The sequence below is a fragment of the Nomia melanderi genome, chromosome 1 (assembly GCF_051020985.1).
Source record: "Nomia melanderi isolate GNS246 chromosome 1, iyNomMela1, whole genome shotgun sequence".
In the NCBI taxonomy this organism is placed as follows: domain Eukaryota; kingdom Metazoa; phylum Arthropoda; class Insecta; order Hymenoptera; family Halictidae; genus Nomia; species Nomia melanderi.
In genome coordinates this window covers 11,594,251-12,569,425 of record NC_134999.1, presented here as the reverse complement: position 1 = coordinate 12,569,425, position 975,175 = coordinate 11,594,251, and the positions used below count along the sequence as shown (strand labels likewise).

Below are 975,175 nucleotides of genomic sequence, written 5' to 3'. Positions count from 1 at the left end.
AATTCCTTTGAATTCAAATGAAATATTCTTCTACTATCAAACGTTATACTTTAGAACAAACGTAAACATAGAACGTTCCTTGAATTCTTCTCTTTGCTCAGTAAATCGTTAATAGCAAAGTAGTTCTATCGATCATAGTTAAAAAATAAATCATAGGGCAAGGGTTGAAAAAAAACCTGTCACTTCTTCACACCTCGACATAAACATTGTGTGGGACGGATTTTATTCCTGGATATTATTGTCCACGCGATATTCGTTCTTCTGTACTAAACGATTTATTTGCTGTGCTCTATATACACAGTGTCGATGCCAGACTTTGCACTTCAATCTCTAAAGAAAATCTCCTCACGAAAAAAAAAATATATCTCCTTCTTTCTAACTCTCGTTCTCGCTTATATCTACTTCTATTCTACAAGGAGGAGTCGCAAAATCTTCCGCTGATTGGTGGACGCTGTTCGCATGGGTTTCCACCAATCAAAGAATTTTACAACTGACCACCTACTCTTCGCGCGCTTCTTCAGAGTAGGGATAGTTGTTAACTCAATTTTTTTAGGTGATGCAGCGGGGTATCTTCCAGGCCCAGTCCCAAGTGGCGAAAACCAGGCGCACGCTTTCTCGAACCTGAGCTGTAGCCCTTAACCCCTTGCCCTACAACAACGAGTGAGACTCGTGGTGAAGATTTTCAACATGATTCAACAAATATATATATTACTCAGTTCATTCGAATTCAAAGTAAATATTATTTCTCTGTAATCAACTATTATACTTAAAAGGAAATATAGTCATAAAATATGCTTAGAATTTTTCTTCTTTTCCAAAGAATTATTAATGACAAAGTAGCCGTATCGACCAGAGTTGAGAAAGAAATCATAGGCCAAGGGGTTAAGCAACCCAAAATTTATGATATCCACTAGTTTTGTTGAGGATTGCTGTGCTAGACTACGTGGACAAGTCTGTCAACCAAATGGCTAAAAAATCCTAAGGACACGTTCTCAAAAACAGCGTCTTACATTGTGCGTACCATAAATCTCACTGACTCTTGCACGCCGGAAGTTCTTCTTTTGGCGCTTTGTTAACCGCTACAATTGAAAGGGTGAAAGTGTGGATATGTATTTGCGAATCACCCTGTACATTTGCTAGTGCATATCACGCGAGGCCAACTCAATGTTTCGGCCATAAACAATGGCAGCAGTCGAGCCGAGGAGACGTGCACGAATGAAATTGAAGGGATAGCAGGGAAGAAGGGGGATGAAAACGGCCACTTTTAATTAGAATTAATTTCGAGACGGCCACAATCGAACCCTCGCCGCGCTATTTCATTAATCCTGAATCCCCCGTGGAGCAACTCCAGGCGCTGATTGAAAGTACTCCACCCATGATCGATGGATGATACCCCAATCCGGGGTGAAACCACTTCAACGAGAAACCGTGGCGTCGAATTAACCGGGCGCATTATCACGCGCGATTCGAGACCGCTAAGTGAATTTTTGGCGGCGAGGTTTCGGGTTCGGCGCGTTATTGGACCGTACTCAGTTCCACGGGACTGTGAATTGTTTATCCACGATGGTGAAACGGTGCACTAGGTGTCTATAAAGCTGGGGGCGCGAAAATTTTGTCGGAATTCGATTTCGATCAAACAAATGGGTGCTCGATGATCGGAGATTTTATTTTGTTTGATCATCGGAGAATTTATTTTATTACGTAATCTGAAAAAGTGAAAACTGAAAAACTGATGCTTGACGATTCGAGAGTCTTTTATTCTCTTCGAATTTGGTTCGTGGAAAATTTTAACGGGATTGCGAAGTGAATTTATTTCATTTGGTGATCTGAGGATTTATTTGATTTGGTGATCTGGAAAATTGATATTTGGTGATTTGAGAATTTATTACTATTTTTGAATTCGGTGGTTTGCTGGAAATGTGAATTTTATTGGGTTTTTAGGAAGTCTTGGAAGTCTTGGAAGTATAGCAATTCTTGGACTGCTTTTAACGTTTTCATTTTGTTTCTTTTGTAAGAATATTCTTTGAATCCTAGACAAATTTCATAACGGCGTGCCTCGTACTGTGCGCGGCGTACAATCGAAACGAGTCGATTAATGGAAACCAATGATGAAAGTTTCAATTCGATTCCCCGCAGAACTGTTCAACGGTGAAAGGTAATCAAAACTCTCGAATTAAAACATTTTCAAAAGGAGACATTTTGAATTGCTACACAAATTTTCGTTAAAACGTGACCATTGATGCAGCCATTTCACCGATACTCTGTAAAGAATGGAAAATGGCGAAACGCGAACGAACAACTCTTTCACCAAAAGTTAATATACTGAACAACCTATCAAAGGAATACTCTATAATAAACCCGAAAAAATCAGAAAGCATTGATAGGAACACGTACCAATAAAATTCATACCTTTCCACTTCTACACATAGTTATTAACTGTATCCGATTAATTAAATCCTACCTGAACTTCTTTCACAATAAATGAATCGTTAAAATGCGCTTCCCTTCCAATTAACATTCATTATAGCTATAAAAGGGAATATTAAACTGAAATTCGAACAAAACTCATATTATAACAAAGTAAACAAGATAATATTAAATAGTAGCTTTCATTATTACATCCATCTTTCATCGTGTCCCACTCAAATATCCTTTAATTAATTAATGACACGTATAAATACATCTGTTAAAACATTATTACAAACTGGCGTTTCCATTTCTGTTAATTTAATTTCCCTTGAAATTACACTTCATTCTTTTGTATCCCAACGAAATTGAGACTCTCAGTATTAATTTTTAATTAATATTGGAAAATGTTTGTACAACATTTCCCGCGGAAGTTATTAAAATTTCATCGTAGGTGTTTCACGTAGATTCCTCACGATAAGGAACACCATATTGATTTTCGTCCTCAGCATGCCATCTTCCTGTTCTCTTTAACCATTGTCCATCTCAGCCTCGCAGAAATTCCGGCGAAAATTACGAGAACAATCGGTCGGTACGGGCCGCGTGGCCGGCGCGTGCACGTCCGAGATATTTATTGATTTTTTCTTTCTTCACGGCTGAGTTGCAGCCGGCCGATGAAGGTCGGCGCATCGTCCGCCGCAAAAATCTGCTTAGCCGCTTTTTAATTAAAATTTTTCGGGCCACGACTCTGTCTCGATTTAATCGAAATTCCAGCCGCGTGACCACGAGATTCTCCGCTCCGCGAACCATCGATTCGCTCATTTATTACGACATTAATTACGTTTGCTACACAATGTCAACCTTAAAGCAGCGTTAAGAAGATTATTATGAATTATTATGAATTTATGGTGACCAATTGATTGCAACGTGTTATATTATTTTCACAATCAGCGGTGTGACATAAATAATATGTTATTTTAATATAGAACGTTTAAAAATTAATTGAGTAAAATATCGGATGCGGAAGACAATTCGTAATAAACGGATGGTGGTGTTTCGTGAGACTTTCGAACTTGGAATTTATTTGTTGAGATATTTTCTTTGTGGTTTAAGCTAACAATTAATAGAGATAAAGAAATTTTACGAATAATTTCCTGTTGGATAACAATGTAATTATAGATTTAAGTGGGGGATATTTAAACACGGTACACTAGAATTTTCAAGAATACTTGAGTTCATGCGACATTAAATATATACGTATATTGAATTGTAATTGTCAGGGGAAGGAGCTAATTGTTGGTTACAAAAATGGCTGCACTTCGGTGAATAATATCAAACACGAAACCCAGAAATGGAACATTGATGGGCATTCCCACCGCATAACGCCACTGTTGTTGATATCAAATTACATTTTCAACGCGTCAGCCAGCATGCACACGATGCCTGGCCACTTGTGCGGTTATATCACTGACAACTGCTCCAGTTTCTGTGTTTTCGAATCATGTCTGATTTATGATTGACTAGCTCACTTGAACATCGAGATTTCACCGCTTTGGAATCGGTAGACAATGATTTTGATTTAATTGTTGCAAAATTTTCTGCAATTACTTGTTCTATCTATTTCGGAAATTACAATAAATAACTAAATACGTTATTAACGAAAGAAAAATTAAAAAATCATTAATGGATACTTTGTTAAATAAACTGTCTCCTAAAGTGATTAGAGAAATTGCTTTTTTTAATAAAAATATGAATAAGAACTAAGTAAGTGTTGAATTAGAGTTAGAAAATTACTAACATGTTTCATCCATTTGCTATGATTTAAGGGCCATATTTTAATGTAACATGAGAGTTTGCGTTATGGTTAATTAGTAACACAGCTAAATCATCCTAATGGCGTAATAGAGATGCCTGTTAGTGGAAAATTGAATTAAAACGATTCTCCTCGTAATTCATCTCACGCAGCCTAGCGATTTCCTCGTGTTATTTATTTATGGATTTCGCTGCAGCTAATCAGACAAAAGTATATCACTTCCACAATCAAATCAAATAACAAATAAATCATGAGTAAATTACATAAAGGTAATTTATGCATCCCCTTTTACAGAAATTTAAATACTTGGATTACATTGAGATTAAAGGAATCAATGAAGCTGAAATAATTAAATACTTAACAATAAATTAATGGAACATAAAATCAAGCAGTCATTACAGAAATTTAATTCTTACTTAATTAATTTTCAAAGGATTATAAAATGATTTGCAAAGCGTGGTGAAATACAATACATACGATTGTAATGAATTCTAAAGTAACGAATTAAACAGACACACAAGTTAAAATAATTCTCCTTTCTAACTTTCGGTGGATTATTTCGAGAAATCACAGAAATGACATAACAACAAATGAACCTTGTAGATGTTAATGAAAGAAAGGGATTTGAAGGAGTCGGGGATTTAAGAATCCCTCTGGAAATTTTCTCTAATACTTCCAGAGCTGCATTCTTTTCTCTCCCTTTCTCTTCTCAACCGCAGTAGCCAAAAGTCCCCAATTACGGAAACCCGCTAAGTAGGTCGACATGTACTTCAACCGCGATATTAATTTTCCCTGTGGCTGTGTGCGCGTTTTGTAACTGGGCTGCCCACGCTTCGAAAACAACCGAATGTAACGCTAATTGATCAGACCCCCACCCACACCACCGCTCAACTGGTTGCGGAATGAACAAACGGTATTAACTTACCATTTTAATTTCGAAAGAGATAACTTCCGCCAATGTAAATACAAGTCAATACTTCTGTCTGATAGACTGCTGTAAATTATGGATTAATTTTTGCAATAAAATTTTCAATAAGTATATATTTCATTGTTCTCTTTTACCAATAATGAATTAAGACAATCTACCCTTGGAAGAATGAACCTGGCGATCGTTCAATTAGGATTCGTAGCGATGAAAGAATGCTAGGGTCAAAGCCTCATTGGAGCAAAGTGTCTAGCTATGTAATTAATGACATGGCCAGGCCACTTTTTCCTCAGATCAGGTCTAGATAAAGATATCTAGGTGACATGGAAGAAAAAGCGAAGATCCTTTTGCCTGAAAATCTGTTTGATCCTTGAATCCTGGCAGACTGGTACTGATGGCACTCTTAAGTCTATATTGCTTCTTTTTCTTCTTTCTTGTCAATATTAGTTCTACACTTTTTAACAAACTTTTCCTTAAGTAGAAAATTATTTAATAGAAACGTATTCCAAGAAACTAACTGCGAAAGAATATTTAAAAATATAATTATCTTGAATAATTTGAAAGAATGTACCAATAGAATGAAATTAGCTTTAGCGTTTTTGAAGTAGACGTTGGCCTTAGAAAGTATGGTCAGATAATTTATTATAAATCGCTGAAAGGTGCAAATAACCGAAGAATAGAGGTGGACAAAGCATGATCGCTTGATCGAGTGAAAGCCTGTCGGACGCAAGCGTATCGACTCGTTGTTTGCGCGACGTCTCAGAACTTTCCTGAAAGCACGTGTCGCGGAGCTTCCAGCGATTTATGCATTAATAGCTGAAAGCCACGGAATACTCATCGGCTCTCCCTCTTGGCGGTCTTTCCCTCCTTTTAACTGTTCATTAACTATTTATATCCCCGTTTCTCTGTTGCAGCATGTATCATCGCGTGTTCTTGGTCACTGGCTCCGTTCACGTACCACGTGCATCAGCATTCTTAGCAGGAACTAACGCGTGAAATTTTATTTTCATCGTTCAATGACTGTAACCCTCATTTTTCATTAATAAACTAAATCAATTCTTTTGAAGACTCTTGCGATCTATAAAGTCGACAATTCTAAGCAGTTGAAACCTTAAATTACAATAAATTACAAAAATATAACCTACGCAACCATTCAAAATTCAAAATTCAAAATTATCTACATAATATACATTCTGCGAACAAACTCTCACATTGTATTAACCCCTATTTACTCCTGCTACTAAGCTCGCGTAATATTTTACTATCGACGATTTGAAAGAAGTGCAATAAAATTTTCCATTCTACTTCAAGTGAAAATTTCACTTGAAGATAATACATTGTTAATAGCAGAACAGTGTGTTTTAATCCGTGGGTAAGGAACAACAACAGTCTAGAAATCTTCATCACGAGTCTCGCTCATTGAACGCCAAGGGAATAATAATTATCTTCAGTAATTAAGAAAATTAAAAAACATTCTATTATAACATTTTAAAATTCGAAGCTGCCGGTTACCAGAATAACGATTGTGAACCAGTATCACGGCATAAAAGCATTTCGTGGCGTCGGAGAGATCGAAGGAGCACGGACGCGAGACATCGGAGGAAACCGTTTTCCCGAATCGAGGAATTGATTCGGCCAGCCGGGAACGGTCGCCACTTTGTACCCGCGAAACGTGCGCAAGGGCTCGCCGATTGAAAACCAATGGCGGGATAATCCGAGAAGTCGAGAGCGATAATATCGCGAACGGCCGCGAATATTCCGCGGCGAAACTGGCGTCGTGAAATATTTCCTGGGAAGACGGTCCCGCTGAAATGTACTTGATACGGGCCGATAAATGTGATGAGAAACGATCCCCCCCGGGACGGGGGATCGTCCTTGCAGCCGCCGTCGTTTCAAACCACCCTTAAACCACCCTTACCGCCACCGCCGATCCCATTCAACGCGTCTCATCCGCGATTGGATGACTCCTTTTCGACTGATGGAGGAATTTTTACGTCCTCAACGCAAATTCCATACGGCAAGTAGAACGTGCAAATATGCCAGCTGACTGTGTACACTGTGGTCGAGAAGTTTTGGAGCAGTCGTATTTGTTATACAGTGGGAAGGAGTTTCGTCGAGTTTCGGGGGGATTGTTTGATCTTGTTTTGGAGTTGATTAGGTTGAGGGTAATTTAATGAATTCTTTTGCATGGTGATTGTAACTATAATTGCGAATTAATAACTGTGAATGAGATAAAAGTATAAATTAAATATGGAAAGGAAGTGGATCAATAGTTTTCTAGCTTGGGAATTATTGTTTGAGACATTCGATATAAATCTAAGAGTTGCTAAAATAAGAATCTAATGAGTCTTTGTATGTAATATTGATAATCACGATTAGTTATTTCTCTTTAGATTGTAGAATAGATTGATATTTCGAAGATTGACTTGTTTAATCCGTTGACCTAGAACATCGTGTCACACTCGTGACGAAACTTTTTCACTGAATTTGATAGAATAAGTGTTATTTATTTCTTTCAAATATGAATTAAAGATTGTCTTTCTATTATGAATCGTTAACCTTTGAAGTAAACGTAGACATAGGATGAGTGTCAACGTCTGCTTCTTTTCTAAACAATTACGAACAATAAGATCTGGTTAACATGGTTAAGACATAAATCATTGAAAGCTAAAAACTTAGTTTTGGCGAAAGCTAAACTCCAAGGCTGTTATCGTTATGTTATAATAAACAGAAGAAAGGAATGAAATAGATGTATTTCCGCGAATCACAAATGCGAGAGTTAAATGTTACTTACTGTGTCTAATCACCGGAGCTACGTAAACGAGGAGAATAACAAATGTCGGATGGAAATGCGTGTATCGTCGAGAAAAATATGTTCAGCTTTGTCAGGACATTGTTCCCGTTCGTGTTTGTTTGGACAGTTGTCTGCTCGTCGACGGAAACAACAGATTCAAAGAAAGAATGACGAACGAATGGACGCAACCGGTAGAATTATTCCAAGAATATTCGCGCACACGCAGGAAATACTATTGAATAATAATCGCCATTGTACACGGTACGCGCACCGTGTTAACTCCGAGACGATCAAAAGGACGTATTGTATTTATTATGTCGGAGCCACTGCAAGGGGACGCGGCGAAGGAATAACCGCGAAACGGTATCAGGTTTCCGTTCACTCAAACGAACAAGTAGTTCGCATGCAAATTAGATTGTTCGACCCCGAGCATTCATTCTGCATTGAGCTAAAATTTCATAATTAATAGTTCACTTGAACAATATCCTTGTTTATTAGCGTGTCAGAGCAGTTCTGCCATTGTACGCCTGGAGATTCGAGGAAATTTTGTATGCAGTTTTTATTTCTTAAAACCCAACGTGTGCACCAATAAGCTGTTTCTTGGGGAATTCAGTTTAACGGTCATGGTAAAATTACGAAATTCATTTTAGATTTACTGGTATATTGAAGTTTTAAATTTACATATCTGTTATAATATCCCACAGTAAAGTTAACAATTAATTTTGACGAACTAGTCTAACTGTTTCATCCCAATGTCAAAATTCAGATAAGTCTTAAAAAATTCTATTCATTTCAACGAATTCATAATACTTGGCATATACAAAAATATATAGGAAGTATAGTTAGAGCCTTCCTAATTGTAACTAAATAATTTCTTCACCAAATAAACGAGTACCCATAAAACATTCAAAGCTCTCAATTGTCAGACACCCGAGGATTAACAATACCATGCAAATTTTACAAGCCGTGTTATATTTATGATCGACGAGTCCCAGCGAATTTGGTTAACAGATTAAAAACCGCCTTGCATAAATATACATGTCCCATTTACCCGGCTCTGTGAACCGAGAAACTTTTCACGTCTCCTCTCCAATTCAGCGTCCTCGTTCCTGAATGGCGCCAATAACGCAACACCAAACACCAGCCGCGGTCGTTTCTCGCCACGATAAGACCGTATTTCCTGTCGGGTACGTCGAAGGATCGGAATAACTCCTTTAATTCGGTATTTCCGTGGCACGGTCCCCAGCGTGCCGTATGTAAATCCGGCCATCCGCCATGACAGCTGCTCGAGAGAGCCGTTCCTTGATCCTGTCTCTGGAAGTTCCACGACTCTACCGAACACTGCGTCACGGCGCATTTCGGCTAGATCGATGATAATAACCGCCATGAATTGTCCCCGCCAGCGTACTTTATTGTTGGCCGAGTTTCGGGCACTCGGATGTCTCGCGACGAGGACATTTCCATTCGAGAACACTTTATTTAGGGCCTTAGCACGCTTAGGACTTAGGCATTTATCTGAACAAACTTCAACGCGAATTGAATGTTCCGTTGAAATAATATTTTCTATCTTTCAGTCTAATGAAAACCTTTCCGTTGTATTTTTAAGCGATTTCGTGGGAATCACTGGATCGTTGAATGAAATTTTATTGAATCGTGATCAATATTTTCGAAGCAATTGTAGTTAGATAATAGGTACTGCTACAATAAGAACGTAGAAATGAGTTTTAGTATTGCATTGTTGAATTCAACTTTATTGAACTATGCACTATGGTACTGTTTTATATTGCTAGGAAATTAAGAATGATTTTATAGGACAGAATTTTAATTTCAAACAACGACATAATCGTTCGTTGAATCGTGAAGAATTGATATGCTACGGATTATTTTGGAAAATATCGAGAATGGAATGAACGAGAATAATTATTATTTTCGGATGAAAATCTGAACGTTTTTGAAGAGCTTGTTATGCTTCCTATATGTCGAAGCTTAAATAATTGCAAACTATTTTATGGAAATGATGAGTACACGGATTTGTACGAGGTTTGTTTTAAAATGTTTCAAAATACTTTTCCGACAGTTTCGAGGTATGGTCGTGAATCCTGATTGTATTAAATTGTTAATTACATGCTGGGGATGCTGGTCCATCCTTTGTCTTAACATCAATTTGTTCGCCTGTGGCAGACCTAAGCTCGCCGGATGAAGCTTTCAATATTAAAGCTGCACTTTCCGTCTCTCCACTGACAATATATTGGAAGCCGGACTACCGGAATGCTTGACCTTACCGGTTCCGCATAACTTTAGCTGGCGGCATTGTTCAGAAGCATCTTCAAAGGTTTCGTAAGTAGATTGGTGCTCGAAACCGCTTCGTTGTGGTGGTAATGCAATATAAATTATTGGTACCGCTCTCAAAGTGGCGAAATCTACTTAACGGAGGGAGCATCCTAGGAGTAACTGATGAAAACAACGAATCGCGTTCGAATCAGTATCCTTTCATTCGTTTCAAAGTATGTTTGTCAATTACATTTCATAATATATGTTGGGGGTCGCGGTCTATCTCGTGAATGATTTAGAACTCGCGACCTAGCGAAAATATAGTGGACTGTATTTGTACAACTTAGCCGGTTTACAAGTTTTCGAAGTGTGTCTTTTCTAGTCGGTGGTTGCTATACGAATGCTTTTCGAACTCGCGAGTGCTTCTCAGCTGCCCCTTGGAATTTGCGATTGTCCACTGATTGGTTCTTCCAATTTTTGGGAAAGTCCAATCAGCGAACCTAAGTTAGAAGGCACCCCTTCCTTTACGCCCTCGGCGTGTTTCCTTGAGGAAGGGGTCGTGAGATTTTCCAAGGGGGGAGAGACTCTAGAATTCGGCGATGGTGGACGACGCATCTGGTCAACACCCTGACCCTGCATCGGCCACGGAAACCGTTGGGCGACTCATGGTTCTTGCTGACATGCTCAGGCCGTGAAGGTTTACAGCAGGGCAATAACTATTGAGACCAACGAAAAATGCGTGCAAGAAACTAAAGGTATCGACAAATGCTACGACAAAGAGTAAAAATTGTAAAGAGCGTACCATCCGGCGAGTGTCGTCCAGATGGCAAAGAGAAACTAAATTTACGAATTCTCAAAAATAGCTGTGCTTCTAATCCCTACCATAAACCCCGTACAAATCGGCCCGAACAATATATACACTGCAATAAGAATCTTCAAGCACTGCAATACTTACAATTATTCAAGCAATTGTCACTGTATTTTTCATATCTGTCAACAACAATAAACTAAATCCTATATCCACTGTAAATTATAAATGTCCACATTGACAAAATAGAATTTACTATCCGTTAACGTGAACAGAATAATATTCATACTTTTCCATTGATCAATCCTTAATTACCAAGAAAAATGTCAACTGTCATCTCTTTTTTCCTTTCAAAATCTTAGCATTTTTAACGAAGCAGATCCAATTACTTCAATTAATTAAATTCAACTTGAAATCTTTGTCTCGAGTCCAACTCAAACGATGAAGTTTATTTAATAGACGTTTGTCGAGGGCAAAGGGAAACGACAGCATTCGGCGGTTGGGATATTAGTAAATCGATCAATCGCACAATGCCCCCGTTAATTACATTACCTAAGCCGTCATTGACAACGACGAAAGCTCTTCGGAGCTCGTGCCGGCTTTCGACCGCGGGGCAGCTTTACTTTTCTCACATTATCTCAATTATCGCCACAAAGGCGTTCCCCGTGATTAAACGGCGAGTGTCTTCGAATTTCAACGATCTATTACAAGAACCCTGGAACGGAGGAACAGATTGCCGGTAATGCGACTCGCTTTGAGACGCTCTCAGCTCGTCAGGATGCACGGCGTCGCACGTCTCGCCATATCGACACGATCCTTGGTATGGTTAAAAGCGTACTTCCGTAACCGCTCGGGTGTCCCGCGACCCACGCCAAATAATTACAGTGGGATCCCGTATAACGTGATTAAAAAACGTTTCAGAAGTACCTATGAAAAAAAGGAATTGAACGCGACTGATAAATGATTAAAAAATAATGATAAAGATGAGCTTCTTTATAAGAATATAATACGAGCAGAGAAAACAGTTGGATTAATATAAAAAAAAGGAATTTAACGCGACTGATAAATGTTTGAAAAATAATGATAAAAATGAAATACTTCATAAGAAAGTAATACGAGCAGAAAGAAAAGTTGAGCTTGTATCATGAAAGGGAATTTAACGCAAGATGCGTAAACGTGAAATCCTTCTAAGACAGAACTCTTTAATAATGCATTTATAAGAATTTTGAAAAACAAAATGGCACAGTGTATAAAATATTCAAAGTATTTTTTATAATAATTATTGAAAAAACGTTTTCTATCGTAATATTATATTTCTAATTATATCTTTAATCATTTATATCGCAATATTTCAGTTTGCATTAATGCAAACTTTCGTCTTAAGCAGATCTGAAGATCTGCAGTTTAAACTGTCAAATTGAATGTAATACTTTTAATATTATTATTAGTCAATTGTTATTGTTATCGAGTATATGCATGCGTCTTGATATTTGTACTACCTGACATAAGATGAAAATTTGAAAAGAATTGTGAACGTTATTGCTGAAAAAATTATTTTTAGATAGATTAAAAATAGATCAAATTTCGTGAATATGAAAGAAATATAATAGAATAATTAACGACGGTTTAAAAAAGGAGTAATTAAATAAGAGTAATCTCATTTGAAAAATATATATAACGTAAAATGTGTAAATATATGATAAATTGAATAAGTATTTTTAATTGAATATGGAATAAATTAGTATTCACTTGTACCCGAAGATTACGAAATTTATTAAGTGGAAAGGGAATATCTCCCCCGAGATCGTCGCGTCAAAATGGACACGATTCCACGGATTTTTTGCGCAAGGAACAAATCCAATCGTTTCCGTTCGGTCGACGAGAATTTCTCGTTTTTTTTTTGGTCTAAATTGAAAAGTCGAACCGCCCACCCCCTCGACGTGAGAGAACTGAATCGGTGCTTTTTGCTCCTGAAGGCGGAAAATGAGACGACCCTGTAATGTGGAAGGCTTGTCCGAATGTTTTCCGTCTGTCGCGCTTCGAATCGTTGATTCTATATTTTTCAGTCGAGGGAAATTGAGATTGCTTGTAAAGCTTTTTCCTCCCTTCCGTCGTGAATTGAATAAATAGTGGTGAAAAATGTTGGAGTACAGCATTAGATACGTATTTTCTGCGTGCAGTGGAAAGATAACAGAAATCTTCCGAATTTTAACGATTCTCTCTTCTTTGGGAATAATCATATTAATATAGTGCTCGAGAAACAAATAAACGTTCCATTTCAGACAAATGTTTATATGAACATAGCCTTTTATTATATTATTATATAATGTTAATTCCATGTTAATACGAGTAAGATCTATTTAACCAGTTACAATACAAAAGATTGCTAATTTATGAGTGCATAACTGTATCCTTAAAGAAACCAATTGAAAGAAAAATTACAGTTACAAGAAACAACAAAATTTCTCTTAACATCAACAACATCTTTAGATATCTAAGCTGTTTTTCGAAGAGAAAATCCTCGCACTGTAATCGCATTAAAATATTCATCACACGTATCATCTCGTTAATTAACGTAGCAAATCGTACTTTCAACGAAATTGTTTCGCTACCCGCGCATGAGAACAGCGCCGGATTATCGGACGACAAAGAACGACAGGCAAAACTCACCTTAATCGACGATAATGCTGACGCAGGAAACGGAACAGACGTTTCATCCCGTATTTGACAGACGGGATCAACGCACGGATCGCCGGGATTCGCGACACGGAACAACCGAAAGCTATCGAGACGCCGGATCGATCGAACCCGGAACTTTTTATCCTTGTTCCGTCATGGAACCGTTCGATCCCCCGTAGCAAGCTTCAATCGTCAAACGCGTCATCCCGAGGGATACAACTTTTCATTCAACATTCGAATATTTCCAGCGGCAGGGCACGATACACAAAAATCACGACCATTAAGGGGTGACCATCATTCACCCGCATTTATTTTTCACAAAAGAACGATCCAATCGACAAACGTAGTCGATCGAAGTGTCAAATTCAAGCCGGCGAAAATAAACTGGAACGGAAGTCTACAGGACGATCGAGGCAACACACTCCACCAGACGAAACTGTCGATTCAATCACCCTCTACTTCACTGCGACACATTGCACCCCCGAGGAACCGAGACAGTTTAACTTTTCTCCTTCGCACTCATCCCCTTTGAGTATCTCGCTCAGCGACGACAGAATTTTATGTGTCAAATTTTATAGTCTGATCAGCTGGGTCGCTAAATGTAGCGTTAGGTTGAAAACGTCCGATCGATTTTCTGGGGGGATCAATTAATATGAAAATCGTTCCTGAGAGTGGAACACGTCCAAAAATATTCTTTCAAAATTCTTCCAGAATTTCCGCTCATTCCCGCAACAGAGAACGGTTTGGCAGCTTCGACCACGCGCAACTGAGCCACCGGAGTACCCGAAGGGGTTGCGCGGGAAAATCAGCCGGGGGTTGTCGAGGGAACGATGCGCAAGGGAGCACGAAGCCTGGCCTGATAGGCTGCGTGGCGGCGTTGTTGCTGTCTGCGGAGACACTACGGGCCGACGTCGCGCCCAACCCCCGGGTCTCCGACTCCCAACCCCCTCGGCACTGTCGACTGTGCCACCGAAATCCAGCCTCCCTCTTTTGCCTTTCCATTCACGAGAAACTGTTCGATTTTCACGGGAATTTCAGTTCTTAACACTGAGTTTAGAGATTTATTAGGTTTCATGTATGAAGGATTGTAAATCAGTGACATTTAAATATTAACAAATAATTCGTAAATATAGAAATTAAATATTTATATATTAAGGAAGTAGTTCATATGAAAATTGTAGCAGTCAATTTTTCTCGGTTTCTTCACATATTCGTAGTATTCGAGTGAAACTATTTTCAAAATCATTTTGTATGTTTGATACTTTTAAAGTATTAATAATTGGAAAATGAGGTTAAAGAATTGTAGCTGGGTTTAAGATTCGATTTCGTGTGATAATTAAATTTCTTTTTAATTCCTTCTGTATAATACTTATTTTTCATTTTTCGTAATATTATTTTACATGAATATCATTTGTCCGTTCATAGTTGATACAGATAGAAACGACCAATCTTGACCTCTTTGGTAAGTGCAGGTTCATCTTCGAAAGGACCAACTTGAAACTTGTCCAACTTCCGATATAGGAAATTGAAGTTCGAAGCCTGCGCATTAACAAGCAAGTGGTCAGATTCAAAAGGAGTCATGTTTACCCATTGAAAATCCTGGCCGATCTTCGAGGATAACCGAGGTTTAAACTGGTTTCAATTTATTAATATGCTAGTAGCCCAGACATACACCGGAAAACAGGAATATTTATTAATCTTTCGAAATGAATATTTTATAAAAGGTAATTTCATCCTGTCTACCCCTAAAATTGGTCGTAAGGAAATCGCAAGTTTCAGGTACACCTTGTGCCCATTTCTGAAATGAAATTTTCATGAGGACATCTCCTTTTCCTCATCAAGTAAAGTTCGCGAAAGTTATGAGGTCTTTTCTATGTTTCTAAAAAAAATAATGCTTCCAGACGCAAATTCTTATTCAGTCTAAAAGGGATTCTCCAAGATTTTCGCCTAGCACGTTCATCAACGTCATCTGAGCCGAAATTCATCCGAGCCTAAAAGAGTCGCATCCATGTTTTCGGTCCACTTTTCCCTCAGCATTTCTCTGAACACTCGACGATCTCTGCCGTCCTCATTCATTTCACTGTTAGATTTGTTTTTCCGTTGTTGTTTTTTCCCTTTCGCCATCTCTCCTCGTCCCTCTTTTCTTTTGCAGCTCGCAACACTGTCCACCAACCTCGAGCACTTTTGTACTCGTTTATGCGGCCGCTGCATTTTTCATCCCCCGCCGCCGGGTTAATGAATGTCGCTGTAAAACAGAAAGTGCACCGCGAATTTATCGCGGCGGTGCGGTTATCTCTGCCGTTGCTCCGAACATCCGGAACCACCGTGAATCGTTGAAACGAGGATTTCTGGTCGCGATCGATGCCTTAAAATTCTATGCCCTACTTATCGTTAATGTTCGATCGATATATGTGCAGAGTACACGGAGAATAACGACCGTATGACACTCGTTTGGATATTCTATCCAACATCTTGTTAACGTAACATTTTTCGAGGTCTCAGCGATGAACATTTTTTTAGTTCTTAAAGATCGGGTTTGTATCGTTAAAAATATTGACGGCATCATTAGAATATGTGTTTTTCAACCTTCATATTTTGTTGGGTATTATCCTTTTCAGATCAGAATTTCATGTGGAATAATTTAAACTATTTTGTTGTTGCTTCACGGTTGAATTTTTAAAAATATTATGTTAAATATTGAAGCTTACAGTATTTCATTAATACGGAATAAAATATACTTAACTAGCGTATATTGGAAAAATATATGGCGGACCCGATGGACTTAATTGAAAGCAATCGACACACTTCTATTTCAGTGAACAGTAAAACGATATCAATTGATTTTTTGTCAGTGTTGCGAGAAATCGTTGGAAAAGACATCTGTCAATATTGTTCCCATACCTCATCATTAGTACATAAATTTGTAAATAACAATATTTTTTTCATATCTGTAACAACATATGTTAAATGTATAATAGAAACTTTATAAATAATATCATTAATAAAGCATTGACTATAACTCACTCAAGCAAATATATAACCACCAGTGATTCAAAAATGAATAAAAACCAGGATATTAAAAATGCAAATCGAACAAATTAAGAATTCAATAACATGCAGATATTAAAATTAGCAAACCCCTTAAAATTCAATAAAATCGTTTTCCAAAGTGTAAGAAGGTAACTCTATCTAAAAGTAAAATGCAATAACAACTTTACATAATATCAGATACTAAGTAAAGACACCGAACATAGTAACAGATTAACAAAATAATAACAAAGACTAACTACAAGTTCAACAGCAAACAATAAATCAAGCATGACTACAAACTATTTCGAGTTTAACTACCATAATTCCAAGTAACAAAGCCCAAACAAGCATAAAACGAAGCTACCCAACAGTACAGTTCAAAATGTCGTAGAACTATGTCAACGGCCGCATTAAACTTTCAATCGCGTTCAAAACGTGTAAGCTGGACACATTGCCAAGTACCGTCGTTTTTATTATTCAAGAACCGCGGAAACTTTCGCGTCTACGCATAATTGCCGTGGTTCGCGTGAGAGAAGCTACCGAGCTGGCCGATAATTTCGCGGGAACTTTCATCCTCGTTTTCAGAAGCGGTTACCGAGCTAGCCGTAGCTAATGACAGAATTTTAAATCTCTTGTAGGAATGACGGTAGCTTCGTGTCGGGATAATTGCGCGGCATAATTTCGAGCTGGAAGTTTCACGCCTCGTGAAAAGACGTGTCCGCGTCGGAACACGGAAATCTGTGATGCAGTCCCCGCGATACTTCACGGACCATGTATTGTCACAGTTCGCTTGCCAGGACAGTTTCCGGTTGCCTAATCGCGCACAAACACTAATGTCCGCCATGATTACTGGCGTTCCTTGCAATTCACGCTGTCACACGATACCCGTGCACTCGCCATTAAAGCGCGGGAAAAAAAGTTCACCAGCCACGCGGTCGTTACGTGTCCGCCGCCGCCGTCGGTGTTTTGCTGTCCCGATAAACGATCCTGTTAACACTTCGCCCGGCGGAGGTTATTTAGTGATTTTTCTCTTCAACACTAGATCCACCGAGCGTTTAACACGATTAACGTGCGATTCTTATCGAAATTGGGACAAGAGATTGTTGCGATTTCTTCATATATTCCCTATAGTATTCAAGTGAAACCATTTTAAATGTGAAACTTTTAAGATATCTATTATTGCGAAATAAAACCGCCCGCCATTTTAACGGGTATGGTAGATCTGGTGTTAAATTCGATGATACAGCTGGGGAATTATTCATTTAAGGCGAGTGTTTTAAAATTCAAATTTTAACAAATGTGAATATTGTTAAATCTTTTTTATTGCTTGTGGATTATGATGTTAGTATATTTTAATATTTACTAAAAGCTGAATGTTTAGTACTTCGGTTCTAAGTTTCTCGAGAAACTCGCTGAAATTATGTATATCGATGTTTATATCATGTTTGTGCTAAAAGTACTGAAATTAGATTTGTTATGTTCAAGAATTTGGAAAAACAAAGAAATTTCACTGTTGTAGCTTCCAAATAATGTTCGATCGAGAGCAAGTCGCCAATGCATCACGTAGTACTCGGAAAAACCGAAAACCGAACCCATTGCCGTGTAGAATATTGAGATGGAGTTTCCATTTCACAGCCAATGGAACCGAATGGAATTCAATTTGCAAATGAAAGCTCTACGCTTGATGATCTCGCGAAAATAAGAATGCCCATAGACACGGCTGTATAAAAAAAGAGGTTGTACTCTACGGTGCACTAGAACCGCGCTGTGTTTCGAAGTCATTCAAATGGATGTATTTCTCAGAGTGAAAATTATGAACAACTTCGTACAAAGTTTTCCATCAGTTTTCATAAACATTAATTGAAATTTCATCACACCAGAAATATTTTCTTCTGGCAATTCTGCTGTTACTCGATTTAAGTAATATTATATGGAATTGTAAAATACAATTTCCAATTTGCCAAAAAATCGAAAAAGGAGACGAGAAAGAACATTTTTCCAATACTTTCGAACCGCTTAACTTTGTTTAAATGTTTCAAGTAATATTTAAAAGTATTAGCTACGATCACTATTTCTTTTACTGTGTCAAAACATGACTTAAGGAGACATGGACAAATAAGCTTAACCCGAAATGGAAATGAATTTTTACAAATAGTTTTCTTTTCGTGCGTCACGTAAGCGACGAAGACGATGGACAAAAGATTGTCTGACGGTAAGAGAGTGATCCGCGAGACAGAAGTAAGGCTGGTGAAATAGATTGGCGACAATCAATTCTGCAACAGGCTATGCCTATAATACAAACCACACGGCTAACAGGCTGTGATGAGCTAGGTTATGCAGTTATACCGGGTGACCCGATTTGATCAAGCACACCGGACGTCCGGTGCAAAACGGATATGAAACCGGGGAACGTGGGCGGTCATCGATAACCAAGAATTTTCGAATGTGTAACAGAAATTAATGTATGTTTTATTATACGCCAGATTAATCACAGTTTTATGTAAAACAGATCAGTTAAGGTTTCACGTAAATTACGGATTCGTGAAATCAATGATTGACTGAAGTTATTAAACTTTCATATTTGATACTTGTTTAATAGCAAGATATACACTTTCTTATACTGAACTAATTTATTTCACTTATTTCTTCTTCAACTTTTACTATTTGACTATTATTTATCAAAGGTAAACACCAATTAAGAACTTCGCAAAATTGTACTGTGAAACATAGAATGATTAATTATGAACTCCTCTTTAGAAGTTCGTCTTCATAAGTCTCCCAGAAAATGGGAACACGAAATTAGTAGCTTGCCAAGTGCATCGCAAGTAGTGTGATGAAATATTCTATAAGTACTTCACAAAACAGAAGCAGTACTTGCAGGTAACAGAACGCGTGTAAGACCTATGCTAACAGTTGAAAATAAAGAAGTATTACTTATGAGTACAGTATATACGGACTTCGTGCATTTATGATGCACGTAATTATGCAAATCTTAGCGCAGTATAAAGTTTAATATAATTTTCGTGTTGCCTGTAACCCAATTTCGAATCGCAACGTGTTTAAACTAGTTCACAAAAATTTATGTTTACCTAAACATCCACGATGTCGATGAATATATAGAATACTGAAAGAGTATATTCGAACTTGCTACGACTACTTGACACAATGTACGCGCCTATATCGTGCCACTGCCCGTTTTACGTATTTACCCGCACAATGTAGTTCGTAACACGGTACCAACTCCAATGATGTACTGAAAACAAAAACGAAAGTTCACGTGCCCCATTTCTGTCCAAGTTACAACACCTTTTGTACCGCGTTATATCTTGCACGCTGGACCGCGGTTGCTTGTACGAGTCACACAGTTCCATAATTCGCAGGAACAACAATTAAACAAAAATCGCGTTACCCGGACAAGAGTAACGAAAGAATGACACCACGCTTAAAGTTACCCTCGATCGCTCGATTAAAAACTTTCCAGGAAAATTGAATTAGTTCGAGTACTTATACACGCTCGTTACAAAGTTCGAGAGCAGCTTAATAATAGCGCTCGCCCTCAACTCTGCTCTATTAAGCTTTCGAATGTGTTTCTGCGCCGCTTTATTTACCGAAGAAACTGTTTACAATGATATCAGTAAACAAACTTCAAGAAAAGGGAATAATGGTTCACGGGACGGCCAGACAGGTCACTGGGTTTTATAAATAGGGACCCAATGAACCGGGGTCCTTAGACGTCGAATTGCAACCCATGAGTACGCGTTGAACTTGATCCCGTAGCCACACGAGACACGTAACGAAGAGAAAATCCCGATCAAGGGTCGCCCAGGCGTTCGAGGATCGATCGGGAAGCGGAGAACGCCGAGTGGCTCGGCGAACGAGCGAACCGTGCAGCAAGAGAAGAAAAAAAGAGCGAGAGGAACACGCCGACCCTAGGAAAGTAGGATTTTTCGAGGCTAGATCTTCCGCGTAGATAGCCAGCGTCTGACAAAGCCGGTACGTGACCACTTGTGCCCGAGAAACTTTCCCTTGTATCTTTGGCCACCAACACGACATCGCGTGTATACCTCTTTCTATTTTTCTCCCTTCTCTTGCGCCGCTCGAGATAAGAACGACGCTCAAGGTCCTGCTCTAAATAGCGAACGGTACCTGACCTTACGACCTCGACCCTCGGCCCGCTCGAGGGACACGCCGACACGACCAATCGAATTTTCGGGATCAATCCGCGATCGTACCCCGCGTCCTCGACTCTGGAGGAAGAAAGAATTACACGGGAATTCGACGCGACCGGTTCGCGTGCTCGATATGAAATTCTTTTGAACGATGTGACCTTCACCTTTCGACTATTCTTCTTTGGCCTTTTCCCCGGGACAACCCGAATGGTTTGGGGATTGGCGACGGCGGATTGATGAGACTTTCATGGAGTATACCTTGTTTTGAATCGTGACAGCTGATTTTTAGAAAGTTTTGTCTTCTTTTCTGGGTGTTTTTAATGATTCTAATAGGATTTTTGATTCTTTTTCTGTTAAGGAGATTGAGTAGTTCGTCATTTTTGCATTGTTGTTAAGTAGGATTGCTGAGATTTGATCGACTATGTGATTAGTGCTTCTTAATGTGAATGTCGCATCCTGGGTAAGGGGTGCGTTCTTATGTTTATATAATTGTGCAATGGAATTGTTGACTCGTGTGGAGATTTCATTGTTTCAGTTTCAAGAGAATGGAAATCAGAAGAAGCTATGTCTGAGGAATAGAGGAATGGTTGGAGAACTTGTAATCCAAGATCCATGGTATGTATTGTGTTTCATTAAACGAGCTGTATTTGTTTGAGTGTCATCATTAGACATTTTTATACGTTTATTCGGATGGAAATATGAGAAGAATATGATATGTAAAGTAACAGTATATTCGAAAATTAGTGCTGAGATGAACTAAATACGTTTGAGGTGTACTGGTTTACCTATATTGCTTTCCCAAGTATTTCTTTTTATTGGTCTATAAAAGTGATGTATCAATTGAATTATTAATCAAATTTAGTTGGCTTTTAAAATCGCGATAACGTAAAGTGAACTGTTAACGAATAGTAGCAGCAAAAGTGTATTGCATATAAAGTGCAATCATTTATTGAAGCTCTCAGTTTCGATATAAAGTGATGAACTTCGCCAAATTTTCGAAAAGTGAATGGTGGCGCCATCAGTCAACAGAACGTACAACATTCTTCTTCAAGAAAAAAGTTTTTAAAATATCTAATTACCGACGAGGATTAAACTACGATTCGATACAATCGATATTATAATGTATATAAAAATAATGTAATATAATTTTTGCAATAGACGTCAACTTTATGAAAATTTGTTACTATTCGTCTACTGCAGTGGTACTTTTTCTTACTACAACAAAAAGAGTTGTGTTAGTTGTGTATGCAAAGCAAAGATTTTTTGTGATTACCTCGAATACTAAAAACAGCGATACTTTTGTCACAGGAAAAGGTTGCTTAGAATTACGTTCCCGACAACATATCCAACCATCATCGAAATCGGTGGGGAACAAACTATACTAAATAATTACCAATTCGTTATTTTGTAATTTTTCTTGTTAGACAATCTTTATTTCTGACTTTATAAAAAGATATTTTATTTTATTGTACATTTCTATATTGACATGACATAAGAATTTTGTAATATGAACAGAATGTAATGTATCTGTGATTGCATCAATAAAATGAATCCAATTAAACTTACGTGAACCATGGTATTTTCGTTATTAATTCTAAGGAATCACATTTGCACGGTTGCCAGGCAAATTTTCTGACGCAAAAGTGACCTAGTTTCCTTTTAGAATTAATTATGCAATGTACAAGTTACGCATTAGCAGCATTCGCGTTGTTGCCGAATATAGAACTCCTTGGAAACACGGTTACGTTTTCACTCGATAAGAAACTCTGAAAACAAATTTGGCCTGATTCAAATCTACCGCGAAAGGGACTCGCACGAGACGGATAACGCGCGTATCAAACTTAATGTGTAACTTTAAACACTCGGCTATGACTATCACTCGGAAGATCTTATTAGCAGAAAGGCGCACTAAAATGCCACTATTTAGTGTACCTATGCAATTTCCATGCAGCACAACATTCAGTCCACAATTTACTGATGCATCGCGACTGCGGTGACTCTCGATTACCCCACTTTATAGAAATTAAATTGAAAATAACACGAATATGATCCTTTCTTTACGCCGATAAGAATAACTTGCAGCTTATAATCAAAATTTTATCAAAATTCAAATTACTAACATGGAAAAAGAAATGGAGTTTGATTAGACACGAGAGTATCTAACATTTTTAGTGAAACGATTGTTCTTCGAATTCATAAATGAATTTCAGTAAAGAATAGATGTCAGTCTGGAAGTCGCACTACGAAAAATTGTTATTGATTCTGTAATGAATGTTGGTAATACGCAGTAATTAAAGTAGAAATGCGGTTACGCGTTAGCAGCGTTTAAGACGTTATAAGTGGAATCTGGCACTTGGCAGTTTCACGTCTTGAACTTCCACTTCATATCCTGAGAGCCTCTGTTTCAGGAGTGTAGTCAAGTCGCTGAACAGGTTATTTCGTGGCACAATTAAGCTGTACCTAGAACTGCTAAGTAAAATGGTTAACAGCCTCGTTTCTCAAAGCAATTTGACATCAAAGAAGTCTCAAATGTGACCTCCATTCATAAGTCGTTTATCGCCTGACAAAGAAATGGAGGCAAAGGGGTTGCGTGACGACTTCCGGTGGCTAAAGGAGTCTCGGAATATTCGTTTCGTATTACAAAAACTCGCGGTTGCTTTGCGAACAAAATTACCTGGAGATTCAATACCGCGAAACGGAAGAAATAACACGGAGCAACGAAAATTGGAAATCCATGAGAGATCGTTGCCTCGTTACCTTCGTAGCTACACTATAATTAATGAAACGGTTGATCAGTGAATATATAAACTACTTCGATAATCATGCAAACTTTAACACATACATATCGAAATAAATACCTGCAAAAATTCTAGTAAATAATTGTACATTCTATAATCTATTATAATATTATACAACAAAAGGGTGAATTTGATTTGCAAAAAGGTGAATTTGTAGTGGAAAACCTATAACAATACAAAATGTTTCAAATCAAATTATTTATAACTATTTCAACATACGCGTGATAAAGCATAATTGTTTATACACTTTATTCGTTACTGAGAATCAACAGACCTTAAAATACTACAAAATTAACGATCAAATAAATATGTAATATCAAGAATTTGTGGAATTAATAAGCAATTCTCATTTATTAATAAAATCAACTTATCTTCTGAAGCTCGACTCGAAATATGACTTTCGTCCCATTTTTCGACAAATACTTAAATAGTGGATGAGATGAAAAAGAGAATGATTTTGATGAATTATTTCCAATTGAACAGCAGCCGTCCTCGAGGATGTCCGCGATGTCCTCGTTATAGTGATTTCGTTAGGGGCGCAGGTATATAACTCTGCCGCAGCGTGAATGTTCCTGGACTTCAGCAAACGAGATTAGGGCAAATCTGTGCGCGGCAAGTTGTAGGTCCGACAGTCCGTAGTCCATCGGGCTGACCAGTGGAACTACAAACAGTCTTCGTACGAGCAAATTGAATTTGACGGACACTTTGCAAGTGCCAGATTTTCCTTGGCTTCGCTTATCGGGGCGAATACCGAGATACTGTTAAGGAAATTTGCGGTAACTCGTCGATGGAGACTTGGGTGAATGCCCGTCTTTAATAAACTTTGCAGGACCTATTGTGTATCCTATTTGTTTCTCAAATTGTTCCTGTATGTTATGAAACACTTCGCATAAACACTGTACTTACATTTTAGTTATGTGTATTATGAAAGTTTCGATTCAACTGGAATTTTGGAATATAACTTATTTATACTTTCGAAAATAATAATTATACTGCTAATGTAAATAATATAAAATATAATGAGAAGGAGAATATTCTAGGTTCTAATGTTAGAAAGGTAATTATACGAACGGAGGGTAATTTATACGCAAAACAAAATGTTAGTGGTTTTATGGTTTAATTCCAATGAAATTTTGCGATTTTCAGTAGATACCAAAATTTTATTTTACATTTGGAAGTCGCGTTGATTTGTTACAAGATTTCTGTTAGATTAATACAACCATCAGATACATACAGTTTCATGAAGCACACAGGAATTAATGCTGTCCGAAGTCTATACCACCGTTACCGAGGCGCCAGGTATAGCACAGTAAATGTTACAATCGACATTTCCAGTATGTAATGTCAGGCACACGTCATTTACAACCAATTACAGAACTGCTGAATACGTTCCTTTGATATGCATTGTTCTGCATATAATGATAGCTTAACTGTAGGAAATTTATACTGATTTTTTTGTCATTAGTACTAAGATTTATTTTTATTAATTAAATTGCATGTTCCTTGTTTCTTTTGTGATATATATATATAGCACTAAAGTAGTACCATTTTATATAGACATTAAAGATGTATTTAGGCTCCTTTAAATTCATAAGAGTATTGAACACAATTTCACTAATTAAGTAAGCAAAAAGGTACTTGTTCTTACAATAACAATCGAGCAACTTTTAGTACTTAATTTAACATTTGAATGTATTTCTTACATCAAAATTTTACTTATCTATCACATTCAAAAATATTTATACAAAGTGATTAAAAGAGAACCATAAGGAACATGTTTTAATAATTGATTTCGACTATATTTTCATATAAAACTTGGTCACAGCAGTATTATTGTAGATTTTCGTAATTTCTATCTAAAAACGACCATTGTATTCTTCCAGTACATAAAGTATAGAAGTCGTGAAAATCTGTTACGCATGTCTGGTTACATATATATATTATTATTTCTTAGCTTCAATTTAATCCTCAATTGAACAAATATTGTTCACGTTGAATCATAAAAATAGAACAGACAAGACTACATATTTATTATGTTTTAATGGCAGTATATAATAACTTGTATAGTTACACATGCATTAGATTCTCATGTACATCACACACGTATTGCAAATTCTAAAAATCTATATTATAAACGTAAAAAAAAATATTTACATTTTCTCTAAAATATTTTCGCAAATTGTTAATCTTTTAATCCATTGTACGTGAATGGAAAATTCATGTATAAATTATATGTTTTATTTTATCGCTAATTGAAATTAATATCTAATTTCAATTCACGTTTTCAATAACAACGTAACAAAAACATTATAAATACTTTAAGTAAAAGTACAAATTTAAAAACCGCATCCGGACAAGAAACAAAAAGGAACAGTTTATAAAAAATATTAAGTAATTATTTTTAACACTACTTGCTTCGATATTGTCCTAGAAATAAAAAAAAACAACATAAACATTCCTCAAAATAGAGACTTAATTATACATTTTCTAATGTAATCTATATTCTCAGTCTGTACTTTCTGACCGTCTGTAAAGCATCAAAGAATAGCAGTGCCAGGCTCAAATCACTATCACTTAAATCCTTATTATCCTATAAATTAAATAAGTGTCTAGATCACAGAAATTATACCGCCGCAGCAGATGCGGGGTACTGCTTTCATTGTTATCGTATCGTTTGTGACATATGTAATGGTGTTAACATCAGTTCAAATGCCGTATTTTTTAGGTTTGCACCACGCAAGTTTGCTTCCTGTAAGTCAGACCCTGATAAGTCGCAACACTAAAACAAAGATAAATATTTTTTATTACATAAAAGCAGAAGATATCTATAATTATATACATTTACACACATACTTCTAAGTCAGCACCAGCTAGTACAGCTGATCTAAGATCACAGTTTCTTAGGATAGCATTTTTTAGAGTTGCAACTCTAAGATTTACAGCAGCCATATTGCTACCCTCAAGATTGGCACCTTTCAAATTGGCACCTTCCATGTTGGCAGGTAAACCACCAGGATCTTCAAAGTTGCATGAATGAAGATTGGCTGCAAAAAGATTTGCACACAACATTTTTACACAAACAAGTTGAGCACCTTGAAGGTTTGCATAAGATAAATCTGCACGATCAAAACAACAGCCTGATAAATTTGCACCTGCCAGGCTGCAGCCACGCATAATTGCATACTGCAAAGAAATATATAAAATTTATATAAAATCATATTATTACAGACAATTAAAACACATTACTTTATATTATATAAATTTTAGTTACCTTAAAATTAATATTTCTAAGATCTAATTTTGATAAATCAGCACCAACAAAATCGACTCCTTGGAATCTAAGTTCAGAAGATATAGGTGTTGACATGATAGCTTTAAGTACATCCTTTCTTGTTAGCGATACTAACCCACTTTTCTGTAGTTCCTCTTCTTCAACCATTGCAGTTAATATTTCAATAGCACCTTCTACTCCATAAAAGCGTGCTTCTGCCAAAACACCTAAAGAAATATAAAATATTATATTCAAATCATTTTTAAATACAGAAATATTTCAATTAGAGATATGTCAATAGTAAAATATCAAGTATACCTGCTGCATTAACGTTAGCATCAAGTATGATCTGCCCAAGCCTCAAATAGTTTAATAATGGCTCAAAGTATGTTGGACTCCTATCAATCAAAAATGCACCACTATGATCTTGTCTACTTGGTAAAATCCTCTGTTCATTGTTTGTTGTTTCACTAAACATTCTGTAAATAAAATTATTGTAAAATATAATTATATATATATGGTTTTAATTTATAGTTCAATCAATCAAAATATCAATTTACCTGGCTAGCATACTTGTAGGTTCCTTCTTTGTTAAGGTATCCCTAGTTGTTGTAAAATACTTTCCACCAACATTTAATGTAATCCACTCTGAATTTCTATTTAATTGATTCTTTGTATTAATTTTATCCTTTGTAATAAAATCTTCTCCATTTGAAACATATAAGACATCATCATCCCTAAAGTAAAATGCTTATTATTAATTGAGAGAATATAGAATATAATTACAATAAAAATAACTATTTAAATCAATGATTATACCTTATTAATTTAATATCATCTATTTCTCCACCTTGAGGTGTAAATATTCTTTGAGCAGTCATTTTAAATTTTGTGCTAGCAGCAGTTAATAACTCGTCTAATGAATGAGTAACCATAAATACCTGATACAAAGAAATAATTACTCATATTAAATTTATTTTTGTTAAACTCAATCACATTAAGTACAAATATTTATGTAATAAAAATAAAGAAACATTTAAACAAACATTTACTTCAGAAATTCGTTTATTACAAGAAAAATTGAGAAAATGTAAACGTAAAAACATACATTGTTGTAATAACTATAATCTATTTTTTACAAACAAATTTTTATAATACATAAATTGTATACATAATACATAAATTGTTCATGATATAATAAAATTACATATATAAATACATGTACATAACTTACAATAATATACATAAAGTTTATGTAAAAATAAAAGTTAATAAATAGAACAAATCAAAGAAACTTATTGAAAGTGTTAACCACGTCACAGTTTACTACATATAAAATTACAGCCACCTTGCCATTTACATCGGTCCCATTCATAAATAGAATTACTCTCTTCATAACTAATTAAGAGACAAAAGTCAATGCGATACAAAAAATATTAGCAAAAGTGACAGAGCACTGAAGAAGTTCTATCACACTGAACAAGTTGCCATGTTAAAAATGCCTATAAATCTGAGATACAGATTTCACGAACATGTAGCCAACAACCATGAACCAATAGACACGCTAGCTATAAATTTCATTGTGAAACGCCTTAAGATTGAATTCACAATGTTTTGATTCAAATAAATTTAATAACAAAATAGCCTAGATAGAAAGAAAATTTATTATCCTTTTTTTAACTTCTTTCTTTTCTAAAAATAAAATCTTTCTACTTTTAATGAATTAAAAAGAAAATAAATATTGTCAATCAAAACAAATTGCATTTGTCAAAAACAAATGCACGTAATCTTTCTTAAATTGTGATATCCTATGGTCAGAAATTATATTTTTTAATATTGAACAAATTATATTTTTATTTATATTTCTTGTCTCATTCAAAATAATATTATTCTATAATTTATTAGCTAAAGAAATTTTCGTTTATAACTTTTAATTTCTACTTCACTATATTGTTATTCTTAATTGTAAGTAAGTAAACAATGCATCAATGTTTAATCAGCTTTTATTTCCATAGAGGTCTCTTAAGAATTGATTGCGATGCAGATCCCTCTAGTGGTCACTGTTTAAGACATGACCACATAACCTTCCTTGTATATTTTGTATCAGTTATTTCGTGTTCGTGCGTGCTGTTGATCTAACCAAGCTCATTGCCAAATAATTTGTGCCTGACGAAATTGGTTTAATTTTTGGATAAAATGTCGGATTCAGAAGCGAGTAATCTTTCCGACAACGAAAGCGATCGCGGCGGCGGTGGCAGTGAAAGTGATCAAGAAGAAAATCGTTCAGTGAAGTCCGCAGCTGGCAGTGATGCTGGCAGCGTCGGAGAACGATCTCGTAGCGTTTCCCGCAGTAGAAGCCCGTCTAGATCGCGATCTAGAAGTCCATCTAGATCACGATCACGATCTCGATCGGCATCTGGGTGAGCATACTTTCTTATGTATTATATATATTAAAAAATTTTGTTTCGTAACAACTAACGTATGTTTATGAGAACTTATAAGAATAATCGATTTCATGCATAATGATTAATATTGTTCTGTTATTCATTTCTTCGAACATATTTCTATATAGTTTTTAAGAAAATAAAATTGTTGTAATGTAAGACTTGTTTATGTGAACGTTTGTTTTTTCTATTATAATCAGTTTACGTTTAGTAAAAAATGAAGAATGTTTACTCCTTTAGCTCAGACGATGGTAGAGGGGATGAAGCAGAAGAAGCGAGATCTGGGGATGAAGAACTCGTGGAACCCGAAGAAGAACCAGAAGGTACATTAGTAATGTTATTATTTAATATAGATGTTTATTTCATTTTTGAATTAACATTTATATAGGAGAAGATTTGGATGGAAGCAGCGAATATGATGAAGAAGAGGAAGAAGAAGATGATGATAGACCTAGAAAGAAGAAGAAGAAAGATAAATATGGTGGTTTTATCATAGATGAGGCTGAGGTAGATGATGAAGTAGAAGACGATGATGAATGGGAGGAGGGAGCTCAAGAAATTGGTATTGTGGGGAATGAAGTAGATGAATTGGGTCCTACTGCTAGGGAAATTGAAGGAAGACGAAGAGGTACCAGTCTATGGGAGTAAGTATTTACATCTACAGGTATTTTAATGATTGCTTTCTAAATTAATATATGTATAAATTTTATCAGTTCTCAGAAAGAAGATGAAATCGAAGAATATTTAAGAAAAAAATATGCAGATGAGTCTGTGGCAGCCCGTCATTTTGGAGATGGCGGTGAAGAGATGAGTGATGAGATTACTCAACAAACTTTATTGCCAGGTGTGAAGGATCCAAATTTGTGGATGGTAAAATGCCGTATTGGAGAAGAGAAGGCAACTGTCCTTCTACTAATGCGGAAGTTCATAACATATCAGTTATCAAGTATGCAGTATTATTATTATTACATCTTTTATTCAAATGTGTAGATACTTCTATGTATGTTATTTTTTTTTCTAGATGAACCTCTTCAGATAAAGTCAGTTGTTGCACCTGAAGGTGTAAAGGGTTATATTTATATTGAGGCATACAAACAACCACATGTAAAAGCTGCAATTGAGAATGTAGGAAATTTAAGAATGGGTATTTGGAAACAACAAATGGTTCCCATTAAAGAAATGACTGATGTATTACGTGTAGTTAAAGAACAGACAGGTTTAAAAGCAAAGCAATGGGTTAGGCTAAAAAGGGGCATTTATAAAGATGACATAGCTCAGGTTGATTATGTTGATTTGGCGCAGAATCAAGTTCATTTGAAACTGTTACCTAGAATTGACTACACTAGACCACGTGGAGCTTTGAGAACAGCGCAAAGTGAATCTGAAGCTCTTAAACGGAAAAAGAAAAGAAGACCACCAGCTAAACCATTTGATCCAGAAGCTATTCGAGCTATTGGTGGTGAAGTTACCAGCGATGGTGATTATTTGATATTCGAGGGCAATAGATACAGTAGAAAAGGATTTTTGTACAAAAACTTCACAACAAGTGCTATTATCTCGGAAGGTGTGAAACCAACTCTTTCAGAATTAGAAAGATTTGAAGAAGCTCCTGAAGGTGTCGAAATCGATTTAAGTGGAGGTCCAGTGTCCGGGAACAAAGAGGATACTGCTGTGACTCATTCCTTCAGCACTGGCGACAATGTCGAAGTGTGCGAGGGTGAATTGATAAACTTGCAAGGAAAAATTGTTTCAATAGATGGAAACATGATAATGGTTATGCCAAAGCACGAAGAATTAAAGGAAGCACTAGAATTTCAAGCATCGGAGTTACGAAAATACTTTACTATGGGAGATCACGTTAAAGTTGTTGCAGGAAGATACGAAGGAGACACTGGCCTGATTGTTCGAGTAGAACAAAATAGAGTAGTTTTATTTTCTGATCTTTCAATGCACGAACTTGAAGTCCTTCCCAGGGATTTACAACTCTGTTCTGACATGGCCACTGGTGTTGATAGCTTAGGTCAATTCCAGTGGGGCGATTTAGTTCAGTTAGACGCACAAACGGTAGGTGTGATAGTTCGTCTCGAGCGAGAAAACTTCCACGTCCTATCCATGCATGGAAAAGTAATAGAGGCTAGACCACAAGGTTTAACGAAACGACGGGAAAACAGAAACGCAGTAGCATTAGACTCTCAACAGAATACAATACAGAAGAAGGATATTGTTAAAGTGGTGGACGGCCCTCATGCTGGAAGGGGTGGCGAGATTAAACATTTATATAGAAGTTTCGCATTTCTACACTCGAGAATGTTCGTGGACAATGGTGGAATATTCGTTTGTAAAACGAGACACTTGCAACTTTCTGGGGGAAACAAATCGAGCATGAATTCTATAGCCCCAGTGACTGGATTTATGTCACCGAGAATTGCATCGCCAATGCATCCTAGCGGGTCAGTAGAGTTTTTTTTCTTCTTCTATACACATATGGAAGAAGAATCCAATTTTATTGTACTTTTACAGAGGCGGTTTTGGAAGAGGTGGTGGTGGTGGTGGTGGTAGAGGTAGAAGCCGCGGAGGAGCAGCTCGTCGAGATAGGGAACTGATAGGTACCACCATAAAAATTACCGGTGGACCATACAAAGGAAACGTTGGAATTGTGAAGGATGCCACGGAGACAACAGCACGTGTAGAATTGCATTCCACCTGTCAGACTATCTCTGTAGACAGGTCACATATTGCGAATGTCAGTGTGCCGACCAAAGATGGCGGTTTCAGCAGCTACAACAGAACACCGGCTTATGGTGCCGGCGGGCAGACTCCAATGTATGCCAGAGATGGATCGAAGACACCCATGCATGGTTCACAGACGCCTATGTATGAGAGTAAGTATCTTCGAAGTATAAAGCTTCTATTGTCCGTAGTTTTACCGAGTAAATGTATTAATATTTATAACTTTGAATACATAGATGGCTCTCGTACACCGCATTATGGCTCGATGACACCCTCCCACGATGGTTCACGCACACCAGGACAGTCAGGTGCCTGGGACCCGGCAGTTACTAACACGCCCGCAAGAACAAATGACTTTGATGGTTATAGCATGGAGGAGGGTGGATCTCCTGGTTATGCCCCAGGATATCCTCCCACTGGTGGCCCATTTACGCCACAGACACCTGGCACAATGTATGGTTCGGAACAAAGTTTCAGCTCGTATCAACCGAGTCCTAGTCCAGCTGGAAGTGCGACTGCTAGTCCCAGTCCTGCAGGCTATGTTGCTACTCCTTCACCTAGTGGTACTGGATATACCACCAGTCCACATGGAGCATTCGCCACTCCTTCCCCAATGGGCTATAGTCCAATGACACCTGGTATGTATTGTTCTTCATGTTTGATTGTTTCTCCTTTTGAGAATATTTCTGATATCACTTCCGCGTAGGAGTCGCTGGTAGTCCATATAATCCACAAACACCAGGTGCAGGTTTAGACACCAGTGTCGGGTCCGGCATCATAGGAGGGACTGAATGGCACACTACAGATATTGAGGTTAGGATTCGGGACACTCATCAGGATCCTGCACTTGCTGGCCAACAGGGCGTTATTCGAGGATTATCTGTGAGTATTTCATTAAATATATACTAGAGTGACTTTGAACGGTCATTTGAATATTCTGCCTGTAATTTGTTAATAGGGAGGTATGTGCGCCGTTTTCCTCCCGGTTGAAGACAGAGTTGTGAACCTGGTCTGCGAAGAATTAGAACCAGTGGTCCCTTCACGAGGCGACAGAGTCAAGGTCATCATCGGTGAGGACAGAGAAGCCGTTGGCACGCTACTCTCCATTGATAATCAAGAAGGTGTGGTGAAACTGAACAAGGATGAAGTAAAGATGTTACACCTGCGATTCTTATGTAAAATGAAACCATCAAATACGTAATTGTCCATTCCAAGATTAGAGACTTTGTTAACTATAATCTTTTCGCGGTTTACCGCTCCATTATGTTTACGTAGTATGCGAATTATGTAAAATAAATACATATTATAATTGTAAAAAATAGCAAACCTTTTTCTGCAGTAACTACAAGGACACAGATGTAATTTTAAGCGTTCTAAGAGAATAATAAAGCTTATGAACTGTTTTATATAAAATACAATGGTTATTTTGTGACGAAGTTGGGTGTAATGTCAAATGAAATTTAGTAGAATAAAAGATGAATCGGTATTAAAGACTACATTACAACCTGAATTGCCACGTGTCAATAAATTATTTAACTGAAACCAGTCACATAACAAACGCGAGAGGGTCGCGACGAGATAATGATCAGGAAACGTTTAAAAGAATTGTGCAAATTTTCCGGAATTTCGCAAGGAAAAACCGCATTGCTCCGGATCTCATCGACTGGAGTATGAGATCATGCTTCCCGCGGTTGCTTCTGTTGTTTGCGGCAATTACTTCCTTTAAGACTGACAGGTGCTCCAGCAAAACCAAGATATACAGTTTTCTTGACTCATTTACCAATAATTAATTATATAACATTAAACTTGATTAAAAATCGATTTAGTTGCCTATGTAATTTAAAGAATACGATGTTACCAAAATATACGTTACATTGTAATAGGATAATGGGTGATAACAATGCAAAGCATGAACAAAATGTCGGCACGGTGTTGTTCGAGAAAACCGACGCCGGCAAGCAGTGTTGGACCACAGAAGAATTTATAACGTTAAATAGTAGACGGTTATTTCAAGATTTATTGCCAAAAGTAATTTCAAAGATTAATAATTCAGATACAATAATGGTATTGTAACAGTTATCTCAAAATGTCTACACTTCGTTAGAAGTGAGTTTGCGTTAGTGACTGAACTTAAAAGAAGATAAATTGATTTTATCCTCTTTTCTCATTTTACGTTTTTTAAATGACATAGTGGTTGTTCTCCCTTTCCTTGCAATCTATATTTCCAAAATCTATGCAATCCGTTCAGGTGAAAGTTCTGAATTACGAGGACGATCGGTACATCGCTCTGTTGATGGATTACTTTCACATTTGTTTGGAGAACGTGCGCAAGCTGTCGATCGGAAAAACGAAGCACCTGATGCTGAAAGCCCTGGCAGATACTATGGGAGGCTACTTGCAAGTTTATATCCTGCCCCTTACCAAACACTCCTATTACGCAGGGAACATAAAATATCGGAATGCGAGGAAGCTCTTCGAGCTGTACGACGAGTTGAAGCTCTTCTTGAGGAGCAACGGTGCTGGCTGGCTGAAGCCATCCAACGAAAAGGTGCAGATGAAAATCATGCCGATCGTTGTTACGCCACCAAAAACGCCTGCTGCGTGCGAGGGCATCGTTACCTCGCACTCCTGTAAGATCATTTCTATCTTTGATCAAGAAATATCCATTAACCCTTTACCGTATAATATCGTATCTGGCTTGCAAAGGAAATTTTAAACTGAACCTGACTAACCTAAATGTTATTTACTCCTTTTGAATATAAATTAAATATTGCTTTTCTATTATCAGCAGTAAACGTATACACAGAATAAATATCAAATTCTTTGCTAGTCCAAAGGATTAAAACGATCCTCAGTTCATACACGCGTTAGAAATCACTTTGAGAAAGAATAAACACATATATGTTTTGTTTCGCAATATCCATTAAAATAATAATTGTTGTTTATTGTTAGTAATAGCAAGAAATAAACTGTCTTTTATAAATTCCTTTAGCTTCAGTTAATAACAACAATCGGGAGATTCACCACTTTGCGTTCAAGAAAGCAAAGAGACACATGTCGAAGCATAAATCAATCAAAAATGTTAAACGTGGTAAGTTTATTTGAATTGCATTAACAAAATCATTCGGAAGACAATAAAACTTTAATTTTTTCATTGAAGAAATACAAATTATTTGGCATTTCTTTGATTTGATTTTAAGATAAATCTATAAAGAAAAATGAATCGGTTGCTGTTCCTCTTCCCTTTTTGGACGATGATGCGGAACCAAACAGGTATCGAATGTTCGAATAATTTCTCAAAGAAATTCCGATTAACATCGAACTTTCTTTTAGTATCGCGTTACCGTTCAAGAAGAACAGTCTGCAGTCCTTATACACCGAACAGTCGGCATTCGTGTTAGTGAAATATTACGTAGCGAGCGTGAAGTGCATCGAGTCGAGATCGTCCACGAAATCAGAGCTGAAAACTTTCAACCAGGAGTTTTACAACTGGCTGCAGCAATCCGTACGTTGTGAGTCGCTGTGATCGAAAGTGGCAAATTTCATTACGTATCTAATAATTCAGTCAACGTATCAAGCGGCAGTGAAATTATTAAAGAGTACTTTATTCCTTATTTTCCTTAATAATTTTTATTTATCCAAAGAGAAAATACAAATGGTGTCATCAGAGTAAAACACAGAACAACTGCTGTCCTTTACAATTTAAGGATAGTAGTCACGTTCCACACAGAATTGTCTCATTTTATTGGAGATATCGATACTTTTAATACTTTTAACCAGAACGATACAGTTTCCCTAAAACAGTAGAAGTCGAATCATCAACTTGTCTTTGCTTCCGCTCGCGCAAGTGCATTGGGGATTTGAAGTACACTTGGTTCACTTCATACTAAGAAGTTTCTTTGCATCGATGCAGGTGGAACCGCACCTGGATGACGATAAATGGTACCCGGGCTTCGGCGGCGTTCTGAGGGTGATCTCGACGCTGAAGGAGTCAGGTACCATATTCTTTCTCTAATTGACAATTTTCCGATCGTTCGTCGACGTCGCTTTCCCGTCTCAGGAGTGGGAACCGGTCTTGCGGCAGTGAGAAAAAGCGGCAGCTATCAGATGATGTCCAAAATAGGCGGGCAACCGACCGCCGAGTCGGAGGAAGCGGTGCCATCGCTTTACAAAGGTGATGGGAGAAAGCGGCAATCTTCTTTTCGAATTTTCTATCAGTCCGCTTTCTAACCTTCCCGTGATTTCTTTTCGCGGATGCAGTCGGGGACACCGGGATCACGTTGGGGACAACGGAATTAATATCGATTGCTGTAGTGAGCGCGTTGCTGGTGTGGTTGCTGGTCGGGCTGAGCCTGGTTTGCTACAGATACCTCGCGAAATACTCGGACGAGTGCGGCCCCTGTCAGCAACAGCAGCCACCGTACGTTTTATTTAATTATCCCCTTGCTTTACACACATCGTTAAGATTTAATTGAGAGAGTCGATCCTTTGGTGATCGTACACGCGTTGGTAATTAAGCGGTTGTTGGTAGAGGGACAAGTACAAGCAATCCTTAATGAAATTGTAATCGCATTATGTGTTTCGTTGCATGTCATTGAAGTTTAATTGAATGTTTGCTAATTCATATCTGAAATGATTTGTCGGGACTTGCGATTATCATGTAACATTAAAAATACAATTTTTTAGTACGTTTTAGAATGATATTCAAGTCGTAACCCCTGTTCGGTAAAAGTTAAGGGCAAGCCATAATAGGTACACGGTAAAGGAATGCAATGAAAGCGACGATTAAGGTGTGCCTTCTCGCTTCGAAGCGTTCGCGGCATTAGGCAAAAGATTGAGATTGTAGAACAATAAGACTTCGATTCAACATGAAAGTTTGAGAAAACAATTGTTCAAATAATAATGCACTGTATTGTATTCTAGAGTTGCTGTGTTGTATGAAAATAAAGAGTATTGTCAGAATGACACCTGTGCGCCGCAGGCACCCCGTAAATGCATGATCAACAAATTCAGAGAATATTGCAAAAAAAAATTAGGCAAATGTCGCGGATCCTCTAATGATGGTTGTACTGACGAGGAACGATGTTTAGCAGCTATAAGTTATACTAGTAAGGACACGGTCGACGTTAGCAATAGTAGCAGAAGTTATCAGTGAGTATTACCGCCATGTTTCAAAAAATATTAATTTATCGAACATCAACAGTTTCTTTGAATACCTTTTCTGTCCCATAGGAAAAGAAAATTCTCCAAATCAGTTTCAGCAAACTTTTCTACATTCCGGAAAGAGCGTATGACCATCAGAGTATGTGTTGATATTTATACATATCGTTGGAAACACTTAAAACAATGATATTTCCAATTTTCAGAATGTTTGCTACAGCTCTGATGGCTCGTTGACCACCAACACTGAAAGCCCTGGAAAACGGAGATAATGAAACCATTAGTCTTAGTGTCTACATTGTAATAAATGAAACCTCTACAATAAAGATACACTTAATATTAATGAATAACTCCTTGAAAATATTTGCCATTAAGAAAGTGGCATTTGACTTGACACAGCAGAATTATAAAGTTTAATATTTACTGTGTGAAATATTGAAATGAAATAACTTTGTTGCTTAATTCACCTAAAAATTATCGTCAAGTTTCAAAAAACATCGTTTACATCTCACCAGTAAATGTTGACTACTTTTACTGAAAATTCGAACGCAAAGAATTAACACTTTCAACCAGTGACGGCGCGTAGCTAAAATTAGTGGGGATGCTGCTGCATAAAATGTTTAGCCTTTGTTTTAAAATGTTTGTATCTTTTTCATAAACTAGGGATGGCTGCTGACATTAAGCTTATGTATTTTACATTGTACCAGTATAACGAAATAATTAAAGAAAAAAAGTCTCATTATATTAACACCTTGGCATACTATTTACTTTCGCTACTAACCTCGTATAATATTTTACTATCGACAATTTGGAAGAAATGCACCAAAATTTCCATTCTACTTCAGGTGGAAATTTCATTTCAAGATAATACATTGATAATAGAATTTTAGCTATTTTGTTTTGATCCGTGGGTAATGAACAACATTGATTGTTGTTAAATTAGTCTAGAAACCTTCATCACGAGTCTCACCCGTCATTGTACGACAAGGGGTTAAATGTTACTGATAATATCAAATGGAAGTTGGGGGTGCTACAGTTCCACAGTGCCTATACGCGAGTCGCCACTGCTTTCAACCCCAAACTTCTCCAAGTGTCCCCGGGTTCACCCTGCGCTCCTTTCAATCAAAGTCTCACCTCTGCTGGTACCAACCCCCGGTGAACGAAGTGTCGCCGTCAGGCATTTTAATTTTATTACACCTGCGTTCGACAAGAGATGCGGCGTAGGAGGCTAAGGGGAGGACCTCGCAGCCGATTGCATTTCGTTATGCCGGCCGCGTACGTGCCGACTGCATTCAATGAATGCACGATCTGCGAGCGTGCAGCTCGAGCCACGCGCTGCAACTTGTTGCAAGCGGGCCACGGAGCCGAATGCCGGCGTCTCCAGGTTTATCAGCGCTTTCGCACGCGTACAGCTGCGCCATCTGCGCCCTAGACAGCGCGGTTGGACCCCGCGAGGGTCGGCCAGTGTCGCGCGATACGTCGAACGGTGAGGGTGTTTTGTAACGCTCCCCTGAACACGTCTTCGGTGGTGACACGCGTGCTCCTTCTCCACGAGAGTTTCTCTGCAATCGTATATCTCAATATACTGCGCAATCGGATTAGATTTCAAATATCGATATCATAACCTTGAAACAACTGTAAGTCGTCGAACGGTCAAAACGGTTTTCATTCAGAAGTGTTGATTGTCACTCGCAACACGTGCTGATGCTTCACGCCACATCCACGAGCCATTATTCCGTAGAGATGAATACATTCGAAGAAACATACACTGTGCAATCAAAAGTGGAGTGAACGGGTCCCTTTAAACTGTTCAAATTTCCCGCTCTCGATTTTTGAAGAACATTGCGTAATCGGACGGTCGAATTCAATTCGATATCGATGGGATCGATTAATTCCGTTGGATATTGTTAGGAACGCGTTCTAGTCGTCCGTGAATATTGAAGGATAATCTTGATTAAAGACGAAATTTGGCGAGGATCTTTAGTCCTCTAAATCGTTGGGGAAAGTGTATTGATTTTTCCATTTTTTTGTGTGGTCGGTATTGAATCGAACTGGTGAAAAAAGTGCGGGAATGCGGCGCAGTTGACTCATTCTTGAATTAGTTCGTGCCACCGTTCGTCCGCGACTAATTTCGATCACCGAACGATGCCCGCTGCGGGCAGATTCTCCTCTGGCGTTTCGCGCGTCTACAATTGACTCTGTGCAGCGGTGTGTTCTCCTCGCAAAGGACACGATGGGACTGCGAAATCAGTGGAAACTCTGTTTGCTGTTTGCCGTGACGCTCGTCGCGACCGTCATACAAGGTAGGCTTCTTTGCATTGCGTGACACTTGAGAATTTGAATTTGGACAAACCAGTGGATGAAGGTTGCTATTTTCATGTTATTTAACACTAGAACTATCAAGCACAAAACTGATTTTTCTAAATTTCTTTATAAAACTTATAACTGTACATTTATTAAGATTTCAATTGGCTTATATTTCAGTATAAGTATTACTGAATCAATTTCTTTAACAATTTCTCACAGAAGCATCTGTACCTTTTTAGTAATTGTAATAGAAGAAATCAGGAATGGTTCATTTTCGCTCATCTGATAGTTCTAATGTTAATGAATTTTTCTGATACAATAATGGTAAATGCTAATGTGTAGCATAGTGTTTGTCCATGAAATGAGACATGGAATTATTTGACTTGTGGGTCATTTTGACTTTGAACCGTTGCTATGTAGTACCATACACAGTAGCAGCCATATTTTTCGTACAGAGTACTGTGATATGAATGTGTATATAAAGAAATCATGTATTTATCAGTATAAACTGAGTGCTGTGTTTAAATTTTTTGGCATTTATCTTTTTTATTTAAGTTGTTCTAGATATATTTTTTCTATTTCAAACATATTTGGTAGAAAATTCAAGGAAAATTCGGTTGGTAGGAATGTAGAACGCTCTGTAAATAATCGGAAAACGCGTTACCTGCGCGACCGGAAATACCACGTTGACAATTGATTTCACGTCGACACCAGTGAGCAAATATTTGAACAAAAATATAGAAACCCCGAACTATTAAATCATATATATCACTAACAACAGAGTAGGGTCCAAAGGTTTGAATATTTTTCCCGCGTTCCGTTTCAGTCAAATCAGCAACTAAAGACAATTCAATTTTTAAAATCCATTCATACTCATGCTTTCTAATGATTGAAAAATTTACATAAATCAAATTTTCCTTAACACTAGATTTACTGACATTTACTTTACAGTTTGTTCTATTGTTTATAGAAAAATTGTTATCCGTTCAATTTAGATGTTAGAAATTACAGGTTTAAGAGTAGACAATTAGGATACATATTTGCATAACTTCGGTAATAAAAATCAACCCAAACATTTACTAAATAATGCTTATAAAATTCAATACGAGTCAAATTGAATCAGCTATTATATAATTAATTATTTATTATCAAATAAAATTAACATTAAATATAAATAACAGGAAAAGACATTTACTTTTTATCTCAAAAATATCAATTATGAATGATCGATGCTATTGTTGTTAAACTTTCACCAGAAACCGCATTTTTAAGGCACAGAACGTCTCTTGTTCTTAATGTTTATTGTTTTTAACTGTAATGAAATGAAAGTCCATGCGAGTGGGGAGAATGCGTTGGGAACACCGACGTCTGAAAGGCATTCTCTTCTCACTCACGGTGATTGTGCCTTTTTTCACAGGGGACCGTGAAAGGTTATGTTTACATTGGAACGGTGATACATGCAAAGAGACGACGGAAGCAGCGAGGAGGAGAGTCCAAAACACATATTTATACAGGCTGCATTTGTGTCGCGGGGAAACACAATACAGGCCTGGGTTCCATTGTTTCCCGTGGTCCATTCTAAATGTTACTGGACGCGTTATTCGTTTTCAGGGGCAACGCGGCCTGAGACTCCCCCTTTTTGTTCAACTTCGTCTTTGAAATTGAACATTTGAGAAGGGACGATATTTTATTCGTGCCTGGCGACCTTTGTGCGCTATTTTTTATTCGAAACCGTACAAATTTCATTTTCCTGGAAACCACAGTCTTCTTTTTTACTCAATATAATTAAATAAAATTCTACACAAAGGAATTGCTCGAACGAAAATTCAATGCAAAATCTACACTTCAAGTAATAATTAAATTTATTTAACAAATTATTACTACGCTGTAAAAGCTTGAAGTTTACCTGAAGTATTTTGTTGTTTCGTCAAAAATACATTTTTATTGTAATGTCTTGCCACTATGTTTTCATTAAATCGTTGAAAAAGGGAAAGAAGATTTGCATAGAATTTTCAAAAATTTGCTAACGATTCCTTTTCATAACTATTACGGGAAATCTCTTTTGCGAACTACCAACCGAGTTTACGTTTAAAACAATTCTTTTCCGTAAAATAACGTGCAGCAAGTTGCTTCCAACGGAATCGAATTATGTAGTCCAGCTGGGTTGCGGGGATTCGTCAAACAGGGGGAATGTTGTTTATATTAAAAATGATATTTACGTTAAAAATAAACAGCGGGACGTGCTCGGAAACGCGAAACCTTGACGCGCGGTCCGTTTTTCATGGGAGTGAACGCGAGGAAGGCACCGCGGAAAACATGCTCGCCGAAAATTCGAATGGAAAAATGTCGGTGGCGAGGCTCATTCTGCGATGGCCGCCGTTTCGAATCCCATTCGGAACTCCGATCTCATTCTGGACACGCATGATCCGGATCAGAAATCTCCGGCCTCCCTGTTCCAGATTACCCGGTTCGTTTCGCCGCATGCAAAAATTGGGATCGAATATGAACAAGGGGCGGCAGGGAGCTAGAGTCCGGAAAAAATGACGGAAACGCGCAATTGCTAATATTTTTTTTGGCTCCCCGCATGCCGTTTCGTATTTCCGGGGAAAATTTTTTCCTTTCAAAATATCGTCGTCTCAGTGCGCGAAACTTTGTTTCTCGTGACTGTTGTAATTTGATTAAAAGACGCAAATTCTTTCGGATGGCAGTTTGAATTTATTAGTCCGGGTTGAAAAATATTTCATTAACTCTGAACGGTAGTATAATTGCCTCTAGGCAAAAAGAGGATAAACCATAATTTTATGAAGATTTTAAGAAACGAAAATGTAGAGAAAGGTGTTTTACAGAGTAGTTGAAAGATTTCTTAACTACAATAGATCTTTCTTCATTTCTGCTGGTTATATGCAGTTCTTTAAATATATTGAAGTCCTTATACAATCATTGTGTACCATGGTAAATAAACATGACCTAAACTACTGCCCGATAAACACGATGCTCCGAATATGGACAGTATATCAAAACAAATTAACTGTTTTCAATTCATCTGAAAGGTAGCCACTTCTCAAAATATTCACCAACTTGCTGACACGAAGTTTCTGGTCGAATTACATTCGAACGTTCCATTTCGGGATCCCGTGCACCAGCGGAATATTAATTTTTTCCAGCATGAAGTTCAGACATACCGGAATTCAAGCAGTGAATGCCTCATCAAAGGGCAAACTTCATGAAAATTCGAGTGAGGTCCGCTCGTCAGCCTCGTTTCGTTGAATTTTCTCGCAGCTTCTTTAATTTCACGAAACGCCGAGTCGAGAGATCGATTCACGTTTGTATTTACTAGTCGTTTGTCGTGTTGATTTCTTTTAATTTCGAAGCGGCGACTCCCAGCCGCTTCTCTTAATTACGAACATTTAAAACCAGCGCCGCGGCTCGCTTTGGTTTTTAAACAATTTCGAACGTAGCTCGGGCCACCAGTAAGTCAAATTAATTGCCCTACTTTTAATTACTAATTCCGGGCACACGCCTCCGTTTTTTTCCATACCCTTTTAATTGTTCGCGACGATTTTACGCGCCTTCTTTAGCTTTTATCTTCTTCTTGAGAAGTAACGGCCCATGCATCTGCTTGTCTCATTAACATTTTTACAGAACTAGGGGAAATTATTCGCAGTGTAGCCATCTCTGTGAAATAGAATGCGCAACCTTAACGTCGATGTAGATGTTTCATTTTCTGTGTGATTATGATCGGTAGAATTCTTTTATTGATACTCATTGAAAAACAGGAATTATTTATTTGGGATTTGCATAATGAAAAGTATAATGAAAAATATTCAATTTCTCTTTTTATCGCATATATTTTTAACAGAATGCAATAAAAATGTACAATTAGTAATGCTTATTAAAGGTGTGAAATTTTTTAAATGAATGTTAATTAAACTAGTTTAATTATAAATAAAATTTCACTGGTGTTATTTAATTTTGTATTCGAACGGAGAAAGTTAGAATTCCTCTCACCAGTTAGCGGTCGGTAGGGATATGGATAAGGTTGAAAGTTTGCCGATGTAAATTGTGAATTCGTGAATCCCGCTGAAGCATTGGATTAACGATCGAGTACACCCGCACAGGTCGAGGCAGTTCGAAAGAATCTCGTTTAATTCGGCAAACTAAACAGCGAAGTTCTCCTCGTACCCGGTCAGAGGGAAAATACTTATACAGTTCGATCGATTTTAAAAGGAACACTCGGGGAACTGAGAAGTTCGAGCAGTCAATGGACCTGTTGCCACTTGTTGAATGTTTATAAAGCGGAATGTAGGTTCAAGATGAGCCCGCGTTACACGGTTCAGCGGTAAAGACACCAAAGACACGAACACACCGGCAAATACTGTTTTGAATATTATCGTGTACATGATTTCTATTCTTAACTATTCGGACGTTTGTCGAATTGTAATGTATATTACAAAGAAGATTATGAAATTGTTAACGATCTTGAATAGGTATCTCTCAGAAAGTGCGAATGCTCTATTTTCTTCAAACACATTATACAACAGGCATTTTAATATTTGACTATACACTAATTGAAGTTTAAAATTCATTCGAAAGTAATTAGTTGATGATAGTTTAACTTCGATGTAACGAATGCTGGATTTACTCAGATTTATTATTCTGCATTAACAGACACTTGAAATATGTTACTCAACATTTAGTGCAGTAATACACTATATTTCATTGAATCGTATATTACGTTATATAATAGAATGTTATATTAACAATACGTAAAGGATTTTGCTTTATAAGGTATCAGTTACTTTGGAAACTTTGGATTTTTCGTATTCTTTGAATTCTTTATGCTCTTTGGATTCGCTGAATTCCTTGAATTCTTTATACCTTTCAGATTCTTCGAATTGCTCGTATCTTCCAAACTCACTCGACTTATTGTACCCACCGGATCCATCAATTCTGTTGGATCCATTACATTCATTTTTCCCGACCACTCAGTCTCCCCGCAAGCTCTTCCCAGCGAGTGCACATCTCGTCAGAAGCATCCGCGATCGCCATGATTCCGCAATCGCTTTTTACCACCAATCAACTGAGAAATACGACCGGAACACCTTTCCCTCGGAATCCCCGCGTATAATTTGACGCTCGCCACGTTGAAAAATGAAATATCGTCTCGCGGCGTACTTACGCATAGATCCTTAGTTCCCCTCAGCCGATGTAAAAGTCGTCGCGATAATTCATTCCGGAGGACGCGGCCTCTCGCGCGCGGCTGAAGTTGCAGCCGTGCCTCCGTTCGTCGTCGTGGAGAACAATCGACAGGAAGGAGCGATTTTATTGGTCAATAAAACGGAGCGGAGGAGTCACGGTTATCGGTGTCCGGAGGCTGAAATAGATAACGGCGTGACCGTAAATAATCGGCAGCCGATCGACGAAAAGTTATCGATCATTAACCGCGTCGTCGGCGGAGAGAGCGCTCCTTTTCACGCGGGACGCCTTTTAAACGTGGCGCGGAATGGTCACGCTGAAAATTGCTAATCCTCCTGCACCGATGAGGAATAAACGACACGGCTGGCGTGTAACTACCCGGCGCGGCGCGTTCACGCCGATACGTTCGCGCGGACGGACGTTTACAGGCACCGTTCCCAAGCGGCATTTTATGACCGCAAAAAGCGCGAATCCTTCTCATTACGTCTTTCTCCGGCTGCCTCTGTAAAGTCCGGTACACACGGCGGAATATGTTGCAGTACATCGACTGCTAACTTTCATGATAGTATGCTGTTTTGTTTGAAAAGTCATATTTATTGAAAATTTAAACCCTTGTTCTGTGATTTCTTCTACGGCTGTGTCTAAGGAAACGATTTTGTCGTTAATAATTTAGCAGAGAAAGAAAAGATTCTGTAAAGCTCAGTACATACTGCGAAACGTGTTGCGGTTCATCGACTCCTAACTTTCATGGTAGTGTGGTGTTTTGTTTGAAAAGTAATACTTATTGAAAATGTAACCCTTGTTGTATGATTATTTAGTACATTCATATATTCGCTATATGTTTACTGTATTTATATAGTCTATCTATACTTATTTAACTACGCCTCTTGTATGTATTCGCTTTCATAAATATATCTTTTTTTGTTATGTATCCATGATGTTTATGATATTACAGTTCTTTGGAAAGAAGTGGTATGATGGTTGTCTCAAATAAAAATTTAAGGGTCAAGAGGAGATGGATGCATCACAACATGGTTGAAGGTGTGCAGGCAGCTTAACGTCCCACCGGACCTTCTCACACGCCATTCTCTCCTTAACGCTCCAACTCGGACGCGCGTTCTGCACGCAAAAAACCCCGAACACTTTCGACGCGGTTTACGTCGGATCGCGCGGTTTTTGTCGGGCGAATTGTCAGAAGTCGATATCAAATAGAAATTGAATTTCAAATTACACTTGCGGCAAAAAAGTGTCGCGAAGTAACCAGCTACTCTGTGTTTCTTGGTTCGTCCGAACGAGTTTTGAATCATTTTGAAACGATTTCTTCGGTAATATGGAAGATTGCATAAGGTATTTGACGTTTTTATGAAAATACAGCGTGGCCATTTGCTATTTGTAACTGTTGAAGCAATAACAGGATAGTATTGTTAAGATAGAGAGTTATCGTTTCATTTTTTCATTAGGATTCCTCTTTATAACTGAGGAATACGGACTCCAATATTTATATTATTACAAAAACATAGAGATATCCACATAGAATCTATTGTCCAGAATAAACATAGAAACTTGACATTGTTAGTTTTTAGAATTTCCATTAGAAGAATGACAAGATTAAGAAATGTAGTATATAAAGAGAGAAGTTCTACGCATTTTCTATGCACATATACGTTCGCTTTTAAGTATAATAACTGATTACTGAAAACTACACATGACTGACTTTAAATGAATTGAGTAATTTTTATGTTTGTTAAATCATATTGAATATCTTCACATCGTTACTAAACAAAACGTATTTTTACGATGAATATAAAACTTCTACAGCCTGCGGTAAATGATAAAAAATGAAATGATACCAGCGAAGGGGATAATTGTGAAACAATTTCGTTCGTGACCGCGGGAAAAGCGAGCTCTCCACGCCGGACTCGTACCGTCAGATATGAAACGCGCGAGCAAACAGAAAAACAGGAAGCGCCGGAGCATAGACCCGCCGGGCTTGCATAATTCACCGAAGTTCCCTCAAACTTTGTCATCGCGCGCGTCTGTATCGATCGTGTCCGTATCATAGTCCGGTATATAAATATTTCCGCATGATGAGCCATGCCTCCGTTCTGTCATTCCTATGATCGACGAGGTGGTGGATTATGCATTCGAAACTACGCGCATTACAGTAGGACTTGGCCAGCGGCGCTCGCTGCACATCAAATAGACTGCGACGTTATAACGCCGCCGGGGCTGCGGCTGAAATTAACTCTACAAATTGTATTAGAGCGATACGCCTGAGCCACTGATACGGACGAAAGCTGCGTTTTTGATTCGACGGAATTCTCCCGGGGGACTAACGATCTTAAAAGTTCTCTTAAAATTACGGTCGAGTTGCCAATATGCTTAGTCCGCTCCGATTTTGATAATTTTCAAATATGTTCTTGGGGACATAATTTTGAAAAACTCTTGCTACCACTACACTGAATTCTGTATGCATGTGTGCGTCCGTGAGAGAGTTACAAGTATCACCGCACGCTCGTCGTTTCGGCGGCAGCTCGTTTCAATTAGCCTTAAATCTTTGATGAAAGATTTTGACAAAAAATAGAGAGAACACAGGCGAACCGGGTCGAGAGGGGTCTTAGTGGGAAGGACAAGGCCGAAACGACGTGGGCGGAGCAAAACTGATAAAGGGGTAAGGCCTAGAGGTTGATGGGAGGGGCTAAACCGAGCGGGATTGGATTTAGATTTGACGGGGCGGGGCTAACCCGGATAGTGGGTGGTGTCTAGAGAGTGGAGGGAGGGGAATAATGGGGCAGGGGCAGGACCAGAGCGATCTAGGGGCGTGGGCTGGGTAGTGAGACCAATCCTAGCAAGGGGCGGGCATAGAAAGTGGGAATCCTAACGGGGAGAGGGTGGAGATTAGCTCAATGAACGGGGTCGGAATGGGGGTCTGGTGGGGGATGGGCTTAGAAATGGGGGCCGAGTGGAGGAGCCCAGAGCCGATTGAGCGTCACCTCTTGCCTCTGTGCATTTTTAAGCCACTGGTCGGCAGCACTAAACGAGTGAGGCGAATAGTACAGCTGTGCCATGTATATACATAGTAGCAAAAAACTAAAGCTTTCGATTAACAACGTATAAAGGAAAAAGTTATTCAAAAACATGTCCGGAACAACATGTTTGAAAATCATTAAAATCGGGGCCCGTTAAGCACATCGACAACTTCCCCAAATTCACGGTTTCACACAAACCTTCTATTCGTTTCATTGGCATATTGATAATCCAAAGTATTTCGTATACCAGAATGAAACATTTCTTAGTTGCCCTGATCGCATTAACGAAATATGATTTATCCTGATCCTTCGATGTTAATACCAGGCGAGTATATCTAATTATTAAATCATGGTAAACTCTGATAAACATGGATAAGCAAATTAAAACATTGATTGGAGAGAAATGCGGAACAATGCATGTACCAATTGAATTTAAAAAGGATTCTCGCAGTATTTACCAGCGGTACACTTAAGATAATACAGAAATTCAATATCGCAAAATTTCCATTGCATCAGTTAATTATATTCCACGTATCCATATTTGTTTTTCCAATCCTGTTTACCACTGGAGATCATAAAACACCGCGAAACGAATCATCGGGAAACAGGCTACCCGTTCGACCAATATTTCTCGGATTAACGAGCGAGTAGTCCTTCGGCATCACATAAATCTCTTCATTATTTTCTATTCTATTTCATTCGTTATCGTTCTTATTTGTCACCGTCATCCGAAATAAAGGTGCGTCCACAAATCCCGCTCGGAAATTCCGATCCGCGGTTTACGACCGCAGAGTTTCCGGCATTCGTTACTCCTTTTTTCGAAATAATCCACTTATGCCGTATCCCAGCGTGGAATCGGGTCTGGCATCCTTTTCCCCCTCGCCCCCCCGCTCACCCCTCGCGCAACAAAAATAATGAAGCAGCCGGCCAGGATTTATTATTCGAAATATCATCTTTTACTTCGTGTTTCGTATGATTTATGCCCGGCCTCCGGGCGCTGGGAATAAAGGGGAAAAATGGTGAGTTAGAGTCACATCCGACGCAAGCCGCGCGTGGGGGTGGGAAAACGCGAGCGCGCGGGGTTGAAAGCAAGTGAGTCCGGCGCAAAGTCAATGGCCGGCGAGCGAGGGCGTATAAATCTGAAACTTAAATTTAGATCGCCTCTAGAGCCGATCCTTTTTCTACGCGCGCTGCCCTATCGCGAAAGAACTCGTCGACCGGTGCTGCCATCGTCTTCGGGATCATTAAAGCCCAGGGAATCATGTTTCACCTAGAATTTAACGCTAGAACTGCCGAGTAGGTACCTCCTCAACCCCTTGCCATATGACTTCTTCGCGATTAAGCTCGATTAACTAATTTTATCATCGATGATCTGCAAGAAATGCGAAGAAATGTTTCATTTATTATAAGCACAGAGTAACTCCGAAGGTGAAACATTGGAAGTAGCAAAATGATTCGCTTCGATCCGTGTGTATTGAGAAGAATTGGTTTTTGTTCAATTAATTTGAAATATTTGCGCTACGAGTCTCACTCCGTATTATAGGGTAACGGGTTAACCGTTTGAGTGCTAAGGAGATGTGATGAATGCTAGGTTTCCGGAACGCGTCAATTTGACGCATATTGAATTTCATAAACACTATTTGGTAAATGCTCACGCCGACAGTGATTGATGCAATTACATTAGTATGTATCCCAATTATCTATTTTTAAATGTGTAACTTCCAGAATCTGAATGAACGGACATCAATTTTTCTACGAGCAGTAGAATAAGCCGTACAATAAATGTCCGTGAACCTAGTGTTAATATATGAAATTGCAGAGTAAAATTTATATTAAGAAGAATACCATAATGGTTTTAATTAAACCACTCCGTAGTTTTTTTTTTATTTGAAAACTTTTCTATATAATCAATCATAGGGTAGACCAAGGCGAATTGGATAGTATTTTCTTTGATAGTAAAAAAATGAAAGTACTTAATTAAAAACATTAATAATATAAACTGTAAAAAATTTTTACAGTTTTTTCTTGCAAATGTGAAGCAAGAAATGAGAGATATAGTTTGCAATATGAGAAATGTAGAGTGGTTTCTTATTCCAATCTGATTCGCTCTGCGATTCGAACCTCACGCGGTGATATTAAAGAAAATGTTTTTAAATTTCGAAAAAAATTGTTGATATACATTGTTAGTAATGGTAAGTTAATTTTCCTTTGTAGTTAGTTATGAACAGATGGTTCGCAGTGAATGTGCTTCACTGAAGTTGTGAATGGGGAGGATTTAAATTACTTCCAGCAGTGCAATTTTATTTGTGGCTACTGTAGATCCTGAAGGTTTAATTTACAAAAACTGCGAAAGGCGAACCGCCGTCCGATGGCGAAGAGAACTTTTACAACGCAATCTCGAGTATCGCTTTGATCTGTCGCCGTTGATACGGTCCGCTCGTCGAAGTTTCGTAATTAGAAAGTTTATCATACCGGGAAAACTGTCGGGAAAAATGTGCGCGTCTGGCGTCAGTATTTCTTTATTGACAGACTTAATAACGTTTCAAGATTATTAATTCGTTCAAGCTTACAACCTCGATGTCACTCAATTGACACTGGGGATATCGCCATCAAATTACTGTAATTCAAAATCTACTCAATTCATCCTCATTTTCAAACATTTCACGTCACGTCAGTTGTCTCAAGTTATTAATTACTATGCCTATTTTCAATTCTATGCTTTCTTAATTATATGCTATTCAGAATTTTTATTTTCTCGGTTATTTGTTTATTTCAGTCATATTCAAAATTAATACGTCTCCCAATTTACTTATTCAATAAATCATTTGTTTATCACATTTCATTACTCATCCAATATATTTATTTACTTATTTATTTAAAATAAAAAATTAGTTTTTCTTCAAAAATTATTGATATACTTTACTAGTGTTTACTTGAAAATTTCCACTGCAGACTTTAATGTCCCAATCGTGAAACGGTTTGCTGTTCACGCGAAGACGGTTGCAAACGAAGGCAAAGAGGAATCAGAATTAGCAAAGAGAGAGAGAAAGAGAATTCTTTTCTCTCCGAATGCCTCAACAGGTTACTAAAAGAAGGATAAAGGGCGCATCTTACAAATTTAACTCCGGGTCCGCCGCCGGCCGAACGAAACGAATACAACTCGCCGCGTGTTACTGTTATTTCTGGCGACAGTTTTTAACTAGCGCAATCTGCGAATAAAGCGACCCTTGCTCGACCGAGCAACGGCTCAACATCTGCGAGTCATTTTCCATCGTTATTTCCACCGCGCTTCGCCGAATCTACCCTTCTCCTTGTTCTGCCTTCATTCATTCCCAGCTGCCTCTGAGCCAGGTTCCTTTGGTACCACGAAAACGTAAAATTTTTGATCGTGAATGAGAATCTTTGCTTCGGAAACTTAATAATTTCCGAAATTGTATAAAATGCTTTAATTCTCCGTATCTCGAACATTCCTTGAACTAAGTTAATTTCATCGAAATGTCGTTGTTAATATTAATATTAATTATTATGCTTAAATGTCTAGTTTCAATCCAATTTATTTCTCAACTCAAAATATCGACGTATCCACTAATACCTCAGTGAATTATTAAACATTTTCGTACTTGGCGCATTCGTTAGATAGTTCCGAAATGTCCTAAACGAATTATTCAAAGAATCCAGCAGTTAGAAAAATAATTTGAAATATAAAGTGTAACATAATGGTACTCTAAACATCTATCATATAAATGCTAGAATTTCAATAATTATATCCGAAACAGTTTACCCGCAAACCAAAGCTGTTCCAAATTTCAAAATTACCGTTCAATGTTTTTCTTCCGCACCGGCGCGTCCCATTCAATCCGCAAATGAAATTTTCTATATTAAACAAACACAGAAACATTGAATTTCCCAGGCATACCTTCCCGAAACAATTTGATCTCCGCGGATTTCGGTATTCCGTATTTAATCGACAAACGTTTAACCGAATCGGGGAGCGCGCGCGTTCCGTTCGAAAACCGATGTCGAGCCCGGATTCTTCGTTTTTGGAATGCAAACCCCGTCCGCTGCGCTCGCCGCGTATTGTCCATCACGCTTTCTCCCCCGTTTAACTTTGACATTCGAACAGAAAGTTGACGTTTCGCGGTGGTCGAGTTTTGCGCGGCCCGATTTCCCAGAGTAATCGTGTTTCAACGTCACTCCAGAGGAGAGAGGGCGGAAATAAATTCAAACACGCGCGGGATCCTTGTTGGGAAAGCAAACCGTTTCCCTGTGATACACACTATTTCGTACAGTTATAATTAATACCGAGCCGGTCAATTCAAACATAATTCCCTCGGAAACTCGCCACGCCGCGGCTAATTAATACCATCCGATTTAAAGCTGGGAAACGTTGATACGGGAACCGTGTCTGGCTTCTCTGTGTCGCGGAAAACGCTTTCTGAGGAAATTGAATTGTGAAGGTAATAGTACGTATTTACATTGAGCTGTTCGATAAGGGAACGTAGGAAAGTAACATCGATGGGATTTTTATGAAACCTTGATGAAAAGTAGACTTTACAGAAATATCTAATACTTTTCTTCCTTTTTTCTATCTACTCTATTCTTATTATTTTAGCTATAAGCTATAAAGCTTTAGCTTAATATTAGCTATAAAAAGGTATTTTATAGTTTAAAATAAACGTAGAATTTTTCTTTCCTTTTCATATGGTAAATGACGATGTAGCTCTGAGGATAATTGCAAAAGAAATCTGAAGCAACTGATTAACCCAATCTTTAGCTCTTAATCTTTAGTCGTCAAAAGTTTACGTACAATTCTGTTGATGCACGGAATATTAAGGTAATAAATAAACAGTACAATAATAAGGTTGAATCATTCTTCACCAAATACTTCGCATATATTATTCCAGTTTAACCAACACGATCAGAAAACTTCTATATTACTATTCAAATAAAAATATTTTTAAATTGTTAATGGAACTTGTACTTTTCAGACATTTGAACATTTCAGCTATAATTTTCCAAATATATCGGCGACTTTGCGAATCTATAACCCTCTTGGAAGACGATGCGCCATTAACCCGCGAGGATACATTATTTAGAAGTAATGCATGCATGCCGCCGTGTAGCTAATGCAGTTTCGGCTAAGTACCCGTCGACCCTGTATCATGTTTCATAGGGAATTTACGTGGGCTCGCAAATTTAATAGTAACCGTGCGTGCGCATCAATTACGATTATTCGATGCGACATTCTATGTAGGCCTATCGATCCTAGCTGCCGTTCTACGTGCGCTTCCGCGGTTCGCTCCGTTTTACGTCGAACAGTGGCCTATAGCGTACAATTAGCAGCAAAGGAACTCGAAAATTGAAGGTAACGGAACATTTACTGGCATTTATGCTCTGCGTTCTTATACACCAGTTGAATGCATCGCGACTTCTAGTATTGGAATAGAACTTTGACTGTGACGTCACTGCAATTCGGTCGACACCATTTGTTACATAAAGTTAACAGCTTATTTTCTTGGCGAGAAACTTTCACTTTAATAGTTTCTGCTCTAGTAGAAAAATTGTTTCGACTGTAGGCAGTTTTGTTAAGTGTTTGTTTGGACCTGATTAACGTGTTAATCGACGATCATAGAACTTAGTTGCGGTACGTATTACTGTCATTCGTTTTAAAGTGAATTATCAGATAACGTGAAACTAAATGAAACGCTACAAATTTATCATTAAATACCAGTATATATTATATATATTATATTATATATTCTGCTGCTTTTTAAACTTCTAACTTCCAAAATTCGAATGAACAAAATTATAATTATAAAATCGTACAATAAATGTCCGTAAACCTAGTGTTAGATACATATTATTAATGATATTAAGAACCAGGTGATCGAAATTACTGGTACAAGCTAGTTTATAGTTTATATATTTTATATAGTTTATATAGTTTATATAGTTTATATAGTTTATATAGTTTATATAGTTTATATAGTTTATATAGTTTATATAGTTTATATAGTTTATATAGTTTATATAGTTTATATAGTTTATATAGTTTATATAGTTTATATAGTTTATATAGTTTATATAGTTTATATAGTTTATATAGTTTATATAGTTTATATAGTTTATATAGTTTATATAGTTTATATAGTTTATATAGTTTATATAGTTTATATAGTTTATATAGTTTATATAGTTTATATAGTTTATATAGTTTATATAGTTTATATAGTTTATATAGTTTATATAGTTTATATAGTTTATATAGTTTATATAGTTTATATAGTTTATATAGTTTATATAGTTTATATAGTTTATATAGTTTATATAGTTTATATAGTTTATATAGTTTATATAGTTTATATAGTTTATATAGTTTATATAGTTTATGTAGTTTATATACAACTTTCAACGAACATTTTCCTGTGTATCGGTGAAATTCGCTCGTGAGTCGGCATTGTATGGTTGGTAAACATTGATCTGGACCACTGTGAGCGCTGGGGCCAACGATAATAACGGGCCCGGGTACACGTCGAATTGGGAGGATATTACTAACGATTTTAATTAATTCGACGATACACCGGCGGGGATCCCTCGCGGAACGATAGCCCTCGTCTTCGCCCCCGGGGGCGAACGGAGAAAGCCCATCTTCCCGAGGTTGCTCGCGTTGATTGTGCCCGACGTCTGCCTTTCTCGCTTTTGTCTTCGGCATTCAGCCACCGGTGAATCCGTGCCAGACGAGAATGGGAAAGCGGGATCGATAAGGGTTACAGTAATTACGATAGAACCGGGAAAGGATGTATAACGCCGATGGATCGAATTCTGCTTGTCCCGTACCCCGTCGGGGGTGGTTTCTGTGTCTGCGAATCGTGGCGGCGCATAACCCTCGGAAACTGCGGGGAAGAATAGCGTTAACCCCTTGCCGTATAATGACGAGTGAAACCAGAGACGGAGGTTTTTAGAACAATTCAACGAATGCGAATGTTTCATAAACATGGGGAATAAATGTTTAATAAATAACATAGGAAGAAATAAGAAACTATTTCGATATTCTCAATGATTCTGTTTATTTAGAAGACTTAGGAATAGAAGACTTTTCAGTTTTCTGGCCAATTTTTGATAGTAACATTACATATATGAACTTAATACGTTCGTTAAGGTTTCCAAAGTTAATAGTTTCATTTGTGTATGATAATTTTAATTTTTATAAGTATTGCATATCAGTCTTGTTAAGTGCTCGGTATTTCTAGTGTTAATTCGGTATTATATAGCTTTGAATTCATCTTTTTTATTCGCACAGTATTAAAGTGTCTACGAATTATTTCGAAGATGAAGGATTAATGGGTATAGAATAATTAGTAGAACCGATGGAATGAAATGTGATTGCGTTTAAATAATAGTTATATTCATTCTCGCCGCACTCTTTAGTTCTATAGCCTGTATTCATTCCATTAATTAATTGGAATCCACAATACAACTCCTCGAGTGCCTCTCGTTATTACGAACAACAATTGTATTACGATTTTATCAAATGATATTGAATGTTGGTCGGAGGATCGTTCAAATCTAATAATCACCGTCGCCATTGTTGCCGACCGTAATCGTGTTACTATTTTATCAAATATTAACGAGTGTTTCTAAAGGGTGCCCGCTAATGATCATATCACGTGAATATTACTATCATGGGGGCCGTCGAATAATACAGCATTCCTTCGATGAGGCAACGATTATTATTTAAATTCTCATTAGAACGTTAATTAATTTCGAAAACGGCGGGACCGAATTAATGGGTGAAGTTTGAAATTTGGGGAAAATGTCATTAACAGATTCCTGGTGTTCCGCGCTCAAAGCGAATATAATCGCACAGAATACAATGCGATGGAAACGTTAGCAGTGAAGTTTCTGTTTCACTTTTAATTTAATAAATCGCGGCAATGGATGGAACAGATGTTCCTCTGGTTTCGGTTTTCATGAAACGGCCAATGGATACACGTCTTCACGGGAACATCCGCGGTCTACTAATTAACGAAGAAGAAAATAAATTGTCCGCGGAATACTGTGCGGTTAACTCGGTTAACTGGAATAACTTTGAACTCGTTCTGGTCCAATTAAATCCGAATTAGTCCGTTTCATTTGAATCGAAATCTGATTTGAATACAAATTTGTCGACGGAGTAGTACAAACAAAATTTATCAAACGAAACAAACAGTTTATTTTGAAGGATATTAGTTCTCCACTTATCTCTAGGATTAAATCGAGAAAATAGTGAATAATTTCATTGATTGCAGCGTTTAATTGTGCATTCGGTAATTTCTATTTTGGCAACTGTGTTCAATCAGTTTGTTTCTCGTTAATTAGGATTCCACATTTCGATTTGATATCGATATTCTTTATTAGTCAACAATACCTTTCTTTTTATAATTTCTTTACTATCGTCAATTGTTATAGCTTTTTAGAAATAACTAATAATTCTCTTCAATGACTCCGATATCAGAAATATTTCTCATCCGAAAATTTTCTTCAATGTAATTTTATTTATTCATCTTAACTCTTCGTTGATCAATTATATTTGCCTTGTTTCATCTACACAACGATTCATCTAAATAACTAATTAGCCATCCAAAACTATTCAACTTAAAACGCACAGACGTCATATTCAAAACCAACTTTTCCAACAATCTCTTCCGGAGTACCTCTTTAACATACTCTAAACCTCCCTGCAAACCTTCAAAAAATCCAAAAACCGTTTCCCTACGAGCATCTCGAATCCCCAAAACCTGCCCACCTCCGTTCCCGAAAAAAATCACCAGTCTACAACGAACGCAAACGAACCCGAAAAAAAGAGAAGCCAGCAAAGGATCGAAGAATGGCAAAGGGAGGATCATTGACGCGTGTATCAGCGCGGCGGCAGCTGTGCATACCATTCGTGCATAACGTAGAGGAGAGCCACTCATCTCACAGTCGTCAGACAAGATTCGCTAATTGGGATTAATTCGCACTAATTAATTAAATCACGAAATGCTCGTCCGCCGTATACGGCAGACGGTGTCGGGGGCCGACACGCTCACGCCCTGTATGCACGTGTAGGTGCATGTACACGTGCATACACAGCGTTGGCCAAAAGTTATTTAAAATAACGAAAAAATTCAATGTGATTGTTATTCGGGAATAACGAATTGAATGTATTCATGATTCTTTATTTCTTATTTTAAATAACTTCTGTTTTGAATAAATCTTGCTGTCTATCGAATTTGTAGATGTGAGTATGAAATGAGTAGTTCAGAATAATAGTGGTCTGAGATTAATTACATAGGTATATACTAATATTATAATATTATTAATAATATTTATTATTATTAATTATTACTAATGATAATATTAGTATTTAATTAATTCGAAAGCGTTGCACATAAGGATTTTTCTTGTAGAACTCAGAAATAGTAGTTACACCTCCATTATTATATTACATTCTCATATTTTCTTGTAAAAAATCGATATAAATCTATCTTTAATTTGGGTGGCTTAAATCGAGCAAATACCTCACACTGTGCGCCGTTGGTAGGTTGATCGAGCAACCGTTCCGCGATCGACGCGTTCGATCTGCCTGCTAAAAATCACCGGTTGACACGGAGAGCACGGCGTACTATCGTTGATACGGACCCACCCAGGGAGCTGAATTTACGAACTTATGGGCTTATCCGGGAGAGCTCGAAGGTTCTACGGGGAGTTAAGAGAAAGCAACGAGAGAGGAAAGTTCGTGGGAGGTCTTCGAGGATCGTCAGCCAATTAGGGTATTCTCTTCCTCCGACACGGTGCTCGGAAAAGGGTTATCCGGTTTCGGGAGTACGGTGTTCGTTAAATTGAGACGGTGAAATTTCTGTTGTTTCGACGATGTGTTTGAAAGCTGCTGGAGGTGTTTGGTTAATCTATTTGTTTCAGTTTCCTTTTTTCATTGTTGTTTCTTGTGTTGTTCTTCCTTTGTTAGGGGATCGTGTTTCTCGTTTCCATATGTTGATTTTTGAAGCTCTACCGAAACACTAGAGAGTTTCTAATGTTCCAATAAGATACTGACATTTTTTCATTTTCCTGAAGTTTCAAACTTTCGAAGCTTCCAGAAAATAGAAATATATCGGAGTTTCGTCGAAATATTAAGTTCATCGCCTAGTTTTTCAGAAGTTTCACTGAAGTAATCGTTCTATCTTTCTAATAGACGAAATTAGAAAATTCTGAGACTCGTTTGAAGTACTAATCTTCTGAAGATTCACAAAAGTGTTTAGCTGTTCATATTAGAACTCTAAAAACAAGAAGGCTCTAACAAAAATACTACCAATACACTGAAACTCCAAGTTTCCACGGTAACTCTAAACTTTTATGTTTCCGGTAAACTGCTCAAATCAAATTACTAAACTTCCATTCAAGTACTACTAACCCAGCAATCCACCGACGAACGGCCATCGAGATGCCAAAGCTCTATCAAAATACTACTTCGTTGAACAATCTACAACCGAACGAAAAAACGAACCGTTCAATAAACTTTTTCTCGTTTCGCCGACACTTAAAATTCTTTATCGCTATCCTCGATCGAGTTCTTGCGCGGAAGGTTTCCTCGGTGTCCATCAACGCGGTAATAGACGTTCCTCCCCACCGTTCGACCTTGGGTTTCCAATTTCAGACATTAATTCCCTTTCAATCAACTCCGTCGCCGGAGCTTTAGCGTAAAACCTATCCTCCGTCGACGTTGTATTATTCATACGTATCCCGAGAACGTAATAATCCTGGCCCGCGGCTGCGGTCGGTTCGCGAGTAATTCCCGGGCATCGTATAAATATCGCCGGGCGCCGTTTCCAGCGTTTTGGCGCGCGCCGCGGTCCAAAAACGACCAATTTTAATCGACCGTCGCCGTTTCATCCCTTCGTGGACAGAGAGAGCTTTTCAAGCACCGTGGAAAAATCGTTTGCCTCTCCGTGAGCCGCGGACCGTTACGACGACGGCCTCTCCACGGAATTCAACCGACGCGACGCGACCGACGACTCGCCTCGATTAAAGCGGACCCGGGAACAGGCCGAGGCTTCCCGAATATCCGGCTGAAAACGTTCGATGCTACGGCCAGTTACCATAATTCAAAGACTAATGTAGGTTATTTCGAAAGATTAGTAAATTTGAAGTGTTCGTTTGTTCAATATCCAATATTTTGAATATTTATACGTTGACATTAGACTAAAAGAATTCCGAAGTAGTCTAGTTTATATTTTACTTTTGTCATTCTCATTTTATTAGGTTAAAGGTTGTATCGTACCTTGAGGAATTTCAATATTATATCGCATTTCGAATTGTTATAGTAGTTTCTGAATAGTTGTGAAACTTTTATTTATGAATTTTGTATTATTCAAACCGTTCAGTTTTCAAAGCGTTTAAACTGTAAGTAGTTCGGATTACTCATACCTACTAAGCCATTCAATCTATTCAAACTTTAAATAATTCAAATTGTCCATTCCAAACCACTTAACCTAGTTGTATCAACTATCCAAACCATTCAAACCGATTAAATTATCGGTCCAAGCCACGATCAATCCAAAACACTCAGCCATCCAATTTCGACAGTTTACCTTCCGCAAACCTAGCCGAACTACTTTCGCTTCGCAAACTAAATGTCCCAAACATTCGCAGTCTACTGGACAATTCACCCTCCCCTACATCGGATTCCAAAGAACAATTTCCGTGTACCGCGGACGCATCAGATAAATGTCGCCGGATCAGTTTCCCGTCGATTCCCGTTAGCCGGATCGTGGGTTAACCTTACTGCTTGAACACCCTAACTCCTGGCCATTGTTGTTAGGCACTAGCACCAAAGTTGCCTTCTTTTCGTGTTGGCCGCGACGCGACGCTCTTGCGACCTCTCGCCCCCTGCGAATGCATCTCGTTGATTAACTCGCTCGGGCTTGCCCGGCCGCCGAAAGGAATACCTGGGAAACCGGCGTGGACCCCTAACTCAGCCCCCAACGGCTGCGTGCCTTCGCTAATATGCGAGCCGCGAATACCGTTCCCGACGAAGCTAATCGAATTGAACGACATGTTCGCCTGGTTGCATCCCCACCCACCTCGACCTTCTCTTTCCAGTTGCCGGCACGAATTCTTGCCCGCCTAGAGACTGTTGAAGTGTTTCCCATCGTCCGCTGACTGCACCCGGTGGAAACTGTGAAACACGACCGAACGCGCGAGCGCCCGATCGATTTTTCGCTTAATTGGCTTTGGCCCGAGATGTAATGTACCGTCTTCCAGGTAAATACTCTGGACGGAGCGGTGAATGTTTGGTGCAGTTGTCGAAGCGTGCCTTCGATTTAGCCGCGTTTAATTAGGCGGTGTTCGCGGAGGTAGATTGGGGGTGGTTAGTTGGGAGAAGGATGTGTTTTGTTTGCAGATTGTTGGGCGGGTTTGTGTTGATAGGGCTTTGTAAGGGAATTGTTTTGGAAGGAGAATTTAGTTTATTGACTGTTGATGGGTAGCTCTGTGTTAAAGGGCAATCAGTAATGCATGATTTTGCGTTAATTGTGATTCCGTGTAGCTTTAGTTTTGCCGTAAGTGCAAAACATTGTGAATTTTACCTGTATTCTAATTAACATTGAAACTAATATAATGGTGAGAGGTTAATATAATATAGAAATAGATGGTTCAATTTCCAAATCATTTTCCAGATTTGTTAAAACTGAACGACGAAAATGAAAAACGAAGCATATTACGCTAACACACAAAATGGCGTCTCTTTATAAATGAACATAACCGAAAACTAGTTAAATTGCCAAAACTTTCATCGAGCGTAATGGTAGTTCGAAAGGACAATTCAATATCCCGAAAAAGTAACCGATCCCAAATTCTTCAAAGAATGAATAGACGAAAGATCAGCGAAATTCAATATCCCACGGTTGAAACGACGGAAGAAGCACGTGGCGCAGAACTGATACACAAAATGGCGTCGCAATCGAGACGCGGAGAAAACAGGAAACCGTAGGCGAGCTCCGATGACTGGGGTGGATATTTCAATTTCAAACGATCGTCTCGGAGACAAACGGGAGAACTTGGTTCGTCGATCCGGCTCGAAGCGATTTCCGCGTCACCCGATCCGTCTGGCGCGCGCCGGGGATGATGCTCCGCGGCCGGGTTAACAGGGCCTGCCTCACGGGCAATCAGACGTCGCGCGATTGTTGCGCAACTCGCGAAAGCCCCGGGAATCCGAAACGAGAGTAAAGTTCCACGGACCGGTTTCAATTATTAAAACGCGCCGAGACACCGGATACCCCGCGCAGCCCGGAACTTCGGAACGAGGGTTCCACGGGAGACATGGATTTACCCTGTGACTATTAAATCGCGCCGCTTCCGAGAGAGAGAACCCGGTCGGATACATAAATTGCTAACCGGTTCCGTTCCAGCCAGGGATAATAGGTAATTATACTGCCGCAGAGATACAAAAATATATCGGCGGTCTCTGTGGACCCGTTCGGATGCCGCTCTAAGTACTTTTAGTGGGGAACTTTTGATTAATCAGTTTTGTTGAGAACCGAAACTATTTTGGGGTAGTTTTTTTAACGAATGGAAGGTAACGTGGAATTATGCGACTGTGGGGCTATGGAATTTTAGGTGAGCGGAGCAATTGTATAATTATATGGCTGTGTAATTATATAGTTGTGCAATTATACAATTATATAAGTTATTACACAACTATATAATTATATAATTCATTGCACAATTATATTTATTGTGGCATTACACAATTATGAGGTTCTACTGAATGACTGAGTGAAATTAAGTTGTACCTCAATGTATGTCTCAAACTAAAACACTCTAGTCCCTCCTCATTTTTCCACTACCGCCGCGAACGCGACTATTCCAAATTATTCTCCGCTCGTTCGCATGCTACATAGAATCCCTCCCTTCCATCAAAGTATATAACATACACGAAATCCCTGATACATCGATCCACTTAACGCAAGGGGTAAAAGCTACTCGAAATTCATAAAATAATACTATACGAAGGGACAAGGTCCACAAACAACGAAACTACCTTTACTATTACTATTACAGTTACATCTTCAATATTAAAAAACCATCGTATCTCTAAACATTATACAAAGTTCATTAAAAAATTCCCTATTCCCGTCAAGAAATCCAGATTTCCATCAGAATCAAGCGACAACGCCGTTTTATCCCTCGCGAACCTCTTGACAAAACCGAGAGCCAGAAAAAGAGCGGAAGAGAAATTAAAACTGACGGACAAAGAATCCGTCGCACTCTTTCGCAGACAAAAAAAAAACGCGAAAATCCTTTTCGGCCGGTGTGTCGAATCCACGAACCGGCCTTTGATGTTTCGGATTACGTCATTTTAACAAACGACTTACCCTTACGTCGCGCCGCTCCCCCGCGACGCGTTGCGTTGCGTTGCGTTGGTAAACTGCGAGACTCGTTTCCCTATCCCCTAACTGCGCGCTGTTAGTAGTTGGTTGCAGGAGAAATCGTTGAGGGAGACGAGCGAGAGGATCCGCGGCACGCTTGTTATCACGCGGCGCGAATGGAAATGGCCTCGCACGCGCGAACAGGCAGTTTTCGTTTGCCTAAGAAGAAGGGCGTCGACGCGAGAGAAGACGCGAGCCGATGCTGCCCCTTTAAGCGCGCGCCGGGGTTTCTCCGCTTTTAATTGCTCGAAATCCCGGCGATTTCTTTGCGATGTGTGTCCCCCAACCGAATTCTTCTCCTTTTCGACCCCGCTCGAGCGTAATCCCGCCACGCCGACCCCCTAATAAAGCCACCCCCGCGGCGGGGAATTCGCGCGCTTTATGGGCCTGTCTGTGTACTCGGGGATACGGTGTATAACGGGTGGGATAATCGTCGGTTTTGGGCTTGTTGGGTTTCGGTGGGGTGCGTGGAAGATAGTGTAATATTGTGTTGATGATTTCACGTATGGATGATGTTATGGAAAACGGTAAATTAATACTGGAGCTGTTTGTAGATAGTTTATTTCTGAGTTGTATTATTAGAATTGCTGGGAAGGTACCTAGAGGTACTTCTTTGAGAAATCATTAAAGAAGTTGGTATAGTGATACGGAAGTTGAAGTATCGATTGAGATTTTAATAGGCGTGGGTTTATGGTTTTTATAAAATGTTTGATAAGTCTGTTTAATTACTGGTAGTTCTACTGTTTAATCAGTTGATCGTAACTCCTTGTGAATTTAAAATTTGTTAAGTATGCTGTTTAGTGTGACAGTTTTTTTTTCACTTATATTATTATTAACTTCATTTTCAATGGATCTTTTCGTAGGGTTACTTAAAAATATATGGTATACATAATATAACCGTGAAGTTGGGTTTTGTATTATTTGAGTGAATAATGGATCGTCCTTTTTCTAGAGAATGCTATAAAGTGTAAGTTCAACAGCTGTTTTTTAGCTTTCTTGACCTTTGTGAAAGGTTCGTATATGTTTCACTGAATATCCATACTCAATGTTTGAGTTAAAACATAGTCAGTTTGACCCCGTCATGTTGAAAGGTCAAAGTAAGTTGAGCTTCAGACACAAAGTTACGAATGTTGAGGGTGGAAGGGGTTGTATTCGGTTGGTTAAGGAAGAAGTTGTCATAGGATTTGTGTTGGCTGTTTCTGAATTACAAGTTTACGGTCGGGGAGTTAACTGAGATTTACACTGAGAAATATATCTCCAGGGGATGTTTAACATGGAAAATTAAAAAAAAATCAATCAACAAAAACCGTTGAAAGTTAAATTTAGAAAAAAATAAGCTAAAAAACACTGTGCATACATATTTGACCAAAAAGCAACGTAGTCTCTTTGTACAGAAAAAATTTGAATAACAAAGACACATCAATCACTTTTTCTACCATGCAGACATTCCAAAATTCCAAAATGAACATTTCAACCCCTAAACTGAACAATACGCCTTGTTCAAATTCAAAATCCCCTTTCGCACGAATATCCCCCAAGTAATACTCGATAAGTAAAAACACTTTCTAAATAACAGCTAAAAAATAAAAAACAATTCCCAAATAATCCAAAACAAAAGCACTTTCCGCAGAATCCTTGTGACGCAAAAAGCGCAGGGAAAATATTGAAAAAACATTTCCGCCCGTTCCCAACCGTTCCACTCACCCCGTTTCCTTGCGCTGCGATTTTCGCCGCACCCAGTATGTACAAATAAAGCCCAAAGAGAGCTACAACCATGGGGTTGCGAGGGGTAGTGGGGGGGGTGGAGAGATTCGAGCGCGTACGGGCGGAACGGTACGGGCTCATTTTCCAGGAGTGTCATTATGAACTAGCAGATATTAAATTTGTGCCGGTCGGCCTGGCCGTGGTTACCGTGGAGACCCCTTTTGCGCCCTCCGTGTACAGCTTTTCGTGGCTTTGAGATCATTATTAGTGCAGCAAGTGCGTGCCCGGTCTGTTTAATGAATGCCGACCGCGTCGTGGCCGCCGATTAAATTCCGACGAGTGATCGATGGGGTGGGAAAACAGTTGTTTGATAGTGTCGTGGAGGTCCGGATTCCTCTTTCTTCGTCGGGGTGAACTTGAAAAGGGGCTGAAGGGCCCGGACCGGGGGATCATTTAGACGGATGCCTTTGTATTTTTAATGCGGGGGTGGATTTAGTGTCTGGACCGTTGATGGGAATTTAATGTGAGAATTTTTGGACGGTTCTTTTTGAATGGAGATGGTGCGGTGCGACGATTGTTATGGGAATGAAGGGGTGAATTATGGAGTTTATAATTCCGTGATGGATCTTGAAAATATTTTGTTTGATTTGTATGTAGTATTCTTTTATGGTGTATGTAATTAGTTGAAAGTGATGTTATAGTATTATTATTATATTATTATTATGGTAATTGATGTTATAGTATATAATAGGCAATAGTGAATTTTTAAATGGATTCTTTTAGATTAAAAGATGGAGGAACGAGGGTTAAACTGTTCAGAGAAAGGTCGAATGAAATGTTTCAGTTCTTCCAAGTAACTTTTTGGAATTATTTTTTCTTGCGTAGACGTACTTTTCTGTTCTCGAGATTAAAATTGTTGTTTTTTAATTTCACTTTTATGCAAACTGAAAAATCTTTGGGAGGTTATATTACTCTAGGGATTGAAGAAACTTTTTTTCCAGTTGAGAGATAATAATGTGAAGTTTCGTGAGCTCGAACGTATTAAAATCCTAAAGGGGAACGGTTTCGGCAAATCTTTCCGTATGTTTTATATTTCATAACGAATACGCTCCGTGTGGAGCTGCATTTCCTAGAAGTTTACACGGTAATAACGCTGTCATGCGCAGCCATACGGCTAGAGCTCGTACGGGAGCAGTATAACACGGTTACTCGCTCGAAGAATATCGCGTGAAATATATTAAGGAGCATAAGTCAAGCGTTACGACCCTTACTCGGTGTTTAAGGCTTTGAATGACAATTACGGGCACGATGAAAAATCGTTTGCTCTTAGAAAAAAGGTATTACAGGTCAATTATACGTTTATATTCATTCTGAATCTCGTTTCGATAATTCTTATCGGTAAAAATTATTTCCTAATGAATTTGATTAAATTTCAAGATATACCGTAATAAAAAATTATTTTTAGCATTTGAAGCGTTTATAGCTTCTAAATGTTTTATGACTAATTATTATCAGATATATCTACTCAATAAGTATTTTCTGACTTTCTATGTTCATAAGAGAAAACTTCATTTTCACAAATACATTCCCAAACCACATTTTACAAAATTTCTTATTTGAAAATATAGTAATGCAAATCCTCATTTAATAATATTAACAATATTAATAATATGAAAGTTGTTAAAGCTTCAGACCATGTAGAAACCATATTATATCATCCCCAGGAAAAGCCGAGAAACAACGAGCTCCGTTAAAAATTCCTCATCGGAAATGATTTACGACTTCTCAATCTCTCATCCCGCGAGAAACGTGATATTTCATCGTGTCGGTCCGAGCAAACGAAAGTTACCGGGGAAATGAAGACATCCGAGCCCGTTTTCCCACCCCCGCGCGACGCTCGTGAAGCATCTGCTCGGCCTGTACTCCATGAAATATCTATCTCGGCGCGCGTTGACACGACGAATGACATTCTAATGGGGAAATCATGAGATCGGCCGGCTGATGCACACGAGTTTCCGTGCGGCAGATGCGCGCATTGCGTTGCGTCGCCTCGGTCGACCGCATAAAAAATTGAAAAAAACCGATGAAGAATATCCGATAGATACTGTACGGACGATTAACAAGTTGACTGATGGGCCAGCGCTCATAAAAATCCCAGGCAATCGAGGAAAATGTTCTTAACCCTAGATTTACTGACATTTCTTATATACCTTGACGCCAAGGGTCAATTTGACTTGTGAATAAAATCATACGTTTTCTTTAAAAAACAACTTTAAAAACGACATAACTATACATAATGATCTTATAATTGAAACTATAAGATTTATGGATAAAAATCAGTATAAGTGGCAGAAAGAATATGTAAAATAGATATAAAGATATGGATAAAAATCACCCGCCCGGCTAACCTAGTGTTAATCAAGCGAAATCTGATTTCTAAATCGAATGATATTTCTTTTATTAATATATTAAGAGTGAAAAGTAATTGTTGGTGTTACTATTACTATTAGTACTATGTTTTTTGAAGATGTTTAATTACGATATTGCAATTTTAAGCTTCGTAATGCTAAAGATATGATGACATGAGAATGATAAACCTGAAAAACAGGAAACGTGATAAAAAAGTTAACAAGTATAGATTCTTCAAATAATTGCTCTCATAATTTTTTTGAGTTCAAAACATCTAATAAAGTAGTTTCATTAGACTCGCAGCAGTAAAAATGAATTTCGAAATCTATAAAAAGTTTGTATAACCTTTGCACAGCCGATATGACGGTGAAAGTGTTGAATAAGTCGTTCGAACCGACTACCTCCTCTTCCCGAATATTTTCAAATTTTACTACGGAAACGTTTGATTACTTTTTTACGTAGACTATCCCATAAAATTCTACTATTCATTTATGGCTGAAATTACTCAAATTACTCGAATTGCTGTTCACGCTGCTCTATGAGAATCGTCGATTCTTCGAAGACACGACTGCCATGTTTGATGCGGGTCCAGCAGCCAACTGATCGATATGTTTCTTCCCGACCAGCGGCTAACGACGACTTATTGGTTAACAATCTTCCTCCGGTCCGTTCTTTTTTTCCCTTTATCGGCTTCTTCCCGGCATTTCCTTTCGTTTCGTCGGTGCATAATCACCGCCGATTCTTCCGTCGATTCGAGATAACAAACGGGGGAAATTAGGCATCGCAGGGAGACGAAGCAATTAGGGGTGGGTTGTATAGTGCGGGCCTCTTACATCGATTTTATAATTAATGAATGTAAACGGCGTATAATGGCGGAGATATTAAACGGTGAGTAATGTGGAATATAAAGAGCTTCTCGTTTACATTCTTGGTTTATTGGGTACCTTATTTGTACCAGAAGTGTCTTTTTTTAATCGAGGTGTATATAAGTAGTGAAAAGTATGTTTTAGATAATTGTGAAATAATAATGAAATTTTGTTATATTTTTAAGTTGCCCTTCGAATTTTTATTGTGTGATAGTATGTTGAAGTAAATTGTAGTATTATTGCTCATGTATATGTATACGAGTGATTATAAAAGAACCGCAAGATTTGCATAAAATTGATTAAAAGAACAATTTCCAAACAGTTAGAATATATGATTGAAATTAATGAATTCTACAATATTTTAAACAATCAAAACATTTAACTTTCAAGAAATTCAAAATTCAGTCAAAAGAAACTTAAAACACATAAGAAGTTTGAAGAAAGTCAAATTTCATGAACCTCCCTTAAGATTTTCCCCTATGAGGGAAAGCCCTTAATTTCATTACAAATGGTATTACGCAAATATAGAAATTAGAGACGACATAACCATAAACGGATCGTACGGTCGATCAAGAGCGAGCTCGTTAAAAATGTTCTCGGCTCGACACGCCTTGTTACGAAACACGGGGTCGGTATCCAGCTTGTTACGGGACCCCATAGGCGCGCAGGAGTAATTCCGTTTACGTAATTGCAGAATATTAAACGAGTCGACGCGCCCGATTATTAAGCCGCGAAAAATGAGAAATTTCGTGGAACGCGGCCGCGTTTCGCGCGTCCGGACCTCGCAAAAATGCAATTATCGCCGGCTGCCCGGCGAAAGGGCGGCGGGGGAGAGGGGATGGGGTGGAAAGGGTGAAAAACGAAGTCCGATACGGAAGCCGAGGCCCCTGTATTCTCGAGGAAACACGATGCCAATGGGAAAATCCAGACGACTGCGATTAAATACACGAATTGCCGCGAATAATGCGATCCCGCGGACAAAAGGAGCTCGGCTAATTAAGCGGCCGCGTTAAAAAGTTGTAAACGTCTTCGCGAACTCGGTATTCATCGACTCCATGATTGAATGGATCTCGGTAGAAAATCCGAGTCGGCCATTCAAACGTTATTTTCCGAATTCCCGTCTCGTGGGAATTTCTTGTGGAATTACCACTGAGATTCTAATATTCCAAGTTATTTAAATTCTACACGATATTTTCTTTTGTAATCCTGTTCTGTGGATTTACATTAAATAAATATTCGGATATTTTACGATGGGGATTTTTAAGAGTGCTTCGAAAGGAGTCTTCGTTTGGTTTTGAGGATTTTGATAAAGGACAGTGTAATACGAGAGTAAATGTAGATTATTGTGTTGGCGGTAGTGTTTCTATTGGCGTAGATGGAACGGTCACGTGCGTGCGCGTAGAGGAAGGGGAACAGTGGGCGGAGACGGCTCCGCGAATAATAATCCAGAAAATTACTGTCCCAGAAGATTCGTATTTCTTGAAAAAGGAACAGTTTTGTGATAATCCAAATCCATACTGTCAAAACGTTTCTTCATCTATTCTCCCTAAACAATTTCTCCACGGCGTTTAACGTTAATCGCCGCGAGCGAACGCGGAAGACCGAAAGGGGGATCGGAAACGGAAGAGATTGCAAAACGAGCAATAACGTCGTTCACGTGGCTAGTGACGCGGAATCACGGTGAAGGACTTTCACGTGTTCGAATGCTATTAACAAACCACATTGTTACGATAATTGTGCGCGTTCTATGGGCCCGTCGAAAGGCAATAATGAGCACTTTAAGCTTAACTGCGGGACCGATGTGGCAAATTGAATTCTCTATGGGGGATACATTTGATTCCAGCCTAGGCAAAGCGGCTTGACCGACGGGATTTATGCACAAAGGAAGTCCAGGTAATTATCTGTGCGCCGGAGCGATGCACGGAATATCAATTCGGAGGAAAATTGGACGTCAGATCTCGTCGAATCCGCGGATGCTCGTTGCGGCGGATTTCTTTTCTTTTCGCGGAGTTACCGGCTCGTTAGAAATCGAAACCGAGACTGTTCTAGTCCTCAATTATATTTAACAGCGGTGGTTATATTCCTCGAACGGAAATATTTTCCGCGAGTTTCTGTTCTCGTTCTCGTTTTGCATCGTGCTCCGACTACAGGATGTTTCACAACAGGCTAACGTAACCTGAAAAACGAATCTGGCAGATGGGTGTAATAGGAAACGGACTCAATTGTAGAAAAATAATGTTTTCGTTGTTTGGAGGAGTTGGAGAAAATTGAAAGGGATAGGGATTATAGTACAAATGTTAGTAGTAGAATTATTTCATAGAATTAATGATATATAGCAATCTTCAAAACTGGAGTATTATATATAGTTTATCTTCTACAGTTTAGTGGCAAGATCTGAATGAAATAAATATTGTCGCTTAATTAACGTACCGCAGTATCTATTAAATCTATAATATATGTTTGAAAACGGTTCAAACCACAGAATAAAATAATTTAAAATCCACTAAAAAGCACAATTAATCCTTCAAACTACGAAAATAAATTTCTTAGACAAAATATATGATTAAATACAAGTATCTATTACTTCAATAGATAATTTATTTTCAACATCAATATAATATTCCAAAAAACAAGTCCAAAACATCGACGACCGAAAACTGTCATCAACAATCGATAATAAACAAACGATCCGCGTCCCAGGGCTGTAACCCGCACCTCAACCCAGTGTCACCCTGTATAAGCGTTGTCTACGGGCCGCAGGGGTTGAAACTTCGGTCCGCGGAATCTTTAACGTTTGTAACCCCCGGAAATCGAATCGATACGACACGCCGTGTCGTCGAGATTCTATGTAAGCACAGTATCAGCCCTCCCCAACTACGGGTAGAGGACGAGAAAAGGGGAGAATGTGGCTGCGAGTCATCTTAAGAAAATTACCGTTCGCGGACATTCTGCCAGAATGGAAAATCGATGTGTTACGGGGGGCGGACGCTCGAACCCGTGGCTGCGAAGGGAGAACAGCGTAGATACAGCCAGCCGGGCCGAGGATGAAAATTTCAGTCGCGCCGACATTACCGTTCCCCGTTACACATTCATGCCCTTCTAATTCTCACATTATTAAAAGATTTATCGGCCGCCGGGTCTCGGCCGTTGATACCACGGACGCCGTGGCGGGCTCCATTAAGAGATGGCGGCGGAATTGCGCTGAGACCCGGCTGCTTATCGAATGACTTCAAATCTATTGAATATTGTCAGCAACTATTCGTTTAAACGAGGTGGAACGAGTGCTGTTTTCATTTGTTATACAGGATTATTTGAAATTAGATATGCTTTTTTGGGGTGAATTGGGGAGGATTGGGAAGGGACGAGTAAAAAGGAAGTAGGAAATGAATCATGGGGAATATTGTTTATGATAGAATATCTTATTTTATACTATTTGGTGTTGTTTTTTTATTTTATTTTCAAGAATAATTAACTTCGGTTAGGCAATTTATATTGGAACGTTCAAAGGTAATTAACATTCATCGGAGAGTACTTCATTCTCGATAATTCAGAATTAATTCGCTTTTGTGAGGGAAGCTTGTAGATCACTGATGGGAAGCATACTTGAAAAATATTTTTAAAGGAATATATTCTCGAGGTAGCTTTAATTTAGTTATAGAAGATCTCCAGACATTTTAACTATTCTGAAATCGGTATTAAATAATTAAAAATAAAGTGAATATCCAATCACTAAATACTTTAAAAAATTTGGAAAGCACTCTACAAACTGGAAAGTCGCGTTTGCCATAAGGTTAACCAGATTTCTAGGCGCGCGCCGTCGAGTTCCACGAAATCGCGTCACAGAATTTCTCTAATGTTCCACCGGGGTCTAACGCCATCCGCTTTCTCACTGATGTTAATTCAATTCCACGGTTATCGCAGTAACGATATGAAATTTGTAAAACTTTCGCCGTGGCAATGTTAGAGGTAGACGGGTAGGCGCGCGGGCCGCCGCGTTAATTCAGTTTCGCGGTCGCTGTAGCAACGACGCGAAATTTGCGCAAACTTTCGCTGATGTAATGTTGAAAGGCAGACGTTCACAATGGCGTTAATTCGGTTTCGCGGTTGTCGTGGTAACAACGTGAAATTTCCGCAAACTTTCAACCCGCTGATCGCCGCGAAATCCTTTCGCCCGCACTCGATCATTTCGTGTTAAACGATGATTGTAGCTAGCAATAAATCTCCGGATATTCGCTATGTATGTTAGCTGTGTCTCTGACATTTAAGGAATTATTGAAGTTATTTCGGTAGTTGAAAGTTCGAAGCTATATATTACAACTTGGGAAGTTGGTACAGTTTTGGTTTGAAGTTTGGAAACATTCGTATCTTGCTACTAAACAACTACCTCTTTCTTAATATATTGAAATGAAAAGTATATTCAGATAGTTTGTTGTTTACTTTTAATACATTGCTGGATAAATCATTTTTTTCTATCTGTGTTTTAAAGAAACTCTGTTGTCATCAAATGTTGCTATCTTTGCAGTCTGCTTCATATTTCTGTTAAACAAAAAGAAAGTTTCTTACAATATAGTAGGCAAATTTATATGAAGAATAAATTAAAAAATTAATCAACAAATTTCACTTTCGAAGTTATTTGGAAATTGTTTAAAAGTAGGCACTAGAAATGATTATTACAATATTCGTAATAATAAAAGTAAAACTGTTATAGACTTTATTCAATTGAAAATTAAATTTTTCTAAAGTTAATCAATTTAACGTTCCTAAATTGCATATTGTTTTTAAGTGGCGATTTTCATGGATGTTATTACGATCTGCTGCTATCGTCTTACGGTTCCCTTCGCGCTGTCAAAGCACTCCAGGACCTCCCCCCGACTGTAGTCCACAGGATTAAGTGTTGACTCTGCCATCGATCTGTCTCTTTGCAAATTCAGCTTGCGTTCTCGTCTCCGGTTTCGCGGAGAAGACTCGGCCGCTCTCAATTTCAACCCATGTAAATTTGTTTCAGTCACGTCTCGGTAAAGATATCAAATTGTCGGCTCTTTTTCCTCCGCGCCGAGCTTATCTAATGGACGAACGCCCCCGCGATGATCCAACGCGATATTACGAACGCTGGATAGAGGATCGTTATTAAATTTCGACATCACGATCCAGTTTCTTGCATAAGACGAGCAATAAAATTGAATTTTCATATTTTAATTTCGATCGAGTTGCATTAGGATGGCTATAAGATTAAAATTGACATAAGTGATAGAAGAAAAATGTTCAGACGTATTTACAGAAGCACTTCGTTTCTTTTTATTCTGAATTTTATCTTTCCTAATTATCTCTTATTATTTTTTCACAGTATTTTATTAGAAATTTTTACAAAATATGGTTTTTCTTCTTTTTATAAATTGACTAAAACGGCTACGATACGCGACTGCTATCATAAATAAAATTTCAGTTTTTATTGTGTTAAAATAATCAAGAAGTTTTCGTACGATGTTCGATTTATACATTTTCAGCAATTTATAAATATTTGCACAATACATCCCGTGACATTTGCAGGTACGCGCAGCGCGCTAGCTAACGGGACAAATATATTTATTCAATAATTAAAATCAATCGCAATTGCGATGTGTTATCGTTGAAAATTGTCAATGACCTGAACGAAAAATTTATCATTTTCCACCGGCGAGCCGCAGGACACAAAACGAACCGATCAATTTGGAAAAGGCAAAAATGTGCAATACAATTTTATTAAAGAGGCGAGATAGTTAAAATGCAAAACCTAATTTGATTCATTCAAAAGTACTCAGTTCGATCCATTCTCTATAAATATCTATATTAAATGAATACATTTTCCGTCCATTTTCAATTTCATTTAATAACAAATAACGTCAGCCAGCGTGTAAATTGCATTTCAACGAAACATTTCATATATTCATTCTAACTTTCCAACGAAAAACAACTGAACACTAGATGTATAATTTGTCTGAAACCAGAACTTAGAAAACGTACAACCAAAATAGAAAATGAAAATACAACACTTCAATCAAAATCGACATACACCGACATAACTTTCAGCAATTGCCAGAATCTAATCAAGGCACACACAATTCAATCAAACTACAAAATTCAGTAAATCCACCATTGAAAACATTCTTATATTCACTAAATCTTTGCAACAAACATTCCAACTAATCCGAAGAGCCAACGAACCCAGCAATTTCCTATCCACGCAGCGCAGCTCGCATCCCCGTTAACCAATAACCCGAACAGATTCCTCGCTGAAAATCAATTCGTCATTCGAACAAATCGCGATCAATTAAAATCTGCCGTTGGCCCCGATCGGGGGCCGTCGATGTTTATCTACGAGCGACAGATTATCAGGCCAGCGGGGCGCACGCGAATTGACCGATGTCCCCGCGTCGGGTAACACGATGTCTCGTTACCGTATTACACGTCGCGACAAGATAACCAGAAAACCGAGCGCGTTGCTGTAAATCATTGGTCGTTTCCCCGCTCGCTCCGCTCGTTCGCTCGCGCTTGGCGAAGATGGAACGCCGTGACCGCGACGTTGTAAATCGCGTCGCGTGTTCTTAGCGTTTATTCCGTCGCGTGCTTCCTCTAATTAGATTCCGCGCGTCGTATTTTTATTCGCGCTGCGTACGCGTTTTGTCTCGCCCTCCCCTTTCTCGCATGCTCACGGTTGGCTGGCGTCCACCGGTTTGTCGAGTTCGAAAGAAACGAGTCCGTGGAAACGAGAGGGTCTCCCTTTTCGGGATTCCGTGCGCGCATCCCGGCGCGGCATCGCTCGCTGCTCTGCCTCCATTTTGTCGGCGGCTGGCGAGAAATGTGGCCTCTCTTACGCGACCTCGTCGTTTCGATATGATTTTGTAAGGCCCTTCAAACACGTTGAAACTTGCGGTGATCGCTACAAGTGATGGGTTTAAATCTTCCAAGGTTTTATTAAATATGTTACACTCGAACAAAATTGAAAAAGGCTTAAACCTATCGTTTGTTGCGATGCCTGCATTGCCGCAAGTTTCAATGTGTAGATAGGGAGGCCTTAATACTAAAATTATCAGACGGGTCAAAATAACCCACTCCTCATGTCACCTTTTTGCGATTATTAAAATGATTACAAATGTTTCTCTGAGAATTTATTAAAGAAATTGATTCAGCATGAAAACTGAATTGTAAATCAAAGTCTCAACAAATGTACTCTTCGAGTTTCTATAGAGGAATTTCAAAAACTCAACTGTTCGGTAGTTTTAGTGTTAAAGCCCGATGCGCATTGAATCGGTTAGCTCTTAGACTGTTTAACACTTTACCGATCGGTAGCGTATTAATTCTTTGAGTGCTGTGGGCGCATATATGCGTCCAGCGAAAGTTATCGCTGTCGAGTGTGGGTGCAAATATGCGTTTTTGATTTTTTCAATCTCACACGCGTGGTGACAATTATAAGAGTATGTGATTAATATACGCATTTCTTGGCATCATTCAGTTTGGTGAAACGGAGAAATTACAATTTCAATGTAATTACAACTTAATTCACGTCCACACGCGCGCGAAATGAACATCCACAACCCATTGAAAGCATTCGAACAACAATCTTTCTACGATCCATCAAAGTGCATTGCACATAGACGACACTCTCTTCAACAAACCACTCGCCAAGAAACATCCCCTCTAACCGCAGTTGCACCGGCAAACGCGTTCCTCCTATCAATTGTAAATTAAACGGTGAGACCAGCGAGGACGTTCCGTCCACCGAAAGCGTAGCTCGCTATAGAATCTCCACCGCCAGCCTCTTCCCTTTCTTCGTCTCCTTCATCTATCCTCCTTTTTTTTCATTTTCCTCCCCATCGTCCGCGATTCAGTGTCTCCTTCCGCAATTACAGGGAAGGCGGCGGTGCTTAAAAGTCGATTACCTTTCGTCGGGCTACGAAAAGCGGGGGAAAACGATTTCTGTAACGTGCTCGCAGCGACGGAAAGCGTTCCGCGAGATACAGACGAAGGACGAAGGACGCGGAATCGCGAGCCGAGGGAAAGAGAAGAAGGCTCCCACGGAGATGGATTCTGCGCTCGACGGTACCTACAAGATGTAATCTCGGGAAAGGACGAGGGAAAGAGGAAGAGAGACAGAGGAAGCGGGCTAGACGAGAGAAGGGAAGAGATTATGCCCGATCCCTTCGAGCAATCTTGTTAGCGCTAACCCGACGCTCGGCCAAAGGAAAAGACAACCTTCTCCTCTCGGCCTGGTCGCCGGGATTACAATGTTGTTCTAGCGCGAGCACCGCGCGAGCCGACGAGAGACACCCTCTCCGTTGTCTTCTTGTAATACGGTTGGCGGGACGACGTGTTTACACGACTCGCGACACCGATCAACCCCTCTAATTGCCCCATCGCGCGACCTTCTGGAATCTATCGTCTTCTTTACGGATGGATTCACTGATGAGTCGTGCTCAGTGGACCGGGGTTCCGGGGTTGAATCTGGGATTGGTGCTTCTATGGAGTGTAGATGAACAGTTGTAGGTTCTTGATGGGTGATGTTTAGGAGGACATGTTGAGATAGAGGGTGGCTTCCATAGAAGCAACGTTTAGGTGAGAATATGGTACTTGTCTTGTTTGTAATTTCTTTTATATCGAGGTAAGTGGTAATGAAATTATTTTATGCTAACTTGGCTGAGATAATATGTAATATATCAATATTTTTGGTTAGCATTTTGATAGAGATCTATTCAGTATACTTGTGCTGAGCAAATGATTGAGATTCTCACGATTAGAAAAATCGACTTCCCCTTTATAAGACTCCAGTTCCAATACCAAAAGGTTTATCGTAAACTTCATTTTTTAAAAACGAAATCGACCTTTGTACTCGACAATAATCCAGTACAACAGCTACAAACCTAAAATATTACACAAAGAAATACTTCACATTTTCCATTCATTATTCCGTCCTCTCCATCAGAGTTCCGATTATCATACCCCCTACATCCCTTAAAAAGAGAATTTTCCGAACACGGTGTACAACGTGTCCATGTTTTTTTTTCGTTTCCCCGTTTTTCCGGAGTTCCTTTTTCGCCAAACTACAGAGCCCTCTCGGTTCGGATCAGATACGGGGACGAATGAATATTCACTCCCGATGCCAGATTCCTCGTGTACGTGCGCTATCTGCGCGGCGTGATCGCGGCGCCGCGAAACAACGGTGTCAAAAGAGACCTTTGAGTCCGCGGCTCCGCCGTGGCACAATGCGAAGAAATCACGAACAGATGCTCGTCACGATGTCGAAGGTGCGAGTCGTAATTAACCAGGAGCCCGGCCGGATGTTGATTAAGCTGACCTCGCGAAAGCCCCGGTAGCAAAACCAGCTCTTCCCTCCGTCAGTCATTTCTCTCGACGCGCTCTCGCTTTCCCCGGGCCTTTCTCTCTGTCCCTTCAATCGCGAATGCTAATGGGACACGAGTAAACCTCGTCCACTAATTAAAATCAGTCACCTGAGCCGCGCTCCCCGGGGAAGCTGGATTTCTCTGAGAAATCTTTTCCCTACGAGGGAAGGAGCCGTGGCTTTTAACCCTTCGACAGCGCGCACGGGGTCACTCGTCGCTCGGCAGTAATTATTTTTCACTCGTAATTTGCGTGTAGCTTTTCCTTTTCTCAGGATTATCTGTGATGTGCGTTTTATTATTTGATTAATCGTGATTGATTAATTGGTTTACTGAAGAGAACTTGTGAGAAATCTAGTTGTGGAAATACGTAACTTGTGTAAGAGTTTGCTGTGAATAGAATATTCTTTGGTTTTAATTTACTAGTACATTCTACTTCCTTGAAATTGTTACAAATTATTTCTATCTTGTAGAAAGATGGGACAATAAATGAAGAAGACAAGATTCTTAAATGGGAATTTGATCCAAATGTAAGTTCATGTGAAAATTTCATTTGAATATAAAATTCTTGAGTCAAACTTTGGTTTGTCATATACCTGACAAAAACTTTACTCAATTGGAAGCTTAAATTCATAGATTACTAAACTCCTCAAGAACACCATATCCTTCCGCACAATACTACCAAAACCGATGAAACACGGAAACCCACAAGGAAAACAAACGATTCGCTGTAGTCTTACCATAAGCACGATCTCCGTGCAAAACAATTATCACGCGTTCATAAGTTTCCAGTGCGGCCGCCGCTACAGCCGGATCTCTTTTCTCCCCATAATTCGAGCCGTTTCAGGATCTCTTCAGTACCGCTGCCATAAAGCCCCTGTGTCTATAGCGCCTCTGCCACTATAAAATCTGTATCGTTATAGAATCAGCATTGTTACAGAATCGAGTCGCTATAAAATCCGAAATCCTATAGCATCGACACCGCTCTAAATTCACTATCGCTATCCCCCCTTGGCCTCCCCTACCATAAAATCACTATCGTAATCGCCGGCTGAATGTTATCGGTACCCTAATCTAGCCCAAGTACAAATCAACCCTAACCATTAACAACGGTGGTATTTGCATACAATATCCAGAAGCACCAATGACGAAATAACAGTCTCTTCGTTTTTTCTGACCGTTACACTTTTCTTCTCTATCTCTTTTTGTTTCAGTCCTCTGTTTCCCTCTCTTTCTCTCGCTGCCTCGCTTGTTCACCCCTTCTCAACCCCTATATCTCTAGCTAACCGAGCGTCGTCTTCAGCCGCCGGTCGCATAAACGTTGCTACTCGGCTCGTAAACCGACTGAAATTTTCTCTAACTGCCGCTCGTAAGGAAGAACAGCCCGTGCGGAGAGTCTGCGCGCCACTTCAGGATATGCAAACCCAGTGGAAAGAGAGCGGTGCTCCCGAGGTTCCTCGCCGGAGGTGGAATCTTGAATCCCGGATACCAACTGACGACACGCATCCCTCCGACCCGTTCGAGATGTTCTTACCGCGCGCTCGTTACCGCACCACCTTTCGCTCCGATAGTGTTCCGCATTAGAGAAGGAATATTTTTTGGTTGTTAATTAGAATGAATTAAAATTCTACGTTGACGCTGGAAGTTATTAATATCGTGAATGCTGCGCAATTTTATGGAACAGCATTTGCTGAACAGAGAATATATAATGTTCGATTGTTTAATTAAAGTGAGTTATTGTTATTGCATGGTTATCTTGATAGGTGTTGCTACATTAGATAGTGATATAGAATAGACACTATACATTTGTCTATTCGATTCAAAAGATTATTGAACCTCTTGCTCTATAATTTCTTTCACAATTCAATTTCTTACAATTCATTAGAAAAGAAAAGAATTTCCACATATACTGTATACCTCCAACTTTTAACTACATTTGTATAAGGTTCACCATAAAGGTTAACAACCGGTAACACATCAACAATATTTCACTTGAGCTCCAAACAATCTAATAACATTCGTACGTCATCCTCTTAAATGGAACTACTGAACAGTAAAACTGATTGTTCTACATTTCCTTATAAAATTGATAAAAATACATTTATTGAGTTTTCAATTTCCTTATATTCTAGTTTGTATTTATCTAAATCAATTTCTCGAATAATTTCTGAGAAAATCGTCTGTGTCTTTCCCATAATTGCGAAACAAGAGACCCAAAATTGGCCATGTTGACTCATCGGGTAGTTCCAGTATTAAATATTACTTACCTACGTCACACAATATTCATGTAACAGAAAAAAGTATTCCTAACAGAATCTTCATTCAAACAAGCAAATGTTACTTCAAAATCCAACACCATTTGATCAAAGGTTGAAAGTCAACATAAAACAGGAAACCGATCAACAAAAAATGTCCCGGTAAGTCGGCAAACACGAAATCACGCAAACGCCGGTTGAAAAGCAACCCGACAACGGGTTAGAAGTCGTCACGCGTTAAGAGAAAGACCAGTCGCCCCCCGTAATCGCAGAAGGAGATTCCCGTACACGGTTATTATGTAAGTGTACACGTGCGCAATTGGCCGGCGTGAACACCGGCTACACGCATGTAAATGCGGCCTGGCGCGCATATATATGGCCGGCTTTGCGGAGTTACTGCAAATTGCGCGTGCGAATACGCGTCGTGCCGCGCCGGCCGTTGTACATCTATTCCGCATGCAGGTACACTGAAACGGGGCGGCGCGTAATTCACCTCTAGCTGATTCTTTTTAAGGAAACCATTGTTATTAATGAGGACAGAGATACGCCGATAAAGCCGGCGGACTATATGGACGAGAAATTTCTACGGCCATTACGTTCCCCGGTTGCTACTCGCGCGATAATGGCCGAGGATTCGCGCTCGTCCAGCGTTTTACGAGAACCGCGGTCAGAGGAAAGAACTATTCGTCTGGCAACACGTCTTCCACGCGTCCCGCGTTAGACAGGGGTCATTTGGGGTTTTACGGCATTGTCTGCTGAAATTCGGCACTGCAGCTTTAGAGAAGTTTACGGGGATTTTTATGTTCAGTTCGTTTAATAGGCACGATGGGGTGTATTCTAAGGTAATGAAGACACTTTCCTCTGATTCCGCCTTTTGTTGGCTGGCACTGAAAGTTTATGCGTGACTGAAGGTTTGATGGTCGCTCGTTGCGCTTGAGTCTATGGGGGTTTGGTTTGCGTGGCTCTGGGGTTGCGAGAAATTTTCTAGTTGATGTGAGATTCTTTCCGTAATGAAATTGTGTGTGAACGTTTGGAAGTCGCGTGCTGGAATATGTGATTTCTTATTAAAAATTGAAGTAGGTAGTGCATCTTTGCAGTTGAGTATAATTTTCTTTGTGTCGCAAGAACTGAGGATATTTGTAGTCTTCTAACCCGAATTGAGGCATTATTTCAGTACACTGAGTTACAAGTTTTAGTTTCGAAGACTGGTGAAAACGGTGTTTTAGCAGAACCCTTTGACCTATGATTTCTCTTCTGAACTTCATTAAATCATTTCCTCATCAATTCATAGGAAAAAACGAGACAAATCCCAAGCGTATTCTACATAATTGATTCAAAGTATAACAAGTATTCACAGAAAATTAATATTTAATTCGAATTCAAAAGAATTATATTGTATAGTAAATTCAGTTTCAAATCTTCCACGAGCCTGACACTATATTCCAAGGCAAGGGGTTGAAAAGCTTTACCAAAAAAGTACCAACAGACCTCTTTTTTCCAGAAACATCGTCAATCGTAATCCGGTGAAGGGTTAAAACAGGATACGCGTGCGAAGGGATTCCGAGCGATCGGAAAGAGGTCGTCGAATGTGGTCGCGAGACGCGGGCGGTAGAGATGTTCCGCGAGCATCGAGGTCCTTTTTCTGGGAAATTGCGGTACCGTTCCGTGGTTACTTGTTACCGTAGAACCGGTAATTACTACTGTGGAACCGCTATCGAGCCGACTCTTTGTGAGCCTCTTTCGGTTTACCTTTCTTCCTTTTGAAACCCTCTTTCTCTCTGTCCTTCCCACTCACTCTTTCCTCGGTTCTGCCCCTAGCCGGCGAAGAACGGTTTTTACCCGCTTACTGTGTTTACTTCATACGGCAGCGTACGCGAGCGCGGTCCCTCTAAGCGTTGGTTAACTGCCGGAGCGAACCTTTCATCGAGATTTCCTTTGGCGGTCGTTTGAATTTTCATATAGCTTTTGATTCGCGTTCTTCGACCCTCTACTTGCTCGTTCACCGTGCGAGAATAATTACGAGACTGGTGGGAGGGGGAGGGAGAGAGGTTTCTGGTTGATAGCGAGTATCTGGGTCTCCCTGTATCGAATGACTCGAGTCAGCGTCCGCTCTCCCCAGTATCGAGCGGATTTCGCTTAATGGAATTCGAGGCAAGTGCTTTCGCAGTTTGCTCACTGAATTATTTCATTTATTACTTGCATCGAACGATTCCGCGGCACTACGATCTTGCGAGGTTTCTGTTCGGTTGTTCGGTCGATCGAAAATGGAGCAGTCGGTTCTGAGAAGATTTTATGGAGTGGATATTTCTTTATGCATCTTGTGGCCTGGACGAAGAGATTGGCATTGTTTTGGTGGACCAATTAAAATTGATTCGATTAGAAACGATGCATTTGTTTTAGAATATTTTATATCGAAGAATGTATGGTAATTTATATATATTAGTGTCTAAACGTGGACTTGTATGACTCTGCAATTTTATTTTTATTTTACTTCAACTATGCAACTAGAGATTGGACACTATACAAGAGTTCATAATGCTTATTAACGTCTCCCGGATGCCCTCTAACTAAACAGAGGCACCGCAACAAAATCTGCCACTTCGAAATATTTCATTTCCAAGATGATCACAGCGTCTATCTTATAATTCTAAGCATTACATTAAACGACATAAATATTGAATAAACCAACTCATTGACAACGATCCAGGGTTCCTTCCCGCCTTATCGAGCAAAAGCTTCTAGGCCTAAACGATCCCTCTTTTCTCCACCCCCGTAGCAAACGTATCGCTGCCAAAGTTCATCGAAGGAGCTAGCATTAATATAATCACCTTTGAAGCGCGACGCTTTCGGCGTCTGCGCGTCCCGGTGTACATACACGCTCCTGTAAGCTTGTAAACGGATTTACGCTGATAACGCGGTCCAAGTAGATGGATAAGGCTTACTCCGGTTGGCATTCGCCGGGCGTACCGGATCGAAATTGGCAATAGAACGTGTTCGGAGTACGGGAACAGAATTCAGGAAAAACGAGGGAGGGAAGGGACAGAGAGGATCCTAGACATTAGCGGCGCCGGAGGGATGGAGGACGGGGGATGGACGGGCAAGGACGATGGACGAACGAGCACGTTCCTTTGCGGCCTAGGGGTGGCGGAAAAGATGCTGTATGAAATATTGTGGAAATTCTCCTTTATTCAATCTGCCTGGGATTTAATCGAACCCAGTTGCAACGGGTGGTTGATTAGTTTCGATCACGTATGATTCGAAGATGATGGAAATAATGGAGTGTTTCATTTTTTGTGCTATTGATGTTGATGGCAGTGTTGAGTTTATTAGATAATTGATACTTGATATTTTTTGTGGGTATAGAGGGTTAAAGGTAAGGATCAATTATTTTGGACAGCCTCAATGTTCGTATGAAACTAAATTTAATAATATTCATTTTAATTGGTGGATTTGAAACGATTAAAGTTAAACATTTTTTATGAAAATATGATACTGTTAATTATTGCTTTATTATTAATTAATGAATTTATGGTGTGTGATCGTTTTGGTATGCTGTGCTTGGTGAAAGGCAACTCCTTTGCTTTATAGACAACATCGAGTGAAACACATTAACAAAGTCTCAAACAGAAATCAATTAAAATAAACACTATTCGGTTCTTCAAACTTAACATATTCCATGCGGGTATATTTCGCCGCGGACTTATGCGTGTAGCGAGCACTTAGAATGACCCGTATTTATACGAGTCTACTGAGTACGTACTTTTACGTGACCCTCGCTCAAGTGACAGACTGCGAAAAATCTAAAGGTACGTTTCCCGCATGCAGTCTGTTAAAACAAGATACGACATTCCCATAAGCATAAACATTTTCTTGTACCAAACAGCCAGCAATAAAATGATTCTAATTAACACTCGCCAAGGAAATCATAAAGCAAAGAATTAACTCAAACTTATAACATCTACTTTACTAAATTCAGTTTCTCGTATCACTGTAGTCAAGAGATCGATCATCTTTTCTTAAAAAAGAAAAGTGTGTCGGTAGCAACCCCACTGATCTCGATCGATCGCGGCGTGTCTCGATCTGAAATGTGATCGCGTAGCACGCGAAAATGGGTCTGTCGGTGCAAGATCTGCTCGCGAGAACCGGTCCGAACACCGACACCACCTTGATGCCCTTTCTCACGTGGCATCACGGGAGATCTGCACGCTCTCTGGCCAGGACTTGCGGTCGGATCGCCGCAAACCACACGAGAGCCTCTAGCTTTACGGCGGTTCTTCCGCCATTCCGGGTCTCCGCAAGGCTCGGATAGTTGCTCTATTTATCGCCACCATCGTCCGTCAGTTTGATCCTTTTGTCCAGCTCCGGGGGAACTACGCAGACTCTGGAAACTCGAGCTGTAAGGATCGTGATAGAATTGAACCAGTTTCGCCGGACTATTAGCATTCCCGCTGCGATTGGTCGGCCTGGACTACTGGGCTTTCAGCCGCACGCCTCGCGAACTGGTCCTTTGAAGATACGCTCCAGTTTTGCGAAGGAAGTTCGGCGTGTTTTTAGACTGCCAACTGCTCGCCGAGAGGATTGTGGCGATAATTAACGGCGATGGTTCTGGCAATCATTTGAAATTCTGCCGGCGTTTTCGGGAAAGTAATGTTTTATCGATTTATCTTTCGGTTTATAGAAATCGGTGGGATTTGCGATGGAAGTTTCTGGGTCAATTCAGTAATAATAAACGTTAGTTGTTGCACGTAGGAAGAAATGGGAAATTAGTTTGTAAATTACCGGGGCATTAAATTATCAAAGGCTTTAATTTCAAAGTAACTTTGTAATTATTGAAACCTCCTTTTTTAAAGTAAACACTCAACGTAGGCATTTTAACTAGAAAACCTGGTTCTTGATTTTCAGAAAGTCAGAGACCTTTGTTTGTCGACAGACACTACAAACGGAGCAATTTAATGCGTTACGTTGTCTACGAAAAAACCTGCAACCCATTCTAATTTTCCCTTCCATTTCTAAGAGAAACGCAGAGCAGCTATAAAACGAGTAATTTAATTTCGTATGATAATGTTCTTGACGTTTAAACAAATTCTCGTTCTAAAGGGTTGAAGTTCAGGAGTACTCAGCGATGAACGATCCCGACCGTGAATTGGTACGGAGGGAGAGAGAAGGTTGAAACGCGGCGAGAGAACGGCGCTCCGTAAATATGAATATTCGCGTGTTCCCGGTGTAAGTCGAACGGTAAATGAATCCCTCGCGACTAATTGCGAGCTCAGTCATGTGCCATTTGTTACCGTTTCCCCGGCCCTGAAAATAATACTGGTCGTGTAACACCTGGTCGCTCGCTACGACTTCGAAATGGCACCTTTTCGGCCACGTCGCGCCGCGACTAATTGCGAATTCGATCGCCGGGACTCGTTACCATCCGCGGGAAATCATCGGCCCGTGAATTGAACGACGCTGACGATTGTGAAAGGGAACGTGACCTGTGAAATTTTTTTTTTAAATTGCAATCTTTTTCGTTTTCGTAACGAGTATCAAGCCTTTGTTTTAATATTTATGTAGAAGCTGCGATTTCCAGTGCAATTAGAAAGGGATGATTTTATGTGAAAAAAGTAAGTCGAAAACGAGGAATAAGATTTTTTCTACTTAAAATTTCATTTTAGAAAATATTGAAATTATTAATTTTTAAAGTAGACTGGAATTGACCGGAGAACAATTTCATTTAATAATATTGTGCCACTGCTCGTTGTATAGCATAATACAATCGTCATATTCTAGAAACTACAAAGGGACATTTTACTCAGCATAATTGTATCTTGAACAAACGTTAAAAGTTTCTTGCGTGTAAATACATAAAAGACTGCCAACACGTTTGTCCCTCAAAGAAGAAAAATTTCGTATTATCCAAGTGAAAGCAGTCGCTTTCCAACGGAAACCATGGAAATTCTAAGATCTCAAGCAGTTGTCACAGAAGTTTTCGCGTTAGAATAACGATTTCCTCGCTTTCATCGCTTTTTAAACGCTCCTCCACCCCTTCGGTCCACCCTTCACTCGGCGTTTTAATAAAACGTGACCCTGGCGCAGAGAGGACCCTCCAACTATGTCAAATTAGCTTTTTCTGTGTTAAAAACCCGTCTCGACAAGCTGTCATACCGCGAGTCAAATATGAGCCGTCGCCGCCCCCGGGAATGGAAGCATTTTTAGCGTCGCGGAGGGGGTTGGAAAACGGTCCGCGAGGCACTGGATTAATTACACGGAACCATTTTAATACAGGCCGTGGATTATTTTCACACAGTGAACTCGAGGCTGCTCGGCCCTGGAAATGTTCGTTTCTTAATTTTAACGGAAACGAGTTTCCTGCGAATTAAATGAGACCAACCCCTTACCTCGGTATAATAATTATATACTACGGAGTGGAAGGCTCTATTAGTTAAATCTTTATATTTTCTTAATGGAAATATAGGATCTCCGAGAGAAGAAAGAATAAGAGTCATTTTTTCTTAATTGAAATATTGTTAGAACCATGTTACTTGAAACTAATTGCTTTTATTTCTTTGTTTTGGAAAGTTTGATAATTAGGCTATGTCGGAATAATTCAATCAGCTATCATAATATTATATTAATATTAGTAGATGCTGTTTGTTGGTATAAAATATGGAAATAGTAGCTTTAACGACACTTAAAGTTCAATAATAAATATTAATGAAAGATTAATTTAATATATCTCTTATATATTCGTCAATTTTTAATCTCCAACATTTCAGACTTCTCGTAAATTCTCTTCACATCCATGATCCCCAATTCCAAAATGAATTCAACGGAAAAAACACATTTATACATTTCAACAGTCAACTGGTCAAATGATACACAACTAATCTATAAATATATAAATAACTAATACATAAATGACTTTCTTCAGCACAACGTTTCAGAGTTCCATCATCCTCTTCCTCAATTCATCAAGGAGCAAAGTCAATCGTTTGTTCCAAAAATGTCGAATTACGAAATCCTTCGTTGATAAAGAAAACACTTGGCGATCTCAGTGTTCCACGGTGGGTGTTTTGAAAATCTCGGGTTACCCACTCGACCGGTTGGCCCGTGTCCCGAGTGTCCCTGGCTCGACACCATGAAAACAGCGCTAGAAAGACGGAAGAATAATTGGACATTATTTTTATAAGGGCAGCCCGTGATTTCGGCGTCCCGGCGATAAATATCTTACCGTTGTTCGACAAGGGAATAGTAAGGGTCGCGTGGGCGGGCGAATTTTGGTCAGGGAGCTCGTAAGCAACCCCATGAATCGTACGTGCTCCGCCGTTGCTCGGGCACCGTTGTCAACGTGTATCAAGTCCGTGTGCGTGCACGCGTGCACCTACCGTCCGCGCCACAATAGATGGTCGAGTTGCTTCGAGGATTTAATGATGACCCGCGCGTGATCACTTCGGCATTGTCATGGACACTTTATTGACTCCTTGTGTTCTGAATTATCATGATTGATTTTAACGATAAATTTACGGAACGAGTCAATTTGATTCATACTGAATTTTATAAACGTTATTTGGTACTTGAAATTGATACTACTTTGATACTAGTAAATGTTTGGGTTGATTTTGATTAATGCAGTTTGATTGATACACAAATGTGTATCCTAATTGTCTACTTTTAACATTAAATAAACTCGAATAATGTAATTATTGAGACTTTAATTGATTTACAATTCAGTTTGCGTGTTCCTGGTTAAAATTCTTTAATCATTCCTCCAAGAACACCTGTTATTTTTTCGATGATTGGAAAAAAGAAATTTTTACCCGTCTGGTACTTTTAGTGTTAAGCCTCTAATTTCTGAAATCTAAATGAACGAATATCAAGTTTTCTAGGAACAATAGAATATACTGTACAATAAATGTTGGTAGATTTGATGTTAACTGCTGGTTTTAATGGGAATTTTTGTGGAGTAATTCAAATCGTCTCGTTTAAAAGTAGTTTATTCGGTGAACTAAAGGTAATTTGAGTTTCTATTAATTCGGAGATAGTGATGATGTTCATTGGTTGGGTGTTACTTAACAATGAACTTCTAAGTTGAGGATATTTAGAATACTGTAGGAAAGCTATATTAAAATGTGGAGTATAGATGATCTATGCATAAGGAGATCATTATGGATCATTTATTTATTTTAATCTATTCCATACGATTCTCAATTGTCTACAAAAATTAATTTAATCTCATTTAATAATGTCACTGAATATTTAAAATGATTTCTATGCATAATGTTCACCTTTAGATGAGTTTAAGTAGTTTAAGTGAATTTTGTCACGGTTCTAATTAAGACGGATTCAGTGGCTGTACGTGCAAGAGTCGCTACAACATCGTTACGTATGACTTCATCAGTGCACGTCTGGACTTCGCCATAAAACTACTTTAAACTTTAGCCGTAGCTGCGTCGGGAGTTCACGATTGGATGGTTTACGACGCAGTTTTCCCGGTGAATTAGATTAAGAAATTAATATCGCAAGGCACGAGGCAAGACACGAGGATGCAGCAAAAATGAAAATCCTTCTTCACAGATCGTTCACCGGCAAACTATGCATGTTTCTAGCCGTTCTTGCGGTATTCAATTATGAAATTTAAATTACCGTGTGAAATCTGCATTGCTAAAATGCAATTTCTACGCTATTAACACGAAAACAAATTCGAGCGTTTTGTACCGCAGGAATAGAAAATATGAGAAGATAGAAAGCAATCAATTAACTGATGCTTCATTTTACCCTGCTCTTTCTCCATATTTGTATTTTCCTTTTATTTCACTCGTATAATACTTGGAAAGTGTCCATATATTTATTGAAACAGTGACTTATAATTTTCGCCTCGAAAACTTTTAAAAATAAGAATGGCAATTATATCTATACAGTAAATTCTTATAAACGTTTTTACGTCGTAACTTAACGATAATATAATTTATAATCATCTAAATGAATATTAATCAAATTACTGAAACTAAGAAATATTGATATTATTAGTATAATCATTAAAATTAATGAATACTATTAATAGTATCAATATTATCTGAAATTAATAAAATAGTACCATTTACTATGTATGAAATTAGAATTCGTAACAACCACTTCGTTGTGAAGCAGCCTGTAGGTCGCGAGGTCACGAGGATCCCCAAGCCGAAAATCTCTTGTCACGAAAACACTTTAGTAGTTCCCCCGAGTGTCACCGTGCTCGCCATCTCCGACGCCCCCTCACGATCGTTTACATCGCCGGCCATTTTCGCCGTGAACTGTTGTGCCACCGTTCGCGCCGTTGTTATTAACTGAGCGACAAAGGAGCCGGAGTAAATCTTGATAACGCGGCACGGGATCCGTCGTAATTCTTTCCCGGAATATTGTCGCTCTGATTCATGGTTGACGGGAGGTCCTGCGGGTAGCCAGATTTCCATTTCGAAGTTCTCGCGCCTCCAGGAAAACGCGACTTCCGCTTTAAACTTGTCTTCTTTAAGCAACTTCCCGCGGAATCCAGGAAAACTTCTGGAACTTCTTTGGACGATTATGTTTTCCCATTTAGAATCCCTTTGGGGGGAAGTTTTATGGAAGTCGTATTTTGATTTCGTTTTGAATGCACAAAGGGTGGAATGGACGCTTGAATATATTCAATTATTGTTTATGAATTTTGGGAAATTAATAGTAGATGCTGAATGTTAAAGTTAATTTCTAATGTTCCGGAGAGTATGGAACTTTCGATTAATATTTTGATCTCTCATATGCTTGTAGATACTTCAAAGTAGATTCTCAATATTCTTCAATATGAATTTAATTAAACCAAGAAATCGAATTAATATAATATTCGTCTCTTAACTGCACTCCACTGTCCCCTCTCAGGGGACATCGTAATTCTAGCATACCACTCGGATGTCCCCACTCAGGGGACATTAAAATTTATTAGTGATTACGGGGAATTAAGTTATTTCAGCGCAACTTTTTGAGACATACATGTTTCCCTGAAGTTTTCTCTTGAAATGGCACAAGAAATCAAATCAAAATATAGTAAAATTACTGAGATATATAAAAAAAATGTCAGCGGGTTTTGTGTCAGATGAGAACGTGAAAAGCGTGTTCTCGACGGTCCGAGCACTTCTCGGCGCCACTTGAAAAGGGCGATAAGGAGAGTTTGTAGAAGAAAGGTCGGTATGCGTGCATACCTTGCACTGTATAGTGAGATTTATAAATATAAATAAACAAATTTAAAACTGGAGGAAAAGATTTTCAAAGCTGAGCTCAGTCTGGTTTGAAGCGTCGAGCGGTATAGATAGATCTAACGAGTGAGAAAATCGGAAAAGTGATTCTTCTCTTTGTAAATAAGTTCTTTTGGTACAAGGTCTTTTGGTAAATATTATTTTGTGAGTTAGTAATAACAATTAGAAGTTTTCAACCCATGTATTTATTCATTTTTTTTTATTAGAACAATGGCAAAACGTTTAAACACGAATGAGTCTCATGACACAAGTAGTAGTGAAGATGAGCTCCAGATAGACGTTTATACAGATATGTTAGAAAGTCTAAATGTAGAAGAAAACGATAGCAATGATAGTGATACGGAAGAACGGTTTATCACACTGTACAAAATTATAAAAAATAAAATACTGATTTTTTTGCAAATATACATTCCTTGATGTCAACAAATTCATATAAGTTCAATATCATTATAATACGTTACTTGGTTCCGAAACTACACTAAATAATACGCGGGTCCGTAAATGCACGTTTCTGCCGCAAAGGCGCGTTGAGTAGCTGGTAGCCAACGTCCAGAATGGTTCGGAGTGCAAAGGGTTAACATCAGTTTTTTAAAAATCTTTTGATGGTAGTTTACACGTTTTTCAAATATTTTGAATTATCTCCTCACCTAAATTACAGATTCACCGCTATCAAGGGAACCAAGGCAACTGTTGCTTTCCATTCCCCGACACAACGAGTCCTTTTCCTTTAAAACCTTCAAAGTAAACATCTCATCCCTTCGAGGCTACCATATCAATATAAAGTCCTACTCGATCCAACCTATTGCTACCTCAACACCCACTGATATCGAACAATAACACCCAACTTACTTCACGAAAGCGGTGTCTGCGACCATCGAGTGAGGCCCGGTCGGCGTTCGGTCCAATTTCAATTACAGCCGCCTTATTCAATCGGGCGCTGGTCCGCGGTATCGTCGGATCTAGCGGTAGTCCGTCGGGCTGACAGCTCGGATGCAACGCCGTCGAATTATCTCGTTCCACCGCGTAGGGGCTGAGGTAGTGAGCGAAACTGTGCATAGGAGAGAGGGAATGGGAGAAAGTGAGACGGGACGAGAAAGTGAGAGATATTTGGTATGAGAGGTAGAGATATGTAATAAGAGAAAATGAGAGATAATAATAGCACAGGAGGGAGAAAGAGAAAGTGACTCAAGCTGAATATGAAAGGAAGAAAGGGAAGGCAGAAGAAGCTGTGCACGAGGGAGATAGAATGAGAGAAAATAAAGAAGAATGAGAGCATTAGAAAGAAGAACAAGAGAATGCGAGGGAAGTATGAGAGAGATACAATACGAGAAAAAGGAGGGAGAGAAAGAGAATACGAGAGGAACTGTGTATAAGAGAGATATAATGAGAGAAAAATGAGAGGGAGAAAGAGAACTTGAGAGAAATTGTACGCGGGGAGATATAATGAAAGAAAATGAGAGGAAGAAAGAAAATGTGAGAGAAACCGAGTATGAGGGAGGTATAATTAAAGACGAGGAGAGGGAGAGAGAAAACCTGAGAGAAATTGAGTACGAGAGAGATATAATGAGAGAAAATGAGAGAGTGTGAAAGCATGAGAGAAAGAGAATACGAGACAAGTTGCATACGAATGAGAGAGAAATTGAGAGAAATTGTACACAAGGGAGAGAAAGCAGGAGAATCTGAGAATGGGAGAGACAGAGAAAAAAGAAAGGATTGAGGATATGAGAGAGGAAGAGAGATAATGAGAGCACGAAGGAGAAAGATAGATAATAAGAGCACGAGAGAGAAAGCAACAGAAACTGAGCATGAGAGGGAAAGAGAAAGCGAGGGAATCAGAGCACGAGGAAGAGAGAGAACGCGAGAGAGAGGGCCCGGGCGCATGTCTCGACGCGAACCAATTACGATGTATTCAACTGTGCAAGGGCTAAAATTCCGGCCGAGTGGTTCTTGAACCTCATCCGCAGATGCGGATAATCGTGTAATCCCGCGCGAACGTGCACGAGTGGCTGCCGCCGCCACGACCTCGCCGCCGCACGGCACGGCACGGCACGATCCTCAAGACCGGAGCCGTCTAAACGTCTACGGCGGATCCGCGCGGCCACGAGATGCTTGTCGGGGACACAGTTGCGTGGGACGGCCGCGTGTAGGTACAGAAGACAACGTGGCTGTGCGAAGATGCGCATCAGGAGGATCATCCTGAGGAATTCGCACTGGGATGAATAACGTACAGGGATTTTTTGGTTCAATTCTAGAGAGGTTTTGTTTTGAAGAATTTCGGTTGTAGGCTGGGAGAGGAAAGTGGTTTCGTTGATAGGGGAATTGAGGAAGGTTGTGTTCGGTGAATTAATCTTAGCTATAGCTTTCGGTTAGTAAGATGGTTGGGTAGGATGGTAATGTTAGGATTAGATAGTGTGGATCATTAATTAATGGTGTTATTGATATATTGAATTGTATGTGTAAAATTCATATTGTTCAGATGGTGTTTGTGTAATGTTGAGAAAGGGTATAGTTTTTATGAGGATGACAATGACAGTGTTTCTATCCCCTATACGAACTAATTCGATTCGATTAATTTTTGTTTCGAATCAAAGGAAATTTTACATTGTCAAAGTAATAGACAAAATATCCAATGACCTTAGAGCAATTTTCACTTTCTAAAAATTCATGTGACAATTTCTACATCAAGTTGCCAAATCACTGCAGATTTGGAGGTAAGAAAGTCTTCAACTTTCGAGATACGAAATAATGTAATGTTTCTACTCTGGCGTACGGCAGATACTCTATCCTGAGGCTCATTATGTATCCAGCTAACCCAGATCCGGCGAATAATCTTTTCCCGTGTATCCAGGACTCCTAACGTCCCTGTCAGCCTATCTGTCAGCCGCCAGGCACTCCGACACGCCGGAACGTATGTAAATCACGGAAACGCGCCCGGCGTTCGTCGCCTCCCCGCGATCGAGCCTCGTGTATTACCACCTCTTCTCTAAGTAGATTTTCGGCTGAGAGTGTCGGGCTCAGGTGCAGCTATCGATTCCCGCAGGAGACTCTTGACGCATCGCCGACGTTGACGATCTGTAAATTTGTTTCGCCGCGGCAATTGCAGTTTTCCACCGTTTGATCAGCTTTTAATCTGCCACCCGCCTGTGGCGTCATATTTTCATTGCGACCAGCGAGCGCGCGATTCGCGAACGCGGGAAACTATGGAATTGTGTTCGGTGATTTTCACAGGGAAATCTGTTTGAATTTTGGATTTGCTTTTTCATTTGAAAAAGTTTAATTTTCATCTTTCGCGAATTGACGTTTCTATAGTCTTATAATTTCGAATACGAAATTTGAATGTGGGTTGATTTCATTTTAGATTTTCAATTAACTCTGTTCTCTAGATGATTTGAATACATAATTTTCTTTACGAACATATTGTAGTTACATGGATATTTTACAGCTTTTTATATTCCAGAGTTACAATTTGTTGTGATTCAAATAATTAGATTTTACAATAGAATAAATAATCCCGCAGAAATATATAATAATATAACCATTGAATAGTAATCACCATTTTTCTATAAATGAACTCCATTAACAATCCCACGGAGCTAAAAAAGGTAGCAAGTAAATTGTGTTTCACGATTGCCGCAGTGAAAAATTTCGTCATTAATTGAGGGAAAAAATCGCTCGAATATAATTAATTACCGTCGCAATAAAAAAGTCTGGGTTGGTATTAAAGTGCTAATTAAACGCAGTCCGGTGCCTAATTTCGGCCGCGCCAACCCCGGGCAGATGTCGAATTGTTCGAAATTTCATTGACGGACGGAATTTTTGACAATTAATCAGTCTCGCAATTAAATAGTGAATATTTTCGAAGGTCTCCATTATTATTCATTATTACGTTCGGCATCCGGCGGCATGAAATCCGGGGGTCGGCTCCTAACATGGCGGCGCGTGCGCGCGCGCGCGCGTTTCACGTGGAAACGCTTTAAGCCAGATTTGAATGGCGACCTATCATAAACGTTAATTTGATACTGAGCCACGGTTTAGCCCTATCAGTAGCGAACAGACGACAATAACGTTGCTTTGTAATGTTTCCCATTGTATCGGTATATCCCGGGAGAAGACGCGATTCACGAGCCGGGTGAAATCCATTTCAGTTAGCGACCAGCCGCTAAAGAATTTCGTTTACGATTGTTTCTGCTTTAATCGGGCCAGCTCGTTCGCTCCTCGTCAGTTTACCTTCCGAGAATTGCGTCGCCCGAATGTTTCGGTAATTGGAGAGCTAATCCTCTTGCTAGTTTAAAAAGAATCGATGGTCTTGGGAGTAATTAAGGAATTATTGATGGAGTTTCATTTCTCTTTAATTATATTTATGCGATCCAAACGGATTTGATTATAGAATTGATTAATTTCCGTTTGGTATGTATAATATTGTGCAAATGTATCTGGTTACAAAATTGATTAACTTTGAATTCAATTTAGATATATATTACAGCTAAAATATGTTTGAGTCAAAAAGTGATTTTTTGATCTTGCCCTTGGCGTTTCTTTCAACAACTTCCTATTTTTAAATAGATTGCGACAACTAATTTCACCATTAATAATCTTATCTTATTATAATCTCACCTACTTTAAAATATTTATATCTTCCACTGGTTAGTGTCAGTAATCCGGGGAAACTAGAAATCTACCGTACGATCACGCGAGGATCATATAAAACCAATAAGTTCAAATATCATCAACAATATCATCCATTCTAAGCATATCGACACCTAATTTAAATATAATCTACTCCACAATATAAATCTTCAACTACCATCACCCCACCAAAAATTCCGCCACACCTCGAAGAACACAAAAAAAAACTTCGCCAAGCTCCCCGAAAAAAACTCCCCTATGCAACAGAACTGAAAACCGCTTCGAACACATAAAATTCGCATTCCGCTCGTTATTCATCCGCGCTCGCTCGGCTTCGAATCGTGCAGCCCTACAGGGAGCATCTCAAAGAATGCTTATACGACGTATTCGAAGCGACGCGCGGAACCGATGTACGTAGTCAGACGTGTCGAGATAAATCGAAACGCTTTCGGAGGAGGCCTCCGATAAGCCTCCGCGGTCTGATACGTGACACAGTCTCGCGCGATTGATTTCTTTTTTCGTGTCGGGGCTCTCGCGTAGGCGCCCGCGCCACGAAAATGGATTTAATATTTCCATTCGCGGCGCGGATCGATATAAATGCAAATTAGGGCTCGCGGGGAAACGCGATTCTTCGTTGAGAAAGAGAGGAAGAGAGAGAGAGAGAACGAGAACGAGATAGATGGAGAGCGAGGGTGGTAGAAAAGGGAAGAAGAAAAGGAGGAGGAAGAAGAAACGTGGTCGATGAGCCGGGCCCGATCCTCAATCGGCTATGTTACGCAGACAACGGGATTATGATCGAGAATGGATTCGTCGCGACGACTGGATTAATGGATTTCAATGGGACGGGAGCGAGCGGATTTGCTGTTCTTAAGGGAGCAACGCTGGGTCTCTTCTTTGCGAGGATCCTTTCTGCGGGCTGTTTCACCGGAGCTAGCTACTTTACATCTTTTAAAAGATTAGCAGCGGCGAAATGTTGTTTGATTATTCGATTCCGGGCGTTTAGGTGAGCTTGTAGCTTCGAGGGTTTGCTTTTGGAATTGGATTTCGATTGTTTTTATAGTTGAAGATGAAATTATGAGTTTTTCTGAGCTTTCGGATAGATTAGGAGTAGATGAGATGGTTATTTCGTTGCGGCTGAACTTATAATTTGCGTTTGTGATAGGAATTAGATGGATGTTTGCTTCTATGATCGTTAAAGATGAAACTATAAATTTCAAGCATTTATCCAATAATAAATACACCGGATATATTTATACGTTTATAACCCCTGGAATCCACAAAAGAATACTAAACAAAGTTTCAAATAAAATCGCATTCCCCTCAGAAGAATCTCAAATTAACTAAAACAATTAGCATAAAGAATTCTACTCTTATCTATATTCCAATATCAATCCTCGAAAACGTAAATTAACAAATACCCGTACTCCATTAAAAAAAAGATCGACGATCCTCCAAGCCGAAGAGCAATTCCCGAAACCAGCCGTGCCGCTTCGATCTCTTGTTTTCAATATTCCGTTCCACTTTCAATCAAAATCTCGTTAACAAACTGTCCGTCTTTATTCCCGGAGTTAAACCGGAAACGGGCATTTCCGCCGCTGGACGGTTCGAAAACTCAAAAGTCGAAAGTTAACACCGTTGGCACGTACACACCTACACCTCCGCCGAGCCGGGCGGAAGTTATTGCGTCGCGGTAATTAAATCGCGGCGCGGAGTCGGCGGGCGTTCGCGAAACGTCGAATTAAATTAATCATGTCGATGCCGCGGCCTTCGTCCTTCGATAAATTCGCGGCGGCTCCGCGGCAACCGAATTAATCCCGTCGCGTGCAGGCTTCAATGGCAAACGCGGCCCCTAGATTGCCAGCCCCACTCACGCTCGCTCTCTCTCACTCTCTTCCGCCTCACAGCGTTATTTGTTACTATTCATTGCCACACGAACGGTATTATTATTCGGATATTAACGTGTTCCGTGCCGGCCGAAAATTTTGGCCTGTCGATAGCAATTTCGGAAACGATCGCGGAAGCTGAATGCCGCCCTTTTGTCTATAGGAAAGTTTAATTCCTCGCCGTTTCCATTTTCTATTGTTTCCTTTTGTTGTTCGCTGTATTGGGAATGGAATCACCGAGAATGTTGTTTGGTGTGTGAAAGAAATATTGAAGTCGTGATTTAGTTGATGAAGGATTCAAAGGAAATGATTTTTTGTACATGTGTTTTGATGTTGCTTGTGTCGGTGTTAATTTGATGTAATGGGCGTGTTAGTAATAATGTTTCGTTTTGTTTTTGATGTAGAAAGTATTATTGAGAGAAGTAAATCTCTGTTTTATATACGGTTTTTAAGGAATTTTTGAGCTTGGAATCACTGTGTTGTTTATTGTGTATTTGTTTAGAAGTGTTTCATACGTGAACGAATTTTGAAAGAATGTATGAAACGAATGAAGGATTGTCTTTAGTATAATTGTACGTACTATAGGAATATCTTCGATGCTTTTCTCTTGAGATGGCGAAACGAAGGGCGGTTGAAACCTATGGCTTCACGAGGCAGCCATTAGCAAGCGCAACTTTTTATCTTCAAAAGGTGTCTTACGGCTTGGCCAACCATTCTATTCACCTGATCTGGCTCCATGCCATATTCTCTTTTTCCTAAATTAAAAATTAAAACGAGTGGAAGGAGACTATGCGACATAATTTTCAGCGATCAAACGAGCCATCTCGGCTTCAATTTCACAGCATGAATATAAAAACTCTCTGCTGAATACTTTCCTCCTTTAAGTAACAAATACAAAGGCCCTAATTACAAAAGAAATTAATTTGAATAAAAAATTGATTTTCACCGAGGAAAGTTTCACTATATACTAAAATTAGTAAATAATGCCAAAAATTCAGAAGCTTGTTAAAAATTTCCAATCCCTCAATAAAGAATACAAATCTAGAAAAGAAACACATGAACTTTTCTACTTAGCTCGTAACCCACACAAAGGTCCACATAAACCGATCTTAAACCGACAGCTACCCTTCGACCCCCAAAAAAAACAAACACCCACAACACCCTAATGACTATAAGTCTACGAATTTCAAGATTTCATACTGTCCGTGAAACAAATAAATCATTTTATCATACAATTTTCAAACTAAAGCTTTTTACGACGTTAACAGCGATAAAACGTTCGGTCGGAAGTCTTCCGCCTCCACTATAGTGGCGGTTCCATCGCGAATAAAGGAATAAAGGAAATATCGAAAAATCGGAAATACAATAAAAGGGTAAAATGAAAAAATAAGGTACACAACGGAGTACCGTTAATGTTAGTATTTTATTATTTCCCGGAAGTTTATTGGAGTAATAAATGCGCGAAGATCCGCGGTTAGTTTATGGCTGCGCGCTAGCCGACGGATCCGCTGACCGTATCGGCCCGTAAACATGGCGTTCCGCCGGCAACGCGAAGAAAATTCCCGCGGCAGCGAGGTGTTGCAGGGCCAGGCTACTCCCTTTATCTGGACAGGACACTATATCGTGTATCTTATTCGTGCTCATCCGGCGGGGCCGCCGCTCCCCGCGGAGCCGCATCGACGTTTCCAGCAATCGTCTTCTTCGTTTTCGTCCTTCGTCCGTCGTCCTTGCTCCTCGTCGACCGCACGCTGCTCCGTGACACCTAATTTTCGCTTGTACTCCGACTACGAGAATATCTTCTCCTCTTCCTCTCTCCCTTCCGCGCTCACTGTGAACGAGGGGCCCTAAGCGTGAGATACGAGTGCAGAAACGATATTTTAGTCGGCGCCGGACCCACGGACGTTTTTGGGATTAGGCATGTTATACGCACGGCCGTGATACGTCTTCGTAGTTTTGGCGTGGTCCTGGAAATCATGAATATTCTAGTGTGCAGGCATTGGTTTTGGATGAAGGGGACTGTTTAGTGCGGATGAGGAATTGAGGAGCAGGAGGATTAATAGGGGTGATGACGACGTTTGTTGGGTTGATGGCGTTTTTGATGAGGAAAGTGTGTGGTGTTAATATTATCAAATTTTGTATTTTATGTTTCATATTTTATACTTTATATTTTATATTCTGTATTCTATATTCTATATTCTATATTCTATATTCTATATTCTATATTCTATATTCTATATTCTATATTCTATATTCTATATTCTATATTCTATATTCTATATTCTATATTCTATATTCTATATTCTATATTCTATATTCTATATTCTATATTCTATATTCTATATTCTATATTCTATATTCTATATTCTATATTCTATATTCTATATTCTATATTCTATAACAGAATAACTTCTTTTGAATGGTTTTAAATTACTTATTTTAAAAGAAATATATCACTAGTAATACATATTTTATAATTGTGCATGGAAAAATATAATTATTTTCCAACAATCTACACGGTGTATTAAATTTAATAACAGCAATTTTATAGCCAGTTAGTAATACTCTTGCGAGCTTCATAAATCAACACCGCATACCAATTTCTTCCCCGAGCTCCAACTAACGCAAAGTAGTCTCCCTACAACTCCACAATTAATCAATTAATTACATTCAATCACTCCAAACGCTCCCACTTTAACTACCAAAAACTTACTTCACGCCCAAGTAAAAATCACAGGATAACACTCCATCACGAAACAAGTTTCTTAATTACTTAAATGGCCATTCGCTGCCCTATCTAGAGACCTTTATCGTGTCTCCCCTACTTCCCATTCACTGTGTTCCACGCCTCTACCCATTCTACCGCCGTCTCCCACCTCCGACGCCTCGATTTTTAGAGCCGTCATTAGCGAACCAGCTTCGCAACACTTTCACACCGTGAAATGGTTCTCCGAATCGCGGCGATCCTCACCTGTATGTATGTGGAAACCTACTGTATACAGCAGTGTATCTCTCTCTCTCTCTCTCTCTCTCTCTCTTTCTCTCTCAGAGAAGGAGAACAAAAGTGAAAGAAAGGAAGATAGAAAATGAGAAACAAAGGGTAATAGGAAGTGAGAAGGGGAGAAAGACAGAAAGAGATGAAGGGAGTAAGACAGAAAGACAGAAAGTGAAAGCAAGACCAAGAAGTTAAGAGAAACTGAAGAAAAAGGGGAAAAAACAAAGAAGTACAAAAATAAGAAAGAGAACAATATTGAAAAACAAAGAGGTAAAAGAAAAAGAAAGAAAAAGTCCAAGAAGAGAGGAAGCCTAAAAGAAGAAGAAGCTATAAAGTTGGTAAATCAGAAAAACAGAATCAAAGAAAGAAGGAGGAAAGCTAATATCAGGAGAAAAGATATTAAAGTCAAACAGGCACAGAAAGAAGGTGCTAGAAACAAAGCTATACACAGAACCATAGAGAGAGAAAGGAAGAGAGAGAGAGAAAGGGAGAAAGAGACAGACCATGTAACGATGGTTCATCCTGGAAATGAATGAGCGTATAAATCAACGTTAACGATCGTTCAGCAAACAACTCGGTAGGCCTGCCGGTCCCCAAATTAAATAAGTCCGTGCCGATCGCTATCGTTCCCGTTCCGGTGTCGGTGAGAAGCCACGGGGCACCAGTAGAAGACGACGAGAGAGGGCCAGAGCCAGCCCAGGAGGCATCGATCTAGCAGCGACGCGACGCGACGCGACGCGGGGAATGCATTATTCTTAGGTTTCCGCGCGCGTCTGGTCGACCGGCCGGTCGGTTGGTCGGTCCTCTCTCGCGCGAGCGCGTTCCTTACCGAGGATTCGTCCTGTCGCTGCTGCTTTGCATATAACGGCAATAAAGCGGAGATTTATGCATTTGATACAATAACCGGAGGAAGATTCCGATCGGGGCGCGGGCGACAGCTGGCACCGCCTCTGCCCGCTTCGCGACGGACACCGACGTCGGAAGCGGAGCTTCTCCCGTTCGGTGTCACGTGTGACCGCTCCTCGGCTACGATTTGCAAGAGCGGTTTCTATGATTAGACGGCCGCGACGAGGGTTGCCACGGCTTCGGGGATTTATTTCGGAGAGGACGCGCTCCAGGAGCCGCTGCGGTATGCGCGGTGTTTTCGGTGGATTTCAGCCGCGGTTCGCCGATCCGTTGAACGATTCGTGGATTGTAGCGGGATTTCGTTGACGATGGAATTCTGTTTCCGTCCCGATTGCCAACGGTTTTGTGAGCGTCGGTGACGCTGGAACCTTGGTATCTTGTCTGTTCTTGGAAAGATTTGGGGTGTTTTATTATTGGTGCTGGAATGTTTATTGTGTAGGATATTAGAAATATATTGTTTCTTGTTATCGGTAACGGAATATTGATATTCTGTTTACTTCTGGAAACACTGTTCCGTGTTATCCACGTTGAAATCTTGATGTTTGTTCTTGGAATGGTTTTATTGTACTTCATTTTTCTGAGTATATAATTTGAGATGTTTATATTAAGGTTGAGTAAGGAGGCTTGTTTTTTTTTAAATATTATATTTATATTAAGATATTGGATAAATGTTATGAATAAGAGAAATTTAAGTACTTGGTTTGTATTTGAGTAGTGTCCACTTTGTGTCTGTTTGTCGGTGACTGATTCTACTCGGATAGATTCTTTCATGAGAACACTTGTGTAGAAGACTTTATACAGTTTCTTGATAAAACGGCAATTGTAATGTAAAGTTCATTATAGAGGTTTCCATTGTTAGTTTCCTAAATCAGTTAATTATTTTATGAGTGAATCAGTAATTGAATAGAACAGGACAGGTTTGGCGGTTCAGTCGGGTTATCCTTGGCTGGATTTATCTCAGCATTTCTGAATCAAATAATTGAATTAAGAATCCTCGGCATCTATCATGCAAATAACCCGACCGTAGTGGTCCGCATTCTCCATTAAGATTGTCACGACTCACTATCGACGCGGAGAAGGCCAATACCATTTGGAATGCAATAACGCATTCCGTTTGAATTTCCTTGATGATGCAGATTTTGGAATAATATAAGAGATTTTGACGTTCGAACGCTGAATATTCAGCGTTTATTCAATTCGTCCCGTACCATTGCCAGCAAAGCAATAAATGGTAACATTGGATTTTCATCTGTTTATTTCCTTCAACTATTTGTTCATTTCCAAGCAAAGCAAATATCCACCTGCAAAAATGCATTTTATTCCAGAATAATTCAACAAATCTTTCATTCAACCCTGAACGTTTCATGTCCAATCGAATGACCATGTGCTTTCAATTTTGCATTTTCATATTTCATCTATTTCTACATTAATCTTCATATCTTTTATGCCAATCATTTATTTCAATCACAAATTATATTGTCGCATTTAACTATTCCTATATTTAATTAATATTCCAATTTTTCTTTCCTTCTCTGTGTGCTTCTACTGAGAACAATTTATTGTCCGATTCATCTATTGTTATTCCATAATAAACTATTTAACCACTTACAATAGTAATAAGTGTATATAAACTGCCAATACGTGAAGCGTTAAGAAAGTCTAAATACTATTCATTGTTTTTCAAATCATCCAATGTATTGATGATCGACCAACCTGTTTTCCATTCCTCGTGGAACGAAGAGTATTTTTTCGTCAGTTCAGTACTTTTCAGTAAGTGACAGGATTGACAGAACACTCGAGCGTGGATCGCGCGCGGCCCGCGTCCATTAACGAGGAAAGAATTCCCATTTCCGGAGTAGTTTTAAGCGGTTCGACACTCTTTTAGCTGGTGGCCCCCGACGAACGAACGAAATTAGACACGGCCAGAACGTCTCTGCGCTCGCAGCATTTACTTCTCGTCAGCCGGCACGTTAAGTATACACGCTTGTCGGCGCAACCGCGTTTACGAGAGTCCATTACTAGGCTCAATAGAATGGTTACAGAATCCCCATCTACATAATTGCTTTCATACGGGCAAATTAAAAGAAACGAAGGTACAGGTTGATGCAAATACTAGATTAACCCTCTGTAGGCCCATGTAATTTTGAAGTCACATATCAGTATATTGGCAGCTTGTTGATTTATTTCATTTTGCACTCAAAGTGGTGAATAAAATTAAATAATCAATTGACTTAAACTTTTATACGCTCGGGCGTGAAAGTTTAATGTCATTGTAACTTGAAAGTTACAAAATATATTCGTTTGATGAAATTATTGAAACTATTGAATACATTGTTAATTCGTATTCATGTGTGGATATTTATTAATTTTGTACTGCATAGATTTTGGTGTTATCATGAACAAAAATTCGACCCAGGATTAACCTGAAATAACCGTTATCCAATAAAGTTACGAAATTTTCATGGGTACTATGCTCAGATTATTTTTGAATTAATAGACATATCTTTGATAGAGGAACTAGTTTCACATAATAATACTTTATTGGTAATTTTGATTGCAAATGTAGGATGTTCTAAATAAAGAAAATATTTGTTATTATTCATTGACTTTAATTAATATTTATTATATTACAGCTGATCAGACATTTTACTTACCACTACTTATTTCTCAAAAAAAAGAATAACGATTAACAGTTAACGCTACTTAAACAAGTGTTTGAATAACAATAGCAAACGTAATCACGAAATACGTTGTCCTATATATAATAACTTCCTCTTCCCCAAAAAATAGAAACGAAGCGTAATCAATTAAGCAATTCGAACGCTATTTCCAGCTAACATAATTCCATCATCATCTACAGCTCAAGCTAAACGCTTAATTTTCAATCAACTAAATTCGCCAGCGTTCCGTTCCTCGATCCCAAGAGGAATCAATTGTCGCCGGGGTACGCACTTTCTCGAGCTTTCTCGGCGAAAATGCAATTTCCCCTGGCACGGGGGACGACGGAACGAAACGCGTTGCAATTCGATCGCGAGACATCTCACCGAGCTTTCGACTTTTATCGCGCGCCTCTTGGCACTCAGTTTTAAATTTCCTGCGATATCGGTCGATAAGGAGACGAGGGTGGGCGGATGTAACCGAAGAGCGAGAGCCCGAGTGGAAAGTAAGCGGATCGCGAAATAAAAAGTTCCGCGGCCGAACTTCCGAAGTGTGCCGAACCGTCGCGATCGCGATCGAGAAGGGAACGCGCAAGAAGTTAATCGGCGAAGTCGGTCGTTAGCATTCCGCCACGGCCGAAGGCCATTCCGACCCGGAAATCCGTTTCACCCCCCGCGATGATAATATTTTCTCGCGCGGGGAACGACATTCGACGGGTCGTGTTCGTTTTATCGCTGATTTGCATTTTATGTTCGGATTCTGTTCCGGAAATTACGAGAAATAATTGTTTATTATGTACATCAAAGATGAGCCTCGTGTGTCATGCGAGTTTTGTTTTATTTGAGTCGAATTTTAGGGTTTATTTGGTGGATAAGTCGAGGATGATGTTCGTTGTAGGAAAATCGGTGGTTCGGAAATGTTGAGTTATTTTGTTTCTGATTAGCAAATTTTAGTTTGAAAAAGTGGAATTTTGTTGAGTTGGTTGTAGGTAGAGGATTTGTTCCATTTTCGATTTTCTACGAACAAAGTGATTAATTTGAGATTTTTGCGTCTTTGTATAATAATTGTGTTGGGTGAATAAAATAGTTAATTCGTTTGAGGTTATTAAATTTCTCTATAATAATGCCTTAAGATGGTTAGTAATTATATCTACTAAATTTGAGATTTTTATGTTTCTATACAGTATATGTTTAATAAATAAAATATTTAATAAATTCCAAATTCTTCCATTTCTAGCTAATAATTCTATAACCCGACACAAAACAGTGTTGAAAAAACCCGTCTCAATAATTACTACTCTTCATCCCCAACTACTTTAAACAATGAAAAAACCGTTGAAACGTTTCCAATCACTTAATAACAATTCACGTTAAATTACCATGAATAAACAAAAAAAGAACGTGTCTACCTATACTCTTTCTAAAGTTTATCCAGGTATTACCGATTGCAGCAACATAAATTCTGATCATCGGAAGTTGAACAAATTGATGAAGTGGTTTTCACAGTCCAGCGAGTCGAGTAGTGCTACTCGTCCGTTCAGAGTTCGAGCCCCACCGGCGCGGCGGCTGTATCTCGTTTCGCGTATACCCCGTCGAAATTCGCAAATATTTGCGCGACAAAGAATATTTGCAAAAATGCAGAATTCCGGCTGAACCGGTCGGCAAGCGTGCAGCTTGCACACTCTGGGGTTCATAACAGGATATTGGACGTTTCATGCAAATGAAACATTTGTACAAATTGGGTTCCGTTCGGACTCAATTTAAAAATTTCGATATTGCGCCGCCCCAGCCGTCGCCGACAATACACTCGACTGTGAAACACTCGGCAATCCTCTTACTCTGTTTCCTTTCGGCCCACCCGCGGCGGATCATTTTCATTACGTAGCTCGAAAACAAAAGAAAATAGTAAAATTCGAACCACCGTGTCGTATAGGAGCAATCAATGAAATGAAATGTAAATAAAAAATTCGCCACTTCATTGAATTAACGGGAACTTTGTTGACACTGCACGGGTTTGTTTAAACTCGCATTTCAATCGTACAATGCGGAGAGCTTTTTGAAACGAGTCTAAACCGATGGGGGTGAGTTTATAGGGAAAAATAAATTGGAAATGTAAAAATACAATTTTGTTGCGTAGTTGAAAAATAATTTTTGTATAAAACTATAATTATTCTAAGTATCTGATTGTTCAACCTCTACCGAATATTTCAATAAATTCTACCTAAAAGCACAATTTAATTTTGAAGCATTTTAAAACGTTCAGATTCAAATTATTTCGCAATCAAATTCACGCAAAATATTTAATCCAATGTATAAAACAAACTTCACTCTACAACCCTTAAATAATTATATACCTCTCAGAAATATTTCTGTTCCTATTGGAATTAGTGACATCTCCGTTGGAAACTACACAATACATATTGCAGCTGCGTAGCTCAATTGGTTTGAATAATAGAGGAGTATGACTATCGACGCGAAGAATTCCCTTAAAGCGTTTATCATCTCCCGGCGGGCGAAGGGAGCGTGCAGAAAAAATTTCGAAACATCTCGCCGGAAGTTTCAGCGCCGATAAAATATTCCTGGGAGGCTGCCGGTGGGCCTTTCTGGCTCTAATAAAAAACGCGGACGGAGAAGCGGCAGCAAGTTTCTCGCTAAACAAATTTCAAACACTCCGCGTTCCAGCGGGGCTGCGGAACCTCCAAGAATCCTGGCCGCCCCCGTTGTTTTCTCGTTATTTCATATTACACTTGCAGCAGTTTCATTACTCTTTCGCTCGAACACCGGGTCCTCTCCTTCTTCCCGACGGAGAATTTTAGTCGAAAGACGAGAAGCTTTATTACGTTCCCGCGTAATTTCCCGCTCGCGGACGCAATATCTCTCACCCCTGGACGGTCACTCGTGTGCCACCCCGCAGAATCACGTTTACCATCTAATATTAAAAGTTGGAATAAGATTTCTTATTTCTTTGTCGCGTCATTTGGTGGAAATGGAGCGTGGCGGTGGATTGAAGGTGTTTCTCCTGAATGTTGGACACGATGAGGTTTATTGTGTAACTTCGAATTTTTCGAAACTTATTTCTGTAGGTTGACTTACGGATAAGAGTTTCTTGTTTAAGGGTGTAAGTTTATTCGGAATTAAGTGAACATTTTGAGATACTGTTGCGAGTTTTACCGTTTTGAGAAGAAAGTGGGGAGTAAATGAATGTTTGTCGTTGAATGATTAATTGCTATATTTATTTATTCTAGTGAAATCCTTTAGTTAATGGTTTAGAAATGAAAAGTAATTAATAATATATTCTCATGTTTATGTTTGCCTAGTTTCCATAGCGTAACGAAATTCTACCTATAACTTGAAATCTTTTTTTAAATTCTGTCCAATTGTATTCACATTCAAACTGAGTTGAATTTTTCCATTCAATTTAATTCTATTTACAGAAAGTTCTATTTCCTAGGTGGCTAGGGTAATCGTATACCATTCTATTAATTGTCAAATAAAAAGATCCGATTATTTACTATGTAACGTAACCTGTTACTGAATGGGAATCGAGATCACATTATTAACGATCATTCTCTTTTTGTTCCAGGTAACTATATATCCCCGCGAATTTCGCGTAAGTCCAGGCATCCGGTCTCAACGATCAGGTAAAGGGTTTACGAGGTGCGTAATTAAACCCGATCATCTTAACGACCGTTGCAACGGCTGATATCGGGGGCCAGGCCTTCGGCCTATAAATACTTACGATAGCCTTTTAATTGGAATTCATGGGGTCGGGTTGCATACTATTCCCATCCGATAATCTTCGAACTGTTGCGTGATATCGAGCCACCGAACAGTTAGGCCTCTCTGCGAACGAACGATAGACGTATCGGGCAGCCTGTTGCTCAATTACTGTAAATTTCGATCCGGCTATTAATTAGAGCTGGAACCCGACTCGCTTTGTTCACTTCGGTTCCCCGATTCTTGATGGTGAACGAGTTCGTGGACGTGCATCCGGTTCGCTCTTGTGAGAATGTACTACAATGACCAAGGAAATATTGGAGAGATTTTAACTGTTTCACAATTTAAGGTATAATATTACAGATCTGGCAATTATAATTCTTTCTATTTACGTTTTAATCGTGTCACGACACGTTACTATATTTTTTGAAGATAGACTGACCTTATATTATGAAATTGAGTTTTATGAATTTCGTCCTGATACTTCGACATCGATCGCAATGATGACAATTAATGACAGAAACCAATGGAATATACAGTTACGAGTTACGAAAGCCGGAATTACTCTTAACTGAGCATTAATTAGCTGAATTAATAGCATTCCTTCTGACGTCGTATTTCTCGAGGATGCCACCGCTTGATTAATTGACCTGTCCAAACCCGATTGCTCAGCATTATTTGCTTTATTAATCATTTGATTTTTGCGATACCGTAATTGCGTCAATGGCTCTTGATAGATCAGCCTTCAATTGGAAGTCTGATTAAGCGTCACTCAAGAAAAGCTATTTTAATTTCAATGCCTCCACTTGAGTCTCGAGATTCTCCGCCATTATCATTGAACCTATGGAGTACGCAAACATAACCAACATCTGGATTGACTGCATAAACATCTCTGTTCCGCTAAACAATTCATAGCTCCACCTAATCCCTGAATCAGACATCTAGCACAAAGACGCCGTTCCACTAAAAACACACGGACAACGTAATCCAATAGTTGAACTATTAAACAATACTCTTGTTCCGACACAGAAGACTCTCTTATGCATTGTCAAGAGCAGCTCAGTGCCCTCCGACGTCTCAGACTCGTTTCTAATCTCACACGGCGCGGTTCTAGGCTAGGCTTCCAGTGGCTCCGGGTGGAATCGCAATTTCGCCGGATCCTCCGTCTCCGGGTAGACGGGAAATCACGCTGCCAGCGCGAAGAAACTGGCCCCGACTGACATTTGCAAATGACATTAGCCCGTATTAACGTGGTGGGGTCTATCCGCGCCGAGACAAAACGTCTTCCCTGACTCCGGGGCGGCCGGAGTCGTCCCCGTAAATTAGTTCCAAGTTAATCGGTGACGGCGTAGGGTAGCGAGCGGGCTCTTCTGGAAATATGGCCGCGCGAAAAGAGATAATTTGCATTTTAATTGCGCCAGTCTGCGCCGCGCCCGCTCCGCCTGTTTCAACCACCACCCCCGAAACAGCCCGGTCTCTTCATCTTTCCAGGCGTTGACACCCTTGCAACGTACCCGCGCCTTTTTCCGTTGAAAACCTATACACCGGCCAGCCAGAACTGTGCGCAACTACTCTGTCTTTGAACTCACCTCCCTCCGGAAGACGGTGCGACGTTCGTCACCCCCTAATCACGGATCAGTTCTTCGTGAATCGCTGCTTGAAGTGATTGGAGGATTGTTTGCTCGGCACTGGGGACTTTTGTTGGCATGTTTGGTGGCTTGGTGCGTTGGGTGTAATTAGTGGGAATTTTGAGGGTGAAAGGTGGAATGTGAGTGGTAATTGTTTGAATGTGAACATTTTTGAATGGAGAATATTGGGGTTGTTAGAAGTTATGGATGTTCTGTTAAATGGTTTTGGTTAGGTCGTTTTGAGCGAAAGTTAATAGTCTTTTCATAGGACATAATTTCTAAAATAACGAACATTGATTTTGTCATCAGTTCATCGCGCCGCGAATGTATCTTTTCAAGTAGAACCACTTTTTGAATTTAAAAAAAAATGTTAAGTTAGTGATTTAGACAAATCTGACTACCATTTCAAAGTTCTCGCTTTTAAATCGTTCGATCAAGCGCAGAACACATTTTAAATCGTTCATTGTCGCTGACAATCAAAGCAGCTGCAGTCTCTAACTATTACTAGTTCAACTTAAGGGAGGCTCGGTCTGATTCCGCTCTGATTTAATTCTTTTCCGGGTTCTTTTCTCGCAGTTCCCGAACTTCCTTCCCGTGGAGTATAAGAAAACGGCGCGTTTAATTATAAGTGCATTCAATTTACCCGGGCGATTCCTTTCCTCGGACTTCTTTAAATTTTCCTCTAACTGCAACCCCTTCGGGCTGGGCGGTTGCGCAGGGTGGCGGCGGCGGGAAGCGGCGGAATAACGGAAACACAGAACGCTTCAGAAGTTTACGCGGAAGATGCTCGCGAACTTTGCCTTTAGCCTCCACCCTCGCCGGAGAGCCATTAATAAATGGAGCTCTTAGAATAAGTTCCGCGGAATAATCAATAATTCGATGAATTATAGAGAGGAACGAATGACTCGGCCCGAAATACGGCGGTCCATCCGCAGTAATATCTTACCTGGCTCCTCGGCTCATGGTGGTTGGTGAAAAGCTTCGCTGAAATTGCAGACCATTTGTGGCGAATCGTTCATTCGGGTCTTGCGATCATTTGACGGGGCTTCCCCTGGTCGGATTACTCTCGATTGGCCGTTCAAGGTCACTTCTCTCCCTCTTTTTACTCTACGAGACTTTTTTGCATCATTTACTCTTGGCTGCATAATTATTGTTAATTATCGAGATGATAATCGGTAGAACCATTTATTGCGATTTAAATTATATTCATAAAATTGTCTTGATCGTCTGTTTAGACGAGATTAATTATCTGTTCAATAAGCATGAACTTTGATTTCTAAGTTCGTTAATAAGTAGTCTTGGCAATGGTGATTATTAGCTATATCTTCATTGATAATTTTGGAATAAAATATTAAGATAGCTGAGATTATATAATAATGAATTTTCTTTTTGATTCACTATATTTGAAGATAACAAATTATGTTAATCTCAGAATTGCTTTGGAAGAAAATAATTAGTTTACATTAATTGCTGTCGTAACAAAATTATTAATATTAAATTTTCTATTCGCGGCCTTGATTGTTAAAAAAGAATTGCAACCTAGCTGCAGTATTCACATAGAAATAAAAAAGAAGTATACAGAAGTGTCTACTCGTTATATTCTCATGCTTTTATACACAAATTTGGGTGCAACCGGTGAACCTTGGCGCATAAATAGGAACAACCAATTATACTATACACTGTATCAACGTATATGTATACCCAACGGCAATATGTACACCATACAATAATAACGCTAATTAAATGCATGAACGATCGTCTCTTCGCAGCATGTATCCCCTATCGAGCACCGTTCCGGCCACCGGTCAGCAAAACGTCGTTAACTTTTATCTCGCTCGGCCGGCAATACAGAGAAATTTAGGTCGGCGAAGTTTCAATGGACTCCGGCGCGGCCGGAGGTCAAAAACGGCCCTCGTTAAACATTAATCCCGACATTTAATTCGATCCACGTCCGCCTTAAATATCGAGGACATGCGTGTCCACGGCCGTGAACCACCTTCGTCGCGACCGTCACCCGAACGGTAACGGGTTTATGGTGTCCTGCTTCTGTCGGTGCTACTTTTACGATCTCTGCTATTGGCTACAGCGGTTCCCTTATAGTTAAACCGAAGGTCGATACTCCTCCTCGCGGAGCACGTCGCCATGGGATCAATATTTCATTGATATACTCCTAATAGCTTCCCCAGTTAGTTTCTTGCAACCACTATACCCTAAAAATTGTTCCTCATTCGCACAGAGACACTTCAACTAATTGTCCGATTCTCTAAATATCATTATAGTACTTCAATCTGTCACGTAGCACTTAAAGTACCAAGCTTCTAATAGCTACACACTGATCAAACTGTCCATTCATCGTAAAAGTTTGTAATCTTCCATTGAAGCTACCAATTCGTAAGTCTTTATCAGAAGATCAATTAGGAACAATAATCTTTACACTGTTCAATCACAAAATAACTTCACCGTAGATAATGCACCTCATTGTTCCCGAGGACACCTAATCAATTCATAGTTCAAAGACCCTACGTACACCCGTTACCCCAACAAGCGCACCAAGGCACACTGCCACTGCTAGTGCTAGCCTTTCTCGATTTAGAAGTATCCCTGCTGCTGATGGAGTTGGTCCTCTCCCTTTCGGACATCCCCTCTTTATCTTTTGAGGTATCGACGCTCTCACTTCTGGCAGTCCTCACAGACGCCAGGGACGGTCTCTTCTTTGCATTGAAGTACAGCGACACCCTTCTCATTTGATCCTTCTTGGGCGAGTCCTGGCCGGACGAGGAGGATCTGCTTTCGTGTTTATCCTCCTGTCCCTCGGACGTAGTGGTCGTCGTAATGCTTAGTCTCCGGGGCCTCTTCCTAGTCACCTTTCCAGGTGACTCCTGGATCTCGGATGATGTGACGCTACTTTGGTTCTTCAATCTCCTCTGCGCGCCCGGCGATAGATGATTCAGTTCTTTGAGTAGTCCTTTCTCCTTCCTGATCGTCTTCTTGCGTCGTTGCCCGCTGGGCGTGCTAGGTGCGCTCTCTTCGTGGGAACATGTCTGGTCATCCTCGTGATGCGATTCTCCGTCAATGGAGGTCTGGGTTTGAACAGGAACCTTCAGCGCTAAGTTGTCATAGTACATCATTCCCCTTTGAGGGTAAAGGCCTCCCCTTGAAACGTATGGGATATTTTGATAGAGGTTCTGGCTGTGGAGATAGGGGTTGGCATTCAGTCGGCGCATGGCGGTCAGCTCGTAGGAGGTCGATGGACCAACTAGGGTGTGCGGGCTCGGCTTCTCGAATGAGGTCACCTGGATCTCGTGCTTCGTGGCTGGCGAGACTAGTTTCCCGTTGAGCAATTGATTAGACGGGATCAACAGACGGTTCTGATCTGGTTGGACAGGTCTGTATCTGTCGGCTAGTTGGCCGGCTCGATGGAAAGCGGGCACGTTAGGTTGTGCCCGGTAGTAACAGGGATTATCATCATTCACTTGGACAGACAGGGGCCTGGTGACGTTATTCTGGTCCCTGTAACTGACGTTCGGGTTGAAAGTCCGTAAGAAAGGGTTGGTCAACAGTCGATAGTCAATGGCTGGTAGTTTGGGTATTTCTGGTGTTTCTGGGCTGACCGTTTGTTTCCAACGTGGCCTCTTTAGAGTGACACTTAAGTGGGACCTGTATGGTCTAGAATCTGATATGTTGTCTAAGGTGTTGTCACTTTGAGTCATTATCTGAGGCCTGCTCTCGGTGTTCATTGAAGCTGGTTGAGACTCGCTAGGCAGATCTTGACACGACATGGACTTAGTTAATTGATTACACGTGCCCCTTTCGTCGTTGATCAACAGATTGTCCGTACTGAGGAACGTTCTTTGTTCTCCTTTACTTCTTAAAGGATTATCCTCGCAGGGCACGGCTCCATTTACGTAGATATCAGCTGAACCTTTCTGGAGCATCAGTTGGTTCTTAGATACCACTGTGGATTCAGTCTTAGCGCTGCAGGAGCTGCTCCCTGTTCCAAAGTTGCTGATCGTTGGTGAAGATTCTTCATTCTGTCTCTTCACTTTCGATGGCAAAGGAGCAAAAAAGTGCTTAGGTTTTTCTTCAGAGTCCTTTGTCTTCGAATCACCTGGACTTTGATTTAGTAAAGGTTTCGAAGTTGCTGAATTAACATCATAGGCCCAGCCATTTTCATTTAGCTTATCTAGATTAACTTGGTCCTCAAATGGTCCTGTACTGTACATAAAATTCGGTTGCTTCAGGTTAACGTTTCTTCTCTGAACAACCCCTGGAAAGTTAGGAAACCCTGCCGAGTTCACTGGGAAACTTTGGTTCGGGTGATCTTGATGGACCCGTAGGAAAGTTTCCATTGATGGACCAGTTATATCAGCTGGCCCATACGGTGTCATCTGCTTCTGAGAAATCGTCAGGTTGCTCTGCCAACCTACAGGTGGCGCATGGAGCACTTGATCATTACCTTGGTCCAAGTTAGCTCCTGGCAGGCTAGGGAGTAAAGGATCAGGCTGCAGCCTAGGGCAAGAAGACACCATTTCTGGCATACCGGGTGTCATCATCAGATTCGCGGTGCTTGGGAACTTGAAGGGATAGTCGGTGTAGTAACTGGAATTAGTCAGGTCAGGTGGCTCGTACGCGGCTGGGTAAAACGGGATGTTCTCGTGCAGATGCCTCGGCTTAAGGATTGGAAACGGACTTTTCTCCTCCCTCGGCAGCTGACCATCCTCCGACGGCGCTTTGTCCCTCTCCTTCTTCAGCTCCTCCTCCTCCTCGACCACCGACAGGTCGTCGAAGTCCACGTGCAACCTGTGCAGGCTGCTGGTCATCTTTTCCGTGGAGATTTTCTGGTTCTCCGCGTTCTCTAGCTGTTCAGCTTTATTGAGATCCCGGTCGGGCTCCTGAGTGGTCTTGTCCTCGTCGAACTCCTCGTCCTCCTCGAGGGAATAGTCGGACTGCAGGCCATCGTCCTCGTCAGAGCGGATCTGGAATTGAGGATGATTTCCTTTGAAACTTCGCCCCGGCGAGATCGTGACACTCTCCGCCCCCATTTTCTACCGAGCCGGAATATTTACGGTGTACGGTATCGGGCGTGGAGTGTCTGCTTAGAATTCGGAAGGATTTTGCGCTTGAATCACTTGCGAGGGGTGTTAAGTAAGTATAAAAAATTTTGATATAATTTAGGTGCGATATGAATCTCAAAAAAATATATTTAGAGGTTAAAAATAGGATTCAAAGTTAGAGGTTGCTAATTATTTTTGGGCAAAAAAGGTGCTGTATATTTTGTGAGGTTCTCTTAGAACTGGATAATGTATTACATAATAAAGTGTCCTTGCTAATTCTTTCGTAAATTGTTTTTTCAAGTAAAGATAAAAGTGAAATACAGGAACAGCTTGAGGTTGTTAAAGTTTAACTAACAATCTCTGCGAACTTTAGCTAAAATTTACGATATTTATTTAGGTATTTAACTTTTCCGTTTCGTCTATCGTAAAAACAAAAGACGTCTGATACAAAGTTTACGTATCAGTAGAAGAGGAAGAGATTCCATCTATTAGACGACTAAATGATTTACTCGAGAGGAAACGAGTTTCAACAACAACTAGCTTCGCAGTCTGCAATATCAAATTATCGATCACTGATCCCTCATTACACCCAATTTCCCACAAAGTTCGCCAACTACCTCGTATTCTTCGCTCTCCCCGCGACTCTTCTGCCTCTTCAGAATGTCCTCGAGTTTGTCGTACTCGTCTCGGAGGCTCCATATCTCCCTACGTAGCTGCTCGTTCTCCTTGCGCAGCTTCTTGATGTCATTCTGACCTGAAATCAATCGAAACTTTGACTCCAGTTACCTAGGAGACGAGTCAAGATCCTTATTTCAAACGTACTTAAGTATGCAAGTATTAAATGTAATCGGAAAATTGGAAATGAAAATATTACATTTGCTCCCTGCAGCTATTAATTAATAAACAATGACGAATTCACATTACCCTTGTATTATAATCAATATATACAATAAACTTACAAATTTCTTATAAATAATCCATTACATTAAATCATCAAACACAAGTTATTTTTAATTTCTAGATATCACTTTTTTATCCATATTTATCGAACCCTTTTTCATCTATCTAATGCATGTCATCTGTCTCTACAGCTTCCTACCCTTCCACCACCATCTCGCATACACACGTGAATATCGAAACTCACGATTTACTTCAATACACAATTAAAATCGCGACTTCCAAACATTAATTTCACGCGTCTGTCTTTATCTTCTCGACTCCCTCCCAGCCGTTTTCATCTCTCCCACCCCCATAGTGCCCGTTCACGGTGCTTTTCTCGCGGAAATCACTTAATCACGATCCAAGGCCGACAACAGACGGTCTGCCCGACACACCTATCGAAACGATCGATCATTGGTCAGCCTTGGCAACAATCTCTGCCCTCTAACCCTTCGTCTTTCGTTCCGTCAAGGAACCGGTGATAAATCACCGTACCGCCCCGGACCTTCCAATTACTTAACCGTGCAGAGATACGAATAAAGCGCCGGCACGCTATTCCGGCCCGGCGAAAGGCTGGGTCTGGCGCGAAACAAATGAAAAATCGCGATGACTACGTCCACTCTCCTCCCCCCTCTGCCACTCTGCCAACTCTTTCCTCCCCTGACACGGTTTTCTTGATCGATCGCCACGGACACCGGAGACCGGGGAGATTAGGAGACCGATTAACCGGACTTACAGTTTGCTTCCTTTCGGTGCTCTCTCCTGCTTCTTTCGGGTGATTAATGCCGTGTCCTTTCAACGGGAGTCACGGGCCGGGGGAAAGGAAGTGTCGAGGAGACGCGGAGTTTAAAGCAAACACGCGAGTAATGGGGTGTCTTTTCTGCGGCGAGGGGCTCGGTCTCGTTCAGATCCTTGATTCGGTTAGAGTGATACGTTCCTTTCATCCGATACATTTCTCTTTCTCTGTTCAACGTTTGTTTCCTTCTTTCGGAAAGTTTTCGGATGCGTGGATGTTTTTCGCTGCACTTTTCTATTTTTGCGTTGCAATTTTCCATTTTTCCAATATTTTATTTCTTTTGAGTCAATTAGTATTGAGTTTTGTCAATTGCTAGGGGTGCTGGTGTCTTCAATATTGAAGAATTAAAATTATGAGCTTTCTGGTTTGGAAAAGTTAGGACTCGATTTAACAATATTAATGTAGACACGATTGATCCTGATGTGAATGAACATTGAATTGTACAGTTTGGAATTCTCTATAAAGAATGAAACATTGTCTATAGTAAATAGCATCATAGAACTATAATGCAGAGAATTAATTTCTAATATTACTTCCTTCCGTTATTTAACGTTACATCGACTTCTCAATTTCCAACTCTTTTGATTTTGACATCAGATTTATTCAAATTACCCTGCTTCCAATGTTACTAGTAAAAAATAATTCTTTACACTGCCGCCTACCAACTACCTATCTTTCGAAGTACTTTTCAAATCACACCGTCAATACAATTACGGATTATCGACGAGAAAGTATAAATGATTTTTCATTGCGGAATGCAAAGGGTGAAGCGTGGGGGTGACATTCCGCGGTTTCAGCGCGATCTTACCGCACCGGAAAGGTCAGTTATCCAGTGGCGAGTCTCGGAACAGTTCGGGCGGCACTCGCGGCTGCTTATCGGCCCCCGCGAACACGCTTTATAAGCGTCCGCGTGATAACAGGTCGGTTAATCTGGTCGACGGCCAGCGCGTGTGTGTAACAAGAAAAGCCACGTGGTAAATCAGGATTAAAGCGGGGGCGGCCGCCGCTCGGAAATTTAAATAATTTAAATCTTCCCGGGCGGTTCATAAATTCGGATTTTCCGCGTGGACACCGACGGCTATTTGGATCCTATTAAAAGCATCCGCACCCGGCCGACCGGAGGGACCTGACCGTTTTTCTCTTTTCACGCCAGTCAGCCCGGAGGAATTCACGGAATTAGCTGATATTTCGGCTCGGCGATGATATTTAATTGCTTTATCAGTGACGACAAATTGTCTGAACCGGTCTGCGGTTTCTTGGTGCGTTTTATCTTCGTCGTGTGTAGGGTGTTTGGAATAGTGGAAATTAATCCTTCGCGGTAGATTCTGCCATAACGGCGACTTTGAATTTTGATGTATATAATGGACAAATTAAAGTGTGTAACTCGATTGTTTGAATAATGAGAGATTGAAGTGTGGTTTATTCCTTTTTTAGTATTTAAGATTTTCATTATTCAGGTTTTTATAGAAATAGCTTTTAATTGAAATAATTCTTATCTACCGAAGGCTAAAGTTGGTACAGTCCTCCGATCAGATATTTCTAAATTATAAATATTTATATTTACATCGAAACTCATTAATCCTCATATTTTTCCAATTCTCGGCAAAGCTTTGCAGCCGATAACTCCCTAAAAACCCGCATCCAATTTCACTCGCAAACATTCGGTATCCATTATGAAAAAGCAAACAAGCCCCAAGCAAACCCTCTCGCGTTCTCAGTCTTCCATTTTCATAAGCAACCTTTGCCTCATTCGAAATAGTTACCTTTAATAAATTCGACGGTCAATGATTCATAAGTCTTTAGGTCCTGCAACCCATCCAACCGCACTTACAATCTCGGTTCACGAGGATTCCTCTTTGGACCGTCGCGAAGCGACCAACCAGTTCTTACGAGACCTCGATATTAATTATTCCCCAAGCAAGGAAATGTTTCCGCGAGTTGCGTCGGACCCCGGAAGAGGTACATAAACAGAGACGACGTACATTAACTCGGAGATTGGTACGCGCGATGGAAAAAGCGTAGGAAAGCGCGCGGATCGCGGGCCGCGCCGCCCTTTTCTCCGAGCAAGGAGCTGATCAAAGCGCGGCGGTGGCGGGGTCGGCGCATATTTGGTTTCGTCAAGTTCCCATCGGCTCCTGCTGGCGTCGCCGAGCCTCCCTCTCTTTGAAAAATGGAAATTGCGTCCGGGAGACGCAAACGAACGAACGAACGCGGCGGAGGAAACGCCTGTGGGCTGCGCGTTCCCTTTGAACGGGAAACAAGAAATCGCGTAAGCCCGGCTGATTGAACCCCGGGCGCAGAAGTTCGCGCCCGTGTTTGCCCCGGACCAGGGTAAAAATATTTACCGGGGCCCGATATTAACGAGCTCCGATGCCGCGAAGGGATTTAGCCCTTTCTGGCTGGCATTCGCAGGTGTTCTGTAGGGAAGTTTCTTTTTCATTTTCTTCTCTTCTCGTTTCTTTTTGGTGCGAGTAACTTGAGTTTGTGGGAAGGATGAGATTAATGGTTGATATTATAAAGTGATTACTTGTGGATTAAGAATCTTTAGGAGATTTCGATACTTTAAACAGCGATATCAGGATTTGGCCATTCTAGCTGGCATTCTCAGGTGTTCTGTAGGGAAGATTCTTTTTTATTCTATTCTCCTTTAGTTCCTTTTTGCGGTAAGTTTGAGCTTGTGGATTAGGGATTTTTTATGTTAATTAAGTTTACGAGGGTGAATAAGATTGGGAGTTATTATACGGCGATTAAAAGTATTCATATGGCAAATGCTAATGAGAATTTATCATTTTAGGAATTGAAATTCATCAAATACAGACAAACTTTTCCATCGTTGAAATCAGAAATGGATAATTCAAATTTAAATAGACAACTACTGTTTGCGCAAAATTATAATTATCAACTTACAAAAGAAACAAATAATTAAATGCAATTTCACCTCTACTATATTACACTGAAAACAAGTTGCACAATCAAAATTCACTTCTATTACTTCACCGAACTCTCATCGAAACCGACAAATTACTTTTTCAAATTTCATTTTTGCAGCACCGAAAATTTAAAAATATGCATACAGATCATAACTGTGGCGATCAACATTTAATGCGAGCGATAAATCGATCGAGCCCTTCACCCGAATTTCATCTGACCCATCAATCTGCCGGGCTGCAAAACAGCAACAACTCTCATCGCCTCCGCGGAAACATCGACCGGCTGTCGATGGTTAATTACACGCTCGATCGTAAACCGCGCGTGGCTCGGCACCGGCTCATAATCGGACGTGACACGTTGCCGGTGTCTGGCACCGGCCCCGAAATTAGATCACCGACAATATCCAGTATAAATGATCGCGATCGGAGCCACCGGGCCGTGGTGACTCTATACGCGGACTCCCGACGCGACCAGCGGTATAAGGGTACGTTTACAACGGAACTAAGAGAGTCGCGCGTCAATCGGAGCGACTATGAAGTATCTTTCTTTAACACTAAAACTACCAGATGGGTCAAAATGACCCATTCTTGATTTCTCGTTTTTGCGATTATTAAAAAGAGAATAGATATTTCTCTGAGAAATTATTAAAGAAACTGATTTAGCAATACTCAAGCTGAATTTTAAATGAATGAAAGTCTCAATAGATGCATTCTTTGAGTTTGTATAGAGGAATTTCAAAATGTCAAGTTAACTGCTCGGTAGATTTAGTGTTAATGTATTTATAGCAAAACTGTGATAGTCGTATAGTTCGAGTTATGAAGCAACGAGATAGTATCTATTTCGATCCAGATCTTTAAAGATCTTTAAACATTTAACTTCTTAACTTATTCATGGCCAACTTGCCATTCTCAGTTGTTTTTATCTAATAACTATTACAATGAATATATATACATTACTAATACTAATAATAACTTCAAGTAATTAGTAAATTTATTTTTAAGACAGTTTTCTGGTAATTAAACTTGCGTTTTAAAATGATTATGTGTGCACTATAACTAAATAACAAGGCCAAAAAATTGTATAGGACTACGATTGAAAGTCTTCTAAAAATGAAACTTTATATTTTGAAATATTTGAAAATTTAATTTTTAAAAATTAGCAACTAACAATTTGAATAGTATAAAGTAGTACTGCAGAAATACATGTCATCGAATGATTGTATTCCACAAAGACGAATGACAGGATTAATGATTCCGAGAATGAAGTGAAAGTGCACTCTTATCATTTGTACCAACAATCAATTACACTAAACGTAGCTTTATGCGTTGCGTCAACGTAAATGCTTCCATTATAAAACGAAAGCATTATTTCTACGCCCCGTTCTCATCGGCGTTCTGATCGAGTATCGCAGTTCCGCTGTAAACGTACCCTAACCCGAGGAACAGATTACCATCGCACGCCGATCGCCTTTCGTATTTATAACGGCCGTTTAATCAACACGTCGTGAAGATTAACTCCGGTCCGGCGAGCATCCGGAACATCAACGTTTCACGCGGATCGATGAATGATAAATAGGGAGGATTAAATTTAATGGCGACCGGCCGACGACGCTGCGTCTCGATCTTTTTACGGAGCAGTTCGAGTATAGCTTAGTCCATTTATTTATAGAGTAATTTTTATTTTTAATTGCCGACCGTTGATTTATTTGCACGGGTCTTATCCGTTTTCCGAGGTAATGTTGGGTTAGGTAACGGTTGGATTTTGAATCGATGAATGATGAATGGAGACGATTAAATTTAATGACGGTCGGATGACGTTGTGCTTGCCCCTTTTTTCGGTGTAATCCCAGCACTGCCTCGGTAATTTATTTATACCTGTGTTTATTTTTACTCGATCAACGTTAAGTTATTTGTTCGGATTTTAGTAATTGGAGAATGTCACGTTTCGGCTTGATAATTAAGGGTGTACGATAAATAGGCTGCAAGAATCCTTATTTTTAATTGGATATTCGAATACGTGGCATTAAATGAAATAAAGATGTTAATAATGTTTAGTGAAGTATCAACTTCGTTATGAATTTAATGAAGTACGTGACAGGGTAAATTAATTGCCAGTTTAAACCTGTCTGATTTTTGTAAATTAATACATATGAAAGTGTAGATATTTGCATCGTATAATTACTAGATTCAATTTACGCTTTGAAGTTGAAACGGTAACATGATAATTGAACAATGTTCTAAATAGTTTGACAACCCATTTCCTCGGACAATTTATTTTCCTCGGTTAAAAATATTCCAGGAAATTATCTGCGCTCGTCAAAATTCTTTGAATAAATTGTTTTCCCTCGCACAAATAGCTTCACAAATCACTTCCCCCGAATCAAAATACTCGAACAAATCAATTTTCCCAGTTAAAAATAGAGTACTTTTTGTGGAACGACAGGGACAAGACTATCGTCTCGAGGCAGCTGTTCCATTGACAGAATAACTAATGTCCCGTGTAGTCACCGGTTACTCCCATACCGTGTAAATCATAGGGTATTCGATGTTGCTCTGGAAACCACTCGGTTTCCTGCCTCCTAGTATTCTCAATCTTCTCAAACTCCAATAATTGAATTTTCAATCTATCAGATCAAGCATAATCTACGATAAAAATAATTACTATTTCAATATAACTCGAAAATAATCAACATTTCAATTTAACGTTAAAATAACAATAATTTTCACACAATTAACATAACTTCAATGATCTAATTCTCAAAGAGCAAGCAAGTTAAAATCAACTGCCAAACTGATCGCAGGTGCATACATTGCAGCAAAAGTTTAACAAGTTTCGCTGACTCTATTCCTCGATCCTATTTCAAAATGAATTATTCTCGCTTGAAATAACAGACGTAATGGAACGTTTAACATTTGTTCCCGGCCGTTCTTCATTCAGCCGCGTAGGCAAGCATTGGCAACATCGGATGGCAAAAGATCTATGTCTAGATCAGGCATTAGGCTAGCTACACCTGTGAGAAACGGAGCTGGCGCCGTGAGACATAGGCGTAGCCTGAGAGTCGTCGAAATAAGAGATCGTTGTTTATGGTTCCGAGCAGCAGACAGGCTTCGAAGTATTCCTGCCTGCGCGAGTTTTACGGCCACTACAGCTCTGACACTAAATTATCGCCGACGCGAATGTACCGGGTGAACCGGTAAGAAGGACATCCATTCGAAGGTCTTTGTTTCAATCTTTATGTGTGCCGAGCTGTAGCCGCGGGATTTTCTGCTTGCGGCGGTATTCGAGTTATGGGGGATTTGTCGAATTTTTCTGTGTACCTTGGATAGAACATCGTGCAAAGAGAATTCGCATGTTCGGCCCTGATCCTATCGTTTAATGCTTGTAAATCTGGTAATGACGTTTCCGATGAAATACTTGCTTTATAGTATTGTTGATTAATTTCTCAAACTTAAGAATCGTTAGCTTCATTATGTAGAAGTTAAGGAAAAGAATTGAGTAACTTGAACTGTTTGAAGTTGGAAATTGGAAATTTGAAACTTTAGTCGATACGAATAAAAATCAGAAAAAGGAAACTCGACTTCATGATTTTGTAATTTCCATGAAAATGTTTCACATTTTGTGAAATATATTTTTTTCTTAATTGTCTTAATACCATTTTTGCAAATCCTACAAATCAATTTTATTTTATATAATTTTGTATACTTAATGTTTTTACAAGCGTATAGAGCATTTGATTTAATAATTACTATTTCAGATATTTCAGAAAATATGCTTTTCACTGACTTCTGCAATTCCCGACTTCCTGGTACACTTTTCGTTGCTTGAGCGGGCCACTCTGTCTCGTCTTAAACAACACCGTGTGCATGCGGCACGTATTCCGAAGCACGAAGTTCCATAGAACCCTTGATGACGTCGTTCCCGTGCATGACCATGTCAAAATATCCACTCGCATGCCTTTGAATAATTACCATCGCCGTTATTTTTAACCGGAGAAGCTGGCGTTCCGCCGCCGGAGACTTTGCGTTCACGGAAAACGTTTGTAAAGTGTCTCGTCGCGAAGCTTTCATTGAATCTTGAGACATGTTTGACTTTCGTAGATCCCATGAGTGTCACGAAACGAAGAGTCTACCTTTTTCTTCTCAGTATCCGGAGTCTTTATGGTGTTCCGCTTGACGAACTGATACTCAGACACTGCTCATTTATAAAATGAATATTTCACGTTTACTCGTTTGCGTATAACGTTCACGTTAATTAACTCTACATGTTTATATTAATATTTTTCTGAAAGCTTTCATGGAGATTCCTGTTTCAATTTGAAATACATTCTTGTCATTTTGTTGATTAAAGATGGCGTAGAAAATTGAACAGGAATCGGATCAGTTCAGATTTAATAGTGAAAAACTAATAGTTAAAACTTAAAATGAAAATATTTTTCATAAATATCTTATTAATAGACATTCAGCTTCGATATGGGTAAAAATAAATTATTGAAACACTTAAAAATCTTCGTTTTATAAGCAAAAAACTTAAAAGTGAGCAGTAAATAAAAGTCAGCATGCTGATTTCTGTAACGACATAACATATACGGGCGATATTCTTATTTTTATCCGTTTCGTCCCGTGATTCTGTTCGCCTGGATCTACTCTAATGATAATTAATAATTATTAATATTGCTAATTGATAATTAATAATATTACCTACCATATGATAATAAGTAATTACTTTAAAATTATGATCGAAGATTACTGAATTATTATGACCAATAATTACTTCAAATGTTACGTATATAATTTCTTAATGTATTTAATTTCATTTGATTATATATGTATATTAACTGAAGGAATTCGCGATTCTGGTTTAAATAATCCAAACGCATTTAAATCGCAGATCATTTATTTATTCATTAAATCGATTTTAATACCATTATGGATACTTGTGTTATACAAAACATACGGGACAAACATCGAATCAAACCGTGAAAACGTGGACACGGTTTTAATTATTTGTCGATCATATTTCGCGAGTGAAAATTGGACAGCAGTTTGTGTTAAAGTGTTAAATGTATTAAAGATTTTGTTTCGCAAATAATACAATGAATTTCATTAAACGTTATTGAAGTTTCCGTTGTATTATGCTTTGTCCGTTTGCATGCGTCGCGAACGCGCAAACATCTGCCACTGTAGTCATAATTAATGAATTTTCAATTAGCCCCTTCGCGAAAGCTGTGTTGCTTTACGTTCCCATTTTAGACAAATTATATTGTCCAATTTATATTGTTGTCACGTTATTAACGATATGTTGTCGTTCGCACATGATTTATGTAACCTTTTCAGACTCAGAAGGAATTTTCATTAAAAATGTCCTCTATATACAATAATCAAGATTATCCTAAAAATCCATTAATTAATTGCCAATTAATTAAAATTTAGCAATAATCCCCAATAATTGTTATTTAATCAATAATTAATATTCTGTATTCAATTCAATCGAATCATAATTAGAAATGGAAATTCAGTTCATATGCAAATTACCCATTACGTAATATGCGATTAGCGTAACCCACGGAACAAATCTATAACAGTTGCATAATATTAATCACCTTCACTAATTTCTTTTATTTCCTAATCAAAATTCAGAAAAAGCGATCAACTTTACTATCAAAGTTCGCAAACAATTAATTTCAATATTTACGTAAACAAAGATGATTCTCTAATTTCCTAGTTTCATACTTCTCTTTTCTGATATTTAAGAGTTTAATCAATAATTTAGCTTCTCATGGAAAAGGTTAATACTTCAAACTATCCTCATTTGCAACGGGTTAAATACCAAATTTTATAATCCGTCGTATCAAATGAAACAGCAACTGAGAGACGCCTCTGGAGCAGAAAGGGTTAAACGTACATTTGTCTCAATGAAATCTGTGCAGTAATAAAACTTCGAAGAAGTAAGTTGCGAAAGAAACCGTAAATAGGGTTAAGCAATACTTCGAAAGTTCGCGAGTGTACGCAGGTTCGTCGATAAGTCATTGGGAATTCGAATGGCGGCCAAAATAATTCACTCGGCGCGCCCGGGCCGAAACAGCGACGAATGAAAGGCGGTTTCCATGGGTCGCGACCCTTCGCCGTGAATTTCTGGCGCATTTAGGCGAGAAAGTTTATTTGCAAGTTCAACGGGAAAAGCGGCCGCGCGACGAAATAATTTCGCGCGGCGCGCGATGTGGACCGAAAATAATGGAGACCGGTCGATTTGAAATTCGCCGGGAAGTTCGGAGGCTCGAACGCGCCCCCGGGAATAATGGGGAGTTTCGGGAATTCCGGGGCATACTGAATCCGTGGCATCTGTTTCGCGTGACTGCGCGCGATAACGGGGAATCACGCCGCGCCGTAGACGGCGGCTGTCGATGGCGGTATTAATAGATTCATTGAAATTTTATTGTTGCCCTTCGTTGCTTGCAGTCTTCGCTGAAGCAACTTCTTGCCTTTCGGAGTCTTAAGTAATTATTAGTTTATGGATTGTGGTTCACGCGAATGCAGAGTTTTATGAGTTTGTTTGTGGAAATTCGAGTTGAAGAGATGTTTGTTTCTTTATTCGTGAGTTTTACAATTGAAATCGTTGTAGCTTTCGTTATTTGTTTTGCGAAAGTTTAAATTGAGAAATTTGGTTTTTACTGTCGGCTTTATTATTGAGATAATTACAATTTTTATGATTTTTCGCTGAAGCAATTTCTTGCCTTTTGGAGTCATGAGTAATTATTAGTTTATAGATTGTCGTTTACGCGAATGCTAACTTTTATGAGTTTTTTATTGCTGGTTTTATTATTGAGATAATTACAATCTTTATGATTTTGTTTTCAATAATTGGAGTTGGTGAGAATTATGCTTATTGATTTCTTCTTGCATCGTGGAAGACTGAAAGTTAAAATTTATTAAATATTTTATTAATACTTGCACTGCCACGTTTCGTTTGATCCATAATAAATTCCTGATAAATTCGTATATATACTTCCATGAATCATTTCCATTCTTACGAATCCTACACTGAGAATACCTATTATCTAAACAATAAGCACCGCTATTTATTTATTCCTCAGAAATATTCGACGATCATATTCTCACACACCCACTACAAACTTTTCGCCAATAAATTCCAATTTATACTCCCATAAATCATGCATGTTCTCACGAATTCTACACTAAGAACACATCAATTATCCAAACATTAAATCCTACAATTTATTTATCCCACAATCTCATCTTCCCTCACCTTGCACCGAAAATACTACCAATAAATTCAAATTTAAACTCCCAATCGAACCATTCTAGTCTTTCATTACTAAAATCGCCAACAAACTATGGCAACACAAACTCATTCGTTAAATCGACAACTACCTCCTTATTCATCACAGTTGCTCTCCATTCCAATAAATTCCAGTAAATTCCAATATCAAAGTATTACAAAAGAATTTCATATAAGAATCAACAATCTCCATTGGATAAAATGCCGAATTGAAACAAACCACCCGTTGATCCCTCACAGCCAACCAAACAACTAATGAAATTCTCAAAATCAGATCACTCTTACAAACTTATTCGCATTTCTACCTAACACCATTCCTATTTATTTGCCCATGGCAGAACGTTCAAAGAGGAAATTCCACAACAAGAGCGCGTCAAGTCTCGCGCCGAGAAAAAAAGTCGGACCGAATTTCAGTTCGCGCACAGACGCCCACCGAAAAACGGAGTATCAAAGCCGGGTCGTTAAAATGCGGTTCCGAAGCGTTTCGTTTGTCCATCTTCGGATCGCGTGTGCAACGACCGGGTGCAACCCTGTCCCAACCCCGGCGAAACCCGCCCCGTTCCCCGTTCGTCCCTCGAACAGTCCAGAGACAACGTATTTCCCTTCCGTCTCCGCAACGAGCGGCCGCTTTCGGCGTTTCCGGCCGCGCGTCTCGTAAAAGCCCGGTGTTTTTACGGTTGACGCGGGAGTACGATCCGGCACGGAATTCAAAAGACCGGCGAAAGGGTCACGTTGCAGCGGCAATTCGAGCTAACGGCAGCGGTGCCACTGGCACCAGGCATCATCGGCTCTCCGCGTGTTTCGTTAGCGAGTTAGGTTTCCTAAAGACCCAGCTGGGGCGCGAGCAGCCCCGGGTTCTCGAGAAAAAGCGCGACACGTGAAAATAGAACGGGGCTTCCCTGGTAATTCTTGTTCTACCCTCCAGTAGTTCTCTTTCGGTATTTTTTCCACACCGCGTTCTCGTTCTTTTGAAACTCGTTCTTTGCTTTTCTTCGCTTTTTTCTATGAGTTCCTCTTTTTTCGTTTCTTTTCCGGATGATACGCGTTTTGCGAGACAATCCAGTTTTGGGGGTGACGAATATATTTTCACGTTTTGCACTCTTTCCGTCCCCTGTTCTTGACTTTTTCAAGTTTGCTGGTTATTCAAGTCTCTTCGTTTTTCTCTTGGGATGTTACGTGTTTTGGGAAATGTTACGTGGCTTTGGGACCGGCGAATATATTTTTACGTATTGCACTTTTTCCATCCTCTGTTTTCGATGTTTTGAAATTTGTTCGTTCTTCGGTTGCTCCCTTTTCACACTTCTTTTGCTTTGCTTTTGTGACAGTACGTGGTTTGGGAGACGTTAATGCAGTTTAGGGGTTGATGGATATATGTTCATGCGTTTTTGCTTTTTCCATCCTAATTGTTTTAACGTTTGATAGTTTCTTGATTCTTTTATTTTGGCTTCTTTTTATTTCTTTTTATATGTTATGCGTTGCATGATTCATTAAACCCTTGACCTATAATTTCTTCCATGACTGTACACGTTAAAACTATTGTATTCTTAATAATTTACAAAATACAATAAAAATACAAGAGAATTCTATCCTCTTTCTATGCCTACATTTACTCCGAAGGTTACGAATTTCCAATGGAAAACATTTAACCCCTGACCTTACAATTACATTTAACCCCTGTCCTTACAATAAAGTGTGAGACTCGTGGTGAATATTTTGAATTTAACAAACATAAATACTACTCAATTCTTGTATTATGAATTGTTATATTGTAGGCTAAACGTAGACATAGAATATACATTGAATTTTTCTCTTTTTTCAATAAATTATTACTGGCGAAGTTTTCGTATCGATCACAGTTGAGAAATAAATCATAGGGCACGGGGTTAAATTTGAACTTAAACAAATGACATTTACATCTGTCTGACACGATATTCTAAGACAAATACTTTTTCCACTCCTCTGTTCTCGTTCTCTGAAAATTCGTTTTCCGGTTTCCTTCTGTGTTTGGCTCTTTTTTTCTTTCCTTTTAGGATTTTACACGTTTTGCGAGACGGTAACGCGGTTTCGAGGCCGGCAGATATATTTTCGCCCGGTTTTGTACTCGCCGGAAGGTATTTGTGAAGATGACGAACGGTGCAAGCTGGTTACCTAGTTTCCAGCGCAGGAAATTTGTCACGGTTCTTTCGGACGATGTTTTGGTGATTAATGAACGTCGAGTTTGGAGATGTTGACTAAGTGATTTGTGAGTTGCGGATGGAGGTGCGAAGTTTTTGGAGGTTCCTGTTTTCGTAGTTTGTTTTGTTGGGAAATTGGGGAATTTTGGAATTTTGAGGAGGCTTGGCTTGGAAGTTGGTATTCGTTCGTTATTTATAGCAATCGCGCCATTGAAGAGTTTCATTGGAAATTATTAGATGTTATACAATTTTCTGAATTTATTGGACTCTTAGATTTACCTGTGAGAAATTGGAGAACTAGAAAATTTAGTTAATGGAACAGTCGCAAAATATACTCAAGAAAATTTGAATATTAGAACATTTGTTTAAAAATTGATGAAAGAATTGAATATCTATGAATTTAATTTATTCAATTTTTGCGTTCGTTCGTTTCTAATTGAATAATTGGGAAATCCGTTTCAGATGTGTTGAATATTCTCTTCAACATCTGGGTGGAGACAGGATACGGCGTTACAGTTATTTATATAATTTCATATGAAATGCGTAACGCGGCAACGATTCTGTCGCTGGTAAAACGATGACTAATCGCGTTAGGAGAAAAACCGGATCCCATTGTCGCTAAAATTAGTCACCAGTTACAATATTATAGCGTTCCCTCGGTCTTGGCAAGATTACAATCCTGCTCCTGTTCAGAGACTACAAAGACCTTCAATTTACTAATTCAGAGTGCGCGACGTTCCTCCAGAACAATTAATGAAACCTAATCAGCTACTCTCAGACGCATTACAGGCAGCTTTGAGACAGAATAATCAATTTTTCAGCTTAATATTCGTCGGAATTGTTCAAAATCATCGTAGAAATTAAAATTTTATATGAATTCTTTCTATTCATTTCTACTCAAATTAAAATTTTTAAAATAAAAATATAAAAAGGGAGAACTACTATTATGCAATTTTTAATATCCATATATAAAGAATCAATGCAAGTTTCAACAAAGATAAATGGAATATGTGAAATAAAATTTGTTTAATCAACTCTAGATAAATTCTAGTAATTTTGTAAAATTTACATGGTTTTGAATGTTATTTACTAGTATGTCTGACCATTCTTCATTGTTTCTACTTATGTCAGTATATTGAGGATTTTATATTTCTTCTTTTAGACTTTCTATCATTTTCACAGTTATCAACAAGATTTTAATAATATTCAATGTTTCAATGGGTGACAGCTTTTCTTTTACTGCATAAATAATTATTATTGCTTCATAAATAATATAATAACTCATATTATAATAATATAATATATAAAAATGGTAATAATAGACAGACTCATTATAACGGAAATTAATCTTAAGTATTAACTTACCAAGCGAATTTTCGTATTCAGTTTTCTCGAAGATTAAGCTTTTTGCTAGGAAATCCATTTATATTTTTTATTGATATTTATACTATCAATCATCTTGCCACACGCGAACGTGCTACCTGTAGATTCAATCATGCACGTAAACTAAAATTTCACACAGAACAGAATTCTCAGTTTTCCTATACCCAGTATTTTTCAAAATTTCAATGCACTCATTCATTTACCGCAGCAACAATTAAACCTAATTTTATTTTAACAACTACACATCAATTTAAAACTTTTTCAACCCTATTTTTCTGTAATAATACATTAAACCAAATTCGTAAGACACTAAACCGAGCCAAGATCGTTACACATTTCACTGCCACTAATCCTCAAAAACCATTACTTTATGTACCAAGACATCAAACAGTACAAAAGCATCCTAACATCATCGTTCATCACTATAAATCCTCAAGAATCGTTATCTTCAATCCAATAACATTAAACCAACAGAAGTAGCAAATTTAGATTCGTCTGATTGTCACAGTAAACGATTAAATTAGAATATTTCCACGAAGTTTCAAATTTCCCGCGCACGCGCGATTGCACACACTCGCTGTTCTGCATTTATTAATATTAAACCAAAACGAATTATTTTCGAGCTGTGAAAGCACGGGAAGATTGTCCACGGTTTCGACGTCAGGAGTGGTTCATTGTCGCGATGTCAACTATCGTTTCTGGCGGTTCGCGGGCGCCGGATCGCTTTTCCCGGCGTATGCTAATTTTGCTAGTTTAGTCACGTGCTTTCGAAATCCGACTGCATGTGCAACGGGCCGGCTGCACGATACGCGGTCACACACTACCGCCAGAAAGTTTCTCTATCTTCATAACCTGTGATTAACCCTAACACCCTGTTACTCCGACTGTTTCGACCCAGTTTTCGAACAGTTTCGACTATCTACATGCCTTGTCACCCTTCAATTCGGATAATTGTTGTTTACTTTAGTGTTTAGATTCTTTGAATTGTTAGAATGTATTTTTACATATTATAGATTTTTTGTTTTCATAATAAATTTGGACTTTCTTTCAATCCAATTGAGTAACATTCTTGGGAAATTAGCTTAGTCACTGGCGTCTGGAATATTTCGATTCAGCTTTCGGACAGCTTCGCCTGTCTACATGGCTTTTTACTCTTTAATTAGGTTAACTATTGTTTCTTTTAATATTTACATTCCTTGAATTGTTAGGGTGTACTTTTATGTATTATAGATTTATTATTTTGACAATTAGGATTTAATTAGGATTTTCCTTGAATCCGATTGAGCAATATCATTGCGAAAGTGACTTAGTCACTGGTGACTAGAATTCTCTACGATCATTTATGATCATCTAATTTGTCATACTTCCAAGTGTACACTCAAATTACTTTGACAGTCATTTTGTTCCTCTATATTCGGGTTTATACTATTTTTATCGTTTGCTACTACCCTTGTTCTATATACCTTCTTCAAAGTTATTTAACTGACAACATGTTAAATACATATGTTATTTATAATCATTCAGAATTGAATAAAATCGACAAATAAATCACAATGAATTAAATTTTCGAGGTCTAGACATATTCCATTTAGAGTAATATTTCAACGAAAATGCTAAAGTATTTTTATATTCTGAATATTCATGATTTGTATCTCTATAATATGAATATTTTATTTATTCTGAAATGTCTGCCTTATCTCATTTGTCTTTCACTTGTCTCGTTTATTTTATTAATGTCGTCGTATTTCATATCGTCTCTTTAATTTATGTATCGCGGGGTAGAGGGGTTCGTTCGTTTTATTTACTTCGCCGCTTTCGTTTCCGTCACTCGCATTCGTTGCCGAGTATTGCTTTCAATTACAACTTTCCGCTGTAACGCAGAAGTTGTTTACGAATCGACTTTCATAATCACCAATTACAAGTTAGTCAAAGTCCCCGTCATCGTATCCTTCTTCGACTCCGGCCGGGACTAGAATAAATTCTACTTTAACGTTCGCGATTCAGCGCAACGTGACGGAACTGTGCGTCGCTGCTATTCATTAACAATCTCCAACAAAATTAATTGCGCCGGATAATTACGTTAGCGTACTGATATTATTACAACATCACACGCACAAAGATATCTTCCATTCTCCGAGGCAGTCTCGCAGTAACTAAAGAATCTATCAAGCTTCAGCGAGGTTAATTAAAACGCTGCTATTGTCGCGCGATACAGCGTAATCGGAAGTTGATTCACAATTTTAATTAAACTTAAATAAACCTCTTGTTTCGAAGAGAGAGACACAAAAAGAAACCAAATTCTTTCCAATTTGTCTAAATTAGTAAATGGTATTTCAATTTTAGTGAAATTCATTTCAGTTTCTCTGCATTGGTCGACAGAAATCTAATCTACAATAAAAATAAAACCCAAATAGTACATAAAATTTTCTCATTTTAATTTCTTTATATCGAGAAGCCAGAAATTTGTTTTCAAACACTTTTAAAATCCGCTTCTTCATTAAAACAGCAAATCTACAACTCAAAGGCTACCAGAAAAACTTCCAAGATAAAACACAGCGAACAAGGATAACCTGAACTCAGCCAAAAATACCAATCAAGCTTAAAACTTGCATTGTCTTCAAGCTATGACCTCGAACTAAGCTTCAACAAGTTCTCAAAAACCTTTCCAAACTTCCAATGCAACGAAGAATGGTTTCAACCATCGGATGATATCTTTTAAAAAAATCTTAAAAACCGTAAAGCTAAATTCTTATCAAAATTTCAATATCGCGAGTCATAATTCCCTGAATCCTTATCCCGATTCCAGCCGACACGTTCCGCGCTCCTCAGAAATTTCCCCCGCGATCGAATGATGTCTCCTTTCCTCGCGGAAACGAAGAGGAAAGCGTGCGGATTCTATCAACGAAAATCGCATCCACCTGTGCCCCGTGGTCATTATCGTGTCTTCATCCCCCCCCCCCCTTCCCCTCTCCACTGCCAACAGCAACGAGGAAGGAAGACGAAGGCGGCGGCTGTGGGAGCCGGAGAAGCGGAAGCGGAGGGCGAAAGAAGAGAATATTAAAAACTTTTTCCATAAAGCGTCTTCACGGGCCAAGCACTGTTAGGCCGAGCATGAAAGCCGGTTTCTTGCAGTTCCAAGCGCGTATCCTGCAGTTTTTTTCGAATTAGTTCCGACGGCTCTCTCTTTCCACCCCGTTCTTTGCATTTTTTCCTCATTTTTTGCACCCTTTTTCAGTTTCTTTTTTCCTCTTCTCTTGTTTTTAGCAGGGACGAGTAGGGTAAAACGGAACACCGATGTGTTTCGTAGACAAAGAGTTCACATCGAGCTGGTGTTGCATGACATACACCTAACTGTTAACTGTGAAATTTAGTTCGAAAAATCTCTTGTTTCGTGCACGATAAAATGAAAAAATGAAATGTGTACTTGTGAAACGCAGGATGAATGTATCTAGGGTATATTGTAATGAAGAACCAAAGAAAAACAAAGAAGAATTACATGTTTATCTGAGAGAATAGAGAATTTGTCGTTGAAAGAATTAGTATTGTTTTAAGCTTTAAGATGAAGTGTATACTCGTTAAACGTAGTTAATTGGTTAATAAGTGTTTGGTATAATTTGTGATCTACTACAGACAGTGCATAAGTATTAGGTTGTTCCTTTCATGCTACGTTTTGTAATCACAGAGCGATATTAGGACCTAGGAGAGTAAACCTTTATGCTTCAGTTTAGTTAGCAGAAGTTATTCGAGACCGATAGGTTGTGCAGTTAAAAGAATGTTATATTTTATAAAATATTATTTTATATGGTAGATAATAAATAGAACGACCTAATAGTACCTACGAAAAACATTAGTGTTCCATTTTACCCTACTTTTCCCTGCATTTTTCACTGTTCGTTGTGGGGAGACGAGAGGCCTCTTTCCGATGGAGTTGAAAAGCGTGCATGGACGTGTGCTCGGACCGGAAATACAGGAACGAAAGCGCCACGAGATTTAATTGTAGCTTTTTTTTCTGAGCGGACGGATGCTCTTCCGTGATTAGTTCGCAACTTCGCTAAACGGTTACCCGGCTCGTTTTCGGGGGAAATATGAATTGGCCGGGATTATTAAATTATCGGGTACGCGCGCACGCTCCCGGCGAAACGTTCCGAGCGTTCCTCTTTTTTCGGTTTCCTACCGTTTCGTTTGTATTGTTTTGGAACGTTGCGTGGAGGCAATTTATTCAGTGTACGGTTTCCTCTTTACAGCGCTTCCTGCCCCGGGCTGGAAGGTTCTTTTCGTTATTTTTGGGCTGCATGAGAGATTAGGCGATGATTGGTATAAAGTGATTGGTAGAAAGCTGAGAATGGCAGTAATTCCAAGAAAATTTTCTTCAATTATTACTTCTACACTAGTCTTTATTTCCATATTTAGTAACATGAATTTATATTTTCGCTAGATAATAAGAATCTATTGTAGAGAATATTGAAACTACTACTCAATCATCCACATAAAAGTTCAACTATTTTAGATTTTAAATCCTCCCAAAAGAAAATTTTAAAACCTTACCTTCAAAAATCCTAAAACAACATAAAAATTCAACTATTTTAGATTCTAAATCTTTCCAAAAGTAAATTTCAAAACCTTATTTTCCAAAATCCTAATAAAAACTCACGAAAATATACATCCTACAATCATTTGCCACCTTATTCGTCTTTTAACTCAATAACAAATTAACTTAAAGAACCATCCAACGCAACAGACGCAACCCCCAAAATGCCAAAAACAGTGGACAGTCATGTACCGTGACCGTCCCCAAAATGGAACTAATTATCATCAGGAACATACTCCCTTTCTCGTCCCTCCTGGATCGTCCCCTTTCTCTTCTCTGCATAATGGCCACCGTCTGTCCATCTCTTCGCTCGGAAACGGCCCCCGGGGCTGCCTCGAACCGACTCGACCGGCCAGCGAATTAGAACCCTGGCCCGGGGCGAGCTCGCGACACCTGATTTACCGCCGGCAGATACACGGCACGACCGTAGTCGTTCCCGCGGAAAATCATCGAATGATCCGAGCGCGCCGGGTCCGTCAACAAATAAGGGTTGGTTGCTGGCCGGTGGCGCACCTGGACGTCATCGCGCACGCCAATCCCGCGGCCGACGCGCCGCGCGCTCGGCTAATGGATCGGTGATTCTGGCCAACCTGCAACCCATTCATTCCCGCCAATGTTGGAACAGACCAGCTTTGTACCAGAGCGTCCTTGCTCCACATCGGCCGCGCTCGAATTTTCCGCGGTGCTCCACTTGTCCCCCTTTGACTTTGAATTTTGGTGGTTTCGAGGTTTCGAGATGTTCAAATAGGTGTACGTTGAATTGAGGCTTGAATAACTGCTATTGTTCAAGTTGATTTTCGTAGAGTTTGAAGAATGATTATGTTGGTGTTGAGTTTAATGTAGTCCGAAGAATAACTATCGTTGATGCTGAGTTTGATGTTGAGGAAGATTAGGGTTCGGAAGATTCGTAGTTTCCTAGTTTTCGAGATATCGAATAGTTGTAGGTTGAATGGGGATTTTTAAAATTATTATTGTTGACCTTAGCTTTGATGTTGAGAAGATTTGGGTTTGGAAGGTCTGAAATTTTCATCGATTGTTGAATTAATCGATGTCGAGTTTAGCCTTAGGTAATTTTGAATTTCAGTTACTTCAGATTTGACGTTCAAATGTTGGCACACTGGTTTGCGTGTTCAATGATTATCGTTCTCTTTGATGTTCAGGAAGATTGAAGTTTGAAACATTTGATGTTTCTGTTTTTGTTAAGTAAAAGCTGAGTATCAGTAAATCTTCTAGGATTCATTCTTCTAAGTACACGTTAACCATATTAGGCAACTGTACAGACTTGCTGCAGCGTCGAGCGAGTAATTTATGATTCTTGATTGCGCGGTACAATATAAGAGTACAATCAAGGGCCTTTGAAGTTCAGTCAATCATGTTCAAGTGAGTAATCAGCGTCTGAAGATCTTCTAAATCCCGGTATTGCTTGTTTTTGCTGGTCTGATTCACCGCTACCTTGACCTTCCCGTCAAAATATTACACCAGATCGTTCTAATCCTCTAAGTCTGTACCAACGCTATGACACCCTAGTATTATCCAAATTTAACAAATCCTCTTCTACGCATCAATCTATAAATCTTCGAGCTTCAAGCAATCAGTTTAAACCAAAAGATTAGCGTCAAAAGTTTTCCCTTCGCCGGCTAATATCGACGCAATTTCAGCCAATCGCTAGCATCACTTTACGCCTGCATCAAAATACTATATCAAACCGTTTCAGTTCTCCGAAAGGTCCCATTGCTGAAGGATCCACCAGTTCCGACACCACAACACACAGCACACACTAGATTCACTCAATTTAACAAATCCAGGTATGCACATCAATCCTTCAAAACTACTGATCACAGTAAAGAAGGCTCAAGCTTTCACGAGGAAGGATCCTAACTGAAAAAGTTCACATCAAACAGTTCCAATTATCCAAGAATAACGAACGTAGCACTAGGACACGTTGTAGACACCAAAACAAATCCAATCTACCAATTCCACTTGCATACATGAATCTATTCTCACAAAAAGACGGCGCATTGCATCGGCAACTGAAGCACTTCGCGAGCAAACTGATTAAAAGAGTCCCTTAAGTCCGTACCCGAACAAGTAGAAAAAGACTGCGAACGGATTACGAGCGTTGTTTCCAATTCCGGCGTCCCTTATGCACGGGAAGCTGAGCGTTTCCGGTAAAAGAGCGAGGCATGCTGGTCGTTTTGAGTCGCCGGAGAAAACTAGTCCCGCGGATGGCTACGCGGACGCTCGGCCTGGCAGCCCTCTCCTTTCGTTCATTCTCGCCCGCGCGCGCGACTATTTAAATCTTTTGTAGTGGCTGGCAGCGCGGCGAGGGCCCCGAGCTTCAAGGAAGATTCTTTCGTCACGTGTGGACTGAAATGTTGTAGGTGGCTGGGATTCCTGGCCTGGTCCGCCACGGGGGTCTATTATATACGAGGCTAGGGGATGGTTAGCCTGGTGGTTCGGATCGATTACAGTTCTAATCAGGGAGCAAACACTGTTCAGGCTCGCTGCTGGGATGTTTCGGGTATCAGGTTATCACTTACGCAATGGGGTTCCTTCGTGTTAGAAAGTTCGCGGGGTCTACGTCGTAAATAGATTTTTCTAGCGTAAGATATTCTTTTGGAATACTTGGAATATTGGGAATACCGGATGCATTATTTTTAGTCGCAACGGAAAAGCTTATTATTTCATATGAATTTTTAAATGTTAATCCAAAATATTATCCTCTTCTTTTAGGATAGTTTCTAATTTAGCGGTACATTTTCCAAATCTACTTCTCGGATTAGTATTTGAAAATTTGCGTGAAGTACTGCAGCTTTCTGTTGAGACTATAAATAATGGATTCTTTCTAGCCCTCTACCCAAGTTTTAGTGAATATGCTATTTAACAGCTTTGCTCAATGTTCTGTGTTTACTCAGCGTTGTTTCGTATAAATGAATGAAACTGGATCTGAGTTAGTCATAAACTATAGCTTAAAGAACGGTACAGGGAAATAATTTAAAACTGGAAGAATTTAAACTGTATAGTTACTCAGATTTATTGGTATGAGATTATGTTTCCAAGCTATCCTATTTCTCTAGTAGGAAAATGTTATTTATTCAATGTATTTAATAATTGCACATATCCTTCCTGTTGATATTGTATCGTGTTACTGTACACAAAGATCGAATCATTTTTTCTGCGAAGTTCCTTTCTACCAGAGGTCTAAAAACCATATAAAATTCGCGGAAAGTCCTGAGCACGTTCTCACTGTCAGTTGTCCGTCAGCTCTCAAACAGTGAGCATCGGAAGTTTGGCAGGGACACTTAAGATCCGCGCGTGCCACGCACAGCTGCTTTTCCTCAAGTAAGTGAAAGCCTGTTATCTCTATCTCTCTCATCGCTTACATTTTACACCTTCATTTTTTTATATTCAATTATATAATATTATAAATTAATTTATTTCAAATACATATTTTAGATTTCACATATTTACTCATATACTCAAAAGATTATGATCTTGAAACCATAATAACGAATATGAAAAAATATAAAGGCTTAAATGTTAATTATAAAATTTCGACAAAGGACCATTCTTAAAAATCAATTTCCTTATTTACAATTTTTCCGATACTCTGAAAAATTTACTTCTTTTTTAATTAATTCAGGGGGTGAAATGATATTTTGTTGTACGAGTATAATTTATACCAACATTTAAGTGCGTCGTTACAATGCTCGGCATCTCTTCTTTGTCAAGCGCTTTAAAAAACGCTTGAAAATAATCCGTGACGCAGAGGGCGTCTGGCTTTCGCGGCACGCTGAGAAAACAGAACCCCCTGGAAATTACGCGGCCGATACAGGTGTAGATACGGCCGAGCCGCTTCGGGTTGTCCGAAAAAAGCTGAGCCGTGCCACTTGAACACTTTAAATAGACTCGGATCCGTAGGGAGTTCGCGTTGGCGTTGTTTTTACACCCATAAATTGAATATAATATTCGTTTTTTCTTATTTAACGGTTTGATAACATGTCAATCACGCGGCGTGACTCAGGATTCTCTTCAACAGTTGAAATAATATCTGGATGGAAAAATGATTTTCTGATTCTGAACAGTCTGGTTTTAAAATTTTTACTGTTATAAGCTTCCTGTGGTAAATATTTACTAATAACAAAAGAAATGAGTTTTTATTGAATCTCAACGTTCACAAATTAATTCATAAAAACGTGTACTTACGGAAGAATTCACAGTTGTATAGAAAATATGTATTAGAACGAATTGTACTGATGAGGATTCAGTGATTTTATTAATTTTTAACGTGATTTTCAATTAAGATATTGAACAAACGATACATTAATGTTACGTGAGTTTGTTGAACACTAAGATAGCTGGAACAGTTGACATTTCCGTATAGCAAACTAGGTAAAGCTTTATCCGGAACAATGGACTACTATGTTGCTATGTTTAGCAAACAAAGGTAATTGGAGCAAACAAATAAGCACAATATTGTACGATCATGTTTACAACTTCCGTAGCCAATTGCGGATACTTATAACATCGTACTTCATATTGACTCCTTTTTCGAAATGTAATTTATTATTGTAAAACTTGGGCAATTTATGATAGTCACGAAACACAACGCAGTTTCTGCTGTATAAGAATTTCGAAAGCGATACACGGTAAAATTAAATTTATTAGCAATCTGTAAATCTTTATACAAATTTAAATTTCTAATAATATCATTGGAAAAGCTGAATTACATTGGAAAATATTTCTTTTTAAATATTATAACAACCACTGTTTTTTGGATATTTTATATATTTCTATATGCAACGTTATATTCTCGAATTTCTCGTAACGTAAACAAATTCGCAGTTTAATTATTGAGTTGTCGAAGCAACGAACATACAATTTTTTTTAAATTCTGAAAACATTGGAATTGCAAATAACAAATGTTTCATTCGTAATTAGTGAATGTTCGCGGGAACAAAGGTGAACGTGCAGCTGTGCAGTTAGCTGCAACCGGAAATTCATATTTTATTCGTTGGTTCGCGCGGTGTTTTTCCTTCGGATGGTCATTTAATGTGTCAGTGCGCCCTTGCCACGTCCGTCAAAAGCACGAGGGAAAAGCTACGACCCATTGTTAACGAAATATCGTCGTTTTTGCCACGTTTTCTGACGGGCTGATTTAATTACCTGAATATCTGCGCGTTTGATACGCGCGAGAATGAATTATCGGACAAAACTGTACTCGCATTTCAATGGTTAGCGAATATGGAAAGTTTCTCATGTATTTAAGAATGTCGATGAAATCTTTCTAATTTGATTAAGGCTCATTTTAGTCATATGTATTATGTATATCGTTCAAGTAATCTTTTTTCTTTGATAAACTGGTAATACATTGAACAGATAAAATTTTTATTATTATGCCATTTCTTTCTTATTTAAAAATGGTACAGGTTATTCCAGGAAAATAGGATATACTGTTGTATCTATTATTGAAGAAGAATAGATTATTACAATGTCAAATAGAAGAATTTTAGTAAATACATTATGGATATTTCATGTTACTTTTAATTAAGTAGTTATCAAATATAAACGAACGTTTCCATTGTGGTTATTCTAAAACTGTTTAATTAGTATTCAATCGTTTTCAAATTCATCAAGAAACATTCCTAGATCCAAGAATATTCAAAATGATTTTTAGTTATATACTCGAAACAAATTTTGTTAATTTCAAAGATAAAATTAAAATATTAAATAAGCATAAAATAATTAAATCAAACAAGCAATCAATTCATACATATTTTACATATTTATACCCTACGCGCTGATTTATTTATTCATTCGTACAAATTTGAAGTTTCTCTAGTAATCAGCAACACTACCAATTGCAAGCGGTGATGGGGTCAAAAATAAATTTCAGAAGCTTCGATGTCCAACCTATACCACTAAAAATCGAAAATTTCGAAACACAACCCCGAAGTCAGTAGATGAAATTCGCAAGTGATATAAAAGAACAATTAATTCATACATATTATACATATCTGTATTTTACTCATTTATTCATTTATTCATAGATATTTTAAGTTTCCCTATTAGTCGGTAACGCCAATTGCAGCCAGTGATAAAGGTGAAAAATAAAATCGAAACATCTCGATGTACAACCTATACCAGCAAAAATCGAAAATTTCGAAACAGAACCCGGGTAGATGGAATTCGCGAATAATATCAAACGATAAAACATCATCGGAATTCCTCCTTCTGTTTACCGCGGGCCGAGTGCGTGCAGTCTGTGATCACCGAACGAAAGAAAATTACGGCGAAAATGATGCCAGGGGTTCGCTTTGAACTCGATCCACCGTCGGAACGGATCGAGGCTCGACCGTGCTTTAATAAATCCCGGCGCAACGTCAACATTTCACCGGCACGTCGAAACTGTTTTGACTTTCGGAACACACGTTTCCGTGTGGACGTAACACCCGAGGAATCCGTATCGAGACGACATCTGGGGCCTCCTAGAGGTTCACCGGGACAACCGATGCGCACCGGACACGCCGGGGGAAGAATGGCTGCCAGAACAGAGCTTTTCTTCGCCCGGCGTGTAAACAAATTTCGAGAAAATCGCGGGCTTTCCGAGTTTCCTCGCCTCCTAGAATAATATTCTACCCGGTTTAAACGGTTCCATTATTACCAGCCCCTCTTTGTCGCCGTTTAACCCTTCCCCGTTCTCCTCGCCACGCGTCTCGCGGTACGGTTCTCGATTGTTTGCTTTCTCGCGGCTCTTCGTCGAAGTTTAAATAAGAAATAAACACGAGAATACGAGATGGAAATTTGACGGCGGGGACGAATGTAATCGTCGATAGAAAAATTTTAGAGGTACGAATTTATTACTGGAGAGTTTTTGGGTGAAGCATTCCTGGCGGATTAGATAATTTCTTGGGATTTTATTATTTCTTTGATCTTGTTGGTTTGTGGGTTTTGAGGTTGTCTAGGAATAGCTTTGGCATGGAGGAACTTACAAGTTTTTGTTCGGTGGCCTCATATTTTGAATGTATGGCATACATAACGCACCTGATTGGAATTGTAGAATGCTATTTTGAGAGGTTCGTTCAACTTTGGGAACTTTTATTTTTGTTAAAACGTAACGATGTCCTGTTCTGTTTCAAAAATTTCCCATCAGATCTAGCAATTGGAAAATTTCAATAGTGAAATTAAATTTGAATCGCGGAATGTGGAATATGGAATTTGAAACATGAAAATTTAAATATGGAATAGGAAATATGAATTTTCAGATATGATATCCGAAATTTAAAAATTTCAAATTTCAAATGAAACTTCAAAGGTAAATATAATGTATTATATCCAATACTTAGATGTAATATATCAAATATTTAGGTATATTCCTGTTCAAGGGCAAATCCGCGCAAACTTACCATCCCGCAAATCGGCGAGTCACTTGTTCAGCTGAGCGATCAGTTCCACATGAACGTTAGTTACCCCGTTTTCACGGCACGTCTTCATTTCCCGGTATCAGGATTCAGTGTATCACCGTTTGAAGGAAATTCAAGCGAAAAGTTCGTCGAAGCACAAGATCGAAAAACAAACTGGTTTTTGTTTTCCCGTTTAAATGCAGCCCGGCCTCGTTCGCTTCTTGTCCGCGCGAATTGTTATGATTCACGATATTACGACGGCGGGCGGACGGGCAGGCGTGCACACCGGCCCGAGAATTTATTGCGAATTATCCGGAGAAAGCTGTCGCGAAATTCGCGGCGCGATAGCGGCTGGAACTGCCGGTGGCCGGGCAAACTTGGCGCGTTCGGCCAAGTTTCGAAAATAGTTCGTTGCCGGACTCGACGCACGGCTCTACGCCGGCGTCTATTTGCGGTGGGTAAGTACCGGCGAGTCAGACCTGCCACTACTCGCCCCATAAACGTTCCTAGCCGATGATCATAATCGACGCTACATGCATATTAACCTAGTTTTGATAACCTGTTGAATAACCGATTACATATAATACTAAAAAATATTCGTGACACTGAAGTGTTATTGTATACATTTTAACTAGATGGTTTATTCGGATTATTATTTAGAATGTTTTAAGTTATATTTAAGGAATATACATAATTGAGGAATGTACATAATTATTTGACGTGACCTGAATATGATTTATTTTTAACATAACAGCTTTAATGGAGGAATGTTGTATAATAGGGTTGTATAACAGAAAAAGTTCCAATTACTTAAATTGTTCGAGTTAATTTAAATGTCAATTCAAATATTAATCATTTAATAATGATCTAATATCAAATATTGAATTACCGTTCTAACAGTGCAATTCGATGTGACTACCTAATCAATCTTCTGAAATTAAATGGTACACTAGATTACACGGTAAACAGTGAATACAAATTCAATATATTATTCTATATTATAGTACCAGGAATGATCGAGGTACGATTTTATAGTTACCAATTTAAAATTCGTCGCTTGAATTCAGGAAAAAATATTTTATTGCTACATCAATCCTGATCAAAGATGATCCCAAATCGATGTCTTACCTTGTTCCACTTCAGCGTTTATGTGAATGGTCCTCAGCCTCAGCTCCTCATTCTCGTAGATCATCCCCCTCGAGGACTTCCGGTCGAGTTTCCTATTCGGTTTCACGCTTACATCCCTGCGCCTCGTCCTCAGCATACCAGCCCCACCGGCACTCACCCCAGTGCCCGCCATCATAGTTCCTTTTTTTAATATAAACAACACTGTTCGATGAAATCACTTCATTCGTCAATTAAACGCACGAAACACTCTATTCGATGGACACAAGTCAACGACATTGTTCAGTGGACTCACTAGCGGTTCGTTTATGAATAAAATGTGGAAGATAAAAGATAGAAGAAGATAGTTAATGGAACATAAATGACCGTCTTCGCTTGAATTTTTATGCTATCCTGCCAGTTTTACGGTTCGCTATGAGCTCTTTGATGGAGTTCACAGCATCCTTTAATGGCCACGAGTACTTTAAGTTGTATTGCGCCATTATGAATCGACGTTAAACTACTGAACGAGAGGAATAATGTGTTCGAGTAGCACTTGGTCTTAGGAGCACCGTCGTCTTCATCTTATAGCGTCTAACTTTTACCCTCTTACACTTGCTTTTTGTCGGTCTCTACTTTTAATTTTTTATAACGTTTCAATTAATTGTATAAATACATTCTGCGTAATATATGCATTATCTAATTATATGAATATATCTACGTTTTATAATTATATAGATATATCCCATATAATCAAGACGATACGCTTTTTTCAATTATACAGATGTATTCTTTTTAATTTGGCCAACCTTGTTAGTCTACAACCTTTTCTTAATTATACAATCTTTCGTAAGTTCGGATAACCTTTTAAATCTTTGATCACGGTCCCGTTAGACTTGTTATTCTCCTTAAGTTTTCCCGACTTTTCGAGCTTCCTCGGTTTTTATAGACTCCTCCGATTTTCCCCGGAGTTTTCCCTGAAATTCCTGGTAGGATTCTTTCAAATATTTGATGGGTTTTGCTTCATGGTTTAATGGAGACCTTTCTTTTCCCACGATCAACGCGCAGATGTTACTTTATACTGTTACCCAAGTTTTTTTTGGACTTCGGGAAACGTTTAACTGTTCTTCAAATTTTCTTTAGTACTTTTTACTTTGCTCGGAGTTCCCTCCGGCGTCTCTTGCGACCTCGCCTGTTAAACTTCTTGTGACATTTTCTTTCTTTCTAGTTACTCGGTGTTTTTCTTGCCTTTCGAGTGTGTTAACAATCTCCTTCGGATTTTCGCTATTCTCACAGTAATATTTTATTCAACTCTGTATTCCGATCTTTTGTATCAATTTTCTAGAAAACTGTTTCTTTAGACTCGACTGACGTCTTTCATGTTTTAAGAATGTTTAAAACTCCTCTCCCTATTTTGAATTTTGAAACAGATTTCCTTTTTACTACAGAGTGAGGATAAATTAGTTCTCCCTTTAAAATCTCAGTGCTTCTGTTTTGTCGGAAGCAAAAAATAATTCACGTTACAATTTATTTTTCCTTTTCGCAAGATTCTCTTGCTTTTACCGATATCTCTTCTGTTATCCTTTGCTTTCAGGTTTTCAAGCTAGCTCCCAGGTTCTCAAATTGCTTCGGGGTTTCCTTATCTCTTTAAATGTTTCCGTTTAAGCCGGCGAGTTGAATTTTTCCGTACCTTGTTTTAGATTCATACTGTCTGTAACAGTAATTGTATCCTTCGTTCGCAAAATAGCTTCTTTCAAATCCTTACTCATACCATATGATCCTCGCAAGTTTTCCTCGTGTACCGGCGAATCTCCTCTTCGCTTCCAAATCTTCCTTCCACACTTGCCTTTCAAGCTTCTCATAGAAAACTTTCCTCCCCCTTCTCTCGGCTTTCTCTCAACCTCTAATCTCTGATCTCCTTTAAGCTTTCTTCATGCGCATCTCTTAAATTCCTCTCGTTGCACTTCTCTAAAATCCTTCCTGTTGCACTTCCGTTGAAATTCTCCCGTAGACTTTCTTTTAAAATCTGCCTCCTATAATTCCCCTGGAACCATTTTCTCAGAATCTTTAAATTCTCTTTCTAGAGATTATTTTCTCGTCTTCTCTAATATCCTTCTTCTTGTATTTCCGTTAAAATCTTCTTATATATTCTTATTAAAAACTTCTCACTCCTCTTTTCCTTCTTTCATAGCTTTTTAAAAATTCATTTTTTTCACATTTCTCTTCAAACTTGTTTATAATTCTTCTCTCGGACACGTCTTATACTCATGTTCAAATTTTCTCGCGAAGTTCCTCCTAACATTCTCTTTTTACAATTCTTTCGATAGAGCTCTTATTTCTTCCAGACTTCTCATGTTTTTCTGAAGTCCTTTTTTTCTTAAACCCTCCTCCTTATACTTCTTTCAGAACATTTAACATATTCCCAAAACCTTCATTCTGAATTCTTCGCACACTCCCTTCAAAATCTCAGCAACTCATCTTCCAAAATCCTGTTCACCTCTACCACTAAAGATCTCAGCAAATCATTTTCTAAAATCTTCTCTGCTCCTCTCAAAGCCTCCTCAGACATTTGTTCTGCAAAATCCTCTTCCCTCGGAATCTTCTACCTGCAATCTCTTCCTCGTCTCAACCCCTTCTCTCACGCCAAGAGACTCTAAAAAATCAAACAATCAGACACATGAAAAGACAAAGGGAACCCTCGAAAATATCACGCTAGTCGCAAATTTTCGCAGGACCGCGCTTCCGGTCTCGCCCGGAAGGATTTGCATTGGTCGTTCGTTCGTCAGTCGCGGCGCGATTCGCGTCCTCCCATTACTCACCGTTTATCAAACGTTCCTTTTGTTATTTCTTTCAATTTATTCGCGCTTCCACGGGAATTTATTCGATTGATCTTGAACCAACGGCAACGGGAACACTCTTCCGTCCCTTCGCGCCGCATCGACGTGTCAAGGATTTATTCGCGTCGCTGATCCGAATTTATCGCCGCCCGAATTTCCCGGCTCCTTGTCCGGCGAAACAATTCCGTCACGCCTTCCGCGGAATTTGAATTTCTCTTTTTGCCAGAGACGCGACGGTTCCACGGCGGACTTTTATCTCTTCTTCCGGTGAACGATCCCTTTCACGGTGTTGACGGAGGATCTTCCGGAAACTTGAACCGGAAACAGCGCTGGCACCTGGATCACCGGCCTCGTCGCAGGAATTTCATTTTATGTGTCGATGGACGCTGTCTCGCGCGGTTTTTCTTCGTTTCTCGGCGTTGAAATCTCTGGAAAAGTCAGGTTTTCCTTTTTATCGTGGATTTTTTAGTGACATTGGAAATTGGGGTGGGGCATGATAATTTTTCAATTGTTCGAGTGAGTAATGAATGTAGGAAATGCTGAAAGTTGAATGTAAACTGTAAACGTAATTTAATGTGAATTTTTCTATATTGAGATTCAGTGTTAATCTTGAATTTATTTAATGTATTTTATGTTTCTTGTAAGCGCTTAGTGTTTGATGTATTTGATTGACGCAGTTGAAATAGGGAAATTAGTTGATTATTTGTAATTATTCATTGAAGTTTGATGTTTTTTATTGAAACTCTGAGAAATACTTTACTTTCTGTGATGCAGAAGAAAATTCCAAGTCGGTCGTCTTGTCTCTCGTTCGTAGAAGATCCCAGTAATTTCGCATCGATTATTTTGGCAATCGATCTTAATCCCAAACTCTTCCGAACTTATCACTTCATTCTTCATACGCTTTTCATCGATCCACACACGATACTGGACCTAAAAACAGAGAAAACGAAGCTAATAATACTTACAAACCTCCGTTACACTATAATACAAGCTTATAATACATTTCAACATTTTCACAGTAAGCTACAAATAATGATAACCCTACAAGTCTGTACACATTTATGAGAAACTTGAATCTACAAAATTGCACAAAATGCACACGACCCAGAAGGTTACACAAAATATCCAAAGCTTTCTGACAACATCCCCCAAAAAGCTATTCCCATCATAAATCCCACCTTCCAAAATCTAGAAACCTTAATTCACCTAAACATTTACAATCAAACAACGACCAGATAACCTCGACCACGACAGAACCAAAGAACTAATTTACGTTAAACGAATCTCTAGAAAGATTCCACTGATGCCAGCTTATGAGAAATGTCACGCGAAGTCGAAAGAAATTCGTGCACCGGCGGACAAGTAGATCCGCTAACTCGCGGGTGAAAAATCCAGGTCGACCGCAGGTTCATCGTCGTTTGAAGCGTTCCTCCCCTATCCCAAAGGATGGGCGATTAAAGCGTTCACCAGCGGGCCGATTTACCCTTGGAAAACGCGTCTCCCTACGCCCGCGTCTGCACGCGTCGCCGCCGGATACATGGAATAGGAAAACATTCTCGCCGGTGGAAAGCGCCGCCCGGTAGAACGTAAATCTATGCTTTGAAGAGCGTTTTTGGTCGTCTCTCTGACGCGCTTCCCCTCTCCCTCTTTCTCTCTCTCTCTCTCTTTCGAACCTACCCCTCTTGGTCCACGGTACACACGAAGTCTGGGAAGTGACATCAAAGAGGAACGGGCAGGCTCGAAGAGAGAGACTGCGATAGCGGGAGAGCATGAAAGCACCAGGTGCATATCGTCGTCGTTCGTTTGTGGGGTGCGTTACTTTTCGGGATCGGCGGCGGGGTGGTGGGTGGCTGCGAAACAGGAGGCAGACGCAGGATGAAAGGGAAAACGTGGGGAAAGATGGAAAGGCGGGTAGCTGAAGGAAGTTCGGGGAAGAAGGAGAGGTGCGATGAGTATGGTATGATTTTGTAGAAGGATATTTTGGACAGATTTTATGTTTTTATTTCATTTTGATTTCTGAGATACTCGGGAATTTATAATATTTGGTTCGGTGAGTAGAATGTTATTAGAGTCCTCTGCTTTGGCGATTATTGATGATAGGAAGATTGAAAGATTGGAACAGGCTAGGAGATTTTGAAGATAATCTTGAAGATTTTGAGAAGTTTTTGCTTTGATAAAGCTTTCGTTTGATAAGCACTTGTAGGTGGGAGTACATATATATTCTTCTCAGTGTAAAGCGAGAGTATTCGGAGATAACGGAATAACAACTAAGAGAATGATTAAGTTTCAGAAGTTTCTAGATTCTATTTTGTCGAGTAAAAACCGGAAAATAACAATTTACCATTGTTCAAAACTAATTACATCGTAATGAATTTTCTTGGCAGGAAGAACTAATATTCAAAGTAAATCCTGCCTCTCTTCGAATAATTTTTCACAGAATTTCACCGTAATCCCTTCACCAAATATCTTCGTCATTAAAGCACAAAAGTATACACAAACTTTCCCAACAAAGCGAATGCGAGATGAATCTTGATTCTGTGTTTATTGCAATATTTGTAGTGTTGAATGCGCAGCGAAATAACGAAGGAGAGTCAAACGAACGCTCAGCGCGATTTCAATATTTAAATTAAAGCCGCTTCTGGAGAAAAAAGGGTTCTATAGGGGTCCTATAGAAATGGTGCTGTAAAAGGAACGTCCTAGAGAAAGGCGAGTCAAAAGCCAAGAGATTAAGGATGAGAATCCTAGAAAAGGGGAGTCCGAAAGAGACACATGGAATACGAGGAACGGGACGAAATGAAGTGGGATTAAGTATCAAGGATCTTAAAACTGGATGCATTTGGGGTAGATGGAGAAGGGGAAGGGGTGGATCAGGAGGTAGGATGAAAACAGAGGGATGGTTGAACAAGCAAAAGGGCGACTCAAAATGCCAGATAACAAAGGTGGAGATCAGGAGGAGATTAAGAGGATCAAATCAGGGAAGTGAGAGATTCACGTAGAAAGACATGGTTACGGGGATTACAGACACAAAAGGCCAAGAAATAAAAATATTCAATAGGAGGGAAATTAGACGCTAGATTAGGGAAGGGAAACTAAGGAATATTCCATTAAATTTCCTGGTTTGTTACATAAACTCTGATTGTAAGTAATAATTTCTTATTGAAGACATATAATAGAATACTAAACGAGATTTCATTTGTAAGGGTTGTTTTATAAGCTTTTGTTCGCCAAATCTAAAAATCAATTAACGAATGTCAATAAATTCGTAAATATTAACTATATTTTAATTTATTTAATTTTTAAATGTTTTACATTAGTATTGTCTGTGCAAATAATTTGTTGATGTTTGGTGCATCGGCAAAGATATAAATAAAGTTTTTAATAATATGGCTTAGTGTTTGATTACTAGAAATATGCTAAAGTTGCAATATTAAATTTTAAATTTACACAGAAAAATATGAAGATTAATAGAAAATGGAGAATGTATTTATTTATATATCTAAAGAATTATGGGAAACAATAAAGTGAGAAGCATAATCAACGAACACAGACAGAGGTTGCTTCTGTAAATTCATTAAGGCGGAAAATGCTTTCACAATGCACGGCCGTAATTGATTTACAAACAAGTCCCCTCCCAGCATTTTCGGGGCTTTGTAATTGTTTCGGATTTCTCCCGAATAACGTAATTAAGAGAAAGAACACGGTGTTTCGGGCGGTACTGCTCGTATCCCGTGATTACCGTGACTTCCACGAAAATGGTTAACTCTCGCAAAGAATATCATGTATACATACTATACACTCTCGAGGAAGTGTGTAAACTCGTTTTGCAGGTCGCGTCTGGCCAGAAACTGTATTACTCCACTGTGCTTGTGTTTTAAAACCCACCTGTTCAAGTTTCTCTGTATCCCAGTTAACATTATTTTAATTAATTTAATTTATCATTCTAACGATGGATTTTCCATCTTGTATTAAAATTATGATTATTTTTACATATTCTTTTATTCAACATTAAAATTCCAGAAAATATTTCTCAACAAATTTCAAACACAATCTTCAGCAAAATCTATTTCACAAAAATCTAAATAATATTTGCAGAATATGTCTTTCAGAGTATCTAATATTATTTAAAAAATTTTTCAAAACAGCGTTCTCGAAGTATAAAATAAAATTCCACAGAATATTAAAACCTAACGATGCATTTGAGAATTCTGGTTAAGAATTATCTAGCAATTTGCCAACTCTCGATTCCACCGTTTATAAATTACCAAACATTCAATCGAACAACATAAACCCACTATTTCACTAACACAACGAAATCGACCACGCAATTCTCCCTAAAACAAAAACGATACATCCACTCGAACCTCGAACTGAACAATTACCAAGAAAAATGAAGATCGATCGTTTTCTCTTGCATGCATTATGCAAAACGGAATGGACCATGTGTCATCCGGTATTAGCTCGCGTAAAATCCCAATACCGCTCGCTCGTTCCCTTTCCCCGCGTGTTTCCTTTCCCGCGCGCAGCCGAAGTCGCGTTATTATCAAAACAAACAGCGATGGAGGCGGGTGGCCGGCCGCGATACGGCCGACAAACGGTTCGAGTCGCAATCACGGTGAACTTTTAAGGGAGCACTCCTCCGGCCCGCCCCCGTTTTTTCAATTCACCGGCGAAGTTCCCGCAGCGAACGAAGTTTCCGCCGAAATGCCCGCGACTGTAATCACGTTCATTTGAACCTGGATGCATTTTAATGCCGCGGGGCCGTCGCAGAACTCGATTCGAAAGTTTCCGCCGCCTCCGACGCCGTGCCCTCGCGCTCCCGGGCAAAAACTTAGGACTCGTTAAGGGCTCCGTGCATTTCCATGACACTTATCAGAACTACGAGGACCTTCGAGGTAGGTACGGAATCTTTGGGGTGGCTGAATGATGGTAGGAAAAGGATTGACGATGATGTAGTTTATGTTGGTTCCGGTTTTTCTAATTGGAAAAGAATAGGATCTTCCTTTATTTGTTTGTTCAGCTTTTCTATTTTGAATTGTAGCTAGATGGGGTTTTTAATTAGAGGGTGAGGGATTAACGAAGATGCACTAGTTTGTTTTGCTGTTGTTTTTAATTGGAGATTGATAGAATTTTTGTTAGCCATTCTATTTAGCGTTTTTATTTTGAATTGTAGGAGGATAGAATTTCTAGTGAGAGGTGGATGATGGAGGGAAGAGGATTAACGAGGATGCACTAGTTTATCTCCCTTTTTCATGGAAAAAGAATAGGGCTTTTGTTAACTTCTTTTAAATTCATTGTTTTGGATTGTAGAAAGATAGATTTTTTAATGACAGATAGATAATGAAGAATTCACTAGTTTATGCTGGTTCCTGTTGTTTTTTAATTGACAGCAGAATAGGACTTCTGTTAGTTTTTTGTGTATCCATTCTATTTTGAATTATATAGGGGTAGGGTTTTTATTAAAATGTGGATAATGGAGATAATGAACAGAGAAGGATTATTTACCTTTTGCATTTTGAATTAAAGGAAGAGAAAATGTTGTGTAAACTGTATGTTTCTTTTTTATCTTCAGATGCAGGATATTTAGGGATGTATCAAGTTTTATATTGTTTTGTGCAATCAATCTTCTCATTCGATGGAATTGAATCGCATAGAGTACATTGAAGTTTCTTAAGTAAGCGGTCTGTAGTCGCCACTGTTATAATTAGACTACGGATGTTTGAGCAAATTGAGACTTTATGAATCCATTTCGCCATAGCTGAAATGAAACAGATATTTGTTTGTGGATTGTGGATCTTTATGGACTTAGAGACTATAAAACGTTTTCGGGATAGAGTGGAATCAAGACTTTAATTGAATTTCGTTAATCCTGTCATGTATTGTTCATGCAAACGATATTTAACACATTTTAAGTTAAACATTGTTAAACTACATATTAAAGATTTTCAATTCAAAATAAAATAGAATTTTCCAAGGAGCATTATTTTCTTCTTTCATGTTATATTTAGATTGTCGAAATTATTATTATAGGTAATATAATTAATGACTATAACTGTATTAATATAAGTCTCTCTGTGTATTTATATTTTAATTTTTTCACTGATTGAGGAGAGTATTTTAAAATTGTTAGTTTCTAGAAGTTTATAGTACCAAGTGCAGCTATGTATATGTATCTTACGTCACTTAACCAGAAAAAAAAGTAATTTATTGTCATCGTTGCCTTTGAAACATACTACTAAAAATGTGGCGTTGTGGTATTCTTTAAGAAAATGTATCATCTAGTTTTAATTTATTTACTCCTACGTTACAACCGAGGCGGTTGGTTTATGTTCGGCGATCTGCGAATTTTCTCTTGCCATTCCTTATTTACAAATTGATCGGGACTTTTATTGCTACTATTGATCTAACTAATTCTCTAAATTTAAACCGCGTTGGGGTTACCGAATCTGTATGCGAAACGGTGTTACAAAATATTCTTGATATATAGTAAACAGTGATTGGTATTTGATGATTAACAAACTCAATTTATTCCACAAAAATAGATGGATTAAACTATTCAAAATATTATTAACGTTGCATTAAAAATAATCGGTAAGTTTACTATCAACAAATTTCTTATTTAATAAATAAATGCAGTGAAAGATGGCAGGAAGTTGTTGAACAAAACTGCAATGTGTAGTTTGATGTTGTTTAATTAAGTAAAGCAAAATCCGTGATATAGTAGATTATTAAAACAATATTAAAGACGTAAGTAACCAAACATCTTCGAAATGCGATTGTCTATAACCATTTGCGAAGCGTGTAATGCTTCATTGGTCCACATACTTTAACGATTTCCGGTTGAGGGTGCGATGTGTGTATCGATGGCCGTGTGTTAGGTCCGATCGACACGATGACGTAAAGCAGATGACTCGTTACAACGAAATTACCCTGCCTCGCTTCGCGAAGTGAAAATTTCCTTCTCACTTCTCGGTTCTCTAGAGCTTCGACAGCTTTATCCTGCGCTATAGCAATTGAAACACCTTTTTACTCAAAAATAAATTCAATCCAAGTGAAAAAATAATTTTCAAAACTCAAAAATTATTCTATTAGAAATACCAATTATATTTCCAAACGAAAATTACAATATACTACAAGAACTACTCCATTAGAAATACCAATTACATTTCAAAACGAAAATTACAATATTAAAACCATTAACCCCTTGTCATATAATGACTCGCAATGAAGATTTCTAGATTAATTTAACAAAAATCAATGTTGTCCATAGCCCACGGATCAAAGTAAAAAACTATTCCCCTTTTATCAATGTATTATCGTCAAATTAAATTTCCGCTTAAAGTAGAATCGAAAATTTTGTTGCTTTCCGAACTGTCGATAGCAAAATGTTACGCGAGCTTAGTAGAGAAAGTAAATAATACGTTCAGGGGTAGATTAATTTTTTGCAACGCTCAATTTAGTTAGTATGTCACATCGAACACTAAAAAATATCCTTCGTATCCCTCAGGAACATAGTATATGTGCGTGTGGTGGACCGACCTTTCCCCGACAGCGCGCGTATTAGTTCGAAAAATGGACTCCTCGGCGGACAGACGGGGTGGTGGGATTGTCGCAGATGCGAGCCAGTGAATCGGCTGCATCGACTGCATACAGAGCGTGCCGATGACGGTGCATTTGTGATACGGTCGAGGTAACGACAACCCATGGATTACTCGCGCGACACGTGTTGCCGACGTTTACCCCCGCGTCACGTTAACATGTGCATCGGCGTCGTTCCGCGTAAGTGCACGCAGAAGTGCACGTACACGTGGTTTCGGCCGGTCGATCCTGTTGCGGATGATTTACATGCGGTCGCATAACGCCGGCTGCACGAATTCCGCGAGAGACTCTTATGATCGCCGGCCCAACGAAACCGTTCGTTTTTCTAAATAAAATATTACGTTTTATTGTGTTTATTAAAAATAATACCAAATATTGCGGAGGTTTAGAAATATAAAATATTCAATTGATTTTGGTTCAGTTTTATAAATAACAATAGATTTTACTATGTTTGTAATAGTATTGTCTTGTGTTATTAACCTTTATAAATGTTAAATATGAAATTGACTTATCCAAACGTTTTGAACTTATTTATAGAATATTTTAAGTTTTAAGTTATTTCTGTTTATTTATTATAAGTAGCATAAAATCGGAAATATTTGTTAAGAAAAGAATAGAGGGTCATTGAGTTTATTAGTTAGAATGCTATTGTTGATAATGACATAAATTTTAGTTGACAAGATCATTGAGTTTGTATATAAAAGATTGAGATTATGGTTGATTTTTTTCGGGTGATATTCCACAAATTTCCCTGCAGATATCCTAGGGAAATGGGGAGAATTTTGAATATTTCTGGGAAACGCGTAGGAAGTGTTTCTACACGCGAAACACCTGGAAGTTTGTAGATTTGTAGACTGGACTTTTATAACATGATGTAGATCAAAATTTTACGATCTGATTGCAAATGCAAACCGCGTGACGCGATCGAGGATCTAAAGTTTATGTTGCAGATGTAGATCACAAGTTTACGGCGCGGTTGTAGATCGAAAGTTGCACGATACGGTTGTAGATCAAAAGTTTATGATGTAGTTGCAGATTGAAGCATCGCGATGTGGTTCGTACGATGAGAACTGTACGGCGTGATTGCATATTGCAAATTCTGCGTAGTCATCCGAGATCATAGCTCGCTGGTGTGATTGAGTGTTGAAATCGTTAAATTGTGCGTGTAGATGGAAGTTTGATGATGTGATAATGCATCAAAATTTTATGAACTGATCATTTGTATAGTTAGAGAATTTTCAAGTGTTGTAATATAACTAATAAATATTACAAATGATATTATAATACAATACTACAGTAAATAAATATTATGATCGGTAACTAAGTAGAATGATGAATGTAGATTAGAAAGGAATTATAATTCAAAAGTCATTCGAAAATCGAGAGTATATTTTTAAAACTTTGATTTCTATGTAAACAAGGTATCCCATAGAAATAAGTTAAGCTACAGCTTCAAAATGGAGAAACATCAAATAAAATGTAATTAGAAAAAATCAAATGATTCCGAATTATTATTTTTAATTCTAATAAAGTTAGATTTTATCTTCTTCTGCAGCTTGGAATATCCATGTATGACACCGTGTATATTCAATATAATGGCATTTTAGCCACGTCTGTTGGGAAGATGATTATTTCGTAATTATCTGATGCAGATCAGTCAAATGAATCGATTGTGCCGTCGAATATTTTATTATCAGGGAATTTATAATCTCCATATGTATATCTATATCTATATTAATATTTATATACATACAATGAATAACAGTAATAATCAAAAAGAATATTCTGATGATGAGACGTAATTAGCTTGTCATTCATTAATCATTGTGCTTTTGATTGTTCAATGATGCGACGTTAATAACGATGCCGTGCGTAATTATTATTCCGTGTATACGTTACTGGTGCCGCTGGGAGATAAAATCATTTTTAACCGAATAATTATGAATGCGATTTATAATTATTCTTAATCAAACTATTTTTATTAATTACCAATCACGGGACTTATAAGCACTATGCAACAATTACAAAATACTTGAGCCAAATGAATAGCCAATCAAGATCCCACTAAGAAAACCAAGAAAATTTTGTCAAAAAAATTCCTTTACCAATCATCTCAAACCACCTCATAATACCCATTTTTAAAATTCCTCTCTAAAAATAAAAAATCCCGTAAACATCCACCATCCCCTTTCAATTCAATCCAACACATTTCAGTTCATACACTCATTTTTCAAATATGACAATAAAATTAAGAAACAGCAGGGTCAGTACATACAATACAACCTCCCAAAAAGATCACATTAAGAAATCCAAATTCCCGTAAACAGCCTCTCACTAAATCACGAGTTTCATGTTAGCCATCAGTAAAAGTACGTGCAGTTTTCTCGATAGCAATGAATTGAAGTCTAATTTCAATGAATATCTCACTAGTATAATAAATAACATTCATATTACCAGCAAGTTATGTTTATTTACCAGTACCAAATAAAATAAAACAATTTCACAAAAACTTTCTCTGTTCAAATTTTCATGTAAGAACATTTTCCGTTGGAATAAATCCACTCCCAGAGAACTCGAAACGACACGAACAAAAAAATGACAAAGTGGAACTAGCGGAACCGCAGTTCAAAATCCGATACGTCCTTCCAACGATGTAATAAATCGCGGCTGGCTGCACGCGAAGCCTCGCCAACGAACAACAGACTCGGCGAGATTTTCTGTTCGAATGCTAACAGGGTTGACTGGGGTGAAAGTGGGGTGGGACACGCACAATGTCCGCGAAACGAGCGAGCAGACGGTGAACTTTGTCTCCTCGCGGTACCGCGAGGCGGCTCGGTGGCCATCGGTACTACGCGCGCGCGCGAGCTAATTGAATTCGATCGAAAATACTCGCCTAATTGCAGCGTCAAGCGCGGCCGGAAGTTCCAGCCCGGCGGAAAGTGGGACTGAACTTTCCAGTTTATGGAACTGAATCTTAAGTGGCCGACCCCTCCAATTTAAACTTCGGTTACCGTTCTGTCCTCGAAAGCGGGTTACCGCCCGCCGTTTCTAAATCACACGAGTCCGTGAATCAACCCCCCACCGGGAAACTGTCGCGGGGTAAATTGGCTCGGAATGTTTTTTTTTTCGTCGGGGTGAATGATACGGGGTTTCCTCTGTTCGGGGTTGTTTTGAAATTGTTTTGGGGCTATTTTGGATGTCGACGTTTTAGGATTTCTGGTGATGTTCGAGTATCGTGATGTTGAGAGAGGTTTATGTTTGTTGGATTGAAAGATTAGTAGATTTTTGTGCGTTTGATGGATTCTGAAGTACATTGTTTAGTTATTGGTACTCGGTATTTGTTTGTTAGTGTTTGATGAGGGTGGTTGTGGTATGTTGATTAATAATTTTGTTATCGATTGCGTGATGCTTTTCTTGATGTTTGAGATAAAGAACTATAAGGTAATTTTAGTGAAGGGAAGGTCGAACGCTCGTCGTCTGCCTTTCTGTTATACGCTTCTGACGCATAGATAGTGTGACACAGCTCCCCTATCAAAAACAACTGGTCATCCCCGATAATACTCAGATCTTAACCCTCAGCGTCATATCGCCCAATGAACCCCGGGTCGTTTTCCGAGTGAACTTCAACCCTGACTCACTCCCCTACCACCATTTGTAAATTCCTATAAGTATGGGTCCAGGGCCCAAAATGCAGCAGTTGCATTCCGCCACGCTCTGAAAAATGTGTCAATTTCTTTTCCCCTCTTTTACGTTCGCTACGACCTGTACCAGTTCGGAAGTAAAGTAATTCACGAAGAAAAATACCATCACATTTCGTCGATCGGTGCCCTTTTAACCCCTTGACCTACAATATCGTGACTCGTTACCAAAATTTTAAACTGAATTCGACAAATCTAAGTGTTATTTATTGTTCTTAAACATAAGTTGAATACTATTTTCCTATTATCGATTGTTAACCTTAGGAGTAAACGTATGCATAGAATAAGCATGAAGATCCTTCCTTTTCTCATAAATTATTAAGAATAAAGTGGTTGTATCGATCATAGCTGAGAAATAAATCATAGGGGAAGGGATTGAGGGAAAGCGTCCTCGAGTCTCGGGGCGCAATAAATAGAGTGAGAGCTACGTAACAAGGAGGGGTGCTCTGGTTAAACAGTGCCTTTCTTGGGGCATTCTTCCTGTAATCTCCAAGCGAGGAATGTCAAACTAAAAGGAGTAATATTCAAACCAAGTTGTACCATCCCATTATTCGGTCCACAAAATCCTGCCTTACAGAACTGCGCAGAGAAGACGTTTATATTTTAACAATGGGTCGGAGATGGTTCTTTTGTGAAATAATTTGTTGGTTGAAGATTCGATAATGAATTTTTAAATGCTTCTTTCGCGTTGTATTTATATGAATATAATAAAGTAGCATTGAGAGTATTTATAAGAAGAATAGATGTTCATTCGGTGTGATTTCCCGAATTTGATTTTTGAGATCCGACTACTGGTTAAACATCCGTGATCTAATTATATTCCAGTCGGGACTAGACTTCAATTGTTTCAAAACTAACGGCGCCAGCGTAGCGATGTTTTGTGTTGATGAAGCGAGTGCTTAAAACTTCTGCTTAGACTTGATAATTATAGGATTCAGAGTTGCGAGTAAATTCCGCCATCGTCGGGAAATATTAATATACTCCACGCGGAGAATGGAATTAAATATGGAAAACGGAATTTCTTCATATGGAACCTCGTTTTCGAGGGAATCGAATTTTTTTTAATTGACTCCTCGTATTCATAGTCACGAGTCACTAAGCACTCTATATGAAATATGTGAAACCTACACGTACATAAACAATCTCACACGAAGCGGACAATAAAAAATGAAATAAAATCCGTAATTTACTTTTTAACAAAAGTAATCTGTACATCAAAATACTATTCCATTAATTAACAACGCAATTACCAAAATGATTACTCATTACCCGTCATAGATCACAAAAATGAAATAAAATCCTACGAAAAAGAATGTATTATAATACCACGGAACCACACAAAACAATATCAAACGTTAAGCACCTTTCAAGAAACAGCTGCAATTATCTAAACCCCTTCAAAATCTCCATCGGTATCCATTTACTCACCAAACAACCCGAAATCCTTATATTTTCCGAAATAGCAAACTGTTTCAGTTTCCTCGGGTGAAAAGAAAAAGAACTCATCCGATACGAACTCCGTTCCGGGCGCGAACAGAAAAAATATTTGTCGATAAAGTTCTCATCGACGCGGACCGATTAACGCTTCATCCGCGGAAAAAGCCGTCGCGTTGAAAACTTGATCGATCTTCGACGAAACGGGCCTCCTTCTTTTTTTCGACGTGCTGCGGCTATCGGAACCGAAATAGCGTCGCCGCGCGGCCCGGCGCCGCCGAAGCGGCTGGAAATCGAACATCGACCACCCGGTCCGCTTTTCGGGAAAGTATATTTGATCTTTCCTCGTGCTCCGCAAAGGTTCGAATTTGTTACAATCACGAAGATAAATATTATCCGGATCGTCGTTAGCAGACCATGGGAAATAAAAGTGGAAAGCAAACTACTTTGTATGCACTTGGCTAAGGTTTTTACTTTCTTAAGGATTGGAGGCGCTGTTTGTGAAACGAACGTCCACAACGCTATCACTTTTCAAGGAAACCTGAAACTGTTTCTTCGACCTTCGTTCCAGAAGACTTGGATTTAATTTTCTTTCTTTTGGAGTGAGTGTTTTTGAAACTGTAATTCTCGAGGAACTGCGCATGGAAGATTGAAACGTTGAACGTGCTTGCTTCGAGCTTCTGCTTCCTTTGTTATAGGATTTATTGTGGCAACACAAAGGATTACTTTATTGTATTTTTATTTTGAGTAAAAATATGCGTCGTAGTGGGAACTTTTAAAGACGTCTGATATGTTTAAAGAGAGTGCAATTCGTGTTACAATCAAAAATGGATCCATCGTACAGGATGAAACACTTCAGGCTACCACCTTGATCCACTTAGTTTGCTCCAGTATTGACGCAAGTCGCATGGTTTCGGTCATAACCGTCTGACACCAAATAAGTTTCATCCATTGTTTTGAAGACATTTCAAAATTCAATTGCGTAATAGATACATTTCAAATAGATGATAACTTAAAATTGTACGAAAAACGAGATGATTAACTTGCAAACGATTTTCAGAAGCAGATCACAAAATTCTCAATCTAAAAATAACCAAAACGAAGTCAATAACTTCCATTAAAAAAATAACAATCCTTCAACCCTTGAAAACATTCAAAGTCCAAAACAAATGCCATAACCTCCCCCAAATGAATTCGATCAAAAGCAATCAAAGATCGACTAGCTCCAAAGGCCAACACGACCGAATGCAAATCAGCAATTTTCACTAAGAAAAATCAATGTCCACGCGTGTCGTAATCTGCTAAAACAAATAAACAACCCCCTCGCTCGATTAATCCCGCGTCGAAGCTCGCGGACACGCGGCTGGTACAAAGAAAATAAAATTTTCTCGTTGTCGTACGGACAAACGGACACAGGGAAAGGGGAGAAAAAAAAGTAACTCGAGGGAATTGCGCTGGAGAAATGAGGCCCGCGGTGGCCGGGCAACCCCCGCGTTTCTATATTTCAAGGGTGGCGGCCGTGTTTCGACGAGCGGAGCCGTGTAAAGTCATTCCGAGGCGGTTGCAGCGCAATAAAAGGGGGCCAACAATAAAGGCCAGTGACGCGGCTAACTGAAAAAAAAAAGGAAAAAAGGAATTCTATTTTTCTGCTCCGGGGTAGTTATCGTCCATCCCTCACCCCTCCCGTCTGTGGTTCGTCGCGCGGACGTCTCGGTGGTTGTGTGCCTTCCTGTGGGACAGTTGACGGACACGCGAGCAATTTGATTTTCTGCTCCCTTCTGCGATCGCGTTCTTCGTAGAAAGGGGATGGACCTTGTCATCGCGAGATATTTTCTTTTCTTTTCCACGTCCTTTTAAGGGGTTTAATATTGAAAGGGTTGTTGAGGCTTCTTAGAGCAATCTGTGATTTTTTGTTTCTTGTTCGTTGGTAGTGTTGTGGTAAGTTTGAGTGGGTTTCTGATATAAGATCATTGTGATTTGGGAAGTAGTTTAAATGATTTTAAAAGTTTAAAATCCTCTTAAAATTGAAATGGTTCCATTCATATGATTTTTCGAAGTAATATCATCTATTGTTTCAAATATATCCAATTAAAATCTTGTTCATTTTATTCAGTGTTTGTAAAAGAATAGCAGGAAGTTATCGAACAGAATTAGATGCTGTCTATGACAATTTCCTATTTTAAAGGGCTCATTTACAATGAGTCAGAACCGTATTCTTAGAACTAGAACGTGCTTACACTTTCAATCAAACTTATTTATGTGACAACCTAATAATATAAATTTTCCGAAATTGTATTTTAAATTTCGTGTGTTTCGAACAGAACGTGGCAAAAATTACACACGGTTGAAATTCAATGGGAGAGCGTTGACACTCACCAACGAAAAAAAAGTGATTCAGACGGACCATCCACATTTCTCGCATTCTGCGTGTAACAGACGGCACGAGTTAACCCGACACGCAGTGGGAGAAAGAAAAAAAAAAAGGAGAAGAGGCGCGAGACAGGTCGAACCCCTCTCGACGAGAAAATAAATTTCCAAACGAAGGTTGCATTCTTCCTGAATGAAACGAAAGGGAAGACGTATGTGCATTCCTAAAGCCATCATTCGTAATCCAAACAGCTGGGGTATTAATAGGCGGGAAAGAAAACAGTGAAAATTTTCAGCGCGACGTAGTCTGACAATCGTCGAACAGCTGACAGCCGAACCAGAAATATTTTTTTCTCTTCTTTGCTTTCTTGTCGCAATTCTCTGTCCCGTGATCCGGTTGTTCTGACGTTTTGCCTTGCGACTGTACAATCTTTCGAAGAAACGAAATGCCAATTCAGGAATAAGTGAAAAGAAAAATTCTATGATTTGTTGGGATTATTATTATCTGTATCCTGTATATTAATCAATTGTCTAAAACATAAAAGTTAAATTAAATGAAATTCAAAGTTAGAATAAAATAAAACTGTAAACATTTTTGTTTGAATTTTATATCTTTTTCGAGGCGACATTATAATTTTGTGCAGATACAAAAAATTGTGATTTTTATGAATTTCAATTTAATTTGTTGAATTCAATGATGCCTAGTGAAACTGAATAATGGTGGTTTGTTCATCTATGTCAAACATAGGGTAGATACAATGAGATTAATGCTTCTGAAATTTCATTTTTGGTGAATATCGATTATGAAAACGCATTGACTGCACGTGCTACTGAGTACAGCTTGTATAATGCGTCTGCTCGACGTTCACCGATTCCACTTGCGTTAATGTTTATTGACGCTGATAGGGTTATATATAGAGCACCGATGTAAATGGAAAATCATATTATTCGTGAATCATTTTACGAAATGCGCAATCAGAGAAACATCGTTGCAAGGAATTCATCGAATTAATAATATAATCAAAATTTCATTAATTTGTGCTATTAAAAAGGTAAATTAAAAGAGTAATTACCTTAAAAAGTGTTTCTTAATTACTATTATACTAAATATTTTAAAATATTATCTCCTATTACCATTGAAATCCTACATTATTCAATAAAAAATTTACAAGTAATTAAAAAAATGAAGATACCTTTAAAAATTATCTCATATAGCACCACGTGTACACTAAAAATACTCATAGACAGCTATTTAATTGTTTCAGTCTTCGTTTTTTTCCAAGAAAACTTATTTTCATTTACAATGCTATTCAACTTTCCATTGTCTCATGTACTCTTTTTTCTAAATGTCCAAACATGTTTACTATTTTACGTTGTTCTAAATTTAAATCTGCGTCAAAAAGTCTATATTACCATCCTTTTGTATATATTTCAAAATTAAAAAAGAGCTATTGCTTCACGGTTCACGATTCATTGGCCGCTGTCAAAATCCCACCCCATCAAACCTCGACGATTCCCGTCGTAAATACGGGCCATATGATTGCCGGGCGTCTCTGAATCATCGTCGCAGAAAATATCTTCGACCCGAAGGAACCGACCGCCGCACACCAGTATCAACTTCTCAAAATCCCGAAACCACCACTAATCACAATTTCACCCTTTCTTTCCCCTGGTTTCTGAAACATTCTTTTCTTCATGAGCTCCGATCGCTTTTTTCCTATTGGATCACCTCGAGCTCAACAGTTGCTTTCTATAAAGCTGACGTTTAGTTCATTCAAGCCATATATCAGCATCGCGGAATATTTTGGGGCTTATCCGTGTCTCAGTTAGTGGAATTATTAAGGTAATTGCCATAAAAAATTCGAAGTTAAATATTTTGCGTCGCACTTCTCACAGAAATTTCATTCATGTAGCTGAGATGCATTGGAAATGCAACTTAATCCTCATTTTTTATGTTAAAATAATAATTAATTAATAGTTGCAACAATGAACTAAATATAGTTCGTAAATGAAAGGAACAACGTGAACACGTGAAAATTCGATGTCAGCACCCACGAAATCCCAACAATCCGCTGAACAAACTCGAAACTCGAATACCAAGACTTAACACGGTAATTACTCAATCTTCCCATACCCCGTAAATCCCGTCGGAATCTTCTTTGCACGATGCATCACAGTAAAACCAAGCTCATAAATTCCAGCAAAACCTCCGTTCGACGTGTCACCATAAAATCAAGCCTATAAATCCCATCAGAATTTCGTCCTCCCGATCCATTACCATAAAATCAATTTCCACCTATAGAAAAATAATTGTATCACCCATAAACGCCACGTTCCAGCATCAAAATTATTAATACCACCTAAACACACACTGCAGCAGCCCATAATCCGACAGCTCACCCCACCGCGAGCACGTCAGCACGTGAACACACAGAAGCTTCGGAAGAAAAAGGAAGATGATCCCTTTCCGACGAAAAGGGAAGACAGAAAAAAACACGAAGACACACGCGACACACATTCCACTCGACCGGTACAGAAAGGGCCAAGAGTGAAAAAGGAACAAGAAAAGAAAGAATAAAGGGGGGGAGGGGGAGGAAAAAGGAAGAAGAAAGGTAGAGGGAGCAGAGCTCGAAGCAACAATGCCTTTTTCATCCTCCTTTTACTGGCACCTCACTAACGACCGGGAGCACGCTGTCCAACCTTCTTGCTCACTTTTTTCCTGAGTTTTTTTGTCTCTCGACCCGTTGGTCCCTCGTCGAACCCTCTCTCTCTTTTTCTCTCTCTCTCTCTCTCTCTCTCTCTCTCTTACTCTCTTTCTCTCTCTCTCTCTCTCTCTCTCTCTCTTACTCTCTTTCCGCCTTTCCAACCTAACCCTTGAACCCTCAGCAGTGTTTCTTTTTTTGCTAGGTCAGTTCAGAAAGGCAGGAAGCTTCGTTCTCTCGACGTACCTTCACCTTTCTCTCCCTTTCTCTAGCTTTCCCCTGGTTGTCCCTTCTCACCGGGTTCTTCGCGTCTCTTCCTCTTCCTCTTCCTCTTCTGATTCGCTTCCCGCCTCCCCGTCCTCGTCCTCCTCCGACTCCTCTTCCAGTCCCTCTCGCGTTTCACCCGAGTCGCGGCCACGGCCTCGCGGAATTCGAACCGGGGTTCGATTTGGCGGCACCCGGTTTGAGCTGGTCGGCATAACTGCGTCCCGAGTGGACCACCTCGCTCGACCTGACTCGCGCCGCCTATCAACCTCTCTCTCTTCCTCCTTCTGGCTAGAGTGCTCTGTCGCGTTCCACCTCGCGGCCGCGAGACGCTCCGACTCCCCCACCTAACGAGCGGCTCCCGGTCTTCCGTCTTTCGCCTACGCCGAGATGTGTTTATCACTGTCCTCGTCACGCAGCGATGGCTTTGAGAATGCTTACGCTCGATCGAGGTACGGGGGAATTTGGGCATTTGAATTTCGCGGGCTTTTCGTGGTGGTGGAGTTTTTTTGTCTAGTTTGTTTGCGGTTTGTTTTGAGGAGATTAATGTTTACTGAAGAATTTCCAATTTTCAACGGAGAGTTGGTTCGAGATTTTGGGGATTTGAGTATCGCGTGGTGGCGGTTTTTCTTTGATGTTCGGTTGTTTCGTTTGGAAAATATCGAAAGTGTTGGTTCGGGAATTTCATTTGTTTGAGATTTTGAGGATTTGAATTTCGCGGGCTTTTCGAGATAGTGGATTTTTTCTTTAAGGTTCGGTTGTGTTTTGTTCGGAGAAGGTAGAGAATGTTTATTGGAGAATTTGATTTATTTTGAAGTAATTTTTTCACTTCGTTCGATTGAGTCGATTCTAGTGAACTTTGAGTGAACGCGATATTTGAATTTAGAGGGGCTTTTTACAAAGCAAGGTACTTGAAGCTTTATGAGTATTATTAATATTATTATAAGGAATTAAAGTAGAATATATATTTTTTTAATTATTTCGTAATTTCTTCCATTTAAATTAAAATCGCTTTCAATCATCAAATATTTCTCAACACCAGTGCGATTCGGTTGGTTTCAGCCATTAAATGCAATCATTTGCTGGTACAGGAACAGATTAATGGCAACCTATGCAAGTCATTCCACGAAACCCACCTTATGGACAAATTTTTTTATTTTCCCTTGGAGTTCCGAGGGTTAATGGACACTATTTTGAGACTTTTACTGTCTGACAAGCGGACATGCGATTGAAATACAGCTTGGAGTCGAAACGTTTTTGCTAATGAAATGAAAACTGTACTTATAGTATTGCAGTATAAAGTATAATTTAATCCGACGTGATTCTTTATGCTACTGTAAATCAGAAATGTGAAATGAAATCCTACTTACAAGATTACATTAGGAAATGCATTCTTGATCGTTTATCAAGCTTAAACGTAATTGACTTCAAGCCAGTAGCAGCATTACTACATTCCACTTAATCTTATGACTTTTACATCTTTCTTTTTCTGTTCTATATTCGTTTACTATATTTCACACAACGCCACCACTGAAAATGTCTACAAAAATTAAACATCAAACCAATAAATCAACAAATACATCAATCTCCTTCGCAATATAACTACTAACACAAAGAACTTAGCAGTCCACAGCTCCCGAGACTCATAAATCGAAAGAATCTCCACCGTATAAGTAGAAATCCTTATTCGCAATCTCAAAGATTCTCTCAACAAAAGAAACTCCCCAAACTTCCTACAACCCATCCTCAAAGCAACCTCCGAAAGTACATCCCCTAAATCTCTAGACATCTCAACCATAACCCAAAAGATCCCTTCATCGTGTCAACTCTGAACCATCATCATCCCTAGCGAAGATGTCCAGACTGCAGAATCTAGGTCCCCGAATTTATCAGGCTTCTTTCGCTGTCGCGACAATTGAATTACTCCCATCGCTATCTTCACCCTGATCTCCTTCGCGTCTGGCCTTGTTCATCTAATAGTGACGCTCTCCCTCCCTCACCCCGTTTCGTCTCTTTCTCGTAAACACACTCGGAGCTAGCTAGCTAGTTCGCTCACTCCGATACCGATTTTCTCAGCGCCGCGTTTTTTTTTTACCCCTCCGCGGACTGTTATTTCTCCCGGGACCCACCATCCGCCTCTCGCGGTTTGCTCTTTCTCTTTCCGGCACCCTGCTCCCTCCGCCCCTCATCCCCTTGTCCCGCCGCGGCAACGCGCTATCTCGACGATCTAAAATTACTCCAGAAACGACGAGCAGCCGACGCTTTCTCGCGCTGCGCGACGCGCGATCTCTCACTTGGGAGCCTCGGGTTCCTCTTCGGGATCGCACGGCCCCTAACCAGGTGAAAAATCGCTGGATCAACTGGGGATCCCGCAACACCGATCGGTTTTGGAGTCGGTCTCTTCTAAACGGCCTTGGGGGACTTTGGACACTCGGAATCTGGGTCGTTTAGGGGACGGATGCTTGAGATTTTGGTGGGGATTGTCGGTTGATTAAGGGAGTTGTTACTGTTTCGATTCTTTACTGATTAGATTTGTAATCAGTGGTCTGTTGGTGCTTTATTGAATTTGGTCTACTGGAATATTTCATTAAATTCAATTTTATTGAATCGTGGTATCTTTCTATTGCTATTCTTTGTTTATCCCGATTTTGCGGGGGTAAGCTAAGGGGAATGTCAAATTAACCATTAATCAACGATGGAGAATTTTATTATTACACTACTACGGTTACTATAATTATTAATAATTATTAGAATTATTGTTATAGTATTAACTCCTTGCTCTATGATTTATTTCTCAACTATGATCGATACAATTACTTTACCATTAATGATTTATTGAAAAAAGAGGAAAATTTTAGGCGTATTATATGTTTGCCCTGAAGTATAATTATTGATAACAGAAGAATAATATTCAATTTAAAAGTATTGAGTAATATTTATTCTTGTCAAATTCTCTTTAAAGTCATCATCACAAGTCTGACACGTTGTTATAGGGCAAGAGGTTAATATCAATAGTAACATTAACTTTAATATAAATATCATTAACATAATACTAACATTAACTGATATGTAACATACAAGAACATTCGAATAAATCTTAACACATTGCTGACCGGCGATTTCACGTAGAAACTACCCCATGCCACAGGTTATTATCTCATAACAAAATATGAAAGTGAAACAATCTACATAAACTTCAATATACTTTATTTCTACGTAATGAATCGAAATGAAACTTTGGACGTATCTTTTATACAACTGTGAATATTTCGTTTTTACAGTATTTCATATTGCCCCACGTTTCAAAAATTCCAATGGCTGCTGCAAGTGCAAACACAAATTAACTCGTGACCGGTCAACAATGTTGGACATGAAAATACGAATTACGAAAACTACCATGCGGGTCAAAATAACCCCTCTATAATTCCTCCTTTTCAATTATTAAACAGATAACATACGTTTCTCTTAGAAATTATTAAAGAAATTGATCTGATAATACGCAAAATGAATTGTAAATCAACTAAAATCTCAATAGATCCACTCTTCGAGTTTCTACAGAGAAATATCAAAAATTCAATTTAATTCCATATCAAATGTGGTTAACAATGTGTTGAGAAACCAAAATTTGATTTTCTTTCCAAATTAACACGCAACAACGACTGGTCGCTATCGCCGAGGCATTCGAAAATAACTAGCCCCATCGGGAAAAGTCTCTTCGCTTCATCGACGAGGAAGCGTCGCGTCGTGATTCACGGGCTGACGAGCAGGGATCATCGGACTCTGTTTTTAACGGCGTCACACTTTTCCGCGCGAAAGTGTCGTAAACGTCCTCGCCTAAGTTACGATTATAAGGTACACGGGAACATCGCAGCGGTACGGGCGCTCGCGCGGGCGGTATGTAAATTCCCGCAGCACATTTCACGCGCCATAAACTTATGAATGAGCCACGCGCGGACAGTTGTCCGATTTGTATGGGCGCCGCGCGTCCGCCGGCGAAATTGGTTCATGATCATTGTAACGCCGCCCGTTCCGCCGGGTAATTATGATTCCGCGACGAGCAGCCGCGCGGATCGATCGTGATCATCGCGAGTCGGTGACTGTAGCCCACCGTCAACGCAGCGGCCAGTGATCAAATGGAATGCGTCGCGCCTACGATCACGCGCTCGCGACTGTAAACGTTCTCGAAATAGGCGATTTCTGATGCAAATCGAAGAACCGGAGCGTATCGCAACCCTCGCATCGGGGAGAAGTTGCAAGTGAGCTGAGGATGTTTCAGAACATTTCTTTTGGGTGTTTTGCTTGGGAAATGTATTTGTGGTATTAGGAGATTTCTGTTTTTGAGGATTTTTCCTTGTGATTTTGTGATGTTCGCGTGTTGTGTTTTATTGGGGTATTTATTTTGTTGTGTTTTGGTGGTTAGAGAAATGGAAACAATGCGAGTGAGATGATAATTGCGCGTGAGGAAATTGCGAATGCAGTGTTTTGTGGGACTTGGTTTGTGAAAATGAAATTTGAGTGTTTCTCGGTTACTGTTAATAAGTAGGATGTTAATAAATATATTTATATTATAAGTTTGTATATTATTTATGATTTATATTTATGTTTATGTTTATATTTATATTTATATTTATATTTATATTTATATTTGTATTTGTATTTATATTTATATTTATATTTGTATTTGTATTTGTATTTGTATTTATGTTTATATTTATATTTATATTTATATTTATAACCACTAAGTGAAACCACTTAACAGCATAGTTCCCAATTATACAACAGCCACACGATTAATCATTAAGTAGTCATTAAATAATACCTTCTATTTCTATTTCTTAAGTAACTATCAACGACACTACGAATCCTCTAGAGTCCGTCGGTCCCTCTTAAATTCAGAAGGAAGCATGTTACAAAAAAACGAAGCATTAAATCAGAAAAGATTTACCTTGTCGTATCCCATTAAGAAGAAATCAATCACCCGTCTCACAGTTTCCTGATATCGTTCGGACTCAATGTTGTCGAGGCTCGGTCGTCGTCGAATCGACTTGAACGAGCAAACACGCGCGAGCCACGACCGGGCCAAAATTCGTGGCACAACCACGTCCAATTTTAGTGTAGAATAACCGACCGTGTACATGTACAAGTTTCAAGAATAAATCTGCCGAATCGGACCGCACCTGTTCCTCCGCGACTCGCCCCGCCGCCCCTTCGCCGATTACACCACAGCGGCAGAGATCGGATAAAGCATTCAGTCGGTGAAAAAGTGGTTTCAGTTTACTTGATATCTACGACGCAATCGGACACTTGAATAATTTGTTTCGAATAAATGTTTCTTTAGGGCCATCAGACGAATTTAATCCTTTGCGCTGTGAGGTTCCGTTTACCGTGACAACGCTATTTACAACATTATTTTTAACGTTGAATGCCGCACGATTTCATAGAGCAAAATACACAAAATGGAAAAAATATAATATTAAATCATTTGATTAAAGCGTATTATTTCTATTGCGCGTTCATCTAGCCGAATGCCACCGCAGTAGGTAGCATTATTTATAATATCGGAATGTTTTCAAATAATCGTCGTTTAATTAAGTGAACTATATTAATTCGATCTGGTTGGCATTCAACGTGTTAAACTTAATATTTGTATTTTGATATTATACATCGTGAACAATCAAGCTGTAATCAAGTTGTTTCTGCATAGTCAACTTGAAACATTAAAATCAAGGAAATGAAATCAAATGGTAAATTCCTCGGTAAATGTAATTATCGCATGACTATCTATACCTTCATTTTTAAAAGAGTACGTATTTTGACAGTTCTGTAGCTTATAAATGTATTTCTTTAAATAATGGTAATACATGGAAGTTTTTGTAATAGTAACCGCTAGAACATCATAAAAGTGGCCATTATGACTCTCAACCTTTCAAGTGAATAGCGACCTGTTGCACCATTGTATTTACAAAGGATTTGCTCTTTTAATATAGTTATAAAACAAAGTACTGTCATTTCCCAGTAATAAATGTAGTTGTGACATAAAATGTCTATAAAAGAGAATTCGTAGAATCCTCAATATTTGACAAAATAGTATTCACTGAAATTACAGTATAAAAATTCTGATTTACACCATTATGACTCTCACCTTTTCAAATAATTAGCCACCTGTAGTTAGTCTTACACCATTATGTTCATAAAAGATTCTACAATGCATATAACGCCAAAACAAAGTACTATCATTTCAAGTATGATGAATGAAGTTGACATAAAATGTCAACGACAGTGAATATATAGAACCCCGAACATATGAAAGAATGTTATTCTCTGAGATTGCAGTATAAAAATTCCAACTTACACCACTATAATCGTCAGCTCTCCGTATTGAACTTGATCCCATCCCTGCACACCGGTGTCCCGATAGTAACGTCCCGAAGTCGGCTCAGTCGCGATCCGGACGCGCGTTCGCTTGACACTGGGTGGCCTACATTCGAAGTTAAATCCACACCGTGTTCCAGTCTATTATAAATTGGACTACCGGCGCGTAACCACCGGGATCGTGGAACTGAGAACGCTTTATTATCCCGTTTCCACCGGGCGATCGTTACCGCTGATTCCTCGAAGGCGAGATTCACTGTTAACAAACTTCGCCACGGCTTTTTGATGTCGAACGATCAACCGACGGAGAGCGCACACTTCGCCTCTATTCCGATTGTTAGTTTACCGTTTTCCACGCGAATGCCTCGGGCATTATCGCCGCCCCGAATCGTCTTGCGGGTTTTCGCGTTGAGATGTTAATCGTAAATTATTTCCATTGGTATTTGACGTGTATATTGCTAATTGGTGGCTGGGGAATTGCGGTTTAATTAGAGAACATGTGATTAATGAAAATCGATAAAATCTTGTCAGTTCCGAGGTGTTCCTAGGAATTCTTTTGCTAGCTTTTCGTGTACTTTTGTAGTTTCATTTTGGTAAGAATAATGAATTCTCTAAGGGAACTAAGGGTTGAACGAATTGAGTTCTAGGGGCTGAGATTGGTAGAAAAGAAGTATTATTAACCAAATTTCTCGAAAATTGAAACTATGTCATTCCTAAAATGAATGAGAAACAATTTTAGAATTTTCTTTAGCTCTAAAACCGATTAAATATACTACAACTCTGAACTCATCAATATATCATAAAGATTATTACTTAATTTCCCTATAACCTCATTTCGCAGAGATACTATCATTCATAAACACTCTAACAACTCTATACATTAACACTTTGCATTCGAGAAGTGATTATCTAATTTGCCATAGCAAAATTATAAAATCATAATGTTAAACTTCGTATAATGCATCAATACTTGAAATATTGAAAAAAGTAGCTCCTCAATTTATGTATCGTATCTCATTAATTAATTTCAAAGAATATCTACATCAGTTCTGGAGTGCAGAAGGTTATTTAATCATCAAACACGAATTTCTAGCAACGCTCGAACCACAATCTCACCACAACAATCCGTCAAATTATCAGCAGTCCACAAAAAAAGAACAACTAAACAAACACAGTCATTTCAAAAATGCCTTTCAGCTAAGAGGTAACTTATCGACGGAGCAGCATGTATATTCGCGTCTTTCAACTGCACACGGTGCGTTCGATTCTCGGCGGGACGATTAACGAAGCTCTTAGCGTGGCCGGTCATTGTTCTCCGTGAAATTTCCCTCGAAAACTCGCGGCGGGAACGAAGAACCGCCGCGAAGAAAAATGCAATTTCGCGGCGAGCGGCCGATTCAGGCATTCCAGAACGCGGGACAAACAAACAAGTTAATTAAAAGCCGGCCCGCGAGGGACGAAGGGGGCGAGTGGTGAACACAACGCCGCTCATTTTTCGACCCTTCTGTTTTAGAGCCGCGTGCCACATTCGAGAAGAACGATGGTCTGTGGATATACACCGCCAGTCAAAAGTTTGAGATCACTTGCATGTTCGGCGAAAACATGTTGGAAATTGTTTAACACGTTAACTGCTATGGAAAACTTGGGCGTTTTATGTCTTTTATGTCATTTACATTCTTGTAGCAAAGATAAAATAGAAGATTAACCCTTTGCAATGGAGGGGTGATCTCACCACTTGATTACATACAGTAAAACTGTAAACTTTGATATTTAATGTTATGCTTTGTATAATGTATCACTTTGAGAAATATTGAAATAAAATAGCTTTGTTCCTCAATTTATGTGTGATTTTTTGTCGAGTTAGTTTCTCAAAATATTGTCTTTATCTCATTAGAGAATGTTGGACATAGTTTCCTTTCTCTGTATTATTTAAGCATTCAATACCCAATTTGGCAGAATCTGCAAAAGTTTTGTATACTCTAAAGAACCTTCGTCCGCGAAAGTTAATTACTTGTTATAGGAATTTTTAGGTTCCACCATTATCTAATTATTTAAACTACTGAACATTTTTATTTGATATCAGTTATCTTAGAAATTATAATTATTTTCCAGTCGATATGAAGCTCCGGTCATCGATGACCGCCATGACAGTCGACGTGTTGATTAAAAATACCGGACAAGTTGAAATTGTCCATTCCTAATTTTTTCCTTTTGCAATTATTAAAAGAACAATAGATGTTTCTCTGAGAAAGGATTAAAGAAACTGATTTAACAAAACGCAAATTGAATTAGCAGCGTAAATCAATTAAAGTTTCAACAGAGGTACTCTTAGAGTTTCCGTAGAGGAATTTCAAAAAGTCGATTCAACTGCTCGGTAGTTTTAGTGTTAACCTTTAAGTATAGACGTGCGGTTTCAAGAAGTGTATGTGAAATATCGTGAACTTTGAAATCAGTGAAATTTTCGTTATATAATTGATACTTTTGCTATGCAGAAATACTTAAATAAGTAGGAAAAAAATAAATAAAGTAAATTTGTTATTGGTTGCTATGAACGAGAATATGTAACATTAACCAGTAATTTTTAGACTTCCATAGTTAAAGATTATACAAAGTGTACAAATTATTTTCTCCTGCACTTTCAGTCACTGTATAAAAGAAAATATTCCGAATAAAAAACATGATCAGCATTCAATGCGTAACGATAAAAAAGAATTCCAAAAGTGAGTTGTCCAACGAAATGTCAAGGCAGTCTGAAATTCTTTAAACGACTATATATTTTCGATTGTATACTTTTGTAGCCGTTATTAAAATGAATTCAGTTGACTATAGTGTAACCATGCAGTAACCTTTACTTTCGAAATATTGTCTTTGTTAAGAAAAATATCAGCGTGAAAGATTATTTCATTTCAATCAAATGATATTTGAATTCATATATATATGTTTTACATTTGCCAATTCTCCTTTAATTTTCATATTTAATTTGTATCTATTTAGATAAGTCTATGTTAAATTGTTACGTACGAAAGGTCTGAATTAAAAGTTGTTTTTATTAAATAGGGGTTATCTTCTTAACCGATACAGTGGTCGCAAACTTTTGACTGGCAGTGTATGCATATGCATATGCATCTAATCTCCACCCTCCTGCATGCCGTCCGGAAGATGCAATTTTTTCTCCCTCGTCGGGAATGCATATTCGTCGATCACAAGCGGAGCAATTCCGGACAAGCGGGTGCCGATGACTGGTTCCTGGGGAATTTCTGCGGGGCGGAACGCGGCCCCCGTGGGGCTCGTTCGCGTTCCGCGACAGATGACCACGGATTTGGGGGTGAACTGATGGACCGTGGACGGTATTAGTTCCTTTGAAATTTTATCGATTTATTCCTGGCAGACAGGTGGAATTGTTTCTTTCGATGTGACGATGGGTTTGGGGTTGTTGAGGAATGTTTGGGCTGTTTTTGGTTGGCGCTGATGGGGAATTGTTTTGAGTATTTACTGGTGTTTCTGTGTTGGCAGTGTGCCTTTCCTTTTTGGTCGCTTGAAAAGAAGATGATTTCATTTTGTTAAAATTCTTGTTACTATTTGAATATTTTAGTAGTAAGTAATACTTTATTTAATACCAATTCGGATTTTACGTTGTGAAATGAAAAACGTAAAATGTTGGTTGGATGTTGCTGTTATCGCGACCTTTGACTTTGACATCGAAAGCTGTAGATAAGTAATGTAAATATTTGAATAATAAATGTTTAAATTACTTGTCAGGTTATTGTTGAATTAGTTAAATAAATTTCGAATAAAGAATTTTCATCTGCAAAGGGTGTTTCAGGCAAACTTTTTCAAATTGATGATGTGTATTGAAGGATGTAACGTGTATATATGATTTTATGAATTGATTTGTAACAGCAGGTATCGAAAGGAACATTTTTTCCTTTGCTATTAATACTAATAGATCAGGAATGAGAGAAGAGGTGTAACAGGTCTCGTGGAAACTCGTGCTTTATGCTGTTTTGATCAGTCGAGAAAGTAGGGTATGCTCGTCAGTGTCAGCCTGTCAGACTGTCATTTCTCGTACAACCGGTAATGGATCGCCTGTATCTCGTCATAAACAACGACAGAGTTGGGATTGTGAAATCATTAGTGGACATTGTTCTGAACAGTAGTGAAATGATAGGCTTCAACTCGATACGTGACAATAATACACAAATCATGATAAGGAAAGTGAAATTCAATAAATGTTCTATCTATCAATGATTCCTACATCCTGTTTTCTACGTTTTGCCTTCAATGTATAATTACATTAACAATACCAATTCCAAAATATTCAACAATTCATTTATTGACCCGTTAATATAACCAAATCTCTCATAAAAATAATATAAACTAATTTTAAACAAATGTGAAGACTTTTCTCATACACCACGATTATTATAAAACAATAACTATAAAAGTCTAAAAAAAAAACAAAAATTTCATTCACGTAATATCATAAGAAACATTTCATAGCGAAGCACAATTCTGTCATGAATAAAATTCTCATAAAATGCCGATCATCCCCGCTATAATCCCAGAGCTGGTGCCAAAGCAAATAATTATAGAACAGAAACAAACACTGAATTCTAAAATAATCCTTTAAATTACGTTGAACGAGGATGATACTCGTGTTTTCACGTTTCGTCGAGTGGCTCCGTATGTTTTTCAAAATGGAGGCGTCGCGAACGGTCGTAGAACACGCGACGACTATCCCGAGCGTTTCTAGGAAAGCACATTTCCACCGTGATATGATGTTGTCGCAAAGATTCCGTGGTTGTTCGGCGTCGCAGACAGGTTGTTATAATCGTAAACAAAATTAAATTGCGACGCTCATTCGGCCGCGATTTACGTCGCCAGCGAGAAACTCGTTAAGGACCCATGAAAATTGTATGGAAAATAAATTGCGTGGCCCGCGACGCGGAATTGCCCGGCGCACGCAGCCCGGATTCATGGGGGTTAATGAAACTTTCAGCTAATGCACACAACGGACAATAAATTTCTCATGGCGGAAGGAGAACGGAAACCATAATGCAATTTCGTTATAACGGGGAACATTTTTGCGGCTTTCTAATGACCGACGCCGGAAAAATTTGTATCGTCTCGCGACAATTGCTTTCGTCTTTATCAACCCCACTCGTTGAATTCTTAATTAAGAATGGAGAATTCTGAATTAAGAATTCAACGAATCTGGTGAAAAACAAACTTTTTAGGTAATTTCTTAGGAGAGTTTAAAAATAAATTCAACTTTATTAATACTCTTTTTGAGGCGTACGTATATTGTTTCCTTTGATTCGAACACATTTTGTACATTTATTTATAATGTTTACTCACATATAAAACGAGAAGGCTTTTTGACCTATCGTAATGGATAAGTTATGTACAATTGTATTTTATATATTTCATTTTAAGACTTTATACTTTGTAACGGGATATACTTACTAATCAAATTCTGAATATCAAATAATTCATTTCAATAACTTTAGAATAAGAAAACGAGCATATAATGAATTTCTAAAATCGCCTGACTATTGAAAATCTGAAGTTAATATAAAAATCATATTCAGGAAATAGAATAAAACTCTGCAATCGAAATTCGATATCGAACACCTGTTCAAAAATATAAAATCAAATTTCCTCTCCAACTGTTCATTTCCAAGCCCAATTGCTTCTCCAAGCACACGTCCCAAAGAGTAAAACTCCACCACCCCCCTTCGTATATCAACATCACACTTCGCATAAAGAGCATCGCGTGCAAGTCACGCGTCAACTTTGATTATCTCTCGAACAAAGTGCTCGACGAAAAAGCTTCATTCTACATTTTCGGTCGGGTTTCTCCGTTCCTACCACCGTTCGCTAAAAGATGTGTGTGTGCCAGACGTTCCTATCGTAAACTGGATGCACAAAGAATCTCGGAGAAGGGTGGGTGCGCGAGTTTTTACGTTCGCCGAGGCGGCGTAAAAAGTTGTGTTTCGTGACCCGTCACGTAGCGCGTCTTGATAGCGACGTACGCAGCTGGATAGCTAAGGCTCGCGATACGTTGTTGCCTGGAAACTTCTTTGATCTCGATCTAGACGGCCTCCCGAGGCGGGGCCGGCTGGCAAACTTCGAAGGATCGAGGAGATTGCGGCGTCCCGGAAAGGGCCGATCGATCTTCGAGTGACTGTTAATCCTTTGGGCCGGAATGACGGCTCTTGATTAGCGTGCTACGGCCGCCATTCAGCCCCGGAGATTCTCTTTCCGATGAAAATTGTGTTTGGCAACTCTTGAGGGTTGAAATTGGACAGCTCGCAGCTGGAGCCGCCGCCGAGCTTCCGCCCGCCGGAGGAAACTGCTGATTGGTATTGAGTTCCTCTTGATTACCGGCGAGGAGTTATCGTCGCGGTTGTAACAACTGCTGGATGCGCCGAGGAGTAGGTAATGCTAAGAATGAAGTTTGTATTCACTGGGCTTCTTTCGGGTTCGAGGCACTTCGACGAAGTGGGGAAGATTTCGATTGAGTTGATTCGCTGAAATGTTCGTGGGATGGTTTTCGATGTTTCGTGTTTGGGATTCTGTAGAGTTTTCTTTGAAATTGTAGAATTATGATGTTTTAATAATATTTGAGTTGATTCGCTGAAATGTTCGTAAGATGGTTTTCGGTATCTGGTGCTTCGGATCGTGTAGACTGTCTTTGAAAACTTGTAAAAGTACGATGTTTTAATAATACTCATTTTGTTTTTCTAATTTGATTTGGGAACTTTAGAAGAGAATATGATAACGCAATATGCTTAGTTTATCTTATATCGTTGTTTAAGTATACCTAAGTTCAACGATATTCATCTTATTTTTTCCAACTTGTTGTTCCAATATTGACATTGAAAATGACAATAACATATTTCGAGTTTAACTGATATCGTCACACAAATAAACAAGCAACAAATCACTAGCAACTATCAATATATAAACAGTAACTAATCAGTAACAAAATAACACCTATCAGTAACCCACAGTGACTACATCAATTACTAACATAAAACAATTAATTCCAAAACAAACCTGCATTCCCACTGTAACGAAACATCCGCAAAGAAGTTCTCTAAAGCACGTAAAACCAAGTCTCGCCAACCAAAGAAATCTCCGAAATTCAATATCCACCAATTCCACCCGACATCTTCCAGACTTCCATTTCACCCGGTCATTTAAACCATTTACCAGCACGCAATGATGCAAACGGCATACCGTGAAAAAAACGAGAATCCTTTTCGTCAGGCTCTATATATTAGGACTGGATAGAGTTAAAGCTTTAATCCGTTGAAAGCGTTTCCTGGTCCCGATCGGTGTTCAAAGGTAAAAAATGGCCGAGGGTGGGGAGTCGAAAGAAAAAAAAGGAATCGAGGGAAATAGTAAATGTTACCGCGACACGAACGATAAATCACCGACGTAATATCCAGTCACGCCAAGCCGGGTCCCAAGCTGGCTAGCCGAGGCGAGACGCTGGCCGAAGTCTTATTCAATTCGCGTGCTCCGTGGACGCCGCGATTACATCGCGTGACTCGATGCACCGACTCGGATTACACGTGCCCGGGGATCCTTGGGATCCCGGTGATCCTAAATCCTGTCCGCCCCTGTCACCCGGCTGCGGAACTCCGAAAACGACGTGGGCGGCCGGCCACGCCGTATCTCGGCCGGCCGAACACCTACGGGGTGTTTTCTAATGATGCGTTTCGAAATAACCATTGTATATTATGGAATGCCTATGGCGTATTTATTATTCTGGACGCTTCTCGTTGTTTAATGTGTGTTTCGCAAGAGGGACGGATATTAAAGTGATATTGGATTGGGAGCGAAGATGTCGAGAGCTTTTTTATTGGATTGTGGTACATACTGGTGGTACTGATATTTTTAACACGAAGAATGCCATGGGGGTCACCGGTGACCCCCAACCAAATGGAATTACTATAGTTCACTTAAACGATGATTATTTGAAAACATTTCTATGTTACAAATAATGCTAATACGGTGACATTCAGCTAAATCACCGTGTGATAATAATGCAATTCAATCAAATGATTTAATATTATAGTTTTTCATTTTGTGTATTTTGTATGAAATCGTGCGGCATTCAACGTGTTAAGTATGTTGGTAGCTTTCGGATACTTTATTCTTGATACTCTTGGTTATCAGTGTTGTATTTTTGAAGGTTACAGTTTTAATATTCTTATTTTTTAATGAGTGAAGTTTATTGGGAAGTCGAGACGATTGAATGAAGATTGATGTAAAAACATTGGTATATCGAATTTGAAGTATTGAGATAACATTGAATTTCAACTTTATGTTTTTGATTCCTGTGATTTATGTTCAGTTCGGTGGAATACCTTGTTTCTAACCTGTAAAAAGAATGTTTATTTGATTCCTATTTCGATGATGTAATAGAAGAGAAGATCTAAATGTTCGTGTGTTTGTAATATTATGCTCAAGGGAGCCGAGGGCAGGAATTGAAAATTACGGATCGCTTCCAATTTATTTCGCTCGGGTAATTTTTCATCTTATTGTTCGCCCTTTGACTGCGCCGAATTACGCGGAAGGTAATCTTCTCCGCCGACCCATTTCTCAGACAATTTTCATCCCCTTCCACGGTTTTCTCTGTGCCCTCATTGTTTTTGTCGCTGCTCGGTACCAGGAGAGTGGAGAGAACATTTTGCTTCGTCGCGTTTCATAAACGACCCTTTTATTCGAGCCCCGGGATCGTTTGTACTACAAATTGGTCTAAGAAGATTTCGTCGAGCTGCACCCTTGATAGCTCGCCTAGATCCTGATTTATGCTTCCCGATCTACGCGTCAGCAACCGTGGCCTGTTCGCGTTACTCTTCGCGAAAAATCCTCCTCAGACGTGCTCCTCCTCTCGCAAAGTGGATCTCGTGATATCGAACGGGTTCCCCATTCCTCGACCCCCATAAATTTGCAATAACGAAGTACCTACCATTTCCTTACCTTGATGCTCGTATTCATGAAATAATTATCGTATCACATATCATTGTTGACGGATTTTTCAATGTGTTGAAACATTATTTGGAACGAGTTAAATATGTTGTCAGAATTGTGGAAGTTGATACTTGAATTTTTGCAAGTACTGAGAATAATAACTAAAACAGAATTATCTGTATTAATGTTTTCAACTTTATTACATTAATAAACTACAGACAGAAACGAAGTTGTATTTAAATTTTGAAAAATAAATGTGTATTAATAAATCGATGGTTGAATTGTTCATGTACTTAATGTTAAGATATTTATGTCTAACTACATTCTGAAATTAACGGATTCGTATCTTTTTTACAGGTAAATCTCATAACAAGTGCAGTCTGGTAACCAGCGAGGGAATCAGTGAGTCAATGAATCTATTTTTTTCAACATCATCAATCGACAGTTAAAAAATAAATCAAAAGATGTCTCACCCCCAAAGGGATGAAAATCAAAGAACCTCAATTCAACAGAACGTTCACAAAATCATTGTTAGAACAATTTTCTGATTGGAATACATTCAACCACCGCATACCTCGGTTTGTCATAAACCACCCCACAGCAGGGGGTGTAGAACACGTCGCTCGAATTCGATCGTCGCAACTGCCTCGTTTCTTTTATCGTAATTCGACGCTGGGTAATTCGATATTTTCGCTAGTTTCGTAATCCTAGATTTTCCGGGCCATCTGCCGTCGACGTGGGTCAATTCAACCACTCGGCATGGCGCGGTATAGGGGGTGAGTTAATTTTCGCGACTGCTTGCGCCTTCGTATTTCTGGAACAATTACTGTACGCGAGCGCAACGAGGGGTAAGATAGAGTGTGTCCCTTTTGTGGAAAATGGTAACGGGCCTGTAACTATGGAGCAATGGGGGTGGATTGGGCTGAGGGCTGGAAGAATGTTGTTAACGCGATGTTCCGTCTAAGGGTACGTTTACAATGAAATGCGATAGAACCTGAAAGAGCTGTACGTCGAATAGAGTGACAATACAATATTTTTCTGTGGTATAGTTATCGTAAACTTGCAATTATTGTATGGTTTCCTTTACTTAAACTTCTACGAATGACAAAATGAATGATCTTGAAACATCATTAATTACAATAAAAATTAAGAGAGCTGTATGTGGATTCTACTGGTGATAAATCGTTTTTCTTTGGTGTGCTTACAAAGAAGTCGCGATGATCATATGGTTTTAATCATTTATAATTTTACAAATGGTACAATGAATATTTTTGGAAAAGAGTTAGCTATAATGAAAACTATGAGAGCTGTATATCGATCAGTGTGTCGATAAATTATTTTTCTTGCATTTATAGTGGAGCTGTTAAAAGCTGCAGATTTAAAACAATTATCATGATCTCCAAGTTAAACTAATTCAGTAAAAATACTAGAATTTACACACAATTACTAAACCGCAACTTTACGTCGGTTGAATGTAAACACTTGCATTATCAGAGAAAAAGATATATTCCTACGCTTCGCTTCCATCGCCACTCTGATCGAGTATCGCGACTCTGCTGTAAACGTGCCCTAACACTCGCCGAAACCCTCGTCTTCTGTTCCATTCAAAGACACCAGGCATAAAATTGGATAGAAGTCCTGGATCGCTCGGTTTTGTTCGCGGACGAGGTGTTTCGTTTCCGGAGGGGCTTCGGGCTAGATTGGACCAGAGTTTAATGGTCCTTAGCTTTATTCCGGGGTTGCTTGGTGTTTGAGTTATTATTTGCGCTGGACGGTCTGTTGTTCCTTGCTTGGGTCCGATACGTGTCTGTCGGGATGTGGAGAAGGGTTGAGGAAGATATTAACAGTGTATTTTGTACTGTGATTTTTCTTAATGTTATTGACTATCTGTTAGTAACTTGTGAATACAGGAATACACGTTTTACGTATTATGTACTGTACATAATCACTAAACAGTGATTTTAACATTGTCTCCAAATTGAATTGCATTGAGAAGTTCAAAGAAAAGGTAGCGTACGCTTTTCTACTAGTGAAGTATTATTACTTCGAAATTCCCTGCCTTTGATATTAAACAAAATTTTATGAAATATTGAACACTAGAGTATCTCGAGTTCCTTACAAGTAATATATAGCACAATTGATGATCTTTCATGTGATTATTCTATTTATTTCAACACGTTATCAATCAACGGGGGAGGTTTCTTATTTCTCCCGCCAACGAGTTGTTTTCTTCAGTTTTTTCCTTCTATTTCTTTATAATCAAGCTATAAAAGATAAAGAATTATTTATTCTTTGAAACGTCTTCTATATTCCATGAGAATTTTATTTTGAAAAGATTGTAGGCAATGCATTAATATACCTATCCGAATAAGCCAACCTTCTAGAATTCATAATGGTCGTAATGGATCAATGACTGGCATCGACGAGATATAAATCGCTCAGGTGCTCGATGCGAAGTTGTATCGAGTGACAAGGAAAGGGTTGGGGGTGCAGAGGGGTGGGATAGACACGCATGGTGCTTCATTAACCACGTCGGGCCTTATGGCGTGTCGGACGTCGAGCGATGCCCGTGAAATCCCACGGGTACCACGAATCGTCGATCAAGCGACAAATTAACTCGAAATCCCGTCGTAGATCGCCGCAGGTGAACGCGTTAAATGTTCGCGGGACGCGACGACGACGCGTTTATCGGACTCCGCTCGCAGACAGCTCGTCCAATAGTCGGTGCTTTTGAATATTGAACATTACTTTTATATTCACGGGATATTCTTACTGTTTCCTATGCAGGCAATACCCTTTTTACTGCATTATTGATCGTGGACACGTTTTTGCTTGTTTCCATGCAAAATTAATAGGATTATGGTGGACAGAGAAATAAATGGGAAGGAAGTGAATAAATACAGAGACAATTAACAATTAAGTTGAGATTCTGATGATTGAGGATTAAAAGTTAATTGTATAAATTGGTGACTTTAATTGATTCAGTGATGTTAGGTATATAAATTACTGATTACTCTACAATTAAAAAATATTTGATATTCCGATATGTTGATACTCAAGATGAAATTTTGCATTCTTCTAACAATTATATTCTTGTATAAAAGTTCCGTATTTGATAAACAATAATCTCGATTCTATCATGTAGAAAATAAATATAAACAAGTCTTAAATGCAAAATATCAAATTCCACAATAGTTCTAATAAAAATATCTTCCAGAAACATTACGAAGGTTCTAGCAACATAAACACAACTCAAAATCGCACAAACTGTTCCGCCTAACTAATGAACCGCCCTCCTAAACCACTCCACCTAAACTCACTACACAAGCATCAGCAATAACTTCGGAAGCAAACTTCAACCCCCACAAAGCAATTTCCTTCAAACACATAATGATAAACATATCCCAAACACACAATAATATCTCTTTCATATCAATTTACAATGGCGGCGGAGATGTTTTTCAAGCGAGCTTATCCCTTAAGGAACATCAACAAATCCGCTTGCCTTTGAGGATTCAGGAGTTCCTGTCCAACCGGAATATATTCGCCTGGGGAAAAGGCAGCGCGATTTCTTCTCGAAAAAAAGGGAACATAAAGAAAAAAGGATAGAGTAGGGAAAAACCTGGTGGATCACCGTAAATCTCTCTCCGGAGTTCGATTCTACCGGATCTCTGTGCCCGGAAGATAAAGACAACGAGATAAGGGTTGGAGAGGAACGAAGTTCGCGTGGAGCACGTCACAAAGAATACCGATAAAGCATCATCGCCACGGTGTCTGTTATTGTTCTTGATCGGATTCGAGTTACTTCGCCCCGATTTTCGATGCCCCCCTTCACCGTGCGCCGTTCCCGAGGGAGGAACGGGGGTGGAAAAGTAGGCGACGAAAGCGCTTTCGACGCTCATTCCCGCGCCGTCGGAGATTTCGCGGGGGAACCGAGATATCTTCGTTCCTAACGGTGATCGATACAGATTCTCGCGACGCGACGCTTATTGCGAACGCTGATCTCTTTGTCTCCTGATATCGGGTTCCTGGTACCTGTTCGATGTGTCGCGAGCGCGGCGATACGATGGAATAGGCTCTTCGAAGCATTTTTCTTTTTAGATATGATTTATGATTTCTCTTTGATTTTTTTTCTGAACGGTGATCGATCTACATACTTTGTTGTTAACTCATTGTGGTAATATTTTCTTTCTTTGCTTAGTTAACTTCTTACCAACGAATTGCAAGGAACACAAAGAAATTGTCCACTTCATTGTACAAATTTACTTTGAACATAAAACACTGTTAATGTTTCGAAGGTTCCTTTGAATTGCATCGGAAAGTTAATGTTTAAATGAAGACTAGTTATACAGCGTTCAATTAAATTAATGTTTGAGGTATAAAATCTTCTTTCGAAAAATCAATATTAATTTGTCTCAATCTAGAAACATACAATATAAGGATGGTTAATATCTATAGTGGAAAGTGATCATGAGAATTTTCAATTAATCGAGTAACAAGGAAAATGTAAATTCTATGCAGTTTCATTGAAAACAATATTCCCTGTAGATGTTCAATATACAACAGAAGCGTAAAATGAAATTCTATGCTAACCATCTTCGATCGTTATTCGCCGCAAATATTTGGCCACGAAACGGCTGTTTCGGTCAACCGGAATCGTTATTTCACCCTAACGGACGTCGATTCGAGCTTAATTATTTATCATCGCATTGGTAGAAAGAGAGTAAGTGTGATAGGCCAGCGTGTAGAAGCGTCTACGTTTAACCTGTTGCTTCGAGGATGGATTTATCGGCCGATGCCGATGAATATTTCACAGGAATCGTCACATCGTGCCGGCTGCGTGATAATAATAAATGTTGATTTTCTTTCCGCGAAGTGAAACTACCGCGGGTCCCAAATGAAATTCACTTTTGCGAAACTATCGGAATCATTGTTTAATTATTCCCTCGTTCTTCTTTGTTAACCGCCGATATTTATTCACTCATTGGAACGGTATATTGACACTCATCAGTTGGTCCTGTTCGTGATTAAACGCGAAAGCAAATCAAATTCACGATTATTGTTTCAAGAATAATAATATGAGCAAAACGGAAATACTATTAAATGCTTGGGGAGTTGAAAATTCTTCTTTTGTATTATTATATTTCAAACATTATTGCATATAAATATGAATTTCACTATATGTGTTAAAAGGTTAAACAATAATTCAGCTAGTTATTTTTTAGTTACTTATTAGTTAATCAGTTGTTACAGATTATATTGTTGTGCCTATCTTAATATCAAATCTACGGTTATCTACCAAAAGGTCAGTCTAATTTTGCAATTTTACAATGGCACATTACAAGATTACTAAATTTACGATGAATACAAAAATTGCTACTTGATCGAATCAACTTCCTTCTAATAACGATACTATCAAATCTCAAACAATAATTAACAACTGGGTCGATCGCAGCAAGTACCAAGAAATTCAAATCAACCTCAACCTAAAAACCAGAAGAAGCCAAGAGATACATAACCTGTTTTTTCAGTGCAACCATATTTCCCATTGAAAAACAAGAAGAAAGTATACTTTCAATAACCCTCTGCCGCGAAAACGGTTAACTCCGCGAGCTCCTTGACAATCGTCCAAGTTCCTAAGCAACCGTCCCGTCCGGCGAGACCCTAAATCGTCCCGAGTCGAAAGTAACCAACCCCCATCTCCACCTACGCCGTCCCACCCCCATCCCCATCCATATTCACTCAGAACTGGCGGAAACGTTCTCCGTTCCACGAAACGCGAGCCGCAATAACGATAAAACTGTCCGGGCCATTCCGTGGTTGCAAATTCTGACCGTAGCGGGGTCGTCGTCCCTCAGTCGCGGTGGGGGTAGTTTCCCTGGGAAACGGTCTCGGATAACAATTCCGGGGGACGTCGATGTTTACGGGGCCGAGTTTCAGTAAAGACAACCGACTACTTTATACAGGGTGTAACAAATGCGGGATCCATCTCGCGAGTGGGCAGAGAATACAAGAAAAACTGAAGACAGCTCGTATGAACATGTGTTATGTTTGACCTTATTCCAAAGTTACAGCTATTCTTGTTTCGATAATCCTTCACAATGGGTTTCCTTGGATTGTATGGAAGGTCTGAAGTTGTATGAAAAAAATTGCGCGATTTTTCAAAAATTGTAGGAATCCAGTTTAACAATTTCATTTAAAATTCTATACTTTCATTCGTTTATTTCATTATAAGTCAGCCCTTATATTGTCTTATTAGTCAATATCTCAACTTTTGGCTTTGACAACAATTTACAATGTTCCGACATTATAGAAGTATATTAAACAATCGTTTTATTTCACTACTATGAGGCTAAACGATTGCGAATTATTAAATGCCAGTTTGAAAACTACGATTTTGGAAGATTATATAGGACATACATTTACCTGAATTTTGGAAGATTGGTTTTGTATCCCTTATTTATTTTTTAAGCGGGTACCACATGTTCTGTTACACCCTGTTTACTAAATGTCTTCGGTTATAGGAATGCAACGCGGAAAGAGTAGGAAGCGGTAGGTACATGCAATGAGGATATAAGACGCATCAATCTCTGCGAAGGGCGGCGAACAAGAGAGGGTTCCGTGCTTGAGCAGACCGTGTCAGGATTACGTTGTCCTGGTCACGAAGATTGTTTAACTTTAATAAAGTCGTGCCGTGTTCTCCGGCTGCGCTGAAAATATTGTTTCGGGATGGAAGGCTTTATGTTTGCGATGGTGGCTTTTCGATCGATAGAGGGATGACTTGGTTGCTTCTTCTTCCTAGATCTTTTGGATGTGTTTATTATAAAATAAATATTCTAAGTATCTATGTTACAGATTGTATGTTACAGATAATAGATTTATTATAAGGGATTAATTTATCGGATACATCTCAAGTCACAATTCATTTCACTAAATATTAATGTTAGTAAAAATTAAAGACAATTTTCAGAGAAATGTATACTTATAATAGTCAGAAGATTGCTTTGTTTTTGCAAATAATTAATTTTTGCCTTGTGGTTCTTCTTCATGACAATGCGAAGATCGTCTTGCGCGAAGAGGATAGTCTCCAGTTATGAAAAGCAACCATTGCTAGAGACAAAACCTGTTAAGGAGATAAAGGGGTTTGCTTGCCAATTCCCTTGTTCAGGAATTGTCTGCTATATAACTTCGTGCTGCTTCGTCATCAAGCGAGATTTCCTTCCATGGAAACGCTGTAAATCTAGGTTCCATTATCCTATAGGGACAGACATCTTCAAACGTATTAAATGGACCAGAAGGAGGACAAACACGAGAATCTATAAAAATCAATTTAAAGATGAAAGATTAATCAGTATATCATTGCAGCATACCACTAACAATGAGCAAAATTCTGTCAATGACAAATCTAAGCTAGGTATCTAACAATTAGCCATTGATCGCTAGGGTCGCAAAAGATTCATCAGTATATCACAACATATCATTAACAAAATTTCCATCAGCAATGAAACCTAACAACAAAACCTCTGAACTAGATATCTATCGACCAGCCAAACAAATAGCCAACAATTCCAGCAAATGCAACGTAACAAAGCGTCGCAAGGGAGCTAAAACACGAGTCTCTTAGAAGGCTCTATTTTATTCATTCGAAAGACTTCCGCGATACTAGAGGGACCTTCCTGTATGTCCAGGCGAGCTGTCCGCCTAGTTACCCCGGGTTCCCGTTCCTCTTTTTCTCCTGGGACCCCTCTTCTTCCTCTTCGTTTCCTGCCGGACCTCTCGATCGTTATCCAAACGATCTTCCCGTGCGCTCGACCGGGCGACTCACGGCCGAGATAACGCACTGCCAGGATCGCCCTGCCCGCCGTCAACGACCGTCTGGATCCCGCTTCCCTTATCCGGGATCCCCTTTCTTCCTGGCCAGGCAGCAAATTAACTCTTTCCATTGTTATGTTATTAGGTGGACCGATGATAAGACGGCACGCAGCCTTCCCCGCCAGGAGACTGATCCCTCGGTTGCGAGTTTAATGCCGCGAGGAGTTTAACGAACTCCACCGAGACGACAGTTATCGTTGCTCTTATCGTTGAGACGTTTGATAAGAACTTTTTTCACCGGGCCATGTGATATGTTAGATTTAATATTGATTATTCGCGTGCCAGACAAGTTTAAGGAAGTTTCAGCGCATGATCCAAGTCGGATTAGAAAAATGTGATTGTAACGTTTTCATTAGACATATTTTTTATGCGTATTTAAAATTGAAGAGTGGGTCAAAAAGAGGTAGTTAGTCGGTGTTAGGTTAAGATATTATAATGACGATTACGGCGACTCTCTGCTTTTTTCTTTTTCCCGAGTGACCATAGGTAATCAGCTAATAGTGGTCCTCCATACTCTCTAGACTATGAACTTTCACCAGCTCGTTGCCATTTGTTTTAATTTGCACCGTTCATAATCGATGAGCATAAAGGTAATGGATGGAAAGTAGCATTCAAATTTTCTCGTAGAACAAATGCAAAAGTTCAAAGGACACAGAAATAACATTACGAAAAAATTCAAGAAAGTTGAACAAGTCCAACTTATTTTACCAATCATCGTACACTCAACGATCAGAGGCACAATTCTCAGGCTAAAGAAATAAGTGATCGAAAAAGAATCTTTCGCCATAATTCAATACCAAGAAGCGTCATTCCTTTACGCAATCACCCGTTAAATACCGCGTTCATCGGCATCCGAGAAGGAGCGAACACCTCTGAATAAAGTCTGAAGGAGTGTCTGCCCGAAGCGTCATCGAATTCCGTGTGAAACTTGTTCTTGAGTAGGAAGCATCCGTTCCCGAGCAGTCATGGACTCCGATTGAAGGGCCGCGCGCCGCGCCGTTACGGAAAAGGACAGGCGAAGGAGAAGTTTTAACGAGCACACCCGGTATTTGCATACGTCTCATTAGCGATCTTTAATTGCGAGTGGACGGGACGGCCGACTTGTACAACCTACCTCTGTCGCTCCATCCTCGCGTTTTCTCTCGCCGGAACAATTAAGGCGTCAGTTCTTCCCGGTCATGAGAAAGATCCATGGAAAACGGTCGCCGCGACTCCTTCCATGATGTTTGTCGTCCACCGCGTTTCCCCATTATCGCGCCGATGATAAGTGGCCTCGTTGTGACCCGTTATCGTCCGCTAATTACGCGAAACGATGCATCCGCAAATGAATTCTGTCTCTCCCGACCGATGCTGCGCGCTAGTGCCCCAAACGTTTTAGCGGGATCTTCTTGGACTGCAGGCACTGAAGTACTTGTTGGAATGTGTTCAGTTGATAAAAAATTTCGCCGCAGCGTTGACCCGTTTGTATGGTATAACGGAATAAAAAGTTTTTGAACGAAATGGAAATATTTGGTTATTTTTAAATTTTGTCTTTTTTATATGAGAACGATTCAAGTGTGGATTATAGTAGATAATAGTAATAATAATAATATAATAAGATATATTGATTAACTGTTGGCATATTAACGTATATATAAGCTGTAAGTCTTTTAGTTTAGTTATTCGTAACATTCATTCGTGCATTGTAACGCAAAAGCTATATTGGAAGGGAAAATGATAAGGTAAATAAAAAAAATCGTAATGCAAATATTGTTTAAGATATAAAGAATTCAAAACTCATTTTCAACGCATGATTTCACATTTACTTTCTCGAATCTTTCAAAATTTAAATACTAATCTGAAACTCAGAATTATTTTCACAAGAAGTTGTACTTCTAGAATTTTTCATTAACTCTTCGCACAATGCTGTTCTATAAAACGTTCCAAAATATCACTGTAAATTTTTATCTGTAGCTTCTGAATTTCTTTTACTAGATGATCCAATTCTTTTCAACATTTTAGAAAATTTAGTTGCCAGAACGTTACACGGTCCGACCAATTCGAATAATCAAGCCTGCACCATTCAGCTCCAGTAAACTTCGCCGAGCCCAGACTCCGTAATTTTTACAGTTACAAGGGGTTCCCGTCGGGTTTTCTCTCTTTTTCCCCTGGAAGAAAGGGATTTCCAGCGGAATTTTCGCTGCGGATAGCAACGCGGCTAGGAACCGAGCATAGAAGAAACACAGTTCGGACGTGGGTAGATCGAAAATGAAGTCGAACCCATCGAGATGTAAATTCGCGTCGCGTTGCGGGGCCATTACTTAAGGAACCTACGGCCACGAATTCCGTTTCCAGGGAACTGGACGAAGAAGAAATTAGATAGTCCACGAAGAATCCCATCGCAGAAACCGTTCGCCGCGAAATAACATTCCCACGCGGTTCCGCGGAAATGCAAAACACGTTCGATTACGTTCGAATTCGGCCCTCTTCGTCGCCATCGAATGCTTCCGACATTTTTCCCCCATTTCGAACAGACAGTAGGAATTGCGGGTCCTCGATGGTCCGGAAAATTTACCGAAATTGCAAATTTTCAGAATCGCGGTGTTTCTTTACTCGTATTACAGGAATTTCGATCTTGGTTTATTAATATTTCAATGAATCTTGTATCTTGTCGCAGATGCCTGCGATGACTAGGCACTCGCAATGATATTTTAGAAATACGAGTTATTATTTATGTAATAATCTAAATCAGATCGTCTAGACTACGATGATAGCAACGTAAAAATGAATTACAAAGATAGAAGGATCTTTTTCCTAGATGTTTCAATATTTCTTTGACTAGAAGAAATTCTTCACGTTTCCGTATAAACGCGTAGAATTCACTCCTCCCTACAAAATAATCGAATTCCTAGATAAACTAAAAATATTTGCATCGTACTACATTCATGCAAACAAATTCCTGGATGTCTGAACATAAACACATTTCAAGGAAACAGAATTTCTAGCCTTCCGCTGGAAATAAGCAAATATTCTCTTAATTGCCCGGGCATAATTATTTTCTGCAGCATCCAGGACCAGGATGTATCCCGGGTCTGGGTCGCGGATATCACCGTGGTTAGGACACGCAAAGCATCCGGCATAATTAGACATTCGTGGCCGGGGGAACACGATATCCCGTCCATCCGCGTGTAACCAGAGATTTCGCCTCGCGTGCTTTTAACCTTAAGCCACTATCTCTCGCGTGCGTGCGCGCGCGCGCGCGCAAGCGAGCGAGCGACCGTCCAGTAAATTCGACCGGTTTAATTTCCGCACCGAAGCAACATTATGCCCTTTGTTTCGCGCTGCGCGGAACAGCCCCGCGGGATCTTCTTCCTACGCCCCCGCCATCGACGAGTTACGAGCGCCCGGTCAACTAAACATCGGAGAAAAATTGCCCGCGGGCCTAACTCTCGCGAATGTTCACGGAAAACGGGGGATCCCGCTCGGCAATAACGCTCTCAGAAAAATCTATGGTGTTCCGTGCACGCAACACGCGATCGTTTCGGCAGTGTTATTTGGAGAATTTCCAGCGATTGTGGAATATTTCGTACCCGTGTTGTATGTTGTTCTGAATGCAACATGAAATGGATATTCAACCCGTTCGATGTTTGAATTTTGGAATTGGTGTTTCGGAGTGTTGTGGTTTGCTGTTTTGTGTGCAACGTGGTTGTGTTTTGGGGTTGTGTGTCTCTGACGATGCTCTCAAACATTAATTGTGTTGGAGTATTATAAGAAATATTTCATTGTGGTGTTTTACTCAATTCTCATTTATTTCATGCAATTTTTATGATTATTATTGATTGTTGTAGGAGACTTTTATATTGTATTAAGAATAAAACTTTCACAAGTCGGAGAATATATTTATATCATTTTGTGATACAATTTTTAGGAAATTGGAGGTCAATTATTCTTCTTCTGATTTATTATTATCTTTTTTAATAGAATAGAATATTTATATTTGCGACGATTTATCATTTCAAACAAATATCAAAGAATAATTTTAATTTATATTGTCCTGATCTCCAATTTCCTAAAAATTGTGTCACAAAATGATATAAATATATTCTCCGCCTCGCGAAAATTGAATACATTAAAATAGAAAAGAATTTCATTCAACAAAATCATTTTTTCCATAATGAATAAATAATAAAGTTTCATTAAAATGATGCCCGAGGGACCATTTCATGTTCGCGAGAGAATGATTCGAAGGAGACCCGAGACGTAGCTCGGGACCTCGTAGATCATCTAGAATCGATTTCGTGTCTTCTTCGCTGGTGAATGTTTGCGAGCAGCCTATTAAATTGTGATCAGTGGAATGACGCCCACGTGTCCCGGTGTCGTTTCAAAAATCGCGTGCCCCACCCTCTCTTTCTCTTTCTGTCTCCCGAAGCAGTTTCCGCCCCCACGGGGACCCCCGATGGGTCACATGCGATGATTCACTCCATCGCGTCCGGAAAACGAGCGGATTCGGAATGTTCTGCGTGTCCGACAACGATAATGATAAGCGCAGACGACGCGGACGACGATAAAAGAACATTTCGCTGGGTGCATCGGTCACGTGGCTATCTCCAGCGATCGGATAGGATATCTGTGATCCGATGGAATATTGATGTTCGACGATGCCAGTGGTATTTTCGAATTAGTTACTAGATTGAATGGGCAATTCTGTTTTTATCTTTCAAGTCAAGGAATCTTGTGACTGTTAATATTAATTGATAAATATTAATCATCTAGATTATAATTCTTTGATAGACATTGCTTTCTACTAATTACTTAGCTCGTGTTATTATCTACTTCACAAGCGCAATGGTAAAGGATCGAGCAAGTAAATTGACTTTTTCAAATTCCTCTATCGAAACTCTAAGATTGCATCTATTGAGACTTTATAGTCTCTTATTTACTACTTTACTTACTTACTTACTTACTACTTTATTAGTCTATTGCTAAATCAAGTTCTTTAATAATTTCAGAGGGACAGCTATGTTTTTAACAATTGTAAAAGGAAGAAATCTGGAATGGGTCATTTTAACCAGTATTAGTGTTAATAGTAGATAAGAATGAATAGATATGTTTGAATAACATACCGACCATATTTAAAATAAAAAGAATTCACATATTAAGACAGCAATCAATTTCAACGAAAATTATTCAGAACTCCCTAAATTTCAAACAATCCGTCTCCAACAAAAAATATTGCTTCCAATAAGAAAGAATCCAACCATTCTCATCTTTCTCATCAAACAATCCCGAAATCCATCTCGACCGACAGCTCGCATCAAAGGGTGCCAGATAAGTCGAAAAATGAGTTCCTTATCGGCCTCTGCGAATCGGGATCGAAAAATTTCCGAAGAATCGTACAAACGGCATCCTGCGTCTCGCTATTATCTCAGCCCGACAGAGGAATTGCCGTGGAAGCGTGTTGGCCCGCGAGGAAAATGAGTCCGAGGGTTGCTTTTTCGCTGCTGGCCGATAAGGAAATTCGTTTTTCACATCAGCGACGTGCCAATGAGACCGGCTGCGAGGAACTCGGAGGGACAATGGCTTGGTCGGGGCTAGCATCGGGGGTGGCGCAGACGGACCGATTCGATATTCTATCGAGATAGCCGGCATTTTTCAGCGCGCCGATGGCCAGCAACATTTTTCGAGGGCAACGGCTTGCTGGCCGAGCGCGCCGCCTCCCCCGACGTGTGGAGGTGACGTGAGAGAGTCTCGGTTTCGTGCGTGGAGTGTCTGATATTAGAAACCGGCAGCGGCAGCGACGGATAAATGGAGGCGTAGACGTCCTTTGGATTCCTTCGTTTTGGACCCCTCTCGCCAGGAAAAGATATTGCGGGATGTTCGTGGCCGTGGGGACTGGATAGATAAACGCGGCCCAACACCGAGGAATTTTTATTAATTGCGACTGCCCGCTGGAAACGTGGGAAGAATGGTTATTATTGTTGCAGCATGAACTCTTTTGCGAGGATTTTCGTTGAAATCATTGATTGGCATTAGTCTTGAATTTATTTTTGCGAATCTTCTAATTTCATACCTTTGAATTTTATTTTATAAAAGCCCTTTTTGATAGAGAATGTAAGAAATCAAGGGTGGTTTTCCTAGTTTCCAAAGTTTAATGCAATCTTTTCCGGATGTGTTTTAGAATAATCTTATAGAAGGAAGTTTTTCTTTTGTAATGATCTGTAAAAGGTTGATGCATGATTTTTCGTTGTCTTTTTATCGCAATTTAATCGAATGTGTCTTTTGCTAATAATGAATCCTTACTTCAAACTTTTGACCAGAGTAACGTATATTTTACGAATTTTGTACATTTAGTTTAGGATTTTGTTTCAGTGTATCTGGTATATTGAAATACTAAATTTGGAATGCAAGGTGTACCGAGTAATCGATTTCTAAGTGGACGAAACGGTTTGAGAGGAACGAACAACGATCGAGCGTGCTAATGGCCGCCGAGGCGTGACGGTAAACAGTAGAATGGCCCGGCCATTCAATTTCAAAACGGCAAACTTTCTGTCGTTGTTCTCGTGTGCCTCCTTCTCGATAGCTACATCGTTCTATAATTAATTTCAACCCTTCCGGGAATCCATTACCACGTGCGTTCGGTCCCACAGATATCATCTGCGATGTTTCGAAACCACGGCCGGCCGTCGAGTACCGTGCCGTTAGGCTTCGTGGGCTGTTTCATTCGGTAGCAACGTATCGCTTGTACTGCAACGGTCGATTGGCCAATATCGATGATTGTTTTAATTAGATTTTGGAGTAGCCGAGTTCGTAGCCGTGCTCGAACAAAATAAATTTCATTAAATTGGAGTTATACTGGGAATTCTTCTGGTTCATGATAATAGGTACCAATAACGAAATGCCAATTAAATGAATATTCTTCTTGTAGTTTTGTTAGTGGTAGCAATTACTTTATAACTAGAAAATTTGACATTCGTTTTATATTCTTATATATCACAGTATGAATTTTACTTATTATCAGTCCGAACTTCAGACATTCACAGTGCAGATATTGGAAAAATTAATGAAATATAAAATAAAAGAAGTTAATATAAAATATAGAAGATAATAAAGTTTCACTTTTGGAAATCATATTTAATATAAATTCTTCCAAACGTTTATATAAATATATAAACATAGAAAAATAAATATAGAAAATCACTAAAAGTCAAACCTTCTCATCAGTTATAAAACTCTTTAAAACCTCAACTTCCTATACCCTATCTCTCATCCCGCATTTTTCCTGCACAATACCCGCCGCCTCGCATTTATACATAATTTACCACACGAAACTCTCTCTACCTAAACATAAATCAAGCATCTGAAATAAAATTCCTCTATTCTCCTCGGGAATCCATTCACCTCGTCACACCAATTAAACGCTCAATTTATAGAATTCCCTCCATAATTACGCTGGAAAATTAAAATCCACTAAAATCCAATCTCTCCGTCTTGCTCGGGGCGTCGTTCACCTTCTAAGCTCCAATCAATGGAATTTAAAAAACCGGAATAATGCCGTAATGGCGGAATAATCCCGCCGGCCGCTTCAGCTGGACCCTCTATCACGGTTGATGGGACGAGCTTCCGCCGTTAGCCTGACGCGTCCAATCAGATTTCACAGGCGTTAGACATCGAAATCGTCTGAGGCGTCGCAGCCGCGCGAGAAAGGGGACTCATTAGTCCAGGGTCCGTTTCGATACAGCTCGCGGGGATGCCGCGGTATTAAGGAAACTTATTGCAAGGAGCGAACCCGGGCTGCGCTAGACAGCGAGAGCGCATTTACCGGGAACCGCAGACTAATACCTACCGATCTACTTAATCCCCGAGCCCTTTAGGACGTCAGTGCGCGGCACCAGGTAATTAGCGGGCCCATCAACAAACAATGGATACCAATTTAGCTGGGATAATGGTGCCTGCGCTACGGCACCCGAGCAAAGATTATCCCCCTTCTAGCTCGGCTACAGCTCAGCCGCCTCGCGAGCAACGAGTGACCCAAAAATCAGGGGATCTTTTCATCGTTCTTTTGGGACCATGGTTTCGGTACTCAGTTTTGTGATTAACCCCTTCATCTATAATATCGTGTCAGACTCGCGATGAAAATTTCAAACTTAATTTTAGAAATCTAAGTGTTATTTATATTTTTTAAATAGAAATTATATATTACTCTTCTGTTATTAATCGTTAACCTTTGAAGTAAACATAGACATAGAATAAGCATAAAGATTGTGTTTATTTGTAGTAAATTATAAACGATAGTTGCATCGATTATAGCTAAGAAATATCATAAGGCGAGGGGTTAATAGACTGGAGATCAATATGCGTTTTTGGGACATTTTAAAGTACCGTGGAATGCACACGAGAAGAAATAGTGTATAAAATATTTGAGACATAGTCATTTTTAGAATGCTTCTTGGGAAAATCGTTTTCTACTGTAATTTTGATTTTCTAATTGTATTTTTGAAAATTTGAGTTTTGTATGAAGATTCGTATTTTTCGATTTATTTACAGATTGTATGTTGTGTCATCTGTGTGTGGAAAGTTTCAAATTGAACGTCAGTTTTGGATAAAATATAATACTTTTTCATCTATCATTCTGTTTTAATTTTTATATCAAAACAAGTGTTTAAATTATTATATTATATATTATGTTATATTGTATTATGTTATATTATACTGTATTACAATATATTCGTTAATAGCGAATTTGAACTTAGATTTTCATTTGTTCGATGATCTTTGACGTTCTGCATGACACTATTAGCGTCGCATGTCACCGCGCGGAAATTTCAGGCCTACCTTTGTCCCGTCGAACGTATCGGGGGGTCGGAGGTTACTCGTGCCGCGAAATTAGTTCATTACTGGTGACTCTTTGACGCTGTAGTTTGGGGGTGAGGTACAGAAGTAGATGAAATTTTGGCGACCCTGGACACATGCGTGAATAAATAAACGGTCCAGAGAGGTGAGAAATTGAAAAAAGTAAGTTTTTGGCTTTCGAAAAGTAACTGACTTTTAAAGTATCAATGAATTTATGCATACATGATTTCTCTATGCGTTTGTTTACATTTTTGAAATTTAATTAAGAGTTTAAAATAACCAAAACAATTCTAGATAGGGAATAAAATTGGATAAATATTCAGTTTTTTCAACCACAATATAAATTATTATAATTAATTATATATTCTTAAAAATTGAAGCGCAGAAGCGCAATTTTAATTTCCAATTATAATGAAATAACACTTCATCGATTTAATTTCAAATTATTCTACAGATAACATTTATATTTTATTATTGAAGTTTGAAAAAACAATGATGTAGATCGTTGATAATATTAAAATGAATACAATTTAATGAAATAGTTCAATGAATTGACTGCACAGCAGAAAGGGGTAGCTGTGATCACATGCAATTGCAATCATGAATTGAATGAAGTCGATATAAGGGATGAAAAGAATCTGCTTATCAGAAAGAAAGACGAGAAATCCAGCTTTTTAGATGCATACTGTTCCACTTAACCCTGTAGATCCAATAGCAAATTAATTTTCACGACTCTCGATACACATCATTCCGACTACCAACAGCCTGCATCCTCTTTACAGCCAATATACTTGTTGTCAAAGTACCTCTTACACCCCTTTCACGTCAGAAGTATCCTCTACGGTCGAATCAACTTGATCCCGACATCAAAAACCGCTCGAACGACTGCCCACTCGAGGACCAGCATCAATGCGATCAATTCTCCCGCTCTAATATTAATAATCTTCCCATTCAGAAATATTAATAATCCTCCTATGAATAGCGGTAGGTCTTCTATCGGGTTCGGTTGCTGAGCGAACGCGAAGGTAATACCTTCACGTCAGTTAATATTGGAACGAAATCGATGCGAAATTTGGAAATTTTCTTAATTTAAATCAAAGAACAGTTCACGGTTCGGTTAATAAGCCAACGGTGTAATTTCAATGAAAAATATGTTTTCAATAGGCAGAAATATAAAAAGGATAGATGGCAGAAAGAGTTTAGATGTGATTTATTAATTAAAAGGAACAATTTTGATATCTACTAATGAATTGATATAATTACTCGTTCATTAAAATACCTAGTATTGACCAGATATATTTTCTATATCAAGTCTACCAATAATCTACAGTTTTGATTCAAAATTGAATATATATAAAATAAATCGAAAGTCTATGGTCAAAATTGCTTTAATATTCTCTTTTTAATTTCAATATTGTACCCCATTTTCAATTAAGAAATATCAAAAGAATATTTTCAACGTATTCGTTAAACGTACTGTCGCATAAACGTGACAGCATCAAATGAATAATAAAATTTACCGTCAATTTTTGTTTGAAATAAGAACAGAATTAGCAAACTAATTACAAGAGAAAATACGCTGCGACCTTTTATAACAAAGAGCAGGTTTCCCGTTGATGCTGTTAATAAATATCGAGTGAAGTTACAAGATGTGGAAACGTTATTCTACGGGAGAAGGAGTGTCATTAAATCGCGAGCGTCTTACGGCTGAAGGAGCATCAGAGAAGTTGCTAGGAGATCGAGACGCCATCAATTGGTTCCGGAAGCTCCATTACAGTTTGTTTCAATTGTCGGGAGAAGGCGATTAATACTGCTGGCCAAAGTCAAGGAGATTACGAGTATAATTAAACGCACTTGCCTGGGAACGAAACGGCGTGATTTAGGGGATTTTTAAGACCCGGACATTTGTGCCGCCGGTATTACACCGGGGGAAATTATTTGACGGAATTTTCATAATTTTCGCTGAGAAGAGTTTCCACTGCTTCCGGAATGAATAAGCGAGCGAAAATGGCGGTTCCCGTGGTTGTTTGTGGCAAGTGCCACTGAAATATTCGCATTTTTTATAAAAACGACTATAGTCGTTGTTGACAGTCCATTCGCCTTTAAATAATTCATAACCGTAGAAGAATTTCGAAGTTCTTTTAAGTTCTTCGCAGTAACTGAAATATTAACGGACTTCTGGTTACAAAAGTTATAATTCTTCAGATTTAAAAAAAAATCTAAACTTATGAAATTGAATAAGTTAAGAACAAACTAATGCATCATTATTTCTTTACATTTCTTTTTCTTTAGATCTTCGTTTACTTAGGAGAATATTGTAGTAAACTATAAAAGAAACACTACATCATTGTAGTAAACTATAAAAGAAAAAATTTGAAGAGTAACGAAATTTTCTATGACCCAACCAAACAAACCTTCCATCATCCCAATCATCAATTGTCCCAACGTTCAAAGAATTCTAAAAAAAAAACCATGTGAGTCCATTTACCCCCTTAGTCTCCAATTACACTCAGGAAAGTGAGACCTGCCACGGCCAATCTCACAATAAAAAGGGGAATAATCAACCTAACCAAGACCTATCCATAAAGAATCCGATCCTCCAGGATCGCAGTCGTAAACCCAATTCCGAATGCACCAAGCGCATTGCCAAATGCATCGACCAGCAATCTCGAAGGTCCTGCTCGAGCGTTCGCGTTCCGGTGTACACGGCGAAGAAGGAAACAAGAATATAGAAGAGAACGGGGTAAAAGGAGAAAGAGGAGATAGTCGGAGATGATTTCTGCGTTTCCATATTAAATTTCATTTGGGTATCCAGTTTCGCGTGCGGATGACATTCTTTGTCTTCCCGGCCCGGCGGAATATTGCATTCTTCCGGAAAAGCTTTGCTTCCTTTCCGGAACGGGGCGGCCCTCTCATCCGGTGAAATGAAATTCCACGTCCAATTTGCCATCGAGCGCTAGCGCGCGCGAGCGCGCGCACGCCACGGGGTGTCCCCAATAGAAAAAAAAGAGGGGAAAAGAGAGCGTCGAACGGTCGAATCGTGTTCTGTCTCTATCTTATCGCCTCCTCGCGCATTCCCGAGGCTGCAATCGTGAAATTCGATATATAGGTCCGCCGCGGTGGAATCGGGAAACCGGCCCCCAAGAATCGCTCCGATTGCGAGAGCCTACGGAACAATGGCGGCCACTCCACTCGAAACGATACGGCTCTGAATCCGTTTCGCTTGTTTCTACCACGGATCAGACCCTTCGTGCGCGGCACGCTGAAGATTTCACCCCTTTTCTATAGTCCATTGCCAACGTGCCATCGATATTAACCCCTTACGCCGAGGGCTGGATAACAATGGCGCTCGTTACTCGGGTATCTATTTTTTATTTCGTTCTTGCTCCTTTCTTTTCTTTGTCGTTTGTCTCTTCGGTGCTCTCTCGCGCGAGTTCGGTGATTTTTGGTTAGTCTAGGTTCTCGATTTTTTAGTCGTTTCCGTGGTTATTTCTTTTTTATGGCTTTTGATGGGTTATTGATTATTTTCTGAGCTCATTCGCTTTGGAGCGTAACGAGTTGTTTTATGTGTTTTCATTGTGAAACTTAGAAGTGAAGCTATTTTTTGCGATTCCGTCTGGTACTTGGTTTCAATACTGACAATAGAAGAATAGTATCGTATTTTGCCCTTAACAGTTACAAAGCAGATCATTTGGATATCTGTTATTTCCCATTTTCATCTTAACAATAAATCCATCGCAATACTCCAAGACAACTTTCGATATTTTCTTTCCACCAACGCAAAGCTGCTACCTTAAAACCTAGGGCTTCAGCATATAATCCATTATGGTTTCCACTGAAATTGAACATTTACATCGCGAACCGTTGAAGACTATCGAGCTTCAAATATTAAATGGAAATTTAAATACCGAATTAGCCGGCGGCTAGCTGCGAGCAATCCCGTAACCTGTTCGATAGCCACCACTTTAGCTCGTTCTATTCTAATCAGGATCGAATGTTCATCCCGGCTTGATCCGATCCCCTACACGATGAACATAATCCGCATATATTTGCGAAACACAAGGTGCAACAAAAAAAGAGATAATTAAAGTGCAAAACGCGCGGGCGCACAGAAGGGTTCGGTCAATTTCTCTGGGGAAAGTTCGAGCGTTTTCAGGCGGGAAAATCCTGACACTTGCATTATTTCCCGCCAGCCGCGCCGATACGACTTCGAGGAAGCCAGAAACTCAACGGGAAAGGGATGGCGTGGGAGGGATGCGGCTGGGTCGTAAAAGCAAATGGTAAGAATCAGCTCGGGGTGACTGGAATATCGTAGGACAGTTTTCCAATACCTTGTTCCCCTTTCGCTGGGTAGTACTCCCGCGCATCTGCGCGTTTATGCGACACCACGTATATTTCTAACGTTGTAGTTATTAGAAGCTTATTAACACGTTGATTACCATGATGGTCACCGATGACCGGAGTGTTCAAATGACTAGAGAATAATTACAAGAAGAAAACTGATGTTGCATCAAAATATTTAGTTACGTAGGTAGCTAAGTAATAGTTTAACTTAAGAGCTATGATGCCAAATCATTGCTAATTAAACCTAATACCATTTGCGATTGTTATGATACGACAAGCAATGTTATACAAAACGCTCTAAAATCTCGTGACGGTCAACGTGTTAACCATCTGCGGTCGAATGCCGCCCTAATGGCGACTTCGAGCTTTCGTACCTGAAAACGAAAGCTGTAAATAAATAATGTCATTCTTCAAACAACCAGGAATTCGATTTGGGGTTAGGATTAGGATAGCGTATAGATTGATACGCGATTTTCTTCTTTTCCTGTATTTAAATGCTCGATGGATTTTCAGTTTTTACGAACGGATTCAAAAATCGTTTTCTTTCGTTCATTTAACTTTCTATCAATTCCTATGTTGTCTAATTAATAAATTATAGCTGCATTCTTAGAGTACCTATAGAAAAGTTTGAAAGTCAATTTTTCAGTCCTAGCGTAAAAAGTATGACTGGCAATTCTTATTTTGAAACAAAAAATAAAATGTTAACGTAAACGATTAAATACCCATTAAATTCCATAGATTCTAAATCAAATACGTAAAAATTCCTATTATTTATTTCATTATTAAGATTTTCATTGAATGAAAATTAACGAAACTATTTCATTGATCTCGATCAATTTGCTACTTTCTATTTCTGTCTATCCTTCTTTCTGTACTCATTCGCAGTGTCGGTGTACTAAAGAGTCGCGATTTATCGATCGTTTATCTTGTAGAGCACAGAAACTAGTGTAATTATAAATACACGGGAGCACGACGTCGGGAGTCGTGCGCTTAAATGTCAGAGCACGAATGGAGTTCGGTGCATGTGCAGCGTTCGATCGGGGTCACACGATGCGTCTTTCCTTATTGTTCGCGGAGTCATTGTTCCACGTTCTGGACAGCTATTACGCGTATCCTTCCGTCGATTGTGGGGACGTGGGATGCGTGCTAACGTGTCGCTCCTGCCACGTGTGCTGACTGTCAAATTTTTCTTGGCCTACGACGTTTCAGACTCGTCTACGAGCCTCGTGTTGCCCTTCCACACGGAGATTTTACTCTCGAGGAGAGTAATGGAGAGCATTCATGCAAACAGAATTCTCATATACCTCTGTTGCTAGTTTATTTAAAAATAATATTAACACGACAATCTGTTGAATTTACACTTGCGTAGGATTGTACTATTAGTTCATGAAGTTCACATTTAATTTAACACTAGAACTACCGAACATCTAATACGATTCATATGTAATCCCTATAAAAATTGCAACAATATTAGTTTCAGTTTCTTCCGACATTCATTATAATGTTGAAACGAAACTGTTTATTTCCAAATTCATTTCGAATATCAATGATTTGAAAATATCAATGATTATGAAACAAACAAATCGAAACCAGTCATTTTGACTAGTACAGTAGTTCTGCTGTTAAAACCACATTCTATTATTCGAATTCTAAAGTAGTTGTAACGGTTTCCAAACTTACAAATTTTTTCTTTCAATATCTTTCTCGCCTCCTTTCGGAAATCAGATATTTTTAGTAAACTGAAACAAATTGAATTGAAGAAATATAGTGTTTAGGACCGATTATACAAAATTACACCCTATCCAGTACTTTCAGTTCTTCAATTTCCAAGTGCAAACACCAATAATACCAAATTTCAAATTTCAAATACCAATAAAGACTACTTATTATTACTATTATCGTTAGCAGCCCTTCGATCGTAAAGCGAAGACTCCGCGTTGGAATCAGTTAGCCGCAATAAGACGGGAGCATGCCAACGAAATCCCTGACCTAAGCCGCAGTAAGTTGACTCATTTGCACGAAATTTAGTCTGTTGAAGTTGCACGACTAAATGCGGAACATCTGCGAGAAATCCTTAAGACCCAGCGTTAATTGATGCCTCCCCGGAGGGCGGCACGCAGTTTATTCCCCGTCGCAAATTCGGCGGGGTTGGTAATGCATACGTAAACGCGGCCGCCCTTTCCACTCGATTTTCTCCGTGCATACACGTAAGTGAATGGAATTCACCTCCGCGGAATTTCATTTTCAGACCCATCCACCATCGCCACTGTCCTCTAACCAGTGACTAGACGGGGCCGTTGCGTTACGTCACAATCCGCTGGCCAACGATCTCGATTACGCGCGACGAAATTTGGAATATTACCTTCCACATTCATGGTTAATTGCTCGGGGAGATGTTTCGCGGTGATGTGACCCATTTCGTGATAATCTTGGATAGGTACATTTGCGGATTGCAAGTGAATTGGAGCTTCCTTTTGTAGGCATGATTTTGAAAATGTCGGTATTTTTAATAGAAGCTGGAATAATGAATTAATTTACGGTACAATTTTAGAAGTTACCGTTTTGAAATGTAGGAAGTTTCGATAAAAGCTGGAATAATTAATTAAATGATATAATATTTTGGGAGTTGCCATTTTGAAATGTGGGTGTTTTAAGTACAAGCTAGAATAATGAATTAATTTATGATATAATATTTTGCAAGGTAAAACGTTCTTATGTAAAATTTTGTTTTGGTCAAATAATAAAGTAAACTTTATATTAAAATTATTTAGCATAATTGTTTCTAGATATTATATCACAATCGAAATATTATCTGTAATAGTATGAAAATGTGTAACTCAATAAATTCTTCAGTTAATAAAATAATTATCCCTCTGATTAATCGTGTTATAAAATAACTTATGAAAACGAAATGTTCCATAACTCACTTCTACGAATTTATCAATACATTTTCGAGCACGACATCACCTCTTCCCTTTTACGTAAGGAACACTTTGCGGAGCAGTCACGTGTAAAATATTCTCGGCCGGTCATTGCTCAATGAATTATTTACGTTCAATCGGAAAACACTTTTCCGAGGATCGTTTCGACTCCCGCAATTCATTTATAACGTGATCTTTCAACGGTAGTCGCGATGGATGAAGGAATTTCTTCTCGAGAAGATAACAATTTTTCATCCACGGCAAAGAGCACTGTGCTCCATGACGAGAGAACGTCGTTGCTTCCGCGAAAGGGCAGTGAGAAATGGGGGTGACCCGCGGAGAGGGTGAGAATACTTGACGGCAGATCGAGAGGGCCACTTTTTCTACCCGGACAGCGCGTGTGCCCGCGCGTCCCGTTGAATCTTCGAAAGGAATTCACTGAAATAAACGGGACATGCGTTTCATCACTTGTGATAGCAGTTATGACACTGAAAACAGATTCGAGAGTTACAAAACAAATAAATCTGCAAACTTTAGAAAGAGAATCTAGGATCTGAAATTCGGAAATCAAATTTCGTAGTCTGAACGTAGAAATAGTTTGAATTTTATCGTTCCGAGATTTCGATTCCAGGGCATTGACATTTGCAATCATAATATATCGAGAATACTTTGACTGTACAATTGATATACAAAGTAAAAGTGTTCTTTGTATTCTAATATGTTTTAACAGTACATAGAAAAATCAATCGAGTAGAAGGTATTATACAAGAAAATCCCTTGCAACATTTTAAGTTCCAATACAACCCATAAAAAGAATTCTAAACACAACAGAGAAATTTAATAGATATTAGGCTTCATTCATCGACAACTACTATAGAAAAACAATGTTTACTAACATTCTATATCTCTCCCGAACGCTGTCAAAACATCAAAAATCCCTATTACAAAATTCCTTTAAAAATCCACCAAGACACACATTCCATCTCAACGCGCTTCCAAGGCTAGCACATTTTTGAGCGCTTCAGAGACTTACGATTTATATATCCACTTTTTTCATTCACATTTCTGAAGTGTTTTTAAATATTACTACATATATATTTCCTACACATCTATTTATTATATAGGCTTTTTCACATTTCAACTATTTATTATATAATTAAAATTAGATGGTCGAAACGTGCACATGAAAAAACAAACGAGGTATCTCGTAACCAGACAAAAGGCTCGGTTTGTTACACTCGAGATATCTCGTGACCCACACACAATGTGTTAAATTATGAAACACAAAGAAATATTCACTTCAAAAAAATCATCAGCATCGAGCATGAAAATCGCAAATCCAGAAACCGAATCACGCTCGCGCGCCCAGGAACCTGCGCGAGTGCAGTTTTCCAAAGACACGTTAAGAGCCTTTTAATGCCGACCCCCCGTGCCCCGTTCACCCCGTTCGCCCCGTCGGCGTCGCGTTAACGCCGGCGCACGGGCCGGCAACACCCCGGCGTAATAACATAATGGCGTGTTACGGGTATTACGCGGATTACGCAGCTTCCGTTCAGTCACGCATGACGAATCCCAATTGGGGAGAGACTGAAGGGGGCGAGAAAGGGAAAGAGAGCCGTTCCACGGCGCGCTCGCGGTGTTTACGCGGGCCAGAGCGGTGGAATGGGCTGCAGGGACTACCTATTAACAGATTAATGATTTCATAAAGGCCGGGGCCGGCTAATAAACGGTATTAAAACGCGGGACTAGGATACGTCCCGCGGTCCAATGAAGGGTTGCTTCTCGGGGCTTGTTAAATGTTTCACGGGGATTTACGCGGACTCGTGTTTTCGTTTGTGCCATGGAAATTCGTGAGCGAGAGAATTACGTGTGATTCCTCGAGGAATTTTATTGTTGGAGATTGTATGCTTTGATGATGGGAATTAAAGATTGTGGTTTATCTTGGTTCGCGTTATGAATGAAATGTGAATCTGGTGAAAGGGATGTTTGTGGAATTTGATTTGGATTTTATTGAGAGGAGGATTGTATTTCTAGTAGTTCTGCTTTGTGTTTTTTAATTTAGTTTTAAATGACTGCTCGAAGATAATTAGCTGTTCTATTAATACTTTTTAGGAGGCTTCCGGATTACTGTAATATGAATGTTTAATGATTATTGAAAAATAGTACCTTTGAAACTTAGATAATTTTTAAAGAGTTATCAGTAATTCAGTAATATCAGTAATCAGTTATCTTCCAATTGTTCTACTAAATAAAGAAACTAATATTCTAAAAATCCCTATCGAAGATTTTAAACTTAACAATTTCAAACTTCCATTCATCCGCCGGAAATCACATTTTACATACGACCGTTACACTTCAGTCACACCCCGTATATAATTCCCTCTTACAATTTGATCGTATGATCTGTTCATCCTACTCCATCGCAGAGGAACAAGCAATAAAAATGACACACGGCGTATATACATATAAAGGAGCAATAAAAAGTGTTGAACCTCGAGCCAGCAATATTTTCATCGCGGCCTGGTGACTCTGGTGTCCCGATAAGGCGTCATCTCCCTTCGAACCAGTTCTGCCCAACAATGCCATGTTCGATTCGTTTCACCTGGAAAATAATACCGTTAATCAGAATGTAATTCCATGCCACGAGCTACGCACATTTCCATAGATATACCTGTGTATGTATATATAAAAAATAATTCATAACTGTTGTACATATCTTTCGAATTTCTTCAAACTTTATCTATACAATCTAGAAAATCATACCTCCTTACAATGTTTATAATATTTCGGTAAGATTTGTATAATATACTTATTATAGTTAATAAAGTATTTCATGATAAGTATTCAAATACTTTCGTGAGTCACTGTATATATACCGACAACTTTGGATATGGATACCTTCATAACAGCTTACACAAAAAATTTCGTGTCTATAGTTTGGAAACGTCCGAATCTCGGCTTCAAAAATATGAAATAGAAAATATGGGGTTCTATTTAAGAACTGTGACGTGACCCTTGCAGGACGTGTCAAGATCACGTCAGGGTCAAATACCTCCCGTTCTAACATATAGTATTTCATACCCTGTTTGACATATTTGTATGTATCACTGATACCTTCGATATAATTCGGTGTTCTTGATTCGGTCCCCATGCATTTTTTTTAAGCTAGACTTACTTTTATCTCGGAAACTATTAAGTTTTGAAGGCATGTTCACTGGGGATTTTTTACACAGTTTAGTCAGTTGTATACACCCTATCATTTGTACGCAATAATTTCGTTGCACCTTGTATATACATAATAAAGTGTAGTATATATGTATATTCCGGGATTCTCGACGCTTTACCCGCGGTGATGCAATTTCCTTCGATGATAACGCGGATCGGAAGATTTCGTGGGCGGCACGGGGCTCGCAATGAAATGTAATATCGAGAGAATCGCCATCGGCCGCTAATACTCTGGAAAGTTTATTAGCCCTCGAATCCCCTCCTTTGTGATCCACGCGCTTTAATCTCCGTCTGTCGCGAACCCCGGGATCAATTTCTCATGAATAGTATAAAGGGACGTTTCGGTGGGACGGTTGTCGAAATAAACGCCCCCGGATCTCGCTTATCCGAACGCTGGTGTTTGAAATGGTAATCTACATTATGAACCAGTTTGTTCCGTGATTCCTTTCATTATTTTATTTGTTTCATTTTATTTCATTTGATGGCAGTAGGAATTTATTCTAGTTTATGCGGTCGATATTTATGAGAATTGTATGAATCTTGTAAGTGTTTTCGAAGTGTCTTAGTTGATTTCGAATGTTACTTTATTCTATTATGATTAGAAAGAGTGTGTTCCGATAGCTTTTGGTATGAAGCAAATTATATTATGTTTGGAACATTTGATTTTTATCGCAATAAACGAAATAAACCTGCTTCAAATTTGGAAGGATATTAATAGAGTAGATTCGATAAATCTTAACATTGCAATTTATATTTTACTAAACAAGCTACTTCAGTTTCCTAAGGTTTTTATAAAATCAGGCTCAACAGTCACAAAATTAAATTACCAATTTCAAAAGCCTCTTCCCAATTCCCGTTTGACATCGCTATTCCAAAAGCCAACGCGTCAAATCGCTAATTCCATTTTCACAACAAAGGTGACGAGCGCAATCCACTTTATCCGATGACAAGTGAGTACATATCCCTCAGCGTTTTCCCGAAGATTTCCGCAAGACTTCGAGATCGCGAGATCGCGGATTGAAATATTCATGACCGGTGACAGCCGTTCCATAGGTATCGGCGAATTAAACGGGGACAGAGCGGCTACAGCGAGCCGGATGTCTCGCAGCGTCAACCCTCACGTTTTTCACGTTGCGTCCTCAATCAACCGTGTCCCCCCGTTCTCTCGTCGGTGGTCCGCATGCACGAGTTCCGCGGAATATTGGGCACAGGGACGCGAAGATATTGAAATCCCCTCCTTTGTAACGGCGGCGGTCTCTCGAAGACGGTCCTGCTCGCTACGTGATCACATTACATTAGCGGGAGGACCCGTCTCTACGTAGTTACCAACCACTGTCTACCGTTCCTGTGGATGGAGGAGACGCGTGGCGTGGGTGGAGATGAGCAGAGTGGGCGAAGGTAGCCGAGTGATGGATGGAGGAACAGCCTGAGAGCGAAGAAAGGAGAAACAGACTGGAGGGTGGAGGCAGAAATAGATCGCATGAGTTTTAGGGTGAAGGGAGGGATTAAACGTTTGATCAACTTACTTCTAATACGGTTCGATGATGTTAGAAGGTGCTCTCTTTAATGATAATTTCATTGGAAGATTCGTATCTTACTGTACACTGAACACTTTATATTTATAACTGATCACCATTTTTTTATCTATTTGCTTTCTATATTCTACGTCTGTAATATTTAAGAATACTAGAATCATTATGATCTGCATTCAGAAAGCCGTATCTAATAGGAAAATAATCCCAACAGCAATGATGGCGGAACGCCTCACCCGAAAGCCATAGATCTACATAACCGTCCAGGCTGTGAAAGCATTAAAGCTAGAGTATTAGAGTAAATTAATTAATTTGCAATGAGAAATGTCGCGAGCAAAGGAAGTATACTAAACACGCAGGACTATAATCTAGTGAATCCATTAGAAAGTATACTTTAAATAGTCTCTATCGGAGACATTCCCACAAACAGTATACAAGACCTTTTCAAGATGCAGAAATTCCAACAATAATGAAAATGTAACCTGAAAACCGGAAATTTTTCTGTGAAACATGGACCGGTGGGACTTCATTTCGCTTTCAAAGCGCGGTACACCGAAGACCGCATTACGCTTCATGAAATTACGCAGCCCCGTGCTTCAATACATTCGATACAGAATGGAGTACGGTTATACACGGCAATTTACCAAGATGGAGCGCGCAAATTCGCCATGAATTCGCGCGGGTATTCCGGGTACCATCAACAGAAGCCCCGACTGAATTCCGCGGGAATTCGAGGTACGTGAATGTAATTTGATTCATAAGTTGCGCTCGCAATGAAGTACCCTCACGAACTCGGGGTGCTGCCGGTGCCATATTTACGTTTCCTACTTCCCCCCTGTCCCACCCTGTCGGTCCTCTGCCGTCTATTCGGCTCTACCCACCCACTCTACTTTTAAACGAATTTCTCAGGACGACGTTACCTTCCGAGGACCTTATGCCGTACACGTCCCATAAACGGGAACTCGGCTGGAGAACTCGGTCTTCCTCATCATCCGCGGGGTTAGAAACGTAGACGTAGTCGGCATCGACGAAGGAGGGACCGTTTCTCTGCAAATCTCTTCTGCTTCCCCCTCTTACGGTTTTACTCCTTTATTTCAGTACTCGCCTGGCGTTTTGTGCTCGTTAGTGTTTTATGACGTTGAAGCTTCGAGATTTCGAGACTTTGGAAACTTCAAATATTCATATTTTGAGATTGTGGAAGTTTGGAACTTTGGATGTTGAAGCTTTGAGATTTTGATACTTAGGAACTTTGAAACGTTGGGATTTTGATACTTTGACACTTTGACACTTTGACACTTTGACACTTTGACACTTTGACACAGTGGAACTTTGTAATTTTGTAATTTTGGAACTTTGATATTTTGGAATTTTGATATTTTGAATCTTTGGAACTTTGTAATTTTTAAATATTGAAACTTTGAAACTTCGAAACTATGGGATTTTGAAATTTCAATTTTTACCACTGTCACGAATATCCTAAGCAACATAAACACAAATGACACCAATACATAACATTACAACCTAACCCAATCATCTTTTTCACACAACGAACATTCTCCCAAACTCAATCTAACAAATTTTACCTCCTCGCATCCATTTTCCATAATCCTCGCATAAAACAATCTCCAATTCCCCGTCGACCTCCCCAAAACCAACCCCTTAACAAAATTTTATTACGTCTGCCATAAACAAACCGCCCAATTTGTCCGTGCCCGTCGCCCGATGAAACCTTCAATCCCCATTTTCCATTAATCTGTAACTTCGACGATTCCGGGCGGCTCGAAGGGGCGCATTACACGCGACCGCATTAGTGCCCGCCCCTTTAACGAACCCGGCTGATATTTCGCGTAATTCCCGCGTTTAACCCGTCCCTGGGTGTAATACTTAATTCACGGGGTGCATTAAAGTTACCGGCTGAATGGGCTGAACGACCGGCGCAAAAAGCACGGCAGGGGTGGAAACGCGGCTTTAAACGAGCGTATGCGCGCGCGTGCGCGCGCGAGCGAGCGAGCGTTACCCGTTGGCGAACATTTATTTCACTTAAGGCCCCCGCTACTTGCCACCGTGAAAGGTGGCACCCTTCGCCCTCGAGACGCAATTATTTCTAATTATTTCTGCATCTTGGCCTCACGGAAACTGGGGAACGCGAGCGAGTTGCGAAACGGGGTGGAATACTCGCGGTTCTGAAACGGTCATTCCGTTGCCGGCGCGAACGAGCCATGGGGGTGGCTCGTTCACCGCCGGTTAGTGCCCTCCTGCGCACGGTGTATTCGTGAATGCCGAGTTTTGGAATTTAAATAGTACTCGGTTGGAACTCCCTTGTTCACCGTGAATTGGTACTGATTTTAAATAACCTTGCACCACAGACATTTTGTTTCCTCTGTCTGGGATTTTTTAGTTGCTGGGTATTTGCGGTACTATAAAGCGTTCTGTTTTCTTTATGGTTTGTCTTTGTGTTGGAGAGTCTAATTATTATGCATTCTTTGTTGGGAGAGTTGTGGACTGTATTGATGAGGTTTAGGTAGCTTGGAGGTTAAACGATTGAAAAATTCTTTATAGTAATAATGGAATAAGGATTTTATTAGTAGTGATATAGGTGTTATATAGATATTGAACGAATAGCCATGAAAAGTTTTAATGACCGTTAAAGTTGATTTGGATAGAAATCCTCCATAAAACTGATCATTCACGCATGTGATTAGATTCATAAAGAAATAATCAACCTCAGAACTTCCAAACGAAAAAGGAGATTCAAAATTAATCACCCGAAACCTTAAAACACCAGTCATTCGACCGCAATACCTTACCAGCCCAGACTCGAGGGCCGACAACGCCCGCAGTTCATCACTGTTTTTCAAACTAATCCCCATGTCCCCCAAGCAGACGGCAACGGAGTCTCTCAACCCGACGGCAGAGCAAACAATTCGCTACACGCGACGACTGGTCCGACCAACACCCCCTAACCCCCGCCCATTTCACTTCTTCGTGTCCCAAAAACAAACGTCCGCGAGTGCGAGTCAAATACAAATTCTAGCGAGTAACCGTGTCGCGTACGTGTGTCCCCCCGTCCACCGACACCGTGAATCCCAACACTGGCTCGTTCGGCAAGGCGGCCGGGTACTACGGTTTAGAGGATACTCGTAGTTAGCTTCTAATGAGCGAACCAATCCCTTTACGTGACGCGCATCCGCGAACATCATCAGGTCTCTTAGGGACCCCCTAGACTGGCCGGGTTCAAAGAGTCACGACGAGTCCGAAAGCAAGTTCTATATATATCTATATAATATATATCTATGTATATGTATACACCTGTATACCGGGTGGTACCTAACGCACGAACAGGCGCTCCGCGTCGCTGCAATTACGCGCACTTTGTTTTCGAACACAATTCGTTGTCATCCGGTCGGCCGGCTCGTTCAGCCCTCTTCCTCCCGTCCGTGGCCCCATCATTTTTGCCCGGCCTGTTTGCCGAAGTCAACTGCGCCCTTTTATTTCCTCTTTCGCGGCGACATGCTCGTTCGGACCGGTGTGTCGCGCTATCGATCCGATATACCGGCCGCGGAACTCGGTGCACGCGACACCGGCCGCACGCGACGCGTTTGTTAGACACCGCGTTGCGGGGGACTGCCACGAGGAAACGAACAAATTGGAGTACGTCGTGACCCATCAGGCATTCTTCGGGTTCTACCGTGGATTTATGCTGCGTTTTTTATGATCGTTCGCCGTCGCTTCTAAAGGGACTCGCGTTTTAAGTGTTTACTTAGTTGACTACTATAGCAATCGAATTGGTTTGAATATTGTATTGTTTGTTGGGGAACGGGTGTAGTGTTTTGTTTCGTTGGGAGGTCTGAAAGATTTTGGTAACTTTGAGATTTCGATTGATTACAGAAGTAATACTTTTCTATAGTTTCTTTATAGTTTGTTATTGTTTCCAAATAGTAAACTACCTACAAACTAGCACAAGGCCAACGAAAAGCCACTTGAAATGCTCGATAGAGTAAATACAACAGTGCCCTCTCGATTGTTACAAATCCTTATTATTAGTCCATTCCCGTAAGAGAGAAGGCAAGCGGAGCAAAATGCCGCAGAGTCGAATTAAACCAAGACTATAGTTGGAAGATCACTTGACAGCTAGATTGAATATCTGATTTTCATCTTATTTACAACAATAATTTACTAATCGTTAATACGATTATGCGTAAACAATTAAAACTGTAAATAAAACTATCCACTTTTAGCTCATGCGTAGTCAGCCAGGACACTATAGTAGAAATAGGAAGGGCAACGATAAAGAATGGCGAGCCGCGGCGAGAAATCAAGAGTCCTGCGGCGCCAGGGTCCATGGGTCTATCAGCCACTCGAACGACCGTCTTCGCCCGCTTTTCCCAGGATACTATCAGCAGTTTCGCGGCGAGTACAGCATCCCCTCTGCGAGCCGGTGCTCCCGCGGGAGTCTTATCCGCCCCCAAGACTCCGGGTTTATAAAGGGGCGATTCCAAAGGAGCACCCCTAACGCGCTGCTACCCTACGACTCATATCCTACGAGTATCCCGCGTCCAGATAAGAATCGAACGAGACTGGTTTCCACGGACAGCGAGGTCGTCGTTTTGTATCGGCGCTGATCAATGCACTGGGTTCGATACCGCGTTCCGGGACCCGTAAATTCTCGCCAATTTGCAGGGGACGGGTTTCTGTGCGTGGGAAGGAATGGCTAATAAGGGGTGGGAAAATCCGCGCGAATGAGCTGTTGCGAAAGAGGGTCGAGGTTTTTTGGGGTTCTTAGGTGTTGGCTACTTTGGGTTATGAGGGAGAGATCTGAACAAAGTTATCGTTTACTAAACTTGTTTATTGACGGTTGTGAATCCCTTGCCTTGTAATTTCTTTCTAACGCTAATCGATACGATTACTTTTAGTAATGTATCGGGAAAATAGAATAATTGTAGGCACATTCTATGTCTATGCTTGCTCTTGAATATAATATTTGATTATAAAAGAACGATATTCACTTTGAATTCGAATGAATCGGGTAATATTTATGTTTGTTGAATCATGCTGAAAATCTTCACCGCGAGCCTGAGGCGTTGTTATTAGGTAATTGTTGAACAGAAGTCATTTGGGAAACTTATCAGTGATTACTTTGAACAGCGTTTGAACTGATTTTATGTGGATGATTTGTAGTTTTCGATTTTCTTTTTATTTCTTTTAGTTTGTATCCTATCGATAAATTGTTTTTTTCTTTAATATTGGACGGTTAAATAATTAATTATTCAGTAAATAATAAATAATAATTCATCTCGAAGATCTGTTCCTAGGTATGTTACAGTGTTTCCGTGTTCAAAATTTAGAAATACATCGGTTAAACCGAAAAATGATTGTATTAATCAGAACTTTCGGAAACAGAATATCCCGCGTGTCTCTGCGACACGCGTGACTGATTCGAAGTTTCGGGAAAAAGCGCTACCAGGAGATTCCCTGAAAAGCCAGGGCAGAAAAAAACTATAGTCGAGTTATATCAACAATGGCGTGCATGGCACGAGCACGATTACAATTGGATAGGAGCTGACGCGCAACGCTGGCAAATTAACGGCGGGCAATAAAGCGGCGAGCCGGGCGACGTCCGTTCCAGCCAATCTACCGCTGTAGCTAGATTCAAATCCGCCTGCAGCATTCCGGGCCGATGATTAAATTTCACCTAACCCTCCTAGCTGTCGAATATCGGTCTCTCGGCGGTATCGGGCCCCGTTTGTTACTCCTGAGAGCCATCATCGGCGCGGTAGCCGCGCGTCGCGATCGTAAATTCCTCGACGGATGCGCTGCGGAACCCCACGGCCAAAGGAAAACCGATGCTGGCCGGAGAACCGAGAAATAAATAGTATCGCCCAGGAATTGGTCGTTGCTCGAACGAATTTTGTGAGACATTGTGGGCTACAAGTTCAGTGCACGAGTTCAGAAGATACACAGAAGGCACGTGTTCAGAGTACATGTCCCGTTGTTTCAAATTGGGTGTCTGTAACTTTTCATTTAATTTTATACAGTCTTGGTCGGCGGTGAAAGTAGATATCTTGTTTGTGTTTGCGATTAATTTTGAATTATGGAATGAATTTTGGAGGAAGGTCAACAATAACATTTTCGAATGAAGCTTAAAGTGGAATGAAAATGAAAGTTCTGCTAAAACGTCGAATAGAAGAATGATAAAGAATGATAAATAAAATTGCATTGGACACTAAAGAATGATTTACTCTAATAAATGAATTAATGTTAATTATTCTAACAAATATGTAATAGTCATTCTTCGAGTGAAGAATTCAAATAGGAATTTACTCGAAGTCCCAGATAAACACTCCTTTCAAAGCTTTCAATAACGCGAAACTCTGTTCAGGAATAAAGGGAATATTCTATAGAATATATATCGATATATCGTTACCAGACAAATGAGATAAATAAAAACAGCAGACGCCACGGTGATACGAGAGAAGAAAAAGGTTAAAGATTCCAAATACAGAAATCAAATGAGCAAGAGAGGACGAAGAAAAGGGCTTTCCTCGAGGAATATATTTGAAAACTGGAAGATGTCGGGAATCAGGGTAGAAGAAAATGGAAGAAAACAAAAAAATGAACTCCGGAGAAATTTCAATAGAAGAGAAAATCGAGAAGAAATTGAAGAGAATAAAGAGGGGATACGGAGTCACAGTGTCAAAGAAGGACACGGTGTGCCCACGTATAGTCTAAGGGCGGATTCCCTTTATGGGGCAGGTTGTATCCTGTGCACGGTGCCTCGACGGGGGGGGGGGGGGGCACGTAGCATGTACATGACGTAGTCTGGCATTACGAACCTTTATTATGGAAGTGGTGTAGGTACATTTCCTCTAGTATCGAGATATTTAAGAGTCTGCATTTCGATCGATTGGAAAATACTATGTTCAATATTAACATCTGCTGAGTTTATTAAATTCTCGTTCTTACGAATGAAAATATAAATATACATTCAATGTATAAATATATAAATAACTCTATTATTGATTAAACAGATAAAACTTAACAAGGAATTTATATTCAATTTCGATTGTTAATTTCATAGTTATTGTTCCATTAGTTTTGATGGAAGTTTGATTATATCGTTCTGGAATTTCTAATATTGATACTAAGTAATATAATACTAGATTATTATTATAATTATAATATCTTAATACTGTACAATACATAAATATATAAATAAAATACAAGGATCATTTCCACTAGAGCTTTCCAAACAAAATCTTCTGAAAATCGTTTTCAGAATTGAACGAAGCAAACAGATCTTCAACTATCCTGGCCCCCTCATCCGAAATTAGAAATTCCTCTCGTCTTTTCAGCGTACTAACATGGTCCGCGTTCCACAAAAATTTTTTTGCGACGATAAAGCGTGGCGCGGGCGTAATAAAAGGTCGGTCACTCCGCTTCTAATATCACATATGAATACCTAGGGCCGGACGGGAAGACAGATCGACCGTCCACCAGTATTCGCTCCCCATATCCGGCCAGATAAAACCGTTAAATGCCTTCCTCGATATTTGTTCGACTCGATTAACCTATCGATAACGGCTGGTAAGGATGTCCCTGGTTGTCAATACGCGACGATATTTCAATATCGTCCCAGTCTGTCGCCGTCTGATCTTCCCCATACGCTCCGAAAAAGAAAATCACCGTCCATGGGAATTGTTCTCTCTAGCTTCGCTTTGCGTTGCGTTTCGATTGAGCTCAGCGTTCGACGATTTACCGTATCAAATGATTCTTGACGCTAACGCTCGTCACATACTAATTTCAATGGAATATTGTTTAACTGTTTCGATTACTGATAGATCCACTTTTGTTTATATCTGTAGGCTAGTGAATTCGATTTCTCGAATTGGAAATTATGTAAATTCAATTTCTCGAATTGGAAATTATGGAAATTCGTTTCTGTGAATCTTTTAGAAATAAGAGAAGAGAATTATTTATATGTGAATATCATGGATGTATTCGATGCTTGAATTTAAAATCGATAGTACACGAGAGAAGCTAATTTTATTTAGAATTCCGGGCTCATCCTAAGTGGCTCGACTTAGCAAATAAAAGTAATAGTTCTATTCAAATTCAAATGCTTAATATCCCTTTGTTAAATTATGTGAATCACTGTGACTATTCAAGATATAATCATAACGAAATGAATAGTCCAATTTCACGCAGAAAATATTTTTACTACTTGAAAAAGATATAACCTTCTGATTCAATCTTCTAATCGCATAGTAGTACAAAAATATCTGAAACCTTCCTTTCAAAAGACAACTCAAGAATTCTTGCAGCAAACACTATAAATACCAAAACAGAACAAATTCCTCTTTATTATTATTCTGTAATGTACAATCTGACAATGTTAATTCTATAAGTATTCATCAAAAATATCAGTCACCCGTAACATCACCGACATTCAAACATGACATCATTATAACATAACGTTCAACGTAACGTTAAACTTCCGTTCTGCTGAAAAACCTGATTGGCACTCACAACTTTTCCAGCACGCAATTCAGTCATCGTAACGTCGAGTAATATCACGGAATCAATGAGACGCGACACGAACCGTTACACGAATTCGATAAAAACGGGAGAAACAGGATTGTAGCATACATGTGCGGGAAGATCCGCGGGAAGTTGACGGCCATTGGTACGGCGCGTGCTATATTTATCATGGCGGACAGTCATGTCGTTCCGCGCGCGTATAGATCGATACACGCGCGATACCGCATGGTAATTAAGCCGATATCCGAAGAGAGTTCGTTAATACCTATTGCAGTATCTTGTTACACAACAATCGGGATTGATGATTCGAAAATGTCTACGGCGGACGAGGGTAGATCGCAATGAATGACTCTCGCATGGACGCGAGTTTCGCTGCAGACCCGGCAGGAATATCGTGATTTGCGGACATGTGTTTCAAACGCGGGTCTGGCTCGGGCCACCAGTTAATCGAATCACTATGACAAAACGATTAATCTCATTTAGCCGGGCGAGACCGAGAACATCCAGGGCTGCTGCTGGAAATTCCTGTGATTTTCATGGTTGTTTTTTGAGCTGTAGACTAATTGTTTATCGTAACGATAACGATGCTTTTCATTGGTTTTTATTTGTTCATTACTGTGTTATATTGAATAGTTTTAAATGAAAAAGATTTCCTAATGAAATTATTGAATAGGTATACGGAAACGTTTGCAGATTGTAAAGTTCCTTCTTAATCTACGTTTTTTATTTTTTAAATGTTCACTGACATGGTTTCTATATTACAATGGAGACGGATTATTGTAACTGTTAGTAGATTTTCGAATTTTCGTAATCAATGAAGTATATTAAACTGTATCGAATGTGATAGAATAATGTAAAGGATGTTTAATAAATTAATAATTAAGTTAAATTAATGAAGTGAAAATGGAAAACGTAAGATGTGGAAATGAGGAATAATGAAGAAAACTCTTCTTGTAAGTATAATTCGATGGTGTTATAAATAAAGGAAAGATCACTATTTAGAAAAATCAAACTAAGAACCATAAAAGTTCGATTTCTGGCAAGTTAATAACAAACAACAGACACTGTTTCCTGAATGGTGGATGTCCAATTGACCCATCGCGACTGGCAGAGATAATTTACACCGTCGGAAAGGGACGGTTGTCTTGCTAAAGATTCAATTCCGGTCCGTTCTTTCCGCACCGAGGATTAAGGATCCCGTGTTCATGTATCCTGGCTGAATTGAATCCTTAAGCACCCTTTCGTCCATGCCTATTTTCGCCGATCAATCAGCCGGTGCCTGGAATCGGAAACACGGTGTCTATTCGACACACGTACTGCAAGAAAACAGGGGTTGAAGAGATAGTCGCGGACACAGGAGTGAAAGGAGATAAATTGTTGGACAGATGGAGAAATAGTGGAACAGTCACGTTAAAAGAAATTGAAGTGTAGAGATCTTTTAAGGAAGAGGAAGATCAAGGTGACGACAAAAGGTTCAGACATCGTTTTGTCACGTGGAGTAGTAATAGAAAGTTTTTGACATTTTAAAAATTATTAACAAGACTAATTATAAGCTGATCCCTGTCTCATCAAATGAAATTTAAAATATAAAATATCATTTTTGAAACGTAGCTTCAATTTGAAGTACATCAAATTTGAATATTGACTTAATAATTTTGTTCATTTAGATAACACTCAACTTTATGGGGATATTTTGAATGAAGTTTTTAGAATGGTTTCTTGAAATGTAAAACTATTTTTAATCTAATTTTCTGGAATATTATATTTCTTTAATATACTTTTTATATTAAATCAAATGAGTAAACTTTATAGAACTTATATATTATCTTAAATTTCTTATTTTCTGTTCGATCGATGAAAAAAAGGAAGCTCAATCAAAAGACTTCGTTTTATAAATAAGCTCACGTATCTGCCGAATCAAGCTTAGCCAAACGATTCCAGTCGACGCCATTACATTCCTGCATCCACGAATCCATCATTCGATTTCACGCGTCATAGACTTTTGAATTGGCTTGCCGTATCCCGGCGGTTCGATTAGAAGAGTCACGTTTAAGACCGGCCGGACCCGTCGGTAATGGAAAACCCTAAAAATGCTCATCTACGCTCGACCCATTTTCTCCGGAGAACGCGGCGAGCTAAGAAACGAATGGGCAAGTAAAAATTTACACTGACACCAGGACGTGTTCCAGGCGATCGTGAAAAACCAATCGGATCGTGTGTCGTAGAATCCGAAATGAAAAGAAGAAAGGTTCGACCATTGTATTCTCGCTAAACCGAGATCTCCAGGACAATATTCTTTAAGATGGTTTAGTGCCTTAGTAAAAAAGAACAATTCGGTCACTGAAACATACAGGAAATACAGATTCTTCATTAAAAATCAGCTCCCAAATACGTCTTACTGTAGAATACTTCACTAGACACCCAGTATAACGCCATCCACTACAATTTCGTTAACCAAAAACAATATCCATCTTCAACATTTAAACATCCACACGGATCCTCAATTTCACCAACAAACCGCCAGACAGAAACAATACTCAAAAACTCTGTTATAATCAACATTCCTACCTAAAAACAAACACCAAACCTTTACTCAACATTATTAACCCTTTGCAGTCGATTTATTTTCAATTTTGTCGGGTGTAAACTTCTATATATTCCTAGGGAAATGAAATTAAGCAATTCACAGCGGTAGAATTCAACATTTCATATTAATTTTATATAAGATTCGATTTTTATAATCATTTAAAGTGTGCTACTTTTTAAAGCGCGAAGGATTAAAACGATTCCAGCGAATACAATCGATCACAACATTGCACCGAAACATCATTCAATATTTCCCAAAACGCGGGAAAATCGGTTCGCCAATACTCTTCGAGCGCGGAGCCCAAGATGATCTCACGTGCAAAGAAATAATTGGACGGTATAGAAACTTCTTACCTTTTTTACGATTCTTTCTCTTCCTCGCCGTGAAAGAACAATCGAGTCACGCGTCAGAGGATCGGAAGCGGAAAGGAAGAGGTGGACGACGATTGCCTTCTGGAGGAGCTCGAACGAGCGTCGGGACAAGGGGTTGCTTTTCAAAAGGACGTTTGTACGTGACGCCGGCCGAGCGATTCGCAATATTCCCTCCCCGTTTCGCCCTTCGATCGCTATCACCCTTGCATCTGCCTTATTTATTCCCTCCCCCGGGCCCCTCGCTCCGCCATTCATCCCCCTCCGTGTCTACGGTCTCTAATTAACTACCCCTTTTTACGTATCTCACGGCCGACCTGTTCCTTCAGGTCTCCACGTTTTCCTTTATGCCGTTCGATTGTTTGCAGAGAACTCGCTGCTTTCCCGATTCAGGACGAAACGGTCGCCTCGCTCGAGCTGCACGCGTCAGAGAAATTATTTGAAACGCGATCCGCTTGAACTGAAAACGTACACGAAGTCGAATTTAGTAGCATCTAATTTGCGGAGCTTTTGAGAACGAGTTGCTTACGACACTTGACGTTCCTAGGTAAAACGTGGAAAATAGATTTGATGTTTGTAGAATTCGGTTAAGGGACGTGGAAATGTTGGTTAAGCAAATTTTAAAGTTTTTGCGATGGACGTGTTAGTAAAGCTGGTTACGAAGCTTGTTGAGATAAGTGTATAAGAGGCCTTGGTCAAACAAAATGTCAACGAGAAATGCTTGGCTGTGATATAGTAATTTGCGGCGGTTCGCAGCGGAGGAAGCAAAAGTAAATTCACCGGTTACTTTGACGGAGTGTAATTAGCGATCGCGGAAATTGCTTGCGCTGCCCGGGCAAATAAACGAGTGGTAAATTTTAAGGATAATAAAGCGAGGCACGGGGAATCGTGATGGAAGAAATTTCCATTGATGAATTATTGAATAAATTACTGTCATTCGAGGGAACTTTCTTGCGAGAGCAACAAAAGTAAATTGCGTTCGGTTTAATAGTTAATCGTGGCCGGTTAAGGGCGAACATTCTCAGCGCGTAATTTTTCGATGTTGAAAATATAATGTGTCCAATGGAAAGAGTCACGGCTCGCAATCGCTGTACGAGTCAAAACGAGTAAAACGGGAAAGCTTGTCGATCAGATACGGTCCCGACGACCTGTTATTACGGAAAACAAAAATTCCTTTGGATTGGTGGGTAATTTTTAGGGTCGCGCAGGCTGTAATTTATAAGGAATCGTAGCTCGATCGCCTCACGGTCTCTGCAATTTATATTGCGGTCGTCGTAAATAATTGTGTCTCCCGTTGATTCGAAGTCTACCCGTGTTAATGGAATTTAAGGCTGTTCGCGTGGCTCGACGGTGACGACATTGTTCATCATGCAAATACTAACTGCACGATAACGATTAACTCGTAACATTTCAATTTTTGCGTCAACGATTGGAATTGATCGTGAAGTTTTATTGAAATCGTTATTGAAATCAGCAACAAGATGAGAGACGTTTTATTTGATCTTGTTTCGTGGAATTAATCTACAGATCGTGAGCGTTCATGAATAATAATTCATAATTGTATGAGCTGTTTTGTAAACAGGTAAAGAAGAGTTTGCATTTAAATCGATTAAAATAGGCGAATATATGAGAGACGTAATTCAATTTCTGGTTTAATACATTTGTTAAGCGACGATATATCTTTATTTATGAAACAGAGTTTTGTAAAACAGTTTGCAATGAGATGAATTTATAAAAAGTTTGCTTTACTGTAAACTACAACTAAAATAGAATAAAGATCTTTTTAATTGTTACTTTTAAACTAATTCTACACTCCATTAATACATTAATTCATATTTTCTTGTATTCCAAAATTCTCTCTAATACCTAATTCAATAAAAACATCTATAAATCGTAAACTTTTCGCGGGAAACTTGAACAAGACCACTAATTTCCATAAAGTAACTTTCTCAATCAAGCACAAAACGACACTAGACAGAACCAAAAAAAAAGACCAGAAAACACTTGGAAAACCTCATTTATTCCTCCTCACAAATTCAACAAATCCACGAAGTTCGTTACATCCATAATTTCCGTCAACCTAAAATTTTCCTAACCTCTAATTCACCGACGAACGCTGCGTGTCATGTGCATTCCGCGAGAAATTCGAACAAAATTGGCCCGGGCGAAGATCAGCAACCATCCTCGTAGGATCGAAGTGTCTCTTAATCAATTTCCAGGTGGTTTCGGAGCATGCGATGAAGCCCGATCGCGTCTTTTCTTCGCCAGCGATCAATTACCAGTGGGACGAGCACCTTTTCGTAGCGAGGAAGTGGCTCGTTATCACGGTCATTACGGCCGGCGTGATTACCTGGCATTACATCGTTCGACGGGGATCGATTTCGCTTCGGCGGGCGTGGCCTACGAACGATCGCGATTTACCCTGCCCCGGGATCGAGGGATCCTTGAACGGCTCGATGAAATTACACCGAGTCAGGTGTTCTTCGACGCTGCTTCTTGCTCGACGTTTCTCTCTCTCTCCCTCTCTCTCTCTCTCTCTCTCTCTGTTTTTCCTTCTTTCTTTCTCTATCAACGATCTGTTTTCATCAATCAGGAATCGCTGTGATTGCGGAACATCCTCTGGGATCACGATCGAATCTTTTTGCTGGCCGAACGGCATCGTTTCATTTTCTCCGCCTTATGGGAACCTTGATAATGTTAGCTTCTTTCTTCAGTATGCTGTGACTGGCTGAGCTAACGTGTCGAGGAATGTCGGAGAACATTGGAGTCGCGTTTAGCATGACTCTCGAATAGAAATGTAATGTAATTTGTTTTTCAGAGGAGTGGGAAGGATTTTGTGGAAATGGATGTTTTGAATATTCGTAGGTGAAATGTTCTTTTGTGGTTGGTTAGAGAAGTTTGACTTCAATTTGCTTGGTTAGTTATATTTAACTTTAGTTGATGGATATATGAAAAGGTACAACTGTGTAAATAAAAACGTTGAATATTATGTTAATATTTTATAGGAAACGCCAATTATGTAGTGTGCCATGTAAAGCAAGTTTAATTTTATGTTGGAAATGTCGTTGGTAGAGCTGTATGACTTAGGGGACTAGTAATAAATCATTTGGAAACGAATTGCTTTTAACGACAAGGTCATTGGCTTGGAGAGGGCACACAGCAGCTGGTCTTCGACAGGCTGCAAGAAGATGGGCAGTTTCTTACAAACGTCCGCACATTCCGCTTCGACGTGTAGTCGTTTCCAATATGGCGGCCCTGCCTTCTGTGTATAGACGCAGACGTATATATGTTTTTTGTCATTCTTGTTTTGTGTTACCTTCACTGATGCTGTAAAGTACTGACAACCTTCAATTCAAGTATTGACATTCTTATATTACCAATAATCGTACGTGTGTATGGTAGCCAGTGGCAAAGAGGGAAAGGAATTTTTCAAACAAATTGCCAATTGAAAGTAAGTCGCTAAGTGTTACTTGCATACACATTGAAAAACTGTTTATCGTATACTAGCAAACATTCTGTTTTCAGAATATAATTCGACAGATGTTCTTAAAGTCTAATTAGGAAAATAAATATTGAGCAAAGCCCAATCAGAATAGTTAAAAGATTCAAACTGACAAATAATATTTCAAAAGGTTCGAATGAAATAACTCGAAAACAATTAAAACCAAGTTGAATATTAACCAGCTAACTGTATACAACGAATATACTCGTCAGAACATGGTTACCATTTGCAATTAAAATGAAAATTTTAGCAAAAACGAAAATGAACAAACAAAATATATAGGGTTACTACGAAAAAACTATGTACACGATACACAATTCAGGTACACGGCTAATTGGTTAACATTAGATTTCAGGACATTTGTACAATTTCTTCTATCGTCCTTAACATGTTCGCTACCGTCACAGATTTGTGATGAGGATAATCCTGTATTTGACATAATGAAAATGAAATTAGTCCTATAGACATTGTTATTAGACATTATAAACTACGACACTATATTGAAGAACTCAATGACTCGTTTCAGTTTCATTTTTCTAATATTTTGTTTAGAAGATCTATTGAATTGAAGAAAATATTATAATCAAGGAGACCGTCATTGAAATAAGCGCTGGTAGCGAACGTGTTGCAAAAAAATTGATATTCGTTTGTTTAGATCTTAGAAATTAGAAGTTTAAAACTAGACAACTAAGGTACATATTTTCGTAACAACATCTATCAAAATCGATCCAAACATTTACCAAACAATGTTTATAAAATTCCATACGCGTCCAGTTGACTCGTTCCGTGGATCTAGCGTTAAAAGACAGTCAACTCTGAAAATAACGAGACACAAACTTCACGAGCTATTTATCAGACGATAGTCGGAACTTTTCGTTTTCGGGAGCGAGCGATGAACAAGGAAACATTGTCTCGCCACAAAGGAGGAACTGTCCTTACCCAAATTTACATTTTCCACATTGCGCGGGCTGCAGTCTGACCGAACGGGTCGCGGACGCGTTTCTGGATCCCGACGCGGCCCGTAGATCGATTTAACACTCGAGCCGAACAAGAGGCTGTTTGAGTTCGGGTAGCTCGCGAAACTTTCGTGCTTGTACAATCTAGCTGCGATGAAATAAACATCAGTTCTTTTGACCGGCGGGGGCTTGTTAGAGCATCGTCGAATTTAGAACGATATCGGAACGGGACTGGCCATTCTCCGAGGGATCATTTAACACTCGCCGCCGTTATATTCCACGCGGGTGCAATCGCCATTATGAAACTTTGTTCGCGCATAGCCCGTCCCAGGGAGCTTGTTAACGTTAACAAATTTTTTAATTGCCACGGGACTCGGCGTTCGCATCGATTCGTTTCGAATAGTGAACATTCAACGAACTTGTTGCCACTGCTAATGACACTTTCGTTTAATAGTTTGTTGAAAATAATTTCCTTCGGACCGTTTATCGGAAGATTTGCTTCTGCCTTCGACAGTGTTACTTTAGAATTGACTCTCACTCGCCATTTCATTTAACGGAGCAGAGTTGTACAACTTAAAGTTCGGTGTTAAATATTGTAATTAATACGATACGCGAAACATTGAAACAAATAATGCCCTCTCTTTATTTCTGTAAAGTTTTTCTTCGCGTTCGTTGTAAGAAATATATTTCGATATTTCAATGGAAAATAACAAATGTTTATATTAAGAAATTAGTAGAAAGGGTTGATCGGTTAGTAGAAGTTTATTTTTTATACAGTGAGAAGTGCATTGTCGTACAATTAATAATATTATTCATAACATTCTTTTCCGCTGAAAAGATAATTATTTGTGTGTTTCGGTGAACATGTTAACTGTTTTATTAGTCTTTCGAATGGTGTAATATAACCCGTGAACTATTATTAAACCTTTTATTGTGCCTTTCATCACATAAAGGGTAATGCATAGTAGCGCGCATAAACAGAAACATCGCGCGTGGTAGTGTGAACGAAAATTGTTTCCAACTCCGTTCCCCTTTTCGCATTGTCGCCCGTAGTATGTGAATAAGATCACCGAGTTATGCACCAAGGAATTTCAGGGACTCAGAATTGCCGTCTCGTGGAAAATTCATAGAACCGTGAAGCAAGTCGAGTGTTGCGCACAATATTTACGGCGTCGCCGGTGCCAATGGAACTAGTCACGCGCGCTGAATAAAAATGGCGTCGCTTAAAACATTCGGGAGTTCCCTGGTATCAATGAAAATTAATATCAACTGTTAATCTAACAGAAATTGCAATATAATCTTCGAATACCTCAGAATATAATCTTCCAGATATCTCGTAGAATTTTATTCTTAAAAATACAATTGCGAAAATATATTCAACGTTAATTAATTTATACTTATGAAAACGTTACTGAAACTTTATTAAAGCTACAATCTGTATCAATTTTCATCCAAACTTTTACCATGCTATCCATCTAGCATCATACATCAAAATACTTCTTTTGATAAATCCATTAACGTGTTTCGTGCAGCTATAAATTGTACTTTATTAAAATTATTTTAGCTGAATATGTTGAAACATAAACTTTTGTATTTTAAAACAAACATAGACGTAAAATATGCCTAGAATTATTCTCTTTTTTCAATAAATTATTAATAATAAAGTTGTGCCGCTCATGGTTGAGGAATAAATTATAGTGTAAGGGGTTGTAAATAGATATCCTTGATATTCGACAACTTTATAACTTTGTTATTTGTTAACGAAAGAAACCTTGTAATTCACGGTAGATAAGAATTGAGGCAATAACCGGAGACAATCGTTATCGCTGAATGGCCAGAAGAGCCCCAGCTCCATCGGCGAAAGTTTTCCCCAAGTTTCAATCAAAAGCGCCAAACACCGCAATGCTCGCCAGGGGTGTACTTTTCTCTCCCCAGGCCGTGGTTTCGCTGTAATTTTCCAAATTTTATTAGCACGTTCACGACACCGAGATGGACTACGTGATAGTGTCGCGAAATTTATACCGTAGCGAAACATCCCCCGAGGGCCCAGATCGCTAGATACTGCGTGGGAGGAAGATTAAGGGGCGAGCGAGCGACTGCTTTCCTTTCAGGGTGGTCGCCTCTTTCTTTCAACTCTTGGCGACTCTTCTAAGCGGATCCCAGATTATCTGACATAATAAGCGTGACTCACAGGGTGTTTCTAAAAATGTTCAACACTTTTTTCAGGGGCTGAATATTATATAAACGAGAATTAAAAATATTTCAAGATCTATTTTCCTAATTATGACAGTTATCATTTTGTATTAAAAATTGTTAATAACTGTATAATTATTATAATTTCGAATTATTATTATTCATTTCTAAATTCTAAATTAAACATTTTTAAACAATTTCTAAACCAGTATTATCAATACGAATCTTATTAAACGCAATTTAATTGTTTTAATAGGTGTCCGAGATAAATTAAATGAAATCCTTTTTATTTATTTTCATCACAGTAAAAGTAAATGGAGATTAAAGATTGCTGCGGGCCATAAATTCACGAATTGCAATATTGCAGATCACCATCCCCGAAAATTCATTTCAAGAATTCCCAGTTGCCAGATTCCTCGCGGTCCGCTCGCGCCCCGAGAATTAATTGATTCACCATGTCCAAATAGACCCGCGCATAATGTTATTTTTGTGTGTTGAAGCTCGGTACACCCAGTATATATGTGGAACGCTCCCTTTCTTGTGCAATCAGCCCCTTGCTCCTTTGTGAGCCATTAGACGTCTGTTAAGGGATGAGCCTTATGTGACGTATTACGTCCCCGCAGGAGTTCCACCCTCAGAGGGTGGGTTCCCTTCGTTAAAACTCAGTTAGGCGAAAAGGGAAGGCAGCGCTCACTGCCTTTTGGGAATTAAATCTTTCTTTCTCGTCCTTTAATTACTTTTACAAGGGTTCCCACTCGTTTCCGTGAGGCCAACGTTTATTTTTTCCTCTCTCGCTCTCTCTCTCTCTCTCTCTCTCTCTCTCTCTCTCTCTCTCTCTCTCTCTCTCTCTCTCTCTCTCTCTCTCTCTCTCTCTCTCTCTCTCTCTCTCTCTCTCTCTCTCTCTCTTCCCACCTTTTATTCTTTTATTTTTCTCCGATTTTCTTTTTGCGGTCAGAAGGCGAGATTCTCTCATGTTGTCTTCTCACTCTGCCTCCTCCTTTTTTTTTAGTAGGATTGCTCTATTTCTCGGACGCGTGATTTAAAGCATTCCCTCTTCCCCTCGGAGGAGGGCGAAAGAACGTAAACTGCGTTGCGCGCAGAATTTTCGCCGAACTTTTCGGGTTCGGTGTGTCAACTTGGAACCGACACGCGCACTGAATCAGAAAGTTCAGGTTTTTACTGTTTCCGGATTACCCGGGGCCTCGACACCCGTCCGGATTCATGCATATTTGAAACGTGATCCAATTGTGTAATCGAATTTCGCTGTACGTGAGGAAACGGCGGATTGATTTCGATGATTTTTAACTTTGCGATTTGTGCGAGTCGAGTGTTCGTTTGTCGAAAGCCTGTCAAATCTCTTTGGTAAAATCATATATAATCTTAAGAATTTTGCATCATAATGAACCTTTTTTGTTAACGCTTTTATTTCTGTCAGTGTAATAATAATATTATGTAAAGTTGTCAGATTATGAATGTTGTACAATTGAATTTATTTATTTCCTATTTTTAGTAACTTCCGAATAACAGAATATTTTTTCAGTTACAGGTAAGCTATGCAACTATAATGACACAGTTCTTCTTTAAAGTTTAAGGTAAGATGTTACTTTTTTTCAAATAAGTCGAAATACGTTTAACGTATTCACAAAAACCGGAAAGAAATGATAAAAGATTGCATTATCAACTTAAGTCTAATAAATTGCTCTGATTCAATTTATTTACGAGGCAGCATCGTTCCTTAATTAACGTAATAATTTGTAACGTGAACTTTTCACGATAAAAATTAATTTCACAGACGACAGTATTTAATAACCTAACATTTCCCCAGATAGAGAGAGAGAGAGAGAGAGAGAGAGAGAAATATTCAGAAATAATGATAGACCGATTCACTTATCGCACTTCCACCCCCAACCCCTGAACTCGTGCTACCAGCCCGCGTCGCAGGCAGAAAGGATCCTTAGCGTACTCATAGAATTTATTATTGTCAGTGATTTTTCACTCCCTTGCCATCGTGTCGTGAAAATAGAACAGCGGGAAGAAGGGACACGATATCTCAAATGAAATATTATTACGTTCGGGGAATGGGTGAGGTGGTTCTCTCGGTGAGAAGTTTCACGAAGAACTGTTCGAGAAGTTCGAGGAAAGTAACGAGGAAAAGTGTCTGTACTCTCTTCTCCGTTTCCTTTCCAGCATCTGAGGCGCGGAATTTTGAATTTTATTGCGTCGTGGTATGACTTCAGTAGTGTAAAAAAGAAATTACGATTGTTCGTTTACTAGTCTATAAAAAAATTCGTATGACTTTTTATGTGTTTCGTGAAACTGCGAGTGAAATCAATTTTTATATAACCGTAGCACAGTTTGAGGTTATTCCGCCATTTTCTTTGGAGTCACGTCATACTAGCGACCATTTTGATTTGATTTCTCGAGTGCATGGTATTGTTTAAGAAGTGGATCATATTTTTTTATTTGTCGTCTAATATAATAGTATTGAAATATATAGCACTTTTGAAAAAGTCCACGCAGATTGAGATAATAAGACACTATGGTTATTCTTGTTTAAATTAAGTCTATTTCTCGCTGCAATTCGTACTCTCGTATTTTATGAACACGCAAAATTAAAGTGGTATTACCCGGCTGGTAAGCGAATAACGAGTTCCCCTATTTCATACGGAAATAAAAGGAGATTCCGCTGTTCTCAGCTCTGTGCAAAGTAATTTAGTATGCTCGACATTTGTTTACTAAAAACCGCTGCTCATAATTCGAGGGCGAAAGTTGCAGCCTCGGTATTGAAGCTTGTTGAAGTTGCAATTTTATGCGAAAAAACGAGGGCTGAACCGGTGCCTGCAACACGGCAAATTGTTAGGAAAAAAGTTCGCAAGGGGTTGCTGCGAGTTAAGGGGCTGCGTGAGTGCGAAAACATGTCGGGGAAAAGTGAGGGTAATACACATTGCACGTAATTATTGCTAATAAATGCGTATACGTTAATTTCTGCAGTTTGCAAGGAGGAAATCTCGAGGGCTTTACGAACATTTTTCACGCCACCTTAGAAGAGGGAAACGCAAAATATAAAGATTGCAACTGGGAAAAGGCGTGTGGTTAATTAGAAAACAGTAACTGCAAACGCGTGCACGTATATCTACATTGAGCCAATGACCGGAAGAATGAAAATTACGCGAATACACCAAATACGCCTGAATCTATAGAAACTTACCCTGACGTTTTCACTGAAACAGTATCACAATTTTTCTATTCGTTATCCATTACATTAATTCTTCCGTCATAAGTCTTTTACTACATTTCTCCCCTCGCATTATAAAATACTATAGACAAACCTCATACGCCTAACAACCTCCACATTCACCAATATTCTCATCCGCAAAACATCAAACCATCACAATTCCTATCATCATCAAACTTAGATCAAAATCCTCCTTCCAAGATCTCATCCGACAGAGACTGCAGCAGCCAACCTAGAACCCAGATGCTCATCACTGAAGTCGTACCAAGTTAGTACTTCTAATGTTCACTCGAAGATCCCCAGTAACTAGGCCATCGAAGAGTTCAAACGCCTTTGTCGCTGAAACTAGTCAGCCTATGCTAGAGTCTTAGACTCCTAAAGCCTACCCCTGTTTCAGGGTTAATCCTTGTTCAACCCTCGATCGACCACGTGATCCTCGAGCCCAGCGAAGGGGTGGAAGTTTAGGTGACTGCGTAAACGTCTGCAGTGTCTGAATGGCGCGACGGGGGTGCTGGCAGGTTGGAGGCGCGATCCGCCACCCAAGCGAACCGTTAAGAGTTAATATGTGACTTTGAAAGCGCGCGCGCAATTACGTCCGAAATACCGGACCTTGTCTGGCCTACCCTTCAGCATACGTAACAGACACACAGTCTCCGTGGAAACTTAACCCACCTGATGGCGGAGGCCGTGGAGGTAAGGGCGGTAAGGGGTTGGGAAGGGGACAAAGTGACTCGTTTAAAGTTACGGTTAACAGTCACGTGCCTGGCGCGTCTCGAAAGTCGTTCGCGTGCTCAGACGTCGTTTACGCGACACTGAGAGAGATTCATTGGCGAAATTCTGCGATCACGTGAGAGAGGGGGACAGTTTCAATTAATCGATGTCACGGATGTTTCTATTAATGATGATGGGGATTGTTGCGTACCGCGGAGTCGCGTGTTGCTGGTGCATTGGGAGGTTAAGGAGTTAATTCTACTACGCTGTATGGGTGTTTTTATTTCATTACTACTACTTTAGCGTGTTTTTATTTTATTATGTTTTCAATTGGTAGCAGCAGTGTACGTTGATTTATTTTAACTGAAAACTTCAGTATTCTATTTTAGGATCTAACACAGGAGTTACTGAAGACTTCGTTCAGAATTTGATTAAACTGATGTTGAGACTTCAAAATAGTCTCGATCAGGATCTAATCAATACCACAGTTTGGACCTAGTCAAAACCAAGTCCAATAAAACCAAATCCAGGACTTAACTCAAACTTCATCCATGAGCTAATCATAATTTAACCTGGGACCTGATCAAACTCCTGCCACTCAAAACAAATCACCTGGCCCGGTTTTCATAATCTCTACGACTTATTTCGTTCACGATACAGTACCAAGGAAAAGATGCCTGTTAGGGTTTCGCAAATTTGATCGCTTCACGCGGCGAAGGGTGGCTTCAGCGTCTTGGGATTCTCGCGTCAAGTGGTCTTCCCCGTATCCACAGCCCCGATCCACGTAGAGCTGCCCCCGAAGCAAGCTTCAATCCTCGCGTCTGTCTGGCGTCAGGGAAAACAGATGTAAATTCCGACTTCTGGAGAGAAAGTTGCCCGGGGCCTGGCTCTTGATCCGGCGATGCATGAGACACGACGATCCGTAGACGTTTCAGGCCGCTTCGTCTCGAACGCTTCGAGTGTTCCGATAGCGTGTCCCGCGATCGCTCGCAGACAACCGGGTGCCGGGCTGGAAGAACGCGGGAGGGTGGAAACAAAGGGGATCCAAACGAGGGATGAAAAGCGCGTGGGGCAGAATGGGAATGGAGAAAGAGTGAGGAAGAGGTAGAAGAAAAGAGAGAGCGATGGAGAAGGGTTAAATAAGAAGAATGAGAACGACAGGAGGAAAACAAGGCAGTAGAAAGAGACCAAGTAAGAAGACGGAGAAACAGAGCGATAGAGAAAGGTAAAATGGGGAGAGAGACAAAAAGAGTAGAAAAGAGAGGATAATATAAAGAGACAAAGTAACAGGAGAGAATAAGAGAAACAGAGAAAATAGAAGAGAGGAAGATAGAGAGACAAAGAGAGTAGAAGAGAGAAAAGCAGAGTAATAGAAAGATAAAAGTGGAAGAAGAAGGAAAAGACGGAAACAGAGAGAAAGGTGGAAGAAGGATAAGGAAAGATAGCGAGAAATAGAGAACGAAGAAGAAGGTGATGAAAATAGAGGGAGGAAGCAAAGAGAAGATAGAGGAAGAGAGAAAAAGATGAAGGATCTAAGCCGAAATAGTAGAGGCGTGTTTCTAAAGACGAAAAGGGGGCGGCTCGAAGTATCTGAAGAGAGCAAGACAGATTGAGACAGATAGAAGGTGCATAAGGGACGAGTGATTTATCTGACGGATTACGAGGAAAGTTTTCCAATTGCTGGCGACATTGGAAACCGATAAGTTTCGGCGTTCGCGCGACGCTCAAGAACCGGAAGCGTGGAAAGATCGCTGCCATTTGTTCGCCCCCAGGTCCCTTTGCACGGTCAGCTCACTGTGTGCCGCATTCTTTTTGTCGCGGATTCAGTTTAACACCTCGTCATGAACCTTTATTCGAAGAATTTATTGGTTTCTCTCAGTTGTTTTTGCTTCTTTTCATTATGAATGGAAAATTGTTAATTAGTTACATGTTATATGAAGTTCTTTTGGCAACCTTTGATGTAAGTGTACCTTAATTCGTCAGTTTGTCAGACGAACGTTCCTTGTTAATGTATCAGTAGGTAACATTTATCGTTCTTCTATACATTTAGTGGTTATTTATTCAGTCAGTTAAATATCGAATATTACCGATAATCAGTCAGCCAAATAACAGGTTAAGCAATTATTAGCTTTCAATCAGTGCTGTTCGTCGACCAATTTATCATCGGGTTGTCAGAAATGAATCCATCAAAAACCTACCTGGAAGTGTGTCAGTCGTCTTGTTAATGGAACCGAATCACTCGTCAATCTATCAACTGAATTCGTGGTAATAATCTATCAGAAAAACAAACAATAATTATTCATTATCAGTCAACCTTTATTCGTGCATTACCATTCAATTATAACTTCCGAATCTATCATAACTTCCCAGCACAGCATTACTAATCTATCTCCTTATTCCCTAACCATTTATCAATCATCACTCGTCATTCTGTCAATTACATACCCTTCATTAATCCATAAACACTTAATTAATTGTCTACCTTCAATCACCGACTTATCTATCCAATCACGACAATCCGATCGAGTGATCTATCAAACGAATCCAGCAACAACCAAGTCAAGGAAGTTTCGGAGCTTGCTACGCTCCTCCAGCGACCAGAAACAATAAATCGTTTCCGTGAAGTTCGCGTACAGGAAACATTCCTTTTTTTCCTCTCGAAAGAAAAAGCGCTCGCGCCCCTCGCACGCTCGACAACATACTTCAATGTTGTCAACTTATTAATTCAGACGCGCGTAATCTATCATCGACCGTCGACGAACGTTCGGTAACATCTATCAACGCTCGGCGCCGCGTGTATTTTTCATAAGGCGAGCGCGTGTTCGCGCGGCTCCGCTTCCACCCCTCGTTTACCACCCCTCGTGACTGCAACACCGGGTTCGATTATCATCAACACGATGATATATTCCTCGCGCGAACATCGTTCCTCACGTTGCAAACGTTGCCCCGCGCGGCGCAAGATTAAAGACCGTTCTTTCCGTGCGATCGTAAAGAAGCATTGATCACCACGCAAGCTTGGAAGTTTTTGGAAAATAAAGAATCGTATTTTCGTCTCGCGGTGAACGATCGTTGTTCCTCAAGCTTTCCTCGACGCTTTCGGTAACTTTCAGCGGAGAAATAACTTTGCTTTTGTTTCGTAGCTTTGGTGTATAATACTTTGTTGCGGGAAGTGTTGATAAACGTAGGAAGGAATGTTTCATATATTATAATTTGCATTGGTTTCACTGATAAGGATTTCATGAAGAAATATGAAGTTTTCCATTTAACGAACGATTTCGAGATATTAAAGAAAAGAATTAAATGTACAATAGAAAATCAAGAAACTAGGATGGAACCTTGGAAACCAACCATTCAGTGAAAAATAAGAAAATTGGATTAGGGAACAAGTAAGATATGAATTAATAGCGAAAAATTTTAAAAATAGTAGTTAACGAAATTTTCATGAATTTGTAAAACAAAAGGATATGTATATTTGTAACATGGAGAATCGCGACGAATTCAAGGAATGGCGAATCAATCCTTTCTCTCCAAACATTAAGGAAATGAAGGAGCCGCTTCGAGACGGCGAGGGACACCGCGAGGACGCATTAAAACGTTCGCCACGGAGACATTCATAAGAGCACTTCCTTTGAAAGCAGTCGCATCTTTGATGACCGTCGCCTGTCGGCGAGGATTATTTCTCCGACGGCAAAGGAAACCACGCGGTTGCTAGACGCTTTATTCTGCAGGACGTTTCATGACAACCGAAGCCCACTTGTATTTACACAGGAAACGAAACAATTCTTTTGTTTCCCATTCTTGTAAATCCTATTGACCTTTGTGTCTAGTTGCACCAATTGAGGTTAAATTAAATTGCTGGAGATTTTCTTGGATATTCTGGATTGTATCTTAAAGCTGCAACGTGGATATACAAAATTACGAGTATAATAATTGCAGTTACTTTAAAGAATAATACAAAGAGTAGGTATTTACCGAAATTTTTCATCAAAAGAAGAAAGTATGCGGGTACTCACTGTAGAAGTAACTTCACGAGTCTGACTCGTTCTGCGCATTTCGATTTCAATAATGCATCACCGGTCTAAGTGGTTAGTCCGCTGAAATGGGTTAAAGTTTACTGTCATTACTTCTGTATGACCTCTGAGTCCCATTCTGAACAACATGGAACCACTTAGCGTTTTATTCGAGGGCTGACTGTATCTTTTAAATTCTGCCATATTGCGGTCTATCGCTCAACAAATATAAAAAGCAACCCCACAAAAAGGGTCATGAAAAGAAAAGGGAAAAGAGCGAAAAAAAAACCGAAAAAGGAAAAACAGAGAACGAAAAGACAGAAAATGCGAAAAGGGAAATAAAAAGAAAAATAGAAAAGGAGAACCAAAAGAGGGACAAGGAAACTGGAGAACAAAAAGAGAAGTGAAAAGGAAATAAACCAATGAAGTACCAACAAAAGGAAGAAAAACAAAGGGTCGAGGAAGACAGAGAAACAAAACGGAAGAATAGAAAAGAAGACCCGTAAAGAGTGGAAAGGAGCAAAGGCCCGAAGGCTCGCGGAAATTAATAACAAAGTAGAAAGTTCCGCGGTCGTCCTCGCGGAACAAAAGCCCCCCGTGGACTCCTGGGTCGGCCTGCGTGGCCCGTTCCTCCATTTACGTCGCGGTGCATCTTGGTACTGCTTATCAAAAACTTCCGAGGGACGAGCCACGAGTCCGCGACCCGTCCGCAAAGAAGCAGGATAAGAAAAAGAGAAAAAAAAGAGAGAAGAAGATGGCGGAGAGAAGGGCGGCCGCGCATTTGTTCCGCCGGTTTTCTATCTAGGATCTGCATGTTAGCCGAGCGCGTGGCCGGTTTCTTCCGGCCATGTACGAACGGAGAAAACAATGGCCACGTTAAAGGCAATATTAGTTTTTGTCCCCTCCGTACTTGCTCGTACTCGCGCTCGCGCGGGTGAGCGTACGTATGTGGAATGTATAAACTGATGGGATAGTGTACGCCCGGCCGCGGACTCCTCGCGATGGAGTTCGACCGGTTTTATTGACAGGTACAACGTGTAATATATGTTGACTGTCGTGAATTGACTGCGGCGTTTTATTCATTGACTTCGCCCGTGATTGTGGGAAACTTGTTGATAGGGGTTTCGAGGTTTTAGGCGATAACTGTGGCGTTGCCTGGTGGCGAGATTGAGTGAGTTGTGAGTGGATGTAACGTGTTTCAATTGTATTCTATTTGCAGGAGACTGGCAGATGAGTAGGAAGATTGACAAGAGTCGTTGACAGTTGATTGCGTTTAATATCGACGCTTTTGTATTAGACTGAGAATTGAAAAGGTTAGCGCGAAATATTATATTTAGATTGTATATTCGTTGTTTATAGAATTGCCATTATAAATCTTTTATGCCGTCGAAAGCTCACTACATTCATACCTTCAAGTGACAAAATTTCCAATGTTATATGAAAATTTAACGAAATGTTAACATTTTAATAAACAGCCATCGTATAGTAATGATTAAAGTTAACGTGACAAAACGAAATAAAAACCAGATAGAAATTTAGTCATTTAGGAATAATTGCAAGAATTAATTTTTCACGGGCAAATAAAAAATTAACAGTGGAACCTAACAGCCTTGTCTTCAAGCAATAAAAAGGAATCGCGGTCTAAAGAAGCCGGGCAACTGTTAATAAAATTCGAAGAATACTTAGGTAGGCGAAGTAAATGTTTGGGTAAGCATTTCCGGTGGGGCCATTTTTCCGGCGGAAGCGGAACGCGGAACCGCGATGGCGGGCCGGTGTTTCGCGGACGGGAGGCGTAGCGGTTGCAACGAAGGAGCCCGTAACGCCGCAAAAAGCCCATTAAGGCGTCGTTTCTATTCCATCCGGCGGGTCAATGCAAGGATGAGGCAGCGAGCTGGATAAAAGGAGGCTGTGCAGTAAAAACTAATGTCCACCCTTAACGTCCCCGAGCTATCTCGGTCTGTTCGGCCGGCCGTAAGAAAGGTAATTGCGTCAAGCAAATTGGAGAACGAGACAACCGGAATCCGTGGTTGGGGATTTCGGTGTAGAATTGGTAGTATTTTGCGGTCGCGTAAGGACCGTCCGACCATTTCCCCAAATTCACGGTGTGTTGCGGAAACACGAGCCAGACTTAGGGGACATGGATGGACAATATGCCGTTTTAGGTTTCGATCGTAACCGGAAGTTATAATTATAGACTACAGAACTCTATTTATGGAAATTCGAATTTTTAAGAACAAAATTGAGAAAGCAGAATTATGATGGAAAAGGTTTTTCTTCGGATGAACAGGAAAAATACTATAATTTGAATATTTCGTGTATTCGTCGCATTACACTTTCAAATTTTCTCAAGTACATCGTACAACTTTGTTGCGTTAGTAATGTGAGAACGCATTCGATCTTTTACGATCACCAATTTAAAGTTGTCTAGTAATTTAATAGTTTGAAAATGTCCCTTGTATTCATTCGTAAAAACGATAAGTCTATTACGAATAGAAACAATCATGATACTTCATAAATGCTCCCAAATGATTCACTAAGCGCCATATAAAACGACAGTTAAGTGAAGTACCGTCGCCACTTTCAAAGTGAGAAACCAAGAATGCTTCAAATCACGATAAATGAAAATATAATCTCATCTTAAAAGAAAATTCTACTCTTATTTTTGCGAAAAAAAAATTTATTAATCCAATCCTCGAGATTTTTTTTGTTTCGATGGCGATTTTTCCAAACGCGATACTCTATTCAACGCAACAAATTTTCTAAAGAAAATATTTAAAAAATGATACTAAACTGAGTGATTGAGTTTCTAAATAGAACACCATATTTTTAACTCCAAATAACAATATCCATCGGATTAATTTCATTTTCTTTGAGTAAAATATAAGATCGCTGTCGTCGCGAATATGCGACGTTAGTAGTGAACGTGTTAAAAATTGAAGATCCAACTTGAAAGCTCAGCAGAACTCGTGCGAAAGAAAGAAATCACACGAGAATTAGTTTCGCGTCATCGGGAATTGTTTCGCGGCCGGGTTCGAGGATCGGAGCGTGACGAGCCGCAGACAATATCGCTACCTGTGGATAGGCAATAAGAGCGGAAAAACATCGTGGAACGAGCCGAGACCGTAATAAAATAAACCGTCGGAGGTTCATAGTGTCAACCATTGTATTCCGGGGCGCTCGCTTCGATACCGCGTTCGAGCTCCACCAGGAACGTATCCTGAACAGGACTCCTCGGAGCTCGTAATCTCCCGAAGCGTATAAAAGTTTCAAGATCGGGAGGAACGTCCTGACAGTTTTCCCTTCGTTCTCGTTCATTCAATTTTATCTCAAGCAATATCGGCTCTGTCGGCTACGATGAAAAAGATGGCCACTGACGCGATGACGTTCGAGTATGCGATCGCTGGTAGACATTTACACAAATGACGTTTCTATTTACGTATCTTACAAAACTGAATGAAATATAACTTTTTTGATGAGCGTTGTAGATATATTAAGTTGATTTTGTATTGAACTTTGAATTTCATAGGGATATTGAAATGTTCTTTCGGTTTTTTATGAAATTCTTGAGATATGAAATGGTATATAGGGATTAAGGAACCATTAGTTGACCAGTTTGAATGGTTGGAAATTTGGTGATGCGATCTTGAAGGAAAATGTTAAATTAAATAACATACACGTAAACTGTTTTCTTCTATTTCGTTATACAACTTATATTCAGAGTCCCAGATTTCATTAACACGTTGACTGCCACGAGAATTTCGAGCGTTTCGTTATAGCAAGATTTATTCCTTTATAATAAAGGAAATTAGTATTAGAAATAATTATTAATGTTTTGGTCTTACAGTGCTCATATTACACTATTATTTAGCTTCTTGTGTTTCTGAATATTTTGATTCAATGGTAATTTTCTTATTGTAATTGTTTTCGAGCAATTTGGAAGCTCCGGTCACCGATGACCAGCGTAGCAGTCAACGTGTTAAATTAAGTTTAAGAATGAAGTTTAAAAAATAAAGAAATCTCAATAGAAACTCGTTAAAATAAAACGGTAACAAGAAGATCTAAATATGCTTAAATAAATGTGAAAGTCACAGTAACATTTGAGACACAATATCGCCCAATAATATTCTATTTCAAAGAGAGAACACACTGCAGACTATAACGCAAGTCAATATTCACTGTCAAACCCTGTTATCCAAACAAAAGTACGACAAACATCTCATCGAATCTCCCTTCAGCGTTCCACGTGACCGCTCGGGGTTATCATCCTAAGTTTAATAAAGACATCAGCCGTATCCTCTTCGCTAAACAATCGATCGAAGGAATTGCTAGGACATGACGCGACGGTATCCGTTTGTCGTCGAAACAAGACGTTTAACGAACTACGTCTAATAACCGGCGACCTTTCTCCCTTTCACAAGTCGAAGAAAAAGTCTGGATACGTTTGTTGTCCCCTACGTACTGCTCGGATGGCACCTATGTCCCTTGTCGTGCAGTTCGTCTCACAAAAGCGTTCTGGCTACAAGAATCTCATAATGTATAAAAATCAATGTACAGAATGTTTCTGAAATGGTGCAAATGGTACAATTCAGGAGAGAATTATTTTATACAGAAAACTGTATTGAAAACATAACATTTCTTTATATAATACTTCATTCTTTAAATAATCACTTTTGAAAAATTCCCGTTTTTCCGTAATCAAATGTTCAAATTATTATTATTATTATTATATTTATAAATTAATCCTCGATTAATCACCTTTAAAAATTAATTTCCTATCGGTTCGAAATCTATCTGTAACTTAAACGTTTCCCTAGAACTTTCGATTTATGTATAAAAACAGAATGTTCCATTTCTATTACAAAATTTGTCAAATGTCATCAAGCACTGACTGTGATCCTTTGCACTCGGAGGTTTTTCATTAAAAATATTTGAACATTTTCTGATGAGATAATGATATTTTGTGAAACTGACTCGAAGAGAAATAACACGCGCATTGAGGAACAAAACTGTTTTGTTTTAATATTTCTCAAATTGATGCATTATACGAAGTATAATATTAAATATCAAATTTTATAGTTTTATCGTATGAAATCAAGTGATGAGTAAGAGTCACCTCTCGAGTGCAAAGGGTTAATTACGCAACGTATTAATGATTTACGAAATAATGTTGCACGTGAACCCACTTGCAACGAAATAAAGTTGATTTTCCTTAAAACCAACACGACGTCCCATAGATGTGATTGTGTACCAAGGGGTTAAGCATCGAGTTCAATAGATAACGCCAGTACGCTCTTGTGAGACGGACCGTACCGTATTCTCTATCGTGGCACGCTGTGACTTGGAGCTTTCGCAGAATGACGTGGGTGTCTTGGCCAGAGATTGCCATGGTGGTACCGTGTGTCGTTAATTAGCTTTTGTTGGAGGCCTCCGACCGAGTCACCGGCCGGACTCGGACGCGCAAGTCGTACCTTTGACGACGAGAACAAACGATGTTAATTATCGGACTTCGAGGAATTGGTCTGCAGCTCTCGCTGGCTGCTGATTTTTCTTCAGCGTGGCGAAGTTTGCGGGATAAACGGGATTGGTAGCACATGGACAGTATCGATGTACACGGGAATTTTCAACTGGTATTGATCGTTCGTTGAATATATATGAAAATTAACACTAAACGTACCATGACTGGTACAATTTCCCTTTATAAAATTTGATTAAAAATTCTGCATTTTCCTTCGTCCATTTGACTTTATATCAGTTCTTATATTATCCGATTAATCAATGTTTCAATTTCTATCGTTTCTTTTGTTTCTGTGTTCACTGAGAAAAATTTATTGTTTAAATTGTTCACCTTTACTTTGTAAACAATTATTTCGCCGTTGACAGTAGGAATAGGTGCGTATAAAGTGCCGGTACGTTTAGTGTTAAGGAAGTTAGAATTAGCCTCCGATGAATAGGATTGTTGAAGTTGGAAGTAGCTGGAAATTAACAGTAGATTCATGAATGTTTATTGTACGTTTTATTCTATTGTTCTTCGAATAATTGAAGTTCGTTTAAAACAGCCATATCCTTTCAAATTATGTTTTAATTAACTTGGACATACATTTTTAGGAGATAGTTCTTTAAAAGTTTCTAGTGATAGAATAAATTGCTATCTATAATGAACTGTTTGTTATTAAATATTCAATACTTCATAAATTATATTTTTCTAATTAAGTTTTAGTTTTTCTAATACTAATATGATAGATTTTAACGAATCATTGTTCTAGCGTTTACGTTGATGAAAGAAACGGTTGCCTATTGAAAGCTATTTATGTAACTAATGATAATATTGTAAATGGAAATGAATTGCCTTTTAATTCCTAATTTCGTGAAGTATCTGCCGCAGCAAATTTGAATTTGTAATAACACCCACGTTCTAGCAATTCCCAGCGGCTGCCGATTAAAGAATCAAGCGGTAACAATCAACCTGAAAAAGCTCTTGGATCAATTGACATTCTGCGACCGCAATCGCATTTTAAATGACGCGCCGTACATCGCGATAAAATGATCACGCTCAACTTCGATTACCCCCGAAGAGGATCGCAATCCCTTGAATTGCAACCGACCATAAATCTTTGATCCCTAATTCCCCTGAGTCGTAAACCGTTCGTTGCAATTTAGAGAATGACCCTTTAGAATCTCGTTAAAAGTTTCCTTTTTGATAGGACATCAATAATGTCGGCCATTCATACTGTAATGCACTTTGACAATGTTCTAACTGATTTATCCTCGAACTTCTGGCCCCTACCTATTTTTTTCGCGCGGTACTAAAAGAAGAAACTTGTATCTTGCCTCCGTTCAACTTTCAAACACACGATTTCGCGAAATAAAATGTTCGAAAATGTTTCATTTATGTGCGGAACAATAAGAAAAATAATTTTTAAAATTTCTTTAGAAATTGTCTTATTAAAAAATGTTATAAAGCGGACACAATACGTAGTATTAATTTTTTTTAAGACGCAACGAGACTCAAAGAAATAATAAATATATTAAAAATTATTCTTTCGCGTGATCAAGCGATGTACAGGAAATAAATATCTTGAATAATAGTTCAGAAGATATACTAATACAACTAGTTCCCAAGATGAAAGTTTCTGTATCCTTTATTAAACTTAAAACAGATTTTATAAAGATGTTAGTATACGAAGCTACGAAAAATAAACTCCGATGGATATTGGCAAACGCCGACACCTAGCGTTTTAAGTACATAAAAGCTGCTTAAGCGTCATGAGAGGTTTTAAGAAGAAACTTAGCAAAGCAAGTTATCTTCTACTTTTTATCTGTTATTAAATTAGAACGTCAAGAGCTAAATTTTAGAAACCTTAAAAAAAATTGAAGTTGCTATTAAATAAAGTAAAAGTTTCACCTTCAACATTATTCCAAACAATCTTAATATTTAGAAAATAATGTTTCATAATCTAATAAAGTAGAATCACTAATTCATTAACGCCAAAATAGTAAGTAAAATAAATATTATACAATATATAAAATTTCATTGAAAAACAAACTACTGTGATTAATATTACTTTGTTTTTCAATGAAATTTTATATATTGTATAATATTTATTTTACTTACTATTTTGGCGTTAATGAATTAGTGATTCTACTTTATTAGATTATAAAACAACTACTGTGATTAATATTACTTAATATTTCAATCAAAATCTTCCATACGCTTCATCACATCAAATAAACCTTCAACCGAGAAAGAAATTACTGGTTAAAAAATTCAATTAAGTTCCATCATTAAAACACAAATACAAGAAATACAATTCGAAAAAAAAGAACAATTACTTCAATCAATTCATTTTCCACTGTTTACGTCACAAAATGGCGTCGCACTAGGAGGAAAGCGTTCCACGTTGGGGAACAGACTCTCTTAAATAGCATTCACCGGTCGCCCGTCATCTTTCGTTACCAAATATTACCCGTTGATTGATACAAATTTGATTCGGTGAATTGCATTAGAATCTGGAGGGTGAGGATTCATCCAATCAGCCGGCAGTTTTCTCCCGATCGTTGCACCGCTCGCTCGAGTGCAACAGTCCGCAGCTCGCCCGCACGATCTTCCCCCCAGTGACAGGATCAAATGATCCTCTGAGTTACGACATTTAGATTGTCAAACGCGCACGTCGCCTGATAAATTTCGGAACGATCCTTAAACGATGGACACCCGATACAATGAATTTACTGCCGCCCACCCCCATCGCGTCACTTGAACGTGAATTTATTTTGAACGAAAACTAGCGGATCTACTATTCCCTTCCTACATAGTGTGTCCAAAAAATTCGGTGAACGGTATCTGCCAACGAACAGACACAAAAGACATCATGATTATGTTTTTCTAAATTGTATCTTGAAAAATTCGAATCTTCGTACAAATCCGTGAACTTCGGTGAACGGTAACTCTATGTTTATAAATTCTATTCTGAAGCATTTGAAATTTCAAGAATTCATGAAGTTCGATGAGCAGTGTCAGAAAACGAATTAAACGAAGGATACGGTAATTCCGTTCTAAATTGTATTCTGTAAATGTCTAATTTGCGAAAAATCTGTAAACTTTGGTATTTAGTAATAGAAAGAAGACAAAAGGAAAGACATCGTAATTCTGTTTTTCTAAATTATATTCTATGAACTTTTGACTTTGAAAAATATTCCTAAACTTTAGTGAATAGTATCAGAAAGTAAAGAAATCAAAAGGTAATTCTATGTTTTTAGAGTGTATTTTGAAACTTTTACTGAAACTTTATACATGTCTTCAAAATTATGTTCTGTCAAATGATTATTACTTTGAAGGACAGTAAAGATAATTCGTTTATATCTTGTCTTGTTTCCTAATAGCATTCACGAAACTCTTTGGACACACTGTGTATGCCACTTTACGCGTGTAGAAATCCTTCATCTTTGAGCTTAACGCCACTTTTATTTCTACGAAGATTGGAGGAACGACTTCGCTAATGTGTGAAGATTTAATAGCCTCGGGAGCTTGATGGTGTATAGTTAAGGAGCTTAGAGAACGGCTTCCGCTAGTTTATCTGCGCCACCGAGTGCCGCCTCTCTGCCGTTATAAAATGCGCACTCTTTCGGTTTACGGCTCGGAATTATTTTGACCGAGCGCGTGCAAGACTTCGGATTTTGAAGGAAACATTTTAGAATGTAAATTCCAGTGTCGACACTTTATGGCAGCTGAAAATTTTAGCATCCGATAATTGTGAAATGAATGGATTATAACTGAAGCATTATAAAATTGATAAAATCAATTGTGAATCAATCAGTTTTATTAACTATTTAATCAACTGCGTCACGAGAGGGCGAATGTAACCAGAATAAAAATCAAATTTAATAAACTCCAAATTGAATCAAATCTACATTTAAATTGCAACAAAACCATGTTCAAAATATCTAAACCCAATTCCGAACATTCTATGTCCACTTCACAGCAACAACACTCCAAAACAAACGAAAAACCAATTTCCTTCAACGACTAAATTAACCGCAGTCCAAAATTCTACACTGAATTCGAAACATTCAGTGCTACTCCGTTTCACAGAATAAAATACCGAAACAATCGAAAACCCCATTTCCTTCATCAACAGCCATAACAGGTCCCACGAGCCAGCCTAATAAAGCTCCCATTAATCTCTATAACCGTTCAAACTACAATTCCACAAGTTAGTGCTTCCTGCAAACAAATTAGAGCCACGGTCTACCAGCGCTCCAAAAACTAATCACCAGGGGAGTGCGTTAGTCACAAAGTCTCTTCCCGAATGTCTAGTTCATTAGGCAGAACGGGGGGCTCGTTAACTCGCGAAAATCGAGTTAAGCCTGGGAGAGGAAAAAAAAAAGGAAACTGGCGAAGTCAATTCGCGTATGGTCCGACACTTGCATGGCCCCCGTTAGATGCGGGCTCGCTCGAGGGTTTCTCCGCGGGGGGTGCATGTGCCCTCGTTTCAGCCGAAGGGCGCGCTGGCTCGCCCCCTTGGCTTGTCACGTGCATCGCCCCGTTTCAAATCCTCGTCCTTGAGGACAGGGCCGAGGGAGAGGGGCAGCGGTTGTTCCTGAAGGACGAAACAAGTACCGAGGGATGAGCCCGTGAATGGGCCGACATATGGAGGCCTGCACTTGGCCCTTCCGCTTCTCACGCATTCGGATCATGTATGGTAGTGTATAGTTTCTTTCATTCGTGCTTCGGTTCCTCGTGAGCTGCGCTGTCGAGTGTTTGCCACGGAGGAATAATAAGGGTGACGTGTCCCTTAAATGGACCTTTTCTTAATGCTTTCGATAAGTAGGCATAGTTCACCTGATTTAGATTCTTAACACTATTTCTACCGAAGGTGTCAAAGAACACCTTATGAAATTCTAACTGAAAACTATTTTCTCAGTTTAGTCATTTTTCCTCTATTAAATGTTGGACATTTCTTACAGTTAATGTTATAATTATTCTTGGAACAGTCGAACTTGAATTAAAAAACACGACTAAACTAGGAAAATAATTTCCAATTAAAATTTCAGGCGTCGAAAGACACCTTCAGTAAAAATAGTGTTAACACTAGAACTACCGAACGGTTCAAAATGATCTATTCCTGATTCCTTCTTTTCGTGATTATTAAAAACATAGCAATTGCTTCTCTGAGAGTTATTAAAGAGATTGATTTTGCAATACGCAAATTGAATCATGGATCAAGTCAAGTTTCAATAGATGCACTCTTGAAGTTTCTATAGAGAAATTTTGAAAAGTCAATTTCAGTGGTTGGTAATTCTAGTGTTAAAATTTGAATGAAAATTCTGCGTTTTATTTCGTCCATTCAACTTTGTATCAATTCTTATACTGCTATCGGTTTTTCAATTTCTGTCTTTCCTTATATTTCCATTTCCACTAAGACACATCAATCGTCTAACTTGTTTACTTTTATTTTCTAACCAGTTATTCGGCTCCTTACTTAAAAATAGGTCTGTACAAAATGTCGGTGCATTTAGTGTTCATGCTACTGCGATAGAATTATAGAATATTGAGTTTATATGATGTTATGCTAAGTGTATGACGTTATATAATAGTATATATTAGTATAGTGGATATGTGAAAATTGTTTGGGCATTCGTTTTGGCATTGTGTTGTAGGAAAATTATTTAAGAGTAAAACGAACTAAAAATTTTGTATACAAATTAGGTATCTGTCTCGTGGGAGGTTAATATATTATACTTTGAAAAGATTAAACATAGTTTTATAAGTTCTGCTTGTATTTACAATTCAAAAAAGAAAGAAGAGATGGAGGATTAGTTCAGCCATATAGAAATTTAAATACTTCTCTCCCCAGTTTCCTTTACAACTGCAAAAATTCTAAATTTCCAAATCCTACTAAATCCACAACTTCGACGGAAACCGCCGTTCAATTGCCAACAAATTTCCCATTCAAATCGAGATCAAAACATCGACTATTCACCAAGCAAACATTCCCGCAGACCACTATATAACCAAGAGTACAAAACAAACGACTTCACGCACAAGAGGATAGAAACATCGATCCAATAAAAATATTACCAAACTTCATTGTTGTCCATCTCTCAGAGGAATCAGCTCCACGCGAAATAAGAGCTCCTCGAATCTTCTATTTCATTCTAATTTCATTCGCGTCCGTGGAACCGTGGACCATCTCAGAGTAGCAGCGAGAGCCTAGCCGCTACCCGGAAGAAGAAGCAGAAGAAGAAGAAGAAGACTCTGTTAGATTGAGTTTCAAGTTGTACGCCAACAAAACTCAATTCATCGTTCCATTCTGCCGAAGAGAGGAGAGTCCCCCAGCTCGCCAGGGGCAACGGGTCAGGAGCGTATCTACAACACCGTGAACCCGCTAGGGTGTTATCCGGGTGAACAGGGCCAGCGTCTAACTCAGTGGTTCCCAAACCTTTATTGACCAAGACACAATTTAAAAAAAAAACAATACAGTGAGGCCTTACTATTCGTGGAGGTTAGGTTCCTAGAAATTTTAATCATTTGCACTCCGAGGAATTTTTAACACTTCGACTGCCACAGCGGTCACCGATGATCGAAGCTTTCAAATAACAAGAAAATAATTATGAATTTGGAGATAATTGATTTCGAATACAAATTTTCGGTAACACAAATAACAAGATAATGAGGTAATATAAGAATTTTCATATCAAAGAATTAATGATTCTTGCTTTGTATTTTTACTATAGAAAGGATAAGTGATACATAAAACGCTGATGTTTTTCGTGACAGTCAACGTGTTAATATGACCTTTCAGCAACTCTTATTCATTTTTGCTATGAACCAGCTATTCCAGGAGTATTAACAATGGTAAATACACGCCACTATGAAAGATTGAAGATGTTGCTTTGTCATTAAAAACGACGCGTGTACATTTTAAAGTCATGTTTGATTGAAAACGGAGTTATCAACTTATCTTACAATGTCGCCGCAGCGGCGACAACGGAATGCAAAGGATTAAATACGATAGAGACTTAACCTTTTACACTTTGCTCATTTTTATCATACTGGTGTCTAGCTATTTAATCAGTTTTCCTGCAGTAAAACATTTGGAAATGCAAGATTTTGTTTTAAAAGGGAAAGATTACAGGCTTTGACATAATTTGTAAATATTGTTTATTCTGACGTAAATGAGATTTAAATCTAACATTTTGTAATTTATAACGAACAAACGAACGAAGCCAACAGAGTACAAAGGGTCAATATAATCAAATGGACAAAGAGTTTCGAATAATAGGTATAAAAAGTTTGGAATATTACAAACCATTTATTCAAATTTGTTGTTTTAATTGCTTTTAAAAATAATAATTTTAATAGAAAATTATGAATAGACTTTAATGTGGAAAAACGGGGAGAACAAATAGTTGGAAATATAACGAAAGAACGATCACTGAAATAATCTAATAATTTTATTATAAATATCATTAATAATTAATAATAATTATATCATTAATAATTAATAATAATCAATACCCCGAATAACATTGTAATATTATTAATTAATCCAAGAACACTTCGCAGAGCCTGTTTTCCTCTAGTATTCAAAAATAGTAGTCAGATACTTCCATTGTTATTATTGCGTGCCATAAGGCCATTTAGCACTAGAACTACCAAGCACTGACATTGACTTTTTGAAATTCCTCTATAGGAACTGCAAGAGTGCATCTATTGAAACTTCAATTGATTTACAATTCAGTTTGCGTATTGCCAAATCAATTTCTTTAATCACTTCTTGGAGAAGAATCTGTTATGTCCCTAATAATCGCAAAAAGAAGAAATCAGGAATGGATCATTTTGACCCGTTCGATAGTTTTAGTATTAAACATTAAAAGCTGTATTTCGAAATTTTTCGTCCATTTAAAAATCAACCCACGACCGACGTTTTGGGAACCTCTAGGCTAGCTGATTGCAATACTGTCCGAAGCTCGTTCACGCGTACTCCTGCGGGAGTTCCGTTTCCAGTTTCCAGTTCTCCGGTGTTTCCCTTTCGCTGTTTTTTGTTTTTCCTTCCCCTCGGTCCGTTTCCTGCGGTCCGCTTTCTTTCCGCAACCCGTTTGAATCTCGCGACGGTTCTCGCTCGATGGATCGATCCCCGGTATGAAGGAGCACTATTCTTTTATTTTCAACGAAGCTCCGAGTGCCCCTTCCCGGCAGAGCCACGAGTGCTGCGAATTTTTTCAAGAGCAACTGGGTGCGCTCGGTTGCTTGAGTCACCGGATGGATTCAGGTATTTTTTGAGATGTGGCAGAGGGAAGTGCTTTCTGTGAGATGGAAGACGAAAAAATGAAATCTGCTCGTTTTGCGAAGTTCGCGAGATGTTTGGGAGATTTTCACTGAATTAACATTTGACGTCCTTGCAATGTTTCAATTGTTTGTTGATTTCAATCGTTCGAACGTGAACTTTTATGCTGAACTTTTGATGATTCGATTTGGAAGTGACAGAATAGACATTGCTCTATTTTCTATAAATAATTGTAGTAACGGTAGATGGAATAGAAATATAAATTTTTAACATAATATATTTGAACTCAATATTTCTTAGAGATAAAACTAAAATGACTAAAAAAACAATTAATTATTCATTTGATACCTTTATATTTGAAAAATCCAATGGACTTTCTTTGGTTACATTCATGAAACTTAAATCAGGAAATATTGCCTTGCGATTCATGTTAACGAACAGTGTGAAATCAGTTACTCTTTCATATCTCGCATGATGTGGGTCTTTGTGAACGTACATTATTAATGAAAATTGGGTTACCTGGATGCACGAGAGACTACTTAATTAATAGCACAAGGACGAGCCAACGAGAAGAGAAACGCGTTCGAATAAATCGATTGTCGGGCTACACGAGTTTTTCGAACAACAAATCGCGCGTGCAGCTTGCATGCATTCTTCTTGCCCATTGAATTCGCAATCCAGGACACCAGGCTGCATCCGCTATTGTGTTGATCAGAGTTACTGACTGAATGCCGGAATGTGTAGCAGTCGGACAAAAGGCAAAGCTAGGTCACTCCAGATGAGTGATAAGATTGTACTTTCCACACGTCAAATGTAATCTGTCGCACCGAAAAGAATCTTCACGTTATAAACTTTATCTTTGAATAATTATTCACGAAGCACGAAGCTCAATTAATCGTTCACCACAAAGAAAAGCATTCTATAAATTGTATGCGCCTATTTATATCTAATTAACGCTTTGACTGCCACGGCGGTCACCGATGACCGGAGCTTGAAATTACAAGAAAATGATTATGATTTGGAAGATAATTGATTTCGAATATAAATCTTCCATAACGTAAATAATTAGATAATAGGGCAATATGAAACTTTTCATACCAAAGAATTAATCATTTTTGCTTTGTATCTTTGCTATAGAAAAAATAAGTGATACATAAAACTCTGAAAATTTTCGTGGCAATCAATGTGTTAAGATCTTCAAAAAGGGAGGAAAATCTCTTGTAGAATTTTAATTCAGTTTACATTACCGTCAAACGTGCTGAAAAAATTAAAAAGTGAACATACCAAAACTACAAATATAAACCACTCACCAAAATCAACGTTCAACTTAAAAACTCGAAAGCCTCGCATAGAATTTTCATTCATTTTTCATCATTCCTAAATTAGCAAAAACTATTAAAAAACAAATACCAAATGCTACAAATACAAATCTCACATCATCATCAATATTCACCTTAAAAGCCCATTTCAAAAACCACAATAAATTACAATAATTAAAATATACAATACTCCTTTCATCAAACGTTCCATTATTTCGTCTTTCCATCCAACATAAAAGTACAATCCCGCTGACTTCCGCTCGCAACACACGCCATTTTACAGCCGTTGCTCGAAGCCCCTTGAACCAGGAGTCCTACCCCCGACACTCGTGTACATAATTACTTAATAACAGCGCCGGCTACTTAAACGGCGCGCCTAAAAAACTCTTGCCGCGGTGTTTGCCAAGCTTTCAATCCGCCCTGAAATATTTATTTAGGACAAGGAAAAGCGCTCGCGTTAAAAATTGCGTTCGCTCTCCCAGTCTCCGCGGACTTTCCCCATTGTTCGGGGGAGGCTCTCGCGCGATACACTCGTATCGACGAATTTAATACGCGTCATCAGCGCGGAACGCGTCCCCAAAAGAGGGCAGGGGACGAACTCGCGCGCCACGCGACCTTGTTTATTCTTCCCAGCTAATCCCTGGCGACCGCTTGCTCCAAAAATCCGACTCACCCCGTCGCGAACTTTTTTTTCCACCGTACCGAAATGGCGGTCCTGTTTGCACTGGCAATTCATTCCAATCTTCCGATCTCCCTCTTAATGCGTCATCGACGCTCGCGTTTTACTGGTAAGCAGATCCACGTTAGTGTACAGCGTATGGCGATGTCTGTTTTCGACACTAAAACTGCCGAGCAGCTAAATTGACTTTTCAAAATTTCTCTATAGAAACCCCAAGAGTGCTTCTATTGAAACTTTAATTGATTTACTATTCAGTTTGCGTGTTGCTAAATTAATCACTCGGTCTATAATATCGTGTCAGACTCGTGGAAGATTTCGAATATAGTTTAACAAATATAAATGTCATTGAATTTCTTTGAGTTCATATAAATAATTATCTTTGTTATTAATAATTTGTATGATTCACAGTAAATTTAGACATAAGATGAGTATGGAATTTTTGAATTTTCCAGTAAATTATGAACGACTAATAATTCTAACAAGTATAACTGCGAAACTAAATCACAGGGCAGGGGGTTAATTCCCATAATAGTTTCTTGAAAGAACATTTGTTATGTTTTTAATAACTGCAAAAGGAAGAAATTAGGAGCGGGTCGTTTTGGCACGTTTGGTAGTTTTAGTGCTAACTCCTTGTGGACGAGAACTGTTAGAAGCATTCAAAATCTTCAAAAGAAGCTAATCAGAATGCTAGGAAAAAAGAGAGCTATGATGATGGACTCTTGTGCTTTAACTCCTTGCCCTATGATTTATTTCTTAACTATGATCAGTATAACTACTTTATCGATTAATAGTCTATTAGGAAAAGAATTAAATAAATTGTTTAGAACTTTGTATTCCGAATAAAAAAGTTGCATATCGCCAAAATGGCGACATTCGTGCTCGAAGAGCTAATATTTGGAGATGTAAAAAACAAGATTTTTTATTGACTGAAGTTTAATTTTATTTCTGATTCAGTGAAAGAATGAAAATTGCTTTTTATTCCATTCTACATTCATCTAGCAACGTTCACGGATATTCATAATTTTCAGCGATCCCAAGATGGCTGCGACATTTGCAAAGAAATTAAAACTGAAAAGAGAAAATCTCAATCATTCAGTTGGTAAATGATGCAGGCAAAGGAAAGCAACGACAGAAAATCCATACAAGTCCCTCGAATACCTTTCCACGCCGCGATAAAGCAGGTATTAGCATTCCCTTCACCCCCTCCCCTGTCCACCCTCTATCAGCTCTTTGCCCGTTGCCTCTTATCCAACCAGATATTAGGGTGCTCAGCGTTTTTCTCCTTTATTCACCGGGTCTCTCTTTCTCTCTCTTTCTCTCTCTTCACTCGCTCGCATCTTTTATTTTGCGTTTTCTGCACGGTCGCCGTCCATTTCCCTGACATTCACTTTGGCGACATCGAACACGCACGGAACACACTTTGCGCCTTTGTAAAACGCTTCGCCGTGGTTCGCCCATTCCGTCCCGGTTCCCTTCCTTCGACGGTTTTTTCGTCGACCGGTTGATTTTCAGACCGAACTTTCGTCGTCAGAAAACTCCGGGCTTTCACTTGTTTCTCGTTACCTCGAGGCTGTTATTTAGAGAGCTTGTTATTTGGTATTGTTTTTAATTGTTATAAAACGTAGGTACTTATGTGAGACAGTTTCTATTTTCAGAGTATCTTTCATTTTTAATTTTGATCACTTGCAATTTCGGTATGGTTTCTAATTGCCAAATCCAATTTACATCTTAAAAGTAAAATTCTACGATAGATTGGCTTCGATTCGACGTGGAAAATACTGGTTCTTTCATTTTTCATTTGCTATTAGCCTTTTATAATTTCCCCTTTCCATGTTTATGATATAATTTCTAATTATCGAACAGTTGTATATTAATACTTTCGGCTACTATTAGTTCTCTGTGAATCAGTGCTACTACCTGTTATGCAAAGAGATTTCTTCCTTTCTAAAATTGTAATCCAGTCATCAAACGGACATTCATATCTCAAAAATAAAGTTCTTATGAAGATTAGTATATTATATCGCTGTTTACTTGTTGAGCAGTATGTTAATCGTTGATTGTCAAAGTCTGTTGAAAGAACAGGTGACATTCGACAAAACATCGATTGATCGTCAAACAGTCGCATACCTTCACAAATTGCCACAAACTTTTTCAAACCTTCGAAAACAGTCTCATACTGTCGTATTAAACGTTGACTGCCACGGCAGTCACCGATGACCGGAGCTTCGAAATTGCTTGAAAACAATTACAATAAGAAGATTGATATCGACTAAAAATCTTGAGTAACATCAGCAATTAGATGGTAGCGTAATATGAGTACTAATGTCAAAACATTACTAATTATATCTAATACCATTTGCCTTCACTACGAAAGAATAATTCAGTTACTATAACAAAACGCTCGAAATTCTCGTGGCAGTCAACGTTAAACTTCATACAGTTCAGTATTAACTCTTTGTTCAAACTGTCTGAAGGTTTTTATTACAATATAACAACTATACAAATAAGCACTGCACCGTTAGATTATATCGAGTGCCTAATGCGGCGAGTAGTCAAAAAATATTGTCCTGTTCCGTTGGATGCCACGAGGAACGAAGGTTCGCTCGTAGCGTCGTTCTCTCCCCCGTCGAATCTCGACCAAGGACAAGGTACTCTCTTCTGCCTCTAAACCCGAGATTCTCGTACCGCCTAAGGGTAATAAAGAGGCAAAAGAGAAGAATGCGAGTGGATAAGGAGCTCCAGGGACGGGAGCGTGGATTGCGAGGCAGCCTCGTTAGATTGAGTTTCCGGAAAGGCTCGATGCCCGTCTCATTTTACGGGGAAAAATTTCCCTGCCCTGGCCTAGAAAAGAGGAGCGTCTACAATCTCCGCCGATCTTTGGAAATACAGCTGCGAGACTTGTGTTGGTACACCTCCACGGGAAATTTTGCGGAGCATGCTGCTCAACAAGTAAGAATAATGCTTCGAACTATCGAAAACGCGGTTTGTGTTCATTTGACTGTAGTTTTAAAAGCAGTTTGTATTACTTCTGGCTATAAATTACCTTCAACACTAGAACTTTCAAGCAGTCAAGTTGACTTTTCAAAATTGTTCTATAGAAATCCCAAGAGTGCATCTACCGAGACTTCGACCACTCAAAACTTAGTTTCCGTATTGCTAAAACAATTTCTTTCGAAACTTCTTACAGAACGATCTGTCGTTTTTGCAATAATTATAAAAGAAGGATTTAGGAATGAGTCATTCTGTCCCATCTGGTCGTTCTAGTGTTAAGGATTCGTGATTATATTGCAATAGTAAATTTTTCATTGATAGAAAATTGCTGTTTTATTTATAGATAATTGGGACGTGAGAAGCTCACGTGGCAAGTGATTGAAATAACGATTAAATTTCTTAAATAAAGTAATAATGCCATAGTCAATTTTATTTAAAAGATTCTCCTACTTAGAGAATTTCAAAAGATGTTGATTGTTATGTTTTATTTATTTTAACAAAACATTAACGATATACGCGTTTAAAATATTTATGCAATAATACGTACACTATTCAATGACCAATAATTATTATGAATACCTTGTATACTGATAAAACGTTAAGGATGACTCTGTCGTGCATAGAAGCCGATGACCACGCCTCTGTCGTTTCATTAGTTGCAGCGTCCCCACTCTCAGACTTCGCTGCAGGGGTTCTCACAAGGGTCCGCGGCACAATAGCCGGAAATTCAACCGAGAAGCTACGAATATTAAATGAGCGCCTTATTGACTAGGTCACGGATAAGTAGCCGCAGGCTAAGACCTCACCCTCGACTTCTCCGACCGTGTTGTCCTGCTTTCTGTAAACTCTGGTACTGCGTGCACACGTTATCCGAGGTATATCATTACATCCAAGTATATATGCACACGCGAGACTCCGTATTATTCGGACCTAGAGGTCGCTGACCCTTGTCATCCTCGAAACAATGACCATAGACAATATTTACGCCCGAGGAGCTCAGCCGAATGACCTGGTCGCTCCCATTCTTTTATTTCTCAGCAATTCCATAAGAGCACGCATGGAGAGTCTCGTGAGACTTTTCGTAGAAGGTTCTTGTTTTACGGAGACTATACAGCAGAACTATGTAATACTTTTTAAGAGTCGAGAAATATGCTTCTTTTTATTTTTGCATTATCCGTACGTACATATTACCGCGTACCCTTTCATCAAGTTGCTCTCGTTTTATTGTACAGTTTTATTTTACTTTCGTTAAATCGTGAATAAACGAGCAATACTTGAAATTTAGAAATTCGAATATGTCTTTCATTCTTCTTTCATCGCTGGAACACCTTACAGGAAAATTTTATGGAATTTGTACGTTAGTGCATTCTTCGTTCTTTAAATGCTACCCAGAATACAGATACAGACGATGCTATCAACTTTAAGCTCAGATTTCACTCTCTCCGCGTGAATTTCCATCGATGGAATCGTTTCAACTTTCTCCGCGACCTCGGGAAATCTTCTAAAAGCTACAATTATAACACCGAAACCTTTATTTACTAATACAAAAACTAATTTTCCAAACTATTAGTCGTCAAATCCGTAAAAAGATAGAAAGATGAGCAATTTCCTGTAAGCGTTCCAATTTCATCGAAAACATAGCGGGACACTCGGTATCGCTTCGCTCGCTCCATAAATCCGCGGGAAAAGAAGCGTGAACATAATAGAAAAGATTTCACCGCGAAGCAAAACTTTTCCTGGCCCAGCCGCAGAAGAGTCGGAGAGACGAGGGAGAAACTTCCCGACATATTGCCCGGCTGTTGTCCCGTGAATTAGAAAGACAGACAAAAGGTATATCCTCTGTTTGCGTCGCTGCCCTGAGACCTCGGATTCACGTGTCACCGTCGGGGTCGAGGAGAAGGAAGACCGGCCTAGGCGAAAGAAAAGGGCGGCGCAGAAAGCGAAGTAGCGTAAAACGTGGAAAAGCCGTTAGATTGAGTTCCAAGTTGTGTGCCAACAAAACTCGACCCCGCCGCTCGCTCGGCCCCTCTCTCTTTCGCCGGGGACGAAACCTCTTATTTGCCTTCAGAAACGTAATTACACGTCGCGTTTCGCTGCCGGAATCGCTGTACACCGGCTTCCGATCCGTTATTCTTTGGTTGAGATTTAAACGTGCCGCACGGTGGCCGGGTCAATTTTGACCCGTGCATTATTAATTTTTTTTTTAAAATGATTTATTTCAACTTTGAATTGCTAACCCTTTACACTGTAATTGGTTTGTGTTTTCATATCTCGTGTCGAGTACGAAGGAATTGATTGGAATTGTCTGGTGTTCGAAGTTTTATTAATAAAACGAGCTGTTCGAGAAGGATGCATAATGAAATGAAAATATTTTGTTTGGGAATGTTGTAAAAAATTTTGTTAGGGCTGGCTTAATAATGTAGGGGGTTGGTCTATTTTTTAGCGTTTCGAGTGTTTGAGAAATGTAGAATAGAAGAATAGTAATGGGAATATAGAATAAGAATGAAATAGTGGAGTTTGAGAGTTTATGTAAATTTATGTTTTTATCAAAGATTTCGAAAAAGTATCGTTTGAATTTATTGGTAAATTTGATTCGGATCATTCAATATATTTCTTATTTCTTTCTTTTACTTTGTTCCGTAGCGTTTGCTGAAAATGCATGGAGACTCATAAAGGATCCCATAGTAGTAATCTTGAAACGAGAACAATAAATTGCAGAGAAATTGAATTCAATATCATTTCACAGAACTTAATTTCGCATCGTAATATCCCGCGCGTTACTTCTTTCATTAACCAAGCTTTCAATCAGCGACAGATCCAAACCACCACAAAACCAGACCAAACAAATCAATTTCCATTCCACTAATTTCCACGATACTTAATCCCTCTCGCAGCCTTAACCGTAACATTTCAACCCCATATTCCTTCTTTCATCAGCCAATCTTTTATTCCCCACTAGCGACAGATTCGAACCATGCCAAATCGGAGCAACTATACTAACCACGACTCCACTTATTTTTACAACCCTCAATCCCTTTCAGAATCTCAATCATAAACACTCCACCCCACATTCCTTCCTTCATCAGCCCATCTCTCGTACCCAACTAGCGACAGATTTGGACCGTTTCGAATCAGAGCAAACATACCAAACTCACGACCACTTACTTTTACAACGTCCAATCCCCTAACAATTTTCACTTTGCGTATCTTTTCGAGCTAGCTCTCTGCTCCCCTCTTTGCATCGATCAACCGAAAATTCATGGTTACACGCGGATTATTCAACAACGAGAAATAATGTTTGCGGCGGGCAACAGCGAGAGGCACCTTTATTTTTTTGGCCCCATTCGCGACGCCTCGACGCGTCAGGGGACACGGATTGGATTCTTTAGAGCCACCCCTCTGCGAGCAGGTCTGAAAACTTGATCGTAGCTTTCTCCACGGTTAGGGGTGACGAGTGATTCTTTGTAGCTGGCGGGGTCGTTCCTGCGGTTATGTTGCAAAATACGGGGCTTTCCCCATTAAAGGCTCCTTCTCCCTTTCTCCCAGCCCTCTTGCCCTGTTCCTTTCCTTCCTGCCTCGACTCTCCCCTATCTTTTTATTTTTCATTCCTTCCTCGCAGAGTAGAGGAGAGGTGTACGCGCGTTGTCCGTGAAACGAGGACTACGTCGATCGACAAGAAGCTTTTGAGAATCGATGCAAAGAGAAATCTCGAGCGTGACATGGAGTGTCGTTTTAATGCTCTGAAAGGCCCGGCATGCTTTATTCCAGTCTGTGCTGGAGGTATTTTTTAGCATGTTTTATTTTCCTTTTGATGCTATGGGTGGGACTCGTTTGGGGAGTTCTGATTGTTGTTAGGTTCTAACTGTGTTCTAGTTTTGACACGAGGAGAGAGTAGTTTTTTTTACTTTTGGAGAATAAATATTATTCTTTCTTATTCCATTTCTGCTGTTTTTCATTCGATTTACCTGTTTACTCTTCCTCATTTCTATTTATATTGTTATCTTATCGGCTTTCTCTATTTTACCTCATGTCATATATTCATATTTTTACAATAATTTTACAGAAACCGAATTTGCTTCACCCAACATCCATTTCACGAATTTATAAAAAATATAAATTCTCAACACTGCGAAAGCATTGAAGAAATAAAATAAAGGCTGTGCAATTATTCCGTTGACTAATTTCATTTCATTATAAACATTTCTTACAATATCCAAAAGAAAGCTAAGTTAAGAGTAAAAGCATTATTAAGCTCAAAATCACATCCAGAACTATATATTCGAATATCCGTGTTACAATATTCTCGAAATATTTAACATCTTCGCTGAACCGCCGCCCGAGGGTTGCAAAAAAGAAAGGGAACAAGAGTTGACCGTTTCGCGTGATTATCCGAGGCAAATTTCGGTGAAGCCAGGGCTGATTGCGTATCCGTATCTCCACCCTCGTCATTCTGCCGCCGCACCGCGCCGGTTTCCGCAGGGGCAGCCAGGTTATCCGTGGCGTCGCAACAGGGGGAGAATTTCACCCCTTAAGCCTGCTCCGGGCGAACGGATACGTCGCTGTAAGCTCCGGCTTTGATGTCCAGGTCAGGATCAGCCCGGTTCTCGAGCGAACGGAGACGCGTGCACCCCGTTGCACCCCGAATGGTTGCGTGCTCCCCTAATTAACCGTCTTTTGAGGCTCTGTTACACCGCTTCCGCAGCTGGCCCGCCCCCGCGCAGAAGAATCAACCCGCTCGCGACCGCAAATTTCGATCGTTATTCCTGCGTTTCACGGCCGGTTACCTCGCCGCCCCTTCAATAACCCACGGATCATTTCAGTTTTTTCAAGAAACCCGCTTGTAATCCCAGAACGTTGAAACGCTGATACCGCGGGGCGGATTTCTCCGGGTAATTTTATCTGTCTCGTGTTCCCGTCTCCATTGGAAATTAATGTTTCGGGGGAAGCTAGTGTGGATGGGCGTATCGGGTGTGTCGATGGGTAATTGGACGTTGCTTTTTAGCGGAACGGTAATGGTGCTCGAATTTAAGGGTTTGAATGTGGTTCGAGCTTTCTTGCTTGGGGATGAGGGAGGGACTCTGCTGTGGGGATTAATTGATTATAAATGGATGTCGTTTGATGGTGATGTTAATGGGAAATGTTAGAATATTTGAGGTGAAATTTTATCGCTGCTAATTAATAAGAGTTAAATTTGATCAAATAGAATAGGTTATGCATTAATCGATTCTACATCTTAGGGAATGGCAAATTTACAAAATTTGTAATTCAATAATATTTTAATGCTATTTGAAAAATATGAAACTTCCGTTGAATAAACGACGCTCATTTACCATATCATGTAATATATCCTATAACAACGTCAAATATGATAAACTTTTCAATTTTATCGGATCTATCGCGCCAAAAACTGTTCGCCAAACGAAAACAAATAATATTCATATACCGTAGCTTCGAAAAACGGAAGACGATTAATCATTCGCGCTGTCGTTGGTCCACGGGCAACCCAGGTAACAATATAAATCAGATTGATAACGAGTCGCGGGCCGACTACATCATTCATGATATTAATCGTCGAGGAAATTTATTGGGGCCCGTTGAAAGTGTCTCCTAACGACCGGTTCATTAATAAACGCGTGCATTATTCAAAAATCGATCCGCCTTTCACCGGTCCGGCCGAGCGTGTGCCGGTCGTCTGGATGCGTTATCGGCCGGCTGATAAGTCAGCCTAGACCAGGTGCACACGCGAGCTCGTGGCAAATCGCAATCGGTCGTGACATTAAAACTGGTCGGTCTCGTTGAACCTTTTATCGGAGTCGCGATCGGTCAACGTGCTCGCACCACCGTGCGGGCTTTCCCGTGTTCCTCGCGTCTGGAAGTCTCGTTGCAACGATAACAATTATTTTATTCGTGACCAGAACAATTCTACTGGGACGTTATGCTATTCTGTTGTAAATTTTCTGTTAATTACCGAATAGAATCTTTGATGTTTTCAACGCTACAGCCATCGAGCAAGCATATTAGATCTTCTAATTTTCCTATGGAAATTCCAAGAGAGTATCTATCGATATTTTAACGAATTTATAGTTTGCGGATTAATCGATTTTCTGATTTATTCCTCGGAAGTGTAGCTGTTGCCTTTCCAATAATTACGAGAGAAGAATTTAGATATAGATCATTCGAACACATTCGATAGTTCTACTGTTAATTTTTAGCTAGTCATTGATAATTACATTTTCCAGGGGTTGATCACTGGTAACTTACACTTTTTTAGTTATATGTAACAATTAGTGATTACGCTGTGCATATGATAATATACAAATATCGAACTTGTGCTTTTATTTTGAAACCTTTTCGTCGGTTGTCACGCGTCCCATTGCTCTCAATTAAAAATCATAATCAAACTGATTACTAATATCATCAAAACATGTGCTAATGTAATCAGTATATTATCCTTGCCAGGGGTCTATGATTTTTAACGTATTAAAGTTTGACTACCAACGAAATTGCATTTTCAATCCCAAATTGAAAGTTCATAAGCCTTAAAGGGTTAAACTACTGCAAAAACAGACTATGTCCAGCTCGAAGGCACTACTGCGCTTGATTCGTAAACTGATACTTGATGCAACATAAAGTTCACGAAGGACGATAAACACTTCATTTTCCAGTCCGTCTTGATCCCTCCGTTCCGCGAGCCGAAACGCAGCGTTCCTTTTCTGCGCATGGTTTCCCATGCTGGAGACTGTTAGACGGTAATCCAAACAATGAAACATTCACGTCGCGCTGGGCTCTTGGAAGAAGAGGATGTCGGATCTTGATTTTCCGCGCGCGCTGCGCGGCGATGCGCGGAGACCAAGCACGTCCACTGTATTTGTTTTTCCCTATTCCATTTTCAACGTACTCGAAATCCTTCCGGGATACCCGGCCAAATCCCTGTTCCGTGTTCCACGGCTCGTTCCTTGGATATATGCGGTATATCTGTCGTCGAGGACGCGCGTTTAGGTAGATCAGAGAGTTAGACGCTGAAGACACGTACCGGTTCAACGTCGGCTACGTGAGACGCCCGGGTATCACGATCGCGGATTGCCGGATGTAACGACACACGCTGACTTCCTGTACGCTTCTGCGCCTTAAGTAGCCGCGTTTTAGTCTGATTGTGTCCCAAATATTCGCTTAACCCTTGATGACTCGTGGAAGAAAGTAATGGTAATACAAGACTGTTGGTGTCCAGTGGACATACATATGTATGTAGAAAAACAAAGTATTTTTATATTTCTTTGTTATTATTTATTTTATTTTATTAATTTATTTTAATTCTGCACCTTAAGTGGCCGCATATATTCGTTTAATCTTTGATGACTCGTGGAAGAAAGTAATGGTAATAAAAAACTGATGGTGTCCGATGTATGTGGAGAAGCGAAATGTTTTATATTTCTTTGTTATTATTTGTTTTATTCCATTAGTTTATTTTAATGTTTAATAGATAGTATTATTTCTTACGCTCGGGGAATATTTGTTAGTTTTTCTGTAAATAATGGCGCTATATTGATAAGAAAATTAAAGAATTATGATTTGCTTCACCATTTTGGTGGCATTTATTTAGGACAGCATTTTTATTTATTAGAGAATTATTGGTTGATGATTGAGTAAGGGTAAATAGTTGGAAATATGTTCGATTACAATTTTCTTTAATGTGGTGAATTCTCTGTGACGTAGTTCAATCTATTATTTACTTTTTAAAAGAATATGAAGCAGCAGAGTTTCCAGAAACTAGAATGAAATTTCATTTCTCCCCAAAAATTCCAACTACTCTTCACATACGTACAATGAAGTCCACCTAAAATTTCGCTAAACCATTCTCGCGATGCCGACGTTTCCACGGCAGCGTCCGTAAAAATACGTATGAAACTCAGAATGTAGCAGCAAAGCCCGTATTTCATGTTTGGTTGCGTAAATTTCGAAGCACTGCGAAAGTTTTCCCATTTTCCCTCGTATTTCCGTAATCACGTTCCGAAACAGAGGAGAGAACGCGCCACGAAAGAAAGGCAGAAGAGAGAGGCGGGGCATTGTTCAAAAATATTGCTCGGCCAAGGGCCAGTGAATAACGGGCACAGGGACAAAAGGGAACGGCGGGGGCGGGCCGCTTTGAAACTGGAAAAAAGATTTACGCACGGTCCTGCGATCCGCGCGTGCACCGTGCATAAGTGGTTTCGTTATCTAACAGGTGCAAAGAGCCGCGGACTGCAATTAAGGCGCGAAAGCAGGTTAATTGAGGGAGCGTACGAGCGTACAGCGAGTAGCGGGTTACAGTCCCCCCTAGGAACAACCACTAATTTTCTAATTAAAGGAATTTTAGTGGCTGCTATCGGAATTCTACGGGAAACGGGCCGTGTGTATCGCCGTTCCGCCGTTTACCGTGCATCCCCACGGCTTCGCCGTCTGTTATTCTGTCAACAATTTTACAGGGAACACCAGTTTCTGGTAATTGGGCATGGTAATTATTGGGCACTTAAGGGATTCCTTGTTTTCGGAAGTTACTTTTGGGATGATAACGAATAGATCATGATAGCTGGATGTTAGTTTCGGAATAAGTGATAATGTCAGGGTTTATACATATTTTTAGTTACTTAAATTTCGAAATTTCGAAGTTTTAAAATTTTTTAATTTGGGTTTCAAACTTCGAAAGTGTCGAAGTTTCAATATTTCAACATTTTTTACTTTCAAGGTTTCAAAGTTTCGAAGATCCAGAGCTTAAACGTCTCAAAGTTTCAATGTTCTAAAACTAAAAACTTCTTTAATTTCAACGCTTCAAAGTTTCAAAATTTAAAAACTACGAAGTTTCAGAGTTTCGAATCTCCAAATTCTCAGTTTCCAACATTCCAAAACTTCGAAATCTAAACATGTTAAAATTCAGATTTACACTTAAACGTAATAGTCGAAACCTTTTAAAAACTCCGCCCTATTCCATTGCGTCTCAAATACTCGTACGAAATACAATCAAATCGTTATCAATAAATTAAAAACGTGGCTCCAACAAAAGAACATCCACCCAAAAAACGTCCATTGAAAAATCTCGCTTCCTTCTACAAACCGAAAGACGGGTATAAAAGACACGCTTCACCAGCAGAATTCATCCCCTATTACAGTCAACGCTCCCTCGCCTTCGATGAAAGTCTTATTTAAAGTCCAGAAAGAATGCTACGCCTTACGTAAACTGCGTCGCCCCTAGAGTAGCTAGTCCTGTCGACGAGATCGAGTCCATTCCCACGATTTCGATTTAAAACTGAAGATCATCGGTTCTGAGCTCAACCCTCCGATACAACGGTGCGCGATCGACCACGATTCTGTTTCTTTCACGCGCGAACGAGCACGCCTCGCGTCCCCTTCAACGGAGCCGGTGGAAAACGGCCTGGACAGGGAAGTAAGTATTGTTCCCCGGTGGATTTCGTTGTTATTCGTCGATTCGACGGAAAGGAAAACAACCGGGGCCAGATCGAGGCACGTTTGCGAAGGTAAACAGGTTTCGAGTCGCGAATCTGTGGAAAGGGGATGCTACGTGGCGCCGTCTTTCTTTCTTTTTCGAAACTTTCCGCGCTGATCGATGCGTTTAACTGTTACTTCCACTGTTTCGAAGCGTTTTCCCTTGAATAACTTTGTAGAATAGGAAACGATTGTTTTCTGGATAGAAAATTCGAATAACGAGAATTTAGCTAATGTTTTTGTGAAAGATATTCTGATTTGATGTACGAAACTTTTTGTGTACTGAGTCTGAACTTAAAAGGACATTTGCAGCATCGATATTAACATTGAAGCACCTTGTTTATTTAATATTTCAAAAATGATTATTTTATTTATCATTCAAGCGGCAAATCTAATCCAATCGAATTCAAAAAGGGATATTAACCCCTCAAAGAAGTGGAATTGAAAATATAATACGAACACGAAGGCTGTCCACTGTCATTTGTAAACAGCAATACAGATGCTAACCTACCTTTATCTTCAACCACCCCTGAAATCAGAATCGACGGAAAAAATGTTGTTTCCCTTCGCTGAATAGATTTGGCAAGAAACGATCAAGCTCCTCCGAAGCCAGTTTATTTCAATGTACTTCGGGTCCCCTCGATATCTGTTCCGTTCTCTTTTGATCTTCGTTTTCGAGGCAACCCCCGGGGAGCAACATGCCGTGTTCCTATGGAAAGGCTCTGACGAAATCTTTAATTCCAATACGACGGGAAAATACGTAGCAAATAAAATTATCGGTCGCTAGCATGTGATTTGCTCGTGGAGGAAAATAAAGGGCAGAGCTTCGGACCGACCCTTTTCATGGCCTCTTAAGGAAGTCCCTCCTTATCGGTCGGGATTCTGTCTCTCGGCCCCGCCCGGCCAATGTAAAATACTGGAAATCGAAGTTTCAAGATAAAGAACCACTTTTCTTGATTTAGGTCGCGACACGGGGAATTCGTGGACGCCATTTCCTCGGTTTGATGAAGAAGGAGATTACCGAAGATACTTCGAATTTTTGGGAACAGTGTTTTAGGGGTGGAATTTTTGAATTCTTGTGCAATTGATAACAATGGGAGTCACTAAGTTGAGGATCTATACATGTTTGTAATGTATGAAAATCAAAGATGTAAATTGTTCGTGATAATTACGTCAGTTTTATTGACTGTAATAATAATATAATCTCTGATTGACTATTAATCAGTATTTTAAATTAAAAGACATTATTCGAGTAAACAAGACAGTTGATGACTATATAATTCAATTTATAATGGTTAGTTCATCTCAACTAGCATACAAACTGCTACTATTGCTTTACTAGTCCCAGTCATATAAATAACTCGATGTTCCAGCGACATGTTCTCCTGTCCGCAGTGCTAAAAGCTTTTTCACATCCCGTTAAACTTGGTCACGTTTTTTCAAGCCCCATTTCGAGTTAAACTCTGTTCAGTTACGAATTTTACTTTGTAATTCGCCCATTTTTATATACTTTCTGGAATCGCTCCGCACAACTGAATTTTTTATTAAAAAATACACAATTCAGCCACAAGCACGAGAAAAATTTAATCTCTGATCCGTGCCTACGTTTACTCAATGTTCTCGATATTAGGCAAGTAATATTTCATTCGTACGAAAAATAAATATATAATCTCACTCTCTCACTCAATATTATAGAAGGCGTTAACGGCAGAGCCACGACGACGGTGCGTCGATACTCTTCCGCATTAACCTTTTAGCTACTATACGATATAGTGGCTTTCATGCATGTTACCTCTTTGATGTGCCACTATAACGACTCTATTCTTCCTCCGTCATCGATAGCTGTGCACATTATCATATAATCTAACCTAATCTCACAGTGAAAAATTCTATCAAATCGCAGTGCTTCATTTATGATACGCAGACCGCGCAAAATCTTCCTGTACAGAATAATAGCTTTGACTAGTCCCTCCATAGCTGAAAGGTTAACACTAAAACCACCAGACATGTCAAAATCACCCATTTCTGATTTCTTCTTTTACAATTATTAAAAAGATCACAAGCACAATTATTAAAAGGAACAGTTGTTTCTCGGGGAAATTATATAAGAAATTAGCAACGCGCAAATTGAACTGTAGATCAATTATAGTTTCAATAGATGCATTCTTAGAGTTCCTATAGACAAATTTCAAAATGTCAATTTAACTGCTCGGTAGTTTCAGTGTTAAACGAAGAAGAAATTCCCCGTCGGTCTAGACGCGTCACTCCGTTTAACTGCTCGCGTTCGGGAGGCCCGGTCGAAGGGGTGCGAAACAGCTCACGCGCGGATCTCGGCTCGAAGTCGTTAATCTGCCGTAAAAGGCGCAAAGTACATAGTTAGAAAGCGATTTAATTATCCGGCCGCGCGATCTCTCGCTCCGCCCGCTTGGCCCGGGCCAACGGGTTAATGGTCGTTAATTACTCGACAAGCAATCGACCATCGACGAGCGCCACTCTTTTCACGGCCACCGGGATCCACGGAATGTTCGTGACGTGTTCCCGAAAGCAGCGTTTTCCGCGGAACAGGACGGAGTAATTTTCATCTCCTTTTCGACGGCTTGCGGTTTCTCCTTATTTCCTTTAACGCTAAACGTATCGCGAACGGTCAAATGACCGGTTTTAAAATTTGATTTAATCACTCCAACCAACAGTATCATTACCGAGCATATAAAACCAATTGCAACGTTAAAATATGTATGAATTAATATCCTCTCTCCCGACATTATTTTATGCTTATCCAGCATTCATAATTGAATCTCCCCTTTAAAATTAAGATAATTTATATGCAACAACTGGCAATCATTCTGTTATATTCTTGGAGTAATAAGGGTTGAAATTCTCCATTTTTCTTTGTTCATTCAATATTAAATTGATTGTATTATCCGATTAATAAGTTTCTCGATGTTTGTCTTTCCTTCTACTTTCAATAAGAAATAGTTGTCATTTAAATTGTTTACCTTTATTTTGTAACTAGTTATTTAACTAGCCGGTGTGGATATGTTCAAAGTGTCGGCACGTTTAGTGTTACTATTCCTTTCTGTTTCGATGAAATTTCTTGCCACGGTTTTATACCGCTTTACGGCGAGTTCGCCTTGCCGAGCGGTTATCGTTTAACGCCTTTTTCACGTGTTTCTATGACGCAAAGGATTCGAAGCGTGCTTGGTGAGTTGATTTGGAATTGTTGATTTTAGGATCGTTTCGATGGAGATGGAGTTAGAGAGATTAATGGAGTGACTTAATTGAAATGATTGTGTTGTGTTAATGTATTATGGGATATGGTATTGTTATTAATTTTAATCTGTTTGAAACAGTCAGAATATACGATGAGATATAAAGTATCTTCAACTGAAGGAAACGTATTAAAATTTACACTCTGAATCAGTAGTATAAACAATTCGAATTTTCAAACAATACTAGGAATATTATTTTTATTTTTCATAATCATTTAGTAACGTTTACTTCAAAGGAAAATGGTTAAATTCGAAAATCACATAAGCGTTCCCGATGATGTTGACATAATTTAAAATTTCCCATTATCTCCGAAATTGGAAGCTAGAGATCGCCAAGGGGTAGTTTTTGATTCACCAGGTACTAGAACTCGCTCCTAAAATTCAGACGTCACTGGTAGAGAATCATTTGATCCTTTAGAACGTCCCGCGCAGCAGGGACTCTAACGGTTATACGGAATTTTTGGGCTTTAATTAAAATTCACCGTGCGAGACGGCGAAACCAGAGCGCTCCTAGCCTCTCTTCTTGCGAAAGAAGAGCAAGAAAGTTCCGACGAACACGCCGTGCTCGATTCTCCGCTCCCCCTTTTTGTTAAGCAGAACTTTCGGGTAGCTTCCCTCGCGTTAATAAATGAATAATTTGTATCTTTGCCCGGAATTTATTTTTACGATCGCAAACTTTGAATGTATCCGTCTTTTAATTAAATATTCTTGTACCGTTCCTGTCAAATGTAATACTCTTTTACAAGTCAATATAGTCAGTAAGATAATATTTAAGTCATCGATTACTAATATTTATTTTCTGCCTCGTTTACACTCTATTACTTATAACTTTACTAATATAAAAACGTTTATTCCGTTAATTCGCTAACATTAACATTAAAGTTCATTATTATCCATAAAAACACCTCTTCCATACATTTTATAACTTCAAAATATTTCATTATGCATCAAAATATTCTTCCCAGCTCCAACTCAACAAAAATCATCAAAACTCCTATAAAAAGGAGTTCCAAATTCTAGCTAATTAATGTAACGATTCTAAAAAGAATCTCCGAATGTTTCCGTCATCCGATCAGAACACCAATAATCTCCACCCCAGTAAACAATAATACACCACGCGTGTTTCGACAAATCATCACTCCACGTACACCGAGCCAATAACTTTTTTCAAGCCGCAGAACTCGTCGCGACAAGAACGGCGAAGAAAAGCGGCGAGGAAAAGAAGAGAACCTCGCGCCGTGGGGGTGGAAGGAAGACCACAAGTGAACGAGGGATGGAAAAGGGGGTGGGAACGGGAAGAAAAAACAAACGGAACAAAGTATCCCCTTTGTCGATGGCCGGGGAGAGCCGGTTGCCTCTTCGGAACACCCCTCTTAATCATCCCCTCGCTGAGCCGCTCGTGACGGGACGCGGGCGTACTTTAATTCGTAATATCCAGACGTGAGCGGGGCTGAAAAAAATCGGCGGAAAAAGAGGAGAAAATGGGAAGGAATCGAAAAAAGGTTGTGTCCACCGGTTTTCGGGGGCTCGCGATGACTCCTCTCGCCCGGGTGACGTGGACTGGCAATTTCGCACGTCACTCGCAGAAGCTCCGATTCACCCCTATCGTGTCCGAGAGACCTCTGACCTCTTCCACCCCGCGGCGAGGCCGGCTGGAATTTTACCGGGCTTTAATTAAACTTTAATTCGGTTCGTTCCAGCTGTCGTCGGCTCTGGAAACAGCGGTGAGGGGGGATACAGCGGGTTTTTCGACGCGGCCGCGACGATCGGCTCATAAGTTTTATTCGGGGTGGTGTGGGGACCTCGTGTCCGTTTGATGGACGATCTCGATCTTCCGGTTACTGTGGAAGTTGGAAGTTCGATTGGATTGAGATTATAGGTCGAAATGGAGTGGAAGAGTGAAGCTGAATTTCTTGAGAGTTTTGGGAATAATTCTTTGGGTTTCGGGAGGATGTAAGTGAAGAATTGTTCTTAGAGCTTTTAGGTGTAAGTGAAAAGTGGTTCTCTGGTTTTTGGGAGGATGTAAATGGAAACATATTGTTAATTTTTGTGTGGAGATTAAGCTTTCGAATGGCTTGTGATTAAAAAATCGCGCTTTTAAAGGTATGTGTAGTTGCTGGTTTTTATGCATCTATGGCGTGTGCAAATTTGTAATATTGTATTTTAAAAAGATTAATAGCATTATTTATATGATTAAATTAATAACATTTTTTCCAAATCTATACGCACCTTCAAATGTTAAAAAATCTTTAGAAGCATAAAACTCAATGCAATTTGACAAACCTTCATTTCACTTCCAATTTACTAAAACAGGAAGAATACAATTTTAAAGAAATTCTTTCCAAGAAGTGATTATCCCCAAACAACCCTAGTCTAAACAACCAGTACAAACACATTTACATACAAATACACTCTCCCAATTAAAAACCTAACATAAAAAACAGGACTAAAGGTTGTGGAAACTTCATAAAACGATCTTATTTTATTACAGCCACCGCAACTACTCTCAACGCGCAAAAACGAAGCAATTCCATCCCGTCCGTCGCGCGAAATGCAACGCTTTATATTTCGTTTCCAAATAATTTATAGCTAAATCGCTTTTTTCCCCACACATTCTTCCTCGTCCAGCTCCTCCTCCCACACAGTACCAGCGGTATTCTTTTTGTCTCTGTACTCAACCCTTCGTCGCACCCCCTTCCCTCTCCTCCGTCTTTCTCTCTCGCCGGCACCTTCTCTCTCGCTCTCTTTATCCCTTTCTGCTCTCCTCTTGTTCCTACGGCCTCTTCCACGCCACTACGGCGACTTCGTTATTTTATAATTGGCACTATCCGCCCTCTTTCATGAATTATTCTGCAGGCCGATAAAGTCGCGGAATATCGACGAGCTTCCCTCTAGGGCTCTTCTCTTTGCCCCAAACCAACCCCTTTTTTTCCTTTCACTCTTTCTCTCTATCTCTTTCGCTTTCTCTCTTCTATTCTTTCTCTGTCTCTGTTTTTCTTCCGCGCTACTCGGTACACGATTTTTTTTTCTACGACTCGTGTCTTCCGCGAACGTGAACCGGGCTTTCCGCCTCCTCGTAATTGTGTCTCGATCGATTATCATTCGAGAGACTGAAGCCTGGAGAATCATGGTATCTCCTGGACGCGCTTCAGTCTCTTTTTAATATTGTGAATAAAGGGTGATTTCGATGGGACCCGTTCTCTCGCGGAGACTTGGAAAGAAAGGCGACTTAGAACTTCTGCGACGATGTTGAACTTTCGTGTTAGCTTCGTTAGCGATGACTGGCTGTTTGTTAAGTAGGATTCATTGTTATTGTCTTTGTTAAGATTGCTTGATGTTAGATATTGTGTTCGTTATAGATTCTTTTGGAATTCGTTATTTGTGTTTTAAGGTAGAGAATAGTTTTGTTATCTTTATTCTGTTAAAAATTGTTGAAGTGGAAACTATTTGATAGAATAATTGTAGAGTAAGAAATGTTTTTGAGTGTCACTCTTATTTTATTAAAAATTCATAATTTTTCAATAAAAATGGTACAGATCGGTCTCTCCATAGCCAAATTACACTTGCGCAAACAAAAATCAAAAGGAACTAAATTTCCTTACAACAAAGGAAAACACCATAATTAACCCACAATAAATAAGTCAATGGAAAAAGTCAATCCTTTTGTCATTGTCTTACGTGATCCGTGTCACGGGCTAAACGACGTGTAAAGACCAATCTCTGCACGGTCAGATTTCACTTGCACAAACAGCGGTAGAGCCAGCGTAGCCTCGGTCTGTCCCCGTCCCGTGAAACCCTACCAATAGTTCGAGTGACACGAGAGGGTGGCAGAAGTCATCGCCGCCTGACACGGGTTTTAAAGCCCCCAGACGCTTCTCCTTTTTGTTCTCAAGACCGTGCTTTCGAGCACGTGTGAACGTACGCTCCACCTCTTTTTCCCTCTGCCATTCCCCCTCCTTTTCCCTCTTCCGCGACGCTCGCTCGCCCCGTTACCTTGTCTCTCCCTTTTATTCTCTTAAAACGTCGCGACGACTGCCGCGTAATTCCGGCGTCGGCGTCACGGCTTCTGGAAATAAAACGCTCCGCGGCTGTGGCCCGCCGATAACGCCGACCGCTGCACCGTCTAGAATTTTAATTGTGAATTGTTGCCAGTTAATGGAGCTGAAAGCGCTTTGCTCGGCCGGTCCAACGGCGGAGCCGCTATTTGGTTTCTTTTATCCGTTGCTTCGCGATTTCTATCGCGGAAAGAATTATTTTGTAAATCCGACGATCATTAGGAGAGAAAGGAATCTTCTTTGAACCGTGCATTCATGTTTATCGGGAACACTGAGTGGTGGTAATGGAAAAATGGTACTGTAGTCATTGTTGTTAATAGTACAGCTATATTCGTGGTAGTTGAATTGAATTTAAAGGCTTTTCAATTTAAAACAAATTCGATTTAGGCTCCTGTAACTGTAAACTTCCGATATCAAACACGTTAATATTTATGAAATTTATCGATTATAAAATCCTTCGTTAATTCCTTGTCAAAGTCAACAAACCTCGCGAATCTCAAATTTTTCATCTCTACCCAATATCCTCTTCGTCCAAAACATTCGCCAACGGAATAATCAATTCAAACAAACACACATTTCCATATTACAAATACTCTACACATCATTTACAAATCTCACGAATTCCCCGTAAAAACCTGCAACAATCCCTCGCCAAAAACAGAGAGAAAAAAAATCCCATCACCGCCAACCAGACACACTATTCGGCCAAAACGCGCGTCCGCATCGGCGGCCGCAGCAGCGCGAAACGCGCCCTTACGCGCGTGGCGCTCGCTCGCATTGTGGCTAGCCCACCCCCCGGTCACCCGGTAAATCTCTCCGGACGGGGGCCTGCGGGACAAAACGTCTCTTTGATGTGAAACAACCGAACGCGCCGCTCGCGTTCGCCGCCGCCCACCCTATCCTCTCGTGCTCACCCCCAGGTATGTATCCCGAACGCCAGGGTTTTCGAACGTTCCGGGGGTGGCCGCGCGCATGGCGGCGGCGGCGGCGGCAGTGGGTTCGGCTTCTCTTTGCAGCGCGCGATTATTGCGTTCGCGGGTTCCTTTCAGTTTTCGACTTCTCGTGCGGAAAAAAGGCCTCGATCGATCCCGGTGCCTCTTTTTTTGTCACCGTTCCGCTGCCCCTCGCCCACCCCTTTCGAAAATAAAACGAAAAAAAAGAGAGGAGTGAGAGGGAGACCGCGCGGGGGACAGAAGTGGCGAGAAATTGGCTGAGCAATGTCGGCTTAATGGCCGGATGCCGTGCTCCGCTTTACGCGACGTTTATTGAAATTTCGCGAGAGCGGCGGGGTGGTGGTCTCGATCCGGGCCCACGAGTGTTCTCGTGCGAGGTTAATGCGGTTTTCTCGCGGAGGGTTAGGGAACCGTTCAATTTTTGTTTTATTTTCTTCTGTTTTTTTTTCGACACTGGGAAACACGCGCTCGCCGATTAATTGAAGCGGAGACTCGGCTTCCGGTGGAAAAAAAAGGGTTGGCGCGTTCTTTCGGATAGCATCGCCTTGATCGTTGAGCGCTCGGTAGGACTGAGGGCTGGGGTTAAGTGGGCCATTAATTAAGCCGAGCTAATTTGTGATCGACACCAAGGAAGAGCGCCTACCTCCTTGCCAATGGGCTCTGTTCTTCTTCGAACAGAATTACTTACGGTCTCGCGAGACTTTCCTGCCGCGAAACAATTATGTCGTTCTGGGGATGGGGTGCAGTGGAGTGGGACGACGGTTCAACGTGCTGAGGGAACTCTATTATTAAGATACGATTACTCGGTTTCTGGGAATTCTTTGGGGTAATGGGTATTAGAATTCCTGGTGTTTCTTCAGGGATATTTCGGGATTTTGAGTAACTTTTTGGTCGTCGTTGAATAAATGGCGATTATGTAAATTATAGATAAATATATTCCTTTCCTGTAATCTAACGCTCTTCTAAGGTATTCATGAAGAATATGAGAATTTTGAGTTGAGAAAAGGTGACTATATGTGTTCGTACATAACCTCACTTGTTTGTCTTAGACTGCCATTACTGCCCTTAAGACAATACTATTGTAATTTTTAATACATTAAATGTTTCAATCTTCAAAGATAAACTGTTTTGCTATTTCATTTCTTTGTAAAAATACAGATAAACAATCTTGCTTCTCGTACAATAAAAATAGTTACCATTCAGGTACCAAAATTAATTTACATATAACCCTCTGCAAACGAACACTTCAAACTTTCTCCTCTTTCTAAAGAACTGAATAATACATCAAAATCTCAAACACTCTAAAAGAAGAAAATATACCTATCTCACATTATTCAAACACTTAAAGTATCCACCTAAATATTTCTATTTCAAATACCCATCAACTCTCCAAGTCATTACGTCAGTATTGAACCGTAAACGGTTAATACCAGTTCCTCTAATCATCCCAGCTGAAAATCTCCGTTCACATAAACTTCCTTAGTCTCTTTATCCGTACATCCCTGGCTGGAACGAAAACTTAGGCAATCATCGTTCCGGGCTCTAACTTCGCCTCTATATTTGCCGGTGGAACGGCGTTGTACGGCTGGAGTCGTGTTAGTTCGGATTTTGGAGCGGCGGAAGCTCTCGCGCGAACCGGAAACGCTATTCGCAGTATCGATTAAACCGCGAACACTCCAGTCCGATGATCCCCGGCCGGCTCGTTAATTCCTAACCCCGTGGCCCGAGATCGAATTCGTTCGTAATTACTTCAATTAAATCAAACGAAAGATAGCCGGCGGCCGGCCAGCCGCGCGCGCCGTGTACAGATCGAGCGGCAAACGAGCTGCTCGTAACTGAAAACTCGATTTGCCCGCGTTAATTAGTAGGTGTCGGCCGCGTACGGTCGCCGAAAGTGTTTCCCGGCCGACACGCGAACCCTATTTTCGTCACTTCGTCTGCACACCTGTGACACGTGCGCCCCGAGGGCTGGTTCGCCTTTGATGATCCGCGGGACAGGGGAACCTGCTCTGCGCGCGTACGTGTGCGTGTGTATATACCTGCGCGATCAATCGAATTTTCGCTCTCTTTGTCGCCGTGGGAATTATCTCCTTTGCTACGTTCGGATTTCGCCGCGGTTCGTTTCACCTTTAATTCGCCTGGCGATCGTCGTACTCTTGTACTACTCGTGGATAGATAAATTGGCGAATCGCTGTGTGAGTGAGGTATCGTTCCCGGCAGCTTTTAGTGCTGAATGTAGAGTTTAGAGATGGCTGTGTATTCAGAATTTTTTGTGGTTACTTTGATTTATGCTTGCGGAGGCCATGTTGGAGATTTTGATTTTGGAGGAGAAGTATTGAGGGTGAATTTGTGGGATTGAGGTATGAGGAGTGGAAACTCGGGTATTTAGAAATTTGATAATTTCGGTGGTCGAGGATTTAGAAATTGAGAGATTTTAGTATTTCGAAATTTTGGTAGTTACAGATTTAGAGATTTAGAAATTGTAATAATTCAAAATTTAGAAATTTAGAAATTTCGATATTTCCGAATTATAAATTTATAAATTTAGAATTGTTATCATTTGAAAATTTGCAAATTCATGTAGAAACTTAGGAAATTTATGCGTAAAAGATTCACGCTTTGTATAAATATCAAATAAGCGAGCAAAATTCGTAAAAATTTGAGTAAAATCAATTACCGAGGCGATATAAACGGAAATGTAACTGATAAAATTATAATACGAGAGGGGACGCGAAGTATTTTCTGGCGGACGCCAGAAAAGAATAAAATAAAGTAATGAAACATTAGGTCGGGGCGTTAAGAAGTAATTTATGTGACGTAGGAAGAAACAATTTAAGTTTAAGGGGACGAGGGTTGGAAAAGGTCCCGCCATATCAGCTAGCATTTACCCCGGCCCTCCAACCCCGCTGCGAACGGAGCGCACGCCACCGACAAACAGTAGATATTTCTCTTCATCGTGAGCGCTTTATTAGCACGGACGCGCTGGAACTTCTCATTAATCATTGTTTTTCACTTAAGAATTTAAGATTAATGTCGCCCGCCGGAAAAGAAAACAGAACACACCCTCTGGACTTCGTCGGCCACCGTTGCGGTGTTCGTTTGTATCTATTAGCCCCCGTGCAACACGGTATTTCTCTCTGTTATTATTAAAACTCGTGTATTCTTTTCCTTTTTGCCTGCGTTTATAACCTCATTAGCCTTACATGCTTTTTATGGAGCGTGGCTCGCCTAACTGTAGATATTTCAATTTCTTGTACACTACTTTTTACATGAAATAATATTTAAAATTGAATTTTTATGATAACAATCAAGTGGCAGAATATAATACTGTAAATTGTTTTTTGTTTTCTAAATGCTTTAAAGAGATGTATTTTTCTTTGATGATAGCTCGGAAAAGTTAATAACTTTAACAGAACAACAGAAATGTTGACATAACAGAAACGAAACTATTTGTAAAAAGAAGTTTATTTTGCTAATATTGATTTACTATAATACTTCCATCGAAATTCTTTTGTTAATTTTTCATTGACCTTTTAATAGATCATTTATAAAAGAAACAATCGTTTCGAAATATTTTCGTTCTCTCGAGAAAAAAGTATGGTAATACATTCTTAACGTTTTTCTCGGTATCTGAGTAGAAGGAACTCGAGCTATGAACGAACAACTCCCTCGCCGCATATTTTCTTTCTAATGGACTGCGAAAGGGTTAAAAGTTGAAACTAATTACCGCGTCAACCCGCAACACCGTGAATTTCTCGATTAGCATAGATACATCGATATTGCAGCTGGTTCTCTCCCCATTAAAACGCGACAGCGTGTCAAACTATCGCTTATCCGTTCTCGTTCGCAGCATCATAAACCTCGTTGAAATCCACGCGACCGTTCACCCTTGCGGCGGTAAGGAAACTCAAGAATAGTACCTACACTGTCGTTCCAAAGTATAAGGTCACTTCTTTCATTCTATTAACGATCTATAGAAAGATACAAAATACTTAATACATTTTTCGTCAGTAACGTTATGTTACAGTGATGCATTCATCATGCAATAAAAACCATTGGATAAACGATTAATTTACGATACAGTCGTTCAATGCATACATTCTAATATTCACAAAACATTCATCTAACACCTATACCTACAATTCAAAATACAATACCAAGAAACCTTCACAATTACAAAATACCATAAACAGAAATACATTTACGTACACTTATCAGAATTTAAACCCACAGATCGTCTCACGATAACACACATCGCACACCATAAGTTCTATAAAAATGAATTTCCACACACCTCGAGCAACGACGTACTACAAACTCCATCAATAATAGTACGAACCACAAATCCCACAAGAAAGCTAAACAACCATTTCCAAACGACAACACGATCTCAATCTCCAAACTCGAAAAAAAAATCAATTCGCGCCCGTATTTTCCCCGGAGGTTACCAGCAGTCAGGGAAAGGGTTAGGCAATCGAGCGGACTCGACATCAGCAGGATTTCCGTGTTCACCGCGGGTGGGTCGGCGCCGAAACGCAATCCTCACGCGGCCGAACGGCCCCGGTTCTCACGCAACAGCCCCGTATCCGCTGATACCGGCCCCAGCGCGCGGCTCTCGCTTGAATAATGCGTCCAATATGCGACCGCGATAAGGAACGGGCCGGTGTGTATTCACCGTGCGTCTCGGCCACGAGAAATATGTTCACGAAGCTTTCCGCGACAAGTTCCCGCGACGGTGCAGTGTCGCGAGCGAAGCCGCACGCACCGCGATGGATTTGCGCGCGGCAGTTCCGCACGCGAATTCTTCCGGCCTTAATTCCGATCTAGATAACGGAACACGACGGATCGGGCTGAGCTGCGCGCGTAGGCAGGTGTACATAGGTATACGCCATACCGAGCGATATCGCGCCCGACTCGCGATTAGGAGACCATTTCCGCGTACATTATACTCGACGCGTTTGTTCGTGGGTTTTTTTCTTGGTGGAGTTTGTAAAAATCCCGGAAAATCAAGGCTTTCAGAGTTTCTGTTCGACCCTTTCGTGTCACGTTGGTTTCACTGCAATCGGAAGCGCGATAAGTTTTTTCCTTTTTTTTCCTTAAGGGGAGGACTGTGGCAAGTGAAGTGGTTTTAGAGGAATTATTGAGACATTCGGTTTAACGGAGTTGTTTAACGGTTTCTGGGGGAGCTGGGAACGAGGGTTTTTTATGTGGTTTTTAGTGGCAGTGGGAATTGAGTGAGTTATGATTGGTGTGATGGTGGTATAATTAGGGTTTGTGAGTTGTTAGGGTAAAGGTTTTTTGAAATGTTTTTGGATTGATCCAATGAGAATATTGTAATTTGTGTTATTAATAATTGATAGTGATTAAGTGCAGTTACTAATATTAGTAATTAATATTGCAATTTCTAATGTTAATAATTAATAATTAGTAATATTACAATTTCTTATATCAGTAGTTAATGATAAGTAGTATTATTCGCAACATTATGATATTAGTATTCAATTGGCACAATAACATTTCACGAAAGCTGCTTTTTCTCAAGAACGTAGAAACAAGAGTTAAACCACTGTTATTCTGTGCTGTCTAATTAGTATTATCAGGAAATGAAGCTTGCCGAGCATATAATATAATGAGCTAATTATGTGGGATTTATTAATTCAAGGAAAATGATTAAGTTTTCTTTTAATTTAGTACTGAGGAATGTATCGATACGTATGACATCTACATGTTAATTTTGGTTGAATAATGGAAATGAATATTTTAAATGGTATCCCTATTGTGTAATCCAGTTAGTTCTCTTTCAAAATTCGATTCTATTATCTGGTCAGTTCATTTTGATAGTCACGGACTATTCAATGGACATATTCAGCATTAATCCGTCGGCATTGTTCCCGTTCATAATAGTCATTTCATTCCGATAATATGCCGTAATTAGAATTCTATAGCCATTATACGCACGGTTTGAATTCATCAACATTGTAAGATGGAAGAGAAATACTATATTTTCGTAACAAAAGGCGTATTACTCGCTCGTATCATTAAAAAATACAATAACAATACGTGGGAGGTATTATTGATAATATCACCAAGAAGGATGTGCCTTTTATACACAAAATTAAGTCGAAAATGTAAAATAAAATCTTCATAAGGTAATAAGGTAATAACCTTAATTCATTACGCATCATCTAAGTTCTTAAATAACAGAAATAGAACGTCAATAACCTAATTATTCAAATAATAATACATCAGTATACATTCTAGCTCTTTTTACAACTTAAAACATAAAACTCTACAGAATAACTTCCCAAAACTTTTAAAAATCCTTACAACAATCCATAAATCCGTTGAACTATCTAAATGAGAGACCATAGCGCTACCACAAAGGTTATTGTATCAATAATATCAAAATTAATAATAATTAAACATAATAGTTTAATTGACAGTAACTGAACACTATCAGCCACATTAATGTGCAAATAAATCGCGTGAAAATTGAATGTACCATTAAAAATATTCGAAAAACAAGAATTCGTGGTAAGCAAATTACATACTTTACACGGGTGTGCAATTGGCGAATGGGTTAACAGTTAAACGGCCGCGAAGAGACGATCCACATCGTCACGCCCCTTCGGAGACCCCGGAACACTGGCTTCCACGTGCCGTCCACGTTTCACCGATTTTATGTTTAATTTTGTGCCAGTCGTTACGTGAGCCGCATCTCGCCTAGACCGAGGAACGGAAAGCGACCGGCTGTGGGACACGATCTTTCGTTTCCTACCGGGTGGGAACACCCGGAGCCATAATTCAGCGGCACGTACCGCGTTAATGCAGCGATCCCGCGGACACAGAATTTTACGCGGACCTGCTAATTGCCGGCGCCCGTAATGAACCCGTCTCCTTTGAAAACGCGAGAACCTTTCCCCCGAACTGCCGCCGGGGAGAACCTTTCTCATCGTCGGACGTCGACGGCGCCAATCGACGCCGTGAATCCGTGAACCGTCGCCGGGGACATTCATCGCAAATGCGTGGTGGTGGACTTTCGTGCAAGCGGAATTTTTTACGAGGCAGTTCGGGGTCATTCGAGTTGAATAGAAATTGAACTGTTTCGTTGTGGTGTGTAGTGACCGATTATTGTAAATTTCAGTGTAACTGTTTATTTCGACGGGATTCGTGTGTTTCATAATGGCAAAACGTGTGTAACCTGTTCGTGAAGCAGTTAGCGGTTGCGTGATTTAGGAGGAATATGGATTAGATTTGTTTTATTCACTGGGAAATAGGATTGAGCATAAAATGAAATCTGTCTTCCTTAATTTTCTCAATAAATATACTAACCATGATACTTTAGTCAACGTATAACTTTGCTCTTATTAATATACAATATTCAAAACAAATACAGTGGTACCTCGACTTGCGAACTTTTTTCGTACTCCATTTTAACCTTCAAATACGAATGTAATTTCAAGAAACGAGCTGTGATGCTTTTAGCATCCCGAGTTATAATACAATAAAAAACTGGGTTTCAGGGTACGAACTTCGGACTGAAACGAATTAAGTTCTTAATTATCCGTTTAAATCACGCGGCAACAAAAACTTGACGAAATACCATTTCAATAAACGCAGTTGCAAAAGAAATGCCAAGTCGATCCATTGAACAACGAGACTCAGTAATGTTCGGACCACAGGAAGCCCTAATACGATTAATAATAAAAATTCAAGAATACGTTCAGCCCGGCCACCTGGGCAGTCCCTTCCGTTCCCCCCGTTCGGCGTCGGTGTGCAGCGTAAGATCGCGAAAAGGAGAGGCGCGTGACGCAGAGAAATGGCATTTCTAAAGATGGCACGGGAGGAAGCATCTCTGACACAGCTCACAATGCCACGGGACGCCCCGCTGGATTTATGCGCGTGTCAAAGGGCCGGTATGCACGCGCGAGACCGCACGCTGCACACGTGCAGGCGAGGGCCGGGCCGCGCGCGATGGAAAATTCTCCGCGCCGCGGCACGGACGAATATCCACGCTCTGATGGGAGCATTGTTGAACTGGGCTGGGTTAGGTCGGAGGTCTGCTTAACGGTGCCTTAGTCGCATGTATTACCTTTCTTTCAGGTGCTTTGTAGCGTTACCCTTGAAACTTTCCATTTTTTTTTTGGTATTAACCCTTTGCACTCGAAAGGCGACTTCCACTCACCAGATGAGTTGATAGAGCAACATTATAAATTTTGGTATTTACCATTACCCTCTGTATATTACATCGATACGTGAAATATTGAAAGAAAATAGTTTTAGTTCCCTAATTCATATGTGATTTCTTAATAAATTCGTTTCAAAGTATCTCGTCTACATCTAATTAGAACGTATTGGATATTTCAAGTGAGAATCTCTCGAGTGCAAACGGTTAAATATTTTCTACAGTTTTTGATTTAACTTGGTCTATATTGGTTTTATTGTCTATTATCTTGGTCTAACCTGGGATATTAGTACGCTATTTTCTAGAACGTTAGGTATTGGGGGCTTTGAACTATTGGGGTGAAGAACAGAAATAGATACATTGATGAGTCAATCATCGTTTTGGAATTTAGTAATATTTATAGTGATATTAGTTAAATTTAGTGCTATTTATATAATAAAACTAATATTCATGATATTAAAAATTCACTAAATAATTCAACAATACTTAAACTAAAGCATTCCCAATGATCGCAAATAAAGGTTCCAATACTCGAAACTTCCAACGAAACAACCAGAACATGGACGGAAGGTAAAATCCATCATAAACAGTCTCATTGACGATCTCCGCAGTTGTAATATTCTATTCGACTCAACAAATCTTCTAAACAAAATATTGAAGAAATCAGACGGAAACAAGTCATTGAGTCCAAACATAATTGCGTAGCTTATAACTTTAAATAACAATATTTATAGGAATAATTTAATTTTTTTTATGTAAAGTACAACATTGCTCCCGTCACAAATACGTGACGCTGGTAGGGAACGTGTTAACCCGAAAATAAAGAAAATAGCAAATATATAAAATAATATCGAAAAAGTCGAAAATTCGTGTCACCAAATTTTTAATAAACACCAGTAGAACGCGATGCATTATGAAATCCACTTTACCGCCGAGAAATCTTTAAATGCCGCGAATCCGCGTCATCAAGGATTCACAACCCTCCGTCTTCTTCCGCCCATCCCCGACGAAGCGACGCCTTCGCCTCGGCGAGCAAGCAATCAGATGCTGAATAATTCACCGCGCGATCGGATCGAAACAGGCCACTGAAAAATAAATTAAGATAGCGTTGGCGGTAGAGCCGCCTACGACGACAGTGTGAAATTTTCACAGCGCCGATCGTCCCGAAGCGAGAGACAGCGGCGTTTTCGGCTGTCGGCCGGTTCGAACCGTTCGTATTTTGACACCGTTGACGGGCCGCCCTTTCTTATGCTAATACGCCGCCCCTGCGAGTCCCTCCCACGCTTTAACCCCTCCCACCGCGTTCCCCGCCTACCTATTCTCACGTTGTCCTCGGAGGAACCGGCGACACCGGCTTTTGAAAATCTTTTCATAAATCCACGTCGGGCCCGACCAGTCCATTGTGGCCTCGTAATGCGTCCGGGGACGTTTTTCGACGCGAGCTACTCGCTGTATGCAACAGATCTCGTATACGATCGAGGGAGGGGGGTGGAGCTACGGATAAAATTTTCGTAAGTGTTTAACGCTAGGTTTTATAGAGTATGTTGTATATTTTATTCTGTTGGTCGTGGAGAAGTTGATGTTCGATGAATCAATAAATGATTTCAATAAATCGATAAATAATTTCAATAAATTAAGATCAATGTCGACTTGAACGGTTACCGAATGATGTTTATAAAATTTGATATGCTGTAATTAATAAATTGACAGGTTCTGTAAGAGTGGTTCGTTGTGAAATGACTTTTTTTTTGTTGAAATTGTTTGATTGCAATACGGCAATCTTTCAGTTCTTTAATTATACTCGTACAGTTTATTGTTATTAGTTGTCGTGTTATTTATATTTCGAAATGTGACGCGAGAGAAAAATCATTCGACCTGTGACAGAATTTTCTGTGAAGCTAAAACTGTTGAAATTTTGTATGGAAAAAATTGGGTAGTTTTCGAGAACATTACTGTTAAAATAAAATGTTGAAGCTTATGGTTTTTAGGGGAATTATGAACTTTTTAAAATTAAACTAAAATGAAGAATGTTTAGAATGAATCATCAAAAACGAAGAGTACTATTAATCAACACATTTCACCTATTAAATAACAATTTTCTAGTCGTGCAGTGAAACGTGTGCATAAAACATGTGCTACAGTAAAATTCCTGTACGATTTTTATCTCGGTGATATTCATAACAGTCGCAATTTCAAGGCAATTTCATAAATTCATTCTTCTCAATCAAAATTCTCATTCATTAGTCCAGCAATGTGCTCGCTGGTAAAAGCTATCTTCATGTACGCTGCATATAAATGATCATTAAGGCAGATGTATGAATATTTAAAAGGGAATTATAGAGCAACTCACGACAGCCTGTTAATTTCCACCGGAAAATGTAGCCCAGAATTTTCTGCGTTCAACCGGAAAATTTTCGATTTCTCGCTCGGATTTTCCTTTATTGTCCGCCATCATTTCCTTGGCCGGCAGCTGCGCCTCTGTTGCCACACCTTTTCCCTACGACCAATACGACTGTCCGCAAACATTACGAGCATTCAGTGTCAGTAGTAAAAGGAACCATCAGCAATAATGAGGATCACCAGAAGGGACCGTCGCCTTTATAATTGAAAGCCACCCCTAAATTTTCTCCAGACCTCTGGGTCCCTGTCAAAATAAAAAGATGGCGGTCTCTTCTTTTGTCGAACCTGTGAAATATCGATGGAACACTTATTGTGTCGATTCAATGAACCTATAGAAGCATTTTAGCTGCTAAGTAGCTGCCTGGGAAAGATCTATACACCGTGGGACCTCGGTTATACGAACTAGACGTGTCACATGCCCGGATAATCGAAAGATAACCATTTGATGTGAGAATGAACGTTTAAAATACTGATATTCGAATGTAATAATTATTAATACCATAATGTATTATAGATATTGTAATGACAATATTTCTAATACGATACTTTATTCAATTTTTGTCCTACTAGCCCAATATTTTATTTACAAGTGCATTCATTTGAAATCGATGAATATCACAAATTTATTTAATAAACAATATTTGTTTCCAAAATACATTTTACACGTTTGATTTGTTCATTTTGCTGCTCTAATAGAGAAGAAAAGTTCCAGTGAAATATTTTCCCACTTCATACTCTGGTAGAACGTTTCATCTGGAACAATGAAGAAAAAGAAATATGTGCTCAAGCTGGCTGCGAGTAAGTGCGCTCTGCCAGCGTAAAATGGACAGATAAGAGAGCTATTAAGTGACACACGCCAAGTCGCCATTGTTGTTACGACGGGGTTTACGTTTAACGCTAACGGACAATTACTGGCCGTTCGCGTCAAGGATAGATACCGTCCAAATTTCGCCCCCTAATTTCATCGGACCACCCTGTATAATTCCACGATCTTCTCCGTTCTCCAATTCTGTAGAGAATAGCGTTTCCGGTTTAATCCACTTATCCGCATTGCACCGAGAACGTAATTTTAATCATTCGAGGTATGGATTCCTTTCCGATTGAATACTTTTGTTACTCTGTAGAGTATCCCCTCTCCATATCTAATTCACTTTTATCGATCGAATACTTGCTATACACTGTACATACCATCTATGAAAATGGTTTTTAAAAATTCAAAGGAATAATAGAACTGGAAGAGACAAAGGTATTTCTTTGTGGCGTCTCTACAATTTGCAATTATTCAAGAAACAACCACTATTTTTCACTTGACAGTTTAACGAAATTAATTTTTAAATCGAAACATTGAAGTCGATTTCAGCACTGTTCTATTAACACTTTATCAGTCAATGTGAAAGATCCGTTATTTTTCTTGACAAAGCATTATCTTTCAAATTCTTTTCCTTTTTCACTTTATTTTCTTCGTAATCAAATAATAGAAAATAAAGATTCATTTTTCATTATTTAAACCTTTGCACTCATTTCAATACTCCACACATCGATGAATCAAACAAACCTCGACATTACACATGAGACTTCACCATTTTCCTACGTCAAATCATCAAGCGATAACTTAGAATCTCTCGACTGCAAAGGGTTAGAACATCTACTCTCCGCAAGACCGTTAATTCGAAATGGCCAGCCCGTGAAAAACGCGTGGTCAGCAAAGCATTAAATTTCGCCAACCGTCTGATTATTATTTTCAACATTAGCGTACGCGTTTCAAAGCGGAAGGGTTGATAGCAGAAACGTCTAAAAGTCTGACCGCGTGAACCACTTTCGACCGTGGCGCATCACCGTGAAATTATTTCGGGCGAGATGCACAGGGAAAATAGAAACAGCCGGGGGTTGGAGCATCAAGGCAATGCCAGCAACGAAAGGGTAGGGGTGGCGTGCAGGGGAAAGGGGTGAGTTTTAAAAGGCAAGCGTTTTAAATCCTTGCAGCATTCATTATTCCGTCGTGTGCACATTTTTCCACGCTTTTTCCCCATTTTTGCCCGTGGATTTTCGGATTTTTCCGCGAAAGCTCTTGCGTGCGCGCGCTGGCGGGAATTTCGAACGGCGAATATTATCCGGCTAAATGAAGATTATGTTCTCCCCGGATTTACCGGCCTCCCGTCAGTCCGGCTGGCCGGTTTCTGCAATTTTTATTCCCATCCGCACGGCGAATCGCATTCTAGCGTAGAGTTTTTGCGACCGACGGGGACACCGACGTTTTATTCCCCTTCCACGACGATATTTGCGTTGAATTAATTTAATTACGGCGGCCGGACTTCTTTAATATGTTCGGCTTTCGGGTTTCTAACGGCGAACTGAAATGTGTCTCGTTTCTGCAATGAATTTTTTCCGGATGCAATAACGTAGCCTATTAACGCGTGAATATTCCGCTGTCCCTTTGGTTTTATTCGGAGGATAATTTGTGTTCTTAAATGATTTTTGTTGTTTCGTTGTAGCTTTGCATAAGATCTTCGCGCGACGAAGACATCATTGAAATGAAGGTTTTGAGGTGATATTTTATCTTGATTGTAAAGTTTGCAGTAGTGATACACTGTTTTTGAAGTACCAAGTTTAATTGGATTAATTAAAGACATGTTCTTATTTTTCCTGTTAACTTAGGAGTTGAAGAAGTAAATAGAAGACTGGGTTGAAAAATTAACCCTTTTCACTCGAGAGGCAACTCCGAGTCGCCAGATGATTTCATAAAGCAAAATTATAAATTTTGATATTTACCATTAACCTTTGTATACTGCATTAATACGTGAAATATTGAAGGAAAATAACTTTGTTACCTAATTTATGTATGCTTTCTTGTTACATTCATTTTATGAAATCTTGTCTACATCTAATTAGAAAGTATTTCAAGTGGAAAACTTTCGAGTGCAAAGGGTTAACAAAGATAAGGGAAACGCGAAATTTCATTTTTCTCTAAATTTCAATTTTATTGCTTTCAAAATCTCTATTTCAATGATACTTCTCTCAAAATCTCAATTCCAATATTACTTCTCTCAAACCCTTAATCCAAATTTCACTTTTCTCAAAACCCTACTCTACCGACGATACGAAGCTTCTCCATTTCTAGCTTCCCTGCTGTAACATGCATTTGCAGTAAATAATTTACATGGGGTCATGCAAAAATCGATTTCCACACTCGGATGCTCGGCTCGTCGTACGAGGCAAGTGGTCCGGATGTATAAAGGGCCGCCATGAAATCTGAATTTCAACGGAACAAGGTTCCCCGTAAACCTAGGGATCAATGTTGCCCGGTTCGAGCCGTTTTTCGTCCGACAGGTCGGTTGCAGTTACCATCGGCAACTTTTCCGCCTCGTACTTGGCAATTAAACGGTGAAGAGGAACGGTTCCATGGTCTGCAGGGAGAGCCCGGATAACACGCGGAAGGAAGCCGCAACAGTGGACCCGGCCGAAACTTTCCTCGATCTCCAGGGGGTATTTTCATCGGTCGGCTCTCTGGCACGGGCAGTTTCCTCGGGCTTCTTCGACAACTCTGCCCGCCCGGCCGTGCTGTTTGAGTTCCGTTGTCCAGCAACAAGCGCAAATATGTAGCCACGATCGTGACAGGCCCGGTCCTGACGGGACCGCCATCGCTCCTGGATGTTTGCGATCGCTCATTGAGAATTTGCAAACCGAAATGGGGATTGAAGAAACGGGAATATTAGATTGACGTGGCGGGTCTGCTAATTTTTCGAAGAAAATTGCATTTCGTTTGGAACTGGCCCATGGAAGGGCTTAACCCCTGAGCCTATAATTTATTTCTCAACTCTGGTCGATACAGCTACTTTGTTATTAATAATTTATTGGAAAAAGAGAAAAACTCTAAGCATATATTATGCCTACATTTCCTTTTAAGTATAATAGTTGATTACAGAGGAATAATATTTATTTTGAATTTGAATGAACTAAGTGATATATATATATTTCTTGAATCATATTGAAAATCTTCACCACGAGTCTCACTCGTTGTTGTAGGACAAAGGGTTAACGGTTGATCGTGTAACATTGTGACAGTGGAAGTTACGAAGGTTTACGAAAGCTTAACACTAACACTACCTGACGAAAAGTGGACCGTGTTGACTCGCTTTAGAATTTTCATTTTGCAAGTATTTCGATTATGAAGCCGTTTTTGTGGAAGATTCTAAAGTGAATTTGTTTTATTTGTACGGTTACAGAACTAGGGGACCTTGCGAATCTCGAATAACGTATTGCTTTAGTTTCTATAAAAAATTATAAATAAGTTGCTATAATTGCTCGATAGTTTTAGCGTTAACATTATAGGGATTGCAAAAAGAATTGCTAGCTTGAATTCATTCTTTTATATAACTAAAAAATGAATCTTTCTTTTGATAAGAGAACTTTCGTAGTTCGTAGAAAGTATAAAAAGTATCGAGTACAAGAATGATTTTAATTCGTATAACGGGTATATCTGTGTTAAATTAATTAAAATTATAACCTCGCTAAGACCAAACAGGTGTATCTCTGTGATTGGTAAACAGTGTTCGTAGCTTGACGCGACATCGTTAATCGGCATTTTGAATTCGGCTCTCAACGCCGGAACGCTGGAAAAAAGGATTCCGCTTTTCAACAGGTCACAGTGTATAGACGTTGACTCGTTATCGATGTCACCAGACGTGGACAACAAATCCCAGGCATTTTTCGGCAATTTAAATGCCGCCAGCGTGTCACGAGAGCGAGCAAAATTCGACGGATAAAGAGAAGGGAAAACAAGATAAAAATGTAACCGGTCTCGAGCGTCGAATAAATAAAAACGGTCCAGCGCAAATGTTTCTTGTCAACTGAGTCCTACGGAGTGCACGATTCAAATTAACGGTCTGCAATATTTCCCTCGCTTTCGGATCGGCTTGTTAACAGGAATACGAATCGACGACGGAAATAAACAACGACGAGCAAATCCTTGAACCACTCGGCTCAATTGCTTCGATCACCTCGGCGACGTTGTAACAACAACGATTTACCTCGACCGTCAAACTCGACAAACTTAAATGGAAATTTAACAGCTATCACAAATAATTACTACAATTGAGGCACTTTAATTAAACAACTAATTACTACATTTAATTCTACTTTTCGATAAATCAACTATTGACTTTACAATATTGTCTCAGGCATACAATAAAAACTTTAAATCGGTTTAATACTTATAACTTTAAATACTATAACTTTAAATACTAACTTTAAATCAATTCATACACATATAATTCTAATATATAAATACAGTAATTAATTCCTTTACAAAAGTTATTAACAATAAAACAATCCTAAACAATTCACAGTTTTCGCTATTCAAATAATCAACAAAAATCTTGCTCCCACATCAACGCAGATACCAAAACCACCGAATCCAAAGTATCAAATTCAAACGAACCGCGCCGTGCCCCGACAAAATGACGCGCGCCATTGGATATCAACGACAAACAGCATCGAACACGAGCATGGGTCATTGTATCCTTCAAAAGGACCTATTAATTCAGCAACAACAGGCAAAAAAAAGGAAGGAAAAAAAGGGGGGCCGGGAGCAGCAACAATGGACCGTGCGCCGGCACACCAAATATTTGCAACTCAATTTAATAGTTCCGGCGATACCCGTTCGGCTTTCACCGACGAACTTTCGTTTAATAAATTCCCGGGTTACGGTCGTCAGTTTCGTGTTGCTTTTTTTAATTACCCGCGCGACATTAATCACACGGACAGCGGGGGGAACGGAAATAGAGGGACTACAAAGGAAACCACTTTCACAAAATTAAATTCTCATTTCGTTGGCGTGCGCCCGCGCGCGCGCGAGCACGCACGCACGCACGCACGGCAACTCACCCCCTCTACGCCCTCCGCCAGTCGTCCGCGCCGTTTAATTCTCCCAAAAATCGTTCCGGCAGCTTTTACAGGGCAACAAAAGCAACGTGCGCGCGCGCGAAAAAACAACACACGCGCAACGAACACAGAGACACGGTATGTATACGCAGAAATAAATACAAACAAAAGGAAAACAGTGGAGAGTAGAATAGCGTTCGATTTTATTGGCCGTCTCCCGATACGTGTTACGCGGGCTCCACCATTTGCCGACGCTACACTCCCGGGGATCCCGCGACTAGTGATGGGCTCAAGTATATCGCAAATAGGTTCGAACATTAACGCGTTCACGAAAGTTTACAGTGTTTTTTTATAGTAATACTTATTATGTCGCGAATGCAGAAGGAAATGATATTAGAAATGATGAAGAAAAATTCGATAGAAGGATTAAAATAGAATCAATTTGACATGTTTGGAAAGGAAATCGAAGATTCGTCGTGATTCACGAGTCCATGGTAGCAGATAGTTCTGGGCGCGGTAGAACTAGTCAAATTCAAATTAAACATTATTCTTCTGTTGTTAATTGTTGTATGTTACAGCAGAGTAGACATTGAATATACTTAGAATTTTTTTCTTTTTGCAACAAATCAGTTGTTGCGACCCCTTTGAAAAGCGTGTACCTTATTCTGGTATGTGTACGTGTTCGTATCTATAAATAACTTTTTTAAAAGTTTTTGTTATAGTAATATATACCTATAAAATTAGTTGTTTCGAAAATGAATATCCCTTTAACCAGTTAGCTGTTTTTGGACGAGTGTACTCGTCATAATACAAAACCTTGTCATTTCTTCATAACGACTATACTCGTAAAAAACAGTTAACTGGTTAATGTATCGATCTTAATTAAAAAATAGAAGATAGAACAATGGATTCATAGTATTCGAACCATACGATGGAAACCTTGGGTATTGGATTGAACTCGGGTTTGTAAGTACATATTGAATTTGATCCCATCGCTACCCCCAACCCGTCGTTCCACCCTTCATACAGGGTGTCCGGTTTTTATAAGCAACGACACTTGTCCGGAGCGAGGCCGGCTCGCAGACAGATTGAGAGTGCGATCGGTTTTCGAAACGCGATTCGATTTTTTTCCCTTCTTTTCCTCTTCCCTTCCTATTTTTCCTTCGTTTATTTTTTCCCCGGCTATTTTTCATCGGCGATGTTTAGGCCAATCGACGTCGCTCCGCTTTCTCCACCAGTCGTATTGGTTTTTGTATTAGTTCCTCTTTTTCCGCTTTTCCCCGCGATGCCTCACGGAATAGGGTTTCGATTTTCAATGTTTTTCCGTTGATGTTCGAATGGATTGTTTCGACGGTTCGATCGCGCACGTCGATCAACGTTTCGCGTTATCGTGACGTGACGTGACGAGTTACGAAATGGAGTTTTTTTTTTTTATTCTGATACTGCACGATTTTGATGTAATTGTTTATTGTATCTGATGCGGTTCGATAACTTTGGACAGTGGAAGTGAAATTCTGGGGAGCGGAGATTTTATAGTTACTTTCGCGTAGTGTTTTTAGAAAAGTAATAAACAAAATTGATGAATTGATATAAAATTTTTTGTTGACTTCAATTGCTCGAAGACAGATATTATTCACTTATAAAATTAGTTTCTTTTGTTAACAATTCTGTATAATATAGAAACATCATGCAATTGCTATTTACACATGGTATCTAAGACAAACGTGACTCAAATAAAAAATAACCCTTCCTCCCATACACCACCTCCAATTCCCTAAAACTGAAAAAAAAGGTAACACACGGAACTCCTCGATCAAACAGTGCCATTTCTGAATTGCCAGCGATCCTCTTCTATATATCCAGTATACAAACATCTTGCAGTCGCCTAGACACCTAAAGCAGACAAGACTCAAACAAAAAAACAACCCTTCCTCCCATACACTACCTACAATTTCCCAAAAATGAAGAAAAAGGTAACACGCGGAACTTCTCGATCGAACAGTGCCATTTCTGAATTTTTATCAATCCTCTTCCGCGTATCCAATCTTGCACGAGCGTTCAAGTACCAGGCCGCGCGCCCCTCGCGCCAGACAAAACTGGTCAATATTCCTCTATTTGAAATCCATAAAGTTCCTTCCACCTTTTTCGAGGTTAGGAACGAGGCACGAACCTACGGCTGCGGCGTAGGGTTGGAAGAGGCAGGAAACTGCAAGTTTAAATTTGCGCTTGGCACCTGATCGGCTGACGTTGCAGGGAAACGGCAGCCAAGAGGTGTACGCGCAGCATATAGAGCCGAGGGCTGATGGTCGGGGGCATAATTTGCTCGATTATTTAATAGGTTGGCCTGACGCCTAGGTTGTAACACTGAGCAGCCTGGCCCCGACATTCTCCAGTTGCAATCTATATTAAAGCATCCGCGGCGGATTGCTCATTAGCGAATTAACGAGGACAGAGCATGATGCCGGCCTTAATTACAGTCTGCCGCGTAATATGAATTATAAACAATAAATCAAGAGGAGACCGTGTCACGGGACACGTGAGGCTGCGGGACAAGTGGAGTTACACGTTCCGTAGAATTGTAATTTATTAGGTTGCTGCGTGTGAGCGGGACGATTCCACTGATCGACTGTAATTGCGCTTTGTTGCGCGTTGATCAGCGCAATTCGCGAGCTCTGTTTAGATTCGGTAGTTGATTTGGACGTGGTATTGTTTGAGTAGCGCACGAAATTTGGAAGTTTCGCGTTTTTATGTGTTGGAAAACTTGGACTTTGTAATGGTTAAATCAATTGGATGATTGGACGATCGTTAGATGGTTAATTGAGCAGAAGGATTTAATTAATTTTTTAATAGTAATTTTCTTTGATTTTTAGATCTCCTGCAAAAAGAAGACCTGTTAGAACTTTTTATTTAAAATAATTTTCTTTGAAATTTTGTTCTAATTTGATTAGTAATTAATTACCTTAGAACATTAATTCTAATTGTATTAGAATTTACGAAAATTTAATTTGTTTCAATAATATATATATATTCTTCTGCTTCGAATAGTAAGAGAAATCATTTTCGCAGGACATAGTATACAAAGTCCAAGTATTCGTCACCATTTCAGTTATAAATTATGCACCGCCGGTTGTTCCGTAACTATGGCAATCGACATAAATGTGATTCGCATCTTAACCTGATCAGCATGATTAAGCCCTATAATACGGCGCAGTGTAGCCTGTGGCTCATAACGTAATCCAGATCACCACGTCTGAGATCAGGATACGATTAAGTTCGCTATGTCATAGATCATGACATCGTCATTGTACGATATATCATGGTACACCAGATCAGTTTACGACACTTCATGCTGTAACCGGGATTACTGTCGTCGATAGCCATAATCGAGTTCGGAACATAGCACCGTGTTTCCTAATCAAGATCATTGATTAAGAAATATTCCTAATACTTTTGAATCCGATGATTGAAAGCATAAACAGCCCAAATGACTTGTATTTCTTAGATCTCAAAGACACGTTCGTATCTAACTTCAATTGTAGCTGGTATTATTATTCATGAAACATTTACACAAGTTAAACATTAACCCTTCTAAAATCGTACAATAACAGATAGTGTAGGAGAAAGAGAATTTTATTTGAAACAGTATAATTATTTCATGACAACTCACAATAAAACAATCCACAAATCAAACAACGCACACACTATTTATACACTCAGATGCTTTTGTCTCACTCGCACACTTTCTAGAACATTCTTTCATTACCATGCATTAACTTCATGTATATTTGGAATATTCTAGATTCATAAAAAAACGAACATTATTAACATAAAGATCAATATAGAGAAAATCAATTTAGTCTAGAACATTCCAATGCTTTGAACATTCATTCAATACGCGCTCACACACACAGTCGTATCATTCATCTATTGCACACACATTCATCACTCATCAACATCTCTATTGTCGCACTCAAATATATCCATTCCCACAATAGCAATAATGAAACTAAGAAAATCGAAACTTTCTCAATTACTTAACATTCTATTGGAAAAAATTGAAAATATTCAAAATCGTCTTGAAGCAATTCACAAAGGTATTTTTAAAGTATCACGACAAGTGAACTAAAATGTAGGGAATCATCTATATTTTCAAATATATGATTACCATAAGAAACATAGAACAACTGATCAGCTATTTATGTAAAAATAATGAAAAATCTCGAACATTACAACGAACAATTACGAAATATTCCTTTCTCATTGCCACAGTTCAAAGGAACTACTTAAATCTTCAGTCGGAAAACTTATTAACACAAATGCAATGAACATCGCTATATAATCAACAACAAAATTTCAGCTATCTCTAAAGACATGTTCGAAACAGATTCCAACATTCCCAACAATTCCCTTTCGATAAAACATTAAAACTGCCTCTTTGTTTCGCAACAAAGCCCACAGTTCCGAACAAGAGTTCAAGACCCGTTTATCATCGGTCGCATGGGATATCCGAGAGCTAATAGAGTTACATACCTGGCTGGCACTCGAGTGCTCGAGGCTGACGCGACGCTGGACGGAGGAGACCTATCGCGTTTCAGCCCCGTCGAAATCGCGGAGTTCCGCGTTGCGTGGTGCGCGGGAGGGCTTGATGGCTGTGCATAAGATCCTCGCCAAGGACGGCTGCTGATGCGGTATTTGCGCAGGTGTACGAAACATCGAACGGCAACGTTGTTCGGAGTAGTTAGTCGTTGCATTGTTACCTAGTCGGATAACTTGAGACGTGTGCGGGAGGGATGGGCGTACATAACGTGCTTCCGAGATAAATCGCAGGTTTGATACACCGGGAACCTGAAGACCATCTAAGCTTGGCAGTTCGGTCGCGCAGGATGCCGAGTGCGGTTCGGTCTACTCTGATCGAGAATTATCAGACTTCGGGGTTCATTAATACTTACGCTTGTCAATGAATTCTCTGTTATGGGGAGAATTTTGAGATTCTGGGGTTTTCTATTGATAGTTTGAATTTAGTATGAATATGGTGAATTATCAGCAGATTTCGGGATTCATTATTATTTACGCTTTCCAATGAATTCTCTATTATTAGAAGAATGTTGAAATTTGGATTTTTCTATTTGACAGTTCTAATTTGATATAAATGTGGTTCATTAATATTTACGATTTTTAACGAATTCTTTTTTCCTGGAAGTATTTTGAAATTTGGATTTTCCTATTGACAATTTTAATTTGGTATGAACACTATGAAAAATTGAACCAAATATTTTCCTGTATCTTTTATTCGTAACTCTATTTATTAATTATTATCTTTTCAATATATTCTCTGTTTGTAACGAAAGTATTTCTGTTTACAGATGGAAATGCTGATATAGAAGATCTCGATCCGGACGTCCAAGATTACAGCACTGACGAAGATTATAATGATCTCTTCGATCCTACCACCAATGGGTACGTCAATCAGCCAAAAAACATTTATAAAAATACAACAATCACATAACTCTACAGAAATACACCCAAACTGAACCATACCTAGCACAATTTTATATACTTCTTTTCATCTTTCCTTCGATCTTTTATAATCTAATAAAACCGTTTACCATAACCATTTCAATCATCTTAATCACTGGTCTGTCACTAGTACGTAGCCGTGCCAGAACAGCAGAATTGACGCACGAAAGTGACGTCGATTTCGATCCGGATTATTGTCTCTCGAATCGAGAAATAAAATTTTTGTTCGTCCGAGGATGGACGTGAAATTAAAAATAGGGAGACGAGCACGGGGGAGGAGAACGATTGACGGGTCGAAAAACGGGGGTAAAAGATTTCATGGGTCCGTATGATGGAAAAGCGAGAGCTGGGGATGCCGCAGGGCTTAATAAGGAAGCGGCTCGATTGGTTCGATTCGAAAGCTAATAATGCCACTTCCCGTGCGTCGTGGAACTGCGAAGGCTTTAGGCGTGATTAAATTTGAATTCTCTCGTTCCTTCAGACAGGCTAATTCGGGGAGGAAGCGGCGATAGGGCCAATCGAGATTCCGACGTTCGAGCGACGCTGTAGTCGTCTTCGATTTCGCTTATTGCGGGGAGAACTTTCTTCGCTCGAGATTTCGGAAATGGAAAGATTTCGCTGGGAAATGAAAATTCGTTGAACGAAATCGATCGAAGTTTCTATTAAAAGGAACGCATCTTAAAATCTTATAATCTGTCGCGTCTTATATTTGAACCATCTGTTTTCAATGTGGCTGAAGCCTAAAAAAAGAATCTATTGAAGAAGAAAAAGATTATGTAGAATCGTAACTATAATAAAGATTAACTTGATTCTTTTGAAAAATGGACTTAAGTCACGTTCAAAATAAACGGCTCGTTTCATTCTTTGAATATCTACTCGAAAAATGCAGCAATTGGATTATTAACAATTTTAACCATTGCTCTCGCCCTTTTAAAATAGATATCAATGAAAAGATTAGTTTTCCTTTTGACACTAAAGTATAATTTTCTAGAATCCTAAGTTCCTTTGAATCGTTAAGTTTGCCTGTTTGCAATCTAACGTGCCAACCCATTACGATACAAAGTCTTACTTATTATTCTACAAAGACATCTCCTCATATTCAATTTAATTACAATTCTTGTTTTAATTAATTTTACTCAGTAAAACTTCATCGACGAAGCATGTGAAACATTAGAATTAATTGGAACGTTGCTACATCGTATTTTCACCTCAGCCGTTATCTGTAACGAAAACACACCCGAAAATTCCCGAGAAATGAAGGAAAACCGATTCTCATAGACAAATCAGTAACAGTACGTAATAATATTCCCAAGATGAACCAACGTTTCACGTTCCGTGGAGTTTGTGCCAGTTATCAAACAGCTGTGTACCGAACCAAGAAAGCTGGTGCGGAGGTTCGGTAAGCCTAGCCAGCGCAGCGAGTTACGTCGCCGCATAATAGCGTGGTAATGCGCGGTGCCCGATTGAAATTACGTGTCGTAACCAATCGCAGTAACGCATTATGGTTACAATATCGTGGATGCACGGGTCGACGACTTCCAGCCGGCTGCATTATTCCTGAACGCCACGTGGCTCCATTAATATTGATGCACCGACCGATTCTCTCTCTAACCCCTTCGGCTGGGGGATGTCGGGCCGGTAGTTGACAGAGATGCTGGTAGACGTTGTTACGACATGGGGTTTATCCCTCGAAGGATCGCTGAGGATCAATTCTTCCCAGATTCATGGGATGAATATTGTCCCGGATATTGTTCAGGTGTTCTTCGTTAGTTTGGGAATGTTCGTGTGGATGGAAATGGTTAGAAATTTATAGGAAGTGTAATTAAAGAGATTTTTGGTTGAATTTTTCAATGCTTTGTGAGATATTTCGTGACCGGATTCGAAAATATTTTCTTTGTTTATTTGTTGCTTAGAGGAAGTTTTAGAGAAGTTAAAGGTACTGTCACTATTCGCGTAGAAGGTAAAAATGTATTCTAATTCTCTGTTATTGGATCACTCAATTATTCGATTTCTCAATTTTTCAATTACTGAATTTCTCAATTTCGCAATTTGGCAATTCCTGAATTCCTCAATTTCTCAATTCCTCAATTCCTCAATTCCTCAATCCCTTAATTCCTTAATTCCTTAATTCCTAAATTCCTAAATTCCTAAGTTTTTCAATTTTCAATTTTCAATTTTCAATTTTCAATTTTCAATTTTCAATTTTCATTTTTCAATTTTCAATTTTCAATTTTCATTTTTCAATTTTCAATTTTCAATTTTCAATTTTCAATTTTCAATTTCTCAATCGCCCTATCTCTCAACCTCCCAATCTCTCTATCTCTCAATTTCTCAATCTCTCAATCTTTCAGTCTCTCAATTTCCCAATTTCCATTCAATTCTCTAAGTTTCCCCAAAACCCTACTCCAATTGAAAACACCCCACAAAAATTCGGAACCCACCGAAATTGTTACCAAAGTGCCACCTCTCAGTTTCACCGCAATCCCCAACAAAAACACGCGTATCCTCAAAAACCCTTTCACCAGTCTACATCTACCCACAGCTCCAAGCCAATCAGACCCAAACGTTTCCTCGCTATCCGGAAAGCTCATCGCAGTTCTCTCTACTTTCACTGCAACAAGGAAGGATACAATAACCGTGTAAATTCGTCCTGCAAACAGACTCCGTCTGCGGTGAGCCGACTCCGCGATCGAACGCCTCTTCAATCATTTGCATGGCGACTTTAAAACGTTGCTCCTGGCACTGCTGGCCTCGGCAACGGGTGGAGGGGGAGGGGCAGAGGACAAAACCGATCCCTCAGCCGAGGTTAAACGTTGCATTATTTATAGAAACCCCGCGAACGCCTAATCCCCGTCTGAGACGGTCTTCTGAGTGCTTAAAACTGCGAGCAAAAGGAAGTGACGCAACGGCTCGACTCGGTGGGCGCGTCGAATTGTTAACGATTCGCCGACCTAACCTACTCCTCCTTTACTCTCAGATGTTTTAACACCTCTCGCTGCGGTGCTGTAACCGTGCCCGCTTCGTGTGTCGAACTTAATTATGCGTGGGTAAACGACTGGTCCCGCCGCGAGAGCTTGGGTCTGACGCGCCGCGGCGGTAGCCATTTTGAGGATTATCAATCAACCGGCCGAGCGACGGGCGAAAGCGTTGCCTTTTGTTTTTCGACGTTCTACCGGAACTCGGAACACGCAGTCGAAATTAGTCATTTTGAATACTTCGTTTGCTGCTACGGGATTCTGGTAGTTTGTTTTCGTTGGCTCGGCGCTTTCTGGACATTGAGGCTTCGTGACTCATTGACTCGCTGTTGCTCGTAGGCGGCCATTTTGAGGATGTGTGCTTATATAGTTTAACACGTAGAATGCCATGGGGGGTCACCGGTGACGATGATTATCTAGAAACATTTCTATATTACAAACAATGCTACATAATACAGTGACATTCAGCTCGATGAATACGCAGTAATAATGATGCAAATCAATCATATGATTCAATATTAAATTCTTTTCGTTTTGTGTATTTTGCTCTATGGAATCTTTATCACTTTAAGGATATTATAGAATAATTTTTAACCAACTCCAAACGCAATAGTAATAAAATTGAAAATTCTGGCAGTAATATTATAGGTTTGGTGTAGAACACTGGCTCAAGCTTCGCGCATTACTTCCGATTAGATTGATAAGGGTTAAAAAGGGAAGAACGAAATTGGTTTTGGTTTTCAAATTTCTTATGAGTTGAAGTGTTTTACAAATCCTTTTTGAGTTTGAATTATTTGTTTGATACTTGTTTTAATGTAATATAGGGATTTAGGAGCTATTGTTGGAAGTAGTGCTAAGTTGATCGACCAATGATTTTCTCTCCTTTTCGTAGAAATTGAGTGGAGGTAATAGAAAGTAATTAAGTAGATATTTTATGTATATCATTCCACTTGTTCCATATTTGTGTCAAGTGTTATTAAAAGCATCATTAAATGGCAACATACTATATTCATACATTCGTACCAATTACGTAACCCCATTAACAGTCCTATTTGGAGGGGCGCAAAATTTGGTATAATAACGAAAAGCACAGATACCACGCGTCTACGACAAACATGAATAACATCAAACGTAGCACAAATATTAACACATTAAACCCACATGGGTATTAAATAAAACGAATAAAAGCCACCATATTATAACTTCAAATTACTCCGATTAATATCTTCGTCTCCCATTTAACGTTTTCCTCAATTCTCGTATTTTTTCAAACTTTAAATCTTAAAGTGAACGTACGTTTTTTCACGGACGATTCAAATTTCTCTCGGCTAACCGACGACTTTTTTTACATAGCAGAAAACGTCGAATTTCCGTGGAAATGCACACGCGATAAAGTATCCGTCGAACGAGCAGGCAAAAGCGGGGAAATTGATCCTCGCCGTTACATAATTTTCGCGCGTTGCGCAACCGTTGCAAAGCGCGGTGAAATTTTAACTCGTTGCCGTCGTTTAATAAACGATATTTACGATCTCTACCGGTACACGCCCGGAACTTTCAACGAGGACGTTCTCTGCGTCGCGCCACCGAGGCTCGGCGAACGTCGGAAAAAGCCGAACAGCTTTCCCGACCGTACGTTCTGTTTTTTACGGGATTCTTAAGGGACGTTTCATGGAACATCAGAAGCCCGGAATCGAAATTATGAAAGTTAAATTGAAAATGGATGTCTGCGACCATTCGTTTTACGGACTCTGGCTTCAAACTTCCGGACTTTCCACATTAGCACGTATATATCTAAGTATGTAGTAACTTTCGCTATGTTTTCAGCATCTAAAAACAAAATAGGAATTGATATAGATTTTTTTGTTAGTAAAGAGCGAATAATTTATTATTCTTCAATAGTCAAAGGATATTTGAAATAAAAGAAATAAGTGAAATGGATAAATATTTAAAAGAGAATAATAAATAAAGAATAAATAGAGAGAATAATTTGAACATTTAAGATACAAAAGATAAGTAAATAAATATTTTAGAAAATCTGCAGTATATACATATTTTATTCTTATTCATTCTGTATGAATTATTTTATTTTTGTTTTGCTTGTTTAAATGTTTTTCATCTATTTCAAATATTTTCCATATAATTTTGTACTTCATATAGGGGAGTATTAAGTTGTTCAAATTGGAAAAACGTCAGTAGTACCGTGTAAAGGAATTTATTCACGAGGACGAAAGAAGAGCATATACATTTTCTTTCTCATTAAGGAGTGTTACATTTTAATCCTGCTGCATCGCTTTGAGTTATAAACAGATGGCCACAGGTGCAGCGGAAGATCGTCTGTTTCGATCAATTTAGGTGAGTATTTCGGATAGGAAAGGAACAGTTGAAATATATCTTCTCAGCAATTTTATCGTAAACTTATGCATTAGGGAATAGAAAATTATCTATAATACTATAAATTATAATAATATCTATTATACTATAAATTATAATAATATCTACTATACTATAAATTAGAGTTAAAAAAATAAATAATCTTCATATAATAAGCACAAAAACATAAATCTTTATTTTACTATTAACACGTGAATTAATCGTTCACATAGTTATCGCAACGCAGGCATCAGAAATGGTATTTAAATTTATAAGTACAATATTCCAAAAATAAGAAAATTACAAATTACATATGAAAATTACAATTAAACCGGCATTCAATTTTAAGTTTGTATTGCAAATAACGATATTATTATCACTTACAAAATATACATAGATTACATTATCATCCCCATGTAAAAATGAACGAATCTTATTAAGAAAAATGCATAATACATTAACAATTTTTCATTTCTATTCTCTCATCGCATTCATTGCAATTCGATCACTTGAATGCATCAACGAAACAAACTGCAATATCCTTCAAACAACCGTACGACTTCTTCAACCGATGGTTTTCCATCTTCCGGATCCAAGATGGCGGCAACGTAGTCAAACGGACACGGCCAGGTTGCAGTTAAGGGTCTCGTTCCCACTGGTCGTCGAGCTTGAAAGTGCAACATACATTATAAACCGCGTTCTTACCTCAGCAATGTAAACCGGAAAGCAACCCTCGCGAGCTAGGAGCCAATCATCGAGTTTGCCGAGGCGGAGGTCCGTTGTGTGCACGTGCTGTCCGTTAGGCTGCGTTTACATTGCAACTACGATACTCGGCACGAGCGTCAATGAACGCGAAACGTAGAAAAATAAATAGAAATATAAATAACTGTATAAAGAGAACTATAAATGTAAATAAACATATGAAGAGAAATAAAAATTATAAATAAATATATAATCGGAAATAAATATTTTTGAAAAGAGAAATAGAAATATAAATAAATATATAAAGAGAAATAGTATAACTAATTAATCTAAATTATAATATTAGACAAATTATACTTTGCAACATCTATTATCTTTCCTCTGGTCGCCTTTGTAATAGTGTGTAAGTACCATTTTTTAGATTTTGCTGTTGATTGCCTTTTACAACTATAAAAAAGAAACATATACGGTTAGTAAATATGCTTGTTGATCTATCATTTGACCTCCTATTTATCCTCTTATGACAACCAGGCAAGAAGTCCTGACGGTGTTCTTACTCCTTAAGTAGGACCAAAGTAACATGCTGTAAGGGACGTAGACAAATGAATTGGCGAGCTGTTTATTAGATTTGCTACATGAACTGAACAACTGAAACCATGCAATTATCTCAGCTCCAATTATCAACCCGCCAAAGAAAGGTGTCTTGAATGGCTTTGAGCCTATGAGAAATGCCCTCTTCGCTATTACCGAGGCTGCAATGTAAACGCAGCCTTAGATGCGCGAAAATGCGCTCTCTCCCTCTCGCTGGAGCGTGTGTCGGCGTGTGTTTACACGACAGTACGTGATTGCACGCGGACGCAGGGAGTAACCAACCCCGCCGGTTATTGAATATAAATCAAGCTATGATCAGTAAGTCACCGGCAAGTTCTGCTGCACCTGTGGCCCGCAGCGTTGACCGTTCTTGACGTACCAGGTTGCCTTCAATTGTTAATGATATCACGTGCTAACGGGAACTAGCCGGCCGGGCACTCTGTGTTCATTACGAAGCGCAGTTTCTGCGGAATATGCAGCCGAGACACGTTGTTTGGCACCTGAAACCGTTCCGATGGAACGGAACGGAACAGGTTCCTCAGTTGAATGGTTGCTAATGAACGGAGGATGCTAATCGGGGAATAATTTAGAAATCGATGATTCCTTTATTTCAGTTTAATTATGTTTGTTGCGTTAGTGATTCGTGATGAAAAATGTAGAGTGATGAAGACCTTTGGAATATTTCTAAATTTTAATTGTAATTTAATGTTTAATGTGAAAGTTTTGTATTAAAATTCAATTTTAGATTTGAAATTTTTGTAGAGAAGTTTAATTTTTTGATTGAGATATAATTTCAAGTTTTTTCTTTCGATTGACATTTAATTTCAAATTTTTTTGTGCGATTGAAATTTAATTCCACATATTTAATTGAATTAGAAGTTTAATAGATCAAAATTCAGTTTTTGAAGTTAATCACTTTGACAAGCTACCGATTAAGTTTTCTCAAATGAATGTTACAGAAAAATCTCTGAAGAACTGAAAGCTTCCCTGACATTTATGTTCAACACAAATAATACACTACCAGTCGAATATTAACTCCAACAACATCAACCGAAACTCCCAGTGTTCCACATCCTCTCCCACACTAAATCATCCATCAAAATAAATTCGAAATTCCATTTTCAATTGTCCTCAGGAAAAATCATTCTAGCCTCAAATTTTGATTGATCGACCAACCCCCCTAGCCAAAATGAAATACACCCACAACACGTCGAGCCGAAATGAAAATATGAAAAATTGACTGTTGAGACTAGCTACGGATAATCAAATATTGAAACGAATTGTCTCGTCAATTTTTCAAATACTATCCGAAACTCGCGGCGTCAATCGAAAACCGTCCGCGCGTCGAGGTTAGCTAGCGGAATCGATGTTTTCATTCCATTTGGAGAAATAAATGTTCCCCGAACGATCGAGAAAACCCTTGCGAAGCGGGATTCCCGCCAAGTAATCCTCCGTGACGCGCGTTTCGCGAATTCTCTTTTTCTCGTTCTTTTTTTTTTGGTCGTCGATCGACCGTCCTCTCGTCTCGGTCGATTTTATGCGGCCGCCATTAAAGGATTATCGAATTACCGGGGGACAAAAAGTTACGCTCGGGAAGTTTCGCAAAATTGAAATCACCGGTGCATGCGTTAACGATGTCCCGGCGGTTTTCGACGTCAAACGACACGAACGAAATTAACAGCGTCCACAAAATCCGTCGGCGGGGAAGGGCGAACAGGGGCCAGAGGGAGGGGGCAGAAGGCAAGGGGTTCGAAGGAAAAGAGGGCTGAAAAAGGGTCTCGCGTTTCCTCTGTGTTTACCATGCAAAGTTGCCCCATGCATTTTGAGAAGCCATTCGACCGACGCGGCAAAAATAATGGAGTGAGCGTACTAAACGGGGAATACACGGTTCTCTTTTTTTCCCCTCTCTTTTTTGTCCGTTTTTTCTATTTCGAAGATTATCTTCGTCCACGTTCTTCCATGGGATTCGCGTACCAAACCCTTTCACTGGAACGTGTTTAACCCTGCAAACAATACCGGGTCATCTTTGTCCCGTGTTTTAAGGGAAAAGACGTGCATGAAATGTTTGCGAATGAAACGGTGTTTTTGTGTTTGGTGTGTGTATGTGTGTGCATGAGAAAAAATATAAGAATTTTATATTTATTTGTTATTCGTATTTTTTTTCGTCATCTCGCGATGGAGGGAAGAGTATTTTGTATATTAGATTGAAGTTGGTTGTGTTAAGTTTTATTATTGCACGTAGGTCGGTATTAATATCTAAAATTTTATAGAATTTGTATAGAATCGATAGTACAGAAATTATTGCAATGGTTACACAAGATGTGTTCTATATTAAATTACTTTCGTAAACCAAAACGTTCGACGATAGATTCCGTTACATCTGCAAGACAGAATATTTCTAATACATTCTCCATCGGTAAATGAAACAAACTTTCAAATTTATTTAATTCAGCATCTCTACATTACCGACAGTGACAAAAAAAATCCCAACTCACTAACAAACCAACAGCCTGATATCCCAACAAAACGTGTAAAACTGAAACCGCCCAATGTTTCCAACGAAATCGAAACTCGAAAAAGAGCGCTGCCTGAAATCCGATCCAAAAAGCTCGCGGCTCGACAAAAGAAAAGGACCGGGAAACTCGGTTTTTTCGAAAGCCGCAGCAGCGGCCGAGCGGAAAGTTCCGTCGGACCGCACAATGAAACACGAAACGACGGAAACCCGCGGCGAAAGTTTAATTCGATCGAATTCGGGTGTTCGATTGAATTTCAAATTGTCCGGAAAGTCCGTGGCGGCCGGCCGAGACTTGACGAAATTCAATTAACCGTTTCCGCGTGGGTACGACGGCTTTTTTTTGTCCCGGCCGCCTCCCCCGTTCGCGGAAATTCCACGTGGCCGTTATAAAACATGAAAAGAAAGCGGGTTTCCACGGTCATTGGCCGGGCGCCGCGTTGTTGTCCAAATTGACCCCAGCTGAATGGACCGCGTCGCGGACAAAGAAGCAAACGAACAAATTTCCAGCCGGGACCGGGCAGTTTAATTAATCGCGGGACAACAATCGGCCGACGTAACCCGTCCCCACGGAGAGTTTCCTCCGGGAGCGGTGCTGCGGCTCGGGAAACCGCGTCCGCCTCTCTTCCTGCGTCTGACATGCGTGCTTCAAAAGCTCTTTGCATAATCGTCGCTCATTGTCGCGATTCGCCTCGTCGCCTCGTCAATGAAGAAGTTTAATACACCGAGTGTCTTGAACGGCGGAGGGTCGAAGAAATAGAAATGGAGGCGCTCTTAACGGACGCCTCAAACAGAATGGGGTCTGCGGGAAATTATCGCCGAGATTGTTTCTTCGCGAGTAAGAAAGAAATTGATGAAGATCATTATCGTAACTTTGAAATGAGAGTTTTTGATGTAGATAGACGTAGACGTTTTCTTTAATTGGCATTTGAATTGGTTGAAAAATCGTAACGAAAAATGTGAAAACTTGAATCCAAACGTATACATAAATAATTTAATGGAAAGAAGGAATTAAGTTCGTTTCACTTTGATTAGTTACAAAATAAAACAGCTACAAGGCTTAAGAAGCGAAATGTTAATATATTTAGATTTAATATCACTTATTTCTCTTCATTTTTCTTGAAACAATTTTCTGCTAGAAAGAAGCAACGAAAGGAAACGCATTACCCCATTTTTCCTTGATTACTTCATTCCTCATTTCCAACGCACGTCGCTAACTCGATTCAGTCGGAGCCGTGCTCGCGTAACGCAATTCCCGCGACCTTTCGAGCCCTTCAATTCTTCGCGCGAGAGTGCGCCGCCATCGCGATTCCCTCAGCCGTAAATCACGCGAAGTGAATTAACGTTTTCCACAGCACGGGTAGCGCGAGCTTCCGCGAGACACGGGAGGGAAAAGAGTGAAATCTTGGCCAGTCCATTCGCAGAAACACTCCGGTAAATAGGCGGTGACCCCTAGCGATCGTATATCAACCCCCCTTACGATAAGGGGAGGTTCACGCGACACGCGTTAGGTTGCGTTTATACTATCCACACGGTACGTGTCGGTTCAGACAAAGTCATGTTTATATTTACTAGTATTGTAAAAATGAGGCCTGAGCTTCGAGCCTTCAAAGTTGTAGGTCTGCTACTCAAGTCTCAACCTTTATTGTTAGTACTTATCATCTCAACACCTATGTAACCTAAATGCAAAGAATCTATAACGCCATCGATAGATTCTTATATGAAATATCAGTAATCACTTATATTACTAGTAATAACTATAAATAATAACTTATATAAAATATAACTTCAATAAACTTATATTGTTTTATAGTAGTAATTACAAAATTATCAAATTTCCCACATTGCAAATATAGCACTGATATCACATTTAAATTTCACTATTTAAATAAAACATTATTATAGACTAGGGATATTTTACTTATTTTATGGTAACGTATACAAAAATATGTCGATAAGAATTTTTGTAAGCGTAAGAGAAGATCATGATAGTAAAGAGTTAAAACCTCGAACTCTCAGGGCTCAAGCTTTAAACTGTAACAGCTGAAATCTTTCTATATACTCGAAGACTCGGGTTACGTGTCCGAATGGATAGTATAAATGCACCCTTACTCGCGGGCCGCGAGAGGGTGAGAAGAGTAGGGTGCGCCCCCGGCACATTAACATATTCATACTTAATATTCTAGTCGCGACAGTCCACCGGCCACGTCCGCCCCCGGCCGATTTATATTGGCCGAATATACACGATTACGCTCCCTGCACTCTACGGATCGGCCGGAAGTCGCAATTGACTGCGACTTCCACCGAGCAGTTTCCTGTCGATTCGTCGCGGCTCCTCCGCACACTTTCCACAGAATTATCGACACCGCAATTATTGTTCACTGTCTTTCTGAAGAATTTTTTTCCGATAATTGAATATACTTTAAGTTTCTTCTTCCTTTTCTATTGTTTTAATCCGCAAATGGTGCCACCTTAATGGGTATTTGTTTATTAATTTATTTCTATAGAATGGATATCTTATTTTCAGTCAGAATATAATTGTTTCAGGTTTCAGTGTAGAAAGTAAACATAAAATGTTGACAACCGTGAAGGTCTTTGGCCTTAATTACCAGAAAACGTAGTAAATTTGTTTTATCTTTTACTACTTAGTTTTATGAGATATTAGACAATTTTTTATTTATTAAGTGTCCTTTTTTTGAGACTTCTAATTGCGTTCGTACATCTTCAAAAACGAGTAGTCATCTTTTATTGTCAGTTCTATAAGGTAAAATAATTGCTCAACTTCTTAACGTAACAGAAAACTTGTTAGATTTATTAATTGCTTTCATTCTTACATCGGTGAACGAAATTAATGTTTTTAATACCTATCCAAAGTTCTCTAGGTAATTAAATTTTTATGGGAGATAAATTCTCGACTTAATTATCGAATATTTTAATAAGGATTATTTTAATTACCGATCCTTCATTTCAGGGTATGGAACAAGTAATAAAACCGTAGGTTCCCAAAAGTATTGGATTAAAAAGATCAAAGAGACATTTGATCGATGGAGGAGCACTCGTTCCAGGTTCTTCTCCCGATATCTCTGTGTCATTGGCTTAATCAAAATTCCTTTGTCAATCAGATGAAACTTTCACTGGCCGCGCCCGATAAAAGCCAGCTCCTTTAATGATCCCCATTTTAAAGTTACGTTGTTAGCAGCGGGCTTGGATGAAATTACTCTAGCTATCGATCTTACGTGTGGGTGGTAACGCGAGCCTCCAGGGCATCCCTGGACCATGCTAGTTTATCGCAAACACTGACATTGTTATGCGTGTCCGTTATATTCCCCGCAAATTCAATCCCACTGACGTCCGTTAAATGAACGAATTAAGGAATTTATTCAGTTTTGTACGTCATGTTAACCATTATTCTTACTATTAGTATTAATATTATTCATATTATTAGTACAATATTATTATTACTACTAGTACCAATATTATTCATATTATTAATACAATATTACTATTACTATTAGTATAAATATTATTCATATTATTAATACAATATTATTATTACTATTAGTATAAATATTATTCATATTATTAATACAATATTATTATTACTACTAATATTATTAATATTATTGATATAACATTATTATCATTATCAATATTATTAATATTATTATTACTGTCAATATTATTAACAATTGTTCCTAACATCCTTTAGACATAGTTTATAACAGTTAAATCGTAAAGTTAATTCACAGTGTACTCTCAACATTCAATAAAATAAAAATATTGCTCCAAGTACTGTTACATATTCTAGTTTTCAGTTTATTTGCAATGTAATAGAACTCTCGATGCAATGAACACATTTGTTTGCTTCGATTTCTGGCAGTTAATTGGTAAAATTTGTATTGTTATCTCTATTTTATTAATATCTAGGAAATTCATATTATTCTTAACTTTTAATGAACCAAGGTATAGAAAAATGTATTCCGATTCTGCATATCGAGTTTTCATACATGTACGTTGATAGGTTTAAGGTTTTATTGCTTGGAATCAGGATCGCGTTGTTCGTTAAAGATAACAAGTGAAGAATATTTAATCGACCCATGTTTTTAAGCGGTACTGTACATGTACTGCAACTCCATTACACGGATCGTTACAAATTCTCGATGTCGAGGAACGAATATGTCCGAGGGGAAAGAAACTCGCACACTATAAAAATATGGATACAAGTATAATAATCGTTGAATTTTCATATGTCGTACGCTCCTATGCCTGTAATCATGCTAAACGGAGCATGTAAACTGACAGCCAATAAAAAATTGAACCCTCGTCCTGAACGTTCTTTGGTCAATTTCTCGCGACAACATGTTGCTCATACATTTCAATGAGGATCCTCTAACGGGTGTTCGACGAACGTTCATCCTCGCTGTTGAGAAGTTTGAATTCCATTAAACTCGAATCTCACTTTTTCCTTTTTTATTTTTCATTTTTAACGAAAAACATGATATAAATTAATGATCATTACTTTTACTAATATCGTATGTTTCGTTTATTATATTCATTCTTATTTATTACATATGGACCTAAATAACAATGTTATATTTTCAGATATAGTTTTATGTTATTATTATGTTATTTTTACATTAGAAACAAATTAAAAAATTTCTCGTTTTTTTGAAACGATTGAATAAATAATGTTGGCCAGCGATGGTATGTTTTAATTGGTAATTGATATTAATTTTTTATTTGCAGAACTGACGTGGAAGCAACATCAGGGTCCAAGAGTGGCACGTTGAAATTTATACGAACCCTAACAAATATTACGAGGGACGCTGGTGCGGTGGCTCATATGAGATGCGAAGTGGTCGGCGATCCACCACCAACCAGGATTAAGTGGTTCAAGAACGAAGCACCCCTTGAGGAGAAACGGCCGAAAATCACTATTAAGAAGATCCATGCGCAAGTATGTCATTGAGAAAATTATCTTAACCCTCTGCTCCTCGATTAATCTATATATTTGAAATGATTAAAAAAGAAACATGTACTATTAGCAAATTTTTCATAACACTTAAAGATTCAAAATATCTTAACAAATTAAGGACGCAATTAATTCGAAAGTCAATCCGATTACATAAATATTACGTAGTTTATTACTCTTTCGATCTTTTTCTAATTACGAATAACAATTCCCAACATATATTTTAATGCAAAAGTAGAAAAGATATCTAGCCATTGCGTTAAAAAATGTGAAAGTGATTAAGTCGAAGAAATAATTTCTAAAGAAAGCAGAAGTATGGAATTTTTATTAGTTCAATAAGGTATATTCAAAAATGTTCGTAATGGATATTAGAAAAATAGGACATATTCTAATACATTTCGATTTTACAGATATTAACACTTTTAGTAATTGCAATATTAACGTTATTTTATTCAATTATTTTAACGTGACATTTCGAATTTCCAGACGCACGAGCACGCCGCGAAGAACACCGCCGGCAGTCGGCTGAAGATCATCAATCTGGACGTTTCCGACGTAGGGTTCTACACTTGCCGCGTCACAAATGGCAAAGATCAAATACAAAGCGAGGGAACGCTCCGCGTCGACTCCTCTAAAAGCCGGCATCGTGAGTAGAGACAATTTTCAATTTTTGTCGAACGCCGCTGGAACGACGACAATATTATTTTACGTGTTCAATTTATTTCACTATTTCTCGTTCGTTAATTTACATCACGGAAGAATGAATACCGAACGTGGAATAAAATATTTCTTTTATGTCCATTTCACTTTAGTACAATGAACTTTTATTCTACACATTTATTTCCCCTTAAAATGAGGGATGAAAGATAATTATATTCTATATTCTCCACTGGTATTTTCTATTTATTCCGAATGAGATTTGTCCTTTAAAGAATGTATATTCTAGATTTTCAAATTACAATTGTAGATGATATTTTGTAATTAACATTTTTTAATTAATATACACATTATACAAGCTTAATTTTGCCAATAATATACGAGAAAATGATTTATTTTCGTTTATAATAATATAAATATTTATTTTTATGTTTTTCAACTACGAAAAGCCGGTAGCAACCACGAGCGAAAGATTCTTACATTTTTATAAAATATTTTCTGTTATTTTTCTTTATAATGTAAAACGTAGTTAATATCGTTATAGCGCATCATACGATCAATTAATTTTGATTTCAAATCCGCTGAAGCTTGCTAATTTGTACACTCGAGCAAGCCACTTGCTCGCTCCTCGGTATCCATGCTCGAATTAAGACGATGAGGGAACGGATCTCGATCTTTGACAAGTATCCGTGATGACGAAGAAAAGCTTTTCCTGATCTCCGTTGGAGACGAACGAAATATAAGAAGCTTCTGGGGGGAGGGGGGATCGTAAAACTGTCAATTCGACTCATCGAAATTCCCCTTTGACGTCTGCACGCCGTGAACCTGAAGGGAAATTGATTCCCTCGGGTGGCGAGATTCGACTTAGAAAGAAAAAAGTATACATCGAAATTCTCGTGGCGAGTTCCCCATTCGCAAAGCAATAACCAATGAAACTTTAATGTTAGTGTAAATTTTTGGTTTAATATTAATTACGATAATTAGTATCGTTTCATGCTTACAATAAGAGTAGAGAAAATGAATTAATATTAGTACAATATATAACACTCTTAAATCCAGTTGTATATTATCTTTAGTATAAATGGAGAAAGCTTCTTGTTGTTCGAGAACAATTGTTACATAGTTTAGGTAAACTGATTAAATTGCAGAGTAATTCCGGCGGAGTTGGTCAGTTCAATTTTCTTTCGCAAACGATCGATACAATTATAATTCGTATCTTTGCATTTGTAATGTTAATTCTTCTTGATCATTTTTTTAAGAAATGAATGAAAGTTTATTTAGCAATGGAACCTGTTGCTCCGGTTCTGTTAGCTTTCATTTAAATGCATTCCAATGAAAATATACCTATTTCCTCCTGAATGATCCTAATTGTTTTCAAGTAATTTGAAAGCACCATGGCAATCGACGTACATAAACGAAAAGCTTTTGTTAGGAAAATTTGAATGGTAACAATTTTACATGGATATTTTATAAATCTTATAAATATTTTATGCTAACAGTAGTTAACTTAAACTTCGTATATAACGCTGCACACCAAGAAAAATAATTGCATTAACACTAGATTCACGGAATGAGTTAATTTCACTCATATCGAAGTTTATAAACATTATTAATAAATATTTGTGTCAATTTTAATTGATACAGTTACACAAACATATCCTAATTTTCTACTGTCAAACCTCTAATTCCTGAAATGTAAATAAAGCTCTATCATTTTTGCCAAGAACGATAGAACGAAGTGTACAATAAATACCCCTAAATCTAGTATTAAGGGTTTGTTAAGGGGTTGAATTAAAAATACGCCCATACTTTTTCACCGATTTAACAAAAAGAGAAATCGAATCCACGTGTATTACTGCACATGTTGCGGCTAATTCAGCGTCGTCCATCATCCCCCGCCTCCATTGGGCCACGTCGTCCCTCATAAGTCGGTATTCAGCTAGAAAGTTTTCCCGTGTCTCGAAGCGGAATTTCGGTGCGCTAAACTTTGCCAAAAAGCTCTTGTGCCCGGGAGCGATGAAACAAAACTGACAGCGTTCCTCTGACGAAGTTACCGGGCGACACCCCTAACAAATTCTAATCTAATCGACGCCGATGCGCGAAGAAAACGTCCAAGACTCGTCTGTCCCCACCCCCTCCCCGCCGATTTTGCAACCCTCTATCCGCGGACCGGTGGCCGGCTACGCTTTCCAACCCCTCAGCGACGAGGAACTTTAATATTAGCACTCTGCAAGTCAAACTCCCTCCACCCGTCAGAAGATTCGAACTTCTTTCCCGTTTCAACACCCCCGACGCCGGTTTTTTTTCTTTTTTCTTTGCGTCTTTTTTTCGCTCTTTTTGAGTGACGCAGGGGAGGTGCGTTCAGCTCACTCCGCGCTGACTGAAATAGTCAACGTCACTTCGGACGAGGTGACGTTTAAACTGAGAATTTCGTTTATGGTAAATATGGCGGAGAGTGACATGGAAATGATAATGAAGTTCGAAGGGAAGTTTCGTGGGTTCTTTGTGTGGATCTGTTTGCTTTATCTTTGACGTTGGAGATATGAAAAATGGTTCGTGCTGGGCTGGAGTAAAAGAATGCGGTCGGATCAAGTGACGGTTGTGCAAAGATGGAAACTTGTTTTGTCATTAGAACTTTGTTTATTCTGTGTATTTGCTGTTACTTTCCTTGCGCATTGATTAGGCGTGTGCAATTAGACGTTGCAATCGTGGGATTTAATTGTGTAGACAATAAGGGATCAGCAATACATAGTATTCTTGTTTTCTACTATCTAGTAGTTCAATCTCTAATTCAGTTTCTTATGAAAAGGATTTCTGACACTTTAGTTTTGCAAATGATGAAAGATCAGTATATAGTTTTCTTATGTATTAGCATCTAAAAGCCCAATACCTAATTTACTGTTCTACGAAAACCTTTTTCAAAGAAATAATCGAATATTTCTATTCCCAATGTATTTTTCTACATGAAGGGCTTCTATCGCTTTTAAAAATCCTCGTCCACAAAGGGTTAATCGGCCGATTCTCGCGGGGCGCTCCTCACTCCACCCCGGTGTTTAATTCGAAGGGGTGAGAAGTCGAGTTAATTAACACGGTGCTCAATTATTCAGGGCAAGCCTAATAAGCCGTGTCGAAACTGTTTGCCGCTGGTACACGATCGGAACGAGTTTACGGTGAGCGAGCGGGTGTCGTCGAACCTACGGGCTTTTATGGCGAGGTGTCGCTTACCAGGGGGTCAGGCTGACCCGTCTAAGTGGCGTGGAACGGAATGATCCGTGCCGGGACGCGCGCCGTTCTTGTCAAGGGTTGACCGGTGAAAGACTGCCTGATCGAAGAAGCGTTCGACAGTGGGCCGTACCGAGGGATTTTTCACATTTTTCAGGGATGCTGAGGGTCGCTGCTCGCACTAATCGCTTTGGACAGGTCATTGATACCCATCACTGTTTATTAACCCTTTCAAAAAGTATTTCACTCGAATTATTTTTAACACATTCTGATGAGATGCAAACTGCATTTTTGGAAAGCATCTTAATGAGAAATCGCACATAGATTAACTCTTTGCTCTCAAGAGGTGACTCCCACTCACCATATGATTCTATATACCAAAATCATAAAGTCTTACGTGTAATAGTAAGCTTCTTATAATCTACGAGCATGTGAAATATTGAAATAATAACTTTGTTTTTTAACTTATGTGTATTCCCTCATTCAATTCGTTTTAAAGGATGTCATCTATAACTCATTGGAAAGTGTTGAATATTTCTAGTGAAAGATTTCCGACTGCAAAGGGTTAAAAGGCTTCTTTTGTTTCAATATTTCACATATTGATGCATTATACAGAGCTTAATAGGTAATATTGAATTTTGTACTTTTGTATCTATTGGGAGTGGCCATTGAAATGTAAAAAATTAATTGTAAAATTAAATGTATAAAACTGTTTATAATTAATTGGATTTAAACTTAATATGGCTATTAGCTACTCGAACTCAGTTTTTCTGTCTTAATTGATTTAACAATAGTTTAATGTGGCACTTTACTAATTTATTTGAGGACGGTTGAAAAGAATTAAGATTGTACTTACATAGAGCAACAATTGGTGAAATATGTGGTTAAGTTGAATGTTAAAATTATAGATAAATTATAATTATTCAGTAATTCGTATTTTATTTTATCACGGATGAAACTTCGTCTTACCTTCAAAGTGTCACAGTTGCAGAAACGAATGTATTAAAAAAGTACAGTTTACAAATGGTGACCAAGAGAACATGGCTTAATTCTTTTCCGAGTATCTTTTTCATCGTTCTGATTTGGCTGAAAAAAGACAATTTTCCGTTCTTCATCCGTGGCAAAGGTTTTCATGACTACAAGACCAGACACCCCCAGACCTGTCTTCGTCTTCTTTCTCGGCGGTAATAGAGATGGGGACACGGTGACGATGGAAAATTGGGGAAGGTAAATGGCCGCCCTAAAAGGACGTCTGGCCTCGCACCTTCCTAATTCACTTATTCCTGTTGCCTCCAGGTTTTTAACGAACAGCCTGAACACTCAGTTACCCAAAACCCCTGTCCGACCTTCTCTCCTGGATTTCTCACATGTTTACTGAACCTGTCACAAGAGATATGCCGTAGAATTTGCTTGTGGCCGGAGCAACTGAATAACTAAAATGAAGGAACTTTTTCTTATATAAAACAAACTGACAGCAGTGAGCAATCTCAAGTTCTGCATAATGAAGCTAAAATATTATTTTCATATAGAAACTTGAATCTATTAAATTTCAAATAAGATTAGATTATAAAACATAGTCTGAAGGATATTATATTCTTAGTTTATAGTCATTATATTTCGTTCGTGTACAATTTAATGACAACATTCAATTTCTTAAACTGAGATAATGTACTCAATGTCAAATACATTTCATACACACAATCTTTGCTGCAAAAGATCTGAAGAATTAAAAATCAATCAATCATAATACACCTTCGATATTGATAGAATTAATAATAATTCACAAAATAGTAACCAAGTATTTTATGGTCAATTTAAATACACCAACGGCTAATAAATTTTTCCTTTTCTAAAGCTGAATACGTATCACAGGAAAACGAAAACACAGATGGTGGCTGAAAAATTCAGTATTCATAAATCCATTATCCTTTCAACCATTTAGACACTTCGCTACCCATAAATCCGAGCAGAAAATTTCCAGCCGCGCGATTAAAATGTAAAGGTACCGAAACAAGTTCGTTTGATCTGCCAGATGAAACCAATTTCACCTGGGGACTCATTTTGAATCGCAAATATAAGACATAACAATATCGCACGCATCGCCGGTCATCACCAGCTGCAAATTATACAAGGACGTGATATTACGTCAGCGGCGTGGCGCGGCGGTGTATCCGACATCATGAATATTATTCGAACTTTTTGCATAATAATGCGCGGCCCCGTAAAATTTTCAAGCTGATCGGGTATTCAGAGCGACCGATGAATATTCAAGGAACTGTCGATAATTTTTCATATAATTCCGCCTGGAAGCGTTCCTCGTTCGGCGACGATTATTTACAATCGAGGTTTATTTGCGCCGATAGTAAACGTACGAACGACTGTGACTAAAACGAACGAGGAACAAAAAGTATTTGGTAAGCAAGGAAATTCACGCGATCTTCGGCAGATTAAAAGAAATAATAGAAATTTTATTATAGTAGACTGCGAACGTGATCATTACAATTAATTAATAAAACTTTTTTTAATTATAAATTCTTGTATTTATAATATAATATAATAATGTAGGGAGTGACAAAGAAGTAGATATTTAGAACTTTTAAAGAATATAGATTTGAATGATGTGAAAAGGTTCTAATAAATATAATATATAATGATATAATGATGTAATGATATAACGATATAACGATATAACGATATAACGATATAACAATATAAGAATATAATAATTTAGTAATATAATTCTTCTATTACTCCCAAAAACCCCATAAACTTTTTCGGTTGTCTAATGCACAGCGGTAAGGGGAGAGCCCTTGTTCCGGGGGCGATAATTAAAATGATATTCCCGAATTTGATACGTCACGTGTCCGGGTGATTCGATTAATTCACGATTATATTCATCCCACACCCCCCGGAGCAGGGTATCGATTCGTCACGGATCCTCTCGGTCGACTGCCCCTTATTTCACACCGTCATAACTGAATTTTAATTAATCCCGGAATTATTAATCTACCTTGCCGGCCGGCAACTTTGATCCGGCTATTTTGCAGGAATAATTGAAAAAGTTTCGCCGGGGATTGTTTAAGCGAGCCATGGACAATTTTCGGGCGACCCTTCCTCGGAGATCCGACGCGACGCCGAGAATGTGCACGCGAAAATCCTCCGAGCAGGGTGTTAAAATATTACTCGACCATAATTAGCGGGCGTACAGGGTGTTCCATTCACTTTGCCAACGAAAAGTATTTCCCGATACTTTTAATGACGCAAAATGTGTCTCAAATAAAAAGTTTAATTCCGAAGAGAATATTTTTCCACGTAATTAATCGAAATTATTTTGATCACTGTAATACTTTTGGAAATTTTCAAATCATTCTTGTCTTTCTTTGCTGAATCAAAATCTCATGTGAATTAGACAAATTTCATTGAAAGCCATTTTTGAGTCATTAAAAATAAAGGGATACAGAATCAGGAGAAAAAGAGTTGAATGAAAAATGTATTTGATTAACTAACAATTTGACTGAAAAGGGAATTTTAGTAATCTATAAATAACATTTCATTGAAACTATAAATTCATGGGCGACATCGATGAAAGCGAGAAACAACTTTTCCCCAATTTTTTATTCCCCAAGGTGAAATATATCCTCGGAAATGTCCAGTCCCATTGTGCACACTGACAAACGGGAATAGCAAAAATTTTGAAATAAATTTTCGTTCGCTCCCGAAAAATTGCGATCGTAGTCAGTCTGCGGCGAGCACGTCAGGGGTAGCAAACTCTAACGCGAAAGACTATAACAGGAGTCCGCTTCATTTCCTTCGTATTGATTTCCCTGGTGCTCGGGACTGCAATCCGACTGTATTTGAATTTCTCTCTATTAAAACCTCCTGCTATTCTCGGTTTCACGTGCATCAACTTGTCCATAACTGGAACAGCCATTGAGCAAGGACAACAGCCACGGAACGCGGCCGGAAACGCATTCCTGTCGCAGCCACCGTGCGACGTTAATGCATTCCAGCGATGACGGGCGAACTTTTTCGATTATTCACCTGTCGGTGGTCCCGACGACGCGGAATTCCAGCCTCGAAACAAGAATCTTCAACGGGTTTTATGAAACGTTGGAAACGTCTTCGTCGCGCTCGCCGGCCAAGCCGCCGAATATTAGAATCCCCGATGCCCTACGACCGAGCGAAATGAAATCCAGTTTTAAGGCACGTGTTCCTGTATTACGATAAAAAGTAATTTTCTTCGGGGCGCCGCGTTTCTCGAAATATTAAACTCGAGGAAATATGAAGTAGAGGACAAGGAAACGTGGAAAAATTGAAGGTGAAATCGTGGAAATCTCGAAATTTACAATTTATCAATTGAATGGTATTGTGATAATTGGAGTTCACGTGTGTCGACAGTATTTTAATAATGAATTAATCAGTTGATTTAATGATAATTGATTTCAATGATTAGGTAATAAGTAATAATTACAGTTAACACAGTATAATGAATACATATTATCCTATACAATCAATTTAATTCGAATTGGAAATTAATTTCGAAACATTTCGCAGGCTATTAGAATTCACAAAACGATTTTGTAATTCATGATAATCAACAGACAACTTACAGAATTTGTAACTTACGAAATTTCATAATTCTCGAAGATCAGTCGTGCTTTTGCCACGCGCGAATCAAAGTTCATCGGTTCAATTGATCGAAGCGCACTCAAGCGAAACACGAGTTCCCGAATCGAGCGGGCCGAATAAATAAAAATGCCGAATTAAACGTAATAACGGTGAACATCGCACGATCCCCATAAATCAAAGAGAAACATTATTTCGCGAGCATGAATACGAAATCTCCTCGGCAAACATGCGATCTCGAAATGAATATACAATCTCGTCTCCTGTAGGAAAATCGCTGACACTAAAACCACCCTTAAAGCGGAGCGAATCTGCTCCGTTTAACGTCCACGATGAAATATTTAGCTGCCGCTTCTCGCTGAATTTCGCGATTTTAACGAACGACTCAAAGGTTTCGCGCGGCGTGTAATAAAAATTAATTAAAAATCCAATTAATCGGGAATCCGGGCGGGGAGGGTGGCGGTCGGGTGAAGGAGGATCCGAGGCGTCTGCGGAAAGAGATTCGATAAAGGTGGAATGGTGTGCCGGGAGAAACTGAGCGGAGGGGCAGGGAAACGGGCGAGAAGGAAGCCGAGTTTCAAACTACATAGACGTGTAATCATATATAGATAAGCGCGAAACGTATTCAACGGTGGAGAGGCCAAGATTCTATCGTTGCAGCAGCTGCAACGTAAGAGGATGTGGCGGACCTTGGTGAAAAGCCTCCACACCCGATTCCGACGTGATTTCGTGCGGTTATTTAGTAGTGGGTGGAGAGAAATAGGGAGGAGCGAGAGAGAGAAAGAGAGAGAGTGAGAGAGGGAAAGAAGGAAGGAGAAAGGGAGTAGGAGGAGCAGAGGAAGGGAGAGAGTACCGAGGTTCTCGGGAAGTTTCGGTTCGCGATATCGAATCGCGTACAATGATACAATGAGTTGCGCATACACGTCGGTTTCGGTGAGAGCGCGCCTCGAGATACCGTGCCGCCGATAGCTTTTGTAATTTTAGAAAATGTACGACCCCGAGGCGCCATACTGCGAGAGGAACTTTTTCCGACGGGGATACATATTGAATGGAGAATCATTCGGGAGAAAGGAAATTATCGTGGATGGGTTTCAGTGTGGTTTTCTTTGATAGATAGGGAATAGATTTGCTATTTTTCAGTGTTCCTAGGTGTCTGCTAAGGATTGGGGTAGTTTCTTTTGTGGTCAATGGGATTTGGGGTTGTTGCATTTGTGGATTAGGAAGTTTTGATCGTGTTCGATGTAGTTTTGTTGAAAAAATGTGTTGGCGCTGTTGGAAGAATTATTGACATACATTGGAGGTCTTGCATTATTCGGTTTGAAAATCATTTCGAATGTTTGGTACTTTTAAAATATCAATGGTTGAAAAGTTCTAGTGTCAAGATGCTTTTGACACGACATTATAGACCGAGAAATTAACGCTGTTTCAGTTAGCTCCCAGTTTCTTTAGAACAACTTCCAAAACATCGGTATCCATTCATCAAACAGGGTGTCAGAGATTCAAAACCACATTCAAGCAGCGACGATTTTCAAAAAGTTCTTTAACGGATCCTATTGGCAAAGGTTCTAAATGCATCGAAGAAGTCTACAATACAATATGAGGAGTCATAGCCTATCTAAAACCTTTTCAAATTTCTATGCATTCTTCTACCAACAAGATTTCATTCTTTGTACTCCTAAGATTTCTGGAAGTCGAAAACACTCCCATCTTTTCAACGACAATAGTTCTACAACAAATCGTCAAGTAGACAGCAAGGAGACTCCATAGACTCAAAACCAATTTCAATTTTTTCATACATTTCCTCTGTATATTTAATTTTAACGACCAAAGTCGCCACATAGTCGAACTCTAACGCTAGCTAATACAGTCCACTTTAACTTTCAATAAATAATTCAAAGATATCTGGAATTCACACGGGATTTCGCTATGTTCCGCAGTCCGACGAGATAAATTCACGGGAACGCTTCGCGGCCGCAATTTTCCGAGGAGCGGCGCGGCGTTCCGCGTCTCCATTTTCCCCGATTAATCAAGCGACTCGAGTGAACCAATTTGGGGTGCGCTCCGCGGCGGCTGCGGAACGGCCTCAATCGACAAGGGCCGAACTTAAGAACGGTTAACGGCGTAATTTATGGGGTTCCGTGGGCACGCAACAATGCGCGCCCGGAAAATACATTTGCCGCGACCGGGCTTAACGACTATCTGCGAAATATCGGCTACGCTGCAACCAGCTCGCGCGACGATTTACAGTCAGGCACGATTAAGTAGCTTACCTAGAAACTCTCCTCGCGCCGCCCCCGTCCCTCATCTTGCGTACGGCCACCCGCCAGCCGGAAACTTCGGCCGGAAGTTTCGAGTGCAAGTTGCGACCGCGCCCGTCGCTTGAATGCGTTAATCAAAGGATATTTGGCAATAAGACGTGGCCGGACCACGTCGTGGGACCAAGTTATTGCTCGGGCAAAGTTAGGTGATCGCTCGGAGGCTGGTCTAAGGGATGAGGGTTGGATTAGCCGGTTTTTACCCGTCCTCGACTCGTTTTTGACGAGTGTATTCGTAACATTAGAACTACCAGTCAGGTCAAAATTACCTATTCCTGATTCCTTTTGCTATTATTGAAGATATAACATGTTTCTCTGAAAAATTACCAGAAAAATTGCTTCAACAATATGGAAACACAACTGTGAATTAACCTCTTAGCTTATAATATCGCGTGAGACTCGTGGTGAAGATTTCAAACACAATTTCAAATTCAAATGAAATACTATTTATTCGTTATCAATTACTATTTTTTAAAGCAAACACAGACAGGATGAATCTAGATTTCTTCTCTTTTTTCAATAGATTGCTAATTACAAGCTGAGTGCACCGATCACAGTTGAGAAAGGAACCGTAAAGTAAGGGATTAATAGAAATCTCAATATATGAACTTTTAAAGTTTGTATAGGAGAATTTTAAAAAATTAGTTATTCTTCTCGATAGTTTTAGTGTTAAATTAAGTAGAATAGTTTTGTCCTCAGTATGGTTGCGTGTAATCGATTGAAAGTAGTGGGTTTAGCAATTTTAGTGTTGCTTTTTGGGATATCTATGAAACTACTTATTGGAGAGATGAATAAAACTTAATCTATAATGTAATTTCCATTGCTAACAATCATTCGGACCTTGAAAAGAAATTTCCTTTGAAATACTCTATCATTAATCGAAGCAATGTAGACATTCCAAGTTCCAATTTATAGAAGATTGTACTCGGTGCACCATTAAAAACAATAACAATTTAATAAATTCCTCGATTAAATGAAAATAAACTATTACCAATAAATAAACAGAATAATTTGCTACACGAATAGTTACTTATGAAAGAATTCGTTCAACCTAGGTAAATATTTGTTCCAAACAGTTCGCTGAATGTTGATCTCCAGTATCGGAAAAAAGAGGAGAAGAAAATATTTGAATTATTGACTTAATAGACACACAATGGAGGTCGAGCACGGCGAAAGCGGGCCGTAAGGTAGTGAGTATGTACACGGTAAAGGTCGAGCTTATCTCGAATCACCGGTTCAGTCACGCCTGGCTCGAAGACGCTTTTGCGCCTGGGGCACGGATTTAACTTTATGCGAAAGTTGGCCGGCGCGCGCGAGCTCCAGCTGGATGCTTCAATTTCACCGTGGACGTGCTTAACGAGAGGTATCTTGGTTTAATGATACGCTAGACGAACTGTCTCTAATTATACCGCTTGAAATTTGTTAACAAATTTATCGGCAAACTCGTCGAGCATCCCACCTAGGTGGATGGTATCCTCTCAGCGACTCGTTTCCGGTGTTTATCGGGGTTCTTTCTCACCGAGAATGCTTCACTGGGGGCAACACAGCGGTGAAATTTATCGAGAAGAAACTATTTTGGGTATTCATCGGAAGTTATGCGCCGTTTAAACACTACCGGGGCGATACGTGGCCGAAGAATCCTTTCGTAACTGATGGGCAGTGAAATTGTTTGATGAACTCAATAGTAAATATGTGCATAACAATTTTTGAGTAATTATTTAAATTGATCAATATTATAATATATCCATCATATAATTCATGGTGCTCTTCTCTTATTCTGAATTAGCTTGTAACAGTTAATCTCTCCTTGGAATAGTCTAATAGCTAGACCCCTAATTTACAAGAAGACAAAAGTGAAACGAAGCAACATTTCCTAATATCCATTTAGCTTCTTCTATTATGAAATACTACAACGAAACTCAAAGAATCATCCTAGTGAAACCCAAAGAATATCCTCAACGAAATTCAATTTGAACTACCAGTCCATGCGAACTGTTAAAAATGAAAACTCAAACTTTGTGAACATCCGACGTCGAAAGCCTGCCGTTGCGAGGCTCGTCACGGTCCAGGCCGCTTTAATCAACCTGTAACGGTAACTACGGGTAACAGAATATTCCCGGGAAACGAATTTCTCGTCAGACAGGCCGGATGAGAGCTCGGCCCCCTCCAGACTTCTGATAAACGTGATCACGCGTATTCAGCCAGGCTCCCTTTGCGATTCGGAAAAGTTTACGCGATAACTCTTGGAACGACCTATAGCCGCGGCAGAGCAATCTAGGCCTGCAGGTGCAAAGGGGTTAGGGGACGGGTCCTATTTTACGCGCGCTCGTGTGCGTTTAATGCACTCGAAACACACAACTCGCCCTCCGGGGGTTGCAAGGATAATTTCGGATAACCGCGCTGTGCCGGTAAAACCTTCGCGCGGCAGGGGGGCTGGACCGCGTATCCATGGCCACGGGACGCACACGCCCGAATGAAATTTGAATGCGACTTAAATCTTAATAATATTCCGCCTTATCTTAATTAGCCGGCATGCGGGTCCGACGCGTGTTTTAATAGTGGCAGACAACTGCCGGTTATCCGACGATCAAAATTTATCACCCAGTGTTACGCTACTTCGCGCGTTAATGCCGGTGATACCGCCTTGTCCCGGCTCGTCGCGGCTTGCCTGGACACACGCGCGCGTCTCGCGTCCGCCATTTTTACGGACGCCGCCTGTCGCTGTCTATTTCATCGTGCGGAGTTTCTTGGTTTTCTGCTTTGAAACTTGTGCAGATGGATGGAGTTTTATTCGATTGTAGTTTAAGTTGACAGTGATTTATTTGGGAATAAGAATATTGATGTTGTTTGGAAACGGTTAAGTTGTGGTTGCTCGGGAAACAGTGAAATTGTAGCTGTTTGAGAAGCAGTAAAGTTGTAGTTAAATATAATATATATGATATAATTGAGATGTGAATAATTATTGAGGAAATTATTGAGAAAAGATGGCCAAAAATAGCTGTTAAACAACTCAATATCAAACGTTAATGATAGTAGCTCGATAAAATGTAATTTTCTACGCGAAAAGTCTCTGAAATGCCATCCTAATTTCATTGTCTCCAAGGTGTGCGCTTCTCAAAGTGAGTAATTCTCGATTGAATTGAATGGGTAGCCGTGACTAGCTTCACAATATCGGTTAACAAGCCGTCGAAAACTGTCAAGACTCGTTCGCGAGTCCCGCGCAACTTCGCCAGAAACTTGTTCCCGTCCAGATGGCGATTTAAGGACGACCGCAGAACTCTTTTCAATCGGCTGAGTTCGACGGGGCACTCGTGAAAGCACTTGGTTTCAACCGCACAGCCACTCGACCTGACAACGAGTGTGAAATTACACTCCCGATGTCTCTAGGCTGACGCCTAAACACTCCGCCTACCGCAGGGGCCTCGGAACCTGTCGTAATTAGCCCTCGAAGAATTGAGAACACTGTGCACTGAGACGTCGAAATTATTAGATTCGAACTGCGACAGGGTGGACGCACGATAAACAAACAAATTATTTTTAACGCTAGATTTACGGGAATTTACTGTACAGTTCATTCTATCGTTATTGGAAAAATTTATATTCGTCCATTCAAATTTTGGAAATTAGAGGTTTGAAAGTAGACAATTGGGATACATGTTTGCATAACTGCGTCGATCAAAATAAATTCAAACATTTGCCAACTAATGTTTGTAAAATCCATTATGAATGAAATTGGCTCGTTCCGTAAATCTAGTGTTAAATAATTCACCTTCATTTTCACAACTCGTGAAACTTGTGTAATAGCTATTTTCCATTCTGGCAACATGTTTTTTTCAAGATAATAATTTTCTACTGCTTTCTATTTAGCAACTGTAATTTCAGTAACCAATAATTCAATATTTTAACGAAGCAAAAAGCAGAAGAAATGAAACATAAAAGTGTTTCAAAAGAACAGTTGAGAATTGATTCAACAAAGAATATATTTCGCTTATCTCTTTCATTTCGAGAATCATATTTTCTTATTTATAGAAAATGTGTGAAGCCCTTAAAAATGTTTCATACGCCTCCAAGCAAGTTATTATGGACTCACACCGCGAGGAAGTAGCATTTTTCTTCCGGTAGGGATTTCGAATTAATTACGGTACGACCGGTGTTTAAATGGCAAAGACTTCGGAACGGTTTGGGATCAATTAATATAAATTACCAGTGATCGTACCTGGCAAAGAATAATTGTGGCCCGTGATTCGATATTGGCCCATTAAGACGACCGGTCGGCCGCCTCCGTTCGACCGTATCAAATTGGATCTATAATTTCGAGTTTCACTTTATAAATTGCACTGATAAACCGCTAATGGACCACTCGCTCCTCGTAATCTTTGCTCGGAGATCTGTGGTAACGGGTGCTAATTTACACAGTAGCCATGTATCAGACGATTTTTTTTACGAACACCCTGTGTTTTCGAATGTATACTTTGGAGAAGTCTATATATCTTTTGATCGAAAAAGTTATGTAGTTCACATTATTTTAGAATTTTCTTCGCGGAGTGCATCAAGATTGTAAATTTTATTAAGTCTCTTTGCCATTCAGAAAATCTTCGTATCTAACTATCAAATTTCAAATTAATATAAACATAAGTATCGTAGATGATCTATGAAGTTTCATTTCTTTATTATATTAAAAAATTAATTTCTTCATTTTCTATTTATTTTTCTTAAATACTACAATCTTCTTCGCATTATTCAATCCAGTCTAGTGTACAATCAACTACATTCAAATATACTAAAAATATTTTCGAACACTGATCTTTAAAAAATATTTTCTTATGAACCATCAAAAAACATCCTCAACAATCAAGCTACGGATCAACAAAAGATAATACAAACTCTCATAGTCCAAGTAAATCAACCATGCAGACATTACAAAATATTACCATAAAATTACTCACCGCAGGGATTGTTCGTGTCGCGCCTCCGCGGAATCATTATCGTCATTACCCGTTAATAACATTACCAGCACGAATGCTTCCAGATGAAACAGGAGAATGGAAAAAGAAAGAAACGGATCAACCGAAAAAAAATTCGTCCAACCGTGTAGCCGCAATCTCGCCAGGAAAATCTCGAAAAACCTGGCCCGGGGCACCGCATTAACGTACACGGGACCACGCGGACACCTCAAAGCGGCCGTGTTAAGCGGCGGATACTTAGAAAAAGAAGGAAAGAACAAAAATAAAACAGGTCCTGGCTACGCGGTTATCGTTCACCGCGTTGCTCCCTGCTCGTTTCCAAGATCCGATCTTTTTTCCCCTTTTCTCCCGCCGGCTTACACGATTCCACGGTAACGGAGACTCTACCGATATAATTCCCCAGGTGTCGCTATCAGCTTATTCATTAAAAGGTCGCAGGCCCGACTCCTCCATTTTCAGGATTCCGCTCAGCCGATCTTCCTTATCGGCGTTCGTTTCGCGTGTAACCCGCGATCATCTCGTTTCCAACGATCGCTGCTGTTTCTTTTTACGGTTCCTCCGGTTCCTCGTGCTGCGCGAAGTCGACAGCAACCGGCGATCACCCGGCCGATTCCGTTTCGGCTCTAACTGGCTCACGAGTGAGTAGCTAACTGCGAATCTCCTTGATCTCTTCTCGCTTCTCTGCCCCTTGCACGGGGCTTCTTTGCGGTTGGTTTTGTTCGCGGAGATCGTTATACTCTGCACCTTGGATGAACCGGACAGCTCGGTTGCTGCGGCGTTGCCGCGTGTTTCGGTGGCCAGGCACACTTTCTGGGGTTTCTTTTGTGGAATTCATTGAAAGTTTTGTGGCTTTTAAAGGCTGTTGTGTCGGTTTATTAATTTAGAGATGAACATTTTTTAAAGATATTGTAACAAGGTTTGAAAGTTTCCATAGATTTCGATTGCTCATGCAAGAGTTAAGGTAAGCTTTTTATTTGTACACTCATAGTCATTTTTTAATTGACTTTGTCACTGAAGAAGAGTGTACGTCTTACTTGATACAAACGGTAACGAAGAAACAGAAAAATTAAGAATCCTCTTAAAATTAAAGCTTGAATTTCGGAACTTAAAATTTGTTAAAACAATTTGTCAAAATTCCAAACGAACGCATCAGACATTCCATGCGACTAGATAACTGCACCAATTTTATATTGTCATCCGCCTCTAAATATCGCTCACGCGCATGAAATTTCCACGAGGCCACCTGCCGAAAATAAAATAAAAAGCGGGATCGCGCTCGGGCAATAAACAAGTGGCTAATATGTCCGGCGCGTTCCTCGTTAGAGCTGAAAATCGGCGTACCGGATCCATTCGAAAATCCGCCGATCGAAAATGTTAAAAAAACCATAAAATTTCATTTGAACGGGCTACGTTCGCGGTCTCCGCGTCCAGAGGAACGGTTTTTCATGCGTAAAAATCGAACGGGATCGATAGGAATCATGATTTCGCCGCGCCGCTCCGCGCCGGCAATATTTTCAACAAATTTGCAATTTACAGAGCGAGCCGTGCACCCTGCGTGCAAATACGCGTTATCATTGCCGTCCCCGGAGCGGAATCGCGGTTTTTCACGCGCGTAAACCGAAAAAGCGGCCCACATAATCGTCCATAAACGCGTATAGATTTCGCGTGGCACCGGGCGCCACCCACGCCCCCGAAAATCCGGGCTTAAGGGACTTAACAATTCGCGTTTCGCGTAATCTCGCATGAATCTTCATCGTCTCCTATCTGGACCGCGATTTCTGCAAAGCCCCCCTGCAGCCCGGACCAACGCAAACATCGTTCGGTGAATTTGCTGGCAGAGTTTTTATTTTCCGATATGTTTTCGCCCATGGAGTTTCGAAAGTGTACAAAGTTCATGTAACTGGGTCACATTGTAAGTTTGAAGTTAGTGGTGGGGGAAGTAATTTTGGGATAAGATTAAATGGCTATTTAAGTTTGTGTGCGGTGTAATATGTAATTACTGGATTGTAGAAATTTATGTAACGATGTTGGAAGGAAACTTTAGAAAAATGCACCTGAGAGGAAGTTTCTACTTGTTCTGAACGGTTTTTGTTATTTTTGGTCTCTTGTTGAGGTTTTCATTAACTAATGTCAGTTGAGATTGTTGAAGATATAAAGTCATAGAGATTTGTAATCTAATAGTTTCACGGTAAAAATAGCTCTTAAAGATTAATACTAATTTGTATTGTATTACTTATGAGAAAGATAAAAGGGAAGGAATGGTTAGGAAAGAGTGAAATAATCTTAGTAACTAAATAAGTGAATATATAATAGATGCTATTGTGCGATTCACTGCAAAGGAAATTGAAAGGAAATAAAGTGCTGTTTATTAGCAAAATCTCTATAGCAAGCTCTTTCATTTCAGTAACGTAGTATCGATTAACTCACGATCGGCGCAACGAAATCGACAAACAATTTCAGCGTGAGTTTCAACTAACAAACTGGAACGCGCGTGTAATTAACTCGAGCAATGAAGATCGGTGTTCTGACTGGTCGAAATAGTTACGCGAGGGCACGGCAATGAACGAAGTAACGAAGGGGGGCGGCCAACGCGGTGGAGAGAATCGTGTTGCGCTGATGTTAGTTAGGGAACGGCGATCAGGTATTATACGGTCGTATTTTCGCGTAACGGTTCGTTAAAGGTCCGAGATCCAGGCCGGGTGGACGGAAGATTTTGCCGGTCTACGGTGCGTGAAATGCATCCAGGCTGAGTAGGAAGCCGTGGGCAGATCTAAACAATAAGAGGGAATATTAGTCTTGCTCAGTCGGGCAGGTGTAGATGCACGCCGTGATCTCACGTATCGCGGTGTCGCGTTGAGCTACAGGTTATGTATCCCGCGCAAGACAGAATTCCCCGGGGCCAGTTTAACAAATTATACCGCGCTCAGTTTGATCCTGTTCTTCCCCGAGTACACTAACCGCCAAAAGTAGTCAGCTGCTGTGATTATTCGATTATCTGGAAAAACATTGAGTAACTTAATACTTTCATTTACTAACGCATTGCTAATTAGATAAGCATTGCACATTTTTGTTAAGTTGTGGAAATTCACATTTCGAACTCAGAAATCAAATGGAAAATTGAAATTAGTAAATCGCAATGGACAAAGTGATCAATTATTCGGATGATCTGGAAAAATGTTAACTTTTCAATGTTCGCATTCATTAATGCATTGTTAAAAAGCGAAGCAATGCACTTATTTGTTGAACTATCGAAATTGAAATTCAAAATTGGAAAATTCAGGGTAAAATTCTGTTTCAATTCCATTTGGAGGGTTGTTTGTATACGTTCGTTGACAGTACAAAGTATGGCATTTCAACCAAGTTAAAGATTGGAAAAATTGGTTGAGGTTCAGTTTGTTTTGTCACTTCGTTGAGGGAAACAGGGAAATATTTATATACATAATAAAAAGAGAATTTTATAAACTAAACGGACTGTAAATGTTAGATGAGCGAACGTATTTTCCGATTTTATTGAGCGAGCAGAATTTTGTATCATCGTTCCAGTTAATAATTTTCGAATATTTTTCTTCCCTCCTTCGTAAACCGTATTCCCCTCTGAAATAACATTATTTTTGCGCAATTGCGCGGTATTAAATAAAGAATCGGCCATTTAAAAACATTAAAAGTCCATTTGCAACAGTAACGCATGCTCGATTTGGCGACATTCAACATGGTGTTTGTTCACAGTGAAATCCATGGAAATATACGAGCGCGGTATCATTGTCACTTCCGACCGGCAACATTTTCGCGCAGATAAAATAAACTCGTTTCAGTGCCGATGTAACGTTTCGTCCATCAAAAACGCTCGTGTAGAAATTTACTTTAATCTCTGAATCGTTGCATTCCGTAATGCACGAAATGAAGCGATCCCCGTATAACAACCGTTTTCAAGATGGCGGACGGACCGGCCAACCGTCGAGACCTTTTGAATTTCAAACAATTCACCCGGCTGTTTGTTTTCCGTATTTATTTGCAATTCACCGAAGACAAAACAGAAAGAAAGTAAAATCAAACAGACACGATGGTTAATCAAACTGCACGATTTTTTTTAGCACGAAAGTTTACGTGTACTATCGACGAGTTAATCAAATCAAACCTTTCGACCGACGCTCTGTCCGCCATTTTGAATAACGAGTATGAAAAGCTTGTTTGCGTGTTCTTTTATGTTTTCAGAGTTGATGTAATTTTTCTATAAAGTCCATTTTCTAGAAAAGAATTCCATCGAATTAAATGACAATAGTGAATAATATTACACGAGAAAAACAATATTAAAAGAATATTCTACAAAAAATGATCTCAATAAAACACATCTGTTTTTAGTAATAACTAAACATTAAATAAAAACAATTTTGTATAACATCAGGTTATATCCGAAGTTATTTTCCTCATTTTTCATCAAGCCTTTTTTCAAAGAACATAAATCCAGAACTCCTTGCAGCGATAACAGAAAATCGTAAATCACCTTTTATTAAGCCTCGAACTTAACAAACCGATATCCTGTAAAGCGCAATATTTTCCGGTGCGCCCTAATAGATAACGAACACTGCCGAACAATTTCCCGTCCCTCTGGCTCTGTCGCCCACCCCATCATTATTTCACACGCGTCGGCCGCTTAGTATTATCATTTCGATACAGCTCGGCCGATACCCAAAGCTATTTATGCTTATTCGTTATCGAAGCACGAAATAAACTGTAATGCTATTACGGGGAAGCGTAAAACGCGACGCGAGACACGTATTTACAGTGGACGCGGCTGCACTTTAACTCCCGTTTTATTAACGCCCGTGTCACCGCGCGGACGCGAATTATTGAAACGAAATGGAATTTCGTCGGGGCCCCGTCAATAACGATTCCGAACGTGTGTCCTTTGCCGGACGCCGCTCTTTAATTGCGCTATTAATCGACCACCTCCCCTTGAATTCGTCCTGGATCCCGCACCTCTTTTTTCACCATTTTTCCATCGATACCGGCGTGACGTGCACGTCCCGTTGCACAGCCGGTCTCAAATTAAAAAGAAAATGTTTCGAATTCGTTGCAGCTACATTTTCATACTAACTCACTTTTCAATTAGCCGCCGAAATATGCGACGGTCGTGTTCATTTACAGAACATCTTCGTTTCAGTGAACCTTTTGTTGCTTCTTCGATGTCGCTGGGTTCATTCTAGATATCTTCGTCATTTCATATAACTCAATATGCAGAAATTATCATCGGTTAGGTCGAGTTAGGTCTTGAAGCTTCATAGCTATGAATTTCAAATAGGTTTTAACATATTTGGGACGAATGGGACCTGCAATTCCCACAGCAAGCATGATACGATCTATAGTATCGCCTAGGGATCTATAGTGTCGTCTAAAGAGCTATAGCGTTCCTTTAAGAATTATAACTGGAAAGTAATCAAAAATTAGAAACCACAACTCTTCTGAAGCGTCAAACGATTGATACCATATGGCAGCAAACTAACCCTTCATACTCAACATTTTTTGACTAGAAATATTCAACATTTTCCAATAAGATACAGAAAATATTCCCTAAAACTAACCAATAAGAAAACATGCATAAATTAAGAAACAAAGCAATTGTATTTCCATATTCCATATGTTCTAATACATATAAGACTATAACTTTCCTACATCAAATCCAGTAGCGACTAAGAATCTCCCAAGAACAAAATGTTTAAAACCAAACAATTCCCTAACGAGACATCCCATCCTCAACAGTTGCCAAACACTCCGAACTACGCCAAACCATATTCCAATTGTCCAACTTCCTCCAGCTCCAAGATCCCGCTTACCAGCACCCGACGACTCATCCAAGCGGAACCTCCAAAAATCAAAGCCACTGGATCGTCGGAGACGCGGGCACGCCGCAAACATATAGAACCCCCATCCGCGCGCTCAAGCTCAACACGTCCCGGCCGCGGGTCCTTTCTGCGCAAACATCGGAATGGAATAACATTGAAACACGGTAACTTCGGCAAATATCAAACAGACTGTTCGACGGCAGCCGGTGATCCAGGATTCACGGGAGATCGAGCGCGTAACCCGGCCGTTTCACCGGAAGGCGAGCACCGTTCGAACGATCATCATCCGGCGGGCAGCTGTAATTTGCAGAGGGATCCCCCGCACGTTGCGTGCGTGGCTGTGCATTGCTCCGAAATTCAAAAGCGGTTAATGCCGCGACCCCGCGGCACTAGACCTCGCGGTCCATTAGAAGCGCGTCTCTTTGGACTCGTTCGCGATCCGAAACGATCGTGGCAACTGAACGCTGGGAGAACGGCGGGTCCGGGTCGAAAGCGGGTCGGGTAACGGGATAAATTGGAATGGCGCGCGTGGCCGGGTCTTGTATCGACATTTTGGATAATCCCGGGGCCACGCAGCCGCGCGTAGGAATGCTCGGCTGTGTAAACTATTCGGCACCGGCCGTGTATTTATTAAACATGACCTGTTACCAGGGTTGCGCGCGCGAGCATCCGCCGCGCCGGGGGTTGAAATTAGCGTAACGGAAGATTCCGATTGGTTGGGGCTACCATCCGCTTGTTCCGGTTTTGCGAGCAAATTCTCTGCGTGCTGAATGACTATTGTTCAAACTATTGGCTGGTCGCTGGCATGCTGTTACGCGTTTTGAGCTTTTTCGATTGTGGTTTTAGGGGATTGCTGTGGTAATCTGTGATTTTAGGGATTTGTCTTCGATGATTCGTTTTCATGGTGTTGTTCTGAAGTTTAAGGGGATGCTTGAGGGAATTCTGCGATTAAATTGTGTTTGCGGATACTTGAAAGCGTTGAGATTAAAGAAAGTGTATTTCATTTGAACTTGGAAGAATTGATTGGCAGCTACTGGTAAATTGTGGTTGAGGATTTTGTCAGTCTAATTGACATGGTACTGTAAGGGAAGGAGGTAGTTATTATTTTAGAACTGTTTGATGAGATATTTGTGTCTATTATAAATTATTGTATGGAGAAAGTTGTATTCAATTTCAGAAACTTATGTTTTAAAATGCAAAGAAGAAGGATTTATATTCCGCAGTTATCATAGTCGTATCGTACTGAACACCCGCTATTAGCACTCCACAGTGTCAGCCACAAAAACTACACCGAAAAAACGTTCCACTCAGCAGAACAAGAAAATTCAAGAAAACTAAACGAAACTAAAATCTACCCAGCCATCTGAAACTACGGGATTCCTTCAGACAACGATCTGTTGTCCGAGCGTCTGTTTCACTCTTGATAAAGCAATAAAATGCACTGGTCGGTCAAGAATAAAGGAACGAAGAAAAGAGAAGAACGCCGCGCTGCTCGAAGGATCGCCGGCGATGGATCCTCTTTTTGCACCGCTTACAAGCAGTTCGCGGCGATATTTAGAATCGAAGTTCGCTTATGTAGAGGAGCCGGGCATCATTTATTTCGGTACATTCTCTTCGCCGGTAGTGCATCGGCAGTGTTCGTCGACACTATGTCCGCTCTCCACGGAGTTTCGCTTCGCCGCGGTAAAACGATCGCATCTTTACGCCGCAGTGTGGGGTATTCTTACCTCCCAAATGCAGTAAAGAGTCGCTTTTCAGAAGTACTTCCAAAACCGAAAAAGATAAACATTTGAGCCATAATCTGGTATGATTCCCTTTTAATCACCTGGACTAATAACCTCGACAAGATTAAAAACAAAAATAATCAATTGCAACCTTACTGCTTCTACAATTCAAATCATTGAAAGTAGGATTAAGCAGTATTCGGCTTTAATTATACATTATTTAATATTTTTGATATTCACCCTCAATTTCGAAAACGAGTTTAGTAGAATTCAGTGTTCTGTCTGGTATCACTGGGTAGGACAAAGCCTAACCATTAATGAAAAACAAAGATTGGCTGCTACTAGGATAACTATGGCAATTTTTATTTAAAATGCATACGGTACGTCACATGCTTTTTAGATGAACATAGATTTTTTAAATTTGGAAACATTTAATGGAAACATTTAATGGAGCTCAGACTTGTTTCTGATATCGTGGAAAGGGGAAAACCTATTCTTTAACACATTGCGTGCGGGCCATTTTGTTCATTTCAACATATTTCCGAGAGTTTCCATTGCAAATAGAAATACTTTCAATCATACGTAAAAGAAATCAACTATCTACTTTTATCAAAAATGTTAATGAAGTTATACAAATATTTATTTAGTCCTTTAGTACTATGGTACATGAAAATAGTACTTTTACGTTTCCCGCATACAATGTGTTAATACTGAACACGAATCATACTGTTATCTGCAACTGTGGTTAACAACAGCAATTTTTATTTATACTAAATAGAGATTAGGAATAGTAGTACTAAATTTGTGTTTTATATTAACACTAGAATTACCAAGCACTGAAATTTACTTTTTCAAACTTCTCTATAGACACTTCGAGAGTGCATCTATTGAGACTGTAATTGATTCATTATTCAATTTGCATATTGCCAAATCAATTTCTTTAATAACTTCCGCAGGAGAATCTGCTATTTTTTTAATAATCGCGAAAAGAAGAAATCTGGAATGGGTCATTTTGATCCGTTTGGTAGTTCTAGTGTTAAAGATAGGCTTTACTCTTTCCAATGATATCAAAAACAACACCAAATTTTGCTAAACAAACCTTATACACACGATTTCATTCGGAAAATGTTTTTTATCACGTTTGCAAGGCAAATACCCTATAGCATGCCGAGCCAGTGGTTCTCAGGGAAGTTTCGACACTTTAATAACGAAACTCGAAGGCCATTTTAACTTTGCCCGGCCGCGGTCCTGGGAACCGGACTTTGCGCAACTTTTATGAAAACCGGCCGCTTCCCGGTCGGCGACTGATACGCGTATTGTTGTGCGAAAAACGTTGCATAAAGAACGGTCTTCTGAGATTTTCAACAATCCCCCGCAGAGATTATTGTAGGTGTTTCATTTGATAACTTTATGTATCGTATTACATTGTATTCTTAATTCGTAGGAGTTTTTATTTTTGTGAACGTTGGTGTCGAGGTTTTTGGAAAGTCTTCGATTATTTGGGATTTTTATGATTCTATTGTATCATTTTGAAAAATCTTTCACTATTCGAGATTTTGATTAACATATTACATTTCTGTTCAATAAATTTTATAAATCTCATTATAACATTCAATTATAATAAAATTTGTGTAAGAAATAGAAATAATAACAGTTCAGTGAAATAATTATTCGTTTAATGTATTTTGAAATTTAATTTTCTTAAAAACCATAACATGCTACAGATTGTGAAAGAAATAGTATATATTGTGTATTATTCGTGATTTTATTAGCAATACTGTACTTTAATTTCGATACGAATGTTTTTAGGCAAACATGTGCGATTTTCCTAATGTATACTACAATTAGAAATTATCAACGGAATTTGCAAATGATGTACAGTTGAAGTAACTTTGTTACAGGCGTTGCCGTCCCGTGAATTTGAAATTTTAATAAAAATGCGCTGCCTCCTACGGGCCAGCACGGCGTTCCCCATAATTCCGCGCTAATTCCCGTCACGACGACGCAGTTGCTCGATTTCGTTAATATATCGCCGCGCGTGCCGGCTGTTTAAACGGTGATTTAATTTCATTTAATAACACGGAACGGAATTACCGTGATTTAGCGCTGGAACAATATACGCGGAATTCGCGGCGCGCGTAGCTCAGCGTGAAACTTGAATGTGTTCGCCAATTTTAACGATGCGCAGAATGTCTCCGCGTATGAATTCTCAAGAAAATAAATTTTGTCACTTACCGTTTGCTTCGTCTCGCGGACGACCCTACGAATTCTAATTGAATTTCTGATTACGCTTCACCTGCGGGAGCATACTTTGAAAAGGGAAATGGCGTGGCACAGAGCGCGTAAAACGAATCGACGAACCGTGTAACCCTCGCCAATTTAAGAATATTATAACATGCTTGTCGGTAAATTTCAAATACATTTTGAACAAGGGAACAAGGACCTGAAAGTAAGTTTATTTATAATTATCCTTACAATGTTTATTAAAAAGATTCATTTTCCATTGTGATCCTATAGAAATTTCATAAAAATTGGCCACTTCATTAAAATTCTGTCAGATCCACTTCCTCTTCAAAATCAATCAGACCTATTCGAAATTAGCCAGCAATTGCTACGATATGTATAGAACGATAATTCTACAAAAATTTTATAAAAATGTCCTGCTTTATTAAAATTTTCTCGTATCTTCGTGTTCCTCTATGAAATTAACAAGATTTATGCTAAGAAACGTGCTCCAACAGTTTTGATTGAATGATAAGTGTTAACTCAGGGTTGAGCAGCGTCACCACGGATAAAGATTTTTGGATTTTCAATTTCCCTGGACGTCGACGGCACGTCGCAGTTGCGGTTCGGCCACGAGAATTGACCGGACGGCGTTTCAATGGTTCTGCGGCCGGGGAATATTTGCCCTGTCCCGGATTCACCGGTGATCCTCCGCTGTTTGATGACTTTATTTCCCTTCTGACAAGCCATTCTCTTTTTTTTCCCTCGATCCCCTTCTCTTTCGCTGTGTCGCTTGTTTTGACGGCGCGTCAGGGAAAACGAGCGATAAGAATCGACGCGCGGCACCGGTCGCGAGCCGTTTTATTGAATCGCGGCGGATCGCGATGGAAGGAATCGATCGGATCGATTTCTCTGAACATTCTTTATCACGAAATACTCTTTTCTCACTTTTGCTCTCGTCTCGCGTAAACCGATCGCGAATTTATGTAGAAATTCCCATTTACACGAGAATACCAGATATTGAAAATAATTTGATTCGTTTATCAAGATATTCGTTTTTATTAAAGATAACACCGAAACTTTATTAATCTTCGTTGGAATTTTTGGTTCATTACATTTAGTCGTGATTGGTGTAAAGTAAGCAGAGGACGTACTTATGTGTGGATAATAAATTGTAAAGTTTATTTGAAATTGAAATAGTTTGATGGTGAATATTGAAACTGATAGTGAATATTGTGGGATGAATGGATCGTTGTGCGTGCTTGCGGGCGACCGGGTCATATTACGGCGGTCCGGCGCTGTTATGTTTGGGGAAATGATGTGACTGCGTTTGGAAAATCTTGAATAGCTGAAAGAATGCGAGGAAGAGTGTCTGTGAAAAAGTGTACGTGACTGCGTAAATTTTGGTTATGGACGAAAGATACGAGTAAGAAGGGTGCAAATGGAAGAAAGTCAGAGCGAATGGGGGTGTGCTGTAAAAGCAAGTGGGAATGTGTGGGCGCGAGACATTTTGTGCGAGATTTAGGCGGGAGACTTTTGTGTGACACTTTGGCGTGTGATCAGCGAGCGAGCATTTAGATATCAGTACAAATATATTAATATTATATCACAGAGAAAGTGTTATTAGAGAACCGATCTTCCCGTTCCGAAAGAATCTTACAATCGCAAACTCGTTCGGGAATATATCCTAAAATATTGGGACTCGTCCGGGACACTTTCCTACAATATTAAAATTAGTTTGATGTAATATGTTATTAAAATAATGTGAAACAACGAATATTATGTACGACTCAATGTACAGTGTTACTCTTAAGTAGTACGAGTGTCTCTTTGAGTAAACGTAAGAAGTGCAGTATAAAAAGGTTCGTAGCCATTTTGTCGCGGTATTAATAAACACCACTTTACCACTTTGTACGCTCCGACAATCCCAAAGACATTCTCAATGTTTAATTTGCCAATAAATAAAACACGCAATTACGAGAGCCAAAAAATGCAAGTATAAAAAGCTAACTTGTTTAAAGTGGTCAATTGATTTTCTAGTCTGAACTTAGCAACATCCAATATAAGAAATGTCCTTCCATCTATAAGGAATTTTGCCCAGTAAAATATCAAACAACTCACCATTCAATGAAATTGAAAGTTTCAATTGAGGAAAAGAATTCAATTAAAAAAATATAATTATAATTCGAATCTCGATAAATGTCAATTCGAAATTTAATTATCCAACCACCCCGCGGGTGAAAGTTCCGACGCATAATAAATCGCCAGATCGCGATCAGCGAAACCGTTCTAAAGTGTCGAAATCGGACGGGCGTCGCGTCCCGAAAGTTTTCCAGCCGGCCGACCCGATGAATGTAAACGCCATAAAACTCGTCGTGGCGCAGTCGTGAGGGACACTTTACGGCTGTACAGTAAATCTTCGATTTTACACGACTTATGGTAATCGAGTCCGCTCGACGTCCGAGGGTGTCGAAGCCGCTATAAATTCCGCAGGAATTATGGCGCCACTAAAGGAGGCAATTTCCACGAGAACCGTTTGCCTGCAGCCAGGATAATCCGGGGAAAAAGATCAGCCAGCGCGCGCGCGGGGATTATTAGCCTGCGGCCTCCGCAGAAGTGTTTCCAATTAACGAGAAGAGAATTATGATCGCCGCTGACGGGCCCCGTTCTGCCGCGATAGATTAAAAGTTTCGCTTTGAGGATGGTCCTGCTGGACTCTCTTATTTCTCGCTCCTTGTCCTCTTCTTGCCGCCGCCCGAATGATCCTCAATTAATCGTTTCCGCGCGTAATCTCGGGAGAAAGATTAAATCTTAACCATTGTGCTCGGACACTCGATACTGAAGGGTTTATGAAAGAAACAAGCTCGGTCAAAGAACCTCGCAATGAAATTAACAGCTGATGGGTCAAAGTTGATGTCAACTACAGGAGATTATAGCGTCTGATGCTCTGGCGAAAGATGATTGTTGTCTTATCGGATGGATGGTAGATGAATTTAATGAAGTTTGCTGAGATCAAGGGAATAAAACATTTCTATTTTATTTCTAGTTTATGCTTTTCTGTTAATAGTAGGGTACAGTGGAAGAGGAAGGGAAATGTAATTGGATTACGAAGTATTAATGAAATCCGGGTACCTTTCCCTTATTCCAGAAATCTAACCTCACTAAATTGAACCTCACACGGGTTTGTAATACTGTAAATTTAGAAGTTTAACTCTTTAAATCGAAGTAGAGATACCCATCGTCATTAATTTCGCTGCAAAATTTATCGAAAGGGAACAAACAAAATGGCGCTGTCATTACCAGCAGTCGATAAAACATGCTAATTTTACATTTAAAAATCAAAATGTCGAATAATTAACTTTCCAACTTCACAACAATAAAAGTAATACATCACAGCAACAACAATGCAATACAACTATTTTCAAAATCAAATCTAAATACCTCGACAACAACCTTCCATATCCAAATAAAAAATTATTGTTGTCAACAACATATCAAACACATTAGATACATGATAACCAAGAAGGTTCAAAAAATAATCCTAACTTCTCAGTTTCTGTCTCCCCATAAAAATCGTTGTGATCATATTTAATAAACGCCAATTCAGCAATAATCAAATCCGCTGCATTAAAACCAGTGGCGGCTCGTAGCTGAAATTAGTGGGGGTGCTGCTCCAGAAAATTTTTAGTCTTTGCTTTAAAATGTTCGTATCTTTCTCGTAAACTGGGGGATGGCTACAGATATTAAGCTTAGGATTATATATTGTACGAGTAGAAAGGAAGAATTAAAGAAAAAAGGACTCGTTATATTAAATCGATGATAATTGTTATCAATAATATCAAGTGGAAATTAGGGGTGCTGCAGTTCCACAGTGTCTATACACGAGCCGCCACTGGTTAAAACGAAACCTCAAACTTCAGTCGGCAAATTGCTACAATCCAGAATATTTCAGGCATTCGCATAAAATCGTACTCAATCGTGGGCAAAACTCGCGCGCGATAATTCCGGGAAAAAACGTAAGGGGGAAGATTAGCCGCGGAATATCTTTCCCCGCGGTGTCCCCTGACCCTAGCGGGGAAGAATCCGGCGGCTCCCTATCCGCCCCCGAAAAATACTCCCCCGGCGCACGTATTAAGCTAGATTATGGCTTAAACCCACTGGAGGAAGTTTCACCTTAATATTATTCTATGCTCGCCCACCGGCTAATCCCCATTAGCGAAATTACATGAAATTATAATAAAGCTCGCTGCCGCACCGTTCCCGTCGTTAAGCCCCCCCCCCCCTATTTTGGCGGCGCGCCTATACGAAACAGCTAGCCGCTCCCGTATGCAGATCGGAGTTAATACAATATTTATGAGATATATACGTTTTCCGTGTTTTGGTCTGTAATGGGGGTGGAATTCATCAAAAAATAAGCGGCCAGAAATCCGCCGCCTGTGCAGTCACGAATTCGCTGGATTCGGCTAAGCGGTTACGAAATTGAAATGTTAGGACGCTTCTGGAATAAACGTTTTAAACTCGAGCGGGAACAGAATTTCTTAGCGCACGGAGTGAACGGAATGTCATCGGATATTTGAATCAAACGGTGAGTTGAAGATTTAGCGAAGTTTGAATTGAATTGAATTTTAATGTAACGGCTTGACTGCTATTATCTTTGGTAAAAAGAGTTTTTGTCATTTGGCTTTTGATCTGTAGAATGTTTATATTACAGTATTATTTTCGGTAATGAGACGAGGATGCTTATTATATTATTGATAGATATGTTCTTTAATTATTAACTATTCAAAGTTTCTATTCTTTTAGTGATCTCGCAATTTAGATTGACTTCTGAGTAGTACATTGCGAAAAATCCCGAATCTAATGATTCCATATAATTCCATTGGCAATGTTTTCATTCGATATTATTATTTACATTGGGAACCAGAAGCGAATGCGTTTTTCCAACAGTTTCTCCAACAAATCCGCTTAATTTGCGGATCATTGAATCTGAATTGCAGTAGTGTTCGTTCAAAGAGTCTAGGTTAACGTAACCTGTCGAAACGTCTCCGATCACAGAGGCTGCGCCGCTATTAATATTAATGGAACACCTATAGCACGCGATAAAAGCGATTTAATAGCGCAGTTAATGGCATTATATCACGGGACTACTTGAATCCATTAGCGAAATTACGTGAAATTACGGAGAAATTAGATGCGCCGCTGTGTACACGGCTCGTCGCTTCTGAGCTGCATTTTTCGTGCTTTCTAGGCTTCCGGTTTCCGGGAAGCGGCCGATGTATTCTCGATGACTCTGGGGGCCTGCGTGATATCGCGCGCATCATCGATGCAAATTAATTGCAACAGCTAATTCCGTGCCTTTTGGGCGCCATTGATTACCGCACCGACTATGGATGGTAATTTCCGCGCGAACTGATTTCGCGGAAGGGTTGTCTCTCCGGTAATTTCGTAGTCTAATTTAAATGTCGGCGCTGGGGGATATCGAAGGGACTGTGTTGTATTTATTTCTTCCACGAAGAAATGGAATTAAAGTGCGGGGACTGATAAAATCTGACAACTCTGACTTCTTGTTTCCTTAATTACAACCTGGTGCTACGATGAATATAGTCTTAATTATATGATTACCAACCTGTTTATTAACTGAAACAGCTTCGTCAGCTATTAGCAGCCTCGTTAAAATGTATTTCTATGTCAAGTATTTACGCACTGTGCACATTTAACCTGGTAATTAAGTTATCAGTTGAGTTTAAAATAGTAGAATATTTGAAAAGTGGAACCTTCAAATGGTGAAATTTCAATTTTCAAGCGTAAATATATTTGAAAAGTAGAATTTTGAAACAATAAAATATCAATTCAGAAAGTAAAATACATATCAGAAAGTAGAATCCGTAAACAGCAAAATTTCAATTTTGAAATAGTAAAATATTCCAAAAATGGCATCCGTAAACAGTGAAATTTCAATTTTAAAATAGTAAAATGTTCGAAACGTAGAAGTTTAAAACATAAAAATTTCAATATATCCACAGTAAAGCATTTGAAAAATATTCCACAAGCATAATTTTAAACCCCAAAAATCTCGCTCTCAACACTAAAATCTCCCAAAACTAGGAACATTCCAAACCAACCTCAACTCGATACCAAAACTCACCGGCCACCCGTTACCGTCCGCCATCAAAAATCGTTCTAACTTAATATCGCAATTGCCGCGCGCGCTACCAATACCCAACGCCGACGCGCCGGTACCCGGCCATTTTGATCGGCCGCAAGATACCGAATTACCGGCGAATAAGGGAAAAAAGAAGAAAAAATGAAAAAAGAAAGGAAGACGGAAACACGGGGTTGGCGGACGTCGACGCAGGAGAGCAAGTAGGAAAAAAGAAATAGAAGACAAAAAGGGTTGATATAGAACAAGTCTGGTCGGCTTAATTCCGAACTGTACCCGATAACGATTTCATCCCCCCGATATCTCTGCCCGATTAGTCCCGGGTAACACGCTGGCCGAAGGAGGGAAGTGGAAGGCGCGCGACAACCGGCCTCCCGCGGAAGATAAAAAAAGGAAGACTGGGGAACTCCGGGCAGAAGGCAAATCACGTACACCGGGTGCCTTCGCGGGCTACTGAATTGAATTTCGGACAACACTTACCATGCCCGGCTCATGAATAATGCATCCGTCGGAGTGGCTGGTCGCGGGTGTCGCGCACGGAAAAGTGTTGACCCTTTGACCAAGATGGATGAGGCCGGTGTTGATTATCAAAGACAAACGTGGCACCCCGGCCGCGTTTCTTGCACTACTCCACGTGCGCCGGGTGTGCACGTCGACGGAAGCAAACCTAGACACTGCTGCGGAGAACCTCCCAGTGGATCCCTGCGACGTTAACCTGGCTCCAGATGCTTTTCACCGTGTTTTTGGGTCGGACAACAAGATAGGCTCTAGGGGATCGTCAATGTTTGCGCAAAGTATCATTAGATATTAATCCTATGTGATTTATTTAATACTAAGTCTGCAGACGTTTATTGTACGGTTTATTTTATTGCTCCTAGAAAAATTGATGTCCGTTTAGATTTTGGAAATGAATTTTGGAAACGGTTGGGCAAAGTATCATTAGGTATTAACTCTTTGCTATGTGATTTATTTAACACTAGGTTTGCGGGCGTTTATTGTATGATTTATTCTGTTGCTCTTAGAAAATTGATGTTCGTTTAGATTTTGGAAATTAGGGATTAGAAGATGGACTATTAGGATGCGCGTAATTGCAGTAATCAAAACGGACATAAACGTTTACCAAGTAATGTTTGCAGTATTCGGTATGCATCAGATTGACGTGTTCCGTAAATCTAGTGTTAACTGTGGTCGATAGTACTTGATTGTTAATAGTTTCTTAGGAAAAGAGAAATTTGCTTATTGTCTAAGTTTACTTCAAAGGTTAATGATTGATAATCGAAAAGTAATGTTTAATTTGTATTTAGAAAAGATAGATAATAAAGATTTGTGAAATTCAGTTTATTGCAAGTGGTAAATATAATATTGCGGGTTCATAGACAATGCATTACCCACTGAAAGCCACAGATCAAGGTTTATGATTAATGTAAGGGGATAATATTATTTCACAACGACATAATAAAACTTGTGGTTTTACCAGTTATATGGATTATTTGTGTGGCACTTGAGCATACGAGTTTTATTGAACCCTTCCCGGAATAATATTGGCCATTTTTCTTCATGGAGAGATTTGGAGTCCGCCGGACACTAAAATACAAACTCGTAACATCGGTGAATCATAAGGTAGTTTCACTGTAATACTTCACTATAAAATTCCCCTGTATTATTATAATTTTGTATTTTACTGTACACGTGTGAGTTATAATGCGATTCCGCTAATATCGCGTGTGTTTGTATTTTATACTGTAAAAAGGTTACCGGTGTCATATTTTCGACCGATAATGTACCACGTTGAATTTTATTAACTAATTCAGTCTAATGACGTGAACGCCGCGAGTAAGGAACACTAGATTGAAACTGTCTGACAGGGCACGGAAAGCGAGACATAAATATTAACGTGGATTTTTATGCGAAACGCGTCAAGTAGGAGTATATTAAACTTTCATGTGTCCATATTTTGTCTTTTACACACTGTATCGCGTATGTATGAAGCTGTCTGAAAGGAGGCAGTCATCTTTGGACTAAAGTTTCGCTGCCGGGTCAATTCAAGAAGGCAGCAGATCTGGCTCTCCGAGACAAAGTGACGAATCTTGTTTACAGACTGAGCAGTCCGCATCTCGAACTTAAATTTTAATGATTAAAGTGTCCAGATCAAACTTCGACGAAGACGAGGCGTGTTTCATTTCACCTGAAATTACATATTGCAAAAAAGGAGAAAAATTTTTTTTCATTGAATATTGTTAATTAGACGATGGGAAAGATTAATCGATACCTCTCTGTCTTAAGATAAATCAGTTAATGAAAGTCTTTTAACAAAATTGAAGAAACACGAACAACACTGAAAATAACATTTTTGGAAACAAGAAGTTGCATATCTTCATTTCATCTTAGAGCAATTATTAACATTACAATTACCAGGCAGTTATATTGACTTTTTGAAATTCCTCTATAGAAACTTCAAGAATACATCTATTGAGACTTCAATTGATTTATAATTCAGTTTGCTTATTGCTAAATCAATTTCTTTGATCATTCCTCGGAGAAACGTGTGTTATCTTTTTAATAATTGCGTAAAGCAGAAATCAGGATTGGGCCATTTTGACCTGTCTGGTAGTTCTAGTGTTAACCCCTTGACCTAGAATATCGTGTTAGACTCGCAACGAAAATTGTAAACTAAGTTTGAGGAATCTAAATATTATTGTTTTTAAATATAAATTAAATATTATTTTTCTATTATCAATCGTTAACCTTTGGAGTAAACTTAGATTTAGAATACGCATCAAGATTGTTTCTTTTCATAATAAATTGTTAATAATGAAGTGATAGTATTGATTATAGTTATGAAATGATTCGAAGGGTAAGGGGTTAATGAAACTGCTACTATTAGTATACTTTACTATTACTATTATTATTACTGCAATTATTACTCGTTACTATTGCTCGACTACTATTATTAATTGCTATTATTATACCACAACTACTACTACTACTGCTACCACCGCTACTAAGCCCGTCTAATGTCAGCCAATGAAACGTAATAGCGTAATGTATCACCGCGGTATCGCGCGAGCGCGTGATTCTTGGGGAGTCCGCAGAAAATTGCATGCAAAGTGCCTGCGATAGTTCATCTGTTCTGGTTACTAATTGCGCTTCCTGTGGAACTTTGTTTTAGATAGGAGACACTGGATTGTGGCGATTATTGGATTTTTATCATGAATGTGTGGACATTTGTAATGTATAAGTGATGCAGCAGTAGTAAGAATAGTAGTAGTAGTAACGGAAGGTAACGGTATATTCAGCCCGAATATTTTTCTCTCCCTTTTAAGAGTTTTTCAGGTTTCGCGACCGGGCGCAATTTATGATATCTTCAGCGCAGCTCTGTAATTTGTGCCGCCATTACCGCGTCGTCGGCGGGAACTCGCGAGAAATAGGGGGTGAGGAGGGGGATGATGGTGGCAGAGAATTTTATCAACGTCCCGGTACATTATTATTTTTATCAGCTCGAAGACTCGTTTATGCGAACCATTAGAAAAATCGCGGCGCATCGTGATATTATTTACCGAGTTAATTAAGTCGCCATGCGGAACAGGGCTTCAGCGGCTCGGAATGTAATGCTGGAACTCCGGCCGTGTTCTAGGTGTATTGTAGGTCCTACCGGATTTACCGCGCGCAAACGTAATTATGAATACGCGATTACACTCGTCGAGTCCCGTGCATCTGCCGCGAATTATCAATATTATGAATATCGAATGTTGACGCTTGTCATTCGAGTTATGCGCGTGTAATTATATCATAACGCGTCTTTGCTGTTTTTCACGAGTAACAAATATAAGTAAGAACGTGTCTTCACGGTTTTGTGAAATTTTCACCGCTCGACGGTTAAAATGTTCCTTCAATGAGTCCGTTGTGATGTCTGATTGTAGGGGAAATTTAGAATTCCGAGAGAAACCTAATGTATTAATGTTAACGGAATTTCATTTGACGCATACTGTATGTTGTAAGTATTTTAAACGCAGTTACACGGATATGTGTTGTAATTGTCTTTCAAACATTTCATTTCCCAGGTCTGAAAGCTATCAATGTTTCTAGGAACAATAAAATAAACTGTATAATGAAGGCCTGTAAACCTAGCGTTCTTATTGTACGAGAGAAAGAATCATTAACACGTTCACTGCCACGAAAACCTACAGAGTTTTGTGTATCGCTTATTCTTTTGTAGCAAAGGTAAAGAGCAGCAGTTATTTTTTAGTTGGTATTGAAATGCTTTTACATCAGACTGTCATCTAGTTATTTACGCTATTAAACATTCTCATTCGACATTAGGTATCTGACAAATTAACATTGTTTCCAAGTGATTTGGATGCTTCGGTCATCGGTAACCGTGGCAACCTGTTAAACTAAGAAATTATGGTATTACTTAGATACTTATTATATGGACCACTTTTCTTTCCCAACTGAAAATTGCTAGTCAGCCATTTAGGTTATGTCTGACTTACTATTTCTTTAATATTATAACATATTATTAACATTTTCTTATTATCGTTACCCTTATTATTAATATTTTATTTCTTACAAGCACACGTCGTCCACATAATACGTAAATATCGAAATTATTCTCCTCGGTATTGACAGAAGTGTACACAGCTTTGAGTAAGAAACAATGATTCACTGTTGCCTGCAAAATTGTCCGTGTAATAGTGATAATTAACTGAATCTAGGAAACGCGCAATATGTATATCGCGTGGCTCGCGCGAAAAATCCTCTTCTCCTTGGTGTTCCTTTATCGTTACACATCCAACAATTTGCACACCTCTGCACATTCCGCAGTGGAAAAAGGAATCGTTATCGTTGAAAAAAGGATAACAGCACGCGGACGTGTACACCGAAGTCGATCGTCCAGTTGTTACAGAGATGCAGCAGCGGTTACGTGTCCGACCCACGTATTATGTATCTCGAACAGGAAGTGGAAAAGATAAGGGAACTCGTGGTCATTAATAAACCCTCCCCCGCACTGGACTCGCATCTCGAGACTCGCCCTTCCCGCGGCCATTCCATTCCACTTTGCGAATTTATTCAGAAATAATTCCTCGCTCCTCTGAACCCGTAATATCGGGTTCATTGTTCTAGCAATAGCTACCGTGCTTTGCGCAATTTTCCAGATCTTATTTCAAGCTACATTGTTGGTGTGAACAGTACATTAAAACAAAGGGAGGAAATGTGGAAATGTGGTTGCGCAAGCGAAGTGTTGGTACATTTTGAAAATTTCAATTAAATCTTGTTTATATAGATTTGATTGTTTAATTTAATGCTGAGTGTCGTGGCAATGAACTCTTTGGTACGCATCAGTTTACTAATTTTATTGTTTTTCTCTCTATTACACTTGGGATAATAGTAGTCTAAATTAAAAACTAATATTACTAATATTAAGAATTAATAGTAATTTATAATACGATCGCTAATGTTAATAATTTGTCCATAATAAAATTCCTAGTATTACCAATTAGCAATTGAGCCGTTTATTTTGGAAGTGGCTTAAGTCCATTTTTCAAGAAAACCAAGTTAATCCTTATAACAGTTACAATTTTACGTAATCTCTTTATTCTTTAATCTTTTTCAAGTGGACTTGAGCCACTTTCGAAATAAACGGTTCAATTATTAATACCATTGCTGTAATTACAATATTAATCTCTAATTAATCCAAAAAACATTTCACAAAAGCCTCGAGAACTCAAAACTAACAGATCAACTATCACGAACCAGCCAAACAAATCATATTACCATAAAAAAAGACAGTTCACAGAAATCCAAAGCAAAAGCACCAATTTCACTAAGATCCCGTATAACGCGAAAATCCATTCGGATCCCGACAAATATTCCGTCATACGGAGATTTGAAAAAAAGAAAAAAGAAGATAAGTCTCGATCGAACACGCTCGAGGCTCGCGTGCGCGAGGGCAATAAGCCTCTTCCGGCGCATCGAACAATGCGCGGTTCGGAGTTCCCCCCGATTATGTCCTTCTCCCCCGTGCGACAAGCTTTTCTATTTCAATAAAAATGAGAGAATCCGGACGTCGGCGTCGGTCTATTATCAGCGCCACGAATAAATCGATGCAGCGAGCGAGCGGCCACGCGCGGAAGCCCCGAATCCGCTCCGCGTATCAAATTCGTGCCCGGAAATCATACAATACCGGTCGATATAATGAAAGATAATTGAAATCAAAACAGAATCGATGCGGAATTATATTACGCTCGCGCGGCACGAAGCCGCATAAAAAAATCCGTTCCACGCCGGTTGCAAAGCGTCCGGCTCTCGAACGATTCTCTTCGTATATTCTTCTCCCCCCTTCTTCTCTCCATTTCTCTCTTTTTTTTTGCCATGCACATCCGCGAGGATCGCTTTATTACGTTTCCCCGCGGCACGAAGAGCAAATATTTCCGCGACGAAAAGATGGCCGTAGTTATGAACGGCATTACACGGAACAACGTACACAATGAGCTGAATTTTCAATGAATAGGGAACACCGGGAACGTTTTGATAAACCTGTTCGTCGTGGTTATATGATCGAGACGCCGGTCCGATAGCCGGACGTTGCAATAAATATGGGAGAGAGTAAATATCGTTTTGTTGTGAAATTTACCGGAATTTCATGTGGGCGAATTTATTTGTTTCACTTCGTGATCGGTGTGGCAGGCTCGACGCGATGCGTTAATATTACTTCGACTCGCGTTTGCCTCAGTTGAACTTCTGTTGTTTGAATGATGATTTTGTAATTAGTTGAGCTTACGGGATAGGAATCTAGGTAAATGATAGTAGAGTAGGAAAAGGAATTTTATTGAACTAGGAATAGATGTGTGAAGTGCTCAGAATAATGGTCTATTTCTTAGTTATCCAGAGAAAGCTTTTGGAAAATGATCTTGAATTAATTAAACACTAATAACGCAACTACTGATATTAATGATAGTTATATGTAATAGTAATCAGTAATAATTAATAATAGTTATTAGTATTAATTAACTCTATTTATTAAAAAGTTCTACTAATAAAGAATATTTCGTAATAATTAATAATAATTACTAATAATAAATATCGATTAACAATACTTAAGACATTAAGCGCCATGTCAGTCACTGGTGACTGACGCTTCTAAATGACTGGAAAACAATCGTGACATACAAGATAATTTAATAACGTAACCAAGTTGATAATAGTGTAATGCAAACATTGTAACGCCAAATAATTAATAATCGTTCCTGCTTTTCTTTGCTACAAAAGATATACTCTACAAGGAAACGCTTAAAATTTTCGTGGCGCTTAACGTGTTAATGACATAACTCAGAGACTTTAGTTACTATTACTCTAATCCACACAACTTATCGTTTCCATTCCCTCCGCAAGTGTACCTAAATAAAAATAACAATTCCACACCCCACCCGAACTTTCAATTAACTTTTATACTCACGGCACAATAATTACCCAAACTATAAAATAATCCCCCTCGTTACACAAGTACGGGCACAAATAATTCGTTTCCAAGAGTCATAGATACAGATTCCCCCGAAAGATTTCCGGAAGGTCCGTGGCTCGTCTTGAACAAGCAGACCGGTCCCCTTGGAAACATGAGGGTAGATTCAGATTTCCGATATTATTTACTTTGCACCCTCCAGTTGCTGGTGCTGCGAACAGGACAAACACAGGGCGGATTGGACGGCTGGGGAGTGCGGGTGAGTCTCCCTAAAGACCAATTCACCTATAATAAACCCCGACGATTACCGGGCGAAATTACTTTTCCTCAAAGATCTTCCAGTGTCGTTTGATGTTGTCGCGCGGCAGCCATCGCAGAAATTTCTCGTGGAACTTGATGCAATCGCGAGTTCCACGTCGAAAAGTTGGACGTGGAACTTGTGGAACCGAAGTCGTGCTGTTGCGTCTCGCGTCGCCGCACCGTTTCCGCCCGACGCGATCTCTGTTTTTCGTGGCTGGCTTCGCGTGCCTTCGTGTTACCGTAATGGGAATACCTAGACGGATCTCCCCCGACCTCAAGGCGCAAAGGGAACTGGTAATAGCAAAAATCAGTGATTTGGAAAATGAGAAATCGGATGGCGGGCCTGATGCATCGTCGAATAATGATGAGAGTCTTGTGTTACCTGTGCGTATCGCAACGGCTCGATACGTAATTTCTCTATCGTCGTGTAATTTTTTAGTCCAGTTTCCATCCGTCGTTGGAATTTTTCTTTGAAAAGAAGTTGGGAATGTTTGGTGCACCGTGGAAATGAGATTATTGGAAAAATCGATTTGTCAGACGGTTTCTAAAAATGAGGGTTGGTTCTCGTAATGTGTAATATGCTTACCCTTTTCCATTTCTTTTTTTTCACATTTTCTCAGTCGAGTGATATTTTTTAGTAGTTTTGTAGGTTGAGATATGTCTTATTATGGTTCATAGAGTTTGAAATACAAAAAGATAGATTTACTGTAACTAGGTGGGAATAAATATACTGAATTTTTACCAAATCGAACACCGAATGAACTATTTATTCCAAAATACCTGTGGCCTTACATTTCATTTAGTTTCATTCACTTTCTACTTAACACGTTAAGCGCCACGAAAATCGTAAGCGATTTCCTGTAGAGTTTTTCTTTTGTAGCAAAGAAAAGCAGGAACAATTATTATTTATTTGGCGTTTCATTGTTTGGCGTTTCAATCTTTACACTCGAGAGGTGACTCTCACTCACCACTTGATTTCATACAGTAAAATTATAAAATTCAATATTAAACTCAATATTAAACTTCGTATAATGCATCAATTTGAGAAATATTCAAACAAAATAGCTTCGTCCCTCAATGTAAGTGTGCTTTCTCGTCTAGTGTCACAAAATATCCTCTCTATATCATCAGAAAATGTTAAAATATTCCCAATGAAGAACTTCCGAGTGCAAAGGGTTAAACATTTTTATTTCACATCGGTTACCTTGTATGTTACGATTGCTTTCTAGTCATTCAGAAGCGTCAGTCACCAGTGACTGATATGACGCTTAACATATTAAAAATATAGTACCTACGTCATAACTTGTCATACTATTCTTCAGTTCAATTCAATGGAGCGTTGTTCACGTTTTACCCATTGAAGTTTTTAAAGAAACATGATCGAAAAAAGCCGAACAGCGCAATAGCGTTTCTTTTATTTCATGTCGAGAAAAGCGAAGCAGCGCGACAGCGCTTGTCTTAATTTATGTTAATATTATTATATACATATATTAATTTATAATAGGTAACAACGAAACGCAGAATGTATTAATTGGATCACTTATATACAAAGAAAGTAGCGATGCGACGTACGCATGCGTCTGAAAAGTTCAGTGCGTTTCGTCACATTGTGAGCGCGCCGTCAGTTGTCCGTATCGTTCAAATGCGCTGGGTTTTTTCGACATGAAATCTGAAGAGCGCGAAAGCGGCGCGTGGGACTCAAACGGCTAATAACAACAAAAAGAAACGAACAGAAGTGTCTTCATCGCTAATGTCACACGGCCAGTCGTAGTCGTCCAACCAAAATTCACGGTTCACCGCGCGAAACATTGTCAAAGGCGGAAAAATTCGACCTTCGAGGATTTTTAGCGAATGCAGCACACCTCTTTCGCCATGTCCCAACCCTTTTAAAATTATACCGGCACAAAAGCGGACACGGGGCGGCGGCGGGGATGAAAATAAACTGTAACTGCAAATGCGGCCCGGCGCGCGCGAACCCAGGATTTTGAAAAGGACGACGGGACGTGCTGAGCGTGCAAAGCAGCGCCCGTCGACGGGGAAACACCGCGGATCCTCGAAAGAACGAAAAGATTTCAAATGTACGCGTATCAAATTTTATCGGGCGGCACCTCTTGCTCTCTGTGACTCTCGCGTAACCGGGAGTAAAAAGTGAACCAGTGGTTCTTAACACGTTGGCTGCCACGAAAAACTTCAGAGTTTTATGTATCGTTTTTTCTTTTGTAGCAAAGATAAAAAGGAACGATCACTTCTTTTTGAACGATCACTATTTATGTACTCTATTGAACATTGTCATTCAACGTCAGTTGTCTGACAAATTATAATTGTTTTCAAATAATTTGGAAGCTCCGGTCATCGGTGACCATCGTGGCAGTCAACGTGTTAACACTAGGTTTACGAACATTTGTGGTACAATTTATTCTATTGTACCTAGAAGGAAAGATGTTCACTCAGATCTTGAAGGTTCGGAATTAGATGTTTAGCCCTTTGTACTCGAGATGCGATTCAGTCGCTATATGATTTGATAGAGCAACGTTATAAATTTCGGTATTTATCATTAACCTTTGTATACTCTATCAATACATGAAATATTGAAAGAAAATAGCTTTGTCCCGTAATTAATGTGTGATTTATTAATAAAGTAATTTGAAAAAAAGCTTGTCTGCATCCAATTAGAAAATATTGAATATTTCTAGTGAAAATGTTTCGAGTGCAAAGGGTTAACACTATAATCACTTGTCTTAAGCTATCAATTGGCTCATATTTTAGTTTAGAATCACTAAATCAGCTTCTATAATAATTTCTCAAAGAACTGTACCTCTCCAATAATTGTAAAGGATGAAATCTAAAATCTAATTCTAATTCCATAAATGGACGATTGAATTGTATAAACGTCTACTAAATAATGCTTTGGACTTCTAATGCCTAATTACCTTGAAAAATGTTGAGAACTATAAATATCCCTATGTTTTCGATCAAGGAGTGTACGTATGTAGTTATGCATGTATATTTAGTATACACTATCTGATTCAAATCTTGGGGGCAGGAAAAAATTATTTGCAAGGGGGTCACTGGTAAGCAAGAAGTTAAGAACCACTGAGCTAGACGAAGAGTCTCGTGGAGGGAACCAAGGCGGTGTAAACGATATGTAAACTCGCGAATGAAAGAAGGGTTGCGCCAGGCTGGTTCGAGGGAGAACGACAGCACCGAGACGCGATAAAAGAACGATTACTCGGGGATGGAATGGCCCTCTGCTCGAGAAACTGCGAAGAAGGGGGAAACCCACGTTGCGAATAGTTTAGGGTAAACTTCGGGGGAGGATGTAAAAGGCTACGGCTGGCTGGCTGGCTAGCTAGGATTCTACACAGGCTTCGGGAACGGTGTTAAACTGATACCCGTAGCACACCGAGTTTTCACCTAGATAAAAGTTTTCCGAAACGCTCAAGATCACTTGAACGTCGAGGCTATGTGTTAGGGGGACCAGAAAAACACCCACTACTTTTTATGACTGAACGCTGGAACTACCGTGCAATCAAACTGACATTTTAACATTTCTGTAGAAACTCTAAGAATGCATCCATTGAGACTTCAATTAGTTTACAATTCACTTTGCGTAGTGCTACATCAATTTCTTTACAGATTAAAATCAAGATGAAATCGAAGTATTCGGTGTTTGAAATTCATTCTCTTTTATTGTAGTGTTTAGCATATTTTTTATTATCAATAGATTATTTATTATGTTCCTTATATTAAAGTTTACTATTTTTTATGGTTTTGTACAAAATATAAATAAAGGTTATTTGTTACAGTTCCCAACCACCCTATTGGTCAAACTTCTAGCGATGATAGATTTTCTCCGGACATGACTGGTGGTAGTGATTTTCTTGATAGGTAAATACATTATCTATAATCTATAAATAATTTATTTATTTATTGAATGTAATTAATAACGAATATTTTTTTTGTTATATACAGTTATACACATAAACATTGATCGATACAGAAATTCTATAACTCTTGCATTCACATTTAAAGGCAATACATTTACACCACTTATACATTTTCAAAAACATTTTCATAAAATGAATAAACGTATAAATTACTACATAAATTTAAATAGGGATTGAATATAATTTCTGATTTCACCGCCAAAACCTACGATTCGCGACAGTTTACAAATGGATGCCGGGTGTGGTGTCAAATGACACGGGCTTTCTGTTAAAATTAAATGTTTTGATAAATTATTTATAATTATGAAGCTACTCTTGTACCTAGTATTGTTGCAAAATACATGTATTTTTGTACGTGCCATAAATAGTGTCAAAAATGTTACTAATGTTACAGAGACAAGGTGATCATTCTTTGTTGTGAACACAGTGAGGTTATAAAAGCATACCGCGTTTTATACATTAATGCATTTATAAAAGTATAGATAGCAATAGTGAGATAAAACTCGACCTAAAACAGTTTATTCATATTTATTTCAGTTTTAAAACATGTCCATTCGTTCTACTTTTGTTGATTCTTAAGAGTTTAGGTTATGTTTCGAAAAAAAAAAACAATGGTTTAGTTTTTGCAAAATCATGACATAAAACGTTTACAAAATAATGTAATGAGTTTATAGTTTGATGCTATAGGATGTGTGCATCTATATATGATTATATGAAAGGGAACATATATATTATTATATAAAAATTGAAATAATAGTTATCAACCTACTCCGACTAAGTTTATATAATCTTGAATGATTACAATGAATTAAAATTGTTTCTTACTATTAACAGCATTAGACCCGGAGATGGGTTAGACCTCTTAGGATCTGGAATGTCAACACCACACATCTCTCACCTGGCATCAACGAATCCATTTAGCATATTATCGCCAAGTCCACAACCGACTAGTTCTCAATCTAGTACCACAGATATGCATACAATCGGCGGCCTTAGAAACGTCAATATGCAGTTATCCCCTGGGAGAAATGACAATCATGAAGGAAAATGTGAGGTACATAAAAAGTATTTAACATGTCAAGTGAATTTTTGAATTATGTACTAAAATATAATTTCATTATTTTAGATATATGTTGGGAAAACATGTGCACAATTTTTGGAGAAGCAATCAGTTTATATTCCATATCCAATGACACAGGAAATACTTGATGACAAATTGATGAAAGCCTTTGGCGTTATTGAGTATTCGAAGTAAGTAGATTAGATCATTAAATTTAATGTAAAAGCTTTCAATGTAAACCTAACATGGTAAAATCTAATATTTCAGTGAAGTATCATCGAACTGTGAAGGTTACGCAAAACCATCTTTATGTTACTCTGCATTTCCAATATGCCGTGATCCTGCCAGTATTCTGAAGCTCAAAAATGCCAAGAGAATGTTCCATATTTTAAATAACAATCAAGATGATCTATCAAAAGACACAGGCGATGGAGATGATATAGATGATATTACAAGGTCACATGGTATTCCCAGAAAACGAAGTCCCACTTTGGGTCCTGGTTCCGAATTTAATCCTTATATTGATGGGAAGCTTTCCCCCAAGAAATTGCTTAGTCAAAGTTATGGCGAGACATTATCCTCTAGCAGGAACGATATTAATCGTAGATTACGGAGGATTTGTCGACAGGAATGTGAAGCGCTAGAGTATGATCTATGTAGGCAAGAGTATGCAATTGCTAAGAGACATCCACTGATTGGACAACAAGTGCCTTTAATTAACTGTTCTGACTTGCCAATGGAAAACACTCCTGAGGCTCGTGATTGTTTAAGTCTTGGCATTTCCATAGAAAATAATGTGCAAGAGCGTAAGTAATTTCAACAGCATTTTAAACAATAGAAATTTAATTTTATAGTAATTAATATAAATACAAAAAATCCAATTGAAATGATTTATAGATGATTATTGTTATTGGGGAAGCGGCAAGTCTTATCGGGGTACAGTGAAAACAAGTATTAGTGGAAGACCATGCTTACAATGGTTAGCTCACTTCAACCTCCCAATTTCTGATTATCCTGAATTAGCCGGCAAACATTCGTATTGCCGCAATCCAGGTGATACAGAGTCGCAACCGTGGTGTTACGTTGACGTCAACCATACAATGCAGAAAGAATTTTGTGATATACCTAAATGCGGTAAATGTCTCTCATTAGTTAAAACAATTATATTTAATACAATCCTAATAAAACTTTCTTTTTTTTGCAGTTGAAAACTTATGGATCTATGCAGTCGTTGGTTTTGTACTAACAGGAGGATTTGTTGTAATATTGGTGTGTTATTGCTGCTGCTATAGAAGCAGAAAATCTACAAGGCAAATGAATCATTTGCCTTCAAACAAAGTACGATTTTATATAATTTTGGAACAAGAAACTCGTACAACATGTATAGAAAATAACAATTCTATTTTTATGTGACAGATGTTGACGGGTATACAATGTGACAAAAACATATATGATGGACGACGAAGTACAACACAACCTATGGAGATGAGTTCCCTTTTAGCAGGTCCTGGTAACACAACTCCGGGAACTGGAACATTAAGCAGTGGTAGCAGTAGAACATCCAATAATAGAGTACCACAATTTAGTACTAACAATGTTGTATTGTTACAAGAACTCGGTGAAGGAGCATTCGGTAAGATCTCATAAGTTTCTTTTACAATTTTTTCTGTTTCAACCAAGAATCAACATAGTATTTATAAGGAACGTACTTCATTATCTTATGTGTCCTTCAGGAAAAGTATACAAAGGAGAACTACAAACGGGTAACAAATGCGAGCCACCAATTTACGTAGCGGTGAAAACGTTAAAAGAAAACGCAAGTCCAAAAACACAAAGTGACTTCAAACGAGAAGTTGATCTAATGACAGACCTTCGACATCCAAACATCATTTGTTTGCTTGGAGTAATATTGAAGGGAGAACCAATGTGTATGCTGTTCGAATACATGACTCAAGGAGATCTACACGAATTTCTTATTTGTCATTCACCGAGATCAGACGTTCCATTGAATAACGGAAGTGGTAAAATCTTGGAACAACCAGAATTTTTGCATATTGCGTTGCAAATTGCATCCGGTTAGTATATTTGATATATTATGAATTCAAATAATTTTATCGATGTAATTTACTTACAAAAATATTACTTTAGGTATGGAATACTTAGCTAGCCACCACTATGTTCACCGAGACTTAGCTGCAAGGAATTGTTTAGTCGGAGATAACCTGACAGTAAAAATTTCGGATTTTGGGTTATCACGTGACATATATAGTAGCGACTATTATAGAGTTCAATCTAAGAGTTTGTTACCTGTTCGATGGATGCCTCCAGAGTCGATTGTTTATGGAAAATTTACAACAGAGTCTGATGTATGGAGTTTCGGTGTTGTATTGTGGGAAATTTATAGTTACGGTTTACAGGTAATAAAGTAAATTATATCAGTGAATGCATTAAGTAACGAATAAAAACCAAATAAATACTCGCCAATTATTCACGCCAATACTTTGAATGGAGCCAGTTACTTAAATTTACCTGACGAATATTTAATTGGTCTTGTATGTGTATCTATATGTGTATCAAAGAATTCATTCATTTACTTTTCATTTTACAGCCGTATTATGGTTACAATAATCAAGAAGTGATCGACATGATTCGTTCACGGCAATTATTACCCTGTCCTGAAGATTGTCCTACCATGATCTACAGTCTAATGATAGAATGCTGGCATGAGGTTGCGAATCGTAGACCACAGTTCCCAGAAATCCACCATCGGTTACACAATTGGTACATAAATCAGACTTATCTGAGTGATTTCTGTAACGAATCTATAACCAGCTATTCTGGAAGTAGCCATAAGAGTACGAACAAGACCAATTCCACGCAATTGTCAGCGCCTATATACAAGTGTGATCAGAAAGATATAAGTAACTTTAAGGGAAACACGGAATCACCTTTCTGTAATATGAACGAGCACAGTAACGGCCTGAAAATTCTACCACCGAGCTTCCAGAATTGTAATTCCATCGATCAAAGACCGAACTGTGGTTTCAGTGAGCACAGTACACCAATGAAAACACCGAACTATCCTAATCAAACGAACATTAATTTGAACGAATATGACGATAAACAGTGCTGTTCACCAAAACTGAGTGGAGCTAAGAAAGTTTTACCACCGACGACGCAACAAATCGTTAAAACAAATACGTTAAACGGTACCAGACCCATCCAAAACGGTGCGCAATTAGTTGTCAGGTTACCAGACCCTAGTAAGGTTACAACTGAGACCAGGGTATCAAAGTGAAAATGATAATTTAAACCTCATGATCAGAACGAATTCTTATGTTTCTACATATTCACCGTAACCGCTGTACAAGGTCATCTATATGGTCCGTTTTTAGGTACAATTGAATCGTTAAAGCTTCAAATAACGTTCGTCAAACAAATTAGGTATTTACAACCCACAATACCTAATCACTGCCATATTTCTGCATTTATATTTATTTCTGTCAAAATATATACAATATTTTATACTGGCAATAACAATTTGGATGGTACAACTTTAACTTTTTATACATATACAGTCAAATTTACATAAAAAAAAATATAAATATATACAGTGTAGGCTGTAGACTGTACTATTAATGTATCCTGTATTATTTAACGTTATTTTTTGAATTGTATTTTAAAGTATTAGATACTGTGTTAATATGTGTTTAAGCATATTCAACAGAATTCACTCATACATTAATTTAATGTAAGTATGCGACTAACTAATATTTCATCTATATTATACTACAGTAACAATATTCGATAGTACTTCGAACAGAGAAGTGAAATTGTAAATCAAACAACCTAGGCTTGTTTATGTAGTTTTTACTTATATTTTTGCATAATTGTAACTTGGGAACTTTTTACTGAAATATTGTTACTAAAATATAATATACCTGTAATAACAGTTGCATTTGTACTATTGTGTGCTTACCAGACTGAAAATAAGTATTTTAGAAATTAAACTTTAAATGATTTGCGAAACCAATCCTTCAAAAGAAATGGCACAATAATAAATTATCATCTGTATGTGTAGTGGTAGGTTGTTCTCTATGGAAGGAACAATTTGAAATGTGATCTCTTTAGCATCTCTTAAACAATTCTTACATTATAGGCGAATATGTGTAGACGGTTTTTGAGTCGTTTCGAAGTGAACAAAAATGTATAATATCCAAGCGATCAGAGCAAACTGTCCAATCGATTGATTATGTTATTGACTAAAGCCTCATGATTTTTATATTGCTGACATTACACGTTCTTCTTCTATTTTGATACTCGGATAATTTGCAGACTTTCAAGAAGCAACAAATGAGATCACGTTAATACGAACGCAACATTTTAAGCTCTTCAATTCTGTTAAATAGTAACGTATGTAGTTCTATGTTCATAAAAAAAATCTTCATTCTAGAAGATCCAGTGACTGTGAAGTTAATAGTGATCGCCCGTGCGAATTTAACGACGTTCAACCAACAAGATGAAATTGTCAAGGGCATCGGTGTGTAAATTATATACGAAATCATTTACTGTTCGTGTATAGAGTGTAGAACAGGCGGCCAGAGCGAGTGTTACAGACTGTTTAGAGCTAGTCCAACAAATGAAACTTGATGAAAATGCGAAGATAGAAGGAAAAGAACAATAACGCCTGAATTAAGTGTTGGGAGCTTAGAGTGAGAAGCGGACCTTACGTGATCAATAATATTGTCAATAATATAAAATACTGAGCAGTATTTGATGACAGTAATATTGATTGTTCGTAGGTAGCAACGATCCGAATTTGTCGATCCTCGAGCATCAGCCAAATGGCAACGATACGCAAAGTGCGAGATCAGTCATACTCCAACGAACAATAAGATACTCCATATGCGAAGACAAATGGAACGTATACAATAGAATTGTTTTTACACAAACTATTCTTTTCAAAAGCAAAGAAAATTTATTGACCGTGACTTGACTTTCGTGTCATTCCATTTCTGATTACCTTTACGACATGCATTGATAATGAAGAAAATGAACAGCGTAGAAAAAGATAATTACTTAAAGTATTTTAAGTCAGTCGAATCTTAGGATACATTTTTAGATGCAATAAATATTCTAGTGCACAATAATAACTTTTGAACATATTCTTGCATCTGGAGTCAATTATTTTTCGTTGCGCCGTGAACGATATCGCATATTGTATAATACATAGGTAATGAGCCGAAATATTGACAGTGATAATGTTAGCGTAAGGTTACGATAAAAGTCGTTAAGATGAAGTTACGTGTTGTCAGCGTCGTTGAATCAGTATCATTGGCCGTGCGAGGTCCGCCGGAAGGTTCGAGCGAAACTGTATTATACTTTTTATAATTTTCTATTAAAACGGAACCAGCGGGATGTTTCATCGGCTTTAAGGGGGATAGTGGCGACTAGCGCGCGTCGCGACTGGAATCGATGTAAATTAGAGTTCGTGGAGATCATTAGAGTAAACGTGTCGGTTAAAAAATTGAAACGAGACTTTTTTATGGTGACGAGTCTGCAACATGGGTGAATTGTATTATTAATTGTATTGTAAACGCTGCCGCGGCCACGTCGAAGGCTCGTCACCGGTTAGAGTTAAGTTAATTTATGTCAACCATGTCGACGAATAATGATAAATTTAAGAACTTTATATATAAATATATATACATATACACATATATGTATATGTATATATATACGTACAGTCAACTATGATATAAACGATACATGTTTTTTGTACCTGTGCTTTTTATTCTTCTCCAACCCCTAACAATTGAACTGAACTAAACTAAAGTGTGTTCAACCGTGAACGCGCTAGAACATTCTGAAATATCTACGATATACAATACTGTCATGAAACTTTACATGCAATAACTCATAATACCGTGTAACTGTCCAAAATTGACACACGTCACTGAAGATAAAAGCTGATCTTACATAGAGCTTGTACATTTAACACGTTGAATGTCATGAGGGTCACCGGTGATCCCCGACCAAATCGAATTACTATAGTTCACTCAAACGATGATTGTATGAAAACATTTCTATGTTATAAATAATGCTATCTAATATGGTAACATTCAGCTGGATGAACGTGGAATGGTAATAATGCAATTCGATTAAATGATTTAATATTATATTTTTTCCATTCTGTGTATTCTCCTCTATGAAAACGTGCGGCGTTCAACGTGTTAAATATTACTCTGTAAATGCATCTATAAAAAAACACGTTACACAAAGATACAAATTTATATTAACACTGAGGCAACGGTAATTTCGGAAACGTCAAAAACCATACCGCGTCTCATTGAAAGATTCTCAGGATCCTATGACAACGATCGAATCGTTCTGACCGATGACATAATAGTAAAAAAGGAATGAATACTGTCCAGAATGTAACACGTTTACGTTTATAAACGTGTTTCACTACCTAATGCGAAGATATTATCTGCCAGATATTATCCAGAATAGGAGTTGATCGGACACATAGTTCGTACGCTTTAAAATAATTGTTCACGTATAGCAACAGACGCATTACACAGTGATACACATTAACGTTGACGGTGAAGCGTGAACAGTAGTTTATCAAAGCATGACCATCAAACTATCTTGAACATGGATCTCCATACACACGATTACATTTATAGTCAATACGAATAATTACAGACTAGGTCGTGACATAGAACGCTTTCACTGCAACCAGTCGTGCCGATAATTAACGTGTAAATTAGTCCTACACGAAGATCGGCGTCGGAGTGATTGTTGTATGTTACATTAGGATATAATGTAGATACAAAGATAAGGGGAAAGTGTTATAATAAAAGTTTATTTCAGCGAGGTTGCCTCATGAGGGAGGTAATGCTGAATCAACTACGGCCAAGAACATCTATCCTGCTTGAAAACTCGATAAATCTTCGTCTTATGAGACAGTTCCTCTTGCTCGTGGTTGTTCACGAGCTATTGACGCCTGTGCGTTCCATAAACGGTGTGATATGGGACAAAAATACGGAAAATTTCGTGCCGATCGTCAGCATTCCGACTTTTGCCGCCCTGAATCAAGAATTCCTGAACCGGAGCCGCGCAGAAGAGACTCACAACTTTCAAGAGAGGATCGTTAAATTATCTTATTACGAGGTAACACCACGGTACAATATACGTTTGAATTGTTTCTTCCTTTTCGTTTTGATTTTCGTTCATTAATTGTATGAATTCTAACCCCTTGACCTATGATCTATTTCTTAACTATGATCGGTACAACTAACTTTATCATTAATAATTTAGTAGGAAAAGAAAAAATGTTTATGCTCATTCTATGTCTACGTTTATAACAAAGGTTAACGATTGATAATAGAAAAGTAATATTTAATTTATATTTTAAAAAAAAAGTAAATAACATTTAAATTCGTCAAATTTAGTTTAAAGTTTTCGTCACGAGTCTGACACGATATTGTAGGTCAAGGAGTTAATAATACTTTTTTGTCGGTGTAGTAAATATATCAGCCGGAACAATTATTCAACAATTACATAATTTAACCACGTTCCGTTAAACTATTTGGATACCTAATTTCATAGTGATAAAATTAATATTAACATGTTGAATGTCGCACGATTTCATAGAACAAAATGCACAAAATGGAAAAAATATAATATTACATCATTTGATTGAGTTGCGTTATTATTATTGCACGTTGATCTTGCTCAATGTCACCGCATTCGGTAGCATTGTTTATAATATAGAAATGTTTTCAAATAATCATCTTCCAATTAAATGAACTATAGTAATTCGATTTAATTGGGGATCACCGGTGACCCCCATGGCATTCAACGTGTTAACACTCTTAATCGTTTAAAACCAAATTTTTCGTTGACCTTAGCGTCAAGTTGCATAAAGTCGATGTTTACGTTGATGTTCTTATTCTTTTTATCAGATCAAGAACATCGTTCACAAGAAAAATAACGGGACGGCAATCACTGGTGTCATTGGAGAATTATGGAACACCTTGGCTGATCTTTTGAATTTCACGTAATTTCGTTCGATAATAGTAGAAACGTGACAGTGACAGATATTATTTCAACCGTGATCTACCATTTCAGATTGAAACCGGAAATTGTAGAAGAGAAAACTATAGGGTTTGCGGTAAACCACACGTTCAAATTTGGTTTATTACATCTGGCATTTAAGAATAAAACGGACGTTATACCGAGAGTCGAAGCCGCCACCGAAAAACTTCGGGCGGTACAATTCACGCAGCCCTTGATCAAAGCTAAGCAAGTCTAGAAAATTTATTCATAAGATCAAGTAGTATCTCACATTTGATCGATTTATACATGAAATATTATTTTTACAAATATAATTAAAAAAATAGTAGTTTTTTTAATAAACGCTATAAAAAGTACTATACTCTGGATATTTTATGTATTTTCTAGTAACGTGTGTAACCTGTGCACTTTTGTACTTTCAAATTTCACATAAATGTATACAAATTTGCAGCATAATAATCACATTCAAATTTGATTAACAGTGGAACCACCGCACCCGTCAAAATGGCGGGTTTCAGTTTTCTTATCTCGTAATTATTGATATCTTAAAAGCGTTAAATATCTCAAATGATTTGAAAAATAAATAGTTTCACTTGAATACTACAATCAATACATGAAGAAACTGAAAAAAATCTGTTTCTATTGTTACAATTTTTATAAAGATCACATATTAATCATGCTAAACGCTCAGTAGTTCTATCGTTAGAATTGAGGAAATTAAACACGAGATTTTTTATACACCGTGATTGTTCAATAGTTTTGCAGGTTCTTGTCCCGGTGTCTTTTCAAGATTCATTTAAACAAATTTAATCTTCGTCCAGGTTTCAATACTACATACGACCAAACACGAAATATGTACAAAATTGGATGCTGAACCTGTTTTCCAAAAGAGTCTGGTTCGCAGTCCTAACGACTTACATATTCTTCGGCTTCTGCAGCTACCTTACTCAGTCAGTTAATTTCAAAATACGGAAGGAACCGATCCTGACCATGAACGATTACTTTTTCTACAACTTCGGCGTGCTGTGTTCTCAAAGTAAGAGGAAACAATGAAACGGGAATGAATGCGTTATTTCATATTCTCGAGAAAGATTCGTTGAAAACAATTTCCAGCAATATTTTATACAAGTTTCTTTTACTCGGGCAAATATTTTATTCATTAACACGTTAACTGTCGCGAGAATTTCGAGCGTTTTATACATCACCTATTTATTCTTCCATAGTGAATATAAATGGCATTAGAAATAATTCTGAATGATTTAGTATCATTCTAAATATTTTTATATGACATCAATCCCGTCATTATAATCGCTTTCGAATAATTTGAAAGCACCAGTCATTGGTAGCCACCATGGCAGACAACGTGTTAATGTTCCAGTATTCCATTTTCATTGGTTAGACATTTCCCAGAATGTCTAGAAACGAAATATCTTTTGTACTTTAACTTTAGAAATTCTTCGCGTTATAAATTCATGAAACATGTGTCTAATAATAGAAGTTTAACAAACTTAATTTCACAGCCTACTATCCAAGTAGAAATAATAAAAGTGCCAGGATGGTGGAATGTATATTGGGCATCTTCTCACTGTTAATTAATACAGCATTCAATGCGCTTGTAATTGGTTATATGACACAGACGTTCACTGTACCACCTTTCAAAGACTTGGCGGCATTACTCGACCATACATCGTACAGTATTTATACCGTGAACGGTTCTTCGGTAAACTTAGCGTTCGAGGTATAGCACAAAGATATGTGACGCGAAAATCGGGTTAACCCCTTGTCCTACAATATTGTGTCTAACTTGTGGCGAAGATTTCAAATGGAACTTAACACTAAAACTACCGAGCAGTAAAATTGACTTTCTCAAATTGTTCTAAGGGTGCAGCTATTGATACTTCGATCAAGCTTTTATTCAGTTCGCGTATTACTGAATCAACTTCTTTAGTAATTTCTTAGAGAAACATCTGTTATTCTGTTAGTAAATGGGAAAGAAAAATTTAGGAATGAATCAATTTGTCCCGTTTGGTAGTTCTAGCGTTAACAGATATAATTGTCACTTAATTCTTTCAAGTCCAAATTGAATATTGTTTCTCCATTATTAATTGTAACGCTTCAGAGTAAAGTTAGGCGTAGAATAAGTTTAGAATTTTGTTTCTTCTTCTAATGAACTGTGAACGATGAAATAATTCTGTTGAGCGCAGTTGTAAAAGAAATCATAGTACAAGGTGTTAATCGCCTTTCTAGTTATTTAACACACTGATTACAATAACAGGTCACTTCACGACTTTTCAGTTATCCCCTAAACCGATTTACGTAAGAGCGCAACAAATGAAGAGACTTCGTCGCGCGTACACTGTTCAAGAAATGTACGAAAAAATATGCACGTCGAAAGATTTAACCACTGGAGTGTTAAGCGACGATATAAAAAAGGCCAGTGGGATGTACATTTGTCGAATAAATCCTGTAGGAGACGTGATAGTCCATACCTACATTGTATCCGGAATCTCGCATAACTTCAAACACAAACGGTCCATTGATATTGGGTAAATGTCTTAATTATGAGTAATTCATTCAACCAGTTAACTGTGTATCACGCATACTTGTCGTCTTAAAGCCCAGAATGACTTTAACTTTTCCAACAATTAATTATTTATTTCTTCAAATAAATATGTAATTCTTTTTCATGTTGCCTCAGCTTTTTATTTCAATATATGTATATTAGCTGCATTTACCTCCCGCGTTCGACGTGTATACTCGTCGTTGATTAATTCTATTATACGCCACACAAGAGATTTATAAAACCGAATTCCACAGTTAACCAGTTGATTACGCTTAAATGATAATAATCACAATAATTACACTCTTCCTTCGAACAGTTATACGTGCAACTGATTTTCAACATTCATTAAATCATTAAAACATTTCTATTGGGCAGGTTATTGAGGTTGCATGAATATGGCATCGGTTCACGATTGTGGAACCATTGGGTAGAATCGCAGAACCAGGAAGATGATTCGAACATGCCTCAAGCAATTGTCCTGGAGCAGATATATTTAGTTATGTCTATATTTTACGCTGGATTGCTGTTATCATTAATATTTTTTATATTCGAGAATGTAATGTTTTATTGCAATAAAAGACGCGTTACTTAATGTACAATTTGCTTCGAAACTTTATTCGAAATATCAGTATAAAGAAATTTAACTTCGAGTGCATAACTGTAATTGTAAATTTTATAAAAATGATTTACTTCTAGCTGAATTATTTACGCAGAATTTCTGTTGTGAAACGTGTATGTACTTATACCATTCTGACCTAAATCCATGACCCGCCATTTCCTGACTGCAGGCTTTAATCATCTCGACATCGGGATATTGAAAATCGTGATAACGCTTGACCGGACACTGAATTACGAATCCGATGTTTCCGCGGCGGATCGTGTCCCGTGTTATTTATCGAAACGTTTAAACATGCCGGGACGCTCTGAAATACGATATGACACGATATCGCACGATATCTTGTAGTAAATCATAATACATATAATGTAGAAGATAAAAGCTGTTCTGACAGTATCAACAGGGAAAACAGATAGACTGTTCATTTCGAAATTATTCCTGGGTGAAATCTGATACACCAATGTAGAATGATTTGAATGATTTTTAAACTTCTTGTTAGGATCATGATTATGAACAACTGTTTTCTTAACGCAATTCGTTCTGGTCTATTATATATTCGGGTAAACGGTATCAATACCAACAGACTGAATTTTGACTACACTTCTTCCCCGATTAATATAATTTGCGAATGTATCGAAGAAATCAACATTCCGAAGAAAGTTTTTTTATTCGTACAATCAATAATGTCACTTAGTTTTCAAGATATTTATAAAGAACTCCCAGTAGCACAGAAGTGTGAAGAATCTAGTGATGTCCTGTGATTTTAACGTAGCGGCCATTTTGTCGCAACCTACGTGAGACCAACATTTAAGTAATGAAAATCCAAAATCAACAAATTATCTTCAAAATATTCTAAATTTTAGACTCGCTTTCTTCTGTTTTTGACAGTAGTTACTAGATATGACTAATTGCGTTTGCAATTAAACAAGTTTGCCATTAGCACTATTTCAGTAGGTTTTAAATGTTAAATTCAATAGGTCTCTCAATAGACACGTACAGCATAACATTAGTTAGCATATTTCACAACGTATGAACCTAGTGAATAATCGTTAAAAGTTGCATTTGGACGCAATATATCATGACAATACTGACAGTATTGCCATAATGAAAGTGTATTTCAGCGAGATTCGCCTATCAAGATCGGCAATGTGGAAACAACCACGATCCCGAGCATTTCTCTGCTTAACCCCTTGTCGTACGATTTTTTTTGCGACTAATAAATCGCAAAAATCGTCTAACTAATTTCACTTCCAATCACTGTAAGAGACACAGAGAAATTTTCTGTTTATTGTAAGTATAATGAATAACATTAATCACAGAATGAAGAAGATAATTCGAATACGTGGCAAGCAATTGTCCCGAAACAAGTGTACCTAGCTGTGTATATATTTTTCTGTGGATTGTTATCATTAATATTCCTTGTATTCGAAAGTGTAATATTTTATTGCAAACAAAAAGCTCATTACTTAATGTACAATTCTCTTCGCACTTTATTCAGAATATTAATATAAAGATTATGCTAATTATGAAGTCGTGTCACTTTTCATTTCGGTTTTGCTGTCGGGTGTTACAACAATTGACTCTTCAGGTTGTTCAGATGCTACAACGGCATTGTCAGTCTTTGGTAATGTATACGTTTTTGTTGCTATTTCTTCAGGTGGTAACCAACTAGGTATAATTTTTCCATGTAACCGCCAAGTACCATATTGATTAGATAAATGCTTCTCGAACACTATGTAATCAAGAACATCTTTTCTTAGTATTTCACTGCCCTTCAACAGACGTCCAAATCTATCGTAAATACATAAAATCTGAAAAATTAATCTCACATGAAGCAATTCAAAAGTAATATAAATCGTATGAAGAAAATAAGCTGTTTATTATCAAACCTGTTGTGTGTGAAATCGGACAGTAACTTGCGCATAAATATTATGCTTTTTTATTACATCTGTGCACCTTGCGTATACAATACGTGCTGGTTCTAATGATTCTAAGAATTTCCAAATAATTGTTTTATCTTCTATATTATGGATCATTTTCTACAATTATAAATAATTTATTAATATATAACCAATCATAAAGCATAAGAATATATTATGTCTAATTATAATATAGAACTTACAGGATATGCAGCTTCTGTAACATATTGTAACAATTTGTCCTGGTCTTTACTAATAACAAACAAAATTATTCTTTTACTCGAATGTGCTTAATACTTCAATTCTATATTTTAAATAAATATCTATAACAAACACTTACGCTGCTAAAGCAGTGTGTGCTTCCTTATAAATCTTTAATGCCTCCTCTGGAAATGTACTCTTAGAAAAATTCTCATCGTATGAAATTATTTTTCTAATAGCCCTATAGGATTTGCCTTTTTTCTCAACTAACTCAAGTTTTTGTTTTGCTCCCTAAATGTGAAATATAAAATAATTTTTAAAAATGTGTATATTACAATGTAATGATAATAGTAATAATAATTTAGTATTTACTAATAATGTAACTTATTAAATCATATACCATATACCTCCTTAGTAATAGTAGAAAATCTTCCATCTCCCTCTGGTACAACATATGGTTCAAATATATTATTTGTACAACCAAAATATATTGGTCTCTCGCGCCATGTCCTTTGAGGTAATAGACCACACCTTTTTAATTCTGATCGTATTTCTTCTTTTGATATCACGTCATCCCTCTCATGTATCTTTGGAAGCTCTACTTTAATAAATTTTTCTCTTCTTTCTTTACGAAACTTTGGATTCCAATGTTTCCTTATGTTTCTAATTTGTTGAGTATTATTGTATGGATAGTCAATAGGACTCAACATACAAGGCAGATTATTCTGGAAAAGATAAAAGATTATTTAACAACCAAAGGCGTTTATTAAATATAATAATAAAAATCAAATCACCTGCATAAATTTGCCAAAAATGCAAATTGCACTTTTATATTTGTACATCATTTTTACAACTTGGCCCTTAAATCACTTGCAAAGATAAACGTTTATAAATTTGAATTACAGTGTAGTCATATTAATTCTTTGTCAGTGCATAATACATTTAGGTTATGTAGGAAAACAACAACAAACGTGAATGAAATATTACATAACTTGATCATTAATCATTTTACTACTTACTAGGGTTACATATACCAAATGTGAATATAATTATTTAGAAGAATTTAAAGCAGTACTTTTACAATAAACTTCAATATCTTCGCTTTGAGAATTTACTCAGCAAAAGTATCTACTATTACATAATTGAGCTTATAACGAATAGTAAAATATATTTTCAATGATTGCATAAAAATTTGTGTAAAATGACTTTTCTTACTATACAAAAAAAAAATAAATTCGTAGTAGGACAATTTTTTATCGTAATTAATCGAGACGTTCAAATTTATATAATTTACAAAAAAAACTTCTACATTATTTTCACTTTTCTATTTCTACTTGAAATTAAGTCTTCATCCACCTCCCAGGGTCTCGTTCGCAGCAACCTCCACGTGGTGAGACCTGAAAACTAGCATTATCGTCGATAGAGTAGGTCCTATCAAGGATCGTTCTAGGCTAATCGACTGCGAAACTGTATGATGCATGTCACAGTATGCCGAATAATTATTCCTTCATTTATCTCCTTTTTAGTCAGAGACTTCTTCTCTGATTTCTTTTTATTTTCGAATCAAGGACTTTTTTCTTGAGTCACTCCTTTTCCTCTCTTAGTCCGATAATCCTTCGGCATACGCAGCGTCTTCATATATAGTTTAAAATAAAAATAAGTCTCTTTTAAGTTATCCTCAAACTCAAGAAAGAAAACATTGGTCATCCGCCGTAGGAAATTTCTTTTTTCATTTCAGTATAACATATAATCTTTCCAATCCATTAAATAATTCTTATTGTTCTGTGCATACCATATAATGCATATTACGACAAGAATTGTTTCCAAAAATCTGCGCCTTTGACTGGTAGCGACATCCATGGCAAAACGTTCAAACTGGTAGACAAATGTTACCGATGTGGGAATTCACGCGGAGTAACTGTGACGCCATCCGTGGCTAAACACTTATATTTATTCACTATTTCTTTTTAATAATAATTAATTAAAATAAGCGGAAAATCGCTGACTCTTTAAGCTCGAAGACGAGAAGAATTGTTAGGTGGTATATTCACGTTACGAAGGATGAATTTACAGATTAGTGATTAAAAATTTCATGTAAAATAATTTTCAACATTTCTATCGGACAACAGTGTAATGTTGTAACAGATACGATTGTATATTGGTTTATCATATTTACTACTTGGTTAACTTCGATCACTTTGCTTAATATAGTTTTCCTATTGACCGTTCTCTAGACGTAGAAGGTAGAGCAAATACTCTGATTTTTTTCACATTCAGTAATTCAAAATATGTGACATCAAATCCCATAAGCTTGTAGTGTATATCCTGTACCTCGTCCGTGCTTTAAGTCTATGTCGATTTGAATGTAATTCTTGAACTCATGACTTCATCGTACAAAGCATACGAAAACGCCTGCTCTTTTTACACAATCGGTATTTCAGACTACCGGACACGAAGTCTCATAATCATATCTATCCTATTTCTCGTCGGTGGTATTACGAACACCGACGAGGTATCATCTGTGCTACGAATCATAAGCCTGTGTATAGATCTATAGCTAAGCTGTACTAGTCAATAAAACTATTAAAATAGATAAGATATAAAAATCTCGTTTGTATTATTATTAATAAATTATTTTCAGTGATGAAATCTTTTAAAGGTATATAGTAAATGAGAGATGATTAATTATCGCACGGTTAATTCTTATTTATAAAAAAGTGGAACTTCATTGTATTTGATATATCAACCTTGTAAACGAACAAAGGAATCAAGCTTAAGTAGAAATAAAAATATTAATTTTAAATGCCATAATAGAGAATTAGTAACGCTCAATATCATTGTAGAGGAATTGAATAAACAAAACCAAATTAAATAAACAATATTTATTTAGTTAATATAAATTATAATGTAAATATGTTACTGTTTATTTGCAAAATGTTTTTAAATGATTATTTATACTGGCTCAGATAATAACCACGTATACTACGATTAGGTATGTCGCATGTGAAGGTTTCACACATTATTAAGAATTATTTGCTATTTTTAGTCATGGGAAACGATTAACAATACTACAGCTGTTTAAAAAAGCATGTACAAAATTGCATATATTTTTCTGAAGCTTTTTCATTTTTAATCGTAAAAGTTTTATCTAAGAAGCATGCTGAAATAGGAATTAAGTACTGAAGAGCTTGTGAGAATTAACTGCTGTTTGAAATCATTGGCCAGTGCATTCTGGGAGTAATCAGTGGAATCAGAAAACACAAGATGAAAATAAATAATGAAGCACAAATGATACTGAACGTTTAGTGTCGCTTGATTTTTATCTGAAATTTCGTGTAACATTAACCATACAATATCCGCTGCAAAATTAATTACAATTACCATAGTGCATCGTTAACAGTGTTTACAGTTAAATAAACGTACATCCAACGATAAAGAAGTATTTGAAGTATTGTACAAAAGATTCTGAACTAAATTATATTATTACAAAAATTAACATGTACGGTTAATCAAATAGTATCATAGCCAAAAATCTATAAAAAGTACATATTAACCTTTCTTTAATGTTGTGTAAAAGATATTATAACCTAATACAGGTTTGAACGATTCACTGTTAATATTGTGCAGTGTTAATTAAATAACTAGTTTTGTAATGAAACTTATGACATGTTCTTTAAAAACGAACAAAACGGTGTGATTGAAAACGCGACAACAAAAGTTGATTGTATCAAATAAACTCACGTGAAAGTATATTTTAGTGTATCACCATGACGCGTAAGTGTGTAATGTGTAAGGAAACGAATTATAGAAATAGTTATAGCTTTTTCTCAGCGCCTAAAGATCCAGAAACACGACAGAAATGGCAGGATGCAATTGGAATTGAAAATTATGCTGTCACGGATGATACATATGTTTGCAGCAAACATTTTCACAAGGATGATATAATTACACATTGGGCCAGTGGAGTGCCACCTTATGTTATAACAGTAAGTATTAATAGGTTTATGTTTACATCTTTACTTTATCTTATCAATTTTTTCATAAGATCTTATTCTTATAATAGATTAAATACAAAAAATGTAGATTACGGCCAGGAGCAGTACCTGGTAGAAATTATCATGAAGAAAACGAGGAAATAACTCAAGAACATTCTGATGACTCGGATGGAAATTATTCACCATTCAAATTAAGAAAAACAGATGCCTTGGAAGAAAAAGAAAAAGATTTTGTCATACCTAGGGCTGAAGAAAAGTTAGAAATAAACTGTTATGAAAAGCATAGAATTATACCTTTACATTATAAATATACCAGAGAATTTCATGATCATAACTACATGCCGAATGTAAAATCATTAGTTAAAGAAGAAACGTTAGAAAATATGTCACATACAAATAATGGACTCCATAAAGAATCTGTGGAAAAGAATTTTAAACAAATAAAGAGAAATAAAACTGTACACCTTAACGAAGACGCTGGAACATTTGTTATGGATGTGAAGACTGAGCCAAGTTTCAATGATGAGGAAAAAAGTCAACATCAAACACCTAAAGAAGATTCTCATTTAAATTCATCTAAAAAAGCATTAGAATCTTCCTCGAAAGTTTCAAATACTTCGGAAGAAGGTGATATGCTGGTACAATTTTGGGAGCATAAAATAATAGAGGAAGAGCCGCTAGATAATAATTTTAAAGAAAAAGAAAATTTATCCATAGAAAATCAAATGAGTAATAATTATAATCAATCAGATGCATGCTGTACTACATATAATGATAATGAAGAAAATGAAATGTTATTTGAAGATTTACTCGAAATCTGTACAGAAGTACTGTTACCGCGTGGTTGGTCCTGTTTAGTAACGTCAACAGGCCATGCCACAACAATAGTATATATGTATATGGGAATGACAAAAAGTGGTATGCCTTTTACGGAGAAACAAGTGTTTATAAAGAGTGACATGACATTACGTTGCGTTGCTGTAAATAGAGAAATTAATCCTCTTACTCATAATCTTATAAGAGAGGGGAAACACTTAAGGGTACAAAATTTATTGGACATAGAAGAGCTTATTGACGACTTTGATCAAAGAATGATTTGCCAAGGTATGTATGATTTTCTTATGGTTCCATGTTATGATTTCAAGAACATTTCAAATCTTTTCATATTCTTTTAATTAGGTATATACAATACTGAAGATTTGCAAGAAGTTACTGACATCAAAGTAGTTTACAAAGATGGAGTAAAATGGAGACACATATTATGTCCATTAATAATGAATAACGGTTCATTACGATGTACGAGATGTATTACTTTATCTCATAGATTACAACGCAGATCCAAAATTCGACATCCCCTTTCCTATAATCTTTCTACATTTACAAAGAACGAACAAAGATTACACGTGATCAGACAAAAGTACAAACGTACGAAAAAACAGGTTCGCAAATATGAATTTATAAAAGAATCCAAGAAATAAATAATTTGAAATATATCCTGGATGAAATTCGATCCTTAATAACATTTTTTTTGCGCACTATCTATAAATAGGATAAATTATTTTCAAGATAAATGGATTGTTTTAGCGAAAGAATAAAAATGAAGATTGTATATCAAACAAATTTTTTAATTAGAATTATTTAAATCTATTTAATTTATATCTTCATTCGAATTACTCATATACAAAAGTGTTCTATTGTAGGACATAGAAAAACAATTATTATTAAAAAATTACGTATTCTATCGATACTTTCGAAAGTTTCTATTTTTAAATATTATTTTTTCTTTTTTCAATTCCTTCATCGTACTCGGTGTATTTTTCGATGTCTGAAATACATAAATAATATGTAAACTAATACATTACTATACGTATTATAACACAAAGTTAAGTAAATATAACACAAGTTTTTTTTAAAGAATTTATAAAAGTAATTTTTTTTTTTACCTCAGACCATTCTTTTTGTAATGCTTCTAGAAGCTTTGGCGTTAAAAGTCCTTGCGATAGTAGCTTGTTTGTTAATCTACCAGAGCCAATTTGATGATGTTCAGTATCTGCAGTATAAATTACTATTAATTTTCTTTATGTCATAAGTTTAGTTCAGTATAAATATTTAAGAACATAAAAATATTAAATAATACTTGTTTTAATATTCAGTAAACTACCTTCTATAGGATCTTCGATTATCAAAAATGGGCTTTTATACGCTAAAATTAAATAAAAATGTTTTAGTATGTAGTCCATTTTTATATTCTACTTTGGATATGATTACTTAATTGTAACTAATATTATAATTTTAAGATAAGTATACCTTTATTCCGGAACAATATTTTCAATTTTTTTATTCCCATCTCAATGATTTTGTCTAATTCTTGTTGTATCTCTCTAATGTCATTTCCATCCGGAAATAAATCAGTAAATCGGTAGCTAAATGTACAAATAATTATAAGAATTGATAAGTATGTACAGAATATAATAAGATTAAAATAAAAAAAGAGTGTGAATAATTTGAAAATTAATTCCTCTTACTTGAGAATAAAAGTTAATTTGAACATAATTAAAAATACTGTTAAAGTGTAAGTAATTTAATGTATCATTTACCTGAGCCAAAGATAAATGTCCAACACATCAAATACTGTTTCCAAGTGTATGAGATCAGCAATATTTTTTGGCACATCTAGAGGCCAATTAATTTGTTGGCGCATCCACTGAACAGTTATTTTTTCATTTTTACTACACTGTCGTGCATACTGCAAAATATATATCAGGAATTTTAGAATAAAAACTAAATATAAACTATTCCGACTTACCTTTATGAACATGTTGCATGCAAATGTCATTTTCTTATTAATGGGTGCACAACAAAATGTATATTTTGCACGAAGGTTTAAAGGAATATGGTCTATCATATTAGACAAAAATTTAAAATCATCTAAATTACAGATAAAATAAAGGGAATCATCAACTTCACTTAACGCAACGAAAATATCCTGAAAACAAAAAAAGATATAATAACTTTCGTAAACTATAAATAATATATTAATAATTACAATAAGATTCGAGAGTGGTGTATTCGGCAAATGGTAGGCATATAATTCAATTTGTTCAGCGGTCGGATGCAACCCCACGTGTGTTATTGTATCTGGATTTCCTTCCAACAATTTCTTTAACACTGAAAGATCTTCGTCTTTAAAAGTTGTAACATAACCCTATAATGTAAAACACAGCTAATAGCATCAATTCTTATAAAAGATCAGAATTACTGTTTCTAATTCAATTTAATTACTTACACATGACCAATTTGATTTATAACGACCTGCACGCCCCGCTATTTGTAGAGCAGATGATACAGAAATAATATCCATTTCTTTAGTACCGTTTTCGTTTGTAGTTGGCCGCTGAAGAGAATAAAATATAATTCTACGAATATGCCTGAAATAACAAAATAAAAAAGTCTGAAATTTTTTTTATAAAAAAACAAAATTCTTATATAAACTTACAAATTAAGGCCCATTCCTATTGCATTAGTAGCGACTAGAATTTTACATTCATTTTCTGGATCATTAAATTTAGAAGCCTGCGCAAGTTTTGTACCTGGTGGCAGACTACCATATATTACTGCTACTTGCTTTTCCAATTTTTCAAGAATCTGCGATACATGAAATATGTCGTTTTTGTTAAAACAAACTATACAATCTCCCGGTTTCACGTTGTTAAGATTTCGGAGCGCAGTATCCTCTATTTTAAGATCAGTTAATCTTTTATAATCATGTACTATTACAGTTTCTCCCATTGTTTCACATATAGACTGTACCTACAGAATAATATAAATTTTATGTAAGAGAGAATTATAAACTATGGTTAACAGATTAAAAAACAAAAATTGTTAAATTTACAATAGGTATAGCAGCTTGTTCACCGCATAAATGTATTTCATCTGCAGCGATACCCAGGAGTGCTCTTGTCCATGCCCAACCTCTACTTGTGTCACGTAACATTTGAATTTCATCAATTACAGCTACTTCAACTATAAAACATCATTGTAAATATATAATTAAAATTTTATTAACGGAGGAAAATACTATGTCTTTATAGTCACACAAGCAATTAATAGTTTATATAAAAGTCTGGAAAGAAAAATAAACTTTACCCGTGTTGAAGAACAATAGAAAAGTGTTATTTATGTATCTATATAATAGAAGAAGATAGTAAAATCCAAAATATTAAACTTAACATTTCTTAAAATATTTCTCAATTCTTTGTGGAGAATTAAGTAATAAATGTAATTGTATTCAAGGTGTTGAAAAAATATTATGTGTTTAATACTTACATATGTTTTCTACATTCACCATTTCTACAGAACATGATACATGACTGGCAGGAGACATTTCATTTTTGGCATATTTTCTCTCTTCTCCTGTTATTAAGTCACACGGTGTGCCCTGCAAAGGTATATATTTACATTCATTGAAAAACTTTTAATCTTTATTACTAACCATAGAATTACATTTAGTAAAAATTTCAACAGCTAATAGTTTCAGTGGTCCACAGTAAACACCAGACTTTGCAGACATAAACCTTTGTAATGCATGATAAGTTTTACCACTATTCGTAGGTCCAGAATGAAATATTATTTTTCTCTTTTTTGACCTTGCTATGGGATACCTAAAAATAATAAACATATACTCACACATGCGTACATATATATGTTTATATATATGAATTTTGCTATGATGAATAAACATTGCATTTATTTAAATAGTATTATTGATATCAATCATTACCAACTGGTGGGATTTCGAAGATCACTGATTTTCTTAAGATCATCCATGCAATCAATATGTGGGTATAACTGTTTGGTATAACGTAAAAAGTAAGGAAATATATCAGTAACATTTCCATTGCTTTTAATAATATCGTTCAATATAACATGAAGATCTGTAGGTAATGTTTTCGATGTCATACAAAAAGTCCGAAAAGCAGTCAAAGCTTTTCTCAGGATAGTCTCTGAAAAAATAAGATGATTAGGATCATAATATGCTAAAAATTAAATTTTCAATATAAATTATACTAAACATTACAGTTACCATCTATTCCATAAGATGAAGCTAATTGTTTTAATGATTCATTCCTCGAAAAAAGAATCAATGTTTTATTGATGTCATTTTTATTTAGATTACCAGTTAGTTCAGCACCAATGTCTACATTACTTAACTCACACTTAACAGGAGCAGGATGCACTAATGAAGATATATTCTGCCTTTTCTTACTGTATTTTCTCACATTCGAATAAATTGTCATCTTGGGATTTAACTGTCTATAAATTATATAAAAAAAAGTTAGTTTGTGCAATAATTTTTTAAAAAGCTATAGATACAAAATATAACAAAACCTTAGAAACGATGATATCCATACATTATTACGCAGTTTTAACTGATCTATAGTAATGTGTCTTAGCGTAATCATTTTTTAAAACAATTTTATTAATTTTCATATTCTAAAATGTTGTAGTTAAGAAAATTGAACCTCGTGGGTTAACCTCTGAAGTTATCATAAGTAGCGACACCATTAGTTAGTCATAGAATTGATAAACAAACATAGAGGTTATAGTGGTTTCTATGTAGGTACCTACGGTACTTAAATTGCTTAGACTAGTTTCACACGAACATACACGCAATATGATCGTAAACTGTGTACAGCAATTTATTTATAAAATATGCATCGTCGTGACATATTAATTGTTTTTACATATTCACTTCCTCTTTTGTTTCTTTACTCGATCATTTATCAATCAACTACTGTGTTATGCAGGTTAAATTCCTGAAATCGAATGTTCTCGTATAAATTTCCAGTAATGAATTTGAAAAATAAAAGTCATTTCAATATTTTCATATTTTAGAAAAATGGGTAAGTTGTTACAGTAATAGATAAAACATATTTCACGTCAATATTTAAAGCAATGTTATTATACATAAAACACTTTCGACGTGTATTATCGTTTTTATGTAAGGCATGTAATTTAAAAAAATGTTCAAATATAGGGATACTAACTTCGTTAGAAATTCATGTTCATTTAGGTTCATCTTTAGCACAAGCATTTTTCCAAAATTGCCACGGTAATACGAAGAAAGTATTAGATTTAATAGCACCGGAGAAATCACCACCACCCTGCTTTACAATTCAAATTGACGACAAAAAACTAGCGTCACTCATGCACAATGAGATTGTCAAAGCAAATGTGCATGACAGTATACTAGGTAAAAAAAATGTATAAGAAATATTAAATTTACTTATTCCGTTTAGTTGTAACTCCCAAATACTTTATCAGAAATTGGCGAAACCATTCTGGAACGTTTCCGAAAGCAAATTGAAAATGAATTACGAGACAAAATACAAAAACAGTTAGAAGAAAAGTTTCATATCTATCAAGCAAAACAACGATTAGAAGCTGAACAAAAGTCGCAAGAAATACATGAAAAATACAAAAGTTACATGAAAACAGTACAAAAAAAAATTCAGAAACAAATCGAAGTAATACTTTTTATAATTCATGAATTTCATTTATTCGTTCATCGTACATAATCAATCAGAAGACTAATATATGAAAATACTACTTATATAATTGTATTACCAATGTGATTCACAAGTGATTACATAACCCAATTTTACCATAACGCTTTAAAACGCCAAGTCAGTAGTGCTTACTCCCCTCACACTAGTAATTTGAAAACAGTGTTCCCCCCCACTACTTCTACTTTAGTAGCTGCTCGAGACTGCACGTAAGCAATTCTATGTACATACTTAGTGTTCAATACAAACAAGTAAAAGTAGATATAGAGAGGATAATTTATCGTGAGGGGAGTATAGTTAGAATGCCCGCGGATATCAAATTAGACCCTTGCTTTAACTCCCTCAAATAAGGTTTCGTTGAGTTCTATATTCCACAGCATGCTATACGGAAATGATGAAAAAAATTGTTTAAATTTTAATTTTTAAACATTAATTATAAGTAAAAATTTATCAATTTTTAAACTAAAAATTTTTAACATTAATGATAAATTTCCTCTTCTAGACCGAGTGGGCGAACGTTACCGCTCAATGGGTAAAAATTATGCAAAAAGCGATTGTACAAGAACGAATAAAAGTATCTCGTGAAATGATACAAAAAATGCGGATCGAAATTGCTTACGTGGTACAGTCATTGTATGAAGAATTCGAAAAATCGTTTCTGGCCCGAAAAGAAAATATGATCGCTGATTTCAATGAAATTATGAGGTGAATAATATTGCACCTGTAGATGACACGCGAAAATTAATTACCAAAAATTTATATAGAAATCTGTATGTAAAATTGGACGTAGAAAAGAAAGAATTCGAAAAGAAAGTGGGCAAAGAATTATACATTCAAAAACACCAGCTTGAAATGCAAAGCACCGCGGATATAATCAATATTCATTGTTTGGAACAATTGCGTTATTGCAAGGAAAAACATATCTTACATGAATACTTTCAGGTAAACTGGTTCTCTAGTTTCATTTGCAGGCGATTATCTCAGACAAATTGTTTAATTTAAAATTGTGCACAAGCAGAAAGAAATTACAGGGCTGCACGCATCAATTGTTCGTCTGAATAATGTTATAAGCGTGATAAGGAATGAAGTTATTAATTGCCACATGAAGAGAACATTATTGGAAGAACAGTTTTGTGAAATTGCTAAACAGTTTCAAAAATTCATTGATTTTGCGTTTCATACCATCCCGGGACAATCGCAATATTTGTTACCGTTGGAGTTACAGCGCTTAATTTCCCCCAAAAAGGATGAAAATGAAGAAAAAGATAAAGAAAGAAATTATAAAAAGAATTGATGAACGCACTTATTCCATTTGTAATATAAAGTGTGTGAGTTACTTTGTTAGTGTTTTATAAACTGTGACATATTTTTAAATAACTGCAATATTGAGTTTTTCTTCGATGAAAACAAATTAATACTTTTCCAAAAAGTAGAACGGTATTAATTCTTATCCTATTAATTATTTAAATTTAAAAAATGAAAGAGCTTTGGAAACGTTGAATCGTCTGTGCTATATTAAGAGACCTTTAACTATTGACCTACTGATTATATTAACGTGTCACGCAAACATTCATTCAAATTACAAAGTAGTAAAAAAACGCATTGATCTTTTTTTAAAGGGATGTCTATTTATACCAGTCTATTAATATCCTGCCAAAGAAAAGGAAATATTTATGCACTTCCGGAAGAATAAAGTGATTCGAAAATAATGTAAAATTTTTGTTGTTATGAAAAAGTTAATTACATATTGAGCACTATATAAAGAGATTTCTGTAAACCTTAAACTCATTACTATTTCTGTCGTATAAGGATATTAGCCATTTTGGTCACACCTCGATGGCGACCGTAGACAAGGACGGTACCAATCTGGGCATCTCTGAAGGCTCGATATTCTCGGATGATAAAATTCTCGAATCATGACATTTTTTTTACCAACTTTGCTTTGCGGAATAGGTGGATAATCTGAAAGCCGCCATCCGTATAACCAACTAGTGCAGTCTGGATAAAAGTAACGCTCTTCCGGAATATCCTTTAATCTGTTGCAATCAATGGAAGTATTAGCGTGAAATGGCAAACTATAGCACAGATTTTATGCCTTAAGAGTTGAAACTATATATTAGACACGAAACCTTTCATTGAAATAATTTTCAGCAGTGATAAAGCTAGGCGAGTCTTGGTACAGGATAGTTCTAATTCGCGGGTCAATTGGTTTCATAATATTCATATTAATAGAAGCATCAGGTTCAAAAGGCCTCCAATTTGGTAGAGGTTTTAGATGTATCTATAAAATTGTCAATAAGATTATATCATTTTTCAGTAGATAACAAAGGATTGTCCATTATATCAATAATACAATCCAATTATATATGTATATACAATGCTAGTGCTCGTTTGTTTCTCTATCCCAAACGTAGGTGGTTCAATTTTTCCCACAGGTTCGGTTATTTTCAAGCGGTCCAATAATTTTCGCTGATTATTTAAAAACCATTTTATGCGTCCAGCTTCCTCGCGTTTTACCATTGCAACGTGAAACGCTTGACAACGAGCATCGCAAATGCCTTTGTTCGCCATAATTTAATTCTCAGTCACATTTGGCTTAGATTGAAGATTGGATAGAAAAGATTGTGAGTAGTTGAATATTAATTTAAAAATCTGTGAAAGTTACATTTATAAAATTTGATATGACATTGATCTGAAGTGAAATTACGAAATATTGCAATGTTTTAACGTTTATTTTACCTTAAAAATCGTCCATTAGCGTGTGTATGTTGTGTGTATAGGTATGTGTGTATATATGTATGTATGTATGTATGTATGTATGTATGTATGTATGTATGTATGTATGTATGTATGTATGTATGTATGTATGTATGTATGTATGTATGTATGTATGTATGTATGTATGTATGTATGTATGTATGTATGTATGTATGTATGTATGTATGTATGTATGTATGTATGTATGTATGTATGCATGTATGATGTATGTATGTATGTATATATGTATTGTATGTATGTATATTGTTTTACAGTTTACATACTTTAGCAAATCATTTTATTTACATGTAATATGTTGTATAGTATGCTGATAAATTATTTTTGCGTGTGCTATCATATACTAACTTATACATAATAATTCCAGTGGGAGCATTATTTCACATACAAATCGATTAAAAGGAAATTAAAATAAAATTTTAAATCATAATGACAATAGAAACCGGCGATGGGCATTATTATTATTATTATTATTATTCTTAATATAAAGGAAATGAGTATTTATCTAAATGCTAAAAAAATTATATATATATACAAATTTTGCGCGGCAATCGAATTAAAAAGAAAAAGTAGAATACCGTAAACACAAAATATATGTTCATTGGACACTGGATAGAATCACTTAAATACATTCTGCCATTTATTCGGCACACGCGAGTTTTATACGTATAACGTACATATGTATGTTTGTATACTTTAAGGTAACGATATACACAGTGATTTAATAAACCAAGTAAGTCGGTAGAGATAAGTTTGTGCTTGGTAGTTAATAAAGGTACCTTGACGGTAGGAAAGTGATACTTCCCTTAGTATTGAGCAAAGAAGACCCCTTCTTGTAAATAAATTTTTCTTTTAGGCCAGTTTTGAAAATGTTTAGAAAATGCTAGAGGTATACAATAGATCCGAAAATTTCCGGTAGTCCGTTGGGTTTACTACCTCGCAATATCATTACCTTTAAGTATACAAAGATATACCGTGTTATCTCGATGTCGTCATTTATGATAAAACCTTTACAAGAGACTGAATGTTTGCAGCGTAGAAATAATTTTTATGTTATTTTACAAAATAATATGTATATTATTGTGATGGTTCTATCGAAAAATATATCTAACAAAAGAAGCGCCCTCGTGTACAACGGTTTTCAACATGCATAAGAATCGATTAACTTGTTTTGCTGCATCAAATAATGATTTGTCGATGAAGTAGTATTACGGTGCCGTAATAATAAATAAGTATGGCGTGAAATATGAGTTTTCACATGATATTACTCCCTCTTAAAGTCAACATCAAATAACCCAGTAATCACAGCCATCGGAAGCAATATTGTTTTTACATCTAAATGTTTAGATGCAGTGTTGTTTATATTACAAACTGACTAAGGAGCAATTCTTAATTTGTACTTGGGTAATCAAGGCGAATTGTACTTATCGTACTGTACCATTGCCATTTCCTTTTCTAGTCTGTTCGTTCGTTCTGTACATACGCATGTTACATTAACTTATCTATACTGCTCTACAAAATAATTACATCATCCGCAGTTGATCTAGATAGTTATTATAATAAACAGTTTTTTCCTCATATTAATCTAAACATTCTCTTCCTGTTTCTTCTTTTTGCAAGACTTACCTAGATATTCAATTCAAGGTCAGTGTCATCTCAGTAAACTTGCTTTTTGCCTAAACATAGATCGTGCGTTATACCTCATATAAACATCGAACACTAAAATTTCACATATCTGTAGTATTTGAGATTTTTCATGGTGAAATTTTAAATCAGAACTTATTCGTCAATTATACTGACTTCTTATTATATACAATTCACCTGTAATTTCTTTCATGCATCCCACTGTTTTACTGACAACTTCAGTTTTATGATACAATGTTAAATATACACATTCTTCCAACTCAATTCTGTTCAAGTAGATGTTTTCAGGGCCTCGTTTTTTTCACTTTAAAAAAATGCACGTACTGCATATTCTATTCGTAATTTCTTCAATATAATTTTACTGTAGTGAAGCGAAATATTCTCAATAGTCTTTCGTTTGTACAAACTACGTACATATTTTTTCAATTTCAAATTAATTGTGATCAGTTTATGTATGCTAATAATAAGTTATTTATATAATATATATAATATATAAATTATTTCATAACAAAATGTACACGATCGTTTCATAAATAAATTAAATACAGTTTACATGTAATTTCGTTCAATTTTTAGTTATATACTCACAAAACAATGATTTTCATTTAACTTTCACGACACTTTTTTAAATGTTTTTGCATGCAAATATTACGTTTTCTTTTAGTTATCTTTATACGTTAAATAATAGCTAACAATACTGACAAAAATAAGTGTTTATTTTTCAAAATAATAATAGCAATTGATGATTTTTTTTTTCCTTTTCTTCACAGTGATAAATGTTATATCAATTAATATGTTGATGAATGAAGTAGGATATTTAGTAAAATTTTACAGCATCAAATAGAATACAGTACCGTGTCTATACAATTCTTTGCTTCATATTTTCAAATAACTTATGTTTTGCTGATGTCATTGTTTTCTAAACTACTATATGGTTCTTTTCCTTTAACACATAAAAATACGATTTATATTACGTTGGTACTTCATATATAAGTAGTCATATGCTAAGAAGTAACTTAGACAATTTTCTGATACCTCTTTGACACCGGTGAGCCTGCGTCCTGCACTTGGCTCAGACATGAATTTTCAATTGTGTTGTGAATTATTATACACATGTAATAATACAACAATAACAGATGAATTAACAAGATATCACTTAGCTTCGATAAACTCTCGAAATACGAAAAACGGACGCTTATTTTTCATCCAACAGTGTTTCAGTGTAAAGGTGACATTAAACAATTTAGAAATACCTAACTGGTAGACACATCAAGTAATACAGAGGATGGGGCCGTTTTATTAAGATATACGCTCACATCTTGAAAGCGACTAGACCTAGAAGAACCAGCCTGATTCTGATTTGTACCATTTAAGTCATTCTCAGCTTCTGGTCTACAATGTCCATCATCTTGTTCCTTATGTAAGATATACTTGAAAAATTCGTATCTAAAAAAAATTGTTCAATTATATTACACTTCAATTGTATGTATTACAATTATTACGTTCATATTCATTGTGATATTTTTTGTTACTATATTCTTTCAATGTATATCATGTGTTTCAAAAACACACACAGATATAATTAAAAAATTTATAACACATTTAAAATAGCTCAATTAATAATATTGTGCTGTATAGCATACACTTACGTTGACCAACAAATAGTGGTTGCTGGCATTTGATACAGTACACGAGCACTTAAACCACGAAAGTATCCACTTACACCTCCATAGGCATAAACTTTTTTAAAAGCGTCTATCATACCATAAGCATGCACACCATTTTGTGTATTTAAAAGTGTCTTACAAACATCTAAAGGCGTTGTGAGTGCAGCAGCAAAGGCTCCTGCTAGTGCACCTGCAATTTATATAAGTTTTATATCAATTTTTAATAAATAAATTTTGAATGTCATATGTATCATCATATAAACTAATAATATTCTTAAAGTCAACTGTAACTAAATATATCATTATTTTGAATGAAAATTCAAACGTACCAGATTTCATATGTGCTATGGGATTATATACATGCTCTGGATTTGTAAAGATTTGTGTTACTTCATAGGTCATAAAGTGAATCATTTGAAAAGGTACATTCATGGCCAGTTGAGTTGTGTAACTTCTGTAAAATGCCTTTACACCTTCATTTTCATATACATTCTTTATACATGCCACAACACTTCGATATGGAGAGTTGTACATTTGTAATCGTTGTTTAACCACTGGAATAAGATAATTTTATTCGTTATTAAAGAAAATTCCAAAAATTTAAATTGCTTATTGAATTTTCAAAAAACAAAAGTAACTATTTTGTACTACATTTGACCCTCAATTTATGCAGACTTTTTTTATGTAAATCTCAGAGTCGGGCATACTTACGTACTGTACATCAATATAATTGGTAAATATATGAAAGAAGCATTATAAAGATCAAGCAAGGGATATTTTACCTTCTGCTGGGTTCATTACTCCATCATGAAGAAGTGTTGCCACACAACCAGCAGTTCCGTACGCAGCCAAATTAAGTTCAGAGTGTGATCTTGAACTTAATATCTTATTTCTTATGAATTCGTAACATGAAAAATATAAAGCGTGCGCAGGACCAGCCCCTACAACCATTGCACTCATACCACGAATAGGTCTCAAAGCACCTTCTTGTCGTACCATTCTAGTCAAGATTTCTCTTATTCCTCCTCCTCCTCCTGGACCTGGAGTCAATATCTGCATTCTTGTCTATATGTAAACAATTTTAACACAAATAAATTATGTAAATGAGTTTACCATTCAATAAAAGTATTTGTTTATTTAGTTTACAGATACATATATTTTATTTGTATTATAAATTCATTGAAATTTTTCGCGCATAACATTAAGGAATACAATTCATAAAGGGGCAAGACAAAATATTATTCTCAGTTACTTTCTTGCATTGTGTATCCTCTTCAACTATGTGATTATTAAAGAAGGATATCAAAATACTGACACAGTCTTAAATATGACTTGCACATATCTAAAGATATAGTACTTATCAACTAAGATTATTTTACAACTGTTTAAATAAATCTTAGTTACTTTGAAATGGGATCAGTGATATAAATGACAATGCATTAAAAGTTTGTATAAAACAAACTATTAAACTTAACAATTTTTATTTTGCATGTTGTAACTTATTAAATATACATTTTTCCATTCTTAAATATAAGAGAAAATAATAATAGGGATTGTGGGTTGAAAGAAAATCAAAAATAGCACCTACTACATCAGACCCCAAGTGACATGTTACATAATGAATACTTGAAGCTCATGTTCTGCTTAAGAAATGTTACATTAAAGTTGTTGTCAAAGTTAAATGTTACATTAAACTTGTTGCAAGTATAGTTGAAACTGTATAAACAGTGTACAAGGGAAAACACAATTTTCCATATTATTTTATTTATATTTAGCATTCATTCATCAATGACTGTGCATTGCAACATGACATACTTAATATGCAAATTGCATACCTCATTTCCAAATTAGTAAAGATAACATTATAGAAGCTAAATACATAAATAAATTTCATTTAAAAAATTAAGTAAAAGAAGAATCATGTCGAGTAATATTATTTTCGTTTTGTCAGCTAATATAATTCGTATGTACTGCAAAAATAATATTTCGTCCGTCAGTTTATAATATGTAACTAACGAAACTATCGTAATCGTTCTTACAACGAAATGAAATAGCTAAATTTCCCGATGACTAAGTTCATTCTTCGTTAACAACCTAACCATCCACTCAGAAACAATTCTGAAATAATATTGCCCGAATTGGTTACACAATGAGCTTTCCAACCGTGACATAAAACGCAAAATAACCGTACAACGGTGATGCTACAGTAACTTCACCGTCTGACAATGATTAATAGCAGTTATTTTGAAATTTTCAACACATCTCACTATTTACTTAAGATTACGATCACGATTGTGCTCGTCGGCACATGATTTCTTGGAACTCTAACGAGAAAGGTTGAGAAAATCTCAAGTTGTCCGGCACCGAAACCGTATATTTATCAGCATTAAAAGAATCACACGTCTTGTAATGTCAGGGCACTGAGTGTCATCGAATTTTATGAAAATTTAACGGAGATCGAATAACATGTCGACAGCGATTGAGGTTATGTAAAATATCGTCTTAAAAAATCCGCAAGAAATAGATATATTACCTTGACACTATCAAGCGGGTACATCACGCAATGTTCCATTATTCCAGCGAACGCACCTGCTGTCATGTGCACAGACATGGAAGTTGTAGGTAGGCTCTCGTATATTTCCGCATTCATATTTTTGGAGAGGCGTCAGCGGGAATTCCAGTTTACGGCTTTAAAGTGCCGTAATCGGTTGTGCACTCTGTCGAGGCGGATAACACGCACGCTTTCGGCAGCAACCGATGCCGAGCTACTTTTGAACGATATTTACTTTGTAACAATCGAATCGTTGCCGATTCGTATGGAATCGAGAGAAAAGTTCGTTCGTTCGTTCGTTCGGAATGAACGAGACGTAATCGTACACGTTGATTGTCTTAATGGAACCTTATTGGAATTGAAAAAGCTGCTACCCCCGATAGACAAATTTACAATATACAATCCCCTCCACGTACTCTCGGCGCAACGAGATTCCTGTTGTACCTGACTAATCGGCTGGTACGCTTGGAAGTGTACAAATACCTGTCAGATCGTTTGCTCGAGTAATCACAGAACATAATGCACATCGACATTCTTCGCGATACAACTATGAATCGTCACAAGTTGGTTCGGTGAGGTTAGCCGTATGTGCACGTGCCGCGCATGCGTTGTACTCAACCACGTGGTTCGTGCGTGTAGTATATTACGTAGTAGTGAACTTTTAATAAATAGTCTGATTGCTGTAGGTTGTACTAAGTACCTACAAGTCATATAATATGCGTTTATCAGTTGCATAGTGATAGATTTTGTACACTTTTGAAGGTGAAGCGATTGTTTCGTCGAATTTATATGATTAAAATTTCATGATGGATTCGAGGCTTTATTTTTGTTCTAGAACTGCAGACTGCAACGTTGCTACCATGATTATCCGTTGTTGTCGAATAAATGCATCGCGTTTAGTTTTCAATTTTAGGGTTCGTTAATACTTGTGAAATATTATTGAAAATGTAAAGAAATTGGTTTCTTAATCGTTTAAGCGGGAAACGATTTTTATAATAATTGTAATTACTTGTTATCTGAGATGAATAATAATAAATTGTACAATGATTAATATATAAAGATATTAGACGAAAAATGTTTTCTTTTCTGAAAAGAAATAACGTTTTGTACCCTCTAAATTACATATTTTTTAGTTTGTTCATTTGTACTACTGGTTTTGAACAAATTTATTCAAATTTATGCACCACTTTAAACTTATTCTAAGAAGTGATCATAAAAAATATTTAAATGCATTGAGATAGTAAAAATTAGGGTAAAATAAATTAATTCTAAGAGAGGAACATTGAAAGGTCAGAAAGTTGCACCTTTTTTACAAAATGCACTCCATCAAATGTAATGCAACTCTGTAAAAAATTATTCAAATATAAATGCAATATTTTGCGCTTCTTATTCTTATCGCAATTGCTCCTTTATATATACATATTTTTAATTGTTTCATAATTTTTATTTTGTTATTTAAAATATTTCGAACTTAACTTTTGCACTGTTTATTATATTAAAATGCATTTTGTAACTGTTTCTAATAGAAATAATAGAACAAAAAGAATAACATTTTTATTCGACGTGATAAATATTTAATATTTCGCGTCTTTTAATACCGAGGAGCTCAAATCCTATAAGAAGGTTGCAATGATACACGTTGAATAATGAATATGAATCAAACAATGAAACCGAAAGGTTTTATTCAATATTTACACACGGTGAACGAGACTCATTATTTTATACCATTCATTAGACAATTCAACATTACAGATAATGAACTGGCTTTATAAACATATAAGAGGTAGATAACATACGATAATTGTTCACAAATTGTGGTTTTTATTCATAAAACAAAAGGATCGTTATTATCACGCATCTATGCGTACAGGTGTCGTAATTCTTTTATTAACAAATTGAACTAAAAATAACGATGTTCGTTTATATATTTACGTAAAAAATGAATATGTAATATTTTGAATAATACGGGAGGGTCTTTGATCGCGTTGTATATGGATTTATGACGTTCGGTTAAATGGCAAGGTCGACTAACATAATTCTATATAAGTTATTTTTGTGGAACTGAATGAATTGACAAATAACAGAAATATCAAACATAAAACTCAATTAATTATCTAATAAACCAACTTCATATCTTTTATAATACACTCGGTTTGTAATTCTTTTTCTTCTGTGGTCACGTATCGTATTATCGTTCCACGTACACGATTATATACAATTCTATTTCGCTTTTATCATTTGCAACGTTCACCAGATAAAACAAATATTTTTTTTCATATTTCTAAAACCTCATCGAAAAGATTCTTAAACGGTACTTGTTGCGATATACAATATAGTGTATCCGGTTCGAGAGTTACAAATAGAGAGGAAGGTCTTAATACTTACGAACTGTTTAACATGTATACAAAAAATCGCTTTATTTAAAAGCAATCATAGTAGTAATGGGTTTTATAAATTTTTTTAGCTTTATATTACATATGGCAATAAATAGTTTAAAAAGTTGGAAAAAATATTCTACAATATCTTCACACTATACGAAGTAACGTATTTCTAGTTTATATATATATATGTATATATATATAACATTACATTTATACAAACTTACTCATTTACAGAATTAAAAACACGCTTATTAATTAATTAATATAACGTTTTCGTAAAAAATTAATGGTACAATTTTAGATAGTTAGTGAAAATGTGATACCGTTTACAATTAATATGGCGGAAATGAATGGTTTTCTTGCATTGCAATTTACTCGTTGCTATTTCATTATTTTAAAAAGAATTATGGAAGCTATTGCTTTTTTTATTTTAACATCACAGAATAACTAGTTTTTATTTCTTCCTCCTTGCTAAATTGAATCGTAAAAAAATTTCTCAAGGAGTTTAAACAAGATTGATCTTAATTTTACTAACGATTCTTTATACTTTTAGCTTATCAAGTCTGTATCCTCAGACATTTTCAATCAACTTATAAACATTAAGAAATAACAGTTTGAAAAGAAAATTGGTATTAGAGATATAAAATTCTTTGCAATCTCATATAAAACCCTTACTTTAAAGTATAATTATTGTGTTTGAGTTAAATAATGCATATATTAATAATTTTATGTATAATTCTATAAATACATTCTGCACTCATTTTATATATTGTGTACATAATAAGTTAATGAAAATTGCACAGTATTAATTGCAAATCTGTGTGTTATTTATAATAAATCGAACTTTGTACAAAAAGTTTACTGTATGTAGTATGAAAAAATATTAATGTCTTCAACTTTGTTTTTATGAATAACAGCTACATAAACATATGGTATTCAATACAGGTATGTAAATTAAATATACATTATCCACAATAATTTATACATTTGAAATGATAAAATTTTACAATGAATTTTAATCAAATTGAATAATATGTTACAATCTAATATATGTACATACCTCATAATTCACATTTTCATGAATTTCCATAATATGGTACTATATTGTCTCTAAAGAAATTGTCTTAAAAAAATGTCTAATTCAAAATATATATTAAGTGCATGTTCTATTTAGAAAGGTATATCAAGATGTATTGTGCATGTTCACTGACTTGTTATAAGTATCAATGAATCAACACTGACGGGTATACCAATTTTTAAATTATAACAAAGAAGTGGTGCACATCATTATAAATCTAATCATAAGTCATTCACAAGAAACAGCGAAGTCCTCAGAAAGGAAAGAAAAAAATAACGCATTTTTCATGATACAATTGATAAACTCACTATCAGTATAGAGAAGAAACATTAGTTGAGGATCTTAGTTAAGTATTAGCTAGTAAAAGATTAGTTAAGTATTCCAGTAAATCAAGTAACATGTTGACAGGAAACATGTAATATTCCTAATATTAGTAATTATTTATATACTATGATCAACTAAAATATGATTTCACATAAAATATATCCACAAATTAAAATTAGTTACATTCATAAGCTTAAGATCGATCTGCACTGGATACCGTATTTTAAACAGTCGAAATATAGATTGGAATAGATATAGATGTGGTTAATTTTTAGTAATAACGAAACCAACGCATTATATGTAGAATTAAAACTATTAAGATTCTTGAGATGCGTTAGAAAACTATAAAAGTCAGAATAACAGGATCCTATATACAAAACATGATAGACGGACCAAAATGCCATTTAAAGTATGGTGTACTTACACACATAGGTATGTATGTATACATAGTTTGAGCTACCATACTTGTGAAGAATCATAAATATGACTATAAAATATAACTATAAAAGTACAAAAAATTATGTGATCATAAAAGATTAAAAATTAAAACAAAAACACTATTATTAATAAATAAAACTAAAGAATTAATAAGCAGATGTTATAATGTTATATCACATTACAAGTGCAACATCTGAAATGGAGTAGCATGTGAAAAACCTGTTCTATTATACTACTAAGTTAAGAAAAATCATTATACAAGTAAAACATTTTTTTACCGATATGCACCACTTTTAAGTATTAGGCTGAGCATATTTTACACAACACCGACATAGAAGAATACACGGAAGTACCTATTTCTTTAATACTGAATTGGAGTGAATATGCCTACATAAGTAGTCGTTACTATTATAGTTAAACAAATGGTTTTTCCAAATATTTTACATTTTTTCTAATTAAGTGTGATGGCAATTTTCTTTTAGAGAAAGAAAAGACACTTAAAGGGTATTAATCCATAAGAATTTCTGAATATTTTAAAATGTAAAATACATTTAAAATATCATTGAAGATATTAATTTCAATTTCTTGCATAGAAAATAAAATTTCATGACACTATAGTGTAAATAGTAATCTATACACTTCATTTGGTCACTTCAGAATTACATGTACTAATGAGTTTAAAAATATTTGATTCAAATATAGCATGTAATATATTATTAGAATCAACAACTAGAACTCCTTTTTATGATACATAAAGTAAAAGATAATTTACCACCTGAAACTACGTACTAATAGCTATGCCTGGTTAGATCTCCTACTTCTGCGAGAAGAACTTGCAAATAATGGACGTGGTTTGTATAAGTCATCGCTTGAATAACGCTGACTGCTTCTATGCCGGCTGTAATTACATAATAGACTAGTTACATCATGTATAATGAACCAAGATTCGTATTTCAATGAAAGCTATATTTCTATTATGAAAAAGAAGTATGTACAACTCTTTACATTGTATACTGTACATACTTCAATATTTTTTATGTAGGTTTTTCATTCAACAGTCGTTTATTAATAAAAAAAGCTTTAAGATATAGAACAGTTTTAATTCGTTATATATACAAGAAAAATAAACACTTTTTTTATTCTGTACAAAGAACGTAAAATTTTTTAAAGATACAAGATTTTAAAAACAAACAAAACCATTGATGGCAAATATAATTATGTTACATACCCTTTGTCTTCCTTAATTAAATTTGATGATGGTATTTTTTCACTGGTCGCGGATACATCACTTTCCGGGCTCAGAGGCATAACAAAATTTTCCCCATTTAACAATCCTTGTGGAGTACATATATTTGGTTGTAACCTTTGCTTCTTGGGTCCGATAAGTTTTCTTTTCTTTATATTGTTTAAAACATCTTCGTTTGGTATGTTCAACGCTTTCTTATGGCCATCATTGTTATTGTTTGAATTATTTAACAATATATCTGACAAAGGGCTGGTTGAATGTTTACGTTTTGGTAAAGGAGGTGCCATAGCTTTTGGCATCGAAGATACAACTTGACCTCCTAAACTCTCTATTATTTCTTCTAACGAACTATTTTCTACTAATTCCAATGATTCTAAGAAATTAGAGAATTTTTCTGACTTCTCGTTATCTGCTTTGAAATAACGACAATCTTCATTGTCTTCGATTGCCACTGAGGTAGATTCTATAGCCTGAGATTCATTGTTAACATGTACCAGATGATATTCTTCAGGTATATCTCTACATAACTTGGAGCAGCTATTGTTTTGAGTATCTTGGAAAATGTTTTTGTCTTTAGATGTCGATGTAACAGGTATTTCAACATTCTTCTTGTGTTTTGAATGACCTGTATGATCTATAATAGGTCTTAATACGTTTGCCTGGTCTTTTGTTTTGTTTTCACTAGTCTCTTTAGTACTACTGTCAGAAGAATTTATTTCTTGACACGTTATACTTTTTTCTAGTTTAGATGTACTAGCTTCTTGTGACACTTCCTTCTTTTCAGAAGCATCATTAGTTTTTATAGTTTTTCCTGTTGTAGATATTGGAAATTCTTTATTTTGTAAGTTGTCATTTTTTTCATTGCTGGTATGCGTTGTCTGCATAACAGTACTTGCTTGCTGTGGAGATCCCTTTTCTAGTTTTTTATTGGGAAGAGTTTCGCATAATGATTTCTGTATGCACAGCTCCATGTCCGATAATTTTAATTTTAAATCAGAGTGCACTTCTAACAAATCCTTTGCACCTGCTTCGCTTTGCAACATCATTATTGATCTTTCTTCTAATGTTAAATTAGTATGATTTTCAGGATATGGTTCTTCGTATTCTTCATCTGGTATCTCTATTATTTGAACGCGTTCTTCATCTGGTACGCTTTCAAAGTTATCACTATTTGTAGAATTGGATTGTATTAAAGGTTCTACTTTTGGTTGAAATTTTTTCTCTACCTTTTTATTTTCTTTGAGCTTTTGCTTCTCTATTTGTTTTCTAATTTTCATTAATTTCTTAGCTTCATGTATATTCTTTGCAAATTTTGGTTTTTTTAGCTTCATCTCTCCCGAAACACTATTATCTTCACCAAGTAATGGTCGTTTCTTCAAGGGTAAATTAACATCATTCAATTCTGGTTGTTCCTGCTTACCGTGCATTTCAAAATTACTGCTATCATTTGTTTTGTACTCTACATTATCAAATTTATAATCCAGTTGATCTGATGATAACCTTAAATCATTTGTATGCGTTTCTTCTGTATTGTCTGATGTTTCGCTACCAGAATTGCTCATATGATTTGTTTCTTTAGACAAAGTTGATGAACTTGATTTATTACTTCCAATATTGGAATTAGAATTACTAGACTGTGAGCTTTTACTACTAGATCCATTTGAACCATCTCTATCTGTTGAACGCCGATCACTAGAATTTTTTCTTAAACTAGAGTGATCATCTTTTGACTTGGATTTTTTCTCTTCCTTCCGCTTCTTATCTTTATTTTGTGAATCAGTCTTGCTATCTTTTTTGTTATCTAATTTTTCGTTTCTAATGGGGTTTTTATTTTGTATCTGATTTTTTGTATCCTTTTTGCCATTTATTTTTTCACTACCCGACTTAGCATCTTTTTTAATTTCAGATTTCTCAATTTTCTCATCTTTCTCATTTTTAATCATTTTCTTTATATCTTGTTTCTCAGATTTTTCAGTTGAATCCGATTTAGTACTTACATGATTTTTTGACTTTACATCTTTTGAACTACGTTTTTCATCTCGTTTACCTTTATCTTTTGATTCACTTCTCTTTTCTTTTCCATCAAGTTTCTCTGATGGTTTAACAATTTTAATTTCATTAGAACCCAATGTGGAACTTTTAGAAAAAGAACTTTTATGATCTTTCTTGTAAGATTTTTTATCTTTCGGTGAATCTTTCTTATCTTTATTTTCCTTATTTGGTTTTGCTTCTCTGTTATCTTTATTTAATTTTTCCTTTTCTGTTAATTCTTTCTTCTCTCTAAGTTCTCTAATTTTTTCTTTGTAGAGATCCTTCAAATCCTTTCCTTCTTTACTAATGCTATCTTTTTTATCTGATTCTTTTATTTTGTCTTCTTTCATTTTTGTATAATTATCTTTTTCCGTGTCTTTACTTTTATCTATGTTATCTTTTGGCTGATCACCTTTCTCTTTAGACTTACTTTTGTCATACTTATCATATTTTGTACTGCTATGACTTCTTTGCTTCTTTTTGTCGCTACTTCTGTCTCTATGATGTTTTCCATCTTTCACATGATTCCTGTCTCTTGACTTTGATTTAGACTCACTGTCTCTACTTCTGTCTCTATGTTTATGTTCATATTTATCTTTCGTACTACTATCCGTAGCATCGCGAGAATTTTCTTTAGGCGGTAAATTGTATTTATTAGTTTTAGAATCTTTAACATCTTGTACATCTTTACCTTTATTTAATTCAAAAATACTTCTATTTTTATTTTTATTAGATTCATATTCTCTGACAGCTTTAAAATTGTCTTTAATATTTTTAACATCACATTTGTCTTTATTGACTTCGTCTTTCAATGCATCGTGTATAGGTGTTGATGCATGATTCGAAGATCCAAAGTCTGTTACAATTGATAATCGAGAATCAGAAGAAACTTTACTTAACTGTGAGTCTTGATTACTATAATCAAAATTATCTCTTGACAGTTCATTACAAAAATCAGGGCTTCTAGATCTATGGCTAGTTAATTCTGATATTCCTGATAAATGTGAATCATTAGAAATATTAGATTCATTTAAATTCATAATATCTATTGGTTCAAAGGTAGGACTATCTTCTTCTTCCTCTTCTGTCTTATCATCTGACTTTCCAGATGTATTTAAATTTAAATTGCTATCAGTCTTATGAAGATTTTTACCACTTTCATATAATAATTTTTCCTCGGATGAAATTTGCCCGTTCTCAGAAACATTATCTTTATCATTCTCATTAGAAATTTCTTCTTCCTGCAATTTTACTTCATGAAATAATTTCTCTTCTTTCGTTATTTCTAAATCTTCCATTGCATCTATTGATTCCAAAGACACATCTTTCAAACTATTTTTGTCAGACTCTGGTGAAACAGGATCTAGATCTTTAGGTAGTAAGTCTTTAAGGCCACAAGCACCATTTTTTTCTTTTGCTTTAGGTCTTTCTAAGCCAAGAAACTTATATACTACATCTTCAATGTGAGGCATGAAAACAGAATACACTTTTGGGTTTACAACTTGATCTACTATACGCTCTACACCAGCATCCAAATAAGGAGCCTCATGAATGTGTTTGCGCAAAGTTTCTCGTACTTGATTTTTGTTTAAATCTGGTTTCCATGATTGTTTACTAAGGAAGGAATTTACAGATCCTTCCACTCTTGTACGTAAATTCTGATATGCTGGCTGTAATAAAAACAACATACATTATGATTACAAGCAGGTTTATAAAATAAATTTAATTTCCCTTAAAGACATTAGACGTTAAGTACAATAGGAAAAAATAAAGGTACAGAAACCTATTTTATACAACATACACAATACTCATGATTTTTTACTGCATACATAATATTGAAGTATTATTTTATGCAAAATATGAAAATATCTTTTCAGTAATTTCAAAGCTATAAAGAATGAATATTAAAATTGTATTGTATACCTTTGTATCAACATCAGCGATACATTCTTTACGAAACTGATCGAAAATCCCTTGAGATTTAACTTCTCCAACGATATGATCAACTAATCGTGGATCACCCGCTAACAATGTGTTGGATAATCCTAACTCCATGCTAAAAAAGCTATGTAAAACAACAATAATTCACTTGAGTACTAAACGATTATTCATTTTCATTGCTGAAGACACTCTCTCAAATAGTATACAGCCATACTCCTCTGACTTTACGTTTAGGTTAAACACTCTATGTATCTGTGTAAGTAAGTGAATAATACTCAGTGATACCAATCCTTCTGCTTTTTTTATTTACAATATCACGATTCTGTGACAACACCACAAGTATCAAACATACAACAGATATCCGGATCAGTTTATTATCAGATTACTATTATATAAAATAAAAAAGAATCAAAGTCACTAGGAAAAAAACTAGTATTTGAATTTTGTTTACTATTAATCATTCTAAGTATCACATTTTTTCGCCACTTAAAAGAAGTGATAATATGTAATATGAATTTATAAAAGTGCGTCATCAACTTTTTAATTTGCCATTTCTTTAAAGCTAATCACTTCTTTTTAATTTGATTTTTGTTATAATATATACATATATATATATTTATATATATACACATATGAATATACGAAGTGCGCACGAAATGCGCAAGCAATGTGCGTCACACAAAAAGTTTCATATGTAGCTTGATTATACGCAGGAATATGTTAGATAATTAATTTACGACTGAACCTCATATTTATTTTTATTTTGAAATAATATATTGTAGAATCTTAGATATGATACTGTTAACTACAATTCAATAAACGAAAAAAAATTGGTTTATCCTATATTAAAACATAATTTATAGTATTTTATTGTTCTTTATTAAAATTCATAAATTGTAATTAATTATTATTAAAAGTGTAACGCTGTTGTATTTTCAAGCTTATATTTTAATGGAAAAAGGTAACATAATATTAATTTTCAACAAATTCTATTAACATTTCATAGAACAGTAAAAGCGTTACTATTGCCTTAATGTTGAAAATTCAGTAGGGTTATTTAAAGGTAATCATCTACATTTCTTCTTTTTCAGTTTAAGTGATGTGAACAAAAAGAAAGGAATACAATGACAAAAATTATTGAATTACGTCCTGATAAAAATCTAATAAACCCAAAATTTGAAAAATATCAATTTTCGACCGATGAAATTCCAATTGCTTCTGAAATAAACTTAAATGCAAGTAAGTGCACTGCAGTAATGTAACATGTTACTATTAGAGAAATTAATGTTATTATAAATATTTTTATAAACTTTACAGATGTTCAGAGGTTAGAATTGACCTCAAATCGAGATTCTCTGTTGGAAACTCATTTATTTGCATTTCACAATCATTTATTTAAAAATCCATATGATACGTCTTATTGGTTCATAGATGACAATTGGTCAGTTTGGAGATATAGCAAAGATGGTATTTTAAAACAGTTATATCAAATACACAATACTAATGCAAGTGTAGAGAATGTGTTGTATAATCCATCAATTGGTTTCACTACTAATAATATTATGATAATTTCTGATGGTGGAAATTATTTAAATATATTATTAGTAAAGGATGAAGAACATATTAAAGCCTTTTCATTAAGCGATACAGAACCTGGAGTTATCTTAGATGTGAGGTATCTGAGTGCAACATCTACTGTCGTAGTTGCTTTGCGTAATATTAAGAATACTGGTGAAAAAAAATTTACAAGTCTCCTGTTATTAACATACGCATGGAAAGATGCAGGAGAACCGCACCAGTCTTTCAAATTTATTTCTAAAGAAGTTTTAACAGTTAATGGTGCTATTGAATATGTATATATAGAAGATAATGGCAGATATTTCCATTCAATTTGTCAAGATTATGTTACATTCAAGCATTCAAGACTCCAAGAATCTGCTGATAGTAAAAATGGTTTAGAAAAATCATCCAAAATAAAAATACCAAGGTATTGTTGGTCACAAGATGAAGATTCATTGACAATTTGGATAAAAGTGGATAGAGAGCAACAAAAAGATGTCAAAGTGCAAGTGACGTTGTTAGAGCTATCAGTAACATTGAATGGTATTGTGTTAATACAAGGTCAAAGTCAACATAGATTAGACGAAGATTTAACAACATGGAAATATGAAGACGATACATTTAAGCTTGAATTATTTAAGCATGAAAGTGGTTTGATGTGGAGTGAGCTAATTAAAGGTGACACTGGTGGTGAACATTTACCAAATGAAACATTAGCTGCCGAAATTCATTCCAGGTACAAGGATTGAAAATTAATTACAAACATAATAATTTACATTGTCCAAAGAATACCTATTAGTTAAGGGATTCAAAGAAATATTTTATTTGATTTAATTTTATATTTTCTTAATTCCTTTCTTCTTATGATTAGGTTAGCACATTTGTGTACCGATCAAACAGATGGTAAACTAGAAGGTCAACCCTGTATAGGGTTCAATTCTGAACAACTCGAAGAGTGTGATCTTGAAGGAAAAGATAATCTGTTGCAAAGAATTGATCTTGTCGCACAAAAGAATACACATTTAGCTATGCTAGGAACAAGTAATCATGTGTTATTTACATACAAAACAAAGATTGGCCAAGCAATATGTTTAAGACATGATAATGACGGATGTTTGTGGGTTACTGGTAAAGTTGATGATATTAAATGGGACATAAAACATTATTATACCTTTCCTGGCTTTGGTTACGTTGAAGCTAGCAAAAGTAACAAAAAATTTTGTGTTTCCCCAGGTGGTAAGTACTTAATTAATACATAAGCAGACTTCACTTTAATTAAAGCATTTCAATCAATTATATTTTTAGATGGTTCATATGTGGCTATACTGGAACATACAAGATACATTTTTTTATACAAAAGACCTGAATTAAATACTCAAGTTGAGAAACAGTGGATTGTGGATTTGGGAACTGAAGCACTTCCTATTATGGGAGCCACAGCTACAAGCAAATATTTAATTGTACTTACTAAAAATAAATTATACCGCTTGCATATCTGTTTCTAAAAATAGATGCATTGATTGCTCTGATGAAACTTAATATAACATAATCAATGCTTTTATTAAGACTATCATTGATTACAAACAACATTATATGTAATTACTTCCTTCATCTACTTTTAAAGTTGCAATTTTGGAAAAAAAAAAGATAATTCGAAATTCGGTCATGATTACAAAATAATAAACAATCCTCGCACTGAAAGAAAATAATTTTCAAAGGACATGGGCCAAAGTTGAATCTTGCAATAAACTATTCTAAGTGGCAGTTCACTGTAGTTATATATTGCAGTGTAAAGGTTGATCATTTTGTAAATCTTATTTGTGGAACTTGGAACTGACATGGTCTACAAGATCCTTCATAGTCATATTTTTATCTTTATGCCAATACCAAATAATACGATTGCTATATGTTTCACTGAAGTACGCATGAGGTACATCAGGCTTCTCTGATAAATATTTACTTTCCTTGGTTTTAATATTATAAACATATTTTTGAGAACATGTTTTGCTAACATTTAGGCACCATGGATATGCAGTACTTTTCAAGAAAAGTACGCTGTTTGGTATAAAAAATGGCTTGTCAAGAGAGTTATCGCAGTCTAAGTGTGTTGTCGAAAATTCATATGCTAAAGCTTGCCGACTGTTTTTCATTATACGCTGCTTTAGACATAATTTTTCACCGATGTCTGGGCATAACGGAAACAAATCTTTGGTACGTATCCGATCGTAATTGCTTCCGTTTGGTTTCCACAAAGCTTCACAAAATTTCTTTGCAAGTTTATGTCTATAAAAAAGTTTTTAGATCAGTGTTATAATTCACAAAAAAAAATATTTACTACAGATAATTCATACCTCTCTAATAAATGTTTTTTACTAACATCTTCACCACCCAAAAAATAAACATCTATAATATGTAATGCCAATATTTTACGCTGATTTTTAGATTCCTTTATCATTTCAAAAACTACTTCACCATATAATAATGTATCAGGAGGCAATTCTATTTTAATATCATCAACCTCTACCCAGCTACTTCTTATATAACGATACACATTACTTCTTCCAAAACTCCTGTAAAGTGTGGCATTTCTTTTTTCATCCTCGCCAGAGTTCTCCCATGTAGTGCCACAAGGTACACAATAGTAATCGAGTGGTTGTTCCAATACTGATTTTCGTAAATTCTCTTTTGTCAATATTATTGCATTTTTAGAGAGAAATTTGCTACAGTCCCCAAGAAGATTATTCAGTTTATGAGGTTGCGCGTGCTTTGGTACTTTTCTACTCAAGTCAGGAATGTTCCAATATTTAAGACATTCTTTACGCATATCAGTTTGCCTCGATTCAACAAGGCTACTGTTATTGCAAAATGCAGCAATCTTTTGAAGACTGATTATTTGCTTGTTCCCTAAATAGTTATTAGATTCTCGTAAATACTCTACGAAACGCTTTTCTTCTTCTAATTCTTCTAAAGATACTAATTCTAGAACATCATTATTGTCATCATTCTCCAAGAGTATTCGATTAATATCTTTGAAATACTGCACAATAGGTTCTGTGTTTGGTCTTTTCCTCTTACATATTAAATATCGTTCGGAATTCGCTGGTCTAGAAGAGTTTGGCTTAAAAAGGCAAACTTCGTCGAAACAGCGGTACATTATATAAACTAATCCCGCGCTGAAGGTAGTAAAGATGTCGAACAATTTTGTAACAAAATGGCCCCCCACTCTCACAATCATTAGTGCTACCAAACACTGACAGAGATATAACTGTTTTGACAAAATTTCTTGCAAATTTTCTTGTCCTTTTACCGAAAAAGCTCCATCAGACATCATAAAATGTACACCTTTATTGTTCGTATGTGTCATTATAAGCTTTCTCAAAGCTTCTTGGTTGTCAGGATCAAAAACATCACCATTTTCTTTAGGTCCATAATACGGATGAAAAGTTTCACAAGAACCTGCATAGAAATCAGCTAATTTAAAGTCATTTTCATTTTTTAAAGTGAAACCAAATCCTTTGGCACGCCACCGTTTTCTCCATAGAACATATTCGCTAAAACCACCTGGTCCAGCGCATACATCTGCAAAATAAAGTAACTCGTCATCCTGTAAATCACTTGGTGTGGTAAACATAAAGTCGCACGCTCTATCCATATTTGCCATTTTAACAGCAGCTCGATTTAAGAAGAATGCACCACGAATGGTTTCATAAGGATTACAACGTGTTCTGGCATGACGCATTTCAACGTTATCTAATTTATCAAATACTGCTTTTGAATTAATAATATTTGTAACTATATCTTCATTACAGAAATTAGTTTCATCATCTATAACAAGCTTTTTAGGCCCCTTTTTTAACCATGATTTTAATTCACTAGAAGTTGGTAAATCATTATGGTGATTTTTTATCCATTCTATAGTCTCTATAGCTTTGACTTCTTCTTCTCCAGAATCCCATTTGTGACCAGAGGCTTCAAGACCAGGTACGTGGTGTCCAAAACCTCTACGACCGTGTTGTTTAGCTGCTTCTACAGGCTTTAAGCGACCTTGTCTATGTTTACCCAGACCATCGCCATGTTTATATCCCATTATTTGCATTATTCGTTCAGCTATTCCTTTTCCATGCCAGCTCTTCTGTTCTTCTGTATTATAAATTTTAACTTCAGTAGTGGAATTATCATTGTTTTTATTTGTTTCAGATATTTTCCTTCGTTTATTGCATTGGTAAGAATCATCATACCCTACTCCATTCATCTCTGATTCTTCTTGTTCATCGTTAGAGTTAGATGTCATATCATTTATGTGTCTACTTTGTATGTTTCGACTGTTAGATTTGTCACTTGAGTCTTGTTCGCAAGATAAATCTTGATACATGTTATGTGAATTTGATTGAGGATCATCTTTCTCATCCAAGTTTTCATAGTAATTCTCATTACAATCACTGTCATTTAGATCCGAACTTTCATCCACAGAAGTATCGTAATTACGTCTTTTAACTCCTTCACCGGAATAACTTTGATAAGTTTCTTTGTTTTCCATAACTTCTTTATCGCAAACTTCAGAATCATCATCTTCATTATCCACAACTTCAAATTCACTTTCATCTGAATCTGAAAAATTACATTATTGTATGGTATTGTTATGACTAAGTGTAATTTACTATGATATATATGATACATTTCACAACTATCATAATATTGTGATTGATAATATTCTAAATGAATTTGTTAAAAATAAATTGAAAAATAATAATGAGTTGTAATAGAAATATGTTCAGATATACATATTTAAAATTGTTTATATTATTAGTTTTATGAAGCAGTGAAATAATAAAAGTTGAATTTGAATTGGCCAAAAATTGCTTTTGGTTCATCACAATTATGCTCACTTGCAATAATTTATGATCAAATTCTTTAGAATCAAAATATGTTCATAGTTGCACCTGAACATATTTATGTTACTAACTAATAAAAGACAGGAAACTTACAGCTTTTCATGTCTGCAGAAATTATATATAACTTTTTATTAACAGTTATAAACAAGTTATAAACAAGTAGATATTTGTTCAATCTTGCACTTTAACTGTTACTCATACGCCAAACGTTTAAATTACATTATTATTACAGGTTATGTTTACGTTTGCACAATAGAAATGATGTGTAATAACAGTAATCACTGGAACGTTGTTTAATTAATGAGAAATTAGTAACTTCATATTTAACGTCATAATTTATAATAAAACAGTTTATTTGAATTTCCATTCATGTATATAAGTTGATAAGAATACACACAATGAATTTTAGGAAGATTACTTGATGTCTAACGAGACGTCACGGGGGTAAGACGGGTATTTCCCTGTGTGTTTTGTTTGTAGTTTTGATTGGTTATGTGTAATCGTATTGACGAATAGTAAATTAGCACCACAAGAAGGATGAGAACTGACCAATCAGACCCACATTCCTCAGCCTAGCCGTCAAGTGATCTCCCAGCAGTACTTATCAACTATAATCGCAAATAACACAATGATGTTCTTATAATTTTTCAACCGTACAATCGCGCTAACGTGATTCGCTTTAGATTGGTTGATTACTTGACCTTCTGCACGGTAAAGTGGCAACTCACGTCGGATAGGTATGTGGTATTAAAAAATCGCCCGACGATGCGCAGTCGAAGTTTAATGCGGAACTGCCACTTTCTGAACTCAGATGCGCCAAAGTGCCAATCAGTGTTTTCCAGAAAGATGTCGCTTAATGTGAATTCTGAAGATACTGATTGGTTAATGCGCATTTTTTCTCGTGAACAACCTGTAATAAGTACCAATCTCGGGAAGCCCCTAGAGCAGAGCTGTCTAACTTACTCTCCTCACACTAGTAACTTGAAAACAGCGTCCCCCTACTACTTCTACTTAACACGTTCGCTATCAGCGCTTATTTCGGTAACGCTCTCCTCAATTATATTTTCTTCAATCTAATAAATCTTCTAAACAAAATATTAGAAAAATGAAACTGAAACGAGCCATTGAATTCCAAAATTTAATGTTGTAGTTTATAATGTCTAATAACAATATTTATAGAATTAATTTCACTTTCATTATGTAAAATATAGGATTACGGCCGTCACAAATGTGTGACGCTGGGCGAACATGTCACAGAGCTGCCCGAGACTGCGTATGTGAGTAGTTCTATGTAGTGTCTAACACACAGGTAAAATTAGATATCATTAGATGATATAACTTATCATTTGATTTCATACAATAAAGCTATAAAATTTGATATTTAATATTATACCTCGTATAATGCATCATTTTGAGAAATATTGAAATAAAATAGCTTTGTTCCTCAATATACGTGTGATTTCTTTTCGAATTAGATTCACGAAGTATCGTTTTTATCTCATCAGAAAATGTTAAAATATTTCTAGTGAAAAACTTCAGACTTCAAAGGGTTTGTAGCGGCTAACAAGCACGACATAAAGAAACATTTGGCGTGCAAACAGCTAGTATGGTTTATGACAAGCAGGTTAGCGATGCTACTTTTGAGAAAGCCGTTTTTAGAGAATTATAGCCAAGTTTGTTTTTCCTTTGACAATATTTGCAGACGGCCTCAGTAGCAAATTGCAGATGTTATAAACCATGAATTTTCGAAGGGATGCAAGGCATGGTCAAGCGATCCTCGGCGAGTGACGTCACGAGGCTTGGGCGCGGAGGAAATACCGCTGCGTTGCCAAACTTCCACTAAGGAATACTCCCCACCAAAGCGCACTGTCTTTCCACAAAGAACGCGCTAAGGGCGCAAGGAATAGACGGTGATTGAAAATCATCGGAAGTACCTGATTGGTTAACGCCAATGTGCTGTTTAACCAATTAGGGAAAATTCACCATTTTGCCCTATGTGAAGCAGGGATAAAAAGACAGTCGTAGTCAGTCGTAGTCAGTCGTAGTCAGTCGTAGTCAGTCGTAGTCAGTCGTAGTCAGTCGTAGTCAGTCGTAGTCAGTCGTAGTCAGTCGTAGTCAGTCGTAGTCAGTCGTAGTCAGTCGTAGTCAGTCGTAGTCAGTCGTAGTCAGTCGTAGTCAGTCGTAGTCAGTCGTAGTCAGTCGTAGTCAGTCGTAGTCAGTCGTAGTCAGTCGTAGTCAGTCGTAGTCAGTCGTAGTCAGTCGTAGTCAGTCGTAGTCAGTCGTAGTCAGTCGTAGTCAGTCGTAGTCAGTCGTAGTCAGTCGTAGTCAGTCGTAGTCAGTCGTAGTCAGTCGTAGTCAGTCGTAGTCAGTCGTAGTCAGTCGTAGTCAGTCGTAGTCAGTCGTAGTCAGTCGTAGTCAGTCGTAGTCAGTCGTAGTCAGTCGTAGTCAGTCGTAGTCAGTCGTAGTCAGTCGTAGTCAGTCGTAGTCAGTCGTAGTCAGTCGTAGTCAGTCGTAGTCAGTCGTAGTCAGTCGTAGTCAGTCGTAGTCAGTCGTAGTCAGTCGTAGTCACAGTCAGAATCAACTGTTAATAGCCAAGAGTTGACACGAAGTCCTCGCGGTCTCTAGTTAAATAAAGATTCCTTCGCTTGAACTTGTGATAGTAATTTCGAACACGCACCTCACCTATATCTCGCTGAAAGTTAAATACCTTTGCTCTAGAGTAGAGGTAGTAGAGGAATCCCTCAGAGACATTAGCATGAAGGGAAGCAGTTCGTAACGCAGTTGTAAGAATTTCTCCTGTAACTTATAATTATATTCAAATATTAGAAGTATATGTAAGGGACCCTCAGAGTAGTAAAAATAATAAATTACGTTTAAAAATATAAAAATACTGTAAATGATAATTACTTGTGTTTCTTCATGCTTATAAAACAACGTAAAGAATAAGACAGTTGCGACAGAAATAAAAATGAACTTAATCTAATCTTGGGTAATAATTGAAATACAAACTGATTACTATTGCAATATTTATTTTCTTATATTCTACTATAATACTGTGTAACATACAAGAAATGCACTTTAATGAAACCTACAGAAGAGAATCTGAATATAAATTGTTACTTAATATTGTTTACGCCATTTTCTTTTTATTTAAATCGTTCAACTTTGTACGCTGCCTTATAATAAATAATTTGTGTATGTTCATCCCCTACAAAGAAGACTATGGGTATATTTGAACGGGAGCAATTCATAAAAATAATTAAAGTTGATATACATTTTCAACAAATGTCACATGTTTCTTATCATTCATCGAAGATTGCAGTAAAGTATATTCGTAATACACGCGCTACGATTTTAGTTATACTTCTTTTCGTTTTGAAAATCATGTCATGGTAAACGGGGAAAAAAGGAACAAGCTGTTACCTCATTACCTCTCTTTGGTCGTAAAAAGTGCTGGTTCTGCAGTAAAACGGCTTACACGATGAAGTAAAAAAAATTCATTGACGTCATTTGATTCGTCCAAGAACAATACAAAAGTACAGGAAAAAGAAAATGTTAATGAAATTTTCGCAGATAACACTAATCTTCTGTATTCATGTAAAACATTCATTTGCGGCGAAAACATAGTTCACCATAAGAGCGAACAATGTTCAGTGTAAAACAACAGACTGCTCTTTTTCCTACATACATTAGTAAATCTTTGAAGTAATGTTTCGACAGTGGGGAAACATTCCTTCGATAAAGTGTATCATATGCGACGACACTTGAAAACTATTCAATATTGCTGTACTGTAAAAAGATATTCGTTTCAACATGACATCCTCGAACCATCAATGGCTACAATTAAGTATGACTTGATTATTTGCCACCCCTTAACGCATTCACTGTCAACGTCTTTTGGCAGATATTACCTTCAAATATTTTTCACTAATCTCCTCTTAAAAATAGCAGCGATACAAATCATCAAACGTAAGGCAGCAGTGAATCCGTTAATAACGCGATTAGAGGATGATTCCTTTCGTTTTTTTTTTGCAGGAGAACATTCTATGATTTACGCCTTTTAAGAGAATATTTCCTCCTTCAAAATAATGTGCCTATGCTTTTGCATGTAATAGACACGTTATATACAAGTGTATAAATAACTGATAAATGCATCCATGCAGCAAAATTGACATCAAATGTATATTCTTCTAGCACTAGTACGTGTATATGCGAGCGCGCGTGTGTGTGTGTGTGTGTGTGTGTGTGTTCATATTCAAGAAGAATGAAATACAATTGTATGCCGTCTTTTCTGCTGCAGTTTAAGCGTCTGTTTACAAATTATCTGAGGATATTCTGGATTATCCGAAGACGACCAAGGAGCGGTTTTTTTTTCAATCTAAGAGTGATCATTTTGCAATCTTTGTATACATATCTTGGACATTGGCCGAGCTCTTTCATATTGTAAGGCGTGATAATTGAATAATAGCCGTAATAGCAAAATATGTATACATATTTTGTGATTTATACCATTCCGGTCAACAGCGGCCTGATCTCTTACACATTTCTGCCTTCGTGTCGCCAGAAATCATGCACACTATAATCATTATGCTCGCACAACAGTTCCCAACCTAATTTAGCGTCTCTCGAGTTACCCTTCTTCTTCTTCTTCTTCTTCTTCTTCTTCTTCTTCCATTTTTCACTTCCTAACGCGCGATCAGGGCAGATGCGCTCAACGAGCCAACTATTCCAAACAACAGGAAGTCTACCGTGCTGTGCTACGTTCCTCCGAATACGATCATACAATTCCTACGCTCGTTTACGACGGTCATGGCTTTTCCCTCTCATTAACAAACACGCCCGTCCCGTGTCGTTCACAAACTTCACATGAAGAGTTAATTTTGTACAGAGCTTCTCGAACAACCTGTGACTCCAAATATATGCTCGGATATATAAATAGAAAATACACATACACATATGTATATATAACACGCACATACATATGCTGAAACAAATGAGGCAACAGATCGGTAAATGTTTCGCAACTAATAAACGTCAACCGTGGCGAAATGTAGACAGTTCGCGAGAAAGAAACATTTGACATCGATGCATTCTTTTCCACGGTTTTCATCCCCAGCCCACTGTCGCTGCTAGACGCAGTGTAACGAGTACGGTTCTTCTTAATCGACCACCACCGTGTATCTTTCAGTGACAGGGCTGCAGATGCACATGAAACAAAAGTATCTTTTGCGACTATTCAATTAACAACAGTCGTATAATACTACGAAAATACATTAATTACAGGAAAAAAAAGATAGAAGAAACAGGAGTGCACAGTTTCTAGTGAACATCAACGGTATTCACTCCCGCTTGAACGTGGCATTAAAAAAAGAACAAAAAAAGAAAATGATTAAATAAATTTTGTACAGTGCCTAGTTACTCATCGTACATCGTATTCTCTTTTTTTAATCGTTTCTCTAAATATTTAAACCGTTGAAATTTAAACGGGATAAAGAAGACTCATACGCGGTATACCGTTCTTCTTCTGAATAGCCCAAGGCTTAAATATGTACCGTTATCATCGTCGTGGCGCATCAGGTAAAATTATAAATACTTCGGTCACAAAACTGCATTGAATGCGCACAGTTTCGCGTATCTCTCTCTCCCTCTCTCTCTCTCTCTCTCTCTTTCTCTCTTTCTCTCTTTCTCTCTTTCTCTCTCTCTCTCTCTCTCTCTCTCTCTCTCTCTCTCTCTCTCTCTCTCTCTCTCTCTCTTTCTCTCTTTCTCTGCACAGTAAATTTTGTTCGCCGTACAGTGTGCAGTGTTCGACGCGTTTCTTTTCTTTTCTTTTTTTTTTGTTTTTATATACACTAACAAGTCTACGTACGACGTTAGAGAGAACTAATTTAACGAAAACAAAAAGAAAGAAAAGAACCAAGAAATTAAAAGAGAAGAAAAACGAGAAAAACATAATATAAGAAGAGATATAAGAAAGAAAAAGAAACTCGTAAGAGATGGAGACGACGATAATGTCTTCGCACGCCTTCGCTCGGACGAGAAAAAACTGAACTGAATGAAGGGGGGTATACACGATAATGTCGCGAGTGTTTACGTTAAACGCATCGTTCTAGATTTATATAAATTCTCTTAACGTTAAATCTCAACCGTCATAGTTTCTTCGTAGTCGCATCGACTCGAAATTTTCCTTCGAAGATGTAAATTACAAGGAGCGGAACGCGTTTTCGTTTGCAGATTCGCCGGACGAGGGAATGTATTATGTCGATCGAGTTCATCGGTGGACGTCGGCGCAGAAATCGCCCGAAAGAAGTTTTCCGACGATGTTCTCGGCTTCGTCGTAGTATAATAGAGATCTCTGACTGTCGACATCGAGAATCAGCTTATAAGAATAATAACAATCCACGCGAACGTCCACGGCCCTATCGTCGAAGAAACAATAAAAATTTCGTTTCCGGTACATCCCCCCCGGCGCGTACGGAAGATAGCGAGATACAGTAACAACTGAGACACGGACGCAGAACAATAAATTTACAGTTTTGGCGATGCACACATGTAACCACACGAATAAAATATATTATCGAGCGACATATATATACATATACATCGTTTTCGTAACCGGCGATTATCAACCCTTTGCCTTATGCAACGTCGAACCGAGACGCTCGGTTGGCACTTCGAAACCGGAATTCAATGAATTTACTCACGATTCACACCGATCGATGGTGAAATTGTTTATTTATACCCTAAGAAATTTCTACGTAAATTTTTAGCTTCCCCAACCGGATCACGAAGCGTCGCGAGCTCGGTCACGAAACAGTATCAGGTCAATAAGGCAACGGGTCGAAAACACGATACGCGTCGAGGTAAAAGGTTGTTCAACTTATCAGCGTTAATTCAAGCTGCAACCCATTATTCACGTGACAAAGAAGAATGCAATATAGGAACTACCATGAAACGGATTTTCTTTGTTGCTGCAGTTGTGTTGTTCATATCCGGCGAACGATTATTTTAACGGCGAATCGAAAGCAACAAACGTGGGCGAGCGATCGTGTGTGTTTGTAGTGTGTATGCATGTATGTATGTATGTGTGCGTGCGTGTGTGTATGTACATATGTATGTATGTATACATGTATGTAAAAAAAAATAACAAAAAAAAGGGGGAAATCATCGTGTGCGTCGAAACGCATCGGATTTGTTCCCGTCGACGCGAAGTTAACGACGGAACACCGGAACTAACGATTAAGAGGAACGAGAAACGAAAACGACGAAACAGAAAAGCAAAAAAGAAAACAATCGGGGGAAGAAACTGAAAAAGAAAAGAAGAACAACGGAAGAAACGGGACCCGTGTTGATATTTTTTTTTTTCTTTTAATAAATTCTCGTCACGATGCATCGGCTACTTGGAGCTTCCCGGTAAAATGCGAACAATACGACCACGCACCCGTTATCGAACTATAAACATAATAGTACCGGAAACCCGTCACGGCACTACCCCACGTAAAAACATATCGTTTATAATTAATAATATACAAATAGTCTATATTCTGTAGTCTAACAGTATACGAAACGTATCTGCGCGGCTGCTAAACTTTGTGTATAAGTTGGCGAGATTCAGTCTTCACATATTTAAAGGAGGATAGTACACTTTTTTTTTTCGTTTCTTTCTCTCTCTCCCTAGCACACTCCCTGTCTCTCTCATTCTCTCTACCTCTCACTTTCTCTCCCTATCTCACGTTAACATTACAATATGCACATTAAATTCACGTTTACAATAATAAAAATTGTTTATGTACGCGATTATCACAGCGTTCAGCATTCATTAAAAAGGTACTCGTGTTCCCGAAAAAACTATTTCTTTTTTTTTCTCGATAGTTCTTTTTCATTATTTTTTCGGTCATCGCCGACACGACGACATTTTGCTACCAGCGCGCGATCGTGGAGGGAGGGGTGATAAGCGCCACCCACCCCCCGGAACCGCGGTAACGGGACGACTGTGCCAATTTCTTTTATCGTTCGTTTGTTTCCGCGTTAACGATAACCACGCGTCACGCCGCGCGTGCAATGATTATTTTCCCTTTTTATTCTTTGTCCTTCCCATTTCTTTCTTTCTCTGCAGAGGAAAAACAACGAGGTCACGAGACGCGTAACAAATCACACGAGACTCCATCGAACCGAACAACTACTAGCGTTTGGCGATTTCTTATCGTTTCTTTCTTTCTTTCTTTCTTTCTTTTTGGACAGTGCTTGATACAAGCGTGGAGAACACCCGGTATACATTGGTTCCTAATCTCCGGAAACCCTCTGCATGGATAGAAGGCGCGATAGAACGACTAACATCCTCCTCCAGTTCTACAGCCACCCGTGGAAACCAATAGAAAAATATAATATGCACGTTGCAGCTGAAACACGAATTAGCTCTCCTTTCGTATCCCCTTTGCTCGCCACTTGACCTCGCGCTTCAAGATCTCGTTATAGGATTCGCGACGATACGACGACGTTGGGGCAAGACTCATTGCTTCTTCGTCATCTTCTACGGGGGGGGATCATCGACCGAGGAGGCGTTTCGATGATAACGCGACGGGAAATCGGGGCGGGTTAATTAATACGAACTAAAACAAAAACGTTGTCGACTAGTAGGTAGTACAGAAGCGGTCCACGGTGACACGGCTCAGCTTCTCGCCCAGCGAGGTGTCGTGTGTTTCCGGCGAAACGCGGGGGACGATCGATAACGCAATGATCTTTTCCCCCTCAAGTTTGTCCGCTAGAACTAGTACGATTCAGAATGAACGCAGGATTCACGGGCGATCATCGCGCGCGAATGAAACTGGGAAACGAGAAATTTCACGGAAAGAGGATCGCAAGAGACGGGGGAAACCTTTGCGACGTGAAAAGTTCGGTACGAAACACACCCCGCCGTTACTCGGCGGCGAACGGTGTACGAACGTTAGAAGCTACGATCCCCTAACGAACGGACGAACGTATATAAAAACGGAACAGGACTCTTGCAAGTGATTATAGAACGAACTCTCTCCTCGTGAACTGTACAAACGATAATACAGAGCTAAGATGATCTTCCATGGGACGTTCGATAAAGAAGAATACTCGATGGAACAACTGATTACACGTTTCATCATATCCCTCTGTCCCCTCTATCTCTCCCTCTTTTTTGTCTTTTGAATCCTGGCAATTACACGTGTTCGCAGTGAGAATGGAAACGCAAATAACATTAATAATAATAATTAAAAAAGACAAACGAAAACGAAAAAAAAGAGAAAGGAATACTGGTCATTTCGCTTCAACAAACTTTTGCTCCGTTTCTTTTCATTCCTTCTTCCCTAAAGTTAGATGACGAGCTCTCTCGCAGCAGTACACGTCATTAGGATCACATGATTCGCGTATGTGTGTGTATACCACGTATAAAACTGATAAAGATACGTTCCCTTATTTTAATTCATTGATGCACAATAGGTAGATCTATAAATATGCTACACCTTACATATCACAGAACTACGCGTACACCCACTATCAATTTTCGAAATGTGCTATGGTATGTGTGTCTCGGGGTAAAACGGTTGGCTTCTATCAAGAAACTCAAATGTGCAATGCAATGTGTCCTATTCTTTTTTGTTTGTTTGTTTGTTTCTTTTTTTTAAGGAACAACCGAAAACAGAAAACAAGGAAATGGTGAACGAAAGATGTGAAATGTTAACCCTTTGTCGCCCCATGTCGGAGGATCAACGCCGTTTCCTTTCAAACTTGAACGCGAACGTCGGAGATTCATCGTTGAGAAAAACGACCGCTACAGTTTCTAGAGTCGCTTCGCGAAGAAGACTACAAAGGGTCACAATTGCTAACATTTTTCGAAAGCTATCCGTGTGCAAAGACAGCACTTCGATTTATTGTCAGCGTAGCATTCAGAATCACCGATTAAACGAAACGGAAAGCAGAAACAATGCTGCCCGAAGAAACCTGAACACAATGGACACAATGTTCATCGGGAAGCCTATATCATCTGCGTGTGTAGCAGAATAATAGACTGCGGATGTTTACACACATCTCCATTTCTGGGACAGATTTTAAAAGCAATGAATCGCATGAAACTTGAATTTCTACAGTAAAGAAGCTTCAGTAAACGAGAAATACCTAAAACTCTATTAGATTCTATTTGACCTTTGCATGTTAGAGCGTCTCTTAGAACATTCGGTAAGTTACAAATGTATAAAAATTCGCAGTCTACTAACGCGATTAAAAGAAACCGATGAGACGACTCGACTGTTCATCGATATTGGGGAGGAAATTATTAGTTAGTGTACCAGGATAGCTTCTGATCGACTGCAGCGGGGCAGCTTCCGAGAAGAAACGAGAATCGTAAACAAAAAAAAGAAGAAAACTGGATGATTTAATAGAGGGCGTACGCAATATATGAGTATTCAAGAGTCCTCCAATACTCGTAGCATACGCTTCCTATTATTATATCACTATATTTCACCCTGACGACGCAACGCACGCGCGCGCAAGTCAAGATTTTTAACACAGTAGGAGGCGTAAGCGTCCGCAACGTCCAAAGGAGCGGAGTTACGAGGAACAAGTGTTCCCGCGAACAGCGCTCAGTCCGAACAACAAATCTTTCGCGACCCATGGTCTCTGAAGCTCGAACACAATTAAAGACTACACACGTGAACCTAGAAACGAATAATCATCGGACAAAGTTCCCCGGGAAAGAAAATCCTCCCTTCTCCCTCCGTCGAGCGAAGAATTCGGTCGAAATGAAAAAGAAAAATGCGTTTCGCGTGACGCGTTCGAACCCGACCGAAAGACTGATCATATTCCATTTCGTTCTCTTTCTTTTTTCTTTCTTTCTTTCTTCCTTTCAAATGTGCACACGTACTGCTTCGCAACAATCTTCTACTGTGCGTAAATTTAAGTAACGAACTGTGTTTGAGAACCGTTCCACGAAAGCGTTCACCATATGCAATCATCACAATTAATTTGTTCGTTCGCGAACGAGTCCTTTAGCTCGAGTGTGTGTGTATATTCGAGTCTTGCATTCTTCTCTGTTCATTTTGTTTCACCTATCGTTTCGTAGTTTCCTTTTTGTCCAGCTCGTTTCTCGCTAAACGCGCTAAACGTTTGCAGATTACCCTGTACACGTTTCGCTGGAAGCTTTGCTTATCCCGTGGCAGAACTTTCTACGGGCACGCTTCATAGTTACCGTGAAAGAACAAAGCGGATGGTTCTCATCGAAACGTATACTTTTCAGTTGACCTCAAGACTGAGAAGAAGTCGCGGTGTTGTAAAGTCACAGGAGATCTATAAAAGATCTAGAATGTGCTATTCTTCCAGAGGCAAGACTCAAAGTCTTGCTGATTTATTCAATGGTAAGCCGAACGCGTTCACATTAACCAATATAAAAGGGGTGATGGCGAAGAAGGGTTACTTGTAGTTTCCCTTGAAGGCGATATCCAAGCGTTTGGCAATTTAAAATTGACTGAATGGATGACATTAGTACCAAGAACCAACGAGTAGAAGCACATCGTTGAGAAAGGGAAGAAAGAAGACAAATATGAGGAACGTGATCTCCACTACACCCTGGCAGAAAAACTCAGTAAGGTCCAGAAGCAAAAAGTTACATGGATATGCAACTGAACGATGCAATAGAGGATAAGGATATAGATGAAGCGATTGAAGAGCTAATCCATACCTAACAGCAGGTAGAGTCGCCTAAAACTGTCAAATCAAATATTAGTGATGAAAAGATAGATTGGAGCGAAACAATTGAAGACGAAGATTCGAAAAAGAAAAGATTTGATTTAACTGACCGCATTGAACAGGTCTAAAGCCACGTCCCATCCTGTTCGAAGCATCAGGAAGATATCGAGGAAGTAGAAATACGGGGTGTCGGAGATCTTGCTCAAAATAGGAGCTGTTTAGGCGTAGTTGATTATCCAGCTGAAATGCAGAATAATGATGAAGTGATATTGTATACAGGGAGAAGCTGAATTCGTTCTTCCACTATATGTAAGTCGCGATGACTCAGAGATAAAAGTGGCGATATCAACCTTGTAAATGATTGCCTAGCTTCGCGGAACGTGTACACAGTAATATGGAGGCCCGCAAAAAAAATGACTTTATGCGCTGTCAACGGATCGGTTCGTCGCCAAACTCGACGGCGCGACATTAATTTATATACGTAGTTCTCGTTTCGTTTCGTCTCGCGAATGAAAAGATTTTCTCGCGAGACGCATCGTGTGTATGGCAAAAACGCGATGTCCAATCACACATTTCCTTTTTTTTTCTTCGCATCCTCTCTTTCACTCAATCTCTCAATCTTCTCATTCACTCTCTCTCGCTTCGTACACACATATTCGGTATGTTTACGCAGCGCATTGAACAGTTTCGATAGAAATTGTGTAAACCGGATACATTGGTCTGAATCGTTCCTTCACGAAAAAAGAAAAAGAAAAAACAACAACAGAGATATAGCAAAAATTTCGACGAGCGCGAACTAAAAAACAGGTACAACTAAAATTCATTCGATATCGCGGTCAGCCTGCGCGTACCTACGCGTTCTTCGTTTTTTCTTTCTTCTCTCTCTCTCTCTCTCTCTCTCTCTCTCTCTCTCTCTCTCTCTCTCTCGCTTTCTCTCTCGTGCTTCGATACGGGCGCGCATAGGCAAGACCACTCAGTGGCCAATTGCATAAACATCAAACAACAATGTTTTTCTCATCGTTATTATCATTAGTATTACTTGTTTCTTTTTTTTTCATCATCGTATAATCATTCGTTGGTTTAACAACAAATTACTTTCGATATATATTATAAAAATAAGGTATCAAACTTTGCGCCGAGGTACACAGCCATTGTGACTACTTGCTTAATTTAAGTTGTCCCCCTAAAAAGCCCAAGTTTTCCTTTCCCTCTCCCGTGTCGGTTCGCTTTGTGAACCGGTTTCCAAAGGACCGAGCCAGGATGATGTCACGAAGTATTCGCGTCATATTTTTTATTTCCTCTAAATCATTTTTTCTTTTGTACGCTATTTAAATTATGCTGGATACCCCTCTCCTCGTCAAACGCGCTCTAATGTACTCTCCCCCTTTCTCTCACCTTTTATATCGCGATTTAAATGAGATTACTTTTCAATTCCCCCCCCTCCTATATCGGAGACCACATATCATACCCGGTAGGGATCTCGTTTATAGAACAGAGTACACGATACGATATCGTCGTGCGCTTTGTAAAACGGGTGTACGGCTTAATTTTTATGCAAAAGGCCTTACATTTTGAAGAGCATTGCCTGTACATACATACATAAATATATACATACATAGGTACACGTATATATACATATATATTTATATATACATGCGAAATATAAATAAATTATCAAATACGAGAACGTTAACCCACCCCCCTTCTATATGTTTCGTGCATTTCAGGAAAGCATTAAATGTCGTTTACATAGTTATCGCAAGAAGATTAATTACTTTTTTTTTGCCTTTAGAGATATGACCATTATTATAAACCTACATGTCTGGTCATAGCCTACATCCAGTAATGATTATATTAATGTACCATTCCTAAACAACTACTACTACTTCAAAAAATTCAACTGGAATGTCGCCTGAGAGGTACCGCGATGTACAATTTCCTCGTGTTCACGTTTTGTCTTCAGTTTCCTCTGTAAGCATGTTCCCGGTGAAATGATGTACCGTGCATTGAGAAACTCATAAAATACGGGACAGCACAGGGGCGAGGAAAGTCTTTTACTGTGTGCTTTGTTTACTCGCAATTAGACCCGCGTTTCTTCTAAGTGTCTTCTTTTCATCAACGCACTGTACTCCTTCATTTCTCCGTGTGACACTTGTCCTCGACTCGGACAACCGAGACCGATTCGGTTGCATCAGGCTACGGTTCCATTGGATGAGTATTCGAACGAATCGGTGTTCTGACAAACTTAACACATTGCTTGCAGTTGCTGACGTCCGTATTGCGTGTTCAACTTCAGGTATTGCGAATCTTAACCATAGACACAACTGAGATTACAGTCTCTCATTTTCAACAAATGTTTTGTTCCGGACTGTGTTTACAGTTTCCAAACTGTAAAGTGTTAACACGTCAGAGAAATTAAATACGTATACGAATTTTTTAATGTGTACATATAGAGCGACCTGTAGATGTTTATCCACGGGAACGCCAGTTGGTCCGAATACGCGTTGAACGCAACCGTAGCCTCACGTGTGAGACACGCTCGATGTATATTGGCGACATTCCAGAAAAATGATAAATAATAAAGAAAAGAAGAAACATTATGTTATACATATATTCGAAGGAGACCCAACCTACACAAACCGTAAACATTAGTGGGCCCAAATGTAGACAGAAAAAATTGATTTCTTACTTAACCTGCACTCTTACCGATTTTACACCGTGAAAAGCGTCACTGCTGGACTGGTGTCGGCGGGTAAGGGTAACTGTACGGCGGCACAGCTTGAAATTGGCCATAGCCCATTGACTGATAAGCGCAGGCTCCGGTGTTCGGCGGCGGCCGATTCGTCTGGAAGAATTTATTGTTCACCAAGCTCTGCATCCCGGAATCGGTGTGACCATTGGATGGAATCATGAACGGCGGCGGCATGGAATACACATTCTGTCCTCCCGCTGTTTGGCTGCCATTGTACGTGCTCTGTCGGTTATGATACCGACTTCCTTGGAAAGTGCCGGTCCTGTTATGGTATCTCGGTATAGTTGCGTTCTGATAACCAGTTTGATAGTTGCTGCTGGTGGTTGGGCAGCTGTTAGCATAAGCATTCTGCTGCCTCTGCTGAGGGTGTTGCTGATAGCTCGGTTGGAAGTTGCTCTGACGATTGTTCTGGTACCCGTTTTGGTGCCGCACAACAGTTCTCTCCTGGCTATTGATGTTGTTGTGGTTAAGCTGGCTGGCTTGAGAGTGTTGGTTCTGCCAACTGTTTGAGGTCGGGCTGCTATTGCTCCTTGGACTTCCGGGGTTATTGTCTTTATTGGAACGGGAGTGACTCCAACGCTGACGACCTTTACCATACTGGTTCTTCATCGAGTTTGCCAAATCAGCCAGTTGCGGGTTTATTACTTGACCGGCTTCCTCTAGAACAGAGATCAGCTCTTTCGCTTGTCTTGCATTGTTAGGCGTGAAGTAAGCATACGCGGTGCCAGCGCTTTGACAACGTCCGGTTCTACCGATACGGTGAATGTAGTCTTCGGAACTATTCGGATAATCGAAGTTGATTACATATTTTACATCCTCAACGTCCAAGCCGCGGGCAGCTACGTCGGTAGCAACGAGGATCATTGTCTTGCCGTTTCTGAACTCGGATAAAACGTAATCCCTCTCGGGCTGTGATTTATCGCCGTGAATTGAAATAGCTGGCCATCCCTCTCGCTTAATAGCCTTAGTGATATCGTCCACTTTCTTCTTCGTCTCAACGAATATTATCATTTTACTTCTACGGTCTTTGCCGATCTCCCTGAGAAGGCAGGACAGTTTCATCTCCTTCTCGTGTTCCTGACAGATCTCCACGATTTGACGAATATTATGATTAGCAGCCAGAGTCAACGATCCAATATTGATCTGTATATAATCCGTGAGGAAATCCTCGGCGAGAGCCTGTACTTCCTTTGGCCATGTCGCAGACCACATCAGCACCTGCCTGTCGGGTCTTATCTGCTCGATAATCTTGCGAATCTGTGGCTCGAATCCCATATCCAACATTCTGTCTGCCTCATCCAGAACAAGGTAAGTGCATCTGCGCAAGTTTGTGGTTCCCTTCTCTAAGAAATCGATCAATCTGCCGGGAGTTGCGATACATATCTCGACACCGCGTTCTAGGTCGCGAGCCTGCGGACCTTTCGGTGAACCACCGAAAATACACGTGTTGCGAATACATGAAGAGGAGCCGAAATCCCTGGCGACGGTTTGAATTTGCTGAGCTAATTCCCTAGTCGGTGCCAGGATTAAAACGATTGGACCGTCTCCTCGGTTTAAACGTGGCTGACTATTGATGTGCACTGTCGCTGGTAATATATACTGAAAAACGTAGCAATATCCATTTAAAATCATATATATAGAAAGAAAAGTGATCTAAGACCTAACCCAGACACATTTTCAGGAATCATGCTATGATATACGTACTGCTAGAGTTTTTCCAGATCCCGTTTGAGCAATTCCAACTAAATCACGCCCACTCAGTGCTATTGGCCAGCCTTGTGCTTGTATCGCTGTTGGCTCAGCAAAACCTTGTTTTCTTATTTCCTCCATTACATATTCTGGGAAATTACTTTCTTCAAATGCTTGGATTGGAGAAGGTGTATTATTTCCTTTGACAGTAATTTCTTTGCCAATGTGATATTTTGCAACATCGTCTGTTGTCCTCTTTAAAACATTGATATGTGGAATATAGAGGTTTTTCGTAATCACAGGTAACTTTGATAAATCCCAGCTAGGTTTTTTCAATGAATCGCCTGGAGTCTTTCTGCGAGGTTGTTTTTTAACAGATTTCTCTTTCTGCGCTTGTTGCTGACTATTCCAATATGTCCCACCTCCGCTGCGGTTACCAGAGTCTCGATTACCTCTGGATCTAAAATATTTTGTGTTCACAATGTGCTACCAATACATTGTTTTACGTTTAATTCTTGAATTTAGAAATTTAAGAAACTTTATATAGATTATATAGACCATCAGTCCTTTCTGATGGCTCAATTATTACAATATATGGGTAGCTACAAGTGACTTGACATTGATAAATGACTATAAATTATATTAAATGCATTCGTGTATGCTACATGAACAAAGGCATATTCTATATACATTGGCATTTCAATAAATAGAGTATCATTAATGAATTCATAAGACATGGTGTATCTACTAATGGAATGGAGTTTGAATAAATTGGTTTGGAATTATTTGTAAACTAGTGCATAAAATATAATTTATAACATAATTATGTATATAAAAATAATTATCGGAAATAATTTTAGGAAACTACTATAGGAAAAATTATTATTTAAATGCAATAATTATATTCTGAATAATACGATGTATAATTTATGTGTAGGAAATATTAAAAAATTTATATAATAATCATTTTTATGCTTCAACTGTATGCTTGTTAACAATTAAAAAAAAGAAAATCAAGTCGCCATTTTTATTTTATACAGTGATCATTTTACACCTCCTCCAACTTCCCCACCCCCATAGGTGTATTAACATTCTGTAGATAAATTTCATCGTATTTGTGAATATCGGAGTTTTATAAATACATTCAAACTTTATTTCAACATTTTGCTAGATAATTTAGTAAGATTAACGGTCAAGAGTATCCACGAACAAAATGGTGGAGAAACACGACGTTGCAAAGAAAATCATTCGGTTTCGCGATTTAATATTTCGCTCCGTTTTCGAATATAAAAAAATTACTTTATGTTACATACCTGCCGTGATTGGCATAACTATTGGTATACATTTGGACGAATGTTTAGATAAACTTGCTTCCTGACACACAATCAGTTCCTTAAGGACGATCTTCGATTTTTCAGAAACTATGTCAGCTGTATTAGTTACACCTGCGTATAAGGAACAAAAGTCTAAAGAATCTTTCGTCCGAATTATGAAAGCAGATATACTTCTACGTCAACGGTTTCGTAGAGAATGATAAAAAGTTCTATAAATTTCTATTAAGAATAGAAAATACTTAAAGTAACTTACCCTGCAAGACCCGGCGAGCAGAGCTGTAATGGCTGACAGGCACTGGGAAGACGGAAACGGCCAACTAGGCAATGTTTCCGCTTCTAATATACATATAAACGCAACACATAAAAACGGACTCCACTGATTGGTCGGTTCTTCAGCAATGACGTGATCGAAACAGGTAACCCAATCGTAGCAGTGCATGGCAGATCAATGAATTTAACGTTGAGATATATACATATATATATACGCATATATATCGAACGTAAAGGCTGATATACATAAAGCGCAATAAAAGAAAAGAAAATTGGAAATATATTTGAAAATAATGAGTTATATTGAAATTCGATTTAGAAATTAAATTTTTAGAATTTTTTAAACATTATCCTACGATATTTATTAACAGTTTGTTATTAAAAATAAAAAAATTATTGAATTATTTTTATTATATAATATTACTTACAAATCTTATAAACTAGAATTATTGGGATTATTTCTATCATGTCTGCGAAATGTTTATTATATTATGCTCTGGTATAGATTTATTTTGTCTTGCAACTATGAGTTATATGAGAATTAGGCTTAATATTTAAATTAACGTAATATGAATAAAATTGGATATTGTTAATGAATATGATAATTGGTGCATCGTTTATCCATGAGTTAAAATTAATTTAAAGTAGAATCAAATATATTGTGTTTTGTATGAAGACTACATGTCAGTAGTACACATAACCTTATTTGATACATAAAGTGTAAAACGGCTAATACGTGCTGATTTTCAAGTTTTGGAAAATGCTCATAATGTTGCGCTCTTTAACAATGAATATACATATGTACCGTGCTAGTAGTTTATTAACATCAAACAATATACTTCAAAAAATATGTTATAATTACTTAAAATTTCAAACAAAATTTTTTAATACTGATGAAAATACAGAAGAAATTGACGAGAAAAAGAAGAAAACGAAAACTATACGTTTACCTCAAATTAAACTTATTTATCCTGATGAATCTATAACAATTAACTTTTTGCATGAAGCTAAAAAGATTGCAAAACGCCAAGGTTATGAATTAGTAAAAATGCCTTATATTGATAGTAAAACTGATAGAGAGGTTTATAAGCTCTGTACTATACAGGAGTTTCTTGACAAACAAAAGAATGAGGATTCTAATAAACATAGTGATTCTGTCGAATTCAAGAAGACTAAATTGTTCTCCATAAAGTCTAAGATAACGCCACATGACTTACAAATAAAAGTCAATCATATGAATAATCTATTAGAGAAGAGACACAGAATCAAAATTATAATTATGTATAGCCCTACAGATAAAGAAGAGGTAAAAAGATCATACATTTGTTTCAAATTTTATATTTTTTTTAGGTTTTATAATTTTTTTATTTAATTTATTAATATAATTATATTTCATAGTTACCAATAATAAGATATAATAAGTATAAATTTTATTGTTATGCAAATTCTGAAACAGTTATTGTTTTTGAATCTAATATAACAAACATTTTACATAATACTTATAAATATGTTATAAAATTTACATGTTGAATGATTAGAATTAATAGAAAAATTATATGATCAAGTTGAATATTGATATTCTATATAATGTTTAAATCACTTAATCAATCTTCAGTAAAGTTTTTAAAAATTCTATAGGAAGATATAAATTTATGAGAAATATGTATATATATATATATGTACATACACATTGAATTTACAGAAAGAAATACAGCGATCTTTGAAGAAAAATATAAAGGGAAAACTGGAGTTAGAAAAGGTAAAGGATTCTGTTACGTTTATGACATTTAAACCTTTATTAAATGAGAGTAAAAACATCACTGAAAGTACAGTTAATATCCCACAATGATAAATTGTTAATAGTAGGAGAATATATTACAAAATATGATAATGTAATATAAAAAATTTAACCTGAACATGTACTGTGTAATTTAAATATTAATATTATGTAAGCAACGAACAACATCCATATTAAATATTAAAGAATCATTAAATTTTACTACATTAAAATGAAAAAAATTGTACAAAATTTGAACAACCTATTTCACAATATTGAACAATTGATAGTACTTAAAATTTCTTTTGCAAAGTAAAGTATGATTCTGAAGTTTTCATATCTTAAAACTTATATTTGAATAACATATGGATAAAATTGAATTATTATATAAATTTCAATTTCACTTTACAATTGTAATCAATTTTATTGTTACCAATGTTGTATTAATATTAAGAAAGGAACAGAGTTTTGAACTTCATTCTGTATTATATTGTATGTATATATAGTATTATTATTGTCAAATATGAGTAGGTAATATAACTTATTAATAATAAATAAACTATTCTTATCATCTATGGATATGTTACCTATGTACTACTAGAATCATATAATAATTATTGTTGACAAATATTTTTTAAAAGTAATAAATCTGAATTTATATTAATCTTAAAACTGTATGGTTATCATTGATCCTAATTGAAACATTTGGTCTTACACTGAGATCTATATCTTCTTAAATCTTATATTATAAATGCCACAAATATACATATTTTATTATATTTATATTGATATATATGGATCCCTATTATAAGTGGCTTGGTTTGGTCAATACAACATTTGAAAACCTGCAATTTCTAAATACTTAGTATGTATGTACTTCTGCACATAAAACATATATTGTTATTCTTGTTTACATATATATATATATATATATATATATTTTCCTTAAAATAAAAAAAAAAAATTCTACATATCTAAACATTAAGTCTAGTATTTTTAGAAATATTTTGATCAGAAATCTTAATAAATTATATCTTTTTTATGTGTATTAACTTGATTTTCATTATGGTTAAATGGAATGCAGTCCTTTTCGATTAAAGAGAAAATTACTGAGTTATTAAAGTAAAATATTAATTAAGTATATTATTCCTTACTGAAAAGAACCTTATCACACTTAATATCGTGTCTAATTAATATCTTCTTTAATAATATATAATTTTAAATGAAAAACCATTATATGAAATGTGACATAATTTCGCTGTGCGTTACATAAATTGGTCTAAACTGTTATTATAAATATGTTTTATATCGATGTTTATGCCATAAATAAAACGAAGTATCTTATTTTTCTATTTATCTAATGATAAACCATTATCTCACTGTTAGTTTATACTGTTGTAATTGCATTGAATATTTTAATTTTAAAGTATGAAAAAAGACTAAGTAAAATTTTCAATTTGAAAATAATGTAGATCAATTTATCAAGTGCTGTAAATGTTCATGTTGGATTAATTTCAATCGTTTTAAAAATTTCTTATTGATTGTCACATAGAAAATTATTGTGTCCCAAAATATTTAGGTCACAAAAATCTAGAAATTTGAATACTTTATAATATTTCTTGCTAATTATGGTAAAATTTTATTTTATGCTACATATTTATTGCACTTGATTTATTGATAGTTAATATGTTTTAAATATCTAAGATTCAAATATTTCCATGGTACAAATGAAGTAGAAAATGGGTGTGTAAAACAGGTAAATAATTGTTGTTATGGACACTCCACCATTGGGCATTGTTTGTACTCTGCTAAAGCAGGACATAATTTGCCCCAGGGACCGACAGGTTTAATTTTAACTGTTCTTATCCTGTATTTCGATGCTTCTCCACAAGTTGCTGTGCAATGTGACCAAGGAGACCATTGTGTCATTTTGCAATCAACTGAAACTAATCACATAAATTACTAAGCATGTACAGTTGTTTAAGTGCAATTAGTAATTATACAGTTATTTAGGAAGTCATAATCTAATTTATGATTTTACAAACTATATCAATAACTTAATGCTTATTTAAATGTCTAAGACTTACTTTCATCTTCCACTGCCACTGAATTTCGCCCAGAACATGGTCCTGTGCCATCGCCTTTTAACGCTACAAATTATCGTTTTATTTAATCCTAATAAGTTTCATGTTTTATTGGTTCACTAACTATATCACTTACAGCATGGTGGGAGTTTGTGGCATTTTTTCTTACGGTGAAGCTTCTTTGGACACTTTTTGCCATTACCTTGAGGTGGTACCTGCATAAAAAGGATAACAATAAGTTGATGAAAAATTAAATCGGGTTTTTAACACAGATGTAGAAGTAAAACTTGAAAGAACAGATCGCAATGATATTTTTACAAAACCAACATTTAAAAATTAGTGTGAGTTTTACTGGATGGAGTAGAAATATTGTTAACGTTTACCGTAATTTCTCTGGTAGTAAATGTGTATCCTCTACTTCCTAAGCACTGTGTCCACTGACTCCATTCGGACACTTGACAGTCAACATCTTCGACGGATTCTGGTGGTTCCATCACTTGACTCTCCGACTGCATGCCCTTAAATTCTAAACTCTCTGTAAAAAAAAATAACAATGACTTTTATGAAAAAAAAAATTAAATATTACCTGTTACCATACTTTATGTATAATATTGACATTGAGACATAAACAGATTTAAAATCTAATTGATTCTAGATAAGGTATGAATCAAAGTTTTCTACTGAAAGTCATGTTAACAAGTTGATAGCATAAAATTAGCTGATTTTTCATTATCAATATGCTTCCTCAATGTTAACATGTCCTGCTAAGCGTGTAAAGTCATTTAAAATTTTAAATTCAAAATATTTTGCAAAATATAATACGTTTTTTGTTCAATATATACGTCTAATTCAGAAGCCATTTTGGATTCTGTAGGGTAATACTCTCTGATCTTTAAAAGAACATTATTTTTAATTATTTACGAAATAGCTTATTGTTCTTCTGTAAATTAAAACTGGGATATTAGAACAGTGAACGTGTTAATGCCATTGTTTGCTGGTTTAAATGCAAGTAAAACAAATGTTTAGATAGTAGTCGGACCAAAGATTATTTGTCCGTTCAAGATCATCTCCTACTGTCTTGAAATAATTTGATTTTGAAAATAACTTGATCTTGAATGATCTTGAAAAAACAAATAACTTTGTTCTGACTGTAGTCAGCATCACCCTGGTGAGCTCGTTTCGTCTTCGAGCTGCGTTGCCCCTGTGCAGGTATGTGATAGCTGAGAACGCTGCTGAGTGACACCTTATAGTTTTTCACCATTGTCGACGAGTTCGTTCTTAGCTCTCCTTCGTTTTACGAGCAAGCGTGTACAAAGCAAGGTAAAAAGATTTCGTTACAAATGACTAGATTCATAAATTGTCAACGAAATTATTCACGAATCACTTCAATACCTTCCATAATACTTATCGCGCGAAACATTGTTAATCATTGGAACTTTTTGAAACTCAGAATACGTGAATTAAACGTTTTTAGTTCTCAAAATATTCTTGTTTGCTGAAGTAACAGCAATTTCAAATATTTTGCAGAAATTTTTATTTCCGAAATGTAAGTGAAATGTAGAAGAATAGAGATTTCGTAATATATTCAAAAAACCATAGAAAGTTGTTAATAGAAATATAAAAAAAATGGGCATTCTGTTGCTCATACAATAGTTAAATGTAGTTCCATGTTTCAATTGCACAATTAAGTTTTACTACATTTTTAATGGAAGTTAAAGCCTCTTAATAGTGATTTGTACTTACTCTGAAAATCGCCGCAGACGTTCTTGCAGTCCTGTTCGGTCTGGAAATTATTTCGGTTTCCGTCGCAGCCAGAGTAACTGAACAGTCGACAACGACCTGCTTGTTTATCAAAATACGCGCGTAAAATGTTGCCTTTGCAGTGGTCTCCTCTCTTCATTGGTTCACTGCAAATTTCTGGAATGAATTCAGTTTCTGAATTAAATTAAGCACACCTAAGTGCGATATATATTTTAGCTATAATAGTGAATTAAATTAATTATTTTATAATAGTGAATATTGGTATATATTTAAATATTTTCGTTATTTTATTTATTCAAATATTTTAACATTTTACTTATCGCGATTCGAATAACAGAATGTCCAATGGCAACGCTTATCGACTGAAATGTTTCGAAACTTATCAATTGAATTAACATTGTATTAATTATATTATTGTTGAAATTTTGGTGATTGTATTATAATTATAATTACTCCCTTTTACAATGATTAAGTAACATGTCGCCGGTATTAGTGACATATCTTCATTCTACCAAGCCAGCAGACAAAGTGTTACTAGCATATTCAATTTATTTGAAACTTTAATTTCATATTTTAATCGCATGTTCAGTTAAAAAAGGCTGGAAATTACAAAAACTCACTTTTACTAATTTCATAAGTTTATCACACGAGTTTATTATTAAGCTCATATTCCAAGATCATAAGGTGCAGTCGTCATATATTCGATAGCAGAAGCAATTTCAAGGGAACAAAGGGACCTTTGATAAAGTGGTTGAAAGCTTTTGAAATGTGCTGAATGTTATTGCGAAATTGATTCCACAATTTTGATAATTTTCGGTTCATACGAGTTGCAATATGTTTCTCTTATTATTATGTGTTCTATATTATTTATGTACTATAAACTGTTTGCAGCTAAACTTAATAATTAAGAATATTTAGACTGTTTATTAAAGATTTTTGGGAACATTTATTAATGCATCTTTCCTCTCTTTCTATTTAAATAAAGTATTCGCAGGTAAACATTTGTTTACGACTCACCTGCAGCTTCTTCCTTGGTAAAGTCACAAGTTCGGATGTTCGCCACACAGGCAGCTTGTTGCAATTTGCATTCCTCGAGACTAGCGTCTTCGTCGTTGTAACTTGTGCTGCTCCAATTTTTATTGTAAAGTCTGGATCGCAGCTGAACACCAGGCCCACAACTAGAACTGCAGGGGGACCACAGTGACCACTGTGTGTACCGATCCTCGGGACATTTCTAACGGGGGAATAAATTGAGGAAAATGATATTTTGTACATAAATATTCAAACATTTTCGAATTATTAACCCTTTGAACATGTATACGTTTACTAAGATAATTTTCCCTGATCAATTGATTTAATTTTCTTCTTGGCAATTCGATAATTTTACCTTTTTTGGTGTATACTTGAAATAGAGTATTGTGTTTAGCATTATTTGTTCTGGTCGAAGTTTAGACATTTATTTTCAATATTTTTGAAGCTTTAATGAATAGAATAAATTCAAATTATAGATAGTGAAAGGATGAAAAGTGACAAGTGCAAAGGGTTAAAGTTCGAATCCTTTAAGAATCCTACGTTTTTTTTAAATTCGATCGGTACGTCATGACATAGTTAATTAAAAACATGTGTAATGACGTTTCACAATTAGTAATATATTGTGAAATATTGTAAATAATTAGGACTGAAGCTTCGATGAGACATAACTTCAATGAGACATGAATTTTAGTGGAAATGTATAAATGTATAAATGAATAAATTATAGTGGTGCTATTTTGCGATGAATATGAGCGGACTAAACAAGTGAAATATTTAATTGTGATACGAAATAATACAAATCTCAGAAATTAAGTTGTTAAACGAGGGTGTGATATTGTGAACGAAGTACGTAAGAATTCTCATTTGCGTGCAGAATGAACAGAAGAAAACGTAAAACGAATATTCAGTTCAAGTAATTGTAATTCTAATTAAAGAAATAAGGAAAAGAAAAAAATAATGTGTTTACTTTTCACAATGAAAGATTATCATTTTGCGAGAAGAAATATTATTTATCAAGTATTTCTTCGCTGTAATATTTATAAATTATTCGATCTCCAAAATTAAAAATTAGTTTATGAGAATTAAAAGTTCAGGAAGCATGATTTTTTAGTTCTTTTGAATCATTCCTATTTCAATGGTCAATCGTTCCCGATTACTCGTGAGTAAATTCACTTACGTGAGGATGCCAGTGCCATGGATGCATCTGCGAGAAATGGTGCAGGTATGATTTACAGTTATTTTCTATATAAATTCGAGATTCGTTAGTGATGATTTAAATGTTTCTCGAGTTACTGAAAGATAAACGATTCTTCCCTTTGTTAGTGATGTTCGTGAACAATGAGCTTCTTCTTTGTCTCGCGTTGAAAGAATAAAATAACTCTTTAATAGAGTTTGATTTGATTACTTCTTAACTGACAATAAATGGTCAGCACAATAATGTTTAATATTTCATTTCATCGATCATTGTTAATCATGAACCAATATTCTACCATATTTATAATAACGTTTATAGCAATATTCATAGCAATATTTATAACAACATTCATATCAATATTTATAGTAATATTCATAGCAATATTCATAATAATATTCATAATAATATTCATAATAATATTCATAATAATATTCATAATAATATTCATAATAATATTCATATCAATATTTATAGTAACATTTATATCAATATTCATAGCAATATTTCCAGTAATATTTATATCAATATTCATAGCAACATTTACAGTTATTTCTATAATACTGTTTATAGTAATATTTATAGTAACGTCGTCCCTATTATACGGCCCCGATATCAAGCTGTTATTGTTAACGAAATGCAATGGATTTTGCAACACTTGCAACGAGTAAGCCGGTGTGCGTTACGCATCAATTAGTGACAATTTCTGGCAAACTCCCAGACAAGTGTTCTGTACCTGCAGCCATTCCTCGGCTACCTCCACCGCCGCGTCCTCTCTCTCGTAATCCTCTCCGCCACCATCGCCTTGCTCATTGTTAACATTGTCATCATTGTCCTGCTCATCGTTATCATTCTCCTGCTCATCGTTACCACTGTCCAACTCATCGTCATCATCGTCCTCCTTCGGAGTGGACGTTTCTCTTACCTCTTCGCCGTCCGCGTCAGGACACGGCGGGACGTCCTCGCATTCAGTCGTTTGCTGCAGCTCCGGCGCATCTGGGGCAGATCTACACTGTTTCCGATACTTCTTGTCCACGAAATTTCTCGATCTCGTCCTGACACTAGGGCCGCAAGTGCTCGAGCAAGAACCCCACTCGCTCCAATTGTTCAGGGCGCATAAACCGCTGTTCAACATCGACACCGAGAATCGCCTCGCCTTGTCGCTGCAACAAGATCAGCGAAGAAAGAAATGTAGAATGTTAAAAATGTAAAAAGAAAGTTAAGATTAATCGATGTTAGGCACGGAGAGTCGCCTCGCCTTGTCGCTACATTGAGGTCAGCGAAGAAAGAAATGTAAAATGTTAAAAATGTAAAAAGAAAGTTAAGATTAATCGATGTTAGGCACGGAGAATCGTCTTGCTTTGTTGCTACATTGAGATCAGCAAAGAAAGAAATGTAAAATGTTAAAAATGTAAAAAGAAAGTTCAGATTAATCGAGGTTAGATACGGAGAATCGTCTAGCTTTGTTGCTACAATGAGATTAGCGAAGAAAGAAATATAAAACGTTATAAAATGTAAAAGGAAAGTTAAGATTAATCGAGGTTAGGTACGGAGAATCGTTTTGCTTCGCCGTTGCATCGAAACCAACGGAGAAAGCAATTATGCGACCAGTGGAAAAATTATGGGGTGATTCTTCATGAAGTGTGAAATGAAAATCAAGAACAACGAAATCGCGAATTCAGATCTGTCTTTACTATTGTTGATCTGTTTGTCGTAGTTTGGACAGTGTAACTTGACAATGAAGTGAAAATTTTGATTCTTGTAATTTCCGATTTTATACCATTTTGGTGTTGTACCATGAAGTTTCTGAAACGTTAGAGTACTTTATTGTAAACCATCATTGTATATTACTAATATGGTGAAAATTCCAAAGTTCGTTTCAAATTATAAAGAATCTGAATAGGTCGATTACTAATTAATTCATTTAATCTTTAAAAAAGTCATTGTTACCAGTTACGCATCTTTCCATAACAGGTCGCTCTGTCGGATAGTACGACGTTGCATTTGTTCGACATGGCAGCGGCTTCGTCCCGGTAGTGTCTTTGCCTAAGTTGGACGCCACGACCGCATGTCACCGAACAGGGGTTCCAAGGACCCCATTGTGTCACTTTGCAGGCTTCTGTGTACGTCAGAAATCACAATGATTACAATATTAGTTTCGATCAGTTAAAAATCGAACAGTTGATGGGAGATATATAAAAACTAAAATAATTGATACGCGATGCAATGAATTTTTCGAAACATAAAATATTAAAAATTTGCAATATTTTATTTGTTTCTTTTAAAATTGAAATTTTTTCGAAAATATTATTTTGATAGTCGTCGATTTGATAATACATTGCCCGAGGTCAGGAAATTAGACATAAATCCTTTATCCAGATAATTTCTCATAAATAACATCGCGAACGAATAATTCCCCTACTAGTATTAATTGACCCATAATTTTGTAATGTCTATGAATAATTATAATAATTTGTAAAGGACTGAACAATTCAATGCGTATAAATTAAACGGGAGATAATGCATTGCCATAAATAATGAGCAATGAATGCATTTATCTACGTGTCATAAACGATCTCAATGCAAACATTGTTTAAAGAAATGAAATACCATAAAGAAAGTAACTAAAAAGTAACAAAAGAACACTATGAATTTTGCGAGCGGCATTATCTACTTCTATTTTCTACCAGCAAAAAGGAAACTAAAAATTTCAGTTTACTTCCAAGCTTCGTTTACCTCTATCTCCATTATGTCGGCTTGAACATTTCTTACACGGATTAAGCAAACGATCTGTGACATAGACACCTGAAGAGGGAAGAACTATTTCTCGAGTAATGGAAATATTTGCCAATGAATTTTCCATTGCTTATAAGAGCCACTCTATGAGTATTACACAGAGCAATCTAAAAATTAAGTTAAATTTTGAAATCTATAATCTAATGCTCTGATATCTCAAAGCTAGAAACATCAAAGTTAGAAATCTCACTTCAGACAAACGCAGTTCTGATGCTTTTACAATTGATAGACGTGAAATACTACTTTAAACGTTTCCTTCCCATCTGGTCTCCATGTACACGGATCCAAACATAAAATAACACAACAAAAAGGCAATACTTGCTATTTTTGCGATTAGGGGACGACGCTGGGGTAGTAGTAGCACCTGTGTCGGCCACTTCATCCGGGACAACGGTGCAGGTCTTCTCGTAGAGCCTTTGCCGGTTCAAGTAAAGTTTGGCAAGCGGTTTCATGTCCGAGCCCAAAGGATCGTAAAATGGAGACCTTGAATCGTTTGGGAATGACGAAGTTATACGTCGAATGGGCTCCTGAGGATCAGTTGCCGAATCTGGTGACTGCAGACAATGCAAGTGTAATATTCACTTCAATATTCTCATGAATAACTACTATATAAATTCTATTAATTTTCAATGAAATATCCATTTGATATAATTCATTGTAAACCAACAAGAATTTATATACCAATTCCTAAAAATTTACAATTTGTTATTTCCTCAATTAGAAGAAGATATACGTTTAAATTCAAACTCTCTGTCTCCCATTTTGTGTGACACAAAATGGTGCCACGTAATGAACAACAGTGGAAAAGTTTGTTCTAATAATGTTTACTATGTTCTTTAACGTCAACTTGAAATTTTAATGCTATAAACGTTTTGAAATAAGTATAAATGATACTATTGTCTTTTATTTTTGTGTAACAATGAGATCCTTGGATTCGTATTAATCGCAGGGTCACGAGTGACTAAATAGTGCGCGTTTTAGAGACCGGAACACAGAGATGCCGCGACGCAACGGGGGAAAATTCCCGGTCGGCCGGAAAAGTGTTGAGGGGGCGCGTTTATTATTGCGATGTCAGCGATTTTCGCGCGACCCGCAGCCCTATTGTCAATTGTTAGGGACGGAACTCCTGTCAAAATTTATTATGCGATTTTCTGCCGGCGACAGCTGACGTTTATTTTGTTCCCCTCGAATGCTACGGGCACGCGGCAGAACAATGCAACAAATTGGGTCACTGTTTCGACGATATTCACTTTTTTAATCATTCGTTTACATCTTATGTTTCCTTTAATGTTTCTGATATTTTTGTTCTGACGTTATGTTAGTGTTTCATTTTGGAATGCGATCTAGATGGAACATCTATAAGTCTATAATTTTGGTATTCGCTATCGTTTTCAAATTGATCGCCGAAAAATTAAAACTAATTTTCTTTTTAACAAAATGCTTATAGCCTGAACATTAGTTCTAATTTATGCACCTCGTTTAATCTTCATCTGCTTATTCCGTTATGCAATTCTATTTAGAAACTAGTTTAATCCAGTTACACGGCGTTAACGCCTGACTGGAAAGAATATGGGTTTGTTATTAAATTATATTTCACTGAAATAAATGGAGTTTCCTCAAGAAGACTTTACATCATTCTCTCAATCTTGACCTTCTGCTTTGTGTCAATATATTTTGTGTGTTTTGTAGGTACCTCGCGATGGAAGCAATTGTATCGAATTGAAGTTTTCGAGTGACGATATTCAATGCATTAAGTTAATGAAACTGTAGACTCCATATATGTATAACAATATTAATTATTAATATTATCAATAAACCTACAAAAGTATGTGATAAAATAAAATAATAGTAGAGTTTTTATTTAACATTCAATCTTATAAAGCCTGTGTCAAAAGATAAGCTTTAAGTCGTTTCACATTTTCACGAATCAATCTATAAAAATGTGATTTTTCATAAATATTCTCAATGAAACGCCATCAAAGATTTGAATAGCGAGTTTTACTTACTAAATACGTGATTCCATCATCAGTACCCACATCGTAAGGGTAGAGATTTAGTTCTTTGTGCTCGATCCACGTGCAATCAGAGCGGCACAGCTCTAGACCCGAGACCCCGACTATCCAATCCGGCGACGGGTCTGAAAAATTATTTCCTTTATTTTCCATATCACGATTCACTGCACAGCAAGCCCAGAAGTTGGTCAGAACTTCTGGAACTTCCGATTAAAATGCAAAGCGTTCCTGAAACTTTTAAGAACCGTCAGTAATTTCAAGATACTCCCACGTAATGGAGGAACGTTCATTTTCGGAGACTTTCTGAGATTATCATCGATTTGTGGATACCTGTGCTTTGATATTACATTTATCGTCACATAGGAATATTCCTAATCATTAAACATCGATTAAAGAAAGTAAATGTTTAAAGTTTTAGTGTTGTATGTATAAAAACGTATATTTCTTTATTTGACACTCGAGCAAAAACATGTTTGAACATTCAAAATATGAAATTGAGAGAAGCTTTATTTACTATGTACTGAAATATTAATAATAACAAATTATACAGAAATAAAAATTAATCTTATTAAAAATGTTTTATGCATGCATGAGTATTTTCGTATTTCTATTAACTTTCTTTCTATTTGTTTAAGTAGTTTCATTTAGTACGATATAAAAAATTCATGCTGAAATAATCTTACCGAGCATGGAGACCAAGGACATGAGATGGTGTTTCCGGTCGACGCGGAAGACCGCGAAAGTTTTGCCAGTTACGTTGGGGTAACTTATTCCCCTGGCTTTGATTATCGTTCTGATATGCTCGCTCTATAAAAAAAAAGACGGAAGAATCGTCTACGTATAAAAATTTAAAATGGTGAAATTCTGGTAGCGAAGAATATAAATTGATATTAAATTCCATAGATTGAAAAACTGTCAAAATGTTTTAATCATTTTATTAAAAATACCTATTTCCTTTAATCATTTAATATACTTGTTTGATAATTTTCAATATTATTAAAAATGTGATGAGAGATAGATTGTAGTAAAATGATTTAGAAGCATTTACTTGCTCTTTTAATTCCGATTCCAATTTCCGAGTCGACCCGAGTTCAGCCACTTGTCGTAAACCGACACTAGCTAAGCCGTTGTATTTCCAAAATCTATAGTCCACCGTATGCGAGGCTCCAATCACATCTGAGAATCGAATGAGCCATCCTTTGCTGGGGAAGTCCTGTTTGAAAAAAAGGAACTATTAAAACAAAGTTCTCGTAAAAGTTCAAATAAAATTCCACCTTAAAACTAGTTGTAAAATCTCAATACTTTTTATTACAAGAAAATTGTTAACAATACATCAGTCGTTGTTTTAAAGTGCTATGAGTCCATTTTGTCGTACAGTGAGATATTTAAGGGTGTGCGTTGGAATCAACTTACAAATATTGGTAAACGTTAATCAATTCGAGCAATGTTTTTGAAACTATAAACTTGTTAAATTTTATTATGCAATAGTAATTAATAAAATTATTAAACAAAATTTCATTCAGTTACAAATGGACTTATTCCACTTTAAAAAAAAACATTCTTGCGATAACGTTTTATAGTTAAACTCATTTTAATTAATTTATAAGAATATTCTACACCATTGACTATGTGATTATAAATATATACAATTTATTAATCACGTTTTCATTCGGGTCTCAAAGGACGTTTAAGATGAATTTCCAAATTAATTTCTCTACCGGTAATGAACTGCCTTTCAATTTTAACTCCATTGGAACTGATTGATATTAATATTAAACGTGAGGTGCGACCAACTTATTTACTGTATAAATAGCGGTAATTCGCGCGAGGTATTCCTCTCGGTATTCAATAATAAATTCACTACTATGTTCAATGTTTTTATTTACCACACAATGCGCCGCATTTAATTGTACGAGGTGCAATTACCAACTGAATAATCGTTATTGGTGCCCCGTTATGAACACGAATATAACAACTACACGCAAACGTCTCTAGCAAAGTGCATCGGCGCCATAGAATTCTCGGTTAATACAAACATCAAAGGCTCGCAGCGTTGCCCAAATAGCCAGATGAAATATTGACAATTTTCCGGAATTCAGGGAGCGTGGCGGGATCATAGTTTTCGGGCAACCAATTCTCATCCGTTAATTACTCGGAATCCTTTCGAAATTCTAAACTGCGTTCGCGACCGAACTTTGTTTTCCTTTTTATAAAAAAATAGGAAACCTGACTAAAACCTACACGTGTTAAACATTGATAACGTTTTTTTTTTAATAAGATAGACTATATGCAGACATTCCAATTTTTCGAATACTGTCGTTCTACTTAAACACAAGCAATTATAAAATAAAAACATTATTTCTCACAAAGTAGCTGCTGTTGAAACATCCATACAATTGTTCAGGAACTTTCATGAATAATTTCAAGATAGAAACGTATATTGAAGAAAAGAGAAAATGTCAATCAGATAGAAGGAAGCTTTCTCTCTCTTTCCATCCCGTGAAGCCTAAAAATACGATAAGATCGATAGCGGAGTTTCATGCACTTCCGACTGTCGATTTTATTTGATGAGGTTCTTACGTGCCTTAGGGTGGGTATTCCTAGACCAAAGTCCCTCGAAAGTAACTTCGTACTTCGCCTCCTCGCAGGCGCAGCATTCCTGCAGCACCGGGCCCTGCTCGTCCGCTTCGGCTTTCATGTCCTGACAGATCTTCAGAACTAAGTTCGGATCATCCATATACCACGTGTCCGGCGTTTCCAATATCGTTGCCCTGTACTCCAGAAAAGAAAAGCGAACGGACGCGCGTTATTGAGACCGTGGCCGACATTTCACTCGTCGGCCAGTGTTTGAGAACCACTGCCCGGGACATCCGTAGCGTTAGAACTGCGTGCGAACGTCTTTAGAATTTTATTTAAAACAATAATCTCTCTACTGCATGATTGTTGCTTTATCCTATTACAAATAATACGACGTTCCTTTTTTATAACCTAATTTTATGAAAGATAAGCTTGAAGAAGTAGTCATTAATGTAACGAAGTAATTTTATATATTAAAAAATGAATTGTTAGAGTTAAATAATTGTACTTTAGTTTTGCGGGTTTGTGTAAAGAGATATCTCGATGACTACTTTGTTAAATAAAATTCCAAAGATTCCATATTGAAATAATATCTACGTAGAATTAAACGAATTCTAAGATGCACCAATCTATCAGTAATCTACTATTTCTAGCTACCTATGCAATTCCTTTCGATGGAAATGAACAATTTAATAACACTACGTTTCATTGTATTCTTCAATATTCTAGTTTATTTATTCATTGAGAAAATGATGGATTACTTCTTGGCACACCTACGCTTTTCGACACATGTGCATGCGTATCTAAATGAGAAAATGTCAATGAAGGAATAGATAATACGTTCGTTGTTCATGCTTTTTATTAAAATATCCCTTCACCTGATAAATATGCAACCGCTACCTTCGGAAGGGCTGGTCCAGGCCACAGAGATCTCCTCCCTCTGCACCTTCGACGTTTCCACCACGGCGTTCGGGCAAACGTCCAAATACTTCGACAGTGAGTCGTCCTGTATGTCGAAGACGCCGGTATCCACGCTATCATCGTCGCCTTCGGGCTCACTGGATATTAGAAACCTGGTGAACTTCCTCGGGATTAATCCGGAACTCTCCGCTTGCACAGTCACTAGAACAAACATTCCGAACGTCTTCATCATTGGGATCAGGAACATTGATTGAAAAACTTGGACATCTCCCAATTATTATTAGAATAATAATGAAAACAATGTCTTTAATATAAATATCGATGGTTATAACAATAAGGTACAATCGATGAGTAGAATTGCATAAAGTACGGTGAAATTTAATTGATATTTAAATATTCAAGTCTTTAAAACAAAAACCAGATCGATTATTGTGTTTAATGCGTCTATAATCGTTGCCCGATACAACGTGGAGATTATTACATGAAATTCTAACTAACAGTTAATTAATGTATTTCACCATTCGCATGAATTTCACTAAATTACGGTCAACTGAATTCTATCAATATGTTCTCGATGTAGGCCAATTGTCCGACACTGAAGAATCAGGGATAATAGGAGATAGTTATTACATATAGTTCTAATATATTCTATTAAACCCAAATCTATTTCTTTTGTTAAAGATATTAAAAATAATATTTTCTGTAATTTCGCTGATATTTTGATTCTGATAAAGTTTTCAAAATTGTCGATCTAGAATGAACACTTTTATCGGCAGTTGATCGTTTGTTAGACTTCGATAGCAATATTTCCGTTAATTGTCGCAAATTAGTTCACAATTAAGTTTTTATCAAAATCGAATTAGAACTTCAAACAAACTTTTCATCGCGATTTTTCAATGAGACTTGCAGTCGAAATTTTAAAACAGCAAACGAAAACCAGCGATGTTATTTCGCTCGCACGCGATATTTCGATCGATTAAATTGCACGGCCGTGTTTCTGTAATCCCCATGTATCGAAGGAATATTCGTGTGTCTAAAATAGAAATATAGAAGCTCACCGTTCCGTGGCCAGCTATTTATAACTCGGATTAAACACGATGTACGGCGAACCGTGTGAGGTATCGGCGGTTTCCATGAATTTTTATCGGCGGCCCACAGAAACCGTTGTTACATCACAATTGGCACCGTGGATTGCTCTCGGATCAACAAATTAGCGCGTCTAGCACATTGCATTCTGATCGCTAATTATAAAATATATAGGAAAATGACGCCGATACAAGCAAACAATCAGCGAAGCGTGAACCAAATTTAAGATAAATTTAACCCGTGCATTTACATACTAATTTTCAACATTTGTTACAGTTGTCTCGTAGAAACAAAGAGTAAGAAATAGTACTTTTACGATGTTACTAAATGTGCAAATAATTTACACAAGTGTCAATATTAAAGAATAAGTATTTAATATAGTAATGAATGTATATATTACAAATTGATATATTTAGTGTTTATTTATTGTTTAAGCTTGCATTAGTTATTAACAGTGAAAAATTCGATGTGAATTTTGATATTCCATTATTACTAATCTACGTGAAAGTTGAAAACACAATTTTACACGGGAAATATACTAAAAGATACAAAATTCTTTGGCGATAGAAGATACAAAATTATATGATGGTATCGATCGTAGTTGAGAAACAAGTCGTAAAGACAAGGGGTTAAGAATGTATCTCACAAAGCAAGATAGAAAACGGTGTTACCTATGAGGTGACCTAATATTTTTTAAAAGTTTTCTTTTTACGAGATTGTAAATTTTCGTGAACGTTTTTAAGACGGGACGAAGGCTTTGCGTCCTTTCCAGTCGATTTTACTTCGGGTACTGTGTACCAGGGTCGTAGCACGCAGATCTTTAGAGCATTTATGGCTTCCTGTATTATGGGTCTTCGCGGGCTGCGTCCGCATCAAATATTCAGCTGTCATTTAAACAGCGCGATGACAAATATTTTTCACGGGAAATCGAATTCCTCTTAACCGTATCGTGCGTCGCATTTGATCGGGTTTGTTCGGGGCTAATCCGGTTTATTCGCGTGTCCCCACCCCTCTCGCTTCCTCATCCCCTTCGCAACGAATAATTAAATAAAAATCAAGCTTGTGTGGGCGGGTTAAGGGTGTGAAGTCGATCGACAGAAAATTCTGCTTCTGAAGCCTTCTTGGAAACGAAACTTTTAGTGTAAGAAAAATTTATATTGTAAATAAAAATTTAAAAGATTTATATTATAAGTGAAAATTGAAAAGATTCATTTTATAAATGGAAATGGAAAAAAATATATTTTGCAAATGAAAATTTAAAGAATTTATTAGTTATTATTATGTATATTAAATTTAAGTAGTATGTTAGTGTTTGATTTAAGTGTTTTTGTTTCTGATATTTCCAAATTATATTATTTATCGAATAGAATAAGCTTTTAGGTATTTTTGAAGAGGACCTTGTCGATATATCACTACAGATGGAATATTGATTAAAACAAGATCACAATGATATCGCTCGAATATTATTTCATTTGCTAAGTATTGTTAATGTAATTTTCCATCATTCCACTCTTTATCCTTCTCTCGCGAACGAAATTCATGTAACAAGGTCATATTCCTTTCGTAGGAGAACGGGTTTTAGCCGTGGAAAAAACAGCCTGGCCAACAGAAATTCAAAGAACTATTTAATATTCGCGGAATCAGCACTAACCTTGTTATCTCAATTTCCGAGGGCTCCTCGTTTAACCGTGCAAGCGCGGAATTAATTATTTAACTTACTTTCGCCCAGTAGAAGCGAATGTTGGGAGTAAAATCGAAGTTCGGATTAAGGAATCGAGTTTCCTAATTCTTTTATCACTTCAAATAGTTCAACATTTGCATTTTCCGCCTACTAAAGTTCACATATAAAATCTAATGGGAATCACGAATGAATTGTTCTTATAGTTCAAGGTAAAATGAATTTCGTATCGATTTGACCTTCGAAAATTTGGCAAACGATTCCGATAAATATCGAAACGTTGACGTTGTAATGGAATAAAGTATCATAAATCCGGATCTGGACGTGTTTAAGCGTCGCCAGACATTGATATTCGGAAACTGCGTCAGTAAACGGACTCATGACCTCCCACGATAATTCCCATAACCCTGAATTAGAAGAATTAATTGCGAAAAATGGGAGGAGGAGGGGAGGAAGCAGAGTTAACTGAAACCTTCGTTGGGGTATCGTGTTTCCCACGTCAATGCGCGTAAAAATGGAAGGAAAGGAACGCAGCCTTGTCGATTTTGTTGAATGTGCGTAAAAAAATCTTATTTAAATTAACCAAGAAAAGTATATATAAATATTACCCGAAAATATTTTATTCTTATACTTTGTATTATTATTAGTCGATGGCTCAGTTTAGTATTTATTATTAGTATATTTATTATTACATACATAATGTTAACTATAATAATATTGATAATACTATAAAAATGATAAAAATAAGAAATAATAATATTTATATTAGTATTTATTATTTGAGAGTTTGATATGTATTTATATTTCATGAAGCAGATGAATTCAAATTTCACTTTATAATTATTCATTTCAGTTGTACAATTAGTCATATTTATTTATTTAATTTTTCATTAAACAAAACTTCCATCTTATTAGAACTTAGAATTAGAACTTATCAAGGGTTTTATTAGAATTTACAATTAGAATTTATTAAGAATCTTATTATAACTTATCGAAATTCCATATTCAACAGACGGTTTCATGAAAAATTCAATTAATTCCACGTGTGTTCCAGTTATGTCTAAATTGAAAATACAAGAATGATTTAATTGTTTGCTGCGTGTTCGTAATCAGAAATCGACAGTTCAATTATAAGCGACGGGGAAAGAGATTATTTGTTAAAAAGCTCGTATCGAATCTCGTCAAGCTGAAAATCGATTTGGTGAAGCTCGCAGTCGGTTGCAGTATCTCGAGAATTTACTTGTCAAGCAGCTTGATCGCCTCTCCGTTTACGTCTTTAGAAACCCTTCGAACGTAAATCACGGAGATTTGTTGTCTGCACGGACAGGTTTAATCGAATCCAGGGTAACGTTTGTTATTTGCCGATCTGTATCTTTTTCACGCCAAAATATTATTCCCTACGGCCGACACGCATTCTTTAACTTTCTTCAATTTTTTTTCATACGACTCTCTTTGCGACTAAGCTCGACTAGCTAATTCTACTATCAACAAATTGCAAGAAATGAGAAGAAATGTTCCATCTTTCGTAAGTACTTAGCCAATCGAATGGGAAGATCTCCCACTTTTCTCTTACCAACGTAGTTCCATTTATTTCGTTTACTTTTTTCGTTTGTTATTTAGTTTTAAGTAGTTTTTTAATTTAGTTATATATTTACATTTAGCTTTTATCTTTTATTTAGTCGTGAGTTTTGCTTTAATCTAACTTTTGGACTGGGGATATTTACAATTCAATAAACACCTTCCTTACTATTGCAAAACACAATTTTTAATCAAATTTGTTGAACGAGTTCGATTAAAGTTAATGAAACAGATTATAGTTCTTTTTAGGTGGTTGCCTAAGTGTCAAATTTGAAAGTGAGATATTGAATATAATAAAACAGTTTTTGACCTCGATGCATGTTCAGCGAGGAAGATTTTTATTAGACTAATCTGGAATTCTTCTCTCGTCATTGTAGATTAAGGGGTTCGCATTGTTACACATCTCTTTTACAATTTTAAAATCCATGTTCCATCTGAATCCTACTTGTTACAAACGATAACAATTCGTTAGATTTTTTCTTACATTTGAAGTCTCTGTAACTGGATACTCGGCTCGAGATGTTCCAAGCGAAGTTCCCAAAAGATTTATTGTCACCGAGAAGTGCGAGCATCGTATCAAAAGACACAATGAAACGTGAAACCAGAAAACTGGGTACCAAATATCGTTGAACCTATAAAATGCAACGATCATTTCTCATCCGTTTATTCTGTTTAAAGTTCAATGGAGCGGATGAAGGTGTTACAGAGCAGGGTGAGCGACAAGGGTGTAATTCGATTTACCCCTGAGAATTGTTTTACAAACAAACTTGTTTATTATTCCCTTTGCAATTAATTCTACGGTGGATATATAGCACTGAGTTTACGGAACGCGACAATTTGACGCATATCGATTATTATACACATTATTTGGTAAATGCCTTCGTCCATTTTGATTTATGCACGAACAGGTATTATAATCGTCTATTTATAAACCCCTAATTTTCAAAACTTAAATAAATAAATATTTTGCTAGGAACTTCCAAAAAACGATACAATAAATTCTACAATAAATATCAATAAACTTAGTATCAGTTGCACTGTGGAACAAATTTTGACCTATGTTACTTTTTGCAATAATCACTATGTGATCCTTATAAAGTTCCTTACCCTAAATACGAATCCGGAAACCAAATTGCTGGGTTAGGTCCAGTTTTAGAAAAAACTGGGGTTCTGTAAAACCGGTCGAATTTTTCAGGAAACCAAGTGTTACGTGAAAACTAAAAACGATAGGCAGTTAAAATTTGTCGCAAAAAATAAAGGAGACTTGCCCGATCACGTAGTTATAAAAATTTTGAATTTTGCGTATCATTAAATGTTTGTGAACGATGATCAAAGTTTAAAAAAGTGTAGATGCGCGTACTTTGTATGCACTTCTGTTACATTTCTACGAAAAGTGGGTTGGCCAACACGAATTTGCTGTGCACCATTGGATTCTGCAGACAAACATCAAATTATTTAAAACAGGACGATCGTGAAAACTTTCTCGTAACTATTATGAAAATTTATAAAACAATTAAACATTATACATATACATATAAGAAGTGACCTGTTTTTTTCGAAAACTAGACCTGACCCAGCAATTTGGTTTTCGGATTCGTATTTAGAGTAAGGAACTCTATAAGAAACACATAGTGGTTATTGCAAAAAGTAACATAGGTCAAAATTTGTTCCACAGTGTTATCTATTGCATACACACCTAATTTCCATGTATTTCATTACAAAACTATTATAACAATACATACAATATTATCATTTTCCTATAATCCATTACACTAGATTCCTTTATTCGATTTTCATTTCATAAATATTTTTCTGCGATCATTCTTCCATTCAAAATTGTCCTCTATTTTTACGAAGCGCGTCGATGGAGAAACATGAAAATTTTTGAGCAATAAAAAACATCGTGTTCAGCAGAATCTACTTGTTGAAACCGAGGCAAGGGAAATATTCCCAGCTTCGTCCCATTAGTAAACAATACATTTATATATCGATTATCCGCGGCTCGGCTGAATAGAACTGTTAACCGACTCTGCGCCGGACGTTTTATTTTTAATGGGCGAACGCGGAGAATGGCGGGCTTTAATTGCTGAAGGGTGGAAAGCTGAATTTAGTTTGCGCCACGTCCTTACCGTTCATTACTCTTTTCGCCGGGTCTGGATTTGAGGGAAGATCATAAACCACAATTTCTACTGTCCCTGTCCTATTGTCCTTTTCCCTCTGTGCGTCGTGCGCTAACAATCAGTACTTTCTACCGACAAAAGAAGATTAAAAGTTTCTCCTCGAGATTAAAGCAGCTTGCCGCGGAAACTGGCTATAGCTTTGAAACCGCCTTGCCGCGTTGTTGTTGCTTTTCATTCCAAAAGAACGTTGCGACTCTCATCTGTCACATGCAGCGACATAGAAAAATATTTACTTTTCGTCGGGGAAAAAAAATGATTGATCGTTACTTCACTTAAAACATTTACAGAACTGTCGTTTTACATTTAACAACGTTATGGTACTTTTGATTGCATCCGAAACGTTGTGGTGCATTAATATTTCATTTAGAAATGACAGCGCTTTTATCCCCTTGTAAAAACATTGGTAAATTTTCATTTTAAAATGGACGATGTAGAATAGCTGGTATTCCATTTTGATGTTTTCATAGGACAAGTTAGTAGGATATCTATTTGTCAGTTTCAACGGTACAGAAATATCGGCCATTTTTGCATGACGTTTTAAAGATTTTATTCTTTTGAAACCTTTATTCTTTTTAAACCTTATATTGATCGTATCAATATCTTAACCCTTTGCACTTAGGAGAGTCACCACATGGTTTGATGCAGTAAAATTATAAAGTTTGATGTTTAACGCTAAACTTCGTACAACGCATCACTATGTGAAATATCAAAGTAAAATACTTTTGTCCCTTAATTTATCGATTAAATTACTTTTATTAGTCACAACGACCATCGTCTATATTTTATCAAAGAGTGTTGATTATTTCTAGCAAAAAACTTTCAAGTGCAAAGGATTAATGCTTACTGTAATAATGACAATCCAGATTCCAAATGATAATTTAGAACAATCTTCAGCAATTACCAAAGGGTAATTTACTATTTCTGTTTAACAATTCTTTTTACTACAGAAAATATTAGATCTGCCCGACAGTTCTGTTCAAAGTTAAATGAACGAAAGAAAACGCGTAATACTTAATCAAATTTTAAAACTGGCCATTTGACGGTTAGTGTTAAGGTAACAGAATAAATTTGACATCGAGCCACGTTCGATACACGAGGGCAAAGGGTTAACTCCGAGGTTCGATTCACTGGATCATGAAAACGATATTCGCGGCACGCGTGCAGTTATCGAAAACTAAGCCGCGCGCCCCGTCGGCGACGATCCACGGCCACTAACTCATGCAAATGCGACGAGTCGGTGAATTAATGCGTTACGTAACATGCTGGCCGGTGGCCAGGTGAGAACTCGGCGCGCGGATGCAGTTCAACGAATGCACCGAGTGCAACGGCGGCTACGGCGGCGACGCACAGTGATCCATTCGCCCGAAAACGTGGCCAAAATAGCAAAAATAAAAGGTTCCATTTCACGGAATTAATGACATTAGTATACACGATATCCGTGTACGATTTGAAATAACTGGCTACAAAATAAAGGTAAACAAGTTAGATGATGCATTTCGTTTTAGTTGAAACAGAAACAAAAGGAAAGAAGAAAACTGAACGACTGATTAATCAGAAAATATAGGAATTGATATAAAGACAAATGAACGAAGGAAAACGCCCAATTTTGAATTCGGACATTTGACGTTATTCCAGTTCAAAGTTGATAGTCAAATACTAACCCTTTGCACCAGAAAGTTTTTCACTAGAAGTATTTAACATTTTCTTATGAGACACGAACGATATTTTTTAAGGTATGTAGCTATGTTATTGAAATATTTTACATATTGATGCATTGTGTGAAGTTTAGAATGAAATATAAAGCTGTACAGTTTCACTGCATTAAATCGAGTAGTGACAAGGTTGCCTATCGAGCGCAGAGGATTAAGATGCTACTTTGAAAGTAAATGACTAGTTATCAATTTATTTTGTCAAAGCAGAAATTGTAAATTATAACCTAGAATCGTATGGACTTGAAACTTGTATTAACACTAAGTTTACAGCCGTTTATCATACACTTTATTCTATTGGTCTTAGAAAAATTGATTTTCGTTCATTTCGATTCTGGAAATTAGGGATTCATAGACACACGATTGAAATACTCATTTGTCTTATCACATTAATCAAAATCGACGTAAACATTAACTAAACAATGTTCATAAAATTCAATGTGCATCAAAGTGTGACGCGTTACGTAAACCTAGCATTAACGACAATAATTCATGTGTATATTTTTCGTATAACCATAAGCATAAAGTTAACGATTCGTCTGTAACCACCGACTCGGTCGCGACGCCGAAGAACGCGATGAAATCACGGCGGACAATAGACTCTCCCGCGGGGGAACAATGAATTCTTCGTTATCGAACACTCGCTTCCCTTGCCCGGTTCCGGGGACGTTCAAGGTGTTCGGCTTCCGTTCGATTCTTCGATGTTTTCGGGCTGCGCCAATGTGCGACCGAGCTGCGGCTTTCACGCCATTTTTATCGCTAGAATAAATTGCACCGTTCCGAGGAAATTCGAAATATTTCTTTCTGCGTTGCGATGATTAGATTCTAGACTTTTATGTATTCATGGGACGTTTGATAATGCAAAATTGAATGCGCGGAATGCGTACGATTAAGAAGAAATAGGTGAAGTATTTAAAGTGTAGTGGATTTTGTAACATTTTGAATGAATTAATCTCCTTGAAAATGTTTCAGAATATAAATATTATATATATATAAATATTCCAAGTCTATTGGTCATATTTCTAATGAAATTTTTGTTGGATGAAGTTTGAGTATGTTGACTATCGATGATTGAAGAAGACATGATTTATAATTGATTTGGAAATTGTGATGGAATTTACGAGGATGATCAACTCGAATTTATAATAAACGAAGATTTCTGTTCGGTGTGATTGAAGTATAATTGAGTATCGATGATCGAAAAATGTACGCATTCGAATTGTAGAAATTGTATCGAAGTCAAGGAGGAAATATACATTTTTTATTCTTTGTGTAGGAAGATTAAAGCAACTGTTTGTATTTAGAAAATTCAGGTTAGTTAGTACGATGTATAAAATATAACAATGAACATTTTTCAGCCAAGATAACTATTTGTTTTGCAGAGCAAAGTGGTTCATACTTTTCGCTTTCCGATTTGGAGACTAGTAATAAATGGTAAACTGTTAAAAATGGATAAACTAGAACAATGTGTCGCGCAGAATGATACACGTGGGACTTCGCCGGTTGTTTCAATAATTGCTGCCATTAACTTCGAAAGAAACGGTTCTCAGTGAGAAATCCTTCCCCGGAGCCTATTCAGAGTTCAACGACGTCCGTTCGCGAGATATATCGATAATGTGACTGCACGAATACCCGGAATCGCTGCTGGCAATCTAGATAGAGTTAGTCTGAAATATGGTCACATGGTTCTTGGTTGAATTATGGTAGTGGACTGACGAACAGAAATTGCTTAGTTTAATGAACTTTATAAAAAGTTACAAAAAATTCATTACTACAAAATTGGCATATTTTTCATATAAACAAATTATTAAATAATCATACGAGAACATTATAATCGTCTTTCGGTAACCATATTCGAATAATAACAATTTTATTCAATCTTCTATTTTAACAAATATAATTCAATATATCAACGCTAATAAATTATTTAAATTGTGTGACAATTAATATCTCGAGGAATGAAATGATACAATGAGACATTTTAAAGTAGAATAGCTTTACAGAAGAAGACCAGTTCATTGTAATAGCAAGGATATTATAATCGTTACGAGCAATTAATATAACGACTGTAATGCCCGTTAAACGGTTCCGTAATAAGAAACACGGTATTCAATGACGTTATTTGTGTGACAGACGTTTGTGCAACGGTTAAGGTGATCCAATAAAATTAGTTACCTCGTTAAACGGGCACACCTGTATTTTCGTAAATCCCAGTAATTAGTTAACAGCTGAAAACGACGCACCTGCGCAATCTCTTCATCGCAGCCATCATACAAACAAGCAATTTGGAAGCTTAGGTGCGAATCTGTCTAACTATTCAAAGTTGAGGCGAAGAGAATTAAAAGTTTCAATGAACTTGGATCAAGTCCCCCCAACTTTCACCCTCGCGAAGTTCATTACAGTCAGGTTACACGATTTATCAAACCTGGCGTGAATGAATTTTTTTTTATTACTTCCGCGACACACGGACGTCATTTAATCATTTTCCGCGACTGTACGACGCGCGAAAATCGACGTTTTTTAATATAAGTGTTCCTGATTACGGCCAGACACGCCTCGAATCAAACGTCGGATTAAATTTGAAGTTCTTGAAGCTTTCGACGTTTATATTCAAATTCGATGATCGTCATTATTTCATTATATAATTTCAATATGACAATTTGTATTCATCTTATTATATAGATACCGAGAAAATTGAAAGAAGTCTTTTCAAATGAATTAAGATCTAAACAAAAATTTGAATTATTAAATTTATTTTTATTTGAATGCAAACTTGAATGCAAAGTTCGGAAACTTTACAGTGAATCATAGAATCACAGAAATCCAATTTCAAAAAGAATTCCTTAGGTTCATTGATATTCTCTGAAAAATGTAATTGATAATTTTAAACAAAGCCTTCGATGCAGAAGCCTTTCATTTGCTTCTAAAATTGAAGTATATAAAATGTGAATAATAGCACACTCACCGCTGTATCTGGTATTGGGCATATACGAGAAAACCATTTCCGTTCGGTTGAACAGCGTGATGAAAAGATGGTATTTCCCTTCGGCGTTCGACCGGGGCATGGTGGTGCCGTCTATCATTCGGTTGCATTTCGAGGCAGTTGTGCTCCTTATCACCTCCAGCAGCAACAAAAAACAGTGGACGCCCTTTGAGCTGATTAACCACTGTGAAAAAGAAGCGCAAGGTCGACGTTAAACCGTGAACTCTTCATTTCATTATACTGCGGCTCGTGTTTCGCGCACCGAGACTGCAACACGGCAATTTTATCGTGTATCGTAGCGAAAAATTGAATTTTAATGCGAGTTAAAATCTGTGCCAATATTAAGAATGCACTTTAAGTTTTCCAATAAGTAGAGCACTATTCTTTTTATAACAAGATGGTAAGATAATTGTGAATTTAAGATACTTATCAAGCTCTTACATTAATAAAATGCATTTTATCCGTGCATCGTTTGAGCAAATTGAATTTTAATGCGATTTAAATTTGTGCCGATATTAGAAAAGTACTTTGAATTTTCCAATCAGTAGAGCACTATTCTTTTTATAACAGGATGGTGTGATAATTGTGAATTTAAGATACTTATCAAGCTGTTACATTAATAAAATGCATATTATTGTGCTGATATTAGAAATGCACTTTAAATTTTCCAATAAGTGGCGCACTATTCCTTTTATAACAAGATTGTAAGATAATTGTAAGTATAGAATGTTTGTCAAATTCTAACGTTGATAAAATGCAGTTTACGTATGCATCGTTGCAGCAAATTGAATTTTAATGGAGCGCTTTTCCATAATTATATTTGAAACGAAATTTATGTGAATTTTAGGGTCATTTAGGGCAATATTGAGCTGGGTTCCAGTGAAATGAATATTGCTATCAGGTATCGAATACATCGTAACCGAAGAATCCAACATGGCGATCGTTTCAATGCATTCCATTGGGAAAGAAAACTTTGAAGCATGTAATTTAGTCTACGGTAATATCGGAAGCATACTTTCTGTGGAATCTTCGCTAAATTCTCGCTGATACGAATATTTCAATTACCTGTCGGGTATGTTGTATCCATCTTTGAGAATTCAATATAATAGTTGTGCATTGATGTGCAAAATTATTTTAATATTTGCCTTCTAAGGATATTAAATGTATTATCTTAGAAGAAATTATTCAAATTATTAATTTTATACACTACTGAACATTATTAGCGAATAAGATGAATTAAATTATAACAGAAAAAATTAATTAATATATATATATATAAATATAAATAATAATAATAATAATATATATATATATATAAATTAATATTGACTAATTTTAGAATGATATTATTCCGAGAGATTTATCTCAAATACAAAAATATCATAGTCATATTAAATTCTTCTTTTGTTCTAAAAGAAATGAAGTTTATGGGTTAAAATATATTGTTTATTTAGATCTATTTTTTAATGTACATTTTGCCATGACTCGTCAAAAATATGCACGATAATAAGAATAATGCGTCACAAGCAGGATTAGGATCGGAAAGCGATTGACCCAATTTATCCATGAACAGTCACGGCAGATGGTGGCAGACGGTGAGTTTTCATTTCATGCGAATAGAGGCGATTTAGTTTCTTTTTCATGTGGCAGATGCGATGGAGAAACGGAGATTCGATGTTCTTTCGAACGTATCGCGCGTGTGAACGAGCTTTCGGCATATGCATAAAACAATCCATGTTATATGTTCGTAGATACTAAATTTTTGCATCAATGACAAAAAAAATATAGAATGTCTGAGATATCTTTCTATATTTAATTATGATTAAACAATTTAAAATGACAATTTTAGTCAAAGAGTAAATTTTCTATGTCTAATTGACGTTCGAGCAAATTTTTTCGATTGTGTCTGTGCAAAATATTGTTCGTCATCTTTATCCGTGAAGGTTTGATCAGGCTAAAACAATATTTTAATCTATTACCGTGCAAAATTAATACGTTCGCAGACGTGAATGCTATAGCATTCATTTTCAGTGTGATACAAAACAACATGAGTGCTATAAACATTCAAATTTATAAGACACATTGTCATGCATTTAATTCTACGTAGCCCTGAGTTTTTGAAATTATTATGCACCTTATCCCTCGGAGTAATTAACGAGCTGCATTTTTGCAGCTCATTAAAATGTTTACTGCCCGCGAACGTGTTAAATTAGTTTTCAACAAACTTTGCGAAACGTCACTTGAAACACGTCAGATTTGCATCTGTATCTGTACGTTAGTATTTGCTTTTATTTTTGAGTTTACCGTTTTCTTCGCCGTATTTTATTTTATAAAGCTTTTCCCTAGAATTTACATTTTATCCTTTGAATCTATTTTTTGTACGAAACGGGGGGTTCCGCTCGAAATGGCCGACAATATTTTCGCTACAACTGATACTGACTGACGTGCGATAATGACTGGCTCAAATGTTCGTATTGCACGTCAATCAATCCACGTGTCAATAAGAAAACTATCAACGAAAATATTATTACGGTTCGTATATCCAAGTAAATATTTTTTCTAAAATAACTTCCACTGTTACATTAGCAAACGGATCTCAAATGATATGTTGCAGATTTTATAAAAATTATTTGTCGATCTCTATAATTAGCGAAATGTTTTTACGTTATCGATACATTCACGGTCGCGTAAACGGATTTTCAGCGATCTCCACGGCCAAGATCTTCATCAAGGCAAACGTCAATGATAGGATAAGCTGCGGTCGTTATGTAAGAGAAAATCGCATTATCGGTCGATTGAGCGGACCGTAAGCGAGTGTGTACAGTGTGCCGCGAAAGTATTGTGTTCCCAGCTTGCTCTGCTTTCTCGGGAAATATCGTAGCACAGTGAAATTTATTTTCTTTCAAGCTGGCGTGCCTCGAATTTTAATCTTTTTGCATCATACGATAAAATGGAGGATATTCCATTATCGTCAAATTTTAGTTTTTCTATTGTACAATACTTGAATGGTTACACTGTGGAATTATATGTATAGATTATAAAATAAAACCATAATGATAATAGTAGTAATAGTAGTAATAAGAATAGTAAGAAGAATAGTAAACCATAATAAATAATAGTAAACGATAATAAATAATAATAAATAATAATAAATAATAATAAATAATAATAATAAATAATAAATAATAGTAAATAATATTAAATAATAATAGTAATAACATAATAATGCTAATGATGCTAAATGGAATAGTAAAACAGGAATTTATTAAACACATCTGAACGAAAAGAGGATTTTAAATGGTTACTGTAAATCGCTTTCCCATGATCACAAAAAGACGTTCAACAAAATACATATTCAATTACTGAAATGTTCAATCTACGAGTACGAGTCATTCCGCAAAAATTGTTTGTTCAGAATGAAACATGAAAATCAGAATTGAAATCTCTTTCAACCAGAAAAATTTAATCAAAGAGCTTCAGACGAGCTCTCGAATATTGCAAATGATTGTCAAACTTATAATGAATTCAATTATTCGGAACAAAAAACTCGTTTCCGATGAAAATTCAATTTCCATGGAAAATAGATATCGCGGAGTTTTTCAACAAATTCCAGGCCAGATATTTCATATGCATTGTAACGTTTTTAGATGCATGGAGTCCTACGCGTCGACGGTAAAAAATGCTCGATTTGCCATGAAACGATCTGCATGAAATTTAAACCAAACGCGTACAATTTTTTCCGTCTTTTTTTCAGAAATATCGCAAGTTGATTTTTCATTCCTATAATATTTACAAAAACGATCGTTATATAAAGGAGAAACGCAGCACGCGAGAGAAACACGAAATGGAAAATTAATTATCTTGTATTTTCGAAATAAATCTGAAGATTCTATCAACATTCATGAATATGAATAACAATAAATCATTATTTTTTTTAAATACAGCAACGATTAATTACAGTTTTATCGTGTAGACATTGTTACACGAAAAATGTGAGAAAAACCCTAAATTTAAGATAAACACAATATTCCTCGATAAAGATAAACAAATACGTAAATATACATTCAACGATTCCTCAAATTCGATTTTCTCTTAACCCTTTTACGACTAATTTATTAATGTATTATGTTATTGTACTATTTCCAATGGCATTAGTAAAAACAATTGTTTACACTCCTTCCTATCAATTGTCTGTCGAAATACGTTTCAAATGAAACAATACAAGTAATACGAAGTTATCGAAAGGAAAATGCAAAAGGAACTCAGTGTGCAAAGGGTTAAAGTAAGTTTTGCAGGGAAGCTTCTATTCCAAATTCAAGTTTCGCCCTTGCCCATAAAATCGTTAACACCCCGGCATACCGGGAGTCGCGTGTGTATTTCACTGTGAGCGTTGGTCTCTCGGCAATTATGTAACCAACATTGTGTAACAATAAATATTCGGTGTATAGAGCGCAGGCTTGAGCCACAAAGTGTCACTTTGCCGGGTGCCGCTTCTATTAAATTAGAATGCGAATGTTCCGCGGGGAAGCACGTGAATGCCAGAGCCAAAGCGTTGCCAACACGTGCGACAAAACGTGTGGTCGTACTACTTGGTGCGCTTATACGTGCAGCAGAATCACTTAGTGACTCATCTTGCCAAGACGCGCGCCGCGGCGTCCTGAACGATTGCAATGGCGTTTCGTTCCCCTTCATTCGCGTTCCACAGTTCTGCGTGCGTTCCATCGTCAGAGTATTTACACAATTTTTTATATTTAGCTTAACGCGTTGACTGCCACGGTGGTCACCGATGACCGTAGCTTTCAAAACTACTCGAAAACAATTATAATTCGTGAGATGACTGGCGGCGAATGAAAATGTTTAATAACACAAATAACTCGGTCATAGTGTAACCTAATAACTGTGTGCCAAATAATTAGAACTGAAGTTTTTCGTGGCAGTCAGCGTGTTAATACTGGGTTTATTGTACAATTTATTCTATTGTTTCTAGAAAAGTTGATGTTTGCTCATTTGGATTTTGGACATCGGAGACTTAAAAATAAACTAAAATACATATTCCTGCAATTGCATCGATCAAAATCGAATGAAGCATTTACAAAATATCGTTTATAAAATTCACTGTGCGTCACATTGACGCGTCCTGTAAACCTACTGTTAAACAGGAAGAAAACGTAATTACATTTTGACACTGTCTCCATTTTCATGTTGACACTTCACTGTAATGAAGAACCGATTACAAGTTTTTCAATGACAATAAAATGCGTTTAATAACCTTCTTTTAAATGACCATTGAAAAAACACATTAAAATAGTAATGTTTTTATTTAATTCCACTGTGCGCAAATGATCCCAAGACAACTTTATATTTTGATATTTCTTATCATTTATGTTCTTCTTTACCTTAATCGAACAGTTTACGAATAATTGATTATATCTACCTGAAGTTGACGTTTAAATAAATCCTTCAATTGTAAATAAATGTTGTATTTCAAAATCGTTAAGGAACTGTTCTAAATGACAGTGTAAATGAGAAATTCGACGACCCTAATCGATCATGGCGCAGAACCAATACGACCGCAACCTTTTTGTCGTCCCTGTGTTTTAAAGCACATAAGAGGGCGGCCGGCCGCTATCGAGCAATTCCGCTCGGTTTACACGACAAAGCATTAGCGTGACCGAATAATAAGCCGGCTAACCATAAATCCGCCCGCGTCTCTGCACAGTGCCGGTTCGAAGAAGGCGCGCATAGGACAAGGGTATTTGACTCGGCCTGGCGTTCTGCCATTCTCGTTGCCATCCTCGACCGCAAAGCGCCGACAGGAATTCAAACAATAGCTTAGTAAGCCACGACCATGATTTTCCTGTCCGCCGCGACATTATCGCCGGGTTTACGTAACCTTGTTCTCCAATTCCAACGTTATGCGCGCCGTACCGCGGCCATTTTCGCGATCCCTTTGCACCCCTTAATCAATTCCGCTTGTTTCGAGCCGTTACAATATATGGGCGCCACGATGAACGCTCCGGTATCCTAGGAATATCAAGGATTTGTGCACAACGAATATTCCCTATGATTTATTCCCATCTCACCTCAGTTCTCGTAGACTTCAAGGGATATGTTTTTCGTTTAGATTCTATTGCTATGTTTTTAAAGAATCGAAGAGTTATTTTAACACGTCGACTGCCACGGTGGCTACCGGTGATCGGAGCTTCCAAATTGCTTGAAAACAATTACAATAAGAAAATTGATATTGAATCAAATTATCCAGTGACACAATAAAGTAGATAATAGTGTAATATGAGTATTTTAATACCAAAATATTAATTATTCCTAATACCATTTTCCTCTATTATAAAGGAATAAATCTTACTATAACAAAACGCTCGAAATTCTCGTGGCAGTCGACGTTTCATGTAAGTTTGTGATATAAGTTTCTTTAGAATTTATTGCGATTAATTATAAACGCAGTTTTTATATTAACGTGATTTCGTGTTTATGAAAACTTTGGTAAAACAAATATAGTCCTATCTGTCTAGCAATAAATATTTCTTTAAACATGTTTATTAATTCGTTAAGAAATATATTAAGAAATTTATTGACAAACTTATCAACGGACTGATACGTTTTCTTCAAAAACAACTTCCGCGATTCCTCAATTTTCATGTTTCGCGCAATGTTATCGAGTGAACGCGCAGCTCGAATTGTCATGTCTACGGAATAGAAGAATCAATGGAGCGCGCGCAAATATGTCACACGTCGAAGAAAACGAATCTCCACTATGTGTGTTCTCGCTCCTCGAAACATCTGTTAGAAAGTTTCGCAGCAGCGCCGCGCCTAGAAATATCGTCGCAATATTCTGAATGGGAATTCTGGTTGACCAATCAGGGGCGCGAGCTTTTGTTTTGTCGGGGAAGCTTCGGTTCTAATTAACTTCGACGAGATTAAACGCTAACTAACTTCGTGTTCGATATTGTTGAATACCGGCGAAGTGCGTTGCGCGCCAACTGGAATACAGGAAAGTTGTCTGATAATTGCGTTTTTCGCTCTGCCCGTGTTTGCCGAAGATACGATACAATATTTTCGTTCAATTGACAGTTTACTATAGCACTGTGGCGACGATACGGGAGAAGTAACTGAATAAACAACCTCATCTCGCGGATTTAACGGTTTCTGACGAGATCGTCGCACGTAATTTTTATATTCTTGACGATTTTGAAAAATGACGAGTCGAAAGTGATATCAAATTTTCAATATTAAACAGGTTTCAAACTTCGTGCAGAATCATTGATATTTATCAACTTATTTTTATTAAAGTTCTTCAGAAATTATTAATATTTATGAATGTAATAGTGAAATAATGGCATAATGCCATATATTATATTGGACAAAACAATATTTGATAAATTATACAGTAGTTTTATTTTTATCACAGATTAATTGTTATAGAATCAGTTTTTATTTATCCATAACATAGAAATATCAAAGATTTACTGAATATTCGACAATATCACTTACAAACGTAACAAAGTTTCTGCTTTGATTTTGGTAATTTCGAATACGTTAAACTTTTCCTTCCGCCTCTGCAGACAAAGTTTCGTTTCCTAACTGATCATCAATTTCCCCTCAAAAAAGCTTGGTTGTAAACTTGTGTAAATTGAATGGGTTATTTTATCTACCGCAAGTTTTTGAAGCATTCAGTAAAAGCTCTGGGAAAGTAGTTCCAAAGTTTGGGATGATTGATGAACGTAATCAAACTGTGAAGGGAAGGATATCTCCAATAATGGCGGTGTCCACCTCTTTCAAATCTGGCCCGAAGAAACATTGAAAAGTTCACAGTTCTAAATAACGTATAAAGTCAAGCTTCTTGCGCATTAATGTTTAGGAAAATAAAAAAAAATAAATTATTCCACATTGTTTTTAAATTACTAAATAAATTATCGATCAATTATTTGTTTAATATATTCATAGTATAATTGATAGACATTAACGAGAAAATATAATGAAGATTCTTAAAATACTTTTAATTTAATTTATTTATTCTAATTTAACTTTATTCACTGTTTCAGTAATACATTTAATAAACACTGATGTACATTAAGCATCGAAACATTTTAATATTCCCAAATTAATTTTCCAATTTATTTCTCTCCAATTCCAATTACAATCTTAATTGGTTCACCGTCCTTTCTATAATTTTACGAGAAGTGACCGCATTGGTTGACCATACAATTCACTATTAATTTCAACTTTTCTCCGTTTAAATAAATATCATGTTCCCCTACACATTTCCTCGTTTCTAATAAGCAATTTAGAAATAGTAATATCTATACTTCATTAAAAAGAGGAATGTTTCGATTACACACTTTGCACTAACGCAATACTTCACACTATCGTATACATTTTTCGTCGAAGCTTGATGTGCAGAAAACGTTTACGCAATATCTTTATATAATTTCACAGAACTACACAGAACTATGTCTTGTAGATAATAAACACAAAACATAAAATAATACAAATACAAATGTATTAAATATTTATTCTCTTATAATATCTATCAGAGTAAATTTAACATTTTTCCCACAACAATTTCTATGATTAATAAGAACACCACGACGATATTCTGATTACCCAAATACTTATAATTGTTGAAACATTTTATCTTGAATTGGATAATTATTTTCATTTAATAAACTTATCCCCTTTATTTCCGTTATTCTTGACAGATTAATTAAATCCTGTACGTTCATTCATTTCACTTTTAAGTAGAAACGGTACGTAAAGAACAGACTCATTAGCCATATGCAACGGCACGTGCATCCAACGAATATTAAAAATCGATTTCCTGCAAAACAAAGGAAGCCAATAAAAATCTGTATTCTATATCCTCATAAAATTTGTTCGTTCAACATTATCGCTGTTTATTTGCGAGACACTTTATGCGTATACTGAATGAATTTAATATTTTTCTAGAACTATTTTATTCCGTTGCATTTTCGATGAATACTCGACGAACCACTGTGCAATATGGCGTTAAAAATATTAGTTGTCTGTTGAAGTTTGTTGTGCATTAAACTGGAGTTCAAGAGATCGCTGTTTATCGTCGTGGATCACGTACTCCGTGTCAACAAACGGTCGGTACGTTCGCGAGCAGTCATTTCAAGGGTCATTGAGGATCTGCGCCCTCGCTGCACCGCTGACCTTTTATGGAAGATCACGGTAAATCGTGTGTACCCAGCGAAATGACATTTTCGATTTATTTTTTGCGTGAAAACGAAACGGATGAAAGTCAACTTATCATTATACCGTTTTTTCAGTTAGATACTCTACGCATTATTGTTTTCGATTGTTGAATGATTAGTTTTGAAAATTATGTGGTTAAATCGACAAATATAATTGTAATGATTGTGTAGAAATAAAAAGTAAATTTGTTATTAATATACAATAATTAGTTTAGCATTACTTCTGGTGTAACGATTCCTTTTAATCGCTTTAGTAACATTTCAAGTGCTTTTAAATTTTAATCGATATTGGCGAAATGATCGTCTCAGTCGTTTAAGATAATGATGTTTATAAGCTGTGGAGATTGAGTTTGTAATGTTTTCATTAACTTTTATTTATATTGGTGAATAATAGACGTTGATTGGATTTAATCTGGCTTAATTAGTTGCTCTAATTTTTTCCAGTTTGATAGGATTAAAACACGACGTTTTAGCGTGCATTAACTTTATGTAATAATAGAGTAATTAACGTTGATTAAAATTGGTATCCTATTGAAGTATAGTATCTCAATAGTGATTGGTTGATTAATCATTGAACTGATAATGTTTTACAAAATTGGAATGTTCCGAGATATTTTTTGTTAATCTAATGATGTATCAAATTGACATAACGAATATTGATTTTGACTTTGATTTTACTTTCAATAGGGAAACAACCCTTTTTATCATTCACAAGACACAAACCTTCTTAATGCAATGTTACCTTCCTTCTTTCTCCATAAAAAATGTAATCGTAATTTGCATACAACCTTCTTGTAAATCATCCCATAACTACCAAGTTAAAACTTACAAAATACCAACACTAAAGAAGATACAAAAGAAAAGATTCAAATTTAATATATTTAAATACAAAATAACATCTCATCAAACTGAACCCTTATTTCACAGATGCTTAAATGTGACACAGAAACTAATATTACATTCATTTTTAAATACTTAAAAAATAAATTTATTTGCATCATTTTGATTATTGAGCATTTTACTAATTAATTTGAAAATTGCCTAAATCTCAATAAAAACAATTGTATATATTGTAGTATGCATTTTAAACTCCGAATCATACGCTTTGTAATGTCAAATATATAAATAAGAATACAATATAGACGATCGTTGTTAACACGTTCTCCGCCACGAGAATTTGGAGTGTCGTACAACATTACTTATCGTATTCTAACAGAGGCAAATGTTATTAGAATTAATTAATAATGATTTGGCACTATAGGTCTTAAACTATACTATTATTTAGTTACTCATGTCACTAAACATTTTAATTTGTGTTCTTATTGTAATTGTTTTCATGTAATTTGCACGCACCAGTCATCAATGACTACCGTGGCGGTCAACATGTTAACCCTTTACACTCGAAAGGAGCCTTTCAGTCGCCATTTGATTTGAGCCAACAATATTGTAAAACTTAAGATTAAATATTAAATTTTATATAATATATCAATACATGGAACATCCAAATGAAATATTTCTGTCCCTTAATTTATGCAAGATATTTCTTTATATTAGTTGCAAATAACATTATTAACATTTCATTAGAAAATAATGAATATTCGTCGAGGGAAACAGTGTCGAGTGCAAAGGGTTGAATGGTTCAGGTAAACAGATAGGAAAGTATGCATAACTACTCACCATTGTAATTACTCGAGAAAAACACACACCGATGCAAGAAACATGTGCACCACACTTAAAACAATTGAGTTTCGTGCTTCATGTCACGTGCGTGCATCATGATCGAAACGCGTAACTAAAAGATTCACCGTGTACGCGAGTCTCCGGGCAACTGACTACGACTCCCGAGGCGTGCTAATAACATCCCAACGCTTGCGCGAACTTGCGTGCGCGTTGCTCATACAAAGGAGATTCTGCCGTAAGGGTCAGACACGGCCCGTAGCATCTGGAACAGACTCGAATGTTAATTATTTTTTCATTGGTACTTCTAATAGATTCAATAGTCTCGAGTCTTGCGAAACGATCATCGCTATCTTTTTTTAAATTATTTCTATTTTTGAAAATCGGAAATTTGTACTTCTAATTATTGTAATAGAAAAATTATAATACATAGTACATATGGCACATATGTTAGTTACTATGCACAATTGGCTAATCATTTGGTTAATAATTTGTAATTGTTAAATTATAGAAATATTGAAATTTAAGATGAAGGACTGCAATGTTCATTATTTGAAAATTTGCGATGACTTCATATTTCACTGTTGTTATATACGCTGTTAATGTTGGAATATTATAAATACAAACCGTATTGTTATTTTACTAAACACAATTTATTCTTTGCATTTTTTATTGTTTACGGTATTTAGGTTTCTGTAAAATGATTTTAGTTCATTTGAAAGAATATTTGTTACAAATGATGCTGTTTTGACTATAGCGATAACACGGTTGAAAGACTGTTCCAGAGTATAAACACAATATTTCAATAAGACCTTTCAAAAAAAAAAAAGAAAACCATGCCCATGAATTGGGTCAACCTTGTTCCCCGACAGAATTGCGTCATCAGTTTCATTGAGATGCGCCCGTACAGACGGTTTTTTGGCAATTATAGTGGCGCCTGTGTTTTGCCGTCATGTTTCTTAATTCCTTGGGACACGTCAATTATATTTTTGTTTGAAAACGTGAATACGACTCATACAAATTCCATCCTCAATAACAATACCACAATAAACCATTTATCATCTCCTCTTTGTAAAATTAATACAACAGTACGATATAAACATAAGACAGTTCAATTTACATAATACACAACAATAATAAACAATAAAAGCAATTTAAGAAAAGAATCACCAACCAACAAATATACAAAATTCGCCAAAAATTATAATTTATCAAATCAAATGTTCTTTAAGAACTATCGAGAAATCTATTCAAAAGAACTATTTTCCAGGAATACTAAATATTCCTACTAAGAAAACTTTTAATTGCAAAGGGTTAACAATCTCCTCTCCGCATTACATGTAAATCAACCTTAACCATTCCTCGCGTTTCCGTAACGCAGTCCCCGAACAACCTAAAATTGAAGAACTGGTGAAAATGCGACCTGATTCCCGATAGATTTACGACAATAACAAATGCCAGCGGCCAGAGGCGCCCGTCATTTCTATCTCCCTTTTTTTGACGTTTCGCAGCACCAGGTAAATTATCGTGTCTCGACCCTTCGAACTCACAAGTGGAACGTAACCGATCCGATGAACCCGACGACCGGCGATTACGTCGAACGATGATCCAACTAAAATCCTTTGACTCGTGAGAAGGAACAGTAAAATTTTGGGAATAGGACACATCCGTTGAAAACCGACGACGGAACACGACCGTCGGGCCAGAGCGTCGCGAAGTCGTCGACTGTCTCGAAAACGAATCGACGGTCGCGCGGTCTCGCTGTCTTGGCCAGTGGGAACATGAAATCGAAACTCGACCGTTTCTCCGCCGTCGACAACAACCGCAAAATTCGTCCGCGTGTCGCAGGCATATCGGAACTCGGTCACCGTTCGTCGTGCCGCCATCGGCGCCGGGATAACAGCCGACGATAATGAGCCAGTCAACGGCACCGCTTCATCCATCAGGTTGGCTGGATATGGACCACCAATATGTCCGCTCTTCCAGCGTGATTAACCCTTTCAAGACGGAGTTTTCGTGACCACTTTTCGAAAAACGATCTGCTAATGGATGTTACAGATGTCTGACACTTAACTCTTATGTTAGCAACCAATGTTTGTATTTGTTCAAACTCCAGTGCTATATTTTTGTGTAAATTTCTGGTTTCTCAAGAAGGAATTCACACGCAAGTGTCGGAGAAATAGAGATTCTGTCAAATTTTTTGTAAGAATATAAGAAAATGAGTTGTTGGATATGTGTATGGGTACCTGGTGGATGACATAAGGGTTAACTGAACTTTTGACAGCGAGAAATCGTGGTAGTAGTTTAAGATTCGATTTATACTCAGACTGAATTGTCGTAAACTGTTTGTTTCTGATATTTTGATGTAATTATGCTAGAGTATATTCGGTTCTTTTGCAAATTCAGAGAATACGGGAGTTGCGAGCAGCACAGAGAAAATTGCAATGTCAACTACGGGAAATAAGGGCATCGGAACTGCTCAAAGGAACAAGGCTTCGACAAATCCGATACCTCGCAATACGACTCACGTTTGTATTAATAAAATGTTATGCTTCGTATCTATGACTCTTATATAAAACCTGAGACGGTTGTTATGCCATCCAGCAAATACTGCATCAATAAGTAAACCATTATTTTCCTTTAACAAGGTGTACATTCAATCGATTGTAACGTGTATGTTCAATATTTCTTTATATGAAAATTCTACCTAGAAGATAATACTCTAATACCGAATTACTTGTCGACGAAAATAACAAATAATGTTTCGAAATAATTTGTATGAAATGCAAATATTAATAAATAATATAAATGTAAATAATAATAAAATTAGTGAATGACATAAATATAAATTATAATAAAATTAATAAATAATATCAACATAAATATACGATAAAATGTAATTTCAGAAGGAAATAACAGATAACACGACAGACGATGCTTCGAGTAGCACTAGATCGCAGAACAATTCCGCTCGTCGTTCACCCGTAAAACCCCAACCGGCGGTCAGCCCCACTGCGCACAGGAGGCCGTCATCATCGACGTCTGCCGCTTCATCTGCAATGAAATTCGAGAAGCAATATCTCATGAAAAAGAATCGGTTCCAACTGCTGAGGAAAGATCTGATAGATAAACAGGTAATAATCTGCAGACGCGTTTGATTACGAGATAGCTGAACCTCCCCAGTTTTATGATTCTTATCGCCATAACTATAAACCCTCTTGACCCCAATAGCAAAAGTCTCGATCGTGGGGGCAACAAAATTTAGCGAATTCGAATTTCAAAAACTACGAACAAAAGTTTTTATTAGTAACTTTCTATCTTTCTAATACTTTCATCATAGGAGACTACAGTCATTCGTTGACAATTAATCAATCATTGTCAATTACAAGATGTTCTATACACAGATAGCTCGTATATAGAAGCGCTAGAGTAAAAAATGAATATTTCTGTTGTGATTAGTGATAATAAATATATTCAACACTGGAACATTCATATGGTTGTGCATTCACGTATACTCTATAACATATGGTTCAATTTAATTACTGCAGCCTCGCTATCACAAATTCTCACGGGTCACCGCTGGTTTTATACATTTACCATAGCTATTTTATGTATAAAGGCATCGTTTCTCTAAATTAATTTCCAATATCCACAGAAACTGGCTCAAAACCTGTACAACGAGTTATCGCAGCTTCGCGAAAAGGTGATCGCCAGTGGTACAAAGGACCCAGGGAAATTGGATGACCTGAAGATCGAGATAGGATCCCCTAAGCAGGTTGTTTCTCCTGTGTCAGTCGTGCAGAATGATCAAGAGGACACTAACGAGGACAAGCTACCAATTGGCAGCGAATACGTGGAACGTTTGGAAAGGCAGCTACAAAACATTCCACAGAAGACTCAGGATCTTTGCTTGGATATATTGAATAAGCAAACCGAGCTGGTGGCTTTTGTGACCGCACATTTAAAGCCCGACACCGATGAATCTGAGGGTGATAATATAAACGTGGAGCTGACTACGCAGCTGGAAATGCAGCAGAGGGACTACGAAAAACTGCAGTTGTGCTTGGAGGAGGCAGCGGTGGCAGAAGCGAAGACGATCGCAGAAATCGTAATGGATGCTCGCGGTACGAAAAAATATCTGTTTATGAATGATTTGAAAAGATTAATGTAAGAATAATATGTTAATGAATCTATGAATTGATATACTGGAATAATATGTGAAATTTAGAAGTTAATATGTTAATATAATAATATTTTATATTTCTGATGTGCTGTTTTTTAAATTTAGAAATTAATATATTAATATAATAATATCTGGAATTTATGAACTAACAGATTAATATAGGAATATCTATAATATCCCAAAGAATTAATAATTTAAAATAATCGCAGATATGATAGAAAAGTACGAGGCCAACCGAACGAAGCAGAAAGAACTGAAGAAGGTGGAGGATCAAAAGAAGCTGCAGTCTCAGCTGACCAGTACGGTGGAGGAGCTGCAAATGGAGAAAGAAAAGAACAATCAAGTCAAGGAACGTTTGCGACAGGCGGAGTCACAGCTGCAGAAAGCCAGGGCGAAGATACGCGAGCTGGAAGCACACGCGGTGAACGACGAAGGAAAGATTCAGGTACTTCAGACAAACCTGAAGAATTTGGACACGCAGATGAAGCAGAAGGATCAGGCGATGGAGTCAAAGATGAAAGATATGCAGAAGACGTTGAAGAGCAGCGAGGCCTTGATCATCAAGGTCGAGAAGCAACGAGACAGCTTCGAGACACGGTTGTTTTTCCTGCTATACTGTACAGTGGTCTTGTTAATTGCTCGCTAATTGGTAGACCACGAATCGTGTGAATGTAGATTTTTCTATTTTATTTTGTAAAAAGGAGATGCAAAACTAGAGTCTTATTTTGAATATTAAATGTTTCGAAAAATTGAGAGTTTTATTGAATTTTTATTATACGCTTTTCTTTGTTATATACGGTTTGTTCCGGAGAGAAAATATTCTGTGAAAAGAGAACTGGTGAAATTGAAAGATGATTATTTTCTGCGACACTTTGAAAGGATTATCATAAGCGTCTTGCAATTAACGAGATCCTATTAATTAAAGAAACCCGTGTTCCATATTTTCTTGACTTAAATTATTGTAGACTGTTCGAACTAAAAGAGAAAATGAGTTCAAAGGAGAACGATACTATGAGCACGATCAAAGAACTGTCGGAGAAGCTGGACGCTGTTACCTGCGAACTTGGCATGGAGAGAGAGAAGAAGTACAAAACTTTCTTACCCCTCGAGTACTGTTCAGATCAATTTGAAAGTAAAAAGCTGGTTTCCGTTTTTAATTACAGTTTTTTACGCAGGAGTGTTTACATTGGCACTGTATCAACAAGAATTTAATGAAATATGAACTTTAAAACGATTTCATTTACAAAATGTAAATGTAACAATTACTTGAACAGTGCATGAGAATTAATCTTTAAAATTGTCATCATTCAAGAAGATCGACTTTTCCGTTATTTTCAAATTATTTGATAAATCAGAATTAGAAAGAAAAATCAGCGATGCATTGTAATCAGTGTTATTAACAATACACGTTTCGTTTTAAATAGACAGCAAATCGAGGAAGCCTTCGTTGAGCTGGAAGAGCGGTACAGACAACTCGAAGAAAAATGCAACCAAGTTTGCGAACTCGCAGAGAAGAACAAAGATTTTACGATTACTGGTATGAAACTCGTCAAACGTTTAGGTCAAAATTTGCATTAATTGCAACGAGATGTTTATAATTAGAGGGCAATCACTCGGAGAACGAAGTTCGATTGTTTAATGAGCTGCAGGAGGCAAAAATTCAGTTGGAGACGCAGAAGCAGATGACGATGCAGCTGCAGCAGGAAAAGGAAGAGATCGTAGCAGTGATGCATCAAGCGGCCGTTAGTTTGCACTACTTTCGGGGCATGTCCTCTGATAAGTCCTAAGAACTGCTTGATTAGACCCTTTTGTTCGTTAAACGATTCTTCCGATCTCGTCGACGATCCGTGATAATTGTTGATCATTCTTTTCCTGTCTTCGTTCTCGTGGACTAACCAGAACCATGACTCGGAGCAAGACTCGAGGGAGAAACTGGCTGCCAAATTGGTATTGAAGACGAACGAGATGAAGAACCTGGTGAAACAGTACTTAGATTTAAAGAAGATCGCAAAAAACGCGTAAGCTATATATATATATATATATATATATATATATATATTTCTCTTATATTTCTCGTGAAATGTTTCAAAAGGTAGCATTAGTTATCGAGAGGTATCTTTAAGTTCATATTCTTCGCGGAACAATCCACAGCCAAGAAAAAAGTGGGACGTTAGAAAAGCAATTGGCGGAGATTCAGGCGAGGGTGCAATCGCAGACGAAAGAGGGTGGGAAAGCTGGGCTAAGCGCTCAGGCAATCGAGCTTCTGCAAGAGGTTTCCGATCTTCGAAATAATTTGGCGGAAGTAATTCAGCAAAAGGAAGAGCTGGAGGATGCGCTCACCAAGAAGCAATTGGAGCTGGAGCAGCGTGACCATGTGATGCGTGAACAGAGCAAGTTTCTTAAGGTACGGGACGAGCTGTTGGACATCTTGAAAGGCAAGACTGAACAACAGAATGGGGAGCTGTCGAACAGCGACGAGAACAACGAGTACATTGATCAGGTATTTAAATCGATGTGGTAATTAAATATTTTATACATAGATCAAAACATCAATATTATTAGGCTTCCTTCTAAATATAAAATAATCTCACATTAAAAAACAGTTTATTTTATTCATTTTGAAATTCAAATCTTAAGTTTTTAAGGTGGAAAGATTAATTATCATTTTTAAATTCAAATTAAAGTTTAAGGATTTAACAGAAATCTTTAAATCAAGATATGAGAAAAATTACAAATTGAATTTAATATAATAAACAGATAGCACTAAAGACAGAGGCAATTCAAGAATTGTATGCCACTCTGAAGAGCAAGCAGATGCAGATAATGCGATTGGAGAAGATGGTGAAGTTGATGGAGGACCAGCAGGACCGTGCCCAGGCTCAACGCACGCGTTTGGAGAACCGCATTGCTCAGCTGGAGGTTGCCCTGCAGAGAAACAAGGAACAGCGGTATGTCAGGGTTACGTGGTCCCCTCCTGCCAAGTCTGAAACAGACGGTGATCAGAATCACTCTAGCCATGCTGATCAACCTCATTTACAACATTCACCTGTCTCGCAATATTCTCCTCATTATAATCCATACGGGTCAATTATTAAAAAGTCGAATGCTATACTCAGTACTATAGCTTCGCAAACTGACAATCAGTCCTGCCATGATTCTGACGTCAGTCTGCAACAGACTTCCTCCAACGAGGAATCATTGTACATATGTGAGCGTTGTCGCAACGAAATTATATCTTCGAATAAAGATACTGAACAGTGGTCGAAGGAAGACAGATTCAATGATGATGTTCATGAACCTTTACATAAGAGGTTCATAGACGGATCCACTCTAGGGAAAACGAAATATTTCATTAATACACCTAATTTCCATGATAACGTTTATCATGACCCACCTACAATCATTCGAGGTAGAAGATTCACCTCTGCGAGGAGCAACCCCTATGGAGAATTTGCTAATGTGCATAATAGTAGCAGGGAGTTGCATGAAAATTTCCTAGGAGAAGGCCATCAACATCTGCACGCTCTTCGTTATCATGTTCGTCTATTGCCGATGAATAGGTTTCCCCCTCACAAAGAGGAACTGTAAAATTGTTTCCTTTTGTTCCTCTCCTTAAGACATCTTTGATATTTGGCAAGTACTGGTTGCTGTAGCGAAGAATTTTGTATTGATAGGAATGAAGAGTACCTTTCTGGCAATATCGTAATTATCATTGTTTTGTGGCGTAATTAGTAAAATACTATAAACGCATGACAGTGTTTAAACAAATTTGTTGTTCTTGTTTCTGAAGATATTATTACACCAATTCAAATATGGTTTTTAGTCGTTACAGATATTTTGATTCTTGTGACATGTCATTTTCCTCTACTGGTAATAAAAATTCGTACGTCTAATAGTACTGTTCTATAGAAAAATATGTAATGTACATTTATAAATAAATTTGAATGTTGTATTTATATGGTCTGATTTAATAGGCTAGGTACTCCCTGCTACAGACTTTGCAATGATGTATTGTTGATTTGAAAGTTCCTTACAAAGTGCCTAGCCTTTGAAACAGACCAATTCTCAATGTCCTCATCTCTGATCGATTTTGTTTCCTATGTTCTAGGGGTAAAAACTTCATCCACCTGTAAGGAACTTTCTGAACATCGTCAATACAAATGTCCAAATGAAATTAAATTGAGTGGTCCTATCACAAAGGGATTTTGTGATACTAACCATACATGTGGTGGGTAACACGATGCAATGATTAATAATCACAGTCGTTTGAAACAAAAATTGTTCAAATTTTTAAAAAAATTTAATGCAAATTGATTATTAATTCAGATTTTAAATTTATTGGAGTCAATTCGTTGTATCAAATCAATCATGTTTAATTTATATGTGTATTCAATGATGCCTATTTATATTTGTATACTCTATTTATAGGTACAGTGTATTTTATAATAAATTTTATAAAATTTAATTTTATGTACAATTGAACACTGTATTAATCACTATCATTTTCACTGCTGTCAGAATAAGCTCCTAATAAGGATAAAGCATTGTGAGTATTATTTAATTTACTATCTGCAGTTTCTGACTTGCTAACATTTACATTGTTATTACTGTTGTTCTTGGTAGGAGCAATTGTTTCTTCTACAGTCTCAGTTTGTGCTTCTTCTTTCTCTGTATTACTGTGTGGAGAACTTGAATTCACTTTTACACCTAAATTTGTTTTTCTTTTCACAATTGCTAATATATTTTTTTTACTTGACGATGGTCCCACATTTTTGGACCAAAGTGATGTATCAGATATTTTTGTAGATTGACTAGATTTAGCCTAGAATAAAAAAAAATATTATTGACATGTGTCATTTGTGTATTAATAATTAATAGTAATGCAATTATATTTACATTTTTTTCCTCTGTTCTTGAAATGCTACCACTGTTTTCTTTCTTTTTGCTGGTTTTCATTATTTTCTTTGGTGGCTCATTTCTTTCCTGTTCATCTAATTCAACTATTTCTTCTTCCACAACAACTCCATTTGTTTGTTTCTTACCAAATACTGATTTAATATACTCTTCATCGTATTCTTCTTGTTCCTTTTCTGTTCTAAGTTTAGCTGTTTCTGTGTCAAACTGTTCTAACATCTGATCATAGTCAATAGTTTGTTGTCTGCGATTTAAATCTTTCAACTCTTCTAAAGATTCTAATAATTCCAATTCCTGCTTGGATTGTAGCGTTCTTTTTTCTAGGAGCTTCATAGGATTGGTAGCCTCTTCTTCTTTTTCTTCATCCTCTTCCCTCTGTGCTTGCTCTTCTGCCAATTTTAATGCCATAAAATTCCTTGTTGCACCTGCTTCGATCTCATAGTCTGTATTCTTTGGATCTGTTTTGAAACTGATTTCTTGGAGGCATCTGGTGCATTTGATATAGAACCTGTAAATTCGTATTCCTAAGTAGTCATCACCTTCAACATCTTCTTTGCGGGCATTAAATTTCTTTCCTTTATAAATGTATTCTCCACAAGTTTTACATCTCATGTTGAAGGGAGCCATCAGACGTACCGTGTATTGCCTATTTCGGGCTAATTTCATACGAGGTATCTTCGACGGATCGAAATCCGGAGGATAATATTTCTAAAATATAAAAATCGTACATAATTTATTAAATTAAAAGTATAAACACAACATCAACAGAACATATGTGCTTGATTCCTCTTTCGAATTCAGTGTTTTTAATAACATAGGATATTACTTACGTTTAATACTTTTCGCTCCGACATTTTGCGAGGTCAATTCGATAAAATTACCGAAAAAATATTAAATTCCACATAAATAGATGACAATGTACAGGTTATGACTGAGTTAGGTTAGAGTTTGCCAACATTAGTCAGTGATGTGAAAATTCCACTTCGGACAGGGTTACCACACGTATAATATAAAGCATTCATAATCTAAATGTTGCACAGCCTGGAACTGAATATGTTCAAATACAAAACATAAAATGTATTTTTTCAATTGCTAGAATGTAATTCGAATATTTATATAATTGAATTACAATTTCTGCAAATACGAAGTATTCTCTATTATAAATCTTTAGAATCCATTAATTTCAAATCGAACATAGGATATAATATTCAATCTAAATGCAAAACTATAACAAATTACATAATTTAATACATTATAGTACAACGTTATAACATCAATATTTTATAATATTATCTACAGATAAAATACAAAACTATATCGCATTATAAATTTCCAAATATTTGGTGTAATAACAAACGTATAACTGAATTGGTTTATTTAATGATTAACAATCTCATTGTTAACTAAGTTAGTCTACTGAATTTTTAAAACAAGAAGTTTAGCGAATATTATTAACACAACTAATGCATGAATTACATTAATTTTAAAAAATTGCCTACCTATTACGTCTATCATCCTTATTTGCAAGATCAACACTCGTGATTCATACTTTCACAGTTTGGCACGTTTAGTAATAAAGATCACAACAGAATTTTCGGACTTTACACGATTCAAAAAACCGAACTCCACTGATCGTTGTCCACGATAATTGTTATTGGGGACAATTGCCATACCGTTATAATAATACCCGAAATTTAGTTCACGTGGATAGAATTTGAATCGGTGCTAAGACCTTCCGGATGTTCCTGCAGGTTCTTCTTTCTAACGTGAACTTAATATCGGTAAATATAAAGCGAGCGTTCGACCGAAGGATGAAAGCGAGCGTATAGAAGAAGACCGCACCGACTCAGTTCGTGGAACTGGATTCAATTCAGCTTCGAGTACGCTCGCATAAAGGTTATTCAGCTAAACGCAAGGTCATCGGTATATGACTTGGGTCAATCGAGCGCGTAAAACAGGCGAACAGAAATCTTTGCTAAAAAAGGCCCGCCTTAAAAAACACCACGGTCTCACGTTCCCTTTTTTTGAACCATCAAGTGGTTCGTTTATGAATATATTACCGGAATTGTGTTCTTTCGAAATCTATTACAGGTGCACTGTTTGCTCTACGAGAAGTCCAACAGAAAAGAAGATATAGAAATTAGGAGATATTTTAGAGTTAAGTTGAATGAGGAATGTTTTCAAGGATAGACAAGAATATTGAAGGGAAATACCTGTTCGAGAACATGACAGTTATTGCGAATCATTGTTAAGGTTCTGCAATATTTTGAACAGTCGAAGGTTTATCGGCAGATTCATAAAAATAAAGTAGAAAGTGATGTAAACGGAACAAAGTAAAAGTGAACTTTCAGGTTTTAAATGGAAACCCGATGTATAAACGCTATCGGCGACTGGCTTTTCGAGAATGTTATGTACAACCATGTGTAACCAGATCACTGAGCTATAAAAAAGATATTTTGAAATTTTTATTCAGAAAAATAACATGTTAATGTAACATTAATTTTATTAATCGTTGATTAGTTTTTACAAGTCTTAAAATAATCATGATCTAATAACAAATAATTAATTTCAACGCTTCTATTCATAATATTTATGTATAATTCATTATAAATTCTTCTCTCGTAATTTTCGCTTTATTTACAGTTTCTATAACTTTTTTATCCAATAGCAGTTTATAGCCGACGGTCAGAAATAAATGACAATGATAGAAAAAAATGTATTCATTTATTATGAATTTATTAAATAATATCACTGGGTTGATGAGATCTTTAATAGATGACATGTTCAACTAATTTTTTTGTTTTTGGTAATCAAACGATGGTTACACGTCGGTAGCATTTTTCCAGATTAAATTTACTGCAGTAACTCTAATAAAATATTGTTATGTAAACAGAAATTGAATTGAAAACAAAGTTGTGTCTCAAATAATACTAACATGAACGTCGACATTCCCACCATAGTGAATGGAAACCAATAAGGCACACGGTATGACGAGTCATTACCAATGACAAACGGAACAGATATATTCAAATTTTTCCGATAAAAATGAGGTATAATATATCAATGAATAAAATGAAAATTACTCCGGTTGATAGGGAAAAGGACTATAACACGTTGAATGCCGTGAGGGTCACCGGTGACCCCCAACAAAATTGGATTACTATAGTTCACTCAATTAAACGATGATTATTTAAAAACATTTCTATATTATAAATAATGCTACCTAATGCGATGACATTCAGTTAGATGAACGTGCAGTAATAATAATTTAATTCAATCAAATGATTTGATATCATATCTTTTCCATTTTGTGTATTTTGTTCTATGAAATCGTGCGGCATTCAACGTGATAAATATAAGAGCACATTTAAAAGTAACTAGATATTAAATGCTCATAATTTACATAGTAATAAAAAATCTTTTTTCTATGTACATATGCATCATACAAATTTCCCCCTTCTTCCACACATTTTTACATCCATACATTTAAAATGTGTATTTCTGTTTTATTTGTTACTAATAGTACTTTCATAATAATTCTTCAAGTATTCGACTTGGAGCTGAATATACTGTGGTTGCAGTTTCGACCATCTCAAGAGAGTGTCGAACGCTTTCTTCATTACTTGTTCAGTGGGTACTTTAGTTTCACTATCGAACTCGTCCATGTCTTCATCGCTATCGTCGTCGTAATTATCATCGTCATCGTCGTCGTCGTCATTCCTCGTTTCATCGTACTTCATGAAATTCTTTTCCGCTTCCTCGCATCGGTATAAAAATTCATTGACAGACTCTTTAGGTTGTTGCTCCCCAGAGATGACGCCAATGATGTCCTGTAGATTGGGTTCCAAAGGATCAACCGGCTCCTCTTTTATCGGAACAACATCAGGGATTTTGTTGATGATCCGATTCCAGGCTTGTTCAACGGTTGCGGCGCTAACTTCAGTCCACGCTTCGGCGAACAGATCAATACAATCTTTGAGATCATAGTCGAAGTAAAATTTTCGTACACCGCCCGGAAAGTTTAAAACACGGCCCAACATTTTCAACCGGTAGGACCGTTTAGTCTTTTCGGCTACCTCTTGCTCGAGGGGTTGCAAGAGCGAGGCACCGGCTACGGGGAAGAACATAATCTGAATGTCATCAGCCTGCCCAAAATCTCTAGGTAACCCTAAACTCTGCCTCTGATCGTCCTCCAGCAGTAGAACAACTTTACCGACGTTATCAGGGAACTGAAGTATCTTCACGGTCGGTTTAAAATGATTCTCGTACCAGTCAAGAAACGTCGCACGATCCATACGCGCTTCCGGCTGGCTCTTAAAAAGCACAGGCAACCTGTCCCTGCAATGCTTCAACGCTTTCGGCTTCTCGATTCTGTAAATAAACAAGGGTTCAAGCTTACGACAACCGGACACATTGCAACACAGGCTGACGGTTACTCGGTCGCTTTTGAATTTCGCGCCTTTGCTCTTCTTCCTTTGGCACTGTTCTAAGAGCTTCGTGGGGAACGCTTTCCACGCTAGAAACGTGTTTTTCATATAATAAACGTTCTTCCTTGTTACGCCATTGAGTCGCTCGGTAAGGTCTTTCAAAAATTCTTCTGGATGTACTTCGATTGGTAGATTCCCATCTACCGGTGTGTCTAGGTCCGTTATTTCGTCCAGCATTACCTCCTCTTTCACATACACCTCTGTATAGGAGTTTGAATTTCCCGCCTGATCGTCGAGGTTTATACTATGGCGTTCCTTGAAATTCGTGAGCCAGCCTCTGCTGATCGTCGGCCCGCCGAGCTCCTTTTGTAGCTGTACCGCTTTTTCCCAAAGCAAAGAGTCCGTGACCGACGGGCTGGCCGCGTTTTGCTCCGTGTACCAGGAGTACAGCCGCAAGTCCACATCCTCGTCGCCTGGCTTCCGTGTGCTTTCCCGCATCCACATTATATCCTTCTGTTCAGCCGGTTGGCATACCGTTACTGCGCTCCGCCTGATGCGGCGCGCGGTGGTGGGGTGAATGTCAAACTCACCAGCTATCCGGCCGATCGGTGTCCCGGCCTGCAGCCTCTGTACCACATCGAACCTCTCCCGCGCTGACAGCGAGGATTCCTGGTCGATCTTAATGCTGCTCGCCATTTTCGCGAGGGGATTTCCAACACTCGTGTCAGACGAACAACCATTCCACGCGCACAAACGCGGCGAGCAGCGTCCTCGCCTGTCCTTCCGTACACCATCTAGCTGTAACCTACGGCATAATGAACTGGCGCGCATTTCAACTGCGCACCGCGCGTCTAGAGATGGCGCCTTTTTCACCGCCACTCACGAACGCCTAGATCAGACTTGGAACAGACTACTCGTCTTACTGGATCTCTTACACCGTGGAATCTGTTGTATCGACGAAAATTTAGTGAGTTGAACGTTTTACGGCTCAACACATTGCGTGCGGGCCATTTTGTTCATTTCATTATATCAGTTACATTCAATTCATTTATTTATTATTCAACATATTTTCGAGAGTTGCTATTGCAAATAGGAATAATTTCAACCGTACGCAAAAGGAATCAACTATCTACTTTTGTCAAAAATGTTAATGAAGCTATATAAGTATTTATTTAATACTTTAGTACTACGGTACATGAAAATAGTACTTTTACGTTTCCCGCTTACAATGTGTTAACACTAGAACTACCGAGCATTTAACATGTTGACTTCCACGAAAAGCATTAGCGTTTTATGTGACATTTATCCTTCCTATAGCAAAGATACAAAACAAGAATTATTAATTCTTTGATATGAAAATTCTTATATTACCCCATTATCCAGTTATTTACGTTATGGAAAATTTGTATTCGAAATCAATTCCACTTCGAAATTACTTTGAAGTCATAATTATTTTGTTGTAATTTGAAAGCTCCGGTCATCGGTGACTGTCGTGGAAGTCAAAGGGTTAACCCTTTGCACTCGAAAGTTTTTCACTTGAAATATTCAATACTTTCTAGCTACGTGTAGACAAGATTCATTGAAATAAATTTATCAATAAGTCACATGTAAATTAGGGAACAAAGTTAGTTTCTTTCAATATTTCCCGTTTTGATGCAGTATACAAAGGTTAACGGGAAATGCAAAAAAATATAATATTAAACACTGGTGAGCAAAATACACAAAATGGAAGAAATATAATATTAAATCATTTGACTGAATTGGATTATTATTGCACGTTCATCAAACTGAATGTCACCGCAATGGGTAGCATTATTTATAATATAGAAATGTTTGCGAATAATCATTGTTTAATTGAGTGAATTATAGTAATTCGATTTGCTTGGGGGTCAACGGTGACCACGGCATTCAACATGTTAATATGATTGACATGTAATCCTTATAAAAATTGTAACGACAGATTATTTTCGGTTTCTTCAAACATTCATTATAGTATACAAGTGACATTATTTATTGTCAAAATCATTCCGAATAGTCAATGCTTTAAAGATATCAATAATTGCGAAACAAAAAAAACCGAAACCAGTAATTTTGACCTACCTGGTAGTTCTAGTGTTAAATTGTAGAATAATATTTATTATTGTCTTACGTAATCGAGTACACAAAAAGAATTCCCAATGATAGAACTGAATGAAATGCATTATTTTTGCATTGAAAAGGTGCCTTAATACGTTCCCTACCAGCGAATAATAATATTTTCTTCAATCCAATACATTTTCTAAACAAAATATTTAAAAAAGTGAAACTGAAACGTGTCATTGGGTTACTAAATATAATGTCGTAGTTTATAATTTCTAATAACAATACCCATAGAATTAACCCTTTGCGGACGGAAGTCGGCATTTCGGTAAGATGAAATGTTCGTATTTGGAAGACTAACTCGCGAACAAATGATCTTATTAGTTGATCAGCAAGAGATCTGAACGTAGTTTCCTTTCTTTTCTATTAATTAAGCAATTGATATGTAATCTAGCTTCACATGTTAAAGGCTTTATATATTTCGAAGAATCTTCGTCTGCAAAGGGTTAATTTCATTTTTATTATGTAAAATATAGGATTACGGCCATCACAAATATGTGACGCTGGTGGCGAACGTGTTAATCTGGTAATATAACACTATGCACTGTGTTTCCTTTGTGGCATACGTTCGAAGTTATAACAAAAGTAAAGAAATAATTCGGCTAAAAATGTAATAATTTCTTATTCTTCGCAAATTGTATAATGAAATTCCTTATCATGATTTAATATAAATTTCGCGGAGGTTTCTCATCACGAAAAGGTCGCGAGTTTCCATTATAATAATTCTTTTATATCCGGGGATCCCACCGATGATTGAACACAGCGAAGTGTTCATTCCCCGCCCGAAGCTACAGAGTTTAACGAATCTTCGGCCGGATCTTTAATCCGGCCAGTACAATTTACATTTAACGATGTCGTAAACCCGCCTCGAGGATTCGAAAATTTCATAACGACCCGCGCGTACGCGAAAGCGCGCTTTTTCGTTATAAATTTCATAACTTCGCGGCTCCTCCTTTCGAAAAAAAAAAAACGTTGCGGTAATTAGTCTTTCCACGAACACAACGACGGAGACCGCACTTAATCATGCTAACCGAATCGGGCCCCACCAGTTGATTCTCGTACAATACCGCTTGGATAATTTATTGAAAACGAGTGCGTGCAAATCGGCAGTTTGATCGCGGGTAGAGATCACATGCGTCAGATCGTAATTTTCATTTTATTGGACTACCACGGGCCCGCGTGATCCTTGTAAATTGCGTTACATCTTTGTAGCGGCGGGTCAATAAAGGCTTTAACCTTACTGTACACGCCATGGTGATGATCGCGATAGACGAAATAAATGAAACAACTGGGAAACGCGCGCGCAATTTCACCTTAACAAGATACCAGCTTAATTAGACGTTCTTCTCGAGAGAAACGCGTTACCGGTTGTTATTGTTGCCCGTCCTATCGCGTTTTTCGAGTGGGCTGCACTATTTGTGGGAGCTCTACTGTTCATGGGGAGTGGATGATCTTGATGAATAGCGGTGCTCATTTTTTTCCAAGCTTTTTGTACTTTCCTGCGAAAAGCATGCTAAAGGAAACACTCAATGAAGTTTATGATTCAATTCGAAAAAAATCTTTCATTCAGCAGCATGTTTACTACCACATTTTTGTTATCAAGACACTAGTGTTACGAGACACTTATTTCAATCAGAATTCATTTTATCTTTACTTCGAAATTATCGCTATTTCTTGGTGATGTTAAAGTCCGTTTTCTATTAAGAAATTTCGAAGGGATCCACGAGAATTCGGGTTACGATAGCAAAAATTTGGAAAGACTATCGCACTGTTGAAAACCGAAATTACGATGATGCGTATAAATTTGATTTAATCAAAGGTCTCCTTCTACTTATATCGTTAGGGGCGAAGGTCCGAGGCGGCCCGCGCCCTGTATTTTACAAAAACGTTCCCCGATAAGAAAAAGAACGCCGGTGCGCGGCCGATCCACCGGCAGAATTTTTCTCAGAAGTGTTTTGCACCGTACTTTTATCCCTTCGGAACCGCAAATCGTGGTATGCCGTGCATTGTTATGCGTGCCACGACACACCGAGCGCAGCTTTCTTTCGACCGGACAGAAAACTTTTCATCGTCAAATTTCAGCTTACCCTCTTGCTTCTTCTCGGATTCACTTTCGATTCAAGGCACGGGTGGGAGACGGTAAGTGACCGTCGGAATGCACGTCGGTCTCGTTTGACGAGATTTCTGATAAACAATCTACACCGAATTCACTTAATCATTGATCGATCCTTCTTACATCGATTTACAACAAACATTGTACTATCCTTTAACCTTCTCTTTTATTAACAGTATTTTACGATTAACTTTGATTTGCTATAATATTAAATAGTTAAGCTTAAGAATTGTAATTGCAAGTGGACTGCCAGAATCTCAATAGAGTCCAAGATATTTTAATTCTACTGGTATTTAATTATCGATATTTAAATATCACATGCTAATAATCATTATTTACTAATACTTAATTACTGATATTAAATTTGATTAACAATATACTTTATTTCCCAGGTGAATATTATTAGTTAATATAGTATAAATACTATAATATTTCCATAAAAATAAGAAAATTAGCTATTAAATGCCACTCGAATCGAATCTCTATCTCAACGGAAGTCACTTCAACTCCGACATCGTAATTCAGGAGAAGGTATCTGCAGAGCCAGTCAGAAACGCGGCGGAGTTATTTTATTTACTAGATTGCGCGGCGCTCGTCTCAAATAAATATTTCCGCGGTTCGACGTACCCGGACAAGAATCCTACATCCCGGTACTTAAATGGTAAACGATACAATTTCTCAGCGGATGCCGCCGCGAATTCCCCGCGATCCTCGCGAGGCATCCGCGCGTCCTGTCCACAGAGGGAACCGTCGAGTGCTGCCAAATTATAAGGGGACAAAAACAGTCGTCCGCGGGCGCCACCAGACGAGCCCTCCCTTTCCCTCTCGTTTCTTTCTCTCTTCCCGTTCGACGTGATACCATGCTATCTGCGGAGCGGAAAGAAATCCTCCGCTGCCAGTGGTTGAACCTTTTTGCGGCAACGTGTTATCAGCTATTTTTATTTCTAAAACGCGTCGCGACTCCACGGTCAGACGTCGCCCCGTTGATTCCTGGGCCGTGAAGGCGGAACGACGAGTTAAGTGACGTTTTCATGGAGAGCTGGTTCACGTGATCGGAGAGTTTTCGCAAGTAGATTTCATATGTTGAAATATTTTTAATAAAATTACATTTTTATCGTATTAGATAGGATGATGGAAGTGTAGATTTGGCGAATGGCTCCAAAACGAAATACCGGTAGCTAAAGATAAGAACGAGGCCTAGAAAGTTAAATTTCTACTTTCTGTACAGAAAATCAATTAATAAGATTATTCACTGTCAAAATTTAGTATCCACTGACACTAAAATCAAACGAGCCAAGAATTCGAAGATTGGAAGATCAAATCCTCCAATTGCAATGGAAAAATCTATCGTTTCGCCTATTCTTAACTTTCAATCACTCTTCAGAGGACTCGCGCGTTATTTCAGTATTTCGCATAGCGAACATCACACAAACTTTAATATTAACCTCCGAACATTATCATCCCACTGTACCAAACATGGCGACTAACGGTCACTCTCAACTACAAAAGTCCTATGTACCACCAGCATGACCCTCAAATCTCTCATCAATTGCCCAACACCGACTCAAGCTCTCCAAAATTTCACCTGAGTCAAAAGAAAAAGAAAACCCCCGTAACATCCCTGAACATTCCCAAGGCTCTCATTAACAACGAGCTGAACCCGTCAGCTTCCAGGAACCAGCGTTTCGATCGGCAACCCCCGCACGGTGGTTCATTGTGCAGCGGGACGCGAAGACAATGTCAGTCCAGGTCCGTGAGCCCGCCGAGGGGCCTAGAGAAAGCGAGAAAAAGATGGCGGGTGGCGGGTGGGCCTCGCGGAACGTTTCTCGGAAAGCCGAAAACCGAAACACGAGCCGGGGGTCTGCCGGCGCAGAGGGCGGCGGCGCGTGTGACACCGGAGAATCCCAGCGCCGTTCCACGGTGGCCGATTCCCTCCCGTTCGTCCGCGGCGTTGGTGTCCGCTGCCGGTCGGTCCCCTTCCTTCTATGAACGCGGGGACGCGCCGCGGCTCGTCTAAGTGGCCGCGGGTACCACTGCACTGCCCCGGGCCCTTATCGAGTTTCAGCCTTAGCGCAGGTAACGTCTTAATTGGTGTTCACCCCTGCCGCAGATACATTGTCGCTGGGCCCCGTACGGGGCCCAGCGGCTGGCGGGGGAGAGTGTCGTGAAATTTTAATCCCGCCGGTCCCTCTTCCGCGGCGCGCACCGGAAAGCCGATCGAACGGGGCGAAACAAAGTAGCACGCAGTGAATGCTGGACCAGTTCCAAACGGACCGACGAACGAACGAACGAACGGACGGACAGGTGGACGGGTGGACGGACGGGGCCAGATACCGTACTTTTTTTCGGTTGCCTTTTTTCCGTTCGATCGCGCCGGGTTTTGCTCCTTTTACGATTCCACGCGTTTCGTTAGCGCTGCCGAGGACCAACGGGCGGTCCCTCGTACCAGTCTTTAATCTTGTTTTAATTCGCGCCGCGAATAAAGGAAGTAATTATTTGCCGGAGCTTCTTGTCGCGCCGATGTTTCTGGGGATCGGATTTCTTGCGGAGTATAAGTACTTGGAGTTATTTTCATGGTAGTGTTTTGTTGTTGTCGATGTATTTTTTGGGAATGGTCTCGAGGTTGGGTTCTGTGAGGTATCCTTGGTAACTTAGTAGAAGATTAATACGGTTGTTTCGTGTTGTTGCGTTTAACTTTGTGATCATCTGTTATTGGATTTTATACTTTGTAGTTTGAACGTTGTTTCATTGAATTTTGAACATTGATCGAATTGAATTTAATACGTTCTACGTTTGCAAACAGTAATTACCGAGTCGACAGTTGGGGATACGTGTTTGATGTTGAAAAGGGTTAGGAGTAGTGAAAACTGTCAATATATATATATATATAATTTGCGTGAGCATTGTTGGCACCATCGATCTATTTATTTACATGTCCTTTCGCCCAACGCGCTATTAGGAACCTGTTATTAATCGGTAGACGCGACAACGACACGTTTCTACGACCGTGACGAGGTATCTCGAGTTTTTTTCCGTTCGACGGGACGATAACGGTCGCCGTAGGTACACTAGAAAACGATGTCGCTTTTCGAACTGATAACATTATTTATGCGACCGCCGATGAGGACACGCGAAACCGGACCGTGAGAAAACTGAGGATTTAATGGGTGACGATTACGCGGGCTGTAAGCATCACGCGTATAGACTTTCCCGTCGTATGAAATATATAGGCTTCTGTCATGTTCTTTTTCAAAGCTTTTCAATTCACGAAGGTATGTCTGTCGTTGACATATTCGATTTAAAAGAAGAAAGGAAGTGGTAGAATTAAAATTTAATATAGCGTGAAGAGGTTTCCCTATTAAGCTGCAATAATCCTTAAGTATTAAGTTAAGGAAAAAGAAATCCATTATATTTCGGTAGATGGCTGTAGTGATCGATATCTTGTAAAGTATCGATCAAACAATTTCAGATTTATGCTCGTTGGAAAGGTGACGTTTCTCACTAAAAAAATTCTTTTGCTGTTTTTTGTTTGGCCCATTCAGTTGTAAGTTACAGGGTGTTAAAAATGGAAATCAATAAAGAGAAAATTCGGTACATTTTACAGTTTTTCTTTGATAAAAGCGAAAATGCAAGCCAGGGGGCTGAAATTGTGAATGGTGTTTATGGTGCCGATACTGTAACTGCTAATTACGTGCAATTTTGGTTTCGTCGATTCCGTTCAGATATTCTTGATGTTAAATATGCACCTCGCACATATAGGCCCGTTGTCGAAAATGCCGATAAAATCACAGAAATAATCGAAGTTGACCGACATGTTAGCAGTCGTAGCATCTCCTAGGAGCTAAAGATCGACCGTAAAACAGTTTTAAACCATTTGCATAAAGCTGGATTCAAAAAGAAGCTTGATGTTTGGGTGCCACACCAATTAACACAAAGAAACATGACGGATCGAATTTCCATCTGCGAAGCCTTATCCAAACGGAATGAAATCGACCCATTTCTTAAACAGATGGTGATTGGGGATGAGAAATGGGTCACATACGACAATATTATGCGAAAACGATTGTGGTCAAACCACGACTAACGGCTAAGAAGGTTCTGCTGTGCATTTGGTGCGACTGGAAAGAAATCATTTATTATGAGTTGCTTCCATATGGCCAAACACTAAATTCGGATGCCTACTGTCAACGACTGGACCGTTTGAAGCTAGCGATTGACCAGAAACGGCCAGAATTGGCCAACAGGAGAGGTGTTGTGTTCTACCAGGACAACGCCAGGCCACACACGTCTACAGTGTCTCGCCAGAAACTCCGGGAGCTTGGTTGGGAAGTTTTGATGCATCCACCATATAGTCCGGACCTGGCACTAAGCGATTATCATGTTTTTCTTGTATTGCAAAATTTCCTTAGTGATAAGAAATTGGCATCAAGAGAAGATTGTGAAAATCGATTACTAGAGTTTCTCGCCAATAGGGACCGAGCCTTTTGTGAGAGCGGCATTATGAAGCTACCTTTAAAATGGCAACAAATTATGGAACAAAACGGTGCATATTTGACCCAAATCGGACAATCCGAAATATGTTAAATAAAGTCTTGAAGTTCACGTAAAAATAATGGATTTCTTTTTCCCCAACCTAATATTTTTAGATTATATATTATCCGTTACGAAACGTTTGATGTATACTATTTCAATTCATTTTCTTCATTTCAATTTAAAAATATATTCCTAATATATTATTTGAAATGTCTAGATGTTCCAAAAGAAATTCTTGCCAAATTGAAAACTCTAGTACCTAATCCTTAGTAGTCAATCACTTAAACTCAACTGTTTAAATTCCATTCAATAACCTCCGGTAGCTAAAATGCTAAGAACTTCGCCACACTTTCAACCAACAAATCCAAAACCAGCCACAAGCCATTCACAATGTAGCAATCCTCAGCATCCGAAACAACAAATAAACAACTCAAGTGAAACATTGAACAAATAAAAAATTCCAGTCGAAAGACACCGATCTATCCTCGGATCAATCCTTTTTCTCCCTCAGCGTCCAGTTTGCTGAGAAGTGTATCCAGCCGGGGGTTTGACCTAGCGATCGTTAAATGGATTGGAAAAGAATACTTTCCTCGGTCGAAATACCTCGGCCGGTCGGAGGCACGGGATCGGTGTGTATTCGGTTACCGCACCTTGTCGGAAATCCTGTTTGATCCCACGGTCCGCTGGAACTCCTACCCGATTCGTACGTGATAAACGAAAAAACTTGCCGGGGCAACTGCAGGCACCTACGTGACACCCTGGTAAAGAGATTATTGAATTCCTTCTCTGCCCGCCGGTGCAACCCTCTCTCCGCAACCCCTTTGCGCGGCATCCGCCATTCTGACTGCTGCGCCGCGCCGGGGGGCCGAAATGTCAACTAGCAAAAACACGCCGAGCCGATTTCCTCGTACACTTTCAGCAAAAACCGAACACTTAGCCTGTTTTTTGCGGATGTTTTGAGTCCCGCGCGTGCCTTTTTCTTAACTGAGTTACTTCTACGCGGGCCGCGTCCTCCTTTGTTTCACGTATTCGTTCGTAAAAACCGGCGATCGTTCTCCGCGGATTTTAGGAAATATTGCGCCCCATCTGACCAAACAAGGGTTGATGGGAAATTTCGTTGTGAACGAGGGTTCAATAGTGGCTGCAATTATCGCGGTTGCCGCTTTGACTTATTAGGGTTTGCGCGGGGTTGACGGTATGCGCGGTGTGTATTTGCTGACACGATGATAAATGTTGCTTTGGTTTTGTTACTTGTTCACGGAAATTGTTTGTGTTATTGTTATTAAGTTGTATAATCAAGATTTCTACCTACATTTGCTAATAATCAGTATAATTCCTATTATTCTTCTAATTTTCATTGAAATTTATTAAATTTGTTTTGATATTCTCGTCATACGATTGATCCATCAACAGTCAACATTGCAAAGAAGTTCATTCAATTGTCAACATAACTTACGTTGAAAGTTACTACAAAAATTAATCAATAATATTAACTCATTGCTCTATGATTTACTTCTGAGCTATGATCGATACAACTATATTGCTATTAATAATGTGTTAAAAAAAACAGAAATTATAAGTATTGGTAGTAAAAAAAGGCATAATCATTTATGACAGAAGAATAATATTTAATTTGAGTTCCAAAGGATTGAGTAATATTTATCCTTGTTAGATTCCTTTTAAAATCTTCGCTACGAATCCGACACGTTGTTACAAGGCAAGGGGTTAACCTTTTGCACTCGAAGTACTCCTCACAGACACTGCCGAAGTTTGGAGTTGTACCCGAAATGTGCCTCCCAGACACACCAACAGTATATTGCACTGAAGGTCAAACTGTTTGAATTTACAGTTAAACACTGGCTGCGGGTGATTTCATGTTCCATTAATTTCAATTTTCAATCGTCGATTTAACTGATAAAATAAAAAATATGCATTACTCAACATGGCGAAAAAGTTCGAATATAAAATATTAATAATCTATTTTCTAAAACAACTAAACGTAACAACCAAAAAACCGGAAAAAGAGTACTGTTACGATAATTTGCGACCCACCGAACGTCATCGGCGTCCAAGCTCGCTCGCCCATGAAACGTAACGTCCGAGAAACGTCTATTAAATCGACACCTGCGTCGCGGAATTCCTTCGGTTTCTTCAGCCGTTGGCCACCGTCTTCGATCGCCGTACCAGTCGCCAACGAAAAACTAGTCGAAACTCGGTTGGCGACAGTTCACGCGTAAACAAGGAAATTATATTGGCGATTAATCGACATTCGTTTACGGTAACTCGTTTTTCCCGCTAAAGAGGTCCGAAACGAAAAATCGAGAAATAAACGATTGGGCACTGCGTGATGTTGGAGAGGGGGGGGGTGGGGTCGCTCCCTTTTTCTCGATCGGCTCGATCGTCGATCCCGACTGCAGCACGACGCAGGATTCCGCGGCGTGCATTGGTAGCGGGGATCGCGCGCCTCCCGCGATGCTGAATTCCACGACCGGTCACCGGTCGAACTGTCGAAACGCCGCGGCGATCGCATTCGGAGCACACCTCTCTCCATCTTCCCATCCGACAATTAAATTAATAGTCGGACCTTGGCGGCCTTGTGCACGCGCGATCGATAACCTTTACGCGTTTTACCTTATGGGAACATCCGGATCTGATTGAGTTCCTCATCAGTTGTGGTTGTTCTATTCTCATTGCCGTAGTTCCATTTTTCGTTGTTTTATTTTTATTGCCATAGTTCTATTTCTGATTGTTCTATTCTTATTGCCATAATCCCATTTTTCATTCTATTTTTATTGTCATGGTTCCGTTTTTCATGGTTACTTTTATTACCAATATTCTATTTTAATATTCTTGCTGTACTTTTTTCCCCATTATTCCGCCCTTACTGTCTTTCTTTTCTTTTCTTTTGATTGCTCAGTTTTGTTGCTATTCTTTTGGTTCATTCCCATTGTTCTATTCTATTTTTTCCTCTACGTCACTTTGAATCTCACTCTCGCCCCCCCCCCCCTTCCTGGGATCAGGTTTTTGATTGCATTGATTCGATATGAAACTTCATTCCATCGATTTCGACAGGCATACAACAAGTAACACTTTGCCCGCTTTTCATCGCACCGCCAATTAGTCCGGCCATGCCTTTTTTGTATTGTTTTTCGACACAATACACGATGACCGTTTTGATACGCCGGAATTTGTAACCGACATCACCGGGATTGGTCGAAGCGTCCAACCGTGATGTTTTAAGCCCTTGCCTTGTAACATCCAGTCCACAATGTGGCGAATATTATACAGTGAGTTTAATAAAGTTAAAGCTTTTTAATTCTTCGATGATAGAGATCTTAGATTAAGAAATTAATAGCGCACTGATTAAAGTGAAATTATATTTAATACCTGTACGGCTAAAATAATGATGTATTTCATTTAATAATTGGTACGGCATTATAGATCTTAAGTGATTTATAAACAGATTCTGGTAACTGTTTCTTCACGATATTATAAATCCTTAAATAATAAAGTTATATACTTTTCACGAATCATTGATTCTAAATAAATCGCAACTACTGATTCCTACTTTGATTTCTCCATGTTACGTAACGCATACTTCGATTGAGTAATCCTGTTACGAGCTGCACTTTCAAGATTACTTCGCAATGTGACCTTGAGTGACCTTGGCCGGTCTTGAAGCACGGGTCGTTGAACTCGTATCAAATACGCTTGTCATCGACGAAGCCAACCTTGAGATCTCATTGGTACTTCCGTACATTAACAATTCAATTTCGTCTCGTTACATATAGAAAAGAACTTCTAACATAAATTTAACAAATTTTCACTATAATAATCACCAATCGTATTTCGACAAATTTCAATTCTTAAAACAACATCAGTTCTAACCTATCATTTCATTCCTATTGGTCATAATTATCGGTTGCCAATTTAAAAAAAAAATCCTCCTATAAAACTACTATACTCTTGTCCATTCGATTTGAGTTACATTTTATCTAGAATACAAAAATATGAGAAGATGATATTCTGAATGGTAAAGAAAAATGATCTAGACATATTTCCCTCGTGATCTAACAATCACGCGATCTAACGCGACGCGGAATTCCAAGCGGGCAGAGGCTCGTAATAAGCCTTCCCGTGGCGTACCGAACGGCAATAGGGTTCGAACTGTTTCATCCCGGTGGTTTAAATACGCGCCATGCGAGCCCGATAGTCTACCGGTTAATTTCACCGTTTTGCTGATCATTTTTCCGCCGCAATCAACATTCGCGACGAGCAGTAAACGGCCTAGCCAACTGGTTTAACCAGACCGGTCGGCTCGGCTTTTCCATCGATCCTTTTGGTGGCTGCCGGGATTTTTAGGCCTTGCCCAGTTTCTAGCTCTAAATTGAATATTTTCGATCGAAGCGGCTCGCATTTGGCCACCGCTATTCCGTTCGAACTGGTTCGGAAGCGATTGGATAAATTCTGTAACTCCGCGCGCCAGGTATTCCGAAAGACCGCACTGGAACGTTCTGTTTGTTTCCACCTGTGGACTCTTCGCTCGCGGATCTTTTAATTGGCGTTGATCGGTTCGTTGCACCCGCCCGGGGAGGATTTCGCGTTAATTGCGAACCGTGAACGTTAGTCTCGCGCAAGAGTGTACGGGCGATAATGCGCTGCGGTAGGGGAACGTGGATGGTCAGCTACTTTGTTAGAGGAAACTAATAGTTAGAAATAATCATTGTATATTGTTATTAAGGGATAAAAGTCAATTATATATAGATACAGAAGGATGGTATTAGATATTGAAAGGTTATGTGTTTTTTATTTTCTTGATGATACTGAAATTCCTGGAGGAGTTGTTTCAATACATAGCGCCGCCATTTGTCAACATAACCTCTTTTAGATTCAGAAGAGTATTGAAAAAGTCATGTAGATTTTCAATGGTAATTTTTCTATTGCTCCCAACGGAAATATTGACCACATTTTAATGTCCTCATATTTTTGAAATTCCCATGAATTTTAGTGTTTTAAAAAGGGTGTTTTAATAATTAACGCCGCTATTTATCGATAGAACCTCTTCTCGACTGAAAGCAACATTAAAAAAGTATCTACTTAAAGTTACTTTTACATTAATTGCTACCATATACATTGGCCATTTTTAACACTAGAACTACCGAACAGTCAAATTAATTTTTTGTTATTTTACTATAAGAATTAGAAGAATACGTTTAATAACCTGTCAGTCGGCTTATCCCGCATCTTGTATGTTACTAAATCAAGTTACTTCGTAATTTCTCCGAGGAGCATTTGTATCTTTTCAATAATTGTGAAAGAAGAAATCAAGAATGGGTGATTTTGACCCATCTAGTAGTTCTAGTGTTAAATATCCCTCTGTTTTTACAACAACCACGTGGAGTTAATTAGCCGACTAAACGAAAAATCTGAGGGAACACAGTCATCGGTGCGCATTCCTTTACATTTTTCTCCAAATAAGGGTCATGCGGTGGCAAATGTATGTGGGAATCAGAAAAGGTCACGGAACGCCTTAAGGATGATCCACATCGGGTGTCCTTGCAAGAAGCCGTGCGTAAAAAGCTGTATCGCCGGAACCTGATGGTTCTCCCTATGTGTACGCGCGCCTCTGCCCACGTACACGACCGCCTTCGCTAACCACTCTGGAAATTCCATTCTGGTGTACACGTGGGTACCACGGGGCGGCCGCGTACGTGGAGAGCGACGGTCTTCAAAAATAGAGGAAACGAGTAACGGGCGCCGGATCGTAAAGTCTCGGGGTGCTTCTCTGTTACTGGTCTATCACCGGACTGTTTACGCGCGGTTTAGGGCGGTAGGAAGGGTGTCACGCAGATGTCGGGAATCGCGGAGAGGAAGTACCCCTAGGAAGAATTAAAGTGGCCTGTTTTGCTCGTTTGGACCTTTTCATGGTCCTCCGGAAACGAATCCTGTTGCTTCAGCTTTCGCTAAATCTGGCGTAGATTTAGAGATGGTCTGAAGTTTAAAGTCTAAACGAAGCTTCGCGAAAGATCAGTTTCAATCATATTAATTATATTATCAATATTTGATCTAAAAGATAAAATTTTTCTAAAACCGATGTGATAAATGATGGAATCCAGTATTCGTTGTTTACACAAACTTCTCAGATAACAATATCACACATTACAGTATCCTCTATCTAGAAATCATTGCCAAAAAAGCAACCTTCTCAAATCTCACTCCAAATTGATCACCAACTCAACAATCACTTAACCCCAAGAAATTCAATTCTCAAATTCAAAAGCGCTTCCAAATCATCAAGAACAAATTAACTAATCATGTCTTATCAGACCCAAATCACTCAATTTGTTGCTCAGTCTCAGCCCAATCTCCACCGACCCAAATATTCAACACCGAGAGAGACAGTCATCGATAGATCCGCGTCGCGTCGGAGCAGGATTCGTAGACGCAACACGGGCCGAAGATCATAAGGCGAGCGTTATAAATAAAACATGATACGCGGGCACGATTGTTTCGCGTGTAGCATCGGATGACACGACGCAGGCCCCCGTCCCTCTGGATCTCTGGGCAGATCGTTGGCGCAAGATTTCATCGGTGTATGACAGCCCGTCCACCTATGGGCATACGCGTACCGGTATGCGATGGGATTTGATAAAGACCCGAGGCCGATAATCGAACAAGCACTATTCTACGGCATGAAGAATTCTGCTCTTGATTATATGTGCGGTTCTGACGTTGATGATGATGACGATGATGATGATGATGATGATGATGATGATGACGATGATGATGATGATGATGATGATGATGATGATGATGATGATGATGATGATGATGATGATGATGATGATGATGATGATGATGATGATGATGATGACGACGATGATGATGAGGATGATGACGACGACGACAACGACGACAACGACGACAACGACGACGACGACGACGACGATGATGATGAGGATGAGGATGATGACGACGACGACAACGACGACGACGACGATGATGAAGCTTTCTTTGAAAACCATCAACCGTCATTCACGAGCGCACGCACGCGCACGCACGCGTACAAAGGACACACGCTTGCGCCTCGTTCACGTGATTTGCACACTGCAGCACACACCGTCTCCCGGCTAATTGGCGGGAACGCGGTGACGATGAATGTCTTCATCAATTTGGCGACCGAGAGTTTCGTTAATAAAAACGTGACCAATATACTACGCATACATTCGAGTTACTTTCTTCTTCTTCCTCTTCTGCTTCCTCTTCTTCTTCTTCTTCTTCGTCTTCTTCTTCTTCTTCTTCGTTTTTCCTTTTCGTTCGTTTCTTGAGCATTTTTAAACGTACGGATTGAAAAGAGATTTGTGTACTCGGGTTTCTGGTGTAATGAATATTAATTGATCGACCGGGGTTCGTATTACAAGTGTGCAACGTTGTAGAATGCGTTGCTTCGAGGATTAATGAGAACGAACGGCGGGTAATGTGATTGAAATTCTTTTTTGGCGGCGGTGTCTTGTTTCTTTAATTGAAATTTGAGGAGGAAAGTTTTTATTTGGAATATGAGGGATTATACTTTGTTGAAATTAATGGGGATTAATCCTTGAGGATTTATCTATGAAATTTCCGCGAATAAATTCTTTGTTAAATTTGTGATGCTGATAAGTAATTATTGTTGAGTTTGAAGAATGATGTTCTTTTTTCAATATGGATTATGGTACTGGATGAAAAAGGTTTGCTTTTAAAATTAAAAAATTGTATATTTTAATGTTGTATTAAATTTTATTTTTGTTGATCGTGTTAAGTACTGTTAGCACTTGTTTGTTTTACCGTGTGCATCGGCCCAACGAAGTTACGCGGACAAATAAATGATCCGAGGTTACGTACAATGTAATTAATTTTTCTAACACGTTTCGGAAAGACGTTGTAACTATTCAGGGGGACCATTTATACGAAGCTTCACGTATCGTGACACCGAACGTCATTCTATTAACTTTACGTTCTTCCTCGTCGACTTACAAGATGCATTCTTGCGATTGGTATGCATTCTAGTCGCGCTCAACCCGTCTGGCCTCCCGCTATCACTTTGGTAGCAATATTTGTCGCTTCCTTTTGCCTTCTCCTCTATTGCCAACATTTGCATATTACGTGTCAATTACAAATTAAAGACTATTTAAATTAAAAATAAATCATAACTTACAGCAGAACTTAAAATCAACGCGTCGAAAGAAGAATCAATTACCATCATTCAAATTATTCATACAAATTTTTAAAAAACGAGTAAAACATGTACAATCAAATTCTTTATAGAACATTGTATGCTAATTTAGAACACTGCAAATTTTTATCGTAAACTCTTCTGCGATTATTATTACCAAAATTCTCATGATATCAAGACCACAAAATAAAAAGCAAAGCTATCAAATTTTTTAAAATATAAAACTATAAACTTCTTGAAATCAGACTGAATTTCGCATCGATCTAATGTTTGCCGTTAAACACACCACTAACCAAATTCATCAATTTCCCTTTCCCGCAAGAGCAACCAGAAAAATCCCCCAAAAGGACCAGAAAAATAAAATCAAATATCCCGATCTCGACGCACAAATCTCGCAAGCACCCCCGAGAAAAAGGCTAAAAAACAAAAAGAAACAAGTCAATGACGGCGACGCGTGGTTTCGCCTCCTTTCATCGAGCTATCCATCGTTCCCGCCGCGTCCATTCCGATTCCAATGTCTTCTTCTCTCACCTGAGCGTCCCTGCGCTCACGGCATAAACCGCCTCGTGTGTGGCACACGTGATTTACATGTGATCCTCTCTGCTCCTCTCTGTCGCACCGTGGCTTCCAGTGGCGGCTCCGTTCACAATAAAAACCCCCGTGTGTATACACAGGGATAGGCGGCATGATCGCGAGCGGTGGTGGCTTTTGTACTAATGGCGGAGAAAGAGAGAAAGAGAGTGTGTACGAGAGAGGAAGAGAGAGAAAGAACTGGTGTCAGACCCAATGCAGGATGTTTTGGCGAGGCTCCGTGAAGGAATTGCATGGAAAAAGGCGGAAAGGGAGGAGCAGGAGAAACGAAGCCAGGGACGGGAGGGGGTGTACGAGGTGGCCGGTGCCGTCTTTCTCTTTATTTCGCCCGTTCCTTCTCCCTCGTCTCCGTTTCTACCGGTTCGCCAGACAGCCTTTAGAAAGTCGCGGCTACATGTGACCCGTGATGCGCACTCATGATGAATAGTTGCACGGAATTATAAATAGCGTCGTCCGGCGCGCATCACTCGGATAAGCTTTCAATGGTTCCTATTTCTCGTCTCGGACGATTTCGGGGTCAAGGTCTGAGAATTTTAGTGTTGCACCCCTTTCTCGCGTTTGAAGTGTTATTCGGGGTTACGTGTGCGAGCTTTCTTTTGGTGATTCGATCATTTGAGTTTCCTTTATTTTATTGATTTGTTTTATTGAAGTTCCTTTTAGGGATTTGAGATCTGTCCTGATTATGTGGGTTCGAGCTTCGAATGCGACGGTTTCTTAGTTATTTGGGGAGTTGAGGGCAGGGAAGAAGGGTTGTTTGGAAAGTGGAGGACTGGAAATTGGGTTTGTTCTTTTTATTTGGAGAGGTTGTTTCATTCAAAATTAGGTATTGATAAGGGAATAGCAATGTTTCAGTTAAATTTAGAAAAATAAATAATTTTTCTTAAATACAGACTTTCTTGTTGGGAATGTAGAATTTGTAGAATATACAATACTTATTTACATACATATCTTACTTTTATTAAATTAAAGCCAATTTCTCAAGAAATCGAGATTTTCGATTATTTTAACTATATAAACTACTATTTTTTGCCATTCCAAGTTTGGTTAATTTTTGGCTGCATCAAAAATTCTTTCGAATTCGATCTGCCTCGTCCCCTCACGTAAAAATAAAAAGGAATGAAGGGAAACGTCGATGCGCTTAACATTTCGAATACTCGTGCAAGCAGCAAACTTCAAAAACGATTCGTTAAGAAACTGTGGGGCTTCTTTTTGTTTCATTGCGAGAGACAGGCCCCGGGTGGTCCCGTGTGATCACCGAGGTACCAGTTTATACCTACAACGTGGGCTGTGATACGCAAAACATGATAAACGGCGAGATGACGAATACGTAAAGTTTATATTGTATCAGATATTTCGCGATGTAACGTATCTCATTACTGGAAGCTCCTCTGCTGGGCCCGTTTCTGAGAACCGAACGTCCTGCTGCTGGAGTCCTTTTTATTAAGAAATAAATATTCAATTTTGTGCGCCGGCCCGCGGACGAAATGTTCGACAATTTCACGCGGCCGAACAGAAGGAGGGCCATTTGTTATCCGCTTTCCTAGATTCGAGATAACATTGTTGGACACTCTAGATATCCTTGATGGACGAGAACTGAAACATTATACTAGACCCAGCGTCGTGAAAAAGGAATGAAGGGAAATGATTATTTCGAAGCTCTTACTATCGAAATTCGTTGTTGTAAATGCAACTAACATTTCAAATTGCACTGTACCACCAATTCCAATGAATATACATATCTAAACGATTTGATTAAGATAATTTTACTCGTGCTTTCGAACGGTAAAACAAACAACACATAACCTCAATTTCATTTTTCACATATAAATCACATTTTATTAATTTGAAATACTTAAAAATTATAACATATAATACAATATTATAATTTCAAGTATTCCACAAGAAACACGTCACTCGAAGAATATTATAGCATATTTCCAACAGAAAATTTCGGATTATGAAAGGGATACTACCAAAGATAATCGACGAATCTTTCCTATGAAGGAAGAGGTACCCGAAAATTTGCACCATCGGTTCATGGTGTATCCAGCATAGCTCGATGAAAGATTTCATTACACTAAATCACACCGCCGCTTTATTGCTTCCTGTTTCCCGGACAAGAAAAAGGAAGCACGAATCCGCGCGACGGAAGAAATATAGCGGGCCGGGGTATCTGAAAACCGCGTCCGAGAAAGTTCCTCTCCACCTCTTATTCATTTCTCTCCTGTTTCTCCTTATTCCTCCTCCTCCTTTTCTTTTTCTTCCTTTACATTTCTCTCTCTCTCTCTTTCTCTCTCTCTGTTTCTTCTTCACTTTTTCCTCCTCCCCTCTCGCGTTCACCGGTGAATAGCCTTCAGGAAGTCGGCGCTGCAGGCATTGACGTGCCAGGGTGTCCTGTAGTACGTAGGTCGTGATGTGCAGTCCCGATGAACAATCTCGTTGCACCGCGGATTCATGCAAGTATCACGGATCGCGGGATTCCTGGGCAATCGGATACACGCCCCGCTGCCAGCCCGGCGGGATCGAAAAATCATTTTCCATTGCGGTTCGTCTCTGTCGCAGACGTTACGACGCGCGGACGATGAAGCCGTTCCCATGGAAATACTCTCATCGCGCGTTATTAGAGTTAATTTCACTGAGACCAGCCGCGGATAGATGAATCGGATGGAACGAGGGGAAATAAAATTTGTAATCTGCCGTCAGCGTGAGCGGAAGCGGCGGTCCTTTATTTTCATTTCTTCCCGCACGGGATTTGGGAAAGGATTCACTGTTTTGTTGATGTTGAGGACTTCCTGAGACGATGGCTGACGGAATTGTACCGCTTTGGAAATATCGATAGCTTTTGTTCTGGGGGTTGGAAGCTTGAAATGTAATTGGGAAGATTATTTTATTAACTCCTTAACCGCGAAACTTTTTCGCGTGGGTCAACATTGCAACGGAGTCTTTCGCCGAAATTTGTTGCTTTGACTCCTTTTCCCATGAGTTTATTACTTTTCCTAACAACATAATTAGTTTTTTTTTAAGAAAAGAGAACGTTTATGTTTGATAAATATAATTATATTAAGGGGTTAATTAATAGTTAGAGGCGTGATGACTGAATGACTTTTTAGGTCTTGAAAGTTAACAGTTTGGTGTATAATTGGAAAAGTATGGTTTATTACAATATAATAGTAAATATATTTTGTTACTTGATTCATAGATTATTTAAATACTATCGAAGCGTTGAGTAATCTATATAAATACAATAATTTAACTTGGACAGAAAGAAGACAGTCAAGAAACCTAAGAATAAAAGTATGAAGGCATCAAGCCTAAAAATATAATAATCTCTCCCTCTCTTTCTCTCTTTCTCTCTAACAAACAAAGTTTTACTAGTACATGATAGAATTATTTTTTTGTATAAATTTATCCTCATCCTAATTGAAGTATTAGTAACAGGACACCCAGTACATTCCGCAGCACTCTCCCAAATTTCCATCATCGTAAATTCTGTCCCCGTGATGAGCAAAGAGTAAAATAAGCGATCAAACCTCGACAGTATTTCCTGGGAGATCCTAATATTTCCTAAATTCCACCGAAAAATTTTCCTCGTCGTCGGCCAGCCCGGGAACTTATTGGTCAGTCCAATATTTAACAGTCCCGCTGCGGCCAGTCGAATTTAAAGTCCAAGGACTGGTTCCTGGCGCGGACCCACTGCAGCCACCTGTCAGCCAATCATAAATTCGCGGTGTCCTTTCATCGGCATCTTGTGCATATACAGGGTGCTCGGTAACTGGTGGTACAATCGGAAACAAGGTGATTCCACATGAAAAAATCAGTCGAAAGTGTAGGATAAAATTGTTTCAAACAAAGCTCAGTTTACGAGAAAACAACGACAGTGAAAACTGGAAGAACCTCGCCGGAACAATTGAAAATTGAATTAATAAAGAAAGACTATCAATTCTATTTGAGTTCATCATCAATGTCTTTATTCTTCAAACTTCCGGTTAATAAAGCAATCATGTTACTGTTTTCATACCCCAAGTTTTCATTCTGCAAAGAGTGCTTAAATTGCTTTATCAACTAAAAGTTTTAACGATAAAACTTTCGTTATCTCTTTCAACCCTTTACACTATCTCATCTAGCCAACCTATCCCATTTACAACGCTACATTTAAATGAAATATTCATGAACAATTCGTTAACGAAAGTCTTCGTGAAAGAAACCCTAAACAACTACAAGCAATGCCTTCATACGCGACGCGAGATATCAGAAGCAATAGAATGAAATCAGGGTTGACCGAGAGGAAAACAATTCTTATGCAAATGGTTGAACTACGTAAATCGAAACAATGACTTACACTATTTGACTCCTGTCCTTTCCATATAATGTTTATATCGGTACACGACACACATATACATAATTCTTATTGTCCGAGGTGAGTTCGAGAGTCGAGGCGCTTCCTTTCCGCACACGTATCCTGTTGATGGGAGGCCCCGCCGGTTCCCAAACCTTGGCTCCGTAAGTTGAAGGCCATCCTGCTCGCTCTCGCCGGCCGTTCCACGCTCACGAAGGTCCTTACGAGCCTCCTGCGTCGCTCCTTCGCCGACCATTAGGTTGCCGGCCCGATCCAGGGTAAGAAGTCCTCGCATACCAGACGTGTGCTCAATGAACCGACGGAGAGAGAAGGTGGACGAGACGGTTATTCGAGAGAGAGAGAGAAAGAGAGAGAAAGAGGGAGAGAAAAAGAGAAAGAAAGAGAGAGAGAGAGAGAGAGAGAGAGAGAGAGAGAGAGAGAGAGAAGAGAGAAAGAGAGTGAGAGAGAGAGAGAGAGAGAGAGAGAGAGAGAGAGAGAGAGAGAGAGAGAGAGAGAAGAGAGAGTGAGAGAGTGAGAGAGTGAGAGAGAGAGAGAAGAGAGAGAGAGAGAGAGAGAGAGAGAGAGAGAGAGAGAGAGAGAGAGAGAGAGAGAGAGAGAGAGAGAGAGAGAGAGAGAGAGAGAGAGAGAGAGAGAGAGAGAGAGAGAGAGAGAGAGAGAGAGAGAGAGAGAGAGAGAGAGAGAGAGAGAGAGAGAGAGAGAGAGAGAGAGAGAGAGAGAGAGAGAGAAGAGAGAAAGAGAGTGAGAGAGTGAGAGAGAGTGAGAGAGAGAAAGTGAGAGACGGAAGAGGACTGGGCGACGGGTTCATACAGAGGGAGAAGGAAGACCGAGGGATCGGTGCGCGTCTGAGTATTCGGAAGGGAGGAAGAGGCTTGAAAATGAGACGAGAAGTCGAGGAAGAAAGGGTGGAACGGGTGGATTTATGGTCGGTGTGAAAAAATCAGAGGTGGGTGCGATTGCCTCTTCGGAAAAGCTTCATGACACTCTGAACTGAAACTTTATTGAGAATGACACACTTGGGATGATAGTTGTGTCAAGGAATCTCAGGGAAATTGGGTCGATGGTAGGAATCTTTTATTTTTCAACTGACAGTTTGATTTCTGTGTTGAATAATTTGGTTTAAAAGAGGAGACATTGTAGGTTATGTTTGGCGTAGATGTTGACGTGACTCGATGGCAAGATAAATAGAAAAGTAATCTTTCTTGTATCATTGGAATTCTGGGTTATGAAAGGTGAATCAGATAAACACAATTATTGTGTTCTTTTAGTTGATGTACGTAGTAAAGAGTTTGTTGAACAGGTGTGTTACTTGTCAAAGGGGTGAATTCATATGGTGAATAGTAAGTGATTTAAAAATGGACGTAGAAATTTTGTAGTAAAGGGGTGTAAGGATATGAATAGACAATCATTACAAAATATTAAATAAGAAAAATACACAATTGCAGTAAGCTATAAATATAATTTGAATTTATAGCCAAAAGTTCTCTCAAAACGGAAAGAAATTCGTCTTCGAGATCTGTTTCGCGAGAGACACTCAGTATACAAGACAGCCATACACATATTCTTCATCCCGAAACGCGCTTAAAAAGCATCCCTACCACAGTATTTTATTACTCGCATTAAAATACCTGTTCCCCCGATATTTTCTCTTGCCGGCGAACGTGTTTACTATTACTATTCGTATTAATCCATATATAATAAGAAAATCTTCGAGATCGGGATGGGACGACTCGCATCAGCACGCACCTAGGGTAGAAGCAGAACTAAGAACGTTAGAAAAAGCTAAGACGCTGAACCAGGCCAGAAACTATTTAAACTTTAGACTGTCAACAGGATAATACACTCCAGGATGTTCTAGGGTAAACGAGCCGCTTGAATTGCATCACGAACTGCACTGTCATCTATCCCAATGACACTTTGAGATCTATTTAATGAAATTAATCGATTACTTGATTTATAGATCGCAGTTATTTTATCATTTAAACATTGTGTTACAATTTACTTCTGATTATTTATTTTAACTTATTCATAACCTGGAGTCTCTTAAGAGACAGTTCTCAAGAGTCAAAATTTGTTGTTGCTTATATTAAAAATTGAGAAAAATTTCGCTATCTAATCAAGACTCATTTCGAGGTCTTAGTTGGAAACCAATACAACCAATACTAGATGTCCAACTATTCTCGAACGAGCTGACTCAGTTCCCATCCAAAATTAAACAAAAGGAACTGTTAGTCGAAAATCTTCTTTTTAGCTAAGCACTCGATTATATACCTGGTGTGCAATTCCTTTCCAACGAGCTAACTGAATCTCTTCCCAAAGTGAAAGAAAAACAGTGTTCGGTAGTCGAAGGGTTAAGGGGACGGATTTCGTTGCAAAATGGTAGTCCCATTATGAAATTCTTCGGAAACCCTTTCCGCGACACACGTTTTCTTTTTTCCCTGGCCAAAGGGCCTTCCTTCTATTCGCCCGGATACTTTTTATTTACCGCCGTCATTTTCGAAAGAATGCTGCCCCGGTGCGCACCGGCATAGCGCGCACCTGTGCGCCCCGAACAACTTCGAAGTTCAATAAACTTCGGTGGTCTTCATACTTCGGGCCCGGGTGGCCGTTTCGTGGGCCGACGCGCATAATTAAGCGATCGCGGAATTAATTGAGAACGTTCGCGCGTACCGTCTGGTGCGTCGTTCCTGAAGGTTTACAATAATTGCCAGAGTCGTGCTTGTCGTACGACTCGCGAGCGACGTTTCGGGTGAAGCCAAATTAGTAATCCACGTGAAAAACTCAAGGACTTTACGCCGGATACGTTTCTGCAGTGGTTAACTTGGAATATATTGCGCGACGTAGAAATTGAGTGTCGGGGGTGTCTCCAGAGGGCGAGGAGTTAATTATGGTAATCTTGAGTTGACTAATTTAATGTTAAGTAATGTTGACTTGGTAGGGGGCTGGTTAATTACTTACTATACTTTATCATTGAGTACGTTGTACGTTTGTTGTTTACGAATTCTTCTTTTCATTAGTTTTCGCTTTGAATTTATTTCAATTGACTTTAATATAAATTATAAAATAAATTATAAGATAAATTATTTATAAATATTTTTATTCATGATATATTAACATAAATAATTTTTTTGTTATTAAGAATAAGTTACTTGGTTAATGGATCAATGTTTTCTTTTAATATTCGTTTGGATATTGAGTTCAGAGCTGGAAGCTTCGAAAATGTTCATTTTGATCTGAACAAATTGACTTTTAACCTTCGGATCGACCGATCAAAGAGCTGTCGAAAGGTGTTAAATTCATTTCCACCCCCATGCGTCGACGATTTATGTTTCGGTCCCCTTTTATCGGCGATTCGTCGGCAAAGTTATCGTCCTCTAGATAACTTCGGACGCATTAAAGTCACCCGGCGACATATGCACACCGGTTTAGCGCGTCGAACACTATTTCGATCGGATTATCCCGTAACTGAACACGCGACATTATGTGGGTACGGCGGGATTAACGGCGGGCTAGGGGAGCACCCCTTTTCCAAATGGCTAATGGTTTTCACGTGTCGGGAGCCAATCTACTTTGTGCCTCCTGAAATTGATATCGATAGTGCAACAGGCGAGCTGATATCCTCTATTTCGAAACGAAAAACAATTTATCGAATCAACAAGAAAATATATTAAAAACATCAAGTATATTCAAAATAAAATAAAAAATATACTATAAAAGTAATTACTATATTATTATAATATTATTATAGTATTATTATAATGTTTTTATTATACCATTGTTATATTACTATTTTATTACTATTATGTTTATAATATATAAATAATAATATTTCCATATCTCAAAAGCATTTTCCCCGTTACCTTCATTAAACACAAAGTTAAAATTTCCTCATTCCTCAAAAACATTTCCTTCAGCTTCCTGCTCGCCGTAACGAGCGACAGTTAAAGAAAAGTACACTTCGAATAACGTCGTATGAACAAAAAATTGACAAGAAATGAAATCATAATCTCACTAGAAACTCGAGCAGACTCTTCAAGCTTATTGTGCATAACCGTTAAGGGTACAGTAAATAACGATTTATCGTAGGATACGATTTCGTTGGCGGAATGGAGTGTACGTTTAACACTTATCCGAACGCGGAATAAATGTTTATAAATATCCGCGATTTGCCGCGGTGCCTCTGTCCGGTTCCGTTCGTATCGGAACGCCACTTCTTCTAAAATGTATACGCCGATGATAAGTAACGACCTCATTTCCGCAATTTAAAACTGGATCTCGCGACCAACGAATCCCGTATCGTTCTTAATCGGTTCCACCGTGCTCGCTGGCGTTCGGATTAAATTAACACGGCCCGTGTATTTTTATCCGGCCACCGGACATTAAGGCGTACACAGAATTCCGCGTAATTGGCGACGCTCGCGGATCAAGGGTTGCTCGACGCGGCTAGACCCGCAGAAGCGTGAGAATAAGGCGGAGAAGGGAAGAGACACGTCCCGCGAGCGAAATTTAGATTAACCAGACAATGTGGCAAATTATGAGTCTCGAGATAGCTGAGAATTCCGTGTGTCCGTGTAGCATATATAAATAAGAAAAACTTCATTAAATATGTATCTTTACGCGGCATGTTTTGTGTTCCACAACATGCACTTTTTTTGTTCGGTTGGGACTAGTAGTGTTCTTATAGGGGACATTAAGTCTTCGTTAAATTATTATGCTTTTCATAATTTATTTGTTGATGTATATCTACGTTTGATTAATCGCTTGCCTTATAATAGCGTGTCAGACTCGCGAGGAAAATTTTCAATTTGAATTCGACAGATCTAACTCGTTTATTTATTTTTAATATAAATTGAATTGTCTATTATTAATCTTTAAGTTCGTAGTTAATGTTGACACAGAAGGAGTATAAAATTCTTTTCTTCTTCTAGTAAATTATTGACGGTGAAGTTATTTTAGCGAGTATAGTTGAGAAATAAATCGTAGGATTAAATATCTGTAGTCTAGATGGAAATAATGTTTTCTTTGAATTTGTTAAAGTCTTATTAATTCTTATTTCATTGAGTTGGATGTTAGTATTGTGCGTGTGTTTTTTCTTTCTTTCTTTTTGAAGGAATATTTTGAAAATTATTTTTCACTTTTATATTAATATGGATATTATTTGCATATCGACGAGTTACGTTTCGGTACATTGTCATTGTAAGACGCGTAACACAGTTCGAAAATGCGTGCAAGAGAACAATAAAGATTACGCGCATCAACTCATGAGGTGTCAAGTAAAATTTAACGGGCAATAAACTTTTGTGGTGCACCACATCCTGCTTTCTATGGGCTACCTTGTGCCGTGCGATGAAATTACATTCGGGATTTCGAAATCCGCCCTTCGAAAAACGATTTTAAGCTACGACAAATATAAATTGCGATTAAAGCGAGCGTACCCATGAGCGAGCGTACCCATGCATTCTGTCTTCGATAAAACGTTTTTAACAATTTTTAACCCTTTACGCTATGATTTCTTTCTGAACTGTGACAGATCTAATTACTTTGTTATTAATAATTCATGAATATTGGAGAAAATTCTAGTCTAATCATTGATAATAGAGAAATAACATGTAATTTGCATTCACACAAATTGAATAACATTTATGTTTGTTGAATTCTGTTTGAAATCTTCACCACGAAACATGATATTATATGGCAAGGGGTTAAATGAAGCGGTAGTAATTTAAAGAAATTAAGATATACGAAACTAGGTACATCAAATTTAAGAAATTAATGTACCTATATTTTAAGTACGGTACATTAACGATTTTATAGGGCAAGGAGTAAAAGAATGAAAATGAAGGATTTCTTGAAGGAAGAACTGAACACGGATTAATGAATAAATTTCAATGTTATGTCAAGCATTTATTTTTGTTTATATATATTTCTGTATATAATATATTCACAAAGGTATCATTAAGATATATTTTTACAAATTATCCTACAAGAATATGAATTTGCATGTGAAACTTCTCTCAGAATAGTAAATGCTTTTCTTTTGGTAAAATAAGGAGAAAAAAAGGAAAACCGTAGCTACATTTGTCTTCCGTTCATATTTAAATTACATATTTCACCAAGGCAGCAGCGGGTTCCGTTCGCAAATTGGAAGTGCGCGTTTAAATTTCTGTGGATGCATTATGCATCGGAAACGGGATTTTTACAAGATGGAATGCTGCGACTTCCTTCGCCGCGGCGTCATCGGGCTATAGGGAGAAGAATGGGAATGCCGCGGCTAGGATGTGCTTCTGCATGGCAAACAGATGCATTCAGAGAAATCTTCACTTCCTCCGAGCGCGACATATACTGGGTGTTTCGCAATTGCAAGTGTACCGTTAGGAAAAAAAGAATCGCCACGCAGCTTTTGTTTATCGAGTGCGGATAATGAAATCAACATCTGGTATTTCTGTCGTGATGTGTTTTGTGCTGCTACTTGTTACACGTGCGTTATATAGGGCGATAAATGAACGATAATGATAGGAATTTTTATCGTTCGCAGAGAAAGGAAAGAAAATAAATATATATTAATATTGATAAATAAATTGATTATTGGATAATTTCGGCGTATCATAAATAGGGATGATTTTAGATCACATTTCTTTTTATTTCTTCCATTCATATGATAATGTTAGACGTATTTTTCGTTAAAATGTGAAATAAAGGGGAATCTGGATAATATTTAATCAGTTTTCAATGATTTTATTGTTTAATATCCAGGAGAATCGAAGAGATATGATTTCTTAATAATCTTCTTCATTGTCCTCCGCCACCTCACGCCATTTTTACGCACTATAATGGCGGGAATTCAAACTGCATTACCATCTAATTCAAAAATCAGTAAATTGAACTTTTTATCAAATCACATGAACATTCTAAACTACTTCAACAATTTTCATATGTTATTTCCATCATCCTAAATAATTTATATTAAACAAAATAGTAAAAAAACACTTTGCATTTTAAGTTATATTTCTTGGTATCGTTAATATGTTTCGACTGTTATCCGCCAAAATCTATTTACTCATTTCATAAAGTAATTAAAATATTAAAAAATGGTTTAAAATTAACGAAAATCTCTGTAGAATAATCTGAGACTTGATAGAACGTTGTAAATACGAAACAGGTAGTGGAATTCGAAGATAAAGTTAACGAAAGCCGGCTTCCTCCGGGGAACACGTGTTGCCGTATCGTTCAGACAAAGGACTTGTCGAGTTTCCTATGTCACAGAACTTCTTGCGAGGGTGATCACGGAATTACCGATGTATCAGGCCACGAACGAGCGGCAATGTGACCGCAAGGTGTCGAGGAAGTCGCCGGAGATCCAAATCCGAGCCACGGTCAGCGTTGTGTGACGTTCAGTGTGTTTCGAACGACCTAAGTGCATCCGTGTCGCTACACTGCCTTGACAATAAAGGAAAATTGTCAACGGATTCATAGATCGTGGTTCTTATAAAAGATTACCCTGTTTCATGGAACTTCGTTACGTACTCATGCACCTGAATACCGTAATACACCTGCGTGTTTGTTTCCTGCAACGTTTTTCATTCATTAACTTCTTTAATATCACTCTTGCGTGTGAAAATATTAAAATTTTCAATATCAATGACGAAAAAGGGTTTTGCAAGCATTAAGTAGGTTTTGATTTTAATAATTCAGCTATATTTAACAAATATAGATAAAATTAATTTTAATTTTAATAACAAAACAGAAGCAAATTTTCAAGAGAATTTCATGTTTTTCTGGTACAACTATCAGAAATAAATTGAATTTATTGAAACAGTAGTTTGTAACCCCAATGAATTACAACTTTCATATTCAAACACATTATTATTACTTCACTACACTAAAAAAAGTAAGAAATAGGCTCCTTTTATCCTTCTCACACTTAACCAAAAATAAATGACCAACATTAGTCCCCATCCGCAAAAAGGTTAACCAATAGCAAGCAACCCCTGGAGAACACAATTTGTCCAATTCTAATAACCAATTTCGCCCCGAAATACATCCTTATAACAAATGAAGGACAAATTCCCAACTTTCCTTTGTCTTGTTCTCGACCAACCTTTGACAAATTAGGATCGTTAAGACCGCCCTAATAGAGTCTAAGGGTGTTCCCCGAAGCTTGTAACGACGTCGATTTACCGGTTTTCCCGTCGAAATTCGCGTGCGATTAATTCGTGGCCGGCCCGTAAGCAAATCCCTCGAATTTGTCTTGCCTAGTCGAGGAAGACAAAGCTTGTAGCCGACTTGCGAACCCTCCGAAGACTCCGTATTCTCCCTTCTTTCCCTGCGACGGACCTGCTCCTTCGCTACTGTGAGTGACAATAGGCTTCAGTGCAATAGCCCAGACTTCCGTAGGCAAGAGGTAATGTAATAAATAACCTTCGCCTCCCTTTGCCATTTCCTCGGCGGAACAAAAACCGGCCATACGGTGTTTAACTACGCGCGGACGTGAAACGATAACTATCGTATGAAAGGGGGAGCCCCGCTTTCTTCCATTGCACGGCTCTCCCGCGCTGCGCGCATCGACACAGTGAAATAACGGTGATTAACCGCGTGACAATTTTCCTCCGGAAAACTAGTTTTCGAATAAATTCATGGTATTTATATAAATCTCCACCGAGCCGTGACAATTTGTTCAATGAAACTGAAATTGGAAAGCTAGGATTTATCGCGACTACCCTTTTAATCGGTTTAATCTTCGTGCATGTCGTAAATTTTCGAGAAATTTATTTTACCCGATGCATCGTGGAAATGAAGTTTTAGTAGGAATTTTGTCAACCGTTTATTAATGCGGGTAGATGTATTGAAGGATTTTATGGCACTCCAGAATTTGTTTTAGCATTACCGAAGAAAGTAACAACGGGGAACAATAATATTTTAGATATTTGTTCGGATTAATTAATTAGTTAATATAAGTTAGTAGCTGATATGGGTACGAACTAGTAGTTAATATAAATGAATAAAACGTGTGTAAGAAATGCTGAAATAAATTAATGGCAGTATAAATTAATAGCTTATTAACAACTAATTAAATATATTTAGTTATAATCTGGCATTTAACATAAATTATAAAAACGTGTGTAATAAGTGTACCGTCATCTACTATAATTATTGTTATTTTTATTAGAAATTGCGGTACACAGAAGATTCAGGGTCTCGAGAAGAGAAAAAGGAAGTCTGGATCGGTAGGTGGTCCCTGGCGTCATAGTTACAAAACTAAATATTATTAGGAACAGCCACAAGTATCTGCAGAGTGCAGACAGGTTTCAACTTGTTGCTCAGGATTTCCTAGGAAACTGCGGCAAGTGTTCCCGTTTCCTAAGGATCCCTGCCTCGAGTGTCCTCGCGAGGGAAAGATATTTTTAAATGGCCCGAAGGAAAAAAGATTCTCTCGGGAGGGGTGTTTAGGAGCTGATCCGAAGGTCGGTCCTCTTCTTCACTCTTTTTTTCACCCGCTGGCTCGTTTCTTCTTCCCTTTTGACAATCCTAAATTACAATCCCTGCGGATACACTGGGTGTCCCAATTATCGTGACTGATAAAACGACTTCTATTATTTTCTAATAACGTGGGAATACGGTCGAAGGACATAATTATTGAAGCGTAAATTATATTTTGCCGGATCCCGAAGTTGGTTTTATTGTTTTATTGTTTGCGTTTAAAATTAAACGGAGGAACATTTGCAATGCCTATTGTTTTGTGATTGTTGCTTTTTAACAGTTAATAAATTGAAGTTATTTAACCGTTTAACAACAGTAGCATCTATCTGAATGTCTTTTTCATTAAAATGTTCAAGTTCGACTTTTATCTTTTATTGTTACTTTTACAGAAATTTGTATAGATTTAATAAATAATATGTGTCTTCAGATGATACATCGTGTTGTATTGACAGGAATTCCTATAAAATATTTTCTTATGTGACTAAAAATAACCAAGACACTCTGTGTATACACTAGCAGGCGTGGATATACACTTTTTTAGATTCCATGGAAACGGATAATTTATCTTCCCTTTTTTACGTTCGAGATTCGTGTTTCCTTCCCATGGGGATGAAGTGGCGCCTTGAAAGCAACCCGGTGTGAACATTTTATTTATTTCTTAGGGTTGGCTGCGTCGAACAGGCGGGACAGAGTTTATTTCGTAACGGCGTTACGTATGTTTACTTGAATTTCAGAATTATTTAAGCATTAGGGTGTCACAGAATATATTACATTTCTTAATTATTTTTCTTGTTATCTTTTCTAGTGTCAGGCAAATAAAATTACATGAAAACGTTTCATGAACGTTTAGGTAAAAATGGAATGTATTTTAATAAATGTTCCGTGTTTAACTAAAGTAATTAATGATTTCAAACTACTGCTGAAATTAATGTAAAATTCATAGTTTGAGGAATATAAATTCTAGTTGTAATCTAGAGAAACAGGAATGATATTGATTACCTTGAATTCTGGAATGTTGCTCATGGAACAGTTCTTTAATTGAATATTGAGAGAAAGATTCGCACATAGGAGCGGCGCATCCGGTCCAATCATCCTCATCATTATATGCAGATTATAGGCGAACATAAAAATTCATGTGGCTCGTGCCACATGAATACCTTCGCCCGTCAAATCACTGACACCGCGCGAAAATTTGAAAGATGTGCACTGCATAGTGTTGAATTCATATCTGAATAAATTAAGGGAACCATTTGATTTCCATATTTCAAGTGTCGATACATTAAACAACGAACAATACTGAATATTACATTTTACAATCTGATTGTATCAAATCAAATAGTGATTGAATGTCGCCTCTCGAGTGCAAAGGGTTAATCTAGAATAACGAAAACAATCTCGCATAAATTGAAAGAATTATTTCATTTTCATAATTCATATGAATACATTAAACAAGGCACAATATTGAATTCTAAACTTTCTAATTTAGTTGTATCAAATTAAATGGCGATCGAGTCGCTTCTCCAGTGCAAAGGATTAATCTAGAGTCTAGATTCTACAGCGACGAATAAAGTCACTGGTAATGCGATATCCCCTTTTCAGGAGGAAACACGAAAGGTTTGCGAAACTTTGGGATGTTCACAGGGGATGAGTTTCCCACGTTGAGCAGGGCGGGAATGTTCGGCTTCCCGTAAGACTTCGACCAGCAGAGAAGATAGCGGAAACCCATCAGGTAATGAGAACACTTTGTAAAGTTGTTTTTTTTTGTATTTTATCAAGTTGCTAGTCGCAGTATGGCGTGAAGTTGTCGTAGGGAAGGATTTACTAGTAGCATTCTCCCATTGGAGAGTAGCGAAAGAACTCATCTGTACTGATTTCTTAATGTTTCTTCTTGAAAATTTAAATTAATTTTTGTCTTTTTTCTTTTGAGAAAACGTAATTCCACTTAGTTAAATACGTGTACCGATAAGCCGAAGAAAAGGGTGTATAATGCCTTCATATCCTCCCACACACTACACCGCGATGGATCAGCGGCGACTGGCTACCCGTGACCTACATACACAAACGGCAATAGAAAAATCAGTGTCAGTGGGGAGCAGATAGGAATTCCTTGGTGAACCGTGGGAGAGTCCTTTCGGGACGATCAGCCATTGAACTCTCTCTCTCTCTCTTTCTCTTTCTCCCTTTGGCCTCCCACCACCCCTCTCCTTCCGGTCTTTTATGCGTTTGAAACCACGGATTTTGTGACCGTGTCACAAAAACGTCTTCGCAGGGGAAGATTCGCTCGGTCTCCGCTACCTTTTATCAGACTCCTCGAAAACGCAGACGCGTCCGTGTGAATCCGTTGTCAGTGAACGGGACACCGCGGATACGCCATTTTGAACGGGATCCCTTCGAGAATGTTCATTCATAAGTAGACCTCCTGGGATAATGATTTCACGAGTCGTTGAATCTTTTGGGAAATTTGTTCTTTCATTGTTTTAACTTTGACGTGTTTGCGACAGTCGATGGAAATAAAAAGTTTGATGAACGGAATTGCAATGTATTTTATATATATTTTATTTCTGATTTATTTTATATTCACCTGGTTATCGGAGCGTTTGAAATTTCATTATTTTTGCAGTGACTAAATTTTATTTTATGCTAGTAATAGATCAAATTTTCGTATGCGAAGTTACGACATTTCCACATGAAATTCGAAGAATTCGAAATAACAGAGATTGCATTACATCCATCAATAATTCGTAGATTTATTCACCTTCCGAAACAATAAATACCAAATCATATTCAAACACAGTTCATGAGTTTTACCAATTTTTGAGTTTCCTTTTGGTGTTTCTATCTTTAAATCTTCGAAACACTTAAAATCCACATTGCATTACGAAAGAAATACGACGATCTTCTTTTTATTCGTAAATGGAGGGGCGAGTTTCGCTTTTCAACGATCATTGAGCGTAATTATCTATTAGCGCCCTTCGCCGTGATGTTCTATCAAATAATTTACAATTTACAATTTAAAACGGGGCACGGGGCGTCTGATTGGCGAGCCGTTAAGGGGTTAACCAAACAATGTCTTCCCGTGCATTCTTGCCGGTAATTTATGGCGGAATATTAGGGTACCGCCGCGCGGGCCATCCGAAACTTTCTGCCCACGGTCAATGCACTGTCGCACGTGGGCGTGCTTCCATTAGGAACACTGTGTCGCATTCCTTCCCGTTTCTTTTTTTGGAAATGCATTCAAAGCTTCTCCTCCCCCTCCCCCAATCTCTCACTTGCTCCACTCCTTCGTTTTTCGCCGTCCGTTTCATAATCACGCGCGTCATATACGTTTCGGCTGTCTCGCCTTCGCGCACGTGACCAGCCGAAAACAATTGAAGAAAATTATATAATGGAAAGTAATTCGGTTCGGGGTACTCGCCCCGTGAATGCAATTTTGATATTAATGCTGAACAAGTGGACGAACCTTTGACGATACGCAAATTTTCAGTCAGTTGAACTATAAGACGACGACAGGAATGAAATTCTTTTGGAGAAATGGAGTTTATTAACCCCTTGCCCTATAATATCGTGTCAGACTCGTGGCGAAAATTTCAAATAGAATTTAACAAACATAAATATTATTCAATTTGTTTAAATGCAAATTACATATTATTCCCCTATCATCGATTATTACATCTTCAAGCACACGTTAACATGATATAAGACTGGAGTTTTCTCTTATTTTCGATAAATTATTAATAACAAAGTAGTCTGATCGATCTCAGTGGAGAAAGCAATCATAGGGCAAGCGGTTAAGATCGTTGGTTTTGTGGGTTTATAGAGAATTCGAATTTTGAGATATTTATACGATACGGTTTTAATATTGTGTTTTTTAGCATTTAAACATTTTTTTATTGAAATATTTGATGATACAGAAGAGCTGTGATCGGAAGAATAACTTACTATTTAATACAGTATTTCATTTGAGTCTATTGTTCTTATTTAAATGTATAAAATTAATGTTAATAAGCATGGTCAGATGATCAAAATGAATTAATGCTATCGTTACGGAGTATAAATCTTGGTAAAGAGGTATTTTCATCAGTTTCCCAGACGGACGTGGGAAAACAAATATTCCTGTGGAAACGGGGAACAGTGATTTTCACCGAAAGTTCAGCGAGAGCGACTAATTAGCGAATCAAGCCCGTCCGAGAATTTAGAATTGGGCGGAAGAAGTTTTAATACCGAAGTGGTGAAGTCCGCGATCCCATCGTAAAACGGAAACCGTGCTTCGTAAAATAAATAACGCGAAACCGACCGAAACACGCAAAGAACAATTCGATTAAGGTTCCCGGCGAACGTGAAAGGAAGAAAAAGGGGAGGGAAAAGAAACAAAATACGAAGAAGAATGGAAATGTGTCTGTTTTATGCATCTGGAGACGCAGATGTTTTATTGCCGCCGAAAAATGTTGCTCAAGTACCGAGCAGTTTTAACATGATCATAACTCTGCGAGTCGGCGTAAAATAAGGGAAATTCTACGAATCGGTTTATTTTTACAACATTCGAAACGGGAGGGACTGAAACGCTGAGATACCACCGCCATAAAATGTGTATACCTCCTATGGGATTATTTGTTTCAAAGATGTGGAACACTTGTACGTATCTCTACAGTCCGCGACGCTTCAGCCGGTAGAATTCCTAAAATGAGCAGTAAATAATGGTAAAAACATGGCGGCGCGGTGCCGTTCCAAAGAAGAGAGCTTAAATGAACCTAATGTAATCATTGCTGCTGTTTCAACTTTCCTTTATCAACCACGTGGCTTTTATGATGTTCCAAAGTAAGAGAAAAGTGTAGTTGATCTGATACATTAAATACAGCAGTTGAACTTCGGAACTTCAACTACTAAGCTATGTAGTTTTGCTGGTTTGTAGTTGGACGCTGTAAGAAATCAAATATTTACTAAATTGGTAAATTGATAATTTAGGAATTTAATAATTTAACAATCTGGTAATCGTCTAGCAATCTATTAATTTAGTAACCTAGTAATTCCCTTAATCTAGTAGTTCAGTAATCTAGTAGTTTAGTAATCTATTAGTTTATTAGCCCAGTAGTACAGTAGTCTATTCATTTAGCAGTTTACTAATCCAATAATCTAACAATGTACTAATACAGTAATCTAGTAATTTTATCATTTAATAACTTAATGATTCGATAAAATGAAATTTCAGACTTTCCCAAGTTATCTGCCTCGTTTAAATAAGTCTTTGCCAAAGTATTCCGACAATTAAGTCAGTGTCAAGCATTAGATTTTCGAGACCCTGTATCGACGATGGCGTCCTAAACGCGATGGCCACGTGGTGTACGAAATTCCCACAAGATACCGAGAATCCCGGCTGAATAAGCCCCCATGAAGTGTCACGAAATAAAAGAACGCCTCTTCGCGGGCTTCCCGGGATCGGTGCATTCGTGTGCAATGCCCCAGCCTCGCCGTAATTGCGCATAAAGGCGGACAGATGCGTATCGTGCGTGCCCCCATATTTTAAATGGCGCGTCACGATCCATACGATACGGACGCGGCTGTGGGCCCGCGGTGAGAATATGTCCTTTGACTCTTGCGACGATGCGATGCTCGGAGATACACCATGGGAATCCCGGACGATCGATAATCCCGACCCGCGGCGTGAATCGGCGGGACGTTGGGCAACTTGTTGCCCGTTGCGTACAGTTGGTAATTGGAACAGTTCGACGCGCGCTGCGGCCACCATTATTCATGTGGAATATGAATAGTAATGATTACATCTGCAGACTCCTGAGGGAATTTTGTTTTTCTCATTATGAATTGTATTTATGAAAGAAGCAAATTTAAAAATAATAATAAATGAAGTTGGGAACGATCGTTATTCGTGATATTAGAGGTTATGGTACCGAGCTCCGTTCGCCATGTTGGTGAAGAAGTATTGGAGGGATTTCATAATATCAATAATTTAACTTATTAAATAATTCCGTATGTTCCTTTATTTTAGATATGAAACCTTCAGGAAACGGTTTATTCCATTAAGACCCATTCAGTAGACTAATCACACTAATCTAGTTCCCTTTCCTCCATCTCGAAAACCAAACTCTACTTCCATCGGTCTCCCAAAAAAGGGAAGCATTCCCAAGTGCATTCTCGACAAAATTACAAAATCGTCTCGCAAGAATCTCCTACGACAACTTGACTTTAGAGAAAGACAAGTACCGACAAGCCAACAAATCGAGAAACAATATCAACGACCCGGTTGATTCGGTGGTCCTCGTCCGTTAGTCGAAAACCGTTTCTCCCGGAGGGTGAAAGCGTGAAAGGAAGAACAGAGAAGCAGCCCTGTAACTGATAGAGAGGCCCGAGGAGTGGAAGGCAGTGGAAGAAGAAGAAGAAGAAGAAGATCAGTGAAACGGAGAGCAAGGGGGAAAGAGAGAGGGCACTCGGGGGCCGCGTTCTCCTCGGCGTTTGATAAGTGCCGACCGTAACAGCTCCTCACGTACGATCTAAGTCGGGTCAAACCGGACTGACAACCGTTCTGCCTGTGAACGGAAGACGCCCTGGCATAGCCAATGAATTCGTCTGCGACCGAATGGTAATGTTACTGCGTGCGGTCCTTATGCCGATGACGAGGCGGGCCGCGCGCTCGCGCAACCCGTAAGCAACGTGTACGGCGTACACCCATTGTACCCAGGCCACGGTCCCCGGTGTGTACGCCTATATGCGACCGTTTGCAATTTATTGTCTGGCCTCCAATTTGCCAAGTGAGTGGCCGTGGGCGCTACCGCCGCTTCCGACGGATATTCGGCGTCGAAAATTGCCAATTGTCTCAATGGAACTCGATTCGTATTGTGCACCAACATAGACACGCGCTCGCCCGCACCCCCTCCTCTCGCGACCCGGTTGAGCACGACGTGTGTGCCTGCACGGCGGATAGTCCTTCGAAGGGCGGCGTTGGTGTTCGGTACTTCGTGGAGCCACGAACTTCTTTGATAACGAAGTACTATAGGTATAACGTGGTTCCATGTTGATCCAGGGATCTGGCATTCTAGTGGTTGGAGTGTTGGAGTATTGAAGTATCGTTTGTTGCTTGATGAGAGGATTTTTGAAGTAGGAGCTGAGGTTTTCGATTTGCGAGCAAGATGAAAGGGGGAGGTTCAATTCCTTGGTATAGGAGATGAAGTTGTGATTTGTATCTACACCCTTACTTTTAACTCTTTGCGGCGGCGACTCTTAGTCGATAGTTGATTCGATACAGTAGGGTTTGATGTTTGGCATTGAACTTTGTATGATGCATTGATATGTGAGATACTAAAATAGCTCTGTTTCTTAATGAATGTGTGACTTTTTGTTGAGGTACTTTAAAGACAAGTCGGTTACAACTCATTGAAGAACGTTGAATGTTTCTAGCGAGAATCTGTTAAGCGCGAAAGACCTTCGAAAATCTCTAATTTCCCAAAACTTGCCTTACAAAAGGCCTACGAAACCCCTACAAACCCTTCGAAAATTCCTAGTCGTTCAAGCCTGCAAAAATTCAATCACCGGGACACCTTAAACAGACGAAAAAGGAAGCTCTCAGTCATCCGAATACCTCATCAGAAGCAAAATCACGTTCCCACAAGAATTCCGCGGCCGAAGTCCGTTCTCGCGGGGTAATGATACTCCCCCGGCAAATAAGAAGGCCTTCATGTTGCCCGTAGCTGGCTACCACCATTTGTTCGGCCGCGAACCACGAAAATCGGCTAGTCATCGGTCAGATTAATGAAGAGACCTGTCCAGTCGGATGAGGATATTTCACCTAGCCGCGATTACACGGCTTGCGACGATGACACCGTTCCCTACGACGGAAGAACGGCCGCCGAGGGAACTGAGGAAGAGAGGAGGAGAGGAAGAGAAAAAGGAAGAGGACCTTGGCCTTTTTGGCGTTCCGCGAAAGTCGTGTATCATTCAAAGAAACCCGAGAGCCTCCTAGCCGCGGAGGCGAGAGAGCAGCGCGTCCCGAGGATTAAGCCTTGTACTTTGTTGCCGCAAACAGAATATAATTCCTCGGACCCGATATACGCGACGTGGTATTCCGGAGGAAGAGAGAGGAAGACAGAGGGAGGGGGAGAGAGAGAGAGAGAGAGAGGATTCCCGGCTCGTTAATCTGTTGATGCTTAATTTAAAGACTCCTCGCTCGCGCGTCCGTTCCGAGTTGTGCTTAAATCAGCCGGTGCGCGACCGGTAAAAGGGTGGGAGAGGGTTGTAGGGGAAAAAGAGAGAGGATATTCCGCGTCCGTAGATTAAATTGCAGAACGGAGACCTCTCTAGAGAGGGTTGGCCGCCACGTCGCGCCGCTGCACTGCTCGGAGGATAATGGCGTGGCTTCTCGACGTTAACCCCCTTGTCCTGTGATCTCGTTCATGGAGAGTTCCTGTAGAACCTGTAAGCGTGTGAACTGAATAATTCTGTTGCTTGTTGTCGTTACGTTGCGCACGAAATTGTAATTTTACTTTTGTGATCTGAGTTGACGTTTCTAATACTGATTGTAGGCTGTAATCTATTGACAGTTCAGATTTTTCGATGGTTCTTGCAGCTGTCCTTAATTCTACAATAGCGAAGACATAGCTACTTAAACAGTAGATAACTGATTCTCGTAAACAATCATTGTTCCCGATATTTCAATATTTGAACACTTTAACAGCCACGAGAATTTAGAGCGTTTCGTATAAATGGTAAAAATTGTATTAGAATTAATTTAGTTTCATAGCTCTTACGTTACACTATTATTCACCTACTTACGTAACCGAATACTTAGATACATCAGTTTTCTTCTTGTAATTGTTTTCAAGTCATCTGGACGCTCTAGTCATCGGTGACCACCGTAGTCAGCGTGTTAACACTTTTACTAATGACACATTTCCTCTACCTCTGATTATTTTCGTAATCTTTACCACCTTCTCCCGCTATTATAAATTCTACCATAATCATCCACCAGAAGCTACAAATTATACCCCCTATTTCACGAGAGAAAACTCAGAGAAATCACTGAAGGGTTAATGCCTCATAGACACTGAATCCCATCGAGAACTCGCGCCGATCCAAATCCGGTCGTACAGAAAAGCTTGACGGCCGCGGAACGGTTCGCTCCGGCGCGCGCACGTTTCACCGTCGAAACAGCGAATATTATCGCGAGAAACGGTTAATTTAAAGCGCGGTCTATCAAGATGATGCCGGCCACTGGTGGATCGAACGGCGGGGCCGTCGGAGGGGTGGGGCAGCGGGGGAGACGAGGTAGCAGACGGTGGGAAGGAAGTGCCGAGGAGGATGAAAGGCAACAGAAAGAAACGAGTATTCCCGTCTGGTGGGTCTTTGTACTCGGGACTGTTGGTCCGAGAGAGGCGAGCCCGCCGGAACAAGAAGAACCAGGCGATGTTGGTGTGCGGATTGTCTTGGACCGGGCTCTCTATCTCTTTCCCTCCAGTTGCTTCGTCCCTCACTCACTATGTCTCTCTGTCTCCCTCTCTGTCCCGCTGGCCTGTCCTTCTCTTTTTCTCCTCTCGTCTCCGTCGGCCACCCTGCTTATGAAACGGTTAATCTGACGATAATGCTCCCCGGCGAGAAACCCGGCCGGGGGAACTGTCAATGGCATTCCGAATAGGCCTCGAAACCGGCGAAGGGATAATGATCGCATGCGAAATTGCGCCGGGATCCTCGATCCTTCGCTCCTGCGAGAGCCTTCGCCTTTGTTGATCGCATCGTGAACTCGCGATCTTAACGATTTCAGAGATTTTATAGATTTCAGCGATTTGGGCTTTGAGACTTTGGAGAATTTCGGTTTCCGTGGAGGCTTTTTGAAAATTGGAAGTTTTCATGGAGGTTTCTTAAGAATTTGGTGTGCTCGTGGAGGTTCTTTGGAAATTCGGTGTGTTTATGGAGGTCTTTTGCAAATTGGGAGAATTGGGGAGTTGTTAGATTACGGGATTGTATGAGAATTTTTATTTTATGGGATTTTTTTGAAACTTTGGGGAATTGGCATTAAGTTCGATGCTTGTTATTTACGATTTAAATGTGGAGGTATACTGAATTGTGAATAACTTTGGGTCCTGCGAGTTTTTGATGTTAATTACGTGGTTTCAATGTTTATGATGTTATGCTTATGTTTGACGCATTTTTAGGTTATGTGGATAGCACAAGGTTCGTTTCATTTGGAATTATCTTTGTGCATGGAGCACCCGAGATATTGGAATAATTTTCAAATTTTTTCGGTCGTGACATATTTAGATAAGATAATTTGTTGATTAGTGTGGTCAGGTTTGGTCGGAGGTTGAAGTGGTCCGAATGAGGTCGTAACTGATTGTTAAACGGCGTGTGATTGTGAAAAATAAAATCGTTTCGTAATAATATTATTAGGTACATCAAATTTCCATTTCTCTATACGAATCCGAAGTAGCTGAAACCAAATCTTTAATTGGATTCTTTTATCAACAATTCCCACAATTCTGGAACAATTTAAAACTGTGTAAATTCGGAATTTTACGCTTAATAGACAATTTAATATTTCCATAAACTACAAATGTATAAAAATGCACTCCCTAATTTTCGTTTATGCATTTATTTTTCCAATAAAAATTCGGTTCCTTGTTTCTTTCTTTGTTAATAAAAAAAAAGAAATATCACGAGGATATTGTCTCGTTAATCATTCCAGCGATGAAAATCTTGAAACGGCCAGTTCGCCGTTGAAGCCAACCAGGCGACGTTTTTATTTTTCCAACGGCATAAAAATCGGTCGTCGCGATTCATAAAATTTCGACTGTTTTCATTCTTAATTTTATGCTCTCGCTTTCGGTAGGTCAGGCGCCATGTGACAAGAAGCTGGCATCAATGGAGCCCCATGAACTTGCGGTTTATCGGCGTGTTTCGTGAATCCTTGACTCCTGGCCCGCGGGTTTCTCCTTTTCTTTCCTTTTTATGTAAATACGCTGGGATTTTGTCAGCCGGTTCTCACGCTCCGACAAATGTCGTAGGCACCGTGGAATGAATTTCAGTGAATGCTCGCTGTTTGATTATTTCGACTTGGGTTTCACTCGTTTTTTTCACTGGAATATATTGGAATTTGTCATTCGTTGAATACATCATTAAAAAAGGAAATTATTTTGCTGCATCATTGTTCTAGAAAATATTACAATACTATTATCGACATATTTCTTTTCGGACATTGCTTTTTCCACTGTTACGTTAAACAATCACATTTATGTTATTCAATTTTCATAAAAATGTACAGTCCATTTATCTCATTTTATATTATTTTCTATATTTATATATTATACATTTGCAACCAACTCGAAGAAAGCTGTACACTAAGAACCAATTAGTTAACTAGACAATGAGAAATAATGTAATACACTGACTTTTATCACAAGTATACGGAACTCTATATTCATCGCTGTCTTTTAGCGGGAAATTTGAACGCAGCCCTTCAACAAAATTTTCTCAATTGATTCTCGATATTCATAATTTCATTTATAATATAAAAAGTTCATGAAACCAAACGCTCAATCCTTGATGATGTGATCATCCCATTTATCATGCCTCATTCTATAATTACTAAACTTATTCTTTTATAGAAACTAATCAAATGAATTTCATTAATTCCCAATAGATTTCAATCATCTCATCCCTGTAATTCGTATAAAACGTCCACAAGCGAAACACTTTTAGTACACGATGTTTTTAATGTTCGAGGCCAGTGTGTGCCTTAGCCGATCGCCGATTTATAGATCGAGAAGCACATGCCTCGCGCGGAGAAAGTGAAACGTGAGAGTTCCACCGACAGTACATACTTATGTAGCACGTCGGTTTTTGGCATGGCAGGCGTCTACATCCTGTGATATTTTTACGAGGACCTTCCGAGAATTGAGACACTGCGTGGGGCGAACAGCTGAGACGGTCTGATAAGAGAGCAGGCCCCGGCTATATCCCACTTATCGGCTGCCCTCGCCAAAACGATTCTGTTTGACGTGTCCCTGACCTTCCGCTCACATCCGTCCATCTGCAACGTGTTTGGAGAAAATTCAATGGCCTGGCGGAATTAAACTGAACAGATGCGACCGGCCACTGTGCGAAACGGATTCGTTCATTCGAACCGTATACTGGCAGAACGGAAACCGAAACCGAATGATTGCCGTTAAAATGTTCCTGAGACGTTACTCGTCTCGGAATTATTCTTCGTTGAAGTATCGTGTTCCGTTTGGAGTTAAGTCAACCCCTTTCCCTATGATCTTTTTTGAACTGTAATCGATCTAACTACTTTGTTATTGACAGTTCATGGAAATTAGAAAAAATTCCAGTCTCATTTTCCGTCAACGTGTGCTCTGAGGTATGATTATTGACGATAGAGGAATAACACGTGATTTATACTCAAACAAATTGAATAATATTTATGTTTATTAAATTCTACTTGAAATTTTCACCGCGAGTCTGACACGATATTGAAGGACAAGGGGTTAAAAGAAGAGGTAGTAATTTAGACTTAATATTTAAAGAAATTAAGGTATAGGATGTAGGTACATCAAATTTAACAAATCAGTGTACCTATATTTTCATTTAGATTATTTTTATTAACTGTTTTACTGATGGTGAGCATTAAAAGCTCTGTTTTGTATGTTTCATTCGGATAAATTTGGAAATAATAGAATATTCCTACTGTTTTTATGAATTAAGTGAAATTTCGGCTTGAAGAATTTAAATGAGCTTCGTTTTTCCATGAAACACGTGTAAGATTATAAAAAGTGTATACTCGTGAAATTTTGTTCAGTGTTTGGAATAAATTTAGTACAACAGGTATAGGTATTTGTATATTTTAGGAAAATATTCAGAGGAATTTTATGATCGTGGGGATTACACATAACTCGTTCCGTGAAAACAGGAACCACCACGTTATTCTGCAATATTTCCCAACGAAATTTATGTATTATGTTTGCGTGTGAATAAGTTTATTGGTCGTTCCAGTGAAAAATATTATTTAATCATTGTCTTTTGTATATTTAGTACAATTTTCGCATTCGAGTTTGATGCAAACGCAGATTTGTGTGCATACTAATAGTTATTATAATCGTAAAAGACATTGGACCGTTTTATGGCTGCTCGAATCAATATGTGTGTGTGTGTCTATATATATATATAGACAAAATGCGACGAGGTGGTCTCCCTGTTCGTGATAAGATGGCATTTCCAGAGTACGTGTGCATTACAAAGAACGTTTTGTGATGCCACCGGGTAACCTCAAGTCACGCAGCATATCGACACGAACAGCATAATTACAGAGCGTTTTTCGGACAGCCTTTCCTCCGACAGAGCGTTCTTATTAGTTCGTATGCAAGTATGCGCGAGCTTCGTCATGTTCCTCCGTCTTAAACGTCTTTGAATAATGTAATCGGTACTTACACCATGGGGGACAATTATTTTTCCAAATGCACCTACGAGAAAACAAATTTTTCATTATTAATTATAATTATAATATTATCGTAATGTAATATACCTAATTACAATGTGAAAAATTATATTTGGTGTCAGTAAATCGTGTACTAGGAATATATTAATAGAAGATTATTCAATTATCGATTATAAGAGTGACACTCTTGTTGGTTAATTGGATTAGGAATTATTTTTGTGAGTTAGATTTATATCATAGAATTGAATTTATCGGATTTTGAATAGTCTTTTATGATGTAAGGCAAATATAATTAATTTTTACCTTCATCAGGATTGTGCTACGTTTTTTATCGCATGTAACATTTTATCCTTTCAATAAGCAAATACTAACGTTCTATTCATGAAGGAGTATATTGTACATTCTCTCGCTGCGGGTGGATATTTAAATATTTGACAACGATAATACACGTACGTAAGGTTGAGTCATAAATAACTTCCTTTTTCCTCCTCTAGGCCCCTATCTTTTATCGTTTTATCATTTCTCGGACATTCTAGTTCACTATTAACTTTACTAAACTATCATTGAATTTAAATAGTACACTATCCAGGTATTAGAAATTCAATTACGTCAATGCATTTATATCTGCCAGTTTATTTCAATTGGACATATTTATTACAATTTAACTTTAACTTACAAAATTCTTTAATTCTCTCATAATTACACTTCCGAAACCATTTAAAAATTTGTTTCTTGTAACATCCCTCAACTAGTTCAAAACTATGCTCACTACAATAACTCCCATACATTTCAAAAAGAGAAAGAAACTTCATCAAATAATCCAATTAACCATAAATATTTTTAAAAAAACCAACTAAACCTTCAATGTACATCACTATTCACTCGCGTCATAATTTGACTCCAAATCCCACTAACAAATTTCCCCTAACAATATTTCTCAATCTAACCAAAACCACCCCCGCCAGAATAATTGCCACATAAAAAAGGTTAACTCACCGAATCAAACAAAAATCTCCAAAGACCATCTGCCAATCTCACAAACAAGAACCAACCCGTGACTAATTCCAGAATCCAGTCGTTAATTCCAGAACTCACCCTTCACAGAAACCCTCGAAGAACAACTCAAGGGGTGCGATAAAAATTCATCAACCGTCGCCGTTACGCTAATAACCGGTCGCCTCGGCCGTGGTCCGCCGACCAAGACAATACCAGCCCGAAATTTTCGTTCGGTGATTACGATAATTCAATTAGAAGTCATCTGGCCGGGGTTGGCACGCGTACAGCACGCGCGCGAGCGCCTTATGCCACCGCCTCGCGACGCACTCGCGTGCACCCCGACGTTGAATAGGGAGCTAGGAAACGAGTGACCGCCGCCTTATGTTCAAGACGGCTGTTCCCGGTGGAAGAAAAGCCGAATTGTTGAACGTGAAGCAGCCACTCGTCCCCCATTGTACGCCCCGCCGGCTAAATTGCAGCCGGTGCGACGCTACTTTTCCTCCCTTACGCCTTGTTATTACGTTATTGCCGGATCGCGCGCCGTTGCGCGTCGGCGGGGGCTGTTTTACCTAACGATCGAAACGTTAGACGCGTTTGTCTCCTTCTTCCCTATGCTTCGTTGCTGAACTGTCTTTTCCATTGTAAATTACAAATAGACTCCATAGGTATGGTGTTGTTTCTTATTCCGTCTTGGGAATTGCGATCGATTTTGTGCGTGTAGAATTATTGTTAATTTCGATGTTCTTGGATCGTCCGGAAACTAGTGCAGGTGTTAACGTAAGAAATGAAACGTAGCTTTATCTTGTGTCTGCAGTTTTTTACTATGGAAATGTGAATTTATGTAAAATGAATTCTTCAATATTTTTAATACTATTCAATACGTTTTATCGGTGTATTGTTCAATACCTTGGTCGGATTATTGATATAATTGTTCGTCTTTCCAGTTTCAATTTCAATATTTACTTCGTTCTTTATTGAAAATATTTAATCGATAAGAAAGTGTATCAGTAAGAAAGATTACAAAATCTTCTGAGAAGTCGTTGACAGCGTACGAGAGAACTCCCGCGCGCAGTAGGGCGCCATCTTGATCCGCGAACAAGAGAACGGGCAAGAACAGGACCCGCTAATTAAAGAACATTTGGCACATGCCCTTCGTGCATTTATGCTGCAAGGCATATGCACCTCGCACACGCGTCACCGTGCCGCGCAGAACGAGCACCTTATGTTCAAGACGGTTGCTCTTCAAGATGGGGACCTTCGGATCACACAGCGGAAAGCTGTCACTCCGGTGATTCCTGATGCCCGACAACGGTCGTCGTTCGTTATCAAGCTGTTGTAAACAGCGTTCATGAACCCACGAAAAATTCACAACCGGTCACTCTGCTGGACGGAATCGAAAAACTGCACTCTCCTCTTTGTGATTTATGCCTGTAGACTGTGTGAATGGACGCAACACTTCGTGCAAAATCTGGTAATAGAGAAGATTCCATGTTTTAAAATTAATCACTTGATAATGAATGAATTAATTAACTGAAATATGAAGTACAAAATATTTAGTTTATGATGGAGGGGTTGAGGTATTACAAGGAACTCGGTTTAATATTAATGAAGAATATTTATCCTCTTTATCCTCTGTAAATTCTATTGAAAAACATTCGACCCGTATTTTCTTATAAGATAAACATCGAACGTAAAGTAAAATTGTTATATTTATTAAAGAAAATTGAAAACTCATCAAACACACCTATCATCGAATTATTGCTAGGTCATCCTAATACTCCTTGTTTCAACTTACAACAAACATTAACAATCTCGTACAGCTACGAACATCCCTTATAACCTCAGCTCTCCATCATTCGCATCAAACACCATAAAACATCAAACTACAACGAATCCGTGGACATACTCTAAACGTGAACTGATCATCTCGTGATCTTCAAACCCAAAATCTCATCAAACCCAAGGCAACCAAACTGTTAGCTGCTACCATCGTTGAATGCACGAGTGCAGCCAGGTTTCTCGCGTTCGAGGATCCACACGAACAAAGACGAAGATCGTCTGTAAGACGTTTGCAGAAGCGAGAAGCGCCGAGAACGCGTGCCGGCACACCTGCGTATCAGGGGGTAGCGCGCAGGGTACTCGGACACCTGGCGATCGACTGCCGTCTATCGTCTAACGTAATACTATTTCGGTGGCGCAAGAAGTGGGCCGGAATGAAAGAGAAGAGGCGGAATGAAAAGGAAAACGGTGGGGTATCCCCGCGAACCGTTTCTCGAAAGGGGAGGGATCGGCGCGGGGCAAAGCACCGTCTGACGGCGACGACCTCGATACGTTGGAAATTTGCTTCCATAGGTGGTGACTGCACCGAAGGAGAGGACGCGGCACCTGGCCGTTTACGAATACCGTAAGGTACTCTCCGTGTTCTTCACGACAAGAACATCGAAAGGAATGCGAATCTAACTGATTAGTAGACTGCGGATTTTAATGCATTTATGTGAAATTTGGAAGTGCAGAATTGCACAGAATGCATACGGCACAAAAAGATACATAGAATATCTGAAGTTTAGTGGTTTTCATGAGATTTTTTAGAAAAAACGATTTTCGATTGTAATTCCCTTCTGATTACGTTCTTGAAAAATTGAATTTGCATAAAGATTCGCAGTCTACTGATTAGCTTTCATTCTTTCTTACTTCGTTTTCGATATTAATTTGCTAGTCGATACTTTTACACGTAATCAATCAAAATTGTAAACAAATAGCGAGAGATCCCTTTTACAGTACTTACTTGGAATTTGCTGTTGGCCGCGCGGGGAACGGAATTCGCGGTGCGAATACGAAAGGGGTGGTTCTGGAAGTGAACAAAATTTTGAGACTTTCTGAAAGAAGCTTGAATTCGAATTTTTTTGTGTATGATTGTGGTTTTTATCTTTGTGAAATATTAGTGGTATTGAAAGAGGTAGTTTTGGAAATGAAAGTCCCCCTGCAGTGAAGATAATTTGGGAATCTCTTGGAGGAAATTTGAATTTGAATATTTCCTATGTGTGATTCTATAGTTTTTATGGGTATGAAATATATTAGTAGTTTCTAATAAAAAGGTTACCTTTTATTGTGTTCATGTTTGCTAATATTTGCAACGTAGTTGTTTGAAAGTTCTAATAATTTTTATTAATATTTGTAAATATTTTAGTGTCGTTTAATCCCTTCTGTATGTCGTAATTTGATAAGTGTGTTGGAAGGTTGATCTTTGTGTATCTTATGGTACGGTATTGTTGATGTTTGTTGTAAGTAGAAATGGCGAATATTAGGCAGACGTGTAAGTAATTGGCTTTGATCGCAAATTTATATAGTAACCATTTAATGTTCTTTATTAAGTAATTTCATTTCCAGTTTAATATTAATGTTTCTTTATAGAGTGGTTTTCAGTCATACCATTACACAAGATCCATTAAGAGGGAATATTAGCGAATTTTTCCACTTGATCTGCGTAAGAGATAATTGATCGTCAAAATTTAATAGCGTCTTGCGGTCGAAGTAGTACGCAAGCTTTAATGAACATAAGTGGAAACTAACAGACTATTACTCGCATGGTTGCCTTCAGCTAAAAGAAAGGAAACTATTAAAAAGGGAAATTAGGGTTAAATGATCCTTAAACCAGTTCTTACATTCAAATCACGATTTGTCAAATATCGAGCACAATCGAAGGTTACTCAATAACGTATATTTACCGAACATCAATTATTAATCTCAGTAACTTAATTGAATCATTACACAAATATATTACCTTATATAATTGAAAATTAAGTGCTACCTTACGCGTAAAAAGAATCATTTATTTAATTGTACTAATTACATTTAGAATACCGATGTGTTTACAATTTATAAAAATCATAAAAGTTCATTAAAAACCGACTATAAATCCACATTTAATTTTCATATTTTCATTATTCATGCAAATCATCGCTTTTTGCAATGTGAAAAACAACATTTCATTTCCTTCGAGTAATTACAAATTCAAACAACGAACAGAATGATACATTCGCTCAGTATCCTCAATGTATCATTATGCCCGAACAATGTCTCCGTAAAATTACATTTAAGATCCACCGGCGACAATGTAAGACGATAAATCCCAGGGAAAGGATTCGAATTATCAGATCGTCGACGACCATCCCCGTTCAACCGGCACGAAGCGAAACGTGGCAAAAATTCTGGTGGCGTCCCGGGTGAATAAAAATCGGCGTTCGGGGTATCGCGTTTCCGCGGCGAATCGGCTCCTCGGCCGTGTTCGCCGAGAGGGCCCCGTTGCGTTGATCCTTTATCGATCGAAAGTCAGTCGTGCGACGGTAGCCGGAGGCCACGACAAAGCCTTAAGGTAACAACAAAAGTCTAGCGTCTAGGCCCGTGCCGTGAAATACAAAGAGCGGGCGCAGCTGCGGCGATTTTTATTCGTGATCGTCTCTGTCAAGGAGCCGAGGAAAGTATTTTTCGAGTTCGAAGACCTGCAGGCGACTGCAGGACACAAGGAAGAGGGGGAGTGAAATCAAAAGGCAAAGGCACGAGACCATTGTCCCGCGAATTCGGCTCGCATTCAGGGGGTTGGAAATTTGCGGCTGCGGACCGCTGTGAAGGGCTAACAAACGACGGTTGCACCGGACCGATGATGTTTGCCTTCGGGATCGATCGCTGACTTGCGTCGATCTTTAACCTCGAAATTTGAAACGCGATAATAATGGAATTGCAGAATTCTAGTAATGATTTATGCTGGTCGGGGTAGAAGGCTTAAGGCTTAAGCTTTGGCAGCATTACTGCCGGTTGAAATGATAAGTTAACATTTTGCACTCGAAAGCTTTTCATTAGAAACATTCGACACTTTCCTATGAGACGTAAACAATATTGTTGGAAACGAACTTATGAGAAAACATACGTAAATTAAGAAACAAAGCTATTTTATATAAATATTACACACCGATGCATTATACGGAACTTACTATTATGTATAACACTTTGTAATTTTGTTATATCGAATCAAATGACCACTGAGAGTCACCTCTCGAGTGTAAAGGGTTAACGCTAGAACTACCGAGCAGTTAGAGTGATTTGTTTCTCATTTATTTTTAAAAACGTTAGAACAATATGTTTCTTAACCCCTTAACAGCGATAATCGCCATATGATGCGTTCGCAAAAATTACTATGCAAGTATTTGTTTGTTATTTCCTTTTTTTATTATATTTATTATTAAATATAAATATCTTTTTTGTTATAAAGCTAATTACGTTGTAAGAGAACGATAAACTCAAGGAGGAAAAAGAGTTGAATTAAACTGTGTTTAATTTGTAATTTGTACTCTTTTCAATTTGGTGTTGTTTTATTTATCGTTGATAAATTATTTGTTAACGTATAACATAATTGTTTTGTTTCTAATATTTCATCTTATTATTTATTTTTGGTTCTGTTATTGTTATTTTGCTATTATTATAATTATATTTGGAAAAATATTATAATTGAAGGACACTGTCCTAATAATCTGTATGTTGTAATTAAAAGATCATTTTCTAAATTGCTACGAAAACCTTTAAGTTCTCGTGTAAAAATATTATGAATGATAAAATTCATAACACTGTAATTATCACCGTGTACTATGGTAATGCCCAGCATTTTAATCACCATTATCCAACGGCGGAATATCTAAGTAAGTAGGGGATGACTTATAGATGACAGTCTACATGTTTCCGAGAAAGACTAATAATAAGTATTCCAGGAACTAGTAATTCAGAAACTTGGTTATCTTATTATTCTCACAGAGCACCTTTATCTTAATTTATTACGAAGCACTGATAACATCCAACTTTTCTGTATTAAACCTACCAAGACCAATAGCATAAAGATTAGATCTCCTGATCTTGCATGGTAGATAAGGATTTCTTTCCGTAAGCAGTTTTCTCTTACAGTCTTCTTCTGTAAACATTATTTAGAATGATAAATACATTTCAACGAATAAACTATACTCATACCTCAAATTCTATGTTTAAACTAATGGAACCTCTAACTAATAAATTACCATTCCTACTTAAATTCACTAATAGAATATTCCATCTTGTAGATAAAATCTTTATTTTGTAGATAAAATTCTTTATTAACAACAACGAAAAATACACAAATAAAAAAATCTTAATTGTAAGTAAATATAATATATTTACATATATCTAAAATAAATTTGTACATACCAAAAAGATCATTTACAATAAAAAAGATGTAATAGAAAAATGTCACTAAACACTACTCTATATGTTTCGTCAAAAAACACTTGCATAAACTGCAAATACATAAATCTCCACTCTAATAATTAAAAAATTCAACAAAACAACAATGCCATTGAATGTGTTCCACGTTTTCGTACGTCATTCGTTGTACACTTGCATACACAACAAGCACAAAATGTATGAGTAAACTGATTACGAAATCTGACGAGTAATGTGCGTACACAAGGCGAGGACATCGACTGGGGTAGCAGGGTGCAAGAATCCTCTACGCGGTGTACGTTACCCGGTGCAGCTCCCTTTGCCTCCCCTGGCGGTTTACGGGGAGAGGAGGAAAAAAATAATTTCAAACAAGCAGAAACCGACGGCGACAGGCCGAAAGACGTTACACGTAGCACAAGGGTGATTCCTTAGCATGACAATGAGACATCTGCTTGGCACGAGCTCGCGAAGGGTGCAAGTCGCAGCCAGCCTGACCAGCCACCCTTAACGAAATCGGCCCTTGCCTCGATAATCTTCGGCGACGTAATAGAGCAAAGGAAACGGTAAGGGTGTACCGATGCACGGCGCAAACACCTGGATGATCCTAAGTTCATCCATCTTGCGATTAGAGCACGTTGCCCTAGGTCAAAATGGCGCGCCGAATGAAAACATTGTAGGTTGCTGATAAACATCTACAGATTTATATGTTATTTTACAGTACATTTTATTGTATTTCATGTTTATTATGTTTCACATTTTTCGTAAGTATTTATTTACATATCTGACGAGTAATATCTTATTGGATGTTTCGTTTTGTTTTCCTTTTAAAGTGCCAGTAGAAAAGTTAATAATATTTAGAGTAATTTAAAGTTACTTTAAAATAACAATCGTTACTGTGATAAAAATTAATGTGATGATTCATCACAAACGAATGTTCAATGTTATTTTAATCATTCTATTAGATATTTTATGGTATTTACAATAAATTGTTTACAATAATATAATAGTAAAGTACAAAATTATTCAGAAAATATCGTGGAGTGACATTTTCTAGGATAAAGGGTACACAATGTAACTGTAAGAATGTTATGTGTCACCGAGAACTACGTACGAATAAAACGTGAAGCTGATAACGAATTTTCTTAGTGGAACGGCACAACAAAAATAACGTACGTGAAATAAGGGGACTGAGAATAGTTTCTAGAAGTATGGAGCCTCGGCCAGAGGACTTAGAATACATTAAATTCTAAGTTATTCGAAGTTCTGAATTCCCCGGAGTAAGGAACTTAAACCGAGGAATTTAAAACAAGTTTCTTCGAATAAGAAACCTGACTAGGAAACTGAAAACGAGTTCCCCCGGATAACGCATCTGGAATAAGAAATCTGGAGTGCGACATTTAAAATAAGTTTCCATGTCTCACCGATCGGATCTTCTCGATTATATAATCGTTTATTATGTCATTGTTAAACAACGTATTGTTGGATTTCATGGCCTGTAAAACGTGTTTTTCTTTTAAATCGAACAGGAAGTAAACCAGTTTCTGTAATTATATGTAATTCGTTTTCACATATTTCATTATAAATGTTTTCAGTCTGCGACGCGATAGGTGATATTATTCACGAAACAAAATAATTAATACAATGAAAACTGTTTATCTGAATGAAATAATCGTAATAATAATATCAACGGTAATAATGACAATAATATATAAAAAGACTTAACTTATAATGAGAACCTAGAACGCTGTATCAAATATATTCACCTTTTTAATTATACCCAAAGATATTTTTTTATGTTACGCAAAATATAACAGAAATTATACGGCGGATTCCTGTATGTGTGCACACGATGCTCATCGACATGAATAAAAAGCCAGTGTCTCGGTGTTTGCATGTGAAGCATGGTATATTCGAAGAAATTAAACTAGTGACCTCTCCTTAAAGGCAGCCACTGCACTTAACAGAGGGTGCATGAGATATTCTTATCTTCATCCTTTATTATAACTGGTTATGAGAAACATTGTGCGCCGCTACTAACATACTCGAACAGAAAACGAAAGAAATGAAACCACCAATTCCACAAATATTACATTATTAATTTCATATGTAACATATCAATGATTTAACAATATAAACATCATTGAGATCATTACTAAAAATCATAGGTTCCTTTCCTTTTTTAAATTAACTAACGTCGAATGAAACTTAATTATCATCAATAGCAAACAAAATTAATAATCATCATAGTTCGCCAAGTAAGAGAAATTCCCAACAGAATTCATTGCCTCAACTCTTGAAATTTCAAAAACTAAACAAAATCAATAATAACCATAGTTCGCTAAGTCAGAGAAATTACCAGCGAATATCTGGTATTCTTGAAACTTCAATTTCGATCTTCTAAAGCTCATCGCAATAAACCAATTTGATCGGCGCCAGAACACGGCCGCGAGTCACTCCTGTCTAAATTATTCAAACAAAATTGGAAACCGCCTCGCCCGTAGTTCCTCGATGCTCCGTGTTCGAGCTTCCTGAAATTTGCATGGCGTATCTCCTCGGTGGTTTCCGTTAATTAAGCATACAATGCGCCGGGCAGACGGTATCGAACGCATTTTCCTAGTAATCGCTCTAACGATCCGCGATCCTCATGATTATTAAATAACCGGGCTTGATCATCGACGGTCTCGCAGAAGCGAGCGAGAAGGAGAGAGAGAAACCGGCCGTCCGTCTCGCGAATAATAACCAGACCGTTCCGGCGGTCTTGTATCGTTGCAAATGAAGGTGAAGTTCCACGCGGTGCGCGTACAATTAATCAAATTCACGCCATATGGCTACCCCTGAGCAACGGAGCCTCTCGTTTTTGCGGCTCGTTCTAGCGCGAGACGAGCCCTCATTGTTCGACTGTGCGCGCGCGTCTTCGCGCGAATCCTGTGTGTGTGTACCTGCTCGTCCCTCGATAATGATCGTCCTTGCGAAAGTGAAATGCGAACGGCGCGTTCATTCTGGAAAAATCGAGAAAAATGCTCTGGATACCTATCTCTTCGTCTAGGATCTGCTAACGGAGTTTTTCGTTGAATGAACGCTTGCCATTTGTTTCACGCTTGCCTGGGTGGTTTTCAGAAAGGATAATTCAGGGGAGGATGACTGGATTTTCTTTGAAACGCGTTGAAATGAATATTGAAATAGTTGGAACAGTGGAATTTGGTTTTTATAGAATGTTTAATTACTTTCTTATGGAAGAAATGATAGGGTAAATCGAAAATGAAGAAACATCAGTTGTAGTTATAATTGTGATAATAATGGAGTCAATTATCTTGTTTTAAATAAAGTATCATAGTCATCAAGGTTTTCGTAATGGATGGAATGTGTATTTAACACGTTGGGTGTCATGGCTATCACTGATAACTAATGCTTCTGAATTGCTTGGAAATAATTGTAATATTTAAGATGACTAACGTCTGATGAAAATTTTTAATAGAAATTGATCTTATTTATCGTTGCCACGAAAGAATGAATTCAAGATTTCCGTGGCGGTTGTGTTAATATAATTCAGACTGTTCGCAATGAAAACCTTCGCGTTAATTAAACCTTAATTCCACAATATTTATATAAAAATTATATATTTTCGAAGCACGAATGAAGGTAAAACTGTTCACAAAGTACAGATTCAATGCAGTTTTGTCAAATTTTCATGACAGATGACGTCCACTGACTGACAGAGAAAACAGAAAGCAGTTACTGGCTATATAAGAAAATATGTCCCTTTAATTACACTCTTTCTGATCCAAGGGGTAGAAGTTTGTGATAAAGTGGACCGATTTAACATTTCTGACACCTTGAGCGCCGTCGATTTATATGATAAGGTTTAACATGATCGGTACGCTGTTAACGAGGATCGGCGCTTTATGTAATGGAAACAGTGTAACCGATTTTTCGCGAACAGTGTCACGGAAATTCAGTCGAATCGAGGTCTCGTGTATCCCATTAAAAGGGCGCGCCGTAATTTCAGTATTGCGAGGCTTTTGGGCGCAGTATGAATTTTTCATGATCCGCATGTAATCAAAAAGTTATTCCGTACGTACCAATTAAGATGTTCACGCTTGAATCCTTTACAAGCAGATCCCGCAGATCGCACGTACGGCGCGGCGCAGGCTGTAGAGAAAGAAAAAAAAAAGAAAAAAAAATGTACTCTCATTGAATTTTAATTGAACGAGCCTGAAAGTATGAATCGCGATATACCGCCGTACCCTTCTGCACGATCGACGACCGAATCACGTTTAATTTACGCTAGCAATAATATTTATCTATTATCGTGGCCGTCTGGTTTGTCGGTGATTCTCGTTTTTAGGTCAGAGTCGTTGCACTACGGCTGCACCATGAATATTCATGCAATAGTTGATTTTATTGAGTTTCTTTTTATATTATTAAGTATCGTTTAATTTAATTTAATTATTTCTATGTGGTCTTAATTTAATTTGTACGCGATTAAGTGTTATTTATGATATAGGAATGATATGGGATTAATGTACTATTGCCGGGGTTATTAATTTTGAACAGTTAGAATTTTATGTTGCCACTTTTATTATTCAGATGAAAATGGAAAGCCTCGATGTATTGTATAGAACTTTTGAAGTGTAATATTATTTACCAAATAATAAATCAACTTAAGTTTAGAAAGTAGTGCGAGAAAATGAAAAGGTAACGAGTAATAATTAATAATTGAAGATTAATATGTTAACAATAATATCATCATGAAATAGAAAATATCAAGTAAAGAAACCATAAATATTTATTATCATTTTATTTAGTGTTACACGAGATACGACGATACTGTTTATAATAATGTTTCTTTGAAAATCTTTTTTCACAGATTTTGGGATCGTGTCAACGAACGAGGAATGCGCCTCGCCGTCGTTTTTCCCCCTTTCCTTTTTTATTCAACGGAGAATGGAACACTCGTTAATGAGATAAGCTAAGGACAGACAAATCATTAGGGCAGGAGAGTCGGGGCCACCCTGTTTCGTTCTGGTCATTCACTCGATCAACCTCTGATCGACGATTTATTATATTCAGAGGCGGGTGCAGACGCGGTTCGATAATTTAATCTCTCGCCGCTTAACGAGCTGCGATAAGCCGTCGTGAATCTTTTTTTCCTTGAGTCAGACGCGCATAACGTTTTATCGAACGGAAGTATTATTTTCATCGCGCTCGCGATTCCTACCTGAAACGCTAACAACCGACGTCATTCCTTTTCCCATCAACGTGATGGCTGGCGACACGTGGCAAATCCGTACCAGGAATTGGAACAAGAAAAAAAGTGTTCTATAATCAAGGTACGTTTTAATCAATTTTCATTTAAATCTACAATGGGTATTACACGTTTATATCACATCGTACACAATAATGTATAGTATATTAAAATACAAATTTTATAATGAGATATTTATATATTCTTTAATCGTTTGAAGCCTGAAACAGAAAACTATCGAATAAAATAATGTATTCAATTGTAGTAATTAGATTCGGGATATTAATGTGTTTGTAATTAATACAAATCATCAAAGTTCAATAAAATGAAATTATTCATATAACTTTTCATATTTTCAATATTCTCATTATTCGTACGTACCATTACTTTTCCAGTGGAAAAAGTAAAATTGTATTTCATACGGCTAATTACACATTTAGGCAACAACGAATAATACGTTTGCTCGTACAAATATCTGTAATGTATGTATCGTTATACCGGAACAATGTTCCTTTGTGCCCAAGGAAACGGAATAACAGAAACAAGTACAATTTTTAATTACCAATTTAACAGTGCTTAAGGCTATCACTGCAGGGAGTTTAATTAAAATTATCGTTAGGATCTTACATTCAAAAGTGCTTCACGCTTTGGGAGGCTGTATCGACGTGGCATTCAGAAATTCCGTAATACTATTCGATTGTTCCCGTAGGATCGCAAGCGAGCATCGTTCCGATTAAAAGTTTCACTTTTTTAATTGCACTTTTTGTGCCTTAACGAACGTATTAGTACGTGTCCAGCGGGCCGCGATGCGTTAAGAATTTAAATGCCCGGACGGAACGTTATGCAACGTGGCGCATGCGTGCGGTAGGAACGGCCACTTCCGTGATTTTCGTTTCCAGCCGTTGATGCAGACGATCGCAGAAAAGAAACGTGGGCAGCGTTGAATTCTCGTGACTCCCGGTGCACCGGCGCTGACTACACCTGAGCGTATCGTATCAGGGAATGTGCATTTCGTTACACATTCCAGGCTGCGCGTCTCCTATTTCACTTTCCGCGAACGCCTATTTGCTGATCCCCGGAAGATCTTTAATATTTTCATGACGCCCACGACTTTTCTGCAGACATTTAAACCTGCAATATTGTCTCTAATTTTACTGAAATTCTCTTGGTCTGAATTTATCAAGTACTAACCCTTTGATGAAGATTCTTCGAAATATACAAAACCTTCAACAGATGAAGCTAAATTATATATCAATTGTATATTTGATAAAACAAAAGAGAACTACGTGCTGATCTCTCGCTGTTCGAGTAATTAAATCATTTGTTTGCGACTTGATTTTCCAAATATGAAAAGTTCATCTCGCCGGAATGTCGACATTCGTCCGTAAAAATTTAATCGATTACTAATGAAAGTGACTTCATGGGATTATTTTAAATTTAATATGTAATCAATATTCATATATTCGAAATGTTGCTATTATTATCGAACAGAAGGAAATACTTTGGGATCCCCTTTACATTTAATAAGTTAAATAGAAAATACGATCAAGTTCCCGATGTGCTTAGCCTGCTTCGATTTTGATGATTTTCAAATGTTGTTGGGGGACATGATTTTCAACAACGTTCTCCTTCATATGTCAATGGAAGGCTTTAGTTTCCGAGACAATCGCCAAGAACTTTCGCCACTACTACACTGAATTCTATATACATGATCGTCTTTATGAACCCCTTTACATTTCAACGTAACATAAATGACCACTAAAAAGTCAAACAACAAGTGAGAAGATTCGTCCACCTACTTTACATAGACCGTTCCGAAAGAATGCTGATGCTCGATAAAGAAACAAACGCCGATGGCGATTGTTTGGGCTAAACTTAACTACCGTTTGAATATAACCAATATGTCTGCCCGTTCTCCATACAGGAATTACGAGAAAGAAAATCGGGAGAGCAGTAATGCTGCAGAAGAGACCGATAATCGTTTTAGTCGTTGCTTTTCACCGTCCATTGAATTCCATATTGAGGTAACAAGCCACTGCACCGACCTCCAACCAACCGGAGGGATTTACTGCCGATGAGCGGTCACGGATCCAGCCATTCGAGCACCTCTCCTCGTCTTTCTTCTCCTTCCGACTATAATCACGTCAGACGGTGTCTATTTCGCATTTGCTGTTGGCGCCGCACCACCAGAAACAAGCATCACCTTTTATCTAAGCTGCTGATTGCTTCTCTCGCTTTAATTTGAACAGCCAGATTGCCTTTGAAAATTATTAAATCGTTTAATTCCCGAGGAAAATCACTTCACTAGGAAGTTCTTGTCTCGGTGCCATCACGTGCGTGTGGTAGAAAATAATTTTACAGGATGAAATCAATTTCAACGACCTCGAGATTACTTTCTGCCGTGACTTGTTAATGGTGTGACGTGGAACGAAACATTGGCTGTTTTCTTTTTAAATATTATTGTAGATATATAAATCAATACTTGTAGATGTAGCGTTAGTTTAGAATTATTGTCATAAACAACAATAGAGTGTAAGTTGATTAATATACAAGGGAAGAGAAATTATTCAGATCATTATAAATGTCGTTCTCGACCCTATTCATTTCAATTTTCAGTACATATTCGCGAAACATTCTGCGTTTAATTTACATGAAAGGGTTTCATTGAATTTAGGATGGTAATACAAAATTCAAGGTGAGACGTGCGCAAAGAGAGCCGCAAATATCGCTTACTGACGATTCCGGTGTAAATTCTCGTCTAGAAAACACCTCGTGCGCCGAGGCAATATTTGATTTAGGGGCACTAAAGTTTATTAACGCCCGTCAGCTCGATACGATGTCTATAAGAGTGGAAAAAAAGAATAAGGGGGAACGTCAGAATCGCAACATAATCCTAAAAAAGAAGTCACGATAGAATCCAGTCCCCTGTCTACCATGGCCCGCAAATCCCGCGTTTTATTCGCCTCTCCCCGGGTTCTTTTACGCGCCATCGATAACCAGCAATTACCCCGTCACGGTTCTGCCCTTAGAACCCCGTTTAATAAATTGTCGACTTACTTCGCCGAGCCTAGCCGAAGACGAACGGGAATAGCAATCGATTTCGCGGTCGATTTGAACGGAACCCGAGCCTTTGTGCTTCGAACGCTGGAACAGCTTTTCGGGAAAAGGGGTGAGATAACGGGGGTGCGGATATTAAGGAACGAGGAGCAATTAATACTTTTATGTATTTATCTTAGAACCGATACTTCGAAACAGGGGATGAAAGGATGATTTTATAATAATTAACACTAGAACTACTGAACAGTCAAATTGACTTTTTGAAATTTTTCTGTAGAAAACTTCAATAGTGCTACGATTAAGATTTCTATTCATTCACAATTCAGTTTGTCCATTGATAAATCAATTCCTGTAGTAATTTCGCAGAGAATTATCTATGATCTTTTTCATAATTGTGAAAAGAAGAGACCAGGAATGGGTTAGTTTGACCTCTCTAGTAGATCTAGTGTTAAACAAAATCAGAATTAAAACAGTTTATATTATTTCTACACCGGAGAATTTTATGTTTCACAATTAGCAACTTTTATTATCTAAGAGAAAGAAAATTCTAAAGATCAATGATTACAAAATATGAATAAAATACTAATTTATAGAAAAGTAACAAAACGATTATTATTCTATAGACAGACATTTGTTTATCGCATCAATTGAGAGCCACTGTTTTAAGACACTGGTAGAAAAACAACGTTAACGAATGATCTAGCGCCACGAGAGATGATTTACCTCATGATACCCGACTTAATAAGGGGCCGAGTACCTAACCTCAAAATCATTCGTCCCGAATAATCAAGTTTGAGCAACCTGATAGCTAGATTGCGGATGTTTATGCAAATTTCGTGCGGGCCAGTCCCCCTTTCTACCCCCGAAAAACCTTCATTCCGCCGGGCAATAATTTTATAGGTTAGAATGGGAGTTTTTAAAGATCTGCACTTAACTGATAACTATGGCGTATATTTCCCGCTATTCCGCGGAACGGCGTAATAAAAAGGGTGGCGAAGGAAGGAAGAACGGAATGCTACGTCGGGGATTTTTATGTTTAAATGTCGGGGGCCGATTTTCGAGCTTGGAAGAAAAGGGGCTGGAGGGTGGGCGAAAGGTGAGAGGAACGGAGGGTGAATCGGGTCCGACGAACCCGAAGAAGACCACATTCCTCTCTCACCGTTTCTCAACGCACGGTGTCCACCCGAGGCCCGCTGATATCTTCATTTTATTTTACCATAACTCAGGCGACAAAACGCCGGGCCCCGCGAAAGTCGACTCGGACAAATCGGCCCGGTACACCTTGCGTCGTACGTTTCACCCTGACACAGTTCTGACGTGACCTGCTCCGTTGCTTTTGTTCGCGACGCACGCCGTGGTCCCGTCGCGTTGACATCGCTAAGATGGCCGTTACGACGAACGGAATTTTTCCTTTCGTTATTGAACTACAGTTTTTCTTTTGTCAATTCGATGGAAGTCGGGGAATGTGATTTATTGTGCTGGGGAAATCGGTTGGGATGATGTGTGTCATAGTTGCGGTAGTGATATTGTTGGGGTTGACAATTTCGTGTTGGCGTGTGTTTGTTATTGGTAATTAATCGTTCGTGCGGACCGAATCGTAATGGAAGTATTATAATAGTAATAATATTTCAAAGAAATTTTAGTGTACTCAAACTTATGAATATAATGAAATAGTAATACTAATAATGATAAGAATAATAAATGATGAATATCTGAAGAAACTGGAAATAATCTATTGTCACGATTTGTATAGGGGTAACATATGAATCATTTGAAACGCTCGATAGTTCTAGTGTTAAAAACGTCGACGAAGTAAACAATCCTGGTTTCGAAACGCTGACGATTCCCTGGTGGGAGGCGGAAGAGGAGAAGGGATAAGGCGGAGACGGTTAACAAGAGAACAATAAAACACAGAGGCTATTCTCTTCAGCGGCTGATATTGTACGCACGTACGCAACCACCTCGCGAGCAGCAAATCGCGGGTTACGAGGCAAAGGAATTCCTCGGCTACCCCCATTAAGGCCTGATCCTCATGAAGCCGCAGCCGCTGCAACAACGCTCCGCGAATACCAGCCGGACGGTGAGACGAAATCGAAAGGTTGGGGTCAGAGCACAGACCAGACCACGTGTACACCCACACGAGCTCGCGAGAAACACGTTCCTCTACGATTGGCACGCTCGCGTGCACGCACACCGGCACAGAGGAATGGTTCCCAGTCGATTTTGCAACGGGTCGCAAGCTTTCGAACTATCTAGAATAGCTCGGGTCGAAGCTTTTCGAAAGGTATTCGTATCAAATCAATTGAATTGGTTGTATGTTAAAGAAGTTTGAAGGTAATTGAAATCAGGGGAAGATTTTGTAAGTGATTTATGATTAATTTAAACAATTTTTGGTTTTAATAGATTTGGAGTTTATGTTACACCACTTGGTTTGATACAGTAAAATTGTAAAGTTTGATGTTTATAATACTAAACCTTGTATAACGCATCATTATGTGAAATGTCAAGGTAAAATACTTTTGTTCCTTAATTCATCGATTCAATTATTTACATTAGTCGCAATATGCATTGTTTATATTTTATCAAAGCGTGTTGAATATTTTTAGCAAGAAACTTTCGAGTGGAAAGGGTTAAGTTAAATTTGGAAACAAAAGGCTATTGTGGGTATTGAGGTAATTAGATTATGTTTCTAATTAAAAATCACTATGGAAATTTTGGATGAAAATTTTCGAGTGTTTATACAGATTCGAAGAAACCAGTGAATGGAAGTTGCGACAGTGCTAATGTGTACATATTGAAAACTATTTTTAATTTATCTGAAATATCCCCAAATGTCCATCTGAAATTTTGAACAAAGTATAATCTTTTTTCCGCGAATTTCGAGATTATCAATTACATCTATCTGTTAACAGGAATCAGGACGTCCTATAAGTTGGTTGTTAATTGTTATTAATTGAATTATTTGTCGCCCATTAATTCTATCGGGTACCGTGGTAAAAGTGTAATTAATACCACGCGCCGCAGTAATTAAACGAGAAACATACAGCGATTGGGTGCGATTGAGCGTTTAACGATTTCGGAGTCGATCAATCGCGAGGCACTTTCCTATTTTACGATCCGGGTTAACAAAGTTTCGGTCACGAATACGCAACAGCGGGATACTCCGCTGCGTCGACGGAGCTCGTTAAATAACTTTTACGAGGCCGCGGATCGTTCTTGCAGAAACGAGCGAATCGCCACCATAAATCGGCTGTAAGCCGATTAAAATTCTCCTGGGAGCATTACGAGATAATATTCCCACAAACAAGATGTAATCACGATTCCGTTTCGATTATTTCGGGGCGGTTTGACGTCGCGCTTTGTCAGACGAAATCTCTTTACAGTCGTAAAAATTCGTTGGAAATTATAATTGCCTATAATATTTTGCCGAGGGCAGGAGAAAAAAATGTAATTTAATAGCACACGTATATGCATTCCGAAAGTAAAATAAAGTACTGTGGAAGTTATTAACTGTCCAAGTAAATCGAAAATTTTCATTTTTATCATTGTTCTCCCACTGTTGTTTAAATTTCAATGAAATTCGTGCGTTATCATTTTTGCGTGAAATTATAAGCTGGTTATTTCGAATTCTTAGGGCAGATTCAGTTCATTCTGATACTGGCAGTAGGAAAGGTTTCGCAGGTCTTGGTTAGGTTAGCTTACAGCTTACAAAAACTCATTAGAATGCAGGCCTTCAAGAGAGTTCCCTATTTCAGACGCTAATTTATGTAAAAGTGAACTAGGCACGATTTTATTTCCTGTAGTAAGCTTTTTATTGCGTTCATAAAAGAGTGCCTGTAGCGGCAGATTTCATTAAAATCTTTCTTGCGCCGAGCCTTACGTATCAGGAGATTCTATAAATACATAAACGTCAGGAATCTACATACGAGTGACCAAGATGGTGCAAAGAGGCAAACTGCAACACAAAATAATATAACACAACTATGCGAAATTTCATTCAAATCCTTCAAAGAGTCCACTTATCAAAGCAACTAAGCAATCTCTATCAAACCCAACTCACCTACCATCAAACATCCACAGTACTAAAGAGTAAACTCCCATATACTCACCAAGAAAGTCTCACGCCACCTTTCCAACTAAACTCCAACATTCACTCACAACACACAACTAAGCAACAGCTACCAACAATCGCCAATCATCAGAAAGCCTAACACCTCACACACCTCCCTACTACTAAGGAGTTAGCTCCCACAACCTCACCAAGAAAGATCAACCAAGGGTGCGTGCAGAAAGTTACGTTTTCCTCCGGCGTTCGCGGGGGTCGTCGGGAAGGGGATAGGCCAGTGAGTCCCAGGGCCCGAGTCCCGAACATGCCGCGCAACGCCGGCTCTGATCCTTCGTGGTCTCGGGACCCACCGCGCCATGGGATGCCTCTCCCTCCACCAGCGGCCAGTCGGCGGCACAGCATCCTTTAATATCTCTCGGCGGCCTCCTCCTCCTGTTCCTCCCCCACCTCCGTCGACTACTCTCCTCTCTGTCGCACGCTCGGCTCCGGGCCCTACCCCCTCCCGTCGGTTGCGCCACCCCTCGCGGTCGGCCACTTTCGATAGCATCTTGATGGAATGCCTGCGGGGTAGGTACCTGCCGCATTGTCGGTTCGGCTGGGCTCGTGCTTTCGCACTCGGCGTGATCGTTTGTTGTTGTTATTGTTGCTGTTGCGCCGATGTCCCTCGGTGTTGGTTTCTCGAACCCCATCGCCTTCTTCCGCCCCATCCCCTCTTGGATTCTGTTCCTCTTTGCCGTCTAGCTGTCCTCCATCTCCCTCTCTCACTCCCCCCCCCCCTCTCTTTCTCTCTCTCTTCGTCGCTGTCCGTCCGTTTGTGTTGCCTTCTTGTCGCGGTCGCTCTCCGCTAGACGGTGCCCGGGCCGACGACGATGATCGAATCGTGTCGTTGGCCTGGTATTTTCCGCCACGACGACCTTGCCGGTGATGAAACGCCGACCGACCGCCTGATGATGGGAATTTGTCTCGGGCCTGGCATTGGGGCCCAGGTTCATCCTGGATACAACCGGGGCTTCGCGCAGTCATGGGATTTTGGGATTTTCGTTGTGTGAGGCTGGGTGCTGTGGCTGGCATGGCTGATTAGGATCTCGTTGAAGAAAGTATGTGCTTCGGGGGTTTGATGGATCGTTTAAGCGTTAACCGTGTTTGACGAGTATATGCGTCCTCTTGGAAGTTAAATGGTATTAGGTTCTTACGACAGTTAATTAATTATGTTTTTGAGCTTCGAGAATCTAGTTTGTGCCTTTTACTGGGCTGATGTTGTTCTAGGCATTGTGTGTAATTGTCTGTGTGAACTAGATTGTTTATTGTACAGAGTATTATTAAAGTAATAAATTATGTTCTCGTGTAGGTCTTCGTTTCGAATTCGAGTATGTATTATACTTTGAGCGCGTTTGATGTTGTGTCTGTCCATGACTCACTATTTCTACTTGCACTGAAGGCAGATATCTATTTCCCCACTCGTACGGTCATTCCACAATAAGAAGACCATACTCAAGAGTCACGAAGACGAATGATATATTGCTATAGAGAATCTCTATAGCCATCGTTGCAAGTAGAAGTAACCTGCAATAGACAGACATATTGGCAACTGATAATCAGATGCAAATGTCATTTTAATCCACTAGTTTATCCATTCCTCACTAGTATTACATTAAGTTCGACATCAAAATCCATCAACTATAATCCTTCATTCTTAAAGTTTACAATTCTTTCCATTAAAATGTTGACTGCCGCGGTGGTCTCCGGTGACCAGAGCTTCCAAATTGCTTAAATAGTATTGCAATAATAAAGTTGATATCGAATGAAAATATTTATGAGGCGAATAGCTAGATGATCGCATAAAACGAGTATCTTGATACTAAATCATGAATAATTATTTCTAATACCATTCGCCCTTGTTATGAGAGAATATTTATTGCCATATAAAGCATTCGGAACTCTTGTGTCAACGTGTTAACCTTATGTTCTAACATACTTCACAAATAAGTATCCAAAATCTCACGCTGCAGGAGGCGTCATCAAAATAAAAAATTTCAAATAATTTAATTCCTTTTCATCAAACTGTACCGCATAAGAACCCCGACGAAACACGAAATTCCCAATAAATTTCAACAAATCCTTACAATCGAATTCCCAAAATCCAACGGAAAGCCGCTTTTCGAAAAATCTCTACCGGGTGCGCGCCTCGCGCGTATAATGTCGAAGCATCTCGAACGTTTCTGCGACGATTCGCAAGTACGTAATGGCTGAGCACAGCGCGCGCGGCAGGATCGCAGTGAATCACCTTGTGAAGGTGGGCCGCCGGTTTCGCAGGTATGTACGTACATACGCACACGTGTAACCGTACATGCGTACATACACACCGTCCCGCCGCATACCTTTCCCTCCTTCTTCTTGTCTCAACCTAAACCACCTTCTGTCCCCTTTCCCTCCCACCCTCGTTCCACTCCCGCCAACCGCCGCCTACCACTCTGCCCGACATAGCAGACCTTTAATCCAATCTGTGTAATAAGCGCTGCCATTTAAAGCGCGGAAACCCGCCACCTACCTCCGCCCCCTGGCGCAACGGAGCCGGTATCTAAGGGGTGGGGGGATGAAGCGTTAAATTCAGGACGATTCCCTTGGTTAACAGTAAAACCCCGGTTCCAGCCGCTTCGATCGGTTCTCCTGTGTCTGGAGTACGACTGAAATATTGTCGAACTAACCTACTGTGTTGTTTGGAGGCTTCTCGATGGTTTGATTTAATCCGATTTTTTAAAAATTGCTATCAAGCTCGTTTAATTCTTCGGATTCGATCGAGCATTCGGATTTTCGAAAGTTTTTGCATTTGATTTTACGTGGTTCGTGATAATGCTATTACCGTTACTGATTCGTGTAAATATTCCTAGAAGATAGTATTATCATTTAGCATGTATTTTTAATAATATTAGAACAACATTCGTAAAAATTGAACTTGGTTCATAGATGCATTTTGACGAAATTAGAACTTCGTGATACCAATTAACGGATAAAGGATTTTAGAAAAGAATGAAATGAAGGTTACGATAATTAAGACATATTCAAGACAATTATAATTCGATTCAAAGAGGGGAATATTTTATTTTCATTGATTCACGAGGTAGTTCCAAATTTTCAGCCAACAGTGTGCAGTCCAGTGTAAGGCTTAGGGGGTTGAAAACATGGCGCACGCGGAAAGAAGCATCGGAACCGCTAGTTCCTCCCTTTTTCATTCGACGTTCCGCACGTCAGACCGATCGAACAACAGGGCCGTGTTTACAGTTTGATTGCACACGTCGGCGCAGCCTTGCACCGAGAAACGAATGTGTTGGCGTCCGAAGCGACGATGCAATGGGAACCGCCCGAGGCGTGTCGGTGCACCCTGCAAAGGCTCTCAATCGCAAGAATGTAAAGGCCAACCGGTCCGCTCGATTCCGATCAGAATTTCGGCCGAACGTGCCCCGTAAACTTCACTCCCAGCCATGCATTATTTTTATTATATTAAACACGCTTAAAGACCCCTTTAGAACACGAGCGTTCCCTCCGCTTGTGGTGGGGATGATCCCAGCGAAGGGTTGAGCAATTCGATTGTAACGGTTTACGGAAGTGAACGTTTTAACTCTCTTATACTTGAATTATGTAATACCAGTCGGATAGTATTTACTTATATTCTCGTGTGCATGATTTCATTTTAGAGTGAATGGTAATCATATCTTGATATTTAATCAAGTTTAATTTGCACTATTTTTGAAAATTGAATTTTTAACAGAATAAAGAATCATTTTCTACTGTTGTAAAGAGAATACATTATTTTACGAATATTTGTAATTGTATTGTATACTGTTATAAAGAACAAAGGTGGAAGTTTATTCCAGTTCACAAACCTACACCGTAATCATTTCTTCGCAAATTAGCTTATAATTAGCAGCATCGACCATTCAAAAGTTCTATTTACAAGTGTTTGTATGTTCACCTAGAATACGTGGATCTGAAAAAAGTGTTAGGGTGGAAATTTGTGGTAGCGTGAGGTCAATAGAACATGCATTAAGAGATGTGTAGCCGGAGAGGTGCAGATCGTTAGTGAATTCCTGGTAAGGATTTAATTTATTCAGACGTGGCCTCGCGAACTGATTCTCATGTGCGACTCGGATCTTTAAAAGCCCGACTGTCGGGTCACAAAACAAACAGTCCCGGTCGGTATTAATTCTCGTTAGTGCCCTCCGCTTCGGGATTACCGATTACTTTTCGAAAGAGAGAGAAAAACTGCTGGGAGAGAGGGAGGGGGGAAAAAGAGGAATTGAAGGAAGCACGGACTACGCTTGCTTTATTGAGATCCGGAGCGAAATATATCCCGACATTTTAGCCGCTTCATCGTGGCAACGTGCGTTTTTCTTGCTTTTTCCCCTCCTACCTGATTCGATTTTTTGCCAGCCCCTGCAAAAATACTACCTCGCGCTGCCTGGAAATTTATGCGAATTCCTTGTTCGCCTTCCGCGTTCGTTTGATAATGCTTGATCATATCTTTGTAACATTCTATGCTCGAATCGGTTGATTTCAGTCTATACATTGTCTTATTCGGGTACACGGTACAGATCTTACAATTTTTTTCTATTTACTTCTTACGATTGAAGATATTTTTTCATTTAAACAGATTATTGTGAAAGTTAAATGTCCTAGGAAAGGAGAAATGACACGATAGACTTTTATTATCTCATTGATTAAATATTCCAAATTTTGAATTTTGTGAAATGTAGGCGATTACAGTAAGAGAGTATTACTATTAGAATTATTATTATAATTGCATTGAATGTTGAGATTATTATTATTATCAAAATTGAACTATAAATGAATGGTTATTGCAACAATTGATGTATACAAATTCCCAGGTTACGCCATAATCACGAGAATCAAAGAATCCGTTTCAAAATGATTGTTCTACATAATTCAAGCGAATTTTTTCGTTCGTCGTTCCTTCCATAAAATGCTTTACTTCCCTGTATTTGTTAGCAGGTTCTCTGACGCGCCGAGAGTTGCACTTCGCTCCGCGTTTGTCATTGCACTCCACCTGTTATCGCCAATTGCGCCAACGAAATGTGCAAACCCCACGAGAACACAATCCCTCTTTCTCTTCCTGATACGGTGATAATTATCAACGTGAGAAAACTGCCTCCCCCCACGGTTCGAGGAACGAGCCGAGACAAAAGTAAAAGTTCCTCTTTCAAAGGCGAAAACGCTCGGCATTCTCGAAGCGAACGCATCGACGCGGCTTCCCGAATATAATTCTTTCGCCGAGATCACCGTATCAGCGGGAAATTAATCGCGTGAAACACGACGAACGCTGTGTCGGATCAGAGACAGTAAATTCACAGTGATTAAGAACGAGGGTTACAAAAAAAAATCCACGGCGGGGGCAAAAATAAATTTGTATATTTGGAGCATGGCGTTTATTTATGACTCGCGTGAAATTACGCCGCAGCCTCCGTTTTCTCGTTTATTTTTTCCTTCTCTTTCCTCCAGTCCGCTGATAATTAATCAGAACAAGATATATAATTTCTCAAGGTGATCAGCTCCGTGGGAAACATTTGTAACGTTATACAACGCGGCGGCATCCGTCGCGGGCCCGGAACGAAAAAGACAAAACAGAAAAAAATGGAAAAAGACAGGCGAAAAAAGAAAAATGAAATTCGACGTTCGTTTAACGAGAATCGTAATTTCCGACGATTTCGGCGATAAGTTTCGAACGCGTTCGAAACCTCTTTCCTCCCGTCGGATGTGTCTCGGTCGCGTGTGCACGGAGCTGCGTTCAATTTATGCGCGATCGTTTAATGAGAAGACGTGTTTCGAACCATGCCTCCATATTTCGTATCGCGGGCAACGAAATTTCGCGACTTTCGCGCGGTTAAAGACTGGAAAGTTGTTGAACTTCGGTGCGGTCAAGCGCGGTCAGGAGGGCCATACTTAGCAATCGTTCGTGTAAAAGTACGCTCGTTGATTCTCGAATCCGTTTTCTTGGAAACGCCGCGCGCTCGCGACGAGAGATTACAACCTCGGGACCACTGTTACCTAATGTGTTCGATAAGTACAGACCTTTGCATCCGTTTAATATAATTCGGTACGATCGGTGGGATCGTGTGTTTAATTAGCTGCCCTTATTAGCTACTTTCCACAAAATCGTACAACCGAGGAACAACAACCTCGAAGGTACAAGAAAGACACTACGGTTAAATTTGCTTTTCAATATCGAAAGCAAATTAAGGGTGTTTGCATGATATCCAAAGTTCTCAAGTAAAACGTGCAAATTATTTCATTTTGATACGGCTATCCTTGTGTTCGTTACCTTCTACACAAGAAAATCTCAGCGAACATTTTTCAATAAATTTTTTATTTGCGTAGCAATCGTCAATTCGATTTTCCTATAATAACAAGTGGCTTTCACAATTCAATTTTCTTCTCAATCTCGAACCTAATAATGCTCGCGCAACAACGAAAACGATCAACCGCCGAGCCACTTCGAAACAAAAAATAACTCTCTTCAATCCCTGGAACTCAGAAGTCCCAACAGTCGTTTTCCAATAGATCCGCGGAATCGGTTCGACTCGCCGGGAACGTGAACAGAAAGGACCGATTGATCCGCGTTCCTCCCCGGCGTGTCGCGAGGCGGAATTTTTAATGACGCGTATTTATGCAAAGGCAGAGGACTGTCTGTCCCCGGGCCGCGACGCAGACGGTGATAATTATCACCGTGAGAAACGTCATGTATCACCCAAGGCGACCCACCTTACGGGAGATGGTGCCGATGCTGATGTCGGGTGGCGGCGGCTCCGATGGTGGTGGCTGCATTCAAAAGGGCCTTCCACCTCCTACGTGGCAAAAGAGGAGGGCATGGATGAGCGAGTGAAATAGAATGGGAAAGAGAAGCCAGAAAGAGTGAAGGAGAAAAAGAGGGAGAGAAAGAGAAAGGAAAAGAGAGGGTGAGACTGACAGAAAGAGGAAAACGGAGAGAGAAGGAAGGAGAGCAGGATTTCGACGGAGCATGCGGTGAGATTTGATTTACGCATTGGATCATTAAATTGGATGTATTGTGCGATAGAACGCTGCGCCGGAATGACTGTTCAGGATCCTCCATAAGGACTTAATTACTGTACCGCGGCTCTCTGTCCGGTTTAATCAGCCAGTGTGTTTAGGGAATCACGAAAACCTGTGGGGACCATTTTGATGTTTACGAACTTGATCCCCTGGTGGATGGAATGCTTGGAAGACAGAGGGTGGGTCACCGGAGTTTCTTGTTCTTTGGTTTTGTCTTGTGGGTATTTGAATGTTTAAAAATGAGAGTTTGAGATAAGATTGCCGAGTGTTCAGCTAATGCAAGTGAGGTTAGAGGATGTTAATGAGGGTCGAATAGTGAATTTTTATGGTTGAGGATACTATCGGTCAAATTTATAGTTTATTCTTCTTGGAAAGTAATGTGGATTCTTGAAAATAATGTTTTTTATTTTAATTAAAGAGTAGGTAGAAAGAGGAAAGATTCTTGAATGTAATGGAATGATGGAGTATTGGTAATTGTTGGTTTTGAAATGTTAAAACTGTTTTTGGTTTCATGGGTGAGATTGAAACATCTAAAGAAAAAACATACCTTAAAAATAAGAATGCTTCTTACCTGCAATTTTTTCGCACCCGGCTCTGGAAACCTTGGAACGAATCCGTTGATTCCTGTGAAGTCGCCGTGAGGGCAATCTCGGCTGGAATCGACCCTCGTGAATCGTCTTAGAGGTCGAAATATCGATACGCCCGGCTCTGGCCAGCGGGCGTGTACCGTGAGAGAGATGATATTCCGGTTTTCAGGTCGCAAATTGTAAATTGCGAGGTGTTACGGAGATACGGTGCCTACAAGATCACGGCACCTTTGCTTTCAACGGATTCGAAACTTTCGAACGATCGAGGTATTCGCAAATCCAGTATCTTCATTAGGGTACCTCCATTTCTAATTAACGTATCTCATATTATTCTGTCGCGAGAATATTAATACGAACTTTATTTTTAAAGAAAAGCAAGTATACCTTCTCAAACATTACGAAATTTCAAAGTAAATTTCAAAACCGGAACATTCTACGCTACGCTTCCTATCGTTAAAACACAAAATCACATTTACAAAAACTCCATTTCCTATTGAACATTCTCATTTCATAGATTCTCAACTAGCTACTCTCCAAAGACTTCACATTTCCCAACAATGCCCGCGACAAACCGATACAAACCATCAAATCCTCCTACCAACTTCCACAATAATCAACAATACCAACAACCTTAAATATTTCAAATCAACCAATATTCGCAAATTTCATTGTACTCCAATCCTAGAGAGCCTCCATCAATCCCCCAAGCCCGTCCACCCTTCGTCCACAGCGTCCGAGCGGATCGCAACGAAAAACCGAATCAATCGGCCGCTATCAGTCCCCCGTCAGAAAAAGCCTGCGCTCCCCACCAGCGAAATTCCCACGTGTCCGGCATTCGAATTCCAGTGGACCAGGAAGATGCCGGTAAGGGAGGGCCCAGCAGTCATGGGGAGAGGGGTGGGAGGTGGACGCGAGGGATCCGCGACGAAATAAGACCGCGGCGAGAGTGGTACACGAGGACCCACGGCGGAACTCATTTTAATTAGAAGGGGTTCTTCGCTTTATCGAGTTATTCCCCGGCCTGTTGCGTCTCTCTTCCCCTTCCTCAGCCGTTCCACCTCCTCCCCCAACCTCTCGTCGTCTCTTTTACTCGAATGTACACGTATACTCCTTCTATCGGCTTGTCCTTCTCGATCTACAGCTCGCGCCCTTCCGCGGCCCGTTTCGTCCCCCTCCGTCGCCCCCTCCACCGATCCCGGGGCCCCATCCGTGAAGCCAGCTTGGAATGCGGTTCTACGGGCCCACGGGGTTCGTGGTCGTGGCCGTAGCCGCGCGGCACGTCTGGGGGTGTTCAAGTGTGCGTGCGCGCACACCGCGGCCACGTCAAATCGCGCCGCGACCGGCAACCTCGTATTTTTTTCGCCGCGTTTTCGACGGAAAGCATGGTTGGATGATATTGCCTGAACGGTCACGGAAGGAACCGTGGCCTAAAAGGGTTGCCGAGGGTCCCCGTGGCAAGGAAACGAGATTTTAGGGGGTATAGCATGGAATATGAGCAGTTTTCGAGGTCGGGATTCGTTTCGTAGACGATTCGATGGGGTGAATGAATTTTTGGCTGCTGGATGTTGGATGTTTGTTGAGTGGGGATGAATAAATGGGTTTTGTAAGGATGAAGGGATATATTGATGCTTTGTTCAGTGGTTTGTGGCCTCTTTTCAGATTGATTTTGGAAGCGTGTGGCAGGACATGTGGGTGGACTGTGATGGTTGCATGAAAATTATTGTTGTAGACGAATTTGATTGGTATGTGTTTATTCGAAGTGTTAGAGGGTGATAATGGCAAGTAGTTTCTTTGAATTAGAGGAAAGGAATTATATTACTTTTCATTGGGTTCTGTTTGAGATGTTGTAATTAGTAATATGTCTGATTTATTATTGTAAGATGAGGGTTTAGAAATGAAATCACGACCTGTTGGGTAACATTGTTTGTAAGTGCTGATCGTAACTGCTAAGGGTATATGAAGTTTCACAATTTAGAAACGGAATTGTGTAAGTCACGATTCTAAAGAATTTAGGTTCTAGACTCAGAAGATAGTACATTATAGGAGGAACGAAAGTATTGTAAGAAAGTCGATCCTATTTCAAGTAAGAAGATGATACACTGATTAGAAGTAGATTCTTTGAACTTCGAACCGCAATGCCTTGAAGATAAAAACATCAGTCTTACCTTGTTTCGCTTTGCGACCGCGGATTTATGAGTGAAGATTGTTGCCAGCTGGAGCAGCGAGAGTACAGGGATCTCGATGAAGATCCATGGATCTCGGCCGGTTTATCGTGTTGCAACATGTATCAGTAATCGTTTAGGAGCAAGTATCGGAATCTGCGATCTTGATAAATCACGAGAGGATTGGTACATGCGACGAAGAATGGGCAGAGGAAATGGTAACAGTGTAAAGCAAGGAAGCCAATTGAAGCTTACAATTGTGAAAAGCTTCAGGGACTATCTTTGATCAACAGAGATGATAAATTGAATGATTTTTCACTTCTTTCCTACTGAAATGGTACTGAGAACTTCAATGTTAAGAATTAAAGGGACTGTTAAGTTAGAAGTAATTATTTATCTGATGTGAAAGTAGTTCCTCAATCCATTCTTAAATTCTAATGGTATTCTCGCCCACAAGCTCGCTTACCCCATAAAAATGTTTCGAATAGCTGTCAAGTCACTGGATACGTATAACCGGTTGATGGTTGCCACGACTACTCTAGAGTCAGTTCTACTTGGCTAGTAGAGAAACTAAAAGAATATCCTTTCTCTGAACAACCCCTAAAAACTTTTAGACTCCATTAATACAGCATCAATATTAATGAAGAAGGAGTTGTTATTTGCCAGCACCTAGCTATTCTTTTTAAATTAAACATTTTTAAATCAACCATAATTTATATCTGATTGAAATTATCGTCTTATCAAACATATCCTATCAGTATCCTAATTCATTTCTTCTAGATCCTCCAATTTCAATCATTTAAATGCCAATTCACAGAAACATCCATTACCAAAATACTCAGATATCAATGAAAATTTCATTTATCACAACTTATTTATTTCCACAGTCCGTTACTCACATCCCAATTAATTCAAAAATTACCACTTCAGAATCCACAGTCGTTATACAGTATCGCTATTATCCTCCATGAAAACCCTACAGCTTCGGTCATCGAGGTACAATATAACTCCATCATTACCAAAACACCCAGACTTCAACTAAAATTTCATTCATCACTTATCCATCCGCGCATTCCCATCCATTTCCAATGAATCCAAGCAATATCATCCCCTAATCCATTGCCACCGAACGACGCTCGAAGCATCATCCTCCGCGAAAACGTCTCAGCCTCGGTCAGGATCAGAAACCATCATCGAGGATCGTTTTATCCTCAGCCACCTGAACGAATGAAGGGAGCCGACTTCTTTCGAGGCGAAGTAAAAGGAGACCTTGTCCTTAGCGAGAGAGGCTCCGGGCTCTGTCGGGGCCCCGGCCCAGTGTGTGCCTCTTCGTCTTCATCGGTGCCCCGTTCTTTCGGGGCCTCCCACCCCGTCCGCTCCTCCGTTAGCCTCCCTTTTGCCTATGAGGGACGGCGCAAACGGGGCCTGTTGGGAGGCTTGGCGGGGCAAAGAAGGGCCGAGGAGCGAGGAGGGGAGGCACGGGACCTCCAAAGCGGCGACCGGAGTCCAGGGAGGTCCTTCCAGTGCCGGAGGAGAGAGAGAAGAAGGAAGAGGGAACGGCTCTTTGGTGAGGATCAAAGGATATGGGCGAGATCCTTTTTGCTCCGGAAGGATCGGGCACAAGGAGAGGGCCCAGAAATGTTTCGGGGCTCTCGGGTTTCGGGGCCCCGGCGTTTAGAGGGAACGCCGGCAGATTGCGAGGAACGATCGCGTTCGGGGAGCTTGTTTCACCGGCGGGCCCCTGGGCCTGATGGTTTTCGGAATATGGGCCGGCCTGATGGGCTCCTTTCGGCCCGGCTCGAATTGAAAGCCGGGATTTAATGGAGCGCCGGGGAAGTTTGCATCCGTTCTGCGGACCGGGCCTAACTCGCGGAATGGCGGATCTCTCGCCCCTTTCTCTTTTTGTAAAGGATTTCACTTGTTAGATTGAGTCCGAGTGGATTTTCTTTATTGGTCGTGTTTGTTGGTGGAAATGTACGGTGTTTATTGATAGAAGTACTGGACAATGTTATGGTCGGTTATTGATAATTGCAGTCAGTCACTGACTGCGTGAATCTTTGCGCTGAAAGGATTTCTCGTGGAAGTCGAGGTGTATTGGAATTTAGTTCCTATTGTAATGATTTTGGTGTGCCGGCGTTGGAATCGGTATGTTATTCTATCTGTTATGGCAAATATAATAATTTAACTGTCCCGGAAAGTAGCAAAGTACGATATTATTAATAATAATGCGTAAAGACGAAGCGCAACCTATCCGAACCTAACCTACAAAAGTCGTCTCGTTGACGGCGGCCATATTGGACACCTACCGCACAGAGTTCCCCAATTAGGAAAAGTAATTGTATTCGCGGATCAAACCATGTTACGACATTTTTTTCATTATATTATTTCGATACACCGTGCACAGCGTAAGCGTAAGTTTAATGACATTAACGCAAAATCATCCTGCGGTGTAATTACAAGCAACAGGGAGCAATGCCCGACAGGTTCGTAATAATCACGCCAATCGTGGCGGACAGCTCGTCATGGGCGGATTGTTCAATATGAAAAGATTACTTGAAAAAACAGGGGAACAAAAACTCGTTAAGAATGATTTAAGCAGCCGGTCCCGGTGAATTCGGCCCGAAAGCTGACCACAAAGAAGCGTCCTTCTGAATTTCGCATGTATGTAAATATTCGGCTTCTCTGAACGATATGATTGGCTCGATAATATGGTTCAATTAGTGCAGCCCGTTCCCGTGGCAAATTGCCGGCTCACGCGTGCTTCACGTCCGACGGAATCTCTGCGTGAGAAACGCATGCGATTCCATATTTCTTTCTTCCCCCTTCATCCGACCCCGTGCCGGCTCGCCGAAAGCGTTCTGCGAAACGAAAAGCATTGGGGATGCTGCGAGAACTTCGTATGGGAAAATTTATATTTTATACGTCGGATTATTACAATTATTTCAGAATATAACGTTGTTTTTTTAAAATATGAATCATTCCGTGACAAACAGAAATTCATTTCCGAGTATTCTTATTGTAACAACTGCCTTAAAGCACAACATACAAGTTGTTTCGCGGTCATTTACAAAGTATTAACAGATCTATCAAGTAATCATTGTAAAACGAAATTTACATTCATCAATATCATGAATAACCAAAAAATATGTACAATATTCTACAATATCAAGCATGATATTCACAACCCCTCAAATTCTTTCCATAAATCCACCATTAACCACAAACTACATAATTCCGAATAACACATAGCTCCACATAAATTCCAGTTTCCAATAAATCTCTCCAAAATCCAGAACCCTCTTTCGCAGTGCGTTTCCCACAGGACTACTAAATTTCGCCTAACTTTCCCAAAAAGACCTAGCAACCCCCGTCAACCCCTCAGCGACGGTTTGAGACCAGCGCGAAAAACGCAAGGTGGCCGTCGAAAAAAGAAGCGCAGGATCACCAGTGGAATCCGGCAGGAACAAAAGGACGCGTCGGTCGGGCTCCCTTTGAAACATAGTCTCATTATTTGCAAATCCGATAAATCTCCCTCCTCCCGGCTGGACTTCCACGAAGTTCGCGGCGGAATCGGGCCACGGAGATTACGGGCGACAAGACCCCGGGTCTTCGGGCCCGTTTGTTGTATCGCGTGCTGCTGCGCCTCCCTGGCCATCTTTGTTTCGGCCTGGCCTCCGCCGCGCTCCGGGTCCTCAGCCCTCTCATTCCGCCAGCGAAATCGCTCCGCGCCGATTTCCTCGCGCGCCTCCTTGCCCCTAGCCAGACAGCGATTTGCGTAGTGTCTTGGGCTCGAGAAATGGCGGAAACGTTTGGGGTCAAGGTCGCAGCTGGGACATCACGTGGTCCATATTTTGCGGCGAGGACTCTGCGACTGGAGAATCTTGTTTTTTCTTTGAGCAGCTTCTTTTGGTTGCGGATGCTTGACGTTTGATGTTTGTGGACAAGGCGAGAGTTTATTATTAGAATTAATGGATTTGTGGAATATTGAAGGTATACATAAAGGAATTTTAATGGAGTAGGTAAATCGAATGTAACTGGCTGGACATCGTTGCCCATTGTGCTTGAATAGCTAGAATTCGTAACACAATCAGTCTTGTGTCCGATATAATTTACTAAAAAGTTTGAAATCGGGAATTCTGATACTTTATACCATGTTTATCATTATAAATAATAACATGTAAATATAATGGTATCAATTATCTGAGGAAAATGCAGGCAGCAAAAGAGAATATCGAAAATAGCTAACTCTCCCTTGAAAATCAATAGGAACCATCGAAAAGCAATATTTACGAACCCCAATTCCACAAATCTGCCATTGAACAATACCTCAGTACACATTCCCACTTTCCCCGAATTGCAGCCAACCGAAACCCCATAGAGTCCCACCGTTAAAAAAGAAAGCCTAGGAAATCCTCGTTTCCGAGTTAAACGCGGTTCCGTTGCAGGCCGAAGCTGTTTGTCTCGATGCAAACGATCGTGTGAAAGTCTCGCCGGCTCGTTAACGCCACCCTCCGTGGTCTCCGCAAAGGATGACCGAGAGGGAGGAGTCTTTTTAGCCGGGCCCCGAGAAAGAAGCTGCCAAGTTCGTAAGAGCCGCGGACACCGCGGGGCAAAGGGTCCGAGGACGGTGAGGAACGAGGGGACGGAGGGAACAGACACAAACTCAGCTGGGAAGAGCAAAGATTCCGGGGAACGAAGAAAAATAAACGGACGAAGACCTCTCTGGCCGGCAAATTAGCTACTTTATCAACAGCCTACCGCTTTGTTGCGAAGCCTGTCCCAGAACCCCTGGGTGCCTGGCCTCTGCACCCAGGCATCGGAGTTTATTGGTTTTCCCTTCTCGCTTTTACTGATTTTCTACCGATACAAGGTCCCCACGTTCGTTCGGACGCTAATCCTCCGCGGCCCATTGCCTTTGATGTTAGCGGATCCTCGGGTACCGTAAAAGTGTTTTCGCTTCTGGAATAATGGCGATCGATTTTCAGCGAACGTGGCGGATTGAGGTTTATTGGAGTCATAACTTGGATTTGGGAAGCGATTGTGGTGTTGGTGTTGCTGTTTGTGGATATAGTTTCTCGATGAAAATAGTAAATACCGAAAGCCAGCGCGAGTAACAAAAGTTTAAAGTAATATATTTAAGGAAGTCGTATTTTGCTGCAGTACCCTAACAACATTACAAAATATTCGTCTCAAATGAAATAAAAGCACAAAGAAACATAAACGCCAGATAGAACGGAACGTGCCTTCAGTTTCTCGTAACAGGAACAACCATAATTCCGAACTTCCATTATCTTTGAATCCCAACTTTCTCTAACAAGTCCCGCTACTTTCCTTTGCTAAACAATACTATCCCCAACGCGAGAATCCCCGAAACCTTGAACCACCTACCACACCGTCGATTCTCAGATAACATCCTCGACAGGCGGAACCTTGAAACGTGGAAAACAAAAGGAAAAATGTCTTCGGCAGCCAGAGGACAGGGAGGCTAGCGACTGGGCTAGCCGACGGGGAGTAAAGAGGGAATGAGTCAGAGGTTAATAAAATCGACTGGACCCGAAGAGTCGGCCAAAGAGAGGGAACTCTGCGGTGCTGCTCGCGAGCATGGGAAAAGGCCAGCAGATTCATTGACTGCGAGGCCCTCGAGCTGCCACCGGGCCCCCTCCCCACCCCCATTGTTCCATTAAGCTCCGCCAAGGACTGACGCATGCTCCGGTCTTACGTGCCCCTTCCTCCCATTCGGCCCATCAGCGAATCGTTTTTTCCTCGCGTCCAGACCGCAGATCTACCGGCTAATTAGTGCTGTTTCCTTAGACCATTCATAGACGAGAAGGATGCTATTTGTGTAAAAGTGGTTAATTGTTGCACGCTCCTTGGTGTATTCTTGGAGAGTTGGATGAAATCCGGGCGAGGGGTATACCGTAGTTAGCTGTAACACGACACGCTACCAATTATACGATAGTTTAATGATAATAAGAGAATGTTATCTTCGTAGTAAGTAGCTGAAGAGGATGTTGACGAGGGAAAGGGTGGAATGTATGGAAATGCACAATGAGAATTATGTAAATGCGTGTAGTAGTAGTAAGTGGGTGTGTACGAAGGTTTGAAATGGAAAGTTGGAGATATGCATGGAATGTTAATTAATTCGTTTATGAGTAGGGTGAGCTGTGTGGCTAGATTTGTATTTACGGTATTGTTTAATGCATTAGTTGGGATGGATGAATGAAGCAGCTTCGTAAAGTTGTTCCTTCCTTCTTTTGGATCTATCTTTCAGTTTAAAGTTGATTCTGATGATGGTGATGTCGTAGAGGACGAGTTAACTTGTCTGGTCCAATTGAAGCGCTAAAAGGGGTCGTGAACCCATACGCAGATCATTAAACTTTTAAGTTTACTGAATTTGTGTGTATTGATTGGACCATTATTTTTGTAATTGGACTTGTATTGTGTTGTAAAACAGATTCCAATGGTCATAAAAGATTTTAATAGCCCGCTCGAAAGGGGGCAATAAATTCGTAGCGATTTTGATAGTGCATACGATCTTCTGTAATAAAGTCTCAAATAAAGCTCCGATTTATTTAGTTTTATAACTATTATAACTATTATTTTTCTAACTACGTAAACTAATGTAAACAACTTCTCTGACATTAGATGCTTCCTAAATAAATTCCTTCAAATATATGAAAAGTGTCGGTGAAAGAATATTTCGAACCTAACCTCCAAACAAACAATTATTTCAGAAAAAAGCATTGCAATAATAATACTCATTTCAAATTTCGACGACCAGAAATGATAAATCCACGGAATACAATTATAAAAATTAATTTTTGTTTTCCTTAGACTTTATTTACTTCATATCCACGTTAACCAAGGCAAACTTTCAACGATGGTAGACACACATTTCTGGGTCATTCAGATGACCGTTCCTATGTTGCGTGTCCCGACTGATCAAGTTTATTGCGGAAGTTGGATTTACAGTTTTACAGTCGTTAAAACGGTTCCCGGAACGCGTTAGGGATCGCGCCGCAAGGGGTGAGTTTCGAAATATGCGCGCGAGGACCACTAATTGAGCTTATCGTTTTTAATGAATTTTAATGAACGCTGACCGCGATATTGCCGACGCAACCGGGACGAATGGAATTCCACGCGTGCCGTCCGGACGCCAGAATGCGATTGAAAAATCGTCGCGGACTTTTCCCCGCGGTCTGCGGCTCCTGATTTGTCGCCGCGACTAATTGCATCCCATTTCCGGCGACGTTGCCCCTTGAAGCCGCGCCGCGCCTCCGAACCGTAATTCATTAAACCGCAACTTTGCCACTAACTTTTCCAACAATGAATTTGCAATTTCATCTTGCCGCTTCTTAAACAAAATAAAAATGATTAACAATCTAACATAACCTTTCGATATAGAAAATCAAACTTTATTTCACCCATTTAAAACGTCTGCGAGACAATATTAAGAAATAACGTTAAAGCAGTTATTTCCATAAACAAAATTCTTCAAAATGAGTTTCTATAATACTAGATACGAATATAAATATCATACAATTTTCGTTATTTAAGAGAAAAGAAATATCTAACGGTTTATCTAAATTTTATCTAAATTTCCAATTGAATCTTCCAATTATTCCAACTGTTTAATTCGAACAACTGCAATATAGTTTCTGTTAAAAAATCAATCTACAAAGTCAAGTATGCCTACTGCTCATCAAAAATGGCAGCAGTCACATAAGTTTCCTATAGTTCCCAGCGTCTCTTCTAGTAAATTGAAATGAGCCCGTCAGCAGCCATTTCCTTTTGTCTCTTGACCCTCTCCTCCGGGCCGGTCTCGCTTCTCGCGACCGCTTTATTGTCGGCCGACTTATTTCGAGCGATTACGCAGCCCGTATTGGCCGAGATGGAATCGCTTCCCCGATAACATGACCCAGCGCCGGTTTTTGACGGGGATCGCCGCGACGAATTCGCGGAAAGAAAGGGTGCAACCACATTCCCCGACGAGGTTCGCCACTCTTGGAGGGGAGAGTTTTTATATCGCGGCCTAACGAGCCGGAGTGCCGATCCTTTTAATCTAGAGAGGATATATCGTGGATAAAATCGAGATTATAAGCGCCGTGGCCGAGATAAAACGGCTTCTACCTTCGCAAATTAATGCCACCGATGTCATAATTAGGCTCCAGTTGGTCTATTTGCAAATTCGGAGTTTTATACTCAACTATTTTAAGGGAGCTGATATTAAACGAAATTTTTCTTGCTCCCTTCCATGAGCTCTTCTCCCTTCGCAATATGTAATATCTTCCGTAATCTCTATCTTTGTTTATTTATTACACATTACACAATCATCTATATTTATTTACAGCAAGCACTGTTTTTACCGATCGAAATAATACGAAACTCTAACAAACCTTAGCAATGCAAATCTAAATATAGTACCTATATCAAGCTTCTAGTTTTTGCAAGTATCGTATTTCGCAATGATTGACGTCTTGAAAGCATTCAATATCCGAAATGATTTGAAAAATAGTTTCACTTCAATACTATAATAGATACACACGTACATAAAAGATAGCACACGTGTGCTGCCTTCTTCTTTGGGAGTGTATATAAAAAAATACAACAAGAATCTATTGTTATAACTTTTGTAAAGAGTACCTATGTATTCATAATATTAATCGCGCGGCAGTTCTAGTATTAACACGTTGAATGCTATTGGAGTCACCTGTGACTCTCGCCCAAATTCAGTTATTGCGATTGGCTCAATTGAACTATGATATATTGTAAATAACGCTATCTAATGCAGTGATATCCAAGACAAAACTACAATAATAACTACCGAATGCAATTAAATAATTTAATATTGTATTCTGTATACTTCGCACACTCGGTATCATAAAATCAGGTGGCATTTAACATGTTAAGAGAAAATTCAATTTTTATTCGCGATTCATTTTCTCGGAGCAATTGGATTGTTGAAGAAACGATGCAGGATTAATATTACCAATTTAATATTGCATTTTTTACATTTCGCACACTCGGCATCATACAATCAGGTGGGGCATTCAACGTGTTAACTCTTTGAAGCAAGCGACTCTAAAGAAGAAAATAACTCAAACTGCACACAATTCGCTACGTTAATCGCAGCAGCCTCAACTACTAATACGTTTCGACTGGTACACATTTTTGTTTCCACTTATTCACTTATTCACCGTTAGTTCATAGCATTGCCAACTGAACGAAAGACTGTAAATAAAACATTAAACTGTACGAGTATGCACGAGACGCTAAGCAAAGTGTGAGATAGTTTTTAACCCACCTAACCTGAAAGAGTTAAGAGAAAATTCAATTTTTATTCGCGAATCGTTTTCTCGGAGGAATTGAATCGTTGAAGAAACGATGCAGGATTTCCGTCACCACCCTGTATGCAGCGCGCCTTCCGTTTCCCTTTCTCAGGGACGGCCGCGCCGGCGTTTGTGGTCCGTTTCAAATATTGGCCGTCCACTCGTGGTATGCGTGATACCCCAGAGTGCGCTTAAAATATTGAAATAAGATGCTCGTATGCCGCTCTTCGAATTCTTGCTCGATTCCCCCCGGCTTCTTCCCTGCCTTTCTCTCCTCGCTTCTTTTTTCAGAACGCGCGCCACTTTTCCTTTCTTATTCCCTTTAACGGGGATCCTCCGGCCGCTCTTCCGGCGAACCTTTTCCAATCCTTTCAAATGCAGATATCTGTTCCTTAACGAATTCACGCGAATTGCTAATCTTATTTTTCGTGTTGACATTCGTAACGACGATAATTACACTGTGCAGTTTCCTGCATTCACAAAATACAAATTTTAATGACATCGATTGTAAAGTCGTGGCAGTTCAAGTTCGTAAAATTTGATTTCCTTTCGATTTCAATGAATTTATACGCGAATATGTAAATTTGCATTAGTTGATGCAGTTTGATGAATATTAAACATTTATTGTACGTTGAAAGTAAATATAGTTTGTGCAATGGATTTGAGGGGGGTAATAAATTGCAAATACGAAGCAGCCGGCGTGTACAAGATGGCCGCCATTGTGTGGATGTTTAAAAACTTAATGATGATCAGTAGCAGCTATTCGGTTTCTTCAGTGGACGCGTTCTACCCTTTTTCCCCGTGGTTTAATCAACCCGTGGCTCATTTTTTCATCTTTTCTTTCCTACCTCGGGCTTCATATTTCTTTCTTCGCGGGTCAACAGTCTGCGAGGAACGCGGAGTCTCACTGCCACAAAGAATACGCAATCCTTTATAGCTAACTAACAGCGATCGATAACATTCTTATACAAACTTCCCATTCCTTTTCCGATAAATGCTTCTGCCGGTTTGTTTGAAATTTACCCACGCAATATAATATAAAATATTAATATTAAGTAAGAATACATTAATCTCCCATAATATCAATATTAATATATTTTGTTTTAGAGCATTGAAGGCCTAATGTAAAAATTATTGAACAACCAAAGCATTTATTAATGAAAACTTACTAATTAATAAATTACTAATTAATAAATATTAATTTTGGTAAATATTATTTTTAATGTATTGTGTAATTATTGTATAATACATATGAAACTCAGAAAATTCTCTCTTTTTGTGGCTATTATGACACCGTTGCCTTTCATTTTGTATAATAGTAAGTTTCCACGCTTCAACTAAGAACAGCAAACAATGTTCCCCTAACCTGATCTCTTTTGCATGAAAATTGTGCTCGTTTCTACTTCCTGTTTGACAATGAAGATATTCTTGTACTTCATCTTTGTGTTTCCAGAAAGCATCCCCCTGCTCTTGTGGTGTATCTTCCTTTTTAAAATAAATTTACTCTTTCTTAGTGTTCTCTTTCCCCGAAGAAAACCTTTCTCTTCTCTTCTCTTCTTTTCAAAAACAATTTCCTCCTTTTGCATCCTTTTAAAACACAATGAATACTGCTTCTTCTGTTTGAATGGACAGGCTTGTATCCCTCTTCCTTTTCTTCAAAAGACTTCGTTTTTGGGCGAAGTCACACTACCCTCAAATCAAATTAACTGGTTCAAATTAACGTACTTCGATCTCTATTCATTAGTTCTTCTCCAAGTTCAACAATTCAATTGTAAAGGATAAATGAAAAATATACTTCTACAATTAAAAATCAATATATAAACATATACAATATATAATCAAATGCATTATTTCGAACACATTAAACGATGTACAAACATTAGAAACATCAGTCCACTATTTTCGGAATGAAAAAAGCAAATACTAAGAGAAAAAATAAACGTTCTCATATTTTACAACATTTCCACAATAATTTAACAAAAAATGAAATCAACCCCTTGCTTTCAAACTTCCCCCAACAAAGCTCTCAAAAGCTACATCATTATCAACAATGTCCCAAAACAAAAAATTAACATTCACAAAAGCAAAACTATTATCATCCTCCAACGAATCTACCCAAAAAATAACAAATCTCTCAACTTCCACATAAAACCTGCAAAACCCCACTTTAACACGTTGGCTGCCACGAAAAACAAGAGCGTTTTATATATCACTAATTTGTTTCCTATGAAAAATAAAAATGAAGAATTATTAATTATTTGGTATCACAATTCTTACGTTACGTTATTATCTTGTTATTTACGCCATTGGACATATTTATTTGACATCGGCTATCTTGTAAGTTATAATTATTTTCTTGTAACTTTGAAGCTCCGGTCATCAGTGACCACCATGGCAGTCAACGTCTTAATATTGCAACACAAACTGTTGCAAGCACCAAAAATTCATGCAACCAAATAAGTAATGTCTAAACACGATCTCCAGTAACCAAGAAACTGTCGCTCGTCTCGACTTTTTCCCAACATTTCCCCGACACCATAACTCGACCGTCGTTCCCGCCAGAGTCGACGACTTCTCGCGGTCCGTGCAAACACATCAGCGCCGGCGCACCGATGCAGATGCATTCCCCGACATCCTGTAAATAACAGGCGACGATGATATATACGGCGCACCGCGGTAAATTGCCGCGGATAAGGGTATGATTATCAGTTGCGATATTTAAAGTGAACGCGTGATCTTCCGCAACATTGATTCACGTTTCTCTTTCGTTTACTCTTTTTATTCGGCTCCTCGGCCAGTTCGCCGACGCGGGCCGCGCGTAATACGGCCACGCCCGACGGCTCACCGGCATTATGCAATGATTCACGTGTATTACGCGATCATTATCCATTAGCCATTGCGCGCGTTAACTCGCCCCGCGACGACAGTGGCCGCAATACACGATTTATAAAGAGCGTATCATTAAAACGCTGCCGTTCCCGAACCGCCGAATATTAATTCCGCTGCAAAACTGTATTTTCTCAGCTGTTCCATTTTATTAATGGATAAACGACGCTACATTTTTTCGTCGATGTTCTTACGAATGTCCTCGCGAAGGGGTGTACTTACTTATTTACCGGACCCAGTTCGAGGTTTCGTTTCCGAGTCACCGAAGCGGGCGAAACAAATTACCCGGGTTTTTTGCGGAATATCAATTTTCTTGAAAATCAGCGAATTATGGAACACAGCAGACCCAAACGGAATCACGTATCGAGGTCGCCAATGGTAGGGAAATTGGCAAACGCAAAAAACCGGTGACGATGATGAGGTCGTGTCGGTTTCGCCGTCTCTGAGTATTTATCTTCTTGTTCTGCGCTTGTTGCGGGCAATCTTTCGCAGGTTGTGTAACATTGGTACTACACTATTCGTGGAAGGATGGTCTGATCGACTTAACTGCGTGCTTGCTGATTTGTTTTGCTATTGAGGTGGATGAAGGTACTTTGTTCGTAATAATAACTAGTAGTTTCTTGGAAGAAGAAGATAATAACATGTTTATTCTGTACCTACGTTTACTATAAAATATAGGAATGCGCAAGAAAGATATAACATTCAACTCTTAACTATTGAATCAAATTTCAACGAGTCACAATACTTCATCAGTTGTCGTTAAAGTCGAAAACTCCAAACTTATCATTAAAATCCAAAGAATAGAATAAGAATATTAACCCTTTGCACTCGAGAGGTGACTTTCAATCTGCATTCGATTCAACACAGCAAAATAAAGAATTCAAAATTCAAAATTCAATATTGAATAAAGTATCAACGCATGAAACATGGAAATAAAACAATTCCGCTCCTTAATGAATGCAAGATATTCCTTCGTTCAAGTTCCAAATAATATTGTTATCATTTCGTCACAGGGTTGAACACAAATGTTTTACATTGACACGTTGACTGCCACGAAACACCAGCGTTTTATGTATCACTTAATCTTTCTGTAACAAAGATAAAGAGGAAGAATTATTAGTTATTGAGAATCACAATTCTACCGTTACACTATTATCTAGTTATCTACGCTGCTCGATACTTTTATACGACATCAGTTATCATACAAGTTATAATTATTTTCTTACAATTTGGAAGCTCCGGCCATCGGTGACTGCCGTGACAGTCAACGTATTAAAAAAGAATTTAATAAAACCTCGTGTAATTTGTATTTGCCAAATATTCTAAGACCAACGTTTAAAACCGAATGAAACAAATATTTAACCAAGGAAGCGGTTTCATTGCGATTTACAGAAGGTTATCAGCTCGGTTCGTCGTAGCGTATGATTGTCAACGAGCGAGCGTCGTGGTGCGCTCCATGAATGAGCCTCAGTCGTCTCGGGCCGCGGGAAAAGGATTAATCGAGCACATGCGAGCGTGTCCCGATGGGCGCAGATGTCCGGGCGGAGGAGCAACGCGCGACAAACCGGGACCAACGCGAAGATGGCCGGTTCCTCGTCGGGGTAACACGTGTCCAGACTGACAAAAATGCTGCCGGCCCCCTTTTTTATTCGGCCGACGTAGCGCGCGCAACAGCTTGGATCGCATTGTGGCGCGAGGCCGCGTTTCCTCTCGCGTTTCGCGCCGCCGGAAAAAACCGCAACACACGGCGGCGACGCGCCGCCGTCTGGAAAAAGGGGCGCGTGCACTGCAACCCGCGAGCCCCCTCTTCCCCGCAGCGCACACGATGCTCGTCTCTTTTCTTCCCGCGAATTTCTGTTCGCTAATTACCGGATACCTACCCGCTACTAAATCAACCCCGTGACTTGTAATAATAGGTTATGTTTGTTGCGGAGATTTTTAATGGAGTGTGATGAATATCGAAGTTCCTCGTTTAGTTCTTAAGTTGAACGCGAATGCTATTTTTATGTTGTTAATGCTTGTTTCCTTGGGAATTCGTCCCTTAACACATTCGCTACCATCGCTTACTTTGACAACGGTCTCCTCAATTGTAATATTTCCTTCACTGCAATGAATCTTCTAAACAAAATATTAGAAAAATGAAACTGAAACGAGTCGTTGAGTTTCTAAATGTAATGTCGTAGTTTATAATTTTGAATAACAATATCTATAGGATTAATTTCATTTTCATTTTGTAAAATATAGGATTACTGTTATCACCAATATGTGACGCTGGTAGCGAACGTGTTAATTTGTAGTGAGATAGGTTTGTTGTGGAATATTGAAATTGTTTTGTTCTTACGTTGAAGTGGAATGCTATTTCCTGTTGTTAGCGCTTGTTTCCTTGGGAATTAATCCTTAGTTTGTAGTGAGGTAGGTTTGTGTAGAAATTCTTAACCTTTGCGCTCCAATATCGAGTGTGACTCATCAGTTTTATACACAGGTGTGCTTCTTTGTCAAGATATTTTTAAAATGGATTATATTATTATGTTATTTTCAATATTATTAGTAAGAATCGTTTACACTGCTCTCTACATACTATCTATTCTTTAAGATGTATTTCCAATAAGATATTGTAATAATACAGAGTTATCGAGGAAAACCAGCAAAAAAAATTCGAACTGCAAAGAGTTAATAGAGTTTGACGAATATCGAAGTTGTTTTGACCTTAAGTTGAAGTGAAACACTGTTTTTCATTATTTAAGCTTACGTTTAACGCTTCCTCTTGTATCAAATCATTAATAACACGCCACGTTACAGAGGGAAGGCTGTCTTTTGAAATTTTGAAAGTCAATTCAACGTTTTGCTAGAAGTAGTCCACCATGATTTCGACAAATTTAATGATAATAAAATTTCAATATTCGACGTTCTCTGTCTAATATCAATTATACACACACTTTTTCGATTAGCTGTATATAACACGATAAAAAAATTCGAAGAATTCCATCGTTATATAACTTTGAAGAATTACTATTCATAAAGTACCTCATTTCCGTTGAAACAAGATTCCTCGAGCAGCTTCTAATATTCAAGCAGCTCATAATAATTCCTGGTAGCCATGTTTCCTTGTAAAAACCTTGTAATTATATAACAAAGAGAAAATATTCTTATTGTATCCGTGTAGATCAATCTCACAGTGGCTTTCCGCGTATACAATCGTTTCGTGATAAAGAATCCTCACGTTGCCCGAAAAACTGCAACTCCACCGATAACGAGCATCGTTGATCGTCGCTGCTCTTACTTTATCGACCGTCGCATCTCGTCATTATCAGGCGACGTGGTTTTACACGTGACGCAATACTTGCGAATGACCGGCGGTATTACCGTGATCCGAAGACACGGTCAATTTGATGCTAATCGAGCCAAATGATTCCCATTACGCCACCGGTGAAAGCATCCTGTTAACGGTCGCAAAAACCCAACGAAATCCCCGTGCCGCCCGCGCCGTCGAACACCTTCGGCAACGATACGCACAATCCGGCCCGCAACAATCACATTTTTTCCCCGATTTGCGCGAACCGAGTTGCGAAAGAAACGCGTTATTAAGATTTCAACGGGAGCTTCGACAAATGCACGCTGGTCGCCTCGACACTTCGCTGTTACGTAAGATCGGGCTGGAACAAAAAGATGCGTCCGTAAGACTGATTTCTGTCGTACAAATTACGACCGCGAGATTTTCGGAAATTGGAAGTTATTGCGGTTTTTCACGAGGACGTAATTCTTTTTATTGAACACTGGACGCGACCTGAAACAAACGGTGCGAGGATATTTTTATATAAGTTGTAGGTTCATCGAGCGCAGCAGGCTGATCCATTGCTCTTTCGTTTAATCAACTATAGATCTATTTCAAATTCGGATAATCTATTTCGGAATTATCCATTTTTAAATCAAAAAGAGAGTTAAGGGGGGCACTTTAGAAATCCAAACGGTAAATTTATCTTGAAGAGGGTCTTTAACTTCTACATTTGATATTTAAGAAACTAACTCTTAAACTAACCTAACATTCCAATACCATCATCGAAGAGCATACAGGAGCAGAAGCATTTCTACAACCGACGTTCAAACATTCCCAAAACCAGATCTCCACAACACCAACAATCAATCAATACCTCTTCGACTCATACAATAACAGCAACCATCAAATCCCCAATCCAAAAATCCAGTATCATCATTCTAGGCTTAGACGATCATCGCGAAAGGCCATACAGAAAGACAGAAACACCGTTCCTCATCCGCGGCAAGAATGCGACGCATATGCAACGTCGTGGCGCATGTGCATCGAGCGTAAGAACGAGCGGCGCGTCGTCCGTGTGGTGGGGGCCAACGAAGCTGTACCGCGAGGGGGAAGAGGGGTTCATTCATAAATGCCCGGCCGAGGGCGTCAATGGATGGCCCTGTGAACGAGCGAGACAGCATCCCCTTTTCTCTCCCCGCCGTTCTCCTTCCCGGATTCCTCTTCCTTTCTTTCCACGCCGGCACCATTTACTCCCACTATGTCGGTCCCTCCTCCTCCTTCTCTTCTGCCACCGCGTCGTCGTTGCCTTCGTCGCGGGCCCGTTCGACCGACCGACCGAACGAGCGAGCGAGCGAGCGAGCAACGCATGCATAGGACGCCAGACAGGAATTTCACGGCACAGGTGCTTTCGAGCGACGTTTTCGGAAAAGGATCTCCTTCCCCCTAGCTCCCGATCTTTCTTCCCGGCAGCCAGGTCCAAAGAGGATTTTGTTACGAGGTTCCAACGCGCGGACGAGTTGAAGCGACGGGACAGGTATCGACGCCGCAAGGTGCGACCTGGGAGCTAGGGGTTGCTAGAGGAGCTTCGATTTCCGACGATCAGTTTGGCGGACATTCTTCGACGTTGTTGGGACAAGTGGCGGCTCGTAGCTGAAATTAGTGGGGGTGTTGCTCCAGAGAATTTTTAACTTTTGTTTTAACTCTTTACGATCGTCGCCACAGTGGCGACACTTAACATTCGTTTTTGAAATGGGTGTCGCCAATATGGCATGTTCTTTTTTCTGAGAATTTTTAATACTTTGTACAGTATTACTTTACGATCGAGAAGTACTGTATTTATTATTCTTTACAGAATTTATATTTTTATAAATAATATACTTTCTACAAAACACATTAACTTAGACAAATTTTTAATATACATATATTTATTATAAACCGCCTAGAGAAAAATAACTTTGAATATATATATTTGCTTCGACTAGTTGGTACTGTCACCAGAAAAGTGTCCCGATCTTAAGGGTTAAAATGTTTGTATCTTTATCATAAACTGGGGGATGGCTACTGATATTGAGCTTGCGGATTATATATTGTACATGTATAAAGACAGAATTAAAGAAAAAAAGGACTCATTATATTAAATTTTATCGATAATATCAAGTGGAAATTGAGGGTGCTGCAGTTCCACAGTGCTTAAACGCGAGCCGCCACTGTCTAGGACCTTTTTGGTGCATGGGTCTTTCGAGATTTTAATATTTAGGACTTAAATATTGCTTTTTTTTAACTTTGAAATAATTCTGTTGGACAATAGGTCGAGCGTCTTACTGTTTCTGAAATATTGGCCTTCGTTTTTTATGATTCTGTGTCTTTTTTTCAGTTTTGAGGTAAGACTGGGAGATGCCATGATGGCCGGGGCATCTGTTGAAATTGCTGTTTTGTATTCGTTAATGCTAGACTTTAGTTATTTGTAGTAAAACAATCATTCCTACCGAATTGTTAATAAGAAAGTATCACTTTAAGAAAGTCAATCAACGCATCGCAAAGCAAACACTCAGTCCCTACCGCAAACATAAAGAGGTATAAAAATTCTCTTCGCTAAAACCTCTCAATCCAAGAAACATATTCTCGCAGCACCCTCGCTACAAACCCAATCCACCTCATACTCATCAATAACCATCAGCGAGCTATACGCTCGTAGAAAATGCAGAATCGGAGAAACTTTTCAGTCCCGCCAACATCGCGCGCCACAAAAGGACGAGATATCCAGCTAGAAGGTCTCCACCGATAAGTGGATCCATCACGCGGATCTCGTTGGATATAATCGACGATGGCCAAAGTGACGAACGTCGACGAGTTGTTCCGCGAAAAAGAGAAGAGCAGCGAAATAAAGAAAAAGAATGAAGAAAGGGGAATAAAGGATTACGACGCGTTTCATAGAGCCATAACTTTCGCTATATTCGCGGCGAGTCGCGGAGAAGCCCGCGAGAGACCGGGTAGAGGTGCCATTTATCTTGATCGCGCATAACCGGCCGTTCTGACTGTTTAGCTACGGAGCGTTGAGATCGAACGATGGAGGAATTCTATCACGCGCGCGATCGACGCGGGTTTTCGATCTGCCACGATCTGTTACGGCCCCGGCGGTTGCCGTTTTAACGATCGGATTGCTGCCCGCGTAATGACCCACGCCCGTGATCGTCCACGGTTGAAACTGTTCCGGAATTAAATGCGAGTTACCGGGACGTGTTAATCTGTTGCCGCGTTGCTGCAGCCGCGCACGGGATGAACGATTCGTCGTGCACGATCGCGATTATTCGACCGAGGGGGGTTTTAAAGTTCCCGTTGATTGTTCGCTGCATTTTTGGATTCCGAGGGTACACGTTATTGGGCGGTGTGTAATGGATAGCTCAAAATAATTAGAGATGAGAATGGGACGAGATTTTGTGGTTTAAGTGGTGCTTTATTCACAGGTTTGCTGAAAGTATTTATGAATAGTTGATAAATTATTTGTAGATTAGTAAATTGGGGCTCGCGGTGTATTGTTGAATAAGGATTGTTTCTATTTTTGCGAGTTCTGTAAAATTGTGATTCTTAGGTTGTTAATGTATATTCGTTTGAAAAGTGTAAGTTTAGTGAAACCGAAATTCCTGGTTTGGAACGAATTAACCCGAATGCGGGATGAAGGTTAATACAGCTGCGCGAGTGTCGGTTCATGATAGTCGAATTAATGGTAACAAACGGGAACGAATGCGAGGGACGCGTTGGATGATTCTAAAAAGCAACAAGTTCCTTACTTAGACGACGGGGTTAATGAAATAAATAGATTAATTAATGAAGAAACTTCTGTGTTGTGGCTGGTGGTCGTTCAACCCCCTAAAGTAGTTAACCGCAATGTCACTGAAACGTTGAAATAATGTTTCAAAGCCTACACAATAGCAACCAAATAATCTACATGTATCTAGAATATCTCAAATATCTAAAACATCAATTTCGAACATTTTACAAACATTAACGACGAGATAAAATTCAACCGATATCAACAAATTATATTTCTTCCGCTTACTCACCAAAAAACAGATCAAATCAACGTCGAATCCAGATCTAACCCTACAAAATACTAAGAAACAACAAGTTATCTTATTTAACCTTTGCGGACGGATGTCGACATTTCGGTGAGATGAAATGTTCAGATTTGGAAGACTAAATCGTGGACATATGATTTAGTTAGTCATACAACAAGAGATCAGCACGTAGTTTTCCTGTTTTCTATTAATTAAGCAATTGATGTATAATTTAGCTTCATATGTTGGTTTTGTATAGTTCCGAGAATCTTCGTCAAACGGTTAAGGTTTAACATCGAAATCATATACAAAATAAAATTAAAAAAACAAAGATCAAAATAAGGTCCGTGCAAATACGAATTACACAATAAGGAGATCCTCGCCGGTACGCAGCGTAAATATTGTGTATACATGTGGAGCGACGCCGTTTGTTTTGCGTCCGAGACCAACGGTCTTCCTCTCGCGGAGCCATCCTTCGTCGCGCATGGACAGCTCGTATCCGCGCGCAATCGACTCGCGAAAATAATGCCCGCCGGCGACGGAACATTTGGAGGTCGCGCCGCCGCGACTGGAATGCACTGTAATTTACGGACACGGGGGAGAGGTCAATCGGGCCCGTCGATACCGGGCCAGCTATCGGAGAGGAATGGCCGCGGACCGTCCGGGGCCCTATGTCTCCTCCGCCATTTGTCGCACGCGACCGACCGCCACCTTATCGCGACATCCCCGGTCCCGTGTAATTGCGCGAGGCTGCCTCGAATCGGCGATAAAGAAAAAGTTGGAAGGAAGGATTATGTGAGAATTTTTGTTTTGGAATTAATTTTTTGGGTGTGAAGTGTTATCGTTGATGAAAGTGTAAAAGGGGTGAATACTGAATGAAGGGGTGGAATTTTTGATAAGTTGTAATGAAATTCCATAATAATTAACACTAGAACTACCGAACGGGTCAAAATCACTCATTCCTGATTCTTTCTTACTGCGATTATTAAAAACATAGCAGATGCTTCTCTGAGAGTTATTAGAGATTGACTTTGCAATACGCAAGTTGAATAATGGATCAATTAGTCTCGATAGATGCACTCTTGAAGTTTCTGTAGAGAAATTTGAGAAAGTCCTTCACTAATCTTTGGTTGTTGGAGTTTAGGGTTTAGAAGGAAGAAGAATCAGGAAGTTAATACCCAAAATGGGTATTAATTTACTTACATTTATTAGATGTCTAATAACTATTATTTATTTTCATTGCGTAAGTTCGGAAGATTCTCCTAAATGTATCACTTTAAATTCAACACCACTAAAGTAATTCATTCCGCTATTGATTTATCTACATAAATTTTTATCAATTGATCGAAAAACATTGTGGACTTTGCTATATGACTGTTACTGGCCAGGTTAGCGCCTGTGGTACATACTGACAGATCGGGCGAAGATAGCAAATTTGGTTACTCGTCCCAATCGGTTTCCTGGTTGTTCGCGTTTGCAACACGGTTGTAGGCATTCGATTAAATCTGCCCGCCATTCATCAGGGCCTGGTTGACAACGATGCAAGAGTTACGGGAACGTCTTCATCATTTACATGGGCGGCGTGTAGCATTTTTCACATGGGAAAAATATTGCAATCGAGTTTGTTATGCCGCAACCTATACATCAGGCTTGTTTTACTGAACTCGTTTCATGTGTATGTAACGCCGCTGTCGCCGTAACTAACCTGTCGAATTATTATTCATTCGAAAGGGCTGCGTGTTCAAATTGTACGCATAATGGCCGTTCTTTTAATTAATGCACAACCGCCACTTTCATAGTTTCATACGCGTTACTGAATCATTCTCTCTGTTATCCTCGTGTGAACGAAATCGATCGGATATTACTTAACATTGAATCCGCTTACCGATTTTACATAGACAATGCGATCGACACATTTATAATTTCGCTGCATATACAAGTGTCGCCATGTTAATTGCACACGTGAAATATAGCTATCATTTAAAACACTACGATTCTCTAAATATATTGAAATAATATAGTATCCCAAAAAATTCTATAAAAAACTTCGCTGTTACTATCATATCACATAAAATATTTTCAATCGATTATAAATATTCAATTTCTGAACGGACCAAAATGGTAAACTTAACGATACATATTTTACACATTAAACATTCAACTTAAACATTATTACATCGTTTGAGGAAGAAGAAAAAATATAATTCTGACTTACAAATTATATGGGATCGACAAACGCAGCAGCAAACAAGTTGCTCACTGGCAGTTCGCGTGCTTCGGCTGCCTTTCAATTGCGCGAATTCGCCTCGTTCGCCAAAGTCAACGAAACAGAAGCATTTCGAGTCTGCAACCCAATTGAAGGGAAACGCTCCGGTGGCGCGTGTAAACGCCAACAGAGTTGCGCGTCCCGCGAGTGAAAGATGCGCTCGCAGGGTAGGCCATGGCTCGCGGCCATTGCGTGGGCACACGAAGGCGATTCCCGCGCGGTTCCTCCTCTCCTTGTCCTTCCCTTTGGCCGGCGTGATAAGTGTGCACCGCGAAAAACGAGACGCCGGATGTGACGTCACCGCGACCCCGCATATTTGCCTTCGCCGCGCCGCGCGATCGCACTCTGTTGCAATAATTTGGTTCCGTCGAGGAGGCTGCGCCGGTCATCGGCTCCTCTCATCGAAACTTCGATCTTGACGCTGGAGCACGCTTAGCAGTTTCAATGGTCAATGATTAAATTGATAGCATCAATAATCGAATCGTGAATTTTGTTACAACGACGATTTCAATGGAATAAAATGCCATTTAACTCGATGCGACTTAATTTCATTTAATCATATTCGATTATAGTTACTTTTATTTTATTCCCTTTGATTTGTATTTATTTGATTCAAGTAAATTTCGGATATGTCTGGATTATTTTGTTTGTAAGAAGAATCTTCAGTTGAAGAAGAGTAAGTAAGGAATAGAAAATCCATGATTTTTACATGGTAAATGGTGGAACATTGAAATGTTTGATTTTATAGTTTAATGGAATTTATGCGATTTTAGATCATTCCAGGAGAGGTATGTATTAATCCTTGCAGACGAGGATTTTTTGAAGTATTGAAAACTTTTCGTAGAGGAAGTTGAATTGTACAATAAATTTCTAAATGCCGGAGACAGAGAAAAGTAATCACTGATCTCTTGTTATTTGAACGAATCAATTGTTTGTTTACAACTTCATATTCTAAATATGAAAGCTTGATGTCGCTAAACTGACGACATTCGTCTTCAAAGGGTTAATGTAGTATCAGTGGTTTTTCACAATCATATTGGAGTGTATGTTTCCTCGAAAATAATTACCCTTTATTGTATTGCTCCCATTGTGCACCATACCGATATCACGGTGCTGTTTTGTAGAACGGCCGCTTCGATAAAACGGTAATGACACATAATTGTATATATCGTCCCCATCGCGCAGCCACGCACAAATGAATTTCATTTAAAGTTCAAATCTAAATTTCCCTTTTCTTTCTACGTCGTTGTAATCGGGGAAGGAATGCGTGTCCAGGCTGGGATTGTCGAAACAACCGAAACTTCCTGCTCGTCGCATGACGACAAAAAGGCTTTCGTATATCCTTTGACGTGTTCGTGACGTTTGTGGAAATGCAATGAAAGTTTTAATATTCACTGTGGTTCGACCGGTGACTAGCAGCTTTATGATCGTACTGTTTCCTGTAGCCTTGTGGTCGCCAACAAAACTGTAGAATCGTGTGAAGTAGGTAATTATAATAATTAAGTACAATAAAAACGTCGGAAATACTATTTGTAAGTATCAAAGAACTTTTAGAAAAGCTTTCCAAATATTATTTTATATCTGTATTCTCGTTATTTATTGTTACAACAGAAATGGTCAAAATGAATCGAAACTTCACTAGGCAAAAGTTGATAAGAAAATCTTCTATATAATTTCAATTAATCGAATGAATAACTGAATTAATTAGTATATTTTTATAAAACAAAATAATAGTTTGTTTTTTAATATAATGGACCAAGATACACGAGGATTAATAATTCAACGCGCAAGCGCCAGCGAGATGAATTGGCTGGAATCCGAGGAATTTTCGAAAATTTGAAAAACGACTGCGAAGACCGGTATCTGGCCACTTGGTCACTTTGGAAATGGCAAACAAACGGGGAACGGCAATTAACCACGCACTCTGGGACGCTGGAATTCGCGGCGCGATGTGCGGTCCTCATAAGTTCGTCCCATTCCGTGCGCCTGGGCCTCTCCGTGCACACATCTATCGTCCGCGCGGCCCCTGGGAAGAGTAAAGAGTGCCGTGCACGGGTTCAGGGACAAGTTTGTGCAATCAGACGGCATCGCGGTTAGAGCAAATATTGTAGGTCAAATATCGCTGGTGGTGCAATTGTTGCTGGAACCGTGCTGGGGATTGCATCTTGTGCAGCTCTGTTGGAACTGAAATTTTGCCATTCCCTTGCAGTATTCCAATCAGCGATCCTCCATTTTCTCATCATAGAAATCTTATTACCTCGAAACATTGATCACCAACTTTCAATTACTATTATCCATCTATTAATCCATAAATTCAAACGAATCAAAATTGTAAATTTCTCAAATTTCTACCTCAAATTATTTTTATCGTACTCCAGTGTTTTTGACCAAGAATAACTGATTACTAAATTTGGTTAATATTCAAGGGAAGCAATATTAAATTCGTATTGTACATCTGTTGAATTTATTTAATATTTATAATTAATAATGGAACATTCATTGAAATTTACTTTCGTTCGATAAGATACGTCGAGCGTTTAATGTATTAGCTAAGAAAAGGGGAAAAGGAATGCTGTATGTTGGAAGTTCGACGAATTTCCCAGATAATTCCCACCGGCCTGTCTCCGACTTTTACCGAAAGCGCGGCTCGATTTTTCGCTGCGTGAGAATCCAGTGATTCCTTAATGCGCCCGAAGAGATAGGATAGAATTCGAAACAAGTCGAGGACCTCCTGCCTGGTAGGGTACCACGCCTACGTTGCCTTTCAAAGGTTCGTTCCTCCTCGGGAGAAAAATGTTCGTGAGCAGGTTCCTTTTGCCGAAGAATAAATATCACTAAATCATCACGTCGGGACGTCCCGGCGATCGCCAGGATCGGCCCGCGAAATTGCTGCATTGTTGGGAAAATTTCCTTCTGTTTGACTGGCTCGGTAAATGGAACTAGGCGGTGTTTCAAAGGATATGCAAAATCTCGCTGAGTATTCTTCTCGCCTGTCGAACTTGTCGCTTCCCATTATCCTGTCCGCGTTGATTTGTACACGAATTTTGTTCAATGGAACTCGAGTCAATTTCCAATTGTCCGTGCATTTTTGCTGAATATATTAACTTTCACTGTGTTTTGGTGATTACTTTCTTTTAAGTTGAATTAACAAAATTCAAAAAAGTTGAAAAACAAAACTATTGCTTTGTATGATAATATTTTACCTCCACTTACATATTCTATACTGCCATTGTACTATATAAACTATTAAATATTATTTACTGTTTGTTATTATTTTTACATTTTATATTATATATTTTTCCTTCATTCCTCCATTTCTAAAAATCAAACATCATCAAAATCAATATTTCTGTACTCATGCAGTTTGTTAAACACCTTCTCAATTCATAGCCAGTCCCACTGCCAATTCCATTCACCCTAATGTGCTAATGCTTTCGATCAATGTTCCTTCGATCACAACTTCCAAAAATTAAACATCGCCGAAATGAATATTTCTGTACTCATGCAGCTCGTTAAACACCTTCTTAATTCATAGTCCGCCCCGTTGCCAATTCAACTCACCCTAATGTGCTAATGCTTTCGATCAATGTTTCTTCGACCACAACTTCCAAAAATCAAACATCGCCGAAATGAATATTTCTGTACTCATGCAGTTCGTTAAACACCTTCGCGATTGATGGCCAGTCCCGTTGCCGATTCGAGCCAGCCGTCGCCCTAATTTGTTAATGCTTCGGAATGGCCGCCCGGCGTAGCGAAGGCGCGCCGAAAAACGCCGCGAGAAAAATGCCTTGGTAACGAACGGAACCGCGCTGATGCCGCGCCGGCCGGGGCTCCTTTGCCGAGCCGCTGGCTGGTGGGTGTGGGAGCGAATGCAATATTGTGCACCCACGTGCAACCGCTAAGCCTATAACTCACGGGCCGCGCGCGTAAACACACGCTCGCGACAAAGCGCACCTTGGATCACGGAACACCGTGAACCTTGAGTCCACCGGTGCGCGCGTATACGCGTCCGCATGCATAACGTATGCACTGCGCCGGAATTGTCCGGCGCGCCGTGTGTGCACCGGTTCTCACGCGATGCAACGCCGCCGCGGATCGGCCGTGTTCCACGTCCAAACATTGACACCGCCGCCACCGAGCCACGCTTCGAGCAGATACGTCAACCTCGAAGATGTTACAGTTTGTTCGACACTATCTTTACAGAACGGGTCGAAAGTTATCCTTTCAAATTAAAAAGGATTGAAAGGATAACGAGAATATGTAGGGAACGGCACCTAATATAGAACACTTGATTTGTACAGCCTGCTAAAATAAGGGATACGCATTTCTTTCAATGAAACCTGCATCGAAACACAAAGAAATGAATAAGCATTTGTATACTAATCGTCAATGGAGAAATTTTAATGACTTCAAACTGCGGTAAGAAAAGTAGATAAAGTCAAAAACAGCGATCTTGAAAAAAATGGCTACTAATATGGTAATTTGTAAACAAAGCTCGTTTTTATCGTGAGAAATAAATTTTTATGGAATTAAAAAGGATAAATAAACGCATTTTCATGTCAATGTTCTACAGTTCTTTTTTATGAATGACTAATATTAAAAATTAATAGTAAATATACAAGTAAAACAATTTCATTCCGTTGCAATACTGTTTCGATTTAAAGTAACGAAGTTATTGAAAATTTATGCTTTTATGAATTTGACGAATGATCGCAAGCAAACTCGATTACATTTTTTATCTTTCGTAAAATTAAAACATGTGTCACGAACACTGGCAGAAAGTACGCCGGCTCGGAGGATTTAATGAACGTAATTCCCAACAGTTGTTTCCATTAATTGTTATCGATAAAAAGCGAGCAGATACGTTCGATTAATGAAATTCATTTGTCGGGTACCCGGACTTTCGAATGGCTCGTTAACGTCTCTCGAATCAACGTCCCGATCAACGTGTAATTAATTAAGCAAAACTTGATCGTTTTCCCGATCGCGCGAAACCTCAGGCGAATAAATATCGGTCTTATGAAACGTTCGAAGAATCGCTTGAACGGAACTCGAATCGTACCGGGAACAATATAATTTATTCGCGGGAGCGGATTGGACGGTGTACGTCGGGGAGGCTCGAGCTTAATCAGAATAATTCATACAGTTACTTTTCCTATGGCAACCACTTCCTATAACGCTGATTACGCGTATCGCAGCCCTCCGTATCGTTCGCGCTATCTAAATAGTGAATCAGGTGCGGACAACCGCAACCGTTCGATTTATGGTAACACTCGTTTCGGCAAAAAGTTTCCTTGTTCCTTTAGTTTGTGGCAATTGAACGAATCCCTTCATGTAGATTATTGTTGTCAACGGAGATAACAGGATTTCCGACATGATGAATACGACAATTGTTTATGACAGAAATTATTTAATACTCTTCTTAACACCTAAATTGACTTTTGGAAATTCCTCTATAGAAACTTTAAGGGTGTATCTATCGAAACTCTAATTGATTTATAATTCAGTTTGTGTATTGCTAAATTAATTTCTTTAATAATTTCTCGGGGAAACATCTGTTATCCTTTTAATAATTGCAAATTAAAGAAATCAAGAATGGGTCATTTTGACTCGTTCGATAGTTTTAGCGTTAATGAGATATTTTGGAATATCTGTGTGACATTATATATCTATAAATATGAAAAATAGGCGTAGTTAAAGTATTGTTAATTTTAGTGTTTAATCTGATAAAGTCACTTAAAGATGTAGAAGAATATTTTAAGGTTCAATATTGTACATTTCTAAACTCTCAAATGTTAAATGTTAAAATTTCCGGAACGTCAAATGTTGAAATATTGAAGTTTTTAAATATTCAAACACAGAAATCATCAAATTTTTAAATTTTCAAATGAATATTCATGTTACCTGTCAATTAAACGAAAACAGTTAACACTCACACGGGAAGAAATTACTTATAACATGCTATCTAGGATACTATCTAGATCTAGAAGAACCCGCACGCTGGTGGTATGCTAATAAACATCTACACTGTGCTAATGGAAAACAAAGAATTGGCGTAGCCGTTTCTAAATTTCACTCATTGGCTCGCTAATGATACAGGCATAGAAATTACTATAAAATAAGGGAGAAAAAGGAAATAATGTTCGGCCGTAAAGTGTTTGCTTCTAACAAGATGGCGGGCAGCGTACACGTGTACGGGAAACTCGTTCGGATCGCGCAGGAATATCGTGGAACGTGGCCGATAAGAAGGTTTAGTCGAATAAAATTCGCCGGCCGATAAGGCCCGTGATCGCAATTCATTCATGGAGAACGTTCTGCTGCTCGGCCACAGGACACGTTTATCAGCGGAAGATTAAGAGAGTGAAACGACAAAAATACAAACACAAACCGGCCCCGTATTCTAATTTATATCGTCGGCTGCATATGGCCGGAAATGTGAATCCTCGAAAGTTTTGAAACGCACAGAACGAAAAAAATGATCTCGGACGAAAACAGATGCTTTCGATACCCGAACCTGTAGGTCATGTATTTTGACGCCTGTTAAGAATTGCTAGATGTGCCTGTTCATACTTTTTCCTGACTGTAACATGTTCGATGCACCTGATTATATATTTTTAATATTTATTGATGTAATCTGTTCAGTTACTACTATTATTGACTAATTTATTAACACGTTCGCTACCAGCACTTATTTCGGTGACGATCTCCTCTATTATAATATTTTCTTCAATCCAATAAATCTTTTAAATAAAATATTAGAAAAATGAAACTGAAAAGAGTCATTGAGTTCCTAAATACAATGCTGTAGATTATAACTTTAAATAACAATATTTATAAGATTAATTTCATTTGCTTTATGTAAAATATAAGATTGCGCCTGTCAAAAATATGTGACGCTGGTAGCGAACGTGTTAAAATGAAAAATACATGGAAGCTTTAGTGGTAGTTTATATTATATTACATCTGAAACTTATACATTTTCGGTGTACGTCGGATTTAAATATTCGAAACATTTGAATTTGAGCAATTTGAAATTAACGTTATAGTATTTTTAATTTAAATATTGAACGAAGAAGGAATTAGATTTCTCGAAATGCTATAATAGGTAATATTACTTCGAGAATACTATTTTCCCTGATTCACAGTTAAAGAATGAGAAATAATTTGAAGATAGAAAATGTACGATTTTAAGCGATTTATGTTTGAACATGACATATCAACCAAGGCTAAAAATATTTCTTGGAGATACATATTTTGCGGTTTGTATTATCAACAGTAAAAAACGGTACACACGCCATTATATCTTGTAATGCCCACATCCAAGCTCTTCAGACAGCAGTAATAAAAAAACTACGAAAGGAAGACGAATCACAAACCAGCAATTATCAAAATGTCCACTGTCAACACAATCACGACTAATTATTAACACCAACACTAAATAGGAAAGCATTAAAAATGTACAAACACGAGATACATTTCTATCTCTACCTTCTTTATAAAAAAAAAACAAGAAAAATATCAGAAAATCAAGGAAAAATAAGAAGTCCCAAAGCTCACCAATAAAATAACCCTCAAAAACACTTCTAAGGCAAACAAACAAAAAAATTGAATTACCTTCAATATCGCCTCTCTACTTCAGTAGTATCTACTCTAATAATGTGAAACTCTAGTAGAATAAGAAACTAGACACTTAAAATCGAGCCCTATGATTTCTTTCTGAACTATGATCGATCTAACTACGTTATTATTAATAATTTATTGAAAATAAGAGGAAATCCCAGTCTTACTCTATGTCAACGTATGCCCTAAGGTATGATCATTGATAACGGAGGAGTAATATATAACTTGCTTTCAAACAAATTGAATAATATTTATATTTGTCAAATTATATTTAATATCTTCGTCACGAGTCTGACACGATATTGTGGAGCAAGGGGTTAACATCGCCTCCACGAAAAGTAACCTTCCAGAAAAAAAAGAAAAATACCAGCAACGAAGCGTCCTGATGGCCATCAGCACACGACTGTCCACCGGGATTTCTTTCCGGCCTCTATCAGACTTGAATTGTTCACGATGCCAACAGCGAGAAATACAAAAGACGACTGGCCGAGGGAGGAATGGGGGTCGGAGGGAGGACACGTACGTCGAAATCGAAAGGGACAGCCGGCGCGGCCAACCGGAGGGGCATTTAAAGTCATTTGTGCTACGTGACGTAATGCGCGGCTGGTCTGCTGGTAGAGACGAAGAGCCGCCGCGCGAAACCGGCGGAGGATTTGAAAAAGATTCGAAGAAAGAGCCTGAGAACTGTCTTCTTTCAGGTTCGAAAATTTGTTACGGGCTGTTCGCTTTACCCGTTTAATAAAAGAATACGATTTTGAAAGATGATCCAGGGAAAAAGGTATTTTATCTCGACGGGAAAATACTTATTTCCTTGCCGTCAACTGTACCGGCTTGCTACGGATGAAAAAGGCTTAGGCGAATAGTGATGCGTTAATTAGTTGGCCCCTTCGCCGTTGCTGGACGTCTTTAAGAAACAATGGTCGATTCTCCGGAGGAGACTGGATAGGTAGAAAAATGGCTTCCGTGAGAAATTCTTGAGATTGTTGCTTTTATCAGGTTGGTGTATCTTAATGTCGTCTTCGACGAGCTTGATTTTGTAGTGAAATGAGAAACATTTTGTTTGTTTCTTTATTTGCATTGGCTGCTTTCGAAAGGGAGGAAATTCTCGTGCTTAATGTATGTGTTTTAAATGTACATTTTAATATGGAAATATATTATTCTATAGTGGTAAGGTAGGTAAATTTTCCACTCGAATTGTATTACTTCAGTGTAGAAGAATTAATTAATAGTACGTTGTTACATCTTGATCGTTGAATAGCTGATTATTTCTCACAGACAAAAGTAAAGATTAAAACGAAGGACATTTTATTTTGCTCATTACATTTATTCACGCAAAACAATAACAAAAGGAGATTCTTTACACTCGGAAAACAGTTTAACCCTCTGTAGGTTTATGTAACTTTGAAGTCACATATCAGTATATTGGCATCTTGTTGATTTATTTCATGTTGCACTCCAAGTGGTAAATAAAATTAAGTAATCAGTTAACTTAAACTTTTACATACCTAGGCGTGAAAGTTTAACGTCATTGCAACTTGAAAGTTACAAAACATATTTGTTTGATGAAATTATTGAAACTATTGAATACATTGTTAATTCCTATTCATATGTGGATATTTATTAATTTTTCACTGCATTTCGAATGCATTTCACAAAAATTCGGTCCATAGAGGGTTAACATTTTCTGAACTCAGCTGATGATTAACGCTTTCTCGATTGTCCCGAGGAGACAGAATCTGCCGATCGAAATTGTCCGATCGAGTCACGAAACGAAAAGATAAAAGAAAAAACGAGAGAAAAAGAAGAATCGGTTCCCAAGGCAACGTGATCTGCGGAATGCTTAAGCGGATGAATGCCTTCCCATCGTTTCAAGTCATACGTTTCCATTTTGTCGGGGCAGTGTCTCCTGGCAGGCTTTCATTGGTACGCGCGGCCAGATTAAAGGCGCTGCCCACTCTAATCTGGCTAGATTTAAAGCCTAGACGCTTCGGGATTCGGTTCTCTAGCCTACCCCAACACGACCCTTCTTAGTCTAAAGTTCCAATCGAGTTTCTCGAAAGCCCCTGGCCACGGGGACTCGAGGAATCATCCGCCGACGCGTCACGAAACCCAAAGAAGCCACCTGTTTCCACGCCCAGTTGCCCCTTTTTCCGAGAAACGCCGCTGATCGTTTTCCATTCACATTCTACGCTCATTGTTTATCTTTTTCATTATACATAATTCCTCTTCCACCTCACTGCACGTCCTTATACACGGGATGTTAATGGAGAACATAGGTGTCTTCGGCTCTTTGCACTTGGAAGCCAATCCGTTCCGCTTTCCTTGAAAGCATTTCGTTTATCCATATTTTGTCGACAGAATAGGATTTTAGAGTTTTTTACATCTTAGAAAACCGATGTTCCGTTTCGAAATTAAGTTTTTGAAAATTTATACATTTTTAAACAAATGATAGAAATATCAATGTTTCTATTGTACAAACTATTCTATATTTAAGATTCATTTGGTTTGAAGGAAGATTGTACTAAAGTTTTAAAAAAGAAACTGTAAGATTGCTGAATGCTCACAGAACTATCAATATTCCTGTATTAAAGGCTTTTTTATGTTTAAGATTGATTTATATTATAGGAAGGACTATACTAGAATTGTTTTCTAAATAAGATCGTTGAATATTGCGCTAGAAGTTGTACGAAACGTTAACAGGAAGAATACGCCAGGAAACGAAAAGAGTTACAGCATCAGCAGCAGCGTTTCCCTAGAATCCGTAAGCAGTTATTGTACAACCTAATGTTCGAAGTGCTTTGGTCCACACCTCCATCGATTCTTGCCCTATACCAAGAAACACTTTCCACAAAGTCGGGTCATAAGTTAGCGCTGCGAAATGTGCATACTCGTAACAGAAATGTGCAGCTCGCGTTTCGTCAAAGAGGACGTTACTTGTTTAGCACGGCGGACCTTTGAAACTGTAACTTTTGTCATGCGAAACGAGACCCCGGATTTTTCGTCGTGGAACGAGAGTGCCTTGGCCTCGCTGCTGGGAAGGAAATGGGAATTTCGTTTATAATTTAGTTCTGTTACGCCTCGGGCGCCTCGGACGTGTTTTCTAACGATCACAAGACAGCTCGGGACTAGTTCTAGCGGTTTTAGGCTGTCGGGACTGTTAATGTTTCTCGATGACTTTGAATAGTTTATGTACTACATAAAATTTCGGTAGATATACTCACTTAAATTTTAAATCCTTAAGGATTCCTATATTGCGGAAACCTTCTATTATTTTTGTAGTTCTAATTTTAGTTTCCTACGACTCTCTAATTTCTTTTGTAATTACCAGAAAATGTTAAATATCAAATATTTCTCTATTATCTACTAATTTGAGACTTGAGACAAGTTCGAGCTGTTGGAACTTCTTCAATCACTTTCATACTCGAAATTTCAAACATTATATCAATAATGTTTACTACACTTCATTACTACATTCTAGATTAAAAATATATCAAGTTAGCTACAACCATTATTCACAAAATCTTCATACCACCAACACCGGAAGACATATTCACCTCAACTCAATCCACCGTAACAAGTGAAAAATTCTTTCCCCAAGGGTCCCTTCCTCCAAAATCGAAAACCGAGCAAACCTCCCAAGCTCACCGCGCAATAGAAAACTCGCTCGATGCAAGAATGCAGCCAGCGTCATCAGCATCCCAGGCCGGACCGGGTTTCGCTATAAAAATCGAGTCCCGCGGCCTCGTAGGGTAACAACCCGTTAATAAATAAGTAAAGAGCCAGGCCAGCGTACGGAATGGGGGCTAACAAACGTCCATGAGCCTTCCCCACCACCGATCTCTCCCATTAGTGTGTATACCGTCCGTGAACGGTTTCTCCGAAACGGCCCCGGACCCAGGGGTCAGTGGTAGCGAAAGAGCTGATCGGATCCGTGACGATAGAGAAGACCAAGAGAGAAAGCGACGCGGCGCCGTGAAAGAAAGGGAGAAGGACGAAGGATCAGGGTTACGTTAGGATAGGTTGGACCGTTCGTCCGCGAAGGGGCCCGGAACGAAGAGGGCCGGGCGGCGCTACGAGTCTAGGTTAGGCTTTAAGCTGCCCGCATCCCAGCAACAGACGTTCCTCGCTTCTTTACCTCGATCCGATGCCCCATAGTTGTAAAATAGGAAACGTCACGACGGAAGAAGACCGATGCGGGCGCGAGATGATCGCGGCTTCCTCTCTTTTTAATCTTCTAAATCCTGGGCCACATGTGCCTACTTTAGCAGATATGTCTTACCTTCTGAAGTTTTTTTGAAATATCTGATTTTCAGTGTTAACACATTATCGACCCGTGTTTTCATGCCTAATCGTTGTTGAGCGGTTTCAATTCTTCAAACGCAGGGCAATATGCCAATAAAATTTCCAAAAATTTATTAAGTACTTAACTAATGCTGCCTTTCATAGTTGTTACAACAATTTTAGTCATTCATTATAAAGCAAAAGAGTTTCTTCCTTGTTCTATAGGTATCTATACTTCTTAGATCGAGGATCTATAGGAATAGTTTTTATGTTCTACTCGAAGCTTCCGTCAGATTAGTTATTTAATATATAACGAAGGGTTAAATATTCATTTTTAGCCTTCATTGATTGTTTTACGTGATTACCTCTAATAAAGAAGTCTACCTCAGCCCTTGAATATTAAAACATTCGTTTCACTCAAGAATTCTAGTCCAGTAGTTGAAACATTGGCTCTAGGAAACAGTTCTAGTTATTGAAACATTCCAGTACAAAGAACATTAATACGTCGAGTGCCGCACGATTTTGCCGAGAAAAATATACATAATGAAAATAATGGAATATCAAGTTACCTAATTGAATTGCGTTATTATTATTGCAGGTTCATCCTGTCGAATGTCACTGCATTAGGTAGTATTGCAATATAGAAAAGTTTTCAAATGATCATAGTTTAATCGAATGAAGTATAGTAATTCGATTTAGTTGAGGTCACCGGCGACCCCCATAGCATCCAGTGTTAAAAAATCCTGTAATCTTGCGCAAGTTCACAAATGTACTTCACAACAAATCCTACAGGTTTTCCTTCTCCTCGATCTTCACATGTGTCCCGAATTTTCAGTAGTTACGTCGGTCAACCTACGTAACTTTAGGGGATCGCCAAGGCTCGTTTCTCCGGCGTGCACTCACGGGTTATAACGCGGCATTCGGGGGAAATTGCTGGGCCCCGGTTGATGGTGATCGGTTGATCCGGGCTGAGGGAGAGGGTCCAGTATGCAGTTATGTCGGGGCGTGTACCGGACGAATCTGGAATAAATTGGCGGTATCGGGATTTAAGAGGGTTATATAGGGTGAAGACGGGCGGAGGGAGGACGTTGTTGAGGAATGTCTTTCGGAGGTTTATGGAAATCTACTTTGGTTATTGGTTCGTCGTGTAATTCGGGGAGGGGTAGGGGGGACGAGGGCTCCCGGGTTTAAATTAGTATTAGCGGACATTTAAGAGGGTAATACGCGTTATTGCTCGAAAGTATTTGATCGCTTGTTTCACGGACGGTGAACTTGAATTTTTTGGCGACGATGGTGGGAACGGATATTTCAGCCTTTATGTGTGCGCGCGCGCGTGAGTGTTTCGGGTCGACTGTGTGCAAGTCTTCGAAGATTCTTTTTTGTCGGACGAATGTTGTGAATTAATGAATTCAAGCTGACGGATGGGAGATCGGAAGTGTTTCGAGAAGATGGATTCTATGAAGTTTGGTTTTGGAGTTTCTTGGGGAGTACGTGATAATGGAGATTTTGTTGTATTAGAGTGGAGTTGTATATTTACTGTAAATGAGGAATATTTATAGACAATATTTTAAATAATAAATACCAATTTCTTTGCTGGAGAAAGAAGCAGTTGTCTAATGTTACATTTGTTGCGTGGGGATTAATACTTACTCACAAAAGGAAAATTGAAACAGTAAATAACAAGAATCATTGATTTAAAAAATGGTTCGGTATGTAGATAAAGGATCCTGATTTTAAAAGTCTAAGGAGCAGAAGAAACTTCTAGTTCGTGTAATAACTTTGCATGAGGGTATGATTCATAATTACAGAAAAAGTATGTAATTACAGATATAGGTCTGAATAATAGTGGAAAACTTATATAGGTAAAAGCAATCTGAAGAAAATTGAGAACTTAAGTGGGATGGTTAAAGTTCACGAAGCGAGTATTATTAATAGATTCAATAATATATGTTCGATTATGTACATTTCAGAGTGCATCTATCGTTTGATCGACTTAGGGTCCAGTGCATTTGCTAATATGCGGGTATAGTATCTATTGATTTCCGAGGTCTGCGGGCTGTGAAAAAATCAGGCATCATATGGTGGGAATTTCCTTTCGTTCCAGTATCTCACATTTCTGATCAATATAATTTGAAGGGTATTTCAATACTATATAATACTTATAATATCATATTATGTATTTATATATTTACATTATAATATAATATATATTATATATAATAATATATATAGTGATAAAAGAGAACTTTGTTATCTGTACTTTATTGTGCAAACATTTCATTATTTTATTATTTTCATCAATCAAATATTTTTCCCATTATATAATCAACATTATTTTATTTACCCTCTAACGGTCGTACCGTTATGAAATATTTTGTTTGCCCTCGCCTGAATCTGTTTATACAATTTATCGTTTTCCTTGAAAACTAACTCGGCGCCACGCGCTATTTTTCACACTTTTTCCCCACAATTTGAAATCTCTATTTGATTTGCAAGATGCAGTACACAAACTTCGTTGCTTGCGAAACTAATCGACCCAACGCAAACACACCGGAAGATCTAATCTTCCAAATATAATACAAAAAATCTCGCACGTTACAAAGTAAAGCAAGGAGCGGCCAAATATCAGAACCTTCGAGCGCGAAGTGCGACATTTAAAACCACGATACGGTACTCCGCGTTTAAAGATCCTGAGGCGGTTCTTTAAACTTTTAAATCCCGCTGGCAACGGTTTCATCGAGCACTCGCATGCCAACTTGCTTAATCCACTCCTGTCGATCATTATCTTCTCAACGAATTCGATCTTTTCTTCTATTTCTATAACGTAATAACTATACTCTTCTTTAATTACATTTCCTGAATTAACCATTAGACTCCAATTGAAAATCGATACATCGTACAAAGAACGAAATATTCTATAACAATTAACACGTTGAATGCCGTACGATTTTATAAAGAAAAATACACAAAATGGAAAAAATATGATGTTAAATCATTTGATCGAATTGAATTATTATTATTGCACGTTCTTTTAGCCGAATGTCACGAAATTAGGTAGCATTATTTGTAATATAGAAATCTTTCCAAAGGATCGTCGTTTCATTGAGTGAACTATAGTAATTCAATTTGGTTGGCGGTCACCGGTGAGCCCCACGGCATTCAACGTGTTCAGGGTTCCAAAAGTTCTTAAAAATTTGAATTTCTCTGAAACCCCTTTCTTTTAAACATGTCTCATGTCACGGGGACATTCTTTCACCAGCAAAACATTTAGCAATGTAGATTGAGCGACTTGTCTAAGTACAAGAGGTGCTTGGTACGCTAAGATACTTTAAGGATTAAGAGTTTTCCGCGGCAGGAATTAAGCAGCTGCGTGAACGAACGAAAACAATGTGTAAACCTCTGGATAGTCGGTCGAGGACTCATCTACAGACGCGATGGGCGTTGAATAAATGCTGAGCTGGTCGAAGACGACCACTGGATTGTTTATGCGTCTTCGGAGGCTATGATAATGTCACACAGGGCGGTAACTCCGGGAATACCAACGTGTATAACAGTCATTCAGGTATAGGAGCTAGTGTTAATTATTATATTACCAGGAAGGATCCGCGGCGGTAACGAATGAAAGCATTAAACACAGTTGTTACGTTTTATTGCGGAAAATAAACGGGACCTTCGTGTTGACTTAATGCGCACTGAGCCTGGAAGGAGGCGACTTCTAGAGATTTAGAAACAGGTTTTGTTCGATCGTGTACACACGCGTGCATGCGTTTATACGTACACGTACGGGATGATTCATTTGTCTTGCTCGCATTGGTGTCTCCCTTGGAACACAAAGGCAAACGCGTTACGAAAGAATTATTTCGTTGTCCAGATGAGTATGATCCTTAACGAACTTTAACACTAGATCTACCGACATTTACTATACAGTTTTTTTTATTGTTCTTAGAAAAATTGTTATCCGTTCATTTAGATTGTAGAAATTCGTGGTTTAAGAGTAGACAGTTAACACAACTTTCTTCTTTACTTGTTTCCTTTTGTAAAAGAAACAAAGGTTACAAGAATATTCTCGGGAAAAAATGAATCTATAATATATAAATAATAAAATCAATAAAGCACAATCGAAGTCGAATCGTAACGGACACATTGGTTCCTGATTCGCATTTCGATCTGTCAAAATGCGTAATTATGGCGACGACGCGGACAAGCGGCTACCAGACACGGCCGATACTGCGATGGCCGCCTGTTTGGATTTCACATTCTTCCCGGTAACACAAGTGTTCTTCATGCAAGGCGTGTTCTCCGCGTGTCACCGACGGATCCACCGTTTCTTCCGTTCAACGAAACGAACCCGAAATCTCTTATCTCCCACGTGAAACTCGCCTTTTTCCTCTGCCACAGCCTATCCCCGGCCACCATGCTTTCCCTCGGAATACGCAGCCACGTGAAGCTATGCGGCCGCTCATTCAAATTACAAAAAAGTCGACCGGGTCCGGTTTCGTTGTTCGATTTTCATCGCTGGTCGAATCCCGGAGACAATGGACTGCGGATTTTTATGCAAATGTTAAGACTCCACCGACTTATGAAAGTTTCAACCCTTTGATTTGATGTATTTTTAAGTAACGATAGATTCATTTGTTAATAGCTTCTGAATCTTAATTGCGAGATGAATGAATTTTCTACTTTTCTTTCGTTTTTGTTTGCTTATAGATTTTATTAGTATTAAAGACAAATAGAATTTTAGAAAATCCGACAGTGTTTGATTGTTTCTATTGTTTCGTGTACAAAGTCAATCATGCACAATTATTAATGTTAAAAATATGCATTTGGGCTAGCAACTTTTTTTTACTGTTAATAACAGGTCATTTCGATTTGAAGGATGTTTACTGTGTCATAGTTTTAAAGAAAATGTCTTGTGGTTAAACATAGTGTTAACACAAACTACCTTTTGCAAAAGTATATTTATTTTTATGGTAAGATTAGAATTTCCTAAAATTGGATATGGTAAAGATTTCAAGAACCAAAAAATATTATCTACAAATATAATAATATCTTTAAGACGCTGATTTTTTTCAATTTTAATGTCAGTACTTTTATTCATAAAAAATGTATATCTACTCAAACATTTGTAGGTTCAAGATTATGATTTAGTTATGTGTAAATAAGGCTTACCTTATTATTAATAATTTCTATAATTGTATGTTCATTGTAAACATTTGTTTATAGAAAACTTCAATACTAAACGGCATTTTCCTTTGACTCCTTCGAGCAGAATAATATTTTTTAAATTTCACTTAAACCTTTCGTAAGGATTATATCCCTTTCTAAGCGATTAATAATTTACTGTATGAAGTATGCCGAACATTTACTTCCTATTTTTACGCCACGTTCAGCGTTTCAATAGCGTGCAAATACCACGGACATAAAACCTCTTCGTTTTGTTATTGAAAGATGAATGGTAAGACAGGGAAATAATCCTACGATCAATGAAATAAAAGTATCACTGATGTTTCATATAAACCCGATTTTTTGCCCCAGCCGAACCGAACGCAGGCTCTGGAAAATGGAGCTTCTTTTAATTCTTGTTCGTCTAAAATTTGCATAAACCTCAGTAGTATATTAATATTTTTAACGCATTACCTATCGGTTATTTAATAGTCTTTTAAGAACCAACGACTAACCAAGGGATTTCTTCATCAACTTCAACCATAGAGATGCTAATTACAATAGGAAGCCAACAAGTCTTTTCTCGCCTAATATAACCTAACAATTTCTTCCAACGTTACTACTCCTCTTTTTAACCAATTCATTTTTCATATTTCGAGAATACCATATAGCTCCTACATGAAATAACCTACTTCCGATGTAAAACTAGATCTCAATATTTACAACAAAGTATCAAACAAGTTAAACATCAAATTTAATTCAAATTTGAAACAAAGACTTCCTATGGCGTTGATCAGGCACTGGAAATACTTTTAAATTTCGGATAAGTCAAACATCAATACCAAATTTCGTTTGAAAATTTTATCTTCCTATTTTGTTCCAAATGACATTATATTTTCTGTAAAAAGAAATATTTCCGTCGTACAAGCGTCAACAGTCCATTCATAGCGCGCGTCCGACACTCGGTTTCTCGCGAGTCCCGGCTGTTATCAATGGGTTACGGTCACGAGGCGCGAGGAGGCGAGAAAAAAGCGGAAAAGAGACCATCGAGGGTGAGATATAATGATTTATGCCAACGCGATAGCCCGATGAGGGCAAAACCGGGTAATTATTATTGGCGCCGGCGCCTGGTTAGTATCATTACGCGTATGGCACAGCCTTGTGCCTCGCTCGTGTGCAATGAGGATTGCGTAAGGAGCTGTCTGGCTTGTCGCTAATTACTCGCTTCGGTTACACGGAACGGAATATTGACACCTATTCCCGCTAACCGGCCGCGGTAATTCCGGTCAAACGACGGCGAATCTCGCGCGAGCGATTCTGTCACGGAACCGTGACTCTTTTATCGACTGTAACGCGAACGCGTTGTTCACTCGGGGGATGAAAATGGCACGTTGATCGACGGTCATGGGTAAGTTGATTTTTTTCGCCTGTTTCTGATTTTCAAGAATAATCATATATTTTAAATTCTGTTGTTTTAATAGTAATATTACACTGATATAAGTGGAATTATTATGTTATTCGGAGGAAAAAATAATTTGTAGAGGACTCTTTGAGGAAATAATTACTTCAATGATATAATTAAATGTTTATTTTATAGACAGAATTCTGGTCGTTTTTAGGAATTGTTTGTTTTATTATCGAAAAAGTAGGCAAATGTTGTTGGAACATATTAGCAAATACAGTCATAGATTCGATAAATGATAGAACTAGATCGTAGCATGGGTGCAATGGAAGCCCCTATTTTTACAAACAACGCCGTTATAACTCCGTATCGAGCGTTCCTTTATCAAAGTTCAGCGGAAGTAGTTATCAACACGGTGCACGATAAGCGCCAGTATTCGATAGATTTAGTTACAAGAGATCGTTTAAAGGGTGTGGTTATTTAATAGCGTATTATGGTGAAACATCCTTTTTCTATCTGAGCGTAATCATCTAGAAACGAATAGTTGTTTCGTATAACTTTCAATCTCGCATACAATGAAAATATTCGTAAATTTTTAATACGGTATGCACAACACTTCAAAAGTAGTTTCCATATTAATTAAAGTTATTCTTTGATCAGAAAGACTTTTAACCACTTCCTAATCTTATTTCCTGTAACAGAAACATCTACCTGTACACTTACAAAAATTAGAAGACAAAGTATACAATTGACTCGAACAATCCTTAAAAGTTTCATTCACTCTAAAAGCAATGATAATAAGGGTTATTTACTTGGTGATTTCTGCTGTCTTATAATACTATTACACAACACCAATCAATACAATATTTCCCATTGCTACTATATCCTGCCATACTAACAACAAATCAATAGAATCCATTCGCAGACCTACACACCAAACACTCCTCTCATATTGACGCTCAAAGTTCCCCGCCAAAATATTCCCAAAGCATACAAAAAGACATTTCAAATGTCATAACCCGATTACCTATAATACCCTCTAATTATTATTTATAAGAAACTCAGATTCGCAGCAAAGGCCTCTTCAGCTCCAGGTAGATCCGTAGTCGCAGCGGGACACCGTTCAGCTGATCGAGAGGCCATCAGCGAGAGAGGGGCGCCCGTCCTGCCCGTAGTAAACCCAAACAGTAAATCCGCCGGTAAGTCGAAGATCCTTTCCCCGTGGTGAATGGCAGACCGAAAACTCGAGTCGTAGGCCCGCGAATGTCCATTGTACGGTTTATTGTCGTTGAGCAACCCTTGAGGTTACTGGACTTCGCGGAGGAAACAATGTCAGGAGCGTTCCTCTGCCCCATGCCCAAACAGAGAGAGAAACAGGTACGCCGGTCATTAACGGTTCAGGTACACAGTGCCATCCAGCTGGAATTCTGGTTTCCCCGTTCGGGGTGAAACCGAACCCGGCAAAAATCCTTTTAGTCTTGCCGGCGCGGCGGACCGTTTCCTCCCCACGTCCCGACAATACGATGATTACGGTTCACGCATTTCAACAGTGTCCAAACATTTTATTGCCTTAGCACTCTATTGCGCGGGTCGATCCTCGGGAATTGTGATCGTCCTTTGACGGGGTAATGAGATCGACTCCACGATCATAACAGGGTTGATTTTTATTAAAAGACCTGGAACGAAGTAGCTGAGATAATCTACAGACGATCCTTGTAAGGATTATGGACCGTATTCTTTATGATTAGGGTGCTTTCGTGATTTCTTTAATTGCTCTAACGTGATTTTCGTAAAGGAACTTTCTAATCTTTAAGAGCTGTTATGATCGTTTTGAATGGCGAGAAGATAATGGTACTCTTCTGTCGTTGCAATACATAGGGCGTGATTTATACGACGCATTGTCTTCTCAGTAAACTGAGGGATTTCCTTTATAACTCCAAAGCTAAGACACATAGGATCCTTATAACAGTTCTTCCTTTATTGAAAATTTACTGTCAATATTGAAATATCTGCATTTTGGTACCCGTCGAAAAATCCGATATCCCTTCAATTTAACTATCAGATAATTTCAGAAACATGAATGAAAGTTTGTGCTAATTTCTTACACAGTTATAGAATACAAAACAGCAGGTGTTTGTCGTTAAATGGAGTGTTAGGTGTGATAGAATTCAAAATATGGACCTGTAGGTAAATCAACTCTAGAATTTGTAAAAAATTCAGGCGACGTGGATTAGAGAGTGAATCAATAACAGCCTCCGGCCCGAATCGCGCTAACCCTATCAAAAGGACCCAAGAAACGTAAACCTGATCACGTGCGGTTGTCAATGCCTCAGAATCGTCAGTTATTACCCGAGCTCAAGGTGGAGCTCGCTTCAAAGTAGCTTCTGGCATTGTCGCGAGTCGCAAAGGTAGCTCGAGAGCAAACATCATCCGGCTTTGGAAGACGTGCGCGGTGCGTGTGGACGGTGCCGTGTACAATGCGAGAGGCTGGCGCCACATCGAGGCTTCGAACAGTCGCGACGCCTAACCCCGTACAGTCACTTATGCAATCGGAAGACTCATCGAAGGATGCGACACATTATGCGCCGTTGTATAAATCATACGGTCAGGGCTGCAGGCATCGGAATTATCGAGCACGCCCACTTAGGAACAGATAAGCCAAATAATACCGGCCCTCCTTGATCGAGAGTCTCGTCACTCGGCCGACACGAGGAGCTTGATGAAATTGAAACTTGATGAGCGAAGAGCCACGTTGATGGCTGTCGTTAATTCCGAAGTAAATTGTTTATTTAACCGATTAAAACGATTCCTTTTGTAACGATTTTGTTTCTCACCGTGGGCCAAACATTTTCGTATTAGGGGTTGGAAACAGTTTTGTATGAATTATTTAAACAGGAAATATTTCTTTTGTTACCAGAATATGTGTTTATTTATTAAATGTAGATATTTTGCTATGTTAGTCGATATTATAAAACGGAAGGTTGGTTAGCTTTTTGAAAGGTATTTATTTGTGTTTCTTCAAAGTTTATTCATTTTTCTAAGAATTGTACGGTATTCATTGGATTCTCTTGAGTATCGGGATGATTTGAATATCCGCCGGCAACATCGACGGAATAACTTAGACACGTTACAGCCGAAAAGCAAACAATTCTTGGAAACAGGTGTAAAATGCAACTCGATCGAGTTCGTCGTGCTCCGGAGTTCTTTTACTTTCGGTCCCGGTCGCAAGTTTGCCACAAGGTTCACTGGAAACGTCCGTTAAGGTATAAGTGGCATTCCATTCCTCAGGCACCACCGCCGGTTTGTCCCGCGCACGAACTTGTCTCGATTAGCTGGGAACGAAAGCACGGCCCAGGTCTTTATAAAAATTCCGAAAAGAATTCCCCAAAGGAGCTATCTTAGCCATTGATCAGATGAGTACCCGATAATCGATGGGGACAGGTTTGACGCTGACGAGACAAATCCCGCGTTTTTCAACGTAATTGAATCTTATAAATAAATTCGGCTGTTTCCTTATCCATATTCGATCGGCTTAACGAAAATTAACATCGACCACTTAAGGGACGGCGTTCGATCGAACTAAAAAGGGGAACGCATTCGTTGAACTTCTTGTCCGTTCGTTTAGTGCAGAAATAATATTCGTAACAAACGGATTCTTTTTAATTCGCGGAGGTTAGAGGTGAACGCGAAAGGAATTCCGTTTCGCTCAAAGGCGCAACCGATTACCCGTCTGAAAATACTCTTTGCACTTGATACTACTCGCAGATAATGAGATTATTCAACCGCCGTCGAGGATGTTTACTGAAATTGTTGCAAAATCTTCATTCATCGAAGTGCTGTAGGAATGAGGACAAGGGATATCAGTGAATGGACAGATAAATCGACGCTTGTTTGCACCCAAGTTGGCGTGATGGTGACCTGGTTGACGAAATACGATACTGTAGAAACTGATGCATGCACAAACGGAGATTCATAGTTTTTTCAAATTGAAAATTCAAAGACTAATAGAACCCTCAATCCTTTACCTGACGATTTATTTTGAATCAAAAGTTCCTACTTACTCTGTTTAATGTTGTCGCAACCGTGTGGACACAGCTATTTTAAAGGAAATTGATGAATTACAGCTTCAATTAAATTTATTTATAAACCTAAGAAAATTATTATAATCATGATACAGCATATTTGTAAAATAATTTATGAATTCCAATTTCGCACTAAGAACACGGTGCGAATGAGACTCATCATTTTATTTTAAGGGGTTAATAAATATTTTTCATGTGTTAACGTACATTCAAATTTAATTTATGCGTTAAAGTCATCAACGTCCACGATCTGCCCATTAAATTCTACTAATGAATTCTTCTTCTATCTTCTGACTCTATCAGCCGAAGATTACGCCGTGCCATTATTGACCCTAAGGCAACGTATTATTTGAATATAATTTACATCAGATAAACGGTTCGTATGAATTTATTAATTCGAACAGGCCGGGAACGGAACGGTTTGATAAGCCATCGGTAATTACCGAAGCACGCGTCACGATCGAGGAATCTTCGACAGGCGGGCCGCAGCGCGCGGGACACGCAGCTTCTTCAAACGAGCCCGGAGAGACATCGCGCTGTGCCGAGGGGGCGTGAACCGGCCCGAACAGAAAAAAAAAAACGATTATTTCGCTAGTTGAACGCTAATTAGCCATGAGCGGCGGTTCGAGTTTGTCTGGGCCTCGGCTGTAACAGAAACGGGAACGTTGATCCGTTGAAGTCGACGTAACCAACGAATAATCACTTAATGAGCCTCAGGTCACGGTGCCATTTTGTGTTCGCGTCGCTGCGCGCTGAGCATGGTCGTCAGTTTCAGCGCGATTTACGAAACAAAAGGGAAATTAAGACGGAACAGTTCTCTCGGGACGTCTCGTTCGTTTGAAATCTTTAGGATTGCCGTTCTTGGGGACAATACGATATTGTCCGAAGGTATTACGAGCATAATTACTTTCTGCGAAGATTATGTTGGTCTCTTGACATACTGTAGCAGATAACACTTGTATTTTGATCATTTATCTGTTGATATTTGATGGTTTTGGTAGTTTCAGATAACTTTTGATAGTTAACGTTTTAAAATTTGGAATTTTGGAAGATAAGTTTAACACTCTTTATATTTGAAAATGCTAATATTTGAAAGTATTAATATCTGGAAACATTAATATTTGAAAAACCTAACATTTGAAAATATTAATATTTGGAAATATTTGTATTATATTATTTTGTCATTGATGAAACTTTATTTTTCTGAACATAATGTGCAGAACAAGGGTATCACAAAATTACATGAGTAATTGAATAATTCGAACGACACACATTTAAGTATTTTTGAAAGCTTTAAGCGCGGAAGTCTCCATAAGCCGACGTCCAAGGAGAAGAACAGGTCTCGCAGCCTGTTCCGTGAGTCTCGGTTTATCAGTATGAACCCGAAGACACTCGAAAATGTGTTACATCGCGATCACCGCAAGTCACGAAGATTAGATTCCTGTTGGTATACGATATCCTATCTTCGTTCTCTTGGTGTAGCCCGTTTCCCGGATTCTGTTCGTTGCGTTCGTTCTTGCGGAAGAAGGAAAAATCCATTTTCCAACACAAACTAGCAAAGTAAACACGTTCACTGTGATGTCAGTCACCGTTGTACAATTACAACATCTAAGGTGATTGATGTCGAATAAAAATTATTAACTCTTCTGCTGGCAACCAACTCAAATGTTGAATACTCAACTATTTACCTACTCTGAAACCTTCCCCTACGTAATATTGTTCTGTTCTCGTAAAAATTTGACAAAATTGCTATGAGTTTCTATTGTTTGAACATTTTTACGTGAATGTTTGCTTCGAACCTGAAAAATTCATGCAAAACTATTGTAATATTAAATTTTGAATAAATGCAGACATTTTGGTTGCCAACATAAGGATTAATAGCATAAACAGCTAGACAATAGTGTAACATAAGAATCGTGATACCAAATAATTAATGATCGCCACTATCTATCTTTATTGCAAAAGAATAAGTGATACACGCAAAGCTCAAGATTCTTGTGGCAGTGAACGTATTAATAGGCACCTGTCGTTTTTCAATGGCCGATGGAGTTTTCATTGCGGCGAGAGACCTTAGATCATTCTTTACGCGAATGCTGACGAAAAGTCGCCATCTTGACTTTGTAGAACGGTATACACCGCCGTGGTCGAGAAGAATGCGCGATAAGTGAGAGAACTTTTGCGGCAAGAGATCTCGTCGGCACGGCTCGAAGGCGCCGCTGTCAGATACAAAACTAATTATACGTATTTCACGATAACGATTGCGTGACGGGTCTCGGGAATCGGGAATTATTCACGCGTAATCGAGCCGGCGTGTTGTGATACTGTCCGTTCTATCCGGATCGATTTTATTCTTCCTGAAGGACGCTCTCAATTAGCTGCCTTATGATTTGATTCGAGACTAGACTCGCGAAAGTTCTTACTTTCGTAATAACGAAAGGGAAATTAAATTTTTTTAAATTCCTTTAGTCTTGTAAGGTTAATAATTTAATAGATCAAGTTTCACGAAAAGTACTGTCTAATGATAAAATAATTATAGGCGCCTTTGATAAAGAAATTCCTCTTGAATATTTTGAAAAGATAGACTATTTTAGAAAATACTAACAAAATGAATGGAGAAATTGTTTATTTCTAAGATTTATTACATAAATCGTATTATTGAAAGCTTGTTTCTGAGATTAGGTAATCTAAAGAAATACTAGTTGCAAGTTGTAAGTTGGAATTCTTAACAAGAAAATTTCTAGATAAATGAGGTTGCTGCAGTAGTGCTTGAGCGAAGTACCTATAATTACCGAACTATACCAGGCATAATGATTCTACAAACGTGGTAAACCATTCGTCATAATTGCTATAAATTGAAGCTTGATTGGGTTATTAGTCGCATGACTAGCCGTGTTACTTTATTGAATGCGACTGCATCGCAATGAGAATTATTAGATGCAATTTGATTGTATCCCGATAATTCTAGCATTCCATTCTGTAAAACGAATTGTTTCTCCTTGAAAAGGTACTGTACACTATGGAAATCAGGAATTGAGTTTCAAAGGAATTTAAACAACAAAATGTCATTTACTTTCTTATCGGAAGATAAAAAAATACATGAACGGTGCAATTTACTATATTTTATTGCTTACAAAACAATGTTGATGGCAGTTACATAAGTGACCGCGTATGTAACCCATTCATTCTCAATGAAATATCTGCTTAACCTTTAATTGGCATTCTTATCTTTATGCGAAACATAATTGCTAATAATTCCTTATCGCTCATTGCTTGTCCCGATAAAAATTTTACAAACCCACTCCCCTGTGTGAGTGTAACGATGTTTACATTTGAAATGAACGTAACCGTTCAATAAACAATTTAGTTCGTTTGCCTTTTAAATCATTTCATTTCGCCGAATATTATTTCTTTGCACTAATCTTCTACTGTGTTGATAAGGGACACATCATTCCTATTTTGAGAGAGATATCAATGAAAGTGTACGAGATTCTCCGGGGAAAAAGAAATTATTACGACTTCTGGCGTGCGAAATTGACATCGCAGCATCACAAGTTGCTTTTCAACAGTTTTATTTCATTCAAAACTGTTATATTCGTCAATACTAAAATATTATTACGTGCGAGTGTTGGGTAAATGCACGATCTAAATATATTTTGATTATTCACCGACTCGTGAGCCTTCTTTTCGTGCACCCGCATCCATGACTGCTTAAATGCAAATGCAACGGACGCTTATCAGACCATATTATACGCCGATAAACAACGAGCAAGCTCAGTCGAGAGTTACCGACCCAACTATTATAGACGCAGGGTTGGAGACTAGGAATGGCTCATTTGCCAGAAAAGTGGAACGACTGGATAGTTCTTCTTCCAAGGATGAAGCCACTGGGAATAACATTTCAACTGAAGATCTGGTTCAACCGCGTCAAACACGCCAGCTCTAGTGATTGAATTTATCTTGATTGGAACCGTCAGCCTCGACCCTGACTTTTTCTTTCAAACAAGAAATTTGGTTTAATGGGAAATCAAAAATTCGAAAAATCTAAAAATCACTTTATCAAGTCCATCTTTGCCATTTTCAATAAGCTTTTAAAAAATTGTTAAACACAAAAATCAAATCTTGCGGTTTCAATCAATGGAATACAGATACATGGTGCACGTTTAAAGGGATCTTCTATTTTCGAAGAAAATTCGAAGATTCGTGAAACCTTCGGAAAAATATCGTTAACGAATCGTATGTCGAACGTTTCTGCAAACGAGCCCGAAACAAAGGAGCGTATCGCGCGTACGAAATTCAATTTCCCGAAGGACGCAACCGCAAGCTCTCTCCGCACAGTCGAAGCGAGGCTTCGCCAGGGATCGAAGGGGAAGAAGTTGCAAGGCGTATCGTAAAAGATGGGTAAGCACCGACCGGAACATTCATGCTCTAGTGAAATTAAATACTAGCGCGGCGAGAGCTCGTATAGGGCCGCGTCGAAGCCATTTAAACCGGCCGGAGGCAAGGATATTCGCCTGGGTTTCCAGGCGGCATAAATCTTCGAGGACGTGCCGACCACGTGGTGCAACCGGTAGGTTGGCCACTTTGTCGCAACCCCGACAGAACTCCTTGGACGGTGTTTCGGAAACGTTCGTTGAATTTAGTCAATGTTTTATCCCGTGAACCCTGTTTCCAGGATTCGAGGATTATTCTGAGAATAATCGAGACGTAAGAATGAAATAAAGATACAGTTATCTTGACTACATTACTTAGGAAACTGCCTGCAAAGAAACTATATAACTATAACCTTTTTCATTCACTTCAATTAAACTCGATCAACAGATTTCATTAAGAATTGTACTTCGTAAACGCGAGAAAAGTACTTAATGAATTGTGAATATCCCCTGTTCAAAGCTCATTAAGTAACAAAGAAAAAATAAATTAAATAAATGGCAATGCGTTGCCAATAGAAAAGTTGAAGATCTCCCCATTCGGTTGGGTAAGTGTTAAATATTAGGTCTATCAGAAAATTCTGTCCGATAATGTAATCTCAACGAAATTAGTCAATGCTTTATCCGACGAACACCGTTTCCTGGATTGGGAGATTATTTCGAGAGTGATCGAGACGTAAGAATGAAATAAAGATTCAGTTATCTTGAGTACTTAAATATTAGGTCTATAGAAAATTCTGTTTGCTAATGTCATCTCAAGTTTTAAAAGATGTGGCATTTTAAAGAAATGGAATCCAGGAATTGCCATCATGCTGGAAAGAAGTTATTAGTAATGATCGTAATTATATTGTTCAGTAAATATTAATACGAATGTGTTGAAAACGCATTATTTTCTTTTAATTCGAAAATGGTCAGAAGTTTCCGGTAGATCTAATATTATTTTTGTCATTCTTCGTACTTTTAGTTTGGGTAGATTTCATTGCAGAAGGGTCTTACAGTGTTATTGGAAATTTTATTTCTAAAGTAAAAGGAAGAAAGATTAGCAAGATAACACATAAAGCTCAACTGTAACATAGGTTAGCTGTAATAGAATGTTCAATAATAAAAAAATACAGAATTCCTAAACATTTGGTGGACACATGAAATTCCAACGATTCTGGAATGATAGGGCGAGCAGTCAGCTGATCGATAAGTTTGTATACAAAGCACGAAACAGTCATTGTGCAAGAGTCAATAATCCGGAACAAGTCAACTCAAGATGAGAGTCGTGACAACAGACTAATATAGGTGTGTGCTGGTACGATGATAAAGGAACTCAAGAAATTTGTGTCGCAAATTCTTCACTAAGATGCTATGACATCTGTAACAAGAAGAAAACAAAATTCTTTGACGAAATTTTCGACAATTTATTTCTACATTGGGTGACGCGACTGTCTTAGCGATTGGCATTCATAGTTTCTTCACGAATGGGAAGAAACAATGGTTACGAACGCGTTCATTGTTAAAAGCACACCTCTTTCGAAACGCTGACTGTTCCCTGTATATCGAGGATGCGGGATAAGGTACGTGCTCGCTAAAAATAACAGTAAAGCCTAATTAAGGTGAACTAATAACATCCAGAGCAGCGAAATGTTAACGAATGCTACCGCGTGTACCATTTGAATTTTAAATTCCATTGATACCATCAACGCTGAAAGTGAAGAAAGAATTGTTAACGCTTTTAGTCAACTAACACGACACGTTGTTTTGTATAATTGCCAGGCACGAGGTTGCCAGCATGACCAATCAAATAATTTAGCGAAATGTACGATAAAAATTTTATTTTCGTTCGTTTCACTCGTTTTTTTATAGTATTTTGTTAACAGTATCCTTTTCGTACAGTTCTCGGAAACAGTATCGTCCTTTTCGCCATTCACAGTGTTTACCAACAATATTAGTTTTCACCAGTATTTACTAACAGACACTTCATTTTAAATAAAATACCATTACCTTCGTTGCTGTAACCCAAATATCCATATATCAATAATATCTCGAAGAACACATTAACTTCCAAATTAACAAATCGTCAAAAGTCGATAAGCTCATAACAATCTTCTTAATAGACCAGAAACCGAAAGATCGCACATTTTCCACGGTTCCTCTATTAACCTTACATCCCATAGATCCAAAATTCATTTGAGAACCGAGAAAACGAATTTTCAAATCCATATCCCTAACAAATGGTGCGACTGGAATTCGACAACAGTGGCACTGCAGTCAAAGTGTTAACAGGGTACATTGAAAACGCGATCACGTCGCTCGTGCATCCCCTTCCGAGCGAATAGTATCGTAACGATCTATTATGCGAGTAGCGAACGACTATCTGATTACTCGTTGCTCCCAGAACACCTCTCGTCCGGAGTCCCCGAGACCGTTCCCGATTTACTCGCGCGTAGTATTCCAGCGTAACACTTATTGTTCGGTAGTTACGACGTCGTCTGGTACGCGCGGGCAACATCCGGTCGCGTAAGTTGCACGCCGGTGGCGTACGGGCTACGTAGTAAGCGCGTACCGATCGCAAACGAGACGAGAAACCCGCGGGTTTCGTGCACGAAGGACATTCCCACTCCTGCACGGGCCGTTTCTTTCCTCCCGGACCGTTGAAATTATCCGGCGGAAGTAGCCCTTACTTTCCCTATACACGCTCCAAGAATTTCTCAGTCGAACGAGGGAAGACGTAAAGCTCGTTCGATCACGACACCGGAGACTCACTGTTTCTGGAACGTGAATGAACTTCGTGTTTCTTGTTTGTTACGCTTGGTTATTTATTCTACGTTGTTACATTTATATTTGTTATTAATCTTAAGCTTTTTGTCATTGGTTGAAATTGTACTAAAGAATATACTGTGACATTTTTTATCATTTTAAGAGCAATACGTATTGCTGCAACAATGTAACTTGCGTAGCTATGTAGTAATTGGGTTGTGGATGTTTATGGAAATTTAGATTTTAAGGATGTAATAAGGAAGGTAGGGTTTTATGATAGAAAATGGTTTCTTTAATGAATATTGTGTAAAGTATCACATTTTGAATAAGTTACGTATCTTCTCGCAGTTTAATATTAACCCCTATGATTTCTTTCGCAACACAACTCGACGAGACTGTCTGCTTTGTCGTTAATAAATTATTATAAAAGGAAAAGAATTTGACATTTATTCTGTGTCTACGTCTACTTCGAAAGTTAACAATGGATGGTAAAAAAGTAATATTTCATTTGGATTCAAGAGAATTGAGAAACATTTAAATTTTACAATCTTCGTCCCGAAGACATGACATCGTAAGACAAGGAATTGACTATGTATTATAAACGTGATTGGGAAAATGGAAGAACAAAATATTTTGCAGAAAGTTTTTGCTTTCGTATGAATGGAAACTTTTGCGAATACGAACAGGTCTATTAAACAAGAATTCTTGAAAACGTAAACAATCGTGAATCATTCTTTTTTACGAAATGACAAAAAAGGAAGTAATTCCATTTATTGCTCGAAAATTATATTCAACGTAGGTCATTGAAAATATGCATAAAATTAAAAAGATTACACAAGTCAAAATGATTCTTTGTAGAATGGCATTCCTCGGATATTGAAACGTTACAGTTTGATCGTAACATTAATCCTTAATTTATCTTTTCATTTTCTATTTCATAATTGATGTTGAAGTATTTACAATTCATTGTATTGACCTTTCTCAACGGAGAAATAGAAATTCTCATTTCCTGTTCTGTGTATGGCAGAGACACCTCTCGGAACTGACTTTCGTTCCTCGGGCTTCCCGACGCTTTTCGACGCCATTTTCATCGATCTTCATCGAGCTTCTCGAACTAATTACACGAGTCAGTTTTCCGAGGCTTCAATAATAGTGCTTAAGTAATTACTGTCTATTAAAGGCATGGAAATTCGATAGGACAAACAACTTGGAGTATCCCGACGTCGGGCATGAACGAATGAAAACGAATAGGTTCGTGCTTCTCCGAACACTCTCGAGCCAACGTCGGGTCGCGTGTAAATGGCACCCTACGCCACGTTGTTAAACATTCAACGTGGCCATTGGTCTGAAAGATACAAGGCCTTCGAGCGCCATTACAGATATTCTAAGTAAGAAAGTATCGAATGAATTCGTTAAACTAATTTGAATTATTCTGATAGTTTAAGTACTTATAAATATGATGCAAGTATACGTTATATTAAGTAATACTTCTGTAGGTAACCTAAATCTGGAAAATGAACTGAAAGAAAAAAGTTTTAATCTAACATTTTTTATATTATCATAAAAGTCATATAGAATTAAGTACTTTATAGAGTTACAGTTCATTCAGGGTCCATTTCATTTAGTATTTGATCCACTGATGAAATTTCTATTTGATTTGACTTTCAATAATTTATTCAATAGAAATCTATTACCCACTGGCAATCCAGAATTTCTCAAGAAGCTATATACTCTAAACAAATCTTTAACCCTTACGTTACCAATCAGTTACACTAGGTTTATCCAAACAGGGAAACTTAGTATATTCTAATCATCAAAGATAGTAAAAAAATTTTGATTTTGTCAAAAACTAAACATCCCATCTAAGACCAACTACCTTGGACAATCCCTCTCAAGTAGCACGTTGTTCCTCGGTCTGTAAAGCCGCAGATAACGAGCTTATACTGTTACAGCAAACAATTAAACTATTTCAAAAATAAAAATCTTTAAAATTTTCTTTAAAACGCTCCTGAAACAAAATTGTCCGATACAAATGATTCCTGTTTCTTCATGGACATAGGATAACTCAGTGCATGAATATACGACATCTGAAACCGCAGCAACTATTAAAAACTTTATCATTTATTCACGCAAGTTCGTGCCTCGAACTTAAAAATAATATATTGCATCACTTTTCAAAAAAATCGCGTTTGTGGCAGTGGGTCAGAGCTGAAAAACTCCGAAAACCGGGGCTCTTGTTACACGATGCGAATCGAAGCACTGGCGCCCCAATCATCCTAGCTAGGTGGTGGGGGTCCAGTCGAGTTTCATGTGACGTGCTGGCGCCCCGGTGGTAGGGATCGATCCGACGTCACGTGACTGGCTGGCGCCGAGTGGTGGGGACGCACCTACTCCCCTTCGAGACGGCCGAAGTGGAAATGCAAGAGCAGCCGTATTCTGACCTGGTAAGTCGCCAGTGTCGGATCGTGAGATAGGGGAGTGTGTGAGGGCAGGTTCGCCGTACCGTTGGGACATTTAAATCGCCCGCAAGCAGGCTCGCTCGACGGCAAGACCGAAAACGAAACTACGCAACCGAACGCGCGACGACGAGCAACGAAGTAACCCGTAAAAGAACGTCAAGGAAAAGAAACGGTGTCGTTTTTTGGTTTGAATCGCGGCGGATCCTGACCGAGACCGAATCTCTCGCCCGGTGGACTTTAAAACGCTCGCGACCGAAATACTTGCGGAGAGGATACCCGAGGCGTCGCTACCGACGAGCAACAGGCCGAATTACGCTTATTTATTCGAATCCTACGCGCTGACTCCCGTCGACGAGTTTCTTATTTATTAAAAGCCCCCTAGTGTATTGTTAACCCGTGGCTGAGTCCTTTCTTGCACCCTGCACGACCGGTGGTCCAGCCTACGACGAAGGATACGATCATCGACGAGGAGATAGAGAGCAAGGAAGAAAAAAAGGACGAAGAGGACGGTGGAGAGATATCCTGCGTCAGAACGAAAACAGAACCGGAGACGACGGCGACGGACAGTGGTGTTTGTTGTGCATGAAAGGAAACAATTTTTTCCCCCCCTTGTCTACCTTACCGACGGTATACATACGAGTTCCTCGTGTACGTACACAAATTATTGTTTTTCGCGTAGACGGTCCTCTAGGTGAGTGATATATCGGAGTCATTGGCCGAAACCAAGGTCCTGTAACGTGTCTCTCTTTCGTATATACACGCTCGGCCGTAAGTACACAACCGGCCCCGTGCACGTGTGCGTGTAAATACGCATAACCACGCGCTGCGGCGTACAACGACATAGTATTTTTGGTGTTTAGTGTTATTACTGCTTCCCTCGTCCACCCCCTGTTTTTGAGTGGTACCGGTACCGGCGGCGGGCGACACCGGGCATTCCCACCGCGCGGATCTGTGTGAACTCTCTTTTTCCGTCCCGTGTATCTTTACGATCGATTCGACGACGTGCATGCTCTGTCTGGCCGCGCCGGCGAAAAACAGTTTGGCAACGTGGCACGTGAGCAAAGTGAGACCGCGGCTACGACGTAGACGACGACGGCGACGGCGACGACGGTGATATCGACGGACGTTCCGCCGGGAGAGAGAAAGAGAAGACGCGAGAAGAGGAGTATAGCGACGGAGGGAAGAGAGCGAGACGGGAAGAGGGAGAAAGAGAGGAACGCCAGAACGATCCCCGTGGCGCACCACGAGCCGTGTCGTCCTCTCCTTGCTCTCTTGCTCGACAGAAACGCGGAATCTTCGATCGGTTGGTTCCGTGTCGCGTAGAACGAGTTAGAGGGAGACGGATAGCCGCGGACCTGCATTAGAGCGACGGAGATAGGTCGTGTGAAGAAGAGAGAGAAGGAGATAGAGAGGAGGCTGTGTGTGCCGCACAGCCGCAGCGTGCTCGAGAGGTTAGAAAACGCGACGGTAACATGGATTTGCTGTGCTGCGAGACGACCGAGACTGAATGCAGAGCTTACGCTGATCCCGCTCTACTTGGTGACGACCGTGTGCTGCAGAATCTGCTGAAAACCGAGGAGAGATACGCGCCCAGCAGTTCTTACTTCGAGTGTGTGCAGAGGGACATCTCGCCGCTCATGCGCAAAATCGTCGCGGAGTGGATGTTGGAGGTGAGCGATCGTTTCCGGTCCACGTGTCGCCCTTGAATTTCCCAAAATTTTGACGGTTGCTGACCCTTACCGACATTTGCACGACCTCGCCAATGTTTCTTGGATTGTTCGCGATACATTCAATGGGGAATCTGGGCTGCTCCGGGGACGTTCGAACGGCTAGGCTCGATTTAAATCTGCGGTTTCCTTTGAAGCTTTTTCGCTGTAGCTTTTCTGGGCACGGTCACGGCGATCGTTACTTGCCTGACGTTCTCGTGGATTTCAGTGCAGGGAAAAATTACTCTGCGGGGTGAACGATTAATGATTTGATTTGTTTTCTTTTTTTGGTTGGTTTTCATCGGAAGAATAAGCTTGAAAGCAATGACGCTTAGAAGGGTATTTAAAAGAGTGTTTTAGCCGTGGATACTGGAAACAGCGGGACTTTATTAGGTAGTATTTCGCTGAATCGATTTTGTGGTTGGAATGTAGTCAGTTGAACGATTGACATTTTTTGCGATAGAGTTTGTCAAACGTTGAAGTGCATTAATTTATTTTAGTAAATGTCATCATTTCTACAATGTTTACGAGTTTTACAATTTCATTTTCTAAATTTAAGTGGATTATATGTTATATACTTTTAATTATTAACTTTTGCTGGGAAATTATTCACGAAGGCATCTTGAGACGTATAATCGGAAAAGGGCAAATAGAAAGGGGAGGAAACAAAAATGTTTTATTGGGCAAAATCTCGGTTCACCATTTGAAACAGTTTTCGTCTAAATTTTACCCAGCTCTGGTTTTATTCGGAGCTCGATACTTTATTGACAAGCCGGCGTTGACACGCTCTCGGTTCAGATAATGCGCGGCTCGTCGACGTTAAATCTCTCTGTTTCCTCGTACTTCGCCCACCGCGCGTATTTATAGCCAGCTTTATCGTTACTTTCGTTTTTTAATTACCGGTAAACAGAGACGTTACGTAATCGTACACAACGAATGCCGAACGCCTACGTGCAATTATTTACATCGAAGAAAGAACGCTTCATAGGCTGCTCCTATCATTTTCACGATCTAACCCTGTCGGGTGGCGAAGGGAGAGAGGAGGAAAGAGAAACCAGTCCTAGGGTGGACGGAACTCGATTCGCTTTGGCAAGTGTCACAATAGGCAATATACAATGAGTGAAAAAAATATTCGCCCTCTCAATATTTTCCGTCAATTTTATTTTAAACAATACAGAAGTGGCACTAATTTACATACTGTTTTAAACTAGTACCAATCCATGCAAATTTCTAATTCTTTTTAATGGTCAGTATATTATCCTCCCACGCTACATTGCAAATTATCAAATAACAAATCAAAGACCATAGAAACCACATTTACTTTCCAGTACTTCTCGGATTTCGAATTCTTTTGGAACTTAACTTTTCCAACTATAATTTATAAATTTCCAAAGATTTTGCTCACTCAATCAGTGCACAAATACCCCTAATCTAATTATCAGTCGAAATTCATGCCGCTCAAGAGTCCATCGTCTACACATCGACATGTACCATTTTTATTTTGTCTTTTCGACCGCCCACGAGGCAAAACTATGCATCACAGGTTCCACGCGTTTCGTCTATGAGAAGACGCCGCCGCGCGGAACGTATAATTCCGTCGCCCGATCGTTCCCCGACGACATTGTAGGTCCGAGTGCCGATACCGAACAGGTTTGAACGATCCCAACCGTCAGTTTCGCGCGGGGCGTCGGCGGTTCGCGTTGAAAGTCGCACGCAACCGCCGCCGGGTGAACGTTACGATTATTTTCGGCCGTGGTGAGCGGCGGGACGTCGAGACGCGTTCTCCCTCCCTCCCAACCTCTCCACCAATCTCTTTCTCTCTTTCTCTCTTCGTCTTTCGAGTCCCTTTAAAATTTAAAAAACATAGCCGGTCGTTGCGTAGGTACCTACGCGTTTCGCTGGCCGCGCGTGGCCTCTTCTTCGTCCGTTTTCGCCGTCATTGACGAGACGGAATCGTGTCAGCACGATAAGTCCTCGCAAACGGGTTACGTCACACCGTACTCGTGCAAAACGCGCCCCAATGACCACTTTCATAATTAATAATTTGATTTTCCACTCGGGGTTCACTGCTGAGCGACTTCAAATTACTGCTGTCAATTTTTGGGACCATTTTTTGATAAATAACGTTTCACGTGTTCCCCTTTCTGTCTGTTTTTGATTCTGTTCGTTATTCGTAGTTTGATTGTAACAGACGAATGCAGAAAATATGATAAGATAGCGTGATTTATGAATTTTTGTATTTGATCGTTGGATGCTTCTGGTAACTCGAGAATCGTTGAGCAATCGATGTGTTAATGGAAACGGGTTGATTAGAAATGTTTTCCTTTCGTTATGGATTTATGGTTTTTGGAAGTGTCATTTTAATAGGATTTCATTTTAATTTCATGGGAATGGATGTTTTTGTTTAGTTATTTTTATTCATTTTATTTGTTAAATCGAGCTCTAAAACGCTATTGAGGGTCCAATATTATAAATGCAGGGGCTTAAAAGATAGATAATATCTTAGATCTCTTATCTTAAATAATTATCTTTTATTCAAATAACATCAGATCCATTTCTGGTATTATAAAACAACAAAGAATCGATTTCTTTTGCGCATAAGACTTACGTTACCAAACCAAGATATGCTAATTTATATACAAAATTTCATATCAAGCTTCTATATACGATAGTACGTTGAAAAACGAAACCGACATTTATTTTGCTTTTTGCTGACTACACATTCGGCGCATACGTTCATGGAAATGTTTACTGGCTCCTACAGATTGGCTTATGATTGTCATTCACAATTTGATCCACAGTTTATCGCTAACTTATTCCAATCACTGTTAGACTGAATATTACATCGATCTCTTTCACGATAAATTATTACATATTCCATATAATCAAACGTGGCTGCAATCCATCAAGCAGTATACAATTTTTCAATTAAAAAATTCGAAGATAACACGTCGATATTCAAAAACGAATTGACATTAACTGAATAGTAATTAAAGTTCATTGAGTCGCGCACGAATTTCCAGGAAAGAAATTCGCAGTTAACAGGTGGTTCGTATTTGTAAGAAAAAAAACTGATTAAATTAATTGAAGAGTAATTAAAGTCCATCGAATTGCACGCAGCTTTCCAGGAAAAGAATTATCAGTTAATGGGTTATTATCGTGTGTCGTAAAACGTTAGGTATTCGAGTGCTTAGTCGGCGTCGTCTTGGGCAGCGCGCGACTAACGCGACGCGGGATTTTCAGTTAATTTGAATTTTGACGGCTGTTTTCGTCGCAATGAATTCCTCGCAATCGTATCGGATTCCGCGACTCCGTTGTTCATTTCTCCCGTCAACGTGACCACTGACCCTCGCCGGCAATGTAGTCCGGCGAGAATGTTTAAATGCCGATCCCCCGATCGGAATACGCGTGTAAACGCCGCGCTTCGGCGACAAAGTATCTTTTTTCTTCCCTTTCATTCGTCGTTTGCCAACACACGTGTAACGGTAGTCCTTCGTTCACCCGGCTCTAGCGCTCTGACAACATTGTTTGCTTTCAGTTTCCGTGTGCCGACTTCCACGAAAGAAAAAAAAAGAGTGTTTGAAAACGATCGATTATTTCGCGAAAGACTGAGACGAGACGAGCATTCGGTTCTTGTGTCAGCCTAGCTAAGATTTTTTCGGATTTTTTGCCGAACCAATCAACTTCTCATCCTTCTAGCACCATTAAATCTGTTTCTCCACGATTTAGACTTATTCTACGATTTAGACTTGTTCTCACTTTTTTCCAAGGATACCTTTGAAATGGTTTTCGAATGTTTAGAATGTTTTTTACGAATTGAATTCGAATTTGATTACTTTGATTTCTTTTTTTTTAATTTTATTCATATTAATTATTAAAAAATCTTTTCCGCATTCGATCGAGGAATTCGATCAGTCAAAGGCGAGAAACTCGTGGCCGCCTGACTCACACGCGCTTTCTAATGATGTAATAATTCGCGTTAAATTAGAAATCCTCGCTCGGAATCGTCGCATACCGGAGTCAATTAACCCACCGACGTTACATTTCGTCATCAAATTACACCGAGATATTTAAACGCGAGGTGGTACGGGTCATTTAATAAATATTGATAAGAATTAGAAAACCTAGAAGCATCTATCTAATCTGACGAGATAAGTTCTAATTCCTTATATAATATTCGGACCACCGGAATACGTATCTATCCCATTACGCAATCGATTCTTCTGCACGTAACTGAATTTAATTAATTTCCCCCACCACCCTTCGATCGTGTCGAATTATCGACAATTTAATACGATACTCCGAAATCTATCAATAATTAAAAAATTTGTTTTTCTCCCTCGATATCTCGTTGTTGTCACCGATTTCAGATCGACATCAGGAATACTTGAGAGTCTAGCGTCGGAACGTGACGTGTCAACTTTCTATTATTACCAACACCCACGACGGTGAATCGATTATCGATATGCGATTAAAAAAAAGACACGTAGCGTCCCGAGATAAAGTTAAATCGACGAATTCCACGATCACGATTGCCTCTTGTACCTAATATGTTTCGAAACCATGATCTTCATTCTGGATAGTTTTTGAATGAACGGTTCTAGATCGTAGTTTTAACTGGTAGTTTCGTTCCCAAGTCAGACCGCGATATCAAACAACGAATAATTGAATCCATGGGTCCTATCAATGAACCATGAAGTCGATTCGTGAGCAAGGAATTGAACGTTCTCTGCCAAGTTCCTCGAATGGTGCCCCCTACCATTCTCCTAGGGCAAACTCGCGCGATTAGAGGTTCAAGGCCCGGCGTATTCGACTGCCGATCGGCTTTTCTGCACGATTAATCGCAATGATCAGGTTTGTAACGACTGCGAAGAGTCCTCTTGCCCACGTATGGCTATGTATTTTCTTCGAAATCAACGACGTGAAATGTCCGCCTTTACATCCGATAAGTTAGAAATTCGAAACATGAACTGTAACTTTCAAACATTACATTTAATTAGTTACATTTGTTTAGTTCTTTCGTTACGCAATATCGCCAGCAGATGCACTCTTAAGTATTTTAATCTAACTTCAGTTACTTCGTAATCATAATTCAATCTTCGAAAAGAAATTATTTACAATTTCTAACGCATACAATATATCTAATATTTTCTACTAGATTTTACAATATTTTGCACTTTAAGCTATCTCGTGGATGTTATACAGATATAATTTTTCATCTTCGCGAAAGTTTGCTTTCATTTAGAAATCAATCTGCCAATAAAAAATTCGATCCTCGTTGAAAGTATTCAGTGCTTCAAATCAACCCTGAAGTATACAAGAGAATTCAAACGATCTTTCTCTTGATTCCGTTTCGAAATGGAGACTGCGTGGAACGAATTTCAAGGCGAATGAGAAAGATGCTGAACGCTGACGATAGAATTATGTGGACTACTTACGACGAACATTTTTTTTCTGAAATAACAGATTACGTGCTTGGAATTAGAGTTGTCAAATCGCGGGATTATTATTGGCTGACCCCTGCATGGCAAACAACGATCCTAGACCCGTTCTTTTCGTTTCCACGGTCGGATCAAGCGTGTCGAAGGACGGATTAAAGTTTATCGAAGCAGATAACAATGTAGAAACCGCTATCTGGCCCTCCTGAACCGTACGAATGTTCGACGATCGGTAAACAGTTTGTTCGAGGCTGCTGTCTAAAGCTTGATAGAGAAATACGGCTGCTTGGACCCGAGGCTTGTGCACGGCATTATCAATAACTTCTGTTCTATGGCAGATAAAAATAATCTGCGGGACGAATTAAGCGGGGAAGTAATTTACGATGGGACCCTGAGTATGGGGTGGTTTTGTTGGATGAGGGTTGTTTAGAGTAGGTCCTTTGTTGGCTCGGAGAACGTAGATTGGATTATTGATAATTTGAGTAGTGTCTGCTTAACTTTTCTAATATCGATTTCTTCCTTATTTTTGTGAGTAGTCCACGAATGCTTATGCGAATGCCAGTTTTTAAAAATAGGGTTGAAAACAGACGTTGGGAAATAGTTTATCGTAAAAGGTATGATAAAAATAGTATACTTTGAATATATTCAGTATTTATTTGTAATCTGTTCATTTTGTTTAATCTTTCACAAAACCCATTAAAATCTCTATTTATAATTTTTCTTCTTATAATTCAATCTCTAGAATCAGAGAATTGTTTTAAGCATTTAAATTGATTTGAACAATTTTGTTTCTCATGAAATATATTATTTTTCATTCCGCTGGTTCTCTTTTCCTTTCTTTAGACATTTCATTTCGTATTTGGAATAATTACTAATTGGCACCTCATGCATTAGGTTTACTAAAATAAAGTGTTTCTTATAGTAAGACAAGTTAAAGTTTGCTCTCGGAGATATTTAATAAGTATAAATACGATAATTTCCTATACAGTTGTTGAAGTAAAGATTAAAATAACGGTAAATCTAATTACTGACAGGGCACATCTGCAGGACAGGCATCACCTAACTGCGGAAAAACACACCCATAAATCGCCACCCTTAGAAAGCACGGTCAGGGTAGGCGAGTTCTTCGAAATGGCCACCTTGGATTTCCGGAAAACGCATTGTCCTTTCGGGTAATACGATCGGTTTCCCCTCGGAAAGTTTTGAGGAGTATATAGAAATATAATTTGAGGCTCGTAAAATGGTCAAGGATATTCCATACCTCAAAGTCTAAATTACTTTCACTATATCCCCTTATAAATTACTTTTCTTCTTTTCATCTCGTATAAAAGTTTAGTTTCTTGATTTCTTTACTTTTACTTCAATTTTATTACACATTATTTTACACAAAGTAAAATTTTGGAATTGTATATAATTTATACAATTTTCTGCTGAATATTTGTTTATTTTTGAATATTTTCTACGAACTAATAAATCAATATTCTATTGAAATATTACGTTGAAAAACACTTTTAAAAGTAGTTAGCATATCTTACTCGATGAACTTCGCACTGGTCAGAATAATTAAAGAATAAAGTTGCAAGTGAACGAGCTTTAAAGTGTATAATACACTGATTTAATTATTATGCTCTTTCAATTATTCCGTTCCTGTTAATTCTCATTAAAAGTGTTTTTTAAATCGCACAGAAATAACCTTCAACTGTTTCCAGCGATATATTTCATTAAACGGATAGCTTTATCGTGTGGATCAGCAAGATTGTTCATTTCATATACGGTTCCTATTGAATAGAAATACTAAAATCAACTTTTCCGCCGCGCGATGCAATTCAATGAACCTCTATCTCATTAAGTTGAAGCGGAGAACCGCGATTATAACGCAGTCCATCCCCCGTCGAATAGAATTATAATTTTCGAGTGGAATTGACGTTCCGCTGTATTCGCGGAGTGTATAAATTGCTCGGAATATTGAATAATAAACACTTTATTATTATACTTAACGAGGGAGCGCACGATCAGAGACAGTCGACCAAAATAAAGTAACTTCGAAGTCCTTTATCGATCGACTAGTTCACTCGTCCATCGAAATAAATGGCCTTTTCATCGTTTGATTTTAAGTAGACATCAAATCAAGACTACCTAAAATTACATTTCACCCGTCTCATCCCCAGACGCTTGAGCTACGAATATAAATCAATCAGTGTTACGTCGCATCGCTTTAACATCGTTCGAATCAAATTATCGAGAATCCAATGTCTAAAATTACATTCGCCACAATTATCTGTCTTCGTGAATTATTTTCTAATTAGATTCCCCCGAACGAACTTTATCTTATCTTTCAGTTAGCGTACAGTACAATTTTCAAATTTTATCAACGATAGCGCAGTCTTAATTTCAACCGCAATTACTTTATCTAAATTATTTCTACAATATATAAAATACTTTCTCGTCTTTCATATTTTCAAATCAATTCTAATTCCGTACAATTTTAATTGAAATTATTTTACCGTTTTCATAATGTTTATCATATTTTTCTAGAATTATAACGATCATTAAAGTAACGAGGACAATTTCTGCAATATTTCGCCGCCATTTTCTCTCGCGTCGACTTCCTCGTTAAGCCGCGAGCGCGAATGTAGACACGCACCCTCGAGGACCGACGTTTAATCGATGATAGGGCGCGGACTATTATTTCGTTAAGTCGCTGGTACTAATTGGTCGTGGTGCGCGCGTCATGAAGCAATTACGAGGGGTGTCGGGAAAGGGTAGAAACGTTGGTCACGCTCAATAAGTCTCCGTGCACAACGGCACCGACCCGGCCTGGTCGTTTCCGTATGGCTGCGCGTACCGGTCGAAAGCAACCGGTGGGATTTCTGCGAACCCGCCGTGGAAAATTTCGGTCAACCCCCGCTCCGGAAATTGGCCGGCAGCCGTGCACGCGGCGGTTCGAACCCGCCCGCTTCGGGGACTTTGGCGTTTAGTATCCGGACCTCGTTGAGATCAAGATTGCACGAGTTTATTCGCAGCTAATTTGGGGGTGAAAATATTTGGATAGGGGTAGATATTTGTTATGCTAGAAGTGTGGTTATTGTGGTTATTTGATTGATATTGACCTTTATTACTTTACCGTTATTACTTTCGTAATGTTAATTATTTTATTAATATTCATTTTTATAGATGTGTAATTGAATATTTAGAAGGATTGTTATTATGAAAATTACGTTTCCTCAAGATTTCAGCTTTAGTTATTTGATTATTATTGGAGAAATGGAAAATAGTTTTTCGAGAATTTTATTTAGATTCATTTATTTCAGTTGAATATAGATTTGCTTAGAATTTGATTTGATAAATAAATTTCCTTTGAGTTAGAGGGAATTTGAATGAAATCTGTTGTTCCAACGAAAATTGTTGTGAACGGGAATTCCTTTCCGCGTCGGATACTCGTTATACTCTTCCTCAACATCGACAGTATCGATTGTATCTTCTCCTCGTGAATGCTTCGAAAACAAAAACCGAGGTCCCCGACCTGTGCCCCGGGGTGATCGATTAGCCAAAGCCGCGATGTTAACTTTTACTGAGAGAGGAAATCCGGTCCGACGTACACCGCCTACGTTTTCCTTCCCTATTCCCTGCACTTGCTCTGAGAAACGAATTTGTTACTGTCTGCTGCTTCATATCAGTCTTTCGGCTGAAGTACTTACAGTTAAAAATGTTCTTCAACGATTGAAGAAAATTCACCCCTTCTTTATATTCAGTAGCTACATATAATTAAAAGTCCTTGTTCGGAACCTTGCCACGTATCGTTCGAAATTATTTTATTTTTGAAATACAGTTATCTAAAATCGATGACCATATTTTCGAAAATTATACATTTTAAAAGAAAATTTCAAAAGTTCATAGCTTACTTCATCATATCGAATAAGCCTCGTGATACATATGTATACGAGATCAACTTTAATTGACATTAACTTGCACATTATTGAAATTTTACACTAAAGGTATATTTACAATGAACATGCAATTTATTCTTTTTTAGAGAATTCTATGAAAAGAAAAGAAGCCACGAGGCAAAGTTAAATATACCTTTCATCGAATTAACCCAAAAAGTACATAAGGGTTGAACCACACCCCCCAAACTGAATACAATACTTATTGTCCACTGCCCACCAATTCAGAGAAACGATAAAGATCATTTAAACACCGCGTGGCGCTCGTTAATTAGTACTTCGTACGCGCGGTGCCGAAGATGATCCATCAGAGTCTTTCATTTCAGTCAGAAACCCGAAGTTACCTGGCGACATAACAGTATCCGCATTCCAATCGACGGGAGCCCCGGCTACGCAGGTATATCGGTTACCTCCCCGATTTTAGCTAAAACAAAAGGAAAGTAAGAAGGGAAAGAAACTCTCCCCGGTACCGTACAAATTGTTAGAATCAACCCCCTGGGCCGAGCCTTTCGTTCTAAAGCCCCCTAACACTCTTTGAAACATCTTGTGATGCGTAGTCTCAGGTTTCATGATACATGATGTAGTGTATAGGGGTTGGACAAAATAATAAAAGCATTCTGTATGTTCAACAATGTTTCTATCAGTATCACGTGTGATCATTTATTTTCGTCTAGTATAACTGAGCTTAGTTGAAAATGGAATCGTATAAATCTTGAATAATGTTTAGTATATTATACCATTCTTCATGCGAAACTAGTAATCCTAGTACTAGCAATCAAAGTATTAGTGATCTCAGCACTAGCAATCTCAGCACTAGCTATTTCAGTATTAGTTATCTCAATACTGTAATCTCAGCATTAGTAATTTTAGCACCAGTAATCTCAAATAAAATCAAAATTTCATCCTGCAAATCTATAATTCTGCGTCATTAGCAATTAGGATCACACTACAAACTAAGAAGTATCAATACTATTCTGATAAATTTACTACAGGCTTCATGAAACTTAAGAAATCGATGCCTGCATCGCAATATGTTCCAACGTGTGCATGGAGCTTAACGGCTTGATCCCAATGAGACGCGTAGAGGACAACGATTCTAATCTGGTCCCCGTTGATCGGTTTGTGGCAGGTATGCGAGGAGCAAAAGTGCCAGGAGGAGGTCTTTCCCCTCTCGATGAACTACGTCGACAGGTTCCTCTCGATCTGCCCGATCAGGAAGTCGCAGCTGCAGCTGCTGGGAACCGCCTGCCTACTCCTCGCCTCGAAGCTGCGGGAACCGTCGCCGCTCGCCGCCGAGGTCCTCGTCTTCCACACGGACAACTCCATCACCCTGGATGACTTATGGGTAAGTGCACGCTCGTGACCACATTTTGCTCTTGTTCCGTTCGCGTTATTCGCGATTATAATACGGGGGAGGCCGAGCGATTTAATGGCCACTCCGACGATGACTCTTGTCTTTACCGGATGACGGGTTGCAGACTTTTGCGCATTCGTGACTGATGAAAAGCTTAATCGACGGCATACAAGATTCTGCGTGACACGTTCAATTTGATGTTGTTTCCAATGTATTTTGGAGTTGCTATCCTCCCTCACTTAGGATATCGAGTTGGAGAACATAAAGAATGTAAGGGTTGTTTATTTATTTACAGTTGAAAAACCGTATTTTTTATTATCATTCTTGAATGTTTACAGCAGACAAATATTGTATTAGGCATAAATAGAATTTCTTTATTTTTTAATGAATCATTAACAATTGACGTAAATTTTGATCAGTGTAAGAAATAGTAAGACAAGGGGTTGATACACGTAGGAAGTAACTTTTCGTTTAATCCTTTTTAAAGCGAATATTTTTTTTGTTCTTACTTTCATTATGTTATTAATTTCCGAACGTTTGAAACTGGGGTAACAATGGTTCCAATACTTGACCACGATTCCGTGCACGAGCAATTTATCGGTCGTTTTATCGTGATATCAAGTCAAGTGTCAGCTGGGTCACATAGTCGGTTGTTCCGTGAATTTACTTTTCCTGTTAAAATGTATCGCGGCTCGTATCGATCCAGTATGGTAATGCCATGAAAGTTTTATAGGAAAAGTTTACGGTACACTACTCCCGTGGCCTTTTGGCGGAATCAGCCGAAAACAGACCTGGTGCTTTCATTTTTTCGTTGGCCCCGCAACGTGACTATTAAATGGCCAAAACCGGGATCAACGATAACGAGTACCGTGGGTAATCTTATCGACTGTCACGCGGACCAACGTAACCATTTGTTTTTAAAACGCCAAGCGAAAGTTTTACGTTATTCTCGTTTGGTGAAACGCACGATTTCGTCGAAGTGAAATTCCTTTTGATCCTTTAACCACTGCCAAATGTGTATTTTTCACTCTTAAGTATTATTCTATTATTTGTTATTTTATTTTATTATTGTATTATTTTATTATTTTATTTTATTATCGTATTACTTTATTATTTTATTTTATTATTGTATTATTTTATTTTATTGTTTTATGTACAGAAAACGTATTATTTAATCACTTAATTGTTGACAGTGATATTTTATATACCATCACTTTAAACATTCAACGTACTAAATATTCATTATGAAAAAATTCATTCGATAGCATTTATCTCATTGCAATAGTTCGACCAATTTGTCAGATAACTTGTTTATTCTTAGAAACAATTATCAGCGTATTGTTCATTAATCTAATCTAAAAGTTACTCAAATGTTCGCGAAAAATCAAGGACGCCGAAGATCCTTGTCGTTAGATAAATCCAGTACTTCTCGAGAAGAGTCTGCCGGCTCAATCGAGCGATCGGCGATCGATCAGCGTTCCCAAAGTTCACGAAAAAATTCCGAATTCATATACGTGGCATTTAAATTTCGCCTGTGTTTTTCTTTTCCCGCGTTGACCTCGATCGCCACGATAAAATCGGAATGAACGATGAGCGTGAGTAAGAGTCGGTGAAAGAGAAATGGTAAATTCGATGGTCCACAATTTGGTCAATTCGGTGAGTCACCGTTTCACCGAGCAACTGTCCGTATCTTTCGCTGAAAATAGTTTCTTTTCAGAGTGTGTTACACTCCTGAGGCGCCACCAGGGTCGTCAGAGGTATCAGAAGCTTGTTACAGGCCTGATTTATCGAGAGACAGTTGTTCTACGAATTTATGCGACGTTGATGCACGCACTTTTCCTCGTGATGCATCGATGACTCTTCGGTTTCTATTAACACGTTCACTGCCACGAGAATTTTGAGCGTTTCGTGTAATATTACTTATTCTTTCGTAAAGAAGGCAAATGATATTGTAATTATACTATTAAATAATTGCCTGTGTTGTTGAATATTTTGATTCGACATCAGTTTCCTTCTTGTAATTGTCTTCCAGCATTCTGGAAGATCTGGCCATCGGTGATCACCGTGGCAGTCAAAGTGTTAACATTGCGACTGTCTTGATATCTACTTATTTTTGACATATCTTTGTATTATTATTATTTTATTAGTCAAACATCGAAATGAATGGATCCCAAACATCCGTCTTCTGTTTTCACGATGATATATCTTATGTATTTACTGAGGCGTGCTACCGCCGTATTTCAAATTGACATATTAGTCACTGAAAATTGTCTAAGATGTCGTGGTTCAGAGATTTTCGTGATTCTAGAATAGAATTATTTATGTTGGGACGCATAGACACAACCAGTTATATACCGTTGGACAATTTTTTAGATTTTTTTTTCGTTGGAACACGTGGACGAAACGAGTTGTTTGTTGGAAACCTTTGAGCTTCACTGGTTATTATAAGGCTAGGGGTTAATGTATATCCTTTTGGTATGCGATAAGAAAATATTTCCACGAATATAATTTCCTTGTTCTTCTCCATACGAATTTCAGTTTATAAACGTTACAGAAATGATCTTCGTTCGAACGAAAGTTAAATATTAAATTCTTACTTCATAATTACTGAAACCATACAATTACTTTAAAATTATCAAATAATTGCTTTTAATATTATTAGATATACTCTAATAAAATTCTCTTTCGTTTTTAGCCTGTCAGTTCTAATGTTCCGCGTTTGTAGCGTTAATAATAACCGTATTGGATAATTTCTCCCTAGAAATCTTTTCTCGTGGAACCTTAAAACTTCTCACCAAGCGTCCCACCTAAAACAGTCGCGACGGGTAGAATAACGACTGCGTTCTGTTCGTAACGGCCGCGTAATTCCTACGTCGAAACGGCAACCGGTGTCGAGTAACAAATCGCGCGCGGCCGTAGAGGCAAGATCGCGAATAAATAATTCGCCGAGCTTCTGCGGGCTGTCAGGAAATCGCCCGGACTTTTTTAACGTTACTACAATCCTCGATTTATCCGCAATTTGAAGTATTATTCAAAATGTAGGAGTACATAAGTTAATAATGATTTTCTTATACTATTCCCAAATTGTTAATCTTAAAATGTTTATTATTTTCGAATTGTTAATCTCAAAATAATATTCCAAAATTGCTAATCTCGAAATAATATTCTCAAATTGTTAATCTCAAAATACTATTCTAAAATGAAGATTTCAAATTGCTGATCTCAAAATTAATATACTCAGACTTGTGCAAACAAAATGGTGTTAAAAAAAATGAAAACGCGATTGAGTCCCAAAAGACCCGAAGATTGTAGCGGGGTTAAATACCTTCGCGCGAGGAAAGCCACGAATTCTACGGTTTTCGAGAACACGAAAGCGTAACTGGTCCCCTCACCCGCCTCCCAGCCCAACCCCGGGCAAACAAGAGATAGCCTAAGCAAGCTCGAATAGATAACGACTGATACGGGGAGCGTTATTTAATTTCCAAGCCATTCTCGGCTCGCTCGATCCCGACTCCGACGCTCCTCGGGTTCCCTTTCACGCTAATAAGGGTGGCTTCACACGGAGAATCCTCTGAAATCGGAGACCGAGGTGGTTGACCATTTCGTTTGGTTTATTATTGGATAGTTCTGAAAGGCCTCTTGTATTTCTGAGGAAGTTCGAAGGCATTTTGTTTCGTAAAAATGAATTTAATGCAATTTCTGCCATTGTCCATTTTACACGATAAGTTTTTCAGTGTTCTTTGTCTATTTATTTAGAATGTCTATTTTTATATTGTAATGCAAGTAGGGAGGAAAACAAAATATTCTGTTCAGTCTAATAAATAATTAAATTCATATTTGAACAGTATGTTATATTTATAATCAGTATTTGTTTGTAGAGTTACGTGGTTATTTAAGGGATATAATTTGCATAATAAGGTGGAGCTTAGATACACAAAATAAGTATAATGTAATGTTTTGCAGTGCGCATTTTAATTTTAACAAAATTAATTTCGAAAATGTTTGAAATTGGAGCAGATTCCATGAACGACTTTGTCCCACAGTCGATCTCGGACGCGTCCAAGGATTTTTGTTGGAGACTCTCGTAGTTAGTAGAAGTTTCTGTGACACAACGGATTGAGAAACATGCGGTCGGAAAGAGAGAATGGTGCGATAAATATGCCTTGGATAGAGAGTAGTAAGCGAGGAAGATAAGGGTAGGCTAGAAATAGACGAAATAGGAGCAAGTGGTGAAGATAATGTTCGATATTTTCGTGAGGACATTTTGGACGCTTTCCATCGAATTTTGTATAGGTTGTTAGAATAAAGTTGTACCTAGATATTACAAAAATTAATGAATTCATAAATTAATCAATCAATCTCATTTATAGCATTACAATTTAGCTTCCGATATTCCAACCAAGCAATTATTTTCCTTTCTCAATCAGTAATGCAATATTATAACATGTCTAATTTTCAATTATACTCCAAGCACGTCACCACACCACACCTCTTTCCAAATATTATGCTGACTCCAACGAGTGAAAACGCTGACAAGATCGGTCAAGCGCGCCGTTAAAGAGTCGGTAGCAATAGGGGTCAGTTAATCGTAGCGTAAAACAGTCGAAACGTTGAAAGGGTAATTGCTGTTTTGGGGCCAATTTCGTCGCCCCTGAAGCAATAAACTTGTTGCAGCCGGTTGTTGTGCCCCGTGCTCGACGAATCGTGTAATAAAAAGTGCGAGCGGGAAAGAGACCGAGAAAAAACAACAATGGGAATGGCCGTCGACTAATCATCGGAAAATAAACAGGAAGGCGCTAGCTGAGGGTGTGATGCACCTGCACTACACGCCGGCCATGCACATTGCACCGGCACGCGTGCAACAGGCACGAAAAAATTTATCGATCGGACGACCGACACGCACCGGCTGAAATTACGGTGCACGGTGGCGACCCGGAAATGGGCCTTCCCCCGTTCCAATAGGTCGTTGATCGGTCATGAGGGAAGCGGTAGACGGAGAGGGTCGCAGGGAGTTGATATCGTAAATTACTACAATTTCGGGGCTTCGAAGTCCATGACTTTCAGGCTTGTTCGAAACTTATTAGGGAGTCGGAATTGTTTACTTAGTAGTACTTGATGATGATTTGGTCATTGGAAACCCAATTGGAATTTTAGGTTTGAGACAGGAAAATTTGAAATGTAAAGTGTGATATTTGAAGATTTGAAAATTGGAAGTTTAGAAGTTTAGAAGTTTAGAAGTTTGGAAGTTTGCAAGTTTGAAAATCTGAAATGTGAAATTCAAGATCGATTGGGTTAGATTAGACTAGATCGCTTTACCAGTTCTTCTATTCTACATTTTTTTTACACATGCGCGATCTCGTATATTCCATCGTTGAACTATCACAAATCCCTAAAATCAAAGTGAAACAACTTTTCAAACTTCATTATTCAAACACTTATTTCCGTTTCCTTAGACATCATTCGCATACGTCTCAAACAAAAACCCTACAGTCCCCACAATTCATCAAACTATCAAATCCCATCCCCTACTTGAAATCTTCACAATCCACTCCATATAACCATAACACGATCACTTTCAACCCAGCGACAGAAGGGTTAAGCTCGAACAAGTTACCAAATTAACAGGTTCAGTCAGACAAACATCTCCGGGAGAAAGGGGCTGGAGTAGGGAGTACCTCCCCAGACGTGAATCCCATCGGATCAGTCGCACAGGCACCGGAAGCTTGCACCTTCCCAGGGCCACGAACCCTTAAAACTGCGAAAAGATTGAACAAGTGGTCCCCGCGGGATAGTGTGGCGGAAGAGGTCGGTGGGTAGGGGACAGGATACGGCAGTGCGCGACATTAGATCACGCGAAAATACCCATAGAGGCGAATTCCGGCCGGCTGGTCCCCGCTGCACGGTGCACGCTGCGCGCGAAAGCCGCAGAAAAGGGAGGGGAGCAGGTGAGGGCCAGGTGCGCGCGTTCCGTCGCCGCTCGTCGTTGACGGCGTGTATCCTGGTCCCTTTTCAGGACTGCACCGGGCTCCGACGCGATGGCTCGGGGCGGCAGCTGCATCTCTCAATGCGCACAACCCCTTTTTCTCGGGCCCCGCGAGCCGAGAAACCCCGTTGGACCTGCTGATCCCGAGGATCAGCATGTACCGGGTGTTGTCGCGTTCTAAAATTTCGTTCGAGGATCTTGTGGACTTACTTTTGGTAGTCGGAAGTTTGAATATGTACGCGGGCACTCGCTCGCGATTTCACGGACGCGGATCCGACAGCTGCGCTCTAATTGTTATGGCCAACGTCACCTGTTGATTGTTTGGGGATCGAGGAGGTCGTCGGTGATGGGTCTCAGCGTTCGACTGGCAGGGATTAGTGCGTTGTTTGAAATTAATGGTTATTTAGAGGTGGGAGGATATTTGGGAGTTTCCGGCGTGGGACGTGAAAGTTTGAAATTTGGAAATTTGGAAATTTGACAGTTGGGAAGTGGGACAGTTGGAGAATTTGGAAGTTTGGATACTTGAATGTTCGAAATTTTGAATAGTTGAAAATCTAGAAATCTGAATACTTGAAAATCTGAAAATATGAATGTTTGAAAATTTGAAAATTTAAATATTTGAAAATTTGAAAATTTGAAATTCAGAAACATTAATATCAGACGAAAGGTACCTGCATATTTTATGATCGATTCTTCCGTGCAAATCCGAACGCTGCCTGCTGTTTACAGAGAGGTAGGAGGAGCAGCTGTTAAGCTTGACCCCTTATTTTCAGCTTTTGTCGTATCAGGAAGACCCTTTGGCTTCCCTCTGCCTTTGGCTTCCGTCGATCGAAATCCTTGAAGTCGGCTCAGTTTCTCGGTGCCTGAAAATCAATTCCCAATACTCCAAAGTTGTAGCCCAGAACATCTATACCAATACCATTCTCGTATTTCTCTTTATTCAAATACTCATGCACTTTTTTAAATAAAAGTTCCACTCGTAAGATCTTCATTCGTCAATCAATATATTTCACCAATTATCCTCCTTTTCTTTCTATTCTCCATGAGAAACAATAAAGTCGTAATCTCCAATAGTAAAATTGAACCTACAATAAAAAATGCAATATTAGAAAATGGAAAACCATTTCCATCGCTTATTTCATTTAAACCGTTAAATAAAAACACGCAATTGTCCCTGGGCACATTACCCGATCTCCGTCGAATTCATCAGCCACCTGCGCCCAGTCATTATGCATGTAGATCTTGTCGCGTTTCCCTTATTAATAAGCGGAGATTAACGAGCCGGGGCAATTTTCCCGGCGCAAATTATCTCGCCTATTAATTGCCAATTAATTTCCTTAGCCAAGTTTCGCCGATCATTAGGCTTGTCACGCATTTACCCCGCGACTTTGCCTGCTCGCCCGATATAGTCTACTGCCCGACGCGGATGTTGCCAAGCCGTTTCGCTCTTTTCGATCGTTCTAGGCTGATAAGACGTTGAAAGCGCCAAGCCAGGCACGCGATAGTTCGGTTACGGTTAATCATTCCGCCGGTTCACCTCCCTCTTCGCCTGATCCACCGGTTCCCGATGGAACTTGCCTAGGAACGGGTCACCTGCCGCCCGTTCAATCGGAAACTGTATGTCCTTTGGCTAAACATGGCCGCTTAACCGGCCGCACGTGCTCCGGCTACCGAGAACATGGCTGCCGCGCGCGCGCGCGCCTGGACATTAGGCTGTTCATCCTCTTACGATTGCTGTTATAATGATTTTCAGGGATAAAAGACTACTAGGAACATTTTAGTCTCTTATAAAAGTGAAATATGAATTTACGATTATAGTACTGGCTAATAAAATCGTGTTATTCTATGTATTTGCAGTTAAACTGTAGATCATTTTCAAATTTGGGAAAAATATATTTATCTTCAGTTCTTTAATGTTCCATTAGTAATGTAACTATATTTTCTCCAATGTCGAACCTTCAATATCCCAGTTAAATAGAGCAATTGAATTGAAAGAAAGTGTTATTTCTATAGAATATTTATAGCCAACGTTTGATAACCGGAGAGTAGTTTCTTTCGCAGGTTTCAACGTTTCCATAAATAGAAAATTTGTCATAAGAAACGCTAAATTATCCAACAGTTCGAAGCATGCGAATAAAAGCAAAGAAAAGAATCGTGTGGTCGCGAAAAACAGCGAGAATTAAGGAAGCGCTCCGAGAGGTATTTAATTCCTCGGGGAAGTTCCATCGAAGATTCCTTCAAGCCTGATAGCACAAAGCAGCAAGGGAAAATAGAGGCCAACGAAACGGCACGGCTAGACCGCACGATAATTTTTAAGATCACAAGGCCGCCGGCTGGATCGAGCCACGGACGCGGAACGAGTCGTTCTTTTGCAAAAACAGGATTGCTATGTCATAGACCAGTCGGCGGTGGTGCGCTCATAACGTCCGTGGATCTTCAAGGCGCGCGTTTTTGCCGGCGCGAACGATTACGTTTCACTTTCTCGGCGACACATTATTGTAATTAAATAAATTGCAGGTTGCCCGCCGGCGTGAACAGTTTAAACGGCTTAAATTGATCATTCTGGACTGCGGTGTTTAATGAACAGACGGTGTCATTCGGCGAACGCGGTGCTCGAAGCGAAAGTCGCTGCGCAGTGGATTCAGACGCTCGTGGTCAGACGAGACGCCATTTTCGATGCGCCGTGGAACTTCGGTTAACCGACTCGCTCTTTCCCGCAATCTAGATCGTTTAAAGTATCAGTTACCATTATATATTTCAATGATTCCGAATTTTTGGATATATTTTCAAATACAAACGATTGAATTTTAGAAATTTGATTTTTTTTCTGTGTTACTTTTATACTTCGTTCAATCGACTTGGTTTTTCTTTTTTTTTTATTTCTTATTTATAAATTATGTAGCTTCGCTCTCTTCAATTCTCTTTCGGATCGCGTTTGAAAAATTTCTTATTTAGACTCTTACAAATAGTCACCAAATTAAATTGGATAATCGAGGTTCTACTGCACCATTTGCTTGGTAATTCTACCTGCTTTCAATTTACATTTTCATGAATTCTGCAATTGCCTTGCAACGATTCAATTTAACTTCTCTTTATGCTGTTTGATGAAAAAAAAGACGCAATCCCCTCGGTCTCGTTGCACCAGTGCTCCGATAGCGCATCGATGCAACCAGCCGGCCCACCATCTGCTACCGCAATTAGGAGCCGGCACGCGAATCGTAAAAAAAAAGAAGTTACTCGCAAAGGTGGTGGTTTCCACCTGTATGTTCTTCAGTTTTCTTTCTTACGCCCGTTTCCTTTCTTCGCTGACCCTTTTCCCCGACGTTTTTCCATTGTCGGCGCGGTGCCCCTGTCTGTCACGCCTGCGCTGCTCCTCCACCACGCGGCCATCACACGACGACATTTAAATTTCTCGTGGCGCGTGACTCGTGTGAAAAAGAAACATCTCGAGGTCAACGTGTATGCCTAACCGATGACAAAGAAATTTCAGAATCTTGTAAACGTGAGATAGATGGTAAATGTTGCAATTGTAGAGGTTTCATTCGTGCTCGAAGTTTTTGGGGGGAATTTATGAAACCAGTGTTGAGCATAAATTATTTTATTTCTTCAAAGATCCATTATCCTGAATGTAATGTCTTGTAATTTTGATTAATATTTCATGTACAGTAACATTTGACCTTCTGACTGATGTGATATTTTCTGTCCTCCGTTGTTATATTCTCTTTTAATATTTATTTGAATAGCTTTTATGCTCGTTTTCTACAATTTCACCGGCTTGTCAGTATCTGTACACCGAATCGTACGATTTTAACCCCACACAAAAACTTCGTGAGGAATTATTAGAGCGGAAAGTTAGGGAAGGACGTCAAAAAGCATGTTCAGAGCTACGGAACATCCTGTGGAAAATATAAAAAATACCGTAAGCAAAGAAGCTTCAACAACTATCAATTTACTGAAATTGCTGACTTCTAAATTCTCATTCTATACACAACTATCTCTCTCACATACTAAAAACGCCTCTAGTATCTTCACTTCCTCAGACCTATCCAAATCTCTCCGAACACTGTCCCATAAAATTCAACATTAACCCCTGACCGATACAACTATTTTATCCTTAACAATTTATTTAAAAAAAAAAAGAAACAATTCTGATTCTTATTCTGTCTGTGTACACTCCTAAGGTTAACGACTGATAATAACGACCAACACGAACAAAGCGGATACACAAAGATCAAAGCAAATCCAGAATATACCCAAAACAGAATTGTTCCTGAACATATGTACAAGGAAGACACGTGGCTCGATTAACGAGATTTCGAAACGCGTCGTTCGAGAAGCCCAGGTGGGTCGCCTTGGAACCGTGAAATCTTAATTTGCCCAGTAATTATCTGGACATACGGCGGATCGGTCCCGAGCCAATGCGGAATGAAGGGAAGGTGTACGAAAATATTGTTCCGCGTTTTATCGCGGGCCCGTGCTGCAACTTGTCTGCGACATTTGGCGCCGCGCACCTTGCGGAGCTTCTTCCTTGACGCTTGGCCTACCTTAAAGCGCGTCCGCACGACAGGTGTTCCCCGTTTCCCGCAGCAGGTTTCCGTCCCAACGGGAACTGGGACAGAAGGATCGCTCGAGCGGGCCGCGCGAAGAAAACGACTGAATTAAATCGATCTTCCGAGCCCCGTGAAATCGAATCTACGCCGGTCCACCGGCCACGCTTTTTAGCTTTCGGGGTACATACACGGAGACGTCGAGGAATTTGCCTTGGACGCGTTTATGAGACGTCTTGGAAGAAGATCGAGTTTTTCGATGGAACTTGGACATCTTCCGTTGCCCTTTTTGTTTGTAACTGACACTTTGTTTTCAGTTTCACGCGAGATGAACTGGTCTGGGCAAGATAGTTTTCTTTGGAAATTGTTTATAGCGTTGGTTGGTTAAAATGTTGATCGAAGGGAGAGCGTCTAAATTAATTGAAAATAATTACAAGGAGAAAATTGATGCATCGGAATATTTAGTTACGTAGGTAGCTAAATAGTAATAATAACAACAACAACAACAATAATAATAACAGTAATAGTGTAACTTAAAAGCTATGATATCAAATCGTTGCTAATTAATTTTAACACCATTTGCGTTTGTTAGGATATGATGAGTAATGTTGTACGATATGCTCTAAATTCTGGTCGCGATCAACGTGTTAAAATGTTCTGTTTTAATTTTTGGTATGACGTTTGTGTTGGAATTATAAATATTTTATAATAGGTAAACTGGAAGACAATGGAGTTTTCGAATAAAATATGTAATATATTTGATGTTACCAATGTTCAATGAAGTTTCATTTTACACAGTGAATTTTTCTTTTAAACTTCTAATCTAATATGTTCAGGTTTTGGCATTAAAAAGAATAAAGATATTGATATGAATTTAGTAAGATTTGTAACAATATAATAGAGGTATGTTAACAATCAGGGGGAAACAAGAAAAATGAGAAATCGGTCGGATGAATATATTTGAATTTAAAATTTCAATTTAGAGGTTTAATGTTAGCCAGTTAATTTAATTTTGGTTAAAATCTTGTTTGTATTGTACGTCGGCAAGAATGGATAATAGTTACAGAGTGAATATGCATGGTATTCCACCCGCGCGACGTGGTAAGCGTTAATTAATGTTGATAAATGAGAATAAACGGTTCTTTTTTTCCGGCAACTTCGTTCCATATTATATTGCAATTGCAAGCACTGTGTAACAATGAACAGGATCGTGTACGAAAACATAGTAGTCCAAAAATATTTCACAGAATTTATAGCAATAATTATATATAATTAAAATTGTGTACGCTGATTATCGTGAAGTTTAATTGTATGTTATTAAGAGTACTATTTTTTATTTTTTGATTTTCAACGTGCTGTTATGGTAATTGCTGCAATTTTCGTGTTTGTTATAAGTGGAACAGTTCGCTCTGTAAACGATGAATCGAAGGGATAATGTTTAGTGGCGAATGAAATTTTATTTTAACGTTACGTGGCTCAGGTTAGAGAAACGAAAGAAAGGTCGAAGCATTCTTAATATCCAAATGATCAACACTCTGCCGGTGTAACCAACATTTTCAGTAGCATTCGCAACACGTACGACTCGTTTCCTTTCACCAATTTATCGATCATTTCCTGGATATAGACTACCGTAAGGTTCGTGCCTGACAAGTGTATCAGCTTTACTTAAAAAAAGAAGAAAAAACGTATCACGTACGTCACATGCACAGCTCAGGTGAAAAGACGTTTTTCTAAGTACTTTAGCCTGCCTAACATTAAAAATATGCTCGGAGAATACTAATTTTCTCCCATATCTTTTAATATCCTATAATTTTCCTGCTTCATTTTCTGCATGGGCGTTTTTTATAGTCTACCATTGTTTCACCTAAATCCGCAACATTTTATGCGTCAATTTTAAATTAATCTGCAGCACAAATTTTCATATTCAGTTTTCTTCATTAGAATAATCAACAGAAGGATTGAAAGTCGAAATGACAGAGATCCAGCGACACATAAAGGGACAACATGAAAATAGACCAAAACGAGGTGACAATTAATTTTCTTAGTTTATCATTGCAAACTGAAATGATAATTGGTACAACCAGTAATTAGCCTATATTTCTACGCCAATTAATGAATCTTCTACTTATACCTTCGCCTCTTTCATATCTCTCCAAATCAATGTGCGAACCAAATCAAAGAGCAAAAAATTCCATCGTGCTTATAACTTTTATGCGAGTTAATCAACTCGAATTACCCTGAACACGCCGTCGAGCTCTGTACACACCCTCCAATTTTCACCACCGCACCAGACTCGCCCCCGCTCCACCCACAAGGTAACCCGATACGAAGGATTAAAAGAGAAACAGAAAGAGATCCCCGTCGGGGATTCTTTGTCTCGGTTGGATTTCAGTGGAAGGCGGCCGATAAACGCCACGCGCAATCCAGAAAAGCTGGTTTACGCGGCCTCGGGCTGGTCACCGCCCCCGCCGGGCCACTCCACGTCGAAACTATTTCTAATAGTCGGCCGCGAGCCGACGAAATCGGCGCCGTGACGCCGCGAACAATAGGCGAAATAGGCTGAATCAGGCACCGTGCAGCCCATCGACGCGTCCCCCGCGCCCATTGTGCTTTAACTTGCCTCTTTCCACCTTCCGCCGACTTTTTACCTCACGACTAGAGCCGGTTCGTGTGGTTTTTCGGCTCTAACGGGTCGGAGAAAGTTCCACTTGAACGACCGAACGGGACTGTTCGGAACTCTAGTTCGTGGTGAACTGTGTTCGCTATGTAGGTTAGCTTGCTGGGCAGAAATCGATAGTGTTATAGAGGCAAATCCTTAATTTGTGAGCGCTCGTGTAGAAATCGTAGGGCCTTATTGGGAACAAATGTTTGGTCTTACGTAGGGAGAAGATTGAACGGTGAAAGCTTTGATATACTCTTTTCAGTGTGTGGAGAAATGGATGGATTAAATGTGTACGTAATTTCGACATTAAATTAAACTCTCGAGAAACGGTGGTGTGGAGAAATAGAATTTTAGGGAAATGTAGGTCTAAAGAGATTGGAATTTGGAGAAAATTACTTCTAGAGAAGTTGAACTATGGGGATGCTGAACTGTAGAGAAGTTGAACTCTCGAGAAATTGAACTCTCGAGAAATTGAACTCTCGAGAAATTGAACTCTCGAGAAATTGAACTCTCGAGAAATTGAACTCTCGAGAAATTGAACTCTCGAGAAATTGAACTCTCGAGAAATTGAACTCCCGAGAAATTGAATTCTAGAGATAAATTTTACTGAGGTACAATTTTACACTAAAAATAAAATACTACAAATTATCTCTCCTCCTCAATTTTCAAACCTCAAATGTTTATGGCAAAATTTTGAAAATCTATTTCTACCTGTACCAGATTTGAATTCTCAGTTTAACGACTACTCATCCATACGGGAGTGTTCAATGTAAACTTGAACCCCGTTCGTTCAAATGCCAAGCTATAAGGAAAGGAAGTCGCAGGTTTCTCGAAAGGTCGACGACACGCCAGGCAAAAATTCGAATACGCTCGCTTCCTTAATATCAACGCGCGCCATTCACCGGCTGGAATTTAAATGCCCCGCGTTGTTTTTTCGTCGGCGTAACTTCCTAACGTCCATTTAAACCCGCGGATGGCGCGACGTGTCCCGCTACGCATCGATAGTAGAATGACTCGACCAAGAACAGACCTCGCCCCGTCCGTTCACTGGAGACTCGCTCGCTCGCGCGCGCACTGGCTCGGAAGAGCTGAGAGCAATTTTACGAGTCGGGAGCCAGGGCAATCCAGGTTGGTTAATTTGCGTAATGTTCAGTGTTCATTGTCGCGCGAAGAACAATGCGCACGCAAAAATAATCGTTTTACGAGCGAACGGGAACGAATACGTTAACATTTCGTAACCCGACGGTTACTCCCAGGAAGCATTTTATGTGTTTACGTCTTCTTTAACGCTGGCGAAAAATCCATTGTATTCCGTCGATTTTTTTATTAACCGAACGATGGAGGGAAGCTCGCGATGTTTCAAACATTATTAAACGGTCGCCGAAGTATCATCGCGGTTATTGTACTTTTAGCATGGGGCTTAAACGTACTGAATGCGTGCAATGAAATCGGACTGGTTTTAACAAAATAGTTTTTTTGAAAAAATAGTGCTCTAGAGAAATATAATATTTTTGAGATATAATGTTCTGGAGAACTAGAATTTTGGAGAAACTGTATTTTGTAAATATAGTATTCTAAAGATATAGTACTCTAGAAATATCGTAGTCTAGAGATATAGAAATCTAGAAACATCATATCCTAGAGATATAGTACTCTAGAAATATAGTACCCTAAAGTTATCGTACTCCAGAAGTATAGTACTTCATAGATATAGCACTCTGGGAACATAGTACTTTCGAGATGTACAACTCTAGAAATATAGTACTCCAAAGTTATCGTACTCCAGAAATATAGTACCCCAAAGTTATCGTACTCCAGAAATATAGTACTTCATAGATATAGAACTCTAGGAACATAGCACTCTAGAAATATAGGACTCTAGAAATGTAGAACTCTGGAAACGTAGTACTCTAAAAATATAGAACTCTGGAAACGTAATACTCTAGAAATATAGAACTCTGGAAACATAGTACTCTAGAGCTACAGTACCATAGAGTTACAGTACTCCAGAGTTACTGAACTCTACAAATATAGTGCTTTACAGACATAATACCCTAGAGATATTGTACTCTAAAAAAATAGTACTTTACTCCAAACAGACAATACTTTAGATATCCAATTATCACAAATGTTAACGATGTTCATAGAAAGTTAAAAATTTTCCATTGCTTCAACAGTACCGCCATTGTCCCATCAATCTTGGTTCAAACGAAAGAGAATTCCATAGAGGCACTGCGTGCAGCGTTTCTCAGAATCCAACCGCCGCGATGGAACGGTGCCTCGTAAATCAGATCGGTGGCGGTGTTGTGTCGATCGAGGGCCGAGATTCAATAACAATAACTTCCACGAATCCGGGCTCAGCCGTTTGCGCGGGCTACCAGTGTTACGTCAGAATTTGTCGCGAATCACCGTGGCAAAAGCCCACGTATATATCGCGCCCGTTTACCCCTTAGATGTTTGATCTCTCGTAAACCGGATGTTCGTAAATATTGATCGAGCCAAGGCCAGATTACGCTGCGGTGGAATCGGCTTTCTAACGTCTAAAAGCAACAGCCGACCGATTCTTCTCCGCCACGCGGTCGGCTGGCTGGCCTCGAGCACGGATGTGACGTATCGGCCGGCCGGGCACGACCGAATTTAACCACGTGTTGAAACTTTGCCCGTTCACAGGGCCGCGCGATCCTTTGCCTGCCACGAAATACGATCTTCTGAATGGGAGATTGTGAAGTTACGCGGCGAATAACTCGCCTGGCCAGGCTTCGAGAATTATGGAGACAGTTTTGATGATGGTATTTCGAGATGAATGGAAGGGATTTGGGATAATTGAACACGGTATGGGATATTTTTTGGTTTTTAACACGTTGACTGCCATGAGAATTTCTAGCGTTTTGAATAGTAATACTTGTGCTTTAATAACAGAGACAAAAGATACTGAAAATAATTGGTAATGATTTAGTATTGCAGTAGTCATATTACGCTATGATCTAGCTACTTATGTTACTTAATATTTGTATTTCAAATCAAGTTTTATTGAAATTGTTCTTCAGCAATTTGGGAGCTCTGGTCATCGGTGACCACGTATGGCAGTCAACGTGTTAATTGGTAAAGGGTGTATTTTGAATTTTATTAAATTCAATTTGGAGGAAGATTGAAAATATTTGGTTTATATCAGTGTTATACTGATAATGATGTTTTGACATTTTTTGAAGATATGAAGGGATATAGAATTTTGGGAAATAATTGTTGCAGATTTTTTAGGCAGTGGATTTTGTAACGGAGAATAAATTGATTAGAAATTAGCATTAGATTATTGGAAATATTTTGATAGGAATTATTGAAGTGATTAAATAAACTGAAGTGATGGCTTAAAAATAATTAGAAACGGAAGTATCCTTCGTCTTTCACTGATCATTTGCATTTTTTTTCGTTTCGTGCAAGTTTTATGTCTTCGTGGAAGTAATCTTAAGAAAAGTTGTAGAACGTCTAGTGTCAGGTTAAAATAGAAGTGGAAGAAGAAGTCACAAAATTAGCTTGCAGCAGGAAACGATCAATTACCTTGAAACGTAAAACCCTTGGGGTTGAGAGGTGAAGCCAGACTTAGGACCCTCAAGAACACAAAGTGAATCTTAATTACTGTTTTCCTCCTCGAAAACGGTGGCCATCGATCGGTCGTCGTTTTTAATTTTGTCGAGTCGGATAAACGTTATTTTGGACGTGACTCATGTGGGTGCCCGTAGCCCAGGTACCTACACGGTACGTTGACATTTTCCAAGAAACTCTTCGGTCGTATCGTTTATTTAATTCCGTGGTATGAATAAGCGTGTCCCGTCGAATTCGTTTTACATTTTTCGAAGCTGTAATGAATTCCTCTTCGCATTTATTCTTATTCGTATTTTACAGTATCGTGTAATGTTAATTCTAATAATAGAGGAACTGGGGTGATTTGAATTATTTATTAACTGAATTTAATATCTGAACGTTCAGTAGACTACGAATTTTTAACATAAGAAAAACTGATAGATTTTGATTCTCCGTAAATATAATACACGATTGTCGGAGAGACTCTACATCTTTAGCAAAAATTTATTTCGATTTTGTATAAATAAATTTTACTCTTGAATATCACAAAAGTGTGTAGATATTGTTTTTTATTTCAAATTTTACAAATTTTGAATATTATTAATTGAAGCTTAAATGTATATAGTGCATTAAGTTACACGTGTACGTATTTTAAATAAATTAATGACATTTAATCAAATTTATTGCTTGTGAAAAGCTGAATAAATATTCTAGTGTGTCTTTCGGTAAAAATACATCGCACGGTTTCGTAATTCAGGAAAGGGGTGTGTCGAAAGTGCGCGAGAGAGTTATGAAGGAAAGTTCTCACGAGACGAGGAAAATCCTGACAAAGAGCAGACCACGTGTCGGACGCGAGGAATCAGTAGTCGTTGCCGGTACCACGTCAGACACGCACGATGAGGTCACCATCGTTCTTCACCAAAGTGAACGTAGAAACAAGTCGGACAAGGTTGCAACGAGTTCTTTGGGAGCCCTCCGCTATTCAATTCTCGTAGGCCGCTTACATAGTTTTATCCAATTAAAAATTGAACAGATTAAGTGGAATAATTCATCGTTTCCTAAGAGACAAGAGTTCATTATCAATTACAATCACGTACCTACTCTTTAATCTTTTTCTTTCTTCCATAAAAGATTACTAGTTTCATGCTATTCGAAGGAATCCGCAATATTTATCATTATTATTATTAAAAAATTGAAATTATTGAAAAATATTAATATTCAAAAATTAAAATTTGAATTATCATACATTAATTTAATTATAAAATTGAATTAACATACAGCGTCAGAACCTTTCCCCCAGTTCCATTGCGAAGAAACAAATGTGTAAACAATTATCCAGAATTATTCAGAATTAATAGAATTCTGATCTTGATATCATCGTTGTTCATTCAAATTGCAATCAAACGAATTAATCAGTTCAAAGAACGATCGACGCCAAAATAGACAATAAAAGGTGGCTTAACCATTTCTCCCACAATTCCCTGAAAACGTCCAGACACGCGTAAAATTAGCATGTAACGAATGAGACGTTAATTGTGCTGGAGGTAGCCAAATTTGGTTTCTCTTTTCTCCGGCGAAATTTGAATTGTATATGTCCCGTGTAGAAGCGGCGCGAGAGAACGGAGAAGAGGAAGAAAAGGATGAGAAAGAAAAAATGAGTTTCGAAAGAGCTTTAAATGGCCGAGGGTCGTCGCACGAGGACCTAATTAGTCCGCGTATAGGTCCAGTCGCATGATAATGAATATCAGTGATATTTCTTCTGACCTGGGCGGAGCGTTCGAACGAAAAATGGGGGGGAGGAATACGTTTCACGGTTATGCGGAGGATGCATAAGCACATGTACAAATAGAAGTCGGAATTCGAAGCAGATGTCCCACGAGGTTTCTGGAAAAGGAATCGACAGCAGGACGAGAGCAGCGCGCGCGTCTTTCTGTGTACACACCGAAGGAACAGTGCTTCCATTCAGGATCCTAAGCAAATAGAGGAGAAACTCGAAAAGCTTCGAATGAAATTGTATTTTCGTGGAGCCGAGCTCCTCACACAACCTCAAACGGTAATAATATGCATCGTCAGGAATATTACTTAGCTCTCGTATCACGTGTCACCTTATCGAATAATTTATCCCTGTCCCGGACGCTGTTACGTAAAACGCGCGACACAACAGATAATTTTAGAGTCTTGAATAATTTTCTAGAAGATCCGTGAAATGTTTCTGGAAATTATTGATCTTCAAGTGATCGGAGAACCATCACCCCTCTAAACAGGATTCTCCTCATTTCGATAATACAACGATTCTAATACAAACCCAAATAATTTATCACTAAAGAGAAATATCTGTATTTCACACGAGAACAACCAAAAAGAATCCCCAGAAAAAGGAAACAACTGCAATAAACCTGTACAGCCTCGACGAAGGGTAACTCCAATAAACCATTTCCGCGTTCAAAAAAGATCATAAAGATCGCGCGCCCCTATCGGCCCCAGAACTTCCCGTTTTTCCCAAGGAGCCTCGACAGCCGAAGAAAAGGGGGCTAAAGGAGGACAGCTCCCAAATGGCATCCAGCCAAGAAGAAGCTCAAAAAGTTTCCACGGTGCTGGCACCATAATTCATCGAGCGGCCGATAAACTGGCAGCAAAGGAGGCCGTCGGCGTGGCGAGGGGGGTCCTTCACGTGCGAAAAAGGACCCGGTATACCCCTGTAATCGGAGCAGATGTCCTGGAGGATGGTTCCTGGAAGTAGCGAGGGCCAGTGTTACGGGCGTAGCTATAGATGGCTACTAGAAGGACCAGAAAACGACCCCTCGAGCGCCGTTTCGACTCCCAGCCTCATCTCTCTCCCCTGGGAAAGAGATAGAAGCCCCCTCTTAGAGGTCCTTCCTCTCCACGAGAGAGAGAATGCCTTACGCCCATGGCGGGCGAAGAATGCGCGGACGGTGATTCTGCTTTTTGTTGCCAGTTACGCCGGGAGAGAAGGAGCCTCTCTTGCCCCGGCCTTTGTACTTTATTTTTGGCCGGAATGGTAAACACCTTGCTCACAGGCGCCGCCCTTCGATCCTGCATCATTCCTCTGCCATCTTTCTCCCGCGAACCGCCACGACGCTCTTCTTCCTCCTCTCCTGTCTCCTTCTCCTATTGCCTTCTTCTTCCTCTTCTTCCTCTTCTTCTGCTGCTTTAGCCTCCTCGTCTTCCTTCGCTGTTCCCGTCGGCTCGTTTTCTACCTTTTCTTCTCACTTTCTCTCTTCCACTACTGCGCCGACCGATTCTACGGACCACCGTCTAACGGGTGACTCAACGGTTTTTCGTGGGAACAGTGCTGCCACCTGTATGATGGAATTGGGAAGATGGATGGATTGTTGGGCTTGGATTTTTGTCGGTGGGCTGTTCGAAGAATTTCATTTGTTATGTTGTTCTTGCGTTGGTGGTTGTTCTTGATTATTCCATGGGATTCTTGGGGCTTCGTTCCGTTTGAGATTTTTGCGATGGGCAAGTTGTAGACACCCTGTATTGTAGTTTGTCTTCTCATTCATATTGCGTGGTGGATGTATAGGGTGACTGACGTGAATTGAATGAAGTGTAATGAGGTATCTAGTATTTTTCTAGCTGATTTATTTTTGGAAAGATTCTGTTCATTTTATTCATTCTTCCTATATTTGTAATATACTTTTAAATTATATATTTCAATTTAATCGCATAAATATTGACAAATTTTATATAGTTCTTTATTCATTTGCAGTATTTTTACGGCACTAAGTTTCAGGATTAAATTTGTTCCTGTTAAGAAATATGACCGGAAGTTTTCTATACGTGATGACGTTTTCACGAGACACCCTTTATACATCGGCCTCTACCTTCTCGTTGCAGGCCACCTCCTATCGATTCCTCATTGCGAACCAGATAAATCGGACCCCCGTTTCTCGGAACCGGCCAGGTAATGGCAGGGACGTAACCCTCCGTGTTTCTTCTCCCAAGGAAAGCTATTGTCCGTTAGTCTTGTTAGCCGTTTTCGTCGTAGTTTCTCGGTCTGTCTAGAAATTCGGGCCGCTTTCATCCGCCAAAATTGATTGCGACCAGTTGCCCAGACGAACCGTCCTTTGGGAATTCTGCGTGTCGCAATAGTCGATCGAGGGATCCTCGATCCACGAAACAGTAAAATTTCATTGAAATAAATCTAATATAGGAATAAAATCAGACAATAAGGTTACATAATAAAATAATTCGTCAGAATCCTAGGATTGGAAAATGACGGCAGTGCAGGTTTAAAAAGAAAATAAAGTAATCTAGGAATTGAAACATTGATAAAAAGGTTCAGAAATATAAGGTTCAAACATTTATACAGGCAGGAATAGAGCAGATAGGAATTCCTGTAATAGATAAGAAATGTAAATGAAAGTAGGGTGAGAAACGGCGAAGAAACGCTCGGCGAACTGAACAATGAACGGTTTGATACGTTAAAATACGATATTATTGAATGAGAAGTAAAATAAAATGATAGGAAATAATACAAAAATTTACATAATATATCAGATGACTTTAAATAAGCAATTGCCTAAGAATGGTACCTTTATCTGACAAGATATGAATGGAATCATGAATGAACGACGATTATCATAATTCCACTGTTCATCGCAGTAAAGAAAGAAAGGAGAATGTATTCTATGGCAACTAGTCGATCGAATGTTAAAAGCGAATTACCATCTTTTTTGTAGTACCATTTTCGTTCACGTTCACCACCTGTTGCACTGATTCCACCCTCGATCGTCATCTGGTCAAATTCGTCATTCATGTCCACGAAGAATGATGGACGCACACAGCCGCACGGATAGCCCTTCATAATTATTATTAATAACTGTAATTATTTGTCTACATCCCTCTATCATCGCGCGCGCTATCCGATTTCACACGATGCCTTATCTCGCCGGCCGCAGCACATGACGGAGCAATTTACCAAGTGTTGTGCCGGAGTTCGATGAAAGAGAGCTTCTCGAACTGTAATTACCTGTGGGTGCATGAAAAACCCTCGGTTCCCAGGAAAAGTGGAAATTAAGCGAGCGAGGACGATAAGATATCCGCGAAATTAAATATTTCAATGATTACAAAACGAATGTAATTAGCGACCATTTCTGGGAAACATGCTTTGTTACTTTGATGTAACAATCATATGAAATATTCTATAGAACTGGGTTGTTAGACATTCGTTACAGCGGAAGCAACATCTTAATTACAGTAACAGGTGACTTACGATGGAGAACGGAATCGAGTTTGCACTGGAATTAAACCAATAACTAGATAACCATCGGTGCAAACAGGTATCGATATCTCTGAACTTAGGCGACTGCTATGGTATATAATAATGCTAAATGGTTATCATTATTCGAGTCGTTTAGAATCATAGTGGTCTAATTCCTATTTCTGAAATTCTCGAGAAGAATCCTTTATGAAATGTTCCTGGATTAATTAAATACTGATGCTACAATTATCAGTATTACGAATTAATAATGATTGCTATCAGTAACGACGCGAAAGCTTGTTAATGTAATGTAATGTAATGTTAAATGTTAATGTTAAAAAATAAGATTTATAACACACTTTTATTACACTCAATATTCTAAAAAGTTCTAATATTGACCTTTTTACTTGAAAATCTCGATTCAAATACACGATTAATAATTCTTTTCCTAGTAGCACGAATGGACAATATATTTTCTCTATGGTTCCTTTTAATTTCAATTTTATTAAAGAAAATTATACCCTTCCAAACGGCATATGAAAATGACTTAATTCCTGCCGACAATTTCGAGCGGCTATGGCTCAAGAGAATCGCGTCATGATCGATCGATTACCATTATCGAATAATTTACTTACATGTAGCGCAATTGTTATGTATTTAATCTGAACCAAAGGCGATAATGATAAACGCCGGTGTATCGAATCCTGTCAGACCAGACCGCAGAAGGGTTAAATTGCACGTGGATCACGCATGCACGCTGGTTGCGTCATTCGTGCGTGCGCATGCGTCTACGATCACGCAAGGTACGCGTACACACGATACGCACTACCGCAATAGCATGAATACCCAGTGGCGTATCGAGTCTCTCAGCCTCCCTTCTCCAGTTTCCCCCGAGTACGATCTATTTGAATTTCAAATTTTACTGCATGTAACTCCGTCTTATTCTACAAATCTTTTCAATCAAATTTTGTTTAACCAATTTCTCTTTTTCTCAGCAGCATTTCATTTCTTTAGCCTTTTTTTTTAATTAATTGCGTCCTGATTGTATTCAAGATAATTAGATTTGAATGATGTTATAAAAAAACTCGTTATTATTCTACGTGTTCCCATTTTCTTTAAATAATATTTGTGATTTGTAGATAAATTAAGGAGCAAAATTATCACTTTTACCTGTTTCCATTAAGAGATTCGTAAAATATAACATTAGATATTTAAGTATGTATTTTTCAATTAAATTTTTATATTTAAACAGTTTATGTGAATTAAATTAAATATTATCCAATGGAAATGGGATTTTTGATGATTCGTGGAATTTAAAGAAACGTTTAAACGACCGTGACTATTTTTGTACTCCTAGTTTCCTTGCGTAGGATGCACCTATTCCGGACGCAGGTAATTAGCTTTTCTATTCTCACTTTGTCAACCGGTCCGAACCAGTCTGGGATTTTTGAGACGGCCCACTGCTTCGTCTTCCTGGTCCCATTTTTTCCATTGATCGTTCCTTGAACTATTGCTCGCTCTGCTTAACGGTCGTTGTCTGGTTAATACACTTAGGATCGAATTAGATCGCGAGGGATATACGTTTGTCAACGACGAATTAAATCTTCTGGTTTGGAAGTAACTAAAATTCATTTCAACGATAAATGTAAAATTCTTTGCAACTTTGGTGGATTGAAAACATTATTTTATTTGGAATTTGAAGTCCCGTAGTTTCGCAACTGATTCAATAATCGTGCCATTATAATTCTTCGGGTAATTAGAAAACGAGACATTTCTTGTTGCTTCTGTGAATTAATGATTTTTAAGATAAGCTTTTGTAAGAACATTATTCTTCGGCCAATTACAGGCAAGGTAAAATGATGGACGCCACCGAAGTTCGATGTACCAATAACCGCCAGTCGACCTCGGAATAAATGTGTCTCGTTATGAATTAAAATTGTTTTACCGTTTCAGTAATGCGAAAGCGTCTTGATGGAGCATTAACTTATGAAAAACGTATTAAGAATGCATAACTAATCGCTTATTTTTCTTCACTATCACTTATAATAATTTATAAACGTCAAGTAAAATTTTCTTTTTCAAATGAGCAGCAATAATTAAATAAAAATTAAATATACAGTTTATCTGTTATAATTTAATTGCAGATTTGTATACATTTATAGGAAGTTTGAGAATGTAACATTATACAAAATGCATACCATACGAAAAGAAATATAAATTACTCAAAATATGTATTACTAACATAATTATACTGTTCTAACAATGCTCTGAAACATTTGAATTTGCATTGAAGATTCGCAGTCTAGTTTTAATCGAATGAATATTGAACTGTATCTCATTGATGATACTGAAGAATGGATTTTTTTTCTTTCCTCAGTGCTTGGCTCGTTCGTTCAACGTTACGATCCTGCTACTGCTTACATACTTATTACAGCACCTATAGCTTCGCACCTGTGGACACACCATGCTTGTAGAGCTCGAATATTCCACGTCTGACGGCGGTATGCTCCTTCCTTGTCTTTCTTTTCCGTGGCTCGCATCGACTTTCTCTCTCGATTTCGTGCCCGATAACGCGTATCGAGCCGGTAGAAAGCCAGCAGGAAGTTCGATTTAATGGTAATAAAACGATATCGACCCTCCAGTGACATTCCGTCGGGACTCGCTTCTACATTTCTTTGATCAGGTGCTCGGAATTCTTGAGAAACGTTTGTCCCGCATTTAAGCATAAAATTTGACACATAAGTTTCACGTTTTAATTAGTGATTCCCTGTAGATATTATCAGTGCTCTTCGTTAACTATGTGGAAATGTATTTCTTTAGATATTGCAAGTGGAAGTTCTTGATTTCACCTTGCAAGCCTGTTCATTTCTTAATTACAATTCATTATGTTGATTGTATGGTTTAATGAAGGTAAAACACTGCTTTTCCTTCTTTTAAACGTGGGTCATTGACAGTAATAATTACGACAAAAATTAAAGTGTAGTTTCAATATTCCCAAAAGAGTCCCTTCGCCTGAAACGACCATTTCCAAATTCTATCATGTGAAAAGAGAAAGAATTCCAAAAATTACATCTTACAAGATCCAGATGAATAATACCCAAATACCTAAAAATCATTAGTAGACTATAAATTTCTATGCATTCAAACACACAAAATGTCCAAAGTAGTAACTTTCACAACATCCCCCGGGAGAAACCATTTCCCACCACAATTCTGCTCTCCCAACCGTATTCCCACAAAAATCCACCCTGCACTTATCGATACCCCAAGCATCAAGCTCTTAATATTTCACTATCCCCTATATCACCGTTCTAACCATCTACTCCTGCGCATTCCATCCACGGAAAGAGCTCGTCCTCGTGGGAACATTATCTCTTCAGCTCTCCTACCAAGAAAGAGAGACAGACGCACAGAGAAGGAAATGAAAAACACCGGAGAAACAAACAAACGAAAGAAACCGAAAGGAAAAAGGGTAGTATAGAGGGGAAAAATGCAAATGCTCGAGTGCAACCGCGATAGCGTTGCATCATTTAACAGGGACTCGACACCAGATATTCCAAGGCGAAATAATAAACGCGGGCCTGCCGAGAGAGCGACTTGTCTTACCGTCTCCTCCCCTCCCTTGCCCCCTCCTCCCTCTCCCTTCAGCGTATTGCAACCCCCTCCAAGCCGAGCGATCGGGTCGACAATCAAGAAAACCGCAACGGCGTTACTTATAAATAGTAAACGCGGCGGCTGGTATCCCTGAGGCGGATCGTTGGCCTCCCGCGGAATCGTTACGTTTACGCGCGCGTACGCAACGTACCGTGGCCGTGCGTAGACCCTCTCCTCGCCTTCCCCGATGCGTCGTTGCACCGCACCGTGACGCATTCCGTGACGAGGAGAGCCTCGCTCCTCTCACGAACGCGCACCGTTCCGACGAGATATTACGACCTCCTCGCAATTAACACGTGAGCCCCTCAGGTCCCAAATAGAATTTTTTAGGAAAGTACATTTATTTTCAAAATATAAGTTAACCCTTTGCTCTGCAATTTATTCTTCAACTACGATCGATACAACTACACTCTTCACGGCGGCGTACTGTTTCGACGAGATATTACGGTCTTCTCGAGAAGACCGAGTCGCGATCGACACTAGAACTACCAAGCAGTCAAGTTGACTTTTCAAAATTTTTTTATAGAAACTGCATAGATGCAAAGAGTGCATCTATCGAGACTTCGATCATTCGAAACTTAGTTCGCGTGTTACTAAAACAATTTCTTTAGAAATTTGTTAGAGGATCTATTGTTTTTTTGATAATTGTGAGAGAAGAATTTAGGAATGGGTCATTTTGACCCATCTTGTAGTTCTAGTGTCAACGCGTGAACCCTTTGGCACTCAAATAGAATTTCCTTTGGAAGATATATTTATTTGTTCAACATATGTTAAGCTCTTGTCTTGCGATTGCAAATAGAATTTTATAGGAAACTACATCTATTTTCAAAATATTTATTTCTCGACTACGATCGACGCAACTGCTTTGTCGTTAATAATTTATTGGAAAGAGAGAAATTCTTAGGCGTATTCTGTGTCCATTGTACGAAAGTATAATAATTAATAACAGTGTCATGACATTTAATCTGAATTCACAAGAGTTCGATAATATTTAAGCTCGAATATTCGAATTCTGGATGTGTTAATATCTATCAAAAAATATTGAACTCTAGAGAACGCAATATCTACTGAGATGCAGCACCATAAAGAATACTTATACTTTCCTGTCACCTGATCATTACAGATCAAGTACTAATATTAATTATATTCGAAAAGGTAGATATACATTTATTGGAACAATGCACAGTTTCATCGAAGGTTGTTCACAGCGTGCGATCGAACAAACAGAGTATTAGTTGGCCAGCGTCTCGGCTATCGTTTACGTGACCACTGGAGACCTGACTCCAGCGGTCGCGGAAAAATCACGGTTGTATCACTGCGCATGGTCTTTGTTTCATTCACCGGCGGCACTGCGTGTCGCGTTACGAGCGTGGTACGCACGCACTCGAGTGTGAAGCTCCACCCTCTCAAGGATAAGAGGTTAATCGAAGGAGGTGAGGCAAGAAGGAAGGAGATAAGATTAAAAAGGGAGAAAAAAAAACATGCGCGCACACGTACTTACATTCACGTACACACTTCGTATGGGAGGAGCTGGTAAGGGCGGCGACAAAGAGTTCGAGTTTCGAAGCCTGGAATCTTCAATTCCGCTCGGTAATTGCTTCTTAACAGTTTCTGGCTCACGACTCGGCGATTCCCTTTCGAGTGTTGTTCTCGAGAGGAGAAAGCACACGCTCTCGATCCCTCGGAACCGTTTTTCTAGGAAGTTTCATTTCACGCTAAACATTCGTTCGAATTCTGTTCCTTTCTTTTTTCATTTTCCCGAGTCTCGTTTATTCAATTCGATAATATCGGGACCGTGGGAGAATGAATTCCACGGTGAATTATGTGAAATATCCGTTTTCAATGGTTATCGTATAGTCTATCGGTTATATATTTTCTTCTTTTCCTCTTTCCTCGTGTGAAATACAGTTTACTTATGGTCGAACGTGTTCAATTAATTTCTAGGCGATGAAAAAATGACTTCCATAGATGAAAGCTGAAATTCTTTTCGAATTTATTTACCATTTTTCGTAACTCAATGCCACTCGTTCACAACCATAATGCCAATTGCGTATCGTTTATAACTTAATTCAAAGCTAATCGATAATACAAATAATACGAATTCAGTGAACATTTCATTTGTCAATAAATTACTTTAACCACTCATCAAGTCGATATAAAAGAGAGAATCAATATTACTTTTCATAAATCAATGACCAAATCTTCATTTCCAACGAATGTCCACAATCTAATCGCCCTGAACACTCGAGAAATAATTATTCAATTGAATGAACGACGTGGTCGTCATAAAAAATCAGTGGCCAACGTCGGTTCGTTAGGAGAAACCGATAGACCGGCTCTGTTAGGTACGTCGTTCCATCCAGAAACAGAGGGGAAGAGGGAGAACCACGTCACACCGTTTCGTAAGAGAATTTCACAGCCTTGAGCGTGGTAGCCACCGAATTCAATGGACATTTAATCAAACCGAAGGACACGTAGTACTACGCGTAGTATGGCCGCCGTGTAATTTCATGGTCGAGAGAAAACGAGGGTACTACGACGTACTCGAGCGAGCAGCGCATCCGCGGTTAGGAAAGGAAACGAGCAAAGAGAGAAACAAAGAGAGAGAGAGAGAGAGAGAGAGAGAGAGAGAGAGAGAGAGAGAGAGAGAGAGAGAGAGAGAGAGAGAGAGAGAGAGAGAGAGAGAGACAGGTTGGCAGCGTGTATATACGTGTAACCACGGTTTAACGCTCGACGAATACGTACGGGGGAAACGGGAGAGCGTGTGTAAGTACGCGCGCGCGGGTAGCACCGGTGAAATTAAATGGACTTTTTCTTAGTTAACACTTTGAGTGCCTCGTTTCCTAGAAATGGAGACGTATAACTTGCGTGGTCCCTGTCTTCTAGAAATGAGCCTAATTTATTCAAACGGGGACCGTTTTTGTCGTTTTCTTGTGTGTGTGTGCGTTGGATACAATAATGGAATGTCATTAGTTTTAATGAATATTCTCTATTTTTACGCTATGTACGTTATTATGATATACTAATTTATTGATTGGTACGATTAATGTAAACTATTAACCCTTTGCACCGGAAAGTTTTCTTTGGTAGATTCTGTACTTTAGAAGTGATAATTTATTTAAATAGGAACCGTTTTTATGGTTTTCTTTGTGGGTGTGTTGCATACATTAATGCGACGTTATTATTTTTAAAACGTAAGGAATATTCACTATTTTTGTGTACGTTATTATATGTATTAATTTATTAATTAGTGCAGTTAATATATACGATTAACTCTTTGAACTCGAAAATGTTTTTCTTTTGGTAGATTCTGTATTTCAGAAATGGGCTTAATTTGTTCAAATAATGAAATCATTCTATTTCGACTGTTTTATGTGTAACTACATTATTTGGGCTTTAGCTTAATCGTGAAGTTGATGATCTTTAAGATCCTGTAACTTCGTAATAAAAAGGTGTACGACATTTTGTCTCGGTTCGGACTAAAGCGTGAAGCTTCTACTTTCGCCTTATGTAATTCATTTTTTCCGATGATATTTTCGCTTTATGTAACGGGTGGGAAAGTAACCGTACCTTCTCATTTTCAAAATTTAACGCTTGGTGGATCTTCGCTCTTTGTCTTGGATAATTTGAAAGATATTCAATATGGCGGATGAGGAGGATATCCTGTCTATTATGCGACGGATGTGATCTTGAGTATTTTTCAGTAATATGATGATTTTGTGCATTCACTTTACTTTCAATGTCCTGCAACTTGTAGTAGAGAAAACTTTAATAGAGTATACAATAATGTTCTTTGCTATATAGGATCTTTATTACAAGTAATTATAAATATTCAGTATTTCTTCTACTTTTGGTAGACTCTCTAATTATTGGCCGCATAGTTACACGTCTCCTAAAAAGAAACATGAGACACTAAAAATCATTTAGTATCTAAACAGATTTAAAACTTATTAATTCGACTTACCGGAAATTTAATTCATTACAAATGTACAATACCAAAGAATATAATACGGAAAATGTTGCCAAGAAAAACGCACCACTCAAAAATGCGGATAAAATCAAGAACACTGCACAGGGTATGGATCATACACGAAACGAACCGAGCCTTATCTGCATAATTTCATGCATCATTCCTATGCAGCCCCTAAAAGTACATATGCACACGTGTACATGCATACGTACACTATCGGTCAAAAGTTTGGGATCAATGCATCGGTTGAAAGACAAACTTGTATTAGTCAAATCTAAGGATATATAACTTTTGTTCTTTTATTTGATATATTTATAAAACATAATTTTTGTTATTTTATGGTATACATGTATATGGCAATTTTGAATTCGTCGCATATCAAGTGGTCCCAAACTCTTCACCGGAAGAGTATACATATATACCCTCTGCCTAAGTCCCGGCATAACCGGAAAGAAGCTAAATGCGTGTTCTCTTTTACGATTGTTGCAGAGGTGGGAACAGCTGGTCGTCTCGAAGCTGAAATGGGAATTATCCGCGGTGACGCCTGGCGACTTCCTGATGCACATCCTGAGCAGACTGCCGATGCCGCGTACCTGGGACCCAGTGATGGTCAGGAGGCACGCGCAAACCTTCATCGCCCTCAGCGCCAGAGGTGAGAGAACGATCGGCAGCTACCGAACCGTAGTTTTTATGCATTTATGTATGTGGGACGTGTTCGTATGCGAGCGGCTGTTGCGCTCCGCATCGTGAAAAATTCGATGGTGCCGTCGAACGCGATGGTGGCGAACTATGCTTACTGCTCGAAGCAATTGAAAATATCTTGAACGATGCGTTTGATTTTAGTAGACTTATGGATCTTTGTTGTTGATTCTGGGTTAATTTTGTAACCGTTTGAAAACTGAATTGCGCACCGAAGTCTTGAGAATGGAAAATAAGAATTGATACATTCATTTGCGACTTTTGAATTTGGATATTGCAAAATTTCAGTGCAAGCGGTTCATTAATTTATAAAATCTCAACGATTCTTACGTTATAATAGTAGTAATCAGAAAGCAATAAAACCGCATCACTTTGATTTTTAATGAATTACATATAAGTTTAGCCTCTGTTTGGTAGGTTATTATTTCAGAAGATATGACAAACTATTAATAAATGGCATCAAGCTTCTCGGTTCATCGTTCCCTCTTAACTTTGTTAAGGTCTTCTTCAATTAACTTCTCCAGACGATCGTCACTTACAGAAATTAGATCAATCCTGAGGTCTAGACAATGGGAATAATTCCATTCCTCTTGACAAAGTCGAATTCGAATAATTTGCAAATACTTCCAAAGAAGTTCCTTCCACAGAAGACATTCAGTAATCGCAGTCGGAACGCTTAAAAATTGCAGGGGTCACATAATTTCGAAATTCGTATGCAGCATACGTCGAACGTCATCGAATACATTAACCCCTTACCACATAATTACCTAAGTGAAGCTCGAAAAGACTTCCAGCTCGATTTAACACAAATCAATGTTACTTACATATTTATTGTTCCATTTGCTATTAACTTTTCAGGAACTATATCGTGCCTTTATTATTTTCCTTATTATTTAATTATCATATATTCTACATTCCCGAATCAAACAAATTATAGTATCATCTGTACCACAGAAAGAAACTTAAGAAGAAATTGAAAGAAACCTAGAATCATATTCCGTCTTAAAGGGTTAAAGTAAACGTGCACTTGTGATATTAAAATTCTTTTACATTTTTACGAATTATTCAATGAATGAAACATTTAACCCATTAATTATCGAATGTTCTCAGTGACCAGTGTTATTCGCAACCTTCAAACCAAATATTAGTTTTATCCCCGTTCCAGCATGAAATTATTTCAATTCGATTCCCAGTAACAGGACCCTTTCATTCCACGGAGAAGCTAATATATACTAATAAAAGCTTGAAGGAATCAATCAGATTTGATATTGCCTCTCGTAAATTTTCATCGTGCGAATTTTAATTCGTTCCACTTTCGTCGATTATGAAATGGTTATTAGGGGCGAGCTTCGCAACGCCGCAATTTTCATTATGCTGTAACCAGCCGCGATAACGATAATGAACAAGAAAAGGAAATTCGCGCGGCGGAGCATCGCGGACGCGCCGCCGCGTTTTCTCGTTCGTGCGAACCCAATTAACGAGGAATTTAGCACGAGCTACAATCCTAACTGCCGTTCTATTTTTAATCGCGAAAACAGCTTGTCGAACGGCCGAATACATTTTACCGCAGCGATAACACGCCGCGATACATTTTTCTCCGATGCGTTCCTTTGATAATGGGCCGGCTGCGCGCGTAATTAGAATTCACCCGCCCGCGACCGTGTTTAATACGATTTTCTTGAACGGAAACGAAAGACGGGGAACGGCGGTACGTTCATTGAGAAGGCTGATCACGACTACAATTCATTATCACGATTTTTAAAAATGGTACGGCGACTCTAGTTAATATTCCTTCAGTTGAATTTGTAATTTCTGCGATTGCGTTTGCTATTGCCACGATGTCAGCTGCAATCAATTGCACGTCTATCAATGACTATTACAATACGAATACAATTTAGAATTGCGTCAAATTTTATTAGCACTACAACTACAATTTAGAATTGCGTCAAGTTTTATTAGCACTACAACTACCGGACGAGTCAAATTGACCTGCTTCAGAAGATTCTTATTTTGCCAGTATCACAATTATAAAGGCGTTTTCGCGATTGAATCGCGAAGATTCGAATCTCAAGAAACGTATGCTCTTAATTTCGATAAAGAATTAGAAATAAGCTCTAATTTCTTGAAAGTTTTAGTGTTACAATTTGGATTTCACTATCACCTCCCATTTTTCCATGATAAAACATTCTAACCATATACAAACAATTATATTTTCATTAACACGTTGAATACCATGGGGATCACCGATGGCCCCCAACCAAATCAAATTACTATAGTTCACTCAATTAAACGATGATTATTTGAAAATATTTCTATATTATAAATAATACTGCCTAGTGCGGTGACATTCAGCCAGATGAACGTGCAATAATAACAATGCAATTCAATCAAATGATTTAATATTATATTTTTTCATTTTGTGTATTTCGCTCTATGAAATCGTGCGGCATTCAACGTGTTATTGATTCTCGTAGATCGAACATAACCGAAATCTCTATCAACTTCTACTAAGACTTGTCCGTTCCAACTATCTTTTCACGTTTCAATTATATAATTCAATGAATTACTTAATTTGAGGAATCGTTCCGTTGAGCTTCGGGTGCGCGTATATCCATTTAAATAAACAGAAAAACATTTATAAATTGCTGTTAAACAGTCGTGTGGGTTTAGTAGTAGCTTCCTCGGACAGTTGCGTGTCGCTCGGAACGTTTCGGACCCGATTAGAAATTATAATCGGATCGGGCCTCGCGTCGTAGTAAGCCGCGATGCACGATTTAAAATGCAATTCTTACGCACGGGGCCTCCATTGTCAGCCTCGTTAGAACCGTGCCACGGCATCGTAAACAATCGGGAGCGTGCATCGTTAACTCGCGGCGGCGTTAATGAATATGCCCGCGCATCGTATAATACACCCGGCGGAAACCATCACGTAACTACGTCGAATCGATTCCCCCCGCGTGCGCCTTTCTTTCTTTGCGTTTAATGGGTCATGCGCGCGTCTAATTATGCGCGCCGCCTGCAACGAGAACGAAGCAACGAAAGTGCAAGGATACGGTTATCCGGCCCTCCTTCCTTTTCGGCTGCCGCCACGAATTTCTCGTCCACGATACGAAATTCGAGCGAAATACTCTTACCTCTCAACAAGTTTCATTTCCGAATTTTCTTATTCGATCGCGTGTGCATTTCGATTGACTAGTTATCATTTTCGAACGTGTTCAACGCTGGAACTATCGAGTACTTAACCCTTTGCGGACGAAGATTCTTCGAAATATGCAAAACCTTCAGTAGATGAAGCTATATTATCTGTTAGTTGCTTAAACAGTAGAAAGAAAGGGAACTACATGCTGGTCTCTTGCTGTTTGAGTAATTATATCATTTGCTTACGACTTAGTCTTTCAAATACGGAAATTTGATCTCGCTGAAATGTCGACATTCGTCCGCAAAGGGTTAAACCGTCTTTTTATAATTTCTTTATAAAAGCTATAAGCGTGAATTTATTAAGATTTCAATTGGCTTGTATTTCAGTTTAGGTATTGCTAAATCAGCTTCTTTAATCATTTCTTAAAGAAGTGTCTGTACCTTTACAGTAATTGTAAAAGAAGAAATTAGGAATTGGTCATTTTGACCCGCCTGGTAGTAGTAGTGTTAAGCTAGTTAAACTGACATTGTGTTTCACCAGTTATATGTTTTTGAGGAGTATCCTCTTCATGAGGAAATGGCAAGGTTTTTCGTGTTATGACGAGTACACTTGTCTCAAAACAGCTAACTAACTGGTTAGGGGAATATTCATTGTTGAAAAAGATATACACTTACTTGGAAGAAAATGTTTGAAAGTATTGTTTCTAGATATGAATACGCACACATTCCAGAACAAGGTACGCACTTTTCAAAGAGGTCGCAACAACTGACTAACAACTAGCATTACTTAGAAATTAGACTATAATACATCAACAACTGAATATAGCGACAGGACAAATCTGTATTTTGATATTAATATAATTATCACAATCAATAACAATAATTCTAATAAACAACTTCAGATCACCAGAAAACACTGGGAACACAAAGAATCGCCAGAGAAAACCTTACTTTCATTACAAAAAACCTGTACACAATACCCGAAGAAACTCCAAGACATCAAGGGTCAATTCCGACCCATCACGCCGGAAGGGTCCACTCGATCCAAGGGTTACCGCGAAATGTTCTCCAAACGCGAGCCCAAAGTACAGAACATTGTACGGTGCGTCCTTGTTGACCATAAGTGCGACGAAGGGAGTAGAAGGAAAGGAATAAAGAAAGAAAGAAAAAAAAAAGAGGAGAAATACGTCTGCGGAGAGGTTCAGAGACCTTCCGCGATTCAAGGAAGCGGTTGGAATTCGTGGCGCCGTTTGCTTCTCTTTTCGCCGCTGAAAAAGAGGGTCAAACGACTCGAACTGGGCCCCGGCGACTGCCTAGTTTGGCTCGTGAGAAACAATCATTGGGGACCGCTGCCTCTAGCCTACCATCCCTGTCCAGCCGGAACTGCCGCCGGAGCCGGCCAGACGACGAAGGACGATGGTCCTTACTTTTTCCCATTGACGGTTGTAATAACAACCGAGTGGCAGCGGGCAAAGAGGGATTTAAACGTGTCTCGATTCCATCGTGCCCCGCGCCCCTTCCTCCCCTTCTTCTTCTTCTTCTTCTTCTTCTTTCTCTTCTTCTTCATCTTCTTCACGTTCTTCTTTGGTCCACCGTAGATTTCTTTCGAGCTCGTTTCCCAAGTTTATTTCTATTTCTATGGGTTTTTTTACTTTTCAAAGACCGTCATTCTTAGTGACCTTCACAGTTGTTTTTGGATCTCTGTTTCGATCTGTGCTAGTACGCGATGATTTTGTGAGTGTTCTTAGTTGAGGTTATTGGCTTCGAAAGCTCCTCTTAGTGATTTTCTTAGTTTCGCTTTAGTGCTTGTTGCGATAGATACTGCTTAGTTGTTAATAGTTTGAAATATAATTGAAGAAATTACTTAGAGATTAGTGTTTCCTTTATTAACATTGATTTATGAGATTTCTACGTCTTCTGTTCTTTGCGATTGAAACTTTCCGCATTGCGATTTCAGTTTGTGTCGTTCAACAACTCAAGCCTTTTTATTTTATAGATTATTCCAAGTTTTCTACAGTCGCCCACTATTTAGCGATATACCTACAAATTATCTGTCTGTTAATTCGATTTCAATTCGACTCCAAAACGCAGCTATTCCGCGACACGGAACGGGAAAGCCAATTATAATACAAACGCCAGGAATCTTATCGAAGCGGGTGTCGTAAAGTCGGCCAGGGCTACAAGAAACAATCACAGAAACCGCAAATAACGCCCGTGCAAATTCTCGTTACACACGTCTCAACGGGGCAGCAAATCACCGCGGCACGTTAATTCGATTTTAATCCCGACACCCGTTTCATTCCCACAACTTAATTAATTCTCCTCTCTTCCAAGGATCATCCGACAAAAACCAGAATCCTGACGAGCGGGCATCCTTTACTCGCCGAAAGAAAAAGGAACGAAGAACCGAGCGCACTTACTTGCTTACTTACGTACACGCGAACGCATATCGTGCGGTCAGGCCCCTCGACCTTTGGCCATCGTCTGCCACACGAAAGGGGAGGGTTCGTCGTCTTCTCTTCCCTCCACCCGCCCTGTTACCGAAGAAACTTCAGTCGCAGATATTCATTTAACACTAGAACTACCGGATGAATCAAAATGACCCATTCGTGAATTATTCTTTTGCAATTATTCGAAAGATAACAGATGCTTCTTTGCAAAATTACTGAAGAAATTAACTTAGTAACACGCAAATTGAAATCTCAATAGCTGTCGTCTCCATAGAAAAATTTGAAAATTTCAATTTGACTATTCGATAGTTCTAGTGTTAATAACAGAACTACCCCGAGCAGTTGAAGCAGATGTTTTCAATTTTTTCTTATAAACATTACTACATTATTAATACGTTAAGCGTCACGAAAATCTTGACCATTTTTCTGTAGTTATCCTTTTCAGCAGAGAAAAGTAGCAACAATTATTCACTATTTGGCATCACAATCTGCATTACACTATTATCAACTTAGTTATTAAACATTATGATTCGACATTGATTATCTTGCATGTTACGATTGTTATCAAGTAATTCAGAAGCGTCAATCATAGGTGACTGACATGGCATTGTGTTAATTAAGAATGAGAAGCGCCCACGAAAATTATAAACATTTAGTATAATATTACTTATTCTTTCATAGCAAAGAGAACTGTCACTAGAATCAATCATTTTATTGAGATATCGGATAAAATTAATATTTACTATTTAGATATTTCATTATATTAATATTCAGTTACTTCAATATTCAATTTAGATATTATTTACATAAATCGAATATTACTTTCCCAATTATCAGTCGTTAATCTTCGTTCGTCGAATTCTGTTCTTCTAATTCGATAAAGCAGTTTCATCAGGCACGATTGTGAAAGGAATCACAGGATAAGGGGTTGAGCAGCGTGGGCAGGGGAGATTGGGCCGAAATAAATCGTAAGGCAAATGAGTCGACAAATCATTCCGGAATCACGGGATTCGTTATTTTCCGTCGGACGATCCGTCGCGCGTCGTCGCGTGTTTCCGAGGACCCAGCCGCATTGTCATCCGAACGTCGGGGGCTCGGCCGATTCAATCTCGCCGCGGGGTGACTATAAAAATATCGTAAACCGAGCGGAGCCCCGTGTCGACAATGAACGTGGCAATCATCGACGCGTGATGTATATCGTATTCATCGTTTTAGCGGATGAGCAATATACAAGGTGTGGCGGGACGCGCGGTGCAGCCGAACAGGGGATGATTTTACGTAAAAAGAAGCCGGAAAGAAAGAATAAGATTTTCTTCGTTCGGGGCTCCGTTTTCGAGCCAAAATTTAATTCCTTCAACCCTTATCGCTCCAACCGACGGTAATAACGCTGCCAAGCTTAATACATTCGCGACCACGGTCATATTTAACCCTTACCGTGCCTTTCTTGCAATTATCTCACGTGATAATTCATATAATTTTTAAATATTTGAAACAGTACATAAAGCAGGTAAACTATTTTACATGAATGTCACATGTGTGATATTCTGATACAACCAAAACAATAGGTAAACCGCACGCCAAATATATATTAATACGTTGACACGAGAATTTCTAGCATTTTGAATACTATTCAATAACTTTAATTTAATAAACTTTAATAACATAATATTTATTCTTTAATAACAAAGACAAACGATCTTAATTATTAATGATTTAGCATTACAGTAGTCATATTACGATTATGATCTAGCTACTTTATGTTACTGAATATGTTTATTTAAAATCAAGTTTTTTATTGTAATTATTCTTCAGCAATTTGGAAGCCACGGTCATCGGTAACCACCGTGGCAACGTGTTAATATCGTCATAAGGTAGCGTTCCACTCCAACCGGCAATAATCACTGCCAGAATTTTGCAGTTTTATTATTATTGCCTTTGGAGTTGGCTAAAAATCGTTGTATAATATTCTCAAAGCGATAAGGGTTAGATAAGTTTCATTCTTTTCCTCGGTTCACTTTTTAACGTAGAACTGTGTCCACTTGGGCACCACGCGTACCGTTACACCCCGTATATTCGCGGGGCCCAGTCGCCGGGCCGCGCGTTTTGTCCGGATTTTTCGCGAACTCCCCGGCCGCCGACTATTCATTCATGGAAAGACGAGGGGGAACAGGTTTCTACGGCTGACCGAAATTGTCCGTGCTCCCGCGGGACCCAGCCGGGCCCCGATTCAACTCGCTTTTAGGGGCAGAGGGGGGAGAAGAGAGCGGACGGCCGTAATAAAGCCATTAAGAGCGGAATTCTGCGAACCTCGATCTTAAATTTTGCGGAGAGTTTCGCAGGTGCGTTCCCCCTGCGTGCGTCGGGAATTATTATTGCGCAAAAACGTACGGCAAGACCACCCCTATTGAGCGATCGATCGATCATCAAGCTTTAATCCGTTACTGTTTTATGCTCGGGCTCGGTTTTCAATTTTCTTTCGATAGGTATTTAATCAATATTTACTATAATTATTTATAATATAATTCTGTAATTAGGGTATATTACAAGCAGTATGTTCATTGGAATTGAAATGGACAACGTTTACGGAAATTTCGGAGGAGATAACTATGAATATTTTGGATCGCGAAGGGTTAAGAGATTGTTCTTTAAATTGATCTTCGAATTGGCTGGATTTTTTCGGCACTGAGAGTTTGATGAATGTTCAGCGATGTTTCTATTACGTGGATGATGGATGAGCGATGAGTTCCTGCGAGAACGATGGGGAGATATCAATTATTTGACCTTTGTTACCACTGTTTGATTTGTTAAGTGTGCGGTCTCTGGGGATTTTTAGTGCTTGAGACTTTTGTTTGTTTCGGTGTATGTTTTTGTGACTTCATTTAATGCTAGAACTACCAGACAGGTCAAAACGACCCATTCCTGATTTCCTCTTTCTGTAATTATTAAAAAGATAACAGATTTTTCCCTGAATAATGATCCAAGAAATTGATTTAGCAATACGCTAGTTGAATTGTAAATTAATTGAAGTCTTAATAGATGCATTCTTTGAGTTTCCATAGAAGAATTTCAGAAAGTCTATTTAACTGTTCTGTAATTTCAGTGTTAAGATTGTTGAGATTTTGGTATTTTGGCGAAAAACGTATTTGAGTTTTAAATATCTTGATTGAATTGAGTAAATAAATTGAATTAAGGAACAGACGAAGATTACGGACAAAGGAAGGACAAACTATTTTATTTTATAAGAAAGTTTTATTTTATAGTATTTAAGCAAATGAGAATATATTCTTTGCTTAGGCTCAAGGTCACTTCTCTTGGCGGACTTTTTCCTCGACGTCTTTCCGTTTCAAGATCCGTTCTTGCTTCACCCTCGCTATTTTCGTTTTTATATACCATTCTTCATTAGTCTATCTTGATATCCCTCCCTTTTCATCTTTTCTTGGGCTTTCTTGGTACTTGCTTTACTCTTGTCAGGCCTTTTCTTCTAGCCACCTCTTCTCGTGTTCCATTTTTCTTTGGCTCTTTTTAATTTCTCCGCCTCTGTTCGTTTCATTTTACTACACCTTTTTGCTTAGCTGCCTCGGTCTAGTCTTTAACATTGCCGTCAGCTTATCCTTTTTCTTCAGCGTTCTTCTTTTCCATTTCAAAGGAACGCTTCTGCGAATCTTTGGTTTTAAGAAATCACGCTCCCAGAACGTAGAACCCGCAGGGTTCTAGATCAGAGGAGATTATAAACCAGAAAATCTTCTTTGAAATTCATTCTTCCGTTGCTCCCATTTTGGGAAAACGATTTCGCTTTTATCGCAGTATACTCTACCTCTGCGCATAATAGAAAATGCTCGCATAATAAAAAATCTACACAGCAACAAATAAGAAAACATTTGCACTATTTCATCGCTACAGTAACAAATGAAGATTTGTGAACATTGAAACTGGATGAAACGAAAATTTTATTGTAAATTAACTTCATGTTTAGATTAGCTTGACGTAGCGAAGTAATCAGTCACAACAATTTATCTACTCTTCCTTAGCATATAAATCACCCATTCAGTAGCATCGAATATTTGTCAATTATCAGAATAAAAAAAGAATCATCAAGAGTTGACAACGTTCTATCAACTATTGTTCCAAATACAAACTACAAGCCAAACTTCCCATTAGAGAATCTAACATCTCAAAGATCCTCTATCCTGCCAGTTCTAGCGTACCCTAAAAGCAGGTCACCCGGCTCCACGAGCTGTCTGTTCGAATCGCGTGACGATTTAGCGATTAACCGCTGTGCGAGGACGTTCACGTGGCCAGGAATAGAGAGGGGACCGTCTAACAAAGGCGTTAGAAAGTTTCGGCTCGCAGTTTTTCGGCCGGGAACCGTTAAAGACCCCGCTATTAGCCCAGGCTGCCCGGCCTCTAAGACAAGTCCTCTAAGGGGCCTAGCTAATTGCTCGACCCGACGGACCGTTTCGCGAAGACTCGAGGCCAAGGTGACAAAAGCTTTCACGGCTAGGACTCCTAACAAAAAGGGAAACGGCTAAACGTGGCGCGGCGGGTGCCCGCTGTCGGTCACCTTTGGACCCCTGCCTCTCCTCCTCTTGCTCTTTCCGATATCCGCGAGTTCTCTACGCCGTAAATCTCGTCCCTACGGTCTGGGACCCTTTTCGGGACCTACCTGCGGATTTTGGCAGATTCCTTACCGAGAATCTAACGCTTTCTAGCGTTCGAATTGTGGAAATATTCTTCTGGGCACGTGGAAACGGCAGCTGATGGAGAGTTGCCAGTTCGCTGCCAGCGTCGCATATTTGTAACGTGATCCTATATTTTACAAAATGAAATTAATCCTATGGATATTGTTATTGAAAATTATAAACTACGTCATTATATTAAGTTGTACAAAAGTACCTTTCATTTTATTGATATAGTCAAAGCACATTTTATGCCTTATTACGTAACTCCGATCTGTTCTACCTTCCGATCATACCGATCCTATCTTCTTTCCTTTCACTAAAAGCCTCGCAGTCTCATATTTCCACTATTTCTGCCAAACGAAACATTACAATTAGACTACGAAAAAAACTTACAAGCCAGCCTAATATTTAGGAACTAAATAACTCGTTTCAGTTTCATTTTTCTAATATTTTGTTTAGAAGATGTATTGGATCGAAGGAAATATTATAATTGAGGAGACCGTCACCGAAATAAGTGCTGACAGCGAACGTGTTAATCCGTGCCGGCTGTAGGCAGGAGATTAGTGTTCCGAGCGGAACGAATTATTTGCTTTAGAACAGTTACAATGCGCAATTAATTCGTGCCGCGTTTGAAGGGTTTATTTTTTGGTTGCCAGCGGCACGAATTATTTCTGCATCGTAAATTCTGTGATCTAATGGTTTTTCGGTTATTGTAATAGTTACGCGTCGGTCGTCGCTTCATGAATTTGTTTGCTAGAAGCGTCGAACGAGCGTCGTGGTAATTTATTCGTTACACGGTGTTTTATGCGTGGCGAAGGTTTAACGCTTTGGTCACTGATTCAAGGGGATCCATCTATTGCTGTTCGTTTCTCGAAATTATGCTTGACTAGAATAATGCTTACGGTTCGAGAGATGCAAACGCAATTTCAATTTGCTCGTAACTCTTGAACAAAGGGCAAAGATCATTGCGGCGCGAGTTCGTTGCTCGGAGACGTGATAAAACGACTTATTGTCTAGTGAATCTATTTAACATCTGTTTATGGTTTTTTTTTATTTCACCCTGCCCTTTAGTCTGTGCAACCCTGATATACAAATCTCGACAAAGAGGGTTGAACCGTAGAAATCTTACTCATCCCCCTCTAAAAAATTTTTGAAAATATCCAACAGTTTATAGTTATTGTAATGAACATGGAGTATTTTGTATTAGTTACATTTCCTGTTTATAATCATTAAAAGTTAAACGCTCAGATTTTTGTCAAACAATCGCTCCTGTATCTTAAAGATTCAAAATTCTACAGAAATTCAAAGTCCCTGCAAAATAACGACCCTCCTAACACTAGAACTACCGGATGGGTCAAAATTACTCATTTCGTGTTACTTCTTTCGCAATTATGAAAAAGGCATAGATGATTTTCTGAGAGATTACTCGATGATTTGATTTAGATAAATACGAACTAGAATATAAGGAAATTGAACACTCAAGAAATGTATTTTTATATATTTTATAAGAAAATACAGGATAATCAATTCTACTCCTCGGTAGTTCCAGTGTTAAAAACGGAAAACGTTTAAAACGTTCGAATTCTTTGTGAACTAATCGTTCTCGCACCTCGAAAATAAAAATTGTTCGGGAAAATTGAAATTTCTTGTGCAACGATCACTCTACCGTTTTCGTGGTAATGAAATTTCGTGGAAAATAATGTTTTCGAATTGTTCTTGTTACAGAGTACAAATTCTCGATGTACACGCCGAGCATGATCGCGGCCGCTAGCGTCGCGGCTGCCCTCCATGGTCTCGATTGGACTGGGAAGAGCGGTTACGGGCTTGCTGGCCTCCTCGACGAGCTTACACGCATCACGGCTATCGAACAGGTTTGTCCTCATGATATTATTACCAGACGCTCGCGAAAGAATTACCACCTCGGATAATGGTGTCAAGGAATAGGTTTAATCGCTCCTTGATTCGCACCCGTTTTACGTAAGTTAGTTTCACCATGCTTCACAGTTCCATGATGGTGGTTCGAGTATCGACTCTCTTTCAAAAAAGTATGGTCATTGTTATTTTCAGTACGTAACATCGCCTTCAAGGAATTGCTGAATGACTTTTCCATAAATAATTAGTAATCTTTTTTACTCGCCATTTGATTTCATACAGTGAAACTATAAAATTTGATATTTAATCCTTTGCACTCGACAAGTGACTCTCAGTCACCGTTTGATTTGTTATAACAAAAATATAAAGTGTTGTATACAATACCAAGTTTTGTATAGTGCATCAATATATGAAATATTTCTATAAAATAGTTTGTTCCTTAATTGATGTATATTTCCTCATTAGTTCGTTTCAAATAGTGTCATCTATTGTACGTCTCATCTTACAGCGTCGAATGTTTCTTGTGAAAAGCTTCCGAGTGCAAAGAGTTAATATTATACTTCGTATAATGCATCAATTTGAGAAATATTGAAATAAAATTGCTTTGTTCCTCGATGTACGTGTGATTTCTCTTCGAGTTAGTTTCACAAAATATCGTCTTTGCCTCATTAGAAAATATATCTAGTAAAAAACTGAGTGCAAAGGATCGCGACCGGCTAATTTTTCGCTTTCCTAATACTCATTGCCAGTGGAAATGGAGAAAATATTAAGCTAATCGCAAATTTCTGATGTTAAAACAGAGATGAAAATAGGAAAAGTTGTTTTGAAATATTAGTCTCGTAACGATCTGTTGTTTGAGAATTTCCCGTTGAAGAAGTTACAGATAGAGAAAAGCAGAAGAATCAAATATTTCGAAAGTGACTGTATCTGAATAAATGTGAATCCTCGGTGGTCGTTAATGTTTTAATGCGCACCGATTAATGGCAATAAGAACGCTACAAACAAAGTTTTCCAACATCTTCCAAGAAAGAACACTGTCATTGCCTATCTCGCATAAAAACATTCCCTGCTTTCTCGAACAACTTTCTATCACTTTTGAAAGCATCAATTCCCAATATGTATTTCTACACCCCGACACAAGCCTCACGCGCGACACAAAAAGTTCGAACTCCCAACCAACCCAATATTCAATTTCGACTAAAAAATTAACGTCCGAACTTATCGAACTCATCTTAAAATCTTCATCGAGGACCCGAGTGGATATTAAGCGACGGTCGGTTTATAGAGTCGTATCCTTTATATTTCCATGATTGTTCCTCCCCGTTCGCGGAAGAATTGCCGCAGAAAAAGGTGACTCCGTGCCCGATTCGCCGATCCCGCGAATTCAATTATACGTTTCGCGCGGGACGAAGCCAATTGGCCTGGTAATCTCGCGTCAACGGGCCCCGGGGATCGTGAATGAGAATGCAGGTGGCCAGACAGAGTTCCGAGGAAGAGAGGAGAAGAGCTTCCTGCTTCTAAATACATGCGGCTGGCGAAAATATTGCGCTCTCGCAGGCCATGGACCCCATGCCGAGCCATTCACGCGTGCACTTTATTCGCGTTCGCCGCATTATGAATGTATAGTCTGTATAGTCTGCGCTTGCTCTCTGCCCTCCACGCCCTTTTTTCCCCTTAAACATGTGCCCGACACCTGCTACGGCTCCTCATCGGGACTTTTTGCGCGACGTCTTGGCTGGATTCGCGAATGATCCCTCCCCGTCCGTCCCCCGCGCATCCCTCCCCGTCAACGAAGAAATTATTCAATGACTTCGTTGGCTCTCCCGTCATCGAGAAGAACTCATCTCGATTACAGCGGGAAATCGGAGGGATTCATCGACGGACAGCTCCTCTTTCCTGACACCTTTCGCCACTGATCCTCTCTTTTTGCTATTTGCCGAGTGTTTCTGCGAAGATTCATTTCTAGCGATCTTATTTGATTTCTTGGACATTCCTCTTGATGCCTTAATCTCCTTCTCTTTGGACTTTCTCGCAGATATTGTCTATTATTACATTTCCTACACAGTTGTCTTCAAATATAATAGAACATCGAAGACATCGATTAACACGTTCCGTGCCACGTGTAGCATTAAAGGATAACGGTGCACGTCGCCAAACAACAAAAACGTAAAGAAATTATATCAAAACATCTGAAAGGTCAGCAAAAGCTCGAATGTAACTCAATCTATCAGTTAAAAGATCAGTGCACTTTATAAACAAGATATAACCGAAATTTCGCACGGAACGTGTTAAAGACCTCCTTCTGCCAACCCTAAAATTTCCAAACCAGAATCATCTCCTACACTAACATCCGTATCGAAATTTAAAAAGAATCTAAACTAAGAATAAGCAAAAAGAAAAACATGCAAGTTTCAAGAACGCTTAAATAACAGAACCAAGTGTCATGGATCCTCTAAGCTAACCGAACTCCTGTTTCATCTTCGCAGGACTATCTTCAGGGCTGCCTAGAGCAGATCGAGGAGATGGTATCGCAAGCGCACGTGGGCAGTGACGGCGGTAACGGGCACCACCAGGTGACCGGCGGCGCGGTGACGGGGGGACAGCAGAGGCCTCTGGGGGACGAGATGACCAGCCAGGAGAAGATCCTGGAGCACGAGAAGGCGGGCACGCCGACCGACGTGAGGGACGTCCATTTTTGAGAGACGCCGCTGAGGGAAACTCTGGCCAGGGTGACTCTCTGCTGAGCCTAGAGGCCTGCGACGAACGTCTGGCGAGCAGCGACGACTCGGACGCTGACGCTGACGCTGACGGCGCCACGGCCGCGAAGAGGATCAAGCTAAACGATGAAGATAACCAGACCGAACGCGAGCAAGACTCCTGACCGAGGCTCGATCGAATCGCCGGCGTTTCCGCTGTTTCCTTCGCTAGCAAACGGGAAGAACGACCGACCACTGAGAACCGCTCGAAAAAGAGGGAAACCGTAAATCTTCTCGAATTCATTTTTAAGCTCCGTGATCGAGGATCGATCGCGAGGGGCGCCGGTGGGCCGAGAACAGTTCGCCTGAGCCACCACGCCCCGCGTGTTACGTTTATTATTTTTTTTTTGTTTATTATTATTTTTTTCTTTTTTTTTTTTAATCCGAAGATCCAGAGGTCGTTAGTCCTCACGGCGAGATTTTAGTCGAGAGAAACGAGGGGACTGTTCGATAGAAATGAATTTTACCCGGGAGTGCGACGGGAGGAGCGTCATCGGATCGGCGTTCTTTTTAGAATGAAACAGGTCGAGGACCCCAGCGGATCTCGTTGTTATTTAGTTGTACGCGTTAAGAGATCTTCGTGGAGGAGTGCGAGCGTCGTCGAGGATGTTTCTCTGCTCGAATCCCGTCTCGAACCGCGACGCGGAGGTTCCGCGGACTTCTCCCGTGATTCGTTTCAATTTTCTGTTTTCAAAGTCTCTGCGATATCTGCTGATCTCTTCGATCGAATCCTTCGAGAGCAAAGATCCACGTGTCCCGCGGACGGTCGGTAACAGCGAGAATTACGGAAGAAACGTTTTGCCGGGCCGACGATTAAGGCGTGTCGCAATCTAGCGAGCAAACACACAGGAACGAGTATTTCAGCGACTTTCACGTGAACGCTCTCGATCGTCGTGCTTTCCAATGATTTGTTCTTCGCTAGCGAAGGTTGATCGATCGACGGTGGAGCTCGGTCGCCGAACTAACACGACCGAGCGTCTCCTACCGATAGGAATGGAGATAGAACGAGAGAGAGTTAGATAAAGAGACATTGAGAACGCGAGGGAAAGAACCGAAGGCTGCAATAATAAACGATTTAATTAGCGTACCGTGTAGCTAATGACTGAAATCGCGCAAGATTCCGGCTAGGGAGTGAGGTTAGGCGCGATAGTCGAGTATGGCGGACGAGGTCGCGATGAAAATGGAGTCGAATTGGAGGCGTGCTGTTGGGGGAAGGCAATGCAATACGCTTTATGCATCTATTTCGTAATAGAATTATACACTTAATTTTTAGCCGCACGATTAACGGAATAAAAAAAATGCTACCACCGCGGTGTGCGTCCTCCTCCGTGAGACTATGAACAGATGTAGAACAAAGTAGGGGAAGAGATGCGGGCGAGAAAGAGAAGAAAATTTCTGGGAGAAAAGGGAGAAAAAATGCACATAGTCATGTCGAGTCACTTAGTGTTTTGTACATAGGTATACATATGAGGAAAATGAATACATAATTATGTATACATAATACAAATATGTGTGCGTGCATGCGAGGATGGGAGATGTCGAGGTGTGTATCCTCTATGTGTAGGCTGCGTGTATAGAGGAGAGCGAAGGTTGTGTGTAAAAAGAGGAAAACGGAAAAATAGAAAGGCGCGAGATTGTTCGCTGGACCGATAGACGGTAGTTGTCGATTTTGTTTTTTTTTTATATATATATATATATATCTACGCTAATTGTTTATCCAAATGTTCGTCGTGGGGCAGTAACGCGCGGTCCATCGCTTATTCCAGTCGGTTCCTAAGGTCGGCCGCGCCAGCCCCCTTCCCTAACCGCGGTATTTGTATGTATGTATGTTTCAGTATATGCGTTTGAATCTGTATGTGTGAATACTCGCGCGTGTATAAACTTGTATGGAAAACATGGAAGACGAGGCGTGGAAGGTCGGTTCCGATGGATTTCGTTGGATAAATTGTGTCTCAGTTCGTTCCTTTACATGGGACTTCGATTTTGAGTTTACACAACTGTCTCTCAGTTTAATTCGAGTAACGTGACATTATTGGATGCAAAAGTGTCGCTTAACGTAGAATTGCATAATTTTGAAGAGATTCGAGTATAGTTGTACATTAAAACTTTATTTAACCCTTTGGCTGCGATGAAATCACAAATTTTAATGTCGATGATAGAGTTTATTTAAATTGAAGGCTCATTGTTTATCAATATTTCATTTCACTGTGAAGGGGATGAAGAATTAACCCAACTGATGGATAAGTTAGACTGACAGGTTTAATGAACGACACCCAGGTGATTTGATTATTGAAGTTATTAGTGTCAAGCTTGTTCTATTGCTCGACCATTTGTCATTGACACATAGACAAGCTGTTTAAGTATTCTAAAATGATTTATTTGAACACATTGAGTGCCGCACGATTTTGTCGAGAAAAATATACAAAATGAAAATAATGTAGTATCAACTTATGTAATTGAATTACGTTATTGTTATTGCAGGTTTATCTTGTAGAATGCCATTGCATTTGGTGGTATTACTTGTAATATAGAAAAGTTCTTAAATAATCATAGTTTAATCGAATGAATTATAGTAATTCGATTTGGTTGAGGTCACCGGTGACCCCCATGGCATCCAACGTGTTAAGAATTTTGATCGGTCACCACGGTTTGTTTCTTGTCTCTAATAGTGACCAATGATTCAATAAATAGTTAGATTTAATAACTCGAAATCGACCTTCCGCGCTGCCAGTCTTCTTGTATCGCGGCTGTACATATGTAGGTAAGCTATACGAGGCGTACGATTAAGAGTTAACGCGTAGTCCGTGTAAGATAGAGCGACACGTAACGTGGCGAGTCGACGGAAGCAAGGAGGAAGCGATAGAGGATGCAGGGGAGCGTAATGATGGACGTATTCGGCTATTTTGGTACCACGGGTTGACGATGTGTCTATTGGTGAACCTTTTTCGCGAAGCTTTCATTCTTAGAAACAATGACTAATTTCCCTCGGTTGAGATTGAACTTTCGGATCGCTGAGGTGTTCAAAGTTGAAAAAGTTTCGGTTTATATTTTCTTGTGACTCCGAAAATGCACAAAAACGTTGGAATAAGTGTTCGTTATTGAACTCGAAGCGGGAAAGATAAACGGAACGGCGAATATCCTGTAAATAACCAAAATCATAAGATATATCACTTAGAGTTAAGAACTTTAGTCGCTAAAAACGAATCGAAGCTTCACCAGCGAGGGAGGTTCACGCGCGAATGTCGAATTTCCAAAATGCACACCAAAAATTTGTGAACACACGGATCCGACGGCCAGAACCGGTCAAGCCTCGAGCGCCGTCGACTAACTGTACTTCATCATACGCAATACATTACTATTAACTGTTTTTTATAATCCGCACGTTTATACTTAAACCGCTAATTAATCGTAACCGTAGAAACATGTACTTCGACCAGGCAAAGAAGGTAAAAGAGGAATATAAGACTGAAGTAGCTTCAGTTGTCGAGTAGTATAACCGAGACGTTCGAGCGACGGTGGTCGAGGCTTGACCGGGTAGGCTAAACGCGTCCTGAAAGGATCGAGGTGTACGATCATCCAAAAAGATTATAAAGAGGAGAAAAGGAACGAAAGAAGCGTGGGAGACGAGAGAATGAGAAAAAATATTAACTGTTAGTACTTAAAGAAACGTCGAGTGTAGAGTTAACTGAGAAGGATAGGATGGAGTGCGGGATTAGGAGGCCGCGACCCTCCTCGTCTTTCGCGTCGGAGCAGAAAGAATCGCGCCAGGAGGGTCGCGATCCCCGGGCCGCGCTCGTATTTCGCATTCCGAACTAACGAAACGATAAAAAGGGGAAACATAAAATGGGAGATAGCCCAGTGCCACAAAAAGCGAAACTAGTTAGTAAAACATACTCTTCAGTAACCAAATCTTAGTACAACGTAGAGATCGAGTAATATAAACGGTATCATCCCCCCCATCCCCCCGGCCGGGCAACGCACGGCTGACCATTTTCTTACTTGTACTACTACTAGTGCATGCGTACTGTAAACGCGTTTTGTGCACGCACCTATTTTACACTGTATATTATGTACCTTGGAAAAGCGGGGCGCGAACGAGGGGACAGGGAACGTGCGCGTCCAGAAGCGGGTTTCTCGACGGCTTTTGATCGGAAGAAAAAGATCGGATGACGTTTGATGATGTTTGACAAGCTTCGACGATGTTTGAATGACGTTTGAGCGTATTGGATAAGTTCCTACGACGTTTGGGAAAATGTTTTTTGTGAAATATTGTCACCGGCAGCGACTGTCTCGTCGAGTTCGATCACGATTAGAGATGTTCGACGAGGTGTAATGACGTTTGGTGACGTTTGATTCGAATTTTTTTAACGTCTGGTTACGTTCAGAATGATTTTAGATGATGTTCGATTGAACTGGATTCTAGATGATGATGTTTAGAGATGTTTGATAACGATTAGCGACCTTTGGGAACGTTTCAATCATATTGGATGGGATTTTACAATGTAATGACGTTTCTCTTTAGTTTTCTCTTAATGATGTTTATTGCGAATTTTGATAATATTTAGTTAAGTTCGATGATGTTTTATGTTCACGTTATTTGGTGAACTTTGATGGAGACTGTTTTCGTTTTTCAAGAACCCGTTCTTGGAGATGCGTGAGAGAAGTTCATTGCCAAATAGGGAACTTTATTAATCGGATTGAAGGCCTGCTAATTATTTCTAATCAATTGTAATTAGTTTTGCGTTAATTTTCTATACGCATATATTTATTCGTATTAACCATCCTTAAGGTCAAAGTTACTCGATTAATTTACTTAAACATTGAGCCTCTGAATTCGTTCATATTACGTTATAATTCGTTTGCATCAATTGCGAGCTATATATCCGTTTATTTTAATTGCAATTTATTTATTTGACTATTTGCCAGGGACCAATGTTTATATTAATTCGAACTCGATTGTCTATAATATTGCGTTTAGTTCTGCAGAGTTTTAGTTCGCTCACGTTTTCGATTTCTTTTCAGTATTCTCAATTCGTTGATATTAGCATATCTTCAGAAGAATTTCCAATTTGTTTATACTAATTTCACGGCCTTTGATTCTTGTGTAACGCTTTAATTTATTTACGTCAGTCTCAACGTTCCTACGAAATCCAATTAGAAAAATCAGGCTACCATCAAAGTAAAGGGGAAAAACAATTTATCCAATACTATTTGAACTTGCGAAGCAAATTTCAAACATTAAACATCCGAAATTCTCGAAACGACTTTCAAAAATCACTCCAGTTCTGATTGCGCAACCCCGTCGCTTCCGCGCCCTGTTTTAGCTTTGTAAGGACACGATGAGCTTGCGTCACCCTTTCCTTCCTTTCACCGGCCGAAAAAACAATTGTAATCAGCATCACAGCGAGTTCTCTTCGTTTGTCCGGGAGCTCGTCATCCGGCACTTCAATAGTTTTTCCTCGTTCGATGCGAGCCATTAAGCCTTTTATTGTTCGAGCGACACGCGGTGCGATTGCGCTTCTCTTCGCCTTTGAATTCATTTAATTTCTCATCGAGCCGAAATGCCAATTTGTTTTCCTCCGTATCAATCGTTCATTTAGCGAAGCGTGATCGAGACGCAACCAGCGTTGCAGAAGTCATACGTCGTTGTTCGCCATTTTGTGATACCGGACGAACGCTTCACAAAATGGCGGACAGCGCAGTGGCGTTGCGTGGTGTTCGTATTACTGACTCTTTCAATGCTACGAATCTGAGCACAGCATTTTTTTTAGTTCATCAGCGTTATTGAACGAATCGTTACAGTTAGAACTTGATTTTGTTACGAGAGGAAATATTTTTGTTTAGTGGAAGGTAGTATTCGCAGCCGATGGTGAGGATTCTGCATTGAAAGGGTTGAACATATTCGGTGGCACACGTTTGCGGTAGTTTTCACAGTTCGAGAGATGCAATATTCCCTCGATACAAGCTCGAATTGTATAATACGTTAAGTAGTCGCATTTCCCTTAAGTTTGAATTTTGTATAACGGTTCATCAGAAACGTGTCTTCTATTAGATCACCTTGCCCAGGGTATAATGAGCTTTTATCGAGAGAATGTTGTGCGACAAATGTTATTGGTAATGCCACGTGGATACAAATAATGTAAACGATATCGAAGGTGTTAATTGCAAGATTAAATCTAAATGTACACCGTTACCGTGAGGTGTTAGCCGCGGAACAACGAAACTGTAAAGCCGATTCACTGCCAGATACGATGAACAAGCGCTCGCATCGTTTTTCTTTTTTTTTGTACGTTACTATGTATATTTGTTGTATCAGTTGTTTTCCCGATTTCCGAAGCAACGCAATAGTAATACCACTGATATACCTCAGGCACCGCATATTATACACCGCTCGGAACAGCATGTTTGTATAGTTTTTAACCAGTCGCCGTAAAGGAGCAAGCAAAAGAAGAAAGAAAACGATAGAGAAAGGGACAAAACGAGGGTAGAAAAAAAGAAAAGAGAGAGAGAGAGAGAGAGATAGAAGAAAATATAGAAAAACGACGAAAGAAGCAAACAACACTTATGCGTTACTTTTTAAACCTAGCACGTAAAATAACTTTTTAATCGGTAGGCGTTTTCGAGGTTGCACCGACGCGGTTGCAACACAACGCGACGACTTTGTACATATCCCCCGTGCGTGGTGCGACGCACAGTCGATTGAAAAATAAAGTATTGGTATTTTATACAGACAAGCAATGCATTTTGTTTACTCGTCGATGTTCCCTGATTATTCGCATTCAATGATGCTTAAGTAATTCCTTGCGTTCACCCTGTAATTAAATTTCGAATCGATAACAAAAGTAAAGAGTCTAGGCTCTAATTAAATACTTCATGGTTAGTAAAAGATCATTTATTTAACCCTCTATGGGCCCATGTCACTTTGAAGTAACACCAATACACTGGGTTAAATTGATTTATTAAATTTTTTATTGCAAAATAACGAATGACATTAAATAATTAATCAACTCAAACTTTTGTATAGACATGCGTTTACGTTCAACGTCATTGTAACTTCAAAGTTGCAAAATATATTCGTTTTAATAAAATTATTAAAACTATTGAATACGTTGTTAATTTGTGTTCATATGTTGATATTTATTAATTTCATACTGCATAAATTTCGTTATAATCACCAAACAAAATTTGGCCCATAGAGGGTTGAATTTAATTTATTAATTACATTGAGAAATATAATTCAATTACAATAAGAAAGTTGATATTGAATCAAAATATTTAGTAACACGAGAAGCTAGACAATAGTGTAATATTAATACTGTAATACCAAAAATTGATAATTATGTTTAATACTATTTTCCTCTATTATAAAATCCTACTATAACAACACGCTCGAAATTCTCGTGGCAGTCAACGTGCCAATAATTTATTTGAGCAATTGCTCTACATTCTGTTGGTATGTACTTCTTTTTAAACATCAGCTAGTAAATATAGTTTATAGGATAAGTGGCGACATCAGTGGCGAAAAAATTAAACTTGTAGTCATAAGTCACAGACTTATAAGAGGTAACGCCACTCTAGAGGTCGGAGAATAAGATGATCTTCGGAAATTTTTCAAATTAAAGCCATACAAGGTATAGAATCAAGAACAAAAAAGTTTTATTGCATATATTTTCAGGAAGGTTTGTGAATTTTTTTAAACATTTTGGATCCAAAATGACGGCTATAGGTGCTGGTAAACAACAACACCTTTATTTCGGAGGGCTGCATGGCCGGAAAGATTTTTATATAACGGTTGGTCTTAGAAGAAAAAATCAAAGATTTTCAATTATAGTTACATTCTTCACATAATAAAGCATCATTTAAGCAAAACAAATCGTTTTTTCCAAAATTCTAGAGTGGCGTTAACCCCTTGCCCTGTGACTTATTTCATAACTATGATGGATACTACTTTATTATTAATAATTTATTAGGGAAAGAAAAAATTCTGATGCTTATTCTATGTCGACACTTACTTCAAATGGTAACGATTAATAATAGAAGGTTAATATTTAATTTACATTTAAAAACAATAAATGACACTTAGATTTGTCAAATTCAGTTTCAAATTTTCGTTAAGAGTCTGACACACGATAGGTCAAGGGGTTAAGATACGTATAGTTTGTCGCTTCCCATTTAGAACTCGCACTCACAGCTATTCGGATTGAGGAAAAGGGCATACGTCCACTCGCTGCAAAACCTCAAACCCCCCTGGAGAAACCCCATTACGATAGCTTTAGTATCACAACAGTATCTTTGTTCTTCCCACCCCTATATATGTATCTTCGTTTTTCCTTCTCCATGATTGGTGGCGCCACCTGTTGCGAGAACGCTCAAACTTCTAGACTGGATTGTCTACGCTAGGTTGCGCCACTAAATTGTTGACAGTCGTGGTGGTGGTGGTGGTAGTAAAGTCAAATACACGTGGACAGCAGGAAACGTTTGATACATGCTTAATAAATGTTTATATAAATGAAATATTAATTTCAATATTTTTACTCATATTGGTTCATTAGAATCTTTAAGGACATAAGAATGTTATATTATACGTTTAGAAATTAATGTTTAAAATGGAATTTAATACATGCTTTTGAAAAGAGGTTATAAATTTTAGAAACTTATTTTATAATTATATTTAAATTAATAGTATTATAGGTAAAGAAAATAATTTTGTAATATTCTATGTAAATGATCAGTGATACGTGATCTCTGTATATTCTGTAGCTAATATGTTAATTAATCAAGTAATCTAGAAATGAAGTTATTTATTTCAGAAAAAACATTTATACATGCTTCATGTGGACATAAAGGTAATGAATAATGGCTAAAGCAAAAAAGAAATTTTTATCAGAGCTTTCTCAAAAGAAACAAGGTCAGCAAAATAAAAAAAAATTAAATCCTTTTGAGGTGCACATAAATAGAGATAAACAAAATGTTTTGGGAAGAAAAAACAAAACAGACAAAGGATTGCCAGGCATATCTCGTGCAAAAGCAATTAAGAAACGCAAAGGAACGCTTCTTCAAGAATATAAATTCAAAAACAAAGATAATATATTCTTAGATAAACGTATAGGTGAAAAGAATGTTGCTATGAGTGTAGAAGATAGAGCTCTTGCTAGATTTGCTGCCGAACGAATGAAAGCTCATAAGAAGAAAAATATTTATAGTTTAAATGACGAAGAAGTATTGACACATAAAGGTCAAACTCTAGAAGAAATTGAGAAGTTTGAAAATCCAAAAAGTGACGATGAGTTTAGTGATGATGAGAACAGGACAGGAAATTTAGATGATAAATTTGTTGGGGAGGCTCACTTTGGTGGAGGTGTTCTATCAAAATCAGAAACTCCAAAGTCTAGAAAAGATCTCATTGAGGAGCTTATAGCTGAATCAAAGAGGCGTAAAGCTGAGAAACAAAAAATACGTGAACAAACAATAGATTTAACAGAAAAACTTGATTCAGAATGGAGAGATCTCCTTCCAATTATAACTGCAACTAATAAATCGGTAGAAGTTGCTAACAAATCTAAAGCTGATGATTATGACATTGCTGTCCGTGAATTGAAATTTGAAGCTCGAGGTATGCCAACTGATAAATTAAAATCTAAAGAAGAAATTGTAAAAGAGGAGAAAGAAAAATTGGAAGCCCTTGAAGCAGATCGATTAGCAAGAATGAAAGGATTTGTAAATGATGCAAACAATGAAATTAGGCATAAATCTGCAGATGATCTTGATGACGGTTTTGTAATGGAAACTATAAATGACGAAGATCAAGATGATGAAAAGGATATTTCAATTAAAAATACAGAAGAGGACTCGGACAATGAAGATGACGATGGTGACTCTGATAATGCGCTTTCTGATATTACCAAAGAACCTAATGATGATCAGAACGAGAATATACAGTTAAATACTGTTGAAACAAATGGTGTTATTAAAAGAAAGAAAAAAGGAGACAATAATGTTGACAATGAATCTAACAAAAATTCTGACGCAGAATTCTCAAATGTTGAAAGTTCTGAAGAGGATGATTTATCAGACTTAAAAGCTTCAGAATCTTCTAGTGAAGATGAAACTGTACAATGCAAAAAGAAGAATGTTAGATTTGCAAAAAATAATGAAAGTGTTTCAAAAGAAAAAGAAAACTTGGATGTTACAAAAAAGAAGTCAATATTAAAATCAAAAACTGATGCAAGCATTCCAGATACAGAGGATAAAAACAGAAAACAAGAAATTAGAGATGATTTGTTAAAAAGAAAAGAAATTATGGAGAAAGCAAGACAAGAATTGCCTTACACCTATAAAGCACCAGATAGTTACGAAGAATTGCAAAGTTTGTTAGAAAATCATAATGCTGAATACCAATCAGTTATTATTGATCGTATCATAAAGTGTAATCACTGGACATTAGATGGCAAAAATAAAGAAAAATTATCAAATTTGTTTTTATATTTATTACAGCATATAAATGATTATGCTGTAGAAGATGATGCTAAAAGCATAATTAACTTCTTTAATATTTTTGACAGGTAACATGTAATTTATAAATAATAAGAATAGTAATAATAATAACAACAACACTAATGATAAGAATAATCAACTATTTCTGTAACTTATGTTTCATTATACATACTTTTGTTTAGGTTGTGTCCTTTTATATATGATTTAGCACATATGAATTCAGAAAATGCTAAAACTGCTATACAAGAAATAATTAAAGAGAAGCATGAAACGTATGAGAAAAATAAGAAGAAATATCCATTCCTGGACACTGTATGTTCAACATACAATTATAAGAAATGATTTTCATTAAACCATATTGGATTTAATATATGTATTTTTGTTGCAGCTTATTTTTTTTAAATTAGTTTCTTTGATATTTCCAACATCTGATTTTAGACACTGTGTTGTTACACCTTGCTTGATATTTATGTCCCAAATTTTACTTAGGTGTCGTGTGAGAAATAAAGTAGACATAGCAAGAGGAGTATTTATATGTACACTTATTTTAGAGGTATAAATCATTTTAATTTTAGTTTAGTACTATATTTTGATGAGTATACATAAATTATATTTACAGTACACTGTGTTAAGCAAACGTTTCTCACCGGCGGTAATAAATTACTTGCGAGGAATAATTTATTTAGCCACACCAAAGCACTTAATTCAAGGAAAGAAAATGATACCACCCTTTAAAACAAACGGAGAATTAAGTAATTTGTTGGTGCTTGATGATGATCAAACTAATCTAGATATTGAACCCAGTAATGCACTCATGAAAGTAGAAGACTTGATAGATGGAGACCTGGATGATGAATTTAAAATAAGAACTCTATTAACAGCTGTTAATCTATTGCGAGAATTCAAGAATCATTTAGAGGAATTAGAAGCTGTATATTCAATTTTTGAACCAATTTTTAAATTGCTTAAAGCAAATGTGTTCGATAAGTATCCATTAAATGTGAAAAAGCACATTAAACAATTCCGAAAAGAATTGAAGGGATTGAGGAATAAGAAATTAGAATATTTAGTGGTTCCAAAGAAAAAACCAAAACCACTCAGGCTGTATGAACCTCAAATTGAAGCTGTGTATGATGGTAAAAAGCATAAGTCTATGTCTAAGGAGAAAGCAGAGAGAGAAAAATTATTGCATAAATATAAGAAAGAAATGAAGGGTGCTGTTCGTGAAATACGAAGGGATAAAGCTTTCATAGCGAAATTACAAATCAAGCAACAAATTAAGAGTGATGAAGAACGTAAACGTAAAGTGAAGGAAATTTTTGGCGAAGCCGCTACGCAACAAGGTGAACTAAAAAAGCTGAAAAGAAAAAAATAAAATTAACAAAATTCGATGCTGACAATTACTGATCTTACACAAATTGGAACGTCAGATATAATGGAAATCGTCATCATCGCTATATTAGCGATATTAGATTCATGAGTATTGTAATCTGCATACTTAAAATGTTTTTGAAATTAAATATTATACATAAAAATATCTTGACCTTTTTCATCTACTTTTAAAACACTACAACAGTTGTATCAGACTGATATCATTTAAGACAATAATGTGTACATAAATGATGTAATTATAATAAAGCATTTTATATAAATTTACTTAAGATCAGGCACTACGTATCCTTGCGTTTGTTTTAATGTGACTGAAAGAAATTGAAAGAACGATTTTCTAGAGGAAACATGACACAATCAGGAATGATAGAAATTGTATCTTCTTCCTTCATGTATTCTGGCAAAACTAAACCTATGTTTTTAATGCCACAATGTATGTTACATGAAGTATCAGAATACGGCAACTGGAAATCTGTGTTGCTTATAACTTTGTGCAATGATTTTGATTTGTTTTTTAAATAAATTATAGATTGCCACTTATCGAAATACTCTTTTAAAACTTCAAAATTTTTAAAAGACCTAATTGCTGCATTTTCTAGTTGCAAGCAGTGTTTCTGCTCAATATTATGAAGAGTATATTTTACAACCTTTTTCAATCCATCTCGTAACAGAAATTTTTTGTACATTTCTTTGGCTGCTTCAATATTGTTTCTCTTTGCAGCTTTTTGAAGAATGTACTGTTTCCAAAAAGACAAATATTTTCTTAAAATTCTTTGATTTATTATAGATTTTATAAACATTTCTTTCTTCTTCATTTCAAGGGTATTTTGTAATTTGTCACGCCAATGTACAATATATTTTTTTAATAAAAAGTCAGAAGCAAGTTTATTTAATTCGTTTTTATAAATGTTTTTTGTTTTATGTTTTTCAGAAAACTTTTTCCAGTAAAAAAAGTATTTACGAAATAAATTTGTTTGCCAAAATTCAATGGCTTCATGTAATTTTCGTTTTTCTTGTATTGCAATATAAAGCGATCTTATCCATTTTTTTATATAAATATTCTGCAAATAATAAGTAATCATCATACTTTTTTCATTCAAATAAGATAATTTCAGTTGCTTTTCTTTTCTATAAATAGTATAATTATAAAGACTTTTTAGAGCCCTAGACAACAATTTTTTTTTATAGAAATTGTGTGATGAAAACGTCTTTCTTCTTCTGCATTTTTTATCGTGTATATATAAGCACCAGTTATCAAATGTTGAGCGTTTTCTCTGATTTTCAAATATACTTTTGATTGCATTCATTCTTTCTGTTCTTTGCAGTTTTTCATAGTACCATTTTTGCCATGCAAAAAATCCTTTTTGCATACATTTCATATTGTAAAACATTTCGGCTTTTTGTTGAGCTATTTTGCTAATAACAGACTCCTTTATGTGCTATTATAAACATAAATACAACTTAGTAAAATATAATATAAATATTCTGCATAAATTAATTTCATAAATACAATACCATAATAAACTGTTCAAAATACTGTTTCATTAATTTCTTTTTATAATACTCTTGAACGCGTGCATTTATAATTAATTTCTGTATTTTTGAATTATAGTATGTTTTCCAAACAGAGAAATATTTTTTCAATAATTTGTTTTCATAGTGTAAAACTGCATTTTCTATTTTTGGTTTTTGAAAAGTAAATTCAGAGTTGCGTAACCAAGCTTCTATGCATCTTTGCAAAATCTTTTTTGTGTAAAAATTACGTGCCTAAGGTATAAATTACTTTATTAATTAAAAAATACAAGTAATAATTGTTAATGTTAGTGCTACCTCATCTATTTTGTCTTGCATAAGTTTCTTTTGCTTTTGATATTTTATATAAACTATCCAATATTTCATGCACTTCTTTAAACAATGTAAATCATAAAATGCAATAGCCTTTTGTAATAATGAAGATGCTTTAAATTCAGTTGTCATCAATTTATACCAATATGTGAAATATCTTTTTAATAATACTCTATTACAATGTACTTCAGCTTTCTTATCATTGATAAAAACTACTAATTTATTGGTGCAGTTGTTTGTTGATGAAAAAATGTGTTTCCACTTTAATAATACATTCTTGCATAATGCATTCAGAACTTTCCTTTGCAATTTCTTATGATAAAAATAATTTGCTTTGTATACAGCTCTTCTTGAATGTAATTTATGTATAACATACATTTTCCAATGTTCAAAGATAGTTCTTAAAATTACTCTGTTATGAAAATTAATGTGTGACCTTTAAATAAAAATATACATTAAATAAAGAAATTGTTAGTTTATAAGTAACTAACTCTTAAAGTCCTTACTTTTTAAAATCTTGATTATTGACATCTATAATATCATCACTGTAAATTGTATTTTGCATAATCTTCATTACATTGTTATATTTAATTAATGGATTTTGGGGTATAGCACGTTTGTACCAATAATGTAGTGATTGCAGTTCCAAATTATACATGTAGTTTTTATTTGTTGTTCGTTCCATTATTTTATTATTTAAATAATATTTTCAATAACACATAAATTAAATTATATGCAATAGAACATGTTAAATAGTGTATGTTATATAAAATATTTGATGATGTAAGTTACCTATATACTTATGTAGGTCATAGAATTGAAGTATTACAAATGTAATGGAATAATAAGAAATATGTATTCATTTATTTCTGAATTAATATTTAATTTATTAAATTGAAGTCTAAAAGGAACATATACTGTCTATTTGTTTCTATATTCTTATATATTATCATGTACTTTCCAAATATGAAAAAGACATTCTATAATACAAATGCATAATGTAAATATGTAACGTAATATAAATAAATATTTTATATCCAAGGCATGACAATCATACACAAAAAAAAATTTTTTTAAACGAGAAATGCTACCAACACGCTACCGGATGACAATCTTAACAGCTATATGTATTAAAAATTGATTAAAGTTTGTAATAATTATATAAGTTTTATAATAATTTTTGAACTATAAAGTAATGAAATTAATTTTTACTCGTAAATAAGAGAAAATATAACAAAATATTTGTATCAAGTGTAAGTATAACCTCAGTAAGTATACACAAAAATTATTTCAATTCTAAAATTGTTTCAGTGTTATTAACTACTGTTACATTTCGATATGATTAATTACATTATGAATTTATTTTATTTTCTATTTCGTTACTAATAGATTAAAAACAACAAAAAGATATGGATGTCGAAATTTTGAAATCAATATTAAATAGTTGTGAAACTGCCACAAAAGATCTTGAAAAATCAGAGGACTATCAAAAATTAGTCAATGAAGACAAATTTATACCAACATCTAGTAATATATTTAACGCATTATGTTTATCTTTCACAAATTTGTTATGTTACAAAGTATCAAGGGAAGCTTATCAACGTTACACCGTAAGATTTAATGTAATTGTACGTACTTTTATAACCAGAAATTTACACACAATGTCTTTATATTATATTACAATATAAATTTGTTTTAGGATGTACTGCGAGATTGTTGTAGGATTACTGAGGCCTTTAACAACTTTAATGTTTTTATAGATGGAAACCAAACGTCTACTTTTCTTAGAACTCTGTTGGACAAATATTTAACAAATGATTTTTTAGATACTTGTGATTCAACAGAAAATGTATTACCATTGTCTAGTGCCTTAATCAGCTTAACATCCGTAGATTCATATTATAAGTATCATGTGGAAAGACTGCTTCTGAAACTTGCAGAATTATCTTGTAATGCAGAACAATCCTGTGATGAAAGTGAACGACTATTATGTTATGCTGTGCAAAAGAAATCCAATTTGAATCTTGAACTCTCAACAGTAGAGAATATATATAAGTCACAAAGATGCAAATTAATAGAACAACCATTGCTATATCATTTTATGTCATCTTGTACTAATTTAAATAAAGATGAAAAGTGTGATGAAATTGAGAGTGTAAATTTGTTGGATCAATTGATTGAATTCATTAGTGTATCTCCATATATTTTTCTTCTAGTATGTGCGTTTTTAAAAGAATTATTTGTACATTTAGATCATTGTCCCATAGTCGTAAGCTTTATACAGTTAATTTTACATAGCGTGAAGGAGTCTTGTGAAAATCTAAGTAAAGATATTTTAGATTTATATCCAAGAAAGTTCCAATCTATAGTGATTTTGTTACGAATAGAACCAATATATCATACAGATGAATCTAAACATGCTACATTAAGAACATTAAGGGACATACATTCTGAAGATAAGGATACAGCAATAACTCTGTTATTACATTTCCCTCAATGGCTGAAATTATTTGGAGAGCTACTTTCGAATTCTGACATCATTTAATAAACGTATATACATAAATTTAGAAATAAAATTGTAATAATGTTGAATATTAAAATTAATGTCTACTTTTGGTTTACCATGTAAGATTCATTTTAAAGAGTGAAAATTGTAATTATTTAAAACATAAAATAATAAAACCTGACAAACTGAAATAAAAGTTTGAAAGTTTTTGTATCAAAAGAAAGTATCTTTATTAAATTACTATTTGGTTGCATAATATAAATTTAATATTTCTGAACAGAATGTAATAAGTAAATTAAGTTATTAATCGCGTACAGTAGGTGTTCTTATACCATGTTTTCCTACCTAACTGTTTCTAACTCAATGCTACGCGAAACATGGGTCGTATCCAACCATTAACCAGATATGTTTATCACAAAACTTATCTATATGTTTCATACAAAAACAAGCAACATTAATCTAACAATACCTATCCATCTTTGCTACAACAAACGAGAAAATAAGGAACAGAAACTCGTGTCTAATCATTCCATTTTTCCGTCTTCTCTTCAGTAAAATTTACTTAGTTACATCCTAATTTTAAAATTCTTCGATTTAACTTCGCTTAATTTTCAAAAATACTTCAAGTTGCTCGATATTCGAAACTTTAGTTGTGTAAGTTATTTAATACATATTACGCATCTCATTTACTAAAATTATATCCAAACAGTTTACATTGAAAAACATTCGAATCAAATGATTATTGGTGCTATCAAGATGGCGTTTGAAATTCGAATCACCCGGGACACCGCGGAAATTTTCAAATCGATGCTAGATGAATTTTTAATATCAGATTTCTCTTCGATACAAGTCCGAATATAACTTTCTACAAGGAAGCGTTGTACTTACAATAAAGCAGAAGTAAAATGCGAATTTCTTTATCAATAAACTACAATTGAAATATCGGAATATTCATCATTGCGCACGCGCACCATTCACCGCGGTGACTCGGACCTGCGTCGTGTTCAGAACATAAACACTTGGATTAATCAATAATTAACTACACTTGTACGCGACTCAAATTTGTTCGTGACAACGTGGAAACTAAACTACACACGAAACATTCGCTATTCAAACTGCGGAACATAAACGAACTATTCGAACGACGAACTCTTCTCGAGTGTTCGTTGCAATCAGATGCGCGTGCAGATGGCGTGTCAGAAGACGAGCTTGCGCGCGATTTTTTAAACTTGAACCGTTTCTAAACGCGGCACCGTTTGAATCTCCTGCGACGGTGGCGAACCGTTAGTAATATTGTCTCCAGTCACTGTGATTTTGCTGGCGACCGACGTTGGTATGGCAGGACCAGATGTCATCGGTACATCGTTGGACATCGGGACCTGGGAAGCAGGAGTGGACAAGGATTTTTCAGGGCTAATGGTGGGTGATTCGGACTGGCGCGGCAAGGATTTGCGTCTTTTCAATGATTCGCGCTGCCGCTGGTCGGCCTGCCGCTTTTCCGTTTTGTTCTTTATGCCACCAAGCGGCTTCTGCGTTACCTGTTGAAGCCAAGAGTACTGTGTAGGATCTTCTGTCGGTGATTTAAGTCAATATATAACTTAAAGAATTGGAAAAGAGCACCGGGAAGAATACAGGATTACAGTTAAACATTAACCTTCATGGCGGTAATGTATAAAACACAACAAACAACTTTAAACGTTATTCCTTCCGGGAACTCTACTCGTGCAGGATGATGCATACATTGGTTATCAGTTGTTTCTTTTTTTTTTTTTAATTAACACGTTGAATGTCATAGGGGTCATCGGTGACCCCCAACAAAATCGAATTACTATAGCTCATTGAATTAACACTAGATTTACTGACATTTACTGTACAGTTTGTTCTATTGTTCTTAGAAAAATTGTTATCCGTTCATTTAGATCTTAGAAATTAGATATTTAAGAGTAGACAATTAGGATACATATTTGCATAACTGCGTTAATAAAAATCGACCGAAAGATTTACCAAATAATGCTTATAAAATTCAATATGAGTCAAATTGACTCGTTCCGTAAATCTAGTATTAAACGATAATTATTTGAAAACATTTCTATATTATAAATAATACTGCCTAATGCGATAACATTCAGCCAGATGAACGCGCAACAATAATAATGCAATTCAATCAAATGATTTAATATTATATTTTTTCATTTCGTGTATTTTTCTCTATGAAACCGTGCGGCGTTCAACGTGTCGAACTAAAGTCGAGGAAAGAAAGTAAAAAGTTTGATTTTTCATTTTTTCATAATTTCGACCTGCATGAACCACCCTGCGCGATGTGATCAAATACTGGGCATTCATCGTGAAAGTTCGAGTAATACTACTCTTTTGATTTAATCAGAATCTTCACCAAGTTCGATCTCGAGTTCTCACTATCATTATTCTCCTTTTCTTTTTAACAGAAGCGATCAAAATCGTTAAAGTCCAACATTTAGTTCCTACATGATTTATGCAAAGTAATGTGCACATACTTTTTCACGGTACACCTCGAAGGTATAAAATATCTTCGTCTAAAACATGCGCGGACTTTTCGTGCGAACGAATATCGTTAAGTCCACCAAACGACAGTCCCGTTCTTTAGAATATTAAAAGCGAACGTCTAAAAAGCCGCTTGACATCGTCGCGGGAAACGAAAAAAAAAGGGAACTACGGCTCGTGTTCGGGACCCGTTATTTCAATTACGTGCAAGAGCGTCCGATCCCCACCCCCCTGTCTTTCGTGCTTGGAAATTAATGTTTTCAACCATGAATATTTATTTACTTTTTCTTCTTCCTTATATACTTTGTACACACTTCGCAAGTTGTTAACGATACGAAACTCGAAGAAAATTACACAAGTTGGACCAAAATCGAACGTTCGACCAGTTTTTTTCATTCCTGACTGTGGATCGTGCCGCACGATGTCGGGCTTCCTAGAAGACGGAGGATGCGTGTGTGTCTCTCTTTCTTTCTCTCTCTCTCTCTCTCTCTCTTTCTCTCTCTCTTTCTCCCTATCAACGAGAGCATGCGCAGTAAGCGAGAGTCAGAGAAAAGGCGGAGCCAAGCGGCGCGGAGCGAAGTGGTGGGGGAGAGACAGCAGCCCGATGGCCTTGGGCGGGATTGATTTCGTTCCAACGATATACCCTAAGTTCGTCGTGGCGCGAGATTCGAATCGTCGGTGTCTAAGAAACGTTTGTCCTCGATGGAAGCGCTTGCGGCTGAAACGTGCGCCGCGTGGCATGCTCGACTACCGGCAGAAAGAAAGGGGAGGCGTTCTGGGGGGTTGTTGGAGCACATGGACCGCCTACTTCTTCCCTCTACTCGTGAGAATGTCCGGGTGAAAGTATAGACAGTAGAAATGTTATAAAATGAAATGCTCTGTTACCTTGTAAAACGTGTTACATTTAACATCGAGGCGATGAATCGTTATATTTTTGTTTCTGTTTTGTTCGTTTAATGTTTTTTTTTTGTTTTCAAACCGCGTGAGCCGTAGTAGTATTGTTTCTACTCTTCTTCTTGCTGTTTGTGTTGGCTTTTTGCTCGTTTTCTTTGTCTTCGATTTTGTTATCTTTTCTTCGTCGAACACACAAAGTCGAATAGACGGACAGCTGTCATGCTTAAAATGAGTGTCGGTTCCTCTTATCGTCATTTCTGTTCTCTCTCTCACTCTCTCTCTTTCGCTCTCACACACACACACACTCCCTACGATATTGTTTCTTCCATTCTCGAGAATTGATCCGTGTATACGTGACACGAATGGTTTCGTCTCGTTTGCTTTTCTTTCGAATCGCTGTTCGAGCAACACTCTCCTTCTTGTTCGTCATTTTCTGCTTTCGCGTTGCGGGCGAAAGGTCGTCGCTGAATATGATCTACACTGTTGATCAATCTTTCCGATCTTTCGCCCCTCTCCGATATTGCTCCCTCTTTCACCTCTCTGTTTCCCTTAGCTGTCGATATATTAAAATATTACAAACTATAGCGAGAAAACGTTGATACGAAGAAATAATTGTCCATTGAAACATCTCGGAAACTTGATTCGATTAGTTTCTAACAATAATATTATGCTGTCGTCGATCCTCGGAATAAATAAGAGCCGCGAACAGTTCAACGTCCGTCAACGCGTTTCTGTAACGTTTTCACCGACGCCGGAAACAATGCATCGCGGAGCAAACGGAGAATCGCATCGAACGATGGAGACGATTTATAGATGATTCGTTTCACGATCAAATTCGAAAAGTTCGACTGAAAGCTCGAGCCGTATTGGTTATACTGTTCGGCAACTGGAACGATAATTCGAAAGAAACAACTTGGAAGTCGATTTATCGCATCCCCCTAATTGTCCCGAATGCAGAGTGCCAAGTATTGATAATATCGTGCTTATCGTTACTCCTTAGAACTATTTACAAAAGTTCATTAACCGAACTCTACTAGAAAAAAATAAAAACAAAACAAGAATAGAAAAGAATGGGAAACATGACTGATGAAAGGCACGATCGCCGCACACGCGAACTTATTCAACCGTGTTCGATAAGAAATGCTTCTTTCACAATTCAATGCGAAAATCCGAAATTCTCTGCGGACCAAAGCTATGACAGTTCAGGCAGTGATATTACACATAATCAGTGATCTCCTTTGAATGAAATCAAAAACGACATGTCGTCTAGACGTATTCTACGTTTGCTAACCCCTTGCACTTCAACTTTTCCGTCCGTGTTGGCCAGCAACTTCAGAAAAGCTTCAGAACTAATGATGACAGAACGATAATAGCAAATACTATTTTCCAAAATATCTTTTCGTTAAAGCGAATGTTCAGTAATTGGACATTAATTCAATTTGTAGGGATACATTTCCAGGAATATTAAGTGTGAAGGGTTAAAGCGACGTTTGCACAATTCCAAAATTCTTCCGCTTCGTTCACTACATAAATTTTAGCCTACACTCTGCATTCGTATAACCATAAATGCCGCGGTGTGTACTAAGAAGCAATTTCAATAGAAAAGAAAGGAAAAAGGGGAGGGACAGAGAGAGAGAGAGAGAAAGAGAGGGGGGAGAGAGAGAGAGAGAGAGAAAGAGAGAGAGAGAGAGAGAGACGATCCGAAATGTCTTCGACGGTGCATCATTCCCGTGAATCGGTTCCCGTGTCCACGTTCGTGTCTCGTCCCGCCGATTATTATTTCTACACACGCACGCATGCACACACACGAGAGCACGCTAAGAGGAAGGAAAGAAAACGCCACGCTTGAAGGTGATTTTTTTTCGTCCCCTTTTTTCTTTCTTTCTTTCTTTTCGCTTGTTTCTTGTCGCTTTGGAAAAAAGAAACTGGGCAGGGTGAAAGGGTTGAAGGAGGTGTGACAAGTGATTCCCGATAACCGCGAAGCCAATCGACGTTCGTCGATCGAAATCAACGGTTGGCCCATTTTTCTGGTATTCATATCTTTCCCCAATCGAAAATTTTTCCCCCTCTTATTCTTTTTTTGTTTCCCTCGCACAGCGTTTACTTTGCTCGCATACACACATATATATACACACGTTTTGTATACGCGTGTGTGCACATGTATATATGTTTATATACGCTTTTACGCACCGACTGTACGCCAGACCTGAGTGGGCCGATTGAATCAGGGAGAAAAGAACACGGTGGTCAGGGGTTGGAAATGGAAAACACATTTAACACTAGAACCACCATGAAAACTTCTTGTTCCACGATTATTCATATTTTAGAAGTATTAAATATCTGAAATGACCTGAAAACTAAATAGTTTCACTTGAATAATACAATGAATATACGAAGAAGAAACCGAAAAAAATCTATTACGATTTAAAAACTGAATCACTTGAATGCTGTAATGAATATACGGAAAAACCAAAACAAAACTTGTCACAATTTCTGTAAAGGTTACATAAAATCATATCAAACGCTCGGCAGTTCTATTGTTAAAAGCAGCAGAGGAACTTTCTCGCGTCAGGTAGAACCAGGGAATAGTCTATCGTCACGAGAAACATGGAAATATCGAGGGAAAAGCGAGAAAACAGAAGAGAAGAAAAAGTAAAACGAAAATCAGCCCGCTCGAGGCCGGTCCCTAGTGACGATCATCGATCAGGACACACACCTGTGCTCGGTGTTCTTGGTAATTAATGGTACTAATAGTAATTAATAGTAATAATAAGGAGAATAATCGTAATGATAAGTATAATGACAATATAATCGTAATAATAATAATGATAATAAGAATAATCGCAGCGAGCGCAGGGCTTGCACGCCGGTGCCCAATCTGTTTAATCTCTCGCCGCGGGCCGCAGTTAATGTGAACATTAATCGCTAGTTTAAAAGTCTGACACGCGACAGGGTTAAGTTTTATGTCTGAACGTTCTGCCATAGATGAGTGCTATGAACTAGCATGAAGTGTAGAGTTCAATGAAAGGGCACATACACGCGCACACGTATACTTTCTCTCTCTTTCTCTCTCTCTCTCTCTCTCTCTCTCTCTCTCTCTCTCTCTCTCTGTCTCTCATTTTTCTCTCACACTCGTTTTCGTTCTTCCTCACTCACTTTCGCTCTCGCCTCCCGCGGATGGGGACCGATTATTGTTATAATTAATAACAGGACACGTTTATTGGTTCTATACGAGAACGCGGCCCGCGTGACACGACGCCGGCGTGCAACCACCTGCGTGATAATAGCAGTGATAATGATAACAGTAGTGGTCAAAGCCCCACCAAATATAAACGTAGGCGTGGACCCTCGGCTACACCTTTCTCCTTTTTTGCTCCTCGACGCGTTGTCAGCTAGAAACGAAAAAAGAAAAGGAAAGGAAAAGAAAAAAAGAAGAAGGCTCGCCGATCGCCAAACCGTTACAACGTTTGTAAAACAGCAAACGAAACACCAAGCTATTTTCTCTAACAACCACCTTTTTCCTCCGCTATATTGAAGAAAAAAAAAAGAAAAGAAAAGAACATTCGGTTCAGACAACTAATCGGTTCGATATAAACTGTGTTTAATCCGTGTGTTGTGGCGATAGTAAATTGTTCATGTTCGTTTTTTTTTGCGTTTTACTTCAATAGTACTTATTTTTTTTTCTCTCTCACTAGACACGATTCAACATATAGAAAGTTTATCGTTAATTATTTAATAATAATTATTATTTTATCATTTATAATTATTATCTTAAAGCTGTCTAAAGACTCGCTGCGTGGCAGGAGCGTCGTGTTTTTCAATCATCTTTCTTTCATCAGTTTTTTCCACCTCTTTCTTTCTTTCTTTTTTTTCTCTTTATATTACTTTGCTTACTCTTACGTGTCAGACGATTTTTCTTTGTTTTCTTTTTTGTTCCTTATATCTGTCTCTCTGTGTTTCTTTGTTTTTTTTCTTTTTCCGCTTTTTTTTCTCTTTCAGTTAGGTACGCTGTAGTCGTTCCTCACTTTTTAATAACGTGTGTTTTTTGTGTTTTCTTTATTTTTCTTCTATTTGTCTGTATGTTTCTTTGTGTGTGTTGTTATACACGCAGTCGCGCACATAGGTAGACAGCGGTGACCCTATGTCACCGTAGGTGTATGTGTGGGTATTTTATATCTTACATATCTACTACTTGTTGATGCTTTGTAATTTGTAATTTGTATAGATCACAATGTCATACCATCTGCGCCAGTGAACGATTTCCTTTTTCCATCGCTTTCTCCTTTTCACTCGCCAACTCTCTCCTTCTCTCTCTCTCTCTCTCTCTCCCTCTCTCTCTCTCTCTCTCTCTCTCTCTTTGTCTCTCTCCCTCTCTTTCTCCATCTGTTTTAGACCATTTCTTTTAGCCGTCTCCATCAAGAACACTCGGTTCGGACAATAATGCTTGTGCACAGATCCGGGCTTCACCGACCCCCTTGAACTCAACAAAGTTTGATGAATCGCGTAATTAGAGGTATAAGCGGTTAAAAATAAGGGAAAAAAGTAAAAAAAAGGAAAAGAAAATAAACATCGCGAGCGTACAAAATAAATCGATTTGGAGTAGGGGGGGGAGGGGGATACAGAGTCTTTCTAAAGTTTCTCTACGTTCGGCACCCTTGTCGTCGTGATCGAGTTCAGTGAATTTGAAAAAAAAAGAAAAGAAAAAAACAGAATAATCACAATACAAGTAAGAGTAACAACAAGAAGAAAGAGTTATATGGATATATGGATATATGTATATATATATAGATATATGTTATATATACATATATACATACACATACAATATGTGTATATATATGTATAAAGATCAAACTACTCTTAAATTGAAGAGGATCGGGGATCTTTCGTGTCTCGATAGTTCACCCACCCGTGCGTATTCAAAATTTGTTATTGTGATTTATATTTCATTTCTATTCATCAAAACCTACGTGCTAAGTAAATTCAGACCAGCCGAAATTGTCGATTTAGAAGGAAATGCAATCAAAGAAATATCTTATCGAAATAGATAATAGGTTCATTGCTAAAAAATAAATAAAATTTTTACTCATCTCTTCAAACGTTTGAGGGAGCGCGCCGATAACGCACGAACCGGACGCGACCCTATCATTTCATTCATTTTTATTATTTTTTTTTCTTTCTCTTCATCTTCACCCTCTTTAATTAAATAGCACTTTAATGCGTTTAATGCATCTATGCCGCTCCACTGCTCGATTAATATTTCTTTCTTTTTTTTTCTCCTATTCCGCACCAGTGCGAAATGTTATCTCTCACGATTAATTAGTTCGATTCGCCCGTTTCCCGTTTGCAGGAGAAACGGCATGAGAACGGATAGATATCACCATCATCTTTCTTTCTTTCTTTCTTTCTTTCTTTCTTTCTTTTATCTCTCTCTCTCCCTCTCATTTTTTTAATCATTGTTGATATTAGCACAGCGTTGCAGAATCAAAGCGTATTAAGATTTTCCTTTTCCATTGAGAAATCAACACGACTGCGGTTAATTCTCCTCCGACTCGGTCGTTCGTTTTGAATTATTATTTGCTTCCTTTTCATTTCCTCATTTCATTTTGTCACGTACATATTTATTCTTCCTGCGTCCAGGGGGCTTGGGACCTAAGCGACTGCAGGACCCGCAACACCTTCAATTCGATTGATCCCGCGTTGCCGGTTGGACGCAGTTGCTTGGGTCCATGGACATTGGCATTTCGTTACAATTATACAGTTATATAGATTCTATATAAATACCTAATATGCATTCGTATAATACATACCTAATATGCAATTGTGTTAGAACTCGGTCGTCACTCAAACGTAACGTAATTACGTACGCGTGCACACCGTCTATTGTACCGTTCATCAATCATGATGGAATATATCTCGTGTTTTGCCCTGTGTGTTATACGTGTTTACGTGTGTATGTATACATTGTCAGACTGAATCCTTTGATTTCTAGTGTATTCAATCTGTTCTCGCGTGTTTTGTATATATCTGTACGTGTACGTGTATGTTGGTCTAACGCGTGTGTGTGTATGTGTGTTCGTTTAGTTTGCATTTATACAATATTTATATGACTCGCGTATTGCATTCTGTAAATGGTGTCTCTAATATCCCGGACACCATGCATTCGCGTCTGCATGCGCACATCTCCGTACGAATCGATGAAACAAAACATAACATAATTAACTTTGTATAATATACATATTATAGGGATTCGTATTCGCCTAGCATTTCTTTTTTTTCTTTCTTTCGCCTATGTTATATATTATTTCATAATTACTTTAATAGAGACGTCGTTCAGTTTTGTAAACGAGTGTGTGCGGCGTCGCGGTCTAAATTGTGTGTCGACGTTCTCACGTGGCCGGCGAGCGAACACCGTTCCCTCCGTCTGCGCCGGACAACTTAACCACAGCCGGTGGAGAACACGGGCTCGCGACCGCTTGACAGAATTTGAACGCGAGACGAGATGGATTTTATGCTAAACGCCGTGTCGCGCGTCCGAAACCGAGACGAATCCGATGGCTCCGACGACACGTCGAAATTACCGGGGCCTCTCAAGCGGATCACGGGTTTCCACGTTCTTTACTGGGCTAAGTTGGCGCGTCTCCGTCATTAACGCTCTCCACGATCAACGGGCCTTTTCGTCTAAACGCGACTACCCACACCACGCTCCCCATTCTCCCCGCGATATAATCGCTAATATAACAATTCATTTATTCATAAATTCTGAACGATCAAATTCAATTGTAACGTGATATCCACTACAGTCCATTTCCCACTAAAGAATTTCCACATTTTTTTCTTTTTGCCTTTTCTTTTGTCTTACTTTTTTTCTTCTTCTCCCGTATGTGTGATCTTTTTTTGTCGTTTTTGACTTTTTTTTCTTCGTTGAACAAACATCGTGCGTGACGTGTACATGAATAGGCTCGCGTGCGTCGAGAACCGTACTTCAAAGGATTCACCTTCCCTCGCGAAGCGTTTGAAAAACGATCGGTGAAACGTAAAAGGAAACCGAGATTGCGGATGCGTAGCCCGCGGAAATGCATTTACATAGCCAGGAAATGAACGGTAGTACTCATAACGTTAATCGATGGCAACTCGTTATTCACCTAAGGACATCGCGCGATAGAGCTCTGTGTATCCTCAATCTCCGTCGTCGCGTTATTTTTCTATTTTCCATGTAATCGCACGAGCGGCAGACTTTGTTTCTTTCGCGTACGCGCGCGCGCGCTCACATACACACGGCTGACATATACGCACGCAAACACGCACGCGGCCTACGTACGAGCGCGCACACACACGCACGGGCGCGTGAACGTACATCATCCTATCCTCCTCCTTCCACTATCCTTCATCGTTTTACTCCTCCCGACGTGTGGCGATATATAGATCATTAGTTGACAGATACGCTGATCAAGGTCGCGCCACCCCTTTTTTAGCGAATCCGTGTGTGATCACGATTCCCTATACATGCCTGAACGAATCAGCTGACGGTAGTGACTCTCCGCGATACATATATATACACGTATATACAAATATTTATATATATGTGTATAGTTATATGTAACCATTCCAGGCGAGATTTGGTGTTTTTAGTTGACGACGAGTGACGGTGATAGTGACGGTGACGGTGATGCTGACGGTGAGAATGACGATGACGATGATGTCGATGTCGATGTCGATGATAATGGCGATGACGATGGCATAGACTCTGACAAGTTCCTTTAGTTCGCTTAATGACTTGAAAACGAGTTACGGTTATAATTCCAATGTTCGAGTTAAGTTAAAGCCTTTTTCACTTCATTAAGGGAGAGTCTAAATTTGGATTGGGGTTAGGCTGTTGTGAGGTCGATGGTGATGGTACCTGTGCCACCACCGAGCCCCTCCCCTCGGGCAAAGCGTTCCCACCGCCACCGCTGTTCATACCGACGTTGTTACCGACACCTCGTTCCCTCATTCTTTCACAGTAATCTGCAAATATATCACGAAAATTCGCCCAGGATTTTTCTGGCACGGTGATTGCTGTTCTAAAGTGTGTCTTCACCTGGAAAACAAAAATTAGTCTTGATCTTATCATGGCTCCTGATATGTCTTCATTTAGGAAAACAAAAATAAACTTTTAATGATATTTAACTATACTCAAAATTATGGAAACGTCAATGTCATTTTTATACAGTATCTTATATTATATTTTAACACGAGTGGATTCAGATTAGCTTTATACATAAGAGTACATTCAATGCAGCAGAGAGATGCTTTAAACCGAGAAATAGGACATTGTTCTGAATCCACCCTTGAAGTGTTTCTCACGTGCTACAACACCTGAGTGTATGTTTAGTCTGGCATGTATATATACCTCGGAAATTCTCATGTAGATACCACGGTTATTCTGGCCGATATCAAAATAGAAATTCTTGCTATCCACGCGCATGTATCGTCCATCTGGCAAGTCAATCTTGAAGCCACCATCATCCGTACCATACTCCTCTAGGAGATCCGTCAACGAGTCACGGAATTCGATCATACCTTGCGCTGGTATCGCAATCTGCGTTCTTTGTCCACCCCGTGTGATCGTCTGCGACACCTACACAGCAAACAATATTTCTATACTAATCATTCATCCCTTAAAAGGTAAGCCTAAAAGATACTGTCCATTAATTAATTTACATCTTATACATAGAATCCTCTGCATTGGATAGAAAATATTATGATATAACTTACCCGCAAGAAACGGCCACGAGAATTTTCCTTAAGGTCCAGGTAATACCGCCTGTTGTCCTTCGTCATCACTTCCGATTTCAATTTTCCGTCATCCGGTACGTTCTCCGTGTTCTGTGGGCCTGAACATTACAACGTTTCACATCTCGAATAGAAGATCTTAATCTCTAATAACTTGTTGTGTGTTTAGAGTAAAACTATTTATAAAAAGTGTCCGCTAAATTATCTGATCAGTTCTATTCCTTATTTAAATAATAAATGTTTAGGAATTCAGCCTGTGAGATAAACTCTTCATCCTAGGGCGAAGATGAGACATTCTTTTGTTTTTTACCTTGATTTCTATTATTTAAAAAAGGAAAGGGGACGAAACTAATGTAAACACTTTCTAGTTAGGACAGCTTAATCAAGGTAATCATTTATTCGTAAAGGCTGAACTTATGTGTAAGTAGGGATTAAGGATTGTTATTTACCTAAGGATGCATAAAAGTCACTAAACGTCGAAAGATAGTTCCGAAATTCGGACGCTGTACTGAGCGCCAGGTAAATTTGGCTTCTCCTTCCATCTACAGCAATCTGAAAGGGAACGTCGAAAATTAGTCCCTCCTCCCTTCGACAAGAACGAGTGCTAGTGACTTATGCTCTAGTAACAAAATGGTACTCGCTTCGAGAACCCTTAAAAACACTCCAAAAATACCTCGGCTACTTTGATAAACCTCCCACGTCTGTTCTGCTTTACATCAATATAGAATCTTTTGCTTTGAATGTGCAGCATTTTCGACGCTAGTTCTTGTTCACCCTGCTGACTCTGCTGGCCTGTAACAGTTATAAACAGAATTAGCATGATCCTTGTATACACTGGAACTAAAGGTGTCCATAGACATCACAGTAAATGCTTCTACAAATGTACACGAGAAACGACATTGTACATTATAAATTAAATACTTTCTTCACAATTAAATACAAGTTAATTAACCGTGGATACTTCTATTTAGCATAAATATAAAACGATAAAATTAAACATATACATTCATAAAACGGCCCTCCTAGTGCCTAATCGTCAAAACTCAAAAGTTTCTGGCGATCTGATGAATAATTGACTAATCAACTGATACATAAAAACACGTCATTACACAGTATTCCATATCCAAACTATTCTTCCAATGACCTACTAAATTTCCAAAAATCAATCTCCACATGAAAATCTTTCGAAGGAACCAGATTTAGTTTATTGGAATTACAAACTCAAAATAAAAAAGAATATAGAAAAAATATCTAACTTTACCATTATTTCTTTGCTTAGTCCATATTTTTAGACAATTATTATAGCAACATTAATCTACTATCCTCCACTTAAGTAACAAAAAGGAAAAGGGAACCCGTTCAGAATAAATAATAATAGTAATTGTACTATACGTTCCGCAGGTCATAGCAATCGCCGTGGCAGTTTGATGGCGGTCGTATCGGCGGCAGAGCCGACGTGGTTGGGGGTTGGAGGTGGAGGAACAGGGAGAGGAGTCCGGAAAGAGGTCACCCAGTCTTTATTGGGTCATCCTGCGCGCTCGGCGCTCTTTACCGGATTCCCCGAGGCTGCGTTTCTGGGTCGATGCTGCGCGAAATTCGATGATTAGACACACCAGGGCAAGGTGATCGTGAGGGGTGCGGGTGTTGGAGGGGGATCATCGGCTCAACGACAGAGGTTTTTTGCGCGGAAGGGAACGGTCGATCCTTAGGGACAGGATAGGACAACCGGATGTTTCGAAACCGAAGTCAGTGATGTTGCTAGTCCTCTCCCTCAGCCGATCAATAACAGCTGCACCGGAGGTCGATAACCTGTTTGGTACCCCACTACGGGTGGATACACACCTCCACCTACTTCTAGCTGCGTTGTCGGTGTCTCGTCTTATCCTTCCCGTCGCGAACATCTTCATCTATTGTCTAGACCCGGAATTCGATTGAGTACACGCGCGCGCGCACATACATAGACTGGGGTCAGGGGAGATTTTTCAACGTGGCAGGATTGGAGTTTTTGTGTGCAAAAAGGTCTTAAATGGCCTGATGGGAGTATAGTTTTTTTAAAGACTGGTATCGTATATGACAATTGTTCACCTTGGATTGAAAAATTGCTCATTATTGGTTCATTATATGAGGAATTGTTATTTTGGATACTTTTGATAACAGTCAAATTTTGAACGCTTTACTAACTCCTCGGGTTGACAATATCATTATTACAAATGTGTTCGCAAATTTATATTTTTACAGTTGAGTGACAAAAATTCAAATGGACTTTTAACAATTTCGTTACATAATAAAATTCTCCATAAATTCATTTAGATACTTCAATCAAAATGTCGAAATAAACCAAGAAAAAGGGATTCACAAAATCAAACTGAAAAAACAACAGAAACCGTATACTGTGGAGCTCAGAGGGGAAAGCCCTAAACATCCTTCAAACTCCGTTAAAAGGGTGCGGTGTGTAGGGTCCGGACAGCTCGTCCCCACGGTCGCTGGTAAGTCGGAACCTGAAGGATCGATCTCCTGCGCGAGAGCGGCGCGTCGAACGATCGATCTAACCGCGGCGCGAGAGTAAAAGGGGGACCCTTTATTTCGTTTCCCCAGTTGTTACGTACTGGACTGTTGCAGGCTGCCTGAGATCGAGATAGGGCTGAGGTCGCCCTGGAAGATCCTGCTCTTGAACATTCTGTCTATGCTACGAGAGTACGTGCACCTGAACGTTCATCGCGCACCGCTGCTCCTTCCCCAAACAGCCCCCCGGTGGTGGTTGTGAATCTCGACCATTTACCAGCGATCCCCTTCCCACCCCGAATCGACGCAACTGTTTTCGATATTTCTTCGTGGTTCGTCCCTCTGGTTGGCGGACAGCGACAACCTCGTTAACCCGTAACACATCGTGCGTCGTCGCCGCCGCCCCTACTCGAGAGCCTCCGAGGCTGGAAATTGGGACAGGGTCGAGAACACTCCGCGAAGAAAGGGCCCTCCGCTTCACGTCCCGTCAATACCTCGCGCACAACTCCCTCCCCTGTGCCCTCGTCACCCTTTTGTCGTCGACCAACCCTGCCGCGCCGCCCTTGCCCTGTAACAGTCCCGTCAATCTCCCGGCACTACCAGCACCGACGTGAACGATATTCGATTCACCGAATCCTATCCAATGGATTCGCATGGTTCCTCCTACGGTATCGTTCCCAGCAGCGTCATTTTCTCCTGAACACTAGGACCTCGGAGCCAATTGTCTCCTGTACCCCGCGGAACCCTTCCGCGGTACCGGTTAACCATTCTAGCTAGGGATGGCTAGCTAAAGCCAGAATCCTCAAAGATGATGATATCGCCCATCGTCCTCGTCGGCTTCTAGCGTTTCGCAACCCGGCTCACTGTCCGGCATCCTCCGCTTGTCTTCCAGTGATCCTAGCCCTACTTTCAACTCTCCTACCCCGAAGCCGCATCTGGGTCACCATTTACGAGACACGTTTCAGCTGTGTGCACGAATTCAGATGAAAACACCTTTGTGTCTATGAGATTCTAATTGAGTCGAAGGGTTCTTAAGGAAGATTCAGCTAAGCAGGGATGAAGCGAGAGGAACTGTTGTTTTCTCAGTTCCCCAGCGTTCCTTGGGTCACAAAGAGGTCCAGTTGCCTCTGACCAATAAACTAGATCCTGGGCTTGCTCCCGGCGCTCCAGCCCAGGTCCCCCGCGGATGTCCTCCACGGAACTCAGTCCACTGGTCGCCTAGCCGACCGGGTAACCCTTAGCGACACGACGCACGCGTCCCCGTGGTAGCCTGCATCACCAGTTTGGTCCCTTCACCTTCCGATCGACTTTCTTCTTATGTAACCAGGATACACCACGGCCATTTTTCGCGCGGACGCTCTCAAGAGTGCCCGGACATTCTACCGGCCGGCCGGCCTGTCCTCGCGATTCCTGCACCCCGGACACATCCCGTGCTCGCGGATTTACGAGGCGGACTCGTCGTGTACGTCCACGGCAAGGCACCAAGGGGGCGGGTACATTGATCTCTGCGCCTAGAGCGCGACTCGTGGCGCTGCACCCGACCTGCCTCAATACGAACTGCATATTTCCGTTCTCCCTTCCCGGTTTTCCCCTCTGCCGCCGACCCCTCCGCGCGGCCGCCGGTATCGTTTCCATGAACAGCCGTCCGACGACGGCTGCTCTGCCTTCGACGCTTCTACACCTATGCGCGTCGACGCGGCAACCTTACCTAGTTGTAGACCCGAGAAAATGCGATCGGACCAAGTTGACGAGACTTTTTATATTCACTATTATTATTATTGTGGTATCCGTCGTAATGATATTATGCCTTATGCACTTGTTTCCAAGTTCTCCTGTTTTCTAAGGTATTTGTCCATGAGAGTGTCATAATGAATTTTCGGGAAATATATTTTGGGTAACGATGAGAAACCCTGATTTATCGATTTTGATTGTAACGTGCATCCTAGTGATATGTTCAAAAGCTGAAGCTTAGTTAGGGACTGTTTTTTGGATCCACTGAAATATTGAAATTTCATTTGTAATCTCCTTCGACGCCATGTCTTTCTTCCTTCTCTTTTTCCGCGGCGCGTTATGTATCAGCGTACGATCGAAGACTACGGAAACGCAAGCCGCGCATGCATGATTCATGATCGACGCGATGCTCGTTGGATTTTTGTACCGTTACAGACCCCACAGACGTTCTCTAACGATTCTGGCCAATCGCGATCGCCTCCTCGCGCTTCTGTGCAACGTTCACAGCCTACTTATCGCGTCCCGCTCCGCCGTACCGAATGATTCACCCGACCTGACCACCTCAAATTATTCGTAAATTGGCACGTCGCGCGAGCGAATACGTTGGAAACCAAGGATCCTTGATTTGCAAGATAGGGTGAACTTTTTAACGCACCCCTGTTCTCCATTGCTGTTCATATATTGCGCTGTAAAGGTCGTTTCGACTTTTCTTCTTTTCTATTGCCATGAACCGAGCAAATATAGGGACTTTCATAAACACTAGAGTGAAAATGGAAGCACCCCTGGTGCTTGTTAAAACATGACGATTGAGGGGTGAGTTGGGGTGTGCACTTTTCGGTCGCTACCTTTTAGCCGAGGGCACAACAGGTGTAAGCAACACAGCTAGACAGATGAACGTGTTAGTTTGTATTAGAAGACTTTAGTGTTTTCTCCGTTTTTCCTTTAGAATTCGGATGTTGTTGCGATGTACATTGTGTTCGTAAAGTTTGGGATGCGACATATACGAGAAATAATTTTGAACTGAACGAGACATGTATAGTTAAGTTCTATTTTTAGCTATTATTGAAACAAGCTCGACAGTACTGCTATTAATCTTGGCTACAAGTAAGGTACTATACAACGATATATACACTGGGTTAGGTTCGAGGTAATTAACCGTTCAAGGTCACTGTCCTGATTCTATATCGCAACAAGATTCTAACAGCTTCCGCGACCTTCATACATAACAGGTATGAATAATTGTATACAATTTACTTCTTCAAATCGTTCTTATAGGTGTTTCTGGATTTGTTCACTCACTACCGGATCTCGTTATTCGTATCGTGTTTATGTGACTACGTATTTAAATATTATTCATTAGTAACAACTATTATTATGCGCCTATAATTTTTTTTTATCATATTTTACACATAAAATTTGTCAAATTGTAGACAAAAAGGAGTAAAATCTTGTAGAAGTAAAGTGAAAAATTCATGCATGTATGAGGATATGAACCAGTAATCTAAGTAAAATGATACCTTCACTTTAGGGAGGGAGAGTCAACAGGATATTTTGTAGGTGAGGAATATAACATAAAAATTTTTAACACGTTGAATGCCGTACGATTTCATTCACCAAAATGCACGAAATGGAAAAAATAAAATATTAAATCTTTCGATTGAATTGCATTATTGTTGTCGCACGTTCATCTAGCTGAATGTCACCGCATATGTTTTCAAACAATCATCGTTTAATTGAGTGAACTATAGTAATTCGATTTGGTTGGGGGTCACTGATGACCCCCGTGGCATTCAATGTGTTAACCGAAAGGGAAATATAAGTTTGACAATGTCTACTAGTAATACAACGATCTAAATTTACGAAAACAATTACCCATTCAAGGTTAGCAGTTTCCACACTGTTTCATCCCTAATTACTTTACATTAGTGCTGTTGTCACGTTTATACTGTTGTTTACAAATTTGAAGTGGCTTAATTGGATTCTATTGCAAATTTTAACGTTTCTTAAAATTCTAATATTATTATAAACATACTGTTTACATATTTTATGTGTTTATAGAAAATTCCGTATGGACTTCTGTCCTAGTAACCTTGAGAAGACGATTTATCTCGTTCCTATCAAGAAATAGTACATTTTTAGTGATTACCACAATAAATCTGTTATTCATTTTTTCTCTGATTCATTGTCAATATTTTAAACTAGTTAAACTTGTTATTCCACATGAATGTCCTGTGGATCGATCGGCTGCGACGTTTGCTTAAAAAAATAAACTTAGGTTATGTTCTATCAAAAATGCAACTTAGATAGAATCGCAGAAGCTTAAATAAAATTTTTAATGAAAATATATAACAAAACATTTTAACCTTAAAATAGGGCTGTTTGTACTTGTGATTGGTAGCAGTTTCTTTTAATTAACGATATCATCTTTAATGAATCCATAAGTAAAAACTGGATAATATTTTAGTAAAGGTGTAAAAAAAATCGCCAAATGATTGTCATTATTAGTAGGATAACATTTCCAGATTATTCTTATCTGTACACACCAGTGGAAAACATAACTTTTTACTATATTTATTATGCATTCCTAGATAAGTAAATTAAAAGATTCATCCGGAAAAACTGTTTATCTCGGTTAATATGATAATCTGACTAATCATTAGTTCAACGTCGAGAACAGTTACATTCAAATAATTCTTTCTATTTCAACTAACTCAATGCTAACTAGAACCGTAATAGCGTTATGTAGCAGTACCAGAAAAACAACCGCAAATATTTAGAATAAAAGAAGAATTGTCGAGGATTTGTACTGTTACACGTTTACAATTTTATTCATTTTATCATTTAATAAATGATGAAATAAATATTTATATTCAAATACAAATTCTGAATCCGTCCTTGACCAATACCAAGAATGTTCCAAAACATGTAGTTACAAATACCGTTCAATTAAATTCACAATAAAGGCGCGTTTGAAATTACGACAAACTTTATTGCAACGCGCGAATATTTTAATTGTTCAAAGTCTAATATTCGTCGAAAAGATCACTATACCATTCATTAGAATTGAAAAATTGGTATGCTAACGTAGCGAGCATTAATTACGAAGCAAAACGAGGTTACACAAGAACCAAATTCTATTTCTTGGTATACTTATGTCATTATCTTTCTTATATTATTTACATTCATAAAATACATATTATTCTAATTCGAAGTTTAGGATAGGAGGAAAATATGTTCAACGGGATGCATGGTATCCCATAACCTTTCATTTCTATGCGAGTATGGAACCAATAAAGAACGAAACCGACAATCGCGAAGTTAGGTACAAAAGCAGGACTTTCAAATCGTTTCCTCATCATCGTGAGAACCCAGTTAAGGTATTTCCCCTCAACCGAATCGGCTATTTTTAATCCGAAATTCTTAACATTTATCGCTGTTACTGAATCACCGGAGAAATATTTCAGTAGCGTATTCACTCGACGCATCGTTTGTGAGCGAAAACCTTTCCTTCCCGTCTCGCCAAAATGCCAATATTTAAGAAATCGAAACAGCGGTTTATTTCAGTCGTTGCGTCACGCGACCTAACCTAGACCGTCCACGCAAAATTCCTAGGGATGTTTTCAGATTGGCCGTTACGATGAATCGAGAATTAGAGTGTGCGCACTATTTCTCATATTCGGAATGCGCCCTTAACCTTAAATTTTAATATCCATCTGGATACCAATCCAATGATGCAACATTATTCGAAATGACAGTAAAACAACAATTCCCCTGTAACAACTTGTTCTAATGGAAACGGTACATTAATTACGAAAGTATTAAATTCAACCAACACAGTGTATTAAGTTTTGTATTACGCATATCAACAATTTCCACGCACTTCAATAATTATTTAAAATTTATTACAACAAGACACGTCAAGAAGGTAGCAGCTACGACGATGGTGTATTAACGTCAGTTCACAATTCTCGCAAGCAGCATGTTACTAGAATTATTCGGTAGCTACCTTCAGGGCACCAATACTGTATTTTTCCCATAGTGTCGCCCCATCCATTTACTGGAGCTTGTTGCGTATCCCCCTGGGAAATCTCTATTATTTCGCCCATCGTGTCACTTCGCGTACACACTTCCAATGCTTAAACAAAAATAATTAAAAAAAAAAATTCCTCACTTCACTTGAAACAGGCTTCACACTGTCCACGCGAACCAGTTCTCATGAAAACACTCGCAGCACCATAAGTTCAATGTACTCCCGTAACCGTACGAACCAACATGTCACTTCTTATCTCTGAACAGGATCGAAAATGCTTTCTCGGTGTGAACCGTTCCGTTCCGCAAGGGAATCGCACGATCGCCGATGGAATGAGACACTCCCGCAGCCGTTCCCGTAGAGAAAATTAGTCACAGATTTCTCACTCGCGTCGCCGTGAACACGATTGATCGCGCGAGAGAACGACTTGTGAGTGACTCAGTCGACCGATCGCGAGAACTCGCGCTATCTTCACGGTGCAACGGACTTCAAGCCGGCGGCTTTGCCCTCGACAGATTAAAGCAGGATTTCCAAACGACGAACGGGGAACAACACCGAGCACAGCGCGATCCACTCGAGAGAAACTTTCACTCCGGTCCACCGGTAGATGCGAGGAAGACGGCGCGGAAGAGAGAGATCGTCGCGATGATGTGCCACGAGTAGTAGAACTGGGTGAACTGTACCAGTCGGCGCAACACCGGAATCATCATCCGATGACTCGTCGCGTTCTTTCGGCTGGTCGTCTTGGTTATGTCTTCCACTCGATGATGGAGCACAAACCGATTACACGGTAATACACATATCATCGGACGAGAGAACCGAATGTGGAAACGATACTGAACGACGTCGACGTGTCGTCGAACGCGAAATCGTACACGAATGACGTGCCGGTCATTCATGGAGCCCGCCGTCATGCCGATGGAATGCGTATATCATGGTGGTGAAATCGTCCCGGCCAATCCGCGGCCGCCTAGCACCGGCTTCTGCGTCCGCGAACCACGCGCGCCACGTGACTTCACAGCCGGACCACGTGACAGCATCACGCCTCCCACCACCGCGACCCAGCTCCACGACATGATCGCATGACGTCACAACCAGCTGACTGCGCTAGTACGGTTCCCTACTCCTCTTCCTCGTCCTGCCGCTGCTGCCGTTGCTGCCGCTGCTAGGTACTTCTATGTACTCCTGCCGACTTCCATTTTTCGATGAATCCGTTTCTCTAACGCACCGAAATTGACGCGACGCGATTGGCGATTCGCGCGGCACCCCTAAGCGCACCAAGAATAGGCATGGGACGTACAGTGGGTCGGAAAAGTATTCGCGCGTTGTCTTTTCAGGTTAACTTGGTGTAACAAAAAAAAATAGCACATTAATACGGGGCGGATGTTTTTGATACTTTCGTTACAAGGCAGAAGCGACATTTTTCACACGTTGAGTGCCGCACGATTTTGCTGAGAAAAATATATAAAATGAAAGTAATGTAATATCAACTTAAGTTATTGAATTACGTTATTATTGTTGCAAATTTATCTTGTTGAACGCCATTACATTAATATTATTTATAATATAGAAATGTTTTCAAATAATCACCGTTTAATTGAGTGAATTATAATGATTTGATTTGGTTGGGGATCGCCGGTGATTCACTCATTCATGGCATTCAACGTGTTAATGATTTAGCACTCGAAAATAAGACGAGGACAATTTATAATCTCGTCGTTGAGAAAGTATCGGCGCACTACTTTTAACACGAATGTTCCCTCTAGATAGTGACGCAACATCAGTCGATAAACTTTAAGGAATAAAAATGGATTTTTTGTCGCTGTTAAACGCACGGTTACCGTGTAAATCAGCGCCGCGCCGATACCTCTGCTTCGTTTTATTCTTAAACGCTGAATTATTAACATTTGTAAATCTACTTCGTTTCTGTGTGTAACGAGTATTAGAAATGTTTCAACTGTATCAACATGCTATTTTTTTCATGTAAAGTTATCACGAAGAAACCGTGAATACGAAATTTTGTTGACCTACAAATCTGAATTCGAGATGGCTTCGAACCAAAATAAAATGGTTCTCTGGGATTCATCCGAAGGAAACATGGTTTTTTTTTATCGAGTCTCGGAAGATAGGTCCCAAGCTATTTCTGACCAATGCTGAATTACTGAACTCTCGAGTAGAAATATTTTAGAAATTATTGCAGCGGCGACGTATAAAAAATACTGATGGGAGATTAACAAATTGAATATACTTCACAACATAAAATATTTAAGAATAAAATCTGAAGAAAGGAACAGGTGTTGTAATATAAATCAGGATAACTTATTTTTTTTCAAATTCATCCCTTCGGTTATTTCAATCTCCAGTTCCAACGGTTAAGACGATGATTTTGATTGCTGATGAAATCGACGAAAAGTAATGAAAAGGTACTTTTAGGAACAGATTTTGACATGGCGCCTATTTCATTGAAAATCGAAATGATCGGTTGAATTTATGGCATTCTCATATTACTGATCTGTGCACGCGTAATAAGTATGATTTTTTAATGACGTACGAAGAAAATCTTCATTTAAAATAAAAGTCTGGTATACCAATATTTTACCGTGCAGATTAGACTTTATCTTCGTATTACAATTTATATTGAGATTTATGACCCTGGTACTTTCGTATCGCTCGATAAATCCGGGGTCAATATTGTTGAGCGAAATACTGACCAAACTGATTATGTAATTTTACGAAACGTTGTCCAATTCGTGTTAAAGTTACATGGTCGTGAACTGAATAGGTATTTACAGCTAAAAATATAATATAAACAAAAGTACGATTAAGACAGAGAAATCAACAAGATACATCTCTAAAATAACGACATTAGGTACTGTTTCGTCACCATCTTTTATGCAGTAACTAATTAACTCTAGTTCGCAGAATATTTTCTCTCATTTACTCACCAGGATCGAAATCGGTCCCCCCAGCATCCATGCCGCCTGGGTTTCCATATCCTGGGAAAAGAACAAAATTCATCGTTAATAACAGCAACGGGCCATTAATGATTCTAACCTAAAATCTCATATTCCAATTCGTTCTGAACGAATCGAATACATCTGATAAATCCAATGGTATTATCGCGGCGGAACAGCAACCTATCCAATTTTCGTGCCGTATTAGTAAAACAAATGGGGCAATCATGTAAATCCGTGGCGTAGTTACGACATTTTGAAATCCCACAGCCGAGATTAGAAATTCAAAGGCAACTTCTAGAACGAGACTCAAACGAAGATTGGAGTAACCATGGATTATCAACAGCCTCGAATACAAACTCCGACTACATCAATTGTTGCTAATTGCCGGTAATGCTCATACAAATTTCATGATCACTAAACGATATTACGAACGCGTTACGACAATAGCGCACGGTTACAATTATCTTTCGCGAACTGTTCATGGAAAGCATTGCATAATGTTTAACGTTGTCAACTAGGCGAAATCAATGGTACATTCCCTCGTGTCGAAATTTACAAGCGTACTTTTCAATTCCAACATGTATACATGCGGTGGTACCGATACATATCCGAATCGGACCCCCGCGGTGGCGAATCTATGTACTCCATGATCGATGTTTTAGTCAGCGGTTCATTTTCAGTCAGAATTTCAAGGCAGACACCGGCGAACGATAATCAAGCCTCGTATCGATTGAACGTTTTTAAATGATAAATTGAATTACTCCCATCGCCAGCAGATACATGTCGTGACCGTTTTGTTTCGAGGCCAAGATCCACCAGCTTCTGGGGTGGGGATCGCCTATGGCACGTGTGAAATTTACGCGCATCGTGACTAGACGGTTCCTCCGTTCGTATAGGTACGAGGACCGTCGGCCCGTGTATCGGTGCGGTTTTCCGTAGCCGTGTATAGGTAGCATGCACGTTCGTTCGCGCGCGCGAAATCATGTGCGTGTATGCGTGTGCCAGATAGGTGGATCGGCAGGTTACATCACGCGTGGTTCATTCGGGACTATTCCGGTTGTCCCGACGAGAGCGCGGTCAGGGTGCCTGTCACACGGAACACTGACAACAGTGAACGGTTCCCAGAGGCCGCGACTTTCAAAAGGAACACCTGGGTGAGAACCGGCATTCGCGAACAGCTCGGCGTATTGGCTCCCTGCAAATGTTCGACTCGCTAAGGCCGGAGATGAGGGAACGAGGAAAAAAATGTTGGAGGGAGAGGAGCGGAACAGTATAACGGAGGGAGCAAAAACTTAAAAGCACGAAATAGAGAAAAAAAGCGAATAAACGTGCACGCGTGTATGGGTGGCATATTGTGTACGTATGCGTGTGTATGCATCGGAGGGAGAGAGAGAAAACAAGCGAATTCGAAAGAGAGAAAAAATGAGTACGAACCGCGAGGTAAAGAGGGAGCCAGAGGGAAAGAGCGAGAGAGTGAGAGCTTGTGGGAAAGAGATGGGGTAACCGAGAGAGGGAAGGAGATAGAGTAAGACGAAGGAGGAAAGAGGACAGGGTTTGTCTCTCGGCCGATACGCGGCCGGCCATCTTGGATCCTGGGTAACGTTGAAAAATAGCAATTCTTTTCGGCGGTTGACAGAACGCCACGAGGGCTGAAAGGAACGATCGGGCGTGTGCAAGCTCGCTGTGCTTACGGACTGTGCGCGGTGTAACGGCGCGGTCCGACCGCGTCGGAGGTCGTCGCGTTCGCTCATGGAAAAAGACGGTCCTGGTAACCGGAGGCGCAACACACGGTTCCACGGCTACGGAAAGATGTCGGGTCGCGCTCGTTCGCAACACATATCGACGATTGTATACGATAGGGAATAGGTGGAGCGATCGTGCATGCAGAGCCGTACGATCCCTTGGTCCTTACTTGGCGGTTGATCGTCCAGACTTTCCCGGTCAGACATTGCGCTTAACGCGGTCTCTTTCTTCGGTTCCACGCGTCGTCCCTCGACGTCTCGGCAACAGGCCCCGACGATCAAAAATCCCCGGCACTGTCCGTGGCGCGATCCCGATATATCACCACTAACCAGCCAGCTCACCAACCCAGCACACCACTTGCGAATTTTTCACTTCTTCACACACCACGGTCCGACCGCCGACCGACCGTCCGTCCACGGCACCAGTCGTCACCACCACCACCACACGCTCGCTCGCTCTACACCGTTCCACGCTCGCTAGCCCGACTCGCGCTCGCCCTCGCTCGCTCGCTCGCTCGCTCGCTTCTTCGTCTTTCACTCTCGCTCTACCGCCAATCCCTGTTCGCGATACGAGAAAGCGAGATACCGCTATACTTACTCTACGCGAACCCACACACTCCTGACCTTTCGTCGTGTGATCTGCGCGTGTCCATCTATATAAGACTGCTTCATAGCCACGACACGATCCGCTACGTCTGTCTTCCTCCTTTCGATGGCGTCTATCTTTCTCCCTCTCTCTCGCACACGTTCGCTCTTTTTAGCGGTTCCTATGGTTTCGTCTCTTTCTGACTGACTGACAAACTCATTTTCCAGTCGGCTGGCGGCGCCACTGCATGCCCGGTTGTATATCGTTTTGTATCGTATCGTATCGTATCGTATCGTATCGTATCGAATTGAAGCGAATCGAGATACGAGTAATAACCGTTTTACGTTCGAGTTGATTCGAGCTATCGAAACCGTTTCAGTGACAGCTATTACGTGGATTGAAATTTGAAACGGAATTACAAAACGCTTCTTTGATTAACGCATTCGGCAATAAAACAAATTAAACAGAGGTTCAAATAAAAAAGGGAAATATTAATTTATATATGACGAATATCGAAGGAAGTTTTGTAACCCAAAACTTGATGAAATGCTACAAATGTTCTTTTATATAAAGATAAATGAATATATTTCTCACATTTTATTTTATTATGCTATATTTTAATTGAAAACAAGGTCCAATTAATATCTGATAACTATTTTATCGATTAAGTTTTGTATTTGAAGAATTATTTACTTACTAATATATTGTTTAAATAAGTTCTTTATTAGACAATATAGGTTTAATATATGTAAATTACTAGTTTAAAAAATTAGATATAAACCCAATATAAAAAGATATTGATAAATTCATTTTGTCACATTTAAATATACAATGCTTCTGTATTGGCATGTATATCGTTGAATTAAAATTTATATTTAAGCAAAGTAAACAAATTCATTTTAGGTATAACTTATTATATCTAAAAGATTTATGCAGAAAAATTTATAGATTGATCATTATTTGTAAATACCAAAACAATCAGCAGTGTGATGAAATAGGTATATTGGATGAGGTAAATAAAAATATTTGTAAGGCCGGAAATAAATGATCGTATATTTTCTAATTATGTATCATTCATGGCTTATATTTTTGTTTCTCCCATAATAAATATTTTGGTAGCAAATCAAGAATACTATAAGTTAATTGAAACATTTTATTCATATTTTTTAAGCAAAAACACAACATCAAGTCCACTTATTCCTTACACGTTTGTTTTTTAATCCAACTAAAATATAATTATATGATAACATGACTTGTGTAAGATGCAATGTTAATGTCTATAATGCTTATGAATGTATGCACGTCAGTTGTAAATACTTGATGAACATGTTGATGTATGAAAAAATCAATGTATTCATTTTTTGTATGCATGCCCAGATAAAACCATCATCGCCATGAAGCATACTAGCTCCGTTTCATCACTATCATTTTCATGATTTAACAAATTTCAACTGTTCACAAGTCACTCGATAGCCTTTGTTCTCTCATCAAGGTGAATGCTTTGAAATGGTTACAAAAACGGCTGCCGCGGAATAAGGCACACAATTGATGCAACGCGCATTTAATATAGCGATACATTTATCTTTAATGTAGTTCAGTTTTCAATGAATTTCTAGAAGTATATGGATCGTCCTGTATATTGTGTTATGTGTATGGTGCCTAGGGAATCTAAAGCTTCGCAGGAACGATTGTGCTTACATCGCTGTTGTGATAATAGTTTATTATTATCGTTATTATTATTAACATTATCATTATTATTAATATTATTAATTATTATACTTGATGTTATAATTATTTGGATGATCAGTTGTTTTGAATATACAGGTATCTTTGAGGTATGTTTCGCACCTTATGATATGGGGTATATATATATAATATATATATATATATATATATATATATATATATGATTTTCACGAACCACGTCTATCGACCAACATACGTAATATGCAAACCTAAGACATTCCATCTACTCGGTACAACTCAACTAAAGCGTGAACTATGTTGTAACAAGTGCAACTTCTGTAATGTGTACATTACCATGTGTATACGTGAGATGTGTTTCCTTATTCCTGACTGCAACATCTATTACAAAACAACATGCTCATCTTTTACTCGCATAACAAAAACGATCATCTCTGTATATAGATTTTATTTTAGCTTTGTGACGGCTATAGTTAAATAGATCACTGCATTACCAATTCATTTTCTCGTCAACAGCTACTCTGTACCTAATCAAAGATATTATTGTATTGTGTATGACTGTCACACCATTATTGTATTTGTAGCATATCTCAATCACTGAATCATCACTGAACATCCGTCAGTGTCATTCATTCCTTTCATTCTTCAAAATTTCAAAACGAATAGTACACACTATTACACATTACAATCTCTTACTTTTTTAACCTTTACGCTGGGCAATTATTTGTTCTACCTATTCTTGAAAAGTTAAAACTTTAGAGGAGAAAATTTTGAAACTCGACCAAGACTTTAACTAGTCTGTCAAATGTATACAAGAATACTGTGGAGCATCGTAATAAAACAGAATAAATTCTACTAGCATACGGATTGAAGTCGAATCCCGTAGTGAATGAATATACGGCAGTGTAAAGGTTAAAACTTTCCTACGAGCAGTCGAAACTTCCCTAAGCGAAAGGCCATCTAACGTGGTACGTGGAAAAACGCTAGGTTTTCTCTTCGTGCTTTTAAAATTTACGATCTAGAGTAAGTTTTGTAAAAAATATCCCTTAATCACTTTGATGTAGGATTAATTAGTGCGGTGCCTATAAAATATTACAGCGAGACCAACAAAACAGTAACGATGTATGACGCAGTAATATGAATTGGTGATATCTCAACCATAAAATTCAGACTTCGCTATTCATTATATTCAAAAATTCAAAACAATTTGTCGTTAAGCTCGATTGCTTGAAAGATTATACTCATGTAATGAAACGAAGAAGAAAAGAAAACGAAAAAGAAATAAGAATATGTGCACCAAGTGTTACATCGTTGACAATAACGTCAAAAAATATCGTATATATATATATGTATATATGCCTCCATGCATATAATAATTTACCAAAAGTTTCCATGAAACACGATTCGCGAGCGACCCCTTAAAAGCTATTTACAGAAATGAATAGCAACACACGTAGGCTTCTGCTGTATCAACTGTTGTCCTTGAGCATGCCCCTAAATACCATCGAACATCTACCACCCACAGGGTTATTTGTCAGACATTCTTTAATGCAATGAAGAACATAAAAAATGAACGTGTATGGTGTATGTGTCCATCAATATACCAGCAGCAAAAGGAGTACAACGTCAGAGGCATACGTTGCTAAGAAAAGGACGGCCTTGACATTAGAACTGTACCGGGATGTGTGTCCCTGTGGTGAAGTACTCGTAATGAAGCTTATTGAATGTTACAACAAACCGCTCTGCATGGTATAGGGCCTTCACCCTCCTGTCCATACAACGTTCGTGATTTAAAAACCTTAGAATCAATGGTCAAAAATGGAGCCTTCCCAGTGTAACAGCTTTCATATACCTCAAAAGCTTCATCAATAGGTATGTTACTCGTATCGTTTCCCTTTTCTTTTATAACTTCTGCTTCTGATTCCTCAGAACGATTTGGCACTGAATCTATATTTATTTTGGAGTTCAAATCCTCCTCTATGCTAGTAGCACTTTCTCGTGCCAATCTATAGTACTTCTGTACGTAATCCATGTTGACTTGCTTAAGGTCGATGTTATCCTCTTCACCAGCTTCACCCTCGCAGGATACACCTCGACATTGTAACACCTTCTTTGGGGTTATCACAGGTTCAATTGTCTCAGCCTCCCAACATTCCAGTACATCAAGCTCTTCTATACTATCCAGGGATAATATTCCACTGGCGTTCTCCTCTTCAACACTGCTGCTCCTTTTCTCTCTGTTTCTAACCGTCTCTTTGGTTGTTTCACTCTTGACTGCTTTAACATCTATGGAAGCATTATTGTTCCACAGTGTCTCATACACAGAAGTCGTCAACAACTTGCCGTCTTCGGATACTACAATCTCCCCCTTCTCAAATGTCTTCACGTTCACAGTATCCTCAACAATTCCATTCTCATTCTTATTATTCTCATCCTCTACACGCTTTATCTTTTCATTGTTGTTCACGAGATCTTCGTTGGATCTTCCTACTCCCTGTCTTTTCGTTCGCCTTGCATTGACCCTCTTCGAGTCCATCCGAGAATTTGATGCAACCCTCATATCCGCAACGCTATCCACCTCAGTAAATTCGCAAACGTCACCAACGTCTTTCGCCGAGTTTTTCTTTTTATTGACGGAGTCATCTTGCTGACCACAGGAGTCCGATGACGATATCACTTCATCCAGCTTCCCTTCCGCATGCCTAACCCGTCTTCGTTCCCCCGATCTCTTTTTATTGTCTTTTTTCTTTCTCGACCCGCTATTCATAATATCTGGCTGCTCTAAACCCTTGACGTTGTTGATCCTTGCGAACTCACTGCAGCTAGCTGTACGCGACAATCCTAGATTGTCTACACCGCTATTAACAGATAGTGCAGGTATGGGGTTGCCTTCCAAGTTTTTTGGCGGCTCTTCAACCTCATCCTCATTCTCCGTCTCATTGTCCGAGATGCTGGATGTAATGAACATCTCCGGGGAGTTTGCTTTGCGAAGCCACTGTGTCACAGCTTCTGTGATTGGATATTCAGAGTGCTTCGTTTGACTCTCAAACCCTGAATCATCGTTCGAAGCTTCGATCGGGTCCTCGTTGCTCAGATGATTGCATACAGATTCTGACATGCAATTGCTGGACACCTCGTTGTCGTCAGTCTTATCGCGTTCGAATATCGAATCCTCTTTTATGAAATTGCTTGGGCTTACGTTATTCAGACTCTGTGTTGCGTCGTTCACCTTCTCGAGATCCAGCTCTACAGTACTGTCCAGATCCGGACCGGGAGTCGGCTCCCTTACAAACTTAGTACCCTTTGTACTATATTTTCTCTTTGGTAATGATGACTTAGCGTTGGTTAAGGATTCGTGGTTCTCTTCTTTTTCTGGTTTCTCCGTGGAGACAGTCTTTGGTGTACCTGATCTGGAACGTGTTCGTTCATCGTTGTGCAACGATGATGTCTTCGATGTCACAGCCACGGTTGTGTCCTCGTTGTTCGAGTCAGAATCTAATTTCCCGTTCACCAGGCTGATCTCTTCCATGACTCCGTTCACTTCTTCCCTCGATCGTTCGTATGAGTCGTTGGCATTCGATAAATCGCTCGGTGAATCGTTGATGTTGTTGCTCAACGACGAAACAACTTCCGTGGCGGAGTCGTTCGCCGATTGCGTATCCTCTTTTCCGGTGAGGTGATTCGTCAGTCTGTTCGTCTCACTGTTCTCATCCGCCACTTCGAGCGGATCCGATTGAATTTTCGATGGTAGCCTGACGATTTCGTTAGAACTCTCGCCAACTAGTTCATCTTCACTGTTCTTCGAATCATCGGCAACGCCGTTACAAGGCTCGTTGTTCTTATCGATAGTGTTAGACGATAACGTGCCGAGCTGGTTCGTGACTGAATCTTCCTCGGAGATCGGTGTGTCGGCGGAAAATGAAATATCAGGATCACCGATTAAACGCGACTGAAACTCCTTGCAATCGGGTTTCAGCGTTCGGGCGCTAGTCGTTGTCGTCGTCGAAGTTGGACACCCTGTCCAAGACAGTCGGGAAGACGCTAAATCAGTATCACATTCTGAGCTGTTCTCTCCTTCTTCCTCGTCCTTCGTGTTACCCTAGATTTTGAAAAGATTGTTAGAATATTGCACTTGGATTACGTTATGTTTAATTCAGCGATATTACAAATTCATAGATCAATTTCTAATTCTAACCTTCTACAGTTAAATAAACGTTGACTCGTTGATGATTCATTTTTCTATTCTATCCTATTGCACTATATTTTACTGCAGCAAAATATATACTAATATATTCCTCAGACTGTTATATCATAAACATATTAAATATTAGAACTAAAAAGAAAATATAAAGAAGACAATAAAAAGATAGCTTGTGCTTCAAATTTAAAGAATCATAAAATATCTAGAAGATTTTCAGTTTATAAGCAGCTATTGCATCAGACGCATTTTGAAGCGAATAAAGTCAAATCTGCGAAGTTTTATAAGATTGCGAAAGATCATCCAGTATGTTCTCAACCACTGTCGTTTGTTGTCGAACTTCAGGCTCTAAGTAAGGAAACACGACTTAAGAAATTTAACTCTAATATTTACCGTAACAAGTGTCTGATTGTTTCTCTTTTTCTTCTTTTTTCGCCTGCCACAGCCTGCCGACATAACCGCCACGTCCGTAGTTCTGATCATTGGTCCGCACTGTATGGTAACACCTTGGACAGTAGAAACGCTTTGCATTACATTTCCATATAAAAAATTATACGTACAGTTTGGTGAATATTAACAAAAAAATAGGTCTCCAGAGATCCGACCAAGTTTTACCAGGTTGAATTCGGAAACAGCAACGAGTATGATGCGCCAAAGGGCGCGAAGACTGAACTTGGCTTTTCCCTCGCTCTTTTACCTCGCAGCAAACAGCTCAGTGCAGAGTTACTATTTTAAGACGCTTCTATTTAGAGGCACAGCGCACTCGAGTTCTGCAAATTCACTCTTAACGCCCGTTGGCTGCGGCCGAAACATATTTCTAACATTAAATGTCGATGGAACAGCGGCATCCTCGTGATCATTATGAGTCAATGGACTCCTAGGTGAAACGCCTTTTTCCTGTGCAATGTGCTAGCCATAGTGCTGTGGAAAGTTACGTTGATACATATGTACATAAATTAGAATTATGGTGAGAAATGATTCAGAATATTAGACGTATGCAGACACACACACCGAGCGTGTATTTACAGACTCTTGACTTTAGGTACGATCGTCGGACCATTGGAACATAAATATTAATAACTATTCGCTGCGATTTAATACATTCACTCACATTTTAGAGAGAAACTTTCCTCAAATAGCACTGTTTAATCTTTCATCATCAAATGTTCAATCCTCTTAACTTGGCCGCTGCGTCAATTTATCGTCCTTGAACTGATACATAGTTCTACGTTTCATAATAAATATCGGTAATGAATCGCTCATTTGTCTTGACCAGTACCAATTATTTCTTTAACAAATGCTATTTACCATTTCAAATTTAAGAAACCACTATACTTTAAATCTGTTCCTTTCATTTTATTTGTTGTCTCTTTTAATTTATTCTTCAAATATTCTTTAAGTAGTCTCTAACTAAGGCAAGTATCACCCCATGAAATATAGCATTTACACTTCAATTTAATATATAAGTAATTGGCAGCGTTGTTAATTTTCATTTACAAATATACAAGACAAATATAATAATCTATTCGTGTGGAAACACTTTGTAGGTAGTAAATTTTCCCTTTTCTGTCGGTGGTCCACGCGACACAGGTGATGTCCAAAGTGACAATATCAATGGTCCCGGGTCCTCAGCGATCGTGTCTAAAGAGAAGCATGTCTTTTCGAATTATTACCTTTTACCTTGAATGTGGTAGAGGCACGTCGGTAATAAAACAGCAATGATGCCGATGGACGGGACAGCAGTCGTGAATCTGGGTATATCCCTTTCCTCTCGCCGCGCATCCAACCGACACTGTTCTCATTTAACATTAGAAACAGGTACAATCAAACGTACTAATGTCTAAACTGACACAGTGTGCGGGGAAGGAGCATTAGACGCATCCAAGGCTTGCAATACATCAACTGTTACTTTGTACCTTCCGTTCTCCATTAAATATAGGTTCTTGGCCGCCAATGTGGGTTCACATGTGTTTGAGAATTAAATCATGTTATGTAATATTCTGCTTCCGACACTTTTGAGACATTGGCGCTTATCAATTAAATCCGGCTGATTGTCTGGTTGCTTTTCGTCGAGCTCATGATAGACTTGACAAATTACACGAAATTTATTATGGATACATAGTAGTTAATCTATCAGTGCTTAGTTGGTTAACGAACCATAATAATTACCGTTAAATTAATTTTTTAAATAAAATTACTCAAGACAAAAATTACTTCATGCACTCGTGTTCATTAAAATGAGAAAAATGAAAGTTAACGTGTGAACGTATCAAATTGGAAAGTTACAAAATATATTTTGTAATATTTGCAAAGAATTCACGTTTGAGTACTGTTCAATGTGCGGTTACTGTACATCCAGCATACAAACATCCACAAAGATCAACCTTGAACTACCATGTATCCATAAATATTAATTAGCCCTTCAATACTGAATAAAGAATCAAAGCAAATACCAATAAAACTCTTCTAAAAGTCACAAGTATATTCTCAAGCACTTCATCAAATCAGATTCTCTGATTATTAAATAGTTCATCAACCAATGTTCGTATTATCGACCAACCCAGTCTTGACTAAATCAAAACAACGGGTAAATCGAGGCAAGATGGCCTACTTTTTTTCAAAGACCTATTACATCATAACTGTCATTAATACTTTATAAAAAGGAAATATATCTATGAACCTAAGTATATACAAACAGACTACCCAAGTATACTTCTATCCAAGAATGAGTATACTAAAAACAATTGAGAACATAGATATTTGACGATCTAAATGAGATCACGCCATCTCACTCAGAATTACCCTAACACAATTGGAAACTTCGAATCTTTCACGGATTCCAAGTTTCAACAGACGAACCCGGCATCGACCGCAAAGAGAAAGGTGACGAATTGCACACTGCTCCCTCCCCAGCGCTTCGCTTTTGCGCAGAGATTCTCTTAGCCGCAAGAAAAGGAATCTTTTACTTGTGCCCGTCCGTTGTTCCGTCCATCTGTCCGTAAACAGAACGAAAACCTACGGCGGAGAGCGAGGCAGAATCTAGCCGCAATAAGGGTTGTAGGGGGCAAGGTTAGGCCTAGTACAAATAGCAATCGCCGGGGATCCCTCATCGACGACGCAAAGAGAGAGTCCGAACGATCTCCATTATCAACTAACCATTCACGTTGACCAACGGCGGGCCGAACATGTAATGGCCGGGGTACATGTACGGTTGCGGGACCGCCGGCAACACGTGCGACATGTGAACGGGCTGCTGCATCAGCATCGGCTTCATGTACGCCAGGTCGTTCATCCCGTTCATCAGACACTGTTCTTCCACCTGCTCCTCGAACTGATAATCCACGTCGATCTGATCCTTGCTAGGGATGCCGACCACCTCCGCCGGCTGCTCCTCGCCCTCGCCGGTCACGCTGCCGCTGCAACTGACGCTACCGGTGCCGCTCTCGTTGCACGTGCCGTTCGTGTTCTCCAACGGCACCAACGCGCCCTCCTCCTCTTCTATCACGGCGCCCTTAGAGTCGTGATTCGGGAGGCTGCCTCGAATGGCGGGATTCAGGGACTGCGTACACTTGAAACATCAAGTTTTTTAGAGACAAGATTCGCGTAAACGTTGTTTGAAGCTATTATGCTTTCATGCAAGATTTGATCGAACAGTTTTTAATAAGGATTCCACTGCAGTGAAGCTTAACCCCTTGTCTTAGTCGTGTCAAAATTTTAAACTGAATTTGAAAAATCTAAGTTATTCATTTCTTAAAGATATAAATTGAGTATTAATTTTCTATTATCAATCGGTAAACTTTGGAGTAAACGTAAACGTAGAATAAACATCCAAATCTCTTCTTTTACTAATTAATTATTAACGATAAAAGTAGTCGTATCGATTATAGTTCAGAAATAAATCATAGGGCAAGGGGTTAACAGGTTCGCTACCAGCGTCACATATTTGTGACAGGCGCAATCTTTTATTTTACATAAAGCAAATGAAATTAATCTTATAGATATTGTTATTTAAAGCTATAAACTACAGTATTATATTTAGGAACTCATCAACCTGTTCCAGTTTCATTTTCTCGATATTTTGTTTAGAAGATTTATTGGATTGAATAAAATATTACAATTGAGGAGGTCCTCACCGAAATAAACGCTGGTAGCGAATGTGTTAAAGAGGATCTTGAGACTGTTGCAGAGATCTGATTGGTATTTACCATAGTGTTTTTCCTTGTGAACGAGACGTCTAGGTTACTAAAGTAAAATTTGCGGGTTTTTCGAGAAATTTCACCCTCGTTCTAATTTCTCTGAGATACAGTGCAGAAATGGAATTCGATATGAACACGACTAGTCTGTTAATCTAGTGCCAAAGGGAGATACTTATACCTAGATTGTGGAAAACTGTTCGAGCAAATGATGAAACGCTTCGTTAATTGGTAGAGTACCTGGTAGTTCATGCAGTACGGTTGACCGGACAATTTGGGCACGAACGCTGGATTGATCCACTCGATCGGCCTTAGAGGCACTGGTCCGCAGGCAACGGCGGCCGTGACATCCGGCCCCATCGGAGTCGGTACCATCGTAGGACCGAACAACATCACCGGGTACTCGTAATAGTAACCAGTGGCATGGTCGTAAAATGTACCGTAACCCACTTGCGCGTTGGACCCCACCACCACCGGGTTCTCGCTGGTTCCGCAGTCCAATAGCTGCTGATCCTCGGTCGTTTCGCTACCATCTGTTACGTACCACGAAGAATAAAATGTACCAAGATTTGCACGAGGCAATTAGCTTTGAACATCCTACTAACACTGATACTGCCGTATCATCTGAATTCTGGTTGCTCCAGAAATGGAAATGAACTTTATAATTGACTGTATTATTATGAAGTAAATAGATTGTATTATTAAACAATCAATATTATAATAACTGATTGTATTTTAAATTGTGTTGACGTTACAGTGAATATGGCTGACGGCCACGATGTGCCACATCGACGTTCGAGAGCGGCAAATTCAAAGAGGAACTACTAAAAAGGGAAATTTCAATACTGGAATATGGGGGAATGTTCGGGATAGTTCGATTGGGATCAGTTTCCGGTTGAGAAGCGTTAAAAGATATCGAGCGGCACATCTGTGACGTTAGTCATTTAATGAATAACTTACGATTTCAACGAAATTCTCAAGATTGTGTGGTTAGTAACACAATTTACTAAGTGATTAAAAACTAAGTCACAGCGATGATTATGTGGACAGGGAAAAGATACTCCTCGGAACTGATTCCCTTCTCTAGATGATCGCCAGTTCCTTTCTTCGTCTCCTTAACGTTTGAAGGACTAGGGCCAAAAGGGTCGACAAAAAGGGAAAGAAATGGAAAACGGAGAGAAACCGAAGGGACAGAAACTCGATGAAATGCTTTACGCTTCTACCTATACCTCTACCTGCGGTGGAATGCGAAGCTGATTGGCTCTCAGTGGTCGACGGGGTGGCGCTAGTGCTCGCATTCTCCGCCCACGGTTTCTTCTGCAATAAGTAGCTCTTTTTAAACAGAATGTCCTGTCTAGGCGTCGTCACCCTCGTGTACTCGTCCTCGTTGAAAACCATCTTCGGTTGGGACGACGAGCCCGCGGAGTCGTCCCTGTGCGGCCGCGTCCCGCCGCCATTGTAACCGCTGCTGCTACCGCCGTTCGAGCCCTCACGCGGTTTGTACCCGGTGCCCTGACCATTACGCTTGAACGTGTGCGCGCTCGGGTCGTTCTCCCGGCCCTTCACCACGTAACCGTTCCGCAATCCTTCCTTCTCGTCTTCCTCGTCCGGCGGAGCTGTTAACAGATTTACCAGGTTATCAAATTTTTATGGTTTCCGATAGTTATACGGCTCTGTTTTATTAGGGTCGTGTCTAAAAGTTGGAGGGGCACTTACGGAAGTATTGAAACGATGGAAGAGGTCTTTTCTATATATTGGAATTTTTTTAAATTGTCTGAAAGATGCGTCTAAAAAAGAGATTCATCGAAGTGTTACCCTGCGTGCTGATTTGAAAATTGTAGAGAACATTTATTTGAGTTTCTTTAACACGTTGACCGCCACGGTGGTCACCGATGACCGGAGCTTCGAAACAGCTTGAAAACAATTATAATAAGACAATTGATATAGAATAAAAATTTTTAGTAACATAAGCAGGTAGATAATAGCGTAATATGAGTACTGTAGTGCCAAATCATTACTAATTACTTCTAATACCATTTGCTTTTACTACGGAGGAATAAGGATTACTATATCAAAACGCTCGAAATTCTCGTGGCAGTCAAAATGTTAGGCAAAATACGAAACTTCTATAGCGAAAGAGTGTTTCTCCAATTTTACTTTCAAACTTATAGAGTCGATAATTATAAAAATTATGATGTTCAGGGAATACTCGTGAGATGGATAAAATTCTATAACATCACACCAGTACCATATTCGGGCATGTCAGGATTAACCTCGCAAAACGCAAACGTGCGGCGTTAAACTCTAAAATTTAGCGCAAATTTAGCGCAATTTTACCGTGCTGACATCAGCCGTGAATATTCGTGGGAGAAAAACGACGCAAGCGTGTTCTCCGAGATAAGACTGTCATTTGAACGGGCACGACCGAGTTTCGTTACAAGAGGAATTCGTCACCTGAGTAAGTATATTAACGCCTGGTGGCTACTATCTGGGCTCTTCGAGTATCAAAGCCTCGCTAATACAAGCACTCACGCGAACGGTAATCCGCGTTACTGATAACAGGAAACACGAGAGTGAGGTGCACGAAAAATCCCACTCGACATTCTTTGACCAACTTTATGTTTGGTCACGGCCATTAACCCCGCGAACTCGGTGAAAGTTTCGATTCATAGGAATCTCGAATTTTCATCTTCGAGACGACAATCTTGCCAGAAGTATCTGTGACCGTACAGATCTAATCTCTTCGGGTTCATCGGAACTGACAAAACAAGTCTGAACCCTCTACTGTCAACCCGCTGTCACGCGTTAGTGCTACTAAGGGACAGCTGCATTAGTGGGAGACGAAGTGTACTCGAACACGGCTACAGACAGTGGTAAATTTACAGTCTGTTCATGCGTGCACTGGCGGCTGCCAACGAAACTGTCGCGCCTACTGACGAAACTCTCGATCTCTATTACACAGTATCACACTGTTATTCTTTCAACCATTCTGACCGTGACTGCGACAAATCTGTTGGCGCGTCTTATAAACTCCGTCGTCTATCAAATTTTCAACGCCCGTTTGCTGTTTTTCCGACCATTAAATAACTTCTAGAACTACGCACAAAATTTGTTTATCATTGCTGTTAAAAGAGAAGCTCTATTTTCACTGTAGCCGACGCTATTATACAATCTCCTTTTTCTTTGAATCTTTCAAAATTGAACATTTCTTCGAGGTCCTACACAAACGTTATTATAGTTATTTAATAAACAAGATCAAACAAATGTCTATTAAAAAATGTTACAATAAATCACTATAGTACGTTTGTCTGTTTATAAATGAAGCGTAAAAGAAACGAATCTTCGCGTGACAGTTTAGCCGCCATGTTTACGCCGCCAGTACACCATCCGACTAACAGCATAGTCAACATCGATCTATTATAATCCTTCTAAAGCAAGCAACAAAACGATCTACAAAATTCGACTAGAGACGATTCGGAATTAACAGAAAGAACAAAAAAAAAACAAAACCATATAAAAGCCCCCTCTACGATCCAGGATCAGCCTCTTCTTCAAGGTTCCGTACCGTCTTGGTACCTAGCTAAAAGTAGAACGTGATTGGAGGAGCCGATCACGTGGGTGACCCTTCGTTGCCGCCGCCACTGCATCCTCCCTCCTCAGACTGTGAAGACGTCCACGTTAAATCTTCAGAGGGTCGGCAACCCCTTCTCACTCCCAGCACCTTAATCCTCTTTTCCTGAACCAATAGAAATCAGTATTCCAGGATAGACAGCATTCTTCAATCTTCTTCAAGGTTGCGTTGTCTTCTTCGATATCCTCTGGATAAAGTATTCTTCAATGCTCCTTGCTCGTTTCTTTTCTGAATGAAATATTTAGAGATCGGTATTCCAAGACAACGAAAAGATTCTTCGATTTCTTTCAAGGTTATGCCCTGTTTCCCATTGATATCTCTTAGGCAAAATTCTTATTCTTGCTCCTGCTGGTATATAAAAAGTATATAAAAATCAGTATTCCAAGACGAGAGGACTCAATTTCTTCAAGACTGCGCCCTGTTTATTTCCGTCATCCCCGAAAGAAAGTATTCTCCTTTTCTCCTCCCTTCGTCGAACTACATGAAGATCAGTGTTCCAGGACAACGATAAGATTCACCGATCTCCTTCAAGGTTGCGTCCCGATTCTTTCGATGTCCCCCACATAAATCGTTCTTCCGGTCGTTTGATCGGTCGGATTCCTTCGTCCCTTGTTCCTCTTTTCCTCCGAGGGTAAACGCACTGCTCGGTCGATCAACGCGTGAGATCAAAAAAAGAAAAGAAAAGAAACGAAAAAAGGAGGATGATGCGTGTAGCCGACGGATTAATCTGGCGCACGCGATGCCTCAGGAACGACTGCTGCGGTTGACACTAGCCGCGCGTACGGGGGCGAGGGGGTTGGGGGAAAGGTGGACGGAGGTTCAAAGGAGAGAACCGTTCAGCGGCGGACGTAGCCCATTGGACATGGTCCGCGGGACTAGAATAGCATCGGTATTAGAATAGAAAACAGACGAGAGGACCAGCAGCGGAGAACACCGGCCCGCGCTCTGATAGAGTTGCGCGCGCGTGGCCTATGAAGATGGCCTCTGCTGGTTCATTGAATGGCCCTCTCGTCGAAGGGGGTCTGTTAACGCTGAAACTACTGAGTATTTAATACGGTTGGTATGTAATTGTTATAGAAATTGTAACATATTTTTTTGATAGATTTTTGTGCTGATACTTCAGCTGTAGCATGCAGATGATGCCATCGACATTTTAAATGATTTCGGATGAGTATTCGACACTTTTGTGGTATGAACAATTGCGAAATAAGAAAAGTGATACTAATCGTTTTGACTGATACAGTAGTTCTAGTGTTAAAGAGTTAAAATCTGACGTGATACATCTAGGGTTCCTGATATATATTAACCATTTGCACTCGAAAGGTGACTCTCAGTCACTACTTGATTTGATACGACAAATCTATGAAGTTGAACATTTAATATTTCAAATTAAACTTTGCACTGCTACGTGGAATATTTAAATAAAACATCTTTGTTGCTTAATTTATCTATGAATTATCGTTATATTAGTTTCGAACAATATCGAACTATATCTCGTCAGAAAATGTTGAATATTTCCATTGAAGAACTTTCGAGTGCAAAGGGTTAAAATAAAAAGAAAACTAAAGCAAAATGAAAAAGAATTATACACGTTCATTTGAGGAAATGAATAATTGTTGAAGGAATTAGTATTATTTTCGATTTTGAGGTGACGAGTGTACTCGTCAAGCGCAGTTAACTGGTTTATGAATGGTTTCTGAGGCATGGGGTTAAGAAAGGAGACAGATCGTCGGAGTCATCGGGATTTTTATCAGAAACAATGTGGCTCCATGACCGACGATTTAGTTATCAGTGGTTGTTTGATGTTCAATGGAAATTTATTTGATTAAGTGATTGTTAAAGTAAATTTCTATGAAATTTAATCTTTATTAATTCCAATGGCATGATAATACGAAAATTGTTGGTACTAGAAATTCCATCAGGAATTTTCGATGCTTCATTAGTAACGAATATTTGATGAAATCATGTCTGAATAGTAATTAATCTAATAATAGATGAAAATAAATATTCTGAAACTATAAATAAAAATAAGGATTGCCATAAAACATTGGATCTCTTAATGATAACGATTGATACAGTTATCTCTTAACTACTCTTGCGAAGGGAAGAAAAATGCTTTCGCCGGCAGGTAGCTTTTTGACTAGAGAGCACGCAAAGCACCAGCCGTTCTAGTTTTAATCAGATTTCAGGGTTCAACGTACCGGGGATCGTATTTTAAGTAACAAATAGAAAGCACTTTAAATACTTCGTCCAGTTGAACACATTGTGCTAAACGGTTCCTCGCGGCACTGACGGTGTTCGCTGCGTTCCGCGCGGAAAATAATACTCGTACAAAACATCGTAACGAAACACAACAATTTTGTTACCTATAAAATATAAAAAACTAAAATATAAAAACTAAATATAAAAGAAAATACAAAACATCGAAACGCTCGTATAACTTCCACAATTAAGCCAATAATAACTTAGAACATTGAAAATTTGGCGTTAAAAGCCGAAATCAGATTTCTCTGGAATCAAAAGCGGCAGGGGAAACTAATTTACAAAAACTCAAACTTTGATGTACAAAACTTCATCAAAATAAGAATCACGGAGCATCCGCCATTTTCGTCGGAAGGAAATCCATGAGGGCGCACCGCGCTTCAATCTCCCATTGTATCACGCCCGCTCTATTTTCCTCCAATTCATTTTGCTGCGGCAATAACCACTTTACAACGTCGTAACGTGTATTCCGTCTACGCGTACAAATGGGTTAAAACTCAGAGTACAAACGATCGTACACCTCGTTAATATATTTATCCGGTGTTTTCTTTGAAGACAAAAGCGACAATTAACCCTTTCAAAAAATAATAAGGCGATACATAGGCTTTGCGATCTTTGCGAGAAAGATCTTGATTCAATATGTCGTCTTCTTAATTTTCAGTACAATTACATAAGAAACTACATACTTTCTGCAATCAAGTAAAACAGAAGACCGTGAAGTTATCCTTATTTTTAACCCTTTGCGGACGGATGTCGGCATTTCGGTGAGATGAAATGCTCAGATTTGGAAAACTAAATCGTGGACAAATGATCTAATTAGTCGAACAGCCATAGATCAGCACGTAGTTTTCTATTTTTCTATTAATTAAGCAATTGATATATAATTTAGCTTCATATGTTGAAGGTTTTGTTTGAAGAATCTTCGTTCGCAAAGGGTTAAGAAACATGTTAATTTTAAAAAAATGTGTTCCAAAATGTCTATTCTCCAAGGTATTTTTCAGCGGTACATAAACAAATCGCAAGGTAAATAGTAAGAAGGTTATAAAAGCATACACACACGCGCGCACGCACGCCACGCGTACGAATCGTGACCTTCGCGTCAGCTTTGAAGACGGCGCACAATGCTCGCGATCGTTGTCACATAACAAATTACAGGAGCAACAATATGACCGACTTGTTGCCTATCTAAATAACCCGCGTCCCAAAATGCAACAGAAAACCGGCGAATTTTACGGCGACAGATCAGCTAGTGTCGGCCGCCGCTGCCAACTAGGTTGTACACCGACGTTTCATTGTCGCGTTACATAAAACAACGGTTCGTCGTTTCCTCGAGAGACAGAGGCTCGAGAGATTGTTCACCCTAGAAAGTCATCCGTGTCCGAATATAAACCGCGGCGAAGGCGGTGCGTGCATAAATACAAACGATAATTGGACCCCGACCGGCGTCTGTCATTTTGCATGGACGAGATCAAAGAAAATGGCGCCCGGCATGAATTCGGTTTCTTTGAGAATGATTTCCTTGGGCGAAGGTTAATTCGGAACTGCGTGAGATATGAATTACTTATGCTGTTGTATAATGTACTATTATACTGTGGTATAGAGATATGAGAAACTATTTTTTTCGGCGATTTTGAATCTTGGTTATGTTCGGCGCGCAGAACTTCGGCGCATAGACGCACGGTGTAACCCTTCGGCGATTATTAACATATGTAAAGTATTTCATATGTAATTGAAGTGGATGGAAAAACAAATACTTTGGAAAATTGTTGACTTCCAAATAACCCTCAAAATAGTCAAACATGTAATTTGTTCTAAATTATTATAAAGTTCCGGGATGTGATTAGGTGAAAATATCTGAAAAATAAATCGTTAGCCCACTGGTAAAATAAAAATGATTTCTCTGTCGTCACGCAGCAATTACATTTTTCGATTCTAAACAACGAGCAGAAGGTAATTAATCGCGCGAAAACCGTAAACTAATTGCCAATGTTCGACGTGATTAAGTATGCTCGAACGGTGGCCAATAATTCTGCACCTGATGGGACAAGAAACGCGGAAAGGTCACGAACGAGGAGTAACGCTTCAGCGCGCCTTAATTATGGCACCGCTACTAAATGACACTAATTTCTGCCCGCGGCTTGGGCCCGCAGCGATCTTTAATCAGCGACGCACACACAGAAAGAAATTGCAGAGTAGGCTCTGCTTCTCCTTCTCTTTAGCGAACCGTGCAAACATCAAGTTCAATGTGTAAACAGAACCGCACCGTGGTTTCGGTATACTGGACGAATTATGGGGAACGGACTGCGGCTATGCTTTGCATGCACCGGGTGTTCCTTTCGTCCAGAAAATTCTAAAATTTGTATAACTTGTGAATTTTCTACGTTTACATCATTAAACTCGTGTCAACTTTGGTGACGATAGTTGTATAAATATTTAATAAGTGGTTTAGAGAACTAAGAAGAAGTTTAACTGAAAATTTTTATTTTATGACTATGCGGTATATCTTCCTATTTTTGTGGGAAAAAGTCATCAAATCAATTTTTCAGTTGCATTCAAATGGTATTCCATATGAATTTTGGATACGTTGAAAGTTCAATACCTGAAAACTCGGAAAAATATTTAAAATCACTCATTCCGTTGGAGTCAGAATGAACTGCAATAGGCTCCAGGAGAAAGCCGTTTTCCGAGCCAGCACAGTAGTTCTCTTGTAACATGAAATACGAGGGCAAACAAGATAATGTGCTAGGTTCTGTTATCTGTAATGGGTGTGACGGAAAATATGATGCAACCGTAAAAATTCGGCTCCACTACCGATTGTCTTAACATCGTGCATGAAGTCTCGTCTATTATATTTTAAACGATTCGAAGCTAATTCAAATCTGAAAATGAGATTTCGTTACACACGAGTCGCACGATGATTATTTGATGAGGCCGCAGAGGGTAAAATGGCGATTCTGAAACGCGCTCGAGTGGAGCGCAAATAGGTCAATTATCGGATGGACAGACGGTACCGGTACCTGTGCAAACAAAATTGCAAAAGAGACCGACCGATGGGGATCGATGAGCCAAGTGTCGAAAGCGTAAAATGGTTGCCAGATGAAACGATGACGGCTCGCGCAAACGAGTCGTGATCTTGCGCTACCCTCCGCCCTTTCGATCCGCTTAAAAATATACGAAATGATCTTGACAATAGGAATGCAGCTCCAAAGATTCCACTTGTAGAAATCTTCGACAAAAATGCATAGAATGAACTACAATTTCTGATAATCTATTTCTTATAAGAGAATAAAATGAGGTATTCAGATAATTGAATCTATTCACGGGGGTAATTAGTTTTACTGTTTGATAATCAAAACAAGACTTTCCCGTCTACGATAATACAATCTCTAAAACCTAGACAATTTAATCTAATCACAACGACAGTTAATTTTACGTTTACTTACCAATACAAAGAACTGTTATATCCACAATAATGAAATTTCAAAGTAAACGCAGATTATGTTTTGTCTACGTAAAATCATTATGTCCAAATAACTTAATTTAAATTATAATAACTGATAATAACTTATATACAATTGATAACCGAAGGAAAGACTTTTCAAACCAGATGCAAATCGTTTTGTTTCTTTCCGCGCAAAATTGCCAGTTTGTTTAACAATTTCATATCGGTAAACAAACTTTGAAAGCAAGCATCGAAGAAAGTAGATACGTTTACGCGGGACTGTTGCGACCCTTATTCCCCAGCTAGAGTGTAATAAGGGAAGGGCCATCATCCTCGAGGCCGTTTGCAGAAGGGGAAAGAAGCGAAGGAAACGGCGAAGAGAGACCGGACGATCAATGAAAAGCATCGGTCGTACTGGTATGCACCAGATATGATCATCCAACAGCTGGTGATGGCTCGAGCCATTCTGACTTCGAACGTAGGCAGCGGTATGGGAATCTAGAGCGTCCGTGGATTTCTCTCCGCGGCGGACAAGGCGGTTCGAAGCGGTTCTCGTTCCGTTTGCGAGTCGAATTCCTAGCAGTTTCCGTCCCCAGCGAGACAGAAATCACCGATCCTTCGTCGATTTTATTGTCCCCGGTAAATTCGCAGCGCGCACTGTCGGTGATTCACTGGCACAGTCATTAACACCAGAAGTAGAATTGAGAATTTGGAATTCGCGCGAAACTGTGAGAGTATGTTCATTGAAATTTCGGTGGACTCGTATTTCAGTTTGTGTGTTAATGGATCACCTTCTTCAGTGATTTCATAGAGAAGTATTTTTACCTTTTCAATATGGAGGAAGCGATTAGAAATTGTTCTGACCTATCTGGTAGTTTTAGTGTTAACTAGATACGCTGTTGTAATAGTATCAATGACAATGTTTAATATTGTATTAATCTTTTGCGTTAAGAAGATCTTATAATTATCTGTTATTGTGTGATGAAACATTGGTAACACCTATGCAATTAATACGAACGGAAATCATAGATAAATTAACGCTAGGTTCACAAAACACATCGGTTCGATGCGTATTGAATTTTATAAGCATTGTTTCGTAAATTTAAACGTGCTTGGAACGAAAGTGTTTTATTTCAATATTTCACATTAGTCATTATTATATTGCAGAAAATTTAATATTGAATATTAATTTATTGTTAATAAGCTTTATAATTTTGCTGCATCAAATCAAATGGTGACTCTAAGTGCAACTTCAAACGTATTTTCGAATGTAGAGGGTTAAAATGAAGTAAATAATTTGCTTCGATATAAAAGCACAGAGGATTACAAACATAATTATAGTGATCTCGGATTTACCAGGAGAATATTCAAATTTCTGGCTCGCGATTGGAGGCAAAGCCTGCCGAAAACTTAAGTAGTCCATCGAAGATAGCACGTTAGACGAGGAGAACGCACTCGTTATCGTCGGTTACGTAACGGAGCCCGGTATCACGCCCACCTTCTGCCCCTGTTCGTCGTTTTCAAGGAAATGAATGTCGTGCAACGAGACACGGAGAAATTTCAGCCGACGTTATCGATCGCGATAACGACATTTACAGAACCGCCGCGTCGTGGTTGCTTTATAATGCAACCCTCGGATTATTCCCTTCAGCCATAACTGCATACAGGGTGCTCCCAGAAGTTTTGGATCGGCTGGTAGTTTCATGAAATAAAGTGGTAGTCGAAGAACATTGTACGCGATTCGTTAACATTTTTTAATATTATACTTTGAAATCAATTTTAGATACTTGGGACCATGCGATGATACTTTTTCTTATATGCGGATTAAATTACCCCTTTGTCTTATGAGTTTTTTGTGTTATATTGTATATAAGAACACGATTCTATATCATGAATTATTAATGGAGTGTTTGGATTTGTAAACGATTATAGTCCGGCGACAAAACATGATAAATGATGGTTATGATAGATCGTTGTGATGAGCACTCTTGTAGGCGACAGGGATGACGATGCATCATTGGCCTGAGTTTAAAAGAATCATAAGCATACTAAAATAACCAAAGCTTTCAATTATTAGAAGTTCTAAGACTAGTAAAATAATCGAAAATATTAGAAATATTCAAATATCAACGTGCCAAAATAACTAAAAATTCGGAGATCACCAAAACTATCGACAATCCCGAAAATATCGAAATAAAAAAGGTATCGAAAAATACTAAAATAAGAAATCACCAAAATAAAATATAATTATAATTATGAAATATAATTATGAGTGTAACAAGTATCGAAACGATTGAACGTTTTCAAATCGGTCAGAGACACGCGGCACAAAAAAGAATTGTCTAGTAATGAAGTTGCCAGCATCCATGTGGAAGAACGCCCGGATAAAACAGTTTCCGATTACAGGAGTTTCCTCGGACGGCCTTAGGTTTCCGAGTGGTTGCGTCACACAATGCAATTGCGCGAAACACCGTTCCCATCGTTTCCCCGCGCTGCGAATGAAATCAACCAGCGTTTCCTTCCTCTTCTACGCTACGAACCGTGCACGTCCCGACCCTATACCTGATCAATTTCTTATCCGTCCCCGCCTCGAGGAAGATTCCACCTCAGTCTGTCTTCCCTGGCCACGGAGAAGAGGAAACTATTTTAGCGGACGCTGGAAATAGTCGAGTGCCCGAGGCTTCACGGGACATTGTGTAGAACGGAATTCGTAGGGTTTCGCGGGATTCAGTTCATGTCGTACGTAAAAAGCAGAATTTGAACAAGAGGTATCTATTTCCGTGACCTGTGATGACGGAATTAACACTTGACTGATGAGCTAGAGTCTCGGAGACTGTTCATCTTCTTAATACACCGTTGAAAAGTTAGGAACCGCGACGTCGGTTAGTAAAACAGTCTCTGTTTATTTGAAAACAACTTTTCATTGAGGATTTTTGTACACAATAAAGAAATATAGGCGAATATTTATATATAAACGTTTTTGATTTTAAATATAAATTTAAAGAGAAACGTAGAATGGGACGTATTAAATATAAAAAAAAATGAAAAATGTATATCATTCGTGACATGAAATATGCAAATGGTTCTCGAACTTGAAATTGAATGGTTCGAAAATTATTGTGTTTGACAGAAACAATGTTTCAATGTTACTGTTTATTTTAATGTACATAGGAAATTGATTTGAATGTTTAGTTATGAAAAACGTGGTAGAAGGTTACGGTACAAGGAAGAAGATTGAGATGCATTAACATTCACCTGGGCAGTTAAAGGTGAATTAGGTATTTTTATCGAAGGTCAACAGTTTTTAGAGAAATTGTATTAACCCTTCAGATATAGCATAATTTATTATTGATTTGTGCTTTATTTTTAATTCTAGAAAGTAGAATAAATGTTAATCGGATAGATAATCGGAAAAATTTTTTTATCCTGATTCTAGTTCACAAGATCTATAAGCAGGCTAAGTTCCGATTTAACGTGAATTAAAAATGATCCAGCTTTGATTGCCGTCTCGTGCTTCAGCCTTCAACTGCGTCTGCTTGTCAATGTTTAAGGTTATGAAATATACTACAGAGAATTCGAAATCAATAGTAATGAATCCGCCATTCGAGGCCTGAGCGTCCTTGTGAAGAAGCAGTATTAAAAATAATCAAATTCTCTTCGAGAATAAAATTCGAAAATATAATATTACTTTAATATCCATTGATCGATTAAGGATGGATCAGGGATCAAACTATCGTCGTTGCTTTCTATTTCGAGATAACAGCACCGTCCAATAGAAAAGTCAATCTATACAAAATCCGTACAAAAATATCTTCATTTCACAAAAAACACAGTCAATCAATATTCCCCATGAATCTTCTCTAAACAACATCCACCGAAAAAGCTCATATTGCAAAGATTCTCCGGCAAAAGGCATCCGAAATTTCGCATCGTTGCAATATGTTACGTAACGCTGTCCTACTCGAGATTCCCGTTAACACGCTCTCCAACATGGTTACTCATAGAAAAACCTACGAATACGTCTTCAGCTAGAAACCAAGAGAAACAATTCTCCTCGGGTTACCTCGGCAATCCATTGAATCCGTACATCAAACAACCACCGTTCACCGTCAACCGCAACAATCTTAAAGCCCATACATAGACATTTCAAATCGGACAGACCCAAACACCTCGCGAGATGCCTGAAAAGTAAAAAGCTTCGAACGAAGCTCACTGTCACGGCTCTCGAAGAACGAGATCACAGAGAATCGACAACGGTTCTCACGAGAGAACCGAGCAGTCCCGTCGATCGGATCGATCGGGTCCCGAGGCCAGCGATCCTCCCCAACGAACCGAAACCGAAATCTCGTTGGTTTTTGGAAACTCGGAACATAGGGGAGCGCGTTTACCAAAATCCACCGGGATCGCGAGCGGGACAACCGGCGTAGACCGTTTCCAAGGTCCGTTCGTATTGGTTCAATTCACCCGCGGGCCGCGGCGACACTTCCGGCGGAGCGTGATTGGCAAATCTGGCGGTCGCGCAATTTGTGATCGCTCGGTTTCAACCGGCGCGGCGTCGAGCAGCATGGTGTACTCCGTTTCGGCGTGATCTCCGGCGCGCCGGGAGACGGCGTCGGAAACGGAGGAAGCGGAAGTGAATGCTGCGCCGGTGTGCGGCACACTGCCGGCCGCCCGTTCGATTTTCCTGCGACTGTGCACTGCCGGCCACGATTTTGCATCGCCTGCTGCCACCCCCTTGCGCACGCTTCTTCCTTCTATTAACTCTCTCCCTCTTCTGCCGGCGCGTCTTCCCCCTTTCGCCCTAGCTGTTCACCACCACACAATCTCGTTACGTCTTCTTACCCTTTCTACCGGATTTTATGCTGTCCCTTCCCTGTCTTCTTATTGCATCTCTGTATTCGGCGTCTCCGGGGAGAATGTTTTTCTCGCTTTTTCGGTGTTTGTCGACTTTGACGCGGGTTCGTTGGTTTATTTCGAGCTAAAGCCGAAGCGATGAATCTGGAGGAGGCGGGAGGAGGGTACGGTTTTATGGAGGTAGTTGAGTGTTTTGATTTGACGTTTGTGTTTTATTAGACAGATGTGTTTGATACCTTGGGCTCTTGTGTCGATGAGATTTGATTTAAGATTTAACACGTTGACGGTGGTCACCGGTGAAGGTTTTAAATTCGTTAAAAACAACTGCAAGAAAATTGATGTCGAATAGAAATATTTGGTAACATAAGTTGCTAGATAGTAATGGAATATGTGATACCAAATTGTAAACAATTATTTTTAAGAACGTTTTCCTTTGTTGCGAAAGAATAAGTATTATTATAAACGCTCGAAATTCTCGTGCCAGTCAACGTGTTAATTGCTAGTTGATTATTTTCTAGCGTAGGTATTTAGAATGTCGTATTTATATCGTGTGTGAGTACAAATTTAGTGTTTTATAAGTGGTTTTAAGTAAATAATTGAAGTGTCGTATTAAGACACAATTGAACTAAATAACGCTCATCTAAGTTTCAAAGGGTTCAGTTTCAAACAATAAATTTTGTCACGATAAATATAGAATTTTCTGTTCTGAATAAATTATCTTTATATTTTTCAGGTGTAATTTGAAACATTAAGTGACTGACTCTACTTTTCAAACGTTTCCAAATATAAGCCAGGTAGTCTTTATTTGATCTTCATACGCATAATGTCAATGAATTTGTCGACTTTTCATGTTCTGCGGGATTATAGTAATCACTTTGGCAAATGGACGGCTCATAATAAGTGAAATACGCGAAAATGTCGTCCGTGAGTTTGTTTGCTCGCTGTTACTCAATCGTGCAAACATCGGAACGGACGCGAAATTTTGCACGTGGGCAGGCAAACCAGACGGATTAACATACAGGCCATCGAGCGTCCCGAATGTTAGCCGTATACCCAAGGGAAATTTGAGAAATTGTACGGTCAAATTAGGACATCTAGTTGAGTGAAACTGAATGGCGTGACTATACTATTTTAATCATTAAAAAAATTGTTCAAAGTAATACAGTTCTTAAAAAGTTTATTAATCGAGAGAATGAGTTCGTAGAGAACGGGAAAATATAAAGCACCATATTTTCTGTACCGTTAATTCTATCCAAACATTTCTATTCACAGTACATATAAACATTAACCATATAATAAAAAGTAATCACACTAATGCCTTTTTACATTCCATTAATGATACAGAAATAATTAACACCATTAATACCTTATCCGAGCAATCAAAATACCCGCGATTGTACAAACATTATTATTACACAATATGTTCCCGTAAATTCATTTTATTTTTAAAATATAAATCGACGCAATTTTAATTTAACTACATTTCCACCATTTCACAAATTAATAAATAACTCAATTACATAAATCCATATAAAAATACCATCCCAATAGAATAACAACTTCAATCACTTGTCGTATCAACGAACCAACCACATTTATCCACAGTTATTTATTCATCACAGTTATTTTCGTTCCGCAGCTACCACTATCAAAGAGTTCAACAAACCACTTCCACGTCTAGGAAACTAATTTCCCTCTTCAACTCAGATTTCCACTGCATTCCAACATTTTCACCCTCCCTTCTTCTTCACCCCTTCACTACAAACATTTTCCTTCGCCGCATCCACCGGTCTTGCTTGCATTTTTTCTCATCCGCTCGGATTTCCCTTCCTCCCCGTCCGTACGTGTCTGAGCCGCCCCCGCGCGCACCCTCCGTCCTCGTCTGTCTCCTCTCCGCAACCCCCTCGTTGCACTCGACGGACACCCCTGCTCGCATGCGTGATTCCAGGCCAGTTCTCACACTCTCTCTCCTCTGTTCTCTCTAGAGTAAGCCGGTCTGCGCAAGACGGGGCTTGTCGTTAGGCGAGCCTACCGACTGGCTCGTGTCTACGACCTACGACGGATCTACAGGGTGATTAACCCTTCACGGCCCGAACTTGGTTTGTAGCTGCGAGACTAGGGTGAATGTTATTTGATTCGATTGTATGTACGTAGTTTAACACTAGATTTACGGAACGAGTCAATTTGACTCATATTTAATTTTATAAACATTATTTGGTAAATGTTTGGGTCGATTTTGATTGACTCAATTACGTGACTATGGTTACTAATGATACATTTTTAAACATTTGATTTCTTAGATCTAAACGGACGAACATCAATCTTTCTGGGAACAATAGAATAAACTGTACAATAAGTGTCCGTAAATCTAGTGTTAACACGTTGACACCGGTATTGTGGTTCACTCTTTTGCACATTTGGGGGCGAAAGTTTTAACATTATTGAGATTTTTGAAATATGTGGAATTATTGAGATTATTGAGATTATTGAGATTATTGGAATTATTGGAATTATTGAGATTATTGAAATTATTGAAATTATTGAAATTATTGAAATTATTGAAATTATTGAAATTATTGAAATTATTGGAATTATTGGAGTTATTTAAGTTATCGAATGTATGAAATTATTGAAGTTATCGAAATGATTGAAATTATTGAAGTTATCGAAATGATTGAAATTATTGAAATTACTAATAGGTAAATTAATTTTCAACCACATAGTAGTCATTTCTGCCAACCAAGCCAATTCAACGAACTATACATGTAAATACACACCGATGTCAATGTGTTAATGTAGCCCTTTGATGAATTCTTTGACAAAATTTGAGGAGCAAATTAACAATATAAATAATCAACATAATAAGTAAGTAATAATACATTTTTTAATTGTAGCAAATGAATAATTGTTTAAGGTAATTTTGATATTACAAATCATTATAGCGAAAATTGGTAAAATACGTGTTTAGATGTTAGTTGTCTTAATATTCAATTATACTCCAATAGTCAGGCAGTTTATGACACTTTACAATTACATTCTTATAATTGTATATCACAATATGATTAAATAAAATAATGCTGACGCAAGTTTCGAAATGAACAACCGAGACCACTTCAGACCACAAAGGGTTAAAGCATCATGGTCACCCTACACGACTATCTAGCGCCGCGCAATTATTTGCTCCGTTAAAGAACCCCCGACAATGCGGTATAATTAATCACGAGCGTGTCGATGGGTTTCACTTTCTGATGAAGGGTTGACGAAGAGATAAAGGAATTCTGATTGTCTTTGAGACAGCGTGAAGGATTCCGCTGAAAACTCAGAAGGGAAAAGTTTCAAATAAATTTCCAGTGACGATGAAAAATTGCACGAATACATTACTCGATCAAAAAAATTGTATTTTCGAGTATATTTTTCCTCGATTAAGTCAGGACAAAATTCTATTACTGATTCACTGATTTAAATATTAATTTCATTCGAGTATCCATGCAAATGATTAAAAATTAAATTAAATTAAATCCGTAGATTAATTGAGTAATAATTAAAGACTAAAAACTAAAAATACAGAAAACGTGAAAGGATAAGGGTTCATTCAAATTTTTAATATTGATATTAATGATACCTAAAAACCAAATAAAACGTTTACAGTCTATAACAGATTAATCAATCACGTCAGGGGTTGCTACACACAAAACGGAACTATCGAGTTAATATTCTTATTAGCCGTAAAACGGTATGCATCGCGTGCACGCACGTGCATCTTGCCCCAGTCAAGATTTCACTTGGGGTAAAAGAACAATAATCCGTTTAACGTTCTCCCCGCAGACGCGTGATTTGATTATAGTGTTACAGTGAAATTCCAATGATGTCAACGAGCTCGCCCCGCTGGCAATTCCACACCGGCGACGTTCTTTTCACCCTTCTTAGCGAACTTTCCTCCCCTAGCTGTTACGTCTCGCACGCCATAAAATCATAAAAGTTTAATGCGCGCGCGAGGGGACGTCGTTTCGCCGCTGGTAAAACTATACTAAGCGGAAATATTGTCTCTAGGATAGTTCAAATACTTCGGGTTCGCTGTCGTACACTGTTCATCATGCTCCAATGGTTAAACTCCGCGGATCATCCCCCCATCGATCAACGAAACTATGTGGAAGAGTTTCTATCTTGGCTTTCGTAAATTACTTTTTTATTTAACTCTCATCCTGGCTATTTTCTACTCATTAAAATCAAATATTACAGAATGATTTCAAAAACTGTTTAGATTAATTCAAACAATTGAATTATTTAATGGAGGTTTTTAAATTACGTTTTTATTTTAGTTGCTGATTTAATTAACTAGATCGGATTCATGATGGCATTCGATTAATGGAAATTTAGGTACTCCTTTGTCTAGTCATTTTCTATTTACTAAGGTTTCTGCAGCAACGGAGTCGTCAGTGAATCTTGCCAGAACACTAACTTTACATCGCCGCATCGTCAAATTAAATTTATAGGTTCATTTTCCTTGAACTAAGGAATCATTCATGCAGCCTTCTAACAGTTTACGAGAGATTCATTCGGACGTGCGTTTTGTAGAAATTGTTTCTTGACTGTTTCAACATTATTAATACTTTGTCCTTGCGCGTTACAAATTTATGGAACATAATTTATATCGTGCATTAGATTGTGAATTACGAATGATCCATGAATAGTCCATAACAAAGATTTTTACAATGTTGAGTTTTGATTACTGGTAATAGAGATACAGTTTCACGAATTGTAATATTTCTCAATTTCCGATTGATAGGGTTATAGGTCACTAATGATGACTCTTCGAGAATCCTTCATTTACAACGGGCACGCTCCAGACGAACTGTAAGAGTCAAGAACGTTACGAAACACCCGTAAATGTCATTAACCGAATGATAATTGTGTGCGCAACGGGTCTTATCTCATCAGTGGGTCATCAATGAGTCGCGCGCGACTATTACCATTTCCACTGTTAAGATGCAACAATATGATGAAACGTTCTTCTATCGCGAGCTAATCCATATTTATCGTGTGCTACGCATATATATCGTAACTTTAAGTCATCGGTGACCCACAGAGAACGTTTCCTTTCACCCGATGTATTCGTTAGAATTATCATTCCTCTTACGAAACAGTGTGTACTATAAACGATCATTATGAATTGTATTATTTTTCTGTTTAATTAGTAACACTGTAATGTTACATCGACCCGTGTTATATGAATATTATTTACAGATAGTACTTACTTATTATTCATCATTAATGGTAGTCAACTTTGAAGTTAGATAAAAATACCTTATCTACCATCAACTTTGTAATTATACAAGAACATATGCACATGCATGAATTTATAAATTGCCCATTAGAGGATACTGTATTCGTTATTTGACTGTGCATCAAACTTCGATCTTTACACTGAAATTAAGAAAAACTTGAAAAGAAAAGGTATCGACAGATATTGACAAACAATTGTTTTAATTACACTGCAGGTTTCTATGCGTTTATGGAAAATGAGAAGATTCATACTTGCACAGAATGTACGTGATACGAAAAGATATATATTTATATTATTAATTATAGCATTAAAGAAAACCATTTTCTATCGTAATTCTATCTTCTGTTTTATTGTACTATAATTCTAGTTTCCTAATTAAATTCGACAAAACTTGAATGTCTACGGAAACCCACGGTCTAGTTACGATCGTTGTATGGAAGATACGTGAACAAAAGCGTGAGTCACTGTATACACGCGAACCACTGTCGAGGATTCGCAAACAGGGCGAATAATAAACGGTGGATGTTTACTGGAATGACATCGAGAATCGTGGATTAGAGTCTCATTGATCCGCGCAAAAAGACATCGTCGGCGAGTTCGAGTCGATGTAACAGTCCAAGCGGAAGAGGGTGGATGCAGGCGGCGAAACGGAAGTGCGGCTGCGCGAACCAACGATCGGACGGGGCGAGAGCAAAGAACGAGCAGCCCCTTAACGTCGCGCGATGGTACAATGTAAGTGCTTCTAACGGAGTTGCCTATTATTCGAATTATTTCCATTGAATATTTACTTCAGATAATTAACCCGCTGAATTTTTGCCCGTTTAAACGCCTTGTCATGGCGCTAATTATTCATTGTCCACGGAAAATTATGCCGTCTATTATTCTAGTAATTTATGTATATTTATCCGGATGAATGTTTGAATAATTTTGAGGGAATACCGAGGCGTTATTTCATTACGCGTTAACAATCGGTTTAACAAAAAAAGACTAAGCCTTTAAAATGTTAGTTATAATAAAAAATTAAATTGTTTACTGTTTGATCTTTAAGTATATTCAATTTTAACATTTACTTATTGTCTGTTTACGAATTTTAAATATTTAAAAATGAATGATTTATTCACCAACACTGTTCATTCCATCGGGATACAATTTCAATTGTTATTATCATCCTTTCATTCATGAATGGAAATTTTTTCGAACGCTGACTTCGAATACTATGCACGCGAAATATGCGTGGAATGTATTAGCAGATACAACCGCAGCGAAAAGTAAATGAAAGAAGTAAGTTAAACCGAAAGGGGATGTTATAGAGAAATCACGTTAACGCTTTTAACTCTTTCGCCGCGTATACACCGCGAACCAGAAAAATCGCCTGCCAGATGGGAAAGTTGAATATATGCGGGGCAATGTTGGCAACTGGGCTGCAAATCTGTTCCCAACGAGATTAAAAGAAAAAAAGAAAGAAAAGAGAGAAAAATTATGCAGGAAAATTTCGCATGACACGATTTTTCCGCGACTGCACCGCTGCACTCGCGAAACGTTCGAGCGTTATTTTTCCTTTCACATAATAGCTCTCGCACCTTTTTTTTCAATTCTCTCTCATGTGAACCGTTTTCTTGGCTCGTTTTTTAGTTGAATAAATGGTGTAACACTGAGTCATTAAAAATTCCGTGGTTTCCGAGATATTCGAAACTGTCGGTTATGTGATACTACCGCGCGACGTTGCATCATCGAACAGTTGATGTTTACCAATACAGTATCTACGGTTCATCGGAGGTTCCGTCTATGCGCGTGAAAAATCAAATATTTTGCGAACTATCGGATTTTCAATTACTTAGCGACATTAAAGACAGAATGTTACAATGCCAGCCTTCCGAGACGATTTTTTGTATCATTCTTTTCATGTTTTTACGATCGACAGATAATCGACTGGTATGGTAAACGATTTTCTATCGTGTGACTGGTATTAACGGTACAGTTATGAAACTATTTAAACACTGCCTACTCTATGACGTAATAGAATCAAATTCTATCGTTTATTTTTGCTTTTCAAAATAACGTGAAAAATATCGGGAAAAGTTATTGCATTATTAAATACCTTGTCTGCTTTAAGGATGGTTTAAACATGTTTAGATATTTATAATGTCACAACAAAATAAATCGTTTCATCTAAGAGTCCATAGAATGATCTATAATTTTTGCGTAACTTTTACCCGATGAACCTTCACATGATTTTCAAAGACGATCATTCGGTCTCTTTGTTCGAAATGAACTTTCTTATAAATCGAGAGCGATAAAGGAGAACGGTTTTCGGGATTGCGTTCAGCGCACAGAAATCTAAAAAAAATCTCCCATCGAACGCTAGAAAATAGAGGATTCAGATTGGTCGATGAAACGTGGCGAATTGGGAAGGGTTGGAATCTGTTACCGGGTGCAGCCAGGAATTCGGTCTATGACCCGGCCCTGTATCATCGATGAAAATGGAAAAGGCGTCTGCGCAGAGGAACGCCCGTTGGAAAACGAACCTGTCCCCGATACGTCTCCCTCCCCCTTTATTTCCCGCCTTTGTACTCCCGGTTTTTTCCTTACCCTCGTTTCCTTCGCATCGCTTTCCCCTTTTTTCATCCGCGACTTTGTCTCGACCCATCTTCCTCCCATCGTTTCCTCTGGAACACCGGATCGCCTCGGAAGAGGGCAGTTTTTCATTTACTCGATACAATTGCGCTGCACAATCCCTATCCCGAGGGAAGGGTTGAAATTCCAATTGACTTTAGTAAACCCTGCTGAATTTTTCGGCTATCTTTCGATTAAATAACGTTTCTATTTTTGCAGCATTAGTGTATTCGTTTAAACCTTTTCCGTTTAAAGTATCTTACTCTTTTTAATGATACTTTGAATTTCAGGGAAATGGAAGAAAATCATTTGTAGTGCTCCTGCTTTTGAAATATCATTTCGAAGGTGCAGGTAAAATGAATAACGCAGTAGATTGTACATATCGCATTAGATTTGCCAAATTGAAAATTCGAAACAGTAAAACTTCAATTTTCGAAAAATTTCTCTCGCAAATAAAACAGTTCACCAGTCACCCTTTAATCCTTCTAAACAAAAGAGAAGAAGAATTTGTTACGAATACACTGAAGGAAACGAACGTTGAAGGCATACTTTCCTAATGTATAAAACCATCAATAATAATGAAAGCTGACTAATACAGTTGAACATTTACATTTTACTATCTAAAAGACAGCAATCCACTCCACTTAACTTCTATCGATAAGCAAATGCAAAATTCGCTAATTAGAGGGTTAAAAAGCATTTCCAAGACTCGGTGGCTCTTTATTGAACGGTTAATTAATCCAGCTATCCCCTAAATTGCAGTGCTGCTACCGTGGAACGTCTGACAATCCCATTAAACGCCTAACAGGCACCGCTTCAGACCGGACTATCGTGTTCTGCTGCCCGTGCCAGGGTTAGCTTTTACATAACGCGCCCACGCATCCAAATTGTTCCGTAAGGAACGCCGTTTTATCTATATTTACCGCGCTTATCTTCCCCGCAGTGTGTATCATTGTGCGTACATTAAGCCGGACGCAGTCGGGGCCGATTTTATCGGGCGCATCAACCACCGCCGAGCACCCGCTGATGTCTTTTGCCTGTCGAATAAAATCGGAGATCTAACGTTTCCTCCTGGGCGAATCAGCACAGCCTCCACTGAATTCTCGTGATTGTCGGGGCATGTTGTATGGAAAATCCCAGGGCACAAGAATTTTGAAGCAACGAATCGGGTGAATGATAAAGGGATGAATGGCGCAGAAAATTATAGGAAAAGGACACTTCAGTTGATGTAGATTGTGAGATATGTTCACTGATAAATATTTGCCTTGGTAAAATGAAATTTAATGAATGTAATAATATAATATATGCATGATAAATGTTATTGAAATTAAATATTGCAATAAATATCAGGATAAATGTATAATGTATAATTAATATTTGCTTTGAAAATGAATTAGTTGTCTAGGTTCGAATGCTCGGTAATTGGTTAATTGTTTTCGAATAGTTTTATCACTGGTTACTTCGACAGTGATCAATTGAGAAAATTTAATGTTTTCGTTAATATGTACGATTTGTAGAAAGGTTAGGTTCGATTTCAAAGCTTGAATATATTATTAACTTTTTTATTAGGGGTAGTTACTTAAAATACTTCTTAAGGTCATTCAAAACGGTGCTCTTCAACTTTTATGAGGCTTATGTATGTAATGTGACTATTATTCATATTAAGAGGGTGAAAATGGCCTTCGAAGCTAGGGGTTGCGAAATGCTGGTCGTTTATTTCGAACATTACTGATCGTAGAAAAAAGTTGGAATAGGGTACACGTTTTGTATATAAATTATGATGTATGATTACTGTAATGACCTGTGTTTTAAGATACTTTGGGATACATTTTAACTAGCTCTTGGAAAGCCAAATTATTTGATGGGCTCCAAGCTCGTTCCAACACGTGTGTTTCACATAAAGTTATTTTCAGTTTCTCATACATCTTTTAAATAGAATACGTGAACTGTCGTGTCATGTACTGGCCGACAAATTAATTTTTTTCACTTTAAACATGTAAAACGAATACCGAAAATATTATTTTTAGGAAAATATGAGAAACTATATTTATGTATGAAGGAAACGTAATATTTTGTTTAGTATCTTTCGTCAAAATTTCAGGAATAATTAGTGACTCGCATAACAAAAAATTAAATCGACTTTTTTATCATTTTATTTTGTTTCTGTCGTTTTGCGAAGAAAGTAGTTCTCCCGGTTTTTTACGAGGTTTCATGCTTCTCTATGCGCCATTAAACACTATTGATCGCAACTGAGCTTATCGTTGCTAGAATCGCAGATAAAATCGCGATAAAATGTTACGAAAACATGTTTCGCCAGTCAACGAAACAAAATTATGTAAAAATCTCTTCAAAGGAATTAAGGAATCTACTTTTTAAAAGTTAATTTCAATTATATTCCAGGAGTACACGAAAACAGATAAACAAGTATTAATTCGTTAATTTATAAATTAAATTAATAAATCATTATACCAAGTTCCAATAAAAACTCCACAAAATTCACATTCACTCTTTTTAACACTAAAACTATCAGACGGATCAAAATTACCTATTTCTGGTTTTTTAATTTTGCAATTATTAAAAGGATAACAGATGTTTCTGTGAAACATTATTGAGAAAATTGGTTTAGGAATACGCAAACTGAATTATAAGTCAATTAATGTCTGGATAGATGCATTCTTGAAGTTTCTGTGCAGGAATTTCGGAAAGTTAATTTAACTGTTCGGTAGTTTTAGTGTTAAACGAACTTTTACACTAATATTTATTATGAGGGTATATTCTTCAACAAGTAAAGAAATTATTCCCGAGCATTTAAAAAAAATTTATTTTATTAACTAACACTTCATTCCTGATATTCCACGTTTATCGTCGTTGAACTGTATTTTAGTACCATTCAGATTACACGTGACGCGAATGGAAGGGAGTTTTGACTTTTGTAATCAGTGATTAGAGGAAGTCAATGAGTACCCTGATAAGAAGCGCCTGTAAACGTAAATCAAATTCAACTGTGTATCATGTTAAATCACTGTCGTGGTGTTATGCAAGTCGATTAGATCAAACATTCGACCGGAAAGCCTAACAGAAAAGTACATAAGTCAAGAAAAAGTGATTGCATCGTTGGTAGCTAAGCTTAACTCGCTTCGAGATTAAAATTACTTAATACTTTCCACTTTGTGGTTTTTTTTTATTTATCTCTCCAATTTATAAATGAAAAATGTCACATTTCTTCAATCTTTTCCTTCGCAATTACATTATTTCTTCTTGTCATCAGAATTCCATTAACTCTTTCATTAAAATTTCAGATATATCTCTTTATACAAAACGCGGTACGTTCAAACATTTAAGGAACAAAATAAAAACATTGTCATTTTTTCAAAAACAGATCAAGTCCCAATCCAAATGTTCACAATGCACAATTCAATTCTACAATGAAACCATTGTCAAACAACCCCTACATTAATTTCATCCCTCTCATTTCAATTCCCCCTCAATTCCATCCCTACGAAGCTAAACACTATTAACCATAGTTTCTCAATTACAAGTCACATTTAGAAACACTGCTGGAAATTACCAGCATCTCTCAACATCATGCTTTACCAATATATCGACAAGACTCGATCCTTTAGTGCAAACCGCACAAAACCATCAGCATCAAGACAAATTAGCAACGCATTTATGGCAAAATCATTATGCAGATCGATTTCATTGATTTTTCATTGCACGGCGTGCTCCAAGAGGGGAAAAAACAAATCAGCGAGGGAAAGAAGTCTCGGGACGAGGCTCAAGCATCAGTCGAAAAGAAACATCGGGTAGGAGGATCCCGTCGATCGTCGATCCTCGCGGTCAGATGATCTTATAAGGCGGCTCTAGCGCGGAGACATAAGTGATTTGGAACGTCGGGACTATTATAGAACCAGCTACCAACATTGTCGAAAACATAGGCCGGACTATGTCCCCCTCTTTCTCGGAGGTAACTAGATTCGAATCCGTGACACCTTCGGCACAATTGTCACACAATCACCTTGCCAAGTTAGCTTCAACTTCTTCATCATCCCCTGATTTTGCTGCACGATCACGGAACGCCACGGTAAATCACTCGGCCCATAACGACACGGTGTAATCAAAGCGAACTTTGTTTAGCCTCATGCCTTCGGCTAAGCTGCCGCTCGATCCTCTTGCATTCCGCCTACGCGTGAAACATCGCGACGCAAGTGCGAACAATAAGCGATGTTGGCTGTTAACCTTGTTTCGCGAGGAAATTGATTGCTAGTCAGCGCTAGGGTTTTGCACGTTTATGAAAATTGCGGGTGGAATATGATGTAGAGAAATGTTGAGATTTTGAGGATGCTTTATTTGTGACTTGTTAAGATTCTTGGAAGAAACCTGTGTGAAGTTGATTACTGTTTTTTTGAGTTACCGTTTATTGTCGGAAGTTGGAGAGTATAGAAGATACTGTGGATGTCAAAATTGCAAAGGTCTCCTAAGAGAATTTTTCGATTGATCTTTGAAATTGTGTACATTTTTAACCCTTTGTAGTTTGGAGAATCCTTTTCTCATTTTGGTGCTCTTGTAGCAATGTTACTTCATTCAATCAGGAGTTCAATATTTGAGAATATTTCGAAAACACTAAATTTGTACTTATACACGTATAACGGGATTGTGATTACGTACTGTGAATAATTCTAGCAACAATTGGTCAAATATCGAATTATTGGAATACAATGGAATGCCGAGTCCGCTACTGCAACACAACAGAGGTGCAATTGATCAAAATTCGTTAATATTCACTCGCAGTGGCGCAAGAGAAAAAACCGATTATATAATATGCTGCCGATAAATAAGCGCTGCCGATAAAAAGTCGATTTATAAACGACCGGTCGATAAATGCTGATGCTGAATAAATTATTTATAGGTTAGCGGTAGGTAAAGTGTTGATACCGAGACTGCTTTATTCGGAATGTCTGATTTTTCTTTTTTTTCTTTTATAATTATTGAAGCCGTGGAAAATGAATTACTTAAAAAATGCTAAAACCTTTTCAAATATTTTCCACCAAGCATCGCAGGAAAATTGGTAAAAATAATACAAATACTTAATCTTTTCTTAACTCCTTCCGATGTAACGTCAAGTCAGACACATTACAAATTCAATATTCAACATTAAATTGATTCAATACGAATATTCCTCAATTCATATCAATTTGAGGCAATTATTGCTTGGTACATATGAAAGCAAAACTTTCATTTCAATTACAACATACATATCACCTTCCTCCCTTTATCATTAAAACAACGTACCCAGTGATTAAAAAAAAAGAAGATTAAGAACCATTCCTAATCTTTAAATATTCAACTTCAATTTTCGACTCATATCTTTAACAATCCTTAAATCGAAAAACAGTAACAGAACAAAATGTCTCCTTTAATAATCAGATTCGTAATTCACATTAAAAACGCTTCAAGTAGATTTGGTTGGAAAAACATCTCTAGATCCGACTGTCTGAATGTGTTTTCACGGAAGGAGAAGATCGACGTTGATGTTTCACAAGATCCCGCTAATTACAGAATATAAAGGGTTAATTGAAACCAGTCTGTCATCGAATTTCCGGGCTCTAAGAATAAATGAGCGAGTCGATAATGTATTTCTACAAGCACCGGTCGGTCTGATCGATTTCCCTGGCACGTGAAAAATTAAAGAGGATGCATGGATTCCTGCAGCCGCTGCCATCGGAAAAAACGGGAATGCTCGAGGAAAGTCGATGCTCCGCTTGGGAGAGTCTCGCGGCAGTCCATCGTCGAAACCTTCCTCGACGATATCATGAAAATTAAAAAAGGAAAGTGATCGACGCCGAGCCGGCACGTCGGGGCGTAAATTTCATTTTAATTCCGTTCGCCACGCGATTCAACGTTTCGTACTGCTGCTGGCTGTAACCGAATCGAAAAATCCGCCATAAAATACTTTCTTATTTTTTACTCTTCGCATTATTTATTCGCGTTTATGCATTCGTGTGTACTTCACGGCCACTTGCAACCTCGGAAACAAAAACAATGAATTCAGAACAGATGGCCTAATTGGCCATTAATTCACGTTAATTTGAAACTAACCGTTCAAGCGAAACGAAATGTGTTATTACTGAAATTCGAAAATTTATTTTATCTGTCATGAATAAATATCAGTTGTATCGAGTGTGAAATAGTGAATTTCCAGTGATATACACATATACATTATTCGAAACAACAAATAAATATTTCGCGGCGAAATGGATTACGTCTGTTATCATAAATGAAAAATATGTTTATTGTTCGTACAATAATTATGTTTCGATAATCATCGTTCTAACTGGAGTGCAAAGCTTAAAGCGCATTTAAAATGCAAAGATAAACCTCGAGGTCGTTTCGGGATGCCTTTTAGCCGCAAACTGAAATTGTTTCCACAATTTACTGACTTTTTATCGCTTTTACACAACTAACAGAAGTTCTGGCTTTGTTGTCCATGTTTCTCATTTTGTCTGTGATTGCTGGAACATGAGCTGTTTTCTATAATTTCTGACAAATTCGACCATTCGTTTTATTCAAAAGTAAAGTAAAGTAGAAGAAGCCGTTGTATAGTTCATTTTATTTAAAAAAAAAAATACAATGAACTGTTCCATAAAATCTGAAATATTCCATATTTTCCAATAATCCTTTAACTCAACTCAAAAGTTACTAATATTCGGAGGCACCTCGTTATTTCATAATTATTTACCTACATACAGATTTTATGATAAAATTATACTACATACGTTTATATTCTTTATGTAGAGTGGATAGACAACCTTGTCTACTTAAAATGTCGCGTTCAGTGTCACGGATATCAAATATTCACGAAAGATACACCGTTTATCCAATGGTAACGATCACTTCATTACGGTCCAACACTTGCCAAGAATTCCAAGATAATTTTTCTTCCTTATCTAGACGCATTTTACCATTTCAAATCTGCAATAACAACTCCAGAGTTATAACTACAGAGCTATAACTACTTAGTCTTTTAGAAGACTAGTGAAACCAATATTTCAGCTTTTCTTATCTAATAAAATTTGACCACGCGTGACGACCATATGTTTATAAAATGAGTTTCCATTATAAAAAATAGTATCTACTATTGAAACGATATAAACATTTTACCAAGTTATCTTTATATTTAAAAGAATACATAATAATGCAAAATTTAGTAGTTCTCGTTTGTTTGTAATAGCATTAGCAACGAATAATCACGATCTACTTTGTTTACAATATCTCAAGTCTCCTTTCGGTTTCGGGAAAGTGCAAAAAATCATAGGTCAAACGGTCGACACACCGGTCACGATCAATGCGGGACAATCGAATGTTTGCCGTGCACGAAATACGAATTGGTCTGGCTCGTCCCCGTACGTTCAGGTAAATCAATATCCTTGTCTGCCGACTTTCTTCCGTTTGTACGCGCGATTATGAAAAGTGCATGTCGCTCCGGCGACCTTGAATCACCGATGCACATTCAGCTTGGAATAAAACGAGGAATTTTATGGACTCCGGATTATTCGTACCTCTAGGTGTCACCGTCAGAAATGGAACGGAGCAGCTCGCGAGCAACTTCGAACATTTTAATCGCTGGATTCAAAAAAGGATTCGTGACTTGTTGAGTGTATAGATTCACTGACGAATATAAATTGAAAAATATATGACATATAATACAGGATGTCGCAAAAGAATGTGACCACACTCTGAAAATAAAATAAAATTCAGCGTTTTACCAGCTAATGAAATGTGGTAACATTTTTTTTTACGACACCTTGTATATTATCGTTAAATTTTCATCATTAAATTCTACATATCTAATGGATTCTGATGGTATTAAATTGAGGAATTGCATTATTCAAATATCTTTCCTTTGGATCCGCAGATGCATATTGAACACGATCACGTCTTGAAACACTTTCGTCGCTCCCGCGTAATTGAACTTCTCAGGTTCATTGTCATTTCCACGTGGGAAACTTTTCGGAATTAGTCCATACACTTCGGAGTCCAACGCGAATCGTCTAGTGTTCGCTTAATCGAATGGAGCGATAGAATGGGTTCTAGAGTTACGAGTCTCCGGTTGCGCGAAAAAAAGGAGATTCGCGGAGAGACGGGAATTTTCGTCGAAATCAATTCGTTCCGTACTTTATATGAAAACTGAGTTCTGAAACGGTAGAGAAATCTAACATGTTCCCCGCGAAATGAACGCTGTAGATACTATCCGAAGTCGTAAGGTATAACGTTATATTTATTTACTCACTAAATAACTCTTTTTACTCCCATTTCTTCAATAATTGATTTAGAAGGTGCGCATTTAACACGTTGAATACCACGGAAGTCATCGGTGACCCTCAACCAAATCGAATTACTATAATGTATTCAATTAAACGATGGTTATTTGAAAACATTCCTACATTATACATAATGCTACCTAACGTGGTGACATTCAACTAGATCAGCGTGCAGTAATAATAATGCAAATCAATCAAATGATATAATATTATATTTTTTCCATTTCGTGTATTTTTCTCTATGAAATCGCGCGGAATTCAACGTGTTAAGGGAGCATTCCAACCGAGAACAACGTCATCAAGACAAATGGTAGAATCAAATCTGATAAATTCGAAATAAAATCCGAAAATTCGTCAAACGAAGGAAAGGCGTTGCTCCTGGAGACAAGTGCGTCCTCGGGGACCAGCCGCGTCGGTGTCCGACTGAAATAACAAATAACCGCGTAGGACACCCGATACGATGGATATTTTGGCCCCGTTTCGGAAAACGTGGAAATGCTCCGGTGGCCCCGAGGACTTTCCCTCGTAACGCGACACCGGGTCGCTACATATGGGCGAGAAAAAGACGTGTTGTGACAACAACCGCGCCGTGGAACAGGGGAAAGCTTGCTGGCCGGTCTCGTTTTACCGGCTTAATGGTACAAGCCAATAATGACGTTTAATACCCTTATTAACGGTCACACGGACCGCTTTTTTTGCCGCTCGCTACCGTGTGAACAGGCTGTTTTCGAAACGGACCTGAACAGAATGCGGTGGCAACAGATGGATTCAGCTGAAGGTGTCTAAGTCACGGAGGACACTATCCCCTAACTGGTGCACACGGATTTCAACCCCTAACGCGTCAACCGTAAAATTAGTAATCACAAAAATCCTGGAACAAAGCATCAGTCTACAACAATGAAATTGGAACTGGAAAATCAAAACTTTCGGTGAAGATTGCTTTTTGAACCTTCTTCTTGCATATCTAACATATGGTATCACTAAAGTTCTACTGTATCAATGAAAATTACTGTGCAAAACATGTATCATTAAAATTCTACTATATTAATAAAAATTACTGTGCAAAACGTATCGTGCCGCGAAGTATCGAGGAATATAGTCATTGTGTGAACGCGTCTCTTATCTTGTGTCAAAATATCAATGGACCTATAGCCATTTCTTAGTTTCGCACCTTCTATAGATAAACACGAAGTAATAAAGAAAGTATCGCAATGTTGACATTTAAAAATTTTCATTCGAAATTTATTCAAGTCACACACATCTTCGTTCATCGTCCTAGATACTTAATGCGAACCTCAAGGGTTGAAACGCATTCTCCTCCCGCGATCGAACGTGTCCTGGTTTTTCACGTTCCGCGTCGGAGACGAAATCGTTAATGGGCCCATTCACGGCGGTTCCTTGGGACGATTCCGTCCAGATCGCGGAACGGAATCGGAACGGGCCGAATCGCGTTTTCAGCGGCCAGAAATTCACGCAGCTATTTCGGTTGGCCGGCTAGCATCGCCGAAATATTTGAAGAAGCGTTACTAAACCGTGCTCAATGAACTCAATGGACCAACCCTTCCGTTGGCAATTGTACAGGAGAGCGCGGCGCAACCAGCCGCTCTGCCAACGGATTTCGCGCAATCGTTCAACGTGAGTTACGACTTCTCGAAGCCATTAGACCATTGAATAATTAACCGTGCTTGAGGTTGAGGCGTGTCGCGGCCCGGGCCGATTAACGCGGAATGAAGGTGTTTGTTTGATGAACGCGTCTGACGAGGAAACCCGTGCGGATTGAATCTTAAGCACGTATTATGTATTCGTCTGAGACAAGAATACTAACGCGAAGGAACATGAATTTAACTGGTTAATCTTCGTCGGTTTATATTTCAATCTTGATTTGTGCTGTTCGTTGATATGGTTAGAGGTAACCGAGCAAAAGTAATTAATAATCAAAGTGTAAACTATAAAAATCGAAACTAGTAACAATTAAATTGTAAACAGTAAACGGTCGCAACTATTAACAATCGAACTGTAAACTATAAACAACTAGCGAGAAACTCTAGTCACTCTGCTGGCTGGCTAGCATTCTTGTCAGAGTCACGTAATAGACATGTTATTGTCTAGGCGAAAACAGGAAACCAAACAGCAGCATGAGGACAGTAGAGATGGGATCAAGTTCAGTATGTTATTTGTGGATTTGAATCTACTTCGATATTAAGGTTTCCTTTTGTACTTACAATGCAGTATATTTGTGGCACGATAGTAGTATAGTGGTGTAATTCAAAATATATTTGTAATGTAATTATTCCACCATGGGTGATTTTGTACCTTAGTACGAGTAGGTTTCGGAAATGTATTGAAACAAAAGATTCGAATATACTTGATCAGGGCCCGAGTGTAATTAGAAATTTTTACTTTACACTTTTCCGTATAAATACTTTAGATACTTTAGATAAGGAGTTCAAAGTCATGTCAACTAAGTAAAGAAACTCGTTACTGAAAGCAATGCTTTCTTTTCCAAAGTATCTGTAAAATATTCAAAGGTATTCGGTTGAATTCAAATTTACTTGCCATACAGAGGATTCATCAGATGCATAAAACGTAATCGTTACTATTTTTCACAGACTTCCTTGCCTTCCACGAATCGCTTTCGCGCTCATGTAACGATTAGAAAATTCTTCGCGCGCCGTTGCGCATTAGAGGAAAAATAATGCCGAGATACCATGGTGAAACGAAATATACGTGTAACATTGAATTGACTAAGCAAGCTAAAATTTATAATCTTCAAACTAAAAGCGTACTACAATAGCAGCACACAGTGCTTGGTACTTATGTAGTTGACGAATTGCAAGCAAACTGTGTATTCATCACGATAAGTACTTCCAGTTAATATATTTTTTGTTCTATTATAGTTACCATAGTGAAATGTCATTTTGACACTTAGTAACATTCAACGCTTACAATATTGGTACTCAGAGTAGTTATCGTTTAAGCTACTAGTATTTGATGTATTAATTTAACCATTGGCAGATGAATGTCGACATTTTGGCGAGATGAAATGTTCATATTCGGAATACTAAATTGCAAACCAATGATTTAATTTGCTCGAACAGCAAGAGATCAGTATATAGTTCCCTTCTTTTCTATCGTTAAAGCATTCGATGTATAATTTAGCTTCATATTGCAAGTTTTCTGTACTTTAAAGAGTCTTCGTCCGCAAAGTGTTAAAGTACTGACACTCGAAATGTTTATTGTTTCGAGTACTTACACTAGCAGTATTCACTGTCCAGAGTACTGCTATTCGAAAAATTTTCTAGCGATCGTCAGATCACTAACCAGAAGAGAACCACGGTGTGTACCGGTGTGCACGGTATATTTAAACTGCATCAAATATAATGCGCGGTCGCGAGGTTCGACGTTGAAAATGCGTGCCCGCCCGATCGGCAATGGAAGAGCCGTTTCTGAATTGAAATTAGACGTCGCAGCTATGCAAACAGAGAAGCACAAAAGAAGACCGTTGAGAGCAACGGCGGGAGAGTTGGACCCTGCTAGATTTGGCAAATAGTCAAAAGTTCTTTAACCTTTCGGGACAAGGTAGAGCGAAACTGCGAAAACTAGTCTGCATCCTGTGCACTCTGTTTCCACGAGGCCCATCAAAACCCATACCAAAAAAGATAATTCACCGTTCCATATCGTACACATGGTCGTAGATATAATCACCAAAGGCTGGAGCTTCCAAATTGCTCGAAGACAATTACAATAAGAAAATTGATGTTGAATAAACGTATTTACTAACACAAGCAGCTACATAATAATGTAATACCAGAGCTATGATACTAAATCATTAATAAGTAATTATTTCTAATACAATTTGCCTTTCGTATGAAAGTTAACTTGGGCTCGCACTTGTATTAGCTATTTCAAATGAACACAGGGTAATATAGAATAGGTACAAAAACAAAATACTACAAGGTATATAAAAGATAAGTCCAAAGTCCGATTCCAATTCGTTATGTATAAATGAAGTATATTGAAGATTATTGAGATTGTTTCACTATCATATGTAACTACGGAATAATAACTGGCAACGTGGGATAGTTTCTGCGTGGAATTGCCGGCCAACAATGTGTTAATTACGGTACTCCGCGCGTACGATCAAGACGCCCGTCGCCGGTTTCGAAACCGTACGGTGACGGTTCCACGAATTTTGGCCGCGGAAATCGCGAAAACTCCGACGATCGCGAGATTCCGTAGCGTCCGCGTGTCGCGAGCGCGCGGAACACCGCTCGAAGTTAAGTATAAAACGTCTCGTGACGGCCGAATGATTCGAAAGCCGAATGGTCCGGGAGCATGTGACGAGAAACCTCGTGGTCACTCACGTGCTATTCATAACCTGAACCCGAGGCCACTCCGTTCCGCACGCAGATTTCGAACGTATTAGAAACCCAGACGCGCGACCGTAAGTGCACGTATGCACACAGCGTTAACGCGCATTCCCACGTGCGCCGATTTTAACGCCGACCAAGGGTACTGCGCTTTGTTAGAGCTCGATGGTGTGCTGTAACTGGATCCTCGAGGTTAACCACCCTTCGCAAGGGATGATTGTTGAAATATTAAATTTTTAGAATTTCTATTTGGTTTGTTGAATCATCTACCTTTTATATGGATATTAATTGATTGGTTAAGTCGAGTGAACAAATTATTCATCTTTTGATTTGAGTATTTGCGGTCGTACTTGACAATTTTGTTTCAATTTTAAGGGGCAAGCGAGAAACCATAGAATGATGGGAAATATTGAAATTTATTATTATCAGTTTAAAATAAATTTTCATGGTAATTTGATAGAATTAATGAACGCTGAGTCATCTCTAATGTAAGTGGCTGAGGGTTTTTGAAAAAAATTAATTTCTGTGACAGGGCCCACAATACAACATGTTAGAGGCAACTGTATTACAAGAAACTTTCTTGTACAAAGTAATACTTTGTGGCGAACTTGTGATTTTACGAGGTGGCATGGTGAACGGTCAGTGTTTTAAGTATCCTCGGATCTCATACCTGTCAGTACGGAACGAAATATATTGTGCGGCTGAACGCCAGGGTAATTTCTGGGCAGTTAAACAGAGAAGACAGATTGACTCGTTGTCTTTGTTCTATCGCACGTCCCAATGACTATTTAATTTTTTTCTTTCGCCTACCTCAACCTTGTATTTAACATATATTCATGCTTCCTTGCGTCAGCATGAGTTTGTGTATTAAGCAACATTTTCTTCATTTATTATTTCTATAATGATTACCGATTATTTTCACAAAACTCAGATATGCCTTTCTGTTTTAGAATACTGATATCCGAAGTTTTTTATAAGTGCACTCGTAATACCGTGTAGTTTCTATATATTCTTTCTATAAGAATTTATAATTTAGTATTTCTTCTTTTTCTGCGAGATACTCGAAGTATCTATTATTCAAAGCGCCAGTACTAGATTGGTTTCTTGTATAAAACACCAGTACCCAGAACATTTTATTCTCAATGTACCGATACTTGAACCATTTCCTATCAAAAGTACTCAAATGAAATTCAATTCCAATCGTCAATCTTTACGGACCTTATTTCCTCGAATAACATTACTTGGCAGAGCAGTGTCAAACCCGTTTCTCAATTAGAATATGTAATGACAATCGGACACGTTATTTGCACTTTGTACAGTGCACAGTTCTCGCCGATCCAATGCATCAATGGAAACCGTACGAACGATCGCGTTACGCGTCATCAAGCTGCACAAAATGTGTTCCGTCGAATGAAAAAGCGTTTCGAAGGTTCATTTAATACCGCGTTCAAAGTTCCTTCGTAGTGTAAACACCGTCGTGCACAGTTGGTTGCTTGCGTTCGCAGCCAGAGAACGTTCCTCGGTTGTGCAACGACGGGATCGGCCGAAGGAAATGCATAGAACTTTGTTGTTGCACGTAAAAATAGGAACGCAGAAAGGTGATAGTCGTGCATTATGCACCGATCCATAAGTACGGTGCACAGTCCGTCCGTATAACGAATGCACAGGCCAACTGTTTCCTCTAGCTCCGTGCGCTAACATTCTTAATACCGTTTCGATTTCCTCTCGACCCTTTTTTATCATGCAAATACGTCTCTTCTTCGTACTTCCTATTCCTTATCGCTAGGCCACGAGTCTCTATGCATTTACAGGAAACGTGGAAGCGTGAAATTGCATAGGAAACGCAATACACGAAAAGTAGGTGAAATATCTAAAGATGTACTGGTTTATGTAATATTTATTAATTAATATTGTTAGTGAATTATTTAACTATTACTTAGTATTCAATATTTATTTTGGTGATTTTATAATATTTGATAAGTTAAATTATTTTCTATTGTAATTCTGTCTTCCTAATTATATTCTTGTCGCTATTCACGCCATAAAATACAAATAATAATCGATCATAACTGAAAAATGCACGTTTAGATCAATCCGATCGTTATTACACTTTTTTTTCACCTGTTAAATCAATTTTACAACCAACAGTATTTATAGACGTGATCTCTACTCAGTAAAAACTGATTGTCGGATAACTGCACATTGATTAATTCAATACCGAATGACACATTCTCTAATATCCTCGAAATCATTCGTACCACTTTTTCATGTTCGTCGCCCAGAACCAACATATACCCATCAAAATGTCCAAACACAAATTTTCAAAGACCAAATTGTAATTTTCAGCTCGCTATCAATAAATTGAAAAGAAACTCTTAAAAATCTTTTCCTTAAACGAAGTTTCTTCTTTGCGTTACAGTATTTCAAAATACAGAGACGTTCTCATTTGTCGCTATAGAGAGACAAATAAAATCTATCAATTGCATTCCAATCTTTTTCTAAATTTACACATGATATCCTTTTACTTGCGATAAAGTACAAGATAAAGAAGGGGTTAAATGAAGAAAGAATCGAATATTTTCTGATATTCGAGTTCGTAACAGTTGGATCGTTCTTCGTGTTGGACAATATAACCGTCGGGGTCGAAAAGAGGCCGATCTAGCGGTCGCTAAATCTTCCTCGGACGACCGCGCAGCGTGAAACCCCCGGTCACGCGCGCGCGTGCACAACAATACGCTACTCTCGGGCGAGAGAGCAACGCGTAACGCGCGTAAAACATCGCTATATTACCGGCGGCCTACGAACTCCGTTACGTAATCCGCGGGGAAGGTCTACGATCCGCGCGGAACACGTGCAAACGGCGCCCAGCGCCAATATAGAAACGCTGTCGCCGCGCGGCACCGCGGAAAAATCGGCTTCCGGTCTTTTTATCGACCGTCTTTCGCCTGATATAAAGTCGTTTCTCCACTTGCGTCCGGAGTTCGATGGAACTCTACTATTTTCCTTCTCCTTTGCTTTGAGCATCAGTGAAATTTCTCTACTTTTATTGCCTTAGAATTTGTCGGAGTTTTTCTATTTTGTTGCTTTTTCTATGGAAATAAGTGAAATTTATCTACTGTCCGTTTACGACTTAATAGCTCGATTGAGAATTATAAATTTATGACTATGCAAGTGTAATTGGTCAATTCTGATCTTATCTTCGATCCTAATTTGCTATTCGTCAGTACCTCTGTTCCTTATTTTGTTTTTCAATATTTTTTGCTTCGACGCTTGTCTAAATTTTGTTGCTTTAAAATTCGGGGAAGTTTTTCTGCACGAAACAAAATATTTCGAGTTTGGAATACTTCAGCTGAATCAGAGTAGAAATAAACTTGTACAGCCAACGAACTCAAGTAACTATGTACATATAATTGCTTGAATTTATAAAAGGGACAAATGGTTTTAGTAGCTTCTAAAAATATCGGCTACCAGCTAGAGAAAAGTTCGTCACGCGACATAACTTCGCTGAAACCCGACGAACAATTTTAAACTTCTGCCTGGTAGCGTGTGTCTAGAAGTCAATGAACATTTTCGTAATTTGGCTGAAATATCGTGAAATACATTGTTATCTAATCAGTAATTCCATGAAACTTTTAACCATTTCTTCTCCTAATTCAAACCACATCCAATCTTCGTTATATATTCCAAATTATATCGCGTTGTTCGAAAAAAAACTGGTAAAAAAAGAATGTTTCTAGATAAAACCGAATACTATCGTTGTATTTCATTTTCCGAATCAAATCACATTGCTGAGAAAACGAAAAGTTCCGGAATAATACCGGATATCTCGACTAATTTCGATTGAAGACAGAAAAAAGCAGAGTTTCCAGATAAAACCGGAGCCAAACCATTTTAATATTTCGTTCTCTAACTGAAACCACGAGAAATCTTTTTTAGGTATTCCCAACGACCATTACAAAATCGTTTCGAAAGAGTAAAAAAGAAAAAGAACAATTTCCAGATGTTACCAGTTACCGTTTCAATATTTCATTTTCTAACTAAAACCACAAGAAATCTTCCCCGTGTATTCTCAACTACATATATCAAACTGCCTTAGCCCCTTGCTTTATAACAACGTGTCACTCGTAGTGATAACTTTAAAGAGAATTTAACAAGGATAAATATCACTCAGTCCTTTTAAATTCAAATTAAGTATTATTCTTCTCTCATGAATAATTACGCCATAGAACAAACATAGACGTGCGATATGACTAGAATTTTTCTTTTCTTCCAATAAATTTTTAACCCTTTGCACTCGGAAGTTTCTCACTAGAAATATTTAACATTTTTTGACAAGACAAAGACGATATTCTTTGAAACTAACTCGAAAAGAAATCACAAGTACATTGAGAAACAAAGCTACTTTATTCCAATATTTCACGTATCGAGGCATTATACAAAGTGCAACATTAAATATCAGATTTCATAGTTTTACTGCGTCAAATCAAGTGGTAACTGAGAGTCACCTCTCGAATGCAAAAGGTTAATGTCAAAGTAGTTGTATCGATGATAGTTGAGAAATAAATCATAGGCTAAAAAAAAGGGGGAAAAAAACGAAAAATTTCCACATGATATCAGCCAACGTTCCTCTAATTCACGTGGTGCCCGAAAAAAATGGCGTTATCAGCGAAATCGTCGGTTAAACGAGCAATTTTTCGTGTCCGGACGAGCGCTGTACGGCGGCAGCCGTTGCATCCGCGGCCGACAGCCGGGTTATTCGAGAATCGATAGCGAGGCGCGAACCGAGGCTCGGCCGGTTACGTAACAACGGGCAATGTGGCCCAACTTGGGTCGCACGTGCGCTCACGCGTATTCATCCTCATATTCCTGTCTTGCTTTTGTCAATGTTATACTTAGCACTTCTCCGGCCGCTCACCATATTCTATCTCCGCCGTTTTCCACAACGGAAGTTCATGACTGACACTGTCACGCGCGTCTGGCCCGCGTTCCAGTTTCGGAAACTGGCCGGTACTCGAACCTTCTAACGTTGGCAACAGTGTTCCATAGAGATCTCTGAAGTCCATACACTCTTGAGTACACGGAACACTCTTAGATAAAAATAGATTGGATATCGCAGTGTAGCTATTTTGGAATTTTTCGATAATTGCGTCGCTATCGCTATAAATCGTATCAGTTCATTAGTATTTTCCTTAACATCTTTGTTACCAAAATCTATTTCGGCAGCAGACTTCGTTGAAAAATTCTTAGACAAAAATAGATTGGATTGCAGTGCGGCTATTTTGGAATTTTTCGATTATTGTGTTGCTATTGTTATAACTGAAGAAATAACAATAAATCATGCTTGCTTCATTTGCTACCAGAATTTCCTTCAGTGGCAAGTCTTCATAGCAAAAACATTCTACCAAACGCAATGTATCGTTTTCATGAAGTATAAAGGAAATTAAAAACAGAAGACGATTTACGCAAAAATACAAGTAACAATAGTTTACTTTTTCTTCTGCGATATACAAAAGATTGATCATCGCAAATATGTGACGTTGATAAAGAGTGTATTAAATGTTTTAATAATGAAAATTATGCGCTACCATGTTTCACAGAGTGGAAAGGCGACGGAAACATATTTTCGATATCTGTTAGCTGTAATGAGGCTATTATTGTTAATATTAATTGCAGAATATAAGAAAGAATAAGCGAACGAGCCATTCATTTGTCATGAACCGGAATAGAACAAAAGCATCGCTTACAAACTCGACGCTTGTACGCGGAGTATTTACGAGTGTCCGATTGCACGTTACTGTCGAGGAAGAGAGATATGTCTCATTAATAGTTGAGTATATCATAGCAGTGAACCATCCCAGGCATCTTGGGTTGCTAAATACTTAGTCGACAACAATATCTTCCGCACAAATAAAGTAAAACGTGATATAGTGTCCGTATTATGATCGTATAAACAACGCGCTCGAATCTCAGCATGCTTAATTTTATTCAACGCGTATATACGGAGCGTTTCATGCAAATAGGCTAAGCGACAACCACGGAGCAATAAAATGCAAACAAAAAATTCCACTAACTAAACGTTTTTGTATACTAATGTCGAAAAAGTAGAAAAATTTCAAAGTCTAAAGTAGAAAAATTTCGAAAATCATAAGATCGTTTTCTTTAAATTTAATTACATATATATTTCAATGTATCAATTGATGTATTTTTAACATTCTCGGTAAACTCTTTAAGTATTTATAAACTGAAAAAAGCTAGAAATGGTAGCAGGAACATAGACGCAGTTAAATCTGATACTAAAGTTTGAATGAAAGTTTGAATCCGTGCTCAAAAAGGAAGTTCAACGTTTGCGTAATCCATCCAAGTTAGAATGGAATTGCGTGTTCACATCGCGTGGAGAAGATTCTTCCTCGCGCAGAAAGTGAAACGCAAGTAGAAAAGTAGACCGCAATCTGGTACAGTCAGTAGTGCGAGTCAGCCATTGAGGCTGCTCATGGGTTCACCGGGAACCACCATCGTGATCGAATCGATCAGGAACTATCAAGCTCCGCGATATTCCTTTGTAAGTTGTTCGTTCGCGAAAATCTGCTTGTTGATTTCATCGATTAATGTTTTGTTGCTTCGATACCATTACATAACTGTAATTAATCGGTTACTGTAACATGAATTAAAATGGCGAACAATTGTTGAAATATTGAATCTTTCGTCTTATAAGAAATTTTATGTAATAAAGATAAATATGTATTTCTATCAAAAGGATCGAAAGAGAAACAGTATTTTTCATATATAAAAATTTTATCTTTCTGATAAATTTATCTTTGGTATAGATATGATAATTTCTTTCTCTCGCTTGAAAAATTATTATTAACAAGAGTATTATATGCAAATTTAACTTTAGAGAAGATAGCTGTATTTGTATCTGTTCATCGTTACATCTAATTATTCATCGCGCCGAGCATTATGAAACATAGAACGTTAATCCCCCAGAATGGAGGAAAATTGACTAGCACTTCCCCGATTCTCAAGGGATCATTTCATTAAACTCCGAGACAACTTCCACCATGCTAAACTCCCAAGATCGTCCGAGACCCTCGCGAGAACTGAGATCGCTTTAAACACCAAATACAAAGGGAAGGAAAAAAGTAAAACTTCTATAATTAATTACTTAATAAGAATTCGATTAATCTACATCGCTTCGAGAAGCATAAAATAAGCGAGGCAGGACAGCAAAACTTCTAATCGAACTTCTCCACTCAATCGTAAAATTGTCAGTCCTCAAGGTTCCACAAAAAATTATTTAAAAGAACACTCAGTAAAACACATGAACCTACACCTAAACATGTGTCTCAGAAACATAACATAAAATCTTCGTAATCGATCATCACCAAGAATCTTAACAAACATTCTCAATCTCAAATAATCTCACAGAAACAACAAAACCCCCATTAAAACATTATTATCATCATACTACACATATACATACATTCATACCAAACTTTGCAAACTGCACAAACCGCACCCGAAACGAAAATGTATAAAACATCCGAACCGTATTGTCTTTCACAATATCTATATTAAAAAAACCATATTCTAACGTAATTCTAATTTTTCAACTACAACTCCTGAAAACTTCCAACTCGCATAACGATCCGCAGTCTAATCACACACGCATGTTCGATAATGGGCAACAGTCACTGCCAAGTTCCCAAGACAGCGAGATATAATTGAACGACACCCGCGACTCACGGGGGATGCGAGGAGCCGCGGATCAATGGGCAGACGCTATAAAACGAACTTCCACGGAGCCATAACTCTCCCCGTTTCCGATTCCGATAACAAGGAACCAATTCCAGCGGAATATCACTTTCTCCGTTCCCCGTTGCCCGGCATCAATATTATCGTGCGCTGTCACTTTTGCGGCGTACAGTTTGAATTCCACCGTGGGGGAATCCCAGACCACCATTGTAACCATCCCGTCTGGCGACGGAGATCGAACCGTCGGGCATAATATTCTTGTTCCTGTATCCCGCACTTTCACGGGCCAGCATTCATCACGAAGTTCGAGCACGACGACGATCGAGGCGCGACGGTTGCTCCTATTGATTTGCTCCCTTGCCCTCGCCCATACGGCTACCACCCACGCGCCCGCCTTTCATCCTCCGCTATTCCGTTCTCTCTTTTTCTGTCCATCCCTTCCACACTTTCTTGGCTGTGCAAGGAGGATCTTTGACCCCCCCAGGAGGTAAGAGTGCGCCGCGGAAAAAGGCAGCGAATGTCAAGGGTTGCAGAGATCGCAGATTACCGGCGAACGTGTATTCGAGGGTGGTTGAGGCGGGCTGAGTCTCGTGTTGATTTAATATGTATCGGGACTGACCGAAGCTTCTACTCGTTGTGATTGGGGGCGGGATAAGTGGGGGCGAAATTGTGCAGGGTGCTTTTAATTGAGATTCTGATTTGTGTTTGGGTAATGGGCGGGTGAGTTGACTTTTGTGGGGATGTAGAATACGTTTGGGAAAGGTTGTTAAATGCTGATAAATATGATGGATGTAATGGCGATGTGATTAACTAAGGATGCAACTGTATAGGAAGTTTTAAGGAAGACACAGATTTGTATTTCCGGGTGGTTGGGGCATACTGACTCTCGTGTTGATTTAAAATATATCAAGGCAGACAGCTGACTGAAATTCACTGATTGTAATGATCGAGGAATCAGATGAGCCAGAACTGAAATTATAGAAGTGGCTTCAAAGAAAAATTCGCACTGATCGTAATAATTCAGGGATCAGATAAGGGAGAAATTAACTGTACGGGATATTAAAGAAAAAGAAGCTTTAGTTAATTGCAATAAGGTGATTGAAAGAAGCGAGAAACTTCACAGTTATACTTATATATAGATAGATAGTATATACATGCACAGGATGTTATTAAAAGTAAGTGTATCGAAAATCAATTTCTAATTATGCACCGCGGAGTAATGCAAACGAGATCGTTTCTCATTCAAATAGTAAATGAACTGCCTCGACGAATAACATTTCAAACAACAATGTATTTGATGAAGGGTGCGCTCCATTCATTAAATCTTAATTTATGTGTTTTTATTTGTCAATATGAAATAGTCCAAAAGTATTTTAATAAGATTTACGTTGATTTTATTGTTACTTACTGGGTAACCATTACTTACTTGGAACCATTAAGATTATAATGATCGCATTGAAAATTTCCTGACGCGTGGACTAAATAAACAATTTGGTCCCGTTGCGTGTGCCCGTCCTACAATGGAAAATTCCTATCTTCCCTCGCTTTCAATAATTAGACCGCCCATTACCCGTTAGAAAGCGGCTGTTACAAAATATTCGTCTCGCGGAAGCAACGAAACATTATTCAAGACCTAATGAATATCGAAACGTTGTGAGTTGCGCAATCCGTATAAAGAATTACGAAGCTTACGCGATATACGAGATCGTCTCAAGTCTTTTCGACTCGTTCTTTTCCTCTCCAAATCTTTATCAATCTCGGGAAATGTTCAAACAACGTCACTGAACACACATCTGTGAACTTCCTCATTTGACCAACGTAGTCTACTGTCTATTTACGTTAACTGTTGTACAAATCAAAATGCCGGTCCGGAAATAATATAATATTTTGACCCAAATTTTCTCGCTATAAATAAAAAATAACTAAACGCTTTTTTCTGAATGAAATTCCTTGCTTGTAAAAATCCGTTGTAATTTTCTCGAGTGTCTATAAATCTGACCGCGTGAAACAAGATCCGTAACGCGGAACACAATGCGTCATAAACTTTGATATTATAAATGGCCGTTCACTCGAGCACGTGACCACAAATAAACCTATTCTCGCGTGATAAACCGGGGAATGCCGGGGATTACAGCGCAATTGTGAGCCGCCTTTACTTTACCGACCCGCGTGCTTATTTACCTGGACTTTATTATACAAGTGATTATAGAATTTAATTAGAAAGTAACGCGGGAAATTAGGTGTAGGAATAAACCATTTATCCTAATCTCGATGAAACAATGAACTTAATAAAATTACCAACTGATTGCGTCATAAAGAATTACAACCGAGCTAGTATACGTAATATATAACAATAATAATATTCAAGTATGGGAGCAATTAACTTAATGAGATTAGAAACTGCAATGTTCGCTGCAATTCTTATTAATTTTCCAGTGATAAAAAAATAAATGATTTCTTTAATGTCTGTAACACTAACCTACCCCAATGATCCGATGAAAAGGAATTTACTTGCGTCGTTTCCGATTCCACCAATTGAAACACAAATAAATTTTCAGTGTATTTTAAGGGCTATGCAATACAAAATTAAAATAAATCCGTACTCTGTGTTTGGCCACTTCGATAGCCAAAATAAGAATTGCACGGACGTCACGACCGGCTTAGATCCACGAGTCAAGCACGAGGTGAACTAGACTGTCGCCATATTGAAGCGCGCGAAAAAAATGACCGTTAAACCCGTCACGCATGGTCGAGTTTTCAAGATCATACGAAACGATGTCCAATATGAAACTGCAGCTTGACACGCGATACGCAATGAACCGCGACTCCATCTATGTTTATATTTTCGTTTAGTACCTCTTGCGACTCGTTCTATTTACACAACCTAAAAGTACCAATTAGTCCATAAATCGTCAAGATTTTGTTCATTCAACGTAAAGTGGAAGCGTTAGTGAAAACGAAAGTGAGAAAACCCGTTCCTCGTTAGGACACTCAGCGTTCCTATTTTCGTTTCCTTTTTTCACGCAAATAATACGTGAAGAAAGTGTCACCGTTAGGCCTTATTAGCAATTCGAATGTATTTTAGTCTCGAGAGGGTACTAAAATTTCACAGGAGAATACTCGTACACCACATGATAATTTTCAAGGTCACGTGCAGTCTAACAACTTTTGCGAGAGCCTGTACATTGTGCAATATCCTATGTCTCTAATCGATTTCAATTTTTCAAATTGTACCGAGCATTTTCAGTTTCACGGAATGGGCTAAATGCAGTCTTGTATAGTTTTCGAACGGTTATTCGTGAAATTGTTGCAGATATTAAGTACACTTGTATTACATTGAACAAAAAAACAGGGGGTGTTCGTTGCACAACATCAATTAATTTAATGTTTTCTGTGGATGCTTGATATTTTGTTGCATTAAAATCTAATAAAAAATATTCAAGAAAGAAGATCCTACTTATATGGGTCTTAATAGGGTTAAAATATATTCCAATATTTTGCAACTGATTTAACACGTTGATTGCCACGGAAGAACATCAGCGTTTGCTGTATCATTTATCCTTTCTGTAGCAAAGATACAAAGCAAGAATTATTAATTCTTTGATATGAAACTTCTTATATTACCTTATTATCTTGTATTTGAAAGTATTAAACTAAAAATTAAAAAAGAACTGAAATCTTTGGCTGTGTACTCAGTTCAGAGAATCGGGCCGATAGAAATTTTAAGCTACCTATGGTGCAGAGCCCTATAATACATTATCGGGTGCAGATAACGCAAACTCGCTTCGATAAGCGGTGATCCATACCACGTAAAAACGAGTCTTTGGGAAAACAGCAGATAAAAATCGTAAACGACGTGAAAGCTATCGCGATAACATTATGGAACGGCGGTATTGCGTTCGGCGATTGTTTCCACGGATAATAAGCGTCCTAACCTAACTCATTCACGGAATGTCACTCGGCATTGACCCTGGAATATGAAATGTGTGTGCAAATAAAAGAAATTCTACCCTCGCAGATGAGTTAAAAACGAAACAAATTAATCTATTGTTGGACGTTACAATCGCAACGTCGGAGATCAATAATGGCACATTCGACGTTACAAACACAAACATGCTTTGCGTACGAGCGAAGAGAACATGTTCCTTGGTGGGTAAACAAAATCCTCAATAGTTATAAGTAAGTTATAAATTTACTTAGAAAAATAATTTACACCAAAAATTCATATGAACATGTGGCAGTTAAATACTATTAGGTTAAAGGTTAATTGCGCGCAAACTGGTACGTCAATGAAAATTACGTATCGGTTCACTAATCTAACCTGATAGAAAGATACTCTGAGGTTTACAGACCTTCGCAGCCACGATCAATTACTTTTTTCATTCACGTAAAACATCTCTAACGAAACTGATTTCTGTTTATACAGTTAAGGGGGAGGTTATGTCCACGTTACAAAATTTAAACGTTATTGAATACCATCCAAGAAGAAAACCGGAAGATCAAATGATACATATTAAAACTTTGTAAAATACGACTATAAATACGTTAAATCGTGCGAGGGGCAGCTTGGCGAAACACACCGTAAATCTGTTCACGATCGTTCGCCTTTTGGTAAAGTAGATGTCAGATGGATATTAAATAAAAAAAAAAATTGAAGGGTAATATTTATTTTCCGACATTCAGTAGAGGTACTCAATGGAAGCTTAAAAGAAATGGAAAATAAAAGCATTGAAATTATCATAAATATCGGTAATATTATTGGCGAATAACTGAACCTACCTATTTGCATGACAACTCGAGACTTTACAAATTGAGCACGACAGCAGGAATACTTAGATCATTAGAATAAAATATTTTATTATACCTGATCTAGCCTCAATGGAAGTACGCTTTTACAATCCGCTCAATGACATTTTACATAACCGTTCTAACATCGTCGTCAAAAATTCTCACTTCCGATTCACAATCAACTAAATGCAGTCACTATTATGAAACAAGACAGAATCTCTTAATTCCATCAGTTGCAAATTTTAATTTGCACTATCGTGACACTATACATGATGAAATTTTATAAAATCGCTTTGATGCTATTCGATTACCATATCAATGATTATTGGTGACCAAATACCTCTTTCACCACAAGATTTTCCAGCCTCTTGCGCCGCATTGTTTTTATTCCTAACGAATTACTAAAATACCGTGACTCTTCGAAGCACTTAGAAAACGTTAGCTCATGGTTACCATGGGCCAAAATAACCTTACTCAAGGAACCCGGGTTACAATACGAATTAACACTAGAACTACTGGATGGGTTAAAATGACCCATTCTTGATTTCATTTTTTCCAGTTATTCAACAGATAACAGACGCTTCTGTGAGAAAGTATTAGAGAAACTAATTTAGCAATACACAAATTGAATTGCAAACCAACTGAAATTTCAATAATTGTACTGTTGAGGTTTTTACAGAACAATTTCAAAAAAAATGATTTAACTGCTCGGTAGTTCTAGTGTTAAACAGCGATTAGGATTTCCAACAGATTTCGCTCTCAAAATTCACGCTGGATGTGTCACGGTGTTGTGTATAGATGGTAGCAGCGTATGTGGATGGGGTCATCACGATGAAGATACGCCTTCAACTAGCGATAAAACAGGGGGAAAGGGGGAGGTGAGAAGAGGGAAAGAGAAAGGCAAACAGACAGACAGCAGACGTACAGACAGAGGGAGAAAGAGAGAGAAAGAGAGTTTCTGTGAGAATCAGCTTGACGGTACGTAAGGTCGCGTGTAGAGCACTTGCTCTGGGTAGACAGGCACGTTGCAACGAAGAAGTAAAGTCATGGAGAGTGCATGGATCGATGGTTGCCTGAGTAACAGCTCGGTCCCGGACAGAGCTGTTGCCTGAGTAACAGCTCGGTCCCGAACAGAACGGCCAATTTTGTTCATAATATGCACGCTGTCGACAAATAAAACTGTCGTGGGTTCAGAACCACTGTCCACCTCTTAGACGATCGTGCCGAGTTCTTGTTTATCGTGACGGGAACGTGTTTTTTTCCCCCGCTTCTTTCTTCCCGTCATCGAGCGACAAAGCAAAAAAAAAGCGACACTCGGTACGCGCGCAACGTATCGGGACTATCAGAGGTGTCCTCGATGTTGGAAGGAAAGACACTGTAGGCTGCGCGGAGATCCGGAGCGGATCGACCCTGCACGTTCGACGGTACGCGAACGGCAAAATGGCAATTGCGAAGGGACAACTGCGTTGTTCGGGAACACGTTTGGAGACGTGTCACAGCCGGCACGATCATTTCTATGTAATAGATCACTGAATCGGTCGGGACGTGCACGACCATGAGACTTTGTCGAAGGACTCGAAGGCGTGCACAGGGGAGACCATATTCGTGCGTTTTAAATAGAGAGGATGTACCATCGCAGTGACAAGTACTCACCACCAATGCTGAGAGTTCTCCATCGCGTTTTCCGCTTAGAACCCTTCTTGCCCATCTCTCATGAAGATCGAGCTGGTCCTCCTCCCCTGTGTCTCTCGCCTTCCCAGCGATCTCGGCCAACTTTCTAGGACGAAAGCTCCGCCGAAATCATGTTGACCGCGACGGATATCTCGTCACTACCTTCGAGGTAGCATCTTATCGACTGTCTGTCGACAAACGAGTCCCGTGTTGCTGGTCTTCTCGAGAGAAAAAGCTTTGGAACGAAACTCCCGACGAACGAGGCCTGCCCGTAGCAGAAGACAACTCTAATACGTAATCCGCGTCGCACGAATAGCGACCGCACACTGCTGTCCCCACCTCACCCCTCCGTTATGGTCCCCACCCTGTACCTGCTGTTCCCCTACCTCCGGCCTCTGTCATCTTCGACGAGGCTCCGCGGTCCACGAGATTCTTATCGCATTATTATGAATACGAAATGAATGTTCTGTTAATCACGCGTGCCCATGGGTTTCTAATATCGAAACGCATAACCTAAACGCGGAATCATCGAGTGTCATACGAACTGACGACCATGAAATCGATTCAAAGTTTTTCTTAAGGATTCAAACACTTCGAATGGCGGTCAATTGCCGCATGCGTATAACCTCGGCGATCGCCGCGCCTCGATTGGCTGTTGCCATGGCAACCGATGTAAACTATCGCACGCCATTTTATCCGGTTACGATTGAAACGAGGCATCACGGTGGCTTTTTTCTCTCTGACGTGCAGAAGTTTTTAATTGTTTCTTTGCGAACGGTTTTCGGATTCGTAATTCTTTAGAAGTCACATAGGAAGATTATGGATTCGTGATTCCATAATCAATTTATGTCTGAGAAGAAAAAGTTTCGATGTTTTATGATTTGTGTTGATAGGTTAAGAAATTAGAGTATTGGCGAAGCAATTAAACATGTTGAAAATACTTTCGCTACATGATTTCGACTGTCCTTCGTTTGATGAACCAGCCGCCGTTGGGTTGATAGGAAACACTGTGCATTATTGCGGTTACGAAAAGTTGCAGGACGAATTGCAACCTTTCTTTAAATATGTGCGAGAATATCCAGATGTTTCGATTGCCCCAGATATTCTTGCTACACGTGAAACGGCGCGCACTATTTGTGCTGGTGATTTCTTTCTGCCAGTCCATGATAGTATCTTTAAAAAAATAGCCAGCGTGTGGAGGGAAAAGGGAGTAGCCGAAGCTATTTGTCTGGCTGCATCCACAGATCCTGAAGAAGTCACAAAAGTTGTGCATTGGATTGCTACAAGGTTTTAATAGCGGAATTGTTAGCATAATTGTTTAGCTTTACAAACAATTAGCAATACATGTTTCCTTTCAGACTTAAATGGGCATTAGATTTAATGGACAAAGGAATATATCAAAGAGAAACTTTACCAATTAGTGGATCAGGCTCAGTTGCAGATATTGTTCATACAAGGGATTGGGATACAGCTCTTGTAAGAACTTAAAGTAAATCAATATTTATAGTTTGCATAATCTGTTATTTACTTTTAATGATATGTTTTAGATCAGGTGTCTTTCTTGGCATCCACATTGCCCTCGGTTAGCAGTAGTCACAAAAGATGATCGTATACGTATCTTCTCTCGGGGAGTACCAGTAATACCTGTTTTAAGGCATAGTGCTCAGAAATCAGTTTGCTGCATAAGCTGGAGACCGTTTGCTGGCAAGGAATTAGCAGTGGCTTGTCAAGCAGGTGTATTAGTCTGGACAGTAGAATTAAGCGCAGCCAGCAATTCGCTTAGTCATGCAGTGTTATTAAGTCAAAGGAATCATATGCCTGTTACAAGTGTCACATGGCATCCACAGGGTGATTTATTGGTGTCCTGTTCACCAGCAGATACTAATATGATTATCTGGGACACTTCTAAAAAGGAAGGTGTTCCACTGAGACGAGTTGGAGGTGGTGGCTTATGCTTCACTCGTTGGTCATCTTCTGGTTCTCAATTGTTTTCTGCGTCATGTAGAAATATATTTAGGTATGTTGTTTTCTATTTGTTATTGTAGTTTAAAAGTCTAATATTCTGATTATTGATTATCACATGAAGAGTTTGGAATACGGGAGTAGCAACAATATGGCATGCAGATAAATGGACAGTGCCAGATGGTCGTGTAGCAGTTGCATGTTTTGGACCAAATTTAACATTGTTATTTGCATCAACTGATGATTCTGCAACAATCTTTGCTCTACCCTTGCAAGAAAATATTTTCGACGTCAAAAAGACGTCTGTTGAGAATACCGTAGCAGTGCCTCTCATAGATTTAACGAGAGTCAATTTTTCGTCGGATGATGATTACGTTTCAATAGGTGGAAGAGTAGTTGGAATGGAATGGGATCCTACAGGAAGATACCTTGCTATACTCTTCCAGGTATGATGCTTACTTATAGAACCATTGAAACTGAAGATTCTTTTATAAAAAGTTCGACTAATATATTTCATATTTATGTAGAATAGTCCCTTGGTTGCATTGGTTAAAACCAAAGTGGGTAATATGTCACGTGTAGTCGACATTAAACCCGGTTGTCTCATCAAAGGATTTCCAGGCGAAGTCCCGAATTGCATGAATTTCTACCAAAAATACGATAGCCAGTCACCCGCGATTTGCTTAACAATCGCATGGAACAGTGGACGAATACAACATTTTCCAATAGTCGAAAAGGAACCTGCGCCAAGCTTGAATACAACTAGCACATTGTTGTCGCACTCGTTTGCAATGAGACACGATACATACAATTTCGATTTAAGTGCCACGTACGCCTAATGTTAATATTTATTAATCTCGTGTCGACTCAAGAAGCTGCAAATGGTCTTCCAACCATGTTTTTATACATTTCTTTGGTATTTGTACACAACAATTGTACGGTCGAAGAGTCCAAAACATTTTTTTTTTTGTTAAATGAACCTCAAAGAAGCAATAAACCGTACGAAGACGTTCAGTGAAGTAAACAGCACAATTGGTTAGAAATTCAATGATACTTTGTAACTGACTCGACATCTCGCCCGCAGGGAGCAAAAAGGGAAAGAAATCATTGGTCTCGTGTTAGGCTTTTCTAATGCTTTAGCCTTCTAACGTATGGGATATACAACGAGACGGCTCGGGTTCGGTACCTAATTATACGAAGTCACATGCAGAGCGCACGTCTTTCTATTTTTACGTCGCTTGACCGAATGCTGAACGCCGACACGTACATGCGTGACGAGTCCCGCACTATTTCCAATACGTTCTCTGTCTACTATACTCGCGGCGTTGCAACTCTAAACAAAAATTAACTGCTCCATCGTTCTAAAAACCCCTTCGTCCTAAATATATATTTCTCAGGCGTAGTCCATCATTTCTGACTGACACTGTATTTATGATTACGGGCAAAGCGTACTCCGTGAACGTGAATTATAGAGGTAAATGCTGTAATTGTAACTAACGCGTCGAGTTTATAGCGGCTATGCCTTAGAGGTTGGTTTCCTGCGCTAACGATGTCGACCGTTCTTTTCTTTCTTTTTATAAGGGTCAGCCTCTTCGCACGCTGATCGAACGTTAGTTAAAGATACCTGTCCTCTCCCCCACCCCCTTCCTCCATCGACTCTTCTCAATTCTCTCTTTCTGTTATTGCATCCGTATGGGGTGTACGATCGAAATCCTTTTTCCAGTATATTTATTTTAATGTCAGTCGTACACATGCGGCGGCTATGGTACGAACGGAGTTGACAGGTGCCCGGGCAAAAAAGCGTGGCCGAGAGCCGGGCATAGTATGTATAATGTAAGCATAGAGGGCTGGCAGGCCACATGTGCCACTCTATTACTTATCTACCCGTAATATGACGTATAACCCGGCCATAAGATGCAACTGCGGTCGCATCTGTGTGCGTGACTGCAGGAGCCAAGATGCACACGCGTGTGTACACACGGGGGTGAGTAGGAGGATGCGTGGCGCGCGGCTGTGTGCACGTTCGCCTGAAAGGAACTGGGAGCAACAGCTTGCGAGATAACGCGTGTCGCGAGAATCGTTCCCGCATCATAACAATGCGTTTTCGATTAAGGCGGTTGATGAATGGAAGGATGACTCGTTTGCAGTTTGATCATCCTCCTTGTTGAAATAAAGGGTTGCCTTGATTCAACGTTCAACTCTCTTAGTACCTCGTAATATTTCTGGGTGTCATTTAGAAATACCTTAGAAAATCAACGTATTGAAGAAGATTATTAGAATTAACATATTTTTACTGAGAATAAAGGTAACTCTTGCAGCGGATATTTCGACTGTTGGGTACTAAGAGAGTTAGCATTGAAACTTGTAATGAAAGAAAGTTGGATTTATCAATTTCTGGACAAATATTTTCCAACTTCGCATCGAATGTTTCGTTAATTTTATAAAATAATTGTATACAATTTATAAAATAATAAAAACCCTATTGACACAGTGAACGTAAACAATCGTAGTTTCATAGGAAAGGGTGCCAAGGATGGTCATCTCGTTAGGCAAAACGAATCCGAGATTCGTGTACCCACGTAAACCGATATGATTAATGGACCACGCGCAAGTAGCTCTCAGTAGTTACCGCACGAACGCAGCAACAAAAATTTAGCGGGGAGAAGAAGGGAGGAAAAAAAATGAACGGTACAGTGTGTTTTCTCTGGAAGACATTAACATTCTAACTTATGCGTGCCCTTCTAACGCGCGCCACTTGACTCCGTCAACCAGACTTCGAACGGAACCCCGAAGTACGCTTGCCGAAAAGTTCGTGGGCGCGAGTCAAGGACCGCTCTCGTTCAAAACAAGGGACTCGGAGGGACGGAGGGGCCAGAGAAAGGAGGCGAGGGTGTGCGCAATAAAAGCGGCCAGCGATATCGAGGCGTATTCGCGCGAAAGTGTAAAAGGCAGAGGCGAAAAGGAGATGAACGGGGAGGTCGGTGAAATAATAGTAGGCTGTAATAGGAGGAAGGAGTGAACGACTTGCCCTCATGTGTGCGCGCGAAGAAGCTGTTGTTAATAAGTGACGCGTGTGCGGCAGCTGGTTTTACGTTTTTTGCCCTGCACCCGATTCTCGGGGTTCGACCGACGAAAGATCGGCCTAGGCACCACCTCCCACCCTTTCCCCCTCATTCTGAAGTTGACTACACTACACCTCGGAATATTCCTACCAACACTCAAAGGGATGCCGATAAGCGTTTCCCCCTGGGATTAGCAAAGTGAAGAACACTCGATCCACCTGTCAATCCTCTATTAACCATTTCAACATCTAACCAACAACTAGATAATGATTCTGCAAGAGATTCAACTTAAGTAATTCTGTTCAGAGTAGGGGTGCGATCCACAGCGATTCTCAGAAACGACGACCACCCTGAACTCCCGATCAACAAACCCCGATGATCAACGCGTCACCGAGCGATCAAAGAAAATCGTTCCAGGAATCTATCCTAACTGGGCGAAAAGAAAGAACGGGAGAAGGAACGTCGGGCACGGAATATCGAGAGGAGAGACACGAAAAAGGGAGACGACAGACAGACGTGCGCGCAGATGTGCCCCGCCACCCTGACGCGGCCCGGAGGACCGAGCGACGCGCGGCCCGCGGTGCAGAGGCAAGTGCACCCGATGCACAAGTGCCTCGGCGAAGCGCATCTTTCTCTCGAGGGGAACGAAGCAGCCACGCGAGTGGGCGGCGCGTACCCTTCTTGCCAGCTTCTTCCTTCGGGAGGGTGGAGGGGATCCTCTCCGCTCTCGTTGTCGCTCGTTGTCTGCTGGAAAAACGCGGCGATGTCTTGTCCTGGCTGATAGTCTTCGTGGAGACGCGGGAACGGGTGTACAGGATTGGGACCGGCCTCTCATCTCGGGGTCAGTTACATCGAGACGCCACCCTACTCACCACGCCGATTCGTGATTAAGATCGCGCGCGCGTGCCGCGCGGACTTGGATCTCGTGTGATAACATTATCGAATACCGAAACCTCGAGTTCTGACGAACTTGGAACTTGTATCCACCGACCATGAGGCGCTGGAGAGTTTGAGCGGTGTATTGTTGCCCCGACACTTCAGTGTAGATACCTAATAGGTACGTCTCGTGGCTCCCTTGCTAACTTTCGAAATGCTTTCTGTGGAATCTGTAATATCCTGTTAGTGTTATACGAAGTACTTAGTACTACACGAATATTCATCAATTTACAGAGTCTGTTTCGTACCGTGACTCCTACGCGATGCATCTCGAGGATTACCACGAGGACAGGAACGAGGAGGAGGTCCAGCGCGCAGTGTCCAGGAGCATCAAACAGGAAGGCTTCAATTCCTTGCACTTCACGCCGATCACCACAATGGCAAGCAACCCCCAGCAGGCTTGCTGGGCAACGTCTCACGCGGATACCGGCTTGTCTTCCCCGATTCTCCCAAATAATTCGAGTCTTCACGAGTACACCGACTGGGAACAGCTTACAGCTGCGTTCCAGTACCCTTATCAGCAGCACTCGGTGACGGACAGGTCGCCGGGTAGCACTGGTAGCGAGGCGACCACGCCGACGTGGAACAATGTGGTCCACAGTGATCTATCGGACTGTTCGAATGGGCAGCGACTGCCATCGGTGGGCTCCGCGTTCTCCTTTTCGCGCAGCTTCTCGAACACAGTGTATCCTGAGTACCAGGGCTACCAAGAGTACCCAGAGTACCAAGACGACGTCACGGTGTCCTTACCATTGATTCTTCACGCACAGTCGGATAGTCAAGGATTCACTGGACCCATGCAGAATGCTACCGATGAGTTTGACCTAAGCTTGATAAGAGGTGACCCAACGTCCCTTCTAAACAATGTGGAGTCACCTTCTTCGCCGTCTTCGACGTACCTGGAGGAGCTACAGGACCCGTTCTCCAATTTGAACGGATCCTGCTACGCGGTTGGACATTTGGTCTCCGGGCAACAGTCTTCTATTTCCACAATGGCGTTCGTCAATGACAACAGCCTGGGCGATAGTTTCGGCAACCAAGTTGTTCTTCCTAGGAACGAAGGCCTACTACTGACTGATCGACGCGTGCCGATTGCGAAGACTGGATCAGATGCGGAGAAACGTAGTAAATCTTATGGTGAGTTTGGGGTACACTGGGAGACCGTAAAGAACGTGTTAAATAATTCGTTGCTCCGTCTAGTTTCAACATTCTTGCTCAAATCATCGATCAAACTTACATGTTCTCACAGTCCCAACATTTGAAAAAAAAACTTATGAAATTGTAATTACTGTTATATTTATAGTAGTCATTCACCTACCAATCTAACTTATATTAAATTCATTTCAAACCAAATCTAAATCTCACTTTCATCAATCTCGTTTGAAGAGGACAAACGGTAGCAACTTCATTTAAGTGCGTAAACTTATTAAGTAAGTAAACTCTTGTACCTACCGCAGTCGACTCAACGAGCGGTTAAGGAAGAATGATGTTGTTTCGGAAAACACGTAAGAAAAGCTAAACACAGACGAGTTAAGAGGCAACAAACAATCTTCTTCGAATAGTGTCCTCAAGTGGCACTCGTAGACGCTCACTAATAAGCGTAGCGTCTCCCTTATTTACACGGATTTCGGTCGCTTGATGACGAGTTTACCTTTCTCCAGACTGTTCGACGCCAGAGGAAAACCTGACCTCGACGTATCAGTGCCGATGGATAGACTGTGGCTGCGCGTTCGCGGAACAGGAGGGTTTGGTGCGTCACATAGAAAGAAGACATGTCGAATCCTCATCGTCGAACGCGCACGGACATGGCAGAAGGATCCAGAGGGACAGGGACAAGGACAAGGACAAAGAAAAAGACGTGGACACTTATACCGCTACCGGAACCGGGCAGGACGAGTTCGCGTGTCTCTGGCAGGGTTGTCCACGTGCGCGACCGTTCAATGCAAGATACAAATTGTTGATTCATATGAGGGTTCATAGCGGCGAGAAACCGAATAAGTGTCCAGTAAGTAGCGCCAGTCAATCTTAGGTGTCTAAATGGTACTGAAAGCTTTCGAATAGTGTTTTCCGGTGTTTCATAATCACTGGCGTTAAGTCTTTAATGATTGAATTAAATTTAATCTATTTTCTTTTATTGGTAACATTTTTAGGTAACATAGAAGTTAGAGAAAGAGTTAGTTTATGTTGATATTGTATGTAGTAATTGTATACTGATTTATCCAGTGATTTATTGGTGTCATTGATATGTACCTACCTGACGTATTGTAAACCTTCGAGGAGTCTTGAAAAATTTGAACAATTGCCTAGAACTTCAAAGGTTTACATTTGCGAGCGAGCCCAATGTATGAGCTTAACTGTTAAGGGGTTGTAATGAATAGAAGTAATATTTAATGATAATAATAAGTAATAAAATAATTGTTATAGTAAGTAGAATACGTTAAATAAACTTTAAAATATAAGGAATAATTCATTGAGTGGTAAGAAAATAAATAAAATTATGATTTGTACAGTTCAGTGGATGTAAGAAAGCATTTTCGCGGTTGGAGAACCTGAAGATCCACCAAAGGTCTCATACAGGAGAAAGACCCTACGCGTGTCAGCATCGCGGCTGCTCAAAAGCGTTCAGCAACAGCAGCGACCGCGCAAAACACCAAAGAACTCATTACGATACGGTACGTTCTCCGTTGTTCTTTTTTATTTTTACGTCTGAAGATTACTTAATTAAAACCAAGATTGTTTAACTGGACAATTGCTATTCTTTGTAAATCGCTTGTCAGACACGTTTGTGGTCATCGCTCGGCAAAGATGAAGAAAAAGAAGAAAAAGCTTATACACGAATTTATTTCGCTTTTTATTGCGTTATTCGTTGTAAAATTCTTATCTCGCTTTCATTATTTTCGCGAGTCTGGCACGAACAGTGCGTGACCGACAATAAATATTTATAATCCCAACGATATCCGAAATGTGCAGCGAGCACAGTACAACCTCACTATCCGAGAACCATTATGAAAAATACAATTTCACTTTATACAGTGAAGTTAACTTAATACAAATAATACAACTATCTAACGTGAATCTTTAGGTGCAATTGTACTATATAAAACTTTTCATATAAGAAAAATATAAGAAGTTTCAAATTCATATAAAAACTTACTATTTAAAACTATATAAAACTATTTTTTAATGTTAATTATTATTAAAAGCTAATTTGCGCAACTAGAAAATCTCAGTAAACAATTTCCTTCCCTATTTATCTTACACCTCGATTCATCGAAAGTGTTGAGAAAATATTTCCAAACAATTTCCAGAAACCGTACGCTTGCCAAGTGACCGGATGCGGGAAGCGATACACTGACCCGTCGAGCCTCAGGAAGCACGTGAAGAACCACTCGGAGCCGACCACACCGGTCACGAATCTGTCGTCGGCGTCGGAGAATAAAAGTCCCAGCAGCATTCCCAGCAACGTGATCAGCGCGTCGCGACACGATCTGACTTCTACGACTTCGAAACAACAGGCGCAAACGGCCGTCGCTTACGCTACGGAATCGAATTATCGGTCGTATAAGACTTCGGAGTCTTACGCGGACGAGGACGCGGACCTGTTCCAGACGAATCTGTGTCAGGTCGATAGGATTTCCATGAGCCTTGAGAGCAATCAAGAGTACGTCCCCATTGAGTCCATGAAGCGTTATCTCATCGAGGATGTCAGCAACTCGCACGTGGATGGTACAGGTAAGGGAAACGATTCCATAAAGATTGCGTGTCTCATCTGTGTCATCAATGTGTATTTAAACTCTGGCATGGCGTACTATGTGCTCAACTTTCTTATACACTGATAACTATACAATCGGAGTTTGCCTGTATAAACTTTGGAATGATTTTTATCAAAGTTGTTAAAACTTTCTTCCAGTTATATAATAATTGGAAAATCAAGAATCTTGATAATATTATTTTCGCATCGCTGTGTAGCAAATACTCTAGTACCTCCCTAGCAAAAATTATGCAAATACATTAAAAACCTGTGAACCGCGCGAGAATCATATTTCCAAAGCAGGCCTTAAGTTAATCACCAAATTCTCGGAGTCAGTTACAAAGTTCCCAAATGTCCATGAAGAATTATCAAATACAATCATTCCATTAATCTCAATTAACGATTATTCGAAAACCATTAAGATAGCCGTCTAGGAACTCCGAAACTTTAAAGTCCCATAGTTTCTCGCAGAAGGTCACAGAGGGGAGAGGTCGCAATGAAAAAAGCGCAAGGCGCAATTTAAGAAAAAAGAAAGAGTCCGGCGAAGTTCTCGCGTTATTGTATCGCGTCCGCGCGTGCTGCCTTTTTCTGACGTTGGTGAACGGCCACGCGGTAACAGCGGCCGATGATAGTTGCGCGCTAGAGCGCGGTTCCTCCATGCTTAATCTCAGAGGAGGTTCGCCGCTTTATGCCTTTACCCCACACCGAGTCTTAAAATAATATTCCTGACTTTTTTGGCCGGGCAGCACACGCACGTACGCACGCGCCAAAACATACGACGCGGCTGCCACGTGCGACACACGCGTGCGCCCCTTTAAATTCCAGCCCTAGCGGCCATGATTTTTACCGGAATAAAAATACGATTAATCGGCCGAGCCCAGCCAGCGAACGATCAACACGCTTTCCTTCCGTTTGCAGGATACTGCGAGGACGACGTGCCCGACTTCCAGGAGCTCGGCTCGGACATCGAACAACAGTTCCTCGAGCTGAGCAGCTTAGACGACGCGGTTTTCATCGACGGTTGAGACGTCCAAGCGAACAAAGACTTCCAATACTTCCAAAGACTCGTTCCCAACCCTTTTTTATATTCGATTTTATATACCATTGTTATACTTGGCGGAATCATATTATATTTTTGTACATAGCCACTTGTATATAATATAAAAGAGAAAATACATTGATTTTGATTACCATCCATTCTTTTACTTTTTTCTGCTTTCCCTTCTTGAGCAGATGTGCCATGAGGGAGGCTTAAAAGGATACGGAAGATTAATTGCTCGAATTTTTTTGGTCTCGCTGCGTTAAAGAATATAACTGAGACCTAGGGGGCCTAATAAATTTGTCGTGGAAGTCACCTTATAAGATTATTAAATGTGGAGTAAAAAAGGAATCGCAAGAAATCTTTTGCGTCCCTTGGTAAAAGTATTCGTTCTTCGTTTATACGAAATTATTTATTCCTGTATTATTAAGTTGAACAGTTCCAGTACACGAAACGTTTGAAGCGTGTAAGGCCTTTTGAACAACAGCTCGCCAGTTTTAGTGGGATTCCCGTACAAATACGAATAGTGGAATAAAATTCAACTGCAACTGTTTTTCGGATGGAAGCTATGAATAGCCAACGATAGTGACCCCTTGAATGAGCAGCAACGGTGACAGTGTAGGCTTTGTATAAAAAGCAGTGACCCACTATACGGAGCTTTCAGTGGCGATGGGGTTAAGCAATCGTTTATTTTCAAGCGGTGCTGCACTCCGACGGCTTCGCTCCCTCTTGTAGATTGTCGCAAATTAGTTTAAGGAAGTTATTGAGCGCCTTATTCTGGTTCTCCTTAGAATACACCTGCGGGCGTATAAATAAAAGACAATTAAAGGATTGTACGATACTTCTGATATAACATAAATCGTAATGAATTTTAAATACTCACTCCGTTGATCACGATTGTCGGCACGAAGGAGATCGGCGGACTCAAAGCAGCCGTCTTCCTGCCATATTCAGCGAGCAACTCGTCGGCTAGAGAACTGGAGATACAACTCTTGATACTGTCCTGCGTTTTCTGGCTTGCCCATAACTTCTCGGCGCACTGAAAATTCGAGATAATCGTCAAGCAAACAATATTTCTTCTCACTGACCCATTTACTATATTTTCATAATTTTATTATATTTCATTGAATGCAATAAATCGCCTTTAGAAAATCAAACTAAAGTTCAAGAAAGTAATCTCATTAACCCTCTACTTAAGGATGAACTATCTTTATTTAATTTTAATTATTAAGTAGAGATTTAAGACTTAATTTTAATTATTAAGTACAGATGGAAGTAGAAGAAAATTATTTTCCACAAATCTTATGAATCCAGTCGTCGAGTGCTAACGATAAACGACGACCTCGTTCGCTATCTTCTTTCTTCTAGGCAAACGAAAGCCAGAGAAGGATAAATATTTAAATGCAACACTTGTCTGCTGAATAGACAGAGGTTTAGCCGTCTGTTCGCAGGATCCTTCGTGCTCGACCGTCTCTTTAACAAGAGATTGCGCAAGGAAATGACACGGTGGGATCGGCAATTTGCGGAGTCGCGCGGTTTTCAAGGGAAATTAATCGAATAGTTACCGTCTCCACCTCCGACGGCGGGAACCTGGTTGACATTGCGCAAACTACGACTCTTTCCGTGAGTTCTTGAACCTTGTCGGCAGGCTCCTCTTTTTGAATCGCGTGGATGGCGCAGGCTTGAGCCTTGTTACCGTTGCATTCGTCAGGCCCATGTTGACAGGCAAATGACCATCGGCCGGTCGCTTCATCGGCTGTTTGCTGTAAATTCTCGATCGGTTACTGTTTACTCCTTTCCTTACGATTTATTTTGGGACTAGACTCGTTAAAATTGTTTGATCGTTAACACATTCGCTGTTAATCACGAATACACTGGTAAATCAATAAAGTATTTAGAATTCCCAACACGAGTATCGTCGTTGGATCTTAACACTAAAACTACCAGAGAGGTCAAAATGACCCATTCCTGATTGCTTCTTTAATAATTATTAAAAACACAACAGATAATTCTCTGAGAAGTTAATACAGAAATTGATTCAGCAATAGGCAAACTGAATTGTAAATCAATAGAAATCTCAATAGTAGCACTGTTGGAGTTTCCATAGAAAAATTGCAAAAAGTCAGTTTGACTGTTCGGTAGTTCTAGTATTAAATAGAGTTTAATGAAAGGCGAAATGAACTGGATACAAATATAATTATATCATTTACGTTGGCAGATAATGATTGTGCTAGGTGATTTTTCAATAGGAAACAGAGTTATATTTGCAAACGCGGAATAGTTTCGAAATAGAGAAAATATTTTCTTTGAATCGATATTGTAAGGACAAAAGGTTAATGATTTCGCAAGAACCATTGATTATTACGAATTATGAATTACGAATTATGAAACGGATCTTTGATGTATGCTTATGTAATACAATGTCAGAGATATTTATTGCTTATCATCGAATTGTATATGTTACGTATTTATAACACGAAATTGAATTCGATAAACTTTTATCAATCCGTCTGAGCACAAGATTTGATAAAGATTCCCATAGTTCTATTTCTTCTGATACATATAGTATATAATGCTAATTATACACTTATTACGAAATTTATATTTTTATTATTAATATGTATATTCATTGTTAACAATATTCACAATATATGATACACAGTGCATTACACTTTTATATACAAACAATATTGTTCACGTGGAACTTTAAAATCTTGTTGAAAATCAATTGTAACTCTGTAATTGGACATAAAGGCTTACCGATGCTTTCCCGTATGGGATAAAATTGAGGCGAATGTAATCCTTCAGGATTTGGTACGACTCGGCTAATTGTACTCTCAGCCATCGCTTGCTATCGGAACACAGTGACTCATAGTAGACATCCACATCGATCAGGTTGTTCGACAGTTCATCGCCTGCCACCTGCATAAATACGAGGGGGACGTTTTAAACACTCTTGCCTCTCTTCAGAATAACTCGTTATTCAACTCTTGTTGACTTATAATCATATACTTTGTCCATGCACACACTTGAATAAGTTTTAAAAATGTTTAATCAGTGATGCATTGATTTATTTTCAATTAAACTTCTCCTGATATCATCTGTGTAAATACTTTATGTAACTTTCGATCGATAAGCATCGAGAACTCCGAGCACCTTACTCTTCGAATCAATTAAGATCTTAACTGTGTAAGCAGCATGTTTTTAAATAATTGCGTTAATAACTCTCTAGAGCACAGGACGAAAAGGGAGATTGTATCGATGTAAAATGTCAAGGACTGATTTTCAGTGCTAGAAAAATGTAAGAAAAAATGACTTCTGAAGGAAAAATGATTATTGCTTAACAGTGGTTCAAGGATATTTCCGTGTTATGAATCTTGCTGAACCTGACTGTGCCTTTTAAAGGTAGTATAATATTTAGCGGAGTGTCCAAGGGCACTTCAATTATGCCAGACGAAATTACTGACTTTCCTCCGCGAGACAAAAGAAATTTTAAAACTGTCGCCAAAAATGGAGTTGAAAGATGAAGTAGAAAACGGAATGGATGAAAAGAGTCTCGCTATTGACCTCGCTCCGACTATAATTTAACATTGACGAATGTTACTTTCTTTTTAGATTTTCAGTTACATAAAGTATTACGAACTTTTATTTACACAGTTGTACTTTGCCTTGTAATTCTAATATCTGAGAGAATAAAGCAAAAGAATGACTGATTAATAATACTACATAGTAATGATACTATGTAGTTCTATTATCTGAAAGAATAAAGCAAGAGAATAACTGATTAATAATACTACATAGTAATAACACTATCATCAATAGGTTACGCATGAATGCTACTCAATGGTACCTTATTTATTTAGGTATTTGAATGATCAATTAAAATTATTTCTTATTGCCTTATATTTTATTCGTAAAGTTACATTGCTTTAAAGTTAAAAAATAATAAAAGGAATAAAATTATAGAAGAGCAAGAAGGAAAGATATAACAACTTATCTATTCTTGTAAAAATTGTAACTTTTCATAACTGAATAAATATCAAAGTTTCCATAATATCAAGAGATAAAAACTGCACTTATCATGTTTTAACATCAATACATACCGGAAACAAGTTCTAAATAAATTTAGACCAACAGTTCCGGGAAACATGCTGATGATAGGCGGATAAATAAAAATTGGTGAAATCAGTAATTTTGCTGTAAAAAGGACGGAAACTGTGGAAATTTTTCATTGATAACATCTTATCTTCAAACCGATTAGTCAATGATATTAAAAATCACTTAGAAAGTAATTATCTCAAGTTAATCAGTGTTTAATTGTTTAACTGTATTTTCACGTGGTTTTGTAATTTGAAAGTGCATTTCTGTATAGAATTTCTATAAATACTTGTGTCGTGCTAATAATAATCAATTGATCATTTCAAAAACGAGAAAACTGGCGTGCGCCTTCTCATAAAGGAAACTGGTTTAAATCTTGCGCGTCGCCTCTGATTAAATGCTGGAAAAACCGGATCTCCCTTCTTTTTAATACGAAGCACCTTTGTAGTCGTACATCAAACACTAATACCTTAAAACATCGAGACGCAATTACATAAATATACCTAAATGAGATATGAATATCTTAATTACCGTTTTCTATAAAAACTATCATAAAAAGGTTAAAGCAATTAACATGACACTTAACGTGTCCCATTTGTTCAACTACCTTCCATAGATAGAAGAAAGATTGCAACTCAAAGTTATCATCCGTTTGTCCTCGAACTCGATTTAAAATACTACGGTACAAAGAATCTGTGGCAAATGACAAAACGGTCCAAAATAAGCGCTTCGAAAATTATTGGAAAATACGGTTTACGAATCGCACAGAGATTTCTCAAAGAAAAACAATTCAAGACCTACTCACCGATGTACCGAGGTCGCTGATGAAGATGACAAAGGCTATAGCCGCAAACGCGCAGCTGGACGTGAACAGGTAGCACCGCATGATCAGTTTGGTTGGATGATGAAGGGAACACTGCTTTAAATCGGCTTTGCTATGGCATCGCCGGCCGACGCCGAGGAGGGGGCTTTTGAAAATGTAGAAGGGGGCACGGAACGGGAAAGACAGATAAAGGCGGGGGAGAGAGTAAAAGGCGAGTAGAATTTGAACGTCTTCGTTCAAGAATGTTGTTGCACTGTTGTTCCTCTCGAGCAAGTCACGTTCGTCGCTGCTTAATTCAGTAAATCAATGCACATGTCTTCTCAACACGTTCCGTGCCACGGAAATTTCGGTTATATTTTGCTTATGAACTCTATTGATTTTTTAAAATAAAATATTAACTTATATTCAAGTTTTTGGTAACATTTATATATTTTGATGTTGTTCCTTTATGTTTAAAACGACCCATTCGTGAATTATACTTTTACAATTATTGAAAAGATAGAAAATGCTTCTTTGCGAAATTACTGAAGAAATTGACTTAGTAACGGAAATCAAAGCAAAAGTCAATTGAAATTTCGATAGCTGTAGTCTTAGAGTCCCTATAGAAAAATTTGAAAATTTCAATTTAAGTCGGTAGTTCTAGTGTTAAAAATATTTTCTTACAGAAACTGGCGTGTACCGTGTATAGTACACGTGGCACTGAACGCGTTAACAAAAATTTAAACGGTATAACTTCTCTATCAGACAATCTTTCCAGCGACTATTCCTGTTCCGAAGCGTTACAAAGCCCTTTGAGAATATGAAATCAACGTACAAGTCAGTTTTCGAAAACTGGTCAGTCTGGTCTAAAGCGAAGAGTATCCTTGACTGCGTTCAATGCTCTTGCTGTTTAATAAAACATCTTTGATCCTCCTTTTTGTTCGATTTTAAAATGTATGTATATTTATTATGGTGTCATTGGTAGAATTTATCGCGTTGACTGCCATGAGAATTTCGAGCATTTTGTGTAGTAATACTTATTCTTCCATAACAAAGACAAATGGTATTAGAACTAATTATTAATGATTTGGTATCAGTGTATTCGTATTACACTATTATCTAGCTGCTTATGTTACTAAATATTTTTATTCGACATCGATTTTCTTATTGTAGTTGTTTTCAAGTAATTTGTAAGCTCCGGTCATCGATGACCACCTGTCCGGTGTTAACGGAAATCTTGATTATCATTTTAAATAAAAAACTAGGGAGAAAACATGAAACGCAGGAAACTATGCAAGTATTCATTAAACCGACTGGGGATAGTGATACGTAATTAACGCATTTCTCTAGCCGCGATGGGAGCGTGCGGATTGTTGTAATGTTACCAGCAAGGCAGTTTTAAGTAACCTAACGATGTAAGTGAGGAACACGAAAGGTTTCTACACGACTTTCTCGCTGAGAGTGAATGTGCTGTACTCGCCAGCTGTTTAGCGTCGGGGAATCAGTGACGCGCGACCGCTTACAGCATAATTGGGGGCATCATTAACCTAATCATTCGTTTCCAACATTTTTACAACCGACTCGTACAATACTGTAGAATCGTATCTTTGGGGCAAATATTTTATACGTACATTAATAGTTCTGACATATATTTGTAAAAAGCCTAATTTAAAAATTACGCGATAACTTCACTTTCGCTAGAAGAAAACTCGTGAATACGCGCTGCTCTAATGATCCTTGTCACTTAATTGTTAGCGGGAATGATCATTATGACGTTACGTAAAAATGAATATTTCAGTTGTTCACTATTGAGTATTACAGAATATACAGTGAATGTTTTAAATTCACCTTTTAGCTTACACGGGCGTTACACGAAATATAAATATAACATTTAGTTAATGAATAATTTAACTTCCTGTTAAATTTAATATCTTCAGCTTAAAAAAGATAAAGGTATTAATATGTAAGAGAAACTAGTGAACATTGATGAAATTATTAACTGAATATCTACAACAATATTTATTCATAATGTACAACTAATTTTAACAATAAATAATTATGGCTCAATGCCTGCATGGAATTTTAATTGTTTTGTCTGTTTCTCCAATTCATAGAATAAGTCAGCAGCTCGTTGACTATAGGTATTAGACTTTTCTATATCTTGTTTCACACCATGACCATTCTTATACATTAAAGATAAATTTGCACAAGCGTAGGGATTTCCGTTGTCACAACAATTTACAAACAATCTATATGATTCTTTTAAATTCTTTTTAACATAGCCCTCTATTCCTATTAAATAAATGCCTGATAAATGAAAGCATGCATCGGGCTGATTAGAGTCACAAGCTTTTTGAAGCATTTTCATTCCATTTGCAACTTGAGTGGCTCTGTCTTCTTCAACTTTTTCAGGACTTACTCCAACAACACCTGCGTGATAACAACCCCGTGCATCATTGAGTTCACACCCCTTCTTCATATATTTGTAACCATCTGCAATGTTTTTATCGCATCCTCTACCTGTATATACATAAAATTATTTTTATATTGCTATAACGTTATAATTTAACCAACTATAGGTTTATCTTACTTACCGACCACCCTGAAACTTCCATATTTTGCACAACTCCTAGAATAATTTCTTTCGTCACAATTGTTCTTATATATGTCGGCAGCCTTTTTCAAATCCTCAGTAATACTTTCTTCATAGTCCCCTAGTAAATGACAAGCTGTAAACAGATATTAAAGTATTGAATTAAAAGGTTAGAATTGTTAGCGGTGATGCACTAACCTTCAGGATTTTTCTCACTATAGCAACCAAATTTATATTCAATGTGAAGATTCTTTAAATATTCCTTCACTTCGTCAGCATCTTTTAAATTGTACCCGGCCATAACAAGATATTTTTATTAAAAAAAGATGTAAACGTTTCAAACGAAAATGCTCTGATGATCAATATATTTTATTAGCCCACTTTATTACCGACAATCACCAACGGAAATAAAAGATCTTTCTTGTATTTTGATATTCAATGGCTAATTCGGTAGTATTTACATACTTTACTATGCTTGATATGTAACAAATCTTACAATTAATTAAATTTCTTATCGAGCCTTTACTTATTACCTAAATAAAGCACGAATGAAGACCAAATTATGTAAAAAGTTTTTGTGAAATAATTATCAGGGTTTTGAAGAAAAATATATATTTGCGAATAAAGATTTTTTTCTTGCCGCTGCTACTGTGCAGTGCAAATAATAAAATAGATAAGTGTTTTACGTAAGACGAGTAACGTCAAATTGCATAAGGTACATGTAAAATGCATATGTAGTCGATAAGATACATATTGCAAAATATTCAACATAAATATTATATTTATTATTTTATCTAATAAAAATATTTCTATAATAATAATAGAGGACGGATAAAATAAACGTGTATCGAAGGATTTAGTTAATTTACAGACTCTGTCGCATCTCGAGCCTGGCGCTGTGAACCGGCCATAGAATATCACAACATAAGAAAGTCACCTTCATTTCCGTTGATGGCTTTTAATAGTTGGAAAGAGTAGTAAAAGTATTTTGATCGGCGGTGTACAATATTTGATAGCGCAAAGCACATGCTTTCGATTCTAAGCAACCAATCGAACATCAGACGATTGTGCGCGAGCGCACTCCTGTGATTTTTCGAATAAGCGCAAGTCAACGAAGGTGTCAGTAATTCACAACATCGAAAGTTGCGTGTCAGTTCAGGTGTGCTCGTCACACGGTGCACTGCATGTTTTCAATTATTTTATCGAGACACATGAGAACGTGTACCCTTGTGGTTCTAGAACAACTCATATGTCGAGAAAGAAACTACGTGCTCCGTTGAAGTAAGTGGTGAAGAGAGTAGATTACAGTTCGCGTCACGTGTGAAACCGCTTTTTGTATTTTCACGTTTTATGTTATTTTCATTGGAATCGCGTAGTTTTATGTTATGGTCACTTTGTAGACGACTATACTTAATTACCACATTTCTCAATGTTTTGAACACCATTCGTTTTAATTTGACCGACCCATTTCAAGATAACGATCCCGAACGATCACTTTTTAAACTGTTTAAAGTTCATTCGATTTACAGCGCCGCAGAAAAATACATTATACAAATGATTAAGCTGCGCACATTTTGTATACATTTCATGTAATAACATTCTATTTACATAAAAAAATGAACTTTTGTATAAACTGAAACTGGAATAATATTCTTTAAACCTTTATCGTACTGATTGGATAATAGTCAACACTTTTTGGTGGGAAGTGATTAGTATTGTATGTAAACACGTTTCAGATAATTTATATAAAAAGTATTGAAGAATAACACTTTTCTCCAAATTTGCGAAGCAAAAGTAAATACGTGTCAAGACATTTAACATTATTCCTACTGAAGGTGTCAAAAGACACCTTTTGAAGTTTTAATTTAAAATTATTTTCTCAGTTTAATAATTTGTGCTAAATTAAATTTTGGACATTTCCTGTAGTTAATTTTATAATCGTTATTGGACAAGTCGAAAAGTCAATTCAGAATATACGACTAAATTCGGAAAATAATTTTAAGATAACGTTTCAGAAGGTGCCATTTGTCACCTTCGGTAGAAATAGTGTTAATGTTTTCGACAGTTTTGTAAGAAATAATGTGCATAACGATGAATGTGAATGTGATGTGTTGATGAAGAACGTTCGTTAAACGATTTTACAAGATTCGCGTGAAACTGTCAGTACTACGATTCAACTGATTGCTATAGGCGCAACTATAGGTAACCCGAGTGTACCTTTTATTAGGCCAACCTTCAGGGTTTACTCGGTTAGAGGGTCGCCTTCTTATCTACCCTCCGTAATCGGAATTCGTCTATATATCAAGTGGAAGCACGATGTATAGCACGCGGAATGAATGTAACATGCACTCATACTTAAGAACTTCATTCTTAGCATACCATTACATGATTGTGTACAAATTGTTATTTTCTTAACTGCTGCGTAATGTAATTTGCCACGTGTATAATACATTCACAACGCCAATATGATTACTGTTTTCCCATTAACTATCTGCACTTGACCTGTTCTAGCACAACATTAATTTTTTATTACTATTACTGTATAAGCACTGTGAAATTTCTTATATATTATGTTATCTGGAATATTATCAAACGTATATATATACAATTAGTAAATTGAAAAAAATATATTCTTATAATGGGGTAATAAATCTATGCATGTTGATTTTATTTTTTTTACTAATTATGTGTTGCTAATTGTATGTCGTAATTTTATTTTAAACTATATTTATATGTATTTATGTGTAATATTTATAATATTTCTATTGCGTAGATTTGTATATGTTTGAAACGTTGTACTTATAAAAATTCCCTACATTTTTTATATCTCTGTCTTTATTTATATTCTAAAATGTATGTTCCAATACTTCCAAGGATATGAATATTATTATTAGCCTTATAGCTCATTTATTATTCAAAGTACATGCACTATGTTTATTTATTTACATCTTCCACTCTTGAATTTTACATTTACTTTATTATTATTCATTCTATTCGTAACATATATGCACGATACTAGCAAATGATAGTATTTGACAGGAAAGCATAACAATAAATTAAATACAGTTTACATTTTCTGTGGAATATTTAAATTGTTACTCTTTGCTTGTATTATGACAATGTTATACAATGACAATCTTAACTATACTTCTTACCTAAGATAGTCGTGTATTCTACTATCAAATTATAAAATATGACAAATTTATTTAAAATATCAAAATACAGTGTTAGCTTGAGTGTAATACTTCTTCAGTGAAACGTTCTCCGAAACATTAACCTTATATGGGCCCGTGTGACATATTGGTATCTTGTTGATTTATTTTATTTTGCATAGCAAAATGGCGAGTGGAATGAAGCAATTAATTAACTTGAACTTTTATACGCTCAGTCGAGAAAGTTCAACGTCATTGTAATTTCAAAATTACTTTGTATTTAATTAAATTTAATTAATTTGTATTTACAAATTGATATTTCTTAATTTTATACTACGCACATTCTTTTTATAGTCACGAACAAAAATTCGACCTATAGAGGGTCAATGTACTTTGTAATTAATTTCTCCCCATCTCATGCACACCAGCATCACATTTCCTATCCTATAGAATTTATCCTATAGAATTCCATAGACCTGCAACGCGATTCAATGTAAACACGTGGTTGAACGCGATTGTAGACGTCATAATTCGGGGTGATTCAAAGCGTAACCGGGTTCAAGGGCAACCCATACATCCTGGCACCACACGAACGGAATGCTTAACAGGCAAAAAAAGGAGGTGCTCTTGAAAAGTGCGGGTACTCAATGGCGTCAACGACAAGGGCGTTCAAAATTGAATAAATTGGTCGCCGGAAATTAAGGATGACCTTTGACATATCGATTATCAGGAGAATGACAACAATAATGTTTATTAGTCTACAACGAGCACACAAACTTTTAATATAGGTACAATTCCTAACCAAAAAAAGGTCAAGGATTACAACCAACAAATAGTTTATATTAGCAAACAATTATTTTATTCTATTTTATTTTTTTATTGTTTATAGTTTACTGTATTCGTATTTTCTCTGTATTATTTAATATATAGTAATACTATAATTATATTTTTATTTACTTTAATTATCAATATTGATACTAATATTTATATATTTTTAAACATCAATTGGACCAAAAGTTGTAACTTACGAAAAAGAGTAAGGAACTTGATTTTTTAATTTTACTTTGGATTTGTGTTATACATATCTAAAATGTTACATTAATGTAGGAGTAGCGATTAAATGGTAGACTAAAAATCCCGCATTGTAGCGGGGCCGGCGCGCAATGTGTTAAAAAAATTCAGTTTAGACTTATAATCTATCTGAAAGAGGTATGTAAATTTAGTAAAATATTTAAGAAAATAATTGAAACATTGCATCTTATATCAAATTCACTGTGAATTTCAAAATTTTTTACCGAAGAATCGAGACTCAAGGCGAACATGGTATTTATGAATAAATACTTCTCTTCCGTGAATTCATAAATGGTAGAAATGATTTACTCTGTCTAGCTGAGAAAAGAAACAAGATAGCATCGAAGATGTCAGAAGTAAAAACAAGCTAGAAGGCTTTATTTAATCGTAATATTTCGCATTCCGAAACTAAAGTTTCTATTTTGCAGAAAACTGATTACAAGATGTGATAATAGCACGCGTTCGTGGTAAAAGTGTTGCTTTAAGTTGTCGTGACCCATAGCTTCGCGCAGCCGTGAAATTAGGGGCATTTCAGATCTTATCGACAATGTCTGTCGAATACACCCTAATCATTGTGCATTCGTCCAAGGTCAATCTGTGTCGGAATAAAACAACGATTTTCAATCATTTTTCTTTGGCAAATTATACAAAACAATTTATATACTATTATACATGATCATTTATCTACTAATTACATTCGAAGATTTGCGTCACTGCAACATAAATTTATGTTTGAATCAATGCTCACATTATTCACTATTTACAGATTATATAATTTTATCAAAGATTTAGTAATGCCTCAACTGCCTGCTATAATTCGATCAAAACTGGCATCACCGAACATGATTTTATAACATCAAACCTTGTCAAGGTACCTTTAGAATCCCAATGAACCATTCAATATAAGTGATTTCAACACTAGAACTACCAGATGGGTTAACATTCCTGAATTCTCCTCCTACAATTATTTAGAAGATGACAGACGTATTCGAATTGACTGATAAACCAATAAAAATCTGAATAGATGCACTATGATGTTTCTACAGAAAAATAAAAAGAAATCAATTTGCTCGGTAGTTCCAGTGTTGAACATCTGAAAGGTATATACACGAACGGTACGTTTCAATTCCTAACCCCGTTCGACCTATGCACAAATCCTCTCCACCAGGATTCCAGTTTCCAAGGTCACCGCATATGTGGCTCGCGTTCTAAAACGAAACGCGTATATACGGGTGCATAACCATCCTTTCTTTCTTTCTTCCCTTTATTTTTATTTTCAGATGAGCGAGTCCGTGAAAGTGGCCGTGAGATGCCGGCCAATGAACACGCGGGAGCTGCAGCAGGGATGCAGGGTACGTCAGCCGAGAGAAAGACGGGGAACAGGATCCACGTTCGGCCCCTTGCTTCGTTAGTACCACGCTCGCACCTCGGCCGTCGATAGTGCACCGAATGCACGCATATACCATCGCTTCTTTTCCACGTTTCGCTTATCTGCCCAAGTTCCACGGGAAAAACCTGGTCATCGTCATATCGAGCGCGTTGTAGCCTAGCGACCGTGACAAAACACGGAACGGAACTATTGCGAGTCGTGCGAGTAGTTTTTCACGAGGGCACGGTACCCGAACAGTCGCTTCCCTTTTTATCGAATCCCCATCGCCAGCCTCGGCCGACCTCAGAGATCCTCAGTCTCAAATTTCTACGGAGAGGGCCACGCTAGAGGTGTGAATGACACTTCTGCGGTCGCAACGCAAAAAGAACATTTTGTAGGCTAGGTGTGGACGGGCCATTGAGAAATAAGGGGGCGGTCTGTCGAGAGATTAGACCCGCGGTTCCTCACGTGGGACAGGGGGGCAATTCGAGAATGAGATGTTGACCCTCTGCATTTGAAAGTTTTTCACTAGAAATATGCACCACTTTCTGACAGACGATGTTTTTTGAAACTAATTCATGAGAAGACATACATGAATTAAGGAGGAAAGTTATTTTATTTCAATACTCCACGTGTTGATGCACTATACAAAGCTTAATATTATATATAAAAATTTATAATTTTTCTGTATTAGATCAAGTGACTGAGAGTCACCTTTAAAGTATAAAGGGTTAACCCCTTTCCAGACGAGAATTTTTGAAACTTCTGAAAACTTTTTCGATAGAAAATTGAATTTATCGGGGTATTAAATATTCACAAAGGAAGAAGCCATGCACCAATCTATCCTCATTTGAATAAGTTGATTATTTTGTAATTTCGATTGGGAACCACTGGATTAGATGAATCTTTTATTAGGCTGCGTTTGTACCTTTTATATCTCTTTCTGTTACCATGACCTGTTACTAAAGTAGATCGTTGTACATAAATATCTACAGATTTTTATCGACATTCATTATTTTGCAAATGGGCATTTTCTTCTATTAAATGTATGTCATCTTCTGAAACAATCTTGTCTAAATTTATCTACCACACATGACTTATATAGTCGTCTAAATAACAGGTCGTGGTAATAAGTCTGGACGCGGTCTTATGTTGTTCGGTTGTGAACTCCTTTCGTGTTTGATGAACAGGGAAACGTTCATCTGTATGTGAAAAAAATGTTGTTTTCATCTTTGTTATTCTTGTTATTATTTTACCATTGATTCACTTGTTAAAAGACGGTATGGAAATAAATTGTTCACGATTGTATGTATATATTTTATTTTAAATGTTTATTTAACTTCTGATTCACCGATACAAAAGTAGTTTTGTTCATGGAAGATGTGATACGATTAATAACTGGAATTTTTCTAATTAATTATAATTAATATACAGATGAGAAATGAAATTACATTATTAAAATCTGTTTGGTATAAATTCTAGGCTGCATTGAAAATGTTTGTAATTAGGGAGGGAAAGGAATTACTGTTTTTCTTTAGTTGACATTAGAAAACTTTACTATAGATGCTACGTTTCAATGTAGTATTCAAGCAACGTGTATTCAATGTCATCGATTGTGTCTCACTGCTATCTACTTTGAATCTATCATAATTGAACAGCGACGCATATTTTTTGTTTTCGAAATCGTTCCAAGCCACAATGTAGAGATGGCGACCGAGTTACTAAACAGAAAGGTCATGTCAAATATAACTAGAGTTCCGATTATCAAGTGTTCTTATTATAACAAGTTATCGGGACAAAAACAGAGCTACACTTGCTACATGGATGCACCCGTTCTATACTCCAATGCATCAGCACGCTTCTATCGGACGTCTATCAACATTTCCCCTGACTATCACGGAACTAGCCGTCGGTCGTTAGATTTACCATTTCATAATATATTCAATGAACTACAAGTGGTCACGCTAGCCGGCGAATCGGTGATCTGTGAATACACAGTGCATAGATGCCAACATTCAGCCAACCGGCAGTAGGGCAAATTTTTAAAAACTTGGTCAAACTTTGTTTTATCTTATTTTATTTGATTATTTCGAATATTGACACGTTGACTCCCATAACATCAGCGTTCTACGTACCACTTACACCTTCGTAACAAAGATAAACATCGACGTCAGTTGTCTTATGAATTATAATTGTTTTCAGATTATTTCGAAGCTCCGGTCGTTAGTGACCACCGTGGTAGTCAACGTGTTAACGTGACAAAAAAATAAAGAAAAATTATATAATACGCCTATTTCGAGGTCACTAGAAGTTTCAATAGAATAACATTTGTTCCTTGCATTTTACGATCAGTTTGAATTGCATTTTAGATATTTGAATTAGAGATTTAATTTGTGACATTACTGGACACCGAACTAAAGATGCTATGAGTTGTACACATGATCACGAATTAGTTCCCCGACCTTCTCCTTTGAAACTTCTGTGAAGAGGGCCGTCACAGGGTGTGACAAATAACTTTGCGGTCACCGAAAAAAATTGTGTGAGTTCGTTATATCTGTCTATAACGGAAACCGAATTTGAGCTGAGACATTTCTCACGGCCCTGGGTCGCGATCTGAAACCTTCAAGTTTCGAATTTCCGCGAAGAAGATCCTGGTTAAGCGCGAAAAAGGTTTTTGCGGTTACAAAAAGAATTCCGCGAGTTAGCTGTATCTCGTCTAGGAACTATATTATATTAAAATGCGATATATTACTATAGATAAATAGTTTTACTTGTAAATTATTAGATTCGTATAGAGAAACCAGTGATATTCGAATTTATTTCGTAATGATCAAGGTTATTAACCCTTTGCCTTCTAACAACGTGTCAGACTCGCGGTGAAGATTTTCAACGTGATTTAACAAACATAAATATTACTCGGTTCATTTGAATTCAAAGTAAATATTATTCTTCTATAATAAACTATTATATTTAAAAGCAAACACAGACATAAAATATGCCTAGAATTTTTCTCTTTTTCTAACAAATTATTCATGACAAAATAGGTGTAACGATCACATTTGAGAAAGAAATCGTAAGACAAGGGGTTATAAACCAATAAAAATTGTGGTTATTAAATAATTCACACTCAATTCACATTTCCGGTTAAGCAATATTCAAGTTAAAAATAAGCTAATCGTGCGTGGTTAAAATTCTACTGGTGAATTCTTCTTTGCAACTGTATACGCAGTTGCAGATTTAAATGCATTGACATCACGAGATCCACTGATGAGAATCACTGCTGAATGGTCTACATCGAGCTCAATTGATTCGTGCCGTTTGGTCCATAGTACGACGAACTACGAGCGGCAACAATTATTTACCCTGTTTGTCCATCCACGTGCGTATCGATAGAACAAGAATATATGCCAAATCGATAGGGGCAGTTCGTTTCACCTTTGCTACCTATGTGCATGACGACTATTCCACGTATGTACAACACGTGTCTGTGTGTGCACCAACACGAGTGTCAATGTGCGAGTCATGCAGTTAAGTACGTAATCGAACCAATTTCGTTCTTGGAATGTATGCACTGCTTGACAACTGGTATTCAGATTATTACGCCACTTCCGGTTATGCTTGAGACCTGTGGTCGCCTTTTATTCTCTTTTTATTTTTACCGCACGAATTTCAAAATTAACGATTAACTTGTCAGATAAAAAGAAAGAAAAGAATTTTAATTGAAGAATAATCGAACATTATTATTTCAGAAGCTAGATAATAGAGTAATACGAGTACTGTAATACAAAAACATTAATAATTATTTCCAATATCATTTTCCTCTATCACAAAGGAATAAATCTTACTATAACAAAACGCTCGAAATTCTCGTGGCAGTCAACGTGTTAAAGATTAGAAGCTTACTTCGGTAATGATTTAAAAAGGCCAACATTGCGAATGAAGTTCGTGCGCCATCTTTCTTTCGAATAAGGCGTCGGCCATTTTTGGTTCACCCGAAGACAAGCTGCGATCGATTCGATTTCTTATGGATTGGACTTAAACGTGTTGAACCGCGGTGTCCGAGTGAATCAATTTTTGCAATAAAAGAAAAACAGAACTTGTAACGACGGTTCCACGAGTTCCTTTAGTATTTCCATGAACCCGAATCGATAACCAGGTACGAGCTATCGGCGAGTTGATGGTGTCGCGGCTAATGAGTAATGGACACGTCTCGCCTAATGCGCCCACGTTGTTGCAATGTCGCGCAAGCTGACCAGAGGACAATCGATCGAGACGAGTTTCGTAAATACATAGGAATTAGTCATCTGGCTGGCTGGTCATATTTTCGCTGGCCGTGTGAATTATTTTACTCGGTCACCATGATTCACACGCGACCGTAACACGCATACGTCACTCGCATGCGTCAAAGCCATAAAAAACGGAAAATGTTGAGGAACGCGCGACATTTTCGAGATAAGATTATAGATTAGCGAGCATATTTCAGTATTGAAACGGTTCTGGAAAGAAATACAGAGTGGCTTGTTAAATATGTAGTTTTCCCAGCGTCGAATATCGCACGAGTTCCTCCTACGCTTAGTGTGATTATGCTGGTAAATTATACAACGACGTGAGTCAATAAAACTGTAATTTACACCTTAATGAAGTCTGAAAGACAAATGACTCTTCTTTTCGAAAGGATATACTACGCAACTCTAAAAAAGTACATTACCCCCGCATGGGAAAAATAAAATGCTGTGACCAACACCAGAACTACCGAACGGATCAAAATGACCCATTCCAGATTTCTTCATTTCGCGATTATTAACAAAATAGCAGATGCTTCTCCGGGAGTTATTAAAGAAATTGATTTGGCAATATGCAAATTGAATCGTGAATCAATTAACACTAGGTTTACTAAACGCGCCAATTCGACGCATATTGAATTTTATAAACATTATTTAGTCAATGTTTCCGTCGATTTTTATTAATACAATAACACAAAAGTGTATTTTGTCTATCTTTAATTTTTCAATTTCCAAAATCTAAATGAATGGATATCAATTTTTCTAAAATTAATACAATAAATCTTACAATAAACCTCCATAAGCTTGTTAAAATCTGAATAGATGCACTCTTGAAGTTTCCATGGAGAAGTTTCAAAAAGTCAATTTCAGTGCTCGGTAGTTCTAGTGTTAATTAGAGGAGCCGTTCAAACAAGCTGTAATACCCTTAACTTCATCGTTATCAATAATACATGTTACAAACTCTCCCCAACGTCTCCTAGATGAACCTCAATAAACAAAAACCCACGAAGCCACGTTTCAGTTCTCCATATAATACGAATCTCAATGAACTGATACGACACCGTTATCTAACGATCGTTTCGAATTTTCGTAGAACGTGGTAACCACCGACCCCGTCACAAAATGCTGCACCCTGGAGTGTCCGAGCGATGGAACCGGCAAAGTGTACCAGTTCGACGCGGCGTTCGGCCCAGAAGCAAGCACCGAGTCATTGTACGAGAACGTTGGCTCGGTGATCGTGGAAGCAGTCCTGGACGGTTACAACGGTACGGTGTTCGCTTACGGGCAAACCGGCTGCGGGAAGTCGCACACGATGCGCGGCTTCATCGAGCGCACCCTGGACCACATCTTCGAGGCCACGTCGACCGCTAGCTCGGACATGAGGTACCTGGCACTGCTTAGCTACCTGGAGATCTACAACGAAAAGTTACGGGATTTGTTGCAAGACGGGAACAGCGATCTCCTAACGCTGAAGGAAGATCCGAGCCGCGGCACATACGTGGCCGGTGGCCTGCGAGAGACTACGGTCAAGGACGCGCAGGAATGCGCCCGCTTGGTCGAGCAGGGGGATAGGCGAAGAGCGCTTGCGGCTACTAAGATGAATGCAGCCAGCTCTAGGAGCCACGCGGTGTTGACGCTGTCCCTGGAAACATTGGCCATCAACGATGACAGTAAAACGGAGAACGCGGTAAAAAGAGGTAGGCTGCACTTGGTGGACCTGGCTGGGTCTGAGAGGCAGGCTAGAACTGGAGCCACTGGGGATAGGCTGAAGGAAGCAGCTAGTATCAATTTGAGCCTGTCTGCGCTGGGAAATGTGATTAGTGCTTTGGCTGCTGGCCATGGACGACATGTGCCTTACAGGTATACATTTTGAAAGAGATTAATTGTTTAGGCATGTAGCTGGAAGGCGATCACGAGATTGTGGATGACTTTTAGATTAAACTAGGGATCAAGCCCTTGGCGTACTATTTACCTGCTAACCTCGTGTAATATCTGACTATCGACAATTTGGGAGAAATGCAACGAAATTTTTCATTCTGCTTCAAGTGGAAATTTCATTTGAAGGTAATACGTTGATAATAGCAGATTAGTTGTTTGCTTTGACCCGTGGATAATGAACAACATTGATTGTTGTCGAGTTAGTCTAGAAATCTTCATCACGAGTCTCACTCGTCATTGTACGCCAAGGGGTTAAACTCACAGTGCGATAGTAACTAGAATTGCAAAATTGTTCTCTTCTCTGAGAACACAGATGCGAGCACTGATTTTTCTGATTTAGATAACAGTCCAGCGAATTAAACGCTCAAAATACGTTTTCAGGGACAGTAAGCTGACAAGGCTTTTAAGAGACAGTCTTGGTGGCAACGCGAGGACGTTGATGATCGCTTGCATAAGTCCCAGCGACGTGGACGCCGAGGAAACCCTGAGCACGTTGCGGTACGCTGCCAGAGCCCGATGCATCAAGAACAAGCCAGTGATCAATGAGGATCCCAAGGATGCTCTGTTGAGGCAGTATCAACTGGAGCTGCAGCGTCTTCGTTCCCTGTTAGAATCGAGCGACGCTAATTCGATACCGAAAGAGATTCCCGTCATCGAGGCGAACGAAGAGGTGGTCGTTGAAGAAGTCGAGCGATTGAAGAAGGAATGCGAGCATTCGAACCTGTCAGCCCAGAGGCTTCGCGAGGAGCTGGAAGCTTTGAAGTCTCGCTTCGAGAGTGGAACGCAAACGATGAACAACGTGCTTTCCAAGGCTGTCTCCGAGGAACCGATGGGCGAGCAGGGCCTGGAACGCGAGGAGAAACGGAAGAAGAAGCAGCAGGCAGCCATGCAGGAAGTCCTGAAGAGGTTGGAGAAGTTGACTATCGGAGGAGAGGAACAAGGGAACACGGAGCTGAGGAGACGCCGTGAGAGGAGGAGGAAGAAACTCGCAGCTCTTGCTTCAGCTTTGGAGTCCAGCGCCCAGGAGGGCAATGGGAGTGTCTTCCAAGTCTACGGTCAGCTTAGGTTAGATGGACAAATGTTTGGGAACTATTAGTTAGTAATAGAAGTTCTTACTTCACTTCGCAGGCTAACTTCTTGACACGTTCGCTACCAGCGTCACATATTTGTGACGAGTGCAATCTTATATTTTACATAAAGCAAATGAAATTAATCCTTTGCACTCGGAAGTATTTCGCTAGAAGTATTTAACATTTTGTAACTAGACAAAGACGATGTTTTTTTAAATGAACCCAAAGAGAAATCACAAGTAAATTGAGAAACAAAGCTTTTTTATCCCAATATTTCACACACCGATGCATTATACACAGTTCAGTATTAAATATCAAATTTTATAATTTTACTGCATCAAATCAAACGGTGACTGAGAGTCATCTCTCGAGTGGAAAGGGTTAATCGTATAGATATGGTTATTTAGAGTTATAAGCTACGGCATTATATTTAGGAACTCAATAACTCGTTCCAGTTTTATTTTCTCGATATTTTGTTTAGAAGATTTATTGGATTGAATAAAATATTAGAATTGATGAGATCCTCACCGAAATAAACGCTGGTAACGAACGTGTTAACACGTTGTCCGCCACGGTAGTCACCGACGACCGGAGATTCCAAATTGCTAAAGAACAATTGCAATAAAAAGATTTTTAATAACATAAGTAGCTAGATAATAGTGTAATATAACTACTGCGATACCAAACCATTAATAATTATTTTCAATACCATTTTCCTCTGTTATTAAAGAATAAGTATTACTATACAAAACACTAGAAATTCTCGTGGCAGTCAACGTGTTAAGTTGACTCTGATCGCAAAGTATGAAAATCCTTTCCTCACTTTTATCTTCACTTATCTTCACTTTTTCTATTCATTTAAGAGGCAATTAGTCAAGTACAATTAATTTCAAGATAATCAATTAGCATACCTTCCGTGACAGGTCAACAGAAGATGCCTTAAAGCGAATGGCGAAACGGGCGAAGCAATTGGAAGCGGAGGCAGCGGATCTTCAGGCTTCTTGGGATGCGGAACGTCGCGATCTTCTTCGCAGAGAGCTGCTGACGTCCCAGATATGCGACGCGATGGTTCCTCATCTTCGTCCCGGTTGCCCGTTCCGCGACGTTGCCGTCGTACGAGCTGCAGCGACCTGGTGCGACGAGCTAGGTCGGTGGAGACTGCCCGACGTGTCGCCGCATATTCCTCTTCCTCCACCGTCGTTAGTCCTCAAGGATAACATACAGTACTCCATACCGCCTTCCAAACCCGATCTCAACAACAACAGCAACGGCAAGGACGCCGAAGACGAGATCGGCAATGAGGCTGACAACGAAGAAAGCAGCGAGCAGGAGGAAACCAAGAAGCCGGACATCGTCGACACGTACTTCCGTCGAAACCGAATCGACAAAATCCTGGCACACGTTAGGGAAGCGAAAACTTTCGGTAAGCTTGTGGTAGCTTGCAATCTGAAACCCAAGATAGTTCTTCATAATCTGATCACTAGACTGCGGATCTCCGTGCATTAACAAGGAATTTGAAACTGTACAATTGCATAGGATACCCAACATGAACAAATTTATAAAATACTCGAAATACTGCTTCCTATAGTATATTTTCGGGAAAATCTTCCACCGTAATTCTGTTTTTTTTAATTCTGTTCTTGAAAATTTGAATTTGCATGAAAATCGGTCTACTGATCACGAATAGCTGATGCAAGAGGATTCAAGAGAAATAAGATGAGGGGAATATTACATTCATAAGTGGCTGACATTTCAGCTGACCAATTAAAAACTACTGGTGACTACTAATCCAAAACATGGACCAGGTACCTATATAAAGACAGTCTTCCTATGTACACATCAGTATCAGTGTGTCTTTAGTCCCTGATGAAGCCAGATGCAATAATGGCGAAACGTTGGGAACAAATTCTTATTGGACACGGCTCTCACCCGAAAACCACTTATGAATGTAATATTCCAAGCCGTGAAAGCATTAACCCCTTACCCTACAACAACGAGCGAGACTCGTGATCAAGATTTTCAAGACGATTCAACAAATACATATATTACTCAGTTCATTCGAATTCAAAGTAAATATAATTCCTCTGTAATCAACTATTATAGTTAAAAGGGAATATGCTTAGAATTTTCCTCTTTTTCCAATAAATTATTAATGACAAAGTAGCTGTATCGATCAGAGTTGAGAAAGAAATCATAGGCCAGGGGGTTAACACTAGAACTACCGAATAGTCAGACTTTCTGAAATTTTTCTATGGAAACTCCAACAGTACTACTATTGAGGTTTCTGTTGATTTACAATTGCCTATTGCTGAATCAATTTCTGTAGTAATTTCTCAGAGAATTATCTGTTATGTTTTTAATCATTATTAACGAAGCAATCAGGAATGGGTCATTTTGACCTCTCTGGTAGTTCTAGTATTGAAGCTACTATGAGAGGAATGATTAGTTTGCATTGGAAACTGATGTCGACAGACTTCTTTCGAAACTATTGTTTCGATTATTAGGATTATTGTTGTTGAAATGGCCTTATGCTAAGATAGAGTATGGCGTTTGTAGATTCCAGTAGCCGGATCAGCCGGTCAGGAGGGTCCGAGGACTTCATTCCACTCGGCGGCAACTATCAGCAGTTGAACGCTCTGAATCTCCAAAGTAGCGCACCAGTGATTGGCGAGGTGGACAGCTACAAGCCTACCCCCCATCTGCCAATGTCTCGCTTCGGAAGGCCAGGTTGGCTGTTGGAGGAGAACTCGATGACCAAGGGCCTTTTCCCGAGCGCTATCAAGAGAAATCCTCCTCGGATACTGGAAGCGTTGCCTTCGTATCCGCAAGGCACCAACGGAGGGATTAAATTCGGGAACAAGATTCTGTCGGACAAACTTTCATCAAGATTGATCGAAAACGAAGCCGACGGGAACCGACCCACTTTAGTTGGGCACACTCGTTCTCCTACCTACTGATACTAGACACGTAGAGACGAAGATGAAACTTGGGGGCAATAATGTTTGGAGGATGTCTGTGATAAGGATGTGCAAATGGTTAGTTGATAAATTATTGTGCACTTGAAATATTCTTTAGGAAAAACTTTGGAAATTTCTGCAATCTGTAATGCAACATTTTGTAATACATAATTTTTTATTTTTTATGAGGCTAATCATGTTTATTTTGTATAACGTTGTAAAATTCTGTTGTTTACTTGATGTCACATCTATACAGATTATAAACTGATTGTAAAATTCAATTAATTAATTAATGACAATAATTAATGAATCATCTAACTGACAATAAGTTATTTGTAATTGGATACTAATTGTCAGTATTATAATGGTAATTTATTACTCACTTTGTGATCGACGCTGTACTCACATTACGTTATATTTGGAGACGTTGAATTTACATTAAGCACTTTAATGTAGTCGCTTACTTCGTTACGTAAGAAACGGAACGCGCAAATCGCTTTCTAGGATGCGTATCTTTCTAGCAAATCGATTTCATACGTAATATGTTAATCAACTTTTTCCGCCGACCTTCCCATTGAAATGGCCCAACGAAATTAATGCCTGTCGTGGTTCTTTCAGGAAGCAACATCTGAAACGCTCAATAGCGACGGAGCGTGGTAAAGATCGTATCTGAAAACGCAGAAGACTGGGATCTTAACGACGACCGGAGAGTTTATCAAAAATTGCCATTCTCACTGACAATGGACTTGGGAAATTAATAATATTTTCGAATAAATTTACAAATGTTATTAGTAATTTACATTTATTCTTAAGAAACAATGTTTCTCGTCTGCTCGTGCAATTTATTTTTATCTTAATATATAAAATGGTCAAACCACGTTACTGGAAGTTGTACACATTTGAATAATTATTAAAAATAGAGTAAAATTAAATAATATTCCCTTATTAAAAAAAAAACGATTAACACATTGTTCTTTGTACAACAACATATTTATTCCAACGAGTCTGAAGCTACAGAAATTTTCTACGAGCCATATTTTAACTCCTCTTTCCTCTTGTTTCATGCAAGCGCGATGTAGGAAACTCTTGCGAAAAATCTAATCGCTGTGGTACCCGAAACCACACTTTTCCAAGCATCATAGTCATAGACGATAAAAAATAGTTTAATCATCAGCGAATCTTTATTATTTTCCCATGAGCAATATGACAATTACGTGAACGACCATCGATATGATATCCACGAGCAAAGAAGGATCGAAAGAGGTGTTAAAAGACAGGAATTCCAACAGGTTTATGAAAGTACACGTACATCGTTGTGCACACAATTATACAAAGAAGCAATTTTTAAGCAAAAACGTAAACGAGATATCACGAATTCCATACACATTTCGAATAACGTATATTTTGATGAATTAAAATTCAGTAATGTCGTCTCAGAACAGAGTATGCTTTATTCGCTACAATATTAACCGCTTCCTCGTGTTAACACGTTGAATGCCGCACGATTTTAAGCTGCAGGACATGCGAAACGAAAGAAATACAATATTAAATTATTGAATTGAATTGTGTTCATATCATCGCAGGTTTGCCTTGCTGAATCATATTTATGTCACTGCATTAGGTAACGTTATTTGCAATACAGGAATTGTTTCAAGTAACCACCGTTTAATTGAAGGAACTGCAGTAGTTGAATTTGTGCGGAGGTCACCGGTAACCACCACGGCATTCAACGTGTTAATTAGGATATCGAAAACTCTACTATTTTGCAAGCTGGTGTACCTTTGATTCCTAGTGGAAAGAAAAATTGTTCGCATTGGCCGAAACGATCGATGCAATCGCGGGCGTAAAAAGAGAAACCACGAGCAGCCGGGTCACGCGATGTAGAGAACGTACACACATTTTTAATACATTAGATCGCCGGTACGGTTCGATTAATCGTTCCGCGATAAAGGTTCTTGCGAAATCCCGGCGTCGGGAGATTTAAGGTGTGCGACCGACGGTTTTCACTCGACACACGCGCGTCGCTAAAAAAGTGCCAGAGAAAGGACCAAAGCCGTGAAACCACGCTCACGGTTCTCTATGTGTAGGTCAGTAAATCTTTGTACATAGTCCTTGTACATATAAATCCGTGTATACATGAGCAACGGTGTCGTTTTAAAAGTTTTTAGTCGCATTCTTTTAGTTTTTCTTATCGATAGCGAAATTTATTAAAGGTTTTGATTATTGTAATGGAAATTTTAATTATTTTGTTTATATATACCTGTAATATTAATAATGCCTAAGGGTTAGTAATTCTATCAATAAATTACATTGATTTTATTAATACAATTTTGACATAGATTTTATTAATGAATTATGCATATTTATGAATTGTTGTAATTCGAAATTATTGAAGGATTTAATGATCGATAAACAACGGATGAAAGATGCGTTTAGATACCTGTTTACTTCGTGATTATTTTTTGTTTCAACAATGTGCAACTATAAACTTTTGAACGATTACGTAAATGTTGCTTCATGCTGATTATAGCTGCTATTTTTCCATGTTGATTAATTAGATCGTGAGCATTTGCGCAACTTCGATATTTTATGGATTAATTAAAAAACATGAAGGCTAAATGTAAAATTTAATTGCGATTGCTTCGTTCAGCTGGCAGTGACATGAATTTCCTATTAATCATGCTGACGTTTGCAATCCAATTAAGAATATTGGAATGGTTTAATAATAATCTGTATTCCGTAACAACTATTCATTGAACCAGGAATAAATAGATGATTTATAGATAGATAATTATGAGAATACTTGATTGGTGTTGTAGTCAATTCTTTTTCTTGTTGATACAGAAAAACCGACAGGGAACAAATTTATTGTTTAACGTATTTAATGATATGTATGATATGTATATGTGTTATAATTAAGATGGTTTGGAATCTAACGAGTTGCACCTATTTTCTCAAACTTATCTCGAACGTTTCTTTGTCTCGCTGACGTAAGAAAATGATGTTTTGTTCTAAAGAAAATTTACATTTTGCGGAAACATACGATTCTCCAAAAAAGCAAAACATGAAACTGGAAAACTAACAGCTCTGCATTTAAGTCCTGACTGTACATAAAATAAAGTAAAAAAGGTCATACATTCGTTTTACTGTTCATAACATTTTTTCCTTCTTATCTTACAAACATCAAGACCAAAATAATGAACATTCACCTCATTTCTTCGCGAACATGGACATTTTTTAAAACAAATTATACCTATCTATCATAAAAATTGCAGCAATAAATTTATTTTGATTTATTCGCATATTCATTATAATATTCAAGTGAAACTATTTACTATTAAAATCATTTCCGATATTCAACACTTTTTGATAAAACACAGACAATGTTTGATGAACCTAATTTAATTACATAATTTAATTAATCGATTAAAAGAAAAAACTATTTTACTTCAATATTTCACATAGTGATGCATTATAGAAAGTTCATTATAATATTTATTAATTATAAATATTCAAATTTAAACTATTTAATTATAAATATCAAATTTTATCATTTACCGTAACAAAGGGTTAACACATCAGTAATTGTGAAATAAGAAAACTAGCACCCGCCATTTTGTCAGACCCTATAGTTCTAGCGTAAAACATATAAGAACATAGTGTTCCTTTTTGTAAATCGTTTGTTTTCTAATATTTTTCATTGAGAAATCGACGAGTCAGCAGATGCAACATGGAATGAACATCGTCGTTTGCATAATTATGCAAACCATCAATTCGATTCCCTTTCCTGGCCCGCGAAAATGGCCGGCGACAAAGAACAGTTCCGCGAAATGAAACTGAAATAAAACCTGCGACGTCGCTGGAGCAACAAAGTGGCTGCCTCGTAAAATAATACGTTCACTTTCTAGCTGGCCCGTATGAAAAAAGGAAACCGGGAACCGCAACGAAACTGCATAACCGATGCGCGGTCATTCTGCCCGATAATTGGGCTGCGCGATTACGTTGTCCGGCGAGTTTTCGAAGTACCGGTGATCCTGGCTGAGTCATTCGACGATTTTCTAGTCACGAGACTTTCATCCACCGCAGCCGGATCGTTGTACTCCCGTCCGGAGAAAAAGATTGCCCGAAGAAACAGCCAGCGACGCAGAATGCGAAAGAAGATCGAGCGATTTATCGTCGAGAAAATTGCCGCTCGATTGCTCGGGAATTTTTCTTATTATTCTGCAATTACCATGTTTCCGATGCATCACGTAGTAAAACTACGATCACGAGCAAATTAAATAAAAGTGTACGACACGAGGAAAGAACGTTAACGGATGGAGAAAGTAAAATGTGTCATTGTACGAAAAGGGTACAGGAGTGGGTAGTTGATGCGGTCTGAAAATTCATTAGGATGAAGTATTTTTAATACGTATACGTGATGAGAGATTTATTAAACGACGAAAAATTTAACTTTTACAGTCGCTCTGAAATTGAATGATTTATATACGTTGGAATAAGAAGTTTAAGCAATAAACTGTTGCAAATGCGTGCAATCTCTAGAATTTGTTAGCACGACCGCAAGAAAGAAATTGCGAAAGGACAGCGTGCAATGTCGAGCACGGTCAAGTTAATCGAGTAAACAAATCGGAAGGAGTCTGTCGTAATTCACGACAAGACGCATTTTGTACGCATCTGCATCGGAACACTAAGATGAAAGGTCGACAGATTTTCGACAACGTTGCAGGTCGGGTCATTGCAGATAATTTGATCGACATGTGCACGCGAAATAAACAGTAATTCAACACTTTCGGTGCGAGATCGATATATGCATCAAAGAAAAAAAAATGATCTTGAATGAAAAAGTTCAATACTTTCGATCTTCATCAGTGACAAATTTTCAAAACAATTCACAATTAAGCAAAAACCGAACAATGTTCGTCACGATATATTACGATATAAAAAATCGATTATGAAAACAAGATTGTAACATTTCACAGTGTTATGTACGACTTACTCGTACCGAATCATAAACTAATTGACAGGGAAGCGACTTGTGGATGCCACGTGTGATGCAGCGAAAAGCTGCAACCGCAAACGTCAAGTAAATAGTTACAAATTACAACGCTGATGAAAAGAACCTAGACTTTTGACAATTTCCTACTCTAAGACACAAAATAGGCACACCCTCGACCAATGACAAAACACAACTTTCTTCCACCCAAACATGCAACTGACCAATCCAAAAATCCCAAGTTTACATAAAATGTGACACTACGAGAACTGGATAGAGCGCTATGAAACCTCTCGAAAGACACAACTCCACAAACGTCGCGAAACCGAACTTTGTACGAAAGTCCTAAAAATCTGTGTAATTATAAAAAAGTGTTTCTTTTACACTAACAACTCGCCGTATGTCATTCTCCGATCGGGACAAGAACCCAACCGTTTACACGGAAACCCTTCCGTGTGTTACGACGACGTAACGCACAGTTAGGAAATTCCAAAAAGATTCATCTATAAAAATCATTATCGTTATAACTATTTCGATAATATTCTTATCCGTATTTATCGAGCTGAGCGAAGTTACTGTAGTTCAAAGCTTGTATGAAAAAGATAGGATATATACTAGAATTTTAATCGACACTAGATAAATAACGTTCAACAGAAGACGCGCTTTACGTCAGCGAAATCGATTCTAGCTCACTGATAGTTCGTGGAAACGTCACGTATGTTTTGTCATTAGGCGCAAATATTCGGCGAGAATGAAAGCGAATGATGGAAGAAACCAGCCTCCGACCGATGGGTTACTTTTACTTTCTCTGTTTCGCACGGAACGCAAAACGCCAGCGAAGTCGGCGGAGGCCGAATGGAGTCCGCTTTCCCTGTCGTCCTGGCAGTCGAATCTTGCCGTGACCGCTCTCAAAATCCTTTGAGGCTACCGTGAGTGTCACAGCTAACACTTTCGACCGGGCCGATGGCACCGTTCGCCAAGCATCTTTCACAGGCTTTCGATTCGAAGCCTAAAACTCGATCGCATTAATGACTTTCCTGTGGACTGGTCAATTAAAATCTTTAAAAATAAAAGAGAAATACTTTTGATCCTCTCGGTTCGATACATCAGAGGTCTTAATATGTTATAACAATTCGGTATCTTATCTTAATAACGTATCCTCTTAACACGCGATGAAAGTTCAAAACAGTATGGCTGACTCATGCTAAGGACAACACGATGACATTTATGTATTTACGTACATATGTACGTCTTACGTTGCAATTAATGAACTTGTTTTAGATATTTTTTATTGGTATAATTAAAATGAAAAACAGAATGACGTTCAACAGAGTATTAGGTAAAATGGCAAATGAGATATTTATTTTGAAATTATTGTAAGTTCATTTTTATCAAATAGTTCATGTTTATTTAATACAAATTGAATATATTATATGTATTGCGAAAATTTATACATAAATAGTATTATCTGCAAGATAAATTTGAAAATGGAAAAATATCAGAGGCAGTTCTAGTGCAAGTACTGAATGAAAACATAGATACACTTATACGTTTGCAGTTTATCTTTATCAATGATAAGCAATATACATTTCTTCCGGATGAGGTTTATATAACCGGTTCAGAAATATTAAAAGAGAAAAAGAAATCGGATGGCACGTCGCTGATAACATTGACATCCAAACAGGACTTTCATATTTATGGTCGCTCGAGTCTCATAAAGGAGCGGATCAGTGTAGAATATTAGAATAAAAATGTTATCCTTCTACAATGACTCATGAATGCACATGTAAGATGAGTGGTATTTCCACACACGATGATTCAGAAAAAACGATACAGTTTTTACAGGAGCTTTATCGTTCGTATTTTCATTTGTAAAGATTTCAAGCGGATTTAATTACCCCAAGAAAATTAATCTTTTTCTCAGTCACTATGAGATTGCAAAATATTAGACGTCACAGCACGTTGTTTTCTGCCACAGCCATTTTGCCTTCATTCTGTGGAATGTTATCTTTGCTGAAATTGTTTTTTGAAATTAAATGATCGTTTTCATTTTTAATATATTACCTTTACAATCTTATTATATTCAATATCTTCATTCTATTTTCCGTTCAATCTAATCCCTGTATAAAATTGATTAATAAAAAAAAGTATTTTACAACTGAAGAATTAAAGAAAAATTAGGATCGATGTATGTTTCACAAAGTATGAAATTTAAATATGCTATTTGCTTTTACTAATAAGCGTCCGTGGATGTCTCCGTTTCTCAACTTTCATAATGATAATTATCAATATCATTGGTTTAGACACAGTATGAATGTTTCAATAATTATTTAAATAAATCATAATTAATCTTAAGTATTATCATTTAGGGTCTGAAGATTTGTTCGCGGAGACTACTATCTAACTTATTATTTGCAAAGAGACTGAAAAGATGATATATCCACAATAAACATATAATTCATAACACGATATCGTATCTGTGTTAACAAAGACTTGTTCGAGTAAACACGAAATACATTCATATCAATTAATGCAGATCACTAATGATAACATGGCGAAGTGCCTCGGTACCTTATTGCGATTGTTTCACGCTACACACTTATACATAGATAAGACGTAGGTGTAAAGACTATTTACTTTATAAATATTTAAAAACCATTTTATCATTAAAAAAAAATGTAAATATAATTAGGTTGAAGAATTCATTGAAAAACGAATGCAGGCGCCGTTATGCGCCGCTATTTTCTTTTTTCTATTTTATGAATTATTGAATCTTTTTTTCTTAGATCATAAATGGAGACGTTATTACAGCCAGTTTTTAATGTTGAGTTTTTTTGTTAATACACGAATACAGGAACTTTTTAACACGTTAAATGCCATGGGGGTCACCGGTGACCCCCGACCAAATCGAATTACTATAGTTCACTCAATTAAACAATGATTATTTGAAAACATTTCTATATTATAAATAAAACTGCCTAGTGCGGTAACATTCAGCCAGACGAACGTGCAATAATAACAATGCAATTCAATAAAATGATTTAATATTATATTTTTTCATTTTGTGTATTTCATTCTATGAAATCGTGCGGCATTTAACGTGTCAAAATATGTATGAATGTACAGAACAGAGTTACAGGTGAAAATAAATATTTACATTTTATTCACTTCGATCCTGCTGAAAAGAATACACACATAACCCTTGATTCGGTGCTGCCCCTCTCAGCGAATGACTGAATCGCAGAGAACCATCAGGCCAAGAGCAGGAAGGCGCATGGCCGCACGTAATGCGAATCAGAGCAGAGCACTGACCTTGTTGCTGTTCACATTTCATGGGATGGTTGCTACCTGAAACTTTTCTTGGTAGAAAACATTTGAAGTTAGAATTACTGTGACTACCATGACTCAATGGTTTCAAACGATTTTCTTAACACGTTGATTGCCACAGTGGTCGACGGTGATCAGAATTTCCAAATTGCTTGAAAACAATTACAATAAGAAAATTGACATTGAATTAAAATATTTAGTAACACAAGAAGCTAGATAATAGTGTAGTATGAGTACTGTAATACCAAAACATTAATAACTATTTTAAATACTATTAGCCTTTAATATTAAGGGATAAATCTTAGTATAACAAGACGCTCGAAATTTTCGTGGCAGTCAATGTGTTAATCGTCAAGAAATAACAATGAAACAAACATAAATTTTTTGTTAAGATTAGTTTCTCACGCTTCGTCGCTCAATTAACTTTAAACATGTGTATTTTAATAAACGCCACGGCGCAGCGTTACATCTCTTCTCAATTCATCTCATTTTAATAGTTGCAACGTAACAATTCATCTTGAGCATTATAAACGCTCCTGGTTTCATCAGTTTCAATCGACCACTTGGTGAACTCCGAAATTCTACGCTTTTCAGAGCAACGCGAAAACCTAGTTATTTTTATTATACATCCAAAAACTACTGACATGAATGAATCTCAGTTTGTACGTCACGATCTTGAAAGAGTACCTTAGAAAAAAAAACAAACGCATAGCGTGTCTCTTTCATCTTTTTTGTCCGCACTCGTGTCAGTGTTTACGCTCTGCCAACGGCCATATTGTCGAAAAGTAGCTGCGTAGTATGTTTACAAACAAACGTATACATGAATTCCGACGAAGTGCGGACATTCACGAGTGAGCTACAAGATATATTAACACTAGAATTACCAAGCACTTAAACTGACTTTTCCAAATTTCTTTATGAAACTTGTAACTGTGTATTTATTAAGATTTCAATTGGTTTATATTTTAGTGGAGGTATTACTACATCAGCTTCTTCAACGATTTCTCAGAGAAGTATCTATATCTTTTCAGTAATTGTATAAAAAGAAATCAGAAATGGGTCATCTGGTAGTTCTAATGTTCATTCCTTTCAACATCTGGGTTGCTACACCTAGAAGACAATCCAGCCATCTAGATAACAAATGTTATATTCTCGGAAGAAAGGTTTAGAAGAGTCAAAGACAATTCACGGAACACAGGGGTCACTGCACGCTGCCGCCAGTGAACGTCTATATCCACACGCTATGAGAAAAAAAACATTAAATTTCTAATAGAAAGAGGTAAACGTCTAAGCGGATTTGAAACGTTAATATTAACCAATATCCATGCAATTTTAACACTATTTCTACCAAAGGTATCGAAAGACACCTTTCGAAATTTAAACTTGAAATTATTTTCCAAGATTGCTCGTATATTCTGAATTGACTTTTCGATTTTTCCAATAACGATCATAAAATTGACTATAGGAAATGTCCAAAATTCAATTGAGGAAAAGCTATTAACAATTATAAGTTAAAATTTCGAAAGGTGTCTTAACACCTTCAGTAGAAATAGCGTTAAGCAGATGCTACTATATTATACAAATCGAGAAAAATGTAAACTTTAATTCAGACATTATCTTTATATTATCCAGCAAATACTCTTCACCGATATAGTAGTTATATTTTAATTAGTTTCGAATCAAATAAAAACCTTGCTATACTACAGTGAATGCATAAAGTTCCAAACCAGCGTTTAACACGTTCGCTACCAGCGCTTACTTTGGTGAGGGTCTCCTATTATAATATTTTCTTCAATCCAATAAATCTTCTGAACAAAATATTATAAAAATGAAACCGAAACGAGTCATTGAATTCCTAAATATAACGTAGTAGTTTCTAATTTCTAATAACAAATATCTACAGATTTAACCCTCTGTAGGCCCATGTAACTTTGAAGTCACGTATCAGTATATTGGCATCTTTTTGATTTATTTCATTTTGCACTCAAAGTGGTGAATAAAATTAAGTAACCAGTTAACTTCAACTTTTATACACTCAGGTATGAAAGTTTAATGTTATTGTAACTTAAAAGTTACAAAATATATTTATTTGATGAAATTATTGAAACTATTGAATACATTCTTAATTCGTATTCATACGTGGATATATATTAATTTTGTATTGCATAGATTTTACTATAATCATAAACAAAAATTCGACCCACAGAGGGTTAATTTCATTTTCATTATGTAAAATATAGGATCACGGCCGTCACAAATGACGCTGGTATCGAACGTATTAAACGCATGATACACCGGATCAACAGCAAAATTAATAACACAGGAAACATCTTCTCATTTCTCCTTTTTGCTACACTATGTTGTAATGGTCTTTTACCTCGTCACACGAACTGCAGTTTGTCCTACATTTCCAACGGATTCTTTAGGATGCACATAAGTACATAGTTGAATAATTCGTTCGTTCCCGAGGCGGCGAGCCGAGAACGCGCAACTCGTGTGCAACACGTCTGTGTCTAAAATAAGAATTAACCGTACGCCACGACTGGCCGAAAGTCTCGCGGATCGCTGGCATAACTGACAATGACATTTCGCCCTTAACCGTGTGGACTTGCGGAGAAAGGAGCGTTGTGGGGGGACTGAGGAGAGGTGCAGAGGGAGAGGAGGAAAAGGAACAGGAAAGAAGAGACAAAGAAACTCGAACCCGCACGAACGCGCCGCTGCGAGACGTATTCGCGATACGTCTAATAACATGACCAATACACAGGCACGTGCAATCTTATCTTCGTAGCGAGGAGAGGATGGTTGCGGATACAGTTAAGTAGCGGCACTTTGATCCACAAATGCGCCATGTGTTCCGAGTTTCGAGCGAGCTGCCGATCCCAGTGACGATATAACTTATCGGTCGGGCACGGACGAAAATATACGTGCCGCTGCGCTTTAATCTTTTCTCGTTGGGAGCACACAGGTAGGGATAATCTAAAATTGTATCGGTGCTACTAAAAAAAGACATTCCCAAGCGATTAACATTACATGTACCGTGCACTTAACACGTTCGCTACCAGTGTCATATTTGTGACGATCATAATTCTATATTTTACACAACGAAAATGAAATTAATACAAATTAATTAGAAATAATAAACTACGACATTACAGTTAGGAACTCAATGACTCGTTTCAGTTGTCATCGCTGGTAACGAACGTGTTGAACTGACTTTTGAACATTTCTTTATTAAAGCTACAAGATTTACTAAGATTCTAATTGGCTCGTGTTTTAGTTTAGGTGTTACCAAATCAGCGTCATCAATCATTTTTCAAAGAAGTATCTGTACCTTTGGAGTAATTGTAACAGAAGCAGTTGAGAATTGGTCGTTTCGACCCACCTGGTAGTTCTAGTGTTAACGCACGATCAACGTAAGGTTCGATACAATTTCATGAATAGTTTATGAAAAAGATTCCAAGGTTGAGAACCAGCCGCGGAGAGTCCGTGTAACCTCCAATTACTGGACGTACCCTGTCCGTACGCCTCGAATTCCGTGTAACCATTTTCCGAGGTGGGAATCGTACGATCTTCCCGTTGGCCGTCGCGATCTCGAACAGTGACGACCACTGAATCGGACTGTATTGTACGAGACAGAAATCTCGTCGTAGCCTTGCGAGAGGAGACAATGGAGTGCATCGACGGGTAATAGCGGATCAAGCGTACGTGCGTGTGTTCCGTCTCTAGGAACGCTGGGACTCGAAACAAACGGATGACGTACGGCCGACGAGCTCGGGTCCAAGTCCAGCGACGGACAACCAGTCACGGCTGCCTGTTGCGCCGGAGAGGGTTCAAAAGAGAGTGGAGCGGCGAACCGCCGGGAGACGTAACGAGCAGTCGCCAGCTGGTGGCCGGTCTACGTGGATCGTTTGTGCTTGCGACGAGTGTGCACGGTTTGCTTGGTGTGTACGCAAAAGCGGTTCCGCGACGCGATAAGCGCGAGACTTTACGGACGAAAACACTCGTGCTCCGCAACATGACGACGAGTTGCTTCCGTTGACGGTGGTTCGCTTTCAAAACGGCTCGGCGGAGCTTGCTATTGTTCTAAGAGACGCAAGCGAACGCACACCGATGAAAGTGTGCCTTCGGCAGGATGTCGTCTGTGTTTTCGAAGCTGATCGACAAGACGTCTGCCAAATACGGCATCAAGCAAGAGCACCTCACGCGTGGCGTCGTTAGCGCAGTAACGACACTCTATCTTCTCAAGATTGGTTACCCGTTAGTGGCTTCTAGTATCAAGAAGTATCAGGAGAGAAAGAGGAAAGAAAATGAATGTGCGGGCAAGACTACGAAACGGTACAAGAGCAACGCCATTAATGGGGGAACCCCCGTTAAAGCTGGGAAGCCGAGCGTCGGTCTGGACCGCGAGTTCGTTAAACAGCTGATCGCGTTACTGAAGATCATGGTTCCAGGATGGAGAACGCGCGAAGCCGGATTGTTGACCTGCGCTACACTGACGCTACTCACGAGAACTTTCCTCTCTGTGTATGTTGCCACTTTGGAGGGTCAGATCGTGAAGAGAATAGTGCTCAGAGATGTGCGCGGTTTCTTTTGGATGCTAGCTAGATGGTTCGCCATTGCTTTACCCGCGACCTTCGTGAATTCGGCCATTCGGTATTTGGAGGGTCGGCTGGCTCTAAGCTTCAGGTACATCTGCGTGAATATAATCCCGATTTTTTTTTTGTTTCTGATTTTTTACAAAGTAACTGTATTGTGTAATTGACATTTGCAATTGTTGAATTTGTTTTTTTTTTGTTTTTGAAGAGGACGCTTGGTGGAGTATGCTTACAAAATGTATTTGAGTCAGCAAACCTACTATAGAGTAGCAGCTCTGGATACTAGACTCGGAGGTGCTGAGCAAAGACTGACAGATGATTTGTCTGAACTGGCAAGTTCCGTAGCACATCTATATTCAAGTTTAACCAAACCATTGTTAGACTGTGCACTAGTGGGTATTGCATTAATGTCTTTTTCATCTAAAATGGGAGCAAGAAGAATGCAAGGTAAGGTAGTTCATTAGTATCAAGTTATGAAACAAAGGTTAAAGACAGGTGTATTGTTATTTATGTGTAATTTTCATTTCATAGGTCCATTACTGGCATCTGCAGTAATAGCTTTAACTGGTCAAATTCTACGTCTTGCTTCTCCTAAGTTTGGTCAATTGGTAGCTGAAGAAGCATCACGACGTGGACGATTGAGAGAGGCTCATGCTCGCATTAGTGCCCATGCAGAAGAAATTGCATTTTATGGTGGACATTGTACAGAGCATCGCTATTTAACTACAGCATATAAGTCTCTTGTATCACATTTAAGAAGAGTGTTAGCACTCAAATTGTGGTATGTGATGCTAGAACAGTTACTCATGAAATATGTGTGGTCTGGCACTGGACTCTTAGTTATTGCCATGCCTGTGCTTTATACTACAGTTACTTCTAGAAGTTCATCCAAATATGATGATGGTGATGGTGTGTATATGTGATGTAAAAGCAACTCGCAATGTCAAACAGTGAAATGTAATTTATTAAAAATACCTTTTTGAAAAATAGGTGGAGTAAGTGAAAGGACTAGGTATTTGACAACTTCTAAAAATCTTTTAAGTTCTGGGGCAGATGCTGTGGAAAGACTTATGTCATCGTATAAAGTAAGAAATTTGTTCAATTTGTATCAGAAAAAGATATGCTTATGTTGTATCATAATATGTTACTATAATTTATTTGTGAATGTAGGAATTAGTGGCATTAGCAGGGTATGCAGCACGAGTCAGTGAAATGTTAGACGTATTTAAAGATGCTGCACTGTGTAAATATAGAAGAAATATTGTTAGTAGTCCTATGAAAATAGCAAATGGTAATGCGAATAAGATCCTAGAGAGAATAATTGAATTAAAGGATGGTACACCAGTGATTAAGGGTAAGCTTTTGCTGATGTAAAAATAATTCATAAAATACTGATATTGTAAATAATATATTTGATAGGAATCGTACAAGAAAGCACTGATGGCAGTATAAGCTTAATCAATGTGCCAATAGTAACACCAAATTGTGAAGTTATTGTGCCGAAGTTATCAATCCATGTAAGTGATACATGATTTTATGTGAAATGTCTGAGTGTAAAGTATACATTTTTATAGATTGAACCTGGCGATCATATATTAATCACTGGTCCCAATGGATGCGGGAAAAGTTCTCTATTCCGCATAATTTCTGGTCTATGGCCAGTTTATGATGGTACCTTGATGAGACCACCTCAGAATTACTGTGGAAGACCCGCATTATTTTATATACCACAAAAACCTTACATGACAGTTGGTTGCTTGCGGGACCAAATCATCTATCCTGCAGAATCCCAAACAGAAGACTGCTCTGATGAAGAACTCCTGAAATTATTAGGAGAAGTTGATTTACGAGGACTAGCGGAGAGGGAATCGGAAGGGCTCGATACTGTAGGTGATTGGGATTCAACTCTATCTGGTGGTGAAAAACAAAGGCTAGCAATGACTAGATTACTCTATCATGCACCGCAATACGCTTTGTTAGATGAGTGCACTAGTGCCGTGAGCCTCGAGGCTGAAGGCGTAATATATGAAACCGCCAAAAAGAAAGGCATCACGTTGCTAACTATTACTCACCGTGTAGCATCACTTGCAAAATACCATAAACTGTTGTTGCGCTTCGACGGTGAAGGAGGTTGGGCTTTTGGTCCGTTAGACGAGAAAAATGCAGCACTTTTAATTAACCAAGTTCATGAAAAGAACGAGCAAAATGAAGTGAAAGGAGGCCGGTATCAAATATCACAGGTATACTCAGAGATCGATCATTTTTTTAAACTGTGCTGTTACAAAGAATTAATTTATCGTTTATTTTATTATATTTGCAGGAACTTCGTGATCTACATTCGGAAGAGTCAAAGATTGGGATTAGTTGAAGAGCAGTAGACAAAATACTTGAAGATGTTTTTAGTTAAATTCATGTAGAAATTTACATAAATGTAAATATTTTGAATATGTATTTTGTACAAAGGTTTTCAACAATATCTAGTTTAGTTCTCTATTTTTATATGAGGAACACATGTTATTTTCACAATAATTAAAGGCATTTAAACCAAACAAAAAATATAACCTAGTTATACAAGAATCACTATAATATAAGCTTATATTGCTTTAATAAAACTATTTTTATATCTACGTACAATTACTTTCTCCACATTTACTGAAACTTCTTCAATAAAGGATATGATAAATTGTTTTCACATTTTCGTATACAGTAGTTAATTTTGAAAATAAGTTTATTCTTTTCCTATTACAACTGATCTAGCACGTTCACCTAAAGTGAAAAATGTATTAATATTCAGGCTGAAACATAATACACATGATTCTAAAGACTGATCATAATTTTGTAGTAAAAATTTTACAAAATTATATATACGTAAGTATATATATATATATATTTTTTTAGTATTAATTTATTTAAAGTCTTTTTATTTTAAGTGCCACCTATGTAAAACACATTATTTTAAAATATTTTGAAACTTCGAACAATAAAATTAATATTAATATACTTTTTGCACCACACGATGATGTTTACATATTATTTGAATCCAATAAAGGAATTTTCATGAAAACACATTATCTATCTGTTTATTACCTCCTACCTAACATTACACACCAGAAGATAACATTCCAAGAAAATTCCGATTGATAAGAACTTACACGGTACTTTATAAAAGTCTACACACAAACATAAAACGAAATTAACTTTACAGATTCAATAAGTAATTTAATTATAGAGAATCTGTGCCCACGTCTCTAGATACGCAGCAGTAGATTACTAAGCTCCTTATATCAGATCTTAAAAAGAAACAAAATAGTATCGTTACAAACATTTGCCTCATCATTATCTATTATCAAAAAAACAAATTAAGAAAATTCTTTCCTTATCGATCCACGAAAAATATTTTGCAAAGATTAAAAGCAAAACAATAGAAATTATCAGTATCGGTGATAATTGCTCTTTGAATCTTTCAAAAATAACGTAACGTTTGTATTTCTTCTTTCATGATTTCTAAGAGCAAAAATGCCTGTAACTGAATATAAAAAGCGTAAGAGACATGTGATATTTGTAATTTACTGAAAAGAAAAGACAGAGGAAGAGAGAGGATCGGTTCTAAACGTGGAAAGGGTGAAACGACGGAAAGAAAGGGGGCGAGAACGGAGCAGAGAGAGAGAGAGAAAGAGAGAGAGGAACTCGATTAAAAGCCGGATCGTGGATTAAACTGTCTTTGCCGGCAATGCAGCTGCGGTCAGGTGGTACCACCATCACGCGCACATTAATTTGTGCCGGACAAAAATTTAATTACGTGTGTTTCTTTGTTTTGAAGGGCCAGCAAAAGCGGCGGGGGCGATGCCAGGGGAGGGAAGACCCACAATTTCCGATGAGCTTACCTCTGGGAAACCCTCCAAACGCCAAACGTCGATACGCCCGGGAGCAGCCATCTTGGGGGGTTGTATACCTCTGTGCAACGTTCGAGCTAATGCTTTAAAGCAATTCCAGAATGCTGGCGCAATTGCCTGTTTCTCCGATACGGCCAGCCTCATCTCCTACGCTGATTCTGTTCAACGGTAGAAATAAAAGAATTTCAATCAAAGTTGAATCACACATTTTGATATAGAAAATCAAGATACCAATAGGGAAGATTCTAGTGATAAACTTGTAAAGGGAAAATAATACTTGAGCGAATGATGATAATATTTGGAAACAAACTTTCAATTGAATTTCGAGCAGTTTAAAAGGAGGAAATAAAATTTTGTGTGACCTAAGTTGGAGGAAGTGAAACGGAATTATTTTCGCGAGTAAAAGAAGTAGACTTTTTTAATTGATAAAGTATATTCACCGCAAATGTCTGAACTCATTCTTATATTTGTTTCGTATCGTGTCATTTAGTATAGATAAAACGTTGTACTTTGTATAAGATATGCAGACAAATATGGCGATATGAATGTGTTTAAGTTTATCTTTGGAATATTCTGAATACGTAAAAAAATGTTTTAAATGTGTCTATAAATTTTGTAAATACAGTTTTTTTACTATAAAATTCCTTCTCAAATACTTGACATTTGGTTATGCAAGAAGATAAATTATTTTCTTGGAGGTAGCATAAATCCAAGTAGATATTCTTGTTTTGAAATATTTATAGGTTTATAGTAAACGTTCTTGTGAATAAATCTTGCGAGTAATAAAAAAGATGTTTTATTTTTAAGACTCCCATAAGAAAATACTGTAAAAAATTGTGAATAAAAAAATTCAGCAGTTATCTAACTTTTTTCCTGCACGTACACTTTTTTACTTCTCGATTACTATTGAACGTTTCTTTAATCACATCTTTATTCTAATTCAAGTTAGATAAATGATGCATGAAATTTCATTAAAAAGGAATGAATTACTTTTGTGGAAGTCTCAGAAAATAGGTTCTTTGAGAATACGGTGTAAAACGGGATGTATGTAGTACTACTATAGTGACTGTAGGTCATATGCAAATTCGATTAATTCGTACAAATGATACTTCGACGCATTTCATTTGTGTTTCATTCACTTCATGAATGATGTATAACGCTGCTCATATAAGTTAATTTATGTTCATTCTGACTTCATGCTAGAATTTTCACATAATTGTTAGCTGAAATTAAAATTTCAATTTGTGTCCGTATCTAAAAACATTGTAACAACATATGCATTTTCAATTTATATTTTACATTGCATCTGGTATATTAATTTATAAAAGCACACACTCGTCAAAAGATAATATTAATCACATAGTGTGGAGAAATCTAAGTTACTTATAAGTCTTATAAGACTTTTAGAAATTTCTTTATAAAAACTCCAAGAGTGCATCTATTAAGATTTCAGTTTGCACGTGAAATCACGTGCTAAGTCATTTCTATAGCAATTTCTGTGAGAAACATCTGTTATCTTTACAATAATTACGAAAAGAAGAAACCAGGAATGGGTCATTTTGACCGGTTTGGTGGTTCCTAGTGTTAAGGGGGCCGGCAAGATGGTCGACAGAGACGCGGCGCGCGCCACGGTGCGGATTCGCGAGCGTGGATACACCTCCGCGTCGCAAATCCCATCGGATGACAAGATAGCGATCGGATAGTAAGTTATTACGCTCTTTATCCCGGAGATGCTGGCCGCGCGTATGCGGTGACGGTGGCGGCCGGCTGGCACGCGCCGCGTGTAATTCAATCGGCTATTTCGACAGGGGTAGGCGCGGGGACGAAGTTTTAATCCCCAAGGAACTGTTACGAACAGCGGCTGAGACCGGCATCCTACCGCTAATCATCCCGGCGATTCTTACACCGTATTTTCTTAACCGAGCATTCGGACAGATGCTGGTCCGTCGGCGGACAGCTCGCTCCTTCAACCCCTTTTCGGGGCAACGAAACACGATACGCCTTCGAAGACGGCTCGTGGACGAATCCGCCGGTTGCGAAAGCACTCCGGTTAGAAATAACAACGTTTTCTTCGCTTTTGAATAAACAATTAACATCGGGGGTTGAACTTTTGGTGGCTGATCCGTTGGACAGCAGCTTCGAGCTTCGAAGCAATCTGCTTCGTTAATTTGATAGCCAGGGTTTGGGAAACGCAACTTAGCTTGGGCACTGTGCAGCTTGGAATGTGCATTTTGGGGTTTCGAATGAGAAGGGATGTATTGGAGAAATTATATCCTTTGCGAGTGTAAATTGAGAATTAAAGTCATGTCTCGAATAAGATTTTATCTTTTGGTTTCGGTTAATTAAGAATAAAGTGTTGCATTAAGAATTGTACACTAAACGTCACTGAGTCTTGTATTTTGGAAATTTTCAGATTCTTCTAGGTATGTACATTGTTATTGATACGTAGGAATTTGAACTGCGATACTTTTAAGTGGATAGTTTTGCGGAATAGACGAGCATTTTCATGATCTTTCGAATGGAAAACCGCAACGGTGGCCCGTGTTACAATTACACGGATTCTGGAATGGCGGCCTTGCCCTTGCCGCAAGAGGTGGTACGCCGCAAACGTAATTAAGCGGCCGTGACGTATTTGGTAACATCTCCATCGTCCGAGCAGGGGATTTTATCTAACCGCCGAAGATTATCCGATGGGCAATCACTTTCAGTGTAGGGAGATGGAAAATGGGACTGGTAGGATGAACGTTTGATCGCGAACAATACCATCACTGTCATCTCATCACGGTGGTTAATCACTCAACCCTGGGCCGCGACGATCACCGCTTTTCCCTGTGGGCGCGTTACTTCAAGCGTGAATCTCCCTTTAGATTTTTATTTCTCTGTTTTATCAATTGCACATTTTCAGAACATTCATTCAAAATTGTATTTCTATGACCAACCACATTGATACTTTCAAACAAACAACACTGGAAAAGTGTTGAGAAAAGCAAATAAGATGAAACGATACCATCATCATTTTTATCATTTTTATAAACAGGAAACTAAGTTTCTTTTACGATTCTGTGTTGTATAATACCTACATGAACAGAAGAAAATTGCTTGCCATCCTACGAAATTGTCATATATTACCAATTCACTTCATTAGTGGAACGTCTGAATAATTACTTCAGCTTTTGAATAATGAATGAATAGGAAGTGTCTCTAATATTCGATTCAATCAATTCACACGTGAATCTTGGAAATGTGTATCTTCTTCCCGCGACCACCCTGCAACGATGATATTTGCCGAAGGTATTTAAGGAAGAGGTATTCACCGATGAACCGGTCATCCGGCGATGTGCAACGTGCACACGTGATCGATGCGGATGTGCGTACGGTGCGCGTTTGCAGCGGTGTAATCGCCTCTTTGATTTCAGGTGCGGGCAAACACAGGTGTGGCTGCGCGAAGCAATGGCTTCGAGAGGGTGATGACGGCTGGTTGCCATAGACGCTATCTAGACTTCTGAACGGGAACATTCGGGTACCGCGAACCGAACGCAAACAGATATAAATGTAACACGTGTATATCGGCGGCGCATTATCTCATCGGTGAATTTATAATTTGCCGGGACGGTCGATGCTGAATCATTCTACTCTGAGACGATCACTTATGATAATCAAGATATTTTTAACTCTTCACTCCGTAACATCGTGTCAGCTTAGCGATGCAAATGTCAAGCAAGATTTAACAAATTTGAATGTATTGCATGCTTTCGAGTGAACGGAAAATATTTTTAGTTGGAGAAACAAATATTTGCACCTGAAATATGAGAGAAATTTCTTACTGTTGTCCAAATGTTTTAGACCCTCGCGAGTGTCAGTAACATAACAATTTTGTGGATTATTCGCGAATGGAATTAAAGTTTCCGCTGAACAGAAGCGCGCTGTCGAAAACGTACTTCCGGAAGAAATAGGAACGGTCAGCGAGTTTCTGTTCTTCCCATTCGTTTTTTTTTCTCTTTTTGTCAGCGCAATGTTCCTGGCTAAAAGCGTCACCTCTCACGAACCAGGGCCGTATCCGACTATCGAATGTCGGCATAATCGCGGCCGTCAGGCCGGACACCTGACCTACGTAGTTCCGATGTGGACACAGGAAGAGGAAGTCGACCGCACGGCACCGTTCTGCCGTCGACCGTGTGTCACCGATCATCGCGAATACCTGGGATCGTGTTCTGCGCTGCTTTTTCCATCGATATTCGTTCGATAATTAAAAACGCAGAAGTATTAACGTTGAGAAAAAGGTAGAATAATATAAGTAGACAAAGTAGGTGGATAAATGAAAATAATAAAAGACTGACGATATAGGATATTACCAATAAAAGAAATGGCACTTAATAGTACAGTTTAACTCTAAAATGGTTAATAGATTAATGTCTACAGATTCATCATGTTATCCTGGGCATGTACTATTATTCAGATGTCAAAAAGCTATGAACTGTCGTCACATCATTTCATCCTTCATTTGTATTTTAATTCTAATTGCGAGAAAATTCGTAGAAGCATTTCTTCTAAATAGTTACATAGCAACAGATAAAAAACTTTATCGTAGATACATAAAGATTCGCAATGTAGATATTCGAAAAACGAGAGAAGGGAAAAGGACGTGAAGTGTAAAGATGAAAGGAGAGGGTGGAGTGATGGAGGAAGAAAGGTAGAAGCGAATGGAGAGGGTGTAAAGATGAGAAGGAGAAGGGGAGAGGGTCACATAGAAGAGAGCAGAGCTCGCAGCACGCCGAGTGTACACCCTGGGTATTGGCTTACACTTCCAGCCGATTGGGCCCACGGTATTTACGCAGGACCCCGTAGAAAACCGGACCCCGCCCTCTCCTGCCCTTCGTTCGTAACGTGCAATTCCACGGAACTGTAACGTTTCCAGCGACCCGGAGGAGTTCCTTGCACCGTGACATTCTTCCCCGGCAAAAAGGACGTGGCAGGATATAAAAAGCTTCTTGATTGCTTTTAGCAATCACCTTTTTAAGATACATGAATTGATCTTCAAATTTTGGTAGAAACTTCGTGGACGATACTTGACGTGTAAGATTAAAGACCGCGGACTAAAGAAATAGAAATGATAAGTTACTAATATGTCCGTTTATTGAGTATGTCTACTTCGACATATATTCCTGATGTAGTACTATCCATTTTCCATGGTAAATTTACTGAAATTAACAGTTGATAAAGGCTAGAAGTGATAAAAACATCTGAATGAATTTTCTAAAATCCAGTCGATTCTATAATAATATAAAAATAACAAATTCGTCTTAGCAGTTTACCTCACTCAGTGCTAAAAGGTAATCCTATCAACCCTACAGAAGAAATTCGCATGACTCTACAACCACCTCTGCAGACTCGACGAACTTCCGTTCCCTCGAAACTCGAAGCGTCATCGCACACCAACAGCTCATTCCTGAAAGTATTCATCGACTTGATCGCTGAACTGAAGAATGCAGATATAAGTGGTCTGTTTTTCATTTCATCTTCGATTTCAATTTACTATTCATCATTACGGTTACGCATAACCAAGACTATAAACAAACCACGCAACGAGCCGTGAAGGCAAATACGAACAGTAGCTCTGAAAGCGAAACGAACGACGAAAAGAAACGAGAAGGAAGAAAATGTCTGCGAGACGGACACGTCTCGAGGAATCGTATGATCGAAGGGTGTCGTGGGGTCGCGAGGATCCCCGTGGCGAGGGAAGATTTCGCAAGGTGAGGACAGTCGGAGGGGGTTGACGTTGCACACCGGCAAGTGGAATAGGTAGCGTCAGGGTCTTTCGCAGCCGGGCTCACCGTTCACTGGTCAATAATCCACGAAAGGGAAGGCATTACAAGCCAGTGATCTCGAGGGTATCGGGGCCACTCGTCTGCGAGGCAGGACCACCGTGATCGGCGTGGTAATGGTATCTGAAGAAAATAATATCCTACTTCCCCGTCCCGCGCGCGGCGAGCCCGGTGGATATCGGAGGCCGGGCACGAAGGAGAGGCCCCCGATCACCGATCAGCGATCGCCGAATGAACGATTAGTATCTCGTGTCGTCGGCATCGACGTCGGGCAACCCGTGTACCCCGAACGTCTTACGTTTTACACGCTCGTGGACATGGATATCGTTCGGGATCGCGTCCTCCTGCTCCGAGCCGCGTTTCCTCGGATGTGCTCAGTAACCTTTCCCGGACCGGAAATCGTTTCTTCGACACTACATCTGCAGACGTTTAGTGGACATTCTATTGTTCCTAAAAAGATAGATGTTCATTCGTATACAAATACGTCTCGAACATAATTCAGGCTAGAATTTCTTTAAATAGTTTTATTTCTTCCGCCGCGTGACACCGTCTACCCGACGGGGGATGGTTGTAGATCTTGGAACCTCACGTTGTATATATGTTAACCAGAAAGACGGAATTTTTAATTAGCCTATAAGTGCGGAGATTATTGTTTATGTCTGTAAACAGAAAGATCATGGATCAATACGGATTATACGCTACTTCGATAAATGTGCTTTTTACGGTTCTTGTAAGGCTTTCTGTAGCTTGAACCTAACACGTTCAGCATGAAATTGTTTCAGGGGGTGATTTTCCGTTACACTCGTCAGGAAAATCGGTATTTTATTTTAAAATTTATTTGACATTCTTGTCGGTACTTTTGACGAATAAAAATAAGGTTAATACCTTTAATATTCATCATCCATTATATCAATCAACGTTTGGACGCTACTGAAGCCACTGGAAATATTTAAACAAAGTCTTGAAAGTGGCCTGCTAAGGATAACAATCGTCATCTCAATATTAAAATTTCAACAACTCACAAATAAACTTCTAAGGAAAGAGCGAAAGATGTACCAAATATTTAGCGCGCGTCATTCAAATCACCGCTGTAGCACCCCAAGAAATGAAAAAAAAGTGATTTCCAAGATTTAGAGGCGCTAGGGGTGCATGATACATGCTAACAGCCGACGGGAAAATGGAAAACGGGAAATGTTTGCAAATCTTTGCAGCAAAACACCTTGCCGAAGAGGCTCGGCGCGGAAGGTTAACACGTCGGGGTAGGGGTACGCACGTGGAAGAAGAGGACGGTACGCACGTGGAACGAGGGCGACCGAGGGAGAGGAGAAAAGAGAACGAAGAAGAGGCCGGCCCATGGTGGAGTGGGGTCGGATGGTACGTAGCTAGTGTATAAGGGGTGAGAGTGGGTGATAGTAGGTGGTAGATCTCTAGTTAGCCAAGACACATTGACAGGGCATCTTGCCAGCATGGCAGAGCAGCACGCGGCGCACCGTCCCTTCGAGACTTCTTGTTGTCACCTCGGAATTAAAGCATCGTAAAAGAACCGAGACTTCGCTACAAGACAAGCGTAACACCTCCTTACTGCCGTCCACTTAGCATAGGCTACCCAAGTGCAACCGATAATCGCTGTGATTTCGACTATTCTTTTGGATAATCTTGGAAGTGAAGTGTTCTCCTTGGTGGTGCAGTCTGCTTTCACGTTTCCCTTTTATTCACCTGAAGATGTAACCGAAGGGGGCGAAATGTGCTCAGTCGGAATCGAAAAGAAAGGAGTTTCAGACATGTCCGAGAAGAAGATACGGAATTTGTACAAGAACAGGAAGAAGAACTCGAGGGATCTTTGAAGACTGTGCGACGATGATGTTGCGTACGGTAGTGTAGATTAAGGGAGAAGAGTAGTGAGTTGACAGTGTTGATTAATTCGATTCGAAGGATTGATATTTCGATGGACTGTACGTTGGTGGTACTCTTGGATTGTTTGTCGGTGGACGAAGACATCAGAGGATTTTGGTCTTTCGTTAAGGGAAGTGATAAAGTCACGGAAATAAGGGTGATTTACAGCCGCCGAGTACGAACAGCCGAATCACGTGGAAGATACGCATGGTTTTCAGGCTATGAATGAAAATATCTGGCAGATTTTCTGCAGAAGCCTTTAGAGGAAACCGGCAGGTCTTCCAAGCCATAAAGGTACCTTCCATACGCTCGGTCCATATGCACGTGCATTTTCCTTTCAGTCATTCATAAGAGTCATTCATGAGCCTCGTTGATTTTTCGTCATTCCGCCGTGGCTCGGAACGGGATTAATAACGAGATTTTATAAATATTTAATAAACATTACGGGGATTTCAATCATGCTTTAGATTGTGCGTTAAAAAATCCAAGAAGAACGGTTTTCATGATTTAACGAGACCTTAAATATTTTGACCGCTACTTCGAGACTATTTACAAGAACTTTAAAGTATGTGGAAGGTATGGAATAGTTAAAAAGAATTGTACATCTGATTTTAAATTGAAATAAAAATTAATAGAATTTCAAAAAGTTTTGTTGGAATTTTGGACATTGAGATTGAAAGATTCTATGGGAATATTTGTAAATTACAGGTCTTTTCGTAAATTGAATATGGTGTAAAGTGTCTCAAAAGGTTGAATGAGAAAACCAGTGACGATTGTAAAAAACAATACACAATTTGAATTGAATTTTTGAAGATCAGTAAGTGTTACGTCTATTATTCCTTCAACTTAACTTATGCGACATATTCAACAATGCACCACAGTTGAACAACTTTCCAAATGTTCGCAACAGAAACCCACGGTAGAAAATTCTGATTTCATACAATAAGCACTCCTCATTGACCCAGGACATTGATTTTTTATCAATTTTTCAAAGAAACAGAAAATAAATTGAAAATGTTTTCTTTTCGGGTTATAAATAAAATGCGAATTTCAATGAATACTTTTGAAATTCTCATTTTAACGCATTTTAAATATTCAAGCATATCTGGAATCCATAAAATCCGTAGTCTGGCTATAATTTAACTTTCCCTTAGCTTTTAGGTATCTCTTGATCTGGATCATTCGCGAATTCATCCTTTCGCCTTTACTATGATCCTCTAACCTTCTTCAATCTAATTTTGAACTGATTTCTGTAAAAATTTCTCGAAAATTTCAACGACTCCTTTACCGTATCGTTATCTGCAATTACAAGAAAGTTCAAATCTCTATTCGTTGAAAATTTTTATAAGTTCATTCGCATGCCAATGTGAAGAACAATAATTACTTCGTGATGCTAATTTTTTCATCAGTTTGATGGAATAATATCTCTCTTTCTGAAGTAAAGCTGTTCAAAAATATTCAACCGCTTACAACCATCACAATTTATAAAAATAGAGGAAATAATCCATAACTCTATCTACCATTTCATCATATCATAAATAAATATATTTACTATACAAAAAATTGAAAATGTTCATAGATCTGCTCATTTTCATTTCTTTTACCAATTTATTTTATTCTACACTGCCAATGTAATGCTAATGGTTAACTCTTCACCTACCAAAACCATACAACAAATACCCTCCCAGAAATTCATTAATATATAAGAAGGTATTCAAATACTCTCAGCAGATAAACTTCACTCAAACCACAGTAAATCTCACACAGCTATTTAATATTCTTCGGTTAACATTAAACACAGCCTTCCATTCAGCATAACGACCATCAAATTAACAGAACATAGTAAATTTCTTCAACAAATGTTTCATTCATCCAATTTCAATAGTATCCAATTACTATAACATACGAAAGTCACAGGTTATTCTTTAGTAATAAATTAATATGGTTTGTCGCCGACGAGTTCAATCAAACCATTCCAAAACCGCTGTCAACGGAATTTTCCGAATTTTTTCCCATGAATAGCTCATTCTCCGATCCGTCGGATTCTTTCCGATTGATTCGAAAATATTGCACGATATATTGACGAAGAAGTTGGCGATACTCACGGAGCAATGTGCGGTTGCTAGGGCGACCGGAGGGGCTGGACCGCATCTCTGACGAGAGGAGGAAATCCGTCCGCGTATTTTGCCGCGCAGCGGGGCGAGGGGGGTGTTTCTAAGGGAGGCTGCGGCCAGAAATTTCGCAGAGATGGAGTTCCTGCAGAATCATCACACGGTGAACACCGCCGAACCGCCGTACACCCTCGGCACAGGTGAGCCATAACAGCGTCACTCGAATAAGACTTCGTCTATCTTCCAAACTGTGCGTGCAGCCCAACTGATTCCCGTGAACGATAGTTTTACGCCGTCATCGAATGATTTTTCCAGCAGTAACACCGTTGACCGATCGTTTGATTACCATTTTCTAGTGTGCTTACACCTTAGCCTTCAATTAAAGTTCAGTCTAATGTCGAACGCTTTCGGAATGACGATTTGTTTGTAACAACGTATGTTATTGTAGAAGTCACATGTCATCGATGATTTCAGAAGTTTATACGGTATCTATATCCGTTTCTTCATTGAGAAATGTTGCCAGTCATTGTATTAATTTGGTACGACAGACGCGATAACGAGTGTCGCAGATAATCGGCTGATAGAGCAGGACTACGCGATATTGGTCGAAGTGTGAATACTTTGTTTCGAAGGATTTTACGTGTGAGATGAAATTACATTATTCTTAGAAGCGATCTCCGATGATCTTTAGCAACGATCACGATCGTAGTAAACTCGATCATTTTGGTAACCAATGTATAAAGTGAATTGAGTTTATAATTATTTCATCTGATACAGAATTTACTAATTTAAGAATAAACTATTTTAACAGTTTTTTGCATTTTAATAACTAATTTATAGAGCGAATCAAACTTATATTTATTCCATTTTATAGAGGACTTGCTAAATCAAAAGTACAGTTTATTGACACCTTTTTTTCATTCAATTAAACAGGTTCGGTAGGAAGCATCGAGGCCACTATACCATCCGGCCTCTGCACAGGACCTCTAGGGGTGTTGTCCAGCGAGGACACTTTAACGGACAATCAGAACGAGGAGACTCTAGGGGCTCTGCAAGGCACCCTCCGTCTCCAGGACCTGCAAGGTTCCCCGGAAGACATCGGCACCGATCAGAGTCAGCAGATCCAGAATTCTGGACAGAACCAGGTCGTCAGCGAGTTCGGGGCAAGCTTCTGGGTCGACGATATGGCCGGCTTCCCGCTGCCGCCACTCGATTTGGACCCTCTGCCTCCTAGCCTCTTCAGCCCCTGTTCAGGAACTTACAAGTAAGTCATGTGGAAATTTCTTATCGGTTAAAATTTGAATTTTTTCATTCCAAGTTGAATATACTCGAATCCACTAAATTTTCTTCTGTAATGGATGTTACAATTTTATGTGAAAGCTTGTCACGCCAAATGATAGATAAGTGAAGTTTAATATGGCTGGAAGTGTAAGCATTGGGTTGAGTTTTGACAGGAAAAATGATTTCAGATGAAAAAATATTTGGTATTCGATCTTCTTCTATTGCTGAGAGAAAATTCGGGAAGACAAACTGAAGAAATGTTTTAGATAGGATTGTTGTAAGGGTTTTTGATATTCCGTGAAAATGGCGCAGAGTTTGAGGTCATTTGAGTGTTTCCGTCTGGCTAGTGCTTGGACATTCTACTTGAACTCCCAATACAATTGCTATGAGTTTATAGAAACACATGAATCTGCATTAAAGTTCAACCAATTGTGTATCACAATTATCTCAAGCTAAATGAATCTCCAATTTTTAATATCGAAATTTCTAAATAAAAAGAATATTCTAACTTTCTGAAACTTTTTTCTCCATAGTTGACTATTAAACAATTATTTCCTTCTTAGTATATTCACAGAATCTCCTCTGCAGTTCCATCATTCGAGATAAGATCTGATTCCACTAACAAAAACATAAATCAAGTGCTTTCATCGAAAGATAACTTCTCTACTGGTAAAACGTAAATCCTACCAATTGAAAGATGATTTAACAACCGTTGCTTAAAAGAATCTGAACGGACGAGTGGCTCAGAATTGACAGTGACACCGTATCCGATGTACCGTGTAATTTTCAAGTGTCCTTGCAGTTGGAGTTGCCCCAGAGGAGAATGCGCGCCAAGAACGAGCAACGCGAACGGCGAAGGTGTCGCGGATGTCCTGCTATCTCTAAAACATGCGGTGGTTCATCCCGGAAGTCCTACTGGTGGATATTACCCGACGGGAGGATCGGGTCATCATTACTCGCAGGATTACACGCAAAATCTTGGTCCGCCCGTGCCGCCCACACATTACGCGTCCACACCGGCCATGTCGGTGAACGTTTCCATGAATATGACGATGAACATGAACATGCACTCCGGGTGAGTACGACCTTCGTGTACCCGATGACATCCACATTCAAGCGCGGAATGCAAAATGATTAATTACGGCGGTTCTAGTAGTTTTGTCGCGATTAATCCTCATTTGCCATATCATTTACCTTTCCGTTGTCATTTCTCTACGTAGTTGAAGTCTAATGTGCTTACAATTTTCATTAAAAATCTTGTAAATCTTGCATTTGTAGCTAACACACTCAAATATTTGAGAAAGAACGAAATGAAAGCTTGAACGAACATCAATTATCCTCATTTCTATCCACTGCAATCATTGTATAATTATCTTAGAGAATACGAAATCATATTCAATTGTGAAATGAAACTATTCACAGGAATAAATCTCTATTGACTATTCATCGCGAGAAGCAGCGTACTCAGGCTCGCGAAAACAGGAGAGAAGATTCGCCATTTTCTCTGCCGCAGGGGTGGGCAACCCCCGGTGGCGGGGGTTGCGAGGACAAAGTTATTCACTGGTTGTTGTCCGTGTGTAGGTACGAGCAGAGCTATTCGTCGGCGTGGGGCGTGGAACCCCTGCTAAGTCCCGCCCAGCAGTATAATCCCGTGGAGCAACAGACGAGGGTGAATCAACCCCCGGCCAATAGCCTGATCGGCACCAGCACCCATCCTCACTCGCATCCCCCGGCGCACGGCCATTCGAGGCTGCAGCTATCGGGCGAGCATGCGCTCTGCATAGGTGCCTCCGGGAACCCAGTCGCGTCCGACGACAATGGCAGGCCTAACCTGTGCAGAATCTGCGGGAAATCGTATGCGCGGCCCAGCACCCTGAAGACGCATCTCAGGACGCACTCCGGGGAGAAACCGTTTAGGTTAGTGACGGAAGTAATCTAATTACCACCGGGAGACCTTTGATCGATTACCCAGGTCTGACCTCTAGTTTGCTCGCTATGGGAACTTCCGAAAATTTTGATTTTAAGAGAGAATCCTTGTAGATGGAAATTAACCCTTTGCACTTGAGAGATGACTATCAGTTACCACTTGATTTGACGCAGTAAAATTATGAAGTTTATTTAATGATTTTTCGCTGTGTGAAATATTGAAATAAAATAGTTTTGTTCCTTAACACGTTCGCTACCAGCGTCACATACTTGTGACGGCCGTAATCCTATATTTTACATAATGAAAATGACATTAATCTTGTAGATATTGTTATTAGAAATTACAAACTACGACATTATCTTTAGGAACTCAATGACTCGTTTCAGTTTCATTTTTCTAATATTTTCTTTAGAAGATTTATTGGATTGAAGAAAATATAATTGAGAGGACCGTCGTCGAAATAAGCGCTGGTTGCGAACGTGTTAACTTATGTGTGAATTATTGGCAATTTCTTGATTCAATAAAATACTATCTATATCTCATTAGAAAATGTTGAATATTTCTAGTGGAAAACTTTCGAGAGCAAAGGGTAAAACTATGTAAATGATGTATGTAAAAGACCCTTCTCAAAGGAAGATATATCTTTCTTTTAATTATACTATACTGTCTTTTGTCTTGAACATTTAAAAATGAAATAGAAAGGTATCGATTTACGCTATTAACTGGACAGTAATAATAAAAAGAAACTTACCTTTAATTTGCAAATACACACATGCACGTACAGTAATGTGAGAACCAGTGGAAAATTGTATGTACAATTAAAGCAAACGGTTAAACTGATAAAAAAATTCGATTGGCGCAAGTCTGAATACTCCGAAAATGTAAGCATCGAGTTTGAAACAGTTTTTCGAAAACAGGAACTCTATTTCATCTTACCTGCAATTTACTGTTGCTTAGATCAACTAATTATCAACACTAACGATTCAATCGATAATAAATCTTCAATCTTTGATTTATAATATTCAAAATCCATTTATTCACAATGTTCATTGTCTTGAAAATTTGAAAATACTCATTTTATGATTTTGAAGGTGTCACGCGTGTTCCAAAGCGTTCAGCCAAGCGGCGAACCTAACAGCCCACGCGAGAACACATTCCGGGGAAAAACCGTTCCGTTGTCCCGTATGCGATCGAAGATTCTCGCAGAGCAGTTCCGTGACTACACATATGAGAACGCATTCGGGAGAGCGTCCGTACAGGTGAGTTTCGTTGAGTTCACTCGAATCGCTTTTATTATCTTAAATTTCCTCGGAAGAACACGCATCGCTGCAACAATTCTTGCTGCTTCGGCTACTTAACCACCGTAAACAGCAAGAATCCTTCGAACGCCTAAGTTAGGCGCCAACTGGTATGCAACCGTTACTACACGCGCGCTGTGCGGTTACACTTACAGATACTAACAAAAATATTTGAACAAGGGTATGAGTGCGAAGATTATTTTTTAAGACACATTCAGCAATTCTACTTCAACAACTATACAATTGCAGTATATTTTTTTTCGTTATGCCTGTATATACATTACAGTCTTAAAAATAATCCGTTTTCGTATCGTTTTACTTGTTCAAAAATTTTCTCGAGTGACTGTACACGGAACCATAGTTCCTGCAACGTACGGTAGACGGCGTCATAGTACAATCCCATCTTAAGCGCATTCGAACGTCTCTCCGCAACTTAAATGTATCTTACTCTCGTTTTTCCAGATGTCGATTCTGCAAGAAAGCTTTCTCGGACAGCTCGACGTTAACGAAGCACCTGCGCATTCACTCCGGCGAAAAACCGTACCAGTGCAAGCTGTGCCTGTTGAGGTTCAGTCAGAGCGGCAATTTGAACAGGCATATGCGAGTTCACGGTGGCTCCCTGACGTGACACAGCTCGCTGTCGATCATCGACGACAATCGAATATTGCCACGGTGTTGTCGTATACCTGTGATTCAACTTGGCCCGAGCTTACCGGAAAGAATGTAAAATAAACAAAAAAAAAAAAACGAAAAAAAAATGAAAAGTAACGAAATTGCGACAGTCGATGCTCGTAGGGTTGTCTCCGTCACCTGACTGATTCCGAAAACTGTAGGAAGGACATTCGCGCGAAGCGCTTTTGTTGTTCGAGGGCTTGACATTTGAATATTTTTTTAAAACGATATACAAGACCCATTTTAATGATATACGCAATGTGTGTGCGCGTGTGTGAGTGAGTGAGTGAGTGTATGTGTGTATGTGTGCTGTTACTTGTAGCAGAAAAATTCATTGTACTCGGCTTCTTGATCGTAACAGCGCAATCGATGGAAATAAATGACGACACGCAACACTCCGACACTTTGAGGAGGATCGTCGAGTGAAAACTCGTCCGAAACTTGACTTGGTCGTTTAATTCCGGCAACGAAATCATTCTGAACACAGGTCAGGATAGGTGAACAGGGAATCGCAGTTTTAGACCTACAGCATCTACCACAGCACCGTTGATTATTGTACAAATATTGTATTTATTATAATTATTAATTATAATATTAATGTTGCTGTTTTTACCACCTTCAATTTTCTTTATGTGGCTTTTCTTTGTCAGGTTGCTTCTTCTTTTTTTTTTGTAATTGTAAAATGAAGGTGTTTTGGCGCCATTTTCATTAAAAAAAAACGATTCTCTCTTTCTCTCTTTCTCGCTCTCTCTCTTTCTATATATATATATAATATATATAGAATATACGCTGTATTCTATATATATATGTATATATATAATATATAATATATATAATATTCGTATGAGAACAACTGATTAAAAACAGATGAATGAATATGTGAGTTTTCTTTTTTGTTGTTGTTGTAGTTGTGTTGTTGTTGTTGTAATCCCACAGCATCAGGACCCACGTGTGTTTCTTGTGGGAGGAGGGGGTGAGGAAAAGGAGGCTTTATGTTCGCCGGCTAGGTGGTAATTAAGTGGATTAGATATTGGTTCATCACGGATCCTCACATTAATTTTGCCTCTCTTTTTTTCACAATTAAAACTATATAAGAACAACTCTGTCTCCTCCATTAGAGTAGCGTGTCTCTTCATTCGTCAAAAATTCTCTCACTCGCTCTCTTTCTCTCTTTTATATATAATGATGTATTTATAAGTAATAATATTCTTGAAAAAAAAAGAAGTATGTATAATGTTTCTACGTTATGTACTGGTACGACTGGTGCGAAGGACGAGCTGGTCCCCAACCTCTACACAGAGTCCACTAACACAAAAGCATGCAGCTTCGTGGACCATCTCGTCACGCGACAGGCGTTCCTCTAGTATTTCGTGTACGTAGCGTATTCTATTTAAAAATGTATAATGTCATCTCTGTCATGCTGTATGTGTCTGTGATGCTTTATGTATGTTTCTTTTCCTTCGTTTTCACCGTTCTCTCCCTCTCACGCTCGCGCACACTCTCGCACTTTCTTTTACACACGCGTACACTCTCTCCCTTTCTCTCGCTGATTCTCGTTCACTCGCTCGCTCGTTCCTACATCGCCTCGTAGTATCGATCAAGTGTCGGTTGGTAATCTGATATTCCTACATCAGTTGGAATGGTTTCTTTTTTCTTTCTTTCTCATTCGCTTTGAAAGCTCCGAAGCAAAAAAGCTCGTGTAAGGTGCACATCCCCAGAGGCATCGATGAATACCAAAACGATTTCAGTCTATTTTGCTTTTCTTTTCCTCTTCCGAACAATTTCTTTTTTACTCTTAAATAACAAAGAAACATTTTCTGTCTCTCCCTTCCTTTTTTCTTCTTTTTTTCTTTTTATCTGGCATATCGACCACTGAGAATAGAAAAATTAATTGTCTATACATTATCACTCCTCGCAATTACTTGTCCCTACGACAAAAACAACAACGAGCACGCAATGTTGTTTTCTATTTGAACCTCTTTAAGACCGCTCATCGGTATTTTTCGGAATTGTACAATTTAATAATAATAAAAAAAAAAGAAATGAAAAATCGACGACCGTCGCCGTGTTCCGGTAACCTGTGACTATCAATGAAAACATATATGTATATATGCATATACAAAAAAAAAAGAACCGAATAGATATGTGTGTGTATGTGTCTCTCTCTCTCCCCCTTCTCTTTCGCTCTCTCTCTTTTGCTCACTCTCTCACGCTCTCTCTCTTTCGCTCACACTCTCACGCTCTCTCTCTTTCGCTCACTCTCTCACGCTCTCACGCTCTCTCTCTCTCTAAAATAGATCTTCCATACTCTTTTCTCTCTCTCTCTCTCTCACTCGCATTTTTTATTTACTTATTATCGTCGTTTTTCAATAATTTTCTCTCAAAAAGGTTTCCATTTTTCTTTACTTTTTCTTTTTTTAATGATTTATCTTTCGATAATATATTCAAGTGTTCGTAACATCGCATTATTTTACTTAATACAATAATTAATCATATTATAATTATCAATTAATAAAACTTGTTTCTGTTCGTTCTACCTTACTCGCGTGTATTTTCCTTTCTCCCTTTCTTTCTTTCTTTCTTTCTTTCGTTCACTCTCTCGCACTCTCTTTCTCTCTCTCTTTCTCTTCCGTACACAATCTCCCTTGCTTAAAGACTGGTATAATCGATAGGTGTATATATGTATATATTTTTTTATATATATACATACATATATATACTTTTCTCCATTGAAAAACAATAAGCGGCTTTCGATTTCTGTCCCCGTCGGAAACAAACAAAAATATCTATTACATTAGGTTAATCTACTTTTATGACGAATTCAATGATCACCGAATGAAGATGCTGCAATTTGTTTCACGGTACGTTAAGGCATTCACGGATGTAACTCGAAAGAAGTACAAAAATAGACGCGACAAAATCAAAGATGATACATTCCTCCAGTTTATTTAAAGCAACTTGGATTTTACTATACAGTCGCGCGTAAGTTCCGATCGATACCAACGCAATTCTAAGAATGATCAGCATTCCTAAGAAAGAAGGAAAAACTGTGTTTTCGGTAACGAAAATGTTCCTCCCTCTAAAGTTCGTCCGTGTCAGAAATATATCTTTTATCTGTTCACCACTTTCAGTACATATATAAAAAATAACATTTAAATGTAAAAGACTATATTTCTGTAACTGAAACTGTGTCTTGCGCTACAATCTTTGTACCCTGAAGTTCGTTCGTAGATGCACGAGGATTCAGAATAAGTCTTTCACCATTTAAACAAGAAATTTTACCAGAAACTGATTTTCCTTCCGTTTCAAGAACACTGCCCCCTTTGAAGTTTGTTAGTACATTTCATTGGCCAACTGGCATCTGAAGACAAAACAAACCGTACTTTAATTATACACGAATATAGTAAGGTGATTGACATATTACATGCCTTGATAACCGCGTTGATATCGACATTTAAAAAAAAAAAGGAAGAGTCACCATAAAGAAGGTATTCAATTCTCCGCGATGACCCATACTCAGTACTACCAACGATACGGCTAAACACCACGCTTTTGAGAATGCCCCAACGATTACACACTTTTTTTTCCTTTTTTCCCTTACGCAATTTCCGTTACCTTTTCCGCTTCACCGCAAAACAAGACATTCTACATCGACGCTTTCTTCCTTCCCTTTCACTATCACGGTTCCATTATGATGTACGCAGCATTTTCATAATCTCGAAGCAAAACACAAAAATGTATTTGTAAGCAACTATATATCAGTTTCATCATCTTTTTCTTTATCTTCCTTTCTTGTCAATGTAATATACTAACATTGAGAGCTTACAACATTCACGAAAGAAACAAAGTTCGTCAACGTTCACTGAAGAGTTGCTAAATCATTTATATATATATATATATATATATATATATATATATATGTATATATGTATATATGTATATATATATATATATATATATACATATATATATGCTTTCGGGAGTATGGTTCTTTTTTAGAAACAAAAACTAAAATAGCATGCGCGAACCCAAATACAGTGTGGCAAAATAATGCATGACTTGCTAAAAAAAAACATGTTTGTCCATGTTTTTTCGAAATGGAAGGGTACGCGATTTAAAACATTACGACATACGTACACACATATATATACAAGTATATGTATATTTGTATTGAAAAGAAATTTCTATTTTGTCGCATTATGTATATGGAGTACTAAAACTTGTACTGTAAGGTTACAAGTGGGGTTAACACGAGTTCGAAATAAAAATTTTGAAATTATTCTGTATTCCTCTCAGCTTGGCGACTTTTTAGGCGGGTTTCAATCGTCATCTATACAATGTATACAAATAATTCAACTGAATTTGCCACGACGTGCCTTTCCTTCGTTACGTGTCTGACGTTGTAATATTTATTTTTGTTTGATTTGTACTCTATGACTAGCCAATGATGCTTCATACTGCGGGTTATCGAAGGAAGAACAGATTATCACGGTTTTCAGGAACCAATATACCAATTTCTTTTTCTTTTTCTTATGCGAAAGTTTGATCCACATCCCGACAAGAGAAACAAAACCGAAAGAATCGGACTTGTCATTTGTTGTTCTCTGTTTCCGTTGGTCTAAAGTCACACGCGATTAAATACAAACGTAATTTGTAGAAAATCACGATTTACAAAGAACTCTTACTAACACGGTTATTTCCTCCATAGCCACGGCATCTTACAATAAAGCCGTCATCATTACTGCCCAACTGTATTTGGTTTGGTCACAATATTACATCAAATGCACTATTCCAGGAGCCTACCAAACGGAGACTCAAACTCGAATTCCATTCGTACGTCACACACTCACGGGGCATTCACGCGACACTGACGTACAGAAAACACGTGTGCACGTTACACGCGCGCAGTCAAACGCCAAGATTACCTTTCACTCCCCCGCAATCTCTCATTTCCTTTTATGCACGCGCACGCACACTCTTCTTCGTTTTTTTTTTCTTATTTTTGCTCTCTTTAACTCTCATACTCTATTCCTCAATTTCTCTTTCTTCCTCTCTCTCTTTCTCTCTCACATACACACACACATACACTCTGTCTCTTTTTCTCTCTCTCACTCTATCTCTCATTCTCTCTCACTTTCTCTCTCTCTCTTTCTCTCTCCCCGCCTACCCCCCGTTTTCTCTTTCACTCTCACTCAAAGGATGGATTTCTCCTTCGAGTTCCTTCGGAAGCAGCGGACATATGTTTTTTTTTGTTTTTGGGGCACATCGTGCACGACACACGTTAGTCAATCGGCCATTTGTCGTCGGAGGTCGTGTGTGAATGGCTAAGGGAAATTAGATCGGAGGGTGGTGCTGGAGTGGACGTCGGGGGTTCAAGGTCAACGAGGGCTCGGTGCAGGTGGGCTTGGCCGGGGGTCAGGCTCGCTCACTATGCTGTGTGGTATACCGGTTAATCCAGCAGTAGGAGGAGCTGAAGCAGGGCCTCCAGCCCCACCGCCACCTACCGTTGGACCCGTAGGGCCTGTCGGACCCCCGGCGCCTGCACCGCCTGCAGAGGAGTTCGGTCCGCCACCACCCCCACCACCACCGCCGCCGACGACGGAATGCCCACCAGGAGGTGGGGGTGCAGAATCGTGAGGAGTCGTTGAATGCGCCTGTTGAACGGGCAGCCCCCCGGAATAGTATCCGCCGTTGATCCCCTCAGGGTAGCTGCTGGAGAAAGCGAAAAGAAATTGGCCACTTCGATAAATGCCTTTTACAAAGTGCCCAATCGATTCTTAGGAAATCCAAAGGTTCGAACGCTTCTAACCACGTTACTTTACACACTCGATTCTCTTTCCATTGTAATACGAGTTAACATCTGCTTGAAAATCTGTTTCTGTAAAAATTACGATATCTTTTTCCCCGGTGTAAGAGAAACAAATGCAACGATACTCAAGTATACCCTACGCTTTTTTTTTTTAAATAAGCTGAATAGTATGTATATATACATGTCGACAGCGTGGAGCACTTGAACAGGAACACCTAAGTATCCCCGTTGTTTATGGTCGTACGAAAGGAACTCTTCGGGGCTAAGTTACACAGTTTTAAAGGGCACGTGTAACGGTACAAAGGTAATTTTTCTCGAAGTCATTTTCTTCGTCGAGATTTCAACGTCGTCGATGTTTCTTCAAACGAAACCACATAATTTTTAATTCATTAATTGATGCAGCTTGTCATTCCCTGTAAAAAGAAACGGTACCTAGTAATGCAACGTTTACCTTCGTAAAGTTATTATTCAAATTTACGTGCTTCGCCCTGAACGCGGAGATTTTCTCGGCATCGAAATTTAGATCTCAGTAAGTTTTTCTACAAAGCATGACAAGCTGCATTGATAAATGCAATGAAAACGATGCGATTTTATGAAAAGAAACATCGACAACCTTAAAATGTTAGTGAAGAAAATGACCTTTAAAAAAAAATGTTCTACCGTTACGCGTGATCCTCGAAATAGCATAACTTTTTTCCGAGTTCTTTTCATATGATCATAAATAAGGGAGATGTTTAGGTGCTCCCATTTAAGTGCTCCACCCTGTATTATATATACATACATGTACATAGCCTTTATTAATATAAATGATGCTTACCCGGTGGAGGAAAGGAAGTATTCCTTGTTCACACAGTTTCTCAAGCAGTCAGGTATGCGACCGATGATAGCTCTTCGTATCTCACTGGCTGCCATTTCACGAAGTTCGGTGCAACTTGCATCACTGTAGAATGCTGCGTGTGGTGTACACAGCAGATTGGGTGCATCTTTCAAAGGACCTGTAGTACAGACAAATTGAGACGGTTATTTTCACATCAACATTCATGGATTCAATTCCTTCTTGTCCCGCATAGTGCATAGTAAATATAAATTCAGTCATTGTATAAACAAGCGCGGCTGTATTGCAATATTTGCATAGTAATACAAATGATCCCATGAATTCAATAATAGATTCATTAACATCAGATAACATGCTTTCTTAATAGACCATAAAAAATGTGACCATAATAACATATTCAACCATATAATCTATGATTTGATATGATAAATATTAATAGCATGTATCCGTCCTTTACACCGGCATATATCATTTCTCTAGAAACCATGCCACAGTACCTCTGATGCATGTACCTGATATATTTACCCAACAGCAAAGGACCAGGATGGAGAAGGGAAATATTAGTCAATATGAGTGGAGGTTAGGTATGGACAGATAAAACTCACACTGTGAAGACTGACCCTGAAAGACGTTGTATGGCTCATTTTCGTGTACGTCAAGTGCTGCTGCACGAATTCTGCCCTGTTTCAACGCTCCGGCTAATGCATCGTCATCTACCAGACCACCTCTTGCTGTATTGACTAAAAAGGCGCCAGGTCTCATCTGTGATAGATCATAACAGAAAGTAATATTAGAAATGTCATTTTACATAGTATTATTTAAAGAATTAATATAAAATAACAATCCAGTAATAGTAATAAAAAATAATATGAAAATATTCTTTATAATTAATTTGTAATACCTGTTTGATAGTGAATTCATTAATTAAATGATGGTTGTGTTCATTCAAGGTACAATGCAAGGACACACAGTCTGACTGAAATAGCAAATCCTGTAAACAAAATTACAATAATTTATTAGATAAGCCTTGTACACCATACATAGACGTTACTGATTCAGTAAGAATTTAATATATTTAATATCAAACCTGTAATGTGTAGACCCTGTTAAGCCCAAGAGATTTTTCAATTCCGTCTGGTAGATAAGGATCATAGAAGATGACAGTGAAGCCAAACGCTTTGGCACGCAATGCAACTGCAGAACCAATTCTACCTAACCCAACTATTCCAAGTGTGTCACCCCGTATCCTTGCACATCCTGTTGCAGCTTCCCTGACCTGAAACAAAAAGTTAATAACTAATTAAGTAAAGATAATCATACACAAGAAAGTCTAAAGCTCACAATATAGGAAAAAATTCTTACCTGTTCTGGGCCTGTGAATTTTTTTCCTTCACGTACCATATTTGCCAACCAATACGTACGTCGATATAAATTTAGAATAAGACAAAGGGTGGTGTCAGCTACTTCTTCAACGCCATAGCCAGGCACATTGCACACAGCGATGCCAAGTTCTCCTGCTGCTTTGACATCTATGTTATCTACTCCAGATCCAATTCTTACAATGATCCGTAATGTTTTGAATTTTTCAAGATCTTCTTTCGTCAAAATTATGGTGTGCCACATTAATGCTCCCACTGCTTCATTTAGTACCTATAAATAAAATAATATCTTTCTTTACCAAACATTATGAACAAACTTCATCTTTTTAAATAGGAACAGAAAGTTGAATACTACGAATTACAAGTTGTGTGATGTACCTTTTCATGGATTTCAGATGTAGACTGTGCATCACAGAAGGCCACAGTTGCAACATCTTTGAGGATAGGCATTTCAATAGAGCAGTCTCGTCCATCTAACAAAGCCACCAACGGTCTTGTCTGAATGGGTCCATTTGCAATAGGACCCCTCAGGTTCTCCATTCGAGGGCGTTTGGGCATCATCTTCCGTTTGTCCATCGGTCAAACAGCCCCCCCAATTTTTAAATTTTTCACTTGTACTCTCAATGTCACTAAAAATATTTGTTTTCTTCCAAGGAAGTCCTATTGTCCACTAGTAAGGAAGCCTCTTTGTATGTTTTGATGTACAATGTAGCACTTTTATGATTTGTCACACAAATTGCCTTTGTAACACAGACTTCTGGTCGGTTTTTGAGTAAGGACCGCCGAACCTCCAACGCATCACGACTTGTTGAACACCGTCTCCTGAAAACATTAAACAACACTATTTACTATACACATTATTCAACTATTTCTTATTTATGTAGATATAATATTAAACTAACAAAATTATTAAGAAAGTAATAAAAGAAAAAAGTAGTTTTACATACTTTATTTAAAAAAATCCTTATAAAGAACTAATCACATATTGAAATAATTAACAAAACATATTTTACAACTCATCCAAACAAACGTAACTAAAATGCATAGTATTCTCAAACGCTTAATAAGTAATGAAAGCACTGATAAAAAGAAAAAGATTAATGGAATTTTCAAAATATTTATTAAAGATTCCTACAAGACATTTACTATCGTTAAAACTTCACACACAAAGAACGTAAAATACAAAAACTACAGACTTCAGTTAATAAACATACATTTCGACGCCTTCATGAATTTCTTCATGTTAGAGAAATGTATGGGATACGACGCATTATTGTAATCATTTCACACGTGAACGCAATATCGTGTACCGGATAATTTAACGGATTCTGCAGATAAGCCGATGTTCGATTAGAATGAAAATTTTGCAACACGAAAAGCGAAACATCTAACAGCGTGTACAGAACAGAACGTTTTAGGTTACCTTGAAACGCGCCGGCTTAACCTGCGCACTGCGTTGTGTTCAGTACAGTGAAAGAAACGCACGGAAATTACAAGAAAACCAAGAAATACAATGCCTGTGTTTTCTCAAATAAAAATACGAACGAACTTCCTACACTTTGATGCTAAACAGAGGAAAAACGAATCGCACAGATCGCACCGTACATTGAGAATGGAATTACTAGCTGGGGCAAATGTTTTCGGAACTGTTAATAGAGAGCCTGGCGTTGGTTAGTGGGTCGACATTTTCAGCCCATTTTCGGCAGCAATTGTAAACCAATCATAGTACATTCGTACAACAAATATTCCGACTAACTGCTCGATAAATCCATGAATACGCGTTTCTAGAGATATTGTCTATATTCAAGTGTCTACTACACAGGGAACTATACGAAAACAGAAAAATATGCTGGATCGGAGTCGATTTAGTGCCCGGTGCTTTTATATGGCGGAACGGAAAAATGCTGAACCAGCGAAGTTCCATAAGAAAGTAGAGATACTGACACGTGGCGCCCTCGTCAGACGCCGTCACACGCAATACTTTGCCAAGATCATAAAAAATAAATCAAATTTACAAGAAAACACTTCAATGGATCGTTTCTATTGATTCAAATGTTCACAAGTAATACACTTGTTAATACGACAATACAAAACATTTATTCTTTCACAATAACTACAAAAATATTACTCCGAATCACGAAAAAATTCAATTTTCATTTTAACTAGTACTTCTAATAATTAAAACACGCCTATTAAGAAACTTGTACTCTCGAAATCCTTTCGGATAAACTGAAATTAAAAAGGAACCTCTGTATCATTCATCCGCGTACGCAGCATACATTAAAGTCTGTTTATCCAGAGTGGTCTTGGAGATTTCGTCGGGGAGCACGTCAAGCGTGGCCCACCGAAGTAGGAACATTCCATGTGATTGGGTTAACACGGGATAAATGATACACATTAAGATTCGTTTACGCACGGCCGTGACGGGAAAGACGGACCAAAGAGGAATGTTTGATCCTGCCGGTCAATACACACAAGTAATCGGAAACAGAGCCCGCGGAGAAGGCTACAAAATGAGATCGGCGCTGACCTCAGCGAAAGCGAGGATGCGATACTAACGCAGAGTGCAAACCCAAGCACTTTGACTTGGGCACATGTTGTGCCAACTCAGCGAAAATGTAAGCTCATATCATCAAAAGGAGGAGAGGCAAGGAGGCGAGATTAAGCCCTTGTTCGACAGCTGGCAGCGTATATCATACGTAATACACGGTTAGTAGCAGGGAAAGCAATGTGTCGAGGAAGTGCACTCAGAAAGAGACTCGTAACACTGTATGTATTTACCGTACAGTCGCGCATAGTTAACTACTTGCAACGGGAGTATACTTCCATACCAATTACAATTCTGACGTATAGAAATCTCAAACGTGAAAGCACAGTTTCGCGTGTGTAGTCTTCAACCTGTTCTCCGATGAATATCGCAAAATTCAAACGTGCCAGGAAGTGTACAAAACAAACAAACAAAAAAAAAGGAAACAGAATAACGAGGTTAGTCGTTGGTAACGATAGTTACGAATCGGTAAAAGTAACGGTTTATTGTTCCTTGAATCGGGGCTTTTGGGCTTCTTGAAAGTTGTCAAGACGTCCGTCGAGCCGAGTTAAAAATTCATTGAGCCTTTAAAACGAGAGGTTTCGGCTAAGCGGTCGAATTCAACCCTTCAGCTTAATCTCGGTGTGCAACAGAGTTTTTCGAGTTACAGATACAACCACGATGGTTGGCGGAAAGGAGGGGAAGGGCGACAGAGCCGAGGGTGGGGGGAACGGTGAAGCTGCCGGTGGGATGGGGAGCTATGAGGGCGAAGTTATCCAATTATTGTCTAACCTGGGAGCAACTTTACTTGGCGGAGAACCGTTGGTGGGAGGGAAGCTCGTCCTGCCGGCTCTCTCTCCCTTCCTACAATCGAGCCACGATAAAGTAAAGTTTGTTTCAAAACTTGCAGAGAGGTGACTAGGTTTTTGTTAGCGACACGTGAAATTCAAACGACTTCGTTTGCGATAATAATCGCGGCGAACCTTTCTTTCGGCTCGTCTTTTCTTTCCATTTCTTTTCTTTTCTTTTCTTTCTTTGTTGAGAGACGAAGGTGTTCGGTCTCAAAAAAGATGGCGCTGATCGAGTTAGAGGTTCGTTAACAAAACGCTTCGGAAACTTTTTCGATGCGAACAGTTCCCGGGAAAACTGTAAACGTTTTCTTGCCGCGCGATAGATTGAAGAAACGCTATTAAAAGTTCCACGCGTCGATTTGTTTGACACAACTCTCTCGGATCAAATTGTCCTGCCACGCAAGAGAAGTTTTCGACCTTCTCTTTGACCGTTCACGTGGGAAGCGTGAATCAGCCATTACAGGCAATTGTATTTCTAATGCCTAAACCAACGTAATCAAATTCTTAATGATACTGACAAAAAAACACCAACAACGTAACCTTGTGTATTACATTAAAAAATGAAACTGTAACTTTATCTTATTGTTCACGTGATATAATACATATGTACACTATCTACAAAACTTGCTTGCCCTTGCCCAAAGAATAAAAATAAAAAGCAATTCAATTAAAAAAAAAAAATATATATATATATATATAAAAGACAATAACTAACAGTATATCCCCGTGGACGCTAAACTCGTAATTGAAAGGATTCTCGAGGAACAATAATCTGTTAAAGAGCGCACTAAAACAAAACGCTGTCGCGGTAGTGGGAAGGCGAGAGTTTGCTCTAAGTTGTTTGAAAAAAGAAAGGAAGGAAAGAAACAAAAGAAGGAAAAAGAAGGAAAAAGAAAGAAAACGAATGAGGTAAGAGGAGAAGAAACTCGTCCAATTATGATGACGAGTATCGGTGTCGGCGTTCGGGCATTCTCATCCTTGGCCACGACGGAATGGTCGGAAAAGGGGTAAAGAGAGGGGCTGTTGCTCCGTACCTTCCGCCTCCGCGTTCGTCTCTCCAGCGGGCAGCGAGCAAACGGCCATGGGTGCAAGAAGGGGTAGGAGGCTGGGGGAAAGGGAGAGAGGAAAGGCGACTACTTAAAGTTGGCGGAAAGTTTGGTTCGGCAGCAAAGTTAACTCAGTTAAGTTCTCCGCTCCTAAAGCGAAACTTCGGTTCTCCAACGCCTGTGCCTGCCTGCCCTGCCTGCCTGCCTACTTGCTTGCTTGCTTGCTTGCTTGCCTGCCCTCCGTCCTCTTCCTTACCCTTCTCTTTCTCTTTCCCTCTATTCGTCCCGCGCCTTCGTACAGTCTCTGCTATCCCACCGATTTCGCTGGTGCTACAAGAATAAGTAATGTGTGCTCGGAATCAGCATTGTTCCCGATAGTTTTCACAAGGAAAATCGATCGCCATCGATCGCCCCGACGCGCATCCGAGCGAACCGGAAGCCGGTGCGTATTGGTGCAGGAGAACGGTTTGGTCGGTGGAAGCTGCGTTTCGTCGAACGCGCGCGTAGAAAAATGACCCTTCCCTAACATCCTTGTGCAGAGAGTGAAAAGAATTTTGAACGAATTTGACGTTAATTTTCGATTTTACCGGTAAACGTTCGCTGTGCGCATGAAGGTCGACGAGGTGTTTGCTCCATTGTTGTGAGCAGTTCATTTCTCAGACGACTGTACCCGCGGAACAACGAAAATTTCACGGGGTCCGAAGGTTTTCCGAACGGGACCGAGAATTACGCGTGAAACCGCAAAAAGTAAAAGTGACTCGGAAAACGGCTAGCCGAAGCCCGCGAAGTTCGACGAAACGTTCCAGGAAGAAGGATGTGTTCCTCCCACTACTGCTAACATCCCGTTGCGAACTCACTCCTTCAGCCACTTCGGCACCGATCGAAATTCCGACACAAAGTTTGCGAAATTCCGAGGAAAGCGCGTGGTCGTTTAACGTTCGGCGTCGCCCTCTCCCTTTGCACATGCACGCGTGTGGAAGGCTCGCGAGCATCGTTTTGTAACAGATACCAGTCAGCACGGTCGGGTACTGTCCCTCCTTTGATGGTACGGCCGGGCAAAAAAAGAAACCGGTCCAGTTGGTACTTACGAGGAGGTTTATCTTTCAAGATTCGCGTGTATGCGGTTCAAAAAGAAGTTACGAGCGTTCTCTCGCGGGTAAAAGAAACATCCTAGATCGCCATTCCCTGAAAGAAGACGCAGAAACAAATTGTTCTTACGACCGCGCGTTTAAAATTAATAACAAACGAGTTTCCTGTCGACAAAAATGATTAACAAAATATTGGAAACAAAAAGCATGTTACGAAATCTGTAATCGTGTTACGTCTCGATAGAACAGTTTGTGTTTCGGGAGCGTTTTTATAATGATTACATTTCGCGAAATATCATAGTTCTTGTATTTAAGGAACGAACTAATAAAGAATGAAGAACAGAGAAATGGCGGGGAAAGTAATAGGATGCCGGGCAAAGTATTTCTCGAACTCCATGAATTCAGTTGGTGCGTCGGCCTTGAGAATGCACCCGGTTCCACAAATGTCGATGCACATGCAACGCGCGCTTGCAACGTGGACTCCCGGTATCCCTTCTCTGTTACGCACTGATCGATATAGGTGTATGCATTAATACCTCGGTGCTTTTACAGGGTGACACTTGATCAATTTGGCTCGCCCAGTGACTCACCGCACTGGGTAGACCAAATATTCAACGTTCCAAGTTGATTTCGACGATAATTTCCGTAATTGTTCCGCGGAATATATTGTATACAATATGCGGTCAGAATAAAACCACCGAATTTAATGATGCTTTCGATCATATTATACAATAAAATTACCAATAGCTATAGTTATACTCCATGTAACATTTCTGTACAATATGCATACCCCGTGTAAGTTACATATGTTACTTAAAGTATACATGCTACAGAATAATTTGAAACTCGGATTATTTACAATATCATTGAAAAAACTAAAATTCGTCGAATCCTTTAATTATCTATTTGACCTTTACAATGAAAATCAACTGAATGAACCTATTAGAAACCACAACGAGGAACTGACTTTGTATAGTTCCCGGTCACACTCGAGTGTTGTGAAATTTAAAACCCTCGTTTCAGCTGTCGAAGACGGTAGTCAACGCTACTAAACACAAAGAAAGAATGAAAAAGCGTTCGTGTTTGTTTTCGAGTGTCCCTTTTCGGCGTTCTACCTGCACACGTGTCGCCCTTCTTTACGCTCCGCTTAATTTATGATTTTACAATCCGGGAAATAGAGATTGTCCGTCCGCATGACTTCATCGTTAGGTCAAGAAGGGCTCGATTGAGCACCATACAAAAAAGGAACAATATCAGTACGTTCAAGACATGTGCCAGCTCATGTCCCCTATTCATGGTAGGGAACGCGATGAATATACCCTTGTTAAGTTTCAAAGTTACATACACTCCGCCGACTTTGCCAACCCCTCCTCTTTACGGTTCCCTATATCCTCTTCCGCTCTGAATCAGAATTTTCCACATAAACCGCCGACTAACTTTTCTTATTGTTTCCGCACCCGTTCTGGACGTGCCTCGCGGAATAAATCACGCCTAACGGAACGAAGAGTGTTGCTTGTTAAACTTGCAGTGTACATCGGCGAGTCCAACAAAAATATTTTCAAGCGAGTAGGAAGGTCAGCGATCACAAAAGAAGTGAAAACTAATTTCCTAAACAAGTCGGTCGGAAAGTTTAAAATCGGGCCAGCCTAGTACTACTTGGGAAGAAACGTAACAGCCATTTATTTAGTTCCACCATGAACGCGACCAATATAATTTTCCCATGCAAGATGTATCCAAGCAAAGCGAACGACTCCCAGAGATGCGTTATACAAGGTGTTTCACGTGATTAAATTACGTGCAATACTTTAAACGCTATTAATTGCATAGAAACAGTAAATGCTAATAAAACATAACGTTCCCTTTAAGAAAAGAACGTTGTCCTTCGTTTATCATTTTCAATGGAGTAAAACTAGTATTACCATTCAGTGATTAGCATGAAACTATGCGACTTTCGTAAGCAACACTTTTATAAAATTCTAATATTAACACGTTGAATACCGTACGATTTCATAGAGCAAAATACACCAAACGGAAAGAATTTAATATTAAATCATCCGACTGAATCGCATTATCATTATTGCATATTAATCGAGCTGAATGTGACCGCATTAGCTAGCACTATTTGTAATATAGAACTGTTTCTAGATAATCATCTTTTAATTGAATGAACTATAGTAATCCGATTTTGTTCGGTGTCACCGGTGACCCCCATGACATTCAACGTGTCAACAGATATTTTGAAGAAGTTAGTGTTAGATGGAACATCTTGTATACCCAGGAAATGATGTCAAAGTTAAGTCACAGACACAGAGGCAACATGTCGATCACTGAAACATGCGACCAATAAGTCGTAAAAGTAACGTTAATCCATTAGTAACGCTTAATGAGCTATATCCCATTACCCGAGACGGTTACAACAAAAACGAGTTCGTCCACGTATTAGAGGACCAATTTATAACTTACTTCACGCCCGCTACGGTCGCGAGAACGTTCACGACGAACGACCCGAGAGTACAACGTGTGTATATGGGCGACCTCATGGGACCGCAAAGTGTATACAAACGATTTTCTCTCTCCTCCGCGCGCGCGATTCCCGAGGAAACGGCAATGAGTGAAACCCCGGTACACTTGTTTCTCTCCTCGTGCTCGTCGTACCTATACACCTACGCTGTTCGTTGCTCGCTCGCTCGCTACGTAATACACACGCGGAGGGCAAACAGATGAAAAAAAAAGAAGAAAGGAAAAAATCGCATCTTATATCTTCTCGATCTCTGCAGGCTGCGTCTCCTCTGTCCTTCCCGTTCTGGTCGTCTCCAACAGTCGCGTACAACACGCTTGGCTCGACCTATGCGCGCGCGACGCGCACACCTATACAGAGTTACAGCGGGTTAGGACAAGTGCGTAGAGAGCGGCAGAGAGTAGTTTCATGGAGTTTAGTTCCTCGTAGTGGATATGGCATCTTGACTCCTAGTAGTGGAGTGTGGCAAGCAATGGTCGGCTCGATCGATGTCTCGGCAACTTCCCACCCTCGACAGTCTGCCCCACTCTTCACGACACGTCCTCCTCCCCCCTCTTTCTCTGCCAACCCGTCCGCCACCCTACTCCGGCTCTCCTCAACCCAACCGTCAGATTCCCCGTCTCACTCAACCACCTCCCGCTGTCCTCATCCTCCGACACATCGAACTAAATCCCGGAGCTGCTTACTGCTTCCAAGTCTGTTTACAATGGCGATGCGCTACCCCCATTATACCGAGGTCGTACTTCACGTTTGGACTAAATCGCGTCGCCCGGTGCCGACGAACCTCTTCTTCCTCTTTTCCCCTTTTTCTCCGCGTCATCTCGCTCGCGCGCGCGCGCTCGCGCTGTTATCTTGTCTCTTTCTCTCTCTCTTTCATTCTACGTTTTAACTCGTTCCGTGTCCAGCGATCGCGGCAACGTATGAACTATTTCGTAGGTTTCGGAACGCATGCGAAACGGAGGGAGAATGCGGACATCTATATAGACTGCGCTATCCGTGGAGTAAAACGCGCGCAACACACTGCGGCCCTTCTTTGACCTGGCAGTAAACATGGGGATTCATGACATCCGTGGGTCTCTCTTACCCAGCTATGCTTCAAGATTACTTTCTCTGTTCGATATTTGACTAACGTAAATTTCTGAACTTTAAATGATTTTCAATTGTACAGGTCTTAAGGTGTTATTGCTAGTTTTTATTTTGGACATTTATTTTCACGAATGTTTAAATAAATTTTATAAAAAATCGAAGCGTGTTTGATTCGTGGTAGCATATTGATGAAAACGGTAGCTTAACACGTTCGTTACAGCGTCACATATTTGTGACAGGCGCAGTCTTATATTTTATACAAAGCAAATGAAATTAATCTTATAAATATTGTTATTTAAAGTTATAAGCTACGACATTATATTTAGGAACTCAATAACTCGTTTCAGTTTCATTTTTCTAATATTTTCTTTAGAAGATTTATTGGATTGAAGAAAATATTATAACTGAAGAGACTGTCACCGAAATAAGCGCTGGTAGTGAACGTGTTAACACGTTGACTGCTACGAAAGACATCAGCGTTTTATGTATCACTTATCCTTTCTATAGCAAAGATAAAAAACAAGAATTATTGATTCTTTGATATAGTTATTTACGTTACGAAAAATTTGTATTCGAAATCGATTATTTTCTTGTAATCTTAAAGCTCCGGTCATCGGTGACCGCCGTAGCAGTCAAAGTATTAAAATACTTTCAGGGCGTTAGGGGTTAAGCTGAAGACATTTGAATCTGCACGAAGGAAGGGCATCCTGTCACAATCGAGGCAGCGTTATATATGCGCGTGATCATAGGTGGCCGAGTTTCTAAGTGTAGTAAACAGTGCTACTCCTTTTGCGTGCTTCAGACGCATTGTTTTCCAGTTATTTACGTAATACATGCGCATTTATCTGCTATTATAACTATCCATGTCCGTTTTCCGCAAGACTGGCAAAGACGAATAGCGATATCTGTATTTTCATTCTATTGTGTCGGGGCATCCTAGGAATCGATCAAGCTTGTAGCCTGAATAGTGCCACCGGTAATTACGCTTTTCCTTATTCCAGAAAATAAATCGGTATGCATGCGTGACAATTCGATCGTTCCGCGGACTGATTACGTAGAAATTGTCACGTATCTCTCCGCGCAAATCCGTCTGGCACACTTTCACATTTATCAGATATAAATTTTCGAACGATATTTAGGGAATTAGCATCGAGGAAGCCTGATTAAATTTAACCAAGGATTCCCCATCAATATTCAACATGTAACATTTAACACCATAAATCACCAATTTAGTCAGAATCGTATAAGTATTTTTTTTTTTACAATTTATATATTTTTTCTTTATACGGTTGTTTTAATAAAGTTTAACGACATTCGACAAAGGCTCGAAAGCTTTCTAAATCACGTTACCTGAGACATCTATGGGTCCCGCATGATTCTGACTTCAACGGAAACGTCGTTTACGTTTATAACGAAATCGAAAAGAGAAAAGGAAGCTTTCTTCGGGCTCTCTCCCCCGAAGATAGACGTGCCGGTGGATTGTAGCATACCTGATAGTTGAGTCAGGTCAGTTTGCTAGCCTTACACAAAAGCGGCTAAGTAGCGACGAAGTGAAAGAGGATAGGAAACGCTACAAGATATACACACAGGACGAACGAAACGAATCTGAAGAGAACAGTAAAGGAAGAGAAGCATCGAAGCGAAGAGGGGGGAGAACGAGAGACCAAGTGGGGGCACCTGTTACAACGTCCACACCGTTCTTTCGCTCTCTCTTTCCCTCTTTGTGGAGCACCCATCCACAATCAGATTTAATGTATACCATGACTCTATATAATAGCTGATAAAAATATCTGCAGCTGTGCGAAATTTGGGAACAAAATGTCAAATATATAACAACAATATTTTTACTTATATTCAAAAGAATATTTTACTTGTCACTGAGACCGTATAATTTACTTATTGTGATAAAACCAGAAAATGTAATGTTACCCAAAGACACTAAGATATGGATGACGATACGAATATAATGTGACTCTTTGTTTTCCCATGTTTAGGAGATAGCTGGAGTTCCAGTAACAATAAGCAAGCAACTGTTTCTTCTTTGGCACAACCCTTCTGTCCCTAACAATCTTCACCTTAGGTATGAAGAAGATTTCATGGGGAGAGACGTATGGGAAACGCGTGTCTCCAAGTTATAGCCGCCTTTTGTTTGCGACAGAGGTTTACAGACCTGGGCAAGTTTGCGAGAGCTTAATACTCGAACGGGCATTCCTCATAAACTGCCAGGAATGACTTTCTTCTCGAACAGGACACGCCTTGTGCAACCCTGCAGGGCATTTTCCGTTTCGTTACGGAAAATCAAGTATAGAATCTCAGGTAATTTGAACGCAGGCGGCGGCAGCAACGGCAACGACGGAAAGTATCTGTTCCCGGAAACTATGGCACAAAGAATCATAGAATGGGGAGGATGCGCGGCTTGTGTAATTGACCTTCCCTATAAAACTCTAATAGCAGGGTCAAATCGACACGCCATCTTTAGTAAAGCCTCTGTTGTTGGTTTTAAAGTTTCTTCTCGTTAAAAAAGTAACAAGAAACAATGAGAATAATTTGTCTGCGAAAAGGAATTTCTAAAAAAGAAATGTTTACAGGTGAAAAGGAAGCATTTTCTCTGCTTACGAATGCGAGATAGTTCTCAATTCTTCAAGTGAATGTACAGTTTCACCGAAAAAAGGTGAAAAAGTTTGGTTACTTATTTTAGAAACAGCGTATAGAACGCCGCTTCTGTGTAGCCCGTGGACAATCGATGTAACCACTCTCTCGTGCCTTTTACCGCACTTGTACGGATCCCGGACGAAGTGTAACGATGCCGAGAGATCGATAATAACCGCCGCGGTTTGGTTCCACCCGAGCCTCGTACGAGACAGGGACACTTTTTCCCCTTTACCGCCGTTCCTCCATCTCTGTTTCTCGCTCCCAGTATCCGGCCAGCTTTCGCAGCTCCCCCTCCTCCCGCGACAATTTTTCATGGTTTAATTACGCGACGAAAATCAACAGAAGACAAGAAGCGACCACAGCTGGTAAAGTTTACGAAAACTTTACCCGCGCCTTTAATGTGCCATTGTTATTTGCGCACTTCTTTCTCCACAACACTTTTTAAAAATGATTTCAAATCAATTTTCATAAGATGAACGAGATGAATGTTGGTTGAAACGTGACAGCCGTTTAGGTAACAGAAATTTTTGTTAGTCATTAAGAAACAGATTATTTTCTGGTGAAGAACTTCCGGGTCATCGGTGACCCGGTCATCATTGTGCAAAGATGTAGTTTACTACACAATCAGATGTGGTAGAAAAATTAATTTTGCTCGTATTGAGATTCGCGATAATTAACATTAGAACTACCAGATAAGTTAGAATGACCCATTCCTGATTTCTTTTTATACAATTACTGAGGAGGTACAGATGCTTTTCTGAAAAATCGTTAAAGAAGCTGATTTAGTAATACCTACGCTGAAATATAAATCAATTGAAATCTTGATAAATACACAGTTATAAGTTTTATAAAGAAATTTAGAAAAGTCAGTTTAAGTGCTTGATAGTTCTAGTATTAGAAAAACAAAAAAAAAGAAGCGGTGAATGATTTATTTTATATGTAGTTCTATAAATACCGAAGAAGCGTACGATTGTCGCACACGATACACGCACATTTTTCGCATTATCGTGCCGTTATCAGTGCACGCAGATAACATTTCTAAATAGGCAGTTACGTCTATACCCGGCACATCTGTATCCCATCCGAAGACTTATGCAAGTTGTATAACGAATCAATTTCGCTCGGCGCATTACGTCCGGTAAAGGGAAAATATAATCAAGCGGGTTCTGCGAACGCTCCACGCCGTGCTCTTATCTCGATCGTCGAGTTTGCTGTGATTAATAGGTATACGCCGAGTACATACTTTCGCGATGAAGCCGCCTGCCGCCTCTGCCGCCACTGCCACAGCCGCCATCGCTGTTACATTTTTAAACCCGGACGGAATCGAGTTTAGGCGGCGACACTGGCTGCAAAGGCAATAAACAATCATCGCAGGTCGCGTATCTTTCCGTGCGAAACGGGTTTCGACAAACAATAACAAATCCCTGGCGACCTCGTCCGTTCCGCGTGAACCATGAATCATTGATAAGACGTCTAAATCTGTTGGTCACAAAAATTCTCGTTAAAATGACTATCGGGACGCGGCGATTATTTGACCCGATTACGTGTTGCTCCTTAGCAGAAAAGTTTTCGCCGAATATAGAACGATAGTATTTAACCACGTGTAAAAATTATAATAAATGGATCGAGCGGTGTGGAAATTTTTAAGCGTTTAAGGTTATACACAAACGAAATTATAAAAATGTCCTAAATAATTTCTTATATACATTTTCACATTTAGCGTTTTAATTATGTATTCATTTAATCGAACAAAAGCAAACATTAAAATTAGCATGTTGTTTGAGTGACGAAATCCTACCGTGATGTTTGCATCTTCTAGTGATCAGAGTATGGGCCAATATAAGGTTAGGTCGATAACGAAGATGTTCTTCTTTAACCCCTTAAAGCTCGGTTCATATTTCAACTTTAAATCAGTAAAAATCGTCAACTTCGAACGGAACGTTAAGTAGAAAGTTTATCAAAATTCATAATAAGTTTCATTGTATTTGCATGCATGGAGTAACACTCGGGTTTTCAAAGGGTTAAACGGTAGGGAGCTAAAAAGAAAAGAAAGAGGACCAAAAAATAAAGAAGACTCTCTGTTGGTCAGTGACGGTGATTCGAGACGACCTCCTTCGTCAAACCGAACGACTTAACTTTCTCGAAGGATAACACGTCTGCTCGTTTCCTTTCTCCGGGCACGGACGCGGGAGATGGATTTACGCGGCGCCAATGAGGAAAACGTAAATATACAAGACGCCGCGCATACACACCGGGTGCCCGGCCCGGCAGAGGCCGGCCGGCCGTGAGTGGGTTTCTAGTAAAAAGAAACAGCGAAGTGTCGCGACGTGAATACAGGTCACAACATCGCTGAATAAGCAACCGAGCGTACCCACCGCTGCTCTCCGCGCGTTCAGCAAATTACGTAAGGCCAGAACGGGAGCTCGTTTAAATACCGACACAATCAACGATGAATAAGTAAGTTACGTGCGTGTGGAGTGCGCGCGCGCACACCACACGCACACTGACGACCTGCAACGAAATAAGGGAAATGTGCGCGCGACGACGTTTGTTCCATATTCACGTTAAATTCGGCGAAAGTTACGCAATCTGGTATATACCGATCGACGTCAATGTCCTTCGGGGAATTCTTATCATATTAGCCTCTGAATTATTAATAAAACAGATTTGTAACACACGAAACCAAAGACCGGGTCAAATGAGACCCGTACACAGAGGTTGGACATTTTTTTTATATAAAATAATTAATATTCTCATGCAAAGCGCAAGTGTCCCCTGGGTCACCAGAGACCCAGCCATTGAATGCACTAGTCTCGCGCTATGCGTTCTCCAATATTTCAGTCATTCGAACACTGGTTTAGATTAGTAGGTCGTTAGCATGCTTTATCGCTTCCAACGGAAGCTTGTTAACCGAGTCCACCAAGAACGTCGAACTCTTGAAAAGCTAGACCTACTCGCCGGTTTAAGTGTCTTTTACAGTGAAGTCGCTAGAACACGCAACGATTAATGTTTCAATGTTTTCCGCGGATGAATAATTAGTACGCGCGGTCAATCGATGATTCATACCGCTCGGATCAAGTGTTATAAAAATCATCAATGCGGTGTGCATGCGTAACACATTTTTAAAAGTACACTGTTTGCAATTGATTACCACTGCGGGTTGAATAATAACGAAAGATAAGGATCCATACAGCATTCCCAAAATTCTCATCACGAAAAGGCCATGAAAAGTTTTTCACGGTGATAAAAGAAGCTGCCGGTAACCAACGGAACCATCAACAATGGTAAGAGGGAAACGTGTACTGTATCGAGTTAAAGGATGCGGGCTGCACGAAGATTTATTAACACTAGAACCACCGGATGAGTCAAAATGACGCGTTCCTGATTTCATTTTTTCCAGTCATTCGACAGATAACAGATGCTTTTCTGGAAGAGTACTAAAGAAACTGGTTTGACAATATACAAACTGAATTGCAAACCAACTGAGGTCTCAATAATTGCACTGTTGAAGTTTCTACAGGACAATTTCAAAAGGACGATTTAACTGCTCGGTAGTTCTAGTGTTAAGGAGCAGGGGTCTACGGGCGAGGTTGAGAATCACTGGGCCCAACGGTGTCGCCCGCAAGCACGAAGGACCATCGGTTTTCATGAAGTTTACGTTCGCAAAGGATGACACGTTCGGTGCCGAACGCGGCGCAATAGCTTTCGTGTAAACGTGCCTACGAGTTGCACGCGTACGTCTATTTAAAGAAAATTTTTCCGGCAATCGCACCGGATCGTCGCATGAAAAGAATCGCGCGTTAATTGGCGTATTGTGGAGTAGGCACAGAAGAAGTCGAGCTGTTGGCAAAAGAGAGGCCAGATACAAATGACTGATATTCTAGAAGCGTCCAAATGGCGGTCAACCACATGACACGTACATTTAGCGGAATAATATACGATTTCCATCAGAGCACCATGCTGTACACATCGGAGACTGCTTGGACTGTACCGGCGCTCTCTTCGGAACGTTAAATATTTTCGCTCGCATGATTTATGAAAATGCGAGGGGTGATCGTGCGCGAACTAACACGCGTCACGAGGATACGTGCAACCGCGTGTAACGGGTAAAACGGAAAATCGTTGTAAATTCTGAAAAGTGTTTTCTATTTGCGTAAATAAAGAAAATTTCAAGGCACGGCGCGGAGTGCTGCCATCTAACAATATTTCACAACAATCTTCTACATACTCGAGGGATAATATGTCAGAAAATTCACCCCCCTCTCTCTTGCACGTGCGCTTGACTATACCGAAACGTAAACGGAACTAGGGGATTAGTTTCACGCGAAATTATTCAACGAAGACGTTCTACTCCGAGTAAACGGAAACGATTATAATCTTCGTAAGCGGTGAAATTGAAGATGCCTATGATGATCCATTGCAATTGCATTACAACATCAACATATTGCAATCAACTTGTAAATAATGCGTTGAACATGTCTTGCTCGCGCCGATCCTCACAGGCAAGCACGTCCGATGGAGTGTGAGAAGGAGCGTGGTGTCCATGCGACCATTTTCATCGAAAATGGTTGAAAACGTTACCGAAGGTCAACGTCAAGATACGATTTCACAGTTCACTGCAAGGGAGAAGAGTATAGAAAACAGTTGCCCGGCGGGAGAATGGAGAGTCGAGTGAATTCACGAGTCGAAATTCGGTAGAAGTTTTCGGAGGCACGGGAAACGATGTTAGAGGATATATCAGAGAGAATACGATAATCGGGCCAGCGGCGAGCGAGCGGAGGGCCGAATAAAAAGAAAGGCGCGTGGCTCGTTGCTGGCGCGGCGTCTCCCGCCATATCACACTAGTTAGCATACTCGCACACCGAGTGTCATACAGTCGCATACATAGAGACGTGAAACGGTTAAACGAAGAACTAACGTATGCACCGTACGCTGGTACGCGCACGGACGGAAGGAAGATAGAAACATATACAAATACACAGGCACGAACCCGCGGAATTTTCTCCGGTGCGTGTGTGCACGCATGCACCGTGCACACCAGGGGCCGCACGAGCGACGCACACGGCGTACACTGAGCCTCTCGGCGGCGCGATTCTACGCGAAAGAAAAACTGGAGCCGCGGCGAGGGCCACTCACTAACCTGTCGGAGGCGATTCTCCCTATATTCCTCGGTCCACAGTACTCCTGAGTACTCGAGTATTTTCACCGGCCACACTGCGATCACCAAACTATATTCACTCTCTCACACGGCGTTCTTACGATGTGTCTCTTTCGGGAGTATACGCGCGGTGCCTCAGCTCTGTATTCCGATTTGTACGGACGGTTTTCCCGGCGTCCACGGGTGACTTTGAGCCTCCCGTGGAACGATACTCGCTCGGATACGGGCACTGGGGTCACGCGCGCCCGCCCGACGCCCCAGTTATTCGCGAAAATCCCTCGATTCGACGAAAAACTTGGTCGACAATGCGCGGAACTACGCTCGCGACTGTCTCCCTCACTGGAGGAAAATGGCGGCCCCCGGCCATCCGAGTGACTCGCGCGCGCCACCGATACTCTCCGTCACCGGCCGAATATGCCCGAAGATAACCGATCCTTTCCGATCCGACACTACCGAACGGTCAAATATCGGCAAAATTTTTGTCAAATTTTGAAAAATATTGTATTGAAGTTCCTTTGTCCTCGATCTATTTCTTGTCATCACTTTCAACGATAAATGGAAAGATTTATTGTAATAAATTTGAATTTTTTAGACTCTTGCGCGAGACTAACTGTTCCTTGTACCCTACTGTTATAGGTTTCAAGTGTTTAACATTTGCGATAAATTTACATGTTTTTATATTGCTAAGAACGCATTAAAACCTCACTTTTAATTACTATTTCAAATTGATAAGTGTAGAAATTACATTTAACTGTTGGCGGATAATTGAATCGGAATTATCTTTTTTTTTCCCAGGACAACTTTGCACGTGTGATCCTCGAAGACTCTACATTGTTTACAAGAAGCTGGAAATCATAATGAAAAAATATTTATCAACTCACCTTTTACGAAAGTTCGTCGATGTTTATGAGTAGAGCATGCACGTCATATTTTAAAACATTCAATTCCGCGAACATTTTTAGCGTTTTCTATTCAGCTGTGTTGCACTTGAGTTACTTGCTCAAATTTCGCGATTGGTCGAAGCCAAAAATTAATGCATTTCAGTGACCAATGAAAAGCATCAAAAATCATTGGCAGGTATAAGGTGTAACATAACTGAAATAAAATTGTAGCTCTAAAATCGAATACCGTTACAATATTACGTATTCCTTATCTTTTCTGAGGTATTATATATCATTATTAAATATCTTCCATTTCGTGACAATGACAATTTTTGGTTGGTAACGAATCGTTGAATCACATGATTCAAGCTAAGGATCATCCCTTATTTCTTTCGTTAATGGAGCCATCTAGATTTATATTATAACACTAACGTTTTCATCATGCGTAAACAAACTGCTGATTATCTTTGTTAAAAGAAGTCAACAGCTTTTGCGATCCTTAAAGACAGTCGTGTGTCAAAATCGAGATGGACGACTATAATACATAATTGCAAAGTATATTAGCTACGATATAATAGACGTAATTTTACTCCGATTTTTTAAATACATCTTTATACATAGTTTTGAGGATAACCAATATGTCAGACGTTAAAAGCCTTGAACACCCAACGTTAAAGGTACATAGTTCGCACCGAATTGCGTTTCAAATTTTTTATTTCAAGCAACTATTTACAATTGTTCATAAGTTAGAGTAGGACATAATTATTAATGATACAGAATCATTTTTTTGTATTTCTGTACATAATTTTCAAATTCAATATTGTAGTTTGAGTTAACACAATATTTTTTTGATAGGTTCCTTATGAACTACTTAACAAAAAGTTTCGTTCAGCTCAGAAAACTTTAGATAGAGAAGGTTCGCATGTACTAGCTGCAGCTAATGAGTTATTAAAGAATGATGGAACAGGCGTTCCTGCAGGAGAAATAAGTAGATTATTAGGAGGAGTTGTAGCTAAACTACAGGTTTTGAAGAGAAAAGCAGAAGAGTCTATAGCAGAGGAATTACAAGCAGGAATGGTTTGTAAGAGACGATTGGATCATTTAAAAGAACATGCTAATACAACCCCAAGTGTAGTAAACCAATGGCGACGCCAGAGACTCGATAGAATGTTGATAGAATATTTTCTTCGTAAGGGTTATTATAAAACTGCAACAAAATTAGCAAACAACAGTGAACTTAGAGACCTAACGAACATAGGTATGTAAACTAATATTTATCTTTATTATATGCAAATATTGTTTCTTTTATACTTTTAGATGTTTTTATGGTATCGAGAGAAGTCGAAAAATCTTTAGCAAACCACGAGACAGCAATATGTGTTGGATGGTGCCATGACAATCGGTCTAAATTAAGAAAACTAGGAAGTACCATGGAATTTAATTTACGTGTACAGGAGTTTATAGAGTTAGTGAGACAAGACAGAAGACTTGACGCTGTCAAACATGCCAGGAAATGTTTTGCCAATTATGATGATTATCAATTACAAGAGATTCAGTGTTGCATGGGTCAGTTGGCATTTCCAGCTAATACATCCCTCAGTCCATATAAAGATTTGTTAGATGAAAAAAGGTATGTGTATCTTCTACTCATTTTTATATAGAATTCCATTTAGAGTTTTCATGATTTACATTTGCATTTTAATTATAAATATATTACAAAATAATCTTTCAATAATACTGTAACATTTGTAGATGGGATAGACTGATAGAGCAGTTTAGACATGAAAATTATAGACTTTTCCAATTAGCGAGTCAGAGTGTTTTTACGGTAGCTCTACAAGCAGGATTATCAGCATTGAAAACACCTCAGTGCTATAGTGCAAATAAAGAAGGCAGAAATCCAAATTGTCCCGTGTGCAACAAAGCTCTTAATGAATTAGCTGCTCCATTGCCTTTCGCTCATTGTTCACAGTCTAGACTTGTTTGCAGTATTAGTGGTAAACCATTAAATGAGTACAACCAACCTATGATGATGCCGAATGGATATGTATATGGAGAACAAGTAAGTAGAAATGTTCAATTTAACAGTGAAAAAACTGTCTGATTACACGTTGATAAATAATTCATTATTGTAGGCATTAGAAAAAATGGCTCAAGAGAACAATGGTACTGTGATTTGTCCGAAAACCAAAGAAGTGTATCCGTACAAAAGGATAGAAAAAGTTTATGTTATGTAAAGTTTATTGAATCAGACAACTTGTACTATACACAGTGCATCATTCTTTTGTTCTAATTCTGAATGTTTACTGTTTAATACTGTATACCAATATTAACAAAGGGAATAACATTTATTTTTAAGGAAATATTTCATTGTGAATTTTATTTGTGATTACCTAGTAGAATGTAATAAGAAATGATACGAACAGATCATGTATTATGAATTATATTCTTTTTTTTCGATATTAAACACTGTGTAGATTATCGCAATATAATTGAGTCATTAAGCACGAAATCAAACTTGTCCTTATGCATTTATTTAACATCATTTCTACAATAAATTGAATGGTTAAAACAATTCCGTAAATCTACGCTTTAAGACTTATCTGTAATCGTGAACTTTGTAAGTATTTTATAATACTTTACATTTATATTTATTCTATGCCTGTCCAAATATTTCAACATAATAATGGTAAGATTTATATATCAACATTACAGTAACCCGGTTACTATATGTTGCCATATCATCTATTGTAATACCATTTTTATGTAGAAACAGATGTACTGTTTGAATTCTCTTTTTATAATCAATAACTCCAGTGTATTTCAATTAAAAATTCCTAATCTATATAATATGATATGCATTAAGCAATTTTTGACAAAACGCGTCCACGACTGAATCAATATAAAAATATTCCTTCTATGCTTTCTATCAGCTTTAACTTCAATGATGTTTCATTCAAGGATCTCATTGAATTTCATTTATAATTTATTGTCTGAATTGCTTTATGCAGAGGATTGTCCTTCTAGGAATTCGGATTCTATGTTTTAGAATAAAATTTGTGGTCAACATGGGATACAACACTTGAGGTAATTTAAGTCTTTTTTCCATCAGCAAGATGTGTAGATGTTCATAAGTATACGATTAAGATAACAAATTTTAATCGTGTATAATTTGAATGAGTGTAAGAGTATTGGTTATAAGTATATATAAGTTGATAGAATTAGATGACAAACAGCATTATAAATAGTGAAACATTATTGCTTATAAGTTACAATATATATAATAAAAATGCAAATTTATAATCTTCACATGTTATAACATGTGGAAGCACTTAGATAATATTTACAAATTCTGATAATTGTACTTGAACGGAAGTTCATATTCAATGATGTATACTTTTATTTGATCTCTTTTCTAATCAAAATAATTTACAATACTCAATGATCAAAATGATTGAAAAGGACTTCCAATTTAAGTCAATTTTGAGGAATTTCTTATTATTTAAATAAAAATTCATGCAAACTGAGTATAATTAAATAAATAAAATAACAAAATAGTATACACCATTTAGAAATAATTTGAACAATAATGTTAAATCATTCAACATAAAATATATATTGTTTCACATTTTTTACTCATGAATTAAGTAGTCATGTGTGTTAACAGATACAATAGACCTTGTAAATGTTCAAAAGTTTTGTAGCGCAGTTTCATTGAGCTTGTGTTAACATACCATACAATTTAAGTCGTGATGTCACTGTTCACTTATACATACTGTCTTAATCAGTTTTTAATGCACAGATTAAAGAGAAGTACTTAGTAAGCATATAGCATGATATATTACTTTTTATATGTTTACTACATGCAAAAAAAACAAAGGAGATTACAGAAATATATAAAATAATATTTTTATTAAATAAAAAAGAGAGTTTATTGTCATGATCTATGTCAAGTGAGATTGTTCCTTGATCACTTAGTATTTATAAATTGCTTCAAGATATAAGCATTAATTCTTCAGTGATTATACAATTGTAAATATCAATTATAAACACTACAAACAAAAGTAAATACAAAAAGTAATACAACTAACATATTAATAACAATAATATAGAAAGTATACTCTACATTAACGTTTGTAAAAGTAATGTATCTTGTTGATTATTAAAAAATAAGGCACAGCAACATAAATTATTATAAAATTAGGTATCAAATATTAAAATTGTTAATTCCTCTGAGCAAAAGCTGCACGGACATTAGTCAAAAAATATCCTGATATGTTTGTTAAATGCATGTGTGAGAATATCAGAACATTGGAAATATTTCGAGTGAATTAGAGCAGTTATTAAATATTTGACAATGAAACAAACGATGCATCCATGCATCTGTGATATAAATGATATGCAGTTTAGTTCTGAATTGATTGTATTGTTAGTACAAAAAAAGTAACAAAGTAGTCTTATCTTAAATTTGGTCTATGCAAGTAACAATCATTAAATATACAAATCTTTTATGTGCTTATTTTAGCGGCTTCGAATCAACTTATATATGTGAAAAACCTAGTAACGTGTGATTAGTAAGGCTTATTGGTCCAATTCTAGGTAGTAGTAATAGTTTCATTGGAGTGATGATTAAACATTAAAATCATTTACGTGATATAATGATTTCTGCTTCCTTGTTTTATATCTTAAAACAAAACACAGTACAATTCGAGTTCGATAAATATCAGGTAATTTTTACATCTCTCGTTCAACACTGATACTTTCTAACTTCCTCTCTACGGTCATAAACAAGATAATTTTCTACTAATTCAAATATGAATCAATCAGTATCATATACATTTCATTGAACGAAATTTTTGCAATTAAATATAACACTTATTTTCAATTTCATCTACTGTAATAGCAGAACCTATAGAAATCAAATTTTAAAAAATATAAATCGTACATTAAAATTTGTTTAAATTATGTCAATAAATCTGATTTCATCAAGTTATTACTTTTCCGTCATTTTGATTTTCCTACGTAAGAAATGTTTTTAAAACTGAATCACTGTTTTGTAATCAAATAATACAAGTATTAAAAAAATAAATTTGCTACCAAATTAGGCATCAGCATACAAAACAATAATCCACTAACAATTCCTGTAATTAATGACGCTGCACCGAACATGCCAGCTGTTGAAGAGTATTTCGAATCTACCATTCTGAAATTATAATGTTAAATTATGAATTTTTGATCAAATTAATGAAATGTTTTTTTATATCATGAAAATTAAGAGTTTCACCTGGGACAGTACATCATGGATAACGATGAATAATAACCACTGCTTATACCCATTGTTACAGCAATTAAGAAATAAACCCAGTCATTATTAATATATACTGGTAATAGTCTTGTATAATCTTTCGGTCTATAGTTGCACATTAAAAATAGTGGTATGTACAAAACACGTAAAACAACTGGGATTACCAAATATTTTTTACTAGGCTGTAGAGAGAAAAAAAAATATTAGATAATTACTATAGGTAGTTAGTAATTACAAATGTTAAGAATGAAAAAACTTACCCACTGATATAAAGATGCGGCACAACTACCAATCAGAGCCGTAATATTGAATGTAAGGAAACACATAACAGAACTATAGTACTCTGGTGGGACTATAAAATTGGGGTCCGATGGTTGTATGAAAGTTTGCACAGAAGGAAACAAAGAGAGAGTTACGAAGAATACAAAAAATGTGTTGAAACATTGAGGAAAACACTGTTTAAATATTTTCCAATATGGTAGTCTATCATGTTTTGTTCTTGCCTTATTTTCCAATTGTCTCTTATTTAATCCTTTCTGATGTAATAATTCATTATATCGATAAAACCTCTACAAATAGAAAAAAATTAATAATCGAAACAATTAAAAATTGAAAATAAAATAAATTTCTTGAAGACACTATAAATCTTACATTTATCGGAAGTGCAAAGTAAGTGTCAAAGCATGCCAAAAGAACAAAGAGAGCAGTTATAAAGTAGTAAATTGCAGCTGTTCGAGCATTTGGTGCCATATATTGAGCAATAACGTTAATAATGGCTGTAAATGTTCCACTTAAATTCTGAAAAAAACAATAAGAGAGTAATCTATGTATGTAAGAACATGTTATATAATGTTTTTGTCAAGATATTCTGGAAGGTGGTGTTTACCGTGCCTAAGATAACAGCTCCAGTATATTTCGCGGGTAACTTTGCAACCATACCAAATACAGAGTTTTGGTAAATTCCATTAGCAGCTGTAAAAAAGTTTTAAATGCACTTTAGAATAAACTTGAATAAGATGAAATGATAAAATAGAGCAGTTTGTACATTAAATTACTACTTTTATTGTATAGAAAAATTTAAAAACTTATTTCCTAAAACTTATTAGAAAATAAAATATTTTACGCCTTACTGTTTAATGTAACAACAGAAGCCATGGTGACCCAAAAAAAAACTCCAGGCCAACTAGAACTATCGGTCATTGCCAAAATAACAGTACATACAAATATCAAAACCTGCATGAAGATGCTCCATACTATACGCGTTGTCAAATTCCCGCTAAAACAATTCATTTGAAAATTGTGAAGAAATTGTAAAAAAAACTATAAACAGAGTATATTAAATCACTAATAGACATACCCAAATTGTAGAAATATATTTAACCAATTAAAGAATAGATTTGGTATTTGCGATGCAAATCCTACGTATGGAAGGAAATTTGTGGCATAGATGGTTTTAATCCCTGTATAATCCTTAGATAATTTGTAGTCAATAAAATACTGAAAAGTAATCGATTTAACTATAAATATTATAATCCCCATATTAAAAAAATTAAACAATTCATAAATATCTTTGTAATTCTTACACTTCTTGCTGTTATGAACATATTCCATGGCATCAAGGCACCAACTCCATGAAGTACCATTATAAGGAATACAATACTTAATCTAAATATAAAAATATGTAGAATAATATGTTTGCAAATATCACATATGTACAGTATAAAAAAAAGACACAGAATTTTAAATCATATTTTGAAATCAGCCATTTACCTGATCGCAGTATGTTTAGTGTTAAGCATAGAATTGAATTTACCTATCTTTGGGAGGATTTAATTCAAGATCCGCTTGATCCATTGTAACTCCTTTAAAATTCAATTCATCATCGGGCCTGCCAGTGCCTTCCCATCCAGGGGAGAGACGAACAGGTTCGGTACCTACGATGAAAGGTTTAATTCTTTACTAAAGTTTGTACAATACACGTATCAATTTAATACTGTAGTAGTTAGAGCTCTTAACAACACTTCCATGATGCACCAATTTAAAGCAATTTATTAATTTAAAGACGATTCGAACACTCAATACAAGTACAATAGACATACTTTACATTAGATTCTCATCCTACATTTACATAACATAAAAGTAAAAAATACATTTTTAAACATTCAGCTTAGACAACACAACAAACATATTGCTTAGACATTAAAAGAAATGAAGCATTAATTACCGGTTGGAATGTGAACTCTAAAAGTATTATAGGAAGGTTTAATGCAACCTGTGGAGGAGACATTCATACAAGTTTATTCCAGTTGTTTTCCATTTGGCTCTAAACTATATTCTTGTATAACATACATGATATTACACTGTAAGCTTGTAACATAATATGATAATACTAAATAAAAATAAATATTAAATAATTAAATATACTGTAATACAAGGTCTATATAAAATTATAATTTTTATTAGTCAATGAACAAAAATAATAGTGTTAAAAAATATTTCAAAGTAACACAAATATGAATGTTTCACCTTTTGATAAAACCTACATATATTAACTTCTCAGTTACATTTGTGTCAGCAGAATTAGATTTCTGTTTGAAATAAGATACTTGAATACGTGTGTAACGGATAGAATTTTTCAGTAAAGCATTTTAATAAAAAGTTACCCATACTGAAAAATATATATTCACTTGTATCTCAATTGAAAAAAAATTTACATTTTACTAAAAAGAAATCTTTTAATTCAACCATAATACTTCTTTAATCTATACATAGATAAAAGTAAAGTACTTAAGATTAAAAGAAACTTAAGATATCTTTCATAATCAAACGCAAATATAATTAAGAAAATCAATTATTTTTATCACAGGTTCTTGATAAATGCTTCTATTGATTACAGAATGAAAAGACACACATAACAGGTATGAGTTAATCAACTCTAATATCCTTTTTTAAAAAAGAATATCTGAATATTTCTATTTTCGCAAATGATACTTAACATTTCATAATAAATGTAAACTCAACACAGTTCTGTGCAAAATAAAGCTGACTGAAACACAAATCAATGTTGTACACTGAAATTCTTGAGGACTATGGTCCAAGGTGTGCTATGTGAATACTCTCCACGGAGAGACCGGTTTCGTCAAGTATTTGTAGTGAAAAATAAAAAAAAAAAAGAAAAGAAACAAAAACAGTTCCGAGAAGGGTAGAGCCTCCGATATTTGAAATGTAGAAGCGGGGCTGAAACGATTAAGGTTGTGGAAGGCGGAGGAAAAAAAAGCAACAGAGAAGAGAAATATTGTATACCTTTCGCGGGCACGATGCGGGTTCCATGTGAATCTTTTAACAATGTCTGTTCTTCGCTACCCACGCCGAATTCTTTCTTCGTGTAACTGCCTGCCATTTTTCCGTAGTTTTTAAACTTCGTTCGAATTAAGGGTTGTGTGGTATCAGAGGTTAATGCAGTTCACATGTCAGCCAAGCACTGGTAAAATTATCGTAATTTTATCTAAATCTGGCTTCTTCTTTATCGCGTGGACGGATGTTATTAAAGTTTGAAATTATAGTTGGAAAGTTTTTACAAATTGTTATTTAATCGACATTTGTAATATCTTTTCAACCACGACTCCTTCAATCTCTTTTCAAGGGAAAAAAGTTTCGTCGGTACTTCTTATAGTATCACTGCATGATCCGTTGGTTAAGGCGTGGAGTTATGAATAGAACTGTTCCCCAACGTGCACGATGTAGCATGTTTCTGCTTTATTTTTATAGGTTAAGATAAAACAGGGTTAGAGTTCGACAATTTAGCTCCACGCTGTGCGGAGATTCACGAACTAGTCCGAGTTGTTACGAGACATGCGCGCGTCTGTGCAAATATTCAAATCGAGGAAAGAAAAAATTCATTAAGACAGTTGACATAATTTTGTTTGCCGCGACACGTTTGAACAACTATCGTGCGCAATGTACAATATTAGTTCTCCTGACGAGACTTCAATTCAGCGATAGCACGTTAAATGAAACTATTAGTCATAAAAGAGAAAAGACTAACTTTTTTTAAGTACATGTCTATATATATTTTTATTATAAAACATTCATCACCTTACGATACGTTTTTCTTTGCAATATTTATATATAAGGTTGCGATAAGACTAATGTATATTTTCATATGTATATATTCTTCATATTTATCTTGTCACAATCAGAAAGAATTGTATTAAGCTTTTTAATATGTCTAAAATAGTATTACTTTATTTACAATCTTTGTTAAAAATTTTATATACAAAAATCTTTATTAACCCCAAGTTTCAACTTGATATCGATTTTCATTTTCCAGTCGTTTAATAAAATTCTCTGCTTCTTCTTCAGTCACTTTTGCCATTTCTTTCACCAAGTTAACCAATTCTTCACGAACACAGTTGGGCATATTTTTAGAATTACCTGCTACATAAATGTTACTGTTTCTGTTCAGCAAGTCCCAACATAATTGTTTTTGATTTCGTATAACGTGTTGTACATATCTAAAATATTTATAAGTAATAAGATATAATTATTTAACAATAAAACAAAATCTTAAAATTGCTTACATTTTGTTTTCTTGATCTCGAGAAAATGCACAAAATAAATATAAATGCAGTTTCTGTGATAAATATTCAAAATCATCTTTACAATGATAATCTTTGTCCTTATTTCTGCATCCAAAGAATAGAACACAGTTGCTTAAATCATTGTGTAATACAGATTTTTCTAATAGAATTGAACGAAATGGTGCAACACCTGTTCCTGGTCCAATAAGTATCATTGGTTTATCGTATGTGAATTTAAATGTTCCTGTCTGTATCCAGAATATTATTTTTTCTTCTTTTTCTAACTTAGCCAACCAATTGGAACACAAACCATATCTTGGTTCTAACAATTTAGTTTTATACTTTACCACAGCTACTAGCAAGTGTATTTCACTTTCAGTAATTTTTGAACTTGATGCTATGCTAAAAGCACGAGGTTTTATGGGAGACATGATTTCAAATAATAGTCTTACATTTAATTTACTAGTTGTGTGAGGAAAATCAGCTAACAATTCTAAAATATTTCTTCTTGGTCTATTAATGTAATTATACAATTCCTCTTGTCCATTTGCAGTTGTAAACTCATAGAACTTTTCTTTTTCTAATTCATTTTCACTAATCTGATACAATACTTGCATTGTACATCGTCTTGGCTTAAAGTTTAGATCCCAATATTGTTTTACAATTTGTTGTAATGTTAAAGTTTGTTTTAAAACAGTGGGAACCTTAACTTCCTTTTCAGAAACTTGAATTCTCATATTTGGATTCAATTCTACATTATTATTACTCAATACATTAAAAAATGTTTCTACTTGTTGTTTAGAATTCTTGGGTCTAACATACACTATATCCCCAGGTTGGTAATTAATGCTATTTGACTTTAATTTAATTAATCTGACATCTTGGAAATGATCTTCAGCTGTAGTTCTTATATTTTCTATTACTGTGCCCACTTTCATTTTATCATTTGTAAGTACTTCTTTCATATAAATATTAGTTTCTGGGTAATAATTGTTATTTACAGAATTTTCATTTATCTCAACAACATTAAATCTTTCAATTATTTTATCTTGATCGTTAATCAAATCTATTGTGTTTATATGAAATGTATCCATAATTTTTATCCACAATTCTTGTACCCAAAGGTCGATAACAGCATCTATCCCCAAGTCATGTTGGTCATCCGCTAATCCAATAGGCAGTAATTCTTTTGCTCCCAGCTGTATCAACCTTTTGTTTAACTTTTTTGCTGCAAAATTAAATTTCCTATAGGAACTATCACCCAAACCTAACACTCCATATTTTACATTCATCAGAAATGTTGTTGGCAGACTTTTTCGTAACAGAAATCTCCAAAATTGTTTCATATTATTAGGAGGATCTCCCTGACCAGTTGTAGCAACTACAAAGATTATCATCCTTTCCGATGTAAGGCTTTTTATATCATAGTCATCCATTGCAGAAACAGAACTATGTAAACCTTTCCTACAATTAATATAACTGTGTCATATACTGGCTAGAAAGTTAAATTAATTTGTCTTTTATGACATTGTTCTGTATACAAAATAGAAAGAGAACAATAACAAAACCTTTTGGCACTTTTCCAAATTTGTTCAGCTACGTCTTCAGCAGTACCGGTTTCACTACCGTATAATATCGTGACATTCGTATTAATCATTTTGACGTTTCTTGGTATAAAAAAATGTCAGGTTTACATTCAGTGGATGAAAATTGAATCGTGTTACGAAGAATCGTTGCAACATTGACTTCCAGCTGATCAGCGTGACGTCATTGGTTTTCTGCAGACGATATCTATAAAAACACAATATTTCGTGGTCAGGTATGTAAACTATAAAAATGAAAAATAATTATCTTCCGTAATGAATGTATTTTGCGAATGTTAACAATCTTAGTCAATCAAATGTCAAGGATAAGTGTCTAGGCTAAGTCCCATTTGGCTCGTAGCCTAAGATATTTATAAATAAAAAAATAGCTTCCCATGTACCTACGTTGTATGAGCGAGTAGTTCTTAACTTTTGCATATCTCTTAATCAACGTCGTAAGAAACACTTGGGAGATTTTAATTTCGATAAAATTATATATATTTGGCACTAAATTGTCGAATATTCTCGAAATTAGTATCAAAGTGTCAAGAGCGATATAAAGGAAAGTGCGTGGTGCGTCTTAAATACCGGAACCGGACATGACACTCTGTGCAACCTTAGTATGAAAGCATTTGAGAAAGTTCAATCGTTCTGTGCGTACTACGACGAAGGTGGTTCGTATGAAGATTTTAGCTATCTTCAAGGACGGATTAATTAAAAGGAATGCACGAGTTATGGTTAAGATGACATTGCGCGTGATGTAACTGCACACTTTTCACAAACTCAGTGATTATAAACTGTAATAACTGAAATTTATGTTAAAAGTAGAAAAGAGAGTAATGACACATTTTAATTTTTTGTGGAATGTAATACATGGTTAAATTTCGTTGTTCAAATTAAACACAGGGGTACTTGAATATTACCAATTTTTGTGTTAAAGGAATTAAGTGCAATTATAGAATATCCAAGAATTGGAGACTCACTATAGACCTCTAGTGGTAAGTTCAGCAGGTATTACTTACAAAATTGTTATTGTTCCATTGGTAATGTTAGGTCGATGTTATTTTCAACAAATTTAAAAAATTTTTTAATATTGAGATATTTATATTAAGAAGTAGCATTTATCTAGGGGAAAAAGCAAAATGTGACTTATTTGTCAATATTTCCGAATGATTTGTTGATTTCGATCGATCAGAGTGGACTCCATTCAAGATTATGTAGTAGAGCTTATATCTTATTCTACACGAACGCACTTGAATTAGTGTTCTTGATATAACCGAATTTATTATCTACTAGGGTATCCGATTAAACAGTTAGTAATCGATTGCTCGGTTGTTATTCGAGGACACGGATAATTCAGTTAATATTAACCGGATAATAACAATTAACGAATACTATCGTGAAAAGAGGATTAAATGATTTGAAGATTTTGAAAATTGTTATATTAAAAAGAATGAAGCGTTATTACGTCATTTGTGAATACAACGTATTTACTTATAGATATTTTCTACGCAAGTAAAAATAAATTGAAGAATATAACGAAGAATGTAAATCACATTTCGATTTTAAAAGTAATTCATATCGTTTGAAAAGGAGAAAAGTATTGTGTCCAATTAGTATGTGTATCGGGCCGATTAATGATAGAATAAATAATAACTCGGTATTAGAGAATATTAATTTGAATATAAAAAGCTTCGAACAATGAAATACTTTCTGAAAACTAGCGAGAATTAGCTATCCTTTGTAGCCCTCTAATGGCAAGTATAGAAGACATCGTTATACAATATTGGTAGCACTGATATCTGTTTGCGGATGATTGTCAAAACCTACTTTCTCAGCGAAGTCTTTAGCTTTGCATGGCAATTCGAAGGATAACATCATGACTGTATTTAACTTGTAGAAGGAAAGGAAGAGCAAAGTGCAGCCAGAAGGAATATCGTGCGTCTGTTTAGCAAGGAGTGAGTGTGTATAAAGAGAAGTTTCTTGTCTCGTTACGTTACGTCGCGTTTCACCCGTTCGACGAGTGACGTGCCTCGGGTCTTCGTCGGTGGGGAAGAAGATTACTTCGATTCCAACGCGAGGAGAGAAGGCGGGCTTTCGTCCTCGCTGAAATTGATTTCGCGACTGTGCCTTAACCTTCTCTCTTATTTAAATACGATTACAGTGGGTTCCTGGCCGTAGTGCGTGATTCTACAACTGATCCACGTCTCTGTCTTCACGTCAGGTTCAGTACGATCAGCCGATACATTGTACTTCGATGGAGCTTATTCGCGCGTGACAACAACTTTCGGGACACCAGGCTCAACTTTTGCCAGGTAGCCCCTCTTGTGATCTATCAGCCGTGCGAGACTTGCTTTGTTCCGTAAAATCCTGTCCACATTTCTCCTTGACGTGACGCTTGTGCGACATAAAAGCGCCAGAGGTCAGTCACATTTCAAACCTCTATTACAGTTTGCCGCGTTTTGATTTTGAAATACTTAGTCTCGCCAAGGAATTTTGTGTCACGTTATCGAAAATTTTATTGTTCGACGAATACTGTCATGTTTTTATGTGTATGTTATTTTAAATATATATATATATATATATATATGTACATATATGTTAATAATGCTAATACTTGTTTTTTTTTCATTTAATTGATATACTTATAAATAATACTTACGTTTCTATTGAATTCATACCTGCTCTTTTTGTTTCTTTGCAGATTTCAATAGCTGTCTGTATTCACATTACTGTGACAGCTTTTATTTTCTTATATACAATCGACATGTGTACCACATGACATGAACTTCGTTCTATGACTAATGAGTAGTATCACCAATGTTTATGGAAATTACCTTCGTGCCGTATCTTGTGACACAAAAATATGCGAAATTCTATCATCATAAGCAACAATAACGATCTGTCAAGATATTTAATGTAACTTTTGCTTCACACTTGTGCTTTATAAATACATTTCATTCGAGTATCAACATTAAACTGTCTATGCATTAGAGACGATAGAATTTACACGATAAAGGGTTATACTGAGAAAATGAGTAACAGGCTTGAAGAACAAGAGTCAAAATGGACCTGTGAATATTGTACATATGAAAATTGGCCTTCATCTTTGAAATGCACAATGTGCAGAAGTGCCAAGCCTTTATTAGGGGAGGATATTTATCGTTTAAGGGATCCAAGTCCGCAAAGATCTGGATCAAATGTTGCATCTGGTCCAATAACTCATTTAAGTCCTACGGATTCTTATAATATTAATCCTCAGAATTATAGTCAGAATGTACCATCAGGTGGCAAGTGGTCTTGTGCAATGTGTACCTATCTTAACTATCAAAATACCACACGTTGTGTTCAGTGTGGAAATAAAAAACCCATGGGTCTTAATCAATCTATACACTCCATAGCTTCAAACTTGCACGAACACCTAGCACCTCTTAGGCTTGGAGATCCACCACCAAATTCAGGATCTATTCCTCCTCCAATAAATTTACATCCAGAAAGATATTATAATTTACAAAGTAATTTACATCCTGAAAAGTGGTCTTGTCTTGTGTGTACTTATGAAAATTGGCCAAAAGCTACGAAGTGCGTGATGTGTGGTAATCCTAAAGAAAAAGACAGAAGAGATAAAAGTACTAATAATGTAGGTGTTATTTTGCCAAGTCCAGAAAGAGATCACAGTCAACGCAACTTACCTTCTCCACCTCATGCACCATATATTCATCAAACTCAAAGGGATGAGAATATGGCTGTAGGACGAAGGTAAACGCATTTTATCTATTGTTATGATATTACAGATGACAATCTTAAGTATTGTAAGTCTTCTCATGTTGTAGGAGTTCGCATAGATACCCTGATAGCAGAAATGACAATTTGTCAACTCCTCAATCTCCTAATAATTGTGACTATGAACGTAGATTAAAGCAGTTAAGGCGTCACACTGATTGGTGCTGGTTAAATGCATGTCTCGGCATTGTGGAAGGTGACAATTCTCCTGTCGAGGCTTATTTGGCAAGCGGTGGTGATCCTGCTCGTCAGTTGACACATTCAGAAGTTCTACTTCTAAATAGAAGTAGTGCTTTTGACGTTGGGCATACTTTAGTACATTTAGCAATTAGGTCAGTGGAAAATAATTTTGAACAAATATTTTTAAAAATTTCGGATATGTTTCGACTTGTTTATTACATGTGCAGCATAACAAATGTTGTGATATGTTGTATAATATATAATATTGTGTCAAAAAATTAAAATTTTCAAAATTTTTCGTTTTTAACAGATTTCAAAGAGAAGATATTCTAGCAACATTATTATCACAAATTGAAGGTTCTGGTTCTGGAGTGAAAAGGGTACCAAGTTATGTTGCACCAGATTTGGCTGCTCAGATACGCAGACATGTCACCAATAGTATCCGGTTATGCAAGGGATCCTTTCCATGTTACTTTGTCACTGATATAGCTACATTCGCTTTGCCTGCTGAGGTTACTATAATATTATAATTTCTTTTTCGCAATATAACAGCTTGTTAAAACATTAATTCTTTAATATGGTATTAAGTTATATATAGTCATGTAAATGCAAATGAATAATTAATTGTTAGGTAGAAGATTTACCAAGCATTGTGCAAGAACAATTATTGGAGGAATTATTAGATAAGGAAGCTCAACAACAATTAGAAGGTGGTTGTGGAGAACCACCGGCACTAAATTGGTCCTTAGAAATTACTGAACGTTTAGGAAGTCGCTTACATGCACTTTGGAATAGATCTGCTGGGGACTGTTTATTAGATTCTGCAATGCAAGCTACTTGGGGTGTTTTTGACCGGGACAATGCTTTGAGGCGTGCCCTTGCCGATTCTTTACAACAGGCTGGTCAATTGTAAGTTCATCTTTACTTTCACATGAAAAAAACGATGTTATTCCTTAAGAATAAATTAACTCATTTTTTATATTCCTGTTATCTCAGTTTTTATCCACGGTGGAGAGAATACGAAGCATCTCAAGCGTCTAGAATGTTGGACTTTACATTAGAAGAAACACAGTGGCAGGAAGATTGGGAAAGCTTGTTGGCAACGGCTGCGCAACCAGGAAGCGCATTGGAGCAATTACATGTATTTGCTCTTGCTCACATCTTACGACGACCTATTATTGTTTATGGGGTTAAATATGTTAAAAGTTTCCGGGGTGAAGACATAGGTAATTTATTATATAAACTTTATTCTTTGCATATGCAACAATGATTATACAACTTATATAATTAAACACTTTTTTAAAGGTTATGCAAGATTCGAAGGTGTTTACCTTCCACTTTTATGGGAACCTTCATTTTGCATTCGATCGCCTATTGCTTTGGGGTATACGCGGGGTCACTTTACAGCTCTCGTACCTATTGAACCATACGCATCGTCTAGAATACCACCCCTTTCATCCCATGGCGGTGGTAATGGTCCACTTCAGCAATTACAAATACAAATGCAGACGACGTTTATGCCGTTAATGGATCGAGAACACAAATTGTTACCAATACATTTCTTAAGTCCAGAAGAAGTAGGTCGGGAAGAGTCGATTTTAAAGGAATGGCTTGATGTGTGTAGAACTGAAGGTGGTGTACTTGTTGCGCAACAAAAGCTTCATAAGAGACCCCTACTCGTAGCACAAATGTTAGAGGAATGGTTAAATCATTATCGAAGACTCGCGTAAGTAAGACATTTCTCTTTTGAATTTTATTTTATTAATCTCTCACGTTGAATTATTTAAACGTAATTGTACAATTATTATAGTCAAACGAACAATGCACCTTTCCTGAGACCACCCGTTTTGCAAGATTACAGCAGCGATGGCGACACGGAGGATGAATAACGAGGTGCAATTGGTTAAGTTAACTAAATTCACACGAGAAGACTTTTTTCCATAATTTCGTCGAGGCTGCAATTACAACGCAAGATCTCTGAGATCCGTAGCTTCCAGAATGTGTGGTAGGCAAAGCGTATAGACTTTGCAATATACTTCGTATTTATTGGAGTTGAATTACAACTACGTAATTTTTGTACATCATTATTGGTCAACGAACCAATTCGAATTCTTATTGAGTCGTACTATTAATTATACCGGATGTTTATGAATTAATTTGAATATTTTATAATAATATATTATTAATCTCCAGAAGTATCGTATGATTGCGAGACAAAGTAATTGTCATTTTGCCAAATTATAATTCCGAGTATAAGCGGTACGTTAACGAATGAAATTTTGTTGTGGCTAAAAGTGCTTCGACTTCTCGATTGGTTCCTGTTCGATAAGGCGGATACGTTACAAAAGTATGGTTCTGTACTAAGTAGAAACTACTTCATATTAATTTCCATAATATATTTATAACGAGAACGTTATATTTAAACACTGTTAACAAGTATGATACGAATTACTGTCGATTGTGTATTTCCAATCCACCGCAGTGTAAGTATTGAAAGAAAACGAAAGTTGCACATTAAATTAGCATAAAGTTAATACCGATGCATTCGCGGTTGACTTGTTTCTTTCTATAAATAGGACAGAAAATATCCGTGGTTAAAGAAATTAAGGATGAAAGAATTCTCGATTATTAGTTGCGAAAACAAATATTTGTTCGTGGATGAGCATATAAGAAATGTATAAAAGAAAAAGAGGAAAAAACAAAAAAAGACCGCCGGTCGCCACTTATTATCTGATCAAGCGTGAAAGTACTTGGTGACTCTGGTACAGACCATGTGATTTTTAAAGATTGTAAATACGGGCCGAAAAATATTCTGTAATTGTCTTTGAACCACTTGTTATCTTCGAGCTGTGTTAATTAGCGTAAATGCGAAATGACAACGACCCTTCCCTCTGACGTAAGGCAGGGGGAACGTTGTATTTCCTTTATGGCCGCTTCTAGTATATTAATGGAACAATGACGAAGTACCAGTTAAACTGTACTTTCTTCTTTGTGCGAGGGTAAAAAGGGAAAAGAAGAAAAAGAAAAGTACGGAGTAGAAGGAACATTCTGCGAGGTAATCAACCACAAGGTGTTAGATATCGCAATCGTAGGAGTACTAGAACTTTTATAAAAGGAGAACAAAAAAGCACATAAGGGCAGAGAAACAAGTAATACTATTTAAGCACCAAGATTGCCCTTGGTACCTACTCTATTCGTGAACGGATAAAGATTTATGGTAACTGGCTTGGCCAAATATAATGAACCCTAATCAAAAAAGTACAAAAAATCGTCAGAGGGAAAATGATGTTTCTTTACGAACGCGTTACATAGTTCGCTTAATATTTAGTCCCCGTTTTTACTAATTCTAATGTAGCTTCTAGTCCTTTTTAGCACCGTCATTTTTTTTCTAATCACACGCGGCATGTGATTTAATTATGTAATTACTGATGATCTTGATGATGTTTGTATAGGGATGATATTCAAGTCAATTCCATGTTTTAACGGCACGCAAGCGCCGTGTTAGGAGCGCGGAGGATCGACGATGTCACTGTTACTGTACCTTCCCTTTCTTTTTTTCTTATTTTTTTTTTATTTTTTTTCCTCCCTCTTTAGTATGATTTTTATATGAATTTTTAACGGTAACATGAACGTTAACGGTTCTCTAATCGAAGAAAAAGAACTCTCTAGTGATATTCTCTGACGCGGCGTACGCGGAATTAAAGAAAAAAAGAAAGAAAGAAAGAAAAAAAAAAAGAAATATGTAAAAGTGACGACGCTCTGGTGGTGTAATTTCTTTCCCCCGTTAAATAAGTGTTTCTCGCTCGAGTTGCCAGAATTTACTCGGCAGGTGATACAAAACAAGAATATAAAGATTTAAGAATTTAATTGAATCAGATAGAAGTCTATATTAATATAGAATATATAAAATAGATTATATTAAATAATATATCGATGTACAATAATTCTAAATAATGATTTATTATTATTATTATTATAATTACTATAATTTTTATTATTATTATTATTATATTATTATTCGCATTATTATTAAATCCTTAATAAGAAATACCGACGTAAATCAATGAAATGTAAGTTACTTCATGACCTTCGAATACCGATCCCGATGGCTGCTCATAAAAATAAATAGTTCGAGATGAAATCTGTAATTAAATTATGATAGTTGATGATCGTTCGACGCTCTGACACTTTAATGCTTCGCATAATTAGTTCACTAAACACTGCGGTTTCTCGTTTTGTCGTGTGAACATTGAAAAGCGTCGAAGGATCAACAGTCAGCAGTGAGAATTCACGAAACGAAGTTCGAACGTTTCGTTCCTCGTTTCACAAGACGTTAATGTTATATGAAATTTATCCGATATTAATCCGGCGACCGAAGTTTTATTATAATACTTACTGCCCGTTTGTTAAACAGCTTTTCTTTAATTACTCTCGTTGCTACTTTGTCCGCATTGTTTTCAGAATAATAGCTTATTGAGGTGTCTAATAGCTGATTCACTGTAATCAGACAAAAGGAAAGACAATCCACGACGACGTAACGCTCGATATAATCTAATTGATGTACTTCTTACGTAAGTCGATCAAGAACCTTGCGTAAAACGAGCAACAAGTCCAGCCAAACGTTGTATTCAATTTGCTTTTACATATACTCTACGTTGTAGCGCCTTGTTACGCAAAACTTTACGTTCGACACTTTTGTGTCCCCTTCTTTCGTCCTCTCCGATTTGCTTGGGATTTTGATCTGTTTCTACTTTTAGATTTGATTTTGACTCTTCCTTCCTAACGCGATGTAGTGAAACGCTGTTGTAAATAGTTAACGAAACAACCCGACAGTAGGAAATTGTCTTAACAGAAATGTATCAAACAATGGAGAGATACGCTACTACTTACGTGTAAACCGTTTTACGTAAAATTCATTTATTGTTTACCAGGCTTTCTTAAAATTTTAGCGTGTACTATGCTTGAACGTGTCCTTCGAGGAATTGTTTTTATTGTACATACATTCCTCGGTTGAAAAAAAAAAGTTTATTTTGATATTTACTAGCGTTCCAAATGAAGTTCACGAGTTTTTCTACAAAATCGATTGTACCGTTGACAAAGTTTCTCCTTGTTTCGCAGACTCCGGAGCGGAGTTTCAGAGATTAAGCGTAAAATAACGATTAAAAGATTTTATAAGAAATTGTATATAAATTATAATTAATGAGAATAATACCACATTTTATTTTGTATGTATGGTGCTTTATTAGACTTATCGATTGGCAATGGTATTTTATCGCTGAATTACATTTCACAACAGAGTAAACTTCTCGAGTATTACGCTCTCAATTGTTCTTACCGTGTTCAGTAGGAGTGTATTTAAGTGAACGGTTCGTCGAACAAATCGAAATTCAAGGAAATAGAAAAGGGGAGTTGTACTAGGAAAATTTGCAAATTTAATTTTGTGGAAGGAGCTACTGTGATTCTCTTTGTGTTATATATTGTCGTATAAGTTTTTATGTAAATAGAGTTTATTCTATGGAATTAATGGAATTCAGGAGCAACTAATAAACTGCATAACAATAAATACGTAGCGTATGGAACCTTATTATTCTTTAACTTTTCATGTAACACCAATTTACATTTGTATACTTATAGTTGCTAAATTATTTACTTATCAATGTAAAACATACCTGTATATGCATTCATTTACCACTTGGACAAGCCCTTAGTGTTCCACTAGGTACTTACTTATTTATAAACCTCTCGGTTGTTTGTATAACTTGTTAGTGAATTTCATTAGTTTCCCGTCATCCAATTCGAGATGGTATAGGAAGCCCGTTTGATCGAATGTATCCATCTTTTTCAGATTTGTAATAAAGTTTTGATGTGACGAAACGTATTCATTTAGAACTTAGGTTTTCCAGAATGAGGTTGTTAATATTGATGATATTAGTACACTGTTACAGCAGTTATAAATAAACATTTATATTAATAAATCGTGTCGATTTACTTTTCATTCGATTCATTTTGTTCGCTGCAGAATTAACGGACGCATATAATTTCCTACGAAATAACGGTCGCGAAATATTAATAACGGATCGCGGACTACGAAAGTAGTTTATTTCCAATTAACTCGTTGATCCTGATGATCACTTCGTCGCAGGAACATCCGAATAATAATCAATTACCTTGCAACCCTGTAATGAAGCGAGTCGATCTTTCCGTATTCGCCAATTAACCGTTCGCTTCTTGAATGCAGTTTCCTAATTCGGAGTGGCACCGGAGGTTCTCGTAATTACTGTCGTTTTAATGATGGCCCATCGTTCACACCGGCGACCCAATTTCTGAGTGGTTTTCGGTTCACCCTTCGACGTCCTTCCCCCTTCTTCCCGTCCAATGGAATAATTTGCTTGGTTTCTTCTCCTTTTTTCCCTTGTTGTACTCCACAAGACTCAAACACGGAGTTCCTTTGCGTACGTGGGTGTCCCGTCCATCGAGGATGCCTCGGATTGTTCAATTAGCGAGATGGTTGACGCTTTGCCCTCGGCCCACTTCACGCCTCGTTGATAATAAACTTGGTCGTTGCGTGGACACCAACTATCGCGTTTTATGCGTTGATTTTTCATTTTCTGTCGTAAGAACATCGTTCGGAAATGATATCTTTGCAATGTAAACGTTAGCACGCCCTTCTTAGATGTCATTACGAAATATTAATTGTGCAAAATGCAAAAATTTATGATATCGAAGAACGAATGAAACTAGAGTAGTTTGCGTTGGTAACTTGAGTAATTACGAAATTGTTAATTTTATATTTTAATAAACTAAACATTTTATATTTTAATATATAAATTTGAAATTTTAATAATATCTTAAATTTTTAATTTTATTTTTTAACAGAAGGATCGAGTAAATTCTTTGCAGCTTATTGAGAATATTTTTCGTTTTCTTTAAAGATCGAGTCGTAACGAAGATTCTATCAAGTATGGATCCTTGCGATTCCATTGTTAGACGGTTTCTTTGTCCCGCAAGGATTGCGGCAGCGCGTCGATTGAATCATCAGTTTGATAGTCGAAGGAAATCGATGTCCAGGTAGCGATAAATTCGCCCGACTCTGTTCAAACTCTGGCAAGCCGTTCGAATTGATAAATGACTCGTGATACGACTGTGTCCGCGTACATCCATTTTGCATTGAGCTTTTCCCGGAGTTTAACGAGCCTCCATTCAATCTATCGACAGAGGAATCGCAATGAATTCGATGAATTAGACATTATAAGCTACCCAGTATTTCTGTGAATCCTTCTTCCTTTTTTCCGTGGAACGAAACTTATTCCATTTGACGAGATGAATTGATAATCGCGCATTAATCAAAACCGTTTCGCGTTGAAATATTCCAAAAATGTACGATTTGCTCGGCAAACTTATTTCCCGTGTAACGGAAAACTGCGTTCGAGTACACACTATTCAAGTAATATTCACTTCCTATAGATAAGACTTTCTTATCCTCTTTTATAAAATTCAATGTCATTCTCATGATAGAAGAGGACGCCTCGAAAATCTTCCAGTAATTTGAAAATTTCGGTATTAAATCGAAACTTATTTACTGACAGCAAAATTGAAGAAGAATTTTGTCAAAAAATGGGAAACTAAAAAATAAAAAAATAATATTACAGTTTTAAAATAACAGTTGAACAATATTACGAATTATATGATACAGTTTATACTTTTTCTAATTCTAGAAAGTACCGAGAAAGAAGGATCAATATCATGGAAACGATATATCTTTTATTTTCCTTGAAAATAAACATTGAATGCGATGAAAACAGCGAACTTCTCGGTAAAACAGCTGTATACAGTGAATAAATAATTCGTCAGTTATTATATAATAAAAAAGATCTTTCATTTTTTCGTTGATTACGTGATTTTAATGATGTACCTCTTCTTTCCTTTTGATCTTAAACTTTTGTTCGCCGCTCTACGTCTGGCAAATTGAAATATACTCGGTAGAAAGGATCCTCTCTCCATCAATCAGATCTGAAGAGGAAACTCGTGTATCTCTTTAAGAATAAATCGGAATAGATTGCTGAGAGCGGTCTAAAAGGTATAAGTAACATCCCCGTGTCACAAATTACAGCATTGTCCGAAATATTTCCCCCTTTTTCCTTTCTGAAATAAAAAGAAGGTCCGTTCGTAGGAAAGTGGACTAAAAAATACTGCCATGAAGTAGATGAGATTTGAGTAATCCCCGAACAATTCTCGAGATCCCCAACATTACCCATGAAAGGAGACGTAATACGCACTCGAAACCAATAAAAATCCGTCGCATGGACTCACCCTCGCCCCAAAAATGACTGGCTGATGTCGTAAGCGACAACCCCAAACAATACTAAATTCCAGCAACTCCTGAAAAAAATATACCTTCCACATGAGGTCAGTACAGAGATTCCTTGACCTTCTTGTAAATAAATTAATACAGAATTTTTGTAAATGAGGGAAATGTAAATTTTAATTGTAATTCTCACCAAAAACTTCTATTAGTTGTTATAATAACATTGCTTGCAGTCTCAAGTTGAACTTTTAAAAAGGTCTTCTTCTTAACGTTTCTTACATTGTATTTACACAAATAAAATAAAATATAAATATAACAATATACCATCATAATTACAAAAACTGAATACATTTATTATTTGCAAAATGCAAAAGTAAATTCCAACTTAATACTTAATACCAGTTACCCCAACAAAATTTTCTAATCAACAACACCCGCTTCATCAAACTACCCTAATCAAGCTCTAAAAGAAAACAAAAACAGAAAAATCCAAAAAAGCGCGTCCTCTACAATTCTACTTATCAAAGGGGGATGCTGCCAACAGTTCCCAGAAACGGAGTCCAATGTACACCATCGTCTCCAGATTCGTGGGCGTACACGGTTGGCGTCCGCGCAGGGTATGCCAAAGTGCAGACGGCCTCGGTGCTGCCGCCAGGGCGGCCGAGGGTGGCGGAAAGCGGGAAAGCTGCGGCGCGCGTCCACAGTTCACTGCGGCCTCGCAAGCCGTACGCAGCGACGACGCAGTTGGGGTTCGCGGTACGCCTCGCTCCTATCCCAATCCGCGATGTAAACAAAAAGCCGCAACGTGGAGGCAGAATCGACGGGCGCCAGGTAACCCGGTTTCCAGCGTTCCCCGGTGTGTGCGCGACGTGCCCGACAAACCTAGCCGGTCGGACCGGCGGGGGTTGCGTCCCCGAATCGATCCGAAACAAGTCCGCTCAGACTAACCGTCGAGTCGCACGCGGCACGTGGCTACCGCGGCTGCTGGACCTGGCGGCGGTTCTGCTCCCCCGCGACCACCATCCCACTCCCTAACGTCGCCAGCTATCCCCTAACCGCCGCAAGCAGGGAAGCCACCGATTGATAGAACGGTCCAGTCCCGATCATCCCCTATTCTCCCCGTTTTCTTCTCTCTATCGCGACTCAATCTGCCCTCAGGCCGTCGTCTCCCGAAGATTTCGCTGGAGTCTTCCGGGCGGAGGGGGTTGAGGCGAGGGTTGAGGCGGTCCGGGAGATACGTGGCACAGTTTACGCGTCCCACAGGATAGGGGACAACAGCGTACTTCCCGAGTGGTCGTCTGGCTACTTCACGCAGCGATGGACTTTAATCGCGGCCGCTCCGCTAGCTGGACCTAAGTCGCTGGATGTTTACCGAGTTCCGGGGAATCCCGTGATTGGTGTCCCGGGGAAGATCCCCTAGACGGAATGCCGGCGGAAGTTGCGACCGGACGCGTGATCGGTATAATAAGCAGGTCGTAATTGGACCGAACGACGGGGAAGGACGAGATAGCTGGTTTTGATGGTTGTATGTTTTGGGGATTCTTGGGTGATTGATTCTGATTGCTCTACCTTGCCACTTCGATGGGTTTGTTGAACTATGGATGGATGGCTGTGTTGATTGATGAGTGAAGGATTTATCAGAAGCTGTGCGGGAAGTCTTTGTTTTCTTGGTAAACACGATCGAGTGGCTAATGACTCAGTGAGGATTTTTGAGGGCTGAAGGTGAGTCTTCTTTTGGAAGACTTGATATTATCGGACACTGTGAACTCGCCGGTGCTGCATATGCATGAGGTTTTTATCTGGACTGATCTCACCGAGTGTGTTAAGTGAGATTCGATGTTTTTCGGCTACGAGGGTGCGAAGGGAAGGGTTGAGCGATGAGCTTCCGCGAGGAAATTCGAAGGAAAAACCGCGGATGAACGGGCGAGGATCCCATGATTAAGTCAGCCCGATCTGCATCAGCTGTCACGGGCTACGCGGATTAATTACTGATAATAAAAGTCAGGGCTGGAACGGTTTTATCTGGAGAATCGATTAAATCGCTCAGCTACGCAGTGTTTTCTCCTTTAATTGAAAAATTAACATCTTTGTGACACCAAGAGAAACTTAAAGGATGTTCGCAAGAGACTTTTTAACGACAAAGACGACTATAGTGAGAAGTTTGTTGTATGTTGTGCGGGACTAGGAGAATTGTGTGCGAGTGACAGTCCGACGGCCGGAACAGTGCGGCGATTCGGGAACCACTGCGTTTGTGGAACCTTTAGGTAAATATGTTGTAATTTGTAAGTAAGATGTATAGTGGGGAAAATGATTAATTAATAAAAATATTTGATTAAATATAGTACTTACAATAACACAAAAACATGTGGGACAATAAGTAAAAAATTTACATTTGTTACTATATATTCATTGAGCTAGTAATCGTAATCTTTTAACACATTGCGTACCGGCTAATTTTCAGAAAACTGAATTGTGCGGGTGGCAATTTTCACTGAGGTCAACTTATATCACTATACATAGAAAAACTCAGATATTATATTGTTATGTAATATATTTTAAATAAATAATCAATTGGAATTAAATTTTATATTTTTTTCAATGCTGTGGTAATTAGCGAAGTTCCATAGCTAAGTGTCTTTATATAAAAATGAGATTTCTCGTTACCAGTATGCAATGTATTAAGAAGCAATGTATAATACTTCGAATTACGAGAGTCTATTGTTCTCGATTTTAGTTTTAACTTTGAAATATTTTTTTAAGAGCTGGGTTCGATAGATGCTGTAACTGTAATTAATACCACTCCGTTGAAATGAATGATTAACTTTTTTGTTTATTTACTAATTTACTTTCAACAAATTCTGATTTTGGCAATCTAAATGATTAAGTCTGATTCTACCTTCGATCTACAATAAGTCATATGCAATAATATTTAATAACATATCCTACGCACCGAATAGTTCCAATAATATTTCTAAAAGCACGTACTCAAAAATTGTTAAACGAAATAAACATTTCCGAATCCTTTCCCTACGAGGCTCAAATTTTATTACATTCTCCGCGATACAATTTCCACTTATACCTCTGTAGTTTCCCTCGATATTCCGGCATCCTCGCGACGCCTTCCTCGCACGAATTTCGTTCCACGAATTTAAATATTCCCGAACATCGCTATTGATCTTTTTACGATATCCACATCCTTTCCCATTCAGCTGTTTCCGCAACGACCTGAATATAGGATAATCCACTGCCGTCAAAGTTTAAAGCAAATACAATATATTTCATAACGCGCCTCTGCCAATGGTTTTTTAACACCTTCCGCTTTAATCAAATAACGAATACACTGTAACGAACATACAACCACAATAGTATATTAAAAATATCTCTTTTCATCGTCTAATGTTTTTCAATACACCCTTTCGATAAAAAGCAGAAGCTCCTCGCGTCGAATTACACCCACTATCCTATCGTTATAGTCCATCCCATCTCGAAACGTTCTAACGACAACAATAAAACTCTAAATAAATCCTTTTTATTCTTCGTTGATTATTCGAGGGAAACTACTTCCGTTCAGACCATCAACTTCCTTTTTCATTTTTCACCTGGGTTCGTCCGGGATCCGAGCGCTGATATCATTCTTCTCCATTAATCACGGATCATTTGCCGGATGGTGCCGCGCCGCGCTTTTCGATTCCCGGCACTCGACTTTGTCGCGCGTTTCCGCCCGAAATTCCCGTTCTATTCTTCCTCAACGGCGAAGCACACGGAAGCGGCCGTCCGACGGGCCGAACAAAGACGAAAAATCGTCGCCGCACGAACGAAAGGGAACCGTCGATATTCCACGTGTGTGGGTGCGCAGGTGTGAAAAGAGGGTGAAACGTGGTTCAATTTGAGCCGACGTTCACCTGATAACGCTAACACAGTGTAGAGGAATCGCTGAGGCTTGTTCTTGGTCTCAGGAAAGCTACTTCACAAGTGACTCGACTTCCTTCGATTTCTGTGAAACTTTGATAGGGGTGGCTTTTAGAAAAAGATTTGGTACACGTTTGTTTGAGATCATTCGGGTTGAAGGAATGCAAAAGAAGTGATAAAACAAATGATTGTACCTAGGAAATGTTTTAAATGTGATAAATTGAGTTTTGTGTTGTTATATTGTCTAAACAAAATTTTATTAGGTAATAGTGTCTGTGATATATAATACAATATAGCTAGATTTTTTTAATTTATCAAAATTTTACTCTACTTGAAATTTCAGTAGAATTATTTATTATATTTCATTAAAACTCGCAGGTTAGTAATAGCTAATAGGAGATTTTGTATTTTCAACTTTCAGATTATTAACTTGTTTCGGTTTTACAGGATTTCTATATTTCAATGGTTGGCAGTAATAAAGTCTTTAATAGATTCTAGTAGGACACTTGAAAGTCTCGTTTATGATCCAAAGATGGAAAATCATTATTTTCGTGGAGTTTCTCATCTGGTGAGATCTTTTATTTTTCAAATAATTAAATTTCGTGTCAACGACTCAATGGTCTCTTTATTATCGCGCGTTTTTAGAAAACACGAGCTCTTAGATCGCTGTACTGTAGCGAACTTCCTCATAACGGGTTTCCTTATAGCGAGTCCCCTCGTATTAGACTCCACTCTCACGTACAACATGGCGGTGACTGTAATCCGGCAAAATGATTTCCCGTGAAGCGTATAAAAGATGACGTGGTAGCCAAGAATCCACTTGTTTCCACTATTTTAATGTTTAAGTGAAAAGTACTGGAACATAGCTTCCTCACAAACGGATTTTTTTTTAAAACAAACAGAAACGATTTTACTTTCTGTATTAGTTGAAATTTATACTGTTTACCATTCATTACCATCACTTTCTTCGGTAAATCTCTATAATAACAATATTTTATTTGTTACAATAGATTAGGTTTATTTTAATGACATTTATTAAGTTTCATATTTTATTAGATTTCATTAAATATCGTACATCCTCTTTACGAAACGCTTAAAAGATCTAACAAAGTAAAATTGACGTTTCCCTGTGTATCACTTCAATCGTTATGGCTTGCAATGAAATCTGCTTTTCTAGAGAATAGAATAAACCGTACAATATATGTTAAGTGTAAAGCTACCGCTGATTGAATAATATGGAAATGGACGGAAGTAATTATGGAAAAGACAAAGAAGAATAGGTTTCAAATACATATCCGACGCGAGATCATCTAACAGATAAAATTCGAGAATTCGAGATTTTTGTTATCCGGGATCACGCAGTTCTCGTTGTGGAGCACGCGAGGCGCCAGATTGGGTTACACGGAATCAGCTGTTGCGGAAGACCAAACAGGACATTTCCGGGAAAGGGTATTTCCCCAGAAAATACAGAGAAATTGGGGATCGCGAAGAACCATAACGGCATCAATAGGGATACGAGTTACCACCTGAACCCAATTCTATGATAGCTCCGTTCGATTCTTCTATTGTGTCCATTGGCCAATTGAAATCTCTGTTTAGTAGCTATCGATCCGGGATCGAATGGGGTGAACTTTAAAAGTGAACCGTCACGTAACGCGCAACAATACAGCCGTTGTAAAGTCGCCTGCAATGTTAGCAAAGCGCTGGGACAGTTTTTTCCCCAAACGGGCACGGTTTACAAACGAGGACTCCATCAGCGATTCATTGGCAGGACGGTTTACAAAATATTGACGGTTAAAGTTCAACTGTATTCTTTTGCATTCTAAAGCACTCTTGTTGTTTTTATTCTCAAATATGTAACAATTTGTAATACAGTCACAGTGTAAATATAAATCAAACTGGAAAGTAATGATTATAATATGAACGCAATCAAGAATTGCAGATGTATCATATTTGAATATTTTGCTAATATAATATTAAATATTTTATCTGAGAAAGTAAATGTTAGGGTGTAGATTATAGAAAAATGGAAGACAGAAAATGTAGAGATATGGAGTAAAGAGAAGAGAAAACATGGAAAATAATTAATATATTGATGTTGATTGAGAAAAATTCATTGTTCTGTGACGAGTACAATTAAATTTTTGACAATCTCGTGAATCATTGGTCCCTGAAAAAAATGTGTGCTCGACACGACGAGTACTGCAATCTACGAACGTCTCATTAAAAATCAGCTTAACACTCGGTGCGCTCTTCTCGTTAGCCTCTATAGGGATTCGCGAAACGAAACTTCAGTTCCGTGCATTCGGTGCCAGTAGTATAGGTCGACCATTTGTCTGGCTTTATAGGTTTCCAGTAGCAAAGAAAGACGTTCCTTGAAAAGAAGATAGTATTATTGAATTTTCTTGAAGAAATGATGGCATGGAATGAAAACACGCGAATAAAATAGTATATATTTTTTCTAATTGAAAAAACCATTGCTCGATAAAAAAATTTCTATTGTATAATTTACAATAACAACACGATGGAATCACTCGAATCGCAATAAGAACGATGAAAGTTTTTCCATAACGAAAACAAAATAAATTTCGATTCGATCGTTGTGTGTTACAATTTTTTTTTCGAATATTCGAAGTTGAAAACAACACGGATTCCGGTCTAGGAAATTTCGCGACGCGATCCCTTTTTTTAATTGCTGCACCAGGTGCGCGACTCTGTTCCAATATCCTCGCGAAATACGGCCAGGATACGATCTTAATGAAAATTTACCTCGCGCACAAGCTCGCGTGCAATATTTTTTCCTTTAACGAGCACGCGCGTATTTAACGGTTCGCGTTCAACGTCGTGATACCCTGCAAACCGTCGCACAGTGGGAAAATGTCGATGTTTCTGTGGGCAAAAATCAATTTTTCGGTGTTCTTGAAGAAGTGAACTGATTCGTTTCATTGAAAACGAAATACGTACTAATAATAAATATTATAATTTACATATAAAATACTAAATAAATATATGTAACAATAAATGTTAAGGGTGAATCGTGTATAGTACTGTAGCTTGAAAACCTGTAGTCTTTAATTATAATGGGTAATGGTGTATAAGATAATTATCATTTTGTTGTGGAGTTACTAAAGAACACTTCATTGTTTCTAGAAAATCAGCTTATCTTCATTTATTTAATAATAAAGTACTAATATATAAGGTACTAAATAATTATAGGTAATAAGAAATATTAAGAGTTACTAAAAGACACTTTATTGTTACTAGAAAATCAGCTGAACTTCATTTATTGAAACGTTACAATCTTTTGAACAGTGAAACCGTGATTTTGCCCACTGTGCGTTGGCCACGCGTCCGAAAGAGGAAACGAAAAAGGAATTCGGCAGTCATTTTCTTCCCGCATTTCGCTCTCCGATGCATTGACCATCTTGACCGCTCACGAAACCGATTCGCAATTCGAATTCTTAATCGAGCTGGTTCGATTTCGTCTGAAAGTATTCGTTGAACCGTATTTCGGCAATTATAGCGTTCCTCGGAGCGGAAAATACGACGATCTGATAATTTCGAATATAAATACGTTTTGATGTTATCTTTGCTCGATTGAAACATTTATTAACGATTATTAATTAGTGCGTGGTTTGTTGTTTAAAATTAACACACGGAAATGTGAATTCGATATATTATCATTTTTTAACATGCGAATGTAGATCTCTTAATTACCGGTTATTAGAAACTTAGAATTTTCCTTTCTTCAGAAAAATATGAGATATTATAAATAAAATACTATCATATTAAAATCACATTCCTAATTAAATATCTTAATTCTACAATATTATAATATTAAAATCATATAACTAATTAAATATTTCAGTTATAAGATATAATATTAAATTCCAGAAAATATAAAACGTCACATTTCTTTCGATATATTCGGCTTAGTTTTTTATTTTATAAAATTACCTTTTGTTTGGCATTCAGATGTAGTTAATTATGCGTTGTCGCGTGTCTTTAAGCTGATTATAAATTTCGATGATATTTCGTAGATGAAATATGGATGTGACATTACCGTATGTACGATTGCCCGAGGGTTAAAACTGAACCTACGATTTTTCGTGTACTGTGATAATTAACTTGGTACATTCGTTATCGAATTACACGTTTCTTGATTACGATTCTGGTTTGCCGTCGAAGGATCCGGGAATCGGGTCACGGGTCGCTAGGAATTCATGATTTCGGCTGGCTCCGCAGATGAGATATGCGTAGATAGGTTCGTTTTCATAGTTTCACGGATTCGTCCAGATGCTTCACGGGTTTCATAGTTTTCCCGATTTCCTACAGTTTTTACAGCTCGGCGGATTCCCCTCGGCGTTTCGAAATACTCGTCATTTTATCAATTCCTCGCGGTGCTCCTTACCAATAAAATTTTACCAATTTTGGAACGCGTGTTCATAACTTCCATACCTGCGAATTTTACAAACGTTCCTTAACTGCGATTTTTAAACAATTTCCGCGGCTCGATAGAATTTTTTAATTACAAATTTTTCCTTGGACCTCTTTTAAAATGGTTTGAATATTTTCCATCGCTGCGAGCGATAATAAATTATTAACTAAAATTTCCTTGTAGCTTGTTAATTCTAAATTTATAGAAACAAAACCATTGCAATTCGTAGTTTCACGTTTTTTCCATCTGTTGACTCTTACAACTTCTGTAACACGTAAACAGTTTCAAACGTATGTCGCAAACGTTTCAAACTTCGCTTTCGACGATTTGAAAAAGTTTGTTAACCCCTTGTTCTATGATTTATTTCCGAACTATGGTCAGTACAACTACTTTGTCATTAATAATTTATTGAAGAAGAATTCTAGGCATATTCTATGCCTATGTTTGCTCTACAGTACAATGATTGATAACAGAGCAATAACATTTCAAAAGAATTGAATAATATTTATGATTGTTATTATAAGACAAGAGATTGAAATAAAATTCATTTGAAGTAATAATTGTTACTATATCTTTAAAAGTCAGCGATATTCGACGGTAAACATTTTCCTAGTTTATCCGTGGCGAAAACAAAAAGCCGAACGTGTCCTAAACGCGTCGAATCGTTCGTGAAATGGCGGCATTCCTTTCTATCCGTCGCTGATTAACAGCGGGCGACGATTTAATTTTCCATTGTAATTGGGTTCCTTAATGAGATTCAAGACCGTAACGGAATTTATGAATAAATTTTCAGCAGCGAATATCTAGCCGGATCAGCATAATAGGTGTCACGAATGGCTGACAGAGGTGGTTTTCGATGCTTTCATTTCGAAAGCTGAACCGTGCGAGAGGGATCACGATTGAAAATACATTCGGAAAGTCGAGACTCGATGGCGGAGTCAGGTTTCCGATTTCAATAACACGGGCGGGCTTATTTAATCCCGTTCAAATTAATACGTCGAAATTAAGGTTCGATTGAATTATCAGTAAACGGGGGTGGATCGTTACGAACTGAAAAATAGAAATACGTATAATTAAATGGAAGCTGTTGCGAAAGGTTTGCGAAGCAGACAGAATTATAATCGTCCAAATGTGTATCTGTATAAAGTATTCTATACCAATTATTATTAAATTTAATAAATTAATGGAGAATGGTTACGGTACTGATATACGTGCACCAGATTTTAAAAATTTGTGCGAACTTTTAGAGAGAAATTTAAAGGGAACCGAGTTTAATTTGCTTCATAAATGATTTTAATAAACTGAAAATAAAGTGAAATGTTATTAAATATTAATGAAGATTGATTTTCATAAGTATATTGAAGAATTTTATAAGTTTTGTATGCCGTGAAGTTTCACAGCACACGAAAATACGAAAAAAATGGAATAAGAGTATTCTAATTATTTGATTTGTCACTTGTTTACCAAACGAGTTTACTGGGAACTGAATTTTCACCACTCGTTATGTTTGTTTAGTTTTCCAATTCTCTTTGCGTCAACGATCTTTTTGATCACCGACGAGTTTATTTATTTGTAATTCACGTTCCGATGGAATATTGTCGCAGGTTTTCAAGTGCGATCCCGTTTTGTTTTAAATTTTATTTTCCCCGCGATCCGAGTGTAATAATAAAATCACTCCGAACTGGAGATAAAAGATCAGTGAGATCTAAAATATTTATTTACTTCGTCCCATACAAAAAATCATGACACATTAACCAATCACAATAATCCTTCCAATAAATTACGCTTTTTTCCCATAATTACGCAAATAAGTTTGCTTACCTTTAATAAACATAAACAGCACCCATTTAACCTTATGCAATTCAATAAATTTCCCTCATTAATCATAAAACCACATTAATAAATACCAATAAAATCCTTCATTCGCAACAACTCAGCAATTACACTGCAGATGCTATGCACCAGAAAAGTTCAGCCATTTGATCCCCTAAAATCAAATACGATCCCGCTAAAAATATCTCTCTTTCCCTAGAATTCCATTTTCATTGCCAAAACAAGGACTTGAGAAATTTCAGTTTTCTCGAGCGTCCGCGTCGAACAAACAGCTCTTAGTACAATCAGTTCAAAGCCGGGAGGAACGGGCAAACGTTTAGTACCCGCAAACAAACAGAAACGCGGCATTAAGGGGACTGGCTGGTGCAATTTATATAATCAGGCGAACCGACCGGGCTAGGACCGTGGTAACTTTGATCCACCCGATTCCCAGCTCGCTACACAGAAATTCCGCGTTCGCTCGCGTCAAAGCGTCACGCCGCGGTAACCTGAAATCCTCTATTCTTTCCAATTCCAGGCCTGGCACGATGTTCAAAAACCGACGGGTAGCACACAGCCGCTGTTCCCGACATCGTGCACAGACGAAAATTGAACTGACGGGAGCGCCTCCTGGAATTCAGCCAAAGGTAACCCGGTCGGGCGGCCATCTTGTCGGGAACCAGCACGAATCGACGCCGGCGGCCGGCGTACGCTAAACGGCTGCCTTAAAGGCCGGCCCGCCTGCTGCTGCGTGCGCGTTATTTTCCCTCGAAAATGTCTGCAGCCGCGCGCGGAGCTAAGAATCTTTCGCCGAGATCCAGGTCGCGTTTGAAGGAACGCTTTCAGAGGTCGGATTGACTCGGGAACGATCTTTAATTTTCAATGGGCCGCCTGCTCGGGCTGCCGGTGAATCGCGTCGTCGGCGACGCAGGCGGGGAAGAGGGCGAAGATCAGCTCGGATCACGGTAACGAAACTACTGAAGTATCAAAGGGACAGAGGAACAGATACTGAGAGCAACGGATAAGATGGAGTTAAATGAAACGATGGATGCTGATCTCGAGAACACGACGGAGCTGTCGAACATATCGAAAGTGCTGATCGACACGGGACAAAGGAACCAGTCGGATGTCTACGACAATAGCCACGAGTTCGAGCAAGTACTGATGCTGATACTGAAGGCTACGGTAATGGGCTTCATCATCCTCAGCGCGTTGTTCGGCAATCTCCTGGTGATCGTGTCCGTGATGAGGCACCGGAAACTGCGAGTGATCACCAACTATTTCGTGGTCTCTTTGGCGCTGGCCGACATGCTGGTTGCGATCTTCGCGATGACCTTTAACGCCTCGGTCGAGCTGTCCGGCAGGTGGCTCTTCGGTTACTTCATGTGCGACGTGTGGAATTCGTTGGACGTGTTCTTCAGCACGGTCTCCATTCTGCATCTGTGCTGCATCAGCGTGGACCGTTACTACGCGATCGTGCAACCGTTGGACTATCCGCTGATCATGACCAACATAAGGCTGAGCACGATGCTGAGCGTAGTGTGGTGCTCGCCGACGGTGATGAGCTTCGTGCCGATATTCGCCGGATGGTACACCACCGAGGAGCACCTGGAGTACCGCAGGAGCTACCCGGACGTCTGTGTGTTCCAGGTGAACAAACTGTACGCGGTGATCAGCTCTAGTGTTAGCTTCTGGGTGCCCGGGATCATCATGATCGCCATGTACTATAAAATCTATCGGGAGGCCGATCGTCAGGAACGCATGCTGTACCGGTGAGTGCTGTGATGTTTATTACATAGAACTTAATGCTGGATATTTATATTTTAGGCGAATTACAAATTCATTTTAAATTTACGCATTTTCTCGCGATCTGAAGTTAGAGCTAAGTCTTCGAAAGTAATGGCTAATGTTTCAAGGGTTGGAAGGAGAGTGATTTTGTTATCAATTGGATGTTTGATCCATTTTGAAATGGAATGTTAAAGTTGCTACCATTACTCTTGCTAGAGAATATTTTCTCGAAACAATTAAGCAATGTTTACGAAAATATTCACTATTATGTATTATTAACTTATGACTAAGACTTAAAACTACGCATTACCACCTCAAAATCGTATACTTACCTTTAACACTGAAACCACCGAACAGTCAAATTGTATTTTCTAATTTTTCTATAGAAACTCCAGGGGTGCATCTGTCGAGGTTTCCATTGATTTATAACTCGGTTTGTCTATTATTAGAATAATATTTCTATTCATTTTCCAGAGAAGAATCTGTTACCATTCAAATAATTGCGAAAGAAGAACTTAGGAACAAGTCATTTTGATCCATTTGGTAGTTCTAGTGTTAAACTATTCAAATTTCTTCGTTCTCCTTTGAATAAAACGCCCGTAAAAAATGATTTCGATAAAAGTCGATATCAAGTGTCTTTAAGAATCTCCGCTGACGCTAATAGCGCCAGTACAATTTTCTTTAATTCCGAATCTCCCGAACGATCTGCATTCGGCGTAAATGGCTATTCTAGTCGCTGTCTATACGCCAGTAGAATTTTGTTCAGAGGCGAGGCATTGAGCGGTGCCTCGGAATCAGCGCCATTACATTTCATGAATAACCCTCTAATTACTGTATTCCGGTCCGCCATCCCATCAATTATTTAGCCGCGCAATTATGCGGGTGGCTCCAAGCTATATCGAGATTTCAAGTGCGTTCGGACGTCTCTCGGCAAATCGTTTCACGTTCCCGACCGAAATCGAAATCGGTGCTCCCATCTCGGAGAGTATTAGACCCATTACCAGGTTGTTCGTTATGTTCGCTGAATTTCAGATGCACTATTCTTATCGGCAGTTTCACGAGATATGAATTAATATAAATACAAATAAATCAATCTATCCAATAAAAAATCGCGTGATCTTAATTTAACTTGGCAACTGTTCGATTTATTGGAGAACACTTTTTTCCAATATGAAATACTTCATAATGAATTTCATTCAATATTATTCAGTCTATATTAATTGAAAATAAATCGTACTTCTTATTTATGAGTATATCATTTTTAGTTTTACTATAAAATTATTAACGGTGAAGTTATTATTGAAAGTTGAATTGGAAAAGTTGCTACAAGGGATGGAGTTAATTCGATTAAAAAAGGTAAACGTTGTCTTCAAAGTTCCATAACCAAATTCAACGATTTTTTCGGTTAATCCTCATATTTAACTTTAACAGATAAGTAAATAATACGCATGGGGCGAATGGTGTATCAATAAAATTCTCAATAATCGAACGACGAGATGGCTCTGTTTCGATTCGAGATGCTAGAAGGGAAAGATCGTTTCCGTACGCGATAAGTCACTTCCACCGATGACATCGGAAATATCGGCGAAGTAAGTAAGTAGGTACCTCTTTTTTTCGGAGAACTGGGAACTACCGGAAATTGCATGTGTCGGGCGTGCACGGAAATTGTCGTCGTGAAGACAGCTTGCCGAACACAACGTTCTCCGCCGCCGCGGAAGATTAATGTCTTTGGATGTGCAGTCGAACGCTTATGCATCTTGTGAGAGGTATTCGATGCCACGCCATGGAAGATGGCGGAATGAAAATAGTTTGGGGGATACAGAAGGGAATGACATTGTTCCACGAAGATTAAGCCCTCCAGCCCATCGGTGCACTGTAACTTACGTTGCTTTTGTTACCTTGAAGAAATTCAGGAGATCAAGTTATCGATTAAAACTTGAAACAGAAAATTATCTATGAACATAAATAGTATATTAATAAATATTGCTGTTTAAATTATTTAGTAAATAAATATTAATATTTATCTATCCGATAAAGAAATATTAGTGTTTGTCTACGTAGTGATTAAATATTAGCATTTGTCTATCTAATAAATAAATATTAGTGTTTAAACGATTTCCTAGTACACAATTTAAGAAACTTAAATTATTTTACCAACAGTTATTATATTCTTGTCTATATTACATTTTAATATTATGATATTACATTTTTTATATAACAACTTTGAGTTACAACCATGAAATATACAATACACATACACAACAACAAAATATTTTTATCGAATTGAACAAAATTCGGGATTGAAATAATTCAAAAAAAAGGTTTCTCGATTAAGCTTCAATTAAATGATCCTTTAGTCGTGATGCGAACTTCTTTTTGGAAGCACGCGATTCGATGTTAAAAAATAGGATTGGTTGGAAACGGTGAACGATCAATTCCTACCTTTTTTTGTCCATCGCGAGAGGAGCAGTGTTCGCGGACTCTCTTTAACGAGCTATACCGCGTTGGGACGTGAAACACGGTATAAAAGTAAAAAATTGTAATTAACTGGAGGGAGCCGAACAACTGCCGTGACGTTCACTTCTCGGAACGTTTACTGCATTCGTTCGGCGTCGTAGCAACAATTCACAGTTCCATTTACCACTTCTGGATCGCGTGGAATAAGACACGAAAGAGGAAAAAGTAGTCGTGCATTGTCTCGTGAACGTCTCGTTGGTCAATTCTTCTTGTATTGCCGGTAAATTAGGGAGCAATTGAGGGAGCAATAGTTTGGATCTATATAAAAGATCCCGCAACAGTTTTTAGATAATAAATTTATAGAGAATAAATACATGGATAGTAAAAATATAGAAAATAAATATGCGAATAATAGAAATGTAGAAAAGAAATGTATAAATAATAAAAATATAGAAAATAAATATATAGACAATGGGAATATAGGAAATAAATATGTAAATAATAAATGTGTAAATACTAAATGTATAATTTTTATTATATTCGTATATTAAGGCGCTTTCGATTTTCATAAAAAATAGAACACCGTAAAATAACTTTCCAATTTTAACAAGAAAAAGCCGTTACCAAGAAGTAATTACAATTTTGTAATTAAACTCGTCTATCTATGTCGATAGACAATTAGGAATTCATTATTCAGAGTAACGAATGCAAATTCCAAGTTCTCGAATGTAAATTCGAAATAGTCGACTGCATTTAACGAATGCAACTGTGTGCGTTACCGCAACTACGCGAAACCGTTCGTTTTCGTATAACGAAACGACTTCCTTGGCCAGAAAACAGTCTTTTTTCCAGCAATTCATCACCAGAACGTTTACGGTCTTTCTCCCCGCAATTCATCATTCATACGCTTAACTTCACGACTATAGCGTTCCGCAGTTATTGTTTCACTCGGTCGAAACAACTTACAATGAAAGTTTTTCACGATTTCATTATTCTTCTTCCATGAGAACTTTTCGCTACGCAATGAACGCGTTAACTGCCATGGTCATTGATTATCGACGTTCCTGAATTGTTTGAAAACAATTGCAATATGTAACATGATTAACCCGTTGCGGTAAAATGACCCGCTCGTCATTAGTTTTTCATGCCAAATCGTACAATGACGAGGTACACTCGTCATGCGAATAAGGTTATATGTAACATGCTTTTACATGCACAGTATTTATACAGTTTCTAATTGAGAATAAATTGGCATAGTAATTAATAGTGCCTTGCTAGTCTGATTGTGGACATTGGTTAATAATATACTTTTAATTAACAAAATTCACGAATCACGAAATGAAACGTGTTGTTTTCTTGAATAAAAATAAAATGCTTCTTTAAGGAACAATTTTTCACGAATAAATAGTACCGCAAAGGTTAATGTTGAATAAAGATATTTAATAACGTAAGTAAATTGACAACGGTGTAATATAAGGATTATGATACTACGTTCTTTGCTACGAAAGAACAAGTGTTATGTTAATCCTTTGAATTCGTATGAATTTTATATAGTAGTATTATGCTGGTCAGAATTCACTTCTATGAAGTAAATGTCATTATAAACAGTAAATGAAATTCATTATTTTCTTGAAACTTCGAACGAATTTATAAATAATAGAGTTTTATTTAACATACATAATACATTTTACTTCACTGGAATGGTAAAAGGGCATTGGTTGCTGAGAACAAACACGCGACCGCAAAGGGTTGAAACGCTCAAGATTTTCGTGGCAGCTGACGTATTAATGTAAAAATAATTAATTATACGTATACATTCATTTATTTGTTATATAAACCTTATTTTTTGGGTAACCATGCAGGTCAATGCCTCAAAGGGAGGCATACAGGCCAGTTTTCGTCTGAATATAAGCAGGCCTCAGATAAGACGAGACATTGACGCAACCGGCAAAAATATCTTTTCTTAACGCAAAAAAAGACAAAAATAAATTAAAAGTTGAAAAAGAATATTTTATTTCCAATATTAATATGAGATCTATTTTATATCTTGGAAAATATATTTCCTCGTTGTATGAAATAAATATTTGATAGATATTTGAAAAGAAATATTTCTTTCAAAATCTAAAATACATATTTGATATATATTTAAATATTAAACAGAAATAAAATGTCGTTTTAATATTAGATACACGTGTATTCAATATTTTGAGCTACTAGGGTAATATCTTCACTAGTTTATCATTCATCTTTGATTCCTTATGATTACGGTCTCCATGGTATTCGTTTCGCGTCTCCAAATAAACAAATATTTATTAAAGCTACAATCGAACAGAAATTTGTTTCTTCTTACGATCTCCGCCAATCTCATTAAATGTAATTACACTTTCCAACTGTATCAACAGCATTATAACGGAACAACGCAAACAACATCTGCGACAACGATCGGACGAAAGTTGATTTTAATAATAAAGCCTTACTTTCAACGATTCCCCGATGGCATCGCAATGTTAAAGGTATTTTAAATACCACATTTTTTATCGTGAGTCTGACAACTGATTTGCCTCCTTTTAAACAAGAAGCTCTCTGAGCTTCTTATCGTTTTAACTCTAATCTTCTTGTTATGGGGGCTCGTTGAAAAATATTTTAATTATACCTATTACTACATGTTCCTATTACAGTTCTAAAACGACGAAATTATTCGTTAATTTATTTTATAATCATATTAAACTTCCTTTAACATATTACATTCATACTTTTTACATTTATTTATATCTTCTACATAAACTTTGAAATTACATTAAACATTGTTTAATAATCGTATAATACATCAATACCTTCAAAAATTAATTTATTTATATCTCCCACGTCAATTTTATCATTGCATCAAACTTTCTTTTAAGAATTACGTGAATACTTTTTAAAATTGGTTCATTTACATTCTTTGCGCCAGCTTATTTACATTTAACGATTCTCGTCTTATAATCCATCATCAAATCCGTCTCGTAATATCGCTTCAAGTTTCGCACTTCCAGCAATTTGTATCGCGATCATTACTGCGGCTAGCGGTGCTCTATTAGCACGATAAATGGCGGAATAAATGTAAGGCTACGGGAAACGGCGGAATCTTTCAACTCCACGTTATTAAAGCTCTTAAAGAACGCTCTCATGAATCATCGGCATAGAGCTGTAAAGCCCGATATACACCGAAGCATCGATAAACCGGCAATTAACTGGCAATTTATCGAGCCGTTCGTTCTGGAACGTTCCCTTTTCTTAATTCTGACTTTGCTGGAGACGTTGACGGAAACACGCTAAGAATTCCCGCGGTTTCCGGGTAGGAGACACGGTTAATTAGTACTTAGCTAACACAGACAAGATTGGAAAGTATATTCCTGGTAAATACATCGACGATTATTAGAGGAAACAAAATATCCCTTTGGTTTAATTTACAAGTTTTAAAGTTGAACAACAGTTTATTTTATTTATCACTGACCTTCATCTTCAAATTACTCTTAGTTTTATCTTTTAATTAGATTAATCGAGAAGAATTTGCTGTCTTTGTTATTTCAAGATTAAAGTTAAAATTTGTGTATAGAGGACGTGTAATATTGACCTGTTAGTGGTTGCTAAAGATAAATTAGTTTTATATTTTTATAATTTTTTATGGAAGTCCACATTTTATAGTTTCTCGAATTTCATTATAACTGAGTAAAGTACTTAGTATAGATAAGTAAAATGAAGATATAGTAAGTTTATAGTATAATGCAAAATATATAATACAATAGAACGAAACATTGAATTATTTTCTAGTAAGAAATCAGCTTACGTGAATTTTTATTACCAATTTTGCAACAGTCCGCAGCTTGCGCTTAACCATTATGTACCCTGTGCCGTTCTTATCTTATAGTACTCGTGGGAAAAGAAGATTATCCAGCTGCATGCGAGGTTTGAGTCCGAGAATATTCCGTTATGAGAATACGTGCTGCTTATTGCCCTTATGTTTACCTCATAGTGTTGTCGGCATTCTTGAACATTTTCCGCGTGCTTTTCCTAACGTAATACTTGCCCACCGGCCGTACACGCGACAACATTCACGTGGAAGCAAACGCGGAACGTCGACGGAATATGTTTCTGAATATTTTGTTCCCGTACTCCTCGCGTTCATCCGAAATTTTATTAAAACCTAGTGAAATAATAGAAATATAATTAAATCTATTCGAATTTTTCCTGTGAACAACGGGCACTATCGTTGCTGGTTTTGTTAAGATTTTGTTAAACAATCGACAATAAATAATATGAACTTTGTTAAGAAATATCGAATTTATTTAATTTTGTGATATTAATGATATTAATATTGTTGGTATTATTCATTTTAATACTATTGTATGATTATATTATTATAATATTATTATTAATATTCATAATGATTATAATTATAATTAAATTGTCAATGATAATTGCATCATTATTACTATTATCATTATTGTTATTAATATTACTAACGAGTCAGAAATAATTTATAACGTCAAAGCATTAATTATCTTTTAATTGAAATATTAAATATTAAACCGAAAATCGAATATACGTATAACAGAGTTAATCTATATTTTACAGGGTAATTTTAAATCGTGAATACAGTAGCCATCGAAAAATCTTAATGTTAAATATAATGCTGGTCTATTTACGTGCAGGATAATATCAGCGCCCACGGAATCGATTGGTGTTAGTGTAAAATGGAAGAGGCACCGTAGCCCAGACACACGATCATAATCGCCATCACGGTGTCGATAAAATTGAAAGCTGAGTTCTCGGGTTACGCATCGATTTCCCCAATTTCAAGGATTTTCTAACTTCGATTCCCATTTGTGTCATCCTGCAGATGATAGATGAACTATCATTCTGAAGATAGAAACTTTCTTTTCTACAGTACCTAATCCTTGAAGGTATAAGAAGAGAATGGACGGGGAGAATTTTATTTAGCCGACCGCGGAAAGTTTGACAATTTTCTTAATCCTTTAATCCAGCGTCTGGCTAAAATTTGCCAAGTCCTTCTTCTTGGACCTTCGGAACAGTTCAAATTCAATCTAGCGGCGTATTAATGGCTAGAACTTGTGCAACGTCGCGTTATAGTCGAAGTAAAATTATTTTGAAAATTTCAAGCCGTAACGAATTCTTCGAAGTTTCATTTTAACTTTGATTTATTTTGGTATTAACCAATAAAACTTCTGTAATATTGTGTCAAATTACACAATAACTTATTTGTTAATTAAGTTATTTATTTAAGTTAAGTTAATTAAGTTATTATTTAAGTTAAGTTAGTTAAGTTATTTGTCGTGGCTACTCGATGATATTATTCAATGGTTTTTATTATTCTATCTGACTAAAAGCTGATCGAAGTTAAAAAATTCTCGAAGTATGTCGAAGTCGATAGGGCACAGAACATTTTAGCATCGAGTCGGTGAAGTGGAAAGTTCGTCAGAATTTTTCGAACAACTTTCCGAAATATCGCTGGTCCGGTCGACTTCGATAAGCTTCAGAAATGTTCTAATTGTGGGTTTCATATTTCACGCTGAACCCCTGATATCCCTCGTTCTTATCAAAATTGTAAAGTTCTAACTATAGTGGAAGGCTCCATGAAATATTCCACGTTTCATCGACCAAAAGGAACTTCGAACACTGCGAGGGTAAGAAAGCTGACTTGGAACTTGGAAAATGTCTGGGGAAAATTATTGTACGGTAAAATTATGTGGCCATTGAAAAAATGGCGAACCCGCCCCTTCGGTCATCGAGTTAACCTCTTACCTTATCATTTTTTCTACAACTTTGCTTGCTGGAACCATTTTATAGTTGACAATATACTACAGATAAAAAGAACTCCATGCAACCTTAATAAATATATTTACTTCAAAAATTGATAATCGATAATACAAGAGCAATATTTAATTTTATTCAAAAGAATAAAATAATATTTACGTCTGTTAATTTCTTTGAAAAATTCATTCAGCCTTAATTGAATATCGTTATTTTTATTTCAATGATTTTTTATGATTCTTGAAATCATAAAATTAATTTATATATTTGGAATAATACAGTATTAAGAAGAACTTTAAATCTCAGGAAATCTGTTTTTCCAATTTTAATAAGAAATCATAAAGAAGTCACCTGTATTCTTTCGGAGTTTTACTGTTAAGACGAAAGAAAAAGCAAAGTCTCAGGGAGAAATCAATTAAACGTAAAAATCGGACGAATCTTCAACTTCTATGTTGAAATAACAATCGATCCCGCTGCGCGAAAGTTTCCTGCGCCCGAAAAAATATTGTCTGGAGAGGTGGGTCGTTCCTAGAAACTCCGAACACGGGATTTGCATTAACAATATCGAGTCGCCGGTATCAGAAAAAGAAAGAATACTTCGACACTTTATTTTCGACGTTTGCAAAGTTTCTCGAGGATTCTAACGACGGAAGTTTCAATGTAGCCCGCGAAGAAACTAGCGAAAAGGGAAAGAACTGCGGCAAGAGTTTCTCAAAATCAGCGGCGTCAGTTCCAGTGAAGTCAGTTCCTTCGATTCGTCCAGTCAACGCGCCACGTCGGGAACAGCGAGAGAACTTTCGGATCTCAATTGTGGACGTGTGCAGTTTCAGGATTCTGCCGGATTAAACTTCTAATGAATATAATTAATTCATCTAATTCAATGTTCATCTACGTATTCCAATTATCATTCGAAAAATAGAAATGTTCAAATACGTTCCTCGAAATCAAGAAGCCTTTAAGAATATTTGAAAGAATCACCATTTGAAAATAGTTAAATAAATGTAACATTGTTAACAAAAAAATGGAAACTTCGTTTGATTGGAAAAGAGTCGAAGAACGCGAAAGAGTTGAACTATCGACAGAAACAGTTTAATTTCGTGTTAAACCGGAACGAATCTGACAGTTTGTTCGATACAGCGAGTGTTTGATTTTCATTTCTTTACTCCTCGTGCTTTGTTTATACAATGCAATAATTCTATTTCGTGTACATTCATTGGACATTTTTCATTTGAAAGTTCAATCCAATTAACGGAATGCGATAAGTTATAATTAAATCGGTGTACACAAAAATGTTTTTTTCCCTCTTGCATAGAATTCCACCGATTTTCTAACTTTTTCGTATACAAATTTTTAATAGAAAAATTATTCTCTCTTTTTAAGATAACATATTTAATTACAGATTATAAATATATCATTTAAACATTCTTCTTTCTCTCTAATACAGAATTTTCACGATTTTCTAACTTTTCCGTACTTTTTATACAAGAATTCCCTTTCTCTTTAACATAGATACACTAGAGATTATGAATTATAAACATATAATAGACAAGTACTTCTTTCTTTCTACAAAAAAATTTTCGCGATTCGCTATTTAGTATTTTTCATATACAACCGTTTCATATAAAAATTCTTTCTCTCTGATATAGAATTTCCACGATTCGCTAACCTTTTTGTATTTTGTTATACCACTTTCCCCAACGAGATAAAGCGGTCAGTTTTAGGAAATCTTTTACCCGGATTTCCTTGCCGTCTAATTTATTGCCTCCAGTCTCCCTTTTTGTTTGGCGATTTTTCTTCGTTTTGTCGTTCCCCCGTCGTGGGAACGAAACATCGGGAAAGTATATTTCCGATCTGTAGGGCCTACGATAGGGAACCTCGTAAGGTTTGCGGCTCCAACTAATAGAGTGCTAGCCCATAATTCTGTTTCCCGTTCTTATCCGCCCGCACCGCTTTTAGTTGTTCCCAGGAGAAGCGAGTTATTTGTTGACTTCGATACACAAGGTATAATTAACTCATCAACAACTGCAGACTAATTTCAGTGGCTTCTCCCCAAGGCAAATGATTCTCTCGTTAGCGAATAAAAAGTGAATGAAGCTAACGAACAGGCGATAATTCTTTCGTTAATACGAAACTCAACGATTTTGCAATCTATAATCTTATGACTTTGCGAAAAATAATGAAAAAGAATGTATCATTTAATTTAATTCAAACAAAACATGTTCAGTGGTTTTCGATTAATATTGCAGTTCAGAGATCGATTATGAAAGGAAAACGTAAATGAGGAATTTTTAAAACATTGACAAGCAAGGTATTATTTCCGTGAGAAAGTTAAACGCGCTTGCATAATTAAACGGACACTTAAACTGATCAACCGGATCGCTTGATGGGTTTATTTGCAACGAGATTCTGCTGTCGCTTATTTACCGAATCGATATTTAGATGTTGCACGCAGATAACCCTATAATTGCTTCGAATTTACAAGATATACGTTGATAATCCTGGAAAACGATTAATTGAACTTCGCTTTGACCGAATAGGTTGGTAGATTATGAACTGTGATTCGTTCGTAAATGAAAAATTCCCGCGGAAATTCCGTTTCCGTTATTCGTGTTTTCAATACAGTAGAGTATCGGAAAAATGAACTCAATTCTTCAACTCAACTATCTCGTGTTGTACACGTGCCTTACTGACAGTAAAAGATTTACTATTTTATTACTATTTCTATTATTTTTACTTTAACCTGGATACGCGCGAATAAGAAAAATACAAAGTTTCACAACAGAAACGACTTGTATTATACAAATCATTATTTCCATCAAAGTAGCAAATCTCCTAGATAGTTGACACATATTAACAGTTAATTAATTAAGAAAAATATCTTCATAACTTTCTGTACATTATACTATGCGTTGCAATGCTAGATGAGAACACACGTAAATGTAATTTATTCTTCTTTGCACAAGATACGAAATGTCGATCGTCACAAATATGTGACGCGAACGTCTTAACCAGTTAGCAATTTGCGACCTTACTCTGGTATGCGTACATGTTCATATCAGCAAATAACTTTCTCAAAAATGTTCATTCAAGTAATTATACCTATAAAATAGGGTGTTTCGAAAATGGATATCTCCTTAACACGTTGGCTGCCATGGTGGTCACTGATGGACCGGAGCTTTCATATTACAAGAAAATAATTATGAATTGGAAAACAATTGATTTTGAATACAAATTTTCCGTAACGTAAATAATATAAGAATTCATATCGAAAAATTAATAATTCTTGCTTTGTATCTTTGCTATAGAAAAGATAAGTGATACATAAAACGCTGATGTTTTTCGTGGTAGTCAACGTGTTAACCAGTTTTTGGAGTACACTCGTCATAACACGAAACCTCGAAATTTCTCTATGACGAGTATACTCGTCAAAAACAGTTAAATGGTTAATTAAAAAACGACCTCATCCGAACCCAAACGACATTGTTTCTCTAACTTCCAACAAAACTATCCAAACATCCTCCAAAGCCAGTGTCCTAACCGTTGCCAAAAAACCGACTCATTAAATCATAAATCGTCCGGTGCGTAATTCGCCCCGTGTGTGTACCTGTTGCGTTCCAGAAACGATGCCAGAAGGTTCGAGCATGCTTCGATCACCCCGATGCGACTTTGTGGGTGACTGGGTCACACAGAACGGATCGTCCTTGGCACTAGTTCCTTTGGACGCCGCTGTCGGTGCAATTATCCGGAGCGATTATTATTTGAGGCGAGCCGGCCGCCCTATGTCGGCGGTCGGGGGAGCGATTTATTTGACCGTGGAATATTAAAATTCCTCGGTCGACGTCGCCGCGTCGCGTCGCGGAGCGAGCAGATCGGCTTACGTTTCCGAAGGAGCCGGAAACGACCCCATTTTTCATCCGCATCGGCAACGAGGTCACGGGATGGATATATACCGATATTCGACTCTTTGCCTGCGCCGGGAATAAATGAGGGTCGATCCGAGCCAGCGACGAGAAACTTAAATCCTGGCGTCGATGTTCCTTCGAAAACCGTTAGGCTCCTTTCACACCACGATTCTTGAATCGAGATTCACGCCGTCCGATACGTATCGCGCTACTGCACTTCATGCATCGCACAACGGCGGGTACTACTCGAATGGCTCACTTGCCATCAATTAACTCTATAACACAGAAACTGGAGAAAAGTTCTCTTTAACACTAGAACTACCGAGCAGTTAAATTGTCTTTTTGAAATTGTCCCGTAGAAACCTCAACCGTGCAATTATCGAGACTTCAGTTGGTTTGCAATTCAGATTGTGTATTAGTAAATCAGTTTCTCTAGTACTTTTTCAAAGAAACATCTGTTATCTGTTGAATAACTGGTAGGCGCGGACTATTGCCAGGGGAGGCGTCAAAATTTTTAATAAGAGATTAACGTTTATACCATAATATCTACAAATAAATAAAGTTTATATCGTAACGTAACAGTACAAATTCGGTGAAGTAATGTTTATTTTGTAATAAAGTTATTATTATTTCAAACGTGTCTATATTGTTATATCTGTTAAAAGATAGGGAGGCACGGAAGAAATTTTTTTTTAGAGAGGCGTGGTACCATAAAGGCGGGAAACTGCTGCTTTAAGTAGTAAATTAATTAATCATTAATTTGTAAGAAAAGAAGCAAAATTTTCCATTTTACTTTAAGCAGAAATTTAATTTGAAGATAATATATTGATAATAGCGAAATAGTTTTTTGCTTTGATCCGTGGGCAATGAACAACATTGATTTTTGTTAAATTAATCTAGAAATCTTCACCACGAGTCTCACTCGTCATAGTATGGCAAGGGGGGTTCATCTGAAGAACATGTAAAATGTATGAGATAGTATAACTCCGAAGCAATATTTATTATTACTGCAAGTTTTGCGTAAGCAATAGAATGTTTGTTATTTCGTGGTATCACACCTGATGATAAGGAAATTTATTTTTAATATGAAATTTCAGGAGCCAATGAAGGGTTTTAACGATAAAATTTTACAAGATTTGGAAAGTGGAGTTGATCGATTTGGCAAGTGACCTAGAAGTCCTGCATAGGATCTGCGGTAGTAGTAGTAGAATTTTCGAAACTTACGGATTCTTTTTTAGAAGTGTGTTGGTTTATGATGAGTAAAACAGTCTGAAGAGTTGGACACGATCTGAGGCTCGAAAATATTTTATTTGTGCCCAAAAAAATCATTAATATTTTGATACCTCAATTATTTAAATTTTTGTAAACATTTGAAGCTAATTGTTTGGAACGAAAACAAGTTTTTCAAATGTTTACCATTTCCATAATAATTAAAATGTTGGAAAACGTTTTATTATTTCCATAATAATTAAAATTTTGGAAAATGTTTTATTATTTCCAAAATAATTAAAATTTTGGAAAACGTTTTAGATAATATGTTTTTGTTTATAAATCGACAAAATTTTTGTCTCCGAATGTTACAGAGTTTACAATGGAGTCGAGCGACAATGGATGTTTTGCGAAAAGGGGTTACAAAGCTAATGACTGCAGCATTTCGTAAATTATTGTTAGTGTGGTTAATTATTATGGAAATTACTCATGGAAAAAGGGACAAGTTATCACTGAAACTACCGAGCAGTTACATTGACTTTTTGAAATTCCTTTATAGAAACTCTAAAAGTGCATTTATTGAGACTTTAATCGATTTTCAATTCAGTTTCCATATTGCTAAATCAATTTCTTTAATCATTTTTCAGAGAAACATCTGTTATCTTTGTAATAATTGCAAAAAGAAAACGCCAGAAATGGGTAATTTTGACCTGTTAGTTTAGTGTTAAGAGAAACCGATGAATGAAGGTCAACTTTTATCTTTCAGTTTAAATAATTCTTCACTTTCTGTTAAGGTTTTCCTTCCGTTCATAAGTTTTTCATCGGGAATATTCGACGGTAGATTGCAAACTATGTGTCTCCTTGAATTTCCGATTTTTCGTAATCGATTCCACTGCGCGAGTTCCCCGGGGACATCCGGAAACACGCGGAGCACGTCTATCGGGTATAACAAGACAAGTAGAACAGGAGAACACTCGGGCGGGCGAGTAGAATAGGACAATGCCTGATCGGACAACGTGAACGAGACAATACTTGATCGAATGCACACCGAATAAGACGAAACGTAGTTCGGTAACATTGTTGAAACTTGAAAGTTCCCTCTATTTTTCGAACGAATAGGTACTCCTTCGCCGAAAGAAATCCCTCTGTCGATCGTCGTCGTGACCGTGAACAGAATGATTTTTCGTTCCTTCTCTTTTTCACCGATAATTTTGATAGGAGGACCATTATTCGGTCACACGATCACGGAGCCGAAAAGGCAGGTCGGGTTAACGGCGGTTCTGCGGGTAGTGATCAAAAGCTTCATTAGCCGGCGATGGTCAGTTTGATTACCGAGTGTGATGTTCAGGTTCAGCGTATCGTGAACTCTAAATCCACCTTCGCCAAGGTTCTCTTCCAATGGAACGGTCGATTTAATCGATTCCGGCGTCCAGCTGAATTATCGATATTCGTATAATTTTTTTAGTGATACTCAAAATGAATATTCAATAATTAAATAATATTAACAATCAATTAGTCAATGAGTGTTTGAGCTTCGATGAAGACAGAATCATGGGGACATGTTGAGAGTTTTTTATCGAACTTTGAAAAATTTAATAATATTGAATAACTACGATATTTAATAATTATTTGATAATTGTATGTATCGAATAGTGATAATTGATATGTAAAACAGAAATAGTGTTCGATCGGTCGTTATCAGTAACTATTCTATTAGAAAAGAAATTTCTCTATTCGTCGTAGATGTAAGTCTTTTAAAACATTATTTCGGATATAATATTATTATTATTATAAAATGGTTGTTAGTACTATAAAATGAAATATGAAATATTCCAATTACTTTCGCCAATTACAAGGTGTCCGAACTTCGAAATTTCACTTCCAGGGAAAAGTTTGGAATCCACGTGGCTGGGAAAGCATCCATTAACATTCACGGAAAAAGGAAAAGTTGAAATCAGTGCACCATGTTGGAAAGTTCTGATGAGCGATCACCGTGTTCCCGGTAGCAAAATATTATCGATCCCGTCGCATTTATTTCCCAGCGACGGAAGAATAATTAAAAATGGCCGCGGGTTAGCAACCGGCGCTATTACCTTACTTACGTTTCGCGGGATCCTTTTCCTTCCCATGAATGTTGCACGATTCCCGCCATTTTGAATCGTTCCGAGTTTTGCGAAGCAAATTCTTCGGAACTCGGACCAGAAATACGAAGTTTATTCGTATTTCATGTTTCATTTCTACTGCGGACGAAGTTTTGGGACTTATTTAGGTCAAGTTTGCAAACAGCTTCTGGTTGCAGTACGCCATTACGCAATGTTGTACGTGAACTACTCGTTGTTAATATTTATCATCGATTATTGGATGCAGAATGAAGGAGATCTCGGTAAATAATAGTAACAGTACAATAATAATAATGATAAATAATTGTAATACTATATAAATAGAAGAAATAATAAAATAATAATGGTAATACTAAGAAAATGAAATAAATAACACAATAATAATAGTAATATTTAAAAAAACGAAATAAATAATGGAATGATAATAATGATATTAAAAAATGAAATGAATAATGAAATAATTGGTGAAGTTTTATAGAGAATATTTTAATAATATTTCCTTTTTGTTAGAATTTAGGTTAGGGTAGTTTTAGGTACACGTTGGCTTTTAAGGCACTCTAAATATTTATCCTGGAGTATGATTATTTAGGTCTCATAAAAGAGGGTATTAAAGTTTACATCCATAAAACGTTGGTAGTGGAGGAAGTTAGCATCTTGCTCACGTACGGTGTCCCTTTACATCGATGCATTTTTAAGGGAGAGTCTTAAATTGCAGAATATTGTATTAGCTTGTTAAGAGTGTCATTTACACATTTTTCATATTTTACGCAGCACATTTTTCTTCGTAATATAATAATATTCTTACCGATCTATTCGTTAAAAATCATTGAATTTAGACAACAAATTCGGAACAAACTCCATTCGCCAATAACTCTACTAATTATATTTGCCATAGTTAACAGTTTTGTTTTGCCAAATCAACTATCATCTCCGTTAAAAACTCGTTGGAAGAAATTTCACTGAAATTCCTCAGACAATTCCAAATTCACCCTGAAAACGAGCACCTGACCCAGATCAGCGATGACAAAAACAAATTCCAGCCTATCAAATAAATCGTTGAAATCCGATTACCAACAGATCAATTTCTATTAACGCGAGCGTCAGCTTAAACTGTTAAAAGTGGGAGCACGGGTTGACAATAAAGATCTCGCCGGTAAATATCGCTCGGCTCTTGGCGCGGTTATGAAAAATTCATCGTCTATTACATTATCCGTGCGTGGTGTAGGTGAAGGATTTCCCACGTTCAAAAGCGGAAATTTGAATCGCAAAAGAACGGCCGGCAGGATCGACGTCGCGTCGCGTCGAGTCGCGAAAAGCAACGAAAAAGAAGCACGCGAACGAACACGGCTCAGCGAGTAAACGCGGAAAAACAACTATTCCATTTTCCTTTCCCTCTTTTTTTTCTTTCTCGAAATTCTCGCTCGTGTTTGAGGTCCCTGTCGCGTCCAGGCTTACACGGGCGCGGCGGCTCGAAAGAGTCAGGAAAATCGGGAGCAGAAGTAAGGGCTTTCGCGTTGCAACCGGGATATTCTTCGAACGTTCGTGTCACAGGATCGAATCCCGCCGCGCGCACGCTTTCTCTCTTCCAACTTGGATCCTGCACTGTTATCTGTAGACAAATTTCCTATTGATACCCCGAGCTACGGGAATAATGGATTTTTATTCGAACAGCTTTACTACGAAAGGAGAATATTGGCGGAAATCTATTCCGTGCCTTGAAATGCGGATTTTATATTTGGAGGAAGTATTAATACTCCTTTAGATCGAAGGGAGAAACTATTAATGGAAAATTTGGTACTTATTTGGTACCTATTTGGTACCCTTAAATTTAGAATTTATATTTGGAAGAAATACTAGTGCTTCTTGTTGCGAGAATAATACTGTAAATTTTTATTCAAACAGATTTGCAGTGAAAGGAGGAAATAATATTGGTAGAAAATCTGTTGGTTGACCTTAAATTTGGTTTTTAAATTTCGAGTAAATTATTAATACACAAATATTGATACTTCCAGTTACGTAAATAGTGGATTTTTATTCGCGCAGCTTTGCTACGAAAGGAGAATATTCGTGTAAAATCTATTCGGTGCCTTTAAATTTGGATTTTATATTTGGTGGAGATATTAATAAACAAATATTGATATTCTGAGTTACAAGGATAATGAATTTTTATTCAAACAGTTACATTTACGGTAAAATGCAATATAAAATAACTTCTTTGAACTTGAAATTTTTATTTACATCGTAGCTCGACGAAGTATTTTATGAACGCAATAAATTTCTCTGTGTGTTATTGTGAACTCGTCTCTGGAATAGTACATTCGCAAGAACATCCACAGTCCGATTACTAAATACGGAAAAACACTGGATGCTAAAAGAAGATGTACAACTGCGAAAGTTGCTCGCTGGATAAATGTTTCGATTAATCTTGTGGAACTGGTGCTTAAACGAATTGTAACTGATATTTGTTAGGGAACTCCAGAGACACGGTACGATGCGACAAACAATGGTTGTTTGTCATTTCGTGCGCAATTATTTTATACTATGCATATCTACCGTTGCAGTGGGACAGTTCTGAAGCATTTCGATAGTTTTATTTTAACAACGTATCATTCAAAATATCTACGTACGAACTGTAATTTAATAAATCATTAATAACTCAATGGGACACGGTTTGCTAACCAATTTAATCCTCTTTTCGATTGACGACTGAATACCTACTTTAACAGTGAAACTATCAGACGAGTTAAAATGACCTATCCCTGTTTTCTTCTTTGTACAATGATTAAAAAGATAATGGATGTTTCTCTGAGAAATTATTCAAAAAATTGATTTAGCAATACACAAACTGAATTGTAAATCAATTAAAGCCACAATAGATGCACTCTAGAAGTTTCCATAGAGAAATTTCGGAAAGTCAATTCAGCTCGGTAGTTTTAGTGTCAAAGGAATTGATTTAGCAATATGCAGACTGAATTCTAAATCAGTTAAAGTCTAGATAGATGCACTTTTGCAGTTTCTATAGAGAAATCCCGAAAAGACAATTTAACTGCTCGGTAGTTTTAGTGTTAATCCCTAATCACGATTACACCTGAATCAATTTGAAAGTTCAATCTGCAGCTACAATCAATTTACGACGATACATTAAACCACACAAAAAATGTCCGTACTGCTCCGCTTTTGCGCAGATTAGTATCCAATATAAACACACAAAGGCCCGCAGTCCTCTCACGAGTCACCCCAACAATTTCATGCATGCGAGACGCGAAGGGAATAAATCCTTCGAGTCCCAACAGGTAGTCAATTATCTTGCATGTTTTTTCCCGGGCGTCGATATTTCTGACTCACGGACAGACTTAATTCTCTGACAGAAAGTAAATTCAATTTCCTTGATGACCAATGCTATTTCCTACGTAACGCTGGAAATTATAGCAACGATGACTCTTCAGCTCTTTGCAATAAAACTTGAATAACTTGGAAGTTGCTTGATTTGTTTCCGATATAAAAACCTCTACAACAGGAAATACAAAAATTCCGTAACTCGAATTATTAACAGTCATTTATGCTTGTTCAACGTGTATTTTCCGTCTACAATATTAAATTTAACAACGTAATTTCTAGACACTTCTAATCCATACTTTGAATCATCTTATAAAAACCTCAAATAAGTCAATTTTTCAATTGTTCACCTATTAGAGGAAGCTAAATTATATATTAACATGTTGACTGCCACGAGAATCTCGAGTGTTTTGTATAGTAATACATATTCTTTCATAACAGAATCAAATGGAATTAGAAATAATTATTAATGATTTGATTTCACAGTATTCATATTATACTATTACCTAGCTACTTATGTTAATATTTTTATTCGACATCAATTTTCTTATTGTAATCTCGGGCAATTTTGAGGCTTCAGTTAGAAAAAAAGGAAACTACTTACACATCTTTTATTGTTTCTATTTAAATTACATATTTGCTGCTTTTTGATTCAGATATGAAAATTAGATTGCACCAATATGCCGAAATTTGTCTGTAATTCTTACATCACCGATCGTTTCCGTGAAAATTGAACAAAATTGCCTATTTCTTTTCTGTGCTTTGCAATCCTTGAATTCTTTAAACTCTGAATTGATCTTTGCTTTGAAAATAAAAGAAACATAGTTCGAAAGCATTGTAAAACTACAGCTTGAACAAACACGGGCATTATAGTTGCTAGGTTGAGGTTCGAAGGTTTAAACCTTTTTAACTTGCAAACTCAAGAAAACTAAGAAACTTTACTCAAACTAAGAAGAAACCTCTATAACTCGAAGATGTTTCCCTTATGGTTCGCTTTAGGTTCGATTGTATTCAGCCCCGAAAGAGCAGGAGTTCACAGGGTGGCGAGTAAATTTTCATAAATTATGTAAGCGACGAGGGGAAGAAAGGGGAAACGTGAAAAAAGGGGACGGAAAGTGGGTAATCAGTTCACGAGGAAAGTTTCCGGCAAAAATCGAATTCCGCTGTGGCAGCGGCGAGGTCTATTCCAGCCATCGCGTGGCACATTCAATTCCATCGAAACGGCAGTTGAAAAAGTTTGTCATGGGCTCTTCCGGCCGTTTACGGCCTACCTACGGATAATGCGCGTATAGCCGCACAATGGTCCAGAAAACCGTTTTTTTTTGGTCAAAAGTCAATTTTTCAAGTTTTATATATCGAAAAAATGTTTGCTGCTATATCGTGACGACACTTCGAAGCAGTACAATCAAAAATATTATTCATTTTCAATAGCTGTATAAACGGAGACATCGAATTGAAGGTAAAATTAAGTTTATTGAATACTTATCGTAAAACGTCAAATAACAAGTCTGTACTTGATTTTTGAACACGATTGTAAGTATATTCTGGTTATCCAATTGTTTCACAAGCATTATTTAATCCATTCGTAATTATCGCAATGTTTATGAAAATTTATCTTTGAGAAGAGTTTGAAAAAGATGTATACAAATGGTAGTTCTCGGATTTGTTTTATATGAAAGTTTAGACTATTACTAAAGGAAGTACACAAATTTTAAGTGCAGTCTCTTGCAGCTTTTAGTGTAACTCTGATTTTAATTAGTAAACGCTCGAAGTACTTTGTCGCCTGTAGCGACATATTATTATTACATTAAGAGTTATTAAATCAAGGGAATCTGGCCACGGAAAAGCGTAGAAAATAGCAGTGTATCGGTAGTTTCATGGCGTTATCACTTTAGTACTATTTCAGGCTCTTAACACGTTGTATGCCATACGATTTCAAGTAGCAAACTACACAGAATGCAGAAAATATAATTTCAATAATATTATAAAATATAATATCATCGGTGACCCCCGTGGCATTCAACGTGTTAATGAATACCAAAAGCGAATAATAGTTTACACTGCTAGAACTGCCACCATGAATTTTAGGTGTTTCAGTTGATCCGATGAAAAAATATTTCGAACAAAAATGAATCAAAATTCAATCTCCTACAAATATCAATGTAAACAAATTTAGAAAACAAAATTTCTTGATTTTTCATATATCACCATAAATTTTTGATTTCATAATGTTATAATTGACGTTAAGACGAATCCAACGATCTAAAACATTATTGTTTTAAGTCTTGAAATAACGCTAAAATCATTTTGGCTACAAAAAACAGGCTTTTGGACCATTGTGGCGCCGCAACGCTGGCGAACGGATTTCCCTGTCGTATTGGCCGATTATTAGATTGCGAACGTTTATGCATTTATAACGCGCCGGAACCGCACGGGATCAATTTTATATCGTTCCGAACGCGATTGGATCTTTGTCTTGACACGCGATAAATTGAAACCCTTTATTTATTAACACAGTCGCATGTGATCGAATCGTTTGATTGTTAGTTTATAGAATGAACGATCGAATTAATCGTTTAATAATAGTGGTATTGCAATTGATTAATTTGTAGCCGTTTAATTAGATCGAATATATTCGTACGTTCGATTAGCGATTTAATATGATTGGTGATTTGAACTTTCAACATTCTTTAAGATGTTTAGGGTGTTCAATTGAAAGGCGGCGCTACTGTTTGATGATTAATTTGTCTGACGATTGAATCAGTTGTTTAATACTTTAACTTCCACGTCACCCAAATTCGGGTGACACCATTTTTTACATAAACTTGAACATTAATTTTCTTAGTAACGTATCCGACGAATCGAATTTTGTTGGATACACAAAATATAAGAAAGGTAGTAGAGCAACCGTTATAAAGAATTTCGACTTTTTAGTTTCTGTTTTAGTAGGAAAACTATTTCGACTGCATACGAGTTTCGATGAGTTTTTACTTGGCAGTCAAAGTGTTAAAGGTGAACACCACCTGGAGATATTCTAAATGTAAGAGAACTTTGGAATTTTTCTGTTAATAATTATTAGGTGAAAGCTTGATTTGTTCTAAGTGTATAACTGTAATTTTCTGCTTTATATTTATATTTATCTAAGCCGCAATGTTACAAAATGCTCAGTTATTAGCTTCGGAACCTCTTTTCGTAAAATATCCATTGCCTGGCTCGACTGCAAACAACTGAGACATCCGAAGATAAACATTTTCGTGAATTTATAAACAGAAGTGTATTATCTAAAATGTAGCGTGCAGATTTTTCGAAATTCTAATTATCATGGGAATGACAAGCATTTGTAGAGCAAAGACTGTCTTTGCCCCAGGAAATTTGTTTTGACGGTTCCTAAAAAATTACATAATTGATCAAAGTCAATTAATCTCTCATACTATTGCAGTTTGAATATCGATTAATTCTAGATATTTATTGCCTAAGGTGCCTACGGAAACTCGGGCCGAACAGAATTTCCCTCGCCACGTTAATGCATACCGTCATGTTCCGGGTAAACTGAAAATCTTGTTAAACTTTATGAAACTTTTTACTGCGTCCGCTTCGGACAATTATGCGGGCCGTGGCTGCGTAGAACGCGAAGTTTGCTGATCGGATCCGGCGGGCAACGACGATTCTGTCGTGCAGTTAATTATCTACAATAATAGCGGCTGATCTAATATGAATTTGTATTTTAATCGACGATGTGATCGCGGTGCAACAGGATTATCCGAAAGCACACTTTTACCGTTCCGCTCTACAGAAATCGAAATTTTATCGCGTCAGGTCGCGAGGAATGGCGGTAGAATAATTTCCGAACTAACACTGAACGTATCGACACTTTGTCTGCATGTGTACTTGCCGTAACCAGTCAAATAACTGGTTAATAAAGTTATAAAAGATTAAGAAAGCTATAAAGTTGTAAAACAAAGGTAAACAAGTCAAAAGATACATATCTCTTATTGGAATCAGAAACAAAAGGAACTTCGTTGTGTTACACTTTGTACAAATTCATACTTATTGTAAACAGTTAAATAACTAGTTATAAAACAAAGGTAAACAAGTCAAAAGACAAATATTTCTTATTGGAATCAGAAAAAAAAGGAAACACAAAAACCGAAAAACTGATTAACACGACTGCCACGAGAATTTTGAGAGTTTTGTTATAGTAAGATTTATTCCTTTATAATAAAGGAAAATAGTATTAAGAATAATTATTAATGTTTTGGTATTACAATACCCATATTACACTATAATCTTGCTTCTTGTGTTACTAGATATTTTCATTCAAAGTCAATTTTCTTATTGCAATTGTTTTCAAGCAATTTGGAAGCTCCGGTTACCGGTGACTATCGTGGCAGTCAACGTGTTAAAATATAGAAATTGATTTCATCTTAAGTGAACGAAGAAAAACGGAGAATTTTCAATGAAATTTGAAAACCGGTCATTCGAGTTTAGCTTAGCGTTAACATTGTCGGTCATCATGAGTTAACTCGTGTTTTCACTTGCACTAAGTATTCTAATTTTTCAAACGCAGGGCAATACAGACTCTTGCAAAAGTAAACTATTAAAAGTTATATAAAAGGTATATTCAAAGTTTCATTATGTATAAATAAAGTATATTGAAGTTCATTTAGATTCTTTCACTTTCGTATTTAATTACGAAATAATAACCGGTGATATGGAACGGCTTCTACGTAAAATAATGTGTTAAACTAAACAAAATTTGAAGCTGGAGCCGTTAAAACGTGTTGTCCGTTGTGTATTACCGATCGAATTTATACACGAGTTTTCGAGAATCCGCGATGATTACCTGCGCAAAAGCCGAACATCGAGAGCTTTTCGGCTTCAAAGGAAAATTCGGCTCGCCATGGGAACGGGCCCGGAAAATTGTTCCTCCGACGGGGAACGAAAATACGCCTCGGTGATTCTGGTTAACGCTGCCGCGACACTATTGTTTTTTCAGCGGTTTCCCGCGAGTTGACGCGTTTCACAGAGGAAGGGGAAAAACTCGTGCCCCGGAAGACAATATTTGACGCGATCTGGCAAGAAAACATTTGGCAGCGATGGGAAATCGAGACGTGAAACGATTTTGACGAAGAATTGGACCAGACAGGTAGTGTATTTTCGAAAGATTGGCCAGTTTAATTAAAGTAAGGAAGGAAGAGATAGACCACTTTTTTCTTAAATTATTACATCATAAATATTATTAATCTTTTGCATTCTAAGTACTCCTCACTGTCAAAGTGTGGCGTTGTACGCGAAGTGTGGCTCTCAGGTACACTAATAATATGCATTGAAAGTCAAACTATTTAAATTTACAATTAAGCTTTAGTTGCACGTGATTTCATGTTTCGTTGATTTCAGTGTTTAGTTGTTGATTTGACCGATAAAATAAAAGAATTTACTATTCACCATAATGAAAAGGTTCGAGTGCAAAGGGTTCATATCTAACTTGTAATTTCAATTATTGTTGATAACTTCATAAGAAAATAATTGAAGTTTATTTATAAATAAACTATGGTTCTAAATCTTTCAGTTTCCTATAATCCTCTTTTAACTTTTATAACTATTTCCTTCGAGAATCAAAGATTATCCGCTACACCAATCACACATTCTTTAACAATAACATTATTCCATCTAAACGAAAATTAACAAGTTTAACCCTTTGCACTCGGAACTTTCTCACTAGAAATGTTTAACACTTTTTGACGAGACGAAAACGGTATTCCTTGAAACTAACTCGAAAGGAAATCACAAGTATATTGAGGAACAAAGCTATTTTATTCGAATATTTCACGTATCAGGGCATTATATAAAGTTCAACATTAAATATCAGATTTTATAGATTTACCGTGTGAAATCAACTGATGACTGAGAGTCGCCTTCCGAGTGTAAAGGGTTAAAGACCTGGAGAGCGAGTCCTCGATTATCACTGTTATTTAACCCTTTGCGCTCGAGAGGTGACCTTCACTCACCACTTGATTTCACACAGTGAAACTATAAAATTTGATATTTAATATTAAACTTCGTATAATGCACCAATTTGGAAATATTGAAATAAAATAGCTTTGTTCCTCAATGTACGTGTGATTCCTCTTCGAGTTAGTTTCACAAAACGTCGTCTTTATCTCGTCAGAAAATGTTCAAATATTTCTAGTGAAAAACTGCCGAGTGCAAAGGGTTACCACCAATCATTATTAAAGCACAACCACTGAGATTGCTTCTAACACACGAAGTTCTCGCTATCAAAAATCGCTCTCCAAAGTTTCCTTACCCAGTGCATCCATCCCGAAGACTCTAAGTTTACACATTTCCCTCGTGAAAGCGATTCCTCACTCGAAGTAATCAACGGATAAAATCGAAGATCCGATCGAGACTACGGGAAACACCTCTCAATTTAGCGACAGATTACAGTATCAACCGTTTCGGGGTTAAGTGTTCCATAAATTCTCGAGGCGCTCTCGAAACCGAACGCTCCGCATGAAAACCGGCGCGGAACGGGGCCGGGCGGGGGGGAGGGAAAAGAGAAAGAGGATCGCTCGCTAGGAGGATTTCTTTGTCAACCCACGCTCCATTCGTCCACCGAAGAACAACTGTAAATATACCGGCGGCACTCGTATTCAACGAAGCGTACCTCGGCACCGCCGTCGCTCGGGTAACTCATTCCAGCATTTCTGCGGGGATTCACGAGGATTTCGAGGCGCGGCAGTCACGTATTCCGGGCCGGTGACGCGTGGATCATTTCGACGTGGTTTTTAGATCAACATGCTTGCGCATTCACAGTTACCATGCTAGCGGGGATCGCGCCGAATACGATTCTTTGGATGAGATAAAGGGAATGGATAATTTTTGCCCAAGGAAGTACAGGGTGTCACGAGAAATGTTGCTAGATTTTAGTAGCTGGTGAAACGTTGAATTTTATTGTACGAAGAAAGATAGTTTGTTGTAAATATTGAAAGACTGTACGATATTTAAGTAACAAATACTTTGCGAGCAATCGAAGCGTGGTAACAGTTTCTTGCGACACCCTGTACGGTTTGATCGGAGGGTGTTCAATTAGAAAATTGTTTTTGATATGGGGTGATGTGGAGTATAATGGTGTAAGGTTTGTGGTGGATGTAGTTTAGGAAATGAAGTTTTATTTAGGTTATTGGAAATTGGAAAGTTCGTTTTTTCAATGGGTTTCTTGTTCGTGGAGATCGCGATGGATACATAATTCTTTGGGTGAAACAGTGGGAGCGAATATTATTTAATTACAATATGATGAATTGCAAAAAATATTGTAATGTGAGATGCATGTTCATGACAAAATGATGTTCTGCCTCCTGCTGTTGGAAATTTAAAAAACATGTTCTTTGTTAAATAGATACGCTTGCGGAGATGACAACGGATACATAACTCTTTGAATGGGACAAAGGGAACGGATAATTTCTGGGAAGCAAATACTGTTCAATTATTGAACGTTGTCTTTAATATGGAGTGTTAAACATTATTTTTATTATTTTTAAGAATTAATATTCCTCAGAAAATGTAATTTTGCCTAGGTTATTGAAAATTCAAAGAAATATTTTCTTTCTAAACGGATATCGTGCTCGCGAGGATCGCGATGGATACGTAACGTTTTGAATGCGTCAAAGAGAATGGGTTATTTCTGACATGAAAATGCTATTCAAGTACAGAATATTAAACTAAAAAAATATTGTTTCTAATGTGGAATGTTTATTATTGTTAACTTATAAATCTGAAATGAAATCAATCTCAACACGAATCATTTTCAATAGTTATCCAGATTTACATTAGTAATTCATTTTATATAATTCACTTCGTTTTACCAGATTTAAAGTGTTAAGGTTATTTTAATTTACAAGTCAATCGATTCTCATTATGTTGCGAAATATTCGTAAACAATTAATTAAGTTGCTAGTGTGTATTGTATGATAAACATAGAGTTATCCCCGTGAAAGCAGTATGAGTATATGACAAAGCAAACAATTAGTTTTCCTGTGTATGAAATGTAATGAATGTAATGTTGACGTGGAAATGGGATTAGAATAATATCGTAGCAGCAGTAATAGAATTAGTATGAATGAAATGGAAATGTTCATCCTTTCTGTTTAATGATTGAAGTTTGTATGCAAGTTTCTGGTTTTAGTAGTTAATGTACCAAAATACGAGACATATAAAATGTTATGTTTTAACATAAAAGTTTCAGCAGATTACGACTTATTTACAAATACGAGCACAATTTGTTAAAGGTTTCATTTTATTCTATTGTAAATTAATGAATGAAATGAATTAACAACGATAATGAAATAACGTGTTTTATTGTTACTGGTAATAATAAAAACATATTTTTCTGTTAAAAAGTAATAACAGTAACTTTTGGCAGAAAATCTGTGCAAATTACATGAAAATGAAATACAATTAGCAAATATACGATGTTACGAGGAATAACTGTTCATTTTCATTAATAAAATTTCCACGCTAACGACGTGAACTCAAAATGTGCCATAGCGTTTAGCAATTAAATAAAATCGATAATATAATGTATACATTTATGAACTGTCACTCAAATATGTGTCCTATATGAAATTTCAGTCGAGCTAAATCGAATATTTTAAATGAAATAAACATGTTCAGATTCCTTTTCCACAAGGGCCATTATCATCAATCTCACTCGGTTAAATATTTTATTACTCTCCTGCTTTTATGATTCTATGTAAAGATTTAAATACAAAATAATATTACGAAATGTACCGAGATATTCTAATATGAAAAAAGATCCACAAATATGTAATAATAACAGTTCCAACGAAATCAAACATAAATTATTATCAATTATTAAACATCCCAGAAACCATTTCAACGAATAAATTACTACATGTGTACCTTCAAATATTATTCTTCACTTTCACATACATACATTTATCTTCCTGTTTCATTACCTAGTTATTACTACAGTCAAATTTTGATTTCCTTTCACTACAAAACCCAATGTCAATCAGATGAAAATAGAATACAATTAGGAAATATTCAACGTTATAAAAATATTAACTTTAAATATTAACCTTCTCCGGTTTTAATAAAGTAAAATAATAAAATGATAAAACAAAAATAAACCTCGAGCAGTGATGGTCAAAATCAAAAACTGCAAATGAACAATTTAATTCTTCAACTAACTAGAATCTTCTGTTCTCATCTTTATATTCAAAGACAATTAACCCTACCCGTTTTAATATAATTATTACAACCATTCAATACACTATTAATTTCTATTTACAAGTCGATATTTGTTAATTCTGTACTACATACATTGTTTTATATTCACGAAAGGAAATTCGGCCCATAGAGGGTTAAGTCCTCAATATAATTCCATTCTTCATAAAAACTGCTTTCACAAATTTAAAGATGTCTCCTTGACGACGGAGTAACGAAACCGCGATCAATAAAACACTCAATAAATCCTGAATTCAGCTACAAGTTCAGTATCAAAGCTTCGCGAAACGAGTCTCTGATTTTCGAGAATGGCAACTGTTCAATTTCAACGTGTTTCACGAGCACTGTCGCCGGACAGGGGATGTGATTCGTGTCTCGGTGTCTGAAAGCCTCGCAAATAGACTCGGGAACACGGGAATTCGGGCTCGGATGCACCGGCAAAGGTACAAATCCGGCGTATTAAGCGCATAGATGCGTCACGATATCTGAAAGCATCCCCGACGTCGGAAACACCAAGGGAGTCGCGTCCTTAAATATGGATAGGATCGGGAACGTGGAACCAGTTTGAGAAATGAAAGAAACCTGCCGGTGCCGTCGCGCTGGTCCTTCGTTTCACTCACGATAAGTGCTTTTCCATTGTGTTTCATCGATCTCGCGTCGCGGCGATGCACATTTATTTCTTCTGCGACCATCCGCAGTCTGTTCCTCTTGTTTCAGGGCGAGCTGTCGTTGTTGTCTTCCTCGTTGTGCCCGATCGTCGAATCGTCACATGTTGTTTAAACGTTATAATGTTCACTTGTGACGAAGCTTGTGTTATTAACACGTTGAATGGGTCACCGGTGACCTCCAAACAAATTGACTTACTTTAGTACGCTCAATTAAACGATGATTGTTTGAAAATATTTCTATATTATAAATAATGCTACCTAATGCGGTGACGTTCAGCTACATGCACGTGCAATTATAATAATGTAATTCAATCGAATGATTTAATATTTGATTTTATCCATTTTGTGTATTTTTGTGTATTTTTTTTTTAACGCTGGAAACTTACGTTATTAGAAATCAATATTAAGAAAATCAGTATTACAGTATTGAAGTTTATGTTATTATTGATAACGGTAAATGGAAATCTTGAGTTTTTTTGGTAGTGGCTGTAAGTTGACGTATTTGTACATTGTAATTGTAGATTTCATTAAATTTATTTATTAGATTTCGAAAGATTTTTGTATTTTATGATGATTTTCTGTGTAGTAACGTGGTATTATGAAGGAAAACAAAGTGAGAATAATGTATAGATAGTATATGCGTTTATTAACCCTTTGCACTAGAGAGGTGACTCTCACTCACTACTTGATTTCATACATTAAAACTGTAAAATTTGATACTTAATATTAAACTTCGTATAATGCATCAATTTGAGGAATATTCAAACAAAATAGCTTTTTCCTTCAATGTAAGTATGTAATCTATTTCCATCTCATCAGAAAATGTAAAAATATTTCTAATGAAAAACTCTCCAGTATAAAGGGTGAATACGATATGATACGAAGGATGGAAGTATCTGGATAAGTGAAAAATATTTTAGAAAACATATTAGTACATATTGTAGAATTCAATAGAAAAGTTAATTTCGTGGAAAATATTTTCCGTTAACGACCATCGATCAAACGACGTGCTTCCTCCTTTGAGAGCCGTGACGAGTAACTTCTCCACGTCCTGTTTAACGAGAGGAGTTAAGGGGTCTCCCTCGAAGCGTTTAATTGTCATTAGCGGAGGTTCGCCTAGACCACTGAAAATTCAACGGAACAGCAAATTCCGTGTCAACTTTTTCTTTCGGAGCCGAGGCAACTTTTGCACGGGCGGAGGATGTAATCAGCGGCAGCCCGAGTTGCTCCGCGAATAACGCGTGTCACATGTGTTGTCGAATGGTTCATGTCCAGCTAGGGACGCCATATTGTCGAATAAGTTGTGACATTAATAACTAGGACTTGCGAACATTGATGTCACACAGAAAAAGATTGCTTTATGATGAGAGTTCTATGATGTTTCAGGTTTTTATACCTTCTAGAAAGCAATAACAAACGTGTCTGTATTTAATTAGTTTATATAGGAATTATAAATTAGTCGATACAGCTATGTAACCAGTTTGCAACTATCGCTTCAAATTTCATCAAAATCCCAAGAGGGTATGTTGTGTGGTCTGCTAACCTGGTAATGCTGCAATGTATAGTCAGCTATGGAAGTGTAGGTGCATCTAATAGATTTCAAATATTTGAAATTGAATATTTAAACGAAGAACTTCGGATATTTCATTGGTTTTTATAAGGGTAGTACAAATTGGGTAGACTTTGACAAGACCATCATAAATTGAGAAATTTACAAATTAACAAACTTACAAAACTTATAAACTTTAATCTGTTTAGATAATAGTAGAATGCATTCTCGATTTATTTATATTCTTCGATAAACAAACACAACAGACATTTTCACTTCTCGAAACCTGTCGAAATATCACTAAAAAGCGAATTAATACCCATAGAAAATTCAAAACTATCATGTTCGAAATTTAGAACATACAACAACTCTTGCGAGCGACTGTACTCGAAACGACTCGAACTTCAGGCTCGGGGACTGCGGAGGACACACGTGACGCCGGGAACGTTTCAAATATTCAAGCTGATACGAGCTTCGGCCACTCAGGCTGACTTGCTAAAGGTCTTCGGTTTCAAGCCGTTCGAATTTCCCGCCTAAATTCGAACTTTACTCGCTCGAACACCGACTGAGCGGACCGTTGCGCCATTACTGACGCAGCGTCGTCGAAATAACGGATGCACGGCCAGACGTTCCATTCTCGTTTATTATTCAACAGCGGTGTCGCTCGATAAATTTCGTGCTGACCCAAAAATGGCGTGAGACAACGTGCTCGAGCGGAATTTAAAGCGCGCGCCCGGCATCTCGTTACCCGCCACTTTGTTAAGTTCGAGGATCACGCCCCCGCACGGTAGTATATCATCGATATATAATATAATATATAATATAGACTTATAATATATATTATAAGCTCCTTCTTCAAAAAATTGGCTCAGTACTAAAACATTTTCTGTTCTGGATTGGCCTGCACAGAGCCCCGACCTCAACCCCATAGAGAATCTATGGGGTTTACTAGAAAGGCGGCTTCGGAATTCATATGACTGCCAACCAACTTCGATCACAGATTTGTATGATAGAATTCAAGAACAATGGAAACAAATATCTCCGGATTATTGCAAAAAATTAGTAAAAAGTATGCCACAGCGAATTAGTACAGTTTTACAAGCAAAAGGGCTGTGAACGAAATATTAAAAACAAATAATATACTAAATATTGCCAAGTATTGGACGTGGTGCAAAACCGATTCAATCGATTTTTCTTGTCATTGTTAAACGAGGAGACATTAATTATTGAAAAAAATTACTTGAGTTACCTCTAACTATGATAAAAATAATTATAATGTTGATTTTTTGTTATTCTTATATATTCCTAGCAAAAAATAATGATTTACACAAAATTTGTAGTTATTGGTTCAGTTACGCTCCTTACTGTATATATATATTTTTTTTTGTACATATATATTTATTATATATTATACATTTTATATATAAGATCACGAGCAAAGTGAGGGCTACTTTCAAAAAATGATCCTTACCTGACGATCTTTTGGAGGACCTTGAAAATTGGAAACTTCCGTTTACCGAGAAGTATTTTGAAACTTCGGTCATCTGAACTATATAATGTAGCTCGATGACGCTACTCTGAGACTTCCGATAAGAGCGATAAAGATCTATTATGAGGATTAAAGTCGACATGATATTTCGGAATCATTAGAAAGGGAGCGATTCTAAATTAAAAGGAATAAGTAGAAATAGAAGAACACAGTTTTCTCATTTAGACGAAACTTCCTTCTCCGAAAAGACTCCGAGTTTACGAATTCTGATCGAGTTTGAAACTCGATTCTCTCTAAAACGAAGGTTTCCCGTAAATAAAGAAATTGTCTTCTATCATTTTTCCACTTATTTTTCCATAAATTACTTTCCTCTTGTTTTTACTACTGAGCGCAAGACATCCCTTACAAATACTTCCTCTTCGTCGAATAATCAAAATTGAAATCCATTTAACTAATCATCAAGTGTTAGTAAAAACTTCAGTTCAGATGCCATCATACTAAAACATTCGAACCTATTCGAACCATTCGAATAATTCATGGAATGTCTAACTCTGAAATCCTTTCTCCTTTCTTCCCGTCGTGAAAATGTGAAACGGTTGAAACACGCGATATCCCTTTCTCAGCATTTGAAACGTCAGCGCGAGGCTTTAGACGCTTTCGAGAAGGAAACTCCGTGTCACCTCCGTGAGCACCGCGAGATCTCGTAGCTGGATTACGCAATGGCGATCAAAGCGTCCGCTTTTATTTTTTTCCATTAGCGCGTGCGTCGCGACGGGAATTACGCGCTCGAAATTCTCCCTCCGGTGAAAGCGCGGCTCGAACGGGTCGCCGCTTCCCTTATTAAAGCCCGATGGCAAGTTTGCCGCGCCGTTAAATAATATTTTCTGACAGTCGACGCGATCGGCGATGCCCTCGCTGTTCACGGGAATAGGTTTCTTTGACAACGGGGCAACTCCGGGGGAAACGTGATATTAGAGAAGAGTCGCCGACGACTATAATGCTTCCTTTTGCGGTAGCAGCGGTAACGATAATTAAAATTTATCCTAGACAGTAGAAGATATCGATTTCTGCCACTTGAGAGGAGACTGAGAGCTGCTGATTGATTTGATGCAGTGAACTTATGAAGCTTCATAGTTGATATTGAATTCTGGATAATGGTACAGTGTACATTAGGTAATTACAATACTCAACGGGACTGGATAGTTGCAATTATGTAGAAGTAGGATGGAATTCACTTCAAGAGACGACGATTTTAGCATGGCGGACGTAGAAAGCAATGCGAGAGAAGCACGCGTTTATTTGTTCACCAGCACGTGTCTTACGCTTTTCTGATTAAAATGACACAAAGTACTTCAACATTGCTTGTTTCACAAGCGACTGAAGTTTCCGATATAGAAAAGGGCTGCGATATTGTATACAAAGTACTGAAATAAAATAGTTATGTGCTTGATGTATGCGTAGTTTCTAGTATGTTGTTTAAATGAGAAATTAATACTTTCTGGAAATTAATTGAAACATGGAGTAATTAGAAGTGTAGGCGGAAGTAACGGTAATAACGACCGCGGAAACTTTCCGTTTCAATGGCAACGTGATCTCTCAGACACGTTTCGAATGAAAATATCTGGAACTACCGCAAAGAAACCTCGCGAAAGACGAAACACAGGGGCAGAGTGTCGGTAGAGGAATGCTTAACGAGGCTTAGTCCGTCGACATTGCAGGGAAACCTCACATAATCCTATGCGGAGGGTTCTAACCCCTTTGTTTTTATCGTACTTTCTCCGTCTTGTAATGACCTTCAGGAAAAAATCAATGTTTGATTGATATACAAGTTTAATCTTCGTTTGCATGAAAAACAATGCAATACGCTTTCTAGATAATTGTTTTTTAATACTGTTTAATATTCGTTACCGTATTGTTTACTATTTTATCATATAATATAAATATATTAAATTACCTAACACATCAATTATACTATATAATAGAATTTTAATCAAACTCTGACAAAATAATGTTAACAGGTAAAATACGAAAACCAGGAGATAGGTTCAAACTTATTTCCCGCAGTAACAATATTATGAAGTTAAAAAAAGATAAGAGAATTTTTCAATTCTTCCACTCGTCTCCCTGTTTTATATTTCACTCGCGCTCGTCACAGATGCATAAGTTTCAGCAGAATTAGAGAAGCGAATATTTTTGAACGCAATGCCAACTATCAAGCGCAAGAAAATGGAAATAGCAGACAATAAAATGATAAACGATAAAATTGAATTATTCATAATATCGAGCGAACGCGGTTCCCATTAACATTTGAAAAATATTTGGGTCAACGGATGTTTTCTCCGGGACGAGAAATCGATGGCTGAACTATCGTCGAGCACCTCCACTGCTCTCGCGAACGATTTCCTTTTCGTCGCGAAGGCAAGACTGTTTCGAATTCTCGTGTGCAAAAGCTTCTTCAAATAGGACGCGTGGATCGAACGGGAACGACCATCTTGGTTCACTGTGTCCGTGGAATTCCGATGGAAACGATTTTCCGGACTATTTGTTATAAAAATCGTACGAGTTTATTTTTCGAGGGATTGAAGCGACGTATAATTGAAGTGCAATTTGGCGTGAACTTCTTATTTGCGAGTGAAGTGCAGTTCGTGAACGATCTGAACGATCGACTTTCGTCGAAGTTTATTTAAAGATTAGTTTCGTTACAGACAAATTGGTTAGCCAACAAGTTAACGTAAAACCTTTACAGATTTCTCAACAATTTTTATACAGATAAACCATAATAAATTAATAATAGTAATTTAATAATAATAACAAATTGATAATTAAAATAAATTAAAGTAACAATACATTATTAATAATAATAATAATAATAGTTAGAGGTCCGTTTCTTTTATCGTATAAAAATTTCCAAGTTCCAAACAAAAAGTAAATTGTATACATACATAAATATATGCAGGTAATAAATCACTATTTTTATAAAAGAAATGTGATCTACTAAAGATTAGTCATTTATTTCTGTCATGTTATGAAGATTTTCATTGTAAGAAACTCATGTATAGGGTAGTTCCGTTTCAATGCAACTTTACTCGAGATGCGTTCCCGGTGGTCCAGAGCAACAGTTTGCTATCGATTTACATAATGGCGGGCCGTATACCAGTTGGCCGTCTGCCAAAAATTCCGACGGCACTGGCTGCCAAGCGAGCGTGAAAGGGAAGATCGGGGTAGGTCACCGTGTGCACAGCGAAATTCGCGTGACGATGATCGATCCGCGAAAATCTTCGCTGGCAAACAGCGAAACGCTGATCGACTGTTTAACCTTAACTTTTGATATACAGTTTATTAATGTTCGTCAGACGTGCGATAAATGGCATGTATGCGAATTAAGAAATGTTTGGCAACTACAGTTGAACGCAAATGTTTAATTTGTTCTGCAATTGTGGATTTGACTAATATTTGTGATATTGGTAAGTAGGGACAATATATTTGCATTAAACGATCAGAGACAATCTTGCGACTCCAATATGAAGGTAATAAATAATGTTATCTCTGAATAATCATACCGAGTTTTAAGAGGGACAGAAAGTGAAAATTTATTTCGAACTTTTTGTATTTGTCAGTTCATAAATATTGAGCAGTTGTCAACCTTTGCATTTAACACGGTAAATGACCGTCGCTTCTGAATTGCTTGAAAAGAATTACAATAGGTAAGATGACTGCTGCCGACTAAAAGTGTTTAATAACAGAAATAAATTAACAATAGTGTAATGTAAGAATTCTGATGCCAAATAATTAATAATTGTTCCTATTTACCTTTGCTACGAAGGAGCAAATCATGCATGATATGTTCAAGATTCTCGTGGAGCTTAACATGTTAATGACACCATATGAAATTCTATTTTAGCTTGTATTTATTTTCTATTTATTTATTTTCTATTTGTCTTATTCTTTCATTTAATTATTTTCTATTTATCTTACTTTTCTAGCATTATCTTCTATTTATTTATTCTTATTCACCTCTCCTATATCATTCACGATAGACGATTAACCCCAAAGGTCCCTAAATTAATTTACGCTAAAGTGTCAAGAATTTTTATTAAGAAGATTTCATCGCTATATGTTTATATTAAAGAGAAATTTAATCCGAACATCGACGAAATGGTGTTTCAGTATTTTTCCAATCGACGCGTTCAAAAATCACCCCTCCGAGACGATCGTCGCATCGCGTTTCCTCTGGGAACTCCCGGATCGATGAGTTTTTGTTCCCGTTATGGCGAACGTTCCCCGTGAAACCGGGAACCGCTTCGAACTTCATTCCGCTGGGCTTCGGGAACTTAAATTAGCAATGCTGATAGACCGCCGGCCATTTATTTCTTCAGTCAACGGGATTGGTTTCAGATCGCGCGCTCGATACCGTGCTATCGTGTAAATTAATCGAAACAATTCCAGCGAGAAACGACCGAGAATACGGTATCAAGTGTAATTAATTATCTGACTACGATTATCCTTCGATAAAACGAAACATAAACCTCATTATTAATGATTTTCAAATGAACGCGGAGCTGCGAGAATCTTGGGAAGTAAAACGATACAATATTACTTGTAATTTACCGTCGATTTCCTTCATTTGGTTATTTACGAATTCACAAAGAATAGTAAATTACAACTTTGAATATTATCTTTGATTTTGAAACCTTTCGAATATTAAACGGTTTTCGAGAACACCGCATTAAGGTCCGCAGCCCAGTTATAATTATATATAGTCTTCAAGTGCGGATCGATATGCTATTTTAATATATTTTTATTCTACCGAGTTTGATTTTTATCGCGTTATAAAAATAGAAAGAATTCGACATGTTTCAGCATTTTCCTTATATTCCTGATATAAATTATGAATTATATTTGAAAAAGGAATCGGCGGAGAACGGTGGAATCGGTGTTTACAATTTCGTTACATTATCTCTACATACCGTATCACATTTCGAACTCGTTTATTAATGATTCTCAACGTTTTAATCGCGTAAAAAAAAACGCGGCCGCGCAACGGTTCAACGGTTTCCGCTTTCATCGAGAGCTGGACAAATTACAGCTAATAAGAGCGAAATGAAAAGCAAGTTAAAAAAGAAAAGTGGACGGTATGGAAAAGCAGAACGAGCGGCGCTCGTCGAATTTTTATTTGCGTTCAAGTGAAATGGAAAACGTGAGTTGGAGTTCCGTGGTCGGAAAAAACAAATTGCGAAATCCTTAAAAAGTCGAACTATTGATATTTCACGTTTACATGGAATGGTAGGCAACGTCGTTTCTTGGAACAATTGTACATTCGCGATTATATCGAATTTTGTGTAACTCATGGAATCGAAGCGAATCCAGGGCATCTTTTTTTATAAAAACAATTCTGATCACAAGTGATTTGTTTCATAATTCTGAGTATCGTGCGTTTGGGAATAAACTTTTAATCTCTGTTATTCATTCGAAATTCAGTAAGCAAACGCATCCAATTTTTCAATTAAAAAAATTCCACCCGTAAAATATTTAAATCTCAAATATTCAAAAATGAAACGTACAGAATTCTGGATTTTAATATACGCCAAAAATAAAACAAACGTGTCGTTGAAAATATATCGGAAAATACTCTAAGAGTACAAAATTTGTTATTCGTATTTGCAAAATTTATTAGATTTTAATGTTGATGAAGTATTTAGTATGTCAATGGAAGTGATATCTGACAATTGCGTTAATTGTTAACCGTTTGCACTCGAAAGGTGACTCTCAGTCATCATTTGATTTGATATAGTAAAATTATGAAACATTGAATGCGAAATATTGAAACTAAATAGCTTTGTTACTTAATTTATGTGTTTTCATTACCAAGTCTGAAAGAATATCGGCAATGTCTCAGTGGAAAATGTTGAATGTTTCTAGTGAAAAATTTGAGAGTGCAAAGAGTCAGAAACGGCTGTAAAATAGAAACCGACGTATCCTCAAAACCACACAGTAACGAAAGTGAAATTGTAGGACGTTACCTGTGAGCGAGGAAATTTCATGATAGCCTCGTAAATTGTCTCTATTAATAAAATTAACAACGTCAACGTACCCTCGATGTCCCACGAATTTTCCGCGAGAATTCCCGCCGGCCAGAAGCCTCCCGATTAATCTGTCCCGCAGGCTGGCAGGTGAAAGGTAATTGCTTATCTAGTTTACCTGGCTTCTACGTGCTTCTACCCCTATTTGTATATTGATTAAAGCTTAACGCGACGTTACAGCATATATACTCTCCATTAGCTTTACTTTCCTATCGTGTGATTGCACATAATGGCGCATTCACACAGACCGGACGAACGTTACGCTATCTTCAGACCAGTATCCACGCGCTCGCGGGCATCCAGTTTAATTCCTACCAATTAACTTCAAATTTACGGCCTGAACGAGAACAAAGTTTGGCTCATTAAACGGCGGGATTGGAAAATGGCGGGAGCCTGGATACTTTCGATCGGAATGCGTTGCGTTCGAGGCTAGAGGGGAACAGCTACGTTATGATGAAACTACGTTATTTTAATTATTACTACACTTATTGTAACATCTTTTTCGTAACCTAGTGATAAGAATTAAAATTGTGGATAGTTTAAGTGTTTGTGTACACTTCAATGAATACTATTTTTATTGGGGTACTTTAGGGGTTCCAATACTACGCCATCTTGTATGCTTCGGTTGCATAATTTAAAAATCCATTGCTGTTCGTTATTAAACTGATTCATTTACATTTAAAAACGAAAAAGAAAATGAATAGTAAAATATTATTCATGAATCTATGAATTACAATTAAATTCAATTCAATTCAATCATAAAAGTCCAATATACCCAAATCATAACCTCACTTTAACACGTCGACTGCCATGAAAAACTTCAGCGTTTTATGTATCACTTATTCTTTTATAGCAAAAATAAAAAACAATGATTATCAATTATTTTGTATACAATTATTAGGTTACACTATGACCTAATATTTGCGTTATTAAACATTTTCATTCGACACCAGTTACTTCGCAAATTATAATCGTCTTCGAATAGTTTGAAAGTTTCAATCTTCAGTAACCACCATGGCAGTCAACGCGTTAAAGAAAATAGTATCTCAAAGTACCACCAAAAATTCATAGTCCAATTCATCCTCCCTTATTCTCTCATCCATTTCCATTTTCAGAATAATTCCCATCCTCGTTCAGCGAAAAATTCCCATCCTTCTGCATAAAATTTCATAATAACGATGTTTACAAATTTTCCAGCCAGCCACAAAGTACAAATAACATGGCGGTCAGCCAATTTACCAACTGCACTGTCCTCTTAGAGCCCGTTCCACCCTGCCTGAAATAAACGGCTGGCAGTAGACGCTCGTTTATATCGTCGGTCCATTTATAGTCGGACGGAAATCACTGGCCGTATTTTTCTTTCCGGTCCCAGTGTCTCGGCCATTCCACGTCGGACGTGTCAACGATCCTACCGACCGACCGACTCACCAAGTAGCCAGCTAGCCAGCTGGCTAGGTCCTTCCCATGTCTGCGACCTTTATGGAAGGCTTGTTCGTTGCAAACAATGGTTAACCGGTGGATTGGCGATGTTGATCGAGTACTCATTACGTGCAACACAGGTAGCCATACACACAAAGGGTGGCCGCGTTCCAGACTGTCATGCGGCGGTTGCGTGAACCTGGACATATCGTCGGCACACAATGAAAGGAGCACGCGAATTCTGCAAATAAGCGCTCGTTAAATCGCTCGACCGAAGGACGAACGATTCGACGACGGCCTCGCTAATGACGCTAGCTTGATTCTTTCTTCTCCTCTTCCCCGCTCATTTTTTAAAGCGTTCGTGTCGAGGACGCGCACCCGTTGTTTTCGAGCGCGTCTTTCTTCGAACGTGTAACGGACTCGGGTACTGTTTATGTTGCTGCGAATAAATATTTGCTCGAAGTAATTGGTTGAACGAATTCGTATCGGTCGAATTCCTTCGTGTGGATAATAATCATTTGCTGCTTTTTGAACGAGGTTAAGGTGAAATTGTTTGTTGCAAGAGTAATTTACTAAAGTGATTTGGGTAAGTTCAGTGGGGTACTTGGGTTGAGCGATTTTTTTTTAATTGGCAGAACGATTGTTTTCTTTCATTTGAGAAATATTATACTCATTTGGTACAGTAATTCTGATTTGCTCGAATAACGAAAGTATTGTTGTCTGAAGCGTCATTTAATCGTCGTGAATATTTTTCTAACTTTCTGAATTATAGATTCTTCTAGGGTTGTTTGTCCTGCAAAAGCCTTCGTTTCTTATTCTTCGTAAATTTTTTAATATTCTCTTCGTGGATTGTAGATTGCAGTGGAATTATTTATTGGAATAATTTGTCTTGATTTGCACAGATAACCATAAAATTCTTACTCGATTTGTTATTCGATTCTAATGTAAATTTTTCGCCAACTTCTTCGCGAATTGAAGATTCTCACGGAATCGTCGTCTGCAAAAGGCTGTCGAGCTCGTGACTTCAGATCATGAATTGAAACTTCAATTTTCATTTGATGGTTGTCGCGAGCGTGATGCGCATAATTCATCAACCCGCTGAAAAATGGAATTGTTCCGAAGTTTTAGCGGACTGGCCGGCACACGTCTCTGCAAACGAGCAAATAATGGAACAGTCAGTTTCCGGAACACGGGGCGGAAAGTTATGGCAGCTGACCAATGATTTAGTTTCCGTTTCGCCGAAGCCGTACCGTCGCGTTCGGTCGTCATAAACATTTGTTGTGCATGTTTTAACAATTGTGACGTACGCGTCGCGAGGTGGGTCAATATGGTCAAGCACTAGCCTTTCGATGGAAAAATAATTTTTTCAATTGAAAATTGGATCAACTTCGCTGAATTTCGATGGTGCAGTTTTAAACAGACGTCAGAAGAAATGCTGTGTTCAAATAACGTTTCATGATGCATTTATTTATTTGCTGAAGCGTAGCGTTTTGCTGGGTTTATCATACAAATTTCAAGTGGTGAGCTGTAACGAAGAGGAGACTAAACGTAGAATTGTTTGAATTAAACGAAAAAATAAGAATGTAAAAAAATTTAATATTTATCAAAATTATAGTCGAATTTATAGAAAATCATAATACAATTATAACAAAACTATGACAAAACTATAAGAAAACTATAAGAAAACTATAACAAACAATAACAAAACTATAATAAAACTATAACAAAACTATAACAAAAACATAGTCTACTAAAAATATCAATACAAGCTCAAAATATGCCAATCTCTCCATCCCCATTTTCAGTCACCCACTTAACCTTACCTTCACTAAAATTTCAAACAACCTACAATCCATATTCCACTAAAAAACAACTTCTCAATTTACCAAACTCCTAAAAAACCTTAAAAAAAGAATAATAAAATCTACCTATTAGCAATCAACGAATCCCAAAGTCTTTTCATTCGGAAGAAAAGACTCGAGGAATCGCGTGGAAATAAGTTCCGATTAACATTATAATTTTACTTTACGTCTGATCGTAATAATGTTCCTACCGGACGTGTTTTCGACGAAGAATATTGTCCCAGAGTTTCCCATTTCCATCCCCGCCGCATAACCAGGCCGGAAACACAATTACGCGACATGTACAACGGGAATGGCGGATGTCGTCACGTGACTGGTTATTGCCATTCGGCGTAACAAATTTTTATTTCCGGAACACGGCCGGCCGCCCCGGAAACTGACAATTAAAATAACTGTCATTCCGTTGGCTCGTTCGTTTCCGGCGGAATTGCTGGCCGCGCGCCGTCGAACGGGAAAATTCGGAAATTATGCGCGCCAACAGGTAACGGACGGGACGATTTTTATACGGGCACGTTGACACGGTGCATCGTGCATCGCAGCTCGTCGAGATAAATAACAAGGAGATGCCAGTAGCAGCTGGCTCATCGATTTCAATCGATGTTTCCGCGGTGAACGCGCGCACGGTATAACCAAGGAAATTAATACTAAAACTATCGAGCAATTCAATTGACTTTTGGAAATTCCTCCATGGAAACTCCAAGAGTGTATCTATTGCGACTTTAATTGACTTGCAATTCAGTTTACGTATTGCTAAACCAATTTCCTTAATAATCTCTCAGAGGAACATCTGTTATCTTTGTAATAATTGCAAAAGGAGAAATCATGAATGGGTCATTTTGAGCTATCTGGTAGTTTTAGTGTTAAGGGAACGAAAACTTTGAACTCTTTCCATTGTAAATGATATTCATTAGAAGTATACTCAAGGTTGTTTGATGAGATTGCAGACGAGATTTTCTGAAAGTAATTTAACGAGGAATTACGGATTAATCAAGGAAGTTATTTTATTTGAATATTTTTCATATTGATGGATCGTACGAAGTTTGATATGAAATTTCGAACTTTGTAATTTTCGTGTATCAAAGTTAATGGGTTTTATGTCTGGTGCTGTCATAGTTGCATGTAATTATACCTGGTTGCCTTTATACCGTGATTGCTCGTATTTTCGTTGTGAAACTGTAGTCGTTGTAAAATTGTAATGTTGCATTAATGAAATGGAGATTGAAACGTGACATCGAGATTTTGCAAAGTGATGTAGGAAAATGATTTTTTTGAATCTTTAGATGGATAATTTGGTTATTTAGATTATCAAATGATGCAGGCTTTGTTATCTATTTATATATTTGAAGCTTCTTTGAGCTGTTTCGAATTTCGCAAAGGAAATTCGTACAATCAATGTTAGATAGGAAGTGGTTTCCCCTGCAAAGTAGTTTAATGTATGTTTGGATGTATTATTATGTTTGAAACTGCATTTCGTTGCTATTTACATACTGACAATAGATGTAAACTAGAAATTGCATCCACGTCTGAGCCGAGAGATTGTTCTACTCGATGTATTGGACTTTCCCCCGTTCTACTGGTTACAATGTGCATTGTCATTGCATCCACGACTGAACAAGCATTGACCTGTTCTATTTTCAAGTCATTGTCGGTACAGTGATTCATATCCGTCAATGAATATTATATTCCATGAGAGACTCGATTAAGTGTGAGATTCATTAAATGATATTCCATCGTTCTCGCAGAGTCAATCACTGTCAATATATACCAACTATACACAGAAGTGTAGCTAATACTATTGTCTCGATTCATACTCGTAACACTTTCAAGTTGCTACATTTCTAAAAGGTAAATTAAAAAAATAAACTTAAAATTCTCTTGAAAACGAAAATTTAAAATTGCTCTCTAAATTTTCAAATAAAAACATGTTCATTTGAGATTCTAAATTGTAAATAGCAAAATTACTTCTAATGTAATATTTATACATTAATTTCCTATTTAGAGTTACACGATCGTCCATTGTAAGTTGCAAACTGTACATTTATTTTTAATATATTATTCACGCATTAATTATTAATTTACAGTTATGAAATTGCAAATTGCAAACATGTTTGTATCGTAGTATTCACGTAGAAATTACTTCTTCAGAATATCGCAGACTTGTAGATTTCCAATTAGAATTGTAAACAGTGCAAAGCCAAAGGGAACGCTGTACAATGCACAATGCAGCGTGTTTGAACAAGTTGAACGCCGTAGCATTTGACTCTCTGATAGTATTAACGTAATACTAACTGACATGGCGAACTTCGAGGCACTGCGGTTATTCTTACCGCGTAGTTCGATCCTCTTACATAATTTACATCAGCGACACTCCGCCATTTTGAACGCGGAGGCGCGCCAGCGGATCAGGGAATGCGCCGTTGAAACCGAATACTAATTTAGCGTGGGTTAATTATCCAGTGTTGTGACATGTTCATATATCTCTTTTTTTTAAACCAAATCCGATAGTTTCCCACGAACAAATTGCGAGTCAGTGTATCGTATCTATTCCAGTATTATTGATACCCATTATCCGGCTTTCCTGCTGTTATCCGATCCGCGACAATATACTGGGTGTCTTTTATGTACCTGTAATAAAGTCACTCGATATTCCTGATTTTTACTGGCAACATAGAAAATTTTGTATATATTTTATGTAAATAAATACATTGAAAACGTAGGATGATAGTTTTGTTATTCAAAGTGTCGTTACCGTGAAAATCAATATTAAAGATAATTAATTAATATATTAAGTACTTGATTCTTTATAGTAAGTGGAAATGTCAAGCAGTGATCAGACATCCTAGCCAAGTTTTTTATAATATGTCTTTATCTAAAATTTAAATTCACTTCGAAAAAGAGAAAACCTATTAAAACATGTTATTCTACATTTTGAATACTATTGTTTGATGAAATTACATTTCGTAATGGTTATTGTTTTACTATCAAAAATAATGATAAAATTATTATTTCGTTAGTTTGTCTTACAAGTTACAGAACACCCTGTATACATATACTGTAACTGATTATCAGATCTCTTCGCGTCCGAGGTAAAGGTCCGATGGATACCCTTACTGACGAGTCCATTAGTAGGTCCAGGACCCTTTCCTTTTAACTTCTCTCGTTTTCCGCCACTTTATATACAAGTCTCAACAAGTTTCTCGACTTTATTGCGAAAAAGATGTTTGACGTAGGAGTGGTTTCCTAAAGTTTGACTGTGAAATAAATTTTGCATTAAATAGGCTGATCTGTGGATGCCGAAGCTTCAGAGAATGCAATTGGTACCTTATAATTAAATCGTGAGTATTTGTGGCACACTGCACAGATAATAAGGAGAAGCACAAAAATGTATTTTTTATCTTTGTGCCAGTAACCTTAAGAATCTATATTGTTTATAACAAATCAAATACGAAATCAGAATTCGTTGAATTGTTTTTAATGTAATTGTATAAAGGTATATGTGAGATTCGTTTTATAAAAGATATATGCGATACAGTTGGAATTATATAAATTATACTGTAATTCTGAAGTAATAGACTTAATGCAGTTTTGAGGCTGCAGCTGCACTGGTACAGTATACTACGCAGGATTATCAAAGCGTTCGTAGGAAATCCTTACAAAAGCTTTTTCCTTTATTTTTAACAGCGGGCTGTGAGAAAATCCTGGAAACATGTTTAAAAACTGATGGAAAAAGAATAACTTTTAAGCATCCGAGATTTCTGTTGCGAAATAACAACCGGGAGCTTGATTAGACATAATTTCTCCACAATTCATTAACGCGTGCGGTTTTAATCAAAAATTTTCGAATAATGAAATTTCGTTGGTCTGTTTCTGGATTCCTCGGTGAAGCAACGTTTTTACTGATACTCGATGGAGTTCCACGGTTGCTTCAAAGGAAAAAGGAAACACAACACTGTTGATATATTTCTAAGTTTTTAATTGGGTGCCCAGCGAGTCCCTGAGGTCATTCTTTTATGAATGTGGGGCACATATATCTGACATTAATGATGCAAAGAAAAAACAGCTGCAACTTTTTGCACCCTTTTGAGAAATAGCATTTCCCTTTTCACGGTATCTCCAGAGCCATTTTCCATGTTCTCTTATTTTACCTTATGAATGGGATGAAACCAGAAACCTTCGAAGGATAATAATAATAAATAAGCATGCGTCCGGTAGTTCATAGAAACATATATTATAAGACTGACACTACTTACTGATACATAATACCAATAAACAAACTTCATTACTTTCATTCCATCAAACTTCATTGATTCCGCTTAATTAAAGCATCGTACCACAAACTATAACTTCCTCTCAACCGAATTTTCATTTATCCATTTCCCATTTAATAATTAATCTCCCAGTTCTATATTTTCAAATTAAAAAATCTACATATTCCTACGTCTTCACTAACATTTCTAGGTGCAAATAAACCCAATTTATGGAAGACAAACTATCGTCCCATAATTCATACCTCTTCACTATCTTTTGCGTTGTCCGTGTCGCAGCAAAATCGGGCGGCACCGTATCCGATGATCGATGGAGGCGCGCGATTTCCGGTCCTTGCAATCACGTAAGAACGTTTCGCCCCGCCACTTTCGCGACAATATCCATAATGAACTTGTTACACAATCCTCCCCCCGCGGAGGCGGCCCATTAATCGCCGAACTGTGACGGCGCACAGCGCCTCCGCTTGTGGACAAAATCCAAAAATTTCATTATTCGCATAACGAAAATTGAAGGTTACCAATCTGTTGTTAACACGTTGACTGCCACGAAAACCTTCAGAGATTTTTGCATCGCTTATTCTTTTGTAGTAAAGATAAAGAACAGCAGTTATTTATTAGTTGCTATCGAAATGCTTACGTCAGACTGTCATCTAGTTATTTACGCTATTAGACATTCTCATTCAACATTAAGTGTCTGACAAATTAACATTGTTTTCAAGTGATTTTCATGCTCCGGTTATCGGTGACCACCGTGGCAGTCAACGTGTTAACTAGTCCTCGCTATACGAAATGATTTTTATGTCGAAAATTAACGAGTAATAACCATCGTTTAGCACGCTTGAAGATTGCTCTACATACACTTCGGGTTTACCACGTATTTATGTACGTATACATTGTTAAGTATATTTATACAGAGTTTTAACAATGGAAAATATTCTCCGAAGCATGTAGATCCGATTTCATATAATCTTCTACAAATAAATTCCCTTTCTCAATTTGTTTTATGTTGGCGTCGAAACACAAAGTATCCATTGTCGTTTTAAAAGACTTCATAAAACCATATAATATAAAAAGAGATGTAACCACTATATGTTTGGCTGTATATATGTTTTTATCACTGATATATTTTTAGCCCATTGCATTCGATCTATTTTCAATGTTGTTAGGTGTAAATTCGTATTTATCTTTATGGAAATGAAATAAAGTGATTTACAGCGGTAGAACCCGATGTTTTATATTTCTTTTATTTATTATTATTATAATAAGATCTAATTTTTATAATTTCATAATCTTTTAAAGTGTATTCTCATCTCCAGCGTCAGATACGAGTACGAAGGGTTAAGTGATTAGGTTTTGTCGAGAAAATTCAATAACTTAAAAAGTATGAGTGATAGAAAAAAAATGTTTCAGACAAAGTTGTAAGGTGTAGAGCTGAACATATGGTACTTATATCTTTTTACATTACGGGGATAAATTAAGTTTTTCCAATAACAATGGATATTCCGCCTTTCGATTCAAACGTTATATAAACAGACAAACGGAATCTGTTTGCGCAACATTTTTATTTTTAACATGAAAATCATTTTTATAGCAAGGACTACTTAGCAACACATTGATAACCTTTAGCTTTTGTTATGTGAATTGTCAAATTTGGTGGTTTTGTGCACAGGCGGACTGTGACGGGGGCGGCAGATTTTAGGCGCGCGGACACTGAAGCCCATTCCGCTTTCGACTTAAGACTCATTCCTCAAAGTGATTCATGAACGGCCAAACGAAAATTGGAACTCGCTGGCTCCGTAAACGAGGGACCCTGTCACGCGACCTTCGTCCCCGAAATTGGCTCTCTTTTCACCCAGCTCGCTTTTCCTGGAAGAAATCCTTAATAGCGGACTTCTGTTCGAGGGAAATGAGCGCGTCAGGATCAGCGCACGTCCCGCTTTTCTCACCAGCCGCGCTTTGGAACTCTCGCGAACTACAGGGCGATTCAGAGATAAAGATTAGATATCTCTGTGAACTGTTTCTGTCTAGGTAGATTGGATTCCAAATTTGAGAGTTGGTTGGGATCAAGTTTCGTTTAACCAGTTAACTGCGTTTGACTAGTACACACGTCATTTTAAAGATTGAAATTATTCTAATTCTTTGAACGATGAATTCTTTGTCTTTTTTTCAGATAAACATGTAATTGTTCTTCATTTTGCTTTGGTCTTTCATTTTAATACATTCTTGACGCATTTTTTATGCGTTTGACGAGTATACGCTTAACAGGTTAACACTATTTCTAGCGATTTGAAATTTTAACTTAACTCTGTGCGGACGAGACTGTCTTAAACTTGTAACATTTCTTTGTGTAACAAACTGAATTATGCATTGAAGTTTTAAATACTGAAAGAAGAAAAAGCACGTGTCAGTCGGTCGTTAGTTGAATAATTAAATGATTCATTTGCAGTTTTCCATTTTAGATATCGAAGCTCCAAGTCGCGGTTACGGCGACATTCAACCGTAAGGGGTTAAAATTATTTTCTCTGTTTAATCATTTGTTGTCACTTGAATTTTGGAGAGTTCCCGTAGGAAATTTTCTAATCGTTATTGGAACAGTCGAAAAGTCAATTCAGTATACACGACTAAGCTTGGAAAATAATTTTAAGTTAATAATATACTTTTATAAATTAGTGTTAATATCGATATTTTTAACTGGAATATAAGAAAAAGAGGAACAGGTTCCAGTCGAATGAATCACCCTGTACACGTCACGGTTACACTGTAAGGAACCTCAGTTTTTGATCATTTTCAAAATAGTCCTCAAGAAAGAGTACGCGGCATTCAAAGGAGAAGGTCGCGATGAATTATTCCTTTCTTTCATGACTGTTCTCTTTTTGGAGATTTCAAGGTCACCGGAAATTGTTGTTTAGTAAACCGTCGTCAGTTTTATCCGCGCTACGTTCATTACGGTATACTCAGCCATCTTGCTTTCAAGAATATTTTTTCTTAAAAGTTACAATATCAACATTTCATTGTTGTTTCAATGAAAAATTCCATACGAGACCTTTTAATTTGAAAAAGGAATAGTTAGACGGCGAATTTAATGATTTATTTCAGACGATTTTATTAATCGTTTCCGACGTGACCACTCTCATCGACGAGTTTTAGGTTTCGAGGTTTGATGCAATCTCGTATTGACAGGTTGGAATCACTGATATAGTGGAAATTATGGTTTTGATTGACTATTCAGTACGATGACTATTCAGTATGATCAATTGAATTGCATTGAATTTTCTGTCGCCCGAAGACGTGGCGAATTAAATCCACATCAAATTCAATATACGACGAAGTAAAATGTTTAACTATAACTTCACGTTTGACAGATGTTTTTCTATTAGTGAAACAAAGCGCGATACTCGAGATTCATGCGGTCAATCAACTTATTTCTCGTATGCGATGCGTGGCAAACAATTCGTCACGTAACAACAATATTACTCCGTTATTGATGCGAATAATGGAGTCTCAATTAGCAGGTACGTCCGGGTTCACGCTTCATTTATTTACCGCCATGGATCCCAGACATTATGAATTTTAATTAAATTTGCAAAGAGTAATGAATTGATCGCGTCTTTGACGATTGTTTCATGGACGCGAATTTAATTATGCCCCTTCAGTCGTTAATTAAAACTCATCTCGTTTTGTTCTACTGGCGTACACTTTCCTGTCAGCAATCTGTTTTTTTATAATTCTCCGATGATGTCTCTGTGACTATTGCATTTTCAACTTTATTTGCGCAGTGTTTATCGTGTTAATAATATCAAATGAATATTACGTAATATATTGCTCCTTGAATTGGCAGTGCATACTATGTCTTTCAATACAAACTTATAAATATACTCTATATTGATTTTGCTCTTTGAACTGTCACTAATCATTGCGTTATAAGTCTATATTTATATTCACTGCTAGATTGATAGTAAATCGATAACAGACTGATAATAAATTGATAATAAATCGATGGTAAACCGATAATAAGCTGGTAATAAGTCAATAGTAAATCGCTAATAATCTGATAATAAATTAACAATAAATCGATAGAAAATTCGCAATAATGGATGCTAACTCATGATTACACAATTCAAGGAGCGGAACAACTCGTTAAACTCCTTTCGAGAGGGCCGAAGTAAGGCGAGCGGTGGCAGCGTTTAAATTAACGTTGATTTTATCACGGGCGCAGTCACGATTGCCGAATAATCGGCTTTTCTGTCGCCCCGTTAACGATATATTAAACTACGAAAACGGTCCGCCGTGCAACCAGTCTTTAATATCCTGTTTCGCAACACAGAAGTCCCGGCTCCGGCGAAATTATCAACATAACCGTTCTTGAGTTTCGCCGAGCAGCTGCTCAGGTTACAGTAACGCAAACTTCTTCGTTATTGCACGAACAATATTGCCGGAGAAGATTAACGTTACCCTTGAAAGGTTCCATTTCCCCGGCTGCGACTGGCTAGCGTTCCACGTAATCGACGCGGGGTACTCGAGCTGTACTTCGCGACAAAGACGGGCGCGCAATAACGTTTAACCCCTTGTCCTATGATTTTTCTCACGACTGTGCCTGATAAAACTACTTCATCGTTAATAATTTAGTATTAAAACAAAAGAATCCGATGTTTATTTTGTGTCTATGTTTGAGTTTAATCCCTTGTTCTATGATTCCTTTCACGGCCGTGCTTGACAGAACTACCTTATCGTTAATAAATTCAGTTAAAAAATAAACAAATTCGATGTTTATTCTGTGTTTACATTAGCGTTTATCTCCTTGTCCTATAATTTCTTTTTTACCTAAATTATTAACGATAAAGTAGGTTTATCAAACTAACAGTTGTGAGAGAAAAGAATTTGATGTTTATTTTAACATCAGTGTTTTACTCCTTGTGTAACGATGAACTTACTTTATCGTTAATAATTTTGTTAAAAAAAAGGAATTCTATGCTTATTATGCGTCTACGTTTGTGTGCAGCCCTTTTTCCTATAATAATAGACAACCGACATTCCATTTGACAAATAAATAAATAAATAACATTTTGACTCGTCGAATTCGATTGAAAGTTTTCATCATGAGTCTGACACGATATTGCAGTGCAATGGGTTAATAAAGTCAAGAGAGACAGTTTGATAAAATAACCAATCTCATTGGAAATAGAGAACTGGTTTTTAACGAACCGACGAGGTCGTCGGTTCTAATAAAAACCAATAATAATCGCGTTGATTCGTTTGAATGAAAAGCTCGATGAAATTTTGACTTTTGCGGAGTCCGTGCGTGCGAACCCCGGATAAATATACTGTGAAATGGGTACTGATCGAACGCGAGATATCTACGAGTCTTTTAATAGAATTTTGCGATCGTGTAGATATACAAATACAAAAATTAATTAGTTCTTAAATGAATAAATATTTTCACTTCTTTGAAAATTTCAAATATTCTAAATTTTAAGTGAAACATAACCTATATGAAAGAAAGTTGTTTGTTGAATAGTTTTAATGAAAGAAAATGAATTTAGATGATGTAACTGAACGAAAAGGAGTAAGATAATTTGGTTTGAATAAAAATTCATTTCGATGAGTTCCTGTTGGAACTGTATTGTTCTGTTGATCATTTCTGAAATGTAACGGCAATATGTATCAGTGACCGTTAACGGACGACCACGGCATTGATCCGGTAGAACCGTTTCGATTTCAGCGAACGTCAGATTTCGGTGAATAGAGGCGTTTAAAAATATCCCACGACGGATAAATGTATCGGCAAACTATTGCGTCAATCCGGTGCCCTTGCTATCAACGGTTTTACACGCGAGTAATTACGTTCCCGATGGTTCTATAGATTACGTCTGTGCACAATCGATGAACCGTCGATCTGTAATATCACTGTTTCGCGTTCACTCCCTGCGAAATCTGTTTTCCTTTTATTTTTAAAATCGATTGAATCCAACCACCCTCAATGGAACTACCCACGCAGTTCTAAAAATTAATGTTCCCGTTGTCATTGAAGGAAAATTAAATCCAAATTCGAACGAAAACAATTCCTATGAATAACACGTGATTACTTCCGTTGCTGATGTGTATTCATACAATAATTTGTGAATAAAAGAAACAATCATGTAAAGAAACATTTGATGAAATCACCCAGGTTCTACTGTATCTCAAAACGGACATAAAAATATTTTCAGCATTCTTTGAACAAAGCCCTCTCTCAAACGAAACATCAGAAAACACCAGAAATTCAAATATGAAATATGTGAATATATTACACACATAAAGGTATTCAAATACAAAAATATTTAAACATAAAACCATTACCAGACCAACACCTAACCTAACGAAACGAATCTATTTACCATTTATTATTTAAAATATTGCTTCACCCAACACCATACCTCGTAAAAAAATGACCTCATTGTTAATACTGATAATCAAGAACCTCATCTAAAATCCTTGATAAACCCAAACTTAACCCAGACTATTTACTACTTAAAATAATACTTCACCCAACGCCATAACTCATTAAAAGAGTGACCTCATTGTTAGCACTGATGATCAAGAATCTCGTCTGAAAACCTCTGTATATCGCGGCCGAATCGGCGCGAGTAATTCGGCTCGCGAGCCGTGCGTCGTAGAGGAGAAACGAGCTTTTTTTCAGCCGCGAGAATAATGAGCGGCTGAAGTCCACGCAACGAGCTCGCGCGCCGATATGTAGGTTAATTAGGCTCAGCCATCGCGAGAGCGGGCCGATTTAGCTTGCACACAGAGGCAGCGCAGCGCCGCGAACAAAGAGGAGACGGCCCGTCGAATGCTATCCAAAGAAGCACCTTAATTTCTCTCCCGTTCCCCTGTGATATTCGTCTTATCGCCGTTTGTATCGTTGTCGACGTGCCGCTCGTTGTTTAGCCTGCATATGCTCGCGAGCCCGAGCCTTGTCGCTCGGCTTTCACAGCCGTTATATTGAAATGGAAATGCGAGAGGGGGGGGGGGGGCGCTTTCGCAAGGAAAGCCAGGGTCTGCGCGAGAATAAACATTTCGCCCCCGTTTAATGCAAATAAACGCGTATGAACTGTAAAACGTTCCGGAACGCCAACAGCTGGGATCGTACTTTCTGAATCTCTTATCTCGCGATTCTTTTTTTTCAATCATCGATACAACCACTTTGTCATTAGCACTAAACTTACCGCGATCGCTGAAATCACCGGGTTTAAATAAATAAATTTAATCTTCTTTAGTTGATGTTATTTTATATCAATTCTTATATTGTTCGATTAACGAGCTTTTCAATATTTGCCTCTCCTCTTGTTTCTGTTTTCACTAAGAAATATTTATATAAATAATTATATAATTAATTTATATAGATATGTATATAAAGCGCTGGTACGCGTAGCATTAATAATTGATTGAAACACGAGGAAAATTCTGGGCTTGCTCTGTGTGTATGTTTGCTCTAAAGTATAATTATTAATAACCGAAGAGCAATATTTACTTTGAGTCGAAAAGAATTCAGTTATATTTATGTTTGTTAAATTCTGTTTAAAATCTTCACCGCTGGTCGGACACGTTATTGTAAGGGGTTGACACTAGAGTTACTAAGTATTTATAATATCAGCAACTGGATTGTCTAGAAAATTCATGAATATTGTCTAAATTCATTTATCTTAGTTAAGCGATGTATCGTTGTCTTTTTATATTTTTAATATGTGCAATTGAAACGTTGGGTTAAGGTATTTGTGCTGAAGACCGTGAAGCTAGGATTTCGGTGTCAAAGTAGGTTAATGATATGAGTGTCTTAGGGATGCTTAACGATTTCCGAAGATTAATGATCTCTACCGTTAGACAAACGACCTGATAACTTTACCACGAACGAAACTTAGTTTTAATAATATTTCAAACTCGTACATCCTCGGAGATATAACACGTATAATTGCATGTTCAGAAAGTGCAACGGTGACAGGTATAGTTCAAGGTCACTTAGTTTTTATTTGCGTATCTGATTTGTCGGCGTTATTACGCACGTGTCCCTGCTATAAGCGCAATGTCGTATGTTTGACCAGAGTTGTCATTATCCACGCGTCAAATCAGTCATTTTCGTTACCTCGGTGTTTAACCGTGGTCGCCATTTATTAACTCTGTTGCCGTGCACGTGTCCGGACCATTTACTTTCACCTTTATTGGAAAACTCATTTGCTGCTCCCCGTTTCGAAAACATTGATAACACACAGCATCGAACTAAATATTTAATTAAAACTCACATTTAATTTCCGTTAAACGATAGATATTAAAACACTCAATACCCTGAAAAATACATCAAAACACAAGACACACCGAAGTTAATATTTAACGTCAGAGCCCTTCGTTTCAATTCATCAATACTATTATAAACATATCTCATAATATATATTGTATAATTTATACTAAACCTCTCAATGATTCTTCCAAAGATTAAGACAAAGAATTATAATCGCATCTGAAATGATACCAATACCTAAACGAGAGCAAAATTGGTATTTGGATCCCGTGTAAACACCAACGTAATTTTTAGTTACCACGTACATATTATAGTATATAGTGGTGGTTTACTATTAGATGATATTTGAAAATGTGGATCTTTAGTAAAAAGAGAATTAGGAAAACAATAATATATTTAATAAGATAAAGGAAACAATACGGACAACACGTAAAATATACAACACACGACTCTCGCACCAAAAATGTTCTACTCCGCTGTCGCTCACCAAAAAATGTGTCCTACTCCGCTGTCGCTCACCAAAATGTTCTCATGCACGCATTTCCACTCGCTTTTATCACACACCCCCATTCGCTCTGTCTTTCTCACCCTTGCACCCTTCTCACTCGCATCTTTCGTCCATGGTCAAAACTCACGCAGTCACGTACACACTTTTCTCACGGTTCAGTCGCTCAGTTCCAGACACTCTTCCTCGCATTCTTTCAGCCACTCGAAATTGTCTAAACGCAGTCACACTATTTCCCAAACACCCCGGCGCCGGTCCGTCGCAATATGACCTGGTCGCCCTTACGCACGCACAACAAACCATTCATCCTACAATAAATATTCTCGATACTACAATATGAATGTTACAAGTACAACCGTTGCCAGGGAAAATATCGTATGAATGCACCTGCTACTTGACCTAATTTCAGAATAGGGGTATAAACTCAGGATTAAGTCTCGGAAAATCCAAGGACCGTCCTAAACTTGTTATGATCGCAGCCGGATCTTCACGGGGAGGGGGGGCTGATTAAATCCGATACAATTACGGTCGCATGGTAACGTCTGCCCGTGAACAATAAATTTTCAAATGCACGCCAGCCCGTCCCAATTGTTCGCATTAGCGCGGTCCACCCCGCGATTTATCGAGCTTGCGCGGAACAGCCGTAACGACGTCGTCCGGATGATTTAATCCCCAATAAAAACGACGCTACCGGAATGAACGTATAAACGTGTCCGCGGCTTGATACTTTTTTCAATAACTGCACGCCGACGATAACAAACATCGCGTGAAACCGTGTATTTCGATAAACAATACTCGCCACGTTTATGAGACCTTTTCTGCTGAACTTCGTGCGTTTTTCAGTAGAATACGAAATTCTGTGGAACACAAAATTAATTTAAATGTTTGATCGTATGTCAATCACTGATGACTGACACTTCTGAGTTACTTGAAAACAATCGTAACATGCAAAATAACCGATGTCGAATGAAGATGTTTAATCACGTAACAAAGTTAATAATAGTGCACTGCAAGGATTGCAATGTCAAATAATTAATAATTGTCCCTGCTTATCTTTGTTGAAAAAGAATAACTCTACGAAACAACGGCCAAGATTTTCGTGGCGCTTAACGTGTTAAAGTCACATCAATTGAGGTCACTAGCGATCGTCGTTTCTATTATACCGTTTTCTTCATTAAGCGTGTTTCTTTCGTCATTGGTGAGTTTCATGAAATTCGTTAGTTTTCACTTTTCTGTGATAAATTTCATTTTTAGAGTGATTTGTGATGCATTTATTCGTGGGATAATGTAATAATATAGTGTTTTCTATTTTTTTGATATCTCTAGTTTTATTTTGGACTATGAATACTTTTGGAATTATGTATCTTTATATTTATTCGTTCATTTCTAGGATGATTCGCGAGATATCTATAACGATATAGTATTTTGAATTTATTTGTGATAATTGATCAACGTGTTAATTGATGCCCACTCGATACCACGATATCATTATACAATTGACGGAGCAGTGATTGACAATACACGAGCACGTCTGGCATTTGCAACGGGATACAACGAAACGCTTTTAAGCTGGAACAATTGAACACTGCGATTTAATTCGGCCGACATGTGTATGCGCTATTTTGATATTTTACCGACAAGTGCATTTTCTTCGATCTTCTCCCATTTATTTTTCACGATTTGTGGTGCTCCCTTGAACACTGTTGGCTAACAATTTCAAACTATCGTGCATCTTGCTACGTCAAGTTTATTTCACGTTCAAAGAGGAAAACATTTTCTTGCAGAAAGAATCAATGCTCAGTTTCATTTGCAAAACATTCAAAACAATAACCACAATCCTTTACTTTTAATAGTACAAAGAAAACTCCTATTAAAAATATATTTTTCGTAAAAAATTCCTTTCAACATTACCATATAATCATTTGATCGATATTAATCGACGCAGCTGGTCATTCTTTATGAAAAAGATTGATTATTTCATTATTCCATTATTTCAAAAATATTCCATTACTGTAAAGTTAATACCTTCTTATTTCTTCTGCTGCTATCTTCCCCAAAGACGATGATTTATTCCTCGAATCGTCAATTTTTTAATATTATTTATCCAGGTTTGCGGCGCGCAGTTATGCAGCCTGAGTCACCGGGGGCTAGCAAACTAACGCCGGGGTGAAAATGAAAAATTCAACCACTGCATTAACGTTCGCCGATCGTCGGAGTCGGCGCACGCACGTCGGCGGATTCGGCTGTATGCATAATGCACGTTGCATTATACATCGAGGAACGTTCGGCAACGCGCAGGATAACTTACCTGTATTGACAGAAGTGTCACGAGCATCGTGGAATTATCGTTCGGCCGGGCAACATCGCCGGGATAATTGTCTTCTTTAACCCGGCTTAATGGAAAATTATGTACCGGACCTCGATTTCCCCATTTCCCTTAGCCGGGTTCTTAAATGCATGTACGATCATTCGTCCTTACACGAGTGTCCCATTTCAACTTTTAACTGTACAGGATGTTCCTCGAAACATGGTACAAACTATGTTTGTACAGAAACAATTATTACAAACAGAAAAAATTATTTTCTACTAGGAAATCGGAAAATATAGGATAAATAAATATCGAATAAATAAGCGTGGAATGAATAAATACTATGTAAATAAATGTCAAAGTGAACAGAAAATAATTATATACGAAAATTAACTTTTTATTATCAAATACATTTTTTTCATATTTTCGGTGCGAACATATGAAACATATGGAAAATACGAGAAAAATATATTTGGTAATAAAAAGTCTATTTTTGAATGCGACTATCGTTTATCTATATATTATATATCGTAATATTCATTCATATTTATATTTATATATCGTAATATTTAATTGAAAGTAATTAATTTAAGTAATTTATATTTATACATCGTAATATTCAACGTTTATATTCCTTTCTTCTTTCTTTATGCTGCAAATACTGCTGAATAATATTTTAATACTTTATTATTGTAAAATATATTTAATTTACATGTTTTAATATTATCGGCAAGATTAATATAATAAAAATTCAAATATGGCTTAAAAGTGATCCAATATCACTCCCCTGGTTAATGTATTCGGTTAATCATGGTTCGAGGGTTAATTAACTTACGCGAAATTACAAGTTACCGCCGAGGTTACAGTACAGCCTGTTTAGAAACGTTGTCCTCGCCGTCGAGTTTATAGGCAGAGAGTATGTTAAATTTCATTGGCCACCGATAAGCACGTCATTCTGTCAGTTGAGTGTCAGATAGCGCCGCGGTTTGTGTGTTTCGCGATGTGAATCATTTAAAATCGATCACCGCGTATATCTTCGGAACGGTTGACGCCACTCAAAAGTGTTTCAGATAAAATTGATCAGTTTCCAGAGTGACGTAATTTTATGATAGCAATTCTTCTGTCGATGAACGTTTACGGTACACTCGAAGATCGAATTTGATCTTGTCAACCAAATTATATACATTTTAATACATACACAGTTTTATCCAAATTTCCCCATATCGATTAGTAAAAGAAATGTATAGAAAATATGGTATAATAAAAGATCATTTCGCTATTATCAATGTTTCACCTTCGAACTAAACGTACACTTACCAAATATCAAAAAATTCCATTTCAATTTCACAAGTTATTATGTCCTAACATAAATCTAACAGACCAATGATCACTAAGAAAATCGTCTAGCAGAAGGTAAAACAGTTAATTAAATTGATTAAAAAGTGATTAACTTTCCTGAAATTGTACCCGAACTCATTAGTGACGCGAGGGACACAAAGATTCGCTCGTTTCGCGACGGTATGCTTTGCGAGGCTACGGCGAGCGAAAAGTAATCAGCCACCCTTCTCGGAAACAACTTCTAGTCTTTCTTTACCGGTGGCTCCGGCACAGATCTCCGCAGCTTAGAGTCCTAGGCGTGGTATTCGAGGCAATTAGCGAGGCCGTTCGCCGTGTTGGTGAATTTTATTCCGGTGATCCGCGGCGCTCGTGAAATCCGCGGGCCGCCTCTTAACCGTCGGAACGGTTCTTTCAACTTCAGGGTGGAAATTGAACTCGTGTTATTCAGCTCATGCCTTAATCTAACGGATTTTTCCTCGCTTCGTACCACACGGGGACCAGCGACGCCTTCGACCACGCCTCTGCTTTTGCTAATTCGCCTTCTACTTGTTTCATTCACTGAGAAAAAAGAGAGGAAACGGGGAAAAGTAGCTAAAAACGTCTCGAGAGATCAGAGATACTAATCGGGAGATAATTGGATTACTGGTGGAGTTGGAGGTATTTGCATATATTTATCGTTAATATCGTTGTAATCAAATTTATTATTGTTATTGTTAGTAATACGCTAATCATATCATCAGAATTATTATTTTCTGTTGCTTCTAGATGTTCATTAGTTCTATCGCTAACTTATTACTACTGTTATTACCTATCTATATAATACTTAAACCTAAATACGTTTATTCAAATATAAATATGCTTCAATTCGTCACTTTTCAACTTTCTCTTATGGAAACAATCCAAGATAACTCCATTCACGTAGCTTAAAGTCTCTTTCATTCTCTCACTTCATTCAAATCGATTCTCATGGAATACACGGCAAAGTCCAAACCGGAGATGTTGACTTCCCAGTAGACTTGCTGTCATTAGATTGGAAATATGCCAAAGAAAAACCTGCAATTGTTCTAAGTCCCCGGGTCAGAAGAGACAATCGCTGGCTACTATGTTCCAGCTCCAATCAACGAGCAGGCTTTGATCGTTCGCAGTCGAGGCGCTAATCGAGTCCCCTTTAAGTATTTAGACATTCCAATCATGGCGCTGAGTCCCTCTTTCCAAGAATCGGTGCTGCCGTTCGCCGAGTTGATCCACGGGAGCCTGATGAGTTTCCACCGTCGATTAAAACGGCATCGGATTCCGAAGACAATCGGATCGGATTGGATCGAACTGGGATTCGCCGGATTCAGCTGGTAGCGGTGATGTTCGAGGAAGTTTCCGGCGAAGTCTTCCTGGAAACGCTAATTGATGGTGCCTTAAAAGTTTCGAAGGTGTATCCGGTTCGGCGAGCAAGTTTCTTTTTAAAGTTTCATGCTACCTCTCGACCTGTTAACCAATGTGACTCCAGGAGTCGAATGGCCAGATTCCCGGAGATTCAAAGGCCCTTGTAATGTCGCGTGAATCGGCTTTAAAAGTTTACAGTCTTGTGCCCTCGGCGCAGCGCGGCGTGTTCCGAGTTCCAACGAGTTTAGGGGATCCATGTGAATCGGGGCTGCTTGAAAAATTTAGCTACTGCCGCAGTTGTTACGGTCTCACGCTATTTTTGCTATGGATGATGACTAATTTGTTGGGTAGTTGGATTTGGAACAGAAAACGAAATGATTTTTTTTTTAATCATTTGAGAATGAAGATTTTTTTAAGCATTTGAATAAAAGGCGTTTATTTTCCACAAAATGTTCCCCCAGCCTTACATAGTTTGGCTGGGGGTAGATACATAGTAACGCCTTTATGGCGAAGGCTAATCATTTGAATACTACAATGTTAGAATAGTAGAATAGTGGAATATCAGAATACCAGAATACCAGAATACCAGAATACCAGAATACCAGAATACCAGAATACCAGAATACCAGAATACCAGAATACCAGAATACCAGAATACCAGAATACCAGAATACCAGAATACCAGAATACCAGAATACCAGAATACCAGAATACCAGAATACCAGAATACCAGAATACCAGAATACCAGAATACCAGAATACCAGAATACCAGAATACCAGAATACCAGAATACCAGAATACCAGAATACCAGAATACCAGAATACCAGAATACCAGAATACCAGAATACCAGAATACCAGAATACCAGAATACCAGAATACCAGAATACCAGAATACTAGAATATTAGAATACCAGAACACTAGAATTTTAGGATATTACAGTACTAAAATACTAGAAAAAAGGGCAACTATACATAAACTAATATTTATTTATTTGATGAATTAGATTATTCGTTTATAACGTGATAGAAGGAAAAATATACACAATTTTATCGTGAAATAATGTAACTATAAATACTTTAGGAGATATTATTATACTTTATTGTCTCCGCGAATTCGATAGTTCCATGACGAATGCTTGTTCTAGTCAAGGTTCGGCTAAATAAAGCAACGATTTCCTATTTATAGGATAATTGACAATAGTTCAGTAAAAATTTATTGCGCCGTCGTAGTGATCGATAAGCTACAATTGAATACGGTACACGTTTAGCTAAAAATTCAACGTTCTCTATATAATTTCAACTGTTCACCGTTGAACCAAAGAATAATGAATCCTTGAAACGATTTCAATTTTTATTTGATTCGACATCAAAGAAAGTTCTTAAATCAAACAAATATTTTTCACTTTGTATAAACTGTATCTCAATATTATATTTCAATTCTATAACGAAAGCTGTGCACTTCAAGTTAAACAACATTCCAAATTAAAAAACAAGAAATTGCAATGTCAAGCAATTTGAAGTTTAAAGCTTGGAGATTCTGTTTAAATAAAATATAGAATTATGAAAAAATGTATTAATATAGCAGACATGAGACATAACGTTGCGCTACCCGTTACATTGATCGTCGTCAGAAAATTGCAAGTGTATCATACATCTTCACATTTCTCAGCGTCAAAGAACATTTTCCCCAGAAACGTATTACGCTCGTTCGGTCGTGAAAACGAAAAATTCTTTCAGTTTCGTGGTCGTGGGTGGAATCAGGCCTTTTTTAAAAGGAATCAATTCGCCCGGTCACTGTTTGGGGACGGAAACAGTGACGCATTAGCGATCGATTCGCGATGAATAAGCAGCAAAGTAGGAAGAAGCCGTTCGCGGTCAAACAGAATTACGTTGGTGAATGTTTGAAGACTCGCCATTGATTCGCGCGGTGTGTATATATCACAGGTAAATTATTATATTCCTAACCATCGCGACCGAAACTTGGAAGGAACGACATTAATTGAACGTTAATTGTCAGTAGAATTTTAATTGTAAAGAAAACGAACAAATATTTTTAAATAGCTCTCGAATAAAACAGAGTGTGTTGTTTTATGATACGGCATTCGAACTTGATTTATTTCTGATAACTACATTTGTTCGAATATTTTCTAAAACTTTCAGTGTTTAACAAATATATTCAAAACAACGTTTCTATGTTACTATCATTGCTCAAGGTAAAAACTAAATTGAAATAAACCAAATCATCATTGTAATTGATAGTTTTCTATAGTTCTACAGATTATCATAATTTCCCTTTTCTATTTTTCTATAGTTTCCTCTTGTTTTTATTCGCAGTCCACCATTACAAAGTTCAGCGGCCATATTATATTGGCGCGTGTTTCGAACATAACCGCTTAATCGAGTCGAATGGAATTCCTCCAAATTCAATTGCCGTCGGAGCACTCTGTGTTTTGATTATATTATACCCGTCGCGGACGGGGAATAACTATATCGAAGGGAAGCGCGGGATAATAAGATTAGATGTAGAATTACTTTCCTCCGTGGCAGGCTCGTAATAGTGCAGACGTTACAGACGAAACGAAAGGCACGTAAAGCGAATTGAATTCTTCCACCGAGGAACTATCAGCTTCCACTGCCGGACGACGAAGATATAATAATTAATGATTAAGAAACGAACTTCGTTTGCTACTAAAACATAGCTTAGCGAGCCTGTACGCGTGCATGTGGCAGTAAACATTGCAGATGCAACAGTATGTCATCACCTGAATATATGAACCTTTTAAAGCACGCGAAAGCAGACAAGGCCAGTGTTTGCATTTATTTTGCTGCGTTTGCCTACTGCGCTGTGTTGCATGCTTTATTCTGCCCTTTGCTTCCTAGTTAAATAATAGATCATACCAACGCGTTGCAAAGAAAATTCAATGTTTATATTCTTGCAACATAGTAAAATGTATATTATCTGTTAAAATCCTTTGGAGCTGAAGGAATTTTTGTATTCTAACAGGCAAACCGAGAAGTTCCGATTTTTCGTATTCATTCTTTTTTCAAGTTAAGGCCTTTGTGTATCTCATAAAAATACAACAAACATCCAAGCATAGATCTATACATACAGATGTAATCTTTATTTATTCTATTTATTTAATTCTAACACCTACTGCACTAGTATTATAACTATAATAATTACGCTACCTAATATACTATGTACAGTTAGTATACCATTTATTTAGTTTTCAAATCTACACAATATACAAATAAATTCACCCGAAACTACACTTAACTCTATTCTCGAAAAAGGTAAATACACATTCCTACGGATGTTGCATCAATCAAAATTATTTTCCAAGTTTAATCGTATATTCTGAATTAACTTTCCAATTGTTCCAATAACGATTATAAGATTAACTAGATGATTAACGAATGACTTAATAAGTGATTAAACTGACAAAATAACGTATTTTCCATTTTCGTTATGTTTTTTCTTTGCATAACCCCGTTTATAGTCGTCCTGTCCATTGCCAGAGTTACATTTCAACAAAGAAAATTTTCTCAAAAGTGTTTCCCTTTGTTATTTGTTTTGAATCTTATACCGATATGAATTCATCCGATATTCGTGTAATTTTTTTATATGAGTGTAAACTTGGTAATAATGCTGTAAAAGCTTCACGCAATATAAACCAGGCGTTTGGGGAGAATACTGTTAACGGTCGAAAACTGCAGCGTTGGTTTGAAAATTTTCGGTCTGGTGATTTTTCCCTACAAAATGAACCGCGTGGAAGACCCAAAACGTCTGTGAAAAATCATGCTCTGAAAGCATTGGTGGAAATGAATCCAACTGTATCTACAAGAGAACTTGCTACCAGAATGAAAGTTGACCATACAACAATATAGCGACACCTTTCTGAAATTGGCAAGGTGAGAAGCTAGATAAGTGAGTACCGCACGAAGTAACGGAGCGAAATAAGCTGAATCGGTTGAACGTATGCTCATCATTACTAACTCGATTTCATCAAGTGCCATTTTTCGATCGGATTATTATTTGTGATGAAAAATAGGTTCTTTATGACAATAGGAAAAGGTGTTCTCGGTGGCTTGATAGGGATAAGGCTTGTGCTCATACTTCAACGCCATCACTTCACCCATGAAAAATTTTAATAACAGTTTGGTGGAATGTGACTGGAGTAATTCACTACTCATTCCTTCGAACGGGGGAGACAATTACAGCCGAAAAGTAGTGCCAGTACATTGACGTAATGCATGAAAAGTTGAAAATTATACGCCCATCACTTGTTAATCGTCACGACCCAATACTTGTCAACGACAACGCTCGGCCGCATACGTCGTACAAAACAATTGCGAAATTAAATGAATTAAAATATGAAATTTTGCAGCACCCAACTTATTCACCGGATCTTTCGCCAACCGACTTTCATTTTTTTAAACATTTAGAACAGTTCTTACGGGCTAAACAGTATGAAAATGAAGACAGCCTGAAAAATTCCATATCAGAGTTTATCGATTTTAAAGATCAGAATTTCTTTAAGACAGGCATTTATGCATTAAAATCTTGTTGGGAAAAGTGTATTGAAGTAAATGGAGCATATTTTAATTAAATAAAAAGCTTTTGAAAAAAGATATGTAGTTCTATATATTTACTTAAAAATCCGACATTTTATACGCAACAACCTAATAGAATCTCGAAAGGTGTTTGTCGATACCTTCGATAGGGATAGTGTCGAACTTCTATAAATCAACGTTCGTAAAATTCAATACTCATCTAGTCAACGTATTCCCTGAATCTAACGTTAATCTCTGTGCGGTCGAATCTTGAGGCATTCGCAAACGAAGGAACTGCTCGTAACCACGCGGCGAGTGGAACGATCGGATCGGTCGGACGCGATAAAACAATCCTCCAGCTTTTGGGGTGGGGAGAGACGCCCTTGTGCCGAGAATTCCCGATTCTCACTCGCTGAAGTATCCATCAGGTGAAACGAGATTCCTTTGAAGCGAGGAGAGGGAAGGAGAGAGCGAGAGAATGCGCGCGCGCGCGAGAGAGAGAGAGAGAGAGATAGAGCTGAAAGCAGGCCTGTCGAGAACCACCGCCGCAGATTTAATTTTTCCCTTTGAACACGATGAGAGGAGAGGGAGAGGGTAGATCGACGGTATCCAGAAGATCGATCACGTTTCGCTCGCGCTTTCGGGGCAAATTAACGGGCCAGAGATCCGCATCGGAATCTTTAAAGAGCCCTCCTTCTTCTTTCTCTTTGTACAGTGTTAGCCGACATCTTGGGGAAAGTCGATGACACATTTCCCGATCGTATTCCGGGTAGCTTGGGTGGCTCTGGATCAATGGATCGACACCGCGAGCCGTGTCCCGTCTTTCTTATTCCACTTCGAGGAGTTTTCGTCTCGAGAACTTTGATTCTGTTAGGTACAACTGGGATTTCATTGACTCGTTTCATGGTTTTATGGTAACTGTGAGTGTTCCTGCGGTTATTTTCGAAGTTCGGATCGTGATAGTTGCGCGAATCGGATTGAGTTATTGTTGGTTGTACAATTGAGGGATTTGAGCGAAGAAATTTCGTTAGAATATGTTGATATAATGTCTACGTAAAAGATAAATTCATTTGAGGTTAAGAGGCTGATATTTTAGTAGGTTAGAAATTCGATGGGTCTCGTTGAAAGTTAAGAAGATTTATATTTTAATTTTAATATTTTAGAAATGCTTTGGGTCTTTTTAAAGATGAGATAAATTCATATTTTAATTTTAATATTTTGGAAATGCTATAGATTTTGTTGAAAATTAGAAAGGTTCATACTTATATTTTTAATATTTTAGGCACGGTTTGGATTTTGTTGAAATATTAGAAGGATGCTAATTTCGGGAAGTTTTTGAAATAGAAAATAACGTAATTTTTAGAGTCGGCGACACTAAAAAATTGACTTCCCAAGGACATTGTTTTCATGTTGCAGCTTTATATATACAGTTCAGTATTACGTAGTACAAACTTTCTAAAGTATCGTGGAAAACATGATTCCCTTGGTAATACGTAAGCTGGTTGAAAAGATCAAGATGGGATTCAGATCAAAGATGGAAGTTTGCGATCAGGATGTACAAGCAATTTTCCGGGAAGCTAATAAAAGTTGCCTCGATTACTTTCACGGTAGTGCGTGGCGTTAAATCGTGTTGCTTTGATGTAAGTAACATTGAAAGTATGCGAATAGTTACTCTCTCCGCCATCTTTCACCTTATCAGGTTATCATTTGAACTTTCTTTTTTCGAACGGGAAAGTCGCGAGATGATCAAAGAAAACGGGAATACCTTAAGTTATTCAGATGAAAGATTCTAATTTCAGTTTCCTACGGGACGAGTTGCAATTCTCTTTTCTTCCAGTTTTTAAATAGATTGTGCAACTACACCGAGAAGTCGGATTTTTTAAAAACTTTTAGAAGTATTTCTTTGCTCCACTTTGATTTAATTTAGCTCCGAAGTTAAATACTTTGTTCGAACATGATTCATTTTGAACTAACTTCATCCTGTTTTTAACCAAAGCCAAATTTAATCTAAAGTTAAACACTTTGATCTACACTGATTTACTGTGATTCACTATAAACTACTTTGACCTACTTTGATCCATTTTGCCCAATCTAGTTCTATAATAACTGAATGTTAAGCAGTTTAATTTACTACGATTCACTATGATTCACTGTGACTTTGAACCATTTTGGACCACTTTAGTCTATTTTGAGCCACAATAAATCAAACTTAAGCATTTCAAATAACTATTGTATTACTAATTATAATTGATTATTATTTACTGTGAATCATTTTGAACCACTTTGGACCACTTTGATCTACTTTGATCCATAATAATTCAAACATAAGCATTTCAATTTATTGTGACTCGCTGTAATTCACTACGATTCACTATGATTCATGGTGAATCATTCTGACTTATTTTGTTTCACTCCTATTCACATTGACCAAATCCAGATTAAATCTAAACCCAACTTCGATTCGCTGTGACTCACCTCCAACCGCTTGCATAAACTTACGTCCACTTTGACCCGTCACAATCCTTTCCAATCCTCTTTAACTCGCGTCAATTAAACGACAAAATTCCTGTCTTCTTTCCACTACCTTTAATCCTTTCGCAGTCCAAGTTCCCTGTTGCAAATGTCCCGTTCCACCCCAACCGGGAAATCCAGCGAGCGTCAGCCGAACGATAATGCGAATGAAAACTTTTGTTATTGTTAAGCTGGGATCGCGGGGCTGTGGCGGGAAACAACAGTGTATAATTTCCATCCCGTCACCAAGCCAGCTATAAGTACAACGAAAATGGGACGCTTTGTTACAGGAGCAAGGTGGCGGCGGCGCTTTTGAACAAACATCTTCAGATCAACGGCATTTCTGCTGGTCTGACGTCGTTGCCGACGGTGGATCAGTCCTCGCCGGATCCACAGCCGGAGGATCCACCGATCGCGAGCAGCAGTAAAATGAGGAGGGAACGAAAGGCTGCCAGGACTCTGGGAATCATCATGTCTGCGTTTCTGGCTTGTTGGCTCCCCTTCTTTCTTTGGTAAGCAGTGCTTTATCCTTCAGTGTTCTTCGTAAAATATAGTAGAACTCTGACTACCCGATATAATTGGTCGAGCAATAGTCAAGATAAAAGTAGAGACTCTAGAAGAAATTTAAAATAAAATATAGTAATGTAAATTTATCCCGAAATTTAAAGTAAAATATGTTTGTCAAATTAGAACGTATATATTTCAAGTTTGTAAATAATTAAATTCTCTCATAATTTTCTTAGTTTTGTCAATAATTAAATGAAAAAACGAGAAAAGGTGATCAATGGAAGCTTTTCTTGTAGACTCGAGACCTTAATGTTATTGTGATGTTGGTAGGGATATAATTCCTATATCTGGAAATGTAGTTTTCAAAATAATCAGATTTAATATTAAAATTAATTAATTTGGATTTTTTGAATAATAAAAGTAATGTCTCTGCAATTGTGCGTATAGACATGTATAGTCTTTAGTTACAGTCTTTGGTTACAAAGTATCAGTTATCAGTTAGAATAGCTGTAAGTGAATTAATTAATGAGCATTGAATAATTCCAACGAGAAATCCTGATCGTTAAGAACAGCATTTACAATGCACTCTATAGTAATTGTAAAGCTCCATTCCATAGAGGATTTGGTCCTCCCAGTTTGTTTTTTGTCGGGTCGAGTTTAGTTTAATGAGTTCTGAGGAAACGGAATCCCGGCGAAACTGGCTTTCAGGCGATTAAGAAAACTCATTTAAATATATTAAACGAAGAAAGCGGGCATTAAGCGTCTACACGGCGCAGAACTACTTCGGAACTAGTTGCATCGAATTATTCGAAACCGGATTGCTCGATATTCCTAACGGTGTAGTATTCGATACTATTCAGCCAGCAGTTGCTGAAATTTTATTGATGGAGACAACACTTGGCCCAAGTCGATTTCAGTTAATTAAAATTCAATGTTACGCTACAAAGACTAAAATTCAACAACGATATTCATGGCTAACATGTTACATAAAAGTATTATAAAAAGAATTTATAAGCATGGATTAGTTACTCTAAATATAACCATGATGGAACGAAGATTTAAAAGTAACCTTCAAGCTAATACACAACGTAACACTAAACAATGCTGTTAGATATCATAATAAATCGTGATAGAAAAAAATGCAATATAGCAATGCAATACGGAATAATCTCAAACATCAAACAATTTATCGAATCATTTTACAAAATCGTTCTCTGTGTTGAAATTCAAATTTAAGGACCCTCAAGAACTTTTTCCGGTGCCTAATGGCAGCGAAAATTACAGTTTTCGTCAGGTGGTTGTCTGGGTGTTAATAACGAATAAAACTTCTTATTCCCAGGGTATTCTTTTCAAAGACTGCCTCTTTAAAGACACTTTTCAAAGAGAAACGCAGTCAAGAAAACGAGAAACCGGCAGTTGCAGTTCCTACTGTTCCCTTCGAAAACCGAGATGCAAATTCCTCAGCACACCTCAGTCAACGCCCTTCTTCGTCCGGCGTCCTCCCTTAACGTTCTTTTGTCTTTTAAACGTTCTCTCTGTCGGCGGGCAAAAAAGAAAAAAAGAAAATCGAGCACCGAGGGCGGGAAAGTAGGTCCTCCTCCTTGAATGGAATTTCGATGGGCCAGCCTCGAGTACTCGAGCACTTTCGATATTGCGGTTGCATCCCGAAATTTCTAAGGGTTTGAAGACGCGCTGGGCTTGCGGTGGGTGGGTGCAGGGGGTGGCACAGGGCCCGATCGATACCGTCTCATGGAGAAAGAAGCTACTGTGCAGCCACGATCTCAAGTGGGTTGTACAGGACTCGAGACTCGACTCGGGCGCGGACACACTTGTGCACGACGTTCGGGGCTTGTTTCGAAATATTGCAACTGCAGTCGATCGCGCGCCGCCATTTTACTGCCACCCGTAGCTCGTGCGCTAACGGCGACGATGCTTTCAGTTGTCGCGTTTTCTGCTTTAAATGTTTCGGATGTTCCTTTGTTATGATAATTAATTATATAGTATTGTAGTAGGTGATAATGATACTAAATGTTACGATATAAGTAATATCATTGCATTTTTATGAGATATGTAACTATGTATTTTATTTTCTTATTATATTGTTTTATTGTATTATTATATAGTGTAATTATGAATATTATTTTATTATATTGTATTATAGTAATAAATATTATTGTGTCCTCTAATGAATAATTTTGTTATGCTAGTAATTATTGACTTTCGTTTCGTACTTTGGATAACTTGTGTTTATAGTAACAACGAGAATGTGCGAAAAAAATGGTTTATTATTCGAATGTGTGTATTTAATACGTACTAGATGAATATCAAAGTATTCTGTATCGATGCGAATTCCAAAAATAGAAACAGACGTTATTCTTGGCTCGTCAGGATATTTGCTACGGAACACACATTTTCGAGCGTTAGATAGACGGACCGTTTGAACGGAGAACAATGACGCTTTTGAAATGAAAATTCAATAAACAAAGGGCTCGGTCCAGATCTGGTATGCGGTAGCGTCCCGTGTGCCGTGATAACCGAGCAGAATACATTTGTCAGAATTGGTAGGACATTTCCCGTGGATCGTCTGCATACCGGCATCGGTAAATTGTGCTTAAACCGTCACTGGTATGCGCGCAAGAGAAATCATTCGTGACGCATAGGGACCTGACGTGGCGCGCATCCGGTAAGCATGGAAAATATACCTGGCCGAATTTGATCGCGAATCAAATGATTCAGAACTAGTTACTTTCAAATTATCTTCTCAATTATTCACTCCTAAACAATAAAATCAATGTTGACAAAATATTGTATTCACCTGACTAGATAAAAGACAAAAACTGTTAAGGCCACTTACAGCCTTAACGTTTCCTCCGACCCCTTAGAACCATCGTACTTTTTAGTTTGCATACACCTTTTATGTTTGCTACGGCTTATTGTACATTTGGTAGTTTTTTCGAAATAATAGGAGCCTTCGTCCCGTTCACAACTTGCAATCGTCTTTACGGTATTACGAGAAGGGACCGTGGCAGCCATAAATCCCTGAACCCATAAGGCCCGCGATTATTGCTGTAGATTTTCTTTACCTATTGTTTACATCTGGTGTCCAGTCACCAGTATCTTTAACTCTCTTGCCCATCCGTTTAGCATGTGCTACTAAGGCCAAGCGTTTCTTGCTTTTTACCTGCCACGGTCGGCGATTGCAAACGGGACGAATTAGTTATTAACTTTAGCAACTAGGAAGACTAGAAGGGAAGGGACTGTGTCTCCCTTCCACAACCATTTCAGATCAAAAAGGGCCAACCAGAACGTCTTCACCCCCGCGAAGACGACATTGCGGAGGTGTCGTCGAAGACGATTCTGGGAGGCCCAGGGAGTCGAGATTAGCGAGTCGAGAATAGGAGTCGAGATTAGCGAGTCGAGAATAGGAGTCGAAAATAGCGAGTCGAAAATAGCGAGTCGAGAATAGCGAGTCGAGAATAGCGAGTCGAGAATCATAGTTGGAAACAAATAGTCAACCAAGCAAATAGAGAACATCGATCATATTTCGAGTCACTACACTGATTTTCACAAGTAAATACAGTCCACTTCACAAACCTAAAAATTCGCACAAAGTTAATTCGGCGTGCGAAGTACTAGTTTAACTACCGAACATAGTCGGTGGAAAACAAGGTACACGACATTTGGTCCTTCGAGCCGGATCTTTCGGCAAATATAGAAACATAGAGCAGTGTAGTGACTACCGAGGAGTGACTCAATTGTAATTAGTACATCCTCCTTGGACATCATTGACAATTGTTAGCAAGTATAGAGCTTGTAGTGCAGCAGAAAAGCAGTTCATATATTGGGATCTTAGCCTCACTTTGGAGAGGGCAGATCAACAGCATCACCGTAGGATAATACGTCGCCGGTGAAGCTGAGTTATTCGTAAGCAGCCGTATCGGACACCTCAACTGAGGAAGCAGCCAGATTTGGACGCCTCAACCGGGGAAGCAGCCGTCGGACAGCGGATACATCAAGGCATCGCAGCAGCATCAAGGCATCGCAGCAGCATCAAGGCATAGCAGCAGCATCAAGGCATAGCAGCAGCATCAAGGCATAGCAGCAGCATCAAGGCATAGCAGCAGCATCAAGGCATAGCAGCAGCATCAAGGCATAGCAGCAGCATCAAGGCATAGCAGCAGCATCAAGGCATAGCAGCAGCATCAAGGCATAGCAGCAGCATCAAGGCATCGCAGCAGCATCAAGGCATCGCAGCAGCATCAAGGCATCGCAGCAGCATCAAGGCATTGCAGCAGTCTCAAGGATTCGCAGCCGTAGCATTATTTAGAAGCTCAGACGCCTGTAGGGTGAGTCTAGAAATCACCACTCCTTCACACATTGTTCCTTATTGACCAGTCGCGATCTCGATTCCATTAGTTGTTCAATTATCGCAATATGACGAACGTACCTGAGACAGCTCAATTAAAGGGTCTTAAGAGACAACGAGCCACAATTAAAGGGCAACTTACGCGGATAGAAACATATCTGGGTGAGGACGATCAGTTTGACATTCATGAATTACAAATTCGCAAGGAAAAGGTGATAGAGTTAAATACAAGCTTTGAAAACGTTCAGTCAAGCATAGAGTTAGAGGACGAGGTTTCCGATCACGATTCGGAAAGAGAACAGTTCGAACGAAACTATTTTAAGATAAGTAGCCTCCTAAACCGCCGAATTGAGAGATTACAAACCCCTAGTAATTTAGCAAGCACAGGTAGATTCACAGACTCGCCAAATACCGTAACGGTAAGGCAAGAAAGTACCCTTCTACCAAAAATAGAGATAAAACCATACGACGGTAATCCCATTGAATGGCACAGTTTCCATGATACCTTTAAAACATTGGTCCACGACAATTTAGACTTACCTGCGGTACAAAAATTCCATCTATTGAAAAATGCACTTCGCGGAGAAATTGCGTCGGTAATTACCTCGTTAAACGCGTCAGAACCGAACTACCGGGTCGCTTGGGACTTGTTACAAAGGCGATGCAACAGACCGCGACAAATCGTACAGTCGCATTTGAAAACGTTATTTGAATTAACAGAAGTAACTCGCGATGCACCCTCGAGCCTCAGATCATGGGCGGAACAGGCTCAAATGCATGTAAATGCACTCGCCACTCTAGGTCAGCCCGTAGAACAATGGGACGCGATATTAGTTTATTTGATAGGAAAAAAGCTAGACAAAAATACTCGACGCGGATGGGAACGCACGTTAGAAAATGATGAGATGCCGACATTCGAACAATTAGTTAGTTTTGTAAACAAACAAGCGCGTGGCGAGGAGATTGAAGCGGAATTTTCTAACACAATGAAACGGGTTCCGTATCAAGATCGTCCGCTACGAAACAAGGTTAATGCAAGGGGGTACATCCACGTAGCGACGACAAATACTAAGTGCGTCATGTGTAACGAGAACCACGAAATTTACTATTGTAAACATTTTTTGCAAGCTTCAATTCGGGATAGATTAGAGGTGATAAAACGGAATAAATTATGTCTTAATTGCTTCCGAACTGGACATTTAGTCGCCACGTGTCAAGCAAACGGGTGCAGGAAATGCAATCAAAGGCACAATACATTATTACATTTTAATCACGAACACCGGGTCAATATGAACACTAGTAACACCCAAGTAGAAGCTCAAATAACAAACGCGGGAGCCAATGCAACTGCGTTAACAGTCACATGCGATTCAGAAATATTGCTTGGTACAGCGCGGATAAAAATATTAGACAAATTCAACAAGGAACACGAGTGCCGCGTTTTATTAGACGGGGGATCTCAGACGCATTTTATAACCAGTGAACTAGCCGAAAAATTGCAATTATGTAAGCATAACGTAAATTTAACGCTATCAGGTTTAGGTCAGCAGGCGACCAGGGCACAATATAGTGTAAAAACAATAGTCAAGGCGCGGAATAGTAATTTTTCCAGTCCGATATCGATGATTGCTGTACCCTCGATTACCGGATTATTACCATCCCGACTAGTAAACAGAACCGCGATTCAAGTACCGCAAAACATCGCGTTAGCAGATCCGGAATTCCATAAGCCAGGGAAGATAGACGCGTTATTAGGCAATACATTGTTCTTCAGCCTATTAAGCATTGGACAAATTAAATTAAATAACAACAGTATCATATTGCAGAAAACTAGGTTAGGATGGATAGTTACCGGCAAAACAGATTTGCAACCCGCATATAAGAACCCATCAGTAAAATCGTTCCTTGTTACGTCGAGTTTAGATAAAACGTTAAACAAATTCCGGAAGATAGAAGAAGTCGCGGAGAAATCGTATTTATCAGAAGAAGAAAGGGCCGCGGAAATTTCATTTAAACAGGGTACAATACGAGATGCAGACGGACGATATTGCGTAAGATTACCGTTCAACATAAAAAATAAACAACGGTTAGGGAGTTCGCGAGAGATAGCGCTAAAGGGATTTTATGCTTTAGAACGGAAATTACATTCCAATCATGAACTGTTAACAGGATATCGGGAATTTTTAAAGGATTACGAACGGTTAGGGCACATGACACAGGTCAGCGGAGACGAGCTCACCGAGGGTTTCTACCTGCCGCACCACGCGGTAATAAAGGGAGTCGATTATTGCGGACCATTCTTTCTAAAGGAACGGAAACACACAAATATAAATAGAATCAAGGGATACGTTGTAGTGTTTGTATGCTTTGCCACAAAGGCAACTCATTTAGAATTAGTCACAAACCTTACCACGGTGAAGGTTTTTAAAAACCACTTAAAAGCTACGATCGGAGACGCACTGGTCACGTACGAACAATTGAACAGCATAGTAATCGAGATCGAGGCTATCTTAAAATCCCGACCACTAACACCCCTATCCTCTAATCTTAATGACTATATCGCACTAACACCTGCACACTTCCTAATTGGTGATTCGTTACGAACCCTACCGGAATATGAGTGGACAGATGTGCATATCAAAAGGCTGTCATTGTGGCAACATACTCAAAGGTGCAGGTATTCAGGAAGGGACACTGGTACTCATACGAGAGGACAACCTTCCACCGTTGCAGTGAGAATTGGGCCGAATCTTGGAGGTACATCCAGGGGACGACAAGATTATCCGTGTGGTGACTGTGAAGACACCGCTAGGAGGGTACAAACGGAGTGTAAAAGGACTTGCGCCACTACCGATAGACTGAGCGTAGCATCTATAGTTCATTGTATATACGTATAGGCCTTTGTGTATAGATATAAGTTAGTTTTTTATGATTATGCACTCTCCAGACTTCACAGTTTAATGTAATAGTTTAGACATGTTGAACGGAACCGTTCAAGGGGGGCGGTATGTTAAGGCCACTTACAGCCTTAACGTTTCCTCCGACCCCTTAGAACCATCATACTTTTTAGTTTGCATACACCTTTTATGTTTGCTACGGCTTATTGTACATTTGGTAGTTTTTTCGAAATAATAGGAGCCTTCGTCCCGTTCACAACTTGCAATCGTCTTTACGGTATTACGAGAAGGGACCGTGGCAGCCATAAATCCCTGAACCCATAAGGCCCGCGATTATTGCTGTAGATTTTCTTTACCTATTGTTTACATCTGGTGTCCAGTCACCAGTATCTTTAACTCTCTTGCCCATCCGTTTAGCATGTGCTACTAAGGCCAAGCGTTTCTTGCTTTTTACCTGCCACGGTCGGCGATTGCAAACGGGACGAATTAGTTATTAACTTTAGCAACTAGGAAGACTAGAAGGGAAGGGACTGTGTCTCCCTTCCACAACCATTTCAGATCAAAAAGGGCCAACCAGAACGTCTTCACCCCCGCGAAGACGACATTGCGGAGGTGTCGTCGAAGACGATTCTGGGAGGCCCAGGGAGTCGAGATTAGCGAGTCGAGAATAGGAGTCGAGATTAGCGAGTCGAGAATAGGAGTCGAAAATAGCGAGTCGAAAATAGCGAGTCGAGAATAGCGAGTCGAGAATAGCGAGTCGAGAATCATAGTTGGAAACAAATAGTCAACCAAGCAAATAGAGAACATCGATCATATTTCGAGTCACTACACTGATTTTCACAAGTAAATACAGTCCACTTCACAAACCTAAAAATTCGCACAAAGTTAATTCGGCGTGCGAAGTACTAGTTTAACTACCGAACATAGTCGGTGGAAAACAAGGTACACGACAAAAACGACTAATAAAATTGAATTCGACGTTAACTATATTATCATGTAACTATAATTAGTTAAGTAAGTAAAACGAATAAAAATCAGTTATTCGAATAAACTAAAGGAATAACTTAGAAGAAATGAATAAGTGTAAAGAACTAAAGAACTGGCGAGTATCATTCTTTAGAATGATTAAATGATGTTCACTCTATTTATAAACAAATAATAACACTAATAAATACAACAACTATTCAGAAAAACTAACAAAATTCTAATTCTAGCACCACTGTGTACAAATAATTACCATGAACAAATAAACGTATAAGAAATTCCGTTATAGTTACCCAACGTAGACCACAATCTACAGAAACGCGTGGAGCAGAGTGCAAAGCAATCATTTCGCGGTGTGCGTCACAAATTATCGAGTTTTTCCAAGGTTAAACAGGACCGTCGAATCATTTTATTCAGTCCAGCGAGCGCGAATGGCCCGGAGCGCACGCCAAAGGAACGTTTAGATGTTGATACATCATTACGCGGCCGACGAATGGATATTGGCCCGATAAAATGTTTTCCGCCGCCTCTTTTTTCAAAGTTTTACGATTTATGAAAACGACCGTAATTTTTAATTCGTGATCCAGTCAGCTCAGCGTACTATGCTTTTTTTCTCTTGTACGTCCGTGTCCGAGAGAGAATGCCATTTTTCGGCTATCAACGGGAATTATGGGCCACTTTCTGGTTTTGCGTAATGGACCGGTGGCAGAATATTGAAACGAAATGGCGGCTCGACTGTCCGCGAAATGGGACACGCCAGCCATTGATTTCTTTTCATTGACCGTCTCTATTTCAAATGCTCGCCGAAACAAATTACGCGAGCAACTTCCGCCACGAACCGGTCCGATGACCGGTTTTCAAATTTCAATGAAAATCCTGCATTTTCATTCGTTCGTTTAGTTTTACATCAATTCCTGTATTGTCCGATTAATCAGTTATTCAATGCTCGTTTTTCCTTTCCTTTCCATTTTCACTAAGAAAAATGTCGCATCGAACGTTTTGTTTATCTTTATTTTGTAGCCATATATCTGACTGGTTAGTAGACAGTAATAGTAGATTTTTAGTAAATGTTTCAATGATTAGTGTTTATTTTAGCTGCGATTATTACAGCTGTGAAAGTAAACGAAGATTTAGAAGTTTTGGAAGTTTGCCCTTAGAGATTAAGGTGTGGGATAATGAAAGCTATTATAATGTTATTTCATGCTAAATGATAGTAGTAATTTGTTTTTATTATATATGGTCATTAAAGGTATAAGAGTGAAGGGAAAATAAAAGGAACAATGTTTACGTTCAACGGCTAATGAGTAAGATAATGAGCGCAATTATGGTTTAATGGGTGCAATTTAACGCGTTTAATGTTAATGTTAGATGTTACCCTCGAAAGTTGCTGTGAAAATTAAAATTGTACTTATTTTCTAATTCATTGTTTGATTAAGAGTATTACTATTATTTTTTACATAAAAAATACGTATAATTCTGACTTTTATTCCAGAATATTTATTTCTGTCCTCACGTATATTTTAAAAGAATTAGCTACAGATTTGTCTACTAAGATTTCATGAGAACTAATCAGTAACAGTTATCAGAGCTTGACACGTTAATTATTCTTCTCATATTAAGTGTATTTGCACAGTCGTTGAGGTTGCGACCGAGCGTCCATGCAGTCCGAGTATCGATTTCGATTGGCTCGAACCCCGTGAAACGTGGACATTGGCGTATTCGTAAGAGGTTATCTTAGAATCCAGAAGCTTTCCGGGTCACGAGGTTAATCCCATCGATAACCAGTAACGAGGTAACGGGTCGTGTAACTGGTACGAACGAACTTTACCTTACCTGGCGTCTTGAAGGTCCGATGGTTCCTTGGACTTTTCACTAAATTTTACAACAATGTTGCGTCTAATTAAAAATTAAATAATCTAACGACATTGATATTTGAAACATAAGATTAGCTTCTTAAGTTCGGGAAACAGGAAGTATTTAAACTGGCGAATGTATTCTTGCAAATTGGATATTCAGGGAAACGAAGTAGAGACGTTTTTTTTAATCCGAATGATTAAGTTCCTTCGACTTACGGCGGTAGTTCGTGTAATATTCTTAATGAAGTACTTTTCGCTCTGGAAAGTACTTAACTTTCTCATGTAAATAAATGCTTCGGAGGGTAGGTTTACTTTGGAGGACTCTAAATATTCCATTAATTCCTACGTCTCAGCGATACCGCCGGCGACGTCCACGAAATTTACGCAGCCCTGTATCTTCCTATCCCATCGCGTTCTGTTTGCATTATAATCCTGATATTATGTATTCTTGAGCGATCATATTAAAATCAGAACTAAATCAATGAAACGTGATATCTTGCAGTTGGCTTAAGGTACATAAAAATTACATAAGAATTGTATAATAATTGCATAGTAACTGCATAATAATCGTCTAATAAATGAATAATCATTGCATAATAACTGCACAAAGATTACATACTAATTGCATGCAGATTTAGATATACTAATACTATGAGAAGTGTTCAAAGTTCCTGGGTGTAAATTGTGGGGACTTCTTTCCGAACGTTTCGCTAGCATTGCAGCTGTCATCAGCAGCGGGTCTGAGGAGTCACCGATGCTTTCTATTTAAAACATATTTTGCTCGCAGTTACATATGACCATCAATCCGGTGTGTTCAATTCAGCTGATCATACATCTTTGTCGTTAATCATTCAGCTTAACACTAAACCTACCGAGCAATAAAATTGGCATTTTCAAATTCCTGTATAGAAACTCCAAGGGTATCTATTGAAACTTTAGTTACAATTCAGTTTGCGCATTGCTAAATCAATTTCTTTAATAATTTCTCAGAGAAACATCTGTTAGCATTTTAACACGTTGAACGCCGCAGATATCATATAACAAAATACACAAAATGGAAAAAATATAATATTAAATCATTTGATTGAATCGCGTTATCATTATTACGCGCTCATCTTGCTCAATGTCGCTGCATTAGGTAGCATTGTTTGTAATATATAAATGTTTTCAAGTACTATAGTAATTCGATTTGGTTGAGGTCATCGGTGACCCCCATGGCACTCAACGTGTTAACAATTGCAAAAAGAAAGAGTCAGGAATAGGCTACATTGACACGTTTGGTAGTTTTGGTGTTAATAGACTGTTCGTTAAACGTCAGAGTACCGCCGCATCGTCGCAATCCTACAATATTGTTCACGTGAATCCGCGACTTCGGGGGCAAACATTCATTTCCCAAGCGTTTACAACGGTCTCGTCGGATCGGCTGAGGTCATCGGTGCGGTTTCTCGTTTATTTATTCCTGTCCACCCTTTTCGGGGCCATCCGAGTCGCTTCTCCTGCGGGAACATCTTTCCTTTTTCCTGGTCGCGTGACTTTGTTTCAAGTTTCCAACCACGTACCAGCCAAACCGCACGATACGTCGAGCGGTAGCCCATGCTCGCTTTTACGAGTGCCTCTGTCCGAATAAAATTCGACTGATCGTTCAAGGTTATTTATCTCATTCGCGGCGTGGTCCCGTTTATCTTCATCACCCCCTGCGCCCTTTCCGTTTTCTTATTTCAGAGGATCGCATATAGGTTTCCCGCTACGGGGTTTTTCGGTTAAAACGAGATGAACGCTTTGATTAATGATCTCCAACCACGGAATCACCGTCCTTGGCGATTTCGCGCAGTCTTCGGAATCTTATTTACCTTGCGCACCCCTTTATGCGGTCTTCGCGAAGCTGCGAATCGTCAAGTTGATGGGATTGTAGTTGAATATTCGCTTTTGAGAGTATGTTTGCATCAGTGGAAACAGTCACCGAAAGAGTTTTCTCTTTCAAAGAAGTTTCACATTGAATTCGTCATTTGCAATTGAGAAAAATGAAACTTGAAACGCACGAAATTGTCCAGGTATTTGTGCTGCGGTGAAATGATATTGGTGAATTAGAATAAAGTGATTATAAAATCACTGAAACAGGGAGGGAAATATTCGAAATTCAACGAGTTTAAATAGATTTTATCCACTCACAGTATTTCAAACTTCTCATCGGCGATACCAGCGCAATCAATTATTCAAATCCGGTGAAACAAAGATACAAATATTTCAGATACCACAAATGTAAATCACTTTTACCAATTAATAATTCACAATTCACGATCTACCGAAATTAATACAAATATTCCCATCCTTCAATAATTAAGATCATTCGCGGAAAAGATTGTCTTCCCTTTGCAACCGGTCAGGTTTACTGCAAATGCTCACCGCAGGCGGGCAAATGAGCGAGCATTTCGTTTGAGAAATTCGTCTGTCTTCGCGAGCTACAGAGACAAAAGCTTAGGGCAGAATTATTTCTTCGAGCGGGCGGCGGGGGAGCGGACGCGGATAAAGAAAGAAGCTGGAAAAGGGACGAGGACGCTCGAAAAACGTTTCCGTGGAACGGGGTCGACAGGAAAACGTCGCGATCCCGCGCTCGCCGAGGTGTCGGTCCGTGTAGTACGTTACGCTTTATTAACTCGTCCGTTCCGTGCTCCACCCCCGATTCCTTCTCGGCACTTCCAACGAATCGAGTGAACCAAGTCGAATATCCGTACCCTGAGCCATTGTTTTATAGTCCCGTTTTAGAGCCGGTTCAACTCGTTCTTGATAATCGAGGGGTTTCGAGTGAAATTAGAGGTATATTATAGCAATTTTCGTAAACGAAGTATTTTTTTGAAGTTTATCAATTTTAACAATTATCGCATGAAGAATATTATCGAATAATTTTTAGTCAACTCTAAGCACGCAATAATAATAAAATCGCAAAATTTTGACAGTGATACTGCCGACTGGAGTAATAAGTGTAAAATTGTTTTTTAATTACGTGAAAATTCATTTTTTCGAAAGTTTTGTTTTATGGAAGGAAAGCTTGCAACGGATGGTCTCAGAGTGGAGTGATTGAAAGTATAATTAATGGACTTTTGTGGTAATTGGATGGTTATTTTTGAGATAATTTAAGTTGATGACAATTGAAGGTTTTAGATAGTTGATTAGTTAAGCAGTTAGTGTTTTATTGTGAATATGGTCTGCAACTGCTTGCACAATCATGTTAAAATTATATCAGACACTTTTCACGGTGAGAATTCATACTGTAAAATGTTCCAGCTGACAATTCTAATTATAAATTTCTCTGGAGTCCGGTTCATCCAGTTAGAACGAAGTAGGGTGAACTTCGGTTAAAGCATTAATCAGTCGAGCGTGTATTACCTTCTGAGGTAATTATTACCTCGTCACTCGTTATATTATCAATTTCCGTGAGCAAAGTGAACGGACGATAACTGAAAACTGTTAATGCTCATTCGGAACTTCAGCGTTGAACGTGCCCGTTAAAATCCGAGGTAATTGCGTACGAAATATTAGAGACGGAACACACTGAAAACTATGTATTCAGTTAATAAATTCTGACGGAAGTTTGGACGGTTCGAGCAACGCGCGATTGTTATGAATTCACTGAAAATTCAGTCAAACAAGATCCTCGAAAATCTGCCCTTCTATTTCCAACAAGAGCCTCTTTGGGACAGAATCGATAGGAAAGGGGATGAAAGTCCGACAATTCTGAGGGATTGGGAAAGTTCTTGAGAGCACTTTCGCGAAGCCTCATTGGGTGTCACGGAGAAGTCGTTTAATGAGCAACCCTCCTCTTTAGAGGGCTCCGGAGCAGCACCGAAACGGAAAGGCGTCGCTCGGGGATCAAGAATTTCAACTGAAAATTTTTAATCACTCTTCAAACACGGATCTTCGATTTTTGTTACCATAACTTGAAACGTTCATTTGAAGTTCCCATGAATCTTCTCTAACTTTACGGGCAATTCAAAAATTAAATTTCTACTTTACTATTGACTGATCACATATTTTTCGTAAAACAATAATTATTTTAGGTAATTGCGAGGAAACTCGTTGTCGGAAGAATGTATTTGAAAAGGGAATTTTATAAAATGATTTCTAACCTGTCACTTCTACTACAAATACGATAGGACAGTTTTTTAAATGAAACAATTTTGTTAGAAACGAAACAACGTTGTTTGATACAGGAATTTCCGTTAGTAATACTAAAGTCGAATATAAATATAATTCTCAATTTCACGCGAAGTAACATGATGTCGAGTCACCAATTTCCCGTCGACCATTTCGGCGAACTGTGAAATTTCCACAAAATGGCCGAACGTGTAGATCGCAGCGAGATACGCGCGCATTCCAGCTACATTCAATTTTCTTAATAGGCACACACACGCGCAGCTCGGCCCGCGAGAAGTAGGCCCACGCGTTCTTTGTTGTGTTTGCATTCGTTGGCCTGCGATCGATATATCAATTGTGTGCACGACCTTACGTATAGTTTCAGATAAAATTGGACGTGGCGGGGTGAAGGTCGATCCCCGTTTCCGTGCGAGCGATCGCATTTTTCCCTGCGAGGGAAATCGAATCGGGCTGCATTCCTTGTCTGTGCATGCTAACGCGTCGGTCGTCTGGAAACTTTTCCTTTCTTTTGCTTACCTTCTTATTACCTGTCCCTCTATTACGTAACCGGAGACATAACATTGCTGAGCAGAAGGATAAATACGTTTCGAAGGCAACAATAAAGTATATACATGTAATAAATACACAATTTCACCAATTTTACCAATTTTACCAATTACAGAAATATAAATAATTTGTTATTCAATTAGTTTCTATTTAAAGGAAGAAAAAAACAATAAAGACTACTGTCAGCAATCATATATTAATATGAATTGTAGCTAATTCACACGAGGAGGTACCTCCTTCGAAGTTTAATACACAACTTAACATTTCATTTTTAATAATTTCAAGATGCTCGAACACGTAATCGTGCAACAAAGGAAAGCTTAAGCTATTACCATAAATATCGGGAAACGAATAATTCCCAGGAATATTGAACGACTTGGCAAACCGAATACCATACACCCTCCTCAAGCCACTTTGCTCGGAGCTGAACTTCCCGAGACAATAGAACTGCAATACCGAACTTCCGGAAACTCCGCCTCCTAAAACATACTCGAAGAAAAGTGGCGACGACCATTAGGCAAGGAAATTCGCGAGCCCCGCCGCGGAGCTCCTCGCCGCTTATCCGAAACGATATTTCAATCTGCGCGGACGTCTCGAAAGTTCCCGTTGAGATCCGAAACAATGAAACGAACAAGCGCTGTGCTGCGTGGGCTTGAAGCGGGGATCTCTGACTTCGCCCGGCGACCCATTTATTCGAATCACGTTGCGCGTAGACGCGCGGAGAAGCGGGGGAAAATGCTGAGAGCCGATCATTACTCGCTGTTTCGGGGAATACCTTTGGCGGTGTTTTAAGAAAATTCGAATCCGTTGGAAATACACGAACAATCTTCATTTTTCATTCTGTGACACCTGGACGCTATAGGCTAGAACTGATATGGACTGAAATTGGTCTCGTTGGTATTGCACTGTTGGGTTTCTTACGTCTTAACCAGTGGCGGCTCGCGTATAGGCACTGTGGAACTGCAGCAGCCTCAATTTCCACTTGATATTATCGATAACATTTAACATAATGAGTGTTTTTTTTGTTTAATTCTTTCTTTATACATAGTATGATATATATCATGTATAGTATATAATCCATAAGCGTAATGTCAGTAATCATCCCCGAGTTTATGAAAAAGATATAAACATTTTAAAACAGAGGCTAAATATTTCCTGGAGCAGCACCCCTACCAATTTTAGCTATGATCCACCACTGGTCCTGACAGCGTATTAAGATGAACAATTTTCATTTTTCTTTTTATGATACTTAGATATTATAATCTAGAGGTGATATAGACTTAGAGCGATATCCCTGTGTTATTGGTACCATAGCTGGAGGCTTTTAGTCAGGTCTTAAGCACATAGCTCTATTTGAGGGGTTCTAGAGAGCGTAGCAACCTTCTAGGGAGAAAACTCTTGTGAATATCATATTTTAATTCTACGATTAGCAAACTCCACTTTCCTTTTTCTGCAAAATGAAAACCCCAGACCCCAAAGTTTAAATCAGTTCTAGACTATCAATATGTCTTATTTTCATTACATGGCTAACTGTAACCTTGACAACGAGTTTGATAATCTACTTTTGCGATGTTAAGAGTATCTACCAAGTTTTAATACTTTTTTCTAATTTTCTGTCACCAGGTATATCATCACATCACTATGCGACACCTGCGAGAGCAGCGATGCGGTGGTAGCCGTGGTTTTCTGGGTAGGCTACTTCAACAGCGCGCTGAATCCGTTAATCTACGCGTACTTCAACCGGGACTTCCGCGCTGCGTTCAAGAAGACGCTGGAGAGCTGTTGCGTAGCGATAGGCCCGGTACGGGATCTGCATCAGGTGCACAGGAAGCAGGACCTGGTGCACAGCAACGCGTCCTCGGAGCTGCACGTGAACAACCAGCTGAGGACTAGTGAGATGACCAACGTGCATATCGAGGCATGCATCTGAATCATCATACCTCGTAGAGGACTATTCGATCATGGACGCTGAGCGTCTTATATCAACCGGGACAATCGTCGAATCAACAACTGTTAACTTTTCATTCGTGTATAGTAGTCACTCCTGGTGGGCGAGAGTAGTCCAATTGTGTGTCTGATGGTCAGTGTGTCCGAGTATCCGAATGTATTCGACGAGTTACGTGTACTTAGCGGTCGCGGTGCGAGTCGGCTCATTAATTAGGATTCACTTGACTGTTCGACTGTTCGCGGGGCGCACGAGTGTCTGAATCTTTGCTTTCGGAAAGCTTTCTTTTTCAACATAATTGTCAGTTGCTTCTTCGGATACACTATTGTGCCACCTTATAATCGAAAACCATGGATATTAAGACATTCTTACGCGTTTATAGTTTACGAAGACTCAAAGATTTTGTATTTTTATATTTTCAACTTTTTCGCCTTTCTTCGGTACATTCCAAGGAAAGTTGAAAGGTTTTAACACGCCTGAAACTTACCACGTTGATTGCTAAGTTATTGTACCCGTTCAATCCATCAGAATTTAAAGTTGTTCGACTGCACAGTCACCAAAGATAACATGTTGCTGCGATAATGGACTCTCTAAGTAATCTGCAAACTTCGAAACAAGATAAATCAGAAGCGAAAGGGTCAATGTAGCAATAACAAGATGGACTACTAGGTATCGTGGACATGAATAAATCATCTATCCAAACATATCGCGCCCAGAATTCCCTAGCAGTCAATATCCATTAATTTCTCAATTTTGATCGGGTCAAGTATAAGTCTGACGTAAAAGGAACCGTGGTCAAAATTATTCGGTAATGTTGCATTGAAAAATTTACTTCACGCTATACACGCTATGTATCCCTATTTTTGAGGTTAGGTTACCTCCGAAAAAATGGCGGCCGCACACGTGCGGCTGGCATCGATGTCGGCCCGGTCAAGTTACACGTTATTAAAGGAGGAGGTTTAATGCCCGAGGAAGCGTCTTGAAAGGAGGAAATCTCGACGGCGCGGTCGACCTATTTTAAGGGTTGATGCCTGGCTGTTGCAGACTCTCCGTCTATTTCTGCCGGGCCGCGTTTTATCAAGCCTGCAAATGAGGCGGCCGCCCCGCTGTCGGCCAGATTGATCATCTGATTTGAGTAATATTTTAAGATTGCCTTGATAACGTCGCCCCCGGAAATTCGCGCTGCCCTCTTCATTCCCGTTCCCCACAGGGGAACAGACGAATCGGCGCCTGAATGGAAAAAGCTCCGAGCGATTGGTTGGGGATAGCGCGAAAACAATTGGCAGAAGCTCTAAATGTATCAACTTTTCTGGAACCTTTGTTTCATGTTCTTTTCAAAATTTGTATGAAGTTCTAACAGAGATTTATTTCATTCGTTTTTAAGACAAAGTATGAAAATATAAAAACTAATACATTTGATTCATTTTTGAGATAAAGAATCAAAATTGAAAATATAAAAATATAATAAAGTATTGATTAATATAATCATTGATCACTAGATTTTTACTAAATGTTACTAAAAATTGATCCACTGTTTCAATTGTTCGAGTCCTAATTCCGCGAGGAATAATCCTAAGCGTAAACCGCCAACGCGTCTGGATGCGTCGTCATTAATTAAACTTTCAATAACCCGGAACTCCGAAAGCGAACGTCACCGTATTTCCAGGAAAACGTTGCCGTTTAATTGACTAAATAAAGCAAAAGCGGCTGGCCTGGTCTAGGACACACGGTTCGCTTAATTAAAGGCTGAGATCAACCGAAGGATTTGCCTCGTAGAGGAATGAGTCCTGGACTGATGAATCTACCCGTCTATACAGAGTTTATTAACAAAGTGTCACACTTTTGTGACGACTTTTTTATTCCGCGTATAAAAGGAGAAGGTAATTTCATGGAAATTTTGATTGCGATTCAGAAGATTGAGGAATCTTGCGTATTAAACATTTCAGGGACTCCTTAACCTCTTCCGCCGGAAAAACTTTTTGTTCGAAAATTGTCAATAACGTCTTATACACATCGATGGTCTTATTGCGTTACACATACTAGATTGTTTTCAAATGCATCATTCTATACAAAATTATTAATAAACGAAAATCTCTGAATTAATTTCCATCGCAAGAGATTAGAAAAGATACGTTGCATTCGACGAAAGATTATCATTGTTGAAATTGTTACCGAGTCGGCGGCAGCGAACGTGTTAAAGTCAGACAAGGAGGAGCCGAGTGAAACTAGGTCTCAGGATTCGTGGAAAGTGTACCGCAAGCTGCCAGCGACATGAAAATTTCACCGCAAGCGTGGAAGTACAACGTGGGTCGAGGTCCATGTTGATAAGAGGAATTAAAGGATAAATGAATATCCAACGCGAAGGCAGTACAGATTACTTCGAATCTATGTGGGCTGGACTGGCGCGATTTGACTAATGGTAGAACGATAAAGCGTAGATCTACTGGTGAACGCTGCCAGTTCGATAAGCGGCGGTGGCCGTGGTCAGCGAGGTACGCCGCCATTTTGGTGACTAATGGAATCGAAGTGGGTTCTTGTCGCGGCAGTTGGCGATCGAATTATTGGTAAAGCGAAGCGAAATTTTGGTTCATTCAACAGTTCATTAACAAATTATGTTCATTACCTAGATTCCCAAAATACGAGTGACAATAATTCATTTCAGACGTTGCAGCTTCAATCAATAATAAGTTAAAAAATACCGATCATACAAATTTTATAAACACTCACATATATTTTATTATATCTCTAAATATTTTACAAATGCACGAATAATCTCGATAAACAACTGCTCTATATTTTCTTCTAAAAATAATTTATTCAGCTACAATATTTCAATATCCTATTGTTTCTGTAGTATACACTAAAAACTGAAACGCAGTGAAACTATTTCATCAATTAATGCATCGATAACGACCTTACACAAGTACATGTGTACCCGAAGGTCTCTTACAAATCGCGGAAGATGGAATGTACTCGGAACTGATTTAAATGAGAAATGAGTATGTTCGTCTCGAACGTTTAATAGAATTTCCTGCATAATCGAGTTTATTGTCGCAACGGAATTTCTCTGTTCCACGAAAAGCGAACGGAACGTGCACGACGCGCCGGAACGAAGAAAAGGATGGGTGTTCTGAAAAATCGTCGGCCAGGAAGAAAGACAAGGCACTTTCTTTCAATATATATCACGAAGCTTTTAAGAGCCCGCACGTATGACGACTTTAGAAATTTTAGAAACCACTCGGGAACGTACATACCTCCGACGTTTTCTTGGAGCATCGCGGAAAAGCCGGGAAACGGTTTCTTTTTTTGACGAATGAAGAAAAGTTATTGCTGCCAGACGAAAATTTATATACGGCCCGCGCGAATACCACGATAAATTTTTCACGGGCTGCGTACAACAATATAGTTGATCCTCGACGAGGCCATGCAAGTATCTAGACACTGCAGATGAAAAATCTCCGTTGCTGAAAGTTCCGGGCATTTTTCTTGAAGAGCACTTGAGGCGATTCTCTTCAAACAAGAATTATTTGTTTTCGTAAATAACCTTTTTGTCGATAAGACTTCTTTTCTCGTATCTTCTTCGAAGTGTCTTCAAATTGATGATTAAATTGTTTAGAAGTTAAATTACTTTCTTTAATGCTTATAATATTTACAATTCACTTGAGACATTAATGGAATGAACGAAAACGAAATTAATTTTGAGAAATATCGTTCGAGATTGAAACGATAAAGGCCTGGGAATCTCATAATGAAGAAGAGATGATAAAACAATCACGAAAGAACATCTGCCATTTATTTACCGCTCACCTACGATTTCTTCAAATTTCTTAAAAACTTTCTCGCAAATCTTTTAAAAATTACAAAAGGAAACAATCATTTAAACATATAATTAACATTATATTACAAATTTCTCAATCTGAACAACCTGAAATTGCTCCAGATCAATTCTATTTATTTTCAAAACGAAACTTCAAATTCTACCATAAAAGACAAAAGTTAATTACACACGGAGCCACTCGAAAAATTAAATGACTTAAAAATTATTTAACATTGCCTTTTAGTTCGCACGGATTCAAACGCGTGAGCCTCGATCGATAGAGAACGTGATCGTACGACGTGTGCCTCGTTCCGAACGTAAATATCAACAGCTGCTCGTAAACAATTATCGCGCGTGTTCGATTCGGGCCAAGTGAAAAATTAGATTGGCTCGGAGCCGTGGTACCTGGACCGAGATTTTCGCTCGGGAAAATCCAACTTCGCGGCGGATGGAGAGACTCTGCTGGGTAAACAGCGAGTACTTTCGAGAATTCGCTGATTTACGGACGGGGAAGAGATGGCCAGGCAAGGATTAAACCGGCGGACTGGCCGATTCATCACAATCAGCGCCATTACGGACACGCGCGCGAGTGCTGGCTCTGCTGGCTTCTAGTTCGTCGACGAACCATGCCAACTCTGTCCAAGTTTACCGCGCGTTTCACGGAAAAACGAGTTTCGAAAGCGTCGGAGGGCAATGGGACCTCCTTCTGAACCGGATGAGCCTGAACGGCGACCTTTCCCTTTAATTAATCCCACGCTCGAGTTCACCGGGTTTTTTGCACGCCTCATTGACCCCTGCTAATATCTAATATCGAATTTCGGTCATGGCCTTTTGCAGCCCTCGCTAATTTAGAAAGTTATTCCATAAATTTCGTTGTGAATTTCTGTGATTTTTGAAGGCTGTATAGAATTTTAGATTTTTTTTTTGTAGCTTTTTGACGGATTTGATGTTCTTGATAATCTAGAAAGTTATTCCGTAAATTTCGTTGTGAATTTCGGTAATTATTGAAGTTTATACCAAATTTTAGATTTTTATTGCGCCTTTTTGACGGATTTGGTTTCCCTGCTGATTTAGAAAGTTCCAAATATGTTTCGAAAGGCACTCATTTCTTCTATAGTTGTTACTTTTTCTTTGATCTGATAAATGTAACACGAATCAATCAAAATATTCATTAAGATCAAAATATTATTGATCTTCCTTGTGATTAAATATTTTTGAATTTCACTTGTGGGTACTCTACATCATTCGAATAAATGCAAGAATTCTTCATGTCCACGATTCATCCTGAAACCCATAATGTATGTATATTCCGATGAATTCGAGATGAATTACTCCGTATTGTTTGACGAACAGAAACCTATTTGATCAGACTCGTAACCCTGTGAACCGATCTCCACGCATTTCGCAGCAGTCTTTTAATATTTCACATATATTTCGTGGCGCGAGGACGCGTGCTCGGATTCGTGGAAATCAGTACAGTTCAGCGATGCAACTTCGAATGCAGAACAATCATTAAAGTGTAAGTCTCGTGTAGCGATTTTATCGTCATCCCCCAGCAAAAAAGATATATATATATATACATATACATAAATATAAATATAATCTGTAATTGTATATTTTACAAGACGTTTCGCCTAAATTCATCGCCTAAGATATCAAAGGGTCAGGTGTACCAATGAATAATTCATTATATTTTTTAATGAACTAACATTAATATGATATTTTTAATTGGACCGTTAACTATAGCACAAGGTGAAGCAAGAAGCGATACTATGTTTCCGTGTTCCTCAGACACAAACGTTGAATTTTAGAAAAAGAAAGTTGGCTATTCATTGGTACACCTAATATCGTAACGAGTACGTCATAATTTGTTTATAACACCTGTATATTATACATTTGCTTGTGATAGGTGTACAGTGTACAATTTGTTTGTAATATATGTATATTATAATTTCAAAGTTATCGAATTTCCGTTCGAATTCGAATGATATATTTTAATTGAAAAACGTTGCAGCCGATATATTAAAGACGTCGAGTGTGTTTCGTGAACAAAAGATTTGAAGCGATATGAAACAGAAAAGGAAATTGATCGAGTCTGTTTAATATCCTTTAAGTAATATCGCCGATCGGACGCCAACGTTTCAGAGAGCAGTTTCCCAGTAATTCTCGGAAACTTACGAGCACTTCGAAACGTCCTGATATTTCATGAACCCCGTTCAGCGGTCACAGATGTTCTCGTTCAGCGGATCCTAAGTTAAGTTAATAAAGATTTTCGTTTCTATTCATCTCCCATCATTTCATCTGCGGAAATTAATAGGTCGAGACACTTCTGAACACGTTCAACGATGCAATCTATTTATCAGTCAATTATTCGACGCTAGAAGCATCGAAATAATCAAACTGATTCCTTTCTAAATTTTTCAGTTTAAGTATCTGTTACAATCAAATCAGAAATGTTTATGAATTTATACCTGATTTGATCTTCTAAAGAATTATTTTAAAATATACAATACTTAAAAGTTTCGCGATTTTTATGTCACTTTAATCGATTAATAGGAATATTAATAAAGAATATAGTTTTGCTTTCGGTTTTTTAGAAATCTTTAGGAATTCACTTATGGAAGATCCGCAATAAACTGCGCAATCGAGTTATCAAGATGAAACCTCTGTAAATAGTCGCTTTGACTTGTCGGTGGTTTTAACGTCGATTGACCGGCGATCCAAAGATGCAACGTTGAACGTGAGAGGATCGGTGTGCACCGCGAAGCTCCGAGATTATCGGGCTCCCCGTTTAACCGTTCGATCGCCAATTAAACCTGATAATTAAAGCCGAGACGTGATTTTATCGTCGCGATGCGATCACGCGGCGAGAAAGGGGCGAGCGAGTGTGTATAGTATTCAAAACGACAATAGCGGTCGGGCGGACAATTATTTTAAATAGTTCGCGTCGAAGGCGACGAGGGAATTCGACTAACTAGACCGTCGTTATGCGTAATTGGCTGTCGTGCGTGAAAGAGGTCTGGAAGTTTGTGATTAATTGTGGGCGAGTGCGCGCGGGTCGTAAGGGCGCAAGATGAAATCCTGTTTTCCCGTAGCGACAGATGATGTTATTGTACACAAGAAATACAAACTATGTATACACATTATGTATAAATATATCGATTGGTCGTTTGAAAATGTGCCGAGCTAGTCGCGTAGAGTATTAATAATAAAATTTACAAAAAAGTGAACACGCCTTGTTTTCTTCCTCACTTTTACTCTTCTTCGCTTTTTCATTTATCCCCGTTAAAAAACCGTTAACTTGAAACTATTTGAACGAAATTAGTCTATCTTTGTTCCGTGCTTCGAAATAGGACCGGTGAATTTGCAATTTTTGAATATTCTCATACGCTGCAATCACATAAATGCTGATTCTATTAACATTCTAATTCTTGTTTTGAATTCTACGGAAACAAACAACCATTCAATTATCTTCGTCGTTTTCCACAATCAATAAACTACAGAAACTTTCTCAAATCTTTATCTTTATAAGTCCCTACTTAATTAAATAATAAGCAAAATTTCCAAAATCCAAAGTATAAGGAAAATTTCAACATTCACAACATTCCTTATTTCAAGAATATACAAACTTCTATATGACTTTATGCAGAATGTATAAAAATCCACTTTATGCAGAATGTATAAAAGTCTAATAATAAACGATTACTCTTTTGTAGCATTAAAGCTTCTAGTTACCTTTTGCCACACAGTTATACGCAGACAGAACCACAACAAGCTACAAAATCGAGGGTTCACTGTGTGGAAATTCTTTTGGAAATGTCCCGTTCCCAATCTCGCTGAAATTTGGCTCGTTTGACGCAAACACCGCGTAACCGGCCTAGAAGGACTTTCCTAACACCTTGTCCAGCCGTCGAGTCGTGGCTATTGACTTGTAACTGGATAGCCGAGGCTGAGCTCGTATATTCCCGCTTTGTACCTACCTACGTACGCATCGACGTGACACATCGGCTCAGAAAGTAGTGCAATTTCGCGTCTAGTCGGCCCCCGGAGGCTCTCCCTTTGCACGGGAACAATGAACGGCTCGCTGCCGGGCCATTGTTACACGCCGCACACCGGGAATAGTCGACACCGCGGAGCATGTTAAGTCGCTTTGCCATTATCACGGAGAATTTGCAGCTGAGAGGGCTAAACAGGATATGTGCGTTGCACGCGGTCCGTTCCGGGCGCGCGTCAGCGACCGCCATCTTTGCGGGGAATTTCGGCGTCGCTCGTACGGAAAAATTGACCGCCATTTTGTCGACGCTGTGCGTACTGAAATGAAACTTTTAATCAGTAATCTGTATAGTGCATATTTCTTAACGTGAATAAATACCATCTAACAATTTTCCTCGCTTTCGAGCTCGAAACGTTAGCGATTTTCCGTTTATTTTAATTATGCACCGGAATAGGGAATATACTGTACTGAATAGTACATAAGTTAAACAACTCTCTCCATCATCTACGAAAAATGTAGATAATTTATTTTGTACTCACTAGTCATTAGAATTTATATTCTATTATGATTTATTGATTGAATAAAACGAACCAAACAAACGAGGATTGCTTCATATTTACCCATTCTTATTTTTCCATTGAATATTTATGTATATGTTAATGTAAAATCAAATAATGTTTATTTATAAATGAGTGAACAAGTATATGTATACGTAATTATTTCATGGAATACTTAATGACTTATATTTTGATTTTTGTTACGACCTAGTATTTGAATTTTGATGACCTTAAGATGCATGCTGATTAAGGAAACAAATTGCTCGGAAAGCTTTCGTTGCCAGCCTCGATGAATTTCGTACAAACCTATGTAATCGAGTTTTAGTTTGCTTTGGAACGAAAGTTCCATTTATTTCGATGTTTTCTGTAATAATTGGTGATACAATTTTTGGTATAATTTATGCTTCGAGTAAAAATTATACATATACAACGAATCTCTAATGAAATTTATTAGAAAATTCTGAGGGTATGTCAAGCAATCTTTAGCCGATGACCAATACGTCTGAGGTAACTATTCAATATTGGAGAGGGCGGTATCATTCTTGCGCAACGGATTGACGAACGATCGAACATCGAGCTAATTAAAATCGAAGCATCGGCACACGGACATTTCTTGGAAAGGAAAATCAGAGATCAGTTGACAGAAAGAACGCCATCCACGAAATGTACAGCCCCGGTGCAGCTTTGATTTACGATACCCTCCGCTCTTGAGATTAAATTCAACAGTAATATTACTTGTGGAATGACCTGATATTTCAAAGCAAGGAAATGAGTTATCGGGAACTGTGAAGCGAGATATCGAATGTAGGTATTATTAATAGATAGTCTGCGGTGGGTTTCGGTCGTATCTATGAATACGTGGAACATATTTCTCATTCATCCCCTCGACGAAGCTTCCCATTGATATTTATATTCTCGCAAGGACTTTCCAATTTCACGAGGGTGGCTGTGTCCCGCGGACTGTAGAACGAATATCCATTTTACATTATTTAACGCTTACCACTCGCTGGTGAATTTATCATTCGGACACCAGAGTTACGGGGAATTTTACACGGACTCGCTGTGAGAAATTCTACTTCTACACTTTAGATGCGTGCGACCTGCATATCGCAACTTTTGCATCAAGGCAACGCGTTTACGAGGCGTACGTTGCGCACATAATAACAGACATTTCATTACTTTAATGCACTCGTTGTAACTGTTTTAAAATTTTTAGAAAATCATGTTTTAGAATTATTTACGTTTTCCAGTACAAAAATATGGAAATGAAAACCTCATCACGATTCCAAGATTCACCTGACAAATTTGTAACCTAAATGATTTTTAGCCAACCTCGAACGTAATAATAACAAAATTCTGTCGGTCATATTGCCAGTTGGATAAGCGTTAATATAAATTAATAAAAATTGTTATCTCCAGCGTTAAAAATTCGTCCACACGTAAG

General features: G+C 38.3%; 39 protein-coding genes and 4 long non-coding RNA genes across 128 annotated transcripts; 24 read left to right on the top strand and 19 right to left on the bottom strand.

Moving 5' to 3' along the window:
- Nucleotides 1–24,878: 24,878 nt before the first annotated feature.
- LOC116427624 (BTB/POZ domain-containing protein KCTD9) lies at nucleotides 24,879–28,617 on the bottom strand. Of its 3 annotated transcripts, XM_031978175.2 has the most exons (8): nucleotides 28,313–28,610; nucleotides 27,784–27,905; nucleotides 27,525–27,701; nucleotides 27,283–27,443; nucleotides 27,101–27,191; nucleotides 26,965–27,031; nucleotides 26,547–26,876; nucleotides 24,879–26,472 (listed from the first exon to the last, which is right to left on the bottom strand). In XM_031978175.2, exons 1-8 carry the CDS (start codon nucleotides 28,358–28,360, stop codon nucleotides 26,356–26,358), a joined length of 1,113 nt encoding a protein of 370 aa, XP_031834035.1. In that variant the 5' UTR covers nucleotides 28,361–28,610; the 3' UTR covers nucleotides 24,879–26,355. The 3 variants fall into 3 exon arrangements, with proteins under 3 accessions (XP_031834035.1, XP_031834034.1, XP_031834033.1); XM_031978174.2 differs by having other exon boundaries at nucleotides 26,965–27,191; nucleotides 28,199–28,617; XM_031978173.2 differs by having other exon boundaries at nucleotides 26,965–27,191.
- Nucleotides 28,618–28,980: 363 nt separating this feature from the next.
- Nucleotides 28,981–33,648, top strand: Spt5 (Transcription elongation factor subunit Spt5). Of its 2 annotated transcripts, none has more exons than XM_076367549.1 (9): nucleotides 28,981–29,384; nucleotides 29,649–29,731; nucleotides 29,797–30,052; nucleotides 30,122–30,354; nucleotides 30,430–31,858; nucleotides 31,929–32,290; nucleotides 32,375–32,776; nucleotides 32,881–33,020; nucleotides 33,097–33,648. In XM_076367549.1, exons 1-9 carry the CDS (start codon nucleotides 29,161–29,163, stop codon nucleotides 33,337–33,339), a joined length of 3,372 nt encoding a protein of 1,123 aa, XP_076223664.1. In that variant the 5' UTR covers nucleotides 28,981–29,160; the 3' UTR covers nucleotides 33,340–33,648. The 2 variants fall into 2 exon arrangements, with proteins under 2 accessions (XP_076223664.1, XP_031833983.2); XM_031978123.2 differs by having other exon boundaries at nucleotides 28,982–29,384; nucleotides 32,845–33,020.
- Nucleotides 33,649–34,025: 377 nt separating this feature from the next.
- On the top strand, nucleotides 34,026–37,570 carry LOC116427620 (uncharacterized). The gene is made up of 11 exons (XM_031978168.1): nucleotides 34,026–34,166; nucleotides 34,387–34,768; nucleotides 35,131–35,229; nucleotides 35,339–35,411; nucleotides 35,472–35,643; nucleotides 36,052–36,133; nucleotides 36,199–36,312; nucleotides 36,399–36,558; nucleotides 37,062–37,289; nucleotides 37,371–37,440; nucleotides 37,505–37,570. Exons 1-11 carry the CDS (start codon nucleotides 34,026–34,028, stop codon nucleotides 37,568–37,570), a joined length of 1,587 nt encoding a protein of 528 aa, XP_031834028.1.
- Nucleotides 37,571–38,774: 1,204 nt separating this feature from the next.
- Ror (tyrosine-protein kinase transmembrane receptor Ror) lies at nucleotides 38,775–355,196 on the top strand. 2 transcript variants are annotated; one of them, XM_031978279.2, is made up of 14 exons: nucleotides 38,775–39,601; nucleotides 290,637–290,736; nucleotides 304,693–304,903; nucleotides 305,405–305,564; nucleotides 348,215–348,296; nucleotides 349,190–349,409; nucleotides 349,482–349,606; nucleotides 349,683–350,221; nucleotides 350,313–350,549; nucleotides 350,620–350,753; nucleotides 350,832–351,048; nucleotides 351,149–351,490; nucleotides 351,564–351,832; nucleotides 352,024–355,196. In XM_031978279.2, exons 1-14 carry the CDS (start codon nucleotides 39,532–39,534, stop codon nucleotides 352,711–352,713), a joined length of 3,396 nt encoding a protein of 1,131 aa, XP_031834139.1. In that variant the 5' UTR covers nucleotides 38,775–39,531; the 3' UTR covers nucleotides 352,714–355,196. The 2 variants fall into 2 exon arrangements, with proteins under 2 accessions (XP_031834139.1, XP_031834140.1); XM_031978280.1 differs by lacking the exons at nucleotides 38,775–39,601; nucleotides 290,637–290,736; nucleotides 304,693–304,903; nucleotides 305,405–305,564; nucleotides 348,215–348,296 and adding an exon at nucleotides 348,584–348,756.
- Nucleotides 109,115–168,605, bottom strand: LOC116427669 (uncharacterized). 6 transcript variants are annotated; one of them, XM_076364625.1, is made up of 7 exons: nucleotides 167,050–167,195; nucleotides 162,087–162,484; nucleotides 144,804–144,973; nucleotides 144,026–144,471; nucleotides 141,231–143,859; nucleotides 113,210–113,346; nucleotides 109,115–112,514 (listed from the first exon to the last, which is right to left on the bottom strand). In XM_076364625.1, exons 5-7 carry the CDS (start codon nucleotides 141,403–141,405, stop codon nucleotides 110,058–110,060), a joined length of 2,769 nt encoding a protein of 922 aa, XP_076220740.1. In that variant the 5' UTR covers nucleotides 141,406–143,859; nucleotides 144,026–144,471; nucleotides 144,804–144,973; nucleotides 162,087–162,484; nucleotides 167,050–167,195; the 3' UTR covers nucleotides 109,115–110,057. The 6 variants fall into 6 exon arrangements, with proteins under 6 accessions (XP_076220740.1, XP_076220747.1, XP_031834143.2 ...); XM_076364632.1 differs by having other exon boundaries at nucleotides 162,138–162,484; XM_031978283.2 differs by lacking the exons at nucleotides 162,087–162,484; nucleotides 167,050–167,195 and adding an exon at nucleotides 168,457–168,605.
- LOC143174245 (uncharacterized) lies at nucleotides 135,964–186,686 on the top strand. Its single transcript, XR_012998044.1, has 3 exons — nucleotides 135,964–136,041; nucleotides 177,822–177,866; nucleotides 185,422–186,686. It is a non-coding gene; the product is annotated as an uncharacterized LOC143174245 (long non-coding RNA).
- A 981-nt stretch (nucleotides 355,197–356,177) lies between the features above and the next one.
- On the top strand, nucleotides 356,178–360,751 carry LOC116427672 (putative glutamate receptor). The gene is made up of 8 exons (XM_031978295.2): nucleotides 356,178–356,221; nucleotides 356,292–356,591; nucleotides 357,386–357,480; nucleotides 357,552–357,725; nucleotides 358,319–358,533; nucleotides 359,018–359,235; nucleotides 359,793–360,043; nucleotides 360,436–360,751. The coding sequence occupies exons 2-8, from the start codon at nucleotides 356,304–356,306 to the stop codon at nucleotides 360,650–360,652; spliced, it is 1,458 nt and encodes a 485-aa protein (XP_031834155.1). The 5' UTR covers nucleotides 356,178–356,221; nucleotides 356,292–356,303; the 3' UTR covers nucleotides 360,653–360,751.
- Nucleotides 360,752–362,037: 1,286 nt separating this feature from the next.
- On the bottom strand, nucleotides 362,038–364,542 carry mRpL45 (mitochondrial ribosomal protein L45). 2 transcript variants are annotated; one of them, XM_031978292.2, is made up of 7 exons: nucleotides 364,153–364,222; nucleotides 363,591–363,665; nucleotides 363,204–363,521; nucleotides 362,936–363,087; nucleotides 362,799–362,847; nucleotides 362,566–362,715; nucleotides 362,038–362,487 (listed from the first exon to the last, which is right to left on the bottom strand). In XM_031978292.2, exons 2-7 carry the CDS (start codon nucleotides 363,639–363,641, stop codon nucleotides 362,200–362,202), a joined length of 1,008 nt encoding a protein of 335 aa, XP_031834152.1. In that variant the 5' UTR covers nucleotides 363,642–363,665; nucleotides 364,153–364,222; the 3' UTR covers nucleotides 362,038–362,199. The 2 variants fall into 2 exon arrangements, with proteins under 2 accessions (XP_031834152.1, XP_031834151.1); XM_031978291.2 differs by having other exon boundaries at nucleotides 362,040–362,487; nucleotides 363,816–364,542.
- A 755-nt stretch (nucleotides 364,543–365,297) lies between these two features.
- Nucleotides 365,298–369,351, top strand: LOC116427670 (uncharacterized). Of its 3 annotated transcripts, none has more exons than XM_031978288.2 (4): nucleotides 365,298–365,455; nucleotides 366,628–366,782; nucleotides 366,860–367,895; nucleotides 367,971–369,351. In XM_031978288.2, the coding sequence occupies exons 1-4, from the start codon at nucleotides 365,440–365,442 to the stop codon at nucleotides 368,267–368,269; spliced, it is 1,506 nt and encodes a 501-aa protein (XP_031834148.1). In that variant the 5' UTR covers nucleotides 365,298–365,439; the 3' UTR covers nucleotides 368,270–369,351. The 3 variants fall into 3 exon arrangements, with proteins under 3 accessions (XP_031834148.1, XP_031834149.1, XP_031834147.1); XM_031978289.2 differs by lacking the exon at nucleotides 365,298–365,455 and adding an exon at nucleotides 365,900–366,570; XM_031978287.2 differs by lacking the exon at nucleotides 365,298–365,455 and having other exon boundaries at nucleotides 365,900–366,782.
- Suv3 (Suv3 RNA helicase) lies at nucleotides 367,948–373,234 on the bottom strand. 5 transcript variants are annotated; one of them, XM_076364687.1, is made up of 16 exons: nucleotides 373,078–373,234; nucleotides 372,180–372,607; nucleotides 371,875–372,104; nucleotides 371,572–371,794; nucleotides 371,284–371,452; nucleotides 371,118–371,229; nucleotides 370,684–370,814; nucleotides 370,288–370,601; nucleotides 370,078–370,219; nucleotides 369,838–369,996; nucleotides 369,598–369,777; nucleotides 369,389–369,537; nucleotides 369,099–369,214; nucleotides 368,953–368,994; nucleotides 368,735–368,841; nucleotides 367,948–368,616 (listed from the first exon to the last, which is right to left on the bottom strand). In XM_076364687.1, the coding sequence occupies exons 2-16, from the start codon at nucleotides 372,251–372,253 to the stop codon at nucleotides 368,530–368,532; spliced, it is 2,235 nt and encodes a 744-aa protein (XP_076220802.1). In that variant the 5' UTR covers nucleotides 372,254–372,607; nucleotides 373,078–373,234; the 3' UTR covers nucleotides 367,948–368,529. The 5 variants fall into 5 exon arrangements, with proteins under 5 accessions (XP_076220802.1, XP_076220811.1, XP_076220793.1 ...); XM_076364696.1 differs by lacking the exon at nucleotides 373,078–373,234 and adding an exon at nucleotides 372,839–372,976 and having other exon boundaries at nucleotides 371,875–372,100; XM_076364678.1 differs by lacking the exon at nucleotides 373,078–373,234 and adding an exon at nucleotides 372,839–372,970.
- Nucleotides 372,464–375,414, top strand: LOC116427616 (uncharacterized). Its single transcript, XM_031978164.2, has 6 exons — nucleotides 372,464–372,694; nucleotides 372,865–373,044; nucleotides 373,116–373,318; nucleotides 373,860–374,062; nucleotides 374,122–374,299; nucleotides 374,376–375,414. The coding sequence occupies exons 1-6, from the start codon at nucleotides 372,691–372,693 to the stop codon at nucleotides 374,649–374,651; spliced, it is 1,044 nt and encodes a 347-aa protein (XP_031834024.2). The 5' UTR covers nucleotides 372,464–372,690; the 3' UTR covers nucleotides 374,652–375,414.
- A 59-nt stretch (nucleotides 375,415–375,473) lies between these two features.
- LOC143174235 (uncharacterized) lies at nucleotides 375,474–376,127 on the bottom strand. Its single transcript, XM_076364738.1, has 3 exons — nucleotides 376,097–376,127; nucleotides 375,734–376,009; nucleotides 375,474–375,638 (listed from the first exon to the last, which is right to left on the bottom strand). The coding sequence occupies exons 2-3, from the start codon at nucleotides 375,926–375,928 to the stop codon at nucleotides 375,474–375,476; spliced, it is 360 nt and encodes a 119-aa protein (XP_076220853.1). The 5' UTR covers nucleotides 375,929–376,009; nucleotides 376,097–376,127.
- Nucleotides 376,128–378,471: 2,344 nt separating this feature from the next.
- LOC116427615 (mitoferrin-1) lies at nucleotides 378,472–382,583 on the bottom strand. Of its 4 annotated transcripts, none has more exons than XM_031978159.2 (5): nucleotides 381,977–382,583; nucleotides 380,226–380,508; nucleotides 379,773–379,997; nucleotides 379,426–379,633; nucleotides 378,472–379,222 (listed from the first exon to the last, which is right to left on the bottom strand). In XM_031978159.2, exons 1-5 carry the CDS (start codon nucleotides 382,091–382,093, stop codon nucleotides 379,030–379,032), a joined length of 1,026 nt encoding a protein of 341 aa, XP_031834019.1. In that variant the 5' UTR covers nucleotides 382,094–382,583; the 3' UTR covers nucleotides 378,472–379,029. The 4 variants fall into 4 exon arrangements, with proteins under 4 accessions (XP_031834019.1, XP_031834020.1, XP_031834022.1 ...); XM_031978160.2 differs by lacking the exon at nucleotides 381,977–382,583 and adding an exon at nucleotides 381,483–381,677; XM_031978162.2 differs by lacking the exon at nucleotides 381,977–382,583 and adding an exon at nucleotides 381,032–381,458.
- A 32-nt stretch (nucleotides 382,584–382,615) lies between these two features.
- Nucleotides 382,616–383,069, top strand: LOC143174244 (uncharacterized). 2 transcript variants are annotated; one of them, XR_012998042.1, is made up of 2 exons: nucleotides 382,616–382,756; nucleotides 382,830–383,069. It is a non-coding gene; the product is annotated as an uncharacterized LOC143174244 (long non-coding RNA). The 2 variants fall into 2 exon arrangements; XR_012998043.1 differs by having other exon boundaries at nucleotides 382,641–382,756; nucleotides 382,838–383,069.
- Nucleotides 383,070–383,675: 606 nt separating this feature from the next.
- LOC116427586 (Biorientation Defective 1) lies at nucleotides 383,676–392,010 on the bottom strand. Its single transcript, XM_031978105.2, has 3 exons — nucleotides 391,416–392,010; nucleotides 387,444–391,162; nucleotides 383,676–387,113 (listed from the first exon to the last, which is right to left on the bottom strand). The coding sequence occupies exons 1-3, from the start codon at nucleotides 391,545–391,547 to the stop codon at nucleotides 387,011–387,013; spliced, it is 3,954 nt and encodes a 1,317-aa protein (XP_031833965.1). The 5' UTR covers nucleotides 391,548–392,010; the 3' UTR covers nucleotides 383,676–387,010.
- Nucleotides 392,011–392,205: 195 nt separating this feature from the next.
- On the bottom strand, nucleotides 392,206–398,759 carry Cmtr1 (Cap methyltransferase 1). Of its 7 annotated transcripts, none has more exons than XM_031978108.2 (5): nucleotides 398,587–398,728; nucleotides 398,283–398,493; nucleotides 397,979–398,166; nucleotides 395,345–397,601; nucleotides 392,206–395,276 (listed from the first exon to the last, which is right to left on the bottom strand). In XM_031978108.2, exons 3-5 carry the CDS (start codon nucleotides 397,986–397,988, stop codon nucleotides 394,808–394,810), a joined length of 2,736 nt encoding a protein of 911 aa, XP_031833968.1. In that variant the 5' UTR covers nucleotides 397,989–398,166; nucleotides 398,283–398,493; nucleotides 398,587–398,728; the 3' UTR covers nucleotides 392,206–394,807. The 7 variants fall into 7 exon arrangements, with proteins under 7 accessions (XP_031833968.1, XP_076220772.1, XP_031833967.1 ...); XM_076364657.1 differs by having other exon boundaries at nucleotides 398,304–398,493; XM_031978107.2 differs by having other exon boundaries at nucleotides 397,979–398,493; nucleotides 398,614–398,759.
- On the top strand, nucleotides 392,525–394,558 carry LOC116427588 (nudC domain-containing protein 1). The gene is made up of 4 exons (XM_031978111.2): nucleotides 392,525–392,672; nucleotides 392,751–393,729; nucleotides 393,865–394,229; nucleotides 394,299–394,558. The coding sequence occupies exons 1-4, from the start codon at nucleotides 392,558–392,560 to the stop codon at nucleotides 394,496–394,498; spliced, it is 1,659 nt and encodes a 552-aa protein (XP_031833971.2). The 5' UTR covers nucleotides 392,525–392,557; the 3' UTR covers nucleotides 394,499–394,558.
- LOC116427590 (uncharacterized) lies at nucleotides 398,651–399,938 on the top strand. Of its 3 annotated transcripts, none has more exons than XR_012998035.1 (4): nucleotides 398,651–398,926; nucleotides 399,097–399,162; nucleotides 399,412–399,509; nucleotides 399,637–399,938. XR_012998035.1 is itself a non-coding variant. In XM_076364752.1 (3 exons), exons 1-3 carry the CDS (start codon nucleotides 398,651–398,653, stop codon nucleotides 399,412–399,414), a joined length of 345 nt encoding a protein of 114 aa, XP_076220867.1. In that variant the 3' UTR covers nucleotides 399,415–399,553. The 3 variants fall into 3 exon arrangements, 1 of the variants encoding a protein (XP_076220867.1); XR_004235120.2 differs by having other exon boundaries at nucleotides 399,588–399,938; XM_076364752.1 differs by lacking the exon at nucleotides 399,637–399,938 and having other exon boundaries at nucleotides 399,412–399,553.
- A 959-nt stretch (nucleotides 399,939–400,897) lies between these two features.
- Nucleotides 400,898–415,770, bottom strand: LOC116427636 (uncharacterized). Of its 2 annotated transcripts, none has more exons than XM_031978206.2 (4): nucleotides 415,620–415,770; nucleotides 415,346–415,477; nucleotides 414,048–414,492; nucleotides 400,898–413,942 (listed from the first exon to the last, which is right to left on the bottom strand). In XM_031978206.2, exons 2-4 carry the CDS (start codon nucleotides 415,375–415,377, stop codon nucleotides 412,320–412,322), a joined length of 2,100 nt encoding a protein of 699 aa, XP_031834066.1. In that variant the 5' UTR covers nucleotides 415,378–415,477; nucleotides 415,620–415,770; the 3' UTR covers nucleotides 400,898–412,319. The 2 variants fall into 2 exon arrangements, with proteins under 2 accessions (XP_031834066.1, XP_031834067.1); XM_031978207.2 differs by having other exon boundaries at nucleotides 414,048–414,459.
- A 355-nt stretch (nucleotides 415,771–416,125) lies between these two features.
- LOC116427627 (mitochondrial translation initiation factor 3) lies at nucleotides 416,126–418,085 on the top strand. Its single transcript, XM_031978180.2, has 2 exons — nucleotides 416,126–416,942; nucleotides 417,339–418,085. Exons 1-2 carry the CDS (start codon nucleotides 416,397–416,399, stop codon nucleotides 417,483–417,485), a joined length of 693 nt encoding a protein of 230 aa, XP_031834040.1. The 5' UTR covers nucleotides 416,126–416,396; the 3' UTR covers nucleotides 417,486–418,085.
- Nucleotides 418,086–418,319: 234 nt separating this feature from the next.
- Nucleotides 418,320–454,065, bottom strand: LOC116427633 (spondin-1). 6 transcript variants are annotated; one of them, XM_031978199.2, is made up of 17 exons: nucleotides 453,913–454,065; nucleotides 442,985–443,186; nucleotides 431,746–431,989; nucleotides 430,875–431,061; nucleotides 429,339–429,503; nucleotides 428,974–429,097; nucleotides 428,285–428,415; nucleotides 426,601–426,832; nucleotides 425,433–425,601; nucleotides 424,219–424,645; nucleotides 422,276–422,492; nucleotides 421,241–421,414; nucleotides 420,662–420,784; nucleotides 419,881–420,032; nucleotides 419,634–419,712; nucleotides 419,501–419,563; nucleotides 418,320–419,359 (listed from the first exon to the last, which is right to left on the bottom strand). In XM_031978199.2, the coding sequence occupies exons 1-17, from the start codon at nucleotides 453,913–453,915 to the stop codon at nucleotides 419,184–419,186; spliced, it is 2,868 nt and encodes a 955-aa protein (XP_031834059.1). In that variant the 5' UTR covers nucleotides 453,916–454,065; the 3' UTR covers nucleotides 418,320–419,183. The 6 variants fall into 6 exon arrangements, with proteins under 6 accessions (XP_031834059.1, XP_031834062.1, XP_031834060.1 ...); XM_031978202.2 differs by having other exon boundaries at nucleotides 424,408–424,645; XM_031978200.2 differs by having other exon boundaries at nucleotides 426,643–426,832.
- Nucleotides 454,066–455,470: 1,405 nt separating this feature from the next.
- LOC116427622 (uncharacterized) lies at nucleotides 455,471–462,404 on the top strand. The gene is made up of 12 exons (XM_076366208.1): nucleotides 455,471–455,858; nucleotides 456,319–456,440; nucleotides 456,819–457,046; nucleotides 457,568–458,036; nucleotides 458,305–458,692; nucleotides 459,061–459,180; nucleotides 459,520–459,632; nucleotides 459,698–459,837; nucleotides 459,995–460,113; nucleotides 460,247–460,599; nucleotides 460,845–461,043; nucleotides 462,204–462,404. The coding sequence occupies exons 1-12, from the start codon at nucleotides 455,825–455,827 to the stop codon at nucleotides 462,226–462,228; spliced, it is 2,310 nt and encodes a 769-aa protein (XP_076222323.1). The 5' UTR covers nucleotides 455,471–455,824; the 3' UTR covers nucleotides 462,229–462,404.
- A 5-nt stretch (nucleotides 462,405–462,409) lies between these two features.
- LOC116427604 (splicing factor YJU2) lies at nucleotides 462,410–464,015 on the bottom strand. Its single transcript, XM_031978134.2, has 3 exons — nucleotides 463,840–464,015; nucleotides 462,992–463,717; nucleotides 462,410–462,917 (listed from the first exon to the last, which is right to left on the bottom strand). The coding sequence occupies exons 1-3, from the start codon at nucleotides 463,861–463,863 to the stop codon at nucleotides 462,585–462,587; spliced, it is 1,083 nt and encodes a 360-aa protein (XP_031833994.1). The 5' UTR covers nucleotides 463,864–464,015; the 3' UTR covers nucleotides 462,410–462,584.
- An 11,702-nt stretch (nucleotides 464,016–475,717) lies between these two features.
- Nucleotides 475,718–476,272, top strand: LOC143175265 (mariner Mos1 transposase). The gene has a single exon (XM_076373564.1). The coding sequence runs from the start codon at nucleotides 475,718–475,720 to the stop codon at nucleotides 476,270–476,272; it is 555 nt and encodes a 184-aa protein (XP_076229679.1).
- A 78,382-nt stretch (nucleotides 476,273–554,654) lies between these two features.
- On the bottom strand, nucleotides 554,655–558,220 carry LOC116427641 (uncharacterized). Of its 5 annotated transcripts, none has more exons than XR_012997952.1 (4): nucleotides 558,084–558,220; nucleotides 556,960–557,719; nucleotides 556,277–556,425; nucleotides 554,655–555,023 (listed from the first exon to the last, which is right to left on the bottom strand). It is a non-coding gene; the product is annotated as an uncharacterized LOC116427641 (long non-coding RNA). The 5 variants fall into 5 exon arrangements; XR_012997953.1 differs by having other exon boundaries at nucleotides 557,972–558,205; XR_012997951.1 differs by having other exon boundaries at nucleotides 556,960–557,588; nucleotides 557,972–558,205.
- Nucleotides 558,221–595,689: 37,469 nt separating this feature from the next.
- On the top strand, nucleotides 595,690–660,095 carry CycD (cyclin D). The gene is made up of 5 exons (XM_031978236.2): nucleotides 595,690–597,379; nucleotides 607,927–608,142; nucleotides 638,263–638,425; nucleotides 650,465–650,610; nucleotides 653,098–660,095. Exons 1-5 carry the CDS (start codon nucleotides 597,182–597,184, stop codon nucleotides 653,308–653,310), a joined length of 936 nt encoding a protein of 311 aa, XP_031834096.1. The 5' UTR covers nucleotides 595,690–597,181; the 3' UTR covers nucleotides 653,311–660,095.
- Pur-alpha (Purine-rich binding protein-alpha) lies at nucleotides 643,624–695,514 on the bottom strand. 7 transcript variants are annotated; one of them, XM_076365915.1, is made up of 9 exons: nucleotides 692,999–693,025; nucleotides 690,030–691,321; nucleotides 682,464–682,582; nucleotides 682,240–682,342; nucleotides 681,773–681,891; nucleotides 681,408–681,635; nucleotides 680,916–681,095; nucleotides 644,031–644,144; nucleotides 643,624–643,650 (listed from the first exon to the last, which is right to left on the bottom strand). In XM_076365915.1, exons 2-9 carry the CDS (start codon nucleotides 690,127–690,129, stop codon nucleotides 643,639–643,641), a joined length of 975 nt encoding a protein of 324 aa, XP_076222030.1. In that variant the 5' UTR covers nucleotides 690,130–691,321; nucleotides 692,999–693,025; the 3' UTR covers nucleotides 643,624–643,638. The 7 variants fall into 7 exon arrangements, 6 of the variants coding, with proteins under 6 accessions (XP_076222030.1, XP_076222022.1, XP_031834120.1 ...); XM_076365907.1 differs by lacking the exon at nucleotides 643,624–643,650 and having other exon boundaries at nucleotides 643,932–644,144; nucleotides 692,999–693,032; XR_012998221.1 differs by lacking the exons at nucleotides 643,624–643,650; nucleotides 644,031–644,144; nucleotides 692,999–693,025 and adding exons at nucleotides 648,661–648,866; nucleotides 648,954–649,089.
- l(3)07882 (Nucleolar protein 14 homolog l(3)07882) lies at nucleotides 661,784–665,537 on the top strand. Of its 2 annotated transcripts, none has more exons than XM_031978257.2 (5): nucleotides 661,784–662,003; nucleotides 662,178–663,929; nucleotides 664,044–664,173; nucleotides 664,250–664,414; nucleotides 664,481–665,537. In XM_031978257.2, the coding sequence occupies exons 2-5, from the start codon at nucleotides 662,224–662,226 to the stop codon at nucleotides 665,234–665,236; spliced, it is 2,757 nt and encodes a 918-aa protein (XP_031834117.2). In that variant the 5' UTR covers nucleotides 661,784–662,003; nucleotides 662,178–662,223; the 3' UTR covers nucleotides 665,237–665,537. The 2 variants fall into 2 exon arrangements, with proteins under 2 accessions (XP_031834117.2, XP_031834116.2); XM_031978256.2 differs by having other exon boundaries at nucleotides 661,784–662,058; nucleotides 664,481–665,533.
- On the bottom strand, nucleotides 663,202–667,600 carry LOC116427661 (uncharacterized). Its single transcript, XM_076365941.1, has 3 exons — nucleotides 667,081–667,600; nucleotides 666,766–667,017; nucleotides 663,202–666,689 (listed from the first exon to the last, which is right to left on the bottom strand). Exons 1-3 carry the CDS (start codon nucleotides 667,471–667,473, stop codon nucleotides 665,553–665,555), a joined length of 1,782 nt encoding a protein of 593 aa, XP_076222056.1. The 5' UTR covers nucleotides 667,474–667,600; the 3' UTR covers nucleotides 663,202–665,552.
- On the top strand, nucleotides 667,988–669,777 carry LOC116427663 (uncharacterized). 2 transcript variants are annotated; one of them, XM_031978264.2, is made up of 3 exons: nucleotides 667,988–668,363; nucleotides 668,485–668,723; nucleotides 668,795–669,777. In XM_031978264.2, exons 2-3 carry the CDS (start codon nucleotides 668,505–668,507, stop codon nucleotides 669,638–669,640), a joined length of 1,065 nt encoding a protein of 354 aa, XP_031834124.1. In that variant the 5' UTR covers nucleotides 667,988–668,363; nucleotides 668,485–668,504; the 3' UTR covers nucleotides 669,641–669,777. The 2 variants fall into 2 exon arrangements, with proteins under 2 accessions (XP_031834124.1, XP_031834126.1); XM_031978266.2 differs by having other exon boundaries at nucleotides 668,017–668,348; nucleotides 668,795–669,771.
- Nucleotides 695,515–696,477: 963 nt separating the features above from the next.
- LOC116427678 (uncharacterized) lies at nucleotides 696,478–754,756 on the bottom strand. Of its 4 annotated transcripts, XM_076365874.1 has the most exons (7): nucleotides 718,930–719,430; nucleotides 708,999–709,704; nucleotides 706,663–707,049; nucleotides 705,674–705,966; nucleotides 704,397–704,808; nucleotides 701,634–701,746; nucleotides 696,478–701,141 (listed from the first exon to the last, which is right to left on the bottom strand). In XM_076365874.1, the coding sequence occupies exons 2-7, from the start codon at nucleotides 709,078–709,080 to the stop codon at nucleotides 698,760–698,762; spliced, it is 3,669 nt and encodes a 1,222-aa protein (XP_076221989.1). In that variant the 5' UTR covers nucleotides 709,081–709,704; nucleotides 718,930–719,430; the 3' UTR covers nucleotides 696,478–698,759. The 4 variants fall into 4 exon arrangements, with proteins under 4 accessions (XP_076221989.1, XP_031834170.2, XP_076221991.1 ...); XM_031978310.2 differs by lacking the exons at nucleotides 708,999–709,704; nucleotides 718,930–719,430 and adding an exon at nucleotides 754,404–754,756; XM_076365876.1 differs by lacking the exon at nucleotides 718,930–719,430 and having other exon boundaries at nucleotides 706,669–707,049; nucleotides 708,999–709,982.
- Nucleotides 754,757–755,199: 443 nt separating this feature from the next.
- LOC116427611 (aladin) lies at nucleotides 755,200–758,804 on the top strand. The gene is made up of 5 exons (XM_031978149.2): nucleotides 755,200–755,708; nucleotides 755,780–755,897; nucleotides 755,969–756,438; nucleotides 756,508–756,829; nucleotides 756,911–758,804. The coding sequence occupies exons 1-5, from the start codon at nucleotides 755,350–755,352 to the stop codon at nucleotides 757,220–757,222; spliced, it is 1,581 nt and encodes a 526-aa protein (XP_031834009.1). The 5' UTR covers nucleotides 755,200–755,349; the 3' UTR covers nucleotides 757,223–758,804.
- A 214-nt stretch (nucleotides 758,805–759,018) lies between these two features.
- LOC116427650 (uncharacterized) lies at nucleotides 759,019–765,319 on the top strand. The gene is made up of 6 exons (XM_031978233.2): nucleotides 759,019–760,502; nucleotides 760,616–761,518; nucleotides 762,043–762,386; nucleotides 762,892–763,053; nucleotides 763,690–764,113; nucleotides 765,051–765,319. Exons 2-6 carry the CDS (start codon nucleotides 760,645–760,647, stop codon nucleotides 765,155–765,157), a joined length of 1,911 nt encoding a protein of 636 aa, XP_031834093.1. The 5' UTR covers nucleotides 759,019–760,502; nucleotides 760,616–760,644; the 3' UTR covers nucleotides 765,158–765,319.
- A 242-nt stretch (nucleotides 765,320–765,561) lies between these two features.
- Nucleotides 765,562–773,119, bottom strand: LOC116427651 (uncharacterized). Its single transcript, XM_031978234.2, has 8 exons — nucleotides 772,863–773,119; nucleotides 772,666–772,800; nucleotides 772,131–772,591; nucleotides 770,075–770,395; nucleotides 767,932–768,093; nucleotides 766,737–766,934; nucleotides 766,055–766,210; nucleotides 765,562–765,969 (listed from the first exon to the last, which is right to left on the bottom strand). Exons 1-8 carry the CDS (start codon nucleotides 772,963–772,965, stop codon nucleotides 765,865–765,867), a joined length of 1,641 nt encoding a protein of 546 aa, XP_031834094.2. The 5' UTR covers nucleotides 772,966–773,119; the 3' UTR covers nucleotides 765,562–765,864.
- Nucleotides 773,120–773,562: 443 nt separating this feature from the next.
- Nucleotides 773,563–791,637, top strand: LOC116427629 (osmotic avoidance abnormal protein 3). 4 transcript variants are annotated; one of them, XM_031978184.2, is made up of 7 exons: nucleotides 773,563–773,945; nucleotides 778,168–778,239; nucleotides 783,633–784,399; nucleotides 784,859–785,542; nucleotides 786,471–786,970; nucleotides 788,104–788,582; nucleotides 789,123–791,637. In XM_031978184.2, the coding sequence occupies exons 2-6, from the start codon at nucleotides 778,168–778,170 to the stop codon at nucleotides 788,502–788,504; spliced, it is 2,424 nt and encodes an 807-aa protein (XP_031834044.1). In that variant the 5' UTR covers nucleotides 773,563–773,945; the 3' UTR covers nucleotides 788,505–788,582; nucleotides 789,123–791,637. The 4 variants fall into 4 exon arrangements, with proteins under 4 accessions (XP_031834044.1, XP_031834045.1, XP_031834046.1 ...); XM_031978185.2 differs by having other exon boundaries at nucleotides 778,168–778,294; XM_031978186.2 differs by lacking the exons at nucleotides 773,563–773,945; nucleotides 778,168–778,239 and adding an exon at nucleotides 782,593–782,862.
- Nucleotides 791,638–794,917: 3,280 nt separating this feature from the next.
- Nucleotides 794,918–800,281, bottom strand: LOC116427639 (uncharacterized). 5 transcript variants are annotated; one of them, XR_012998254.1, is made up of 5 exons: nucleotides 800,156–800,271; nucleotides 799,202–799,820; nucleotides 796,655–796,856; nucleotides 795,562–795,617; nucleotides 794,918–795,491 (listed from the first exon to the last, which is right to left on the bottom strand). It is a non-coding gene; the product is annotated as an uncharacterized LOC116427639 (long non-coding RNA). The 5 variants fall into 5 exon arrangements; XR_004235128.2 differs by having other exon boundaries at nucleotides 794,918–795,617; XR_012998251.1 differs by lacking the exon at nucleotides 795,562–795,617 and having other exon boundaries at nucleotides 794,920–795,510; nucleotides 799,202–799,817; nucleotides 800,156–800,281.
- A 637-nt stretch (nucleotides 800,282–800,918) lies between these two features.
- On the top strand, nucleotides 800,919–804,406 carry ABCD (ATP binding cassette subfamily D). 2 transcript variants are annotated; one of them, XM_031978212.2, is made up of 9 exons: nucleotides 800,987–801,159; nucleotides 801,276–801,510; nucleotides 801,628–801,866; nucleotides 801,951–802,328; nucleotides 802,410–802,504; nucleotides 802,590–802,773; nucleotides 802,839–802,936; nucleotides 802,994–803,659; nucleotides 803,740–804,406. In XM_031978212.2, exons 1-9 carry the CDS (start codon nucleotides 801,132–801,134, stop codon nucleotides 803,785–803,787), a joined length of 1,971 nt encoding a protein of 656 aa, XP_031834072.1. In that variant the 5' UTR covers nucleotides 800,987–801,131; the 3' UTR covers nucleotides 803,788–804,406. The 2 variants fall into 2 exon arrangements, with proteins under 2 accessions (XP_031834069.1, XP_031834072.1); XM_031978209.2 differs by having other exon boundaries at nucleotides 800,919–801,510; nucleotides 803,740–804,405.
- A 976-nt stretch (nucleotides 804,407–805,382) lies between these two features.
- CtBP (C-terminal binding protein) lies at nucleotides 805,383–846,256 on the bottom strand. Of its 11 annotated transcripts, XM_076366028.1 has the most exons (9): nucleotides 829,763–830,259; nucleotides 829,554–829,667; nucleotides 828,718–829,161; nucleotides 828,323–828,610; nucleotides 828,048–828,236; nucleotides 827,862–827,951; nucleotides 827,566–827,722; nucleotides 826,943–827,120; nucleotides 822,702–826,028 (listed from the first exon to the last, which is right to left on the bottom strand). In XM_076366028.1, the coding sequence occupies exons 3-9, from the start codon at nucleotides 828,913–828,915 to the stop codon at nucleotides 825,695–825,697; spliced, it is 1,434 nt and encodes a 477-aa protein (XP_076222143.1). In that variant the 5' UTR covers nucleotides 828,916–829,161; nucleotides 829,554–829,667; nucleotides 829,763–830,259; the 3' UTR covers nucleotides 822,702–825,694. The 11 variants fall into 11 exon arrangements, with proteins under 11 accessions (XP_076222155.1, XP_076222143.1, XP_076222144.1 ...); XM_076366040.1 differs by lacking the exons at nucleotides 822,702–826,028; nucleotides 829,554–829,667; nucleotides 829,763–830,259 and adding exons at nucleotides 805,383–805,470; nucleotides 845,248–845,649; XM_076366029.1 differs by lacking the exons at nucleotides 829,554–829,667; nucleotides 829,763–830,259 and adding an exon at nucleotides 846,147–846,256.
- LOC116427596 (uncharacterized) lies at nucleotides 812,522–823,794 on the top strand. The gene is made up of 7 exons (XM_031978122.2): nucleotides 812,522–813,321; nucleotides 815,154–815,338; nucleotides 816,072–816,402; nucleotides 817,222–817,494; nucleotides 818,001–818,336; nucleotides 819,438–819,605; nucleotides 820,107–823,794. The coding sequence occupies exons 2-7, from the start codon at nucleotides 815,275–815,277 to the stop codon at nucleotides 820,270–820,272; spliced, it is 1,338 nt and encodes a 445-aa protein (XP_031833982.1). The 5' UTR covers nucleotides 812,522–813,321; nucleotides 815,154–815,274; the 3' UTR covers nucleotides 820,273–823,794.
- A 100-nt stretch (nucleotides 846,257–846,356) lies between the features above and the next one.
- Kaz (E3 ubiquitin-protein transferase Katazuke) lies at nucleotides 846,357–848,580 on the top strand. Its single transcript, XM_031978404.2, has 5 exons — nucleotides 846,357–846,823; nucleotides 847,002–847,404; nucleotides 847,464–847,776; nucleotides 847,899–848,208; nucleotides 848,282–848,580. Exons 1-5 carry the CDS (start codon nucleotides 846,785–846,787, stop codon nucleotides 848,381–848,383), a joined length of 1,167 nt encoding a protein of 388 aa, XP_031834264.1. The 5' UTR covers nucleotides 846,357–846,784; the 3' UTR covers nucleotides 848,384–848,580.
- Nucleotides 848,581–848,663: 83 nt separating this feature from the next.
- LOC116427714 (Equilibrative nucleoside transporter 2) lies at nucleotides 848,664–857,749 on the bottom strand. Of its 4 annotated transcripts, XM_031978402.2 has the most exons (12): nucleotides 857,600–857,749; nucleotides 856,032–857,495; nucleotides 855,886–855,965; nucleotides 853,265–853,385; nucleotides 853,035–853,116; nucleotides 852,809–852,948; nucleotides 852,582–852,727; nucleotides 852,338–852,423; nucleotides 852,103–852,249; nucleotides 851,712–852,020; nucleotides 851,431–851,633; nucleotides 848,664–851,349 (listed from the first exon to the last, which is right to left on the bottom strand). In XM_031978402.2, the coding sequence occupies exons 1-12, from the start codon at nucleotides 857,686–857,688 to the stop codon at nucleotides 851,223–851,225; spliced, it is 2,994 nt and encodes a 997-aa protein (XP_031834262.2). In that variant the 5' UTR covers nucleotides 857,689–857,749; the 3' UTR covers nucleotides 848,664–851,222. The 4 variants fall into 4 exon arrangements, with proteins under 4 accessions (XP_031834262.2, XP_031834263.1, XP_031834261.1 ...); XM_031978403.2 differs by lacking the exons at nucleotides 855,886–855,965; nucleotides 856,032–857,495; nucleotides 857,600–857,749 and adding exons at nucleotides 853,676–853,723; nucleotides 854,755–855,320; XM_031978401.2 differs by lacking the exons at nucleotides 855,886–855,965; nucleotides 856,032–857,495; nucleotides 857,600–857,749 and adding exons at nucleotides 853,676–853,723; nucleotides 854,448–854,600.
- Nucleotides 857,699–867,142, top strand: trbd (ubiquitin thioesterase trabid). Of its 13 annotated transcripts, none has more exons than XM_031978396.2 (10): nucleotides 858,462–858,612; nucleotides 859,515–859,572; nucleotides 859,839–860,036; nucleotides 860,319–861,373; nucleotides 861,448–861,729; nucleotides 861,888–862,089; nucleotides 862,209–862,486; nucleotides 862,574–862,803; nucleotides 862,883–863,303; nucleotides 863,388–867,142. In XM_031978396.2, exons 4-10 carry the CDS (start codon nucleotides 860,649–860,651, stop codon nucleotides 863,464–863,466), a joined length of 2,217 nt encoding a protein of 738 aa, XP_031834256.2. In that variant the 5' UTR covers nucleotides 858,462–858,612; nucleotides 859,515–859,572; nucleotides 859,839–860,036; nucleotides 860,319–860,648; the 3' UTR covers nucleotides 863,467–867,142. The 13 variants fall into 13 exon arrangements, 11 of the variants coding, with proteins under 11 accessions (XP_031834254.2, XP_076222093.1, XP_031834258.2 ...); XM_031978389.2 differs by having other exon boundaries at nucleotides 859,779–859,929; XR_012998228.1 differs by lacking the exon at nucleotides 858,462–858,612 and having other exon boundaries at nucleotides 859,161–859,572; nucleotides 859,779–859,929; nucleotides 863,388–863,582; nucleotides 863,771–867,142.
- Nucleotides 867,143–870,523: 3,381 nt separating this feature from the next.
- LOC116427695 (octopamine receptor beta-1R) lies at nucleotides 870,524–972,407 on the top strand. 4 transcript variants are annotated; one of them, XM_076364840.1, is made up of 5 exons: nucleotides 870,528–870,713; nucleotides 871,041–872,146; nucleotides 880,580–881,813; nucleotides 948,401–948,622; nucleotides 965,042–972,407. In XM_076364840.1, exons 3-5 carry the CDS (start codon nucleotides 881,068–881,070, stop codon nucleotides 965,346–965,348), a joined length of 1,275 nt encoding a protein of 424 aa, XP_076220955.1. In that variant the 5' UTR covers nucleotides 870,528–870,713; nucleotides 871,041–872,146; nucleotides 880,580–881,067; the 3' UTR covers nucleotides 965,349–972,407. The 4 variants fall into 4 exon arrangements, with proteins under 4 accessions (XP_031834213.1, XP_076220955.1, XP_076220961.1 ...); XM_031978353.2 differs by lacking the exon at nucleotides 871,041–872,146 and having other exon boundaries at nucleotides 870,524–870,713; XM_076364846.1 differs by lacking the exon at nucleotides 965,042–972,407 and adding an exon at nucleotides 949,957–950,776 and having other exon boundaries at nucleotides 870,528–872,146.
- Nucleotides 972,408–975,175: the final 2,768 nt, after the last annotated feature.

Excerpts from the sequence above, each read along its gene's own strand:
- LOC116427590 (XM_076364752.1), top strand. The coding sequence starts at position 398,651 with ATGCGCAGTCGAAGTTTAATGCGGAACTGCCACTTTCTGAACTCAGAT. Across the intron at positions 398,927-399,096 it reads CGCTATCAGCGCTTATTTCG|GATTACGGCCGTCACAAATG; the intron begins GTAACGCTCTCC and ends TGTAAAATATAG.
- LOC116427669 (XM_031978283.2), bottom strand. The coding sequence starts at position 141,405 with ATGATGGCGGGCACTGGGGTGAGTGCCGGTGGGGCTGGTATGCTGAGG. Across the intron at positions 113,347-141,230 it reads AAACGCTGAAGTGGAACAAG|GTCAGAATGACATCAAGAAG; the intron begins GTAAGACATCGA and ends GATTGATTTCAG. Across the intron at positions 112,515-113,209 it reads GGGAGAGCGAAGAATACGAG|ATCCGCTCTGACGAGGACGA; the intron begins GTAGTTGGCGAA and ends CCTCAATTCCAG.
- LOC116427663 (XM_031978264.2), top strand. The coding sequence starts at position 668,505 with ATGGATGTCGAAATTTTGAAATCAATATTAAATAGTTGTGAAACTGCC. Across the intron at positions 668,724-668,794 it reads CCGTAAGATTTAATGTAATT|GATGTACTGCGAGATTGTTG; the intron begins GTACGTACTTTT and ends AATTTGTTTTAG.
- Ror (XM_031978279.2), top strand. The coding sequence starts at position 39,532 with ATGGGACTGCGAAATCAGTGGAAACTCTGTTTGCTGTTTGCCGTGACG. Across the intron at positions 350,222-350,312 it reads AGAAAATAATGTGCAAGAGC|ATGATTATTGTTATTGGGGA; the intron begins GTAAGTAATTTC and ends AATGATTTATAG. Across the intron at positions 350,754-350,831 it reads ATCATTTGCCTTCAAACAAA|ATGTTGACGGGTATACAATG; the intron begins GTACGATTTTAT and ends TTTATGTGACAG.
- Suv3 (XM_076364687.1), bottom strand. The coding sequence starts at position 372,253 with ATGATTACGCTAAGACACATTACTATAGATCAGTTAAAACTGCGTAAT. Across the intron at positions 369,538-369,597 it reads CATGCAACATGTTCATAAAG|TATGCACGACAGTGTAGTAA; the intron begins GTAAGTCGGAAT and ends TATATTTTGCAG. Across the intron at positions 368,617-368,734 it reads TACAAAAAGAATGGTCTGAG|ACATCGAAAAATACACCGAG; the intron begins GTAAAAAAAAAA and ends TATGTATTTCAG.
- LOC116427695 (XM_031978353.2), top strand. The coding sequence starts at position 881,068 with ATGGAGTTAAATGAAACGATGGATGCTGATCTCGAGAACACGACGGAG. Across the intron at positions 881,814-948,400 it reads CAGGAACGCATGCTGTACCG|GAGCAAGGTGGCGGCGGCGC; the intron begins GTGAGTGCTGTG and ends GCTTTGTTACAG. Across the intron at positions 948,623-965,041 it reads TGGCTCCCCTTCTTTCTTTG|GTATATCATCACATCACTAT; the intron begins GTAAGCAGTGCT and ends TTCTGTCACCAG.
- LOC116427604 (XM_031978134.2), bottom strand. The coding sequence starts at position 463,863 with ATGTCGGAGCGAAAAGTATTAAAC. Across the intron at positions 463,718-463,839 it reads CGGAGCGAAAAGTATTAAAC|AAATATTATCCTCCGGATTT; the intron begins GTAAGTAATATC and ends TTTATATTTTAG. Across the intron at positions 462,918-462,991 it reads CAAGAACAGAGGAAAAAAAT|GCTAAATCTAGTCAATCTAC; the intron begins GTAAATATAATT and ends TTTTTATTCTAG.
- ABCD (XM_031978209.2), top strand. The coding sequence starts at position 800,957 with ATGTCGTCTGTGTTTTCGAAGCTGATCGACAAGACGTCTGCCAAATAC. Across the intron at positions 802,937-802,993 it reads TGCCGAAGTTATCAATCCAT|ATTGAACCTGGCGATCATAT; the intron begins GTAAGTGATACA and ends ACATTTTTATAG. Across the intron at positions 803,660-803,739 it reads GCCGGTATCAAATATCACAG|GAACTTCGTGATCTACATTC; the intron begins GTATACTCAGAG and ends TTATATTTGCAG.
- LOC116427670 (XM_031978287.2), top strand. The coding sequence starts at position 366,564 with ATGACGCGTAAGTGTGTAATGTGTAAGGAAACGAATTATAGAAATAGT. Across the intron at positions 366,783-366,859 it reads TGCCACCTTATGTTATAACA|ATTAAATACAAAAAATGTAG; the intron begins GTAAGTATTAAT and ends TTCTTATAATAG. Across the intron at positions 367,896-367,970 it reads TCAAAGAATGATTTGCCAAG|GTATATACAATACTGAAGAT; the intron begins GTATGTATGATT and ends TCTTTTAATTAG.
- LOC116427620 (XM_031978168.1), top strand. The coding sequence starts at position 34,026 with ATGGGTGATAACAATGCAAAGCATGAACAAAATGTCGGCACGGTGTTG. Across the intron at positions 35,230-35,338 it reads AATCAAAAATGTTAAACGTG|ATAAATCTATAAAGAAAAAT; the intron begins GTAAGTTTATTT and ends TTTGATTTTAAG. Across the intron at positions 36,313-36,398 it reads GGTGCCATCGCTTTACAAAG|TCGGGGACACCGGGATCACG; the intron begins GTGATGGGAGAA and ends TCGCGGATGCAG.
- LOC143175265 (XM_076373564.1), top strand. The coding sequence starts at position 475,718 with ATGGGTCACATACGACAATATTATGCGAAAACGATTGTGGTCAAACCA.
- LOC116427624 (XM_031978173.2), bottom strand. The coding sequence starts at position 28,360 with ATGAAGAGAGTAATTCTATTTATGAATGGGACCGATGTAAATGGCAAG. Across the intron at positions 27,192-27,282 it reads TGCTAACGTTAATGCAGCAG|GTGTTTTGGCAGAAGCACGC; the intron begins GTATACTTGATA and ends ATATTTCTTTAG. Across the intron at positions 26,877-26,964 it reads TTAGAAATATTAATTTTAAG|TATGCAATTATGCGTGGCTG; the intron begins GTAACTAAAATT and ends ATTTCTTTGCAG.
- LOC116427616 (XM_031978164.2), top strand. Across the intron at positions 373,045-373,115 it reads TGTGCATGACAGTATACTAG|AAATTGGCGAAACCATTCTG; the intron begins GTAAAAAAAATG and ends ATACTTTATCAG. Across the intron at positions 373,319-373,859 it reads AAATTCAGAAACAAATCGAA|ACCGAGTGGGCGAACGTTAC; the intron begins GTAATACTTTTT and ends TTCCTCTTCTAG.
- LOC116427636 (XM_031978206.2), bottom strand. The coding sequence starts at position 415,377 with ATGTATACCAATAGTTATGCCAATCACGGCAG. Across the intron at positions 414,493-415,345 it reads AGTTATGCCAATCACGGCAG|ATCCAGAGGTAATCGAGACT; the intron begins GTATGTAACATA and ends AAAATATTTTAG. Across the intron at positions 413,943-414,047 it reads GATCTGGAAAAACTCTAGCA|TATATATTACCAGCGACAGT; the intron begins GTACGTATATCA and ends TACGTTTTTCAG.
- LOC116427611 (XM_031978149.2), top strand. The coding sequence starts at position 755,350 with ATGTTGAAAATACTTTCGCTACATGATTTCGACTGTCCTTCGTTTGAT. Across the intron at positions 755,709-755,779 it reads GTGCATTGGATTGCTACAAG|ACTTAAATGGGCATTAGATT; the intron begins GTTTTAATAGCG and ends GTTTCCTTTCAG. Across the intron at positions 756,439-756,507 it reads TCATGTAGAAATATATTTAG|AGTTTGGAATACGGGAGTAG; the intron begins GTATGTTGTTTT and ends TATCACATGAAG.
- LOC116427627 (XM_031978180.2), top strand. The coding sequence starts at position 416,397 with ATGCTCATAATGTTGCGCTCTTTAACAATGAATATACATATGTACCGT. Across the intron at positions 416,943-417,338 it reads GCCCTACAGATAAAGAAGAG|AAAGAAATACAGCGATCTTT; the intron begins GTAAAAAGATCA and ends TTGAATTTACAG.
- LOC116427661 (XM_076365941.1), bottom strand. The coding sequence starts at position 667,473 with ATGTATGTTATACATAAATTACATTCAAGAAGAGCTGTATACAAAGCA. Across the intron at positions 667,018-667,080 it reads TGCAAGACAAAATAGATGAG|GCACGTAATTTTTACACAAA; the intron begins GTAGCACTAACA and ends TTTATACCTTAG. Across the intron at positions 666,690-666,765 it reads ATTTTGAACAGTTTATTATG|CACATAAAGGAGTCTGTTAT; the intron begins GTATTGTATTTA and ends TGTTTATAATAG.
- Spt5 (XM_031978123.2), top strand. The coding sequence starts at position 29,161 with ATGTCGGATTCAGAAGCGAGTAATCTTTCCGACAACGAAAGCGATCGC. Across the intron at positions 29,385-29,648 it reads CGATCTCGATCGGCATCTGG|CTCAGACGATGGTAGAGGGG; the intron begins GTGAGCATACTT and ends TTACTCCTTTAG. Across the intron at positions 32,291-32,374 it reads ACAGACGCCTATGTATGAGA|ATGGCTCTCGTACACCGCAT; the intron begins GTAAGTATCTTC and ends TTGAATACATAG.
- mRpL45 (XM_031978291.2), bottom strand. The coding sequence starts at position 363,641 with ATGATGTACAAATATAAAAGTGCAATTTGCATTTTTGGCAAATTTATG. Across the intron at positions 362,848-362,935 it reads GCACACACTGCTTTAGCAGC|TAAAGACCAGGACAAATTGT; the intron begins GTAAGTGTTTGT and ends GTTTGTTATTAG. Across the intron at positions 362,488-362,565 it reads TCCGATTTCACACACAACAG|ATTTTATGTATTTACGATAG; the intron begins GTTTGATAATAA and ends TTAATTTTTCAG.
- LOC116427633 (XM_031978199.2), bottom strand. Across the intron at positions 421,415-422,275 it reads TACCAAGGAAGAAGCTGCAG|AAATTTGCAGTGAACCAATG; the intron begins GTGAGTCGTAAA and ends AATTCATTCCAG. Across the intron at positions 420,785-421,240 it reads CGTCTGCGGCGATTTTCAGA|GAGAGCTAAGAACGAACTCG; the intron begins GTAAGTACAAAT and ends CGTAAAACGAAG.
- Kaz (XM_031978404.2), top strand. The coding sequence starts at position 846,785 with ATGTCAGACGTTAAAAGCCTTGAACACCCAACGTTAAAG. Across the intron at positions 847,777-847,898 it reads GATTTGTTAGATGAAAAAAG|ATGGGATAGACTGATAGAGC; the intron begins GTATGTGTATCT and ends TAACATTTGTAG. Across the intron at positions 848,209-848,281 it reads GATATGTATATGGAGAACAA|GCATTAGAAAAAATGGCTCA; the intron begins GTAAGTAGAAAT and ends TCATTATTGTAG.
- LOC116427615 (XM_031978159.2), bottom strand. The coding sequence starts at position 382,093 with ATGAATGCGGAAATATACGAGAGCCTACCTACAACTTCCATGTCTGTG. Across the intron at positions 380,509-381,976 it reads ACCCGCTTGATAGTGTCAAG|ACAAGAATGCAGATATTGAC; the intron begins GTAATATATCTA and ends GTTTACATATAG. Across the intron at positions 379,998-380,225 it reads AGTAATGAACCCAGCAGAAG|TGGTTAAACAACGATTACAA; the intron begins GTAAAATATCCC and ends ATCTTATTCCAG.
- LOC116427622 (XM_076366208.1), top strand. The coding sequence starts at position 455,825 with ATGAGCCAGTCAACGGCACCGCTTCATCCATCAG. Across the intron at positions 458,037-458,304 it reads AATCGTAATGGATGCTCGCG|ATATGATAGAAAAGTACGAG; the intron begins GTACGAAAAAAT and ends AAATAATCGCAG. Across the intron at positions 459,633-459,697 it reads CAAAGATTTTACGATTACTG|AGGGCAATCACTCGGAGAAC; the intron begins GTATGAAACTCG and ends GTTTATAATTAG.
- LOC116427596 (XM_031978122.2), top strand. The coding sequence starts at position 815,275 with ATGGAGTTCCTGCAGAATCATCACACGGTGAACACCGCCGAACCGCCG. Across the intron at positions 816,403-817,221 it reads CCCTGTTCAGGAACTTACAA|TTGGAGTTGCCCCAGAGGAG; the intron begins GTAAGTCATGTG and ends GTGTCCTTGCAG. Across the intron at positions 817,495-818,000 it reads AACATGAACATGCACTCCGG|GTACGAGCAGAGCTATTCGT; the intron begins GTGAGTACGACC and ends GTCCGTGTGTAG.
- LOC116427586 (XM_031978105.2), bottom strand. The coding sequence starts at position 391,547 with ATGGAGTTAGGATTATCCAACACATTGTTAGCGGGTGATCCACGATTA. Across the intron at positions 391,163-391,415 it reads TCGCTGATGTTGATACAAAG|CCAGCATATCAGAATTTACG; the intron begins GTATACAATACA and ends TTTTTATTACAG. Across the intron at positions 387,114-387,443 it reads TTAATTAAGGAAGACAAAGG|CCGGCATAGAAGCAGTCAGC; the intron begins GTATGTAACATA and ends ATGTAATTACAG.
- LOC116427650 (XM_031978233.2), top strand. The coding sequence starts at position 760,645 with ATGCATCTCGAGGATTACCACGAGGACAGGAACGAGGAGGAGGTCCAG. Across the intron at positions 761,519-762,042 it reads GAAACGTAGTAAATCTTATG|ACTGTTCGACGCCAGAGGAA; the intron begins GTGAGTTTGGGG and ends ACCTTTCTCCAG. Across the intron at positions 762,387-762,891 it reads AGAAACCGAATAAGTGTCCA|TTCAGTGGATGTAAGAAAGC; the intron begins GTAAGTAGCGCC and ends TGATTTGTACAG.
- LOC116427651 (XM_031978234.2), bottom strand. The coding sequence starts at position 772,965 with ATGGCCGGGTACAATTTAAAAGATGCTGACGAAGTGAAGGAATATTTA. Across the intron at positions 772,801-772,862 it reads TAGTGAGAAAAATCCTGAAG|CTTGTCATTTACTAGGGGAC; the intron begins GTTAGTGCATCA and ends ATCTGTTTACAG. Across the intron at positions 772,592-772,665 it reads TGGAAGTTTCAGGGTGGTCG|GTAGAGGATGCGATAAAAAC; the intron begins GTAAGTAAGATA and ends ATGTATATACAG.
- LOC116427714 (XM_031978402.2), bottom strand. The coding sequence starts at position 857,688 with ATGATTAATACGAATGTCACGATATTATACGGTAGTGAAACCGGTACT. Across the intron at positions 853,386-855,885 it reads CAGTAACATTTATGTAGCAG|GTACCGAACCTGTTCGTCTC; the intron begins GTAATTCTAAAA and ends CTTTCATCGTAG. Across the intron at positions 852,728-852,808 it reads AATATATTTCTACAATTTGG|CGGGAATTTGACAACGCGTA; the intron begins GTATGTCTATTA and ends GAATTGTTTTAG.
- LOC116427672 (XM_031978295.2), top strand. The coding sequence starts at position 356,304 with ATGAGGGAGGTAATGCTGAATCAACTACGGCCAAGAACATCTATCCTG. Across the intron at positions 356,592-357,385 it reads TTAAATTATCTTATTACGAG|ATCAAGAACATCGTTCACAA; the intron begins GTAACACCACGG and ends TCTTTTTATCAG. Across the intron at positions 357,481-357,551 it reads GCTGATCTTTTGAATTTCAC|ATTGAAACCGGAAATTGTAG; the intron begins GTAATTTCGTTC and ends CTACCATTTCAG.
- Pur-alpha (XM_031978259.2), bottom strand. The coding sequence starts at position 690,129 with ATGGGCGAAATAATAGAGATTTCCCAGGGGGATACGCAACAAGCTCCA. Across the intron at positions 681,096-681,407 it reads TCTACATGAGAATTTCCGAG|GTGAAGACACACTTTAGAAC; the intron begins GTATATATACAT and ends TTTGTTTTCCAG. Across the intron at positions 671,140-680,915 it reads GGGGCTCGGTGGTGGCACAG|GTAACGCAGAAGCCGCTTGG; the intron begins GTACCATCACCA and ends TGGCTTCAACAG.
- trbd (XM_031978394.2), top strand. The coding sequence starts at position 860,649 with ATGAGTAACAGGCTTGAAGAACAAGAGTCAAAATGGACCTGTGAATAT. Across the intron at positions 862,804-862,882 it reads TTTCCGGGGTGAAGACATAG|GTTATGCAAGATTCGAAGGT; the intron begins GTAATTTATTAT and ends ACTTTTTTAAAG. Across the intron at positions 863,304-863,387 it reads AATCATTATCGAAGACTCGC|TCAAACGAACAATGCACCTT; the intron begins GTAAGTAAGACA and ends CAATTATTATAG.
- LOC116427678 (XM_076365874.1), bottom strand. The coding sequence starts at position 709,080 with ATGCAGTGGCGGCGGCAACGAAGGGTCACCCACGTGATCGGCTCCTCC. Across the intron at positions 705,967-706,662 it reads GCATTCCACCGCAGGTAGAG|ATGGTAGCGAAACGACCGAG; the intron begins GTATAGGTAGAA and ends GGTACGTAACAG. Across the intron at positions 701,747-704,396 it reads GCCGTTGGTCAACGTGAATG|GTGTTACCATACAGTGCGGA; the intron begins GTTAGTTGATAA and ends CTACTGTCCAAG.
- LOC116427629 (XM_031978184.2), top strand. The coding sequence starts at position 778,168 with ATGAGCGAGTCCGTGAAAGTGGCCGTGAGATGCCGGCCAATGAACACG. Across the intron at positions 778,240-783,632 it reads AGCTGCAGCAGGGATGCAGG|AACGTGGTAACCACCGACCC; the intron begins GTACGTCAGCCG and ends GAATTTTCGTAG. Across the intron at positions 784,400-784,858 it reads GGACGACATGTGCCTTACAG|GGACAGTAAGCTGACAAGGC; the intron begins GTATACATTTTG and ends ATACGTTTTCAG.
- CycD (XM_031978236.2), top strand. The coding sequence starts at position 597,182 with ATGGATTTGCTGTGCTGCGAGACGACCGAGACTGAATGCAGAGCTTAC. Across the intron at positions 597,380-607,926 it reads TCGCGGAGTGGATGTTGGAG|GTATGCGAGGAGCAAAAGTG; the intron begins GTGAGCGATCGT and ends GGTTTGTGGCAG. Across the intron at positions 638,426-650,464 it reads CATCGCCCTCAGCGCCAGAG|AGTACAAATTCTCGATGTAC; the intron begins GTGAGAGAACGA and ends TTCTTGTTACAG.
- CtBP (XM_076366029.1), bottom strand. The coding sequence starts at position 828,915 with ATGGACAAACGGAAGATGATGCCCAAACGCCCTCGAATGGAGAACCTG. Across the intron at positions 828,611-828,717 it reads CATCTGAAATCCATGAAAAG|GTACTAAATGAAGCAGTGGG; the intron begins GTACATCACACA and ends TTTTATTTATAG. Across the intron at positions 827,121-827,565 it reads TCAGGGTCAGTCTTCACAGT|GTCCTTTGAAAGATGCACCC; the intron begins GTGAGTTTTATC and ends TCTGTACTACAG.
- Cmtr1 (XM_031978107.2), bottom strand. Across the intron at positions 395,277-395,344 it reads AAAAAACATTTATTAGAGAG|ACATAAACTTGCAAAGAAAT; the intron begins GTATGAATTATC and ends ACTTTTTTATAG.
- LOC143174235 (XM_076364738.1), bottom strand. The coding sequence starts at position 375,928 with ATGGCGAACAAAGGCATTTGCGATGCTCGTTGTCAAGCGTTTCACGTT. Across the intron at positions 375,639-375,733 it reads AACAAACGAGCACTAGCATT|ATACATCTAAAACCTCTACC; the intron begins GTATATACATAT and ends ACAATTTTATAG.
- LOC116427588 (XM_031978111.2), top strand. The coding sequence starts at position 392,558 with ATGACAAAAATTATTGAATTACGTCCTGATAAAAATCTAATAAACCCA. Across the intron at positions 392,673-392,750 it reads TGAAATAAACTTAAATGCAA|ATGTTCAGAGGTTAGAATTG; the intron begins GTAAGTGCACTG and ends TAAACTTTACAG. Across the intron at positions 393,730-393,864 it reads GCTGCCGAAATTCATTCCAG|GTTAGCACATTTGTGTACCG; the intron begins GTACAAGGATTG and ends TCTTATGATTAG.